Source organism: Cryptomeria japonica, chromosome 3 (genome assembly GCF_030272615.1).
Source record: "Cryptomeria japonica chromosome 3, Sugi_1.0, whole genome shotgun sequence".
NCBI classification, from domain to species: domain Eukaryota; kingdom Viridiplantae; phylum Streptophyta; class Pinopsida; order Cupressales; family Cupressaceae; genus Cryptomeria; species Cryptomeria japonica.
Window position 1 is genome coordinate 147,390,548 of NC_081407.1, and position 1,153,433 is coordinate 148,543,980.

Consider the following 1,153,433-nt stretch of genomic DNA (forward strand, 5'->3'; position numbering starts at 1 on the left):
TTCACCAAGTGGGTAGAGGCTATCCCTCTTAATTTTACCACTGGTAAGCAGATATCCAAATTCATCCTGAATTACCTAATATGCCAATATGGCATTCCAAAATTTATTATCATAGATAATGGCAAACAATTTAAAAACTAGGATGTCAAAGAACTTTGCCAAAAATTCAACATCCAACATCTCTTCTCCACCCCATATTATCCCCAAGGCAACGGCCAAGCTGAGGCTTTGAATAAAACCTTAATCAAAATTCTCAAAAAGACAGTCAATGAAGCTGGCCGTGATTGGAACCTCCAACTCCATCCCACTTTGTGGGCCTACCGCACCTCCATCCACACCCCCACAAGCGCCACCCCTTATTCTTTGGTCTTTGGCTCCGAAGCCATCCTTCCCCTTGAGGTCGAGATCCCCTCTCTAAGGGTATCACTGCAAGACATCCTACCAGAGGAAGAATACAGAATTGCCCACTTACAAGAGCTAGAATTGTTAGATGAAAGGCGCCTCAAGGCCTTGAACCATCTCCGGGTATATCAGAACCTCTTGCGTATGAGTTATCACAAAAAAGTCAGAACCCGAGAATGCCAAGTTGGTGATCTTGTCCTCATGGAGAATCAGAAAAATCTACAAGAAAGAGAAAAGAAAGACAAGTTCGAGCCTAATTGGCTTGGACCATATGTAATCACAACAAAATATGGATCAGGAGCTTATTAGTTGGCTACTCTTGATGGCGATCCTTTAGATGATCCAATGAATATAATGCACCTCAAAATATTTTATGCTTAGTCCTAAAAAAGTGTTAAATTGTCATAAAAAAATCAAGAAAAAATAAAAAATAAAAAATAAAAAATGAGAAAAAGATCGTGAAAAATTGTCACTTTGGTGAAAACCTAGCAAACAGGCACCTTATGAAACAAAAAAATTAAAAAATTAGAAAAAGAAAGAAATAAAATTCGTCCATTAGTGGAAACCACTTGGTGGTGCTACAGACAAGTACCTTGGTGAAAACCTCTATGCAGGTGCCAAGGTAAATAACCGGATCCATTGTCTATCATGTTGATACTGCAAATCATCCATCATCCAGCGCACCCATGTGCAACATTCCTTCTTTTCTACCTCCCAATAGAACATGTGTATGATGATGAGTCTTTGCCTGAGTCATGAACAAGGAATGTCCCATTAAAACTGAGCTTTTATGCCTCTGTGTAAGCTTCAAGAAGTCTTGAGAAATAATCCCAAGTCCACAGGTCACTCTCCAAAACCATTAAATCACTTGCCTAATCCAAAAGCCCACTTTGCCCTAGGGATGACACCTTCCCTCGCCTAGCAACCTAATCTTTCATCCTAGTTCCACTCTTGGAAAGAGGTATCATTTGGTCACAAGGAAGTGACTTGTTAGATTTTGTTAGATCTTTTCATATAGACTTGCATCTTTTGCCCTACGACTACCACTATTTACAATTGTCTGGGTTCTTCCATATCCAGGTACATTATGATAGGTGCATACTAGGGCATATTTCATAGTATGACATGTTTTGGATCCCTCCTTTATAAATTGATGACTTGGTACTAGTGTTTATCAACACTTACCTTCTCGTGTACAAGAGGTATCAGTGTGTTTGAGGGTTTCCTTGCACGAACCCACAACTTTGTATTAGTGTTTCTTAACACTTGCATTGTTGTGTGCAAGAAATTCCCGTTTGTCTACAAAGTCAGTCAGCGCCCTGATTTTCTCATGGCATCCTGATTTCTATAATCAGTGGTGCAAGCCACTCAAGGCAACATCAAACTAGGTTGGCTCTCCACATTTGTTGTGCACAAAATCTCACCATCATTCCATCAAATCCTAAACTCAATAATGCCATGGATTTCTGAGTTTCCCCCACTTCCCATCTATTCCATATTCTTCTATCTAAGATCATTGTGTTATTATTGGCATATTCCCTCTTTTTATTAACTCATTCACATCATGTAGAGTGCATTTCTTAGATAGTCATTTTTTTTCCACAAAACATTTACCATATAAGAATGCATCAATAAAAGATACACTCATCCATATAGCATTACATTTAGACTGCATCATAAATCTTTCACACATGTGTATTTATACTAAAGCATAAAAAACACTCATCCTGCATCCAAAAACTATGTCAGCAACACATCATAAACATACATACATAAGCATCCACTCTGCATCACAAAATAGGTCAGGATATCACATCCATGATTGCATCCATATATGACATCATAAGACAAACAAAAATAATCCATCACAATAAATGCTACACATCATCTGTCACCAATCGAATCATGTATACATATATATATAAAGAGGAAAATATGTCCGTCATGATACAATGACCCCTCATTGGGTCCATTGTGGCGTATATGGGCCCCCGTGAGGGCCCATCTTCCCCCGCGATCTCGCCTCTCCTATTCTTCTTTCCAAATTCTTCACAACTGCTTCATATTTCTTCCTCATTTATCCCTTCCACCCTGATCCTTCTTCCTCTTTTTTTGAGAATTTTTCATCCTTTTTTCGAAAAAATTCTCGAGGGGGCATACACCTCCCATGCTTTACACTGGGGCATCCTTTTCTTCTTCTATCTTCTACACATCATCAAAATGTAGACACTTAAAAATAATTATCTTAGTTATTTTTAATTCCTCACATAATTAATTTTGATTCTGATCATGTCTTATACAGGATGTATCCTTCCTGAAATCAAATGATCTGATCATGTCTTCCTAAAACCAGACATTGTGATCAATCATGTCTTATACAGGATGAATCCTTCCTAAAACCAGACATTGTGATCAATCATGTCTTATACAGGATGAATCCTTCTTGAAACCAGATGTTGTGATCTGATCATGTCTTATACAGGATGAATCCTTCCTGAAACCAGACATTGTGATCTGATCATGTCTTATATAGGATGAATCCTTCCTGAAACCTGATCATGTCTTATATAGGATGAATCCTTCCTGAAACCAGACGTTGTGATCTGAACATGTCTTATACAAGATGAATCTTTCCTGAAACTAGATGTTGTGATCAATCATGTCTTATACAGGATGTATCCTTCCTGAAACCAGACGCTCTGATCATGTCTTATACAAGATGACTCCTTCCTAAAATTGGATTGAATCTAGACCTTATCAATCGAATCAAACAAGATTATTCTTTGAATCAACGCGTCATTACACCTTGCTTCAAAGAGGGACAAAATGTAGACACCTAAAAGTAATTATTTTTAATTACTTTTAATTCCTCACATAATTAATTAATTAATTATGTTAATTCAAATTCTCCTCAATATTAATTAAATATAAATAATATTGTCATTATAGTATGTGACTGATTTATTTAATAAATCAATCCCTTTCTTTAATATTCTAAAAGATTAAATCCTCACAAATCTTCCTCTTGGCTAATTAATTTCAATTATTTAGTTAAGCCACATGGTTCCTACAAACCATCTTCTTAATTCATCATTAACCTAATAAAGTCTTCTAGAAACTCCCTAAACTCACTTAACCTTAATGTTCTAATTTTTAATTCTCTCCACTCATTCTCTCTCCTAGTCAAATCCTCCTAGAAATCCTAATCCCACCTAACATTTCCTCTAATCCCCTCCTAATGAGTTGCTAATGGCTAATCATCATGATTAGCAATGAAGTCAACTCCTTGTCCCTTCCATTCAACCACTAGCTTTAAATGCTCTTTTCCTCAGTGAATGTGAGATCTTCAAAATCTCACAATCCTCTAGGCATCTCCTCTCCCAAGAAATTTTTAATTCCTTCTTATTCCTCCAATCCCCATGATTATCCCTTTTTGGAGAATTTTAAATTCCTCCTCCCCATTCTTCAAGGAATGTCACATCCCTTGATCCTCTCAAGGCACATTGGAAAGTCTTCCCAATGCACTTTTCTCTTCTCAAGGTACCCGGAGAAGTATTCCCAATGTACCTTGAGGAGCATGGAGATAAGAAATGCCTTTAAGGCATATCTCTTGGTCTCCACACCCTCTTGTGGGCCTTGTGGGAGCTCACAAGCAATCACAACCCTTGATCTTGAATCCATCCTAGCCATCCATTTTTCCTCTCCTCTTCCTATAAATTGAGGATGCCATCCCTTCATTTTCATCTCAAAGTTTAGTAATCTTATGATGTCCTTTTGAGCCTAGGAAATCATCTTGGAAACCTTATCATGTTCAAATCATATCTCATCCACACTTGATCATCCCATCCTTATCATCTTCCAAATCCATTCCAGTTGTGCAGAACATTGGAGAGCCATCCACATCAAGTAAGCAAGAAGAGCACATCAAGTGGAGCATCACCAAGGTGCACCTTCACTTCATCAAGCTCAATCTGAGGGAGAGGTATAAGGTTTTGTGAGGTATATGCATCTTATTCATGTTTTCATGTGTTTTGGTGTTATGTCTTTGATTCCGTATGATTATATGTTTGATTTGCATGCTTATTAACTAATCCACCTCACAAGTCTTTTTCCCCTCTTCAAGAGGAGAGATATATTTATCAACATAGTTGTGTGTGAATCATATATTTTGTCATTGGTATGCTGGTGAAAAAATATTCACCCAACAATTTTTTGGCGACTCTACTGGGGAGTGACGTGCAACCGGTTCTTTCCTTTCTAGGGTTGCAGTGCACTTTTCATTGTACTATTCATACTATTGTTTTCCTCAAATATTCCAATCTGGCTGATCAAAGTTGCACTCGCGGACAACGATTAGCAGGAGTTTTTTATGCCACTTTTGAGTTTTTATAGCAGCATAATTTTCCCTTGGTGAAACCTTCACGGACGCATTCTCCTTTGCAACGGACACAAAGTTTTCCTCCTTCTGCACAACGATCTCCCATACCAAGCGAGGCATCAAGTTTGCAAGTCTCAATTGTTTCACTTGCAAATCACTTTGTAATGCCACCTTATAATTTGGTAAGGATGGTTGTTGCTGCCCCTTGGGGCACTGCTTTTGGTCCATTGAGCTTAACTGCACCTTTACATGAACTTCCCAAAGGCATGCGGAAGAATTTGCCCAAGTTTTTGGGAGATGGTTCTCAACATCTGGATGAACACATTGCTGCTTTCTTCATTGCATGTGGGTTTTTAGGTGTTGATCATGAAGATGTTTCAGTGACGTTGTTCATTGAAACTTTGCACGGAGCTGCTACTGATTGGTTCTATTATCTTTTGAACAATTGTATCACCAGTTGGGCAACTCTCAAGACAATGTTTGAAGAAAGGTTCAAGTCTGCCGAAGATGACCATGGGTTATTGGCATAATTAACCCATATGAAGAAAGAACCTCAAGAACCCATGCGTGAGTTAGTAGCTAAGTTCAACAAGTTGCATAACTGCAATCCGGTTGCTTGACAACCCACCGCTGGGAATCTGAAATGCTTCTTTATCAATGCTCAACTGCCAGAGGTGAGTTTTCTTCTACGAAGAAATAATCTAGTGGATTTGGCTACCATGCAACAGATAGCTATATCAATTGAAGATGATCTTATCCTTGCGGGTAAGATAAGGAGAGACCTAACTGAGTTAGGAGTAATCATGTTGTGGATTCGTCTTTTTCTTCAACTAATTTCGTTGATCCCATGATACAAAAGCTAGCAAATGAGCCATTGGCACTTAAGAAGAAAATTTCCAAATAATGCTTCCAATTATGCCATGCATAATCAGTACAAATTACCTCCTACTCCAGAGAGGCTTGTGTTGGAAGCACCACCCCAAAATTCAACTACAGGTTATTATGAAGCTGAACAAAATGATCTTCCCCCTTTTGGTGACGAAGATGCCAATCTTCTTCAAGGAGATGATGCAGATTTGGTTGGCGACTCGAATATCAAGTTTATGCAATATCAAGAAGATGATATGCTGAATACTTGTAAAGGAGATGTCTTTGCAGTCTTCACTTGTTCACAAACATAGGTAGCTTAGCCACTTGCCAATATGAGGAATGATGAATTTGTTCAAACCAAGGATTCTCAACATTTTCTAGTTAATATTGCTAAGTGTGGGACTCCTCTGCCAAACCCTCCAAAAGACACTTCCATCTCGAAGGACATCATGAAGGATAAAGGTGTAAGTACTCCTTCGACTACTATCAATTTTTCTGCACCTGTCAATTCTTCTGCAACTACACCAAAGACCAATGCATCTCATTTTTTAAATTATCAAAATGAGAACTCAAGTTAGTCTTTGATGAATTCTTTTCAGTCATTTGATATCTTAGATCATGCAAAGAAGACCAAAATACAAATGTCTGAGGTAGAATATCTTAGGTCTAATCTCGATCAATTTGACCATTTGGTTAAGTTTGTGAAAGAAAAGGATAATTCCCCAAGTAGTCTTCCCAAGGCTGACTCACATCAAAATAATTTGGTAATTTCCCTCCTACAGAAAGGATAGAACCATTCTATATCTCTTTGTTGATAAATGGTTTTAATCTTAGTAATTGTGTGATCGATTATGGGGCATCTGATAATGGTATGCCAACAAAAGTTGCCAATGCTCTTGGCTTAACTTTGATGAAAACATTTGGAAGATGTTTCTCTATGGATAGAAAGAAAATTCCCTTGATAGGTCAGATCAAGGACACACAATTTGCATTTGCTGCATTTCCAAAAAAGAAGATTAAGATGACCGTATTGGTAGCCGATGTGTCGGCTTCTTATGGCCTTTTATTGGGGAAAAATTTATGTAGATATTTTGGAAGAGATCTCAGCATGGATATGACTGAGGCACACATTCCTATCAAGGGGGAAGTCAAGAAGTTGTATCCAGAAAAAGAATCACAGTTTACTGTTGTAAAGTCTGATGATCCAAGGGCTCAGATTCTTTTTGATTCATTAGGTATGGGTAATTATTTCCTGCATATTGATGATGAGTTAAAAGTTGTTTCTCAGATTGAAGATGTTTTTTCACACGAAGAGGTTCCCAGTGATTGTGAGAGTACTGCCACAAAATCCGTAGGATCTTCAACCCCATAGGAGGAAACTTTTAATTTTAATACTATCAGCATTGCTAGCCCAAATGATTTTTGGACACTAGAATTTGACAAGATTTGTTCTTCCACTGGATCAGGAGCTAGTATTGATTTGGTTTCTCCTAATGGTAATTTTTTCCCTTTGTCCTTCAAATTGCAGTTTGATAACAAAAATAACACTGTTGAATATGAATCTTTTCTTTTGGGGATGAAAGTTTCTCAAAATAAGGGAATTGAAAATTTACATGCGCAAGGGGATGCTAAGTTGATAGTTTGTCAAGTCAGGAGCATATACTAGACAAGGAGTGATAGGCTACGACATTATCATAACCTTGTATGGGATATAATAGAGACATTTGATGTTTTTGATATATCTGTGATTTCCCATGAATTTAATGACAGGGTAGACTCATTGGCAGTATCAACAACCTCTTTGGTTCCTCACAGAGATTTCTTAGGATTAACATACATTGTTGAATTGATCTTTCAACCAAGTGTTCCTGACAACTTTGATCATTGGCAAGTGTTTAATGATGATCATCATGTAATAATTTTTTTCAGATGATTGACAATTTTGATGATCTATATTTTGAAGGGAGTTTCTATCCTTCAAAGGATGCAATTGAAAGCATTCATGCAAAAATGGGAGAGAAATTCCTACAATTAAAAGGAAACAAGATTCCCAAGGGTCTGGTTTCTTTAGAATTTTTTTTTGACAAGCATGACCACTATTAAAAAGAAACAAAAATCTGTAGCAGGCTCAATGGAACATGAGTAGGTAAATATTGGCATTGAAGTTAACCCAAAGATGATCAATACCGGAAAGTGTTGTTCTCAAGAGGAAAGGAAAAAATTTGTTGCATTGTTGCGGCAATATATTGACGTCTTGGCCTATTCCTAGGAAGATCTAAAGTCTTTTCATCCCAAGGAGATCCATTATGACATTCCATTAAAGCCAGGTATCACTCCTTTCTGATAGAAGCAAAGGCAATAAAACCCAAAGATTTATGATACTATCTTTGCTGATGTTCAAAAAATGTTGAAATCTAGGATAATATTTCCCATTCACCATTCTTCTTGGATAGCTAATATTGTACCTGTACATAAGAAGAATGGTGAGATTCAGATATGTGTTGATTTCCAAAATCTGAACTGGGCATCTTTTAAAGATAATTATCCTCTACCTGTCATGGACCATATTTTGCAAGCTATTGCTGGATCAGAGATGATGTCCATGTTGGATATATTCTCAAGTTACAATCAAGTAGAAGTTTTGGAACAAGATCAACACAAGACCGCGTTTACCACACCTTGGGGCACTTTTGCATATCACAGGATGTCTTAGGTTAATAAATGCGGGAGAAAATTTCCAACGTGCAATGGACTTGGCCTTCCGAAGTTTTCTTGGTAAGTTCATTGTAGTCTATTTGGATGATTTGATAGTTTATTCTAAGAAATGTCAAGATCATTTTTATCATTTGCAACAAGTGTTAGAGAAATGTCGTCAACATGGAATTTCCCTACATCCCAAGAAATTTGTCTTTGGGGTTACTAAGGGAAAATTACTTGGGCACATTGTTTCAAAGGAGGATGTAAAGATTGATGATGAAAGGGTAAAGGCTATCTGTGATCTTTCTATGCCAACAAGTAAGACCGTTGTCCATTCTTTCTTAGGTAAAGTGAACTTCTTGAGAAGGTTTATTCCAGACTTTGCTGAATAGACTCATCATATTATCAACATGATGAAAGGGAAGTCTCTTTTTAAGTGGATTAATGAAGGAACAAAAGCTTTCCATCAGATCAAGGAGGCCATGGAAAATGCCTCAGTCTTGGGATGCCCTGATTATACCAAAGAATTTATCATGTATAGCTATGCATCAGATCATACTTGTTCGGCCATACTGATGCAAAAAAATAATGAAGGCGTGGAATCACCCATTGCATTCATGAGTTATCCTCTAAAAGCTCATCAGTTGAAGTACTCAAAAATGGACAAACATTATTTTGTCATGGTTAAAGTGGTAAAACATTTCAGGTTTTATATCCTAAATTCACATGTCATTGCTTTTGTTCCTGATGTTGTTGTGAAGTCAATTTTGACACAACAATAATTTGGAACTAAAAGGGGCAACTGGGTTGCTAAGATTCAAGAGTATGACATGGAGATCAAGCCCACTAAGCTTGTTCATGGAAAAGTCCTATGTCAGTTGATAGCTAACAAAAAATCAACTAATGAAGTAGTACTAGAAAATGAAGACATGAATCAAGATCTTCCCAAGGTACTTTTTGTCAGCACCACTGATGAATGGTATTCACACTTGGCATATTTCTTAACATATGGGGAATGTCCTACGCACTTGTCACATAAAGAAAGGAAAACCCTGAAGCTTAAAGAAGTGAATTTTGTCCTATGGTGCAATGGTTTGTATAAGAAAGGTTTAGATGGTAATTTTCTGCATTGCATGGACAAACAACAACAAGTAAGGTTACTTCAAGCTTTCTATGACCTTGCTTGTGGAGGACATTTTTCCGCTCCTGTTACTGCACACAAAATTTTATGTGCAAGGTAATATTGGCCAACTTTGTTCAAGGACACATACAGTTGGGTTCGTAAGTGTGACCAATGTCAGTAGTTTGTGGGTAATCCCACATTAGCTGCACTTCCTCTTAAGACAATTGTAATTGAAGAACCTTTCCATCAGTGGGGACTAGATTTCATTGGACCGGTCAACTCGACGTCGAGTGCAGGTCACATGTACATGTTGGCATATGATGAACTGGTATGATGATAATGTATGTTGTCATTGATGTCAATAAGTGCAGGTGAACTGGTATGAAGATTAGAAGAAGTTTTTATTGATGTTCAAGTAGGAGAACCAATATGAAGGGATGAAGTTGACCGGTGTCAGGGTTTCACTAAGTGTGACTACCGGTTGGTAGTCTCAGCTCTAGGGTTTTTGGTTTGGTAATCTAGCTTGTGTGATGCAACAGGTGACACTCTATGATGAGCTAGCTAAGAGATAAGGATGAGATCGAGATACCACATCAGTTTTGTGCATATGAAGGATTTCCTTGAGGATCTTGCATGTGAAGATCGATTGCATTAAATGTCTACCTCAAGAATGAACATTCTTCTTAGCGGTATGTGAAGAGAGCATGATGGGTTACTGATTTCCATATGCAGTGAAGAATGGACGATGCAGAATGACTTGTGATTTGTTTGAGATTGTTTTATTCTATGCAAAGTGTTTGAACGGTCAGGCTTGGACCGCTTGTAATTGTAAACCTAAAATGTTTAGGGTTTAGGGTTTATGCTACCAACCTAATTGTTGTCCATAAGGCTGATGATGTTTGTTATTGTTTGTGTTGGTAAATGTTGTGTTTGTATCTGAGTGATGAGATACTTGCCAGACCAGTGAGTGGAAAACTGCTGAGTGTGATTACAGAGTAGAGGAGCTAAAGAGGATTTGCCTTAGCATGTAGTGTTGTTATCAGATTAGAGCTTTACCTGTTGTCTTCTAACTATTTCAACAGTAGGAAAATCCCTTTACCGAGTAGATTTAACAGGATTATTACAAATCCTCTAACCAGGTGATTCAAGATCATTGAGTTCTTCAAATCCTCTAGTGAGGTAACCTTTAATAGGGCATATAGCCATCCCTTAACTGGGTGATCTTTAACAGGATCAGTTCCTAACATAACCTTATTGTAAAGTCTTTAACCAGACTAGGCTCCTAATGGAGCGAGCTTCAAAAGAGTTAAAAAATAAGCTTGTGAGTATTAATCCCCATCGTGGTTTTTCCCATTTGGGTTTCCACGTGAAAAATCTGTGTGTCATGAGTTTTGAATTTTTCATGTGATGATTGAGCAGTCTTTGTTTAGGTGAATAGGAATGCAAAGCTAATGGTTATGGTATTACTGATACAACACATGCATGAGTATATTGGTGAAGTAGTTATCAAGTGTTGAATGTAATTTGAAGTATTCAGTTTTATTGGTTTAGCTGTCTGAAGTGTTACTATGTTTAACCTGTATTACCATGGTTAAGTTCAGTGATGAAGACAACCAGTTAGCATTGTTTTAACTTGATAAGTTGTTGAGAAGTTTTTGTATGTACTGATTCACCCCCCCTCTTACTATCGGTATTTGTTGTTCATCATTATTCATTAATTGGTAAGAGAGAAACTTCAGGTCCTCGGTGATAGAAGCTTAACCGCTTGAGGTAAAAGATCCCGCTTTAATGATGAAGAGGGAAGGTCCTAAGTTCATTAGAGATAACTTCAAAATATGGAAGGACAAATTGAAGATTTATATCAAGAGTTTTGGTGCTCAACACTAGAGCTATGTTGAGAATGTCTATGTTATCCCCACTGGCACTTTAATCGATGATTAAAAAAGAGAGATTCAAGAAAATGGGAAAGTCATGGAAGCCCTTATTAGTAGCCTGTCCGATATTGAGTTTATTGATGTACAAGATAAGGATAATTCTAAGGATGTATGGGACACACTTGAAACCATTTATGGTGGTGATGAGCATGTCAAGCAAGCTAAGGAAGAGAGCCTTAGAGGAAACTTTTGATACATGAGGATGGTTGAAGGAGAGACCATTCAACAATATGGCATAAGGATCAAGACTATGGTTAGAGATATCAAGAGCACTGGTAGAATAATTGATTATGCCATCATTGTCGGTAAAGTTTTGAGATCTTTGTTACCAGTCTATGCAATTAGATTTTCTGCTATTCAGGAGCTAAGGTCTATTGACAAAACCAAGGTATCCTTAGACTCTATCATTGCAAAGTTGACTGCATATGAGTTGAATAGCTATGATGCAGTGTTCAGAAGACTAATTCATCCTTTAGAGCATCTACTGCACCAACCAAAAAATGAATAGAAGTAAGTACTAGTTATGAATCCAGGCAATGCGAAGATATGGATGATGAAGAGATTCTGAAGGATTTTGAAGCTCTTCTTGCCAAGAGACTTCCAAGAGGCACCGAAAAATCCAGAGGTAAGCTTCCTTTAAAATGTTTTTCCTGCAATAAGATAGGACGTATAGTTGTTAACTGCCCTAACAATGACAATAAGGATAAACTAGAGAGGTTTAGAAAGTATAAAGGAGGATGTAGGAGAAATTCTCTTGTTGTAGTGGATGAAGGTGTTACTGATAAAGAATCTGAGGATGAAGAGAATGAGAACATAGTGTTTGTAGTTGTAAAGGAAGAAGTGTCTAACAAGAAATCCCTTGTCTCTCGCATTGACTATTCTAATGAGTGGATTATTGATAGTGGGTGTTCTCACCACATGACTGGTGACCGAAGAAAGTTTCTATCTCTGGAAGAATATGATGAAGGTGTTGTCCGGTTTGGCAATGATGTACCATTCTTGGTGAAAGTTAAAGGATCCATCTCATTGAATGGAAAGAGAAGTGCGGATGATGTCTACTGGGTAGAAGGTCTTAAGCATAACCTTTTGAGTGTTGCTCTGCTAAATGACAAAGGACTCATTCTGGAGTTCAAAGGTGGAGTTTGCAGTATAACTGGAAAGAGTGGTGAACTTATTGCCACCAATAAGCAGACCAGAGGTAACTTGTTTCAGTTGAATTCCAAGATTAGTTAGTGTCTAATGGCGAAGTTTGATGTCAGTTGGATATGGCATAGGAGACTTTGTCATATAAGCTTTGACAATATTGTAAAATCCAGTAAGATCAAGGAAGTAAGAGGATTGCCTTTGCTGAACAAATCGGAGAATTCTTTGTGCAGAGAATGCCAACTTGGGAAGATGTCTTCCTTAACTTTCAAAGGTAAGTCTTTTTCAATAGAGAACTTACTTGATCTTGTGCACACCGATCTGTATGGTCCAATGAAAATTATAAGTATTCAGGGAGATAGGTATTTCATGATTCTTACTGATGACTGCTCAATAATGATGTGGGTCACATTATTGAAAGACAAGTCTGAGGCATTTGGAAAGTTCAAAGCCTTTAGAGCATTGGTAGAGAAGGAAAGTGGCCAAAGGATAAAATGCCTAAGAACTGATCAAGGAGGTGAATTTACTTCTGATGAATTCAACAAGTACTGTGAAGAGAATGGTATCAAGAGGTAGCTGTCAGCCCCAAGGACACCACAATAGAATGGCACAACAAAAAGAAATAATAGGACTGTAGTTGAAGCAGCCAGAACAATTATGATCCAAGGAAAGGTTGCTCACATTTTTTGGAGAGAAGCAGTGAGCACTGCAGTCTATACTATGAACCGGGTACTCATTAAGAAAGGTAAAAACAAAACCCCCTATGAGTACTGGACTAGGAAGACTCCCACTGTGAGTTGTTTTAAAGTATTTGGCAGTAAGTGTTATATCAAGAGAGGTGAGCATCTGAGCAAGCTTGATGCTAAATGTGATGAAGGAATATTTCTAGGATATTCCACTTAAAGAAAATCTCTCAAGTGCTACAACAATAGGACTCAAAAAATTGTTGAGAGTATTAATGTAAGGGTTGATGAATCCCCTGAGAAACCTAAGGAAACTAGCAACGAGCAAGTGGAAGATGAACCAGGTGTAATCTTCTAGGAACCGGTTAAGAAAGAAACAAGGAAAGACCTCAGTGTTCCTATACCAGTAGAAGCTGCAGTAGGTGAAGACGAAGATGGAGAAGAAGAAGAAGAGGAAAAGCAAGCAGAACCAACTAGAGTCATTCCTAGATATGTGAAACTACATCATGATCCAAAGCAGATCATAGGAGATAAAGATGCAAGGATACTCACAAGAAGAAAGGTGAAAGAAAACTCTTGCATGATTTTTGAATTTGAGCCTACGGCCACTAGAGAGGCACTGACAAATGAAGACTGGATTAAGGCAATGGAAGAGGAGCTGAACTAGATAGAAAAGAATGCAACATAGTCTTTGGTACCCAGACTGGAACACAAGAATGTCATAGGTACCAAATGGGTCTTCAGGAATAAGCTGAATGAAGAAGGCACAATTGTAAGGCACAAGGAAAGACTTGTATGCAAGGGATATGCTCAGGAAGAGAGAGAAGACTATGGAGAAACCTTTGCCCCAGTGGCTAGACTAGAAAGTGTTCGAATTCTACTTGCATTTGCAGCATTTAAGGGATTCAAGGTGTACTAGATGGATGTGAAGTCTGCATTCTTGAATGGAATCCTAGAAGAGGAAGTGTATATTAAACAATCAGATGGGTTTTCCTTATTAGAAGATAGTAAAATGGTATGTAGATTACACAAGGCTTTGTATGGATTGAAACAAGCACCAAGGGCATGGTATGAATGGTTACACTCTCATCTTTTGAAGATAGGATTTCAGAAAACAAGTGAGGATAACAACTTCTACTTGAAATCTGAAGGTGATCAGATTCTGATTTGTGAAGTGTTTGTAGATGACATAATCTTTGGAGGAGATCATGAAATGAGCCATGCATTTGCAGATGAAATGAAGAAAGAGTTTGAGATGTCTCTGATTGGAGAGATAAAGTTCTTCATTGGTCTACAAATTCAACATATGAAAGAGGGTATCTTTATAACCTAGTCCAAGTATGTCAAAGAGGTATTGAAAACCTTTGGCATGGAGGAGAGCAAACTAGTTGGTACACCGATGGTGACCGGCTACAAATTGACTAAGGAAGGTGATTCAGCATTGGTGAATGAGGAGTACTAGTCAATGATCGGTAAGCTGCACTATGTGGTACACAACAAACCGGATATTGCTCATGTAGTGTGCATTATGGCCCGTTTTCATAAAAGTCCAAGAGAATCCCACTTGATGGCAGTCAAGAGGATTCTTACATACCTGATAGGGACAATTGATTATGGATTGTGGTATCCATACAATGGTGATTTTAATCTCAAAGCATTTACAATGCAGATTGGGTAGGTAATGTGGACGATGGGATGAGCACAACTGGTGGAGAGTTCTTTCTTGGTGGAAGACTAGTATCATGGATGAGTAAGAAGTAGAGCTACATTTCCCAGTCTACAACTAAAGCAGAGTATGTGGCAGCATTTATGAACTGCACTCAAGCAATCTAGATGAAACATGTATTGGATGGTTTCAAAGTACCTATATCTGAACCGATGAGTATATTTTGTGACAACACAAGTGCAATAAATAGTTCCAAGAATTTGGTATTGCATGCTAGAACTAAGCACATTGAGCTCAAGTATCACTTCTTGAGAGAGAAGGTTCAAAACAAAGAGCTTGTATTAGAACATGTTTCAAGTAAGGAGCAACTAGAAGACATATTCACTAAGCCCTTACTGAAAACTACATTTACCTATTTGAGAGGTGAATTAGGGGTTATGCCCCTTCATGAAGTAAACTAAAAACGTGTGCTCCACATCAGTCAGGTACTACAGTGTCAAATCTTTCAGGATTGATGTGTTGAAGGATGCTACTCCATAGGGGGAGCATCATAGTGGAGAATGGAAGCTTGTGCCTCCACTTTGGCATTATTGTCAAAGGGGGAGAAGATATCTGAAGTGATGAAGACATATGATATGGGAGAAGATATATGTTATAGTTGCACTGGTCTATGTTGTCTATAGTTGAAATGCTACACAAAGTATTGCCATCAATGTGAAAGGGGGAGACTATTGGCATATGATGAAACAATATGATGATGTAAAGCGGAAAAATTGAACCCTAGTCGTTCTCCCCTCCCCAACTCCGAGGAGAGAGAAGGGAGGTCACTAGGGTTGATGGTTTTCACTTAGGAGGGACTTTACATTCAAAAGAGGGGTTGGAACCCACAAGATCCAATCCCACACAATGCAGGATTGGATTCTAAATGAGTTTCAAGGGTTAAGACATCAAGGATACCCTCTTTTGTAAAGAAATGTAGATAGGATGATTGAACTAGGAATGCATGTAAAGTAGGAAAGATTCGTTTATAAACAGAGATAGGGATATGGGCTGAAGCTGCGGACCTGGAATTAGCAGTAAAATGTCGAGACAATGCTGTTCTGCAAATTTGAGCGAAAGTTGATAGGACGATGGTGCTCGATGTGCACACGGTCCTCCGAAAAATCCGCGAAACGAAGGGGGATCTGTTCGTCTCTGCACAAGGATTCCAGCTCTTCAATTACAGCCGCGTACCTGCAACATGTGAAGGTGTAATGTATGTAGTATGTTGTATGTTTTATGTTGTATGTGATCTCCTCTTCAATGGTTGAATCCTTGTCTTGAATGCAACACCTAGCCTTGAATGGAGACTTAGAATGCTCAATTGCTTGAAGGAATGCTTGAATGCTTGAATGTTTGAATGTTTGAATATTGCTTCTGCGCCTTTGCACACATATGTCCTCCTTTCCCTTTTCTCCTCCCTTTCTAGGAGAGGAAAAGTAGTTTATATACTTGTCAATTAGGGTTGATAGACTGATTTTTCCGACCTTGGGCCAACTAGGAAACATTATTTTCCAATTTGCAAACTTAAAGACCCGATGCCCAAAAGGAGACCGGGCCCAAAATAGGGCCAGGGACAAGGGCGCTGGGCGCCATGGTCCCACCTCCCGGGATAGCAGGGTGCAAGGAGGGATCATGCCAAGGTACAGAAAAATGCAGTTTTTGGTGTCACAAGCAGGTTTCAGGGTCTCCATTTAGGTTCAACGTTGCGCCGCCATCATGAAGACCCAAATGCAGTCGAAATTGCAAGTGTCACAATTTTAGGACGCTACATTTAGCCCCCACTTTAGCAGGAGTATAAGCGTACGCTCATACTTCCGGTAAAGTACAAGGAAACAACATTGAGAGACTTTCACCATGTCAAGGAGGCAAGATACACCAAGCCCCCAGTGGACTAAGGATCTTACGACTTCGATTGACAAAGTAAAAGGGAAGATCACGAGGGAGAACCATGACTGTCAGTAGTAAGGTTCCCTCACTATGAGTCATGCAAGGAAGATATCAAAATTTTCAAGGCAAAGCTAAATTTGTCAAGAAATTTTCAATTATCTTGAAAAGATATGAACGGGGTGTATGCCCTCCTACGTTAAAGCGATCACACACGCCTCATCGGGGCTGATTGCTTTAAGGTAGTGATACATATAAGGAATGAGAAGGGAAGGGAGCACGTTATCACAAGGATTTAGCCCCCAAGTGTGAGATAAGCCCAAGGATAATAGACACAAAACACAAAGCACAAGGTGACTTTGCTTTCCTCAGGGTCAGTATGCTGTATGATAATTCATGTATATCATATGTATGTATGCATAATTGTTCTTCATTCCCCAATCAAGGAAGGTCACCTAGAAGAAGGGAACACATGTGTCTTTTGAGTCAACATGAGAGAGACCAAAAGATCTCAATGCTTTGCATCGTCCTCAAGTAGACAACACTAAGGACAACAAATAGAAGAATGAGAATAACACATAGAAGAAGTAACAAAAGATCAAGAGAGGAGGAGAGAATCTGCTATGCTAATGAACTAGTCTAGCACGTCATCTACCCCCCGATCTTGCTGATCAATATTTTGGGAAGGTAGGAAACACGCTAGAGGAGGAACATCCAACACAGCAGATGGAGCTATCACGAGATCCAAACAAGGGCTATGTTCATGTTCCAAGCCACGTTGTTCTTGTCTAGGAGCTAGGATAAGTGCTTTAGAAAATTCGTTAGATAAATGGTTATCAACATCAACATATTCATATTCACTATCAGAATGAACAGGAGTAACACTTTCATCATGCATAACATTTTCATCTATATCATCATCAAGATTTATAAAAATAGGATTTTTAACTCACACAGGATCAAGACCATCATGCATCTTTTGTTTAGGAGATTTCAGCTCAATCGTCGGCTGAGGAGAAAATGGAATAATACTGGCTGAAGGTGTTTTTGGGGATTGCAAAGTTTGAGAAGTAGCTGCCTGAGCTCTAAGACGACGCTTTCGTCAGTGTTCATGTGCGGAATGATTTTGTCTAGTCTTAGTAGGAAGTTGAGAAGATTGAGGAGGAGGAATGTTCTCATCCTTATCACTTGGGTGTTTAGGTTGGGTAATAGGAGAAGAGGAAGCTCTCTTTTCTCTATAAGAGGAAGGAGGAGGAACTGCTCCATATAAGGGAGGAATTTTGGTTTAGGAAGGAGACCAAGTCCATCATGATGAGGAGGTATAGGTCTACTTTTAGGATGTTTATTAGTCATAGGCATAGTCACATTCATAGGGATGGGTTGGGAATCTTCTTGAGGAAAGACCTTAGTTTTATCTTTCAAAGGAAGAACTTCCTTCTCAAGAACGATAGGAATGTCAAGTTTGGGTGTTCTAGGTTCACTTAGAGATAGGATCATATCTTTTTTCCACCTTTGATAAGATTTGAAAAGATGATCACTTCGCGGAGGAAGAGATTGGAATTGTTTAGGCCAAAAGTAATCAATAGGAACACTAGAAGTTCTCTCAGCTGGTTTAAAGAGGCTATGATTAACAGTAACAACTTCACCATTATGGGGAAATTTCAAGCACTTGTGAATAGGAGAAGCAATAGCTTTCATGGAAGATAGCCAAGGATAGCCTAGCTTCACACGAAATTGTTCAGATGATGGAATAATAGCAAAGTCCACATCAAGGGATTTGTTATGGACCTCAATAGGTAATGTAATAGAACCAATTGCAGGAGAAGAAAATGCATCAAATAGTTTCACAACCACATTTGTTTCATCATAGATCACTTGGTTCAATTGCAAAGTAAAAAGAAATTCTTCAGTAATGACATTAGCCATGCAAGACGGATCAATAAGCACTCCACGGCAAGGTGTATTCTTGACTTTTGCAACTATATATAAAGGACCATCAGGTGCCCTGTTAGTTTCACTGGAATCAAATGTGATGGAAGGTTCTTTAGGGATTTTCTGCTGTTCCACAAAGTTAATCACATTCGGAGTCATAGACACGAGATCATCAGGTGAGACAGAGGAATCAGTAGTATCAATCGCATTAGAGGTATGAGAAGGCAATGGATCAGTAAAAATCTTAAGATTTTGGTTAGGAGGAGCTACAGATGTGTTGCCTTTATCATTCACACCAGAAACAGAGATAGTATTATTATCAATCAAATCTTGAATTTTACCCTTTAAAGCAAAACATTTTTCAGTATCATGCCCAAGATGATGATGAAATTGACAAAAAGATTTGTTATCAAAATAGGGTGAGTTAATCTTTGTAGGATCTATTTGCTTTATAGGAGGAAGAGTAAGCACATTTTGTTCCAATAACTTATTCATAATACTATGCAATGATTCATTCAAAGGAGTAAACTTTCTTTCTTTCTTGAAAAACTTAGAAATAGGAGGCACACCTGATGCTGCATTCACATTGTTGTTGATGATGTTTTCATTGAATTTAATTGACTCTATGTTCGGTTTAAACTTCCCAAATGGTTGTTGACTACTATCACCCTTATCACTCGGAGCCATAGGATTTGCTTGTTCCATTTGACTCACAGTCAGTTGATAATTGTGAAGAGTTGCGCACAACTGTTGGAAAGAAGTAAACTCAAAAAACATAAGTTTTTCTCTAATATCTTTTTGTAAATTAGAAATAAAGATTCTTTGAATATCATTGTCAGGCACTGGAAAGGAAATTTGAGCATACAAATGCTTATATCTACCAATGAAATCAATCACTTTTTCTTTAACACCTTGTTTACAATGCATTAAATCAATCAAAGTAACTTTAGGACTTATATTGTTTTGAAATTGTTGAATAAAAGCATTTGCAAGTTGTTCGAAAGAAGTAATAGAATAAGAAGGCAACGAGCAATACCATTGTAAGGCTTTATCTCTTAATGTTCTAGTAAATAGTTTTGCAAGCAACCTTTGGTCATGAGCAAAATCGGTACATATTGTTTGAAAAGTCTTAACATGTGTTAGAGGATCACCTTTAGCATTGTAAAGCTCCAATTGTGGGATTTCAACATGCTTAGGGGGAATAGCTCGAACAATGTCAAGCGAAAGTGGGCTCGCAACATCAAATGTGGGCACACTAAACTTAGATTGATTCATAGAGGCAATTTGTTGCTGTAAAGAAGAGACAGTTTGTGCAAGATTGTTAATGGTCACTTCAGTCGAAGAATTCATATTAGATGTGTTAGATTGTGATGGAGGTATTATGTTATTAAAAGAAGGTAGAGAGTAAGGTGGCGGGACACTATGATAGTTAGTCATAGGGGATGATTGGAAAGGAGGAACACTACAAGGAGGAATGGAATGGTTAAATGAATTGCCCCCTTGCGTGGTGTTTATTTGTGGAGATGAAATAGGAACACTTATTGAAGGAATGAATGAAGAAGTTGGATGGAATGAAGGAAGAGGGTTGATTGAAGAAGAGGGATTTCCCCCATGATTGGTGATCATAGGTGGAATGTCTTGTATTGAAGTAGTCATTATGTTTGATGTAAAAGTAGGTATACTAGCAATAGAAGTTGTCAAAGGAATAGAATGATTAACTTGAGTAGGAGGTTGTGTATAACCTAAACTTTCGGCACAACTCTTCATAGGCATCACATTCGAATCCACAATGTGTGCAATACCACGCAAAATATCAATTCCATTCTTATCACTTTGAACCATATGTTTTAGACCCTCAATTAATGAAAGAGCTTCAATATCAGGGTATTTTGAGACATCCATTGTCAAAAATCAGCAAATTGGTTATCCAATTTTGAAAGTTGTTCTATAGAAACCTCATGGAGAGCTTCTTCATCATTAAGAGGATTAGAGGAATTACCCATGTCCTCGTTAAAAAGGCCATTCAAATTAGGTTCCATCTCCTCAGTAATTAAACCTTGGAAAGACTTAATTCTAAGGCTTCGTCTAACGGGAATAGTGTAAGTAGGGCTTATTGTTGTAAAACTCATGCACTACAGAAAGAGAGAGAAGATTTCGAATTTTATAGGTAGAAAATTTCAATAAAATCAGCCAATCTCCTAGATTTAAGCTGTTAAATGCAATCAGGACAATCTCCCGAAATTTCAGAAAAAATGTCCGGGACCGTGGCGAACGGAGTGCACACGGTCCTCGCAACTTTTTTCGAAATTTTCAGGGATGAAAGTTATGATGATTTTAAAGCTAATCTGAAAAAATTGAGTGATTTTACGATCTATAGATAGGCCAAATTAAAGTTGCAATCTCAAAATTGAACCCTACCAAGATTGCTGAAAAATGCAAAATTTGAATTTTGAAAAAGAGAGGGAAACTGGAATTTTGAATTTTATGATTTTAGAGGGAATACTGAAAGCAATGCAAGCTTTGAAATTTAAAAGTTGACTCGATTTCATGCAAAATTCAAATTTGAAAGTGGAAATCAAAGTTGTTGTAATTAAACACTTAATTTCAGAAGTCACAAATTGTAAAAATTTGAATAAAGCACTGAAATTTTGAATGAATGCCAACACACTTTTCAGATTTAGGACTGTAAGAAACACAATTCTGATATGAATTTTAATTTCAATGATTTTTGAATGATTAGAAGCCTCAATCCAAGCAATCGCTAGACCAACTTTGACTTTAATTTTGAAAGTGTTAAAATTGATAAAATCAACCAAAATTCTGGATTTTAGCAGAAAAATACAGTAAGATCTAACTCCCGAAATTTTAGAAAAAATGTCGGGGACGATGGCGCTCGGGGTGCACATGGTCCTCGCAACTTTTTTCCAAATTTTCAGGGATGAGAGATATTGTGATTTTGTTGCGGAATCCAAAGTTACAGCCAATTTGGAGGTGTTTTGATCAGTGAAATTATCAGTCAAAGGTTGAATCAAGAGGGTTTTAAAAATTAGGGTTTTGACACTTAACCACTTAATTTTCAGAATTAAAGCACAAATATGAATTGACAATTTGCAATAGAAGGGTAGATCTGAAACAAGCATTAACAATTAAACATTTCACAAGTTTAATTACTAAAAAGAAAATTTTAGGGTTTTTATGCAATTAGCCTCTAAAATTTGCAAAAGATCAAACATGGAAATGTAATTAAGGAAACAAAATTTTCAGATCTAACCATGATTAATCAGAATGAGGATGTTCACGTCGGGTTCACCAAAATGTAAAGCGAAAAAATCGAACCCTAGTCGTTCTCCCCTCCCCAACTCCGAGGAGAGAGAAGGGAGGTCACTAGGGTTGATGGTTTTCACTTAGGAGGGACTTTACATTCAAAAGAGGGGTTGAAACCCACAAGATCCAATCCCACACAATGTAGGATTGGATTCTAAATGAGTTTCAAGGGTTAAGACATCAAGGATACCCTCTTTTGTAAAGAAATGTAGATAGGATGATTGAACTAGGAATGCATGTAAAGTAGGAAAGATTCGTTTATAAACAGAGATAGGGATATGGGATGAAGCTGCGGACCTGGAATTAGTAGTAAAATGTTGAGACAATGCTGTTCTGCAAATTTGAGCGAAAGTTGATAGGACGATGGTGCCCGACATGCACACGGTCCTCCGAAAAATCCGCGAAACGAAGGGGGATCTGTTCGTCTCTGCACAAGGATTCCAGCTCTTCAATTACAGCCGCGTACCTGCAACATGCGAAGGTGTAATGTATGTAGTATGTTGTATGTGATCTCCTCTTCAATGGTTGAATCCTTGTCTTGAATGAAACACCTAGCCTTGAATGGAGACTTAGAATGCTCAATTGCTTGAAGGAATGCTTGAATGCTTGAATGTTTGAATATTGCTTCTGCGCCTTTGCACACATATGTCCTCCTTTCCCTTTTCTCCTCCCTTTCTAGGAGAGGAAAAGTAGTTTATATACTTGTCAATTAGGGTTGATAGACTGATTTTTCTGACCTTGGGCCAATCAGGAAACATTATTTTCCAATTTGCAAACTTAAAGACCCAATGCCCAAAAGGAGACCGGGCCCAAAATAGGGCCAGGGACCAGGGCACTGGGCACCATGGTCCCACCTCCCGGGACAGCAGGGTGCAAGGAGTGATCATGCCAAGGTGCAGAAAAGTGCAGTTTTTGGTGTCACAAGCAGGTTTCGGGGTCTCCATTCAGGTTCAATATTGCGCCGCCATCATGAAGACCCAAATGCAGTCAAAATTGCAAGTGTCACAATTTTAGGATGCTACAGATGATAATGTATGTTGTCATTGATGTCAATAAGTGCAGGTGAACCGGTATGAACAGATGAAGTCGACTAGTGTCAGGGTTTCACTAAGTGTGACTACCGATTGGTAGTCTTAGCTCTAGGGTTTCCGGTTTGGCAATCTAGCTTGTGCGATGCAACCGGTGACATTATGTGATGAGCTAGCTAAGAGATAAGGATGAGATCAAGATGCCATGTAAGTTTTGTGCATGTGAAGGATTTCCTTGAGGATCTTGCATGTGAAGATCGATTGCATTAAATGTCTACCTCGAGAATGAACATTCTTCTTAGCGGTACGGGAAGAGAGAATGATGGGTTACTGATTTCCATATGCGGTGAAGAATGGACGATGCAGAATGACTTGTGATCTATTTGAGATTGTTTTATTCTATGCAAAGTGTTTGAACAGCTAGGATTGGACTGCTTGTAATTGTAAACCTGAAATGTTTAGGGTTTAGGGTTTGTGCTACCGGCCTAATTATTGTCTATAAGGTCGATGATGTTTGTTATTTTTTGTGTTGGCAAATGTTGTGTTTGTATCCAAGTGATGAGATACTTGCCAGACCAGTGAGTGGAAAAATGCAGAGTGTGGTTGCAGAGTAGAGGAGTTGAAAAGGATCTACCTTAGCATGTAGTGTTGTTATCAAATCAGAGCTTTACCTATTGTCTTCTAACCATTTCAACAGTAGGAAAATCCCTTTACCTAGTAGCTTTAATAGGATTATTGCAAATCCTCTAACCAGGTGACTCAAGATCATTGAGTTCTTCAAATCCTCTAGTGAGGTAACCTTTAACAGGGTATATAGCCATCCCTTAACCGAGTGATCTTTAATAGGATCGGTTCTTAATAGAACCTTATTGTAAAGTCTTTAACCGGACTAGGTTCCTAATAGAGTGAGCTTCAAAAGAGTTCAAAAACAAGCTTGTGGGTATTCATCCCCACCATGGTTTTTCCCATTTGGGTTTCCATGTGAGAAATATGTGTGTCACGAGTTGTGCATTTTTCATGTGATGATTGAGTAGTCTTTGTTTAGGTGAATATGAATGCAAATCTAATGGTTATCGTATTACTGATACAACAAATGCATGAGTATATTGGTGAAGTAGTTATCAAGTGTTGAATGTTATTTGAAGTATTCATTTTTACTGGTTTAGCTATCTGAAGTCTTACTGTGTTTAACCGGTATTGTCATGGTTAAGTTCAGTGATGAAGATAACGGGTTAGCATTGTTTTAACTTGATAAGTTGTTGAGAAGTTTTTGTATGTATCGATCCACCCCCGTCTCAGTGTCGATTAGGGTATTTGTTGTTCATCATTATTCATCAATACATTCTCATAGTGACGAACTACTTCACTAAGTGGGTGGAGGCAATTCCAACTAAGCAAGCTACTTTAGTAGTGGTTTGTCAATTCGTGAAGGAAAACATCATCTCAAGGTTTTGTATTCCTCATAATATAGTAACTGATAATGCTTCATGTTTTTCATCTTATGAGATCCTTGAATTTTGCTTCAATTATGGTATTACCCTTTCACACTCATCTGACAATTATCCACAAGGAAATGGTCAGGCTGAGTCAAGCAACAAGAATCTGGTTACTATTATGAGGAAACTTGTTGATGAGAGACAACGGACTTCGCATAAAGCTCTTTATGATGCGCTATGGGTAGATCATATAACTCCAGAAAGAGTAATCAGTATGTCACCTTTTCAACTTTTGTATGGGTTGAATGTCGAGATTCGTTTCACTATGGGGCTTCCAGCATTAAAGCTCACCAAGGTTGTAGAAGATGAAACCTATAAAAATTCACTTGATAAGCGGATTATGTTTCTTTCTCAGTTGGAAGAAACAAGAACAGAAGTGGTTGATAAGATTATTGCACACTGAAGCCAAGTGAAGGTGTTATTTGATAAGAAAACAACTTTTTGTGAGTTCTCAGTTGGTGATCAAGTCTTGTTATGGGACAAGAGGAGGGAACCAAAGGGTTTCCATGGAAATTTTGACTCCTTATGGAGAGGTCCTTTCACTATTCATAAAATATGTGGCGAGCATAGCTACTTACTTGCATATGCGGATGGTACCCCATTCTCACTACCTCACAGTGGAGAACATTTGAAGCTCTTTACTCAATGAAGAGCAATGTAAAGGAAGTTGTACTTATTGTAAAATTTATATAGTCTTTTCTTTAGTCTTTTCGTTGCCTGACTCTATTGCCCAATGGATTCAGGCACTCGGAGTTTTGGATTCTACAAGCTTCAAGTGGTACAGCTTGTTCCCTAGTCAGAGCCAGTTGTTGTCCTTGATTTTAGTGCAACCGAAATTGTGAGGCAACCCTACAAAACTGGTCCATTTCATACCGTACTTCCTCTAAGAGAGGTTGATTGACTCTATTGGTTAGCTCATTTTTCTTTTCGCTTTCCATTTTTATCATTTGTTTTTAAGTTTTTAAGATTTGTAGTTTTATTTGCAAGTCAGACTTTAAAGTCCAACCTGCAAGGTTCCTTCTTTTCAAAGGTAATTGCACATTCGATTATAAAGTCCGATGTGCAAAGGGTTTGGTTTTCCCCTGTAGATCGGACTTTAAAGTCCGGCCTGCAGGTAGTGCTTCCCCTGAAGATCGGACTTTAAAGTCCAACCTGCAGGTTGATTTGTTAAAAGTTCCATGTCAGACTTTAAAGTCTGACTTGCAAGGGTTTTAGTCCTGCATGTCGGACTTTAAAGTCCGACATGCACTATGCAATTAGCATTAATGAGCACATTTATTGCTAATTTTTTGGGTTATTTATTAATTGATTGAGGTTATTTCTTCATTTTGTTTTGAAATTTCTCCTCTACGCATGCTCTCCAGCTCCTCTCCTCACAAATTTGACTTTGATTCATTGACATTCATTCAATTTTCTTCAGCTCTCATGGGTTCAGGTAGGGTTTTTCTTTGTTTTATATTTTTTCTTTTATTTTCCTTTCGCGTTCATTTTTTGTTTGTCAGAGGGCAATAGGACATTAAAGTTAGATTTCTCTTAAACCTTCTCTTTGGGTTGAGGCCACTTAGACTTTAAAGTCTGATTTCCCCTTTAGGCTGATAACCGAAGATTACTCTTCGAATGCGAACCCGACATGTAGGTTGATAATCGGACATTACTCTTCGCATATCAGACTTTAAAGTTTGATATGCAGAGAGTAAACCTCACATATCAAACTTTAAAATCCGATATGAGAGATGAGATTGTTCAATTGACATGTTGGGTTTTAAAACCCGACATGTCAATCAGTTTTTCCTTCCCAACACATTGGATTTTAAAGTCCAGTGTGCTGGTCTTGCAAGTGATTTTTATCCTTGCACATCGAACTTTAAAGTCCGACTTGTCGATGACTTTTCCCCAAATTTGCACATCGGACTTTAAAGTCCGATATGCAAATAAGATTTCATTAACTTTCACATCGGACTTTAAAGTTCGATGTGCAAATTTTGACTCCTAAGGTGCAGGTTGGACTTTTTTTCTCTGACTTGCCAGTTTTGACAATTTTTGCTCCCAATCCTTTTCTGAGTCCGATTTTTCAATCTAGTCAATGCAGTTCAGTTTTTGTCAAAGAAGCTAATCCTCAATTTTGAATGTAGACATTTGCAAATGTCAAGGCCTCCTCACGATAAAATTGAGCCTTCATCAAGACAATTGGAATCTTCACCGGGTAAATCATCAGCAAGGAAGATGAGGTACAAGTATGATAAATACTTGAATATGTACCTGGAGATCTCGGTGGATTCAAATATTAAGGAGATTAAAGCCACAAAAAATGGTCATGTTAGTATGCAGGAATTTATTGGTCGAGTTGAGGAAGCTCCTTCCTATTGGCATATGCACACTCTAATGAGACATTTTAGGTGATTGAAGGTTTTGTCATTGATGGCAACCTAGAAATCCTATGGCACTGGCAAGGCATTACACCGACAAGTTAGTATACCGGCATCAGTAGATCACACTCTACACCGCCATCGGCACAAAGAAAGGAAGTATACCGACACAGAGGCTGACAAGATTTTGTTATATTATATTTTGTTTATTATTATAAAAACTTTGTAAGCTGACTTGGCAAATTGTAAAATGACTCTTATATATAAAAGAGATCATTGTAGACATTTTGAGAGAGAGGAGTAAGCGATAAGAAAAAATATAAGGCAGACCTATTATGCGTAATATAGGCTAAAGGTTTATGTAAGAAGCAGAGCAACAACCGGTACTGGATCAAGCATTATAGATGCTATTGTAAAGTAGTACAAGATATTGAATTTGTATAATCCACATTGTAAGTCAGTGAGACTTCCCATTGAGCAGTGAGCTCTAGGCAGTTGGCCTTCCTGCATGTGCAGGCCCCTATTGTAAGTAATATTCTCTTATTGGCCAGTGAGTGAATATTGTGGGTCACAAATCCCACCGAGGTTTTTCCCACACCAGGTTTCCTCATTAAATCCTTGAGTTATGGTGTGCTTTTCATGTGGATGTTCTTAATTCTGTTTATTACATTATTTCTTGCATATCGGTACACTGTTATATATGTTCTGCATGTTTTAAGTTAAGAAATTCTAATTACCAGTTAGATAATGATTCACCCCCCCTCTCAGTATCTGTGGGATTCCTAACAATTGGTATCAGAGCCTGGTCCTCTATTTTCAGAAGTCTAATAGCTTGAGGAAGATCTTGACACCGGTAAAGATGGAAAATCTGATGAAGCAACTTGAAGGAGCTCTTTCAGACTATGATGCAGAGAAGTTGAAAAATATCAAACTAGAAGATGATTTAAGGGCAACTCAAGATATCATCTAGGCACTACAAGAGAATCTTACTGTTGCAAGAAATAAGAGAAGAGAACTTTGTGAAAAGCTGCAAAATGAGAATGATGAAAAGGAATCACTTAATGATCAGATAAGCAAGTTGAAACAAGAGAACATGACAACAAAGAATGAGATGTAGGATATAACTATGAGATTTTACAAAGAGATTGAGGATAGGAAGAAGAATGAAGAAGAATTGACCAGAAGACTAAGTGATGCAGCAAATGAGAACACAAGACTTAGCTATGAAAATGACATGTTAAAGATAGATCTGATGCACACTCAGAATGACTCCAATGAACTGATGAGACAGAAATAAGTCTTAGAAAGAGAACTAGAAATTGCAAATCAACATAAAGAAAAATTCAAGAAAAGCTCAGAGGAACTTGGCACCTTGTTGAAGAATAAAAAACCTAAAGGTGACACTTCTGGAATTGGCTTTGAAGTTGGTGAAAGCTCCGGTACTGCAAATACTCCGGATCACAACAAATCGGTAAGACAACCTAATGCTTATAAATTCAATCTAAAATGCTTTAACTATAATAAGTATGGTCACATAGCAAATGAATGTAGATCTAGAAATTATCAGAATATTAACACACCCATCGGTCAATGTTCAAAATGCAACAAAGTTGGTCACAACTCTGAAAACTATAGAATGAATGTACGATGTTATGTTTGTGGAAGATTTGGACATTTATCTAATCAATGCAGAACACAAACCAGCATAGGTTATGGGAAAGCTATTCAGAAGAATAATGTGACTTGTTATGCATGTAACAAAGATTGGGCATATTGCAAAATTCTGTAGAAGTAAAGGATCACCGGTAGACAACAAAAGTTCTAGCTTGAAAGGTAAAGAAAAAGTTGAAGAGGTTAAGCAAGAATTCTCAAAACAATGGATTAGAAAAGCTGATCTAAATATTGGGAATACTCCTCCACCAGTAGAACCAATCAATGCTTTACCGGTAGGATAGAGTGATGCTTCACCGATAGGATAGAGCAGTGTTCCACCGGTAGGAAGTTCTTCATCTAATTGAAGAAAGTTTCCTTGAGGGTTTGGCAATCTAATGACACATGTGCTATTATTCCCTTGGTTAGAGATAAGAAGTTGGAAATTACTTGTTACCGACAGACAATGTTAAGTGAATACTTAACCGGCATGCATTTAATGTGGTAGATGGCGAAAAGATACTATAAATTTGAGGTTTTGACTCCATTCCATTTCACTGAGATTTCAAACCTACGAAGAGCATGAAGATTCCGAGCTAAGGCATTCCGAGCAAGAGGCAAGAACACTCCAAGCAATCATCCATCCTAAAGGCAGTAAAAGGTATTTTATCATGGCATCCACCTCTGCAATTGAATATATAGCAAACCCTACTATTGTTGAAGTGATAAAAATACCTAGGCCCATATTTCAATTAGTTCCTGAGGTAGCAAAGAAAGATGATACCTTAGGTGCTTTTTTCTCAAATTCCTAAGGGAGTTGTTTATGCTGAAGACCCTAGAATTTACATTCACTGTAACATTGAGGAACTAGGAGATGAAGAGATTAAAACCATGTTTAAAAATGTGATATGTGATGAATCTGACAATGTAAAAGATGAAAACAAGATCATTGAAACCCTAGGATTTACAGAGATCCTTAGCATTCCTAAATTCCCCAAGGATGTGATTAGGATAGTCTTAAGCAGGGTACATGGTGAATTTTTCTGGCTAGATGCAATCCACAAAATCACTAATGAAGTTGTGAAAGCTGTCACAGGGTTACCAACCACCGGTAAAAGACCAGACAAAACTAAGAAGGTATCCAATGACCTAGTTACAAACCTAACTGGTGCCACATCTGATAAAAGGTCCTTAAGAGTGAATGATGTAACAGACATTAATGTGAGATTTATTAGCATGATATTAGGGTATAAAGCTACTCATGCAAATAGACTTAACTTAGTTTCAAGTTTATGCATTAAGAGTGCTTATGATATGGTCACAGATAATGCAAAGACTGATGTATGTGAGTGGTTAAAGGATGAATTAATTGACAACCTTGGAAAGATTAAGAAGGACAAGAAAGGAACTTTCAGATTTGGAAATCTACTAGTATGTATGATGCTACATATAACCAAGCAAGTTCCCAGTATAGGCTACAAAGAACTTGGATATGATATACCGGTAGGCAAACAGTTAACAGAACTATTCAATAACATGGGAGAAGACAAGGAAAACAATATCCATGATTTCTTTCAAGCACTAAAGGCCAAAATGAAGAAAAGAATCAAGCTATCACAAAAGATTGTTGACAAATATAAAGATGAAATATTCTTTGTAATCAAGAAAGATGAGATCTGGATGGAAGCAGTCATCCCTAGGACAGTTTGGGTAACAGAGATGGGTTATGAAACAGATGATCATATAATTGAAACATATGCTAAAGCACTTCTGGAAGCCCCTAAAGAACCTAAGGAAGAAGTATTTGGTAGTGTGGAAACTATTGAAAGCCAAATACAATCTAAGAAAAGAGTGAAAAAGGTTGAGGCAGTTGTAAGAAAAGGTTCCAGACAAGCAAAGGCCATCAAAGAAGATGTATTAAAGCAAACCGGTATAACAGAGGATGAGTTAGTAGCTCCACAACCTGAAACTCACCTATCACCGGTAGGTACTTCTTTGGAGAGTGACATGCCTGCAACTTTCAAGAGAGTTGTAAGGAAAAGAGATCCCTCACTGGCAACCACACCCTCACCGAGGAGGACAAGACAAAAACAACAAGCAGTGAGATCTCTGGTAAGAAAGGCTACACCAAAGAAGAAGAAACTGACACCCAAAAAGAAGAAGAGGACAAACAAGGACTTGGCCCCTCTTGATATACTGTTAAATGAAATTATGGAGGAAGGAAAATTGAAGAATATAGAGAAAATATATGACACTTTAACAGTTGATGAAAAAGAAGAAGTAGAAAATAGTGTTATATTGCATATGGATATGTATAAGAAATTTTTTATGGAAGTAGTAAATGAAATTCCAGATGAACTATTTAAGAGACTGGAAGCAAGAAGACAAGCAGTAATAGAACTGGACAAGAAAATAAAGATTGAAAATCTACTTGTTGTATATCCGGTGAATTCACCCAAAGAAATTGATGACCTAATTTCTCAAGCCAACCGATCAGTATTTTCTACTGCACACCAGCACATTGCTTTAATGGTTGGAAGAGTTAATGAGGTGACTGAGGAGACAAAAAATGGATGGGATATATTCCTAGTTGAAAAAGAAAAACAAGAAGAATACAGGAACCCCAAACCTATAAAAGTTTATCAGAAAGAAAGAGACAAGGGTAAAGGTAAAGTTGGTGGACCACCTAGTATCAAGGTTAAAGACGACTTACCTCTACCTCCTTTGATTACTCCACCGGTAAAAACAACAACTACAAAAGATCAATCGGCAGTTGAAAGTATGGATGTAGAGGATGGTAATCCTAATCCTGAAGTCTTATATACTGTGGATGTTGATACTCAAAAGATCAACATTGTGGTAGACAAAGATACAACTGATAAGACTGAAATGGCTAGTGAGCCTTCGGTAGCTGAGCAAACTGACAACACACAGGAGAAACTGGCTAATGACAAAGAGAAAAAGGTAGAAACTCAGACTCAGACTGAGACAATGCAACAAATAGAGAAACAAATAGAGCAAAAGGCTGCTGAACAGGAATAGGAACAGAAGGAAATAGTGCCACCGGCAACTGGAGAAGTAGAAAAACCATTGCTTAGGGAAATGCAAACACAAATAGACCTACTAGAGGTCAATACAAGCTTGGTTACTTCCATTGGCGGTACTCAAAATGTTGGTTCATCATCAAGCTACAAATCAGCTAATGTGATTGAGGTATTATAAGATTCAATAAAAAAGATAACAGGCTGCAGTTCACAAGCTTATAAGGCAATAGATGATACCAAACCAATTTTGAAGGTAATTGCTCCTAATTGTAATATAGATAATAAAGATTTTTTAGGACAACTTGATACCTTGTGTAAATATATCACATAAAACATTGAGAAAATAAAGGAAGAGACACTGAAGGATAAAGTAGAAATTGAAAAGCAGAAATTCTTTGATTAGCAAATAAAGAAGTGTAATAGAGATTTTGACACACTTCTACCGAAACTGTGTAATTTATTGAAAGAGTACAAAACTCTTTACAAAGACACCTGTAAGACAAACCTTTTGAATGTAGATATAGACAAGAAGATGAGTAAGGTACAATATGAAATTAATAAACTTGCAGATAATTTTGTCAACTCACCTGATACACTATCAGTTTTTGAACAGAAGATAACAAATTTTGAGGAAGATTTACTTAAATTGGAAAGAGAGAAAGAAAGAATAGTGAATAAGACAAAGCATCTAAGATTAAAACTGAGTCCAAGATTGGACTATCTAGCATCACTATGAAAGGAAGTATTTGAGGCACTAATACAGGGACAGAAAACACCAACAGAGCATTTGCAACATCTCATCGGTATAGTTAAGAGAACAGAGACAGCAATAAGAGATAGTAAAAAGTTCATGGAGAGTATAAACTTGATTTTGGCGGACCTATTTCAAATTGTAACTACCCAGTTATAGGGTTGAAACTACAAACTCTACTGACATCTTGACAACCTTTGTCATTGATGCCAAAGGGGGAGTAGTGGGATGAGAAAATTCAACATCACAGGAATCATATGCTCAGGGGGAGCACACACATTTTTTGGACTTCACATTTTTGGATACATTTTTGAAATTTCTCATGAGTGTTGCCATCAATGCCAAAGGTAGAGATTGTTGACATATGCACACTCCAATGAGACAATGTAGGTGATTGAAGGTTTTGTCATTGATGACAACCTAGCAATCCTATGGCACCGACAAGGCATTATACCGGCAAGGCATTACACCGACAAGTTAGTATACTGGCATCAACAGATCACACTCTACACCGGCACTCAGGACACCGACACTGGCACAAAGAAAGGAAGTATACTGGTGTAGACACCTAAAATTGTCATGTCTAATTAAATAAATATTTTATTTATTTAATTATCTAAGCTTAATTCTTCTATTAATTAAATAAATCTTTATTTATTTAATTAATTCATTTATCCTCTTCTAGCCTTATTTCTCATTTAAATAAATACATTTATTTATTTAAATTATCATTTTCCTAAATTAAATAAATATTCTTATTTATTTAATTATCCTACTTCTTCTATTAATTAAATAAATCATTTATTTATTTAATTCATTAGCCTTTTCTACCTATGACACATGTCATTCATCTCTTAATTCATACACTACCTACCCCTCTCATTATTTTATTATTTCTTTTACCTACCCTCTAATCATAGCCGACCTCCTTTTACACCTCTCAATCTTATCCCTCCATTTCATATAGTGTCTTCTCTATAAGGAGATGCTTCCTTCATTATCAAACCCTAATCATTCTATGCATCCTAATCAATCATCCTAATCATTCATGCTAATCATCTTTTATGCAATTGACTACACTACGATCCTACTTGCAACCACATTCCGTTCTTTGTTGAGCTCTTGTGCATATAAAATCTGAAAGCAAATATATCAAGCAAGATCAATGGAGATAGGAAGAATGGAGATCAAAACCCTATTGGACATGTGATGGTATAATCTTTGTGATTTCATTTGATTTGCATTGTCTTAGGTAATCTTCATATGTTATGGTGGATCTTTGTTGTTGTTAGGCTAGGGTTTTGTGGTTGAATTCATTTAGCCTTTCAATATTGTTATTATTGTTATCCATTTTCACCATATACATTTTGGCACACCCCGTGGGACATGGATTTTTGTTAGATCTGTGTTTTTTTCAGATTTTTTTAACCCTATATTGCTATTTTGTAAAACAATTTGGAGAATACCCTTGTGCAGCTAGGGTTTTGGACACAAAATCAAGATCTTGGAGAGATTCGATCATATCTCATAAACGGCTTGGAAATTTCACACCAAATTGTTTTTGTAGGTTGAAGAAAGTATTAGGAGCTCTCAATCCAAAATTCAGAATTTTTGGAGCACATTTTCATTTTCTATGAATTTTTTATGATTTTTCATAAAAAATTAATTTTGAGAGAAAATGAGAAATTTTTTTGGATTTTCTTATATTTTTGCAAATCTCTCATAATTATACATAGGATCTATTCTTTGTAAATTTAATTTTGATGCAAAATATTTCCCTAAAAATTGGATCTTTAAAAATTAGGGGTTTTCCTTATTGTGATCAGATCTCACAAACAACTTTGAATTTTGACATCAAATTTTTTATGTAGGTCAGGAAAAATATCAAAAAGATTCAGTAAAAATTTGAGAGTTTTTGGATCGATTTTACATTTTATATGAATTGTTTATGATTTTTCATAAAAAATTAATTTTGAGAGCAAATTAGCGAATTTTTCCGATTTTCTTACATTTTTCGAAATATCTCAGAATTATACATAGGATCTGGTCTTTTTCATTTTAAATTTGATGCAAAATCATTCATCAAAAATAAGATCCTTGAAAATTAAGGTTTTGCATTATTTTATTCATATCTCTCAAGCTGCTTGGATTTGTTAAAGAAATTTTTTTGTGCATGTTTGAAAGACCATCAAGACTCTCCAGTAAAAATTTCAGATTTTTTGGATCGATTTTGCATTGTATATGAATTTTTTATGATTTTTCATAAAAAATTAAATTTTGGAGCAAATTAGCAATTTTTTTGGATTTTCTTACATTTCTGGAAATCTCTTGAAATTTTACAGGTTGTCTTTTTTATGATGAATCAGATCTTTGAATTGGTCAAAAAATGCATTGTTGAAGGCCCCTATTTCACAAAGTCTTTTGGATCTAAAATTTACCTAACTTGTGTGCTTGCAGGAAGGGGTGATCATTTGAAACAATCCAAACTACTAATAAATCTTTGTTGTAGGTCCTTGGCAAGGGTTTTTTGGATTTTTATTGTGTGCCTTATTTTCATAGACTAGCAAACACTTCAATTGGTGCACTAAAATTGAATCATTGTCTTTTGTGTCTTGAGGAATAGGCTCTTTTTGTTTAATCTTTAGAGGGCCTGTTTTCCCGTGTGGTCATTAGGACTACTAGTGAGAAGAGAATGACCCAAGTGGTAGTGAGGAAAACCCACCTCTTCTGAACCACTATAAACAACTGTATTCATGGTGAAAACTATGGATAACGTGTGCTGATTAGTTCATACCGACACTATGTCTCCCCATAAACCCGTTTGATCAAATTTATTTGATCATTTGTAGGGCGTAACCCCTACCGACTGGGAGCCTTCTGTATTTACAGAGCTGAAAGTGCCGCATGTATGGCCACATGAGCAGATGCCCTTACTAGCACCTTTTTGTTTTAGAAGCCCAAATCCTTCTAGTTGTTGGGGCAGGAGGTCGGACCTCTGGTAGCGGCCCACACACATACAATTCTTAGTAGAGATACAATGTTTGCCACGGGGAGTTTTCATGGGGACTGATGCTTGGCTGACCCGAGAAGTGAGTGCTGAGGGTGGAGCCAGTGAGGTCAAGAATCTAAGTATCCGCTTTGAATAGCGTAGCCTTGGGGGTAAAACCCCATGTGGGATCAACAACTATTGTCTTGGCCAGCCATAAGAATTGTGCTTGACTTATTTTAAACATTAAAAACATTCAAAACCAAACAGCAAAACATTGTGTCTTTTGTGTTTTCAAGTGTATGCAAAACATTTTTACATCAAACAACACACTTTTCTTGGAGAGTCTAAACACTTGCAAACATTGAGTCCTCATCAACATTGTGTCCTCTTGTCACGAAAAATAGTCAAACGTTCAGATTTGGTCACAACTTCACAAATTGGAAAAATTTTACAGTCCAGCAAACAAGAGCAATCAGTTTCAGAATTCTTGAGCTCCCTAGGTTGTTTCTCCAGGTTTTCATCTAGCATTCAGCTTGTCTTTGGGTCTCACAAAATCCATCATTGCTTTACACCTTACATTACATTCACATTTGTCTAAACTTGAGTCAAAAGGTCACTTGCTTGTCCTCATCATACTTTGTCAACACACTACATACAACAACACTTTGCTAAGTGGTCCCTCATCAAGGTTTCTTACCTTTGGGTCTCATTTGGTTTTACTTAGAGTCAAGGTCAACTTACCTCATCAAGAGAAACTATCCTCTCTTTGGAAGTCACACCTACTCTACTACATACATACTTGGTCTTACACTTTGGACATTGCAAGTACACTTCAGACTCATTTACATTCCATTCAACTCTTGGTCTTCCATACTCTTTCCATTTTTTATCTAGTCTCTCACATCTTGGTCAATACCTAGTTCATGGTTGAAACCCATCTTCAAAAGTCTAGGAGAGAAACTAAAGAAGCTCAAGAGTACGCAAACATGAGTTCTTATGAGTATGACAATGATATCTTTTTCAATTCTGATCATACTACATTACCTGACATGGATGCCTATAGAAACATTCCAAATGTCGAGAACATGGACACTATAAACAACAATGCTACACAAAATGACAATGTGGACAACTTTTCAGTACATTCAGCAGATGTGGAAGAATCCATTATGAATCCCCATTTCAATCGATTGGTTGAGGAAATAATGAGGAGGGATAGACAATACTTCTTACAAATGATGCCACAAAGTGGAGCCAAGATACCTCATGATTTTGACATGTCTCAAATAATGGAACATAGACCTTTGCAACAACCTCACTCCAATATGGATCAAAGGAGACCTAATAGTGGAGGAAATAGAGGACCACATATGGTACCTGAATCACCATCAGCTTTGCTTCAAAAACCAAAGGTCCCACATACACATGGTCAAACATATGATACCCACCTTCGCAGACCATTATGGAAGTCTTATGCAGACAAATATGCTCAATCACATACCAATGCTAAGGATCAACCACCAAAGCAATTGGATATTCAAAGGCATGCTCAAAATTTGGACACAAGGAAACCTCGTGTCAAATTTGGGGGTAACACATTAGAACATGACATGCCTGTAGAGTATGGTATATATGGACAAAATAGATATTTTGTTCCTCAACATGAATCTATACCAAGTGCTCCATATACATAGCATCATTACAGACCTCCTCCATATGAACATGTGTATGATCAATATCATCCATATATGCAACATGCTCCTCCTCCAATTGGTGCCTCAAGCATGGGGTATGGTCCAAGAAGTCGATCTCCACCTAAGAGCAATTTGGAGCAACAAATCAAAGACTTACAAAAGAAAATGGAGGACATAAATACACCGAAGCCAACATACACAATGAGAGACATATGTCCTTATCCATTTGACAAGAGCATTCCAATGCCTCCTTTTCCTACACACTTTGTGACACCTAAATCTGACAAGTATAGAGGAAAAGGGGATCCTAAGGCACACATAAGACATTTTTTCACAGCTTGCATTGAGGTAGCAGCGGAAGAGACATATTTGATGAGATTATTCCCACAAATCTTAGGTGATCAAGCTATGGAATGGTTCTCCCAACTTCCACCTAGAATTAAGTCATGGGGTGACTTAGCAGAGGCATTTATTCAACATTTCTCCTACAACATAGAGACAGACATATCAGTCACTACTTTGTGCAATACTAAGCAAAAAGAGGGAGAATCTTTTGCATCATTTTTACAAAGATGGAGAAATCTAGCCAGCATATGCTCTTGTGAAATTCCACAAAAACAAATGGTAGAAATGTTCACCCAAAATGTTAACAAAGAGATTGGTTATGACTTAAGGAAAGCTTGTTTGTCCACCTTCAAGGACGTCATTGAAAAAGGCTTAGTGATAGAAAAGGTCCTAATTGAAAAAAGAGTCATTAAAATATTCAAGGAAAACAAAGATGACTTTAAAGGAAAAGACAAGCCAAGATTTTGGAATAAAAACAAGAACACAGTCAATGATGGTGTTGTTGATGCCAAAACAGTGCGACCCAAATTCATTTTTTCTGGATCAAGTTCTACAAACAATCAAGTGAATACTCAAACAACTTCTAGATCACGAAGGAAGTATACCCCATTGGGAGAACCACTTGAGTCAGTTTTCAAGAAGTTAGTGGCAAACAAGGTGATCACAATTCTAGATTTCCCGCCATATGAACCAAAGGTCAAACCAAATTGGTGGAATGATGATGAGTATTGTGAATTTCATAAGAGCAAGGGTCATAAGATAGGAAATTGTCATCGACTGAAGAACATCATACAAGATCTCATTGATAGAGGTGATATTGAGATTGAGGGACATTCATCCAATCAAGAACATGAGATGTTTAAGGAACCATTCCCAAAACATGACAAGGGAAAAGCTAAAGCCATAGATGACCAAACCAACTATACCAGAGCATCCTATAACTATGATTCAACTATCAATCACATATCGATGGACAATTACGTCTCTACTATTATCATCAAAGACAAAGCGTCCGAGAATTCTATTCAGAGACCCAAGATTGTCCTAAAAGGTATTGGATCTTCTTCCGAACCTACCTCTGAATGTCATGTTACAACTCACCAAAGTAAATTCACTTTGCAAGTTGCTCCAACTAAAAACACCACTTCTTCATCAACCAAACCTGAGTATGACCTTGTAGAACAACTAGGGAAGACACCCACGCTCATCTCGATCCTCGAGCTCCTACGCATATCCCTTGCTCATAAAGCCATTCTTGACAAAACCTTGAGAGATACTGTCGTCCCTACTGATCTAAACCTGGACCAGTTTCAAGCCATGGTGGGATACCTTTCCATTCCACATTCACTTACTTTCACAGAAGCTGATGACGCCTCTGTAAGTCAGCCAGATAATGTGCCACTACACATTGAAGCCTTCATACACAAACATAGAATCAAACGAGTCCTGATAGATGGAGGAGCAAGTCTAAACATTTGTACATTGAGCACTATTAAACAATTGGGATATTCTGATAAAGCTGTGAATTCTACAAACAAAATTACCATCAAGGCATATGATGATGAAGAGCGTTCATCCAAGAGCACAGTCACCTTACCTCTCAGAGTCGGGCCAGTTACAAAGGATGTGGTTTATCAAGTCCTAGACCTGGATCTCACATACAACATATTGCAACAATCCATTCATATATTGCAACAATCTACAACCTAGATCCGAAATAACAATTCCAGCTAATCGAGAAGCTATTCCTTCATCAGCATATGTGGATCCAGAATCATTGAAAGCTTCTACATCAAAACAAGCAGAGATCAAAGAAAAGTTCAAGATTAAAGACATGGGATGTGGTGAGTATATCTTTCATGTTGATCAACTCCCACTATCTCCTAAGGTATTCAGTCAACAAGAACATCCTACAAAAAAATTGCAATGCTAAGGAATTGGGTGTGAACCACCTAGTGTTGTGGCTACTAAGTTTGAATGCAAATCTCCTCTAGTGGTGCAAGCATCTCTTGATATCAATAGTCTTAAGAGTGGTTCCAACAAAGAATCTATTGAGTCTATCGCCAACCCTCTTGATAACTCACATAGCCTTACCATTTCATCCACTCATTCCATTTCCACTCCGCTCCCAGACTTGGATCAACAAGAATTACAAAAGCCCTTACTCATTGGGGATCAAAAATCAAGCTTTGAAAAGAAAAATCTAAAAGTCAATAATAAAGAAAAGTCCTTCAATCCAAATCAAAATCAAAAGCTATTGGACTCGGCAAAAATCAAGGTCAAGGATAAAAATCCTATGAAAGAAAAAGACAAAGATATGATCTCCCCTAATATCAAAATAACTGGGGGCAAAAGTTCTAAAATTTCAAGTCAAAAAGAATACTTGTTGATCCTAAGTCTCCATCATGCTATCCTACTTTCACTTCTTTTCACAATCATAAGCCTTCATAACTCATCCACTTGTTCCACACATCCATCCCCTTTTATCGATACATCATGGACCTTTAATGGAGCTTCCTTGAAGGACTTTGTTATCAGGGATGCCCAAACTTCTTTAGGTGACACGCATATGGGCCTATGTAGTCCACACACTAGTAATTCTATCTCAATTCCTTTATCAAGGAAGATAGTCACTCAAGCTACACATCATTCAGTCAAGGAACAATGCAGCTACAATCATAAAGTCAAGCCTCGCACATTTGAGGTAGGTGATTTGGTTCTCAGAGAAAACCCCAAATATCAGCAAGACAGAGAGAAGAAGGGCAAGTTCAAACCAAACTGGCTTGGTCCTTACATCATCACAGCAGCATATGGATCTAGGGCATATCAGCTCTCAACTACAGAAGGTGAACCTTTGGAGGATCCTATCAACAACATGCACCTTTGTAGGTTCTACACATAGCTCTTTGGAATATCCTATTTCAAAAATACAAAAAAATTCAAAAAATTCAAAAATACAAAAAAAAATACAAAAAAAAAATTTATAAAACAAAAAAATCGTTACTTGGTGAAAACCTAGCAAACAGGCGCCTTGTGACACAAAAAAACATTGAAAAATCGAAAAAAGTAAAGAGAAATAATTTCGTCCAACGGTGAAAACCACTTCGGTGGCACCCTGGGCAAGTATCATGGTGAAAACTGGGTCACCAGCGCCATGCGAGAGACATTGCTCCTCCCTCCTTCAGGATTCTCTTTCATCACTTCACTTTGCACACACTCACAACCTATTCGTTCATAATAAACTTACCCATTCCCATCATGGCTTGTTATTGATCTACCCAAGATTGGTTAGCCATTCATAATAAACCTCCCTTTTCACCTCCCTTTCCATCCATAATAAATCAGATCCTATCTATGGCTAAGGCAAATCCTACGTCTAGTAATGGGTGTGGAACTGAGAACATCACATGTTTCGAGGAGTACAGTTTCTTCTAGCTTCCTTCAGTTTATCCACGCACAATCCACAATAAAGCAACATTTGCATCACAGATCCGCAATAAAGTATCAGTTTCATGGATTCAGTCAGTTTCAGATGAGACACAGCAGAAACAATGGGCTTCAACAAATCAAATCTTTCAACAGACTCAGACAACATTATGGTTCAGTGCTATCTATCCTTTCTGTGAAAGTAAACATTGTGACCACAATCAAATAAGACTTATACAAGTGACAAGCGACACTAAACTTGAGGACTACAGTGGATGTTGGTGTCGAGTCTTGGTTTTCTTTTGATTTCATCTTTTTTGGTGACATGTCTTTTAGCTTTTCCGGGATGTCTCTGACTAGAGATTCTATCTCCAGGATGTCTTTGACTAGAAAGGCGAGGATGGGATATCATCACCTATTTGTATTTGCTGTCTATGGATTGTCTCTTAGTAATGCTATGACTTGTCCAAGGATATGAGGACACTGTGAGTCTAGTGTGAACTAGGGCATTCCTTGTTTGTGACTTTCTTATCTCCATGCAAACAGGTACAATGACTTTCTGGGTCAAACATATGCCTCGATTGTCATAACCTACTTGCCATAATAAAGCTCAATGATGATAACACACAAGAAGCTCTTTCACTTTCATATCTTTTGTCTTTCATCCCCCTTTCTTGATTGACTTCCATCGTCTTTCTCGAGTCCGCGTAGCCTGCTATCACATGACTGAGTATAATGACAAACCAAAAACATTTGCATTTCATGTAGTTGCACCTGCATTACCACATATAAGCATTTCATACATACATATAGATATCACAACTGCATCACATCCTGCACACAACACCCGTTAGCACAATTTACATTTGCATTGTCATATTCATCCACATTTCATACATTCACATTTGCATCATGCATACACATATAAAACATAAACGAACAAAAAAAAAAAAATATTGCATTGCATCATATACATATTTGCATCCATATCATAAGCATCACATAAGAACATCTCATCACATAGGTACACATGGATATAGCTGCCGCAAAGATGAATCATCTCATATATATATATAAAGTGTCATGATACAATGATGTCAAAATCATATGGCTACAATCACCCGCAGGTGTCTACATCATTATACAAAATGGTACAAAACTGATACAGAGGAACTCACTGATCACTCCTGCCAACACTATTGGTAGTGCTAATCCTATCCATGTCATGGTATCCCATGCCACGTGTCCCACCCTCATCTCCAGTCTTGGATCCTAGAACACTCGTCTAAGGGAATCCCTGTCTCCATCTCGATTGTACAGAATCAGCTCCCCATCAATCGGTATCCACATAATCCTATATACATCCTCCAGGGTGATTGTCATCTCCCCCATCGGCAGATGAAACATGCACGCCTCAGAGTGCCATCTCTCAGCTAGCGCAGTCAGCAACCCATGTTTGCTCGAAACTCAGACACATACAACACATGTCTCAAACCCATCTCCTCGATGGCAGCTTTGTCCTTGAGCGACAACTCAGGTTGCAACCTCTGCGTCGACGGGAATCTCTCCCATGACTCTAGCATCGGCAAATACTCCTGCAGTCAAACAACTCAATCATGTCAGTTATAGTGGCATTCACTGTTTATCACAAAATGCTACTCACTATCTAAATGCATATGGCTATCTACCCTAGTGACACTCACTGTTCATCACAAAGTGTTGCTATTTATCCTAGTGGTACTCATTGTTCATCACAAAGTACTATGTGTGTGACACTCCCTGTTCATCACAAAGTGTTACTCACATTTGCACTCCCTGTTCATCACAAAGTGCTGCTCATATTTCAGTACTCCCTGTTCATCACAAAGTACTCTATCTTGGTACTCACTATTCATCACAAAGTGCCTTGATCTATCCTAGTCTTCCTAGAGGACCTGCTTGAGTGTATCCCCTCAGCAACTTATCCAATTGACAACATATGTTCATCACAGAACTGCCGATTTGACCTAGAAGATGCAAATTCATACTTTTCAAATGCAAACGTGCTTACATGACATAAATGCGCTCAAAGATTGCATAGACGCGCCTAAAAAACACAGACGTGCCTTCTTGACACAGACGCGCCTGGCACCAACGCAGACGTGCCTGGACGTTTTTTGACACTTTTTGGACCCTAGTCTAAGTGCATTTATTACCCTATTCGACATGCATTAATGACAAAATTAAATACATCAAAAGTACAAGGAGGTTTGGTGGTACTTACCGGCTCTCCTGCCTCTACTGGCCTCTGAAATCGACGAACGCAGTCGAATCTGTGAGTGAAAGCCATCGCTGCTGACTGCTGCTGCTCTATTTTCACTCTGCAATATGCTCTTGTGAATGTGTAGATGACAATGAGGATGTATTTTCCCCCGTGGTCTATCTTATAGCCTACCCTAGCCCTCGCATTCATTTCTCGAGTCAGTCTTCGTTATCCCGTGACTTTGTCACTTTATCCGGTCAATCCATTCTATCTTGTCTTTCTTATCGAGAGATTGTCTGCAATCTTTTCAGACATTTTCATCCAATCTCTCAAGGGGGCATATCATTCTCATTCTGGGGCAACTCTGTATCAGTTCATCTTATCTTCTTTGAAACAACACGACAAGCCACATTGTCTCAAAGAGGGGCAAAATGTAGACACCTAAAATTGTCATGTCTAATTAAATAAATATTTTATTTATTTAATTATCTAAGCTTAATTCTTCTATTAATTAAATAAATCTTTATTTATTTAATTAATTCATTTATCCACTTCTAGCCTTATTTCTCATTTAAATAAATACATTTATTTATTTAAATTATCATTTTCCTAAATTAAATAAACATTCTTATTTATTTAATTATCCTACTTCTTCTATTGATTAAATAAATCTTTATTTATTTAATTAATTCATTAGCCTTTTCTACCTATGACACATGTCATTCATCTCTTAATTCATACACTACCTACCCCTCTCATTATTTTATTATTTCTTTTACCTACCCTCTAATCATAGCCGACCTCCTTTTACACCTCTCAATCTTATCCCTCCATTTCATATAGTGTCTTCTATATAAGGAGATGCTTCCTTCATTATCAAACCCTAATCATTCTATGCATCCTAATCAATCATCCTAATCATTCATGCTAATCATCTTTTATGCAATTGACTACACTACGATCCTACTTGCAACCACATTCCGTTCTTTGTTGAGCTCTTGTGCATATAAAATCTGAGAGCAAATATATCAAGCAAGATCAATGGAGATAGGAAGAATGGAGATCAAAACCCTATTGGACATGTGATGGTATAATCTTTGTGATTTCATTTGATTTGCATTGTCTTAGGTAATCTTCATATGTTATGGTGGATCTTTGTTGTTGTTAGGCTAGGGTTTTGTGGTTGAATTCATTTAGCCTTTCAATATTGTTATTATTGTTATCCATTTTCACCATATACAACTAGCATAGAGGCCGACAAGATTTTGTTATATTATATTTTGTTTATTATTGTAAAAACTTTGTAAGCGGACTTGGCAAATTGTAAAATGACTCTTATATATAAAAGAGATCATTGTAGACATTTTGAGAGAGAGGAGTAAGTGATAAGAAAAAATATAAGACAGACCTATTATGCGAAATATAGGCTAAAGGTTTATGTAAGAAGCAAAGCAGCAACCGGTACTGGATTAGGCATTATAGATGCTATTGTAAAGTAGTACAAGATATTGGATTTGTATAATCCACATTGTAAGTCAGTGAGACTTCCCATTGAGCAGTGAGCTCTGGGCAGTTGGCCTTCCTGCATGTGCAGGCCCCTATTGTAAGTAATATTCTCTTATTGGCCAGTGAGTGAATATTGTGGGTCACAAATCCCACCGAGGTTTTTCTCACACTGGGTTTCCTTGTTAAATCCTTGTGTTATGGTGTGCTTTTCATGTGGATGTTCTTAATTTTATTTATTACATTATTTCTTGCATACCGGTACACTATTATAATATGTTCTACATGTTTTAAGTTAAGAAATTCTAATTACCAGTTAGATACTGATTCACTCCCCCCCTCTCAGTATCTGTGGGATTCCTAACACTTCCCACCTGACAGGCTTAATTAAATCTGAGTTGCATAAATATGCTTCCTTCCTAGTTGCAGCTCATGATCTAGGTTTTGTGCTTGTAGTGATAGATCACTTTGATCTGATTACAAGATAGGTTAGGGACGCAGATCAAAATATGGTCATGAATTTGAATAATGTTTTCTTCAACATTATTTTCAAAGGATCTCCAGTTGAGGAAGTAGCTGACATTTCTCAAGAAAGTGCTTAGGAGTACTATGAGAAGAATAACGATAAATGTAAGAACTGATTAATACAGTGTACCTCTTGGCTGCCAGAAATTCTACCACCTCACGATGGCCTATGTATTTTCACAGAAATGACTTCAATGAGGACTACAATGATATGGTCACTATGCTAGCAAGGGTGAAGGGTTTAAAGGATTCTCATTACTTTCAAAGTTGGATGTGCTATTAAATGAATATAATTAGGAAAGGGGCAACAAGGATTGATTGGGGTGAACAAATCAATGGTGCACTCTGTGCGCAGTTGAAGGAGGTCAAGGTGACATTGAAATTTTATATGACCTCTTACCTGGTTTACGTAGTTGTTTCTATGAGGCAATATCCAAGTTTATCTACCAATGGCGATAGGAGATTAGTACCAGTCTAGGAATATTATGATCAACTTAATATCAAGAATCAAAGTAGTCATTTTAGAAGAGTTAATGATGCTTTCTTTGCTATGTGGAAATGTATGCTTGATAAAAGCCTGCAGAAAAGAAGATTATTAGAGGTTGCATATAATGGGGTGTCACATTTTGGATGCGTTTTTCTTCAGTTTCCAATATTCACTTACATCTGGATAGGATGTTTCTCAGGTGAACCTTTCATTCTACCAAGATATCCCTCTGACAAAATCATTCTCATGGAGTTGTGCTGACAATTGATCTATGTGCATGAAAAGAAATCACAAGCACATAAGACCGGGTTGAAGTTCCCTGAATCTAGTGGCAAGTACTTAGTTTTGACAAATCCTAAGGTCAAGAACATGGAGGAAGAAATGCAAAGGAATACTATGAGACGATTCAAGGCATGAAATAATTTCAATTTTCGTGGCATGAAGAACAAGCTCAAGAGGAGTTACACCAATGTCTATAGATTTGAGGATGTATGGGAAGACTTCCAAGATGAAGAGGACATAAGAAGGATGGATTTCAGTCATCTTACCCTAGAACAAATTGAAAACTTGGATTTGGAAAAGATCCCAATGACCATGGAAGACATTGATGACATAATAGACCTAGTCTATTATGAAAAGAATATTGTTGACTATCCACTACCGCCAGTGCAATGGTCAAGAAAGGAGAGTAAGCATATCATTCCAATAATTTATCCCATTTTGGCTAACACCAATGCATGGTTGTTAAAAAATAATCTTAGAATGAAACAATTTCCTGCTAGCTCTAGAGATGATGATAATAGTGATGGTCCAGTTGGTAAGACAACTACAGCTAAAGCAAGAACCAAGAGTAGAGAAGATCCACAAGTGCTATCCTCAACCCTTGTGACACAATCTAAAGGAAAAGGGCCCAAAATTAATTTCACAATTAAAGGATCCAGAAAAGGTGAATCATCTTCAGCAGCACAGGAGACAACCACAAATGAAACAGAACAACGGCCTACTATAGATGTTGAAAAGGAAAAGGAGATAGAAGAAGGTTAAATTCCTCAACAAGAGGAAGAACGAGATGAAGAAACATTACTTCCTGGAGAAGTAAATGTCCCAGCCAATTCGCAGGCACCAAACCATTTAGAGGTGATTATCCATTCTATCGATTTTGATTCTGATCAAGAGGATGAGGGATTTGATGATGAAGGGCTGGATTTGGATATGTCTCAGTCAGAAGCCGCTCAAATTTTTTTTGCATTAAATAATCTCTCTAGTTTGGATGATATTCCTTCATCCACTATTGAAACTTCAATGTTGGATTTTATCGAAGCTATGGAAGAGGCGTTCGCAAAGCAATCTATGGTGAACTTACCTATCACCACAATCATAATAGAAGTTCCACCTTTAGTAAGAACTAGGGTTGTATCCACGACACCTTCAACTCTCCCGTCGAAGACTGTAACTGAAGGGGTATCAACAACAACAACTATTACTACATCAACAAGTATTTCACTGGGTACTTCAACATTAATTACCAATAGAAACACTCACAACTACTGCTAGTTCAAGTCAGCTTGCTCCTGAGATCCCAGTTGAGACTCAATAAGAAGCTACTACTCCATCTGCCAATCCAGAATTACCAGCTTGGATGGAAGTAGTAGCACCTAAGAGGAAGAAATAGGTAATTTCGTCTGATGAATTTGATTTTGAGCAGTTGGTTCCTCCAAAGCCTAAAGGAACAAAGAATCCAAAGGCTGTCTCTCGGGTGTTAGTGGACCCAACTTCTAAAATGAAGTATGTTGAGGTCATGGTACCATCATCCAATAAGAATAAAGATAACATACAACCTGAGGATTACACAATGCAAATTGTAGAGCTTGGGGTGGAGACACATGAAAGTGTTAAGTTGGATTCTCAAACAACTTTCAACTCTTTGTTACAAAGATTTGATCAAGAGAGGGATGAGAAAAATGAATTGAAACAAAAATGTGAATAGTTGTCTAATATTCTATTGAAAGTTACACAATCCTCTCAGGAAGTTGAGCCCATAGGATCCTCAATGGACACTGAAGCTCTGAAGAAAATTGAACAAGTAGGAGCCAAGGGTTCGGTGATGGATGAGTGGATTTCACGGCTAAAGTCAGAAGGGTCTCATCTTTTAAGTTCAACAGTTGGGTTATTGGAAGATTTTGAAGTAATCCAAAGTCAGATGCGAGATGTAAAAAATTCATTATCTCAAGAGATCAAAAATATTGAGAAGAGTACTACCCTTTGGAGAAAAATGGAGGACTTCGGAGTAGATGTCCTGGTTGAAAATAAAGTGATTCACACAAGGAAAAAATATATCCAGATTTTGTTGCTGTTGTCTCATAAGAAAGAGACAATAAGGTTGATGATTGTAGAGCTGGATCGAGAGAGGAAGGAAGGTGATGTTGAGATCGACCTTATTTCTACTAGAATTGCTGATCTTCCTTGTTATCTATATGATGACAATCAAAATTTCGTTACTAGTGATGCCATCACATAGGAATTCCTTTCCCTAATGGATCACTGCACGAGACAGGATTTCTCACTTGGTGCATTTGATAATTTATTGGAGATCCAAGTTAGTTTTGAGATACTCTCATCCAATATGCTGAAAGACGGGAAAAAGAAATATGTAAAGGCTGAGGATACAATTTCTCGTGTTCATGTGATAATAGATTCTACCCCAATGCCAGACGAAGAAGAAATGAAGGCCATCCTGACTAAGTTCAAGGAATTCCATAAATCCAATGAGGAGGAGAAAGATGAATAAAGTGTCCCATTTTTTGACACTTTCTTTTCATGTAGTTGCATTGTTAGATGTTGCTAGTTTTCTCATAGTTGCACATTTTCTTTCAGTTGTAGTTGTAGTTGAGTGGGACTATGCAGGTTAATTAGTCAATTGTGCCCACATTTTTCTCCATTCTTTTCCTATTTAAGGAGGACCCTCATATGTAAATATTTATCTTTTTTATGCTTAGCAAAACTCTGCCAAAGTTTTATCTTAATCAAGACTTTGTGCTTTTGATGTAAAAGGTGGGATTCAAGGAAATAAACATAAAAAACTCTCTTGTTTCCAAACTTTGTGTTGGACTCTAGTTTGTGATTGTGATTGGAATAATTCTTATGTTTATTTCTCATATAATCATTCTTTGTGATCCTAGATCTTTGGTGAAATTGTTATAGTTTATGAAAGAGCTTTCCAATTGTGCAAATATACTTCGTGCTCCTTGCATATTTGGGAAATTTTCTAATATTAAGTGATTAGTGGTAGGCTTTGTATTGTTGTTGTTACTAGTAGTTTAAAGGATTGGGATTTTATACTTGAAGACTTTGGGCTGCAAGTTAAGTTTCTTATTATTCGTAATAATTAGTTTAAGTTAGTGTTACATTCAAGGGAGACTTTGTGCTTCTTGATTGTAAGTTTTAGCATAGATTTTGGATTCATTTGTTCATTTCTTTGAATATATAAAGGGATAGAGAATTGTAACAAAGTGAAGGGAGAATACATAAACTCTAAAAAAAGAGAGTTATATGCCCAACACTTACCATAGATTTTAATTTTATTGTTAATTAGAGAAGAAATTTCAAAGGGAACCTCCTCTTGATGAGAGGAGAGATTGATTTCTCAACATAGCTGTGTGTCAATCATATATTTTGTCATTGGTACACTGGTGACAAAATATTCACCCAACAAAAGTAACACCCAAAAACTGAACTGAAATACTGCGTAAACCAAATGAACATGTCATCCAAACATCAACAATTGAATCCACATATTCGAAAGCCACCAAGAATTCTTTGGACTAGTTCTGATAGACAAACTCACTAGTAGAAACAAAAAAGAAAGCCAACTCTACCATCTATACAATGGACAAGTTGAAACCATGATAGTACCATATATATATGACATAACCATTATATCTAGAGCCACAACACATAACCTTCACATACCTAGGGAATACAAAGCATTCTTCCACTGGGACATCAAATACTCTTTCCTACATAAATACAATTTCCTTCATATTGAAAATTTTACTACACCAATCTTTCAAAAACACTTTAACAATACCATCACATAACTCAACAACATTAGAACACACACATTTAGACCAACAACATATATTGACATTACTGACAATACCAAACTAGTTGACATCAATGACAACTCAACATAACAAAAGTTTCCAATACCCTGGACATATTTATGCATAGTATTCACATCATACACTCATCAAACCTAGGAATCATATGTTTAAAAAATATTTATAGTATGTATAGGCCAAAGTACATACATTTTATTATACCAATTATGGATAATACATATATGTTGAAGTCCATACAACTTACGTGCACTAGTTTACATAATATGAACAACTGTGAAAAATATTTACAAAATATATGTGAAGTACACAAGTCAAATTATTTAAAAACCTCTATACAATATGCACAGGCTAAAGGACATAACAATATATTCAAAGTAGTCATACTATGCATAGTTGCAGGCCTCAATTAGTTGTGCAATATATTCTTACTATGTATAGACCAAAGGCCTTAACTATGTATAAAAAGTACTTATGTATGCACAAGAAAATTCGTAAAGTATTTATACAAATTATACATAGTATGCATAAGTTAAAGACTTTCCTATTTATATAAGTACATTATATATTTTTCATAGTAAAGTATAGAGCTATTTACACAAAATCTATACAAAATTCAAATATATTTATGTAACACATAAAATAAACTATTGAACATTCATTGTTTACAAACATGCATAACATGCTAAGGGTCATTAAGGATTAATTACAAAAATGGATAGCAAACTAAGAACAATACAAATAATTTAAACATATTCATATAGAAATATACTACAAAATACTAAATGTTACCAATCAACCAAGTTTTTTATTCTATTTAAGTTCCAAAATATTTACTTCCTTACTTTCATTTCCTTGTGTGTCCTTTCTAAATCTCATTTTTTAAGCCCATTCTAGAGGAAGAGAAGAATGGTTCAAGTTATTCATGATGAAGAACATTACTTTACACAAATACACTCATAAAATTGCAATTCAAGAAAAATATAATGGTCAATAAAAGTGTCTCTTCAAACTTGAGAGATAGCTCATCAATGAGCCAATAAATGCATATATTTTGAGAGTTAAAAATCCTTTGAAAACACACTAATTGGCCCATTAACAAATGAGCCTTATCTTTGATTATGTGGCCACCTCTAAGTGGGTAAATATAGTGGTCTTTGCCATTTAAAATAAGATTTATTCAAATCCAAGGTTAGTGAATAGGATAAGGTGGATATGGATCAATCACTTCTTTTTATATTCTCACTTTTATTATTAATTTAATTGTTCAAACATAGATAATAGTTAGAATGCCAACCATGACTTGTGAAATGTTTAATTAAATATTAGAGATTCCTTCCTAAAATATCATTAAGATTTTAGAAAATAATTGTAATTAATAATATTGATGCTTATATATACACAAGTTCAAGAATAAATATTGTGCTAGAAACATAGGTTAAACCATATTTAAAACCACAATGTCATTTACGGAAAAAAGATGAACAAATTAAATCAAAGAAGATAACATTGAAGTTGAACTGATCAACTATCCCTCCTAGATGAAGATGAAGCGGGAGAAGGTAGCAATGCTGCATTTGAATTTAGGGTAGGGTGGGAAACCCTGCAATGGATAGGCAAACCAAGGGGAGAATGGAAAGGACAATTTGTGGGACTGCTCGGATTCCTCTAAGCTAAATGGAAAGGACCTGGTGGATGGGGACCCACAAGAAGGCGACAAGCCTTTTGATCCTAATGGAGAAAATGGAGAATCGCGTGTTGGAGACATTCCTAGGCAAGAAACTATTCGAAGGCACGATGCTCGGTGTTGGAATTCTCTATTAGGTGTCAAACCAAGTGGAAAGTCCTCACTCCCTCTAGTTCATAATATCTCAAACCTAGAAAAAGGTAGATTTTCTATTGAAATTCGAGACCCTGTTATTGAGCACAATATTAATCTTATGGAAATGACACTGGTTGGAAATATTTTGGGCCCGAGGCCAAATATTGATATTGTTAGGGCATTTTCTAAATATAAATGGGTGCTTAAAGGTCAAGTAGAGATCACTGCAATGTCCAAAGGGGCACTGTCATTGGCTTTCTCTTGTAAGGAAGACATGTCAAGAGTGCTTTGTGATGGCCCTTGGCTGATCAGTAAATCAATGCTAGCTTTGCAAAAATAGTCGCCTAAGATGGACCTAAATGAATCCTTTTTTGTTCAAGCTTCAGTCTGGGTTATACTATCAGGCCTTCCTCTAGAGTTCTGGGTGGAAGATGTGTTTAAAGGAATCACTAGTTCTTTCAGTGAACTCCTTTCTATGGATCCTATCATAGCAACCAAAAGAAGACTTACTTTTGCCAAGATCTGTGTGGGATTTATGCAAGGCACAAATATGCCCCCATCCATTGAGATTAACTCTAGATTGGGAAAATGGAACCAACCCTTGGAATATGAAACTGTCCCTTTCTCTTGTTTTCATTGCAAAAATTCAAGACATATAGCAAGGAAATGCCCTCTTCAGGTTGTCAAAGAGAAAGAAAAGAAAGAAAAGACAATGCAATGGAAAGAAAAAAACCCTATTAAGCAATCTAAGGGCTCTGAAAAAGAGAAAAGGATTGAAGAGCCCCAGAGTGTCATCATCCCCGATATGGTAGAACAACAAGAGAATGTTAATATGGAACAGCTGGAGCTGGAAGCTACTAAAATGCTTTAGAACTTAACCTAAATCTGGGCTCTTTCGGTTGATCCTTTTGGTTTTTTGACTATCTGTCTCTAGTTTGTTGGCATTTTTCTTGCCAGCTGTCTTTTTCTTTGGTGTTGTCTTTTGTGTTTTGCTGCGCTTTAATGTAAATCCTTTTATCTTTTGGCTGTAATGGGTTTTAGAGGTGCATCAAAACCTATTTTCCCATATTCAAAAACATTGAAGTTGAACAAGGATACAAAATTTAGAAGTACAAAAGATAATTAATTAACACTTGATTTACAAGTTAAAGAAAAAAAGAGGCTAACGAATATCTGGCACCCTATCAAAATCCCTTCCTTTGACACGTATATTCATGTGGCTGAAGTGTTCTTGCCAAATAAATAGACAATTCTTTGTTAGAACATGATCAAATTGATTACAAATGATAAACCAAATCTATAAATATTTTACTTTTTATCAAAAGATTTCTACATACCAATCCCAATTTAAATGTCAATCAATACTATTTACCAATTGCTATCAAATCATTAGATCAAAGACAACAATATGAAATAAAGTAAATGATACCTATAATAATTAGATTATTTAAATTTTATTTTCAATATTTACATTCAAATATGTCATCGCACTATGCTATTTTCCTTTTAATTAACCCCCATATTCTTGCGTCACCTCAATTCCTATGCTAGACTCGCTCCTATCCATCTCTTTATTCGCCATGTTCCATAAATGAGTTGAACCACCAAAAGCGTTGTCAAAAGGAGGGAAACTCCATTTTCCAAAGAATACGGACGAAGAATCGTACATGAGCTCAATCACAGGTAGACCATCTTGTATTGGTGAGAAGAGAAGATTTAGTGATCACCATACGCATGCGTCACACTTGCAAATGATCATCTGACAACATGAGTGTTAGTTTGAATGGGGACGGAATGGATCTTGGCCGTGGCGACTAACCATTGTTTGCAATGCTAAGTATTAGCTCTCTAATTTCTTTGCCACTAGAATATAGTTTTGAAAATAATAGTTTCAACTTATTCATTAATGTCAAACATGAGATTGACCGCTAGCAATTGTGGTTACAAATTAGAACACTTTTATTGTGGTTATTAGTTGTGTTTAACAAAGTTGAAGCATGTTTGGTTTAGTAAAATTGCCATTATTGTAGGTATCTAAATAATATTGAGTTCGAATCTTTTCAATTAAAAAAACATATGTTTTAACAAATAAGAACATGACATAAATTTTGATAGAAAGTAAAAGATAACCAAAGAGATCAAAGTCTTAGGTGAAAGTAAAAGATAACCAAAGTGATCAAAGTCTTAGATGAAAAGTAAAGGTGGGCCTTATGTGCATGACATTTAGAACTTAAGAGATAATATCTTTGTTAAGAACAATCAGGACTTTGATGCACATGACTAACAAATGTGAGAGGTGTTTATATTTTAAAATATTTAAGTCTAATAGAAAATGAAATAGTATGAAATTAAAGGAATTTCTAGATGCAACATGAAATATGTAATTATAAAAAGAATCAATCATCAGCCAAGAAGCTATGTTAGATTTTGATATAAATTTCTGAGTTTTATCTAGAAATTTTAGAGAGAATTACTTCTATATTCCTATGAGTCCAGTCATCTTCCGCGTTGGCGAGAAGGTGCCTATATAAACAAAACCGTCTTGCAATTAACATCAGAGGCGCATAGTGCAACAAAGTGAAATAATGTCCAATATTTATCCCCATCAGGCTGCTCAAGCCACAGGAAGAAGTGCTGATCTGCAACTATTTACTGTTTGGAAGAAAGCTTTCCTTTTCAGTGGCACCGGTTTTACAGTGTTCGATTCATCTGGTAACCTTGTCTTGAGGGTAGAAGACTACACTCCCACCGTCAAACGCCAATTGCTTGTGATGGATGCTTCTGGAAATCCACTTCTCCTACTACGCCGCAAGGTATGTCTCATCTCATTTCATTTCCTTTCCTTGCCACCGTTTAGTTTTCCAAACCGTTTGATATTAGCATATCTAAAACTTTTAGATTGTAATTGTGTAGTAATTTTTTATCATCTATGTTTCCTATCATATTTGATGATTTATCATGAGACTGAAATACAAACAGATAAAGAGAATCAACACTTTTGATATTAGAATAATAAAACTTCTAGATTTTAACTATGCAGTATTTTTTTATCCCGATCATAAACTATGATCTACCATCAAAATAACTTAAAAACAGAGAAGAGAATCAACCGTTTGATATGAAACCATTTGATGTGTAAGAATAATCCAGGTAATGAGTCTGCACCACAGATGGGAAGGCTTCATCTGCAAAGAAAAGGGCAAATTGTGGGTGTTCACCATCAAGAGATCCTCCATTATATCTGCTACAACATCTGTCGATGTATTTCTTACTTCTTCTAATACTAACTCCTTGGGAAGGCGGTTTGATTACCACATTGAGGGATCCTTCAGAGAGCGCTCCTGCGCAATTTATAACCGCTCACGCAGTATGGTGGCACAGGTATGTAATCTATTATCTATATTGTGGGTCTGCCTTTTAAAAGTCAGGTAGCACAGAAAGCAAACAATTGAACTTGGGGTTTTTTTTGTTTTTTTTTTTGCAGGTGAAGCGGAAAAAAAGCTGTGATATGTTGTTGGAAAAGGACGTATTTAGTGTGGAAATCTATCGTAATTTTGATCCAGCTTTGATTATGAGTTGGATTGCGGTGGTTGATCATATTAATAGTGAAGATCTTCGTGTTGTTACACAGGCGGCACTGTACTGCACATTCAGATCCTATCAATTGCTTAAGATAGTCGATATGAAGAGAAAAGGGGATTGCATTGCCAAGGGAGTTCCTGTTAAGGAAGCTTCTGCTCACAACAAAACTTTCCAACATGAAGCGATGAATGCCTGCATAATCCACAGTTAACGCTCATACCTTAAAGCTCCTTGGTGTTAACAAGTTGAACAAGGATAGTCAAAAATCTCTAAAGCATGAATGTGTGAAGGAAGGGGTTATCCATTGGGCAAGTTGTAAATCTGGTATTGTTTCGTGTGAAATCGAGAATAAATCCATTGTTGTTACATGTTATCTGTAGAGCAGATGGCGTCACTATTGTCCTTACAAAAGAAGTCTCGAAGTTGAATATGAGACGCATTACTGAAAGTTCTAGATGAAAATATGATAACTAAGACTAAGAAGTAAAGATGACTTGATTAACATTTAAAAAAAGGTAAAGAAAACGGATATTTTTTAATCTTTGGATCAATCTTTATAGTTTTTGTAATTGATTTTATAAATTAATTGTAAGGGAGAGTTTAGCTATTGGGCATGTTGTAAATTCGGTATTGTTTGATGTGAAATCGACAATAAATTTATTGTTGTTACATGTTTATTTATAGGACGACAACACTGTTGTCCTTGAAAAAGAGGTCTTCAAGTTGAATGTTCTAAATTAAAGTATATTGTTGGATTAATCTTTTGATTTTTTGTAATTAATGTCATCGAATAACCATCATTTTTTATATAGGTGAAGATGTTTATTAAGAAGTTAACTAATATATGAAAGTTTTGATGTAACAACAAATCTTCATGTGACATGAGAACCTGAACCTAAATTCAATTCCCTTGAATTTTGTAAAGGAGGGTATTAGCTTTGAATTGTTTATAATCTGAATACAATTTATAAGTATAAATAACTAACATTAAAAAGTAAAGGAAAATTGATATCATTGCGAGTTTAAATATTCTTTATTAATTGTTGGACTAACCCTTATATTTTTGGCAATTGATCTCATAGATTAATCATTAATTTAAGTGTCCGTGAAGATGTTGATTTAGAAAAAGTTCACTGGTACTTCTACATTTTGGTATAACAACAAATTTATGTAGAGGCCCTAAAATACACTAAAATAAATTGTTGAACTAATTGCCACATCTTTGAAAATTTGATCTCATAGATTAACAACAAATTGACGTTTTAGATTAAATACCACTCTAGATATACATGGATATGGTAATTTCAAATTTTACTACTAAATTCTAGATTAGTATATATAAAATGCTGACTTAAAGTTTACTACTTACTACCATTCTGAATATAGATAAGATGCTGATATGAAAGCTCACTAACACCTATGATCACTACTTATTGACCAAAACAGACCAAAAATCTAGTTCTTTATATTCTTTATTAAGAAAACCTTTAAATTCAAGTATCCTATGTTTAAAAAGCCAAAGATCCGATTACTTGCATGTGGGCATTTGAATTTCGTTCAATGAACGACAGCAGACAAACTATTTATGTTAGACCTATATTACTAAAAGTTCAAGATAAAAATATAATAACAAACATTATATAGTAAAGAAAATTGATGCGACTGTGAGTTGATATATATCTCCACTGTTAAATAATAAAACAAAGGATCCGGTAAATCCATTACTAAAGCGGAGATGCTATAAGTTGTTTGCATGCGCAGAATACAGTATTGTAGAGTTCAACTTGCTGAAAGTAATTTGTTTGTATTTGAAGAACAATATATTTCTATCAACTATAACGTTATTTAGCATTGAAGTAATTTATATAGGTTATAGATTACGTCTTCTCTGTATTTAGACGATCGAATCTCTAGGAATGTAGGCTTGCAAGTGGTGCTGAACAACATAAACCTAAAAACTAATCCTTATGTAATAATAAAACCTATGGTTTCCTATCTCTGTCTTAAAAAATATAAAAAGAAATTAACTTATGAATGAAATTCTGTGGGCGGAGTAGGTACGACCAATCTTTCAGCAAAGAGCAATCCAGAGAAGATGACGTCATGAAGTGCAAAGGGTATGAGAAAGCTTGGTGTAGAGTGAGACACCCATCCCCATCAAATAAATCTGCATTGTGAATGGCTGATTATGTAATTAAAACGAAAGAAAGATTGAGGCAGATTTCCTGCATCTACACAATTTGAGGATAAAAAACTTGGAGGACGGTAGGCGTGCGGTGACCAAAGGTCTGTAGTGGGCTCTGTGAGTATTGTCCCATACGGAATTAGAGTACACTTTTCTTCCTATTAATACTAAAAAAATGTATTAGGGTTAGTTAATGATATGTGGTTTAAGAAAGAATACTGGAGTATGATAATGTATAGATCCAATTTTAATCGAAGTTAATGATTTTGATTGGATTTGAAGATCTGATAGGCTGCAGAAAGCAGCACTAGCTAATGAAGTATGATATTTTTTTGTACAAGCCAACCAAAATCGGTAGTAAGAGAAGACCACTATGTAAAGAGATGCCTTATAGAAGTTGCAATCATGTGAGGCACTAACAGTATCGTGAAAGATAGAAGATGGGTGATTAAAAATTTATAAAAACCTTTATTCACAATAATATTAATAATAAGAATAGTATTTTTATGGATTTATTCAAAGTTATATATCAACAAATATATGATTTGATATCATGGATCATATTTAAAAATTAAAACAAAGATTGGAAGAATTAAGGTTGAGTTTTTTCTATTGGTTGTGGCATGATAGATAAATGAAGATTGATGAAATGATCAAAATAGTTGTCAATTCAAAAATTGTTATGGACATAAAATTGTTGTGGGGCAACAAGATGAAAATGAAAAGAGGAGTTTCTCTAGGGATTTTTGGTTAGAAATTTGGAAGGAAATGCTACAAAAGAACCTATGAGGCAACAAAAAGAAATAGAAGAACGATGTACGTTCAAGTGGCAATAGTAGAAAAAGAAACACAGTGAAGGAGATGCCTTAACAACATATGTTATGCTCTGTCTTGTGATGTCACAACTAGTAGACAAATTTGGGAACCTACACATGGTAGGGAGTTGAAAAAAAAGGTACAATATCAGCCTATGGATTCTATAGCACATAGTATTGTTAGAAGACCTATAAGGAATCCTTCTTGGTGCTTATTTATCATCAGAAAGCATGAGGTGGACCAAGAAAGGTAGAATCATCAAACATAGCCTTTTTCTATAAAAGGGAAAATATGCAACCCAGCATGGAAAGAATTTAAATTATGGTGATTGCTAAAAGGTTTATGTCAGTTAGATTTGAAATAGAGGTAATCAAAATCATGATTTGGTGGCTAGGCCTTAGATGATAGATATCATAGGGCTTTATCTTACAAACAATCTAATCCCAATTTTTTATCTATTAAAGAATGTCATTTCTCATACCCCAATATGAATTCCCCTTTATGACTTGCTAGCAAAAAATTGGAGATTTCTTGGCTACATTCATTAAAGTAGATACATCTAGTTTGGAAAAACATGATGGTATGTATATTTTCATCTATATTTATATATATTAGTTGATGTTGCAATCCTTGTTTTGTTTTCCATGGGGATAAATATTGAGGCTAGCACATAGCAACTAAAAAATATGGTGTTTGTTTTAATGGGTATTAATCATTATGATTGGATGTGAAATTCTAATAGCATGTTGAAAGAAACCCTAACAAATGATATATGATATTTATAGTAACCAATGAAAACTAGTAGTAAGAGAATAACACCGTGTCAAAAGATGCCTTCTAGAATTTGAAATCATGTTAGACACTAATAATATAATCAAATATAGGAAGATTAATGATTACAATTTCATATAAATGTTTAATTCATTATAATATTAATAATAAAATCAATAATTAAAAAGATAAAGTAGAAATATCAATAATAACAATAATAATTTTAAAAGATTTATTTAAAGTCATACATCAAAAAATATATGAATGGTACTTAGAGATCATGTGTAAAAATTAGAACAAAAATTAGGTGTTTAAGGTTGAGTTTCTTTGGTGAATCATGACATTGTGGACAAACGAAGATTGATAAAAATGATCAAGAAAGTTGCAAATTCAAAATTTTCTATAGATAAAAAGTTATGGTTGAGAAAAAATGCAACAATGAAATTAGGAACTTATCTATGGAGTTTGTGTTGAACAAATGGCAAGGCAATGCTACAAAATAAATACTTGTAGGGCAATCAAAGGAAAAAGAAGAAGAATCGACATTCAACTAGAAATGCCAATAGTGTTAGGATAACTGGTGAACAACTAAGAAGAGGGGGGGGGGTGAATCAGTTGTTAACCGATTATAACTTTTAATCCACTTAATAACCTTTAAATAGATCAAGTACTGGTAAAGCACATACAGATGTTGGCAGGAAAATAATACAACTAAACAATTAAACAGATAATCAATACAAAGCAACCAACCACCTAACACCATGATTTGTACATGGAAAACCTAGAAAGGGAAAAACCACGGTGGGAAGCCTACCCATAGTCAAATGATACTTCTGTAGAAAGTATGTGATACAATGAGGGGCCTGCACATGCAGGAAGGTACACTGCCTAGAGCATACTGCTCATTACAATTTAGAGTCTCACTGACTACAAAGAGGCTACAACCATCTCAAGATAAATGGACAACAATCTTGAATAAAGAACTACCAGAAATAGAATCTACCATGCCTGATTACATTCTCATTTAAGCTCAAAACCGAAGGCCTTTGACATCTTCCTTAATCCCAATTAGATCACCTATGATCGACCAAATCTCCTTCGCACATGATATTGCATTCCAAGACAATGAACACTTATTACATTTACATGCCACAATCTACAATGAGATCTTACATCATTTTATACAAACCCTAAGGCCTAAACCAATTAGGTCAGCCACCTAAAAGATACTACAATAAGATCATTATATAAATCCATATTACAATGATATGTCATGTCGGCTTAAGATCAAAACAACAATAACCAATCCATAGATCAACCCAAAACATCTCGGTAACATATAGAGTACATGTTATCATGATATTGGTCCATAACCTAGATAGGTATTGGACCTATTCTGGGTCCACCACACCAAAGCAATGTCTTCAAGTAGTTGAAGCATGATCAAAGAACATCTTCAACATCCTAAAATCCATCAAGAAGCTGCACCAACACCAATTATGCATCATGTCAAGATTCCTCAGTGAGAGCTCTGTCGATAAAGCTTTAAGCTAGTGCAAGTAAGGGTTTACCAGAGTGTATGATAGCATCCGATTACCAAGTCAATACCAATTGACTAAGATGTGCTCCAAAAGTACAGACCACATGTAACCAATCACATTCCATAGATCCAAACATGCCGGAAGTGTCCAACAAATAGTCTCTTATGTCGGTAACACTAGATCTTCTACCGATAACCAAAACCTGTCTGTCGGTAACCAACCATAACAGCTAGTGTTAACATCAATGACTGTGAGATTTTGCCAAGATCAAGGGAACAATGAAAAGCACAAAAGAGAGACAATAGAATGATAAGAACAAAATTGTATTCTCATCAATATGTAAATGATCAACTGATTAACCAATACAATGAATATAGGCCTACATATATAGGCAAGGCCATATGGATATGTGAGCACACAATCATGACATGTGGCTCAATGAGAAACAAGGGTAGGTAAGAAAAAGTAGGGGTAGGTAGGAGAAATAATATAACATTCCACAAGAGGCGGAGGACCTGCCGAATGTGGAGTGTAACAGCAAGATAAGACCACAAAAGGTGGAATTTATCCTACAAGCTATATCCCTATGTGCACACTTCCCTAAGTGTCTCATATTCAAACTACGATGAGATGCATTATCTTAAGTTAACTTAAATAAAGTGTAATAATATCCATGATGAATAATTATTTACACCAACACCCCTCCCTAAGTGCAACTTAGGGGAATGAAGACTCAAGTGAACAATGCAAGATGGGTCTCAACTACTAGGCCATTATAGGTACCCATGTACAATAAGAAAATGCAAGAAAACCTATGCAATGCAATCTCTCACAAATGGAGAAAGGGAGAAAACTCAATGGGAAAAAACTACTCCCCAAAAGAGAGATGAATGTACAAAAGACTCTCAAAGAAGAAGGACAAAACCTCAAAGAGGAAAAAGTCCCCCCCATAAGAGAGGAAGGAGAAGTCAGCTGACCACCCCTAATGAGACATCCCGCACCCCCAAAGGAGCTCGCAACTGCTGGAACTTACTATCAGTGAAAGGTTTGGTGAATATGTTTGCAACCTGCTCTACTGTAGGACAATATTGCAAATCAATGACCTACTCTTGAATTAGCTCTCGGATGTAGTGCATATGAATCTCGATGTATTTGGTCCACTGATGCTGGACCGGGTTCTTTAAGATTGCAATAGCACTTTGATTGTCACAATGTAGAATTATCGTCCGTGGAGTGGTGAACCCAAATTTTGTGAGAATTTGCTAAAGCCAAATGGTCTCAGTCATTGCATTAACAACCCCTCGATACTCAGCCTCGGTTAAAGAGAGAGAAATAGCATGTTGCTTCTTGCTCTGCCAATAAATGGGGCCTGAACCAAGGTGGAAGTTGTAACCTAAAGTAGACTTACGATCATCAAGATCGCCAACCCAATCGGAGTTTGTGTAACCAACCAAGTGAAGTCCTATGCCTATTGCATAGTGAATCCCATAATGATGTGTACCCTAGATGTAATGAAGGATGCATTTGGTGGCTTTCCAATGAAGCTCATATGGTTCCTGCATGAAGCGGGAAACCATGCCAACTGCAAATAAAATATCAAGGCATGTGTGAGTCAAGTAGATGAGACTACCCACAAGCTGACGATACAATATGGCATCAACTGGTGGAGAAGAGTACCTAGCCTCAATCTTGAATCCTAAAAGAAAGGGAGTCGGTGCAGGCTTACAATCAACCATATGAAAGCGTGTAAGTAGATCAAGAGCATACTTGGGCTACGATAGTGTAATCTTGGAAGGTGACTGTGAAATCTCTATCTCGAGAAAGTAGTGCAAAAGACCCAGGTCAGTCATAGAAAATCTGTCATGCAAAGCAGATTTGACCCTGCTAATGATGGATGCGGTGCTCCCTGTAATGATAAAATCATCAACATAGAGCATAAGTATCAAGTGTGAGTCATCTTGTAGTCAAATGTAGACATTCGGATCAGAATGAGACCTGGTGAACCTTGTTGAGAGAAGAAAGGAATCCGTCTTGGCCTACCAAGCCCTCGGGGCCTACTTAAGGCCATAGAGATATTTCCTTAGTTTGTAAACCAAGGAAGAATCCTGGATGAAACCCTGTGGCTGCTTCATATAAATCTCCTCATCAAGATCCCCATGAAGAAAATCACTCTTCACATCCATCTGATGTACAGCCCAACCATGAGTTGCGGCAATAGCAAGTGTCAAGCGAATGGAGTTGATCTTGGCTACGGGCGCAAAGGTCTCAGTATAGTCAACACCTGGAACCTGAGAGAAACCTTTCGCAACAAGTCAAGGCTTATAATTATCCACACTACCATCCACTGTAAACTTTGTCTGATAGATCCACTTACATTGAACCATGTTTCTCCCCTTAGGGAGAGGGACTAACTCCCATGTGTTGTTCCTCATCAAGGAGCTATACTCTTCCTCCATAGCTTGGTCCCACTCGGAAACCCCTAAAGCTTCCTGAAATATCTATAGATCGGAAGCGGTACCAATGTATGCATGTGGAAGGTCCTAATGTTGTGATTGATTCCTCCATGTATATGAAGGATCCCCAACAAGAGAAATCGCCGACTCAAGTGTCTGTTGAGCCCAATAAGGTCTAGGTGGAGGTGGAGAATGAGGCTCCTCAACTGCAAGTGGACCCTGCGGAGGTGTAACCCTACGAGTTGGAGTTGAAGGAGTCTCATCGTCTGAATCACTGGCATCACTATCCACAATGGAGGAAGGTGGAGGAGGTAGAGAGGCTAAGATAGGAGAGCTTTTCTCAAAATGAACACTCCTCTCAATAAACACCTCATGTATCTTAGGATCCATCAATCGATATGCATTAACACCTTCTGGATATCCAACAAAAACACAAGGCCTACTCTGAGGTTCCAATGCCTTGCATTTCTGTAGAGAAATGTGAGCCCATGTTGGACACCCAAAGACTCTAAAATGTCTCACAATCAGTTTCCTACTAGTCCAAGCCTCAAAAGGAGTAATACCTGTCAAAGCTTTGTGAGGAACCCAATTTTGGATGTGTGTGGCACAACTGATAGCCTCTGCCCAAAAGGTGGGATCAAGAGAACGTGCATGTATCATACAGCTAGCCATTTCTTTGAGAGTTCTATTCTTGCGCTCTGCAACTCTGTTCTTTTATAGAGTGTAAGCAACAGAATGCTGAAGATCAATCCCCTCAAATATACAAAAATCCTCAAGTCTTTTGTTCACATATTCCCTTCCATTATCTGGGCAAAGAATCTTGACCACTTTTCCTGATTGCTTCTCCACATGAGCCTTGAAGTCTAGAAATTTGTCAAACACTTCACTCTTATGAATAAGAAAGTAGACCCAAGTGAAGCGGGAGTAGTCATCAATGAAGGTGAGGACATAACGGGCCTTACTAAATGAAGGTGATGGAAATAGACATGCTACATCCCTGTGAACAAGTTGAAGAACTTCCAAAGCTCTCCGAGATTTCCCCTTATCAAGCTTCTCCTTAGGATGCTTGCCCATGGAAAACCCTAAACATACACCCTTTGAAAAACTGATTTGAGGTAGACCTGTGACCATGTCTTTAGTGTTGAGTTGTTGAAGATAGTGGTAGTTGAGGTGACCAAACCACTCATGCCATAGCTTACTTTCTGAATTTGAATGAGTAAACAAGGCCCTAGAAGGAGAACTTGGCACAAAGTGGGAGAATGAATAAAGTCTTAAGTTGTCATTGACTTGTCCCACTGCTACCAAGGCATCATTATCAAGTTCCTTTACCACAACTGAATCAGGTGTAAACTCAACCTTTTTCCCATTCCCATAGTGAGTGATTTGGTAGATAGAGAGAAGATTGGTAGACAAGTTAGGAACATAAAGAACATTCTCAAATTTTCCATCATCCATGTCAACTGAACCTTTCCCTTCAACCTCAACTTGTGTATCATCACCTATGTAAATGTGAGGTACCTTTGATGGCTCCAATGAAGAAAACTTCTCCTTTGTAGAACCCATGTGATAAGAGGAACCTGAGTCAAGTATCCATTGCTGTGAAGAACCTGTTGTAGCCACAAATGCTTGCCCTTTTCCCTTAGACTATGAGGAAGAGGAAGGAGTTGAATCCTTCTTGTTATAGGCAGATGGCAAGTTGATGTTATTTTTCTTAAGAAGATTTGTCAACTCATGAACTTGCTTGGCGTGGCATCAATGCTCATCATGACCATACTTCTTGCAATAAGAACAAGTTGGTTTATCCTTCTTAGGTGGAGTCCCCTTCTTGGAAGAGGATAAAAAATTGCCTTGTGATGGAGAGGATGATTGTCCTTTTTCCTGCTATGGCTTTGACTTAGATTGCTTTTTCTTCTTCTTGGAATCTTTGCCTTGACTCCCTTGATTAGCCACCAAAGCCTTGGACTTTGAAGACTTGAGAAGCCCCATGTTCAACAACTTAGATTGTTCCAATATCAACATTTATGTGAAAGCATCAAATGAAGGCATACCGTAGGAACTCCCCACTATCAAACGATGAGTTTGGAAGCTAGAAACAAATGTTGCATATTCAGGTACAAGCTTGTCCAACAAGTTGAATATCGACTGAGCATCCTTTTTGTCAATTCCACAATCCTTAAGCTTAGCTCTTAGCTCATTGGCTTTGGTGACATAATCTTGGATTATATCAAGACTCTTGGGATCCAAGTTGGTGAGCTCATTGTCAATCTTATAACCTCTGATTTCATCAACTTGACCATACAATTTCTGAAATTTTTCCCAAGCCTCTTTGATTGTAGAACACTTCTTAATGTGAAAAATGAGGTCATCTGATACATACTTACACAAAGTTCCAAGAGCCATGCAATTCTTAGTGAGCCATTCTAACTGAGCATTAGGATCAGCCTTAGGATTAGGTGGTGTTGCTATTGTTCCATCTATGTAATGCATGAGTCCTTTTTCCATTAATTTGTTCCATGTTTTAATTTTCCAAGATGCATAATTATGTGGAATTAAAGGTGGAAATTTATGAGAACTCATATCAACAAAAATGAAAGAGCATAAGGAAAGAGAGGAACAATAACACAAGACACCCCCAAATTCACTCAATCAAAGAACCTCCCCCAAAATGATGGTTTGGCACTTTATACTTAGTGCATGTACAATGGGACACTTGCAAAAAATGGCGGAGTGAACTTCAGATTTCAACTTTACAACTGCCTCAAAGAGGCCAAAGGAAACTCAAACTGATAATGCAAGAGATCTAAACTAAGATCCAAGAAAATTACAAGTACCAAGTAGGCCAAAGAAGACCAATATCTGAAAGTACAATATCCACTCAAAATATCTAAAAACAGATCATATATCATGAAAGTAGACAAAAAAATATGCACTTTCAAAAAAAATGACACCTGAAAAGGAGGTCGTATGAGCTCAAACGAAGCTTTTGAAGTTGCAAAATCAAGGATTGGACAGGTACAACTGAGAGAATCCAAAAATTCTAAAAACATTATGCACCAAAATCCAAAAATAACCACAACACTGCGGACAGTACGGAAACTTATCCCAAAACAAAAAAATTGCACCCAAAAAGGAGCAAAATTGAGCAAGTTATGAGCCTCCAAAGTTGACCCAAAAAAACAAACTGCTCAACAGAGAGGGGTCTAAAATTTTCAAAAAAAATGTTGACACAAGCTAATGTCAACAAATCAGTGTGTTAAATTTGATGGCCATCTGCCCATCAAAATGGTCATCGCACCCTTGGCTGACCATACGGACAAGGCTGACCAGGCGCTGACGTGGCAGCTAACTTGGCGTTGATTGGGCATTGACGTGTCAGAGCATTTCTATGGGCCAGTGGCCTCTTACCACATGGAGGGTGGGGATTCATCAGTTTAAGCACTAACAGGGCCCAATGGGCCGGGTATCGGTGGGCAGAGCCAGAGCTAGTGCCAGTGGGAGGGCTCGGTGGTTGACAAGAGGTAGCCGCTATTAGGGGCCGCCGGTGACCAGATCTGCAGCTACAGTGGGAGGCGGCCGGTGGGAGTAGGGAAGCAGATGGGGTCATTGGGGCTAGAGGGACAGACTGTGGTGGGAGGCAGCTGACAGGAGCAGGGGAGCAAACGGGGTCGGATGGATGGATGCAGCGGGCTTCGGGGAAGGACATCAAATGCAGTGGTGTCGGTGGCCATCAGAAAATATGGTCACTGTTGGGAAGGACATTGTTGCCTACAAGTGGTATGGCCCTGCATGCTACGCAGGCTACGATGCCTACAAAAAACCTTTGCCCCTACTTTTTTTTCAAAAAAATAAATTTTCTTGCTTGTAAAATATTTTTTTTTTGCAAAAAAAGAGCCAAAAAAATCCGTACCGTACTGCCTGAATTGGGCAAAAATTTTCTCCACACCCAAAATCTGACTTTCGCCAAAATAGATCAATTTTATACTCAATTTTCTATCGAAACGATCTCCCAGATGCAATGGTGAGGTCGAAAACACTCTAGGATGCCTCCAAAACATGCAATACCTAAGATCCAAGAACATAAGCCTTCCAAAAATATCTCCCAAAACCAATCAATGAAGCCCCAATGGCTTTGATACCATGTGATATTTTTCCAAGATCAAGGGCACAATGAAGAGCACAGAAGAGAGACAATAGAATGACAAGAACAAAACTATATTCTCATCAATATGCAAATGATCACCTAGATTAACCAATACAATGAATATAGGCCTGCATATATAGGCAAAGCCATATGGATATGTGAGCACACAATCATGACATTGGCTCAATGAGAAACAAGGGTAGGTAGGATAAATAATATAATATTCCACAAGAGGTGGAGGACCCACTAAATGTGGAGTGTAACAGCAAGATAAGACTACAAAAGGTGGAATTTCTCCTACAAGCTATATCCCTATGTTCACACTTACTTAAGTGTCTCATATCCAAACTATGATGAGTTGCATTATCCTAAGTTAGCTTAAGTAAAGTGTAATAATATCCATGATGAATAATTATTTACACCAACAATGACAAACCATCAATGCAACACATAATCAATTCATCCATAATGCCAACAATCTCCCCCTTTGGCATTGATGGCAACACTAGATGTGAAATATATCTAAGTACCAATAAATGCCAAACAAGTCTCCCCTTGTGGAAGACAACCAATAATCTCCTGAATATCAATAACTCTCTCCTTGTGAATGATATCTCCGTAAAGTTCTGAATTTTTTATTTTCACATCACTATCTCTCCCTTTTTGACATTAATGCCAAAAATCTAACAAAAATATAAAAGCAAGAATATAAACCTCCGAATCTCAAAGTTGACTACTCCCCCTGAGTAGTAGCACCACTCATCGGTGTCTAAATGAATAATATCTTTGATAATGCATGTGGGACTAAAGACAAACTGCATCAATCAAGTCTCTGTTGGAGGGGGAAAAACCCCTAACCTGTCTCTCAAATACTCAAATGATTCCTTAGACATTGATTTAGTGAATATATATGTGATCTATTCTTTAGTGTTCACATAAACCAATTTGACTTCCTTTGCTTCTACCTTGTCCTTCAGAAAGTTATACTTTATTGATATATGCTTAGTTTTAGAGTGAAATACTGGATACTTAGTTTGATAGATAAAAATGCCTTTATCAGTTTGAGTAATCTACAAACCTAAGAAAAATCCCATCTCACCAATCATGGACATTTCAAATTCATTCTTCATATTGTTAGCAAATTCCATGCACAATTTATCTTCTCCTCCAAAAATGATATCATCAACAAATACTTCAATAATATAAATTACTATCAGCACTGCCTTTAGTAAAACCAAGCTTCAAAAGATATTTATCCAACCTTGCATTCCAACCTGTAGGAGCTTGTTTCAATCCATATAAAGCTTTCTTCAATCTTCAAACCATATCTTTATCATCTGTCAGTGAAAATCCATCAGGTTTCTCAATGTAAACTTCTTCCTCAAGTTCACCATTCAAAAATGCACATTTAACATTCATTTGATAAACCTTATAGTTCTTATAAGCTTCATAGGCAAGAAATAGTCTAACAACATCAATTCTAGCTACAGGTGCAAATGTCTCACCATAATCAAGTCATTCCATTTGATAATATCATTTACAAACCAATCTAGCCTTGTTTCTTACAACCTAACCATCCTCATTCAGTTTATTCCTAAAAACCCATTTAGTTCCAATAACATTTTTGTTTTTAGGCCACAGAACTAAAGACCAAGTCTCATTTTTCTCTATCTGATCTAATTCATCTTCCATAGCCTTTAACCAATGTTTATCCTTACAAGCCTCAATAACAGTTGCTAGTTCAATTTGAGAAATAAGACATACCTCTTCATTTGCTATTTCTGTTCTTGTCATAGCTCCCTTGTTCCTATCTTCAATAATTTAATCTTCATAATGATTTAATCTTACATACCTTGGTGTCTTCTGAACTTCAGGTTCATTGCTCTAATCATTAGTCACAGTTGAATATTTTGATTGTGCCAGTGTAACTATCTCAGTTTCTTGTATCGGTTGAGGCATTGTCGGTTCAGTTATGATCATTTCCATTGTCGGTTCCCTATCATATGATATAGAATGAATTTTGTACTACTCATCCACTTTCACATTAGCACTTTCCACAATTTATTGCAATCTTTTGTTATAACATCTATATGCTTTTCTTTGAATTGAATAACCAAGAAATATCCCTTCATCACATCTAGGATCAAACTTTCCAATTGAACCATCTCTTTTGATATAGCATTTACTTCCAAAAAATTCTGAAATATTTGACAGTAGGTGTATGCCCAAACCATAATTTATAAGGGCTCTTACTGGTTTCACCTTTGATGTGAACTCTGTTGAATGTGTAGACTATTTTACTAACTACTTGTCTCCAGTATATATGAGGCAATTTGGCTTCCATCATCATAGATCTTGCTACATCCAAAATAGCTATGTTCTTTCTTTCCATTACTCCATTCTACTGAGGAGTCTGAGGTGCAGATAACTGTCTCCTGATTCCATTTGTCTCACATTAACTATTAAATTCATGAGAAGTGAACTCACCACCATGATCTGATCTTAGACATTTGATTTTCAATCCAGTTTTTGTTTCAACCTGTAAAGCGGAAAAATCGAACCCTAGTTGTTCTCCCCTCCCCAACTCCAAGGAGAGAGAAGGGAGAGTCACTAGGGTTGATGGTTTTCACTTAGGAGAGACTTTAGATTCAAAAGAGGGGTTGAAACCCACAAGATCCAATCCCATGCAATGCAAGATTGGATTCTATATGAGTTTCAAGGGTTAAGACATCAAGGATACCCTCTTTTGTAAAGAATGTAGATAGAAAGATTGAACTAGGAATGCATGTAAAGCAAGAAAGATTCGATTATAAATAGAGATAGGGATATGGGATGAAGCTGCGGACCTGGAATTAGCAGTAAAATGTCAAGGCGGTGTTGTTCTGCAAATTTGAGCGAAAGTTGACGGGACGATGGCGCCCAGTGTGCACACGGTCCTCCGAAAAATCCGCAAAATGAAGGGGGATCTGTTCGTTTCTGCACAAGGATTCCAGATCTTCAGTTACAGCCGCGTACCTGCAACCTACACATAGAAAAGAGAGGACGATTGGGGGGTTAGGGATGAGGGGTTTGCCTTTAGGTCAAACCCCAGTTTTGGAATTAACCAAGAAATGAGAATGCTGTAAATGTAAATGTTTGTAATGTAAACAAGTACTGATACCTTGTTGTAAGAATGTTTGTATTCTTACATGCGAAGGTGTAATGTATGTAGTATGATGTATGTTGTATGTGATCTCCTCTGCAATGGTTGAATCCTTGTCTTGAATGCAACACCTAGCCTTGAATGGAGACTTAGAATGCTCAATTGCTTGAAGGAATGCTTGAATGCTTGAATGTTTGAATATCGCTTCTGCGTCTTGTACACATATGTTTTCCTCTTTCTTACCTCCTCAAATGGGAGGGGAAATATAGTTTATATACTTGTCAATTAGGGCTCATAGACTATTTTTCCCGACCTTAGGCCGACTAGGAAACATTATTTTCCAATTTGCAAACTTAAAGACCTGATGCCCAAAAGAGACTGGGCCCAAAATAGGGCCAGGGACCAGGGCGCTGGGCGCCATGGTCCTGGGGGACCAGGGCGTTGGGCGCCCTAGTCCTGAAGGACCAGGGTGCTGGGCGCCATGGTCCCACCTCCCGGGACAGCAGGGTGCAAGGAGGGATCAGGCCAGGGTGCAGAAAAATGCAGTTTTTAGTGTCGTAAACAGGTTTCGGGGTCTCCATTTAGGTTCCGTGTTGCATCGCCATCGTGAAGACCCAAATGCAGTCAAAATTGCAAGTGTCTCAATTTTAGGACGTTACATTTAGCCCCCACTTTAGCGGGAGTATAAGTGTACGCTCATACTTCTGGTAAAGTACAAGGAAACAATATTGAAAAACTTTCACCACGTCAAGGAGGCAAGATACACCAAGCCCCCAGTGGACTAAGGATCTTACGACTTCGATTGACAAAGTAAAAGGGAAGATCATGAGGGAGAACCATGACTGTTAGTAGTAAGGTTCCCTCACTATGAGTCATGCAAGAAAGATATAAAAAAATTTCAAGGAAAAGCTAAATTTGTCAAGAAATTTTCAAGTATCTTGAAAAGATACGGACAGGATGTATGCCCCCCTACGTTAAAGCGATCGTACATGCCTCACCGGGGGTGATTGCTTTAAGGTAGTGATACATATAAGAAATGAGAAAGGAGCACGTTATCACAAGGATTTATCCCCCAAGTGTGAGATAAGCCCAAGGATAATAGACACAAAACACAAAGCACAAGGTGACTTCGCTTTCCTCGGGGTCAGTATGCTGTATGATAATTCATGTATATCATATGTATGTATGCATAATTGTTCTTCATTCCCCAATCAAGGAAGGTCACCTAGAAGAAGGGAACACATGTGTCTTTTGAGTCAACATGAGAGAGACCAAAAGAGATCTCAATGTTTTGCATCGTCCTCAAGTAGACAACACTAAGGACAACAAATAGAAGAATAAGAATAACACATAGAAGAAGTAACAAAAGAGATCAAGAGAGGAGGAGAGAGTCTGCTATGCTAATGAAATTAGTCCAGCACGTCATCTACCCCCCGATCTTGCTGATCAATATTTCAGGAAGGTAGGAAACACACTAGAGGAGGAACATCCAACACAGCAGATGGAGCTATCACAAGATCCAAACAAGGGCTATGTTCATGTTCCGAGCCACGTTGTTCTTGTCTAGGAGCTAGGATAAGTGCTTTAGAAAATTCGTTAGATAAATGGTTATCAACATCAACATATTCATATTCACTATCAGAATGAATAGGAGTAACATTTTCATCATGAATAACATTTTCATCTATATCATCATCAAGATTTATAAAAATAGGATCTTTAACTCGCACAGGATCAAGACCATCATGCATCTTATGTTTAGGAGATTTCGGCTCAATCATCGGCTGAGGAGAAAATGGAATAATACTAGCTGAAGGTGTTTTTGGGGATTGCAAAGTTTGAGAAGCAGCTGCCTGAGCTCTAAGACGACGCTTTCATCGGCGTTCATGTGCATAACGATTTCGTCTAGTCTTAGTAGGAAGTTGAGAAGATTGAGGAGGAGGAATGTTCTCATCCTTATCACTTGGGTGTTTAGGTTGTGGTCTCTTAGGTTGAATAATAGGAGAAGAGGAAGGTCTCTTCTCTCCATAAGAGGAAGGAGGAGGAACTGCTCCATATAAGGGAGGAATACTTGGTTTAGGAAGGAGACCAAGTCCATCATGACGAGGAGGGATAGGTCTACTTTTAGGAAGTTTATTAGATATAGACATAGTCACATTCATAGGGATGGGTTGGAAATCTTCTTGAGGAAAGACATTAGTTTTATCTTTCAAAGGAAGAACTTCCTTCTCAAGAATGATAGGAATGTCAAGTTTGGGTGTTCTAGGTTCACTTAGAGATAGGATCATATCTTTTTTCCACTTTTGATAAGATTTGAAAAGATGATCACTTCGCGAAGGAAGAGATTGGAATTGTTTAGGCCAAAAGTAATCAATAGGAACGCTAGAAGTTCTTTCAGTTGGTTTAAAGAGACTATGATTGACAGTAACAACTTCACCATTATGGGGAATTTCAAACACTTGTGAATAGGAGAAGCAATAGCTTTCATGGAAGACAGCCAAGGATAGCCTAGCTTCACACGAAATTGTTCGGATGATGGAATAATAGAAAAGTCCACATCAAGGGATTTGTTATGGACCTCAATGGGTAATGTAATAGAACCAATTGCAGGAGAAGAAAATGCATCAAATAATTTCACAACCACATTTTTTTCGTCATAGATCACTTGATTCAATTGCAAAGTAAAAAGAAATTCTTCAGTAATGATATTAACCATACAAGAAGGATCAATAAGCACTCCACGGCAAGGTGTATTCTTGACTTTTGCAACTATATATAAAGGACCATCAGGTGCCCTGATAGTTTCACTGGAATCAAATGTGATGGAAGGTTCTTTAGGGATTTTCTGCTGCTCTACAAAGTTAATCACATTCGGAGTCATGGACACAAGATCATCAGGTGAGACAAAGGAATCAGTAGTATCAATCGCATTAGAGGTATGAGAAGGCAATGGATCAGTAAAAATCTGAAGATTTTGGTTAGGAGGAGCTACAGATGTGTTGCCTTTATCATTCACACCAGAAACAAAGATAGTATTATTATCAATCAAATCTTGAATTTTACCCTTTAAAGCAAAACATTTTTCAGTATCATGCCTAGGATGATGATGAAATTGACAAAAAGATTTGTTATCAAAATAGGGTGAATTAATCTTTGCAGGATCTATTTTCCTTATAGGAGGAAGAGTAAGCACATTTTGTTCCAATAACTTATTCATAATACTATGCAATGATTCATTCAAAGGAGTAAACTTTCTTTCTTTCTTGAAAAACTTAGAAATAGGAGGCACACCTGATGCTGCATTCACATTGTTGTTGATGATGTTTTCATTGAATTTAATGGACTCTCTGTTTGGTTTAAACTTCCCAAATGGTTGTTGACTACTATCACCCTTATCACTCAGAGCCATAGGATTTGCTTGTTCCATTTGACTCACAGTCAGTTGATAATTGTGAAGAGTTGCGCACAACTGTTGGAAAGAAGTAAACTCAGAAAACAGAATTTTTTCTCTAATGTCTTTTTGTAAATTAGAAATAAAGATTCTTTGAATATCATTGTCAGGCACTGGAAAAGAAATTTGAGCATACAAATGCTTATATCTACCAATGAAATCAGTCACTTTTTCTTTAACACCTTGTTTACAATGCATTAAATCAATCAAAGTAACTTTAGGACTTATATTGTTTTGAAATTGTTGAATAAAAGAATTTGCAAGTTGTTTGAAAGATGTAATAGAATAGGAAGGTAATGAGCAATACCATTGTAGGGCTTTATCTCTTAATGTTCTAGTAAACAGTTTTGCAAGCAACCTTTGGTCATAAGCAAAATTGGTACATATTGTTTGAAAGGTCTTAACATGTGTTAGAGGATCACCCTTACCATTATAAAGCTCCAAATGTGGAATTTCAACATGTTTAGGGGGGATAGCTCGAACAATGTCAAGAGAAAGTGGGCTCGCAACATCAAATGTGGGCACCCTAAACTTAGATTGATTCATAGAGGCAATTTGTTGCTGTAAAGAAGAGACAGTTTGTGAAAGATTGTTAATGGTCGCTTCAGTCGAAGAGTTCATATTAGACGTGTTAGATTGTGATCGAGGTGTTATGTTATTGAAAGAAGGTAGAGAGTAAGGTGGTGGGACACTATGATAGTTAGTCATAGGAGATGATTGGAAAGGAGGAACACTACAAGGAGGAATGGAAGGGTTAAATGAATTGCCCCCTTGCGTCATGTTTATTTGTGGAGATATAATAGGAACACTCATTGAAGGAATGAATGAAGAAGTTGGATTGAATGAAGGAAAAGGGTTGATTGAAGAAGAGTGATTGCCCCCATGACTGGTGATCATAGGAGGAATGTCTTGTATTGAAGTAGTCATTATGTTTGATGTAAAAGTAGGTATACTAGCAATAGAAGTCGTCAAAGGGATAGAATGATTGACTTGAGTAGGAGGTTGTGTATAACCTAAGGTTTCGGCACAACTCTTCATAGGCATCACATTCGAATCCACAATGTGTGAAATACCACGCAAAATATCAATTCCATTCTTATCACTTTGAACCATACGTTTTAGACCCTCAATTAATGAAAGAGCTTCACTATCAGGGTATTCTTGAGACATCCATTGTCGAAAATCATCAAATTGGTTATCCAATTTTGAAAGTTGTTCTACAGAAACCTCATGGAGAGCTTCTTCATCATTAAGAGGATTAGAGGAATTGCCCATGTCCTCGTTAAAAAGGCCATTCAAATTAGGTTCCATCTCATCAGTAATTAAACCTTGGAAAGACTTAATTCTAAGGCTTCGTCTAACGGGAATAGTGTAAGTAGGGCTTATTGTTGTAAAACTCATGCACTAAAGAAAGAGAGTAGATTTTGAATTTTAGAGGTAGCAAATTTCAATAAAACCAGCCAATCTCCTAGATTTAAGCTGTTAAATGCAATCAGGAAAATCTCCCGAAATTTCGAAAAAAATGTCCGGGACCGTGGCGAGCAGAGTGCACACGGTCCTCGCAACTTTTTTCGAAATTTTCAGGGATGAAAGTTATGATGATTTTAAAGCTAATCTGAAAAAATTGAGTGATTTTATGATCTGTAGATAGGCCAAATTAAAGTTGCAATCTCAAAATTGAACCCTACCAAGATTGTTGAAAAATGTAAAATTTGAATTTTGAAAAAGAGGGGGAAACTGAAATTTTGAATTTTATGATTTCAGAGGGAATGCCGAAAGCAATGCAGGCTTTGAAATTTAAAAGTTGACTCGATTTCATGCAAAATTTGAATTTGAAAGTGGAAATCAAGGTTGTTGCAATTAAACACTTAATTTCAAAAGTCACAAACTGCAAAAATTTGAATAAAGTGTTGAAATTTTGAATGAATGCTAACACACTTTTCAGATTTAGGACTGTAAGAAACACAATTTTGATATGAATTTAAATTTCAATGATTTTTGAATGATTAGAAGCCTCAATCCAAGCAATCACTAGACCAACTTTGACTTTAATTTTGAAGGTGTTAAAATTGATAAAATCAGCCAAAATTCTGGATTTTAGCAGAAAAATACAGTAAGATCTAGCTCCCGAAATTTCAGAAAAAATGTCGGGGATGATGGCGCTCGGGGTGCACACGGTCCTCACAACTTTTTTCCAAATTTTCAGGGATGAGAGATATTGTGATTTTGTTGCGGAATCCAAAGTTACAGCCGATTTGGAAGTGTTTTGATTAGTGAAATTATCAGTCAAAGGTTGAATCAAGAAGGTCTTAAAAATTAGGGTTTTGACATTTAACCACTTCATTTTAAGAATTAAAGCACAAATATGAATTAACAATTTGCAATAGAAGGGTAGATCTGAAACAAGCATTAACAATTAAACATTTCACAAGTTTAATTACTAAAAAGAAAATTTTAGGGTTTTTATGCAATCAACCTCTAAAATTTGCAAAAGATCAAACATGGAAATGTAATTAAGGAAACAAAATTTTCAGATCTAACCATGAATAATCAGAATGAGGATGTTCACGTCGGGTTCACCAAAATGTAAAGTGGAAAAATCGAACCCTAGTTGTTCTCCCCTCCCCAACTCCAAGGAGAGAGAAGGGAGAGTCACTAGGGTTGATGGTTTTCACTTAGGAGAGACTTTACATTCAAAAGAGGGGTTGAAACCCACAAGATCCAATCCCACACAATGCAAGATTGGATTCTATATGAGTTTCAAGGGTTAAGACATCAAGGATACCCTCTTTTGTAAAGAATGTAGATAGAAAGATTGAACTAGGAATGCATGTAAAGCAAGAAAGATTCGCTTATAAATAGAGATAGGTATATGGGATGAAGCTGCGGACCTGGAATTAGCAGTAAAATGTCGAGACAGTGTTGTTCTGCAAATTTGAGCAAAAGTTGATGAGACGATGGCGCCCGGCATGCACACGGTCCTCCGAAAAATCCGCGAAACGAAGGGGGATCTGTTCGTTTCTGCATAAGGATTCCAGATCTTCAATTACAGCCGCGTACCTGCAACCTACACATAGAAAAGAGAGGACGATTGGGGGGTTAGGGATGAGGGGTTTGCCTTTAGGTCAAACCCCAGTTTTGGAATTAACCAAGAAATGAGAATGCTGTAAATGTAAATGTTTGTAATGTAAACAAGTACTGATACCTTGTTGTAAGAATGTTTGTATTCTTACATGCGAAGGTGTAATGTATGTAGTATGATGTATGTTGTATGTGATCTCCTCTTCAATGGTTGACTTCTTGTCTTGAATGCAACACCTAGCCTTGAATGGAGACTTAGAATGCTCAATTGCTTGAAGGAATGCTTGAATGCTTGAATGCTTGAATGCTTGAATGTTTGAATATCGCTTCCGCGTCTTGTACACATACGTTTTCCTCTTTCTTACCTCCTCAAATGGGAGGGGAAATGTAGTTTATATACTTGTCAATTAGGGCTCATAGACTATTTTTCCCGACCTTAGGCCGACCAGGAAACATTATTTTCCAATTTGCAAACTTAAAGACCCGATGCCCAAAAGAGACCGGGCCCAAAATAGGGCCAGGGACCAGGGCGCTGGGCGCCATGGTCCCACCTCCCGGGACAGCAGGGTGCAAGGAGGGATCAGGCCAGGGTGCAGAAAAATGCAGTTTTTGGTGTCGTAAACAGGTTTCGGGGTCTCCATTCAGGTTCCATGTTGCATCGCCATCGTGAAGACCCAAATGCAGTTGAAATTGCAAGTGTCACAATTTTAGGATGCTACACAACCTTTGCTTTAAAGATCTTGAATTTCTCAAAGGCTTCAGACTTCTCCCTTAGAAAAGTTAGCCACATCATTCTAGAATAGTCATCAATAATCAACATGAAATACCTATCACCTTGAAAGCTTCTAGTCCTTGTTGGACCACATAAGTCAATGTGAATCAAATCAAGTACATCATTATATTTATCATGTATGCTCTTAAAAGAACTTCTAAATTGCTTTCCCAATTGACATTCCTTACATACCGGATTATGAGGCTTCATAATCTTAGGTATATCTCTAACTACCTTAGTTGAACTGATCTTAACGATACAATCAAAATTAACATGACACAACCTCTTATGCCATAACCAACTCTCATCAATATGAGCAATCAAACATGTCTTATTACTAGTGTTCAAGTGACAGATATTACCTCCAATTTGAATACTGGTTGCAATCTCCAAACCAGTCTTGTTAATGATTTTGCATTTTCTATCTTTAAACTAAAGTTGGAAACCCTTGTCCACCAATTGACCAACACTCAAAAGATTATGCTTTAAACCTTTTACATAATAGACATTATCAGTATTATTCTTACCATCCAAAGAAATAATACCTCTAACTCTAATTATACATTCTTTGTCATCTCCAAATCTAACTTGACCACCATTGTATTCTTGCTGGGACATAAATTTCCCTTTATCTCTAGTCATATGATGTGATTATCCAATATCAATTACCCATTCATCCTTATCTTCAACTTTTCCTACCAGGGCCTTTTCTTCATTTTTGATAGCCGGTTCCGGTTCATCTTCCTTAAAGACATAGAACACCCATTCCTTTCCATTCCTAGATCCACTAGCAGAGTCTTTTGTTAGTTCATCTCCAGAGTCATCAGTTAATCCTTCCTCATCTGCTATGTAGCATTTTTTACTTTTCTTGAATCTATATCTGTTCTGGTTAGGCTTAAATGATTTCTTAACTCTTTCCTCAAATCTTGCATTTCTTTCAGGACATATAGATGCAAAATGACCAATCTTATTACATGCAAAACATTTAAAAGGTGATTTTCCTTCATACTTACTTCATGTCAAACCTTTAGGTACTCTTCTAGCAAATAAGGCTTCAAGTTGCTCAAATTCTCCATCTTCTTTCCTCATGTCTTCCAATTCTTTTGCATATAAAACTTTCCAATCACTTTTGCCAGTAGATGATGATGATGATGCATGAAAAGCAGGTTCAGACTTTACAGCTCTAGAAGATCCAAATTCTTCAAGCTCAAAAGTAGATAATTTCCCAATCAGAATGTCTTTGTTAACTGAAGAGTTAGCCATTGTTCTCAACTCATTAATTGCAGTTGCCTTCATCTTGTAAGTTGGTGGAAGGGCTCTCAAGACTTTGGAAACTATTTCATCTTCACTCAAGAATCCTCCACAACATTTAATCCTCATAACAATCTCATTTACTCTTTCCATAAACACAAAAATTCTTTCATTATCTATCATATTTAAGTTTTTATATCTTACCCGATAACCATGAAGTTTAGCAATTTTGATAGTAGGATCACCTTCATTCAGAGTTTGCAATTTATCCCACATAACCTTAGCTGATGATTTATCAGTTAACCCCATGATCTGCTGATCAATAAGTGCACACAAGAGGGCTTCTCTAGCTCTACAATTGTTCTCAGTATTCTTATCCAAGTTTGTAGGAGCAGGATTGCCAGATGTCAAATCATAAGGTGTATATCCTTTCTTAGTGATCTCCCAAATATCCTTGCTAAGACATCTAAGATGAGTCTCCATTCGAATTTTCCATATCCAATAATTTGTTCCATCAAGCTTAGGGATTTCTCTTCTAAAAATAGTTGCCGGTGGATTAGAAGTGTTAGCTTCCATACGATCTACCTCAAGCAGTTAAGCTTCTGCAAAAGAGGACCAAATCTCGAATACCAATTGTTAGGATAACCAATGAACAATTGAGAGGGGCGGGGGTGTGAATCAGTTGTTAATAGATTATAACTTTTAATCAACTTAATAACCTTTAAATAGATTAAGTACTAGTAAAACACATAGAGATGCCGATAGGAAAAAATACCGGTAAAGAATACAACTTAACAATTAAACAGATAATAAATGCAAAGAAACCATACCACATAACACCATGATTTGTATGTGGAAAACCCAAAAAGGGAAAAACCACGGTGGGAAGCCTACCCGTAGTCAGATGATACTTCTATAGAAAGTATGTGATACAATGAGGGGCCTGCACATGCAGGAAGGCACACTACCTAGAGCATACTGCTCATTGCAAAAGAGTCTCACTGACTATAGAGAGGCTACAACCATCTCAAGATAAATGGACAACAATATAGAATAAATAACTACCAGAAATAGCATCTACCATGCCTGATTACAATATTGGTTAAGCTCAATACTGGAGGCCTTTGACCTCTTCCTTAATCCCAATTCGATCACCTATGATCGACCAAATCTCCTTCGCATACGATATTGCATTCCAAGACCACAAACACTTATTCCAATTCCATGCCACAATCTACAATGAGATCTTACATCATTTTAGACAAACCCTAAGGCCTAAACCAATTAGGTCGGCTACCTAAAAGATATTACAATGATATGCCATGTCGGCTTAAGACCAAAAAACCAATAACCAATCCATAGATAAACCCAAAACATCCTAGTAACGTGTAGAGTACACATTATCATGATACCGGTCCATAACCTAGATAGGTATTGGACCTATTATGGGTCCACCACATCAAAGCAATGTCTTCAAGCAGTTGAAGCATGATCAAATAACATCTTCAACATCCTAAAATCCATCAAGAAGCTACGCCAACACCAATTATGCATCCTGTCAAGATTCCTCAGTGAGAGCTCTATCGGTAAAGCTTTAAGCTAGTGTCGGTAAGGGTTTACCAAAGTGTATGATAGTATTTGATTACCAAGTGAATACCAACTGACCAAGACATGCTCCAGAAGCATGTAACACATGTACCCAATCACATTCCATAGATCCAAACATGTCGGAAGTGTCCAATAGATATTCTCTTCTGCTGGTAACACTAAATTTTCTACCAGTAACCAAAACCTGTCTGTCGGTAACCAACCATAACAGCTAGTGTTGACATCAATGCAATACATAATAAATTCATCCATAATACCAACAAATAGAAGTAATATAATTTCCAAACAATATATCTTAACATTGTATATTATACTTTTTTTGTTTCACAACACATCCCCTTTTTATTTTGGTACAAAATCAAGGCTATATCAGTTTTCTAAGTTTAGGCTAGTCTTTGGGTATCAACTTTATGTTTTCAATTTGGGTCTAGATTCTAAGATGGCCAATTTCTAAGATTTGATCTTTCAATGGTCAAAAGAAACAAGTAAAATAACTTTAAGTTTCTTTCAAAAGGTTATCAAAAAAAGTTAAAAGAAGAAATAAATCATCTTGTAGACTTTACCCTTTCAAGTGAACAAAATCTTTTTATTTTTCATGACAAAAGACACTAGGCCTTGTTAAACATATGACAAGATTAAGAGGGGTGGTGAATCAATCCAAACCTTAAAACAACTTATAAAGATTTGAACTTCAAATCACCATTAACATATCTCTACAATTATGAAACATGAAACCACATAGCACTACACAGACAAGAACACTAAATTTATGTGGAAACCCCAAGAAGAGAAAAACCAAAGTGAGAATCATACTCACAATATGAATAATTGATTATGATGTTTTAAGCTCAAGGACAAGGAGCTCACTTGTAGAAATAAGATGCACAACCTTAGGGAAAGGTACAAGGGAATTGCATTACTCAGAAACACAATCTCAAAGTAAGATACAATAAATTAAACAAGATGAAAAATGACGTGTTGTCTTTTAGTAGGTATAGGGAAAGAATGAATTGAAATCAACAAGATCTCCTGATCATGAAACTATCCTTGAAGCATTGCTTCAAGTGAACAATATTGTGGCAAACACATCACATGTCACTTGTTGTCTCAAAACACTATCATACTAAAGAAATGATCATCAAGGCTCATCGCAGAGTGAAACTCACACTTCTACTTCTTCACTTGAACTTGCATATAATTCACATATAATTCACAACAATCCACTACATAATTCATACATTTGCACTTCCATTTATATAAGGTTATGCATTCAAACCCTCAATTAGGTTGGCCACATGCAAAACATAAATGAATTACATAAGGTTAGCTTCTTAGACCAAAAATAACTAATGCAGTCTAATCTAGGAGATAAAAGGGACCCAAATAGATCGCTACACATATTCCTAAGTTGGTTCCAATGAACTACACATGCTAAAACTTCCTCCAAATTCTGCATCAAATGTAACATGTACAAGATTAATTAGGCACATTAACCAATCAGCCTAAAAACATCATCCCATTTACATTACATAATGTTGTATCTACACACGCCATGGTGATACCCATATCAACATTCTAACTCAACCTCCAATAAATTTTTGAACTAAAAGAGCATGATCCAAATAAGATAAATCAATTGAGCTAGCTAGAGACAAATACAACTGACAACACCAAACACAAATAAATATAACTTCACTTGCAAATCAAACAAACAATAAAAATTTGAACTAGAACACTACACAACCATATGAATATGTACACTAAGCCACAACACTTGAATCAAAATATCCCAGAGAAATGCAAAGCATTCTTCAGACCACTCTTGGAAGACAAGCTCACTATCAATAAAATACACAACCAACTTCATCATATGAGAAATTGAGGACCTAGAAACATGATAGTGCAACATCGATAGGATACAAACATTATATCCAAAACCATAAGCCATCATCATCAAGGATTGGATGAATGTAAAACATTTTTTCATAAGAACATTAAATACTCTCTTTTTGCATATTGTAACTTCCACTAATGTAGAATCCTAGAAACACCTCATACTTACTCAACTATTGGATATTGTTGCTTGTAGGATATGTTGTTGTCATTAATGTCAACATATTTTTGTGTTTTAGTGTTGTAGAGAGTTGTTTGATGTTTCACTGATTGCATTGAGTTGACATGGTTGGTTTATCTATTTGGGATGCTGAAATAGTTCATTTATTATTTATTTCAGTGGTCTAGAAATTTACTTGATCGTATTATTTGATCCGGTTTGTAGTTTAATCTTTTTGTGCAGTAGTTGGCAAAGTTTGGTATTTGATCCATTGAGCTCCAGTATGATTATATCTATGGTTGAGGATTTGGGAGAATTTTTTGGATATTTATGTGTATCTTCATTTCAGATGGTTTGTGATTTGGTGCTCCACAAGCTATCTTTTAAATCCAAATTGCCATTGTTGAGTATTCTTGTGAGTTGGCGTGTTGATCGATGAAGATTTAAATAAGTTGTGTTGGTGCAGCTTTTGTGATTGGTTATAATGTTCTTATTGGTGTTTCTTGATCATTTCCTATTTATCTTTATGGTCTACATTGATCCTTGTGCATGTTCTTGGTGATTTTGTTGATCTGGTGATATTCTTTGTGTTATGCGGTATTCTTGGTGGTGTAACATGTTGTGGTTGATCTTGACAATATTTCTGGTGGTGATGCATGTTTTGATATTTGATTTAGGTCCATGCTATGTCATATATGTAATAATATTGGTCTGGTGGTTTATTTATGTATCATGAGATGTAATTTTGTAATTGAGAGTTGAGGGTTTGGCCAACCTTGTAGTCAAGGTTGATGAATTGTATAAATAGGTGGTATAACTTAATGTAATTTGGGTGTTGATGGTGTGTTTGCATTATCAGAGAGTAGTGTATATGTGCATAAGTAAATTTATCCTTCAATGTGGTGTTTTGAGAAGAGATTGTTGTAGGGCAGACAAATGTGCTTAACCGAAACTGTCATCAGGCATTTGCAGATACTATTTTGCATTTCATCCTTTCCAAATTGTAGTCTAATCATTATTGTAAGGTAGTGTGCCTTCCCTAAGGGTTGGAGCCTTCTGGGTCATCTTATTTTGAATAGTGAGATCTAGGCAGTGTGTCTGAATGCATGTGCATTCCCCATTGTAATATTTACACATACTACTGCATAGTATCATCTTATTGTGGGTAGATTCCCACCATGGTTTTTCTTGTAATCAGGTTTTCCACATCCAAATATTGGTGTTATGGGTTGTGGTATCATTATCTTTATCTTTATTCTTGCTTCAATTGTTTAGATCTAAGATTGTGCTTAAATTGTCTAATACGATGAAAACTGATTCACCCCCCCTCTTAGTTTTCCTTCTTGGTTGCTGCTAAGAGTCAACATCAGTACCATAGAATATAAGAACATATAAACACTCATTTTTGGACCATCTACAACATCTTCGCATTTGAAAAACTACAACTTACATACCCTCAGATATCAATGACAACACAAGTAACACAACTCAAGTTTCCAATAATCTTTGACTTTGTCACTGATGGAAATACTCATACCACCAACTAGTAATAGATTATTTCTAATTGTATCTCTCTCCCTCTTATTATACCTCTCTCCCCCTTTTATATCAAGGATAAAGGGCACAAACTACAAATAATAACTCTCTCTCCAATTGTAACACTCCCTTTGGCAAGGATATCTCTCTTTAGCACTACTCCTATTGAGAGAAACCACCAGATCAATCTAGGAGAAAAAAGATAAACTTCAAATCTCCCCTTGGAAATATGCACCACCTATATGCATCTAGTTTAAATGAGGGGCAATAACCCCGAACTTCTATCAGAGATGCTCAAAGGTATCTTTTGCCTATGCCTTGGTAAAAATGTATGCAATATAATCTTTTGTAGGCACATATTCCAATGCAAATTCCTTCTTTGCAACCTTCTCTCTTAAGAAATGATATCAGATAGAAAAAAATTTAGTTCTTGAATGCATTAGAAAATTCTTATAAATGTTAATTGCACTTGTATTATCACACATAATAGGAATTGTCTCATCATAGACCACCTTGATAGCTCCGAGAGTTTGCATCATTCACATGAATTGAGTGTAAAAAGATGTTGCTCCAATATATTCTACCTCTACAATAGATAATGACACTAAATCCTACTTTTTTCTCAACCAAGACATCAATATGACTCGCAAGAAAAATGCACCACCACTTGTACTTTTTCTATCGTTAGCACATCTAGCTTAACTAGCATCTATGTATGCCTTTAACATGAAATCATCATTCTTATTATACTAAAATATGGAGTCCCTGTCAAATATTTGAATATTATTTGCACTTCTTGATCATGAGATTTGTTTGGATTAGCTTGATATTTGACAACTAAATACAACATGCAGAATGTCTTGTCCTGAATTAGTCAAATACAACAATCCTCCTATCAAAAACCTATATTATTTCAGATCAACTTCTGAAAAACTATCACCCTTACTTAACTTGCGACCAGTAGTCATAGGAGTTCAAGCTAGTTTACAACACTTCATACTTTACTTCTTCAACATCTCCTTGATATACCTGGTCTGAAAAATGAAATACCATCTTCTAAGTATCTCACTTGAAGACCAAGGAAAAATGATAACTCGCCAACCATTGATATCTCAAATTATTTTTGCATTTTTTCTACAAATATCTCACAAAAACTATCATCTCCTCCAAAAATTATATCATCAACATATAGAACAATTATTAATAGTTTATCACCTTCAACTTTGAAATAAAGATTACTATCTATTGCACCTTTCTTAAAATTCTACTACAACAAGTATATGTCCAACTTACTTGTTGGCAACAACAAGGAAGGAAAACTAAGAGGGGGGGTGAGTCAGTTTTCATTGGATCAAACCAATTAAGTACAATCTCAGATCTAATCAACTGTAGCAAAAAGAAACATAACATCAATAAAAGGAACACAAATAACACCAATATATTTGACGTGGAAAAACTGGTTAAGGGAAAAACCACAGTGGGATCCTACCCACAATGAGATGATACTCTATAGTAGTATGTGTAAATATTAAACAATGGGGAATACACATGCATTTAGGTACACTGCCTAGAGCTCACTGCTCAAATTATAATGACCTAGAAGGCTCCAACCCTTAGGGAAGGTTCACTACCTTACAAAAATATTCAAACTACAATCTGGAAAGAATGAATTACAAAATTAGCATCTGCTAATGCCTAATGATAGTTTTGGTTAAGCTCAAATGTCTTCCCTTCACCAATCTCTACTCAACACAACACACCATGCCGAAAGATGAATTCACTTGACCTCACATAAACCACTCTCTAATAATATAGACTCCACCATCGACACCAAATTACATGAACATTACACCCATTTATACAAATCATCAACCTTGACTACAAGGTCGGCCAAACCCATAGCACCTAATTACAAAATTACATCACACGATATATAAATAAACCATCAGACCAATACAATGCCATAGATAATATAGCATGGACCTAAATCAGCTCCTCAAACACACATCACCACCAGAAATCTCGCTAAGATCAACCGCAACACGTTACACCACCAAAATATCACATAACATGAGAAATATCACTGGACCAAGAAGATCATCAAGAACTCTCATAATAATCAATGTTGACCACCAAAACAAATACGGCATGATTAGAAAACACCAACAAGAATGCTAGAACCATCCGCAATAGCTGCACAAACACCACTTATGCAAATCTCCATCGATTAACATGCTAACATTCAAGAACACTTAATAACAACAACCTAGATAAGAAAGATAGCTTCCAAAGCACCAAATCATGAACCATTTTAAACAAAGATACACATGAACATCCCAAACACTTTTCCAAATCTTCAACACAAGATATGATTGTACTGAAGCACAATGGATCAAACACCAACACAACAACACTGAACACACAAAACTAGTCTCCATACCAGATTCCATGTAACTCAACCAAATCATCACAAAGCATCATGAAATCAATAAGGAATGAAGTATCTCTAGTTGATTCAACATCCCAAATAGATAAACCAACCAGATCAACTCACTTCAATCACTGGATCACCAAAACAATTCTCTGCAACATCAAAACATAGGAATATGTTGACATCAATGACAACAACATATGCTAGCAGTAGTAATATCCAAAAATCTCCCCCTTTGGCATTGATGGCAACATATAAATCTGAAAAATAATGAATGAAAAGGAATAAATCAACACCAACAAACTGCAACAGGCTCTCCCTAAGATCATGCACACAAAGATCCAAAGATAAGGTATTTTTTCACATGCTTCTCTCCCCCTTTGACAGCAATGCCAAAGATATAAACTAATCAAACTTCTCTCCCAAATGACATAATCATAGCTCTAAACAACTCACTAACTACCTTAGCTAAGTAGCAACATCAACTCATCAACCTGGATAAAGAGATAAGACTATGAAGTCTATCAGATTGATGCATCTCAATGTACCTAGTTCTCATTAGGAGGGGCAAATACCCCTAACTTGTCTCTCAAATACACAAATGTATCTGCAAGAAAAGGCAGTGAAAATATCTACAATCTAATGTTTTGTATATACATATTCCAGTTTTACTTCATCATTAACTTTATCCCTCAAGAAATGATACTTAATTGATATATGCTTCATTTTAGAATGGTGTACCAAATTCTTGGAAATATTAGGAATTGTCACAATAAATAACAGTAGGCTCCTCATACGCAACTCTAATTCCTACATATATTTCATCCAAACTACCTAAGTACAATTTGTAATAGCAACAATGTATTTAGCTTTAGCAGTAGATAGAGATATAGTATCTTGTTTCTTGCTCGCCCATGAAATCAACTTCTTCCCCAAAAAGAAAGGTCCACCAGTAGTTCTCTTTTGGTCATCTACATCACCTGCCTAATCAGCATCAGTATAGGCACATAAAAGAAAATCATCATTCTTCAGATACCATAACCCATCACTAGTACATTCGGGGCTAATTTCTGACGGCCTATTGTTGGAATTCTGACCACCTTTCGTCGGACTACCGACAAATAAAGTCATCAAAAACTCATTGTCGGAATTCTCGACGATGCCATTGAAGGTCGGTGTTCCGACGATACCGTGAACTCTTTCGACAGTGGCCATGATCGCTCCTCCGGCCAAATATGTCATTGAATGGACGTCAGAATAATGACGTGCCCCCACTACTATACATCGATGATTGTCCAACAAGGAAGTGTCATTAGACATACAACATCCTCGTCGAAATTTTCTTTAGTTGGCATCGGATGTCCGACAGATACCAGAAACTTTGCACCGACAAGAATGTTTTTGGTTCGACAGTTCGACCATCGATGCAAAGTTTAGTTCCCATCAGAATTCCGATGTAAATTTATTTTGTTTGAAATAAATAAATTTGATTATTTCGTACTGTGACTAGTTCTCCTTATCTAGACATCAAGCACACCTCATTGATATGTACAACAAATGGTATTCTATCCCCATCAGCTACCAGTAGGGGGCATAGGTTTCAAGCTAATATGAAGGTCACTGGTTTCAAGCTAATATGAGGTGCACCATGGTTGAGATGGTCCAACTCATAAGAGGACTGTATGAACCATTGAGTACTAGTAAACCTATTAAAAATGGGATCAAAGGGAGTAGCTTTGGCGCTGATAGGGAATTAGCTAACCCAAATAGAAGAGCCTTTAAAGCCAATTTTCTAGAAAAGGAAGGGACAAAACCAATGGAAGAAGAGCAACCCAATTAGGGAGATGAAATGACTTTATCTACTTTATCTAAGTTATTTGTTCTTGTTCTTCTTTGTTCTTTCCATAAGTTAGTTGTATGAGTCACATTTGGTTTTCAATGACTTTATCTACTTGAAATCTACTTTGGATGTTTTTCTTAAGCTTGTAGCCTTTGACTCCCTTGCATGTTTTCAATATTGCCCCCCATCAGGTTTCCATTTTAGGTTATCAACCTAATGGGAATGGTACAACTCTATCGTAGTACAAAAATCCATTTGCCTTCAACATATTCTCCCCAAGTTTGGTATCTAGCTCGAATGACCATTTATCATATTCTATAAAAACTCTAGTACCATGAAAATTTCATAGCACCAGTCACATAGAGGTTCACATTCACTAGAATCAAGAGATTATTCATAGACCAATTGTTCATATCCAACACCTCCTAAATTCCAAATAGATGTCAACACCTTCACAAAACACTTTACAATAATTTTTTTCATATATGATATTTTCTAGAGATGTAAGAGGTTACTTCTTTAAGGTATACTTACACCATGTTCAATGAATAGAGATTAGTTCACCTTATGTTTGGTGATAGAGAGATGTGTGGGGGCCCTGTGCATCTAATCAACAAGGTTGGAGATCATGTTGTAAAGGAAGAACACAAGCACTATTGACTATCCTAGAAGGACAAATTGTGACAAATTGAAATTACTAGTGTCATTGCTGCAAAACAGAGTCTTGTTGGAGGGTTTGGGAGGTTGAAAGTACAAGAGGCTAGTCTTATTTCTTGTATAGGTTCTACAAGTCAGTTTCAAGGGGGTTTTTTTAAAGGCATAGATGTGTTGATTTTTCCTTTGGCCATCAACGTTGACAGTCCTAATTGCAAAGGGCTAGTAACCATCAAGGATAGTATGTGTTGCATTGTTGGGCTCCACTAATTTGCACTTGTTATGATGTCACAAGCCCAAGACTAGTTTACCATGATGTTTATATTGCCTTGTAATGTTGGATCAAGCCTTGAAGGGTGATCAAAGTCTAGTGGCCAATAGGTGTGTCCAAGGGTACCCATAAAGGATGGGATATGAAACCATTATCATTGTGAATTGAAACACTTGTAAATTTTTAATTTGTGAAATCTTATGGTATGAATTTGTTGATTAAATTGTTATCTAGTGAATGAGCTTTTGGACATTTCCTTATATTAAGTTCATTTCTATATCTTCTTAAGCATATTTATTTATTTTGCTTCTCCCTGAAAAAGTGAATGCAAAGAACCTATTGAAGATCTTCTACTTAGTTCTCATAATCACAAGATGATTGTGCTTGATCAAGTATTAGAGTGAGAAATATCTACACACCAACAATATAATAGGTAGACTAAAATTAAATAACAATTAAATTTATAGAGAACTACTATCATACTTACAAACTTACAATAATGTCTTGAAAGTTATTTTCTTTGTCTATCATGTCTCTCAATTATCTTCAATTTCTATTTTTTATATCTATTAGTTTATCTCAATTTATATATATCGGTGAGCATGCTAACATGAGTACAAGGATCATGTGACAAACACGATCGCTTGCCAATTCTAGGGCTTCTACATATAATCAATCTATGCAGAATGAATTGGTCCCTAAGGAACACTTGTAAGGGCTTTTCTATCAATGGGTAGACAAAAGTGACAAAGTTTGCCTGACTATTGAACCATGTCCTACACTCCATTGTCTAGATCTTTTCTCCATGATCACTATAATTAGTGGGAAGATATTGACAAGGGAATATGGATGCTTTCATTAAAGGAGTTGCTACATATCCTTCCTCAATTGTGTAAACTACTTTATGTAAAACTCCATTGGATTTATATCTTAAACTTAAATCTAAACTTAATTATTATTATAATGACATCAAGCAAACAGTGAGGTAAAGAAAAATTGAAGCCAAGAAAAACCTTAGACAAAAGACCTTTGGTGATTAGAAGTGAAAAAAATAATTGAAATATTACAAACAATCATTTAACCTATGAAATGGGATGATTATCGATGGAATCCACTACACATTTCTTAATAGAATTTAAAAGGGACATCACAAAAATAAATCTTTTGACAACTTAATCATGAATTAAAGCCATTTTTCTTTACCTTATTGTTTGCTTGATGTCATTATAATAATAATTAAGTTTAGATTTCAGTCTTAAGATATAAATCCAATGGATTTGTATATAAAGTAGTTTACACAATTGAGGAAGGATATGCAGCAACTCCTTTAATGAAAGCATCCATTAAAACTCATAGCTGTTGTCACCTCATGAAACGTTACGATTGCAAGATAAGCGTAGGTTTGACCAAAATGGTCAAAAATTGAGATTTTTTTTTTTTTTTTGGTTTTATTTCATGTAAATAAGGCCATTTGAGGCCATTATGATGTATTTGGACCTAATTGGGAAAGTTTGAGGTCCATTGGGCAAAAATTGTAAAAAGTTGTCATTATTGTCATGACAACTTTTTAAATTTTGGTTGGGAGGTTGGTTTTTGGTGGTTTGAGATTGTAACCCACTTGGATGGGCATAAATAGGCCTTTGTCACACCACCAAAGTTTGTCTTGTTTAATTTTGAAAGTTTTACTAAATGAAGTTGGAGATTTTTGTTCATACAAAAATGTTTCAGTCTGATTCTCATTATTTTTAATTATGAAATTAATCATATTTTCATTAGAATTTGATTGGATATGGTAGAGAATTGAATTATACTCATTTCATCTTTTGTAGCATTGAGATCCATTGAAATTTGAAGAAGATATCACTATTTTTCCAAAAACTATCAAAACCCTCACTAGGGTTTCTAATGAGTGGGAAAAAAATGTATTTTTGGCCTTTTCACCGTTAAAAACTCACACCACTAGTTGGAAAGGCTCTTGTAAATATGTTTTTTCATTTCTCTTTCTTTCATGTCTCCAAAAGCTTTGAGACATATGCTATATTTGATTGATTGGTCTGATATTCATCATGTATCAAACCTCTAGGATAGCAGCATAGAGAAAGTGGAATATAAGATAGGTGAGAGTGAAGTGCCTTGGATGAAATGTTGGAAGAGATGTGTAGGACCCCTACACACCCCATAGAATCATTTAGAAGCTATAAAAAAGTGCCATAGACCAAATATTAATGACTATCCTAAGGGTACCAATTGTGACAATCACAATTTTACTAGTGATACTGCCTACTCAAACAAGTTGTGTTTGGAAACCCCAAGTGTGGATATGTAATGGTAATGAAATGTCCTAAGAGTATCCCTTACACCATACTTGGTGTCACAATGGTGTTGGTGTGGCCTTGGGCCAATGGTGGTTGACTGTTACAATTAGGACAATGATCTCAAACACAATTTACGGTGTTTATAACTCTAATGTCCCAATCTACTTGTATATATTTTCACAAAATAATGAACAACCCAATCATAGCTATTAATAATATTTCCCCATAAAATGCATGCAAAACGTATCATCATTGATAGGATAACTAACTTGCATTTAGTAAGAGACCTCAATGAGTGGAGTTTCATGCTGAAAAGAGTACTTGCAATAAAGATATTGAAATCAACGAGACATTATGCATTCAAAAATCCACAAGGAAGATCTAATATTTATAAATGAAATTGCAAATCAATCAAAGTTACATGTTTGATATCTTACTTATATCATGGAAACATAAAATGTATATATGCACTCAACATACCTCTTTTCTTGTTTATTTGAGAATATTGCTAGGAATTAATAGGTTAATGATACATTGATCTACACATGAATCACTTGTACTTTCCTGATACTTTCATCCCTTGATCAAGGTCACGTACCCCCTAGCACTTGAAGATTGTTTCCACCCTCTCGATTACTTGAAGTCCATGCTCAAGTCACACTAAATCACAATAGTTAGTACAAAATAGTGACCACAACCAAGGAAGCCCAAATTTACTCATACTCAACATAATAAGAAATAACTAGATCATCTGGACCATTATTCATAACATAACCTCTTTTCACATCATGGAAGGCCAAAATTACAAGGATGGAGCTTCTTCAAAGGAGCCATTTTTCAAAGCCACAAAACTATCAACAAGAGTATCTAATTTATTTTGATATGTGATAAAGAAGGGACTTTTCTTTTCTAGAGCCTAAGTGATAAAGAAGGGACTTTGGTCCTAAAACTGTTGCTCCACATCCTAGAGTGAAATTACACTCATAAGGCCATGGTTGTCATCATGCAAGTGAAAATGGCTCATCAACAAAACATGGAGGGTTAAAGGTCAACTCTATAAGAGTGGGTTATACACAAACTTAACTGCACTCTTGATCCCAAATATTGTCCCTAGTTGAAGGAAGACTGGTTGCATAAAACCCCTATATAGCTGATATAGGTGGGTGAGCATAACACACATAAAATATATCTACTAAATCCTCACCTACTAAATCCTCACTGAAGAATAATTCCTTGGTCATATCAATAGTCATGGATGTACAAGAAGGACCGACTTATTACTAAACTATTTATTTATGTTTTGAATAATGTGAGATTGATGTATGGTCTTAGATCATTGCTTATTCATTAGGCAGTAGAGTCACAACACATTGTGAAACAAACAAATTGGAATAAAAAGGTAGAGCTATGCATTTGCAATTTTGCACACAACTAAGATCATGAAATTTTGTAGCAAAACATACCTAGTAATCCATTCAACTGCATATGTTAATATATAAAATGACAGGATCATTACAATACTTGCATTTTTCTTAGAATGTTGTTACATTCATTTGACCCAATCTTACACTCTTGCCAAAAAATGTGACATGGGAAAATGCTTGGTTATGGCCAATAAATCTTCTTGAATATACACCTAATGCCATGGAGATATTCTACAATAGAAGCTACTTACAATACTAGTATTCTTTGATTCCACAGGTTTGTAATCTTTCAACAAATTGCATGTGGAGTCTATGGCTACCCTATGATTTCTTTGGTGTTTAGAGACCATAGCTAAACAATCCTCTTCCAAAATGGATTCCAAAACATTAGTTAGTCAATGTTGGGCATGAAACCTAACCCATGGTACTATAGTAGTGCCAAATTTAAGGGAAAGGGAGAATCTCAACCAAAAATGGCATCTTAGATCAAATAACGGATTGAGCATTGAATTTTTCTATTTGGGAGACCTTCTACATGCATGGCGGTAGTTGGGAGCAAAACTAGATGTTTATTTTGGTGCCCAAACTCAATTTAAAAAATATGCTTTTGGTTCCAAGTGAGGCTCGAGGCTTGGGAAGTAACTATAGGTTGGGGAGTTGGGAGTGGAAGTGGACCTAGAACCAAAACCTATAGGTTTTGGGTTCCAAGTCCCTTCCGAGCTCTAGATAAAGGGAAGTGATAAATAAGGGAGGAAGAAAATAGGGAAGAAAGTGAGGAAATAAAGAGGGAGATCTAATTTATTTTGGTATGTAGCCTCTACTACTCTTTTTCTTGTTGAATGATTTTGCAATATTTTGAGAAGACTACAAGGCATGAAGTAATGCTCATAAGGCATGAAGGATCTATGTAAAGCACAAACCATACATATGAATACATGCAAGGCATGAATCATAAATGTAAACCATGAAGTAATGTACATAAGTACACATAAGGAACAAGCATATATGAGAAAGGTTCTCATGGAGTGGACATGTTGAAGACACATCGATCATGAAGCATACAAGAGAGAGGTATTCATGGAATAGACATCTGAAAACATCTCATTCATGAAGTAACAAAATGCTAAAGAAAATATCAAGTAATAAAAAAAATTACAAGGATGAGGCATATTCATAACTTTTACAGTCCCGCCATGGATATAAACACTAGAAGCAACTCATACTATTAGTGTACATACAAGACAATATGGGAGTTTTTTATACCCAACAACTTGTGATATTGTTGTTCCTGTTGGCTCTATTGGACCCTATAATTAAGATTCAATATACATTATTCAATAAGATTAACTGTGTAGCATAATGAAATATTGAATAGTGTGTTATCTTATTGAGATTCACTTAGTTTAGAGAATATTTTAATATTTTCTACTTAACAGGGCCAACCACATGAAGGTGGAAGCTCATTTGGCCCCTCCCCCCCCTAACTCACTCTAAATTCCTCGTTAGCATCTAACATTCATTCATTCTTTCTTTCTACAATTAATAAAATATAGCATTCATTCATTAATATCACAAGGCATTCATTAACACATAACATTGATTAACATTAATTAACATGCAACATTCATCAATATTAATTAACACATATCATTCATAACCATTCATTAGCACATAATTGCATTCATTAACACATAAAAATCAGTCATTATAAAGTAAGGTAGATTACAATCATTTCTTTTTTTGTTTTTTCTTTGAAGTTATGAAAAGAATAAGTGGAACATCATTTTCTTCATCATTTGCCCCCTCTTCAATTGTTCCACCCTCTGCTCGTGATCTCAATGTATGCCTAGTCCTACATTGAGGACAAGGACACTGAAGCGAAGGGGGGTCCTCTAAAATAACAAAGAAATGGGTTAAATTGAAAACATTTTATATTATTATTACAAGCATTTCATTAATTTAGAGAACATAACTGTTGTGCTCTTTACCTAATGGGGCCACATCATTTTGTCTAGCCTCAACCTCAACATTGTGAACACCCTCTAGATCATCTGGAGTTGAAATACTAAAGGTTACATTAATGTTGAACACCAATTGAAATTATATTTGTTTAAAGGAATAACAGTGATCCTCTTTACCTGATTGGGGAACATCACGTTCCTGATGTTGTGTATGTGGATCATGTTCCACTTGGTCACCACCAACTACATGCTCTAAAATATTAACAAAAAAGGTTACATTAATTACTACTCTAATTACAAATTAAGATGTTTAATTGTATTAATAATTAGACAAATAAATTTGAATAGAAAATGAATACCTCCACTACTGGGATGTACATCCGGACCTTCATGTGTAGGTGGTGTTTCACAATTAGAAGGTTGCATTCCAATGTCATGCACATTGTTATCATTGCTTTCTTATTTAAAATAAATATAGTCACTTTATGTTGGAACTCAACATCAATTATATTATTGGTAAAGTATTCAATTTGAAACAATTTTCATTTAGCTTATTTACCTGTGTGATGGATGCACTAGAATCTTGTGTTTGCCTACTCAATTCTCATAGCTGATTAGCCATGGCTGTATAGCCTTGCTGGTAGAAAATTCTCTTGTCATCTTTTGTGGGCACTCTATTGAATTCAGAGCTTGGTATCATGAATTTTGCTTGCATTGTTTGATAAAAAAAAATCGTTTGCAATTTATAAATATTTTGATGCGATATTTTATTTACAGATATTTACAATTTGTGTGGCAAGTTTCATATAACCACCAAAGCTGAGTTTGTGTTTCCCATGCTTTTCTTGTCTTGCCTTGGTTGCCTTTGACATGTCACTCAGTCTATGAAATTTTGAAATATGTTAGATTATATAAATATAAAGAGTAATTAATTAGTACATAATTACATTCTTAATAGTATCCTGCACCTTCTTTTGGTGTCTGGTGGTGTATTTCCTTTTTTCCTTTCAATTCTCTCCTTGGCATCCAAAATCAAGTCCTTCCACTCCCTCTCTGGAATCATGGGGGGATGCTCATACTTTACATTCTTCTCTAAATGAGTCATGTATTGGTCCCTCACATACTTTAGATATGTGCCATCTTTTTCAAGGAGCTTGGTTTTGTCAAAGGTGTCATTTCCAAACCTCTCAACCATATGGTTTGTCAATTCATCTTTTAACCTTTTTTCTTGGTCATTCCACCTTTTAACCCAAAAACAAACCTATTAGATTCAGAAATGAACTGAAGCTACATTTATTATAGTTCAAGAAATGGATCAAAGGAAAACTATTCTAGAAATGATATAAAATCAAAATAATGGATTAGGGTTAGTTCACATATGATGTTCCACCTTTTATGTATGGTGGGCCCAAATATCTGCAATGCAATGTCACTAATATTTTTATAAAAAATATCATTTCCTGCAAAAAAATCATGGGATCGTTAGTTCAAAACGAGTGATCAGAAAGTAAAGTACAATTAGACTATATATAATAATAATTTTAAAGTACCTGTAACCTTCTATATCTTTAAGGGAATCATTTCTTCGTCGCTCACCACTAATATGGTCTGCAATGTTCCCATACTAGCAATATGAGAAGATCTAGGAAATGATGGTATGTTATCACTAGTAGTCACCTCTGGTGCATCCTCATGTGCATCTCCTACTGCAAAAAATGAATCCACTATGAAATTCCCCCAAGAAAGAACACTTGAAAGGAAATAAACACATAATAGAAGATAGAGAAAAGGAGGGATCTACCAATAGTGGGCGGGCCAATATGACGTGTAGTAGAGGATGTCTGCATGCTACGTGTTGCTTATATTGCAGTCAGTAATATAGGTGGGTCTAACCTCTGATGAGGCGGCGGTGGCATTTGCACAGGAACATTGGCAGCACCTAAAGAATAATACATTAAATATATGAAAAGTGTAAGAATTGTAAACAAGGATGAACCTTTATTATGAACATTGACAGTATCAAGTATGATGTATTTTGGGTACTCAAAGTGATAATCCAAGGAAGTGATAAGCCAAGAAAATCATCATCACCTGAACTACCTATAGCACCCTGATCATGGCCATGAGTCTCATGACACAAAAATTGTTGTAAAAACAACATGTACATATTTTAGTTAATGACATAAAAGAGTATAAAATATAAACCATTATTGAACTTTTGTTATAATTAAAGCTTTAATTACTACTTACTTGCAAGTTGTCTATTGTCTGAATCAATGTTTGCACCCTCTCTTGTATCTTAGTAGTCTGAGGCTCCATGGATGCCAAAGCAATAATCTCTCTACTAATTTTTCTAATAGACTTTCTTAACAATTTCATAGGGTTTGTAGAATTTCCAGGGTCATCATCGCTCAATCCTATTGAGTCCACATCCCTAGAGAGGTGCTCAAGTACTGCAACCTCCTTTCCCTTTCCCCTAACATCCATCTGTGACAAGAATATCATTAACAATTATAAAATTAGTCTAAAACACTTAAAAAAAGAACATAATAATGTAACAGTTTTCTTCTATCTAATTTGTACAATTACAATGAGGTTTACCTACTCGGTAGAAGTGTCATGACCTACATCGCTATTTGCACTATGTGGTGAATCCATGTCGCCTTGTGACAAAGAAAAAATATAAAAAACGTTAGCAAAATTAAACCAATAGACTTAGCAAAAAAAATTCATAATAAAATGGTATATTGGAGTCATTAATTGGAGGTTGGTTAATTTAAATGGTATATAGTATGTACCACCCCCATGATAGTAACTTTGTTTGTATCTATATGATTCAAATTTTAATCAATTAGTAGCTCTTCCCCTACACTTATTGATTTGATTGCACATATGAACACATGATTTCCCTCCCACACCTCAAATATGCAATTGGGTTGTTTATTAGTTGACCCAGGTCACGTACTATTTATAAAACCTGCAATATTCCGTGTTGCTTTTGGCCTTTCATCAATGTATACAACCACTCGTTTACTTTGATAGTTATCTTTCTGTTGTATATAATTTGCTGACAGTGCATACCTACGCATAATTTCTTTATATCAAACAATCAACATCCAATTATTGTAATTGTAACAAGGTCCGACAAACTCCATCAATTCAACAACTTTGTTGTAACAAACCTTTATGTCATCCATGGAAAATAGGCCCAAACCATGTAACGATGAAGGTTCTATGTGATATATCCTATTGTTAACACAAAAATCGATGTTTATTGGAGGAAGTTCCTTGTGTACACATTGTTTCTATAGATGTTTGTACCTGAAGGGCACCTCAATGTCGCCTTTGGTTTCATCATCATAAGAACATGGCCCCCCTTGAGCAAGGAAAAATTTCATGCGTTTATTGAATTTTCTTCTAATCTTTTGACCTCTACTTGATCTCCCTATTGTAGACCTACTACATGTCTCACTTTCATTTTCTATTCCTACATTTCCCTCACTCGAGGAAGACACATCTGACAAATACCTATTTGGTGGTACCTGCACTCCATCAAATGAGAGAGTTAGTTGGTAATGAGAGAGATATTTTGTAAATGAGGGTAATGTTGATGAAGAAGTTGGCCCTAAAGTTGATGTTGAGATTAAAATTTGAATAAGTCCAATTGGGGCCTCAAGTGTTGATAGTTGTATTATATTTGTTGCGCATGTCGAGGTTTGAAAAACTAAGGAAGTTTGTTTTCCAAGTAATTTTAAAAAAATAAACTATTTCTATAGGGTGTATTGACTTATACTTATTGATCCATGAGACTATGCAGGATCCTCGTCAAAGGGGTTCAGGTTCTTGCACATGTAATTCAATTATCTTATGTTAGCTAAAAATTACATAGTACACAACATGAACAACATGAACTTTGTAGAGAAAAAGAGTATTAAATAAAAAAAGATGTTGTCATCATAATCATTTTAAATTTTTTAATTCCTTACCTTTACTTTATGTAGACTATGCAGGATCCTAAACTAAAGGGTTGACGATGTCTATAGTCAATGACCTGTTCCCACCAAGGGTGACAACATCACACATGGACTATACATGAAATCAACACCATGCATCGAGAATCACATTTGTAAGTTGATAAACAATAAATATATATGTATCATAAGGATCATAATCATCACATGATATATCATCATATATCTAATTGAGAATCATAATTAGCATCACATATGTGTCATCATAAACATGTAATCCATCACATATGTATCATAAATCACCATCCATCACATAGGTAATAAACAATCCACATTCTATAAATAAAAACAAAGTTCAAAAAATGTCACATGTATCATCATAAAAATGTAATCCATCACATAGCTAATAAACAATCCAAATTTCATAAATAAACACAAAGTTTTAAAAATGTCACCTAAATAGTCACTCTCCCTATCTCCATCTCCTCGAGGTGGCATAGTTCTACTATAAGGACCATCTAGAGGTCATGGAACATGAATTAAAAACATTAAAAGGTGCATCATGAATTATTATGTAATGGCATAAGAATCCAAAACATAATGAATTAATTATGTAACCATATAATTCATAAAAAATTCTATCAAGAAATCAATATTAAATTTCTACCATACATTTCATTCATCAACATGACCATCAACATCATCATCATCATCATCATCATCATCATCATCATCATCATCATCATCATCACCACCACTACCACCACCACCACCACCATCCTCGTCTTTGTCATCATCATCATCATCACCATCATCACCATCACCATCACCATCACCATCACCATCGCCATCACCATCACCATCACCATCACCATCACCATCACCATCAACTTCTTCTTCTTCATCATCATTGAGTAACTATCGATCGTGATCATCATCTACATCATCTTCAACTTCTTTGGTATCTTCTTCAATCAAATTATACTTTATTGGCCGACCTCCTTGATCATGTCTAACAACAAATGACCAACCCAGTTTATGTGGAACCTCTGAGTAAAATACCTTCTCACATTGTCTTGGAAGAACATAGGTCTCATCCCCAACTGGTTCAAATGACCCTATATTAACCATTGTAAAACCATTATCATGTTCAATAACAGTTCTATCAGGATCATTTTTTATAAAATCGTAGCTTGTACCATTTGACGACGAACAAAACTAATTAAAAGGAATTAAAGTCGCACTCAAGTATATCATCCAAAATTCCATAGTATCGATTTTGAGACTCTTGAGGATGCATGTCTCTTCTTGATGAAATATTTGTCACCTTAAAGACTGCAGTTATCCCAGAATCACAAGTTTTCTTCATGTCATCCAACTTTTTGATGTGAAATTTATGACCATTGCAGCACATAGCGTTGTGGTGTTTGACTTGCGATATATCAAACATGTAAAAATTATTGCATCATGAGTTGATAAACATATGGGTGATTAATAAATTTATACGTACCTTTTTATCTCTTAAACCATATGCTAAGTCAATTTCCCTTTGTGTAACATTGGAATCTCCATTACGATGAGCTTCTTTAACCAATGAAGTCACACCTTCCCATGTTAATGTGTGAGTAGAATGTTGACAATGTTCAATCCATAGCGTCATCCAATCAAGATTGTTTGCAATATACAAATGTAGTGCATCCCAATCTTGACCAACTATACAAAAAATAAATAGACGTCTTAAAACTAATTTATTTTGAAGATTAAGAATTAATTAACTACAATAACATCTTATAATTACCTCTCACTTTCCTCAATCTACCTTTCCCCATCAAGTACTCCCCTTTGAATTTGTTAATGGGGTTGGGATCCCACATGTGATCCACGTTGATCTTTGCTGCAAACTTAGGAAGATATTTAGAAATGTACACCATAGTCTAGTATACCATATATCCCTCCACTATAGAACCCTCAAGATGTGCTCTTTGTCGAACCAAAGCCTTCAAAAATTTCAAGTTTCTCTCAACCATCCACATTGACCTAGTGTGTATAGGTCCACACAATTCAATCTCCTCAACATGGTGTATGAGGTAGTGTTCTTATGCATTGAAAAAAATTGAAGGTAGACACTTTTGCATTTCAGACATTAGATGAGGAATTTTTCTCTTCCAATATTTTATATCTTCTTTATGTATTTCTTTACATGACAACCACCTACAAGATATTCAAGATGTAAAAAAAATTATTACATAACAAGTAAAACAAATTGCAAATATAATATTTATACAACGAACTGACCAAATATCACTACTTACCTCATGTATTTTCCAAGATCATATATGACTTGCTTGACATTATTGTCGAAGTCATCTAGGAGAGATACAGGTAGAACGTACTGCAACAATTATAAAATTATCTTTTCATTTTTTTCTAACATAATACAATGAAAAGTACATGCACAGTATACAAATATATAGTAAAAACACAAGAACATGAATTACCTTAAAGAAGGTATGCCAATCATGTGTTTTCATGCTTGGCCCAAATTCACTTTTCTTTGATATGAGATTGTTTATGTCCGCAGCAAATCCTATGGGAAATCAATTTTTTTTGTATGACTTCTTTTATAGCATTGCTTTGCTGGTCCATTAATAACCAAGTAAGGTCACTTATATTAATCTGGTCTCCATGACTATTTGATTGAATGACATTTTTCATTGCATGATGGGAATCTTCAATGTCACTACAAATTTTGACAATTTTTTCTTTGTCACACCTTCGATCCAATATTTTCCATAATGTATTTGTTATAATCTTTCCAATATGCATAGTATCAAACAAATGCACAATTTGTAACTACTCGTAGTAGGGCAACCTACTAAATTGTCAGGGATAACATTTTAGTCCCTTAGGAAGGTGGTCATTTATGCCTTGACGACCTTCATGATCATCAATCACATCATTAGTAAACAAAACACAATAGAAAAGATATTTTATGACATAAACCATTAAATGGAATGGCATTATCTTGATGATTAATTCTATTATATTCCAACTTCCACATGTGAGGTGTCATTCTTCGTGGCTTTGATGTATTCTCTTCTTTCCCATTCAAAAGGTGTTTTCCAATATTTCGATACTTATGCTTTTTGTGGAGAAAGTGCCTATACTCATCAAACACCTACTTTCCTAAACTTTTTAAATGATGAGATTTCTTCTTTGGACCACAAATTGGACATGCAAATTTTCCCTTTGTTTGAAGACCTACAAGATAATGTATAATTAGATTAAATATATTAATTTTTTTAATTATAATTATCATGCGCAACTTGAACACTATAACATACCACAAAAATGTGTTAGCCCTGGGGTATTGTGTATTGTCCATACAAGCATCACATGGAATTAAAATTGTCTTTGTCATATTGGTCTAGAGACGTCATACATAGTGACACCATTCTATAACTCCAGCAACTCATCAATAAGAGGCTCAATATATACATTCATATCTTTAACTTGGTACTTACCTAATTGAATGAACAAAAACTACATAATTATTATGACTATTTTACTGTAATATTTATAATTAAATGTAAATGATTATTAAATGATAAAATATCTAGAACAATCATTGCCAACATTATGTGCTCCCTCTTTATTGACATCCATGGAGGAATGTTATTGCTGATAACAAAAATAGGCCACACCGAGTAAACAGATCTCAACTCTCCAAATGGATTGACACAGTTTGCTGCCAATGAAAGCCTGAGATTGCGAGGTTCTTCTCTAAAGTGTGGCCACTTTTCCTCTATGTTCATAAATGTTGAACCATCTGCAGGCATTTGAATAATGTCATCTCGACTTCTATTGCATGCATGGTAATCCATAAATTATGCCAAGCTAGTGCGCTTGAATAATTGTTGCATACGTGGAATTATGGGAATATAGAAAAGAACCTTGAGAGGAACCCTTTTTGTTATTTGATCTATTCGATATCTACTAATATGACATTCAAGGCATTCAGTTCAAAATTCATGTTGTTTGTGATATAATATGGTCATTGGGACAAGCATCTATTGCTTGATACTCCATTCCAATATCTATCATAATGACAGATAATTCTCGGTATGAGCGAGGTAGAATATTTGATGGTGGTAAAAAAAACTCACCTATCAATCTACAACAAAAAAATATAATTTGTTAATATAAAGAATATTAATGGTACAACATGATTCACCATTTATTATGACATATATGACATACCTTAACATACGTGAGATTGTTATGTTGGATAAACCATTCATAACCTTCAAGCTCACCAACAACAATACAACGGAGAGAAGAGTTGTTTGGGAGCATTTGTAAAGGGCCTCAGATGCCTTCTCAAGTAGAGGGAAATCATGAACAACATCAAGGTCATCTTCATCATCATGATCAGTTGTGCCAGTACTAAATGTTTCATGGATTAATGTATTTGTACCATCATCTTGAATTGTGTTTTGTGGCTCCTGATCATCATCTTCCATGGGATCATTATCTTCAGCTTTGATATTCACACCTCCATGTTCCTCCACTTCGAAAACCATATTCTTTGAGTTGTGTTGATCTATATCATGTGCTCTGGGGTGCTCAACTTATATAAAATTGATAAACATAAATAAATCATTATCATGATCTCATCATCAAGTGGTTTCTTATGTATATAAATTGTTAAAATGATATAATGAAAAACTTACCAATGGATGATAAAATTGTACACCTTCAATGTGACCATGTAGCCTACAATGTTTCTTAGTTGTTTTGATTAGAAGTCTTCTAGAATTTAACCCCTTGCAAATTTTGTAGGAACAATAACATTTTCCATCACCTTTTCTTTCATGTTAGACCACAATCTAGAAATTGTCTCCTTATTTTGTTGTTAGTTGATATTGTCTGACATGGTCTTTCTTCACAGGCAAAAAAGTTAGGCTATAGAACTAGTTATTAAGGAAGTTGAAATCATGTTTCAATAGAATATACCAAATTAAATTACTTGAACATAGAAATTATGCAAATTGAACCAAAACCATTTAATACTCATTGATGGCCACAAGGCCAAATCAATGTATCTATGCTTCAAACTCCTTACTCTAGGCTTGGACGACCCTACAACAAGTCTATTAATTTTACCATTATAATTATTTTTTAATGGATGAGGATCTATATTATCATTTGCAAAATAGTGTTATGCATATTCACAAAAAGAAAGGTAAGTGGAAAGAGTGACATCCTGTTGTGATGTATTCACACATTGCCCCATTGCAAATGGGGACCCCCACTTTTCGCTTTCTAGTTTAGCTGTCTTAGCTTAGTTGGTTGTTGTCGAGTCTTTGTTGTTAAACTTTTTTTCGTAGTTTCTCAAGAGTGTTGGTCTCGATTTATGATTACTTTGTTTTCTCTTCAAAAATTATGCCTTTGTTTACAAAAGAAGAGAACTGCAAGAATAGGAAACAAGACAACATTAATGAGGTTTACAAGGAAAGAACCTCCTACACTTCAAGCTTTACAAAGCTTGGGCATGTGAACCTAATTGTGACTACTTTCTCACAACCTAGTAGATGGTTTATAGAAAACCAATCTGAGTTTCTACAAACTTCTTCAATTTAGTGAAACCAAACATGAATGAAAAATTTGTTTTGATTGTATGGGACCACAAAGATGTCACAAATACTAGAAATTTAGACTAGTGCCTTATTCGGGCATTAGAGTCATAAAAAACAAGATTGAAATCTGACAACAAAATGCATATAAATATCACTATTTTTTATCTCTTAAATCTATATATGCCTGACATATACAGACTTCTAATTTGTACTAGACCCAGTCATCAAATTCATGTGAATATACTGATATCAATGAAGATGAATTAAGTATATTTAGTTTTCCTCCTTGAGAAAAAAAGACTTAAAACATTCCCATTAATTTCCTTGCAAATCATCTAATCCTTGATTATTTAATTAAAAATGAAAACCAGCATGCAAACATAAAGACAACACAGATCTGAGCTCGAAATATTTTGACTGTATATTATTATTCCCTCATCAAAGATTACAGAGATACAAGAATGATTCAAAATGCCTAAAAAAAAGTCTGCATATATTTCGCCAGAGCTTCGATACCAAATTTTGTGATCCTTTCTAGGTAGTCCTGGTATCCTTTTATAGAATTTTGGATGCAACAATCTTCAGACTTCCCTAGAAGAATATTCCTATCTTGGCAAGCATTCCCTCCAAAAGTTACACTGATTACAAGACTACAATTTAGGGAAAAGAATATGATGCAAAATTTGTAGAGGTATGGTGGTATAATACAATGCCCAAACAGGTATAGATGACTTTGTAAGATATAAGGGAAATGCAAGGTAGGAAAATGATAGATCCCCTTAAGCCTACAAACACTCCAAATGGTTCAAATGGGCCAATTATGAAACAAGACCTTCCCAAATGAAAATAATGGTTTAGAAGGTGTAATTAGGTCTATTATGAAAGGTTCAAAATAGTTTTGGCCTTCTGTTCAATACCCAAATGCTCAAACCCCAATTTCCTCCTACTAGCCCTAGAGCCCCTATTAGCCCTATAGCGAGAGACATTTAATGATAACTCTACAAAATTACAATACACTAGACAAATAAAATGTATTTTTGGATACCCTTTTGTCTTTTCTATAACATACTCAAAGAATTTAGCAAGTTGTTTTGGAAAGTATTTGCTGTTTTTAGACTGTCCTTCGTTTTCAAGCAACTAGAATGATGGATTAACAAAGCAACTACAAGAAATATTACTTCTGGGTACTTCTAACCTAAAATTAGTCTTATCACATGATAAATTATGAAATTTTCAATCAATTTCAAGGTATGAGGTCCCTAACCCCAAAATCCCTAAATTCTTCACTCAAACCCTTAAAAACAAGGGTTTCTCCAATCTTACACTTCCACGCACTTATGGAATCAATTTTTTGTTGTCTCACCTTTAGATATCCAACATAAAAATATACAAATCATAAAATATACCCCTCCAATGGGTAGATCTCTCCAACCTTCACCCTACCTAGCCTCTTCACTAGGCTTTCCAAGCAAACAATGGTGATCACCTCTCTTAAACCTTGTTATCTACACATTTAGTTGTTAGAGAATATGGTACATGTCAATTTATAGTCATCCCATGAGAATCCAAGTCATATCATTCATGGAATGACCCCATGAGTAACAAAACCTCAAAACTGTTAAGGAAAATGATGCAAAGACTTGTAACAGCCAGCCCAAATGTTAGATTTTTGACAAAACAGTAAAATCAAATCATGTACAGGAGTGTTTGAAGATAACACAAATTCCTTAAATAGCTATGACATCAATTATATTCAAAGGATTCTTCACTCAAGCATAAAAATCAGAAAAAATGCTTCCAAACTGAGTTTTTATTGGTTTTCCAAAACAGTCCGTACACTCCAGGCATTCCTCTTCCGTACAAAGCATATTTATGGATTTAAATAGCCTCTCCAAGTTTTTTCAACCACCATATGGTTGGTTACAAAGTTTATTTAGCAATATAACAATTAAAACTTGCTTTTCCCTCCTAATTCTTCCTAACCGTTGGAACTTGAAAATTTGAATTTTACATCTTTTGCAAATGCTCGACAACTTTTGAATAAACCCTACAATTATTGAATTTTCATCCTTATTAGAACATTTGATGAATCTAAACCCTCCTAAATCCATTTTTGGGTGTTTTGACCCAATATCCAACATTTGACAACATTTTACAACTTTCAGGATAGATTGACAACTTTTTACATTTTTGTGCCTCAAAGGCCATTATTGGCTTTATAATCTCATAATTGATTTTATTGAATTTGTTTGATGTTGGACACTCCTCCTTGGCCTCAAAGGTCTTCAAATGTGAATTTTTTTGCCTTGGTGCTCCTGCACCATACTCCCCATGAATGAAAGTCTTCTTGTTCAAAGAAGTCATCCATGCCTTGCCTTCATGTTTGCTTGCTTGCATCTAATTCTTAGGAACTAGATAGTCCCCAAATGTGATTTGTTTCCTCCTATGAGCACCTGCATTCATACACCAATCATTAGAAACAAAAATTTTATGATTTGGCTGCCCCAAACCAACGGTACTTATGGCTGATATTTGCTTCATGTCTGCCCCTTTTCCTCTATTGTGAGGCATGTGCATTTCCTCCAACTTGATGTCCTTCCTTTGTCTAATGATAGGACACTTGACTATACCAACTTGTACATGATCAAGATTCCAAATTCCTTTATGAAATGGACTGTCATAGTGTTGCAAATCTGAACTTTTCTTACCCTGCTCTTTGACTGAAAACTCATTGCCAAAACACATTGTAGTGTTGTCTCTTGACTTCCCCATCAATGGGCTCAATTTGTAATTCCTTCCACCCTTATGAACCACATAGGTGTTTTGATACCCATCATGTATAATCCTTCTAGATTATTTCCAAGCTCTACCCAAAATCAAATGACCACAACTCATATCCATTACATCACACAAAATACTATCAACATATTGACCAATGGAGAAATTAATGACTAGCTGATCCTTTACCAACATATTATGACCTTCACTGACCCATGTAGAAAAATATGGATTAGGATGTGAAAGGTTTTGTAAATTTAACTTTTTGATTACTTCATAAGCAACCAAATTGTGACAAGCCCCTGAATCAACAATCAAATTGCATACCTTGCCATGGATCTTACAATTTGTCCTGAAGATCCTTTCTTGTTGTGGTGGTTGTACTTTCCCCAAGAGTAACAACTCTCCTTCCTCTGGTGGTATCATAATCTCTTCTTCTTGTTCTTCCTTTTTGTCTTCTTGTGTCAAATTAACCCTCCTTTCCTTCTTGTCCTCATTCCATTTAGGACATTTTAATGATGGGTGCCCTGGTTCATTACAATTATAACACCTAAATGTGCCTCTTCCTTGACCAAATCCTCTTCCTCCTCTCTGATTGTATCCACCCCTTGATTCTAAAAATTATTCCTTGCCCTTGTCCTCATTGCTTAGTCCTTGACCTCTTCCACCTCTTCCTCTATTTGAGTTACCTCCTCTTCCTGACCTTTCTTGTCTCTTCTTCACCTTTTCTTTTGCTCTAATAGCCAATTGAAAACATTCACCAATGGTCCTTGGCACTTGTAGACCAATCTCATCTTGAAAATGATACTTCAAGCCATCGACATATCTAGCTACCTTCTCATCTTCTTCCTCATATCCTCCTCTAATACTCAATTTATGAAATTGTTCAATATAGGACATTACATCCATGTCTTTTTGTTTCAAGTTTTGTCTCATCCTCTTCACATGTATGCTATAATCTGAAGGCAAGAATTGTTCTTTGATCAAATTCTTCATCCTTGCCCACTATGTGATTCTTGTCAAACCCCTAGACATTCTATCATTTTGTAAACTTGTCCACCAAGTCAAAGCATTACTTCTGAGTTTTGTTTTGCAAACCTTATCCTCTTATCATCCTCCATCTCTTCATACTCAAAGTAGTTTTCCAAGGCATCAAGCCAACCCAACACTTCCTCACTATCCATCTTTCCCTGATAGATAGGTACATCCACATGTCCTTTCCCTGCATTGTTTTGTACTACCTTCAAAAGTCTAACCAACCTCCTCTCCTCAGGGTCCACTTCATCTTCAACCCTCCTACACTATGGTCTTTTTGGTTTCTCTTCTCCATCATCTCCATTTTGTTCTTCCCTCCTATTGTCCATTCTTTCTTTCTCATATTGTTCTATCCTTGATTGCATACTCTCTTTCTCTCTTTTCCATGCTCTTTCCTCCCTTGCCTTGCTTTTTTCTCTTTCTCTTCTTTCCCTCTCTAAGGTTTCTTTCAACTCTTCAATTTCCTTAACCAACTAGTTCTCAGGTGCCATCACTCCTTCCAACTTCCTACCCTAACCTTTTCTTGCTCTAATACCACTTTGATGCAAAATTGGTAGAGGTATGGTGGTATAAGACAATGCCCAAATAGGTATAGATGACTTTGTAAGATATAAGGGGAATACAAGGTAGGAAAATGATAGATCCCCTTAAGCCTACAAACACCCCAAATGGTTCAAATGGGCCAATTATGAAACAAGACCTTCCCAAATGAAAATGATGGTTTAGAAGGTGTAATTAGGTCTATTATGAAAGGTTCAAACTAGTTTTGGCCTTCTGTTCAATACCCAAATGCTCAAACCCCAATTTCCTCCTACTAGCCCTAGAGCCCCTATTAGCCCTATAGCGAGAGAAATTTAATAATAACTCTACAAACTTCCAAGACATCAGAAAAATAAAATGGATTTTTGGATACCCTTTTGGATTTTCTATAACATACTCAGAGTATTTAGCAAGTTGTTTTGGAAAGTATCTGTTGTTTTTAGGTTGTCCTTCATTTTCAAGCAACTAGAATGGTGGATTAACAAAGCAACTACAAGAAATATTACTTTTGGGTACTTCTAACCTCAAAACAGTCTTAGCACATGATAAATGATTAAGAAATTTGCAATCAATTTCAAGGTATGAGGTCCCTAACCCCAAAAGCCCTAAATTGTTCACTCAAACCCCTTAAAACAAGGGTTTCTCCAATCTCTCACTTCCATCCACTTATGGAATCAATTGGTTATTGTCTCACCTTTAGATAGAAAACATACAACTATACAAATCATAAAATATACCCCTCCAATGGGTAGATCTCTCCAACCTTCACCCTACCTAGCCTCTTCACTAGGCTTTCCAAGCAAACAATGGTGATCACCTCTCTTAAACCCTATTATTTGCACATTTAGTTGTTAGAGAATATGGTACATGCCATTTTATAGTCATCCCATGAGAATCAGAGTCATATCATTCATGGAATGACCCCATGAGTAACAAAACCTCAAAACTGTTAAGGAAAATGATGCAAAAACATGTAACAGTTAGCCCAAACGTTAGATTTCTGACAAAACAGTAAAATCAAATCATGTACAGGAGTGTTTGAAGATAACACAAATTCCTTAAATAGCTATGACATCAGTTAGATTCAAAGGATTCTTTACTCAAGCATAAAAATAAAAATAAATGCTTCCAAACTGAGTTTTTATTGGTTTTCCAAAACAGTCCATACACTCCAAGCATTCCTCTTCTGTACAAAGCATATTTAGGCTTTAAATAGCCTCTCCAAGTCTGTTCAACCACCATATGGTTGGTTAAAAAATTTATTTAGCACTAAAAAAATTAAAACTTGCTTTTCCCTCCTAATTCTTCCTAATCGTTGGAACTTGAAAATTTGAATTTTACATCTTTTGCAAATGCCTGACAACTTTTGAATAAACCCTACAATTATTGGAATTTCATCCTTATTGGAAAATTTGATGAAAATAAACCCTCCTAAATCTATTTTTGGGTGTTTTGACCCAATATCCAACATTTCACAACATTTTACAACTTTCAGGATAGATTGACAACTTTTTACATTTTTGTGCCTCAAAGGCCATTATTGGCTTTAGGATCTCATAATTAATTTTATTGAATTTGTTTGATGTTGCACACTCCTCCTTGGCCTCAAAGGTCTTAAAATCTAAATTTTTTTTCCTTGGTGCTCCTACACCAGCATAGCTTCTTTTGGAATGCATTCTTTTATAACTGATTGGTCATCCAGCTGGAAAATGACCAAAAGGGCAATTTCTTGACATGTGGTGCCTTTGTCTTAAGATATTTTGATTAGCGATCTATTAATTGTGGTGGAGATACCAGCATTCTTTTCAAAGAAAATGTGCAGCTTCTTTTAGATAGCTAACCTCCCTATATTCATGGATTAGGCGCTAGGTGTCCTCAACTCTTCAAGGTTCCAATTACCCAAAATCTGTTACAAAAAACCAATTGCTTCAGGATGCTGGTGAACTGTCACATGCTAGAGCTTTAATGGGACCTTCTTGTTCTCCTGTCTCTTTCAAAATTTACTTGCTTTCCCATACATTGAACATTTCATCATTGGGCAAAGGAAAGTTGATAATTTCAAGCTTTTGTTAATTCAAACTTTTCCATTTCATCCTAAAGCCAAAATATGATTTTGCCTTTTCAATTTCCTCAATAGTTTGAATAAACAAAAAGGTATTATCCATGTTTCTAATATTATTTATCCTTTGAGACAGCCTTTGATCTAGCTCCTCAATCCACACTCCCTTGCCTTTCATTTTGTTTGCACTTAAGAAACCTCCTGGAAAAAAATTGAACTTTTCTTTGGCATATTCCTTTTGGAATAAATTTGCCCCTCTTTCAATGTTTATTCTTTCAGCTACAAACCCGGACAAGTCTTTAAATAATTCATAAGTAGACTTAATTGTATCATTAACATCTACTTCTTCCTAAGATAATGAATATATTGACTCTAAGTCCACTTCTCTTAAAATCCACTTGTCTAAGACTGACTCCAAAGTATCCTTTTCTTCCTTCAAAGAATCCAAGAGATTCATTATTCTTTTCATGTTCAAATATACAATTGGTACCTCAACAATATTGGAAAATTTTAAAATAGTGTCTCTAACTTTTTCTTCATACTTATTTTCCAATATTGACTGAGCCTACTTTAACTTTTCAATTTCATCTTGAACACTCTCTGTTAACTGAAAGCTAGAAGTCATGGGGGAAGGAGGAAATTCAATGATAGGACTGGAAGAAGGGGGCTTGGTAGGAGAAGAGGCAACCATCAATTGAGAGGACCCAACCTTTTGATGTTGTCCTTCCAATCTACCTTTTAATTCTGCAATTGTATTGTACTTATAAGTGATTTCAAGATTTGCATCATTGTAAGCCTTGAAAATTACTTCTACTTTTACCTGAAGATCCGCCTTCTCCTTTGCCTCCTTCTCAGAAACTTCCATTCCAAACTTAGCAGACTAGCTATAGGTTATCCCCTCCAGGGGCTTAGTTTATTTTCTTACTGCATCAAAAACCACAGCATCTGCTATATCCCACTCTGGGAGAATTAGTACTCCAACACTTTCAATTAATTTTCTCCCCTTCTCTGGGGTAATCATCTCAAATTATTTAGCATTTCTTGTTTAATTTATACATCAATAGCAGATGGATCTTTATTTGGTTGTTCAACTTGTCTTTTTTTACATCTCTCCTTAAACTGATCCATATGCTATCTCCAAACAAATTGCAAAAAGACTCCTGACCTCACAAAATTGTCATCAGCCAAAAACTCATCACAGGTATGTTTTATAATAGGATCCAATTCTCTTCTAGCAAATTCCTCAATAGTAAAATCCATTTTAGCACCTGCTAGCTCCTCTGGCACTCCCTCTTGCAATTCTCCATAAGTAAAAGAAATTTGTGCCAAGCTTCCTAATTGTAGTAGTTGCTCAGCTATGACCTGCTCATCACCTATACGTAATGGTAATTGGGAAGGTGAATACATAACTTCACTTGGTTGTGCCTCTTCCTCCAATCTCTACCTCTTTGGAGAATTCTAGAACTTAGGAGCATCCTCCATTGGCCTTTTTCCCTTTGATGTAGAAGGCTCATCTCTCCTAGGCATCACCACATTATAGCCTGATTTCTAATACATTACATATTCACTAGGAGGAATGATCTTAGCAAAGATAGGTTTAGTCAAGATGAGTTTGTCCTTTTCAAGATCTACCTTTATTACTACATCTTTTTCCTCATTTAGGGTTTGCATGGTGTCCTCAAAATATTCTATTAGAAACTTTACCTTTTCCCCAAATGGATGAAAGCTCTTCAGTGGATCATAGCTTTTATCAAAATACTGGACAAAGTCAGGAGTTTTCTTATATACCAACCATTTTTCTTTCTTCACCTCTTGCTCCACCAAATTAAACTTATTTCTTATTAAATCCTCGGGGAAGTGGAATTGATGAACTTTAGCACCACACCTGACCTTCTTTCTGAACATGCTGTTGAAAAAATATTCTGGGTCAGCAAATCTTGCAACTGTTGTTGCCAATTTGTAGGGCTTGAAGAACTTGTCAAAATGCAACCAATCCCCTTTAGTAATCCCAAATTGGTGTGCAATGGTAACAGTTGGAAAAAATGTTCCTCTCCCCTTACCTATCAAATCTACTTCCTGCAGACCCCCAATTTGCCTTATGATCTCAACAATACCTATTTTCAAGGAGACCTGATAAGGGAGCAAATATGGGGTTCCCTTAAAGCCATACACTCTAAAAACAATAGAACCAGGACAATATTATATCACCCCAATTATGCACAATTTTTATATCTTCTGCAAATTCCTTTGGGTCTGATAAATTCAAAAAGAACTTTTGGGATCCTGGGGTTCTCTTGACACAAGAGAATTCTTAACCTTGATGCAAAACATCTATCAAACTTTTAATAGCTGGCATCTTCTCTATCTCAAGATAGATCTGCACTCCATAATTGCACTAGCATGTTTTCACCATCTTTTACTCTCAGTAAGTCCATACCCTTCGCAAAATAGTCTACACCCTTGAACAAGAACATGTGCATTAACAAAGATCACCAACCAAAAGGTCTATCCACCTTCGCAATATTAATCCTAATGAAACCCTCATGGATCACATTTTCTAGATAAGGTGCAAATTCATAAGCTACTGCTATAGATGGATTGAGAATTGGTGCCATTATGAGCATATAATGAGCTAGCATAGCATTTTCTGCATCCTCTCCAAAAATCTGACACAGAGACCAATATACTCCTTTAGCCCTGAAAGTGGAAAAATTCATAGGGAAAGCTTCAACTATACTGGGCCCTACCAATGTTAGGCCTCCTATTTTTGCAAATAATTCCCTCATTGGTCCACCTTCTTTAACATTTCAAAATCAATCGGCTCTAGATAATTTGAAAATTCATTTAGCCAGAAAACCCTTCTAATCTCATCAGTTGTAACTTCAATCAAATGGCTTCTGCTTCCATTCCTTACAATTTTGGTAACAGAGTCATAATTCTTTGCAATTTGGGTCAACAAGTCAACATCCATAAAAACTCCAGGGACCACCAATTTCCCAACATCTAATTGCTATAGGTTGTTTGCAGGGGCAGATGCATTTTGCTAACTAAACTCCACCCTGAATAGATTTAAACCAGACATGCCTATCTGGGGATCTCTTAACCAATGTCCTTTGTCAAACAAACCATCACCAATTCGCAAGCAAAAATATTTGGGTACAAGTTCTTTTTGTTTGGCAGAACTATTCGTAGACTGAAGCAATTGTTCTAAAAAGTCATCATAGATGGCCCTTTCATGATAATCTATTTTCCCTTTGAATTCCCATCATGGTGCCATTTTGATAATTTAGGGTTTAACTTATTTTAACTTTTTGATTCAAACAACCCTTCCAATTTTCCAGAACCAGACAATGCCAACACACAAGAGCAGAAATTACAAATATAGCAATCGCAGAAACTCACAAAAGCTGCAAACTTTGTCTTTGCTAACCCTTCGTGAAAGCCTTTTACAATCAAAATCTCAAAAGACAAGATTTTATGAAGCAACCTTGGTGGCAAATCAGCATTAATTCTCATCAACCAAGCCACATGCTCTACAATTAATTTGTTTGAATTTCAAAATTTCCGCTCCAACCAACCAAAAGGATTTCTTTAGTGCGCTTTTTCCTTCAATCGCTGATCCGCGATTAGTAAAGAACTTGCAACTCTCATTCATGGCTCAGCAACAACCGTTAGATCACTCAGATCTAACATGCCCTTTAATCACTTAGGTCTCGCAAAGAGGGCCCACCATACTATATCTGTCTACCTTTAGTCGCTGAGTCATGATGGGTAAAAGACTTGCATCTTCCCATCATGGTCTCATGACTATCATTGGATCTCTTAGATCTGACAGCACTTTAAATCACTTTAGCAGCTCGCACTTGTCGAGCCCACCCTTTAGTCATTGATCCATGAAGGGTAAAGTTTCCGCTACTTTCCATCGGGGTCTTATGACCATCGTAGGATCAAATCTTTATCACTTGAACTTTAAGAAACCTTCCCCGCTTGACCACCACCACTCCACTGCTAGATCTCCGCCTAGCCCTGCCACTGGCAGCTTGTCACTAAGTCACGAAGACTATTCAACGCATAACTTCCCTTCACAATCTCACGAACACCATTGGATTATTCAAATCTGCTTGACTTTTATGAACCTAATACATGCGTTAAAGATCTTATTTAGGACTTAGGGAGTATTAAAGTGTTCCAACTTTAACAAAAATGAAACCCGCCTAAGCTTAAGACTTAAATGGCCCCTTTCAACGACATAATGACCCTTCTGGTTAAGTGGTGAAAAGGGTAATGACTAAATAGATTTTCCCTAAGGACAACAAGACATGAAGGTTTTTTCCATCAAAGGTCTCAAAATTATTAAACCCAAAACCCTTAGAAGCCATTGACTTGTAGACTAGGAACATTCTGAAAAATTGCAGAAAATTTAGAGATATCAGGAATATTATTTCAACACCACCCAAATTACTGATAACAACGGCTTTGACTGAGGATGGTTGAACGTGAGATCAACACAAGAACCTAAAAAAACTCTGGGATGCAGACCAAAACAAAATTCTAACCCAAGCAAACCTAATATATACAATTGTTACCACTACTATGCATGGATAAAATGAGTTATGAGAAGTAGTGCTTTAGGAATTGTCTATGCACTAGCAATTCATGTAGCTCACTATTCATTTTTTGCAGGAAATATGATTCTTTTCCATTGACATCAAAGATAATCAAAGGGCCTATCCACAATTATTCAAACTTCTTGTGTTTACCCTTATCTTGTTCTCTAGCATTCCACCGAGGAACCATGTCACCAATCTGAAACTTTCTGGTTGTGGCTCTTTTGTGAAAAAGATATTTTGATTGCAACTGAGTTTTCAGATTCTTCTTATGAGCCATAATTCTCATCTCTTCCAGCTCTACCAATTGAATCATTATGTCCTCCATAGGTTCAGACACTTCTAATTCTTCAACTTGCAAGAATTTGTATACAAAAAGGAGATTATTTACAGGTAACCTAGCCTGTACTCCATACACCAATTCAAATGGGGATGTACCAATGGCCTTCTTCATAGGAACCATGTCTTCCCATAAAGCTAGCTTGAGCTTTTCATGCCAAGATCTTTTATTATGCTCAAGAATCTTCTTAATGATGTTCAAGATGCTTTTGTTGCTTGATTCTGCTTGGCCATTTCCCTAAGGGTGGTACGATGAGGAATATGACATGATAATTCCATAACTTGCACAAAATTTTGTAAATTCCTTAGACCTGAAGCACATGGCATTATCCATAATTAACTTCACAGGCACACAAAACCTTGTCAATATTGTTGGTATTTTGGATATGTTGATATGGTTTTGTCATTGATGTCAACACCTATTAACACTTATCAACTCTGGCACTTTGGAGGATTGACAATGTTCACCAGCAAGCAAAGTGACTTTATGCACAGTCACCGGTATTTGGTACACCAACATGATATATTGCTCACTGACACTTGGAATGACATGGAAAACACTTGGTTAAGTCAAAGACATCATTTGGACACTTTGTCTTGGAGATTTATTCATTGGTATATTCGTAATTGCATATTTGTTGTTACTGGCAAATAGGTCCAGAATAAGCACTGACAGGCTTATCTATTCCAAATCAGCACGACATGCTTTGGAGATGATTTTGTTGTTATTGTAAATGTATTAAGATGACATGTTGAATCGGATATTGCATCGGTTATTGATTTACTTGTAATTGTTTTATTGTAATATCTTTTAGAGCCGACCTACTAAAATTTGTCTTAGGTTATGGTATATATGTAAGATCTTGTAAGATCGATAAGCAATTGGGAAAAGAAATTGTAAGAAGGTATATGTGAGAATAAGTAGAGCTATACACACAGACATCATTTGAAGGTGAAGCAAGGTTTTTGTGAAGACATATCAGAACTACACCCGTACTGAATCCAACATATGAAGATGTTATTTTGAGCAGTACATCATTATTGGATTTAACCATCCAATTGTAGTCAGTGTGACTCCTATTTGTGATTGAGCAGTGAGCTCTAGGTGCTTGGCCTTTCTGCATGTGCAGACCCCATTTGTATACACATACTATCTGCAGTAGTATCATCTAATTGTGGGTAAGGTTTCCCACAGTGTTTTTTCCCCTTACAGGGTTTCTACGTATAAACATTGGTGTTATGTGTTGTGGATGTTATTGTCTTTATGTTTTCATGCATTAATCTTTACCGGTACTACAATTAACTGATAAACTATCTACCGACATAAAGTTTGGTTTACCGGTATTAAGCATTAAGTTTAGTTAAGTTGTTTTTGGTTTGAATTTTTTAGACAACTAATTCACCCCCCCCTCTCAGTTGTCTCCAGGACCTAACAATTGGTATTAGAGATTAGTCCCCTTTTTGCAAAAATTTAATAGCTTGAGGAGATCCAATGTCTACTAACTATTTCAGGAAGGACAGTCTTAAACTTGATGGAACCAACTATGTCATATGGAAGATTAGAATGGAGACACATCTAAATTGCATTGGAAAGGACATCTATGATGTTGCAAAGAATGGCTCTATTACTCCTACTCAAAGTCACCCTAATCCACCTACCTTAGGAAAAGATGAGGAAAATGATTGTGAAGCAAGGGAAGCACTTTTGAGTGCATTATCAGATCAGCAAATCATGGGATTATCAGATAGGTCTATTGCTAAAACTATTTGGGATCATTTGGAAACATTGAATGAAGGATATTCCACAGTCAAAATTGCAAAACTTGAAAGCTTCTAGGTCAGGTATGAAAATCTAAAAAAATGGAAGAAGATAAAAGGATTTCTGCTTTTATGGAAAGAGTTAATGAAATTGTTTTGGGTATTAAATGTTGTGGAGGAACCTTAAGTGAAGATGAAATAGTTTCAAAAGTGTTAAGAGGATTGCCACTGGCATATAAAATGAAAGTTACTACTATAAATGAGTTAAGAACTATGCCTAATACATCAGTAACTAGGGACACATTGATTGGAAAACTTTTAGCTTTTGAAATTGATGAATTTGGTCTTGTTGCTACTATAATGACAGATTTAGCTTTTAAGGCATCAACATCATCTGTACCATCATTTGACAAATCTGATTGGAAAGCCTTTTATGCAAGAGAACTTGAGGAAAGCAAGAGAGAAAATGAAGAACTTGAAGAACTATTTGCAAGGAAAATGCCTAAAGGTCTAGTTGGAAGCAAGTATGAAGGTAAAGCACCCTTTAAATGTTTTAACCGCAATAAGATTGGTCATATGGCTTCAAGATGCCCTGATAGACATGCTAGATTAAGAGAAGAAGCTAGAAGAATATACAAGCCTAACCCTGAATATCAAAGATACATATTTAAGAAGAATAAAGATAAATCTTGTTATCTTGCTAACGAAGGAGTCACTGATGATTCTGATGAGAATCCGACAAACAATGGATGGGTCTTTGTTGCTATAACAAAAGATCAACTGGCACCTACTATTCAACCAGTAGAGTAGGCCCTAGCAGCTAAAGTTGAAGTTAAGGATGAATGGATCATTGATTCAGGATGTTCACATCATATGACTAGTGACAAAAGTAAATTCTTGACCTTTCAAGAATATAATGGAGGTCTAGTAAGATTTGGAGATGATAAAGCTTGTTTGATCAAAGGAAAAGGTATTATATCTCTTGATGGTAAGCATAATATTGACAATGTTTACTATGTAGAAGGTTTAACACATAATCTTTTGAGTGTTGGTCAATTAGTTGAAAAAGGATTTCAGTTAAAATTCAAGAATGGAAAATGCAAAATTATGAATAGAATTGGTTTGGAAATTGCAACCGGTAATCAAACTAGAGGTAACATCTTTCATTTGAATAACAGCAAAAAGACATGCTTGATTTCACATATTGATGAAAGTTGGTTATGGCATAAGAGACTCTGTCATGTAAATTTTGATTACATGGTGAAAATCAGTACTACTAAGGTAGTTAGATATTTGCTTAAGATTGTCAAACCTCACAATCTAGTATGTAAGGAATGTCAATTTGGAAAACAAGTTAGAGAATATTTTAAAAGTATTCTAGAAAAATCCAATAATGCTCTTGACTTAATTCACACTAATTTATGTGGTCCAGCTAGAACTAAAAGCTTACAAGGTGATAGATATTTCATGCTAATCATTGATGACTATTCTAGAATGTGTTGGGTTACTTTTCTCAGAGAAAAATCAGAAGCACTTGGGAAGTTCAAACTATTCAAGGTGATGGTAGAAAATCAAATCGGTAAGAAAATCAAATGTCTGAGATTAGATCAAGGAGGTGAATTCACATCTAAGGAATTTAATGCATTCTATGAAGTGAATGGAATCAAAAGACAGTTATCAGCACCCTGGACATCACAATAGAATGGAGTTGTAGAAAGGAAAAATAGAACTATCTTGGATGCAGCTAGAAGTATGTTATTAGTAGAAAATCTACCACATGTATATTGGAGAGAAGCAGTGAGTACAATGGTCTATACATTCAACAAAGTTCACATCAAAGGTGAAACCGGTAAGACACCTCATGAACTATGGTTTGGTATTGCTCCTACTCTTAAATATTTCAGAATATTTGGAAGTAAATGCTATATTAGAAGAGATGAGTATATTGGAAAATTTGATCCTAGAAGTGATGAAGGAATATTTCTTGGTTATTCATCTAAGAGAAAGGCATATAGATGTTTTAACAAGAGACTATAGAGAATTGTTGAGAGTACAAATGTGAAGATTGATGAACAGTTTAGAGGAACTTCAAGGTATATAGGCTCTGAATCGGAAATAGAGATATTGACAAATGAATCTACATTGAACCCACCGGTTCAAGATGAAGATCCAGTTACACCGGTATCATCTAAAAATTACACTATAACTAAGGAACAACAGCAAACAAAGACAACTGAATCACTCAGAAAATCAGATAATTGGGAACAAGTATCAAGGAGTTATGACAAGAGGAAGATTGCCAAATGAAGAGGTATGTATTATTTCTCAAATTGAACCATCATCAATTAATGAGGCATGTGAAGATAAGCACTGTATTAAAGCTATGGAAGAGGAACTAGAACAAATTGAGAAGAACAACACATGGACATTAGCTCCCCAACCTAAAGACAAAAATGTGATTGGAACAAAATGGGTATTCAAAAAAAAACTTAATGAAGATGGTAAGGTAATTAGAAATAAAACAAGACTAGTGTGTAAGGGATGTTCTCAGAAAGAAGGAATTGATTATAATGAAACCTTTGCACTGGTAGCTAGAATTGAGGCAGTTAGATTATTCTTGGCTTTTGCAACACACAAGAACTATAAAGTATATCAAATGGATATTAAATGTGCATTTCTGAATGAAGATCTTGAAGAAAAAGTTTACATTGAGAAACCTGATGGATTTTCTTTGATAGATAACAAAGATATGGTTTGTAGGTTAAGGAAAGCTTTGTATGGGTTGAAGCAAGCTCCAAGAGCTTGGTATGCTAGATTGGATAAATATATTTTGAAGATTGGATTTTCTAAAGGTGATGCTGACAGCAACTTATACTATAAAGTGACTAATGATGACATCTTGGTTATAGAAGTTTTTGTTGATGATATAATCTTTGGAGGAGAAGATGGGTTATGTAAAGACTTTTCTATTGAAATGCAGCAAGAATTTGAAATGTCTCTAAAATTCTTTTCAGGATTGCAGATTTCACAGATTGATAAAGGTATATTCTTGAGTCAATCCAAGTACTTGAAGGAGTTACTAAAGAAATTTGGGATGGAGAACTCTAAACTGGTAAGCACACCTATGACTACAAATGACAAATTATCACTAAGGGATGAATCTACACCTGTTAATCCGAATAGGTACAAATCTATGATAGGAGGTTTACTGTATTTGACATAAAAAAGACCTGATATTATGAATGCATTATGTATTGTTTCAAGATTTCAGAGTAATCCTAGAGAAAATAATGAATCAACAGTAAACAAGATTTTTCGGTACTTACAAGGCACTACAAATCTTGGTTTATGGTATCCTAGAGATGAAAACTTCAAATTATGTGCATACACAGATGCAAATTGGGTAGGAGATGTGGATGACACAAAAAGCACCACCGGCAGAGCATTTTTTCTTGGAAGCAGATTAATTTCTTGGTTGAGTAAGAAACAAAGTTGCACATCTTTATCAACAGTAGAATCAAAATATGTTGCAGCAACAACTAACTGTACACAAGTATTATGGCTTAAGCAAATGTTGAAGGACATAAAGATCAAATGCAAGGAACCTATAACTATCTATTGTGATAACACTACAACAATTGATATATCTAAGAATCTGGTACTACATTCCAAAACTAAACATGTTTCTATCAAATTGAATTTTCTGAAAGAGAATGTTGAAGCAAAAGAAGTAAAACTGGTTTATGTGAATACTAAAGAGAAGATTGCAGATATTTTCACTAAGCCTTTGCCTAAGGCAACTTTTGAATATCTCAGAGATTAGCTTGGGGTCATACCCCCACCAATAGAGACTTAGATAGCTGATGTTTGTCATCAACCGACATAATTAATACAGAAATCTTTTATTCCAACTTTGATGATGAGGGCTACTTCTCATGGGGAGTAGTTGGTATACTGAATTGGTTGGTATTTTGTATTTGAACTTGGTTTTGTAGTAACTTTGGCATTTGATGTCAAAGGGGGAGAGATTGATATGGAAAAACACAAGGAAAACACATGTTACTCTCAGGGGGAGAGATTGTTTCTTTGGGAGAGATTGATTACTCTATGTATCTGAATTTTGATTTCTAGTTATGATCTCTTTTTGGGAGATTGTTGGTCTTTAGTATTTGGCATTTCTATTTTGGCACTTTGATGGTTTTTCCATCTTGTGTTGCCATCAATGCCAAAGGGGGAGATTGTTGGTATTTTGGATATGTTGATATGGTTTTGTCATTGATGTCAACACCTATTAACACTTATCAACTCTGGCACTTTGGAGGATTGGCAATGTTCACCGGCAAGCAAAGTGACTTTATGCACAATCACCAGTATCTGGTACACTGGCAAGATATATTATTCACCGGCACTTGGAATGACATGGAAAACACTTGGTTAAGTTGAAGACATCGTTTGGACACTTTGTCTTGGAGATTTGTTCATTGGTATATTCATATTTGCATATTTGCTATTACCGGCAAATAGGTCCAGAATAAGCACCGACAGGCTTATCTATTTCAGATCAGCACAACACGCTTTGGAGATGATTTTGTTGTTATTGTAAATGCATTAAGATGACATGTTGAATCAGATATTACATCGGTTATTGATTTACTTGTAATTATTTTATTGTAATATCTTTTAGAGCCGACCTACTAAAATTTGTCTTAGGTTATGGTATATATGTAAGATCTTATTTGTAAGATCAATAAGGGATTAGGAAAAGGAATTGTAAGAAGGTATATGCGAGAATAAGGAGAGCTATACACACAGACATCATTTGAAGGTGAAGCAAGGTTTTTGTGAAGACATATCAAAACTACACCGGTACTGAATCCAACATAAGAAGATGTTATTTTGAGCAATACATCATTATTGGATTTAACCATCCAATTGTAGTCAGTGTGACTCCTATTTGTGATTGAGCAGTGAGCTCTAGGTACTTGGCCTTTCTGCATGTGCGGACCCCATTTGTATACACATACTATCTGCAGTAGTATCATCTGATTGTGGGTAGGGTTTCCCATCGTGGTTTTTCCCCTTATAGGGTTTCCACATACAAACATTGGTGTTATGTGTTGTGGATGTTACTGTATTTCTGTTATCATGCATTAATCTTTACCGGTACTACAATTAACTGATAAACTATCTACCAGCATAAAGTTTGGTTTACCGATATTAAGCATTAAGTTTAGTTAAGTTTTTTTTGGTTTGAATTTATTAGACAATTGATTCACTTGCCCCTCTTAGTTGTCTTTGGGACCTAACAAATATGTTATCCATTAAAAAATCAACAACAACTTTACTAGTTGCCTGCCTTGTGGGTATGGCCTCAATCCATTTTGTAAAGTAATATGTGGCTGCCAAGATCCACCTATGACCTCGGCTTGACTTTTTTGTTATCTCTCCAATGAAGTAAATGCCCCATTGAGAAAAAGGGGCCTCAGCTGTAACAGGGTTGAGTGGTAGAGTACCTACATACTTCAATTTGGTAGAAAATTTCTGACAAGGGTCACATTTCTAGACATATTTGTGAGTATCCTTGAACAAGGTAGGCCAGTAATATCTTGCCCTGATTATTTTGCTGGCATTTGTCTTTGTTGAGTAGTGACCTCCACATACTCTATTATGCATCTCTGTCAAAACCCTTTGAGCTTGGGAATCATCTAGAGAAATCAAGAACACCCCATCTCTATTTCTCTAGTACAAGTCTCCCTGAACAATAACATATTTATGTGATTTCAGCTTTAGCGTTCTCTTCTGGTTGTGGGTCATTCTATCTAGACATGTTGAATTTTTTAAGAAATACACAACCTCTGAATACCATGGTTGCATTGCAATGCTAGTGACAATAACCTCTTCAGTTTCAACATTGTTGATGTCAATGTTCACAAGATTTGACTCTATCATCAGTTTGGCTAAGCCCAGTCCTTTTACCAACTTTGAGATCTTGATCTCAAGATCAAACTCCTATATCCTATTTATCCACCTACACCTTTTACCAGTAACTTCAGACTAGAATAAAATGTCTCTGATAGCTGCATGTGGGACATAGGCAACAACTCTTGCATTCACAAGATAAGGCCTGAATGCTTTAACAACCTTGACCAAAGCATATGCCTATTTTTCCATAATCTCATATTTTAACTCACTAGCCTGCAAAGATTTACTATAAAAAGAAATTGGATGCTCATAACCTTCATCATCCTTCTGAAGCAAGACTGTTGCTATTGTATGGTAAGAAGTAAAGGAAAATAGTGAAAAAGGCTTACTGTAATCAAGAGATTTTAACACTGGGGCTTCCTGAATAGCCTTTTTAATCTTTTCAAAGGTCTGTGCTGCTTCCTCATCCCAAGAAAAATTAGCATCCCTTTTCAACAGCTTAACAATGGGCTTGACAATCTTGACAAAGTTGGTTATAAACCTTCTGACAAAATTTACTTTACCCAGGAAGAACTGAATTCCTTTAACATTCTTAAGTTGAGGCACCTTGTTAATATCCTCAATTCTTTCAGTGTCAATCTTGACTCCTTCCTTGGAAACAATGTGTCCTAATAGCTTTCATTCAACTATAGAAAATTGGCATTTTGGGGGATTTAGAAACACATCAAATTCCAAGGCTTTGCAAAATATTTTTTCTAGATGACCACAGTGGTCATCTGCCTTCTTTCAAAAGCATGTAAGGTCATCTTGGTAGACAACCATTATAATGTTAATAAATTCTTTGAAGGCTACATCCATAGCCCTCTAAAAAGTTGCCCCAACATTCTTTAAACCAAATGGCATCCTCACATAAACATAGGTTCCCCAAGGGGTAGTAAAAGTAGTCTTGAACTACTCAGACTCTTTTACCAATACTTGATTGTACCCAGAGAAACTGTCCATCATTGATAGTAGGTCACAACCAGTTACCCTCTATAGCATGGCTTCCATATTTGGCGATGATTAGTTGTCCTTAAGAGAAGTGACATTCAAATTCATGAAATCTACGCAGAGCCTTATGTCCCCATTCTTCTTCCTGACAGGAACCAGATTGGATACCCATGATGAATGCCTTGTGGGCTTTATAATTCCCCTTTCTCTCAGCTTGGTCAGTTCTTACTACATTTTGGGTTCTAGGAGGGGGTTGATAGGTCTTTTCTTTCGTCTGGAAGGCTTAGCATTAGGATGCAGAGGTATTTAATGCTGAAATAAATCTTGTCTATATGCCTTCAGGTCATCATAAGACCAATCAAAAATATGTTTATACATTTTTAGTAGATTAATGAGGTTGGCCTTGATATGGGAAGACAAATGTTTCCCAATATACACCAACTTAGGGGATGACTTTGTCCCTAAGTTTACCTCTTCCAGTTCTTCCAACTTAGTAGATGACTTCTGGTGTAAATGGCCATCACTATAGCTGAGCATACCCTCTAGCTCCACTAGTCCTCTGGGTATCTCATTAGTTTTTAGTTGAACTATGTCATTTCCAAAAAAAAAATCTTTCCCATCTACTATTTCTACCAATGCATTACAATCGATTTTCTGACCTTCATAGTCATCAATACATTGTACAAACCTGAGTATATCATCATCATTTTTGAACACCTGCCAGTTATACACATTGTCTGAAATAGCAGGTCTGGCCTTGATCTCAACTATTGATACTCCAGTTAATTTTACATCATCATTTTTCAGTGCAACATTAGCTAAGAAGTTGGACATAATATTTTTTGACCTTTCAATCTAGGTAATTGAAAATGCATCAAAGTATTCAATCACATCCCAAACAACATATTTATACTTTTTTAACCTGTCATTCTTAGATGCGCATTTTGATCTTATTTGAGACACCAAAAGTTTTGAATTTCCAAAAACTCTTAACAACTGAATCCCATGTTTCTTAGCAATTTCCAACCCCAATAATAATACCTCATACTCAGTTGTATTATTTGTGCACTAAAAAGCCAATAGAAAGGAGTATTTAAAAGTAGTACCTGATGGGGAAACCAAAAGTACTCCTGCTCTAGATCCTTCTTTGGAACAAGATCCATCAAAGTACATCTGCCACATGCCTTCCTATTGAGATTCTAGTTCATTAACAATAGGGTCTGTATTTTTTAGCTGGGGCTGAATTGGTTCAATTCTAAAGTTGTCAAGGTCCACATCAATCATGCAATTAAGCATGTTAGGATCTATTTTCTCAATGACCACTAGGGCATGTGGTTCTCTATATAATTTCACCTGATTCCCATTCACTGGGATGGTTGCATATGAGAGATCTAGTTGGACATTTCCTCCAACTACTGCAACCCACTGTCTAGATAAAAGCATTCCATAATGGGGCTTGGTGTCAGTTACTATGATGTCCATCTTATAGGTTGCCTCAGGGAATGCTTCTATTTTCACCTCTACATCTTTCATTGTACCCAGAACAAGTAATTCTCTATTATCGATAGTGTAGCACTTCCCACATAAGGTACTTATTGACAATCCTATCTCCTTCATTACCCCATATGGCATCACATTTGCAGCAGCCCCAGAATCTATCATACATTTTTTTATTAGTCTATTGTTGACTAATACTCTCACATAAAAAGGATTAACTTGGGAAGGTTCCTCAGTAATTGTGGTTCCCACATAAATTTATGGGATTTTCTGTTCTTGATCCTTTCTTTCCTTTTCAGTACCTTTTGGTGAAGATGCATCTGTATCTGATATACTAGAAATCAAAGAAAATGCAGCTTCTCTGTGTTCTTTTATGTAATTCCCCACCAGGAAACCCCGAAGGGTTAAAGCTAAAAACACTCAAATGGAGTGAATTTTTTTTTTTTTTATAATAATAATTAAGAGTGTTAATAATAAGTCACAACATTAAGATAATCAGGAGTTATCTAATGCTTAGATAACACAACGGAAGATTATACGAACCTAAGGAGTCTCCCAACATGATTATGTAACCTTACATCTAACTCAACTCGTGACAATTGATCCAATTAAGCCAGATATCTTACTTACAAGCTAATGCTTATGACATGGATATGTTATGTTCGATGAATTGACATCTTAGAATTTTAGGAAGCATTTCACCTATTATGATTGGGGATGAGGCTAACAAGAGGATATTCACTCAATGAAGTTAAAACATAATTAGCTTAAGAATTCACCCATTAAGGTTTAAGTAGGGTTAACTTGACGAGTCCATCCATTTTTGATACAATGCGACTAGTATAACAAAGTTCATTCATTTAGGTTTAAAAGTAACCAACCACAAATGAGATCATTCTTTATAGTTAAAAGTATGGCTAAAAAGATGAAATTCATTCATTAAGAATTAAGTTGTAAATAATAAAATGAGGTTCCTTCATTTGGTTTTAAACATAACCAACTAATAAGTCATAGTTCATTTATAGATGATAAAATGTAAATAGCCAAGGAGTTCTTTCATTGAAGTTAAAATAATACTAAGAGATGGAGCTCAATTCATTAAGGTGAAAATGTATTAGAGCCACATGAGTTCATCCCTCTAATTAAAATATAGTTAGCAAGATGATATTCATTCCATCAAGATTAAAATTATCAGTACATAGTGACGTTCATTCATTAGGATTAAAATATAACTACTTAATGAGTTCACTCCTTTTAGTTTAAATTAAAGTTAATATGAAGGAATACATTTTCTATGGGTAAGCTTTAAACAACTAAATGTGTTCTCCCCTTTTAGCTCCATTATAGCTATTATAACAAAAATCTTTTAGAGAGGGTAAAATGTGGGTAACCAATTGAGTTCATCCAATTATTCAACTAATTTGGTGAGGATTATTTTTTTAGAATAAAACGTAAATGCTAAATGAATTCATCCAATTTAGTGAAATATAGCTAACATGACTATGTTCATTTACTAAGATAAAAAGGTAAATACCCAAATGAGGTGCTTCCATTAGATTTCAATCTAGATAATATGATAGCTAATCCAATATTTGTTATCCACTCATTACAATCTAAATTACAAGCTTTAAGACAAGTTAATCCAATAATTGTACCTAGAGAGTTTATTTCCATGCTTACTTCTTTTTATTAATATTAACAAAATACTTTTCCCATAATTATATTTACAATCTTTTATGACCCTAATTACTACATTTAACAAGATGACTAAATTCATGCACTTGAGATTTAGCTTAATTAATATTCCCATTATACACTTACCAAATGCAACCATTCATGATAACTTAAACTATGAAATAAGAGTGACAAAAGTATCGCATAACATAGATATGATCTCGGAGTTCACCCCTAGAGGGCTACATCTTCGGGTTTGCTCAACTGCAAGACCCCTCTGGCATTTAATATAGTTAGGATTACATAAGTTTCATGACTTTTACATCCTTGCCATGTAGGCGAACACAACCATAATACAACAACCACCTCGGTCGATAATTACATAATGATCCCTTTTGAAGCGGATTCTACTGAATACATCAATAGAAAATACGAGGGTTACTTAACTGTCGGTACCCTAAATGGAGACTTGATCGACTATGACCAGTCACAAGCAACCAGATGACAAGGACCCAACAAACCTAACAAGGACGTGCTATTATTATAGACATAGTGATTACAAAAAATATTACACCATGCACAAGCGTTAACAAGTAAATACAGTCTTTTCTCATGTTATTTTAAGCATCTAAACAAGTTACTAAATCCTTAGATATGCATCAATGGCAAGTTGGTTTTACAACAATACTCTAGCCCCTTTTCTACCAATTCAAAAATTTACCCAATACTATAAGGAACAAACTACATTAAAAATAAATAAGGGAATTGGGAAAATCATCTCCCAACTAATTTAAGATTCCCTAGCATACATTTTAAAACTAATTTCACCATTCGATTTACTCATTAGCATCTAAATTTGAGTCCCAATAATTACCAACTTAAATAATTAAAAATAATACAACATTCAACAATTGTTAAATCCATGGATATCATTACTTTATTGAGTCTGATGATTAATGTATAATTTATTAACATATATATATTATTCCCCTCTTTATTATTATTATTTTTTTTTCATAATTGTTATTTGCTAAAAATATAAATCTCAGCCAAACTTTAATAATAACAAATATATTACTTGTAATATATATTTATTATTATATATCCCTTTTTTTTTATATTATTTTTTTTTTTTTACATACAAAATAACATCAAATTTAAATTTTAAATATATGTAAAATTATAAATAATATAAAATACAATCATGTGGAGGGCAGCCCAAAACCCTAGGCAACGAAACCCTAGGGTGGGTCGTGCCCTACCGAAGAGTCTGCAGCCTCCATGGAGGACGCAAGCCCCTCGGCCTCCACCTATAGTGGAGTCAGGGTACTGCGATCGCCGTGGGGTCACAGGCCCTTCGGCTCCCACACAGTGGAGCCGGGAGGAGCTGAGGCCTCCACAGGAGTCGCAGTCCCCTCCGGCCCCCCACTGTGTGGAAACCGGGAGGAGCTACAGCAGCGCCGTGGGGAGGGGGCAAGTTGAGCTTCGGCTCCCCCCCGAAACACTAATAAAATTTTCTTCTCCCGTTTTTTATTTTTTTAATTTTTTTTGTAGTTATTTTTTTTTATTTACAGTATAAACAGAAAAGAATATTTTTATTTTTTTTAAATGAAGGTATAGAAACAAGCCAAGAAAATGAAATCTCCCATTTCATTATTTTGTTATCACAGTCACATATTTTTCTAGAATGACCAAAATATCAAAATGGGGAAAAATTTCCCAGCAAGTTCATGATTTTCCCCAAAAAACCTAATAACTTTCAGATGGGTAAGATTTGTTAAATCATAAAACAATAACAACATTCTTGATCCAATGTCCACTATTATTTTCAAAACTAGAACTCGGATTTTAAGAAAGAACCAAACACATTTTCTTTTGATTTAAAATAAAATAAAAGATAAACAAGAAACCTACCTCCTTTAGCATTCCTGGCAAGAATTTTTTTGAAGAAGAGCCCAACCTGTAGCTATAGAAAATTCCATCCTTCCCCAAAATCCCCAAATCTCCATCCCCATATTTTTTTTTTTCCAAAAAAGAATTTCACCCCCAAAATATTTTTCAACTTAGGTTAAATGGAAAACCCCTTTTGACCTAATTTCTAATTTCGAAAATTATGCCCTTTTTAAAATAAAAAGAAATGATAATTTCTTTCAATTGTTAAATTGATTTAACTTGATTTTCCAATTAATATATTTCTCTCTTATTTTGATCTTAATTTTAAATTTTTTCAATATTAATTAGGCCAACATTATATTTCAAACTATTGACAAGGGTAAAGCATTTAAATTAAATAAATTTCCAAAATCAACCTTTTACACTATATCAACTTTACAAATTAAAAATAATTTTCTTTAAATAATAAAATTTACCCTTTCTTTTCCAAAATGCAAAAGTGGTCAAATTAATTATATTTCAAATAACTTTAAATGTTTCCTTTTTTCAAAATGCATAAACTAATTAAATTCATTATTTAAAATTAACAATTAAATTAAACTCGCTACACATAATAAAGCGATCTTTTTAATAAATGACTAATCTCATGAAGGAAACCTATTTATTTTAATTCCTCAACTACTAATGCGTAAATGAACACATTATTTCAATTTTAATTACTTAAGCTTGCTACAAATATAAATAAAGCGATCTCTTAAATTAATGATTAATCATATAAAAGAAAACTATCTATTTTAAATTTCTCAATTACTAATGCGTACTTCCACACATAAATAGAATTAAATACTTAGGATAAAATACTCCATTCCCCACATGCAAGGCATGCAAACCAAGAAATCCACCAATCATACGACATGCAACCCAAACGACAAAGGAACCCTACGGACCACACATGACGCTCATCTGATCATGGCTAAGGCAAGACGAGAGTTTTATGACCACCTAATCCGAATTCTAAGGATGAAGGAGGTATACTCAACCCTACGAATCCTGAAGGAGATGAACCTTGCACCAAGGCGATATAGTACCTGCAATCTCCTACAACCATGAGTCAGGCAAGCATACATATTGTAGTCACACAAATCTGTCCAGCTTAATTAAATAAATATTCATAATTTATTTGATTAAAAATTCACTAGCCATCAGTTAATTAAATTAATATTTAATTAATTTATCCCCAAACATTCTTCTATTAAATAAATAAATTATTCAATTTATTTTAATTAATTCATAAAATCAAATTCCAATCAATTAAATGAATAAAATCTATTTATTTAATTAAATCCCCCTTTTTCCTCTTTTAAATAAATTAAATTAAACATTTATTTAAATCATTATCCCCCCACTTGCATTTTCCTACAAATGCATCTTGCACACATTTATTGAAATAAATGAATTTTTATTTTTAATAAAATCCTATTTTCCCTCACCCACCAAATCCAATTGCATTCCTAAATCCCCTTCTAGATTTTTCTAACCCCTTCCTAATTAGCCTAATCCATCTCCTAATTATTGTCACATTCCTAAGCAAAATGAAGTCACTTCTCAAAGACTTCAAAAGTCTTTGAAAAGCATTTAATGCTTTGTGTGTTTAACAAATTACCCCCAAAGTCTTCCAAAACCATTAATGGCTCTTACATGACCATTTATGGCTCTTACATAACCATTTATGGTTATTTCAAACTTGTCTCCCCAAACAATTATTGCTTTGACCATGTTTATCCCTCTTGCCCTTTGCACAAGAGTTTATCCATTGGATAAAAGCTTTATTTTTTGAATAAAGAGTTTATTCATTCAACTAACCTTGACCTTAACTCCCAAGGTCATATCAAGCATTTAATGCTTATTCCCTCTCCTCTCAACCTATCTCACTTTGACACTTGTCATCCTGGGATTGGGTTGAAAGCCCTCACATGGATTTGAAATCATTCAATCCTGACCCTTGTTGAGATTACTCAATCTCAACCATCCATTGCTCCATTTTCCCTATAAATAGAGCTCATTTCTTCATAATCCACATCCTGAAAACTTGTATGCATTTAACCTATAGGCATTTTAGAGAGAATTTAGCATAGCAAACTAATATCTTGTTATTTTGGTTAAAATCAATCATTTTAATATTATCTAGTATTTTAGCTTTTCATTTTACATTTAGAGAAAAATACTCAAATCTTAATCCTCCATAAGCATCCATAGTGCAAAAAGCTGCTGAGAGCTACACTATTTTGGAACTTGGAGAGGAGAGGAACAAGGGAGAAGGAGCTAAGAGCATGCTAAGAGGCATTTGGAGATGCCTTATTATCTTTGTTTCATTTGTTAGATGCATTAGCATGATTTTAGTATCTCTTTTGATATGCTTGTTTAGATTAGTTTTTGATTGACTAACACTAATGATTTCTTGTGTCTTGTGTTGTTTGTCATTTGCTAACCTTGTCCATTTAGCAGAGCATCATTTGGTGAACTCGACGTGAATCCAAACACCAAAAAGATCATTTTTTTTTAACCAATAACATGTTTGAATGTTGAAATTGTCACACAGGTTATGCTTTAGCGCTATTGATTGTGTTCTAGTGCTATTGATACTTGTTGTTATAGCGCTATTATTCTTACAATAACGCTAGTGTATCAAGTTTAGCACTTTTGACACTGTTTTGGCACTTTCGACACTGTTTTGGCACTATTGACCAGGTTTCGACGCGTCTGCCTTCTCTGTCTTTCTTCTTTTTTTAGCATGTTTGTGTTAAATAGCGCTTTTGTTCAAACACAGACTAGCGCTATTGTAACAGAACGTTGTAAAAAGGACCTTGTAACTGAAAAAGTGAAAGTTTTTAGGCTTGTGGAAGCCCCCCCAAAACATGGATTTTACTAACCAGTTGGTGTTTGTGCAAGTTTAAAACTCACCCTTAAAAAAAAAAAATCACAAACTTTATTTTGGTGCTTTAAAACTTGAACAAACAAACTTTCCTTGCAAACAAACTTTCCTTGCTTTCTAGTTAGGGTCACTTGTTTCTTTAGTGCATTAAAACTGAACAAATCAAACATTTGTTTTCTTGCAAGTTAGGAAACACACTTCATTTGGGGCTTAAAATCAACACTTCTATTTTTCTTGCATCAAAAGAATTTACAATCCACACTTCTATTTTTGGTGCACATAAAATACACAATCAACTTGTTTAAAAACTTTTTGGCAAAGCGATTTTTCTTTATACGTGCTTCAAATTCAGTTGACCAGGATTTCCAATTTCTAGATTACAACACATTTTGCCATTGAAGTTAAAAAGAACACCATGACTATTGGAGCAACATCTCCAAATAGTTAGATCACATTACAATGGCAGATTAAAAAGAACAAGTATTCTTCGTGCTTGGCACACTTGTGCAAAAAGTCGGTCAAGTGGTCCCACTTCTAACACACACTATCCTCTCCCTTGGCTTTTGTGGTCCTAGGTGCAAGAGAAAGTCTTAGTAACACTCAAAAATTTTATCTTTTTAAGAGAGGCTTGCCAAGAGACACATCACTCTTGGGAACGACCTTGTGCTGTAAATCCTTCGAGCCGCTATAGAAATCAGGTGAGAGCAAAAGCTGTAGCCTTGGGTATAGCTGTTCCTACAGTGTAACTAGTCGAAAGGACATATGGGCCCCACCACTAGGATATTTGCGATATAATTTAGTGCAAGAGCATAGATGGTTTTGCTCCCAAGATACTCACCATACATATTTCCTTGAGTAGAAACATAGCTTTTTGAAAAGTCACTTGTGGCTTGATAAAAGTGATGACTCCCCCATCATAGGGATCATCTATTTGTTATGCTCGTGCAAGACTTAGTATATCACATCCTTACCTGCCAAGGCAAGATTCATAAGGTATACAGTACCAACGTCGAAGAAATATCAAGATGTGGGCTAAATTTATCACAACTAGCCATTTGACCTTAGGGATAAAAAGTGTTTGAAGTGTGTTCGTTTGAAAGACCAAGTGCAAATTGAGCTGACTTCAGGCTTTGGAAATACACCTTAAAATATATCTAAAGGAAGGGTCATATACAAATCCAAGGATTGGGTTGATCTAGACCCATACTCATTTGTGCCTTTTAGGCAACATTCTTGTGTTTGTGTGCTTGCTTTGTTTTCTTGTCAAAGAAACATCAAAAGAAAATCACTTCCAAAAACAAAGTATCCATCCAACCAAACATTTCTCAAAACAACCAAACACATCAAAAACAAAGTGCAAACAACAAAGAGTCAAATTGTATGACCATTCTTCACATCTTGCGAAAGAAGAAGCGTCATCAGAATATCAACTTGAAAAGAAGACCATTGAGCTCAAAGGCTTTGATCAAAAGGAGGAAATTCTTCTATATAAATAGACAAATCTTTGTCTCCCATAGAGTTTTTCTATGTCACATGCGTCTCTACCTTCAAGGCAAAACAAACGAATTTGATTCAGAGACATTGAACCGCAGAGCTTTTATGCAATATAGAGCTCTAGGTTATCACAAAAACCAAGGAGGTAAGATTAATCCCAACTTTTTCCCAAACATCTGTATCACATACAACATAGCTCGAGAAATACCACCAACACCCGAAAGGGAAGAGGTAGAGTTTGCTCCATTTGTGACACAAAGCTTTTATTGAAGTTAAAAACATTTTCATCCATTATCTCACTCATACATCATCACTTCATCATCAATCTGTTCCAACTCTCAAAACATTAAGAGGTTCTTGTCCCAAGTTTTCTTTTTAGATATTGCTTGAATCAAACACATCACATCACTTTTTAGATTGTTTCTACATCTAGGATAAGCTCATCCTAAGAGACACATGTACGCAGGTTAAAACTAGTTCATGAGTGAATCCTCTCATCACTAGGTAGTTAAATCTGTAACACATCTCAGATTTCTCTACACCTTATCACATCAAATCTTATCAAAACACACAAGCAATTCAAAGAAGGAATTTCAGTTACATCTACCTTAAAAGTGCTAGAGATCTACATGCAACACAATTCACCAACCATCAATCTCTCATTTCATCAAAAACTCATCATCATTTTCACTCAACTTCAACAAAGACTCATAAGCAAAATGGCCCAAACCCAATCACAGTCAAGGCAACGAGAAATAGAAATGGAAGAAGAAGAAGAGGAAAATCTCAATGAATTTCAAGAAGCACTTGGAGGAAATGCGAATGACAAAAACCCAAGTACTCCTACTCCTACAACAATAGAAAGGGCCCAGCATAACCCTCTCTTTAATAGACTTTTTGACGAAATACTCAAGAGCAATGTGGATGCTCACTTCTTAAAACTCGCTCAAGAAGGAGCAAAGCTCCCCTCTAACTTTGATCTTGCCCAATTAAGACAAGCATTAGAAAGACAAAGTCGCCATGAAGAGGAAAGAGGTAGAGATCCCATCAGATATAACATTCCTCGAGGTAACCCACCACCTCCTCCTCCAAATGAAATGGAGATGTTGCGGCAACAAGTTGAGAATCTTGCCCAACAACTTCATAGTGGTGTCAAAACTAACCAATTCTCACTCAATGACATCTGTCCCTGTCCTTTTGATAGGAATCTTTCTATGCCACCCTTTCCATGAGGATTCGAAACACCCAAATTCAAAAAATATAGAGGAAAAGGAGATCCTCATGATCATGTCAGAGAATTTCATTCCGCTTGTCTCAAAGTAGCATATGAAGACACATACCTAATGCGCCTTTTTCCCCAAAGCTTGGGAGGAACAACCACATCATGGTTTTCCCAACTATTAGGTGGCATTAGAACATTTGAGGAACTTATCCAGAAATTCCTCGCTCATTACTCTCATAACATTGAACACAACATCACCATGGCTGATCTATGCAACACTAAACAAAAACCAGGTGAACTATTCTCAGTATTCCTACAACAATGGCACCAAATGTCTAGCAGACGTTCTCTTCAGTTACTTGAATGAGAACTAGTGGAAATATTAATTTCCAACTTAAATGAAGAAATGAAATTTCACCTGGATGTCAAAGACACTGACTCTTTTAATGATATGATCACCAAGGGTTTGAAATGTGAATGGGCACTTATCAAGAAAGGACTCAGGGTGAACTCACAATAATGGTTCCCACTTTTTTGCCACTTTTGACACTGAGATGTACATTTTTAAAATAATCTTCAACTTCCGAGAACTATAACTTTTAAACTATTAAAAATTTGAAGATGATGTAAATTAGTGATTTCTAGCATTTTGTTTGTAGATTCTATATACATTTTTTTCAAATTTTTTTGAAAGATTTTTTAAAAAAATTTCCATCTCCCTCGAAAAGTAGTTTTTTACAACAAACTACATTTTTTAAGAGTGATGTGCCTCCCGAAACGCATAACTTTTTTTCTATAAATGATAAAAACTCAATTCTTTCGAATTTTGGTTTGTAACATCAATATCCAGGGCTTGCATTTGGTTTTATAGCGATATGTTCAATATTTTTCATTTTATAAAGTTTTGAAGTCCGACTAGTCATAATTCAAACATAGGTTTACGTTTGAACACATAACTTGTTCTATATAAATCGAAATTCAATTTTTTTTTTTTTGTTAGAAAGAAGACATCAATACCAAGGGCATAGGTATTTTTCAGAATTTTTTTGAATTAGTTTCTTATTTTTCCCAATGCATTGAACAGAGAAGTTCATGTTCGGTGAAAAACCAATTTTTAATAAAATTAAAAAATCAAGAACATAATAAATTCAAAATATAAAAAAATTATATTCATTGGAAAGCTTGCTTCGAGTACTACCATCTAATATTTTTGGGTTATCAAGATTATTTCATTCGTGCATTGAACCAGAGCTCCGAAGTCATTAATTCTTCAGAACTCTGAAATTTTTTGGGAGAAACTTCTAATTTTTGGGGTTCGAACGAACACGAGTTCGATCGGATTGGGTTCGCTCGAACCAAAAGGGGTTCGAGCGAACCCCCATTCGCTCGAACTAGTGAGCTCAATTTTGGCATGCTCGATGTTCAAGCGAACCCACTCGATGTTCGAGTGAACCCAACTAAATAGTTTGGTTCGCTCGAACTCCCAGGGGTAGTCCGAGCGAACATTTGTATTTCGCTCGAACACTGGCAAATCCGAAATTCCCACTTTCACCAAATTCCTTCATTGGCAAAAGTGGGAACCAGCTTTGTGAATTCACCCCTCATAAAAATCTATAATGAACCAAAGGATGGTCCTTGCCCACGCTTCAATAGTGATAAACCAAGCTTCTGGAACAAACACAAGAATATCGTCAACGATGGGGTTGTGGATGCCCAGACTATACAAACTGCACAACTTGTGGTTTGGTTTGCAGGACAGAATCCTCCACCTCAGAATAACACAAATGTTCTTTCCAATCAAGGTCGCATCACATCTCATGATGAACCTGTAAAGCGGAAAAATCGAACCCTAGTTGTCCCCCCCACTCCACTACAAGGAGAGAGAAAGGAGGGTCACTAGGGTTGGTGGTTTTCACTTAGGAGGGACTTTACATTCAAAAGAGGGGTTGAAACTCACAAGATCCAATCCCACACAATGCAAGACTGGAATCTAAATGTGTTTCAAGGGTTGTGACATCAAGGATACTCTCTTTTGTAAAGAATGTAGATAGAAGGATTGAACTAGGAATGCATGTAAGGTAGGAAAGATTCACTTATAAACTAAGATAGGGATACAAGATGAAGCTACGGACCTGGAATTAGTAGTAAAATGTCGAGACGATGCTGTTCTACAAATTTGAGTGAAAGTTGATGGGACGATGGCGCCCGGAGTGCACACGGTCCTCCAAAAAATCCGCGAAACGAAGGGGGATCTGTTCGTCTCTGCACAAGGATTCCAGATCTTCAATTACAGCCATGTACCTGCAACCTACACACAGAAAAGAGAGGACGATTAAGGGGTTAGGGATTAGGGGTTTGCCTTTAGGTCAAACCCCGGTTTTGGAATTAACCAAGAAATGAGAATGTTGTAAATGTAAATGTTTGTAATGTGAACAAGTACTGATACCTTGTTGTAAGAATGTTTGTATTCTTACATGCGAAGGTGTAATGTATGTTGTATGTTGTATGTTGTATGTTGTATGTGATCTCCTCTTCAATGGTTGAATCCTTGTCTTGAATGCAACACTTAGCCTTGAATGGAGACTTAGAATGCTCAATTGCTTGAAGGAATGCTTGAATGCTTGAATGTTTGAATGTTTGAATATCGCTTCCGCCTTTTGCACACATGTTTTCCTCCCTTTTTTGGAAGAGGAAATGTAGTTTATATACTTGTCAATTAGGGTTGAGAGACTAATTTTTCCGACCTTGGGCCGACATGGGAACATTATTTTCTGAATTGCAAACTTAAAGACCCGATGCCCAACAAGAGACCGGCCCCAAAATAGGGCCAGGGACCAGGGCACTGGGCGCCATGGTCCCACCTCCCGGGACAGCAGGGTGCAAGGAAGGATCAGGCCAAGGTGCAGAAATATGCAGTTTTTGATGTCGCAAATAGGTTTCGGGGTCTTCATTGAGGTTCAACATTGCGCCGCCATCGTGAAGACCCAAATGCAGTCGAAATTGCAAGTGTCACAATTTTAGGACGCTACATTTAGCCCCCACTTTAGCGGGAGTATAAGCGTACGCCCATACTTCCTGTAAAGTACAAGGAAACAATGTTGAAAGACTTTCACCACGTCAAGGAGGCAAGATACACCAAGCCCCCAGTGGACTAAGGATCTTACGACTTCGATTGACAAAGTAAAAGGGAAGATCACGAGGGAGAACCATGACTGTCAGTAGTAAGGTTCCCTCACTATGAGTCATGCAAGAAAAATACCAAAAATTTTCAAGGCAAAGCTAAATTCGCCAAGAAATTTTCAAGTATCTTGAAGAGATATGAATGGGGTGTATGCCCCCCTATGTTAAAGCGATCGCACATGCCTCATCGGGGGTGATTGCTTTAAGGTAGTGATACATATAAGAAATGAGAAGGGAAAGGAGTACGTTATCGCAAAGATTTAGCCCCCAAGTGTGAGATAAACCCAAGGATAATAGACACAAAACACAAAGCACGAGGTGACTTCACTTTCCTCGGGGTCAGTATGCTGTATGATAATTCATGTATATCATATGTATGTATGCATAATTATTCTTCATTCCCCAATTAAGGAAGGTCACCTAGAAGAAGGGAACACATGTGTCTTTTGAGTCAACATGAGAGAGACCAAAAGAGATCTCAATGTTTTACATCATCCTCAAGTAGACAACATTAAGGACAACAAATAGAAGAATGAGAATAACACATAGAAGAAGTAACAAAAGAGATCAAGAGAGGAGGAGAGAGTTTTCTATGCTAATGAACTAGTCTAGCACGTCATCTACCCCCCGATCTTGTTGATCAATATTTCGGGAAGGCAGGAAACACGCTAGAGGAGGAACATCCAACACAACAAATGGAGCTATCACAAGATCCAAACAAGGGCTATGTTCATGTTCCAAGCCACGTTGTTCTTGTCTAGGAGCTAGGATAAGTGCTTTAGAAAATTCGTTAGATAAATGGTTATCAACATCAACATATTCATATTCAATATCAGAAGAAAGAGGAGTAACATTTTCATCATGAATAACATTTTCATCTATATCATCATCAAGATTTATAAAAATAGGATCTTTAACTCGCACAAGATCAAGACCATCATGTATCTTATGTTTAGGAGATTTTGGCTCAATTTTCGGCTAAGGAGAAAATGGAATAATACTAACTGAAGCTATTTTTGGGGATTGCAAAGTTTCAGAAGCAGCTGCCTGAGCTCTAAGACGACGCTTTCATCGGTGTTCACGTGTAGAACGATTTCATCTAGTCTTAGTAGGAAGTTGAGAAGAGTGAGGAGGAGGAATGTTCTCATCCTTATCACTCAGGTGTTTAGGTTGTGGTCTCTTAGGTTGAATAATAGGAGAAGAGGAAGGTCTCTTCTCTCCATAAGAGGAACGAGGAGGAACTGCTCCATATAAAGGAGGAATATTTGGTTTAGGAAGGAGACCAAGTCCATCATGACGAGGAGGTATAGGTCTACTTTTAGGAAGTTTATTAGATATAGGCATAGTCACATCCATGGGGATGGGTTGGGAATCTTCTTGAGGAAAGACAGTAGTTTTATCTGTCAAAGGAAGAACTTCCTTCTCAAGAATGATAGGAATGTCAAGTTTGGGTGTTCTAGGTTCACTTAGAGATAGGATCATATCTTTTTTCCACTTTTGATAAGATTTGAAAAGATGATCACTCCGCGGTGGAAGGGATTGGAATTGTTTAGGCCAAAAATAATCAATAGGAACACTAGAAGTTCTTTCAGCTGGTTTAAAGAGGCTATGATTGATAGTAACAATTTCACCATTATGGGGAAATTTCAAACACTTGTGAATAGGAGAAGCAATAGCTTTCATGGAAGATAGCCAAGGATAGCCTAGCTTCACACGAAATTGTTCGGATGATGGAATAATAGCAAAGTCTACATCAAGGTACTTGTTATGGACCTCAATAGGTAATGTAATAGAACCAATTGCAGGAGAAGAAAATGCATCAAATAGTTTCACAACCACATTTGTTTCGTCATAGATCACTTGATTCAATTGCAAAGTAAAAAGAAATTCTTTAGTAATGACATTAACCATACAAGAAGGATCAATAAGCACTCCACCACAAGGTGTATTTTTTACTTTTGCAACTATATATAAAGGACCATCAGGTGCCCTCATAGTTTCACTGGAATCAAATGTGATGGAAGGTTCTTTAGGTATTTTCTGCTGCTCTACAAAGTTAATCACATTTGGAGTCATAGACACAAGATCATCAGGTGAGACAGAGGAATCATTAGTATCAATCACATTAGAGGTGTGAGAAGGTAATGGATCAGTAAAAATCTTAAGATTTTGGTTAGGAGGAGCTACAGATGTGTTGCCTTTATCATTCACACCAGAAACAGAGATAGTATTATTATCAATCAAATCTTGAATTTTACCCTTTAAAGCAAAACATTTTTCAGTATCATGCCCAGGTTGACGATGAAATTGACAAAAAGATTTGTTATCAAAATAGGGTGAAGTAATCTTTGCAGGATCTATTTGCCTTATAGGAGGAAGAGTAAGCACATTTTGTTCCAATAACTTATTCATAATACTATGCAATGATTCATTCAAAGGAGTAAACTTCCTTTCTTTCTTGAAAAACTTAGAAATAGGAGGCACACCTGATGTTGCATTCACATTGTTGTTGATGATGTTTTCATTGAACTTAATGGACTCTCTGTTCAGTTTAAACTTCCCAAATGGTTGTTGACTACTATCACCCTTATCACTCAGAGCCATAGGATTTGCTTGTTCCATTTGACTCACAGTCAGTTGATAATTATGAAGAGTTGCGCACAACTGTTGGAAAGAAGTAAACTCAGAAAATAGAAGTTTTTCTCTAATATCTTTTGTAAATTAGAAATAAAGATTCTTTGAATATCATTGTCAAGTACTGGAAAAGAAATCTAAGTGTACAAATGCTTATATCTACCAATGAAATGTTTACAATGCATTAAATCAATCAAAGTAACTTTAGGACTTATATTGTTTTGAAATTGTTGAATAAAAGCATTTGCAAGTTGTTCGAAAGAAGCAATAGAATAAGAAGGCAACGAGCAATACCATTGTAGGGCTTTGTCTCTTAATGTTCTAGTAAATAGTTTTGCAAGCAACCTTTGGTCATAAGCAAAATCGGTACATATTGTTTGAAAGGTCTTAACATGTGTTAGAGGATCACCCTTACCATTATAAAGCCCCAATTGCGGGATTTCAACATGTTTAGGGGGGATAGCTCGAACAATGTCAAGAGAAAGTGGGCTCGCAACATCAAATGTGGGCACACTAAACTTAGATTGATTCATAGAGGCAATTTGTTGCTGTAAAGAAGAGACAGTTTGTGCAAGATTGTTAATGGTCACTTCAATCGAAGAGTTCATATTAGACGTGTTAGATTGTGATGGAGGTATTATGTTGTTGAAAGAAGGTATTGATTGAGAGTAAGGTGGTGAGACACTATGATAGTTAGTCATAGGAGATTATTGGAAAGGAGGAACACTACAAGGAGGAATGGAATGGTTAAATGAATTGCCCCCTTGCGTCGTGTTTATTTGTGGAGATGAAATAGGAACACTCATTGAAGAAATGAACAAAGAAGTTGGATTGAATGAAGGAAGAGGGTTGATTGAAGAGGAAGGATTGCCCCCATGACTAGTGATCATAGGTGGAATGTCTTGTATTGAAGTAGTCATTATGTTTGATGTAAAGGTAGGTATACTAGCAATAGGAGTTGTTAAAGGAATAGAATGATTAACTTGAGTAGGAGGTTGTGTATAACCTAAGGTTTCAGCACAACTTTTCATCGGCATCACATTCAAATCCACAATGTGTGCAATACCACACAAAATATCAATTCCATTCTTATCACTTTGAACCATACGTTTTAGACCCTCAATTAATGAAAGAGCTTCACTGTCGGGGTATTCTTGAGACATCCATTGTCAAAAATCATCAAATTGGTTATCCAATTTCGAAAGTTGTTCTACAGAAACCTCATGGAGAGCTTCTTCATCATTAAGAGGATTAGAGGAATTACCCATGTCCTCGTTAAAAAGGCCATTCAAATTAGGTTCCATCTCCTCAGTAATTAAACCTTGGAAAGACTTAATTCTAAGGCTTCGTCTAATGGGAATAGTGTAAGTGGGGCTTATTGTTGTAAAACTCATGCACTAAAGAGAGAGAGAAGATTTTGAATTTTAGAGGTAGCAAATTTCAATAAAATCAGCCAATCTCCTAGATTTAAGCTGTTAAATACAATCAGGACAATCTCCCGAAATTTCGGAAAAAATGTTAGGGACCGTGGCAAACGGAGTGCACACGGTCCTCACAACTTTTTTCAAAATTTTCAGGGATGAAAGTTATGATGATTTTAAAGCTAATCTGAAAAAATTGAGTGATTTTGCAATCTGTAGATAGGCCAAAATAAAGTTGCAATCTCAAAATTGAACCCTGCCAAGATTGTTGAAAAATGTAAAATTTGAATTTTGAAAAAGAGAGGGAAACTGAAATTTTGGATTTTATGATTTTAGAGGGAATACTGAAAGCAATGCAAGCTTTGAAATTTAGAAGTTGACTCAATTTCATGCAAAATTCAATTCTGAAAGTGGAAATCAAAGTTGTTGCAATTAACACTTAATTTCAAAAGTCACAGATTGCAAAAATTTGAACAAAGCACTGAAATTTTGAATGAATGCCCACACACTTTTCAGATTTAGGACAGTAAGGAACACAATTTTGATATGAATTTTAATTTCAACAATTTTTGAATGATTATAAGCCTTTATCCAAGCAATCACTAGACCAACTTTGACTTTAATTTTGAAAGTGTTAGAATTGATAAAATCAGCCAAAATTCTAGATTTTAGTAGAAAAATACAGTAAGATCTAGCTCCCGAAATTTCAGAAAAAATGTTGGGGACGATGGCGCTCAGGGTGCACACGGTCCTCGCAACTTTTTTCCAAATTTTTAGGAATGAGAGATATTATGATTTTGTTGCGGAATCCAAAGTTACAGCTGATTTGGAGGTGTTTTGATTAGTGAAATTATTAGTCAAAGGTTGAATCAAGAGGATTTTAAAAATTAGGGTTTTGACACTTAACCACTTAATTTTTAGGATTAAAGCACAAATATGAATTGACAATTTGCAATAGAAGGGTAGATCTGAAACAAGCATTAACAATTAAACATTTCACAAGCTTAATTACTAAAAAGAAAATTTTAGGGTTTTTATGCAATTAACCTCTAAAATTTGCAAAAGATCAAACATGGAAATGTAATTAAGGAAGCAAATTTTTCAGATCTAACCATGAATAATCAGAATTAGGATGTTCACGTTGGGTTCACCAAAATGTAAAGCAAAAAAATCGAACCCTAGTTGTCCCCCCCACTCCACTACAAGGAGAGAGAAAGGAGGGTCACTAGGGTTGGCGGTTTTCACTTAGGAGGGACTTTACATTCAAAAGAGGGGTTGAAAATCACAAGATCCAATCTCACACAATGCAAGACTAGACTCTAAATGTGTTTCAAGGGTCGTGACATCAAGGATACCCTCTTTTGTAAAGAATGTAGATAGAAGGATTGAACTAGGAATGCATGTAAGGTAGGAAAGATTCGCTTATAAACTGAGATAGGGATACAGGACGAAGCTACGGACCTGGAATTAGCATTAAAATGTCGAGACGATGCTGTTCTGTAAATTTGAGCAAAAGTTGATGGGACGATGGTGCCCGGAGTGCACACGGTCCTCCGAAAAATCTGCGAAATGAAGGGGGATCTGTTCATCTCTGCACAAGGATTCCAGATCTTCAATTACAGCGGCGTACCTGCAACCTACACACAGAAAAGAGAGGACGATTGGGGGGTTAGGGATTAGGGGTTTGCCTTTAGGTCAAACCCCAGTTTTGGAATTAACCAAGAAATGAGAATGCTGTAAATGTAAATGTTTGTAATGTGAACAAGTACTGATACCTTGTTGTAAGAATGTTTGTATTCTTACATGCGAAGGTGTAATGTATGTTGTATGTTGTATGTTGTATGTGATCTCCTCTTCAATGGTTGAATCCTTGTCTTGAATGCAACACTTAGCCTTGAATGGAGACTTAGAATTCTCAATTGCTTGAAGGAATGCTTGAATGCTTGAATGTTTGAATGTTTGAATATCGCTTCTGCCTTTTGCACACATATGTTTTCCTCCCTTTTTTGGAAGAGGAAATGTAGTTTATATACTTGTCAATTAGGGTTGAGAGACTGATTTTTCCGACCTTGGGCCGACATGGGAACATTATTTTCCGAATTGCAAACTTAAAGACCCGATGCCCAACAAGAGACCGGGCCCAAAATAGGGCCAGGGACCAGGGCACTGGGTGCCATGGTCCCACCTCCCGGGACAACAAGGTGCAAGGAAGGATCAGGCCAAGGTGCAGAAATATGCAGTTTTTGATGTCGCAAATAGGTTTCGGGGTCTCCATTCAGGTTCAACATTGCGTCGCCATCGTGAAGACCCAAATGCAGTCAAAATTGCAAGTGTCGCAATTTTAGGATGCTATAGAACCAAGACCTCATCAGCAAAAACAAAAATGAACATACACTCCCTTAGGGGAACCCATTGAAAGAGTATTGCGACAACTCATTTCTCAAAATTTGGTCACTCTACTAAAAACATCAAACTATGAACCTCGGGTCAAACCTGCATGGTGGAGAGATACTGAACACTATGATTTCCACCAAGGAAGAGGACACAAGACAAGTAATTGTCACCGATTAAAAGATCTTATTCAAGATCTTATTGACCAAGGAGAAATTGAAATTGAAGGACGATCAAGCACCATCACAACTGCCCCACCAAGGCTCAGAATCCCAACAGAACCATCACCAATGCCACTCATCCCACCAAACGAACCAATAATCTCATCAGTAGCACCATTAGCAATAGCAACTATATCAAAACCCGCAGCAGCATCTATGGCACCAGTAGTACCAGTAGAAGGCACTAAGTCAACACTACCGATACCCCCCATACCAGATTCTTTAATCTCCATCGACCTTCCTGCAACACCGATCACTACAAAGGTACATCAACCAATCACACCTGCAGTATTTAACTCAAAGGACATCCTAGTATGGTATAGTAATCGGATGCTGGAAAGTGACTGAGAGACCGACTCACATGAGTGGGAATTTGATTCTGTACAGCTTAACACTTTAGATGAGGAAGATGCACCACTACCTCCGCCACGCAAAGATATCCCTATTTATGGAGAAGCACAGATAAAGACCACTTGGGTTCCTGAACTGGAAACATCTTCCACAGACCCTATGTCTCATCCTACACCTGATTCTCATAGGGAGAGTACCATTAACGACCTTCACCACAACATCTTAACCCTCTCTGATACGTCTAACACACTTAACCTAATTGATAAAGTAATGCGCATTATTCACCTTGAACTCATTGAATGGAACCAACCAAATCCCCCATGCCTTGACTTCTTCCAAAATGATGAGGCCATTGTTGACTTTTTGGAATTAAGGGATAACCTACCAAGTGGGGATCACAAAGCTGGATTCGCCATTGAACTTAATAGCGCAGCATACTTCAGGGCAGATGCAAAACATTTCAGTTGCAAAAATATAACAATAAAACATGGATCTTCCATTGAAAACCACACTGTGGCACTGTTTGATCCAACAAAAGTAAAAAGAAAGAGCGTATCCAATGGTGAAAACCTCTCTGAGATGCCTAAGGATGAAGGGTTTGATGTTCTCCCTGCTAGTATACAACAGGAATGATCAATGATTCTCATCAAGGAAACCAAAGAATATAATGTGGGGACTCCTAAAAATCCTCATCTCATACATCTGGCATCTCTTCTCACTCTAGAGGAATAGCCTAAATTTATAGAGTTCTTCTAGAAGCGTCAGATCAACTTTGCATGGTCATATGCAAACATGCCTGGGCTTGATCCTAATTTAGTCATGCATCACCTCACCATAGGAGAAGGAGCCAAACCTGTCAAGTAGAAGCTTTGTAAGATGCATCCTCAAATTGTAGTACTAGTCAAAACAAAACTCAATAAACTCCTAGATGTTGGTTTCATTAGGCCAATTGATTATGCAAAATGGATCTCCAACATTGTGCCTGTCGGCAAACCAAAAGGGGGCATCCGCATTTGTACTGACTTCAGAGATCTGAATAAAGCCTGTCCTAAGGATGACTTCCCCTTACCAAATATCGACATCATAGTGGATCTGACAGCAGGACATGCCATGCTTTCACTCATGGATGGCTTTTCAGGATACAATCAGATAAAGATCGCACCAGAAGATTAACATAAGACAACCTTCACATGTCCATGGGGCACATATTGCTGGAATGTAATGCCTTTTGGTCTCAAGAATGCAAGAGTGACCTATCAAAGAGCAATGACCACCATCTTCCATGACATGATGCATACTATGATGGAAGATTATGTGGATGACTTACTAGCAAAATCACTCATCAGAGAAGGGAATCTCCACATCTTAGATAAAATCTTTGATAGACTGGAACAATACCATGTTCGACTCAACCCAAAGAAATGTGTCTTTGGAGTGACCTCCAGGAAGCTTCTAGGATACATTGTCTCAAGCAAATGTATTGAGGTTGACCTAGCAAAGGTAAAAGCAATCATGGACATGCCACCACCAAAGAATATCAGTCAGCTAAGGACATTACAGGGGTGGCTTCAATCCATCCAAAGATTCATTGCACAATTGGCTGATAAGTGTCACCCATTCACACACCTGCTACACAAGAACATCCGCTTTCAGTGGGATGCCCGATGCTAGCAAGCATTTCAGACACTTAAAGATTATCTCATGAATCCACCATTGCTGATCCCACCAGATCCAAGTAGACCGTTGTTACTATATATCTCAGCAACAAGTACAACATTGGGTGTACTACTGGCACAACATAATACAGAAGGAAAAGAGTGTGTTGTTTACTACATCTCTCGCACACTAGTAGGCTATGAACTCAATCACACACCTATTGAGCGAGCTTGCCTAGCAGTAATCTTAGCAGCCACTAAACTGAGGCACTATCTATTAACACACAAGGTACAACTCATTGCAAAGATTGGTCCACTCAAGTATTTACTTAGCAAAGCAGCACTGACAGGCCACTTGGCCAAATGGCTGATGATTCTGAGTGAATTTGACATCGAGTACGTAGACCGTAAAGCTATCAAAGGTCAAGTTATTGCAGATCAGTTGGTCGATGCACCCCTCATAGGCGATCACCCTCTCATTTCCAATTTTCCAAATGAAGAGATATTCATGATCACAACAACACAACCATGGAAACTATACTTTGATGGTTCATACACTAGGCATGGCTCGAGGGCAGGCATTCTGTTTATCACACCTCAAGGTGACAGCATCCCAAAGTCTTACAGGCTCACATTTCCATGTACCAACAACATAGCGGAGTATGAGGCCTTGATCACGGGACTTAGGTTAGCTGTACAATGGAAATTACAAGAATTACAAGTATATGGTGACTCCCAACTGGTCATTCGACAAGCAATAGATGAATATCAGACCAAGGATGATAAACTCATGCCATATAAGCAAATGGTGGATAATCTAAAGACATCATTTACTACTATCACTTTTGAACAGATACCAAGAGATCAGAATCGAGCTGTTGATGCTATGACTACCATCGCATCTCTCCTTGATCTTCCACAGAGTTCCACATGCTACGAGTTCTTGGTAGAACAGCTTTGGATTCCCGCTTATGATATCCCCGAATCCAAAATAATATGTTGCCTTGTTGATTTTGCATCCCCATGGTATGGTGAGTTCTACACCTATCTCCATGATCACACCCTTCCTCCAAACCAATCGAATAACCAACATAAAACCTTCATTCGCCAAACTGCTCGATATACCATTATTGCTGAAACCCTATACCAACGCAGTCTTGATGGTACTCTCCTTCGATGTCTAGAACAAGGTGAGATAAAAAAGGCTTTGGAAGAAGTTCATGAAGGAATTTGCGGGACTCACTCAAGGGTCCATCACTAACTAAGAAACTCCTGCACAATGGATACTATTGGCCATCTATGGAAAAAGATTCCTACTACTTTGTTAGAAAATGTAAAAAATGTCAAGTTCATGGTGACCTGATACATGTACTAGCCTAGGAACTGCAACCAATCACAACACCATGGCCTTTTTGTCAATGGGGCCTTGACCTTGTGGGTAAGATTCATCCATGTTCATCCAATGGCCATAAATTCATTATTACCGCCATCGAATATTTCACAGAGTGGATCGAAGCTGTTCCACTTACCCAAGTCACCGGCAAGTAGATCGCCTCATTCATCCTCAACTACATCATCTGCCAGTATGGTGTGCCCATGTCCATCATCACAGATAACGGTCTTCCTTTCAAAAATCAGGATGTCCATGAACTTTGTGAGAAATTTCATATCCAACACCGCTTTCCCACCCCCTATTACCCACAAGGCAATGGTCAAGCCAAAGCATCAAATAAAAATATATTAAGAATCCTCAAGAAGACAGTCAATGATGCCGATCGTAATTGGCATGTTCAACTAAATCCAGTGCTATGGGCATATCAAACTAGCATTCGAACCCCTACAGGTGCAACTCCTTATTCATTGGTCTATGGTGCAGAAGCTATCTTGCCTATTGAGGTTGAGATACCATCATTACGGGTTTCCTTGCACAATCTCATCGATGATGAAGCATATAAAGTATTTTGTCTTCAGGACTTAGAGTTACTTGATGAGAAGTGACAAGCTACATACAATCACCTCAAAGCCTATCAACAGTGCATGAGTAGAAGCTACAATCACCAAGTTAGATCTCGTACATTTGAGGTAGGTGACCTTGTTCTCCGAGAGAATCCTTGCAACCAACCAAACAGAGAACATCAGGGCAAGTTTGAATCAAATTGGCTAGGCCCATATGTTGTCACTATTGTGTTCGGGTCCGAGGCATATCAGTTGGCTACATCAAAAGGAGAACCACTCGCAGATCCAATCAACAACATGCACCTCAAACGGTTTTATACCTAAAGCTGTATAGAGCATCAAGCTCCCTTGCATACCAGAAAATAACAAAAACATTTAGAAAAATGTCTTGAAGAAATACAAAAACATTCAAAAAGTAAAGAAAAATTATGCATCCAAACGGTGAACAACCACTCCGGTGGCACCTTGGGTAAGTGGGATGGTGAGAACCTGGCAAACAGGTGCCACTCATAAAGACAATGGCTCCAATATCTTTTAGATTCATTGCAATCACATTCATACATACACACATCCATCCATCCAAAACATGGCTTGTTATTTGATCTGCAATAAAGAGATAGTACTTCATGCGTCTTGCATCCCACTCTATCATAGTCATGTCTACACTTGGGGGCAATACCCTTAAAATCTAGATGATGGAAGTGGATTCTATATTACTTATGATTCATTGGGTTAAAACATTCAAAAATGTCTCACAAAATCCAAAAACATTCAAAAATGTCTCACAAAAGTCCAAAAACAATGAAAAAACCATCAAAAATCAAACAAAAACATGGCAACACCTTGTACATACTCATCTGCACAGATACAAAATAAACATTGACAAAATACTCACACGATGACCACTTATCAATCAACCCACACAATCAACATCAACAAATCGGAAATTGTCTTTAACAAGGATGCATCCTTCCTTACCAAAACAAAGACAAAAGTGACATTTTCTTTGACAAGAAAATTATGTTAAGATATCAAATACTTGGTTGATTTGTGAGTACAATCATTCATTTATCTATATCGGGATCTTTCAGCATTATTTTGTATCGTTTGCACCTTATTTTTGATGAAGTTCTGGGGCATGTACTAATGGTGTCTATGTGGGCAGTTCACCAAGCTACGTGATCTTATGCCAAATGCAGTCATAGATCATTACGGCTTGCTGACTATAGCGTATACCTCGACCATATGAGCATGAACCATTACCAAGGATCCTTATTCTTTATTCTTTATGTATATACTGTCTGTTTGCAAATACATTTCTCTTCCTTTGGTTCCTTCCCCCTCATCCAATCTGGATAAAGGTTTTTATCTCTTAGTACGGTATGCACTTGTTTGAGGATATGGTCAGCCTAAGATCAAGGAGGACAATCCAAGTCATGCATGAACGGAGATAATCCTTGTCTATTCCACAAGCAATACTCTGGTCGACTTGATCCTTATATCAAGTCATTTGTATTAACTTGCTATATAAAATCCATGTAAGGAATACTCAGGTCATCTTGAATCATTATGTCAAGATGCTTGTATTCTCTTCCAACATTTTAAAAGCTCAATGATGAAAAAAGAGCACTATGGATCGTCATTTCCATCTCATCTATTTATATCTTGCATTCCGTTTCATATCACCCATCCATTCACTCATTCATATGTATGATTTATATGCCCAAAAGTAAACAAGGTTTGTATGAACAACTATGTAAGAATTGAGCTGGTCTTGGATACAATCACAACCGAGTACTTTGCTACATCATCAATGCATCATGCAAAGTCTCAAAAACCTTGCATTCCTCATGGTCATATCATCATCACATTTAGTTGCATCTTGCATTAAGTACATTCATGTCATTTTAAAACTTAACATTGCATATAGTTCATTTTTTGACAATCATTTGCATCATTGCATAAATCATAAATAATTAGATTCATTCATGGGATAAATTGTCCTTGATTATATTAAACCATTTACTATGCATTCATTTAGTGTCAATTATCCATCATCATTTCATTATCCTTTATCATTTATCATTCCATACATTCATTTATAGTTAAACGGTGCATTCATTCATCCATTATTAAGTATCTTATTATGCTCATTTTTAGGATTCATTCACATTGCATTCATTATCCTCTTTTTTAAATTGCATTAAGGTGCACTTATTAAAACCAAGAGTTGTATTATCGTCATATTATAATTTTTACTTAAACATATTTACGCATTTAGAATCATAAAACCATTTGTTTCCAAAAACACATTGGTTCATACCATTTTATATATATCCATTTTACATATGCATTCATTTAGGCATTATCATATAAACATTTGTACTTTACATTTTGTTTATCCATATTACATTCATCTAAAAACATCTAGATGCATATCCATACATCAACATCATTCATTCAACCATTACATTGACATCATCGCATAAATTATCTCATCATTATATCACAATAGGAAACACCAAAATCCTATTCCTAACTCATCATAAACATACATCATCATCATGGCATTACATACATAAAGCATTACATCAAAAAAATCCAATAAATCATACATATATAAACCTGCATTCATATGTCAGTATCCAACATCATAAATCATCATAAAAACATGCATATAAGAAACATCTCATCAAAAGCATACATATACACATATCTATCTAAAGCAAATAACTCATCATCTTGCATAAACATCCATACATAATCAACTGCATATCATCAAAATATGGGATCTCCCCATATATATCATCTCATATATCAGAGTACAATGAAGTCTACAAAATCGGCTACCAAGAGCCATCCAAGATATAGTCCAAAAAATAAACAAATGATACAATACATATATGCAAAAATGCTCTCTCAAATGCCACTCTGGCCAGATGCTGTACCACCATCACCACCTACTCCTCCACTGGTACCCGCACCACCTGATCCATCTCTCCGTGGAGGCCTCATCAAACCCCCACTCACTCCTGTATCCCCTGATCTCTCCCTCTATAGAGGACCCATCACACCCCCACTGCTCTGCACCCTCTGCAATCACTCTGATCTAGCCTGCTGCATCTGAGAATAGCTAAGATCTCACTGACTAGCTGGCACCACTTGCTCATATAAACCCCGCCAGTAGTTTATCTCCACCTGTGCTCACCGCATCTCCCTCATCACCTCCCCCGTAGGCCCCTGTGCTCCTACTCCAATCTGGACTCTCTCCTGTAGTTCTGCCAATCTCTCCGCTGCACTATCCCTCTCCTGCAGCACCACAGCCAGCTCTGACTCCCATGCAAATAGCTGCACATCCCTAGCCGCCACCTCTGCCTCCAAATCCTCTATCCGAGTCTACAAATGTGCTATCATGTGATCTCAAAGATCTCCAGTGGCTCCCTCCCCGGTATCCATAGCTGCCTCACCTATACCACCCTCTCTAGTAGCTCCCTCCCCTCTATCCATCAGGATCTCCCTCTCCATCCCCCTCCCACCCAACCAAACTCCTCCCTATATCAATGGTCCCTGTGCTATCTGTAGAGGCAATCCACCTCTCCCTCTCCACTGAATCATCTGATACTCCTGCATCCATGACCCTTGGTTGTATCTCCCACAGTCTCACCTGTAGCGTCCGAAACTCTGCCAGTGCCTGATCATATGGCAGCACTAGCCCCCATGCATACCTCTCCTGAATCACTCGAGCATACTCCCTTGATCCACTAGGCAGTCCTTGCTGCCATCCAAACTATCTCAGAACTCTCTCGAGCACCTATCTCTCCACATGGTACGAGGTCCTCCCAATGAGGAATCGGGTCATAAAAACATAGGGCAGTGCCTCTGCATCATCATCCCATGGCTCGCACTCTAGGTATGGTCACCATATGACTGCATCAAGATCGTCCAGTGCCTACTGCCACCACTCTAACTTCCCTAGGTGGGGCTGACTCATCATGCCGCTATACATAAACATATATGGCTGATCTACTACGCGGAACCTCAAACTCACTAGTCGAGTCACTGGTAGGTGCTCCTAGGCCCAAATATGCAGCAGCGTCATGCCCACTGCTAAGGAACCCCTCCCTCGGTAAACCACCTCATGAAGCTCCTGGTAAAGGTGCCCCAGCACGCACGGCCCCCACGCAAATTGGGTGCCCTCGGTAATCATCATCTTGATCACCTGTCCCCACCCCACGGCCAAACCATGTGATTGCCTGTCTAGACATAGAAGTCCTCCCATGATACGTGATAAGACTGCTGGTAGAGGCTCATATAACGCCGCTATCTCCTCCCAGGCAATAGAGCCATCATCAATAAAAATGTCCTCATCAAAAAACCTCTGCACTGCAAGGGTCCCCCAGGATTTGTCATATGTGACCAGCTCCCCCCGAATCGGAATCCGCAGGATGCACCACACATCCTCTAGGGTCACTATCATCTCCCCCTATGCTAGATGGAAGGTGCATGTCTCACTATACCACCGCTCCGCTAACGCTGTGATCAATCTGTGATTCATCCAAATCATGGGCATATGTATCACTTCATACAATCCAGTTGCGACAATACAATCTCTCTCCGCCTCTATCAATCGATCCCACAACCCCTGTGTCGCATGATATCTCTCATGTAACTGCAACATGCCTAGATCCTCCTGCACATGGACATTCATCAATCATCATCAATTGTTTTGTTTTCAAACTTTCTTAAAGTTTAAACCTAGACTATCAATAGATGCTTTGATCAAGTATCTTCGGGTCTCAACAAGTAAGCAATCATGGCAACCTAGACTTCAAACGGGCATTTATCCTAAAAATGACCTATGTCTCATCAGGCTGCTATGGTTCAAAACAACTCCCACTTCACATCGCCATCCATCCATCATTGGCATCGAGAGATTTTCTTCATCCAAACTAGGGCATCTCTTTATCCTAAAACAAAAGTGCTATTTTACCAACAAAAGTGCTAGTTTCTCAACAATAGCACTACAATCCTAACAAAAGCGCTCAATAAGCTATCCAATAGCGCTCAAACTATAAATGCGCTAAAACAACTATACAGTTGTGCTAATTAAGAGCAATAACGCTCAATTAAGCACTCAATAGCGCTTATTAATCAATAGCGCCAGACATGCATACAATAGCACTAAAACATTTCAAAAGTGCTCAAACAATATGCCAATAGCGCCATTGCGGCACCATAGCGCTAGTTAATTGAGCAAAAGCACCAAAACCATAGTTTCAATGCTATTGCTCCGATTCAACTAGGACTCAGCAAACAGCCTATCAAAAATGCATAAAAATTCAAAATTCTAATTTGCATACCGCTGGTCCGTAATCGTCTAGCTGCTAGAACTGTCGGACTCGCTCCAATCTGTGCTCTATAATCGATACTGTCATCCTAACTGCTGCTCGCTCCTCCAAAAATGTCACTATCAAAGCTCTGGTTTCACACTGGTCGCAGTCACAAATGATTCTATTTCTATCTCTTTCACCCCATTTATACCCTTCGCCATCACCATAACTTCCCCCCGCTCACCACCGTGGTCCCCGTGAACTTCCCGAGCCCCTCATTTCTCCATTTTTCACCCGATTTCTTCTATTTTTCACCCATATTGTTCACTTCTTCTCTTCTAACACCCTGCCAATTTTCATTTTTTTTCGAGAGATTGCCCGATTTTTCAAAAAAAATTGGCCCATCTCTCGAGGGGGCATACCACCCATTAAGTTTACATTTTATGGGGAATTTCTTCACATTAGTTTTTCTTTCTTTGAAACGATGCGATAAACCGCACCGTCCCAAAGACGAGCAAATGTAGTCACACAAATCTGTCCAGCTTAATTAAATAAATATTCGCTATTTATTTGATTAAAAATCCACTAGCCATCAGTTAATTAAATTAATATTTAATTAATTTATCCCCAAATATTTTTTTATTAAATAAATAAATTATTCAATTTATTTTAATTAATTCATTAAATCAAATTCCAATCAATTAAATGAATAAAATCTATTTATTTAATTAAATCCCCCCTTTTCCTCTATTAAATAAATTAAATTAAACATTTATTTAAATCATTATCCCCCCCACTTGCATTTTCCTACAAATGTAGCTTGCACACATTTATTAAAATAAATGAATTTTTATTTTTAATAAAATCCTATTTTCCCTCACCCACCAAATCCAATTGCATTCCTAAATCTCCTTCTAGATTCTTCTAACCCTTTCCTAATTAGCCTAATCCATCCCCTAATTATTGTCACATTCCTAAGCAAAATGAAGTCACTTCTCAAAGACTTCAAAAGTCTTTGAAAAACATTTAATGCTTTGTGTGTTCAACAAATTACCCCAAAGTCTTCCAAAACCACTAAGACCATTTATGGCTCTTACATAACCATTTATGGTTATTTCAAACTTGTCTCCCCAAACATTTATTGCTTTGACCATGTTTATCCCTCTTGCCCTTTGCACAAGAGTTTATACATTGGATAAAAGTTTTATTCTTTGAATAAAGAGTTTATTCATTCAACTAACCTTGACCTTAACTCCCAAGGTCATATCAAGCATTTAATGCTTATTCTCTCTCCTCTCAACCTATCTCACATTGACACTTGTCATCCTAGGATTGGGTTGAAAGTCCTCACATGGATTTGAAATCATTCAATCTTGACCCTTGTTGAGATTACTCAATCTCAACCATCCATTGTTCCATTTTCCCTATAAATAGAGCTCATTTCTTCATAATCTACATCCTGAAAACTTGTATGCATTTAACCTATAGGCATTTTAGAGAGAATTTAGCATAGCAAACTAATATCTTGTTATTTTGGTTAAAATCAATCATTTTAATATCATCTAGTATTCTAGCTTTTCATTTTACATTTAGAGAAAAATACTCAAATCTCAATCCTCCATAAGCATCCATAGTGCAAATAGCTGCTAAGAACTACACTATTTTGGAACTTGGAGAGGAGAGGAATAAGAGAGAAGGAGCTAAGAGCATGCTAAGAGGCATTTGGAGATGCCTTATTATCTTTGCTTCATTTGTTAGATACATTAGCATGATTTTAGTATCTCTTTTGATATGTCTGTTTAGATTAGTTTTTGATTGACCAACACTAATGATTTCTTGTGTCTTGTGTTGTTTGTCATTTGCTAACCTTGTCCATTTAGCAGAGCATCACATATATATACATATTAATGAAGGCGTTAGCTCGAGATTTATAACAAGATTTAGGAAACAATTACATTTACACAAGAATCGGTGCAAAAGCACACTAATAGGTATGCACAATTATTTATATTATCTAATCTACAACATTGCATCATGGTTAATCAACAATTCAAGAATGCCACGTAGGAAGTCAACCAAGGTCAAACAGATTTTACAAGGCCGACTAGGGTAGGGGCATTACATTTTATTTTTAACAACTCTATCAGTGGTACTTTAACTTTCATCTGGGTTAAAGCTCGAGTCATATCAAATGCAGAATTAATATTAGACTCAGAATAGGCTTTAACCTTATCTTCTTTTTGGTGACTTGTCTTCTTATCAATAGTGGTCTCTAATAAATTACCAGTTGCACTAACTTTCTTAGGTTTCCTTGAAGTGTTAGACTGACCCTTCTTAGCATGACCATGTCTGGTAGGAGTTTTACCATCAACCACCTTTTCCTGAGAAATTTCTTTGATAAACATGGAAATAGGCTTACCCTAATTCGCATCATTCTTGCTACTTCTCAAGTTATAGTTGTGTTTGGCCTTAGCTATTGCATCTTTGGTGAGGTTCTTCACTTCTTCCTTAGTAGGCCTTCTAAGATGAACTTATTCATCTTCAATTGTCACCACATTTAGAGTAGGATGTCAATCAATCGTTAATTGCCCATGGCAATTTGCATTGTTTCTTGGTGCATTAACTCATCTACTTCATCCTATGAAGACTCATAGTCACTGTCAATATTAGTTTCAAACATATTTACTGTAGGCTTATCTTCATTCTGATACCTCAATTCACCCTCACTCCTCATTGAATCATTCAAAGCCTGAGACACAACACACTGGTAAGGGGAATGTGGTCAATCACATGCTGTACACCAAGGAGTATTATCCACATTATGCACATTTCTACTTTTTAAAGGGTCAGGAGTATCTTGATTCTGTGTACTTCTTGGCTTGTCCTGCATAGGTTTGCCATCTTTCCAGGTAGTATTATATGGAATATCATGTAACCTGGTAGGCCTATCTTGCCAATTGTATTGAGGTTTATCATTCTTACTCACCTTTGTAGTAAAGTCTTTCATAGCATTCATTAGTTTCTCAATCTTATCCTCTTCTCTAGAGGCCTTATTTGGTTGTGGTTTTTGCTCTTGCCACAGCCTGCGATCAGTTCTTCTTCCCACTTTGCCTGATGATTTCCTATAACTTTCCACATTTATTACAATTCTAAAAGCATCCCTTAGACTATGTGGGTTTGTATCCCTAAGGATATAGGCCATCTTTGGGTCAAAGGCATTATAATAGGTGGTTAGACATACATTTTCATCTAGCCTCATCACTTGAAATAATCTATGCATTGCCTTCTGGAACCTTGCATTAAAGTTTGTGATGGCCTCATTATCAAATTTTATGATATTATTAAACTCATTAAGCATGAAGCTCACATTTGTCTTGTCCCCATACTACTCTTGAAAATAATTCTTGAACTCTTCCCAAGAACTAATTCTATCCATAGGCAACCCTCTGTACCAATCCCTGGCATCTTCAACTAGAGATTGCATGAACAATTTCATGATCACATCCTCATTTACAATCTCATAATCATTAATCATATCACCAAAAGACTTCAGATTCTCCTTTGCATTTATGGCATTATTTCTAGCGAATTTTTTAAGTTTATCACTCATTTCAATAGGGACATGTTTTGGATAACCTGGGATCCCATCAATGAAAAGTTGTCTATACAACTCAACACTGCTGGGTCTTCTCTGGAACTGGTTACTAGAAAAATGATTCCTAGTGTTCATTCTTGAACTTGGACCACCAACTCAAGGAACTTGGTTACTTTGGTTGTGGGGTAGTCCAAGAGGTATTTGATTTACTATAGCAACATTAAAAGAAAAGGCAGGGTATTTTGGTTAACAGGGGTATATTGGTTCACAGGTGGAATAGTATTCATGGGCATAGTTGGTTGAGTTTTCATTACAGTGGGTGAGGTATGTTGAGTTATAGGTTTATTCTAATCTATTGAAGGGAAATTTATAGGAGGGGCTTTTAGGTACTCGATTTTTCTTCTAAATTCAGCTTTGGTTGCTTCTCTTTCAGCTTTCTCCAACTCCCTCTACGGATTTTCCTTCTCTTTTCTCATTCTCTCTACTTCAAATTCATGCAAGGACATTCCATGAGGTACCCTTCCACTTCCTGATACTACGTCCATAGTTTTGGAACCAGGTCCAGTCTCTACAACCTTATGTTTTCCTTTGTCAGTACTAATTTTGGTAGGTTGTGGATCACTTTGAACCTCCCTATTAGTTTGCACAACAATTTTGGGTGCAGAACTAATTTTGGTAGTCAAATTCTCTCTAATAATAGGGCCCTCTTCCTTACTTTTAGGCTCTTCTTGAGTGAATAACTCAAGATCTGCAATCTGTCTCAACAACCTATCACTCTCAATAAGTTGTGTTAGTTTCATTTTCCTTCTCCTTTTCCTTTTGTTTTCTTAAGGAAATTAACTGATAGACTCTTTTATTGAGAGCCTCAATTTCTTGGGAAATCTCATCCGAGTCTCAAAATATTTCCTTTGAATCTGATATATTGACATGGTAAATATCAATCAAGCTCACATTTCTGTCTACAATTCAGGGAAAAGGATCTACCTTGGCATTGGAGCTATTCCTATCTCTCCCAGAAGTGCTAGTATGAGACAATATTTGATGGAAATTTTGAATATTAGTACCAAATAGGCCCGTATGAAAACCCATAATGTCTTATTCAGATTCATGAGATGATGCATTACAATTTGCTTAAACTGGTCATCTAGAGGACTTACCCGTATGGTTGCCTTTCTATCCCCATGAAGAATTAACTAGTTCATGTATAACTGCTCCTCTCTAGCCTTTTCGGACTGGTTCAGGAAATGTCCTCTCATCATAGTTCAAATGAAATATATTATCTTTTGTTTGTGTACAATTTCCATCTCCAAACCAAATCTACTAAAGATTTTGCATTTTCCATCCTTGAACTATAATTGAAATCCCTTATCTACCACTTGTCCTACACTCAAAAGATTAAGCCTTAAACCTTCAACATAATAAACATTGTCATTATTGTTCTTACCATCCAATGATATAGTTCCTTTTCTTTTGACCATACATGTTTTGTCATCTCCAAATCTAACTAGACCTCCATCAAATTCTTGCAAAGATAGAAACTTCCCTTTATCTCCAGTCATATGATGTGAACAACACTGTCAATTACCCATTCATCCTTGCTTCAATTTTAGTAGCAAGTGTCTTCTCTTTAGGTACATTCACTTCTAGTACAGGATCATCTTCTTTTATACCCAAGAACACCCATTCCTTCCCATTGCTGAAACCACTAGCAGAATCTTGTGTCGGTTCATCATCAGAATCAGTAATGTCTTTCTCATCTGCTATGTAGCATGATTTGTCTCTATTTTTCTTGTACTTATACTTGTTCTGATATCCAGGGTTAGGCTTAAAAGAGCTTCTAACTCTTTCTTCAAATATTGAATTCCTTTCAAGACATCTAGATGCAAAATGACCAATCTTATTACATGCAAAACATTTAAAAGGTACTTTTCCTTCATACTTACTTCCTACCGGTCCTTTAGGTACTCTTCTAGCAAATAGCACTTCAAGTTGCTCAAACTGATCATCTTCTCTCTTCATATCTTCTAATTCCTTTGCATATAAAGCTTTCCAGTCTTGCTTATCGGTTGTAGATGTAGATGCATGAAAAGTAGGTTCAAACTTCATAGCTCAAGAAGGTCCAAATATTCTTCAAGCTTAAAAGTAGATAGTTTCCCAGCCAAAGTATCTATGTTGACAGATGTATTAGCCATTGTTCTCAAATCATTAATAGCAGTAGCCTTCATTTTGTAATCTGATGCTAGGGCTCTCAGGACTTTAGAAACAATTTCATCTTCACTCAGAGTTCCACCACAACATTGAATTCCCATAACAATCTCATTTACCCTTTCCATGAATGTAGTAATCCTTTCATCTTCAGGTTTTCATATCTCACCTAGTAACCATCAAGTTTAGAAATCTTCACTACAGGGTCACCTTCATTAAGAGTCTCCAACTTATCCCATATAGCCTTTCTAGATGATTTGTCAGTTAATCCTATTATTTGTTGATCAGAAAGTGCACACAAAAGAGCTTCTCTTGCTCTACAATCATTCTCAAGCCCCTTGTCTAGGTTTACTGAAGGAGGATTGCCAGATCCTGAATTATAAGGTGTGACACCATTCTATGTGATCTCTCAAATCTCCTTGCCAAGACATCTCAGATGAGTATCCATCCAAATCTTCCATACTATGTAATTTGTTCCATCAAGCCTTGGCATATCCCTCCGAAAGATAACTCGAGAAGAACTGGATGAACTTGAACGGTTAGTCACCGCAGGATCTTCCCTCAAGCGGTTAAGCTTTCTGCATAGAGGACTAATGCTTTGATACCAATTGTTAGATAGTTCAAATAACTAGCAGACAACTGAGAGGGGGGGTGAATCAGTTGTCATAGATTACCAGAACTATTAGCAATTTAAATTTTAAGATTGGAACCCAAAACATTAATACCAAAATATAAATCAAACCAATTAAGCATAAAAAACCATCCACATGACACCAATATTTATATGTGAAAAACCCGGTAAAGGGGAAAACCATGGTGGGAAGCCTACCCACAGTTAGATAATACTTTTGTAGTAAGTATGTGAATTATAATTGAGGAGCTTGCACTTGCAAGAAGGTCAACAACCTAGAACACACTACTCATCACAAAAGGAGCCTCACTAACTACATAAAAAGACAGACTACAATATGGAGAAATGTTGAACTGCAAAAGATAGCATCTCCTATGCCTGAGTACACTTCTGGTTAAGCTCAATACTCAAGGACTAAATCCTCTTACATAAACCCAATTTGATCTCCAATGATCAACCAAATCCTCTGCTTGAATGATATTACATTATTCGCACATTACATTCCTTGACCATGACATCTTACATAACCATGATGATCTACAATGAGATCTTACATCTATATATACAAACCCTTGACCAGAAACAATTAGGTTGACCACCAGAGAATAAACCAATTATATATTTACAAACCATGTTGGCCTTAGACCAAAAAAATAATATCTAAAACATAAGACATCCCAGAAATACATCGAGAGATCCAATCCACATGTTATATTAAAGTTGATCTATAACCTAGATCAACCGGGACCCAATATAGGTCCACATGCTACAACAATGATCTCCATCTGCCAAGTCTTGAACATGATCACCAACAACATCTTGAAGCTCCACCAGAATTTGCACCAACACCACTAATGGAATTCATCAAAAATCTTCATAAAAAGCTCTCCTGGTGAAACCCTCACCAGAACTAGAAACCAAGCTTCTAAGCAAGTAGGATAGCATCTGATCACCAGACCAAAACCAACTGACCAAATATGAGCATGAGTATCATGAACAAGCCAATTCCATCACCAAACTATATCGGAGCCTACTGGATCATGTCAGATCCAAATCAACCAAAAACCATTCAACCTATCGGGACTAGAAGAGTGTTGGTAAAGCATCCAAATAGCTAGTGTTGGCATCAATGACAAAACATAAATGCAACACATAATCAATTCCACAAAATGGCCAACATAATGTACTCAACTTCAGCAGTAGATAAGGATATTGAATCTTGTTTCTTACTAGCCCATGAAACCAATTTATTACCCAAAAAGAATGTTGCACTGGTAGTACTCTTCCAGTCATCAACATCACCAACCCAATCCGCATCAGTGTAAGCATATAGCATGAAATCATCATTCCTCAGATACCAAAAACTAGAGTTCACACTTCCCTTCAAGTATCTGAATATCCTCTTAATAGAATTCACATGACTCTCTTTTGGATTAGCTCGATATCTAGTAGCCATGCACACATCATGTATAATTTATAGCCTAGTTTGAGTAAGATATATCATTCCACCAACCATAGATTTGTACAAACTCTGATTAGCTTTCAGAGGTTCATCATTTTTAGACAATTTGCAACTAGTCACCATAGGAGTCCCAATAGGTATGGAGTCATCTAACCCAAAATTCTTTATCAATTCCTTCACATATTTAATTTGAGATATAAATATACCTTTTCTAGTTTGTGAAATCTTCAAACCTAAGAAGAATTTCTTCTCACCAATCATAGACATCTCGAATTCTTTCTGCATATCAGTGGAAAACTTCATGCTCAAATTATCATCTCCTCCAAAGATAATATCATCAACAAAGACTTCAACAATCAAGATGTTATCATTCTCAATCTTAAAGTATAAGTTACTTTTAGTAGCACCTTTGTTAAATCCCAATTTCAACAAATATTTATCTAATCTAGCATACCAGGTTCTAGGGGCTTGTTTCAATCCATAAAGTGCTTTCTTCAGTTTATATACCATGTCTCCATCATTTAATAATGAAAATCCATCAGGTTGTTCAATGTAGAATTATTCCTCAAGATCACCATTCAAAAAGGAAGAGTTAACATCCATCTGATATATATTGAAATCTTTATAGGCAACATATGCAAGCATCAGTCTAACAACTTTAATTCTAGCCACCAAAGAAAAAGTCTCCTCATAATCAATTCCTTCTTTCGGAGAACATCCTTTGCATACCAGTATAGCTTTATTTCTGACAACTTCACTGGCCACATTCAATTTGTTTCTAAATACCCATTTAGTACCTACAACATTCTTATCTTTAGGTCTAGGTACAAGCTCCCAAGTTTTGTTCTTTTCAATCTAATTTAATTCTTCTTCCATAGCTCTCATCCAATTTTCATCTTTACAAACTAGTTTTTTCTTGTTCCATGTGAAATTTTCCATCTCCATTCATCTTATTCTAGAACACCCACTTTCTTCCTATCACATTCTTGTCCACCAATCTAGGTACTAGCTCCCATGTCTAGTTGTTTTCCATCTAATTCAACTTTGATAACTCAATGATGAAAGAATAGTACCAAATCGGTATTGAGAGGGGGGGTGAATCAGTACCGACAAAAACACAATCTTAAACCGGTTTGTCAGCAAACAATATGCACTGACAGACAAACAGTAACACTGGTCCTTAAACAGAGTACAACTAACAAAAACCAAAATAACTTAAACAAGCATAAACCGGTTGACACTTATCTTCTCATATAATCTAATGCTTCATTTCCATTTCACCCTAATACATGAATAGGAAATCTACCATCAAAGATATACATATAAGCAACTAGATCAACATGATTTCACCACTTGACAGAAAACAACATTGCATCACATGAAGAAGACATCACACATGACACACATATTTTTCACATGGAAACCCAAGTGGGAAAAACCATGGTGGGGATGAATACCCACAAGCTTATTTTTGAACTCCTTAGAAGTCTGCTCCATTAGGAGCCTTGTCCGGTTAAAGACTGATACAATAGGTTTTGCTAGGAACCGATCCTATTAGGGATCACCTAGTTAAGGGATGGCTAGAATACCCAGTTAAGGGTTAAACCCTGTTAAAGGTTACCTTGTTAGAGGATTTCAAGAAATCAATGGTCTCGAGTCACCCTGTTAAAGGATTTACAACAAGCTAGTTAAGGCTACCCTGTTAAGGGATTTTCCAACTGTTGAGGTGGTTAGAGATCAATAGGTATTACAATGATCTGGTAACAGCACTTAATGCCAATGCAGATCCACTTAAGCTCCTCTTCACCTTCTGCACTTACATTCTGCAGGTATCACTTCTCTCCTCTAGTCTGGCAAGAATCATGTATCTCTTCTCTTGGATACACACACACAAATTTTGCCAGCAACCTCAGAAAGAGATACAACATTGACCTTATAGGAAAATAGATAGGTCGGTAGCATAAACCCTAAACCCTAAACCTATTAGGTTAAAGAATTCAAATGGTTCAATCCTGACCATTGAGCACACTACATTAAATGCAACAGTCTCGATCCAATCTCAAGACATTCTCCATCATCCATTTTCCACCGATTTCATGGTGGCTAATAACCCATCACACATTATCACCATTTACAAAATTCGCACATTCCTGAGGTAGATAGGAACAATCTCCTTCATGCAAGATCCTTCACGCACACAAGGCTTACATGGCAACATGATCTGTTCATTGTTATCATGCTAACTCATCACACACAGTTACCAATTGAGCCACATAGGCTTGAAGCATTTAAATCAAAAACCCTGAAGTTGAGACTACCAATCGGTAGTCATACAACGCTTCCATGTGCCAGTTCCCATAACCATATGCTGATTCACCTTGAACAAACACACCGCTTCACTTTGGCACAAATTTTGGTTCATAGTGTTAAACTGGTTTTCTTCTCTTCATCATATTGACATCAATGACAACACATAATGTCATTATGTCCTCATATTGGTTCACATAATGCCAACAATCTTTCCCTTTGGCATTGATGGTAATATACAAAGATATCTCTCCACTTCACATCTTCTCCCCCAATTTCTATAGATATATTCTCTGCTTCACATCTTCTCCCCCTTTGACAACAACGCCAAAGTGGAGGCACAAGCTTCCCTATTCCATTATGCTACTCCCCCTGAGGAGTAGCATCCTTCAACACATCAATCCAAAACAAATTGACTATGCAATACCTGACTAATGTGGAGTATATGCCTTTAGTTTACCTCTTGAAGGGGCAACACCCCTAGTTCACCTCTTAAGTACATAAATGTAGCCTTTGGGAGAGGCTTGGTGAATATGTCTACTAACTACTCCTTACTGGAAACATGTTCTAGTGCAATCTCTTTGTTCTAAACATTTTCCCTCAAGAAATGATACTTAAGCTCAAAGTGCTTGGTTCTAAAATGTAAAACTAGATTCTTGGAGATATTAATTGCACTAGTATTGTCACAAAATATACTTACCGGTTCAAATACAAAAACTTTGAAGCCATTTAATACATGCTTCATCCAAATTGTCTGAGTACAGTTCATGAAAGTTGCAACATACTTTGCTTCCACTACAGATTGAGAGATACAACTTTGCTTCTTACTCATCCATGAGACCAATCTACCACCGAGAAAGAATGCACCACCAGTTGTGCTTTTCTGGTCATCTACATTACCTGCCCAATCAGCATCTGTGTAAACTTTTAAGTTGAAATCCTTGCTATATGGATACCACAATCCATAATCAATAGTTCCCTTTAGATACCTAAGAATCCTCTTGACTGCAACCAAGTGGGATTCTCTTGGGCTTTTTTGGAACCTTGCAGTAATGCCAACTGCACGTGCAAAATCTGGTCTGCTATGCACTACATAATGCACCTTACCAATCATTGATCGGTATTCCTTCTTATCAACCAATGCTAAGTCATCTTCTTTGGATAGTTTACTACCGATCACCATCGGAGTACCAACCAGTTTGCTATCTTCATGCCAAAGGTCTTCAACACCTCTTTGACATACTTGGACTGAGTGATAAAGATTTCATCTTTCATCTGTTGGATCTGCAGTCCAATGAAGAACTTAATCTCCCCTATGAGTGACATTTCAAACTCTTTCTTCATCTCATCTACAAACTCATGACTCATCTTGTCATCTCCACCAAAGATAATGTCATCAACTAATACCTCATAGATCAGGATCTGATCTCCTTCAGACTTCAAGTAGATATTGCTATCTTCACTTGTTCTCTCAAATCCAATCTTCACAAGATGGGAATGCAGACGTTCATACCAAGCTCTAGGTGCCTGCTTTAGACCATATAAGGCTTTATGTAGCCTACATACGATGTCATTGTCTTCAAATAGGGCAAGCCCATCTTGTTGCTCTATATACACCTCTTCTTCAAGTACACCATTTATGAATGTAGATTTTGCATCCATTTGATATACTTTGAAACCTTTAAAAGCTGCATATGCAAGAAGCATACAAACTCCTTCCAATCTGGCTACATGAGCAAAGGTTTCTTCATAGTCTTTTCCTTCTTCTTGAGCATATCCTTTGCACACCAATCTGGCTTTGTTCCTAATCACTATGCCATCCTCATTCAGCTTATTTCTGAAAACCCATTTGGTACCAATGACATTTTTATGCTCTGGTCTGGGTACCAAAGACCATGTACCATTTTTCTCTATCTAGTCAAGTTCCTCTTCCATTTCCTTGATCCAGTCTTCATCTTTATGTGCCTCTTTGAATGTTTTAGGCTCGAATTCAGAGATCATACATGAGTTTTCTCTAACTTTTCTTCTTGTAAGGATTCCTGCATCCTTATCTCCTTTGATCTTCTTAGGATCATGATTCAGCTTGACATACAGAGGAATGGTCTTGATGGATTCCTCTTACTTTTTTTCTTCATCCTCATCTCCATCAGTATCAGCATCTACATCTATCGGTGTAGGAACACTGTTACTGGTACTTGGTTGACTAACAATCGATTCCCAGAAGGTTACAACTGGTTCATTTGCCGCTTGCTTACTGCCAGTTTCCTTAGTTTTCTCAAAGGTTTCATCAACTCTTACATTGATGCTTTCCATGATTCTCTGAGTCCTATTATTGAAACACTTGAGAGCTTTTCTCTTGGTAGAATACCCTAAGAATATTCCCTCATCACATTTTGCATCAAATTTTCTCTGGTGTTCACTCCTCTTGATGTAACATTTGCTACCAAACACTCTAAAATAGCTAACCATAGGTGTCTTACCATTCCAATACTCGTAAGGAGTTTTATCCTTACCTTTCTTGATGAGTACCCAATTCATTGTGTAGACTGCAATGCTCACCGCTTCTCTCCAAAAGGTGTGGGCTACCTTTCCTTGAATCAACATAGTTCTGGCTGCTTCAACCACAGTTTGGTTATTCCTCTCTGCTAGGCCATTCTGCTATGGAGTCCAGGGGGTAGACAGTTGCCTATTGATGCCATGTTCTTCATAGTACATGTTGAATTCACCAGAAGTGAATTCCCCTCCTTGATCAGTTCTTAGGCACTTGATCCTTTTACTGCTTTCCTTCTCCACTAATGCTCTGAAAGCTTTGAATTTTACAAAAGATTCTAACTTATCTTTCAAGAATGTGACCCACATCATTCTTGAGCAATCAAGAGTGAGAATCATGAAGTACCTATCACCCTACACACTCCTAGTTCTCATAGGACCACACAAATCAGTATGCACAAGATCAAGCAAATTGTCAGCAGTGAAAGATTTACCTTTAAAGGTTGAGGAAGACTTTTTCCCCAATTGACACTCTTTGTACAAGGTGTTATCTGGTTTTCTTAGCACTGGCAACCCTCTAACTACCTTGATCTTACTAGGCTTCACAATGTTATCAAATTTTACATGGCAGAGTCTCCTATACCATATCCAGCTATCATCAAATTTAGCCATAAGACATGTACTTATATTTACATTCAGCTGAAATAGGTTACCTTTGGTCTTCATGCTAGTGGCCACCAATTCACCATTCTTTCCTTTGATTCTGCACACTCCATTCTTGAATTCCAGAGTGAGACCACTGTCATTTAGTTGGGCAACACTCAGAAGGTTGTGTATGAGACCATCAACCCAATACACATTGTCAGCACTACTCTTTCCATTCAGAGAGATGGACCCTTTGCCTTTGACCATGCATGGTGCATCATTGCCAAAGCAAACCACACCACCATCATACTCTTCCAAGGATAGAAACTTGCTCCGGTCACCAGTCATATGGTGAGAACAACCATTGTCAATGATCCACTCATTGGAATTATCAAACTGGGAGACAAGAGCCTTCTTGTCTGACACATCTTCCTTGATAGCAACAAATAGAATGTCTTCATTTTCTTCATCTTCTGATTCTTCATCTGTGACACCTTCATCAACTACCACAAAATAGTTTCTTTGGTTTCCTCCTTTGAATTTCTTGAACCTTTCCGATTTGTCTTTGTTGTCGCCATTAGGATAGTTTACAGCAATATGTCCTATCAGGTTACAAGAAAAGGATTTCAAAGGAAGCTTACCTCTATATTTGCCGGTTCCTTTAGGAAGTTTCCTATCAAGGAGAGCTTCAAATGCCATCAGAATCTCCTCATCATCCATTTCTCTGCTCTATCTTGGTTCACCACTGGTGCTAGCTTCTTTTCCTTTTCTAGATGGTACAACAAAAGCTTTAAAAGCTAATTCAGTCTTTTGAACACTGCCATCAAAACTATTTAGCTCATAGGCTGTCAACTTTGCAATGATGGAGTCTAGGGATACCTTAGTCTTGTCTATTGATCTCATCTCCTGAATAGCAGTAACCCTTATTGCATAGACCAGCAATAGGGATCTCAGGACTTTGCTTACCACAGTGGAATCTTCCATTTTACCACCTGCACTCTTGATATCTCCAACAACGGTTTTGATTCTTATTCCACACTATTGAATGGTCTCACCTTCATGTTGGCAATATAGCATTATAACAGACAATGAAAGATTGTTGCCATTTCAATAAGGATATTGAGAAGGTTGTTGATGATTATGATTAAGTATGTTTATTGCCTTGATATTATTATTTTCTCATTGATGTCAAGAAATTGATTTTCTAATTCAGTATGATGTTGCCATATCTTGAGAAGTGTGATTTAAAGATTATCAAGATGTCGGTAAAAGACATAGGAAAGAATATGATGAATAAGGGGACGAATAAGGTATTCAATGGGCAACTATTACCGAGTTAGACAATGATGAGATCATGATGTTTTAGATTGTTTTAACATCGTACATATGTTGTAAATTGTAAAGGTTAATACTATACTATGTTATCAAGCAAAGAACCTAGTCAGTAAACCCTAAGGTTATCGCTATCAGTTAATGAAGATAGAATGTCTACTGAGTGAATTTTAGTATTTATCGAGTGGTAACCGAGCTATAACAGAATGCATTAAATGTTTGCATGTGTTATTTAATGAAGGAAGCTGATGAGCTGGAACTGATTGAATGATTGGTATGTCGTTAATATATTTTCCTAATGAATCTAAGGCAATAGAAAGTCGGCATGAAGATCTACAATGCAGATTGAACCGCAATACCTTGGCACAAGTTCCAAGAAATATATGCAAGTTCCTAGGTGAGGTAAAATGATTTCAGATCGAAAGATGCATTGAACCTAGACAAGATCGAAGATCTAATGGCTATGATTGATCATGGGAAATGTGATCAAGGAGATTAAGCAGTTACCTAATTGTTTATAAATAGGAAACTATTGATAAATAATGGATGCGGGCAAGTGTATGCACAAGGATGCTAGGTGAACTCACAAAGCTGGTTCCCACTTTTTGGTACATCCTGATTTTTGCTGAAATCATACAATTTTTGGAAAATATAATTATTTAAGCTTTAAGAGGTCCCATTTGAAGTAATTAATTGAAGAGAGTTAGATCAAAGGCTCTTAGATCAAAATTTCTTGGATAGAACCTCTCTACTTCTAAATCATACTTGCAATGGAGTCTCATTTGCATCTATCAAATGTTGATAAAAAACCAATTTTACATTAGCTTTTCAAGGGTCAAACGAATTCATTTAGAAGTTTTGTTTTCTTGAGGATTTAGTCCTTATTATAAGCTTTCCAAATAGTATAATTTTTAATATATTTAAGTTTATTAATATATTTTTATTTTATTTTTTATGATGTAGGTTTTTCACCGAACATGAACTTCTTTGTTCAATGCATTGGGAAAAATAGCAAACTAATTCAAAAAAATTCTGAAAAATATCTATGCCCTAGGTATTGATGTCTTCTTTCTAACAAAAAAAAATAAAACTTAATTTTGATATATATAGAGCAAGTTATATGTTCAAACGTACACCTATATCTAAATTATAATTAGTTGGACTTCAAAACTTAATAAAATAAAAAATATTCAACATATCACGATCAAACCAACTGCATGCCCTAGGTATTGATGTTACAAACCAAAATTTAAAAGAGATAAGTTTTTATCATTTATAAAAAAAAAATTATACATTTCGGGATGCACATCACTCTTAAAAAATGTTGTTTCCTATAAAAAACTACTTTTGAGGGAGATGGAAAAATCAATAAAATTTTATTAAAAAAAATTTGAAAAAAATATATTTAGAATCTACAAAAAGGATGTTACAAATCACTAGTTTACATCATCTTCAAATTCTTAACGATTTAAAAGTTATAGGTGTCAGAAAGTGAAGGCTTTTTGCAAAATGTTCATCTAAGTGTCAAAGTTGGTCAAAAAGTGGGAACCAATATTGTGAGTTCACCCTGCTACATATTGATTACCGAGCACAGAAGCTTGAAGACTTGTTTGAATAATAGAGTATAGAAGCCCAGTAGATAGACAAGATTAGTTCTATGTCTAGATTGTATTGAACAAATAAGAGTCTACTTTAGCATTTTAGATGTGAAGTCACAGATAGATTTTATTACTGTTATTTTGTGAAAGTGATAGAAAATCTCTTAACTGAGTGGACTTAATAGTCTTATTTGTAAAACCCTCTAGCAAGGTGACATTTTGATTGAGTGTTTGAAATCCTTTAACAAGGTCACTTCTAATAAGGTGAAGATCCTAACAGATCTGAGGGAAATCCCTTAACCAGGTCACATCTAGCAATTTGTTTGTAATCTTTAACAGGATTTGCTTTTAACTGAGCATACTCTAGAAGAGTATATTTCTTAGTGGGTCCGAAATCCCACAATGGTTTTTCCCTATTTGGGTTTCCACGTTAAATATGGTGTTATGAGTTTTATGATGTTTATATGCTTTTGAGTTTGCATGTTTAACAGTTTTGGTTATATTACTGAAATATATGTTATCGAGGTTGAATCTGATGTTTTTATGGAAGATTAAGTTTGTATGATTCACCCTCCCCCGTCTCATCTTGTTGGCTATTGAATCTGTACTTACATTTAGTATTAGAACTATCACTTCAACCATCCACATGTCTTCAAACTTTCCTCTAAGGCTTTCTTCCTTAACTTGTTTACATGCTCATCACTGCCATAGATATTTTCAAGAGTATCCCATACCTCTTTGGGATTTACTTTATCTTGGACATCAATAAACTCAATGTTAGATAAACTACTAATTAGGGCTTCCATGACTTGCCCATTCTCCTGCATCTCTCTCTTTTGGTCATCGGTGAGAGTATCGGTAGGGGCAACATAGGCATTCTCAACATAGCTCCAATGTTGAGCACCCATGCTTCTGATGTATATCTTCATTCTATCTTTCTATATACTGAAATTTTCTCTTTTAAACTTTGGACCTTCCCTCTTCATCATTAGATTGGGATCTTTACCTCAAGTGGTTAAGCTTATAACACAGAGGACCTGGAGGATGCTCTGATACCAATTGATAACTTAATGATGAAAGAATAGTACCAAACTGGTACTAAGAGGGGGGGTGAATCAATACCGACAAAAACACAATCTTAAACTGGTTTGTCAGTAGACATTGTGCACTGACAGACAAACAGTAACACCAGTCCTTAAACAGAGTACAATCGACAAAACCCAGAATAACTGAGACAAGCATAAACCGGTTGACACTTATCTTCTCATATAACCTAACACTTCATTTCCATTTCACCCTAATACATGAACAGGTAATCTACCATCAAAAATATACATATAAGCAACTAGATCAACATGATTCACCACTTGACAGAAAACAACATAACATCACATGAAGAAGACATCACACATGACACACATATTTTTCACGTGGAAACCCAACTGGGAAAAACCACGGTGGGGATGAATACCCACAAGCTTATTTTTGAACTCTTTGGAAGTCCGCTCTATTAGGAGCCTTGTTTGATTAAATACTAATACAATAGGTTTTGTTAGGAACTGATCCTATTAGGGATCACCCGGTTACGGGATGGCTAGAATACCTAGTAAAGGGTTAAACCCTGTTAAAGGTTACCTTGTTAGAGGATTTCAAGAACTCAATGGTTTTGAGTCACCCTATTAAAGAATTTACAACAAGCCAGTTAAGGCTACCCTGTTAAGGGATTTTCCAATTGTTGAGGTGGTTAGAGATCAACAGGTATTACAATGATTTGGTAATAACACTCAATACCAATGCAGATCCTCTTAAGCTCCTCTTCACCTTCTGCACTTACACTCTGTAGGTATCACTTCTCTCCTCTAGTCTGGCAAGAATCATGTATCTCTTCTCTTGGACACACACACACAAATTTTGCCAACAACCTCAGAAAGAGATACAACATTGACCTTATAGGAAAATAGATAGGTCAATAGCATAAACCCTAAACCCTAAACCTGTTAGATTAATGAATTCAAACAGTTCAATCCTAACCATTGAGCACACTACATTAAATGCAATAGTCTTGATCCAATCTCAAGACATTCTCCATCGTCCATTTTCCACCAATTTCATGGCAGCTGATAACCCATCACACATTATGACCATTTAGAGACTTCACACATTCCCAAGGTAGATAGGAACAATCTCCTTCATGCAAGATCCTTCACGCACACAAGGCTTATGTAGCAACATGATATGTTCATCGTTATCATGCTAACTCATCACACACAATCACCAATTGAGCCACATAGGCTTGAAGCACTTAAACTGGAAACCCTGAAGTTGAGACTACCAACCGGTAGTCATACAACGCTTCCATGTGCTAGTTCCCATAACCATATGTTGGCTCACCTTGAACAAACACACCACTTCACTTTGGCACAAATGTCGGTTCATAGTGTTAAACCAGTTTTCTTCTCTTCATAATATTGACATCAATGACAACATTTAATGTCATTATGTCCTTATATCGGTTCACATAATGCCAATAGACTTCTCTTCCATTACTTTCATCCAACATTCATCCTTTCTAGATTTTGCAAAAAAAATTGGCTCCACTTGAGATAGATTTCTTTTTCTTTTTCACTATTCTTAGCATGTCTTCTTCTTGTTTGAACTCCTTTTCCTTTGTGTCTAATGATTTGATCTTTTGAATGGTTCTTCCACACATATTTTGTAGGTGTCCTAGGTTATTATTCAATATCTTTCTCTTTTGCATTTTTATTCTTCTTTTTCTTCCAAGACTTTCTTCTCTTCCGCAACAATAGGAGCATCATCTATCTCAACCTCAGGTTCAGGTGTAGCATGATTCTATTCTTAACTCACTTTGTCATTCATATTTTTCACAGTCATCTTTAGTCTCTTGTTGTAACACTGATAATCCATGCTCTTTGTAGAGTATCCCAAGAATATTCCTTCATCTTATCTTGAATCAAACTTTTCCAAGTCTTCCTCATCTTTTCTTACGTAGAACGTACTTCTAAATATTTGGAAGTACTTGAAAATAGGTGATCTTCCATGCCATAGCTCATAAGGAATCTTTGTGTGACTCACTCTTACTTGTACCCTGTTAAGAATATATATAGCAATATGCACAACTACTTTCTATTACACACTAGGTAGGTTATCATCTTTCAACATAGTTCGAGACATCTCAACAACAGTCCTATTCTTTCTTTCAGTAACTCTATTCTACTAGAGAGTCCTATGTGCAGATAATTACCTTCTAATACCATGTTCTTCGTAAAATCTATCAAATTAATTTGAAATAAACTATCCCCCTCTATCATGCCTCAAACACTTGATTTTATCATCGATTTCATTCCCAACCATAGATTTGAATATCATAATTCTATTGAATGCTTCATAATTTTCTTTTAAGAAAGTAACCCATGCCATTCTAGAATAATCATCAATAAGAAACATAAAGTACCTTTCACCATTCAATCCTCTTGTCCTTGTAGGTCTACATAGGTCTGTATGAATCAACCCCCAAAATCTTGTGGTAGAATATTTCTTGTTCTTGAATTTGTTCCTTGTCTTCTTTCCCATTTGACATCCCTTGCACAATATATCAACATGTTTGATAATATTTGGTAAATCTCTCAGAGCATGAGTTTAATTAATATTCACCATGTTGTCAAAGTTGACATGTCCTAACATTTTGTTCCATAACCAAAATCACTACTTTGCACTAGCAAGCGGGTACTTCCTCCATTTTCCTTCACATAGTAGACATTATCATTTGCTCTTATGCCTTATGCAACCAATTGTTTGAAAGATCCTTTTCTAATTTAACATGTGGACCCATGAAATATGATCATGTAGCTTTTACTTTGCATCTGACTTACACTCAAAATATTATGTCTCAAACCTTTACATGATAAACATCATCTATCTTATTCTTACCATCAGTAGTTATGGTTCCTTTACCACAGATAGGTGTTGTCTCCTCACCATCCAATTCCACTAATACACCATCATAATTTTCTCAATCTATGAATTTATTTTTGTCACCTATCAGATGATTTAAGTACATCTAAAATCAATTATCCAAGTTTTAGGTTCCAATTTTGCATGTAGTGTAGTCTTCATAGTCATTGAACTTTCATTGTTGTTCTCATCATGCGGAGTACCAGACCATTCACTATCATTTTCTTCTATCGCTAAAAATAATGATTCTTCATTTGAGTCAAAACCATCTTCATATTCATAGAAATAGGTCTCCATTGAACAAAAACTCTATATATACTTATCTCTATCATCCATACTTTTGTTTTTTTCATTAGCTATATTTTCTCTTGTTATCATCATCTAATCTCTTATTATTATTCTCCCTAAAAGTACATTTAGAAACATAGTGACCAATTTTGCCACAACTAAAAAAATTAAAAGGTAACATACCTTCATATTTCTTAGATACTTTCTGTAGTCTTCTCACAAATGTTTCTTCCAACTTATCCATGTCATTGGCATTGCTATATTTAGGTTCATCTTTAATCTTTTTGGTAACTTCAAATGCTACTTCCTTCTTCTCACTATGTTGCTCACTATTTTTTGAAATTTCAATAGGAGAGAGTGAGTCATAGAGCTGATCCAAAGTATATTTATTCATTTCATTACTTTCTTCAATATGATACTTCTTAGGTTTATAGTAGTTAGGTAGTGTTCTCACCACTTTTAGCCAAATTCACTTTCTTCCATTTTTCCACTAATACCTTTGATTTCATTGACTATTTCACTCACTCAATTAGAATTCAATGTTATCATCTTTAGACATACTCAATGCCTCAAATTTATACTTTAGATTCCACATTTTGATGTGTGTGGTCTTCTCATCTCCTTCATAGATGCTGCTCAATTTTTACTAAATTTTCTTTGCACTTGCGCATCCATTCATCTTAAGAAACTTTATGTCACTCAAACTACTAACAAGTAAATTTCTTTCGTTAGCATTATTTTGATGATTCCTGATCTAGTCTGGAGTAGTAGGAACACCATTCAAAGTAGTATACCAAGTTTTGATAATGTCCCATATCCCAAGTGACATATAGTTCAAATGATATTCCATCAATAACTTCCAAGAAGAAAAAATTGTGTCATCAAACCTTTGTACCTTGAAATAGATATCTTACACCATCCTAAACATTCCTCAAATGGTTAAGATTATCTTAGATAAACATCACTCTGATACAAATTTTTTAAACACACTATAGGATTGAGAGGGGGGTGTGTTAGTCTCAAATTCTGATTCCCTTCTATCCTTCCTATAAGAAATTAAATAACTTTGTTTGTATGTGAAGAGGACATCAAGAAAATAGAACTCCAGAATAACATATAACAAGGTTTCAAAACCTTCTAAAATTTGAACTTATCCAAAGTTTAGGTGGGTATACCTTCTATGAATATTTTCTTACTTTAAGATTGAGATCCATAGTAAACCAATGCTAAAAACCCATGGATTTCATCACCTCAATGAAACTGAAACATCAAAAGAAAAACTTTTGTTCATTTTCAGTATTGATCCCCAAGAGATATAGAAAGAAATCCACAACTGATACCAGTGCCTTATCCAGGCTATAGAGTCACCTAAGTCAAGCAAGGATCCCAAAATTAAAAATTCCCATACATTTCATCACTTCGTCTTTTATTAACCCTATACATGCCTTGCACATATAAGAGTTTTGTCTTGTTAAACTTGATACTATTTATCAAATTCAAAGCATACAAACAAATAATCTACTAATAGAGGTGTTTCAGGCATATTTAATTTCTCTCCTGAAGAGAAAAGCTAAAAACATATCCATAAGATTGCATTACAATCCATTTTCAACTCAATATCCCTAGACTATTCAAATGGAACCAGTAAAACACTGAACACACACCAGAAGACAACACATATTTTAGGCTCAAAAAGTTTTGATTTGTATATTCATATTCATTTATGAGAAAATTTTACACAACTCAAAGTATTCTCTGTAATATCTAGAAAAACCTTAGATATTTTAGAAAAGTTTCTTTACAAATTCTTGTGACCCCTTTTCTATTAGTCCTGGTATCCATTTATAACATTATGGATGCATACAAGCTTCAAACTTTTCTAAGAAAAGTTTGTTAGAAATGGCAATGTCTTCCAAGTACGACCTCTTCGGTTTGTTGCTCCACTGCAGCATCTTCCAACTATTCTGGGTTTTCCTCTTCTTGCACCACATACTTTTGGGTCCATTCTTGGAACACATCATCAGCAAGCCATGAGTAGCCAACAATATTTTTCTCCAACTTAACCAAACTTTTCCAAGAGTTCCTTACCTTTTTAACCTCTAATTCCAAGAAGCCATAATGTGACTTTATCTTTTCTATTTCTTTAATTGTTTTAACAAACAAAGATGTGTCATCTTTATTGATGATTTAATTCACCCTTAAAGACAAATTAGCTCCCAACTCATCAAGCCATACATGTTTTTCCTTCAACTAATTTTAGCTAACAAAACCCCCAGGAAACAATTCAAATTTATGCTCAGTATATTCCTTCCTGTAGAAATTAGCCTTCCTCTCTACATTGGCTCTTCCTTCTGCTAGCTTGGTCAGGCCTTTTTCTAACTCACATGTGGATTTAATAATGGCATCAGACCCTGCTTCATCATAGGATGCACACATAAGTTCTAAATCCACTTCTCTTAGCATCCATTTATTCAAAATTGGCTCTAAAATATCCTTGTCCTCATTCAGCTCACACAAAGTATCCAAAATTCTTTTCATATTAGTGTGCATAGTGGGGGCCTCTACTGTATCAGAAAAACTCAAAATTGTGGCCTTTACCTTCTCCTCATATTTATTCACAAATACGGCTTGAGCCTATTTCAACTTTTCCAACTCATGTTGAATGGTCTCAACTAGTTGAAAACTAGAAGGCATAGGAGAAGGGGGAAATTCTATGATAGGACTGGTAGGTGGAGGTCTTGCAAGAGAAGATGCAATCATCAGGGTAGAGGACTTACCTCCTTGGTGTTGTCCTGCCAATTGACTCTGTAGTCTAGCAATAATACTATCCCTGTTAGCTACCTCTTTTTTGGCTTCATTATAAGCCTTTAGAATTGTTTCTATTTTCACTTGGAGATCAGCTCTCTCTTTTGCTTCCTTCTCAGCCACTGCCACACTGAACTTTGCAGTTTCTAGGACTATGCTGGCAGCTTCCACCACTCCTGTATCTTGGACCCTCTTTACTATCATACCTCCTAGGAAACTGGATTCTGAGGTATCTTTCCTCTTTCTACTTTCATCCCTCTTCAAGGACCACATGACTAAAGCAACATTTTCTTTGTTTAATGTCACTCCCTCCATAGGCTTGGTCTCTTTCCTGACTACTTCAAGTACCAAGGCATCTACTATATCCCATTCAGGGAGAAGTAGAACACCAGCCCTTGACACCATTTCCCTTCCTGCTTCAGGAGTGATGGCTTGAAATTCTGCCATCATTTCTTGTTTCACTTCCTCCTCTATTGAAGTGGCATCTTTATGAGGTTGCTCACTCTTCCTCTTTTCACACCTCACCTTGAACTACTCTATGTTTTTCTTCCAAACAAATTGCATTGAAGGCCCCTATTGTGACAAAATTACAGTCAGCCATGAACTCCTCACTGGCTTGCTTGACAACAGATTCTAGCTCTTTACCTGTGAACTCATCAGCAATTAAGTTCATTTCAGCAGTAGGTGGCTCTTCTGGCATCCCCTCTTGTGTTTCCTCATACGTGTAAGAAATCTCCCCAAGACTCCCTAACTGCAATAATTGTTTTGCTACTGCCTTTTCATCTCCTATATGGATAGGGGATTGAGATGGAGAGTATAGAGACGCACTTGTTTGCACTTCCTTCCCCACTCTTTGCCTTTTAGGGGAGTCTTGGATGTCAATGGTATCTTCAATTTCTATCTTCCCTCTTGAAGTAGAGGGCTCACCTATTATTGGAATCAACACACTATATTTGGACTTCTTATGCATTACATAATTGCCCAGAGAGATGGCCTTAGCAAAGGCAGGCTTGGCTAGAACCAATTTAGCCTTATCAGGATTATCTCTTATTATAGCTTCCCTCTTTTCCTTCAAAGTTTGCATTAAATCTTCAAAATAAAGAATTAAGAATTTGATCTTTTCCTCAAAGGGATTAAAGCTAGATAGAGGGTCATAACTGCTATCAAATTGATAAATGAAATTCAAACCCTTCTTGTAGGCTACCCACTTTTCTTTCCTCAACTCCTGCTCATCCAGACTGAACTCATTTCTAATTAAATCCTTGGGGAAATGAAATTGATGTGGCTTACCTTTGCATACGGCTCTCCTCCTGAACATATCGTTGAAAAAATCCTCAAGGTCAACAAACCTTATTACTACAGTAGGCAACCTATATTATTGAAAGAAGTCTTCAAAGTACTTCCAACCACCCTTGGTGATCACAAATTGATGGGCCATGATAACAGTTGGGAAAATGGTCCCTTTTCCCCTATTTGTTAGCTCTGCCTCTCGTACACCTCCAATTTGCCTTAGGACCTCTACAATTCCTATCTTCAATGGGACTTAATAGGGCAATAAATATGGAGTGCCTCTAAAACCGTAAACTCTAAAAACTGTAGAAATAGGGTACAAGTATATGTCACCCCAGTTGTGCACAATCTTGATGTGTTCAACAAATTCCTTAGGCCTAAGGAATTCTAAAAGAGCTTTGGGGATTCTAGGGTTGTCTGAACATAAAAGAATCCTAATCTTGGATGCAAAGCATCTGTCAAACTTTAAGTAGATGGCATCCTCTCTATCCTAGGATAAAATGGTACTCCACAACTGTACAGGCATCTCTTCATTATCTTTCACCTTAACTAAATCCATCTCATTTGCAAAAATAATCAGCCCCTTTGAACAAAAACATGTGCATGAGAAGAGAGTACCATCCAAATGGTTTGTCTACCTTACCACTTTTTATCCCCATCAGTCTTGCATGGATTGCATCTGTGAGATAAGGTGCATAGTCAAATGTAACTACCAAAGAGGGGTTCAGACTCTGAGCTATCATCAGCATATAATGAGTTGGCATGATGGTTTCAGCATCTTCCCCAAAGATTTGACATAGTGACCAATACATCCCTTTAGCTCTTAGAGTAAATAAATTCAGAGAGAAAGGTTCCATAGTACTAAGGCCTACAACAGTTAGCCCTCCTATTTTGACAAAAAACTCTTTCAAAGGGCCACTCCTGAGGTGATCCCTTTGCACGTTGTAAACCTGGGCCAGGGTATCAAAATTTATGGGCTCTAAATAATTAGACACCTCACTGAGCTTAAACACCTTTCTAAACTCATCATCATTGATCTCAATTAGGGCTCCTCCCTTCACATTCCTGATACATTTGGCAACTTGGTCATAATTGTGTGCAATCTGGGTTAACAAATTAACATCCATGAAAACCCCTAGGACTATGAGTTTTCCTACATCCAATTCCCATATACTATTCATTGGGGCAAGGGCATGTCTCTAACCAAATCCTACTTTGAAAAGACCCAAACCTGATATCCCTATCTATGGATCTCTCAACTAGTTGCCCTTGTCATACAAATCGGCTCCAATTCTTAGACGAGGGGCTTTAGGTACCAACTCTTTAATTATAGCCACAACATTTGTGGACATAGTCAGTTGTTCTAAGAAATCATCACATATGTTTCTATCGTAATAATTCACCTTACCTATGACATCCCTCCTTGGTGCCATCTTGATAATGCAATTATATCAATTAAGACTTAAACAAAACTCTGACAAGGCAAGCACACAGTAATACTGATTTTCAAACTGTAACTAGCAAGCAAGACGCAAAAACCTGTTATTTGCTTGAAGAAATTTGCTCTACACTAGCTCCTCTGCAACAAACTCGTCGAAAAGGTGTCGATATTTCAAATGATGTGAATCTTAATATGGTGATAGAACAATGAATTGAATCATTTAAAACCACATGCTTCGACAATCAACTCAGAATTGAATTTGCAGCTGAATTCAAAAATTGGCTCCAACGGATCATAACAGTCTCTGAGTATTTCACCTTTTGCTGCTTCGCAAAGGTTAAAATCTATGCACCTTTTCATTGCGAAGTGGTGTTGGCCTTTGGATCTGGAAAAAATTGCATGTCCTTTACTTCACCGGCCATTCTAAATTGGTAATGGGCCCTACCCTCCTTTCACTACTTTGTGAAAGGTAATTCTTGTGTACTTTAATTGCATGAAACAACGTTGGTCGTCTGATCAACTACCACCTGCTCAATCTTTACTGCTCGCAGTGACTGTCAGTCTATTTCACTAACCGTGCACAATCATCACTGCTAGCAATTTTTGCTGCTTCATGAAGGCTAACCATACTGCATCTTTGGGCTGCAAAAAAATGCCCATTGTTGGATCAATCTCGAGATGTACAACCTTTAACGCACTTGATCCTTTAAAGTGGGCCCTTGGCATGGAAACTACTTGCTTCGTTCTATCACCGATAAATGAATCTTACGTGTCAATCAACTATTCGCTCAAGAACTCCATTAGGATCCATTCTAGGATTGCCACGTGTTCTATTTTACCATGGGTTTCAACACCATCACCAATTAAATCAAAGTGGGCCCTCAACAATCCTTTGGAGCCACATGCATCTAACAGGCCATCTTTTACCTCAGCCAAGCGATCCACTTGTCCTGCCATGTCATCTGCCATGTGACTGCCATGTCATTTCACTATTTCATGGATGGTAAACTCCGTTTGATTTGAGGCTGCGAATCAACATGGGTCATCCAATCAACTACAAGTTGATTGGTCTTTAAACCCATGACCTTCTTACCTGTTGGATTCACCTATCCTTTCGCTGCTTTGCTGACCTTAAACCTCCGACAACTTTTCTTTGCGAATCAACGCGAACCATTGGATCTTTTGGGAGATGCACTTTCTTTACCTGTCATGTCACCCTTTTCACCAGGCCCACTACCTTTTTTCTACTTCATGAAAGGTAAGCCTCGAACATCTTTCCTTCGCGAGCTCGTGTGGACCGCTCGATCAATCTTAAGTTGATCGGTCTTTAACTGCAGGGCTTGCTTACTTTCGGGGGCCCGCCACCTTTTTGCTACTTTGCGGAGGATAAAATACACACTCTTTTGCCTAGTGAAACAACGTGGGCCATCAAATCTCCTTGAAGATGAACGGTCCTTAATTGGAAGATTCACTTGACTTTCAGGGCCCGCCAAGCTTTCGCTACTTCGTGGAGTTTAAAGCTCGTGCATATTTCCTTCGTGAGACCGTGCGCACCATTAGATCCATTGGAACTTACACGACCTTTAAAGAGCCCGACAAAGAGAAGAAAACTTAGGAAAAGGGTGCTAAATAAAAGACTTAAAAAATACCCGCCTAAGGCAATTTGTAAAGGGGGGAACCCTTTCACGACAGACCAACCCTTCCGGTTAAGTGAAGAAGGTAACATAGAAATAGAATGCAAGGGCTTTCTAAACAAAGGAAGGGTCAAAATTCAAAAACCCTAAACCCCTTTTGGCACAAAACTTAGAGGCAACATGAAATGTTAAACCCAACCTTGCGGATTTAGCCAATTATGGAACAAGATACCCAATTTTCAAAACAGTGACAATAGGGTGAATCAATCTAGACTTTAAAATAAACATACTTATAATTATTTGAACTTCAAATCAAAATTAACATATCTCTACAATAATGAAACATGAAACCACAAAAGCACAACATACACAAGAGTGCTAGATTTATGTGGAAACCCCAAGAAGGGGAAAACAACAGTGAGAATTAGACTCGATGTGAATAATACATTACAATGTTTTAGGCATCCTCATAATTATAACTTGCATTTCATTCTTAATAACCATGTTCTCTTGACTCAATTTCTGACATTGTTCCTTAAGTGCATCTTTCTCTTCATCATCCTGACTTTGCAAAAGTTCCTTCCTCCTAGCTTGAACAGATGATAGCCTCTCTTGTAGGACAATAATGAATTCCTTAGCAGAATTCAATTAATCTTGTAGCTTTAATTTCTTCAACCTTTCAACATCATAATATTCAAGTGCCATCTCAAGTTGCTTCTCCAAAGCCATATCCATGGATTTTGGTTTCAAGATCTTCCTCAAGCTGTTAAACTTCCTCTGAGGCACAAGGTTCTGATACCAATTGTTGGAAACCAATAACACTGAGAGGGGGGGTGAATCAGTGTTATACCAAAATGATAAGTTTTAGCCTTATTAAAACATGCATACACCAACCAGTATACGAGTACATACAGAATTGAAAGAAGTTAAGCAACCAATAAGACAATCACATAAATGAGAACCATAACATAGATTTATACATGGAAAACCTCAAAGAGGAAAAACCACAGTGGGATTTGTGACCCACAATATCAATCCACTAGCCATATGAAGAGAGATTACAAAATATGAGGGTCTTGCACTTGCAGGAAGGCTTATAGCCTAGAGTACACTACTCAATCACAAAAGGAGCCTCACTAACTACATAAAATTCTAGACTACAATCCAGAGAAATGTGAACTGCTAAGATAGCATCTTCTATGCCAGAATACAATTCCAGTGTAAAACCCTAAACTCTTTATCGGAATAACCCTTACATACGTTTCCTCACATACATGATCTCTTTGATATATTTTGCATCATATTACATTCACATATCCATAATCTCCTATCATATGTCTCTTGTATATGTATATCAAAATGATCTATCAAACTGTCCTATATACCCTATACAAATTTACATGCCTTATGTCGGCTTACAAAGATATATATAATATCAAATTACATATCGACCAGATAACATAAATGCATAAATATTAAAATCAATTGATGATGCTGGATCCAAGATATGTCAACCTCCAATACTGATAACCTTTACTAAACCATGTCAGCCTGCATTGTCGGTAACCAAAGAAATCCTTCTATCCTACAGGTGCTGATGTAGTATTTGTGAAGTGCCTGTCGATACACCATAGAACCAAAACATGAAGCCAGAACACAATACCATGTTGCCATCAATGACAACATAGTGAAACCAACCAATTGAGTGTCAATTGCCAACATCACCTTCATTAAGAGTCACCAACTTATCCCATATAATCATTCCAAATAATTTTTTGGTTAATCCCATTATTGTTCATCAGAAAGTGCACACAAGAGGGCTTATCTTGCTCTACAATCATTCTCAAGCTCCTTGTCTAGGTTTTTTGGAGGAGGATTTCCTAATCCCGGATTATAAGGTGTGACACCATTCTGTGTGACCTCCCAAATCTCCTTGCCAAGACATCGCAGATGAGTCTCCATCAGAATCTTCCATACTATGTAATTTGTTCCATCAAGCCTCAGAATATCCCTCCAAAAGATAGCTCTAAAAGAACTAGATGAACTTGAATTGTTAGTCGCCATAGGATCTTACTCAAGTGGTTAAGCTTTCTGTAGAGAGGACAAAAGCTTTGATACCAATTGTTAGACAATTCAAATAGCTGGAAGACAACTGAGAGGGGGGTGAATCAGTTGTCATAAATTACTGGAACTATTAGCAATTTAAACTTTAAGACCGGAACCCAAAACATTAATACCGGAATAGAAGTTAAACCAATTAATCATTGTCATGCCCAAACTTTTGGGCACGGATGGAATATTTTTTTTTTAAATAACAACCTAATAACATTAAATTTGCTAATTTGAAAAGCAATAACAAGTTTTGTCTTAACTATGTTTGATTTAATCTAACATCCAAATCAAGTAAGTGAACATAATTTAAATTAAATGCGGAATACTAAAAGAATTATTTATTATCTCATCAATTTCAATCAATAAGTTAATTTAACCAAAAATATCTAAATTAATTGACGAAGGTAATATTAATCTCTAATCACCATTGATTGCTTTTAAGAACTAAATAAATTGGTCCTAGCACTTAGAATATTAACACCTATATCTTATTTTAACATTTAATTAAAATATGGTTAAACTAATTTGACTAATGGGTCAATTAAATCCATAATGAAAATTTCCCTATAAAATTTAGCCTAGAATAGCCTAAATTTAGATGGACTAAATAATCCCTTATAGTCAAAATAACTTATAAAGTTATTATAAGTTCCTAAGTAATTAATCTCCAAAAATAATTACAATTTAAAAACATCATATTTAATGTTTATATAATCGGTCAAAAAATATGAATGTATAAATAAAATAATTAACCTAAGGTTAGAATTCATGCATTCATACAATAAACTATATATGTGTGTGTGTGTGTGTGTGTGTGTGTGTGTGTGTATGTGTTGGCATTACAGTAAGAAAGATTGTTGGCACTTCAATATCAAGAGATTGTTGATATTCAATAAAGATATTGAGAAGGTTGTTGAAGATTATTGAAATAATTGAAGAAGGATGATAACTATCTTTATAACATTATTTTGTCATTGATGTCAAGAAATTGATTATCTAATTCAGTATGATGTTGCCATATCTTGAGAAGATTGATTTGAAGAGAATTAAGATGTCAGTAAAAGACATAGATGATGAGATCTTAGACAATGATGAGATCATGATGTTTAGATTGTTTGGATATCCTACATATGTTGTTGATTGTAAGGTTAATACTATACTATGTCACTGAGCAAAGAACCTAGTCGAAAACCCTAAGGAACCTAGTCGATAAACCCTAAGGTTATCGATATTGGTTAATGAAGGCGAAATGTCTACCGAGTAAAGTTTAGTATTTACCAAGTTGCAACCGAGTTATGACAGTGCGCATTGGATGGATAAAAGCATTATTTAACAAAGGACAATGATTAGCTGGAGATATATAAATGATTGGTATGTCGTGCATGAAGTTTGTTAAGGATCTATGGCAAAGGAAAATCAACAGGAAGATCTACAGTGCAAATTGAACCGCAATAACCTTGTGCAAGTTCCAAGATAGGAATGCAAGTCCTGAGGCAAGGTAAAATGTTTTCAGATTGGAAGGATACATTGAACCTAGTCAAGTTTGAAGATCTGATGGCTAAGTTTGATCATTGGAAATGTGATCAAGGAGATTTAGTGGTTAGCAATTGTTTATAAATAAGGAATTGTTAATAAACAATGCATGCAGGAAAGTGTAAGCATAGGAATGCTACATAGTGATTACCGAGCATAGAAGCTTGAAGACCTGTTTGAATAATAGAGTAGAGAGCCCAGCAGAGGGACAAGATAAGTCCTATGACTAGATTGTTTTGAGCAAATAAGAATCTTCTTTAGCATTTTAGATGTGAAGTTGCAGATAGATGTTTATTACTGTTATTTTGTAAGTGACAGAAAATCTCTTAACCGAGTGGACTTAACAGTCTTATTTGTAAACTCTCTAGCAAGGTAACATTCTAAATGAGTGTTTGAAATCCTTTGACAAGGTCACTTCTAACAAAGTGAAGATCCTAACAGATCTGAGGGAAATCCCTTAACCGGGTCACATCTAGCAATGTGTTTGTAATCTTTAATAGGATTTGCTTTTAACCGAGCAGACTCTAGAAGAGTATATTTCTTAGTGGGTCTAAAATCCCATAGTGGTTTTTCCCTGTTTGGGTTTCCACGTTAAATATGGTGTTATGAGTGTTATGATGATTATGTGTTTGTATGTTTAATAGTTTTTGGTTAAGTTGCTGAAGTATAAGTTACCGAGGTTGAATCTGTTGATTTTATGGAAGTTTAAGTGTGTATGATTCACCCCCTCTCTCATCTTGTTAGCTATTGTCATCTATACTCTACATTAAGTATCAAAACTAATCATATATATATATATATATATGTTTATTTATTTATTAAACATAGATATTTAAACATGGGGATACTTATTTTCTAAATAACATTAATATAACAATACCCATTTAACCTAATGAATTTATTATAAAAATACCCCTCTCAACTCTATTTCTTCTTCCATCTAAATGCCTTGCCCTAACCCTATTTTTGGGTTAGGGCTTAACCATGATATTTTTCTTAAGAGAAGTGTGTGTGTGTGCTTTTTTTTGCTGCAGGGCAGGGGAGGCGAAGGGTTTTGAAGAGGGAGGGAGGTAGTGCGGTGGCCGAGCTCGAAGAAGGGGAGGGAGCGGTGGCGCGGGGTTTCCACGGCTGCCACTGTGTGTACACACAGCAACAGTGATGTCGGGTGCCACCCAGTGTGTGTCTGCACAGTGGCGGCCATGGGCGTCACTGTGTGTCCACACAATGGTTCGGCCCTTCGGCTCCCCCCAAATAGTTTATTTCATTTAATAATAAATTTAGTTTTTTTTTTTTTATTATTATTAATTTTTTTTGGTTGTATATATATATCTGAAATATATATATATATATATATATATATATATATATATATATATATATATATAATCTATCCATGGTTAAATCCAGGGTAGATTTAATATGGATTTTCATAGATGAATAATTTTATTTTTTAAATTTTTTTTAAAAACTTGTAGGAAATTAATAAATGAAATGGCAGCTTAGCATTAGTCTAATATTTTTATTTCTTCCTTTAGATCTAGACATAAATCTATAATGCAATTATTAAAGTTTAATTCTACAATACATAAAGGAGAGAATGACATAATTAATTAAACTATATTCAACAACTACAATAGTCTAGAATCTTTTAAATTAACCTTAGGGATAGACATGTTAAATCTATTAAACCATGATTTGGATTTGAGAATAAATAATAGGACTAATTCTTAATTTTATTTTACTAACATGCAAGCTTTCTACTTTACTCATTCCATTATTTCAATATGCCTAAAGAGATAAATGAATTTCTTTATTTTTCAGGACTACATATACACAACAAATATTATTTTCAGAACCATAGGAATATAATCCAGAAATACAAATTTCATTTTTTGCAATAATAACCTAACAAAATAATGCATTTCTTTAAACATATTTAGCATACAATATAGTCAACATTACAAATGGGTGAGTTACCCAACTAGTCTCTCATTTCTATTAAATGAGGACATAAATAAAATAGATACATTTTCTTTTTCAAAGTAAATACAACATGCAACTTCCATTTACATTTCTGCAACTAACATATAGCATCTTTTTTTTCTGATTCTTTTTCTGCAAATCAAGTACAAAACCAGCAACTTCTAACTTGTCTATTTTTCTTTTCTTGCAAGCAACCTACAATTAAATCAAAGGCTATGACCATGGAGTGCTCATCTCCCAGCCTAGGCTTACTAGAAGCCACCCCCGAGCTTGGAGAACCAAGCCCTAGACAGGTTACACACATGCAAACACAAGCAAAGGAAAAACACACAACAACAATTTCCCAACAAAGGCTACACTTCACCACAAAACGTGATGATTTTACATGGTGGTAGTGGACCAAATACCTTGAGGAGACTGCAAGAATGGTAGATCACAAAGCCACCTCATGGAAAACAAAGATATATCATAAATTCATTAACCCCACATCCTTATGCCCCCCCAAGCCATTCATGCCATACATTCCCTCCTTATGACCCCCAAATGCATAAACCAGGCCATGCAACAAGGGTCACATATACACCCCTTGAGATCACTCTCACAATGAGAGCCTCTCACTCAAGGGTTGTCAAACTTCTACCACCTACAAGACCATCCTACTCTCCCAGGAGTAGAAGGCCTTGGTTACTCCCAAAAACACAAAAAATGCATACAAGAAAATAAAAGACAGATCGCATGATAATAATTTTCACAAGAGAAAATACAAGAGAATCACTTTCATATACAACCAAACTTTCCAACATAGACATGCAACATAAAAGGCAAAGAGATGAACCAACCTTCAATCTACCCAAAGGTATGCTAGAACTAGCTTGAGGATGAGCAACCCAAATCCACAATCCTCCCTTCTACACTTAGCCAAATTTTGAATCCAAAAACTAACTTTTCAAAATGCAAGATCTCCAAAAATGGAGAGTGGGTGATTACCCGCAAAATCTCTCATCCTTGCCTAAGAAGACCTCAATGAGAGTTCTCACAGGTTTCTAAAACTGAAAAAGGAAAAAGTAAGAATAGGTGGAAAAGGATCTCTCATCAAAAAGGAAGGTTATCTAACCTAGATGACACCTTCTAATTTCAATTTTCGCTCACCTTAGGAAACCCACTTTTTTAGGTGACTAAACAGTCACATAGGAGTAGATACATGCCTAAAAATACTCCTAACCCATAGGTATACCTTATGGACTTTAGGAAACACCTTTAAACTACCCCTAGGAGTCCATTTGACCCCTTATAAACCCATCTAAAGTTAAATTTCGGGTCAAACCTGTGTTGACCACTCCAAAGACTCTCTACCCAAGGAAAATTTAGAACCACATTCAAATGTTTGAAAAAGATATGGTTGAAACAACTCCCTTCAAGAGACAAGTCAGACTTCAAGACATAAATCAACACATGTGTCAAGTGACACAATAAAATACATTAGAAAATTACACATGAAATTTGTCTCTTGTTCGATTTACAAAAATTAATAAATTCAATTTAACACACATGCATCATTTACTATTACAAATAAAATATGATACATACGAGCTGCTGTCTCTCCAAATAGACAACCCTTGGCTTTACAAATGTACATAGGTCTAGGTTTGGTTCTTCATAATATTTCCATGGTCACATGGATAATTTTCCTACTCATCTCAATTACACATTAGTACTTCCAATTAACCTCATAAAATATTAAACACATGAATAAGAATACACATTAGACACTCTGCATACAATTGAAATTAAACAGAATCAATATATCTTGTATCACAATAAATCCACATTAGTAATTATCATAATCCTCATAATTTTGATCCATACATAAGACATGCATCCTATTTCTATCATCATAGTAAAGTCCTGCAAATCCAATAATGACATACATCATCACAAAGTTATCTTATTCTAGAATCATATAGAGTTCTATATCTATAACGCATAGAAATGAAGCATCCATATATATCAATGTTATCCAAATCATGAAATCATATAAGTTCTAAATCCATAATGCATAAAAATAAATCATCCATAATAGTCTCAACATGAAAATCACTGAAATGCTAGGATGAGTCGAGGTAGGGCCTCGCACCCTCCCCCTCTAGGCATGAACTTCCTCCTAGAGTTCATCAAAAAGATGGGGGTACTATGATCTCATGCATGCTACATCCTCCCATGAAGTCGTAACCTCATCATAGCAATCCCACTGGACCCTAACTTGGTCCAGGTCTCGACCTCGAAGGGCCAGCATCCAGCATGCCAAAATGAGAATGGGCTCCAAAGCTAGCTGTCCATCCGACTCCACCTGCAAGGCATCCCAATCTAAAATATGAGACTCATCATAGATATACTTCCTCAAAACTGATACATGAAACACATCATGGATGCATGATAGGCTAGGTGGCAATGCTAAATGATAGGCAACTAGTCCTATCCTCTCAAGGATCTCAAATGGTCCTACAAAGTGAGGTGTGAGCTTAGAACCCTTTCCGTAATGGATTGGACTCTTATGCGGCTGCACTCTCAAGAAGACTCTGTCTCCAACCAAGTAGGTACGATCTATCCTCTTTGCATCTGCATACTTCTTCTGTCTATCATGTGCCTCTCTAAGATGTTGCCTAATCAAATCCACCTACTGCTCCATATCTTGAACTAGTCTGGTTTGATGATCCATGATGTACATGCGAAGCATATCCTCTAACACCTGGTTAACCCTCTCTGTCTAACCATCCATTTCTGGATGATAGGTTGTACTGAAATTGAGCTTGGTGCCCATAGCTGCCTGTAATGCCTTCCAAAAGGAAGAAGTGAAGAGGGAATCCCTATCAGAAATAAACTTGCGTGGAACACCATGAAGTCTGATAATGTCTCGCAAGAACACCTGTGCTACTGCTAGTGCTGTGAAGGTAGTCCGAACTGGTGAAAAGTGGGCCACTTTGGTCAACTTGTCAATTGTCACCAAGATGGCATCATGGCGACGAGATGACATAGGGAGACCAATGATGAAATCCATGGATATAGTATCCCACTTCCACTCTGGTATAGCATGAGACTGGAGCAACCCACTTGGATGGCAGTGCTCCGCCTTGACTCTCTAATACTTGAGGCATCAGTCTACTAACTCAGCAATGAGCTGCCGCATTCCTAGCCAATGATATAACTGTCTCACGTCAGCATGCATCTTCTTAACTCCGCGATAAGCTGCATAAGGAGCTCTATGAGCCTCCGTGACAATGAACTCTTGCAATCCCTTGGAAGAAGATACATAGATGCACCCTCTATGGTGTAATAGTCCATCGGACTCTAGGGAATAATCCACATATTTCCCTTCTAGAGTATCCTGAGATTGTATCACCTGACAAACCTCTAAATACCATCCATCCTCTGGCAACCGCTGCAATATACGATCTCTCAGATCCATGCCCATAGATATGGTGTATACCTCATAAAGTCTCCTACTCAAAGCATCTGCAACTACATTTTCTTTCCCTTTGATGTAGTGAACATCAAAATCATACTCACACAAGAACTCCATCCATCTCCTCTGACATGCATTAAGGTTCGGTTGAGTGAATATGTACTGAAGACTCTGATGGTCTGAATGAAGCTCAAAATGATGACCCAAAAGGAAGTGTCTCCACCTCACAAGTGCATGCACTACTACTGCAAGCTCAAGGTCATGAGTAGGGTAGTTAAGCTCGTGAGTCTTAAGTCTCCTAGACTCAAAAGCTATAGCCCTACCATCCTGCATAAGGACTACTCCTAAACCCTCTAGGGAAGCATCTGTGCAAACCATGAAGTCAGTTGAGGGATCTGGTACTATAAGGATAGGTGCGCTAGTAAGTGCCTTTTTTAGTTCCTGAAAGGCCCTCTCACACTTCTCTGTCCACTCAAATTTCTTCCCTTTACGTTGAAGAGAAGTAATAGGATGTGCGACTCTAGAGAATCCCTCAACAAAGCATCGGTAATAACCTACTAAGCCTATGAAGCTCCTGACCTTTATCATGTTGGTTGGCACTGGCCAATCCATAATAACTCTGATCTTGGATGGGTCTACTGAGATTCCATCACCAAAAATAACGTGCCCAAGGTACTTGACCTCTGAATGAAAGAAAGCACACTTTGACAAACTTCCATACAACTGATTGTCCCTCAAACACTACAAAACCTATCTTAGGTGCTCCTCATGCTCCTTCTCATTCCAAGAATATATCAATATGTCATCGAGGAACACCATCACAAAATAGTCAATAAATGTGTGGAATACCCCATTCATGAGGCTCATGAAAACAACTGGAGCATTCGTAAGACCGAATAGAACCACAGTGAACTCATAGTGGCCATATCTAGTGTGAAATGCGGTCTTGTGGATATCACTTTCCACTATTCTCAACTGATGGTATCCTGACTTCAGATTAATTTTGGAAAATACTTTGGCACCCTGAAGTTGGTCGAATAAATCATCGATCCTAGGCAAGGGATATCAGTTCTTGATGGTTACTTTGTTCAACTGACGATAATCTATGCATAACCGAAGAGATCCATCCTTCTTCTTCACGAAGATGATTGGTGCACCCCAAGGGGATACGCTAGGATGAATGTGACCCTTCTCTAGGAGTTCCTCAAGCTGCATCTTGAGCTCATTAAGCTCATTTGTGGTCATCCTATAAGGTGCTCTTGAAACTGGCTTAGCTTCTGGTACAAGGTCTATATGAAATTAAATCTCTCTATGGGGTGGCATTCCAGGTAGCTCTGAAGGAAACACGTCTGAATATCCCTTAAGGATAGGATGGTCATCAATCAATGTTTCCTTATTGTCCTCTTCCTCTCTATCACTGATGGTGATGGCAAATAGCTGACATCCCTTTTGCATGCTCCGCTTAAGTTGCATTGCAAAAATCATACGAAGAGACACGGGTCTCTGAATCCTAGTGATTACTATGGGCGAACCATGATCATCCTCACACTCGATCACTTTTAGGCGGAAATCTGTCTTGGCTCTATGGGAATAAAGCCAATCCGTGCCAAGTACGATACCATAAGATCTGAGTGGTGTAACTCTAAGGTCTACTAAGGTGGTGATATCACCAATCTGGAGCTGACATGCCCTAACCTCTGATTCCACTGACACTCTAGCCCCTGAAGCTAACTCCACTTCCCAACTGACACCTTGTCTAGTTGCCACTAGCCCACAATGCTCCACAACCAATGAAGATATAAAGGAGTTAGTAGCTCCTTAATCAAATAATATAGATACACTACTACCTCTGATCATACTTGCAGCCTCAATGACTATGGCTTGGTGCTCTACCTGGCAATTGTCTACTGCTGCAAAGACTCTATGGGACTTGCTTGTATTTTCAACTGTAGGCTCTGATGCTGCCATCCTCTAATTCCCTGCCATCTGACCCTAAGGGTACTCTCTCTCCATGTGCCCCATGGCTCCACACATGAAACAAGCACCACATGCCTGAAACTGAGTGCCCTAAGGCCTAGAGAAAGACTGTCCCCCTGTCTTGCTAGAACCACTATACCCACCCCTGGAGGACTACTGAGTCCTCGCCGGAGGTGTGTAAGGAACCTGAGATCACTGATCTTGCCTCTGACCCTAAGACTAACACTTCTTGGGGTTTGCACCCTACTGAATCTATGGAGGCCTCTACCTCTGGTTCTGCTATGATTGTTGCGGAGGAGGGGGTTTGGAGAACCCCGGTGTGTGTTTGTTATTACCTTTTTCAATGGGGTTTCTAAAACTCATATGTCTGGGGTATAGGGTTTCAGTTCTGGAACTGATCCCTTGTATCCTATGGCCTAACCTGAATCTCCTCTGCTATCAAAGCCTTCTCCACGGCAACCCAAAGGCTCCCTGGAGCAAACATCCTCACTGGTCCTGTTATGCCAGCATTCAACCCTCTGGTAAAATGGTTGATGAGGAGCTTCTTGTCTTTCAGGTAGTCCACGTATGGCAAGAGCTCGAAGAACTTGCTCTCGTACTGGGTCACTAAGAGACCCTTCTGCTGGAGGTCATGAAACTCATCTATCCTACGCTGTCTGCAATACTTTGACAAGTACCTCTCCCTGAACCTCTCTATAAGAATCTCCCACGTGAGGGTATCAACAACTAAACCACATGTGTATTCCTCCTATCTCCACCATGTGGAGGTTGTTTCTCTTAATAGGTGGACTACTACACGTACCTTTAGATTTCTCTCATTAGAGCGCAATGCAAAGCACGTATCTAGGCTCAAAAGCCAAGCCTCAGCTTCTACCCTGTCAGTAGATCCCCAAAACAATGGTGGTTGGAGGTGCATAACCTCTCTGATTAGATCCCCTGGATCCCGACGTGCTCTCTCATAATACACTGGCTCTGCTACTAGAGGTGGTCCTGGTAGGTGAACAGAGTTGGGCTCATGCCCAACCTGACTCTCTACGGGATTAGGAGGTGGACTCCTACTCCGTTCCCTATCTACCGATCTATGGCTCCTTGAGTTCTAGTTTTCAACATGATGATCCTCTGCTAGAAGCCTTTCCTAGACTATCCCTATTAGGTTTTGGAGTGCTTCTAAGATGTCTCGGTTTGGGTCAACTGACCGTTCGAGAGGGGCCTCTGGGTTCCTTTCCGGAACCGATTCCTCCCTATCGACCTCTTCATGTGCCATACTTTCACGCCTAGGACCTAAACCACGTCTACAAGCTTGTTGCGTAGTCAGAGGCATCCTTATGAGAAAATAAAAATTAAATTAAATAAATAAATAATTTTTAGGAGAAATATTTAATTAATTAAAAATAAATATAATAAAATAAAATTAATTAATTAACTAATTAAAGAGAAATGTAATGGAGAAAGGTTCCTAGTGTTGGAAACCTGGCTCTAATACCAAAATGTCATGCCCAAAATTTTGGGCATAGACGGAATAATTTTTTTTTTAAATAACAACCTAATACCATTAAATTCGCTAATTTGAAAAGCAATAGCAAGTTTTGTCTTAACTATGTTTGATTTAATGTAATATCCAAATCAAGTAAGCGAACATAATTTAAATTAAATGCAGAATACTACAAGAATTATTTATTATCTCATCAATTTCAATCAATAAGTTAATTTAACCAAAAATCTTTAAATTAATTGACAAAGGTAATATTAATCTCCAATCACCATTAATTGCTTTTAAGAACTAAATGAATTAGTTCTAGCACTTAGATTATTAATGCCTATATCTTATATTAACATTTAATTAAAATGTGGTTAAACTAATTCGACTAATGGGTCAATTAAATCCATAATGAAAATTTCCCTATAAAATTTAGCCTGGAATAGCCTAAATTTAGATGGACTAAATAATCCCTTATAGTCAAAATAACTTATAAAGTTATTATAAGTTCCTAAGTAATTAATCTCCAAAAATAATTACAATTTAAAAACATCATATTTAATGTTTATATAATAAGTCATAAAATATGAATGTATAAATAAAATAATTAACCTAAGGTTAGAATTCATACATTCATACAATTAACTCTCTCTCTCTCTCTCTCTCTCTCTCTCTCTCTCTCTCTCTCTCTCTATATATATATATATATATATATATATATATGTTTATTTATTTATTAAACATAGATATTTAAACATGGGGATACTTATTTTCTAAATAACATTAATATAACAATACCCATTTAACCTAATGAATTTATTATTAAAAAACCCCTCCCAACCCTATTTCTTCTTCCATCTAAATGCCTTGCCCTAACCTTATTTTTGGGTTAGGGCTTAACCATGATATTTTTCTTGAGAGAAGTGTGTGTGTGTGTGTGTGTGTGTTTTGTTGCAGGGCAGGGGAGGCTGAGGGTTTTGAAGAGGGAGGGAGGCAGTGCGGTAGCCAAGCTCGAAGAAGGGGAGGGAGCGGTGGCGTGGGGTTTCCCCGGCCGCCACTGTGTGTACACACAACGGCGGTGGAGCCAGGTGCTGCCCACTATGTGTCCACATAGTGGCGGCCACGGGCCATCCATTGTGTGTCCAAACAGTGGAGGCCATGGGCCGTCCACTGTGTGTCCACACAGTGGTTTGGCCCTTCGGCTCCCCCCAAATAGTTTATTTTATTTAATAATAAATATAGTTTTTTTTTTAATTAATATTTTTTTTTTGTTGTATATATATATATATATATATATAAAATCTATCCATGGTTAAATCCAGGGTAGATTTAATATGGATTTTCATAGATGAATAATGTTATTTTTTAATTTTTTTTTAAACTTGCAGGAAATTAATAAATGAAATGGCAGCTTAGCATTAGTCTAATATTTTTATTTCTTCCTTTAGATCTAGACATAAATCTATATTGCAATTATTAAAGTTTAATTCTGCAATACATAAAGGAGAGAATGACAAAATTAATTAAACTATATTCAACAACTACAATAGTCTAGAATATTTTAAATTAACCTTAGGGATAGACATGTTAAATCTATTAAACCATGATTTGGATTTGAGAATAAATAATAGGACTAATTCTTAATTTTATTTTACTAACATGCAAGCTTTCTACTTTACTCATTCCATTATTTCAATATGCCTAAAGAGATAAATGAATTTCTTTATTTTTCAGGACTACATATACACAACAAATATTATTTTCAGAACCATAGGAATATAATCCAGAAATACAAATTTCATTTTTTGCAATAATAACCTAACAGAATAATGCATTTCTTTAAACATATTTAGCATACAATATAGTCAACATTACAAATGGGTGAGTTACCCAACTAGTCTCTCATTTCAATTAAATGAGGACTTAAATAAAATAGATACATTTTTGTTTTCAAAGTAAATACAACATGCAACTTCCATTTACATTTCTGCAACTGACATATAGCATCCTTTTTTTCTGATTCTTTTTCTGCAAATCAAGTACAAAACCAGCAACTTCTAACTTGTCTGTTTTTCTTTTCTTGCAAGTAACTTGCAATTAAATCAATGGCTATGACCACGAAGTGCTCACCTCCCAGCCTAGGCTTACTAGAAGCCACCCCCGAGCTTGGAGAACCAAGCCCTAGATAGGTTACACACATGCAAACACAAGCAAAGGAAAAACACACAACAACACTTTCCCAACCAAGGCTACATTTCACCACAAAACGTGATGATTTTACATGGGTGCACTAGTACATTCGGGTCAAAATTTTGACGGCAAATCTTCAGAATTCTGACATAATTTTGTCGCACTACCGACAAAAAAAGTCATCAAAAACTTTGTGTCGGAAGTTTCGACTATCCTTGTGGTCGTTGCAATTCCGACATCACCTCCAACCTTTCTGATGGCCGTCATGGATGCTCATACCCTGAAAGAATACCGTCGGAATCTCGACCTATCGTCGAAATTCTAACTCCAAAGGGTAAAATTCTAAAAGAGGAGTGTCGTCGGATTCATAGCATCCTCGTCAGAACTCTCTTGGAGGGCGTCATAATTACTCTCCTGGAGGCCGTCGTAATTACAATGGCATCCAGAAGAGTTCTAATGAGGATGCTTTGCATCCAACGGCACTCCTCTTTCGGAATTTTACACTTCGGAGTCAAAATTCCGACGATAGGCTGATTTTTTGGAAATTTTTTTTTTATAGGAGAATATTGACATTGGTATCTCTCTTCTATCTCTCTTCTCTATCCCTCTCTACTATCTCTCTTCTCTCTCCCTTCTCTAGGTCTCTTTCTCCATCCCTCTCTTCTTCTCTCCCTCTCTACTTCTCTTTCTCTACCCTCTCCAGGTCATTATCTCTTCCTCTCACCCTCTCTCTCTCTCACCTCTATAGGTCTCACCTTCCATTCCTCCATCATTACCCATGTTGTTAAGTTGCAAGATATTTCCCAAAGTACTTGGTTTCTAGGGTTGATTTGCTTAAGTGTTGGAGTCAGAGTTAGATGAGACCTGCATGATTAAGCTGTATTAAGTGATCAAGTCACCAAGATCTCAATTGTAAACATGACTAGTTTCTAAGGTTTTAGGGTAGCATAGGTCAAGATTGAGGTATGGTGGTCAAGAATTACCTTCCAATGACAAAAGACATCCAAATGATGAAGAATGAAGGCGATGAACTCATAGAAGTTTGGAGGAGATAATTTGACTAAGTTAAAATTTGTTTAAGTCATGGTCATGATACTAGCTTGCTCATCAAGAGCAATTTGTGCAAATGAACCCTAGAAATGTGCCCATGCTAGAGAAGCAAGAATTCCAATAAAACCTAAGGCAATGCTAGTAAGGGGTCAAAATTAAAGAATTAGGGTACAAAAAACAAAATTTGGCTAAGTCAAGATGTTGCTCAAGGATGACCTAAATCATGGAGTGTAAATCAATCATGAAACATGAGAATGGATAGGTCTTGACCCAAGCAACGTAAGTCCCCCTTGTGATTCCAGCAGATATCACATCACAATCATTGAGTCTATCTACAATATAAAGTCAAGACCTGTCTATTGGAATCTTGGAGTCATCCCATTTGATCGCGTAGTTTAGCACTTGGGAGGATTTTGCTCAAGAGAGGATAGAATACTTAGTATTTTATTTTGTGTTGCATAGTGAATAAAAAACACATCAACAGAAACCATTGAAAGGTTTGGTTAAAGCCTTCGAATCACAATCTCTATGACAAGCTATCAAGAGTGCCCAAAATTTGGAAACTTTAGTATCCAAGAACATAATTCATAAGGCACCACTTTTAGAGCAACCAAAGAAGCCTATCAATGAAATATTTTATTTACCTTGGATATGTTTTATCCTAAGTGTGATATTCCACTATTAAAAAGCTTAATTAGGTAATATTTTTACTTAGGTAGAATAAGATAATGAGTTGCACATTCTCCTTCTTTGATTGAGATTCTACTTTTTCCTTGTCACAAATTTGGAAACTTGGATAAGCAATTTCTTTTTTTGGTTTTCTACCTCTTCATGATCCTCATGGATTTGGAATCTTGGAAGCTATATATTGTAGGTTTTTCCTCGATTAACATAACAAATGAAACTATTGTGAGCTTTTATATCTTAACATACCAAGGGCTTAAGTTTGGGGATGATAGGGGGATGATGAAGGGGGCGGGGTGGGATGCAAATATATATACAACTTAAAAAATTAATTATAAAAGGATGTGTATAGAATAAGTATAACAACTGTAAATAAAACTTTGCCACACTATGTAAATTTTACAATAAACATTAAAAATATGTCAATGATTGCATTGAAATTTGAACATTAACAATGGTGGTAGAGTTTTGGAACTTTGGGAACAAACTAAGAATAAGTATAAGAATTGCAGATGAAACTTTGGCATACTAAGTGTTTAAACTAGTCAACATAAAAAAAATGGAAATGATTGCATTAACAATAAGAATGGTGGGTAGAGGTTTGGGGTCAATGGGTAGTGCCCCTTGTGGGGGGTTTGGGGAAAATCCCCCATCAAGGTTAGGGGGCATTGCCAAACCTTTAATACGGATGACATTTTCACAATAATTTCACCATTTTTGTTTAGAATTGGGTTTCTAATTGGGGTCCATGGGAGACTCATAGGCATCCTCAAGATGGTCAAGAGACTCCTTGGAGTCCCTAGGATGTCCCTAAGTGGTGTGGCAAGGGGATGTTTCCCCTAAGTATTGCATCTTGAAAAAATAGGGATTTTGGAGGGGGGGAAGGGGTCCCCATGTTTCAATGGTTTCAAAAGATTCTAAGTTTTTTTTTTATCTTGTCATAACAAAATATACTCCTCTTGCATCCTTGGATGATTTGAAAATTGAAAACAATTTGACAAGAAAAAACTAACTTCTAAAGTTTAGACTTAGTTTTCTTTTTTTATCCAAGTCACTACAACATTTCAATGATCAAAGTAGCTTTTTTGGGGGGTTTCGAAGCATCCAAAAGGCTTGAGAAATTCAGTATTATCTTTCATTCCACCAAAATTGGAGATCAAGAAGCATGCTCACAAACAAGGATTTGTTTGTAACTTAAGGCAATCAACTAGTTTTGGGGGCATTTTCAGGTCTAAAGAACCTACCATTGTGTCAAAAAGGCCCATAAGACCCCATTTTCATCTAAAACTTGTCTCTTTTGGTCGTAGAAGCATTTAAGGAAAAAAAAAATCACACAACCAATGATATGCCTATACCATACATATTTGAGTTAAAATAAAAATAAAAAATTGACAAGGTTTGGAGACCATTGAACAATTTGGGAGATTGCTAATACATACACTCAATTTATAAAGTCTCAATTTGATGTACTTACTCTTCGAGAGGCCTATACAAAATCATTTTGTAATTGTGAACTAAGATAAATTTCCATTTTTGGCAGTTTTCATCATGGATTATGGTATTAAATTCTAACATTCTATTGTCAAGATAAATTCAGAGAACCATTTGTACTCAAAACAAGGGATAGTGAAAAATTACATTATGTAGGATCTCCTACCCTATCTCATTGAATTCATTCCTACACCAAGTGACTATGAACAAAAGTGTAGGTATTTAACAACAATGACATGGTCCATGGACTAGTGATCCTCCTCTTGATACTCCATCTACAAATGAGAACATCTCTTATACATGTTGCTACTTCAAAATTAAAAGTTGCTTCTTCTAGAACTTTCCATGATTCTTTGCAATAGGATTATATGTCTTCTAGATTCACCCGGCCACTAGGACACATTCCTATCAAGCATCTTTACTTTTTGAAAAGTAGACCACATTTCAGATCTAGATGACACCATAATGACTTTGATTTCCTCTTGCAAGATATTCCTCCATCATGTAATGCTTCATCAAAGTTCAAATTTTCTTCTTCAAGGGCTCTCAATGATTCTCTATATAGGATTCTTCATGTCTATGAGATCCACTTCATTGGGAGGCCTACTTAAACATTTCACATCTGTTTGTGGACTCTCACCTTTCAAATATTGATGAAACAATTGAGAATATTTGTCTTCTCATTGATGACAATGCCCATCGAGTTACATCATCTCCCATTGTAAATTCACTTGTTCTATCCCCACCATATCATGCAACATGACACATTCTATTTCACATTAATTAAGGTCTCACACTTCAGTGATTGTAGTCCCTGAATCTTCTATGGAACAATCACGGCTTAACATCAACATCAAGACACATGAGTCACTTCAAAAACCATACATCTAAAATCCTTTCTACATTCCACTTGAATGGGAATTCAACAATTTGACAACTCAAGATTTCCATATTGTGAAAGGAAGGTGCATCATTTGTTGCAAATGAACCTACTACAACATTCACCATTCAACATTTTGCATTTCTTTTCTCTCTTCTTTGTGGAGGCACAAACTTTAGGGGATGGGGTGGGTCTATATTATCCTTCACATATGTCACTTGGGATGGAGTTTTGTCCTATGGATTTTCTAGTCTCTACTTCGAGAGGGTACACTCTCTCTATAATTTGGGGTTATTTCATATTTTACATGGATACCTAACCTTGTGACCCATTTCTTCTTACCTCAATTGCACTTAAGGGGTGTGCCAATGTACCATTTTATTCACCAAGTGATATGTTTTATTGTAAGTATGATATTGCATTTGTTTGTTTAGTTTACTTAAGTAATTTCTTTTAACTTGAGATAATGACTTGCACATTCTCCTTCTTTCATAGGATTATGTTTTTTCCTTATCCTCAAAAATTTGGAAACTTGGATAAACAATTCCTTGTCTTTTGGTTTTCTATCTCATCCTCATCTTCATCCTCATGGATTAAAAATCTTGGATATCAAGTGAAGATATTGTGAACTTTTTCATTTTCTCTCTTATGAAATCAACTATGTTATGCTATTTTGATTTTATTATCATTTATATTTAACAATTTTAAAAATGTTATCACTTACATTAATTTCTTGGTTAATATTTATTTTGTAGATTCTAATAGAATTGAATACCATACCCAAACAATATCTAGTATGAACTAGTTAGTTACAGGCTAGGTTCCAAGCGTACTTGGTAACACAATTTTTGAGCTTGTGTTTGTTTATGATTTAACGATTGACGCATCTAGCTTTGCTACGCATCTACTTTGAATACAATGAGAGGGTGATTTTGTCTAAGCCAAGAGACCCTGCTATCTAATATCACCCAAGAAAGATACTGATATTTTTCCTTGGAAATATAAGCCTTTTGTAAGTATAATTCAATGAATTGTGATAATAACTTAAAACGAAGTGAATTAAAATTTGATTGAGTTCCCCATTGTATTTTAACAAATCACCTAGGAAGATGTTCGTTCCTAACAATTTCCAATTCTCTTTCCAAAAGGATGAAAAAGAAGAGAAAGGAACTAATTAATGTTGGGACAAAATTTAGAAGACCTATGTTTTGTGTCTGAAAACTACTAGCCTAGAGAGCATTGAAACAATCTAAAGTCATGGGAGAGTGTTTCAGTTCTATCTCCAGAAATTATGTCCAGTACTCTTGTATTGAATTTTTAAATCCTTCTAAGTTTAAATGTTCATGAGGAAACTCTAAAATTTTAATAAAATACATAAATGAAAACCAATTTTGTTTTCATCGGAATACTTTTGAAAATCACATCACCTCAGTAATTGAACTGTAACAATAAGATTGCATACAAAGTGCAGGTTTGCTATGAAACATGTTAAAAGGGTTAAACTGTTTCAATTAATACAAACACTAGAACTATTAAACAACAATAGCTTGTTGGTAATCAAGATTTTGGACTATACCCACATTTTACACCTTTTCATACAGTTACAAAGAACATAGAAAGCATGTATGTGGAACTATAGATTCCAACATATGTAAAAATACAACAATCTAAATAAGAATGGGAAGCATGTGGAGAATGGTTAAGACATGCATAAATAAAAGGAAAACAAAAATCTCTCAATGTGTATCACAAACAAATCAAGGAAAAAAGCTTTTAGGCAGGGGACCGATATGATCATAAAAATTTCAAAACATCCAAAGTATAGAGCATTTGAGATTTTACAGAGAATGTGCTAATTCAGCTTTATTCATGATGAGGCATATTCATAAAATTTTGCAGTCGCACCATGGTGTTGTTCGTGTTGGCTTTGTTGGACCCTGCAATTAAGATTCAATATACGTACATTATTCAATAAGATTAACTGTGCAACATAATGAAATATTGAAAAGTGTGTTATCTTATTGAGCTTCGCTTTGTTTTGAGAATAGTTTAATATTCTCTACTTAACAGGGCCAACCATGTGAAGGTGGGATCTCATTTGGCCCCTCCCCCCCCCTCTAACATCACTCTAAATTCCCTGTTAACATCTAACATTCATTCATTCTTTCATCCATTATTAAAATATAACATTCATTCATTATCACATAATGTTCATTAACACATAAAATTCATTAACTTTCATTAACACGCAACATTCATCAATAATCATCAACACATATCATTCATGAACATTCATTAGCACATAATTACATTCATTAACACATAAAAATCAGTCATTATCAAATAAGGTAGATTACAATCATTTCTTTCTTTGTTTTTTTTTTGAAGCTATGTAAAGTCTAAGCGGAGCATCATCTTCTTCATCATTTCCCCCATCTTTGGATGTTCTTCCCTCTTCTTGTGCTCTTGATGTATGCCTAGTCATATACAAAGGACGAGGATGCTGAACCAAAGGGGGGTCCTCTGCAATAACAAAGAATTGGGTTAAATTCAAAACATTTTTTTATTTTTGTTACAAGCATTTCATTAATTTAAAGAACACAACCATTACACTCTTTACTTGATGGGGCCACATCTTCTTCCACATCATTTTGTCTAGCCTCAACCTTGACATGCTAAACACCCTCTAGATCCTCTGGAGTTGAAATATGAAATGTTACATTAATCAATACACCAATTGCAATTAAATTTGTTTAAAGGAATAACAGTGGTCCTCTTTACCTGATTGGGGAACATCACATTCCTGATGTTGTCTACCCGGATCATGCTCCACTTGGTCACCACCTACTACATGCTCTAAAATATTAACAATAAAGGTTACATTAATTACTATACTAATTTTCAATTTAAGATGTTTAATTGTATTAATAATTACATAAAAAAATTTGAATAGAAAATGAATACCTCCACTACTAGGATGCACATCCGGACCTTCATGTACAGGTTCTGTTCCATGATTATCATGCTGCATTCCAATGTCACGCACAATGTTATCATTGCTTGCTTATTTAAAAAAAATATAGTCACTTTATGTTGAAACTTAACATCAAATAGATTATTGGTTAAGTATTCAATTTGAAATAATTTTCATTTAGCTTATTTACCATTGTGATAGATGCATTAGAATCTCATGTTTTCCCACTCAATTCTCATAGCCATTCAGCTACAGCTATATAGCCTTTCTGGTAGCCAATTCTCTTGTCATCTTCTGTGGGTGCTCTATTGAATTCAGAGCCCTGCATTTTTGCTTAGTATTGTGAATTTTGCTTGTATCGTTTGATCAAAAAAAATTGTTTACAATTTGTAAATATTTTGATGTGATACTTAATTTACTGATTCTTACAATTCATGCGGCAAGTTTCACATAACCACTAGAGCCGAGTTTGTGTTGCCCATGCTTTTCTTGTCTTGCCTTGGTTGCCTTTGACGTGTCACTCAATCTATGAAAAGTTTGAAATATGTTAGATTATATAAATATAATGAATAATTAGTACATATTCACATTCTTAATAGTATCACATACCTTCTTCTAGCGTCTGGTGGTGTATTTCCTTTTTTCCTTTCAATTCTCTCCTTTGCATCCAAAATCAGGTCCTTCCACTCCCTCTCTGCAATCATGGGGGGACACTCACACTTTACGTTCTTCTCTAAATGTTTCCTGTATTGGTCCCTCACATACTTTAGATATGTGCCAGCTTTTTCCAGGAGCTCAGTCTTGTCGAATGTGTCATTTCCAAAAAACCCTACCATATAGTTTGTGAGTTCATCTTTTAACTTTTTTTCTTGGTCATTCCACCTTTAAAGCAAAAACAAACCTGTTAGATTTAGAAAGAAACTGAAGCTACCTTTGATATAGTTCAAGAAATGGATAAAAGGAAAACTATTCTAGCAATGATATGGAATCAAAATAGTGGATAAGGGTAAGTTCATGTATGATGTTCCACCTTTTACATATGGTGGGCTCAAATATTTGCAATGTAATGTCATTAAGATTTTTATAAAAAATATCATTTCTTGCAAAAAAAAAACATGGGATCATTAGTCCAAAATGAGTGATCAGTAAGTAAATTACAATTAGACTATATATAATAATAATTTTAAAGTACCTGGAACCTTCTGTATCTTCAAGGGAATCAATTCTTCATCGCTCACCACCAATGTGGCCTGCAATGTTCCTGTACTAGCAATACGGGAAGATCCAAGAAATGATGGTATGTTATCACTAGTAGTCGCCTCTGGCGCATCCTCATGTGCATCTCCTACCATAGTAAATGAATCCACTATGAAATGCCTCCAAGAAAGAACACTTCAAGGGTAATAAACACATAATGAAAGAGAGAGAAAAAGAGGGATCTATCACCAGTGGGCAGGTCAGCACGAGCCGGTGCAACAGACAATGTTTGCATGCTACCTGTTGCTGACATTATAGTCAGCAATATAGTTGGGGTCGACCTCAGACCCATGTCAGCACCTGAAGAGTAATACATTAAATATATAAAACATTAAAAAAGCAAGTTCACAAGTCCAAAGGAGTGGTTTTAATATATAGAACACGGTCATCACCTGAACTACCCGCAATACCCTGATCATCACCACTAGGATGATGAGCCCTTATAAATTTCTGTAAAAACAACACATACACATTTTAGTTAATGACATAAAAGAGAAAAAAATATAAACCATTATTGAACTTTTGTTATGATTAAAGCTTTCATTACTGCTTACTTGCAAGTTTTCCACTGTTCGCAACAATAGTTGCACCCTCTTTGTTATCTCATCAGTCTGAGGGCTTATGGTTGCCAAATCAACAATCTCTTGGCTAATTTTTCTAATATTCATTTGTACCAATTGTATAGGGTTTGCGCTAAGTGCGATGTCATCAGCGCATAACATTGTCGAGCACCCCACATCCCTATGGAGGTGCTGAGGTACTGCAGGTTCCTTTCCCTTATCCTGAACATCTGTCTGTGACAAGAATATAATTAACACTATCAAAATTACTTCAAAACACTCAAGAAAAGATCATAATGTAACAATTTGCTTCTATCTAATTTGTACATTACAATGAGGTTTACCTACTCCGTAGAAGTGTCGGGACCTACACCCCTATCTGTGCTATGTGGTGGATCCATGTGGCCCTATGAGAAAGAAAAAATATAAAAACGGTAGCGAAATGAAACCAATAGACTTAAAAAAAAAACTTAATAATACAATGGTTTATTGGATTCATTAATTGGAAGTTGTCTTAAATGGTATATATATAGTACGTACCACCCTCGTGATAGTAACTTTGTTTGTATCTATACGATTCAAATTGTAATCAATTAGCAACTCTTCCCTTGCACTTATTGATTTTATCGCACATACAAACACACAATTTCCCTCACGTGCCTCAAATATACAATTGGGTTGCTTATTAGTTGACCCAGGTCGTGTACTATTTATAAAACTTGCAATATTCCCTATTGCTTTTGGCCTTCCATCAATGTATACAGCCACTCATTTACTTTGATCATTATCTTTTTGTTGTATATAATTGGCTGACAGTGCATACCTACACATACATTTTTTATATCAAACAATCTGCATCTAATCATTATAATTGTAACAAGGTCCAACAAACTCCATCAATTCAGCAATTTTGTTGTAACAGACCTTTATGTTGTCCATGGAAAATAGGCCCAAACCATGTAATGATGAAGGTGCTATGCGATATATCCTCTCGTTAACACAAAAATTAGTGTTTATTGGAGGAATTTCCTTGGGTACACATTGTTTCAGTAGATGTTTGTACCTCAAAGGCACCTCAATGTCGTCTTTGGTCTCATCATCATAAGAACATGACCCCCCTTGAGCAAGAAAAATTCCATGCGTTTATTGAATTTTCTTCTAATCTTTTGACCTCTAGTTGATCTCCCTATTTGAGATCTACTACACATCTCACTTTCCTCTTCTATTCCTGCATTTCCCTCATTCGAGGAAGACACATCTGACAAATACCTATTTGGTGATACCTGTACACCATCAAATGAGAGAGTTAGTTGGTAATGAGAGAGATATTTTGCAAATGAGGGTAATATTGATGAAGAAGTTGGCCATAAAGTTGATGTTGAGATTAAAATTTGAGTAAGTCCAACTGGGGCCTCAAGTGTTGATAACTGTATTAGATTTGTTGCTAATGTTGAGGTTTGAAAAACTGAGGAAGTTTGTTTTTCTTGTAATTTTTTTAAAATATATTATTTCTATAAGGTGTGTTGACTTATACCTGTCGATCCATGAGACTGTGCAGGATCCTCGTCAAAGGGGTTTAGGTTCCTACACCAACAATTGAGCATCATAAGCATTACATTTGTAATTTGATAAACAATAAATACTGTAGTATCATAAGCATCATAAGAATCACATATGTATCATCATATATGTAATTGAGCATCATAAGAATCACATATGTATCATCATAAACATGTAATCCATCACATACGTATCATAAATCACCATCCATCACATAGCTAATAAGTAGTCCGCATTCCATAAATAAACACAAAGTTCAAAAAATGTCACATGTATCATCATAAGCATGTAATCCATCACATATGTATTTTAAATCACCATCTATCACATAGCTAGAGGTGCATCATGAATTAATTAAGTAATGGCATTAGAATTCAAAACATCTGAATTATTTATGTAACCATATAAGTCAAATCAATTTCTATCAAGATATCAATATTAAATAGATAATATAATAATCGCATCTCATACATTTCATTCATGTCATTGATCTTCTTCTTCATCCAACTCATCATCATGACCACCATCATCATCATCATCATCATCATCATCATCATCATCATCATCATCATCATCATCATCATCATCGTCGTCGTCATCGTCGTCGTCGTCGTTGTCATCATCGTCATCATCATTGTGTTCATCATCGTCATCGTCATCACCATCACCGTCACCATCACCATCACCATCACCACCATCATCATCAACAGTAGCATCATCATCATCAGCTTCTTCTTCATGTACATTTCTGTCAGGAACATCATCGACTAACTATCGATCATGATCATCATCTATATCATCTTCTACTTCTTCGGTATCTTCTTCTTCCATCACATTATACATTATCGGCCTTCCTCTTGGATCATGTCTAACAACAAATGACCAACCTGGTTTATGTGGAACCTCCGAGTAAAATACCTACTCACATTGCCTTGGAAGAACATAGGGCTCATCCCCAACTCGTTCAAATGACCTTGTATTAACCATTGTAAATCCATTATTATGTTCGATAATAGTTCTATTAGGATCATTTTTATTCAGTTGTAGCCTATACCATTTGACGACGAACAAAACTAATTCGAAGGAATTAAAGTCACACTCAAGTATATCATCCAAAATGCCATAGTATCGATTTTGAGACTCTTGAGGATGTATGTCATTTCTAGATGAAATATTGGTCACCTCAAAGACTGTAGTTATCCTAGAATCACAATTTTTCTTCATGTCATCCAACTATTTGATGCGAAATTTATGACCATTGCAGCACATAGCCTTGTGGTGTTTGACCTACAATATGTCTAACATATTAAAATTATTGCATCATGAGTTGATAAACATACAAGTGATTAATAAAATTATATGTACCTGTTGATCTCTTAAACCATATGTTAAATCAATTTCCCTTTGTGTAACATTGGAATCTCCATTATGATGAGCTTCTTTAACCAATGAAGCAACACCATCCCATGTTAATGTGTGACCAGAATGTTGACATCGTTCAATCCACACCGTCATCCAATCAAGATTGTTTGCAATATACAAATGTAGCACATCCCACTCCCGACCAACTATACAAATAATTAATAGACCACTTACAACTGATTTATTTAGAAGATGAAGAATTAATTTACTACATGTAAAGCGGAAAAATCGAACCCTAGTCGTTCTCCCCTCCCCAACTCCAAGGAGAGAGAAGGGAGAGTCACTAGGGTTGATGGTTTTCACTTAGGAGGGACTTTACATTCAAAAGAGGGGATGAAACCCACAAGATCCAATCCCACGCAATGCAAGATTGGATTCTATATGAGTTTCAAGGGTTGTGATAGCAAGGATACCCTCTTTTGTAAAGAATGTAGATAGAAAGATTGAACTAGGAATGCATGTAGAAGCAAGAAAGATTTACTTATAAATAGAGATAGGGATATGATATGAAGCTGCGGACCTGGAATTAGCAGTAAAATGTTGAGACAGTGCTGTCTTGCAAATTTGAGCAAAATTTGAGAGGACGATGGCGCCCGACGTGCACACGGTCCTCCGAAAAATCCGCAAAATGAAGGGGGATCTGTTCGTCTCTGCACAAGGATTCCAGATCTTCAATTTCAGCCGTGTACCTGCAACCTACACATAGAAAAGTGAAGATGATTGGGGGGTTAGGGATTAGGGGTTTGCCCTTAGGTCAAACCCCAGTTTTGGAATTAACCAAGAAGTGAGAAATGCTGTAAATGTAAATGACTGTAATGTAAAACAAGTACTAGTACCTTGTTGTAAGGATGTTTGTATCCTTATATGCGAAGGTATAGATGTTGTTGTATGTTGTATGTTGTATGTTGTAGTATGTGATCTCCTCTTCAATGGTTGAATCCTTGTCTTGAATGTAACACCTAGCCTTGAATGGAGACTTAGAATGATCAATTGCATGAAGGAATGTTTGAATGCTTGAATGCTTGAATGTTTGAATATCGTTTCCGCATCTTGTACACATCTGTCCTTCCTCCCTAAAATGGGAGAGGAAATGTAGTTTATATACTTGCCAATTAGGGTTAATAGACTGATTTTCCCAACCTTAGGCCGACCAGGAAATGTTATTTTCCAATTTGCAAACAAAAAGGCCCGAAGTCCCATAGGAGACCAGGCCCAAAATAGGGCCAAGGACCAGGGCACTGGGCACCATGGTCCTGGGGGACCAGGGCGCTGGGCACCCTAGTCCTGAAGGACCAAGGCGCTGGGCGCTCTGGTCCCACCTCCCGGGACAAGAGGGTGCAAGGAGGGATCAAGCAGGGTGCTGGAAAAATGCAGTTTTTGATGTCATGAACAAGTTTCGGGGTCTCCATTCAGGTTCCGTGTTGCATCGCCATTGTGAAGACCCAAATGCAGTCGAAATTGCAAGTGTCGCAATTTTAGGACGCTTCATTTAGCCCCCACTTTAGTGGGAGTATAAGCGTACGCCAATACTTCCGGTAAAGTATAAGGAAACAACATTGAAAAACTTTCACCACGTCAAGGAGGCAAGATACACCAAGCCCCCAGTGGACTAAGGATCTTACGACTTCGATTGACAAAGTAAAAGGGAAGATCATGAGGGAGAACCATGACTGTCAGTAGTAAGGTTCCCTCACTATGAGTCATGCAAGAAAGATATCAAAAATTTTCAAGGCAAAGCTAAATTTGTCAAGAAATTTTCAAGTATCTTGAAAGATATGAACGGGATGTATGCCCCCCTACGTTAAAGCGATCGCACACGCCTCACTGGGGGTGATTGCTTTAAGGTAGTGATACATATAAGAAATGAGAAAGGAGCACGTTATCACAAGGATTTAGCCCCCAAGTGTGAGATAAGCCCAAGGATAATAGGCACAAAACACAAAGCACAAGGTGACCTTGCTTTCGTCGGGGTCAGTATGCTGTATGATAATTCATGTATCTCATATGTATGTATGCATAATTGTTCTTCATTCCCCAATCAAGGAAGGTCACCTAGAAGAAGGGAACACATGTGTCTTTTGAGTCAACATGAGAGAGACCAAAAGAGATCTCAATGCTTTGCATCATCCTCAAGTAGACAACACTAAGGACAACAAATAGAAGAATGAGAATAACACATAGAAGAAGTAACAAAAGAGAGGAGGGGAGAATCTGCTATGCTAATGAAACTAGTCTAGCACGTCATCTACCCCCCGATCTTGCTGATCAACATTTCGGGAAGGTAGGAAACACGCTAGAGGAGGAACATCCAACACAGCAGATGGAGCTATCACAAGATCCAAATAAGGGCTATGTTCATATCCCAAGCCGCGGTGTTCTTGTCTAGGAGCTAGGATAAGTGCTTTAGAAAATTTGTTAGATAGATAATTATCAACATCAACATGTTCATATTCACTATCAGAATGAACAGGAGTAACATTTTCATCATGAATAACATTTTCATCTATATCATCATCAAGATTTATAAAAATAGGATCTTTAACTCGCACAGGATCAAGACCATCATGCATCTTATGTTTAGGAGATTTTGACTCAATTTCTGGTTGAGGAGAAAATGGAATAATGTTAGTTGAAGGTGTTTTTGGGGATTGCATAGTTTGAGAAGCAGTTGCCTGAGCTCTAAGACGACGCTTTTGTCGGCGTTCACGTGTAGAACAATTTCGTCTAGTCTTAGTAGGAAGTTGCAAAGATTGAGGAGGAGGAATGTTCTCATCCTTATCACTTGGGTGTTTAGGTTGTGGTCTCTTAGGTTGAATAATAGGAGAAGAGAAAGGTCTCTTCTCTCCATAAGAGGAAGGAGGAGGAACTACTCCATATAAGGGAGGAATATTTGGTTTAGGAAGGAGACCAAGTCCATCATGACGAGGAGGTATAGGTCTACTCTTAGGAGGTTTATTAGATATAGGCATAGTCACATCCATAGGAATAGGTTGGGAATCTTCTTGAGGAAAGACATTAGTTTTATCTTTCAAAGGAAGAACTTCCTTCTCAAGAATGATAGGAATGTCAAGTTTGGGTGTTCTAGGTTCACTTAGAGAAAGGATCATATCTTTTTTCCACTTTTGATAAGATTTGAAAAGATGATCACTTCGCAGAGGAAGAGATTGGAATTGTTTAGGCCAAAAGTAATCAATAGGAACACTAGAAGTTCTTTCAGCTGGTTTAAAGAGACTATGATTGATAGTAACAACTTCACCATTATGGGGAAATTTCAAACACTTGTGAATAGGAGAAGCAATAGCTTTCATGGAAGATAGCCAAGGATAGCCTAGCTTCACACGAAATTGTTCGGATGATGGAATAATAGCAAAGTCCACATCAAGGGATTTGTTATGGACCTCAATAGGTAATGTAATAGAACCAATTGCAGGAGAAGAAAATGCATCAAATAGTTTCACAACCACATTTGTTTCGTCATAGATCACTTGATTCAATTGCAAAGTAAAAAGAAATTCTTCAGTAATGACATTAACCATACAAGAAGGATCAATAAGCACTCCACGGCAAGGTGTATTCTTGACTTTTGCAACTATATATAAAGGACCATCAGGTGCCCTGATAATTTCACTAGAATCAAATGTGATGGAAGGTTCTTTAGGGATTTTCTGTTGCTCCACAAAGTTAATCACATTCGAAGTCATAGACACAAGATCATCAGGTGAGACAGAGGAATCAGTAGTATCAATCGCATTAGAGGTATGAGAAGGCAATGGATCAGTGAAAATCTGAAGATTTTGGTTGGGAGGAGCTACAGATGTATTGCCTTTATCATTCACTCTAGAAAGAGAGATAGTATTATTATCAATCAAATCTTGAATTTTACCCTTTAAAGCAAAACATTTTTCAGTATCATGCCCAGGTTGACGATGAAATTGACAAAAAGATTTGTTATCAAAATAGGGTGAATTAATCTTTGCAAGATCTATTTGCCTTATAGGAGGAAGAGTAAGCACATTTTGTTCCAATAACTTATTCATAATACTATGCAATGATTCATTCAAAGGAGTAAACTTTCTTTCTTTCCTGAAAAACTTAGAAATAGGAGACACACCTGATGCTGCATTCACATTGTTGTTGATGATGTTTTCATTGAATTTAATGGACTCTCTGTTCGGTTTAAACTTCCCAAATGGTTTTTGACTACTATCACCCTTATCACTCGGAGCCATAGGATGTGATTGTTCCATTTGACTCACAGTCAGTTGATAATTGTGAAGAGTTGCGCACAACTACTGGAAAGAAGTAAACTCAAAAAATAGGAGTTTTTCTCTAATGTCTTTTTGTAAATTAGAAATAAAAATTCTTTGAATATCATTGTCAAGCACTGGAAAGGAAATTTGAGCATATAAATGCTTATATCTACCAATGAAATCAGTCACTTTTTCTTTAACACCTTGTTTACAATGCATTAAATCAATCAAAGTAACTTTAGGACTTATATTGTTTTGAAATTGTTGAATGAAAGCATTTGCAAGTTGTTCGAAAGAAGTAATAGAATAGGAAGGCAATGAGCAATACCATTGTAGGGCTTTGTCTCTTAATGTTCTAGTAAACAGTTTTGCAAGCAACCTTTGGTCATAAGCAAAATCTATACATATTGTTTGAAAGGTCTTAACATGTGTTAGAGGATCACCCTTACCATTATAAAGCTCCAAATGCGGAATTTCAACATGTTTAAGGGGAATAGCTCGAACAATGTCAAAAGAGAGTGGACTTGCAACATCAAATGTGGGCACACTAAACTTAGATTGATTCATAGAGGCAATTTGTTGCTGTAAAGAAGAGACAGTTTGTGCAAGATTGTTAATGGTCGCTTCAGTCGAAGAGTTCATATTAGACGTGTTAGATTGTGATGGAGGTGTTATGTTATTGAAAGAAGGTAGAGAGTAAGGTGGTGGGACACTATGATAGTTAGTCATAGGAGATGATTGGACAAGAGGAACACTACAAGGAGGAATGGAATGGTTAAATGAATTGCCCCCTTGCGTCATGTTCATTTGTGGTGATATAATAGGAACACTCATTGAAGGAATGAATGAAGAAGTTGGATTGAATGAAGGAAGAGGGTTAATTGAAGAAGAGGGATTGCCCCCATGACTGGTGATCATAGGGGGAATGTCTTGTGTTGAAGTAGTCATTATGTTTGATGTAAAAGTAGGTATACTAGCAATAGGAGTTGTCAAAGGAATAGAATGATTGTCTTGAGTAGGAGGTTGTGTATAACCTAAGGTTTCAGCACAACTCTTCATAGGCATCACATTTGAATCCACAATGTGTGCAATACCATGCAAAATATCAATTCCATTCTTATCACTTTGAAGCATACGTTTTAGACCCTCAATTAAAGGAAGAGCTTGACTATCAGGGTATTCTTGAGACATCCATTGTCGAAAATCATCAAATTGGTTATCCAATTTTGAAAGTTGTTCTACAGAAACCTCATGGAGAGCTTCTTCATCATTAAGAGGATTAGAGGAATTACCCATGTCCTCGTTAAAAAGACCATTCAAATTAGGTTCCATCTCCTCAGTAATTAAACCTTGGAAGGGCTTAATTCTAAGGCTTTGTCTAATGGGAATAGTGTAAGTAGGGCTTATTGTTGTAAAACTCATGCACTAAAGAGAGAGAGAAGATTTTGAATTTTAGAGGTAGCAAATTTCAGTAAAACCAGCCAATCTTCTAGATTTAAGCTGTTAAATACAATCAGGACAATCTCTCGAAATTTCAGAAAAAATGTCCGAGACCGTGGTGCTCGGGGTGCACACGGTCCTCACAACTTTTTTCGAAATTTGCAGGGATGAAAGTTATGATGATTTTACAGCTAACCTGAAAAAATTGAGTGATTTTGCGATCTGTAGATAGGCCAAATTAAAGTTGCAATCTCAAAATTGAACCCTACCAAGATTGTCGAAAAATGCAAAATTTGAATTTTGAAAAAGAGAGGGAACCTGAAATTTTGAATTTTATGATTTTAGAGGGAATAACAAAAGCAATGCAAGTTTTGAAATTTGAAAGTTGACTCAATTTCATGCAAAATTCAATTTTGAAAGCAGAAATCAAAGTTGTTGTAATTAAGCACTTAATTTCAAAAGTCACAAATTGCAAAAATTTGGATAAATCACTGAAATTTCGAATGAATGATAACACACTTTTCAGATTTAGGACTGTAAGAAACACAATTTTGACACAAATTTCAATTTCAACAATTTTTGAATGATTAGAAGCCTCAATCCAAGCAATCGCTAGACCAACTTTGACTGTAATTTTGAAGGTGTTAAAATTGATAAAATCAGCCAAAATTCTGGATTTTAGCAGAAAAATACAGTAAGATCTAGCTCCCGAAATTTCAGAAAAAATGTCGGGGACAATGGCGCTCAGGGTGCACACGGTCCTCGCAACTTTTTTCCAAATTTTCAGGGATGAAAGATAATGTGATTTTATTGCGGAATCCAAAGTTACAGCCGATTTGGAGATGTTTTGATCAGTGAAATTGTCGGACAAAGGTTGAATCAAGAGGGTTTCAAAAATTAGGGTTTTGACACTTAACCACTTAATTTTCAAAATTAACGCACAAATATGAATTGATAATTTGTAATAGAAGGGCAGATCTGAAACAAGCATTAACAATTAAACATTTCACAAGTTTAATTACTTAAAAAGAAAATTTAGGGTTTTTATGCAATTAACCTCTAAAATTTTGCAAAAGATCAAACATGGAAATGTAATCAAGGAATCCAATTTTCAGATCTAACTATGAATAATCAGAAAGGATGTTCACGTCGGGTTCACCAAAATGTAAAGTAGAAAAATCGAACCCTAGTCGTTCTCCCCTCCCCAACTCCAAGGAGAGAGAAGGGAGAGTCACTAGGGTTGATGGTTTTCACTTAGGAGGGACTTTACATTCAAAAGAGGGGTTGAAACCCACAAGATCCAATCCCACGCAATGCAAGATTGGATTCTATATGAGTTTCAAGGGTTGTGATAGCAAGGATACCCTCTTTTGTAAAGAATGTAGATAGAAAGATTGAACTAGGAATGCATGTAGAAGTAAGAAAGATTTACTTATAAATAGAGATAGGGCTATGATATGAAGCTGTGGACCTAGAATTAGCAGTAAAATGTCGAGACGGCGCTGTCCTACAAATTTGAGCAAAAGTTGACGGGACGATGGCGCCCGGCGTGCACATGGTCCTCTGAAAAATTCGCGAAATGAAGGGGGATCTGTTCGTCTCTGCACAAGGATTCCAGATCTTCAATTTCAGCCGCGTACCTGCAACCTACACACAGAAAAGCAAAGAAGATTGGGGGGTTAGGGATTAGGGGTTTGCCCTTAGGTCAAACCCCGGTTTTGGAATTAACCAAGAAGTGAGAAATGCTGTAAATGTAAATGACTATAATGTAAAACAAGTACTAGTACCTTGTTGTAAGGATGTTTGTATCCTTATATGCGAAGGTATAGATGTTGTTGTATGTTGTATGTTGTATGTTGTAGTATGTGATCTCCTCTTCAATGGTTGAATCCTTGTCTTGAATGTAACACCTAGCCTTGAATGGAGACTTAGAATGATCAATTGCTTGAAGGAATGTTTGAATGCTTGAATGCTTGAATGTTTGAATATCGTTTCCGCATCTTGTACACATCTGTCCTTCCTCCCTAAAATGGGAGAGGAAATGTAGTTTATATACTTGCCAATTAGGGTTGATAGACTGATTTTCCTGACCTTAGGCCGACCAGGAAATGTTATTTTCCAATTTGCAAACAAAAAGGCCCGAAGTCCCATAGGAGACCGGGCCCAAAATAGGGCCAGGGACCAGGGCGCTAGGCGCCATGGTCCTGGGGGACCAGGGTGCTGGGCGCCCTAGTCCTGAAGGACCAGGGTGCTGGGCGCTCTGGTCCCACCTCCCGGGACAGCAGGGTGCAAGGAGGGATCAAGCAGGGTGCTGGAAAAATGCAGTTTTTGATGTCATGAACAAGTTTTGGGGTCTCCATTCAGGTTCCATGTTGCATCGCCATCGTGAAGACCCAAATGCAGTCGAAATTGCAAGTGTCACAATTTTAGGACGCTACACTACAATAACATCTTATAATTACCTCTCACTTTCTTCAATCTACCTTTCCCCATCAAGTGCTCCCCTTCAAATTTATTAATGTGGTTGGGATCCCAAATGCGATCTACGTGGATTTTTGCTGCAAACTTAGGAAGATATTCAGTAATGTACACCATAGTTTGGTATATCATATATCCCTCCACCATAGAACCCTCAGGATGTGCTCTTTGTCAAACCAAAGCCTTCAAAAATTTCAAGTGCCTCTCAACCATCCACATTGACCTAGTGTGTACAAGTCCACACAATTCGATCTCCTCAACTTGGTGTATGAGGTGGTGTTCTTGTGCATTGAAAAAAGTTGAAGGTAGACACTTTTTCATTTCACACATTAGATGAGGGATTTTTCTCTTCCAATATTTTATATCTTCCTTGTGGATTTCTTTAGTTGACAACCACCTAAAAGAGATTGAAGACGCAAAAATATATAAATGAGTCTTTACAAAATAATATACAATATATTGCATAACAAGTAAAACAAACGGCAAATATAATATCTATACAACAAATTGAACAAACATCACTACTTACCTCATGTATTTTCCAAGATCATATATGACTTGCTTGATATTATTGTCAAAGTGGTCTGGGAGAGATAGAGGTAGAACGTACTGCAACAATTATAAAATGATCTTTTCATTGTTTTCTAGCATAATACAATGAAAAGTACATGCGCAGTATACAAATATATAGTAAATACACAAGAACGTGAATTACCTTAATGAAGGTATGCCAATCATGCATTTTCATCCCTAGCCCAAATTCACTCTTCTTTGATATGAGATTGTTTATGTTCGCAGCAAATCTTGTGGGAAATTGAATTTTTCATATGACTTCTTTTATAGAATTGCTTTTCTGCTCCGTTAATAACCAAGGAAGGGCACTTATATTAATCTGATCTCCATTGCTATTTGATTGAATGACATTTTTCATTGCATGATTGGATTCCACAATGTCACTACAAATTTTGACAATTTTTTCTTTGTCACGCCTTCCATCCAATATTTTCCATAATGTCTCTGTTATATTCTTTCCAATATGCATTGTATCAAACAAATGCACAATTTGTAGCTTCTCGTAGTAAGGAAACCTACTGAATTGTCTGGGATAAATTTTTAGTCCCTTTGGAAGGTGGTCATCCATGCCTTGACGACCTTCAGTATCATCAATTACATCATCAGTAAACAAAACACAATAGAAAAATTCAAATTCCAAACATAAACCATTAGATGGAATGACATTACCTTGACAATTAATTCTATTATATTCCAACTTCCATAAGTGAGGAGTCATTCTTCATGACTTTGATTTAGTCTCTTCTTTCCCATTGAAAAGATATTTTTTAGTATTCCAGTACTTATGATTTTTGTGAAGGAAGTGCCTATACTCATCAAACACCTGCTTTCCTAAACTTTTTGAATGATGGGATTTCATCTTTGGACCACAAACTAGACATGCAAATTTTCCCTTTGTTTGAAGACCTACAAGATAATGTATAATTCTATTAAATCTATTAATTTTTATAATTATAATTATCATGCACAACTTGAACACTATAATGTACCACAAAAATGTGTTAGCCCTGGGACATCATGTATTGTCCGTACAAGCATTGCATGGAATTGAAATTGTCTTTGTCCTATTGGTCTAGAGATGTCATACATGGTCACACCATTCCATAACTCCAACAACTCGTCGATAAGAGGCTCAATATATACATTCATATCTTTAACTTGGTACTTGCCTAGTGGAATGAACAAAAACATTACATAATTATTATGACCATTTTACTGCAATATTGATAATTAAATGTAGAAGACTATTAAATGATAAAATACCTAGAACAATCATTGCCAACATTATGTGCTCCCTCTTTATTGACATCCATGGAGGAATATTATTGTTGATAACAAAAATAGGCCACACTGAGTAAACAGATCTCAACTCTCCAAATAGATTGACACCATCCACTGCCAATGAAAGCCTGAGATTACGAGGTTCTTCTTTAAAGTGTGGCCACTTTTCCTCTATGTCCATAAATGTTGAACCATCTGCAGGCATTCGATTAATGTCATCTCAACTTCTATTGCATGCATGGTAATTCATAAATTGTGCCAAGCTAGTGCACCTGAATAATCGTTGCATACGTGGAATAATGGGAATATAACGAAGAACCTTGTGAGGCACCTTTTTTGTTATTTGATCTATTTGATATCTACTGATATGACATTCAGGGCATTTTGTTCCAAATTCATGTTTTTTATTATATATAATATGAACATTGGGACAAGCATCTATTGTTTGATACTCCATTCCAATATCTTTCATAATGGCAGATAAATCTCGGTATGAGCGAGGTAGAATATTTGATGGTGGTAAGAAAAACTCACCTATCAATCTACAGCAAAAAAAAAAGTTTGAGGTGTTAATATAAAGAATATTAATGGTACATGATTCACCATTTATTAACTGTAATGACATGTATGACACAACTTAACATATGTGAGATTGTTATGTTGGATAAACCATTCATAACCTTCAAGTTCACCAACAACAATACAACAAAGAGAAGAGTTGTTTGGGAGCCTTTGTAAAGGGGCTCATATGCCTTCTCAAGAAGAGGTAAATCATGAACATCAAGGTCATCCTGATCATCATGATCAGCTATGCCAGTACTAAATGTGTCATGGATCAATGTATTTATACCATCATCTTCACTTGTGTTTTCTGGTGCATGATCATCATCTTCCATGGGATCATTATCTTCAGCTTCGATATTCACACCTCCATATTCTTCGGGTTGTGTTGGTCCATATCATGTGCCCTGGGGTGCTCCACCTATCTAAAAATGATCAACATAAATAAACCATGATCATGATCTCAATATCAAGTGATTTCTTATGTATATAAATTGTTAAAAATTGATATAATGAACAACTTACCAGTGGATGATAATCATGTCCCCCTTCAATGTGACCATGCTACCTACAATGTTTCTTAGTTGTTTTGATTAGAAGTCTTCTATTCTTTAAGCCCTTACCAATTTTGTAGGGACAATAACATTTCCCATCACCTTTTCTTTTCAAGTTAGACAATAATCTAGCAATTGTCTCCTTATTTTGTTCTTCGCTGATATTATCTGACATGGTCTTTCTTCACAGGCAAAAAAATCAGGCTATGGAAACTTCAATGCAAAAGCTTCACAAAAATTGCAAATCGAACCAAAACCATTTAACTCTTCTTATTCATCTTAAAACATTGAACTTAATAGAGAACGTATTTAATGTAGCTGATTGTGTGAATTTCTGAGCATTGTATCTGCAAATTCTTACTAAAAGTTTGCCTGTTGTAGACTTTCTGAGAGACATTTTTGAGTATTCTAAGCCTTGGTTCTTGTATTTTCACTGGTGATAAGTTGGAAACTTTATGGCAGACTTGTAGCCAATCGATCTAATTTTGACAAGTTATACACCAAGCAAACATGCATCTAGAACTAGCATTGTTTGCAGGTCACCCCTACCCTATGCCATGGGTATATGACTACCCAGAACTCCAGTTTAAGCATCAATCCTGGAAATGATCGGTATATGACTACCCAAAACTCCAGTTTAAGCATTAAGTTACATCATTATTGACCTTACTTTGGGATGATATGTATGAGATTGGAACCTTTTGTAAGGTGTGATCAATGTGCTATCATAAATGCAAAGCCAAAACCATTTTGATGAGATCATGATCCCACTAATACTATTTTTCCTTGTTAATTTGGCACCCACAAAAATGATAGAACCAGATATAATATGCCATCAATGCCCATATACCGACAATGCTCAAGATGAGCCACATAGAGGTAGAGTTTAACCACTTTCCATATAGGTAGATTATCTCTAACCTCATTTTCCCTATAGGTAGCTGATTAGGTTCATTTTAGAGTCTTATTTCCAAATATGTACCTCTACGTTATCTTTTTTCTTTATTATTTGCCTATTTATGCTTAATCTTGTCAATTTTGCATAATTTTACTTAGTTCTTGCATCTTCAATGAAATTATATCTAATCATATCCAATCACATCAAAATGGAATAATTAATCATATTGTTGGTCTCTCCTAGAGGAATTAAATTGAACCAAATTGACTATTCCCCAATAAAATGTTTTGAAATGGTGAATTTATAAGTTTGTAGTTTACTTTCCTAGACTAGGACCCCATTTCGTCAACATTTCACTATGAAAGCATAAATATTTTTTCTTGAAGAGAACATCTTACAGATTATGCTTCAATGTATAACACATTTTCATAATCAATCATTCGACTTCACATGGATAAAAGAATTCACATATTCTAAATCATGATCTAATGATGTGAACTCATATGCAACTATATGGCATGCAAAACATTTATTTTAACATACACTTATTCATCCACATTGCACGGATAACAATACAAGGCTCACATATTGGTCTAAGAGGATGCCATGGTCTCACAAAGTAACCAAGAACCATATGAAATGATGGTCTTGAATCCACACACAACTAGGGAGGATCCATATGATTATGTATGACTTCCCCCTTGTTTGTTTAATGGGATTAGCCTCCAAGACATATCCATCAATAATCACTAAGAATGTACAAGTGGATCATAGCTACCCATACAACAAACACTTACCCCTATCCTCAAATTTTCCCAATGTTTGATTCCTTATATACACTCACCCAAGGTTATCTACATCGATCTTGTTGAGGAATCACATCACAACAAAGAAGGCAACATTTAAAAATAGCAAGAGTTTCACTAAACTACCAAAGATCATAAATATTGAAAGAAAGAAAAAATAGTACCAATAATAAATCAAATAAATGTGTTCAATTCCAATAGCAAATCAAACATAGCCACAATAACTAAACAATAGAGAAAACTCACAATAGTGATTAAACTAATTCAAACAAGATAAACTAAAATTGTTGGCCCATGCAACAAAGATGAGAGATCATCAATAATTGAAGGAAACTTCACAATCCTTAAAAGTGCACATTACATAACTATACGACTAGAAATTGTGGCTAAATAGAGTGAAGATTAATCATGACTCCAATAATAGTCCCTCATGTGTGCATTTGTGGCATGAACACAAAAACTCCCACATGGCATGGCCATGTACCTAATGGAGAAGACATGCCTAGGCTACATGCCCAAAAAACATGACTATAATAATAGTCCCTCATGCATGCATTTGTGGCCTGCACACTACAAATCCTAACATATCATGGCAATACACCTCATAGAGAAGACACACCTAGGGCCACATTGCACATAGCAACGTGCCTCACAAAGAAGACATGCATAGGGCACATGCCACATAGCAATGTGTCTTATGGAAAAATGTGCATGCATGTCACACACCAAAGCTATATGTATACATCATGAGACACATTCATATGTTATCAAACACAACCTATTGTATCTAACATGAGTTCCTCTCTACATGTGTGCAAATATTCCAACACTAATCGCCACTAAGAAGGAATAATATAAAATGCATCTTCAAATATTTGTGTGTGTGTGTGGAATTGTGTCTTTGAACCCAAATCGCTACCATCAACAACATGTAACCATCACCTACACTATATCAAAACATAAGTATGGTGTGACATCATATCTATTTGCATAATGTCAAAACACATGCAAACATGAAAATCGTCATAGCATGACAAAAATCAATCTCCACATGTTGGAACAAAGATATAAATAAGATAATAGGGTAAGAGGAAACCCGTACCAAGAACCACATACCAACTATCAGCAATGCCATCAAGATAAATGTAGGATAGGATACCACTATGAGCCATCCAATGGTCCATTCTATGAGGAGAACTAGGGGATACTATCTTTGAAAGGTGTGGTCAATAGAGATAATCCCTACTAATGCCACAATATATCACCATAGCTTCTTGAGTTTTCCATTCTTCTACTTAACACCACATTTATTGAGTTCCTCAACAGCGAGGTTGGTTCTCAATAGGATGCACAAACATGTAAACACACAAGCATGGTTTCATCATACTTGTACAACAATACAAATTCATTTTTCTAGTTAATTACTTAGTGTAAAAATAACTCCATTACATAACATAGGGCAATAATCACCATAAGTTTTCAAATAAACTGCCCAAACATCAATTAGAGTTACCCTTTCTAAGGTACAAACATAATTTATTTATAACTTCAAAATTAAAATAATCACAATACATCCAAATAAGTTCAATAGTGCATGGAAATAGACAACATGATCCATAATTAAACCCATAAATTACCCTAATTGGATATGCTAATAAAATGGTGTCTCAAATAATAGAGATTATGTTGGACCTATAATAGAGATCTGGACTTTGTTTCATCATACACAAGCATGGTTTCATCATTATTGTATCCAAATAAACCATCCATAGATAGGTACTCAGTACCACAATCTCATGGGTACCCTTTTAGTTGAATTTACCCTATATTTAGGTGAATCTACCCTTGTATCATTCCTTGATCTAGTATGTCATTCCACCAATCAATAATTTTTCCATATTCTTGGGAGAATACACTATCCCTTAGGTGAATATGCCATATCCTTAAATGAATCCTCCTTGTCATCATCCTAAGTCCTCTTTTTGTTAAGTCTTATCCCTTCATCTTTAGGAAAATCCACCTATCCTTATGTGAATCTACTTTCTCTTAGGTGAATCTATTTCACATAAATCATTTATCTTATCCATCTTTCTTACACAAATGGCGAATATTTCCTATCCTTAGATGACTACACTCCCATTTAGGTGAATCTATCTAGTTTTAGTCTCCTTCCATTATTTTATCCAAATTTGTATCCTCTAGTTTACATGAATCTACTTGTTCTTAGGAAAATCAACCCTATCATTCTAAGGAAAATTCACCTTGTCATCATCCTTAATCATCTACCTTTCAAGTGTATAGTCCATCCATCCTTGGGAGAATCTAACATATTATTGAGTTCAAATCCTCATGAAATACAGTCAAGTTTAACTCGATGCAACGTTTGCTAGCATCCTCCCTGCATGTGCCAAAATAGGAGCTTTGGAACAAGGTATGGACATCCATCAAAGCATAATCAAAGGGGGTTTTTTGTCCGAAATTATTTGCAAATGCTACAATAACAAAAATCACAAAATGGGGTAGCAAACACATGGCATGTGAACTGTATGATGAAATACCTCAAAGAGATGTCATTTCATGGAATTTTAAGATCGCAGGATATGCACAAAATGGATTAATTCACAAAAAAAAACTAGTTGCCCTTGATTGCAAAAAAAAATTAGTTGCCCTTCATTGAAAAACAAAGAGTTCCTTTGATTGCAAAAAAAACCTTACCTTGCTTGTGCGCAAGAGATCGCTCCGACGAGGGGGGGGCGGGTTGGCAAGACGGTCACCACTTGCTTCGATCGGTTTGCTTTCAAAATGAAAATGCATTGTGTTTTTTTTTTTAATAAAATGCCCGAGGTCGTCGGAATTTCGACGAACATGGGCATTTTAAAAAAAAAAATCAAATTTTCACACAATGCTCCTTGTCCATCGGAAACCTCCATCGGAATTTGACCCCAAATGTATTAGTGGTGGTAGTGGACCAAATACCTTGAGGAGACTGCAAGAATGGTAGATCATAAAGCCACCTCATGGCAAACAAAGATATACCATAAATTCATTAGCCCCACATCCTTATGCTCCCCCAAGGCATTCATGCCATACTTTCCCTCCTTATAACCCCCAAATGCATAAACCAGGCCATGCAACAAGGGTCACATATACACCCCTTGAGATCACTCTCACAATGAGAGCCTCTCACTCGAGGGCTGTCAAACTTCTACCACCCACAAGACCATCCTACTCTCCCAAGAGCAGAAGGCCTTGGTTACTCCCAAAAACACAAAAAATGCATACAAGAAAATAAAAGACAGATTGCATAATAATAATTTTCACAAGAGAAAATACAAGAGAATCACTTTCACATACAACCAAAATTTCCAACATAGACATGCAATGTAAAAAGAAAAGAGATGAACTAACCTTCAATCTGCCCAAAGGTATGCTAGAACTAGTTTGAGGATGAGCAGCCCAAATCCACAATCCTCCCTTCTACACTTAGCCAAATTTGGAATCCAAAAACTAACTTTTCAAAATGAAAGATCTCCAAAAATGGAGAGTGGGTGATTACCCACAAAATCTCTCATCCTTGCCTAAGAAGACCTCAGTGAGAGTTCTCACAGGTTTCTAAAACTGAAAAAGGAAAAAGTAAGAAGTGGAAAAGGATCTCTCATCAAAAAGGAAGGTTATCTAACCTAGATGGCACCTTCTAATTTCAATTTTCTCTCACCTTAGGAAACCCACTTTTTGAGGTGACTAAATAGTCACATGGGAGTAGACACATGCCTAAAAATACTCCTAACCCATAGGTATACGTTATGGACTTTAGGAAACACCTTTAAACTACCCCTAGGAGTCCATTTGACCCCTTATAAACCCATCTGAAGTTAAATTTCGGGTCAAAACTATGTTGACCACTCCAAAGACTCTCTACCCAAGGAAAATTTAGAACCACATTCAAATGTTTGAAAAAGCTATGGTTGAAACAACTCCCTTCAAGAGACAAGTTAAAGTTCAAGACATAAATCAACACGTGTGAAGTGACACAATAAAATACATTACAAAATTAAACATGAAATTTGTCTCTTGTTGGATTTACATAAATTAATAAATTCAATTTAACACACATGCATCATTTACTATTACAAATAAAATACGATAAATATGAGGTGTTGTCTCTCCAAATAGACAACCTCTGGCTTTATGAATGTACATAGGTCTAGGTTTGGTTCTCCATAATATTTCCATGGTCACATGGATAATTTTCCTGCACATCTCAATTACACATTAGTACTTCCAAATAGCCTCATAAAATATTAAACACATGAATAAGAATACACGCTAGACACTCTGCATACAATTGACATTAAACAAAATCAATATATCTTGTATCACAATAATTCCACATAAGTAATTATCATAATCCTCATAATTTTGATCCATACATAAGACATGCATCCTATTTCTATCATCATAGTAAAGTCCTACAAATCCAATAATGACATACATCATCACAAAGTTATCCTATTCTAGAATCATATAGAGTTCTATATCTATAATGCATAGAAATGAAGCATCCAGATATATCAATGTTATCCAAATCATGAAATCATATAAGTTCTAAATCCATAATGCATAAAAACAAATCATCCATAATAGTCTCAACATGAAAATCACTAAAATGCTAGGATGAGTCGGGGTAGGGCCTCACAATCATAAACAATAATCACATAATAAATACCATCCACATGACACCAAGATTTGTAGGTGGAAAACTCAGTAAAGGGAAAAACCATGGTGGGAAGCCTACCCATAGTCAGATAATACTTTTGCAATAAGTATGTGAATTACAATTGAGGGGCCTGCACTTGCAGAAAGGCCAACATCCTAGAGTGCACTGCTCATCACCAAAGGAACCTCAGTGACTACATATAAATCCAGACTACAATCCGAAGAAGTGTTGAACTGCAAAAGATATCATCTCCTATGCTTATGTATAGTTCCAGTTAAGCTCAATACCAGAGGACTAAATCCTCTTACATAAACCCAATTCAATCTCCAATGATCTACCAAATCCTTTTCTTGAAAGATATTACATTATTTTCACATTACATTCCTTGGCCATGACCTCTAACATAACCATGATGATCTATAATGAGACCTTACATCTATAAATACAAACCCTTGATCATAAACAATTAGGTCAGCCACCAGATAATAAACCAGTTACATATTTACAAACCATGTCGGCCTTAGACCAAAAAAATAATATCCAACACATAAGACATGCCGGAAATACATCAAGAGGTCCGATCCACATGTTACATTAAAGTTGGTCCATAACCTAGATCAACCGGGACTCAGTATAGGTCCACATGCTACAACAATGATCTCCATTCGCCAAGTCTCAAACATGATCACCAACAACATCTTGAAACTCCACCAAAAGCTACACCAAAGCCACTTATGCAATTCATCAAAGATCTTCATCAAAAAATCTATCAGTGAAACCCTCGCCGGAACTAGAAACCAAGCTTCTAAGTGAGCACGATAGCATCCGATCGACATACCAAAACCAACTAATCAAATATGAGCATGAGTATCATGAACAAGAAAATTCCATCACCAAACTATACTGGAGCCTACCGGATCATGATAGATCCAAATCAACTAGAAACCACTCAACCTACAGGGACCAAAAGGGTGCCAGTAAAGCATCCAAACAGCTAGTGTTGGCATCAATGACAAAACATCAATGCAACACATAATCAATTGCACCAAATGGCCAACAAGAAGAATATTTAAATATTAAATATTTAATTAATTGATTAGAACAAAAGGATATAATGAATTAATTAATAAAAAAATTTAATTAAATTATTTAATAGAAGGACATGAAAATGAATTAAATAAAATAATCTTTTCATATTAACTATTTAATAGAAGAATAATTATTAAATAAATATTAAATATTTATTTAATTCCTCATAGCCAATTTTATGTGTATACATTTTTCCCCTCTTTGAAATGATGTTGTGATGTAGGAGTCGGTCGATGGGCAATCTTGCATCAACCAAAAATATTTCCTTTTGGTTTTGTTATTGTTTAGCTCTTTGTGTAGTTTTATGTACTCTTATCGGTATGTACTGGTAGTTGCTTGTTCTTCATGGCAGGTCTTATTTTCAGTTTGCAAATGGTTTCATGTGCTTGATTCCATATTTTCAGTTCATTTGGGTTCTTTTCCGGTTAGTTATCGCTTCTGGTTGGCTGTTTCTAGATTCCCGGGGTAGTTCTTGTGCTTACAAGTTGGTTTTTCTTTATTACTGATGTGATTCTTGGCATGTGGATCCATTTTCGGTCTTGTCTAATGTTCTTTGGCATGTGGTCGACCTTCCTGCTAAATCACATCACTTAGTTGTTATTTTTTAGAAAGATTTATCTAATTCTTATGGCAGACCTAATTACATGTTTCATTTTCCTATAATTGTGAATGTAATCTTATGAGGCCGACCCAGATGTGTTCCGACAGTTATAAATATGGTGTTAGCTAATCACTTGTAGGGGCAGAGGAAGTATAACTTGGAATAAGGATTGAGATTCACATGTTGTGATCTAGTTGATTCTTAGAGACCCAGTTGGATTGTATCTGGCTTGAAGCTTGCATGTAACCGGTTAATTACCAGATGTTCTTTGATGATAATATAATGATTGTCAGATGATTGTTGGAATTTCTATGGCTTTAATATGATCTGTTTATGTGAATTTATTATATTTTCTTTCTACTTTTGTTGTGTCTCTCTTGCTGCATAAGCTAATTGACTCTTTTGATTGGTTTTACCAGTTATGGCTGCATTAAGTGGTACCGGAGTTGGTTATGGACTGGCTGGTGGAAGAATAATTTGCAAGCATTGATGCATTCCTTAGGGTGGATAGACTATCGATTGGAGGCAAGTTGCGCATGTGTTCAATAGATCGTCGAGGAGAGGCAATTGAAACCGGTAGTCAGATTGTCAAGTTGAGGCAGTTCATCGGAGTGGAAAAAGAGATGTTGTCGAGGAGGAAAAACCCATGGAGGATAGATCAGATGATGGAAGACTTCAAGAATGAAGTGAGGAATGAAATCCAAAATACTTTGGCTGGCTTGCAAAGAAACCCTGATTCTGAGGAAGAATATGAGGAAGCTGATGAAGAGCTTGAGGAATCTGAAGGAACAAAAGATGAGAGAGAGTAAAGTGCATAAAGTTGAGGTTTCTAAATTTTCTATAACATTAAACCCAAATGATATGATCGATTGGATCAGAGAGTTAGAGGACTACTTTAAGTTTGAGGATGTCAAGAACCCTCAGAGAGTTTGGTTGCAATAGACCAAGTTGAAAGGGCATTCTACCTTATGGTCGAAGGAATTGTAGAAAGACAGAGTGGAGAATGGTGAATTGAAGATCATCTAGTAGAGACAAATGGTTGCAAGATTGAAGGCCAAGTTCATACCGAGAGACTATGAATTGGAGTTGTTCAAGAAGTTGCAGAACCTAAAACAAAGAAGCATGACTATGAAGGAATATGCTAATGAATTTTATAATGTGGTAATCAAATCTAGACATAGAGAGATGGATAGAGAAAAGATGGTGAGGTACATCAATGGACATGCTTTTAACATTCAAGATAAGATGAGTATGTTGAAGGTTTCCATAGTTGAAGAAGCTTACCAGTATGCTTTAAAGGTTGAGGAGAAGGTACGAAGAAGACAACCAAATAAGGAAAAGGAGAAAAACAAGATGAGTGATAATATGAATGAATCGGTTGAATATGAGGAGTCAAAACCTAAGTGGAGTAAAGAAATGAAAGAGAAGACACCAAGGAAAGGTAGCAACAATACCAATAGAGAATTTCCTAGCAAATATTTCAAGTGTGAAGAAACCAGACATAGATCCTATGAGTGTAAGAAAGGAATGGTAAGAAGTTGTGTGGCAACTGAAGAACCGGATGGTACCGGATTTGACTGTGCACCGGAGAAAGGAGAATCCCTTATGTTTAGAAGAAAGGATACCAGATCTACTCAGAGTAAGCATCTTTTTTGGACTGTGTGTAAATCAGGTGGTAAGTGTTGCAAGGTCATTGTAGATATTGGAAGTACTGATAATTTAGTATCTGAGGATATGGTTGTGAATCTTGGGTTGAAGAGGCTTAATAATCCTTCTCCTTATGAGGTGAGTTTGTTGCAAGATGATCAGAAGATAGAGATAAAGGAGCAGTGTTTGGTGAGTTTCAATATTAGGCCTTTCAGAGATGAAGTTTTATGTGATATTGTGTCTATGAATATTTGTCATGTCTTGTTGGGAAAGCCTTGGCAGTATGATAGAGTAGTTATTTGTGACTGTAGAAGAAACCTGGTTACTATTAGAAAGGATGGGAAAAGTTTCACATTGATTTCTTTAAAGGAGAAATAGGAGGAGGTGAAGAAACTGATTCCTGAGAGAAGTTGTAGTGCTGAGAAACTGGTGGTAGGGGTTATACTAGAAGGATTGATGGAACCGATTGCAGAAGTTATACTGGAGGATTTGAAGAAAGATGTAATAGAACTAGTTGTAGAGGTTATATTGGAGGGTGACATGAGCTTATAGAAGGATCTGATAGATGAGTCTGACTAACAGATGGAACCGGTCGACAAAGATGATGGGGACAAACTGGATGAAGTCTTGTGGCAGAACCAAATTAGAGTTGTAGAAATAGAGACAATATGTTGATCAGAAGCAAAGAAAGAGAAACAAAGAGGGTTAGAGGTTAGAGAAGCCAGTTGAGGCACCAGAGGAGCTAAAATAGAGGTTAATAGATAAAGAAGATGTTTGGATCAGAAATGAGCATGGGATCTTCATTCTGAATCCTTTTAGATATTCATGAGTTGCCTCTCATGGAACATATTTTTCTACTTGGGTTGTGGTGGAGAGCACATTCCATTACACATCTATTTTCAAGCACATGGTGGTGTCTACAGGTTCATTTGTGATGTAATAATGGGTTGGATCAATGATCACCCTTGATGTAATTGAATCCCTATTTGTATGGTCAATATTCTCTTAGGTGAGCATATAAACCTAGAGGTCTATTAGGCCATGAAGGCTTGGAATTTGGATTTTCAATGTTAGTATGTCTAGGATGTTATCTTAGGTGTTTGGAGTCTAAAAATATGGCAAATAATGACCTTGGATGTGTTTCCATAAGGTCTAGCTCATTAATAGCTGATGTTGTCCTAAGTTGCAAAATGTTGCATTTGTTGTCAAGCAACTTTTCAAAGTTGCCGATAGGATGCCAATTACTTCTCCAATGGTCTTAACTATTCAATAGTTGGTTATGGATGTTGGAAAAGGTTTTTATATGCTTGGACAACCATAGGAAAAAAGGGTCGAAAGTTTTCTAAAGTTTGGTGGATAAAGTGAATAGAACAAGTTTGATTTCGCCATAACCGTGATATTTTTCCATACTATCCATATAGAGCATGAGATTTACTGATGAATTTTTGATCTAGTTAGAAACAACCCTTAAACACCCTTCCAATTCATTTGGTCTGACCTCTTGAAGTAAATTTTAATGGAAGTAAATTTTAATGGAAGTTATAAGCGTTTTATCCTCTACAAGTTTGAAACCCTCCATTTTCAAGGGTTACCATGCAAATAAGAACCTAACTCACAATCTACCCATTGGAATCCGATGGCCATTGGTAGAATACAAGTTAGGGACATGTATTATGAGATTCCAGAGGGGCGAGGTCAAAGGAGTTGGTTGGTACATTACCACCAAGCCCTAGTCTAAACTGGTTGAGGGTTTAGATTAGATTAGATGAGTTTCATTGAGCATACAATGAACAATGATGAGATGATGAGTTGAATTAATAGAATTGGAGTATTTGAACATAGAATAAAATTCCTAAAGAATTGGAACCTTCTTGTGATCCCATTCTCATATACCTCCTTTGTGAAATTGGTCTAACCTAATCAATTAGGCCTATGACCCAAGTAGGTGTTGAAGAGTGCAGGAATAGGGTGGAATTCCAATCTTTTGGAATCTGATAGTAATCCCAAAAGGGTGTCTAAAACCTAAATTTATTTAGGGTGTTGTTTGGTGTTATCTAGAGAAAATTCCAAAAATACAATGAAATAGGGCTACTAATCAGTAGACTGGTGCCAATAAATTTGTGCCGGGAGACCTGTACCAGTAGGCTTGTCTAGGCCTCAAAAGCCAATATTTGTCTTGTGCTTCAAAATAGCATTGCGGAAGATCTTGATAGGTCTTAGGAAGTGGGTAGAAGTGTTGTGCCATCCCTAGTTAGGGGTAAGAATTTGATTTCACAATTGAGGTGTGAATCATAACTGTGAGGGAGACTCAAGGTAAAGAAGACCAAGGCGTGTAGGTGGGTTTATCACCCTATTGCTACCAAACTCTACATCAGGTGGAATCAGAGCATCAAAAGAGGCTTGGAGAAGAATAAAGCAATGGAAGATGCAACAAAGAATAGTGAGGAGATTCCCACTAGACCCATGACAAACATGGAGTTAGCTAAGATAGTGAGGGAGCAGGTGACTAAGAATAAACAAATGGAGGAGGAGATAGAAAGGTTGAAGAAAGACTAGGCAGGCAAGGGAGTTGCATCAACATCTGATGGAGAAGGAGAAGAGGAAGAAGAGAAACTATTGATGTTGGCAGATCAAAGGCAATTTGTTGAAGCCCTCAATAGGGTAGGAAGAAGAGATAATAGAGAAGAACTACCTACATTCTTTGGAAAGATGAATCCAGAAGAGTGTATGGATTGGATAGAAGCAATGATCAAATATTTTGAATGTGAAGAGGTACCTGAAAACCAAAGGGTGAAGGTGGCTAAATCCAAAATGAAAGGTCTAGCTCTTAGTTGGTAGAAATTTCTACAAAATGAAAGAGTTGAAGAAGGAAAGAGACCTATAATCTCATGGAAGAAGATGGAGATAAAGATCAAAAGGTAGTTTGTGTCTGAGGACTCTGAGATAATCTTACACAAGAGTACAAAATCTAAGGCAAAGAGATTTGGATGTCACTACTTACACTGGGGAGTTCCAGAGGATGACCCTTAAAGCAAAGATGCTAAAGAGTGAAACACGAAAGCTAGAAAGGTACATGAATGGTCTTAAGTTCAGTATTCAAGATATACTGAGTTTGTTTAACCCTGAATCAGTGCACAAGTGTTTTAAGATGGCACTTAGGATTGAGGAGAAGGAAAAAAGGAGAGGAGAACACAATAATAGAGGAAAGAGTACAAGTTTTAGAGTCAAAGGTAGACAATGGAAGAGGATCATCTCCTAAACCCCAAGGAGAGTCCAACCATCATGATTAAGAGGGAGAATCAAGGAATAGAGGTAGCTTTAGAGGAAGGAGGGTAAATGGTAGAGGAAAATTTGGTGGAAGAGGACCTAGTGTCTTTGTCGGTGGGTATTTTTCATGCAACCAAGTTAGGCATCAGTCATTTAGATGTCCTGAGAAATTAAGAAATGGTAGCCAAGGAGGTGATAGGAGGCACATCTAATACAAGAAGAAGATAGTCAAAGAACAACCTCCTACCACACATCAACTTCAAATTCTATAGATCTGGAGCAAGGAGAACTCTTGATGATCAATAGGGCCCTCTTGGAAGTGCCAACCATCAAAGAACCACCTCATAGGAAATCTCTTTTCAGAACCTCCTGCAAAGTACAAGGCAAGGTATGCAAATTCATTGTGGACTCAAGGTCCATAGATAACATAGCTTCTGTTGAAATGGTTACTAAGTTTAACTTGCAAAGAATACCTCATTCCCATCCTTATAAAGTGTCTTGGTTGAACAAAGGTCAACAAGCCCTAATTAGTGAGCAAGTTTGGGTAGAATTTTCAATAGGTGAATACAAAGATAGGGTGTTGTGTGATGTAGTAGAAATGGATGCTTGTCATCTGCTACTAGGTAGGCCTTAGAAATATAATGTAGATGATAGACATGAGGGAAGGAAGAATGTTTACACCATCACCAAGAATGGGGTGAACTTCACTATGACACCTCTTCTGGATGATAGTAAGGATAAGCACATTGTGACTAGTGTCATGCTAATGGGTGAGAGGGAGTTCATGAAAGGTTTGAAGGAAAAGGATACTCCTTGTTTTTAAATAGTTATCAAGCCTAGGACTAAACCTAAGAAGCAGCCTAAGAACCAAGAGACAGAAAGGAAAGTAGGTCCTAAATAAGTTCAAAATCTACTAGACCAGTATAATGGAATAGTTGTAGACAGAACCAATTCCTTACCCCCTCAAAGGGAAATTAGTCATTGTATTGATTTCATACCAGGTGCTACACTACCCAATAAGGAAACATACAAGCTTACCTCTAAACAAAATGTAGAAGTTGCAAGACATATCCAAAATTTTCTTGAGAAAGGGTTCATTAGGAAGAGCATAAGTCCCTGTGCAGTCCCTGCAGTACTAGTGCCTAAGAAGGAAGGAACATGGAGGTTGTGTATCGAATCTAGGGCCATCAATAAGATAACAATTAGATATAGATTCCCAATGAAAAGAATGGAGGACTTGATGGATTGTCTAGGAGGGGCCAAGTATTATTCCAAAATGGATTTGAAAAGTGGTTATCATCAAATAAGGATCAGAGATGGAGACCAATGGAAGATAGCTTTTAAGACTAATGAAGGCCTATTTGAGTGGATGGTTATGCCATTTGGACTTTCCAATGCCCCTAGTACATTCATGAGACTCATGAATGAGGTTCTTAAGACCTTCATTAATCATTTTGTAGTAGTATATCTAGATGATATATTGATTTTTAGTAAAGATGGGAATGAACATCTAACACACTTGGATTCGGTGTTGCAAAGGTTACATGAGGAGCAGCTGAAGATCAATTTGGATAAATGTGTCTTCTTGCAAGAAGAACTAGTGTTCCTTGGATTTGTGATTTCTCAAGGAAATTTGAAAATGGATCCATCTAAGGTGGAGATAATCTTAAACTGGCCAACCCCTTAGTAAGCAAGTGAGGTAAAAGGTTTGCATGGATTAGCAAGTTTTTATAGAAAATTTATAATGAATTTCAGTGGGGCTAGTGCACCAATGATACAAACCATAAAAGGTGGTAGGAAATGTCAATTTGTCTGGACTAAGGAGGCTAATAGATCTTTTTATTTTTTGAAAACTAAGATTTCAGAGCAACCTATTTTGGTACTCCTTGACTTTCATAAGGTTTTCACTATTGAATGTGATGCATCAAATAAGGCCATAAGAGGAGTTTTGAGTTAGGAAGGTAGGCTAGTGGCATTTTCTAGTGAGAAACTAAATGAGGCAAAGAAAAAGTATTCTAGATATGACCTAGAGATGTATGCTATGGTGCAATCCCTTAGGAAGTGGAGACATTATCTATTATCTAAGGAGTTTATTGTATATATTGACAACCATGCTTTAAGTTTTTTGAACAGGCAGGAGAAACTAAATCACAGGCATATGAAGTGGATGGAATATCTTCAAGCTTACACTTACACTATCCTATATAAGAAAGGAGTAGCTAATAAAGTTGTCGATGCACTTAGTAGAAGGAACTTAGCAATCTAGGAGATTCAATTGGAAAGAATAGGAATCAATGCCTTGAAAGACATGTATTAAGGAGATGAAGATTTCAAGGAGGCCTATGAAGTTTGTAAGGACATGAATGACATGTATCATACTATTTTTTATTACTATATCCTCCAAGAAGGCTTACTTTTCAAAGGGAGTCAGATTTGTATTCCTAATTGCTCCATGAGGGAAAATATTGTAAAAGAAAAGCATTGTGGAGGTTTGTCAGGACACTTTGGACTTGATAAGACACTTGAATTGGTTAGGAGATTCTACTTTTGGCCTAGGATGCAGTTAGATGCGAGAAAGTATGTGAAAAAGTGTGTGGTATGCCAAAGGGCAAAAGGGACAAATTCAAATGCAAGTCTATATACTCCATTACCAATCCCTACTAAACCTTGGGATTTAGTTAGCATGGATTTTGTCTTTGGTTTTCCTAGGACTAAATCGGGATATGATAGTATATATGTTGTTGTGGACATGTTTTCCAAAATGGCACACTTTTTTCCATGCAAAGCTACACATGATGCTTCCAATATTGCAGATTTGTTCTTCAAGGTGGTTGTTAGACTTCATGGGTTACCTTTAAGCATTATCTCAAATCAGGATCCTAAGTTTGTAGGACATTTTTGGAGGACTTTGTGGTGTAGGTTAGGGACAAATTTGTCCTTCTCTTCTGCTTATCACCCTCAATCTGATGGACAAACATAGGTGATTAATAGATCCCTTGGTAATTTGTTGAGGTGTTTGACTAAGGACCATGGGGTCACTTGGGATACTATTCTTCCACAAGCGGAATTCTCATATAATGAATGTGAATAGAAGTACCGGACTGAGTCCTTTCCAAATTGTATATGGAACCCATCCTAGAGGTGTTCTTGAACTCAAAGAAGTACAAAATATTGAAAGAAGGAGTGCTCAAGCAGATGATTTTTCTGAAGTGATGAGAGACATACATCAACAAGTCTAGGATAGATTGATACAAACCACTGAAAAGTATAAGCAAGTAGCAGATGTCACAAGGAGAGATGTTCAGTTTAAAGTGGGAGACATGGTGATGATTGATCTCAAAAAAGAAATACTCCCTAAGGATAAGTACACCAAGATACTCATGAAAAAGATAGGTTCTTTTAAGGTCCTAAAATGATGTGGAACAAATGCATACAAGATAGATCTACCCCCTGATGTTGGTTTATCTCCTATATTCAATGTATCTGACATATATGCATATAAAGGTTCTGTGGATGATGTTTGTGTCACAAGTCCATCTAATTCTTCCAGTCCAGCTATGTTGGAAGGACTTCCTTCCCCTCTCAAACCTCAGATTGAGTGCATTTTGGATCAAAGGATTACCAAGAAAACAAGGAAGAAGACTTACTTCGAGTACCTAGTCAAATGGAAGAATCAACCTTTAGAGGATGCTACATGGATGACTTTTGAGGCCATTGATAAGACCGGAACTCGCTTTGCAGACATCCAATCTCAAGGGACTTGAGTTTCTTTTGGGCCCGGGAGTATGGTGTAGAGCACATTGCATTACACATCTATTTTCAAGCACATGGTGGTGTGTAAAGGTTCATTTGTGATGTAATAATGGGTTGGATCAATGATCACCCTTGATGTAATTGAATGCCTATTTGTATGGTCAATAATCTCTCAGGTGAGCATATAAACCTAGAGGTCTATTAGGCCATGAAGGCTTGGAATTTGGATTTTCAATGTTAGTATGTCTAGGATGTTGTCTTAGGTGTTTGGAGTCTAAAAGAATGGCAAATAATGACCTTTGATGTGTTTCCATAAGGTCTAGGTGGTTAATAACCGATGTTGTCCTAAGTTGCAAAATGTTGCATTTGTTGTCAAGCAACATTTCAAAGTTGTCAGTAGGATGCCAACTAATTCTCCAATGGTCCTAACTATTTAAAATTTGGTTATGGATGTTGGAAAAAGTTTTTATATGCTTGGACAATCGTAGGAAAAAAGGGTCAAAATTTTTGTAAAGTTTGGTGGATAAAGTGAATAGAACAAGTTTGATTTCGCCATAACCGTGATATTTTTCCATATTATCCATACAGAGCGTGAGATCTACTGATGAATTTTTGATCTGGTTAGAAAGAACCCTAAAAAACCCTTCCAATGCATTTGGTTTGACCTCTTGAAGTAAAGCTTAGTGGAAGTTATAAGCGTTTTATCCTCTGCAGGTTTGAAACCCTCCATTTTCAAGGGTTACCATGCAAATAAGAACCTAACTCGCAAGCTACCCATTGGGATCTGATGGCCATAGGTATAATGTAAGTTAGGGACATGTATTTTGAGATTCCAGAGGGGCAAGGTTAGAAGAGTTGGTTGGTACATTACCACCAAGCCCTAGTCTAAACCGGTTAAGGGTTTAGATTAGATTAGATGAGTTTCATTAAGCATACAATGAATAATGATGAGATGATGAGTTGAATTGATAGAATTGGAGTATTTGAACATAGAAGAAACTTCCTATGATCCCATTCACATATACCTCCTCTGTGAAATTGGTCTAACCTGATCAATTAGGCCTGTGACCCAAGTAGGTGTTGAAGAGTGCAAGAATAGGGTAGAATTCCAATCTTTTGGAATATGATAGTAATCCCAAAAGGGTTTGTGAAACCTAAATTTGTTTAGGGTGTGGTTTGGTGTTATTTGGAGAAAGCTCTAGAAAGATAGTGAAATAGGGCTACTAACTTGTAGACCGGTGCAGGTAAATCTATGCCGGTAGACCTGTATCAGTAGGCTTGTCTAGGCCTCAAAATCTAATATTTGTCTTAGGCTTCAAAATAGCATTGTGGAAGATCTTGATAGGTCTTAAGAAGTGGGTAGAAGTGTTGTGCCATCCCTGGTTAGGGGTAAGAGTTTGATTTCATAGTTGAGGTGTGAATCGTAGTTGTGAGGGAGACTTAAGGTAAAGAAGACCAAGGTGTGTAGGTGGGTTTATCACCCTACTGTTGCCAACCTCTACATCAGGTTGTCTGATGTAGGAGTAGTCTCGATCGATGAGCAATTTTGCATCGACCAAAAATATTTCCTTTCAGTTTTGTTATTGTTTATTTCTTTATGCAGTTTATGTATTCTTATTAGTATGTACCAATAGTTTCTTGTTCTTTGTGGAAGATCTTATTTTTGGTTTCCAGATGGTTTCATGTGCTTGAGTCCATATTTTTAGTTCATTTGGGTTCTTTTCTGGTCATTTATCGCTTCCGGTTGGCTGCTTTTTTGGTTCCCAGGGTAGTTCTTGTGCTTACCGGTTGGTTTTCCTTCACCCAACTGTTGCCAACCTCTACATCAGGTTGTCTGATGTAGGAGTAGTCTCAATCGATGAGCAATTTTGCATCGACCAAAAATATTTCCTTTCAGTTTTGTTATTGTTTATTTCTTTATGCAGTTTATGTATTCTTATTAGTATGTACCAATAGTTTCTTGTTCTTTGTGGAAGATCTTATTTTTGGTTTCCAGATGGTTTCATGTGCTTGAGTCCATATTTTTAGTTCATTTGGGTTCTTTTCTGGTCATTTATCGCTTCCGGTTGGCTGCTTTTTTGGTTCCCAGGGCAGTTCTTGTGCTTACCGGTTGGTTTTCCTTCATTATCGACGTGATTCTTGGTGTGTGGATCCATTTTGGGTCTTGTCCGATGTTATTTGGCATGTGGCCAACCTTCTTGCTAAACCGCATCACTTGGTTGTTAGTTTCCAGAAAGATTTATCTAATTCTTAAGATCGACCTAATTACACATTTCATTTTCCTGCATTGGTGAATTTAATCTTATGAGGCCGGCCCGGATGTGTTCTGGTGGGTATAAATATGGTGTTAGGTAATCATTTGTAGGGGTAGAGGAAGTAGAACTTGGAATAAGGATTGAGATTCGCATGTTGTGATCCAGTTGATTCTTAGAGACCCGATTGGATTGTATCTGGCTTGAAGCCTGCATGTAACCAGTTAATTACTGGATGTTCTTTGATGATAATATAATGATTGCTAGATGATTTCCAAAAGTTCTATCGCTTTAATATGATCTGTTTATGTGAATTTGTAATGTTTTCTTGCTACTTTTGTTGTTTCTTTCTCTCTCTGCATAAGCTAGTTGACTCTTTTGAGGGTTTTTACCAGTTATGGTTGTATTATGTTGAGACAACATTGTTTCAAAGATTAAATCAAGTCTTGATAATGCGCCTGATGGAGATAAAAATCCTAATTGTGTGCCCCCTCAGGAGATTGATCATGAAATTGTTTGAAAAAATTGAATGATTAATCTCTCGATAATTGATTGAATTTCTACAACTTTGGTTGATGAAAATGTCCACTCTTTGATTACTTTGTTATTCTTCTTGATTTGATGATTGATAGAGTTTGATTGAATTTGTGATTGGTGAGGGTCAAAGATATAAAATTGAAGCTTTGATGATCTGATAGGATAGAATTTGATTGACTTCATGATTGATGAACTTCAATGATGTAAACTCAAGATTGGATAGACTCGATGTGTAACCTCATGATGAATGAGCGTCACTAATATGTGGTCAAAGAGATTGATAGAAATCTCAAGTGATAGAATACGATAGTTAATTGATTGATCAAAGTGATTGATTGGATCAAGAACTGACATTTTGTTGATATCAAGTTGCAAGAGGATCTAGATGTATTGATTCATCCAGGGGGAAATAGGATGATTAACGATACCTACAACATCTGAAAAGAGTGGTGTTCTTCGTCATAGTGGACATATTGATATAAGACATTGATTTGTATAATGGGACATTATATTTTATTGATTATTTCATTGATATCATTGTATACTTGGATTGTTTATTATTTTACGATGATCTATATGTAGACATGGACTTTAGATGATGTTGATGATTAATGATTTATCATGCATGCTACTCTATATGATGATGATCTATATGCCTCATGATTCATATATGCAGTGATTAGATGGCTAATGTTATGATGATGATGATGAAATGAAAATGCATTTGATTTTGATTTTGTTGATCATGGATACAAATGAAATTAATTCTATAATGCTTTACTTAAATGATGCAAATGCAATGATCTATATGAAAATGCTTCTAATGATTATGTATGAATGTTGATTTATTTACTCTTGATGTTTATTCATATGATGAAATGATTTGAAATGAAAAATGATCTACATGAAATGTATTTGATTTTGATGTTTAAAATGCAAATGATGATTATGAAATGCAATTTATGGATGCTAATATGTAATGCTTATGATTATAATGAATCTAAGTGCAAAGATGCAACTAAGTGACCTCAATGGATAAAAATGAACTAAAATGATAATGAACCTAATGAAAATAATAATGATGATATACTAAATGAATATGAAATGCACTTAATGGAATGCAAACTAATGCAATGATTGAATACAACTAAATGAAATGAATGATAATAACTTAAATGATTCTAAAGATGAAATAACCTACAATGATCAAATGCAAATTGTTTTTGTTTGTTCAAGTATACTCAATCTTTATTTATGACCGTTGATCTCCAAATGGAATGAAATGAAACTAATAATTAATGCTTATAATGCAGATGAATAATGAGCTAATCTAAAATGATCTAACTAAAATGATACTTCCATTCTTCATATGTTGTCTTATAACAGTGCTTGATTTCATCATTGAGATTTTAAATGTTGTAATAAAATACAAGAAACTTAACATAATGATTCAAGTTGACCTGAGTATTTCTTACATGGATTTTGATATAGCAAGTTAATACAAGCAACTTGATATGATGAATCAAGCTGACCTGAGTATTTCCTGCAAAACAGATAAGGATTATCTTCTTTTAAGAATGACTCAGAATGTCCTCCTTGATCTTTTGCTCATCATATCCTTATACAAGTACATACCTTAATAAGAGATAAACCACAGATAGAAAACAAAGAAAATAATCATGCCCCATCATAGATTCTCTAGTCATGGACATCCTTGAGTCGCATAGAGTACATGATTAAAAATAAAATAAAGATATAAACATTGAATCTTGTATGGAATTCACATTTTCTCATTGCCATTAACTAATATAATCATCTAGATGAATGATCATTGATAATCCTTTAGTACTTGTTGGTTTATTCCTTGTATTCTAAGTTTCATAGTTCAGTTGTTACAAAATGCCTTCATCTTCATTGCTTTGTTGCTTGTTATCTATTTCAAAACACTAGGTGTTTTGGTTTTTTCTAAGTTTTCCGAATGTTTTGGATTTTCAAAGATTTAAAAGATCACCTTAGCAAAAGGAATTAGGATTTTTCCCCCAATAGAAACAAACTTTATTATGGATGTATAAAAAAATGATCAAAATCCAAACCATGGTAGGACACAGTGCAGATATGATTGATAAAATCCAAGACAGTGACTACACTAAGTATATCAAAGATTCATAATTGTTGGTAAGCTGCATATTTCCTACTAATGGTTCAGAGCAATGGATGTGAAAGATAAATGGAAAGGCTGGGATAGATGGAAGCAATAGATGCGATAGGATGGATAGATGCACAAAGAAATCTCATAGATGGAAGAACTCACTTTTAGATATCGCATGTTTACCAGGTTTTCACTATCTAAATTAATTGCATTTTTTCCATATTGATTTTTTTTTTTTTTTTTGTTCTGTTTTCGTTGTTTTATGCTTTTTAGGGATTTTTCGCTTTTCTGATTTTTACTAATTTCTTCAGGACTTTATATCTCAAGCATATAACTTCTTGAGATAGATAGAATTGATGGGCTCATCAAACCAATCACCTTCAGGGGTAGATAACTTGTATGCTCCCGAGCCATATGCTATTGCTATAACAAAAGGACCTAATCAGTTTGGTTCAAACTTTCCCTTCTTTTCTTGGTCTTGTTGATTTCTCGGATTCTCCCTTAGAACTAGATCTCCAATTTGAAAAATGTGTGGCTTAACTCTATGATTATAACTTCTCACCATTCTCTATTGAGATGCCTTCAAATGATCTGTAGTATTTTGGCAACGTTCTTGAATCAGATCAAGTTCTTGAAGTCTAGAGACTCGCTATTCTTCTTTTGGTATAAGACCTTTCAAGGATACTCATAGAGATGGTATCTCTACTTCTACGAGTAATATGGCTTCTGATCCATATACTAAGCAATATGGAGTTGCCCCCGCTGGTGTGAGAATTTTGGTTCAGTATGCCCAAAGAGCAGGATTTAGCTGAATGTGCTAGTCTTTACCAGCTTCATTGATTGTTTTCTTCAGGATTTTCAAGATTGTTTTATTTGATGCCTTAACTTGACCATTTCCCTATGGATAATATAGAGTAGAAAACCTATGTTGAATATGAAATCACTAACTTTGTTCCTTCACATCTTGATTTTTAAATGGTCATCCATTATAAGTGATAATGGTCATAGAGACTCCATAGCAACAGATTATATAATTCAAGATGAATGATGATATTTTTTCCTATCACTTTAATCAAAGGAACTGCTTCAATCCACTTAGTGAAATACTCAGTAGCAGTTAGAATGAACTTGTGTCCATTAGAGGATGAAGGGTTTATCTTACCTACCAAATCAAGACCCCATTAGGAGAATGGCCATGAACCTACCATAGGATGCAATTCTTGTGCTAGTGCATGGATGAGATTCCCATGGATCTAGCATTGTTTGCATTTCTTGGCATATGTAAATGAATCTCTCTCCATAGTAGGCCAATAGTAACCCGAATGAATAAGTTTCTTAGCCAGCGTTAATCCAATTGAGTGTGTGCCACAAATACCTATGTGAACTTCATTAAGAAATTTCTCAGATTCTTCTTGTTTGAGACATCTCAATAAAGTGTTATCTAGACTCTGCCTATATAAGGTATCAACAATGATAGTATAGCAGGATGACTGGTAGATAAAATTTCTTCTCTGATTACAGGATAGGTCAGGAGGAAGGATATTCTCTTTTAAGTACTGATAAGTTTGGCCGTATAACGATTGATTAGTTCCAGATATATGGAAAATCATATGGGTATGTTGGGATTCAATGGTAGGATTCAATATATCTTCCACTAGGAATTCATAACGTTGTTGATTCTCCTGATTCTGCAAAAGAGAATCTATTGTAGCCATTGCATCTACTTCTTTGTTCTCATTTCTTGGGATCTGAGTGAATGATATTTCTTCAAAATGTTCTTTAAACTCTTCAACCAACTATTTGTAAGGCATGAGCTTGTCATCCTTAGTTTGATAATCATCATTTATTTGGTTGATTATAAGATGTGAATCACCATAAACATGCAATTCCTTAATGTTCCATTCAATAGCCATTTTGAGCCCAATAGTCAATGCTTCATATTCTGCAATATTGTTTGTGCATGGAAACCACACTCTATATAATTTTGGAATTGTGTGTCCCTGAGGTGTGATGAACAAAATTCTAGCATTTGATCCATATTGTACATGGGAGCCATCAAAGTATAACTCCAAAAATTTTGTGCTTATTATCAGAATGTCTGCATCAGGAAATTCAATGTGCAATGGTGTGTCATCTTGTAAGGGTGCTTCAGTCGATTGATCAGAAATGACTTGTCCTTTGATATCTTTTTGATCAATATATTCTATATAAAAGTCACTTAGTACCATAACCCATTTTGCTAGTCTTCCTGTCAAGGTTGACTTGCTCAACAAATACTTTAGTGGATCTTTTTTTTCTATCAGTTTCACAGAATGAGTTAGCATATGATGTCACAAATTCTGAGTTGTGAATACAACTACTAGGCATGTCTTCTCAACTAATGTATAGTTCAATTCATATCCTATAAGTGTTCTACTGATGTAATGCACTTCTCTTTCTTTTCCTTCTTCATCATGATGTGCTAAAAGAGCTCCCAGTGATACATTTGTTGCTGAGATGTAAAGTAACAATGGTTTCCCTTTGATTGGTGATAAATGTACTATAGGATTCATCAAATATTCTTTGATTTGCATAAAATATTCTTCACATTTCTGATCCCATTTGAATGGAACATTCTTGTGTAAAAGATGAGTGAATGGATGACATCTATCTGGTAATTGAGAGACAAATCTTCTAATTAATTGTGATTTCCCTTGTAGAGAACGCAATTGACTTATGTTTCTAGGTGACTCCATTTCCATGATGACTTTGACCTTTTTTGGATCTACTTCAATTCCACGAGCTGATATAATGTACCCAAGAAGTTTTCCAGAGGTTACTCCAAATGCACATTTCTTTGGATTCAATCTTAACTAATATTGTTCAAGCATGTCAAAGATCTTACCCAAGATGCTCAAATGTTCTTTCCTTGTATGAGATTTTGCAAGTATGTCATCTACATAATCTTCCATAAATTTATGCATCACATCATGGAAAATTGTTGTCATGGCTCTGTAATAAGTTTCTCTTGCATTCTTAAGCCCAAATGGCATAACATTCTAGCAATAAGTACCCCCATGCACAGGTGAATGTTGTCTTTTCTTGATCTTCAAGGGCGATTCTTATTTGATTATACCCTGAGAATCCATCCATTAATGAAAACATCTCATGTCCTACTGATAAATCTACAATTATAATAATGTTGGGTAGTGGGAAATCATCTTTGGGACATTCTTTGTTCAAGTCCCTGAAGTCAGTGTAGACTCTTATGCTTTTATCTAGCTTTGACACTAGCACAATACTGGAGACCCATTCTAGATAGGCAACAAGTCTTATGAAACCCACATCTAATAGTTTCTTTAGCTCAACATTTACAATGAGAGCGATGTGTAGATGCATCTTCCTTAGCTTTTGTTTAACAGGTTTTTCTTTTCGATCCATATTGAGATGATGTAGGATAAGATCTGGATCAAGTCCTAGCATATCTACATAGGACCAAGCAAAATTTATCTGTCTTTGTTTGAATAATTCTATGTATTCTTTCTTTTCTTCATCTGATAATGACACAACAGGATGAAGGACCATGGGATCCTTTATTGTGCTAATGTTTATTAATTTTGTTGGCTCTATTAAAATAGCACATCTCTCTTATAAATATGTAGGGAGGATGTCAAAATTTCCATCTTCTATTTCCTCAAAGAGGGTTTCACTGTCATATACATCCTCTATTTTTCCTCTTGATTGATCTAGTGTTGCCATGAAATAGTTTTCAACACTAGGTCTTTTTCCTTGTTTTATTTCAATTTTATGACTAGAAAGTTTGACATTCTCTTGACTGCAAGAAGTGTTAATTGATTACGTGGTGGAAGATATCTTAGGTGTTATGGGGTCAACAACATTAAGATATATGGCTAAACCATGATAATTGGAAAAGACATCCAATTTAGGGTTTTCTAGGTTATCCTAATCAATCATTTTTGGATGAAGTAGGTGTAAGTCATAGTCATCATCATCGTTAGGTGTTTCAAGATTTATGATGTAATAATCATAGTTTGACGTAGAGTAGGAAATGTCATAAATAGAAATTTCTTGAGGATATTCTCTCCCAAGTGTTCTCCAATCAACTCTAACAAAATCAGGATTGGTATTTTGTGATTCACAATCAAGTGACTCATCATCTGACATTTGTCCCTCAAACAAATGGATTATATCGACACATACATCTTTAATACTACAAGTTCCTTCTTGATAAATTTAAATAGATTCATTTGTATCTTGAAGTTGGCATACTCATGCACATGACATAGAGGATTCTTTTGCTATTTTTTGTCTTCTCTCAAACTCAGCTTCTTCTGGACTAACAGTCAATCCTACTTGATTATCTATTAGTTATTCCATGGTTCTTCCATACCTTGGTATTTCTTGCTCAACATTTGATAGAAATCTCTTATTTTGTTGATCTTCTGATAATTGATCAATAACTGTTTGTGTTTCTTGTGGTGTTACTTCTTGTTCTTTTTCATCCTCTTTCTTTTGTTGTTTTGCATATGCCTCTTTCCTCTGAATTTTTATATCTTCTCGTCTTCTTTCTAATTCTATTCTTTGTTTTGTGAAATATGAGTCTTCATTTGTAATAGTTGCCTATTCTTCATCCTTTTCTTCACTTGATACACTAGATGATAGATCTGGACCCCATTCATATTTGTTTGAATCTGTCTCTGAACCATTGTCCAAAATTACACCACTATATCTAACATGAATATTATATGGTGAGAAAAGTTCTCTGATTTTGGCCATTTGTTCTTTCACTACTTCTAGAATATCTTGATCAGGTTCAACACTTGTTTGTATTCCTTGAACTTGTTTGCAGGATTCTTCTTCTCTTTTGATTGCAAGTTCTTTCTGTTGTTTCTCATATTCTTCCTTTTCTTGTTTGTTAGCTACTATTTATGTTGCTTGGTGTAGCCTTTCTTTCCATGGTTCTTCTTTAGGGACTACTTTCTTTCTCCACCTTGGATGTTGATAATTGTGTGATTTTTGCTTTTATTTAGGATATCCAAGTCCTGATTTACCTTCTTTAGATTGTGTGTGAGGACAAATAGGTTCTAAAATACCTTCTTGTTCCTTACCAATTGGTTCTTTTCTTTTATATCCCATTTTTTGTATTATCTTATAACCAATACCATATTGTTCTATGGGAATATTAACTTCTACAACTCTTGCTATAGTTTCATTTTCATCTTTGTACAACCAACTAAGAATGTATTTATCTTCAGTTTCTTCTGCAAGTGTTCCAGCTCTAACTATTGGCATTGTGTTGTCATTGATGTCAACCGATATAGGATGTTACCGGTATCTCTGACATTGATATCAACTAGTGAACACAAGGCTGTTGGCATTAGAGTATAATGTCAACCAGAATGGAAGATGGACCGGTAAGGGAGAAGAGTTGATGTGTTGTCATTGGTGACAACCAGGTGACCATCTTCATGCAGAAGGAAGAACCGACATGTACTAGTATGATTGATGTGCGGTAATGTGATCACTCTGAAAAAGGGTTGTTGATATGGTGTTGCATACAACCGGGATGAAAAGATTACATGATGAGCTTTGGTTATTCTAAAGTGGTAGAATACTGTTTGGTTCACATCAACACCGGAGGAAAAGTTGAAGTATGAGCAAACCACCAGTTTTCTAGTGTAAGGATAACTAGCTAGTCTCCCACCAGATGAAGAAGCATTCCTAGGCTAGGTGATAGGTTGACAAAGTATGTTCCCTCTATGTGCAAGATGACATATGTCATGTGGATGATGTATCTTCCCCTTAGTAAAGTCACACTTGTACCAACAAAATGATTCCCGAAGATAGGCAGGTGATTGAATGCAGAGACTGGTTGTACAAGTGGAGGAATGAGGAGTTGAGATGGTATATTTGTCATCTTGACAAAACAAATGAGAGGAGAGACGGTTTGATAGAGAATAATGTTGGTGAGTCTGCAGGAATATATATGGGATATTGGGATACTGAAGGAAGGTTGATGCAAAATAGTTGGAGTGTGATAACTTGGTGTCATCAATGTGTCTCATCGGCAAGAAGGAAAGTATGTTTCCCATCGGTAGACACATTTACCAGAATCTGCATTAGTGATAGTTGACATGTTATGTCAACCAGTGAAACAAAAAAGTAGAGATAAGGAAGATAAGGTTCTCACCTGATAAAGATGGAGTTCATTGAAGGTTGATGGCATGGTGTCATCAAGAGTAGTTACTAGTATGAAAGTCCACCGGTAATATGGATAAGGTGTGGGTGCAAAAGACTCCTACATGATTAGAATGTGCATGTTTTGGATTGACATGTCTGAAGACCAGTTTGAGTGTCCCAGCGGTAGTTTAGTACAAAGCAGACATGAGGAGATAACCAGTAGAGTGTGAGATAGCGACATAGCAGTGAAGTGTAGACAAAGGGTTACACCAATGGATTAGAAAAGGTCATGGTAGGAAGGCTAACCAACAAGGTGGTTAGTGCTAGTAGGGTTGGTGAACTGGTATGGGCATACCAATTATGTGTGTGGTTGGTGACCAAGCTAAACTGATAGAGTAGTGTGATGAGGAGGATACGAACTGTGATGCTATGTGAAGCTGAGATGGTGAATGTGCAGAGGAGGGCGATGTCTAGTGTCAAAGAGGTTGTTGTGATTGGTCCAACATTAATGGTGACTACAAAGCTCGAGATAGAGATGTAGAGGTGTGTGGCTTGAGATCCAGAATAGGTTGATTGTACAGATTGGAGTTGGCAAAGGAAACAATTGATCCATTTATGGAAATTGACTGAGATGTGTCGATAGACTGGAAGCAGATTGCCAAAGATAGAAGGTGTGATCCATAAGGCGCGTTAATGGTAGAGGTGTATAGTTGGATGTCTGGGAGATCAAATCAGGCAAGCTATGATTAGATTTTATTTGCCTCAAGGATGATGAGGAAACCCTAACTACCTAAAATTTGATTAGGCTTTTGGTAGGAAAACCATGCTATAAATATGTAGGCCAAAGACATCAATAAGGTGCTACTGTATAGAAGAATATTGTGCTACTACGAAGTGTATCTTTTCTGCATGGGAGAAGTAAATTAGTTGAGTGCACAAAGCATATCTGAGAAGAGACTGAGTGTGAGGGTGAACTTGGTTAAGTGTTCAATCGGTAGCCAAGCAGAACTAGTAATCTCCATACCGACAGAGAAGAAGTGAAGGAAGCTACAGAGAAGATAGACATAGAACTAGCAGTGTTGTACCGGTGAAGAGAAGAGAGTAAAGTGGAGATCCAACAGAGCAAAAGAAGAGGAGAGGTGTACCGGTAGATTTTACTCGCAAGTAAAGTAGCTGATGAGAGAAATAGAAGAGTGAGTTGGTGTAGCAGAGGAGGCATCTCACCGATAGAGTAAGGTATATGAAATGGTTGCAAGATTCACTTGTAACAAGACAACTACTGGCATATGTGTAGAGTGTGATGACACGATGATATTGTATGTTTTCATTGATGTCAATATGCTGAAGTATGAACTAGTATATTGAAGTAAGAAAACTGGCAAGAGAACCGGTATGATTATGTGAACCAGTATATGTGAAAAAGTGAAGCTGTATGTTGAAATGTGAACCGGTATCGGGGTTTCATTTGATATGACTACCAGTTGGTAGTCTCATCTTTAGGGTTTCCAGTTGATGCATTTCAAGACTGTGCGATTTGACCGATGACATCTTGTGATGGGTTAGCATTGAAATGAAGATCAGATCATGTTGCCACGTCAACCTTGCATGGGTGAAGGACATCCTTGAGGATCTTGCATGAAGAAGATTGATCCTATCTACATCGGGAATGTGTGAAGTCTCAATAAATGGTGGAGAGTGCGTGATGGGATATCAGCTTCCAGAAGTGGCAAAGAATGAATGATTGGAGAACCTCTTAAGATTTGTTCAAGGTTATTTTATATTATGCAATGTGATTGAATGGTCAGGATTGGACCTACTATATTGATAACCTAAATATTTAGGGTTTAGGGTTTACGCTACCAACCTATCTCTATAAGATCAATGATGACTTGCATTATGAAGTTGTTGGCAAATGTTTGTGTGTGTATCCAAGTGAAGAGATACTTGATTCTTGCTAGACCAGTGCAGTGAGTAGAGATCTGCAGAGTGTGATTGTAGAAGTAAAGGAACTAAAGTGGATCTGCCTTGGCATTTAGTGTTGTTATCAAATCAATGTTTTACCTATTGATTTCTAACCATTTCAGCAGTTGGAAAATCCCTTAACCAGGTACCTTTAATAGGCTTTGTGTAAATCCTTTAATAGGGTGACTCAAAATCATTGAGTTCTTCAAATCCTCTTGCGAGGTAACCTTTAACCGGCTTCTAACCTTTAACTGGGTATTTAGCCATCCCTTAACTAGGTGATCCCTACCAGGATCGGTTCCTTGCATAACCTATTATAAAGTCCTTAACCATACTAGGATCCTAACAGAGTAGACTTCAGAAGAGTTCAAGAACAACTTGTGGGTATTCATCCCTACCATGGTTTTTCCCAGTTGGGTTTCCACGTGAAAAGTCAGTGTGTTATGTGTGATGCTTTTTCATGTGATGTCTTAGTGTTTTCTATCAAGTGGTAAAGCATGTTGATCCAGTGGTCCTTATATTTCTGATGATGTATTACTTTCTTATGCATATGGGTGAAGTGGAAATGAGTTATTAGGTTTTGTAAAGATCTAAGTGTTACCGTTTTATGTGTTTCACAGTCTCATTGTGTTTTATGTGTAGTGCCCTGATTTAGATCGATGATCCTATTTACTAGTTAGTGCAATCTTTATAGTCAAAGTGGTTTAAGGAAGTTTTTGTCTATATTGATTCACCCCCCCCCCTCTCAGTATCTGTTGAGTAGTTATTGTTCATCATTATTCATCAATGTATATCAAAGTGTCCCCTAGGTCCTCTGTGTTGTAAGCTTAACCGCTTGAGGAAAAGATCCTATTCTAATGATGAAGAGGGAAGGTCCTAAGTTCAACAAAGATAACTTTAAGATATGGAAGGATAGAATGAAGATATACATTAAAAGCATGGGTTCTCAACACAAGAGCTATGTTGAGAATACTTATGTTGTCCCTACCAGTACTCTCACCGATGATCAAAAAAGAGAAATTCAGGAGAATGGGCAAGTAATGGAAGCTCTTATCAGTAGCCTATCTGATGTTGAGTTTATAGATGTTCAGGAAAAAGACAATCCCAAAGATGTATGGGATACTCTGGATTCTATCTATGGCAGTGATGAGCATGTGAAGCAAGATAAGGAAGAAAGCCTTAGAGGAAAGTTTGAAGACATGTGGATGGTGGAAGGAGAGACCATTCAACAATATGTGATAAAGATTACAACTGTTGTTGGAGACATCAAGAGTGTAGGAGGTACACTAGATGATTCCACCATTGTTGGCAAAGTTTTGAGAACCTTATTACCGATCTATGCAATAAGGGTTGCCACAATTCAGGAGTTGAGATCTATTGACAAGACAAAGGTGTCCCTTGATTATATCATTGCTAAGTTGACTACATATGAGTTAAACAGTTATGATGGCAGTGTTCAAAAGACTGATTCAGCCTTTAAGGCATCTGCTACACTATCCAGAAAGGGTAAAGAAGCTAGTACCAGCTGTGAACCTAGACAAAGTAGAGATATGGATGATGAGGAGATCCTGATGGAATTTGAAGCTTTTTTGACCAAGAGACTTCCTAAGGGAATTGGAAAATGTAGAGGTAAGCTCCCTTTGAAATGCTTTTCTTGCAATAGGATAGGACACATTGTTGTAAACTATCCTAATGGTGATAATAAGGACAAACCAAAGAGGTTCAAAAAGCTCAAAGGAGGAAATAGGAGAAACTATCTTGTTGCAGTTGATGAAGGTGTCATTGATGATGAATCAGAAGATGAAGAAAGTGAAGACATAATATTTGTAGCTATTAAGGAAGATGTGTCAGACAAGAAGGCTCTTGTTTTCCACTTTGATAATTCCATTGAGTGGATTATTGACAGTGGTTGTTCTCACAACATGACTGGTGACCGGAGAAAGTTTCTCTCTAGAAGAGTATGATGGAGGTGTAGTCTGATTTGGTAATGATGCACATTGTATGGTAAAAGGAAAAGGATCCATCTCTTTAAATGGAAAAAGCAGTGCTGATAATGTGTATTGGGCAGAAGGTCTCAGGCATAACCTTTTGAGTGTTTCTCAGCTGAATGATCAAGAGGCAACTGTCTGCCCCCTAGACTCCATAGCAAAATGGCCTAGCAGAGAGGAACAACTGAATTGTAGTTGAAGCAGCCAAAACAATGCTGATTCAAGGGAAGGTTGCTCACACTTTTTGGAGAGAAGTGGTGAGCACTACAGTCTACACTATGAATTGGGTACTCATCAAGAAAGGTAAGGATAAAAATCCTTATGAGTATTAGACTGGTAAGACTCCTGCAGTAAGCTACTTCAGAGTGTTTGGTAGCAAATGTTATATCAAGAGGAGTAAACACCAGAGCAAGTTTGATGTAAAATGTGATGAGGGAATATTCCTAGGATATTCCACCAAGAGAAAAGCTCTCAAGTGTTTTAACAATAGGACTCAGAGAATTGATGAAAGTATCAATGTTAGAGTTGATGTAACCTCTGAGAAACTTGAGGAAACCAGTAGTGAGCAAGTGGTAGATGAATTGGTTGTAACCTTCTGGGAACTGGTTGCAAAATAGCCTAGTACCAGTAACAGTGCTCCCACACCAGTAGATGCTGATGCTGATGAAGATGAGGATGAAGAGGAAAAGCAATAGGAAATAGTTAAGATCATTCGTAGGTATGTAAAGTTGAATCATGATCCAAAGCAGATCATAGGAGATAAGGATGCATGAATTCTTACAAGAAGAAAGGTTAGAGAAAATTCTTGCATGATCATTGAATTTGAGCCTAAAAAATTTAAAGAGGCACATAAAGATGAAGACTGGATCAAGGCTATGGAAGAGGAGCTTGACCAGATAGAAAAGAATGGTACATAGTCTTTGGTACCAAGACTTGAGCACAAAAATGTTATTGGCACCAAATGTGTTTTTAGAAACAAGTTGAATGAAAATGGCACAGTGGTAAGAAACAAAGCTAGACTCGTATGTAAGGGATATGCTCAAGAAGAAGGAGAAGACTATGGAGAAACTTTTGCTCTAGTAGCTAGATAGGAAGGAGTTCAAATGCTTCTTGCATATGCAGCCTTCAACAGATTCAAAGTGTATCAAATGGATTTAAAATCTACATTCCTGAATGGAATACTTGAAGAGGAAGTGTATATAGAGAAACCAGATGGGTTTGCCCTATTAGAAGACAGTGATATGGTGTGTAGGCTACATAAAGACTTGTATGGATTGAAGCAGGCACCTAGAGCATGGTATGAATGCTTACACTCACATCTTGTAAAGATTAGATTTGAAGAACAACTGAAGATAGCAGTATCTATCTAAAGCTAGAAGGAGATCAAATTCTGATCTATGAAGTGTTTGTTGCTGACATAATTTTTGGTGGAGATGACAAGATAAGTCATGCATTTGTAGATGAGATGAAGAAGGAATTTGAGATGTCACTAATCAGAGAGATTAAGTTCTTCATTGGACTACAGATTCAACAAATGAAAGATGGTATCTTTATCACTCAGTCCAAGTATGTCAAAGAGGTGTTAAAGACCTTTGGCATGGAAGACAACAAACCGGTTGGTACATCGATGGTGACTAGTAGTAAATTGTCAAAAGAAGATGACTCAACATTGGTAAATGAGAAAGATTACTGATCAATGATTGGTAAGTTGAATTATGTAGTATAGAATAGACCGACCATTGCACATGCAGTGGGCATTGATGCACATTTCTAGAAAATTCCAAGAGAATCCCACTTGGTAGTAGTCAAGCGGATTCTTAGATATTTGAAGGGAACTATAGATTATGGATTGTGGTATCCATACAATAATGATTTCAACCTCAAAGTGTTTACAGTTTCCGATTGGGCTGGTAATGTGGATGATTGGAAGAGCATAGTAAGAAGCAGAGTTGTATCTCTTAGTCTATAGAAAAAGTAGAATATGTAGCAGCATTTATGAACTGCAATCAGACAATTTGGATGAAGCATGTACTAATTGGTTTCAAAGTCCCTATATCTGAACCAGTGAGCATATTTTGTGATAACACAAGTGCAATTAATATTTCCAAGAATCCAGTATTGCATGCTAGAACCAAGCACTTTGAGCTCAGGTATCATTTCTTGAGGGAGAAAGTTCAGAACAAAGAGGTTGTATTGGAACATGTTTCTAGTAAGGAGAAGTTAGCAGACATATTCACCAAGCCTCTACCAAAGGCTACATTTACCTATTTAAGAGGTGAATTAGGGGTGCTTCCCCTTCAAGAGATGAACTAAAGGTATGTGCTCCACATCAGTCAGGTATTGCATTGTCAAATATTTTCAAGATTGGTGTGTTTAAGGATGCTACTCCTCAGGGGGAGTAGCATAGTGGAACATGGATGTATGTGCCTCCACTTTGGCATTATTGTCAAAGGGGGAGAAGATGTGAAGTGGAGAAGATATCTGCCTAGTATTGGGAAGAAGATGTGAAGCGGAGAAGATATCTGCAGTATTAAATAGAAGATGTGAAGCAGAGAGATATCTTTGTATATTGCCAACAATTCCAAAGGGGGAGATTGTTGGCATATGTGCAGAGTGTGATGACATGATGATATTGTATGTTGTAATTGATGTCAATATGCTAAAGTATGAAATGGTATATTGAAGTAAGCAAACTGGCAAGAGAACTGGTATGATGATATGACTACTGGTTGGTAGTCTCAACTTCAGGGTTTCTGGTTGATGCATTTCAAGACTGTGTGATTCAACCAACGACATCCTGTGATGGGTTAGCATTGAAATGAAGATCATATCGTGTTGCCACATCAGCCTTGCACAGGTGAAGGACATCCTTGAGGATCTTGCATGAAGAAGATTGATCCTATCTACCTCGGGAATGTGCGAAGTCTCTGTAAACGGTGGAGAGTGCGTGATGGGTTATCTGCTTCCAGAAGTGGCAAAGAATGAATGATGGAGAATGTCTTGAGATTTGTTCAAGATCATTTTACATTATGCAATGTGACTGAACGATCAGGATTGGACTAACTGTATTGATAACCTAAATGTTTAGGGTTTAGGGTTTATGCTACCGACCTATCTATTTCCTATAAGGTCGATGATGATTTGCATTGTGAAGTTGCTGGCAAATGTTTGTGTGTGTATCCAAGTGAAGAGATATTTGATTCTTGCCAAATTGGTGCAGTGAGTAGAGATCTACAGAGTGTGATTGTAGAAGTAAAGGAACTAAAGTGGATCTGCCTTGGCATTTAGTGTTGTTATCAGATCAGTGTTTTACCTATTGACTTCTAACCATTTCAGCAGTTGGAGAATCCCTTAACTGGGTAGCTTTAATAGGATTTGTGTAAATCCTTTAACAAGGTGACTCAAAATCATCGAGTTCTTCAAATCCTCTTGTGAGGTAACCTTTAACAGGGTTCTAGCCTTTAACTAAGTATTTAACCATCCCTTAACTGAGTGATCCCTAGCAGGATCGGTTCCTAGTAGAACCTATTGTAAAGTCCTTAACTAGACTAGGATCCTAATAAATCAGACTTCATAAGAGTTCAAGAACAACTTGTGGGTATTCATCCCCACCGTAGTTTTTCCCAGTTGGGTTCGTGAAAAATCAGTGTGTTATGTGTGATGCTTTTACATGTGATGTCTTAGTGTTTTCTGGCAAATGGTAAAGCATGTTGATCTAGTGGTCATTATATTTTTGATGATGTATTACTTGCTTATGCATATGGGTGAAGTGGAAATGAGTTATTAGGTTTCATGAAGATCTAACTGTTACCGATTTATGTGTTTCACAGTCTCACTATGTTTTACTGATAGTGCCTCGATTTAGATGGGTGATCATGTTTAGCAGTTAGTGCAGTCTTTATAGTCAAAGTGGTTTAAGAAAGTTTTTGTCTACTGATTCACCCCCCTCTCTCAGTATCTATTGAGTAGTTATTGTTCATCATTATTCATCAACAACTACTTTTGTAATTAAATTTATCATTATAATCACTGAGTTGCAGCTCGATGCAAGGGTTGCAGCCCATAAACAAGTTAGGGGTTGGTGCTCCTTGGGTTGGTTCCCTAAATTAGGGGCTGGTGCCCTAAATCAGGGGTTGTAGCTCCTTGGTTTTGTTCCCTAAACATTGTAACAAAGTTTTGATTATGAGGCTGGATTGGAGTAGTAGTCTCCAATAGCATTGCTCACTGAGGTTTTTCCCATCTTGGGTTTTCCTCATACATCCTAGTGTTATGTGATGTTCCTTTGTGTGAATGAATTTGTGTTTAGTCTCCTCTCTAACCGGTAATTCTACATTCACCCAGATGTGTTAATCGGTATGCTCACATAGGATAGTTAATGGTAAAAGTTTGAGAATCACTGATTCACCCCCCTCTCAGTGGTGCATTGTGTCTAACAATTTTTATTAGAGTGTAGGTTCCCAGTTAGATGAGCTTTCTCCAGCTTGGGTATATTTTGGCTTAAGGACACACTCATTTGTTTAATGTCAATCCCTTCTCTAATGTTTGGTGGATCAAACTATGTTATCTAGAATTGAGAATGAAAGTCTACCTATCCTCCCTAGGTTATGATGTCTGGATGGCAGTTGTTAATGGTCTCCCTAGGAATGTCTATCCTCCCACTAGCACTAAAGAAGAAAGAAGATGTATATGAAATGAAGAAGCCATGAATGCTATATTCAGTGGGCTCACTGGTGATGTTCTCTCACAAGTGGATAAGTGTAGATCGGAAAAGAGTCTATGGGATAGATTGAAGAAGCTTTATGGAAATGAGTCATGCACTTCTGAATCGGATTATGGAAGCATGAAGGACAACAATGTAGACACATGTGGAAGTGTTGATAGTAGATCAGTTAACTGCTGCAATTCTGATGAAGAGGAAACTCATCTCTTCATGGCACAAGAGATAGAAAGTGATGTGCACACATCAAAGTGTGACAAGGTAGACAGATCCCACTGATAAGATGTGTTTGGGAGTGATGATAAAGATGAAGCCAAAGTAGATCTTGAAATTGAAATAGCTAGTGCACTAGATGAGCTACAAAGGGTTAGAAAGGATTTTAAAAATTACAAAGATTCAGTTCATGATGAATGCAACTAGTTGAGAATATGCCTTGAAGAATCAAATAACAATATTCGCATATTAACATCTCAACTTGAAGAGGAAAAAGGACAGACTGGTGAGTTGAAATCAATCTTTGATGATAAGGAGAGAAGATGTGAGGATCTCCAGCTAGAAGTGGAAACAAAGGACAACGAGTGTCTGAAGCTGAAAAAGAAAATGGAGAGCACCAGGAAAGACCTTAAGAAATGTCAAAATGAGCTCAAGATAAGGATCCGGTATGATGGCAGTACTAAGGCCTTGGACAAAATGTTAAGTAAACAAAAACATTCCAAAGATGCTAGAGGATTAGGATGTATTATTGATGAATGCTCTACAAGCAAGGAAACCTCCCACAAAGATATTCAATTTATCTCCTCAAATGAAAATGGAAAGAGCCAAGCCTTCATAGTCAAAGATACTCCAAGAAAAAAGGTTGACCTGAATTCAACTAGTGAAAACATGAAGAGGAAAGTTGGTGATGCGTGGAGATATAATGCAAATCTAAAAGGAAAAGGAAGGATGAGGGAAGAGAGTGTTACTGGTAGCATGTATAAGAGAAGACCCCCTATCAATAGAGGACAAAGAAATATTGTTGCCACCAAGTAAAGACAAGCATGGCAGGAGAAGAGATCAGATGGAAGATCTGCAGAGAATGGACAACCCTGGATCCATTCCTGGAGAAGCAAAAATAGAGAGGCCAAACTGGTAAAATCACCTCATGTTTGGTAGAACAAATTTGTAAGTAATAAGCCACCTTTCTCTTGTTATTTCTTTGTATGTAAAAGATTTGGTCATAGGGAAGATGGATGTAAAATGAGGCCTAGGAATAGACAGGGTATTCCTCCTAGGAATAGCATGTTAGATTGCAAGAGAAGAAATGCATATGGGCATAAGATATCAGAATGTAGAAACATGCATATGCCCACTCCCGGTTATCCTAACAAAAATCCATTTGCTGCTCCTAGAAATGCAAATGTTGTATGCTATGACTGCAATGGATTTGGCCATAGAAATTATGAATGTAGGAAGAAGAATGAAATTATGAATGTAGGAAGAAGAACTCACCTTCCTATGGCAACTCGTGGAACCATCCTAATCAACTCAGAGGTAGTTATAGGACATATGAACAACAAAAACCCACATGGAACAAGATGAAAAGTGTTCCAACACATGCAAGGAATTCAAGGAAATCGGTAACCAACCAAAATGGCATGGTCAAAAAAGGAAGAGTAAACTGATATGTTAGAAGGTTCCCAAATCATGAGATTGAAATGGATGTTGTATGTCACTACAACAATATTTACAGAGAGAGGACCAATGAGGAGGAGAAGAAGATGATTGCAGATGTGGAAAGGAAAGAATTCAAGTAGTCATGGAGGAAGAAGCCTGAAGATAAGAGCATGGACCAGAATTGTGCATTCAATGCACAAGTGATATCTCCTATGGCTTAAAAAAGATGCAAGACTCAAGGGGAGTTACATATTGACTAGATCATTCACCCCTTAGTTGAATATGGATAAGGAGATGAACAAGTTGCTGCTGGTAAGAGGAAGAAAATATAATGGCAGTATGTGTAGTTATCCTGACTACTCATGGAAGATAGTTTACTGCTACAGAAGAAATGGATGGTAGCAGAGGAAATTGGAACCAAGAAATAAAGGTAAAAAGGGAAAGTGTCCCGATAGAGACAAGAGACCAGTATGTGCAACATGTTATCAGCTCAAATATTGATAAGTGTTGCAGGTTATCTAAGTCAATGAGTTGAGGGATCATTGCAGTAACTCGAATAGCTTGGATGGACAAAGTTATGTCTTAAGTGATATTGAAAAGGACCTGAATGACTTATGGTGGTCTGGTAGTTGATTTTACATGCATACATCTTAATGGGTCAATAGGGTGGATATGTGACCTGAGAGTTGGCATTGTGGTCATGATGATAGATGTCACAAGTATTGAGGTGAGTACCATTTTGGAATCTAGCAGATGAGAAATGAAGACCAAAGATCTTTGGTTCAGGGGGAGTTTAGAGCTATATCCTCAGATTGATATCAGATATATTGAACACAGAAGTAGATCAAGCAGATGCTCAAAGAAGGAGAGAGATCTATGTTAGCTATTAAGTGTTGTTTGGTACCTAAGCTTACCATCTCAAGTGTTGATGATTGAGATGATGCTTTGCATAATATTCAAAGGGGGAGATGCACCCAGTAACAAGGGGAGAAAGATTTCTGTCAGTTATCAGTAGCTACAAGGAGGAATGTTATCCTGATAGTGCCCTTTGTCATTGTTGTCAAAGGGGGAGAAAGATATTGTAGTATACCAGATACTACATGTGTTGACATCAATGACAAAGGGTGAGATTATTGGCATTGTGTTGTCATTGATGTCAACTGGTATAGGATGTTACTAGTATCTCTGGTATTGATATCAACTAGTGAACAAAAGGTTGTTGGCATTAGAGTATAATGTCAACCAGAATAGAAGATGGACCGGTAAGGGAGAAGAGTTGATGTGTTGTCATTAGTGACAACCAAGTGACCATATTCATGCAGAAGGAAGAACCAACATGTACCAGTATGATTGATGTGCAGTAATGTGACCACTCTGAAAAAGGGTTGTTGACATGGTGTTGCATACAACCAGGATGAAGAGATTACATGATGAGCTTTGGTTATACTGAAGTGGAAGAATACTATTTGGTTCACACCAACATCGGAGGAGAAGTAGAATTATGAGTAGGCCACCAGTTTGCTAGTGTAAGGATAACTAGCAAGTCTCCCACTGGATGAAGAAACATTCCCAAGCTAGGTGATAGGTTGACAAAGTATGTTCCCTCTATGTGCAAGATGGCATATGTCATGTGGATGATGTATCCTCCCCTCAGTAAAGTCACACTTGTACTAGCAGAATGATTCCTTGAGATAGGAAGGTGATTGAATACAGAGATTGGTTGTACAAGTGGAATAATGAGGAGTTGCAATGGTGTGTTTGTCATCTTGACAAACCAGATGAGAGGAGAACCAGTTTTATGGAGAAGAATGTTGGTGAGTCTACAAGAATATACATGGGATGCCGGGATATTGAAGGAAGGTTGATGCAGAATAGTTGGAGTGTGATGACATGGTGTCATTAATATGTTGATGGTACGATGAAACAATAAGTATCTGATAGAATGCTGAGAGGGGGGGTGAATCAATATATTGTAAACCTGATACAAAGTTCCCAAACTCAAATTCAATCTCACAAAGTAAACATATCTTAATCAAGATCAATATTCATAAGAATACTTGACATCAACTGGTTTGATTGTTATGACAACTTAACAGTAAACAACTTTAATCTTGTAAACATCAATAATGCTTAATCATAAATCAACATATTTATCTCTCAATGCTTCTAGTTATCATGCCTTATCAGAAGTTAACCAAATCAACAAATAAGATCATAACCAAAATAACATTCACCACTTGACACAAATGTTTATACGTGGAAAACCCAAATAAGTAAAAACCATGGTGAGATGAGACTCACAAGGATAGCTATCTAAACTCTTTTGAAGTTCACCCTGTTAGGAGCCAAGCCTATAAAAGCTTTACAATAAGTCCTATTAAGAACTAATTCTGGTTAGGAATCACCAGATTAAGGGATTTACAAAATATGCCTGGATGAAAAGCACAATCTGCCTTCACTCAAAGTGCAGATCTATTCACTAGTTAGGCAACAACACACTCAAAAGGTTTCTATCAATTTTTCCAACCACCTTTCCAAACAATTTTATCGACCTTAAATACAAATCAATTAGGTTGGTAACACAACAAAAACTTAATTCTCATCATCGAGAAAGTTCAAAACAAAGAGGTTTCTAAGATTAGATCCTTCTAAGATTCAATCTGCCTTCACTCAAAGTGTAGATCTATTCACTGGTTAGGCAACAACACACTCAAAATGTTTCTATCAATTTTGCCAACCACCTTTCCAAACAACTTTATCGACCTTAAATACAAATCAATTATGTTGGTAACACAACAAAAACTTAATTCTCATCATCGAGATTACAAACAGGTTGGTACAATCTTGACCATTAGAAATCATGACAATCTCTTCACATTCTTCAAGAAAATTCCAACCGCTCCATGATCACCACTTCATCGAACTTTGCAACTCATCACACATTGTGCATTATATGCAATCCACTTTGCTCCTTCCCTAGACAAAAACAAACGTGCCAAAACAATTTGAACTTATCCTCATACAATGATCACACGTGTCTCCATCATTACCGTTCATGAGATAATAAACCAACAAACTTGATTGGTTAGGGTTTATCGATTACATTGCATAGAAAAGTTTAACCCTTTACACCAGTTCACCGGTTCAACTTACAAACTTTTCATACCGGTTTACAACATCTTCCACAAATCTTTTCTTACCGGTTACTAGCCAATATCAAAAATAACAATGTCAGCAATAACATAAAATACCATTACTGGTTCAATTGACATCAATAACAATATATCATTAATGCAATCTTTATGCAAAAATGCCAACAATCTCCCCCTTTGGCATTCATGGCAATACAAATATCAACACCTCTGATTGCTACTGAGATTGGTGAATAGGAATCCTAGTTTATATTACCAAGTATTCACCTTACTTTGTCTATCTTCAGCCTACCACAGGTTCACCTAATCAGACACATAATTATTCTTCTTAATCACATAATTTTTCTCCCCCTTTGACAACAATGTCAAAGTGAAAGTAAAAAAAATGCAATTCTACTCTCACTATGCATTAATATCATTCTGCAACTTGATGCTTCCTTTGTGGAATACATCCACTTCTTCATCAATCCATGTAAAATTATGTAAGTGGTTCACAGACTGATGTAATCACCATCATGCTCAACTAACTTGATGGAGAGGGACAACCCCCAATTCACTTCTAAGATACTCGAGAGTGGTCTTAGGAAGAGGTTTGGTAAAGATATCTGCAAGCTTCTCCTTGGTAGAAACACGCTCTAGGACAACATCTTTACTTTGAAATTTTTCCCTCAAGAAGTGATATTTCAATTCAATGTACTTAGTGTAAGGTCCACCCCTGACTTGACTTGTTTGACTAAAGTTGACCTTTAATTCATGCGTGATAGACACTATTGGGAATAGGCTATTTCAGATGCTTTATAGGATGTTGATACTATCATTAATGATCGTGTGATTTATTAGACACTATATGCTTATTATGTGATTGACTATTGAAAGATTATATTGATCATGTGATTTGATGAGCATAATTGTTGATGGATTTTACATGCCTTACTATAATCGTGAATTATACTAATCATGCACTTGATGATGTTTTTATGTACTAACCATATTTAATAATTATCTATGATGAGTTGATCTTATTGTGTATTTGATTGTTGTATGACTGTCTTCGGGATAGAGACAATTCCACATCACTCATTGCGAGCGAGATGTGTTGTTGCAATTCTCTAACCCTTGTCTGTTATAATATATATATATATATATATATATATATATATATATATATATATATATATATATATATATATATATATATATGCATATGTCGTATCGTTGCTTTGTAGATGCAGAATTTGCAGGTACCAGACATCGACTCCACTTGGCTCCACAAGTCTGAGCGTGTCTTTAAATCCTAATGGTATGTGGTTTGGAGTTGGCACAATTTTCCCTCACATACTCTAGGTCTAAGCTGTTCACTGTGAGTTGTCAGTGTCTTGGCGCAAGTCATCATGATAGTTAGTAAGTTGGGTTTCTTTTGTATTGTGAGTATGTTAGTATTGGCTGATTATTCCTTTTATGTTGAGATTGACAATTTGATTATTAATGCAAGATTAAATAATTAATGATGTTTATTTTAATTATTTTGATTAATAGCGATTTGATTATTTGGTTATCTAATATTTAATTTAATTTATTGGATTCTTGCCTTTTTGGTTATTTGATTATTTGATATTTAAATGTTTATTTATTTTAATGATGATTTAATATTTATTTAATATTTATTGTTTAGCTTATGATGTGTTTTATATTTATTTGTAATTTGACCTTTATTGGTATTTATTTAATTGCCTATGGTTTAATATCTATTTGGCTTTTAATGTTTATTTGGTTCATTAATTCATTTATGAGCCTTTGGTTTATTTAATTTAATTTCTCCATTTAATTTATTTAATTGTGGCTCATGTTTTATTTATTAGTTTGACTTTTATATTAAATGGGTTGTATAAATAATAAAATGATAAAACATTCCCACCAAATTGTAAAAAAACATGATTTATATTTACCTTACCTACCCTCTTCTCTTATTGGTTGAATTTAAAAAGGGAGGTAAAATTATATTATATGGTGGGGTTGGTAAAATATATTATAGATTGGAATATTTTGATTGGCTAAGATTGAGGCTAGGGTTTTTGGTTAATGTTTGTCTTTTTATTTTCTTTTCTGTGAATTTTTTTGTGGGTTGATTCTTCTTGGAAAATTTTCTCCAGCAAGTTTTCTTCTTGGTTTTGGTTTTCTTCTCTCTTGGATTTTGGCTGGAGCTTGGATTTGATTTGGTTTGGCTTGTGGGATCTCTTCTTCGGCTTCTTCCATAACACGGGTTGTAGGTTGGAGATGTATTTTATTTTACAATTTTCCTGTATGCTCCGTGTCTGCAGATTGAATGTGTGAGCTTGGGGAAATGAATCTAAAATTTGTATAGTGAGAAAGGAAATATATGAAGGCATAAATTTGTTGTAAGGTTTTATTCTATAGTTTGTGGAAAATATTTGTATTTTTTGGTTTGTCTTTCTAAGTCTATGTCGTGCATGGAGTTTTGATTTAATATTGGCCTTCAAGTGTGTATTATTTATTTAATGTTGAAGTGAATTTTATTTATTGGGTAATATTATTTTACCCATTAAGTAATTTAAAAAGAGGTAATTTGTATTCTTTTATTTAAAATTTATTTTCACTCCAGGTCAATGGTTTAATTTATTTTATCTACCCTTGGATTTGATTGGCTGGAAATTTAAGGTAGGTAGAAAATATATTTTATTTTCTTGAACTTTGGGAAGGTAGGCATGGAATATAATGGTTTTGGAGGATGGTTTTGCTTGGTTTTGTTTTATTTTTTTATTTTTATTTTATTTTTATAAATAGGTCTTCCTATGAATTCATGGGGGTTGGAATCTTTGGTGAATGAATTTCTGGGATTAATTTTAAGATTGCTGGTGGTTGGATTTAAATTGGATTAAAGGCTTGGTATAGTTTTTCCTGTAGGTTAATTTGCTAGTTGCTTGATTGTGTGGTACTTTCCGAAAATTTGCTAGTTGCTTGATTGTGTGGTACTTTCCGGATTAATTTTTGTACCAGAGGCTTTATTTGAGGGCTGTTATATTTTCCAGATTTGGCTTTTATCGATTTCGATGTATTTGGATAGTCTTATGTATATTTTCTCCTCTGCACCATTGTGGACATTATAGACCCTCTTCCATGTGAATAGGCCATGGATGATTGAGGTGAATACATATGCTATTTTGGACTAGCAAGTGAGTAGGCCTTGTTGTGATGTTATCTTCTATTTGATGGTAGCATTTGATGGCTTGATATGCCTTTGTTTATTGCTAGCCAAGAGGCACATTTTGTTATATTGATGTTGTTGTAGCCTTGCATATGTTGTGAGAGTATGTGTGGAATTTATTGGCTGGATTGAGTATTCTTTTAATGTATTAATGTTGGTAGAGCCTCTTGTGATGTGTTGTTGGGCCATGTTAGGAGGAGTGGGCTTCCTTGTGATGACCGAGGCCATGAGAGATAGACTGGCATGAGGTTCCTTGTAAGCATGCATGAAGTCTAGACCACCAGGGCACATTGAAGTTTTGCATGATTCGTAAGCAAGTGATAACATTGATAATAAATTAATTGGGATGGGAAAATTATAACTCACTTAAACAAGATAATGAATAGTTTTGAGCCTCATGACTTATGTCCTAGGGAGGATGTTTTAGGATAAGTATGAGAAGGCCATGAAGACGATAAGCTAATCTCCCTTGGTCTCTCATAGGTTGAGATGGCTCCACATGTCCATCAGGCTAGTGCCTTGTGTTATTATGTTATGAGGCTGGCAAGCGATGACACTCCACTCCTACATGTGCTCCCCCTTTATGATTTATGATTATGCTTATTGGATGCATTTATGTCCTGATGAGTTTTATCCTCTGGGAGTTTATTCTTGTGGTTCTATGTGAGTTCTTGCTTGAGAGTCCTTGTTGGTTAGTCTCTTTGATTTTGAGTGTCAGCCTAGATGTAGAGTGTGTGTTGGGACCTTGTGTCATCTCCTAGCACGGGGGGTGGTTCCTTTGGTTCCACATGGTCGAATGGTTGGTGCTTTTAAACCATTGGGATGTTCCTGTCTTTGGATTCTTCTTGTTTGGATGAGGATGCTTCTTTAGATTGTTCATGGATAATAATTGTAGAAAGAATGTAAATGATGATGTGATTTATGTAATGAAATTCTTATGTAACGGTTGTAAAAGAAGCCATGGTTATGAGAAATGATTATGTTGTTCTAGTTATAGTAATAGCTTTTGGTTATGGTATGTGATTATAATGATGAACCTTGAGTTGTATTGTAACATATTTTTATTAAATGAAATGGATGCATGAGATGTGGATAAGTATTGTTGTTTAAAACTAAATGATGTATTTTGTATTCTTGATGAGCCATGTTAAAAGTAAATCGGGTAAATATTATGATAATGGTATTAGATTTGAAATGATGTCTTTAACTAATTATTTAAGTAGAAGAAATGTTATGTCTTGATAGGATGTGTGAGTTTGAGTAATGTTGGAAGATGTCTTAGGACATGTTTATGAGTTGTGATTAAATAATTTAAAATTATAGTATCATACTTCGTAGACAGTGACCTAATGATTGAATTGAAATCTTATAATGATTGGGGTGTGATTGAAGGTTCCTTATGAAATATTTTATGGATCTTCTTAGTGAATGAATTGCTAATATTAATAATGGAAATTACTAGTAAGTCTATGGGTAGATGGTAAAATGAATGCTTGTCTTTTAGAAAAGAATTATAATGTATCATGTGTTATGGTTTAAGGTTATATCTCCATTTGGTGGATGCTATTAGTGGTTACGGAATTAGGATATTGTATCATAGTTTGTGTTGAGATGAATTTGTGTAGTTACCTGATTTGTAATAAGATGATTGTTGGTTAATTGATATAGTGTAAGAGATTTTATGAGTATTAAACGAGCTATGGGTTAAATGTTTAAGGAGACTTTGTGAGTATTGCATTATGTGCTTTTAGAATCATGATGAAGTAATAAGTATGCTAGGAGCATTGAATTATAAATGACTATGTAGAAGTTAATTGTAAAAGGAAATCATGTTACTGCAATGTAAGGGATTACTCTTGGTATGTGTATGGCAATGTTCATAGTAAAAGGTTGGTTAATGGTAATAGGAACATTTGGACTTGGTTTATAAAATGAATCTAAGTGTAAAAGGAAATAGTGGCTCATTGAAAGATAGAATCTCATATTAAATGAAAGATTAAGAAGGTTGCATATCATGAGTGTTAGGTATTCCTATGTTGCACCTATGTGTGTATAATGATTAAGATTATGAGGTATTGAAGTAGAAGAAACTAAATGCTTATTTCTTATGTAGGTAGATTAAGTAATGTTGTTGAGATAACCTAGGGAGGCAGTAGTAATGATTTATTGTATTCCGCTTGCGTAATTGTTTGAATAGCTTGAGTGATTTACTCTATGTTCATAATACTTAAATGTTGTTGTGTGCTAGTTGCATTGCTTATGAGATGTTATGTGTTATATTGTTAAAAAAAAAATGAAATTAGCATGTTTTTAGCTATATTTCTCTGGGGTATTTTGGCAGGCATTACATTTGGTATTAGAGCCCAGGTTGCAACACTGGGATCTCTGGTTAAGGATATTTCTATTAGTCTTGTGAATGTGCCTTGATGTTTCTTGAATTAAGTTACTCTTTGAGATTTGTGTTAGAAGAAGTGTTATTGGAATTTTTGGAATCTTAGATATCTATGCCTTGTGTTTCTCTCTAATTCCTTTTTAGGAATTATATCTTAAAGTAAAGTGTGTATTTATTCCATATGTATGTCTCCAGAATAAGAGAAGTGTCTATATGTTCTCACTTTCTCTATAAATTTCTAGTGCTTACTTGGATGATTAGGGTTGTTTTCCTTATACATAATTAATTTTGTGGTAGATTGAGAAAAGAATATGTGTTCCTCTTAACTAATGTGATTATCATAAATTAGTCTGTTATGTTGATCTTCCTATGAATAGAAGCATGAAGTTTTTGTATTATACATTTAGGAATAATTTAGTATAGATAATGATGTGAAAATCGAAGGAATTGTATGTGGTGCCTAATAGAAGTAGTTGGAATGCTTTTTTTTCCTTATTTAATATCTTATGTGAAATGTAAGGAGGTTAGTTGGTAATATAATGATTTCCCTATAGAACTATTGGTTGTTTTGGTATATGTGTGATTTTGTATGTAATAAAAGATTGTTTGAGGAAATCATAGCTATCAAAGGATTTGGGATTGCTAGTTGCACATGTATTGGTAGGAGATTTTAAGGAATTTCAAATTGCATACCTTTAAAAGTGGTAGTTGCATTTGGCATGACTAGGAAATTCAAATTGAGTCTGCATAAATTTGTGTGTATTGATTTGTGTGGCAGTATCCCTCCCTTCCTCTTCTCTCTTTGGGGTAAAGGATTCAAATACTTGGGGGTTATTGATATTAAGTAGAAGGATTGGATAATGATTTATTAATATGACTTGTAAACGTTAAAGGGAAGATTAGATGAAGTTAATTTGCATTGGAGACTGAAATTTAGGTATTGCATTTATGATCCTTATTCTTTAAAGGAAGAATTGATTAAATAGAATATCCCATCATTTAATTAGGAAATGTATTATGAAACTAAAAGGAGATAAATATGTGTATTGAAGCAAGGATTGGTGCATTGCATATGTAGAAATCAAAATGATATCATTGTGTCTTTATTTGGTTTGACAAGATAAAAGTTTTAGCTTTGTGTAGGAATTGTGTGGCATTGAATAAATATTTCTCTTAACTAGATGGATAAATTAAGAAAGGTTACTATATCATTGCCTTATTTGAATTTTAAGAAGAGCTTCCTTAGAGAATTCTAATGAGATAAAATAATAATTAGTTATATGAAATTGTGTTGGGATTCTAAATGCCAATATTTCTTGAAATGTTGAAAATACATAGTCTATGAATGCTAGTAATCAAGTAATAATAGGAAGTGATTTTAAATAGAATGATGTGTGTGTTCTTGTAATTTAAGTGGTATTAGTTGAAAAGAAAACTAAGTTTTGGAAGTAGGACTGAGAGATTCTTAACATAGATAACCAGAAGTATGTCAGAAGATTATTACTGGTAAGAGTAGAAATTGATATTAAACTTTGGATTTTGTAATGAGACCTATTTTGCTTGTTTAAATATACGATTGAATAAATTTATTAAAGACCTTATGAAGGAATTTCTAATCTTATATAGGTTATTAGTTGTGTATTAATGGAAATAATGCATGTTGTAGTTTACTATCAAGTGAGTAATTGAATATCTAACCTTTGTTTCTGTTATAACTTGGTGAGTATAATCCTGGTAGAGATAATATATCTTGATCATTAGTCATGGTATGAGTATATTCCTTGTGCATGTGTGAGTGCATAGTTTCTTTATCTCTTCCTACCTATGTCAACTTTCATAAAGGATAATTGCCTATATTTTTGAAAATTTGAATTGCTTTAAAAAAATAATGAAAGTAATACAGACATATGGATAAAATAGAAGTCTTAAATATGGTGTGCACTCTCTAACACATTCAAGGCATTTCACCCTTGGATGTTGTGTAGCGATTACTCCCTTTAGTGTGACTAATGTTGGTCACCTCGTGATGTGAGTTGGATGAATCGTTTATTTTGCCTTGAGTTAATTTATGATTTATGTGATGTGTCATTAGGATTAATGTGTATTTTTTAGATTTCTTTACTTTTGGATGACCACTGATTTCTTCTTTCTTTTATTTTTCTCTTGTGGTGGCACTTGTCACTTAAATTTCTTGATTGATTTCGCTGGCAACTTTTCTTCTCTTTTAATTTAATAAATTGATTTGAGGATATTTCCTTTGACCTCCTCTTTTGTTTCCTATGGTGGTCATTTTAAGTGTCAATGTATTGTGGGCCCAAATCTTGAGCCAGTGTTGTCTCTATCATGTTCATTCTGGACCGCTGATAGTGTGTGTGAGGGAGGACATCGCGGAAAAGTGCACTAGACTAAGAAAACAATTAGATAATGTTGTTATTAGCCGAGTAAATGAAGTGTTAATAAGATGAATTTTATTGGTAAGTTTCTAAAAGTTTATATTAGATAGAAGTGCCTTGGAATTGTGAAGTTGAAATTTATGGAATAGTTAAATAAAAAGCAGTTGTTGATTTCTTGCCTTCAAATCTTTGTGTACACATATTGGATTAAGGATGCCCTTTGAATGATTTGATTGGATAAGGATTGCATCTAATGTTTGTATAAAGTGTAGCGCAGTGTAAGCATGGTGGAAATTAGGACATTTGAATGTCATGAAATTTGTTGTTTAAAATAAATAGGTTATATATGCTTGATTATCATGTGATGTCTAGAACATATTTAATTTGAGGAAGCTTAGTTCTAAGAAAATTTCACTCATTTAGGCTTATGACATGATTTGTTCAATAATATAATAGGTGCATATGTGTAAGATATTATGTAAATGTATATATATATATCTCTCTATTGCATGCGACTAGATCTTGAGGGAGTATTATTATGAATACTAGTGCGAAATGTAGTGATTTCTTCTTATTGATGCTTGAATCAATTATTGAAAGTATAGTTTTGTATTTGCAAGCATGGTTAAAATGAAGTTCCATTGTAAATATTTTAACAATTTAGTGTACATATCATAATTAATAGCAGTTGGTGCTTCATTTACCTCTTGTGTAAAAAGTTTATTTTGAATAATTGGAGCATAAGGAGGAAATTTAGTTGTCATTATCTTTCTTGGAGTTAGAAAATATTATAATATGTTTGTGTTAAAAAAAAGTTTTTGATTTATGTGTGCTAGTTGTCACCCTAAATCTTACGACTTCCAGGAGTAAGTCAAGTCTAAGGGGGGGAGGATGTAAGGTCCACCCCTAACTTGACTTGTTTGACTAGAGTTGACCTTTAATTCATGCGTGATAGACACTATTGGGAATAGGCTATTTCAGATGCTTTGTAGGATGTTGATACTATCATTAATGATCGTGTGATTTATTAGACACTATATGCTTATTATGTGATTGACTATCAAAAGATTATATTGATCATGTGATTTGATGAGCATAATTGTTGATGGATTTTACATGCCTTACTATAATCGTGAAGTATACTAATCATGCACTTGATGATGTTTTTATGTACTAACCATATTTAATAATTATCTATGATGAGTTGATCTTATTGTGTATTTGATTGTTGTATGTCTGTCTTCGAGATAGAGACAATTCCACATCACTCATTGCGAGCGGGATGTGTCGTTGCAATTCTCTAACCCTTGTCTGTTATAATATATATATATATATATATATATATGCATATGTCGTATCGTTGCTTTGTGGATGTAGGATTTGTAGGTACCAGACATCGACTCCACCTGGCTCCACAGGTCTGAGCGTGTCTTTAAATCCTAATGGTATGTGGTTTGGAATTGGCACAATTTTCCCTCACATACTCTAGGTCTAAGTTGTTCACTGTGAGTTGTCAGTGTCTTGGCGCAAGTCATCATGATAGTTAGTAAGTTGGGTTTCTTTTGTATTGTGAGTATGTTAGTATTGGCTGATTATTCCTTTTATGTTGAGATTGACAATTTGATTATTGATGGAAGATTAAATAATTAATGATGTTTATTTTAATTATTTTGATTAATAGCGATTTGATTATTTGGTTATCTAATGTTTAATTTAATTTATTGGATTCTTGCCTTTTTGGTTATTTGATTATTTGATATTTAAATGTTTATTTATTTTAATGATGATTTAATATTTATTTAATTTTTATTGTTTAGCTTATGATGTGTTTTATATTTATTTGTAATTTGACCTTTATTGGTATTTATTTAATTGCCTATGGTTTAATATCTATTTGGCTTTTAATGTTTATTTGGTTCATTAATTCATTTATGAGCCTTTGGTTTATTTAATTTAATTTCCCCATTTAATTTATTTAATTGTGGCTCATGTTTTATTTATTAGTTTGACTTTTATATTAAGTGGGTTGTATAAATAATAAAATGATAAAACATTCCCACCAAATTGTAAAAAAGCATGATTTATATTTACCTTACCTACCCTCTTCTCTTATTGGTTGAATTTAAAAAGGGAGGTAAAATTATATTATATGGTGGGGATGGTAAAATATATTATAGATTGGAATATTTTGATTGGCTGAGATTGAGGCTAGGGTTTTTGGTTAATGTTTGTCTTTTTATTTTCTTTTCTGTGAATTTTTTCGTGGGTTGATTCTTCTTGGAAAATTTTCTCTAGCAAGTTTTCTTCTTGGTTTTGGTTTTCTTCTCTCTTGGATTTTGGCTGGAGCTTGGATTTGATTTGGTTTGGCTTGTGGGATCTCTTCTTTGGCTTCTTCCATAACATGGGTTGCAGGTTGGAAATGTATTCTACTTTTTTATATTTTATTTTACAATTTTCCTATATGCTCCGTGTCTGCAGATTGAATGTGTGAGCTTGGGGAAATGAATCTAAAATTTGTATAGTGAGAAAGGAAATATATGAAGACATAAATTTGTTGTAAGGTTTTATTCTATAGTTTGTGAAAAATATTTGTATTTGTTGGTTTGTCTTTCTGAGTCTATGTCGTGCATGGAGTTATGATTTAATATTTGCCTTCAAGTGTGTATTATTTATTTAATGTTGAAGTGAATTTTATTTATTGGGTAATATTATTTTACCCATTAAGTAATTTAAAAAGAGGTAATTTGTATTCTTTTATTTATAAGTTATTTTCACCCCAGGTCAATGGTTTAATTTTGTTTTATCTACCCTTGGATTTGATTGGCTGGAAGTTTATGGTAGGTAGAAAATATATTTTATTTTCTTGAACTTTGGGAAGGTAGGCATGGAATATAATGGTTTTGGAGGATGGTTTTGCTTGGTTTTGTTTTATTTTTTTATTTTTATTTTATTTTTATAAATAGGCCTTCCTCTGAATTCATGGGGGTTGGAATCTTTGGTGAATGAATTTCTGGGATTAATTTTAAGATTGTTGGTGGTTGGACTTAAATTAGATTAAAGGCTTGGTATAGTTTTTCCTGTAGGTTAATTTGCTAGTTGCTTGATTGTGTGGTAGTTTTCAGATTAATTTTTGTACCAGAGGCTTTATTTGAGGGCTGTTATATTTTCTAGATTTGGCTTTTATCGGTTTCGATGTATTTGGATGGTCTTATGTATATTTTCTCCTCTGCACCATTATGGACATTATAGACCCTCTTCCATGTGAAGGCCATGGATGATTGAGGTGAATATATATGCTATTTTGGACTACCAAGTGAGTAGGCCTTGTTGTGATGTTATCTTCTATTTGATGGCAGCATTTGATGGCTTGATATGCCTTTTCTTATTGCTAGCCAAGAGGCTCATTTTGTTATATTGATGTTGTTGTAGCCTTGCATATGTTGTGAGAGTATGTGTGGAAGTTATTGGCTGCATTGAGTATTATTTTAATGTATTTATGTTGGTAGAGCCTCTTGTGATGTGTTGTTGGGCCATGTTGGGAGGAGTGGGCTCCTTGTGATGACTGGGGTCATGAGAGATAGACTAGCATGAGGTTCCTTGTAAGGATGCATGAAGTCTAGACCACCAGGGCACATTGAAGTTTTGCATGATTTGTAAGCAAGTGATAACATTGATAATAAATTAATTGGGATGGGAAAATTATAACTCACTTAAACAAGATAATGAATAGTTTTGAGCCTCATGACTTATGTCCTAGGGAGGATGTTTTAGGATAAGTATGAGAAGGTTGTCAAGACGGTAAGCTAATCTCCCTTGGTCTCTCATAGGTTGAGATGGCTCCACATGTCCATCAGGCTAGTGCCTTGTGTTATTATGTTATGAGGCTGACAAGCGATGACACTCCACTCCTACATGTGCTCCCCCTTTATGATTTATGATTATGCTTATTGGAGGCATTTATGTCCTGATGAGTTTTACGCCTCTGGTAGTTTACTCTTGTGGCTCTGTGTGAGTTCTTGCTTGAGAGTCCTTGTTGGTTAGTCTCTTTGGTTTTGAGTGTCATCCTAGATGTAGAGTGTGTGTTGGGACCTTGTGTCATCTCCTAGCACGGGGGGTGGTTCCTTTGGTTCCACATGGTCGGGTGGTTGGTGCTTTTAAACCATTGGGATGTTCCTATCTTTGGATTCTTCTTGCGTGGATGAGGATGCTTCTTTAGATTGTTCATGGATAATAATTGTAGCAAGAATGTAAATGATGATGCGATTTATGTAATGAAATTCTTATGTAACGGTTGTAAAAGAAGCCATGGTTATGAGAAATGATTATGTTGTTCTAGTTATAGTAATAGCTTTTGGTTATGGTATGTGATTATAATGATGAACCTTGAGTTGTATTGTAACATATTTATATTAAATGAAATGGGTGCATGAGATGTGGATAAGTATTGTTGTTTAAAATGAAATGATGTATTTTGTATTCTTGATGAGCCATGTTAAAAGTAAATCGGGTAAATATTATGATAATGGTATTAGATTTGAAATGATGTCTTTAACTAATTATTTAAGTAGAAGAAATGTTATGTCTTGATAGGATGTGTGAGTTTGAGTAATGTTGGAAGATGTCTTAGGACATGTTTATGAGTTGTGATTAAATAATTTAAAATTATAGTATCATACTTCATAGACAGTGACCTAATGATTGAATTGAAATCTTATAATGATTGGGGTGTGATTGAAGGTTCCTTATGAAATATTTTATCGATCTTCTTAGTGAATGAATTGCTAATATTAATAATGGAAATTACTAGTAAGTCTATGGGTAGATGGTAAAATGAATGCTTGTCTTTTAGAAAAGAATTATAATGTATCATGTGTTATGGTTTAAGGTTATATCTCCATTTGGTGGATGCTATTAGTGGTTACGGAATTGGGATATTGTATCATAGTTTGTGTTGAGATGAATTTGTGTAGTTACCTGATTTGTAATAAGATGATTGTTGGTTAATTGATATAGTGTAAGAGATTTTATGAGTATTAAACGAGCTATGGGTTAAATGTTTAAGTAGACTTTGTGAGTATTTCATTATTTGCTTTTAGAATCATGATGAAGTAATAAGTATGCTAGGAGCATAGAATTATAAATGACTATGTAGAAGTTAATTGTAAATGGAAATCGTGTTAATGCAATGTAAGGGATTACTCTTGGTATGTGTATGGCAATGTTCATAGTAAAAGGCTGGTTAATGGTAATAGGAACATTTGGACTTGGTGTATAAAATGAATCTAAGTGGAAAAGGAAATAGTGGCGCATTGAAAGATAGAATCTCATATTAAATGAAAGATTAAGAAGGTTGCATATCATGAGTGTTAGGTATTTCTATGTTGCACCTATGTGTGTATAATGATTAAGATTATGAGGTATTGAACTAGAAGAAACTAAATGCTTATTTCTTATGTTGGTAGATTAAGTAATGTTGTTGAGATACCCTAGGGAGGTAGTAGTAATGATTTATTGTATTCCACTTGCATAATTGTTTGAATAGCTTGAGTGATTTACTCTATGTTCATAATACTTAAATGTTGTTGTGTGCTAGTTTCATTGCTTATGAGATGTTATGTGTTATATTGTAAAAAATAAATTAAACTAGCATGTTTTTAGCTATATTTCTCTGGGGTATTTTGGTGGGCATTACACTTAGTCCTTGCGTGCAAAACAAGATTTTTAGAAATGTTTATTGCACTTGTATTATCACACAAAATCTTTATTGGTTATGAGATTTCCATCTTCAAACCTTCCAAAATGTGACTCATCCACATAGCTTGTGTGCAATTCATATAAGCTGCTACATACTTAGCTTCAATAGTAGATTGTGAAGTACAACTTTTCTTTTTACTACTCCATGAAATTAGCCTTCCTCCTAGAAAGAATGCTCCACTGGTAGTACTTTTTTGGTCATCAATATTTCCTACCCAATCAGCATTTGTGTATGCTTTCAAATCAAAATTTCTACCATATGGATACCATAACCCATAGTCAACAGTACCTTTCAGATATCTAAAAATTCTCTTGGTTGCCATCAGATGTGCCTCCTTTAGATTCTTCTGAAATCTAGCAACAATACCAATTGCATGGACAATATCTGGTTGACTGTGAACAGCATAGTGTAATTTGCCAATCATTGACCTATATTCCTTTTCATCTACAGACTTAGATGCATCTTCCTTGGACAATTTACAACCTGCAACCATTGGGGTTCCAACTGGTTTATAGTCACTCATACTGAAATTCTTCAAAAACTCTTTCACATACTTGGATTGAGTAATGAAAATACCATTCTTCATCTATTGTATCGGTAAGCCTATAAAAAAAATTATTTCCCCTACTAATGATATCTCAAATTCATTCTTCATTTCATCCACAAAATAATTACTCATGTCATCAGTACCTCCAAATATAATGTCATCAACAAATACTTCACTAACCCAATATTTCATCTCCTTCAGACTTGAGATAAATTTTGTTGTCATCACTGGTTATAGAAAATCCTATCTTCATGGGATGAGTATGAAGTCATTCATACCATGCTCTAGATTGCTGCTTTAATCTATACAAAGCTTTATGCAATTTTCATACCATGTCTTCCTTATCTATCAATGCATAACCATTAGGTTGCTCTATATAAACCTCTTCTTCCAGTATCCCATTCAAGAATGCAGACTTAACATCCATCTAGTATACCTTGAACTTCTTATGAGCTAAAAATACAAGTAATGTTCTGACACCTTCTTGTCTTGCTACTGGTGCAAAATTTTCTCCATAATCTTCTCCTTCTTCTTGCGCATAACCTTTGCATACTAATCTTGCCTTGTTGCAAACTAAAACACCATCTTCATTTAACTTGTTTCTAAACACCCATTTAATAACTATAACATTCTTGTTTACCAGTCAGGGTACCAGGGTCCAAGTGTTGTTCTTCTTCTCAATTTGATCCAACTCCTCCTCCATAGCTTTCACCCAATGATCATCACCAAATGTCTCCTTAGCACTTCTAGGTTCAAAGGTGGAGATCATGCAAGAGTTCTCTCTTATTCTCCTTCTAGTTAGTACACCGACATCCTTATCTCCAATTATCAGTTTAGGATTGTGATTCAATCTCACATACCTAGGAATAACATGATCATTCTCTTCAGGTTCAACTTCTTCATTATCATCTTCTTCTGAATTTATTTGTTCCGATTGAACAAGTACATCAAGATTTTCTTTACCGGTTTCTGATTTAATAGTTTCAGGTTCCAAAAGAAAAATGCAAGGATCTTCATCCTTCTTCTTAGAACTGGTCCCATCTAAAACTTCAGGACATTCATCTACACGAACATCAACACTCTCAACAATTTTCTGTGTCTGGTTTTTGAAGCATTTATATGATCTACTCTTGGTGGAATAGCCAAGAAATATGCCTTCATCACTCTTAGCTTCAAACTTTCTTATGTAATCATCTCTTTTAATAAAATGTTTGCTTCCAAATATCTTAAAATAGCTAACATCAAGTGATATCCCATACCAATATTCATATGGGGTCTTGTCCTTACCTCTTTTTATCAGAACCTGGTTCATTGTGTAGATAGTTGTACTTACAGCTTCTTTCCAAAATGTTTTTTCTACACCTCCTTGTATCAACATAGTCCTAGAAGCTTCAACCATTGGTCGGTTGTTTCTCTCTTCTATACCATTTTGTTGTGGTGTCCTTGGTGTAGAAAGCTTCCGCTTGATACCATTATCATCACAATACTTAGTGAACTCCATAGAAGTGAATTCACCACCTTGATCTATTCTTAGACATTTAATCTTTTCACCACTCTCTTTCTCAGCTAAGGTTCTGAATGCCTTGAATTTACCAAAAGCTTCATTCTTATCCTTCAAGAATGTGACCCACATCATCCTTGAACAGTCATCAGTGAAGATCATGAAATATCTGTCACCTTCAATGCTTCTTGTTCTCATTGGTCCACTTAGATCTGTATGAACCAAATCTAACAAGTGCTTTGCTGAGAAGGACTTGCTCTTGAAAGTTGAAGAAGTCATCTTTCTTAGTTGATATTCTTTACAAAGAGAATTAACCGATTTGTCTAGCTAAGGCAGACCTCTTATTGTCTTAGACTTGCTTACTTTAACAATATTGTCAAAATTTATATGACAAAATATCCTATGCCAAAGCCAGCTATCACCTAATTTTGCAATCAAATAGTTGCTAACTTTAGGATTGAGATGAAATATATTACCTTTGGTCTATTTCCCAGTTGCAATCAATTCACCTTTGTTGTCAAAGATTTTGCATATTCCATTTCTAAACTCTAGTGGGTATCCTCTATCATTCAGTTGTGCCACACTTAAAAGATTGTGTTTTAGGCCTTCAACCCAATAGACATCGTCAACACTGTTCTTTCCATTAAGAGAAATAACTCCCTTACCTTTAACCATACAGGGTGAGTCATTTCCAAATATGACAACACTGCCATCAAATTCCTCTAGTGAAAGAAATTTGCTCCGATCACCGGTCATGTGATGTGAACAACCACTATCAATGATCCAATCATTGGAGTTATCCATTCTGGATACTAGTGCCTTCTGATTTGATATTTCTTCCTTAATAGCTACAAACACAATATCTTCACTAGCATCATCATCAGATTCTTCATTAGTAATACCACTATCAATAGCTACAAGACAATCTCTCTTGCCTTTACCCTTATACTTCTTAAATTTTTCTCTCTTGTATTCATTTTCACCATTAGGGAAATTAGCTGCTATATGACCAATCTTGTTGCATGCAAAACATTTTAAAGGTAGCTTACCTCTATATTTACCAGTGCCTCTAGGCAATCGTTTTGCCAATAATGCTTCAAGTTCCACTAAGTTATCTTCACCATCAACATCTTTTTTGGATCTAGATTCATAGCTATGATCGGTATCTCTACTTCTTCTCACATATGAGTTAGAGATAAAAGCTTTGAATGCAGATTCTAATTTTTGTACACTAACATCATAGCCATTTAGTTCAAAAGTAGTAAGTTTGCCAATAGTAGAGTCAAGAGTTACCTTTGTCTTGTCAATGGATTTCAGCTCTTGAATCATTTCAACTCAGATAGCATAGACTGGTAGCAGGGTTCTCAGTACCTTAGTGATTACTGTGGCATATTCCACTTTCCCTCCTGCACTCTTTATCTCACCAACTATCTCTTTGATCCTTTGACCATACTGCTAGATATTCTCACCTTAAGACATTCTCATGTCATAAAACTTTCCTCTTAAACTCTCCTCTTTGGAAATCTTAACATGCTCATCACTGCTATAAATCTCTTCAAGTTTTTGCCATACTTCATGTGCAGTTTCAAGACTGGGAACATCTACATATTTAACATCAAATGGAGAACTGATAATAGCCTCTAATGCTTGGTGATTTTCTTGTTGTTCTTTCTTCTGATCATCAGTCAGGATTCCAATAGGTATAATATACTTAGTTCCTATATGATCCCAATACTGACTACCAAGACTCTTAATGTAAATCTTCATTTTGTCACTCCATATTCTATAGTTATCTTTGTTGAAATTCAAACCTTCTTTCTTCATCATGATCTACAAGATCTTTTCCTCAAGTTGTTAGGCTTTTAGATGAAGAGGACCTGAGATGCTCTGATACCAATTGATGGTATGATGAAAGAATAAATATTCGGTAGAATACTGAGAGGGGGGGTGAAGTAGTATATTGAAAAACTGATACAAAGTTCCCAAACTTAAATTCAAACTCACAAAGTAAACATATCTCAGTCAAGATCAATATTCATAAGAATACTTGATATCATCTGGTTTGACTGTTATGACAACTTAACAGTAAACAACTTTAATCTTGTAAACATCAACAATGCTTAATCATAACTCAACATATTCATCTCTCAATGCTTCTAGTTATCATGCCTTATCAGAAGTTAACCAAATCAACAAATAAGATTATAACCACAAAAACATTCACCACTTGACACAAATGTTTATATGTGGAAAGCCCAAATAGGTCAAAAACCATGGTGAAATGAGACTCACAAGGATAGCTATCTAAACTCTTCTGAAGTTCACCCTATTAGGAGCCAAGCCTGTTAAAGCTTTACAATAAGTCCTATTAAGAACTAATTCCAGTTAGGAATCACCCGGTTAAGGGATTTACAAAATATGCCTTGATGAAAAGCACAATACCTTGTTAGGAGTGACCTTGCTAGAGGATTTAAGAATCTAAGCTAATGGACCACCTTGTTAGAGGATTTAATGAGTAACCAAGCTTGTTAGAGCTTACCCAGTTAAAGGATTTCACTTCTGTTGTAATTGTTAGAAAACAACAAGTTTTCCTAATCTGTCTGAGTAGCACTATATTTGCTTGATTAGATCCTTCTAAGATTCAATCTGCCTTCACTCAAAGTGTAGATCCATTCACTGGTTAGGCAACAACACACTCAACAAGTTTCTATCAATCTTGCCAACCACCTTTATAAACAACTTCATCAACCTTAAATACAAATCAATTAGGTTGATAACACAAGAAAAACCTAATTCTCATCATCGAGATTACAAACAAGTCGGTTCAATTTTGACCGTTATAAATCATGACAATCTCTTCACATTCTTTAAGAAAATTCCAACCACTCCATGATCACCACTTCATCGGACTTTGTGACTCATCATGCATTGTGCATTAGATGCAATCCACTTTGCTCCTTCCCTAGATAAAAACAAACGTGCCAAAACAATTTGAAGTTATCCTCATATAATGATCACACGTGTCTCCATCATTATCATTCATCAGATAATAAACCAACAAACTTGATCAGTTAGGGTTTAACAACTAATAGGTTTTACTAGTTACATTACATAGAAAATTTTAACCCTTTACACTGGTTCACTGGTTCAACTTACAAACTTTTCATACCGGTTTACAACATCTTCCACAAAGCTTTTCTTACCAGTTACTAGCCAATATCAAAAACAACAATATCAACAATAACATAAAATACCATTACCAGTTCAATTGACATCAACGACAACATATCATTAATGCAATCTTTATGCAAAATGCCAACAAACTCAAAATTCCAACATGTTGAACACAGAGTACCACTGAGAGGGGGGGTGAATCAATGGTTCATAGGTCTTTTCTTTTTCTGATCTAACTTGAGAATATCAAGTATGTATTTAATCACATAAATAGTCAAACTAGTAATATAAGAAAGAAAGACAAAGTGACCATGCATACACAAGCAACTCACAACACCAGATTTATGAGGAAAACCCAATATGGGAAAAACCTCGATGAGAAAAGTTGTTGAAGTCTACTACTCCAATCCAACCTCACAGGTAAAATATAGATTTGCAAATATTTTAGGGTACCAACCCAAGGAGCACCAACCCCTACACCAAGCTCCGACTTGGCAATGTATCTTGAAATACTATTTGAATGCAATTAAGGCTTCTTCCTACAAATGAATTCTGCAGCTCTTGAATCAATTAACTCTTTGTTATCTTTCTCTCCTTTTCACACATAGTCTCTTAATACACTATGTCACACTAGGATGTTGCCTGCTCTACCACACCTCACAGGTAGGCTCAACTGCCTGACTATGAAACTACTACTAGAATCCTCTTACTAGTTTGCTTGCTTACTCACACCATAACTTGATCGAAACCCCTTCCCAATTTTTCTCCTTCTAACTTCTCTCCTCTCCACAATCTTCACAACAATATCAACACATTCTGTTCATTGCTTCCTTTTCTTATCAGATGATTTCTCGCCAAAAAGCAATTCAAAATCTAGGTGGTTAGGGTTTCTTTACCATCCTTGAGGCAAATCAAATCTAATTAGATCTTGCAAGATCTGATCACCTTGAAGTCCATCTATTCATCTCCGTCATTTCTGCACCTTTTAAGACAAGTTTTATAGACAAGGGAAACATGATCCTTTATATAGATCTACATCTGTCAAACTTCTATTAATACCTCTATTGTTTCCTTCTCGAGGTATTCTTTTAATCCGATCTTCTTGCTTTGATCTAGGTGCCAACTACTCCCCTGATCTTCCTCTGTCATTCCTTCTTCCTTGAGCCACATTTAGTCTAATGCAATTCCTTGATTTGCGGTTCCTTCATTAATGGTGAATAGTTGATTCATTAACTATGTGGATGAAGCTTCACCAACCACACCCTACTTGCCACCTCAGCTTCACACGGCATCACACCGATCAAGACATGGCCTTCCAATGTTCAGTTGGTTTGGCAAACACATACCAGTAAAACCCTTTGCTAGTAGAGTGTTCTTCTCCTGTTGACCGATATAAAATCCTGTACTAGTTGCACATCTTGACATTCTTCCTCTTCATGATTAACCAAGCAACCATCTACCATGCTCAATCTCCACTAGTTGACATCAATGACAACTAAGTGCCAAAATGCCAACAATCTTCCCCTTTGGCATTGATGTAAACTTCTCATAGTCCACTCCATATCGGTACATTTCTCCCCCTTTGACATAGTGACAAAGGGTACTTGTGCACTCCCCCTTTGATCCACACAATGCTCCCCCTAAGCCACACAAACCTTCCTAGGAAAATGATACAACTCCCAACTTGTATCGAAGGTACTCAAACGTGCTTACCGGTAGTGGTTTGGTGAAAATGTCTGCCACCTATTCACCAGTAGGAACATAGTCCATTCTTACCTCTTGTCCTTCAACCTTCTCTCTAAGGAAGTGATATTTGGTTGCAATGTGTTTTTTTCTGGAATGCATGACCGGATTCTTTTCTATGTTGATTGCACTTGAATTGTCACACTAGATGAGAATGGGATCAGTGATTTCCACTTGGATATCTTTGAGATTCTGCTTCATCCAAAGCACCTGAGAGCAACATGTAGCAACAAAAATGTATTCAGCTTTAGTAGTAGATAGGGAGACTGAGTCTTGCTTCCTTCTATGCCATGAGACCAACCGGTCAACCAGAAAGAATGCACCACCACTTGTGCTCTTTCTAACATCAATGCATCCTGCCCAATTGGCATCAGTGTATGCTTCCAAAATTAAATTTTCCTATTTAGGATACCACAAACCATAGCTGAGCATTCCTTGTAGATACCTAAAAATTTTGCTAACAACATTCATGTGTGACTACTTTGGTGCATCTTGAAATCTGACCACCATACATACTGCCTGAACAATATCTGGTCTTGAAGTAGTTAGATATAGTAGACTACCTATCATGGATCTATACAAAGTCTGATCCACTACCGGTGATTCATCATTCTTACTTAATTTGTTGCCAGTCACCATGGGAGTACTTACTGGTTTGCAATCTTCCAGTTGGAAGTTCTTCAGCATCTCCTTTGCATACTTGACCTATGAGATATAGATTCCTTTATCTTTCTATAGTATCTGCAATCCAAGGAAGTAAGTCAATTCACCAAGCATTGACATCTCAAATTTTGACTGCATCAGATCAACAAACTCTTTGCATAGAGTATCCTTTTTGCCACCAAATATGATGGCATCTACATACACAACCACAATAATCATGTGACTCCCATCTTTCCTTATGTACAAATTGTTGTCAGCACTTCTCTTTTTGAATCCTCGCTCCTTTAGATACAAATCCAATCTTGAGTACCATGCTCTGGGGGCTTGCTTTAAACCATACAAAGCTTTCTTTAATCGACATACAAATGTTTCATCATGTATACTTCTTCTTCTAAATTTCTATTTAGAAAAGAAAATTTTACATCCATTTGGTACACTTTGTAGCCCTTGTAGGCAAAGTAAGCTAGAAACATCCTAATTGCTTCTAATCTAGCCACCGGTGCAAATGTCTCTTCAAAGTCAAACCCTTCTACTTGAGAGTATCCTTTGCACACTAATCTAGCTTTATGTCTCACAACCTTACCTTCTTCATTCATTTTGTTCTGGTAGACCTACTTTGTGCCAATGATGTTCTTGTCTTCCGGTCTAGGGACTAATTCCCAAGTCTTGTTCTTCTCTGTCTAGTGCATTTCTTCTTCCATGGCATCCATCCATTCTTGTCTCTTGCTAGCCTCAATGAAATTTTAGGGTTTAACTTTAGTCATGAGGCATAGGTTGACTTGTTCATCATTTTGGGAAAGTCTTCTTCTAGTCTGCACACCATCACTCTTATTTCCCAGAATTTTCTCTTTCGGATGATTCAACTGTACATATCGGTTGGGAACCTTCTGAGGTACTACCTCTAGTTCAGTGTCAGACTGAACTTCAATATTTTCATCATCAGATTCATCATACCAATTAATGTGTGGTTGACATACTTTGTGCATATCCTCATCAACTCTTACATGCACACTTTCAACAATTCTTCTTATTCTTTTATTGTAGCATTTGTAGGTCTTGATGTTTGATGAGTAACCAAGGAAGATCCCTTTATCACTTCTAGAGTCAAAACTTCCCAAACTATCCATATCTTTCTTAATGAAGCATTTGCTTCCAGAAACTTTGAAATATTTGACTGATGGCTTCTAGTTATACAATAATTCATAATGTGTCATCTTGTTGTTTGTTCTTAACTGAACCTAGTTCAAGGTGTATGTAGCAGTATGAACAACTTCTTTCCAATATGTATCTGACAAACTGGCCTCATTCAACATAGTTCTGGCCATCTCCTTGACTGTCATGTTCTTCCTTTCTACCACACCATTTTGTTGTGGTGTTCTAGGAGTAGAGTATTGCCTTGTACTTCCATGTTTTTCACAATAATCTTCAAATTCATTTGATGTGAACTCTCCACCCCTATCTGATCTTAGACATTTTAATTTGTACCCACTTTCCTTTTCCACCATCTTTCTAAAGATCTTGAATCTTTCAAATGCTTGTGATTTATCTTGCAAAAAGGTGACCCATGTCATCCTTGAGTAGTCATCAATGAAAAGCATAAAGTATATTTCACCGGTAAGTGCTCTTATTCTAGTCATACCACACAAATCTGTATGCATAATTTCAAGTGGCTTTGAGGTGTTGTGCTCCTTTGTCCTGAAACTTACTCTTGTCTTCTTTCCTTTTACACATTCATCACAAAATGTATTAACTGGCTTGATGATGGGTGGAATATTCCTCACACACCCCTTTTTTCTTACTACAACTAAGTTATCAAAATTTATGTGGCCTAATATTCTGTGCCACAACCAACTCTCATCTACTTTTCCTAACATGCATTGGGACTCATAGCATTCCTTCAGACTATAAATATTTCCATCAGTTCTCTTTCCTTCTACTACAACTTTACTGGTACTATCTTTCTTTATCTAACAACCAATTGAGTCAAAGGTGAATTTGTAACCTTTGTTGCACATCTAACTCACACTTAGCAGATTATGTTTGAGGCCTTCCACATAATATACATCATGTGCCTTCAGTTTTCCATCAATGCTTAGTGTTCCTTTTCCCTTTATTTTGATGGAGGAATTATCTCCAAACCTTACCGATCCACCATTCCAATCTTCAAGATTAATGAATTTTCTTTTGTCACCAGTCATATGGTTTGAGCAACCACTATCTACCACCCATAGATTTTTCCTCTTAGCATGCAAGGCAGTCTACAATATGAGACTTGATTCTACCTTTTCCTTTTCTTTCTCAACCCAAACCGGTTTTATTTCCTTCTTGTTGTCAGCTCCTGTATTCTGCTCAGGTTCAGATACCGGTCTTTGATCGAGATTTTCCTTCACTTGCTTGATCTTCTTGTTTCTACATAATTTGGCTATGTGTCCAAATTCTTGACAGTTATAGCATTTTATGTTTTCAATAAAGGAAGCATCCTTAATGCTATCATAGGATATCAATTGGTTCTTCCTACAATCAAAACTCTTATGTCCATATCCATTTCACTGATAGAAAACAACATTCATATCTCAAAGTGAATTAAATGAATTTATACTTTCAAAATTCATAGAAGGTTTATTTTTTAACCTACAGTCAATTATTTTGTGCCCAAATTTATTACACCGGTAACAGTAACCATGAAAATTTGATACATATTGGTCATGTTGTCTTGGTCCTGAATGGAACTACCTCATTGGGGGTCTTCCATTCATGTTGTTGAATCTGGTGAATCCTTCTTGGTCAATCTTGACATTCCTCCTTGGATTTGCAAATTTGTGCATGAAATGTGACCTCCGGTTCATTTCTGTATATCGGTTTGGATGTTGATTTCTAACAGCATCAGCATATGTCTTTATGTCATTTTCCTTGCCTGTAGTGAATGTCTTCTTTTCTTCTCCTTCAATTGAAGAAGTGAACATTATCTCTTTGTCAGATTTACCTTTGTGGGTTGATCCTTGACCAACTTCAAAGCCTAAGCCACCTGTGTCTTTGGATTGCTTTTGTTTGCTTAACATCTTATCCAAAGCTTCAGTGTTTCCTTCATACTTGCTTCCTATTTTTATTTCTTCCTTGCTTTCTTCAAGCTCCTTTCTCAGCTTTATTATTTTTGCTTCTAGCTCTTGATGCTCCTTTTATTTCTTTGTCAAGTCAAGGGTTGTAGCTTCACCGATCCTCTTAGTTTTTTCCAGCTGCAACTTCAAGTCAGATATGATTTGACCGGATTCTTCCTGAGACTGCTTCAAGAGATCTTATTCATCTACTACAACAAGCTTAACTCTTTTGAGTTGTCTTCTTGTTTTACTTAGTTCTTCAAGTGCATTGATAAGTTCACTCTCCAAATCCACTTCAAGAGATCTTGTTTATCTACTGCAACAAGCTTAACTATCTTGAGTTCTCTTCTTATTTTACTTAGTTCTTCAAGTCCACTAATAAGTTCACTCTCCAAATCCACTTCAGCCTCAACATACTCTTCTTCCTCATCTTCAATAGCAGGTCTGTTAAATGCTATGAAAAGATTTACTTTTCTATGGTTCTCATGGTCATCATCTTCTGATGCATCCTCATCATCTGTTGTGTCATCCTCAATGGTATATAAGCTGTTTTGGTTTCGGTAGTCTTTTCTTCCCTGCCAGTTGTCATTCCTTTCTTTGTCTTTGCCGATAGATCTTTTGAACTCTCTTGACTCATCTCCATCAGTTTCTTTGTGAGGATAGCTTGCAGTGAAGTGTCCTACCTTCCCACAATTGAAACACTTAAGTGGTAGCTTTCCTTTGTACCGGCCTAATCCTCTTTTGAGCTTCCTAACAAAGTTTGCTACTTCAACATCAGAGTCTTCACTGAATTCTTTATGAGTAACAACTTCTTTCCCCTTTTTGGTGGTATTGAAAGCAACTTCTTTTCTTGAGGAAGTCTCACCGATTGTTCTCATCTCATAGGCTTTCAGGGAACCAAATAGTTCATCCATAGTAAAAGTCTTCAGATCCTTGGCTTCTTCTATGGCTGACACTTTAGTATCATATTTGGGAGTGAGAGATCTAAGTATCTTTTTGACAAGAATTTGATTTGCAATCTCTTCACCAAGTCCTCTAATAGCATTCAGAGTTTCATCAAATCTATGAAGATAATCCATAATTTTTTCATCATCTTTCATTTTAATGCTTTCAAGTTGGCTCCTTAGAGTTTGCAGTTTGGCCTCCTTGACCTTTGCATCTCCCTCAAACAACCTTTGCAACTTGTCCCATGTTTCCTTTGCTGAAACATAGTGCATGACTTTGACAAATTCATTATCAGATAGTCCACTCAAGATGGCACGTTTAGCCTTTACATTATTTTCATACTCCTTCTTTGCATTTGGATCAGTGGGAGGAGTATTAGGAATGGCATACCCATTCTTAACTGACATCCATACATCAAAGCCAAGAGATCAAATATATGTCTCCATTCTTCTGCTCCAGAAGGCATAGTTAGATCCATCAAACACGGGAGCTTTTGAGGAAGCAGACTCACTTCTTGCCATTATGCTCAAAGTCCAGAATCTACCCAAGGTTTAGAGATAACTAGAAACTTGGCTCTGATACCAATTGTTGAACACAGAGTACCACTAAGAGGGGGGGTGAATTAGTGGTTCCTAGGTCTTTTCTTTTTCTGATCTAACTTGAGAATATCAATTATGTATTTAATCAAATAAATAGTCTAACCGGTAATATAAGAAAGAAAGCCAAAGTGACCATGCATACACAAGCAACTCACAACACTAGATTTATGAGGAAACCCCAATATGGGAAAAACCTCGATGAGAAAAGCTACTGAAGTCTACTGCTCCAATCCAGCCTCATAGGTAAAACACATATTTACAAAGATTTTAGGGAACCAACCCCTACACTTTTAGGGCACCAACCCAAGGAGCACCAGCCCCTACACCAAGCTCTGACTTGGCAATGTATCTTGAAATACTATTTGAATGCAATTAAGGTTTCTTACTAGAACTAAATTCTATAACTCTTGAATCAATTAACTCTCTGTTATCTTTCTCTCCTTTTCACACACAATCTCTCAATACATTGTGTCACACTAGGATTCTACCTACTCTACCATGCCTCACCGGTTAGGCTCAACTGCCTGACTATGAAACTACTGGTAGAATCCTCTTACCAATTTGCCTGCTTACTCACACTGTAACTTGATCAAAACCCCTTCCCAAGTTTTCTACTTCTAACTTCTCTCCTCTCCACAATATTCACAACAACATCAACACATTTTGTTCATTGCTTCCTTTTCTTATTAGATGCTTTTCCACCAAAAAACAATTCAAAATCCAGGTAGTTAGGGTTTCTTCACCATCCTCAAGGAAAATCAAATCCAATCAGATCTTGCAAGATCTGATCACCTTGAAGTCCATCTGTTCATCTCCGTCATTTCCATGCCTTTTAAGACACCTTTTACAAACAAGGGAAACACAGTCCTTTATATAGATTTGCATCTGTCAAACTGCTATTAATACCTCTGTTGTTTCCTTCTTGAGGTATTCTTTCAATCCGATCTTCTTTCTTCGATCTAGGTACCAACTACTCCCCTGATCTTCCTCTGTCATTCCTTCTTCCTTGAGCTACATTTAGTCTGATGCAATCCCTTGATTTGCAGTTCCTTCAATAATGGCAAATAGCTGATTCATTAACCCTGTGGATGAAGCTTCACCAACCACACCCTACTTGCCACCTCAGCTTCACACGGCAGCACACCGATCAAGACACGACCTTCCAATGTTCAGTCAATCTGGAAAACACATACCGGTAAAACCCTTTGCCAGTAGAGTGTTCTTCTCCTATTGACTGGTATAGCATCTTGTACCGATTACACATCTTGGCATTCTGCCTCTTCGTCATTAACCAAGCAACCATCTACCATGATCAATCTCCACCAATTGACATTAATGACAACTAAGTGCCAAAATTCCAACACAACATGTGTCTCACTGACAAACACATTTACCAAAATCTGCATTGGTGATAGTTGACATGTTATGTCAACTAGTGAAACATCAGATAAGAGACAAGGAAGATAAGGTTCTCGCCTGATAAAGATGAAGTTCATTGAATGTTGATGACATGGTGTCATCAAGAGTGGTTACTAATATGAAAGCCCACTAGTAATATGGACAAGGTGTAGGTGCATAAGACTCCTACATGATGAGAATGTGCATGTTTTGGATTGACATGTCTGAAGACCAGTTTGAGTGTTCCACCGATAGTTCAACATAGAGCAGATATGAGGAGATAACTGGTAGAGTGTGAGACACCGAAAGAGCAGTGAAGTGCAAACAAAGGGTTACACCGACAGATTAGAAAAGGTAATGGCAAGAAGGATAACCAACAAGGTTGTTAGTGCCGGTAGGGCTGGTGAACCGATATGGACGTACTGGTTATGTGTTTGGTCGGTGACCAAGCTAAATTGATAGAGTAATGTGATAAGGAGGATACCGACTGTGATGCCACGTGGAGCTAAGATGGTGAATGTGCATAGGATGGTGATGTCTAGTGTCAAAGAGGTAGTTGTGATTGGTCCAACATTAATAGTGACTGTGAAGCTTGAGGTAGAGTTGTAGAGGTGTGTGGTTCAAGATCCAGGACAAATTGATTATACAGATTAGAGTTGGTGAAGGAAATTGATGAGCCATTTATGGCAATTGACTGAGATGTGCTGATAGACTGGAAGTAGATTACCAAAGATAGAAGGTGTGATCAAGAAGGCACATTATGTTGGGATCCAAGAACACTAAGAGGGGGGGTTGAATCAGTGTTCTACCGGTAAGATAAGATTTTATCCTTTTATACCATACAAATATAAACGGGTAAATAAATAAACATATAACTTGAAGCAAATAAACCATCCACATGAATGAACACCATAACACATACAATTTATACCTGAAAAACCTCAAAGAGGAAAAAACATGGTGGTATTTGTGACCCACAATATCAGTTCATTGGCCATATGAAAATATATTACATATAATGGGGGCCTGCACATGCAGGAAGGCACACTACCTAGAGCACGCTACTCATCAATAAAGAGTCTCACTGATTACAAGCTTCTACTGAAGTAAAACAATGAAAATGAACTCACAAAATGCATCTAATATGCCAAATAGAGTTTGGGTTCTATATTTGCTCTGTATCGGCTCATAAACCCTGAACACTGCTACCGGTATCACCTTCCCTCCAAGAATATCTTACAAAAAATTTACAGATCATTGTATGATACAATGTTCGCATATAAATGATCTTCGCATTCACAATCCACATCCACAAGTTCTATCCTTAAATAAAATCATGATATATTATAATGACCTAACACACTGACCTATATACCCATTACAAACAATATGCCTTATGTCGGCTTACGATGCATTACAAAAGATATCCAATGTCGGCCTTTACAATAATTATAAAACGATTTTCTAAATAAATCTTCCTTGATGTCGGCTTCCTTGAAGTACTTGAAGCCGGTGTCGGTGTTAGTTCCAGTGTAACCTTGGATACTCCAATGCTGGTGTCTGTCGGTAAATGCCTCCTAATGCTGGTATATGACTTCCATCTTATCTTGTTGCCATCAATGACAACAAAATGAATCTGATGAGTGTCAATTGCCAACAATTCTCCCCCTTTGGCATTTATGGAAACACTCATGTGAAAATTGGATTCCCTATTGGTTCAACTGAAATATGCTCCCCCTGAAAAATACACTCGTTTTGATATTTTGATGTCCCATATGTTCCTGTCTGATTATTTTTTGATATTTTCACATATATACACTCCCCCTTTGGCATCAATGCCAAAGACTGATGAAATAATTGAAAGAATTCAGAACAAAAGAATGAATATATATTGTTTGTTTTACCGAAGCTTGACTAACTTCAAAAGTTTTGGGTAAGCCTTATCCAGCAACTATAGGTATGTATCCCAGCCGGTTTTGAAAGTTTCAGATATGGATGCTAGTCCACTTAGTAAGTGTGCTAGTGTTTCCTTCTCTTTGACTTTTCTTGATGTGGGTTTAGCAATCATGTCCATACACTCTCTTTTATGTACACCTAGTGAATCCAATCTGGGACTCACCAATCCTCTAAGATTCCTTTCTCTCTTAATGATTTTATCTCTCTCCCTCTCAAAAGTAAAAATTTGGTTCTCCAAAGATAAAATTTGTCCATCAATAGATGTTGTCAGTGAGGTTAATCCATCAAAATAATTAGCAATGCTAGCTACCTCATCATGTAATTCCTTTAATTTTCTATCTACATTTACTATAAGAATTTCTATGTTACAACAGACCCTATAGATATTTGTACATTGTTTCAAGCAATTCTCAATAAGAACGAGTTTAGCTTCAATTTTCTTTTTATGTGTTTCAATGATTTGGTCAATGATGGCTTTCCTAGCCACAATTAATCTTTCTAATGCCTATCGGTTTGATATCCGTTGCAGTGATTGAAAATTGTTAGATATGTGATTTGTTAGTGTTTTAAGCTTGCCGGAAGGGCTTGCTTCATTCAAAATGACCTGTGTATTAAGAGGATTTAGATGAAAGTGACCAGAATGAGATAGAAGAGGCAATTTTGTTGCATATAGATATCTATAAGAAAGCCTTAGTAGAAATTTTGAAGGAAATACCTCTGTCATTGTACAATAAAAATTGTTAGATATGTGATTTGTTAGTGTTGAATTAATTGATGAAATTTTAAAATTCTATCCTTTGTAATTTCATCAATTAATTAAACATAGGTCATTTTGGTCTTACTAGACTCAGTATCATCACTCTTCTTCTTTTTGCTTGGGGTTGCTGAAGTAGATGTAACTGGTTTTCTCTTTTGTATAGGCTTCCTTGTCGGAGGTGGCGGTGCAGTAGGTTTAGTTGCCTTTCTAACAAGTCTCCTCCTAGGCTCCACCTTCTTCTTCTCTATCAGTGGTTGATCTACTTTCTTCATTTGTACCCTTCTGAAAGCTAGAGGTTCATTGTCCTCAAGGTTAGAATCAAAAGTGATGGTAGAAATGTAAGCTTCAAGCTTCTTTCCTTCTGCAGTACTAGCCATTGCCAGTTTGGATCCAAAGCCCAATTGAGTGTGTATCTTATGAACTACATCCTATATATATGTAGATATCTTATCTATTTTCTTCTCCTCTCTCTTCTTGTTGAAGCCAATTTTGACTTCAAAGGCCTTCTCTTCTATCATGCAAAAATGATCGGTTTTGTCATCCAATGGGGCATCTAGCAGAATTTTTGCATAGAGGTCCAGAATGTTATCATCCGCCTCATATACAAGTTCTGTAACCTATATGGTCCTTGGTTCAACTGCTTCCATGAGGGTTTCATTGGTCTTCATCATGAAATAGATATCAGTGGAGTACTTCCCCATAATTTTCTTTGATAACCTCTTCCTCTACCTCATGTTTTCTTGGAATGTTTTGAAATAACCCCAATGGTTCTCATCTCTACCAGTACCAAGACCAGTGATTGCTTCCTTGATCTACCTACCTTCCAGTATGTCATGATCCCAACACTTCTTTCCTAGACCAGGTAGCTTATTCAGAAAGTAAAGCATTAAACAAACAATCAAATTTCCGTACCTAAAAGTTTCTTTCTTAACTCCCTTGATCTTTCCAAGGTTTGACATCAATTTACTCCCCAACTATTCACATAAATCATATTTTGCATCATTCCTCAACATCTGATATGCAACATGAATGTAAGAACTAGCAATATAATTCAATTGGCTAGATTGAGTTACCTTATAACCTATTATCATGCTTGCAAATTTCACATTAGTGTCGGTGATTGTGCTGATCCTCATTGATCTGCTATCATGAGTTGCATCGGTGAGTTTCTCAACTTTAGTGTTGGAAATTTTCTTGTCTAATTTTGGGTAAGATAGTGACTTCTTGAATATCTTCCTTGGTGATCATGTAAGGCCGATCTAGCCAGATGAACTCATTGTGAACCCTGCTTAGAACGCATCTGATGATCTCATCTTTGAATTCCAGTATGTACTGAATACTAGTTAACCCTAGATCCTCAATTGCTTTGTATTCCGGCTTGATAGTTTCGGAGCTGCTCAGTATCACAGATTGATACATGCCTTTGATTTCCTCTATGGCTAGATCCTCCAGGGTACAGTGAATGTATGACCTCACATCTTCAACATACATCACACCATCAGGAACCCTAGAAAATGCACCCATAGAGTCTTCTTTCTTAGCAATCAGGGGAACCTCCTTGAATACGGGCCTTAGCCTATCCTTAACTTTGACAATGGTTGTATTTGCAATAAAATTAGGAGATGAAGATCTAGATGCCATTTTTGATGAATACCTAAAAGTGAACACCGGTGGAAGATTGATTGCTTCTCATATAACTGCTCGAAATCATTTCAGAATGCCTTTGCTCACTCTTAATTCACCTAAAATTCACCTTTACTTCACTCTGAATGCTTGAATGCAAGGTGAGTGAAAATGAATCCACTTTCCCTTTTTATCAGCGAATAAAACCCTAATCTTTCTCTTTCATAAATGCTTCATGATCTACCCTACCGGATGTTGGTTTCATAGTCTTACATCAGGTGAACCTTCAACAATGATGAACTCAACTTTCTAGATCTCTTTTGATCTCCTCTAGGGGAATATGTAATATTTGCAATGAATCTGCCAATCCCTAAGGCTTATTCCTCAGTTACCAGTGGAATTTCCCACTAGTGCAGGAATGCTATGTTCTACCAGTGGAGTTACCGGTGTTGTTGCATTTTCACTTGGTTCTTTAGTTTTTCTAACCCATCTCTTGGTGTGGTCTTGTTGTATTTCATCTACCTTTTGCTTTCCTTTCTCATTATCTTTATCATTGCTAATCGGTTGAGTCTTGCTTCTATAGTACTTAGCAATATGACCTATTTTGTTGCATGCATAACATGTAACATTGTTCTTTTGAATTGCTTTGACATATCCGCTGTCATTCCTTGACCTACATTGATTAGCCAAATGACCAAATTTTCCACATGCATGACATTTGACATTCATTCTGCAATATTCTTATCTATGACCATATTTCTTGCAATTTGTGCATTGACCGGGAACAGAATTGTAGTTTTGATTTACTCTATTTCTACATTGTTTAGTCATATGCCCAAATTTATTACAAACAAAGCATCTACCATTGAATTTATAAGCATTATTTTGCCTTACCAGTTTCCTCTAGTCTGATGAGTTCTTCATACCAGTTGTCTGATCTTCATTTGTAGTACCAGAGCTTTCACCTTATACAAATCCAAGTCCTCTAGAATCATCATTCTCCCTTTGTCTTTTCAATAAGTCATCCAGTTGTGCAACACTAATCTTGAATTTTTCTTTATACTCACTTGCAGTAGTCAGATCATCTCTCACAGTAGTTATTTGTCTTTCAAGATCTTATTCATTATTCTGGGAGTGTGCCAAATTAGTTCTCAATAGATTATTCTCATGAGTCAATCTGCCACATTCATCAAATTTGTTCTTTGGAGATATAACAAGATTATCTTCCTTCTTCTTTCTATCCTCAATATCATTTGATAACCTCATAGTCAGGTCTTGCATTTCATTCTTCATGAGCATGTTTACTTGACTTAGTTTATGACATTGTTCCTTAAGTATATTTTTCTCCTCATCATCTAGGTTTTGCAAAAGTTCATTTCTCTTGGCTTGGGCTGATGATAACCTTTCTTGCAGGACAAGGATGAATTCATTAGCAAAATTCAATTCATCTCCCAGTTTCAAGTTCTTCATTCTTTCAACATCATAATCCTCAAGAACCATCTCAAGTTGCTTCTACATAGCCATGTTCAAAGATTCCAGTTTCAGGATCTTCCTCAAGCTATTAAACTTCTTCTGAGGAACTAGGCTCTAATACCAAATGTTGGGATCCAAGAACACTGAGAGGGGGGTGGGGGTGAATCAATGTTCTGCCGGTAAGATAAGGTTTTATCCTTTTATACCATACACATATAAACAGGTAAATAAATAAACATATAAGTTGAAGCAAATAAACAATCCACATGAATGAACACCATAACACATACAATTTATACATGGAAAACCTCAAAGAGGAAAAACCATGGTGGGATTTGTGACCCACAATATCAGTTCATTGGCCATATGAAAAGATATTACATATAATGGGGGCCTACACATGTAGGAAGGCACACTGCCTAGAGCACACTACTCATCACTAAAGAGTCTCACTGACTACAAGTTTCTGCTGAAGTAAAACAATGAAAATGAACTTGCAAAATGCATCTATTATGCCAAAGAGAGTTCCAGTTCTAGCTTTGCTTTGTACCGGTTCATAAAACCTGAACATTTCTACTGGTATCACATTCCCTCCAAGAATGTCTTACAAAACATTTACATATCATTGCATGATGCAATGTTTGCATACAAATGATCTTCGCATTCAAAAGCCACATCCACAAGTTCTATCCTCACATAAAATCATGATATATCATAATGACCTAACACACTGACCTATATACCCATTACAAACAATATACCTTATGTCAGCTTACAATACATTACAAAAGATATCTAATGTCAGCCTTGACAATAATTACAAAATAATTTTCTAAACAAATCTTCCTTGATGTCAGCTTCCTTGAAGTACTTGATGTCAGTGCCAGTGCCAGCGCTGGTGTAACCCTGGATACTCCAATGCCGATGTCTGCCGGTAAATGCCTCCTAATGCCAGTATATGACTTCCATCTGATCTTGTTGCCATCAATGACAACAAAATGAATCTGATGAGTGTCAATTGCCAACATGTTCAAGGTGGAGGTGTACAGTTGGTTGTCTAGGAGATCAGATCGGGCAAGATCTGATTGGATTTGGTTTTCCTCGAGGATTATGAGGAAACCCTAACCACCTATAATTTGAATGGGATTTTGGCAGGAAAACCATGCTATAAATATGCAGGCCAAAGACATAATTAAGGTCCTACTGTATAGAAGAATATTGTGCTGCTGTGAAGTGTATTACTTCTGCATGTGAGAAGCAAATCAGTCAAGTGCACAAAGTATATTTGAGAAGAGACTGAGTGTGAGGGTGAACCTGGTTGAAGTGTTCAATTGGTAGTAGAGCAGAACCGGTAGTATCCATACTGGTAGAGAAGAAATGAAGAAAGCTGCAAAGAAGACAAACATAGAACTGATAGAGTGTTGTACTGGTGAAGAGCAGAGAGTAAAGTGGAGATACAATAGAGAAAAAGAAGAGGATAGGTGTACTAGTAGAGTCTATCAACAAGCAAAGTAGTAGATGAGAGAAGTAGAAGAGTGAGTTGGTGTAGCATAGAGGGCATCTCACTGGCATAGTAAGGTATATAAAATGGTTGCAAGATTCACTTGTAATGAGACAACTATTTTTGTAATTGAAGTTATCATTGTGATCACTGAGTTGCATCTCGGTGCAGGGGTTGTAGCTCCTTTGGGTTGTAGACCATAAATAAGTTAGGGGTTGGTGCCCTAAATCAAGTATCGTAGCTCCTTGGGTTGGTGTCCTAAACATTGTAAAAAAGTTTTGATTGTGAGGCTGGATTGGAGCAGTACTCTCCAACAACAATGCTCACTGAGATTTTTCCCATCTTGGATTTTCCTCATACATCCTAGTGTTATGTGTTTTTCCTTTGTGTGAATGCATTTGTGTTTAGTCTCCTCTCTAATCGGTAAGTTTACATTCATCCAGATGTGTTAATCAGTATGCTCACATAGGATAGTTAATGGGAAAAGTTTGAGAACCACTGATTCACCCCCCTCTCAGTGGTGCATTGTGTCTAACACTAATAATTTTCTCCATCAAACATTTCTACTGATTTTTCTGAGATCTGTGGTTGAACATTTGTAGGCTTTCCATATGATTTGGGTGAAAGTGGAAAGTTATGTAAAGAATACTTTTCCATTCCTTCATCATTTAGTTTGATATTTTTCTCAAAGGTTTCCCATAATGTTTTTTGAATTTCTTTGGTGGGATAGATTGATTCTCCGTTATGTGAAACTCTTGCATCTTATGTTGGTTTCAGATTATTGCAATATTGACCGAAGTCTACAACTATAGTAACTTCTTGTCCATTATGAGGAAACTTACACACTGGTGATATGTAGAAGGAATTGCTTGCATGTCATGAATCCATGGTCTTCCCAGAAGAATGTTATAAGATAGATTCAAGTCTAAAACCTGGCATAATGTATTCCTTTCCATAGGTCCTATTTTGATTGGTAACACCACAGTTCCTTTAGAAGAACACTATTCTTCATCATAAGCCTTATAGGTTATTTTCTTCTTTGGATCTACTATATTTTCCGAATATCCCAAAGCCTATTAAATTTAATGCATAAATTTTTAAGCAAGCTCCACCATCTATGAGTACGCATTTGACATGAGTTTTATGAATTGTGACTTCAACATGTAAGGGAGCATTGTGAGGGTTTTGCAAGGATGTGTCATCATTTTCATAAAAGGATAAGAAATGAGGGGCTATAAGGTGTCCCACCATGTTTCCAAACTAATCCACATCCAGGTCTTTTGAAACTGTTGTTTCCGTTAGAGCTTTCTCCAATTTTTCCTTATGCATAGGTGAAACTTTTAGGAGTTCCAAAATTGATATTTGAGCAAGTATTTTTTGTAATTGTTCCACTAAGTTTTATTGTCTTGAAGTGGATGTTGATTCACTTGTTATACCCGGAAATGTAACCTTCATTTTGCTTCTCATAATGACATTCATTGGTTCTGAAGGTGTGTTATATTTAATGATGATGACATTTACCACATCATCATACGTATAATCATAATTAGCTTTATCTTTGCCTTTGTCATATTTTGATTTATATTGCTCACCTTTTTCATAGTTTGGAAGTGGATTTTTTAATGCTAGATGTGATTCATTCGTTTAATGACTATCCACTGTGATAGTTCCATTATCAATTAAATCTTGAATAAGGTTCTTCAATCTTTGACAATCATTAGTTTGGTGTCCTTTGTTTTGATGGTAATTGAAAAAATGATTGTCATTCCACCAATTAGGTTTGAATTAAGGCTCATAATTCCTTGCTTCTCGTAAAGTAATTAATTTATTTACAAGAAGAGTTTTCAAAGCTGATTCCAAGGGTTCTCCAATGTTTGTGAATTTCTTGCGAGGATTGGAGAAGAAAGGCTTGGATTTATTGTTCTCTTGATTGTTGTTGCTTGGTACTTGACTTTATAAGTTGAAGATTTCTTGTTGTTTGGTAGCATTGTTGTTGTCATTTCCTCCATTGATAACATTCCTATTATTTGACCAAAATTTAGGTTTGTCATTGTTATTGTTGTTGCTGTTGTGATTGTTATTGTTATTGTTGTAGGAACTCTTGTAAAATTTTAACTCTCCTTTCTTTTCCATTGCATCTTCTATCTTTAGACCATTTTCAATCATCTTAACAAAAGGAGGACATTGAATTTTAAGATGGTAACTCATTTCATTGATAAGGTTGTCAATGAATATGTCCATTTTCTCTTGATCGAGTACATCTCTTGGATATCTATTAAACATTCATTTCCATTGTTGTAAAAAGACCATAAAAGATTTACCATTCTTTTGCTTGATATTACATAAATATAGCATTGATGTCTCATTTCTTACATTGTAGGAGTATTGGGAGATAAATGTGTTCATAGCTTCTTCAAAAGATTTAATTCTAGATGGTAGTCTTGAGAACCATTCCATTGATTGTCCATTTAAACTCCTAGGGAATAAACGCATCAAGTAAATTTTATCGTGTGCAAATTCCCTACTCATAGTGAAAAATTCTCTAATGTGATCTTGATGATCAGATTTCTCGTCGTATTTATCATATTTAGGGATTTCACAATGTTATGGAAATGGTATCATATTTAAACTTTTGTCAAAAGGATATGGGCAGATGTCCTCCAATGAATATTTCTTGGAAATTTTTCCATTATGCATATCCCATATTTGTTGTTGTAAGGTTTGCATTTGTTGAGCGAGAGTTATCAAAGGATTATACATATGGGCTTTCCTTGTATCCTCAGAAGTTCTTCTGTCACCATGCTCTTTTCTTGTATCATCGTGGTCTTTTCTTGTTTTATCTCCTCTTCTTTCCTCATTATTTACTCGATTTACATACTCGTTATTTGGATCATCTATGTATTGATTGTTACTCATCTCTACATCTTGTTTCAAACTTTCTAGGTTAAAGTTTTGTAGCAATTTAGCTCCTAATTTTTCCAACATTAAAATGTATTTTTCCTTTTGTTTCTCCAATAACTTTTCTATTAATTTGTCAAATTTATCATCTTGTTCAAGGTCTCTAATGGTGTTATTGACCGCTTCTTCATCAACATCTGTGTATCCAAAAGTTTGAAACATTGAATTATCTTCTTCCATTTGTTTTTGTTGTTTTCTGAATTGCTCATATTGAGCTCTAGTCCAAACTGGCATGAGATTGATTCAAAAGCTTCGCAAGTTTTGACTTTCTAAAAACAACTCAATAAGTAATTATTGGTTTAGGAAGATAAGCTTTGTTGATTTTACCACTATTATCGGTGTGTTGTGATAAAGTGTCTTGTTGTTGAAAGGCACATGCTTGCAAAAGTTCTCCATCAAATTATGTTCCGTAACCACATAAATAGTTAAAAAAATGGTGTAGGAATGTCCTATGTTTTAACAAGATCTTGTGATTGATATACAAGAATCTTATCCTCTTCAGAGTAGCCTTATAACTGAGTTTTCTTTTCTTAAGGTGATATTTAAAATTCATATAAGCATATGATAGTTTACAACTTTGCTTGATTCCAGTGTGAGTGCAATTCTGATTTTGATATAACCTAGGTTCAAAATAGGAACGATATGTCCAAGATAATGAACAAAGGTGGATATGATCAAGTTTTGTGATAGAGGATTCAATATATCTTGATGAGAAATTGATAAGGATGTTGATTTTTGCACTTAAGATGGATGAATCACTTAACTTGTTAAAAAATTGTATGCTTATGAAGCCTTTGGAAGCACCTATTTGATTGATAAAACCTGATTATCAGACTAGTTTGAAGGTCTGTGATAGTTTAAAGACAACTCTACTCGAAAAGGGTATCTGAAACTAGTTTTGAAATTTTGGTCTGATCTGCAGAAATGCCCTCTATCTCAAATGCAAGAAAATGCTTGCACTAACCTTTTTATCAAAAGCGCTAACTTATGGGACAAATGCACTATTATGTTTCTTGAAATGCTTCTCTGTGGTACTAAAAGCAGAAAACTGTGGTACAAAAGTGCAATATTATGCTTAAAAGCACTAATCTATTGATCAAATGCGTGAACCTATAACACAAAAGCATTGTACTGTTGTTTAAATGTGTTGTTTTGCATGAAAAATGCAAGGTTTTGTGTAGCAAAAGTGTTGTTTTGAATGTGTTACAAGGATTTTTAATTTTTCCAACAAGTTATTGGATTTTTTCTCATTTCTAGATGATGATTTTTCAAGTTTTTGACCATTCTGAGCATGTTATAGACATAAAAGACACAATGTTTGAAATACAAAATGCATAAGCAAGCACAAATCCTATGGTAGGCCAAGACAATAATTGTTGAATCTCACATGGGGTTTCCCCTGAGGCTACGCTATTCAGAGAGGATATTTAGATGCTTGACCCCACTAGCTCCACCCTCGGCACTCACTTCTCTAGGGTAACCAAGCACCAGTTTCCATGAAAATTCCCATTGGAAAACTTCATATCTCTACTAAGAACCATATGTGTGTGACCCGCTTCAGAGGTCTAACTTCCTGTGCCAACAATTAGAAGGATTTTGGCAACTAGTACAATTGATTTTATAGTAAAGGCTTCCACTCATGTGGCCATACATATGACACTCTACACTTTGTAAATATAGAAGGTTCCCAACCTATAGAGGTTACACTCCATAGGGTTTATGGGGAAACATAGTATCGGTATGAACTATTCAGGATCTGTTGTTTATGACTATCATCACAAACATGATTTATTTAGAGTGGATTAGGAGGACTCGGTATTAGCTTGTTTCCACTTGGGTCATTCCCCTCTCACTAGCCCCCTCAAGGCAGCTTAGAAAGTCAAGCCCTCTAAAAATTACATATAAAAGAAAGTAGGTCTGGTTTTCTGATCAGTGTATGAGGGTGAGAGCATACTTGCCTACTATTCAACAAGCATGGAAGACAAAGGTTTATTTTAAGCCTTCTAAGAATCTATGTGCAACTACTTTAAGGAAAACACTCAAATGCAAGTTGCATGTTGTTGATTTATCCTCCTAGTTAAGCTAAATGAGAAAGATATGATGTTTTACTTTCCAAAATACTCTTGATTAACTAGATGTGAAGAAATGAATGAAATTTGCCTCAAAATAACCCTATACACACAAATGTTAGTAGTTTGTAAAATTTTAAATCTTGGACATTTAGACTTGCAAAAATTGTTAGCTTTCAGTTTGTAAAAATTCAAATTTGAGCACTGTCAAGATAGAAGAGCTAAAACAGAAAAAGCATTATCCTAATAAGCAAAAGCACTATCCTAGACAACAACAATGCTAACATGTGTGACAAAAGCGCTAGCCTATTGCTTGATTGCATGAATTCATGTTTACAAGCATTGTTTTATTTTACACAAGCATTAATTTAAGGAAAAAATGTGCTAACCTATCTAACAAAAGTGCTATCAAATTTCACAAATGCGTGAAACTGATTTACAAAAGCATTAAACTAGTTCTGTGAGAATAAGACAAGATATTTCAAAGATAATTTCAAGGCCTAAGCCACATGGTGGGTGCCAAAAATGTTGAGGCTAAAGTTGAACTCCAAAGAATGTTGCCCTTCTGGAGGAATTGATTGTGTTGCATTGATGTTTTGTCATTGATGTCAACACTTGTTGTTTTGGCTACTTTACTGGTATCCTTCTAGTCCTGGTAGGTTGTTTGGTTTCTGGTTGGATTAGATCATGTTGATCTGGTATGCTCTAGTATGTTTTGTCTTATGGAATTGTCTTAGATCTCCTATTCATGCTACATAGATTCATGTTCAGTCAATTGGTTTGATTTGGTTATCAGATGCTATCCTATATGCTGGTAAGATTGGTTTGTTCATCCGGTGAGGGTTTCACCAATAGAGATTTGTTAAAGATCTTTGATGTTATGCATAAGTGGTGTTGGTGCGGCTTATAGTAGAGATTTAGATGCTGGTGATGATCATGTTTGAGACATGGTTGATTGGGATCATTGCATTTGGTATCGAACCTATTCTATTACAGGTTGTACTATCTAGGTTATGGACCAATGCAATGTAACATGTTGATTGGACTTCTAGATGTGTTTCTGGGATATCTTATGGGTTGGATATTATTTGTTTGGTCTCAAGACGACATGTTTTGTAATTATGTAATTGTTTTATTGTCTAGTGGCCGACCTTATTGTTTGTGGTCGAGGGTTTGTATATATATCATGTAAGATCTCATTGAGATCATATGTGAGGATGATATGGGAATGGTATGCGAGCGAATAATGTAATAATCATTCATGCAGAGGATTTAGTAAATCATTGGTAATTAAGTTGGGTTTATGTAAGTGGATTAAGTCATCCGGTATTGAGCTTAACCAAAACTATACTTAGGCATAAGAGATGTTTTCATTGCAGTTCATTCAATCTTTCAGATTGTAGTTTGGACATTTATGTAGTCAATGAGACTCATTTTGTAATGAGTAGTGTGCTCTAGGCTGTTGGCCTTTCTGCGAGTGTATACCCCTCATTTTTAATCACATACTTACTGCAGAAGTATTATCTGACTATGGGTAGGCTTCCCACCATGGTTTTTCCCTTTACCAAGTTTTCCATGTACAAATCTTGGTGTCATGTGGATGGTATTGATTCTCTCAATGTTTCTTGTGCTTAATTGATATATCTACTATTTTGGTAATTGGTTTATTCATTCCGGTATTTAAGTTTTAATTTATTAAGGTTTTGGTAATCTGGTGACAACTGATTCAACCCCCCTCTTAGTTGTCTTCCGGTTATTTGAACTGTCTAAGAATTGGTATCAGAGCTATGGTCCTCTTTGCACAAGCTTAACCACTTGAGGAAGATCCTATGGTGACTAATAATTTAAGTTCATCTAGTTCATCTGCTACTATCTTTCAAAGAGATATTCCTAGGCTTGATGGAACAAATTACAGAGTATGGAAGATTCGGATGGAGACTCATCTAAGATATCTTGGTAAGGAAATTTGGGAAATCATAGAGAATGGTGTAACACCTTTTAATCTGGCATCTAGCAATCCTCCTTTGGCAAACTTGGATAAGGAGCTTGAGAATGATTGTAGAGCAAGAGAAGCCCTCTTGTGTGCACTTTTTGATCAATGAATAATGGGGTTAACTGACAAATCATCAACAAAGTCTATATGGGACAAGTTGGGGACTCTTAATGAAGGTGACCCTACTATTAAGATTGCTAAACTTGATGGTTACCGGGTGAGATATGAAAACTTGAAGATGAAAGAAGATGAAAGGATTACTGCATTCATGGAAAGGATAAATAAAATATTTATGGGTATTAAATGTTGTGGTGGAACTCTAAGTGAAGATGAAATAGTTTCTAAAGTTCTCAGAGCTTTACCACTCACTTATAAGATGAAGGCTACTGCAATTAATGAATTGAGAGTAATGGCTAATACCTCTGTCAAAGGGATACCTTGGTTGGGAAATTATCTTCTTTTGAGGTTGAAGAATTTGGACCTTCTGGAGCTGCGAATTCTGAACCTACTTTTCATGTATTTACATCATCATCTGGCAAGAAAGATTGGAAAGCCTTGTATGCAAAAGAATTGGATGATATGTACAGAGAAGATGAAGAATTTTAGAAAATTGAAGCCCTATTTGCTAGAAGAGTACCTAAAGGACCAGTAGGAAGTAAGTATGAAGGAAAATAAACTTTTAAATGTTTTGCATGTAATAAGATAGGTCATTTTGCATCTAGATGTCCTGAAAGGAATTCAAGATTTGAAGAAAGAGATAGAAGATCTTTTAAGCCTAACCCTAGATATCAGAACAAGTATAAGTACAGGAAAAACATAGATAAATCATGCTACATTGTGGATGAGGAAGGTGTGACTGATTCTAATGATGAACTAACACAAGACTCTGCTAGTGGTTTTGGAAATGGAAAGGAATGGGTATTCCTAGCTATCAAGGAAGATGTTCCTGTTGTCAAATCACACTCAATTGGTTGGTTTCACTATGTTGTCATTGATGGCAACATGGTATTTTGTTTCGGCTTCATTTTCTTCAGTTGTTTACCAACAGGAACTTCCTAGACACTACATCGATACCAACACCGACAGGACAAATGATTTCTTTGGTTACTGACAATGTAGGACAACATGGTTTAGAATATGGTTATTGGTATTGGAGGCCGACATCTCTTAGATCTGGCATCATCAATTTTTTTTGATATTCATGAATTTATGTTATCTAGATGACATGTAATTTAATATTATAATTATCTTTGTAAGATAACATAAGGCATGATAAGTTGTATAGGATATATAGGTCAGTTGGATTAGATCATTTTGATATAGATATGGTGATGGATATGTGAATGTGATATAATGCAAAATATATCAGAAAGATTATGTATGTGAGGATATTTATGTAAGGGTTATTCTGGTAAAGAGTTTAGGGTTTCAGACCAAAATAGACAAAGCTTAAACTAGAATGTATTCTAGCATAGAAGATGCTATCTTGGTAGTTCAATACTTCTCCAAATTGTTGTTTGGATTTATATGTAGTCAATGAGGCTCAATTTGTGATTGATCAGTGTGCTCTAGGTTGTAAGCCTTCCTGCAACTGTAGGCCCCTTATATTTTGTAATATCTCTTCATATGGCCAGTGGATTGATATTGTGGGTTACAAATCCCACCGTGGTTTTTCCTCTTTGAGGTTTTCCACGTATAATTATGTGTTATGATTCTCGTTTATGTGATTGGCTTATTGGTTTCTTTACTTCTTTCAATTTTATATATACTGGTATACTAGTTGGTGTATGAATGTTTTAACAAGGCTTAAATTAATTCATCCAGTATAACATTGATTCACCCCCCTTCTTAGTGTTATTGGATTCCAATAGTTGTGGCACTGGAAGAGAATGTACCTGAAGAGAAGGCACTTGCTACTAAAATTGAAGATAAGGATGAATGGGTAATTGACAATGGATGTTCACATCATATGACTGGAGATAAAAGGAAGTTTCTATCTTTGCAATAATTTGATGGCGGTCTAGTTAGATTTGGAGATGACAAGGCATGTATGATCAAAGGAAAAATAACTATATCATTAGATGGTAAGCACAATACTGATGATGTTTATTATGTTGATGGTTTAAGGTATAATATTTTGAGTGTAGGAGAATTGGTGGATAAGGGATTTCAATTACAATTCAAGGATGGAAAATGCAAAATCTTTAATAGATCTGGATTGGAGATTGCAACCGGTACTCAAACAAAAGGTAATATATTTCATTTGAATTCTGGTGAGAAGACATGTTTGATTGTACAAATTGATGAGAATTGGCTATGGAATAAAAGGCTGTGTCATGTGAATTTTGATTGCATGGTAAAGATCAGTTCAACTAAGGCAGTTAGAGATATACCTAAGATTGTGAAGCTCTATAATTCGGTATGTACAGAATGCCAAACGGGAAAATAGTTGAGAACCTCTTTTAAGAGTATACAAGATATATATAATGATGTTCTTGATCTTATTCATACTAATTTGTGTGGCCTTGCAAGAATCAAAAGTTTTCAAGGTGATAGATATTTTATGCTAATCATTGATGATTATTCTAGAATGATGTGGGTTACTTTTCTAAGGGAGAAATCTAAGTTTAAAATCTTTAAAGCTAAAGTTGAAACTGAGACAGGATTGAAGATTAAGTGTTTAAGGTCAAATCATGGTGGAGAATTCACATCCGGTGAGTTTAATAAATTTTTTAAGAAGCATGGCATAAGGAGACAATTTTCTGCTCCCTGGACACCTCAGTGAAATGGAATTGTGGAAAGAAAGAACAAAACTATCTTGGATGTTGCTAGAACCATGATAATGGAGGCTAATCTACCTCATATCTATTGGAGAGAAGCAGTGAGCTCAACCGTTTATACATTCAACATAGTACATATCAAAGGAGAAATTGGTGAGACACCTTATGAATTCTGGTTTGGCAATACACCTACAGTTAAGTATTTCAGAATCTTTGCTAGTAAATGTTATATTAGGAGAGATGATTTTATTAGAAAATATGATCCTAGATGTGATGAAGGAATATTTATTGGTTATTCTAATGAAAGCAAAGCATATAGATGTTATAACAAGAGATTGCAGAGAATTGTGGAGAGCACAAATGTCAAGGTGAATGAGCATAATAAAAGTCAAATCAGAGTTTATGAGCAAGAATCGGCAGTGGAAATGGTCATAATTGAATCAGCAACACCTTTATTGGAATAGAATGTTGAACCTGTTACTCCAGCAGTATCATAAAATTAAATAGTAACTAAAGAACAGGGAAGAGGAACAAAGAGTTAGAAGACTCCTAGGTATGTAAGGTTGAATCATTCAGAAGATCAGATCATTGGGGAGAAGAACAATGGAGTGATGACAAGAAGGAGATTGGTAGCTAATGAGGTATGTTTAATTTCTCAAGTTAAACCGGTATTAGTAATTGAAGCATGTAAAGATGAATGTTGGATGAAAGCTATGGAAGAAGAATTAGATTAGATAGAGAAGAATAACACATAGATTTTAGTTCCCCAACCTAAAAATAAGAATGTTATTGGAGCTAAATGGGTTTTTAAGAATAAATTAAATGAAGATGGACAAGTTGTGAGGAATAAATCTAGATTGGTTTGTAAAGGATATTCTTAGAAGGAAGGAATTGATTATGGTGAAACTTTTGCACTTGTAGCTAGGATTGAAGTTGTAAGATTATTTCTTGCCTATGTTGCACATAAAAACTAGAAGGTTTATCAGATGGATGTTAAGTGTATCTTTCTAAATGGGGATCTTGATGCAGAAGTTTATATTGAGCAACCTGAAGGTTTTTCAATTTCACATGATAAAAACATGGTTTGCAAGCTAAATAAAGCCTTATATGGATTGAAACAAGCACCTAGAGCTTGGTATGTATGGTTGGACAAATATATTTTGAAGCTTGGTTTCACTAAACGTAATACTGATAGTAATCTATATTATAAAGTCACTGATGATGATATACTGATTATTGAGGTTTTTGTAGATGACATTATTTTTGGAGATGAAGATAAGTTGTGCATGGAATTTTATAACAATATGGAGAAATAATTTGAAATGTCTATGATTGTAGAAATTTTTCTTAGGTTTGCAGATTACTCAGACTGATAATGGTATTTACATCTTTCAAACTAAGTATGATAGGGAGTTGTTGAAGAAATTTTGTATGGAAGATTCCAAACCAGTAAGTACTCCTATGGTTACCAATGAGAAATTGACAAGGGAAGATGAATCTGCACCGGTAAATCCTGCTAGATACAAGTCTATGATTAAAGGTTTGCTATATTTGACTCATACTAGGCATGATAATGAATGTTGTTTGCATTGTATCAAGATATCAAAGTGATCCTAGAGAAAATCTTGAGAGTGTGGTGAAAAGAATTTTTAGATGCTCACAAGGTACATCTGAATATGGTTTGTGGTACCCTAAGGATGATGACTTTACTTTATGTGCATATATAGATGCAAATTGGGCAGGTGATGTTGATGACCAGAAAATTACTTCTGGTGGAGCTTTCTTTCTTGGAAATAAACTTATTTCATGGATCAGCAAGAAACAATCATGTACTTCTTTATCTACTGCTAAAGTTGAGTATGTTGTTGCTGCTACTAACTATACACAAGTTCTATGGGTGAAGCAAATGTTGAAGGATATAAAAGTGCATTGTATTGGACCGGTAGTATAACTTTTTCAAGGAGAAGGTGGAAGAAAATGAAGTTAGATTGGTTTATGTGAACACTAAAGAGAAGATTTCAGACATTTTCACTAAACCTTTGCCTAAAGAATCATTTGAGTACCTCAGAGACAGATTAGGGGTTTCTACCCCTCCAGCAGAGAACTCATTGATGCTATTTTGCATCAGTTTGGTATGCATTATTAGAGATATTATTCATTCTAGATTGATGTGGTGATGCTACTGCTCAGGGGGAGTAGTCAGCCTTGTGATTCAATGGTTTATGTTTTTGCTTTGATATTTTTGTCAGATTTATGGCATTGATGTCAAAGGGGGAGAGATATTTGATAACTCAATGATGAACAGATAGTACTAACCCGGGTACTAAGAGGGGAGGGGTGATTCAGTACAGACAAAAATACAGTCCTAAACTGATTTCATAGCAGACACTTCAAATGACTAGCAAACAGTGACATCGGTTTGAAACAGAGTGTAACTGGCAAAGCTAAGAATGACTGAGACAAGCATTAACCGGTTACTCACTTAGCTTTTCACTCAACTCAAGACTACACTACCATTTCACCCTTATGCATAAATAGGTAATCTATCATCAGATGATAATAACAACTAGTTCAACATGTTTTATTGATAGGCATAAAACACAGAACCATCATATGCTTGACAGACAATAGGAAAGCATCACAAGATAAAAGCATCACACATGACACACATATTTTTCACGTGGAAACCCAACTGGGAAAAACCACAGTGGGGATGAATACTCACAAGCTATTTTTGAACTCTTTAGAAGTCTGCTCTATTAGGAGCCTTGTCTAGTCAGAGACATTAAAATAGGTTCTGCTAGGAACCGATCCTGTTAGGGATCACCCAGTTAAGGGATAAACCCTGTTAAAGGTTACCTTGTTAGAGGATTTCAAGAACTCAATAGCTAAAGGATTTTGAACTCAATATCTTTGAATTACCCTATTAAAGGATTTACAGCAAGCCTATTAAGGCTACCCTGTTAAGGGATTTTCCAATTGTTGAGGTGGTTAGAGATCAACAGGTATTACAATGATCTAGTAACAACACTTAATGCCAATGCAAATCTGCTTAAGCTCCACTTCACCTTCTGCACTTACACTCTACAGTTATCACTTCTCTCCTTTTGGTCTGGCAGGAATCATGTATCCCTTCTCTTGGATACACACACACAACTTTTTCCAACAACCTCAAAAAGAGACACAACATTGACCTTATAGGAAAATAGATAGGTTGGTAGCATAAACCCTAAACCCTAAACCTGTTAGGTTAAGGAATTCAAACAGTTCAATCCTGACCATTGGGAACACTCCATTAATTGCAACAATCTTGATCCAATCTCAAGACATTCTCCATCATCCATTTTCACCGATTTCATGGCAGCTGATAACCCATCACATGTTATCACCATTTTATAGACTTCACACATTTCCAAGGTAGATAGGAACAATCTCCTTTGTACAAGATTCTTCACGCGCACAAGGCTGACATGGAAACATGATCTGTTCTTCATTACAATGCTAACTCATCAAACAATGTCACCGATTGAGCCACACAGGCTTGAAGCACTTCAACCGGAAACCCTGAAGTTGAGACTACCAACTGGTAGTTGTACAATGCTTCCATGTGCCAGTTTCCATAACCATATGTCGGTTCACCTTGAACAAGCACACCACTTCACTTTGGCACAAATGTCGGTTCACAATGTTATGCCAGTTCTCACCTCTTCAACATATTCACATCAATGACAACGTACAATGTCATTATGTCCTCATACTGGTTCACATAATGCCAACAATCTCCCCCTTTGGCATTGATGGCTATATACAAAGATATCTCTTTGCTTCACATCTTCTCCCCTAATTTTTGTAGATATCTTCTCCACTTCACATCTTCTCCCCCTTTGACAACAATGCCAAAGTAGAGGCACAAGCTTCCCTATTCCATTATGTTGCTCCCCCTGAGGAGTAGTATCCTTCAACACATTAATCCAAAAAAAATTTGACTATGCAATACCTGATTGATGTGGAGCATATTCTTTTAGTTTACCTTCTGAAGGGGCAACACCCCTAATTCACCTCTTAAGTACATAAATGTAGTCTTTGGGAGAGGCTTGGTAAATATGTCTACTAACTGCTCCTTACTGGAAACATGTTCCAGTGCAATCTCATTGTTCTGAACCTTTTCCCTTAAGAAATGATACTTAAGCTCAAAGTGCCTGGTTCTAGAATGTAAAACCAGATTCTTGGAGATATTAATTGCACTAGTATTGTCACAAAATATACTTACTGGTTCAGATACAAGAACTTTGAAGCCATTTAATACATGCTTCATTCAAATTGTCTAAGTGTAGTTCATGAAAGCTGTAACATACTCTACTTCTGCTGTAGACTAAGAGATACAACTCTACTTCTTACTCATCCATGAGACCAGTCTACCACCAAGAAAGAATACACCACTGGTTGTGATTTTTCGATCATCTATATTGCCTGCCCAATCAACATCTGTGTATACTTTCAAGTTGAAATCCTTGCTATAAGGATACCACAATCCAAAGTCAACAGTTCCCTTCAGATACCTAAGAATCCACTTGACTGTGACCAAGTGAGATTCTCTTGGGCTTTTCTGGAATCTTGCAGTAATGCCAACTGCATGTGCAATATCTGGTCTGCTATGCACTACATAATGCAACTTACCAATCATTGATTGGTATTCCTTCTCATCAACCAATTCTAAGTCATCTTCTTTAGATAGTTTACAACCGATCACCATCGGAGTACCAACCGGTTTGCTATCTTCCATGCCAAAGGTCTTCAACATTTTGACATACTTGGACTGAGTGATAAAGATTCCATCCTTAATCTACTAGATCTGCAGTCCAATGAATAATTTAATCTCCCCTATGAGTGACATTTCAAACTCTTTCTTCATCTCATTTGCAAATTCATGACTCATCTTGTCATCTCCACCAAAGATAATGTCATCAAAAAACACCTCATAGATCAAGATTTGATCTCCTTCAGACTTCAAGTAGATATTACTATCTTCACAAGATGGGAATGCAGACGTTCATACCATGCTCTAGGTGCCTGCTTTAGTCCATATAAGGCTTTATGTAGCCTACATACCATGTTACTGTCTTCAAATAGGGAAAGCCCATCTGGCTCCTCAATATACACCTCCTCTTCAAGTACACCATTTAGGAATGCAGATTTTACATCCATTTGATATACTTTTAAACCTTTAAAAGCTGCATATGCAAGAAGCATACAGACTCCTTCCAATCTGGCTATAGGAGCAAAAGTTTCTCCATAGTCGTCTCCTTCTTCTTGAGCATATCCTTTGCACACTAATCTGGCTTTTTTCCAAATCACTATGCCATCCTCATTCAGCTTATTTTTGAAAACCCATTTAGTACCAATGAAATTTTTGTGCTCCGATCTGGGTACCAAAGACCATGTACCATTTTTCTCTATCTGGTCAAGTTCCTCTTCCATTGCCTTGATCTAGTCTTCATCCTTATGTGTCTCTTTGAATGATTTAGGCTCAAATTCAGAGATCATACAAGAGTTTTCTCTTACCTTTCTTCTTGTAAGGATTCCCTCATCCTTATCTCCTATGATTTGTTTAGGATCATGATTCAGCTTGACATACCGAGGAATGGTCTTGATAGATTCCTCTTGCTTTCCTTCTTCATCCTCATCTCCATCAGTATCACCATCTACATTTGCTGGTGTAGGAACATTATTACTAGTACTTGATTGGCTATCAACCGGTTCCCAGAAGGTTGCAACCGGTTCATTCACCACTTGCTCACTATCGATTTCCTCAATTTTCTCAGAGGTTTCATCAACTCTTACATTGATTCTTTTCATAATTCTCTGGGTCCTATTGTTGAAACACTTGACAGCTTTTCTCTTGGTGGAATATCCTAGGAATATTCCCTCATCACATTTTGCATCAAATTTGCTCTGGTGTTCACTCCTCTTCATGTAACATTTGCTACCAAACACTCTAAAGTAGCTGACCATAGGTGTCTTACCGGTCCAATACTCATAAGGAGTTTTATCCTTACCTTTCTTGATGAGTACCTGGTTCATTGTGTAGACTGCAGTGCTCACCGCTTCTCTCCAAAAAGTGTGAACTACCTTTCCTTGAATCAACATGGTTCTAGCTGCTTCAACCACAGTCCAGTTATTCCTCTCTGCTAGGCCATTCTGCTATGGAGTTCGAGGGGTAGACAATTTCCTCTTGATGCCATGTTCTTCACAGTACTTGTTGAATTCACCAGAAGTGAATTCCCCTCCTTGATCGGTTCTCGGGCACTTGATCCTTTTACGGCTTTCCTTCTCCACTAATGCTCTGAAAGCTTTGAACTTTACAAAGGCTTCAGACTTGTCTTTCAAGAATATGACCCACATCATTCTTGAGTAGTCATCAGTGAGAATTATGAAGTACCTATCACCCTGCACACTTCTAGTTTTCATAGGACGACACAAATCAGTATGCACAAGATCAAGCAAGTTGTCAGCAGTGAAAGATTTACCTTTAAAGGTTGAGGAAGACATTTTCCCCAATTGACACTCTCTACACAAGGTATTATCCAGTTTTCTTAGTACCAGCAACCCTCTAACTGCCTTGATCTTAGTAGCCTTCATAATGTTATCCAATTTTACATGGCAGAGTCTCCTATGCCATATCCAACTATCATCAAATTTAGCCATAAGACATGTACTTATATTTGCATTCAGTTGAAATAGGTTACCTTTGGTCTGCATGTCGGTGGCCACCAATTCACCATTCTTTCCTTTGATTCTGCAAACTCCATTCTTGAATTCCAGAGTGAGGCCACTATCATTCAGCTAGGCAACACTCAGAAGGTTGTGTCTAAGACCATCAACCCAATACACATTGTTAGCACTACTCTTTCCATTCAAAGAGATGGACCCTCTTCCTTTGACCATGCATGGTGCATCATTGCCAAAGTGAACCACACCACCATCATACTCCTCCAATGATAGAAACTTACTCCGATCACTAGTCATATGGTGAGAACAACCACTATCAATGATCCACTCATTGGAATTATCAAACCGAGAGACAAGGGCCTTCTTGTCTGACACATCTTCCTTGATAGCAACAAACACAATATCTTCATTTTCTTCATCCTCTGATTCTTCATCTATGACACCTTCATCAACTGCCATAAAATAGTTTCTCCGGTTTCCTCCTTTGAATTTCTTGAACCTTTTGGGTTTGTCCTTGTTGTCGCCATTAGGATAGTTTACAGCAATATGTCCTATCTAGTTACAAGAGAAGCATTTCAATGATATCTTACCTTTGTATTTGTGGGTTCCTTTTGGAAGTTTCCTAGAAAGGAGAGCTTCAAATGCCATCAAAATCTCCTCATCATCCATTTCTCTACCTGTCTTGGTTCACCACTAGTGCTAGCTTCTTTTCCATTTCTTGATGGTACTATAGAAGCTTTAAAAGTCAATTTAGTCTTTTGAACACTGCCGTCGAAACTATTTAGCTCATAGGCTATCAACTTTGCAATGATGGAGTCTAGGGATACCTTAGTCTTGTCTATTGATCTTAGCTCTTGAATAGCAGCAACCCTTATTGCATAGACCAGCAATAGGGATCTCAGGACTTTGCTTACCATAGTGGCATCTTCTATTTTACCACCTGCACTCTTGATATCTCCAACAATGGTTTTGATTCTTATTCCATACTATTGAATGGTCTCACCTTCAACCATCTGCATATCTTCAAACTTCCCTCTAAGGCTTTCTTCCTTAGCCTGTTTTACATGCTCATCACCGCCATAGATATTTTTAAGAGTATCCCATACCTCTTTGGGATTTACCTTATCCTGAACATCAATAAACTCAATGTCAGATAAACTACTAATTAGGGCTTCCATGACTTTCCCATTCTCCTGCATCTCTCTCTTTTGGTTATCAGTAAGGGTACCGGTAGGAGCAACATAGGCAGTCTCAACATAGCTCCAATGTTGAGCACCCATGCTTCTGATGTATATCTTCATTTTGTCTTTCCATATACTAAAAGTTTCTCTGTTAAACTTTGGACCTTCCCTCTTCATCATTAGACTAGGATCTTTACCTCAAGCGGTTAAGCTTATAGCACAGAGGACCTAGAGGATGCTCTGAGACCAATTGATAACTCAATGATGAATGGATAGTACTAACCTGGTACTGAGAGGGGGGGGTGAATTAGTACAGACAAAAATACAGTCCTAAACCAGTTTGACATGAGACACTTCAAATGACTGGCAAACAGTGACACCAGTTTGAAACAGAGTGCAACCGACAAAGCTAAGAATGACTGAGACAAGCATTAATTGGTTACTCACTTAGCTTTTCACTCAACTCAAAACTACACTACCATTTCACCCTTATGCATAAATAGGTAATCTATCATCAGATCATAATAATAGCTAGTTCAACATGTTTTATTGATAGGCATAAAACATAGAACCATCATATGCTTGACAGACAATAGGAAAGCATCACACATGACACACATCTTTTTCACCTGGAAACCCAACTGGGAAAAAACACAGTGGGGATGAATACCCACAAGCTATTTTTGAACTCTTTAGAAGTCCACTTTGTTAGGAGCCTTGTCCGGTTAGAGACATTACAATTGGTTCTGCTAGGAAACGATCCTATTAGGGATCACCTGATTAAGGGATGGCTAGAATACCTAGTTAAGGGTTAAACCCTATTAAAGGTTACCTTGTTAGAGGATTTCAAGAACTCAATAGCTAAAGGATTTTGAACTCAATAGCTTTGAATTACCCTGTTAAAGGATTTACAGTAAGCCAGTTAAGGCTACCCTGTTAAGGGATTTTCCAACTATTGAGGTGTTTAGAGATCAATGGGTATTACAATGATTTGGTAACAACACTCAATGCCAATGTAGATCCGCTTAAGCTCCTCTTCACCTTCTGCACTTACACTCTGTAGTTATCACTTCTCTCCTTTTTGTTTGGCAAGAGTCATGTATCCCTTCTCTTGGATACACACACACAACTTTTGCCAACAACCTCAGAAAGAGACACAACATCGACCTTATAGGAAAACAGATAGGTTGGTAGCATAAACCCTAAACCCTAAACCTGTTAGGTTAAGGAATTCAAATGGTTCAATCTTGACCATTGAGAACACTCCATTAATTGCAATAGTCTTGATCCAATCTCAAGACATTCTCCATCATCCATTTTCACCGATTTCATGGCGGCTGATAACCCATCACACGTTATCACCATTTTACAGACTTCGCACATTTCTGAGGTAGATAGGAATAATCTCCTTCATGCAAGATCCTTCACGTGCACAAGGCTGATGTGGCAACATGATCTGTTTCATTACAATGCTAACTCATCACACAATGTCACCGGTTGAGCCACATAGGCTTGAAGCACTTCAACCGGAAACCCTGAAGTTGAGACTACCAACTGGTAGTCATACAACACTTCCATGTGCCGGTTCCCATAACCATATGCTGGTTCACCTTGAACAAGCACACCACTTCACTTTGGCACAAATGTCGGTTCATAGTGTTATGTCATTTCTCTCATATGCCGGTTCTCACCTCTTCAGTATATTGACATCAATGACAACATACAATGTCATTATGTCCTCATACTAGTTCACATAATGCCAACAATATTCATGTGAAAAACTTAAGGGATATATACATTAGGGGAATAAATTTGTAGAACTTAACTATGATATCATCTACCGAGAGAGTATGGATCATAACTTTATTGCTATATTCTTGTGTGGTATATTTGTTTGGTGGGTAAAAGTACAAACCTGTGTCACACTTTTACAAAGGAAAAGGTTAACACAACAATAACTGTTCAATTTCATCGCCATAAAACTGTCATTTGCATTTTGAGTTTGAAGATGATGTAAACTGATGAAATGTGTAAAATTTGTTGAAGTTTAAGTCTACTATTTTTTGAAAAAAAATTGTCAATAATTTATATGTTTTTTATCTTTAAAGTTCATTTTTTTATTGCTGAAAAATGCTGAAAAATAGGGGGTTTGGTTCCCACCTCAAAAGTAAATGTAAATCAACTTTTTTTTTTCTCATTTTGATATCAATTATAGATCACATATTTATATAGTTCATGAAAAAAAAAAAAAAAAAAATTGATGTTGTTGGCATATGGACACTCCAATGAGACATTGTGTGTGATTGAAGGTTTTGTCATTGATGGCAACCTTGCAATCCTATGGCACCGGCAAGGCATTACTCAGGCAACCTTGCAATCCTATGGCACCGACAAGACATTATACTGGCAAAGCATTACTTAAACAAAATAGTGCACTGGCATCAACAAAATCAATCTACACCGGCACCGGCACAAAAGATGTACACCGGCACAGAAGGAAATATGTATACAGGCACAGAGGCCGACATGATTTTTGATATGTAATATTTTGTTTATCATTGTAAGCCGACTTGGCAAATTGTAAAATGACTCTTGTATATAAAAGAGATCATTGTAGGCATTTGTAGGATATGGATAGGAAGCAAAAAATAAATTATAAGGCAAACCTAATGTGCGAATTGTAGGTCAAGGGTATATGTAAAAAAAAGAGAAAGAACTGGTACTGAATCTGGCATTGAAGATGCTATTGTAAAGTAGTACAGAATATTGGATTTGTGTAAATCCTCATTGTAAGTCAGTGTGACTTCTTATTGAGTAGTGAGCTCTAGGCAGTTGGCCTTCCTACATGTGCAGGCCCCTATTGTAAGTAATATTCTCTTATTGGCTAGTAAGTGAATATTGCGGGTCACAAATCCCACTGAGGTTTTTCCCACACCGAGTTTCCTCGTTAAACATCTTGTGTTATGGTGTTCTTTTCATGTGGATGCTTTTGATTCTGTTATTTGCATTAATTCTTGCATACCGGTATACTGTTACTTTATACTCTGCATAGTCAGTTTTAAGAAAATTTCATTACTGGTCAGATACTGATTCACCCCCCCTCTCAGTATCTGTGGGAACCCTAACAGATGTATATTTTCTTTGTAATAGCATTTGGAAGTTGAAAACACCAGAATTTGACAGTTTTTGTCTCCCACCCCAATTTGTCTATTCAATTTATGATAATCCAAAAACTAAAAATACCCCTTTGGAGAAGACTCTCTCTTCTAGTGAACCATATTTTTTTCAATTTTTTTTTAAGTGATTTGATATTTTTTTTGTTTTTCAAAGAAGACTCATATTGAACAAAAGAATACCTACTTGTAGTATTTTTAAATTTTTATATATTAAATGTAATCAAAACATTAAAAAAATTATATGAGTAGAATTGTGACTTCGATCTCTAAAATAGGGTATTTTAAATTTTTTTAATAAGTTTAATTTACTTATTGAATTTTGTTGCAGTAGTGACAAGTTTGAGAAAATCATCATTTTTGTTGATGTGGCTGCCACTTGGCATTCAACATAAGTTGTTTCGGCCGTAAACTTCCCCCCAGAAACATTTCGGTCGGAACCCTTCGGACCAAAACTATGAGGGTCAATGCGACCAGTCGTACAAGCGACTGGTCGCTTGAACTGCATATAAAAAATAATTATTTTTTCCATAAAAAAACCAAATCAATCAAGTGCGAAAATAATAAGAGTTATTTTTGCAAAAAATCCTTTTTTTAAAAAATAAAGTGGCATTTTGGAGCGAGTAGGAAGATTATAAAGGGGCAAATATTTCTAATTTTGTAAAGGGGAAAAGATTTTGAATTTTTTTCGGAAGGCGTCTACCCTTTCCAAGTATGTTATTTGAAATTATTTTTTCAATCATGCTTAATTTACAATATTAGATGTTTTTTTGGAAATTAAATATTTTTTAGATTAACCATATTCTCGAGTCACTGCGATACGATGATAACCATTACTTGGCCATATATCCAACACTATTTAGTACTGAATTATATTATATTTTATTTCCTAATACTTGACTCAAATTCTCTATTTATTAGCTAAGTGATTTCAAGCAATTAATGTTATTATTACACGTTCATATGTACATTGCATATAGTCAAATGTATCTAATTGAAGTATACTTAATTTCTTACTTTTTATCAATGCTCCTAAATTTCTTGAGCCTTATTTTTTCATTTTCTGAATTATAAAAATTGGACTTCAAGTCAAATGATCTAAATGGATGAAATTTACATATGTTAAGTTTAAGAATGCAAAATTATTTATACATTTCACTAATTACATTTTTTTTGTTAAGAACCGATAGAAAGTTATTAGATATATAACCTTTTTAGTTCAAAGCACTAAATTTTGAAGATTTGCATTTTGCATGTGTTGTTTTTAGGTTCAAAGCACAAAATTTTAAAGATCTAAATATTTTTGCAATGGGGAATAAGAGGACTAGATCAAGGTTGTATGATCGTAAAAGGATGATAAGATGAAAGGTAATACAAAATGTGGTCAACAACAATCGGTTGTTGTTCAAGATCAACCTGATGATGTTCAAGAAACATCTACTCAGGTATGAGATGAATTTTTTTTTTGGTATGAAAAATTTGATGGAAATGGATGAAGATAGTCTTTTCAATGAAATTCCATCTATAGATATGATACCTGAAAGCACATTAAAATTGCATTGTAAGAATTTGTGGGATGATTATTTTAAAAATAAGTCTATTATTGGAAGAGCACAATTATTTGCTAAGTTATTTAGGAAAAGGGAAATGAAACCTATTTTGGAGTTGTTGGGTGTTGGTAATAAGAGAAGTTTGAGTGATAAATTAGTAAAAGAAACTATAATTGAAAATTTACAAGAAGCATTGAATTGTATTGAGAACACAAGTCGAGGTGCTGACTTAAGTGTTGCATGTAGAGCATTGATGACTATGATTACTAGTAAGGAATTGACTCGTAAAAAATAAGTTAATGCAATTTCTCAATTAATGCATGTATCTAGAAGAATTATTCAAAGATAAGTTAGGAAGAGAAATATATTGGATAAAAACTGTAAAGCGGAAAATCGCTGTCGAACCCCAGTTGGTCTCCTCTCTTCCAACTCCGAGGAGAGAGAAGGGAGGTTCGCTAGGATTCGATGGGTTTTCACTTAGGGGGAAGACTTTACATTCAAAAGAGGGGTTGAAACTCATAAGATCCAATCCCACACAAGGTAAGATTGGATGCTAGATGAATTTCAAGGGTTTGGAAAGCAAAGCTACCCTCTTTTGTAAAGAATGTTGATTAAGGAAATTAAGCTAAGAATGCATAGAAAGTCATAAAGATTCTCTTATAAACTGAGTTTAGGTTATAGGATGAAGCCGCGGACCTGGAATTAGCAGTAAAATGTCGATACGGCGCTGTCCTGCAAATTTGAGCAAAAGTTGTCGGGACGATGGCGCCCGACGCCACGGTCCTCCGAAAAATCCGCGAAACGAAGGGGGATCGGTTCGTCTCTGCACAAGGATTCCAGATCTTCAATCTCGGCCGCGTACCTGCAACCTACACACAGAAAAGAGAAGACGATGGGGGGTTAGGGATTAGGGGTTTGCCTTTAGGTCAAACCCCGGTTTTGGAATTAACCAAGAAATGAGCAAGAGCTGTAAATGTAAATGACTGTAATGTAAAACAAGTACTAATACCTTGTTCTAAGGATGTTTGTATCCTTATGTACGAAGGTTTAGATGTTGTATGTTGTAGTATGTAGCATGTAATAAGTGATCTCCTCTTCAATGGTTGAATCCTTGACTTGAATGCAACACTTAGCCTTGAATGGAGACTTGAAATGATCAATTGCTTGAATGCTTGAATGCTTGAGTATAATTTCCACGCCTTTTCCATCATATCGAAATGTAGTTTATATACTTGTCAATTAGGGCTGATAGACTGATTTTCCCGACCTTAGGCCGACCAGGGAAGTATATTTCCAAATTGCAATCAAAAAGACCCGATACCACTTAGGAAACCGGGCCCAAAATAGGAACCAGGGACCAGGGCGCTGGGCGCCATGGTCCTGGAGGACCAGGGCGCTGGGTGCCTTGGTCCTGAGGGACCAAGGCGCTGGGCGCTCTGGTCCCACCTCCGGGACAGCGGGGTGCAAAGGAGGTTCAGGCCAGGGTGCATGAAAAATGCAGTTTTCAATGTCGTGAGCAAGTTTTGGGTCTCCATTCAGGTTGCGTGTTGTGTCGCCATCGTGAAGACCGAAATGCAGTCGAAATTGCAAGTGTCGCAATTTTAGGACGCTACATTTAGCCTCCACTTTAGCAGGAGTATGTATGCTCATACTTCCGGTAAAGTACAAGGAAACAACATTGAAAGACTTTCACCACGTCAAGGAGGCAAGACACACCAAGCCCCCAGTGGACTAAGGATCTTACGACTTCGATTGACAAAGTAAAAGGGAAGATCACGAGGGAGAACCATGACTGTCAGTAGTAAGGTTCCCTCACTATGAGTCATGCAAAAAGAAATACCAAAAATTTTCAAGACAAAGCTAAGTTTGCCAAGAAATTTTCAAGTATCTTTGAAAGGATAGACAGGGTGTATGCCCCCCTACGTTAAAGCGATCGCACACGCCTCAATGGGGGTGATTGTTTTAACGTAGTGATACACATAGGAAACGAGAAAGGAAAGGAGCACGTTACCACAAGGATTTAGCCCCCAAGTGTGAGATAAACCCAAGGATAATGAACACAAACACAAAGCACGAGGTGACTTCGCTTTCCTCGGGGTCAGTATGCTGTATGATAAGTCATGTATATATCATATGTATGTATGCATAATTGTTCTTCATTCCCCAATCAAGGAAGGTCACCTAGAAGAAGGGAACACATGTGTCTTTTGAGTCAACATGAGAGAGACCAAAGAGATCTCAATGCTTTGCATCGTCCTCAAGTAGACAACACTAAGGACGACAAATAGAAGAATGAGAATAACATATAGAAGAAGTAACAAAAGAGAGGGGGAGAGAATCTGCCATGCTAATGTAACTAGTCTAGCACGTCATCTACCCCCCGATCTTGCTGATCAATGTTTCGGGAAGGTAGGGAACACGCTAGAGGAGGAACATCCAACACAGCAGATGGAGCTATCACAAGATCCAAACAAGGGCTATGTTCATGTTCCAAGCCACATTGTTCTTGTCTAGGAGCTAGGATAAGTGCTTTAGAAAATTCATTAGATAAATGGTTATCAACATCAACAAGTTCATATTCACTATCAGAAGCAAGAGGAGTAACATTTTCATCATGCATAACATTTTCATCTATATCATCATCAAGATTTATAAAAATAGGATCTTTAACTCGCACAGGATCAAGACCATCATGTATCTTATGTTTAGGAGATTTAGGCTCAATATCCGGCTGAGGAGAAAATGGAATAATGCTTGTTGAAGGTGTTTTTGGAGATTGCAAAGTTTGAGAAGCAGCTGCTTGAGCCCTAAGACGACGCTTTCGTCGACGTTCGCGTGCAGAACGATTACGTCTAGTCTTAGTAGGAAGTGTAGAAGATAGAGGAGGAGGAATGTTCTCATCCTTATCACTTGGATGTTTAGGTTGTGGTCTCTTAGGCTGGATAATAGGAGAAGAAGAAGGTCTCTTCTCTCTATAAAAGGAAGGAGGAGGAACCGCTCCATATAAAGGAGGAATTTTTGGTTTAGGGAGAAGACCAAGTCCATCATGACGAGGAGGTATAGATCTACTCTTAGAAGATTTATTAGGCATAGACATAGTTACATCCATGGGGACGGGTTGGGCATCTTCTTGGGGAAAGACATTAGTTTTGTCTTTCAAAGGAAGAATTTCCTTCTCAAGAATGATAGGAATGTCAAGTTTAGGTGTTCTAGGTTCACTTAGAGATAGGATCATATCTGTTTTCCACTTTTGATAAGATTTAAAAAGATGATCACTTCGCGGAGGAAGAGATTGGAATTGTTTAGGCCAAAAGTAATCAATAGGAACACTAGAGGTTCTTTCAGCTGGTTTAAAGAGACTATGATTGACAGTAACAACTTCACCATTATGGGGAAATTTCAAACACTTATGAATAGGAGAAGCAATAGCTTTCATGGAAGATAGCCAAGGATAGCCAAGCTTCACACGAAATTGTTCGGAAGATGGAATAATAGCAAAGTTCACATCAAGAGATTTGTTATGGACCTCAATAGGCAATGTAATAGAACCAATTGTAGGAGAAGAAAATGCATCAAATAGTTTCACAATCACATCTATTTTGTCATAGATCACTTGATTCAATTGCAAAGTAAAAAGAAATTCTTCAGTAATAACATTAACCATGCATGAAGGATCAATAAGAACTCCACGGAAAGGTGTATTTTTGACTTTTGCAACTATGTATAAAGGACCATCAGATGCTCTAATGGTTTCACTAGAATCAAATGTGATGGAAGGTTCTTTAGGGATTTCTTACTGCTCTACAAAGTTAATCACATTCGGAGTCATAGACACAAGACCATCAGATGAGAAAGAGGAATCATTAGCCTCAATCGCATTAGAGGTATGAGAGGTATGAGAAGGTAATGGATCAGTAAAAATCTGAAGATTTTGGTTAGGAGGAGCTACAGATGTGTTGCCTTTATTATTCACTCCAGAAACAGAAATAGTATTGTTATCAATCAAATCTTGAATTTTACCCTTTAAAGAAAAACATTTTTCAGTATCATGACCAGGCTGACGATGAAAATGACAAAAAGCTTTGTGATCAAAATAAGGTGAAGTAATCTTTGCAGGATCAATTTGTCGCACAGGAGGAAGAGTAAGCACATTTTGTCCCAATAACTTATTCATAATATCATGCAATGATTCATTCAAAGGAGTATACTTTCTTTCTTTCCTGAAAAATTTAGAAATAGGAGGCACACCTGATGCTGCATTCACATTGTTGTTGATGATGTTTTCATTGAATTTGATGGAATCTCTGTTCGGTTTAAACTTCCCAAATGGTTGTTGACTGCTATCACCCTTATCACTCGGAGCCATAGGATGTGATTGTTCCATTTGACTCACAGTCAGTTGATAATTGTGAAGAGTGGCACACAACTGTTGGAAAGAAGTAAACTCAGAAAATAGAAGTTTGTCTCGAATGTCTTTTTGCAAATTAGAAATAAAGATTCTTTGAATATCATTATCAGGCACTGGAAAAGAAATTTGAGCATACAAATGCTTATATCTACCAATGAAATCAGTCACTTTTTCTTTAACACCTTGTTTACAATGCATTAAATCAATCAAAGTAACTTTAGGACTTATATTGTTTTGAAATTGTTGAATGAAAGCATTTACAAGTTGTTCGAAAGAAGTAATAGAATAAGAAGGCAACGAGCAATACCATTGTAGGGCTTTGTCTCTTAATGTTCTGGTGAATAGTTTTGCAAGCAACCTTGGGTTGTAAGCAAAATCAGCACAAATTGTTTGAAAAGTCTTAACATGTGTTAGAGGATCTCCTTTACCATTATAAAGCTCCAGATGCGGGATTTCAACATGTTTAGGAGGGATAGCTCGAACAATGTCAAGAGAAAGTGGGCTCGCAACATCAAATGTGGGCACACTAAACTTAGATTGGTTCATAGAGGCAATTTGTTGCTGTAAAGAAGAGACAGTTTGTGCAAGATTATTAATGGTAGCTTCGGTCGAAGAGTTCATATTAGGTGTGTTAGATTGAGATGGAGGTGTGATGTTATTGAAAGAGGGTAAAGAGTAAGGTGGTGGGACCCTATGATAGTCAAACATAGGGGGTGATTGGATAGGAGGAACACTACAAGGAGGAATGGAATGGTTAAATGAATTGCCCCCTTGCATCATGTTCATTTGTGAAGATGTAATAGGAACACTCATTGAAGGAATGTACGAAGAAGTTGGATTGTATGAAGGAAGGGGATTAATTGAAGAAGAGGGATTGCCCCCATGACTAGTAATCACAGGAGGAATGTCTTGTATAGAGGTAGCCATTATGTTTGATGTAAAGGTAGGTATACTAGCAATAGGAGTTGTCAAAGGAATAGAATGATTGACTTGTGTAGGAGGTTGTGTATAACCTAAAGATTCAACACAACTCTTCATAGGCATCACATTCGAATCCACAATATGTGCAATACCACGCAAAACATCAATTCCATTCTTATCACTTTGAAGCATGCATTTTAGACCCTCAATTAAAGGAAGAGCTTGACTATCGAGATACTCATGAGACATCCATTGGTGAAAATCGTCAAATTGGTTATCCAATTTGGAAAGTTGTTCAACGGAAACTTCATGGAGAGCTTCTTCATCATTCGGAGGATTAGAGGAATTACCCATGTCCTCGTTAAAAAGATTATTCAAATTAGGTTCCATCTCCTCGGTAGTTAAACCTCGGAAAGACTTAATTCTATGGCTTCATCTAACGGGAACAGTATAAGTAGGGCTTATTGTTGTAAAACTCATGCACTAGAGAGAGAGAAAAGATTTTGAATTTAGAGGTAGCAATTTTCAGTAAAAACAGCCAATCTTCCAGATTTAAGCTGTTAAATGCAATCACAACAGTCTCCCGAAATTTCGGAAAAAATGTTCGGGACCGTGGTGCTCGGAGTGCAACACGGTCCTTGCAACTTTTTTCAAAATTTGCAGGGATGAAAGGTATGATGATTTTAGAGCTAATCTGAAAAAATTGAGTGATTTTACGATCTGTAGATAGGCCAAATTAAAGTTGCAATCTCAAAATTGAACCCTATCAAGATTGTCGAAAAATGCAAAATTTTGAATTTTGAAAAAGAGAGGGAAACTGAAATTTTGAATTTTATGATTTTAGAAGGAATGTCAAGAGCAATGCAAATTTTGAAATTTAAAAATTGACTCAATTTCATGCAAAATTCAATTTTGAAAGCGAAAATCAAGGTTGTTGTAATTAAGCACTTAATTTCAAAAGCCACAAAATGCAAGAATTTGAATAAAGCACTGAAATTTCGAATGAATAAAAACACACTTTTCAGATTTAGGACAGTAAGAACACAATTTTGACACAAAATTTCAGTTTTGATAATTTTTGAATGATTAGGAGCCTTAAACCAAGCAATCACAAGACCAACTTTGACTGTAATTTTGAAAGTGTTATAATTGACAAAATCAGCCAAAATTCTGGATTTTAGCAGGAAAATACAGCAAGATCTCGCTCCTGAAATTTTGGAAAAAATGTCGGGGACGATGGCGCTCGGAGTGCAACACGGTCCTCGCAACTTTTTTCCAAATTTTCAGGGATGAAAGATATTGTGATTTTATTGCAGAATCCAAAGTTACAGCTGATTTGGAGATGTTTTGATTGGTCAAATTGTCGGACAAAGGTTGAATCAAGAGGGTTTCAAAAATTAGGGTTTTGACACTTAACCACTTAATTTTCAAAATTAAAGTATAGATATGAATTGATAATTTATAATAGAAAAGCAGATCTAAAGCAAGCATTAATAATTAAACATTTCGCAAGTCCAATGTTCAAAAAGAAAATTTAGGGTTTTTATGCAATTACCTCTAAAATTTTGCAAAAGATCAAACATGGAAATGTAATCAAGGAATCAAATTTCAGATCTAGGCATGAAAAATCAGAAAGGATGTTCACGTCGGGTTCACCAAAATGTAAAGCGGAAAATCGCTGTCGAACCCCAGTTGGTCTCCCCTCTTCCAACTCCGAGGAGAGAGAAGGGAGGTTCGCTAGGATTCGATGGGTTTTCACTTAGGGGGAAGACTTTACATTCAAAAGAGGGGTTGAAACTCATAAGATCCAATCCCACACAAGGTAAGATTGGATGCTAGATAAATTTCAAGGGTTTGGAAAGCAAAGCTACCCTCTTTTGTAAAGAATGTTGATTAAGGAAATTAAGCTAAGAATGCATAGAAAGTCATAAAGATTCGCTTATAAACTGAGTTTAGGTTATAGGATGAAGCCGCGGACCTGGAATTAGCAGTAAAATGTCGATACGGCGCTGTCCTGCAAATTTGAGCAAAAGTTGTCAGGACGATGGTGCCCGGCGCCACGGTCCTCCGAAAAATCCGCGAAACGAAGGGGGATCGGTTCGTCTCTGCACAAGGATTCCAGATCTTCAATCTTAGCCGCATACTTGCAACCTACACACAGAAAAGCGAAGACGATGGGGGGTTAGGGATTAGGGGTTTGCCTTTAGGTCAAACCCCGGTTTTGGAATTAACCAAGAAATGAGCAAGAGCTGTAAATGTAAATGACTGTAATGTAAAACAAGTACTAATACCTTGTTCTAAGGATGTTTGTATCCTTATGTGCGAAGGTTTAGATGTTGTATGTTGTAGTATGTAGCATGTAATAAGTGATCTCCTCTTCAATGGTTGAATCCTTGACTTGAATGCAACACTTAGCCTTGAATGGAGACTTGAAATGATCAATTGCTTGAATGCTTGAATGCTTGAGTATAATTTCCACGCCTTTTCCATCATATCGAAATGTAGTTTATATACTTGTCAATTAGGGCTGATAGACTGATTTTCCCGACCTTAGGCCGACCAGGGAAGTATATTTCCAAATTGCAATCAAAAAGACCCGATACCACTTAGGAAACCGGGCCCAAAATAGGACCCAGGGACCAGGGCGCTGGGCGCCATGGTCCTGGAGGACTAGGGCGCTAGGCGCCTTGGTCCTGAGGGACCAGGGCACTGGGCGCCCTGGTCCTGAGGGACTAGGGCGCTGGGCGCTCTGGTCCCACCTCCGAGACAGCGGGGTGCAAAGGAGGTTCAGGCCAGGGTGCATGAAAAATGCAGTTTTCAGTGTCGTGAGCAAGTTTTGGGGTCTCCATTCAGGTTGCGTGTTGCGTCGCCATCATGAAGACCGAAATGCAGTCGAAATTGCAAGTGTCACAATTTTAGGATGCTACAAAAACATCGAAAAGAATTGGGTAAATATCTTTAGGGTTCCTAGAAAAGATAGAATTTTTGAAGATATAAAAAGACAGGTCATTGATTATTGGACTAACCAATCTCATGTTTTTTCTAATAGAAGGGATACTATACAGATGATAGATGAAGATGGGAAAAAGATTACACATCCAAAACATTTCTTAGATACAACACAAAGTGAATTGTTTGAAGCATTCAAGCAAGAATTTTTCAGATGTAAAGATTTGCCAAAGGTTGTTTGAGAGATTTCATCCTTGCTTTGTACGCATAAATAAGGTATGTGAAACTTCTTGTTGTTAAAATCATGTTGAATTACATCTACACTTGCAATCATATAAGAAGTTCATGGCAACAATTAATCCAAATCTAGTCATTCCTACAAGTACAACACAATTTGTGAAGTCAAATTTATGTGATAAATTAGAAGATTTCGATGAGTTCAAAATACAATGTACAAAAGGTGAATGCAATGACTATGGATTTTTGAGTAAGTTTGTGTTGCAAACTGAGAATATTGATATTCCTACACTAGTTATATGGAAGAGATTTGGATATGAGACATACCAAAGTAAGTCAGGAACTGAATCCAAAATAATTATGTTGAAAGAGAGTGAATTGCCCTACATTCAGTTTATAGATAGATTTTGTAATATGATATATCCACATATCCAACATTGTCATGGTGCAAGATGGTAGGCTAAACAGTTTCATGATTCAAAGAATTGTTTTCCACCAGGTTGTATTCTTTCAATTGTAGATTTCTTCGAGAACTATACATTTAGTCCTCACACAAAAATTCAAAGTCAATATTATCATTCTGATCAAGTTGCAATATTTGTACAAGTTTTCTATAGACATGCATAATTTCATGTGGATTGTATAGAGAGTACTAAAAATGAACGTATTATCATCAAGGAGGTCCATTTCTATATCAGTGATGATACGTGTCATGATAGAAGCTATGTAGCACATTGTTTTGGAATGTTTTTTTGAAGATATTAAAGATCATGGGATAGAATGTACACAAAATTGAATTTGGTCAGATGGATGTGCCAGTAAGTACATTAGATTTGAAATTGATTATTTAAGTTTATATATATATATATATATATATATATGAATATATGATTTGATTGTATATATATATTTAATATATATGTTATTCATGTCAGGGCAATTTAAGTCTGCAAAAGATTTTATTTGGTTATCCCTACAACATGCTCGACGTAGAATTAAGTTTTTGTGGAACTTCTTTGAGAGTGGACATGGAAAAGGAGAGCATGATGGAGCAAGAGCATGTGTTAAGCGTGCATTTCGCCAACATGAACTTGCAGGTAAGTTATCTTTATAGATTAATTTAAATATATATATATATATACATACATGTGGGTTGTCCAATTTTCTAAAGAAAGAGCTTCTGTATAGGTAACACCATACATAATTCTAATGACATTATTGAATGGTGCAAAAATCATTTTGTTGGTCATGATACAACTTACAACAAGTGTTATTTGTGAAGTCTAGAGAACATACCTTAACAAAAGATATTTAACGAGGAAACCTGGTGTGGGAAAAACCTTGGTAGGATTTGTGACCCACAATATTCACTCACTGGCCAATGAATAAATATTACTTACAATTAGGGACTTGCACATGCAGGAAGACCAACTGCCTAGAGCTCACTACTCAATAAGAGTCACATTGACTAAAAAAGTGGATTATGAAATCCAATACAATGTACTATTTCAAATCAGCATCAACTATGCCAGGTTCAGTACCAATTTAAGCTCATTCTATAACCAAAACCTTTGTTGTCAACTATATCTCCTTATACAAAAATATTATCCATATATTCTCTCCATGCATACTACCTTACTCTCAAAATGACCTATAATATCTCATACATATATATGAATCTTTTACAATATGCCATGCCAGCTTTTACAAAAGATAATTACATTTGAATACAATAAACAAAAGTTTATTCCCTGTCGGCTAGGGTGTCGGTATGCATTGTTGCCACTGTCGGTGAAGTGCCTACCGGTGTATGTAGATGTCTATTGCTGGTGCTGATAACTGTCGGTGGCTTACCAAATGAATACCAGTTAGTTGCTAGATGGTTTCCATCAATGACAACATCAACTATTCTCATAAGAGTGTAGAATGCCAACAATCTCCCCCTTTGGCATTGATGGAAACACTCATGAGAAAAATCCAAAATATGTTCCAAAAATGAAGTCCAAAAAGTTTCCAAAAAAGATGTGCTCCCCTTGAGCAGATGATCTCCTTTGAATAATCATTTTTCTCTCCACTACTCCCCCTTTGACATCAATGACAAAGGTTGTCAAAAATTGTCAAACGAGTGCAAAAATTTCACCTCAAGGTTTGTAACCATTTGGTTACAATCTGAAATATATCTGCCAAAACCAAATTTAGAATCTACATGAATCTGTTGCTGTCATTTAGGGTTGCCTCAGTCTGTTGGATCATGTCGGTGAGATGATGCATGTTCTCTTCTAGTGATCGTTCTCCTTGAAGTAATTCCTTAGAGATTTCATTTCTCAGAGAGATTAGATTGTCCAACTTAGGACCAAGTTTGTATTTGAGTTCTTTGGCATTAGACTTAATCCTTGCCTTTTCTTTCTCAAATCTCTCCAATTTCTCCTCAAAACCTACTATTTCCTACTCAATAACTAATATAGGTTCAGATGAACCAATTATACTATGTCATCTATTTCTTTTTGTACTCTGTTGATCTCCTTTTCTATGTCTTGTGTCAAAAGATGTGGTTTGCATGTTTCTCTGTACAACTCTTTGTATTCCAAAATTGTAGTGTTCAATGCCAGTAATAGTGTATTCATGTGTTATGTGTGCTTCTTTATTGTGTCCTCAAATAATTTATCCTTCTCCTTTTCAAGTTTCTCTTTGAAGGTGTCCTCATTCACCTTATCAACCGTTATTACATTGTCATCAATGAATTTGGACAATGTGTCCAATTTACCTAAAGAATCTTTTACATGATCTATATTACATTTTTATGAAATCAATTTAAAAATTAGTATGGCATCATCAATTGCTTTGCAGGCCAATGCATTATAGTCTGTTATCTTCTTGATTGAGTCCAGGAGTACCTCTTTTACATTAGTAGGTCTGAATTCACTTGATAAAGTGTCGCATGTCTGACCAATTACCTTAATTACCTTTGTGCTTCCAACATTAGTAACCATTTTGCTTGTGTTAACCTCCGGTGGATCATTTTGAGTTTGTATTTCAACTAGTAAAGGTTTGTCTATTTGTTTAGGTATCTCAGTGATTGTCGGTTTCTCTGTCATAGTATGTACCTCTACCTCTGTAGGTTTCTTTGTGTGCTCATCTTTCAATGTCTCAGTATCAGTAGGTTTCTCTATGCTAGCATCTATACTTTTAGTATTCTTCCCAGTATCCAATGGTTTCTCTATTTGTAATGATTGCTCTGATTGTAGTGATTACTCTATTGGGATCTCAACCTCAATAGTCTCTACCGATTTCTCAGCAATGTTGCCACTATCAGCATTATCATCCTTAACCTCTGTACTGTCCTTGTTGACAATAGTATTCACTTCTTGAGTATCCACATTCATGGTTAATAGTATTTTAGATTCAAGATTAGTGTTATCATGTGTGACACCTTCAGTGCCAGTAACCAGTGGATCATCAATATGTACCGGTGCAGTATCCAAAGATGGTGGCAAATTGTCAGTTATCTTGATGTTCAGTATTCCACCAACTTTACTTTGTCTTTATCCTTCTGATACACTTTGAATGTTTTCTTTGGTTGGTTCATTTCCTCTTGTTTTTCTTTTTCCACAAAAACTATAACCCATTAATCAGCAGTCTCCTCTGCAATCTCATTTACTCTACCTGCCATCAAACTTACTTGCCAATGACCACTAGCAAAAACGGATCTGTTAGCCTCACAAATCAGAGCATCAATTTCCTCTTTTGAGTTAACCGGATGTACAACTAGAATTTTTTCAACTTTTAGTTTCTTATCCAAATCCATCACTGCAATCCTCTTTGCATCTAATCTTGTATACAGTTCATTAGGCAAGTCATCCACAACCTCAATTAAGACCTTTTTGTATATATCCAGATGTAAAATTATACTATTCTCAATGCTTTCCTTGTCTGAATCATTGAATGTGTTATACAATTTACTCACATTAGCCAAATTGCCATCATCATTTATTTCATTCAACAAATTATCCAATGAGGGTGTTACCAGTTTCTGTTTCTTCTTGGGAGTTAGTTTCTTAGCCGATTTCCTTACTTCCTATTGTTTCTTCCTTAAAGTCCTTGTTCTTTTGGGTGAAGGAGAGGGTACAAGTGAAGGTTTTCTCTTCCTCTCAACTCTTTTGAATTTAGTTGGTATCTCATTGTCAGAAGATGTGCCAACTAGTGAAATGTGTGCCTCTGGTTGCAGTCCTTCCAACTCACTAGCTGATATCCCACTAAAGTTCATTACACTTTCTTTGAATTCCTTTACCTTCTTTGATGCATTTCTAATATATTTTTCTCTTCTCTTACTTTTCTTCATTGTTTTCACATCACTTTCAATATTTTATGCACTACCAAAAACTTGTTCTATTGGTTCTCTTGGTGCATCTAACAAAGCTTTTGCATAAGTCTCAATAATGTTGAGATCTACCTCATAACCCATTTCAGTTACCTAGATAGTTCAAGGAAGTACAACTTCCATCCATGTCTCATCCTTCTTGATGAAAAATAGATGTCTTTGTCATATTTATCCACTACACTCTATGGTATTCTTTCTCTAGTTTTCATTTTAGCTTGAAAAGCTTTAAAGTATTCAGTTATATTGTTGTCCTTTGCAGTTAATGGGGTTCACCTAGTTTGCTCAACACTTCACCTAGTTGGTGTTGCTCAATTCCACCAACTCACCAGGCCTAGTTTCTCTCTAGACCTACAATTCCTTCTTAGTCTCTTCTAGGGCTTGACTCTTGACCATTCCAAGGTGTTTGCTTCAAGTGTTTTGGCTAGGAACCCTACCAATTCACAGTACTTCCCATGTGCTCAATTATGGCTTCTTGGCTTCAACTTGTCAAATTGACCTCCAACTATCATGAGTAGATGCAGAGGTGTGGAGGTTTCTTATAACATGTTTTGAATGCATTTAGGGACCATTTGAGGTTTGCAATCATTATATTTCTTACCGATTTCAAAATCATGCCTAGAAAAGGGCTACAAGGAATTAGCCCTATTAGGCCTCCAAAATCCAGTTTTCTAGGGCTTGAGTGAAAACAGTCCAAAAGACCGCCTAGCAAGTTTAGATTTTCTTCAATTTTTCACCTAACCTCAAGATATTTTTATGGTTTTGGCTTCTTGTTTCACCGTACAATATGCTAACCGAAACTGAGGGTTTTGAAGTGTTTCTAAGCCTTCTAGCCAGCAGTGACTAGTCAAGTTGGGTTTTATGCATTAAATGATCTTTTCAAGGCTTCTCCTTGCATTGGAAACTATTTACCAACTACATGGACCCCTCCAAAATATTATATGGTGGTTTGGCATTCACCCCTACACTTAGCACTTCAATTTCACCTTATTTCCTCTAGTTAGGTTCCTCCTAGACTCACCTAGAACAAGGTGACAGTCACATTGAAACTCATCTCCAAAAATTGCCCTTGAATATGTACACTATATAGGTGGTTTCCCTCCATTTCCCAAAAATCCATGATGGAAGCACGTGTGGAATTCATGGGGCAACCATTTTTACATAAACTGCTATATACAAGCCAAAACTGGGTGTTTACAAACCAAAGCAAGAAAACACCAAAGTAAACTATCTACAAAGCTTGAAATGGAACCAAAAATACTATAAAATACTATAGAAACTCAATCCATTTTTGGATCAATTGATTCAATCCATTTTCAATTACAAAATGAGTAAAATCAAGCCAAAAATGTTGCCAACTAGTCTAAAAATGAGTAGTTTCAGATTGTTGAACTTACAAAACACATTCTCCAACCTTGGTAACCATGAAAGAGAGGGTAATTATAGCTTTTCCCTCATTTGGAGTCACCCTATGGTGTTGGACAATCCCTAACTCCATCGCTAACCAATTCAAGACAAAAGTTGTCATGACAACTTTTTGCAATTTTGCACTTTTATACTTTTTGGTCTTCCCAACCTATGAGACCTATTATAAGTCATCACACATGAATTTTAAAACATTTATAAGACTAATTTAACCCTCCCTAATGCCTATACCATGTTTTTACACTTTTGACCATCAAGAAGGTCAACCACCTACTCAAACCCACTATTTACACAAAAATGCAAACCTAAGAAGAATGAACTCAACCTAGGCCTACATTGAATCAAAACACTAACTCTTGGACCCTCCTAGAGTCCTTATTAACTATTGACTTGGCTAGGGTCAGTATAAGCTAAAATTGAGAAAACTAGATAGTCTAAGTCCTAGGTGCTCCTGCACCATTCTCCCAAACAAAAGAAGATTATGTCAGCTCTTTGGGAATCAGATTCTGATCAATTCCAATCTTCTTAAACTCCATCTCAAGGACCCATGTAGCTTCAGCATCATCCATACCCTGGCATTTGATTAGGTGCTCCCAATAGGCATGATGCCTTGTCTTCTTGGCAATCCTTGAACTCAACACCTTCTTGGCCTTTGGAATTGGTTTGGATGGTAACTGAAGGTTGTTCACATCATTTGATATCTCTGAGTGACTGCAATCAGAACCTTGAATTGGTCCCTTGTAGGCAACTAAGTTTTCTATGTTGAAAAATGGTGACAATCCTATGTCACTAGGTGGATCCACCTTATATGCATTTTTTTCATACTTGGCTAGAATGGAACATGGACCTATCCTTCTCATTTGCAACTTGTTAGGCACTCCTTTCCATAGCCTTGCTTTGTTTAGGTGCACCATGACAAGATCTCCCACTTGAAATTGGGGTTTCTTCCTTCTTTCATCAACTTTTTGTTTGATTTTGCTTTTATTCTCCATCAATTCTTTCTTGACTAATTCATGGACCTCCTTCATTGATTGAGCAAAGTCCTCTGCATATCCACTTCTTGTTGTTGCACTTCCTAAGTCTCTCAACTCCAAAATACCTCTTGGGTGCACACCATAGACCACTTCAAAAGGGCTCTTTCCTATAGTCCTATTCATGGTGTCATTATATGCATATTCATCTTGTGAGAGTACATGATCCCATGTCTGACCATATTCCTTAGTAAGGAACCTTAATAAGTTTCCCAAGCTTCTATTCACCACTTCGGTCTGCCCATCTATTTGAGGATGGTAGGCTGATCCAAAAGAGAGGTTGGTGCCAAGCTTTTGCCAAAGTGTCTTCCAAAAATGACTCATGAACTTTGAGTCCCTATCTGAAACAATTCTCATGAGTAAACCATGTATCCTCACTACCTCTTTGAAGAACAAATGAGCTATTTGGCATGCATCATGAGTAGTCTTGCAAGGCACAAAATGAGCCATTTTGCTAAATCTGTCCACAATGACATAAATGCTGTCATATCCTTTCTTTTTCCTTGGTAAACCTACTACAAAGTCCATACTAATGCATTCCCAAGGTCTATTTGGTATGTGAAGAGGTTGGTATAAACCGGCATTTGTAGAAGTACCTTTGGCCTTTTAGCAAACTATGCAAGTCTCCACATACTTCCTCACATCTTTATTCATTCTTGGCCAATAGTAATACCTTTGTACCAACTCTTGAGTCTTATAGACCCCAAAATGTCCACTAAGGCTGCCATTATGCTTTTCTTGTATGAGGTTTTCTCTCATTGAGCCTCTAGGCACACAAAGCTGCCCACCTTTAAACAATAGTCCATTTTGCAAAGTAAAATCAGAATACTCACTATGAAAGTGATTTTGATACTCCTTAAACACCTTGTAGGCATTTGAGAAGTCTTCATCCTCTAGGTAAAAGTCTCTAAAACTATCCACACCTATGCTTCTCAATTGGATTTCTTGGATTGTCAAAAGTCTCCTACTTAATGCATCAACTACCTGGTTTAACTTCCCTTTCTTGTGCTTAATGGTGAATGTGTAGGCTTGAATGTACTCCACCCATTTCATGTGTTTATGACTGAGTTTGTCTTGTGAGTTTAGAAAACTCAATGCTTGGTTGTCCGTATAGACTGCAAATTCCTTAGGGAGGAGATAGTGTCTCCACTTCCTCAAAGCCTGCACTAAAACATATAACTCAAGATCATAAGAGGAGTATTTCCTCTTGGCATCACTTATCTTCTCACTATGGAAAGCTACTGGTCTTTCTTCTTGGCTTAGGATAGCACCTACTTCAACATTGCTTGCATCACATTCCACTATGAAAAGTTTCTCAAAACTAAGCAACACTAGCACTGGTTGAGTAGCTATCTTCTCCTTCAAGGTTTCAAAACCTTTGTTTGCTTATTCACCCCACTTAAACTTCTCTTTTATTCCACCTCTAATGGTGTCTAACATTGGTGCACATATAGCATTGAATTGCCTAATGAACTTCGTGTAGTACTGAGCTAGTCCATGAAAGCTTCTCACCCCTATTGCTGACTTAAGAGTAGGCCAATTTACAATGGCTTCAACCTTGCTGGGATCCATCTTGAGGTTTCCTTGAGACAACAAAAACCCAAGGTAAACCAACTCCTTCTTAACAAACTCACACTTATCCAAGTTCATGGTTAGCTTTTCATCATACAATCTTTGTAATGCATCTTGCAAATGATTAATATGATTTGCCCTATCCTTACTGAAAATGAGAATATCATCTAGATATACCACTACAAATTTACCTATTTAGTCCTTCATCACCTCATTCATGAGTGTCATGAAAGTTCTTGGAGCATTGGATAAGCCAAATGGCATTACAAGACACTCACAAAGACCCTTTGTTGTCTTAAAGGCATTTTTCCATTCATCACCCTCCTTAATCCTAATTTGGTGGTATCCACTTTTAAGGTCAATCTTGGTAAAGTACTTGGCTTCCCCTAAACAATCCATGAGGTCTTCTATTCTAGGAATAGGGAACCTATATATGATGGTGATCCTATTTATAGCTCTAGAATCAGTACACAATCTCCAAGTACCACCTTTCTTTAGGGCTAACACGGTAGGGACAACACAAGGGCTAATGCTTTTCCTAATTAGGCCTTGGTCTAAGAGCTCTTGGATTTTCTTGGCAATCTCAACATTTTGTTGAGGAGTCATTTTATAAGTTGCCTTATTAGGAAAGGATGCTCTGGGTATGAAGTCTATTTGATGGCTTATCATTATTTTAGAAGGTAAGGTGGTTGGTTGTCCATCACTTACTATGCCTTTGAATTTCTTCAACAAATCTTGCACCTCTATTGGCAAATTTGGCTGCTCTTTCTTGTCTTCCTCTTTGGGCTTCATTACTAGTGCAAACTCTATACCTTCACCTTCCTCAAATGTCTTCAAGGATTTCTTTTCACTTACCAAAAGAACATTAGGACCTGCTGCCCTCTTTTCACTTTCCTCGAGGATAGACTGAATCTTGAATGAGCATGCATTCTTTGCTCCATCATGGATAGCTTGTCTATCAAATTGCCAATGTCTTCCTAATAGAAGATGGCATGCATCCATGGGTAGGACATCACATAACACCTTGTCCTTATACCTCCCAATGGTGAAATCCACCCATGCTTGCTCATTAACTAGGACATGTTGGCTTTTGTTCAACCAAGTGACTCTATAAGGATTTTTGTGAGGTATCCTTTGCAATTTGAGCTTACTCACTACCTCTTCTGACACAATGTTGTCTGTTGACCCTGAACCAATGATCACTTTGCAACCTTTGTCCATAATCTTGCATTTGATCCTAAATAAGGACCTTCTTTGCCTGGGCTCTTCTCTGATCAGTTCTTTGATCAACATTCTCCTTATCATCAAGTTGTCACCTACCTCTGATTCTAAGGCAACCTCTGAAGTCTTACTACTTGAAGACTCTTTTTGAAGATAGTTCACTCTTCTTTCACTACCATGTGATGATGATCCCTTCTCTGGACACCTATATGCTGGATGACCAAGTTGGTTGCAATGGTAACACTTCATTGTTACAAAATATGAGGAACCTCTACCTTGGCCACTAGATCTTCCTCTGAAACCACTATTGGATCCCCTTCCTCTATTGAATCCTCCTTTATTTGTGCCACTATCTTGTTGCTCAGTGACTTTAGACTCTCCTTGTGTTCTTTGTTCAAAACTTCTTCCTCCAAAGCCTCCTCTATGGCCTCTATTGTCTTTTCCTCTACCCCTGCCCCTATTGCTGCTTGAGACATGTCTTCTTTTCAATTTTTCCTCCACCTTAAGGGCAAGTTGATAGGTTTGATGAACTATTTTTGGGCTCATTAGACTGATTTCTTCTTGGATGTTCCATCGTAGACCATTTAGGTACCTAGCAACCTTAAGACTCTCTTCTTCCATCGCATGAGATCTAAGGCTAAGTTTGTGAAACTGCTCCTTATAGCTAGTGACATCAAGGTCTTTTTGTCCTAAGTTTTTCCTCTTCCTATGAATTTGTACTTCATAGTCATCGGGGAGATAGATTTCTTTGATTTTGACTAACATCTCTTTCCAAGAAGAGATGGGTGCTCTGCCCATTTTCTTCCTTTCATCTTGCACAAATTTCCACCATGTGAGAGCAGCTCCTCTCATCCTTGACTTGGATACCTTGATGCTCTAGGCTTCATTTATTCTTTCCCATTCAAAATGGTTCTCCATGCCTTCTATCCATTCTAGGACCACTTCTGCCTCCATCTTACTAGTGAACATGGAAATCCTTCCAGTGATTTACCACTCAAGGCCTTCAATGCCTTCAGAAAAGGTTCTTTCTCTAGGATAGGATCAAGTTCAGGTATTTTGTCTATCTTTGACACTTCTTTACCCTTCCCTTCTGCTCCTTCTAGCTTTACCAACACCTCATCTGCCTTGGTTTCTACCTCACCAAGCTTACTCTCTAATTCTAGCAACTTCTCCTTCAGGAGTCTATTCTCTTCCTCCTGATCATCCACTTTCTATGCCAATTCTGCATTGGTCACCATGATTTTATCTCCTATAGATTCCACTGAGGACATCTACTCACCTAGCCCAAATCTAATAGGCTCTGATACCAATTTGATGGGGTTCACCTAGTTTGATCAACACTTCACCTAGTTGGTGTTGCTCAATTCCACCAACTCACCAGGCCTAGTTGCTCTCTAGACCTCAAATTCCTTCTCATTCTCTTCTAGGGCTTGAATCTTGACCATTCCAAGGTGTTTGCTTCAAGTGTTTTGGCTAGGAACCCTACCAATTCACACTACTTCCCATGTGCTCAATTGTGGCTTCTTGGCTTCAACTTGCCAAATTCACCTCCTAATGTCATGAGTTGATGCAAAGGTGTGGAGGTGTCTTCTAATATATTTTTCATGCATTTAGGGTCCATTTGAGTTTTGCAATCATTAGGTTTCTTACCGATTTTAAAATCTTGCCTAGAAAAGGGCTACAAGGAATTAGCCCTATTAGGCGTCCAAAATCCAGTTTTCTAGGGCTTGAGTGAAAACAGTCCAAAAGATTCCCTAGCAAGTTTGGATTTTATTCAATGTTTCACCTAACCTCAAGATATTTTTTTGGTTTTTGCTTCTTGTTTCACCGTACAATATGCTAACCCCAAAATGAGTGTTTTGAAGGGTTTTTAGGCCTTCTAGCCGGTAGTGACTGGTCAAGTTGGGGTTTGTACATTAAATGATCTTGTCAAGGCTTCTCCTTGCATTGGAAACTCTTTCCCAACTCCATGGACCCCTCCAGAAGCTTAGATGGTGGTTTGGCATTCACCCCTACATTTAGCACTTCAATTTCACCTTATTTCCTCTAGCCAGGTTGCTCCTGGACTCGCCTAGAACAAGGTGACAGTCACATTCAAACTCATCTCTAGCACTTTCCCCTACATATGTATAGTGTAAATGTGGTTTTTCTCCATTTCCCAACAATCCATGATGGAAGCATGTGTGGAATTCACAGGGCAACCATTTTTACATAAACTTCTATATACAAGCCAAAACTGGCTGTTTACAAACCAAAGCAAGAAAACACCAAAGTAAACTATCTACAAAGATTGAAATGGAACCAAAAATAGTTTAACACCCTATATAAACTCAATCCATTGCTGGATCAATGGATTCAATCCATTTTCAATTACAAAATAAGTAAAATCAAGCCAAAAATGCTGCCAACTAGCCTGAAAAATGAGTAGTTTCAGATTGTTGAACTTACAAAACACATTCTCTAACCTTGGTAAAAATGAAAGAGAGGGTACTTATAATCCCTAACTCCATCACTAACCAATTTAGGACAAAATTTGTCATGACAACTTTCAAAAGTTGTCATGACGACTTTTTGCAATTTTACACTTTTACACTTTTTGGTCTTCCTAACCTATGAGACCTATTTTAAGTCATCACACATGACTTTTAAAACATTTCTAAGACTAATTTAATCCTCCCTAATTCCTATACCAAGTTTTGACACTTTTGACCATCAAGAATGTCAACTACCTACTCAAACCCACTATTTACACAAAAATGCAAACCTAAAAAGAATGAACTCAACCTTGGCATACATTGACTCAAAACACTAACTCTTGGACCCTCCTGGAGTCCTTATTCACTACTAACTTGGCTAGGGTTATTATAAGCCAAAATTGAGAAAGCTAGATAGTCCAAGTCCTAGGTGCTCTTGCACCAGTAGTTCCCATGTCGGTAAAAGCTTCCTGTAATTGTTTTCCTACCGGTATGTCATATCCAAAGTCTTTCTGTCCTATACCAAGGATTTCCTTGGTGAAATACAACATTAAGAATACTAAAATATTACCAAAGAAAAATATCCCTTTCTTATCTCCTTTAATCTTTTTCAAATTATCAATGAGTTTATCTTTCAAACATTCACACACATCTATGATTGCATTGTTGTTGACCATTACATAAGTAGTATTAATGCAAAGAATAGAAACTGAATTAAGTCTGTTTGCATGTGTAGTCTTGTAACCTAAAACCATACTTATGAATCTCACATTGATGTCTTTGATGTCATTCACTCTTGGTGATCTACTATTTGATGTTGTTCCAGTTAGGGTCATTACTTTGTTGTTAGGAACTTTCTTTGTTTTGTCTGGTCTGCTTCCGATTTAAGGTTAACCAGTTACTACCCTAATTGCTTTCTGACTAAATTTTGAAACAAAATCTAACCATAGAAATTCTCCATGTGCCCTACTTAGGACAATTCTCACTCCTTCTTCTGGAAATTTAGGGATATTCAATATCTCAACAAAACCTAAAGTCTCCACAATCTTGTGTTCAGGTTTGACAGTGCCATTTTCATCACAAATTACCATTCTAAACATTTTCAACAATTCTTCAGAACCTAATTCTTCAATGTTGCAATGAATATATATCCTAGGGTCTTCAGTATAAGCTACACCTTTAGGAATTTTTTAAAATGCTCCTATGGAATCAGCTTGCTTGGCTACTTAAGGAATTATTTTAAACACAGCCCTAGGGCATTTTATGTTTTGCATGATAGTAGGGTTTGCAATAAACTCAAGACTAGAAGAAGAAGCCATTGAAAAATACCTTTAGCTACCTGACAATATCTGAATGCTTGAAATAAATTGCTTCACACCTTCACCTTGAATGCCTTCACTCATTTTTCGCACTCTCTGCTAATTTGAATGCTTGGTGAATAAAAAATGATGGAAATCCAATGATTTATAATGACTTTTCTCTCAACAACCACATTAAATGCTCGTCGGTTAAGTGAAAACTTAACACATCTGCTGGTAAAGAAGAAATCTATCTTCTCACCATCAATCAAGGGTAATCTACATGATATTCAATTTTCTGCAATACCCCCAAAGGGTTACTTCTCAGTTGGATGAAGAATCTTCTACCAGTGGAGTAATACTCTATTCTACTAGTGCAGTTTCATCTCTCTTCCTAATCCATTGTTTTAGAAATTCTTGCTTTACCTCATCTACCTTTTCTTTGCCTTTCAAACTGGATCCTTTATTATTTGTCGGTGAAGTCTTGCTTCTACAAAATTTTGCAATATGTCCAATTTTGTTACAAGCATAACAAGTTACATTACTCTTCTAAATAGCCTTTCCATATCCTATGTCAGTTTGTGTTCTACATTGATTAGATAAGTGCCCAAATCTTCCACAAACATAGCATCTCACATTCATTCTACAAATTTCTGAATTATGACCAACTTTGTTGCATTTGGAACATTGACCGGTGGGTGCATTAATGTTCTGATTGTTTCTAAATCTACATTGGTTTTCTCTATGACCATACTTGTTACAGTTAAAGAATTTCCCATTAAATTTATAAGCACTAGGTTGTCTTACCGGTTTACTGTGATCATGATTGTTTGCAGTACCAGAACTTTCTCCAACTTCAAATCCAAGTCCATGAGTATCTCCATTAGGTTTCTGACTTTTCAGCATATCATCAAGTTCCTCTGAACTTTTCTTGAATTTCTCTTTGTGTTGATTTGCAGTAGCCAACTCATTTTCCAGAATTCCTTTTTGTCTCATAAGCTTAGTTTTATCATGTTGCATGTGAATCAGATCTATCTTCAACATATCATTTTCATGACTAAGTCTTAGATTTTCATTTCTAGCATCATTGAGTCTCCTAGTCAAGTCATCTTCATTCTTCTTTTTGTCTTCAATGCCTTTACAAAACCTCATAGTCATATCTTGCATTTCATTCTTCATATTAATGTTTTCTTGTCTCAACTTGTTCACAAGTTCATTAAGAGTTTCCTTTTCATCATTATCAATCTGCATCTTCTCATGAAGTTATTTTCTTTTATTTCAAGCTATAGTAAGATTCTCCTGAAGTTCTTGAATGAATTCCTATGCAATCCTCAAATCATCTTCAATTTTGATATTCTTCAATTTCTTTACATCACAGTATACAAGAGCTCCTTCCAATTGTTTTTTTAAGTTCTCCATCTGTATCAGTGTCAAAATCTTCCTCAAGCTATTAGGCTTTTGAAAATAGAGGACTAGGCTCTAATACCAATTGTTACGATTAATGAAAGTCCCAAAGATATTGCGAGGGGGGTTGAATCAGTATCTAACCGGTTAGGAGAATATTTAAACTTATTAAGAACTTTGCATTCCAAAACAGTGTACCGCTAAATAAGAATTAATGCAGTATATAAGAATAATAGAGATAGCATAAAGAACACACCCTAACATAAGATATTTAATGAGGACACCCGGTGTGGGAAATGTTGGCATTTTAAATATGTTGATATGGTTTTGTCGTTGATGTCAACATGTCATCACTTTTCTTATAACTCAATGATGAACTGATAGTACTAATCTGGTACTGAGAGGGGGGGGTGAATCAGTACAGACAAAAATATAGTCCTAAACCGGTCTGACAACAGACACTTCAAATGACTAGCAAACAGTGACACCGGTTTGAAACAGAGTGCAACTGGTAAAGCTAAAACTGAGTGAGACAAGCATTAACCGGTTACTCACTTAGCTTATCATTCAACTCAAGACTACCATACCTATTCTCCCTTATGCATAAACATGTAATCTATCATCAGATCATAATAACAGCTAGTTCAACATATTTTACTGACAGGCATAAAACATAGAACCATTATATGCTTGACAGACAATAGCAAAGCATCACAAGATAAAAGAATCACACATGACAGACATATTTTTCACATGGAAAACCAACTGGGAAAAACCACGGTAGGGATGAATACCCACAAGCTATTTTTGAACTCTTTAGAAGTTCGCTCTATTAGGAGCCTTGTCCGGTTATAGACATTACAAAAGGTTCTGCTAGGAACCGATCCTGTTAGAGATCACCCGGTTAAGGGATGGCTACAATACCCAGTTAAGGGTTAAACCCTATTAAAGGTTACCTTGTTAGAGGATTTCAAGAACTCAATAGCTAGAGGATTTCAAACTCAATAGCTTTGAATTACCCTATTAAAGGATTTACAGCAAGCCGGTTAAGGCTACCTTGTTAAGGTATTTTCCAACTGTTGAGGTGGTTAGAGGTCAATAGGTATTACAATGATCTGGTAGCAATAGTCAATGCCAATGTAGATCTGCTTAAGCTCCTCTTCACCTTCTGCATTTACACTTTGTAGGTATCACTTCTCTTCTTTTGGTTTGGCAAGAATCTTGTATCCCTTCTCTTGGATACACACACACAAATTTTGCCAACAACCTTAGAAAGAGACACAACATCGACCTTATAGGAAAACAGATAGGTCGGTAGCATAAACCCTAAACCCTAAACCTGTTAGGTTAAGGAATTCAAACAGTTCAATCCTGACTGTTGAGAACACTCCATTAATTGCAATAGTCTTGATCCAATCTCAAGACATTCTCCATCGTCCATTTTCACAGATTTCATGGTGGCTGATAACCCATCACACGTTATCACCATTTAATAGACTTCGTACATTCCCGAGGTAGATAGGAACAATCTCCTTCATGCAAGATCCTTCACGCGCACAAGGCTGACGTGGCAACATGATCTTTTCTTTATTATAATGCTAACTCATCACACAATGTCACTAGTTGGGCCCCACAGGCTTGACGCACTTCAACCGGAAACCTTGAAGTTCAGACTACCAACCGATAGTCATACAATGCTTCCATGTGTCGGTTCCCATAATCATATGTTAGTTCACCTTGAACAAGCACACCGCTTCACTTTGGCAGGAATGCCGGTTTATAGTGTTATGTCGGTTCTCACCTCTTTAGCATATTGACATCAATGACAACATACAATGTCATTATGTCCACATATCGGTTCACATAATGCCAAATCTTCCCCTTTGGCATTGATGGCAATATACAAAGATATCTCTCCACTTCACATCTTCTCCCCCTTTGATAACAATGCCAAAGTGGAGGCACAGGCTTCCCTATTCCATTATGCTGCTCCCCCTGAGGAGTAGCATCCTTCAACACATCAATCCAAAATAAATTTGACTATGCACTACCTGATTGATGTGGAGCATATGCTTTTAGTTTACCTCCTGAAGGGGAAACACCCCTAATTCACCTCTTAAGTGCATAAATGTAGTCTTTGGGAGAGGCTTGGTGAATATGTCTGCTAACTGCTCCTTACTAGAAACATGTTCTAGTGCAATCTCTTTGTTCTGAACCTTTTCTCTTAAGAAATGATACTTAAGCTCAAAGTGCTTGGTTCTAGAATGTAAAACCGGATTCTTGGAGATATTAATTGCACTAGTATTGCCACAAAATATACTTACCGGTTCAGATATAGGAACTTTGAAGCCATTTATTACATGCTTCATCCAAATTGTCTAAGTGCAGTTCATGAAGGCTACAACATACTCTGCTTCCACTGTAGACTAAGAGATACAACTCTACTTCTTACTCATCCATGAGACCAATCTATCACCAAGAAAGAATGCACCACCGGTTGTGCTTTTCCAGTCATCTACATTGCCGGTGTAGGAACACTATTACTGGTACTTGGTTGACTAACAACCGGTTCCCAGAAGGTTGCAACTGGTTCGTTTACCACTTGCTCACTACCAGTTTCCCCAGTTTTCTCAGAGATTTCATCAACTCTTACATTGATGCTTTCCATAATTCTCTAAGTCCTATTGTTGAAACACTTGAGAGCTTTTCTCTTGGTGGAATATCCTAGGAATACTCCCTCATTACATTTCGCATCAAATTTGCTCTGGTGTTCACTCCTCTTCATGTAACATTTGCTACCAAACACTCTAAAGTAGCTAACCACAGGTGTCTTACCGATCCAATACTCATAAGGAGTTTTATCCTTACCTTTCTTGATGAGTACCCCGTTCATTGTGTAGACTGTAATGCTCACTGCTTCTCTCCAAAAAGTGTGAGCTACCTTTCCTTGAATCAAAATGGTTCTAGTTTCTTCAACCACAGTCCAGTTATTCCTCGCTGCTAGGCCATTCTGTTGTGGATTCTGAGGGTAGACAATTTCCTCTTGATGCCATGTTCTTCATGGTACTTGTTGAATTCACCAGAAGTGAATTCCCCTTCTTGATCAGTTCTCAGGTACTTGATCATTTTACCGCTTTCCTTCTCCACTAAAGCTCTGAAAACTTTGAACTTTACAAAGGCTTCAAACTTGTCTTTCAAGAATGTGACCCACATCACTCTTGAGCAGTCATCAGTGAGAATCATGAAGTACCTATCACCCTGCACACTTCTAGTTTTCATAGGACCACACAAATCAGTATGCACAAGATCAAGCAAGTTGTCAGCAGTGAAAGATTTACCTTTAAACATTGAGGAAGACACTTTCTCCAATTGACACTCTCTACACAAGGTATTATCCAGTTTGCTTAGCACCGACAACCCTCTAACTACCTTGATCTTACTAGCCTTCACAATGTTATCAAAGTTTACATGGCAGAGTCTCGTATGCCATATCTAGCTATCATCAAATTTAGCCATAAGACATGTACTTATATTTGCATTCAGATGAAATAGGTTACCTTTGGTCTGCATGCCAGTGGCCACCAATTCACCATCCTTTCCTTTGATTCTGCAAACTCCATTCTTGAATTCTAGAGTGAGACCACTATCATTCAACTGGGCAACACTCAGAAGGTTGTGTCTAATACCAGCAACCCAATACACATTGTCAACACTACTCTTTCCATTCAGAGAGATGGACCCTCTGCCTTTGACCATGCATGGTGCATCATTGCCAAAGCAAACCACACCACCATCATGCTCTTCCAATAATACAAACTTTCTCTGGTCACCAGTCATATGGTGAGAACATAAATTGTCAATGATCCACTCATTGGAATTATCAAACTGGGAGACAAGAACCTTCTTGTTAGACACATCTTCCTTGACAGCAACAAACACAATATCTTCATTTTCTTCATCCTCTAATTCTTCATCTGTGACACCTTCATCAACTGCCACAAAACAGTTTCTCTAGTTTCCTCCTTTGAATTTCTTGAACATTTTTGGTTTGTGCTTGTTGTTGCCATTAGGACAGTTTATAGCAATATGTCCTATCTGGTTACAAGAGAAGCATTTCAAAGGTATCTTACCTCTATGTTTGCTGGTTCCTTTTTAAAGTTTCTTGGAAAGGAGAGCTTCAAATGCCATCAAAATCTCCTCATCATCCATTTCTCTGCCCTGTCTTGGTTCACCACTAGTGCTAGCTTCTTTTCCTTTTCTAGATGGTACTGCAGAAGCTTTAAAAGTTGATTCAGTCTTTTGAACACTGCCATCGAAACTATTTAGCTCATAGGCTATCAAGTTTGCAATGATAGAATCTAGGGATACCTTAGTCTTGTCTATTGATCTTATCTCTTGAATAGCAGCAACCCTTATTGCATAGACTGGCAATAGGGATCTTAGGACTTTTCTTACCACAGTGGCATCTTCTATTTTACCACCTGCACTATTAATATCTCCAACAATAGTTTTGATTCTTATTCCATACTGTTGAATGGTCTCACCTTCAACCATCTGCATATCTTCAAACTTCCCTCTAAGGCTTTCTTCCTTAGCCTGGTTTACATGTTCATCACCGCCATAGATATTTTCAAGAGTATCCCATACCTCTTTGGGATTTACCTTATCCTGAACATCAATGAACTCAATGTCAGATAAACTACTAATTAGGGCTTCCATGACTTGCCCATTCTCCTGCATCTCTCTCTTTTGGTCATCAGTAAGGGTACCAGTAGGAGCAACATAGGCAGTCTCAACATAGCTCCAGTGTTGAGCACCCATGCTTCTGATGAATATCTTCATTCTTTCTTTCCATATAGTAAAATTTTCTCTGTTAAACTTTGAACCTTCCCTCTTCATCATTAGACTGGGATCTTTACCTCAAGTGGTTAAGCTTATAACACAAAGGACCTGGAGGATGCTCTGATACCAATTGATAACTCAATGATGAATTGATAGTACTAATCTGGTACTGAGAGGAGGGGTGAATCAGTACAGACAAAAATATAGTCCTAAACCAATTTGACTACAAACACTTCAAATGACTGGCAAACAGTGACACTGGTTTGAAACAGAGTGCAACTGGTAAAGCTAAGACTGACTAAGACAAGCATTATCCAGTTACTCACTTAGCTTTTCACTCAACTCAAGACTACCTTACCTTTTCTCCCTTATGCATAAACAGGTAATCTATCATTAGATCGTAATAACAGCTAGTTCAAAATGTTTTATTGACAGGCATAAATCACAGAACCATTATATGCCTAACAGAAAATAGCAAAGCATCACAAGATAAAAGCATCACACATGACACACATATTTTTCACATGGAAAACCAACTAGGAAAAACCACAGTGGGGATGAATACCCACAAGCTATTTTTGAACTCTTTAGAAGTTCGCTCTGTTAGGAGCCTTGTCCAGTTATAGACATTACAAAAGGTTCTACTAGGAATCGATCGTGTTAGAGATCACCCGGTTAAGGGATGGCTACAATACCCAGTTAAGGGTTAAACCCTGTTAAAGGTTACCTTGTTAGAGGATTTCAAGAAATCAATAGCTGGAGGATTTTGAACTCAATAGCATTGAATTACCTTGTTAAAGGATTTACAACAAGCCGGTTAAGGCTACCTTGTTAAGGGATTTTCCAACTATTGAGGTGGTTAGAGATCAATAGGTATTACAATGATTTGGTAACAACACTCAATGCCAATGTAGATCCGCTTAAGCTCCTCTTCACCTTCTGCACTTACACTCTGCAGGAATCACTTCTCTTCTTTTGGTCTGGCAAGAATCTCGTATCCCTTCTCTTGGATACACACACACAAATTTTGCCAACAACCTCAGAAAGAGACACAACATCGACCTTATAGGAAAACAGATAGGTTGGTAGCATAAACCCTAAACCCTAAACCTGTTAGGTTAAGGAATTCAAACGGTTCAATCTTGATCGTTGAGAACACTCCATTAATTGCAACAGTCTTGATCCAATCTCAAGACATTCTCCATCATCCATTTTCATCGATTTCATGGCAGATGATAACCCATCACGCGTTATCACCATTTAACAGACTTCACACATTCCCGATGCAGATAGGAACAATCTCTTTCATGCAAGATCCTTCACGCGCACAAGGCTGACGTGGCAACATGATCTGTTCTTCATTACAATGCTAACTCATCACACAATGTCACCGATTGGACCACACAGGCTTGAAGCACTTCGACCAGAAACCCTGAAGTTGAGACTACCAACCGATAGTCATATAACACTTCCATGTACCGGTTCCCATAACCATATGTCGGTTCACCTTGAACAAGCACACTGCTTTACTTTGGCACGAATGCTGGTTCACAGTGTTATGTCGGTTCTCACCTCTTCAGCATATTGACATCAATGACAACATACAATGTCATTATGTCCTCATACCGGTTCACATAATGCCAACATTGTCAACACTTATCAGCACTTGGAGATCCTTGGTTATGTTCACCAGCAAGTCAGGGACTTATGCATAGTCATCAGTATTTGGTTCACTGATAGACTATATTGTTCACCAATAGACTATATTGCTCACCAACACTTGGAATGACTTGGAGACTACTTGGTTATGTCGAAGACATTATTCGATCACTTGGTTTTGGTGATTTGGTTATTTTCTTATTCAAGTTTGCATATTTGCTGTTACTGACGAATAGGCCCAGGATATGCACCGATAGGTATATCTATTCCAGATTAGCACAACATGTTATGGAGATGATTTATTATTATTCTAAATACATTGAGCCAACATCATGCATTGGATATTGATTTATTTGTAATTAATTTTATTGTAATATCTTTTAGTGAGCCAACCTATTCAAATTGGTCTTAGGTTATGGTATAAATGTAAGATCTCATTTGTGCGATTAATGTGTGAATACGAAAAGGATTGCAATAAGGTATATGCGAAAATAAGCAGAGCTATACATGCAAACATCATTTGAAGGTTGAAGGAAGGATTTTGTGAAGGCAATCAGAACTAAACCGGTACTGAATCCAACATATGAAGATGCTATTTTGTGTAGTATATTATCATTGGATTTAACCATCCAATTGTAGTTAGTGTGACTCTCATTTTGTGATTGAGCAGTGAGCTCTAGGCAGCTGGCCTTTCTGCATGTACAGAATCCATATTGTACACATATACTATCTATGATATTATCATTTGATTGTGGGTAAGGCTTCCCATCATGGTTTTTCCCCTTACAGGGTTTCCACATACAAATATTTGTGTTATGTGCTATGGATGTTATTGTCCTTCTGTTTCATGCATTAATCTTTACCGATACTGCAATTATCTGTTAAAATTGTCTACCGGCATAAAGTTTGGTTTATCAGTATAAAGCATTAAGTTTTGGTTAAGTTAATTTTGGTTGAATTTATTGGACAAATGATTCACCCCCCCTCTCAGTTGTCTCTGAGACCTAACAATTGGTATCAGAGCCTAGTCCTCTTTTTACAGAAGTTTAATAGCTTGAGGAGAACTAGTGTCTTCTAATTATTTCAAGAAGGATAGTCTGAAGCTTGATGGAACTAGCTATGGCATATGGAAGATCAAGATGGAGACACATTTGAATTGTATTGGAAATGACATATGGGATGTTACAAAGAATGGATATACTGCTCCTACTCAAGGTCAACCTAATCCACCGACCTTGGCTAAAGATGAGGAAAATGATTGCAAAGCAAGAGAAGCACTTTTGAGCACATTATTAGATCAGAAAGTCATGGGATTCTCAGATAGATCTATTGCTAAAGTTATTTGGGAAAAAATGGAAATATTGAATGAAGGAGATTCCACAATCAAAATTGCAAAACTTGAATGCTTCCGGGTCAGGTATGAAAGTCTAAGAATGGAAGAAGAAGAAAGAATTTTTGCTTTTATGGAAAGAGTAAATGAAATTGTTTTGGGTATACAATGTTGTGGAGGAACCTTAAGTGAAGATGAGATTGTTTCTAAAGTTTTAAGAGCTTTGCCACTGACATATAAAATTAAAGTTACTGCTATAAATGAATTGAGAACAATGCCTAATGCATCAATAACTAGAGACACTTTGGTTGGAAAACTTTCAGCTTTTAAGCTTGAGGAATTTGGTCCTGTTACTACTATCAAGACGGATCTAGCTTTCAAGGCATCATCATCAACTGCAACATCATCATCATCATCTGATAAGTCTGATTGGAAAGCCTTCTATGCAAGAGAACTTGAAGAAAGGAGGAGAGAAAATGAAGAACTTGAAGCACTATTTGCAAGGAAAATGCCTAAAGGTCCAATTGGAAGTAAGTATGAAGGTAAATCACCCTTTAAATGTTTTAACTATAATTAGATTGGTCATATGGCTTCTAGATGCCTTGATAGACATGCAAGATTAAGAGAAGAAGCTAAACAAATATATAAGCCTAACACTGACTATCAAAAATATAAGTTCAAGAAGAATAGAGACAAATCTTGTTATTATGTCGATGAAGGAGTTACTGATGATTCTAATGAGGATCCAACAGATAATGGATGGGCTTTTATTGTGATAACAGAAGATCAACCAACACCTAATGTTCAACTGATAGAGTAGGCCCTAGCAACTAAAGTTAAAGATAAGGATGAATGGATTATTGACTTAGGATGTTCACATCATATGACTGGTGATCAGAGTAAATTCTTAACCTTTTAGGATTACAATGGAGGTCTAGTAAGATTTGGAGATGATAAAGCTTGTTTGATCAAAGGAAAAGGCCCTATATCTTTTGATGGTAAGCACAATACTGATAATGTTTACTATGTTGAAGGTTTGAAGCATAATATTTTGAGTGTTGGTCAATTAGTTGAGAAAGGATTTCAGTTACAATTTAAGAATGGTAAATGCAAAATCTTAAATAGAACTGGCTTGGAAATTGCAATTGGTAATCAGACTAGAGGCAATATCTTTCATTTAAACAACAATGAGAAATCATGTTTGATTGCACATATTGATGAAAGTTGGTTATGGCATAACAGACTTTGTCATGTAAATTTTGATTGCATTGTAAAAATCAGTACTACTAAACCTCACAATCTGGTATGTAAGGAATGTTAATTAGGAAAGCAAGTTAGAGCAAATTTCAGGAGTATTCCAAAGAAGTCTAACAATGTTCTTGATTTAATTCATATTGATTTATGTGGTCCAGCAAGAACTAGAAGTATACAAAGAGATAGGTATTTTATTCTAATCATTGATGACTATTCTAGAATGTGTTGGGTTACTTTTCTCAGAGAAAAATGTGAAGCATTTGGGAAATTCAAACTATTCAAGGTGATGGTAGAAAATGAAACCGGCAAGAAAATCAAATGTTTGAGATTAGATCAAGGAGGTGAATTCACATCTAAGAAATTTAATACATTCTATGAAGTGAATGGGATCAAAAGACAGTTATCAGCACCCCAGACACCCCAACAGAATGGAGTACATAGACTCTAAACCGACAATAGAGATAATCACAAATGAACCTACTGTGAATACACCAGTACAAAATGGCGATACAGTGACATCGACATCTTTTGGAGATTCAACAATCACTGAAGAACAAGTAAAAACACCCTGGTATGTAAGACTAAATCATTCTGAAGATCAGATAGTTGGAAACAAATTTCAAGGATTTATGACTAGAGGAAGATTGGAAAATGAAGAGGTATGTCTTATTTCTCAAATTGAACCTACATCAATTAATGAGGCATGTGAAGATAAATATTGGATTAGAGCTATGGAAGATGAATTGGAACAAATTGAAAGGAATAACACTTGGTCATTAGTTCCCCGGCCTAAAGACAAAAATGTAGTTGGAACTAAATGGGTTTTCATAAATAAACTTAATGAAGATGGTATGGTAGTCAGAAACAAAGCAAGATTAGTGTGTAAGGGATATTCACAGAAAGAAGGAATTGATTACAATGAAACCTTTGCACCGGTAGCTAGAATTGAGGCAGTCAGACTTTTATTGGCTTTTGTAGTACATAAGAACTTGAAGAAGAAGTTTATATTGAACAACCTGATGGATTTTATTTGACAGATAAAAAAGACATGGTTTGCAGGTTAAGGAAAGCTTTATATGGATTGAAACAAGCTCCTAGAGCTTGGTATGCTAAATTGGACAAATATCTTTTGAAGCTTGGATACACTAAAGGTAATGCTGACAACAATCTATACTATAAAGTGACTAATGATGACATCTTGGTTATTGAAGTTTTAGTTGATGATATAATCTTTGGAGGAGAAGATGGATTGTGTAAAGACTTTTCTAACAAAATGCAGCAAGAATTTGAAATGTCTATGATTGGAGAGATAAAATTCTTTTTAGGATTGTAGATTTCATAGATTGATAAAGGTATATTCCTATGTCAATCTAAGTACTTGAAGGAATTACTAAAGAAATTTGGCATGGAAAACTGTAAACTGGTAAGCAGTTAATCCGACTAGATACAAGTCTATGATAGCAGGTTTACTGTATTTGACACAAACAAGACCTGATATTATGAATGCAGTATATATTGTTTCAAGATTTCAGAGTAATCTTAAAGAAAATCATGAATCAATAGTGAAAAGGATTTTCAGGTACCTACAAAGCACTACAAATCTTGGTTTATGGTATCCTAGAGATGAAAATTTTGATTTATGTGCATACATAGATGCTAATTGGGCAGGAGATGTGGATGACAGAAAAAACACCACCGGCAGAGCATTTTTTCTTGACAGCAGACTAATTTCATGGTTGAGCAAGAAATAGAGTTGTACAAGTCTATCAACAACAAAATCAGAATATGTTGCAGCAACAACAAATTGTACACAGGTATTAAGGATCAAGCAAATGTTGAAGGACATAAAAGTAAAGTGCAAGGAAGCTATAACTATCTATTGTGATAATATGGCAGCAATTGATATATCAAAAAACCCAGTATTCCATTCTAAGACTAAACATGTTTCTATCAAATTCAATTTTCTAAAGGAGAATGTTGAAGCAAAGGAAGTGAAATTGGTTTATGTAAATACTAAAGAGTAGATTGCAGATATTTTTACAAAGCCTTTGCCTAAGGAAACATTTGAGTATCTCAGAGAGCAACTTGGAGTCCTACCCCCACCGGTAGAGACTTAGACAGTTGATGTTTGTCATCAACCAACATAATTAATAGAGAAATATTTTATTCAGGCTTTGATGAGGAGAACTACTTCTCAAGGGGAGTAGTTGGTATAATAAGTTGGTATTTTGTATTTGAAACTTGTTTTTTTGATGCTTTGGCATTTGATGTCAAAGGGGGAGAGATTGATATGGAAAAATACATATCTTTTTCTTTTAGGGAGAGACTATTCCTAGGGGGAGAGATATTATGTATTTTGATGTCTAGTTAATGATCTCTTTGGGAGATTGTTGGTTTTTGGTTTTTGGCATTTCTGTTTTGGCACTTGGATGGATTTTCCATCTTGTGTTGCCATCAATGCCAAAGGGGGAGATTGTTAGCATTTTGGATATGTTGATATGGTTTTGTCATTGATGTCAACACCTGTCATCACTTGTCAACACTTATCAGCACTTGGAGATCCTTGGTTATGTTCACCAGCAAGTCAGAGACTTATGCATAATCACTGGTATTTAGTTCACCGACAGATTATATTGTTCACTGACACTTGGAATGACTTGGAGACTACTTGGTTATGCCGAAGACATTATTCGATCACTTGGTTTTGGCGATTTGGTTATTTTCTTATTCAGGTTTGCATATTTGTTGTTACCGGCAAATAGGTCCAAGATATGCACTGATAGGTATATCTATTCCAGATCAACACGACATGTTATGGAGATGATTTATTATTATTGTAAATGCATTGAGCCGACATCATGCATTAAATATTAATTTATTTGTAATTTATTTTATTGTAATATATTTTAGTGAGCCGACCTATTCAAATTGGTCTTAGGTTATGGCATAAATGTAAGATCTCATTTGTGAGATTAATGTGTGAATGCAAAAAGTATTGCAATAAGGTATATGTGAAAATAAACAGAGCTATACATGCAGACATCATTTGAAGGTTGAAGGAAGGATTTTGTGAAGGCAATTAGAACTAAACTGGTACTGAATCCAACTTATGAAGATGTTATTTTGTGCAGTACATTATCATTGGATTTAACCATCCAATTATAGTTAGTGTGACTCTTATTTTGTGATTGAGCAGTGAGCTCTAGGCAGCTGGCCTTTCTACATGTGTAGAATCCATATTGTACACATATACTATCTACAATAGTATCATTTGATTGTGGGTAAGGCTTCCCATCATGGTATTTCCCCTTACAGGGTTTCCACATACAAATATTTGTGTTATGTGTTGTTGATGTTATTGTCCTTCTGTTTCATGCATTAATCTTTATCGGTACTGCAATTAACTGTTAAAACTGTCTACTGGCATAAAGTTTGGTTTACCGGTATTAAGCATTAAGTTTTGGTTGAATTTATTGGACAACTGATTCACCCCCCCCCCCCCCCCCCCCAATTCTCAGTTGTCTCCAGGACCTAACAGGAAAAACCTTGGTGGGATTTGTGACCCACAATATTCACTCACTAGCCAATAAATAAATATTACTTACAATGAGGGACCTGCACATGCAAGAAGGCCTAATGCCTAGAGCTCACTTCTCAATAAGAGTCACACTAACTACGAAAGTGGATTATGAAATCCAATACAATGTACTATTTCAAATCAGCATCAACTATGCCAGGTTCAGTACCGGTTTAAGCTCATTCTATAACCAAAACCTTCGTTGTCAACTATATCTCCTTATACAAAAATATTATCCATATATTCTCTCCATGCATACTACCTTACTCTCAAAATGACCTATAAGATCTCATACATATATATGAGTCTTTTACAATATACCATGTTGGCTTTTACAAAAGATAATTACATTTTAATACAATAAACAAAATTTTATTCCCTATCAGCTGGGGTGCTAGTATGCATTGTTGTCGTTGCTGGTGAAGTGCCTGCCGATGTATGTAGATGTCTATTGCCAGTGCCAGTAATTGTCGATGGCTTACCAGATGTATACCATTTAGTTGCCAGATGGTTGCCATCAATGACAACATCAACTATTCTCATAAGAGTGTAGAATGCCAACATAGTTACGCATGTATATATAGTTTCACTAAAATGAGCAACTAATTATGTTGTCTTAAGGTGTTTTAAGTGGTCTTAAGGTCATTTAAGGGGATATTTGCGTCATTGATTCTTTTATATTTTTACACATGCATGGATTCGTTTTACTCATCTATGTACATTCATTTCATTTATATTTACACATATATTGTTTCATTTAATTATGTTGTTTGGATTCATCTAATTATGTTGACCTAAGGTGTTTTAAGTGGTCTTAAGGGCATTTAAGGGGATATTTGTGTCATTGATTCTTTTATATTTTTACACATGCATGGATTCATTTTATTCATCTATGTACATTCATTTCATTTATATTTACACATATTCCTTTTTCATTTAATTATGTTGTTTGGATTCATCTAATTATGTTGTCCTAAGGTGTTTTAAGTGGTCTTAAGGGGATTTAAGGGGATATTTAAGGGGATTTAAGGGGATTTAAGAGGATATTAAATTTTTGAAGTTCATTCATTAAACATGTACATAAACACTTAACTAAAATGAACAACTAAATTAAATTTTAATGACTAAATTTATTTAACACTGAACAAAGTTAAAATAGACATAAATACTTAACTTTCACATACACATGTACAATTAACTAGAACACTTAACTAAATCCAAATGACTTAGAGATTCTATCATTTAAACACTTAACTTTCAAAAATGTACTCTATCTATGTATAAACGTACAAAGTAGCATGAAATGTAGATCTATCTAACAAATGCACACACACACATGAAATATGAAAAATAAATATCTAGTACACATATGCATATGAAATGTGTACAATACACATGTATGAAATGTCTAGTACACTTGTACAAATATATATGAAATGTCTATAAAATGTGTGCACATGCATATGCATATATATATATATATATATATATATATATATATATATATATATATATATATATATATATATATATATATATATATATATATATATATATATATATATATATATATAAAGAGTGTGTCACTCGGGGCCCTATCTTGAAGCATGTCCTGATCCATGCGCTTGCAATAGAGTATGCACGCATAAAATCATACATTAAACATTTAATTTGAATTTACTAAAGTAATTTTATTTAAGTAACATAGATTATGAGCATTTATATGTAGACAAACATACCTTTGAAGAGTCTCTAACATCACCACCATGTGCATGCAGGATTCTAGGATGTCTATGTGATTAGGAGCTCAAACTACGTGATAGTGGTGCATCCTACAATGTTGAAATTTTGTTAGATATACATGTGTACACATATATTTATAACTTGCAAACTAACCCTTAAAAAATAGAACTTAAATATTTAAAATTCAATTAATTTAAAGTTATAATGTATGTACATGTGTCTCATGATGAACAGGGTCGTTGGCAATGTGCAAATCCTCAAACATAGTCCCCTGCGCCTGCAATATAAATTACACATGAACTTGAACATGTACATTATTTAAACATTCATTATTATTTAAATCTAATCTACTTGAACATGTACATGTACACGTGGTTGTAGATAAACATACCTCAGGGTCTCTAACACCTCCATCGCATGCATGATGGACTCTAGAACGTTTGCAGGATGAATGGCTCATCATGCACAATGCTCGCTCATCCTAGAAAATGTACACATTTTATTGGATATATATCTATATATTTTAAATCGCTTGAAAGTATTTAATCAACACATAGATATCCATTTAAATAGAACTTAAAAACAAAATAATAATAATTTAAACTTTATATATACCTATGTCTCTTGATGAACAATTGGGTCAGTGGTAGCATCCAAATCTACATACATCAACCCTAAAGTGATACCCTATGTAGTTCAAAAAATACAATCCAATATATATATATATATATATATATATAATTAATTAATTTAATCTATGTAGTTCATGTGTACAATCAAGTAGCTCTATAAAATATGTAAATTAAAATTAGTAAATTATATATTATATAATTCATACCTCTCCTACAGCATGTAAGGCTCATCCGATCTTGCTAATGTCAGAATCATGCAAGGAGCCCACTGCAACATGATCCCCCTCACTGTCCAGCTCCATAAGCATGGCAGTGAACATCCCCAAAAATCCAGTATCGGGTACTATGGCTCGATCAAATGATGTATAAACAGGAGGAGGAGGTGTATCCTGACCAACTGTTGTATGTTGGGGTGGGGCAATAGGATGTGCAGTAGCAGTAGGATGAGAATTTGTATGCTCACAACCATGGCTAGATGCACCCAATCTACCAAGTGCACACCTAAAAAATGACGGGGCATCCTATAGTGGGATCCCATGCTCCATAGAAATGACTTGATATGAATCCAAGAGATCACTGGATAAGCATGCCCTCATCTGTCGTAAAGGATCTATGTCATGCATGCATGCAACATCCATCGATGATGGTATGTCTACTCAAACATATGGATCATCACTCGCTGATGTATCATGAATGCTAGTATGAGAGCGCAACAAATATCTACCCACCCGATCTGATGTCATCTCATCCACCTGTGTGGCTATAGTAGCAATATTGGAAAATATGGACTGCCGAGTGTCATCTGGCACACTATCTACAACATGTGCTAGGTCCACACTCTTGGGAAGAACCACAAGGTTTGGACTAATCAATGCCTATTTATTAATAGGAGGGGGTGCACCTGGTCATCTAAACTTATCTGAAAATCTACCCTTCCCTTGCCCAACATGTTTCAGAAAATTGGTGTAATGAACATCATCCAACAAATGAAACTCTACAAACAATTGTTTGCAGAATTAAAGTAGCAACTCATCCTTTTGGGGCCACCTATAATGAGTGTCTAACCATCTAGGATAGATAAATGGTGCTTCTAGTGCATTCGTGCACCTAGTAGGCATATAGCCTTTCACCCTACCAAAGGCTTGATAATGAGGAAACATGGTTTTCACATCAGCTGTGGAAACCCTATCATTCATAGTGTCCCATTTCACAGTACCACATACACTGCGTGAAAGGGATCTATAGAATTCCTCTACATTGACCTCATCATATGGATTATAATTGTCGACGAGGTCAATCATATGAACTAGCTCATGTCTAATAGTCTCACCCCTTTGTTTATTTGTCTAATCACGCATGTTTCCCAAAGTGATATTTAAATGATCTAAGGCATGTTGGAGTGCCTTAGCAGTCTGATTGTAGAGTTGTTGTAGACCTATGTGATGTCTTCTCACTCCCACAAGGATGAACACTAGGCTCAAAACTACTCATGTTATGTGATCCAGGCTCGTCAGACATGATGTTCAGTGGATAATGTAGATCTATATATATATATATATATATATATATATATATATATATATATATGCATATATATATATATATTTGCATATGTGCATGTATGTAGTACACATTAAACAATAATTAAAAACGTATACATACATTTAAATGATTTTAAACATATTTAAATATGTAAAAAAAAAAAATTAGATATAAACATTTAAAATAAATTTAAACATCATAAATGCATACTTGAGTTAAAATTTTCTAGATATAAAGATAAATTTAAGATAAATTTCTAGAGATCCATGCACAAAAGAAATTTAAACAACTATAAATTTAATTTTAAATTTCAATATATGTCTAATTTACAATTATGTATATTTGCATATACAATAATTAATTTGAAAATTAGTCAAATTAAGACCCCAAGTTAAGTCGAATTAATTTACAATTAAGTAAAATTAATTTACAATTTTGCATATACAAATTAATTAATAGGTCCTAATTTGGTCTTATGTGGTCCTAATGGGTCGTAAGGGTTGCAAGTAAATTTCATAAAAGAAACCAAGCACCTGCATTATCTTGAATGACATGGAAACAAGCTCATCAGCTGCTCAGAAGAGAGAAATTGGAGAAAAGAAGATGAAATTATTAAAGGGTGATAAATACATAGAGAGTACATGCAATACAAACAAACAATGTATGGAGTGTGTTATGTGGTCTCTAATTTATGTCTGGAGGGATTAACTAGTTTTGGAGTTGGATGGGGAAACCTATTGGGCCACGCTTGGAGGAAAACAATGTGTTCATGCAAGGGCAACCTTTTTTCTATTATGAGAATGATGCTTTTGCACTGAAGGATATTTGGAAGACAATATCCAAAAATTTCTATGGTGCTGAACCAGAGTTGGTGGACTCAAAGTACTTTTCAACTTCCAGAAGACCAGAGAATGATGCTTTCAAAATCGCCCTTCTATTGGGAGATTGTGTACATAGCCTCTTGGTCTTCTAAGACGTTGAAAAGTGTACTTCGAGTCCACCAACTCTGGTTCCACACCATAAAAATATTTGGAAATTGTCTTCCAAATATCCTTCAGTGCAAAAGCATCATTCTCATAATAGAAAAAAGGTGGCCCTTGCATGAACATAATGATTTCCTCCAAGTGTGGCCCAATAGGTTTCCCCATCCAACTCGAAAACTAGTTAGTCCCTCCGGACATAAATAAGAGACCACATCACACACTCCAGACATTGTTTGTTTGTATTGCATACTCTCCATGTATTTATCACCCTTTAACACTTTTCTCTTCTTTTCTCCAATTGCTCTCTTCTAGGCAACTGATGAGATTGTTTCCATGTGTCGCAAGGGGCCTTAAGTGGTCCTAAGGGGTCATGCATGTGTTCTAACACATGTGTGACCCCTTAGGACCACATATGACCCCTTGCGACACCATTTTGTCTTATGTGGTCCTAATAGGTCCTAAGGGGTGCAAATAAGTTGCAAGGGGCCTTAAGTGGTCCTAAGGGGTCATGCATGTGTTCTAACACATGTGTGACCCCTTAGGACCACATATGACCCCTTGCGACACCATTTGGTCTTATGTGGTCCTAATAGGTCCTAAGGGGTGCACATGTGTCGCAAGGGGCCTTAAGTGGTCCTAAGGGGTCATGCATGTGTTCTAACACAAGCGTGACCCCTTAGGACCACATAAGACCCCTTGCGACAGCATTTGGTCTTTTGTGGTCCTAAGGGGTGCACATGTGTCGCAAGGGGCCTTAAATGGTCCTAAGGGGTCACACATGTGTTCTAACACATGCGTGACTCTTTAGGACCACATACGACCCCTTGTGATGCTATTTGGTCTTATGTGGTCTTAATAGGTCCTAAGGGGTGCACATGTGTCACAAGGGGCCTTAAGTGGTCCTAAGGGGTGAGTGACCCCTTGCAACACCATTTGGTCTTATGTGGTCCTAATAGGTCCTAAAGGGTGCACATGTGTCGCAAACGGCCTTAAATATTCCTAAGGGGTCACGTATGTGTTCTAACACACGTGTGACCCCTTAGGACCACATATGACCCCTTACAACACCATTTGGTCTTATGTGGTCCTACTAGGTCCAAAGGGGTGCACATGTGTCACAAGGGGCCTTAAATGATCCTAAGGGGTCACACATGTGTTCTAATACATGCATGACCCCTTAGGACCACATAAGACCCCTTGCGACACCATTTGGTCTTATGTGGTCCTAAGGGGTGCACATGTGTCGCAAGGGGCCTTAAGTGGTCCTAAGGGGTCACGCATGTGTTCTAACACATGCGTGACCCCTTAGGACCACATATGACCCCTTGCGACACCATTTAGTCTTATGTAGTCCTAATAGGTCCAAAGGGGTCATGCATGTGTTCTAACACATGCATGACCCCTTGCGACACCATTTGGTCTTATGTGGTCCTAATAGGTCCTAAGGGGTGCACATGTGTTGCAAGGGGCCTTAAGTGGTCCTAAGGGGTCACGCATGTGTTCTAACACATGTGTGACCCCTTAGGAGCACATATGACCCCTTGAGACACCATTTGGTCTTATGTGGTCCTAATAGGTCCTATAGGGTGCACATGCATCATAAGGGGCCTTAAGTGGTCCTAAGGGATCACACGTGTGTTCTAACACATGCATGACCCTTTAGGACCACATATGACCCCTTGCGACACCATTTGGTCTTTTGTGGTCATAATAGGTCCTAAGTGGTGCACATGTGTCGCAAGGGGCCTTAAGTGGTCCTAAGGGGTCACACATGTGTGACCCCTTAGGACCACATATGACCCTTTGCGACACCATTTGGTCTTATGTGGTCCTAAGGGGTGCACATGTGTCGCAAGGGGCCTTAAGTGGTCCTAAGGGGTCACGCATGTGTTCTAACACATGCGTGACCCCTTAGGACCACATATGACCCCTTGCGACACCATTTAGTCTTATGTAGTCCTAATAGGTCCAAAGGGGTCATGCATGTGTTCTAACACATGCATGACCCCTTGCGACACCATTTGGTCTTATGTGGTCCTAATAGGTCCTAAGGGGTGCACATGTGTTGCAAGGGGCCTTAAGTAGGTTTGTAATTATGTGTATGTAGGTGTATGTATGTATGTGTACATATGTATGTAGGTTTGTATGTATGTATGTGTATGTTTGTGTATGTATTTACATATGTATGTGTGTATTTATTTTTTAATATTCTAAACTAATATGATAGAAGATATACAAAAAATATATATTTTTTTTTAAACTTTAAAAATCTAATTTTCTATTAAAAAATATTTTTAAAAAATAATATAAATTAATATGTTAAAATAAATAAATTAAAAAAGAAAAGGTACTTACCACCGAAACCCTTTCGGCCGGATCTTTGTGATTTTTTGTGCCCTCCTGCTTAACTCCAAGCCGCTCAATGCAAAATAAGTAGCTTGGGTGGATTTCAGCTCTTATATAGAGCAAGGGCTTTCTAGCCAAAACCATTTCGGTCAAAACGGTTCTGGCTGGAAAGCCCTTGCCACGAGAGCGCATTGTGGCTACCTAATGGAGCCAAATCAGTCCGGCAAGAAGCATTTCAGCCAGAACGCTTCCGGCTGGAATAGGCACTATTAGCCTTGTAAAGCGGAAAAATCGAACCCTAGTCATTCTCCCCTCCCCAACTCCGAGGAGGGAGAAGGGAGAGTCACTAGGGTTGATGGTTTTCACTTAGGAGGGACTATACATTCAAAAGAGGGGTTGAAACCCACAAGATCCAATCCCACGCAATGCAAGATTGGATTCGATATGAGTTTCAAGGGTTGTGATAGCAAGGATACCCTCTTTTGTAAAGAATGTAGATGGAAAGATTGAACTAGGAATGCATAGAAAGTGATAAAGATTCGCTTATAAACTGAGATAGGGATATAGGATGAAGCTGCGGACCTGGAATTAGCAGTAAAATGTCGATACGGCACTGTCCTACAAATTTGAGCAAAAGTTGACGGGACGATGGCACCCGGCGTGCACACGGTCCTCCGAAAAATCCGCGAAATGAAGGGGGATCTGTTTGTCTCTGCACAAGGATTCCAGATCTTCAATTTCAGCCACGTACCTGCAACCTACACACAGAAAAGTGAAGACGATTGGGGGGTTAGGGATTAGGGGTTTGCCCTTAGGTCAAACCCCAGTTTTGGAATTAACCAAGAAATGAGAAATGTTGTAAATGTAATGTAAAACAAGTACTAGTACCTTGTTGTAAGGATGTTTGTATCCTTATGTGCGAAGGTATAGATGTTGTTGTTTGTTGTATGTTGTATGTTGTAGCATGTAATGTGTTGTAAGTGATCTCCTCTTCAATGGTTGAATCCTTGTCTTGAATGCAACACTTAGCCTTGAATGGAGACTTAGAATGATCAATTGCTTGAAGGAATGCTTGAATGCTTGAATGCTTGAATGTTTGAGTATCATTTCCACGCTTTTTCCATCATATCAAATGAGAGAGGAAAATGTAGTTTATATACTTGTCAATTAGGGCTAATAGACTGATTTTCCCGACCTTAGGCCGACCAGGAAAGTTTATTTTCCAAATTGCAAACAAAAGGACCCGAAGCCCCATAGGAGACCGGGCCCAAAATAGGGCCAGGGACCAGGGCGCTGGGTGCTCTGGTCCCACCTCCCGGGACAGCAGGGTGCAAAGGAGGTTCAGGCCAGGGTGCAAGAAAATGCAGTTTTCAGTATCATAAGCAAGTTTCGGGGTCTCCATTCAAGTTTAGTGTTGCGTCGCCATCGTGAAGACCCAAATGCAGTCGAAATTGCAAGTGTCACAATTTTAGGACGCTACATTTAGCCCCCACTTTAGCGGGAGTATAAGCGTATGCTCATACTTCCGGTAAAGTACAAGGAAACAACATTGAAAAACTTTCACCACGTCAAGGAGGTAAGATACACCAAGCCCCCAGTGGACTAAGGATCTTACGACTTCGATTGACAAAGTAAAAGGGAAGATCATGAGGGAGAACCATGACAATCAGTAGCAAGGTTCCCTCACTATGAGTCATGCAAGAAAGATATCAAAAATTTTCAAGGCAAAGCTAAATTTGTCAAGAAATTTTCAAGTATCTTGAAAAGACATGAACGGGATGTATGCCCCCCTACGTTAAAGCGATCGCACATGCCTCACCGGGGGTGATTGCTTTAAGGTAGTGATACATATAAGAAATAAGAAAGGAAAGGAGCATGTTATCACAAGGATTTAGCCCCCAAGTGTGAGATAAGCCCAAGGATAATAGACACAAAACACAAAGCACAAGGTGACTTCGCTTTCCTCAGGGTCAGTATGCTGTATGATAATTCATGTATATCATATGTATGTATGCATAATTGTTCTTCATTCCCCAATCAAGGAAGGTCACCTAGAAGAAGGGAACACATGTGTCTTTTGAGTCAACATGAGAGAGATCGAGAGATCTCAATGCTTTGCATCGTCCTCAAGTAGACAACACTAAGGACAACAAATAGAAGAATGAGAATAACACATAGAAGAAGTAACGAAAGAGAGGAGGATAGAATCTGCTATGCTAATGAAACTAGTCTAGCACGTCATCTACCCCCCGATCTTGCTGATCAATGTTTCGGGAAGGCAGGGAACACGCTAGAGGAGGAACATCCAACACAGCAGATGGAGCTATCACAAGATCCAAACAAGGGCTATGTTCATATCCCAAGCCGCGGTGTTCTTGTCTAGGAGCTAGGATAAGTGCTTTAGAAAATTTGTTAGATAAATGGTTATCAATATCAACAAGTTCATATTCACTATCAGAATGAATAGGAGAAGTAGCATTTTCATCATGAATAACATTTTCATCTATATCATCATCAAGATTTATAAAAATAGGATCTTTAACTCGCACAAGATCAAGACCATCATGCATCTTATGTTTAGGAGATTTCGGCTCAATCGTCGGCTGAGGAGAAAATGGAATAATGCTTGTTGAAGGTGTTTTTGGGGATTGCAAAGTTTGAGCTCTAAGACGGCGCTTTCGCCGGCGTTCACATGCAGAACGATTTCGTCTAGTCTTAGTAGGAAGTTGAGAAGATTGAGGAGGAGGAATGTTCTCATCCTTATCACTTGGGTGTTTAGGTTGTGGTCTCTTAAGATGAACAATAGGAGAATAGGAAGGTCTCTTCTCTCCATAAGAGGAAGGAGGAGGAACTGCTCCATATAAAGGAGGATTATTTGGTTTTGGAAGGAGACCAAGTCCATCATGACGAGGAAGGATAGGTCTACTTTTAGGAAGTTTATTAATCATAGGCATAGTTACATCCATAGTGATGGGTTGGGAATCTTCTTGAGGAAAGACATTAGTTTTATCTTTCAAAGGAAGAACTTCCTTCTCAAGAATGATAGCAATGTCAAGTTTAGGTGTTCTAGGTTCACTTAGAGATAGGATCATATCTGTTTTCCACTTTTGATAAGATTTGAAAAGATGATCAGTTCGCGGAGGAAGAGATTGGAATTGTTTAGGCCAAAAGTAATCAAGAGGAATGCTAGAAGTTCTTTCAGCTGGTTTAAAGAGACTATGATTGATAGTAACAAATTCACCATTATGGGGAAATTTCAAACACTTGTGAATAGGAGAAGCGATAGCTTCCATGGAAGATAGCCAAGGATAGCCAAGCTTCACATGAAATTGTTCAGAAGATGGAATAATAGCAAAGTTCACATCAAGGGATTTGTTACGGACCTCAATAGGTAATGTAATAGAACCAATTGCAGGAGAAGAAAATGCATCAAATAGTTTCACAACCACATCTGTTTCATCATAGATTACTTGATTCAATTGCAAAGTAAAAAGAAATTCTTCAGTAATGACATTAATCATACAAGAAGGATCAATAAGCACTCCACGGCAAGGTGTGTTCTTGACTTTTGCAACTATATATAAAGGACCATCAGGTGCCCTGATAGTTTCACTGGAATCGAATGTGATGGAAGGTTCTTTAGGGATTTTCTACTGCTCTACAAAATTAATCACATTCGGAGTCATAGACACAAGATCATCAGGTGAAACAGAGGAATCAGTAGTATCAATCGCATTAGAGGTATGAGAAGGCAATGGATCAGTGAAAATCTGAAGATTTTGGTTAGGAGGAGCTACAGATGTATTGCCTTTATCATTCACTCCAGAAACAGAGATAGTATTATTATCAATCAAATCTTGAATTTTACCCTTTAAAGCAAAACATTTTTCAGTATCATGCCCAAGTTGACGATGAAATTGACAAAAAGATTTGTTATCAAAATAGGGTGAATTAATCTTTGCAGGATCAATTTGCCTTATAGGAGGAAGAGTAAGCACATTTTGTTCCAATAACTTATTCATAATACTATGCAACGATTCATTCAAAGGAGTAAACTTTCTTTCTCTCTTGAAAAACTTAGAAATAGGAGACACACCTGATGCTGCATTCACATTGTTGTTGATGATGTTTTCATTGAATTTAATGGACTCTCTGTTTGGTTTAAACTTCCCAAATGGTTGTTGACTACTATCACCCTTATCACTTGGAGTCATAGGATGTGATTGTTCCATTTGACTCACAGTCAGTTGATAATGGTGAAGAGTTGCGCACAACTGTTGGAAAGAAGTAAACTCAGAAAACATGAGTTTTTCTCTAATGTCTTTTTGTAAATTGGAAATAAAGATTCTTTGAATATCATTGTCAGGCACTGGAAAAGAAATTTGAGCATACAAATGCTTATATCTACCAATGAAATCAGTCACTTTTTCTTTAACACCTTGTTTACAATGCATTAAATCAATCAAAGTAACTTTAGGACTTATATTGTTTTGAAATTGTTGAATGAAAGCATTTCCAAGTTGTTCGAAAGAAGTAATAGAATAGGAAGGCAATGAGCAATACCATTGTAGGGCTTTGTCTCTTAATGTTCTAGTAAACAATTTTGCAAGCAACCTTTCGTCATAAGCAAAATCAGTACATATTGTTTGAAAGGTGTTAACATGTGTTAGAGGATCACCCTTACCATTATAAAGCTCCAAATGCGGAATTTCAACATGTTTAGGGGGAATAGCTCGAACAATGTCAAGAGAAAGTGGACTCGCAACATCAAATGTGGGCACACTAAACTTAGATTGATTCATAGAGGCAATTTGTTGCTGTAAAGAAGAGACAGTTTGTGCAAGATTATTAATTGTCGCTTTAGTCGAAGAGTTCATATTAGACATGTTAGATTGTGATGGGGGTGTTATGTTATTGAAAGAAGGTAGAGAGTAAGGTGGCGGGACCCTATGATAATTAGTCATAGGAGATGATTGGACAGGAGGAACACTACAAGGAGGAATGGAATGATTAAACAAGTTGCCCCCATGCGTCATGTTCATTTGTGGTGATATAATAGGAACACTCACTGAAGGAATGAATGAAGAAGTTGGATTGAATGAAGGAAGAGGGTTAATTGAAGAAGAGGGATTGCCCCCATGACTGGTGATCATAGGAGGAATGTCTTGTGTTGAAGTAGTCATTATGTTTGATGTAAAAGTAGGTATACTAGCAATGGGATTCGTCAAAGGAATAGAATGATTGTCTTGAGTAGGAGGTTGTGTATAACCTAAGGGTTCAGCACAACTTTTCATAGGCATCACATTTGAATCCACAATGTGTGCAATACCACGCAAAATATCAATTCCATTCTTATCACTTTGAAGCATACGTTTTAGACCCTCAATTAAAGGAAGAGCTTGACTATCGGGATACTCATGAGACATCCACTGTCGAAAATCGTCAAATTGGTTATCCAATTTTGAAATTTGTTCTACAGAAACCTCATGGAGAGCTTCTTCATCATTAAGAGGATTAGAGGAATTACCCATGTCCTCGTTAAAAAAACCATTCAAATTAGGTTCCATCTCCTCAGTAATTAAACCTTGGAAAGACTTAATTCTAAGGCTTCGTCTAACGGGAATAGTGTAAGTAGGACTTATTGTTGTAAAACTCATGCACTAGAGAGAGAGAAGATTTTGAATTTTAGAGGTAGCAATTTTTAGTAAAATCAGCCAATCTTCTAGATTTAAGCTGTTAAATACAATCAGGACAATCTCCCGAAATTTCGAAAAAAATGTCCGGGACCGTGGCACTCGGAGTGCACACGGTCCTCGCAACTTTTTTCGAAATTTGCAGGGATGAAAGTTATGATGATTTTGCAGCTAACCTAAAAAAATTGAGTGATTTTACGATCTGTAGATAGGCCAAATTAAAGTTGCAATCTCAAAATTGAACCCTACCAAGATTGTCGAAAAAATGCAAAATTTGAATTTTGAAAAAGAGAGGGAAACTGAAATTTTGAATTTTATGATTTTAGAGGGAATGTCAAAAGCAATGCAAGTTTTGAAATTTGAAAATTGACTCAATTTCACGCAAAATTCAATTCTGAAAGCGGAAATCAAAGTTGTTGTAATTAAGCACTTAATTTCAAAAGTCACAAATTGCAAAAATTTGAATAAATCACTGGAATTTCGAATGAATGATAACACACTTTTCAGATTTAGGATAGTAAGAAACACAATTTTGACACAAATTTCAATTTCAACAATTTTTGAATGATTAGAAGCCTTAATCCAAGCAATCACTAGATTTAGGAAAAATCGAACCCTAGTCGTTCTCCCCTCCCCAACTCCGAGGAGGGAGAAGGGAGAGTCACTAGGGTTGATGGTTTTCACTTAGGAGGGACTATACATTCAAAAGAGGGGTTGAAACCCACAAGATCCAATCCCACGCAATGCAAGATTGGATTCTATATGAGTTTCAAGGGTTGTGATAGCAAGGATACCCTCTTTTGTAAAGAATGTAGATGGAAAGATTGAACTAGGAATGCATAGAAAGTGATAAAGATTCGCTTATAAACTAAGATAGGGATATAGGATGAAGCTGTGGACCTGGAATTAGCAGTAAAATGTCGATACGGCGCTATCCTGCAAATTTGAGCAAAAGTTGATAGGACGATGGCGCCCGGCGTGCACACGGTCCTCCGAAAAATCCGCGAAACGAAGGGGGATCTGTTCGTCTCTGCACAAGGATTCCAGATCTTCAATTTCAGCCATGTACCTGCAACCTACACACAGAAAAGCGAAGATGATTGGGGGGTTAGGGATTAGGGGTTTGCCCTTAGGTCAAACCCCGGTTTTGGAATTAACCAAGAAATGAGAAATGCTGTAAATGTAATGTAAAACAAGTACTAGTACCTTGTTGTAAGGATGTTTGTATCCTTATGTGCGAAGGTATAGATGTTGTTGTTTGTTGTATGTTGTATGTTGTAGCATGTAATGTGTTGTAAGTGATCTCCTCTTCAATGGTTGAATCCTTGTCTTGAATGCAACACTTAGCCTTGAATGGAGACTTAGAATGATCAATTGCTTGAAGGAATGCTTGAATGCTTGAATGCTTGAATGTTTGAGTATCATTTCCGTGCTTTTTATGTCATATCAAATGAGAGAGGAAAATTTAGTTTATATACTTGTCAATTAGGGCTAATAAACTGATTTTCCCGACCTTAGGACAACCAGGAAAGTTTATTTTCCAAATTGCAAACAAAAGGACCCAAAGCCCCATAGGAGATCGGGCCCAAAATAGGGCCAGGGACCAGGGCGCTGGGCACCATGGTCCTGGGGGACCAGGGCACTGGGCGCCCTAGTCCTGAAGGACCAGGGCGCTGGGCGCTCTAGTCCCACCTCCCGGGATAGCAGGGTGCAAAGGAGGTTCAGGCCAGGGTGCAAGAAAATGCAGTTTTCAGTATCATAAGCAAGTTTCGGGGTCTCCATTCAGGTTTAGTGTTGCGTCGCCATCGTGAAGACCCAAATGCAGTCAAAATTGCAAGTGTCACAATTTTAGGACGCTACAAGCCTAAAGTGTGACACAGATCCGTATGATCACCCATTTACAAAAAGATATCAGGGAAAAGCTTCTTTTGTCTGATTTTACTTCCTTTCCGAAGTTGTGCACAACACTCCACAATTATCAATTGGCTATGAGTCAAATGGAGCAATCCACTACTATGGCTCCGAGTGATAAGGGGGAGAGTGTTCAACAACTGTTTGCGAAGTTCAAACCAACAAAAGGCTTCATCAAGTTCAATGATCCAATCAACAACAACCATGTGAATGCTACAACAGGTGTGCCTCCTATTTCAAAACTTTTCCAAAGAGAAAGAGAGTTTACTCCTTTGAATGAATCTTTGCATAGTATTATGTCTCAATTATTACATAGAAATGTTATCAAGCTTCCTCCTATAAAACAAGTTGATCCTTCCAAACTTGCATCTCCTCATTTCGATAACAATTCCTTTTGCCAATTTCATTGTCAACCTGGTCATGATACTGAGAAATGTTTTGCATTAAAAAATAAGATTCAAGACTTGATTGATAATAATACTATATCTGTGGTAGGTGTGAATGATAAAGGGAATAAATCAGTTGCTCCTAATCAAAATCTTAATATTTTCACTGATCCCTCACCATCTCATACCCCTAATGTTATTGAGATTGTGCCTAATTCTCTCTCTTCTGAAACATTCATCTATATGGCTCCAAATTTGGTTAATATGGTAGAAACACAAGATACACCTAAGGATCCTTGTATTACATTTGACCCCAGTGAGACCATTAGAGCACCTAATGGCCCTTTATACATAGTTGCAAAGGTTAAGGATATCCCTTGTCGTCATGCCCTGATTGATCCCTCTTGCATGGTTAATGCCATAACTGAAGAGTATCTTTTCACTTTACAATTGCATAAACCACTATATGATTCTTCTAATGTAGTTGTGAAGTTATTTGATGGCTTCTCTTGTCCTACCATTGGTTCTATCACTCTTCCTATGGAGGTTCATGATAAATCCATGGATGTTGACTTTGTTATCATACCTTCTTCTGAGAAATTCCATGTGAAGTTGGGCTATCCTTCGCTATCTTCCATGAAGGCCATTTCTTCTCCAATCCACAAGTGTCTTAAATTTCCTCACAATAGAGAAATCATAACTGTGAACCATAGCTTATTTTTTCCATTGGAAAGAAGCTTTGGTGTTCCTATTGATCTCTTTTGGCCTAAGCAATTTCAATCTCTTCCATTAAGGAGTGATGGTATTTTTCAATCTTATCAAAAATGGAAGAATGATATGATATTATCCTTAAGTCAACCTAGATCACCAATACTTGACATTCCTATTATTCTTCAAGATGAGGTTCTTCCCCTCTCGAATAGAACTAATCTTCCTCCTAAGGAAATTCGTCCACCTACTCCTATGGCTGTGACTTTACCTTCTCTTAAGGAGAACCCCAATATTCTTCCTAAGGTTAGACCTATCCCTCCTCCCCATGACAGACTTGGTCTCCTCCCTACACCTAATATTCCTCCTTTCTATGGCACAGTTCTACCTCCTTCCTCTTATCGAGAGAAGAGGCCTACCTTTCCTATTGTTCAACCAAAAATACCTCAACCTAAACCTTCCACTATTAAGGGGAACGCCATTCCTACTTCTTCAAGTGTTCCTCCTCCTTCTCAGCCTTCCACTAAGACTCGACGAAACTGTTCTATGAGAGAACATCGATGAAGATGCCGCATTGGAGCTCGTGAAGATATCCCTCAAAATAGTCAATCTCCTCAAACTCCAACAGTTGACATGATTCCCTTTTTTCCTAATCATGATATTGAACCAACATCTCCTAATCATAAATTGCATAAAACATGTGATGCTTTTACTCCTATTCATGTTCTTGCTCCTCTTACCTTAAACTTTGATGAAGAAATGAGAAAAAATGTTATTCATAATGGTAACACAACTCCTAATGCTTTTGATAGTGATTATGAGTATGTTGATGTGGACAAACATTTATCGAATGAGTTTTCACAAACTTTAATCTTAGCTCCTAGAATCAAACAAAGTGACTTACAACATGAGCATAGTCCTTGTTTGGATCTTGTGATAACTCCATCTATTGTGCTCAATGTCACTCCTCTAGCATGTTGCTTGCCTTCCCAAAATAGTGATCAGCAAGATCAGGAGGTGGATGTTGTGCTAGATTAGCAATATTAGCACTACAGATCTTTCTATCTCCTTTCTTTCTCTTTTGTGACCATTCTTCTATATGTATCCATGTTCTTCTATTGTTTCCTTAATGTCTCCTTGGGGACAATGAAAAGCATTGAGATCTTCTCTTCGTCTCTTTCATGTTGACTCAAAAGACATCTTCCCTTCCCTTTCTACTAAGGTAGTGTCCTTCTTTGGGGAACGAAGATTATTATATGCATATACATACATGATATGCATGAGTTATCATACAGCATACTAACCTCGAGGAAAGTGACAGTACCTCATGTTTTGTGTTCATTATCCTTGGGTTTATAACTCGATTGGAGGCTAAATCCTTGTGATAACATGCTCCCTCTCTTCTCTCCCTCTTGGGTGTATCCTACCTTAAAGCAATCGCTCCTAATAAGGCGCATGCGATCACTTTAACATGGGGGCATACACTCCGCTCATACTTTCCTTTTCTTTGTAATCTTTTGTATCCTTGCTTTCATGACTCATAGTGAAGGGAACTTTTCTAATTGCAGTCATGGTTCTCCCCTTCTTGATCTTCTATTTTAGTTTGTCAATAGAAGTCATAAGATCCTAAGTCCACTAGGGGCTTGGCACATCTTTCCTCCTTGATGTGGTGGAAGTCTTTCAATCTTATTTCCTTGTAATTTACTGACTGTATTGGCATATGCTTATACTCCCCCTAAAGTGGGGGCTAAATGTAGTGTCATAAAATTGTGACCCTAGTAATTTATGACTGCATTAGGGTCCTCACGCATTCAAACTCGAATCCTCTATCTTGATCGGAGACCAGAGAGTGCTCGGCTTGCAAAAACAACTTCTTCCTTGGCCTCTGCATCACTCTATCTGCACTCTGCCTTGGAGAAAGGGGTAGGATAGGGGTGTGGCACCCCTGTCCCTCCTTACACAAGGGAATGGTGCCCTTTTCCTCCCAGGACAGGAGCATGGCACCCTTTTCATCCCAGGATAGGGGCGTGGCGCCCCTGTCCCTACCCTATTTTGGGACAAGTTCTTCCTAGAGCATGCATTGTGGGTTTTGTAGTGAGCAGGAAATCTCCTTGATGTCGGCCCGTGACAAAATTCAAATCCTTCAAACATGTATTTAAGGGGGCATTATCTCTCTCATTTATATAAGTTGGATGAGTTCAATAGGTGGAATTTTGATAAAGTCATAAGAAATCAAGAGCATTCAAGCATTCTTTTCCAACATTGAGCATTTTCAAGTCTCCCTTCAAGGCTAGGTTTTTCATTTGTTGGCATTATGGATGAATTGATTGTGTTGCATTGATGTTTTATCATTGATGTCAACACTAGCTATTATGATTGGTTACTAATAGACAAGTTTTGGTTACTGGTAGAATATCTAGTGTTACTGGTAGAAGAGACTATTGTAGACGAATAAAAATGACCATATTCCTAAATGAATATTTTATGTTCATTTCTCTATTTAATTAAATCCAATTTAATTAAATTACCCGCATTCCTCTATTTAATTAAGTAAATTACTCAATTTATTTAAATTAAATTCACTAGACTTATTTTTACCATTTAATGAATAAATCATTTTATTCAATTAAATCCCCCCTATCCACTTTTAATTAAATTCAAATTTAATTAAATAGTTATCCTAAATTGAATAAATATAATTTATTTAATTTCCCCAAATTACAACCAAATTGAATTAAATTAACTTTATTTCAATTGAATCCTATTATCCCTCCATCCACTTGCATTTTCCTACATCTCCCACTTGCATTCTAAAACCTATTTCTAATCCCTTCTAGACTCTTCTAATCGCTTCTAATTAGCCTAACCCATCTTCTAAACTTTGTCACATCCCTAAGCAAAGGGAAGTCACTTCTCAAACCCTTAAAGTCTTTGATAACCATTAAAGGCTTCAAGTCTTCAACCACTTAATTTTCCAAAGTCTCCCAAACCATTAATGGTTAATTCAACCCTCTTACATGGTTAGAGACTTTTTGCCTAACTTAACCTTCATCCAACCCAAGGGTCTCATCAAGCCTTTAATGCTTTGACCATTATTATCTCTTAACCATTTGCACAAGAGTTTATCCTTGGATTAACTCTTAATCTAATGGGTAAGCCTAACTTAAGCTTAACCCTTATCTCTAGATAACCATAAGGTCTTCTTAGGCATTTAATGCTTCCAACCCCTTCTCTCAACCCAACCCTATGTTGACACTTGTCACCATTTCATTGGTGCAAATTGCAAACATAGATCCCCAACTTTCAAACTCAACCTTTGATCAACTCTTTCAATCCTGACCATCCATTGCCCTGTTTTTGCTATAAATAGAGCTCTCATTCCTCCATTTTGAGATATCATACAAGTTTGTAGTATCATACTTATGCTCAAATACATTCAAGCTTCCATACCATTTTATGCTCATCATTTTAGCCTCTCTTTTAGATAGAAATTAGTCTAAATATGCATGCTTAGAATACTTTCTTTATCATTTAGCTCAATCATAGACTAATATATCATGTTAGGATAGTATTTATACTAACCTTGTCACCTTATAGCTAGTTTATTGCATTTCTAGAATCATGCATAGCTTAGGATGCATCTCATATTAAATCAACAAAAAGCATCCCTCGTTCTTGCATTTGCCATCCCTAAACCATTTTTCTCAGTGATCTGAGAGCAAAAACATTGGTTTGAGGAACTGTGTAAGATAGAGAACCATGGGACCAACCTTGAGAAGCTAAGTGATACTTCATTACTCCATAGCTTGCACCAGGAAGTCTTGTGAGTGTGTAAGCAACGCTCCATAGAGCTCCATTTTTCACATTTGGAGTTCTATCGACCCGCTTTTCCCGCATACATTTCTGGCACCCACTATGGGGTATTACCCCATATATCTAATCAGTTTTGAAATATATCCACTTTTGCAGGTCCGCAGAAAATAAAAATCAGCACGTGGGAAACATTCTTTGGCGCATCCAGTTAACAGTCTAGCGCATCCCGCTTATTGTTTAGCGCGTGGGGTCTATACTCTAGTGCGTGAAGTCCTTTGTTTAGCGCATGACTTCCACTAATCATTTCTTGTAGGTATCAACATGGGAGAAAAATAGAGTAGCACATTGGAAAAACAACTTAGCACATTGAGGGTACATAATAGCGCGTAGGTGCTTTTTCTTAGTGCATAGACATCATTTCTTAGCGCATAGAGTTGGCAGAGCCAAAAATTTATGACAAAGTCAAAAATTAGGATTGTGAGAGGCATAATATATATGGAATATAACATTTAAGTATAAGTGACATTTACTCTTCTCTTTTCTCTTTCTTATACTTTAAGTTATATTCCATATATATTGTCAGGATGTTTGAGAGGGGTTTCGGACCTCTAGGAGTTATAATGCAAAATCTAGTTTTTGGAAGATCTTCCAAATTTCAAACTTAGTCAAATTTCAGGGCATTTCAAGATCAGGATTGTAAAATTTGTAACCAAGATCAAAATTTAGGCTTGTGTAAGCTCACACTAACATTTGATCACTGACTGTGTGCAGATTCTAATATTTTTTGTGTAGGGGAAGGAGTTAGTTTAGAGGCTTTAAGTTTCTTTTTTTACTTTCTTTCAACCAAAGCCGGTTAAAAAGAACTCACCTTTCTTTTTTTGCAAAAGCTTAAAATAAACCTCATCATTTCATTTGGATGCATAAAATGAACTTCATGCCTTCCTTTTTGGTGTTTTAAAATAAAACTTCATCTTTTCTTTATTGCAAGGTAAAAAGAACAACAAACTTCATATTTGCTTTCTTGCAAGATCATAGGAAAAACACTTCATTTTGGAAGCTGTAAAAAGAACCAACAATCTTTACTTTGGCAAAAGTTTTAAAAAGAACCTCACCATCCTTCGGTGTTTAAAAGGATTCACTTCATTTTGCAAAGTAAAAGAACCTCATCTTCATTTTGTGCAAGGCAAAGAGGGAAAGTTTTCCCCTATCGACTTTAATTTTGTTGACCAAACATCACAATTTACTTTGTTGACCAGGCTTGTTTTACAAAGGTTTTTGGAAATGCACACTTTGCTATGAAGGGTTAAAAGGAACACCATGCTTTTTGGAGCAACATCTCCAAGTAGAAGTTAGCAAATCATTGTCTTGAAGGCTAAAAAGAACAACTTGATTGCCTTATCTTGAAAGTGGAAGGTATATGCTCTCCCCATAACTGGGTGACCAAAAAGCCAAACCACTCTTAAGCTTTCTGTACTTCAAGCATTTACATCCTTTAGCAGGCCTGCCTTCCCGAAGGGTTGAAAAACTCTTAAAGCCATTCTTTGGCCGGTGTGAAGGGAACAACCTAAGTGGGAAATGACTTTGATGCCAAGTGTTCCAACCCACTATAATCAAAAGTGGAAAGAGATGAAAGTCCTTTTCAATGGTTCCGTGCAGCATTTAGCCTTCCCCCAGTATCCTTGCGATACGTAAAGTCTTTGTTCTAAAGGTTGGGAAGCCTCCTGAGGGAGTTTATCACTGATGGCTGAACAAGAAGCCTGATTACGAACCTTAGAAATAGAAACCTTGAACCGAGTCAGTTGTCAAACATTGGCAATATCATAGTGCAAGGGTGGGGAAGAATCCACCCCCAAGATCACTCACCATATATCTCCCAAGATAACTACTCAATTGTGAAGCAATTCACTTTGAGTTAATTTCTGGCAAAAGGCAAAAAAATGGGCACCCTCTAGGGGGTGACAAGGCTGTTTGTGCTGATGGAGTATCGAGACTAGTGGGCTATGATATTGTCAATGACCTTTGAATTAAGAGTCTATCTGATGTGTCTTTTATTGTAAATCAAACCAGTGATAACATCGAGGATTTGAACACATCCTCAAAAGAATATACACTCAATGTTTAGCATTAGGATGACCATTGTCTTCATGTGTGCTATGTATTCTTGTCACAAATGTTAAAATATCTTGCAAAGTATCCAACAATCAAACTCAAAAGTCAGTTCAAGCAAGGAAAAATCATAAAGTGGAGAAGATTTCCATATCCAACAAAACATCTTTTGAGATGGTTATCAACATTTCAACTATCTTTAGGAAAGACTTTCATCCAACAAGATTAGGGGAATACCAAACCAAGTAATCAATATTTTATCTATTTGACTTAGTAAGCTTAAGTATCCAAAAAGAAATCATCCATCAAAATCACAAGTGTTAAAAATTTCAAAAATCATAGAAAAACAACCATGTCAAAATATATCAGGGTAGTTTAGCGTGTGAGAGCAACTTCTTAGCGTGTGGGGACCATCTTTTAGAGCATTAGACCTTCACCTTAGCGCATTAAGTCTTAACATTAGCGCTTCATAGAAATCCAATTCTAGCAGTTTCAAGTAGTGCGTTTTGAAAACAGTTTAGCGCGTTGAAGCATCAGCTTAGCACGTGGAAGCCAAACTTTAGCATGTAGGGTTTAGCAGTTAGTGCATTGGTGGCCCATATTGGCGCATGACCTTTTTGAACCAAGGCAAAAGAAAAATAAACCAGTTAGCGCGTATTAGGGGGCAGTGTAGCGCGTGGAGTCTTTTCTCTAGTGTGTTGAGAATTTTTTTTAGCGCATCTAGTCTCTGGCTTAGTGCATGGTCAAAAATCAAAAAACCAGAGAGCAAAACAAGCCTTTCTAGATAAAGTTTTCAAACTTCTTGAGTATCCTTTCAGGTCCAATATCAAATGCGATCACAAGAAATCAAATCAAAACACCAGAGAAATCATTTCCAAATCAAACAAGTCAGTCTTAGAACAAAAGTTGTCAAATCCAAAACTAGCTAAAGATAAGACTTTATCCTATCAAAATCAGGTATTATCATCACCTTGATCAAAAGGTCCATCATCTAAAGGATTCTATCAAACAACATACCAAGTTTAAACCTTAAGTTGTCAAATCAAGTTTCTATATTAGGAGACTTTATCCATATCATTTGACACACTTTGTCGTGAGGGGGCATCTAAACCTTCATTTGATAAAAGTAGACTTAAGTTTCCAAACGAAGTATCTCAATCCAAATATCGAAGGAAACCATTGATCATTTGTGTATGACCACTCCTCATATTTTGAGATGAACAAGCCTTTATCAAAAAACTAAGTTAAAGAAGAGACAACCTAGTCCTAAGACCCTTATCAATAGGAGTATTTCTCTACATCAAACTATAAAAAAAAGTCAACTTTGATCATTTGTATGACCATTCATCATCAAACCAAAAAAAAAAAGGAAACACAGTCAAAGGAAATGAGTCCTAGCATAAATCAAGATCATGATATCATGGCTCTCCAATCTAATCCCATTTTTGTTCAAGATCCCGCCTATCAAGAATCTTATGATGATCCCCTAAAATTTTGGTATTCCATCCATGATGACCCTCTTTCATCTCAAGAGAAGAGTCCCATTCAACATCCATCTCTTAAGCAAAATCATGATATTCCTTCCATATCCTCCACTATTCTAATTCAAAATCAAGAGAAAAGCATAAACTCAAATGATTCTACTCCAAGTCAAGATCCAGATCAAGGAATCTCTTCATCCTCCAAATCTATCTTAGGTCCTTTCATTCCAAAGTCAATCTCTTCATCCTCCAAATCTATCTTAGGTCCTTTCAATCCAAAGTCAAACTCTTCTTCTTCTAAATCTATCTTAGGTCCTTTCATTCCACAATCAAACTCTCCATCCCTTTCATCCATCTTGGGTCCTTACCTCCCTCCATCCACCAATCCATCACCTCAAATGATCCATAAGAAAGATCAACGAGGAGCACATCTTTGAAATTATTTCAACCCTCTATCTAAACATCTTTCCAAAACTATTCTTCTATCATTTCCTCTATCTATTTTGGGTCCTTCTGTCCCAAAATTCAATTTTCCTCCATCTCTTCATCACTTCTCAAGTACCACCACTCATCCTGAAAACATTTCTATCTATCCTTGCACAAATCTTTAAACATTCTATCTATTATCCAACACCTCTTTTCTATCCTTCCATCCCTTTCATTCAATCCTTTGCATAAATCCTTCATCTGTGAAATAGGAATTTGTGTCATTTTGTCACATACTTGCCCATGCTCAAATCTCATGTTCAGTCCTTTTCCTAGATATCTATTCATGAAATGCTTCAAAATCCAAGGTTGTTCCTCTTTAACATTTTCCTTTTGTTGGGATACACACTCAATCTAGAAAAGAACCACTTATCGTATCTTGGTACTAACATCTTTTGATTACTATATCTCATACACTTAATCAATTTCTCTAAATCATTGTGATCTCTTAAATTGAAGACATGGCTAGTGAAAAATCTAAAATCTTGCTTCAGTGCCACTGTAATTGTCAGACCCATGTAAGTTTCATCACTTACAAGCCAATGCAAGAAAAAAAATAAAAAAAATATCAAAAGCATGAGCAAGAAAATGAATATCAAGAAAAGCAAAATGCAATGAAATGCAATATCAAAATGCTTGTCTATAGGAACATGCAAGTAACTCCATCGGGGCTATGGATGCCTGGCTGGCAATGGAGCAATATTTGTGAAATTACAGCGATAACCTTATCGAGGCTATGGATGCTCGCTGGCAACAAGGCTCTATCCAGGATGCTTTTGAAGTCAAGGTAACTCATGTAGCTAGCCATGCAGAATTTTGAAGATTACAATGATCATATGAGCCAGAATGAACCCACTTGCACACACATGGGTAATCAAAGACTAAGTACCTTGATCCAGTTTGGGATTCTTATTCCCTTTTGAGTCTGCTTCCTAGTTGCTAGAAATGTTCAGTTGAAATTTCCAGAGGTTCTAAGTGTGGGTTGGGTCTCTATCTTTGAAAAGTTTGAGAACACTTATTCAGATGATGCTAAATGTTGTGACAATCTTACATATCACCTCTTTGCAAATAAAAACCTCTATGCTTGGGGGTAAAGTTCATCCACTCTATTCTTCTTACCATATCTCCCATTATCCTTCCTCCAATATCCATTACCTTATCTAACTTCATCATTATCTATAATCTTGCTTCACCTCATCCATATCCTCTAATCCATATCCCTTATCCTATCTATTCATTTCTTCTATCATCCAATTATTTCTACAATCTTGCTTCACTCTAATTCATATCTATCTATCCTATCTATTCATTGCTTCCATCATCCAATGCTATCTATATCCTATCTCTATCCATATCCCCTTTTTCATCCTTGATCTTGATCAAAACTATGGACAAAAAATCTATTTCCACCTCAATGGTTCAGTCATCCATTCATCCATTCCTTGTCTTGATATACATTGGGGCAACCAAATACATCTTTCTTCTAATCCAAAAACTCAAAAAAATCAAAATATCCAAAAACTAAAAATCAACCAAAAAAAATAAAAAAAAATCAAAGCATGAACACATGGACCATCCATCAAATCAGATCAACAACATGAAAAATCAAAATATCCAAAAACTCAAAAAAATCAAAATATCCAAAAACTAAAAATCGACAAAAAAAAATCAAAAAAAATCAAAGCATGAACACATGGACCATCCATCAAATCAGATCAACAACATGAAAACTCTCAAAGTCTGCAATCAAACTTATCACATGTCTTGTTAATCAATTCATTACTCGAAATCAACATCAACATCAAACATGTCTTATATAGGGATAGGTACACTCGAAACCAGACAGATCAGTCTTATATGGGGTACTCACTCTTTGAAACCAGACATTTCTATCAATCATCAAGTCTTGATAATCAATCCATCTATCAACATCAACATCAACATGTCTTATACAAGGATAGGTACACTTGAAACTAGATAGATCGGTCTTATACGGGGTACTCACTCTTTGAAACTAGACATTCTTATCAATCATCGACCAAATCATAACAATGACATCAATCAGTATGACTACTAGATTTTGTTCTAGTTAGCCTTATCTTTATCAATTGATGGAAATACATGTTTCACAAATCATATTGTACATATCATATCCACCCATCTGAGGCATCACCAGAAATTCACAAATGCTTATCAATCTTGGACATACTTAGTGTAGTCACTGTCCTTGGTTTATTTGAAACAATTATCCAAATAATATCCCACCATGGCTAGGTGATCAGTGTACATATCCATATCAAATTAGTATCAACAACAAGGGGCAAAATCTTGACCTTGCTAGGGGCATCCCGCCTTCAATATTTTCAACATCAGACCAAAAACATAGTAAGACAACAAGGATCAAAACACCTAACAAATGCCAAATGACAATGCGAGAAGGCTAAACATCACAGACTTGAACTAATTTCAACTAAACAAAGATCTATTTGCAAGATGTTTTAATTGACAAGAATACATTCCAAATAGCATGCATGCTTACTTATGGTTGTTAATTTTTGCTTATCATATCTCCTAAGTGACTCAAGGATGTCTTACGACTAGAGAAGCAAGGAAGGAATGTGATGTTTTATTTGTCTTCTATCTGTGAGTGAAGTCTTTTACCATGCAAATTTGTCCTATGAAGAAATCAAGTGGCATATCGCTGAGGATATTTCAAATTTGTATGGGACAAAGGTTAACTCTTGTATGTTTACGCAATCCGCACTCTGGTCGTCCTGGTTCAATTATACCTTGACGCTTGTGCTATCTTGCAAAATCAAAAATCATGTAAATTTTTCTCAGGTCATTATGGTTCAATTATACCATTGTGCTTGTATAAATTTTCAACATATCCAAAAATCAATAAATGCTCAATGATGATATATACACAGAACGCAAACAACATGTGGTTATACAGGGATGACAAATGCAGAATGAGGATGCTCAAAAACAAATAGTTACATATCATTTTACAATTAGTTGCATATCATATCATACATTTCATTTTCAAAATATCATTCATCATTCATCATTGCATCCCTCGCATGCATATCTATCACATCATCATGGAATATTTCTTCACTTTCATATCTCTATCATTCTTCTAAACTATCTTCTATCATTCTTCCAACCTATCTTCTATCATTCTTTTAAACTATCTTCATCATTCTTCTAAACTATCTTCATCATTCTTCCAAACTATCTTCTATCATTCTTCTAAACTATCTTCATCATTCTTCCAAACTATCTTCTATCATTCTTCCAAACTATCTTCTATCATGTCTTATACAGGATGTATCTTTCTTGAAACCAGATGTTTTGATCAGCTCTTATATAGGATATATCGTTCCTGAAATCAGATGTTTTGATCAGCTCTTATACAGGATATATCATTCCTGAAACCAGATGTTTTGATTAGCTCTTATACAAGATATATTGTTCCTGAAACTAGGCATTTTGATCGGTCTTATACAGGATATATCGTTCCTGAAACCAGACACTCGATCATCCATGTCTTATATAGGTAGTATCATTCTTGAAACTAGATGCTCAATCATCCATGTCTTATACAAGCGATATCATTCCTGAAACCAGACGCTCGATCATCCATGTCTTATACAGGAGGTGTCATACCTGAAACCAGACTTGCTCTCATTCCAATCAATCTAATCAATCTTATCAAACCCATGCATGCCATCACTATCCACTCTTCTATCTTTCAAACAACATTCTTCTTCTTTCGAGAGATCATTCATGCCTTGTGTGCACGAACGATCTCCCGAGGGGGCATTATCATATCAAATATCGACATCAATTTCATATCAATTTCATATCGACATCAGTCTCATATCAACTTTTCATATCAAATCAATTTTTCATATCCACAACATCATATCGATCAAATTTTGATAGCATATCCGATAAATTTTCTTTGAATCAACATGTGCACACACATCACTTCAAAGAGGGGCAAAATGTAGACGAATAAAAATGACCATATTCCTAAATGAATATTTTATGTTCATTTCTCTATTTAATTAAATCCAATTTAATTAAATTACCTGCATTCCTCTATTTAATTAAGTAAATTACTCAATTTATTTAAATTAAATTCACTAGACTTCTTTTTACCATTTAATGAATAAATCATTTTATTCAATTAAATCCCCCCTGTCCACTTTTAATTAAATTCAAATTTAATTAAATAGTTATCCTAAATTGAATAAATCTAATTTATTTAATTTCCCCAAATCACAACCAAATTGAATTAAATTAACTTTATTTCAATTAAATCCTATTATCCCTCCATCCACTTGCATTTTCCTACATCTCCCACTTGCATTCTAAAACCTATTTCTAATCCCTTCTAGACTCTTCTAATTGCTTCTAATTAGCCTAACCCATCTTCTAAACTTTGTCACATCCCTAAGCAAAGGAAAGTCACTTCTCAAACCCTTAAAGTCTTTGATAACCATTAAAGGCTTCAAGTCTTCAACCACTTAATTTTCCAAAGTCTCCCAAACCATTAATGGTTAATTCAACCCTCTTACATGGTTAGAGACTTTTTTCCTAACTTAACCTTCATCCAACCCAAGGGTCTCATCAAGCCTTTAATGCTTTGACCATAATTATCTCTTAATCATTTGCACAAGAGTTTATCCTTGGATTAACTCTTAATCCAATGGGTAAGCCTAACTTAAGCTTAACCCTTATCTCTAGATAACCATAAGGTCTTCTTAGGCATTTAATGCTTCCAAACCCTTCTCTCAACCCAGCCCTATGTTGACACTTGTCACCATTTCATTGGTGCAAATTGCAAACATGGATCGCCAACTTTCAAACTCAACCCTTGATCAACTCTTTCAATCCTGACCATCCATTGCCCTATTTTTGCTATAAATAGAGCTCTCATTCCTCCATTTTGAGATATCATCCAAGTTTGTAGTATCATTCTTATGCTCAAATACATTCAAGCTTTCATACCATTTTATGCTCATCATTTTAGCCTCTCTTTTAGATAGAAATTAGTCTAAATATGCATGCTTAGAATACTTTCTTTATCATTTAGCTCAATCATAGACTAATATATCATGTTAGGATAGTATTTATACTAACGTTGTCATCTTACAGCTAGTTTATTGCATTTCTAGAATCATGCATAGCTTAGGATGCATCTCATATTAAATCAACAAAAAGCATCCCTTGTTCTTGCATTTGCCATCCCTAAACCATTTTGCTCAGTGATCTGAGAGCAAAAACATTGGTTTGAGGGACCGTGTAAGATAGAGAACCATGGGACCAACCCTAGGAAGCTGAGTGATACTTCATTACTCCATAGCTTGCCCCAAGAAGTCCTATGAGTGTGTGAGCAAGGCTCCATAGAGCTCCATTTTTCACATTTGGAGTTCTATCGACCCACTTTTCCCGCATACAGCTATCTATTGGACACTTTCGACATGTTTGGATCAATGGAGTATGTTTTATTTTATGTGTTACATGTTTTTGGAGCATGTTTTAGTCATTTGGTATTGACTTGGTAATCAGATGCTATCATAGACTCTTGTAAACCCTTACCGGCATGGGTTTAAGGTTTAACTGACAGAGCTTTCACTGAGAAATCTTGATAGGATGCATAAGTGGTGTTGGTGTTCTAGATGGATTTCAGGATGCTGAAGATGTTCTTTGATCATGCCTCAAATGATTGAAGACATTGCTTTGGCATGGTGGACCTAGATTAGGTCTGGCGCCTATCTAGGTTATGGACCAATATCATGTTAATGTGTTCTCTACACATTACTAGGATAATTTATGGATAGGTTATTATTGTTTTGGTCTCAAGCCAACATGGAATATCATTGTAATATGGATGGATGTAATGATATTATTATAATATCTTTTTAGGTGGCCGACCTAATTGGTTTAGGCCTTAGGGTTGGTATAAATTGATGTAAGATCTCATTGTAGATAATGCATCGTGGTGTAGAATGTAATATCATATGTGAAGGAGATTTGGTCGATCATAGGTGATCTAATTGGGATTAAGGAAGAGGTCAAAGGCCTCTGGTATTGAGCTTAACTGGGACTATAATCAGGCATGGTAGATGCTATCTCTGGTAGTTCATTATTCTATATTGTTGTCCATTTATCTTGAGGTGGTTATAACCTCTCTGTAGTCAGTGAGACTCTTTTGTAATGTGTAGTACACTCTAGGCAGTGTGGCTTCTTGCATGTGTAGGCCCCTCATTGTATCACATACTTTCTATAGAAGTATCATCTGACTGTGGGTAGGCTTCCCACCATGGTTTTTCCCTTTCTGGGTTTTCCACGTACAAATCATGGTTTTATGTGGTATGGTTGCATTGTGTTTATTATTTATTTTATTGTTAAGTAGTATTATTTATCGACATCTATTTCTACTATTCTGGTACTTTATGTTTATGTGATCCGGTTAAAGGTTATTAAGTGGATTAATTGATATAATCTATTAGCAACTGATTCACCCCCCTCTCCCCCCCTCCTCTTAGTTGTTCACCAATTATCCTGACAATTGGTATCAGAGCTTTGGTCCGCTTTTGCAGAAGCTTAACCGCTTGAGGTAGATCCTATGGCAGCTAACACTTCATATCCACCGACAAATATTTTTCAGAAGAGAAATCCCTAAGCTTGATGGAACAAATTATGGTATATGGAAAATTCGAATGGAGACTCATCTTAGATGTCTTGGCAAGGATATTTGGGAGATCACTAAGAAAGGATATACACCTTATCATCCAGCATCTGGTAATCCTCCTCCTGTAGACCTAGACAAGAATATTGAAAATGATTGTAGAGCTACAGAAGCCCTCTTGTGTGCACTTACTGATCAGCAAATCATGGGATTGACTGATAAATCATCAGAAAAGGTTATGTGGGATAAATTGCAAACTCTGAATGAAGGTGATCCTACTATCAAAATTGCTAAACTTGATAGTTACCAGGTAAGGTATGATAACTTGAAGATGGAAGATAATGAAAGAATTATTGTGTTTATAGAAAGAGTAAATGAGATTGTTATGGGAATTCAATGTTGTGGAGGATCTTTGAGTGAAGATGTAATAGTTTCCAAAGTCTTGAGAACCCTTCCATCGGCTTACAAGATGAAGGAAACTGCAATTAATGAGCTGAGAACAATGGCAAACACTTCAGTTAACAGAGACACTCTAATTGGTAAATTATCTTCTTTTGAGATTGAAGAATTTGGATCTTTTGGACCTGTAAAGTCTGAACCTTCTTTTCATGCATCATCATCTAGTGGCAAAAGTGATTGGAAAGCCTTATATGCAAAAGAATTAGAAGATATGAGGAAAGAGGATGAAGAATTTGATCAACTTGAAGCCTTATTTGCTAGAAGAGTACCTAAGGGACCAACAAGAAGTAAGTGTTAAGGAAAAGAACCTTTTAAATTTTTTTGATGTAATAATATTTGTCATTTTGTATCTAGATGTCCTAAAAGGAATGCAAGATTTGAAGAGAGAGTTAAGAAAACATTTAAGCCTAATCAGAACATATATAGATTTAACAAAAGAAAACAATGCTACATAGTGGATGAGGAAGGAGTAAGTGATGATCCTGAGGATGAACCGACAATAGACTTTGCTAGTGGATCTGACAATGGAAAGGAATGGGTGTTCTAATCTTTAAAGGAAGATGAACCAGAACCAACTATCATGAATGATGAAAAGGCCCTGGTAGAAAAAGTTGAAGATAAGGATGAATGGGTAATTGATAGGGGATGCTCGCATCATATGACTAGAGATAAAAGAAAATTTATGTCTCTGCAAGAATACAATGGTGGTCAAGTCAGATTTGGAGATGATAAAGCATGTATGATCAAACGTAGAGGTATTATTTCTCTGGATGGAAAGCATAATGCTGATAATGTCTATTATGTAGAAGGTTTAAAGTATAATCTTTTGAGTGTTGGTCAATTGGTGGACAAGGGTTTCCAACTTCAGTTTAAAGATATAAAATGCAAAATCATTAACAGAATTGGTTTGGAGATTGCAACTAATATTCAGACTGGGGGTAATATCTTTCACTTGAACACTGGTAATAAGACATGTTTGATTGCTCATATTGATGAGAGTTGGTTATGGCATTAAAGGTTGTTGCATGTTAATTTTGAATGTATTGTTAAGATCAGTTCAATTAAGGCAGTTAGAGATATACCTAAGATTATGAAGCCTCATAATCCAGTATGTAAGGAATGTCAATGGGAAAGCAAGTTAGAACTTCTTTTAAGAGAATACATGATAAATCTAATGATGTACTTGATTTGATTCACACTGACTTATGTGGTCTGCCAAGGACTATAAACTTTCAAGGTGATAGGTATTTCATGCTAATAATTGATGACTATTCTAGAATGATGTGGGTGACTTTTCTTAGGGAGAAGTATGAAGCCTTTGAGAAATTCAAGATCTTTAAAGAATAGGTTAAAACAGAAACTGGATTGAAAATCAAATGTCTAAGATCAGATCAAGGCAGTGAGTTCACTTCTCATGAATTTAATAGTTATTGTGAGACAAATGTAATTAGGAGACAGTTATCTGCACCTCAGACTCCTCAAAAGAATGGAGTGGTGAAAAGAAAGAATAGAACCATTATGAATGTAGTAAGTATTGTTTTAAGATATCAAAGTAACCTAAAGAAAATCATGAATGTGCAGTAAAGAGGATATTCTAGTATTTGCAAGGAACAACAAAATATGGCTTATGGTATTCTAGAGATGATGATTTCACTTTATGTGCATATACTGATTCAGATTGGGTAGGAGATACTAATGACAGGAAGAGCACTTTTGGTGGATCTTTCTTTCTTGGAAAGAAACTAGTTTCATGGATCAACAAAAAATAGTCATGCATTTCTTTATCTACTACAAAAGTTGAATATGTTGCAGCAGCAACTAATTACACTCAAGTCTTATGGATGAAGCAAATGTTGAAGTATATCAAGATAAATTGTAGTGAACCGGTAGTTATCTACCGTGATAACTCTGCAGCTATTGACATGTCTAAGAATTCGGTATTTCACTTTAAGACTAAACATATATCAATAAAGTATAACTTTCTGAAGGACAAGGTAGAAGAAAAGGAAGTCAAATTGGTTTATGTGAGCACTAAAGAGCATATTGGGGATATATTCACTAAACCGATGTCTAAGGAATCATTTGAGTATTTGAGAGACAGGTTAGGGGTTTCTACCCCTTTGGCAGAGACTTGATTGATGTAGTTTGTCACCAGTCTGACATGCATTATCAGAGATACTATTCATTCTGACACTGATGAGTAGTGCTACTACCCAAGGGGGGTAGTCAGCTTTGAGATTCAGAGGTTACATTCTTGCTTTGATATTTTTGTTAGATTTCTGGCATTCATGTCAAAGGGGGAGAGATAGTGATGTGAAAAATAAATTCAGAACCTTACAAAGATATCATTCACAGGGGGAGAGTTATTGATATTCAGAAGATTGTTGATTGTATTCTACAAGGGGATACTTGTTTGGCATTTTTTTGGTACTTAGATGTTTTTCACATCTAGTGTTGCCATCAATGCCAAAGGGGGAGATTGTTGCCATTATGGATGAATTGATTATGTGTTGCATAGATGTTGTTGTTCTCAAATTCTGATTGCTTTGTTTTCCCTACTCGAATCTTAGATCTCTATCACTTATGGAGAGAAACAACAGGAAACAGAACAAGAGCCAACATATAACAAGGTTTGAACTAAAATCTTCTACACTTCAAGCTTTCACCTAGCTTAGGCGGGTTTACCTTCTGTGATTACTTTTCATAACTATGATCAGAGATCTACAGAGAAGACAAATACCAACCCTTGCAAACCCTATCACCTTGAACATGAAAGAAAGGCTTGTAATCATTTTTTATTGATCTCCAAGAAGCTTATAGAACCTAGCAAAGTATACCAGTGCCTTATCTCAGGCTTCAGAGTCACCTAAGACTAAATAAGAACTCAAAATTGGAAATCCACATACATTTCATCATTCTGATTTCACTAAACTTACATATGCCTGAAATACATAAATTTTTATCTTTATGCTAAACCCAGTTATCAGATTCAAGCAGAATTACTGATTACTATCAGAGAAATTCTAAGTATATTTAATCTCCCTCCTTGAGAGAGAAACCTAAAACATCTCCATGAATTTGCCTTGCAAACCATTCAATTAAATAACCCTGGATTATCTAACCAAACCAATAAATCAATCATACATACAAGAAGGCAACAGGAATCTAGGATCAGAATGCTTTGATCTATGTATTAATGTCCATCATTGAATCTACATTAACTCAGAATGATCCTTCAGAACCAGAAAGAAGAAAACCCCAGAAATATTTTGCCAGAGCTTTGTTACAAAATTCTTGTGATGATTACAAATGAGAAGAAATTGGAAACGTGAAGAGGAGGGAAAAATTAGGTCTACAACTGAAATTGCCAAGTGTCTCCTCTCTAACTAAATTTCATTCCCATCTAATTTGCTTCCAAAATATCTAATCTTTGTCAAAATTGATTGCACAATTAGATTCTTCTCGCTGAGAGCTTTCCGGAAACATATAATACTTCAAATTTTGGCCAAAAATAGAGCCCTAAGACAATTAATCATTCACATGAGCACAATCATTTAAATTTTTTAATTTTCAATATAGTTTCAACTATATATTAAACTGATTTTAAATTTGATTTTTGCCTCCCTTTTGGCCTGACGCCTTGCCATGTGGTGGGACCTAATTGGCTAATGGGGTTGACTAGATGCCACCTGGGATGACACCTCAACACTGCCATGTCATCTGCTTTCTCACTGCCACTTGGCCGCCACATGTTAGCCACCTTAGCACCATGTCATCGCCACCTAGGCACCACCTCTGCACCACATCATTGCCACTGGGATGGGACCTACCTACTAGACCTCTGACTGTACATGCCACCTGAGCGCCACCTAGCTTTCGCCATTTTGCAGCCTCTAACGTTCGTGCATCTTCAAGCTCCAAAACCATGGAGGTCGTCGATCTGCTCCAAACTTGCTCGAACTTTACCATGCTGGATTTTCACCAAACCATTTTGCCATTTTGCACGGCTTAACTCGCGTGCATCTTTGGCCTGCGAATCAACACGCTTTGTCGGATCATCTCAGACCTGCTCACTGCTTAAGCTGACCCTTCTCTGCAAAATTTGCCTATTTGCCTCAGGAAGCGTTCCTACGTGGGGTCCACCTAGTCGTTGCTCACTCACCTCCTCCATCGCATCAGGATCCGCGCCTACGCATGGGGTCCACTTGGGCGCCCTTGAGCACCATCTGTCAAAATCCTTGAGGCTTTGACATTATACTTGGGTGTGTTCTTCCATATAAATATCAAAATGGTCCACTCCCCAACCAATGTGGGATATATGCATCTTCCTGGAACTGCAAGTTTTTGAGATTTTCATGCCCAAACTGGCAATACCTTTGCTTTGGAGTTTTTTAAACCTTAGAATAAACACCTTCTTCATTTCTCCCACGCTATACATTTGCAGAGAGGACGTTGGCAACACTGGCAATTGATTTGCATAAAGATTTTAACTATTTTTACTTACCCTTTTCCATTGCACAGGGGAGGAAATGCTATTACATTTTGCATTACTACATTTGCTAAGAAATTTGCATTGCCTGCTCTAAACATCACTGCCACTAAGGAAATGGAGAGGCACGTTAGGATGTTGACTGGCATTGAATTGCCACAAGCATCTGTTACCCTTGTCAACATACCACGCAACAGGGAATGCAACAAAATGATAGAGATTACTTTAAACACTTATGCATTCCTCCATTACATCCCACGCATAGCAGGGAGAAACCCTTTGCTTGAAATTTGAAAGCCGAATTTACCATGCCATGCAAAAGCCTGGAGTCTCCTACATCTATTTCAAACACTACGCCTAGTGAAGTCTTGTGGGGGGCACGTGAGGGAGGTTCGATTTGGAGAAATTCATATCCTTGGGAGTTTTTCGTAGTTTTTTATATGCTAAAACATTTCAATAGATATTATGTGATCAAAAGCTCTCTCCATATTAAAATTGGTAATGTCTCCTGCATATATAACAATATTGGACATCCCCAATGCACTAAATTTATCTATTATATATTCCTTTTGTATGGTAGAATTGCAAATGCCAGTGACATGACTGTTTGGATATTTTTTGGCCATATAGAGAGTAAGAGAGCCCCAACCACATCCAATGTTCAAAATAGTTTGTCCATCTTTAATCTGTGCCCTCTCACAATATAGTGACAACATTGACTCCTCAACCTCATCTAGTGTGTTTATATTATTCAAAAAATAACATGAACTGTCAATGCATCTTGTTAAAACATGTTCAGCTTTTCATATGCCACGTGAAGTGCCCATTATCATTTTGCCATAACATTTCTTGTGATCGCTAACAGAATGGAGTTTTACATTTAGCTAGCTACATAGAGGGAGTTGGGATGTTTAGTACTTACCACTGTCTTCCCCTTTTGCCAACATCCTCCCTTCACAATCATGGCTGCCTTTATGACCATCCACACAAAGGGGAGAGATGCTTGGTCAAATTGCATTTGGTCCATGTTTCAATTTCCTTCACACTGCCCTTTGCTGGGAGCTTACATGCCATTGCATCCCACAAAAGAAAAACAAGTCTCACAACTTGACATATTTCATGAACACTATTGTGACCCAAACCATCTTCTACCTCCAGCTGATTTTGCACATTTCTCAAGTCCATGGGCTTTTCATGCTCTTTGGCTGGGTCTGCACTAGCTTTAAAGTCTACCCTTCTACTTTGTCAATGGCATTAATGGGCATGAGGCTACAAGGAGCTCTTTCTATGTTTATGATGCCAAAAATGTTGCTCCTCTCTTGGTTGTTCTAGAAGTATTGACATCTTTTAACCCAATTTTCAAAACTATAAAGTTTCATAAAAGCCTCTCAATTATATGCCCACATTTGAAACAAAATCATCTCTTAATAAAACAATTTGCTAACAAAAACAATGCACGAGCATGAGCCAGGTTGGGCCCCAAAGCGGGTCCGACTAAATTTTTTTTTGTTTTCAAGCGACTAGCTTCCGAAATGCTTTAGACACCTTAAACACACCTCTGGAAATGATCGACATCATTTTCAGATCATCAGACTGAAATTTACAACCTTCAGGCGATTATGTCGCATTTTCGCATTTAATCGTGAAGACGTAATTTTCAAAGTGGTCGAAACACCTTTCTAGAGCTCGTCATCTGACAGGCGTGTACCCTGATATGCAAACATGAAATCCATTAAATGGTTTTTCAAGATGAGTCCCGAGTGAAGAGATATTAATCGACGAACATGACAAACTGGCTTTGTCGACACTGCGGACCTGATGAAGTCAATGTTCAAGCAACACATGATCCCTTTCTCAAAAATACCAAACGACCTCTGTAGGCCCTCAAATTTGAAACACAAGTACCTTTAAGTACATATTAAAACTTGGAAATCTTAGTTTGATCACAAGACTGACAGGATGCAAATGGCACGCTCACAAACATGGCTACATTAACTGATATAACAATGGAAGTACAGATAACTAAAAATGATAGCTAAATGAACCCTTTTGCAAACCGACTAAACGGATTGGTAGGAGCCTGAAACTAGAAACATAGCTCATCATTTATATCAGCATTAACCTGGAAGAAACATTTTGGCATGACACCCACTAAGGCAACTTTTACACTTGTGCGAAACAGGGCTCCAACTAGCTGTCGAAATAGGGACTAATCAAACCACACAAACTGCAAACGAATTTGGCTATGAAAACTGAACAAATGGATTCGTTAGGACTCAAAATTTTGTAGGCTGACTAACATTTATGCATATAATTTAATACATTTTGAATTTCTTCATGACAATCAATAGGGCAAAAGATGTAATCGCTCAAAGTAGGCTACTCAATAAAATCTGCATTTGTGCCTAAAATGCACTTTCAGCTCACCCCTCAAAATGGGTACCTCATAAACTTATCTAAACTTAGTTCTGAAAGTTGCACGTCACTGCATAGGCCAAATGAAAGGTGTAGGACATGAATCCCAAGCCTTACCCTCTGAAAATCAACTGGCTCCATTTACCCCCTTTCTAACTAGGCATTCAAACTGACTCATTTAGGTACTTTTTTGACATGCAGAGCAAAATTTTTGAAATGGGCCTCTAAACTTGACTCAATTTTATTGAGTCCCAATAGTGGCTCTGACTGGGGATGGTTGATCGCAAGATCAACACAAGAATCCAGATATCTTTGGTTAAGTAGACCATTCAAAAGACGGATCATTCTTCTCTTCTCATCTCATTTCAAAAACAGGGCATCCTTATTCTACCCAAACAGTAGGGCATTTTATTGAAAACCACACAACTGAAAGCAAAGTGACTATACAATAGATACAAACATGCTTAAAACTGAATATAAGCTACTCAATCAATCTTAGCATTTACCTCTGTCAAAAATTTGATTCACATCACTTGATGTTATGATCCAAACAAAGGCACCTTTCAACAACAACTGAGCATAACTTTTATAATCCACCTCTTTTGTCTCATCATTGTAACAACTAGTGTGCATACCTCTTGTCTGATTCTAAACTTCGTAGTCACACATTACTTCAACACAAGTAAAACCATGAGACAACTCACTATAGAGGCCTTCCCACAAGCTACAATACACTTCACTATCCCAATCAATTCTACCATTTGCGAATACATCATCATGCTGAACTTCAAAAGTAAAACATTCATTCTCAACATTGCAATTCTCATCAACACATACCTTATTATCATTTAAATCAATAGAATGAGGGACACGACTAACCAACTGATGCAAACAAGGAACATAAATGTTACAATCCGGATGTGATACTTCACTATGCTGATCACACCTCATACTATCCTTGCTTATCAAACTGAAAACCTCCGCATTCTCAACATCCCATTCATGGAAAAGAATACATACCTCTGGTTGAAGCAAATCCTCAGCTAAATCCTCTCCATCAAGACTTATATCCATCTGAAAAACTTCCATTTGTGGCCTGAAACAATCATCACATAACCCATGCCTCTTATCTTCATAATGAAGTAAATTTTTACAACCCATGTTACTGCTGTTTGAAACTTCATCAACATTACAAATTTGTTCCGCACAAGGGGAAGCTTCATCATTTTCATCAATGAAATCAGCACCATGGATATTTGTATCAAAAGCAAAGAACTCCATATCCGGTTCAAGCATACTATCATCATTTTCATTCTCTTCATGGTTCCTCAAATTCTAAAAGCATTCAAATGTGGGTTCATTTAAATCTGAAAATAGAACATTATCAGCACTGTCACATACATTCTTATCTTCAAAAACACTTTCATTTTCAGATTCATAACTAAGGTACATAACTTGTTCTTCTATTATATCATCTTCACAAGATGAATAATAAGAATTCTCATAACCATTATCAATTGCATGACTAGCATTCATTTGCTAATCAAAAGAAAGTGAAACACTTGTGCCAAGATCGTTCTCATTCTGAAATTGATCTTAATTGTTCATTTGCATGCCTTCAAGGTGCTGGGAATATAACTCAATTGTCCTCATAATCAGCAACACCACTCCATTCTGAAACACATCCATCACTGGGTATACTTGCACTAAACACATCATTAGCATCATTCACATTTTCATTTTCAGATTTATCAAACTTAACCAAAATCTGATTTTCATCATATTGCACATCTTCACTTACATAACCAACAACATTTGGTGATCCATCAATACTTGGAATTTCAACATCAAACACATCAACAACATGTAAATATCGATGGTCATCATTACCACAATTTTCATTATTGTTAACCTTAGGAGATGCATGATTAACTTGATAATTTGCAGTCACATTGTCAGCATAACCGACATACAAATCAAATGGTACATATCCCTTGTATATATCAATCTCCGCATCAGTATTATCACAACATTGCACACTAATCATTCCATCATTACTATGAGAGGCAACTGGCATTAAAAATAGAGGATCTTGACTCTCATTCAAATTTGAAGCACATGCATCAACAAAACCATTCGGAACTGCAAAGCTTGATGCACCTAGACAAGGAATGATTGGTTGAGCTTCACATGGTATTTCACCATTGAAGGCATTTTGATAAGAAAATTCAATAGACACAAATTTCTTGGCTATCCCAAATTTCAAATTATTTTCAATGTCTCTAGCTATGTTAAAAGCTTCATACAAAGTCTTAGGTTCTTTGTTTCTCAATAGGAAACCCATCTTCTTACCAAAAGCACTCATATAAATATCCAGACATACCGTATCATCAAACCTATACTTTCTAGAAATTTTAGTCAATGCTTGTGAAAATCTGATGTTAAATGTTGGTACCAATTTATCTTCCCTGATTTGTATATAAGTGAATTCTTTCAACAAGTCATAATCACTCACCTTCTCATCAAATTGATCCATGAAATCTGAAATCAATTCCTCCCATGAGGAAATAGAATTCATTGGCAAAAAAGAAGCATCCTCTTTTAGTGACTGAACAAACAATTTCATGCATATATCTTCTTGACAAATCTCAAATTCTCCTATCAAATCTGAAACTCTTTTCACATGTTGACATGCTAATTCTGATTTCTTCCGACTAAATATGGGCAAATACTTTCTGATTTCTGTGGGTATGGGATTTGGGTAACCCAAAATACCTTCAAAGTTTAGAGTAGCATAATACTTCATACTGAAACTCTTCCTATTACATGGTTGTTCTGGTTTACTAGGCATGGTCATATGTGGATAAGATTGGGGTTGAAAAACTTCATAACTCATTTCTTCCTACTCCCACAAATGATTATATTTTGGATAAAAACTTCAAGCAAGCATCCTTATACTGAAACTATTTCACAACATTGCTTGACACAAAGTTTTTCCAAATTTGCATACTACAACAGAATATATATGCTGGACATTTCAGCAGAATGGATATGCAAACTAATTTGAAATCCTCTCTTTCCCTCTTTATTAGTGTTGCTCACTTAATGGGAAAACTATTTTACACATTTAGAATTTCAAAACAAACATCTTTGCATTTGAAACCTTTGAAAATACCTAGAGATTTGCAACTGTAAGACTTGTAGATCTTGAGATTTACTTCACTTTTAGCATGGTCTTTTACATCAGAGTCGCCACCTCTTGCACAAAGGATATTTTGAACAGTAGAACCATTCAATCACAAATTTAATTCTCTTTTTACTTCTTCAATATTGCTACAACAAACACTCTTCCAAGATATTTAACACTGGTATGAACCACAGAGTCGCCACCCAATAAGGAATTGGGGAAAAAAATTTTGCACATAGCTGCAAGAACTTCTTACAACTTTCAACAATGTATTCATTGTTACTCCTTCATAAAATATGACATGACAAACATATCATTCTGTAGATCCAGAACAAGGAGCATTTTCTTCACCATAAAATCACTTTCACACTCTGTGCATATACAATGGACAGACTAGCTGGATATGAAATTAGGCAATTTTTATTCAGCAATTCCCCAGCGGAGTTGCCACTTTTGTTGTTCTCAAATTCTAATTGCTTTGTTTTCCCTACTCGAATCTTAGATCTCTGTCACTTATGGAGAGAAACAACAGGAAATAGAACAAGAGCCAACATATAACAAGGTTTGAACTAAAACCTTCTACACTTCAAGCTTTCACCTAGCTTAGGCGGGTTTACCTTCTATGATTACTTTTCATAACTGTGATCAGAGATCTATAGAGAAGACAAATACCAACCCCTGCAAACCCTATCACCTTGAACATGAAAGAAAGGCTTGTAATCATTTTTTATTGATCTCCAAGAAGCTTATAGAACCTAGCAGAGTATATGAGTGCCTTATCCCAGGCTTCAGAGTCACCTAAGACTAAATAAGAATTCAAAATTGGAAATCCACATACATTTCATCATTCTGATTTCACTAAACTTACATATGCCTGACATACATAAATTTTTATCTTTATGCTAAACCTAGTTATCAGATTCAAGTAGAATTACTGATTACTATCAGAGAAATTTTAAGTATATTTAATCTCCCTCCTTGAGAGAGAAACCTAAAACATCTCCATGAATTTGCCTTGCAAATCATTCAATTAAATAACCCTAGATTATCTAACCAAACTAGTAAATCAATCATACATACAAGAAGACAACAGGAATCTAGGATCAGAATGCTTTGATCTATGTATTAATGTCCATCATTGAATCTACATTAACTCAGAATGATCCTTCAAAACCAGAAAGAAGAAACCCCCAAAAATATTTTGCCAGAGCTTTGTTACAAAATTCTTGTGATGATTACAAATGAGAAGAAATTGGAAATATGAAGAGGAGGGAAAAATTAGGCCTGCAACTGAAATTGCCAAGTGTCTCCTCTCTAATTGAATTTCATTCCCATCAAAATTGCTTCCAAAATATATGATCTTTGTCAAAATTGATTGCATTATTGGATTCTTCATGCTGAGAGCTTTCCAGAAACATATAATATTTCATATTTTGGCCAAAAATAGAGCCCTGGGAAAATTAATCATTCACATGAGCACAATCATTTAAATTTTTTAATTTTCAGTATAGTTTCAACTATATATTAAACTAATTTTAAATTTGATTTTTGCCTCCCTTTTGGCCTGATGCCTTGCCATGTGGCGGGACCTGATTGGCTGATGGGGTTGACTGGATGCCACCTGGGATGACACCTCATCACCACCATGTCATCCACTTTGTCACTGCCACTTAGCTGCCATGTGTGCACCACCTCAGTGCCATGTCATCGCCACCTAGGTGCCACCTCTGTGCCACATCATCACCACCAGGACAGGACCTACCTGCTAGACCTCTGACTGTACCTACCACCTGAGTGCCACCTGGCTTTCGCCATTTTGCAGCCTCTAATGTTCGTGCATCTTCAAGCTCCAAAACCACACAGGCCGTCGATCTGCTCCAAACTTGTTCGACTTTTACCATGCTGCATTTTCTCCAAACCATTTCGCCATTTCGTAGGGTTTAACTCGCATGCATCTTCAGCCTATGAATCAATGCACTTCATCGGATCATCTCAAACCTGCTCACTGGTTAAGCTGACCCTTCTCTGCAAAATTTGCCTATTTGCCTCAGGAAGTGTGCTTGCATGGGGTCCACCTGGTTGTTGCTCAGTCACCTCCTCCATCACCTCAAGATCCACGCCTGTGCATGGGGTCCACTTGGGCGTCCTTGAGCACCATCTGTCAAAAGCCTTGAGGCTTTGACATTATACTTGGGTGTGTTCTTGCATATAAATATCAAAATGGTCCACTCCCTAGCCAATGTGGGATATATGCATCTTCTTGGAACTGCAAGTTTTTGAAGATTTTCATGCCCAAACTGGCAATACCTTTGCTTTGGAGTTTTTTAAACCTCAGACTAAACGCCTTCTTCCTTAGTCCCACGCTATACTTCTGCAGAGAGGACATTGGCAACACTGGCAATTGATTTACATAAAGATTTTAACTATTTTTACTTACCCTTTTCCATTGCGCAGGGGAGGAAATGCTATTACATTTTGCATTACTGCATTTGCTAAGAAATTTGCATTGCCTGCTCTAAACATCACCGCCACTAAGGAAATGGAGAGGCACGTTAGGATGTTGACTGGCATTGAATTGCCACAAGCATCTGTTACCCTTGTCAACATACCACGCAGTAGGGAATGCAACAAAATGATAGAGTTTTCTTTAAATACTTATGCCTTCCTCCATTACATCCCACACATAGCAGGGAGAAACCCTTTGCTTGAAATTTGAAAGCCCAATTTACCATGCCACGCAGAAGCCTGGAGTCTCCTGCATCTATTTCAAACACTACGCCTAGTGAAGTCTTGTGGGAGGCACGTGAGGGAGGTTTGGTTTAGCAGAAATTCATATCCTTGGGAGTTTTCCATAATTTTTTATATGCTCAAACATTTCAATAAATATTATGCGATCAAAAGCTCTCTCCATATTAAAATTGGTAATGTCTCCTGCATATATAACAATATTGGACATCCCCAATTCACTAAATTTATCTATTATATATTCCTTTTGTATGGTAGAATTGCAAATGCCAGTGACATGACTGTTTGGATATTTTTTGGCTATATAGAGAGTAAGAGAGCCCCAACCACATCCAATGTCCAAAATAGTTTGTCCATATTTAATCTGTGCTCTCTCACAATATAGTGATAGCATTGACTCCTCAACCTCATCTAGTGTGTTTATATTATTTGCAAAATAACATGAACTATCAATGCATCTTGTTAAAACATGTTCAGCTTTTCATATGCCACGTGAAGTGCCCATTATCATTTTGCCATAACATTTCTTGTGATCACTAACAGTGGGGAGTTTTACATTTAGCCAGCTACGTAGAGGGCGTTGGGATGTTTGGTACTTACCACTGTCTTCCCCTTTTGCCAACATCCTCCCTTCACAATCATGACTGCCTTTATGACCATCGACACAAAGGGGAGAGATTCTTGGTCAAATTGCATTTGGTCCATGTTTCAATTTCCTTCACACTGCCCTTTGCTGGGAGCTTACATGCCATTGCATCCCACAAAAGAAAAACAAGTCTCACAACTTGACATATTTCATGAACACTATTGTGTCCCAAACCATCTTCTACCTCCAGCTGATTTTGCACATTTGTCAAGTCCATGGGCTTTTCATGCTCTCTGACTGGGTCTGCACTAACTTTAAAGTCTACCCTTCTCCTTTGTCAATGGCATTAATGGGCATGAGGCTACAAGGACCTCATTCTACGTTTATGATGCCAAAAATGTTGCTCCTCTGTTGGTTGTTCTTGAAGTATTGACATCTTTTAACCCAATTTTCAAAACCATAAAGTTTCATAAAACCCTCTCAATTATATGCCCACATTTGAAACAAAATCATCTCTTAATAAAACAATTTGCCGACAAAAACAATGCACGAGTATGATCCAGGTGTGGCCCCAAAGCAGTTCCGACTAATTTTTTTTTTGTTTTCAAGCGACTGGCCTCCGAAATGCTTCAGACACCTTAAACGCACCTCTGGAAATGATCGGCATCATTTTCGGATCATCAGACTGAAATTTACAACCTTCAGGCGATTACGTCGCATTTTCGCATTTAATTGCGAAGACGTAATTTTCAAAGTGGTCAAAACACCTTTCTGGAGCTCACCATCTGACAGGCATGTACTCTGATATGAAAGCATGAAATCTACCAAACGGTTTTTCAAGATGAGTCCCGAGTGAAGAGATATTAATCGACGAACATGACAAACTGGCTTTGTCGACACTGCGGACCTGACGAAGTCAATGTTCAGGCAACACATGATCCCTTTGTCAAAAATAGCAAATGACCTCCGTAGGCCCTCAAAATTGAAACACAAGTACCTTGAAGTACATATTAAAACTTGGAAAACTTATTTCGATCACAAAACTGACAAGATTGAAATGGCGCACTCACAAAAATGGCTACATTAACTAATATAACAATGGAAGTACGGATAACTAAAAATGATAGCTAAATGAACCCTTTTGCAAACCGACTAAACGGATTGGTAGGAGCCTGAAACTGGAAACATAGCTCATCATTTATATCAGCATTAACCCGGAAGAAAATTTTTGGCATGAAACCCATTGAGGCAACTTTCACACTTGTGCGAAACAAGACTCTGACTAGTTGTCGATACAGGGACTAATCAAACCACACAAACTGCAAATGGATTTGGCTATGAAAACTGAGCAAATGGATTCGTTAGGACTTGAAATTTTGTAGGCTGACTCACATTTATGCATATAATTGAATCCATTTTGAATTTATTCATGACAATCAACAGGGCAAAATATGTAATCACTCAAAGTAGGCTACTCAATAAAATCTGCATTTGTGCCTAAAATGCACTTTCAGCTCACCCCTCAAAATGGGTACCTCATAAACTTATCTAAACTTAATTCTGAAAGTTGCACATCACTGCATAGGCCAAATGAAAGGTGTAGGACATGAATCCCGAGCCTTACCCTCTGAAAATCAACTGGCTCCATTTACCCCCTTTCTAACTAAGCATTCAAACTGACTCATTTAGGTACTTTTTTGACATGCAGAGCAAAATTTTTGAATGGGCCTCTAAACTTGACTCAATTTTAATGAGTCCCAATAGATATTTTGTCATTGATGTTAACACTAGTTGTTATGGTTGGTTACCGATAGACAGGTTTTGGTTACTAGTATAAGATCTAGTGTTAATGATAGAATAGACTATCTGTTGGACACTTTTGGCATGTTTAGATCAGTGGAGTATGTTTTATTTTATGTGTTACATGTTTTTGGAGCATGTTTTGGTCAGTTGGTATTGACTTGGTAATCAAATACTATCACACACTCTTGTAAACCCTTACCAACATTGGTTTAAGGTTTAACTGACAAAGATTTCACTGAGAAATCTTGACTAGATGCATAAGTGGTGTTGGTGTAGCTTCCAGATGGATTTTAGGATGTTGAAGATGTTCTTTGATCGTGCCTCAACTGATTGAAGATATTTGTTTGGCAGGGTGGACTTAGATTAGGTCCAGTGCCTATCTAGGTTATGGACTAGAATCATGTTAACATGTTCTCTACACGTTACTAGGATTATTTATGGATTAGTTATTGTTGTTTTGGTCTCAAGCCGACATGGAATATAATTGTAATATGGATGTATGTAATGATCTTATTGTAATATCTTTTAGGTGGCTGACCTAATTGGTTTAGGCCTTAGGGTTGGTATAAATTGATGTAAGATCTCATTGTACACAATGCATCATGGTGTGGAATGTAATATCATATGCGAAGGAGATTTGGTCGATCATAGGTGATCAAATTGGGATTAAGGAAGAGGTCAAAGGCCTCTGGTATTGAGATTAACCGGGACTGGAATCAGGCATGGTAGATGCTATCTCTGCCAGTTCATTACTTTGGATTGTTGTCCATTTATCTTGAGGTGGTTATAACCTCTCTGTAGTTAGTGAGACTCTTTTGTAATGAATAGTACGCTCTAGGCAGTGTGCCTTCCTACATGTGTAGGCCCCTCATTGTATCACATACTTTATGTAGAAGTATCATCTAACTGTGGGTAGGCTTCCCACTGTGGTTTTTCCCTTTCTGAGTTTTCCACGTACAAATCATGGTGTTATGTGGTATGGTTGCATTGTGTTGATTATTTGTTTTATTGTTAAGTAGTATTGTTTACTGGTATATGTTTCTGCTATTCCGGTACTTAATGTTTTTGTGATCCGGTTAAAGGTTATTAAGTGGATTAATTGATATAATCTATTAACAACTGATTCACCCCCCTCTCAGTTGTTCACCGATTATCCTAACAACATTCAAGTCAAGGATTCAACCATTGAAGAGGAGACTGATTTCAACATACAATTCCATACAAGCATTTCTATCAACATTGCTACTACAACCTCCCTTGATGTGATTTATCATTCAATCTTTCATTTACATCTACTTGCAAGTACTTTCTTTCATTACTTGGTTAATTCCAAAACTGGGGTTTGAGCTAAAGACAAACCCCCAATCTAGCACATTTCTCTCTCTTTTCTGTGTGTAGGTTGCAGGTGCGCAGTGTTGGTATTAATGATGTGTTGCATTGGTTTTGTCATTGATGTCAACACTTGTCAACACTTATCCTTCTAGAGATTCTTGGTTATGTTCATCGACATGTACAGTGACTTATGCACAGTCACCGGTATCTGGTTCACCGACAGGTTATATTGTTCACCGGCACTAAGGATGATCTGTTATCATCTGGAGATTACTTGGTTATGTTGAAGACATTGTTTGGACACTTGGTTTTGGTGATTTGATTATTGATACAATTGAATTTGCATATTTATTGTTACTAGAAAATAGGTCTAGGTTATGGACCAACAAGCATTATCTATTCTAGATCAGCACGACACGTTATGGAGATGTTTCATTGATTGGTTATTATTGTAAATGCATAAAGCTAACATCATGCATCACATATTGATTCATCGGTAATTGATTTAATTGTAATATTCTTAGTGAGATGACCTACACATTTGGTCTTAGGTTTTGGTATATATGTAAGATCTCATTTGCGAGATTATGTAGAGGATTGTAAAAAGGTATATGTGAATATAAGCAGAGATATACACACAGACATCATTTTAAGATTCAAGGAAGGTTTGGAGAAGACAATCAGAGCTTAACTAGTACTGAATCCAACATATGAAGATGTTATTTTGAGCAGTACATTATCATTGGATTTAACCATCCAATTGTAGTCAGTGTGACTCTCATTTTGTGATTGAGCAGTGAGATCTAGGAAGTTGGAATTTCTGCATGTGCAGACCCCATTTGTACACACATACTATCTACAGTAGTATCATGTGATTGTGGGCAAGGTTTCCCACCATGGTTTTTCCCCTTACAGGGTTTCCACATACAAATAACTGTGTTATGTGTTGTGTATGTTATTTGTCTTTCTGCTTCATGCATTAAACTTTACTAGTACTGTTATTAACTATTAAACTATCCACCGGCATTAAGTTTGGTTAAAGTATATTTGGTTTGAAATTAATAGATAACTGATTCACCCTCCTCCTCTCAATTGCCTTCGGATCCTAACAATTGGTATTAGAGCCTAGTCCTCTTTTTGCAGAAGTTTAACATCTTGAGGAGATTCTATGGCAACTAACTATTTCAGGAAGGACAGTCTAAAGCTTGATGGAACTAACTATGGTATATGGAAGATCAGAATGGAGACACATCTAAATTGCATTGGAAAAGACATATATGATGTTACAAAGAATGGCTATGTTGGTCCTACACAAAGTCAACCTAATCCACCAACCTTGGCTAAAGATCAGGAGAATGATTGCAAAGCAAGAGAAGCACTTTTGAGCACATTGTCAGATCAAGAAATCATGGGATGATCAGACCGATCTACTGCTAAAGCTATTTGGGATAAATTGGAGAAATTGACTGAAGGTAATACCACTATCAAAATTGCAAAATTGGAATGCTTTCAGGTCAGGTATGAAATCTGAAAATGGAAGAAGATGAAAGGATTTCTGCTTTTATGGAAAGAGTTAATGAAATGTTTTTGGGTATACAATGTTGTGGAGGATCCTTAAGTGAAGATGAAATTGTTTCTAAAGTCTTAAGAGAATTTCCATCAGCATACAAAATGAAAGTAACTACTATTAATGAATTGAGAACAATGCCTAATGCATCAATATCTAGAGATACTTTGGTTGGAAAACTTTCAGCTTTTGAACTTGAGGAATTTGGTCCTATTGCTACAATTAAGATAGATTTGGCTTTCAAAGCTTCATCATCTGCAACATCATCATCATCATCTGAAAAATCTAATTGGAAAGCACTCTATGCTAGAGAACTTGAAGAAATCAGAAGAGAGAATGAAGAACTTGAAGAGCTTGAAGCACTACTTGCAAGGAAAATGCCTAAAGGTATAGTTGGAAGTAAGTATGAAGGTAAAGCACCATTTAAATGTTTTAACTGCAATAAAATTGGTCATATGGCATCTAGGTGTCCTGATAGACATGCAAGATTGAAAGAAGAAGCTAAAAGAACATACAAGCCTAACCCCGAATATCAAAGATACAGATTTAAGAAGAATAAAGACAAATCATGTTACTATGCTGATGAAGGAGTTACTAATGATTCTAATGAGGAACCAATAGACAATGGATGGGCTTTTGTTGCAATAATAGAAGATCAACCAATACCTACTGTTCAACCAGTAGAGAAGGCCTTGGCAACTAAAATTGAAGAAAAGGATGAATGGATCATTGATTCCAGATGTTCACATCATATGAATGGTGATAAGAGTAAATTCTCAACCTTTTAGGAATACAATGGAGGTCTAGTAAGATTTGGAGATGACAAAGCTTGTTTGGTCAGAGGAAAAGACACTATATCTTTTGATGGTAAGCACAATACTGATAATGTTTATTATGTTGAAGGCTTGAAGCATAATCTTTTGAGTGTTGGTCAATTAGTTGAAAAGGGATTTCAATTACAATTCAAGAATGGTAAATGCAAAATCATGAATAGAACTAGTTTGGAAATTGCAACCGGTAATCAGACTAGAGGTAACATCTTTCATTTCAATAACAATGAGAAGACATGCTTGATTGCACATATTGATGAAAGTTGGTTATGGCATAAGGGACTTTGTCATGTAAATTTTAATTTCATTGTGAAAATTAGTACAACTAAGGTAGTAAGGGATTTACCTAATATTGTTAAACCTCACAATCCGGTATGTAAGGAATGTCAATTTGGAAAGCAAGTTACAACAACTTTTAAGAGTATTCCAGAAAAATCCAATAATGTTCTTGACTTAATTCATACTGATTTATGTGGTCCAGCAAGAACTAGAAGTTTACAAGGAGATAGATATTTTATACTAATCATTGATGATTATTCTAGAATGTGTTGGGTTACTTTTCTCAAGGAGAAATCACAAGCTTTTGGGAAATTCAAACTATTCAAAGTGATGGTAGAGAATGAAACCGGTAAGAAAAATAAATGTTTGAGATCAGATCAAGGAGGTGAATTCACATCTAAGGAATTTAATACATTATGTGAAGTGAATGGATTTAGAAGACAATTATCAGTACCTCAGACACCCCAACAAAATGGAGTTATGGAAAGGAAGAACAAAACTATTTTGGATGTAGCTAGAAGCATGATATCAGAAGCAAACCTACCTCATGTGTATTGGAGAGAAGCAGTCAATACAAATGTTTATACATTCAACAGAGTTCACATCAAAGGTGAAACTGGTAAGACCCCTCATGAACTATGGTTTGGTAATACTCCTACTCTTAAATATTTCAGAATATTTGGAAGCAAATGTTATATTAGGAGAGATGATTATATTGGAAAATTTGATCCTAGAAGTGATGAAGGAATAGTTCTTGGTTATTCATCTAAGAGAAAGGCATATAGATGTTTTAATAAGAGATTGCAGAAAATCATTGAAAGTGTAAATGTGAAGATTGTTGAATAGTTTAGAAGGTCTATGGACTCTAAACTGGTAGTTGAGATAATCACAAATGAACCTACAATGAGTACACCAGTAGAAAATGTTGATCCAGTCACACCGGCGTCATCTGAGAATTCCAAAGTGACTGAAGAACAATAGCAAGTGAATACACCCAGCTATGTAAGATTGAATCACTCTGAAAGTTAGATAATTGGGAATAAATATCAAGGAGTTATGACTAGAGGAAGACTGGAAAATGAAGAGGTATGCTTAATTTCTCAAATTGAACCAGCAACTATTAATGAGGCATGTGAAGATAAACATTGGATTAAAGCTATGGAAGATGAACTGGAACAAATTGAAAAGAATAACACATGGACATTGGTTCCCCGACCTAAAAACAAAAATGTAATTGGAACTAAATGGGTATTCAGAAATAAACTTAATGAAGATGGTAAGGTAATTAGAAACAAAGAAAGATTAGTGTGTAAGGGACATTCACAGAAAGAAGAAATTGATTATAATGAAACCTTTGCACTGGTAGCTAGAATTGAGGCAGTCAGATTATTCTTAGCTTTTGCAGCACACAAGAATTATAAAGTATATCAAATGGATGTTAAATATGCATTTCTGAATGGTGATATTGAAGAGGAAGTTTACATTGAACAACTTGATGGATTTTCTTTGACAGATGACAAAGATATGGTTTGCAGGTTAAAGAAAGCTTTATATGGATTGAAGCAAGCTCCTAGAGCTTGGTATGCTAGATTGGACAAATATCTTTTGAAGCTTGGTTACACTAAAGGCAATGCTGACAACAACTTATACTACAAAGTGACTAATGATGCAATCATGGTTATTGAATTTTTTGTTGATGATATCATTTTTGGAGGAGAAGATGGATTATGTAAAGACTTTTCTAATAAGATGCAGGAATTGAAATGTCTATGATTGGGGAGATAAAATTCTTTTTAGGATTGCAGATTCCACAGACTGATAAAGGTATATTCATAAATCAATCAAAGTACTTGAAGGAATTACTTAAGAAATTTGGCATGGAAAACTCTAAACCGGTAAGTACACCTATGACTACAATTGATAAACTATCATTGAAGGATGAATCAACACCTGTTTATCTGACAAGATATAAATCTATGATAGGAGGTTTACTGTATTTGACACAAACAAGACCTGATATTATGAATGCAATATGTATTGTTTCAAGATTTCAAAGTAATCCTAAGGAAATCATGAATCAACAATGAAAAGGATTTTCCGATACCTACAAGGCACAACAAATCTTGGCTTATGGTATCCTAAAGATGAAAATTTTGATTTATGTGCATACACAGATGCAAATTGGGTAGGAGATGTAGATGACAAAAAAAGCACCACCGACGGAGCATTTTTTTCTTGGCAGCAGACTAATTTCATGGTTGAGAAAGAAGCAAAGTTGTACATCACTATCAACAGTAGAATCAGAATATGTTGCAGCAGCAAGTAATTGTACATAGGTATTATGGATTAAACAAATGTTGAAGGACATAAAGGTAAAATGCAAAGAACCCATAATCATTTACTATGATAATATAGCAGCAATTGATATATCAAAGAATCTAGTATTTCACTCTAAAACTAAACATGCTTTTATCAAATTCAATTTTCTGAAAGAAAATGTTGAAGCAAAAGAAGTGAAATTGGTTTATGTGAATACTAAAGAGCAGATTGTAGATATCTTAAGTAAGCCTTTGCGTAAGGAAACTTTTGAATATCTAAGAGAGCAGCTTGGAGTTATACCCTCATCGGTAGAAACTTAGATAGTTGGAGCATGGCATCAAACCAGCAGAATTAATAGAGAAACCTTTTGCCAAATTTGATGAAGGAGAGCTACTGCTTAGGGGGAGTAGATTGAATAAATTTGGTTATAATAATTGGTATTTGTAATGAGTTCTATGAACTGATTGTATTTGGTTCTATATTACTTTGGCATTTGATGTCAAAGCGGGAGAGATATCTATGGAAAAACACATTATCTTTTACACATTATCTTTTGGGGAGAGATTATTCATTGGGGGAGAGATTGTTACTCTTTGTATCTATATTTTAATGATCTCTTTTGGTTTTGGTTTTTGACATTTCTTCTTTGGCACTTAGATGGTTTTTCCATCTTGTGTTGCCATCAATGCCAAAGGGGGAGATTGTTGGTATTATGGATGTGTTGCATTGGTTTTGTCATTGATGTCAACGCTTGTCAACACTTATCCTTCTGGAGATTCTTGGTTATGTTCACCGACATGTTCAGTGACTTATGCATAGTCACTGGTATCTGGTTCACTGGTAGGTTATACTATTCACTGACACTGAGGATGATCTGCTATCATCTGGAGATTACTTGGTTATGTCAAATACATTGTTTGGACACTTAGTTTTGGTGATTTGATTATTAGTACAATCGAGTTTGCATATTTGCTATTACCAGCAAATAGGTCTAGGTTATGGACCGACAAGCATTATCTATTCTAGATCAGTACGACACATTATGGAGATGTTTTATTCATTGGTTATTATTGTAAATGCATTGAGCTGACATCATGCATCACATATTGATTCATTGGTAATTGATTTAATTGTAATATTCTTAGTGAGTTGACCTACACATTTGGTCTTAGGTTTTGGTATATATGTAAGATCTCATTTGTGAGATTATGTAGAGGATTGTAAAAAGGTATATGTGAATATAAGAAGAGCTATACACACAGTCATCATTTGAAGATTAAAGGAAGGTTTGGAGAAGACAAACTGAGCTTAATTGGTACTGAATCTAGCATATAAAGATGCTATTTTGAGCAGTACATTATCATTGGATTTAACCATCCAATTGTAGTCAGTGTGCCTCATTTTGTGATTGAGCAGTGAGCTCTAGGCAGTTGGCCTTTCTGCATGTGCAGACCCCATTTGTACACACATACTATCTGCAGTAGTATCATCTGATTGTGGGTAAGGTTTCCCACTATGGTTTTTCCCCTCACAGGGTTTCCACGTAAAAAAAACCGTGTTATGTGTTGTGTATATTATTTGTCTTTCTTCTTCATGCATTAAACTTTATCGGTACTGTTATTAACTATTAAACTATCTACCGACATTAAGTTTGGTTTACCGGTATTATGCACTAATTTTGGTTAAAGTATTTTTTGGGTTGAAATTAATAGACAACTGATTCACCCCCCCCTCTTAGTTGCCTTCGGGTCCTAACATGCATTTGTACTTTCAGATTTGGGCTTCATTTGCAGAGGCGGAAAAACCCTTTTCATTTCGTGGATTTTTCGGAGGAACGTGTACATTCCTGCCATAGTCCAGGCAACTTTTTGTCAAATTTGTAGGGCGACTTCATCTCGACATTTTACTACCAAATCTAGGTGCACAGCTTCATCCCATACTCATATCTCAAGTTATAATTGATTCTTTGTCACTTTTGCATTACATAATTCAATCAATTCATTTCCAAATCAAACAAAGGAAGAAGGGATCATCCTAACATTCTTAATTCATTCAGAATTCAATCTATCATCTTTGTGTGGAGATTAAATCTAGTGAATTATCCCTTATCTTCCTAATGTAATGGTGAAAAGGTCTTGAAGGATAATCAATAGTGAAACTCTCATCTCTCTTTGAGGGAAAGGGTTTGTTTTCCTCTTGATCTATCACTCATCATTTTCCAACCATTACACTAACAAGTTCACCGGCTTCATTCAATTTGTTCCTATATACCCATTTAGTACCAATAACATTTTTTTCCTTAGGTCTAGGCACAAGTTCCCATGTATTATTCTTTTCAATATGATCTAGCTCTTCTTCCATATCTCTCATCTAGTTTTTATCTTTACAGTCTTCAACATCTTTAGATTCAACTTTAGAAATCAAGCATACTTCTTTAGCAGCTAACCTTCTTCTAGTCATTACACCTTTATTCTTATCACCAATAATTTGATTTTCAAAATGATTTAGTCTTACATACCTCAAAGTCTTCTAATTGTTCTGATTCTCAAGTTCCTGCACTCCTTCACCAACAACAACATCCAGATTAACTATCTCTATTCGAACATTTTGCTTAGTCTCTTTAGGCTGAATAGGGGCTAAAACAATATGTTGTCCATCATCATAACCACATCCTCTGATCTCCTTCCCAAGTTTCTCATCCACCTTCACATTTGCACTTTCTACTATCTTTCTCAGCCTCTTATTGTAGCACCGGTAGGCCTTTCTCTTTGTAGAATGTCCCAAGAAGATACCTTCATCACTTCTAGCATCAAACTTTCTTATATCCCCATCTCTCTTGATATAACATTTGCTACCAAATACTTTGAAATATCTCACAACTTAGGAACATGACCAAACCATAGCTCATAAGGGGTCTTACCGGTATCACCTTTGATGTGAACTCTGTTGAATGTGTAAACACTAGTACTAATAGCTTCTCTCCAGTAGATCTTCAAAACGTTTCCTTCAATCAAAATAGTCCTTGCAGCATCCAAGGTAGTTTTGTTCTTCGTCTCAACAACTCCATTCTACTGTGAGCTTCTAGGAGAAAATAATTGTCTTCTAATCCCATGCTTCTCACAAAATGAATTGAACTTACCGGAACAAAATTCTCCACCTCTATCAGATCTCAAACACTTCACCTTCAATCTAGACTCAGACACCACTTTTTCTTTAAATATCTTTAACTTATCAAATGCTTCTGATTTCTCCTTCAAAAAGACAACCCACATCATCCTAGAATAATCATCAATTAGTAGCATAAATTATCTATCACCTTGCACACTTCTATTCTAACATTAGTAGGTCCACATCGGTCAGCATGCACAAGATCTAGCAATCCATCAGATGTATACTATTTTCTCTTGAAAGAAATCCTTGTTTTTTTACCCAATTGACATTCCTTACATACCGAATTAGCAGGCTTAACAATCTTAGGCAAATCTATAACATGTGTAAAACAAATCTTAATCATTGAATCAAAATTTACATGACACATTCTCCTATGCCATAATCAACTCTCATCTATTTGAGCAATCAAACAACTATTCTCACCAGCATTCAAATGAAAAATGTTACCTTCAGTCTTAGTTCCAGATGCAATCTTTATACTGGAGGCATTCAAGATCTTGCATTTTCCATCCTTGAATTGTAGATCATAACCTTTATCAACCATGTGTCCAACACTCAAAAATTTATGTTTCAAACCTTCAACATACAAGATATCATCAATGTTATGCTTACCATAAAAAAAAATAGAACCTCTCCCATGGATCACATAGGCTTTGTCATCTCCAAATCTAACTATTCCACCATCATACCTTTCCATACTCACAAATTTGCTTTTATCACTGGTCATATGATGTTAACAACCACTATCAATTACCCAATCATTTTTCTCTTCAACTTTAGCTGCTAAAGCTTTCTTCTCAATAGTACAACTAGTGAAATCAATAGGTATAGGTCTATCTTCTTTAATGGCAAGGAATACTACTTCATCTCCTTCTAATTATTCATCTGTAATACCTTCATCAACAACATAATAATAGTTCTTCTAATTCCTATACTCCCGGTTAGGTTTGTAAGACTTATCATACTTCTCATGCTTCTCATATCTATCATTCCTATAATGCTTATCAAACTTATCATGTCTGTCATACTTAGCCATTCTCTCCAGGCATCTAGAAGCAAAATGTCATATCTTATTACAAGAGAAACATTTCAAAGGCAACTTTCCATCATACTTACCATCAACTTTAGGCAATCTCTGAGAAATTAATGCTTCAAGTTAATCTAACTCTCTTTCTTGCTCTTCCATCTCTTTTCTCTCTCTCATATCTAGATATTCTACACTCATCAGGATCATATTTTTACTTACTGGATATAGATGTAGATGTTCTAAATGCAGTCTTAGAACTTCCATCTGTTTCTTCAAACTCACTCAGCTCAAATGCAACAATCTTTCCAACTAGCATATCTCTTGTTACTGTAGTGACACTCCAGATCTCATCAATAGAATCAACTTAATGTTTATAAGGAGGCAAAGATCTCAGCACCTTAGCAACAATTTTATCTTCCTCAATGGTTCCACCAACACATCTAATACCTAGGACAAGATCATTCACCTTAGCCATAAAAGAGTGTATGTTCTCATCATCTCCCATCTTCAATGTCTCATAATTTCCTTTTAAAATTTGCAACTTAGCAACTTTTACCTATTTATCACCTTCATACAAAACCTCAAGCTTCTCCTAGACCTCATGAGAAGTCTGAATTCCCATCACATTTTTTATCTTAGAATCAGTGAGGGCACTAAGAAATGCTTCCTTCGCTCTAATATTGTGTTCAAATTCCTTGATCTCATCAAGAGTAGACGGTCCATTCTGAGGAACAATATAGGTATTCTTTGCAATCTTCCAATAATCTTCATCAAAACATTTCAAATGCACTTTCATCCGGTTCTTCCATATAGCATAGTTACTTCCATCAAATCTTAGACTATCCTTCTTAAAGATAACACCTTGAGCTACCATCCTGGATCTCCCCAAGCAGTTAAGCTTCTACTAGAGGATCTAGCTCTGATACCAATTATTAGCAGCAACCAAGAAGGACAACTAAGAGAGAGTGGGGGTAAGTCAATCTTCACCGAAACACAAAGCTTAATCAAAAAACATAGATCTGACAAACTACAGTAATAAAATAGATAAGCAAATTAACAACACAACACACAACACCAAGATTTTGACACGGAAAACCTGGTTAAGGGAAAAACCACAGTGGGAACCTACCAACAATAAGATGATACTCTGCAGTAGTATGTGTAAATATTACAATGGGGAATGCACATGCATTTAGGCACACTGCCTAGAGCTCAATGCTCAGATATAACGGTCTAGAAGGCTACAACCCTTAGGGAAGTCTCACTGATTCACAACAAGATTTAGACTATAATCCGGAAGAAATGAACTGAAACAATAACATCTCTAAATGCCTAATTATAGTTTCAATTAAGCACAAATGTCTTCCCTGCAACTCCAATCTCACCTCAAACTTAACACTGAAGGATAAATCACTTGTTCGCACATAAACCTCTCTCTGATAATGCAGAAATAACATTGATACCCAAATTACATGAATATATCACCTATATATACAAATCATCAACCTTGACAACAAGGTCAGCTAAACCCTCAACCCTCAATTACAAAATTATAACCCATGATACAAAGATCGACCATGGGACCAATATAATAATTTGCATAGCCTAACATGGACCTAAATCAAATTCCCAAATTCTCAACTCCACTAGAAGTCATGCCAAGATCAACCGCAACATGCGACACCACCAGGAAAACTGCATAACACAAAAATCATCACTGGTTGATAGAGACCACGAAAAAATTGCACAACAATCAATGTGGATCACCAAACCAAATAGGAAATGACTAGGAAACATCAGCAAGCATGTTAGAATCATCAAGAATAGTTGCACCACCACTTGTTAAATATTCATAGATCAACATCTGAAAGCTCAAGAACACAACCAATCGGCAATTGTCACGAAGAAAGATAACTTGTAGGGCACCAAATCATGAACATGAAATGAAGATACACAACACCATCCCAAGAAATATCCCAAAGTCTCAACACAAGATCTTATCACACCGGAATATACTGGAGGATGTACCGAACTCTGTAAAATAGTGATCAACAAAACAACACTACAAACCAGATTGAATAAGATCTTCCCAAAATGCAATCACCGGATCAAATCACAAGAATATGTTGACATCAATGACAACAACATATCCTAGCAGCAACAATGACCAACAAAATCCAACATTCCTATCATCATGGGATTACTATTTTTGGTTGATCTAGAATATGAGAATAACAAGAGTAAACCAAAATGATATGAATTTATTTAGGGTAATAGATATGTGTCATGCTTCTAATCATCATCTTAATATTGATGAATAATGATGAACAAAAAATACCCTAATTAGTACTGAGAGGGGGGGTGAATTAGTACATACAAAAACTTCTAAACAACTTATCAAGTTAAAACAATGCTAACCAGTTGTCTTCATCACTGAACTTAACCATGGCAATACCAGTTAAACATAGTAAGACATCAGACAACTAAACTAGTAAAACTGAATACTTCAAATAACATTCAACACTTGATAACTACTTCACCAATATACTCATGCATGTGTTGTATAAGTAATACCATAACCATTAGCTTTGCATGCATATTCACCTAAACAAAGACTGCTCAATCATCACATGAAAAATGCACAACTCATGACACAGATTTTTTACGTGGAAACCCAAATGGAAAAAACAACGGTAGGGATGAATACCCACAAGCATGTTTTTGAACTCTTTTAAAGCTTGCTCCATTAGGAACCTAGTCCGGTTAAAGACTTTACAATAAGGTTCTCTTAGGAACCAATCCGGTTAAAGATCACCTAGTTAAGGGATAGCTATATACCCTGTTAAAGGTTGAAACCCTGTTAAAGGTTACCTCGCTATAGGATTTGAAGAACTCAATGATCTTGAGTCACCTGGTTAGAGAATTTGCAATAGGCTTGTTAAAGCTACTCGGTAAAGGGATTTTCCTACTGTTGAAATGGTTAGAAGACAACAGGTAAAGCTCTAATCTAATAACAACACTACATGTTAAGGAGGATCCTTTTCAGCTCCTCTACTCTGCAATCACATTCTGTAGTTTTTTGCTCACTGGTATGGCAAGTATCTCATCACTCGGATACAAACACAACATTTGCCAGCACAAACAATAACAAACATCATCAACCTTATAGACAATAATTAGGTCGGTAGTATAAACCCTAAATCCTAAACATTTTAGATTTACAATTACAAGCGATCCAATCCTGACCGTTCAAACACTTTGCATAGAATAAAAAAATCTCAAACAGATCACAAGTCATTCTACATCGTCCATTCTTCACCGCATATTGAAATCAGTAACCCATCACGCTCTCTTCACATACTACTAAGAAGAATGTTCATTCTCGAGGTAGACATTTAATGCAATCGATCTTCACATGCAAGATCTTCAAGGAAATCCTTCACCTGCACAAAACTGACATGGCATCTCAATCTCATCCTTATCTCTTAGCTAACTCATCACAAAATGTCACCGGTTGCATCACACAAGCTAGATTGCCAAACCGAAAACCCTAGAGCTGAGACTACCAACCGGTAGTCACACTTAGTGAAACCCTGACACCAGTCCACTTCATCCCTTCATACCGGTTCTCCTACTTGAACATCAATAACAACTTCTTCCAATCTTCATACCGGTTCACCTGCACTTATTGAGATGAATGACAACATACATTATCATCATACTGGTTCATCATATGCCAACAGTCTCCCCCTTTAGCATTGATGGCAATACTCAGTGTAGCATTGCAACAATAAACAACATAGACCAGTGCAACTATAACATATATCTTCTCCCACATCATATATCTTCATCACTTCAGATATCTTCTCCCCCTTTGACAGCAATGCCAAAGTGGAGGCACAAGCTTCCATTTTCCACTATGGTGCTCCCCCTATGGAGTAGCATCCTTCAATACATCAATCCTGAAAGATTTGACACTATAGTACCTGGCTGATGTGGAGCACACATTTTTAATTTACTTCATGAAGGGGCAGAACCCCTAATTCACCTCTCAAATAGGTAAATGTAGTTTTTGGTAAGGGCTTAGTGAATATGTCTGCTAGTTGCTCCTTACTAGAAACATGTTCTAATACAGCCTCTTTGTTTTGAACCTTCTCTCTCAAGAAGTGACACTTGAGCTCAATGTGCTTAGTTCTAGCATGCAATACTGGATTCTTGGAAATATTTATTGCACTTGTGTTGTCACAAAATATACTCACCGGTTTAGATATAGGTGCTTTGAAACCATCCAATACACGTTTAATCTAGATTGCTTGAGTGCAGTTCATAAATGCTTCCACATACTCTACTTTAGTTGTAGACTGGGAAATACAACTCTACTTCTTACTCATCCATGAGACTATTCTTCCATCAAGAAAGAACGCTCCACCAGTTGTGCTCTTCCGGTCATCCACATTACGTGCCCAATCTACATCGGTAAACACTTTGAGATTAAATTCACCATTGTATGGATACCACAATCCATAATAAACTGTCCCTTTCAGGTATCTAAGAATCCTCTTGACTGCTACCAAGTGGGATTCTCTTGGACTTTTCTGAAAAATGGGCCACAATGCCCACTACATGAGCAATATCCGGTATGTTGTGCACCACATAGTGCAGCTTACTGATTATTGACCGATACTCCTAATCATTCACCAACACTGAATCATCTTCCTTAGTCAATTTGCAGCCGGTCACCATCGATGTACGAACTAGTTTGATCTCCTCCATGCCAAAGGTCTTCAATACCTCTTTGACATACTTGGACTGGGTAATAAAGATACCCTCTTTCATTTGTTGAATCTGTAGACCAATGATGAACTTTATCTCTCCAATCAGAGACATCTCAAACTCTTTCTTTATTTCATCATCTCCTCCAAAGATTATGTCATCTATAAACACTTCACAGATCAAAATATGATCACCTTCAGATTTCAGGTAGATGTTGTTGTCCTCACTTGTTCTCTAAAATCCTATCTTCACAAGATGAGAGTGTAACCATTCATACCATGCCCTTGGTGCTTGTTTCAATCCATATAGGGCCTTGTGTAATCTACATACCATGTTACTATCTTTTGATAAGGCAAACCCATCTAGTTGCTCAATATATACTTCCTCTTCTAAGATTCCATTTAAGAATGCAAACTTCACATCCATCCGATATACCTTGAATCCCTTAAATGTTGCAAATGCAAGTAGCATTCAAACACCTTCTAGTCTAGCCACTGGGGAAAAGGTTTCTCCATAGTCTTCTCCCTCTTCCTAAGCATATCCCTTGCATACAAGTCTTGTCTTGTTCCTTACAATTGTACCTTCTTCATTCAACTTATTCTCGAAGACACATTTGGTACCTATGACATTCTTTTGTTTCAATCTAGGTACCAAAGACCATGTTGCATTCTTTTCTATCTGGTCCAGCTCCTCTTCCATTGCCTTAATCCATTCTTCATCTATAAGTGTAGTGGTCTTAGGCTCAAATTCATAAATCATGCAAGAGTTTTCTTTCACCTTTCTTCTTGTGAGTATCCTTGCATCTTTATCTCCTATGATCTGCTTCAGATCATGATGTAGTTTCACATATGTAGGAATGACTCTAGCTGGTTTTGCTTTCTTTTCCTCTTCTTCTTCTTCACCTACTGCAACTTCTACCAGTATATGAAAACTGAGGTCTTTGCTTGTTTCTTTCTTAACCGGTTCCCAGAAGGCTACACCTGGTTCATGTTCCACTTACTTGCTGTAGGTTTCCTCAGGTTTCTCAGGGGATTCATCAACCCTGACATTGATGCTCTCAACAATTTTTTGAGTCCTATTGTTGTAGAACTTGAGAGCTTTGTTTTTAGTGGAATATCCAAAAAATATTCCTTCATCACATTTAGCATCAAACTTGCTCAGATGCTCACCTCTCTTGATATAATACTTACTGCCAAATACTTTAAAATAACTCACAGTGGGAGTCTTCTCGGTCTAGTACTCATAAGGGGTTTTATCTTTACCTTTCTTGATGAGTACCCGATTCAAAGTATAGACTGCAGTGCTCACCACTTCTCTCCAAAAAGTGTGAGCAACCTTTCCTTGGATCAACATTGTTCTGGCCACTTCAAATATAGTCGTGTTATTCCTTTCTACTATGCCATTTTTTTGTGGTGTCCTTGGGGCAGACAACTGCCTCTTGATATCGTTCTCTTCAAATTACTTGTTGAATTCATCAGAAAGTGAGTTCACCTCCTTGATCAGTTCTTAGGCATTTTATCCTTTGACCACTTTCCTTCTCTACCAATGCTCTAAAGGCTTTGAACTTTCCAAATGCCTCAGATTTGTCTTTCAAGAATGTGAGCCACATCATTCTTGAGCATTCATTAGTAAGAATCATGAAATACCTATCTCCCTGAATACTTCTAGTTTTTATTGGACCACATAGATCGGTGTGCACAAGATCAAGTAATTTCTGTAGTAAAAAAGACTTACCTTTGAAAGTTGAGGAAGACATCTTCCCAAGTTGGCATTCTCTACACAAAGAATTCTCTAGTTTGTTCAGCAAAGGCAATCCTCATACTACCTTGATCTTACTGGCTTTTATAATATTGTCAAAGTTTATATGACAAAGTCTCCTATGCCATATCTAACTGTCATCAAACTTCGCCATCAAACACTGACTAATCTTGGCATTCAATTGAAACAAGTTACCTCTAGTCTTCTTACTGGTGGCAATAAGTTCACCACTCTTTCCAATTATACTATAGACTCCACCTTTGAACTCCAAAATGAGTCCTTTGTCATTTAGCTAAGCAACACTCAAAAGGTTATTCTTAAGACCTTCTACCCAGTAGACATCATCTGCACTGCTCTTTCCATTCAGTGAGATGGATCCTTCACCTTTCACCAAGCATGGTGCATCGTTGCCAAACCGGACAACACCTCCATCATATTCTTCTAGAGACATTAAATTTCTCCAGTCACCAGTCATGTGGTGAGAACACCCACTATCAATAATCCACTCATTAGAGTTGTCAATGTGAGAGACAAGGGATTTCTTGTCAAACACTTCTTCCTTTACAACTACAAACACTATGTCCTCATTCTCTTCATCCTCAGATTCTTCATTAGTAACACCTTCATCCACTACAATAAGACAATTTCTCCTACCTCCTCCTTTATACTTTCTAAACCTCTCTGGTTTATCCTTATTGTCATTGTTAGGACAGTTAACAGCTATATGTCCCATCTTATTGCAGGAAAAACATTTTAAAGGAAGCTTACCTCTATATTTTCCAGTGCCTTTTGGATGTCTCTTGGCAAGAAGAGCTTCAAACTCCATCAGAATCTCTTCATCATCCATATCTCTGCATTGCCTGGATTCATAACTGGTACTTACTTCTTTTCCTTTTCTAGTTGATGCAGCAGATGCTCTAAAGGTTGACTCAGTCTTCTGAACACTGCCATCATAGCTATTCAACTCATATGCAGTCAACTTTGCAATGATAGAGTCTAAGGATACCTTGGTTTTGTCGATAGACATTATCTCTTGAATAGCAGCAACTCTAATTGCATAGACCGGTAACAATGACCTCAAAACTTTACTGACAATGGTGGCATCATCAATTGTTCCACCAGTGCTCTTGATATCTCCAACCACAGTCTTGATCCTTATGCCATATTGTTGAATGGTCTCTCCTTCAACCATCCTCATGTCTTCAAATTTTCCTCTAAGGCTCTCTTCCTTAGCTTGCTTGACATGCTCATCACCATCATAAATGGTTTCCAGAGTGTCCGATACATCCTTAAGATTGTCCTTATCTTGTACATCAATGAACTCAATATCGGACAGGCTGCTAATAAGGGCTTCCATGACTTGCCCATTTTCTTGAATCTCTCTTTTTTGATCATCGGTTAGAGTGTCAGTGGGGATAACATAGACATTCTCAACATAGCTCCAGTGTTGAGCACCCAAACTCTTGATATAAATCTTCACTCTATCCTTCCATATTTTGAAGTTATCTCTATTGAACTTAGGACCTTCCCTCCTCATCATTAAAGTAGGATCTTTTACCTCAAGTGGTTAAGCTTATATCATCGAGGACCTAGAGTTGCTTTGATACTGTCATGCCCAAAATTTAGGGCAAGATCGGGATTTTTTTTTTTAAACATAACTTTTTAAAATATTAAATCGACAAATATAAAATGCTACAACATGTTTTGTCTTAACTATGTTTAGATTAACTTTATCACTAGCTCAATTATTCAAAATTAAATAAAATTAAATACGGAATTCTAAGTGAATAGTTTTATTGTCTACTCAAATTTAATAAATCAACTAATTCAGATAATTAATTGGCATAGGCAAAATTAATCTCGGATAGCCATTAATTGATTTTAGAAAGCTAATTAAAATTATTCTCCTAGCATCCATTTTAATCCATAATTAAAATGTGCTTAAATTAATCCATTTTAATCCATACTTAAAATGTGCTCAAATTAAATTAACTAAGGTACAATTAAGCCCATGATGAAAACATCCCATAAGATTTCATTCCAAAACCTATATCCAAGTATGTCAATTAAATCTCTATTTAAAAAAAAAAAAAAAAATACCCTTAGGTTGATTAAAAATCAATGTTTACCTTGATTTTATATACTCTTAAGAATCTACAACACTAATAAATATTAAAATCTAAAGATATGCTTTATTCTTTAATTTCCCCAACTTTCTATTTATATTTTCATTTATGAGTATTTAAATTTTTATATTTATATATAAACATATATATTTAATTACTATAACAATTTCCCAAACTTTATAAAACCAAACCATGCAAACCCTAGCTAGGGATTTCGCATTATAAAATACCCCTATTTTATAAATTTTACTATTTTCTTATTATTAACCTAGCCCTACCCAGGCTAGGATTTTATATATATTTTTTTGTGTGAAGATTTATGCAGGGCTGAATGGAAGCCTCGGTGGCGGCCATGGCAAATGAGCGATGCTTGTTGGGGATGCTGGGCGCGGTGGTGCATGAAGCTCCACCAGTGGGGCACCCCACTGTGGGGGTTGCGGCCCACATAGTGGCCTTGGCCATTGTGTGAGTCACGGCCCGCACAGTGGCACAACCCACTGCGACGAGCACGGCCCGCACAGGGAGTTGCGACCTCCTGTGAGGGTCGCGGCCCGCACAGGGGTTGCGCCCCCTATGTGACTGAGGCCTCGCGGGGGTTCTAAACCTCGCTTCTATGCAAAAAAAAAAATTGTTTAAGTTTTTTTATTTTTATTTTTATTTTTTATATATATTTTTAAAAAAATATAATTATATATATATTTATATATGTATATATATATATATATATTTATATGTATATATATATTTATATATATATGCATTTTTATATGTATATAGGTACATATATATTTATTTTTGTGGGTATTTAAATAAATATATTTTATATAAATATATATATATATATATATATATATATATATATATATATATATATATATATATATACATGTAATTTGCATGTATATAAATTATATATTTATATAAATATATATATTTTATATGACAGAATTTATATAAGGAATAGACCATAGTATTTTTTATTTCAGGTATGTATTCGAACAGAATACTGACGTATTATATTGTTTTTTTTTATTTATTTCTTTTCATAAGTTTCCTAGATGCAAAAATAAAATAGATGGATTATGAAAAATTCTGATTCACTTACAGCAAAAGTAAAGTAATTAAACTGTTTACTGTAGATGTTATTTTTTGCATATAAATAATGCCAGTATTTAATAAATCCTAACTTACACTAAATAAATGACTAAATTTAATAAATTTACAAGCAACTAAATCAATCCAGATTTTATTTAAATAAAACTATAATAGATTATGATTTTCATTTTCTGCAATAAATAAATTGACAGACTTTGCAAATTCTACAACAACTATTTTAAATAACAAATTTTAATAATTTTAACAGCAACTAAATATAGCTATAATTTATCAATCTAGAAACCTTAGAGATGGCTATAAAATTATTTGCTCTTAATTTCTAAAATTTAAAAAGAAATATAATCACAGATAAAATAAAATCACAGAATTAAATAAAATGACTTTTACATTTTCCTGGATTGATCTAAATGCTTTTATTTTCAGCCTCCTACATGCATGCAAATCAAATTCATTTCTTTCCTAATATTTGAGTTTAAATGCATAAAAAGAATAAACAAATCTCTTCTTATCAAAATATCCTAAGACACAACAATGTTATCTTTCAGAAATTTAGAAAACTAAACCAAAGTTACTTCTTTCTTTTCTGCAGTATTGCATGAATAATTATTACATAACTTTAAACTTAATCCCAAGACTTTATAGTCACTTTACAAATAGGTCTCTCCTTTCAATCAAGTGAGGACTTTCAAAGAACATAAATTACATTTACATCATTTTTTTGCAACAACTAAATCCAGCCACATCTACTTGTCCTGCTATTTTCTTCTAAAAACCTGCAATTAAATCAAAAGCTATGGCCATGGAGAGCTCACCTCCCAGCCTAGCCTAACTGGTAGCCACCCCCGAGCTCAGAGAACCAAGCCCTAGATAGATAACACACATGCAAAAACAAAAGATAGAAAATACACAACCCAAACACAATCCCAACCTAGGCTACACTACACCACACATTTGTGATGTCTTTTCAAGGGTGGTAGTGGACCAAGTACCCTGAGGAGACTGCAACTATGGAAAAACATATAGCCACCTCATGGCAACCAAATACATCAAGTATGACAACCCCATATTCCTTATGCCCCCCAAAACAATCATGCCTTATTTCCCTCCTTATGACCCCCAATGCATAAACAAGCCATGCAGCAAGGGTCAAATAAATCCCTTGTGATCACTCTCATAACGAGAGCCTCTCACTCGAGGGCTGTCACTTCTACCACCCATAAGACCATTCTCTCTCCCAAGAGTAGGAGGTCTTGATTACTCCCAAAACACATAAATTGCATAGGCACAAAACACCAAATAAATTTCCAAGAAATATATGCACCAAAAACTAATCTTTTACACAAGCGTTTCTTTCAAAACAACTTGCAATAAGAAAACATTACAAGAAAAGTAAAACCAACCTTAAACTGCCCAAAGGTATGCTAGTTTTGTTGAGGATGAGCAGCCCAATTCCACAAGTCTTCTCTTTCTACCCTTAGCCAAAATTATCAATCCCAAATCTATCTTTTTCTTTTCAAAATTCTTTTGTCTCCAAAAATGGAGAGTAGGTGATTACCCACTAATTTTCTAATTCTTGCTTAAGAAGCCCTTTGTGAGAGTTGTCACAAGTTTCTAAAATCTAAAAAAGAAGGTAAGGTAAAATGGGAAAGGGAACTCTCATTCGAAAAGGAAGGTTTACAACTTAGTTCAAGTCTTCTAATTTCAATTTTCACACATCTTAGAAAAGTCAATTTTTAGGGTGTCTAAAAGGTCACATGGGAGTAGAAAATTGCCTAAAATTACCCCTAACCCTTAGGTATACCTTATGGGCTTTAGGAAACCTTATTAAACTACCCCTAGGTGTCCATTTAACCCTTTTTTAACCCCTCTAAAGTTTATTTTCGGGTCAAACCTATGTTGACTATCCCAAAGATTCTTTACCCAAGGCATTTATGGAATCACATTACATTAATTGAAAAAGCTATAGTTAAACAATTCCCTCCAAGAGACAAATTTAAAAACTCAAACATAAATCCACACGTGTCAAGTGACACAAGAAAATACTTTTACAAAATTATACATGAAATCGTGTCTCTTGTTGGATTTAAATAAATCAATTAAATAACATTTAACACACACGCATCATTTACTATTATGAATAAAATACGACACAAACGGGGTGTTGTCTCTCCAAATAGACAAACCCTAGTTTTACTAACATACATAGGTCTAGGTTTGGTTCTCCGTAATATTTCCATGGTCACATGGATAACCTCCTGCGCATCTCAATTACACATTATTAACTTCAAGTAACCTCATATAATATAAAACACAAGAATAATAATACACATCAAACACTTGCATACAATTTACATTTGAACAATTTAATACATCTTATATCCAAGTAATTTCTCATAAGCAATTATCCCAATTCTCATTATTTTGATCCACACATAAAACATACATCCTATTTCTATCATCATAGTAAAGTCCTGCAAATTCAATAACGACATTTATCACCGCAAATTCATCCTATTCAAAAATCATGTAGTGTTCTATATCATAAAGCATATAAATAAAGCATCAACATATACCAATGTTATCCAAATCATGGAATCATATAAGTTCTAAATCCATAATGCATAAAAATAAAGCATCCATAATAGTCTCAACATAAAAACTATTGAAATGTCAGACTGAGTCAGAGTGGGGCCTCACACCCTCCCCCTCTAGGCATGAACTTCCTCCTGGAGTTCATCAAAAAGGTGGGGGTACTCTGATCTCATACGTGCTACATCCTCCCATGAAGCCGTAACCTTATCATAGTGATCCCACTGGACCCTAACTTGGTCCAGCTCTCAACCTCGAAGGGCCAGCGTCCGGCGTGCCAAAATGCAAATGGGCTCCAAAGCTAGCTGCCCGTCCGACTCCACCTGCAAGGCATCCCAATCTAAAATATGAGACTCATCATAGATATATTTCCTCAAAACTGATACATGAAACACATCGTGGATGCATGACAGGGTAGGTGGCAATGCTAAACAGTAGGCAACTGGGCCTATCCTCTCAAGGATCTCAAAAGGTCCTACAAAGCAAGGTGCGAGCTTAGAACCCTTTCTGTAATGGATTGGACTCTTATGCGGCCGCACTCTCAAGAAGACTCTATTTCCAACTAGGTAGCTATGATCTATCCTCTTCACATCATCATATTTCTTCTGTCTATCCTGAGCCTCTCTAAGACATTGCCTAATCAAATCCACCTACTGTTCCACATCCCGAACTATCTCAGGACCAATAGCAACTCTGTCCTCTATGCGGTCCCAACTCAACGATGTCTTGCAAGGCCTGCCATATAATGCCTGATAGGGTGGCATCCTCAAAGAAGTGTGATGCCCATTGTTATAGGCAAGCTCCACTAAGGGAAGGTACTCTTCCCATCTAGTCTAATGATCCATGACATACATGCGAAGCATATCCTTTAACACTTGATTAGCCCTCTCTATCTGACCATCCGTTTCCGGGTGATAGGTTGTACTGAAATTGAGCTTAGTGCCCATAGCTGCCTGTAATGCCTTCCAAAAGGAAGAAGTGAAGATGGAATCTCTATCAAAAATAATCTTGCGTGGAATGCCATGAAGTCTGACAATGTCTCGCAAGAACACCTGTGCTACCACTGGTGCTATGAAGGTAGTTCGAACTGGTGAAAAGTGAGCCACTTTGGTCAACTTGTCAACTATCACCAAGATGGCATCACGGCGACGAGAAGACATAGGAAGACCAATGATGAAATCCATGGATATAGTATCCCACTTCCACTTTGGTATAGCATGAGACTGGAGAAACCCACCTGGATGGCGGTGCTCCGCCTTTACTCTCTGACACTCGAGGCATCAGGCTACTAACTCAGTAATGAGCTGCCGCATTCCTGGCCAATGATATAACTGCCTCAAGTCAGCATGCAACTTTTTAACTCTGGGATGCGCTACATAAGGAGCTCTATGAGCCTCTGTGACAATGAACTCTCACAATCCCATGGAGGAAGGTACATAGATGCGCCCTCTATGGCATAATAGTCCATCGGACTCCAAAGAATAATCCACATATTTCCCCTCTAGAGTAACCTATGATTGTATTACCTAACAAACCTCTGGATACCATCCATCCTCTGGCAAATGCTGTAGTATATGGTCTCTCAAATCCGTGCCCATAGATATGGTGTAAACCTCATGACGTCTCCTACTCAAAGCATCTACAACTACGTTTTCCTTTCCTTTGATGTAGTGAACGTCAAAATCATATTCGCACAAGAACTCCATCCATCTCCTTTGACATGCATTAAGGTTCGGCTGAGTGAAAATGTACTGAAGACTCTGATGATCTGAATGCATCTTGAAGTGATGACCTAAAAGGAAGTGTCTCCACCTCACAAGTGTATGCACTACTACTACGAGCTCAAGGTCATGAGTAGGATAATTAAGTTCATGAGTCTTAAGTTTCCTAGACTCGAAAGCTATAGCCCTACCATCCTACATAAGAACTGCCCCTAAACCCTCTAGTTAAGCATCTGTACAAACCATGAAGTCAGCTGAGGGATCTGGTACAACAAGGATAGGAGCGCTAGTGAGGGCCCTTTTGAGTTCCTGAAAGGCCTTCTCGCACTTCTCTATCCACTCAAATTTCTTCCCTTTATGCTAAAGAGAAGTAATAGGATGTGCGACTCTAGAGAATCGCTCAACAAAATGTCAGTAATAACCTACTAAGCCCATGAAGCTCTTGACCTCTGTCACACTGGTTGGTGCTGGCCAATCCATAATAGCCCTAATCTTTGATGGGTCAGCTGAGATCCCATCACCAAAAATAACGTGCCCAAGGTACTTGACCTCTGATCGAAAGAAAGCACACTTTGACAAACTGCCAAACAACTAATTATCCTGCAAACACTGCAATACCTGTTTTAGGTGCTCCTCATGCTCCTTCTCATTTTGAGAATATATTAGTATATCATCGAGGAACACAATTACAAAGTGGTCCAGAAATGTGCGGAATACCCCATTCATGAGGCTCATGAAAATGGCTGGAGCATTCGTAAGACCAAATGGAACCACAGTGAACTCATAGTGGCCATATCTAGTGCGAAATGCGGTCTTGTGGATATCACTTTCCACTATTCTCAGCTGATGGTATCTTGACTTTAGATCAATTTTGGAAAAGACTTTGGCACCCTGAAGTTGGTCAAATAAATCATCAATTCTGGGAAAAGGATATCGGTTCTTGATGGTTACTTTATTTAACTTCCAATAATCCATACATAATCGGAGAGATCCATCCTTCTTCTTAACAAAGATGACTGGTGCACCCCAAGGGGATACGCTAGGACGAATATGACCCTTCTCAAGGAGTTCCTCAAGCTATATTTTGAGCTCATTAAGCTCATTTGTGGTCATCCTATAAGGTGCTCTAGAAACTGGTTCGGCTCTTGGTACAAGGTCTATATGAAAGTCAATCTCTCTATGGGGCGGCATTCCAGGTAGCTCTAAAGGGAACACATCTGAATATCCCTTAAGGATAGGATGGTTGTCAAGTGATGTTTCCTTTTCTTCTTCTTCTCCTCTGTCACTGATAGTGATAGCAAAAATATGACATCCCTTTTGCATGCTCCGCTTAAGCTGCATTGTGGAGATCATACGAAGAGACACAAGTCTCTAAATCCCGATGATAACTATGGGCGAGCCATGATCATCCTCACACTCGATCTTTTTCAAGCAGCAATCCATCTTGGCTCTATGGGCATAAAACCAATCCATGCCAAGTACGATACCGTAAGATCCAAGTGGTGTCACTCTAAGGTCTACTAATGTGGTGGTCTTGCCAATCTGCAGCTGACATGCCCTAACCTCTTATTCCACTAACACTCTAGCCCCTGAAGCTAATTCCACTTCCCAATTGACACCCTATCTAGTTGCCACTAGCCCGCAACGCTCCACAACCAATGGAGATATAAAAGAGTCAGTAGCTCCTGAATCAAACAAAATAGATACATTGTTACCTTTGGTCATGCCTGCAACCTCAATGACCATGGCCTTATGCTCAGCCTGGCAGTTGTCAACCACTGCGAATACTCTATGGGACCTACCCATATCACCAACCGTTGGCTCTGAAGTGGCCATCCGCTAATTCCCTGCCATCTGACCCTGAGGGCAATCCCTCGCCATATGCCCCATGGCTCCACATGTAAAGAAAGCACCCCGTGCCTGGAACTGGGTGCCCTGAGGCCTAGAGAAATCCTGTCCTCCTAGATCCGCTGTACCCACCCCTAGAGGACTGTTGAGTCCTCGCCGGAGTTGTGTAAGGCACCTGCGCTCTCTGATCTCGCCTCTGACCCTGAGACTGCCACTACTCGAGCTTGGTGCCCTGCTGATACTGTGGAAGCTTCTGCCTCTGGTTCTGTTGTGTCTATTGCGGAGGAGGAGGTTTGGAGAACCCCTGTGAGTTTCAGTTATTTCCCTTCCAATGTGGTTTCTGGAATCCATAGGTCTAGGGTGTAGGGTTTTGGTTTTGAAACTGATCCCTAGTGTCTTGTGGTCTGACCTGAATCTCCTTTGCTATTAGTGCCTTCTCCACGGCAACCCGAAGTCTCTCTAGAGCGGACATCCTCACTAGCCCGACTATACCGGCATTTAACCCTCTGATGAAGCAGTTGACGAGAAGTTTCTCGTCCTTTAGATAATTCACATAAGGCAAGAGCTCAAAGAATTTTATCTCATATTGGGTTACTGATAAGCCCTTTTGTTGGAGGTCGTGAAACTCATCTATCCGACGCTGTCTGAAATGTTTTGATAGGTACCTCTCCCTGAACCTCTCTATAAATATCTCCCAAGCGAGAGTATCAGGAACTAATCCGCACTTGTACTCCTCCTGTCTCCACCATGTGGAGGTCGTTCCTCTCAATAGATGGACTGTGACACGTGCTTTTAGGTTGCTCTCGTAAGAGCACAATGCAAAGAACCTCTCAAGGCTCAAAAGCCATGCCTCAGCTTGTACCCCGTCAGTAGAACCTCCAAAAGACGATGGCTGGAGGCGCATAACCTCCCTGATAAGATCCCATGGATCCCGACGAGCTCTCTCAAAATAAACTGGCTCCACCACTGGAGGTGGTCCTGGTAGGTGCACAGACTCTGGCTCATTTCCACCCTGACTCTCTACAGGAATAGGAGCTGGACTCCTGCTTCATTCCCTATCAACTGATCTATGACTCCTAGAGTCCTGATTTCTAACATGAGGGTTCTCTGCTGAAATCCTTTCCTGAACTATGCCAATTAGGTTCTAGATTTCTTCTAAGAGGTTTCGGTTGGGATCATTTGGCTGTTCGGGAGGAGCTTCTAGGTTCTCTTCCGGAACCGATTCCTCCCTAGCTATCTCTTCGTGTGCTATGCGCACATGCCTAGGACCCCTTCCGCGCTTGCGAGCTTGTCATGTAGTCGGAGGCATCTTAAGAGGAAAATAAAATAAATTAAATTAAATAACTAATTTCTTTTGGAAAAATATTTAATTAATTAAATTTAAATATCCTATAAAAATCAATATAATAAAATAAATTAATCTAAACCGAAACGTAAGTGGAGAAAGGTTCCTAGTGTGGAAACCTTGCTCTGATACCAAAATGTCATGCCCAAAATTTAGGGCAAGATCGGGATAAAAAATTTTTTAAACATAACTTTTAAAAACATTAAATCGACAAATATAAAATGGTACAACGTGTTTTGTCTTAACTATGTTTAGATTAACTTTATCTACTAGCTCAAATATTCAAAATTAAATAAAATTAAATGTGGAATTCTAAGCGAATAGTTTTATTGTCTACTCGAATTTAATAAATCAACTAATTCAGATAATTAATTGGCACAGGCAAAATTAATCTCGGATAGCCATTAATTGATTTTAGAAAGCTAATTAAAATTATTCTCCTAGCATCCATTTTAATCCATAATTAAAATGTGCTCAAATTAATCCATTTTAATCCATACTTAAAATGTGCTCAAATTAAATTAACTAAGGTACAATTAAGCCCATGACGAAAATGTCCCATAACATTTAATTTCAAAACCTATATCCAAGTATGTCAATTAAATCTTTTTTTTTTTTTTTTAAAGAAATACCCTTAGGTTGATTAAAAATCAATGTTTACCCACTTGATTTTATATACTCTTAAGAATCTACAACACTAATAAATATTAAAATCTAAAGATATGCTTTATTCTTTAATTTCCCCAACTTTCTATTTATATTTTCATATATGAGTATTTAAATATTTATATTTATATATAAATACATATATAAATATATTTATTTAATTACTATAACAATTTCCCAAACTTTATAAAACCAAACCATGCAAACCCTAGCTAGGGATTTTGCATTATTAAATACCCCTATTTTATAAATTTTACTATTTTCTTATTATTACCCTAGCCCTACCCGAGCTAGGGTTTTATATTTTTTTTTTTGTGTGAAGATTTATGCAGGGCCGAATGGAAGCCTCGGCGGTGGCCATGGCAGATGGGCGGCGCTTGTTGGGGATGTCAGGCGCGGTGGTGCACGAAGCTCCACCAGTGGGGCGCCCCACTGTGGGGGTCGCGGCCCACATAGTGGCCTTGGCCGCTGTGTGAGTCGCGGCCCGCATAGTGGCACGACCCCTTGCGCAGAGCACGACCCACACAGGGAGTCGCGGTCTCCTGTGAGGGTCGTGGCCCACACAGAGGCTGTGGCCTCTGTGAGAGTCCTGACCCGCATAGGGGGTGTGCCCCCTACGCGGCTGAGGCCCCGTGGGGGTTCTAAACCTCGCTTCTATGCAAAAAAAAATTTGTTTAAATTTTTTTTTTTTAATTTTTTTTTTAATATATATTTTTTTAAAATATAATTATATATATATATATATATATGCATTTTTATATGTATATAGGTACATATATATTTATTTTTCATGGGTATTTAAATAAATATATTTTATATAAATATGTATATATAAGAATATACATGTAATTTGCATGTATATAAATTATATATTTATATAAATATATATATTTTATATGACATAATTTATATAAGGAATAGACCATAGTATTTTTTATTTCAGGTATGTATTCAAACAAAATACTGAAGTATTATATTGTTTTCTTTTGATTTATTTCTTTTCATAAGTTTCCTAGATGCAAAAATAAAATAGATGGATTATGAAAAATTCTGATTCACTTACAACAAAAGTAAAGTAATTAAACTGTTTATTGTAGATGTTTTTTTTCTGCATATAAATAATGTCAGTATTTAATAAATCCTAACTTCAACTATATAAATGATTAAATTTAATAAATTTACCAACAACTAAATCAATCTAGATTTTATTTAAATAAAACTATAATAGATTATGATTTTCATTTTTTGCAATAAATGAATTGACAGACTTTGCAAATTCTACAACAACTATTTAAATGACAAATTTTAATAATTTTAACAGCAACTAAATATAGCTATAATTTATCAATCTAGAAACCTTAGAGATGGCTATAAAATTTTTTGCTCCTATTTTCTAAAATTTAAAAAGAAATACAATCACAGATAAAATAAAATTACAGAATTAAATAAAATGACTTTTACATTTTCCTGGATTGATCTAAATGCTTTTATTTTCAGCCTCCTACATGCATGCAAATCAAATTCATTTCTTTCCTAATATTTGAGTTTAAATGCATAAAAAGAATAAACAAATCTCTTTCTTATCAAAATATCCTAAGACACAACAATGTTATCTTTCAGAAATTTAGAAAACTAAACCAAAGTTACTTCTTTCTTTTCTGCAGTATTGCATGAATAATTATTACATAACTTTAAACTTTTTCCCAAGACTTTATAGTCACTTTAAAAATAGGTCTCTCCTTTCAATCAAGTGAGGACTTTCAAAGAACATAAATTATATTTACATCATTTTTTTCAACAACTAAATCCAGCCACATCTACTTGTCCTGCTATTTTCTTCTAACAACCTGCAATTAAATCAAAAGCTATGACCATGGAGAGCTCACCTCCCAGCCTAGCCTAACTAGTAGCCACCCCCGAGCTCAGAGAACCAAGCCCTAGATAGGTAACACACATGCAAACACAAAAGATAGAAAATACACAACCCAAACACAATCCCAACCTAGGCTACACTTCACCACACATTTGTGATGTCTTTTAAAGGGTGGTAGTGGACCAAGTACCTTGAGGAGACTGCAAGTATGGAAAAATATATAGCCACCTCATGGCAACCAAATACATCAAGTATAACAACCCCATATTCCTTATGCCCCCCAAGATAGTCATGCCTTATTTCCCTCCTTATGACCCCCAATGCATAAACAAGCCATGCAGCAAGGGTCACATAAAATCCCTTGTGATCACTCTCATAACGAGAGCCTCTCACTCGAGGGCTGTCACTTCTACCACCCACAAGACCATTCTCTCTCCCAAGAGTAGGAGGTCTTGATTACTCCCAAAACACATAAATTGCATAGGCATAAAACACCAAATAAATTTTCAAGAAATACACGCACCAAAAGCTAGTCTTCTACACAAGCATTTCTTTCAAAACAACATGCAATAAGAAAACATTACAAGAAAAGTAAAACCAACCTTAAATTGCCCAAAGGTATGCTAGTTTTGTTGAGGATGAGCAGTCCAATTCCACAAGTCTTCTCTTTCTACCCTTAGCCAAAATTCTCAATCCCAAATCTATCTTTTTCTTTTCAAAATTCTTTTGTCTCCAAAAATGGAGAGTGGGTGATTACCCACTAATTTTCTAATTCTTGCTTAAGAAGCCCTTTGTGAGAGTTCTCACAAGTTTCTAAAAACTAAAAAGGAAGGTAAGGTAAAATGGGAAAGGGAACTCTTATTTGAAAAGGAAGGTTTACAACTTAGTTCAAGTCTTCTAATTTCAATTTTCGCACAACTTAGAAAAGTCAATTTTTAGGGTGTCTAAAAGGTCACATGGTAGTAGAAACTTGCCTAAAATTACCCCTAACCCTTAGGTATACCTTATGGGCTTTAGGAAACCTTATTAAACTACCCCTAGGTGTCCATTTAACCCCTTTTTAACCCCTCTGAAGTTTATTTTCGAGTCAAACCTATGTTGACTATCCCAAAGATTCTTTACCCAAGGCATTTATGGAATCACATTAAATTAATTGAAAAAGATATAGTTAAACAATTCCCTCCAAGAGACAAATTTAAAAACTCAAACATAAATCCACACATGTGTCAAGTGACACAAGAAAATACTTTTGCAAATTATACACGAAATCGTGTCTCTTGTTGGATTTAAATAAATCAATTAAATAACATTTAACACTCACACATCATTTACTATTATGAATAAAATACGACACAAACGGGGTGTTGTCTCTCCAAATAGACAAACCCTGGTTTTACTAATATACATAGGTCTAGGTTTGGTTCTCCGTAATATTTCCATGGTCACATGGATAAATTCCTGCGCATCTCAATTACACATTAGTAACTTCAAGTAACTTTATATAATATAAAACACAAGAATAATAATACACATCAAACACTTGCATACAATTTACATTTGAACAATTTAATACATCTTATATCCAAGTAATTTCTCATAAGCAATTATCCTAATTCTCATAATTTTGGTCCACACATAAAACATACATCCTATTTCTATCATCATAGTAAAGTCCTGCAAATTCAATAACGACATTTATCACTGCAAATTCATCCTATTCAAAAATCATGTAGTGTTCTATATCATAAAGCATATAAATAAAGCATCAACATATATAAATGTTATCCAAATCATGGAATCATATAAGTTCTAAATCCATAATGCATAAAAATAAAGCATCCATAATAGTCTCAACATAAAAACTACTGAAATGTCAGACTGAGTTGGGGTGGGGCCTCACAGATGCCAATTGATGAATAATGATGAACAACAAATACCCTAATTGATACTGAGAGTGGGGGGGGTGAATCAATACATACAAAAACTTCTCAACAACTTATCAAGTTAAAATAATGCTAACCGGTTGTCTTCATCACTAAACTTAACCATGGCAATATCGGTTAAACATAGTAAGACATCAGACAGCTAAACCAATAAAAATGAATACTTTAAATAACATTCAACACTTGATAACTACTTCACCAATATACTCATGCATGTGTTGTATCATTAATACCATAACCATCATCTTTGCATGCATATTCACCTAAACAAAGACTGCTCAATCATCATATGAAAAATGTACAACTCATGACACACAGTTTTTTCATGTGGAAACCCAAATGGGAAAAACCATAGTCGGGATGAATACCCACAAGCTTGTTTTTGAACTCTTTTGAAGCTCACCCTGTTAGGAGCCTAGTCCGGTTAAAGACTTTACAATAAGGTTCTATTAGGAACCGGTCTTGTCAAAGATCACTTGGTTAAGGGATAGCTATATACCCTATTAAAGGTTGAAAGCCTGTTAAAGGTTCCATCGCTAGAGGATTTGAAGAACTCAATGATCTTGAGTCACCTGGTTAGAGGATTTGCAATAAGCTTGTTAAAGCTACTCGATAAAGGAATTTTCCTACTGTTGAAATGTTTAGAAGACAATAGGTAAAGCTTTGATCTAATAACAGCACTACATGCTAAGGCAGATCCTTTTCAGCTCCTCTACTCTGCAGTAATCCACTCACTGGTCTGGCAAGTATCTCATCACTCGGATACAAACACAACATTTGCCAACACAAACAATAACAAACATCATCGACCTTATATACAATAATTAGGTCGATAGGATAAACCCTAAACCCTAAACATTTTAGGTTTACAATTACATGTGGTCTAATCCTGACCGTTCAAACACTTTGCATAGAATAAAACAATCTCAAATAGATCACAAGTCCTTCTGCATCGTCCATTCTTCACCACATATGGAAATCAGTAACCCATCACGCTCTCTTCACATACCACTAAGAAGAATGTTCATTCTTGAGGTAGACATTTAATGCAATTGATCTTCACATGCAAGATCATCAAGGAAATTCTTCATGTGCACAAAACTGACGTGGCATCTCACAAGCTAGATTGCCAAACCGGAAACCCTAGAGCTGAGACTACCAACTGGTAGTCACACTTAGTGAAACCCTGACATTGGTCCACTTCAGCCCTTCATACCGGTTCTCCTACTTGAACATCAATAACAACTTCTTCCAATCTTCATACCAGTTCACCTGGACTTATTGACATCAATGACAACATACATTATCATCATACCAGTTCATCATATGCCAACAAATTTATGTTACAATCACCCATGTTTTAATACAAAGAGATATCCATCATATGGTTGAAGCATACTAGGGTCAACCAAATTAAAGAAGAAATACCAATCTCCAAGGGCTGATTTATTCAGTTCTTGGAAACCTACATTGCTTGAGGACAAGCAATTTTGAGAAGGGTGGACTGTAATATCCCTTTGTTGAAATAGGATTTAATTATTAATTAATAAATAATAATAATAAATTAAAATATAAAAGAAAAATAAAATTTAATATAATTAAAATTTAGTTAAATAAAATTTAATATAATTAAAATTTAGTTAAATAAAATTTAATATAATTAAAATTTAGTTAAATTTATTCAATGGTCAAAAGGCAAGAAATGAAATGTTGTGACTCCCTCAAACACAAGAAATAAAAGGGAGAGAAGAGAATTTCATTGGGGAGAAAAGGATAAGAAAGAAATAAGGGAGCGAAGGAATTAAGGAAGCATTAATGGAAAGAAGATAAGGAAGTAACTCTTGCAAAGGGGTAGAAATAATGAAAGGTTGTGACCCTTTCGAAGGGTGCTAATTGTGAAATGTTGTAACCAAAATGAGGTGTGACTCTCACTCACATTCGAGGATATAAAGGGGATAAGTTTCCATTTGACAAGGAAGGACCAAAGGAATAAAACAAAATATTTGAAGCATTAAAATCAAATTTAGGAGTAGACTTAAATCAAAATTATAAGAAAATTTGGAAGAATGATATGAACATTATCAAAGAGATCATAACACACATACAAATCTGCAATCAAATCTAGGAGGAATAAAAGGAAAAGAAGAGGAAACATTAAATCAATAATCGGAGAACCAGACCCGGTGGAATAGAAAGGATTCTCATACACTGATATATCTGAGTATATGCAGTAGATCAGATTGATATAAACAATAGACCTGTGCATTTACAAGGTGCTTTGGCTATAATATAGGAATATCCTATTAGATTTCACTCCATATTGTTCTAATGATAATGAACTATAGTTTTTTTCAATAGAAAAAATATGGTACAAAATTGATTTGGATAAATTTTAGGACACAATTGAACATTCTACACAATTCAATTGGTGTTGTACAAAATAAATCAAATTATAACTTTGAATTCTAAGAAATAGTTTTCCTTGCCTTAAAGTATCGAAGATTGCAACAAGGAATCAGTGGTGTTTAGAAATACCTTTGGAAAGTATGCTAAGAAAAGGTTGCGTTCTCATAAATCAAACCCCTCAAAATATCAATGCAACATCTTCTTAAAAGAGTTTGAAGCAAACAAGCAACCATTCTAGTATACCTATTGGTTATCATGTAAGCAAATATTGATACAATGCTCTTTATTTATGTATCTTGAATTATTTGTAAATTATTTCAAGGTTCTAGATTTTCTTTGGCATGTTAAGATGTATTAGGTCTTGTCCTTCTATACAGTACCCTAGAATACAATTTAAAATATTTTGTGTTTAAGTCGGAGAGAATTGGCTAGTAGGAAGAGAAGGAAATGAGCCCAATCAAAAGAAAGAGTGAATTCTAAAGTGCAAGGATTGATTTCAAGATACACTTTCAACATAAGGTGCAAGAAAGTTTGTTGACTTTTGTTGAGGTGCATGAAGTTGAAAAACCAATCAAGACTCATTTAATTTAGCCACTTTTGTTGAGAATTATAGGACATATATTAATCATTGTATTGAAATTAATTAAAAACCACAAAACATACAATTTTCTCTATTATAATGATACAATAAATTAGATTTAAAATATAACCTTTGCCCATTTCGTTGCTTTTTTTCATAATGGAGGGTTTTATAGCAAACCCAGATTTGTTTAGCTACTCGATACCACGAGTCATAGGCTTAACCCCTTTGACTAAGAGCCAATGACTTAATGTTATTCATTCTACAAAAGTCGTTGGGGGCACAATCTTAACCTCTTCAATTATGATATGAGAACCTTGCACTTAACAAGACTTGATCTCTCGTGAGCTCATTTAAAACCAATCAACTTCAATAATAAACTAGAAATCGTTTCTTTCTTTTTAAAAATAAACTGTAAAAAACAAAGACTTATTAGCAAAGATGAATACTCAAAAAAGAAAGATAGATAGATGAGATGAATACAACAAATTACTATCAATTGCATTTTCGACATCATTGCATCTACCACCAATTACAAAACAATGGTGTGCCAAATACTTTTTGGCCGACACTAGCATGCACTGTGGGCCACGGGGGCTACTACATCTTCCACCTCCAACAGGGCTATAATCATCCAATGCATACAACTTCACCATCTCTGCAGACCCTTTAAAACAAGCTTCTGTTACCATAAAACTTATTTCAAACCTTATTATATGTTGAATTTTAACACCCAAGTAAAACCTAAAGATGTCTCAAGTTTATCCCCATCAGCTGGCTGATACTACCCAAAACCACCATTCCCCAAAAACCTTCACTGTATGGAAGAAAGCACTATTTTTCACTGGCATAGGTTTTACAGCCTTCGATTCATCAGGAAACCTAATCTTCAGGGTAGAAGATTCTACTCCCACTGTCAAACGAGAGCTGCTTATAATGGATGCTCTTGGAAATCCTCTTCTGCTGTTACGCCGCAAGGTATTTATGATCCCTCAGATTTACTTCTCCATTTGGTTTAGCATTCATATTTCCAGTTTATCATATATTTCTGCAGGTTGTGAGTCTTCATCACAGATGGAATGGCTATATCTGTAATGGGGATTCAGGCAAAGTGCGGGTTTTTAGCATCAAGAGATCGTCCATTATCTCTGCAACGACATCCATTGATGTCTTTGTTAATTGTTCCTACGCTAACTATTTTCCAAGGCAGTGTGATTATCACATTGAGGGCTCATTCAAAGAACGTTCCTGTGCAATTTATAACCGCTCAAGAAGCATTGTGGCACAGGTATGTAATCTATTCTCTATCTTGTGTGTTTACCTTTCAGAGTGATCTTCCATGGAATTTAAAAGAATCAATTTGGGTTTTTTCCTTTTTGCAGGTTAAAAGGAAACGTGCCAGCTGTGATGTTCTGCTGGACAAGGATGTGTTTAGTGTGGTGATTTATCAGGGTTTTGATCCAGCTTTGATTCTGAGCTGGATCGTTGTTGTTGACATTATTAATAGTGAGGATCTTAATCGTATCAGACAAACAGCACTTTACTCCTCGTTCAGATCATACCAGTTATCCAAGAAAGGGTATCTGGAAAAGGAAGATAAATGTTCCAACAGTGAATCTGAAGCTTTGGAGAAAAGTGGGGATGAAAGAAAAGGTCTCAGATTATTGAACCAATGAGCTGTGTTGGACATATTCAATGATCTGAGAAGGATCTGTATTTAAGTGTGCTACTGCATATAAGTTTTGATGGATGTTTGATATTTTCATATGGTAATGAAAATTTCAGTAGTTAAAATTGTTAGATCCCTTCCACAGTTAGATCCTTAATAAATTTTTGTATCACACATGCTATTTTCAGAAGAATTTTTGTAGTTATGCTTAAGAACTTGAACAGTTTGTGAGCTGTAATTGATCAAATAATTTTATGTGTGCATGTTTGTAAACAAGTCAATAAATCTCTGTTAGGTAGCGAGACAGAGGTTGAGAATTCAAATCCTGACCAAGCCTCGAGATTGAGGATCTTTGGCCGGTTTCTCCAAAGCTTGGACATGCTTTAGATCTTTAATTGAATAAAAGTTTCAGACATTTATATTTAATAAATTTTGAAAATCTTATTTTCAAGTGACATTCGTTTCATCAAATCCCAAATATTTATTGTAAGATAATTGGTTTGAATATCCTGATTGCTGGTACCTAGTTATATATTCCAAACTCTACGAATGAATTTAAAGCTATGTGCTTATCTTGTGAATGAGATGTTTTAAGCATTTGATGCTTTTAGCGATTTTTTTCACATTAAATTTAGAATAAATATGAATAAAAAATTACAATGCCTGAGAAAGAGTAACTCAGAAAATTTATTTAATATTCGCAAGAAATAGGGAATCAACTGATAATTTTTAACTCCATTTACTTCATAGATGAATAATATAGCTGAAACAATGAATAGCACATTTTGAGAGAAGTCTAAATCATTACTCAAGGCTTGTAATCGTTGAAAAGGTTTATAGAAAGAAGCGGTTCATATGAGAGCTTTTAAAAAGATTATGTAAAATTCAGGTTATCATCTGTTGAAACATTTGTTTGTCTCTCTTTTTTGTGAAAGTTATTGCAGCTTGGAAATCTGGTTTAAGAGCTCCGCTCTAACAAAAAAAAAAAAAAGTGGTCAAGTAGGAAACTATTGATTATGACAATAAAACTGGAAGTATTGTCGATCTCAAAACACATTGAAATGAGAAGATACAAAAGTTCATTATAAGAGCGAAAAATGCATCATTATTGAATACAATGTCTGGTAAAACTTATCAATAGTATGATCCAAAGGAAAATTAAATTTACATTTATAAAGATGTTATGTTTCTTATATTTATTGCTAGAAGAAAAAGATGATACACTACATTCATCCCAAAAAAATTGAGCTAAACCGAAAAGCACTATTTGAATTAGCAAAAAGCAAGCAAAGAATTGATGAGCCCAACTCAATCTCGTTATCCACCCCACAGTCTAATAATCTGATAAGTAGATAACAAAGGGAAAGGAGGATGTCTATCAAAATGTAGGACTGTGATATCAATTATGTATTGATGACAACTATATTAAGTGGTCATGTAGAAAACACTCTTGAGGAAGTAGTAAAATAAGAAAAAATGCAAACTATTACAATCTAAGGGATTGATTCAATTTATCAAAACTAAGCATGAAAGTAGTTACCTTTAGGTTTGCTAGTATAGATGCCATTGATTATAAATCGGATATGAAAATAAAATTCAAATGGCTTAATTGACTAGTACAAAGCAAGATTGGTAGTTTAAGAATAAAAACAAATTGAAGGTGCTAATTATGATGAAATATTTCCTCTATTTGCAAAGACGGTCACAATTATAATGTTGTTGTAACTTATTTCACAACAACTATAACGTTGATGTTACTTATTTCATTACAAGGGTAGAAAATTCATCAAATGATGTGAAAATTGTTGTCCTAAATAAAGATTTGACAACGGAACCTCTTGGATTTATTGAAAAAGGGAAGGATTACATGGTACATCATGTGAAAAGACATTTTATAGCTTGAAATAGGCTCCATGAGCCTAGTAATAAAAAATTACTATGTACTTTATTTAGAAGTGATTGAAGAAATCTGATGCTCATCTAAAATTGTACATAGTAATTATGATCAAAATTACTCTTAATTGTGTTGTATGCTAATTATTTTCTCATTACTACAAATAATCAATTGTTAATCAATTAAGTGAAAGAAGATATAAAAACTAATTTGTATGTTTAATCTAGGGTTGCTTCATTACTTTCCCATAGATGAACCATGACAAACACTTAGAAAAAGATTCCTTTCTCAAATAAAGTACATCAAAAAAATCTCATGTAATTTAGAATGCAAAACTATACAATTTTACTAAAACCAATAAAAACAATAACTATGTTAACAAAATACCCATATAGTAATATAGTAAATAAAAATGTTGTAAGTGAGTTTAGTAGGAGATTTGATTTTCTTGGCTACCATCCATCTAGACATGTCTCACATAGTTATAATCATGTCCCAATTCATGACTTCTCCAAAATAGGATCATTGATTAGTTGTAAAGTGAGTTCTTAGATATCTTAAAAGAATACAAAACTTCAAATTGGAATACTGAAGATTGAAGACTTCAAATTGGTTAGTTTTTAAGATTTAGATTGGGTTGCTTGCAAAGACTCTTGGAAACCAACATTTACTTACTACTTCATTCTTGGATCTACCTTTGATCCATGGACTTGAAAGAAGCAACTCAATGTTGCATTATCATCAATTGAAGTAGACTAAAAGAGAATTTTTTTGACGACGTGTGAAGCTCTATGGCTCAAACACCTTATCGAGGACATTCAGCACTGACAACATGATCCTGTAATTCTGTATCAAGACAATAAAAGTGTATTGAAACTGTCCAAGAATTTAAAGTTCTTCACTTGAACCAAACATGTTGAAATACAATACAAACTTATTTATACACACATCCTCAACACGACTTAATTTATAAATAATCAATGAATAAATTAAAAATATCTTCACCAATCCATTAAACAAAATAATATTTGTATCATTCAGAGAAAGAAATATTGATATTCAACATTCCTTATTTATACATATAGGCAACCCTCATCATCTAGATAGATCTTTTGTGTGTTAGAAATAAAAATTTATATTCATCACAATTCCTGTGTAGATACAGTCAGAGACATCTCTGAATACATTTTATCTTTAAAAGATAACACAAACATAGAAGAAGCTATCCAACTTCAACACATAATTGATATCCGTGGAAAAGGACATTATTTGTTTTTTCAAAGAGAGCTCATGGATTTGAATAAGTAAAGCTACCGTTGGCACTTGTAGTGCCCACAATGCGCCAAGCATTCAAACAACTTACTTTTAGTTTTCTCATGTGAGCCATACAAATAGTTAGTACAACATTTTAGAAAAGGAAGTGAGGGGAAAAATCTAAAGTAGAATGTGGGTCCTGCATGATCAAAATCTTTGAAATAATTCAATCTGCTATTCAATTATGTGGCATTGGATCGATATGAGGATTGGGGAATCCAATGTAGGAGAGACTTTCAAGTGGGAAATGTATACAGTTGAAATATCATGATATGTGGTGGCAGATGAGATGCTCACGCCATCAATCAAATCTCCGTTTGGAATTTATTGAAAAGAAACTTCAACGGTCGGTGGTGGTGGGACAAAGACATCTGGAAAATGTAGATTGTTTTAACAGCCATCTCCAGGCTTTTAAGCATAAATTTGTCATTTGACGTTTACAAGTTGGTGAGTAGTAAGAATTGAACCACCAAACAAGGTAGTGCGCTTGTTGCAAGGGAAGTGAAAAGAGAGTAATGATTGCAATTGGAAAGCCGTATCACCATTTAAATTCTCTTGGTTAATCATTTTGGCAAAGACTTTACTTGCCGCCGACATATTCTTGCATCCTCAGGTACTAGTTTAGCCAATTGAAGTTGGTGAACAACCCTTACCATCGAACATAATGTTTATTCTTGTCTATGACTAATCTTCTCTCTCAATGGGTCATTAGTGTTTTACCGTTTGATTTGTATTTGAGGATAATAGAGAATGTCTAAGAATTGTTTTGAGTTAAAACAAGATAAGAAATAAAGGTTGCGATTTGTTGGTTTTGATTTAATTTGATTCTACAAATTGTTTGGTTTTGTAGATTGTTTGATCTTTGTAGATATCATTAAAAGATTTCGTTTCATCCCATTTCAATTATAATTTATTTTTTGACATTCTAAATTACTCCAAAACAAATAGATCAATATGATATCCATAATGATATCTATAATGATGCTCAAAGTAGAGTAAATTCTTTCTTTTCAATCTTTAAGGTTTGTTACTAGCACGTAGCAACTTTTGACATTTTAAATTGCCCCCAAATAAATAGATCAACATGGCATCAATGATGATGTTCAAAAATTGTGAAAGTGGGGGTAACTTCTTTCCTTTCTATGCTTAAGGATTGTTACTCGCCCCTGGCATCTGCCCTACGTCATCTTGTGCTTTCTTTATTTGGCCTGGGGTAACTTATTTCTGCTTACGACTACAAAATTCTTCTGCTCTTCATTGAGTTCTCGATTTCACCACGGTGTTTGTAGCACTTACACTATTACAAACACGATTTTTCCATGGTATTTTAGGTTTCGCTTTGGAGTACTACACTTTTACCATGCTATTCCTGTGCTTGGATTCATATATGTTTTCACCATGACAATTTTATAACTATCAAAATAAATGATTTCGCACGGAAGCAGCGAATCCTTCATTCTACTTTCATCCGTGATTTTCTTCTAGAGCACGAGTTTCTTCTGAGTTCTTTTGTTGTTCTTCCCTCGTTCGCCTTCCGTAAAAATACATTTTTCCACATCACATGATTCTTATCAACCTTTTTTTGAGTCATTTTAAATGATTTAAAAATTTGTCTTTTGTAAATAATAGTTTGTCAGTTGTCTTTTCCTTTTTTGTTTGGTCGGGGGTAATAAGGTTTTTATTAATTTCTAAGCATTAATAATACAATATATATTATTTTTTAAAAAGTTGGATAACAAAAAAACATATTCTAAAAGTCTATTGGGATTCAGTCGAAAACAAAAGAGAAAACAATTTAAGTAAGGTCAAGTTCGAACATCAAGAAACTTAAAATTTGGTTAAGCAATATCATCAAAATAGAGATCACTATTATTTGATTTACCCTCAATATCAATAGAGATGGAACCATCATCAATAGTCTCCCAACCAATTACAACACCTTCCTTCTCATCATCTTCATATATAGATTTTAGCCATGAAAAGGGAATTAGTAAACTCTAAACAAGGAAATTATCAAGAGTCCTATACCCATGAAAAGAGGTGGAAGGAAATCAAGAAAGTTGAGACCAACTACAAGCTTCACTATCCTTAGACCTATGAGATTAAGAGACTTGAGAATGCAAATTTCAGTTTCTTCTAGCATGTTGACTATGGCCATACCTACATCAATGAGGTAAGGAAGAATCAAGAGCTGGAAATCAATTATGTAAGATAGCATCATATGCATTGTCTAAGAGATCTTATATATGCACAAATTCAAGTGCGGCCTTAATACCTTACACCTATATTTACATAAGAACAATAGATAAAATCATAGTTTTTGTATACAAATAAACATGTCCATTAGTTGCATAACTTGAGAATAGATCTTAATTTTTATCTTTCAAAATAGTAGAATGAATTTTCATCTTGAAGCTATGTCAAATGTAGGAATAATGAAATTGGAGAGAAGTATAGTCACCCATCAAAACCATATGCCATGTGAAAAGAACAAGTCAAAAGGGCTTAAAATCATGTTTCTAAATCCAATCTTATTTGAGCTCTACTATAGAGCCAAAAGATATTCTTGGTGTTATTGTTTTTTTCATTGGAAGGAGGAGAAGGGCTAAGAACACCTTAATGGCACAAGAAAAAACCAAGTAGAAGACTTTGATAAATAATACATGCAAAATAAGTTTATGTTAGACTGAAGAATTACTATCCTAATAGTTTATAACTATCAATGTGAAGTGCTACAAAATGATTAGAGATGTCAATAATGGTTTAACTAATCCATTATTGAGAGATGAGATATTTGCCACAAGAATCACTTGTGGAGCCTATAATTATGAAATAATGTTTCAAGATCTCATGTATAAACTGTTCACTTGGCCTTGAAGGACCTAACCGTAATTTTTTGAAGCTCAAGGAGAGGGATGGAATCAATAATAGTTTATAAGGTCTGCTAATGATGATTGGATAACTATAATCTTAACACGGGATTAGGCCAACATTGAAAATTCTTGGTAGATTCATCAAGGAGATTAGAAAGCATTTTAATTCCTCTATGAAATTATTTCAAAGCACATTAGCCCTATGTGATTCTACAAAAGGGTTGTGTTTATTAGATAGAACTTAAGGCCACCAAATAGAGTGTTGATTAATTGAAAGTCTACTAATGAATTCATTTCCACTTGAAAGAAGCTATGGTTTGATGGGATCCCAAACCATCTATATAATAATGATCATAAATGTGTCATTAATTCTCTAAGAATCATTATGATGGCACCCACTATGTAATAGATTCCCAAAATATACACAAATTGGAACCAACAAGTTCTACATGCACCTTAAACTCTTGTTGTAGGGATAAATATTTAGTTGTGGAGAGTCAAAAATAAGCTACAAGAACCACAACTAAGCTACAAATAATAGTTGCATTGGCATGTTGTGATGGTTAATTTTTTGTTTTATTTTTCTTGCCATCAACATTTAAACCCCACAAAAGTGTTATTGTTGAATGTTTAAATGGGGATGAGATCCCCTGTTTGTGACCTCACCAATTCATAGCTTTAGGCCAAAAGCATTTACCCCTCTTTTCAAAAAAAGTTGCAAGCTATAACAATAGAAACAATGTTACAAAAACTAATGTTTATATAGGAAAAAATATACGCTATATGAACAAGCTAGAAGCTATAAGAATAATAGAAATTAATATCGTAGGAATATAAATCTATTTACTAGAAGATTAACCATACAATAGAAATTCACAAAATGCCATGATGTTTATGTAGAAAGCAATCTCTTTTGAGTAACAAACTCATAAAAAAATATCATTCACAAGAACAAACATAATCCAAAAATGATCAGAAATAAGTCAAGGTGTTCAATTAAATGAAATATTTTAATCTTTAGTCAATTTTTGTCCTCATTCAAATGTAATAAATTTTCAGTATTGGATTGTCTCTTCGACTTCCAATGAAGACATAAATGTAGTGAACTTTCAACCTCTTTGACAACTTATAAGTTAGCTCAATTAGAAACCAATAGAGGGAGTTACAGGCATACAACTCTTAGGGTGAGTTTGTAAAGCTATGACATACATCTCGTCTGTCGAGTTACCCAATTTGTATCAGCTCTTATGGAGTCCATAGGCATACATCTCCTTCACAAGTTTGCCTAACTTGTATAGACTCGGGCATACATCTATACCACGAGTTTGCCCAAATTGGGTAGATTCAAGGACATACATCTCTTTCACGAGTTTGCCCAAAATTGTATGGTTTTTACATGTATTATGTGTTTACAATACCACCAATTCTTCTCTAAGTATTATCTCTTGAATTAATAAAATAATTCATATAAAAAAAAAAAAACAATTTAAAAGAAGTAATCTTTATTATATTTAACTTATATATAGTCTATTATAATCTTTGTAGATAAGTTCAATTTCATTCTATTTGAATTATAATTTACCTCAAACAAATAGGTCAATATTACAATATAATGATGCTCATAAATTGTCAAAGTGGAGTAAATTCTTTCTTTTCAATTCTTTTAAGGTTTCTTACTAGCACCTAGCAACTTATGACATTTTAAATTAGCCCCAAATAAATAGATCAACATGGCATCAATGATGATGTTCAAAAATTGTGAAAGTGGTGTAACTTCTTTCCTTTCTATCCTTTAAGGATTGTTACTCGCCCCTGGCATCTGCCCTACGTCATCTTCTGCTTTCTTTATTTCTGCTTACGACTTCAAAATTCTGCTCTTCATGAGTTGTCGCATTTACCATGGTGTTTGTAGCACTTACACTATTACAAACACGAATTTGCCATGTTGATTAGGTTTCGCTTTGAAGTACTATACTTTTCCCATGGTATTCCTGTGCTTGGATTCATATACGTTTTCACCATGGCAATTTTATAACTATTAAAACAAATCATTTCGCACGGAATCAGCGAATTCTTCATTCTACTTTTATCCGTGATATTCTTCTAAAGCACGAGTTTCTTCTGAGTTATTTTGTTATTCTTACCTCGTTCACCTTCCGTAAAAATCCATTTTTCCACCTCACATGATTCTCATCAACCTTTTGCTTTAAAAAGAACAATTTCAGTCATCTTAAATGATTTAAAAATTTGTCTTTTGTAAATAATAGTTTGTCAATATATTATTTTAAAAAAAGTTGGATGACAAAAAAGCATATTTTAAAAGTCTATTGGGATTCAGTCGAAAACAAAAGATTAAATGATTTAAGTAGTCAAGTTTGAACATCAAGAAACATAAAATGTTGTTAAGCTATATCATCAAAAGAGGGATCACCATTATTTGTTTTACCCTCGATGTCAATAGAGATGGAACCATCATCAATAGGCTCCCAACCAATTACAACAGCTTCCTTCTCAGCATCTTGATGTATAGACTTAAAGGATGGAAAGAGGATTAGTCAACTCTAAGCAAGAAAACTTATCAAGATTTAATCAATCAAGAGCACCATACCCATGAAAAGTGGTGGAAGGAAATCAAGAAAATTTAAGCCAACTACAAGCTTCACTCTCCTTAGACCCATGAGATTAAGAGACTTGAGAATGTGAAGCTTAATATTTTTTAGCATATTGACTATGGTCATACCTACATCAATGAGGTATGGAAGAATCAAGAGCTAGAACTCTAGCAATAATTTAAGCTAGAATCACCTGCATGGTCTAAGAGATCCTATATATGCACAACTTCAAGTGTAACCTTATGATCTTGCACCTATATTTATATAATCACATTAGAAAAAATCATAGCTTTAGCATACAAAGAGAAGTGTTCATTAGCTGCATAACTTGAGAATAGATCTTAATTTCTATCTTTCGGAATACTAGAATGAATTTTCATCTTCAAGGTAAGTCAAATGTAGGAAAAACTAAATTGGACAGAAGGATGGTCACTCATCAAAACCATATGCCATGTGAAAAGAACAAGTCAAATGGGCTTAAGTCATGTTTCTAAATCCACTCTTCTTTGATGTCTAGTATAGAACCAAAAACAATTCTTGATGTTATTAAATTCTCCATTGGAAGGAGTAGAAGAGTTGAAAACACCTTAATGGGACAAGAAACATCCAAACAAGAGACTTTGATAAATAATACAATATGAAAAATAAGCTATGTTAGACTTAAGAATTACTATCCTATTAGTCTAGAACTATCAATGTGAAGTGCTACAAAATGATTAGAGATGTCAAATATTGTTTAATTGATCCAATATTGAGAGATGAGGTGTTTTCCAAAAGAATAAATTGTGCAGCCTATAATTATGAAATAGTGTTTCAAGATATCATGTCTAATCTTTCCACTTGAGCTTGGAGGACCTACCCATAATTTTATGAACCACAAGGAGTGGGATGGAATCATTAATAGTTTATAAGTTTTCCTAATTGTGTGGGAGAAAAAGTGACACTAAGCAAACATGCCCTAATCTCACTTTCAACCACACACTTGTGGAATACGAAAGAGCCTAGAGGTATCACACAATTGGCTACTTCTTCTTGTGGAAGAGAGAGCCATGGGCTACCTATTAGGATTTCTATTCCTTTGTTGCCATTGAAAGATGAAATAATGCAAGTTCAATCCCTAACCCCAAAGTGCAAGTATGAACTAATGACAAGATTGCAGAATTGAACTTAAACAATGGAAAGCTGTAAACACAAGGACAAGACAAGAATGTAAATGCGTACCCAGAGTTAAAATCTGACTGAAAATGTTTGGGACAGGGGCGCAGGCGCCACTGTCCTGATTCTGCCCCTGAAACTGCTCCGAAAACTGCTGTTTTTGCACTTTGGAAAAGCTGTCAAAAATACTGAAAATGCTGTCTGTCAGGAGGACCAGGGCGCCCAGCGCCCCTGTCCCAGGGACCAGGGTGCCCAGCGCCCCTATCCTGGCAGGACCAGGGCGCCCCACGCCCCTGTCCTGGTCTTTTGCTCTGAAATTTGGTGCGGAGTGCTGTCTCGACCTGCTATTCCCGGATCTGCAACCTGCGGCATTGTCTGAGTCCCGAAACCTGCACTTATATCTGAAAAGATGTTTGGGCAGCTATATAGGGTTTTGCCTTAGTCAAACCCCCGCTTCGGTGATTTCCACCTCCACGAATAGCCAAGTTGTATTGTAAAATGTATTGTGTGTGCAGACCTAGTGTGTGTGCAAGGTCCTTAAATGCAAGAAAGCAAACTAGAGCAACCTAGAAAGTAAACCCTAATTGCTTGTAAATGATAATGTAAATGCTCTAAATCAAGATGCAAAGTGATCTAAAGCATGAATAAAGGATATATTGAAGCTTATGCAAAGACATGAAAACAACATAAAATCATACCCAACCCTCGAGGGAGAAGTACAAGCCAATCTTCAGTCGGTAATCTCCTATTGTTCTTCAATGTCTCCCAAGCCCTAAATGAATGAAATTGATGAATGCTTGATGGATGGATGTTGAATGTTGTTGAAGTCTTCAAAGATCTGCTCTTTCACTGCATAGAAGGTCCTCCCAAGCCAAAATTCCGATCCTTTCAAATGAAGAAAGAGAGCTCTTATATATGAAACCCTAGGTCTTAATTCCAACTTTTGGCCGACCTAGAGATTGAATCTCCCGCCAATTTCTTGGGGTTAGGATTTATTTTATGATTAGATCGCGCTCCTAAAATTTCGGGAAAAATGTCCGGGACCATGTTGCACTCCAGGCGCCATGGTCTCGACAACTCTTCACCAAATTTTCAGGGCCGTCGGATATGATGATTTTAGAGAGAATCCCGAAGTTACAGGTGATTTCGAGATGTTTTGACCCCCGAAATCAAGCCCCCAAGTTCAAAATAGGACCTAATTAGGGTTTTTGATTAAATGATGTATAGGAGGAATAAAATGAAAAGGGCACACTTTAATGAAAAGGGCCCAACTTTATGATATGGGAGATGATAAAATAGAACCCTAGACCTAATTAATTTAATTAATTAAGTGCTAAAGGGGAAATGCAATGCAAAATACAAAATGCGCCAAGGCGGGTGCTAAACTAGGTGTGAAATTGTACCACCCTAGCAAGTGCGTACAATTTACGACGCTACACTAATCATGATTGGAGAAAAAATAGAGTGAAATGAATACAAAACTATAATAATAAAATTGAAGAGTCCACAATTTTTATTATTATAGATGAATCCTATGAATACAAGATTTGAACTTAAATTTCTAGTTATTAGTTCAACCTTCTCTACGTGACTTATATTTTTCATATTCATCCTTATAAGATTGAAATAATTTATTTTTTCTTACTTAGTTTGACCATAGAATATGTATCTTCATAATAAATTATAATGATTATATACTTATATAAATTACATTGGACACAACTTCAATATTACTTCACATTGTCTAATGTTCTTATTCACATGCTACATGCCCTTTCTCAGAGATCTTTGTGTTCATTTACTTATACACATGCGAAAAGAATTCAATGAACTTGTGAAGTTTGCATTAAAATTGTTTTCTCTATCAACATTTGTCCACAATTTGATCTCATACTTGCAATGGGCCTATTGATTTGATATTAGTATATAATCATTCATAATCTTTTTGATCATCTCATTTCAATAAATATTATTTGAATCTAGTTGAACCTATCTCCATCTCTCTTTTCTCTTTGTCTTTTCTTTCTGACTATTATATCTAACATCCATACACCATACCTTAATTCATGCATGCCCTTGGTTCATAAGTTATTCTTATCCCCATACTCTTGTTATTCATAGTTAGAATGAGTTTCCTTGTCAATATGGAGGACACTTTGAATTTGTCCCTTCTGTTGATAACTAATGTAGCTCGAGCATGCAACTCCATGCAACTCAAGTTGGTTTTTAGACTCCACCACCATACACCAGCATGTAGCCAGATTAATTTAGTTAATAGTTTGTTTTTTCTCATGAAAATAAAGCATGTTATGCATGAAGTTAGACTATTCTTAGATTAGAGCTTTCTTTAGAACTGTTGGTTTCTTTTTTCACCAAATATTGCATGCTCTTTATTTTTAGTGTATGTTTCATTTTTAGAGACCTTGCTTTTACAAGCAAACAATAATCTATAAATATGTAAGCTTTGTATTCTTTTAATTAAGCCGCAATAAAAGAAATTGGTGTGTACAATTCCAAAAAAATAGGGCACTTTGTTTTTTATTCTGAATTGTGATTTCCTTTTGCAATTTATTCTTTTGTTGTTATTGTTTTCTCTCTCTATTATTATTTTTGTTAATCAGTTGGTTCAGAGAGGATAGGTCGGGTTCAAAATTCTACAAGTGGTATCCGAGCAGGTAAAATCGTTTTGGGTTAAAGTTTTATTGTTGGAATTTTGCCAAAGTTGATCATGTCGAATTCTAACCATATGCCCATTCCAGAATTTGATGGTAATGATTATGATTATTGGTGCATTAAGATGCTGGCCTTTTTTATTGAAAAATATTTGTGGGAGATTATTGAATTAGGTTATGAGGAGCCAACTGATTGGAATGCCCTTACAACCAATGAAAGAACAACAAGAAAGGAAGCAATGGAAAATAATGCTCAAGCTTTGTTTCACATTCAGATAGCTCTTGATAAGAGCTTATTTCCAAGAATATTAGGAGCAACAACTGCCAAAGATGCCTGGAAGACTCTACAAGAAGCTTACCAGGGTAGTGATAAAGTTAAGGTGGTCAAGCTTCAGATATTGAAGCGAGAGTTCGATAATTTGAAGATGCAAGAAGCTGAAAATATAAGTGATTATTGTGTCAGAGTCAAAGATGTGGTTAATAAAATGGCTACACTTGGGGAAATTGTAAGCAATGAAGTTTTGATAAAAAAAGGTGTTGAGATCTTTGACACCCAGATGGAATCATGTAGCAATAATCATAGAAGAAAGCAAAGATTTGACAAAACTACAGTTTGATCAACTAGTTGGATCCCTGATGTCTCATGAAGAAAGATTGAAAGATTGTTTTGAAAGTGTAGAGAAAGCATTTTTCTCTAAATTGCTAATCACAAAAAATGAAGATGTAAGCAACAGTAGTGCCAAAATCAATCAAGGCCAAGGTAAAGGGAAAAGCCAAAATTCTTCAAGAGGAAGAGGTAAAGGTGGCTCAAGAGGAAGAGGTGGTTCCAGAGACAGAGGTAGAGGCAGATTTGATAAGAGAAATGTTCAATGTTACCATTGTAACATGTATGACCACTTTAAAAGAGAATACAGATTAAAAGAAGGTAAAAGTGCTAACTATGCTCAAGAAAGTAGTGGGAATCCTCCTGATCACTTATTTTTATCTTATGCCAAGGGTGAAAATACTAGTCAAGATCATTCGGTACCTAGATTCTAGATGCGCTAACCATATGATAGGGAATGTGAAATTGTTCTCAACAAAGGATGGAAGTTTCAAATCCAAGATCTAGCTTGGTGATGATAAATCCTTGGAGGTTGCTGCCAAAGGAGCTATGGACATTCAAACAAAAGAAGGTATAAAGAGTATACATGATATTTATTATACTCCACAATTGAAACACAAATTGTTAATTGTTGGGAAGCTATGTGAGAAAAATTATAAAGTAGTCTTTGAGAATAAGACATGTACTATCTATGATAAGAATAAGGGTAATAGGGTGATCACTGTTTTTTCTATGACAAGAAATAAGATGTTTCCCTTGAGGTTTGGTGAACATAACAACAGTTTGGCAAATATGGCTTATGAGGATTCAAGTTGGTTATGGCATCTCGGGTATGGGCATTTAAATTTTATAGTTTGAAGTTTCTAACCTCGCATGTAGTAGTTTCTGGTTTGCCCAAGGTTGAAGAACACAAGGAGGTTTGTGAAGGTTGTGCGAAAGGAAAGCATGTAAGGGAAAAGTTTCCAAAGGACAATGCATGGAGGGCTCATCACCCACTTCAGCTTGTTCGTTCAGATATATGTGGTCCTATGCAGACTAATAGTTTGGGTAAGTCATCATATTTCATCACTTTTATTGATGATTACTCGTGCAAAATTGTTGGGTATATTTTTTGAAGGCCAAGGATGAAGCCCTAGATGCATTCAAGAAGTTTAAATCCCTTGTGGAAAATGAGAAAGGATGCAAGATCAAGTGTTTAAGGACTAATCGTGGAGGAGAATTTTGCTCAAAGACTTTCCAGAGTTATTGTGATCTCAATGGCATCAAGAGGCAACTCACAATTGCATACACACCTCAACAGAATGGGGTAGATGAAAGAAAGAATTGTACTATGGTTGAAATGATAAGGTGCTTGTTACAAACTAAGGGATTGAGCAATTCTTATTGGGGAGATGTTGTTGCTATAGTAGTGTATATCCTCAACCGTAGCCCCACCAGTGCACGAGAAAAGATGACTCCTTATGAAGCTTGGTATGGAAAAAGGCCTAATGTTAATCATTTCAAAGTTTTTGGTTGTTTGACTTATGTGAATGTACCTGATCAGAATAGATAGAAGTTAGATGCAAAGAGTGAGTCATGTATTTTTATTGGGTATAGTGAGAAAAGCAAGGCTTATAGATTGTATAATCCCCTCACTAACAAGCTTATTGTCTCAAGAGATGTGATTTTTGATGAAGGGGGAGTTTATGGTCATAAAAAAGGCCATGTTGAGAAGCCAAAATCTGTTTTGAATGATGATTAATTATTGATATTGATCATGAGCAGCCAACTAATGTTTCTATATCTAGTGGTTTAACTCCACCAAGCAGCCCTTCATCAAGTTCTTCAGTACCAAGTTCAAGTCCAACTTCTTCTCCAAGTTCTACAAGGAAGGTAAGAAGATTGAGTGATATCTACCAGAGGAGTTGAAATCAAGTACATGAAGAAAATGTTGGTATTTTTGTATGGTTTTGTCATTGATGTCAACACCTACTAAACACTTATCAACTCTGGCACTTTGGAGAATCAACAACATTCACCAGCAAGCAAGTGACTCATGCACAGTCATCAATATCTAGTACACCAGCAAGTTATAATGATCACCGACACTTGGAATGATATGGAAAACACTTGCTTATGTCAAAGACATTGTGTGGACACTTTGTTTTGGAGTTTTGTTTATTGGCATATTAGCATTTGCATATTTGCTGTTACCGGCAAATAGGTCCAGGTTACACCAGCAGGTTTATCTTTTCCAAATCAACACAACACGCTATGGAGATGATTAATTATTGTTGTAAATGCATTAAGCCGACATGTTGAATCAGTTATTGCATCGGATATTGTATAATTTGTAAAAAAAAATTATTGTAATGTCTTGTAGAGCCAACCTACTAAAATTGGTCTTAGGGTATGGTATAAATGTAAGATCTTATTTGTAAGATCAAATGTGGAATGCAAAAAAGGATTGTGTGAAGATATATGCAAGAATAAGAAGAGCTATACATGCAGACATTATTTGAAGATTGAAGGAGGGTTTTTGTGAAGACAATCAGAACTACATTAGTACTGAATCCAACATATGAAGATGCTATTTTGTGCAATACATTCTTATTGGATTTAACCATCCAACTGTAGTCAGTGTGACTCCCATTTTGTGATTGAGCAGTGAGCTCTAGGCGCTTGGCCTTTCTGCATGTGCAAACCCCATTTATGTATACTTACTATTTGCAGTAGTATCATCTGATTGTGGGTAAGGTTTCCCACCGTGGTTTTTCCCCTTACAAGGTTTCCACGTACAAATACTGGTGTTATGTGTTGTGGATGACTTTGTCTTTATGTTTTATGCACTAATCCTTACTGGTATAACAATTAACTATTAAAACTGTCTACCGACATATTAAACTGATTTACCGGTATTAAGCATTAAGTTGGTTAAGTTGTTTTGGTTTGAATTTATTTGACAACTGATTCACCCCCCCCCCCCCCCCCTCTCAGTTGTCTCTGGGACCTAACAGAAATCCCAATAGGTGAGATAGTGAATTTTACTTTATTAGCCAAGGTTGATTTTGAACCATCATATTTTGAAGATGCATGTACTAATGAGGTTTGGGTGAAATCCATGGAAGAAGAGATGGATTCCATTCACATGGATGACACTTGGGAGTTAACACAACTTCCACATGACAAAAAAAGGATTCGCACCAAATGGGTCTACAAGACCAAGTTTAATAGTGATGGGAGTATTGAAAGACACAAGGTAAGATTAGTTGCTAAAGGCTTCACACAAAAGTATGGAATTGATTATGAAGAGACATTTGCACCAGTAGAAAGACGAGAGACCATAAGAATGCTGATATCATTAGCAGCTCAGAAGAAGTGGAGCATACATCATATGGACCTGAAAAGTGCCTTCTTGAATGGGTACTTAGAAGAGGACGTACATGTGGAGCAAACACAAAGTTTTGAAGTGGAAAGAAAAGAGAATCATGTCTATAGGTTGAAGAAGGATTTGTATGTCCTCAAGCAAGCACCAAGAGCATGGTATGTTAGGATTGATGGATGCTTTTAGGAGAATGGCTTCCAAAGAAGTAAGAGTGATCCTACGGTCCTTTACTACAAACAAGAAGGTACTGATATTCTCATCATAAGTTTATATGTTGATGATCTTTCGTATATGGGTAGTAGTTCTAAGATGAAAGATGAATTCAAAGCTTCTATGATGAAAAAATTTGAGATGAAATATCTTGGTCTGATGAAATAGTTTTTAGGAATGGAGGTTTATCAAAGTAAGGATGATATTTTCATTTGTCAAACAAAGTATGCACATGATATGCTGAAGAAATTTAATATGACTGATTGTAACCCTACCTCCACTCCAAGTGCTCATGGAGTTTTGTTATGTAGAGATGATGGTGCTAATTTAGTTGATGAGACAACTTACATAAGTATTGTGGGGAGCTTGATGTTTCTAACCACACGAGGCTTGATATTGCTTATTCAGTTTCACTTGTTTCAAAGTATATGACAAATCCATCTAAAATACAAATGAAGGAAGCCAAGAGGATTTTGAGGTATGTAAAAGGGAATTTAATTTTTGGTATTCATTACTACTAATCTGAAAAGTTCAATCTTGTAGGCTTTAGTGATTCATATTGGAGAGGTAGTATGGATGACCGTAAATCTACATCTGGAAATTGTTTTTCTTTTGGTTCTGGTTTGATTACCTGGAGCTAAAAAAAGAAAAGTATTGTTTCCCTCTCATCTACATAAGTAGAGTATGTTGCAATTACCTCAGCAGGTACACAAGCTCTTTCGCTCATAAAAGTTTTGGAAGAAATTGGAGAAAAAAAAATTCAGCCTACAATAATTTATTGTGACAATGCGAGTGCCATCAAGTTAGCTAAGAATCCGGTTCATCACAACAGAACAAAGCATTTTGATATGAAATATCACTTCATACGAGATTTGGTGCAGAAGAAGGATGTTGAATTAAAGCACATCAACACCCAAGATCAGCTTGTTGGCATATGCACACTCCAATGAGACATTGTATGTGATTGAAGGTTTTGTCATTGATGGCAACCTTGCAATCCTATGGCACTGGCAAAGGCATTATACCGGCATCAGCAAATCACACTCTACACTAGCACTCAGGACACTGACACCGACACAAAGAAAGGAAGTATACCGGCACAGAGGCTGACAGAATTTTGTTATATTATATTTTGTTTATTATTGCAAAAACTTTGTAAGAGGACTTGGCAAATTGTAAAATGACTCTTATATATAAAAGAGATCATTGTAGACATTTAGAGAGAGAGGTGTAAGCAATAAGGAAAATATTAGGCAAACCTATTATGCGAAATATAGGCTAAAGGGTTTATGTAAGAAGCAGAGCAACAGCCGGTACTGGATCAGGCATTATAGATGCTATTGTAAAGCAGTACAAGATATTAGATTTGTATAATCCTCATTGTAAGTCAGTGAGACTTCCCATTGAGCAGTGAGCTCTAGGCAGTTGGCCTTTCTGCATGTGCAGGCCTCTATTGTAAGTAATATTCTCTTATTGGCTAGTGAGTGAATATTGTGGGTCACAAATCCCACCGAGGTTTTTCCCACACCAGGTTTCCTCATTAAAACCTTGTGTTATGGTGAGCTTTTCATGTGGATGTTCTTAATTCTGTTTATTGCATTATTTCTTGCATATCGGTACACTGTTATAATATGTTCTGCATGTTTTAAGTTAAGAAATTTTATTCACTGGTTAGATACTGATTCACGCCCCCCTCTCAGTATCTGTGGGATTCCTAACACAACTAACGAATATATTTGAACCAAAGCGGTTGCAAAAGCTCAGTTTATAGCACTACGAGATAAGATTGTGAGCCCTCTCAACATCAAGGGGGAGTATGTTGATAACTGGTGCAGCTCGAGCATGCAGTTTCATGCAACTCAAGCCGTTTTTTAGACTCCACCACCATACACCAGCATGTAGTTAGATTAATTTAGTTAATAGTTTTCTATTTTTCATCCAAATAAAGCGTGCTATGCATGCAACTAGACTATTCTTAGATTAGAGCTTTCTTTAGAACTGTTGGTTTTTTTTTTCACCAAATATTGCATGCTCTCTATTTTTAGTGTATGTTTTATTTTTAGAGACCTTGTTTTTACAAGCAGACAACAATCTATAAATATATAAGCTTTGTATTCTGTTAATTAAGCTGCAATAAAAAAAATTGGTGTGTGCAATTCCAAAAAAATAAGGCACTTTGTTTTTTATTCTGAATTGTGATTTCTTTTGGCAATTTATTCTTTTGCTACTATTGTTTGCTCTCTATTATTGTTTTTGTTAATCAGCTTGTTCAAAGAAGATAGGTCAGGTTCAAAATTCTACACCTTCATCCATACCCAAAAAAAGCTGTTGGATTACCAATTTGAAAGACTTAGATTTCTGGCTGAAAGGAAAATGTGCCTGTGGTGAAATGAGCTTGCCAAGCCATAAGCATAGCTTCTAAAGCATTAATCCGCATCATCATGAGGTCCCTTTTGCCGACCCTACGATCATAGGTTAAATTATGTGGCTTCAATTGACCACCTAACCTAAATTGCATAACGCCTACTGTCCACCTCCTATTTGTGATTCTATGACAAAACAAGATTAGGAACCTTTCCTTTGTTAGTATCACCTTAGCCTTTTGGCTGCTATCCGTTAATCGAGGCACTACCCGATTTTTCAACGAGACGGGAAGGATTTACCTACTTGGAAGCTTTAGACATAGAACGCACATGTTCCATTAGCATATGTCTAAGCTCCCATATGGTATTGAACTTCAATTAGACCAGTTATTGTTACGTACAGGCACCTTGTGTGTTACGTGTGAGCAGCTCATTTGGGAGGACCCAGATTAGCAAATAGCTCAAATGGCTAAACTTTAATCATATTCATCTTTGTTGGTGTGTTTTAGTTGTACCCACCCAATCTAGATGGTCTTTTCCAAGCCGTTGATTTTGTGATGGACCAATTTATTTTACGGTCTTATTCAATGAAAGCTGATGGTAACGACACCTCGATAGTGATTTTCAAAGGATTTTGTTCATCTGTGCTTTCTATAGCCCATCTCGAAGGTATGATTACATTGTATCGCTAATTTAGATGACTTAAGGAAAATGAAGTTCACATGACTTGTTGCAAATTACGAACTATGAAATCTCATTATGCTCGTCTTTGTCCTTAGGGTTGCCAACCCTTAAGCCACATGCTTATTAGCTATGGAATCTTAGTATGCATTCAAAGATTAGATTTGTCAGCCTTGGATAAAGAGTACTTATATGATGGATTTTGTCAACATAAGTAAATATCTAATATATTTTTGGGCATATCGGATATTGTCATTGTTGTTAAAAGATTGTAGCTAGAGACATGTAAAACTTGGTTCATCATGAAAAGTTTAAAAAGAATCTATTTGTTCATTGTAGAGTTTAGCTCGATATAATTAAAGCTATTATTGGACAAAGGGACCTTCGCATATAACAAGTTTCTTCAACACCCAATACTTCAAAATTGGATTTTAGTTGACTTACAAATTACACTATACATGAAGATTTTGAATATTGTGGCATCAAGTAACTATATAGAAAAAAACTCCAAGATTACACTATACATGAAGATTTTGGACATCTTGTGATTTATATGAATTAGTCCTATAGCATCAAGTAAATATACATAAAAAAACTCTAAAATGAATTTGGATTTCTTCTTTTTTTTTTTGGAAAGGAGATAATTGGTAGTTGATAGGTGATAGTAGAGTAGTAGAGTGATAGCAGTTGTTATTTTTCTAACTTTTCATGTAAGCTTGTAATAAGCACATGAGTGATTTTGTACTTACAATTTACATGTGACAGCATAATAATTCAACGGTAATCATTTTGTGACACTTAATCATTGATAAATTATTTGAAGCTTCAAATTTTTTATTTTTTTAAACTCTAAATTGTATGAAAATCTATTCTTAATATAAGTTTTAGTAGTTTAGCTATCACCCTCCCTTCTTTCCTCTTATACTATTCTTCTCGAATAGTCTTTTCACAAGCTACCCTCGCATTCATAAAATTAGTTTCTACTTGACTCCTAGTAATAGCCATGATAGATCTAGATCTGGCTATCCCTAATTTATCTATGATACCACCTAGCATCAGGTCTACATACACCCTATTATTTTTTATCGCTCAGTGTTGATCTACATCATAGTGGGAAGTACATTGCTCTACTAATTTGTGGGCTTTTGCAACTACAAGAAATCCAACGGCTTCGATCAATCCGCTCTCTCCTAAATTCTTTATTTCTTCTATGGCGGTAGGATCTCTTATCTAGTCAATCAAATCACCCAGATAAAAGTCCCTTAAATGAGTCTCAATCAAGAACAAGTTCCCCATGGTACTATTTGAGGTAATTTCCATTCGAATTCGCACGTAAACTCTATTTTCTGGGAGCACATACTTTCTTCCTCTACATACCCTAATAAAATGTTGCAATTACTACAGCCTACCTATATATCTCACTTCAAAAATCATAATAATCTTCCTATTACCTGAATAACACATAACTCAGACCTAAGTTTCGGTACATACCTGTCCTGCTTGTAGAATCACCTTCTGAAGTTGAGTAAGGTACAAGCTACTGTGTGTCATCCCTTTCCTTCATGTATCCCTAGCTACAAATTTATTTTTGAAGCACCCTTAACCCCCAAAATCACCATTATATGCCTTTCCTAAAATGCACAAAGGAGGTAGTTATAGTTTGACACAAAGGATGTTGGCAAGAGACATTGTTCCGGTGAAGATTGATGCATGATGAATGTTTAGGAGTTTCCATTGATGGAAACTCGGTTCAGAAATTATATCTAGTATATGTAGATTTAATTTACTAGAAGTTGTATTATCATTAAGCATGAGTTTGGAAGGTGGTATACAATATCCAGTAGAGTATGAATAAAGTGTGTAGATCCTGATTTTGGTTGCATAATTTTGGTTGCGATAATAGACGCACATGATTCAAGGTTCGAGGCACCTTATTCTGTAATCCTAATATCCAGTGTTGATTCATGAGCGAGATTAAGGTCCGGGAACTGGTAACTCAAGAGGAACACAACCATTTGGGTGTAACGTGTGGTGCAAAATCTTTGGGATGATTTTGGTGATTGGACTGACATGTGTGAATCTTTTTTATCATCTTGTCTAGGTCCGCATCTAGATTTGTGGATGAATTGAGCCGACTTGTTGGTGCACATTTCATGTTGTGTGTCATGTGGTTTTTGGAAGCCGGTATAGGAATTGAGTTGCTTTGTTGATGCAGATATATAAGATCGACTTGTATGATCATTTTGGTATGATAAATGTGTAAATTTTGACATGTGATGAGTGAATGAGTATCAGTAGATAGATTTGGTGCTTCGGTATATGACTGTGCTGAAGAATAGAGTAGATAAGAAGAAGAGAGGAAGACAGTCAAATTGTGCTTAACCAGAACTGCTATTTGGCATATGTAGATGCTACTATTTAGTTCAGACACTATTGTAATGATGTGTAATCATTTGTAGGACAGTGAGTCCTTGAGGGTGGTTGCCTTCTTTTATGTTTGAGCAGTGAGCTTTAGGCAGTGTGGCTGAATGCAAGTGCATTCCCCTTTTTGTAATATTATCATACTCCTGAACAAAGTATAATAATATTGTGGGTTCAAATCCCACCGTGGTTTTTCCCTTTCCAGGTTTCCACTTACACTAGTACAAAAACAACAATATATGACTAAATAAACTACCAAATATTATAGATAAATGACTAAGTTTGATCACGTGACCATTGGTAGTTTGTCTCAGTCATAAATCAATTTGGTCACATGACCACTGGTTGTTTTGATTGATTAATTTGGTCATCGATTTGTTCATTGATCTGGTCATTGATCTGGTCATTCATTTAGTCATATATTTAGTGACTAATTTAGTCATTGATTGTTGTTATCTGGTCATTTATTTAGTCATGATAGTGACTAATTTAGTCATGGTAGTCATTTATTTAGTCATATATTTAGTTATTAATTTGTTCATTGATTGTTGTTACAGTGATATATGAGCACACAATAATAACAACAACATAAAAATATCAATTGCATAACTAAACAATTTATAAATAGAAAGCAAGAAAAAAGGGCTCTATAATAATGAGCAGATACTCCAAATGTACATTGTATGCATTAGCAAAGACTTTGTACGAGTACATAATAATCACAAGTTATACATGAAAAAAAATTATGCTCACAGTTTTCTAAATAGTGAAGAATGAACTATAATAGATTTTCTAAGAGCTATTGCAATATGAGGGCAGTGATCATTTGTGTCTAATGTACCATATGACCACCATTTAATTGGTCTCAAGTGTCATTTCTATAGAAAAAATTGTTTATCAGTCAATCACCTAAGGTATAAATACATCAACTCTTCAATGATACTTCAAAGATTAGAAATGTAGTTTGTTGGATGATCTACAACTTCCATCAATTTTGTGGCAAAGGACCTTGCATATTCACATGAGCCTTCATAGATCTGCATAAAGAAAACAAAACCAACTATCTCTATTAATATATAGAACATATGAGAAATTCATCAAATTAATATCTTATTTGAATGATAAAACAAAAATCTGGTTTTTATAGTTTTCTCTGATATTTCCTAACTTGCACTTGAATTTATAGAAAATTGGTATAAAACTAAAGTTGTTGTTAGAGAAGTATAATCTAATGCTATAATAAACTCTCTGAAATTTTTTTGCAATGTGTTTATATATATATATATATATATACATCTTAAAATATATTACTTGAAAATTACTAAATGCTACTATTAATTATATTGGATTGGCAAACCACTAGGAAGACACGGTAGAAAAAAATATTTGCACTTTATTTATTTTACACACACACACACACACACACACACACACACACACACACACACACACACATATATATTAAATAAAAAAAAGAACTGTAAAAAAATGTGGAGTTTTTGGTCATCATCAAAAGGCCACTGTGGGCTGAAACCCATAGGGCGGCTTTGGCCGCCACTGTGGATCGCAACCCATAGGGGTAGCTTCAGTCACATTATGGGCCATGACCCACAGGAACGGCTTTGGCCGCCACTATGGGCCATGACCCATAGGGGCGGCTTCAACCACACTGTGGGCCACAACCCACAAGGGCAACTTCGACTGTCACCGTGGGCTGTGACCCATAGGGGCGACTTCGGCCGCCACTATGGGTTGCGACCCACAGGGGAGCGGCCTTCCCTCGAAGCTTCAGCCTTCCAAAATCTCCTCCTCCCTGTGCCGACCTCCAAGCAACCAACAAAGAATGAAAACCCTAACCCAATTTTTGGGTTAGGGTTAGTAAAAGGAAATAGTAAAAGAAATAGTATAGATAGTTATGTTTATAAAAAAAAAGGGGAACCCTAAATAGGGTTCACCCACATGTTTTTAAAATATAAGAATAATATTTTAAAAGAGCTTTTGTATTTTTAATATAGTTAATGGAGTTAAATGGGGGGAAACCCCATTCCAAATAAGGGGTTATTATAATGTTTGTATTTTAGGTTGTGGATTTAATTTTAATGGAGTGTTACTTTAAAGGGGTTATATTTTTATTTTGGGGTAAATGATTATTTAAATTTATAAGGGGGAATTAGTTACCAAATGTGGAAGATTTATTTTCTAGGCAACTTTATTTATGAATTAGCTAAATTAATGATGTATGGTACTTTACTTTTATTTGCTTATTATTAAATATTAAAACAATGAATTTGTATTAAATATTAATTTAATGGATTACTTAATTTAAAGATGATTTGGAAACTTTATGTTCATTTGCTTAGTTAAATAATTAATATTAATACAATTAATTTAATGGATTAGTTAATTTAAAGATGATTTGGAATTTTTATGTTTATTTGCTTCGCTAAATAATTAATATTAATACAATTAATGTTAATTTGAAGAATTTTGGAATTATTTAAATACTATAAGAAAATAATAATTTTCTCATAATCTAATTAAAATTGAAGATTGATTTGGGCGAATTAATTAATTATAAAAGTTGTGATGACTTTATAGGATTAAGTTATTCAGTTTAGATAATGATAATTATTGTAATTGTTAAGCAAATTAAAATCTATGTTGATTATTAAATCGCTTAGGAGTTTAAGATAAGACCCTAGTCTTCTAGTCAAATTTAATAAATTATCGTTTGCTTTAGAAACCCATTCTTAAGGTCACTTGAGATATCTTTTAGTGAAAGAAATTAAGTTATCACACCTTTTGAGCATAAAACATCAAGTATTATAGTGTTATTAAAAAAAAATTATTGTTGAATTTTTGCCTAAAAGTTTGGGCATGACACCACGACCCACTATGTGGGCCACGTGAGCCGCGACCCACTATCTGGGCCATGACCCCTAGGGAGTCGTGAACAAGCGGTGCCTCGGGGACCCGTGACCCGCTGTGTGGGCCACGACCCCCAAAGAGTCGTGGACAAGCAGTGCCTCAGGGAGCCGTGACCCACATACTGGGTCGTGTGAGCCACAACCCACTGTGTGGGCCACGACCCCCAGGAAGCCGCGGACCACACAGTCTCAGCCCTTTCCTTTCTGCCTCTTGCCATGACAACACACACAGCTGCCCGGGAGGGAGCTCAACCTTCCCTCCACCGCCTAGTTTTCCTCTCGCTGTCCTGCAAACAAGAATAAAAGGTAAGGAGATACAGATGCCCTAACTTAGTATTAAGTTAGGGTATTGATAAAAAGGGTCTAGCAAGTGGTTTGAAATATTTTAAGTGGAATTATATTTCTTTTAAGAATATATATAAGAATGTGCATTGTATACATATAGAAGGAAATTATTAAATTTATGATTGGTAAGCAATTACATATGAATTTTTTAAAATAATATTAATGTAGTGAAATTACACGAATTCTAAAATAGTTAAAATTGTAGAATTACAACTGAACGATTTAATTAACATTGAAGTTGTATTGGCATTGATGGATTGTTTCACTCATTTTATATTAGAAGGGGGTAAATTATTTATATACAATTATTTAAATATTTTAAGGGGATTCGTTGTCCATAATGGAAGATTTATTTTCTAGACTTTATTAATGACTTAGTTAATTTAATGTCGAGTTGGAACTTTATTTTCAAATGCTCAATTAATTATTAATAATACAATGAATTTGTATTAGTATTAATTTAACGGACTTTCAGAACTATTTAATAATACAAGGAAATAATATTAACAGTAAATGTGTTTAAAATTGTGATTACCAATGGGCAATTTAACTAATATTAAATTTGGTTTACTTAATTGTCATATTTTTACAAAGGCATGTTTAATTTTAATGTTGGTCAATAAATACTTAATATTTTGAATAGGAATCAAATTTAAACATTACAAAGTAAGTATTCTAGTTTTTAATTTGATTAATTTAGATAAAAAAATAATTGAGTAAATCTAATATAATCAATGTATGTGACAAGTAAAGTATTAATGGAATGAGAATTAGATTAGGATACTTAGTTAGTATAAGAGGTGATTGTGATTTGTTAATATAGTTATTATACTTTGTAGCTAGAATCTACTTGTAGTATTCAAATCTTATATGTGATTGATGTGTTATTGAACTTTATAAATCTATTTAACAAAATTGGGATTTTGGTTGTCTTTAAAAATCATCATCATGTCCTATTTCTACAATTTGTTTATGTCAATCTTTCACCTCAAATTTGACTCCCATGTCCTAAAATTTTATCAAGATGGTATTAATTATGATCATTGTTAATGAACATGTTGTGCCATGTTATATTACTTTTATTCTAATTATATTTTTTATAGAATTAAAAAATATAGTATAATACATCTGCTACTAAAATAATTTATTATTTATAAATAAAAATAATATTTCAATAATAAATAATTTACAAACAAAAATATTAGGATCAATTTTTAATATCATTCCACAAGTACCTAATTTCTTTAAGAGAAGAGCCAAACAACTATCTAGTCATTTATTTAGTCATTTTTATTTGTGTGATCTCACCCGATGACCAAATTAGTCATTTATTTAGTCATTCATAGCTTTTTTGTAAAAAATTGCTAAAATTTGATCTCGTGAATAAATTTTTTGGTCACGTAGTCATTTATTGGCCATATTTCTACTAGTGTTAAAAATTCTTATGTTATGGTGTTGTGGTTGATTGGTTTATGTTTATGCATTTTACTTTTATTCTTATGCATTTGATGGTTTAAGAATTAGTTTAATAAATTTGTGAATTATAGAACATTGATTTAGCCCCCCTCTCAGTGTTCATTGATTCCAACAATTTGTATCAGAGCTTAGTTCCTTGGAAGGAGCCTAATAGCTTGAGGAAGATCTGGAAGGTTGAATCAATAGAATTTGGTTTGGAGAAGCAACTTACTATGGAACTAGAAGACCTTGATGCAACGATGGAAGAAAAGAGTAGCTTGAGGAGAAGTCTAGATGCTGCTTAAAATTTTATTGAATATCGAAAAGAAGAAGTGAACACGTCCAGAGAGAAGAGAAAGGAATTGATGGATACACTCAAGGAGAAGGAAGAACAAATCATTGACAATCAAGCCCTACAAGACAAGATAGATGAATGTGAGAAGCTTGCTAGAGATAATGCAATACTGAACAATGAGATGCAATCCATTGTAATGAAGCTAACAAAGGAGATTGAAGACAAGAAGAAGAGTGAGGAAATTTTGACTCAGTTATTAAATGATAGATCTGATGAATGTTGCAGATTGAACTATGAGAATGATCAGTTGAAACTTGAATTGGTGCAATCCAAGAATGATGGGCAATAACTTGAAAGGTAGATCATAATTCTGAGAGATGAACTTTCTACTGCTAATAAGTACAAACAAAAATTCAAATCTAGCTCAACCATGTTAGATGAGATGCTAGAAAGTCATAGAAGTGGAAAAGACATGCGAGGACTTGGATATGAGAAAGGAGAATCCTCCGATTCTGGACAAAGAAATTATTAGAAGAACAAGAGACCTCTAATAAGATAACCTAATGCTTACAATTTCAATGGTAAATTTTTTGTTTTCAATAAAGTCGGTCATATGGCAAGTCAATGTAGAAATAGGATGATGAAAAATGGTCCTACCTATACCGATCAATGTTTCAAATGCAAGAACTTTGGTTATGGGTCAAACATGTGCATAGCAGTGATGAATAATTTTCAAAATAAGAGATGTTATGCTTGTGGAATGTTTGGACACATTTCTAACCAATGCAAGATGAGACCAAATTAGATGAACTTCAAGCCTATCCAAGGAAATATTGTTTGATATGCCTGCAACAAATCCGATCACATTGCAAAATATTGCAGAAATATGAATGTGAGAAAGAATGCTCTCGTAGACAAGAACAAATCAGATGAAAAGAGAAAAGTGAAGGTTGAAGAGGTAAGAGAGAATCATAAGAAGATCTAGGTTAAGAAGGAAGATTTGAATGTACAGAATGGCTCCACACCTGATTCTGATGTTGGGATTTCCCCTGATACCTAAGGCATTTTGGCCTTAGGGGAATCTTTTCATTCAAATCCTTAAAAACCCCTTTCGGAGATCTATAACTGGCTAAGGAAGGTTGCAGATGATTGAAATTAGTTGTGCAATTGATTTCCAAAAGATTACATGCCTATTTGAGAATTCGGTAATGAATTCTTGGAAAACAGAGTATTTAGAAAGCCTTTATGGCTGTGCATTTATTACAACTTAAAGTTAGGTTTCGATGAATAAAAAAGTCATTCTTTCATTCATTATTCACATTGCGAATGAAGAGAAAGAGTAGGAGAGAGAGGAAAACAAGATTAAGCAATGATAACAGAACTTGAAGCGATCCGACAATGATTCCTAGCATCCGGTTGAAATTGAAAAGGTATTTATCCGTGTTCAAGTTGTTTTTCATACCCTATTTTTGAAATGGCATCATCATTTGGTATAGAAACTGCATCGGTAGTATTAATCATTGATAGAGAAAGGCCAGTGTTCAAGAAACATACATTCAAATTGATTGAAGATGATCCGAATGGAGCATTTTCCTTTGTATCATATGGAGTGTTGCATAACAAGGACATTAGGGCATACATTCACTACCATATCAAAGAGCTTGGGAATGGAGACATGCTATCTTTATACACTAAGAATATGATGGATGCGATGGGGAACCTGAAGCCTGAATTCAAATAATTGCAAGTCAAGGGTTTTATCCAGTTTGTTCACTTTCCAATTTTTGATGAACTCGAATGGGTGAGGTATGTTTTGAGTGGAATCCATGATGAGTATATATGACTAGATAAACCTCATAAGATCACAAAGTAATAAATTCAAGTGGTAACATTTTTAAATGCAACTAGTGAGTGTTGGAATCTAAGAACCCTGAGAGGGGGGTGAATCAGTGCTCTACCAAAAAGATCAATTTTAACCTTACTAAAACATGCACATACCAACCGATATACCAATACATATAGAATTGAAAGAAGTAAAGAAACCAATAATCAAATCACATAAATGAATACCATAACACACAAAATTATACGTGGAAAACCTCAAAGAGGAAAAACCATGGTGGGATTTTTGACCCACAATATCAATCCACTAGCCATATGAAGAGATATTAAAAAATATAATGACATGCACTTGTAGGAAGGCTTACAACCTAGAGCACACTACTCAATCACAAAAGGAGCTTCACTGACTACATACAGATCCAGACTACAATCTGGAGAAATGATTGAACTACGAAGATAGCATCTTTTATGCCTAAATACAATTCTGGTTAAGCTCTATGTGTTCCAGTTTGAAACCCTAAACCCTTTACTAGAATACCCCTTTACATAAATATCCTCACATACATGATCTCTATCATATGTTTCACATTACATAACATTATCATAATCCCCTATCAACCCATTACACAAAATGATCTAACCAATTGACCTATATACCTTTTACAATTTATCATGCCTTGTGTCAACTTAAAAAGAAAATTACAATATCAATATGATGGAATTCTACACTCATATGAGAATGGTTGATGTTGTCATTGATGGCAACCAACCGGTATTAGGTCTCTACTAGTGCAGGAGCACCTATGACTTAGGCTTGTAGTCCTTCTACAATTTTGGCTTGTACTGACCTTAGCCAGGTCATGTTTCTAATAAGGACTCCAGGATGGTCCAAGGTGTGTGTGTAATGATTGGTTTGAGTCAATTGTAGGCCTAGTTGTGTTAGTTTCCTTTCTAGGTTTGCACTTTGTGAGTAGGTGTTAGGGTGAGTAGTTAAAATGGCCTTCTTGTTGGCCAAAAGAGGCATAACTTGGTGAGAGAATTAGATAGGTTTAGAATAGTCTTAGGAATGATGAAAAAGACATGAATAATGACTTGTAATAGGTTGCCTAAGTTGGCAAAGAAAAATTTGAAAAATTGTAAAAGTTGTCATGACAACTTTGCTCTTAAAAGAGATTAGCGGTGGAGTTAGGGTTAGCATATTGACCTAAGATGCCTCCACACATGGGGAAGACTATTTAAACCTCCTCTTGCATGGCTACCAATATTGGAAGTTTGACTTTTGGTGAATGACAATCTGAAACCACTCATTTTCAAACTGTTATCACTAGTTTTTTGTCTTATTTTGCATAAAAAGTGAACACAAATGGATTGAATCCATTGATCCAAATTTGGAAAATTGTTCTTTGGTGTGTTCCAATACCATTAGGTCCATTTCATGCTTTTTTGATAGTGTTTGTTAATACTTTTACGGTTTTGTTTTCAAACAACCAGTTTTGGCTTGTAAATAGCAAATTTGTGTAAAAATGGTTGCCCCATAAAATCCCTCTGTTCTACCATCACGGCCTATTGGTACATGGAAGGAAACCCTATGTACATTGTAAATATGCAGGGAGCATTTCTAGGAGTTAATTTCATCATAGTTACCACCTTGTTCTAGGCGAGTCTAAGAGCATCCTGGCTAGAGAAAACAGGGTGTAAATAGAAGGTATATTGCAGGGGTGGATCCAAAACCTTAATATAATCATTTGGGATGGTTCATGAGGTCCATACAGAGTTGCAGTGGTAAGGAGAATCCTTGAAAAGCCTTTTTGATGCCCTTTTCACAAAGTTGGACAGTCACTCTCCTAGAAACCATTGAAACCCTAGCAAACCCTCATTTTTGGGTTAGGGCACTGTACGGAAATTTGGGAGACTAAAAAAAACAAAATATCTTGGAGATGGGTGAGTGATTGAAGAAAAATAAAACTCTTTGCAAGGTATTTTGGACTGATTCCCTCAAAACCCTTAAAAACCGGATTTAGGAGACCTAATTGGGGCTCATCCTTGTAGCCCTATTTCTAGGCAATTTTATGAAATCGATAAGGGAGTTGAAGATTGCACAACCCCAAATGGACCTAGTTGAACTCATTCCATGGTAAATACCACCTCCACACCTCTGTAAGATCTTATAATACTATGGGGGTGAAAAGTGGGAAGTTGACAAGTAGTTGTCAAGGTTGCAAGATGAGTATTTGAGAAGCACATTAAAATTGGTAGAGTACCTAGTCAAAACACTCATTGCAAACACCTTAATATTGGTAAAGAGAAAGTCCTAGTAGAGATTGGGAAGGACATGGAGGTCTTGAAGCATAGCTAGACCTGGTGAGGTTGGTGGAATTGAGCAACATGAACTAGGTGAAGTGTGAGCAAGCTAGGCGAACCCTATCAAATTGGTATCAGAGCCTATAAGATTTAGGCTAGGAGAGTAGATGTCCTTAGTGGAATCTGTAGGAGACAACACCATGGTTACCAATGTAAAGTTTGCAAAGAAAGTGGATGATTAGGAGGAAGAGAATAGGCTCCTGAAGGAAAAATTGGTAGAATTGGAAGGTAAGCTTGGTGAAATTGAAACCAAGGCAGATGAAGTGTTGGTAAAGGTTGAAGGAGCAGAAGGGAAGGGTAAAGAGGTGTTAGAAGTAGATAGAGTACCTAAACCTGATCCTATTTTAGAACAAGAACCTTTCCTAAAGGCATTGAAAGCCTTAACTGGTAAATCACTAGAAGGATTGCCATTGTTCACTGGCAAAATGGAAGTAGAAGTGGTTCTAGAATGGATAGAGGGTATGGAGAACCATTTTGAATCTGAAGGCATAACTAAAGCTCAAAGAGTTAAAGTGGCCAAGTGTAGGATGAGGGGAGTTGCTCTCACATGGTGGAAATTTATGTAGGATGAGAGGAAGAAAGTAGGTAAAACTCCCATCTCTTCTTGGAAAGTGATGTTAGTCAAAATCAAAGAAGCCTATCTCCCTGATGACTATGAAGTGCAGATCCATAGGAAAAGACAAAACCTAAGACAAAAAGACCTTGATGTAAGTGGTTATACAGAGGAGATTCACAAACTTAGTCTTAGGTCTCATGCGGTGGAAGAAGAAAGCCTTAAGGCAGATAGATACCTAAATGGACTAAGATGGAACATCCAAGAGGAAATTAGTCTATTGAACCCAAAGACAATTCATCAAAGCTATCAACTTGCCCTCAAAGTGGAAGAAAAACTAAAAAGAAAACATGATTCAAGTAGTAATAGGGGTAGAGGTAGAGGAAAAGAAAATAGAGGCCATAGGGGAGGCTTTGGAGGAAGAAATACAGAGCAAAGAACACAAGGTGACTCTTAACTCACTGAGTAGCAAGAAGGTGGCATTGGTAAAGGAGGATTCAATAGAGGAAGGGGGTCAAATAGTGGTTTTAGAGGAAGGTCTTGTGAACAAGGTAGAGGTTCCTCATATTTTGCCTCAATGAAATATTACCACTGCAATCAGCTTGGTCATCTAGCATATAGGTGTCCTGAGAAGGGGTCATCATCACACAGCAGTGAGAGGAGAGTAAACTACCTTCAAGAAGAGTCCTCAAGCAACAAGACCTTAGAAGTGGCCTTAGAATTAGAGGTAGGTGACAACCTAATGATAAGGACTTTGATAAAAGAACCTATTAGAGAAGAGCCTAACCAAAGGAGATCACTATTAAGGATCAAATGCAAGATTATGGACAAAGTTTGCAAGGTGATCATTGACTCAGGGTCAACAGACAACATTGTGTCAGAAGAGGCAGTGAGTAAGCTTAAATTACAAAGGATACCTCACAACAACCCATATAGGATCAGTTGGTTGAACAAAGGCCAACGTGTCCTATTCATGGGTGGATTTCACCATTGGGAGGTATAAGGACAAAGTGTTGTGTGATGTCCTACCCATGGATGCATGCCATATTCTATTAGGAAGGCCATGGAAATTTGATAGATAAGCCATTCATGATGGAGCCAAGAATGCATATTCATTCAAGAAAGATGGAGTCACATTCAAGATACAATATATCCTTGAGGAAGGTGAAAAGAGGGCAATAGGTCCTAATGTCCTTTTGGTGAGTGAAAAACAGTTCTTGAAGACAATTGAGGAAGGTGAAGGAATAGGGTTTGTATTAGTGATGAAGCCTAAAGAGGAAGACAAGAAAGAGAAACCAGATTTGCCAATGGAGGTTTAAGACCTATTGAAACAGTTCAAAGGGATAGTGAGTGATGGACAACCAACCACCTTACCTCCTAAAAGAGCCATAAGCCATCAAATTGACTTCATACCTGGAGCATCCTTACCTAACAAGGCGGCTTACAAGATGACTCCCCAACAAAATGTAGAAATTTCTAAACAAATCCAAGAGCTTTTAGACCAAGGCCTAATTAGGAAAATCATTAGCCCTTGTGATGTACCTACTATCTTAGCCCCAAAGAAAGGTGGTACTTGGAGATTGTGCACTGACTCTAGGGCTATAAATAGGATCATTATTAGATATAGGTTTCCAATTCCTAGAATAGAAGACCTAATGGATTGCTTAGGGGAAGCCAAATACTTTACCAAGATTGACCTTAAAAGTGGATACCACCAAATTAGGATTAAGGAAGGTGATGAATGGAAAATGACATTCAAGACAATAGAGAGACTATATGAATGGCTTGTAATGCCATTTGGCTTATCAAATGCTCCAAGCACCTTCATGAGGCTCATGAATGAGGTGATGAAGGACTTCATAGGTAGATTTGTGGTGGTATATTTAGATGATATTCTCATTTTTCAGTAAGGATAAGGCAGATCATGTTAATCATTTGAAAATTGTACTACAAAGATTGTATGAAGAGAAGCTAACCATGAACTTAGACAAGTGTGAATTTGTTAAGAAGGAGTTGGTTTACCCTGGGTTTGTGTTGTCACAAGGAAATCTCAAGATGGATCCTAGAAAGGTTGAAGCCATAGTAAATTGGCCTACTCCTAAGCCAGCAACCGAGGTGAGAAGCTTCCATGGACTAGCTCAGTATTACAGGAAATTCATTAGACAATTCAGTGCTATATGTGCACCAATGTTGGACACTATTAGAGGTGGAATGAAGGAAAAGTTTTAGTGGAATGAACAAGCAAATAGAGGTTTTGAAACCTTGAAAGAAAGGATAGCCACTCAACTGGTGTTGGTGTTGCCTAGTTTTGAAAACTCTTCATAGTGGAAAGTGATGCAAGCAATGTTGTAGTAGGTGCTGCCCTAAGTCAAGAAGAAAGACTATTAGCATTCCATAGTGAGAAGATAAGTGATGCTAAGAGGAAATAATCTTCATATGACTTGGAGTTATATGCATTAGTGTAGGATTTGAGGAAGTGGAGACACTATCTCCTTCCTAAGGAATTTGTAGTCTACACTGACAATCAAGCTTTGAGCTTTCTAAACTCACAAGACAAACTTAGTCACAAACACATGAAGTGGGTAGAATATATGCAAGCCTATGCCTTTACGATCAAGCACAAAAAAGGTCAATTAAACAGGTTGCTGATGCATTGAGCAGGAGACTCTTGACAGTCCAAGAAATTTAGTTAAGAAGCATAGGTGTTGACAGTTCTAGACACCTATACTCGGATGATAAAGACTTCTCAAATGCCTACAAAGTATGCAAAGAGTATCAAAATCATTTTCATAGTGAGTATTCTGATTTTACCTTGCAAGATGGATTATTGTTTACAGGAGGGCAACTTTGTGTGCCTAGAGGGTCAATAAGAGAAAATATCATACAAGAGAAGCATAATGGCAGTCTTGGTGGTCATTTTGGAGTCAATGAGACTCAAGAGTTAGTTTAAAGGTATTACTATTGGCCTAGGATGAATCAAGATGTTAGGAAGTATGTGGAAACTTGTATTGTTTGTCAAAAAGCCAAGGGCACTTCATAAAATACCGGTTTATACCAACCTCTTCCCATACAAAATAGACCTTGGGAGTGCATTAGTATGGATTGTGTAGTGGGTTTGCCAAGGACAAATCAGGGATTTGACAACATTTATGTCATAGTGGATAGGTTTAGTAAGATGGCCCACTTTGTACCTTGCAAGACCACTCATTATGCATGTCATATAGCTCATTTGTTCTTCAAGGAAGTGATAAGGATACATGGTTTACCTATGAGTATTGTTTCAGATAGGGACTCAAAGTTCATGAGTCATTTTTTGGAAGACACTTTGGCAAAAACTTGGTACCAACCTATCCTTTGGATCAGCCCGCCATCCACAAATAGATGGGCAGACCGAAGTGGTTAATACAAGATTAGAAAACTTATTGAGGTGCCTTACCAAGGAGTATGGTCAGACATGGGATCAAGTGTTATCACAAGCTGAATATGCTTATAATGACACAATAAATAGAACCATAGGCAAGAGTCCTTTTGAGGTGGTCTATGGTCTTCCCCCAAGGGGTATACTAGAGCTAAGGGACTTAGGAAATACAACAACAAGGAGTGGATATGTTGAATACTTTGCTCAGTCAAGCAAGCATTAAAGGAGAACACAAGTAAGATCAAGTAGAAGGTTGATGAGAGAAGGAAGAACCTACAATTCCAAGTAGGTTATCTTGTCATGGTGCACCTTAACAAGGCAAGGCTACAACAAGGAGTACCTAATAAGTTGTAGATGAGAAGGTTGGGTCCATGTGCCATCCTAGCCAAGTATGGAGAAAATGCATACAAGGTGGACCTACCAAGTGAAATAGGATTGTCACCAGTTTTTTTAATATAGCAAACTTAGTTTCTTACAAAGGACCAATTCTAGATTCAGATTGCATTCACTCAGAGGTATCAGATGATGTAAATAACCTTCAAGTACTAGAAAAATCAAGTCCAAAGGCTGAAAAGGTATTGAGTTCAAGGATCACTAAGAAGACAAGACACCAAATTTATTGGGAGCACCTAATCAAGTGGTAGGGTATGGATGATGCTGAAGCTAAATGGATGCTTGAGATAGAGTTCAAGAAGTTAGGCATTGATCAGAATCTGATCCCCAAAGAGGTGAATTAATTTTCTTTTGTTTGGGAGAATGGTGCAAGAGCACCTAGGACTTAGGCTCGTAGTCCTTCTATAATTTTTGCTTGTACTAACCTTAGCCAAATCAGGTTTCTAATAAGGAATCCAAGAGGGTCCACAGTGTGTGTGTAATGATTGGTTTGAGTCAAGTGTAGACCTAGTTGTGTTAGTTTCCTTTCTAGGTTTGCACTTTGTGAGTAGGTGTTAGGGCGAGTAGTTAAAATGGCCTTCTTGTTGGTCAAAAGAGGCATAACTTGGTGAGAGAATTAGAGAGGTTTGGAATAGTCTTGGGAATGATGAAAAAGACATGAATAATGACTTGTAATAGGTTGCCTAAGTTGGCAAAGCAAAATTTGTAAAATTGTAAAAGTTGTCATGACAACTTTGGTCTTAAAAGAGCTTAGTGGTGGAGTTAGGGTTAGCACATTGACCTAAGATGTCTCCACACATGGGGAAGACTATTTAAACCTCCTCTTGCAAGGTTACCAAGGTTGGAAGTTTGATTTTTGGTGAATGACAATTTGAAACCACACATTTTTTATTGATGGTAAGAAGACACATTTTTCTTTACCGGCAGATGTGTTAAGATTTCACTTAACCGACAAGCATTAAATGTGGTTTTTTAAAGAAATTTTTGGTTATAAAGCATCGTAGAACCCTCATTTTGACTCACCAAGCATTCAAACATCAGAGAGCGTGAAATTGAGTGAAGGAAATCTAAAGGTGAAGCAGCGAAGTGGTTTTCAAGCATTCAAAGATTTCAAGTTATGAGGTATTTATCTTTTGTAATGGCATCTTCATCTTTTGCACCTGAGTTTATTGCAAACCCTACTATGGTAGATAACATCAAGCGCCCTAGACCTGTATTCAATATTATCCCTGAAATTGCTAAACAAGATGATTCTATCAAAGCTTTTTCAAAAATTCCGAAGGGTGTCTCTTTTGCTGAAGACCCAGGAATCTATATCCACTGCAACATAGAAGACCTAGGGATTGAGGACTTGAAAAAAATATTTAATGATGTTATTACTGATGAGAAAGGTTTGATTAAACCTCAACATAAGATTTTTGAAGACTTAAGTTTTGTTGAAATTCTAAGTATTCCTGAATTTCCAAAGGAAGTAGTTCATCTTGTGTTGAGCAGAGTCCATGGAAAATTTATGTCGTTAGAGTCAGTTTGCAAAATAACCAAGGAAGCAATTAAGACAGTTACTGGTTTACCCTCAACCGATAGTAGACTTGACAAAACCAAGAAAATACCTAACAAGAGTGTGATGAGCTTAGAGCTACATCCGACAATAGATCCCTTAGAGTCAATGATGTTAGAGATGCAAATGTGAGATATGTGGGTATGGTACTTGGCTATAGAGTAACACATGCAAACAGATTGAATTTGGTTTCTAGCCTTTGTATTCACAGTGCATATGATATGGCAAAGAACAAAACTAAAATTGATGTTTGTGAATGGCTTAAGGATGAATTGATTGATAACTTGAAGAAGATTAAAGGTAACAAGAAAGGAACTTTTTGCTTTGGCAACCTGCTTGTCTATCTAATGCTTTACTTCACCAAAGAGATACCTGACATTGGCTATAAGGATTTTGGATATGACATCCTGGTAGGAAAAAAAATTTTGAAAGCTTTCACCGGTATGGGCACTGACTGTGACAAGATCATCACAGATTATTTCAAAACTTTTTCAACCAAAATGAAGGCAAGAGAGAGGTTACCGCAGAGTATAGTTGACAAGTATGACAAACAAATCTACTTTGTTATTAAACGTGATGAGACATGGATGGAAGTAGTTAGCCCTAAAAATACTTGGGCTATTGAAATGGGTTATGAAGTTGATTTACCCATTCTTGAAACATATGCAAAAACACTACTTGATGCACCTAGAGAACCATCTGAAGAAATTTTTGATAATGCTGAGACAATTGAGAGTGTTGTTTCAATGTAGAAGCAGAGAAAAAGGAGAGAAAATTTTATCAGAGATGCATCCAAGATGGCTAAGGAGGTTAAAGAAAATGTAATGAACTTAAGTGGTATATCTACTAGTGATCTAGAAGGACTGAAACTAGAAGCACATGTTTCACCGATTGTCACTTCTTTTGATACCGACAGTGGAAAGGTAGCTGAATTCAAGAGAGTAGAGAGGAAGAAAAGAAAACCCTCACTGGTACCTTCTCCTTCTCCCAAGAGAACCAGAACACTAAGGAAGAAACAACAGGTAGTTAGGGAACCTAAGAAGAAGCTTACACCGAAGAAGAAACAAACACTGGATACCCCTACTCTGGAAGAACTATTGAATGAGATAACACAGGAAGGAAATATAATTAATGTAAACAAATTATATCATTCTTTTAAGAATTCTGATAGGGAAACAATAGAAGAGAGAATTATTATGCATTTAGATATCTATAAGAAGGTTTTGATTGAAGTAATAGATGATTTTCCAAATGATCTGTATATGAGATTAGAAGCAAAAAGATTATCAATAATGGAACTTGATAAGAAGTTGAAAGTTGAAGCCTTATTGGTAGTACATCTTGTGAATTCAAAAGAGGAAATTGATAAATTAATTTTTGAGGCAAATTGGTCAGTTTTTGTTAGTAGACATCGACAAGTGAGCCTAATGGCTGGGAGAGTTGAGGAGATTGCTGATGAGACTGCAGACAAATGGGATATATTCTTTGTTGAAAAGGAAAAGTAAGAAGAAAGGAGCAGACTGAAAATGGACAAAGCATTTAAGGTATATCAAAAGGATAAGGATAAGGGTAAAGGAAAAGTTGGTGGTGTTCCTGCAATAAAGATTATAGATAATCTTCCACCTCCAGCTTAGGATATCCCACTAGTACATACAGTCAGTCCACCTGATATGGGAACTAAAGATATTACTCTTGATAATACTTACCCAGATTCAGAGATTCCCTTTTCTATGAATGTTGATAAATAGGATATTAACATTGTTGTAGATAAGGAGACTGTAGAAGTTAATGCAACTGATTGTGAGAATATCAAGATCTCTGAGACACCGGAAAATACTATTGACTCTCAGAATACTGAGACACTGGCAGAAGATAAAGGAACTAATATAGAGAAACAATCTGAGGCAGAGGTTCATGTTGAGACAGAGAAACCGATAGAGAATGTGAATAAAGAGGAATCAATAGTTGGTAATAAGGAAGAAATAATTAAGGTTATTGGAGAAGTATCTGTTGAGAGGAAAGCTATTGCTGAACTGAGCACATCTACAGGTGAATTTAGACCTACTAGTGTGATATATGTTCTTTTGGATTCTATCAAAAGGATAATAGATTGAAATGCCTTGGCATTTAAGGCTATTGATGATTCACTACCTATCTTGAGGATGATTGCACCAACATGTAAGATAGATCACATTGACAATTCTTTAGGTAAATTGAACACCTTGTCCAAATTCATTTCTAAAAATGTTCTAGCTCTAGAGAAGTTGAATGAAGGAACAGTTAAGGAGAGAGTTGATAAAGAGAAGGGTGAATTATTTGAGAGCACTATTAAACATTGTACAAAGAACTTAGATTCACTATTACTAGTACTCAATTCTACAATTTTGGAGTATAAGGAGTTGTATAGAGAAGCCTGTAAGCCTCACTATTTGACAGAGGACATTGATGAGGAGATTAAAAAGACACAAAAAGAGATTGATGACATAGCAGACAATATCATAGGTTCTTCAAATCTTACATTAGTTTTTGAATAGAAAAATTGGAGAACTTGGAGAAAGAAAAGGCAAGAATAAGGCTGAAGACCTGCGAGCTGAAGAGAAAACTTGGTCCAAGATTGGACAGTCTTATTACTGAGCAAGTTGGATTAACTAAGTCAACAATCCTTGGAGAAAGATCACCGGAGCAGCAGATGCTCTATATCACCGGTATGATCCAGCAGACTGAGAAAATTCTTCTTGATAGTAACAAGTTTATGCAGAGTTTGAACCTAGTTTTGGTGGATATCTTTCATATTGTAACCAACCAATTACAGACTTTGAGGTAGAAATTTTGTATTCTTTTTAACATCCTTTGTCATTGATGCCAAAGAGGGAGTAGTGAAGAGGAATATACATGTACAGAGGAAATCACTTGCTCAGGGGGAGCACACTTCTTTTTGGATTTCAGTTTTGGGATAACAGTTTTTGAATTTTTCTTATGAGTGTTGCCATAAATGCCAAAGGGGGAGATTGTTAGAATTATACACTCATATGAGAATGGTTTATGTTTTCATTGATGGCAACCAACCAATATTAGGTCTCTACACACACACCAGCAACAGGGTCAACACCGATACCATCTACCGACATCGACAGGCATATTCTCTGGCATGCATATTACACCGGCAAAGAAGGATATCGGCACTCAGGCCAACATGAGACATGTTTTGTTAATTTGAATTGTATTGTAAATATAATTATGTTTTGTAAGCCGACTTGGTATATTGTAAAGACTCATATATGTATGAGATCTCATAGGTCATTTTGTATTGTAGGAGATTATTTTGTATGTATGAGGTGATATAGTGGACAACGAAAGGTTTTGGTTAAGGTATCTGATTAAGCTTAAACTGGTACTGAACTTGATGAATAATAAGAGGGGGGGGTGAATTAGTATGCCAAAAATCTTTGCACTTAAACACTTTGCAAGACTAATAGTAAACCGGTAAAACAGTTTAGCAGACAAACCGGTTACCACGCATGCAAATCAAATAGCTAATAATGCATTCACCCACAAAAGCACAAACACCATAACACAAGAGATTTTGACATGGAAACCCAAATGGGAAAAACCATGGTGAGATGGAAATCGCAAGTAACTATCTGTCAAATAGGAACCAGACCGGTTAAGGTCTTACAATGTTCTTTACCAGAACAGATCCTGTTAGGAATCTCAATCTCTGTTAGGAGATAAGTCCAATTAAAGACTACCTTGCTAGAGGATTTTAGATCCACAGATGTGAACCACCTTGTTAGAGGATTTACAAAAGGCTTCCTACTTAGTTAAGGGCTACAGACTTGTCGAAGATGTGAGTAATCAACAAGTGATTGATCTAGCTAATAGCACAGACTGCTTGGTTAGATCCTTGATAGCTCGTCCCTAATGCATTCCAGCATTACTTCGGTCTTCTACACATTCATACTCTCTCTAACTCCTCAACCACCTTAAACCCTAGCCGCAATATCCATTGTCGCAACAACAACATTAGCAACAACCTAAAACCCTAGACATGATGTCCTTATAAAGGAAGCGAATTTCATGTCGGTCCAATAAGATTACAATCCAATTCCATAGGTTCAATGAACTTGGACATACTTGGTAACATGACACAAAAAGCACCGTTAAAGTGTCAGCACCGTCAAACAATCGGTGGATGGTAACTCATCACAGAGTATTATGGGTTCATATAAAATACTGGTTCAAGAAAAATGCCGGTTGTCGGTTTGACAAAATTGAAGATAGGGAAATAAGTGTTCTACCACTTGAGATCCTCCTCGAACTGCTTGGGGTCTACATACCACTTCAGATCAGTAAACACTTTCTGCAAAACAACAATAGTCTAAGGACTATAATGCATCATACCGGTTGGAACAATTGTCAGTTGAGCATAACTCATACATACAAAAATGATCTCAATGCAAGTGTGTGTCCATCAATGACAATCACAATATAATCATAAAAAATGCCAACAAAACCAAGCATTAGAGATGCTATTTTGAGTAGTACATTGTATTGGATTTAATTATCCTTATTGTAGTTAGTTAGACTCTTCTATTGAGCAGTGAGCTCTAGGCTATTGGCGTTCATGCATGTACAGGCCCCTATTGTAATTAATATTTATTCATATTGGCCAGTGAGCAAATATTGTGGGTCACAAATCCCATCGAGGTTTTTCCCACACTGGGTTTCCTCATTAAAATATCTTGTTTTATGGTGTGCATTTATGTTTTCTCTATTATTTATGTTTACTACATTATTTCTTGCCTACTAGTAAATTGATTTGGGTTTCAAAGTTATAAATAAGTTCAAATATTCCATTAATCAGCTAGACACTGATTCACACCCTCCTCTCAGTGTCTTTGGGACTGTCATTACATCTAACACAATATACATGCTGGATAGATAACATAAATACATGAATATCAAAAAAAATCGTTGATGCCAAATCCAAAAGATGTCAGCCTCCAATACTGATAACCTTATTCTAAACCATGTCGGCCTGCATTGACGATAGCCAAATAATTCCTTCCAACTTGCTGGTACCGGTGAAGTGTGTGTGATGTCCCTGTCGGTACACAACTGAACTAAAATATGAAGCCGGAACAAGTTGCCATGTTGCCATCAATGACAATATATTGAAACCAAACAATTGAGTGTCAATTGCCAACAGTGAGATCCTTGGTCTGAGACATCTCAAGAACACCACATTGACAGAGGTAATTAAATCCTAGCATGACAACCAGTCAATGATGATAAGTGATATCATTGAATATGATGTGAGATTTGCCTCAATGGTGATGAGATGTAAGGTATTCTAGTCCAGTAGACAAAATTCAATACCTAGTGCTGCATTATATGCAACTTATCTGATACTCAAGGAAGACAAGATATATGATCTATGCAGAGTACTTCTCAGTGAGCTTATGAGCAACTTGAAAAAGATTAAACAAGATAAGAAACATGTTTTTTAAGTTTGGGTTTTTGATTGTTTGTTTGGTACTTTACTTTTTGAATGAAATCCCCATTGTAGGAAAAGTATAGTGGGCTTATGATAAATCGGTGGTAGTTCAAATTAAAGAAGGATTGCAAGGATTGGGTGACGTAGTAGCACAAAAATCTACTTTGTGGGGTTATTTCAAATCATTCTGAGCTGTGATGTAAATAAGAAAGAGGATTCCAAAGGAAATTGTTGAAAAATATGAGGATACCATCTGTTTTATGGTAGATAAATATCAATGCCATATGGAGGCAGTAGAACCAAGAACAATATGGATCATTCCCATGGGCTATGAAGTGGATGGAAACACTCTTGATTTATATTCTCAACTTCTTCTAAATAAAATATTAGATGAGAACGAAGAGAGGTTCACTACTTATAAGGAGAAAAATCTAGTCCTGTACAAGAAATTCACTGAGCCTGAAAGGAAAAGGAAGGTCAGAAAAGAAGTAGAAGATCTTGCAGAGAAAATGGGAATAACAAAGGAAGCTATTCAAAGGGATAGGGAACATAACATTTTGAAAGAGGAGGACATGGTAAAGCCTAAGAAAACAAAACTGGTCTCCACTCCTCCCACCTAAACCAAGCAAAGGATAACTAAGTTAGCACCTACCTCTGGTGCTCAGAAGTCTGTCCCTCCACCCAAGCCACAAGCCAAGTCAATCGGTGAAGGAAATAAGAGGAAGAAGGAGAAGCCACAAAGGGAATAGGTTGTAGCCACTACTAAAGATGCAGAGACAAAGTTTGATGAGGGAGTGAGAGAGGTGAAGAAGATAACTACCTATGCTAGGGTGGTGAATAAGCCTCACTTTGGTGAAGCCTGACCAACCAAGAAACCAAGAACTGAAGTTGAGCCATCCAAATGAGCCACATGAAACAGGATGCCTAAGTCTGAGTTGGATGAAGCTATGAAGTCCAGTAAGATAGAAGGTACTTATATTGTTTTTCCCCCATTAAGTGAAATAATTGATGAAGTGGTAAAGGAAGGTAATTTGAAGAATGTACCTATATATTATGAGAATTATGATAAAAATGACCAAAGAGGTATAGACAAAGTTGTCATACAATATATGAGTGTTTATAGAAAAGCCTTGATAGAGTTGTCATCTATGATTCCAAAGGCATTATATGATATTTTGGATGCCAAGAGGCATACGACCAACTTAGAGGGTGAGAGAATAAAAGAATATGTATTAATTAATTTGTGTTCTATCATTTCTAAGGATGAAGTTGATAGATTCTTAAAGATTACAAAAGATAGATTCTGAAGCAAAAAGAGAGTCAATAAGATCATGCTTAGTAAAATAGATGAATTTTCTAAAGAGATAGGAGCAATTTTAAAATAATTTTTGAAAGAGCACAGATGTGAAGTAAATCTGGCTAAAGATGATACCCAACCGGAAGAGTAGTCACATGAAGATACTTGCATTCTAGAAATACAAATAGAGGTTTTTGATGTATAGAAAGAACAACCAACTGAGAAAGTCATTCCCATAGAATAGATAACTGTTAGGATTAATGATATTCCCAAAGATACTAAGAGGGGGGTGGTAAATCAATATCTAACCGGTTAACAGAATATTTGACCTTATTAAGTATTTTGCATTCCAAAACAGTGTATCAGTAAACAAGAATTAATGCAGTAAACAAGAATAGTAAAGACAACATAGAAAACACACCATAACACAAGATGTTTAACGAGGAAACCCGGTATGGGAAAACCTTGGTGGGATTTGTGACCCACAATATTTACTCACTGACCAATTAGTAAATATTACTTACAATGAGGGGCCTGCACATGCAGGAAGGCCAACTACCTAGAGCTCACTGCTTCAATCTACAAAATGGAAGTTTCACTGACTTAAAAAATGGATTATGAAAATCCAATATAATGTACTACTATAATTTAGCATCTTCTATGCTAGTTTCAGTATCGGTTTAAGCTCATACTATAACCATAAACCTTATACAAGATCTGCCTTAATATTCGCTCATCACTTCTCCTCTATCCTATCTCATATGTAAATGATTTACAAGATCTCATACATATATGAGTCTATTACAATATGCCATGTTGGCTTTACAAAAAGATATTTACAATTAAATACAATAAACAAAAGTTTGTTCCTGTCGGCTGGGATGCCGGTATACATTGTTGTCACTGTCAGTGAAGAGTCTATTGGTGCCGGTGCTTGCCGATGGTTTACCAAATGAATGTCGGGTGGCTTCTTGAAGGTTGCCAGTAGGTTTCTGGTAGGTTTCCATCAATGACAACACCATCATTTCTCACTAGAGTGTAGAATGCTAACAATCTCCCCCTTTGGCATTGATGGCAACTCATGAGAAAAATCCAAAAATCTGTTCCAAAAAGTGAGGTCCAAAAATTTAACAAAAATGTGTGCTCCCCCTGAGTAGATGATCTCCTCTGAATAGCCATTTTTCTCTGTCCACTACTCCCCCTTTGACATCAATGACAAAGGTTGTCAAAAATTGTCAAATGAGTGCAGAATTTCACCTTGAAGTATGTAACCGATTGGTTACAATCTGAAATATGTCAATCAAAACAAAGTTTAAACTCTGTATGAATCAACTATTTTCCTTCATGGTTGCCTCAGTTCTTTGGATTGTATCGATGAGATGATGCATATTCTCCTCCGGTGACTTTTTCCCTTGAATTAATGCCTCAGAGATATATTTCCTTAGAGAGATAAGGTTGTCTAATTTAGGACTGAGTTTGTGCTTAATCTCTCTGGCATTTGCCTTGATTCTTTCTTTCTCTTTCTTTATTTTCTCCATCTTTTCCTCAAATACTGCTATCTCTTGCTCAATAACTGATATAGGTTCAGATGAGCCAATGATATTATCAGCTATATCATCTATCTCTTTTTGTACTGTGCTTATTTTCTTTTCAATATCTTGTGTTAACAGATGTGGCTTGCATGTGTCCCTGTATAGTTCCTTGTACTCCAAAGTTGTTTTATTTAATGGTGGTAAAAGTGTGTTAATGTGTTCCGTGCACTTATTTATTGTTTCCTCAAAGAATTTTTCTTTTTCCTTTTCCATTTTCTCTTTGAATGTTTCCTCATTTATTTGATCAACTATTAAAATATTTCTAGTAATGAATTTAGACAACGTGTCTAACTGACTTAAAGAATCCTTTACTTGATCTAAATTGCATTTTGGTGCAATCATCTTAAGAATAGGAATAGTGTCATCAATTGCCTTATAGGCCAATGCTTTACAATCCATTATCTTCTTTATTGAGTCTAGAAGTACTTTTGTCACATTTGTAGGTCTGAATTCACTCAATGGAGTACCAGATGTCTGACCAACTATCTTTACTATCTCAATTCTTGTAGTACTAGTAACCAATTTGCTTGAATCAACCTCCGGAGGATCAATCTGAGTTTGCATTTCAACTAGCAATGGTCTGGGCTTCTCATTGATTACCATTTGTACTATCTCAATGTGTACCTGTGTATCTGCCAGTTTCTGTGTTGGTTTCTCAGTGTTATCAGTTGTCAGTATCTTTGTGTTATCCACTACCAATATCCCTATCTCTGTCGGTTTCTCCGTGCCAGCATCTACACTACCAGTATTTGTTTCACTCTCCAAAGGTTGCTCTGTATGCATTGTTTGCTTTATTTGCTCTGCTTGTATTCCAAGCTCTGCTTGTATTCCAACCTCAATATTTTATGTCGGTTTCTCTTTAATGTTTTTAGTGTTAGCAATATTATTTTTCACCTCAATGCTATCCTTGTCCACTACTATGTTCACTTCCTGAGTATCAATGTTCATGGTGAATAACATTTCTAACTTAGGGTTAGTGTCCTCGTGTGTTGTGTCAACATTTTCAATAGTCGGTATGTCCTCAGTATGTATTGGTGTAGTAACCAAAGGTGGTGGTAGGTTGTCAGTTACTTTTATGTTTGGTAATCCACCAACTTTACCTTTTCCTTTGTCTTTGTCCTTTTGATAAACCTTGAAAGTTTTCTTAGGTCTGTTCAACTCTTCCTGTTTTTCCTTCTCTACAAAAAATATATCCCACTTGTTTGTTATTTCCTCTGCAATTTCATTGACTCTACCAGCCATTAGGCTCACATGTCGGTGACCGCTTGCAAAAAATGATCTATTAGCTCTACTAGTTAGTTCATCAATCTCCTCTACAAAGTTAACCAGATGTACTGCTAGAAGTTTTTCAATCTTGAGTTTCTTATCTAGCTCCATAACTACAATCCTCTTAGCATCTAACCTTCTGTACAATTCATTAGGCAAATCATCTACAACTTCTATTAACACTTTCTTGTAAATGTCAAGATGCAGAATAATGTTGCTCTCAATACTTTCCCTTTCTGCATCAGTGAACGTATTATACAATTTGATCACATTTGATAAATTGTCATCATCAGTGATTTCACTCAATAAGTTATCCAGAGGTGGTATAACCTATTGTTGTTTCTTCTTAGGTATCAACTTCCTTGCTGGTTGTCTTACTGTCTGTTGCTTGTGCCTTGTTGTTCTTGTTTTCTTGGGTGGAGGAGAGGGTATCGGTGAGGGTTTTCTCTTCCTATCAACTCTCTTAAACTCATCAGGTATCTCATTGTCAGATGATGTACCAACTAGTGAGATGTGTGCCTCTAGTTGTAATCCTTCTAGGTCACTTTCCTTTATTCCAGTTATGTTCATGATATTTTCTTTTATTTCCTTTACTTGATTTGATGCACTCCTTATGTACTTTTCTCTTTTCTTTCTTTGTTTCAATGTTTGTACACCACTTCCAATTGTTTCTGCATTACCAAAAACCTTTTCTGTGGGTTCTCTACATGCTTCTAATAGGGCTTTAGCATAAGTTTCAATAATGTTTACATCTGCCTCATACCCCATTTCAGTTATCCATACAGTTCTAGGAAGAACTGCGTCCATCCATATTTCATCCTTTTTAATCATAAAACATATTTCTTTGTTGTAATTGTCTACTACACTCTGTGGTAGTCTCACCTTGGTTTTCATTTTTTCTTGGAAGGTTTTAAAATACTCTATTATTTTGTTTTCTTTATCAATGCCCATGTCGGTGAAGATTTCTAGCAATTTTTTGCCTACCAGCATATCATATCCAAAATCTTTCTTTCCAATGCTGGGAACTTCTTTTGTAAAATATAACATAAGACATACCAAAATATTGCCAAAACGAAATGTTCCTTTCTTATGTCCTTTTATCTTTTTCAGGTTGACTATTAATTCATCCTTTAGACACTCACATACATCTATTTTTGCATCATTATTCACCATATCATTAGCACTTTTAATGCAAAGAATAGAAACTGAATTGAGTCAGTCTGCATGTGTAGTCTTGTAGCCTAAGATCATGCTTATGAATCTGACATTTACATCCTTGATGTCATTTACTCTCAGGGATCTGCTATCATATGTTCCTCTAGGTCATGACTGTGTTGTTAGGTACCTTCTTAGTCTTATCTGGCCTGCTACCAGTGGAGGGTATATCTGCCACTGCCCTAATTGCTTCCTTAGTAATTTTGCAAACTAAATCTAACCAAATAAATTATCCATGACCCTGCTAAGGACAATTCTCACTACCTCCTTAGGAAATTCAGGGATGTCCAAGATTTCCACAAAACCTAAAGTTTCAATTACCTTGTGTTTGGGTTTGACATTTCCATTTTCATCACAGATAACAGTTTTAAACATCTTCAACACTTCCTCAAAACCTAATTCCTCAATATTACCGTGAATATAAATTCTAGGGTCTTCAGCATAAGCAACACCTTTAGGAAATTTTGAAAATGCGCCTATAGAATCATCTTGCTTAGCTATTTCGGGAATGATCTTAAAAATGGGCCTAGGGCATTTCACAACTTCCACAACAGTAGGGTTTGCAATAAATTCCGAAGCAGAAGAGGAAGCCATTGAAAAATACCTTAAGCTGCCTGATAATGGTTGAGTGCTTGAGAGAAATAGCTTTACTTCTTCACCTTGGATGCCTTCACTTAGATTTCATGCTCTCTAAAAGTTTGAATGCTCAATGAATTTAAAAAGAGGGAAAACCGATGATTTATAATGTCTTTTCTTCCATCAACCACATTAAATGCTTGCCGGTTAAGTGAAACTTAACACATCTGCCAGTAGAAAAGAAATATATCTTCTCACCATCTACCAAGGGTAATTTGCATGATATTCAACTTGCTGTAATACCCCCAAAGGGTTAGTTTTTAGTTGGATGAAGAATCTCCTGTTGGTGGAGTAATACTTCGTTCTATTGGTGAAGGAATAGTCTCATCAACATTCTGATCTGTCTTTCTAATCCATTGTCTTGAAAATTCTTTCTTTACCTCATCAAACTTTTCTTTTCCTTTCAAACTGGGTCCTTTATTGTTTGTTGGTGAAGTCTTGCTTCTACAAAATTTTGCAATATGTCCAATCTTGTTACAAGCATAACAAGTCACATTATTCTTTTGAATAGCCTTTCCATATCCTATGCCGGTTTGTGTTCTGTGTTGATTAGATAAGTGCGCAAATCTTCCACAAACATAACATCTTACATTCATTCTGTAGTTTTCTGAATTGTGACCAATTTTGTTGCATTTGGAACATTGACCAGTGGGTGCATTAATGTTCTGATTGTTTCTAGATCTACACTAATTTTCTCTATGACCATACTTTTTATAGTTAAAGCGTTTCCCATTAAATTTGTAAGCATTAGGTTGTCTTACCGGTTTACTATGATCATGATTGTTTGCAATACTAGAACTTTCTCCAACTTCAAATCCAAGTCAGTATCTCCATTAGGTTTCTGACTTTTCAGCATATCATCAAGTTCTTCTAAACTTTTCTTGAATTTATCTTTATGTTGATCTGCAGTAGCCAACTCATTTTCCAGAATTCCCATTTGTCTCATAAGTTTAATTTTATCATGTTGCATGTGAATCAAATCTATCTTCAACATGTCATTTTCACGACTGAGTCTTAGATTTTCATTTCCAACATCATTGAGTCTCCTAGTCAAGTCATCTTCATTCTTATTTCTGTCTTCAATGTCTTTATAAAATCTCATAGTCATGTCTTGCATTTCATTCCTCATAGTCATGTTTTCTTGCCTCATCTTGTTTACAAGCTCATTAAGAGTTTCCTTTTCATCATCATCACTTTGCATCTTCTCATGAAGTTCTTTTCTCTTATTTCTAGCAATAGTAAGATTCTTGAAGCTTGCCTTCCAAAGTGTTTGCACCCTTAGGTACACTTACTGCAGTGCCATTAGAACCCATTGCCATAGTCTTCTTTACTGCTCGTTCAGATGGTGGGGATGAAGTGATAGTTGCTTTCTTCTTTGAAACAAAAGAAATATTACACTGAGCAATGCATGCATCAAGTTGAAACAAAGTACCTCTCCTAGTACCTTTAGTAAACACCATAAAACCTCTCATCATCTTGCATCCATCTTTCGAAAAGACAACTTGCACACCTACATCATTCAGCATACTTATAGATAATAGGTTTCGTGCCAAACCTAGAATGTGCATAGCTCCATTGATTCCCTTTACTCATCCATCAGGAAATCTGATAGTGACCCTTCCGCATCCAACTATCTTTAGGTGAGAATCATCACCCAAGTACACCTTTCCACCATCAAACTCTTCATATTTTGAGAACCAGTTTCGATGAGAGGTCATGTGAAAAGAAGCACCCGAGTCTACCAACCACACATCATCAGATGCATGGGCTGCCAAAGTTGTAATAAAAGTATCTCCATCTTCTTGAGATTTTTTGGAAGCTGAATCTGAGCCTTTCTTCTTCTTCTTCGGTTCTTTGAAGTCCCTCTGGAAGTGCCCAGATTTATCATAGTTCCAACATTTCACCTTGGACTTTCCAGGAGTCTTAGAACTCCCACGGGATTTGGATCTGCCCTTCTTTGACTTATTGTCATTCTACTTTCCTTTGTCATTAGATCTCCCGCGAACAGCAAGGGCTTCCTTAGATGAATCTAAAGTCTTTCTTCGCATCTCCTCAGATAGCAGCAAAGACACCACATCATCCATATGGAATGTGACTATAGTACTTCCGAGAGCCATCACAAGATGGTCCCACGAATCCGACAAGGAACAAAGCAGGATCATACATCGATCCTCCTCCTCGATCTTGGCATCGGATGATGCCAACTGTGCAATCAATAAATTGAATGTGTTGAGATGATCAGTTATGGATCCACCTTCCTCCATTCTTAAAGAATACAACTTCTTTCTCAGGAACAACTTATTCACCAGAGATTTGGCCTGATACACAGACCCAAGCCGTGTCCACAAAGAATTTGCAGTAGTCTCATCAAGAACATTCAGAAGAACGGCATCTGCTAGACAGAGTCTGATGAGACCCCTAGCCTTCCAATCCTTGACCTCCCAATCCACTAGAGATATCACTGCAGGTCTCACATCAAGTTTAGCAACCTCCCATAGATCATGGTCTTCAAGCATGTCTTCCATCTTGAGTTTCCACAACTTGAAATTAGTGCCATTAAATTTCTCCACCTCCATTCTACTATATGAGGAACTTGCCATCTCAATCTGCAAATAAGATTCAGAATGCTTTGCACAAAAAACTCCCACTCAACTTGAGAATAGCTCAAAAAACCCTACCCAACAACTAGGATCAAAAGTTGATCAAGCTCTGATACCACTTGTAAGGAAACTTAGGTATGGAAACAACTTCCTACACTAATCTCTGGAGGAAAGTATTGTGCAAATTCTTTTAAATCCTTACAATTTCAGATTCATTAACTACTTTAACAAAGATATTGCAGCCATATACCATGCATATAGAAAATAGAGAATGACACAATGATTTACCCTGGGGAAAACCTTTCAGTAAAAAACCCCAACACTCCAAAACCTGCACAATGTATTATCTTCAACACAACGGTTACAACACACTTGCAATCAAGTTCTTTCAGGAGACAATCGACACTTAAAGACAAATCTAGTAGCATGATATCATACCAACAATACACTCTTTTTGTATCACAGTCTGTAACCCTAAAAAATGCTTATGCGCTTTCCTTTTTAGGGCAACTTCCAAAGATAGCCGTATTAGGGTTGTACACAATTGAGGAAGAGTGTATAGTACTCAACTTTATCAGTTGCCACATGTCTTGCATGTCTTCACCCATCATTGAAATCTTCTAGAAATAGCTCTTACATGTCATAGGAATCCGTCATAACCGTTTCAGCCATGATCTCCTTACACACAATTCAAGATGCCAACACATCAAGTGGAGTGACACATCAACATGCCAACTAGACATGTACACTCACACTTAATTACATTATTTGCAAGAAATACATTTTACAAAACAAATAATAAGAATAGGAATTATCCAAGGTTGACACACCTTATTCCTAACAAAAAGGATATTTTGATATTTGCAAGGAACAACTGAATATGGTTTATGGTACCCTAAAGATGATGAATTTACTTTAAGTGCATATACAAATACAAATTGGGCAGGTGATGTTGATGACCAAAAGAGCACATCCAATGGAGCATTCTTTCTTGGGAAGAAGTTGGTTTCATGGATCAACAAGAAGCAATTGTGCATTTCTTTATCTACTACTGAAGCTAGATATGTTGCAGTTGCAACTAATTGTACTCAGGTTCTATGGATGAAGAAGATGTTGAAAGATATGCAAGTGAGTTGTAATGATCCAGTAGTTATTCATTGTGATAACTCTATAGCTATTGACATATCAAAGAATCTGGCATTTCACTCCAAGACTAAGCATATATCAATCAATTATAACTTTTTGAAGGAAAAGGTGGAAGCAAAAGAAGTCTGATTGGTTTATGTGAACACTAAAGAACAAATAACAGACATCTTCACTAAACTATTGTCCCAAGAATCATTTGAGTACTTGAGAGATAGATTGGGGGCTTCTACCCCTCGGATAGAGACTTAAATGATGCAGATGTGCACCAGTCCAATATGCATTATTAGAGCTATCTTTTTCTCCGGATTGATAAAATAATTCTACTACTCAGGGGGAGTAGTCAGCCTTGATATTTAGAGTTTTTGTATTCTTCTTTATATCTATGTCATATCTTTGGCATTGCTATCAAAAGGGGAGGAATATATGTGAAAAACCATTGCTATTTATTTTTCAGATTCATTGCACTCCTTAGGGGGAGTTTGGTGGTATTTGGTCTTTTGATTTAGATTTGGTTCAGAACTTTGTTGCTATATCATAATATGGGAGATTGTTGACTGTCTTTCATAAGGGGAGACTTGTTTGGCATTTCTTGGCACTTGGATGTTTTTCACATCTAGTGTTGCCATCAATGCCAAAGGGGGAGATTGTTGGCAATATGATGGAATTGATTTGTGTTGCATTCATATTTTTTCATTGATGTCAACACTAGCTATTATGGTTGTTTACCGGTTTCCAGTAGAAGGATTGGATTGGGAAGATTATCAGTTGATTGTCACCGATATGATCTAGATGCTGGAATAAGTTTGTATGGATGGTTCATATTCTTCTAAAGTATGTTACAATTAGTTGGTATTGACTTAATGATCAGATGCTATCTTATGTTCTAGTAAGCCTTCTTTGTAGGTTTGGTAAGGGTTTCACTAACAGAGCTTTATTGAAGATCTTTGATGTAATACATAAGTGGTGTTGGTGCATCTTCTAGAAGAGATTCAAGATGCTGATCCTGATTGTGTTTGTGCCTTGACAGATTGGTTTCATTGCTTTGGCATGTGTGGATCTAATTTAGGTCAGGTACTATCTAGGTTATGGACTGGTTCTCATGTAACGTGTTGGTGGATCCTCTGATACGATTTTGGGATGTTTTTTTTTTTGGATGATGTTTGTTTGGCCTTAGGACGACATTTTTTATGATTTTATTTCAGGATTATGTAATGGATCTATTCAATTATCATTTGGGTGGCTGACCTAACTAGCTAGGTCCCGTGTTGGTATAAATATATGTAAGATCTCATTGTAGATCACATATGTATGTACAAGGAGAGAATAATGTAATAATAATTTGTGTAGAGGATTTGGTCGATCATAGGTGATTGAGTTGGGTTTATGTAAGAGGTTTTAGACCTTTGGTATTGAGATTAATCAGAACTGTAATCTGGCATCTTTGATGCTATCATAGGCAATTCTTCTTTCTGAATTGTTGTCCAAATATCTTGAGGTGGTTTGCATCTTCTATAGTCAATGAGACTCCATTGTGATGAGTAGTGTGCCTTCCTACATGTGCAAGCCCCTATTGTAATCATATACTTTCTACAAAAGTATCATCTGACTATGGGTAAGTTTTCCCAATGTGGTTTTTCCCTTTACCGGGTTTTCCACGTACAAATAATGGTATTCTATGTTATGGTTACAAGGTATTGACTCTCTGGTTTTCAATTATCCTTTAATGATTAATTAGTTATTTTGGTATATGGTTTTAGGTGCTTTAATTCACATAATTTGTTAACAATTGATTCACCCCCCCTCTCAGTTGTTCACCGGTTATCCTAACAGGTCAAACCCATAACACCTAATTACAAAATTACATCACAAAATACATAAACCAACCATCAAACTAATATAATGACATAGATAGCATAACATGGACCTAAATCAAATCTCCAAGCACTCATCACCACCATAAATCTCGCCAAGACCAACCACAACATGTTACACCACCAAAATACTGCATAACACAAAGAGTATCACCAAATCATGAAAATCATCAAAAACTCACACAATAATCAATGCAGATGACCAAGACAAATAGGACATGATTAGGAAACACCAACACCACTTATGCAATTCTTCATTGATCAACATGCTAACATTCAAGAATACTTAATAGTAGCAACTCGGATAAGAAAGATAGCTTCCAGAGCACCAAATCACGAACCACTTGAAATGAAGATACACACAAAGATCCAAAACATTCTCCCAAATCCACAACATAATATATAATCATACTGGAGCTCACTAGATCAGAAACCAGACTCTACCAGCAACATAACAAAAATACCAAAAAACCTCAAATACAATCACCGAAACAAGTGATATGATCAAGAAGACTTCCGGATCACTGAAACCAATTCTTTGTAACACCAAAACACAAGAATATGTTGACATCAATGAAAACAACATATCCTAGCAGAAAAAATATCCAACAATCTCCCCCTTTGGCATTGATGGCAACATATGAATGTGAAAAATAGTCAATGCAAAGGAATGAATCAACACCAACAAAATCCAACAACGTCCCCATAAGACTGCACATAAAGCTTGAAAGATAATACACTTTTTCTCATGCTTCTCTCCCCCTTTGACAACAATGCCAAAGATATAAACTGATCATGCTTCTCTCCCCACTAGAAAGAGAAATATTTCTCCCTTAGAATAAATTCACACATCTGAAACTTAACTACTCTCAGCAAAGTAGCAAAATAAACTCATCAACCTGAAAAAAAGATAAGACTGTAAAATCCACTAGATTATTGCATTCAATGCACCTAGTTCTCATTAGGAGAGGCAGAGACCCCTAACTTGTCTCTCAAATGTACAAATGTATCTACAGGAAAAGACTTAGTCAAAATATATGCAATTTGATCTTTTATAGATACATACTCCAATTTTACTTCTTCATTACTAAATTTCTCCCTCAAGAAATCATACTTTATTGATATATGCTTCATTTTGGAATGCAGTACCAGATTCTTGGAAATATTTATAGCACTTGAATTGTCATAGTAAATAACAGTAGTCTCATCATACACAACTCTAATGTCTTTCAACATCTGTTTCATCTAGACTACCTGAGTATAATTTATAGAAGCAACAATGTAATTAGCTTTAGTAGTAGATAGAGATATAACATCTTGTTTCTTGCTCATCCATGAAACCAACTTCTTCCCTAAAAAGAAAGCTCCACCATTAGTGCTCTTTTGGTCATCTACATCACCTGCCCAATCAACATCAGTATAGGCACAAAGCATAAAATCATCATTCTTCGGATACCATAGCCCATAGTCAACAGTTCTCTTCAAAAATTTGAAAATGCTTTTAACAGTAGTAAAATGAGTCTCTTTAGGATCAGCTTGAAATCTGGCACAAAGACACACAACATGCATAATATCTGGTCTAGTCTAAATTAGGTACAACAATCCACTAACCATATATCTATACAAGGTCTGATTCACTTTCTTAGATTCATCATTCTTAGACAATTTGCATCCAGTCACCATGAGAGGTCCAATAAGTTTAGAATCATCTAACCCAAATTTCTTTACCAATTCCTTCAAATACTTAGATTAAGAATTGAAAATACCTTTAGCAGTCTACATAATCTATAATCCTAAGAAGAATCTCATCTCACCTACCATAGACATCTCAAATTCCTTTTGCATATCATAAAAAAAACTCATACTCAAATCATCATCTCTCCAAAAATAATGTCATCCACAAATACTTCAACAATCAAAATGTTATCGTTCTCAACCTTAAAGTATAAGTTACTGTCAACAATACCTTTACAAAATCCTAACTTCATCAAATACTTATCTAATCTTGCATACCAAGCTCTACGGGCTTGCTTCAGTCCATACAATGCTTTCTTCAATGTGCATACCATGTCTCCTTCATCTGATAAAGAAAATCCTTCCAATTTCTCAATGTAGACTTCCTCCTCAAGATCACCATTCAAAAAGGTTGACTTGACATCCATCTAATAAACCTTGAAATTTCTATAAGGATCATATGCACGCAACAATATAACAATTCAATTATAGCTATAGGAGAAAAAGTTTCTTCATAATCAATACCTTCCATCTGAGAGCATCCCTTACATACTAAACTTGCTTTGTTTCTTACCACTTCACCGACTTCATTCAGTTTATTCTGGAACACCCATTTAGTGTCAATCACCTTTTTGTCTTTAGGTCTTAGAACAAGCTCTCAAGTGTTATTCTTTTCAATCTGATTCAACTCCTCCATAGATTTTATCTAGTTCTCATCCTTATAGGCTTCAGCAACATCTTTAGGATAAATCTTAGAAATCAAACATATATCTTCAGCAACAAGTCTTCTCCTAGTCCTTACACCCTTTTTCCTATCACCAATAATTTGATTCTTGGAGTGATTCAATATTACATACCTCAGAGTCTTTGGATTGTTCTGATTCTCAGGCTCTTCAATTCTTTCACCCACAGTAAAAATATCTAGATCAACTATCTCTACCGGATTAATTTTCTTTAGGATCTTAATTTGTGTAGGCTTATAAGCAATGTCTTGTTCATCAATCTCATATCCACCACGGCTCTGGTCTGCTTACCAAAACATTCATCAAAAAACATTTTCACTTTGTACTATCTTTTTCAACCTCTTATTGTAACATCGGTAGGCCTTGCTCTTAGTAGAATATCCCAAGAAGATTCCTTCATCACATCTTGCATCAAACTTTCCTATATCCTCATCTCTAATAGTAGGAACATGACCAAACCATAGCTCATAAGGAGTCTTATCGGAATCATCTTTTATATGCACTCGGTTGACTATGTAAACAACAATGCTGACAACTTCCTTCCAAAAGGTTTGTGCAACATTTCCTTCAATCAACATCATTCTAGCAGCATCCAAGATTGTTTTGTTCTTGCTTTCAACAACTCCATTCTGCTGAGAGGTTCTAGGAGCAGATAATTGTCTTCTAATTCCATTTTTTTCACAAAATGTATCAAACTCACTGAATGTGAATTCTCCTCCTTTGTTAGATCTTAGACACTTCAACTTCAATCTTGTCTCAGTCTCCACCTTTGCTTTGAATATCTTGAATTTCTCCAATGCTTCTGATTTCTCCCTTAGAAATGTCACCCACATAATTTTAGAGTAATCATCAATCAACAACATGAAATACATGTCACCCTTCATGCTTATCACTCTAGTAGGACCACACAAGTCAGTATGCACAAGATCTAACAATCTCTTAGATGTATACAATTTTATTTTAAATGATATTCTTTTTTGCTTCCACAACTGACACTCTTTACATATTGAATTAGAGGGATTCACAATCTTAGGAAAATTTCTAACAACTTGAGTAGAACTTATCCTTATCATATAGTCAAAGTTAACATCACACATCCTCCTATGCCACAACCAACTTTCATCTATTTGCGAAATCAAACAACTTTTCTCACCGATGTTTAAGTGAAAAGTATTACCTCTAGTCTTAGTCCCTGTTGCAATCTCTACATCAAATCCATTCAAAATCTTGCATTTACCATTCTTGAATTGTAAATCATATCCCTTGTCAACCATCTATCCAACAATTAGAAGATTGTGCTTTAATCCTTCAACATATAAGACATCATCAGTGTTAGTCTTACCATCAAAAGATTTATAACCTCTACCATGAATCACACGAGCTTTATCATCTCCAAATATTACTATACCACCATCATACCTTTCCATACTTACAAATTTAATTTTATCACTTGTCATATGATGTGAAAAAACATTGACAATTACCCATTCATTTTTCTCTTCAATCTTAGCAGCCAATGCTTTTTCCTCAACAATCCAACTTGTAGAATTAACTGGTATCAAATCATCTTCTTTGATAGAAATAGACACAAATTTATCTCTTGAATTCCCATTGTCTGGTTCTTCATCTTTCACACCTTCATCAGCATCATAATAACATCTCTTCTATTTTTATACTTCTGGTAAGGCTTGTAAGGATTATCATGCTTGTCAAATCTATCATGTCTTTGATGCGTATCATACCCAAACATTCTTTCAAGACACCTAGAAGAAAAATGTCCTATCTTATTACAAGAAAAAAATTTCAAAGGTAACTTCCCATCATACTTACTGGCTCCCTTAGGCAATCTTTAAGCAATAAGTGCTTCAAGCTCATCCCAATCTCTCTCTCCTTCTTTTCCATCTCTCTCATCTCTCTTTCACATCTAGAAATCCTAGATGAATTTTCTCCTAGATCATACAGTTGCTTCTTGGATACAAAGGATTTAAATGCAGTCACAGATTTGCCATGTTATTCTTCAAATTCATTCTACTCAAATGCAGCAATGTTACCAACCAACATATCTCTTGTCACAGTAGTCACACTTTGGATCTTATCAATAGCAGTAACCATATCTTTATAAGATGAAGGCAAATATCTCAATACCTTAGCAACAATGTCGTCTTCCTCAAGAATTCCACCAACACATCTTATGTTCATAATAAGCTCATTCACCTTATCCATAAAGGTAGTTGTGTTCTCATCTTCTCCCATATTTAGTTTGTCATATTTTCCCTTCAAACTCTACAAAATAGAAACTTTAACTTGATGAATACTAAGAGGGGGGGGGTGAATTAGTATGCCTAAGAATTTAGCTAAACTCTTAAACTATTTTCTAGTAGATTGGTGTAGTAGTTTAAACAATAAACTGGTTAAAACATAAATAATCCAAATAGCAAATAAAGCATTCACCCACAGAAGCATAATCACCATAACACAAGATATTTTGATCTGGAAACCCAAATGGGAAAAACCATGGTGAGTAAAGCTCACAAGTCAATTATCTACACAAGATATTTTGATCTGGAAACCCAAATGGGAAAAACCATGGTGAGTAAAACTCACAAGTCAATTATCTACATAATAGTAACCAAACTGGTTAATGCCTTACAATGTTCTTCACTAGAACAGATCCTATTAGGAATCCAGATTTCTGTTAGGAGATAAGTCCTGTTAAAGACTACCCTATTAAAGGATTTCAGATCCACGACTATGAACCACCTTGTTAGAGGATTTACAATAGGCTTGGATGGGCCTACCCCATCAAGGGTTTCAAACTTGTCAAAGATATTAGTAATCAACAAGTGAATGATATATATAGTAGCTTGAAATGCTTGATTAGATCCTTGACAACTCCTTGTTAATGCATTCAAGCATTACTTCAATCTTCTATGCTTTGCACTCTCAATCTCACTCACAAGATACCTTTCCTCTCAAAGTCTCACACATATCAACTTTTTTTCTATATTTAAAACCCTAGACATGATGTCCTTATATAGGAGCTTGTTTTCACATCGGTCCAATAGGATTAGACTACAATTTCCTAGGTACATTGCATCTAGACACATTTGATAACATGACACATAAAGACCGCTAAAGTGTCGGTGGATGATAACTCATCATACATTACATGTATACCGATTAATTACATATACCAATCATCGGTTAACAAGTGAGACTGGAAAACTGGATCATAATCGATCTGATCAAAAGATTAACTGTCACTTGAGGTTTTCATTCCACTTGAGGTCTTCATACCACTTGAGGGATAAGCTTCTTCTTCAAAACATTGATAGTCTTCAACAAATAAAGACTATGCATACAATACCGATTAGAACAACTACCGGTTGAGAATAATTCATTCATCAAATAAGTGTGTGTCCATCAATGATAATCACAACTAAGCATCCTCAAAATACCAACAATCTCCCCCTTTGGCATTGATGGCAACACTTAGGAAATTTTTTGACATCCAAGTGCTAACAAACAACAAAAATGTCATGAGTGGAATTACTCCCCCTAAGCATATACACTACTCCCTTTGCAAAGATTACAAATATGTGCAAAAATACTTGTCAAAATTTGAAGATAGATACACTACTCCCCCTTTACCAACAATGACAAAGAGAATACAAAATTTTGCCAGTTTGCATAACGTAAAAACAGAGTATGTGTTTATGACAACAAAGAATAAAATTTTTCAAAAAGAGATTTAAAGTTTTTCAAAAAAATCTTCATGTCTGAAGACCACAACTCAAGAAGTGAGGTAGCAACTTCACTCTCAGTCTTCATTTGGAAGGCTAATTCTTCCATCACATCTATGGTGCTCAACTCCTGGGTCACAGTGATAGCTTCTAACTTTAGAAAGCATTGTTGAAGAACCTGCAATTTTGGCAATAGAAGCAATTGAAGCTCCTACAAAACTCGAGTCCAATTGCACATCTTTGAGTCAGGCTTGGCAATTTGATGCTGATACTGATGAACAAAGTGTCCATAGGCTGTGAACAGATCATAGGGCAATTTGAAGTTTCTGATGTACTTTTGCAACTCTGTTTGTAATAGTGTTTTCTATTTCAGAGCATCTTCATAGAATAGGTGAGGTTGATAGATCTTACTCAAGTGACTCGGATTGCATAGGTAGGTAGAAGGGTTCTTAACAACTTACTTGTTATATCCTTTTCTTCAATAGTTCCTCCTATTCCTTTGATTTGATTTACAATCTCCTTGAGTCTTGTACTATATTGGGTTATGTTCTCACCTTTATTCATCCTCATAGATTCAAGTTGTCCTCTTAGACTATCCACTTTTGCTCTTTGAACATGTTCATCTCCACCATATACTGATATGAGCTTAGTCCACATTGTCTTTGCATCATTGCAGCCTTCTAGATCATTAAACTCTAAGTCAGTCAATGTAGATGTTATTTCATTCATGCCTTGAATATGTTCTTGCTTTTCCTTTATCCCTTCCATTGTCAATGGATAGGTGCTCTGTGTGATGAAATCATTCTCTAGATAACAGACAACATATTCTCCAATTCCTGATAGATGCAGCTTCATCCTTTTCTACCATGTAGAGAAACTTGAGTTATTCAGCTTCGATGCATCCCTCTTATATATCTTTGAATCTTAGCTCAAGGGCCTTTAAACTTTCCTTTCGGAGTCCAAAGCTCTAATACCAATTGATAGTTCTGATACTTAATGTAAGTACAGATCCAATAGCCAACAAGATGAGAGGGGGATGGGTGAATCATACAAACTTAATCATCCATAAAAACATCAAATTCAACCTCGGTAACATATATATTAGTCATATAACAAAAACTGTCAAACATGCAAACTTAAAAGCATATGAACAATATAAACCTCATAACACCAGATTTAACGTGGAAACCCAAATAGGGAAAAACCACTGTGGGATTTCGGACCCACTAACAAATATACTCTTCTAGAGTATGCTCGATTAAAAGAAAATCCTGTTAAAGATTACAAACACATTGCTAGATGTGACCCGGTTAAGGGATTTCCCTCAGATTTGTTAGGATCTTCACCTTGTTAGAAGCAACCTTGTTAAAGGATTTCAAACACTCAAATAAGAATGTCACCTTGCTAGAGGACTTACATATAAGACTGTTAAGTCCACTCGATTAAGAGATTTTCTGCTACTTCTCAAAATAACAGTAATAAAAATATGTCTGCAACTTCACATCTAGAAATGCTAAAGCAGATTCTTATTTGCTCGATACAATCATTTCATAGGACTTATCTTGTCTGTCTGCTGGGCACTATACTCTATTATCAAAACAAGTCTTCAAGCTTCTATGCTTGGTAATCACTATGTAGCATCCCTGTGCATACACTTGCCTGCATGCATTGTTTATCAATAGTTTCCTATTTATAAACAATCTTCTAACTGCTTAATCTCCTTGATCACATTTCCCATGATCAATCATAGCCATTAGATCTTCAATCTTGTCTAGGTTCAATGTATCCTTCAATCTAAAAACATTTTACCCCACCTTGGAACTTGCATTTTCACCTTGGAACTTGTGTTAGGGTATTGCGGTTCAATCTGAGCTGTAGATCTTCCTGCCAACCTTTCTTTACCATAGATTCTTTAACAATCTTCATACATGGTTTACCAATGATTTAATTCGCTCCAGCTCATCAACTTCCTTCATTAAATATCACGTGTAAACATTTAATGCATTCTATTATAGCTCGGTTGTAACTCGACACATACTAAACTTCACTCGGTAGACATTTTGCCTTCATTAACCGATAGCGATAACCTTAGGGTTTACCGACTAGGTTCTTTTCTCAGTAACATAGTATAGTATTAACCTTTCAAACAATAGCATATGTAGGATATCAAAACAATCTAAACATCATGATCTCATCATTTTCTGACTCAGTAATAGTTGCCCATTGAATAACTTATCCCCTTATTCATCATATTCTTTCTGGGTCTTTTACCAACATCTTTATACTCATCAAATCATACTTCTTAAGATATGGCAACATCATACTGAATTAGAAAATCAATTTCTTGACATCAATGACAAAATAATAATATTAAGACCGTAATCATCCTTAATCAATTATATCCATAGTCATTAACAACCTTCTCAATATCCTTATTGAATTGCCAACAATCTCTCATTGTAATTGGAATGGCAACCTTCTTCTTGTCTATTATAATGCCAACAATCTCCTCCTTTGGCATTGATGGAAAAACCAATTGATTTGACTTTGTTGAGTCAGATTCAGATTGCTGTGAAATTCTGAAATGCTGAAATGCTCTCCCCCATACATTAGACTTCTCCTATTTTCTCAATCTTCTTTCCAATCTATAGTCTGCTCTTATTATGTATTCTCCCCCTTGCATAGGTATTCTCCCCCTTTGACAACAAGCCAAAAAGAAAAGAACTAAAACATAATTTGTTTCTGTAAGAAGTTATTTCCTGCTGTTGTGTATCAACTGAGTCTCGGTTAGAGCATTTGTCTTCAATTCCTACTCCCTATTTATTATTTCATGCACACCTTTAGAAAACCTCCTAAAGTGTGTAAATTAGCATCAACTCCTAAAAGATATTCTTTAGAGTCATCGAATTGATGCTTTCACCAAATGGAAGATAGGGGAAGGACCCCTAACTGACTTCTGAGATACTCAAAAGTGTCCTTTGGCAGTGGTTTGGTGAAGATGTCTGCAATTTGTTCCTTTGTGCTAACATATTCCAACACCACTTTCTTCTCTTGAATTTCTTCTCTAAGATAATGATATTTGATAGAGATGTGCTTTGTCTTAGAGTGCATAACAAGATTCTTTGAAATGTTTATGGCAGTAGTGTTATCACAGAATATAGTTACTGGCTTGGTAACTTGCTCATTTATCCCTTCCAACATTTGTTTGATCCATGCTATATTGGTGCAATTTAGTACTGTAGCAACATATTCAACTTTTGTTGTTGACTGAGAAACACATCCTTGTTTCTTGCTAAGCCAACTCACTAGTTTTTCTCCTAAAAAGAAAGCTCCTCCACTTGTGCTTTTCCTATCATCAATGTTGCCTACCCAATCAGCATCAGTATAAACTTTTAAATCAAACTCATTTCCTTTCTGATATACTAAACCATAATCTTCAGTGCCTTTAAGTATCTGAAAATTCTTTTGATTGCCGTCATGTGTGTTTCCTTAGGATCTACAAAAAATCTTGCAACAATACCTACTCCATGTGCTATATCTGGCCTACTGTGAACAACATATTGCAACTTTCCAATCATAGATCGGTAAAGTGTCTCATCAATAGATGCAGATTCATCATTCTTTTATAGTTTACAGTTGGCAGTCATAGGAGTACTTACTGGTTTTGAATCCTCCATTCCAAATTTCTTCAAGATTTCCTTTATGTACTTGGATTGGGTAATGAAAATCTCATCTTTCATTTGCAGTATCTGCATACCTATAAAAATATTTTATCTCACCGATTAATGACATCTCAAATTCTTTACTTATTTCATTTCCAAAGTTCTTGTATAGAGAGTCATTTCCACTAAAGATAATATCATCAACAAATATGGCTGAGATCAGTATTCCATTTTCATCATTCTTCATGTACATGTTGTTGTTCTCACTTGTCCTTCTAAACCAATCTTAATTAAATAAGAGTGCAATCTCTCATACCATGCTCTAGGTGCTTGTTTCAGACCATATAAAGCTTTGTTCAATTTACATACCTGATCATTATTTTCTCCTTCAACAAATCCTTCAGGTTGTTCAATGAAAACTTCTTCTTCTAATATACCATTCAGAAATGCAGATTTGACATCCATTTGATATACCTTGAAATTCTTGTAAGCAACATATGCCAACAATGTTCTTACTCCTTCAAGTCTTTCCATAGGTGCAAAAGTCTCACCATAATCAATTCCTTCTTCTTGGGCATAACCTTTGCAAACTAGTCTTGCTTTATTCTGAATGACCTCACCCTTTTCATTTAGCTTGTTTCTTAAGATCCACTTTGTACCGATTACATTTTGATCCTTCAGTCTTGGGACCAGTTTCCATGTGTCATTCTTCTTGATTTGATCAATCTCTTCTATCATAGCATTTATCCAATCTTCACTGTTAAATGCCTCTTTCACTATTCTCGGTTCAAATTCAGATATCAAACATGTGTTCTGTCTCAGTTTGTTCCTTGTCATCATTGGATCATCCTTATCTCCTATAATCTAACTTGGTGCATGATGTCTTCTGACATACTTGGCTAATACAGGCTCGGTAGGCTCTGTAGGCTCTGTATGATCCTCTTCATCACTCGGTAACTAGATATTTTCTTCATTTTCTTCAATAGTTATCTCGGTAGGACTTCTCAGTTGCACATAGACAAATCCTTCATAATCTTCTAGTTCTTTGGAGTTTCCTTCATCATTTCTTTCTGCAAATTCATCAATTTTCACATTTACACTTTCTACTATTTTGTTAGATGATTTGATCAGACATTTAAATGCTTTGCTTCTAGAAGAATAACCTAGAAACATTCCTTCTTCACTTTTCTGATCAAACTTGCCATTTCTATCATCTTTATGAACATAGCATCTACTCCCAAAGATTTTAAAATAACTTACATTAGGTTTCTTGTCATACCAGATTTCATAAGGTGTCTTCAAAGTACCTTTCTTCAATTGAACTCGGTTCAAGGTGTAAACACCTGTGCTTATTTCTTCTCTCCAAAATGTTTGTGGAACTTTTTATTCAATCATCAAGGTTCTGGCACAATCCACAATAGATTTGTTCCTTCTCTCACCTATCCCATTTTGTTGTGGAGTTCTCAGTGTAGAGACTTGTCTTTTTATACCATGATCATTGCAATATAAGTTGAACTCATCTGATGTAAACTCTCCTCCTCTATCTGATCTGAGACATTTCAGTTGTCTTCCTGTTTCATTTTCAACTCTAGCCTTGTAACATTAAAACATTTGAAAAGCTTCTGATTTTTCTTTTAAAAACATTACTGACATCATCCTTGAGTAATCATCCACAAATAATATTAAATATTTATCACCAAAATAACTCTAAACTTTCATAGGACCACAAAGATCAGTATGCACAAGATCTAAAATTCCCTTAGAAGTGTAGGACTTACTTGTAAAGCTTGATCTTGTCATCTTACCCATTTGGCATCCTCGGCACATAGCATTCTCAAGTTTTTCAAGACTCGGTAGACCTCTTACTCGGTGCTTCTTACTTATTTTGATCAGAATTAACATGACAAAACCTTTTATGTCATAACCAGGTATCATCTATCCTTGCATATATACATTTATTCCTTCCGAGTTGAGTCAAGATGAAATGTACTACCTCTTGTTTGTGTCCCGGTAGCAGCTAACTTTCCATGTTTGTCATGAACTTTGACAATTCCTTTTTCAAACTCTATTCAGTAACCTGTGTTGTTTAGTTGTGCTACACTCAACAAATTGTATTTCAAACCTTCAACCCAATAAACATCATTACATTTAGCATTGTCAAGAAGTGTTATGGATCCTTTACCTCTTACCCGACATGGTGCATCATTACCAAATCTTACATAGCCTCCATCATAATAATCTAATTTAATAAACTTGTGTTTATCACCTGTCATGTGATGTGAGCAACCACTATCTATGATCCAAGAATCATTAGTATTTATATGAGATATTAAAGCTTTTTCTTCATACCTTTCTTCATCTGATCCATCTTTAATAGCCACATAAACAACTTCCTCTGTATCAGTTTCATCTGATTTATCATCATTAGATTCCTCATCAGCTATTAGGCATGTCTTTTTATCTCTTCTCCTGAAGTCTCAGTGTCCTCTGTAATGATTATCTTTCTATTTGTCATCTCGGTAATCTCTCTTTTCACTAGATTCTTTGTTAGGATAGTTAGAAGCCATATGTCCTATCTTATCACAATTGAAACATTTTAAAGGTAGCTTTCCTTTATACTTACCTTTTCCTCAGGGTAGCCTTCTGGCTAATAGTGCTTCAAACTCTTCTTGCTTTTTGATTTCCTCATACAGTTTGTGCACCTCCTCCATGTTTTTGCGAAATCTTTCACTTGCTCCATTGTGATTCCCTTCAGAGTAATTATATTTTCTATCATTGTAATCATCAGTTTCGTCAATATGAAAAGAACTGAATGCAGATTCAACTTTATTTACCGATGACCCACTGTTATCAAAGTTACTTAACTCAAATGCATGTAGCTTACCAATAGTAGCATGTAAAGAAACTGGCATATTGGGTATAGACCTCAATTCATTGATTGCAGAGACTCGAATTGCATAGGCAGGTAGAAGGGTTCTTAACAACTTACTTGTTACATCCTTTTCTTCAATAGTTCCTCTTGTTTCTTTGATTTGATTTACAATCTCCTTCAGTCTTGTACTATATTGGGTTATGTTCTCACCTTCATTCATCCTCATAGATTCAATTTATCCTCTTAGACTATCCACTTTTGCTCTTTGAACATGTTCATCTCCACCATATACTGATATGAGCTTAGTCCACATTGCCTTTGCATCATTATAGCCTTCTAGATCATTAAACTCTGAGTCGGTCAATGCAGATATTATTTCAATCATTGCTTGAATATGTTCTTGCTTTGCCTTTATCTCTTCCATTGTCAATGGATAGGTGCTTGATGTGATGAAATCATTCTCCAGTTAATAGACAACATATTCTCCAATTCCTGATAGATGCAGCTTCATCCTTTTCTGCCATGTAGAGAAACTTGAGTTATTCAGCTTCGGTGCATCCCTCTTATACATCTTTGGATCTTAACTCAAGTGCCTTTAAACTTTCCTTTCAGAGTCCAAAGCTCTAATACCAATTGATAGTTCTGATACTTAATGTAAGTATAGATCCAATAGCCAACAAGATGAGAGGGGAGGGGGGTGAATCATACAAACTTAATCATCCATAAAAACATCAGATTCAACCTCGGTAACATATATATCAGTCATATAACAAAAACTGTCAAACATGCAAACTTAAAAGCATATGAACAATATAAACCTCATAACACCAGATTTAACGTGGAAACCCAAATAGGGAAAAACCATTGTGGGATTTTGGACCCACTAAGAAATATACTATTCTAGAGTATGCTCAGTTAAAAGCAAATCCTGTTAAAGATTACAAACACATTGCTAGATGTGACCCGGTTAAGGGATTTCCCTCAGATCTGTTAGGATCTTCACCTTGTTAGAAGTGACCTTGTTAAAGGATTTCAAACACTCAAATAAGAATGTCACCTTGCTAGAGGATTTACATATAAGACTATTAAGTCCACTCAATTAAGAGATTTTCTGCTACTTCTCAAAATAACAGTAATAAAAATATGTCTGCAACTTCACATCTAGAAATGCTAAAGTAGATTCTTATTTGCTCAATACAATCAATTCATAGGACTTACCTGGTCCGTCTGCTGGGCACTATACTCTATTATCAAAACAGGTCTTCAAGCTTCTGTGCTCGGTAATCGCTATGTAGCATCCATGTGCATACACTTGCCCGCATGCATTGTTTATCAATAGTTTCCTATTTATAAACAATCTTCTAACCGCTTAATCTCCTTGATCACATTTCCCATGATCAATCATAGCCATCAGATCTTCAATCTTGTTCAGGTTCAATGTATCCTTCAATCTGAAAACATTTTACCCCGCCTTGGAACTTGTGTTAGGGTATTGCAGATCAATCTGAGCTGTAGATCTTCCTGCCGACCTTTCTTTACCATATATTCTTTAACAATCTTCATACACGGCTTACCAATCATTTAATTTGCTCCAGCTCATCAGCTTCCTTCATTAAATATCACATGTAAACATTTAATGCATTCTGTTATAGCTCGGTTGTAACTCGGTAAATACTAAACTTCACTTGGTAGACATTCTACCTTCATTAACCGATAGTGATAACCTTAGGGTTTACCAACTAGGTTCTTTGCTTAGTAACATAGTATAGTATTAACCTTTCAAACAATAGCATATGTAGGATATAAAAACAATCTAAACATCATGATCTCATCATTGTCTGACTCGATAATAGTTGCCCATTTGTTGGTGTAAATAAATATTCATTTTGGATATTATTACACTTACTTAAGTTAACTTAGGATAATGCATCTCTTCGTAGTTTGGATTTGAGACACTTAGGGAAGTGTGCACATAGGGATAGAGCTTGTAGGAGAAATTCCACCTTTTGTGGTCTTATTTTGCTATTACACTCCACATTCGGTGGGTCATCCACCTCTTGTGGAATATTATATTATTTCTCCTACCTACCTCTAGTATTTCTTACCTACCCTAGTTTCTCATTGAGCCACATGTCATAATTTTGTGCTCATACATCCATATGGCCTTGCCTATATAAGCAAGCCTATATTCATTGTATTGGTTAATCCAGTTGATCATTTTTATATTGATGAGAATACAGTTTGTTCTTGTCATTCTATTGTCTTTTTTTATGTTTTTCATTGTGCCCTTGATCTTGGCAAAATCCTACATGGTATCAGAGCTATTGGGGCTTCATTGATTGGTTTTTGGAGACATCGTGGAAGGCTTCTATTTTTGGATTTGGGGATCTTCATTTTTTGGGGGCATCATACAGCGATTTGGACATCACCGTTGAATTCGGGAGGCCGTTTCCATAAATTTTGACTATAAAGTCGACCTATTTTGGTGAGAAATTTTTTTTCCCCATTTTGGCAATTATCATACGGATTTCGAAATTTTTTTTTTTTTTTAAATTAATTTATTTTTCAAAAAAAAATTCGAAAATCAAAAAAAGCGATCAAAAAATTAAAAAAAAACAAAAAGTATTTTTTGGGGGTCCGCAGACCCCCCCGACAGTACGTGTGTTGCAGGTCACGCTACAGACAGTACCGCAGTGGGTACCACGTCACTCGCGGCCGCAAGTCCATGTCACCCACCACCGCTACCACCTAAGTAGGTCCCGTCGGCCTCCTCCCGCCGGTCTCCACCTTCCATCAACCGCTTCCTTCCCACCGCCCAGCGACCATTCGCCCCGCTGTCGCCCGAGCAGGTCCCGCCGGCCCGCCAACATCACTAAAATGATGGACCCACCTCTACCACATGCAAGTGGCCACTGGCCCGTGGTCAAAACCATACACCTGCATAGTGCCATGTCAGCATCCATACGGCAACATAGTCACCTGCATAGTCATCTGCCTAGTCAGCAGTCCGTACAGTATGGACGCGCAGTCAGCAGGGAGGTGAAGTTCTCGTGATGGTCATACGACCATCAAATTTAAGATAGTGCATTGTTGACATCAGTGCCACATCAGCAGCTTTTTGAAATTTTTTTGACCCCTCTCCATTGGGCTTTTCAGTTTTGCAGTCCAACTTTAAAAGGCCATATCTTGCTCATTTTTGCTCCTTTTTTGGTGCATTTTTTTTTGAAATGGGCTAAAATTTCATGATCTTCATAGTGGTGTGGTTATTTTCTAATTTTGGTGCATAGGTTTTTCAGAATTTTTGGATTCTCTCATCTATACTTGTCTAATCCTCAATTCTGCAACTTCAAAGGCCTCGTTTGAGCTCATACGACCTCCTTTTCAAGTGCCATTTTTTTTGAAAGTGCATATTTTTTCATCTACTTTCATAATATATGATCAGATTTCAGAGATTTTGAGTGGAAATTGTACTTTCAGATATTGGTCTTATTTGGCCTATTAGGTACTTGTAAATTGTTTGGATCTTAGTTAGATCTCTTGCATTATCAGTTTGAGTCTCTTTTGGCCTTATTGAGGTTGTTGTAAAATTGTAAATTAGAAATCCACTTTGCCATTTTTTGCAAGTGGCCCATTGTATACGCACTACTTATAAAGTGCCAAATCATCACTTTTGGGGGGGGGTTCTTTGATTGAGTGAATTTGGGGGGGTGTCTTGTGTGATTATGCCTCTCTTTGTGCTCTTTCCATTTTTGCTACAATGAGTCCTAATAAATTTCCACCTTTAACTCCACATAATTATGCATCATGGAAAATTAAAGGATGGAGTAAATTAATGGAAAAGGGTCTCACACATTACATAGATGGAACAATAATAGCACCACCTGATCCTAAGGCTGATCCAAATGCTCAATTAGAATGGCTCAGAAAGAATTGGATGGCTCTTGGAACTTTACGCAAGTATGTATCAGATGACCTCATTTTTCACATTGAGAAGTGTAAAACAATCAAAGAGGCTTGGGATATGTTTAAGAAATTGTATGGTCAAGTTGATGAAATCAGAGGTTATCAGATTGACAATGAGCTCACCAACTTGGATCCCAAGAGTTTTGATACAATCCAAGATTATGTCACCAAAGCAAATGAGCTAAGAGCAAAGATTAAGGATTGTGGAATTGACAAAAAGGATGCTCAGTTGATATTCAACTTGTTGGACAAGCTTGCACTAGAATATGCAGCATTTGTGTCTAGCTTCCAAACTCATCGTTTGACAGTGGGGAGTTCTTATGTTATGCCTTCATTTGATGCTTTCACAGAAATGTTAATATTGGAACAATCTAAGTTGTTGAACATGGGGTTTCTCAAGTCTTCAAAGTCCAAGGCTTTGGTGGCTAATCAAGGGAATCAAGGAAGTCAAGGCAAAGATTCCAAGAAGAAGAAGAAGCACTCTAAGCCCAAGCCACACCAGGAAAAAGGACAATCATCCTCTCCATCACAAGGCGATTTTTCATCCTCTTCCAAGAAGGGGACACCACCTAAGAAGGATAAACCAACTTGTGCATATTGCAAGAAGTATGGTCATGATGAGCATCGATGCCACGCAAAGAAAGTTGATGAGTTAACCAATCTTCTTAAGAAAAACAACATCAACTTGCCATCCGCCTACACAAAGAAGGATTCATCTCCTTCCTCTTCCTCACAATCTAAGGGAAAAGGGCAAGCATTTGTGGCTACAACAGGTTCTTCATAGCAATGGATACTTGACTCGGGTGCCTCATATCACATGGGTTCTACAAAGGAGCAGTTTTCTTCATTGGAGCCATCTAAGGTACCTCACATTTACATAGGTGATAATACACAAGTAGAGGTTGAAGGGAAAGGTTTAGTTGACATGGATGATGGAACATTTGAGAATGTTCTCTATGTTCCTAACTTGTCTACCAACCTTCTCTCCATCTACCAAATCACTCACTATGGGAATGGGAAAAAGGTTGAGTATACACCAGATTCAGTTGTGGTAAAGGAACTTGATGATGATGCCTTGGTAGCAGTGGGACAAGTCAATGACAACTCAAGGCTTTATTCATTTTCCCACTTTGTGCCAAGTTCACCTTCTAGGGCCTTGCTTACTCATTCAAATTTAGAAAGTAAGCTGTGGCATGAGCGGTTTGGTCACCTCAACTACCGCTATCTTCAGCAGCTAAGCACTAAAGACATGGTCACAGGTCTACCTCAAATCAATTTTTCAGAGGGTGTATGTTTAGGTTGTTCCATGGGCAAGCAACCCAAAGAGAAGTTTGATAAAGGGAAAGATTGGAGACCTTTGGAAGTTCTTCAACTTGTTCACAGCGATGTAGCAGGTCCATTTCTAGCACCTTCATTTAGTAAGGCCCGCTATGTTCTTACCTTCATTGATGACTACTCTCGCTTCACTTGGGTCTACTTTCTCATTCATAATAGTGAAGTATTTGATAGATTTCAGGACTTCAAGACTCGTGTGGAGAAGCAATCAGGGAAAGTGGTCAAGATTCTTTGCACAAATAATGGAAGGGAATATGTGAACAAAAGACTTGAGGATTTTTGTACATTTGAGGGGATTGATCTTCAGCATTTTGTCACATACACTCCATAGCAGAACAGGGTTACAGAACACAAGAATAGAACTCTCAAAGAAATGGCTAGCTGTATGATACATGCACATTCTCTTGATCCTGCCTTTTGGGCAGAGGCTATCAGTTGTGCCACACACATCCAAAATCGGGTTCCTCACAAAGCTTTGCAAGGTATTACTCCTTTTGAAGCTTGGGCTGGTAGGAAACCGATTGTGAGACATTTCAGAGTCTTTGGGTGTCCAGCATGGGCTCACATACCTCCGCAGAAATGCAAGGCATTGGAACCACAGAGTCGACCTTGCATATTTGTTGGATATCCTGAGGGTGTTAAGGCATACCGATTGATGGATCCAGAGACACATGAGGTGTTCATTGAGAGGAGTGTTCACTTTGAGGAAAGCTCTCCTAGCTTAGCCTCTCTACCTCCTCCACCTTCCTCCATTATGGATAGTGATGTTAGTGATTCAGATGATGAGACTCCTTCAACTCTGACTTGCAGGGTAACACCTCCGCGGGGTCCACTTGTAGTTGAGGAGCCTCGTTCTCCACCTCCACCTAGACCTCGTTGGGCTCGACAGACACTTGTGTCCATGGGTACTCCTGTTGGGGATCCTTCAGATACACGGAGAACTCAATCACAACATCAGGATCTTCCACATGCATTCATTGCTACCACTTCCAATCCACAAACATTTAGGGAAGCATCAGAGGTTCCTGAGTGGGACCAAGCTATGGAGGAAGAGTATACTTCCTTGATGAGGAACAACACATGGGATCTAGTCCATCTCCCTAAGGGGAGAAAGATGGTTCGATGTAAGTGGATCTATCAGACCAAGTTTGCAGCGGATGGTAGTGTGGATAAGTATAAGGCTCAGCTTTTTGCAAAAGGTTTCTCGCAAGTTGCAGGTGTTGATTATACTAAGACCTTTGCACCCATAGCCAAGATGAACTCCATTCGTTTGACACTTGCTATTACTGCAGCTCATGGTTGGGTTGTACATCAGATGGATGTGAAGAGTGCTTTTCTTCATGTTGATCTTGATGAGGAGATTTATATGGAGCAGCCACAGGGTTTCATCTAGGATACTTCCTTGGTTTGCAGACTAAGGAAATCTCTCTATGGCCTTAAGCAGGCCCCCAGGGCTTGGTACACCAAGATGGATTCCATTCTTCTCTCCGTAGGGTTCACCAGGTGTCATTTTGATCTGAATGTCTACATTTTGCGACAGGATGACTCTCACTTGATACTTGTGCTCTATGTTGATGACTTGATCATTACAGGGAGTACTTCATCCATCATTAATAGGGTCAAATCTGCTTTGCATGACAGATTTTCTATGACTAACTTGAGTCTTTTGAACTACTTTCTCAGGATAGAGATTTCACAGTCACCTTCTGGGATTACACTATCGCAGCCCAAGTATGCTCTTGATCTACTTGCACGCTTTCATATGGCTGATTGTAAGCCTACCCCAACTCCCTTTCTTTCAGGAGTCAAGCTTGAGGCTCAGTGTTCTTCTCCACCAGTTGATGCCACTTTGTATCGTCAGCTTGTGGGTAGTCTCATCTACTTGACTCATACACACCCTGATATTTCATTTGCAGTTGGCATGGTTTCCCCCTTCATGGAGGAACCACATGAGCTTCATTGGAAAGCCGCCAAATGCATCCTTCATTACATCCAGGGTACACATCACTATGGGATTCACTATGCAGCAGGCATAGGACTTCGCTTGGTTGGTTCCATAGACTCCGATTGGGCTGGCAATCTTGATGATCGTAAGTCTACTTCTGGTTATAGTTTTCACCTTGGTTTGGGCCCCATTTGTTGGTAGAGCAAGAAGCAACATGCTATTGCTCTCTCTTCGACTGAGGCTGAGTATTGAGGCACTGTTAACGTAGCAACTGAGACCATTTGGCTCCAGCAGATTCTCACAGAGTTTGGATTCACCACTCCACAGCCGACAGTTCTACATTGCGACAATCAGAGTGCTATTACAATCTAGAAGAACCTGGTCTAGCACCAATGGACCAAACACATCGAGATTCATATGCACTATATCCGAGAGCTCATCCAGGAGTGGGTCATTGATTTGCAGTATTGTCCTACAGTAGAGCAGGTTGTTGACATATTCACCAAACCTTTCACCGAGAGTAAGTTCCAGCAGTTGCGAGCTCTCTTGGGGGTGCGGGATGTGTCATTAGGGGGGGTCAGCTGACTTCTCCTTCCTCTCTTATGGGGGGGACTTTTTCCTCTTTGAGGTTTTGTCCTTCTTCTTTGAGAGTCTTTTGTACATTCATCTCTCTTTTGGGGGTGAGTTTTTTCCCACTGGGTTTTCTCCCTTTCTCCATTTGTGAGAGATTGCATTGCATAGTTTTGCTTGCATTTGCATATTGTACATGGGTACCTATCATGGCCTAGTAGCTGGGACCCATCTTGCATTGTTGACTTGAGTCTTCATTCCCCTAAGTTGCACTTAAGGGGGGGGGTTGGTGTAAATAAATATTTATTTTGGACATTATTACACTTACTTAAGTTAACTTAGGATAATGAATCTCTTCATAGTTTGGATTTGAGACACTTAGGGAAGTGTGCACATAGGGATAGAGCTTGTAGGAGAAATTCCACCTTTTGTGGTCTTATTTTGCTATTACATTCCACATTTGGTGGGTCATCCACCTCTTGTGGAATAATATATTATTTCTCCTACCTACCCCTAGTATTTCTTAGCTACCCTTGTTTCTCATTGAGCCACATGTCATAATTGTGTGCTCATACATCCATATGGCCTTGCCTATATAAGCAGGCCTATATTCATTGTATTGGTTAATCCAGTTGATCATTTGCATATTGATGAGAATATAGTTTGTTCTTGTCATTCTATTGTCTCTTTTTATGCTTTTCATTGTGCCCTTTATCTTGGCAAAATCCTACACCATTGAATAACTTATCCCCTTATTCATCATATTCTTTCTGTGTCTTTTACCGACATCTTTATACTCATCAAATCATACTTCTTAAGATATGGCAACATCATACTGAATTAGAAAATCAATTTCTTGACATCAATGACAAAATAATAATATTAAGACAGTAATCATCCTTAATCAGTTATATCCATAGTCATTAACAACCTTCTCAATATCCTTATTGAAATGCCAATAATCTCTCATTGTAATTGGAATGCCAACCTTCTTCTTGTCTGTTATAATGCCAACACCTTCACCCATAGCTGAACTTATACCATATTTTTGTTTAAGCAATTTTTCCTGGTTATCATTCATGTGTTGTACTAAGGCAACTGCGAGTGCCTTTTCATGGCTTTTCTTTGTAGTGGCTTGGGAAACATCTTCCAAACATTGTACCTGGTCATCGAATACTATGCAAAGTAGTTTGAGCTTGGCCAGTGAGGAGTTGATACTGGGGAGATTAGTACCAGGAATTACATTGGAGAGGGTGTTAACGACAAACTAAATGACAATCTGCTCTTTCTTTTTCCTTAATTCTTCCAATCTCTCCTATGCTAAATGAATGCTTCGTAGTAGCTCAGTTTCATCAACCGATTGGGTCAAACGGGCAAGAGTCAAATCATTGGAATTGGTGGCATCAACCTGCTTGGCTTGATCTCTAGTTGCCTTAGGAATCTAGTCTCCTTCTTTGGCCTGGACCTCTGCTTGTCTTCTCTTCTTCTCTTCTTCTCTTTCTTGAGCTACCTTAGCAGCCTTCTCCTCTTGTTTCTTCCTCTCTTCTTCTCTCTGTTTCTCCTCTTCCTTCTTCTTCTCTTTTTCTTTCCTCTTTTCTTCTTCTTCCTTTTTCTTCTTTTCCTCTTCTTCCTTCTTCTTATTTTCCTGTTCTTCCTTCTTCTTCTTTTCCTCCTCTTCCTTCTTCTTCTTTTCCTCTTCTTCCTTCTTCTTCTTTTCCTGACACGCTTTCTCCACTTGTTCTTTCTCTTGTTTTTCTTTCTCTGCTTTCTCCTTTTCAAGTTTCTCATTTTCCGCTTTCTCTTCCTTTTCTTTCTCTAATCTTTCTTTTTCAGCTTGCTCCTTATCTGGAGTGGTATATTCTATTTCTAGAGCATCAACATCAATGGGGTCATTTTGTTCTGCTATTCTTTCACCCATACTATCAAAGACTACATCGGGTTTAGTTGTGGATAGATCAGGGTCTTGTTTAGCCAGCCGATTAGCTTCGTGTACTTTTTGCATGTTGACAATATTTTTTACCTTCAAATGGGTGTCTTTTTCCACTTCAGAAAATTTGCCTTCGAGTAGCTGAAGTCTTCTTCTTTGCATGAATAAAATGCCTTTGTTCTTATCAATGAGTTCAAACAATTTTGAATTAGAGACATCTGGAAAATATTGAGGAAAAATTTTCTCCCTAATGTCTTGCTCTTTGTCAATAGCAATGCGCCATTTGTTGTTCTAAGAATCATACAAGGATTTAGAAGCAATAGATTTAATCTCAGAAGGTGACCGATCATTTATGCATAGATATTTAATAAGTTCTTGTTCAACATTCTCCTTTTCAATATCATTGAAATCATCAAAATAGTCTTTTAAATCATCAAGGAATTTTCTTCTAATATTCTTTATGGTCCTTTGACAATGTGTCATAGGTTTGTAAGAAGAAATATCTAATTTTACCAGTGCAAAGATTGTTGGTACAATACCGATTGACTTCATTTTCTTGGTAGATTGCCTTGTCTTCTTTAATTCTACCTTTGATTCAGAGTCTTCTGGATCTGGTGAGTTGTTCCTGGTTTTCCTCATTTATTTGAACACCTTTGCCGGAATAGCCTTCGATTTCTTTTTAGCAGGTGACCTTTTGGTCACTTTGGGTTTAGCTATAGATGTAACTGGTGCCAATGCTGATGGTATTGCTTTACCTTTTATCTCCTTTGGTTTCTCAGAAGATTTGATCTTCTCTAAATAATTACCAGTCCTCTTCTTTTTGGGTTCCAGTGGTGAGGCTAGAAGGGTTGAGGCATATCCTGTCAATATATCATTTACCACCTCATAGCCCATAGGCCCAACTACATCTTTTTTGGGTTCAATTGCTTCCATTATGCATTCATTTGTTTTGATGGTGAAACAAATGTCATCTTCATATTTCTTAACTAAATCACTCGATATTCTCATTCTTTGGTTCATTTTTAGTTTGAATTCATCAAAATAATTGTTCAAAGTCTCCGGATATGTAGTTCCTACTGCTTGCAAACTCTCTTTTATTTGTTTGGAAACTGGCAAATTAGTTGACCATTGAATATCACCGACTCCAGGAAAGTAACTTTGAAAGTAGAAAAATAAACTAATAAGTAGTTGACCAAACCTGAACCTCTGAGTTTTATTTGATTTGAATGACTTCAAGTTATCTATGAGTTGTTTCTGCAAATAGGTACATAGGTCACATTCTGCATTTTCTTTCATCATTCTGTAAGCAACATGACAGCTGAAGGAACAGAATTTATTCTACTAGCATAGAATATTTTGTATCCAATTACCATACATGCATATTTTACCAAGTCATCTTTAATGGTGTTGATAGTCATTGCTCGTTGGTCACTAACAGAACCGGTGAGCTTTGTTACTTTGGTTTTTGGGGATTTTTTGAAGAAAGGGCACTTCCTCAATATTGCAGAATCCGATCATGGCATGAATTGCCTCCGATGTAATATCATGAGTTCGTTTAAGGTACATCTTATCACCGTGAACCCTACTGAGGATGATCCTGATGTGTTCCTTGGTCAATTATTTGAGAAAGTATACTGCATTGTGCAATTTATTATTTTCTATTATGCTATATTCAAGTTTAATCTTTTTATCCTCTCCATAGAACAGACTCAACTGGGAGTGAATTACTAGGGACCCTAGGTCTTCTAGTTTGCAATCAATGTATCCTAAAACATCACCTTCGACAATGACTCTAGTGGGAATTTGGGATAGGGCATTATATCTCATCTTAAGAAGCTCAGGTGTGTCCTCAGGTTCAGTAGAACTAGAGGGGACATTAGATGCAGATGCCATATCAAATGGATTCCAAATGATAAGAATGTTTCAGCAAGAAATACCTTTATTCTACAAGCTTAGGGTTTTCTAATGATGAGCAAAACACACTTCTCTGGACACTTTATTACCACTTTTACTTTCACACTGATAGTATGAAGTGGTTGCAAGTTTTTGTGCAAGATTCCTTTCTGAATTCTTTTTGAATGCGAGATGAATAGCTCTGGTTGCACTTCTCAGCTTAAACAAAGTTTCTCGACAGCTAGGTAAGTAGAAATGATGAAAAAAGTCATTTTTAAACATGCTCCCACCTACCATAGTAAATGCATCACTATTAGGGTTCAAACCCTAATTTCACTTTTCACTGCTTTGATTCTTTTGTTAGTTGACAGGTAACAACTATCGATAAAAGTGTTTTACCAATATACTCTGAGGGCTTCTAAATATTTATACCAATATGTTCCCCCAAGATTTTTGAAGCTCACTTTACTGATTCAGGGATTTCCACCCTTGGTACGGAAACTGGTTCATCATGTGGCTTCACTTTAGATTTCTTTTTCCAGGTTTTATCCATATCTGCTTGAATGGTTTCAACATCAATCTTCCCTTCAGTGTTGATCGGTATGTCTCTCGATGGATTCTTTCTCAGTCTACATGCTCTAGTGGTGTGTCCTAGTTTATTGCAGTGATAGAATACCATTCCAGGTGTTTTCCATGATCCAGTGTTCACATTTCCATTCTTCCTTCTGCATGTTGCAGTAGTGTGACTACTACCATGATAGATTAGATAGGTTGCTCTCCAACTGGTTGCCGCTTCACAAAAATTTGACCGATGGCATTGGATTCTGTACTAGTTTGGGTTCCGTTTCATAGGAGGTTTAGGGACAGCTCCATTGGATCTTGGTGGATAATTCCCTAAGTTGTTCATAACCAACCTGCACTCAAAAGCTATATGCCCAAACTTGTTGCATGTATAAGAGTGACCATTAGATCTACCAGGTATAGCCAAATTGTTTTGAAAATAAGGAAAATTATTGTAAGGTTTTCTCCTACATACATTGGCAGTATGTCCTTCCTTAAGATAGTTAAAGCAAACAGGTTTAAACTTTTTCTTACCTTTACTTCCATTGTTGTCCTTAGGTTCCAATTTCTTCTTCAATGCATCATTCTTGGTTCTAGAGGTCTCTCCTTCCTCGTATCTAGAGAAACCAATTCTAGTGGTATCCTTTGATGGCTTTACCGATTCTAGTTTTTGTTCTAACTTGACAGCACTCTGATTGAACTTAGCAAGTATTTCTTTTGTCTCGGCAAGTTCCTTCGAAAGAGCATCATTGGTCTTCATCAAGGTTTCATTTTGAGAGATAGTTGCATTCAGTTCAGCTTGCATTTCTTCTTTCTCTTCTTTACCCTCCTGTATATAAGTGGTAATGGTACCGATTTCTTGCTTTAATTTAAAGATCTCATGCTCGTTGTCTTTTACCAAATCTTCAGCTTTTCTCCTGTTTTCCAATTCCTGACTCATCCTGATAGTCAAACCTTCTAACTCCCTCCTTAAGTTAGTTTTGGATTCATTTAATTTCTCCACTTCTCCAACCAGGGCATCCATGTCTGCTTCATCAGAAGAGCTATTTTTAGTAAGTTCCATCAACCGCTCAGCAAGCTCTCCTCTCTTGGCTAAAGAGGCTTTAAACTTGATCTTGAGTTCATCATAGGCTCTTTCAGATTCAACCAAACGGTAAGTAAGTTTCCTCATGTTGTATTCCCCCATATCTCCTTCCAAGTGGTTAGACTTGTAGAAAGGTTGGCTTTGATACCAATTGATATATACTAAGAGGGGGGGTGAATTAGTATGCCTGAGAATTTTATTAAACTCTTAAACAATTTTCCAGCAAACTGGTGTAGTAGTTTAAACAAAAAACTGGTTAAAACATAAATAATCCAAATAGCAAATAAAACGTTCACCCACAGAAGAACAATCACCATAACACAAGATATTTTGACGTGGAAACCCAAATGGGAAAAACCACGATGAGTAAAACTCACAAGTCAACTATCTACAGAATAGTAACCAGACTGGTTAAGGTCAGACCGGTTAAGGCCTTACAATGTTCTTCACCAGAACAGATCCTGTTAGGAATCTAGATCTCTGTTAGGAGATAAGTCCTGTTAAAGACTACCCTATTAAAGGATTTCAAATCCACGACTGTGAACCACCTTGTTAGAGGATTTACAATAGGCTTGGATGGGCCTACCCGATTAAGGGTTTCAGACTTGTCAAAGATATTAGTAATCAATAAGTGAATGATCTAGATAGTAGCACAAAATGCTTGATTAGATCCTTGACAACTCCTTGTTAATGCATTCAAGAATTACTTTAGTCTTCTATGCTTTGCACTCTCAATCTCAGTCACGAGATACCTTTCCTCTCAAAGACTCACACATATCAACTTCCATTCTATATTTAAAACCCTAGACATGATGTCCTTATATAGGAACTTGTTTTCATGTGGGTCCAATAGGATTAGACAACAATTTCTTAGGTACAATGCATCTAGACACATTTGGTAACATGACATAGAAACACCACTAAAGTGTCGATGGATGATAACTCATCACACATTACATGTATACTGGTTAATTACATATACCAATCACCTGTTAACAAGTGAAAACTGGAAAACTAGATCATAATCGATCTTATCAAAATATTAACTGCTGCTTGGGGTCTTCATTCTGCTTGAGGTCTTCATACCACTTGACCGATAAGCTTCTTCTTCAAAACACTGATAGTCTTCAACAAATAAAGACTATACATATAGTACCAGTTAGAACAACTACCAGTTGAGAATAATTGATTCATCAAATAAGTGTGTGTCCATCAATGACAATCACAACTAAACATCATCAAAATACCAACATAATTTATGCATCTCCTTCATATAAGACCTCAAGCTTCTTCCATATCCCATGTGCAGTTTGAAGTCCCACACATTAGTCATCTTTGAATCAGTCAAAGCATATAGCAATGCTTCCTTAGCCCTTATGTTATGTTGAACTTCCTTGATCTCATTAGCACTAAGCAGCCTATTCTGATGAACATTGTAAACATTTTTTATAATCTTACAATAATCTTCACCAAGACACTTCATATGAACTTCCATCTAGTCCTTCCAGATAGTATAATTACTTCCATAAAATATAAGACTCTCCTTCTTAAATAGATAGGTTGCCATCCTAGATCTCCTCGAGTGGTTAAGCTTCTTCTAAAGGATCTAGTACCACTTGTTGGAAATAGAAAGAAGGAAAACTAAAGGGGGGGGGGGTGAATAATTTATCACCAAATCTTCTCAATCAAGCACAATCTCAAATCTGATCAACTGCAGCAAAAAGAAAGATAACAATAATAACAACATACCTAACACTAATATTTTTGACGTAAAAATCTCGGTTAAGGGAAAAACCACGACGGGAACCTACCCATAATTAAATAATACTCTACAATAGTATGTGTAAATATTACAATGGGGAATGCACATGCATTCAAGCACACTACCTAGAGCTCACTCCTCAAATTACAATGACCCAAAAGGCTCTAACCCTTAGAGAAGGTTCACTACCTTACAAAATGATTCATACTACAATCCAAAAAGAGTGAATTTCAAAAATAGCATCTGCAAATGTCTAATGACAGTTCCAGTTAAGCTCAAATGTCTTCTCTTCACCAATCTTTGGTCTACACACCACACTGAAAGATGAATTCACTTGTTCGCACATAAACCACTCTTTGATAGGGCAGACTAAACACCATAATACCTAATTACATGAATATTACACCCATATATATAGATCATCAACCTTGACTACAAAGTCAGCCGAACCCATAACACCTAATTACAAAATTACATCACATGATACATAAAACAACCATCAAATCAATATAATGATATAGATAGCATAACATGGACCTAAATCAAATATCCAAATTCTCATCACCACCAGAAATCTCAAAAACACCAACCGCAACATGTCACACCACCAAAATACCACATAACATGAAGAGTATCACCGGATCATGAAAATCATCCAAAAACTCACACAATAATCAATGTGGATCACCAAGACAAATAGGACATGATTAGGAAACACCAACAAGCACATTAGAACTATTTGCAAAAGCTGCACCAACACCACTTATGTAATTCTTCATTGATCAACATGCTAATGTTCAAGAATACTCAACAATAGCAACTCGGATAAGAATGTTAGAGTAATTGGGTCTTTACTTGATTAATTAAACATTATTTGTTTAATTCTTTAAGTTCCCAATTATCTTTTTACACTTAAGCTAACATTAGGTGCATATAATTAATTATTTTAATTAATTATTATGTACAAGCCTAGGGTTTTCCTTTTTAGGGTTTCTTGACCTATTAGAGGTTATTTTTTCTTTTCATTGTATTATCTTTCACAATACATTTTTGGTGAATTGGAGCTCTCATATTTTAGAATATTTTTCCTGTGTTTTGTATGTTCTTCAGATTTTGCTTCATTGTTTCTCCTTGTAACAGGTTATTTGGCTTGCAAAAGATCTACAGGCTACTGTGGGGTTGTATTTCTCAACTCCTATATGGTATCAGAGCTCAGATCTGTAGCTACCTGTTCCTATTTTTTGAGAATTTTGCATTTGAAGCAGATCTAGGGTTTCAGGCCTTTTTTTGTGTGCTTAGGGTTAAGGTTTTTTTCTGAGCATTTTGGGCCTAAACGAACCTCACCATCGTGCTCAGAAGGCCCAAAAACCCCTATAGTCATATAAAATTTGTCCATTTTTGACCCCTGAGCATCTGGGTGATATTTTTTTTCTCCCAGCCAGGCCATATGGCCCTGGTATGCAAATCGAGAATTTTTTTTTGAAAAAATAAAAAAATTGCCTTTTTACGGCATGCAGCCCGAAATTTGGATTTTTTAATTTTTTTACAAAAAAATAAAAATAAAAATTTGCAAAGCAAAAAAATAAAAAAATTGCAGAGGAAATGAGGGCGAAAAAAAAAAGTTTTTTTGGGCTCCAGACCTGACAGTCCAGCGCCGTACGGCCCCTGCGGATTTGTCAGGCCCGGCCCCCATAGGCAGACCCCATTGCTGGCGACCACCTCTAGCAGCCCCGCCGCAAGCCCCCACAGGCAACCCCCACCACTGGCAACCACCTCCGGCAGCCCCCACCATTGGCGCAAACTGCAGGTAGCCCCCGCTACCGGTGCAAACCGCAGGCAGCCCCCACCGCCGATGCAAACCTCCGGCGCCCACCGCTCTGGCCCAGTGCCGCTGCCACCTCTGCTCCGCCTAGTCTACTTTGGCTCTTCTCAGCTTCCCCCTCCACTTGACCAATGCTCCGCTCAACCCAGGCCGCACCACCTCCGCCCGGCCTGAGCCCCACCTTCACCCGGAACACCACCTCTCTAGTCTTTTTGAGAGGAGGTTGGTTTTTTGGGTCTAGATTGTGCATCCAGAGTCGGATTTTGGTGAACGAATAGGTGTTAGAAAGGTGATTCTGAGCCGGACCTTGTGGTGGTGGATTTATTTTCTGAATCTACTTTTTAACTATTTTTTTACTAGTCAAAGTCGAGCTTTTTTTTGCACTTTTGGGGCCGTAGAATGGGCAAACGGACTCCATTTTTCAAAAATGAATAGGCATTGGAAAGCTCTCAGTATGCTCTATTCAGATTTGTGATCTTTTTTCTCATAATTTTCACCAGGTACATCAGATATCAATTTGAATTTTTTTTTCTTATGCACTACTTCCTTCTCATTACTATGTACTAGGGTTTGGGTTTCTCTATTATGGGGTTTGTTTTTTTCTCGCTTTCTATCATTTATATCAGAAATCAAGAACACCTAAACTCGCAAAACAAACAAACCCTTCTAGATCTTCTGTCTATTTTGAAAGATCACATAATAAAAACAACCAACAAGTAGGTGCAGGTACAAAGTTTTCTTTGTTTTCATGGCAGATCCTTCCGTTGAGTTGTTGACTTCACACAACTATCACACTTGGAAGCCCCGCATCACGAGGCTTCTCAGGTCACAAGGGTTGTGGGCTTCTTTGGATGACATTCAGCCAGACCTACAACGTCCTTATGAGATTCTTATGCATCGAAACAAGCTGGATGAGGCCATGGGTTTGATCTCTTTGCATGTCTCTAACAGTCTTCTATTTCACCTTGATGAGTTGCTTACTCCTTGAGATATGTGGTTGAAGTTTGATTCTCTCTTCGGGAGGGTCAATGAGATTCGGGCATTACAGATTGAGGCAGAGTTGACTTCTTTGTTACCTGATTCCTTTCCCACCATTGAGAATTTTTTGAACAAATTCAAGACTACTAGATATGTTCTTAAGGGATGTGGAAAGAACAAGACTGATACAGAGTGCATTCATTTGATTATTTCAAATCTTCGGGGTCACTTTTAGTTTTTTGCCTCTGCTTTCTACTCCACCATGGATGGCTTGGGTACTAGTTTCACCATGCCTACCTTTGATGTCTTTTGTGAGCGATTGTCTTGTGAGTAGTCTCATCTTTCTCAGCTAGATACGCTCTTAGGATCCAAGAACAAAGCATTGGTTGCTCAATCCTCTAAGGAGAAGGAGAAACAGAAGTAGAAACCGAAGCCAAAGAAGCCTTCTATAGGTAGTGAGAATTCCTCCAAGCCTGCTCCTAAGTCTGATTCAAAACCATTTCCTCCCTAACAAGGGAAATCTTCACAGTCTGGTGAGTCTTCCTCCAAGACTAAGAAGAAATCATTCGACACTTGCAATTTTTGTGGTAAGGAAGGACATCCAGTTTCCAGGTGTTGGAAATAATTAGAGGCTTTAGAGGAAGCCATGCAGCAACATCACATTTCCTCACCTCAGACATCTTCTCCTTCCATAGGGAAAGGTCATGCTCTCACTACTAGAGCTTCAACCTATGGGTCCACATGGATTCTAGATTCTGGTGCTTCTCACCATATGACACACACTCCACAGTTGGTTACTTCTCTTGCCTCTTGTGGTATTTCACAGATTGTAGTAGGTGACTCAGTTCAGCTTTTAGTCTTGGGTTCAGGTTCTATCACTTTGGATGGAGGTACTCTACAGGATGTTCTGGTTGTCCTTGACATCTTGATGAACCTCCTATCCATTAATCAGATTTGCCACTCTGGCTCTGGTAAGATAGTTGAGTTCTCACCACATGATGTGGTTATTCGGGACCTCCATGACCTTGATTTAGTTGTGGCTTCTGGTAGTGTGGATTCTGCATCTCGTCTCTACATATTTGATGAATTTGAGCCCTCTTTGGGTATAGGTTCATCTCTCATAGCACATACAGATTCAGTGAGTAAGCTTTGGCATGAGCAAATGGGCCATGTCAATTATAGATATCTTCAGCAGATGAGTACACAGGCACTTGTTCTTGGGCTCCCACAAATTTCCTGCATTGATGGTGTTTGTCATGGTTGTGTGCTTGTCAAGCATCACAAAGATCCCTTTACGAAGGGAAGAGCCTCTCATTCTTTGGTACCCTTGGAGTTGATTCATAGTGACCTCATGTCATTTCCCACTCCTTTTTCAGGGGCTAAGTATGTACTCATGTTTATTGATGACTTCTCCAAATGCACATGGGTGTACTTTCTTAAGTACAAGTCTGATGTTTTTGATTCATATCGAATCTTCAAGACATATGTCGAGAAGGAGTCTGGCTGTTCTATTCAGTGGATACGTACAGATAATGGGGGGGAGTATGTGAATCAGGCTTTCAAATATTTTTGCACTGAGCATGGTTTGCAGCATCAGTTTACTATTCCCTACACCCCTCAACAAAATGATGTTGCTGAACGCAAGAACAAAACTTTACGGGAGATGGTGAATTGTATGATTCAGTCCAGGTCCATGGATTCATCTTTTTGGGCTGAGGCAATCAATTGTGCCAACTATATTTAGAATTAGATGCCTCACAAGGCTATTCGACATATGACTCCTGAGAAGGCTTGGTCTCATGACAAGCCTGATGTTTCTTTTTTTTGATTATTTGGTAGTGAGGCATGGGCCTTTATTCGTGATGCTCAGAAGAAAGCCATGGAGCGGAAGAGCTGACCACTCATTTTTGTTGGCTACTATGAGGATGTTAAGGTGTACAGGTTGTTTGATCCTGATTCCAGAGAGGTCCTGTTTCGATGGGATGTTCAGTTTGATGAGCATCTTCCCACAGTGGATACCCCAACTCTAGTGTCTACTCCTTTGCCTACTCCGGCCACTGCACCCCTTCAAGATATTTTTGAGGATGATTCTGATGATGGTGTTGATGATCCACCATCCCCACCCCCACCATCCCCATCTCCACTTGCTCTACCTCAGATGCCCAAGTGGGCTCACCTTACTGTTGTGACGGCAGGTCCTATGGTTGGTGATCCTTCAGATACTCACCGCACTTGTTCTCATACTATAGGTTCTAGTCTTTTGAGTCATGCTATTTCAGATGATCCTCTGAAGATTTCAAAGGCGACAGGTCACCCTGAATGGTATTGTGCTATGGAGGAGGAGTATTCTTCTTTGATGAGGAATCATACTTGGGATCTCTGTCCTCTTCCTAAGCGCAGAAAGATGGTTAGGTGTTGCTAGTTGTATCGCACTAAATATGTTGTTGATGGTTCCATTGATAAGTACAAAGCATGTCTTGTTGCGAAGGGTTTTTCACAAGTTGAGGGTATTGATTACTCTGAGACATTTTCCCTTGTTGCCAAGATGAATTCCATTCGCTTTGTACTATCTCTTGCAGCTTCTCGACATTGGCCTATTTTTCAGATGGATGTGAAGAGCATTTAGTGCCAATGATGTTCTTGTCTTTTGGTCTAGGGACTAATTCCCAAGTCTTGTTCTTCTCAATTTGTCACAGTTCTTCTTCCATGGCACCCATCCATTCTTGTCTTTTGCCGGCCTCATTGAATATTTTGGGTTCTACTTCAATCATGAGGCAAAAGTTGACTTGTTCATCATTTCAAGCAAGTCTTCTTCTATTCTACACACCATCACTCTTATTTCCTATAATTTTCTCTTCTGGGTGATTCAATTGCACATACCAGTTGGGAGCCTTCTTGGATGCTTCTTCTGGTTTATTTTTTGACTAAGCCTCCTCACCTTCATCACCAGAATCATCATACGAGTTTACCTATGGTTGACCTCCTTTATGTTGGCATATGCACACTCCAATGAGATATTATATGTGATTGAAGGTTTTGTCATTGATGGAAACCTTACAATCCTATGGCACCAACAAAGGCATTATACAGAAATCAACAGATCACACTCTACACCGACACTCAGGACACCGGCACCAGCACAAAGAAAAGAAGTATACAAGCACAGAGGCTGACAGGATTTTGTTATATTATATTTTGTTTATTATTGTAAAAACTTTGTAAGCCGACTTGGCAAATTGTAAAATGACTCTTATATATAAAAGAGATCATTGTAGACATTTGTAATATGTAAGGAAGCAATAAAAAGGAAAAATATTAGGTAAACCTATTATGCGAAATATAGGCTAAGGGTTTATGTAAGAAGTAGAGCAGCAACTGGTACTAGATCATGCATTATAGATGCTATTGTAAAGCAATACAAGATATTGGATTTGTATAATCCTCATTGTAAGTCAGTGAGACTTCCCATTGAGCAGTGAGCTCTAGGCAGTTGGCCTTCCTGCATGTGCAGGCCCCTATTGTAAGTAATATTCTCTTATTGGCCAGTGAGTGAATATTGTGGGTCACAAATCCCACCAAGCTTTTTCCCACGCCGGGTTTCCTTATTAAAACCTTGTGTTATGGTGTGCTTTTCATGTGGATGTTCTTAATTCTGTTCATTGGATTATTTATTGCATACCGGTACACTATTATAATATGTTCTGCATATTTTAATTTAAGAAATTCTACTCACCGTCAGATACTAATTCACCTCCCCCCCCCCTCTCAGTATCTGTGGGATTCCTAACAATTGGTATCAAAGCCTAGTCCTCTATTTTTAGAAGCCTAACAGCTTGAGGAAGATCTTGACATGGATAAAGATGGAGAATCTGATGAAGCAACTTGAAGGAGCTCTTTCAGACTATGATGCAGAGAAATTGAAAAATATCAAACTAGAAGATGATTTAAGGGCAGCTCAGGATATCATTCAGGCACTTCAAGAAAATCTTACTGTTGCAAGAAATAAGAGAAGAGAACTTTGTGAAAAATTTCAAAATGAGAATGATGAAAAGGAATCACTTAATGATACGATAAGCAAGTTGAAACAAGAGAACATGACAACAAAGAATGAGATGTAGGATATGACTATGAGATTTTGCAAAGAGATTAAGGATAGGAAGAAGAATGAAGAAGAATTGACCAGAAGACTAAGTGATGCAGCAAATGAGAACACAAGACTTAGCTATGAAAATGACATGTTGAAGACAGATCTGATGCATACTCAGAATGACTCAAATGAACTGATGAGACAAAAAGAAGTCTTGGAAAGAGAACTAGAAACTGCAAATCAACATAAAGAAAAATTCAAGAAAAGATCAGAGGAACTTGGCACCTTGCTAAAGAATCAAAAACCTAAAGGTGACACTTCTGGAATTGGCTTTGAAGTTGGTGAAAGCTCTGGTACTGCAAATACTCAGGATCATAGCAAACCGGTAAGACAACCTAATGCTTATAAATTCAGTGGAAAATGCTTTAACTATAATAAGTATGGTCATAGAGCAAATGAATGTAGATCTCGAAATTATCAGAATATCAACACACCCACTAGTGAATGCTCTAAATGCAACAAAGTTGGTCACAACTCTAAAAATTGTAGAATGAATGTGAGATGTTATGTTTGTGGAAGATTTGGACATTTATCTAATCAATGCAGAACACAAACCGGCATAGGTTATGGGAAAGCTATTCAGAAGAATAATGTAACTCATTATGCATGTAACAAGATTGGGCATATTGCAAAATTCTATAGAAGTAAAGGAACATCGGTAGACAACAAAAGTTCTAGCTTGAAAGGTAAAGAAAAAGTTGAAGAGGTTAAGCAAGAATTCTCAAAACAATGGATTAGAAAAGCTGATCTAAATATTGGGAATACTCCTCCATCGGTAGAACAAATCAATGCTTCATCGGTAGGACAGAGTGATGCTTCACCGGTAGGACAGAGTGATGCTTCACTGGTAGGACAGAGTAGTGCTCCACCGGGAGGAAGCTCTTCATCTAATTGAAGAAAGTTTCATTGAGGGTTTGGCAATCTAATGACACATGTGCTATTATTCCCTTGATTAGAGATAAGAAGTTGAAAATTAATTTTTACCAATAGACAATGTTAAGAGAATACTTAACCAACATGCATTTAATGTGGTAGATGGAAAAAAGACACTATAAAATTAAGGTTTTGGCTCCATTCCATTTCACCAAGATTTCAAACCTACGAAGAGCAAGAAGATTCTGAGCTAAGGCATTTCGAGCAAGAGGCAAGAACACTCCAAGCATTCATCCATCCTAAAAGCAGTAAAAGGTATTTTATCATGGCATCCACCTCTGCAATTGAATATATAGCAAACCCTACTATTGTCAAAGTAATAAAAAGACCTAGGCCCATATTTCAGTTAGTTCCCGAGGTAGCAAAGAAAGATGATACCTTAGGTGCTTTTTCTCAAATTCCCAAGGGAGTTGTTTATGCTGAAGACCCCAGAATGTATATCCACTGCAACATTGAGGAACTAGGAGATGAAGAGATTAAAACCATGTTTAAAACTGTGATATGTGATAAAGTCAGCAATGTAAAAGATGAACACAAGATCATTGAAACCCTAGGATTTACAAAGATCCTTAGCATTCCTGAATTCCCCAAGGATGTGATTAGGATAGTCTTAAGTAGGGTACATGGTGAATTTTTTTAGTTAGATGCAGTCCACAAAATCACTAATGAAGCTGTGAAAGTTGTCATAGGGTTACCGACCACCAGTAAAAGGCTAGATAAAACTAAGAAGGTATCCAATGACCTAGTTACAAACCTAACTGGTGCAACATTTGACAAAAGGTCCCTAAGATTTAATGATGTAAAAGACATTAATGTGAGATTTATCAGCATGATATTAGGGTATAAAGCTACTCATGCAAATAGACTCAATTTAGTTTCAAGTTTATGCATTAAGAGTGCTTATGATATGGTCACAGATAATGCAAAGATTGATATATGTGAGTGGTTAAAGGATGAGTTAATTGACAACCTTGGAAAGATTAAGAAGGACAAGAAAGGAACTTCGAGGTTTGGAAATCTGTTAGTATGTCTAATGCTACATATAACCAAACAAGTTCCTGGTATAGGCTACAAAGAACTTGGATATGATATACCGGTAGGTAAACAGTTAACAGAACTATTCAATAACATGGGAGAAAATAAGGAAAATAATATTCATGACTTCTTTCAAGCATTAAAAGGCAAAATGAAGAAAAGAATCAGGTTATCACAAAAGATTGTTGACAAATACAAAGATGAAATATGCTTTGTAATCAAGAAGGATGAAATTTGGATGGAAGCAGTCATCCCTAGGACAGTTTGGGTAACCGAGATGGGCTATGAAACAGATGATCATATAATTGAAACATATGCTAAAGCACTTATAGAAGCCCCTAGAGAACCTAAGGAAGAAATATTTGGTAGTGCAGAAACTATTGAAAGCCAAATACAATCAAAGAAAAGAGTGAAAAAGGTTGAGGCAGTTGTAAGAAGAGGTTCTAGACAAGCAAAGGCCATCAAAGAAGATGTGTCGAAGAAAACTGGTATAACAGAGGATGAGTTAGCAGTTCCACAACCTGAAACTCACCTATCACCGGTAGGTACTTCTTCCGGGAGTGGCATGCCTACAACTTTCAAAAGAGTTTTAAGGAAAAGAGATCCCTCACCAGCAACCACACCCTCACCCAGGAGAACAAGACAAAAACAACAAGCAGTGAGATCTCTGGTAAGAAAGGCTACACCAAAGAAGAAGAAACTGACACCCAAAAAGAAGAAGAGGACAAACAAAGACTTGGCCCCTCTTGATATACTACTGAATGAAATTACAGAGGAAGGTAAATTGAAAAATATAGAGAAAATATATGACACTTTAACAGCTGATGAAAAAGAACAAGTTGAAAATAGTGTTATATTGCATATGGATATGTATAAGAAGTTTTTGATGGAAGTAGTAAATGAAATTCCAAATGAACTATTTAAGAGACTGGAAGCAAGAAGACAAGTAGTAATAGAACTGGACAAGAAAATAAAGATTGAAAAGCTACTTGTTGTTTATCTAGTAAATTCACCCAAAGAAATTGATGACCTAATTTCTCAAGCCAGCAGGTTAGTATTTTCTACTACACACCAGCACATTGCTTTAATGGTTGGAAGAGTTAATGAGGTGACTAAGGAAATAGAAAATGGATGGGATATATTCCTAGTTGAAAAAGAAAAACAAGAAGAATACAGGAACCCCAAACCCATAAAATTTTATCAGAAAGATAGAGACAAGGGTAAAGGTAAAGTTGGTGGACCACCTAGTATCAAGGCTAGAGACAACTTACCCCCACCTACTTTGATTACTCCACCAGTAAAAACAATAGCTACAAAAGATCAACTGATAGCTAAGAGTATGGATGTAGAGGATGGTAATCCTAATCCTGAAGTCTTATATACTATGGATGTTGATACTCAAAAGATCAACATAGTGGTAGACAAAGATACAATTGATAAGACTGACATGGCTAGTGAGCCTCCGATAGCTGAGCAAACTAAAAACATACAGGAGAAACTAGCAAAAGGAAAAGAGAAAAAGGTAGAGACTCAGACTGAGACAATGCAACAAACAAAGCAAAAGGCTCTGGAACAGGAACAACAACAACAACAGGAACATAAGGAAATAGTGCCACCGACAACTGGAGAAATAGAAAACCATTGCTTAACGAAATACAGACACAAATAGACCTACCAAAGGTCTGGGTTACTTCCACTGACGGTACTCAAAATGTTGGTTCATCATCAGCCTACAAATAAACTAATGTGACTGAGGTACTATTAGATTCAATCAAAAAGATAACAGACTACAGCTCACAAGCTTACAAGGCAATTGATGATACCATACCAATTTTGAAGGTAATTGCTCCTAGCTGTAATATAGACAATAAAGATTCTTTAGGACAACTTGATACACTATGTAAATATATCATAGAAAAAATTGAGAAAATAAAGGAAGAGTCATTCAGGGATAAATTAGAAATTGAAAAACAGAAATTCTTTGATGAGCAAATAAAGAAGTGTAACAGAGATTTTGGCACACTTCTACCAGAATTGTGTAATTTATTGAAAGAATACAAAACTTTGTACAAAGAGACCTGTAAGACAAACTTTTTGATTGTAGATATAGACAAAAAGATGAGCAAGGTATAGGATGAGATCAATAAAGTTGCAGAAAATTTTGTTAACTCACTTGATACACTATCAGTTTTTGAGGAGAAGATAAACAAATTTTGAAGAAGATTTACTTAAATTGGAAAGAGAGAGAGAGAGAAATAATAGTGAATAAGGCAAAATATTTGAGATTAAAACCAAGTCCAAGATTGGACTATCTAGAATCACTACGGAAGGAAGTATCTGAAGCACTAATACAGGGACAAAAAACACTGGCAGAGCATTTGCAACATCTCACTGGTACAGTGAAGAGAACAGAGATAGAAATAAAGGATAGCAAGAAGTTTATGGACAATATAAACTTGATTTTTGGAGATCTCTTTCAAATTGTAACCACCCAATTACAAGGTTGAAACTACAAACTCTATTGACATCTTGACAACCTTTGTCATTGATGCCAAAGGGGGAGTAGTGGGATGAGAAAATTCAATATCACAGGAATCATATGCTCAGGGGGAGCACACACATTTTTGGTAACATTTTTGGACTTCACATTTTTGGATACATTTTTGAAATTTCTCATGAGTGTTTCCATCAATGCTAAAGGGGGAGATTGTTGGCATATGCACACTCCAATGAGACATTGTATGTGATTGAAGGTTTTCTCATTGATGGCAACCTTACAATCCTTTGGCGCTGACAAAGGCATTATACCGGCATCAGTAGATCACACTCTACATCGACACTTAGGACTTCAGCACCGGCACAAAGAAAAGAAGTATATCGGCACAGAGGCCGATAGGATTTTGTTATATTATATTTTGTTTATTATTGTAAAAACTTTGTAAGCCGACTTGGAAAATTGTAAAATGACTCTTATATATAAAAGAGATCATTGTAGACATTTGTAATATGTAAGGAAGCAAAGAAAAGGAAAAATATCAGGCAAACCTATTATGCGAAATATAGGCTAAGGGTTTATGTAAGAAGCAAAGCAGCAACTGGTATTAGATCATGCATTATAGATGCCATTGTAAAGAAGTACAAGACATTGGATTTGTATAATCCTCATTGTAAGTCAGTGAGACTTCCCATTGAGCAGTTAGCTCTAGGCAGTTGGCCTTCCTGCATGTATAGGCCCCTATTGTAAGTAATATTCTCTTATTGGCCAGTGAGTGAATATTGTGGGTCACAAATCCCACCAAGGTTTTTCCCACACCGGGTTTCCTCATTAAAACCTTGTGTTATGGTGTTCTTTTCATGTGGATGTTCTTAATTCTGTTCATTGCATTATTTCTTGCATACCGGTACACTATTATAATATGTTCTGCATATTTTAATTTAAGAAATTCTACTCACCGTCAAATACTGATTCACCCCCCCCTCTCAGTATCTGTGGGATTCCTAACACTTTATGCATATCCTCGTCAACTTTTACATGCACACTCTCAATGACTCTTCTTAGACTTTTGTTGTCGTATTTGTAGGCCTTGCTATTAGATGAGTAACCATGCAAGATTCTTTCATCGCTCCTGGACTCAAAACTGCCTAGACCATCCATATCTCTTTTGATAAAACACTTCCTTCCAAATACTTTGAAGTATTTGACTAATGGCTTTCAGTCATACCACAACTCATAAGGTGCCATTTTGTTGTTTGTTCTTAATTGAACCCGGTTCAAAGTATATGTAGCAGTATGAATAGATTCCTTCCAATATGTGTCTGGTAGACTAGCCTCATTTAACATGGTTCTGGCCATCTCTTTGACTATCTTGTTCTTCCTTTCTACTACACCATTTTGTTGTGGTGTCTTAGGGGCAGAGTATTGCCTTCTAATTCCATGTTTTTCACAATAATCTTCAAATTCATTTGATGTGATCTCTCCACCCCGATCTGATTTCAGACATTTTAGCTTGCACCCACTTTCCTTCTCCACCATCTTCCTAAAGATCTTGAATATGTCAAATGCTTGTGACTTATCTTGAAGGAAAGTGACCCATGTCATTCTTGAATAATCATCAATAAAGAGCATAAAATATCTTTCATCGAGAAGAGCTCTTGTCCTAGTTGGGCCACACATATCTGTATGCATGATTTCAAGTGGTCTAGAGGTGTTGTGCTCTTTTGTCCTAAAGCTTACCTTAGTTTGCTTTCCTTTCACACATTCATCGCAAAATGTTCTTGCCAGTTTGATGATGGGTGGAATATTCCTCACACGCCCCTTTCTTCTTACTGCAACTAAGTTATGAAAGTTTAAGTGGCCTAATCTTCGGTGTGACAATCAGCTTTCATCAACCTCATATCATGCATTGGGACTCATAGCATTTCTTTAATTTGTTAAAATTGTCATCCGTTCTCTTTCCTTCGACCACAACCTGACTGGTACTGTCTTTCTTTATCTGGTAATTGGTTGAGTCAAAGGTGAGTTTGTAACCTTTTTCACACATCTGACTCACACTTAGCAGATTTTGCTTTAGGCCTTCCACATAATATACATCGTGTGCCTTCAATTTTCCATCAATATTTAGAGTTCATTTTCCCTTTATTTTGATGGATGAGTTGTCTCTAAATCTTACTGAACCACCATTCTAGTCTTCAAATTTGATAAATTTATTTTTATCACCAGTCATATGGTTGGAACAACCACTATCTACAACCCATAGATTTTTCTTTTCAGCATGTAAAGCAGTTTGCACTATCAAACTTGATTTTGCCTTGTCCTTTTCTTTCTCAACCCATACCGGTTTGGTTTCCTTCTTCTTTTCAGCTACTATTTTTTTTGCTTTGGTTCAACTACTGGTTCTTGATCAGGATTTGTCTTCTTCTTCCCGATCTTCCTATTTTTACAAAACTTTGCTATACATCCAAACTCTTGACAATTATAGCATTTCACATTTTCATTTAAAGATGAATCCTTAAAATTATTGCAGGGCATCGGTTTATTCTTCCTAGATTTAAAACTCCTGTGACCATATTCATTGCATCGATAATAGACAACATTCATATCCCAGAGTGCATTAAAAGGATTTCTACTTTCATAATTCATAGGGGGATTATTAGTTAATCTACAGTTAGTTATTCTATGCCCAAATTTATTACATCAATAACAGTAACCATGAAAGTTTGAAACATAGTGGTTAGTTTGCCTTGGTCTTGCAAAGGACTGCCTCATCGAGGGTCTTCCCTTTATGTTGTTGACTCTAGTGAATCCTTCATGGTCAACTCTTGCATTTTTCCTTGGATATGTATGTTGGCACAATGAGTGTGGCCTCTGGTTCATTGTTTGTGTATACAGGTTTGTGTGGCTATTTCAAAGAGCATCTGCATATGTCTTTTTATTGGTATCCTTGCTTATAGTGAATTTCTTCTTCTCTTCACCTTTATTTGAAGAGGTGAACTATATCTCCTTACCAAATGTGTCTTTTCTATTTGAACTTTGACCTTCTTCAAAGCATAAGCCACTAGTATCTTAGGATTTCTTATGTTTGCTCAACATTTTGTCTAAGGCTTTGGTGCTGCCTTCAGATTTGATTCTTACTTTTATTTCTTCCTTACTTTTTTCAAGCTCCTTTCTGAGCTTCACTATTTATGCTTCTAGATCTTGATTCTCCTTTTCCTTCTTCATTAGATCAAAGGATGTAACTTCACATATCCTCTTGGCTTCTTCTAACTGCAATTTCAAGTTAGATATAACTTGATTGGACTCATCCAAGGATTTCTTCAAGAGGCCTTGTTCATCTACTGCAACAAGCTTTAATTTCTTCAGTTGTCTTCTTGTTTTACTTAGTTCCTCAAGAGAACTTATAAGCTCACCTTCTAGATCCACTTCAGCTTCAATATCTTCTTCTTCATCATCCTCACCAACTGGTTCATCAAGTGCCATAAAGAGATTTAACTTTTCTGGCATTCTCATGATAGTCATCTTTTGATACACTTTCTTCATCTGTGGCATCATCCTCAATAGTATAGAGGTTGTTTTTCTTCTGGTAGCCTCTTCTTCCTTGTCAGTAGACATTTCTTTCTTTATCTTTGCTAGTAGATTTGCTAAAACCTCTTGACTCATCTCCAACGGTTTCATTATAAGGACATTTTGCAGGAAAGTGTCCAATTTTACCACAATTGAAACATTTGAGTGGTATCTTTCCTTTATACTTACCGAATCCTCTTTTGAGCTTTCTTACAAATTTTTCTACCTCTGTATCAGAGTCTTCACAGGATAATTTATGAGCAGCTATTTCTTTACCCTTTTGGGTGGAGTTGAACGATGCCTCTTTTCTTAAGGATGCATCACCGATTTTTCTCATCTCATAGGTTGCTAGTGAGACAAACAGTTCATCCATTGTAAAGATATTCAGATCCTTGGCTTCTTCTATGGAAAAAACCTTTGTATCATACTTAGGTGTAAGGGACCTATTCTTGACAAGGATCTCATTTGCAATTTCCTCCCCAAGTCCTTTGATGGTATTCACAGTCTCATCAAATCTGTGAAGATAGTCTGCAATCTTTTCATCATCCTTCATCTTGATTCCTTCAATTTTTCCCCTTAGTGCTTGCAACTTGGCCTTTTTGAATTTTGCATCTCCTTCAAATAACCTCTGCATTTTATCCCAAGTCTCCTTGGCAAATGCATAGTGCATGACCTTGACAAACTCATTATCAGATAGCCTTCTCAAGATAGCATGTTTGGCCTTTGCATTATTCTCATACTCCTTCTTGGAATTAGGATCAGTAGGAGGAACACTAGGGATAGCATACCCATTCTTGAGAAACATCCACACATCAAAACCAAGGGAGGAAATATAGGTCTCCATTCTTCTACTCAAAAAAGCATAGTTGGATCCATCAAACATGGGGGCTTTTGAGGAAGAAGACTCATTTCTTGCCATTGTGTTCAAAGTCTAGAATCTACCCAAGGTTTATAAACAACTGAGAACCTAGGCTCTGATACCAATTGTTGATCACAAAGTAACACTGAGAGGGGGGTGAATCAGTGGTTCCTAAAATCTTCTAACTTTTAAAGCAACTTCAGAATACTGTTTGTTATCTTAAGCACAAAACAATCAAACCACTAAGGCAAATGAGGAAACCAAAGTAGATGGTCATACAAATGCAAATCACAACACTAGTTGTACGACAAAAACCCAATATGGAAAAAACCATGGTGATAAATGTTGTTGGAGACTAGTGCTCCAATCCAGCCTCACAAGTGAAACACTAAAGTACAAAGATTTAGGGCACCAACCCAAGGAGCATCAACCCCTGCACCAAGCTCCAACTTGGTGATGTATATTGAAATACAATTTAAATACAGTTATAGCTTCTTGTTGCAAATGAATTATGCAACTCTTGATCAAATAGGTCTCTACCGATTAACAGTCTTGTCTTTTTACTGGATCTCACACTACCTGTTAACAAATAGCTCTCTCTGATTCTTTACCTCTCTTCTCTATCTCTTAGCCTCACAACACACTATGTCACACTTGGATGCCTTGTTGATCAATCACATCTTACTGGTTAACTCAATTGTTAGACTTCCTACAATTATACCAATACTCTATCACTGTCGGTTAAACCCTCTTACTGTTTTTCTTGTTAACTCACTCTGCAACTTTCTTAGAATAAATTCCATGTGAGATGATCCTTCTCTAAACTCAAGCTCTCTTCCCTCTACATCCTTTCCTTAGGCCTTCTCCTTTTCTTTTTTGAACTCATATATTTATCATCATGGATTCCTTCCAAGAACGCATTCAAACATTGTTGTGTTAGGTTTTCCTTCTCCAACTCGATCCGAATATGATTTGTTTTGATTTGCTTTTCTAGGGACAAGATCTTCATGACATCGATCAATCACCAACAAATCTTTGCATCCCAATGTGTGTTTTCTAAATCTAAAGGTCTTCACCATGCTATTCTTCTTTTCTCTATCATTCACCATTAACGGCTTTTTTGTTTCCTTCACCAAATAGGTACAAAGATCAAATCTTCTTGAAGGATCAGTTCAGTCCCTTTGCCATCTTTCCTTCCTCGAGCCGCAATCCTCTGGCATCCTCTGTAACTTACGGGTTCCTCATTAAAGCCGACCTGCTTGTAGATTTGTTACATCAATGCACACTCCACCGACTTATGCAATACCTCCACCTGCCATCCAACTATCATGCTCATCGACGTCCACCTCTACTTTTATTCCTGTGTTGGTTTGACACTCTTTGTCAACCAAGGTGAAGGTAGACTACTAGTTTATTTTATCTTACTGGTATGACCATCAAACATCCTCTGTATCCTAGGTTTGTGCCTTACCGGTAAGGTTGCTAATCGATGGATGACACACTTCATGTGTACTGACAATATTCCTTTTGTCTGCTCACTCTCATGTGTATTGCCATCATATGCCATGCTCTTCTTATACTGGTCACCACTTCTTACTTACCGGTGACCTTGCTAAACCAGTTGACATCAATGATAACTTAATGCCAATACTTTGGTGGGTGTTCTTCACATTATTCTTGGGGTAAATGAATATTTATCTATGCCATTGCATCTTGGGAAGCATCCCAAGTGAATTTTGAGTGTTTTTGGTTATGAATATGGCATAATCCTATAAGTATCAAGATTGATGGATCGATCACCCCCCACACATCTTATGTTGTTGGGCATATTTCTTGTGAATTATCGAAATGTATCGTCTATGGGTTTAAATTATTGTAAGCCCATGATAGTGCTTCCCTCTGAATCACTATCCTCCTTGTATCTGAATGTCATAAATTGATCTAATTTATACACAATTAAGTCTTCTTCGATGAAGTTTTTTATTTGGTTTAGAGAATATTATTTTGATATCATATGCTTCAGTTTTGTTTTGGCATCTATCTTTATTTAGTTATTTAAACATGTCCATTGCAGACACAATTGAGTGAATTTGGCTGAAAACCACCCTCTCAAGCACTTTGTACATTCATGTCTCAACAAGATTTCATATAGTTTGGGAATATCTACTATATGGATCTTGATTTATTATTGTATCCTCAGATTGGATACTAACTGAGTGTGAACATTGTTTAATATGTCAACAACCTTTACCTCTAATTTATCTAATTGGATGACCACTTGGTTAGTTGGACATTGGATTAGTCGAAGCTTCTGGAATTGACAATATGGCATGGCATTGCAAGAGGATCTTGAATCTATGAGGTAGTTTTGTAGATTTTTCCCAAAAAATTACACACTTAAGAGAAGAAGAGGAACTTCAAAAACTGTTCTTGAATATGGTTGGCATGACTTCAACTACATCAACATTTGAAGTCTACTCTCATGAGGTATGTGTTGTAGTTCTTCCCTTTGAAGGTTCTAATGATATGATCAAGGCTTCTCTTTTCATTGAACAACTTTGCAACATAGAAAATATTGATATGTTTTCTTTGGTCTTTTTTGATCACTCTACTACACTATATAGACCTTCTATTTTTATTATTTGAGATTTGACCATAGGATTTGATGTAGGTTTATAAATATTAAAAATTGACCCTTTGGGTAGTGTATGAGTGTTGCTAGTGTGAGGATCTAATAGAGTTGGATTGGTTCTAGGAAGGATACCATTTTTCAATGTTTCTTACTTACTTCTCAAATTGAAGTTATATTAGTTTTGATTCTAGAAAGTATACATCTTTGATGATTTAGGTACAATTTCCTCCTAGTATGAAAATATAAGCTCTTATTATTCAACTATGGGGTTTAGGCCAACTTCTTCCAAAAAAACATAAGAATCAAGCATCATAGTGTTCATTGGTTAGAAGGAGTTCCAGTGCAAGTTGTAGGTTTTAGTGTCTCATTACAATTACTAGACTTGGTAATTTCTTATAAAAAGAACTACAAAGAAGAGAGAGGAGTGTATATTGCATAGGGAGAAGTGATAGTGGATATCTCACTAGACTCCATTGGGAAATTATTTTCTATTCCATTGGATGATCAATATGCCAAGGTCATAGTAGCTATGGAGATCAATTGTATGAAAATGAGAAGGACCCCATGAGTTATATCAATAAATAGTTGCTAGACAAACAAAGCAAGGCTCAACAATTATAAAAATTGAAGATAATTCATAGATCTTTCTTACATAATAATTCTAGGGATTATATTTCCCTCCTAAGTAGGGTAGTTGGTGTATTAGATGCCAAGCCTTGGATTATTAGAAGGTCAAATCTATTATGAAAAGAAGAGGATACACAGAATGAGGTAAGATGATTAGTGATAACTTGGATGAGTAACTAGTCCAAGTAAAGAAAGACTCCATATTCTATATGACATCTTATTAGGTTTATCTACTAGCTACACAAGCTACATACCTTGGGTTGAGAAAGAAATGGTCACTCACTGACCCAAATATTTGAGTATATAACCATTATCTTCAATCGAGTCTAAAGATGAGAAAAAAGATCAAATAATAATTAATGATTCTTTTTCATTATCTATCATAAGGAACTTGGAAGAGATTTTGTGAAGATGTCATCTTTTGATAGTTGTGTAGAAATCAAGAGATTTGGTAGCTATATCAGTCAATTTAAAACCTTCACCTATATAAGAGTGGAAAGATGCATAGTGGTCCCAAATAAACTACAAATTTTCTCTTAGGAATCTCACAGATACTGAGAGGGGGGGGTAAATCAGTATCTAACCGGTGAGTAGAATTTATTGAATTAAAACATGCAGAACATATTATAACAGTTTACCGGTATGCAAGAAATAATGCAATAAACAGAATCAAGAACATCCACATGAAAAGCACACCATAACACAAGGTTTTAACAAGGAAACCCGGTGTGGGAAAAATCTCAGTGGGATTTGTGACGCACAATATTCACTCATTCGCCAATAAGAGAATATTACTTACAATAGGGGCCTACACATGCAGGAAGGCCAACTACCTAGAGCTCACTGCTCAATGGGAAGTCTCACTGACTTACAATGAGGATTATACAAATCCAATAACTTGTACTGCTTTACAATAGCATCTATAATGCCTGATCCAGTACCGATTGCTGCTCTGCTTCTTACATAAACCCTTAGCCTATATTTTTCATAATAGGTCTGCCTAATATTTTTCCTTAATACTTCCTCACTCATACCAAATGTCTACAATGGTCTCTTTTATATATAAGAGTCATTTTACAATTTGCCAAGTCGGCTTACAAAGTTTTTACAATAATAAACAAAATATAATATAACAAAATCCTATCGGCCTTTGTGTCGGTATACTTCTTTTCTTTGTGCCAAAATCGGTGTCCTGAGTGCCAGTGTAGAGTGTGATCTGTTGATGCTGGTATAATTCCTTTTCCAGTGCCATAGGATTGCAAGGTTGCCATCAATGACAAAACCTTCAATCACATACAATGTCTCATTGGAGTGTGCATATGCCAACAGTCTCCCCCTTTGGCATTGATGGAAACACTCATGAGAAATTTAAAAAATGTATCCAAAAATGTGAAGTCCAAAAATGTTACCAAAAATGTGTGTGCTCCTATGATATTGAATTTTCTCATCCCACTACTCCCCCTTTGGCATCAATGACAAAGGTTGTGAAGATGTCAGTAGAGTTTGTAGTTTCAACCTTGTAACTGGGTGGTTACAATTTGAAAAAGATCTCCCAAAATCTAGTTTATACTATCCATAAACTTCTTGCTATCCTTTATTGTTGTCTCTATTCTCTTCATTGTACCGGTGAGATGTTGCAAATGCTCTACCGGTTTTTTTTGTCCCTGTATTAGTGCCTCAGATACTTCCTTCCGTAGTGATGCTAGATAGTCCAATCTTGGACTTAGTTTTAATCTCAAATGTTTTTCCTTATTCACTATTCTTTCTCTCTCTCTTTCCAATTTAAGTAAATCTTCTTCAAAATTTGTTATCTTCTCCTCAAAAATTGATAGTGTATTAGGTGAGTTAACAAAATTATCTACAAGTTTATTGATCTCATCCTGTACCTTGCTCATATTTTTGTCTATATCTACAGTCAAAAAGTTTGTCTTACAGGTGTCTTTGTACAGAGTTTTGTACTCTTTCAATAAATTACACAATTCCGGTAGAAGTGTGTCAAAATTTCTGTTACACTTCTTTATTTGCTCATCAAAGAATTTCTGCTTTTCAATTTCTACTTTATCCTTCAATGACTCTTCCTTTATTTTCTCAATGTTTTTTGTGATATATTTACACAGTGTATCAAGTTGTCCTAAAGAATCTTTATTGTCTATATTACAGTTAGGAGCAATTACCTTCAAATTTGGTATGGTATCATCAATTGCCTTATAAGCTTGTGAGCTGCAGTCTGTTATCTTTTTTATTGAATCTAATAGTACCTTAGTCACATTAGTTGATTTGTAGCCTGATGATGAACCAACATTCTGAGTACCGCCAGTGGAAGTAACCAATCTTGTATTGACCTCTGGTAGGTCTATTTGTGTCTGCGTTTCTTTAAGCAATGGTTTTTCTATTTCTCTAGTTATCGGTGGCACTGTTTCCTTATGTTCCTATTCCTGTTCCAGAGCCTTTTGCTATGTTTGTTGCATTGTCTCAGTCTAAGTCTCTACCTTTTGCTCTTTTTCTTCTGTTGGTTTTTCCTGTGTGTTTTTAGTTTGCTTAGCTACCAGAGGCTCATTAGCCATGTTAGTCTTATCAGTTGTATCTTTGTCTACCACTGTGCTAATCTTTTGAGTATCACCATCCATAGTATATAAGACTTCAAGATTAGGATTATTATCCTCTACATCCATAATCTAAGCTGTCGGTTGATCTTTTGTAGTTGTTGTTTTTACCGGTGGAGTAATCAAAGGAGGTGGGGGTAAGTTGTCTCTAACCTTGATACTAGGTGGTCCACCAACTTTACCTTTACCCTTGTCTCTATCTTTCTGATAAACTTTTATGGGTTTGGGGTTCCTATATTCTTCTTGTTTTTCTTTTTCAACTAGGAATATATCCCATCCATTTTTTGTTTCCTCAGTCACCTCATTAACTCTTCCAACCATTAAAGAAATGTATCGGTGTGCAGTAGAAAATACTGACTGGTTGGCTTCAGCAATTTAATCATCAATTTCTTTGGGTGAGTTTACCAGATATACAACAAGTAGCTTTTCCATCTTTATTTTCTTGTCTAGTTCTATTACTGCTTGTCTTCTTGCTTCCAGTCTCTTAAATAGTTCATCTGGAATTTCATTGACTACTTCCATCAAAAACTTCTTATACATGTCCATATGCAATATAACACTATTTTAAACTTGTTCTTTTTCATCAGCTATTAAAGTGTCATATATTTTCTCTATATTTTTCAATTTACCTTCCTTTGTAATTTCATTCAGCAGTATATCAAGAGGGGCCAAATCTTTGTTTGTCCTCTTCTTTTTGGGTGTCAGTTTCTTCTTCTTTGGTGTAGCCTTTCTTACTGGAGATCTCACTACTTGTTGTTTTTGTCTTGTCCTCCTGGGTGAGGGTGTGGTTGCCGATGAGGGATCTCTTTTCCTTACAACTCTTTTGAAAGTTGCAGGCATGTCGATCCCCGAAGAAGTACCTACCGTTGATAGGTGAGTTTCAGGTTGTGGAGCTGCTAACTCATCCTCAATTATACTGGTTTTCTTCAACACACCTTCTTTGATGGCCTTTGCTTGTCTAGAACCTTTCCTTACAACTGCGTCAACCTTTTTCACTCTTTTCTTTGATTGTATTTGGCTTTCAATAGTTTCTGCACTACCAAATATTTCTTCCTTAGGTTCTATGGGGGCTTCTAGAAGTGCTTTAGTAAATGTTTCAATTATATGATCATCTGTTTCATAGCCCATCTCAGTTACCCAAACTGTCCTAGGGATGACTGCTTCCATCCAGATTTCATCATTCTTGATTACAAAGCATATTTCATCTTTGTATTTGTCGACAATCTTTTGTGATAACCTGATTCTTTTCTTCATTTTGGCCTTTAATGCTTGAAAGAAGTCACGAATATTGTTTTCCTTGTCTTCTCCCATGTTATTGAATAGTTTTGTTAACTGCTTACCTACCAGTATATCATATCTAAGTTCTTTGTAGCCTATAGCGGGAACTTGTTTGGTTATATGTAGCATCAAACATACTAACATATTTCCAAACCCGAAAGTTCCTTTCTTGTCCTTCTTAATCTTTCCAAGGTTGTCAATTAATTCATCCTTTAACCACTCACATATATCAATCTTTGCATTATCTGTGACCATATCATAAGCACTCTTAATGCATAAACTTGAAACTGAATTGAGTCTATTTGCATGAGTAGCTTTATACCCTAATATCATGCTGATAAATCTCACATTAATGTCTATTACATCATTAACTCTTAGGGACCTTTTGTCGAATGTTGGACCAGTTAGATTTGTAACTAGGTCATTGGATACCTTTTTGGTTTTATCTGGCCTTTTACTGGTGGTCAGTAACCCTGTGACAACTTTCACAACTTCCTTAGTGATTTTGTGGATTGCATCTAACCAGAAAAATTCACCATGTACCCTACTTAAGACTATCCTAATCACATCCTTATGGAATTTAGGAATGCTAAGGATCTCTGTAAATCCTAGGTTTTCAATGATTTTGTGTTCATCTTTTACATTGCCGGTTTTATCACATATCACAGTTTTAAACATGGTTTTAATCTCTTCATCTCCTAGTTCCTCAATGTTGCAGTGGATGTACATTCTGGGGTCTTCAGCATAGACAAATCCCTTGGGAATTTGAGAAAAAACACCAAAGGTATCATCTTTCTTTGCTACCTCAGGAACTAACTGAAATACGGGCCTAGGTCTTTTTATCACTTCAATAATAGTAGGGTTTGCTATATATTCAATTGCAGAGGTTGATGCCATGATAAAATACCTTTTGCTGCCTTTATGATAGATGAATGCTTGTAGTGTTCTTGCCTCTTGCTCAAAATGCCTTAGCTTAGAATCTTCACGCTCTTCGTAGGTTTGAAATCTCGGTGAAATGGAATGGAGCCAAAACCTCAATTTTATAGTGTCTTTTTGCCATCTACCACATTAAATGCTTGTCATTAGATTGCCAAACCCTCAAGGAAACTTTCTTCAATTAGATGAAGAACTTCCTGCCGATGGAGCACTGCTCTGTCCTGCTGGTGAAGCATCACTCTGTCCTGTCAGTGAAGCATTGATTTTTTCTACCGGTGGAGGAGTATTCCCAATATTTAGATCAACTTTTCTAATCCATTATTTTGAGAATTCTTGCTTAACCTCTTCAACTTTTTCTTTACCTTTCAAGCTAGAACTTTTGTTGTCTGTTGGTGATCCTTTACTTCTATAGAATTTTGCAATATGCCCAATCTTGTTACATGCATAACAAGTTACATTATTCTTCTGAATAGCTTTCCCATAACCTATGCCGGTTTGTGTTCTGCATTGATTAGATAAATGTCTAAATCTTCCACAAACATAACATCTCACATTCATTCTGCAATTTTTAGAGTTGTGACCAACTTTGTTCCATTTAGAACATTGACCGGTGGGTGTGTTGATATTCTGATAATTTCTAGATCTACATTCATTTGCTCTATGACGATATTTATTACTGTATATGGTGAAAATGGATAACAATAATAACAATATTGAAAGGATAAATGAATCCAACCACAAAACCCTAGCCTAACAATCAACAAAGATCCACCATAACATATGAAGATTACCTAAGACAATGCAAATCACATGAAATCACAAAGATTATACCATCACATGTCCAATAGGGTTTTGATCTCCATTCTTCCTATCTCCATTGATCTTGCTTGATATATTTGCTCTCAGATTTTATGTGCACAAGAGCTCAACAAAGAACGGAATGTGGTTGCAAGTAGGATCGTAGTGTAGTCAATTGATCAAGTAGTTAGCTTCTTAGATCATTAGTTCATTAGGGTTTGATAATGAAGGAAGCATCTCCTTATATAGAAGACACTATATGAAATGGAGGGATAAGATTGAGAGGTGTAAAAGGAGGTCGGCTATGATTAGAGGGTAGGTAAAAGAAATAATAAAATAATGAAAGGGGTAGGTAGTGTATGAATTAAGAGATGAATGACATGTGTCATGGGTAGAAAAGGCTAATGAATTAATTAAATAAATAAAGATTTATTTAATTAATAGGAGAAGTAGGATAATTAAATAAATAAGATATTTATTTAATTTAGGAAAAGGATAATTTAAATAAATAAATGTATTTATTTAAATGAGAAATTAGGCTAGAAGAGGATAAATGAATTAATTAAATAAATAAATATTTATTTAATTAATAGAAGAATAAAGCTTAGATAATTAAATAAATAAAATATTTATTTAATTAGACATGACAATTTTAGGCGTCTACATTTTGCCCCTCTTTGAGACAATGCGGCTTGTTGTGTTGTTTCAAAGAAGATAAGATGAATTAATACAGAGTTGCCCAAAGATGGGAATGATATGCCCCCTCAAGAGATTGGATGAAAATGTCTAGAAAGATTGCAGACAATCTCTCGATAAGAAAGAAAGGCTAGAATGGACTGACCGGATAAAGTGACAAAGTCATGGGATAATGAAGACTGACTCGGAAAATGAAGATGAGGGCTAGGGTAGGCTATAAGATAGACCACGGGGGAAAATACATCCTCATTATCATCTACACATCCATGAGACCATATTGCTGAGCAAAAATTTAGCAGGAGCAGTCAGCAGCGATGGCTTTCACTCACAGATTCGACCGCGTTCGTCGATTCCAGAGGCCAGCAGAGGCAGGAGAGCCAGTAAGTACCACCAAACCTCCTCGTACTTTGATGCATTTAATTTTGTCATTAATGCATGTCAAATAGGGTAATAAATGCACTTAGACTAGGGTCCAAAAAGTGTCAAAAAATATTTAGGCGCATCTGCGTTGGTGCCAGGCGCGTCTGTGTTCGCTAGGCGCATCTGTGTTTGTGCTAGGCGCGTCTATGTCTGGACCCGCGTTTGTGTCAAATGCGGCCGCGTCTGTTCTATTCAGGCGCGTTTGTGCCAAGAAGGCACGTCTATGTCAACTAGGCACGTCTATGCAGAGCATAGGCATGTTTGTGTCAGGCAGGCACGTCTGTGTCAGACAGGCACGTCTGTGCAGTCTTTGAGCGCGTTTATGTCATGTAAGCGCGTTTACGTTTGAAAAGTGTGAATGTGCATCTTCTAGGTCAAATCGGCAGTTCTGTGATGAACATACGCTGTCGATTGGATAAGCTGCTGAGAGGATACACTCAAACAAGTCCTCTAGGAAGACTAGGATAAATCAAGGCACTTTGTGATGAACAGTGAGTACCAAGATAGAGTACTTTGTGATGAATAGGGAGTACTGAAATATGAGTAGCACTTTGTGATGAACAGGGAGTGCAAATGTGAGTAACACTTTGTGATGAATAGTGAGTATCACACACTTAGTACTTTGTGATGAACAGTGAGTACCACTAGGATAAATAGCAACACTTTGTGATGAACAGTGAGTGTCACTAGGGTAGATAGCCATATGCATTTAGATAGCAAGTAGCATTTTGTGATAAACAGTGAATGCCACTATAACTGACATGATTGAGTTGTTTGACTGCAGGAATATTTGTCGATGCTAGAGTCATGGGAGAGATTCCCGTCGACGCAGAGGTTGCGACCTGAGTTGTCGCTCGAGGACAGAGCTGCCATCGAGGAGATGGGTTTGAGACATGTGCTATATGTGCCTGAGTTTCGGACGAACATGGGTTTGCTAACTGCGTTAGCTGAGAGATGGTACTCTGAGACGTGCACGTTTCATCTGCCGATGGGTGAGATGACAGTCACCCTAGAGGATGTGTACAGGATTATGAGGATACTGATTGATGGGGAACTGATCCCATACGATCGAGACGGAGACAGGGAGGCATTGAGACAGGTATTTTAGGACCCTGGATTGGAGATGAGGGCAAGACACGTGGCATGGGACACCATGACAGCCACAGGGTTAGCATTGCCGGTAGTGATCGGAGGAGCTATCAGTGGGTTCCTATGTCCGGATAGGGCGACACGGGGATTGGCTGTGGGCTGGGGGGAGCACTGGAGACACTGATGACATAGCATACCAGATATGCCTGGGGACCGTGTGTACTGGCACACTTGTATTATGAGCTGCATCAATTTGTTTATCATGGATCAATGGGATTGGGCTGCAGAGTTTCATTGCTGCAGGTATGGGCTTATGAGCATCTGTCGGTTACCCGGCCGATACATTTCAGGGGCAGAGGTTATGGATGCAGCTTTATGTATTTGTACGATATGATCACATCACAGCCGCGGATTAGCAGGCTAGAGTATTGGCGGCGAGTGATTGATGACATTGATGAGGCCATATGGTGACCTTATCTGGGCTGTGAGCAGTGGGAGGATGATGCAGTTGAGCTCTCGTACACCTTTCGGAGTAGGTACCTGATTGGGCGGATGCCCTATGTGCTAGAGAGGCAGCTGGTAGACAGGATTGGCCGACAGTTTGGTCGGATTCAGAGGATGCCCCATGGATCAGGCACAGTTTGGGCCGCTACTGTTGTATGATTAGGCAGTTACTCAGCTGGTGGAGATGATGCCGCTACCTTGGGATATGTGGCCCGAGATCAAGGACGCTGGGATGGATGCTGAGTATACAACATTTTGGGCAGAGCATCCATTCCCACGGTTGACAGATCCTGGAGAGGCACTGGAGGGAGATGGTGGGGGAGATGATGATGATGGTGGAGGTGATGGGGGCCGAGGCCGATGAAGGAGGAGGGGAGTAGTTGGGGAGAAGAGGGTGGTAGCTCAGAGGGAGGGTGGTGAGGAGAGGCAGGCTCGGGTGGTGAGGGGTCGTGGTGGATTGCCGCTACAGGTACCAGTAGCACAGGGTCCTGGATAGGTACAAGCACAGGGATAGAGACAGGTACCAGTACAGGCACCAGTACAGGTACAAGTACAGGCACAGGGGCAGGCACCTGGACAGGGGGAGCCACAGGCAGAGGCAGAGGCAGAGGGGGTTGACCCAGTGGAGGCTGAGCTATTGGATCTGAGGGAGATCTGCCAGGGCCAGGCAGATGAGATCCAGGAGCTGGAGAGGGAGAGGGATCGGCTCAGGACAAGGCTTAGAGATATTGAGGGGGAGTAGGATCAGGCTATCCAGTGCTATACAGAAGCTGAGACAGCACTGAGGGTAGGGAGACAAGCAGCTGAGGATACAGGGGTAGGATACGCTTATGTTCTGCGGCCAGGAGAGGTGATAGCCTACTAGACGGACCTCTACTATGGTGCAGTGCCAACAGATCAGCGGTCGAGGAGCTTCCATAGACCGTCGTGTACAGCGATAGCTACGGGAGGGAGCTAGAGGAGACAGGCATCGAGTGGTGGGGTCATGGGTCCTCCACCACCACTAGATAGAGGAGACAGGAGGGATGATCCTGGGGCGGGTTCTTTAGGGGCTCAGATTCCACCGAGGTCAGGCGGCTCTGAGGGAGAGAGTTCATCATAGCCTTAGAGGGCTCCCTATGTATCAGTTTTATACCATTTTTGTATTGTAGACACCTGCGGGTGATTGTAGCCATATGATTTTGACATCATTGTATCATTACATTTTATATATATATATGAGATGATTCATCTTTGCGGCAGCTATATGCATGTGTACCTATGTGATGAGATGTTCTTATGTGATGCTTATGATATGGATGCAAATATGTATATGTTGTAATGCAATATTTTTGTTCTTTAATGTTTTAAAATGTTATGCCAATGCAAATGTAAATGTATGAAATGCAAATGATTATTGTGCTAACAAGTGTTGTGTGCAAGATGTGATGCAGTTGTGATATCTATATGTATGTATGAAATGCTTATATGTGGTAATGCAAGTGCAACTATATGAAATGCAAATATTTTTGGTGTGTCATTATACTCAGTCATTTGATAGCATGCTATGAGGACTCGAGAAGGATGATGAAAGTCAATCAAGAAAGGGGGATGGAAGACAGAAGATATGAAAGTGAAAGAGCTTCTTGTGCGTTATCATCATTGAGCTTTATTATGGCAAAATAGGTTATGACAATCGAGGCATATGTTCGACCCAGAAAGTCATTGTACCTATTTGCATGGAGATAAGACAGTCACAAACAAGGAATGCCCCAATTCATACTAGACTCTCAGTGTCCTCATATCCTTGGACAAGTCATAGCATTACTAAGAGACAATCCACAGACAACAAATATAAATAGGTGACGATACCCCATCCTCTCCTTTCTAGTCAAAGACATCCTGGAGATAGAATCTCTAGTCAAAGACATCCTGGAAAAGCTAAAAGACATGTCACCAAAAAAAGATAAAATCAAAAGAAAACCAAGACTCGACACCAATTATCCACTGTACTCCTCAAGTTTAGTGTCTCTTGTCACTTGTATAAGTCTTAGTTGATTGTGGTCACAATGTTTACTTTCACAGAAAGGATAGATAGCACTGAACCATATGTTGTCTGAGTCTGTTGAAAAATTTGATTTGTTGAAGCCCATTGTTACTGTTGTGTCTCATCTAAAACTAACTGAATCCATGAAACTGATACTTTATTGCGGAGAAGACGAAATTTTATTGTGGATCTGTGATGCAAATGTTGCTTTATTGCGGATTGTGCGCAGATAGACTGAAGAAAGCTGGAAGAAACTGTACTCCTCGAAACATGTGATGTTCTTAGTTCCACACCCATCACTAGACGCAGGATTTGCCTTAGCCATCGATAGGATCTGATTTATTATGAATGGAAAGGGGTGAAAAGGGAGGTTTATTATGAATGGCTAACCAATCTTGGGTAGATCAATAACAAGCCATGATGGGAATGGGTAAGTTTATTATGAACGAATAGGTTGTGAGTGTGTGCAAAGTGAAATGATGAAAGAGAATCCTGAAGGAGGGAGGAGCAATGTCTCTACGCATAGTGCTGGTGACCCAGTTTTCACCATGGTACTTGCCCAGGGCGCCATCGAAGTGGTTTTTACCGTTGGACAAAATTATTTCTCTTTACTTTTTGATTTTTTTGATTTTTTTGCGTCACAAGGCGCCTGTTTGCCAGGTTTTCACCAAGTAACGATTTTTTTTTTTTTTTTATAATTTTTTTGTATTTTTGTATTTTTTGATTTTTTTGTATTTTTGAATTAGGATACTTTGAAGAGCTATGTGTAGAACCTGCGAAGGTGCATGCTGTTGATAGGATCCTCCAAAGGTTCACCTTCTATAGTTGAAAGTTGATATGCACCAGATCCATATGCTGTTGTAATAATGTAAGGACCAAGCCAGTTTGGTTTGAACTTGCCCTTCTTCTCTCTGTCTTGTTGATTTTTAGGATTTTCTCTGAGAACTAAGTCACCTACCTCAAATGTGCGAGGCTTGACCTTGTGATTGTAGTTGCGACTCATTCGTTGTTGGTAAGCCTTGAGATGATTAAAAGTAGTTTGTCTTCATTCGTCCAGTAGTTCCAGCTCTTGTAAGCAAGAGACCCTGTAGTCTTCATCACTGATGATGTTTTGCAAAGAGACCCGTAAAGAGGGTAGCTCGACCTCAATAGGCAAGATGGCTTCAAAACCATAGACTAGTGAATAGGGTGTAGCTCCTGTAGGTGTATGGACACTTGTGCGGTAGGCCCAAAGTGCAGGATTAAGTTGGATATGCCAATTACGACCAGCATCATCGACTATCTTCTTTAGGATTTTAAGGATTGTTTTGTTAGATGCCTCAGCTTGGCCATTACCTTGGGGGTAGTATGGTGTGGAGAAATGATGGGCGATATGGAAGCGGTCACAGAGTTCACGAACATCTTGATTTTTGAAGGGACGCCCGTTATCAGTGATAATGGAAATAGGAATACCGTATCGGCAAATGATATAGTTAAGGATAAATGTAGCAATCTGTTTTCCAGTAACTTGTGTGAGAGGCACGGCTTCAATCCATTTTGTAAAATACTCTATTGCAGTGATAATGAATTTATGACCATTGGAAGAAGGAGGGTGAATCTTGCCTATGAGATTGAGTCCCCATTGACAAAAGGGCCAAGGAGATGCAAGTGGTTGAAGTTCTTGTGCTGGCGCATGTATGAGGTCTCCATGAATTTGACATTGCTTACATTTCTTGACAAATTCTGAACTTAGAGGAACATCATCTATCATGGGAGCATCTGCTAATTGATCTGTGATGGCTTGTCCTTTTATTGCTTTTATATCCACATACTCGATGTCGAATTCACTCAATATCATTACCCATTTGGCCAGTCGCCCAGTAAGTGTTGCCTTATTGAGAAGGTATTTCAATGGGTCTATCCTTGCAACTAACTTTGTCTTATGAGTAAGCATGTAATGTCATAATTTTTGTGAAGCAAAGACCACAGCGAGGCATGCGTGCTCAATTGGTGTGTAGTTTAGCTCATATCCCACCAATGTGCGACTGATATAATATACTGCTTTTTCCTTGCCTTCAGCAATTTGTTGCGCTAAGAGTGCCCCCAATGCTGTTGGAGTAGCTGAAATGTATAATAATAGTGGTTGATCTGGAACTGGTGGCATCAGAACTGGCGGATTTAGAAGATAATCTTTGAGCATCTGGAAAGCCTATTGACAGTTGTCATCCCATTTTAATTTGATGTTTTTGTGTAGCAGGTGCTGAAAAGGATTACACTTATCTGCCAGTTGTGCTATGAATCTTCGAATGGACTGGAGTCTACCTTGTAAGGATCGAAGTTGACTGATATTTCTTGGTGGTTGCATTTCCAAGATGGCCTTGACTTTTGATGGATCCACTTGAATTCCTCTTTTAGATACAATGAATCCTAGGAGCTTCCCAGAGGTTACTCCAAAGACACATTTCTTAGGGTTTAATCTTACTTTGTATTTTTCCAACCGATCAAAGGCAACTGAAAGTATGTCCAAATGTGTATTTCTGTCTATTGATTTGACCAAGAGGTCGTCAACATAATCTTCCACAGTCGCATGCATGAGATCATGAAAGATAGTAGTCATGGCTCTTTGATATGTAGCACCTGCATTCTTTAGCCCGAAAGGCATGACATTCCAACAGAAAGTTCCCCACGGACAAGTAAATGATGTTTTGTGTTGATCCTCAGGCGCGATCCTTATTTGATTATAACCAGAGAATCCATCCATCAATGATAACATTTCATGGCCTGCTGTGAGATCAACAATCAAGTCAATATTTGGTAATGGGAAGTCATCCTTTGGACAAGCTTTGTTGATGTCTCTGAAATCTATGCAAATTCTGATGCTGCGATCTGGTTTACTGACAAGTACCAAGTTGGAGATCCATTCAGGATAATCAATTGGGCGTATGAATCCGACATCGAGTAATTTCTCAAGTTCTGCTTTGACTGGTAATGCCACTTGTGGATGCATTTTTCTTAATTTCTATTTTACTAGTTTTGCCCCCGGTTTGACTATCAGATGATGCATTACCAAATCTGGATCCAATCTAGGCATATCAGTGTATGACCAGGCAAAGTTGATTTGTCGCTTTTTGAAGAAACTTATGAATTTTGACCTTTCAGACTCTGTCAGTGATTGAGCTAGGAATATGTTGTGTGGAACCTCTTCTGTACCGATGTTTGTTTTGATAGTCTCCTCTACCAACATAGATGATTTTTCCTCATATGATGCTGGGAGAATGTCGAGCCTTCCATCTTCGGGTGCCTCAGAGAGGTTTTCACCCTCAGATACGTCCTTTCTTTTTACTTTTTTGGGGTCAGAGAGCGCCACAATGTGGTTTTCACCATAAGACCCTTGATTTGTTCTTATTTTCACATTTTTGTGACTGGAAGGTCTGACACCCTCACCAAAATATGCCACGCTATTGAGTTTTATAGTGTATCCCACTTTATGGTCTCTAGGGGGAAGATCATCTCGTATGCCTAGATAGTCAATAAAAGCTTCATCATTTTGAAATGTATCCAACTGTGCAGGTCCTTCATGATCCCAGTCAATGAGTTGGTGGTGAACGAGGGGAAGGCCGTTAATGTCTTCAAAGTTAGCGGGGCTAAGAGTGAAGATGTGGTTATATTTAGGTATGTCAAGGTAATTATCGAGGTCATCGATGGCACTCTCCTCATCAATCTCGATCACGAGCGAATCCAAATTATCATCACTAGTAGCGCATTATGGGACAGATGTTCTCATCCTATATGATTTCAACCTAGAACCTTGAGACAAGGACTATGTAGACTCCTCATGGGTTGTTTCTTGACCAACTTTGAATTTGTTATAAAACTCCTCTTCTTCTATGGGTTCACTTGGCTCTCTAAATGTCTCGGTGAGCTCGTAGTCACTGGAAGACTTGTCGGAGCCCCATTCCCATTCTTTGGAATCTATGGAATAGTGATTCTCTTGTTGAATTTTGGCAACTTTGATTTGTAAGGCTTCTTCTATCCTTTGGGTGTGGACCTTGGAAGTTAAGAAACCAAGTCCCTTCGAGCGTTCCTTCTTGAAAGTCAATTCAGGTTGTAAAAGTTCAATGATGACTTCCTTTCATAACCCCAGAGGGCTTTTTCCATCATACCCGAATTTTTGTAGAATTTTGAAGCCTTTGCCATATTTCTCACATGGAAGATTGATGTGATCTTGTGTTTCCTCTTCATTATCTCTAAAAAGCATTTGGTATAAACCTTCCTCTTCTAGTTCACCCCATCTTTGAAAAATAGTAGGGTCCCATTTGAGCGTCATGATGGGGATTTGCTTGTTAGGATGTGGTCTTCCATATTCTTTTGGGGAACTCATGACTTGTCTTAAGTACATGGTCTGATTGAAAGTATATTCACCCATGCCTTTGTCCTGAAACTTGCCTCTAAGCTCACCTTGTTTGGATGTCGAAGGTTTTAATGACTCACAATCAATGTATGTCGACGAAGGAACAGCCTCCCGATTACTAGGAATGATGGTCTCAGTCTTTGATTTCAGGTTATTGCAATATATGAATGGATTAGGATCGCCGTTAACTATTACCTCCACTCCATTATGAGGAAATTTAATGTATTGGTGATATGTGGATGGAACTGCCCTCATTTCATGGATCCAAGGACGTCCCAACAATATGTTATAAGTGAGATTTAAATCCAGGACTTGACAGACCACATCCTTTGTAACTGGCCCAACTCTGAGAGGTAAGATGACTGTACCCTTGGATGAACGTTCTTCATCATCATATGCCTTAATGGTGATCTTGTTCGTAGAATTCACAGCTTTATCAGAATATCCCAATTGTGTGATAGTGCTTAATGTGCAAATGTTTAGACCTACTCCTCCATCTATCAGGACTCATTTTATTCGATGTTTGTGTATGAAGGCTTCAATGTGTAATGGCACATTATACAGCTGACTTACAGAGGCATCATCAGATTTTGTGAAAGTAAGGGAGTGTGGAATGGAAAGGTATCCCACCATGGCTTGAAACTGGTCCACGTTTAGATCAGTAGGGACAACAGTATCTCTCAAGATTTTGTCAAGAATGGCTTTATGTGCGGAAGATATGCATAATAGTTCAAGAATGGAGATGAGCGTGGGTGTCTTCCCTAATTGTCCTACAAGGTCGTACTCAGGTTTGGTTGATGAGGAAGCAGTGTTTTTAGCTGGAGCACCTTGCAATGTGATTTTACCTCAGTTGGTTGTAACATGACATTCAGAGGTAGGTTCAAAAGAAGATCCAACACCTTTTAGGACAATCTTGGGTCTCTGGGTAGAATTCTGAGCGGTTTTGTCCTTGATGATAATGGTAGAGACATAATTGTCCATCGAGATGTGATTGATAGTTGAATCATAGTTGTAGGATGCTCTGGTATAGTTGGTTTGATCCTCTGTGTTTTAGCTTTTCCCTTGTCATGTTTTGGGAATGGTTCCTTAAACATCTCATGTTCTTGATTGGATGAATGTCCCTCAATCTCAATATCACCTCTATCAATGAGATCTTGTATGATGTTCTTCAGTCGATGACAATTTCCTGTCTTATGACCCTTGCTCTTATGAAATTCACAATACTCATCATCGTTCCACCAATTTCGTTTAACATTTGGTTCATATGGAGGAAAATCTGGAACTGTGATTACCTTGTTTGCCACTAGCTTCTTGAAGACTGACTCAAGTGGTTCTCCCAATAAGGTGTACTTCCTTCGTGATCTGGAAGTTGTTTGAGTATTTACTTGATTGTTTGTAGAACTTGATCCCGAAAAGATGAATTTGGGTCGCACTGTGTTGGCATCAACAACACCATCATTGACTGTGTTCTTGTTTTTATTCCAAAATCTTGGCTTGTCTTTGCCTTTAAAGTCATCTTTGTTTTCCTTGAATATTTTAATGACTCCTTGTTCAATTAGGACCTTTTCTGTCGCTAAGCCTTTTTCTATGACGTCCTTGAAGGTAGACAAACAAGCTTTCCTTAGGTCATAGCCAATCTCTTTGTTAACATTTTGGGTGAACATCTCTACCATTTGTTTTTGTGGAATTTCACAAGAGCATCTGCTAGCTAGATTTCTCCATCTTTGTAAAAATGATGCAAAAGGCTCTCCCTCTTTTTGCTTGGTGTTGCACAAAGTAGTGACTGATATGTCTATCTCTATATTGTAGGAGAAATGTTGAATAAATGCCTCTATTAGATCACCCCATGACTTAATTCTAGGTGGAAGTTGGGAGAACCATTCCATAGCTTGATCACCTAAGCTTTGTGGGAATAATCTCATCAAATATGTCTCTTTTGCTGCTACCTCAATGCAAGCTATGAAAAAATATCTTATGTGTGCCTTAGAATCCCCTTTTCCTCTATACTTATCAAACTTAGGCATCACAAAGTGTGTAGGAAATGGAGGCATTGGAATGCTCTTGTCAAATGGATAAGGACATATGTCTCTCATTGTGTATGTTGGCTTTGGTGTATTTATGTCCTCCATTTTCTTTTGTAAGTCCCTGATTTGTTGCTCCAAATTGCTCTTAGGTGGAGATCGACTTCTTGGACCATACCCCATGCTTGAGGCACCAATTGGAGGAGGAGCATGTTGCATATATGGATGATATTGATCATACACATGTTCATATGGAGGAGGTTTGTAATGATGCTGTGTATAAGGACCACTTGGTATAGATTCATGTTGAGGAACCCCATATCTATTTTGTGCATGTATACCATATTCTACAGGCATGTCATGTTCCATTGTGTTGCCCCCAAATTTGACATGAGGTTTCCTTGTGTCCAAATTTTGAGCATGCCTTTGAACATCCAAATGCTTTGGTGGTTGATCCTTAGCATTGGTATGTGATTGAGCATATCTGTCTGCATAAGACTTCCATAGTGGTCTACGAAGGTGAGTATCATATGCTTGACCATGTGTATGTGGGACCTCTAGTTTTTGAAGCAAAGCTGATAGTGATTCAGGTCCCATATGTGGTCCTCTATTTCCTCCACTACTAGGTCTCCTTTGATCCATATTGGAGTGAGGTTGTTGCAAAGGTCTATGTTCCATTATTTGAGACATGTCAAAATCATGAGGTATCTTGGCTCCACTTTGTGCCATCATTTGTAAGAAGTATTGTCTATCCCTCCTCATTATTTCCTCAACCAATCGATTGAAATGGGGATTCATAATGGATTCTTCCACATCTGCTGAATGTACTGAAAAGTTGTCCACATTGTCATTGTGTGTAGCATTGTTGTTTATAGTGTCCATGTTCTCAACATTTGGAATGTTTCTATAGGCATCCATATCAGGTAATGTAGTATGATCAGAATTGAAAAAGATATCATTGTCATACTCATAAGAACTCATGTTTGCGGACTCTTGAGCCTCTTTAGTTTCTCTCCTAGATTTTTGAAGATGGGTTTCAACCATGAACTAGGTATTGACCAAGATGTGAGAGACTAGATGAAAAATGGAAAGAGTATGGAAGACCAAGAGTTGGATGGAATGTAAATGAGTCTGAAGTATACTTGCAATGTCTAAAGTGTAAGACCAAGTATGTATGTAGTAGAGTAGGTGTGACTTCCAAAGAGAGGATAGTTTCTCTTGATGAGGTAAGTTGACCTTGACTCTAAGTAAAACCAAATGAGACCCAAAGGTAAGAAACCTTGATGAGGGACCACTTAGCAAAGTGTTGTTGTATGTAGCGTGTTGACAAAGTATGATGAGGACAAGCAAGTGACCTTTTGACTCAAGTTTAGACAAATGTGAATGTAATGTGAGATGTAAAGCAATGATGGACTTTGTGAGACCCAAGGATAGGTTGAACGCTAAATGAAACCCTGGAGAGATGACCTAGGAAGCTCAAGAATTCTGAAACTAACTATGTTGTTTGCTGGACTGTAACAGTTTTTCAATTCTGGACACAGACGCGCCTGTATACTTCACAGACACTGCTTCCCGACACAGACGCTACTATGTTTAACACAGATGTGCCTCTGCAATTTTCTATCAAATGCAATGTTTGTTGTTGAAGCACAGATGCGATTCTGCCCTTCACAGACGCGGCTAGACAACATAGACGCTATTATGCCCGACACAAATGCGTTTCTACAAATTTTGTGCAATTTTTCCAATCTGTGAAGTTGTTTTGCTGTGACCAAATCTGACTGTTTGACTATTTTTCGTGACAAGAGGACACAGTGTTGATGAGGACTCAATGTTTGCAAGTGTTTAGACTCAAAATGACTCTAAGAAAAGTGTGTTGTTTGATGTAAAATTGTTTTGCATACACTTGAAGACACAAAAGACACAATGTTTTCTTGTTTGGTCTTGAATGTTTTTGAATGTTTAAAATAAGTCAAGCACAATTCTTATGGCTGGCCAAGACAATAGTTGTTGATCCCACATGGGGTTTTACCCCCGAGGCTATGCTATTCAGAGCGGATACTTAGATGCTTGACCTCACTGGCTCCACCCTCGGCACTCACTTCTCGAGTCAGCCAAGCATCAGTCCCCATGAAAACTCCCCATGGCAAACTTTGTATCTCTACTAAGAACCGTATGTGTGTGGGCCACTACCAGAGGTCCGACCTCCTGCCCCAACAACTAGAAGGATTTGGGCTTCTAAAACAAAAAGGTGCTAGTAAGGGCATCTGCTCGTGTGGCCATACATGCAGCACTTTCAGCTCTGTAAATACATAAGGCTCCCAGCCGGTAGGGGTTACGCCCTACAACTAATCAAATAAATTTGATCAAACGGGTTTATGGGGAGACATAGTGTTGGTATGAACTAATCAGCACACGTTATTCATAGTTTTCACCATGAATACATTTGATTATAGTGGTTCGGATGAGGTGGGTTTTCCTCGCTACCACTTGGGTCGTTCTCTTCTCACTAGTAGTCCTAATGACCACACGGGAAGACATACCCTCTAAAGATTAAACAAAAAGAGCCTATTGCTCAAAACACAAAAGACAATGATTCAATTTTAGTGCGCCAATGGAACTGTTTGCTACTCTAGGAAAACAAGGCACACAATAAAAATCCAAAACCCTTGCCAAGGGCCTGCACCAAAGATTTGTTAGTAGTTTGGGTTGTTTCAAATGATCACCCCTTCCTGCATGCACACAAGTTAGGTAAATTTAAAAAACCCAAAAGACTTTGTGACAATAGGGGCCTTCAACCAAACGATTTTGCTTCCCAAACAAGCTGCACCAATTTTATTAGCTAGATCTGAAAATGTTAGTCCAAAAATAAACCAGATCTGAAACCCTAAATGCAAAATTCGAAAACTAAATCAATGAAAAATGCAAAATTTCAAAACTGGTGAACACAGATGCGGTTACCCTCTACACAAACGCGCCTCTGTGACACAGATGCAGTTCTATGAGACACAGACGTGGATAAAAACCACAGACGCGTTTCCCAGACACAGACGCAGATAAAAATCACATAGACGCGTTTTTGTAACACAGACGCGCCTTTCGGAAACCTGCAAAATAAAATTTTGTCGAAAACACAGACGTGATTCCAGATGTCGCAGACGCGCCAGAAAACCAAAAACGTGATCCGAAAGTATGCAGACGCGAAAATGTCAAAAATGTTGTTGGAAATGCCAGATCTGCAACTTCAAACACAAAATCTGCAACCAAAGGTTAAATGCAAAAGGGACAAGAGTCCCACCGGGTGTGCCAAAATGTATATGGTGAAAATGGATAACAATAATAACAATATTGAAAGGCTAAATGAATCCAACCACAAAACCCTAGCCTAACAATCAACAAAGATCCACCATAACATATGAAGATTACCTATGACAATGCAAATCACATGAAATCACAAAGATTATACCATCACATGTCCAATAGGGTTTTGATCTCCATTCTTCCTATCTCCATTGATCTTGCTTGATATATTTGCTCTCAGATTTTATGTGCACAAGAGCTCAACAAAGAACAGAATGTGGTTGCAAGTAGGATCGTAGTGTAGTCAATTGATCAAGTAGTTAGCTTCTTAGATCATTAGTTCATTAGGGTTTGATAATGAAGGAAGCATCTCCTTATATAGAAGACACTATATGAAATGGAGGGATAAGATTGAGAGGTGTAAAAGGAGGTCGGCTATGATTAGAGGGTAGGTAAAAGAAATAATAAAATAATGAAAGGGGTAGGTAGTGTATGAATTAAGAGATGAATGACATGTGTCATGGGTAGAAAAGGCTAATGAATTAATTAAATAAATAAAGATTTATTTAATTAATAGGAGAAGTAGGATAATTAAATAAATAAGATATTTATTTAATTTAGGAAAAGGATAATTTAAATAAATAAATGTATTTATTTAAATGAGAAATTAGGCTAGAAGAGGATAAATGAATTAATTAAATAAATAAAGATTTATTTAATTAATAGAAGAATTAAGCTTAGATAATTAAATAAATAAAATATTTATTTAATTAGACATGACAATTTTAGGTGTCTACAATTACAGTTAAAGCATTTTCCATTGAATTTATAAGCATTAGGTTGTCTTACCGGTTTGCTGTGATCCTGAGTATTTGCAATACCAGAGCTTTCACCAACTTCAAAGCCAATTCTAGAAGTGTCACCTTTAGGTTTTTGATTCTTCAACAAGGTGCCAAGTTCCTCTGAGCTTTTCTTGAATTTTTCTTTATGTTGATTTGTAGTTTCTAGTTCTCTTTCTAAAACTTCTTTTTGTCTCATCAGTTCATTTGAGTCATTCTGAGTATGCATCAGATCTGTCTTCAACATGTCATTTTCATAGCTAAGTCTTGTGTTCTCATTTGCTGCAACACTTAGTCTTCTAGTCAATTCTTCTTCATTCTTCTTCCTATCCTCAATTTCTTTGCATAATATCATAGTCATATCCTGCATCTCATTCTTTGTTGTCATGTTCTCTTGTTTCAACTTGCTTATCATATCATTAAGTGATTCCTTTTCATCATTCTCATTTTGCAGTTTTTCACAAAGTTCTCTTCTCTTATTTCTTGCAACAGTAAAATTTTCTTGAAGTGCCTGAATGATATCCTGAGCTGCCCTTAAATCATCTTCTAGTTTGATATTTTTCAATTTCTCTATATCATAGTCTGAAAGAGCTCCTTCAAGTTGCTTCATCAGATTTTTCATCTTTACTGGTGTCAAGATCTTCCTCAAGTTGTTAGGCTTCTAAAAATAGAGGACCAGGCTCTGATACCAATTGTTAGGAATCCCACAGATATTGAGAGGGGGGGGTGAATCAATATCTAACCGGTGAGTAGAATTTATTGAATTAAAACATGCAGAACATATTATAACAATGTACCGGTATGCAAGAAATAATGCAATAAATAGAATCAAGAACATCCACATGAAAAGCACACCATAACACAAGGTTTTAACAAGGAAACCCGATGTGGGAAAAACCTCAGTGGGATTTGTGACCCACAATATTCACTCACTGGCTAATAAGAGAATATTATTTACAATAGTGGCCTGCACATGCAGGAGGGCCAACTGCCTACAGCTCACTGCTCAATGGGAAGTCTCACTGACTTACATAGAGGATTATACAAATCCAATATCTTGTACTGCTTTACAATAGCATCTATAATGCCTGATCCAGTTCCAGTTGCTAATCTGCTTCTTACATAAACCTGTAGCCTATATTTCGCATAATAGGTCTGCCTAATATTTTTCCTTAATACTTCCTCACTCATACCAAATGTCTACAATGATCTCTTTTATATATAAGAGTCATTTTACAATTTTCCAAGTCGGCTTACAAAGTTTTTACAATAATAAACAAAATCCTATCAACCTCTGTGCTAGTATACTTCTTTTCTTTGTGCTAGTGCCGGTGTCTTGAGTGCCGGTGTAGAGTGTGATCTGTTGATGCCGGTATAATGCCTTTGTTGGTGCCATAGGATTGCAAGGTTTCCATCAATGACAAAACCTTCAATCACATACAATGTCTCATTGGAGTGTGCATATGCCAACATATTTCCCTGTGATAGATTGAATGTTTTAGAATTATAAAAACAAGTGGCTCATGCTAATAAGTTAGGGGTATCCACATATAAGCATCATTTCTAATTTCTTATAATAGTAGGGCCACATGCTTTCTTGGAAATGAAATTAATCAATAATATAGAACTAGAGTTGTTTGAGTTTTCTCTAAAGCCATTAAACATGGATAGAGATAGGTTTGACCATATTGGTACATTTATTCATATAATTGGGTCGCATTTGAATCATCTACCTAACATTAAAGACTAGTAGGTCAATTGCATTGATGAATACAATATGAAGTCAAAGTGAGATATTTTTCTAGATTGGATTTGAAAATAGCTAACAAAGCTAGTAGGATGTGGATCTTGTTGGATGTTGTTGCTGCTAGGATATGTTGTTGTCATTGATGTCAACATATTCCTATATTTTGATATTGCAGAGAATTGTTTTGGTGATCCAATGATCGCAGTGAGTTGATCTGATTGGTTTATCTATTTTGGATGCTAAATCAACTAGAGATATTTAATTCTTTATTTATTTCATGATGTTTTGTGATGATTTTGTTGAGTTGTGGATTCTGGTATGGAAACCAATTCTATGTGTTTATTATTGTAGTGTTCTGGTGTTTGATCAATTGTGCTCCGATATGATCATATCTTATACTTCAGATTTGGGAGAGTGTTTGGGATGTTAATGTGTATCTTCATTTCAAATGGTTTATGATTTGGTGCTCTAGAAGCTATCTTTCTCATCCAACTTGTTGCTATTAAGTATTCTTGAATGTTAGCGCATTGATCGATGGAGATTTGCATAAGTGGCATTGGTGCAACTATTGTGGATGGTTCTAACATGCTTGTTGGTGTTTTCTAGTCATGTTCTATTTTTTTTTGGTGCTCCATATTGATTATTGTGAGAATTCTTGATGATATTCTTGGTTCAGTGATATTCTTCATGTTATGTGGTATTTTGGTGGTATAACATGTTGCAGTTGATCTTAGAGTGATTTTTGGTGGTGATGCATGTTTGAGGAGTTGATTTAGGTCCATTCTATATTGTCTACGGTATTATATTGGTCTAGTGGTTGATTTATGTATCATGTGATGTAATTTTGTAACTAGCTACTATGGGTTTGGTCAACCTTGTAGTCAAGGTAAATGATTTGTATAAATAGGTGTAATGTTCATGTAATTTGGTGTCGATGGTGAAGTCTGCATTATCAGAGAGTGGTGTGTGTGCGATCAGTGAATCCATATTTCAATGTGGTGTGTTGCACAAAGATTGGTAAAGGGTAGATATTTGAGATTAATCAAAACTATCATCAGGAATTAGCATATGCTAATTTTGCAGTTCATTCTTTCTGGATTGTAGTCTGAATCTTTTTGTAAGGTAGTGAACCTTCCCTGGGGGTTGGAGCCTTTTGGGTTATTGTAATTTGAGCAGTCATCTCTAGGCAGTGTACTTGTATGCATGTGCATTCACCATTGTAATAATTACACATATTACTGCAAAGTGTCATTTCATTGTGGGTAGGTTCCCACTATGGGTTTTCCCTTAACTAGGTTTTCCACGTCAAAATATTGGTATTATGTGTGTTATTGTTATTGATATTACCTTTCTTTTTGCTTTAATGGATCAGATCTGAGATTGGGCTTAATTGGTTTTATCTAATGAAAACTAATTCAACCCCCCCCCCCTCGCTCTTAGTTTTCCTTCTTTGATGCTGCCAACAAGTGGTATTAGAGGTAGATCCTCTAGAAGAAGCTTAATCGCTTAAGGAGATCCGAGATGGAAACTTATGTGTTTAAGAAGGAAAGTACTAGATTTGATAGAAATAAGTATACTATTTGAAAGGACCAGATGGAAGTTCATTTGAAGTGTCTTGGTGAAGATTATTTGAAGATTATAAAGAATGTCTATGATGTTCCTCCGAATGGACTGGTTACTGCTAATGAGATCAAGGAAGTTGAACATAACGTAAGGGCTAAGGAAGTTTTGCTGAGTGTTTTGACCAATTCAGAGATGACTAATGTGATGGGACTTTAGACTACACATGAGATATGGAAAAATCTAGAGGTCTTATATGAAGGAGATGCACAAGTTAAAGTTGCTAAATTGCAGAGTTTGAAGGGAAAATATGAGAAATTGAAAATGGGAGAAGATGAGAACATAACTTCCTTTATGGCTAAAGTGAATGATCTTTTATGAACATCAGATGTGCTGGTGGAATTCTTGAGGAAGATGATATTGTTGTTAAGGTATTGAGATCCTTTCCTTTTTCTTATAAAGCTAAATTTCTTGCTATTGATGAGATCCAAAGTGTGACTACTATGACAAGAGATATGTTTGTCGGTAAGCTAGCTACATTTGAGTTGAGAAAATTTGGAGAATCACATGGTAAACCTAAGACTACATTTAAAGCCTCTATATCTGGGAAGCAACTTTATGATCTGGGAGAGAGCTCATCTAGGATTTAAAGATATGAAAGAGAGATAAGAAGAATAGGAGAAAGAGTTGGATGAGCTTGAACACTTATTGCTCGAAGATTGACTAAGGGAGTTGGTAAGTATGATGGAAAGTTACCTTTGAAATGTTTCTCTTGTAATAAGATAGGACATTTTTCTTCTATGTGTCCTAAAAGAATGTCTAGGTATGATAAGCATGAAAGACATGATAGATTTGATAAGCATGATAGATATGAGAAGCATGATAAGACCTACAAGCCCTACCAAAAGTACAAAAAATAGAAGAGATGCTATTATGTTGCTAATGAAGTGTGGTAAATGAGGAATCAAACAATGAGAATTCAGGAGATGATTTTGTATTTATTGCTATCAAAGAAGATGATCCAGTACCAATGAATCCTGCAAGCTACATTGTTAAGGATAAAGCTCTGGCTGCTAAGATTGAAGAGAAAGATAAATGAGTAATTGACAACAGTTGTTCACATCATACAACAGGTGATAAAAGTAAATTTGCGAATATGGAAAGGTATGATGGTGGTATAGTAACATTTGGAGATGATAAAGCTTGTGTGATTTGTGGTAGAGGTTCTATATCATTTGATGGTAAGAATAACACTGATGATGTCTTATATGTTGAAGGTTTAAAGCATAATCTTCTAAGTCTTGGACAAATGGTTGACAAGAGATATTATTTGCAATTTAAGAATGGTAAATGCAATATTTTGAATGCCTTCGGTGTAGAGATTGCAATAGGGACTAAAAATAAAGATAATATCTTTGACTTGAATGTTGGTGAGAAAAGTTGTTTGATTTCTTAGATAGATGAAAGTTGGTTGTGGCATAGGAGGATGTGTTATGTTAATTTTGACTTTATGATAAGGATAAGTTTTACTCAAGATGTTAGAGATTTTCCTAAGATTGTGAAGCCCTCTAATCCGACATGTAAAATATGTTAGTTGGGAAAACAAACAAGAACATCATTTAAGAGAAAGTTGTATACATCTAATGGATTGTTAGATCTTATGCATACTGACTTGTGTGGTCCTACAAGAGTGAGAAGCATGTAGGGTAATAGGTATTTCATGTTGTTGATTGATGACTACTCTAGTATGATGTGGGTGACTTTACCAAGGGAGAAATCAGAAGAATTGGAAAAATTTGAGATATTCAAAGAAAAGGTGGAGACTGAGACAGGGTTGAAGCTGAAGTGTTTGACATATGACAGAGGAGGATAATTCACGTTTATTGAGTTTAATACATTCTATGAGAGGAATGGAATTAGAAGACAATAATCTTCTCCTATAACCCCTCAGTAGAATGGATTTGTTGAAAGGAAGAACAAAACAATCTTGGATGCTTCTAAAACGATGTTGATTGAAGGTAATGTTGCACAAACCTTTTGGAAGGAAGTTGTTGGCACTGCCATTTACACATTCAACTGGGTGCATATAAAAGGTGATTCCAAAATCTTCTTGGGATATTCTACTAAGAGAAAGGCTTAGTGATGTTCAAATAAGAGGTTGAAGAAGATAGTGGAAAGCGCAAATGTGAAGGTTGATGAATGTTTTGGAAAGCATATTAGAGCATGTAGATATGAAATTGATGAATAGGATATTGTTTCTAATCTTGTACAGACTGAGATCCTGAAGAAATTAATCTAGTAGAGACAGTTAATCCAAATATTGTTGCTTCCATGAAGAACTTCAAGGGCTTGAGAATTAAAACTATCTGAAGACTCCAAGGTATGTGAAATTGAATCATTCTGAGAATCAAATTATTGGTGATAAGAGAAAGTGTGTGATGACTAGGAGAAGAATTATTGTTGAAGCATGTAAGGATGATAATAGAATAAAATATATGGAAAAGGAGTTGAATCAGATTGAAAAGAATAACACTTGGGATCTTGTTTTGAGACCTAAAGACAAAAATGTGATTGGCACTAAATATGTGTTCTAGAATAAACTTAATAAAGTTGGTGAAGTGGGAAGAAACAAAGAATGATTGGTATGTAAGGGATGCTCTTAGATGGAAGGTATTGATTATGAAGAAACTTTTGCTCTTGTAGCTAGAATTCAATATTTTAGATTGCTTCTTACAAAAATTTCAAGGTTTATCAGATGGATGTCAAGTCAGCCTTTCTGAATGGTGATCTTGGGGAGGAAGTCTACATTGAGCAACTAGAAGGATTTTCTTTATCTGATAAAGGAGACATGGTATGCTGATTGAAGAAAGCACTGTATGGACTGAAAAAAGACCCTAGAGCCTAGAATGCAAGATTAGATAAGTATTTGATGAAGCTGGTATATTGTAAAGGTACTGTTGACAATAACTTATACTTCAAGGTTGAGAATGATAACATTTTGATTATTGAAGTATTTTTGGATGACATTATTTTTGGAGGAGATGATAATTTGAGTATGAAGTTTTATAATGATATGTAAAAGTAATTCAAGATGTCTATGATAGGTGAGATCAAAATCTTCTTAGGATTGTAGATTACACAAACCAATAAAGGTATTTTTATTTTTGAATCTAAGTATGTGAAGGAAATGTTGAAGAAATTTGGACTAGGTGAATCTAAACCAGTCGGAAATCCTATGATGACTGGATGCAAGTTGTCTAAGAATGTGATTCAGACCTTGTATAGATCTATGGTTGGTGGAATGATGTACATGACAAATACTAGACTAGATATTATGCATGTTGTGTGTCTTTGTGCTAGATTTCAAGCTGATCCTAAAGAGACTCATGTTACTTTTGTTAAAAGGATTTTCAGATACTTGAAGGGAACTGTTGACTATGGGCTATGATATTCGAAGAATAATGTCTTTATGTTATATGCCTATACTGATGTTGATTAGGCAGGTGATGTAGATGACCAAAAGAGCACTATCAGTGGAGCTTTCTTTTTGGGGAAGAACTTGGTTTCATGGGCGAGCAAGAAACAAGATGCTATATCTCTATCTACTATTGAAGTTGAATACATTGTTGCTACTACAAATTGTACTTAGGTTGTTTAAATGAAACAGATGCAAAAAGACATTAGAGTTGTGTATGATGAGCCTAATGTTATTTACTATGATAATTCAAGTGCTATTAATATTTTCAAGTATCTGGTTCTGCATTCTAAAATGAATCATATATCAATTAAGTATCATTTCTTGAGGGAGAAAGTTAGTGATGAAGAAGTAAAACTAGAGTATGTATCTACAAAAGATCAGATTGTAGATATTTTCACTAAGCCTTTTCTTGTAGATACATTTGTGTAATTGAGAGACAAGTTAGGGGTATCTACCCCTCCTAATGAGAACTAGGTGCATTGAAATGCATCAATCCAGTGGACTTCATAGTCTTATCTTTTTATCTGGGTGGATGAGTTGATGATGCTACTTAGGTGGAGTAGTTAGTGAGTTGTTCAGAGTTGTGATTATTTTGTTTGGGAGAGAAGATTGATTATTTTATATCTTTGGCATTTTTGTCAAAGGGGGAGAGAAACATGTGAAAAAATGCCTTATCTATGGAGCTTTGTGTGCATGATCTTCAGGGGAGATTGTTGGTGTTGATTTATTCTTTTACATTGGTTGTTTTCACATTTATATGTTGTCATCAATGCCAAAGGGGGAGATTGTTAGATATTGTTGCTGCTAGGATATGTTGTTGTCATTGATGTCAACATATTCCTATGTTTTGGTTTTACAGAGAACTGTTTTGGTGATCTGGTGATTGCAGTGAGTTGATCTAGTTGGTTTATCTATTTGGGACAATGAATTAACTAGAGATATTTCATTCTTTATTGATTTCATGATCTTTGTGATTATTTGGTTGAGTTGTGGATTCTTGTATGGAGACTGGTTTTGTGTGTTCAATGTTGTAGTGTTCTGGTGTTTGATTTGTTGTTCTCTGGTATGATCATATCTTGTGTTATGGATTTGGGAGAGTGTTTGGGATGTTTATGTGTACCTTCATTTCAAATGGTTCATGATTTGGTTCTCTGGAATCTATCTTTCTTATCTGAGTTGTTGTTGTTAAGTGTTCTTGAATGTTAACGTGTTGATCAATGGAGATTTGCATAGGTGGTGTTGGTGCATCTATTGTGGATGGGTATAACATTCTTGTTGGTGTTTCCTCATCATTTACTATTTATTTTGGTGGTCCACATTAATTATTGTCCAATTTCTTGATGATCTTCTTGGACCGGTGATATTCTTTGTGTTATGCAGTATTTAGATGGTATAATGTGTTGTCGTTGATCTTAGCATGATTTTCGATAGTGATGCATGTTTGAGGAGCTAATTTAGGTCCATGCTATGTTTTCTATGGCATTGTCTTGGTCTATTAGTTGATTTATGTATCATGTGATGTAATTTTGTAATTAGGTGTTATGGGTTTGGCCAACCTTGTAGTCAAGGCTGACGATTTGTATAAATTAGTTTAATGTTCATGTAATTTGGTGTCTATGGTGAACTCTACATTACCAGAGAGTGGTGTATGTGCGATTAGTGAATTCATCTTTCGGTGTGGTGTGTTGAGCAGAGATTGGTGAAGGACAGACATTTGAGCTTAACCATAATTGTCATCAGGCATTAGAATGTGCTAATTTTGTAGTTCACTATTTTTGGATTGTAGTCCAAATATTTTTGTAAGGTAGTGAACCTTCCCTAAGGGTTGGATCCTTTTGGGTCATTGTAATTTGAGTAGTGAGCTCTAGGCAGTGTTCCTGAATGCATTTGCATTCCCCATTGTAATAATTACACATACTACTGCAAAGTATCATTTCATTGTGTGTAGGTGCCCAACATGATTTTTCCCTTAACTGGGTTTTCCACATCAAAATATTGGTGTTATGTATGTTTCTATTATTGTTGTTATCTTTGTTTTTTCTGAAATTGATCAGATATGAGATTGTGCTTAATTGGTTTTATCTAGTGAAAACTTATTCACCCCCCTCCTCTTAGTTTTCCTTCTTTGGTCTTGCCAACAAATCTTAGATGAAGCTAGGGAAAATGATAATGAGAATAGATTATATTCATTATACAATCCAAGAATGGTTTTTGATATACTCATATATAATGTTGATACCAACTTCAAGGGTAAAAATGAAGATAGGAATCATAAAGTTTGATATGTCTTCAAATGAACACAAGAGTGGGCCAATAAGCATTACCAGATGCTTTCAGTTTCTCAAGTAGAAGGGAAACCCCTACAAGAACATGGAAGTACCTCGAAAGGAAAGAAGAATTCATCTTCTACTAGACCACCTCCTCCCACTCCTCCAATAGGTAATGCAAGTGTGTTTATAGACCATGTTTCTTCACAAATAACTAAGCAAATAAAATCTAGGAAAGAAGCTTGAAAGGCTCCTTCTACTATCAAGGAGAATCTTCGTAAGCCAAAACGTATTCCTCCTTCTACTGCTACTACTACCACACCTTAGAGGACCTGGCCTTCTAAGGCTAAAGAGAGAATCAAAGACATACCCAAGGATATCCCAATGGCTTATAAGAGGTTAAGACAAGGCTGAAAGAGAACAATTATTAAATCTTTAGAGGAAGAAGTTTAGAAAGAGCAATATTTTCCAAGGGAAAGAGGAAAAGGGTAGAAAGTCTCGATTCATAAAAAAAAGATGTTCCTAATCCATTGAACCAAAGAAAATCAATAACTCCTAAAATATATTCAACATACCAAGGAGGAATTCCCATCCAAAAATTCTTGAACGATGTGCTAGATAACGGGACCATAGAAAAACAACTTCTAGATACAATCAATATAGAAGATGATGTGGAAAAATAAATTGAGATGACTAAGGCTCTAGGATTCAATATAGAAGGATAACTTAAAGTAGAAGGTCTTCTTCACGAAGACATATACGAAAATAACTTTCTTGAAGTGAATACACAAGAAGAAGAGGTAGGCAAGAAAGATGAAAGTGCAACAATTAACATGGATGCACTCAACAAGGAAGTGAATAAGGTTTGCATTCAATTCTTAGATTAAGTTTTAGTGAAGGTGAGGATGATGAAGATACACCCCAACATGAGAAAGTTCCTAGGGAGTACCATGAAGAGAAGTTTGATCATGGGGAAAAGGAAGATGAGCTTCATAAAAATTAGCATAATGATTATGAACAAGAAAAGAGCAAAGAGCCTAAAAAAATAAAACTTCACAACATGCTAGGGAAAAATGTACTTAAGAACAAAATGTTGAAGAGGAGCATCAAGAAGAAGAAAAATATGATGAAAATGAACAAACCATTGATTAGGGGAATAACAAATAATTAGCTAAAGATCAACCCCAAACAAGTATTGGATTACCTCATCATTAGAGAGATGAAAATTTATTTAAAATAGAAATCATTTTTGAGGTAACCTCTGGTACAACCCCCATGTGATCGGCATAAACCAATTAAAGAGGTAGAGAAATTACAAGGATGTAGATAAGGAGTATTTGAATATACCAGAGTTAGTCTTTAGAACTCTAGAGTCTAATAAGACGGATAGGAAAATATCTATTGTTACAATAGATGCTACTTGTCATTAGCGGGCTCAAATTATAATTCTTGTAATAGATAAGCCTGAAGATGAAATTAAAGAATAAGACTATCAAGTGCAAGAAATAGACCTTATAATCTTAAATAAAGAATGAAAAAACATTCTCTTTGGCAAACTATTGATACAATATTTAGAAGTATGGATAAGGAAGAATATTCCAAAGAGGAATTAAGAGTATAGATCTACAAATTGAAGAAATAAATTAAGAACTTATTGGGACCAATATATTTTAGTGCCACTTCGACAAGTTTGTGGCCTACATTGTCTCAAGGTGCAGTTTTTCAAAGTAATGTTTCATTTATTCTAGTTGCATTGGAATGGCGATGAGAAATTGAATAGTAGAGTGAAGAAACAATTAATAAATCCATGAGCTTGTACCATTCTATAAAGGATTAGTTGATAGTTTTGCATGGAATGATAATTGGGGAAGATGAGGAAGGAATAAGTATTGATGATACTACTCTCATGTGGAATGACTATCTCTCTATCCTTAAAATCATTATGTCAACTAGAGAATATGTACTATCGAATCAACCAAGAAAATGACAATAGAGTGGATAAGAGCCATCAAGATGGAAATCAAAGAATATATGAAAGTTAAGGAGAAGATCATCGATTAGATGAATGTTGTTAATACATTGTTGCAAAGAGTATAAGAATTCATATAGTCTCTTCCATGTACTGATTTAAATGAATGTTTTTTCATAAATAGTGGTAAAGATATAGTGCAAGACCAAAAAGGTAAACTTCATGAGGACTAAGTTAGGATAACCGATTGAATAACTGAGAGGGGGGGGGGTGACTCAGTTGTTAACAGATTATATCATTTAATCTACTTAACCAAATTAAGTATCGGTAAAGCAGAAACAGATATCGGTAAGAAAAAAAACTTAACAATGAAACAGATAATCAACACAATGCAACAATACCACATAACACCATGATTTTTACGTGGAAAACACGGAAGGGGAAAAACCATGGTGGGAAGCCTACCCACAATCAAATGATACTTCTGCAAAAAGTATGTGATACAATGAGGGGCCTGCACATGCAAGAAGACACATTGCCTAGAGCCTATTACTCATTACAAAAGAGTCTCACTAACTACAGAGAGGCAACAACCATCTCAAGATAAATGGACAACAATCCAAAATAATGAACTGCCAGAGATAGCATCTACCAAGACTAATTACAGTCCTCATCAATCTCAATACTAGAGGGCTTTGACCTCTTCCTTAATCCCAATTTGATCACCTATGATCAACCAAATCTCCTTCGCATATTGTAAAGCGGAAAATCACGGTCGAACCCTAGTTGGTCTCCCCTCTTCTAACTCCGAGGAGAGAGAAGGGAGGTTCGCTAGGATTCGATGGGTTTTCACTTAGGAGGAAGACTTTACATTCAAAAGAGGGGTTGAAACTCATAAGATCCAATCCCACACAATGTAAGGTTGGATGCTAAATGAATTTCAAGGGTTAGGAAAGCAAGGCTACCCTCTTTTGTAAAGAATGTTGATTAAGGAAATTAAGCTAAGGATGCATAGAAAGTCATAAAGATTCGCTTATAAACTAAGTTTAGGTTATAGGATGAAGCTGTGGACCTGGAATTAGCAGTAGAATGTCGATACGGCGCTGTCCTGCAAATTTGAGCAAAAGTTGTCAAGACGATGGCGCCCGGCGCCACGGTCCTCCGAAAAATCCGTGAAACGAAGGGGGATCTGTTCGTCTCTGCACAAGGATTCCAGATCTTCAATTTCAGCCGTGTACCTGCAACCTACACACAGAAAAGCGAAGACGATTGGGGGGTTAGGGATTAGGGGTTTGCCTTTAGGTCAAACCCCGGTTTTGGAATTAACCAAGAAATGAGCAAGTGTTGTAAATGTAAATGACTGTAATGTAAAACAAGTACTAATACCTTGTTCTAAGGATGTTTGTATCCTTATGTGCAAAGGTTTAGATGTTGTATGTTGTAGTATGTAGCATGTAATAAGTGATCTCCTCTTCAATGGTTGAATCCTTGACTTGAATGCAACACTTAGCCTTGAATGGAGACTTGGAATGATCAATTGCTTGAATGCTTGAATGCTTGAGTATAGTTTCCACGCTTTTCACATATGTCCTTCTCATCATTCTTCTTCTTCTTACCAAATGAGAGAGAAAAATGTAGTTTATATACTTGTCAATTAGGGCTGATAGACTGATTTTCCCGACCTTAGGCCGACCAGGGAAGTATATTTCCAAATTGCAATCAAAAAGACCCGATATCACTTAGGAAACCGGGCCCAAAATAGGACCCAGGGACCAGGGCGCTGGGCGCCATGGTCCTGGAGGACTTGGGTGCTAGGCACCCTGGTCCTGAGGGACCAGGGCACTGGGCGCTCTGGTCCCACCTCCGGGACAGCGGGGTGCAAGGAGGTTCAGGCCAATGGTGCTTGAAAAATGTAGTTTTTAGTGTCGTGAGAAAGTTTTGGGGTCTCCATTCAGGTTGCGTGTTGCGTCGCCATCGTGAAGACCGAAATGCAGTCGAAATTGCAAGTGTCACAATTTTAGGATGCTACATTTAGCCCCCACTTTAGTGGGAGTATGTATGCTCATACTTCCGGTAAAGTACAAGGAAACAACGTTGAAAGACTTTCACCACGTCAAGGAGGCAAGACACACCAAGCCCCTAGTGGACTAAGGATCTTACGACTTCGATTGACAAAGTAAAAGGGAAGATCACGAGGGAGAACCATGACTGTCAGTAGTAAGGTTCCCTCACTATGAGTCATGCAAAAGAAATACCAAAAATCTTCAAGACAAAGCTAAGTTTGCCAAAAAAATTTCAAGTATCTTTGAAAGGATAGACAGGGTGTATGCCCCCCTACGTTAAAGCGATCGCACACGCCTCAACGGGGGTGATTGTTTTAACATAGTGATACACATAAGAAATGAGAAAGGAAAAGGAGCATGTTATCGTAAAGATTTAGCCCCCAAGTGTGAGATAAACCCAAGGATAATAGACACAAAACACAAAGCACGAGGTGACTTCGCTTTCCTCAGGGTCAGTATGCTGTATGATAAGTCATGTATATATCATATGTATGTATGCATAATTGTTCTTCATTCCCCAATCAAGGAAAGTCACCTAGAAGAAGGGAACACATGTGTCTTTTGAGTCAACATGAGAGAGACCAAAGAGATCTCAATGCTTTGCATCGTCCTCAAGTAGACAACACCAAGGACAACAAAATAGAAGAATGAGAATAACATATAGAAGAAGTAACACAAGAGAGGAGGAGAGAATCTGCCATGCTAATGTAACTAGTCTAGCACGTCATCTACCCCCCGATCTTGCTGATCAATGTTTCGGGAAGGCAGGGAACATGCTAGAGGAGGAACATCCAACACAGCAGATGGAGCTATCACAAGATCCAAACAAGGGCTATGTTCATGTTCCAAGCCACATTGTTCTTGTCTAGGAGCTAGGATAAGTGCTTTAGAAAATTCATTAGATAAATGGTTATCAACATCAACAAGTTCATATTCACTATCAGAAGCAAGAGGAGTAACATTTTCATCATGCATAACATTTTCATCTATATCATCATCAAGATTTATAAAAATAGGATCTTTAACTCGCACAGGATCAAGACCATCATGCAACTTATGTTTAGGAGATTTAGGCTCAATATCTGGCTGAGGAGAAAATGGAATAATGCTTGTTGAAGGTGTTTTTGGAGATTGTGAAGTTTGAGAAGCAGCTTCTTGAGCCCTAAGATGACGCTTTCGTCAGCGTTCCCGTGCAGAACGATTATGTCTAGTCTTATTAGGAAGTGTAGAAGCTAGAGGAGGAGGAATGTTCTCATCCCTATCACTTGGGTGTTTAGGTTGTGGTCTCTTAGGCTGGATAATAGGAGAAGAAGAAGGTCTCTTCTCTCTATAAAAGGCAGGAGGAGGAACTGCTCCATATAAAGGAAGAATTTTTGGTTTAGGAAGAAGACCAAGTCCATCATGACGAGGAGGTATAGGTCTACTTTTAGAAGATTTATTAGGCATAGACATAGTCACATCCATGGGGATGGGTTGGGAATCTTCTTGAGGAAAGACATTAGTTTTGTCTTTCAAAGGAAGAATTTCCTTCTCAAGAATGATAGGAATGTCAAGTTTAGGTGTTCTAGGTTCACTTAGAGATAGGATCATATCTGTTTTCCACTTTTGATAAGATTTGAAAAGATGATCACTTCGCGGAGGAAGAGATTGGAATTGTTTAGGCCAAAAGTAATCAATAGGAACACTAGAGGTTCTTTCAGCTGGTTTCAAGAGACTATGATTGACAGTAACAACTTCACCATTATGGGGAAATTTTAAGCACTTATGAATAGGAGAAGCAATAGCCTTCATGGAAGATAGCCAAGGATAGCCAAGCTTCACACAAAATTGTTCGGAAGATGGAATAATAGCAAAGTTCACATCAAGGGATTTGTTATGGACCTCAATAGGCAATGTAATAGAACCAATTGCAGGAGAAGAAAATGCATCAAATAATTTCACAATCACATCTGTTTTATCATAGATCACTTGATTCAATTGCAAAGTAAAAAGAAATTCTTCAGTAATAACATTAATCATGCACGAAGGATCAATAAGCACTCCACAGCAAGGTGTATTCTTAACTTTTGCAACTATGTATAAAGGACCATTAGGTGCCCTAATGGTTTCACTGGAATCAAATGTGATGGAAGGTTCTTCAGGGATTTCTTGCTGCTCTACAAAGTTAATCACATTTGAGGTCATAGACACAAGATCATCAGATGAAAGAGAGGAATCATTAGCCTCAATTGCATTAGAGGTATGAGAAGGCAATGGATCAGTGAAAATCTGAAGATTTTGGTTAGGAGGAGCTGCAAATGTGTTGCCTTTATCATTCACTCCAGAAACAGAAATAGTATTATTATCAATCAAATCTTGAATTTTACCCTTTAAAGAAAAACATTTTTCAGTATCATGACCAGGCTGACGATGAAAGTGACAAAAAGCTTTGTGATCAAAATAAGGTGAAGTAATCTTTGCAGGATCAATTTGTCGTATAGGAGGAAGAGTAAGCACATTTTATTCCAATAATTTATTCATAATACCATGCAATGATTCATTCAAAGGAGTATACTTTCTTTCCTTCCTGAAAAATTTAGAAATAGGAGGCACACCTGATGCTGCATTCACATTGTTGTTGATGATGTTTTCATTGAATTTGATGGAATCTCTGTTCGGTTTAAACTTCCCAAATGGTTGTTGACTGCTATCACCCTTATCACTCGGAGCCATAGGATGTGATTGTTCCATTTGACTCACAGTCAGTTGATAATTGTGAAGAGTGGCACACAACTGTTGGAAAGAAGTAAACTCAGAAAACAGAAGTTTGTCTCGAATATCTTTTTGCAAATTAGAAATAAAGATTCTTTGAATATCATTATCAGGCACTGGAAAAGAAATTTGAGCATACAAATGCTTATATCTACCAATGAAATCAGTCACTTTTTCTTTAACACCTTGTTTACAATGCATTAAATCAATCAAAGTAATTTTAGGACTTATATTGTTTTGAAATTGTTGAATGAAAGCATTTGCAAGTTGTTCGAAAGAAGTAATAGAATAAGAAGGCAACGAGCAATACCATTGTAGGGCTTTGTCTCTTAATGTTCTGGTGAATAGTTTTGCAAGTAACCTTTGGTCATAAGCAAAATCAGTACAAATTGTTTGAAAAGTCTTAACATGTGTTAGAGGATCTCCTTTACCATTATAAAGCTCCAAATGCGGGATTTCAACATGTTTAGGAGGGATAGCTCGAACAATATCAAGAGAAAGTGGGCTTGCAACATCAAATGTGGGCACACTAAACTTAGATTGATTCATAGAGGCAATTTGTTGCTGTAAAGAAGAGACAGTTTGTGCAAGATTATTAATGGTAGCTTCAGTCGAAGAGTTCATATTAGGTGTGTTAGATTGAGATGGAGGTGTTATGTTATTGAAAGAAGGTAAAGAGTAAGGTGGTGGGACCCTATGATAGTCAACCATAGGAGATGATTGGATAGGAGGAACACTACAAGGAGGAATGGAATGGTTAAATGAATTGCCCCCTTGCGTCATGTTCATTTGTGAAGATGTAATAGGAACACTTATTGAAGGAATGAATGAAGAAGTCGGATTGAATGAAGGAATAGGGTTAATTGAAGAAGGAGGATTGCCCCCATGACTAGTGATCACAGGAGGAATGTCTTGTATAGAAGTAGCCATTATGTTTGATGTAAAGGTAGGTATGTTAGCAATAGAAGTGGTCAAAGGAATAGAATGATTGACTTGTGTAGGAGGCTGTGTATAACCTAAAGATTCAGCACAACTCTTCATAGGCATCACATTCGAATTCACAATGTGTGAAATACCACGCAAAATATCAATTCCATTCTTATCACTTTGAAGCATGCGTTTTAGACCCTCAATTAAAGGAAGAGCTTGACTATCGGGATACTCATGAGACATCCATTGGTGAAAATCATCAAATTGGTTATCCAATTTGGAAAGTTGTTCAATGGAAACTTCATGGAGAGCTTCTTCATCATTCGGAGGATTAGAAGAATTACCCATGTCCTCGTTAAAAAGACTACTCAAATTAGGTTCCATCTCCTCAGTAGTTAAACCTCGAAAATACTTAATTCTACGGCTTCGTCTAATGGGAATAGTGTAAGTAGGGCTTTTTGTTGTAAAAATCATGCACTAGAGAGAGAGAGAAGATTTTGATTTTATAGGTAGCAATTTTTAGTAAAAACAGCCAATCTTCCAGATTTAAGCTGTTAAATGCAATCACAACAGTCTCCCGAAATTTCGGAAAAAATGTCCGAGACCGTGGCGCTCGGAGTGCAACACGGTCCTTGCAACTTTTTTCGAAATTTGCAGGGATGAAAGGTATGATGATTTTAGAGCTAATCTGAAAAAATTGAGGGATTTTACGATCTGTAGATAGGCCAAATTAAAGTTGCAATCTCAAAATTGAACCCTATCAAGATTGTCGAAAAATGCAAAATTTTGAATTTTGAAAAAGAAAGGGAAACGGAAATTTTGAATTTTATGATTTTAGAGGGAATGTCAAAAGCAGTGCAAGTTTTGAAATTTAAAAATTGATTCAATTTCACGCAAAATTCAATTTTGAAAGCGGAAATCAAAGTTGTTGTAATTAAGCACTTAATTTCAAAAGTCACAAATTGCAAGAATTTGAATAAAGCACTGAAATTTTGAATGAATGCAAACACAATTTTCAGATTTAGGACAGTAAGAACACAATTTTGACACAAAATTTCAATTTCAACAATTTTTGAATGATTAGGAGCCTTAAACCAAGCAATCACAAGACCAACTTTGACTGTAATTTTGAAAGTGTTATAATTGACAAAATCAGCCAAAATTCTGGATTTTAGCAGGAAAATAAAGCAAGATCTCGCTCCCGAAATTTTGGAAAAAATGTTGGGGACGATGGCGCTCGGAGTGCAACACGGTCCTCGCAACTTTTTTCCAAATTTTCAGGGATGCAAGATATTGTGATTTTATTACAGAATCCAAAGTTACAGCTGATTTGGAGATGTTTTGATCGGTCAAATTGTCAAACAAAGGTTGAATTAAGAGGGTTTCAAAAATTAGGGTTTTGAAATTTAACCACTTAATTTTCAAAATTAAAGTACAGATATGAATTGATAATTTATAATAGAAAAACAGATCTGAAGCAAGCATTAATAATTAAACATTTCACAAGTTCAATGTTCAAAAAAAGAAAATTTAGGGTTTTTATGTAATCACCTCTAAAATTTTGCAAAAGATCAAACATGGAAATGTAATCAAGGAATCAATTTTCAGATCTAATCATGAATAATCAGAAAGGATGTTCACGTCAGGTTCACCAAAATGTAAAGCGAAAAATCATGGTCGAACCCTAGTTGGTCTCCCCTCTTCTAACTCCGAGGAGAGAGAAGGGAGGTTCGCTAGGATTCGATGGGTTTTCACTTAGGAGGAAGACTTTACATTCAAAAGAGGGGTTGAAACTCATAAGATCCAATCCCACACAATGTAAGGTTGGATGCTAAATGAATTTCAAGGGTTAGGAAAGCAAGGCTACCCTCTTTTGTAAAGAATGTTGATTAAGGAAATTAAGCTAAGGATGCATAGAAAGTCATAAAGATTCGCTTATAAACTGAGTTTAGGTTATAGGATGAAGCTGCGGACCTGGAATTAGCAGTAGAATGTCGATACGGCACTGTCCTACAAATTTGAGCAAAAGTTGTCAGGACGATGGCGCCCGGCGCCACGGTCCTCTGAAAAATCCGCGAAACGAAGGGGGATCTGTTCGTCTCTACACAAGGATTCCAGATCTTCAATTTTAGCCGCGTACCTGCAACCTACACACAGAAAAGCGAAGATGATTGGGGGGTTAGGGATTAGGGGTTTGCCTTTAGGTCAAACCCCGGTTTTGGAATTAACCAAGAAATGAGCAAGTGCTGTAAATGTAAATGACTGTAATGTAAAACAAGTACTAATACCTTGTTCTAAGGATGTTTGTATCCTTATGTGCAAAGGTTTAGATGTTGTATGTTGTAGTATGTAGCATGTAATAAGTGATCTCCTCTTCAATGGTTGAATCCTTGACTTGAATGCAACACTTAGCCTTGAATGGAGACTTGGAATGATCAATTGCTTGAATGCTTGAATGCTTGAGTATAGTTTCCACGCTTTTCACATATGTCCTTCTCATCATTCTTCTTCTTCTTACCAAATGAGAGAGAAAAATGTAGTTTATATACTTGTCAATTAGGGCTGATAGACTGATTTTCCCGACCTTAGGCTGACCAGGGAAGTATATTTCCAAATTACAATAAAAAAGACCCGATATCACTTAGGAAACCAGGCCCAAAATAGGACCCAGGGACCAGGGCGCTGGGCACCATGGTCCTGGAGGACCAGGGCGCTGGGTGCCATGGTCCTGGAGGACCAGGGCACTGGGTGCCCTGGTCCTGAGGGACCAGGGCGCTGGGCGCTCTGGTCCCACCTCCGGGACAGCGGGGTGCAAGGAGGTTCAGGCCAAAGGTGCTTGAAAAATGCAGTTTTCAGTGTCGTGAGCAAGTTTTGGGGTCTCCATTCAGGTTGCGTGTTGCGTCGCCATCGTGAAGTCCGAAATGCAGTCGAAATTGCAATGTCGCAATTTTAGGATGCTACACATATGATATTGCATTTCAAGACCACAAACATTTATTCCACAATCCCATACCATACCCATGATCTACAATGAGATCTTACATCATTTTATACCAACCCTAAGGCCTAAACCAATTAGGTTAGCCACGTAAAAGATATTACAATAAGATCATTACATAAATCCATATTACAATGATATCCCATGTCTTCTTAGGACCAAAACAACAATAACCAATCTATAGAATATCCTGAAACATCTTGGTAACATGTAGAGTACATGTTAACATGATACCAATCCATAACCTAGATAGGTACCAGACCTATTCTAGGTCCACCACGCCAAAGCAATGTCTTCAAGAAGTTGAAGTACGATCATAGAACATCTTCAGCATCCTGAAAGCCACACCAACACCACTTATGCATCCTGTCAAGATTCCTTAGTGAAAGCTATGTTGATTAAACCTTAAACCAATGTCGGCAAGGGTTTACAAGAGTGTATGCTAGCATTTGAATACCATGTCAATACCAACTGACCAAAACATACTCCAGAACATGTAACACATAAAATCAAACATACTCCATTTATCCAAACATGTCGAAAGTGTCCAACAGATAGTCTCTTCTGCCAGTAACACTAGATATTCTCTCGATAACCAAAACCTGTCTACTAGTAACCAGCCATAACAACTAGTATTTACATCAATGACAAAACATAAATGCAACACATAATCAATTTATCCATAATGCCAACAATCTCCCCCTTTGGCATTGATGGCAACATTAGATGTGAAAAAAATATAAGTACCAAGAAATGCCAAACAAGTCTTCCCCTATGGAGGACAACCAACAATCTCTTGAATATCAATAACTCTCCCCCTATGAATGATATCTCTGTAAAGTTCTGAATTTATTTTTCACATCACTATCTCTCCCCCTTTGACATCAATGCCATAAATCTGATACAAATATCAAAGCAAGAATATAAACCTCTAAATCTCAAAGTTGACTACTCCCCCTGAGTAGTAGTACCACTCATCAGTGCCGAAATGAATAATATCTCTGATAATGCATGTCGAACTGATGACAAACTACATCAATCAAGTCTCTGTCAGAGGGGTAGAAACCCCTAACATGTCTCTCAGATACTCAAATGATTTCTTAAACAAGGGTTTAGTGAATATATCTGCAATCTATTCTTTAGTGTTCACATAAACCAATTTGACTTCCTTTCCTTCTACCTTGTCCTTCAGAAAGTTATACTTTAATGATATATGCTTAGTCTTAGAGTGAAATACCAGATTTTTAGACATGTAAATAGCTGCAGAGTTATCATAGTAGGTAACTATTGGTTCAATACAATTTGCCATGATATCCTTCAACATTTGTTTCATCCACAAGACTTGAGTGCAATTAGTTGTTGTTACAACATACTCAGCTTCTATAGTAGATAAAGAAATGCATGACTATTTTTTGCTGATCCATGAAACCAGTTTCTTCCCAAGAAAGAAAGCTCCACCAGAAGTGATCTTCCTATCATTAGTATCTCTTACCCAATCTGAGTCAGTATATGCGCATAAAGTGAAATCATCATTTTTAGAATGCCATAAGCCATATTTTGTTGTTCCTTGCAAATACCAAAATATCCTCTTTACTGCACATTCATGATTTTCTTTAGGATTACTTTGATATCTTGAAACAATACTTACTGCATTCATAATATTCGGTCTAGTCTGATTTAAATATAGTAGACCACCAATCATAGATTTATACCTTGTCAGATTTATTGGTGTAGAAGCATCCTTGATAGATAATTTGTCACTTTTCACCATAGGAGTACTTATCGGGTTGGAATTATCCATACCAAACTTCTTCAACAATTCCCTCATATACTTAGATTGATAGATAAAAATACCTTTGTCAATTTGAGTAATTTACAAACCTAAGAAAAATCTCATCTCACCAATCATGGACATTTCAAATTCATTCTTCATATTGTTAGCAAATTCCATGCACAATTTATCTTCTCCCCCAAAAATGATATCATCAACAAACACTTCAATAATCAGAATATCATCATCAGTGATCTTATAATATAAATTAGTATCAACAGTGCCTTTAGTAAAACCAAGCTTCAAAAGATATTTATCGAACTTTGCATACCAAGCTCTAGGTACTTGTTTCAATCCATATAAAGCTTTCTTCAATCTGCAAACCATATCTTTATCATCTTTCAGTGAAAATCCATCAGGTTGCTCAATGTATACTTCTTCCTCATGTTCACCATTCAAAAATGCACATTTAACATCCATTTGATAAGCCTTATAGTTCTTATAAGTTGCATAGGCAAGAAATAGTCTAACAACTTCAATTCTAGCTATAGGTGCAAATGTTTCACCATAATCTTCCTTCCATTTGATAATATCCTTTACAAACCAATCTAGCCTTGTTTCTTACAACTTGATCATCCTCATTCAGTTTATTACTAAAAACCCATTTAGTTCCAATAATATTCTTATTTTTAGGCCGAGGAACTAAAGTCCAAGTCTCATTCTTCTCTATCTGATCTAATTCATCTTCCATAGCTTTTAACCAATGTTTATCTTTACAAGCTTCAATAACAGATGCTGGTTCAATTTGAGAAATAAGAAATACCTCTTCATTTGACAGTCTTCTTCTTGTCATAACTCTCTTGTTCCTATCTCCAATGATTTGATCTTCAGAATGATTTAATCTTACATACCTTGGTGTCTTCTGAACTTCAGGTTCACTTCTCTGATCATTAGTCATAGTTGAACTTTCTGATTGTGTCGGTGTAACTTTCTCAATTTCTTGTACTAGTTGAGATATTTCCGGTTCAGTTATGATCATTTCCACTGTCGGTTCCCTATCATATGATATAGATTGATTTATGTACTGCTCATCCACTTTCACATTAGCACTCTCCACAATTTTCTGCATTTTTTGTTATAACATCTATATGCTTTTCTTTGAATTGAATAACCAAGAAATATCCCTTCATCACATATAGGATCAAACTTTCCAATTGAATCATCTCTTTTGATATAGCATTTACTTCCAAAAATTTTGAAATATTTAATAGTAGGTGTATGTCCGAACCATAATTCATAAGGGGTCTTATCGATTTCACCTTTTATGTGAACTCTATTGAATGTGTAGACTATTATACTCACTGCTTCTCTCTGGTAGAAGTGAGGAAATTTGGATTCCATCATCATAGATCTTGTTGCGTCCAAAATGGTTATGTTCTTTCTTTCCACTACTCCATTCTGCTGAGGAGTCTGAGGTGCAGATAACTGTCTCCTAATTCCATTTGTCTCACAATAACTATTAAATTCATGAGAAGTGAACTCACCACCTTGATTTGATCTTAGACATTTGATCTTCAAACTAGTTTATATTTCAACCTTTGCTTTAAAGATCTTGAATTTCTCAAAAGCTTCAAACTTCTCCCTAAGAAAAGTCACCCACATCATTCTAGAATAGTCAATAATAATCAACATGAAATACCTATCACCTTGAAAGCTTCTAGTCCTTGTTGGACCACATAAATCAGTGTGAATCACATCAAGTACATCATTAGATTTATCATGTATGCTCTTAAAAGAACTTCTAACTTTCTTTCGCATTTGACATTCCTTACATACCAGATTATGAGGCTTCATAATCTTAGGTATATCTCTAACTGCCTTAGTTGAACTGATCTTAACAATACAATCAAAATTAACATCACACAACCTCTTATGCCATACCCAACTCTCATCAATATGAGAAATCAAACATGTCTTATTATCAGTGTTCAAGTGAAAGATATTACCTCCAGTCTAAATACCGATTGCAATCTCGAAACTAGTCTTGTTAATGATTTTAAATTTTCTATCTTTAAATTGAAGTTGAAACCCCTTGTCCACCAATTGACCAACACTCAAAAGATTATGCTTTAAACCTTCTACATAATAGACATTATCAGTTTTATGCTTGCCATCCAAAGAAATAATACCTCTACCTTTGATCATACATGCTTTTTCATCTCCAAATCTGACTTGATCACCATTGTATTCTTGCAGGGACAAAATTTTTCCCTTATCACCAGTCATATGATGTGAGCATCCACTATCAATTACCCATTCATCCTTATCTTCAACTTTTTCTACCAAGGCCTTTTATTCATTCATGATAGCTGGTTCTGGTTCATCTTCCTTTAAAGCATAGAACACCCATTCCTTTCTGTACGTTAGGAAATAGGAAATCATCACAAGCAATATAAACATACTAATCAATAGCTTAATCATGAAAGCACAATTGCAATGATCTATCCTAAACAAATTCAATAGAGACATAAAGATAAAACATTCAAAAAGATTATGCAAACCAGAGGTAAATCCACGTGCTTTCTTCATGCGGCTCCATTGTTCTTCTTTCCTCTTCAAATAGTTTGGTTGTGGATCTCACCTACAAGTGCACATACATGATTGAAAGCAAGTAGCTAAGAAAATTGCTCAAAAGTACTCGAAGCGTGATTGATTAGAAATTCGATAATCTGATTAGGGGGTTTGATTGAAGAAATTCATCCAATTTATAGAAGAATTGGAGAGATGACAAGATTAGCATGATTCAATTCAAATGGAAATTGCAAATCAATTATGTCAATTATGACAAATTATGCACTTTCTATGCAAAATTTGTTGATTGATGATTTATGACAAATTATGACAACTTCTATGTCAAAAATTGATTGATTGTCAATTATGACAAATTATGACAAATTGACGTGTCATTTCCATGAATTTAGGAGAGAAATAGGAGGAATTTGAAATTAGGAATTAGAAAATTAAGAAATTAGAGAATTAAGAATTTAGGAATTAAGAAATTGATGAAAATTAGAAATTAGGTAAATTAATTAATAATTTGTCATTTATTAATTAATTCACAAAAAGAGGAATAATTAGCCAATTCAATAAACATTTAATTGCGACAAGAAGACTTAGGATAAATAAATAATTTATTAATCCTAAAGGAAGAAATGACACACAAGGTTAAATGATTAAATCATGAAACCCTAGAAGATGAATTAGCAATGCGAGAATGACAATGTTTGAAGATAATTGATATTGATCATGATTTTGAATTGATAAATGACCAATGTGATAAATGATTTGATTGAGAAAATAAGCCAATTGACGAGGAACAATGACAAATTGATCCAAATTGACATAATTGAAAAGAACGATAATTGATGACAAAATAGATTGCAAAACGACAATATTGAAAATTACCACGATCGATGACAAATCGATCACAAAATGACAAGATTGAACATGACAATGACCGATGACAAATCGATTGTTAAATGACAAGATTGAAAATGATAAGGATTGATGATAAAATTGATTGCCAGATGATAAGATTGATAAGAGGACAACGATCGATGACAAATCGATGGCAAGATTGACAGGAGGACAAAACCCTAATTAGGATTGATGATGTCCAAAATGATGACAAATAAGCACACACATTGATGCAATAGGATAAGATCGATCAAAATCATGACTGGATAGTGTTGTCGACAAGACCAAATTTGAGAGCGAGACGAATGAAGAATGTAGAAGAATGACTCGATGCTCACAAATGATAAAGACCAAGTGCGAAACATAGGACAAATGTTAATGCGACGCAAAAACCTAAAATGAGGCAATGCGCAAATGTTAAAGTATGATTCCGCAAGCGTTGACCATTTTTAGGTGTCTACATTTTGCCCCTCTTTGAGACAATGCGATTTTAAGCATTGTTTCAAAGAACAATAATGAAAATGCCCCAGACAATGACAATGACATATGAATGCCCCCTCGAGGAATTGGCCGGAAATGTGCACAAAAGAGGCCAATTGATCGATAAAAATGATAGGATCGAACGGGCTGATAATCGGAGATCGGATGCATGAAGGACAAGCAATCAAAGATGCAAAAGACTGCAACCAACATAAGATGGAGAGGGTGCACGTCCATATATGCACAGACAAAGATCTATAAATGAGACCAAGAGGGGGAAAATTGCTCATTTGCACTAGACAAAGAGGAGGATTTGTTGCTCTGGACAAGGACACTTGCAGAGAGATGGTGAACATTCCAATGGTGGATCACCTCAGAGAATGTGTACATACTTATAGATGATCGGATGACGTGGGAGCAGTGGTATGTATCTCAAAAACCCATGTTTTCAATTTGATGAATTTTGATTGCTTGCGGGACATTGTGGGACCCACAGGGAGTGCAGAAACTGACTTCTGGGCTTGTGTAGGGCGAATCCTGCGCTTGTGTGGGGTCTTCTGTGCTTGTGTAGGGATACACAAGTGCAGGTTACCTGACACAGGCGCAGGTTCCTTGACACAGGCCCAATTGTGCAATGCAAACCCTAATTTTTGTCAAAATGACATGCAAATGATCCGGAAAAAGGGGATAAGGGTAAGATAGGTCAGATTAGATGAAAAACACACTGATTAGACATGAAAATGAGGAAATGCAACCCATAGGAGCAAACCCTAAAACTAAGAAAATGTGCCCCAATTGGTGATACAGAGTCGACAGTATCCGTTGATCACATGGGAGAACCGACCTGACTGCTTCATGCTACGACATAGACTCAGGAGCACAGAGAGAGATACCTTAGTAGGACTTGGGATATACTATGTCACATTCATGCCTGAGATTAGGGCAAACACAGGACTGCTTACCACATTGGCAGAGCGATGGCATTCAGAGACTTCCTCATTCCATCTGGCGACTGGAGAGGCGACTGTGACACTAGACGATGTATGGCGTATCCTCCGCATTCTGATTCATGGTGAGATGATAGAGTATGACCCAGTGACAGGGAGAGATGCATTGTGCAGATTATTTGAGTGTGACGCAGATGATCTGGATATCACAGAGAGGGAGATTGGCTGGGAGACTATGGCATCAGAGTATGATCGATGATACATGGTGATAGCAGTGGTGATAGCATGCCTACTAGCAGGAGACAGACGAGGACATAGATTCCCTATTGGATGGGGAAGAGTGCTAGAGAGGATGGTGATAGAGGGGACAATGTACGCATGGGGACCATGTGTATTGGCTATTATGTATTTTTAGCTGCATCAGATAGCATATCAGGGAGTTCAGACTTTGAGCTATGGAGTCACATTGCTATAGGTATGGGCATTTGAGCACATAGCCATATGTCAACCAATTACAGATAGACAGGTAGTACCACATTGACCGTATGTGTATTGCTATGGGGGAGCACTGAGACAGGGTCCTTTTGGATACATATTATATTGGCGACATGAGTTAGATCGACCGAGAGAGTTCATATGGAGGCCATATCGTGATTGTCCGGGATGGTCAGATGATAGTGAGGAGCTACCGTATTGTAGACAGGAGAGGTACCTGATTGGGCGACCAGTGAATCGCTAGAGAGTGATTGAGTTGTACCTGCCAGAGAGAGTTAGACGATAGTTTGGAGAGAGGCAGGATGTACCTAGGAGGACTGCACACTTTGCCCGATCTCACAAAGAGACGAGTCAGTGGGGGAGTATGATTCAGCCACACATAGCATATACAAACTTTTCACAGCTGCAGCAGAGACAGTGGGATTGGGAATCAGATGTGGTGGATGTTGGGATGACAGAGGAGTATGAGAGATGGTTTGCACGATGGTGGCTAGTGCCATTGACAGATCCGGATATTCCAGTACTGAGGCGACAGGAGGAGTTCCCACTCACAGGAGAGGAGGAGGGAGAAGATGAGGAGGAGGAGGAGGAGGATGGTGATGAGGATGAGGAGGATGACAAGGACGGAGATGAGGATGGTGGGGATGATGAGGACAGAGATGAGGATGAGCTAGATTCAAGCGAGCAGGAGGCATTGCAGGATATACCCATAGAGCCGGAGACAGCTAGGACAGAAGAGATGGAGATGTGCTGGGCTACCATAGCAAGTCAGCAGGATCACATAGAGACTTTAGAGAGACAACAGGAGCAGTTCAAAGCAGAGATAGCTAGACTCACAGCAGCTCGAGATACAGCAATTGCTTAGGCACAGTGAGAGGAACAGAGAGTCACTGAGTACATTGGGTCAATTCGGGATGCCAGTGCACGCGAGATGGCACAGATGCTGGTAGACACCGGAGAGGAGATACACCATTGGAGGACATTATATGAGAGTGCAGTTCCACCAAAGCAGAGAGCAGCTTCATATCGAGCACGATCGAGGATAGAGAGCAAGGCACGCTCTCGAAGGTCATTGAGCAGCATGGGGGTGAGTGGACCTATGAGACCACCACAACTAGGACTAGGAGGGACATCATCCATGAGACATGGTAGGGATGAGGAGGACAGAGGGAGCACCCAGTGACAGAGGCATGTGCTTCTTAGGATAGACAGTGGACATCATGTAGTTTGACATTTTGTAGTCAGCCTGCAGGCCATACTTAGGACAAACAGTCCAATTTTGTACTCCGATATTATTGTGACATATGATATGATATGCATTGATATGATGGAATGCAATGTGTTATGACTTATGTTATTTTCCATGTATGAATGACTTATGCACTATTTATGTACCATTGTGGAACATGTATGGATGTATTTTTTTTTATGTGTTTTTAATGCATTGATAATATGAAATGGATAAAATGCTTGATGTGATGCTCAATGTAATGCAAAGGTACTAACCAAATGGATGCAGGATGCAACATATGTTTTCGGAGATCGGAGCACTAGACCGAACTAACTATCTGAACGGACAGAAGAAATGTTAGTAAAAAGAAAATGAGACAGAGGACAACTTGCTTTTAGTGTTGCACTTTGTAGGTGAGAACCTTTATTTAATGTAGCAAAACGGATGCGTAGCATCATGGCATTGAAGGCCAGAGCTGAAATGCAACCCTTTTTGCAAAAGATAGACACATAACAGACAAACAACAATCACAACCAAAAAGAAAAGAACCATGAACCATCCCGGTCACTCTAAATCACTCAGTGACATCATCAAGCAACATAGGAACATGATTGAAGCCAAAGATAAATCAATAAAAAGATAAGATGCACAAATGCCAACAAATCAAACAAACATCTTGATCTTCATTGTCAAAAGTTGAAAGTGTTGATAGGACAATCATGCTGTCTGGTTTCAGGACATGCGGTACCCCGTCTAAGACAGGATACAGTCTGGTTTTGAGTATACCACACCCTATATAAGACCCATGATAGTGTGCCAAGGACAAATAAATTTGCAGTTGATTGACATGACAAGTGCGATCAGTTTGAATGTCTGGTTTGAGTAAAAAGTTCATCTGTTAAAGCGTGATTTCATTAAAGCACAGTGTCGGATTGCGAGTAGTTGGAGGGATGCTCAATGATTTGTCTTATGCACAAAAGGGATCATTTATTTTAATGTTTTGAAATGTTTTTGTTCATTTTTTTAGGACTTTATTTGATTTTTTTGGATTATTTCAGGACGTTATTCAATTTTTTTTTATTTTTTCAGGACATTTTTCAATTTTTATGAGATTTTTTTCAGGACATTTTTCAATTTTTATGATCTTTTTCAGGACATTTTTCAATTTTTATGATCTTTTTTAGGACATTTTTCAATTTTTATGATCTTTTTCAGGACATTTTTCAATTTTTATGAGATTTTTTCAAGACATTTTTCAATTTTTATGATCTTTTTCAAGACATTTTTAAATGTAAAAGTTCCAGTGATCGATCATGACAAGGGAAACACACCCAATGTGCATCTGAAAGACATACATAGACCGGGACCAAAACATATGTACAAGAAACTGGGGTATGCAAGACAATGATGTTGACCAATAACAGGCCTGGAATAGAACATTGGGTTAAGACTACAATAGACATGATAGACCGACCGAGAAAAAGCATAGCTTAGAGGTCATGACAGATGACGGAGCAATGATCTCATTTTACACATGGCACCTGTTTGCCAGGTTTTCACCAAGGTACTTGACCAAAGCGCCTGTTTGCCAGGTTTTCACTAGAGGACGAATCATTTTTTTCTTTACTTTTTGCTCTTTTTCTTTTTTTTCGTATTTTCTTTTTTTCATTTTTTTTGTATTTTTTGTGTTTTTCAAATTTTTTGCATTTTTGCTTTTTTCTTTTTTTTTTTTTTGCATTTTTTCAAGACCATATTTGAAGAAGTACTGATAGAAAATTATGCCCAGTACTTGTGAAGATGCATGTTGTTTATAGGATCAGACAGAGGTTCACCTTCTGGTGTAGCAAGCTGATATGCCCCCGAGCCATATGTTGCAGTTACTATGAAAGGCCCAACCCAATTAGGTTCAAACTTGCCTTTGATGATGTCAGTAGACTGTGCATTCTTGGGATTTGCCTTTAAAACCAGATCTCCCACTTCGAAGTGTCACCCTTTGACCTTCTTATTATAAGAGCGATGGAGATGGTTTTGATATGCTTGCAAATGTGTCAGGGCTGTCTGACGTTTCTCATCTAACATCTCAAGCTAATGTAACCGAGAGACTCTGTGTGTCTCATCATCAATCAGATGTTGCAAGGAAACTCGCAAGGAAGGAATCTCCACCTCCAAAGGTAAAATGGCTTCTGCACCATACACCAAGGAATAAGGTGTTGCGCCAGTAGGTGTGCGGATAGAAGTGCGATAGGCCCATAGTGTTGGATTCAACTGTACATGCCAATCTCGACCAGCATCATTGACAACCTTCTTTAGGATCTTGATAATGGTTTTATTGGATGCTTCGGCTTGACCATTCCCCTGTGGATAGTATGGACTGGAGAAACGGTGTTGGATATGAAACTTTTCACAGAGTTCTTTAACATCTTTAATCTTGAAAGGACGACCATTATCTGTGACTATGGCAAGGGGAACCCCATACCGGCATATGATATAATTCAGCAAGAATTTTGAAATTTGGTCACCCGTGATATAGGTCATGAGGATAGCCTTGATCCATTTTATAAAATACTCTATGGCTATAATGATGAACTTGTGTCCGTTTGCAGATGTCGGGTGAATCTTGCCAATAAGATCCAATCCCCATTGTGAAAAGGGCCACGGAGATATGACATAACGAAGCTCTTGGGCTAGTGCATGAATATAGTTTCCATGAATTTGGCATTTGTAGCACTTCTTAACAAAATCATGAACATCTTTTTCAAGAGTGGGCCAATAATACCCAGCACGAATCAACTTTTTGGCTAAGCTTAGACCATTGAAATGGCCCCCACATATACCATTGTGAACCTCGTGTAAAGTCATTTGTGCTTCGTTAGAATCCAAACACCTGAGGAGGGTATGGTCAAAGGAACGACGGTAAAGGGTGTCGGCGATGATGACATATTTGGCTATCTATCGAATAAAGGCTTGGCATTGGTTAGCGGAAAGGTTGGGTGGTAAGGTTTGGGATTTCAAATATTGATATACGTCATTGTACCATGGGGAGTTGGGACCAACAAGAACGCACATCACATCCGCTGTCAGAATGTCAAAAGAAGGAACCAGCAATTGTTCGACTAAAAATTCACATTTGTCCATATTGTTTGGCATATTTAACATGGAGGCAATCGTAGCCATTGCATCTGCTGACTTATTTTGCATTCTTGGAACTTGACTGAAATGGATAGCCATGAATTTGGTCTTGAAGAAATCTACCATATGCTTATAGGGAATAAGCTTTTCATCTTTTGTTTCGTAGTCATCATTCACTTGTCGGATGACTAATTGAGAATCTCCATACAATTGCAAATGCGTGATATTCCAGTGGACCGCTACTCGGAGTCCTGTAACCAGTGCTTCATACTCTGCAATGTTATTAGTGCAGTGGAAAGTTATTCTGTAGGACTTTGGAATAGCATCACCTCGAGGGGTGACAAACAAGATGCCGGCTCCGTATCCAAACTTGGTATGGGACCCATCAAAGTATAACTTCCATTCATTAGAGGATGTGAGAGCAAAGACTGATTCATCTGGAAAATCGATCAACATGGGATGATCATCAAAAATAGGAGCCTCTGCAAGTTGATCTGCTATGACTTGTCCTTTTATCGCCTTTCGCTCCATATACTCGATGTCAAATTCACTGAGAATCATGACCCATTTTGCTAGGTGACCCGTCAAAGCTACTCAGCTAAGCAAATATTTTAAGGGATCAATTTTTGCAACCAACAATGTTTGGTGGCTTAGCATATAATGTCAGAGTTTCTGCGTTGCAAATACCACTGCTAAGCATGCCCTTTCAATAGTTGAATAATTTAGCTCATAGCCTACCAGTGTCTGGCTGATATAGTAAATGGCTCACTCTTTGCCGTTCTCATCTTGTTGGGCCAAGAGAACTCCTAATGTCATTTCAGTTGCAGAAATATACAATTAAAATGGCTTTCCTTCTATTGGAGGCATTAGAATAGGCGACAATAGAAAATATTCTTTGAGAGCTTGAAAGGTGGATTGACATTGCTCAGTCCATTTGAAAGCGACACCTTTATGCAATAGATGCTGGAATGGATGACATTTGTCGGCCAACTGAGCTATGAAGTAGCGGATTGACTGGAGCTTTCCTTGCAGACTTCTTAATTGCCGGAGGTTTGAAGGTGGAGGCATATCCATTATTGCTTTAACTTTGGTAGGGTCGACCTCAATGCCTCGGTGAGAAACAATGTATCTTAGTAATTTTCTAGCTGTGACACCAAAGACACACTTCTTTGGATTGAGCCTGAGTTTGTAGGTCTCCATTCGGTCAAAGATTGGGCCCAGGATGGCTAGATGACTATCTCTGGTGACAGATTTTCATAGCAAGTCATCAACATAGTCCTCCATCAAAGTGTGCATGAAATCATGAAAAATTGTCGTCATTGCTCTTTGATATGTTGCGCCTGCATTTTTAAGACCGAAGGCCATCACATTCCAATAGTAGGTACCCCAAGCATAGGTGAATGTTGTCTTATGCTGATCTTCAGGAGTAATGCGAATTTGGTTATAGCTGGAGAAACCATCCATCAATGAAAGCATTTCATATCCAGCCGTCATGTCCACTATGATGTCTATGTTTGGCAATGGAAAATCATCTTTAGGGCATGCTTTATTGAGGTCCCTAAAATTTGTGCAGATTGTGATGCCCCTAGTTACTTTGCTAACTGGTACTAAATTTGAAATCCAGTCTGCATAATCAATGGGTCTGATGAAGCCCACATCTAGTAATTTTTTTAGTTCCACTTTGACCAAAAGAGCCACCTAAGGATGCATCTTTCTAAGTTTCTATTTGACAGGCTTGGCATCAGCTTTTAGTGGTAAATGATGAAGAACCAATTCTGGATCGAGGCCAGGCATATCTACATAGGACCATGCAAAGCTAATCTTCTTCTCAAGAAAGAAATTGACAAAATCTATTTTTTCCTGTTGTGATAGAGAAGCAGCAAAATGAATGACCTTAGGGTTGTCAGGCGTACCCAAATTGATTTCCTCAGTCATTTCCACTAGCAATGTTGATTTGTCCTGACTTGATAGGGGTATGTCCACTCTTCCACCTTTGGGCACCTCAGAGAGGTTTTCACCCGCAGGTACGTCTTTTATTTTGACTTTTGTATGATCAGAGAGTGCCTTACGGTTTTCACTCAAAGATCTATTCTTTTGATTTTTTACTTTTTCTTTTCTTTTTTCATTTTGATGACTAGAAGAGGGAGTTGAATCCCCAAAATATGTCGTGGAATCCAGGTCAATAGCAAATCCTGCCTTATGATCACCTTGTGGTATGCCTTCCCGTAGTCCAAGGAATTCTGCAATTGCTTCGTCATTTTGAAAACAGTCCAATGTGAGCGGTTCTTGTTGGTCATGTTGGATAAGTTGGGGATAGATGAGGGGCATGTCATCATCAGTTGTAAGGAGAGAAAGGGCTGATATGGTAAAGATATGAACATCTGTGGTGTCACTATCCGAACTGCTTGTATCAGATTCAGAGCTTGGATCCCAAAATGTCTCTATCCAAGAATGAGGACATGTTTTAGGAAGAGGAGTTATTTCATGTTTGTCTTCCATAGGCAAATTATCAAGGTCAATGAAAATATTGTCGAGGGCATAGGAGCTAGAAGAAAAAGAACTCCACTCCCATTCATTGGAATCAGTTTCGGGTCGGGTATCCTCAGGTGTTATTTCATTGTCAGAATCATGCCCTTTTCTACACGTGGGCACTTTGGTAGATGTAGATCCAATTCGCAATGGTACAAAACCTAACCCTAAAGTTGGAGGTCATCTCTTGGGTATGACAGGTTCTAGCCTTCCATTGTTGTTCAGGCCTAAGCCACTGCAACCATCATATCCTTTCTTTTGCAGCATAGTAAATCCTTTGCCGTATCATTCCACTGGCAATCTGATAGGTGGGGTCTCAGTTGGATCTTTATAAAGCCAATCTATGACATCATCATCTATAGTTTCTTTGTCAAGTTCACCCCATCTTGTGAATGTAGTGGGAGGCTGATATTGAATAATGACCTTAGGTTCCTTTTGCAATAAATGCGGTTTGCCATATGATTTTGGAGATATTGGTAAATTCCCGATGAGGAATGTTTGATCCATTGAATATTCTCCACACCCTTGGTCCTGTATCTTCAATTTTCCTCTGACAGCATCTAACAATTGATTAGGATCCACATAGCTATGTGATTTGGCCTCTCTATTGACTGGGACTTGCTGCTGAGGGGTACCCTTTAGAGTAGCACAAAATTGAAATGGATTAGGATCTCCTGGAATTGTTATCTCAGTTCCATTGTAAGGATATTTTAAACATTGATGACAGGTGGATGGAACTGCTTTCATTGCATGGATCCATGGATGGCCAAGGATCATATTATAAGGGAGATCAAGGTCTAGGACCTGTAGGAAAGTGTTTTCTGTCACTGGACCAAATCTGATAGGCAATGTAATTATCCCTTTGGATGGACGCTCAGCATCATCATATGCTTTGATTGTTATTCTTTTGGAAGCATCAATGTCATTTTCTGTATATCCAAGGCCAATGACCACTCTCAAGGTGCAAATATTAAGACCCACTCCGCCATCTATCAAGACTCATCGGATTTTACAATTATGGACAAAGACTTCAAGGTGCAAAGGATCATTATGAGGGTGCTTATCAGGTGAGATATCATTATCAAAAAATGCGACATTTTGGGAAACAGCTAGATGTCCAATCCGGGCTTGAAACTGGTCAACATCAATATCTGTCGGGACAGTGGACTCAATTAAAGCTTTATCCAGGACTGCACGATGCATGGGGGACATTTTTAATAACTCAAGGATTGATATTTGTGCAGGTATCTTTCCTAGATGATCTAAAAGATTATACTGACTTGCAGGAGTTGGCTTGGGAGGAGCTGCAAGAGCTCCTTTCAGGAATATCTTGGATCGATGAGTGGTGACTGCGCAAGAAGGATCTTGTCCCTTTATTCTTAGGGTAGAAACATACTCATTTGATGCACAAAAACAATTAATTACATTGTTATAACCAGTATTTGCATAATTGGCCATTTGGGCAGAGTTGGAAGAAGACGCTTTACCCTTGTCATGATCAAGCAAAGGAGTTTTGAAAATAGTATGATCAGTGTTAGAGGTCGGATGGGGTGGATCTACCTCAATTACTCCTTGCTCTAATAAATATTGAATCATATGTTTCAATTGAAAACATGATGCAGTTTTATGTCCTTTGGATCGATGATACTCACAGTACGCATTATCATTCCACCAATATGGTTTTACCACTGGTTCTGCCTTGATATCTGGTAGCTTAATAAATTTTCCTTGTATCAATTGTCTCATTAATGATTCAATAGGCTCTCCCAATGGCATAATTTTTTGAGGAGGCCCATCCCGCGATCGGAAGGGTTTGCGCTGCTGGTTTTGTTGTTGGCCTTGTTGTTGGTTATATTGTTGAGTATGTTGTTGTTGAGCATGTTGTTGGTATTGCGGCTGTTGAGTAACATTGCTCATTGGTGCTTGATTTTGTTCCATAGTTGACATATTAGGAACACTCAATTTCTTGATCGTGAATGGGGGTTGATTTGCATTCACCACTCTTGCATCAACAACTCCATCATTAGTGACATTCTTGTTCTTATACCAAAATCTGTTTCTATCCCCCGAATAATTGGTGTTGTCATTGTCTTTATTGAGCTTGATAATTCCTTTAGCTACCAGAGCCGTTTCAATGCTCATTCCTTTCTTAATGAGTTTCTCTATAGTACTAGGACTTTTCAATTTTAGCTCATACATCATTTCTGGGACCAAATTCTGGATAAACAGATTCACTTGTTGTTCTTTGGGTATATCAAGAGAAGAACGACTATACAAGCTTCACCATCATTGCAAGAAAGTCACTAATGATTCACCTTGCTTTTGCATGGTGTTGCATAAATCTGACATGGTCACGTCACTGTCAATGTTGAACGCAAAATGAGATAAAAACTTTTGAGCCAATTCAGACCAAGTCTTTATATTTCCTGGCAGATGTGAATACCAATCTGTAGCATCGTAAATTGTACACACTTGCTAGGGTGGTACAATTTCACACCTAGTTTAGCACCCACCTTGGCGCATTTTGCATTTTGCATTGCATTTCCCCTTTAGCACTTAATTAATTAAATTAATTAGGTCTAGGGTTCTATTTTATCATCTCCCATATCATAAAGTTGGGCCCTTTTCATTAAAGCATGCCCCTTTCATTTTATTCCTCTAATACATCATTTAATCAAAAACCCTAATTAGGTCCTATTTTGAACTTGGAGGCTTGATTTTGGGGGTCAACACATCTCGAAATCAGCTGTAACTTCAGGATTCACTCTAAAATCATCATATTCGACGGCCCTGAAAATTTGGTGAAAAGTTGTCAAGACCATGGCGCCCGGAGTGCACATGGTCCCAGACATTTTTCCCAAAATTTTAGGAGCGCAATCCAATCATAAAATAAAGCTTAACCCCAAGAAATTGGTGGGATATTCAATCTCTAGGTCGGCCAAAAGTTGAAATTAAGACCTAGGGTTTCATATATAAGAGCTCTCTTTCTTCATTTGAAGGGATCCATACGAATTTTGGTTTTCAAGGGACCTTCTATGCAGCGAAAGAGCAAATCTTTGGAGACTTCAACAACATTCAACATCCATCCATCAAGCATTCATCAATTCCATTCATCCATTTAGGGCTTTGAAGACATTGAAGAGCAATAGGGGATCGTCAAATGAAGATTGGCTTGTACCCCTCCCTTGGGGTTGGGTATGATTTCATGTTGTTTTCATGTCTTTGCATAAGCCTCATTATAACATTTGTATTCATGCTTTAGATCACTTTGCATCTTGATTTGGAGCATTTACATTATCATTTACAAGCAATTAGGGTTTACTTTCTAGGTTGCTCTAGTTTGCTTACTTGCATTTTAGGATCTTGCACACACACAAGATCTGCACACACACTACTTTTACAATACAACTTGGCTATTCATGGAGGTGGAAATCACCAAAGCGGGGGTTTTACTAAGGCAAAACCCTATATAGCCGCCCACCATACCTTTTCAGATATAAGTGCAGGTTTCGGGATTCGGACGACGCTGCAAGTTGCAGATCTGACGGAAGCAGACGGAGACTGAACAACACACCAAATTTCAGAGAAAAAGATCAGGAAAGGGGCATGGGGCACCCTGGTCCTTGGGACAGGGGCGCTGGGCGCCCTGGTCCCTCTGTCAGACAGCAGTTTCAGCATTTTTCTGACAACTTTTTAGGTTGCAAAACAACAGTTTCAGGTGCAGAATCAGGACAGTGGTGCCCGTGCCCCCATCCTGAACATTTTCACTCAGATTTTAACCCCAGGTACACATCTGCATTGTCCTTTTATCCTTGTGTTTACAGCTTTTCATCACTTAATCTCAATCTTGCAATCTTGTTACTAGTTCATACTTGTACTCTAGGGCTAGTAGTTGAACTTGCATCATTCTATCTATCATTTGCAACAAAGGAATAGAAATCCTAATAGGTAGCCCGTGGCTCTCTCTTCCACAAAAAGAAGTAGCCAATTGTGTGATACCTCTAGGCTCTTTCGTATTCCACAAGTGTGTGATTGAAAGTGAGATTAGGGCATGTTTGCTTAGTGTCACTTTTTCCCCCACACATTTTGGTGAACCCGACGTGAATTCCAATCTTCTCTAATTCTGATCTATGTTTTCAAATTTGAGTGTTTATGCTATTTCAAATTCAAATTTGCATTTACAAGTTTTAATTTCTTGCAAGATTCAAAAATCTAGAGGAAATTTTTGCTAAAACCCTAATTTTTCAATTCAAAGTTGAACTTGTGGATAGCTTAATTGGGACCAATCTGATTTAGGAACTCATTTGAATCATAAATTTGATTTTCTAAATCTACATTCTAAGTGCTTGCATTGGTTAAAATTGAACATTTCCTTCTATTTTGCATGTGTTATCATTTGAAAGAGGAAAATTGTTGTCATGATGCATTCATTTGATAATGGGTTAGCTTCCCTTGTTTCAATTTTTCCTTCTCCTAAAGAACCTCCCCCCATCTATAACAACATTTTAGTGCCTAAAAGAGTTGGTACCAATCCCTTTGAGACTCTCCCATGCTCTAAGGATGAAGACTTTAAGAGTGATCTTGACAATTCTCCTAAAATGTGCCCTTCCTATTTAGCTATCCTAGAGGAAGAGAATGATATCATAAACACCTTTCTTAATGTTACTTCACCTTCCCTACACGATGCCTCTCTAAGTGAAAATGCATTGATGGACATTGACTTATTTTCTCCTAAAGTTGGTCCTTCCAATGGGGGCATGTTAGTGCAACAAGAGGTTATGAACACTTCTTTCAAAGATCTCCTTCCTAAGCATGAATCTTTGGAGAAATATGTTCATGTTCCTCCTAAAAAACACTCCCTTCATGAGGATCCTTTTGTGCAAGAAGATGACATTATCCCTACATTTCCTAGTGATGGCATTTCCTTTTCCAACAAAATTCCCACTAGAGATGATGAATTAATGATAAATGCTTACCCTTCTCCTAAAGTTTGTCTTACCCATAAGCATCCCTTAGAGAAAGAAGATGAAATAATAAGCAATTTCCTTAATTCTCTCTCCCCTAAAGATCATATTGAACATATTTTGAGGAAAGAGGATGAGTTTAATACATCTATTGATGCTCTCCCTCCTAAGGATGAGGAATTGATAAACAATGTTATCTCCTCTCCCGAAATCGACAATACTTCAAACATTCCTTTCAACCACTTCACTATTTGGGATGAACCATTAGAAGAAGGTGTAGGTTATTCTCTACCCCATGAGAGAACCCTAGACAAAGGGGATGAAATCAAGATTGAAAACTCCCTTGATAGTTTCTCACCTTCCTTGAATCTCAATTATTCTCCCTCTAAAAATAAAGCATCTCCCTCTCCTCAACTTGGTTCTACTCATAAGGAGACCCTAGTTCAAAGCAAGATGGTTAACATCTCTTTCAAAGATCTCCCTCTCAAAAGTGAGACTTTAGAGAGTAATGTTGATCCTTCTCCTAGAGACTTTATTCCCCATGTAAATCCTTTGATGATAGAGGATGATATGACCTTTCCTAGTATTACTCTGCCTAATAGAACATCAATGCCTACCCCTTGTCTCTCTCCTAAAATTGATTTAATCCATGATGAGATTTTAGTGCAAGAGAAGACTATCAACAATTCTTCCAACACTTTTGTTCATTCCTCTAAACCATCCTCAATCAATTTGATACATGTAAATGAAACACCTAACAAACCTCTCTTCACTATCCAAGGTGCTTGTCCTTCTCAAAATTCTCAACCTTTAAATAAGCCTATCTTAGTGGTTCAAGGTGGTTATGCTAATGATTCTTTTTGCACTCCTAAGAAACCTATTATTACTGTGCAAGGAGGTTATTCTACTAAGAGCCCTTATGAGTATGCTAAGCAACTGACTAGAGAGAGTTATAATGTGGTTGCTCATACCTATAACACAAGAAATAATAGGCAACCTAATCCTCCTCTAGTTATCCCAACTTCACTTCCTCCTTCCCAACCTCTTCTTCCTCAAGATCCTCGTATTTCATAAGTTCTTGGTAAGGACTATGATCTTATAGAACAACTTAAAGCTACCCCTGCTAAGATATCCCTTTGGGATTTGATTCAAACTTCTTCCGCTCATCATGGAATGTTACAAGATGCCTTGAAAGATTTGAATGTTCCTCCACCTAATACATCTATTAATATAGTGTCTTTGGTTAACTCTGTGATGAATCCTAAAGCTCAAATTGTGTTTACTCAAGATGAGTTGCCTACTAGTGAAATTCAACATCAATATGATCCCTTGATGATTGTGGTTATCATAAATGACACTGCTATAAGACGAACACTAGTAGATAATGGTTCTGGCCTTAATGTGTGTAGCATTAATCTATTGCATAAGATGAATGTGGATACATCCCTTATTGAGCCTGACTCTCATCCCATTCGAGGCTTTGATAATGTGGCTAAGTCTTCATTAGGTATTATCACCTTACCCATCACAGTGGGACCTGTTACTTTGCCTACTCCTATCCATGTTATGTCAGGAAATCTAACATACAACTTGTTATTAGGGAGACCTTGGATTCACAGTATGCAAGCTGTCCCCTCTACATTGCATAGACAAGTTAAATTTATTTATAATAATAAGACATATACCTTGATAGGTGATACTAATTTTCAAGCTTGTTTGCAAACATCTACTTCTAAAGGGAGTTCTTCTAAGCCTTCCTCTTCTAGTGATGACTCGTTAAACAAGATACCTATGGATGGATCATCACCCTCTGATAATCAAAATTCTTTGGATGAGTCTGAAGTTTCTGAAGAAGATTCTTCTCAACTTGAATCTACACATGAAAAGGCTTTTGATCCTGAGAAGGTTCTCATAGAAGACAATTGGGGATCTCTTGATTTTAATCCCACCTTTGTAGGTGAGTATAGGGTCCCTCCTAGAGAGCTTAAAGTTAAAAAGAAGGAAGAAACTAGAGATCAATCAGTCTTACTTGAACCTATGAGCAATAATTTTGTGGCCGCTTCTCAAACTTCTTCTCCTCACACCTCTAATTCTGAAGAATTTGATTCTTTGTCTTATAAAAAACCACCTTCTCTTTCTAAAATGGCTAATCGTTATGGTCGTGGTTTTCATATTTTGGCTAAGAGTGGCTATAGTGGAAATGGTTGTGGCACAAATGAACAAGGAATTAAAGTTCCTTTAGAACATAACATGCATGAATATTCATTTGGACTTGGATATAATCTTTCTAAGCCCACCAAAGCATCTAAAAGACCATCTCTCAATGTGAATTCTATATTTAGTAGTGATGATGATCTCACTTCAACTAAATCATCTTCTACTTCTATCAACTCTCATTCCTCTCATAAGGAAATCTTGGCGATGAACAAATCTCTTTATGAGTCCCCTCAAATTTCTAAATCCACTTATGAATCTTTATCTCCTATTCATCATAAAGTCCTTTCCTCCAAGGATAAGGCTCTAATAAATTACACTCATCTCTCTTCTAAGATTTCTCATAACTTTCTTTCTTCAATTATTATCATTTTATACATGTTTTTGATCTCACTTATAGTTGAGCATTTAGCATGTCATATTCAAATACCTCATTCAATCTATCATGTCTTTAAATAACATTAATGGCTATTATGTTGCTCATCATTATGTGACATTGGTAGCTCATTTACTGGGGGCTCATTGTCATTCATGATGGTACAATTTCAAGTGCAATCATATTTTTGAAGCAACATAATAGCCTAATTTTTCTATGTTATCTCTTGTTCCTATGGGGTAATAATGTGGAAATATTGATCACCTTTTCTTTAGAATCCTCTTTTCCTAGATATGGGAGAAGATGTGTATTCTCTTTCTTATCCTACCCACTTCTTGTGAGGAGCATTTTACATACACTAATGTCTTGCAATTTGCTTATGTCTAGATCTCTCCCTAGAAGATTGTGTAAGTCCTTCTCATTATCCTTATCCTTGGGAGGCAATGATCTTTTCTTATTTTTATCTAAGGATCCACTTTTTTCATGGATGGTGTGAACTTTATTACTTGATGTTATTCCTTGTATGCATTTGTTGTTGTTTGTTCAAGGATTCTCTCTTACAAGAGGTGTAAGTCCTTGACTACAACCTCTTTTGCACTTGGTAAAATACATCCATAATGAATTCACTCTCCCAATTGGGTTAAAAAGAGCGTCATCCTTCATTGAGAATCACTTTCACCTCGCAAAAGAAGGAAGTATTGCATTCTTATTCTTTGCTTTGTCTTATTCTAAAAGGTGTTATATTTGTCTAAAACAATTCCTCTCGGGGATAGGTGTCTTTTGTACAAAGATCTCTTCTCCTCTAAGGATCTCCTTTACACATACTACAAGATATCCCTTTTCAACTATCTTATCCTTGCTTAAAACTCTCTTGCTTGGATCTATGACATTGTTGCATTTTTGGGGTATCTTCTTTTGTGATGAAGGTAGGTATCCTTGTTCTACTTTGCTTATGACATAAACATTACACTTTTTGAGCAATGGGTCATTCTCGAAACCAGAGCATAGACTCTTAGAGCGAGATGTCTCCATTTTTCTTTTATGCAAGGTGATTATTCTCAGAACCAGAGCACAGACTCTTAGAGCGAGATGTCACGCTTTTGTACTATACATATACAGGTTGTAGCATACTTGGGCATAGACTCCTATGAGGTGCTTCTAACCTCCCTTACACACACATGCACGAGGTTGAGTGGAACTAGCGGCATAAGGCTAGACTTTCTCACTCTCCTCCCTTACATGGATCACCTAGACAGACTCTAGGGGCTAGTTTTCCATGTCCTTTTTCCCATGGATCACCTAGACAAGATCTAGGGGTGAGAAGTCCATGTTTTCTCTCTCACTATTCTTCTCATGGATCACCAATGTGTGTATTCATGCTTTTTTTCCTTTCTTTTCTTCTCTTTGCATTTTGTTTCCATTTACATCCTTCATCTTGTGTTAGAGAACTCTCAAATCCTTACACTCTTTGTTGTGTTGGAATTGAGATTTGGTCCTCTTTCTTACCAAATGGTTCTCCATTAGTTTTTGATCTCATATCGAATCCTCTTGTGAGCATTTGTCATCAATATTCTTTAACAATTTGAAGTGGTAAACATGATACCCCGTTTCAACTCACTAAAATTAGCAAGCCGAAACAGGGGGGGCATATAGCTACCCTCAAATTTTCATCACCTTCCTTAGTAAGCATTAGGTGATTTTTGTGATCTAACGTGTGTTTTGTAGGGTGCGGTTCCTAACTGTGTACTGCAGATACCGCTGGCGGCTTCGTTCGACAGACTTATGGATATATCCTTTTTCAAATAATGTTTACTTTTCTGTACTTTAGCTTGCATATGCACGTAGTGTTCATATGACCGCTAAAGTGGGGGCTAAATGTAGCATTGTAAATTGTACGCACTTGCTAGGGTGGTACAATTTCACACCTAGTTTAGCACCCGCCTTGGCACATTTTGCATTTTGCATTGCATTTCCCCTTTAGCACTTAATTAATTAAATTAATTAGGTCTAGGGTTCTATTTTATCATCTCCCATATCATAAAGTTGGGCCCTTTTCATTAAAGCGTGCCCCTTTCATTTTATTTCTCTAATACATCATTTAATCAAAAACCCTAATTAGGTCCTATTTTGAACTTGGAGGCTTGATTTTGGGGGTCAAAACATCTCGAAATTAGCTGTAACTTCGGGATTCGCTCTAAAATCATCATATCCGACGGCCCTGAAAATTTGGTGAAAAGTTGTCAGGACCATGGCGCCCGGAGTGCACATGGTCCCAGACATTTTTCCCAAAATTTTAGGAGCGCAATCCAATCATAAAATAAAGCTTAACCCCAAGAAATTGGTGGGATATTCAATCTCTAGGTCGGCCAAAAGTTGAAATTAAGACCTAGGGTTTCATATATAAGAGCTCTCTTTCTTCATTTGAAGGGATCCATACAAATTTTGGTTTTCAAGGGACCTTCTATGCAGTGAAAGAGTAGATCTTTGGAGATTTCAACAACATTCAACATCCATCCATCAAGCATTCATCAATTTCATTCATCCATTTAGGGCTTTGAAGACATTGAAGAGCAATAGGGGATCACCGACTGAAGATTGGCTTGTACCCCACCCTTGGGGTTGGGTATGATTTCATGTTGTTTTCATGTCTTTGCATAAGCTTCATCATATCATTTGTATTCATGCTTTAGATCACTTTGTATCTTGATTTGGAGCATTTACATTATCATTTGCAAGCAATTAGGGTTTACTTTCTAGGTTGCTCTAGTTTGCTTACTTGCATTTTAGGATCTTGCACACACACAAGATCTGCACACACACTACTTTTACAATACAACTTGGCTATTCGTGGAGGTGGAAATCACCAAAGTGGGGGTTTGACTAAGGCAAAACCCTATATAGCCACCCACCATACCTTTTCAGATATAAGTGCAGGTTTCGGGATTCGGACGATGCTGCAAGTTGCAGATCCGACGGAAGCAGACGGAGACTGAACAACACACCAAATTTCAGAGAAAAAGATCAGGAAAGGGGCATGGGGTGCCCTGGTCCTACCAGGACAGGGGCATTGGGTACCCTGGTCCTTGGGACAGGGGCGCTGGGCGCGTTGGTCCCTCTGTCAGACAACAGTTTCAGCATTTTTCTGACAGCTTTTCAGGTTGCAAAACAACAGTTTCAGGTGCAGAATCAGGACAGTGGCGCCCGCGCCCCCGTCCCAAACATTTTCACTCAGATTTTAACCCCAGGTGCACATCTGCATTCTTCTTTTATCCTTGTGTTTACAGCTTTTCATCACTTAATCTCAATCTTGCAATCTTGTTACTAGTTCATACTTGCACTCTAGGGCTAGTAGTTGAACTTGCATCATTCTATCTATCATTTGCAACAAAGGAATAGAAATCCTAATAGGTAGCCCATGGCTCTCTCTTCCACAAAAAGAAGTAGCCAATTATGTGATACCTCTAGGCTCTTTCGTATTCCACAAGTGTGTGATTGAAAGTGAGATTAGGGCATGTTTGCTTAGTGTCACTTTGTCCCCCACACACAATCCATGGCTTGTCCCGTGAGACTTCGTGCAAATAATTGCATTAAATACGTCTCTTCATAGCTTACTTCAGTACATGCCGCAAAAAATGCTTGAATGTGATCTTTTGGATTGCCATTCCCTTTATATTTCTCAAAATTAGGTGCCTCAAAATGCTTAGGGAATGGAGGCATGTATACACTCTTGTCAAAAGGATTGGGACATAAATCTTGATCTGTATACAACTTCTTTGTTCCTTTAGTTTCTAATGCGTCAACTTTTCATTGCAACTTCTCAAGTTGCTGCGCAATTGTATCAGATTGTGGAGGTCCATCATTAATCCCGGTTGGTATTCTTTGTCGATACATCGCATTTCTGATCGGTTGTTGATACTCTGAAATGGTCGTTTTTGGTGTCTCCGGCATATAAAGTTCTTGGTACATCTCTTGTTGTTGTGGTTGTGCTATGCCTTGATACCGACTTTGTTGCTGTGCTTCTTGGAGCCTAGGTTGATATTGCAATTGAGTAGGTTGTTGATATTGCATAGGCGCCAATTGCGGTTGTGAAGTAGGATAGCTTGTTTTCCTTGGCACATATTGAGGCACATGTTGTTGATGCTGACGAATCAAAATTTGTTGACTATGTGCCAATTGTTGTCGTGGTGTATATCCCATCATTTGTAAAAAACTTTGTTTAGGTGGTTTTTGTTGCTTCTCCTTAGGATGGGGTATAGCACTTGCATTAACTTGTTGTGTTGTTTGTCTAATCCATCATGATGGTTGCAAGTTTGCATTAACTTGTAATGGTGTCGAAGGCGCTGCAATTTGTTGTCGAATGCAAAATTGTTGTTGTTGCACATTACTTGTTTGCACATTCAATTGTACCTTTTGCGTATTACTCAATTGTTGCAACAATTGTTGTTGATGCAAACCACTATCCATAGCTCTTTGTGTTGCCATTATCGAAGGATTTGTTGCAATAGTGTTTGGCAAAGATATTGAACTTAACGGGACATAAGAACTTTGTTGCATCATGGAATTATTTTGGACATTGGTGATATCAAGCATTCCAGTTGTGAAGCTTTCCTGCATCTTAGATTTTGATCCAATTTTATGCATGTAAGGAACCACTTCTTGTTGAGAGATAGTTGTCAATATTGGTGTGGTCTTCATTTGATCTTGTGTTACAGGTGTTGTATTGAATAGTGGATTATTTATTGTCTCAAATGGTGACTTCTGAGGAATGGTCACTGTCAATGCCTTTGAAGCACGTTTACTCATCAATGTAGGTTGAGTTGCTTGTCGTGTATTTTCTTCATTTGGATGCAGAGAGAAACTTAACAACTCACCGCTTTGTTGTTCTTGCACATTGATTTGGTCACTTGAAGAGGTCACATTACTCATCATGTTAAGATACTTTTGTGGAAACATCTTAAAGACCTTGTTCAAGAACTTATCCATCTTTTTTGTTATCTTTGGATCTTGAAGGAACATGTCAACATCATCAGAAGCATCAGAATCGGATGAAGAATCTGGTTGGACATTTGGATTCATTTCTTTTTGAATGCCTTGATCTAAACCAAATCCTTGTGAAAGAGTTTGTTCTTCATATAATGTTTGAGTTTGAATGTCATGTTGCAAGTTTGGTTGATTCCAATTGAAAGGTGCACTTCCTCTGGGAGTTGGTGGGACACTCCCATGTCCTGGTTTCATAGGTACAAACACTAGTTCATATAATGGAGGTGGTCCAAGTTGAACCATTCCATATGGTGGTAGAGATGTGTTTGATGAACCTTCGATTTGCACTATTTGACTAGTTTGAAACTGCGAATTTGCTATGTTGTCCATGGGTTGATACATTGGTTCACCCATCTTTTTAGATTTTGATCTTGTCTCAACAGGCATGTCACTTATGTAAAATGTAATTTTTTTTGGAATTTTTCAAGGATAATGTATGATATGCAACTAAATGCAAACTAGATAGACAAGCATGCAATCTATGTTTTTGGTTGTTTTTGAAGATTTTGACAAACTTATGAATGCAAATCTAAGAGAGGACCCTTGGGAAATTGGAATGATGTCTAGACCTCAAAGGACAAAAAGGATTAAGTGACAAAGGACAAGATGACAATGTCTCCCCTATATGCTTGGATACTAAGCTAGGTTTGATGAAATGACATGGATGACAAAAGGACAAAAGATTTGATAAGGTCTACACTTCCTAACAATAACTTAGGGTTTATCAAAGATTTGGATTACTCAAGTATGACAAAACCTAGTTTTAACACTATATGCAAAGGGGCGATTGCTATGCAAATGACCTTAATATGATATGATAATAACCTAAAACTTAATGAAGAGACTTAGGGTATGCAAAGTATGATAATGGTATTACTCTAATGCAAGAGGACACATGCAAATGGATGACTCTTATTGATATGCAAAGGAGTATGACCTAGATGGAACCTAACCTTGGTAATTGACAATGACTTTGCAAAATCCAAACCTAGGATGAACCTAAATCTAAGTGACATGAATGTTGAGACAAGATTTTGAAAAATGTTTGACAACCATGTTTGAAGGTGTTTTGAACTTTGTTGGATGAAATGCTCTTATGTTTAACCTTGTTTTGAATCAATTTGTCTTGCTTTTGAAATGAGATGCAATTCAACTTTTGACAAGTAAAGAAGACAAGATATTTTAACATAGACTCAAGACAATCATGCTCATTCCCACATTTCTTATGGTAGGCAAGGACATTAGGTACTTGAGAGGTAGACTTGTTATGGGATTCAAGGAGAATACATAGATGCTTGACCCCACGGGCTCCCCTCCACGGCACTCACTTCTCAGGGCAGCCAAGCATCAGTCCCCATGGAAATCTCCCCATGGCGAACTTAGTATCTCTTCCAAGTATCCGAACTTGTCCTTCTCAAGCAACTAGAAGGGTTTTTGGCCTTTAAAAACAAGGTGTTTAGTAAGGATTTCTATTAAGCGTTACTCCTTGATGTCACGCAAGCGTGATTGAGACATTAAGCCCATCAAGATACCAAACAAATATAGTCACGCAAGCACAATTTAGACCGTGAGGCCCTACTTAGATGTTGATATGAGAAAGAGTTCAAGGGTCATCACTTCCCAAGTAACTGCAATTCCCATGTAACCCTTCCTTCAAAGCTTTCGCTCATCAGGTATTTTTTTTATAGTGAGTTAGAATGCCAAGGTATTCTAGCCGTACTCACTTTGGGTCGTTCCCTTCTCATGATTATCACTTGCTTGCAAAAGCAAATGGTTGGGAAGGCAGGCCCTCTAAAGGTGACAAACAATCAAAGACATGAGCATGGTATTGAAGATCTGGATTTCTGATCACCCTAAGAAGGATGAGAGCATGCTCTCCTACTCCAATGTCAAACTCAACAATCAAATCAAGCATAGATTCATTCCATCCTATTTAGAAATCACTAGGTGCCTAAAAAAATAATTGCAAACACAAGGTTTAGTTGTTTCTCCAAGGCAACCTGCAAAACCCAAGTTAGAAGTTTGAGGTGTTTATCCTTTGACTATCGATTCTGCATAAAACATGTTAGTAGTTTAATTTATTGTCTTTGCCATGCGTATGCCAAGATGTTGCACAAATAATTAGTACCACAAACCAAAACACAGAAAACAAAATGCAAAAACAAGACAATTTTCAATTAAAACACTGCATTTTTACCTCTGTTCTGTACTTTACATAGGCATAGAAGTCATGACATAGGCGCAGAAGTCATGACACAGGCGCAACATGTCTTTAGTACAGGTGCAAGTTGCTTGACATAGGCGTAGGTTGTCTCACACAGGCGCAGAAGTCTCCAGAAAGCCCTGCACTGCCCTGTTTTGGGGTTTTTTGGCCTGCAAATCAACTCATAAGCACTCAAAAACATAGTTAAGGGGTTAGATGGTTAGTGTTCATGTCGGGTTCACCAATTAATGTACATTAGGAAATAGGAAATCATCACAAGCAATATAAACATACTAATCAATAGCTTAATCACGAAAGCACAATTGCAATGATCTATCCTAAACACATTCAATAGAGACATAAAGATAAAACATTCAAAAAGATTATGCAAACCAGAGGTAAATCCAAGTGCTTTCTTCATTCGGCTCCATTGTTCTTCTTTCCTCTTCAAATAGTTTGGTTGTGGATCTCACCTACAAGTGCACATACATGATTGAAAGCAAGTAGGTAAGAAAATTGCTCAAAAGTACTCGAAGCGTGATTGATTAGAAATTCGATAATCTGATTAGGGGGTTTGATTGAAGAAATTCATCCAATTTATAGAAGAATTGGAGAGATGACAAGATTAGCATGATTCAATTCAAATGGAAATTGCAAATCAATTATGTCAATTATGACAAATTATGACAAATTGACATGTCATTTCCATGAATTTAGGAGAGAAATAGGAGGAATTTGAAATTAGGAATTAGAAAATTAAGAAATTAGAGAATTAAGAATTTAGGAATTAAGAAATTGATGAAAATTAGAAATTAGGTAAATTAATTAATAATTTGTCATTTATTAATTAATTCACAAAAAGAGGAATAATTAGCCAATTAAATAAACATTTAATTGTGACAAGAAGACTTAGGATAAATAAATAATTTATTAATCCTAAAGGAGAAAATGACACACAAGGTTAAATGATTAAATCATGAAACCCTAGAAGATGAATTAGCAATGCGAGAATGACAATGTTTGAAGATAATTGATATCGATCATGATTTTGAACTGATAAATGACCAATGTGATAAATGATTTGATTGAGAAAATGCGCCAATTGACGAGGAACAATGACAAATTGATCCAAATTGACATAATTGAAAAGAACGATGATTGATGACAAAATAGATTGCAAAATGACAATATTGAAAATGACCATGATCGATGACAAATCGATTGCAAAATGACAAGATCGAACATGACAACTGTAAAGCGGAAAATCGCGATCGAACCCTAGTTGCTCTCCCCTCTTCCAACTCCAAGGAGAGAGAAGGGAGATTCACTAGGGTTGATGGTTTTCACTTAGGGGAGGGACTTTACATTCAAAAGAGGGGTTGAAACCCACAAGATCCAATCCCACGCAATGCAAGATTGGATGCTAAATGAGTTTCAAGGGTTATGACAGCAAGGCTACCCTCTTTTGTAAAGAATGTGCATACAAGAATTAAGCTAGGAATGCATAGAAAGTGAGAAAGATTCGCTTATAAACTGAGATAGGAATATAGTATGAAGTTGCGGACCTGGAATTAGCAGTAAAATGTCGATACGACGCTGTCCTACAAATTTGAGTAAAAGTTGTCAGGACGATGGCACCCGAGCGCCATGGTCCTCTGAAAAATCCGCGAAACGAAGGGGGATCTGTTCGTCTCTGCACAAGGATTCTAGATCTTCGATTTCAGCCGTGAACCTGCAACCTACACATAGAAAAGCGAAGACGATTGGGGGGTTAGGGATTAGGGGTTTGCCTTTAGGTCAAACCCCGGTTTTGGAATTAACCAAGAAATGAGCAATGCTGTAAATGTAAATGTCTGTAATGTAAAACAAGTACTAATACCTTGTTGTAAGGATGTTTGTATCCTTATGTGCGAAGGTATAGATGTTGTATGTTGTATGTTGTAGTAGTATGTAGTAAGTGATCTCCTCTTCAATGGTTGAATCCTTGTCTTGAATGCAACACTTAGCCATGAATGGAGACTTAAAATGATCAATTGCTTGAAGGAATGCTTGAATGCTTGAATGCTTGAGTATAATTTCCACACTTTTTCCATCATATCGAATGAAAGAGGAAAATGTAGTTTATATACTTGTCAATTAGGGCTGATAGACTGATTTTCCCGACCTTAGGCCGACCAGGAAAGACAATTTTCCAATTTGCAAACATAAAGACCCGAAGTCCAAAAGAGACCGGGCCCAAAATAGGACCCAGGGACCAGGGCGCTGGGCGCTCTGGTCCCACCTCCCGGGATAGCAGGGTGCAAAGGAGGTTCACACCAGGGTGCAAGAAAATGCAGTTTTTGGTGTCATGAGCAAGTTTCAGGGTCTCCATTCAGGTTGCGTGTTGCGTCGCCATCGTGAAGACCGAAATGCAGTCGAAATTGCAAGTGTCACAATTTTAGGACGCTACATTTAGCCCCCACTTTAGCGGGAGTATGTATGCTCATACTTCCGGTAAAGCACAAGGAAACAATATTGAAAGACTTTCACCACGTCAAGGAGGCAAGATACACCGAGCCCCCAGTGGACTAAGGATCTTACGACTTCGATTGACAAAGTAAAAGGGAAGATCACGAGGGAGAACCATGACTGTCAGTAGTAAGGTTCCCTCACTATGAGTCATGCAAGAAAGATATCAAAAATTTTCAAGGCAAAGCTAAATTTGTCAAGAAATTTTCAAGTATCTTGAAAAGATATGAATGGGATGTATGCCCCCCTACGTTAAAGTGATCGCACACGCCTCACCGAGGGTGATTGTTTTAACGTAGTGATACACATAAGAAATGATAAAGGAAAGGAACACGTTATCGCAAGGATTTAGCCCCCAAGTGTGAGATAAACCCAAGGATAATAGACACAAAACACAAAGCACGAGGTGACTTCGCGTTCCTCGGGGTCAGTATGCTGTATGATAATTCATGTATATCATATGTATGTATGCATAATTGTTCTTCATTCCCCAATCAAGGAAGGTCACCTAGAAGAAGGGAACACATGTGTCTTTTGAGTCAACATGAGAGAGATCGAGAGATCTCAATGCTTTGCATCGTCCTCAAGTAGACAACACTAAGGACAACAAATAGAAGAATGAGAATAACATATAGAAGAAGTAACACAAGAGAGGAGGAGAGAATCTGCTATGCTAATGTAACTAGTCTAGCACGTCATCTACCCCCCGATCTTGCTGATCAATGTTTCGGGAAGGCAGGGAACACAGGGAACACGCTAGAGGAGGAACATTCAACATAGCAGATGGAGCTATCACAAGATCCAAACAAGGGCTATGTTCATGTTCCGAGCCACATTGTTCTTGTCTAGGAGCTAGGATAAGTGCTTTAGAAAATTCGTTAGATAAATGGTTATCAATATCAACAAGTTCATATTCACTATCAGAAGCAAGAGGAGTAGCATTTTCATCATGAATAACATTTTCATCTATATCATCATCAAGATTTATAAAAATAGGATCTTTAACTCGCACAGGATCAAGTCCATCATGCATCTTATGTTTAGGAGATTTAGGCTCAATGTCCGGCTGAGGAGAAAATGGAATAATGCTTGTTGAAGGTGTTTTTGGAGATTGCAAAGTTTGAGAAGCAGCTGCTTGAGCTCTAAGACGACGCTTTCGTCGGCGTTCATGTGCAGAACGATTTCGTCTAGTCTTAGCAGGAAGTGGAGAAGATTGAGGAGGAGGAATGTTCTCATCCTTATCACTTGGGTGTTTAGGTTGTGGTCTCTTAGGCTGGATAATAGGAGAAGAAGAAGGTCTCTTCTCTCTATAAAAAGAAGGAGGAGGGACTGCTCCATACAAAGGAGGAATATTTGGTTTAGGAAGAAGACCAAGTCCATCATGACGAGGAGGTATAGGTCTACTCTTAGAAGGTTTATTAGGCATAGACATAATCACATCCATGGGAACGGGTTGGGAATCTTCTTGAGGAAAGACATTAGTTTTATCTTTCAAAGGAAGAACTTCCTTCTCAAGAATGATAGGAATGTCAAGTTTAGGTGTTCTAGGTTCATTTAGAGATAGGATCATATCTGTTTTCCACTTTTGATAAGATTTGAAAAGATGATCACTTCGTGGAGGAAGAGATTGGAATTGTTTAGGCCAAAAGTAATCAATAGGAATGCTAGAAGTTCTTTCAGCTGGTTTAAACAGACTATGATTGACAGTAACAACTTCACCATTATGGGAAAATTTCAAACACTTATGAATAGGAGAAGCAATAGCTTTCATGGAAGATAGCCAAGGATAGCCAAGCTTCACACGAAATTGTTCGGAAGATGGAATAATAGCAAAGTTCACATCAAGGGATTTGTTATGGACCTCAATAGGCAATGTAATAGAACCAATTGCAGGAGAAGAAAATGCATCAAATAATTTCACAATCACATCTGTTTTGTCATAAATCACTTGATTCAATTGCAAAGTAAAAAGAAATTCTTCAGTAATAACATTAACCATGCACGAAGGATCAATAAGCACTCCACAGCAAGGTGTATTCTTGACTTTTGCAACTATGTATAAAGGACCATCAGGTGCCCTAATGGTTTCACTGGAATCAAATATGATGGAAGGTTCTTTAGGGTTTTCTCGCTACTCTACAAGGTTAATCACATTTGGAGTCATAGACACAAGACCATCAGATGAAAAAGAGGAATCATTAGTCTCAATCGCATTAGAGGTATGAGAAGGTAATGGATCAGTGAAAATCTGAAGATTTTGATTAGGAGGAGCTATAGATGTATTGCCTTTATCATTCACTCCAGGAACAGAAATAGTATTATTATCAATCAAATCTTGAATTTTACCCTTTAAAGAAAAACATTTTTCAGTATCATGCCCAGGCTGACGATGAAATTGACAAAAAGCTTTGTTATCAAAATAAGGTGAAGTAATCTTTGTAGGATCAATTTGTCTTATAAGAGGAAGAGTAAGCACATTTTGTTCCAATAACTTATTCATAATACTATGCAATGATTCATTCAAAGGAGTATACTTTCTTTCTTTCTTGAAAAATTTAGAAATAGGAGGCACACCTGATGCTGCATTCACATTGTTGTTGATGATGTTTTCATTGAATTTGATGGAATCTCTGTTCGGTTTAAACTTTCCAAATGGTTGTTGACTGCTATCACCCTTATCACTCGGAGCCATAGGATGTGATTGTTCCATTTGACTCACAGTCAGTTGATAATTGTGAAGAGTTGCACACAACTGTTGGAGAGAAGTAAACTCAGAAAACAGAAGTTTGTCTTGAATATCTTTTTGTAAATTAGAAATAAAGATTCTTTGAATATCATTGTCAGGCACTGGAAAAGAAATTTGAGCATACAAATGCTTATATCTACCAATGAAATCAGTCACTTTTTCCTTAACACCTTGTTTACAATGCATTAAATCAATCAAAGTAACTTTAGGACTTATATTGTTTTGAAATTGTTGAATGAAAGCATTTGCAAGTTGTTCGAAAGAAGTAATAGAATAAGAAGGCAACGAGCAATACCATTGTAGGGCTTTGTCTCTTAATGTTCTAGTGAATAGTTTTGCAAGCAACCTTTGGTCATAAGCAAAATCAGTACATATTGTTTGAAAAGTCTTAACATGTGTTAGAGGATCACCTTTACCATTATAAAGCTCCAAATGCGAGATTTCAACATGTTTAGGAGGGATAGCTCAAACAATGTCAAGAGAAAGTGGGCTCGCAACGTCAAATGTGGGCACACTAAAATTAGATTGATTCATAGAGGCAATTTGTTGCTGTAAAGAAGAGACAGTTTGTGCAAGATTGTTAATGGTCGCTTCAGTTGAAGAATTCATATTAGATGTGTTAGATTGAGATGGAGGTGTTATATTATTGAAAGAAGGTAAAGAGTAAGGTGGTGGGACTCTATGATAATTAGTCATAGGAGATGATTGGACAGGACGAACACTACAAGGAGGAATGGAATGGTTAAACGAATTGCCCCCTTGCGTCATGTTCATTTGTGGAGATATAATAGGGACACTCATTGAAGGAATGAATGAAGAAGTCGGATTAAATGAAGGAAGAGGGTTAATTGAAGAAGAAGGATTGCCCCCATGACTAGTAATCATGGGAGGAATGTCTTGTATTGAAGTAGTCATTATGATTGATGTAAAAGTAGGTATGCTAGCAATAGAAGTCGTCAAAGGAATAGAATGATTGACTTGAGTAGGAGGTTGTGTATAACCCAAATTTTCAGCACAACTCTTCATAGGCATCACATTCGAATCCACAATGTGTGCAATACCACGCAAAATATCAATTCCATTCTTATCACTTTGAAGCATACGCTTTAGACCCTCAATTAAAGGAAGAGCTTGACTATCGGGGTATTCTTGAGACATCCATTGTCGAAAATCATCAAATTGGTTATCCAATTTCGAAAGTTGTTCTTCAGAAACCTCATGGAGAGCTTCTTCATCATTAGGAGGATTAGAGGAATTACCCATGTCCTCGTTAAAAAGGCTATTCAAATTAGGTTCCATCTCCTCAGTAGTTAAACCTCGGAAAGACTTAATTCTATGGCTTCGTCTAACGGGAATAGTGTAAGTAGGGCTTATTGTTGTAAAACTCATGCACTAGAGAGAGAGAGAAAGTTTTGAATTTAGAGGTAGCAATTTTCAGTAAAATCAGCCAATCTTCTGGATTTAAGCTGTTAAATACAATCAGGACAATCTCCCGAAATTTCAGAAAAAATGTCAGGGACCGTGGCGCTTCGGAGTGCACACGGTCCCGACAACTTTTTTCGAAATTCGCAGGGATGAAAGTTATGATGATTTTAGAGCTAATCTGAAAAAATTGAATGATTTTATGATCTGTAGATAGGCCAAATTAAAGTTGCAATCTCGAAATTGAACCCTACCAAGATTGTCGAAAAATGCAAAATTTGAATTTTGAAAAAGAGAGGGAAACTGAAATTTTGAATTTTATGATTTTAGAGGGAATGTCAAAAGCAATGCAAGTTTTGAAATTTAAGAATTGACTCAATTTCACGCAAAATTCAATTTTGAAAGCGGAAATTAAAGTTGTTGTAATTAAGCATTTAATTTCAAAAGTCACAAATTGCAAGAATTTAAATAAAGCACTGAAATTTTTAATGAATGCAAACACACTTTTCAGATTTAGGACAGTAAGAAGACAATTTTGACACAAAATTTCAATTTCAATGATTTTTGAATGTTTAGAAGCCTTAATCCAAGCAATCACAAGACCAACTTTGACTGTAATTTTGAAGGTGTTAAAATTGATAAAATCAGCCAAAATTCTGGATTTTAACAGGAAAATACAATAAGATCTCGCTCTCGAAATTTCGGAAAAAATGTCGGGGACGATGGCGCTTGGAGTGCACACGGTCCTCGCAACTTTTTTCCAAATTTTTAGGGATGAAAGATATTGTGATTTTATTGCGGAATCCAAAGTTACAGCTGATTTGGAGATGTTTTGATTAGTGAAATTGTCGGACAAAGGTTGAATCAAGAGGGTTTCAAAAATTAGGGTTTTGACACTTAACCACTTAATTTTCAAAATTAAAGCATAGATATGAATTAATAATTTGTAATAGAAGGGTAGATCTGAAACAAGCATTAACATTTAGACATTTCACAAGCTTAATTACTAAAAAGAAAATTTAGGGTTTTTATGCAATTAACCTCTAAAATTTTGCAAAAGATCAACATGGAAATGTAATCAAGGAATCCAATTTTCAGATCTAAGCATGAATAATCAGAAAGGATGTTCACATCAGGTTCACCAAAATGTAAAGCGGAAAATCGCGATCGAACCCTAGTTGCTCTCCCCTCTTCCAACTCCAAGGAGAGAGAAGGGAGATTCACTAGGGTTGATGGTTTTCACTTAGGGGAGAGACTTTACATTCAAAAGAGGGGTTGAAACCCACAAGATCCAATCCCACGCAATGCAAGATTGGATGCTAAATGAGTTTCAAGGGTTATGACAGCAAGGCTACCCTCTTTTGTAAAGAATGTGCATACAAGAATTAAGCTAGGAATGCATAGAAAGTGAGAAAGATTCGCTTATAAACTGAGATAGGAATACAGTATGAAGCTGCGGACCTGGAATTAGCAGTAAAATGTCGATACGGCGCTGTCCTGCAAATTTGAGCAAAAGTTGTCAGGACGATGGCGCCCGAGCGCCACGGTCCTCCGAAAAATCCGCGAAACGAAGGGGGATCTGTTCGTCTCTGCACAAGGATTCCAGATCTTCAATTTCAGTCGTGTACCTACAACCTACACACAGAAAAGCGAAGACGATTGGGGGGTTAGGGATTAGGGGTTTGCCTTTAGGTCAAACCCCAGTTTTGGAATTAACCAAGAAATGAGCAATGTTGTAAATGTAAATATCTATAATGTAAAACAAGTACTAATACCTTGTTGTAAGGATATTTGTATCCTTATGTGCGAAGGTTGAGATGTTGTATGTTGTATGTTGTAGTAGTATGTAGTAAGTGATCTCCTCTTCAATGGTTGAATCCTTGTCTTGAATGCAACACTTAGCCTTGAATGGAGACTTGAAATGATCAATTGCTTGAAGGAATGCTTGAATGCTTGAATGCTTGAGTATAATTTCCACACTTTTTCCATCATATCGAATGAAAGAGGAAAATGTAGTTTATATACTTGTCAATTAGGGCTGATAGACCGGGCCCAAAATAGGACCCAAGGACCAGGGCGCTGGGCGCCATGGTCCTGGGGGACCAGGGCGCTGGGCACCTTGGTCCTGAAGGACCAGGGCACTGGGCGCTCTGGTCCCACCTCCCGGGACAGCAGGGTGCAAAGGAGGTTCAGGCCAGGGTGCAAGAAAATGCAGTTTTTGGTGTCATGAGCAAGTTTCGGGGTCTCCATTCAGGTTGCCTGTTGCGTCGCCATCGTGAAGACTGAAATGCAGTCGAAATTGCAAGTGTCACAATTTTAGGACGCTACAACAACGACCGATGACAAATCAATCGTTAAATGACAAGATTGAAAATGATAAGGATTGATGATAAAATCGATTGCCAGATGATAAGATTGATAAGAGGACAACAATCAATGACAAATCGATCACAAGATTGATAGGAGGAGAAAACCCTAATTAGGATTGATGATGTCCAAAATGATGACAAATAAGCACGCACATTGATGCAATAGGATAAGATCGATCAAAATCATGACTGGATAGTGTTGTCGACAAGACCAAATTTGAGAGCGAGACGAATGAAGAATGTAGAAGAATGACTCGATGCTCACAAATGATAAAGACCAAGTGCGAAACATAGGAGAAATGTTAATGCGACACAAAAACCTAAAATGAGGCAATGCGCAAATGTTAAAGTATGATTCCGCAAGCGTTGACCATTTTTAGGTGTCTACACTTTCCATTACCGGATCTAGTAGCAGATTCTCCCATCGATTCATCTCCAGAGTCATCACTTACTCCTTCCTCATCCGCTATGTAGCATTGTTTACTTTTCTTGAATCTATATCTATTCTTGTTAGTCTTAAAAAACTTCTTAACTCTTTCCTCAAATCTTGCATTCCTTTCAGGACATCTAGATGCAAAATGACCAATCTTATTACATGCAAAATATTTAAAAGGTTCTTTCCCTTCATACTTACTTCCTTTCGGTCCTTTAGGTACTCTTCTAGAAAATAAGGCTTCAAGTTACTCAAATTCTTCATCTTCTTTCCTCATATCTTCCAATTCTTTTGCATATAAGACTTTCCAATCACTCTTGCCAGTAGATGATGATGATGATGCATTAAAAGCACGTTCAAATGTTACACCTCCAGAAGATCCAAATTCTTCAAGCTCAAAAGAAGACAATTTCCCAATTAGAATGTCTCTATTAACTGAAGAGTTTGGCATTGTTCTCAATTCATTTATTGCAATTGCCTTCATCTTGTAAGCCGGTGGAAGGGCTCTCAAGAATTTTGAAACTATTTCATCTTCACTTAGAAATCCTCAAAAACATTGAATTCCCATAACAATCTCATTTACTATTTCCGTAAACACAACAATTCTTTCATTATCTTCCATTTTTAAATTTTCATATTTTACCTGGCAGCCGTCAAGTTAAGCAATTTTGACAATAGGATCACCTTCATTCAAACTTTGTAATTTATCCCACATAACCTTTGTTGATGATTTATCAGTCAATCCCATGATCTGTTTATCACTAAGTGCACACAAGAGGGCTTCTCTAGCTCTACAATCATTTTTAATATTCTTATCCAAGTCTGCAGGAGCGAGATTGCCAGATGTCGGATCATAAGGTGTGTATCCTTTCTCAGTGATCTCCCAAATATCCTTTCCAAAACATCTAAGATGAGTCTCCATTCAAATTTTTCATATCCCATAATTTGTTCCATCAAGTTTGGGGATTTCTCTTCTTAAAATAGTTGCGAGTGGATTTGAAGTCTTAGCTGTCATAGGATCTACCTCAAGCAGTTAAGATTTTGCAAAAGAGGACCAAAGCTCTGATACCAACTGTTAGGATAATCGTTTGAACAACTCAGCAGTGGGGTGAATCAATTGTTAATAGATTATATCATTTAATCCACTTAACTGGATTAAGTACCGATAAAGCAGAAACAAATACTGGTAAGCAATAAAACTAAACAATAAAATAGATAATCAACACAATGAAACCATACCACATAACACCATTATTTGTATGTGGAAAACCTAGAAAGGGAAAAACCATGGTGGGAAGCCTACCCACAGTCAGATGATACTTCTGCAGAAAGTATGTGATACAATGAAGGGCTTGCACATGCAGGAAGGCACACTGCCTAAAGCATACTGCTCATTACAAAAGAGTCTCACTGACTATAGAGAGGCAACAACCATCTCAATATAAATGGACAACAATCCAAAATAATGAACTACCAAAGATAGCATCTACCATGCCTAATTACAGTCCCAGTTAAGCTCAATCCCGGAGGCCTTTGACCTCTTCCTCAATCCCAATTCGATCACCTATGATCGACCAAATCTCCTTCACATATGATATTGCATTTCCAGACCACAAATATCTATTCCATAATCCCATACCATACCCATGATCTACAATGAGATCTTACATCATTTTATACCAACCCTAAGGCCTAAACCAATTAGGTTGGCCACCTAAAAGATATTACAATAATATCATTACATCAATCCATATTACAATGATATGCCATGTTGACTTAAGACCAAAACAATAATAACCAATCCATAGAACATACCGAAACATCCCGGTAACATGTCGAGTACACGTTAACATGATATCGGTCCATAACCTAGATAGGTACCAGACCTATTCTGGGTCCACGATGCCAAAGAAATGTCTTCAAGCAATTGAAGCATGATCAAAGAACATCTTCAGCATCCTGAAAGCCACACCAACACCACTTATGCATCCTGTCAAGATTCCTCAGTGAAAGCTCTGCTGGTTAAACCTTAAACCAATGTCGGTAAGGGTTTACAAGAGTGTATGATAGCATCTGATTACCAAGTCAATACCAATTGACCAAAAAATACTCCAGAACATGTAACACATAAAATCAAACATACTCCATTGATCCAAACATGTCGGAAGTGTCCAACAGATAGTCTCTTCTATCGGTAATACTAGATCTTCTCCCAGTAACCAAAACCTGTCTATCAATAACCAACCATAATAGCTAGTGTTGACATCAATGACAAAACATTAATGCAACACATAATCAATTCATCCATAATGCCAACAGACTACACTATACAAACAATGAGAGAGAAAATAGAGATGGAGATGGAGATGGGTAAGGTGAGGGATATGGAGAGGAGAGTGAGATATAAAGATAGAGGGGAGTAAGATAGGGATAGATAGTGATGGAAGAGATAAATATATAGAGGAGAGAGAGGGAAGGGTATGAGAGAAGGAGAAATAGGAATATAAAGATATAGAGAGAGGGGATATACCTGGATAGAGAGATTGAGAATGATATAAAGATAGAGAGTGATGAAAGAATAAATGTAGAGAGATAGAGATAAAGAAGCAATTAAATTTAGATATAAAGGTGTAGGAATAAGTAGAGAGGGAGAGATGGGGAGATAGATGGATAAAGAGAGAGAGAGAGAGAGAGAGAGAGAGATAAAGGTGATAGTTCTGATACTTAATATAAGTACAGATCCAATAGCCAACAAGATGAGAGGGGGGGGTGAATCATACAAACTTAATCATCCATAAAAACATCAGATTCAACCTTGGTAACATATATATCAGTAATATAACCAAAACTGTTGAACATGCAAACACAAAAGCATATGAACAATATAAACCTCATAACACCAGATTTAACGTGGAAACCCAAATAGGGAAAAACCACTATGGGATTTTGGACCCACTAAGAAATATACTCTTCTAGAGTATGCTCGGTTAAAAGCAAATCTTGTTAAAGATTACAAACACATTGCTAGATGTGACCCAGTTAAGGGATTTCCCTCAGATCTATTACGATCTTCACTTTGTTAGAAGTGACCTTGTTAAAGGATTTCAAACACTCAATCAGAATGTCACCTTGCTAGAGGGTTTACATATAAGACTATTAAGTCCACTCGGTTAAGAGATTTTCTGTCACTTTCACAAAATAATAGTAATAAAAATCTATCTGCAACTTCACATCTAAAATGCTAAAGCATATTCCTAATTGTTCAATACAATCTAGCCATAGAACTAATCTTGTCTATCTGCTAGGCTTCTATACTCTGTTATTCTAACAGGTCTTCAATCTTTTGTGCTTGGTAATCACTATGTAGCATCCCTGTGCTTACAATTGCCCGCATGCATTGTTTATCAATAGTTTCCTATTTATAAACAATTAGGTGACCGCTTAATCTCTTTGATCACATTTCCCATAATCAATCATAGCCATCAGATCTTCAATCTTGTCCAGGTTCAATGCATCTTTCAATCTGAAAACATTTTACCCCGCCTTGGAACTTGCATAATAGTCTTGGAACTTGTGTCAGGGTATTGCGGTTCAATCTGAGTTGTAGATCTTCATGCCGACTTTCCATTTCCTTAGATTCGTTAACAAACTTCTTCCACAACTCACCAATCATTTGATTTGCTCCAGCTCATCAGCTTTCTTCATTAAATACCGCATGTAAACATTTAATGCATTCTGTTATAGCTTGGTTGCACCTCAATAACAACTCGGTGAATACTAAGCTCCACTCGGTAGACATTCCGCCTTCATTAACCGATAGCAATAACCTTAGGGTTTACCGACTAGGTTCCTTAGGGTTTACCAACTAGGTTCTTTGCTTGATAACATAGTATAGTATTATCCTTTACAATTTACAACATATGTATGATGTTAAAACAATCCAAAACATCATGATCTCATCATTGTTTGACTCGGTAACTTAGTTGCCCATTGAATACCTTATTCATCCCCTTATTCATCATATTTTTTCCTGTGCCTTTTACTGACATCTTTATAATCTTTATATCATATTTCTCAAGATATGGCAACATCATACTGAATTAGAAAATAAATTTCTTGACATCAATGACAAAATAATAATATCAAGATAGTAAAACATCTTTAATCAATTATATCCATAATCATCAACAACCTTCTCAATATCCTTAAGAAATGCCAACAATCTTTCATTGTCTATTATAATGCAATATTGCCAACAATCTCCCCCTTTGGCATTGATGGAAAAACCAATTGATTTGACCTTAAAAGATTCGGATTGCTATGATTTTGAAATGCTGAAATGCTCTCCCCCATACATTATACTTCTCCTCATTTCTTTAGTCTTCCCAATCTGTAGTCTGCTCAGTTTTCTCTTAGTCTTCTCCCCTGATAGGTCTTCTCTCAGTCTTCTCTCCTTTATAGTAGTCTTCTCCCCCTTTGTAGGTCTTCTTCCCCTTTGACAACAATGCCAAAAAAAAAAAAAGAACTAAAACATAATTTCTTTATGTAAGAAGTGATTTCCTGCTATTGTGTATCAACTAAGTCTCAGTCAGAGCATTTGTCTTCAATTCTTGTTCCCTATATAATTCTTGTATTAATTCCTGTACACTTTTAGAAAACATCCTAAAGTGTATAACTCAGCATCAACTCCCAAAAGATATTCAATAGAGTCATCGAATTGATGCTTTCACCGAACTCGGTCAGTGAGTAGAAGATAGGGGTAGGACCCCTAACTTACTTCTGAGATATTCAAAAGTGTCCTTTGGTAGTGGCTTGGTGAAGATATCTGTTATTTTCTCCTTTGTGCTAACATATTCTAGCACCACTTTCTTCTCTTGAGCTTCTTCTCTAAGATAATGATATTTGATAGATATGTGCTTTGTCTTAGAGTACATAACAGGATTCTGTGAAATATTAATGGCACTAGTATTGTCACAGAATATAGTTACTGGCTCGATAACTTTCTCATTTATACCTTCCAACAGTTGTTTGATCCATGCAATGTTGGTAGAATTCAATGCTACAACAACGTATTTAGCTTCTGTTGTTGACTGTGAAACACATCCTTGTTTCTTGCTAAGCCAACTTGTGAGGCCCTACCCCGATCCATCCTATCTCTTCAGCTATTTTCATTTTGGAACTATTTTAGATGCTAGTTTTGACACACTATGGATAGAGAACTTTACATGGTCCCATGATTTTGGCAACATTGATATATATGGATGCTTCATTTCTATGCCTTGTGGATTATAGAATATTATATGATTCTAGATTAGGGTAATATTGTGATGATGCAGGTTATTACCTAAATTTCAGAATTTGTTATAATGTTAGAAAAATGTTTGCATATCTTGTAGATGGATCAAATTTTGAGGATTATAATAAATTGCTTTGATTTGTGATAAATCGTATTTTATAATGACGAATGAATGTATTGTATTCTGATTATGCCTTTGCAGAATGAATGTATTGTATTCTGATTATGTGTTATATATTATATCAGGTTATTTGGGAAGTACTAATGCTTTTATTGAGATGTGCAGGAAATTATCCATGTGACCATGGAAATATTATGGAGAATCAAGCCTAGGCCAATGTGCATTAGTAAAACCAGGGGTTGTCTATTTGGAGAGACAACACCCCGTATGTACTGTATTTTATTCGTAAATGTAAAATGTTGCATGAGTGTAATTTGTATATATTGGATTGTTTAAATTGTTTAAGGGACAATTGCCATGTGTATATTGTGATGTGGAATTATTTTGTAGTGTCACTTGACACCTATGTAGTATGTTGTGTTGGCAATTGTCATGTCACCTTTTTGAGAGTTTTATTTTTTGTTAATTGTTATTTCTCCTAATTATCCTTGAAGGAACCAAGAAATCTAGGTTAGAGAGCCACAAGGAAGGTCAACTCAGAGTTGACCCGTAGGTTAACTTCAGGTGGACTTTCTGAGGGTCAAATGAACTCCTAGAGTCAATTTTAGAGCTTTTCTATTAGGCCTCATGGGGTACCTATGGGTGAAGGCCAAAATTGGCCATGTGTCTTTCCCTTAGGACTTGTTTAACCACCCAAAAAAGTGGGTTTCCCAAGATGGACGAATTCCATCTATAGGAGTGCCATCCTTGGTAGGATAACCTTCTTGGAGATAGTAATCCCTCTTCCCCATTCCATTTCCCTTCTCTAGACACCTAGGTTAGGGAGTGTGTAAGACCTAGGGAAGACCAACCCAATGGGGGATCCCTCACTCTATCCAAGAGGTTGGAAGGAGTGAGAGAGGCCTTCTTAGGCTAAGAATGGAAGCTTAGTGAGCTAATCACCCATTCTCCATCCTTGGAGATTGTTGGAAAAACTTTGAAAAAAAAAAAAAAAACCAGTTTTAGGATAGAGGAATTTGGGGGCCAAGAGATTGCAGAAAGTTGTGTGGATTGGGCAGTTCATCTCCAACTAAATTTAGCATACCTATTGGCAGAATAAGGTTGGTTTTTATCTCCTCTTGTTTATTTTGTTTATGTTAGTTTATGCTGTTTTGTTGAAGGAAAGAAATGCTTGTAAAGAAAGTGTTATGTAAATTGTTGTTGAAGAAAAGAATGTGAAGTTTCATTTCTATGTTTTTTGTTTGTGTCCTTGTTTTTTTGGGAGTGTCCAAGATCTCCTACTCTTGGGAGAGTAGGATGATCTTGGGGTGGAAGAAGCATGACAGCCTTGGGTGAGAGGCTCTCCTTAAGGAGAGTGATCTCAAGGGTGTCCTTTGTGACCCTTGCTGCATAGCCTTGTGTATGCATTTGGGGGTCATAAGGGGAGAGAATATGGCTTTGAGCCTTTGGGGGGCATAAGGTGTGTGGGAAGAATCTGTTGTGTATTTTGTGTTGCCATGAGGTGGCTTGGGTTGTATTTTGGCTGCAGTCTCCCCAATGGTACTTGGTCCACTTCCACCCATAGATTGATCATCACAAAATGTGGTGAAAGTGTAGCTTGGGATGGGAAGGTGTATGTTTGAGTATTTGCCCTATTTTGTGTTGTATGCTTGTTTGTAACCTGCCTAGAACTTGATTCTCCTAGCTCGGGGGTGGCTTCTGGTAAGCCTAGGCTGGGAGGTGAGCATCCCATGGTCACAGTCCTAAATCTTACATGCAGGTGGCTTGGGAAAAAGACTAAGAGTTGCAGTTTGTTTGGTTGCAGTTGTTTCAGACTCAGATTTTTATTTAAATGCAGAAAAGCAAAGAAAGGAAATGTAATTTTATGATCTGTAGCAAAAAGAAAAGGAAAATGTATATGTAAAAATAGGGCTTAAGTTGATTCTTTTATTTCCGTTTTAAGAAATGTATTCTTTTTTTCAAGTCCTCATCACTAAGAATGAGTGACTAGTTGGGGTTACTTTCACCCATTGTAAATGTGTACCCTAGTATTCAAATATTCTGTATGCAAAATACCTTTTATTTAAATTCTGAGCATTTATTAGATTGTTGTAAATTGTATCAAATTCTGTCTCAAAAAGAAAAGGATTCTGTTGTCATGTTTATTTCTATAAATGTAAGTTAAGGAAAAAAGAAAAGAAAAGAGCATGCATTATGTTGAGTAGTTTCTTGCAAATCTTTATTTACTATTAAATTGTGACTTTTTACTCTGTTTAGACATAGTTGAAAAAGAACTAGTATATTTACATTGCTGTAGAAAGTATGACGTATGACTATAAAAAAAAGAAATATAGACATATATGTATGTCTGATCATAGCAATGTTATATGTATATATAAATATATATATACAAATATATATATATATATATTTACATATTCATATAAGATATAGTGCTCCATATATATTTATATATATATATATATATATATATATATATAAATACATATTCGATTTTAAAAAAAAAAAAACACATCATATAAACCACGAAACATATTAAAATGTTTTTAAAAAAAAAAGGAGATGGGATAATGGGGGCCACTGTGTGTAACACAGTGGACGGCCATGGCCGAGCCACTGTGCTACACACAGTGGGCGGCGCCGAAGGGTGCCACACTGTGTGTAACACAGTGGAGTGGTCGCGGCCCCCACTGTGCTACGCACAGTGAGCGGCGCCCGCCACAGTGTGTATACACAGTGGGCGGCGGCTATGTCGTCCGCCACTGTGTGTACACACAGTGGGCGGCGCTGCCGCCACTGTGTGTAAGCACAGCGGCGCCCGGAAACCCTCCGCCTCGTTGAAAACCCTATTCGCCGTCCTTCTGCCGTACCTGCAATCACAGTCCTAACAAAAATATATATATAAAAAAGAAATGGTTTAATAAACCCTAACCCATTTCGGGTTAGGGCATAAAATGATAAAAAAATGAAACAAAGTGGAAATATATAGAAATGCAACCCTAACCCAATTTCGGGTTAGGGTTAGCATTTTAGGAATAAAGGAATTCTTTAATTAAAAGAATTTTAAATTAGAGTTGGGAAATTTAATTTGGGAGTTTTAGAGTTTAGTTTTAATTAATAAATAGGGTTATTTTTATAATTGAATTTTTATATATTTTTATTCTTTAGAAAATTTAAATTTTAATATAGTTAATTCAAGGGGATTAACAATAAAGGATTATTATAGTTGGATACACCATACATTAAATTGATTAAATTATTTAATTAATCAATAGATTTTCCCCAATATTTTTGGACGTTAGGAAAATTTAAAAGGAGAAATTGTAGAACTAATTTTATGGACCATAAGCCCTTGGTGACCAGTTTGGGCCGAATTTAATTAAATCATCATAATTAAGGGGTTAGAAAAATTAGAATTGGCTTTAGCCTAATATCGGCTTTAGTGGGCAAATGGTGTTATAAAAATTTAAACCATAATGGTGGGAAGTAAATAATAAATTTGCATGTGCATCAATTAATTAATAACATTATCATTATATGATTGAGAATGATTTAATACGTCAAATTATCCGATTAACCCTTGTTTTAATTAGCGACAACTTAGTTAAGAAATTGAGCTAGCTAACTAATCCATGGCACTAATTAATCTCCACCCATTAAGTCGCTCGATCGAGTTGGTTAATTAACTTAACCTTAGTAAGTGAATTTATTTACATCCTAGATAAGACAAAACTCAAATAAAGTCATTATATTGTAGGATAGGTTGCGAATTCTTGATGTCAAAAAAAAAATTTTGTTGTTCCGTTTTTGTGCCCTAAAGTTTGGGCACGACATTCTGGTATCAGAGCAAGCTTTCCGACACTAGGAACCTTTCTCCATTACGTTTCGCTTTAATTATCTAAATTAATCAAATATTTTCTTAAAAAGAAAATAAAAATGTAAATATATGAAAATTAAATTATTTAATTAATTGTTATTTATTTTATCTTTGTTTCTCATTAGGATGCCTCCGACTACGCGACAAGCTCGCAAGCGCGGAAGGGGTCCTAGGCGTACACATATGGCACGCGAGGATGTTGCTAGGGAGGAACCGGTTCCAGAAGGGAACCCGGAAGCACCTCCTGAACCACCGGTTGACCCTAACCGAGACATCTTGCTAGCTCTTCAAAACTTGATTGGGATAGTGCAGGACAGGCTTCCAGCAGTGGACCGTCATGCAGACAATCAGAACTCAGGGAGTCATAGGTCAGTAGAGAGGGAACGGAGTAGGAGTCCACCTCCTAATTCCATAGAGGGCGAGGCAGAGCATAAGCCAGAGTCCGTTCACCTGCCCAAACCCCCTCCAGTAGCAGGACCTGTGTACTTTGAGAGAGCACGTCAGGAACCAGGAGACCTGATTAGAGAGGTTTTACACCTCCAGCCACCATCTGTTGGAGGAACTACTGACGGAGTAGAGGCTGAGGCATGGCTTTTGAGCCTAGATCAGTGCTTCGTATTGCGATCTTATGAAAGCAATCTGAAGGCACGAGTTGCAGTCCACCTTCTGAGATCGATAGCCTCCACATGGTGGAAGCAAGAGGAGTTCAAGTGCGGACTCACTGCAGATACCATCACATGGGAAATCTTCACACAGAGGTTCAGAGAGAGGTACTTGTCAGAGCACTTCAGGCAGCGTCGGATCAATGAGTTCCACGACCTCCAGCAGAAGGGTCTCTCAGTGACCCAGTACAAGAGTAAGTTTATTGAGCTCCTACCTTATGTAGATTACCTGAAGGACAAGAAGTTGCTCGTCAACCAATTTGTTAGGGGACTCAATGCTAGGATAGCAGGACCAGTGAGGATGGCCGCTCCAGGGAGCCTTCGGGTTGCCGTGGAGAAGGCCCTTATAGCCGAGGAGATTCAGATCAGGCCACAGGACACGAGGGATCGGTCCCAGAACCGAAAACCAGCTCCCCAACCTTTCGGGTTTCAGAAACCCCATTGGAAGGGAAACCACAGAAATGTTTCGGGGTCCTATAAACCCCCTCCTCCACAACAGTCACAGCAGAGTCAGAGACAGAGGCCACCTCAGGGACAGCAGGGCTCCAGGCCCAAGCAGTGGCAGTCACAGGGTCCTAGGCGAGACTAGAGAGCACAGGGTACATACACACCCCCGGCATGGGCTCAGCAGTCCTCCAGGGGTGGGTACAGTGGTTCTAGCTAGACAGGTGGGCATCCTTTTTCTAGGCCTCAGGGCGTACAGTTTCAGGCACGTGGTGCTTGCATCACGTGTGGAGCCATGGGGCACATGGCGAGAGAGTGTCCACAGGGTCAGATGATAGGGAATCAGAGGATGGCAACATCAGAGCCTATAGTTGGGGACATGGGCAAGTCCCATAGGGTCTTCGTAGCGGTTGACAACCGCCAGGCAGAGCACCAGGCCACAGTCATCGAGGCTGCAGGTAAGGTCAAAGGTAGTAGTATTTTTGTATTATTTGACTCAGGAGCGACTGACTCCTTTATATCTCCATTGGTTGTGGAGCGTTGCGGGCTAGTGGCAGTAAGGCAAAGTGTCAGCTGGGAAGTGGAGTTAGCTTCAGGGGCTAGAGTGTCAGTGGATTTAGAGGTTAGGGGATGTCCGCTCCAGATTGGTAATACCACCACCTTAGTAGACCTTAGAGTTACGCCACTCGGATCTTATGGCATCGTACTTGGCACGGATTGGCTTTACGCCCACAGAGCCAAGATGGATTGTCGCTTGAAAAAGGTCGAGTGTGAGGATGATCATGGTGCTCCCATAGTAATCACTGGGATTCAGAGACCCATGTCTCTTCATATGATATCTGCTATGCAGCTTAAGCGGAGCATGCGGAAGGGATGCCAGTTGTTTGCTATCACAATCAGTGACTGAGAGGAAGAAAATGAGAAGGAGCCTTCCATAGATGATCATCCCATCCTTGAGGCATTTGCAGATGTGTTTCTTGATGAGCTACCTGGTATGCCGCCCAGTAGGGAGATTGACTTCCATATAGATTTGGTACCAAGAGCCGAGCCGGTTTCGAGAGCACCTTATAGGATGACTACTCATGAGCTTAATGAGCTCAAGATGCAGCTAGAGGAACTCTTAGAGAAGGGCCAAATTCGCCCTAGTGTATCCCCTTGGGGTGCACCAGTCATCTTCGTGAAGAAGAAGGATGGATCTCTCCGATTATGCATTATGTTGAGTAGTTTCTTGCAAATCTTTATTTACTATTAAATTGTGACTTTTTACTCTGTTTAGACATAGTTGAAAAAGAACTAGTATATTTACATTGTTGTAGAAAGTATGACGTATGACTATAAAAAAAAGAAATATAGACATATATGTATGTCTGATCATAGCAATGTTATATGTATATATAAATATATATATACAAATATATATATATATATATTTACATATTCATATAAGATATAGTGCTCCATATATATTTATATATATATATAAATACATATTCGATTTAAAAAAAAAAAAAATGCATCATATAAACCACGAAACATATTAAAATGTTTTTTAAAAAAAAAGGAGATGGGATAACGGGGGCCACTGTGTGTAACACAGTGGATGGCCATGGCCGAGCCACTATGCTACACACAGTGGGCGGCGCCGAAGGGTGCCGCACTGTGTGTAACACAGTGGAGCGGTCGCGGCCCCCACTGTGCTACGCACAGTGAGCGGCGCCCGCCACTGTGTGTATACACAGTGGGCGGCGGCTATGCCATCCGCCACTGTGTGTACACACAGTGGGCGGCGCTGCCGCCATTGTGTGTAAGCACAGCAGCGCTCAGAAACCCTCCACCTCGTTGAAAACCCTATTCGTCGTCCTTTCGCCGTACCTGCAATCACAGTCCTAACAAAAAAATATATATATAAAAGAAATGGTTTAATAAACCCTAACCCATTTCGAGTTAGGGCATAAAATGATAAAAAAATGAAACAAAGTGGAAATATATAGAAATGCAACCCTAACCCAATTTCGGGTTAGGGTTAGCATTTTAGGAATAAAGGAATTCTTTAATTAAAAGAATTTTAAATTAGAGTTGGGAAATTTAATTTGGGAGTTTTAGAGTTTAGTTTTAATTAATAAATAGGGTTATTTTAATAATTGAATTTTTATATATTTTTATTCTTTAGAAAATTTAAATTTTAATATAGTTAATTCAAGGGGATTAACAATAAAGGATTATTATAGTTGGATACACCATACATTAAATTGATTAAATTATTTAATTAATCAATAGATTTTCCCCAATATTTTTGGATGTTAGGAAAATTTGAAAGGAGAAATTGTAGAACTAATTTTATGGACCATAAGCCCTTGGTGACCAGTTTGGGCCGAATTTAATTAAATCATCATAATTAAGGGGTTAGAAAAATTAGAATTGGCTTTAGCCTAATATCGGCTTTAGTGGGCAAATGGTGTTATAAAAATTTAAACCATAACGGTGGGATGTAAATAATAAATTTGCATGTGCATCAATTAATTAATAACATTATCATTATATGATTGAGAATGATTTAATACGTCAAATTATCCGATTAACCCTTGTTTTAATTAGCGACAACTTAGTTAAGGAAATTGAGCTAGCTAACTAATCCGTGGCACTAATTAATCTCCACCCATTAAGTTGCTCGATCGAGTTGGTTAATTAACTTAACCTTAGTAAGTGAATTTATTTACATCCTAGATAAGACAGAACTCAAATAAAGTCATTATATTGTAGGATAGGTTGCGAATTCTTGATGTCAAAAAGAAAATTTTGTTGTTCCATTTTTGTGCCCTAAAGTCTGGGCACGACACAACTCACTAGTATTTCTCCTAAAAAGGAAGCTCCTCCACTTGTGCTTTTTCTGTCATCAATGTTGCCTGCCCAATCAACATCAATATAAACTTTTAAATTAAAATCATTTCATTTCTGATATACTAAGCCATAATCCTCTATGCCTTTCAAGTATCTAAAAATTCTTTTGATTGCTATCATGTGTGTTTCCCTAGGATCTACAGAGAATCTTGCAACTATACCTACTGTATGTGCTATGTCTAGTATGTTGTGAACAACATATTGTAGTTTTCCAATCATGGATCGGTAGAGTGTCTCATCAACAGATGCAGATTCATCATTCTTAGATAATTTACAGTTGGTAGTCATAGGAGTACTTACTGGTTTTGAATCCTCCATTCCAAATTTCTTCAAGATTTCATTTATATACTTGGATTGAGTAATGAAAATCTCATTTTTCATTTGTAGTATCTGTAAACCTATAAAATACTTTATCTCACCGATTAATGACATCTCAAATTCTTTGCTCATTTCATTTCCAAAGTTCTAGCATAAAGAGTCATTTCCACAAAATATAATATCATCAACAAATATGGTTGAGATCAGTATTCCATTTTCATCATTCTTCATGTGCATGTTGTTGTTCTCACTTGTCCTTATAAAACCAATCTTAATCAAATAAGAGTGCAATCTTTCATACCATGCTCTTGGTGCTTGTTTCAAACCATATAAAGCTTTGTTCAATTTACATACCTGATCTTTATTATTGTCTTCAACAAATCCTTCAGGTTGTTCAATGAAAACTTCTTCTTCTAATATTCCATTCAAAAATGCAGATTTGACATCCATTTGATATACCTTGAAGTTCTTGAAATCAGCATAGGCCAACAATGTTCTTACTCCTTCAAGTCTAGCAACAGGTGCAAAAGTTTCACCATAATCAATTCCTTCTTCTTGAGCATAACCTTTGCAAACTAGTCTTGCTTTGTTTCGAATGACTTCTCCTTTTTTATTTAGCTTGTTTCTAAAAATACACTTTGTACCAATTACATTTTTGTCCTTCGGTCTTGGGATTAGTGTCCATGTGTCATTCTTCTTGATTTGATCAATCTCTTCTGTCATAGAATTTACCTAATCTTCACTGTTAAATGCCTCTTTCACTATTCTCCATTCAAATTCAGATATCAAACATGTGTTCTATCTCAGTTTGTTCCTTATCATCACTGGATCATCCTTATCTCCTATAATCTGACTTGGTGCATGATATCTTTTGACATACTTGGCTAATACAAGCTCGATAGGCTCTGTATAATCTTCTTCATCACTCGGTAACTAGATATTCTCTTCATTTTCTTCAACAGTCTCCTCGGTAGGACTTCTCGGTTGAACATAGACAAATTCATCATAGTCTTCTGGTTCCTTGGAATTTCCTTCGTCATTTATTTTTGCAAATTCATCAATTTTCACAGTTGCACTTTCTACTATTTTGTTAGATGATTTGATCAGACATTTAAATGCTTTGCTTCTGGAAGAATAACCTAGAAATGTTCCTTCTTCACTTTTCTGATCAAACTTGCCATTTCTATGATCTTTATGAACATAGCATCTACTCCCAAAGATTTTAAAATAACTAACATTAGGTTTCTTATCATACCAGATTTCATATGGTGTCTTCAAAGTACCTTTCTTCAATTGAACTCAGTTCAAGGTGTAAACAGTTGTGCTTATTGCTTCTCTCCAAAATGTTTGTGGCACCTTCTTTTCAATCATCAGTGTTCTAGCACAATCCACAATAGATCTGTTTCTTCTCTTAGCTATTCCATTCTGCTGTGGAGTTCTCAGTCCAGAGACTTGTCTTTTAATACCATGATCATTGCAGAATAAGTTGAATTCATCAGATGTGAACTCTCCTCCTCTATCTGATCTAAGACATTTTAGTTGTCTTCCTATTTCATTTTCAACTCTTGCCTTGTACCATTTAAACATTTGAAAAGCTTCTGATTTTTCCTTTAAAAACATTACCGACATCATCATTGAATAGTCATCCACAAATAATATGAAATAATTATCACCATAATAACTTTGAACTTTCATAGGACCACAAAGATCAGTGTGCACTAGATCTAAAATTCCCTTAGAAGTGTAAGACTTACTTGTAAAGCTTGATCTTGTCATCTTACCCATCTGGCATCCTCGGTACATAGCATTCTCAGGTTTTTCAAGACTCGGTAGACCTCTTACTCTGTGATTCTTACTTATTTTGATCAAATTATCAAAATTTACATGACAAAACCTTTTATGCCATAGCCAGGTATCATCAATCTTTGCCTGCAAACACTTATTCCGAGTTGAGTCAAGGTGAAATGTATTACCTTTTGTTTGTGTCCCGGTAGCAACTAACTTTCCATTCTTGTCATGAACTTTGACAATTCCTTTCTAAAATTCTATTCGGTAACCTGTGTTGTTTAGTTGAGCTACACTCAACAAATTGTATTTCAAACCTTCAACCCAATAAACATCATTGCATCTTGCATTATTAAGAAGTGTTATAGATTCTTTACCTCTTACCGGATATGGTGCATCATTACCAAATCTAACATAGCCTCCATCATAATCTTCTAACATAACAAACTTGTGTTTATCTCCTATCATATGATGTGAGCATCCACTATCTATAATCCAAGAATCATTAGTGTTTATGTGAGATATTAGGGCTTTTTCTTCATACCTTTCTTCATCTGAGCCATCCTTGATAGCCACATAAACTACTTCCTCTGTATTAGTCTCATCTGATTTATCATCATTAGATTCCTCATCAGCTATTAAGCATGTCTTTCTATCTCTTCTTCTGAAGTCTCGGTGTCCTCTGTAATGATTATCTTCCTGTCTGTCATCTCGGTAATCTCTCTTTTTAGTAAAATCTTTGTCAGGATAGTTAGAAGCCATATGTCCTATCTTATCACAATTGAAACATTTCAAAGGTAGTTTTCCTTTATACTTACCTTTGCCTCTCGGTAACCTTTTGGTTAATAGTGCTTCAAACTCTTCTTTCTTTTTGATTTCCTCATACAGTTTGTGTACTTCTTCCATGTTCTTCCGAAATATTTCACTTGCTCCACTGTGATCTCCTTCAGAGTACTTATACTTTCTTTCATTGTAATCATTAGATTCATCAAGATGAAAAGAACTAAATGTAGATTCAACTTTATTTACCGAAGATCCACTATTATCAAAATTACTTAACTCAAATGCATGTAGCTTACCAATAGTAGCATCCAAAGAAACTGGCATATTAGGTACAAACCTCAATTCATTGATTGTAGAAACTCGGATTGCATAAGCTGGTAGAAGGGTTCTCAACAACTTACTTGTTATATCCTTTTCTTCAATAGTTCCACCTGCTCCTTTGATTTGATTGACAATCTCCTTTAGTATTGTACTGTACTGAGTTATGTTCTCACCTTCATTCATCCTCATAGATTCAAGTTGTCCTCTCAGACTGTCTACATTTGCCCTTTGAACATTTTCATCTCCTCCATATACTGATATGAGCTTATCCCACATTGCCTTTGCATCATTGCAGCCTTCTAGATCATTAAACTTTGAATCGGTCAATGCATATGTTATTTCAATCATTGCTTGAATATGTTCTTGCTTCACCTTTATCTCTTCCATAGTCAATAGATAGGTGCTTGGTGTAACAAAATCATTCTCCAAATAGTATACAACATATTCTCCAACTCCTGATAGATGTAGCTTCATCCTTTTCTGCCATGTAGAGAAACTTGACTTGTTCAACTTCGGTGCATCCCTCTTATACATCTTTGGATCTTTAACTCAAGTGCCTTTAAACTTTCCTTCTAGAGTCCAAAGCTCTGATACCAATTGATAGTTCTGATACTTAATATAAGTACAGATCCAATTGCCAACAAGATGAGAGGGGGGGGGGGTGAATCATACAAACTTAATCATCCATAGAAACATTAGATTTAACCTCGGTAACATATATATCAGTAATATAACCAAAACTGTTAAACATGCAAACTCAAAAGCATATGAACAATATAAACCTCATAACACCAGATTTAATGTGGAAACCCAAATAGGGAAAAACCACTATGGGATTTCGGACCCACTAAGAAATATACTCTTCTAGAGTATGCTCGGTTAAAAGCAAATCCTGTTAAAGATTACAAACACATTGCTAGATGTGACCCGGTTAAGGGATTTCCCTCAGATCTGTTAGGATCTTCACTTTGTTAGAAGTGACCTTGCTAAAGGATTTCAAACACTCAATCAGAATGTCACCTTGCTAGAGGGTTTACATATAAGACTGTTAAGTCCACTCGATTAAGAGATTTTCTGTCACTTTCACAAAATAATAGTAATAAAAATTTATCTGCAACTTCACATCTAAAATGCTAAAGTAGATTCCTATTTGTTCAATACAATCTAGACATAGAACTAATCTTGTCTATCTGTTGGACTTCTATACTCTATTATTCTAACAGGTCTTCAAGCTTCTGTGCTCGGTAATCACTATGTAGCATCCCTGTGCATACACTTGCCCGCATGCATTGTTTATCAATAGTTTCCTATTTATAAACAATTAGGTAACCGCTTAATCTCCTTGATCACATTTCCCATGATCAATCATAGCCATTAGATCTTCAATCTTGTCCAGGTTCAATGCATCTTTCGATCTGAAAATGTTTTACCTCACCTTGGAACTTGCATAATAGTCTTGGAACTTGTGCTAGGGTATTGCAGTTCAATCTGAGCTGTAGATCTTCATGAAAACTTTACATTGCCTTAGATTCGTTAACAAACTTCTTCCATGGCTCACCAATCATTTGATCTGCTCCAGCTCATCAACTTCCTTCATTAAATACCGCATGTAAACATTTAATGCATTCTGTTATAGCTCGGTTACAAATCGGTAACAACTTGGTGAATACTAAACTCCACTTAGTAGACATTCCACCTTCATTAACCGATAGCGATAACCTTAGGGTTTATCGACTAGGTTCCTTAGGGTTTACCAACTAGGTTCTTTGCTTGATAACATAGTATAGTATTAACCTTTACAATTTACAACATATGTATGATGTTAAAACAATCTAAAACATCATGATCTCATCATTGTCTGACTCGGTAGTAGTTGCCCATTGAATACCTTATTCATCATATTCTTTCCTGTGTCTTTTACCGACATCTTTATAATCTTCATATCATACTTCTCAAGATATGGAAACATCATACTAAATTAGAAAATCAATTTCTTGACATCAATGACAAAATAATAATTTCAAGATAGTAAAACATCTTTAATCAGTTATATCCATAATCATCAACAACCTTCTCAATATCCTTAAGAAATGCCAACAATCTTTCATTGTCTGTTATAATGCAATATTGCCAACAAAAGGGGAAGAGATTAAAAGGTTGATATGAAGATAGAGGGGGAGAAGGTGAGGGAGAGAGAAATAGAGAGAGAGAAAGAGAGAGAGAGAGAGAGAGAGAGAGAGAGAGAGAGAGAGAGAGATTTCACTATAATAGAGAAAGGTTTAGAGAGAGGGAGAGAGATAGATAGAGATAGAGATAGGGAGGGAGAAACAAGAAGTATATATGTGTGTGTGTATGAGTTATCTGAAGAGAGGAGAAGGAGAGATAAAAGAGGAAGTGATGGGGAAAGAGCGAGAGATGGGGCTAAAAAGAGGGAGATAGGGGGAGAAATAGGGATAGAAAGATTTAGAGATGGGAATATAAAAGGGGAGGAAAAGTAGATATAACTTGTGAAATATAAATGGTGTGAGAGAGAGGGAGAGATGGAAGGATATAGAAAGAGGGAGACAATGAGAAAGAGGAAGGTAGAAAGATAAACATAAAGATATTGGGAGTGACATAGAAATATGGATGGAGAGAGAGGGAGACACGTATAGAGATAAAGGGGAAGAGGGTAAGAGCTTGATATGAAGATAGAGGGAGAGAGAGAGAAAGAGAGACACACACACACACACACATAGAGAGACAGAGAGATGGAAAGACAAAGTGGATAAGAAAAGAGATAGAGAAACAAAAAGAGAGATAAAAATATATGGACATATAGGTAGAGAAAGATATGCATAGAAAGAGATAAAGAGAGGAGTGAGAGGGATAGAGAGAGAAATAGAGAGATAGAGATATGTAGTAGGAGAGGTGGTGGGAGTGAAATAACGAGATAGAGATATAGAGTAGTTGAGATAGAGTGAATAAGAGAGAGGATTGATGTAGATATAGGGAGATATGGAGATATAGGAAGAGAGTAATAAATATGAGAGAAAGAGGGGATATATCTAAAGAGAGAGAAATAGAGGCGGGGAGAGTGATAGAGGAAGAAGGTGACAAAGACAATCAATAAATAAGGGTATAGAGATAGGGGGAGAGAGATAGAGAGGGTGAACGATAGAGAGATAGAGATTGTGAGGAAGAAATAGGGAGAGTGTGCATATGAGTGACAAAGATATATATGGAGAGAGATAGAGAAATAGATATAATTGTGAATAGATTAGAGTGGATGATATATATATATATATATATAGAAAGAGAGAGAGAGAGAGAGAGAGAGAGAGAGAGAGAGAGAGAGAGAGAGAGAGAGAGAGAGATGGATAAAACACATATAGAACTAAGGAGACAACGAGAGGGGATATGAAGAGAGAGAAAATATATCATAAATTATAATGCAATAGTAACATTTGATTATAATTTTCATTTAATTTTTTTTAATTTTTTTAATTAAATGATGTAATTTTGTGAGAAGTTGAACCCATTTTCATAGCCTTTATATATCTTTGCATATATATTCATACATTTTTGTACCCTAGCTTATTTCTATATATACACATTCTACTATACTTTTTATAGTTTTACATTGTATATATATGAATCATTTTCTATAAATTCAAGAAGAAAATTAATGTATGACTTAAACCTAGGACCTTTCATTTTTTACTAAAGTGTTCTATGAACTAAGTTATAGCACTTCTTTAGTTAGTTCATCATCGGTCTAGGTCTGGCTTATTTCTTAACCCCCCTTACACTATATAATAAGTGCTCAAAGCTCCTCGCCTGACTTCAATATTATATATTGAATTATAATTTGTATCTACCAATTTGAACTGAAACCTAAAACCTGCTATTTGATATAAGAATGCTCTACCAACTGAATTGATAATACCTCTTTATCAATCAAAATGTAACTTATTCCCAACATCTTTCAATTTACCTATCAATCCAACACAATTTCTTAAACCCAAAGATGGGATTCGAACCATATTAGCAACCATTCTCAATACCCAATAGATTTGCAACAAATTTTAACAATAAAACTTGCACCTTTCAAGTACAACAAACCTCCTTCCATCTTGAATATAAATTTCAGTTGTAGGACCCAGCATTAAATGCACGAAAGAATTCCTCATCTCCTTGTATTTTCTTTATCTATTCAGAAAATGAATGTATAGAGCAGAAAAGGCAAGTGGTCCCATGAAAGAAACGTTGAACAAAAGTTTATTTCCATATCAGCTAGCCTGTAAAGCAAGAAAGTTGAGGAGAAACATGTTATGAGTGTTGAATGTGCGTAATTCTCCATCCAATGATGATAACATTAAGGCTCTTAGAATTATTCGGCATCTGTGTTGAGTAGAATATGGAGGACAAGGGAGAATTTCATTTTCAATGGGATTGAATTGGTAGCAAAGAAAATTTTCTTTACCAACATATATATATATGCATGAATCTCATAAATGGAGAAAATATTTCTCATGAAGTTTGTTTACTTGATTTATTTTCTATATAAATATTGTACATTATTTGATAAATAGATAGAAATCTTATTTTTTTCTTATTTTGAAGTGGTAAATAATTATTTATTTTAATTAATTAATTATTTTAATTATTTGATTTTATTTATTTTGTTTGTAAAATAAATTTGTGTTGGTCTAGTGGTAGAAAAGTTGTGTTCTTGTAAGAAAGGTCACAAGTTCAAATCCTATAAGGGGTAAGGTATGTATGCCTCGTTTGTAGTACATATAAGTGCCTCCCATAAGAAATATGGGGTAGTCCCATATTGTTATAAGCCATTTGTATATTATGGACTATAAAAAAATCTTTCCTTCTTTCTTTCATTCTTTCTTTTTCTTCACAATGTGCTTCTTACAACCACAACCATTACCATTGTAGCTTGTTTTAGAAAGATTAAAATATAAGACAAAGTGGGCTTTCAACTCCATAAAAGGCAAAGACCACTATTAGTTGTATTATAAAAATGAGAAGTGTAATCACATGAGTCATTATGATTAATAGTAGTACTTATAATTATTTTGACTAATATAGTGTGATAAGTTGTGAATGAAATTTTTGAGAGTTTAAATTGAGCTACCTTGTCTTTATATTATTCAACATAGGAAAAGTTTAAAGATCAAGAATCATCACCAAAAACATAGATTAGAAGTAGATGTAGATGGTGAACTTTTATATGATCATTAGGAACAATTGTTAATGGTGGTGTAATAAGATTTAAAATGAAGGTGTTAAACTATGAAATTGTGGAGGACAAGTAACTAAAAATCAAGCTTTGGTAGTACTAAAAGGGATTGGGACCAATTTTTATTGTATATGCTTTAACACTAAGTATGCATTTTATAGATTGATGTAAGCTACATAGGACCACACCCACATGGTTGACCAAGAAGAAAGATGTATGATAAAGCACCAAATGTCACATATATTAGAGTAGATATTATAATAGGACCTAACTCAATAAGAAACATAACCATGTGAAGAGCTTAGAGATCAACTTTATCAAATCCATGAATCGATAAATTAGTAAAAGGAATAAAACAAGGATCAACATGTATGTGATGTAAAATAAACACCAAATCCTGAGCTCCACCCACCACAAGGGTCTAGAAGATCCATGAGGAAGGATGACCCACAAAAAGATAGACCCCCAACTCACGATGAGCCCAACTAAAAACACCCTACAATGGTAACCATCACTAACATAGCCATAACTCTAGGCAGGTGAAGCCTTTACACTTGTAGAAGGAACCACCATGTTAACCCAAGAACCTAGAATAGGGCATTTACTAGGAAACTGTTAGGCCCAATATGGAAAGCTAATGTACTGAGAGGGGAGGGGTGAATCAGTACTTCAAATATTTTCTTCAACAATAACTTTATTGTTAAGCATAAACCAAAAACTGTTGTAACATAATATAATGCTAAAACAAATAAATAACAATCATGCATGATTCACTCCATAACACATATATTTTGGTTATGCAGAAACTCTTGGTTAGAGAGAAAAACTGTGGAGGGGATGGCAACCACAACTTCACTACTGCAATAATAAAGGTGGCTCGGTTAGAGCTACATGTTTAGCTATTTCTGATAGCTTACCCTGTTAGGAGTATCAAGATCTTTAGATCTACCTTGCTAAAGGATTTTACAACACTTATTCTAAATGTTGCACCTAGTTATAAAGGCTTTACAATTTATAGACTTTGTTAGAGTCTTTTACCCTATTAAAGGTTTCTCTTACAACTCAAAATATTACAATCAAAATCTTACAAAATGTCTGCAACTTCACATCTGAAATGTTATAGCAGATTCTATGTGCTCAAAATGAAATTACCTTGCTTATAGCATACCTTGGTAAACCAAAAATTAACTCGGTAAACCTTTTTGTTTACTCTGTTCCTTGACTGTTCTCTGAAATCCTTCTCAGTGACCTCTGTGTATCTCTGTCAATCGTAACAGTCATAACACTCAGTGATTTCCCATGATTTTTCTTTTCACATATGTCTTGCTTCACACACATATTGATCCTCATTTCATGTTGTATAAATAGATCTCTTGTGACGGTGATCTGTTCATGCTTCGATCTTACAAACATGATTCATCAAATGAATAACCATACAAATTATTTCATTGGATAGATGTCCTCAAAATTATACAAAATCTTAAGGTGCAATTTCCTATGTGTTAACGGTTTCTTGTTCCTCGATCTTTGTAACATGTTTCCCATATGTGTCTAGGTTCAATGAATCTAGTAACACGTTTCACTCGGTGTGTATTAACTCGGTATAACATCTTTGTTGCTCGGTAGTCATAGAACGTTACTCGGTTGACAGCTCGGTGTTTACTAAACTTTGTGACTTGTAACTTTTTTAACCGACTGCTCTGTGCTTACCGACTAAATATTTTGGTAGTAATAACCGACTAGAGTATATAGAATGACTTTGGAGCTCTTTGTCAATTTGAGCTCTTTGTCCTTCAATTTGATCAGGTATTCAGATGCGTCTACTCCAGATGTTTCGATCTTATTGAGGAGTTCATCCAGTTGAATATGGATGGCTGCATCTTTTGTCACTGTAGCTTCAGGTAGCATTTTTGTTAATAGTGCTTTGACCTTTTGAAGTACTCTATTTTTCTTTTGAATAGCCATTTGTTTCTCTTGTTCTTCTTTGGCTTTGCATAGTTCACCGAATTCAATAAGTGCTTGCCCTTTTAATTTGGATATGTCTACATTCGGCAACACAATTGGTTTTGACAAATCTAACTTGAAACTATGCTTCTTCATTTTCTTCTCTTTAGATGATGAGGCTTTCATCGGTTGAACCAGTACAATGGCTTGGGAGGCTTGTTCACCCTTGATAGGTTGCTTAGTAGAGGCAACACTTTTGTCAATTTCTTTAGCCTCAGATGTAGCCTTTGGTGAATCCTTGCTTGGGGTCTCGGTGGCAACATTGTCAGTACTTGAAGGGGCTTGAGAAGTCTGTTCCCCGGTGGCCTGAGAAATAGCTTCTCCTTCTATAGACTGGTGATCCTCTTTTCCTTTTTCAGTATCCTGAGGTGTCTCAGTTGAAACATGTTGACTTACCAGACGATAGGACTTGACTTGTTCCAAAGCTGACTCACTTGATATCAGTTTTGCATAAGCATTCCCTTCTATCATTTCCTATTCCTGTACCTCGGTATCCATGACATCCTCATCAAGTTGTATAGTTCCAGTGGGATCTTGCTCAGTGATATCCACTATTTCAACTTCACCTTGCTCATCAGCACTCTTGATTCGAAAAATTTCTTACCATTTTTCTTTTGTCTCTTTCTCTACTTCAAGATAAAGGCCATTCATCAGTTTCAAGGCTCTTTGCTTGACTAGGAAGTTTGTCTGGTAGTTTTTCAGATGTTCACTTATCTCATCTACCAACATGTCTGGAAAGAGATGTACCATACTTCTTTCTCTCATCTTCTTTTCCGAGTCCATAGCATATTTCCACCTATTATCAATGTGTAAGTACAATGATTTTGGAAGAGAATTAGTTACTTCCAATGGGACTAATCAGAATTTAAGAAGTGTACATACAACTGACTCTTCTATTTGCCTCTTTTCTTCTTCTATCTGAGAGCCATACTTGACATACCTAAATGACCCAAATCCACCATATTGTTTCAAATTGGCACAAAAATTATCAACACTATGTACATCTTCCTTTTTGCTTTTGACAATCTGAAATTTATTTTTGTCTTCAGATTCGGTGTCACTTGACACTTTATTTAAAATGAGTCTCCGAGTAGACTTGTTATAATTTTTTGTTACCTTTGGAATTGCAACATTTTTCTGTTTCTTTCTCGGTGACACTGCAGATGATCTAGTGTTGGGGCACTTCACTGGAGGAGTAGGTGATACTTGTGATGTATCCTGTTTCTTCCTTTTCAAAATTTTGCCTTTTGGCAACTTGGTGCTCAATGTAATTGTTGCTTCTTGGGCTTCAGATTCCTCCTCAGTGATGACTTGATCGCTCTTGATAGGAGTGGAGGAAGAACCTTCTCCAAATTTCTCTGTTAATACTTTGATCATTTTGGTTGCTTTCCTTGTAGCCTTTGGTACTACAATGCTCATTTTGAATTTTTCTTTAACTTCTTCATATGTACCATATCTGATCTCGGTAGCATGCCTTGGCTGTGCAAGAAAGGCATCTATCTTCTACTGTGTAATGTCACAATCAATCTCATAACCCATAAGCGACAAAGATTGAGTTCTTGATTCTACCGCATTGACATAGCAGTAGTCGATGTCCACTTCAAAACATATATTGTCCTTATATTTTTACACTAACTAGGGTGGTATCCTGTGCCTGTTATGCATCTTTTCCTGAAACTTGCTAAAATAATCATCCATAATATCATTGAAGTTATCACCTAGCTATTTGATGAAGTCATTGATTTGATGGGTGATTGGTCGGTGTAGCTCCCAAACTACATTACCAACTGATGGAAAGAATTTCTCAAAATAGAAAAACATGCATACCAAAAGTGATCCAAACTTCAGTGTGTTTTTCGAGTTGTTCTTCTTCGGCTTCCTTATGGTGTTGATATTTTCAAATAGATTTTTCAACAACACTTCGTATAGATCAATCTTCATACCTTTCTTCACAATTTTATAGGCTAAATCAATAGCTGCACATGGTACATTGTTTTCCCTTGCCTATTGAAAGAAACAATAACCTATGACTCTAATTGCAAACTTCAGCTCTGGATCTGTGACATTGTTCAATTTCAGACCTCTGCAATCAGATTCAACTCCGGTTAAAGTGATCAATTCCTTATGTGAAATCATTTTCTGAGCTCGGGCATGGTCAAAAATAGGGTATCCGGTGATTAAGTGGATGATTTCCTTAGTGATCTTGAAAGGTTGCTCCTCTAACCACATAAAGTCATCATGAACTTTGCTCAAAACAAATTTAACCCATTGGGGTTTGAAGACTCGCAGGTAGGTCAGGGCTTCGGTCAATCCCTTGACTTTAATATGTTCAAACTTTCTATCCATTTTTCCATTGGTACACAATTCATCATACATGTCCTTGATCTCTGTGTGACCTAGTTCCTCAACACAACACTTAGTGTAGAATCTAACATCCTCAACTAATAAAACCCTATCCGGAATGAGTGAAAATGCAGTTTTATCATCCGGTTCAGATGCTACTTTGGGAGGTAGTGAGTATTTCAGTGAGGGCTTCTCAATGTTCTCAACAACAACAGGTTTTTGAATCTTAGGAGCCATTTCAAACTTTGGATAATCACTAACGAAAGAGCCTTAGGGTTTGAAAACTTTTATCCAGCAAACGCTTTCCACTTAGTAAATATAAAACAGATATTCACAACTGATATGATCGGTTAACTTGCTTGACAATGCGTTGTGATTGATATGAATACCTTGAATTTTGCTTCGGAAGAGATTTGATCGCCTTTGAATTGCTTCGCTCTGCTTTCTGAAAACTTGGTAAGTGTAAACTAATCATGCAAAAGCTTTAAGTACACATTTTACCTTATCGAGATCCATGCAGTTAGGTCAAAAAACATTAAATGCACTCGGTTCCACTAAACTGATTTACCTTCCTTTTTATGCTTTTACCGAGTAGCCAGACTTCCTACATTTACCGACTTGACAGGCTTCCTACATTTACTGACTTGACTAGTGCTCCAAAAGACTTGATAAAATTGTAAACTTGCTAATGCATCTTAGCTATGTGGATTTTGAATTAAGTACATGATAAAATAGGAACTATTAAGATTTAATCTTGAGAGAATGCAGTCCCTTCATACCTTTACCAATTAATTTGGAATAGATGCACCTAACTCGGTAGGTAAGGTGCTTTGTTCATTTGACACAATTTCCTTCTTTTTCCAAATCATCTGGAATTTGCTTTTTATTTCTTCAATATCTCCTCTAGGTTGATCTCTGCAATCTCTAGCCAAGTGTCCAGCTTTGTGACAATGAAAACATGCCATACCAGGATTTCTCCATGATCTTCAGTTGTTCACTCCAAACCTTATAAAGCAGTTGGCACTTATATGTCCATATCTTCCACAACATTCACACCATATCCTTGTATTATAATCCCATGGTGCTATAGTATACCATCAATTAAGATCTGTGTGAGTTTGGTAGCCTTTAGTATTTGCTCTGTGTGCAGACCACATATAGTTCTTCTGCTTACACCAACACTTCTCGGTACTATGTCCATATCTATTGCAGTTTTTAAAAAACCTTGAATTTTGCCTTCTGATAATTGCTAGCTGACTTAGTCCTACATTGATTATATGTGTGACCATACTTATTGCAACTGTAACAATAACCAGTAGACCTAGTGACATTTGGTTGCTTACCTTTTCTGATTTGGCACATGTTGGTAGCATGTCGTTGTTTTCCACAGTAGTTGCAAATAGGCTTCTTTCCTTTGATGTTCTTTTTGTTTCTAGCTTGCTTTGATGATTCTCCTCTCTCATTAGTGTGGATTCCCTTCTCAATAGAGTCTTTTCCTTTGTAACTGAGTCTTGCAACTTTGTTGGGTCTTTTTGTATTCAGTTGCTCATCCAACATCTTTGAAGCTTCATAACTCTTCTTCAGTGTTTCTTTGGATTTCTTCTCTATTTCAAGTTCATCGGTTAATCTTAATATTTCAAGTTTCAATACTTGATTCTCATTTTCTTTCAGATTTGCTTTATGATGTGCATAACCCAATTGATTAGATAGATTTTATTGAATTCTAGTCAACCTTGTGATTTCAACATTCTTTTCAGATACTAATGCTTCAAGCTGTTATTTTTCTCTTTCTATATCTCTTAATTTATCCTCAGTTGTCCTCAATGCATCAAGATTTTCAGTCATCTGTGTGTTGAAATGTTCATGTTCTCTTTTCATTGCTTTTAGCTGATCAGTCGGTGCTTTGTTCTTTTCTTTCAATGCTCCAATCATTTCCTTAGTCTCTTCAGATATATTGTTCTCAGATGATCTCTCAATTTGTTCCACTAGCTCTTAAGAGTTCTGCAAATCATCAGACAATATTCTTTTAACTTTCAGTGGTCTTTGCATTTGTTTCTACATGTCTACAATCACTTGATTAGCATGATCCAATTCATTTTGAAGATTCACAATTCTCCAAGATTGTTTGTAGCCTTCCATTGATAAGATCTTTCTCTTTAGGTAGTTAAACCCTTTTCCAAGATTCAAGCTCTGATACCAATTGTTAGGCCCAATATGGAAAGCTAATGTACTGAGAGGGGAGGGGTGAATCAGTACTTCAAATCTTTTCTTCAACAATAACTTTACTATTAAGCATAAATCGAAAACTGCTGTAACATAACATAATGCTAAAACAAATAAATAACAATCATACATGATTCACTCCATAACACATATATTTTGGTTATGCAGAAACTCTTGGTTAGAGAGAAAAACTACGGTGGGGATGGCAGCCACAACTTCACTACTGCAATAATAAAGGTTGCTCGGTTAGAGCTACATGTTTAGCTATTTATGATAGCTTACCCTGTTAGGAGTATCAAGATCTTTAGATCTACCTTGCTAAAATATTTTACAACACTTATTCTAAATGTTGCACCTAGTTAAATGCTTTACAATTTATAGACTTTGTTAGAGTCTTTTACCCTATTAAAGGTTTCTCTTACAACTCAAAATATTACAATCAAAATCTTACAAAATATCTGCAACTTCACATCTAAAATGTTATAGCAGATTCTATGTGCTCAAAATGAAATTACCTTGCTTATAGCATACCTTGGTAAACCATAAATTAACTCGGTAAACCTTTCTATTTACTCTGTTCCTTGACTGTTCTCTGAAATCCTTCTCGGTGACCTCTGTGTATCTTTGTCAATCGTAACAGTCATAACACTCAGTGCTTTCCCATGATTTTTCTTTTCACATATGTCTTGCTTCACACACATATTGATCCTCATTTCATGTTGTATAAATAGATCTCTTGTGATGGTGATTTGTTCATGCTTCGATCTTACAAACATGATTCATCGAATGAATAACCATACAAATTATTTCATTGGATAGATGTCCTCAAAATCATACAAAATATTAAGGTGCAATTTCCTATGTGTTAATAGTTTCTTGTTCGTCGATCTTTGTAACACGTTTCCCATATGTGTCTAGGTTCAATGAATCTGGTAACATGTTTCACTCAGTGTGTATTAACTCGGTATACCATCTTTGTTGCTTGGTAGTCATAGAATGTTACTTGGTAGACAGCTCAGTTTATACTAAATTTTGTGACTTGTAACTTTTGTAACCGACTGCTCTGTGCTTAGTGACTGAATATACATCTACAAACATATACATATATATATATACATACATACATACATATATATATATATACATACATATACATACATATATACATACATACATATATATATATATATATATATTATTGGCATTTTTGATGTTTATGTTGTGATTGTCATTGATGGACACACACTTGCATTGAGATCTCCTTTATATGTATGAGTTAGAGCACAACCAGTATTTGTTCCAACCGGTATGTTGTATTCTAGTCTTTAGACTATTGGTGTCTTGAAGAATGTGTTTCCCAATCTGAAGCAGCATGTTGACCCCAAGCAGTTCATGGATCCCAAGTGGTACGAGGGATTAAAGCAGCATAACACATTTTTACCAGTCTTCATTTTTATCAAACCAGCAACTAGCATTTTATATGAACCGATAATACTCTGTGATGAGTTACCAACCGGCATTTTGTGATGAGTTACCATCCACCGATTGTTTGACGGTGCCGACACCTAAACGATGTTTTTTGTGTCGTGGTACCAAGTATGTCCAGGTTCATTGAACCTAGGAAATTGTTATGTAATCCTATTGGACCAACATGAAATCAGATTCCTTTATAAGGACATCATGTCTAGTGTTTTAGGTTGTTGATGTGGTTGTAGCGAAAGTTTATGTTGTTGCTAGGGTTTAAAGTAGTTGAGGAGTTGGAAAGAATATGACTATGTAGAAGACTGAAGTAATGCTGGTGTGCATTAGGAATGAGCTATCAAGGATCTAACTGAGCAGTTTATGCTATTAGCTAGATCAAACACTTGTTGATTACTCACATCTTTGACAAGTTTGTAGCCCTTAACCGAGGTAGGTCCAAAAGCCTTTTGTAAATCCTCTAACAAGGTGATTCACATTTGTGGATCTAAAATCCTCTAGCAAGGTAGTCTTTAATTTGACTTATCTCCTAACAGAGATTGAGATTCCTAACAGGATCTATTCTGGTAAAGAACATTGTAAGACCTTAACTAGTCTGACCTTAACCGATCTGGTTCGTATTCTGCAGATAGTTACTTGTGAGTTCCATCTCACCATGGTTTTTCCCATTTGGGTTTCCACATCAAAAATCTCTTGTGCTATGGTGTTTTTGCTTCTGTGGGTGAATGCATTATTAGCTATTTGGTTTGTAGGTGTGTTAATCGGTTTGTCTGCTAAATTGTTTTACCAGTTTACTATTAGTCTTGCAAAGTGTTTAAGTGCATAGATTTTTGGCATACTAATTCACCCCCCCTCTTAGTATTCATCAATTGGTATCAGAGCCTACCTTTCTATCAGTTTAACCACTTGGAAAGCGATATGGGGGAATACTCTATAAGGGAACTTACTCATCGGTTCACTCAGTCTAAGAAAGCCTATGATGATCTTATGGTCAAATACAAGGCATCTCAAGCAAAAAGGAGAGAACATGCAGAAAAGCTGATGGAGCTATCTGAAAATAGTTCTTCAGATGAAGTAGACATGGAAGCCCTAATTGTAGAAGTAAATAAGTTGAATGAATCAAACTCCAACTTGAGAAAGGAGTTGGAAGGACTGACCATCCGGATGTGTCAAGAGCTTGAGAACCAGAGGAAATCTGAAGATCTGGTGAAAGAAAGAGATCATGAGATCTCCAAGCTGAAACAAGAGATCAGTGCCCTAACTGCTCAACTCCATGAAAGAAAAGTGGAAAAGGAAGACATGCAAGGAGAACTGAACATTGCCATCTCTGAGAATGAAAACCTATTGGAAACAAATGCTACTATTTCCAAAGAACTCTCTAAGTCAAAGGAAATACTTTCTAAGTTCAACAAGAGTACTATCAAGCTAGAGCAAAAGCTTGAATCTGCTAAACCGGTCAAGAATACCAATGGACTTGGTTATTCCGGTCATGAGGAAGGTGAGACCTCTGGTACAAATGCTGGAACATCAAAGAAACAACCAGCATCAAAGGATAAAGTTAAGCAAAAGTGTAAACCTGTTTGCTTCAACTGTCTTAAAGAAGGACATACTGCACATATGTGTAGGAGTAAGGCTTACAACAATTTTCCTTATTTCCTAAATGATAAGCCTAGATCCTTTAGATTCAATGGTAACTATTATGCATGCAACAAGTATGGGCATAGAGCATCTGAATGTAGGTCAGTTATGAACAACATTGATAGATATCCTTAGAGGACCCAAGGAGCTGATCCTGAACCTTTTGTGAACCGGAATCACAACTGGTTTAATGCTTTCAATCATCAGCAAAAAAGTGGTGGCTATCAAGTGGCAACCAAATGGAGAGAAAACTGTATGGTCTATCATGGTTATGGTCACACTGCTACAACATGCAGAAGGAAGAATGGAAACATGAACAATGGACCTTGGAGAGCACCTGGATTGGTCTGCTATCACTGCAACAAACTGGGTCACATTGCCAGATTCTGTAGATCAAGAAAGGACATATCTGATGATATGCCAGTCAATCCAGAAGGAAACATTGATGTTGACACTATTCAAGCGAACATGAACAAAACCTGGAAGAAGAAACCAGTGGTGGTACAAGAAGAACCAGTTTCTGCACCTAGTGTGGAAATCACGGAACTGGCAAACTAAGCTTCAGAAAAGATTAGGGGGAGCAAATGGAAAAATGTTTCAAACCCCCGATTTACATTGGTAAAAGACCTTAATCGGTATGTGATACCTGTCATTTGGCAGAAGACCAGAAACAGTAAAAAGGCAAATTAGGGTTTACACCCTAATGGAGGAGCATTAATGATGGTAGGTCAGGAACATGCTTAAAAGCATTTTTCAAATCATTTCTCACTATCAGTTTTCGAGCGAAGAAAAGTTTTTCAAAGAGCAAAGCGATGAAAAGGCGATTTGTGCTGAGATTTTGAGAAATTGAGAAACCACAAAGGAGATTCAAACTCAAACTGCAAATGGTCAAGTGGAGAACTCAAAGCGGTGATTCATCAACCAACAAAGTGTGAAGTGAAGGAGAATCTACAAGCCCTAAATTCACGTGTTTCAAAAGGTATTTCTCGAGTTCTTAAAATTTCTATCATGGCTTCTGCATCTCATACCAGTTCTAGTGCATCTGTCAAGTCTGCAAGTTTTATTCAACGAAAGTCTAAGTATAATGCCCTATCACAAGTTCCGACTAGTGTGATAGTAGAAGAGGGAATTTATGACTACATAGATTGCAAGAGTGAAGACGTAGGGTCTCTAGCCATCCACTCCCAGTTAGGTTTATTTTGTGGAAAGGATAAGAAGATCAAACCAGAGTATGATATTTTGGAGAAGAAGAAGCTCCACAATGTTGTTTACTTCCTGGAGGATTTCACAAAGGATCATATAAGGATCATTCTGAGAAAATTCCATGGTTACAAGATGTACCTGGAAAGAACACATGATATCACGCCGCAGGCAATTCATGCAGTCACCAGTTTCTACAACACAGGGGAAGTGCCAGCCCTAAGGATGGTAAGCAAAAGTGAAATGTCCAAGCTCACCAGTTCAGTGAGCGACTCACGAGGCATGACAGTCAATTCTATCAAGGATGATCTGGTTAAGTATGCCTACATCGTGATAGGCTACCAAACATTCTCTGCCAGTAGAATTAACTCTGTATCTGTTGCAGCGGTAAATGCCGCTTACCGGATGATAATGAAGGATGCATCATTTGACCTGTGCACCAGTATGCAGAGACAACTCTTATTGAATATGAAGTCGATCAAATAGGATAATGCACTAAGGTTCAAGTTTGGACAACTACTGGTTGGGTTGTTCTTCTATTTCCAAGGCTACTTTCCAGGAGTAGGAGATGTCCAGTGGTCTGCTGACCAACCGGTGACTAAGCAAATTAAGGAAAGCATTCAAGCAATTGGAACCGGTTACTCGGATGTTCAGAACAAGTATTTTGATGAGTTCAGATGGAAAATGAGCCAAAGAATGAGAATATCAGGTGACATCATCAAGAAATATGAGGACGATATCTGTTTCACCATCAAGGTGGATCAATGCATAATGGAGGTTGTTGAGCCTAGAATGGAAGAAGTGGAGCCAATGGGCTATGAGGTGATGAATGATATGCTGGAAGGGTATGCCTCTACCCTTATTGCCTCGTCACTTGATCCTAAGGAAAAGAGGACCGAAACCTATCTGGAAAGGGTTACACTGGTCGAGGAACCCACTGCAAAGAAAGGAAAAGAACTGCAGTGAAGAAGGCAAAGGCAGTGCCTGCAGCATCAGCACTGGTTACAATAGCAAGTCCAAAAGTGACCAAACGGTCACCGGCCAAGAAGAAACTGGAAGCAGCACCGGCTAAAGTCTTCGAGAGGAAAAGGAAGACAAAAAGCACTACACCGGACTCAGAGGAAAATGTGTCTGAGGAGCAGCCCAAGAAGGCGAGACAGACAAGAAAGAAGACAAAGAATGAACTGACATCATTTGCACCAGTAAATATTGATATCTCCTCCTATAAACCTTTGACACATTGTCAAAGAACAATAAAGAATATTAGGAGAAAATTGCTACATGATTTAATTGAGTATTTTGATGACTTTAATGATGATGAAAAGGAAGCAGTTGAAAAGGAAATAATTCAGTATTTATGTGTTAATGACCGGTCGCCTTCAGAAATTAGATCTGAAACACCGGATTCTTTATATAAGTCCTTAGACAATAAATGGCGCATTGCCATAGAGCAGGAACAGGAAATGAGAGAAAAAGTTTTTGCTGAACATTTTCCTGATATATCAAATTCGGAACTGTTCAATGTATTGAACAAATACAAAGGTATTTTCTTCATGAGAAGAAGAAGACTCCTGTTACTAGAAGGGAAGGGTAAGGAAGTGCTCAAGGATACACACACTCATTCTCTACAAGCTCTGAAGATGCATCGAGTGGCTAAAGCCAATCGGCAAGCTGAGAAAGAATTAGTTATAACAAAACCGGATGAAGCATTTGATGATGAAGGAAACCCGGTTGATGAACCGGTCGACACTATTGGTGTCGATGCCCTGGACGTAGAAGATGTTACTCAAGAAACACCATCTAAGACAACAGGATAGGAGCAATAGGCTGAACAAGTTGGTAAGCAAGCCGAGGACAGATAGGAAGTGGCAAAGGAAGAGGCCAAGCAGAGGAAAAAGGATGAAGAAGAGAAGCGGAAAAAGGATGAAGAAGAGAAGAAGAAAAAGGATGAAGAAGAGCAGAAGAAAAAGGATGAAGAAGAGAAGAAGAAGAAAGATGAAGAGGAGAAGAAGAAGAAGGATGAAGAAGAGAAAGAGAAGCAAGAAGATGAAAAGAAAAAGAAAGGAGGAAGACAAGGAAGAGAAAAAGAGGAAGGAAGAAGAGAAGAAGAAGAAGGAAGAGGAAGAAAAATAAGAAGAGGAGAGGAGAGAAGTAGAGAAGAAGAAAGTGGAAGAGGACAAGGTAGCAGAAGTGGAGAAGAGCACCAAGATCTAGACTCCGAAGGCAACTGGGAGTCAAGCCAAACCGGTTGATCTCACCAGTCCTATCGATCTTCAGTCTGCAAGTGAAACAGAGCTAATGCAGAGCATCAAGGTTGCTCAAGAGCGCCTCGAAATTATTCAAAGGAAGAAGGAGCAGGATGTAATTCAAGCGGCTGTGGACACTCTTATCGGTTTGATACCCGGTACAAATCTTCCCAACACTGATTCATCACTAGCTAAACTTAAGCTCCTATGCACAGTAGTGGATGTTCAGGTGCAGAGCCTAGAAGAGGCAGCAGAGGCAAATGTCAAGAAGGAGCATCAAAAAGCTCTTAATATAGCTCTAGTGAAGAAGTTGAATGAGCTCCGGTCTGAACTGAAGAAAGAACAAAAGGATATAAGGGACGCTCTAGATGAGGGGAATCTACTACTCAGCAAGATCTGCCAACCCCATCTGTTCTATGATGATGTGCTAGCTCAGAAGCAAAATCTTCAAACGGACTTGCAGTCCTACATAAGCACATTCAAGCCACCTTATGATTCCTTTACAACTTATGGGCAAACCGTTCACCGGTTTCACATCCAGTCAGCAAAAATGGAGCAAGAGATCGGCACCCGGTCTAAAGATTTGCAGGAGCTACAACTGGTTCTACTCCCATGATTGCAAATTCTTTAGAAGTGCTATCTGAACCTGGATGTCTTAACAGTTACACAGGAGATGAGCACAATTGATGCCATGGAAGAACAGGTCTCCCAGATGCAGACAGAAAAAGAAGTAGCCACCTCCCTACTTGAGTCCTGGTCTTTGTCGATGAAACAATTCTTGCAAGACTTTAAATCTATTTTTGACAAGTATTATTCCTTATTGTCATAAACTTTTATTATTTTTATATCAAATGAAAATAGGGTTGTTTAGCTGTACTTTGTCATTGTTGGCAAAGGGGGAGAAAAATTATATTTGGGAGAAGTATCTAGTAATCAAAATTTTGATATATTCTCTTAATATCTCAATGTTTATGCTTTATATGCAAAAGTGTTATACATTGTATTGTTAAAGGGATAGTGTATATGCTTAGGGGGAGCAATTTTGCTAATGGCATGATTTTGTTGTAAAACACTTAGATGTCAAAATTTTATTTTATTAAGTGTTGCCATCAATGCCAAAGGGGGAGATTGTTGGCATTTTTGATGTTTATGTTGTGATTGTCATTGATGGACACACACTTGCATTGAGATCTCCTTTATATGTATGAGTTAGAGCACAACCAGTATTTGTTCCAACCGGTATGTTGTATTATAGTCTTTAGACTATTGGTGTCTTGTAGAATGTGTTTCCCGGTCTGAAGCAGCATGTTGACCCCAAGCGGTTCATGGATCCCAAGCGGTATGAGGGATTAAAGTGGCATAACACATTTTTACCAGTCTTCATTTTTGTCAAACCGACAACCGGCATTTTATATGAACCGATAATACTCTGTGATGAGTTATCAACTAGCATTTTATGATGAGTTACCATCCACCGATTGTTTGACGGTGCCAACACCTAAACGGTGCTTTTTGTGTCGTGGTACCAAGTATGTCCAGGTTCATTGAACCTAGGAAATTGTTATGTAATCCTATTAGACCGACATGAAATCAGATTCCTTTATAAGGACATCATGTCTAGGGTTTTAGGTTGTTGATGTGGTTGTAGCGAAAGTTTATGTTGTTGCTAAGGTTTAAGGTGGTTGAGGATTTGGAAAGAATATGAATGTGTATAAGATTGAAGTAATGTTGGAGTGCATTAGGAACGAGCTATCAAGGATCTAACCAAGCAGTTTGTGCTATTAGCTAGATCAAACACTTGTTGATTACTCACATCTTTGACAAGTCTGTAGCCCTTAACTGGGTAGGTCCAAAAGCCTTTTGTAAATCCTCTAACAAGTTGATTCACATCTATGGATCTAAAATCCTCTAGCAAGGTAGTCTTTAATCGGACTTATCTCCTAACAGAGATTGAGATTCCTAACAGGATCTGTTCTGGTAAAGAACATTGTAAGACCTTAACTGGTCTAGTTCCTATTATGTAGATAGTTACTTGTGAGTTCCATCTCACCGTGGTTTTTCCCATTTGGGTTTCCACATCAAAATCTCTTGTGTTATGGTGTTTTTGCTTCTGTGGGTGGATGCATTATTAGCTATTTGGTTTGCATTTGTGTTAACAGGTTTGTCTACTAAACTGTTTTACCAGTTTACTATTAGTCTTGCAAAGTGTTTAAGTGCAAAGATTTTTGGCATACTAATTCACCCCCCCTCTTAGTATTCATCATATATACATACATACATACATACATACATACATACATACATACATACATACATACATACATATATACATACATACACACACACATATGTATGTGTGTGTGTGTACATACAGACACACATATATACATATATATATGTATCTGTATATATATATACAATATATATATATACATATATATATATGTGTATATATATATGTATATATATATATATATTGTATATATATATATATATATATATATATATATATATATATATATATATATATATATATACAGATACATATATATATATATATATGTATATATGTGTGTGTTTGTATGTACACACACACGTGTGTGTGTGTGTGTATACTAAATATTTTCTCCCACGTTATGTTATCCTTGGAGTTGTAAGATTCATGACATGGCAAGTGATTAAGGCATCCTGAAATGTTCCAAACTTTTGTGGTGCAGACGCTCCTGCACTAGTTATCAAGGCAACAAGAGAGAGCATTATGCATTCGAGACAATGTTGCCCATTCATTGAAGTCAAAGCAAATCAATAAATTCTCATCTATACATTTGATATGAATCAAATTTAAAATGATCGCCCAAATATATTTAGTACCATGTGAGTAATATAATTTATTTTTGGCTTTCTCAATATTAGGCTTAGTCAGGGTATATTTGTTGTAGTTTATTTGTTCCAATTAATAAATGAAGAATGCATCTGAACTCTCATAATATTGTAATTTGAACAAAGATTTTGAAATTTACATGAATCATTACTACTATCAAATTATTATTTTTATAGAACAATATAAGTAACTTCTCTTTACTATACAAAGTGATGCAAATAATTAAAAGAATAGTTTACTTTTGTAAATCAACAAGTAAAAATATATGAAAATAGTTAGCATATATGTTATCATTATAGATCAATTAAGCTTAAATTGGAGTTCAATTAGAAGGTTATGATTAAATTAGGTTCAAATTATTTATTGAATTTGAATTCTGATTCACTTAAGATTCAATAAAATAAAATAAAATAATTAAAACAAAAAAATAGATACATAAAAATAATATCTCTCCATATCTTTTACATATATTTCTCTAAATATAAATATACTAGTAAATAAGTACTTAAATGCTTCCCACTATGGGACACCTAAGAAGAAGTAAATCTTATCAAATTAATAGAGTATAATACTTGATATGATTCAAAATAATACTGTCCAAAATACTTGATATGATTCAAAATAATACTGTCCAAAGATCAATAAAAATCACATGTACATACAAAACATCTTAATAACGTGTCTTTTGACTGTTTATATGAAAAATCACAACGTGGATCGACCCGCGAGAAATTCTAAAACCTTTGAAATTATTTAAAAACCCAATCAATACCGTTGACTGATATTTAAAATGTGTACCTTACTTTTGCTATCGACAACTAGTGTCAAGACTTTGTAGACTAATTCGAATTGTCGACCTTCACAAATTTATTTTTAGATCATAACATTTTATAATTTTTTTTTCCTTGATTCGTATGAAAAATAAATATAAAAAATATTGAACTGAACAATAACACATTCAAGATAATTTAGAATGTTTATTAATGTGATTATTATTTTTTCTTTGTCAATTAATTTTTTTAAATCTAAATATTCATTAACTAGTGTCAATATTTGTATATGTCTTCTTGATTTCTTGATCTATAATTTAACATGAACGTATGTGAGCAACACCTATCAGTGTTGTAAATCTAATAGCCTATGTCATTGCGTCCTACAATCTAATAATCTATGGCCTCATCTTGACACTATCCAACACAATTTTGCTAGAGCTCCTCCATCAACACGTCCCTAATCATATATACCATATGTAGTAAGAGCAACAATTTTCTTTTTCTCAAGTAAAATTACCACTGTCCTGGTGATTCTTTAAAATTGTACTCTTTAGGTGCATCCTCAATTATTACTCAAAAGTCTAATCATGTACACACTAATTAATACCACTTTGCTGAGATACATTTCTAATACAAAGAATTACTATCAAAGTTATACAGTTACTTGTTGGATAATCATGAAGACTTACTTTCTCTCATCAATCAAGGCTAGGAAAACAAATAATATACCTCCACTAGACCATTTTAAAATAATGTTGGTAACTTATTCAAATTTTTATGTCAAGTTGCCTAACTCTATTTTTTTTATTTTCATTCCCACTTAAGGGCCTATTTGGCCCACCATGATCTTGCACATACCCAATACGATCTATATCAATCATATGAATAGACACCTCAGGCTTCAGGACATTCGACTAGGGACCACTGATGTCCTAATGTGTATTTTGAGAAGGATGCAGTACAGCTAAATAAGATGACACATGTGTCTACATGTTATGCATCAAAGCTCAAAGTAACTCGAGACCCTTGCAATCTAAGATGACAGATCTCTTAGATTTATACCAAGAGGTCCAACTTGTGGTATTATAAATTCATGATTAAGAAAGCCTTCAAAACCCCTAATATTCTCTTCCATTGAATATATCTACTCCACAATAACTCTAAGAGAACATTCATGGTCGATAGGAGGAGACCCAGAAGAGGGGTACTACCTTGAGAGCTGATTGAGAATTAGTGGTAGAGGAAAATTTTGAGAGCTAAAGGGATCAATATTACTAGAGAACATAAGACTAGGTCTAATAGGAGTATAGTAGTTCAAAGGTATGGTCAGTTTCAATCTTCTTCTAACTACATTTCCAAAAGTAGACTATGTCATAACTTAGGTCATAGAAAAGCATCGCAACACTTAACCTGCTTCAAAAAATAAGAGAAGAAGAGAGAAAAAAAGGTTTTAAAAGATTGAAATTTGAATATTCAAATGTTTAATACATAATATGAGTTTATGTTGGATTCACTAAAATGTATAGTGTGAACAATAAACTGCTACAAAGGATAATCAAAACCCTCAAGGATTTGAGCTTCAACTCTCCACTCCAAACAAATCTTTAGGTAATTACAACCTTAGATTCTATTCACTACATGAGAGAATGTCTATTTAATCAACCATAAAAATTAACTAAACTATTTAGACTCTAGAAATAAAAAAAATATAAACTATAGCCTAGATCTTCCATGCATCTCAATAAGCCCTCTATAATAGATGAATGTGTGAATTGAGTATGGTAGCATGGCACACAAGCATCATGTATGGATAGACTATATAGGATACCACAAAAAATGCAAGATAATCTATACTACATTTTTAAAGATAAATATTTTGAAATATAGTACACAAATGATAAGGAGATATCATTGAGAAATGTAAATGAAGCTCCAACAAGATAGACAATGTTTTCCACCAAAACTTGCAAAAAAAATACCAAAACAAAAAGGTTATGGTGGGTGTGTTAAGAGGTTTGCCTTAGTGAAACCATTACTTTGGTATTCTCATCTCCATGGAAAGCCTTTGAATAAGATGATAAAAAAATAGACACAGATTAGATATAAATAATATATTGATAAAAAGATAGTAAGTGAAATGAAAAACCCAAGGAATTACCACCCTTAAAACCAAAAGAAATGGAGCTTGTTGGATTAAAGAACAACATAACTTGAAATAATAAAGCTTCACTTGATATCAAGACAATGGTAGAGCAATAAGGTAGTAGAAGCTATTGTGATTGGAAAGGATACAAAAAATGGAGTGTTAGCATATTGAGAAATTGTTCAAGAAGTTTAGAGATTCAAGAAAGCAAATAGAGTTTAGGAGAGACAAAGAGAATTAAAAAATGAAGCCAAAAGGTAATTTTAATGCACATCCAATGATTCTTGATGTTGGTGTGAGTGCATAGATGCATTACACTACCAAATTCAGTAAGTGTAACATCCCATCAACTAACTCGGTTGTCAATATTTGTGTAGCACTAGCGTGAAGCCTAGACATCTCTATAGCACACATGGATCTAAGCACAATATGGACGTAATGGTCAATAAATTAGACATGAAAGGTGGCAAAGCATGTGTGATTAGATTTGATTAAGGTTTAGAAGATGCAAAAGCTATCTTAATTATGTATAATGGGCATACAAAGTGTGTTCAACTTGGGGTATAAATTACACCCAAGATTGTCTTTGTCAAAAAATTGTATAAGTAGTCATGATGCAAGCAAGCACAACTTTTTGTGTGAGCGGGTCCACGTATTGTTTTTACATAGGTTCTCCAAGTGTGCCATAATGAGGGCTAAAACCACTGAAATCTTCCTCTAGGGTGAGAGTAAAATTTCAAGTGTTATGATTCAAATAAGTATTTAAAAATTGCTGCAAAAAAATATCAAGAAAATTATATGCATAATTTGTATCCGATTAAATAATGTGGTTGTGTTATTTAATTTATTATGTTAATTAATTACTATAGAGCTCATATAGATTATCTAATGTATAATGTACAGTGTTATTTATAACTATTTTGATAACACAACATATCACAAATTATTTTCACTCTAGTATTAGCCATATATAAATACCCTACAAATACATGATTCAATTCATGAGAAAAGTGAAAATTACAATATTAGATTATTATATTGTAAGACCAAGAATACAAATGTCACCATCATTTTCACATGTATCTTCTATTGGTTTCCACACATCAATTCCAATTTTCTTATGATGAATTTCAAAATGTATTTCTATAAAAAGTATAAACTTAATCCATACAACTCCTATTTTATCTCTCTCCTAACTTTCTTGATCCTTTCTTGCATTAGCTATTATATTTTCAACATCATTCACTATATCATAACAATTCTCAAACGATAGAAATATTGTCAACTTAATAATCCAATCATAATAATTTTTATTATACAACTTAATTTCATAAAGAGGTGACAATTGGGCATTGGATGAAAATGACAAGAGGGTTTGGAGGCTACCAATGACATGGCCAGGAAACTAGAAAGATGTGAGACTATGGAAGAAAAGCTTAAGGATCTTAATGCAAAGATTACTTAGAGGGATGAGAGGAAAGATGTGGTTAGGATGAAGGAAAGTCACAAGGCTTTGAAAAGAAAAATAGAGAAAATGACTGCTTTGAGCCAAGAAATGGTGGTGAAGAATTTGACCTCTTTATATGCAATCCGGGAGGAGATAGAATGGAGGAAGGCGAAGAGGAAGAGACACCTGGAGTCTCCTTCTGTGGTGTTGGATCCCCTCACATCAATTATCAAGGCTACTTTGGATTCGGTCAGTCTAGCCTTTGGGAAAGATTCTAACAAAAAGTAGTCTTTTTCTAAGAAAGTTAAAGTGATGAATGGAAAGATGATAATACCCTCACTTAGTAGACCATTCATTCATATCTTTGGCAGGTGGTTGGTTGCTTAGTCTGGTTTTGTCTCTCTGCTTAGGGGTTATGTCCTACTCATCTATTGATTTTTTGTGGGTTTTGATCTCCTGTAGTTTTTTGGATTGGTGTGCACTGCTCATGCGACCCAGGTAGTTGCTCTTAAGCAGTTATGTAAAAGGTTTGGGCCTATCCCGCATTAATTAATCAAAACTTAATCTCATAAAGAAGGGCTTTGTCATTGTAATTTTGATATTAGTCATAATAATATTCTCCAAAAAATACATCAACATATATTCACTTTCTACATTTTTTTATAATTCATGATTATTGGTTTTGAAAAATGATTCAATTTATGTCAATTGATATTATTTTGAAAAATTGATATATCTATTTGTAGAATCTCATGAACAAATTATTTTACTTATTTTATTTCAATCTCAACCATTAATAGATATGTTTCCCACTGGGTGGACACCTATGAGAAGAAGTAAATCTTATCAAATTAATACAATCTAATTTAGATATTACTCAAAATGATACTGTCCAAATATCATAAAAAATCACATGTACATAAAAAGCAACACGACAACGTGTCTTTTGGCTGATTGTAAGAAAAATTACAACGTGGATCTACCCGCGAGAGATATCTTCTTTTGAAATTATTTCAAAAGCCAATCAATACTAAATAGTTGTCAAGGTATTCTAGACTGATTTGAATTGTCGACCTTCACTAAAGTCCAGCTTTTTATGGACTAAACTTGAAAGTAGCACTCACCAACTTGAGTTAATTCATTAAAAGTCTGTAAATAACGGAGGAAAAAAGTGTCATGAAAATACCATGTTTGCATACACATTCTCAGAATTCAAATTTCTCATGAAAATTGACGTATACGCCCAAAATCTATGTTCGAAAATAGCATGCAGTCAAATGTCCATACGTACCCCCTACCCGCTGAAAATGACATTGTGCTAAGGGGTGCAATCAAGAGAACTTTCCTTTCATAGAAGAATCCTACCGGACAATTACTTTTTTAAAGAACTATCTCGAAGTTACCAAGCACATTATTAATATTAACAAATTTATTTTGACGGAGGTTCATATTTGCAAGGAGCAAGGATTTTTACCGAATAGTTTTTGCCATCTGAGTCAAGGACTAAGGGGTATCCATTCCACCAAATTCATCCAGGGCACTATCCCGATCTTATCCCTTATGATGTCGGAGCCATCAACTCAACAAAACTTGATCCCTGGTGGGCTCATTTCAAGTCATTCAACTTCACCAGTAGACCAAGGGACCATTGACAACAAATTTATTTTAAGATTATAACATCTTAAAAATGTTTCCTTAAACCGATCAAGAAACTAATTATGCTTTTTAAGCTTTTCGTCTTGACGATGGCTCATGTAATATGATCAAAAAAGTTGTGAGAAAAATGTATACACATTTTAATCTGAAAATACTACTATTGATTTTCGTGGATGGTGGAAACTGGATGAATTTGATTAAACTTTTTCTTGATTTAAATGAAAAAAAAATATAGAAAATATTTAATCAAACAAAAATACACTCAAGATAATTTAAAATATTTATTAATTTGATTAAGTTTTTCATCTTTGTGATCTTAAGTTTCTTGATGCTAAATATTGATAAATTAGTGTGAATACTTATATGATCTTCTTGATATTTGATCTTTTGTTTCACATTCATATGTGAGAAACACCTACTAGTCATGTAAATCTAGTAGCTTATGTTGTCATCCCTTATAATCTAATAATCTATGACCTCTTCTTGACACTACCCAACACAATATTTCTAGAATTTTTCTATCAGTATGTCCCTAACCATTTGTACCATATGTAGTAATATCTAGATTTTTCTTTTTTCAACTAAAATTACCATTATCTTAATGCTTCTTTAAACATGTAGTCCTTAGGTGTGCATTATCAATTAATGTTCAATTACCTAATCATATACACATTATTTAATGCCACTTTGTCTCTACCTTTCTAATACAAAGAATCACTATCAAATTTATACTACTACTTGTTGAATAATCACGGAGACTTACTTTCTCCCATCAATTAGGGCTTGGAAAAAAAATAACATACCTCCATTAGACCATTATTTGATATCAACATTCAATAAGAAGAAACTAAAACAAAACATAATACATTGAACTATAAAAATGCAAAAACCAAATCAAAAGGAAATGTAATTAAAGTAACTCAAGTAATTTATCCATCATTTGAGTCAATAGATAACTCAAGAAGTGAATAATCCTCAAACCTCCTAGTAGATCATCTAGCATTCATTTTGATCATTTGATTTTGTCAATTAGATTAATCTTGAAGGACTTATAGACCACAATATATTGCACATTTCCCTTTACAAATATCAATGCTAAAAAAATCTCAAGTATTATATTTGTATCATGTTCACAAAAATAACTTATTTTCAATTTCATAATAATATTAAAATGTCAAATAAAACCAAAAACATACATTATATATATATATATATTAAATTACATATTATACCTTTATATAAAATGAATTTATAATATTTATAAAATGAAACTCAAAAATTTACACTCATTTCTCATGAACTAGGAATAATCTACAATCATTAATATCTCCTTGCCAATTAATCTATAGAATCAGCTCAATTTTTAAAATCCAAGATATGACTCGCACCACTTACACTTCTTACAGAAGAATTATACTCATGTTTGAGCTTGAGACCTGATTTTTTACCTAATATATTTAGATAATTTGTACAGCCACTTCATCTGCTCTTTCCATTCCATCATCAATTTCGAAAGAATATAAACAATCTGATTTGTTTGACATGTTTAAAATAACAAATAAAAAGATATTTATTCATGCAACTCTATCACTAACGTTGTTTTTCTTGTTGTTTATAGCATCCAAAATGAAGGAAAACAAAATTGTCGTTTTTCTTAGACACATTTTAGCAGCATCGAACAATGCACATGCCAATATCGTGTTTCGACCCCTTTTTCAATAATATCCAGTGCCCAACAAATTTACATCATTTTTAAATTTGTCTTCTATTACAAAAATTACAGCCAACAATTTCCAACGCCCAATAGATTTGCAACAAATTTCAACAATAAATAATGCCTATCCTCCTTTTTGGCACCTCTTAATAGATTTTCAAATGCAACGAACCTTCTTTCTTAGTTTCTGTCGCCATGCCGTGCAATTAAAGTTTTAATAGTAGGACCCACAATCAAATGCACAAAAAATTCGTCACCTTTCATTCTCTCTCTCTGATAATCACAGGCACGTTCCTATATCTGAAAATGAACGTATACGGCAGAAAAGGCAAGTGGTGCCATGAAAGAAATGTTGAAGGAAAGTCTATTTCCTTATCAGCCAGCCTGCAAAGTAAGAAAATTCAAGAGAAACATGTTATGAGTGTTGAATGTGCGTAGCTCTTCATCCTCTTGAATAATGACAATAATCAATTTTTTTTTTTGGAAAGGTCGTTGTTATCTTCAAGATATTTTGCATTATTTTTGTTGTCTTGTGATAGCAGCAGCTATGTGAAGATTGAAATTTAGTAATAAAAATACTAATATTTTGTAGATATTTTTTTGGTATATTTTCAAGATTTTATTATGTAAATTTGTGTTTTGTTGTTATTCATGTTATATTATTTAATTTTGTGTATTTCCATTTACACTTGCACAACAAGTGTATGAGAGAAATTATTTTTTGTAGTTACTGTGTTAAGATTTGGTGTTTATTTTAAAACATCAAATGGAGAAGGTTTCAAATACAAGATTTGAAGTGGAGAAATTCAATGGGAAGAATAATATTGAGCTATGAAAGCTCAAGATGTATGATTTATTGCTATAGCACGGATTGTATTAGGCATTGGTAAGCAAGTCAAATTATGATTGAGAGGACTAGGAGGATGTAGGTATAGTTTCTCTTAGCACAACTTGGTTGTGTTTGGAAGATGATATTCTTTTGAATATTGTAAAAGAAGAAATGTCAATAGGCTTATGGAGCATAATGAAATCTTTACATTTGCAAATGAAGGTATGCAAATTGCTGATCATTTATATATTTTCAATATTCTTATATAACAATTAGTTGGGATTGATGTAGAAATTGAAGATTAAGAGATGTTAGTTACATTAATGTGTTCATTTATTGAATCATGGAATCACTTAGTAAATTATGTTAGCTTTACCACAATTGGCACACTCGAGTTTGATTCTGATGTGGGATCTTTGTTGTCTAAAGATGTGTAAATCAAATATGGTATAGAAACCCCCACTAGAAGCAATGATAACTAGAGATGAGTCCACAAAAGAAGGGGAGGATTCAAGATGTATATCTAGATCTAAGTCAAAATGCAGAATATGTATGAAAAATGGTACTATAAAAAATGGTATCTCAAGAAAGATTGTTAGAAGAAGAAAGAAGACAATAATGACTTCAAAAAGGAAGAAAATTTGATTGAGATAAGTTCAAGTATGGTTAGTAAAGTACTATCTATTTGTATAATTTCATAGGATATAATGAGTAGTTGTTATTAGATTCTAGTTCTTCTAATAACATGTGAACACATAGGAGTTGTAATTACTAAGCTATTGATAGTGTTGTCATTCTTATGGGAAATAGTGCTTTTTGTAAGACTATTGGGACTAGGAGCATTAAGATTTAAATGTTTGATGTAGTTGTAAAGACATTAACAAATAAAAGACATGTACTAGAATAAAAAAAAATTCAATTTGTTTAAAAATTTTGGATCTTATATGTTATAGATTTACTTTTCAAGGTGGAATACTAAAATTTTCCAATGGTATTTTATTGGTCATGAAGGCTGCAAAGGTAAAAAATAATTACCAGCTAGAAGAGAGTGCTAAAATAAATGAAGCAACATTTGTATTTAAGGAAGAAAGTGAATATAGTTGTTTATGGAATCAATGACTAGGTCATATGAGTGAGAAAGAGCTCAAGGTATTAATAAAGTATCAGTTACTTATATATTAACAATCTTTGAATTGTGAACATTCCACAAGCATTGTGTCTTTGGTAATCAATGTAGATAGAATTTTAGAATAGGTAGTCATGCAAGCGTATTCTATACTATATTTATTCAAATGCTTAGGGATCATCCCCTATAGTTTCTCTTGGAGGGTCATCATATTCATTGACATTTATAGATTATTATCCTAGAATGGTATGGGGTGATATTCTTAAAACTAAAGTTGATGTCTTTAATATATTTCTAAAAGAAGTTTAGAGTTTTGATTGAAAAGAGTATTTATAGATCAATCAAATTTTGAAGAATAAATTTTGGAGGTGAGTTCGCATTTTTGAAATCTCAAAATTATTATAAGGAAGCTAGGATAAAAAAGAATAAGACCATAATTTATACTCATTTATAAAATGGTGTTACAAAATGTATGAACATGACTCTTTTAATGAGATCAAGGAGCATGCTTACTAACACCAAGTTGGACCAAGAGTTGTGGGAAGAACAAAGAATTACATCATGTTATGCAGTAAATGGATCACCATAAGTTGTAGTATATTTTAAGATCCCTAAAGTGGTATGGATTAACATTATTAATTAGATGCCAAATCCTAGAAACATATTTTTATTCGATATGGTAATGGAGTTAAGGGATACATATTGTGGTATCCTACTAACAAAAAAATCATCATCAAAATAAGGTGTAATTTTTTAAATTTTTTTCTTGAATAAAAAATGGCAACATTGAAGTTGATATATAATAGGAATAGGTACTACACAACCTCCACAAGTTTTTTGAAAATTCATCCATCTCTATAAAATAGGGAGCAAGAAAAAGTTTCTAAAGATGAAGATGTAGATGTTTAAAATATACTAGAAAATGTGGAAAATCACAACCATCTATAAGGAGATCTAAATAGGTCACAAATCCTCCTAAAAGGTATGATGATTATGTTTCATCAATTTCTTTTATATATCGTGATATCTACTTTCAACAAGTATAATATTGCAGTATAATCATGCTCTCACCCCTACTTTTAATGTATTCCCAAAAATTCTCAATCCTTCCCTCCTTGTGAAGAATGAGAGTCCCACTACTAAAACAAATTTCTCTAGCATCTCTAGTTCCTCATTCGCTATTTTTAATGGGACTGGACCCTTATCAAGCCTATCTAATAAAAAATACTATCACCTCAAAAGAAAAATCACAAAAGATGGTATAATATTTCACAAATTAAGAGTACATGAATTTTAAGAGAAATAGTAATATTCTCATTAGAGAAATGAATGGATTTGAAGTTCTTGTCTTGCTTAATATGTAAAGACTATAAATTCATTCTATCTTTCTCCATAAATTGAGTTGATATAGGTGATATTTACTATGATCACCTCTACTATAATGATCCTCGACAATATTTAGATTTCTTTGAGTAATGAGAATTTAAAGATGGAGGTTAAAGGGGTTATATTCAAGTAGTTAAATTATTGGGTTCCATTGTATAAATCTAAGTTTGAGTTTTCAAAGTGACATTTCAACATTGATATGTATAGTATAGTAGTTAACTATGGTGAACATGTTGGCCTTTGAAACATGACAACTTTAGTAGTATTAAGATTAAGACTTGTCTATATTAGGCTAGTACTCTTTTACACAATGAATTTGGTTAAGAAATATAGAATTAATGAGTTATCCTTTCTAATGATCAAGTTTGTATGTTCATACCAATTTCATTTACTTTCAATTTAGGTAATTTAGATGAGAAACAACATCTATTTTTTTATTTATTTTTAACAAGAACTCGATATTAGTGTAAAACATGTTATACATAAATTTGAAAGTGCTCAAGAAATTATCCACAAGTTAAATAGTTTACTACTATTCTATTATTGTTATGGTACCTAGCAAGATTAACATCATTTTTCAATTGTAAGTTTTGTTATTGGAAATGATCAGCTTAGTATTTGTGTTCACATGTTTCATTAAGTAGTATATAAAAAATATATCTTGTCATTAATTTCCTATGATTCTATGACAAGGTGATATATTTTGAAAGATGCTTTGAATAGATTAGGTATTAGAAGCACCCTATTAAGGTAATAAGCTATTTTATAGTACATCCTTATAGGATTTAAACTTTCCCCAAAGTTTTGATTAAGCTATTGAGTGAAATGATATCTTTTATTGGCAACTATGTATTTGTCTCCTTTCAATTGCATTTAGTAGAGGAAAAGACAACATTGTTGTAGTCCAAAATGCATGACTATCATTTGTGGATGTGTTTTGAGATAGCAATAGTTAACTTCATAGCATGTCTTGTATTATATAATTATTAATTTTTAATTGAAGAGGAAAAGAACACTTTTTTACAATAAGGATTTACATGAATGAATAAATTATAGAAGTTACAAAATGGAAAGATCTAAATCATAAACTTGCACTAATTTCTTGTGAAACCATAATTAGTTTCATGCAAAAGAACATCTATAGTTTTCATCATCACATTTTATAGGAAAGCATTTCTATTTGATCTAATTTTGTATTAAAATAATTAATAAAATATAAAATTTGTGAAATAATATATATATAAAATTAAAGTGGTAGATTTACCAATACCCTATTATTGTTTGTGAGTTATGATGCAGATACAAGTTAAGCTACAAGAGACAACAAAAAAATTAAAAGGGGAGAAATGTTATGAAACATTTTCTCCAATGTGAAAAAAAGTTATGAAAGCATTAAATAGAGATAGACAAACAAAGGATAATGTGACTTTTTATTTGGAGTAGATATTAATGAAGAATATTACAAGAACTCTTTTAAAATGGATGAATAAATATATTTATTAAATACTTATTAAAGACAATCATTATAAAAAGGTGTGTGATGGTTTGAAAACCATACATTAAGGCTTATATAAAACATTTATGTGAGACTTTGCAGAGGGCATTGATACCACTCAAGGAAGAATAAAGTGATTTGGTGGGATATGGGCATTGGAGAGGGGCACGCAAAGTGTGTCCAACTTGGGGTATAGAGTACACCCAGGATTGTCCTAGCCAAGGCATTGTTTGTGTAGGATTGATGCAAGTAGAGACACAATTTTGTGTGAGTAGGCACAAACTATTTTTACATGGGTTCTCCAAGTGTTCCATAGTGAGATCAAAGGCCACTAAAATATTCTTAGGGTGAGAGGGGCCTTTCCAAGTGCTATGATTCGGATAAGTATTGAAAACCATTAATGCTAAAAGATATTGAGAACATTATATATATGTTTTTTATAATTAAATAATGTTGTTTTATGTAATTTATTATATTAATTAATTATTATAGAGTTCATACAAATTATAAAATGTATAGTGTACATTGTTATTTATAACTATTTTTATAACACAACCTGTTGCAAATTATTTTAACTCTAACATTAACCATATTTAAACGCCCTAGAGATACTTAATAAAATTTGGGAGAAAAGTGATTTTGCAATATTATACAAGTATAAATTGTAATACTAAGAATCAAAATATCACTACCATTCTAATATATATATTTTATTAGTATCCACACATCAAATCCAATTTGTTTATGATGAACTTCTGGATATACTTCTTCAAAAAGTGTGAGCTTAATCCATGCAACTTCTATTTGTCTTTATTTTTCCAGCTTTCTTGACCTTTTCTCACATTAGCTAGTTTCTTTCCAACATTAATTATAGTATTACAATAATTCAAAAATTATAAAACTATTGTCAACTTAATAACTCAAGCATAATAAAAAAATTTCCATCCAACTTAATTTCCAAAAGAAGGATTCCACAATTATCCATTCTAAAATTCAACTTAAATATTCATCAATAAAAAGTACAACTAAAAAAAAAAATTAAAATAATTTTTTATCTTGATCTTAAAATGTTTCCATACATATGCACAACTAAAGTGTTCCAACCACCAACTCTTCTCCAATTTCCAACTTTTTCTTCAAACTAGATGTTTTCTCCAACCTCCTCTTCTAGCTTTAATACCATGGAGAAAAGAAAAAACCACACCAAGAATTAATATGGAAACAATAAAAATAACAGACGATTTCAATTAATTGTTAAAGATGATTTCCTCCTTATCTTATAAGGAAAATGCATGGACATAAGTTCACTCTACATTTTTCATATGGCTGAGACATATTTATAGTTGTTGATTCTGAACAGGGATTCAATTTGTATCAGATAAATATTATTTTAAATACTTGATCTATTGATTTCTAGAATCCTATAAAGAAATTATTATAAAATTCTAAGATTGATATATTTTAGGATTACTGATTTAATTCTCAACCATCAATAGATATAAATGTTTAAATGCTGACATAACAAGAAGTAAATCTTGTCAAATTAGTACACTGTAATTTTGATATTTATCAAAATAAAAAAACACATCTACATACAAAGCAAGACGACAACGTGTCTTTTGACTGTTTATATGGAAAATTACAACGTGGATCTATCCTCTTTTGAAATTGTTTCAAAAGCCAATCAATGCCAACATGGTTGTATTGACATATATATAGAAACTATACCTTTCTTTTTTTTAACTTTTAAGACATTCTAGACTGATTTGAATTTTCAACCTTCGCAACTATAAATGACCTTCACTAAAGTCTGGCTTTTTATGGACTAAACTTGAAAGTAGCACTCACCAACAAGAGAGTGCATTAAAAGTCTGAAAAGAAGGGAGGACGTGTGTCATGAAAAATAAATATAAAAAATATTGAATCAAACAACAACACATTCAAGATAATCTAGAATATGTATTAATGTGATTTCAGGTTTTTTTATTTTTTATTTATTTTTTGATTTCTAAATATTTATTAACTAGTGTCAATATATTGTATATTTTTTTTATGTTTGATCTTTAATTTAACATGACTTTATGTGAGGAACACCTATCAATCTTGTAAATATAATAACATATACTATTTCATCCTACAATCTAATAATCTATGTCCTTACCTTGACACTATCGAATACAATCTTGCTAAAATTTCTCTATCAACATGTCCCTAATATGTAGTAAGAGCTAGATTTGTTTTTTAACTAAAATTATCATATCTTAGTGATTCTTTAAACCTGTAGCCTTTAGGTGTATCCTCAATTAATGTTCAATTGTACCCTTTAGGTGTATCCTCAATTAATGTTCAATTGTTTAATCATACACACATTAATTAATGCCACTTTGCCTCTACCTTTCTAATACTACTACTTGAGTGGTTAGGAAGACCTACTTTCTCCCATCAATTAAGACTCGGAAAACAAATTATATACCTCCAATAGACCATTATTCATTATCAAAACACTCAATAAAAAGACACCAAAAATTAAACATATCATATTGAACTCGAAGAATTTGTAAACGACAATATGCTACATATTTTTCTTTGGTAATATCAATGATAAGAAAACTCAATATTATATTTATATTGTCTACATACATACATACATACCCAGAATGAATTTATAAAAATTTAAAAAAATCACTTACGAATTGAAAGTAACCCACAACCATTAATATCTCCTTGCCAATTAATCTATACAATCGATGCAAGTAATATATTTGGACAACTTGTACAGCCACCTCATCTACTCTTTCCATTCAAACATCAATTTCGAAAGAATATAAACAAATCTGATTTGTTTGACATTTTTAAAATAAAAATAAGAATATAATTACTCATGCAACTTTTAGCATCTAAAAGATGTATTAAGTATTTAAGACGCAAGTATTCGTCAAAATTGCCGTTTTTCTTCTACACATTTGAACAACATGAATTATATTTAAACTCCAGCTAAAAAATACATATAATTACTCAATAGTAGATCTACCGATAAATGATTTGATAGAACCTTTCAATACTTCTATGGTGCAGCCGAATGAAGAGTAAAAATTAATGGTCATCAAGTTTGAAAGCAAACTTTATGTCATTGCTCATATAAAAAACAAATCTTTGGCATCAAGTGCGTGAAAGAAATTAAAGTTGTGTACGCAACAAATTCTGCACGTTCTCTCACCCACAATGTCATTATCACGGAGGTTTAGGGACATTTCAACATTTAAGACCACAATATTTCTTTGTAATGAATTTTTTATTCTTATTTATTCTAATGAACTTTAATTTTGATTTTGACTATTGAATTGTTAAACCTATGAGAGATTTTTTTGGCTTCTAACATACATCTCATCAACACATTATTTTCCTGTTTAGGGGTAAGCTGAATAGATTTTGCAAAAGCCCTAAAACAGAACAAACAAATTAATATATTTTGTATGGTTAGAATCTATATTTCTGACACTTACGTGCGCCCTCGGATTTATCCTCCATTATTTTCAAGCGTTTTACGCATTAGTCGGTGTTTACTCAGGTCGTGCTTTGGTTAACAGTCGATGAGTTGTGTATGTAAGCTTTTTCCCATAAAAAGGCAGACATTTAGTCAAGATTGATTACTGGTTTGTAGTTGGCAAGTCTCTAACGCAATCACTCTCAGAATTCAATGTCGATAGTTCAAATCAGAGCAAAATGTTTTCGACATGTTGACGTCAGGCCGTACTTTGGTAATGGAGACTGGAAAACATGATACAGTTTTAAGGTACCTGTTTACACTTGTCATTAAACAAAATTCTATAAGCGTTAATGAACATTGAAAGCATTATTTTCATCTAAGCAATTATTGTTTGATTTAGATTGACAATTCACAAATCAATTTTTAGTATTGTTTTGGTTAATCCAACACCCTTCCGAAGTTCGATTGAAGCTCTAATACCACATGTAAAACTTCCAGTGATTGATTCTGGAAATAATTTCAGAAAAGTATATTTTTGGCGATGTAGTTATCTGGTTTGTAACACCTTATGATATGTAAATGTATATCTTTTGTCAGGGGAAGTTGAATGGCTTCAAATGAACTCACCAGGGATCAAGTCTTGTTGAGTACAAGGATCCAATATAATAAGGAATGAGACGGAAATCGTGGCCCAGGTGAATGTGGCGGAATGGATACCCCTCACTTCTTTGCTCTTAGTCAAGGAGGTTTCAGCCTAAGGCTCCTCCCCTATAAAGTGGCAAAAACTATTTTGTGAAGGGACTGCCATGCTCCAAGGTCTAGACCTCCCTCAGAAAAATTAAAAATGTGTATACCTTTTTCCTTTTTATTTTTTTATGTACAATCACTCAAGAGAATCTGTAACAATATTTATGACAGCATAATTGTAGGAGATTTTGTTAATGTTGTACCCTTATTTGGATTTGTTTTATGGGGAATGTATAAAATTGTAAAATTTGTTTATAATAAAAGAAGTCATTACATGTAGATGGGATATATCTGATTATTAATCTATTTTTTCTTTTCTAATAGTAATTTGATTTAATTATTTTGATGATGGATGGATTATCAGCATGATCTAAATTGTTAATGAAAAATTAATCATAAAATCTAATCCAGAAGCAGTTATGACCAACATCGAACTAATTTCAAACATAGTATTTACACTTCCAATGATAAAAGATCCAATTATTCTTTTTGATAATTCTGATTTCTGATAATGAAATATGAAATTTGATCCGAAACACTACAAAAACTCACACAATTCATACCACTATCATGAATTGTCTTACAGTTACAATTCCAGTGTCTCCATAAGACAAATTTTCCCTCTAGCAGAAGCTTTAGTCTACATTAGAACACTCATCTTTTCTGCTCATTTCTGATTTCCCAAGAAATCGGTATGATTTGAGGGTAGAATTAAGTCCAAGCAGTAGAAGATTAGAGAGATACTCTCGGTTAATATGATTTACAATTACAATCCAGCTCGCAACCAGAGCGGGGTCAAAACCAGGATAGACCACCAAGCTAAACACACCCCTGTCAACCATCATGCTGCAATTTTCATGTTTTCTTTTAACCTGGATACAACAATCCCCAGTGTAAGTATTTTCATTCTACACAAATCTGTCTATGCCTTGCGTATAAGTTCTGCAAAGGCAAAATTTAAATTAAAACAGCATAACATATTCCTTGTTATTAATGACATCACAATCTATTATGATTATGGTCTTTGTTTGTAGATTAAATTTTGTAAGAGTTTTTTATCAAGTGTCGGATCATATTCTGTCTCTAATTCAAAATGTAGATACAAAAACTTTTATACAATCTGATCTAAAAACAGCAGCCATAATATACATTTTAGTGATGTAAAAACTCTTACACAATCTAATCGGAAAACAACAACCATAAACATTCTTTACAATTTAAGACCTCTTACACAATCTAATCCGAAAACAACAGCAATAAATAATTTTTGACTAATTGACACAATAATCATGAACTAACCTCTGCAACCAGATTGCGGGACCTGGTGAAAATTGCACATGCCCTCTCTCTGAAGGATCCCTCAATGTGATAATCACCACGCCTCCTCATATAGTCCTTAAAAGAAGAACCCACAAAGACATCAATAGATGTGGTTGCAGGTATAATGGATGAACACTTAATGCTAAACACCCTTCTTCTTCTGGGTCCACTTCCATCTTCCCCATTGTAGATGAAACCTTCCCATCTCTGGTGAAGACTTACAACCTGCTCATTAAACTACACATTAAGAATTTGTAGCGTGCAGTAAACTAAGAAAACAAGAAATAGAATCCAACATACCTTCCTGCGTAGCAGAATAAGAGGATTTCCTGAAGCATCCATTAAAAGGAGTTGGGTTGCGACATTAGGAGTCCAATTTTCAACTCTGAAAAGAAGATTGCCTGATGAATCGAATATCATAAAACCAATGCCACTGAAAAAGAAGTCCTTTTTCCAAACTGTTAATACTTGTGGGCATGCAGCAGTAGAATGGTGGTGTTCAGTAGCATTAGGGGAATGATGAGGATGGATCTGAGCCATTTTTTTCTTTACAGTTCCACACAATGGGCTACATACATTTACCAGTTTAAATCGAACAAACAGGTGTTGAATTAAAGGCTTCGAAAAGAGTTGTGGACATTAGTTTCCAGTCTTGACACGCTCTTTCAACGCGCGAGGTCCAAAGGGGTGAAATCCGCACCGTAATGTCGGCATAAAAGACGGGAAAACAAAATATCTTGCGCTCGTGGCAAAATCTTTCACTGTTAGATTATGATGGGTTTGCTATAAATTCAATGAACTGTAATTTTCACTTTTGGCTTGTATATTTATTTGTTTTTTTCAATTCCCTAAGGTTGGCGCTTGTCTTTTTACATAATTCTATCGGGAGGTCTAGCATGTTCGTTGGTGAAGGGCTTTTGTGCTCGCAAGGCCATGTGTCTGTGCTGGGCCATTGTGCTCGCAGATTTGAACAAGTGAAGTGTGGGGATGAGGTCCCCCGTTTGTGGTCTCACTGATTCATAGCTTCGGGTCAAAAGCATTTACCCCTTAAAAAAATAAAAAAATGGATGTGCTTGTTTTCTAAAGACTTTGTTTATAAATTAGAAATAAAATTGCACTGCTTTTTCAAAAATGTGGTTTAGAGGATAGAAACTTGCATGTGTGTAATAGAAGGGTACAAATTTATAAAAAAATTAGAGTAAGATGATAAAAAGAAAAATTACATGTTGATTTGGTCAAGTATGACGTTTTGCTTGAATTCAATATCTTTTTGTCAAAATATTTATTCTTCCAGAAATTTTTTTGGGGATGTATATCATGTAATCCACATCTCATTAAATAAAAGGAATGACTACAAATTGAAAGTGATTTCAAAGAAGTTCTATCCCCCAACCATGTTATCAATTATTATTGTCACATCCATATCAATGACAAAGTTTGCTAGGAAAATTATTTCCTTATTGATCTACTTAAAAATGTGAACATTACACAAATTGTTATTTCAAAATATAAATAAACAAGATTACATGCACATGCATGCATATCCATATATATATAGATATACATATAAATATGCATTTACATATACATATGCACACGCACGCACACATGCACACACACACATATGCATACATGCATGCATGTGTGTGTGTATGTGTGTGTGCGTGTGTGTGTGTACTAGTGCTATTTTACTGATCCTTTCTTCACATACACATACTACTATAGTCACATAAATCTATTCATTTTAATTAAATGAATATTTACTATTTATTTGATTAAAAATCCACTAGCCACCAGTTAATTAAATTAACATTTAATTAATTCATCTTCAAACATTCTCCTATTAATTAAATAAATTATTCAGTTTATTTAATTAATTCATTAAACTAAATTCACAATCAATTAAATGAATAAATTCTATTTTATTTTCATTTAATCCCCTTTCCTCTTTTAAATAAATTAAATAAAACATTTATTTAAATCATTAAAACCCCTCCACTTGCATTCTCCTAAAAATGCAACTTGCACCTATTTGTTGAAATAAATGAATTTTATTTTAATAAAAATCTTATTTTCCCTCATCCACCAAACCCACTTGCAATCCTAATCCCCTTCTAGATTCTTCTAAACCCCTTTCTAATTAGCCTAATCCATCCCCTAAATATTGTCACATTCCTAAGCAACTTGGAGTCACTTCTCAAACACTTCAAAGTATTTGAAAAACACTAAATAATTTGTGTGTTCAACAATTTAACCTCTAAAGTCTTCTAAACCCCTTATGGCTCTTACATGACCATTAATGGTTAACTCAACTCACCCAAATGGTTAAGGAATTTGACCCCTAACTTAACCCTCATTTGACCCATGTGTCTTCTCAAGCATTTATTGCTTTGACCATGGTTATCCTCACTAACTCTTGCACAAGAGTTTATCCATTGGATAAAAGCATTATTCTTTGGATAATGAGTTTATTCACTCAACCCAACCTTAACCTTAACTCCCAAGTTAACTCTCAGGTCATGTCAAACATTTAATGCTTCTTCCCTCTCCTCTCAACCTATCTCATATTAACACTTGTCATCCTGGGATTGGGTTGAAAGCCCTCTCATGGATTGAATATCATTCAATCCTGACCCTTGTTGAGATTATTCAATCTCAACCATCCATTGCTCCATTTTACCTATAGGGCAAGTGCAAGGTAATGAGTCACAAATTCGCGGAAGTCCGTGCGTTGGAAAATGCGCTCTTATAAACGGGGGCACGTTTGTGCTTCGGGCTCCCGAGCCGAAAGGTAACGAGGGTTCGAAGCAAAAAAAAAGGGCCCTCGTTTTGTTCTAAAACGGAGGCCCGCTTTTAAACAAAACGGGGGCCCATTTTTTAGAAACGGGGGCTCGTTTTTAAAAACGGGGGCCCGTTTCTAAAAACGGGCCCTCGTTTTTAAAAACGGGGGCCCGTTTCTAAAAACGGGCCCCCGTTTTGTTTAAAAGCGGGCCCCCGTTTCTAAATAGCATTTTTCCTTTTTTTTCCACAAGCCGTCCTTGTTTGAAAACGGGGGCCCGTTTTGTGGAAGTTGATTCCACAACCCGCCACTTGGCTCGGGATTAGACCCGAGATAGCCCTGGGATGGCCACACCTGAGACATGGACCTGCAAATTCAAATCTCCATGAATGAAAGCACAAATATGAACTTCAGAAATAGTTTACACGCCTCTAATCCGAGAATTTTTATACAAAATTAAAACCCATTTCAGATTATACTGTCTAGATTCTAAATATGTAATTTTATTTAAAAATTGATTATTTTAACTATTTTTCATTTAATTTATACTAAATCGGGTCCATAAATTTGAAATATTAACTAATTTTGTTAATTTTATAACTTTTTTATTTTAAAGAATTTTGGAAAAAAAATTATATGTCATCAATCTACACAAAATTCTTTTGTATTTAAAAAAAAAAAAAATCAAAAAATGTTAAGTTTACATCAAATTATGTGAGTCGTACACGTCAAATTTTTAAAAAGATAATTACAGCCATTAAAAAATTAATTAAAAAAAATATTTGAAAAAAAAATACAGAAAAATATGCTCATCAATCTTTAGTGTGTTAGAAACCATTTCCCTAAACGGTTTGAGAAAATAATTTTAATTGTGTCAAAAAGTGTGGGTCGTACACATGCATGGTATGGTCCTGAAACAAACATTTTTAAAACATAGTTTTTAGAACTCCATTTAAAAAGTTATTTTTTATTATGTGGGTATTAAAATAAAGTATATATTCGGAAAGTACACTCAAAGGGCTATCTTTTATATTACTGACTTTTTCCAAGATTCAATCTCTAAGTGTTTCAAAATTTAAGCTCAAATGAGCCAAAATCTGAAAATCAGGGAAAACACTTCCACTTTTTGGCCAAAAAGTGGACTCATCTTCTTGCACTGACCCTATAAATAAAGCTCACATTGCTCATTTTCAAATCCTCAAGCATTTAGCAATCATAGTCATAATCTTGAAAACTTGCATGCATTATAATGAATTTTAGATAAGAGCATTTAGCATAAATCATATACACTGTTATTTTGGTCTAAAATAAATCATTCTCCTTTCATAGCATCTAATATTAGTTTTTGTTCACACTTGCATATCATTTTGAGAACAATCATTTGTCAATCTTGAACCTCCATAAGGCATCCATAGTGCAAAAAGCTACTGAGAGCTACACTAATTTGGAACTTGGAGAGGAGAGGAACAAGGGAGGAGGAGCTACGAGCATAGTAGAAGATATTTGGATATGTCTTCTTGCATTTATATTCATAGTTAAATGCTTTACTTTGTTTTTAGTGTCTCTCTTGGTATGCCTACTTAGACTAGTTTTTGGTTGATTAACACTAACTCTTCTTTGTTTCTTGTGTTTCCTATGTGTTATATGACCACAAGTTTTAGTCTAAACATTAACCCCATTTTGCAAAGCATCATTTGGTGAACCCGATGTGAATCGAACAACAACTTTTGAAACTACTAACTTGTTTGACTATTTTAATTGACACACAGGTCACGCTTTGGCGCTTTTGTTCGCGCTTTAGCGCTATTGTTTCCACAATAGCGCTATTGTCTCAAATTTAGCGCTATTGTCCCTAGTATAGTGCTTTTGATTATTAAGTAGCGCTTTTGTCCTTGTTTCAGCGTTGTTGACTTTCTGTATAAATAAAAAAATTTAGCGCTTTTGTAATTACTGTCGCGCTTTTGTGTTAAGTAGCATTTTTGTTCTCACACAGAGTAGCACTATTGTAACAGAGCATTGTAGAAAATTACCTTGTTACCGAAAACCCAAAATTTTTAGGCTTGTGGAAGCTCCCCCTACATGCACATTTTTTCTAACTTGTTTTCTTTTGTGCAGGTTTTGACTAACCCCTACAATAGAAATTTTAGTGATCTTTAGCTTAGGAAGTAAATTTGTTTTTATTGCTCGCTTTGTCTTTCAAGTTGGGATAAAAATAAACTCACTTTCTTTTTCGTTAAAAATAAACTACACTTTGATTTGGGTTTTAAAATTCACCACATCTTTTCATTTGGAGCTCTAAAAAGAACATCATTGGTACAAGTTAAAAAAAACCACAAAAACTCAAACAAAAACAATTTTATTTCTTGCAAGTTAGGAAACAAACTTCATTTTGGTGCTTAAAATCAACAAAACAACTTTATTTCTTGCATGTTAGGATTCATTTTCTTTTGGTGCTTAAAATCAACAACACAAATTTTGATTTCCTTGCATCAATTTAAACTAAAAATCACAATCCACACTTGGTTTTTGGGCAAATAAAAAGAACAATCAACTTGTCTCATTTTTCAAAGCGATTTACTTCAAGCAAACATGTTTTTCATTAAGTTGATCAAAATTTCATTTTTCCTAGTTTACTCAACATATTGCCTTTGAAGGATAAAAAGAACACCATAGTTGTTGGAGCAACATCTCCAAATAGTTAGATCACCATTGCAATGACAAGTTAAAAAGAACAAGTGTATTTTGTGTTTGGCACACTTGTGCAAAAGAGTTTGTCGAGTGGTCCTACTTCTAACACACACTATCCTCTCCCTTGGCTTTCGTGGTCCTAGGTGCAAGAGAAAAGTATTAGTAACACTCAAAAAAATTATCTTTTTAAGAGAGGTCTGCCAAGAGACACATCACTTTTGGGAATGACCTCATACAGTAAATCCTTCGAGTTGCTATAGAAATTAGGTGTGAGCAAAAGTTGTAGCCTTGGGTATAGCTATTCCTACAGTGTAACTTGTCGAAAAGACAAATGGGCCCCACCACAAGTTACAAGGCTCTTAAGTGAGTCACTGTAGAATGAACTTATGTCCAAAAACATCAAAAATTACTAAACACCTTTAAGTAGTAGCCCACCCGTTCTATTGATTGAGGATATTTGTGATAAATTCAGTGCAAGAGCATAGAAGGTTTTGCTCCCAAGATACTCACCATACATATTTCCTTGAGTAGAAACATAGGTTTTTGAAAGGTTACTTGTAGCTTGATAAAAGTGGTGACTCCCCCCTCATAGGGATCATCTATTTGTTATGCTCATGCAAGACTTAGTATATCACATCCTTACCTACCATGGCGGGATTCATAAGGTATGTAGTACCAAAGTTGAAGAAATATCAAGATGTGGGTTGAAATTATTGCAACTGGCCATTTGACCTTAGGGATAAAGAGCGTTTGAAGTGTCTTTGTTGTTGTGTCAGACCAGTGCAAATCGAGCTGACTTCAAGGTTTGGAAAACACCTAAAATACATTTGAAGGAAAGGGTCATAAAAGTCCAAGGATTGGGTTGATTTAGACCCACACCTATTTGTGCCTTTTGAGGAAACATTCTTGTGTTTGTGTGCTTGCTTTGTTTTCTTGTCAAAGAAAAAATCAAAAATTAGTTCCAAAAACAAGTATTCATCCAACACAAACATTTTTAAAAAAACCAAAAAATAAGTGTAAACAACAAAGTATCAAACTATATGACCATTCTTCACATCTTGAGAAAGAAGAATCTTCATCAACATATCAACTTGAAGAAAAGACCATTGAGCTCAAAGGCTTTTATCAAAAGGAGGAAATTATTCTATCTTAATAGACAAATATTTGTCTCTCATAGAACCTTCTTACGTCACTTGCGACTATATCTTCAAGGGAAATCAAATGAGTTTGATCAAGAGTCATTAAACCGCAGAGCTTTTACTCAATATAGAACTTTAAGTTATCATTAAAACAAGGGAGGCAAAATCAATCCTAACTTCTTTCCAGACATTTGCATCACATACAACATAGCTCAGGAAGAACCACCAACCCCCGAGAGGGAAGAAGAAGAATTTATCCCATATGTGACACAAAGCTTTTATTGAAGTTCACATTTCATCCATTATCACATTCATATCTCATCAAATCCATTCCAACTCTCAAAACATCAAGTGGTTTTTGTCCTAAGTTCTATTTCGATATTGCTTGAATCAAACACAATACATCACTTTTAGAGTGTCTCTACATCTAGGATAAACTCATCCTAAGAGGCATTTCTACGCAGCTTAAAACTAGTCTATGAGTGAATCCTCTCATTACTAGGTAGTTGAGTCTGTAACACATCTCAGATCTCTCTAAACCTTATCATATCAAACATTGTCAATCAAAACAAGCAATTCAAGAAAGAACTTTGGTAACATCTACCTTTAGTGCTAGAGATCCATATGCAAAACACTTCACCAAACATCAATCTTTCATTCCATCACCAACTTATCATCATTTTCATCAAAATTCAACAAAAACTTGTAAACAAAATGGCTCAAACTAGATCAAGGTCTAGACAACAAGAAATTGAGGAAGAAGAGGAGGAAAATATCAATGAATTCCAAGAAGCTCTTGGAGGAAATCCAAATGATGAAAATCCAAGTACTCCTACTCCTGCGGCAATAGAAAGGGCACAACACAACCCTCTCTTTAATAGACTTTTTGACGAAATACTCAAGTGCAATGCTAATGCTCACTTTTTATGACTTGCTCAAGAGGGAGCCAAACTACCCTCTGATTTTGATGTTGCACAACTACGACAAGCATCAGAATGTCAAAGTCATAATGAGGATGAAAGAGGTCAAGATCACATGAGATACAACCTTCATCTAGGTAATCCTCAACCTCCTCCTCCTCCAAATGGCATAGACATGTTGCGGCAACAAATCAAAAATCTCGCCCAACAACTTCATAGTAGTGTGAAAACTAATCAGTTTTCACTTAGTGACATTTGTCCCTATCCCTTTGATAGGAATCTTCATATGCCACCTTTTCCACAAGGGTTTGAAACACCCAAGTTCGAAAAGTACCGAGGAAAAGGAGATCCTCGCGATCATGTTAGAGAATTCCATTCAGCTTGCCTTGAAGTGGCATATGAGGACACATACCTAATGCGACTTTTTCCCTAAAGTTTGGGAGGAACATCCACATCATAGTTTTCCCGATTACCAAGTGGCATTAGGACCTTCGAAGAACTAGTCCAAAAGTTCCTCGCACATTACTCACACAACATTGAATGTGATATCACCATGGCTGATTTATGTAAGACTAAGCAAAAACTAGGAGAGCTATTTTTCATTTTTTCTGCAACGATGGCATCAAATGTCTAGTAGATGTTCTCTTCAGTTACCTGAACAAGAACTAGTGGAAATATTTATTTCCAACTTAAATGACAAAATGGAATTTCACCTAGATGTGAAAGACATAGACTCTTTCAATGACATGATCACCAAGGGTTTAAAATGTGAACGAGCTCTCATCAAAAAAGGGCTTATCAAGACATACAATGAGCCAAAGGATGGCCCTTGCTTGCGCTTCAATAGTGACAAGCCTAACTTCTGGAACAAAAACAAAAATATCGTCAATGAAGGGGTTGTGGATGCAAGAACTATCAAAAGTGCACAACTTGTGGTTCAATTTGTAGGACAGACCCCCCCACCCAAGAATAACATAGTTGCTCCTCCAAATCAAGGATGCAATATATCTCAAGAGGAACCTAGACAATGCCAGCAAAATTTTAAACCAAAATGAACATACACTCCCTTAGGGGAACCTATTGAAACGGTGTTATGTTAGATGGTTCTCAAAATCTGGTGACCTTACCCAAAACATCAAATTATGAACCTTAGGTCAAACCTTCATGGTGGAGGGATACTGAACATTGCAATTTCCATCAAAGGAAAGGGCATAAGACAAGCAATTGTCATAGATTGAAAGATCTTATTCAGGATCTTATTGACCGAGGTGAGATCGAAATTGAAGGACATGACCCAAAAATAACAAACAATGATCATCTCATGTTCAAAAATCCACTTCCATCACAAGATCAAAGGGGTCCTTCCACTTCAGGGCGAAACATAGATACCATTGATTATACGCGCACCGCCTATAATTACACTGTGAATCACTTATATGATGCCAATGAACAAATTTAAACTATTACCATAAAAAATCCCAGCTCCACTTGCAATGTTGTTACACGTCGCAGTAAGACCACCATAAAAGAAGCTCCACAAGGTACCACATCTATCCCAAAGCAATATAACCTTGTGGACCAATTAGATAAAACACCCACACTGATATCTATCTTAGAGCTATTGTGCCTATCCCCATCTCATAAAACAATCTTGGACCAAGCTCTCCAAGAGGCGTCAGTCCTTGTAAACCTAAATATAGATCAGTTCCAAGCTATGGTTGGAAACCTTAGGTCATCACCTTATCTTGCTTTCTCTGAAAGTGACAATACATCCTTCCAGCAACCTCATTATGCCTCACTCCACATTGAAGGGTTTATCAACCAACATAGGATCAAGCGAGTCTTGATCGACAATGGAGAAAGCCTGAATATTTGTACAGTACAATTGGTCACAGCATTGGGATATGCAATTGAATCAGTGGATCCCTACAAGAAGATAACAATCAAAGCTTATGATGATGCAGAGCATTCATCCAAAGGAGCTGTTGTGCTATTGATCCAAGTGGGCCCAGTGGTGAAGCACATCATATGCCAAGTTTTGGACCTTCCTCTGTCGTATAATTTATTGTTAGGAAGACCTTGGATACACGCCATGCAAGTCGTTCCATCCACCTACCATTAGTGTATCAAGTTCCAACATAATGGTGCAGAAATTACAATCCTGGGCGATGCAAATCCCTTTGCATATTGTCACAATATCAATCATCAACCAGAGATTACCATTCCCAACAACAGAGAAGCAATCTCATCCACATCATATGTAAGTCCAGCCTCTCTTTCCAGTTCAAACACCACTATACCGAAGCAAGAGAAGCTCAAGATGAAAATAGCAGAGGAAGGTCCTAGGGAGTACAATTTAAGCCAACTCTTTTGTGTTGGACAAATGCCTACTTCTCCTAGAACTCATGGAAAACCTCAACGGTTACTTCAAACACCACTGGTCCAGCCAGCATGCACTTTGATGCCTTTCATCCTTGGAAAGAGTCAAGAAGAAGAGACCATAGATGAGGACTTAGTAGAATGGATCTATAAAGATCCTATCACCACGAACATCCCAAAAGCTAAGCTTCCCACAGATCAGTATGGAAAAGGCCTTCTCATTATGCAAAGAATGGGTTATGATGGTCAGGGTGCCTTGGGACCTTGCAAGAAAGGAAGACATGAACCGTTGCAACCGGAATTAAAGCCCAAAGATAACCCAGGATTAGGCTTTCAAAAGGAGATCCTTCCGAAGATTAGATTCAAAGGAAAACCTAGCAAACCTCTATATAATCTTAAAACTCTAAAGAGGTCACCTTTGATTATATCAGTAGCACCAAGCAGTACACCAACTGCCTCACTAAGGCTAAACATCCCAACAATAACATCCACAACACCAATCATCCCACTTATCAAACCAACAATCCCATCAACCGCAACAACCGCATCAACAACACCACTAGCACTATCAGAATCCCCAGCAGTATCAACAACACTAGCAACTCCAACAGAAGCAGTCAATTCAACAACGCCGATACTCCCCGTATCGGACTCTTTGATCCCTATAATTCTTCCTGCAGCACCAATCATTCCATCTATCCAGGTACATCAGCCGATCACACCTCCAGTGTTTAACTCAAAGGATATCCCAGTATGGTATAGCAACCGGATACTGGAGAGTGACTCGGAGACCAACTCACATGAGTGGGAATTTGATTTTGTCCAACTTAATACTTCAGATGAGGAAAACCCATCACTACCTCCACCTCACAAAGAAATCTTTGTTTACAAAGAAGCATAGATTAAAACCTCTTGGGTTCCTGAACTGGAAACATCTTCCATAGACCCTACGTCACATCCTATGCCTGATTCTGATAGGGAGAGTACCATCAACGACCTTCACCACAACGTCTTAACCATCACTGACACATCTAATGAACTTAACCTAATCGATGAGGTAATGCCCATTATCCATCCTGAACTCATCAAATGGAACCAACCTAATCCCCCATGCCTTGACCACTTCCAAAATGATGAGGCGATCATTGACTTTTTGGAACTACGGGATAACATACCAAGCAAGGATCACAAAGCTGGATTCGCCGTTGAATTTAATAGAACAACATACTTTGGGGTAGATGCCAAACCTTTTAGCTACAAAAATATAACAATAAAACATGGATCTTCCAGTCAAAACCACACTATGGCACTGTTTGATCCCACAAAAGTAAAAAGAAAGAGTGTATCCAATGGTGAAAACCTCTCTGAGGCACCTAAGGATGAAAGGTTTGACATCCTCCCTTCTAGTGCACAGCAGGAACGATCAAAAATCCTTATTGAAGAGACAAAAGAATACAATGTGGGGACTCCTGAAACTCCTCACCACATACATCTGGCATCTCTTTTAACTCCAGAGGAACAACCTAAGTTTGTTGAATTCTTCCAGAAGTGTCATATCAACTTTGCCTGGTCTTGATCCGGATTTAGTCATGCATCACCTCACCGTAGCAGAAGAAGCCAAGTCTATCAAGAAGAAGCTTCGCAAGATGCATCCTCAGATTGCAGTACTAGTCAAAGTAGACCTTAAGAAACTCCTGGATGTTGGTTTCATTAGACCAATTGATTATGCAGATTGGATATCCAATAGTGTGCCTGTTGGTAAACCAAATGGGGGCATCTGTATCTGTACTGACTTTAGAGATCTAAACAAGGCATGTCCTAAAGATGACTTCCCCCTACCAAACATCGACATAATAGTGGACCTAATAGCAGGACATGCCATGCTTTCACTCATGGACGACTTTTCTGGGTACAACCAGATAAAGATCACACCGGAGGATCAACATAAAACTGCCTTCACATGTCCATGGGGGACATACTGCTGGAATGTAATGCCTTTTGGTCTAAAGAATGCAGGAGCAACCTATCAAAGAGCAATGACCACCATCTTCTATGACATGATGAATACTATAATGGAAAATTATCTTGATGACTTACTAGAAAAATCACTAACAAGAGAAGGTCATCTGGAAATATTAGAGAAAATCTTTGATAGACTAGAACAATATCATGTTCGACTCAACCCAAAGAAATGTGTCTTTGGAGTAACCTCGAGGAAACTTCTAGGATACATTGTCTCAAGCAAAGGCATTGAGGTCAATCCTACAAAGGTCAAAGCAATCATGGACATGCCACCTCTAAAGAATATCAGTCAGCTAAGGACACTACAAGGGCGGCTACAATCCATCCAAAGATTCATTGCACAACTGGCAGATAAGTGTCACCCCTTTACACACCTGTTACAAAAAAACATCTGCTTTCAATGGGATGCCAGATTCCAGCAAGCATTTCAGATGCTTAAAGACTATCTCATGAATACACCATTGTTGATTCCATCATATCCAAGTAAGCCTCTATTACTTTATATCTCAACAACAAATACAACATTGGGTGTACTACTGGCACAACACAATGCAGAAGGGAAAGAGTGTGTTGTTTACTATATCTCTCGCACACTAGTTGGCTATGAACTCAATTACACACCTATTGAGCAATCTTGCTTAGCAGTAATCTTGGCAACCACTAAACTGAAGCACTACCTGTTGACACATAAAGTACAGCTCATTGCGAAGATCGATCCACTAAAGTACTTACTCAGCAAAGCAGCATTGACAGGTCACTTGGCCAAATGGGTGATGATTCTAAGTGAATTTGACATCGAGTATGTAGACCGTAAGGCTATCAAGAGCCAAGTTAGTGCAGATTAGTTGGCTGATGCACCCCTCATAGGAGATCATCCTCTCATTTCCAATTTTCCAGATGAAGAGATATTCATGATCATAGCAGCACAACCATGGAAACTATACTTTGATGATTCATACACTAGGCATGACTCGAGGGCAGGCATTCTGTTTATCACACCTCAGGGTGACAGCATCTCAAAGTCTTACAGGCTCACATTTTCATCCACAAACAACATAGAAGAATATGAGGCCCTGATCACAGGACTCAGACTAGCCATACAATGGAAATTGAAAGAGCTACAAATATATGGAAACTCCCAACTGGTCATCTGACAAGTAACCGATGAATATCAGACCAAGGATGACAAACTCATGTCGTACAAACAAATGGTGGACAATTTAAAGGCCTCATTCACTACTATCACCTTTGAGCAGATACCCAGAGATCGGAATCAAGTTGTTGACACTATGGCTACCATTGCATCTCTCCTCGATCTTCCACAGAATTAAACATGCTATGAGTTCTTGGTAGAATAGCTTTGGATTCCTGCTTATGATATCCCCGAATCTCATATGATATGTCGCCTAATCGGTTCTGAATCCCTATGGTATGGTTAGTTCTACACCTATCTACGCGATCATACACTTCCTCCTAACCAATCGAATAACCAACGTAAAACCTTCATTCACCAAACCACTCGATATACCATCATCGTTGAAACCCTATACCGACGCAGTCTTGATGGTACTCTCCCTTGATGTCTGGAATAAGATGAGATAACAAAGGCCTTGGAAGAGGTACATGAAGGAATTTGTGGGACTCACACCAGCGGTCTGTCACTAGCCAAGAAGATCATATGAGTTGGATACTATTGGCCATCCATAGAAAAAGACTCCTATTATTTTATCAGAAAATGCAAGAAATGTCAAGTTCATGGAGACTTGATACATGCATCAGCACAGGAATTGCAACCAATCACAACACCATGGCATTTTTCTCAATGGGGACTTGACCTTGTGGGTAAAATCCATCCATCTTCATCCAACGGCCACAAATTCATCATTACCACTACTGAATACTTCACAAAGTGGATTGAAGTTGTTCCACTTACCCAAGTCACCGGCAAGCAGATTGCCTCATTCATCCTTAATTACATCATCTTCTGGTATGGTGTACCCATGTCCATCATCACAGATAACGAGCTTCCATTCAAAAATCAAGATATCCATCACCTCTGTGAGAAGTTTCACATCCAACACTGCTTTTCCACCCCTTATTATCCACAAGGAAATGGTCAGGCCGAAGCATCAAACAAGAACATATTAAGAATCCTCAAGAAGACAGTCAATGATGTCGGTCATGATTGGCATATTCAATTGAATCCAGCACTATGGGCATATCAAACTAGCATTTGAACCCCTACAGGCACAACTCCCTACTCATTGGTCTATGGTGCAGAAGTTATCTTACCTATTGAGGTTGAGATACCATCACTATGGGTTTCCTTGCATCATCTCATAGATGACGAAGCATACCAAGTATCACGTCTTCAGGACTTAGAGCTACTTGATGAGAAACAACAAGCTGCATACAATCACCTCAAAGCCTATAAGTAGCACATGAGCAGAAGCTATAATCATCGAGTTAGACCTCGCACATTTGAGGTAGGTGATCTTGTTCTAAGAGAGAATCCTCACAAACAACCCAACCGATAACATCAGGGAAAGTTTGAATCAAACTGGCTGGGTCCATATGTTATGACTGCTGTATTTGGGTCTGGGGCATATTAGTTGGCTATGTCAGAAGGAGAACCACTAGCAGATCCAATCAACAACATGCACCTCAAAAGGTTTTATATCTAAGCTATACAGAGCATCAGGCTCCCATACATACCAGAAAAACACCAAAAACATTCTGAAAAGTGTCCTAAAGAAAATACAAAAACATTAAAATAGTAAAGAAAAATCATCCATCCAAACGGTGAACAACCACTTCGGTGGCACCTTGGGTAAGTACAATGGTGAAAACCTGGCAATCAGGCACCACTCATAAAGGCTATGGCTTTGTTGTCTTTCAGACTTGTTGTGATCACATTCATTGCATCCACTCATCCATCAATCAAAACCATGGCTTGTTATTGATCTGCAATCCAAGATAGTACTTCATGCGTCTTGCATCCCACTTTTTCATAGTCATGTTTAAACTGGAATGCCCTTAACCTATTGATGGAAGTGGATTCTGCATTACTTGTGATTCATTAATTTCTTCATTCAAAACTATCTCACAAAATACCAAAAACATTCAAAACACTCAAAAATCCAAAAAACATCAGAAAACATAAAAAATCAGTCAAAAACATGGCAACACCCTGTACATACGCATCCAAGAAGATACCAAACAAACATTGTGAAATACTCAAATGATTATCACTTATCACATCAACCAAACAATCAACATCAAACATGCAAACTGTCTAAACAAAGATGCATCCTTCCTTACCCAAAACAAAGACAAGATGACATTTTCTTTGACAAGAAAATTTTGTTTAAAGCTATCAAATACTTGATTGATTTGTAGGTTATTTATTCATTTATATCAGGTTCCTACGCTACTCCGAGATATCCACAAGTGATTAGAGTGGCCGGAATGCATCCTAAGTATCATTTTTGTTTGTGTATCTTCTGCGATTTATTCCAATGAAGTTTTGGGGCATGTACTAATGGTGTTTATGTGGGAAGTTCACTAAGCTAAGTGATCATATGCAAAAATACAGTCATGGATCACTACAGCTTGCTGACTACAACGTATACCTCGACAATATGAGCATGAACTATTATGGAGGGTCCATATTCTTTATTCTTTATTTATGTTGTTTGTTTGCAGGTACAATGCTCCATCCTTGGTTCCTACTGCCTCATCTAGGTTCGATATTACCATTCTCAATGATGAAAATACAAGCACTAAGGATTGTCATTCCATCTCATCTGTTTATATTGCATTCTGTTGCATATCACCCATCCATTTAATCATTCATATGCATGGTTTTGACTACAAGTTTGAACAAATTTAATAGGAGAAGTTATGTGAAAAATGAGTTGGTCTTGGATACAATCGTGATAGAGTTCTCCGATACATCATTAGTGCATCATGCAAAGTCTACACAACCTTGCATTCATCTATCATAATCACATCATCATTTTATTACATTTAGTTACATTGCCTAAAACCTAGTTCATTATCATCTCAATTACATATAGGTTTTTTTCAATCTTCATTAGAGTGCATTTAAAATCATTTAGTTGCATTTTAATCCATATAGTTTATTATCATTTATTTGCATTAACATCATTATTTCATTATTGCACAAATCATGACATTTAGATTCATTTGTATGATAATTCCTCATCATTGCATTTACTACCATTATTAGCCATTACTATGCATTCATTTAGTGTCATTTATCAATCACCATTTACCATCATTTAAAACTTTCTTACCATGCATTTGTTTAGATTCCCATAGTTGCATACATCTATTTATCTATCCATTAGTTAAGTGCATTCATCTATCCATCTAGTATATTCTTATACTCACTCATTACATTTCACAAAATTCATTTAGGATTCATTAGAAAACATTCATTATCCTTTTTATTGCTTTAAGGTGCAAATATTCATTACTCATTGATAACAGAATGATGAACGGATAGTACCAAACCAGTACTGAGAGGGGGGGGGGGTGAATTAGTATAGACAAAAACACAATCTTAAATCGGTTTGTCAATAGACACTATGCATTGACAAACAAACAGTAACATTAGTCCTTAATCAGAGTACAACTGGCAAAACCCAGAATAACTGAGAAAAGTATAAACCGGTTAACCCTTATCTTCTCGTACAACCTAACACTTCATTTCCATTTCACCCTAATGCATGAACAGGTAATTTGCCATCAAAGATATACATATAAGAAACTAGATCAACATGATTCTCTGCTTGACAGAAAACAACATAGCATCACATGAAGAAGACATCACACATGACACACATATTTTTCACGTGGAAACCCAACTGGGAAAAACCACGGTGGGGATGAATACCCACAAGCTTGTTTTTGAACTCTTTAGAAGTCTACTCTATTAGGAGCCTTGTCTGGTTAAAGACTAATACAATAGGTTCTATTAGGAACCGATCCTGTTAGGGATCACCCAGTTAAGGGATGGCTAGAATACCCGTTTAAGGGTTAAACCCTGTTAAAGGTTACCTTGTTAGAGGATTTCAAGAACTCAATGGTTTTGAGTCACCCTGTTAAAGGATTTACAGCAAGTCGATTAAAGCTACCCTGTTAAGGGATTTTCCAATTGTTGAGGTGGTTAGAGATCAACACGTATTATAATGATCTGGTAACAGCACTCAATGCCAATGCAGATCCGCTTAAGCTCCTCTTCACCTTCTGCACTTACACTCTACAGGTATCACTTCTCTCCTCTGGTCTAGCAAGAATCATGTATCTCTTTTCTTGGATACACACACACAACTTTTGCCAACAACCTCAGAAAGAGTCACAACATTGACCTTATAGGAGAATAGATAGGTCGGTAGCATAAACCCTAAACCCTAAACCAGTTAGGTTAAGGAATTCAAACGGTTCAATCTTGACCATTGAGCACACTGCATTAAATGCAACAGTCTTGATCTAATCTCAAGACATTCTCCATCATTTGTTTTCCACCGATTTCATAGCGGCTGATAACCCATCACACGTTATCACCGTTTATAGACTTCACACATTCTCGAGGTGGATAGGAACAATCTCCTTCATGCAAGATCCTTCACGCACACAAGGCTTACGTGGCAACACGATCTGTTCATTGTTATCATGCTAACTCATCACACATAGTCACCAGTTGAGCCACACAGGCTTGAAGCACTTCAACTAGAAACCCTAAAGTTGAGACTACCAACCGATAGTCATACAACACTTCCATGTGCCAGTTCCCATAACCATATGTCGATTCACCTTGAACAAACACACCACTTCACTTTGGCACAAATGCCAGTTCACAATGTTATACCGATTCTCTTCTCTTCATCATATTGACATCAATGACAACACACAATGTCAGTATGTTCTCATACTGGTTAACATAATGCCAACACTCATAAGTTGCATTATCATCACATTATCATTTCGCTTAGCTATATTTTATCAACATTTAGAATCATAACAAAACCATTTATCTCAACATTGGTTTATACATTGCACATATGCATTCATTTAGAAATCATCATATAAACATTTGTACTTTACATTTGTTTATCCATATAAGCATTCATTTTTAACCATCTAGATACATTTACATAAATCATTCATTCATTACATTTTAAATATAATCAAACATCACTGCATATCATCATCTCATTATCTCATCAACATAAAATACAAAGTATTGTCTATATCATCATAAGCATCATTTCATTATGCATACATTATCATCATGGCATTACATACATAAAACATTACATCCACAAATCATGCATATCAACCTGCATCCACAAGTTAGCATCCCATTCATAAAACATGCATGTAGACATCATGTAGGAAAAAATCATCATAAAACATGCATATAGGAATAATATCATAAAACACATACATATAGAAAGAACAAGTATCCATCTAAGCATAAAATCATAGATCATCATACTGCATAAATCCGTACATATCATCAAACATGCATATCATCACAAAATATGGGATCTACTCATATATCATATCATATCAACAAAAACATACATGTATCAGAGTACAATGAAGTCCAAAATATTGGCTACCAAGAGCCATCCAAGATACAGTCCAAAATGACAATGTAAAAGAGTACAAAATGCTCTCTCAGATGCTACTCTAACCAGATGTAGCACCACCATCACCACCTACACCACCATCACCCTCTGCTCCCCTACTACCCTCCGTACCACCTGATCTATCTCTCTGTGGAGGACCCATCACACCACCACTACTCTGCATCCTCTGAGACCGCTCTGATCATGCCCTTCGCATTTGGGAATAGCTAAGTGCTCGCTAACTAGTTGGGACCACCTACTCATATAACCCCCATCAATAATCTATCTCAGCCTATGCTCGCCGCATCTCCCTCATCGCCTCCCCAGTAAGACCCTATGCTCCTACTCCAACCTGGACTCTCTCCTGCAACTCCACAAATCTCTCCACAGCCTGATCTCTCTCCCACAACACTACAGTCAACTCTGACTCTTGTGCAAACAGCTGCACATCTCTAGCTGCAACCTCTACCTCCATATCCTCTAGCTGAGTTTGCAAAAATAATATCATATGATCCCACAAATCTCCACCACTAGTAGCTGCCTCCTTTGTATCTATCGGTGCCTCTCCTGTGGCTCCCTCTCCAGTAGCTCTCTCTCCAGTAGCTCCCTCCCATGTCTCCATAGGTACCTGTCCCTCCCCCGCATCCCTTCCACCTAATCTCAGGCCTCCCTACATCAAAGGTCCCTGCAATAGCCGCAATGGCTGCCCATCTCTCCCTCTCTGCTATAATCATCCACCACCCTCACCTCCCCCTCTAAATCCAACACCTCCTCCAAAACCCCCACCCCCTCCTCCTCCTCCATCACCACCTCCTCCATCCCCACCACCACCATCTCCTCTCCCTCATCCACCTACGTGATCTCCTCTCCTCCTCCGTCCCTATCTCCTCTCCTCCTCAAAGGATGGAATAGGCTTCATTGGATCTGATATTCGAGGAATCGGATGTGCTGCAATGTACTGAATGTACTCATCTGACACCCCTGCATCTACCATCCCCGACCTCATCTGCCATGGTCTCGCCTATAACGTGCATAACTCTGTCAAATCCTGATCATAGGGTAACACTGGCCCCCATAAAAACTCTCTCGTACCACCTATGCATACTCTCCCGATCCACTAGGCAATCCCTACCTCCACCCAAACTGTCTCAGTACTCTACCAGGAAGATGTCTCTCCACATTGTAGGTTGTCCTACCAATGAGGTATCATGTCATGAATAGATATGGAAAGGCCTCTGCATCATCCTCCCAGGGCTCGCACTCAATATACGGCCTCCAGATCATTGTAACCAAATCGTCCAGTGCCCACTGCCACCACTCTAACTTCCCTAGGTGGGGCTGACTCATCATACCGCCATACATGTATGCATATGGCTGGTCCACTGCTCGGAATCTTAGACTACCCGGTCGAGTAACAGGTAAGTGTTCCCACGCCCAAATATGCAGCAGAGTGATCCCCACTCCCAATGAGCCCACCTCTCGGTATACTACCTCATGTAGCTCCCGATATAAGTGTGATAGCACGCACGGTCCCCATGCAAACCAGGTCCCCTCTATCATCATCTGCTCGATCACCTGACCCCAACCAATGGCCAGTCCATGCGATCGTCGATCTAGACATAACAGTCCGTCAACAATCCCTGATAGCACAGATGGTAATGGTTCATACAAAGCAGCTATGTGCTCCCATGCTACTAACCCATCATCAATGAAGACATCCTCATCAAAGAATCTATGCACTGCTGCTATCCCCCAAGCTCGGTCATACGTCACCAGCTCTCCTCGAATGGGAATGTGCAAGATGCACCATACATCCTCCAGTGTAACTGTCATCTCCCCTTGCGCCAAGTGAAACGTGCATGTCTCACTATGCCACCACTCTGCCAATGCTGTGATCAACCCATGATTCATCTGAATCGCGGGCATATACATAACATCGTACAGGCTAGTTGTTGCAATGCAATCCACCTCAGCCTCTGTCAAACAATCATGCAACACCTATTTGGCAGGATGTCTCTCATGCATCTGTAAGATGCGAAGCTCCTCCTACACACGTTCATCAACCATCATCATCAATTGTTTTGTTTCAAACTTTCTTAAGTTTCAACCTAGACTATCAACAAATACTTTGATCAAGTATCTTCGGGTCTCAACAGGTAAGCAATCATGGCACACCTAGACTCCAACAGGTATTTATCCTAATGACCTAAATCTTATCAAGGCTGCTATGGTTCAAAACAACTCTCAACTCACATCTCCGTCCATCCATCATTGGCATCTAGAGATTCTTTTTTCCAACACACTGGGGCATCTACCTTCCTAACAAAAGCGCTATTCTACACACAAATGCACTAAAATGCTCGCACAAGCGCTAAATCAACTACCCAATAGTGCTAAACAAATAATAGCGCTACATTAACTATACAATAGCGCCACCTCACAGCAAAAGTGCTCAATCAACTACTTAATAGCGCTAAAAACCCAATAGCGCTAAATCAACTATACAATAGCGCTACACTTGACAAACGCACTAAAACGACTATACAAAAGCGCCATAGTGACACAAAAGTGCTATTATGTTGACTCAACTTGGACCAAGCTAAAAACCTATCAAAAATGCATAAATTCAAAAATTCAAATTCACATACTGTTGGTCCGTAGTCGTCTGGCTACTGGAATCGCCTGACTCGCTCTAGTCGATGATCTGCTATAAGAACCGACATCCTGACTGTTGCTTGCTCTTCCAAAAGGTCACTATCAGAGCTCTGAAATCACCAAGGAGACGAATGCAAATGAGCTTGTTTTCACCCCTTTCCCCCCATATATACCCTTCACCGTAACCCTAAATTTACCCCGCTCACCGCCATGGTCCCCGTGAACTTCTAGAACCTCCAATTTCTTCATTTTATCTCTGATTTCTTCTATTTTTCACCAGTATTGCTAAATTCTTCTCTTCTACCACCTCGCCAATTTTCATTCTTTTTCGAAAGATCGCCCGATTTTTTGAAATTTTTCGGCCCATCTCTCGAGGGGGCATACCACCCATTAAATTAACATTTTATGATGCATATTTCTTCACACCTATTTTTCTTTCTTTGAAACGACGCAATAAACCACACTGTCTCAAAGAGGTGCACAATGTAGTCACATAAATTTGTCCATTTTAATTAAATGAATATTTGTTATTTATTTGATTAAAAATCCACTAGCCGCCAGTTAATTAAATTAACATTTAATTAATTCATCCTCAAACATTCTCCTATTAATTAAATAAATTATTCAGTTTATTTAATTAATTCATTAAACTAAATTCACAATCAATTAAATAAATAAATTCTATTTTATTTTCATTTAATCCCCTCTCCTCTTTTAAATAAATTAAATAAAACATATATTTAAATCATTAAAACCCCCCCACTTGCATTCTCCTAAAAATGCAACTTGCACCTATTTGTTGAAATAAATGAATTTTATTTTAATAAAAATCCTATTTCCCTCGCCCACCAAACCCACTTGCAATCTTAATCCCCTTCTAGATTCTTCTAAACCCCTTTCTAATTAGCCTAATCCATCCCCTAAATATTGTCACATTCCTAAGCAACTTGGAGTCACTTCTCAAACACTTCAAAGTCTTTGAAAAGCATTAAATGCTTTGTGTGTTCAACAATTTAACCTCTAAAGTCTTTCAAACCACTTATGGCTCTTACATGACCATTAATAGTTAACTCAACTCACCCACATGGTTAGGGAATTTGACCCCTAACTTAACCCTCATGTGACCCATGTGTCTTCTCAAGCATTTATTGCTTTGACCATGGTTATCCTCACTAACTCTTGCACAAGAGTTTATCCATTAGATAAAAGCATTATTCTTTGGAAAATAAATTTATTCACTCAACCCAACCTTAACCTTAACTCCCAAGTTAACTCTTGGGTCACGTCAAGCATTTAATGCTTCTTCCCTCTCCTCTCTACCTATCTCATATTGACACTTGTCATCCTAGGATTGGGTTGAAAGCCCTCTCATGGATTGAATATCATTCAATCCTGACCCTTGTTGAGATTACTCAATCTCAACCATCCATTGCTCCATTTTACCTATAAATAGAGCTCACATTCCTCATTTTCAAATCCTCAAGCATTTAGCATTCATAGTCATAATCCTAAAAACTTGCATGCATTATAGTGAATTTTAGAGAAGAGTATTTAGCATAAATCACATACATTGTTATTTTGGTCTAAAATAAATCATTCTCGTTTCACAGCATCGAATATGCATTAGCTTCTGGTTAGGAAGTAAACAAGAGTAAATCTGAAATCTTCTTCTTCAACACATCGCAAAGCATAGAGACAGATATTTGTAATATCTTAGGGTTTGATAAAGGGAAACTTCCTTGTAAATATCTAGGGATTCTGATGGATAAGGGAAACAATATTAATTCATTATGGAAAGGCATCTTAGAAAAGATGGATCTCAGGTTGAATTCTTGGAAGAACAAATGCCTCTCTTCGGCTGGGAGGATTACATTATTAAAAGCTGTAATGGCGGCTATACCGATATATCAAATGTCCTACCAGCAATTACCTAAAGGAGCTAGACTAGAAATGGTTAAAAAGATGAGGAAGTTCTTTTGGAATATGACCTCAGACAAAAAGAAATTTGCTTTAATTTCTTGGGATAAAATTAGCCAACCTATCAGTATAGGGGGAGTTGGCATCAAAGATTTGGGGGTTCAAAACATGGCTCTAGGGGCGAAGTTAGTTTGGAAAATGTACTCGGAACCTGATCTTAAATGGGTAAGGATCCTCAAAGCAAAATATCTTACTAACTCCAACCCTGATAGTATACTGAGGATAGAAACACTACCCAAGGGATCCAAAGTCTGGAATTTTATGCTTGAATGTAGAGAGGTGATCAGTAATTATCTAACATGGGATATTGCGGAAGGATCTGAGGCACTGTTCTGGGAAGATTCTTGGGGGGGCTATACAGCCTTAGACAAAATAGGTATAAGCGAAGATGTTATAGAACATTGCAAATCAATCAGGGGTAGGTTTGTTAAGGATTATATTAAGCTAATCTCCAATGATCCCGCTTTGGGTTGGGAGTGGAAACCCCTTGATGAGCTGAACTTGACAAATGCAGACAAGGTAATCCTCTGGAATAATTTGAGGCATAGGCATTTATCATTACATAGTGGGAAAGACAGGATAATATGGGCAGGTAGTTCATCGGGCATTTATAAAGCCAAAGAAGGATATTCACTTTTAAAACTCAGACGAGCTATAACCAATCCTAATATTCCGATTAGCCTATGCTGGAATAACATTGGTCTCCCCAAAGCAGGAATCTTCTCATGGGCAGCTTTCCAAAAAAGGATTCTTACCACAGATTGGTTCTCAAAATTAGGATTCTTAGGACCATCGAGATGCCCTCTATGCGAATCAGAGGAAGAAAATGCAGATCATCTACTTCTCGAATGTAGTTTCAGCCAAAGATGTTGGGACTGGCTTTGCTCAAGCCTAGGTTGGCAGACACCGAGACCTAGGGACATTTCAGAATGGCTGCTTAGTTGGCAACCTCCTCACACAAAGGATATCTATCACTTAGTGTGGACAATAGCCCCGGCAATCCTCATATGGGAAATATGGAAGGAGAGAAACAGGCGAATCTTTAAAGAATCAAAATTGAGGGTAGAATCCCTTCTAAATAAGATCGAGGTAACAATTGTGGAAAAAGTTAATAATAGACTAAGACATACACAGGTAAAGTCTATTAATTTAACCAGATGGGATGAGGTACTTCGTTCTAAATGGATGGGTTTGATAATTCCCCTGTTTATTGGGTTTGGAGGTAGACAGGCTGAGATAGATAGGAAGCTAACAAAATGGGAACCCCCCCGAAAGGGCTGGGCTAAGCTAAACTTTGATGGTGCTTCCCGTGGGAACCCTGGTGTAGTAGGTATAGGGTGTGCTATTCACCAAGATAACGGAGTATTAATAGCTAGCATTAATAAACCCATAGGTGAGGCTACAAACAACATGGTTGAGTTTACAGCGTTGAGGGAGGGATTGATTATAGCTAAATCACTCAAGATTTAAAATCTAGAAATTGAAGGTGATTTGACCTTAACTATAAATGCAGTCAGGACTAGAGAAGTGTCAAACTGGAAACTGAAAGCAGAATTAAAAAGAATCCTGGATTTGATCAAATACTTTGAGGAAACTTCAGTTAAACATATTTATAGGGAAGGTAATACTATAGCAGACAAGTTAGCCAATTTAGGGGCAGATGGCAATTCGTATGTCTATAGGAAGGGAATTCCCTCGGATTAATTAAGGGGGATGGCCGTGTCACTCCTCCATCTTATTCCTCTCCTAGCCCCTCATTTATAAGTTCTAGGAGGTGCGGTCACTATTTCCTTATATCAGCATTTTGGTATATTAAGCTTCAGATATATATATATGTATATATATACTCACATATATATATATATATATGTATATATATATATATAATCACATATGTATTTATCTTCGGGTATTTAAGGATTGATTCATGATATATAATGTATTCATATATATATAAGTATATACATATATATATTCATATATATAAATATATGTATATATATATATTCATATATATATATACTCATATATATATATGTGTGTGTGTGTGTGTGTGTGTGTGTGTGTGTGTGGGTGTAATAGGGATGTTTCAGGCGAGAAGAGTGGAGATTGGAAGTAGCCTAGTATTCCTACTCTGGCTCATGCAGGTCTCCCCTCCAAAGCGTGTAGACTGGGTCAAGACTTACCTGGACAGCGAGGGAATTGACATCATCGAGGAATCTATTATGCCTTCCAATGACAATTAGGGACTGACAGGTTATGTGTCTCCGTGCTAAGATTACTGGTTTTTTGAAATTTGGTACTGAAGACCCTTATTCTATGTATCAGATAGTGTTGGTTATCATTATAACATAGGATATAAGCCTTTTGTTAAATACAGGATAGATATCTTTGGTTACAGCAACATTGGTTATATGGTAGAAGTGGTTTTTATGGAATGCCATAGTGTTTGACATCTCCGAGGGTTTTTGAGGTGCCCTTTCTTTACAGTATGGGGTTTTTTCGGGTTCTTACAAACATCTGAGGTATGGGTTGCATGTTTTTTTAGTTGTATTGTGGAGGGAAGAAGAGGATATGTTTAGGCTTAGATATGTACACAGATGTATAGAAGGAACTATATATGATATGCATCTGGATAGGCTCTTTGCTCTTTTGTTATTTCATTCCTTTGTCCATACATATATAATTTTGTGTGCATCTGTATATATTCATGACAATTCTGTCCGACTCAATGATAGATTATCTCGCATATAGGCATATCAATATACATACATATGCATATGAAAATATTTATGTTTTGGTGAATTAGAGGTCTGCAGAGTAAGAAGTAATTAAGGAACTGACAGAAATTGATCCTTTTCATTAGTGTAGGCAGAATTGTAGCCTGGATAATCTCTTAAATTGAAACCCAAAAGGTCAAGATGGTTTCAAGCTAAGGGATATCAAGGCTATAATCCTCTTACATAAGATAGAAAAGATGTTAATATTCATTGAATGATTGTTGCAAGCTATTATGTTTACTATGCTTTAACAGTCTGGCAGAGTAAGATGCAATAAGGTTTTGTAGATTCGGGATACAGGACAAAAGATAAAGCTCGTAGTATAAGAGGATTCGCCAAAACTGAGAGGATGGATCCAACCGGGAAAAGATTTGCAAGAATCTATGTATAGAAAGAAACTAAAATGTCTAAAAAAGGCAGCCTCCATCCTCAGAAGAGGAATTGTAAAAATTACAGTTGTTTATGATATCTGATCCCATAAGGGATCTGGGCTAGACTGGAGGTTTTCTTATCTCCATTCTTTCCTACCGGTGCCCACACTGAATGGAGATGTAATATTTTTATAAAAGAAATAAATTATGGCTTCGGCCTTTTATCGATCAAAAAAAAAATATTAGTTTTTCTTCACACTTGCATATCATTTTGAGAACAATCATTTGTCAATCTTGAACCTCCGTAAGACATCCATAGTGCAAAAAGTTGTTGAGAGCTACACTAATTTGGAACTTGGAGAGGAGAAGAACAAGGGAGGAGGAGCTACGAGCATGGTAGAAGATATTTGGATATGTCTTCTTGCATTTCTATTCATAGTTAAATGCTTTACTTTGTTTTTAGTGTCTCTCTTGGTATGCCTGCTTAGACTAGTTTTTGGTTGATTAACACTAACTCTTCTTTGTTTCTTGTGTTTCTTATGTGTTATATGACCACAGGTTTTAGTCTAAAGATTAACGCCATTTTGCAGAGCATCAACTACAATACATTTTATGTGTACACAAATGTTAGTGTAGTGTATGAAATTCAATCTAATAAAGAGAGAACATTGTGACATTAAGCATATTGATGAAATTGACAAAGGTAATAGGTTTTGAATTAGAGGAATGAGTGTGTCATCAATGAAAAGAGATAAGATGATCTAGAATCTTTTAGGATTCCATTCATCTAGGTATGGGGGAGGAGAAGAAGGGATTGGGGTAGGGTAACTTTGAGTTTAAGAATGTGAAGGCTTGAAAGGAGGTTTTAAGTTGAGAGGTGCCTTAACTAGAGGAGGGTTCTTAGGATTAGAATCTATTTTAGTAAATCACTCTTTAGCTATCACATTCTAGTGATGCTTGCAATTCCACAAAATCTAGTTTCATTGTATATGAGTCAAAGAGACTACTAATCCCAAATAAAAGGGTTTTCTAACGCATGTTTCTTTTCTTTCCTAATCATAATAGTAGAATGAAGAATAGAAGAAATTTGAAAGGATTGGAAACCATGGATGGGTAGAGAGTGTTATGTTCCATAAGTTGTCTTTCTTGAGATACTAAATAAGTAGGATAAATAATTGAATGATCCAATACATGAATGGAAGAGTTGTGTAGTATGGATAACATTCCTCAATAACAAAAGAGGTAGGGTGAGAACATAAAAAACCATTAAAGATTATGAAGATAATTGGGGAGGGGGAGGGTGTCTTAAGATGAGATACTTTAATCTATTTATCAAAGAGGTAGGTAAAGAAACATGATAAATAATTGAATTGTGGCATATCAATAGTGGAACAACTAAAAATTAAGGACCATCCACATAAAACCTATCTAGATTGCCATGATTTTTTGTGATATTTTAATAAAGATTTAATTTTGATGTAGTAAAGGGGTTAACAATATCCAAAAACTCACAAAACACTAATTCCTTAATACCCAAAACACCCCAATGTGGATTTCTCTCACAATCCTTCTTTTCTTCTAGTAGCCCTCCAAAATGGGTTTTTGGAACATTATTTTTTGTATGGACAACCTCAAACAAAGATAAAGACATTTTTGAGTGCCCATTTGGCCATATCTTAACATATCAAATTTGTGGCTAGGGTTCCTTTGGAACACAAGGCTCAAATTTTGATTGCTAATTCTACTATAAGACCTAATTAGGGCAGAAAACCATGTATTTTGACCATAACTTTTGATGCGGACTGTTGGCATTTGCATGATGATTGCATTAATGATATGTTATGTTTTCATTGATGTCAATTCAACCGGTAATGATATTGTTGATATTGTTGTAATATTGTTACTGAAACCGATAGGAAAAATTTATGGAGTGAACCGATAACCAGTGTAAACCTTATCTATTGATGTAACCAGTAAACCCTACCTATTGGTTTTTTATTAACCCTAACCGATTAAGTTTGGTGAATTGGTTATATTGGTTTATGATCTGATGATGAGCGATAATGATTATGACACGTATGATTACTGTATGAAGATAATTCCAAGAGATTTTGGTGATTTGTTGTAACGGTTTTTGTCTAGGGAATGAGAAAATGTATTGCATATAATGTAAAGAGCGTGATGAGTTACTAAGTTCGATGAAGTGGTGATCAAGGAGCGATCAAGGTTTTCTTGATTGATGTGTAGAGATTGCTATGTAATCCAATGGTCATACTTGAACCGATTTGTTTGTAATCTCTACGAGAGTTAGATTTTTGTTGTGTTAGTGAACTAATTGATTTGTTTATAAGGTCGATGTTTTTTTTTAGTTTAACGAGTTGGCAAAGAGTGAGCACAGATTAGTTGACTGTGTGGTTGCCAAACCAAATGATGTATCTGTAGTTTGAGTAAAGATAGATAGGAGCATGAAATGGATCCGATCAAGCAAGTGTAGTGCTATTCAGACAGAACAACAAACTCCTTTTGTTTTCTAACAATTACAGCAGAATTGAAGTCCCCTAACCGGGTAAGCTCTAACAAGCTTGGTGTTATTCAAATCCTCTAACAAGGTGATCCATTAGATTGGATTTTCAAATCCTCTACCAAGGTTACTCCTTATAGGGTATTGCTTCTAACAAGGCATTTGTAGTCAATCCCTTAACCGAGTGATTCCTAACAGGATTAGTTCTTAACAAGACTTTTTGTAAAGCTTTAACAAGCTAGGCTCCTAACGGGGTGAACTTCAGAAGAGCTCAGATAGTTATCTTGTGAGTCTCATCTCACCGTGGTTTTTTTCCTATTTTGGTTTCCACGTCAAAAGTATTTGTGTCAAGTGGTGAATGTTTTTGTGGTTATGTTTTCATGGTTTATTTACTTAAAACTACTTAACTATTTTGATAAGTCATGATAACCGGAAGCATTGAGAAATGAAGAAGTTGTTTACTGTTAATTTGTTGTAGTTCAGTCAACTGGTTTATCCTATGAGTTTTTAGCTTGTATTATTCTAAGTTTAATTTGAGATAATGATTTTTGAGATTGGTGAAGTTTGTATCAGTTTTTTCTATCTACTGATTCACCCCCCTCCCCCCTCTCAGTAGTTGACTAGATACTTATTCTTTCATCATACCATCATAGACTCAACCTATTGGATCCAAGACCATTTTTGGATACCCATGTGGGCTTTATACAATATATGTCAAAATTAGGGTAGGTTGTTTTGTAATACAAGGGCCTAAAATTGACTGGTAATCTGCATTAGGCTCATTCATCAAGGGTTTTTTAGACACTGTCTCTGTAAAGTGCCTCTAAAATACTCAAAACTCAATGAAAATGGATGAGACTGGTCACAATGAAAAGGTTATTTAATCTTGTATCCAACCATATGACTTTCAAATCATAGAACATTTATAAAAAATCATACTATTCGCTACAACATGAGTGTTCCCCAAAAAATCTTGAAGTTACATTTATTAAGCGATCATAACTTTCATAATACTGAATGAAAAACTACCAAAAAAATTAAAAACTAGAAGGTTATTCATTCCTCTATCATATCCAATCAATTTTAGATCATTAAATGAAAGGTAAAGTCCATACAAAACCAAATAACAGTCCATTGTTTCTGAAAAAAATATTGTTTGGACATGCAAATTTTGTATTTTCTTCATTCCATTCCTTCCCAAACTCTTCCCAACTTGGGATCCATGTTTAGAAGGAATATTTATGATATTAAAACAACATTTCAACTATCCAACCAACTTCCACATGAATTTTCAAATGATGACCTTTCATATTCCCATTTTTTACATTTTTACAAGAAGTCAATTTTGCAAGAATTTAATTTTTTTTACAAAAATGAACTCACAATCACCTAATAACCTAATGAATAACTCAAACATGTTAAATATTATCTAAATGACCTTATTACATGACCCAAACACCATGTAAAATAAATGTTTACAAAATGGCCTCATGGAGGCATAAAGTCCACTAGCTGCTCCACCACCAAACTCCTAGAGAAAAGAAAATTCAAGTCCTCTTGAATGCAAGTCTGATCCTTCTTCCTAGTCTTCTAATTCTTCTACAACTTTTCATTTATTCATTAAAATCTTCCTAGGTCCTTCTTCCTCTTCTTTTTCTTATATCATCTCCTATTCAACATCCTTTCAGCTTTTAGGCTCCAAAATTCCATTTGTTGTGCATATACCTCAATAGAATCATCATTTGTGTCATCATCATATAATATAGAAGCATATTAACCATTATCACAACCTACTTAATACCCTTGAAAATATTCATATACCTCATTAACAAACAAATCTGCAATATCCTCATTAGCAACCTTATTATCAATAGCAACTTGAACATTAATATTAACATCAACATGCCTTTACACTTGATCATCTTGAACATCACACTCAAATAACTAAAAATGGCATGGAGACTCCTCCACAACTATGTTTACCTTTTCTTCTTCAATTCTTGATGTCAAAATAGTCATAGGTATACTTACCATTTCATTTCTTACCTCTTCCTCTATTGATGTTGTCCTTTCTTATCTTTTCCTTCTTTGAGTAATCTTTCTAATAGGCCACCGTACCTTTCTTCCTAGTGGTAAATTTCAACCACTCAACTACTGCATTTCTAGAGAAAATTCTTCTAAGGCTTGCCCCAATCTTTTTTCTTCCTAAGGCTTTCTAATTCTTTCGTGTCATCTTCCTTCTTTTTCACACTTGTCTCTTTCCTCTTCTCTTGTTTTTCCTTTGTTGAACCCTCACCTTGCAAGTACCTCTTCAACAAATCCATCTCTTCAAGAAATTCCCTTTAACCTTTCTTCCTCTTTGTCGTTGCCTCACCTAGGTCTTTCTCTTCTCTACCTAGTCTTTTGGCAACCAAGTTCTCTTCTCAACCTGCACAAGACAACACACAAACACCAAACTCTATTGCCCAAACCTTTTGAGCCCTGATACCAATTTATGTAGTAAAGGGATTCAAATATCCAAACACTCACAAAATACTAATTCCCTAATACCCAAAACACCCCAAGGTAGTTTTCTCTCACAATCCTTATTTTCTTGTAATACCCCTCCTAAATTGTACTCCCTTACAATTTGGGCCACGTTTAGGGCTCTCACCTTAGTGTCTGCATCTACATGCTTTATTTGAGACCTATTTATGCCCCCACCATGCAATAATGGCCATATGATATCATTTTACCTTGTTGGGTCCTTAACCTTGGCCCAAATATGGGGTAAGACCAGGGCATGGTGCCTTGGTCATCACTAGGACCATGATGCCACACCAATGATAACTTTAAGAAACCCCCTCTCAAAAAATTGTATAAATTCTTGGTGAATATTTTATTTTATTTTTTTAAATAATAATTTTTACTGGCGAATCTTTTCCCTTTTTAAAAGAAATACTAATTTTATTGGCGAATTATTTAATATCAATTTTTTTGGGAGAAAATATTGGCGAATTTTGGAATATAATAAGAGTATGCAATAATTACTATTGCAAAACCTTTCATTTAAGTAAAAATAGTTTGTTAAAGAGAAATAGAGTCCTGAAGGTGGAAATCATTAATGAGTTTAAGGGGTAGAATCTACTTTATTTAGTTTCTACCATTAATTTAAAATAATCTAATAGCCCTCTTTGTATTTTGTAAGATAAAATGTACCAACAATTTGTAATACTCATGGGGCCAAAAATTGCTTTTAGACCATTTATTTTCATTGAGGTCAACAATCATTTAACAATTTCAACTCCCACAAGCATTACAACTTGTAGGTACAATTTACCTCATAGAATATAATGAAGATCATTAGATTGTATTTTAAATCATTGGTGGCAACTAAAGTTTTTAATTTTTTTTGTGGCAACTAAACATTATTGATATAACCCTAAAGTAACTAATAATTATGATATATTATAGGCGAATTAATTTAGATTCTACAATAAATTATAAAATGTTGGCAAATTTAATCCAATCATTTTTCAATATTGTAGCGAATTTTTTAGTTAAAAAAAGATAAAATAAATTCTCTGGCGATTTAAATAACACTAAATTAAAAAATTGTAAAAATATGGTGATTTGAGTCACCTTAAAAGTTGAACTTATTAGCCAAATTTTGATTCTCAAATTTTAAAAATAGCCAATTGGCAAATATTAGCCACTAAAAAAATCACTGCGCCACATGGTCCTTATTTGGGGCCCAATTTAAACCCTCTTCCATATCTTTAAAATGACTAGGAAGCATTCCTCCGTGTTAGCCTATGTCAAAAAATTATCATAATTGAGGATAGAAAAGTATATAAGGAGGTCTTCTCCTCTCATTTTGGATATGTGGAAATTGGGAGCACTACATTCAAGTAATCAAACATTCAAGCATGTCTAGAGGTCTTCAAGGCCGCATATTCTTCATCTATCCACTGTGAAGAAACTTTTCATTATTCATTTGTAAGCATGTGTGTTTAATTAGGGTTTTGTCATGTTCATGTCATTTCATATAACATATGTGATTACATTCAAGAAGAAAAGCATCATTATCATTCATTGCAGATCTAAGGTATACCTTTCCATTATTTATCTCAAGTATTTGCAATATTTCATTCAAGGTTGATTCCAAACTAGGGTTTGACTAATGCAAACCCCTATTCCCAACCTATTTCCCTTTCTTTCTATGTGTAGGAAACAAGTATGGAGTTGTACTCTTCAGAATAAGCTTTATTCACAGAGACAAATCAACCCTTTTCGGCGTGTTGAAAGTTAGGAGGACCATGGTGCCACGTCATGGTTCTAGATTTTTGAGAGCTTTTTTTAGCGTTAGATCTGATTTAGCTTATAGTGCTTAGATCCAAGTGTACATGAAGACCCTGCATCTGTAGCTCACTGTTTTCTCATTTTACCTTTATTTTTCAACATTTTACCTAATTTCAGCAATTCAACCTACAAAAGAAGAAATCCCTATCAACCCAAATTCACTTAGTATTCAGTCCTTATTTGATTTGTGACTAGATCTAGTGAATTCCCTAACATCTTTTCAATGTAATGTCCCTCCATGAAAAACTAGTGATTTTCATTCTTTTGCGTGAAAACCCTAATTTTTTCACATTAAATTTTGGTAAGCCCAACTCCTTACACCTTTAATTCTGATTTTTGTTCTTAGATTTGAATGTATGCAATTTAAAATTCATTTTTTCATTTACAAGTTTGATTTCCTTAAAAAAATTTAAAATTTAGAGGTTAAATTAAACAAAATCTTAATTTTTAAATTCAAAATTGAGCTTGTGAATTGCTTAATTTGGATTAATTGTCTAAGTATTTTTCAATTTCAAAGATTCAAATTTTCACTTACAAGTCAAATCTCAAATTCAAATTTTAAAAATTAAGTGGTTAATTTTCAAAACCCTAATTTTTAAATTTAAAAAAATCTGAGCTTGTGGGTTGTTTAAATTTTGAATTTCCTATCTCAAAATTGTTTCAAATTCAAAATTGCAATCTTGGATCAAATTTTAAATTAAGTGGTTAATTGAAAGAGCCCTAATTTTTAAATTTAAATTAACCTTATACATTTTTGAATCTTGGATTAATTATTTCAATTTCAAATTACAACCTTGGATCTAATTTTAAATTTAAATTTTAAAATTAAGAGGTTCTTTGTACACAAGGCCCTAATGTTTTATATTTAAATTTCCTTGTATTCAATTTTAAATTTAAATTTATATTAGGTAATTTTAAATTTTTAAATTCAAATCTCCTAGTAGGTAATTTTAAATTTAAATTAAGAGGTTATTTTAGCAAAGCCCTAATTTTAGATTTAAATTTCCTAGGGGGTTGCATAAATTTTCATATTTATTCTTTATCTTTTTATATATATATATATTAAATATCAGCAGCCATACATGTTGATAAATAGTTCCAGCCAACTAGTGCAAAGTTCACAGCAACAAAAGACAGACGAGGGGATACAACCCCAATAAGTATTAGTTTAATAGGTTACATATCAAAAGTTGTCATAATAGGTTTCATAAACAACATGATCTCATCTGCAACTATAACCATCTACCCAAGAAGGACTCATAATCATCCTCAATTCATGTTGTCCAACCTAGTTGTCCCTCCATCCAGATATGCTCCTATCTACAAATTGTTGGGATACCTATATGGCCTCAGGTATGGCTCCTTCTGCTATTGGGATTTCCACTGTGATAGGGGTTGTTGTTGTAGATGTCTTCCTTTTGGCTTCCAGTTCTGCCATGAAGTTTGTGAGCCTAGTTTTGAAGACCTACCTTTCTTCAGACGTCCTCTGCCAGGTATAGCAATGTGCGAAATCTCTTTGGTCTACATTATTGCTTGCCCATCTCCAATCATTTTCTCAAACTTCCTCTTGGAGACCTTCATTACCTCTGTGACCTGCCAAGAAATATTAGACAAAATGAGTCTTCTGAGAGACTCAGTGAGGGTTCTTGCAATACCATTAAAGAACTTGTTATTTCTAAACTTCCAAATTGACCACAATATAACTGAAGAAAGAACAGACCAAAAGACATTGCTACTTTTTTGACAGCCCTACCACATAGCCAATGACACATTTCCAACTCATAATATCACCATTGATATAAATACCAACCATGTTGGGGGTAAAAGAACAATGATGTGTCACACTTTTATAAGGGAACCGACCAACACAACTAAAATTATTTAACTTCGACCGCATAAAAGTGACATTTCTAAATTGAATTTTGAAATGATATAAACTAATCAAATGTAGAAATATGAATGAAATTTATTCTTGTTATTTAAAAAAAAAAAATAGGAAAAAAATTGAATTTATTTTTATAAATTCAAAGATAGATTTTTCATTGCTGAAAATTCGAGGTTCTAGTCGACATCACCAAAAAACATGAAAACAAACTTATTTTTTCTGATTTTTTTTTCCACATAGAGAACATATATATGTAGTGTTAAAAAAAAAAAAATTTGATTTATATTTTTCTCATTATAATATTTTGAAGTCCAATATAGCTAAATTTGACAGTTTTCCTTCAGTGTCATGTTTTGACTACTAAATTTATCATTAACCAAAAACAAAAATAATCTTTTTGAGAAGATTCTCTCATCTAGTGAAAAATAATTTTTTAAATTTTTTTTAATATCATTTGATTTTCTTTTAATTTCTAATCAGCCCCTTTTTTAACTTTAAAAAGCTAATTGCAATGTTTAATTAATAAAAATATTAAAATTAATCAAAATACTAAAAAAAATATGTGTCTAGATTCGTGACTTCGTGCTCTAGAGAAGGGTATTTTTTTATTTTTGTAAAAAAATATTTTACTTGAAGAAAAATTGAGCAAAAGTGAAAAGTTTCAAAAATATAGTTTCACATGACACATAGGCTAGTCTGGGCGGACTCAATCTGAGCAAACTCAGTCCGGTTAGACTAGCCTTATGTCAAACTATAAAAAAGAAATTTGATTTTTTTTTTGAATGGATTCATTTGAACTACGGGAGTCTAGTTGAACTGATTCTGGCTTGACATAGTCCAGTCGGACTCCCAACGCCATTTTCGATGCCATGCAGCCCGGGGATAGTCCAATCAGACTACGCTCAGTTGGCCCAAAGTATGAAGCGGATCCACACTTATAATTCCTTAGAAAATAAACAACCAAAAAAGATATGATTCACAGTTTGAGGGACTCTGTAGCATGAGCACATAGGGGGTCACTGATAGGCAAGTATACGAGCAATCTGTGAAGCAACAAGCACCAAGCAAAGTAATTTTTTTTGGGTTCCACCAGTTTGGCCCATAGGTATACAAGCATTTCGGGCCATTTTGAATGGTCCATATTTAGGTTTCATTTGTTGTTAATGTGGTTTAAGATATCTTCCTTATCAACCAGCTAGGTATAGATGTCTTTAGCTTTCATATTATGAAGGGGTGTCATTGCACCACTATCATAGATTTTAGGTAGGGAAAGAGAAAAACATGCGTCTCTCAAAATAGAATAAGTTCTCCATTGGGAAGAGGGGATTCCAAATTTATAGCTTAGGTTAGGCCAAGGTACAAGGTGTCCATTGGTGAGGATATCTTTGAAAAACCTAATACCCTTACTTGCCCAGCTCTTGGTCGGGCAATCTTGATTGAGTGCAAGGGGTTTGCCTTTGTTATACAAGTTCCACCATATATATCTACTTCCATAGATCTTCTGGTTTCCATTGATGATACCATTATTTATAATGAACTGTCTTACTCATTCCCATTCTTTCCATATAGCTTTGAACACCATAGAGCTCATAGGTTGGATAGCAAAGTACCCTGCTACTAGGTCATCTAGTGGCAAAGATTTCCAAGCCTTGCCCTATTTTGGAACTGAATGAGCAATATTGTTTCTAATTAGTACCTTCCAAGGTTCATTCCCATTGAATGCTCTAAATATCCATTTGGAGGCTAGTTCCATCCCTTGTAACCTCAAATCTTTCATGCCCAATCCCCCTTTGTCTTTGCTAATGATACACCACTCCCGCCTAACCGTGTGCACCTTTCTATTGCCTCTGCCATCTAACCACAAAAATTGCCTGATTTGTTTCTTAATATGGTACCATTGATAGTTACTAAATAGTCGGGAAGAAGCATAGTATATATTATAGGTTGAGAGGATTTTCTGAGATACTTGCACTCTTCTAGCTAGGGAGAGAAAATGTTTATTCCACTTACACAATTTGCCATCAATTTTCTCTCTAATCCATAGCCACATTTCTCTTATATTAGGACTAATTGAGAAGGGTATGCCCAAGTACTTCACCTGGTGGTTGGGGGCCCCCCAAGCAATAGAAAATTTGTCAAACCAGGGAGGAGCCTAAGTGTCCCACCCAAGCATTATTGATTTGGATAGAGAGATATTTCTCCCTGATGCTTCACAGAATAAATTCAGCTTTTCTATTAAGTTGACAAAATTGATTTTAGCACAATCTACAATAATAGAAGTGTCATCTATGAATTACACGTTGGATAACTCCTCACTATCTAGGAAGGATAGGCCCTTAACCATAGGAGACAACATGTCATCTCTCAACAAGTAGTGCATTGCATCAGTTGCAATGACAAAAAGGGTGGGAGCTAAGGGATATCCCTACTAGATAGATCTAGATAATCCAAATTTCTTATACCTAAGGCCATTGAATTCAACACATGCACTATCATATATAAGCAAAGTTCTGACCATATTACAAAAACCTTGAGGGAATCCCAACCCTTTTAGCATCATGAAAAAAAAATTCATTCAATTTTGTCATAGGATTTTTCAAAATCTAGAAGTAGCATAGTTGAAGATTGTCCTGACATTTTGGCCCAATTCATGGCCTCCCAACATGTAATTGGGTTCTCTAGTATATATCTTCCTTTAACAAAACCATTTTGGGTGTGGTTGATGACCTTAGGGAGAATGTCCTCAAGCCTTCTAGCAAGGATTTTGGCTAGAATCTTGTAAGATACATTAAGAAGAGTTACGGGTCTCTAGTTCTTGAGAAAGGTTTTGTCTCCATCTTTAGGGAATATTTTGATGAGGTCGGTATTGATTTCCACCCCCAGGGAGCCAACATAGATAGCCTATTTGTAAACATCCAACAAGAGTTTGCCTATCCATTCTGATTTGGTCTTGTAGAATTCCACAGTGATCCCATCTAGACTAGGGGCTTTATCATTATTGAGAGATGAAATGGTATTCAATACCTCCTCAATAGAGATATCTCTTTTTAATCTGATGCAATCTTCCTTGCTGACCTTGTTAAGAATGATTGACTCAATCTTCTTCCTACATTCTTCCTTTTGAAAGTCATTATCCTCTAAAAAAAATAGGGTAGAGTAGAATTGTTTAAAAGCATTGAGGATTTGAAAGGGGGTTGATATTGTATTGTGATCAACCCATATGTCCCCAATCCTTTCTTTATATTCCTTGTTTTTAAGCATCTGAAAGAAAAATCTTGACCTTTTGTCTCCTTGTTCAAACCAATTGATTATGGCTCTAGTCTTGATTCCTTGAATCTTATTATGTCACAGTTTCCTCAAAGCATCCCTAGCATGCCAGGCTTTCTCAACAATATTTGTATTATCAGGTTCATTCTGGCACTAGCCTTCTGCCACTAGTAGCATATTATGAAGTTCAAATTCTAGTTTTCTGGAATCCTTGGCTTTTTTCCTCCCAACAGTTTGGAGGAGTTTTCTCTAGCTTCTAACATTTTGATTCCACCTATCAATATCAGATTGGAGCCTTGTGTTATGCTCATTGAACAGTTTAATGATCAAGACTACCTGATTCACATCATCATCCAATAGAAGGCTAGGGTTAAGAATGAATCCATCTTTATCTCTGACCCTCTCTCTATCAACATTTCCTATGGAGATTAGTGCATGAATAGGGTGGTGGTATGATACGGAATATGGCACAAACCTCACACCAACCCTTAAGTTATTATTAATTAATTGAAAGGTATCCTTATGAGAATATAATCTATCAAGTCTTGAATAGATTCTCTTGTTCCCTTTTTGATAATTGCACCAAGAGAACCATATATCTTTGCACTCTTTATTCTTATTAGTCATGGGGTCTACCAAATTTAACCTATTGATCATCATGTTCCAATAAAATCTTTCATCACTCTTTCATTCAAATTTATTTCCTCCTCTCTTATCTAAGGGTCTTTCAACCATATTAAAGTCTCTCCCCAGAATCCAAGGGATTTCCTCCAGTTGTAATAACCACTTACATAACCCAATTGTATCCTTTACATCATTGGGAGCATAGACTAGACCAAATCCATATTAAGACCCCTTGATCTTTAGCACCACCCATACAAATCTATTGCAAGGGGAACACCCCCATTTTTCTATAGCACCCTTCCATCTGTGACTAAGTAGGATGGTTGCTCCCCCCTTACCTCTTTGGTGCCTGGTAGAAAAGTGCTTAGCATCCTTCCATATGCATTTAATATTGATATCAAGTGTGAATTAGATAGCCTTGATCTCTTGATGCATTAGCACATCAGTGTTGTTGAAAAGTTTGGGAAAGCTCCTCGTTACATATTTCTTGTCTGAGGACTCCAAGCCTCTGACATTCCAAGATACATAGTTCAAACTCATTATAGGAGGTTAAAAAGAGGTGTTCATGGGGGTCTTGAAGGTTTTGTAGCACTTAGGAAAGGGCCTAGGGTCACTCAATTTGACAGGTTGAGAATCAATTGAAGTATTTGGTCTTCCTCTCCTTCTTTTGAACTCAAATATTTTCTCGGCTCCAAGATCGTGGGATACAATTTTCTTTTTCGATTCCCTCTTCTTTTTTATTTTCTTAGCACTAGCCTTCTGAAATCCATATGCAATCATAGCCTCTACAAAAATATCCTGATTGAGAGCCTTGGTGTAAGGGACAATAGCCCAAGAGGTTCTATTATCAACCTTAGGTTCACACCCTATTTGTTCATCCTCCAGTGGGGGCTTACATTTGGCATCATCCTCGCATCCTTCCAAACCTGCCCTAGGATAGAGAGTAACATACCCATTAGGACACTATTGTGGATGTCCAGTGGGGGTACCACTTAGGGGGGAATTATTTGCACCTCCTAATGAGGAGAAGCTAGGAGGATCAATAGTGCTCTAAGAGTCATAAAACTAGGCAGAGTTATCCACCCCCTCCTTGGAATCCTTGCAATGGATAGTCATTGAATTGGGGGAATGGTTACCAAAGGACTTGGCCTCAGGATTCAACAAGAATGACCATGAGGTTGAAATTATTAATTTTGTCCTCAATCATTTTTCTAGTATCGATCATCTTTTTGAATTTTTCCATCACAATCTATTGTGCATTCAACTTGTTGGAGGAAGGTTTAGAACAATTGAGGTCCTTGTTGAAAGCAGACACACTGGTTTCATCTGGAGAGGGGGAGAAGGGGGCTTAATAGAAGCTCTGACAATTGTAACAAGAGAATCCAGTTTTGCAGGGGAGACGTCACAGTCAACATCAAAGGAGGGTTTCTCCTTAGGTAGAACAGGCTCCTCTCCCTTAGATGAGGGGTTGGGAAAAGCAGTGGGGCTGGAGGGGGAAATAAGTCAGGGGTTTCCAGGGGGTCTCTAGAATTAGAAACAAGCTTATCATCCTTAGAAAGGTTGGTTGACTGAGAGGAAAAGTGGGGGTTCTTACCCTTGGAGGAAGGGTTTTTTAGAGTTTTTCTGCAGAGGGAAATTCCTCCAGATATGTCCTTCTTTCTTGCATAATAAAAATGCATTTATTCCTCCCAGGAGTTCAATGTAGCATGTGAATTTATCATCCTCAAGTTCAAAATGAATTTTAAATGGGATCTCCACCTGGGCTTGATGGATATTAAGATTCTAGCATTCATGTGGGGGAGGAGAGTGGATGGATTGTCCATCCTTAGAACATTACCAATGGAAGTTAGAGCATGAGGAAGCCAATTCCATAGTATGGGTGGGATATTCTTTATCATGACCCATCTAGGCATGATAATGCAAGTATTTCATCATGGTTGGTCTTAAGTGACCATCCTATGGCTCTAAAACAACCATTGCCTACATTCCAGTATTCTTTTTTAATAACTTCCTTTTGAGTTTTAGAATCTTTGAAAAAAATAATGTACAAACCCTTCTGAATCATTTGACATAAACTAAAATAAAACCCTAATCTATTAACCCAAACGTTTTGGAACCAATCATTCGTAAAAATCCTAGAAGGGGTCTTACTATGATCTAGGACCTCAAAAAAGATAGTTCTGTCTCTTAACCTAGTGCTCTCATTCAGTAATATTATATTTATTTCAAAGTTTTGCATAACGGTAAGAATAGTATCAGAACAATACTTACCTCCTCCTCTGCTCCCTTTATGTGGTCCATTCGGAGATGATTGAACTACCAGGAAGAGTGCACCACTAGGGAGAGAAGTTGAACCAATGAGCGCCTATTTGAAACTCTTGTCTTCTCCTTCAGCAACATTTGAAGAAGGGCACAACTCACGAGATGAATTAACACCATCTCCCATCCACTTCTCTCCCATCCTCGAAGGGAGGGGGAGTAAATGAGAGAGAATAGGGTAGAAATGGTTGGCTTCGCACGAGCTTCGATTCATGTGAGGTCGGCCCTAGTTGTCGATCCATCGGCTATGGGATTATTTATCTTTTCAATCAATTTGCTTAATTAATTGAATAATCATTTTTCTAAAATTTTACATTAGTCAATTATTTTGCAAGTTTCAAAGCTCAAAATTTCAAATTCCAAATGTCAAATTTCCAATTTCCCTCCTTTAGTGCATGAGTTTTCCAATTTCAAATTCAAATTTTCTTTCACAAATTCAATTTTTCAAGTGTGCTTTTATATTTAGAATCATTTATTTCATAGTTTTATTTATTTTTTAAATACCAAAAAAAAGATAAAATACAAAAAAAAATTGTTTTATGCATTTTGTGTGTTTGCTTGTTTTAGTTCATTTCATTGCAATATTTAGCATTTATTTTCAAAATATCAAAACTACTCTTTCCAAGACTATCGTGCCTTTGACAATCCATTTGCTTATAATGACTATCTTTTCAAAGAAGTATATAGCAGAGAAGAACTTGAGGAGGCTCTTGATGGTTTCCTTTATGTTAAGCCTTCTAAACCATCATTTTGCCAAAGGCTAATCAACATAATGTGTAAGACATTTAGTAGTGATGACCTTGAGATGATGGATGAAACCATTGATGGCTTCATTCTTCCCTCTACATCATCCATTAAATATCCAAACATTCACAAGGATATTATCATGCATGACAATCCGCTTTATGAACCTTTTCTTGGCAACAACAATGCGGGAAAACTGAGAGGGGGGCGGGTGAATCAGTTTTCATCAGATCTACAAACTTAATCACAAAAATAGATCTAATAAACTACAAGAATAACAAAGATAAGAAAATTTCTAACACAACACACAACACCAAGATTCTAATGTGGAAACCCGGTTAAGGGAAAAACTATGGTGGGAACCTACCCACAATAAGATAATACTCTACAGTAGTATGTGAAATTATTACAATGGGGAATGCAGATGCATTTAGGCACACTGCCTAGATCTCACTGCTCAAAAGATAATGACCTAGAAGGCTACAACCCTCAGGGAAGTCTCACTGAATTACAATAAGATTTGGACTACAATCTAGAAGGAATGAACTGCAATAATAACATCTCCAAATGCCTGATGACGGTTCTGGTTAAACACAATTGTCTTCTCTACAACACTAATTTTTGCTCAATCACAATGTCAAAGGATTAATCACTTGATCGCACATAAACCACCCTTTGATAATGTAGGCACAACCTTGACACCTAATTTACATGACTATATCACCTATTTATACAATTCATCAACCTTGACAACAAGGTCGGCTAAACCCTCAACTCACAATTACAAAATTACATCATATGATACAAATATTGACCACTAGACCAATATAATGATTTACATAACATAACATGGACCTAAATCAAATCTCCAAACATGAAATACCACTGAAAATCATGCCAAGATCAACCACAACATGCTACACCACCAGGAAAACCGCATAACACGAAGAATATCACTGGTTCAGCAAGATCATAACAAAAATCACACAAAAATCAATGTGGATCATCAGGATAAATAGGACACTATTAGGAAACAACAACAAGCACGTTAGAATCATCAGCAATAGCTTCATCAACACCGCTTATCAAATCTTCATCGATCAACATATGAAACTAAAGAACACTCAAACAACATCAACTATCACAAAGAAAGATAAATTGCGGACCACCAAATTATGAACCACCTGAAATGAAGATACACAAGACCATCCCAAACAATATCCCAAAAAATCAGCTCAAGATCTGATCACACTGGAATATACTGGAGGAAATATTGAACTCTACAAAGCACTAATAAAAAAAACTAACTACAAAACTGAATCATCTGATATAATCAATTAAGCTTACTAGATCACCAGACCAATACATAAGAGTATAATGATACTAGAAATATTCCATACACCAAACCATAATCCCAAAGAACCAATTTGTAGTCACTGGAGCAGGAATATGTTGACATCAATGACAACAACATATCCTAGCAGCAACAATGTCCAACACCTTTACCTCTGTCAATCCTATTTATGAAGAATCTTTTGTGATAAAAGAAGGTGATGTGGTGGACAATCCTCTTTATCAAGCTTTACCTTTTAGAGATGACACCATAATGAACCATGATAATTCCTCTCCTAAATATTCTCTTGTTCATGAGGATACTTTGGTGAAAGAAAAGACTATTAACACTCCTTTTACAACTCTTCCTCTTAAGGATGAAGTTTTGAAAAGTTATGTTGATATTTCTCCTAAAATGTGTCTCTCCTATAAGAATACGTTAGAGAAAGAGGATGATATCATAAACACCTTTCTTGATGTCACTTTAATTTCCATGCATGGTATCTCTCCTAGAGAAGAAGTTTTGATGGACATTGATTTACCCTCTCCCAAATTTGGTTCTACCAATAAGGGCACATTGTTACAAGAAAAGGTTATGAGAACTTCTTTAAAAGATCTCCCTCCTAAAGATGAATCCTTGAAGAAAGATTTTTATCCTAAAATGCACCTCCTCCATGAGGATACTTTGGTGCAAGAGGATGAAATCATTAGGAATTTCCTTAGTGCTCTCCCTTCTAGAGATGCATCCTTGGAGAACAAAGAGCCTAATAAAATCAATGCCATTCATGTTTCTAGTTATGAGAAACCTAAACCAAAGGAACCTCCCTATATTCTGAAATTTTAAAAATATATATGTGAAAGAGATGCTATAGAAAGACAATTAGAACAAAAATACGGTTTTGAAATGCATCAAACATTTAATGCTTGTGTCAAAAAGAAAGAACCCAATGTTATTCTCACTTCTCTTTATTCCCCCTCTCACCCTAAGAAGGACATTGATAAGAATCTTGTTGAGAAACTCCATGGTGTCTTAGCCAAGATCTCCCTTTTGGGACTCGATTCAAACTTCCCCTTCATAACATAGGTTGATCCAAGAAGCCTTTCATTTTAAAATGGTTCCTCATCCTTCTTCTAAGCCAAATGATATCACATTCTCACGAGATGAATTGTCTTCTATAGAGGTTAGAAATAGAAATGATCCCCTCATGGTTACTCCTTGTATTTATTAACACAACATAAGAGGTACCTCAATTGATAATGAGTTAGCATTTAACATTTGTTGTGTTGCCTTATTAGATACGATAAGTTGCAATCATTCTTCTATTCAACCTGACTCTCTTTGTATTTGTGGATTTGATAATGTTCCTAGAGAGGCACTTGGTATAGTCATATTACCTGTCAAAGTATGACCCATGACTTTACCTACTCCTATTCATGTCATTCCCAACCATCTTAATTATAACCTTATTCTAGGTACATTGTGGATTCATGCTATGAAAGAAGTCCCTTCTACTCTTCACCACGCAATCAAATTCATATATGGTAATGAACTTCACACAACCAAGGTTGATTCTAATCCTATGATTTTTTTCACGATTAAGTAGGATGCATCTCTCCCTTTAATACTATGATTCCTTCAATAACGCAATCTTCTATCAATGATGCCTCTTTAGCAAAGAATTGAAGTACCTTAGTTTTTAAATCCTACTTAAATGGGTATAAGATCACTCAATATATGCATGAAGCCTTGAAGGATCCTTGTGTGTCAGTTATCTAAACTTCTTCTAAATTAATTCCCACTTCTCCTTATAACAAATGTATTGATGATGACAAGGGATCTTTAGATTTTGATACTAAGAATGAACGCTCTCCTCTAGACATTTCAACATCTATGCATGGGCAAAATGGATATAGTTTAGGATGGACCATGCAAAAAAGTTTTGATGATCATGAGAAATATACACCACACTTTTCCCAAGAAGATCTAGGTTTCCAAAGTCCTCTTTTATTCGCATCCCCTTCTCCATTGTCTAATACATCTATGTCTTCGTACAGCTTCTCATCATAACAAGAGAGTATCTTTTATAAGATTCTTAAAGCCAGCTTGATTACTGTCCCTTTAAAGAATCAAAGAAAGAATCATAAGAAAAATCAACACAATCCTTCTTTTTGCAAGTATCATCAAATCTATGGCCATGCCACTAATGAATGTAATGATTTAGAAGATAAAATTCAACAACTTATTGTAACTAGTACCATTCAAATATTAGACATGTGATGATTTGGACTCTCATATTTTCCTTTCACATAACATTTAAGCTCCTATTATGTTGCTCCTCATTATGTGACATTGGTAGCTTGCTTATTGGGGGACCAAATAAACTAGCATTCATAGTGGTATTACAATTTGAAGTACAATCATACTTTGGTAGCAACATAATAGTATTTTTATTCTTGTCTCCATGCTTTAGGGTAAAGAATAGCCTTTCAATCATCCTTTCTCACTTTCCCTTTGAGAATTAGGCCCTTTTCTAAGGAGCACTTATTGATTATGGAGGTGTATATCCATGTTGACGATCTCCTTCCTCTTATTGGAACAAGTATCCTTGATGAAGATCTTATCCTCACCTTATAAGTGCATATACTTAATTTTATCTCTTCCTTATTGTTCTTAGTCTATAATAATTCATCAAATTCTTCTCTTTATTGAGCTGTGATAAATACTAAGAGGGGGGGGTGAATTAGTATGCCAAAAATCTCTGCACTAAAACACATACATAGTCTAAAGATAAACCGGTAAAGAAGTCTAACAGTCAAACCAGTTACCACACATGCAAACCAAAATGCGAATAAAGAATTCGCCCACAAAAGAAATACAACCATAACACAAGATATTTGACAAGGAAACCCAACTGGGAAAAACCATGGTGAGATGGAACTCACAAGTCACTATCTGCAGAATAGAAACCAGAGCGGTTAGGGTTAGACTGGTTAAGGTCTTACAATGTTCTTCACCAGAACAGATCCTGTTAGGAATCTCAATCTCTGTTAGGAGATAAGTCTGATTAAAGACTACCTTGTTAGAGGATTTTAGATTCACATGTGTGAACCACCTTGTTAGAGGATTTTACAAAGGCTTTGAGGCCTACCCGGTTAAGGGCTACAGACTTGTCAAAGATGTGAGTAATCAACAAGTGTTTGATCTATCTGATAGCACAAACTACTTGGTTAGATCCAGTATTGCTCACAGCTAATGCATTCCAGCATTACTTCAGTCTTCTCTATCTCTCTCATAGTTACAACTTGATCTTCTCAGATAAGATCGTTCTCAGCCTCCACCTTAAAACCCTAGCACCACATTAACCCTTTCAGCAACACCTTAAAACCCTAGACATGATGTCCTTTTAAAGGAATCTGATTTCATGTCGGTCCAATAGGATTACATTACAATTTCCTAGGTTCAATGCATCTAGACATACTCAGTAACATGACACAAAAAGCACCGTCAATGTGTCAGCACCGTCAAACAATCGGTGGATTGGTAACTCATCACAAAATGCCAATTGGTAACTCATCACAGAGTATTATCGGTTCATACAAAATACCGGTTGTCAGTTTGACAAAAATGAAGACTAGTAAGAATGTGTTGTGCCCCTTTGCTCCCTCATACCGCTTGGGGTCAACATGTCGCTTCAGACCAGGAAACACATTCTGCAAAATCACCACTAGTCTAAAGACTAGTAAACAACATAACAGTTGGAACAAATACCGGTTGAGCACAAGCTCATACATATAAAGGGGATCTCAATACAAGTGTGTGTCCATCAATGACAATCACAACATAAACAACAAAAATGCCAACAATCTCCCCCTTTGGCATTGATGGCAACACTTAGGAAAATAAAAATTTTGACATCTAAGTGTTTTACAACAAAAACTTGCCATTAAAAAAATTGCTCCCCCTAAGCATATACACTATCCCGTAATCAACACAATGTATAGAAATTTTCCATACAGAGCATAATCATCAGAGCATATAGCATATATCATAGCATATATCAAAATTTCAAAACCAGATACTTCTCCCCCTGTGTCAGAAGATCAAAATTTTAAAACCAAAAACCAAATATACTTCTCCCCCTTTGCCAACAATGACAAAATACCACTGAAAAACCCTGTTTCCATATATATATATAAAGTTTATGACAATAATGAATAATACTTGTCAAAAACCGATTTATAGTCCTACAAAAATTGTTTCATGGATAGAGACCAGGACTCAAGTAGGGAGGTTGCCACTTCCTTCTCTGTCTGCATCTGGGATACCTATTCTTCCATGGCATCTACTATGCTCAGTTCCTGTGTGACTGTCAGGGCATCCAGGTTCAAATAGCACTTCTGAAGAATTTGCAGTCGTGGAAGTAATACCAGTTGAAGCTCCTACAAATCCCTAGACCGTGTACTAATCTCTTGCTCCATCTTGGCTGACTGGATCTAGAACCGATGAACGGTTTGCCCATATGTTGCAAAGGAATCATAAGGTGTCTTAAATGTGCCCAAGTAGGACCGTAAGTCCATTTGAAGCTTTTGCTTCTTGGCTAGCACATCGTCACAGAACATATGAGGTTGACAAATTTTGCTGAGTAGCAAGTTTCCCTCATCCAAGGCATTCCTTATGTCCTTTTGATCTTTCAGCAGTTCAGTCCTAAGCTCATTCATCTTTTTCACTAGAGCAACATTAAGAGCCTTTTGGTGCTCTTTCTTTACATTGGCCTCTACTGCTTCTTCCAGAGTCTGCACCTGATCATCTACTATAGTACATAGAAGTTTGAGTTGTGCTAATGATGATTCAGTGTCAGGAAGATTAGTACTAGGGATTAAACTAGTAAGTGTGTCTACAGCCGCCTGAATAATATCTTGTTCCCTTTTCCTGTGAATGACTTCAAGGTACTCTTGGGAAACCTTGATGCTCTGCATAAGCTCAGACTCAATTGCAGATTGGAGATCAATAGGACTCAAGACAGCAGCCATTTTGGCTTGGCTTCCAGTTGCCTTTGGAGTCTCCATCTGTGTGCTCTTCATTGCTTCAGCTGTCTTGTCTGCTTCTTCCTTCTTTTTTCTCTCCTTCTCTTCTTTCTCTTTCTCTTCTCTCTTTTTATTCTCTTCCTCTTCCATCTTCTTCTTGTCTTCCTCTTCTTTCTACTTTTTCTCTGCGTTTGCTTTCTTCTTTGCTTCCTCTTCCTTTTTCTTCTGTGCTTCCTCTTCCTTCTTCTTTTGTTCTTCCTCTTCCTTCTTCTTCTTCTCTTCTGCTTCCTTCTTCTTCTTCTCTTCTTCTTCCTTCTTTTTCTTCTCTTCTTCTTCCTTCTTTTTCTTCTCTTCTTCTTCCTTCTTTCTCTTTTCTTCTTTACCCTCTTCTTCTTTCTTTTTCTTATCATCTTCTTGCTTCTTCTTTTCTTCATCTTTTCGTTTCTCCTCTTCCTCTTTTCTCTTTTTCTTCATTCCTCTTCTTTTTCTCTTCATGTTCCTTTGCCGCTTGTTGTGTGTCCTCAGCTTGTTCACCACCCTGATCAGCTTGTTGCCCCTATTCAGTTCCCTCAGAAGGTATGTCCTGAGTGACATCTTCTACATCCAGGGCATCGACATCGATAGTGTCGATTGGTTCTTCCACTAGGTTTCCTTCCTCATCAAAGACCTCATCTAGTTTGGAAATAACTGGTTCCTTTTCCTCTTGGAGGTTGGTCATTCATGCAATGTGAGAGCTGATAGCATGAGAAATATGCTAATGAGTATTTTTTTCAACATCATCAATTCTTCCCTCCAATAACCAGATTCTTCTTCTCCTTGTGAAGAAGAGACCTTTATTTTGATCTAGGGCATCAAATAATTCTGAATTTGAGAGTTTGGGGAAGTAATATGTAAATAATTTCTCCCTAATCTCCTGTTCCTTTTCAATGGCAATGCACCATTTATTATCTAATGCATTAAATAATGAAGTCGGTGTCTAATATTTAATCTCTGATGGTGACTGGTCATTTTTACACAAATAAAAAATGATTTCCTGTAGTACTTCATCTTTCTCCTCACTATTAAAATCATCATAATAATCTACTAAATCATGGAGTAATTTTCTCCTAATATTTTTTACTGTTCTTTGACAATGTGTCAAAGGTTTGTATGAGGAGATATCAATATTTACCGGTGCAGACATTGCCGGTTCATTCTTCTTCATCTTCTTTGTCTATCTGGCCTTCTTTGGCTTTTCATCCGACTCGGTCTCTTCAGAGTCAGGCTCATTTGTCTTCGTCTTCCTTTTTCTTTCGAAGACTTTTGCCAGTGTTACCTCCAGTTTCTTCTTTGCTGGTGACCACTTGGTCACTCTTGGAATTGCAATGGTAGCTGCTGCCAATGCTGTAGGCATTGCCTTGGCTTTGTTAGCTGTCGGTTCTTTTCCTTTCTTCACCGATGGTTCTTCAACTGGTGCAATCCTCTCCAAGTAGGTTCTAGTCCTCTTAGCCTTTGGATCAAGAGGTGAGGCAATAAGGGTTGAGGCATACCCTTCCAGCATGTCAAACATAACTTCATAGCCCATTGGCTCTACTTCCTCCATTCTAGGCCCAACAGCCTCCATTAAACATTTGTCCACCTGAATAGTGAAACAGATGTCATCTTCGTATTTCTTCACTATGTCACCTGAGATTCTTACCCTTTGACTCATCTTTCTTCTAAATTCATCAAAATATTTGTTCAGTACTTCAAGGTAGCCAGTTCCAATGGCTTGTACGCTTTCCTTTATCTACTTGGTTACTGGTTGGTCAGGGGACCACTGGACATCTCCTACACCAGGAAAGTAGCCTTGGAAGTAAAAGAACAACCCTACCAGTAGTTGTCCAAACTTAAACCTCAGTGAATTATCTTGTTTGATTGCCTTAAGACTCAACAGGAGTTGCCTCTGCATGCCGGTGCATAAGTCAAAAGATGCATCCTCTTTTATCATCCGGTAAGCGGCATTTACCACTACAGCAGATACAGAATTAATCTTGCTGGCTGAAAATGTTTTGTATCCTATCACCATGCAAGTGTATTTCACCAGATCATCCTTGATAGGATTGACTGTCATACCCCGTGAATCACTGGTTGAACCGGTGAGCTTGGCTATTTCGGTTTTGCTCACTTTTCTCAGGGCTGGCACTTCCCCTGTGTTATAAAAGCTGGTGACTGCATGAATTGCCGGACGCGTAATGTCATGCGTCCTCTCTAGGTACATCTTGTCACCATGGACTCTGCTCAAAATAATTCTGATGTGATCCTCCGTGAAATCTTCTAGAAAATATACTGCGTTGTGGAATTTCTTCTTCTCTAAGACACTAAACTCTGGTTTTATATTTTTGTCCTTGCCGCCAAATAGACCTAACTGAGTGTGAATGGCTAAAGACCCTAGGTCTTCTATTTTGCAATCAATATAATTAGAAATCCCTTCTTCAACTATGACTCCAGCCGGAACTTGTGACAAAGCATTATATTTAGACTTCCTTTGAATAAAACTTTCCGACTCAATTGATGTACTTGAACTGGTATGAGATGTGGAAGCCATTGTAGAGTATTTCAAGAACACAAAAAATACCTTTTAAACGTGAATTTAGGGCTTCCTGATTCTACTTTACTCCACTCTCCATTGGATGCCAAATCACCACTTTGTGTTCTCCACTACCGCTTGCAAATTGGATTTGAATCTCTTTCAAGGTTATTCAATTTCTTTGAAATCTTAGCTCAAATCACCTTTTCTTCACTCTGCACTTGAAAACTTCTCTTCGCTCGAAATCAGATAGTGAGAAATGATTTGAAAAATGCTTTTATACATGTCTCTCACCTACTGCCATTAATGCTCCTCTATTAGGGCATAAACCCTAATTTGCCTTTTTACTGTTTCTGATCTTCTGCCCAGCGATAGGTATCACATATCGGTTAAGGTCTTTTACCAGTGTAAACTGGGGGTTCAAAAGCATTTCGTCATTTGCTCCCCCTAAGCCTTTAAGGCTTAGTTTTCCGGTTCCGATATTTCCACACTAGGTGCAGAAATCCGTTCCTCTTCCGACATTGTTGGTTTCTTCCTCCATGTTTTCTTCATGTCCCCTTGAACTTTTTCAACATCAATTTCTCCTTCCTGAGTGACCGGTATATCATCAGATATACTTTTTCTGCTTCTGCAGAATCTTGCAATGTGACCCGGTTTATTGTAGCGATAGCAAACAAGTCCAGGTGCTCTCCAATGTCCATTGTACATGTTTCCATTCTTCCTTCTGCATGTTGCAGTAGTGTGACCATAACCATAATAGATCATACAACTTTCTCTCCATCTAGTTGCTACTTGATGGCCACCACTTCTTGACTAATGATTGAAGACATTAAACCGATTGTGATTCTGGTTCACAAAAGGTTCAGGACCAGTTCCTTGGGTCCTCTGAGGATATCTTCTAGTGTTATCCATCACAAACCTGCATTCAAATGCTCTATGCCCATCACAGACCTACATTCAAATGCTCTATGCCCAAACTTGTTGCATGCATAACAATGACCATTGAACTTATTGGATCTAGGTACATTGTTGATAAAATAAGGAAAATTATTGTAGGCTTTGCTCCTACATACATTGACAGTGTGTCCTTCTTTAAGATAGTTAAAGCAAATAGGTTTGAATTTTTGCTTACCTTTTCCTTTGAGTGTCGGTTGCTTCTTTGATGCTTCAACATTTGTTCCTGAGGATTCTCCTTCCTCATGTCCAGAGAAACCAAGACCATTGGTATTCTTTGCCAGTCTAGATGACTCAAGCTTTTTCTCTAGCTTGATAGTACTTTTGCCAAACTTAGCAAGTATTTCCTTTGACTCAAAGAGTTCTTTGGAAATAATAGTGTTTGTCTCCATTAGACTTGCATTTTCTGAGATGGCTATGCTCAGTTCTCCTTGCATGTCTTCTTTTTCCATTCTGCTCTCATGAAGGTAAGCAGTCAGTGCACTAATCTCTTGTTTCAACTTGGAGATCTCATGATCTCTATCCTTTATCCGATCTTTAGCTTTTCTCCAGTTCTCAAGCTCTTGACTAAATCTAATAGTCAGTCCTTCCAACTCCTTTCTCAGATTGGAGTTTGAATCATTCAGTTTATTTACTTCAGCAATCATGGCTTCTATGTTAGCTTCATCTTCAGAACTACTTTCAGATAGTTCCATCAGTTTTTCTGCATGTTCTCTCCTTTTTGCTTGAGATGCCTTGTATTTGACCATAAGATCATCAGAGGCTTGCTCAGACTTAGTGAGTCATTGAGTAAGTTCCCTCATGGTGTATTTCCCCATATCTCTTTCCAAGTGGTTAAACTTATAGAAAGGTAGGCTCTGATACCAATTGATGAATACTTAGACGGGGGGTGAATTAGTATGCCAAAAATCTCTACACTAAAACACTTACACAGTCTAAAGATAAACTAGTAAAGCAGTCTAACAGTCAAACTGGTTACCACACATGCAAACCAAAATGTGAATAAAGCATGCACCCACAAAAGAAATACAACCATAACAAAAGATATTTGACATGGAAACCCAACTTGGAAAAACCATGGTGAGGTGGAACTCACAAGTCACTATCTGCAGAATAGAAACCAGACCGGTTAAGGTCTTACAATGTTCTTCACCAGAATAGATCCTGTTAGGAATCGCAATCTTTTTTAGGAGATAAGTCCAATTAAAGAATACCTTGTTAGAGGATTTTAGATTCACATGTGTGAACCACCTTGTTAGAGGATTTTACAAAGGCTTTGAGGCCTACCCGGTTAAGGGCTACAGACTTGTCAAAGATGTGAGTAATCAACAAGTGTTTGATCTATCTGATAGCACAAATTGCTTGCTTAGATCCAGTATTGCTCACAGCTAATGCATTCCAGCATTACTTCAGTCTTCTCTATCTCTCTCACAGTTACAACTTGATCTTCTCAGATAAGATCATTCTCAACTTCCGCCTTAAAACCCTAGCATCACATTAACCCTTTTAGCAACACCTTAAAACCCTAGACATGATGTCCTTTTAAAGGAATCTGATTTCATGTCGGTCTAATAGGATTTCATTACAATTTCCTAGGTTCAATGCATCTAGATGTAATCGGTAACATGACACAAAAAACACCATCAATGTGTCGGCACCGCCAAACAATCGGTGGATTGGTAACTCATCACAAAATATCGGTTGGTAACTCATCACAGAGTATTACCGGTTCATACAAAATACCGGTTGCTGGTTTGACAAAAATGAAGACTGGTAAGAATGTGTTGTGCCACTTTTCTCCCTCGTACCGCTTGGATCTACGAACTACTTGGGGTCGACATGCCGCTTCAGACTGGGAAACACATTCTAGAAAATCACCACTAGTCTAAAGACTAGTAAACAACATACCGGTTGGAACAAATACCGGTTGAGCACAAGGTCATACATATAAAGGGGATCTCAATACAAGTGTGTGTTCATCAATGACAATCACAACATAAACAAGAAGAATGACAACAAGTTGTATTTTTTATAATGAACCCTTCTACATTATAATATGAATCCTTGCTGGGGGTCTTTTTCTTATTTTAGAAGAGTGTGTCTTTTATAAATGATCTCTCTTTAGTGTATTTGTCTCCATGCTTGGGGGGAAAGAATAATGTTTCAACTCTCTCTCTCTCTCTCTCTCTCTCTCTCTCTCTCTCTCTTCCTTTGTTGAGTTGCATCTTTCATATTTTGTTGTCATTTCTTATGAGTTTGTGTGTATTCCTTGTTTGAAATGGTACATATTTTATGAACAATCTCTCCTTAGTGAAAGGGTGTAATCCTAAGAATCCACTTTGGAGAAGGTGTGTATTCTACATCCTCTTACCCTTCCAAGATGTCATATTTATTAAGGATCCCCTCTACTCTTGGAGGTAGATATATTTATGCAAAGATCTCTTCATCCTTTGTTAATCATGCATCCTTCAAAAGGCTCCCTTTGTATTTGTTGCAAGATATATGTTTTAAAATTATCTCTTCCTTGCTTAAATAAATGAAGCCTACTCATGAGTCTTTCTTTCTAGCATGGAGTGCATGCATTATTCATTAATGGATATCTCCTTGGTGTTAAAGGTGGGTGTCCTTGTTTTTATCTACCTTAAGACATCAACGTAGGACTATGTTGACATCTTAAATGGGGGGCATATATGCGGCCTCCTAGTTGCATTTTGACTATTGATTAACAATATGGGATTATGGCATCCTCATGCTTAATCCTCATTTTATTCATCATTCATGGGATGATTGCATCCTCATGCTTAATCTTCATTTAATTTATCAATATGGGATTATTTCATCGTCACGCTTAATCCTCATTTCATTTATATCAATATGGGATTATTGCATCCTCATGTTTAGTCCTTATTTCATTTATCAACATGGGATTATTGCATCCTCATGCATAATCCTCATTTCATATATCAATATGGGACTCTTGCATCCTCATGCTTCATCCTCATTTTATGCATCATTTTTCTTATACGGGGCATTCATTCTTGTAACCAGACAAAACAAAGTCTTACATGAGATGCTTCATGCCCTAAACCAAACATCACTTGGGCACACACACAAGGATGAGTAAAACTAGCCGAATAGGGATAGACTATTCCTACTTTCCTTCCCAACATGGATCCCCTAGATGCAAACATCTAGGGGCAAGGTATCTATGTTCTCTCTCTCATTATTCTTCTCATGGATCACTTGGAAAAACACATCTAGTGTGTATTCATGCTCTCTCTTTTCTTCTCATGAACTCATAGCTTTGTTATTGATGGTTCATGGATGATGCTTTCTTTTCTCTTTTATGTGATCACTTGCATTCATGAGATGGCATTTTTCAAGAATGATATTAGTTGTGGAGATATTTTGATATCGAGGTCTCCTTAGCTAGCTGACTTGAGATCTCATTTTTAGTCTTTAGCTTTGGTTATGTGTCTTTTTCCTTTGTTTGCCTTTTTTTTTTTTTTTTTGTCTTTTTGTTTTTGTCTTATTTTTGTGTGCCCTTGCATATGTTTGAGTGAGTTAAGATCCTAATATTGGGTTCTTGGTTCCTCTAAATTAGCAATGTATTATACTCCTTGAGATTTTGCTCCTCATTCCTTCTCTCCTTCATCTCTCTTTCATCTACTTTACTGTGAGTATTTGTGTAAGCTTATACTCCCACTAAAGTGGGGACTAAATGTAGCATTCTGAATTGTACTCCCTTGCAATTTGGGCCATGTTTAGGGCTCTCACCCTAGCGCCTACATCTCCATGCTTGATTTGAGACCTATTTATGCCCCCACCTTGCAACAATGACCATATCATATTATTTTACCTTGTTGGACCCTTAAACCTAGCCCAAATATGGGGTAGGACTAGGGTGTGGCACCTTAATCCACACTGGAACCATGGCGCCATGCCATGGTCCTCCATTTTGATTCTTAATACCTTATCATAATTATTTTTTTAGACTCTTTGTTCCACATACCTTAATTCTATGGTTTATTCATCGCCCATGATCCCTAATTCCTCAATCAAAAGGTGTGAAGTATGAGTTATTGTTGACCTCCAAAGATTGATTTTTTTTGTGAATTTTATTGTTTGACCTCACCTACCTCTTTATATATGCAAGATACCATGCTGATTATTGCAACTCATGTCATAACTTTCTAGATTAGCTTTTATCCTGCTTGGAAATCAGTATTCATCAAAAGGGCATGGATTTACATGTGAATTGTCATGGTGAAAGAAAAAACATCTTGAAAATGCCAAATATATCTATTAGAGCTCTGTAGCTACTAGATCAAATAAAATAAAACCAATTATTTATTTAAAGTAAAAAAGGCATTTGAGGGGGAAAAGGGGTAAATTTGGGTTATATTGTACATTTAATGTGGTGATTATGCTTTTTTAGGCCTAATACTTCCACACTATATGCTAGTTGTCTTTGTAGTGGATTTCATGAGCTCTTCCATGCCTTGATGCACAAGATCTAGAGATGTCATAAATTATCTGAAAATGTGGGTAAAATTCTTCCACACCTCCAACAAATACTTTAGATGTATTTTTTGATAGGTTTTTATGTGATTTAAGATGTAAATCATTAGAGAACAATTTAACTGTGTATAGAAAAACCATAGGATTTTCATATCATTCATGATTTTATCATCTCAATGCTCATGCATGTAGTCTCTATTCCTAAAATCATGGATCAAATTTATTGTTCTTTTAAATAATTGGTCACCAAGCCAATTTTTTTAGATTTTTTGCACCCCAAATATAATCTGGAATATCAATAGTTCTATATCTAGGTTGCAATGAAATGAAAGTATTTTTATAGTATAGAAAGGGTTTTTTAGTATACATGTTTTGTAATGGATGTCACCATGGTGACTCATAAAAACTTAGGGAATTATATAGTCATGTCTATATTTTTCATTTCACCACATTTGTTTATGTCATTGTTATAGATTTTTTATATGTATGTAATAGCATCTAGTGCAATACAAATGCTTTATAATAATCATTGATGGATTAGATTAAGTATATCCATTGTATTTAATGTAACAAATGGATTAGTATCCCTAAACATAACAAATACATGATATCAAGACAAGACTAAATTATCACTAGCGGATCATGTTGTTGCTCACTTTGCTACACTAAATATATGAAACTATGAATTTTTCCTTGAAGATCTTTTTACTTCAGAGTTTGGAATATGCCATTTTACTAACTCAAATTAGCTCTAATGTTATGAATTTTGAAAATATAACATTGCAACACTTTTAATATAAGAATTTAAAATGTATATCTTTTAATTGAAAAATAAATGTTTCAATTTTATGTGATCAAAAGTTTTAAAACTTGCAGTTTGAGACCTATAAAATGCACATACGTGCCAAACTCTCGACTGTGCAAATCAAAATTGCACAGTTGCTCCAGGCCTGTCAAAAAATACTAAATCAAACTTCAATAATTCAGACTTCAATTGCCTAGCTTCATTCCAATAAACTTCAGTTTCTAACTGAGTAGAAACGTCAACATTGTTTAATTGTGGTACCAAGATAGGCCTTAAAAATCTCCCTCATTTTGATTAGTACCAAGAAGACTATTTTCTCTGCTGCAAACTGTTTCTCATAATCTTTGTATATGACAATAATCATAGGCTTATCACTTGGCCCCGTAAGTACCTTGAATAGCTTGATATCACTCTGAACCAATGCATTATACTCTGGCTCTCAATTTTCAAAGCCACCAAATCTGCTGTCCTTTAAACCCGTCAAAACCTCTATAGTAACGACAGCTCATCAAGAGCAGTACCTTCCCCAGCACAAACGACAAGTAAAGGAACAAATACGCTATGAAATAGGCGATGCTGAATTCCATCGCAACCTTTCCTAGCATTGTATTAATGGCAGCCAGAGTGGTACAAATTCGCACAGTTGTAGCAAGAGTGTGATTATCCAAAACCAAACCTTGGCGTAGCATTTTGCAAAATGAATCCACAACCTTCCTACCAAAGTCTTCATCTTCAAGATTCAATAAACCAACCACTTCCCCCAACAGATTTACTACCTCAGCAGGTAGTAAGTATTTACTAAGTATTTACTACCTCAGCAGGTAATAAGTTCATTGTAATGTTCAGGTCACTGACTGACAGCACAACAGGTACGTTCTCCTCATCTTGAACTACATATTTTGTTAATCCTATGAGGATCCGGTTAGTACTGAGAGGGGGTGAATCAGTACTAAGACCAATTCAAACTTTAACTCAAAATCAAATTTATCTCAGATCTGAAATCATTTAACAAATATCTCAACTTCTGTAATCAGATCTAATACCTTCTTTATCAAATTTGCTTAACATGGTAATCAAATCATTTACCAATACTTTCACCACCAAAGCAATCATATAAACTTGATCATTTACCAACTCATTAACCTTATCAATCAAATCAAAAACTTTGTCAAACAACTTTCTATCAGTACCGGTAACCTCTGATAAACTTCTGATAAAACATCATAACCGGTGTCTTAGAAACAATGCATGAAATGAAATATAAACAAGAACATCACATGAAAAACATTCCACACATGAACACCATAAGTTTTTGACGTGGAAACCAAAATAGGGAAAAACCACGGTGGGAGTTGGTACCCACAAGTATTTGTACTCTTTCAAAGTACGCCCTATTAGGAGCTTACAATATGCCAGTTGGGAGCAAACCCTGTTAGGAGTCACCCATTTATGGGATTTGCCTTGCAGCCCGGTTAGGAGCTTGATGATTTGTTAGGATCAACCTTGTGAGAGGATTTAACACTCTTTTGAGAGCTGCCCTATTAGGGGACTTAAATGTTTAAGACCTGTTAGGACCTACCTGGTTAAGGGATTTAACCTGTTGCAACAGTTAGGGAACAACAGTGAAAGAATGATATGTTACTTGCACTTCTCTGCTTGCTTGATCAGATCCAGTTATACATAACACTCTGCAACTCTCAAGCAGATCTCACACTTCACTTGGACAGCAGAACACATTCTCTAAGACCACCAAGACACTAAACTCAACTGTGTCATCCTAAATAGCCATCTTAACTAGGTCAGCCACAAAACCCTAATTACATCATGAATTTACAATTTAAATCATAAGGGATCATCATAGATCGTTATACAGATTATTACAACAAATTAAAATGCAATATCAATCGTTGGTTTATCATAACCCATCATGGAAATCCGATCTGTATCCTCAAAACACTCTACTAAGCGTTTTGTTCATTCCCAAGAAAATCTTCCTTGAATCATGCCAAAACAACAATTAAATCTTCCTTGAATCATGCCAAAAAAACAATTAAATCTTTCACGTGGGTTGTGTTGTGTTACCAACTTCTTGTAGTCAAGCTGTCGATCACCATCATAATAGAAATCATTACCACTTTGATAATTTCTTCACCGATCCTTAAACCCTACTAAAACCTTAGAAAAACTTCATCAAAAATTTGAAACACGCCTTCTGATAATCTCCACAAGTTCCGATTTCGGTCAAATACACCTTACCATGATACAAGTTCACCATCCAAACCACAAATTACCAGTCATCGTCGATCAACCAATCCAATCAAAACAACTCTGCTTTACTAGTTAAAGTCCTATTTCACAGACTTTAGTTCACTGTCGGTAAACCCTGTCTTCCGGTAAACCAAATCACTTAGATGACAAAACAAGACATCAAGAACATTAGGAACATCAGTTGACATCAGTTGCCATCAATGATAACACAAATAATTGATCATTGATGAATACTAAGAGGGGGGGATGAATTAGTATGCCAAAAATCTTTGTCTTTAAACACTTTCCAAGACTAACAGTAAACCGGTAAAACAGTTTAGCAGACAAACCGGTTAACACACATGCAAACCAAATAGCTAATAATGCATTCACCCATAGAAGCACAAACACCATAACACAAGAGATTTTGATGTGGAAACCCAAATGGGAAAAACCATGGTGAGATGGAACTCACAAGTAACTATCTGCAGAATAGGAACCAGACCGGTTAAGGTCTTACAATGTTCTTTACCAGAACAGATCCTATTAGGAATCTCAATCTCTGTTAGGAGATAAGTCCGATTAAAGACTACTTTGCTAGAGGATTTTAGATCCACAGATGTGAACCACCTTGTGAGAGGATTTACAAAAGGCTTTTGGGCCTACCCGGTTAAGGGCTACAGACTTGTCAAAAATGTGAGTAATCAACAAGTGATTGATCTAGCTAATAGCACAGACTACTTGGTTAGATCCTTAATAGCTCGTTCCTAATGTATTCCAGCATTACTTTAGTCTTCTACACATTCATACTCTCTCTTACTCCTCAACCACCTTAAACCCTAGCCACAATATCAACTATCGCAACAATAGCATTAACAACAACCTAAAACCCTAGACATGATGTCCTTATAAAGGAATCTGATTCATGTCGGTCGAATAGGATTACATTACAATTTCCTAGGTTCAATGCATCTAGATATATCTGGTAACACGACACAAAAATCACCACTAAAGTATCGGCACCATCAAACAATCGGTGGATGGTAACTCATCACAAAATGCTGGTTGGTAACTCATCACAGAGTATTACCGGTTCATACAAAATACCGGTTCAAGCAAAATGCCGGTTGCTGGTTTGACAAAATGAAGACTGGCAAATATGTGTTCTGCTGCTTTGAGCCTTCGAACCACTGGACATCTTTGAACCACTTGGGGTCTACATACCGCTTCAGATCAGTAATCACTTTCTACAAAACACCAATAGTCTAAGGACTATAATGCATCATACCAGTTGGAACAATTGCCAGTTGAGCATAACTCATACATACAAAAATGATCTCAATGCAAGTGTGTGTCCATAAATTACAATCACAACATAATCATCAAAAATGCCAACAATCTCCCCCTTTGGCATTGATGGCAACAGTTAGGAAATTTTGATATCTAAGTGTTTTAACAAAAATATGCCAGAATCAAAATTACTCCCCCTAGGCATATACACTATCCCTTTTGCAGAAAATACAATGCATACTACTTCTTAACAAAAATAACATGAAAGTATACATCACAACATTCAAAATTTATACTTCTCCCCCTTTGCCAACAATGACAAAAATAATATTATAGAATAACCCATGTGTCATTAAAATAATAAGTGTTTATGACAGTAAAGAATAAAACTTGTCAAAAACAGATTTAAAGTCCTACAAGAATTATTTCATAGATAAAGACCAGGACTCTAGTAGGGAGGTTGCCACTTCTTTCTCTGTCTGCATCTAGGAGACCTATTCTTCCATGGCATCTAGTGTGTTCATCTCCTGTGTTGCCGTTAAGGCATCCAGATTAAGATAGCACTTCTGAAGAGTTTGCAGATGTGGGAGTAAAACCAGTTGTAGCTCCTACAAATCTCATGACCGGGTGCTGATCTCATACTCTAGTTTAGCAAAATGTTTATGAAACCGGTGAACGGTTTGCCCATAAGTTATAAAAGAGTCATACGACAGCTTGAAGGTGCTCATATATACTTGCAAATCAGATTGAAGCTTTTGCTTATGTGCAAGCACATCGTCACAGAACAAATGGGGTTGACAAATCTTGCTGAGTAGAAGATTCTCCTCATCCAGAGAATTCCTTATATCCTTCTGTACTTTTTGCAATTCAGACCGGAGCTCATTAAGCTTTTTCATCAGAGCAATGTTGAGAGCCTTTTGATGCTCTTTCTTTGCATTTGCCTTTGCTACCTCCCCTAAACTTTGCACTTGATCATCCACTACTGTGCATAGGAGCTTCAGTTGTGCTAATGATGAGTCGGTACTGAGGAGGTTTGTACTGGGTAACAAATCGGTAAGAGTGTCCACTGCAGCTTGGATCACATCTTCCTCCTTCTTCCTCCTTAACACCTCAAGGCGTTCTTGAGAAACCTTGATGCTCTGTAGCAGCTCCATCTTGCTTGCGGACTAGAGATCAATAGGACTAGTAAGGTCAACCAGTTTGGCTTGACTGTCGGCTGCCTTAGGTGTCTCCATCTGCGTGCTCTTTGCCGCTTTAGCTTCCTTGTTCTCCTCTACCTTCTTCTTCTCTGCTTCTTTTCTCTTTTCCTGTTTCTTTCCTCCTCTGCTTTCTTCTTTTCTGCTTCCTTCCTTTTCTCCTCTGCCTTATCTTTCTCTTCCTTCTTCTCCTCTTCATTCTTCTTCTTCTTCTCCTCTTCATTCTTCTTCTTCTTCTCCTCCACTTGCTTCTTTCCTTCCTCCTTTTTTTCCTCTGTTTCCTTTTGCTTTATTTCCTGTTCAACCTATCCTGTTGCTTCCGATGGTGTACCCTGAGCAATGTCTTCTCCATCCAGAGCATCGACACCAGTAGTGTCGATCGGTTCAATAACCCGATTTCCTTCATCATCAAGCACTTCATCTGGTTTAGTGATTGTCAGTTCTTGCTCAACCTTTCTATTGGCTTCAGCCACTTGGTGCATCTTCAGAGCATCTAGAGAAAGGGTGTGTGTGTTCTTGAGCACTTCTTTACCCTTCCCTTCCAGTAACAGGAGTCTTCTTCTTCTCATGAAGAAGAGGCCTTTGTATTTGTTCATTACTTCAAACAATTCTAAGTTTGATACGTCAGGAAAATGTTTAGCAAAAACTTTCTTTTATTTCCTGTTTCTGCTCTATGGCAATGCACCATTTATTATCTAAGGACTTATACAAAGAATCCGGTGTTTCAACTCTAATTTCTGAAGGTGACTGGTCATTAATACATAAATACTGAATAATTTATTTTTCTTCCGCTTCCTTTTCATCATCATTAAAGTCATCAAAACAATCAATCAAATCATTCAACACTTTTCTCCTAATATTTTTGATAGTTCTATGACAATGTGTCAAAGGTTTATAGGAGGAGATGTCAATATTTACCGGTGCTGATGATGCCGATTCATTCTTTGTCTTTTTCTTTGCTTGATGTGTCTTCTTGGGTTTTTCCTCAGACACAATTTCTTCTAAGTCTGGAGAGGCATTCCTTGTCTTCCTCTTTCTCTCGAAGACTTTAGTAGGTGCCGCTTCCAGTTTCTTTTTAGCCGGTGACCGCTTGGTCACTTTAGGACTGGCTACAGTAGCCGGTGCCGATGGTGAGGGCACTACTTTTGCCTTCTTTACTAAAGGTTCTTTTCCTTTCTTTGCTGAGGGTTCCTCAACCAGTGTTACCCTTTCTAGGTATTTGTCGGTTCTCCTTGCCTTTGGATCAAGTGGTGAGGCAATAAGGGTAGAGGCATACCCTTCCAGCATATCATTCATTACCTCATAGCCCATAGGCTCCACTTCCTCCTGTCTGGGCTCAATAACCTCCATTATGCATTGATCCACTTTAATGGTGAAACAAATATCATCTTCATATTTCTTGACAATATCACCTAATATTCTTATCCTTTGACTCATTTTGCGTCTAAACTCATCAAAGTACTTGTTCAGAACTTCAGGGTAACCGGTTCCAATTGCTTGAATGCTTTCCTTGATTTGTTTGGTTACCGGTTGGTCAGCAGACCACTGGACATCACCTACTTCTGGAAAGTAGCCTTGGAAGTAAAAGAACAACCCAACCAGTAGTTGTCCAAACTTGAACCTTCATGCATTATCTTGTTTGATTGATTTAAGATTCAAAAGGAGTTACCTTTGCATACCGGTGCACAGGTCAAATGATGCATCCTCCTTGATCATCCAGTAAGCGGCATTTACTACTGCAGCAGATATAGAGTTAAGCCTGTTGGCTAAGAACGTCCGGTATCCAATCACCATACATGCATATTTCACAAGGTCATCCTTGATGGAATTAATAGTCATCCCTTGTGAGTCGCTCATTGAACCAGTGAGCTTTGACATTTTCATCTTACTTACCGTCCTTAGGGCTGGCACTTCCCCTGTATTGCAGAAACCGATGACAGCATGTATTGCTTGCCAAGTAATATCATGCGTTCTTTCTAGGTACATCTTGTGACCATGAACTCTGCTCAGAATGATCCTAATGTGATCATCTGTAAAATCCTCCAGGAAATAAACAACATTGTGGAGCTTCTTCTTTTCCAAAATACTATATTCCGGTTTGATTTGCTTATCTTTTCCACAAAATAAACCTAGCTGCAAGTGAATTGCTAGAGACCCTAGGTCTTCTATTTTATAGTCTATGTAATCTGAGATTCCCTCTTCTACTATCACACCAGCTGGAACTTGTGATAGGGCATTATATCTAGACTTGCGTTGAATAAAGCTTGCAGAATCTACAGATGTACTAGAGCTAGTATGGGATGCAGAAGCCATGATAGAAACTGAAGACTCGAAAAATACCTTTCAAAAATCGTGAATTTAGGGCTTTCAAATTCTTCTCCACCTCACACTCTGTCGGTTGCAGAATCACCGCTTTGCGTTCTTCACTTGACCGTTTGCAATTTGAATTTGAATCTCCTTCAAGATATCCAACTTTCTCTGAATCGCAACACAAATCACTTTATCGTCGCTCTGCACTTGAAAACCTACTTCGCTTCGAATATGATAGTGAGAAATGATTTGAAAATTCCTTTTAAACATATTCCTCACCTACCGCAATTAATGTTCCACCATTAGGACATAAACCCTAATTTGCCTTTTACCGTTTCTGGTCTTCCGCCAAAATGACAGGTAACGCATACCAGTTAAGGTCTTTTACCGGTGTAAACTAGCGGTTCGAAACATTTTGTCATTTGCTCCCCCTAAGCTTTTCTGAAGCTTAGTTTATCGGTTCCGTGATTTCCACACTAGGTGCAGAAACCAGTTCGTCTTGTAGCATTGTTGGTTTCTTCTTCTAGGTCTTGTTCATATCTGCTTGAACAGTGTCAACATCAATGTTTCCTTCCAGAGTGACTGGTATATCATCATATATGTTCTTTCTTGATCTACAAAATCTGGCAATGTGACCCGGTTTGTTGCAGTGATAGCAGACCAATCCAGGTGCTCTCCAAGGTCCATTATTCATGTTGTCGTTCTTCCTCCTGCATGTTGCAGCAGTGTGACCATGACCATGACAGACCATATAGTTTTCTCTCCATCTGGTTGCCGCTTGATGGCCATCGCTTCTTGGCTGATGATTGAAGACATTAAACTGGTTGTGATTCTGGTTCACAAAAGGTTCAAGACCAACTCCTTGGGTCCTCTGAGGATATCTTTCAGTGTTATTCATAACAGACCTGCATTCAGATGCTCTATGCCCAAACTTGTTGCATGCATAACAGTTACCATTGAATCTATAGGATCTTGGCTTATCATTTAGTAAATAAGGAAAATTATTGTAAGCCTTATTCCTACACATATTGGCAATATGTCCTTCTTTAAGACAGTTAAAGCAAACAGGTTTAAACTTTTGCTTACCTTTATCCTTTAATGTCGATTGCTTCTTTGATGCTCCAGCACTTGTACCAGAGGTCTCACCTTCCTCATCACCGGAATAACCAAGTCCATCAGTATTCTTGACACATTTGGCAGATTCAAGCTTTTGTTCTAGCTTGACAATACTCTTGTTGAACTTATCAAGTATTTCCTTTGACTCAGAGAGTTCTTTGGAAATAGCAGCATTTGTTTCCATCAGGTTTTCATTCTCAGAGATGGCAATGTTCAGTTCTCCTTGCATGTCTTCCTTTTCCACTTTACTCGCATGGAGTTGAGCAGTTAGGGCACTAATCTCTTGCTTCAACTTGGAGTTTTCATGATCTTTGTCTTTGACTAGATCTTCAGCTTTCCTCCGGTTCTCAAGCTCTTGACACATTCGAATAGTCAGTCCATCCTATTCTTTTCTCAGGTTGGAATTGGATTCATTCAGCTTTTCAACTTCTTGAATCAGGGCTTCCATGTGGTTAAACTTATAGAAAGGTATGCTCTGATACCAATTGATGAATACTAAGAGGGGGGGTGAATTAGTATGCCAAAAATCTTTGTCTTTAAACACTTTGCAAGACTAACAGTAAACTGGTAAAACAGTTTAGCAGACAAATCGGTTAACACACATGCAAACCAAATAGCTAATAATTCATTCACCCACAGAAACACAAACACCATAACATAAGAGATTTTGATGTGGAAACCCGAATGGGAAAAACCACAGTGAGATGGAACTCACAAGTAACTATCTGCAGAATAGGAACCAGACCAGTTAAGGTCAGACCGGTTAAGGTCTTACAATGTTCTTTACCAGAACAGATCCTGTTAGGAATCTCAATCTCTGTTAGGAGATAAGTCCGATTAAAGACTACCTTGCTAGAGGATTTTAGATCCACAGATGTGAACCACCTTGTTAAAGGATTTACAAAAGGCTTTTGGGCCTACCCGGTTAAGGGCTACAGACTTGTCGAAGATGTGAGTAATCAACAAGTGATTGATCTAGCTAATAGCATAGACTACTTGGTTAGATCCTTGATAGCTCGTTCCTAATGTATTCCAGCATTACTTTAGTCTTCTACACATTCATACTCTCTCTTACTCCTCAACCACCTTAAACCCTAGCCACAATATCAACTATCACAACAACAACATTATCAACAACCTAAAACCCTAGACATGATGTCCTTATAAAGGAATCTGATTCATGTCTGTCCAATAGGATTACATTACAATTTCCTAGGTTCAATGCATCTAGACATATCTAGTAACACAACACAAAAAGCACCGCTAAAGTGTCAGCACCGTCAAACAATCGGTGGATGGTAACTCATCACAAAATGCTGGTTGGTAACTTATCACAAAGTATTACCGGTTCATACAAAATACCGGTTCAAGCAAAATGTCGGTTGTCGGTTTGACAAAATGAAGACTGGCAAATATGTGTTCTACCGCTTTGAGCCTTCAAACCGCTTGATATTTTCAAACCACTTGGGGTCTACATACCACTTCAAATAGGTAATCACTTTCTGCAAAACACCAATAGTCTAAGGACTATAATGCATCATACCAGTTGGAATAATTGTCGGTTGAGCATAACTCATACATACAAAAATAATCTCAATGCAAGTGTGTGTCCATCAATGACAATCACAACATAATCATCAAAAATGCCAACAATGTCATCTATTCATAGAATCTCAATCTCTTCATCACGAATAGACTTCAATCCTTTACCGGTGCAGTCATCCAACTTCAACTGCATCACCTCATCTGTATCAGTTATGCCAAAATACCAACAATCTCCCCCTTTGGCATTGATGACAACACTAATAAGATATACAATCAAAGTAGCATCATCATCTGCAACTTGCTCTCTAGTATCACATCATCTATCGGTTCTCCTCCTTTTGTCATCTCCCCCTTAACCAATGCTTCTCTCAATCTGATCTTCTGATCTTAAATTTCTCCCATATCTGCCATATCTGATTTCTATTCTTTTCTTCTCCCCCTTTGACAAAAATGTCAAAGATGTAAATGCATCACTCGACTTCAATTATGTTGTTGTCTCTTCCATCATCTCTGCTACTCAAATCAGAAAAATTATAATGGAGCATTAAATCAAAACTTTACATTAGACTTGCTCCCCCAAAGGAGTAGTTTGTACCTGCATCAATCCTTAGTGAAATATAAAAGTGAAATCCAGAAGATTGATGGATCTCCATCATAAAATTTCTTCCGATGTAGGGGTCTAACCCTTAGTTTACCTCTAAGAAACTCAAAGGTAGCCTTTGGTAAGGGCTTAGTAAAGATATCAGCTAACTGGTCTTTACTCTTCACATATTCCATCTTCACCTTCTTTTCTTGAACTCTTTCCCTTAGGAAGTGATACTTCAATTCAATGTGTTTGGTTCTAGCATGAAGTATGGGATTCTTAGAAATGTTTATTGCACTTGTATTATCACCAAAGATAGTCACCGGTTCTGAAATATCTATCTTAAATCCTTCCAACACATGTCTCATCCATATTGCTTGTGTGCAATTCATGGACACAATTACATACTCAGTTTCAGCTATAGATTCAGAAACACAAGTTTGTTTCTTGCTTGTCCAGGCCACTAATCTTCCTCCAAGTAGAAAACCTCCACTGGTTGTGCTTTTCCGATCATCCACATTACCTACCCAATCAGCTTCAGTAAAGACATCTAAAGTAAAATATCCTTTATAGGGATACCATAAACCATAATCTATGGTGCCTTTGAGATAACAAAAAAATCTCTTAACAACCACCATGTGACTCCCTTTAGGCTCTTTTTGAAATCTAGTAACTAATCCAACAACATGAGCAATGTTTGTTTTGCTATGGACAACATAGTGTAGCTTGCCAATCATAGATTTGTACCATTTTTCACTAACAGCAAGGGAATCATCTTCCTTTGACAAATTGCAACCAATCACCATTGGTGTTCCTACCGGTTTGCAATCTTCCATGCCGAAAGTCTTCAACTCCTCTTTGATATACTTGATCTGACAAATAAAGATGCCACCATCTAGTTGTTGAACCTGTAAGCCAATAAAGAACTTAATTTCACCGATTAGAGACATTTCAAATTCCTTTTTCATTATATCAGCAAAGTCCATACACATATCATCATTTCCTCCAAAAATTATGCCATCAACAAACAATTCTGCTATCAACATCTTGTCTCCATCAGTCTTCAAATAAATGTTGATGTCCTCACTAGTACGTTGGAATCCAATTTTGATCAAATGTGCATGTAATCTCTCATACCATGCTCTCGGTGCCTGCTTAAGACCATATAGTGTTTTGTGCAATTTACACACCATGTCTTTATCATCGGTCAAGGAAAATCCATCCAACTATTCAATGTATACTTCTTCTAGAATTCCATTCAGAAAGGTTGACTTGACATCCATTTGGTAGACTTTGAATCCTTTATATGCAGCAAATGCTAACAACATCCTTACACCTTCTAATCTAGAAATAGGTGCAAATGTTTCACCATAATCCTCACCTTCCTCTTGAGAATACCCTTTGCAAACTAACCTTGCCTTGTTTCTTACAATCCTTCCTTCTTCATCCAATTTATTCCTAAAGACCCATTTTGTTCCAATTACATTCTTATCCTCCAATCTAGGAACAAGCGACAATGTCTGATTCTTCTCAATTTGATCTGATTCTTCATTCATTGCTTTCACCCAATCATCATCCTTTAGTGCTTCCTTAACTGTCTTGGGTTCAATTGTAGATATCAAACATAAATTCTCTCTGATCTTTCTCCTGGTTTGCACACCTGCATTCTTATCACCAATTATCTTCTTTTGTGAATGATTCAATCTAACATATCTAGGTATTTCCTATGTCGGTTCTACATCTTCTTCCTCACTGTCATTGCTTACCGGTTGAGCACCTTTGATTCTTCATTATTCTTTGCTTTCGGTTCAATGATCATAAATTTTTCCTCATTATCCTCCTTTTCAGGTTTTGATCTGCTTGTACCTTCAGACTTATCAGATAGATCATTAACTTTTACATTAGAACTTTCAACAATTTTCTTAGTTCTCTTATTGTAACATTTATATGCCTTACTCTTAGAAGAGCAACCAAGAAAAATTCCTTCATCAGATTTTGCATCAAACTTCTCAGTGTAGTTATCTCTCTTAATAAAACATTGGCTTCCAAAGATTTTAAAATAACTAAGACAAGGAGTTTTTCCATATCATAGCTCATAGGGTGTCATATGGGTAAGTGCACCAAGATGGTGAACAGAAAAGTGGCCACACGCAAAAAAAAACCAAATTTTTCATAACCTATGCGGGTTATGAAAATTCAAAAACGTGCCAAGCCTAGCCAAAAACAATTTAAAAAACAAAAAAGTTCCTCAAAACATGTACAAGTTTTGAGAAACATTATTTTTTTGTGTAGGCCACGGGTTTTGACCATTTTCAACGCTAAAACCCATGGAACAATAGCAAGAGAAAGCCAAAAATCCATAGAACCTGCACGGGTTTGCAATTATTTTGGATTTTCCCAACATTAAGAGCAATTTTCAACAATGGCACCCCATTGAATAGGTAAGATTCGATTGGTTTGATTATTTTTGTTTGGATTTTAATTGAAGTAGGATTTTTTAATTGATTTAAGTTTTGTTTTTATTAATTTGATGTCAGATTCTTCAAGCAATCCCCAAAAATGAAATAGACAACAAAGACCTCCTCATGCACAAGCAACACAAGCAAACCTTGTAAACATTGCACATGAGCAACAAGAAAACCCTCAAGATGTTGCTCCACAACCACAAAATCCTCAAAATGATGCTCCTCAACAACCACTGCCACCCTGAAACCCTTCACATCCTCTATTAGATCATGTAGATGCCACACAAGAGGATCTCATCAATCGCCTTACACAAAATAGTACCCAAATTTCTATATTGGTGAATAGGTTGAGCACCTCTAGGCTTGAGCACCACTCAACCCTCACCAGAACACTAGAAACAATGGCTAATAGTGAAAATGAGGTATCTAGGGAGGTTACAAAATGGGGTTCATGGAAGGATAGATGTCGAACATTTTATGTGGATGGGTTGTTATACGATCAAGTGAAAAAAAAGGGCATAGGTAAACCTGACATATGTGCTCTTTTCACCGATCTTGTTACTAGTAACAACCTAGAACTAAATACAGCTCAGTTTCCTATACATTGGTGTGTTCATGCTAGGCTGAAACAAGCTTTTTGGGATAGGTGGTATATGGTCTTTGCCCAACCACCTTGTAATAATTGGGAGGTGCCTCTATATTTTTTGAGAAAGTTGTATTATGAGTTTATCCTCGACGAGAAGCCAAATTACTTTGACATTCAACAATTTCAAGGTAGAGGGAGAGGCTCTACGTGGGATAGACCTGTGGCCCATAGGGTGGTAGAGCCACAACATAGGAGATGTACAACTCCTAAACCCATGGTTCATGTCACTGTCCATATATCCTTGAAGGAGTCTATGGATTTACAAACTCTTCAAGCAGCTGCATCATTGACTAATGTCATTGTTCAGCATGACACACAGTTGGTCAGAGCACAGGACGTACCAACACCTGTGGCACATCCTTCATCAACGACACCTCCTTCATCAACAACACCTTCTTCATCAGCGGTACCTCCTTCATCAACAACACCTCCTTCATTAGTGGCACATCTTTCATCAGTGACACATCCTTCATCAACGTCACCTCATGCATCATTTGGCACGAGCCAGCCCATTCAACATATGTGCCCCACCTGCCAGGGTGTATGTTCTGGTGTAGACACTAACGCGAACGAGGATGGTTCAACATCTCATTCGTGTACATGTTGCTAGAGTAGATGGCATGCTTCCACTGCAAAGGCTGTGGCCCTCACTGATGAACTGATCAATATGTTGTACCCTCTTTATCAGAAATAGGTGCGTTTAATTTTGTTTATGACATATTATCAATTAAGTGACTAAATCTTATAAAAAGAAATGAATTTTAATTTTTAGAACAATTTAAAGTGACATATAAATAAAATGCATTGCAGGGTGCAGTAGCTAGTGGGAGTACACCACATACTTTTCAGTCGACTCCACCGTCACAAGTAGTTTCGCCACCAGAGGTAAAGATTTGTAAATTTGTTAAAAATATAATAATACATTGGTTTCAAAATATCTTTTGTTAATTATATGTATCATTACTTGGTGTTTTATAGGGCTTATCAGGGGCTGGGATGTCCCAACTTGATGATTACTTGGTGTTTTACTGGGCTATTGGCTTTGGCCAAGATAGCTATGCGGTACCATTTAGATTTATATATTTTTGACTTAAGTGATATATTAAATACATGCTATTTTCCCTTGTTAGTTTACCCCACCTACCTCGAGGACATCTCGTGTGAGAAAGCCATCCTCTAGCACTTCGAGGCAGAAAAAGATATCCTCTCGGACACCCAAACGACTGAAGGTAATTCAATACAATTTAAATTCATTTGTTGAAATGTATTATGATTAAACACATATATGTAGATATTGATAAATGCACTTAATTTATTTGTTCTAAATACAAAAACATATGGGGTTTACGGAATTAATGAATGCACCTGATGTCGATGAGGTTCAGCAGAGGGAAGAGGTGATATCTTCATATTCACTTTGGATTGCATTCTTGCATGTTCAAAATAACTAAATCCTTTTATGTCTAATATCATATATTATCATTTTTCATACAGGAAATAGTAATAGTTGCATCAAATTTGACTAGGCCTCCTAAGGTTACAAGAGAACTATATGAGGCTTCAGTGTGCATTTTTTCTATCTAGTTTGTCAACAACTTTGGGTTTTTAACTTGTATAATAGTCTTTAACCTATTACAGGCCCCTTCCAAACTTCCTACTGTTATTCTACCATTCCATTTTAGTAGAAGTTCTACACGTATATTATGGGATCCAACACGACCAAGGGAAAAGGTATGTCTGTCTTAGATCAACTCCTTTTCACTAAGTGCACAATGGAGTTTAAACCCTCTAGTTAACTTCTTTTGGATCACTTACCATGGATATAGGAAATGGTCATAACTAATTCATTTGTGACTTTGCCTCCTACGACCACAACACATCCATCTGAGGCTCTAGTATGCTTTAGTTTTTTAGTCTATTCATTTTTAGTTATTATGTGTTATTTGACATATATGTTATTAACAAGTATTAATGTTGTTTTACCAATTACAACCCCCTTCAGGACATCCCACGGATTCTCAGCCTCACCCAATTGCAGAAGCAAAGATGAGGTAATCAACATTTCAACTTCAAACAATTTAGAGTTCATTATTTAGTTATTTTGATGTTATATTGAGAAAATATATCTTATTCGACATTTGAATTTTCCTTGTGCAACCACCTGCAGAGCCACGTACTGCTTCGAAGAGGCTCGATTTTGATGATGCACCATGTTCATAGATATGGATAGAGACATGTAGTTATAGTTGTGGTCATTGAAGGACCAACTTTTTTATATATTTGATATTTGTATATGTACATATTGACTTTGATTGATATGGCACATGCCACATTTTTGTAACTATTATTGATTTGGCATCTATGCCATTTTTTGATATGTACACGATTATTGTTTATTTTGATTGAGTGAATTTTCTTTGAATCCTTCCTGCATGAAGAGATTGGAGTGAAGTTACTATTTCATAAACTCATTCTTATGGAGCGAAGTTCATCATTTCAAGAACCAATTAAGACAAGATTTGAGCGCACAAAGAAAATTTGAAATTTATCTAAGGATGAGTTGGCTTAGGTAAGGTTTTCATTTAAATTTTATTCCATAACAAGTCGGCCTTAGGGTAAGAGACACACCTATTCATCCAAATCATCTACAAAAGAAGAGTTGAAGCAATCATTTTAACATCAAATCAAACCAATTATCTTTTCTTTCATAAAAAATCGTCAGTGAGAGGTGGCAAAATAGTGCATCTTTCATTCTACTTTTCATGGGAATGAACTATCAGTGCAAGCGCTTCCAAGTGGTCAGGTTTATGCTAGGTGTGCCCTTCTCTCACTCCCCAATACATTTGATCATTTCGAGCCACCTCATAGCGACATTTTTCCTTCAGTGCTCAAAGTGGAAAAAACAATCAAACTTTGACGTCACATAACTCAGATATCGTGGCCCTTATGGATGATCCATTTGAACCTATAGGGTCATGTTGTCACTGTGTAAAAACAATTCTCTTGATTTCGGACAACTCGATTCCATTTTGTTGTGGTGAGATTTTTTCTGTCGCATCAAAAACTGTAAAAAAACTGTCAGTGAGAGTTGGCAAAATAGTGCATCTTTCATTCTTCTCATCATGGGAACAAACCATCAGTGCGAGTGCATTCAAGTGGTCAATTTTATGCTAGGTGTGCCCTTGTATCACTCCCCAAGATGTCTGATTGTTTCAAGCCATCTCATAGCAACGTTTTCCCTTGATCGCTCAAAGTAGAAAAAATAGTCAAACTTTGACATCGCGTAACTCAGAAACCGTAGCACTTATGGATGATCTATTTGAACCTATGGGGTCATGTTTTCTCTTTCTAAAAAATCCTCTCTCAATTTCAGACAACTCAATTTTGTTTTCTTGTGGTGAGATTTTTTCTATCCAATCAAAAACTATCAAAACCGCTAGTGAGAGGTGGCAAAATAGTGCATCTTTTGTTCTGCTTGTCATGGGATTGAACCATTAGTGTGAGAACATCTAGGTGGTTGGTTTTACACTAGGTGTTCCCTTGTCTTTCTCCCCAAGATGTCTAATCATTCCGAGCCACCTCATAGCGAAGTTTTCCCTTAAGCGCTCAAAGTGGAAAAAATGGTCAAACTTTGACGTCGCATAACTTAGAGACTGTGAAAATTATAGAAAATCACTCTGAACCTATGGGGTCATGTTGTCTCTTCCTAAAATAGCCTCTCTCAGTTTTGGACAAATCGATTCCGTTTTCTTGTGGTAATATTTTTTCTGTCACATCAAAAATTGTCAAAAACAGTCAGTGAGAGGTGGCAAAACAGTGCATCTTTCATTTTTCTCCTCGTGGGTGTAGCGTCCTAAAATTGCGACACTTGCAATTTCGACTGCATTTCGGTCTTCACGATGGCGACGCAACACGCAACCTGAATGGAGACCCCAAAACTTGCTCACGACACCAAAAACTGCATTTTTCAAGCACCATTGGCCTGAACCTCCTTGCACCCCGCTGTCCCGGAGGTGGGACCAGAGCGCCCAGCGCCCTGGTCCCTCAGGACCAGGGCGCCCAGCGCCCTGGTCCCTGGGTCCTATTTTGGGCCCGGTCTCCTAAGTGATATCGGGTCTTTTTGATTGCAATTTGGAAATATACTTCCCTGGTCGGCCTAAGGTCGGGAAAATCAGTCTATCAGCCCTAATTGACAAGTATATAAACTACATTTTTCTCTCTCATTTGGATGAAGAGGATATGTGTACAAAGCGTGGAAACTATACTCAAGCATTCAAGCATTCCTTCTAAGTCTCCATTCAAGGCTAAGTGTTGCATTCAAGACAAGGATTCAACCATTGAAGAGGAGATCACTTACTACATGCTACATACAACATACTACATACTACAACATACAACATCTAAACCTTCGCACATAAGGATACCAACATCCTTAGAACAAGGTATTAGTACTTGTTTACATTACAGTCATTTACATTTACAACTCTTGCTCATTTCTTGGTTAATTCCAAAACCGGGGTTTGACCTAAAGGCAAACCCCTAATCCCTAACCCCCCAATCGTCTTCACTTTTCTGTGTGTAGGTTGCAAGTACGCAGCTGAGATTGAAGATCTGGAATCCTTGTGCAGAGACGAACCGATCCCCCTTCGTTTGACGGATTTTTCGGAGGACCGTGGCGCCGGGCGCCATCGTCCCGACAACTTTTGCTCAAATTTGCAGGACAGCGCCGTATCGACATTTTACTGCTAATTCCAGGTCCGCAGCTTCATCCTATAACCCGAACTCAGTTTATAAGCGAATCTTTGTCACTTTCTATGCATGCTTAGCTTAATTCTTCTATGCACATTTTTTACAAAAGAGGGTAGCCTTGCTTTCCTAACCCTTGAAATCCATTTAGCATCCAATCTTACATTGTGTGGGATTGAATCTTATGAGTTTCAACCCCTCTTTTGAATGTAAATTCTTCCCCCTAAGTGAAAACCCATCGAATCCTAGCGAACCTCCCTTCTCTCTCCTCGGAGTCGGAAGAGGGGAGAACAACTAGGGTTCGACCGCGATTTTCCGCTTTACAGTGGGAACAAACCATAAGTGTGAGTGCATCTAGGTGGTCATTTTTATGCTATGTTTTCCCTTCTCTCACTCCCCAAGATGTTCGATTGTTCTGAGCCACCTGGTAGCGACGTTTTCCCTTGAGTGCTTAAAGTGGAAAAAATGGTCAAACTTTGACATTTCACAACTCGGAGACCGTGGCACTTATGGATGATCCATTTGAACCTATGGGGTCATTTTGTCACTACCTAAAAAATCCTATCTTGGTTTTGGACAACTTGATTCCTTTTTCTTGTGGTGAGATTTTTTCTGTTGCATAAAAAACTGTAAAAAATCGTCAATGAGAGGTGGCAAAATACTGCATCTTTCATTCCTCTCATCATGGGAATGAACCGTCAGCATGAGAAAATCTAGGTGGTTTGGTTTACACTAGGTGTACCCTTGTCTCGCTCCCCAAGATGTCTGATCATTCTGAGCCACCTCGTAGTGACATTTTCACTTCAACGCTCAAAGTGGAAAAAATGGTCAAACTTTGACATCATGTAACTTGATGACCGTGGCACTTATGGATGATCCATTTGAACCTATGGGTTCATTTTATCATTGCCTAAAAAATCCTCTCTTGGTTTTAGACAACTTGATTATGTTTTCTTATGGTGAGAGTTTTTTTGTCGCATCAAAAACTATCAATGAGAGGTGACAAAATAGTGCATCTTTCGTTATGCTCATCGTGGGAACAAACCGTCAACGCGAGCACATCTGAGTGGTTGGGTTTACACTAGGTGTTCCCTTGTCTTTCTCCCCAAGACATCCAATCGTTCTGAGCCACCTCGTAGCGACGGTTTCCCTTGAGTGCTCAAAGTGGAAAAAATGGTCAAACTTTGACGTCACATAACTCAGAGACTGTGTAACTTATGGATGATTCGTTTGAGCCTATGGGGTCATGTTATCACCACCTAAAAAATCCTCTCTCGGTTTTGGACAACTCAATTTCATTTTCTTGTGGTGAGATTTTTTCTATCGCATAAAAAATCATCAATGAGAGGTGGCAAAATAGTGCATCTTTCATTTTGCTCGTCGTGGGAACAAACCATCAGTGCGAGGGTGTCCTAGTGGTCAGGTTTACACTAGGTGTTCCCTTGTCTTGCTCCCCAAGATGTCTGATCATTCTGAGCCACCTCTTAGCGATGTTTTCCCTTGAGCGCTCAATGTAGAAAAAAGATCAAACTTTGACATCACGTAACTCGGAGACCGTGGCACTTATGGACAATTTTTTTGAATCACTACCTAAAAAATCGTCTCTCGGTTTTGAACAACTCGATTCCATTTTCTTGTGGTGAGATTTTTTCTGTCGCATCAAAAACCATCAATGAGAGGTCGCAAAATAGTGCATGTTTCATTTTGCTCATTGTGGGAACAAACTGTCAGTGTGAGTGTGTTTGGGTGGTTTGTTTTACACTAGGTGTGCCCTTGGCTTGCTCCCCAAGATGTCTGATCATTCTGAGCCACCTCGTAGCGACATTTTCCCTTTAGCGCTCAAAGTGGAAAAATGGTCAAACTTTGACATCGTGTAACTCATAGATTGTGACACTTATGAATGATTTGTTTGAACCTATGGTGTCGTGTTGTCGCCTTCTAAAAAATCCTCTCTCGGTTTTGGACAAATCGATTCCGTTTTCTTGTGGTGATATTTTTTTTGTCGCATCAAAAAATGTCAATGAGATGTGGCAAAATAGTGCATCTTTCATTCTTCTCATTGTGGGAATGAACTGTCAGTGCGAGCACATCTGTGTGATCAGGTTTATGCTAGGTGTGCCCTTTTCTCGCTCCCCAAGATGTCTGATCGTTCTGAGCCACCTCGTAGCAACGTTTTCCCTTGAGTGCTCAAAGTGGAAAAAATGGTCCAACTTTGACGTCGCGTAACTCAGAGACCGTGACACTTATGGATGATCCATTTAAACCTATGGGGTCATGTTGTTGCTTCCTAAAAGGGCATCTCCCAGTTTCGGACAACTCGATTCCATTTTTTGTGGTGAGATTTTTTCTATCACATAAAAAACCGTCAAAAACTATCAGTGAAATGTGGCAAAATAGTGCATCTTTTGTTCTTCTTGTCATGGGAATGAACCATCTACACAAGTGCATCTAGATGGTTGGCTTTCTCACCAATCAAAATCCAATCATCCAATACTAGTATTCTCACCCTTTCACACCTTATCTCAGTGCACTCTCAAGACTATAAATCATCCTTGCACAAACTCTGAAGAATGAGTATGATCATCACTAATATAGAAGTGATATTCTCTTCTAACCTTTCTACCCTTCTTGGTGCTATCATGTGCATGCATGAATTCTATGTGTACAAAAATTGTAACCTGTGTAGAGTGGTAATACATAGATGGTACTTCATTTTGTGGCTTTAGTGTATAATTCTTAGCAAAATCAATGACAAAGACAATAGTGTTGAGGGGGAAAGTGTCCTTACACAACTTGAATTGCTCATCTAACCAGCTAGCTCTATGTGTGTGACTTATGTACACATACACTAGTTTCTCTTGAAACATATTCATAAAATCAGCTACGCATATATCCCTTTTCACTAATTCACACCTCTTTAATTCTTTTCCATCTTTAACACCATATGTGACTAACTTGTATTTTCCAATAGAAACTAGTTCCTTACCAATTTCATGTGTGTTATCCAGATGTAGGCATCTATGCAATTGTTGCAAACCGCCACATGTAGGACAAAAACCTCTCAAACACTTCATCTTATAGTAAATGCACCCATCATCTTGCCTACATAGTACACTTGAAATAAATTCTCTGGGTGACTTAGGAGGTGCTTGTAGACCATGTTAGATATTTGGTTAATCCCAAAGACACTAAGAGGGGGGGTGAATCAGTGTCTGACTGGTAGATGAAAGATTTAAACTTATTTACATCTTTATAACTGAAATTAAAATATCAGTAAGCAAATAATAATGCAGTAAATAAAAACAAAAGAATCATCATCAATGCACACCATAACACAGATATTTTTTTTGGCAAGGAAACTCGGTAAGGGAAAAACCTCAGTGGGATTTGTGACCCACGATATTTACTCACTCGCCAATATGAATAAATATTACTCAATACAATAGGGGCCTGCACATGCAAGAAGGCCAACTGCCTAAAGCGCACTGCTCATCACAAAATGGAGTCCCACTGACTACACAATTGGATGGTTAAATCCAATAACAATGCACTGCTTCAAAATAGCATCTCCAATGTTGGATTCAGTACCGGTTTAAGCTCTATCTGATACCTTTGCCAAAAACTTGTCAGTAAATGATTCTTCTCTCATAGAATAGTCTTCTCTCTACTCTGCTTCTTATTCACTCTCAAAATAAAAACATCAAAGTGCATATACAATTATTTGGTATCATACATACATTTCATTACCTACTTCGCATATATACTACTACTCACAATATGACCTACAAGATCTCATACATATATGAGTCCTTACAATACATCATGTCACATATACAATTACAATTTACATTACATAAATAATACTATTGCCAAGTCAGCTTGGATGTCGGTATCATCTGTTGCCGATGCAAACTGGATGTTGGTGTGAATAAACTTTTAGTATCTTCCAATGTCGGTAGGTGAAGTCTTTTGCCAGTATAACCTGTGAACCATGTTGCCACTTAGTTGCCATCAATGACAACATCTATCATTCTCATATAAGTGTATAATGCCAACAATCTCCCCCTTTGGCATTGATGGCAACACTCATGAGAAAAATAAAAACTGTGAAATCCAAACCTAAAAGTGCTCCCCCTGAGCAAATGATCTCCTTCTGTTTACTTTTCACCATGCCTTACACTATATATTTTTCTCATTATACCACTCTCCCTTTGACATCAATGACAAAGGATGTCAAAAGTATCAAAAATTCAAAAATTACTTAGATACCTGTAGTTGGTTATGTACAATCTGATAAATATCCACCAAAACCAAGTTAAGACTCTGCAAAAACTTTGTATTGTTAGAAATTATTGTTTCTGTCTGCCTGATCATTGCAGTGAGATAATGCATTTGTTGCTCTGGTGATCTGTCTCCTTGAATTGTTGCATTGGATAGTTCATTCTGGTGTGTTAGTAGATTATCCAATCTAGGACCAAGTTTATTCTTTAACTCCTGGGTTTTCATCTTCAACCTTTCTTTCTGTCTTTCCAGTTTTTAAATCTTTTCTTCACAAATAGCCATTTCGTGATCCTAAACCAATGTTAGTTCCAAAGAACCAATCATGTTATCTGCAATATCATCAATCTCTTTATGAGTTTTCTTGATCTGCTCATCAATGTCTTCATTGAAATGATGAGATTTGCAGGTTTTCCTGTATAATTCCTTGTATTCCAAAATGGTGGAATTAAATGTCGGTAGCAATGAATCAATATGTCCTTTACAATCCTTTATTGTTTTGTCAAAGAATTCTTCTTTTTCCTTATTAACTCTTTTCTGAATATTTTCCTCATTTATTTTATCTACAAACTGAATGTTAGAAGAAATGAATTTGGACAATGTGTCCAATTTACTTATTGAGGCAACAATGTGATCTACCTTTCATGCTGATGCAATCATTTGCAAAAATAGTCCTACTAGCTTTAGATATCAATTCATCAATTTCTTGCTTAGAATTAATAGGATGAACCACCAATAGTGCCTCAACCTTCAATTTCTTATCTAGTTCCATAATAGACATTCTCTTGGCTTAAAGTATCAAATATAAATCATTTAGAAGAACATCTACAACTTCAATAAGAACCTTCTTATATATATCTAGATACAAAATTATACTCTCCTCAATAGTATCCTTATTAGAATCTTGAAATAATGATAGAACTTACTAACATTACCAAGATTGCCATCCTGAGTTATTTCATTGATAAGTTTTGAGGGTGAAAGAGTATCGGATACCTTTTGTTCCGGTTTCTTTTGTGTAATTTTCTTCTTCTTCGGACTACTGGGCTCTCTCATAGCCTGTTATTTCTTTCTAAGTGTCCTTGTTTTTTGTGGTGATGGAGCAGGTGTTGGCGAGGGTTTTCTTTTCTTCCTTTCCACCCTTTTGAATTTTGCAGCCTTGTCATTGTCAGAATTGGATGAGGTAGCCACAAGAGAAATATGTGCTACCAGTTGTTGTTCGAATTTTCTTTCTTGTTCAACAACACCTTTCATTGGATCAAGTTTCAACAATCCCTTTTTAACAACTTCAACAAAATTTGAAGCATCTTTTATTACTTTGTCTCTTTTCTTCCTCTGCTTCTACATAGTAACATCACTCTCTATAGTTTCTGCAGTGCCAAAGATCTTTTCTATCAGTTTCGGTGGAGCATCTAGCAGTATCTTGGCATAAGATTCCAAAATATTTGAATCAACTTCATTACCCATCTCAGTTATCCAGATAGTTCTACATCTAACTACCTCCATCCATACTTCATCTCTTTTGATTACAAAGCATATATGTTTGTCATATTTATTAACAATGCTTTGAGGGATTCTTTCCCTTTGTCTCATTTTTTCTTGAAAGTCCTTGAAATACTCTTATATCTGCTTATCACCATTAGAGCCCATGCTGGTGATTGCATCCTTTATCTGTTTTCCAACAGAAATATTATAGGCAAAGTCTTTGTGGCCTATACCGGGAATCACCTTTGAGAAGTATAGCATTAAACATACAAATAAATTGCCAAATTTGAAAGTTCCCTTCTTGTCACCTTTGATCTTATCCATATTTTCTATCAGTTCATCTTTCAACCATCCACACTAATCAATTTTAGCATTGTTCATTATCATCTCATAGGCACTATGAATGCATAGACGTGAAACATAATTCAGCCTGTTAGTATGTGCCACCTTATATCCAATAACCATACTAGCATATTTGACATTGTTATCAGTTATATCGCTAACCCTAAGTAATGTGTTATCTGATGTTGCATCGGTTAAGTTCATAACCTCTTTGTTTGTAATTTTATTTTTTTCTCAGGCCTAGTGCTGGTAGAAGGTAAACCAGTAATAGCATTAATTGTTTCCTTAGTGATTTTGAAAATTGATTCTAGCCATAAAAATTCACCGTGAACCCTGCGAAAAAGATAACGGACAGTCCCATCTAAAAATTTAGGTATGTGAAGGATGCCATGAACCCTAAATCTTCCACAATCTTGTGTTCCGGTTTGACTATACCTTGGTTGTCAGTGATAACATTCATGAACATGTTCTTTATATCCTCGAACCCTAAATCTTTGATGTTACAATGAATGTATGCCCTAGGGTCTTCAGCAAATGCAAATCCCTTAAGGATTTTTAAAAAATGCACCAATGGAGTCATCCAACTTAGCTATCTTAAGGATTATCTTAAAGACTAGTCTAGGATGCTTGATGTTTTTTACAATAGTAGGGTTTGCAATGAATTCAGGAATGGAAGATGAAGAATCCATGTCGTAAGATAAATACCTTTTAACTGAAAACCTTGGATGCCCTGAAAAACTTATTGCTTTTCTTCTTGAATGCTGGTTTTCAACTTTTGTGCTCTTCGAATACTTGAATGCTTTGGTGAATTGAAATGATGAATTCTAGTGCTTTATAACCAAAAAGTTAACTTACAACCGCAATAAATGCTTCGTCGATTAAGTGAAATTTCCATGTAACTCAACATATGTGTCGGTAAAGAAGAATTGTGACTTCTTACCACCATCTGAGGGTAAAATGCATGATCTTCAATTGGTTGTCTTACCCCTAAGGATTATTCCTTAATTAGATGAAGAATCTCCTGTCAGTGAAGGAATGCTCTGTTCTGTCGGTGCAGAGACAGGATCATCATTTCTTTGATCTCTCTGCTTGACCCATTGTTTAGTGAATTATTGCTTGATTTCATTCACCTTTTCTTTGCCTTTGTCATTAGATCCTTTGTTTTTTGTTGGTACATTATTGCTTCTATAAAATCTTGCAATATGCCCAATCTTGTTGCATGCATAAAAGGTTACATTGTTTCTTTGAATAGCTTTTTTATAACCTTGACCGGTTTGAGTTCTGCATTGATTAGATAGATGTCCAAATCTACAACAAACATATCATTTTACATTCATTCTACAATTATCTGAGTTATGACCATGTTTATTGCATTTGGAACATTGACCGATGGATGAGTTTGTATTCTGATTATTCCTAAATCTGCACTAATTTTCTCTATGACCAAATTTGTTGCAATTAAAACATTTCCCATTGAATTTATAAGTATTAGGTTTCCTTACCAGTTTGATGTGATCATGATTGTTTGTAGTTCCATAAATTTCTCCATGTTCAAATCCAAGTCCAACTGTTTCTCCATCAGGTTTTTGACTTTTCAACATATCATCAAGCTTGTCTGAACTCTTTTTGAATTTGTCTTTGTATTCATTTGCATTTATTTGATCTTTTATTAAGTCTTCTGGCCAAATCTTTCTCATTCTTCTTTCTATCTTCAATATCCTTACATAATCTCATGGTTAAATCTTGCATCTCATTCTTCATGTTACTATTCTCTTGTCTTAGTTTCTCTACAATATCTCTGAGAGTTTCTTTTTCTTCATCACTATGTTTTTATAGTTGCTCATGTAATTATTTTCTCTTGTTTTGTGCCTTGGCCAAGTTTTCTTGAAGTGATTTGATGAATTCCTGAGCAGTTCTGAGTTCACCTTCCAGTTTGATATTCTTTAATTTTTTTGCATCAAAATCTTCAAGAGCTCCTTCCAATTGTTGTCTCAATCTTTCCATCGGTACCAGTTTCAGAATCTTCCTCAAGTTGTTAGGCTTCTACAAATAGAGGACCAGGCTCTGATACCAATTGTTAGATATTTGGTTAATCCCAAAGACACTGAGAGTGGGGGGTGAATCAGTGTCTCACTGGTAGATGAAAGATTTAAACTTATTTGTAACTTTATAACTGAAATTAATATACCGATAAGCAACTAATAATGCAGTAAAGAGAAACAAAAGAATCAGCATCAATGCACACCATAACACAGATATTTTTTTGGTGAGGAAACCTGGTAAGGGAAAAACCTCGGTGGGATTTGTGACCCACAATATTTACTCATTGGCCAATATAAATAAATATTACTTAGTACAATAGGGGCATGCACATGCAGGAAGGCCAACTACCTAGAGCTCACTGCTCATCACAAAATGGAGTCCCACTAACTACACAATTGGATGGTTAAATCCAATAACAATGTACTACTTCAAAATAGCATTTGCAATGATGGATTCAGAACCAGTTTAAGGTATGTCTTATACCTCTGCCAAAACCTTGTCAGTAAATAATTTTCCTCTCATAGAATAGTCTTCGCTCTGCTCTGCTTCTTATTCGCTCTCATAATAAAAACATCAAAGTGCATATACAATTATTTGGTATCATACATAAATTTCATTACCTACTTTGCATACATACTACTACTCACAAAATGACCTACAAGATCTCATACATATATGAGTCTTTACAATACATCATGTCAGCTATACAATTACAATTTACATTACATTAACAATATTATTGCCAAGTCGGCTTGGATGTCAGTATGATCTGTTGTTGATCTAAACTGGATGTCGGTGTGAATAAACTTATAGTATCTGTCGGTGCCGGTAGGTGAAGTCTTTTGCCAGTATAACCTGTGAACCATGTTGCCACTTAGTTTCCATCAACAATTAGTTGCCATTAATGACAACATCTACCATTCTCATCTAAGTGTATAATGCCAACAGACCACATTCCTGCAAAACATCGTTAATGTGCAAATTACAACATATATAGCGATAAATATTATAACGCGTGGAAAATTCAACATGGGCCCTACAACAACATGTAGTGCGTGCATAATTAATCTTAACATAAAATGGTTTTGTCATCTCAAAAAAAATTTTGACTAATTTTAATCTGAGGAATGATTTGAAGAAACCTTTCATAAAATTATGTTTGAGTTGTATCTAAATAGTGTTTTGGATGTGGCTCATGATTACTAATTCCAATTCGCCTTCTAACAACATCTTTTTGGTTGGGTGAAACCCTTGTGTTGTCATGCCAATATTTCTCAATTAATGTTCTTAGTGCATCAACAACAACCTTGTCCTTGCGTGGGAGTCTACCCGAGAATGCCCAAAGAGAATTATTGTTAGGATCCTTGATTTTCTCTCGCCTCTCTAAGGCATAGAGTAATGTGGTTCTACTTATCCTTAACGACTTGGTTGTTTTTCTTATTAAATGAGATTTTTTCATTTCCTTTCCCATTATGGTTGATGTGAGCACACGATGAGTAACATTAGCATCTTTAGTGCGTGATTTTGAACCAATGGCTTGGTATGCATCAAAAAGATTTCTCACAATGGTTCTTTCACTACTATTTTCAGATGTTCTTAACCCGAAAATTTTCATTGTCTCTCTAAATTTTATATTTTTAATCATTTCAACAACTAATTGGCTTCTTCCACTTTGATTTAAGTTTTCATAATAGTTATTCCAAATTCTTCTAACCGTTCTTCTACAAGTTCTTTCAAAAAATTTATGATGCATTGGCTTCACAATATTTTCATCAATATCTATTAGGAACTTTGGTTTTCTACGAATTATTCTAAGAGGTGTTAAGATCGGTGCATGCTCTTCATTTTAATTAGGTTCATTATGTGCATTGATCACATCAAATTCAAATGGTATATCTTCTTCAATTTCATTAACGTGTGCATTCACCAAATCATTTTCAAATGGTGTATGTTCATTGCATTCATTAGGTGCATTAATCATATGTATTTGAATCGGTGTATGTTGATCATTTTGATTTGGTGCATTCATCATAACAATTTCAATTGTTGAATGTTCATCACTTTTATTAGGTGCATTAGATGGCGTACCTTCACGTAATCTCCACATACGCTCCCTTTGTCTTTCCTTTGCTACCTCTCTTTGTTCATTTGTTCCTCTCTTGTTCTTTCCCATTGTCCTACACATAAAATCATGATTACAATCCACAATCAAATAGCAAAAAAACAAAAAAAGATCATCATTTTGTTATAATCTAAAGTAACAATAATAAAATAACTTCAAAAAAACCAAAATACAAGACAAATAAATCATGATCAAAGCAAAAAACAACAAATGATCCTCATTTTTTTATAATGTAAAGTAACAATGATAAAATAACTTCAAAAACAATCCAATATACGAGACAAATCAATCATTTCAAAGAAAAAGTGACAAAAAAATATGAAAACCTGACTATTACTGTCCTAGAAAATCATGTGCAAAAGAAGTGGGGCCTTCAAACAACTTGCAATACTATTTTCTAGGTCGTTGGGACTAAAATCTATTAAGATTTTTCCATAACCCGTACAGTTTATGGAAACCTTTAATGTGAACCTTCACAATTTCTCATAAGTCATATAGGTTATGTAGAACTACAAGTTTTGGCAAAATGTAGAACTACAAGTTTTATGGAGATTAGGAAAATGGAGAGGGGGAGAGGGAGAGGGGGAGAAGGAGAGAGAGAGAGAGAGAGAGAGAGAGAGAGAGAGAGAGAGAGAGAGAGAGAGAGAGAGAGAGAGAGAGAGAGAGAGAGAGAGAGAGAGAGAGAGTTGGGGGAGATGGGGTAAGAGAGAGAATAGGAGATAGGAAGAGAGGAATAAAATAGGATAAGGAGAGAGAGAGAGAGAGAGAGACAAAGAGAGAGAGAGAGAGAGAGGTATTTGGCACTCATGGTCAGAGCTTAAACCGGTACTGAATCCAACATTGCAGATGCTATATTGAAGTAGTACATTGTTATTACATTTAACCATCCAATTGTAGTTAGTGTGACTCCTATTTTGTGATTGAGCAGAGAGCTCTAGGCGGTTGGCCTTTCTGCATGTGCAGACCCCATTATTGTATTCACTTACTAACTGTAGTAGTATCATCTAATTGTGGGTAAGTTTTCCCACCATGCTAAGTTTACAAGCATACATTATTATGTCTTCATAACCTATACCGGTTTTGTGAAACACAAAATAATGGTTTTAGTTTTACATAACCCGTACAGGTTTTGTGAAACACAAAATAATGGTTTTAGTTCTACATAACCCGTACGGGTTATTTAGAACTAAGAATAGTACTTTTTGTTTTTCAAAACCCGTGTGGGTTTTGGCTTGGTAAGAGGATTGGAAAATGACCCTAAGGCTTGTAAGCCCATTTCCTCCCCCCATTTTTGTCCCTTTACACATTTTTTAATCGTCCAACATGATTTCTCAACTTTGTTGTCATCAGGTTTACAAATGAGAAAGTGGGTATCTCTAAAATTACCAGCATAATCTCACACATCTTCTCAGTTTTCTGACCATATAAATTTTTCTATTTTTGGACAACATTAGCATACTAAACTTTAATTTTCTTTATCAGTGCCTTGACAGTCCTCATAGACATATGTCTACCATTTTTTTAATAACTTTTGATATATTTGCCCAAATTAAAAATAAATTACATATTATTGTTCTACACTAGATTCTATACACTTTTTTTTTTTTAAGTTTTCTTTTTGTTTTTTTGATGCAAGTTATGCCCAGCACACGAACAGATACCAAATTTTTAGGATACGGTCACTTCAAATAATCATAAAAAAAATACTCAACGGAAAATTATAAAAAAATACACAACTTCTAGATCTCACTCTTACCTATCATCCTACCAAAGGGTTTTTCAAAATACTAAATCTAACTATATATTTTGTGCATCGCTCAAAAATAGCTATGTTATGTTTTTCTAAAAAAATCAGGAACGGTTTTTCATGCGTGAAAGGTTTGACCCTTTTCATCTTATCCAATTTAAAAAAAATAGTAGTTTAGAAACTAGATTCAGAGTACTACAATTCTCATTCTTTTCTCAACTCCTAGTTTTGAGTGCATGACCTTCAAATATCTCTTTGAAGTTCAAGTTTACCTGTTTTAAGAAAAAAAAAAAAAAAAAGTGTCCACTTATACCCCCCTTTTTTGTTCACCATTTTGGTGTACTTATGCTTATTGTTACCTCTTTTTACTAGTACCCGGTTTAGAGTGTATACAGTAGTACTGACCGCTTCTCTCCAAAAAATTTCGGATACATCACCCTGCAATAATATGGTTCTTGCAGCTTCAACTATTCTTTTGTTCATCCTTTCTGCTATGCCATTCTATTGTGCTGTCCTCAAAGTTGACATCTATCTCTTTATACATTGTTCATCACAATACTTAACAAATTCATCAAATGTAAATTCACCTCCTCAATCTGATCTTAAAGACTTCAAGTTCTTACCAGTTTCCTTCTCAACCAAAGCTTTAAATGATTTAAATTTATTAAATGCTTCTGATTTGTCTCTCAAAAATGTTACCCACATAATTTTATATTAGTCATCGGTGAATATCATGAAATACCTATCACCTTAATAACTCTTTGTTCTCATAGGGCCATAGAGATCATTATGTACCAAATCTGAAACATTCTCTAAAATACCATTCTTGCTCTTGAAAGAAATAGAGGTCATCCTACCGATTTGACAATCTTTGCATATCACACTATCTGGTTTGACAAGTTGGGGTAATCCTCTTACAACACTTGACTTGCTTATCTTAACCAAATTATCATAATTGACATGAAAACATCTTTTATGCCATAACCAGTTGTCTTCCATTCTTGCAACCAGACAATTATTAATATTACTATTCAAATGGAATAAGTTACCTCTAGTTTGCTTCCCGATAGCAATCAGTTCACCATTACCTCCAAGAATTCTACAGACTCCACTCTTAAACTCAAGCAAATAACCTTTATCATTGAGCTGACCAGCACTTAAAATATTATGCTTAAGACCATCAACCCAAAATACATCATCAACATTACTCTTTCCATTTAGAGAGATTGAACCTTTACCTTTCACCATGCAAGAAGAGTTGTTTCAAAATCTAACAACACCTCCATCAAATTCATTAAGGGTTATGAACTTACTTTTATCTCTGATCATGTGGTGTGATAAGACGCTGTCTATAATTCACTCATCACTATTCTCCATATGAGATATTGTTGGTATTATGGATGTGTTGCATTGGTTTTGTCATTGATGTCAACACTTATCCTTCTGGAGATCTTTGGTTATGTTGAACTAGCACATTATGTTCACCGGCAAGTTTAGTGACTTACGCACAGTCACCGGTATATCACTCACCGGTAGGTTATATTGTACATCGGCACTGAGGATGACTTGTTATCATCTGGACATCACTTGGTTATGTCGAAGACATGGTTTGGACACTTGGTTTTGGTATTTTGGTTATTGGTCTAATCGGGTTGACATATTTGTTGTTACCGGCAAATCGATCTAGGTTATGGACTGGAATGCATTATCTATTATAGATCAGCATGATGCGTTATGGAGATGATTTAATTAATTGGACACTATTGTAAATGTATTGAGCTGACATGATGCATCGCATCTTGACTTATTTGTAATTGGTTTATTGTAATATTCTTGGTAAAGCTGACCTACACATTTGGTCTTAGGTTTTGGTATATATGTAAGATCTCATTTGTGAGATGATGAAATGGGTAGAAGGATGATAACAGTATATGGTATATGGTTTTGTAACATGGTATGTGTGAATATTGAAGATCATATGAGAACACCATAGAGAAGGTTTAAGAAAGGTTTGAAGGTGATTATCAGAGCTTAACCGGTACTGAATCCAACATTGGAGATGCTACTTTGAGCAGTACATTATCATTCGATTTAACCATCCAATTGTAGTCAGTGTGATTCCTATTTTTGTGATTGAGTAGTGAGCTCTAGGCGGTTGGCCTTTCTGCATGTGCAGACCCCATTTGTATACACATACTATCTATAGTAGTATCATCTGATTATGGGTAAGGTTTCCCACTGTGGTTTTTTCCCTTAAAGGGTTTCCACGTACAAATCTCTGTGTTATGTGTTGTGGATGTTGTTTCTCTTTCTGTTTTATGCATTGAGTTTCACCGGTATTAATATTGACTGCTAATCTGTCAACCGACATTAAGTTTAGTTTACCAGTATTAAGTATTAAGTTTGATTAAGTTAAATTTGGGTTGAAATTAATAGACAACTAATTCACCTCTCCCCTCTCGATTGCCTCTGGGTCCTAACAATTGGTATCAGAGCTAAGTCCTCTTTTGCAAAATTTTAACAGCTTGAGGAGATTCTATGGCAACAAACTTTTTCAGGAAGGACAGTCCAAAACTTGATGGAAATAACTATGGTATATGGAAGATTAGAATGGAGACACACATAAATTGCATTGGAAGAGACATATGGGATGTTACAATGAATGGCTATGTTGGTCCTACACAAAATCAACCTAATCCACCAACATTGGGTAAGGATCAAGAGAATGATTACAAAGCAAGAGAAATACTCTTGAGCTCCTTGTTAGATCAGCGAATCATGGGATTATCAGACCGATCTACTACTAAAACTATTTGGAATAAATTGGAAACATTGAATGAAGGAGATACCACTATCAAAATTGCAAAACTGGAATGCTTCCGCGTCAGGTATGAAAATCTAAAAATGGAAGAAGATGAAAGATTTTTTGCTTTTATGGAAAGCGTTAATGAAATTGTTTTGGGAATACAATGTTGTGGAGGATCCTTGAGTGAAGATGAAATTGTTTCTAAAGTTTTAAGAGCATTTCCACCGATATACAAAATGAAAGTAACTGCTATTAATGAGTTGAGAACTATGCCTAATACATCAGAATCTAGAGATACCTTGGTTGGAAAACTTTCAGCATTTGAGCTTGAGGAATTTGGTCTTGTTGCTACAATTAAGATAGATTTAGCCTTCAAAGCATCATCATCTACAACATCATCATCAACATCTGACAAATTTAATTGGAAAGAACTTTATGCAAGAGAACTTGAAGATATCAGAAAGGAAAATGAAGAACTTGAAGAACTTGAAGCACTATTTGCAAGGAAAATGCCTAAAGGTCCCATTGGAAGTAAGTATGAAGGTAAAGCACCATTTAAATGTTTTAACTACAATAAAGTTGTTCATATGGCATCTAGATGTCCTGATAGACATGCGAGATTGAGAGAAGAAGCTAAAAGGACATATAAGCCTAACCCTGAATATCAGAGATATAGATTTAAGAAGAATAGAGACAAATCATGTTACTATGCTGATGAAGGAGTTACTGATGATTCTGATGAAGAACCGATAGATAATGGATAGGATTTTGTTGCAATAAAAGAAGATCAATTGACACGTACTATTCCACCATTAGAGCAGGCCCTGGCAGCTAAAATTGAAGAAAAGGATGAATGGATCATAGATTCCGGATGTTCACATCATATGACTGGCGATAAAAGTAAATTCTTATCTTTTTCAAGAATACAATGGAGGTCTAGTAAGATTTGGGGATGATAAAGCTTGTTTAATCAAAGGAAAAGGCACTATATCTTTAGATGGTAAGTACAATACTGACAACGTTTATTATGTTGAAGGTTTGAAGCATAATCTTTTGAGTGTTGGTCAATTAGTTGAAAAGGGATTTTAGTTACAGTTCAAGAATGGTAAATGCAAAATCATGAATAGAACTGGTTTGGAGATTGCAACCGGTTAATCAGACCAGAGGTAATATCTTTCATTTGAATAACAATGAAAAGACATGCTTGATTGCACATATTGATGAAAGTTGGTTATGGCATAAAAGAATTTGTCATGTGAATTTTGATTGCATTATAAAGATCAGTTCATCTAAGGAAGTAAGGGATTTACCTAAGATTGTGAAACCTCATAATCCGGTATGTAAGGAATGTCAAATGGGAAAACAAGTTAGAATAACTTTTAAGAGTATTTCTGAGAAATCTTATAATGTTCTTGATTTAATCCATATTGACTTGTGTGGACCGGCTAGAACAAGAAGTCTATAGGGAGATAGATACTTTATGCTAATCATTGATGATTATTCTAGAATGTGTTGGGTTACTTTTCTCAGGGAGAAATCAGAAGCTTTTGGGAAATTCAAACTATTGAAGGAAATGGTAGAGAATGAAACCAGTAAGAAAATCAAATGTTTAAGATCAGATCAAGGAGGAGAATTCACATCTAAGGAGTTTAATACGTTTTGTGAAGTGAATGGAATTAGAAGACAACTATCAGTACCCCAGACACCTCAGCAAAATGGAGTTGTGGAAAGGAAGAACAAAACTATTCTAGATGCAGCTAAAAGTATGATATTAGAAGAAAATCTACCTCATGTGTACTGGAGATTAGTGAATACAATGGTTTACACTTTTAACATAGTTCACATCAAAGGTGAAACCAATAAGACCCCTTATGAACTATGGTTTGGTAATACTCCTACTCTTAAATATTTTAGAATATTTGGAAGTAAATGCTATATTAGGATAGATGAGTATATTGGTAAATTTGATCCTAGAAGTGATGAAGGAATATTTCTTGGTTATTCATCTAATACCAAGGCATATAGATGTTTTAATAAAAGATTTTAGAAAATCATTGAGAGTGCAAATGTGAAGATAGATGAACAATTTAGAGGAAATTCAAGGTCTATGGATTCTGAACCGACAGTTGAGATGATCATAAATGAACCTATACAGAGTGCACCGATACAGAATGTGGATCCAGTCACACCGGCATCATCAGAGAATTCCACAGTGATTGAAGAACAATAGCAAGTGAACACACACGGGTATGTAAGACTAAATCACTCTGAAAGTCAGATAATTGGGAATAAGTATCAAGGTGTTATGACAAGAGGAAGACTGACAAATGAAGAGGTATGTTTAATTTCTCAAATTGAACCAACATCTGTTATTGAGGCATGTGAAGATAAACATTGGATTAAAGCTATAGAAGATGAATTAGAACAAATTGAAAAGAAGAATATATGGACATTACTTCCCCGGCCTAAAGACAAAAATGTAATTGGAACTAAATGGGTATTTAGAAATAAACTTAATGAAGATGGTAAGGTAATCAGAAACAAAGCAAGATTAGTGTGTAAAGGATATTCACAAAAAGAGGGAATTGATTACAATGAAACCTTTGCACCGGTAGCTAGAGTTGAGGCAGTCAGATTATTTCTTGCATTTGCAGCTGACAAGAATTATAAAGTATATCAAATGGATGTAAAATGTGCATTTCTGAATGGTGATCTTGAAGAGGAAGTTTACATTGAACAATCTGATGGATTTTAATTGACAAATGATAAAGATATGGTTTGTAGATTAAGGAAAGCTTTGTATGGATTGAAGTAAGCTCCTAGAGCTTGGTATGCTAGATTGGACAAATATCTTTTGAATCTTGGTTACATTAAAGGTAATGCTGACAGCAACTTATATTTCAAGGTGACTAATGAAGACATCCTGGTTATTGAAGTTTTTTTTGATGATATCATTTTTGGAGGAGAAGATGTATTATGTAAAGACTTTGTTAATAAGATGCAGGAAGAATTTGAAATGTCTATGATTGGGAAGATACAATTATTTTTAGGATTGTAGATTTCACAGGCTGATAAAGGTATATTTATATGTCAAACAAAGTACTTGAAAGAACTATTGAAGAAATTTGGTATGGAAAATTCTAAACTGGTAAGTACTCCTATGACTACAACTGATAAATTGACATTGAAGGATGATTCAACTCCTGTTAATCCGACAAGATATAAATCTATGATTGGAGGTTTACTATATTTGACACAAACAAGACGTAATATAATGAATGTAGTATGTATTGTTTAGAGTAATCCTAAAGAAAATCATGAATCGGCAGTGAAAAGGATTTTCTGGTATCTACAAGGCACAACAAATCTTGGTTTATGGTATCCTAAAGCTAAAAAATTTGATTTATGTGCATACACCGATGCAAATTGGGTAGGAGATGTAGATGATAGAAAGAGCACCACAGGCGAGGCATTCTTTCTTGGTAGCAGATTGATTTCATGGTTGAGCAAGAAACAGAGTTGTACATCATTATCAACAGCAAAATCAGAATATGTTGCAGCAACAACTAATTGTACTCAGGTATTATGGATTAAATAAATGTTCAAGGACGTAAAGGTAAAATGAAAAGAACCTATAATCATTTACTGTGATAATTCAGTAGCAATTGATATATCTAATAATCCAGTATTTCACTCTAAGACTAAACATGTTTCTATCAAATATAATTTTCTGAAAGAGAATGTTGAAGCAAAATAAGTGAGATTGGTTTATGTGAATACTAAAGAGCAGATTGCAGATAGCTTTACTAAGCCTTTGCCTAAGGAAACTTTTGAATATCTCAGAGAGTTGCTTGGGGTAATACCCTCATCGGTAGAGACTTAGACAGTTGATGATTGGCATCAAACTGGTAGAACTAACAGGTAAACCTTTTTCTGGCTTTGATGGAGGAGAGCTACTTCTCAAGGGGAGTAGTTGGTTAAAACAATTGGTTATTGTAATTGGTTTTATGAGTTGGTTGTATGTTCTAGTATTTGTATTGCTTTGGCATTTGATGTCAAAGGGGGAGAGATATCTATGAAAAACATTATCTTATGGGGAGAGAGAGATTATTCTTTGGGGGAGAGATATATACTCTGCATTTATTTTTGATCTATTCTGGAGATTGTTGGTTTTTGGTTTTTGGCATTCTGTTTTGGCACTTAGATGTTTTTCCATCTTTTGTTGCCATCAATACCAAAGGGGGAGATTGTTGGTATTATGGATGTGTTGCATTGGTTTTTTCATTGATGTCAACACTTATCCTTCTGGAGATCTTTGGTTATGTTGAACCGGCACATTATGTTCACCGGCAAGTTCAGTGACTTATGCACAGTCACTGGTACATCACTCACCGATAGGTTATTGTACACTGGCACTGATAATGACTTGTTATCATCTGGAGATCACTTGGTAATGTCAAAGACATGGTTTGGACACTTGGTTTTTTTATTTTGGTTATTGGTCTAATCGGGTTGACATATTTGTTGTTACTAGCAAATTGGTCTAAGTTATGGATCGACATGCATTATCTATTCCAAATCAGCATGGCACATTATGGAGATGATTTAATTAATTAGACATTTTTGTAAATGTATTGAGCTGACATGATGCATCACGTCTTGACTTATTTGTAATTGGTTTATTGTAATATTCTTGGTAAAGCCGACCTACACATTTGGTCTTAGGTTTTGGTATATATGTAAGATCTCATTTATGAGATGATGAAATAGGTAGAAGAAAGATAATGGTATATGGTATATGGTTTTTTAACATGGTATGTGCGAATATTGAAGATCATATGAGCAAACCATATACAAGGTTCAAGGAAGGTTTGAAGCTGATTATCAAAGCTTAACTGGTACTGAATCTAGCATTGGAGATGCTACTTTGAGCAGTACATTATCATTGGATTTAAGCATCCAATTTTAGTTAGTGTGACTCCTATTTTTGTGATTGAGCAGTGAGCTCTAGGCAATTGGCCTTTCTACATGTGCAGACCCCATTTGTATATACATACTATCTACAGTAGTATCATCTGATTGTGGGTAAGGTTTCCCACCATTGTTTTTCCCCTTAAAGGGTTTCAATGTACAAATATTTGTGTTATGTGTTGTGGATGTTGTTTCTCTTTCCATTTTATGCATTGAGTTTCACCGGTATTAATATTGGCTGCTAATATGTCAATCGGCATTAATTTTAGTTTACTGGTATTAAGTATTAAGTTTGATTAAGTTATATTTCGGTTGAAATTAGTAGACAACTGATTCACCCCCCCCCCCCCCTCTCAGTTGCCTCTGGGTCCTAATAGATACTAGTACCTTTTCATCTGATAGTTCCTCCTTCACAGCTACAAACACAATCTCTTCATTGTCATCTTCTTCTTCTAACTCATCATCGGTCACTCCTTCATCTACTACAACATAACAATGTTTCTTGCCCTTTCCTTTGAATCTTCTAAACTTTTCTTTCTTATCAGTGTTAGGGCAGTTAGCAGTAATATGACCAATTTTATTACAAGAGAAACACTTCAAAGGTAGCTTTCCTTTATACTTACTAGTGTCTCTTGGAAATCGCTTTGCTAACAATGCTTCAAGTTCCATCACTTGATCTTCATTGTCTTCATTTCCTTGGTTACTTCCATGACTTGTCTTGCTCTCATGATTTTGACATGTATCTTTTCCTTTTCTAACAGATGAACCGGTAACAGAAGCTTTAAAGGCAAATTCGGTAGATTTTGTCACACTAATGTCAAAACTATTTAATTCAAAAGTTGTAAGCTTACCAACCAATGAATTAACAATTACCTTATCCTTTGAAAAAGATCTAAGTTATTGGATTGCCGATACTCTTATAGAATACTAAGGTTGAAGAGTTCTGAGTATCTTACTTACTATTGTATCATCTTCTATTTTGCTTCCAGCACTCTTTATGCTGCCAACAACTTCTTTTATTCCCTAACCATACTGTCCAATATTCTCTCCTTCAAGAATTTTCATGTCATCGAACTTTCCTCTCAAGCTTTCCTATTTGGCTCTTTGAACATGCTCATCTCCTCCATAGATTGTTTCTAACTTTTCCCAAACCTCACCTATAGTTTCCAATCTTTGAACATCAATATATTCTGAATCAGATAAAGTACTTACAATAGCTTCCAGGGCTTACATGTTATCTTGTTGTTCTCTAAGTTTATCTAGTGTCAAGGGAGTAGTGGTAGGAGCAACATATGTTGTTTCAACTTGCTTCCAATATTGTGCACCAAGACCTTTGATGTAGATCTTCATTCTATCTTTCCAAATCTTGTAGTTATCCTTGTTGAACTTGGAACCCTCTTTTGTCATCATCTTGAATTTCTCAAAATATTTTCCTCAAGCAGTTAGGCTTTTTGCACATAGAGGACCAAAGCTCTGATACCAATTGTTAATCCTATGAGGATCCGGTTAGTACTGAGGGGGGGGTGAATCAGTATAAAAAATAATTCAAACTTTAACTCAAAATCAAACTTATCTCAAATCTGAAACCATTTAACAAATATCTCAACTTCTGTAATTAGATCTAATACCCTCTTTATCAGATTTGCTTAACACACTAATCAAATAATTTACCAATACTTTCACCACCAAAGAAATAATATAAACTTGATCATTTACCAACTCATTAACCTTATCAATCAAATCAAAATCTTTCTCAAACAACTTTGTATCAATACCGGTAACCTCTAATAAACTTCTGATAAAACATCATAACTGGTGTCTCAGAAACAATGCATGAAATAAAATTTTAACAAGAACATCACATGAAAAACATTCCACACATGAACACCATAGTTTCTTAATGTGGAAACTCAAATAGGGAAAAACCATGGTGGGAGTTGGTACCCACAAGTATTTGTACTCTTTCTAAGTATGACATGTTAGGAGCTTACAATACGCCTGGTTAGGAGAAAACCCTGTTAGGACTCACCTGGTTAGGGGATTTGCCTTGTAGCCTAGTTAGGAGCTTGATGATCTATTAGGATCAACCTCATGAGAGGATTTAACACTCTTTTGAGATTTTCTCTATTAGGGGACTTAAATGTTTAAGGTTTGTTAGGACCTACCCGGTTAAGGGATTTAACCTGCTGCAACTGTTAGGGAACAATAGTGAAAGAATGATCTGTTACTTGCACTTCTCTACTTGCTTGATCAGATCCAGTTATACATGACACTGTGCAACTCTCAGGCAGATCTCATACTTCACTTGGATGGCTTAACACATTCTCTAAGACCACTGACACACTAAACATCAACTGTGTCATCCTAAATAGCTATCTCAACTAGGTCGGCCACAAAACCCTAATTACACCATGAATTTACAATTCAAATTATAAGAGATCATCATATATTGTTATACAAATCATTACAACAAATTATAATGCAATATCAACTATTGGTTGATCATAACCCATCACAAAAATCAACTGTTGGTTGATCATAACCCATCACAGAAATCTGATCTATATCCTCAAAACTCTCTACTAAGCATTTCACTTATTCCCAAGAAAATCTTCTTTGAATCGCACCAAAACAACATTTAAATCTTTCACGCAGGTTGTGTCATGTTACCAACTTCATGTAGACTCGCCATCGATCACCGTCATAATAGAAATCATTACCAGTTTGATAATTTCTTCACCGGTCCTTAAACCCTACTAAAACCTTAGCAAAAATTCATCTAAAATTTGAAACACACTTTCCGGTAATCTCCACTATTGGCAGTGGGCCAGTGTCCCTCGCGAGGATTCACGACATGGTTTAACAACCTCCGGTGCATTCTATAAGTCTCGTGGTTGTATCAGACATTGAAAGGTCGATCTTTTGGTGCAACGACAACCCTAGCTTGTAACAAGTGGAATCAGAGCTTGGTCATAGGTTTGAATCACGTAGGCCATGGTGAGTGACATTGGGAGGGGGATTGTTGGTAGTGGGCCAGCATCCCTTGTGGGGATTCGCGACATGGTTTAACAACCTTCTGTGGATTCTATAAGTCTAGTGGTTGTATCGGGCATTGAAAGGTTGATCTTTTGGTGAAACAACAACCCTAGCTTGTAACAGCCACAAGTTTTGGTTTTGGTCATATACACCTTACCATGATACAAGTTCATCATCCAAACCGCAAATGACCAATCATCTTCAATCAATCAATCCAATCAAAACAACTCTTCTTTACCGATTAAAGTCCTATTTCATAGACTTTAGTTCATTGCCAGTAAACCCTATCTTTCGGTAAACCAAATCACTTAGATGATAAAACAAGACATCAGGAACATCAGGAACATTAGTTGACATCAGATTCTAGCAGTGACAACACAAATAATTGATCATGTCATCTATTCATAGAATCTCAATCTCTTCATCACAAATAGACTTTAATCCTTTACCATTGTAGTCATCCAACTGATGAATAATGATGAACAACAGATACCCTTATTGGTACTGAGAGGGGGGGTGAATCAGTACAGACAAAAAATTTCTCAACAACTTGTCAAGTTAAAGCAATACCAACCGGTTGTCTTCATTACTGAACTTAACCATGGCAGTACCGGTTAAACACAGTAAGACTTCAGTCAACATAAACTGATAAGTCTGAACACTTCAAATACATTCAATAATTGATAACAACTTCACCAATAAACATATGCATGTGGTGTAACAGTAATACCATAACCTAATAACTCTACATGCATAATCACTCAAACAAAGAATCCTTAATCATCACATGAAAAATGCACAACACATGACACATAGATTTTTCACGTGGAAACCCAAATGGAAAAAACCATTGTGGGGATGAATACCCATAAGCTTGTTTTTGAACTCTTTTGAAGCTCGCTTTGTTAGAAGCCTAGTCCAATTAAAGACTTTACAATAAGGCTCTACTAGGAACCGATCCTATTAAAAATCACCCGGTTAAGGGATGACTATATACCCTGTTAAAGGTTACCTTGCTAGAGGATTTAAAGAACTCAATAAAATTGACTCACCTAGTTAGAGGATTTACAGTAAGCCTGTTAAAGCTACCCGGTAAAGGGATTTTCCAACTGTTGAAATGGTTAGAATACAACAGGTAAAAACTCTAATATGATAACAACACTAAATGCCAAGGCAGATCCTTTTCAGTTCATCTACTTCTGCAATCACACTTTGCAGTTTTCTCTTACTGGTTTGGCAAGTATCTCATCACTTGGATACACACACAACATTTTCCAACAACTTACAATAACAAACATCATCGACCTTATAGACAACAATTAGGTCGGTAGCATAAACCCTAAACCCTAAGCATATTAGGTTAACAATACAGGCAGTCCAATTCTGACTATCCAAACACTTTTGCATAGAGCAATACAATCTCAAGTAGATCACAAGACAATCTGCATCGTTCATTCTTCACCACACATGGGAATCGATAACTCATCATGCTTTCTTCTCATACCGCCAAGAAGAATGTTCATTCCCGAGGTAGACTTTTAATGAAGTCGATCTTCTCATGCAAGATTCTCAAGGAAATCCTTCACGTGCACAAAGCTGACGTGGCACATCGATCTCATCCTCATCTCTTAGCTAACTCATCAAATAATGTCATCAGTTGCATCGCACAAGATGGATTGCCAAACCAGAAACCATAGAGTTGAGACTACCAACTAGTAGTCATACTTAGTGAAACCCCGACACCGGTTCACTACATTTCTTCATACCAGTTCACCAACTTCTTTCAATCTGCATACCGGTTCACTTACACTTATTGGCATCAATGACAACATACATTATCATCATATCAACATGTCAGTTCATCATATGCCAACACCAACTTCAACTGCATCACCTCATCTCTATCAGTTATGACAAAATGCCAACATATTTTGCCTCACTATTCTTGTTAGAAGCAATCTTTCTTTGATTAGTAAGAGGAGGAAGTTTGAATCTCTCTTCAAAATCCCTTTCAAACTGCTCTACATCAAAATCACCGCTGCCAACAACACTCTCCCCTATCAATGAGGCCGCCACATCAACTCTTCCTTTCTCAACTAGTGACCCTTCTACACACTTTTCTCCCACCACAACTAACTCCATAACTTTGGTGCTGAAATAATCAACACAGACTTCATCTATTTCCATCGGCAAAATTTCACATTCTTCTTCACAGAAGACTACTTGACCTTTTACTTTTTTATATGTGGGATCATAATTTATAATGTCTACTTCTTCAATCCTCAACTTATTTTTCTCCCTTTTCACTTTACTATAACATTTCTACATACAAGGTACCTATTTTGCTATCCCGAGCAATCACTAAGGCCCATTTTTTAACTTTCCACCTTTTGGATTCAAAACTGATTTCACATCCATGAGAACCCAAACAACCAACTATTTCCATTTTTCAATTTTAATGAAATATCCCCTTTTCCAATAACATCATAAGATCTATTGTTAGCAATAAAAACCTTACCGAAGTCACCCTTTTGTATATTTCTGAAATACTCCTTGCACAGAGTGACATGAAATGATGCTCCTGAATCAAGCACCCACATATCAGTTGCATTTCTTCTTCAATTAAGATAAGAACACCTGCATCTTCTTGACATGCTACATTGGCTTCCTCTTCTTTTGTCTAATCTATTGTTTTCTTATAGTTCCAACAACTATTTTTGATGTGGCCTTGCTTGCCACAATACAAACAACCACCATCTCTTCCTCTAGATTTCAATCTTCCTCATGATTTTTCACAATCCCTTGGACTCTTTTCTCCTTCTTTTGATCTACCCCTATCATCTACAATCAAAGCATTACCTGAACTTGGAGTCTCACTTGCACTCTTCCTTTGCATTTCCTCACTTAAAATTATACCAATAACATCATCAAATTTTAAAGTATTTGAACCAAAAGAGTTACTAACTGTCATAACAAAGCTATCCCAACTTTCTGGCAAAGAGGACAAAATTGATAGAGCCCGAACTTCTTCATCAAAATTTATTTTAACAAAATCTAATTGACTGGTAACCATATTAAACTTATTCAAATGTTTTGCAACAGAACCTCCTTCAACCATTTTCATATTAAATAACCGCTTAATTAAAAATACCTTATTTGATGCTAAAGGTTTTTCATACAACTTATCCAAAAGACTCACCAAATTAGTGGTTGTTGTTTCTTTAGATATGTTAAATGACATAAACGGAGATAAGGACAACTGAATTGCTCCTAATGCTTTCCTGTCCAGAATATCCAAATCATCATCTAACATAGATGTTGGTTTCTTGGCTTTACCTTGTAATGGTCACCACAAATCTTTCTGGTACAAGAAATCCCCCATCTGCATTTTCCAAAATGCATAATTCTGACCATTAAACTTTTTGACCTTTCCTTCTTCAGACTCCATTGCTCCCACTCAAACTCGAATCTCTCCTACTGAAAACAACCAACTCTGATACCAATTGTTAAAATTAATAACAAAAACAAAGATTCAAAAATCATAAACAAGACATAAAACAATAGATTTACAGTGGTTCACCAAATGGCTACATCCACTCTTCAAGAAGGGCAATATATTCTTCATCAATGATTTCTTAGATACATCACAAGCAACAATAGTATGCTTATATAAATAATTACAATATCTGGAATGTGAAGGGCCAAAATTTTATGCGACTATCAGGTTTCACATTCAACAGAAATGGAAAATTTGTCTGGTCACTTTATGATTGAGCATGTAATATAAATGATTATATTATGAAAGATTACAAGAATACATGCTTTCAATATAATTTAGAGAAAGGAAAACTTCAGAGTATTTGAAAAGCATTTTTATTGCATCAATCATTTTTTCAAATAGTGCAAAGTGGAAAATCTCTTATCACAAGTAAAGTTCCTACCAAAGAATTAGGATGGTTTTGTTTGTGTTTTTATTTTTTTTCTATGTCTATTTGTGTGTCATATATGTTAGACAGTTCAAATAACTGGAAGACAACTAGGATGGGGGGGGTGGGGGGGTGAATCAGTTGTCACAAATTATCAGAACATTAAGCAATTAAAAATTTAATACCAGAACCTAAAACATTATACCAGAATGCTTAAACCAAATAGCAGAATAGCAGTTAAACCAATTAAGCATGAACAATAATCATAGAATAAATACCATCCACATGACACCAATATTTATACGTGGAAAACCCGATAAGGGGAAAAACCACGGTGGGAAGCCTACCCACAATCAGATAATACTTCTATAGTAAGTATGTGAATTACAATTGAGGGGCATGCACTTGCAGGAAGGCCAACAACCTAGAGCGCACTACTCATCACAAAAGGAGTCTCACTGACTACATAGAAATTTGCTCATCACAAAAGGAGTCTCACTAACTATATAGAAATCTAGACTATAATCTGGAAGAAGTGGTGAACTGCAAAGATAACATCTCCTATGCCTAAGTACAGTTTTGGTTAAGCTCAATACCGAAGGACTAAATCCTCTTACCTAAACCCAATTCGATCTCCAATGATCGACCAAATCCTCTGCTTGAATGATATTACATTATTTGCACATTACATATCCATATCCCATACCATGATGATCTACAATGAGATCTTACATCTGTTAGGATAACTGGTGAACAACTGAGAGCGGGGGATGAATCGGTTGTTAACAAATTATATCATTTAATCCACTTAATAAACTTTAACCAGATTAAGTACTGGTAAAGCAAAAATAGATACCGGTAAACAATGCAACTTAACAATTAAACAGATAATCAATGCAAAGCAACCATACCACATAACACCATGATTTGTATGTGGAAAACCTAGAAAGGGAAAAACCATGGTGGGAAGCCTACCCATAGTCAGATGATAATTTTGTAGAAAGTATGTGTTACAATGAGGGGCCTACACATGTAGGAAGGCACACTACCTAGAGCATACTGCTCATTACAAAAGTGTCTCACTGACTACAGAGAGGCTACAACCATCTCAAGGTAAATGGACAACAATCTAATAGAGCGAACTGTTAGAGATAGCATCTACCATGCCTAATTACACTCCCAGTTAAGCTCAATACCGAAGGTCTTTGACCTCTTCCTTAATCCCAATTCAATCACCTATGATCGGCCAAATCTCCTTCGCATATGATATTACATTCCATGACCACGAACACTTATTACAATGAGATCTTACATCATTTTATATCAACCCTAAGGCCTAAACCAATTAGGTCGGCCACCTAAAAGATATTACAATAAGATCATTACATAAATCCATATTACAATGATATGCCATGTTGGCTTAAGACCAAAACAAAAATAAAAAATCTATAAATCATCCCGAAACATCCTAGTAATGTGTAGAGAACATGTTAACATGATACCAGTCCATAACCTAGATAGGCACTGGACCTATTCTGGGTCCACCATGCCAAAAAAATGTCTTCAAGCAGTTGAAGCACTATTAAAGAACATCTCAGCATCCTAAAATCCATCTAGAAGCTGCACCAACACCAATTATGCATCCTGTCAAGATTCCTCAGTGAAAGCTCTGTTGGTAGAGCCTTAAACCAATGTCGGTAAGGGTTTACCAAAGTGTATGATAGCATCTGATTACCAAGTCAATACCAATTGACCAAAGCATTCTCAAGGAACATGTGACACATGAAATCAAACATACGTCACTGATCTAAACATGCCGGAAGTATCCAATAGATAGTCTCTTCTGTCGGTAACACTAGATCTTCTACCGATACTAAAACCAGTCTGTCGGTAACCAACCATAATAGTTAATATTGACATCAATGACAAAACATCAATGAAACACATAATCGATTCATCCATAATGCCAACAATCTCCCCCTTTGGTATTGATGGCAATACTAGATGTGAAAGACATCTAAGTACCAAGAAATGCCAAACAAGTCTCCCCTTGTGAAGACAACCAACAATCTCCTATATATCAATAACTCTCCCCCTGTGAATGATATCTCTAAATTTATTTTTCACATCACTATCACTCCCCTTTTGACATCAATGCCAGAAATCTGACAAAAATATCAAAGCAAGAATATAAACCTCTGTATCTGAAAGCTAACTACTCCCTCTGAGTAGTAGCACCACTCATCAATACTTGAATGAATAATATCTTTGATAATGCATGCCAGACTGATGACAAACTGCATCAATCAAGTCTCTATCGGAGGGGCAAAAACCCCTAACCTATCTCTCAAATACTCAAATGATTCCTAAGACAGCAGTTTAGTGAATATGTCTGCAATCTGTTCTTTAGTGATCACATAAACCAATCCAACTTCCTTTCCTTCTACCCTATCCTTCAGAAAGTTATACTTTATTGATATATGCTTAGTCTTAGAGTGAAATACTGGATTCTTAGACATTTCAATAGTTGCAAAGTTATCACAATAGATATCGGTTCACTACAAGTTACCCTGATATCCTCCAACATTTTCTTCATCGACAAGACTTGAGTGCAATTAGTTGCTAATACAACATACTTAGCTTCTGCAGTAGATAAAAAAATGCATGACTATTTTTTGTTGATCCATGAAACCATATTTAGAATACCATAAACCATAAACCATATTTTGTTGTTCCTTGCAAATACCGGAATATCCTTTTTATTTCACATTCATCATTTTCTTTAGGATTACTTTGATATCTTGAAACAATACTTACTGCATTCATAATATCCAGTCTAGTCTGAGTCAAATATAACAAACCACCAATCATAGACTTATACCTTGTTAGATTTACCGGTGTAGAAGTATCCTTGAGAAATAACTTTTCACTTGTCACCATAGGAGTACTTATCGATTTGGAATTATCCATACCAAACTTCTTCAACAATTCCTTCAAATACTTATTTTGATAGATAAAAATGCCTTTGTTAGTTTGAGCAATCTGCAAACCTAAGAAAAATCTCATCTCACCAATCATGGACATTTCAAATTCATTCTTCATATTGTTAGAAAATTCCATGCACAATTTATCTTCTCCTCCAAAAATGATATCATTGACAAATACTTCAATAATCAGAATATCATTATCAGTGTTCTTATAATATAAATTACTATCAGCATTGCCTTTAGTAAAACTAAGCTTCAAAAGATATTTATCCAACCTTGCATACCAAGCTCTAGGAGCTTGTTTCAATCCATATAAAGATTTCTTCAACCTGCAAACCATATCTTTATCATCTGTCAGTGAAAATCCATCAGGTTGCTCAATGTATACTTCTTCCTCAAGTTCACCATTCAAAAATGCACATTTAACATCCATTTGATAAACCTTATAGTTCTTATAAGCTGAATAGGCAAGAAATAGTCTAACGGCTTCAATTCTAGCTACAGGTTCAAATGTTTCACCATAATCAATTCCTTCCATTTGAGAATATCCTTTACAAACCAATCTTGCCTTGTTTCTTACAACTTGACCATCCCCATTCAGTTTATTCCTAAAAACCCATTTAGTTCCAATAACATTCTTATTTTTAGGCCAGGGAACTAAAGTCCAAGTTTCATTCTTCTCTATTTGATCTAATTCATCTTCCATAGCTTTTAACCAATGTTTATCCTTACAAGCTTCAATAACAGTTGTCAGATCAACTTGAGAAATAAGACATACCTCTTCATTTGCCAATCTTGTTCTTGTCATAACTCCCTTGTTCCTATCTCCAATGCTTTGATCTTTAGAATGATTTAATCTTGCATATCTTGGTGTCTTCTGAACTTTAGGTTCACTGCTCTGATCATCAGTCACAGTTGAATTTTTTTATTGTGTCAGTGTAGCTGTCTTAGTTTCTTGTACCAGTTGAGGCATTGTCGGTTCAGTTATGATCATTTCCACTGTTGGTTCCCTATCATATGATATAGATTGATTTTTGTACTACTCATCCACTTTCACATTAGCACTCTCCACAATTTTTTGCAATCTTTTGTTATAACATATATATGCTTTTCTTTGAATTGAATAACCAAGAAATATCCCTTCATCACATCTAGGATCAAACTTTCCAATTGAATCATCTCTTTTGATATAGCATTTACTTCCAAAAATTCTAAAATATTTAACAATAGGTGTATGTCCAAACCATAATTCATAAGGGGTCTTATCGGTTTCACCTTTGATGTAAAATTTGTTGAATGTGTAGATTGTTGTACTCATTGCTTCTCTCCAATAGATATGAGGCAATTTGGCTTCCATCATCATAGATCTTGCTGCATTCAAAATGGTTCTATTCTTTCTTTCCACTACTCTGTTCTGTTGAGGAGTTTGAGGTGCAGATAACTGTCTCCTAATTCCATTTGTCTCACAGTAATTGTTAAATTCATGAGAAGTGAACTCACTGCCATGATCTGATCTTAGACATTTGATTTTCAATCTAGTTTCTGTTTCAACCTTTAATTTAAATATGTTTAATTTCTCGAAGGCTTCAGACTTCTACTTAAGAAAATTCACCCACATCATCCTAGAATAGTCATGAATAATCAGCATGAAATACCTATCACCTTGAAAGCTTCTAGTCCTTGCTGGACCACATAAGTCTGTGTGAATCAAATCAAGGACATCATTAGATTTATCATGTATTCTCTTAAAAGAACTTCTAACTTGCTTTCCCAATTGACATTCCTTACATACTGGATTATGAGGCTTCATAATCTTAGGTATATCTCTAACTTCCTTATTTGAACTGATCTTAACAATACAATCAAAATTAACATGACACAACCTCTTATGCCATAACCAACTCTCATCAATATGAGCAATCAAACATGTCTTATTACCAGTGTTCAAGTGAAAGATATTACCTCCAGTCTGAATACCAGTTGCAATCTCCAAACCAGTCTTGTTAATGATTTCGCATTTTCTATCTTTAAACTAAAGTTGGAAACCCTTGTCCACCAATTGACCAACACTCAAAAGATTATACTTTAAACCTTCTACATAATAGACATTATCAGTGTTATGCTTTCCATCCAAAGAAATAATACCTTACCTCTGATCATACATGCTTTGTCATCTCCAAATCTGAATTGACAGCCATTGTATTCTTGCAGGGACAAAAAATTCCCTTTATCTCTAGTCATATGATGTGAGCATCCACTATCAATTACCCATTCATCCTTATCTTCAACTTTTTTTGCCAAGGCCTTTTCTTCACTTTTGATAGCCGATTCTGATTCATCTTCCTTTAAAGCATAGAACACCCATTCCTTACCATTGTCGGATCCACTAGTAGAGTCTTTTGTCGGTTCATCTCCAGAGTCATTAGTTACTCCTTCCTCATCAGCTATGTATCATTGTTTACTTTTCTTGAATCTATATCTTTTTTGTTTAGGCTTAAATAATTTCTTAACCCTTTCCTCAAATCTTGCATTCCTTTCAATACATCTAGATGCAAAATGACCAATCTTATTACATAAAAAACATTTAAAAGGTTCTTTTCCTTCATACTTACTTCCTATTGGACCTTTAGGTACTCTTCTAGAAAACAAGGCTTCAAGTTGCTCAAATTCTTCATCTTCTTTCCTCATGTCTTCGAGTTCTTTTGCATATAAGACTTTCCAATCACTTTTTCTGGTAGATGATGACGACGATGCATGAAAAGATGGTTTAGACTTTACAGCTCCAAAAGATCCAAATTCTTCAAGCTCAAAAGAAGATAATTTCTTTATCAGAATGTCTCTGTTGATTGAAGAGTTTGACATTGTTCTCAACTCATTAATTGCAATTTCCTTCATCTTGTAAGACGGTCAAAGGGCTCTCAAGACTTTGGAAACTATTTCATCTTCACTCAAAAAACCTCCACAACATTGAATTCCCATAACAATCTAATTTACTCTTTCCATAAACACAACAATTTTTTCATTATCTTCCATCTTCAAGTTTTAATATCTTACCCAGTAACCATCAAGTTTAGAAATTTTGACAGGAGGATCACCTTCATTCAGAGTTTGCAATTTATCCCACATAATCTTTGCCGATGATTTATCATTCAATCCCACGACCTGTTGATCAGTAATTGCACACAAGAGGGCTTCTCTAGCTCTGCAATCATTTTTAATATTCTTATCCATGTCTATAGGAGCAGGATTTCTAGATGTCGGATCATAAGGTGTATATCCCTTCTCAGCGATCTCCCAAATATCCTTTCCAAGACATCTAAGATGAGTCTCCATTCAAATTTTCCATATCCCATAACTTGTTCCATTAAGCTTAGGGATTTATCTTCTAAAAATAGTTGTCGGTGGATTAGAAGTGTTAACTACCATAGGATCTACCTCAAGTGGTTAAGATTCTGCAAAAGAGGACCAAAGCTCTGATACTAATTGTTAGGATAACTGGTGAACAACTAAGAGAGGGGGGGGGTGAATCAGTTGTTAACAAATTATATCATTTAATCCACTTAATAACCTTTAACCAAATTAAGTATCGGTAAAATAGAAACAGATATCGGTAAACAATGCAACTTAACAATTAAACAGATAATCAATGCAAAGCAACCATACCACATAATACCATGATTTGTACGTGGAAAACCTGAAAAGGGAAAAAACACGGTGGGAAGCCTACCCACAGTCAGATGATACTTTTGCAGAAAGTATGTGTTACAATGAGGGGCCTGTACATGTAGGAAGGCACACTTCCTAGAGTGTACTGCTCATTGTAAAAGAGTCTCATTGACTACAGAGAGGCTACAACTATCTCAAGATAAATGGACAACAATCCAATAGAGTGAACTGTCAGAGATAGCATCTACCATGCCTAATTACACTCCCAGTTAAGCTCAATACTGGAGGCCTTTGACCTCTGATCAACCAAATCTCCTGTGATCGACCAAATCTCCTTCGCATATGATATTACATTTCATGACCATGAACACTTATTACAATGAGATCTTACATCATTTTATATCAACCCTAAGGCCTAAACCAATTAGGTCAGCCACCTAAAAGATATTACAATAAGATCATTACATAAATCCATATTACAATGATATGCCATGTCGTCTTAAGACCAAAACAACAATTAAAAATCCATAAATCATCCTAAAACATCTTAGTAATGTGTAGAGAACAAGTTAACATGATACCGGTCCATAACCTAGATAGGCACTGGACCTATTCTGGGTCCACCATGCCAAAGCAACGTCTTCAAGAAGTTGAAAAATGATCAAAGAACATCTTCAGCATCCAGAAATCCATCTAGAAGCTGCACCAACACCAATTATGCATCCTATCAAGATTCCTCAGTGAAAGCTCTGCCAATAGAGCCTTAAACCAATGCCGATAAGGGTTTACCAAAGTGTATGATAGAATCCAATTACCAAGTCAATATCAACTGACCAAAGCATGCTCAAGGAACATGTGACACATGAAATCAAACCTACTTCACTGATCCAAACATGTCGAAAGTGTCCAACAGATAGTCTCTTATGTCGGTAACACTAGATCTTCTACCAGTAACCAAAATCTGTCTACTAGTAACCAACCATAACAACTAGTGTTGACATCAATGCAACACATAATCAATTCATCCATAATGCCAACAACATCATATATATACAAACCCTCGACCATAAATAATCAGGTCGGCCACCAGACAATAAACCAAATACATAATTATAAAACATGTCAGCCTTAGACCAAATAAATAATATCCAACACATAAGACATCCCAGAAACACATCGATAGGTCCAATCCACTTGTTACATTAAATCGATCCATAACCTAGATCAACCGGGAGCTAATATAGGTCCATATGCTAAATCAATGATCTCCATTTGCCAAGTCTCGAACATGATCACCATCATCATCCTAAAACTCCACTAGAAGTTGCACCAACACCACTTATGGATATCATCAAAGATCTTCATCAAAAGCTCTTCTAGTGAAACCCTTGCCAGAACCACAAGCCAAGCTTCCAAGCAAACAGGATAGCATCTGATCACCAGACTAAAACCAACTGACTGAATATGAACATGAGTATCATCAATAAGACAATTCCATAACCAAATCATATCAGAGCCTACCAAATCATGTCAGATCCAAACCAACTAGAAACTACTCAACCTACCGGGACCAGAAGGGTGTCAGTAAAGAATCCAAACAACTAGTATTGGCATCAATGAAAAAACATCAATGCAACACATAATCAATTCAACCAAATTGCCAACAATCTCCCCCTTTGGTATTGATGGCAACACTAGATGTGAAAAACATCTAAGTACCAAGAAATGCCAAACAAATCTCCCCCAATGGAAGACAACCAACAATCTCCCGCTCAAAGATATAGCAATGAAGTTCTAAAACAAAGACCAAACTCCCCCTATGAATAATATCTTTGTAAAGCTCTAAATTATGCATATATCTCTCCCCTTGATGTATACAACTCCTTAAGTTTTTCTTTTTTACATCAATATCTCTCCCCCTTTGACATAAATGCCAGAAATTTGACAAAAATATCAAAGAAAAAACATAAACCATTGAATCACAAAGCTGACTACTCCCCCTGAGCAGTAGCTGTTAGGATAACCGGTGAACAATTGAGGGGGGGGGGGGTGAATTATTTGTTAACAGATTATAACTTTTAATCTGAAAAATACAACCTTAAACAAATCAAGTACTGGTAAAAACAGATGTCGGTAGGAACAGATACCAATAGACAATATAGCTAACAATTGACCAGATAATCAATGCAAAGAAATCACACCACATAACACCATGATTTGTATGTGGAAAACCTAGAAAGGGAAAAACCACGATAGGAAGCCTACCCAAAGTCGAATGATACTTCTACAGAAAGTATGTGTTACAATGAGGGGCCTACACTTGTAGGAAGGCACATTGCCTAGAGTGTACTTCTCATTATAAAAGAGTCTCACTGACTACATAGAGGCTACAACCTTCTCAAGATAAATGGACAACAATCCAATAGAGTGAACTATTGGAAATAGCATCTACTATGCCTGATTACAGTCTCGGTTAAGCTCAATGTCAGAGGACTAAATCCTCTTTTGAAACCAATCCGGTCACCAATGATCGATGAACTCGTCTACCTAAATGATATTACAATATTCACACATTATATTCCTTGACCATGACCTTTCCAATAACCATGATACTTTACAAAGAGTTTCTACCTATTATTTATACAAACCCTAAGGCCTAAACCAATTAGGTCAGCCACCTAAAGATATTACAATAATATCATTACATAATTCCTTATTACAATGATATGCCATGTTGACTTAAGATCAATACAATATTAACAAATCCTTAAAACATCTCAAATCATCTAGGTAACGTGTAGAGTAGATGCTAGCATGATACTGGTCCATAACCAAGATAGGTACCAGACCTATTCTGGGTCCACCATGCCAAAGCAATGTCTTCAAGCAATTGAAACACAATAAATGAACATCTTCAGCATCCTGGAATTCTTGAAGAAGATGCACCAACACCAATTGTGCATCTTGTCATGATTCCTTAATGAAAGCTCTATCGGCAAAACCTTAAACCAGTGTTGGTAAGGGTTTACCAGTGTGTATGATAACATCCAATTATCAAGCCAATACCAACTGACCAAAACATGCTTATGAATCATATAACACATGAAATCCAATATACTTTACTGATCCAAACATGCTAGAAGTGCCAACTAGATAATCTCTTCTGTCGGTAACACTAGATCTTATACCGGTAACCTGTCTACCAGTAACCATCCATATTAGCCAATGTAAATCTGTTTGCCGGTAACATCTAGTGTTGACATCAATGCCACACATGTCCATAGTACCAATGGTAGCATCCCCACATTAGTGTCGGAATAAAAAATATCTTTGATAATGCATACCAGACTAATGCCAAAACGCATCAATCAAATCTCTACCAAAGGGGTAGAAACCCCCAATCTATCTCTCAGGTACTCAAACAATTCTTTAGGCAAAGGTTTAGTGAAGATATTTGCAATCTACTCTTTAGTGTTCACATAAACCAATCTAACTTCATTTGCTTCCACCTTTTCTTTCAAAAAGTTATACTTGATAGATATGTGCTTTGTCTTAGAATGAAATACCAGATTCTTTGATATATCAATAGTAGTAGAGTTATCACAGTGAATAACTATCGATCATTACAATCCACCTTTATATCCTTCAACGTTTGCTTCATCCATAGAACTTGTGTACAGTTAGTAGCAACAACAACATACTTAGCTTCAGCAGTAGATAAAGAAGTACATGATTGCTTCTTGTTGATCCATGAAACCAACTTCTTTCCAAGAAAGAAAGCTCCACTTAAAGTACTTTTCTGGTCATCAACATCTCCAACCCAATCAACATTGGTTTAGAATCTCCCATACCAAATTCTTCAACAATTCCCTAGCATACTTAGTTTGACAGATGAAAATACCTTTGTCAATCTGAGTAATCTGCAAACCTAAGAAAAAGTTGCATTTCCCCAATTATAGACATTTCAAATTCTTTCTCCATATTCTTAGAAAATTCCATGCATAACATGTCTTCGCCTCCAAAAATAATGTCATCGACAAATACTTCAATAATCAGTATATCATCATCAGTAATCTTATAATATAAATTACTATCAGCATTACCCTTAGTAAAACCAAGCTTCAAAAGATATTTATCCAACCTTGCATACCAAGCTCTAGGTGCTTGTTTCAATCCATATAAATCTTTCCTTAACCTACAAACCATGTTTGTATCATCTGATAGTAAAAAACCATCAGGTTGCTCAATATAAACTTCCTCATCAAGATCCCCATTCAAAAATGCACACTTAACATCCATCTGATAAACCTTGTAGTTTTTATGAGCAGCATAGGCAATAAATAATCTTATAGCTTCAATCCTAGCTACAGGTAAAAAAGTCTCTCCATAATTAATTTACTCCTTCTAATTATATCCTTTACAAACCAATCTAGCCTTATTCCTTACAACTTGACCATCCTCATTCAATTTATTCCTAAAAACCCATTTAGTTCCAATAACATTCTTATTTTTAAGTCGGGGAACCAAAGTCTATGTGTTATTTTTCTCAATCTGATCTAATTCTTCTTCCATAACTTTCAACCAATATTCATCTTTGCATGCCTCAATTACTGATACCGGTTCAACTTGTGAAATTAAATATACCTCATTAGTTTCTAGTCTTCTTCTTGTCATTACTCCATTGTTCTTATCCCCAATGATCTGATCTTGTGAATGATTCAATCTCACATACCTAGGAGTCCTTTGACTCTCTGTTCCTCTTCCCAGATCTTCAGTTACTGTAGAATTCTCTAATACTATCAGAGTAACTAGTTCAACACTCTCTTCTGGTAAAGGTGCTACTAGTTCAGATATTATCATTTCCATTGTCGGTTCCTTCTCATAAACTCTAATTTGACTTATGTTATGCTCATCTACCTTGACATTAGTGCTCTTCACAATTCTCTGCAATCTTTTGTTATAACATCTATATGTCTTTCTTTCATTAGAATAACCAATAAATATGCCTTCATCACATCTAGCATCAAATTTTCCAATGATATCATCTCTCTTGATATAACATTTACTACCAAAGATTCTAAAATACATAACTGTAGGTGTACTGCCAAACCATAATTCATAAGGTGTCTTACTGATTTCTCCTTTGATATGTACTTTGTTGAATGTATAAACCACTATGCTCATTGCTTCTCTCCAATAGATATGAGGTAGACTAGCTTCCATCATCATTGTTCTAGCAGCATCCAAGATAGTTTTGTTCTTTCTTTCCACAACTCCATTCTACCGAGGTGTCCAGGGAGCACAAAATTGTCTTCTTATACCATGCTTCTCACCAAAGTTATTAAACTTACCGGATGTGAATTATCTACCATGGTTTGACCTCAAAAATTTAATCTTCAATCATGTCTCAGTTTCCACTTTAGCCTCAAAGATTTTAAACTTTTCAAATGCTTCATATTTTTCCTTTAGAAAAGTAACCCACATCATTCTAGAATAATCATCAATGATTAGCATGAAATATCTATCACCTTCAAAAATGTTAACTCTAGCAGGACCACACAAAGTAGTATGAATAAGATCAATAACATCATTAGATTTATCTTGTATACTCCTAAAAGAGGTTCTGACTTGTTTCCCCATTTGGCATTCTTTACATACTGGATTATAGGGCCTCGCAATCTTAGGTATATCTCTAACTACCTTAGTTGAACTGATCTTTACAATGTAATCAAAATTCACATGACACAACCTTTTATTCCATAGCCAACTCTCATCAATTTGTGTAATCAAACATGTCTTCTCACCGGAATTCAAATGAAATATATTACCTTTTGTCTATGTACCGGTTGCAATCTCCAAACCAAATCTGTTAATGATTTTGCATTTTCCATCCTTGAACTATAATTAAAATCCCTTGTCCACCAATTGTCCTACACTCAAAAGATTATGCCTTAAACCTTCAACATAATAAACATTGTTAGTATTGTTCTTACCATCCAATGATATAGTTCCTTTTCCTTTGATCATGCATGCATTGTCATCTCCAAATCTAACCAGACCGCCATCAAATTCTTGCAAAGATAGGAACTTCCCTTTATCTCTGGTCATATGATGTGAACAACCATTGTCAATTACCCATTCATCCTTGTCTTCAATTTTACTATCAAGTTACTTCTGTTTAGGTACATTCTCTTCCAATGTTGGAGCATCTTCCGTAATAGCCAGGAACACCCATTCCCTCCCATTGTCAGAACAACTAGTAGAGTCTTGTGTTGGTTCATCATCATAATCAATAATACCTTCCTCATCCGCTATGTAGCATGATTTGTCTCTATTTTTCCTGTACTTATACTTGTTTTGATATCAAGGGTTAGCCTTAAAAGATCTTCTAACTCTTTCTTCAATTCTTGAATTCCTTTCAGGACATCTAAATGCAAAATGATCAATCTTATTACATGCAAAACATTTACAAGGTTATTTTCCTTCATACTTACTTCCTATCGGTCCTTTAGGTACTCTTCTAGCAAATAGTGCTTCAAGTTGCTCAAACTCGTCATCTTCTCTCTTCATATAATCCAATTCCTTTTCATGCAAATCTTTCCAATCTTTCTTATTGGTTGCTGATGCAGATGCATGAAAAGAAGGTTCAATCTTCACAGCTCCAGAAGGTCCAAATTCTTCAAGCTCAAATGCATATAATTTCCCAACTAAGGTATCTCTGTTGACAGATGTATTAGTTGTTGTTCTCAACTCATAAATAGCAATAGCCTTCATCTTGTAAGCTAGTGGTAGGGCTCTCAGGACTTTAGAAACAATTTCATCTTCACTCAGAGCTCCACCATAACATTGAATTCCCATAACAATCTCATTTACCCTTTCCATGAATGCAGTAATCCTTTCACCTTCTTCCATCTTCAGGTTTTCATATCTCACCTGGTAATGATCAAGTTTAGCAATCTTCACTATAGGTTCACCTTCATTAAGTGTCTCCAACTTATCACATATAGCCTTTCTAGATGATTTGTCAGTTAATCCCATTATTTTCTGATTAAAAAGTGCACACAAGAGGCCTTCTCTTGCTCTATAATCATTCTCAAGCTCCTTATCCAAGTTTGTTGGAGGAGTATTTCCAGATGCCAGATTATAAGTTGTAACACCATTCTGTGTGATCTCCCGAATCTCCTTATCAAAACATCTTAGATGAATCTCCATTCGAATCTTCCATACTGTGTAATTTGTTCCATCAAGCCTAGGAATATCCCTCCGAAAGATAGCTCCAAATGAACTGGATGAACTTGAACCAGTGTTAGTCGCCATAAGATCTTCCTCAAGCGGTTAAGCTATCTACAGAGAGGACCAAAGCTCTGATACTAATTATTAGACAGTTCAAACAATCGGAAGACAATTGAGAGGGGGGGGGATGAATCAGTTGTGATAGATTACCGGAACCTTAAGCAATTAAAACTTTAATACCAGAACCCAAAACATTAATACTGGAATGCTTAAACAAAATACTGGAATAGTAGTTAAACCAATTAAGCATGAAAAACAAACCAATTAAGCATGAAAAACAATCACAGAATAAATACCATCCACATGATACCAAGATTTACACATGGAAAACCCAATAAAGGGAAAAACCATGGTGGGAAGCCTACCCACAGTCAGATAATACTTCTGTAGTAATTATGTGAATTACAATTGAGGGGCCTGCACTTGCAAGAAGGGAAATAGCCTAGAGCGCACTTCTCATCATAAAAGGAGTCTCACTAACTACATAGAAATCTAGAATACAATCCGAAAGAAGTGTTGAACTGCAAAGATAGCATCTCCTATGTCTAAGTACAGTTTCGGTTAAGCTCAATACTAGAGGAGTAACTCCTCTTACCTAAACCTAATTCGATCTCCAATGATCAACAAAATCCTATGCCTGAATGATATTACATTATTTGCACATTACATATCCATATTCCATGCCATGATGATCTACAATGATATCTTACATCATATATATACAAACCCTCGACCATAAACAATTAGGTCAGTCACCATACAATAAACAAGATACATAATTACAAAACATGTTGGCCTTAGACCAAACAAATAATAGCCCACACATAAGACATCATGGAAATACATCGAGAGGTCCAACCCACACATTACATTAAATCGGTCCATAACCTAGATCAACCAGGACCCAATATAGGTCCATACACTAAAGCAATGATCTCCATCCACCATATCTCGAACATGATCACCATCACCATCCTGAAACTCTACCAAAAGCTGCACCAACACCACTTATGTATATCATCAAAGATCTTCATCAAAAGCTTTGTCGGTGTAACCCTTGTTGGAACCACAAGCCAAGCTTCCAAGCAAATAGGATAGAATTTGATCACCAGACCAAAACCAACTGACTGAATATGAACATGAGTATCATCAATAGGCCAATTCCATAACCAAATCATATTGAAGCCTACCAGAACATGCCAGATCCAAACCAACTAGAAACTACTCAACCTACCAGGACTAGAAGGGTGTCGGTAAAGCATCCAAACAGCTAGTGTTGGCATCAATGACAAAACATCAATGAAACACATAAACAATTCAACCAAATGGACAACAATATAGTTGTTATGAATTTGTTATGCTTCTTTCAAGTTGTATAATGTAATTATATTTTGTTTGATAAAAAATAAAAAAATTACAATTAGGAGCATATCTAATTATTTTTAGTGTTTTATTCAGTTGCTCTCACTGATTTTCTTTGTAATGGTATGATGTGCTCTTATTTGATAGGAATGAACAAAACACAAAATCTAGAGCAGAACCTCACCACATTAAAAAAACATTTGTAAAATAGCTAATAATAAAAAAAATAATTTGACCGAGCATACAATATGCCTGATTGATTTTACTAATATCTATTTTATTCTTCTTCCTAAGAAACTAGTAATATATCACACAACCTAAATAGAATAAACTAGCTAATAGTAAAGCTAATAAGGGAGTCCTATTAAACCTAAACAAGAGACTATTTAGTCAAAGTATTCAATAATGGAACAAAGGAAGGCTACGTGGTTGAACAAATCAACAAACATCCCCATAAAACATTCAAGATGATCTTGAACTTGTTTATAAGTAAAGTGGTGTTAAGTAGCCAAAATAGCACTATCAATGTCAAAGATTAAACATTATTGCTTAGACAAGCTTGCTGACATCCCCTTAAATTGGGTAACGGTAATAGGATAGAGGAGGCAATTTAAATAACTACAAAATCTAAAATAATTATATAAAATTAGAAAGAAAAGTTTGTGTCTCCTAATTACAAACCGAACCAAAGAGTTAAAAATCGTTGTTGAGGAAATCTTGAAATCAAAATCTGGCAAAATGGAGATAACAAAAAACTTATAAGTGTTTGAGGAAGATAATAAAATAGATAGATCATAAGGAAAATCAAGAAAATACATGAGGTTACAACTATAAAGGAAACATACTTCTTGTAATGAAGATGTAGATCAATGGAGAAAAAGAGTAAAGTTCTTATGACTATTTGCAACAATAATGAACATCAAGGGTATAGTAATGTTGGCCATTTGGTGGAATTGATTATGTGTTGCATTAATGTTTTGTCATTGATGTCAACACTAGTTGTTTGGATGCTTTACCGACACCCTTCTGGTCCTGGTAGGTTAAGTGGCTTCTACTTAACTTGGATCCGGTATGATCTGGCAAGCTCTGGTATAGTCTGGTGATGAAATTGGCTTGTTCATGATACTTATACTCACATTTGGTCAATTGGTTTTGGTCTGGTGATTGGATGCTATCCTACTTGCTTAGAAGATTGGTTTCTAGTTCCGCCAAGGGTTTCTTCGGCAGAGCTTTTGATGGAGATCTTTGATGAATTGCTTAAGTGGCGTTGGTGTAGCTTCTAGTGGAGTTTCAAGATGTTGTTGGTGATCATGTTCGAGACTTGGCAGATGGAGATCATTTCTATAGCATGTGGACCTATACTTGGTCCCGGTTGATCTAGGTTATGGACTGATTTTAATGTAACATGTGGAAATGACCTATTGATTATTTTCGGGATGTCTTATGTGTTGGATATTATTTGTTTGGTCTAAGGCCGACATGGTTTTTAATTATGTAATCAGTTTATTATCTGGTGGCCGACCTAATTGTTTATGGTCTAGGGTTTTGTATAAATAAATTTAAGATCTCATTGTATATTATCATGGTTAATGTAAGAGATCATGGTCAAGGAATGTAATGTGGGAATAAATGTAATATAATTCAGGTAGAGGATTTGGTCGATCATTGGAGATCGAATTGGGTTTATGGAAGAGGATTTAGTCCTCTGGTATTGAGCTTAACCGGAACTGTACTCTAGCATAGGAGATTCTATCTTTCGCAGTTCAACACTTCTCTAGATTGTAATCTAGATTTCTATGTAGTCAGTGAGGCTCCTTTTGTGATGAGCAGTGTTCTCTAGGCTATTGGCCTTCCTAAAAGTGTAGGCCCCTTCATTGTAATTCACATACTTACTGCAGAAGTATTATCTGACTGTGGGTAGGCTTCCCACATGGTTTTTCCCTTTACTGGGTTTTCCACGTACAAATCTTGGTATTGTGTGGATGGCTTTTATTTTGTGATTATTGTTTATTCTTAATTGATTAACTTCTATTCCGGTATTATTGTTTTGGTTTCCGATATTAAAGTTTTAATTGCTAAATGTTCATGTAATCTGAGACAACTAATTCACCCACCCCCCCCCTCTCAGTTGTCTTTTGGTTATTTGAATTGTCTAACAATCGGTATCAGAGCTTTGGTCCTCTCTGCAGAAAGCTTAACCGCTTGAGGAAGATCCTATGGCGACTATCAGCTCAAGTTAGTCCAGTTCTTTTGGGGCTATCTTTCAAAGGAATATTTTGAGGCTTGATGGAACAAATTACATGGTATGGAAGATTCGGATGGAGACTCGTCTGAGATGTCTTGGCAAGGAGATTTGGGAGATCACACAAAATGGTGTCACACTCTATAATCCGAGATCTAGCAATCCTCCTCTGGCTAACTTGGACAAGGAGCTTGAGAATGATTGTAGAGAAAGAGAAGCCCTCTTGTGTGCACTTTCTGATCAGTAAATAATGGGATTAACCAACAAATTATCTGGAAAGGCTATATGGGATAAGTTGGAGACTCTTAATGAAGGTGACCCTATAGTGAATATTGCTAAACTTGATGGTTACCAGGTGAGATATGAAAACCTGAAGATGGAAGAAGATGAAAGGGTTACTGCATTCATGGAAAGGGTAAATGTGATTGTTATGGGAATTCAATGTTGTGGTGGAACTCTGAGAGAAGATGAAATTGTTTCTAAAGTCCTAAGAGCCCTACCACTGGCTTACAAAATGAAGGCTATTACTATTAATGAATTGGGAACAATGGCTAATACATTTGTTAACAAAAATACCTTGGTTGGGAAACTATCTGCTTTTGAGCTTAAAGAATTTGGACCTTTTGGAGTTGTGAAGACTGAACCTTCTTTTCATGCATCTACATCTACAACCAGTAAGTAAGAATGGAAAGATTTATATGAAAAGGAGTTAGAAGATATGAAGAGAGAAGATGATCAGTTTGAGAAACTTGGAGCACCATTTGCTAGAAGAGTATCAAAAGGACTGGTGGGAAGTATGTATGAAGGAAAAGTACCTTTTAAATGTTTTCCATGTAATAAGATTGATCATATTGCATCTAGATGCCCTAAAAGGAATTCAACATTTGAAGAAAGAGTTAAAATATCATTTAAGCATAACCCTGGATATTAGAACAAATATAAGTACAAGAAAAACATAGAAAAATCAGGCTACATAGCAGATGACGAAGGCATTACTAATTCAGATGATGAACCAGCAGAAGACTCTACTAGTGGATCTGGCAATGGGAAGGAATGCGTGTTCCTAGGTATCAAACAAGATGATTCAGCACTGGAAGAGAATGTACCTAAAGAGAAGGCACTTGTTGCTAAAATTGAAGACAAGGATGAATGGGTAATTGACAGTGGTTGTTCACATCATATGACTGGAGATAAAGGGAATTTTTTATTCCTATTACGGATATGTTACATTGGTTTTGTCATTGATGTCAACACTTATCCTTCTAGAGATATTTGGTTATGTCGAAGACATGGTTTCGACACTTGGTTTTGGTATTTTGGTTATTGGTCTAATTGGCCTAACATATTTGTTGTTATTGGTAAATTGGTCTAGGTTATGGAACGACATGCATTATCTATTCCAGATCAACACACCACATTATGGAGATGATTTAATCAATTGGTATTGTTGTTGAGCCGACATGATGCATCGTATCTTGACTTATTTGTAATTGATTTTATTGTAATATTCTTAGTGAGCCGACCTACACATTTGGTCTTAGGTTTTGGTATATATGTAAGATCTCATTTATGAGATTATAATATGGTATGGTAAGGTTGTGATATTCGGTATATATGAATATAAGAAGAGCTACTCACACAGACATCATTTGAAGATTCAAGGAAGGTTTGAAGGAGATTATCAGAGCTTAACCGGTACTGAATCCAACATAGAAGATTCTACTTTGACCAATACATTATCATTGGATTTAATCATCCAATTGTAGTCAATGTGACTCCCATCTTGTGATTGATCAGTGAGCTCTAGGTAGTTGGCCTTTATGCATGCACAGACTCCATTTGTACACACATACTATCTGTAGTAGTATCATCTGATTGTGGGCAAGGTTTCCCACTGTGGTTTTTCCCCTTACAGGGTTTCCACATACAAATCCCTGTGTTATGTGTTGTGGATGTTGCTTCTCTTTCTGTTTCATGCATTAAGTTTCACCGGTATTGATATTAATTGTTAATCTGTTAGCCGACATTAAGTTTGGTTTACCGGTATTAAGTATCAAGTTTGATTAAGTTATATTTGGGTTGAAATTATTTGACAACTAAATCACCTACCCCTCTCAGTTGCCTCCGGGTCCTAACAATTGGTATTAGAGATAAGTCCTCTTTTTGCATAAGTTTAACAACATGAGGAGATTCTATGGCAACTACCTATTTCAGCAAGGACAGTCTGAAACTTGATGGAACTAACTATGGTATATGGAAGATCAGAATGGAGACACATTTGAATTGCATTGGAAATGACATATGGGATTTTGCATAAGCACTTTTGGGCGCCTTGTTAGAGATCAACAAATCATGGGACTACTTAAGCTATTTGGGATAAATTGGAAACGTTGAATGAAGGAGATACCACTATCAAAATTGCAAAACTGGAATGCTTCCAAGTTAGGTATGAAAATTTAAAAATGGAAGAAGATGAAATAATTTTTGCTTTTATGGAAAGGGTTAATGAAATTGTTTTGGGTATACAATGTTGTGGAGGTTCCTTTAGTGAAGATGAAATTGTTTCTAACGTTTTAAGAGCATTGCCACTGGCATACAAAATGAAAGTAACTACTATTAATGAGTTGAGAACTATGCCTAATACATCAGTATCTAGAGATACCTTGGTTGGAAAACTTTCAGCATTTGAGCTTGAGGAATTTGGTCTTGTTGCTACAATTAAAATAGATTTAGACTTCAAAGCATCATCATCTGCAACATCTTCATCATCGGCTGATAAATCTGATTGGAAAACACTTTATGCAAGAGAACTTGAAGACATCAGGAGGGAAAATGAAGAAGTGGAAGAACTTGAAGCATTATTTGCAAGGAAAATGCCTAAAGGTCATATTGGAAGTAAGTATGAAGGTAAAGAACCATTTAAATGTTTTAACTGCAATAAAGTTGGTCATATGGCATCTAGATGTCCTGAAAGACATGAAATATTGAGAGAAGAAGCTAAAATAACATATAAGCCTAACCTTGAATACCAAAGATACAGATTTAAGAAGAATAGAGATAAATCATGTTACAATGTTGTGGAGGTTCCTTTAGTGAAGATGAAATTGTTTTTAACGTTTTAAGAGCATTGCCACTGGCATACAAAATGAAAGTAACTACTATTAATGAGTTGAGAACTATGCCTAATACATCAGTATCTAGAGATACCTTGGTTGGAAAACTTTCAGCATTTGAGCTTGAGGAATTTGGTCTTGTTGCTACAATTAAAATAGATTTAGCCTTCAAAGCATCATCATCTGCAACATCTTCATCATCGGCTGATAAATCTGATTGGAAAACACTTTATGCAAGAGAACTTGAAGACATCAGGAGGGAAAATGAAGAAGTGGAAGAACTTGAAGCATTATTTGCAAGGAAAATGCCTAAAGGTCATATTGGAAGTAAGTATGAAGGTAAAGAACCATTTAAATGTTTTAACTGCAATAAAGTTGGTCATATGGCATCTAGATGTTCTGAAAGACATGAAATATTGAGAGAAGAAGCTAAAATAACATATAAGCCTAACCTTGAATACCAGAGATACAGATTTAAGAAGAATAGAGATAAATCATGTTACAATGTTGTGGAGGTTCCTTTAGTGAAGATGAAATTGTTTCTAACGTTTTAAGAGCATTGCCACTGGCATACAAAATGAAAGTAACTACTATTAATGAGTTGAGAACTATGCCTAATACATCAGTATCTAGAGATACCTTGGTTGGAAAACTTTCAGCATTTGAGCTTGAGGAATTTGGTCTTGTTGCTACAATTAAAATAGATTTAGCCTTCAAAGCATCATCATCTGCAACATCTTCATCATCGGCTGATAAATCTGATTGGAAAACACTTTATGCAAGAGAACTTGAAGACATCAGGAGGGAAAATGAAGAAGTGGAAGAACTTGAAGCATTATTTGCAAGGAAAATGCCTAAAGGTCATATTGGAAGTAAGTATGAAGGTAAAGAACCATTTAAATGTTTTAACTGCAATAAAGTTGGTCATATGGCATCTAGATGTCCTGAAAGACATGAAATATTGAGAGAAGAAGCTAAAATAACATATAAGCCTAACCTTGAATACCAGAGATACAGATTTAAGAAGAATAGAGATAAATCATGTTACAATGTTGTGGAGGTTCCTTTAGTGAAGATGAAATTGTTTCTAACGTTTTAAGAGCATTGCCACTGGCATACAAAATGAAAGTAACTACTATTAATGAGTTGAGAACTATGCCTAATACATCAGTATCTAGAGATACCTTGGTTGGAAAACTTTCAGCATTTGAGCTTGAGGAATTTGGTCTTGTTGCTACAATTAAAATAGATTTAGCCTTCAAAGCATCATCATCTGCAACATCTTCATCATCGGCTGATAAATCTGATTGGAAAACACTTTATGCAAGAGAACTTGAAGACATCAGGAGGGAAAATGAAGAAGTGGAAGAACTTGAAGCATTATTTGCAAGGAAAATGCCTAAAGGTCATATTGGAAGTAAGTATGAAGGTAAAGAACCATTTAAATGTTTTAACTGCAATAAAGTTGGTCATATGGCATCTAGATGTCCTGAAAGACATAAAATATTGAGAGAAGAAGCTAAAATAACATATAAGCCTAACCTTGAATACCAGAGATACAGATTTAAGAAGAATACAGATAAATCATGTTACTATGTTCATGAAGGAGTTACTGATCATTCTGATGAAGAAATGACACACAATGGATGGGCTTTTTTTGCAATAACATAAGATCAACTGAGACCTACTGATCCACCGATAGAACAAGCCCTGGCAGTTAAAATTGAAGAAAAGGATGAATGGATTATAGATTCTGGATGTTCACATCATATTACTGGTGATAAAAGTAAATTCTTATCTTTTAAGGAATACAATGGAGGTCTAGTAAGATTTGGAGATGACAAAGCTTGTTTGATCAGAGGAAAAGGCACTATATCTTTTGATGGTAAGCACAATACTGACAATGTTTATTATCTTGAAGGTTTGAAGCATAATCTTTTGAGTGTTGGTCAATTAGTTGAAAAAGGATTTCAGCAACAATTCAAGAATGGTAAATACAAAATCATGAATAGAACTGGTTTGGAGATTGCAACCGGTAATCAGACTAGAGGTAATATCTTTCATTTGAATAACAATGAAAAGACATGCTTGATTGCACATATTGATGAAAGTTGGTTATGGCATAAAAGACTCTGTCATGTGAATTTTGATTGTATTGTAAAGATTAGTTCATCTAAGGCAGTAAGGGATTTACGTAAGATTGTAAAACCTCATAATCCGGTATCTAAGGAATTTCAAATGGGAAAGCAAGTTAGAACAATTTTCAAAATTATTTATGAGAAAACCAATGATGTTCTTGATTTAATTCATACTGACTTATGTGGTCTAGCAAGAATAAGAAGTCTATAAGGAGATAGATACGTTATGCTAAACATTGATGATTATTCTAGAATGTGTTGGGTTACTTTTCTCAGGGAGAAATCAGAAGCTTTTGGGAAATTCAAATTATTCAAGGCACTTGTAGATAATGAAACTAGTAAGAAAATCAAATGATTAAGATTAGATCAAGGAGGTGAATTTACATCTAAGGAGTTCAATACATTTTGTGAAGTGAATGGGATTAGAAGACAACTATCAGCACCCCGGACACCTCAGCAAAATGGAGTTGTGGAAAGGAAGAACAAAATTATTCTCGATGCAGCTAGAAGCATGATATCAGAAGAAAATATACCTCATGTTTATTGGAGAGAAGCAGTGAATACATCGGTTTACACTTTCAACAAAGTTCACATCAAATGTGAAACTGGTAAGACACCCTATGAATTATGGTTTGGTAATATTCCTACTCTTAAGTACATCAGAATATTTGGAAGAAAATGTTACATTAGGAGAGATGAGTATATTGGTAAATTTGATCCTAGAAGTGATGAAGGAATATTTCTTGGGTATTCATCTAAGAGAAAAGCATATAGATATTTTAATAAAAGATTGCAGAAAATCATTGAGAGTGCAAATGTGAAAATAGATGAACACTTTAGAATAAATTCAAGGTCTATGGATTCTGAACCGGAAATTGAGATAATCACAAATGAAGCTATATAGAGTGCACCGGTACAAAATGTTGATCCAGTCACATCGGCATCATTAGAGAATTCCATAGTGACTGATGAGCAGCAGCAAGTGAACACACCTAGGTATGTAAGACTGAATCACTCTGAAAGTCAGATAATTGGGAATAAGTATCAAGGAGTTATGAGAAGAGGAAGACTAGAAAATGAAGAGGTATGTTTAAATTCTCAAATTGAACCAGCATCTGTTATTGAGGAATGTGAAGATAAACATTGGATTAAAGCTATGGAAGATGAATTAGAACAAATTGAAAAGAACAATAAATGGACATTAGTTTCCTGGCCTAAAAATAAAAAATGTATTTGGAACTAAATGGGTATTTGGAAACAAACTTAATGAAGATGGTAAGGTAATTAAAAAAAAGCAAGATTAGTGTGTAAAGGCTACTCACGGAAAGAGGGAATTGATTACAATGAAACCTTTGCACCGGTAGCTAGAATTGAGGCAGTCAAATTATTTCTTGCATTTGCAACACACAAAAACTATAAAGTATATCAAATGGATGTTAAATGTGCATTTCTCAATGGTGATCTTGAAGAAGAAGTTTACATTGAACAAACTGATGGATTTTCATTGACAAAAGATAAAGATATGGTTTGCAGATTAAGGAAAACTTTATATGGATTAAAGCAAGCTCCTAGAGCTTGGTATGCTAGATTAGACAAATATCTTATGAAGCTTGGTTATAGTAAAGGTAATGCTGACAACAACTTATATTTCAAAGTAATTAATGAAGACATCTTGGTTATTGAATTTTTTGTTGATGACATCATTTTTGGAAGAGAAGATGGTTTGTGTAAATACTTTTTTAATAAGATGCAGGAAGAATTTGAAATGTCTATGATTGGGGAGATAAAATTTGCTTTAGGATTGCAGATTTCACAGACTGGTAAAGGTATACTCTTATGTCAATCAAAATAATTGAAGGAATTACTGAAGAAATTTGGTATGGAAAACTCTAAACCGGTAAGTACTCCTATGACTACAACTAAAAACTATCACTGAAGGATGATTAAACTCCTATTAATCCAACAAAATACAAATCTATGATTGGAGGTTTACTACATTTGACACAAACAAGACCTGATATAATGAATGTAGTGTGTATTGTTTCAAGATTTCAGAGTAATCCTAAAGAAAATCATGAATCAGCAGTGAAAAGGATTTTCCAGTATTTATAAGGCACAACAAATCTTGGTTTATGGTATCCTAAAGATGAAAATTTTGATCTATCTACATACACCGATACTAATTGGGTAGGAGATGTAGATGATAGAAAGAGAACCAACGACGAGGCATTCTTTCTTGGTAGCAGATTGATTTCATGGTTGAGCAAGAAATAGAGTTGTACATCATTATCAACAGCAAAATCAGAATATATTGCAGCAACAACTAATTGTACTCATGTATTATGGATTAAGCAAATGTTGAAGGATATAGAGGTAAAATGCAAAGAACCTATAATTATTTATTGTGATAATTCAACAGCAATTGATATATCTAAGAATCTGGTATTTCACTCCAAAACTAAACATGTTTCTATCAAATATAATTTTCCGAAAGAAAATGTTGAAGCAAAAGAAGTGAGATTGGTTTATGTGAATACTAAAGAGTAGATTGCAGATATCTTTACTAAGCCTTTGCCTAAGGAAACTGTAGACACCTAAAAATGATCAACGCTTGCGGAATCATACTTTAACATTTGTGCATTGCCTTATTTTAGGGTTTTTGCATCGCATTAACATTTCTCCTATGTCACACACTTGGTCTTTATCATTTGCAAGCATCGAGTCATTCTTCTGCATTCTTCATCTGTCTCGCTTTTGAATTTGGTCTTGTCAATAATCTTCAGTCATGATTTTGGTCAATCTTATCTTGTCGCATCTATGTGTGTATTCATTTGTCATCATTTTGGACATTGTCAATCCTAATTAGGGTTTTGTCCTCTTTTCAATCTTGTCATCATGCGATCGATTTGTCATTGATTCTTGTCTTTTGATCAATTTGTGATCTATTTTGTCATCGATCCTTATCAACTTGTCAATTTTGTCATTTTGCGATTGATTTGTCATCAATCGTCGTCCTTCTTAATCGTGTCAATTTGGATCAATTTGTCATTGTTCCTCGTCAATTGGTGCATTTATCAGTCAAATCATTTATCACATTGGTCCTTTGTTAATCAGAGTCATGATCGAGTCAATTATCCTTTGTCAAGACCTAATTGTCATCTTTGCATTGCTAATTCATCTTCTAGGGTTTCGTGATTTAATCATTTAACCTTGTTTGTCATTTCTCCCTTTAGGATTAATAAATTATTTATTTATCCTAAGTTTTCTCATCGCAATTAAATGTTCATTTCATTGGCTAATTATTCCTCTTTTTGTGAATTAATTAATAAATGACAAATTATTAATTAATTCACCTAATTTATCTTAATTCCTAATTTTCCTCTTTTTCTAATTTTCTAATTTTCTAATTCCTAATTTCAATTCTCTCCTATTTTCCTCCTAATTTCATGGGAATGACATTTCAATTTGTCATAATTTGTCATAATTGACAATCAATCAATTTTTGACATAGAAATTTGTCATAATTTTGTCATGAATTATCAATCAATCAATTTTGCATAGAAAGTGCATAATTTGTCATAATTTGTCATAATTGACATTTTTGATTTACAATTTCCATTTGAATTGAATCATGCTAATTTGATCATTTCTCCAATTTGTCTATAAATTGGATGAATTTCTTCAATCTCGGCTAATAATCACTTGTTTGAATTACTTTGTCGAATCAATCACACTTTGAGTATTCTTGTGCCAATGTCAATCTTGCTTTCACATTAGGTTCATGCACTTGAAGGTGAGATCCACAAACAAAAGGCTATTTGGAGAAGAAAGAAGGACAATGGAGCCGCATGAAGGAGACATTCGAATCTGCATCTGGTTTGCTTAGTTTTTAGTTTTGAATGTTTTATTTTCATGTCTTTATTGAGTGTGTTAGGATTGATCATTGCAATCTGCTTTTGTGATTGAGCTATTATTAATACTACTTGCTTTGATGATTTCCGATTTCCTAGCTATAGAAACTTTTGAATATCTCAGAGAGAAGCTTGGGGTAATACCCTCACCAGTAGAGAGTTAGATAGTTGATGCTTGGCATCAAACTGACATAATTTATAGAGAAACCTTTTTCCAGCTTTGATGAAGGAGAGCTACTTCTCAGGGGGAGTAGTTGGTTATTGTATCTGGTATTTGTATTTCTTTGCCATTTGATGTCAAAGAGGGAGAGATATCTATGTAAAAACACATTATCCTTTGGGGAGATTATTCATTGAGGGAGAGATCTTTACTCTCTACATGTGTATTTTTTATTCCTGGTATTGATCTATTCTTGAGATTGTTGGTTTTTGGTTTTTGGCTTTTCTGCTTTGGCACTTAGATGGTTTTTCCATCTTGTGTTGCCATCAATGCCAAAGGGGAAGATTGTTGTTATTATGGATATGTTGCATTGGTTTTTTCATTGATGTCAACACTTGTCAACACTTATCCTTTTGGAGATCTTTGGTTATGTTCACCGGCAAGTTCAGTGACTTATGCACAATCACCGGTATTTGGTTCACCGACAGGTTATATTGTTCACCGGCACTGAGGATGACTTGTTATCATCTGGAGTTCACTTGGTTATGTCAAAGACATGGTTTGGGCACCTCGTTTTGGTATTTTGGTTATTGGTCTAATTGACCTGACATATTTGTTGTTACCGGCAAATTGGTCTAGGTTATGGAACGGCATGCTTTATCTATTCCAGATCAGCATGCCACATTATGGAGATGATTTAATCAATTGGTATTGTTGTTGAGCCGACATGATGCATTGCATCTTGACTTAGTTGTAATTGATTTTATTGTAATATTCTTAATGTGTCGACCTACACATTTGGTTTTAGGTATTGGTATATATGTAAGATCTTATTTGTGAGAATATGATATGGTATGTAATATGGTATGGTAAGGTTGTGATATTCGGTATATACGAATATAAGCAAAGATACTCACACAGACATCATTTGAAGATTCAAGGAAGGTTTGAAGGAGATCATCAAAGCTTAACTGGTACTGTATCGAGCATAGAAGATGCTACTTTGAGCAGTACATTATCATTGGATTTATTCATCCAATTGTAGTCAGTGTGACTCCCATCTTGTGATTGAGCAGTGAGCTCTAGGCAGTTGGCCTCTCTGCATGTGCAGACTCCATTTGTATACACATACTATCTACAGTAGTATCATCTGATTGTGGGTAAGGTTTCCCACTGTGGTTTTTCCCCTTACAAGGTTTCCATGTACAAATCCCTGTGTTATGTGTTGTGGATGTTGTTTCTCTTTCTGTTTCATGCATTAAGTTTCACCGGTATTGATATTAACTATTAATCTGTTAACCGGCATTAAGTTTGGTTTACTGGTATTAAGTATCAAGTTTGATTAAGTTATATTTGGGTTGAAATTATTTAACAACTGATTCACCCCCCCCCCCTCTCAGTTGCCTCCGAGTCCTAACAGTTTTTGTCCTTGCAAGAATTTGATGGTGGACTAGTTAGATTTGGAGATGATAAGGCATGTATGATCAAAGGAAAAGGAACTATTTCATTGGGTGGTAAGAACAATACTAACAATGTTTATTATGTTGAAGGTTTGAAGCATAATCTTTTGAGTGTAGGATAAATAGTAGACAAGGGATTTCAATTACAGTTCAAGGATGGAAAATGCAAAATCATTAACAAATGTGGCTTGGAAATTGCAACTGGTACACGAACAAAAGGTAATATATTTCATTTGAACTCCAATGAGAAGACATGTTTGATTACATAGATTGATGAGAGTTGGCTATGGCATAAAAAGTTGTGTCATGTGAATTTTGATTGCATTGTGAAGATCAGTTCAACTAAGGCAATGAGGGATATACCTAAGATTATGAATCCCTATAATCCAGTATGTAAAGAATGTCAAATGGGTAAATAGGTCAAAACCTCTTTTACAAGTATACATGATAAATAAAATGATGTTCTTGATCTTATTCATACTGATTTATGTGGCCCTGATAGAGTTAAAAAATTTCTTGGTGATAGATATTTCATGCTTATCATTGATGATTATTCTAGGATGATGTGGGTTACTTTTTTGAGAGAAAAATCTAAAGCATTTGAAAGTTTTAAAATATTTAAGGCTAAAGTGGAAACTGAGACAGAATTGAAGATTAAATGTTTGAGATCAGCTCATGGAGGAGAATTCACATCCGGTGAGTTTAATTACTTTTGTGACAAGCATGGTATAAGAAGACAATTTTCTGCTCCTCAGACACCTTAGCAGAACGGAGTTGTGGAAAGGAAGAACAAAACTATCTTAAATGCTTCTAGAACAATGATGATGGAAGCTAATCTACCTCATATCTATTGGAGAGAAGCAATGAATACGTCGGTTTATGCATTCAATAGAGTACATATCAAAGGGGAAACCGATAAGACATCTTATGAATTATGGTTTGGCAATACACCTACAGTTAAGTATTTCAAAATTTTTGGTAGCAAATATTATATCAGAAGAAATGATACTATTGGGAAATTTGATCCTAGATGTGATGAAGGCATATTTCTTGGTTATTCTAATGAAACAAAAGCATATAGATGTTATAACAAGAGATTGTAGACAATAGTGGAGAGTGCTAATGTCAAAGTAGATGAGCTAAACAGATGTCAAATGAGAGTTTAGGAGAAGGAACCGATAGTGAAAATGATTATATGTAAACCGATAGCACCTTTACCAGAATAGAGAGTTGAACTAGTTACTTCAGAAACATCAAAGAATTTTACAGTAACTGAAGAATAGGGAAGAGGAACAAAATGTCAGAAGATTCCTAGGTATGTGAGATTGAATCATTCTGAAGATCAAATCATTGGGGATAAGAACAATGAAGTGATGACAAGAAGAAGATTGACAACTAATGAGGTATGTTTAATTTCACAAGTTGAACCAGTATCAGTTATTGAAGCATGTAAAGATGAACATTGGTTAAAAGCTATGGAAGAAGAATTTAGATCAAACTGAGAAAAATAACAAATGGACTTTGGTTCCCCAGCCTAAAAATAAAAATGTTATTGGAACTAAATGGGTTTTTAGGAATAAATTGAATGAGGATGGTCAAGTTACAAGGAATAAGCCTAGATTGGTTTGTAAGGATATTCTCGGAATGAAGAAATTGATTATGGAGAGACTTTTGCACCTGTAGCTAGGATTGAAGTTGTAAGATTATTTCTCGCCTATGCTGCTTATAAAAACTATAAGGTTTATCAGATGGATGTTAAATGTGCATTTTTGAATGGGGATCTTGATTAGGAAGTTTATATTGAGAAACCTGATGGTTTTTTACTATTAGATGATACATATATGGTTTCCAGGTTAAGGAAAGCTTTATATGGATTGAAACAAGCACCTAGAGCTTGGTATGCAAGGTTGGATAAATATCTTTTGAAGCTTGGTTTTACTAAAGGCAGTGCTAACAGTAATTTATATTATAAGATTACTGATGATGATATACTGATTGTTGAAGTATTTGTTGATGACATTATTTTTGGAGGTGAAGATAAATTATGCATAGAATTTTCTAAGAATATGGAGAAAGAATTTGAGATGTCTATAATTGGTGAGATGAAATTTTTTTCGTAGGTTTGCAAATTACTCAAATTGACAAAGGCATTTTCATCTATCAAACTAAATATGATAAGGAATTATTGAAGAAATTTGGTACAGGAGATTCTAAACTGGTAAGTACTCCTATGGTTACAAGTGAGAAATTGACAAGAAAAGATGTTTCTACACTGGTAAATCCTACAAGATACAAGTCTATGATTGGAGGTCTACTTTATTTGACTCAAACTAGGCCTGACATTATGAATGTTGTTTGTAATTGTAAAGCGGAAAAATCGAACCCTAGTTGTTCTCCCCTCCCCAACTCCAAGGAGAGAGAAGGGAGAGTCACTAGGGTTGATGGTTTTCACTTAGGAGAGACTTTACATTCAAAAGAGGGGTTGAAACCCATAAGATCCAATCCCACGCAATGTAAGATTGGATTCTAAATGAGTTTCAAGGGTTAAGACATCAAGGATACCCTCTTTTGTAAAGAATGTTGATAGAAAGATTGAACTAGGAATGCATGTAAAGTAGGAAAGATTCACTTATAAATAGAGATAGGGATATGGGATGAAGCTGCGGACCTGGAATTAGCAGTAAAATGTTGAGACAGTGTTGTTCTGCAAATTTGAGCGAAAGTTGACGGGACGATGGCGCCCGGTGTGCACACGGTCCTCCGAAAAATCCGTGAAACGAAGGGGGATCTGTTCGTCTCTGCACAAGGATTCCAGATCTTCAATTACAGCCGCGTACCTGCAACCTACACATAGAAAAGAGAGGACAATTGGGGGGTTAGGGATGAGGGGTTTGCCTTTAGGTCAAACCCCGGTTTTGGAATTAACCAAGAAATGAGAATGCTGCAAATGTAAATGTTTGTAATGTAAACAAGTACTGATACCTTGTTGTAAGAATGTTTGTATTCTTACATGTGAAGGTGTAATGTATGTAGTATATTGTATGTGATCTCCTCTTCAATGGTTGAATCCTTGTCTTGAATGCAACACTTAGCCTTGAATGGAGACTTAGAATGCTCAATTGCTTGAAGGAATGCTTGAATGCTTGAATGTTTGAATGTCGCTTTTGCCTTTTTGCTTTTGCTTATTTCCTTTTTTTTTCACCTCCTCAAATGGGAGAGGAAATGTAGTTTATATACTTGTCAATTAGGGCTGATAGACTGATTTTCCCGACCTTAGGCCGACCAGGAAACATTATTTCCTGAATTGCAAACTTAAAGACCCGATGCCCAAAAGAGACCGGGCCCAAAATAGGGCCAGGGACCAGGGCACTAGGCGCCATGGTCCTGGGGGACCAGGGCGCTAGGCGCCCTAGTCCTGAAGGACCAGGGCTCTGGGCGCCCTGGTCCCACCTCTCGGAACAGCAGGGTGCAAGGAGGGATCAGGCCAAGGTGCAGAGAAATGTAGTTTTTGATGTCATGAACAAGTTTTGGGGTCTCCATTCAGGTTCCGTGTTGCATCACCATCGTGAAGACCCAAATGCAGTCGAAATTGCAAGTGTCACAATTTTAGGACGCTACAATAATGTTTCAACATCTTAGAATGATCCTAGAGAAAATCATGAGATGGTGGCAAAAAAATATTTTTAGATACTTGCAAGGTACATCAGAATATGGCTTGTGGTACCCTAGGGATGGTAACTTTACTTTATGTGCTATGCAGATGTTGATTGGGTTGGAGATGTTGATGACTGAAAATTACTTCCGATGGAGATTTCTTTCTTGGAAAGAAGTTGGTTTCATGGATCAGCAAGAAACAATCATGTACTTCTCTATCTATTACTGAAGTTGAGTATGTTGCTACTACTACTAATTGTACACAAGTTTTATGGATGAAGCAAATGTTGAAGGATATAAAGGTGGATTGTGATGCACTAGTAGTTATTCACTGTGATAACTCTGCTGCTATTGATATATCAAAGAATATGGTATTTCATTCTAAGTCAAAGCACATATCTATCAAGTCTAACTTTTTGAAGGAGAAGGTGGAAGCAAATGAAGTTAGAATGGTTTATGTGAATGCTAAAGAGAAGATTATAGATATTTTCACTAAACCTTTATCCAAGGAATCATTTGAGGACCTGAGAGACAGATTGGGAGTTTTTGCCCCTCTGGTAGAGATGATTGATGCGGTTTGACATCAGTTCAGTATGCACTAGCTGAGATGATATTCATTTTGGCACTGATGTGGGATGCTACTACTCAGGAGGAGTAGTCAGATTTGGAATTCAGAGGCTTATATTTTTTTCTTTGAGATTTCTGTCAGATTTCTGGCATTGATGTCAAAGGGGGAGAGATATTGATGTGAAAAAGTTAAAGAAAGAAAAAGAAAATGTCAAAGGGGGAGAGATATGAAAAGTAAAAGGTAGAGATATTCAGAGCTATATGTGGGTGATTGTTGGTTGTCTTTCGCAAGGGGAGACTTGTTTGGCATTTCTTGGTACTTAGATGTTTTTCACATCTAGTGTTACCATCAATGCCAAAGGGGGAGATTGTTGGCCATTTGGTGGAACTGATTACGTATTGCATTGATGTTTCGTCATTGATTTCAACACTAGCTATTTGGATGCTTTACCGGCACCCTTCTGGTCCTGGTAAGTTAAGTAGTTTCTAGTTATCTTGGATTCGGTATGATCCGACAGGCTCTGGTTTACTCTGGTAATGGAATTGGCTTGTTCATGATACTTATACTCATATTTGGTCAATTGGTTTTGGTCTAGTGATTGGATGCTATCCTGCTTTCTTAGAAGATTGGTTTCTAGTTTCGGCGAGGGTTTCACCGATAGAGCTTTTAATGGAGATCTTTGATGAATTGCATCAGTGGTGCTAGTGCAGCTTCTGGTGGAGTTTCAGGATGTTGTTGGTGATCATGTTCGAGACTTAGCAGATGGAGATCATTTCTATAGCATGTGGACCTATACTTGGTCCCAGTTGATCTAGGTTATGGACCGGCTTTAATGTAACATATGGAAAGGACCTATTGATGTATTTTTGGGATTTCTTATGTGTTGGATATTATTTGTTTGGTCTAAAGCTAACATGGTTTGTAATTATGTAATCGGTTTATTGTTTGGTGGTCGAATTGATTGTTTATGGTCTAGGGTTTTGTATAAATAAATATAAGATCTCATTGTAGATTATCATGGTTAATGTAAGAGGTCGTGGTCAAGGAATGTAATGTGGGAATAAATGTAATATCATTTAGGCAGAGGAGTTGGGTGATTAGTGGAGATCGATTTGGGTTTATGGAAGAGGATTTAGTCCTTTGGTATTGAGCTTAACCGAAACTGTACTTTGGCATTGGAGATGCTATCTTTTTCAGTTCAACACTTCTCCGAGTTGTAGTTTGGATTTCTATGTAGTTAGTGAGGCTCCTTCTGTGATGAGTAGTGTGCTCTAGGATGTTGGCCTTCCTGCAAGTGTAGACCCCTTCATTGTAATTCACATACTTACTACAGAAGTATTATTTGACTTTGGGTAGGCTTCCCACCATGGTTTTTCCCTTCACCGGGTTTTCCATGTACAAATCTTGGTGTTTTGTGGATGGCCTTTATTCTATGATTATTGTTTATGCTTAATTGATTAACTACTATTTCAGTATTATTGTTTTGGGTTCTGGTATTAAAGTTTTAATTGTTGAATGTTCTTGTAATCTAAGACAATTGATTCACCCCCCCTCTCAATTGTCTTCTAGTTATCTTAACTGTCTAACAAGTAAGAGACTTGAAGCTCATACCTTGTAATCTATTGATATGAGGGAGAACTTACACCAGTCAAACCAATGCTAGTTCATAAACTCAAAACTATGAGTTCTTTATAGGCACGATTTGGGTATTTATATGAAGTTCTAGCTCATACATAGAACATAAAAATAAAAACTTAAAAGCCAATGGAAAACAACTAGAAATGATGGGTAGGATCCAAAAAAAGCTAAAGAATAGGCATAGATAATTTCACTGCAAAAATAAAAAATAAAAAATAAATAGCAAAGGCAATATGAATTATCAGGAAAACAACTCAAACTCATGTTTGGTATAAGGAAACAAGAAATGAAAAACTATCCATAATAAAAATAGACATTAAATAGGATAGAAAAATCTTTATAAATTCTTGCTTGATTTGAATCTAGTTCCTTCAAAGTCCAAAGATTTCTATTTTTAAAAAAAATTGGTGGCTTTTACTACAAAGATGGATTTAATTTGCTAGTTGATAAACTCTTAATAACAAGTTCAATCATATATTTATGAATATGTTGGAGGACTAAATACTATGAAAGGGGTCTAGTCAAATCTAAAATAGGGTTTACTAGAGGTGGCTCACTTTCTAAAATTTTAATATTATGTTTATTTCAGGTCCCTCTTTTCTTGCAATGATACTAAAACAAGATAACAAAATAAAATAATCAAATTAAGAAATTGTCCCTCTTTGTTATTTGCTTTTCCACTAGCCATGTAAAATAGTTCCTCATCAATTCTAACAGCACAAAAAGGTAGTTCCTAAATAATCAATGTTTAGAAAAATTCTGTGTTACAAAACTTCATAACATAAATCATTTTGCATCATCTCTCAACATGTTTTGATTGAATGTTTCAAATATACACACAAAGGAAGTAAGTGTTTTATCCAAGTACAATAAAACGCTTGTAAATCACAATGAAGAGAGAGCAAAGAACATAAGGAATTATGTTATCAATATATTGAATTCATGTTCCCTCTTCTTATCATAAAATAAAATCAATGAAAAAATCAAGTTAAGGCCTTATATTTGTTGATTCTCAAATCAATAGATTCTAAGTCCTAGAAAAAATCCACTAACTCATCAACAAACTCAAAATAGGATTTCACCAATGAACAAGACTTGGTCACAAGATTGAGATCTCCTGAACTTTTGGCTCTATGAGACCAAGGCGAGTTAACCTATGTAATATCCAAACAACTTACAGCTTCTAACACTCATGATTCTACAAAATACAACATATCATTTCAATGAAAATGTACTAAGGAATATGGATAAACTCTTGGTTTTGGCTATAAACTTAGTCTATAAGTATCTAAGAAATCATTGAGGTTGGTTTTCTACACTAATCTTACTCCTAATGCAAAAAATAAAAGAGGCTTTGATAAATAAATGATTATGAAAAACTGGGTGCAAACCCTATGACCAATGCTTTATCGGGGCAATAGAGTCATCCCACAACAAATAAACATTGAACTCAAATAGAATGAAACATAACTATCTAGTTCTAAGCATCAATGCATGGCATTAACACCCTTCATCAAATCTTCCCTACAACCATACTTGAAAACCTTGCATATACATAACACCATTCCTCATTCTATCATAGGCATTAATCTCTTACTTGAAGAAAAGATGAAGGTAAAACAACATAAAACTTGTTGAGACAAAATAAAGGATCCTTGATCTTTTATTTCATAGAATAATAGTCATACACAGAGGAGACAACTCCAAAAAACTCATAAAAACTTGCTAGTACACTGGTTATAAACTATTTGAAAGCAAAACATTTACAAGCTGAAAAAGAATAACTCAAATCTACTCTAAGTCCAGACTGTGCATGGAAACCCTTATTCTAGCACTTACAAAAGTTACATTCAGAATGAACTAATGAGAAGAAAAGAAAACTAAATACATCAAGAAGTATCCCTAGAAAAAACCCTAAAGGAATCTTGAAAAGTCCCATAACTTCTTCTTGAAAATCTACAATTTTTCAATCTACTCTCTTCCCTCAAAATTTTCCTTAATTAGCACCCTTGAATCTGCTAGAGATTTCTCAGAAATATCAAAAAAAATATGACTACAGGCACTTGTCAAACTCAACTTTGCAATTTGACCAAAAATTTCCATGTTTGCACCTCTGTCCACTTTGTGCCAAGAGCCCACTTTTCTATTCAATCTGAAAATAGAAAAATTCCCTCTTCAATTGCCTTGACTTTCAACATGGACTCTCTCTTTGACCCGAAATAGAAAACCCCCCTTTTGGCTGGAAAAGGTGCCCTATCATTTACATTTTTTGCATATTTACCTTTTTATGCTCTGATTGGGTAAAATAAATTTAGCCCCTTGGTGAAACATCTCCCTACTTGAAAGTATCCCTATCTCAGTGTAAACTCAGAATAATTATATCTTAAGTGAAAATAAAAAATTCACTTATAGCCTCCCCTTTTAATACATCTTTATTGCAGCATAATGATTTTCCTATTCAAACAAATTGCAGTGTACCTATTCCACCTCTTTTTCACTCTTACCTTTTAAAATAGATTTTACCCCTTCCCTATGCCTAATCACTTTTTGTTAATAAATTCTCACTTTATGAGAGTAAAATGGAAGAACCATTTCCATCACTCCATTATGAAAATAATGACGCATTCATATATTTTACCACAGTACTTCACCAGTTTTCTGATTTCAAAATAGGAGCAAGTAATCTCTTATCTAAGTGAATACCATTATCCTACTAGAAGATAGACCTTAGTGTGCAAAATATTTATCCAACTGTTCATCATTGCTTTGTTGGCTTGATTTATCTTCCGTCATGAAATAAAATTCCCTTTAGAGGAAACAAACCATGTTGAAAGTGAAAATAAAATTCATATCCTCATATCACTTTAACCCTAAAAGATTTTGCATCATACAACATTCACTTTTCACCTTCTCATGTGGTGCACTGTACGATACAAACCTAATGCCTTGTTCCTTGAATCCCCTCCTGTCACTATGAAACAAGGATACAATGTCAAGATTCATCTTGAGACTTTTCTCAAACAAATCCAGTAAGGCCTTGCATTCATGCTTTGAAAGCTTTTGAAACCTTACTAATAATTTCACTTCATGATTATACCATGCTCATTTTCCCACAACAACATTAGTGGCATAAACAGTTCACGGGCTCTACTCGGCCTAATCTCCACTGCCCTATATTGGCATTGATCTAGGGGCATCTCTCTGCCATTAATAAGACACATTATCAGTCATTGCATCTTTCACACATCATAGATGTTTATAATCTCAAGGCCGAGTGCTTGATCGACACCCGTAACATAGACATTTCGCTTACCAAGCTCGGCTAAGGACATGAATCGTTCAATTCTAATCTTACAACAACGTCTTTACCACTATCATGTGCCCTTAATAGGTAGTGATCAAGAAACCCCATTCACCCATACCGTAGCAGAATGGACATGCATTCATTATACGGGATAGACCTATTCACATCATCACAATCTTCAAATCCAAAGTGCATAAACACCCTTTTATCACCAGCCCCGCTCAATACAACCCTTGTGAGATGATATCAATTTACAGTCTCCCAATTGTTCACATGTCGTGTCTGCACTTTCACAACACAATCCTATGTATCACATGTGCAACCCATGAACAACATGATAAAATTCCCTCATGGGTGAGGATGACGTGAATCTTATATTATTGAGCCTAAATTTACAGGCCTTTATCATTTCTAGTGTACCATTACTTTCTCTCCCATTCACCGCGATAGTTCACCTGTGCTTCCTGCTCTGCAACCAAGTCATCATAATTCTTGCACACCAACCATGAGGCTGATGCTCTAGGTTTCTTACATCCATGAAATCATTACCCCTTGCATCAATCTCAAAATGCATCAATCATTTAAATAGTAAAACCCATATCTTGGGTGCGATTTTCACAGGTTTAGGGTTTCAGGTATTAATGGAAATATCCCTCATTCTCAGGCATTAATTTATCATTGACCTAATTTCATCCCCCTCACCTTATCTTCTATTTCTGTGGGTTTTCTTAGTGTTTTCTCTTATCCCATGACATATTTCACCTCCCTCCTACTTTCGTGCGGGACAACAATCTTTCCTCCAAGCTGCGCACTTTCTACCCTATGCAGTCTCCTCTTGGTGTTGCTCTTCTTCATAGGGTAATGGGTGTGCTTCGTTCGCCCTACATATTTTCTATCACATGCTTTGTTTGTGTACACCATGGATAGCACACAGGGTAGCTTGGAATACACTTTCCCAGTGCTAATACTTTTGGTTACCTCGCATTGCTTCCCAGTAAAGACTCCTTCCTCGTCCTATTCCAATCTATTATCTAATAAGCGGTAATGATGGAGACATGTGTGATCATTGTATGAGGATATGTTCAAATTGTTTTGGTGCATTTTTTTTGTCTAGGGAAGGAGCAAAGTGGATTGCATCTAATGCACAATGTGTGATGAGTTACAAAGTCCGATGAAGCGGTGATCATGGAGCGGTTGAAATTTTCTTGAAGAATGTGAAGAGATTGTCATGATTTCTAACGGTCAAGATTATACCGACTTGTTTGTAATCTTGATGATGAGAATTAGGTTTTTGTTATGTTACCAACCTAATTGATTTGTATTTAAGGTCGATGAAGTTGTTTGTAAAGGTTGTTGGCAAGATTGATTGAAATCAGTTGAGTGTGTAGTTGCCTAATCGGTGAATGGATCTACACTTCGAGTGAAGGTAGATTGAAGCTTAGAAGGATCTAATCAAGCAAATATATTGCTACTTAGACAAATCAAGAAAACCTGTTGTTTTCTAACAATTACAGCAGAAGTAAAATCCCTTAACTGGGTAAGCTCTAACAAGCTTGGTTACTCATTAAATCCTCTAACAAGGTGGTCCATTAGCTTGGATTCTTAAATCCTCCAGCGAGGTTACTCCTAATAGGGTATTGTGCTTTTCATTAAGGCATATTTGTAAATCCCTTAACCGGGTGATTCCTAACCGGAATTAGTTCTTAAAAGGACTTATTGTAAAACTTTAATAGGCTTGGCTCCTAATAGGGCAAACTTTAGAAGAGTTCAGATAGCTATCCTTGTGAGTCTCATCTCACCGTAGTTTTTACCTATTTGGGTTTTCCACGTATAAACATTTGTGTCAAGTGGTGAATGCTTTTGTGGTTATGATCTTATTTGTTGATTTGGTTAACTTCTGACAAGGCATGTTAAGTAGAAGCATTGAGAGATGAATATGTTTAGTTATGATTAAGCATTATTGATGTTTACAAGATTGAAGTTGTTTACTATTAAAGTTGTCATAATAGTTAAACTGGTTGATGTCAAGTATTCTTATGAATATTGATCTTGACTGAGATATGTTTAGTTTGTGTGACTTAGTTTGAGTTTGGGAACTTTGTATCATTTTTTCAATATACTAATTCTCCCCCCTCCCCCTCTTAGTATTTTACTGGATACTTATTCTTTCATCATACCATCAATTTGTATCAGAGCATCTCAGGTCCTCTTAATCTAAAAGCCTAACAACTTGAGGAAAAGATCTTGTAGATCATGACGAAGAAAGAAACTTTGAAGCTCAACAAAGATAACTATAGAATATGGAGTGACAAAATGAAGATTTACATTAAGAGTCTTGGTAGTCAGTATTGGGATCATATAGAAAATAAGTATACTACATCTACTGGACCCCTGACTGATGATTAGAAGAAAGAACAACAAGAAAATCACCAAGCATTAGATGCTATTATCAGTTCCTTGTTTGATGTTGAATATGTAGATGTTCATGGTCTTGAAACTGCATATGAAGTATGGAAGAAATTAGAAGAGATTTATAGCGGTGATGAACATGTTAAGATTCCAAAGAGGAGAGTTTAAGAGGAAAATTTGATGATATGAGAATTTCTAAAAGTGAGAATATCCAGCAATATGGTCAAAGGATTAAAGAGATAATTGGTGAGATAAAGAGTGGAGGAGGGAAAGTGGAAGATGTCATAGTAAGCAGTAAGGTACTGAGAACCCTGCTACTAGTCTATGCTATCCAAGTTGCAGCTATTCAGAGCTGAAATCCATTGACAAGACAAAGGTAACTCTTGACTCTATTATTGGCAAACTTACTACTTTTGAACTAAATGGCTATGATGGTAGTGTACAGAAATCAGAATCTGCATTCAGAGCTTCTATCTCTAACCCATCTATGAGATTAAGTAGAGATACCAGCCATAGCTATGAATCTAGATCCAGCAGAGATGTTGAAGATGAAGACAACTTAGTGGAACTTGAAGCATTATTGGCAAAATGACTGCCTAGAGGCACTAGTAAATATAGAGGTAAGCTACCTTTAAAATGTTTTGCATGCAACAAGATTGGTCATATAGCAGCAAATTTCCATAATGGTGAAAATGAATACAAGAGAGAAAAATTTAAGAAGTATAAGGGTAAAGGCAAGAGAGATTATCTTGTAGCTATTGACAGTGGTATTACTGATGAAGAATCTGATGATGATGCTAGTGAAGATATTATGTTTGTAGCTACTAAGGAAGAAATATCATATCAAAAGGCACTAGTATCTAGAATGGATAACTCTGATGATTGGATCATTGATAGTGGTTGTTCACATTATATGATCGGTGATCGGAGCAAATTTCTTTCCCTGAAGGAATTTGATGGCGGTGTTGTCAGATTTGGCAATGACTCACCCTGTATGGTTAAAGGTAAGGGAGTTATTTCTCTTAATGGGAAGAGCAGTAGTGATGATGTCTATTGGGTTGAAGGCCTAAAGCATAATCTTTTAAGTGTGGCACAACTAAATGACAAAGGATACCCACTCAAGTTTAGAAATGGAATGTGCAAAATCTTTGACAACAAAGGTGAATTGATTGCAACTGGGAAACAGACAACAAATCTATGTGGACCAATAAGAACAAGAAGCATTCATGGTGATAGATACTTCATGATCTTCACTGATGATTGTTCAAGGATGATGTGGGTCACATTCTTGAAGGATAATAATGAAGTTTTTGGTAAATTCAAGGCATTTAGAGCCTTAGCTGAGAAAGAGAGTGGCAAAAAGATAAAATGTCTAAGAACAGATCAAGGCGGTGAATTCACTTCTGTGGAATTCACTAAGTATTGTGATGATAATGGTATCAAGCGGCAACTTTATGCACCAAGGACACCACAACAGAATGGTAGAGCAGAGAGAAACAACTGGTCAGTGGTTGAAGTTGCTAGGACTATGTTGATACAAGGAGGTATAGCAAAAACATTTTGGAAAGAAGTTGTAAGTATAGCTATCTACACAATAAACCGAGTTCTGGTGAAAAGAGGTAAGGACAAGACCCCATATGAGTACTGGTATGGGAGATCACCTGATGTTAGCTATTTTAAGATATTTGGAAGCAAATGTTTTATTAAAAGAGGTGATTACATAAAAAAGTTTGAAGCTAAGAGTGATGAAGGCATATTTCTTGGCTATTCCACAAAGAGTAAGGCCTATAAATGCTTCAACAACCTAACACAGAAAATTGTTGAAAGTGTTGATGTTCATGTAGATGAATGTCTTGAAGTTTCAGAAGGAACCAGTTCTGAGAAGAAGGATGAAGATCCTTGCATTTTTCTTTTAGAACCTGAAACTGTTAAATCAGAAACCGGTAAAGCAAATCCTAATGTACTTGTTCAACCAGAACAAATAAATTCAGAGGAAGATGATAATGAAGAAGTTGAACCTGAAGAGAATGATCATGTTATTCCTAGGTATGTGAGACTGAATCACAGTCCTGAATAGATAATTGGGGATAAGGATGTCAGTATACTAACTAGAAGGAGAATAAGAGAGAACTCTTGCATGATCTCCATCTTTGAACCTATAAGTACTAAGGAGGCATTTGGTGATGATCATTGGGTGAAAGCTATGGAGGAGGAGTTGGATCAAATTGAGAAGAACAACACTTGGACCTTGGTACCCCAATAGGTAAACAAGAATGTTATAGGTACTAAATGGGTGTTCAGAAACAAGTTAAATGAAGATGGTGTTGTAGTTCACAATAAGGCAAGATTAGTACGAAAAGGTTATGTGCAAGAAGAAGGAGAAGACTATGGAGAAATTTTTGCACTAGTAGCAAGACTGGAAGGTGTAAGAACATTACTTGCATTTTCATCTCATAAGAAGTTCAAGGTATACCAGATGGATGTTAAGTCTGCATTCTTGAATGGGATACTGGAAGAACAAGTTTATATAGAGCAACCTGATGGTTATGCATTGATAGATAAGGAAGACATGGTATGCAAATTGCATAAAGCTTTGTATGGATTAAAGCAGGCACCCAAAGCATGGTATGAATGACTTCATACTCATATGATGAAGATAGGCTTAGCTAGAACCAGTGATGACAACAACATTTATCTCAAGTCTAAAGGAGATGAAATACTGGTCAGTGAAAAATTTGTAGATGATATTATATTTGGAAGTAATGATGACATGAGTAATTGTTTTGCAAATGAAATGAAGAATGAATTTGAGATGTCATTAGTAGAGGAAATAAAAAAATTCATAGGCTTACAGATACAACAGATGAAGAATGGTATTTTCATTACTCAATCCAAGTATGTGAAAGAGGTTTTGAAGACTTTCGGTATGAGTGACTATAAAATAGTTGGAACCCCAATGGTTACAGGTTGTAAATTGTCCAAGGAAGATGCTTCTAAATCTGTAGATGAAAAGGAATACAAGTCAATGATTGGAAAATTACATTATGTTGTTCATAGTCAACCGGATATTGCCCATGCAATTGGTATTTTTGCTAGATTTCAAAGGAATCTAAAGGAGGCACATCTGATGGCAACCAAGAGAATTTTTAGATATCTGAAAGACACTGTTGACTATGGGTTCTGGTATCCATATGGTGGAAATTTTGATTTGAGAGCATACACAGATGCTGATTGGGCAGGAAATATTGATGACCGAAAGAGTACTACCGATGGAGCATTCTTTCTAGGAGGAAGGCTAGTTTCATGGAGTAGTAAAAAGCAAAGTTGCACTTCACAATCTACTATTGAAGATGAGTATGTTGCATCTTATATGAATTGCACACAAGCTATGTGGATGAGGCACATTTTGGAAGGTTTGAAGATAGAAATCTCAGAACCAATAAAGATTATGTGTGATAATACGAGTGCAATAAACATTTCTAAAACTCTTGTTTTGCACGTAAGGACTAAGCACATTGAATTGAAATATAACTTCTTGAGGGAAAAGGTTCAAAGTAAAGATGTTATCTTGGAGCATGTTTCTACCAAGGAGCAGCTTGCAGATATCTTTACCAAACCTCTGCCTAAGACCACTTTCGAGTATCTTAGAAGTCAATTGGGGGTTGTCCATCTTCATGAAGTTAGTTGAGAATGATGTTGATTGCATCAGTCCCTAAACCACTTGCAGAATTTTACATGGATTGATGAAGAAGTGGATGTATTCCACATGGGGAACATCAAGTTACAAAATGATGTTGATGCATAATGAGAGAAGAATTACATGTTTTACTTTCACTTTGGCATTGTTGTCAAAGGGGGAGAAGAATTATGTGATTGAGGAGAAGAATTATGTGTATGATTAGGTGAACTAGCAGCAGGATAAAGATAGAGCAGCAAGGTGAATACTTGGTAATGTAAACCAGGATTCCTATTCACCAATCTCAGCAACAATCAGAGGCATTGATATTTGTATTGTCATCAAAGCCAAAGGGGGAGATTTTTGGAATTTTAAGATTGTTGTCATTTTTCATAAAGATTACATTAATGATATGTTGTCATTGATGTCAATTGAACCGGTAATGTTATTCATGTTATTGTTGATATTGTTGTTTTTGATATTGGCTAGTAACCAGTAAGATGAGCTTTGTGGAAGATGTTGTAAACTGGTATGTAAAGTTTGTGAGTTGAACTGGTGTAAAGGGTTAAACCTTTTTATGTAATGTAACCGGTAAACCCTATCAGCTGTTAAACCCTAACCGAACAATTTTGTTGGTTTATTATTTGATAAGCAGTAATCATGGAGACACGTGTGATCATTGTATGAGGATATGTTTAAATTGTTTTGGTGCATTTGATTTTGTCTAGGGAAGGAGCAAAGTGGATTGCATCTAATGCACAACGCATCATGAGTTACAAAGTCCTATGAAGCGGTGATCATGGAGCGGTTGAAATTTTCTTGAAGAATGTGAAGAGATTGTCATGATTTATAACAGTCAAGATTGTACCGACTTGTTTGTAATCTCGATGATGAGAATTCGATTTTTGTTGTGTTACCGACCTAATTGATTTGTATTTAAGGTCAATGAAGTTGTTTGTAAAGGTTGTTGGCAAGATTGATTGAAATCAGTTGAGTGTGTAGTTGCCTAACTGGTGAATGGATTTGCACTTTGAGTGAAGGCAGATTGAAGCTTAGAAGGATCTGATCAAGCAAATATAGTGCTACTCAGACAGATCAAGAAAACCTATTATTTTCTAAGAATTACAGCAGAAGTGAAATCCCGTAACCGGTTAAGCTCTAACAAGCTTGGTTACTTATTAAATCCTCTAACAAGGTGGTCCATTAGCTTGGATTCTTAAATCCTCCAGCGAGGTTACTCCTAATAGGGTATTGTGTTTTTCATTAAGGCATATTTATAAATCCCTTAACCGAGTGATTCCTAACTGGAATTAGTTCTTAACAGGACTTATTGTAAATTTTTAACAGGCTTGGCTCCTAACATGGAGAACTTCAGAAGAGTTCAGATAGTTATCCTTGTGAGTCTCATCTCACCGTGGTTTTTACCTATTTGGGTTTTCCACGTATAAACATTTGTGTCAAGTGGTGAATGCTTTTGTGGTTATGATCTTATTTGTTGATTTGGTTAACTTTTGATAAGGCATGTTAAGTAGAAGCATTGAGAGAAGAATATGTTGAGTTATGATTAAGCATTGTTGATGTTTACAAGATTGAAGTTGTTTACTGTTAAAGTTGTCATAACAGTTAAACCGGTTGATGTCAAGTATTCTTATGAATATTCATCTTGACTGAGATATGTTTACTTTGTGTGACTGAGTTTGAGTTTGGGAACTTTGTATCAGTTTTTCAATATAATGATTCACCCCCCCCCCCCTCTCAGTTTTCTATCGGATACTTATTCTTTCATCATACTATCATTATCATCATCTGAAAAGTACACAATGTCATGAAGTTGATGCTACTCTATGTGAGAAAGAGTTGTCTTTCATTGATGAATACCATGATCTTTGATATTTGTCACATTATTGTCACAAACAAGGTGCCTATACAATACCCTTGCTCTATTGTTCCCATGGCTTGAGCAAGAATATCAACAACAATCCAATGAATGGGTGGTGCAACAAGCCTTAAAATGTGAGCAAGTCTATTCAAATAAAATGCATGAAATGCATGGTTGTAGGTTGGAGTCACAACAATAAGTAATTTTTGGGGAGCAAAATTTAAGATCCAAACAAAATGCTTTTGAAATTTTTACACTTACACCACGGGGGCTTCACTAGCTAGGCAATATGATATTACATGCATTCATATTGGGGGGTTTAATATCCCAAAAATGAGGGTACAATATATTACCTATCGGTAAAAATAGGGAGTTTTTTATTTCGAGCTATGAAAAATACAATATCTGGTGAAAATAGGTGGGTTCTTAATTCAGGTTGTGTATTAGTTGGGGGTGACAAAAAATGAGTTTAGGGCAATATGTTTTTAAAAAAGGGGGATTCTTTAGTATGTTATGAATGTGCGTGCTATAACCCAGGTTTACTAAGTGAAGCCCCCGTGACTTACACTTGCCTCTGCCATGTTGACTTACTAGCTTCACCTTTACAAAAGTTGGATTTTAAAGGAGTGTAACTATTTTTGTTGTTTTTACCAATAGGTATCCATATCACTTATGATTCTTAAGTCCAGATTACTTAACATTTGACCACTTAAAGGAAATTTCACATTGCTTCAAAATAAGAAATGACAATGTCTATTTTCTTCTCACTTACCCAAGAGAATGCTATTCAATCTATGTTGAAAGCATATCAATTTGATGACTTTCAATCATCAACTAAACTTTTATCAAGTTAAATTCCTTTTAGGATGAAAGGAATTTGTGGGTCTTAATGGAAATAGTGTTGTAGGGTCATCCATTGAGACCATTGCTCTTGCCCTATTTTATGGAACAAATGGATAAAGTTGGTTTTGGGAGGTATTGAGGACTAATATAATTGATTTTGACTAAATTCAAAATAATTTAAGGCCCAAATGTCTAACAAGTAGTAGTCAAAACCTCCTAGGGTAGCCTTTATATTATGAATGATGAGCCTTCAACATTTTGTGCACAACTAAGTCAAAAAATTTGACTTGTAATTTCCTACTATAAATTTCTTTGATAGAGTAAAAATTCCTAAGAAATTAAAAAACCTAAACCTTCTATGAGATTTTGCCAAGATCAAGAGCTCAATGAAAAGTACAATAGAGAAACAAAATAGATGATAGGGATAAACTGTATTCTATCAAGATGAAAATACTAATCAATTGGATCATCAATCAATCAATCAATTACATACAATGAATATGAGCCTGCTTATATAGGCAAGGCTATATGGATATGTGAGCACACAAACATGACATGTGGCTCAATAAGAAACAAGGATAGGTAGGGATAAGTAGGGTAGGTAGGAGAAATAGTATAATATTCCACATGAGGTGGATCACCCACCAAAGGTGGAATGTAACAACAAGATCACACCATAAAAGGTGAAAATTCTCCTACACACACTATCCCAATGTGGCACAAACACCCAAGTGTCTCATACCCAAACTACTATGATATGCATATACCTAAGTAAACTTAAGTAATGTGTAATAATATCCAACATGAACAATTAATTACACCAACACCCCCCCTTAAGTGCAACTTAGGGGAATGCACTTAATTCTATAATGCAACTAAGAAATGCAAGATGGGTCCTACCTACTAGGCCATGTTAGGTACCCATGTAAAAATGCACGCAAACCAATGTAATGAAATCTCTCATAAAGATGGGAAAGAGAGAAAAACCCAATGGAAAAAAAACCTCTCCCAAAAGAGAGATGAAAACTATACAAGAGAGCTCTCATAGAAGCATGTGAAGGACAAAACTCCATGTGAGGAAAAAGTTCCCCCCCATATGAGAGAAGAAGAAGAGAGACTAGGTAGCCCCCCCTCAATGTAGAATCGGCACCAATGGTAGAAGCTCGAAGATGATTGACGAAACTTCTCCACGAACATAAAACAACATTCCTCCCCTTGGGAAGAAACAAAACCAAAGGTGTATCCATGAAGTATCCCAAATCATGAAGGGAAGATGTAGGAAAAAAACTCATGATGAATGGAATCTCTGAAAACTGCTCAAGTGTCCCCATGTCGATGATGAAAGATACCCCCTCCAAAGGTGGTGAACTGCTCCACACTATTGAAAAAGGCACTCCAAGATCTAGTTGTAAATAATGTAGAACAATATCCAAAGACTCACATATATCCTCAAACAATAAAGAGACCTCCTCCAACTGCTAGACAAAAGTATCCATAATCAGGTCAACCTCGAAAGAATGATCATGTAGAGAATGCACAAGAGGGTCAGAGTGTTCCCTCACAACAATCAAAGAAGGATCATCTTCATCAAAGAGAGTATGAATGTCATTAATGATGTCTCCGAAATCTGCAATGTAGGACTCCACAAACAAACCTCCAATGTATGTCAAGTAGTCATCCCAATGAACTGAAGCTGGAAGACAAGAAATATCCTGTTGCACTGAATCACAAGAAGGCAAAATTGTCGCACTAGCTACATCATCAGGTGTAATAGGTGATATGGTATCAATAGGAGGAGATGTAATGCAAGGCTCAAGAACGAGGTCACATGTGAGAACACCCAAGTTCAAGTACCCAAATTTCTCTTCAAAATCAGAATCATCATGTGAAGAATCAACCTCATCAATAGGACCAAAATGTGAAAAGGAGTACAAATAAGATTCATGATCAACCACCCCAGTTGCAATGATAGCTCTACTCTCCAAGTCTCTAATGATAACTAATTCAGGTGTGAACTCCACAATTTTCCTAGTTGCCCCATGTGTGATTTGATAGATGGAAAGAAGATTGTTTGTCAAGTGGGGTAGACACAACACATCAGTGAAGGATTTATCCCCAATGGCAATAGATCCTTTCCCAATCACATCCATGTATGTATGATTACCCATTAAAATTTGTGGCATGTGACAAGGCTCAAATGAAGAAAACATAGATTGTGAAGATGCCATATGATGAGAAGCCCTTGAATCTAGAAGCCATCTCCTTGAATCATAACTTGTAGTAGCACAAAGAGCTTGTCCCTTTCCTTTATCTATCCCAAAAGAGTGATCCTTTCCTTTTTCCTTAGAAGAAGAATTAATTGTAGACATTCTATAAGGTAGGTTGATTTTTTTCTTCTCAAGAAGATGCTTCAACTCATCAATATCGTTCTTGTAACAATGTTGTTCATCATTTCCTGACTTCTTGCAATATCCACAAAAAAGATTGTCCTTATATGATTTCCTCATAGGTGAGAATGTAGAATCACCTTGTTGTGGTTTTGACTTGGGTTTCTTTTGGTTCTTGTCTTTTCCTTGATTGCTTTGATTCCCTTTATTAGCCACCAAAGCTTGTGACTTTGAAGATTTGAGAATCCCCATCTTGGTCAACTTAGATTGCTCAAGTATCAACATCTCTGTGAATGAATCAAATGAGGGAGAAGTGTATGATGAACCTTGAGCTAACTTATGGGTGTGAAAGCTAGATACAAAGGTTGCAAACTCTGAAGGAAGCTTGTCCAACAAGTTATAAACCAATTGAGCATCATTTTTGTCAATGCCACAATCCTTTAGCTTTGCTCTTAGCTCATTTTCTTTTGTGACATAATCTTGGATTGTATCAAAATCCTTGGGATCCAAAGTTGTGAGTTCACTATCAAGCTTGTAGCTCTTAATCTCATCAACTTGACCATACAATTTCTCATAAATATCCCAAGCCTCTTTAATTGTTGTACACTTATCAATGTGAAAAATGAGGTCATCTGATACATACTTTCTAAGAGTTCCAAGTGCTATAGCATTCTTAGTAAGCCACTCAATTTGAGCATTAGGATAAGTCATAGGATCAGGTGGTGTTGTAATTGTATACACCTAAAAATGGTCTGAAGATAATTAATTGAATAAGCAATTATTTAACTAATCTCCCTCCCCAATTTAATTAAATTCATCAACAATTTGATTGAATCCCCCTTTTTCATCTACTTATTAATAAATCTAAGGATTTATTTAATAGGTTCATTTCAATAATCCCCTTTAATTAATTAATTAAAATTAATTAATTCTTCTCCATCAAAATCATTTCTTCTAATCCTCTAATTAATTAAAACAAATCAAAATAATGAGTAGTTGGGATTAATTATCCTTTTCCTATTATTTGAATTTTTAAATTCAAATTCTCCTAACCTAACCGATTCTACCTACCCACATGTTCCCTTTCATTCAACCTCTTCTAGAAGCTTTGTAACACTTGTCACTAAGTGTTCCCTTTCATCCCACCTCTTCTAGAAGCCTTTTGACACTTGTCACCATAGAGATGACAAATGTTCCCTTTAATCCAACCCCTTTGCCAACCTCCTCCAATTTAACCATTGATATCTTCAAATCAATCTTGACCATTGATTCCTGCCACCTCACCCTAGCCTTGGGAAATCTTATAAATAGACCTCATTTTGGAGCACAAAGGGTCCCAATTCATATCATTTTTGCATCTTGATTGATTCATCTCATTTGCATTCAAGCATTGTTACTGTAGGCATCTAGCTTCTAGTTTATCATTTCAAACATTGTTATCATGTTCAATTTTAGCTTAATTGTATCTTCATTTTAGCTTATTTTCTAGAATAATCATGAAATCATATAGCTTAATCATGCTATCATTGCTAGATCATGCATCTTCATCATTCAAATCCTCCATCTAAGTGTAGTCAAGTCACAGGAATTTGCATAACAAGATCTGAGAGCAAAATTCATACTCGCATTTACTAGGAGGTAATAGATCAATTAGTTATGGTTTTATCTTTCGTTGATTAATTTTCTAACCATTGCTTGTAATGATTTATTGAGTATTTTGTGTTGCAAATACAGGTATAACAGGTATATACTTCACATACACGACAATAATAGTTCCATTTACATAATGAATGAGTCATTTTTTCCATTAGTTACTCCATGCCTTTATCTTCCTTGAAGCATAATTATGAGGAGTTAAAAGTGGAAATTTAGGAGAACCCATAGCACCAAAATGAAAAAACACAAGATAGAGAGAGGCACAATCACACAAGACACCCCCCCAAATTCACTCAATCAAGAAACCCCCCCCCACAAAATGATGATTTGACACTTTATACTTAGTGCGTATACAATGGGCCACTTGCAAAACAAGGCAATGTGGAATTTTGATTTCAATATTACAACTACCTCAAATAGGCTATAAGAGACTCCAACAAATACTGCAAGTGAAATAAACTGAGATCCAAGCAAAATACAAGTACCAAATAGGCCAAAAAATGACCAATACTGAAAGTACAATTTCTACTCAAAATCACTACAAACTAATGGCAGATTATGAAAGTAGATGAAAAATTATGCACTTTCAAAAAAAACATCACTTGAAAAGGAGGTTTTATGACCCCAAACAAAGCCTTTGAATTTGCAAAATCTGGGATTAGACATGTACAGTCATGAGAATCTGCAAATTCTGAAAACTTAGTCCATAAAAATTAGAAAATTCCTCGACCATTGTGAAGAGAACAAAATTATAGCTCATTTCAAAAAAAATTGCACCAAAAAAGGAGCAAAAATGAGCAAGATACGACCATTTGAAGTTGGACTGTAAAACTGAAAATCTCAATGAGAGGGGGTCTTCAAATTTTCAAAAAATGTTGATGCAGGCTAATGTCAACAACATGCAATCTTAAAATTGATGGTCGTATGACCGTCAAAATGACCATTTCTCCCCTTGTGATGACCGTACGGACAGTCTAATGACGAGGCACACAGGTGGCACTGTATGACAGGGTGTTTACCGCGGGCGGTGGCCGCCTACCACGTGGCAAACGCATGTCCCGCTAGGTTAAAATCCTATGGGAGAGGAGCACGAGACAACACTAGGAAGTCCATTGCTAGAGAAGTCGGTGGGTGGAGAACTGGAAGCCGGAGGGGCCGGTGACCGGAGCGGAGCGGAGAGAGCATGGTAGAGAGCAGGAACAGACGGTGGTGTGGGGCTGCAGGGAAACAAACAACGACGGTGGGAAGTGAAGGAGCCCGAAGATTTTCGGGGAGATCAGATTGGCCAACGGGGTTTTAGACGGTGTTGGAAGTGCATAGTGGGGTCCCGGAGGAAGACCTGTCATCGAGAGGAAGACCCACACTGAGAAGAGAGGGCCGAGGGAGAATGGACGGTGATCGAAGTATGACGTCTGGTGGCGGGGTGTATCCAAAATAAATAAAGCCTGCAAGTCTGTGAATGTCAAACGTATGGTATGGGGGCGGGGGTTAAACCCCCCTGAAATAATATTTCGATATTTTTTTTTTTTTAAATAAACAAAATTTTACAATGCCCAAAGAGTTTTTTTTTTTTTTTTTTGCGAATTATATTAAAATAAATATAAAATGAATTCATAGAAAATTGAAAAAATAATAATTTTTTTTTTCAATTCGTACCATACTACCCAAAGTGGGTAAATTTTTCCTCCAAAAATGAGTTTCTCCCAAATAGGTCGAATTTATACTCAATTTTCATGGAAATGGCCCCCTGGACTCAACCGTGATGCCCAAACAGTTGTAGGATGTCCCCAAAAAAATCACCTCCCCAAATCCAAAAATTGAAGCCTCCAAAAAATGACTAATCAAAGAAGCCCTTTAGGCTCTGATACCATGTGAGATTTTGCCAAGATCAAGAGCTCAATGAAAAGTACAATAGAGAGAGAAAATAGATGATAGGAATAAACTGTATTCTATCAAGATGAAAATATTGATCAATTGGATCATCAATCAATCAATCAATTACATACAATGAATATGAGCCTGCTTATATAGGCAAGGCTATATGGATATATGAGCACAAAAACATGACATGGGGCTCAATAAGAAACAAGGGTAGGTAGGGATGAGTAGGGTAGGTAGGAGAAACAATATAATATTCCACATGAGGTTAATCACCCACCAAAGGTGGAATGTAACAACAAGATCACACCATAAAAGGCGAAAATTCTCCTACACACAATATCGCAATGTGGCACAAACACCCAAGTGTCTCATACCCAAACTACTATGATATGCATGTACTTAATTAAACTTAAGTAAGGTGTAATAATATCCAACATGAATAATTAATTACACCAACACCTTCTAATAGGGGCCCTACAAAAATTAGGGTTGCAAGGGGAGTCTAGCTCAATCACCCTCATTTTAGTTATTGAAATATGAATCCACGTGATTAATATGTTGTAAAATAAATTGAGATACTAGTCTATAAAAATAAATATAGTGTTAAATATAGCCAAGAAATTAAACATTTATGATCAAGCTCTAGGGTTCTTAGACAAGCTACAATGCAAGAAGGGGTGAGAGAAAAGTTGAGGAAGCACACTTATGTTTTACATAAAATGTGATTTTTGGAGTTGAAAGGTAATTGGTATAGGGGTGGAAAGATTAGTCTAAAGTATCTATAATGAAGATTTGACTATAATTAGGACCTTTCAAGGGTGACAAAAAAAGATGCACACTAACAAAAGTTGAGTGAGTAGCATCTCTAAATGGTAAAGTGGGGATTGGGCATGTTTGCATGAGTTTCATACATTCATATCATAGAAATTAAGCCTTGAGATAATATTTGGCATACATATTTTAGACCTACAATGGTAGGTTGGTTGCAAACTTAGCTTGTGAATTACTTCGATTTAACGATTGATATTAGAAGTTTGGTTATGTTGAATTTTTTGGTAATTTGATATCTACTCTAGTTTTAGATCCCACATCAATCAAGTGAGATTTGAGCATTGGATCAAAGATTTGGTAGTTGAGAGAACCTATTAATGAAATAGTTGAAAATGTAAGATATCCCAATTTTGGTAATTGGACAAGTTTTGATAATGTATAAGTAGCTTTTATTTTTTTTAATTGAAGTCTAATAGAAAAAAATTAAGCCCATAGAAATTTTTTGATGAACAATCAAGAATCATTACTTTTTACAAAAAAAACTCAAGTTTAAATCTTTATTTTCTAGATTCTAGTGAATATACAATGAGAAGCATCATGTAACACACCATCCTACCATGTTTTATTATTAGTGAGTAAAATAAAGTGGCTACAACATTGCAGCACCAAATCCACATCTAATCATTTAAATAGCCAACATGATTTTTAAATAGAAAAATATTTTTATATTATTTTTAAAATATATGAACTCCACATAAAGTATGAACATTAATATCTCAAATTAAAAAATATTTTAAAACAACATAAATATAAGATCTAAAAAATGTTAGATAATTTTAAAAAATGACAAACCTCATCACACATCAGCAATAGGTTATTTGCTTTTTACCTCATTCACTAATGACAAAAGGAGTTGCAATGCAGTTTATTTTATTATAAACATCCTTTCATTCTTTTCCCAAAGGATGTGAACCCATAATTTTTATAGCTCCATATAAAGTTTTCAAGAACTTCAACAGTAATAAAATTACACAAAGAAATAGATTGGAGACCCCACATAGAATAATAATAATATTACTAATTCCTTTCAAAAATTAATATATAAACATTGTGTTATGAAGAGAAATGTCATAAATGTCTTCTTCTTACATACTTACCTTTAGGAAAGCAAATGTCATCCAATAAAAAAATTGAAAGCTGCCACGTGGAAATAAATGATTGTATTGTTGATCTTTAAAGCATTGGTAAAGTAATTATTATTTGCTTTCTCAAACTTCGCAATGGCTATAAACTGGTCGGTGGACTTTAGAGGGCATTTTAATGTCTTTATTTATTATTTTAATATTTCCTAAAGAGGCGCCTATATTGTAGAGTAATGCAACAACAAATAAAATATTAAAGTGGAATGAGACACCTATGACAATTATTATAGCTTTGTAATCGTTGAAACTTGTGGATTTTTTAGAGGGAGGTAGAAAAGGGGATGCCATGATATTGTGCTTGATTTTCATTAAAACTTCGGTGCAAAAGAAAGATATATTATTTCTTTCTTAAAATGTTTAAATTAGATGTATGTTTTAATGCAGATTAAGAAATACAATTAGCTGATCTAATATATGACAATGATTGGAAGAAACACAAAATGAATACTTGTGCTGAAATACTTTATATTGTATTTGTTTTGGAGATGATTAACCTAATGTTGAATTCGCTTAAGTTGAGTCATGACCATTTCATTTTTTTAAGTCATGAAAACAACCTAAAAAACTATGTTAGAGTAAAGCATTAAAATAGTTGCTTGAAAACAAAGCAATACAATTGACCTTCCAAATAATGGTCTAAACATGAAAGTTACCTTATACATGAAAGCATGCATTTTCATGAAATGTTTAGTCCACAAATCACTTCACTTAATTCTCAAAACTAAAAATGTCATAAGAATCAATCACATAATAGATTCTTTCCTTATAATGGTTCTATCGGTGTCAATTATCAAATTTGGGTCAAATATAATTTTTTTCAAGAGGTATAAAGATCATATATGTGTGTGTGTGTATGTGTGTGTGTGTGTGTATATATATATATATATATACATATATATATATATATATACATATATATATATATATACATATATATATATATATATACATATATATATATGTATATGTATATATATATGTATATATGTATATATATATATATGTATATATGTATATGTATATATGTATATATATATATATATGTATATATATATATATATATATATATGTATGTATATGTATATGTACATATATGTATATATATATATATATATATATATATATGTATGTATGTATATGTATATGTACATATATGTATATATGTATATATATGTGTGTATATGTATATATGTATATGTATAATGTATATGTATATATGTACATATACATATATACATATATACATATATGTACATATACATATATACATATATACATATACATATATATACATATGTATGTACATATATATACATATATACATATATACATATACATATACATATATACATATTGTATATATGTATATGTGTATATGTGTATATGTATATATACATATACATATACATATATACATATATATGTGTATACATATATACATATATATGTATACATATACATATACACATATACATACATATACATGCATATACATATACATATATATATATGTATATGTATGTATATGTATATATATATATGTATGTATATGTACATATATGTATATATATACATACATATACATACATACATATACATACATACATACATATGTGTGTGTGTGTGTGTGTGTGTGTGTGTGTGTGTGTGTGTGTGTGTGTGTGTGTGTGTGTGTGTATTTATATACATATATACACGAGTTTACTAGTCATCTACATATTTAAGGTCTTTGGCTATAGAGTTATTTGACACCAATATAATATGGGCTACGACTTGGTTTTGTTTTTGTAATATTTTATCTCAAAGATCCATATCTTTATCTAATTCCTAGACAAGGTATAATCTTATTGTATTAGTCCTTCCTATCCTCAATTTTATATAATTTAGTTATTTTTTAAGATCAAATTGATCCCCATATATATGCATTTTATTATCTATCATAATCAAGGGTTGTTCATAATGAAAAACTTGCACAATAGAAGAATATAATAGTAAATATGTTGTAAGTAGTTAATAATAAAGAATAACTACCCACTTTAAGGGGGGGAACTCCAAAATATATCCAATGAGAACACAATTCGTAATCTAATGATCAAATAATGCCCACTACCTTCTATATATACCCTACTTATGCCTTAGATATTAGCTACACCAACTTAGATACCAAAATATAACAAATTGACTAATCTAATTAAATAAATAAAAATACAAGAATGATAATATGACTTAATTAAGAGTTAAGGTAGCCATAATCCAACTACTCAAAAACCCTTACACATTATAAGATTATAGACATAGATTGTCTCTCATATTTAGAGAAGTATTGTTTTTAACATTCATGAATTGTGAATGTTTCTTCATAAAATATGTATCTTCCCATATGGCATGAACTAGAAAATTATTTCACTAAATGAGAGTCTTAGTGATTAATTAAGGTAGAAACTTTGGATCCAAAATGACTATGCCTTATCTCTTATAGCATTGTCTGGGGTGAAACTTTATATTCATTGCCTTCAACAAGCTAGACACATGGAAGACTAGATGTCGCTTTATTGACTTAGGTATCTCCAATGTGTATATTGTATTTATATTCCTTTGTGAACCTTTATAGAGAACATACAAATAGGGTTCCCATTTGGAATCCAATATCTAGTGTTTCAAGGAAGACGTGGCTTTTACTAGTATAGAATATAGCTATTAGCTACTCTCACCTTATTGTGTATATAAAAAAGAGGAGTGATGGATGGTGGTGGGTATCAGGAAATTGAAGGGTATGACCTTTCTATCTCTTAAGAGGGCATTGGTTTGGCATATTCCCCAAAATTATAACTACTTGGAAAATAGATAAAATAATTTGGTTGCTTCTCCACTGATAACATCAAGCAACACCTATATCCACTTGTTTAGATACTATAACATTTGCATTGGTATGAGCATACCATATATAGACTCTTTACCTGTAATCCTCTTAATTATAAACTACTATACTCTAAGTAGAAAAACACAAATAGTTCCTTGAACTTCATTTTCAGTGTGCTCAAAGTAGTGAGCCATCCGACATTTGAAATTATGCCTACTCCAACCATGTGGGTATGGTTCAAAAATAGTTTAATATATCATATGCTCTCCCATAGTGGTCTAAATACTATGTAATTTTATTGAACAATTGACTATACCCCTATTTGCAATCATAAGTTCCTAGAATTGTAGGGTTGGGTAGATAAATAAATGTAATTATTTTGATGAAGTTATGCACACTCCTTGGGTCAATTTAAAAAATTACGTATTTTCAATTCAATAACCCCCATACCTTGAGATTTTGTGGGTTGGTACTACCTAACAATGCATGAAAAAGATAGTTGGGTTGACATCTTCTAAGTATTCTACTAGAACTAAATCCCCTTCTTCATCCATTTCTTCTTGATAGGTATCCTTAATGTGGAATAGTTTCTTCTTGGCATATTTATGTCCTTTATTGTATGTTTTATCACAATTGAAACTTGAACCTTTTCATATTTTCTCTTCAATATATTGAGGTTTCTGTCTCATAAGTTGAGGAGTCACTCAAGGACTCAGGCTCCTAGGTTTACCTACAAATAAAACTTCCTTCTACAAGAGATAAAGAGTAAAGAACATATATTTTTAATAATGGATGAAAAATAACTTTATTGATACAATTTATATATAATGTACATGTGGGGCCTTTCTCATATAGGTAAGGTTCAGATGTAGGATTGTAAAATATTCTAATAAGTCTCTTGATCCTATGATATGTGACTAATAGGGATAAGATCACATGGAAACTAGTACCTTCTAGAAATATTTATAGTCTCCTAAACAAAATTAACATCTAAACATGTTTGAATAGTATCTAACAAATAACTAATTATACAATGTGCATTGCTCATATTACAAGGGAACATTGAATAGGTAATACCCCTTATTCTCACTAACACCAACCCGTATGTGTAACTTGGGGAGAAGGAAACAAATGGAAATAATGCAAAGATGGGTCTCAACTACTAAGCCATGTTAGCTACCCATTTGTAGCATCATAAAATAACTAGTCCAATTTACACCTTAGGTTTGTGCTTCCACTTTAGTGTGTCCTATCCCATCCCCTTTCTAGGTCCAATTTAACCCTATTCTCCAACATTGATGTCACGAACACCCTTCAATGGGTCTAATAATTTGATCCCCTCCCCCTGTCTATTTATTTTGGTCTTGTTTGTAGAAGGACCAAGGCATTGGATGCCTTGGTCTAGACCAAGGCACCCCAAAATGCCCTAGTCCCTCTCAAATGTGCCCCAACTTGAAATAGGCAGGTTCTATGTCTCCCTAATAGAATTTGATTCCAAAGGATACACATGACCATTGGAGATTGTCCTCATTGGTAATTAACCTAGGGAACCCTATACAAAGACATCTTATCAATTCATTTTAGACCTAGAAGCAATCAATCATATACCCTACTATTTGTGCATTCATGAAGCATTCATAATTCAAACATTGTGGAGAAAAGTGACATTAATCTTCATGAAAGCATGTGTGTGTGTGTGATTAGGGATTTTAATGTTCATGTGTTTGTCATGCCATTACATTCAATATTTATGATTACATTCAAAGATCATTGCATCATCAAAAACAATTGCAAAAATGAGGTATATCTCCTTAATAGTTATTTTAGTATTTGTATTATTTCATTCAAGGTTAATTCCTAAATTTGGGTTTGACTTAGGAAAACCCCTAACCCCAACATCTTTCCCTTTCTTTATGTGTGTAGGAAATAGTTGTACAATTTGTGCTTGATAATTATGACAATATTGATAGTGACAAACAAGTTTAGTTTTTGACAACAAAAAATTTGGAGGATCGGGGTGGATCTATGCTACTTGGTCTCAAAAAATCAGGCTAAACTTATGGGAACAAGTTTTAAATATCTTATTTTTCCCAAACCTTAGTGGGTGGCTCTGTGGGACATCTATAGCTTATTGTTTCTGTCAATTTACCTTAGATATCCCTAACTTTACCCTAATTTCACAATAACATTACAAATTCAACTTAGAAAGAGGATAATTAATACAAACTAGTTGAATCTAATTACAAACTTAGACCTTTCCCCATTAAAATTGAGCCTAGATCTATCGAGTTCAACCCTCTTTCAATGTAATGGTGTTAATTGGGTTATTTAGTGGATTTACTTCGCAATTACCAATTTCCCTCCATTACACCTTTTATAAAATATTTCTCACAAATAGAGTAAAGAAGAAAAAACCTCTCTTCAAAAGACATAATACAAGAAAATAATAATGTAAAAGTGATGTAATAAATGATGAACAAAGGACTTAACATGACCTCAAAGGACTTCATCCAACACAAAATTACAATTAGTATATGCTCATGGGGGATGAATAGTCATACTATATATCCCCCATAATGGAGTATATCATATGTCAAATATGAATGCTTCAACATGAAAGAGAATTCAATTCCTACAAGATTCCATTGGTAAAAAACAAGTCCAATGGTTGATGTAGAAGAAAATCAAGTTCAAGAAGAAATATGGGGGAAGACGTCTCATGATGGGTGTCTCTAAAACTTGATTAAGTGTATCCATGCTAGAGTATGCCACAAAAAAAATTAAGTTCTACCCTAATCAAAGAAGATGAAACATCAATACTATGTGGAAAATCATGAACATCAATCTCCAAAGATAATGATGGTGTGAAAAAATTATGTTGTAATTATCATCAAAGAGGAGAGATAACCTCTCAAGTGTGTCCTCCAAATCTATAATATGAGACTTGTTGGTCTCAATTTCTGATTGCTTTGTTTTCTCTCTAAAATCCTTTGCCTCTATTCACAAAAGAAGAGAACAACAAGAATAGGAAACAAGAAAACAATTCATAAGGTTTACAAGGAAACCTCCTACACTTCAAGCTTGACAAAGCTTAGGCAGGTATACCTACTTGTGACTACTTCCTCACAGTTTAGTAGATGATTTACAGAAAACCAATGCAAATTTCTGCAAACCTTTTCACTTTAGCGCAACCAAACATAAATGAAAGATTTATTTTCATTATAAAGGATCACAAAGAATGTCACGAACACTAGCAACTTAAACCAGTGCCTTATCTGAGCCTCAGAGTCATCAAAATCAAGTTAAAATTTGACAATAGAGTTCACATACATATCACCACTTTGATATATTGAATCTATATATGCCTAACACACATAAACTCTCAACCCATGCTAGACCCAGTCATCAAATTCATGTGAATTTACTGATTATCAATGAAGATGAATTAAGTATATTTAATTCTCCCCCTGGAGGAAAAGACCTAAAACATTCCCATCATTTGCCTTGCAAATCATTTAACTAAACAATCCTTGATCATCTAATCAAAATTATAATCAACACACAAACACAAAGACAACACAGATCTGGGCTCAAAATATTTTGATTGTATATTACTATTTTTTCATCAAAATTTTACATAGACATAAGGATGATTCAAGATGCCAAAACAAAATCCTTCATGTATTTTTCCAGAGCTTCGATACAAAAATTATGCGATCCCTTTTTAGGTAGTCTTGGTATCCATTTATAAAAATTGGATGCAACGAGCTTTAGACTTCCCTAGAAGAATATTCTTATCCTAACCATAATTCCCCCCAAAAGTTACATTGATTACAATTTAACTAGGAGCATAACTGATTAGTTGTCCAGCTGGAAAATGGCCAACTGACTTCTCAATATTTGCAGATCAGGTGCCAGGTGTCTTTAATTCTTCAAAATTCCAGTTACCTAAAAAATATCTGTTACAAAAACTAATTATTTCAGGTCGCCTGTGAACTGCCACATCCTGGAGCGTTAGTAGGATATTCCCATGCTTTTGTCTCTTTAACAACATATTATCTTTCCCATACCTTGAATGTATCATCATCAGGCCAAGAGAAACTAATAATTGTTTTCTTCAACTTGTTCAAACTTTTCCATGTTTCCCTTAACTGTTTAACTTCCTTCTCCAAAAAGCCAAAATGTGATTTTATTTTCTCAATCTCTTCAATAGTTTGAATAAATAAGGAAGTATCATCTATATTTATAATGTTATTTATTCTCTAAGACAACCTATGACCTAGCTCCCCAATCCACACTTATTTATCATTCAATTTACTGATACTTAAAAAACCTCCAGGAAACAATTCAAATTTCTAATTTGTGTACTCTTTTTGGTACAAGTTTGCCCTCCTTTCTATGTTGACTCTTTCCACAGCAAACCTGGACAAACCTTATACTAATTCATAAGTAGGTTTGATAGTGACATCAATAGCTACTTCTTCTTGGGATAAAGAATATATGGTCTCTAGATCCACCTCCCTAGCAGTCCACTTATCCAAAATTGGCTCCAAAATAGCCTTATCTTCTTTCAAAGAACCCAAAAGAGTCAATATTCTTTTCATGTTTATATAAACATTTGCTGCTCCAACAGTATCAGCAAATTTAAAAATCGTACCCCTGATATTTTTCTCATATTTGTGTGCAAAAATTGCTTGAGCCTGCTTCAATTTCTCCATCTCATCTTGAATGCTCTCAGCTGATTGGAAACCATAAGTCATAGGGGAAGGAGGGAATTCAACAATAGGACTGGAAGGAGGGGGCCTAGCAGGAGAAGAAGCAATCATTAATTGGGAATACTCACCCTTTTGATACTGTCCTTCCATTTTACCTTTTAGCTTTGCAATGATATTATCTTTAGAAGCTATCTCAAGCTTTGTTGCATTGTAGGCTTTGAGGACTACCTCTAGTCTTGTTTGGAGGTCAGCTTTCTCTTTTGCTTCCTTTTCAGCCACTGCCACTCCAAATTTACCAAACTCTAAGTTTGTGCTAGCAGCTTCAACTACCCCTGTATCTTTGACTCTCTTTACAATCATACCCCTTGAGTAGTCAGATCCTGAGGATTCTCCCCTTCTTCTATTCTCTTCTCTTTTAAGTGACCACATTACTAGGGTTGTATGGTCATCACTATAAGTTATTCCCTCTAAGGGTTTGGTTTCTTTCCTTACTGCATCAAAAATTATTGCATCGGCTATGTCCCATTCTGGGAGAATTAACACTCCAGCACTTGCAATCAATTTTCTCCCTTCCTCAGGGGTAATTGCTTCAAACTCCTTTAGAATCTCCTTCTTTATTTCTGCTTCAATAGAATATGTATCTTTATGGGATTGTTAAACTTTCCTCTTGTCACATCTCTCCTTAAATTGCCCCATATGCTTCCTCCAAACAAATTGCAAAAAGGCTCTTGACTTAAAAAAATTGTCATCGGCCAAAAATTCATTACTAACCTGCTTAATGATAGGATCCAACTCTCTACCTGCAAATTCTTCAATAGTCAGGTCCATTTTAGCACCTGCTGGCTCTTCTGGCATTCCTTCTTGCAATTCTCCATAAGTACATGAAATCTCCTTGGGCTTCCTAGTTGCATTAATTGCTCAACAACTGCCTACTCATCACCTATATGTAATGGGGATTGAGAAGGTGAATACAGACATTTACTTGGTTTGGCCTCTTTTTCCAACCTCTGCCTTTTTGGGGAGGCTTGTGACTCAGGAGCATCCTCCATTGGTTTTTTTCCCTTTGATGTGGAAGGTTCATCCCCCTTAGGCATCACTACATTGTATCCTAATTTCTTGTACATAACATACTTCCAGGGGGAACAATTTTAGCAAACATAGGCTTGGTCAAGACGAGCTTGGGCTTCTCAAGGTCTGCATTCATGACTGTATCCTTTATCTCATTTAAAGTTTGTATGGAATCCTCAAAATAATCTATCAAAAATTTAATCTTTTCCTCAAATGGGTGAAAACTCTTCAATGGATCGTAATTCTTATCAAAATGTTGGACAAAATCAGGAGTTTTCTTGAATACTAACCACTTTTCCTTTCTCACCTCTTGCTCTGCCAAGTTAATTGATTCCTTATTAGATCTTTGGGGAAGTGGAATTGATGCACTTTGGCCCCACACCTAACCTTCTTCCTGAACACACCATTAAAGAAGTCTCCAGGATCAGCAAACCTGGCCACTGCTGTTGGTAATATGTATGGCTGGAGGAACTTCTCAAAATGTAACCAACCCCCTTTGGTAATAACAAATTGATGTGTCATGGTGACAGTTGGAAAAATTGTCCCTCTTCCTTTATTTATCAGTTCTCCTTCTTGTAGACTCCCAATCTGTCTTATAATTTCAGCAATACCAATCTTCAATGGGACCTGATAGGGGAGCAAGTATGGGATTCCCCTGAAACCATATACTCTAAAGATAGTAGAAGCAGGATATAATATTATGTCACCCCAATTGTGTACAATCGTAATGTCTTATGCAAACTCCTTGGGTCTAATGAATTCAAGGACAACCTTTGGGATCCTAGGGTTCTCTTGACATAGACCAATTCTAAGCCTAGATGCAAAACATCTATCAAACTTTAGATAACTGGCATCTTCCCTATCCCAAGACAGATCTGCACTCCACAACTAGACTGGCATGTCTTCCCCATCCTTTTCTCTTAACATGTCCATATCTTTTGCAAAATACTCTGCACCTTTAAACAAAAACATATGCATTAACATGGAATACCACCCAAAAGGTCTATCCACTTTGGCATTATTGATCCCAATTAAACCCTCATGGATGACATTTGTAAGATAGGGTGTAAAGTCATATGCTACTGCTATGGATGGGTTCAGAAATTGTGTCATCATAAGCATATAATGAGTGGGCATGACATTCTCTGCATCTTCTCAAAAAAATTGACACAAAGACCAATATATACCCTTATCCCTCAAGGTGAAGAAATTCATAGGGAAAGGTTATGTTGTACCAGGGCCTACCAGTGTTAGTCCTCCTATCTTTGCAAAAAATTCCCTCAATGGCCCATTCCTAAGATGATCCTTCTGTGCATCATAAACATTTCTCAGCATTTCAAAATCAATGGGCTCTAAATAACTTGAGGATTCATTTAAGCGGAATACCTTCTTAAGTTCATCAACTGTAATTTCAATTAGGGTGCCTCCACTTATATTCCTCACAATCCTGGTGATGTGGTCATAGCTCTTTGCAATCTGAGTCAATAAATCAACATCCATGAAAACCTTAGGGACCACCAATTTCCCAACATCTAGTTCCCATATGTTATTTGTAGGAGCAGGTGCATTCAATTGACCAAACCCTACCCTGAATAGACCTAGACCAACCATGCCTATCTAGGGATCTCTTAGCCAACATCCCTTATCATATAAACCATCACCAATCCGCAGGCGGGGAGACTTAGGCACAAGTTCCTTTATCTTGGCAGCACTATTCATGGATTGAACCAATTGTTCCAGAAAATCATCACAAATAGCTCTCTCCTGATAGTCTATCTTTCCCTTAAATTATCTTCGCGGTGCCTTTTTAGCAATCTAAGGTTAACCTTAATTCAAATTTTCTATTCAAACAATCCTTTAGAACTCTTAGCACCAGACAATATCAACAGAAGCAGAAATTGCAAACCACAGTCACAAAGAAACTTACTTGTCGCCTGAGAATTCATAGAAACTGTGCACCTTGTCTTTGCTAATCTTCTTGAATGCCTTTTGCAATTAAAGTCTCAAAACAATGTTTTATGAAGGCACCCTAGCAAAAAAAGAGCATTAATTACCATCAATGGAGCTACACGTTTTGCAATTAATCCATTTAAATTTCAAATTTTCCGCTCCAACGAAACAAATAGATGTTTTAAGCATGCATTTCCTTTCAGTCGCTGATCTGCAAAGAATAAAACTTGAGTGAATTTCCATCACGGTCGAGCGACAACCACTAGATCATACAGAATTAGCGCACCTTTAAATCACTTAAGACTTTGAAGAGGGCCCACCATTTAATCACCCACTTGCCCTTTGTCACTGATCCACGAAGGGTAAAGGACTAGCATCTCCCCATCATGGTATAGCGACAACCATTGATTTCCCTTGGACCTATCAACCGTTTAAAACATCTAGGCTGCTCACAATTAGCTTGGCCCACCATTCAGTTGCTAGTCCGTGAAGAGTAAAATTTGCACAACTCTTCATCACAGTCTAGCAACAACTATTAGATCATATCATTATCGTTCGATCTTTAAGGTCCCTTTTCACATACCCACCACCGCGGACTGTTAACACTTAACTGCCACTGCTGACGCTTTGATCGGCCCCGCCACTAGCGGCTTGTCGCTGAGTCGCGATGAGTATTCAACGTACAACTTCTTATTGCGGTATCACGACAACCGTAGGATCAACAAGACTTACCTGACCATTAAGAACCTGATGCATACATTAAGAAACATACTTAGGACTATAGAAAAATATAAGCGTTTCAATTTAATAAAGCCTGCCTAAACCTAAAACTCAAATGGCCCCTTTAAATGACATGGTGACCCTTCTAGTTAAGTGAAAAAGGTAATGGACAAACAAATGAGTCCTTAATACAATTTGACATAAAGGCCTTTTTACCAAATAATTTTGGAATTATTAAACCCTAAACCCTCTGAAACCATTGATTTGTAAACTTAGGACATCAGAAAGACTAGAAAATTAAGGATATTAGGAAAAGGCCAACACCATCAAAAATATTGATAACAATGGCTCTGACTGGGGATGGTTGAACACGAGATCAACGCAAGAACTTAGAAAAACTTTGGAATGCAGACCAAAACAAAACCCTAAAGAAAACCTAATATACACAAATTTAAAACTATTGTGCATGGACAAAATGATTCATGAGAAGTAATATTCCAGGAATTGTCCATGCACTGGGAATTCTTGTAAATCACCATTCATTTTTTGTAGAAAGTATGAATCTTTTCCATTAACATCAAAGATAATCAAAGGGCCTATCCATAATGATTCAAATTTCTTGTGTTTTCCTTTATCTTGTTCTCTAGCATTCCACTAAAGAACCATATCACCAATCTGGAACTTTCTAGTTGTAGGTCTTTTATCAAAAAGATATTTTGATTGCAACTGAATTCTCGGATTCCTTTTATGATCCATAGTTCTGATTTCTTCCAATTCTACCAATTGGATCATTCTATCATCCATGGGTTTAGACACTTCCAATTCCTCTGCTTGCAAGAATTTGTATACAGGGAGGAGATTGTTTCCAGGTACCCTAGTCTATACTCCATATACTAGTTCAAATGGAGATGTAGCAATGGCCTTCTTCACAGTAATTCTACCTGCCCATACAGCTAACTTGAGCTTTTGGTCCTAAGATCTCTTATTCTTCTCAAGAATCTTCTTAATGATGTTCATGAGGCTTTTGTTGCTTGATTATGCCTAGCCATTGCCCTATGGGTGATACGGTGAGGGATATGACATGATAACTCCATACCTTGCACAAAATTCTATGAATTCCTCTAACCTGAAGCACATAGAATTGTCCATTATCAACTTCACAGTCACACCAAACCGGGTTAATACATTATCCATTAAAAATTCAATAATAACTTTACTAGTTTCCCATTTCGTAGGTATGGCCTCAATCCATTTTGTAAAATAATCAGTGGCCACCAAGATCCACCTGTGACCTTTGTTGGTATTATGGATGTGTTGCATTGGTTTTCTCATTGATGTCAACACTTATCAGCACTGGAGATATTTGGCTATGTTCACCGACATGTTCAGTGACTGATGCATAGTCACCGGTATTTGGTTCACCGACACTAAGGATGATCTATTATCATCTGGAGATTACTTAGTTATGTCGAAGACATGGTTTGGACACTTGGTTTTGGTGATTTGGCTATTGGTCTAATTGAGTTTTCATATTTGGTGTTACCGGCAAATTGGTCTAGGTTATGGACCGGCAAGCGTTATCTATTCCAGATCAACATGACACGTTATGGAGATGATTTATTGATTGGTTATTATTGTAAATGCATTGAGCCAACATGATGCATCACATATTAATTCATTTTTAATTGATTTAATTGTAATATTCTTAGTGAGCTGACCTACACATTTGGTCTTAGGTTTTGGTATATATGTAAGATCTCATTTGCGAGATTAAGAAGTAGTAGTGTGAAAGAGGAATATAATAAGGTATATACGAATATAATCAGAGCTACTCACATAGACATCATTTGAAGATTCAAGGAAGGTATGAAGAAGACAATTAGAGCTTAACCAGTACTAAATCCAGCATATGAAGATGCTATTTTGAGCAATACATTATCATTGGATTTAACCATCCAATTGTAGTCAGTGTGACTCCCACCTTGTGATTGAGTAGTGAGCTCTAGGTAGTTGGCCTTTTTGCATGTGCAGACCCCATTTGTACACACATACTATCTGCAGTAGTATCATTTGATTGTGGGTAAGGTTTCCCACCGTGGTTTTTCCCCTTACAAGGTTTCCATGTACAAATATTTGTGTTATGTGTTGTGGATGTTATTTGTCTTTCTGTTTCATGCATTAAACTTTACCGGTACTATTATTAATTGTTAAACTATCAACCAACATTAATTTTGGTTTACCGGTATTATGCATCAAGTTTGATTAAGTTATATTTGGGTTGAAATTAATAGACAACTGATTCACCCTCCCCCCCCCCCCCCACCCCCGCTCCCCTCTCAGTTGCCTCTGAGTCCTAACAATTGGTATCAGAGCTAAGTCCTCTTTTTGCAGAAGTTTATCCACTTGAGGAGATTCTATGGCAACTAACTATTTCAGGAAGGACAGTCTGAAACTTGATGGGACTAACTATGGTATATGGAAGATCAGAATGGAGACAAATTGCAGACATTGAATGAAGGTGATAGCACTGTCAAAATTGCAAAACTGGAATGCTTCCAAGTCAGGTATGAAAATCTAAAAATGGAAGAAGATGAAAGGATTTTTCCTTTTATGGAAAGTGTTAATGAAATTGTTTTGGGTATACAATGTTGTGGAAGATCCTTAAGTGAATATGATAATGTTTCTAAATTTTTAAGAGCATTTCCATCGGCACACAAAATGAAAGTAATTGCTATTAATGAATTGAGACTAATGCCTAATACATCAGTATCTTGAGATACTTTGGTTGGAAAACTTTCAACTTTTTAACTTGAGGAATTTGGTCCTGCTGCTACAATTAAGACAGATTTGGATTTCAAAGCAGCATCATCATCATCTGAAAAATATGATTGGAAATCACTCTATGCAAGAGAACTTGAAGACATCAGAAGGGAAAATGAAGAACTTGAAGAGGTTGAAGCACTATTTGCAAGGAAAATGCCTGAAGGTCCAGTTGGAAGTAAGTATGAAGGTAAAGCACCATTTAAATGTTTTAACTGCAATAAAATAGGTCATATGGCATCTAGGTGTCCTGATAGACATGCAAGATTGAAAGAAGAAACTAAAAGAACATATAAGCCTAACCCTGAATATCAAAGATAAAGATTTAAGAAGAATAGAGACAAATCATGTTACTATGCTAATGAAGGAGTTATTGATGATTCTGATGAGGAATCGACAGACAATGGATTGGCTTTTGTTTCAATAACAGAAGATCAACCGAAACCTATTGTACAACCGGTAGAGCAGGCCCTAGTAGCTAAAATTGAAGAAAAGGATAAATGGATCATTGATTCTGGATGTTCACATCATATGACTGGTGATAAAAGTAAATTCTTAACTTTTCAAGAATAAAATGGAGGTCTAGTAAGATTTGGGGATGATAAATCTTGTTTGATCAGAGGCAAAGGCACTATATCTTTTGATGGTAAGCACAATACTGACAATGTTTATCATGTTGAAGGTTTGAAGCATAATCTTTTGAGTGTTGGTCAATTAGTTGAAAAGGGATTTCAGTTACAATTCAAGAATGGTAAATGCAAAATCATGAATAGAACTGGTTTGGAAATTGCAACCGGTAATCAGACTAGAGGTAATATTTTCATTTGAATATCAATGAGAAGACATGCTTGATTTCACATATTGATGAAAGTTGGTTACGACATAAGAGACTTTGTCATGTAAATTTGATTGCATTGTGAAAATCAGTACAACTAAGGTAGTAAGAGATTTACCTAAGATTGTAAAACCTAACAATCCTGTATGTAAGGAATGTCAATTTGGAAAGCAAGTTAGAGCAACTTTTAAGAGTATTCCAGAAAAATCCTATAATGTTCTTGATTTAATTCATACTGATTTATGTGGTCCAGCGAGAACTAGAAGTTTACAAGGAGATAGATATTTTATCATTGATGATTATTCTAGAATGCATTGGGTTACTTTTCTCAGAGAGAAATCAAAAGATTTTGGGAAATTCAAATTATTCAAGGTAATGATAGAGAATGAAACTGGTAAGAAAATCAAATATTTAAGATTGGATCAAGGAGGTGAATTCACATCTAAGGAATTTAATACATTCTGTGAAGTGAATGGAATTAGAAGATAGTTATCAGCACCTCGGACACCCCAACAGAATGGAGTTGTGGAAAGGAAGAACATAACTATTTTGGATGCAGTTAGAAGCATGATATCAAAAGAAAACCTACCTCAACGGTTTACACATTCAACAAAGTTCACATCAAAGGTGAAACCGGTAAGACCCCTCATGAACTATGGTTTGGTAATACTCCTACTCTTAAATATTTCAGAATATTTGGAAGCAAATGTTATATTAGGAGAGATCATTATATTGGTAAATTTGATCATAGAAGTGATGAAGGAATATTTCTTGGTTATTCATCTAAGAGCAAGGCATATAGATGTTTTAATAAAAGATTGCAGAAAATCATTGAGAGTGCAAATGTGAAGATTGATGAACAGTTTAGAGGTAATTCAAGGTCCATGGACTCTAAACCAGAAATTTAGATAATCACAAATGAACCTACATTGAGTACACTGGTACAGAATGTTGACCCAGTCACACTGGCATTAGCTAAGAATTCCATGGTGACTGAAGAACAACAACAAGTGAATACACTCAGGTATGTAAGATTGAATCACTCTGAAAGTCAGATAATTGGGAATAAGTATCATGGTGTAATGACAAGAGGAAGACTGGAAAATGAAGAGGTATGTCTAATTTCTCAAATTGAACTAGCAACTATTTTTGAGGCATGTGAAGATAAACATTGGATTAAGGCTATGGAAGATGAATTGGAACAAATTGAAAAGAATAACACCTGGACATTGGTTCCCTGACCTAAAAACAAAAATGTAATTGGAACTAAATGGGTATTCGGAAATAAATTTAATGAAGATGGTAAGGTAATCAGAAACAAAACAAGATTAGTGTGTAAGTGATATTCACAGAAAGAAGGAATTGATTACAATGAAACATTTGCACCGGTAGCTAGAATTGAGGCAGTCAGACTATTTTTAGCTTTTGCAACACACAAGAACTACAAAGTATATCAAATGGATGTTAAATGTACATTTCTGAATGGTGATCTTGAAGATGAAGTTTACATTGAACAACCTGATGGATTTTCTTTGACAGATGACAAAGATATGGTTTGCAAGTTAAGGAAAGCTTTATATGGATTAAAGCAAGCTCCTAGAGCATGGTATGCTAGATTGGACAAATATCTTTTGAAGCTTGGTTACACTAAAGGTAATGTTGACAACAACTTATATTGCAAAGTGACTAATGATGACATCTTGGTTATTGAAATTTTTGTTGATGATATCATTTTTGGAGGAGAAGATGGATTGTGTAAAGACTTTTCCAATAAGATGCAAGAAGAGTTTGAAATGTCTATGATTGGGGAGATAAAATTCTTTTTAGGATTGCAGATTTCACAAATTGATAAAGGTATATTCATAAATCAATCAAAGTACTTAAAATAACTACTAAAGAAATTTGGTATGAAAAACTCTAAACTGGTAAGTACTCCTATGACTACAACTGATAAACTATCATTGAAGGATGAATCGGCACCTATTAATCTGACAAGACATAAGTCTATGATTGGAGGTTTACTGTATTTGACACAAACAAGACCTAATATTATGAATGCAGTATGTATTGTTTCAAGATTTCAGAGTAATCCTAAGGAAAATCATGAATCAGCAGTGAAAAGGATTTTCTGATATCTACAAGGCACAACAAATCTTGGTTTATGGTATCCTAAAGATGAAAATTTTGATTTATATGCATACACAGATGCAAATTAGGCAGGAGATGTAGATGATAGAAAGAGCACCACCAGCGGAGCATTCTTTCTTGGTAGTAGATTGATTTCATGGTTGAGCAAGAAATAGAGTTGTACATCATTATTAATAGCAAAATTAGAAATATGTTGTAGCAGCAACTAATTGTACCCAGGTATTATGGATTAAGAAAATTTTGAAGGACATAAAGGTAAAATGCAAAGAACCTATAATCATTTACTGTGATAATATGGCAGCAATTGATATATCTAAGAATCCGGTATTTCACTCTAAAACTAAACATGTTTCTATCAAATTCAATTTTCTGAAAGAGAATGTTGAAGCAAAAGAAGTGAAATTGGTTTATGTGAATACTAAAGAGTAGATTGCAGATATCTTTACTAAGCCCTTCCCTAAGGAAACTTTTGAATATCTTAGAGAGCAGCTTGGGGTTATACCCTCACCGGTGGAGACTTAGACAGTTGGAGCATGGCATCAGACTGGTAGGAATTGATAGAGAAACCTTTTTCCGGCTTTGATGTAGGAGAGATACTTCTCAGGGGGAGTAGTTGGATAAAATTGGATAAGTTGGTATTTGTAATAAGTTTTGTGAACTGATTGTATTTGGTTTTTGTATTGCTTTGGCATTTGATGTCAAAGAGGAAGAGATATATATGGAAAAACACATTATCTTTTGGGAGAGATTATTCCTAGGGGGAGAAATATTATGTATTTTGATTTCTGGTAATTGATCTCTTTGGTAGACTATTGGTTTTTTTGGTTTTAGCGTTTCTGCTTTGGCACTTAGATGATTTTTCCATCTTGTGTTGCCATCAATGCCAAAGGGGGAGATTGTTGGTATTATGGATGTGTTGCATTGGTTTTTTCATTGATGTCAACACTTATCAACACTGGAGATCTTTGGTTATGTTCACTGGCATGTTCAATGACTTATGCACAGTCATCGGTATCTAGTTCACCGACAGGTTATATTGTTCACAGGCACTGAGGATGATCTGTTATCATCTGGAGATTACTTGTTTATGTCAAAGATGTGGTTTGGACACTTGGTTTTGGTGATTTGGTTATTGGTCTAATCGAGTTTGCATATTTGTTGTTATCGGCAAATTGATCTAGGTTATGAACCGACAAGCGTTATCTATTCCAGACCAGCACAACACGTTATGGAGATTATTTATTGATTGGTTATTATTGTAAATGCATTAAGCCAACATAGTGCATCACATATTGATTCATTTGTAATTGATTTAATTGTAATATTCTTAGTGAGACGACCTACACATTTGGTCTTAGGTTTTGGTATATATGTAAGATCTCATTTGTGAGATTATGTTGTAGAGAGAAGAAGGTGTGGTAGAGGATTGTAATAAGGTATATTCCAATATGAGTAGAGCTATACATGCAAACATCATTTGAAGATTCAAGGAAGGTATGAAGAAGACAATCAGAGTTTAACCGGTACTGACTCCAACATATAAATATGCTATTTTGAGCAGTACATTATCATTGGATCTAACCATCCAATTGTAGTCAGTGTGACTCTCATTTTGTGTTTGAGCAGTGAGCTCTAGGTAGTTGGTCTTTCTGCATGTGTAGACTCCATTTGTACACACATACTATCTACAGTAGTATCATCTGATTGTGGGTAAGGTTTTTGATAACTCAATGATGAATGAATAGTACCAAACCGGTACTGAGAGTGGGGGATGAATCAATACAGACAAAAACACATTCCTAAAACCTGTTTGTTAGCAGACACTATGCTTTGGCAGACAAATAGTAACATGGGTCTTAAACAGAATACAACCGGCAAAAACCCAAAATAACTGAGAGCATAAACCGGTTAACACTTATATTTTCATACAATCTAATAGTTCATTTCCATTTCACTCAAGTGCATGAACATGTAATCTATCATCATAGGTATATAAATAGCTAGATCAACATGATTTACCTTCAGACACATATCACTTAAACTTATCACATGAATAACACCACATGACACACAGATTTTCCACGTGGAAATCCAACTAAGAAAAAACACGGTGGGGATGAATACCCACAAGCTATTTTTGAACTCTTTAGAAGTCCACTCTCTTAGGAGCCATGTCCGGTTAAAGACTGATACAATAGGTTCTATTAGGGATCACCCGGTTAAGGGATGGCTAGAATACCTGGTTAAGGGTTAAACCCTGTTAAAGGTTACCTTGTTAGAGGATTTCAAGAACTCAATGGTTTTGAGTCACCCTGTCAAATGATTTATAGTAAGCCGGTTAAAGCTACCTTGTTAAGGGATTTCCCAACTGTTGAAGTGGTTAGAGATCAACAGGTATTACAATAATCCGGTAACAGCACTCAATGCCAATGCAGATCCGCTTTAGCTCCTCTTCACCTTCTGCACTTACACTCTGCAGGTATCACTTCTCTCCTTTGGTCTGGCAAGAATCATGTATCTCTTCACTTGGATACACTCACACAACTTTTGCCAACAACCTTAGAAAGAAACACAACATCGACCTTGTAGGAAATAGATAGGTCAGTAGCATAAACCCTAAACCCTAAACTTGTTAGGTTAAGAAATTCAAAAGGTTCAATCTTGACCCTTGAGCACATTGGATTAAATGCAATAGTCTTGAACCAATCTCAAGACGTTCTCCATCATTTGTTTTCCACCGCTTTCATGGCGGTTGATAACCCATCATGCATTTTCACCATTTACAAATTTCGCACATTCCCGAGGTAGTTAGGAACAATCTCCTTCATGCAAGATCCTTCATGTGCACAAGGCTGACATGACAACACGATCTATTCTTTGTTACAATGCCAACTCATCACACAAAGTCACTAGTTGAGTCACACAGGCTTGAAGCACTTCAACCGGAAACCTTGAAGTTGAGACTACCAACCGGTAGTCATAAAAAGCTTCCATGTACCGGTTCCCATAACCACATGTCGGTTCACCTTGAACAAACACACTGCTTCACTTTGGCACATATACCAATTCACAATGTTATACCGGTTCTCACATATATCGGTTCTCTCTTCTTCAACATATTGACATAAATGACTATCATACAATGTCATCATGTCCTCATACTGGTTCACATAATGCCAACAATCTCCCCCTTTGGTATTGATGGCAATATAAAAAGATATCTCTCTGCTTCACATCTTCTCCCTCAAATTCTATAGATATCTTCTCTGCTTCACTTCTTCTCCCCCTTTGAAAACAATGCTAAAGTGGAGGCACAAGCTTCCCTGTTCCATTATGCTTCTCCCCCTAAGGAGTAGCATCCTTCAACACATCAATCCTGAAAAAAAATTTGACTATGCAATACCTAATTGATGTGGAGCATATACCTTTAGTTCACCTCCTGCAGAGGCAGCAACCCTAATTCACCTCTTAAGTACATAAATGTAGCCTTTGGGAGAGGCTTGGTGAATATGTCTGCTAACTACTCCTTACTAGAAACATGTTCTAGAATGTAAAACCAGATTCTTGGAGATGTTAATTGCACTAGTATTGTCATAAAATATACTTACTGGTTCAAATACAAGAACTTTGAAGCCATTTAATACATGCTTCATCCAAATTCTCTGAGTGTAGTTCATGAAAGTTGCAACATACTCTGCTTCCACTATAGACTGAGAGATACAACTCTGCTTCTTACTCATCCATGAGACCGGTCTACCACCAAGAAAGAATGCACCACCCATTGTGCTCTTCTGGTTGTCCACATTACCTGCCCAATTAGCATCTGTGAATAATTTCAAGTTCAAATCCTTGCTATATGGATATCACAATCCATAATCAATAGTTCCTTTCAAATACCTAAGAATCTGCTTGACTGCAACCAAGTGGGATTCTCTTGGACTTTTCTAGAACCTTGCAGTAATGCCAACTGCATGTGCAATATCTGGTTTGCTATGCACTACATAATGCAACTTACCAATTATTGATTGGTATTCCTTCTTATTAACCAATGCTAAGTCATCCTCTTTGGATAGTTTACAACCGATCACCATCGGTGTACCAACCAGTTTGCTATCTTCCATGCCAAAGGTCTTCAACACATTTTTGACATACTTGGACTAAGTGATAAAGATTCCATCTTTCATCTGCTAAATTTGTAGTCCAATGAAGAACTTAATCTCCCCTATGAGTGACATCTCAAACTCTTTCTTCATCTCATCTACAAACTCATGACTCATCTTGTCATCTCCACCAAAGATAATGTCATCAACAAATACCTCATAGATCAGGATCTGATCTCCTTTAGATTTCAAGTAGATATTGCCATCTTCGCTTGTTCTCTCAAATCCAATCTTAACAAGATGGGAGTGCAGGTGTTCATACCATGCTCTAGGTGCCTGCTTTAGACCATATACGGCTTTATGTAGCCTACACACCATGTCATTGTCTTCAAATAGGGAAACCCATCTGGTTGCTCTATATACACCTCCTCTTCAAGTACACCATTTAGGAATGCAGATTTTACATCCATTTGATATACTTTGAATCCTTTAAAAGTTGCATATGCAAGAAGCATACAAACTCCTTCCAATTTGGCTACAGGAGCAAAGGTTTCTCCATAGTCTTCTCCTTCTTCTTGGGCATATCCTTTACACACCAGCCTAGCTTTGTTTTCTAATCACTGTGCCGTCCTCATTCAGCTTATTTTTGAAAACCCATTTGGTACCTATCACATTTTTATGCTCTGGTTTGGGTACCAAAGACCATGTACCATTTCTCTCTATCTGGTCAAGTTCCTCTTCCATTGCCTTGATCTAGTCTTCATCTTTATGTGCCTCTTTGAATGATTTAGGCTCAAATTTAGAGATCATACATGAGTTTTCTCTGACCTTTCTTCTTGTAAGGATTCCTGCATCCTTATCTCCTATCATCTGCTTAGGATCGTGATTCAACTTGACATACCGAGGAATGGTCTTAACATATTCCTCTTGCTTTTCTTCTTCATCCTCATCTCCATTAGTATCAGCATCTACATCTACCGGTGTAGGAACACTGTTACTGGTACTTGGTTGACTAGCAACCAGTTCGCAAAAGGTTACTACCGGTTCATCTCTTGCTTACTGTCAGTTTCGTCAAGTTTTCCATAGTTTTCATCAACTCTAACATTGATGCTTTCCATAAACACTTGAGAGCTTTGCTCTTGGTGGAATACCCTAGGAATATTCCCTCACCACATTTCGCATCAAATTTGCTCTGGTGTTCACTCCTCTTCATGTAACATTTGCTACCAAACTCTCTAAAATAGCTAACCACAGGTGTCTTACCGGTCCAATACTCATAAGGAGTTTTATCCTTACTGTTCTTGATGAGTACCTGGTTCATTGTGTAGACTGCAGTACTCAACACTTCTCTCCAAAAGGTGTGAGCAACCTTTCCTTGAATTAGCATTGTTCTTGCTGCTTCAACCATAGTCTGGTTATTCCTCTCTGCTAGACCATTCTGTTGTGCAGTCCAGGGGCCAAACAGTTGCCTCTTGATGCCATGTTCTTCACAGTACTTGTTGAATTCACCGGAAATGAATTCTCCTCCTTGATCAATTCTAAGGCACTTGATCCTTTTACCACTTTCCTTCTCCACTAATGCTCTGAAAGCTTTGAACTTTCCAAAAGCTTTAGACTTATCTTTCAAGAATGTGACCCACATCATTCTTGAGTAGTCATCAATGAGAATCATGAAGTACCTATCACCCTGCACACTCCTAGTTTTCATAGGACCACACAAATCAGTATGCACAAGATCAAGCAAATTGTCAGTAGTGAAAGGTTTACCTTTAAAGGTTGAGGAAGACATTTTCCCCAGTTCACACTCTCTATGTTAGGGTTCCCATAGATACTGAGAGGGGGGGTGAATCAGTATCTGATCAGTAATGAAATTTTCTTGATACTAAATATGCAGAATATAAAGTAATAGTATATCGGTATGCAAGAATTAATGCAAATAACAGAATAAAAAAAATCCACAAGAAAAGAACACCATAACACAAGATGTTTAACGAGGAAACCCGGTGTGGGAAAAACCTCGGTGGGATTTGTGACCCACAATATTCACTTACTGGCCAATAAGAGAATATTACTTACAATAGGGGCCTGCACATGCAGGAAGGCCAATTGCCTAGAGCTCACTGCTCAATAAGAAGTCACACTGACTTACAATGAGGATTATGCAAATCCAATAATCTGTACTGCTTTACAATAGCATCTTCAATGCCAGATTCAGTACTGGTTCTTGCTTTGTTCTTTACATATACCCTTGACCTACAATTCGCACATTAGGTCTGCCTTATAATTTATTTATTTTTACTTCCTCACCATATCCTACAAATGCCTACAATGATCTCTTTTATATACAAGAGTCATTTTACAATTTTCCAAGTTGTCTTACAATGATAAACAAAATATTACATATCAAAAATCCTATCAGCCTCTATGCCGGTATACATATTTCCTTCTGTGCCGGTGTACATCTTCTATGTCGGTGCCGGTGTAGATTGATTTTGTTGATGCCGGTGCACTGTTTTGTTTGAGTAATGCTTTGCCGGTATAATGTCTTGCTGGTGCCATAGGATTGCAAGGTTGCCTGAGTAATGCTTTGTTGGTGCCATAGGATTGCAAGGTTGCCATCAATGACAAAACCTTCAATCACACACAATGTCTCATTGGAGTGTCCATATGCCAACAATCTCCCCCTTTGGCATTGATGGCAACACTCATGAGAAATTTCAAAAAGATATCCAAAAATGTGTAGACCACAAATGTTACCAAAAATGTGAGAGCTCCCTCTGAGAATGTGATCCCTGTGTTTTGAATTTTCTCATCTACTACTCCCCCTTTGGCATCAATGACAAAGGTTAGTAGATTTTGTAGTTGTACCAATTCATAACCTCAACCTTGTAGTTGGGTAGTTATTAGCTGAAGAATATCTCCCAAAATTAAGTTTATGCCATCCATAAACTTCTTGCTCTCCTTTATTGATATCTCAGTTCTATATACTGTACCGGTGAGATGTTGCAAGTGCTCTGCCGGTGTTTTGCTACCCTGTGTTAGTGCCTCTGAGATTTCCTTCTGTAGAGATGCTAAATAGTCCAATCTTGGACTTAGTTTAGATCTCAAGAATTTTGCCTTGTTTATTATTTTCTCTTTCTCTCTTTCTAATTTGAGCAATTCTTCCTCAAAATTTGTTATCTTTTCCTCAAAAACTGATAATGTATCGGGTGAGTTAACAAAATTATCAGCAAGTTTATTGATCTCTTCCTATACCTTGCTCATATTTTTTTCTACATCCATGGTCAAAAAGTTTATTTTACAGGTGTCTTTGTACAGAGTTTTGTATTCTTTCAATAAATTGCATAGTTCCGGTAGAAGTGTGTCAAATTCCCTATTACACTTCTTTATTCCTTCCTCAAAGAATTTGTGTTTCTCTTTTTCTACACTTTCCTTTATAGTTTCTACCTTTGTTTTCTAAAAATTTCCAAAAATATATTTACAAAGTGTATCCAAATGGCCTAAAGAATCTTTATTGGCTATATTACAATTGGGAGCTATTGATTTCAAAATTGGAATTGAATCATCTATCGCTTTATAAGCTTGTGAGCTATAATCAATTATTTTCTTAATAGATTCAAGCAATACCTCTGTTACATTTGATGGTGACCCAATAAACTGAGTGCCAGTGGAAGTGACCATGCTAGTATTGACCTCTGGTAGGTCTGTTTGTGTCTCCATCTCTTTAAGCATTGGTTTTCCTGCATCATTTCTTACCGATGGCATTTGTTCTAGAGCCTTTAGCTCTGTTGATTTCTCTAATTGTGTTCCAGATTCCATCTTTTTCTCTGAATCTACTACCGGTTGCTCTTTGTTATCAGATTTATCTGTGGTATCCTTATCTACCACTATGTTGATTTTTTGAGTATCAACATTCACAATATATAGGACTTCAGGATTAGGATTATTATCCTCTGTGTCCATGCTCTTAGTTGTCGGTTGATCTTCTGTAGTTGTTGTTTTTACTGGTGGAGTATTTAAAGGAGGTGGGGGTAAGTTGTCTCTAATCTTGATACTTGGTGGTCCACCAACTTTACCTTTCCCTTTGTCCTTTTGATATACCAGAATGGGCTTGGGATTCCTATATTCTTCTTGTTTTTCTTTTTCAACCAAGAATGTATCCCAACCATCTTCTGTTTCCTTTGAAACTTCAGTAATTCTACCTGCCATTAGTGATATTTGCCGGTGTGCAGTGGAAAAAACTATCCAGTTGACCTGAGCTATCAAATCATCAATTTCCTTAGGTGAGTTGACCGGGTATACTACAAGTAATTTCTCTATTTTTATTTTCTTATCCAACTCAATTATTCCTTGCCTTCTGGCCTCAAGTCTTTTATATAGTTCATCAGGAATTTCATTTAGGACTTGCATCAAAAACTTTTTATACATGTCCATGTGTAATATAACACTTTCCTCGACTTGTCCTTTCTCATCATCTGATAGGGTGTCATAGATTTTCCCTATGTTTTTCAATTTACCTTCCTCTGTGATCTCATTCAGTAGTATGTCAAGAGGGGCATAGTCAGTGTTTGGCTTCTTCTTCTTTTTGGGGGTCAACTTTTTCTTAGGTGTGGCTTTCTTGACTAGAGACCTCACAGCTTGTTGCTTCTGTCTTATCCTTCTAGGTGAAGGAGTGGTTACCGGTGAGGGGTCTCTTTTCCTAACAACTCTTTTGAAAGTTGTTGGCATATCTACTTCTGAGGAGGTATCTACCGGTGATAGATGAGTTTCAGGCTATTGGGCTGCCAACTCTTCTTCTGTTATGTCGGTTTTCTTTAATACATCTTCTTTTATGGCTTTTGCTTGCCTGGTTCCTTTCCTCACAAATGCCTCAACTTTCTTTACTCTCTTTTTAGATTGAATTTGACTTTCGATGGTCTCAGCACTACCAAATAATTCTTCCTTTGGTTCATTGGGGGCTTCCAGAAGTGCTTTGGCATAAGTTTCCACTATGTGGTCATCTGTTTCATACCCCATCTCTGTAACTGAGATTGTTATTGGGATGACTGCTTCCATCTAGATCTCATCCTTTTTTATCACAAAGCATATATCATCCTTGTATTTGTTGACAATTTCTTGTGATAGTCTGATTCTTTTATTCATTCTGACCTTTAGTGCTTGAAAATACTCATTGATATTCTTTTCTTTGTTTTCACCCATGTTGTTGAATAAGTCAGACAATTGTTTTCCTACCGGTATGTCGAATCCAAAATCCTTGTAGCCTATACCGGGATCCTGTTTGGTTATATGTAGCATTAAGCATACAAGTAAATTTCCAAATCTAAAGGTTCCTTTCTTATCCTTCTTGATTTTTGCCAAATTGTCAATTAACTCATCTTTTAACCATTCACAGATATCAATATTTACTTTGTCCTTCACCATGTCATAAGCACTTTTTATGCATAAACTAGAAATAGAGTTAAGCCTATTAGCATGAGTTGCTTTGTAACCTAGAATCATGCTAATGAATCTCACATTTGTATCGGTCACATCATTGCCCCTCAATGATCTTTTGTCGGATGTTGCACAAGTTAATTTCATTACTAGGTCATTGGAGACCTTCTTGGTTTTGTCGGGTCTGGTACCGGTGGAAGGTAACCCTGTTACTACTTTCACAGCTATCTTTGTAATTTTATGCACTGAGTCAAGCCAAAAGAATGAACCACGTACCCTACTCAAAACTATCCTAACCACTTCCTTGGGAAATTCAGGAATGCAGAGGATTTCAGTGAATCCTAGGGTTTCAACAATTTTATGTTCAGGTTTCACATTTTTGGCATTGTCACATATAATAGATTTATACATGTTTTTAATTTCTTCATCACCTAATTCCTCTATGTTGCAATGAATATACATTCTAGGGTCTTCTGCATAAACAACACCCTTTGGAATTTTTGAAAAAGCACCTGTGTTGTCATCTTTCTTAGCTACCTCGGGAACTAGCTGAAACACGGGCCTAGGTCATTTTATAACTTTGACTACTGTAGGGTTTGCTATGAATTCAGGTATAGAGGAGGATGCCATGATGATAAATACCTTTTTCTGCCTTTGGATGGATTGATTGTTGAAGTGCTTTGCCTCTTTGCTCGGGATGCCTTAGCTTGGAAATCTTCGCGCTCTCTGAAAGTTTGAATTCACGGTGAAATGAAATGGAGCCAAAAACCTTATTTTATAAAGTCTTTTCTGCTACCTACCACATTAATTGCTTGCCGGCAATGTATTAGCTTAACTTTATTTGCCGGTAATGAAGGATTTTCAACTTCTTTTCTCTAACCGAGGGAATAATAGCACATGTGTCATTTGATTGCCAAACCCTCATGATAATTTTCTTCAATTTGATGAAGAACATCCTGTCAGTGGAGCATTGCTCTGTCCTACTGGTGGAGTATCATATTGTCCTGCCGGTGAAGCATTTGTTGGTTTTACCGGTGGAGGAGTAACCCCAATATTTAGATCACCTTTTCTAATCCATTGCTTTGAAAATTCTTGCTTAACCTCTTCAACCTTTTCTTTACCTTTCAAGCTAGTACTTTTGTTATCTACCAGTGTACCTTTACTTCTACAGAATTTAGCAATATGACCAATCTTGTTACATGCATAACAAGTTACATTATTTTTCTGAATAGCTTTCCCATAACCTATGCCGGTTTGTGTTCTGCATTTATTTGATAAATGACCAAATCTTCCACAAACATAACATCTTACATTCATTCTGCAATTTTCAGAGTTATGACCAATTTTGTTGCATTTGGTGCATTGACCGGTGGGAGGATTGATGTTCTGATAATTCCTAGATCTACATTCATTTTCCCCATGACCATATTTATTATAGTTAAAGCATTTTCCATTGAATTTGTAAGTATTAGAGGGTCTTACCGATTTGCTTTGATCCTGGGTATTTGCAGTACCGGAGCTTTCTCCAACTTCAAATCCAACTCCAGAAGTGTCACCTTTGGGTTTTTGATTCTTCAATAAGGTACCAAGTTCTTCTGAGCTTTTCTTGAACTTTTCTTTGTGTTGATTTGCAGTTTCCAATTCCCTTTCCAAGATTTCTTTTTGTCTCATTAGTTCATTTTAGTCATTCTGAGTATACATCAGATCTGTCTTCAACATGTCATTTTCATAGCTAAGTCTTGTGTTCTCATTTGCTACATCACTTAATCTTCTGGTCAATTCTTCTTCATTCTTCTTTCTATCCTCAATCTCTTTGCAGAATCTCATAGTCATATCCTGCATTTCATTTTTTGTTGTCATGATCTCTTGTTTCAAATTGCTTATCATATCATTTAGTGATTCCTTTTCATCATTCTCATTTTGCAATTTTTCACAAAGTTCTCTTCTCTTGTTTCTTGTAACAGTAAGATTTTCTTGAAGTGCCTGAATAATGTCCTGAGCTGCTTTTAAATCATCTTCTAATTTGATATTTTTCAACTTCTCTGCATCATAGTCAGTAAGAGCTCCTTCAAGTTGCTTCATCAGATTTTCCATCTTTACCGATGTCAAGATCTTCCTCAAGCTATTAGGCTTCTGAAAATAGAGGACTAGGCTCTGATACCAATTGTTAGGGTTCCCACAGATACTGAGAGGGGGGGCGAATCAGTATCTGACCGGTAATGAAATTTTCTTGATATTGAATATGGAGACTATAAAGTAATAGTATACCGGTATGCAAGAATTAATGCAAATAACAGAATCAAAAACATCCACATGAAAAGAACACCATAACACAAGATGTTTAACGAGGAAACCTGGTGTGGGAAAAACCTTGGTGGGATTTGTGACCCACAATATTCACTTACTGGCCAATAAGAGAATATTACTTACAATAGGGGCCTGCACATGCAGGAAGGCCAACTGCCTAGAGCTCACTGCTCAATAAGAAGTCGCACTGACTTACAATGGGGATTATGCAAATCCAATAATCTGTACTACTTTACAATAGCATCGTCAATGCCAGATTCAGTACCAGTTCTTGCTCTGTTATTTACATATACCCTTGACCTACAATTCACACATTAGGTCTGCCTTATAATTTATTTATTTTTACTTCCTCACCATATCCTACAAATGCCTACAATGATCTCTTTTATATACAAGAGTCATTTTACAATTTGCCAAGTCAGCTTACAATGATAAACAAAATATTACATATCAAAAATCCTATCGGCCTCTGTGCCGGTATATACATATTTCCTTCTGTGTCGGTGTACATCTTCTGTGTTGGTGCCGGTGTAGGTTGATTTTGTTGATGTCGGTGCACTGTTTTGTTTGAGTAATGCTTTGTCGGTATAATGTCTTGCCGGTGCCATAGGATTGCAAGGTTGCCTGAGTAATGCTTTGTTGGTGCCATAGGATTGCAAGGTTGCCATCAATGACAAAACCTTCAATCACACACAATGTCTCATTGGAGTGTCCATATGCCAACACTCTGCACAAGGTATTTTCCGGTTTTCTCAACACCGACAACCCTCTAAATGTCTTGATCTTGATAACTCAATGATGAACGGATAGTACCAAACTAGTACTGAGAGGTGGGGGTGAATCAGTATAGACAAAAACACAATCCTAAACCAGTTTGTCAGCAGACATTGTGCTTTGACAGACAAATAGTAACACCGGTCTTAAACAGAGTACAACCGGCAAAACCTAGAATAACTCAGACAAGCATAAACCGGTTGACACTTATCTTTTCACACAATCTAATACTTCATTTCCATTTCACCCTAGTGCATGAACAGGTAATCTATCATCAAAGATATGTAAACAACTAGATTAACATGATTTACCTTCAGACACAAATCACTCGGTTAAGGGATGGCTAGAATACTCAGTTAAGGCTTAAACCCTGTTAAAGGTTACCTTGTTAGAGGATTTCAAGAACTCAATGGTTTTGAGTCACCCTGTTAAAGGATTTACAGTAAGCTGGTTAAAGCTACCCTGTTAAGGGATTTCCCAACTATTGAAGTGGTTAGAGATCAACAGGTATTACAATGATTTGGAAACAACACTTAATGCCAATGCAGATCCGCTTTACCTTCTCTACACCTTCTGCACTTACCCTCTACAGGTATCACTTCTCTCTTTTGGTCTAGCAAGAAACATGTATCTCTTTACTTGGATACTCACACACAACTTTTGCCAACAACCTCAATAAGAGAAATAACATCGACATTATAGGAAACAGACAGGTCGGTAGCATAAACCCTAAACCCTAAACCTGTTAGGTTAAGCAATTCAAATGGTTCAATCCTAACCGTTGAGCACATTGCATTAAATGCAACAGTCTTGAACCAATCTCAAGACATTCTCCATTGTTCATTTTCCACTGATTTCATGGCAGCTGATAACCCGTCATGTGTTATCACCGTTTACAGACTCTGCACATTCCTGAGGTAGATAGGAATAATCTCCTTCATGCAAGATCCTTCACGTGCACAAGGCTGACGTGGCAACATGATCTGTTATGTGTTACAATGCTAACTCATCACACAAAGTCACCAGTTGAGTCATACAGGCTTGAAGCACTTCAACCGGAAACCCTGAAGTTGAGACTACCAACTGGTATTCATACAAAGCTTCCATGTACCGGTTCCCGTAACCACATGCCAGTTCATCTTGAAACAACACACCACTTCACTTTGGCACATATATCGGTTCACAATGTTATATCGGTTCTCACATATACTAGTTCTTGGTAACATACCAGTTCTCTCTTCTTCTGCATATTGACATCAATGACAAAATACAATGTCATTATGTCCTCATACCGGTTCACATAATGCCAACAATCTCCCCCTTTGGCATTGATGGCAATATACAAAGATATCTCTCCGCTTCACATCTTCTCCCCCAATTTCTTCAGATATCTTCTCTGCTTCACTTCTTTTCCCCCTTTGACAACAATGCCAAAGTGGAGGCACAAGCTTCCCATTTCCATTATGCTACTCCCCTTGAGGAGTAGCATCCTTCAACACATCAATCCTGATGAAAAAATTGACTATGCAATACTTGACTGATGTGGAGCATATACCTTTAGTTTATCTCCTGAACGGGCAGCACCCCTAATTCACCTCTTAAGTACATAAATGTAGCCTTTGGGACAAGCTTGATGAATGTGTCTGCTAACTGCTCCTTAGTGGAAATATTTTCCAGTGCAATCTCTTTGTTCTGAACCTTTTCCCTCAAGAAATGATACTTAAGCTCAAAGTGCTTGGTTCTAGAATGTAAAACCGGATTCTTGGAGATGTTAATGCACTAGTATTGTCACAAAATATACTTACCAGTTCAGATACAGGAACTTTGAAGCCATTTAATACATGCTTCATCCAAATTGTCTGAGTGCAGTTCATGAAAGCTGCAACATACTCTGCTTCCCCTGTAGACTAAGAGATACAACTCTGCTTCTTACTCATCCATGAGACCAATCTACTGCTGAGAAATAATTCACCACCAGTTGTGCTCTTTCGGTCACCCACATTACCTGCCCAATCAGCATCTGTGAATACTTTCAAGTTCAAATCCTTGCTATATGGATACCACAATCCATAATCAATAGTTCCCTTCAGATACCTAAGAATCCACTTGACAGAAACCAAGTGGGATTCTCTTATACTTTTCTGGAACCTTGCAGTAATGCCAACTACATGTGCAATACCTAGTCTACTATGCACTACATAATGCAACTTACCAATCATTGATCGGTATTCCTTCTCATCAACCAATACTGAGTCATCCTCTTTGGATAGTTTACAACTGGTCACCATCGGTGTACCAATTGGTTTGCTATCTTCCATGCCAAAGGTCTTTAACACCTCTTTGACATACTTGGACTGAGTGATAAAGATTCCATCTTTCATCTGTTGAATTTGCAATGCAATGAAGAACTTAATCTCCCCTACCAGTGACATCTCAAACTCTTTCTTCATCTCATTTGTAAACTCATGACTCATCTTGTCATCTCCACCAAAGATAAAGTCATCAACAAATACCTCACAGATCAGGATCTGATCTCCTTTAGACTTCAAGTAAATATTGCTATCTTTTCTTGTTCTCTCAAATCTAATCTTCACAAGATGGGAGTGTAGGCGTTCATACCATGCTCTAGGTGCCTGCTTTAGACCATATAAGGCTTTATGTAGCCTACACACCATGTCACTATCTTTAGATAGGGCAAACCCATCTGGTTGCTCTATATACACCTCCTCTTCAAGTACACCATTTAGGAATGCAAATTTTACATCCATTTGATATACTTTGAATCCTTTAAAAGCTACATAAGCAAGAAGCATACAAACTCCTTCCAATCTGGCTATAGGAGCGAAAGTTTCTCCATAGTCTTCTCCTTCTTCTTGAGCATATCCTTTACATACCAGTCTGGCTTTGTTTCTAATCACTATGCCATCCTCATTCAGCTTATTTCTGAAAACCCATTTGGTACCAATGACATTTTTATGCTCCGGTCTAGGTACCAAAGACCATGTACCATTTCTCTCTATCTAGTCAAGTTCCTCTTCCATTGCCTTGAACCAGTCTTCATCTTTATGTGCCTCTTTGAATGATTTAGGCTCCAATTCCAAGATCATACATGAGTTTTCTCTAACCTTTCTTCTTGTAAGGATTCCTGCATCCTTATCTCCTATGATCTATTTAGGATCATGATTCAGCTTGACATACCGAGGAATGGTCTTGATAGATTCCTCTTGCTTTTCTTCTTCATCCTCATATCCATCAATATCAGCATCTACATCTACCGGTGTAGGAACACTGTTACTAGTACTTGGTTGACTGGCAACCGGTTCCCAAAAAGTTACAACCAGTTCATTTACCACTTGTTTACTACCGGTTTCCTCAGTTTTCTCAGAGGTTTCATCAACTCTTACATTGATGCTTTTCATAATTCTTTGAGTCCTATTATTGAAACACTTGAGAGCTTTGCTCTTGGTGGAATATCCTAGGAATATTCCCTCATCACATTTCACTTCAAATTTGCTCTGGTGTTCGCTCCTCTTGATGTAATATTTGCTACCAAACACTATAAAGTAGCTAACCACAGGTGTCTTACTGGTCCAATACTCATAAGGAGTTTTATCCTTACCTTTCTTAATGAGTACTCGATTCATTGTGTAGACTGCAGTGCTCACCGCTTCTCTCCAAAAGGTGTGAGCTACCTTTCCTTGAATCAACATAGTTCTAGCTTTTTCAACCACAATCTAGTTATTCCTCTCTGCTAGGCCATTCTATTGTGGAGTCTGGGGGGTAGACAATTGCCTCTTGATGCCATGTTCTGCATAGTACATGTTGAATTGATCCTTTTACCGCTTTCCTTCTCCACTAATGCTTTGAAAGATTTGAACTTTACAAAGGCTTCAGACTTATATTTCAAGAATATGACCCACATCATTCTTGAGTAGTCATCAGTGAGAATCATGAAGTACCTATCATCCTGCACACTCCTAGTTTTCATAGGACCACACAAATCAGTATGCACAAGATCAAGCAAATTGTCAGCAGTGAAAGGTTTACCTTTAAAGGTTGAGGAAGACATTTTCCCCAATTGACACTCTCTGCACAAGGTATTTTCCAATTTTCTCAGCACCAACAACCCTCTAACTACCTTGATCTTACTGGCCTTCACAATGCTATCAAAGTTTACATGCAGAGTCTCCTATGCCATATCCAGCTATCATCAAATTTAGCCATAAGATACGTACTTATATTTGCATTCAGCTGAAATAGGTTACCTTTGGTCTGCATGCTGGTAGCCACCAATTCACCATTCTTTCCTTTGATTCTGCACACTCCATTCTTGAATTCCAGAGTGAGACCACTATCATTTAGCTAGGCAACACTCAGAAGGTTGTGTCTTAGACCATCAACCTAATATACATTATCAGCACTACTCTTTCCATTCAGAGAGATGGACCCTCTGCCTTTGACCATACATGGTGCATCATTACCAAAGTGAACCACACCACAATCATACTCTTCCAAGGATAGAAACTTGCTCCGATCACCAGTCATATGGTGAGAACAGCCACTGTCAATAATCCACTCATTGTAATTATCAAAGCTAGAGACAAGAGCCTTCTTGTCTGACACATCTTCCTTGACAGCAACAAACACAATATCTTTATTTTCTTCATCTTTTGACTCCTCATCTATGACACCTTCATCAACTACCACAAAACAATTTCTCTGGTTTCCTCCTTTGAATTTATTGACCCTTTTCGGTTTGTCCTTGTTGTCATCATTAGGATAGTTTATAGCAATATGTCCTATCCGGTTAAAAGAAAAGCATTTCAAATGGAGCTTACCTCTATATTTACCGATTCCTTTAGGAAGTTTCCTGGCAAGAAGAGCTTCAAATGCCATCAGAATCTCCTCATCATCCATTTCTCTGCTCTGTCTTGGTTCACCACTAGTGCTAGCTCCTTTTCCTTTTCTGGATGGTACAACAAAAGCTTTAAAAGCTAATTTAGTCTTTTGAACACTGCCATCAAAACTATTTAGCTCATAGGCTATCAACTTTGTAATGATGGAGTCTAGGGATACCTTAGTCTTGTCTATTGATCTCAACTCCTGAATAGAAGCAACCCTTATTGCATAGACCTGTAATAAGGATCTCAGGATTTTGCTTACCAGAGTGTAATCTTCCAGTTTACCACCTGCACTCTTGATATCTCTGACAACAGTTTTGATTCGTATTCCATATTGTTGAATGGTCTCACCTTCAACCATCCACATGTCTTCAAACTTCCCTCTAAGGCTTTCTTCCTTAGCTTGTTTTACATGCTCATCACCGCCATAGATATTTTCAAGAGTATCCCATACCTCTTTGGGATTTACCTTATCTTGGACATCAATAAACTCAATGTTAGATAAACTACTAATTAGGGCTTCCATGACTTGCCCATTCTCCTGCATCTCTCTATTTTGGTCATCGATGAGAGTACCGGTAGGGGAAACATAGGCATTCTCAACATAGCTCCAGTGTTGAGCACCCATGCTTCTGATGTATATCTTCATTCTGTCTTTCCATATACTAAAATTTTCTGAACTTTGGACCTTCCCTCTTCATCATTAGACTGGGATCTTTACCGCAAGTGGTTAAGCTTATAACACAAAGGACCTGGAGGATGCTCTGATACCATTTGATAACTCAATGATGAATGAATAGTACCAAACCGATACTGAGAAGGGGGGGGTGAATTAGTACAGACAAAAACATAATCCTAAAATGGTTTGTCAGCAGACATTGTGCTTTGACAGACAAACAGTAACACCGGTCTTAAACAGAGTACAACCAGCAAAACCTAGAATAACTGAGACAAGCATAAACCTTATCTTTTCACACAATCTAATACTTCATTTCCATTTCACCCTACTGCATGAATAGGTAATCTATCATCAAAGATATGTAAACAGCTAGATTGACATGATTTATCTTCAGACACAAATCACTTAAACCATCACATGAATAACACCACACATGACACGCAGATTTTTCATGTGGAAACCCAACTGGGAAAAACCACGGTGGGGATGAATACCCACAAGCTATTTTTGAACTCTTTAGAAGTTCGCTCTGTTAGGATCCTTGTCCGATTAAAGATTCATACAATAGGTTCTATTAGGAACCCATCCTATTAGGGATCACCTGGTTAAGGGATGGCTAGAATACCCGGTTAAGGGTTAAACCCTGTTAAAGGTTACCTTGTTAGAGGATTTCAAGAACTCAATGGTTTTGAGTCACCCTGTTAAAGGATTTACAGTAAGCCGGTTAAAGCTACCCTGTTAAGGGATTTCCCAATTGTTGAAGTGGTTAGAGATCAACAGGTATTACAATGCTCTGGAAACAACACTCAATGCCAATGCAGATCCACTTTAGCTCCTCTACACCTTCTTCACTTACGCTCTGTAGGTATCACTTCTCTCTTTTGGTCTGGCAAGAATCAAGTATCTCTTTACTTAGATACTCACACACAACTTTTGCCAACAACCTCAGTAAGAGAAACAACATCGACCTTATAGGAAACAAACAGGTTGCTAGCATAAACCCTAAACCCTAAACCTGTTAGGTTAAGCAATTCAAACGGTTCAATCCTAACCGTTGAGCACATTGCATTAAATGCAATAGTCTTGAACCAATCTCAAGACGTTCTCCATTGTTCATTTTCCACCGATTTCATGGTAGCTCATAACCCGTCACGTGTTATCACCGTTTACAGACTTTGCACATTCCTGAGGTAGATAGGAATAATCTCCTTCATGCAAGATCCTTCACGTGCACAAGGCTGACGTGGCAACACGATCTATTCTGTGTTACAATGCTAACTCATCACACAAATTCACCAGTTGAGTCATACAAGCTTGAAGCACTTCAACCGGAAACCCTAAAGTTGAGACTACCAACTAGTAGTCATACAAAGCTTCCATGTACCAGTTCCCGTAACAACATGCCGGTTCATCTTGAACCAACACACTGCTTCACTTTGGCACATATACCGGTTCACAATGTTATACCGGTTCTCACATATACCGGTTCTTGGTAACATACCAATTCTCTCTTCTTCAGCATATTGACATCAATGACAACATACAATGTCATTATGTCCTCATACCGGTTCACATAATGCCAACAGATCTTACTGGCCTTCACAATGTTATCAAAGTTTACATGGCAGAGTCTCCTGTGCCATATCCAGCTGTCATCGAACTTGGCTATAAGATATATACTGATATTTCATTCAGCTGAAATCGGTTACCTTTGGTCTGCATGCTGGTAGCCACCAATTCACCATTCTTTCCTTCCATTTTGTACACTCCACTCTTGAATTCCAGAGTGAGACCACTATCATTCAGCTGGGAAACACTCAGAAGGTTGTGTCTTAGACCATCAACCCAATACACATTGTCAGCACTACTCTTTCCATTCAGAGAGATGGACCCTCTACCTTTGACCATACATGGTGCATCATTACCAAAGTGAATCACACCACCATCATACTCTTCCAAGGATAGAAACTTGCTCCGGTCACCAATCATATGGTGAGAACATCTAGTGTCAATAATCCACTCATTGTAATTATCAAAGCGGGAGACAAGAGCCTTCTTGTCTGACACATCTTCCTTGACAACAACAAACACAATATCTTTATTTTCTTCATCTTTTGATTCCTCATCTGTGACACCTTCATCAACTGCCACAAAATAGTTTCTCCGGTTTCCTCCTTTGAATTTCTTGAACCTTTCCAATTTGTCCTTGTTGTCAACATTAGGACAGTTTACAACAATATGTCCTATCCGGTTACAAGAAAAGCATTTCAAAGGGAGCTTACCTCTGTATTTACCGGTTCCTTTAGGAAGTTTCCTGGCAAGAAGAGCTTCAAATTCAATCAGAATCTCCTCAACATCCATTTCTCTGCTCTGTCTTGGTTCACCACTGGTGCTTTCTTCTTTTCCTTTTCTGGATGGTACGACAGAAGCTTTAAAAGCTGATTCAGTCTTTTGAACACTACCATCAAAACTATTTAGCTCATAGGCTGTCAACTTTGCAATAATGGAGTCTAGGGATACCTTAGTCTTGTCTATTGATCTCAACTCCTGAATATTAGCAACCCTTATTGCATAGACCGGTAATAAGGATCTCAAAACTTTGCTTACCATAGTGGAATCTTCTATTTTACCACCTGCACTCTTGATATCTCTGACAATAGTTTTGATTCTTATTCCATACTGTTGAATGGTCTCACCTTCAACCATCCGCATGTCTTCAAATTTCCCTCTAAGGCTTTCTTCCTTAGCTTGTTTTACATGCTCATCACCACCATGGATATTTTCAAGAGTATCCCATACTTCTTTGGGATTTACTTTATCTTGGACATCAATAAACTCAATGTCAGATAAACTACTAATTAGGGCTTCCATGACTTGCCCATTCTCCTGCATCTATCTCTTTTGGTCATCGGTGAGAGTACCGGTAGGGGAAACATAAGCATTCTCAACATAGCTCCAGTGTTGAGCACCCATTCTTCTAATGTATATCTTCATTCTATCTTTCCATATATTGAACTTTGGACCTTCCCTCTTCATCATTAGACTGGGATCTTTTCCTCAAGCAGTTAAGCTTATAACATAGAGGACCTGGAGGATGCTCTGATACCAATTGATAACTCAATGATGAATGGATACTACCAAACCAGTACTAAGAGGGGGGGTGAATCAGTACAGACAAAAACACATTCCTAAAACCGGTTTGTCAGCAGACACTGTGCTTTGGCAGACAAACAGTAACACCGGTCTTAAACATAATACAACTGGCAAAAACTCAAAATAACTAAGACAAGCATAAACCGGTTAACACTTATATTTTCATACAATCTAATACTTCATTTCCATTTCACCCTAGTGCATGAACAAGTAATCTATCATCATAGGTATATAAATAGCTAGATCAACATGTTATACCTTCAGACACACATCACTTAAACTTATCACATGAATAACACCACACATGACACATAGATTTTTCATGTGGAAACCCAACTGGGAAAAACCACGGTGGGGATGAATACCCACAAGCTATTTTTGAACTCTTTAGAAGTCTGCTCTGTTAAGAGATTTGTCCAGTTAAAGACTGATGCAATAGGTTATGTTAGGAACCGGTCCTGTTAGGGATCACTTGGTTAAGGAAAAGCTAGAATACCCGGTTAAGGGTTAAACCCTGTTAAAGGTTACCTTGTTAGAGGATTTCAAGAACTCAATGGTTTTGAGTCACCATATCAAAGGATTTACAGTAAGCCAGTTAAAGCTACCCTGTTAAGGGATTTCCCAACTGTTGAAGTGGTTAGAAATCAATAGGTATTACAATGATCTAGTAACAACACTCAATGCGAATGCAAATCCGCTTTAGCTCCTCTTCACCTTCTGCACTTACACTCTGTAGGTATCACTTCTCTCCTCTGGTCTGGCAAGAATCACGTATCTCTTCACTTGGATACACTCACACAACTTTTGCCAACAACCTCAGAAAGAAACACAACATCGACCTTATAGGAAACAGATAGGTCGGTAGCATAAACCCTAAACCCTAAACTTGTTAGGTTAAGCAATTCAAACAGTTCAATCTTGACCATTGAGCACATTGCATTAAATGTAACAGTCTTGAACCGATCTCAAGATGTTCTCCATCGTTTGTTTTCCACCGCTTTCATGGCGGTTGTTAACCCATCATGTGTTTTCACCATTTACAGACTTCTCACATTCCCAAGGTAGATAGGAACAATCTCCTTCATGCAAGATCCTTCACGTGCATAAGGCTGACGTGACAACACAATTTTTTCTTCGTTACAATGCTAACTCATCACACAAAGTCACCGGTTGAGTCATACAGGCTTGAAGCACTTCAACTGGAAACCTTGAAGTTGAGACTACCAACTGGTATTCATACAAAGCTTCCATGTACCGGTTCCCATAACCACATGCCAGTTCACCTTGAACAAACACACCGCTTCACTTTGGCACATATATCGATTCACAATGTTATACCAGTTCTTTGTAACATACCGGTTCTCTCTTCTTCAGCATATTGACATCAATGACAATCATACAATGTCATCATGTCCTCATACCGGTTCACATAATGCCAATAGTTTCCCACTGTGGTTTCTCCCCTTATAGGGTTTCCACATACAAATATATGTGTTATGTGTTGTGGATGTTATTTGTCTTTCTATTTCATGCATTAAACTTTACCGGTTCTGCTATTAACTTTGAAATTGTCAACCGACATTAAGTTTGGTTTACTGATATTATGCATCAAGTTTGATTAAGTTATATTTGGGTTGAAATCAAGAGACAACTGATTCAACCCCCCCCCCCTCTCAGTTGCCTCTGGGTCTTAACATTTCCTTGCATGAAATTAAAATAGATAGGATGAGAAAAGAGAAGGAAAATTTGCAGAGGGAATTAGAGAAAGATGAATTAGAAGTAGCTAATGCTGAGGTCAGAAGAAAAATTGACTACCTAAAAGCCCCTCCAATAACTTTCCCTTCAATGGATAAGAGTAAACCTATACCTCAATATACTTCACACTCTATAATGAAAACTCAACCAACCATGCCCATGAATACTATTCCACCTCCGAACCAATATGCCCCTATTAACCAAAATAACCCTGCCTTTTCTTTTAATGTTGCTCTAGTAAGTCAAATACCTCTTGTACAACCCCCCAACTAGAATAACCAAGTTTCTCGAGTTGGTGGTCCAAGTTCAAGAATGAATGCAGGGAATAATTGTGTCAGTAACTAGTTCCAGAGAAGACCCATCAATGTGGAATTGTATAGATAGATTTTCTTTGATGGGATCCCAAGTTATCCGAACCATGTCCCTATTGAAATGAGGGACAAACTTCAAAAATTTGCTGGAAATAATGCCATAAGTGCATAGGAGCATCTAAAGTCTTTTGGTGATATGATTAATGATTATGAGATTGCAAACGATGATGTGATCATGAAATTGTTTGTGCAATCTTTAGTTGAAGATGCTCAGGATTGGTATAGAGGGTTGCCCATAGATAGCATAAGTTCTTGGGAAGAATTCAAGAATTGCTTTCAAGAGTAGTATGGGGACAAGACAAATGTGAGCTTCATGCTAAATGAATTTAATAATATCAAAAAATCTGATAACGAGGCTGTCACAGACTTTAATGCAAGGTTCCAAAAGGCAATGCATATATTATTTCAAGTGATGAGGTTAGATGAAAATGTATGTCTTACCACTTATTATAATGCCTTTGACCCAAACATGGCCTACGTCCTCAAAGATAAAAACCCACACGGTTTAAGGGATGCTTTCAGAATTGCAATAAATGTGGAAATTAATAGGAAAGCATCAGGTAAAGTGGGAAGAAGAACTGATGGCAAACTGTGGCAAGAGCAAAAACCACAACCAAATAAAGCCTCTAAAGAAGAGGATAAGATTGAGAAACTGATGACTATTGTGAAATACCTCACTGCAAAGGTGAGGAAGAGTGATAAACCTCACTACAATTGGAAAGATAGGCCTACTAGGTTACATGATATGCCATATAACACTACCTAGAAAGATGGCAAACCTATGCAAGGCAAGCCAAGAAGTGCATAGAATCATGATACTCCTAACCCTTTAAAAGGTGGAAACATGCATAATGTGGAGAATACTCCTTGGTGTGCAGCATGTGATGGACCACATTCCCCTTATCAGTGTGTTGTGGATTAGGCTTTAAATGAATCTATGAGGAGTGAGGGTGAATTAAGATATTAGAATGAGGGTAAGCCTGTAGTAAATATGTTTGAAACCATTGTTGAAATTGATTATGAGTCTTCACAAGATGAAGCAAGTGAGTATGATGCATTAAGCAGTAATGCAAATTTCCATGGGAAATTAACAATTGATTGACATCCTACCTTAAACGTGGTGACAATTGAGGATGAAGAAGTTCATCTTAGAAGGCCTAGTGAGGAAGAAGTCAAGAACCCCACTAAAGCTGCAATAGCTAAGGCCAAACATAATTATAGAGAAGTAGCAAGAAAGATGAGAATCAAGGTGAGCCTGGTTCCATGTTTATTAGAAAAATTTTCCAGAAAAAGGTGGTTAATAGTAAATACTTCTGCCAAAGATGGCCATGCTAAAAAGGATCAGTCCAACGCTTCAGGGAAATCTGAAGAAGTTAGTGCGACTAGTAATTCATTTGAGACCACTGCTGATAAGAAAGCAAGTCACCAAAAGGCAGAGAAGGTTAAAGCCCATACTGAGTCAAACATTAATTCTGCATTTGATATGACTCAGGCTTTAACCCAGATGAAAGTTACAGTACCACTGATAGAGCTATTAAAAATAAAACAACACAGAGAAGCCGCATTTTCTCTACTTTCTAGTATATCGGATATAGGTGAATCTTCACCTAGAGGTACTGAAAAGGATAAAAGGGATCAAGAGCAAAAAATTCAAGAAATTTATGTGGGAACAAAAATTACTTAGGAACCTTCTCAAGTTGATCCTTTTTATGTGATTATTAGTTAGCAATAGACTAATAAAAAATTGTATGATAGATTCTGGTGCTGCTGCAAATGTGATGCCATATGGGGTCATGAAAGAGTTGGGGTTGTCAGTAAATACCTTGTATGGAAAGTGTTATGCTATGGATAACGGAGAAGTACCTGTTGTGGGTACAATGAAATATGTAGAAGTAAAAATAGCAGCATTCCCAGAGGCCACCTATAAGATGGATGTCATAGTAGCTAACACCAACCCTCATTATGGGATGCTTTTATCTAGACAATGGGCTACAGTAGTTGGAGGAAATGTCCAATTAGACCTCTCATATGAAACCATCCCAGTGAATGGACATTAGGTGAAATTATATAGAAAACCATGTGCCCCAAGGGTCATTGAGAAAATAGACCCTAACATGCTTAATTGCATGATTGATGTGGACCTTGACAACTTTAGAATTGAACTAATTCAGCCTCAACTAAAAAATATAGACCCTATTGTTAATGAATTGGAATTTCAATAGGAAGGCTTATGGTAGATGTACTTTGATGGAGCTTGTTCCAAAGAATGATCTGGAATAGGATTACTTTTTGTTTCCCCATCAGGTATTACTTTTAAATACTCTTTTCTATTGGCTTTTCAGTGCACAAATAATATAGCTGAATACGAGGCCTTATTATTGGGGTTGGAAATTGCCAAGAAACATGGGATTTGGTTGTTAAGAGTCTTTGGAGATTTAGAACTTATGGTTTATCATATTAGATCGAAATATGCATCTAAGAATGACAGGTTAAAAAAGTATAAACATGTTGTTTGGGATGTGATTGAGTACTTTGATGCATTTTCAATTGATTGGATTGAAAGGTCAAAAAACATTGTGGCAGATTTCTTAGCTAATGTTGCATTGAAAAATGATGATGCAACACTAACTGGAGTATCAATAGTTGAAATCAAGGCCAAACCTGCTATTCTAGACAATGTGTATAACTGGAAGGTATTCGAAAGTGATGATGATATACTGAGGTTTGTACAATGCATTGATGAATATGAAGGTCAGAAAATTGATTGTAATGCATTAGTAGAAGTGGTAGATAAGAAAGAAATAGTTTTTGTAAATGACATAGTTCAACTAGAAACTAATGAGATACCCAGAGGACTAGTGGAACTAGAGGGTATGTTCAGCTATAGTGATAGTCATTTACACCAGAAGTCATCTACTAAGTTAGAAGAATTGGAAGAGGTAAACTTAGGGATAGAGTCATCCCCTAAGTTGGTATATATTGGGAAAAGTTTGCATTCCCATATCAAGGCTAACCTCATTAATCTGTTAAAAAAGTACAAAGATGTTTTTGCTTGGTCTTATGATGACCTGAAGGCGTACAGACAAGATTTATTTCAGCATGAAGTACCTCTGCATCTTGATGCTAAGCCTTTCAGACAAAAGCAAAGACCTATTAACCCACTCTTGGAACCCAAAATGCAGCAAGAACTAACTAAGCTGAGGGAAGGGGAATTATAAAGCCTATAAGGCATTCATCTTGGGTATCCAATCTGGTTCCTATCAGGAAGAAGAATGGGGACATAAGACTATATGTAAATTTTAGGAATTTGAATGTCACTTCTCTTAAGGACAACTACTCATCGCCAAACATGGAAGCTATGCTACAAAGGGTGACTGGTTGTGATTTATTATCAATGATGGATGGATTCTCTAGTTATAATCAAGTATTAGTAAAAGAGTCTAAGCAGTTCAAGACTGCTTTTACTACCCCATGGGGAACCTAAGTTTATGTAACGATGCCATTTGGTTTAAAGAATCCTAGGGCAACTTTTCAGAGGGCTATGGATGTAGCCTTCAAATAATTTATTAACATCATAATGGTTGTTTACCAGGACGATCTTACATTTTTTTCAAAGAAGGCAGATGATCACTGTGGTCATTTGGAAAAAATATTTTGTAAGGCTTTGGAATTCGGTGTCTCTAAATCCCAAAAAATGTCACTTTGCTATAGCTGAAGGAAAGTTATTAGGATATATTATTTCTAAGGAAGGGGTTAGGATTGACCCTGAGAGAATTGAGGTTATTAACAATGTGCCTCAACCAAAGAATGTTAAAGGAATTCAGTCCTTCTTGGGTAAGGTGAATTTCGTCAGACGGTTTATAGCCAACTTTGCCGAGATCGTTAAGCCTATTGTTAAGCTACTAAAAAAGGATATCAAGTTTGCATGGGATGAGGAAGAAACACAGGCCTTTGATAAGATTAAAAAGGCTATTTAGGAAGCCCCAGTGCTAAAATCTCCTGATTATAGTAAACCTTTTTCATTATTTTCCTTTGCTTCTTACCATACAATAGCAGTAGTTTTGCTTTAGAAGGATGATGAAGGGTATGAACATCCAATTTATTTTTATAGTAGATCTTTGTAGGTTGCTGAGTTAAAATATTAAATTATGGAAAAAAAGGCATATGCTTTGGTCAAGGTTGTTAAAGCATTCAGGCTGTATCTTGTAAATGCAAGAGTAGTTGCTTATGTCCCACATGCAGTTGTTAAGGATATTTTATCCCAGTCTGAAGTTATTGGTAAAAGGTGCAGGTGGATAAATAGGATGCAGGAGTTTGATCTTGAGATTAAGATCACCAAACAGCATTGAAACTAAAGAGGTATGGTCACTAGTATTGAAATGCAAAGGTTGTGCACTTCTTAAAAAATGCAGCATGTCTAGAAGGAATGACCCACAATTAGAAGAGAACATTAAAGCTAAAGTCACATAAATATGTTCTCGTTCAGGGAGACATATATTGGAGAAACAAAGATGGGGCATTATTGATGTGTTTAGATGACTCCTAAGCTCAAAAGGTGCTGATAGAGATGCATAATGAAGTATGTGGAGGTTACTATTCAGCAAAGACAAGTGCTGGCAAAATAATTAGGGCAGAATACTACTGGCCTACCTTGTTTAAAGATACCCACAAGTATGTCCAGATATGTGACCCTTGTCAGAAGTTTGCTTCCAAATTGAAGTATGTTGGTGCCTTGCCACTTAACCCTGTTGAAGTTGAGGAGCCTTTTGTTCAATGGGGTATGGACTTCATTGGAGAGAACAAAAAAATCAAGTCGAGGTTGTTAGGACCCAGAGGCAACTAAGAGGGAGGGGGTGAATCAGTTGTCTATTAATTTCAACCCAAATATAACTTAATCAAACTTGATGCATAATATCCGTAAACCAAACTTAATGTCGGTTGACATTTTAACAATTAATAACAGTACTGGTAAAGTTTAATGCATGAAATAGAAAGACAAATAACATCCACAACACATAACACAGATATTTGTACATGGAAACCCTGTAAGGGGAAAAACCACGGTGGGAAACCTTACCCACAATCAGATGATACTACTGCAGATAGTATGCATGTACAAATGGGGTCTGCACATGCAGAAAGGCCAACTGCCTAGAGCTCACTACTTAATCACAAGATGGGAGTCACACTAACTACATTTGGATGGTTAAATCCAATGATAATGTACTGCTCAAAATAACATCTTCATATGCTGGATTCAGTACTAATTAAGCTCTAATTGTCTTCTTCATACCTTCCTTCAATCTTCAAATGATGTCTGTGAGAGCAGCTCTGATTATATTTGCATATACCTTATTACATTCCTCTTTCACACTACTACTTCTTAATCTCACAAATGAGATCTTACATATATACCAAAACCTAAGAACAAATGTGTAGGTCGACTCACTAAGAATATTACAATTAAATCAATTACAAATGAATCAATATGCGATGCATCATGTCAGCTCAATGCATTTACAATAATAACCAATCAATAAATCATCTCCATAACATGTCGTGTTGATCTGGAATAGATAATGCTTGACGGTCCATAACCTAGACCAATTTGCTAGTAACAGAAAATATGCAAACTCGATTAGACCAATAACCAAATCACCAAAACCATGTCTTTGACATAACTAAGTAATCTCTAGATGATAAGAGATCATCCTCAGTGCTGGTGAACAACATAACCTGTCGGTGAACCAAATACTGGTGACTGTGCATAAGTCATTGAACATGCCAGTGAACATAACCAAAGATCTCCAGTGCTAATAAGTGTTGACATCAATGATAAAACCAATGCAACACATCCAAAATACCAACAATCTCCCCCTTTTGCATTGATGGCAACACAAGATGGAAAAACCATCTAAGTGCCAAAGCAAAAATGCCAAAAACCAAAAACCAAAAACCAACAATCTCCCAAAGAGATCAATTACTAGAAATCAAAATACAGAATATTACTCCCCCAAAGAATAATTTCTCCCTGAAAGATAATGTGTTAAGATAATGTGTTTTTCCATAGATATCTCTCCCCCTTTGACATCAAATGCCAAAGCAATACAAAAACCAGATACAACCAGTTCATAGAACTAATTACAAATACCAATTGTTATAACCAACTACTCCCCCTAAGAAGTAGCTCTCCTCCATCAAAGTCGGAAAAAGGTTTCTCTGTTAATTCATGTCGGTTTGATGTCAATCTCCAACTATTTAAGTCTCTACCGGTGAGGGTATAACCCCAAGCTTCTCTATGAGATATTCAAAAGTTTCCTTAGGGAAGGGCTTAGTAAAGATATCTGCAATCTACTCTTTAGTATTCACATAAACCAATTTCACTTCTTTTTCTTCAACATTCTCTTTCAAAAAACTGAATTTGATAGAAACTTGTTTAGTTTTAGAGTGAAATACTGGATTCTTGGATATATCAATTGTTGCCATATTATCACAGTAAATGATTATAGGTTGTTTGCATTTTACCTTTATGTCCTTCAACATTTTCTTAATCCATAATACCTGAGTATAATTAGTTGTTGCTGCAACATATTCTGATTCTGTTGTTGATAATGATGTACAACTCCGTTTCTTACTCAACCATGAAATCAATCTGCTACCAAGAAAGAATGCTCCGTCAGTGGTGCTCTTTCTGTCATCTACATCTCCTGCCCAATTTGTATCTGTGTATGCACATAAATCAAAATTTTCATCTTTAGGATACCATAAACCAAGATTTGTTGTGCCTTGTAAATACCGAAAAAATCTTTTTCACTGTCGATTCATGATTTTCCTTAGGATTACTCTGAAATCTTGAAACAATACATACTGCATTCCTAATATCAGGTCTTGTTTCTGTCAAATACAGTAAACCTCCAATCATAGATTATATCTTGTTGGATTAACAAGTGTTGATTCATCCTTCAATGATAGTTTATCAGTTATAGTCATGGGAGTACTTACCGGTTTAGAGTTTTCCATACCAAATTTATTTAGTAGTTCTTTCAAGTACTTTGATTGACATTTGAATATACCTTTATCAGTCTATGAAATCTGCAATCCTAAAAAGAATTTTATCTCCCCAATCATAGACATTTCAAATTCTTCTTGCATCTTATTAGAAAAGTCTTTACACAATCCATCTTCTCCTCCAAAAATGATATCATCAACAAAAACTTCAATAACCAAGATGTCATCATTAGTCACTTTGAAAGTTAAGTTGTTATTAGCATTACCTTTAGTGTAACCAAGCTTCAAAAGATATTTGTCCAATCTAGCATACCAAGCTCTAGGAGCTTGCTTTAATCCATATAAAGCTTTCCTTAACCTGCAAACCATATCTTTGTCATTTGTCAAATAAAATCCATCAAGTTGTTCAATATAAACTTCCTCTTCAATATCACCATTTAGAAATGCACATTTAACATCCATTTGATATACTTTATAGTTCTTGTGTGCTGGAAATGCTAGAAATAGTCTGACTGCCTCAATTCTAGCTACCGGTGCAAAGGTTTCATTGTAATCAATTTCCTCTTTCTGTGAATATACCTTACACACTTATCTTGCTTTGTTTCTAATTACCTTACCATCTTCATTAAGTTTATTTCTGAATACCAATTTAGTTCCAATTACATTTTTGTTTTCAGGTCGGGGAACCAATGTCCATGTGTTATTCTTTTCAATTTTTTCCAATTCATCTTCCATAGCTTTAATCTAATGTTTATCTTCACATGACTCAAAAATAGTTGTTGGTTCAATTTGAGAAATTAAGCATACCTCTTCATTTTCTAGTATTCCTCTTGTCATAGCACTTTGATACTTATTCCCAATTATCTGACTTTCAGAGTGATTCAATCTTACATGCCTGGGTGTATTTACTTGTTGTTGTTCTTCAGTCATTGTGGAATTCTCAGATGATGCCGATGTGACTGGATCAACATTCTGTATCGGTGCACTCAGTGTAGGTTCATTTGTGATTATTTCAATTGCCAGTTCAGAGTCCATAGACCTTGAATTACCTCTAAATTGTTCATCAATCTTCACATTTGCACTCTCAATGATTTTCTGCAATCTTTTATTAAAACATCTATATGCCTTGCTCTTAGATGAATAACCAAGAAATATTCCTTCATCACTTCTAGGATAAAATTTACCAATATAATCATCTCTCCTAATATAACTTGTTTCCAAATATTCTGAAATATTTAAGAGTAGGAGTATTACCAAACCATAGTTCATGAGGGGTCTTACCGGTTTCACCTTTGATGTGAGCTTTGTTGAATGTGTAAACCATTGTATTCACTTCTCTCCAATATACATGAGGTAGGTTTGCTTCTAATATCATGCTTCTAGCTGCATCCAGAATAGTTTTGTTCTTCCTTTCCACAACTCCATTCTGTTGGGGTGTTCGAGGTGTTGATAACTGTCTTCTGATTCCATTCACTTCACAGAATGTATTAAATTCCTTAGATGTGAATTCACCTCCTTGATCTGATGTTAAACATTTGATTTTTTTACCAGTTTCATTCTCTTCCATTACCTTGAATAGTTTGAATTTCCCAAAAGCTTTTGATTTCTCCCTGAGAAAAGTAGCCCAACACATTCTAGAATAATCATCAATGATTAGCATAAAATATCTATCTCCTTGTAAACTTCTAGTTCTTGTCAGACCACATAAATCAGTATGAATTAAATCAAGAACATTATTGGATTTCTCTAGGATACTCTTAAAAGTTTCTCTAACTTGTTTTCCAAATTGACATTCCTTACATACCGGATTGTGAGGTTTTACAATTTTAGGTAAATCCCTTACTGCCTTAGTTGTACTAATCTTCACAATGCAATCAAAATTTACATGACAAATTCTCTTATGCCATAACCAACTTTCATCAATATGTGCAACTAAGCATGTCTTCTCATTGTTATTCAAATGAAAGATATTACCTCTAGTCTAATTACCAGTTGCAATTTCCAAACCAGTTCTATTCATGATTTTGCATTTACCATTCTTGAATTGTAACTGAAATCCTTTCTCAACTAATTGACCAACACTCAAAAGATTATGCTTCAAACCTTCAACATAATAAACGTTGTCAGTATTGTATGTGTGTACAAATGCTAATTAGGCAGGAGATGTAGATGACAGAAAGAGCACCACCGGCGAGGCATTCTTTCTTGGTAGCAGATTGATTTCATTGTTGAGCAAGAAACAAAGTTGTACATCATTATCAACAGTAGAATCAAAATATGTTGCAATAGAAACTAATTGTACTCAGGTATTATGGATTAAGAAAATGTTGAAGGACATAAAGGTAAAATGCAAAGAACCTATAATCATCTATTGTGATAATTCAGCAGCAATTGATATATCTAAGAACCCAGTATTTCACTCTAAAACTAAACATGTTTCTATCAAATACAATTTTCTGAAAGAGAATGTTGAAGCAAAAGAAGTGAGATTGGTTTATGTGAATACTAAAGAGCAGATTGTAGATATCTTTACTAAGCCTTTGCCTAAGGAAACTTTTGAATATCTCAAAGAGAAGCTTGGAGTTATACCCTCACCGGTAGAGACTTAGATAGTTGATGCTTGGCATCAAATCGACAGAATTTACAGAGAAACCTTTTTCCATCTTTGATGGAGGAGAGCTACTTCTCAGGGGGAGTAGTTGGTATTTGTAATTGGTTCTATGAACTGGTTGTATCTGTTATTTGTATTTCTTTGGCATTCGATGTCAAAGGGGCAGAGATATCTAAGGAAAAAAAAACATTATCCTTTGGGGACATTATCATTTGGGGAGAGATTATTCATTAGGGGAGAGATACATACTCTCTGCATTTGTATTTTGATTTTTGGTATTGATCTATTCTGGAGATTGTTGGTTTTTGGTTTTTGGCATTTCTGCTTTGGCACTTAGATGGTTTTTCCATCTTGTGTTGCCATCAATGCCAAAGGGGGAGATTGTTGGTATTATGGATAGGTTGCATTGGTTTTGTCATTGATGTCAACACTTATCAACACTTATCCTTCTGGAGATCTTTGGTTATGTTCACCGGCAAGTTCAGTGACTTATGCATAGTCACTAGTATTTGGTTCACCGGCAAGTTATATTGTTCATCGACACTGAGGATGACTTGTTATCATCTGGAGATCACTTGGTTATGTCGAAGACATGGTTTGGACACTTGGTTTTGGTGATCTGGTTATTGGTCTAATCAGGTTGAAATATTTGTTGTTACCGGTAAATTGGTCTAGGTTATGGATCGGCACACGTTATCTATTCCAGATCAGCATGACACGTTATGGAGATGATTTAATCAATTGGTATTGTTGTAATTACATTGAGCCGACATCATGCATCACATCTTACTTGTTATAATTGATTCTATTGTAATATTCTTAATTAGACGACCTACACATTTGGTCTTAGGTTTTTGTATATATGTAAGATCTCAATTGTGAGATGAAAAGAGATATGTAAGGTTAAGGTATTGTAACATGGTATGTGCGAATATTGAAGATCATATGAGTAGACCATAGAGAACATTCAAGGAAGGTTTGAAGGAGATAATCATAGCTTAACCGGTACTGAATCCAGCATTGGAGACGCTACTTTGAGCAGTACATTATTATTGGATTTAATCATCCAATTGTAGTCAGTGTGACTCCCATCTTGTGATTGAGCAGTGAGCTCTAGGCAACTGGCCTTTCTACATGTCCAGACCCCATTTGTATACACATACTATTTGCAATAGTATCATTTGATTGTGGGTAAGGTTTCCCATCATGGTTTTTCCCCTTACAAGGTTTCCACATATAAATCTATGTGTTATGTGTTGTAGATGTTGTTTCTCTTTCTATTTCATGCATTAAGTTTCACCGGTATTGATATTAACTATTAATCTATTAACCGGCATTAAGTTTGGTTTACCGGTATTATGTATCAAGTTTGATTAAGTTATAATTGGGTTGAAATTAATAGACAACTGATTCACCCCCCCTCTCAGTTGCCTTCGGGTCCTAACAACAAGAGCTAGAAACAAAATTAGACGATTTGATTGAGTTACCTTGTATCCAATAACCATGCTTCTGAATCTGATATCTCTGTCGGTGATAGTGCTAACCCTCATCGATCGTCAGTCTGAAGTTGCGCCAATGAGTTTGTTAACCTGATCATTGAAAATCTTCTCCTCCGGATGTTGTCCAATCTATGACAAACCAATGATGGCCCTGATGGCCTCCTTTGAGATCTTGTAAGGTCTATCCAACCAGATGAATTCACCATGCACTCTGCTCAAAACATATATCATAATCTCATCTTCAAATTCTGAGATATCCAAAATGCTAGTAAACCCTAGATCCTCAATGTGTTGATACTCCTAGGCTTGATCTTTCTGGAGTCTCTCATCAACTCGCTCATATACAAGCTCTTGATATCAGTGGTTCCTAGATCCTCAATGTGGAAATGAATGTAAGCTCTGACATCTTTCACATATACAACTCCTTCCGAAACATGGGGAAATGTGCCAACCGAATAATCCAAAGTGGTAATATGTGGGTATTTCTTGAAAATCAGCCTAGGATGGTCCTTAACCTCGACAACAGTAAGATTTGCAATAAAAATAGGTGCAGAGAATGATCCTTCTTCCATGGTGATAGATAATATCGATAAGTGGCTCAGAAATATTTGTCGGTGAAACCCTAAAGAACTCTTTCGATTGCTAGTGGAATTGCTCAAGAAGATATCGAATCGCACTGAATCACCTTAGAATCACTTTGAATTGCTCTTAAACGCTCTGAATGCAAGGTGATTAGAAATTATAGACACCTAAAAATGGTCAACGCTTGCGGAGTCATACTTTAACATTTGTGCATTGCCTCATTTTAGGTTTTTGCGTCGCATTAACATTTCTCCTATGATTCGTACTTGGTTTTTATCATTTGCGAACATCGAGTCATTCTTCTACATTCGTCATTTATCTCGCTCTCGAATTTGGTCTTGTTGACAACACTATCCAATCATGATTTTGATCGATTTTATCCTATCGCATCAATGTGCGTGCTAATTTGTTATCATTCTGGACATCGTCAATCCTAATTAGGGTTTTGTCCTCTTATCGATTTGTCATCAATCTTTATCATTTTCAATCTTGTCATTTTGCGATCGATTTGTCATCGGTCGTTGTTATGTTCGATCTTGTCATTTTGCGATCGATTTGTCATCGATCGTGGCCATTTTCAATCTTGTCATCTTGCAATCTATTTTGTCATCAATCCTTGTCCTCTTGTCAATTTTGTCATTTTGCGATCATTTCGCTATCGATCATTGTCTGTCTCAACTATGTCAATTTGGATCAATTTGTCATTGTTCCTCGTCAATTGGCGCATCTCAATCAAATCATTTATCAACACTGGTCATTTATCAATTCAAAATCATGATCGATATCAATTATCTTCAATCAAGACCTAATTGTCATTCCCACATTGCTAATTCGTCTTCTAGGGTTTCATGATTTAATCATTTAACCTTGTGTGTCATTTCTTCCTTTAGGATTAATAAATTATTTATTTATCCTAAGTCTTCTCATTGCAATTAAATGTTCATTTAATTGGCTAATTATTCCTCTTTGTGAATTAATTAATAAATGACAAATTATTAATTAATTTACCTAATTTCTAATTTCCATCAAATTTTCCTAATTTCAAATTCCTAATTTTCATCAATTTCAATTTTCTTAATTTTCTAATTTCCTAATTTCAAATTCCTCCTATTTCTCTCCTAAATTCATGGAAATGACATAGAAATTTGTCATAATTGACAATCAATCAATTCTTGACATAGAAATTTGTCATAAATTGTCATAAATCTTTGCATAGCAATTTGTCATAGACATGTCATAATTTTGCTATTCTTGATTTGAATTTCCATTCGAATCACTATCATGCTAATTTGTTCATCTCTCCAATTCTTCTATAAATTGGATGATCTTCATCAGTCAAGGCTAATTGGTAATTGGTAATTGGTAATTGATAATCAGGCTATCGAATTTATGCTTCTAGTACTCTTGATCAATAATCAATGTCAATCTTGCTTTCAATGATGTGTGTGCACTTGTAGGTGAGATCCACAACAAAGCTATTTGAAGAGGAAAGAAGAACAATGGAGCCGCATGAAGGAGCATTCAAATCGTACCTATGGTTTGCTTAATTTCTAGTCTTGAATGCTTTTATTTCATGTCTCTATTGAGTGTTGTTTAGGATAGATCATTGCAATGAATGCATTTGTGATTGAGCTATTATGTTTATCCTGTCTTGTGATGATTTCCAAATTCCTAATGTACATTAATTGGTGAACCCAATGTGAACACTAACCTTCTAACCTCTTTATGGTGTTTTGAGTTCTCTCAAGTTGATTTGCAGGCCAAAAAACCCAAAAACAGGGTCGTGCAGGGTATTCTGGAGACTTCTGCGCCTGTGTAAGACAACTTGCGCCTGTGTTGAACATTCTGCACTTGTGTAGAGGACATTCTGCGCTTGTGTCATGGGTTCTGCACCTGTTTCATGAGTTTTGCGCCTGTGTAAAGTCCAGAACAGAGGTAAAAAAATGCAGTGTTTACTTGAAATTTGTTGTGTTTTTGCATTCTATTTTCTGTGCTTTGGATTTTGGTACTAATTATCTGTGCAGAATCTTGGCATACACATGGCAAAGACAATAAATCAAACTACTAACACGCTTTGTGCAGATTCGAAAGTCAAATAATAAGCGTATCAAACTCCTAACTTGGGTTTTTGCAGGTTGCCTTGGAGAAACAATCAAACTTTGTGTTTGCATTTAATTTTTAGGCACCTAGTGATTTCTAAATAGGTTGGAATGAACATTTGTTTGCTTTGATTGTTGAGTATGACATTGGAGTAGGAGAGTATGCTCTCATCCTTCTTAGGGTGATCAGAAATCCAGATCTTCAATACCATGCTTGTGTTGTTGATTGTGTGTCACATTTAGAGGGCCTGCCTTCCCGACCACTTTGCTTTTGCAAGCAAGTGATAATCGTGAGAAGGGAACGACCCAAAGTGAGTACGGATAGAATTCCTTGGCATTCTAACTCACTATAAAAAAATACCCGATGAGCGAAAGCTTTGAAGGAAGTATTACGTGGGAATTGCAGTTACTTGGGAAGTGATGACCCTTGGACTCTTTCTCATATCAACATCTAAGTAGGGCCTCTTGGTCTAAATCGTGCTTGCGCGACTACATTTGTTTGGTATCTTGATGGGCTTAATGTCCCAATCACGCTTGCGTGACATCAAGGAGTAATGCTTAACAGAAATCCTTACTAAACACCTTATATTTAGAGGCCAAAAACCCTTCTAGTTGCTTGAGAAGGACAAGTTCGGATACTTGGAAGAGATACTAAGTTCGCCATGGGGAGATTTCCATGGGGACTGATGCTTGGCTGCCCTGAGAAGTGAGTGTCGTGGAGGGGAGCCCGTGGGGTCAAGAATCTATGTATTCTCCTTGAATCCCATAATGAGTCTACCTCTCAAGTATCTAATGTCCTTGCCTACCATAAGAAATGTGGGAATGAGCATGATTGTCTTGAGTCTAAGTTGCAATATCTTGTATTCTTTGCTTGTCAAAAGTTGAATTGCATCCCATTTCAAAGAAGCAAAACAAATTGATCCAACATAAGATTAAACACAAGAGACATTCATCCAACAAAAAGTTTAACAAGGTTCAAAACACATCTTCCAATATGATGATCAAACATTGTTCCAAATCTTGTCTTAACATTCATGTTACTTACATTTAGGTTCATCCTAGGTTGCATTTTGCAAAAGTCATTGTCAAGTACCAAGGTTAGGTTTCACCTAGGTCATACTCCTTTGCATATCAATAAGAGTCATCCACTTGCATATGTCCTCTTGCATTAAAGTCATACTATTGTCATACATTCATATTTGCATACCCTAAGTCTCTTCATTAAGCTTAAGACATTATCATATCATAGTAATTGTCCTTTTGCATATAGTCTCAAAAACTAGGTTTTGTCATACTTGAGTAATCCAAATCTTTGATAAAACCCTAAGTCATTGTTAAGAAGTCTAGACCTTATCAAATCTTTTTGTCCTTTTGTCATCAATATCATTTGGTCAAACCTAGCTTAGTATCCAAGCATATAGGGGAGACTTTGTCATTTGTCCTTTTGTCACTTACGTCCTTTTGTCCTTTAAGGTCTAGATATCATTCCAATTTCCTAAGGGTCCCTCTCTTAGATTTGCATTTCAAAAGTTTGTCAAAATCTTGAAAAACAACCAAAAACATAGATTGCATTCTTGCCATAGATTGCATTCTCATCTATTTTAGTTTGTATTTAGTTGCATATCATACATTATCCTTGAAAAATTCCAAAAATATTGCATTTGCATAGTGACATGTCTATTGAAACAAGGTTCCAAGCACCAATGATGCAACAAAGTTTGACATATCAACCGACAATGCAATCACAATTCTATCCAACCCAACAACAAAGCAACATTGATCAAACTTCTTATGATGCAACAAGTCTCCAAATACAAAAACTAGAGGAGAAACTAGCTCAAGAAGAGGAGATATTGGAACAAAGAGTGAAAAACATTGAGAAGAATAGATCACAAATGTCCAAAATGTTTCGAAAATTTCAAGGTCGAAATCCAAAGATTGAGCCAATTGATGTAAGATCTCTTCTTGAATGATCAGACGTACCAGCTCTCCTCTCACAAATAGAGATGATGAAACAATTTCAAGAAAAGAGACAACATCAATTTCAACATTATGTGCCTCCGCAACAAGAACAAGAAGGTGTTTACTATCAATCTGATTTTCAACCAATAAAACCAATGGTTCAACCAATTGTCCAACATATTCAACCAATGCAACCAATGGTCCAATTTCAACAATATGTCCAACCAACTATACAATGTCCACAAATGGTTCAACCAATGGTGGAATATCAATGTCAACCAAACATTCAAAAACAAAGGTTGCAGCAGACACCAACCCAAGTTTCAAACATGTCAGAACAATTGAACCAAGTCCAATATCAAAACATGACATCCAACCAAAAACATGTTCAAATTCCAGATACAACCATGTCAAAACCTCGAAAGAAAGGTGGCTTTATTGCAATGCTCTTCAGGAAATTACCAAGTGAGTTCTTTGAGGAAGATCAAGATAATACACTGATGTCTAGCAATGCCTCATCCCTCCGCAAACAAATTGACTCTCCAGTGGCATCTATCCCTACACCTCTAGAAGTTTCACAAGAACCTTCCATATTGTCCTCATCAAATAATACATCCAAGGATGCAATTATCCAAGGGTTATCCATAATTGATTGCCAATATAATCCAATTCATGATGCACATCATTGTCATGTTTCAGAAATACAAGACCCAATGCCACCATGCACTTTATTGCCATTACCTATTTTAGAGGACCCCATTCGAAGTCCCTCTTCCTCATGTTTAAGCATTGATTCCTTGCCAGAATCCATCATAAATGGTCAAAGTGCATCCCCTTCATGCCAAAACATTGATCCCTTGTCAGAATCCTCCATGCATATCCAAAGTCCAACCCCATGTCAAGAGGTTAATTTAGAGCATGAAGAAATGAGCCCTAAAGAAAATCAAGATCAAGATCCCAAAACCTTATCATCCCATCCAATTGTTGACCAGGATCCCATTTCCCCAGACACTCATTATGATTCCCCTATTCTTGTCCATCCTATCCAAAATCCTATTGACACTCCATTCCCCAGGCAAGATCAAGATATCCCAGTTCATCCAATCCCAAACGATCCCCTTCCATTTCATGAACACAATGTCCTTTCAAATCCCATTGACATTCCACTTCCTAAGAAAGATCAAGATATCCCTTCCATCCTTTCCGATGATCCCATTAAAAGTCAAGAGCAAAGCACCTTTAAAGAGGATTCCAATGATCTTCCTCCTTGTCAAGATCAAATCATTCCTTCAAATCCTCCACAAGATCCTTTTGTTCCTCCATCTCCTTGTCTTAATGCTCCATATACACTCCAAGATCTCATTCCTTTTGATGATCCCATTATTCCTCCCATTCCATCTCTTGAAGAGCCTGTCATTGAACCATGTCCACAACACAATCCTAGTCCCCCTCACGATCCTAATCCCACTCATGATTCTAATGTGTCAGTGCAAGATGTTCATGAACCCTCAACATACATAATGGGTTCTTCCACTTTGGTGCAATCCGATCCACTTCAAGATCTCATTATTTCTCTCATATCATATCCACCTCATAATGGGCTCGCGTCTTCTTCCCAAAGAAAAGAGTCTCCTACAAGTCAAGATATTCATAAAGGCAAAGGAGTAGACCTTCATGAGAAAGAACCCCTCCATATCAAAGAAGATCTTAAGGGTCATGTCTACACAACTCACTCTCAAGACGTTGGTATCCCTCCTTCAAAATCCAAACATATCCCTTCCCCATCATACCTTCCATCCATCTTAGGTCCTTATATCCCTTCGTCCTCTATGCAACATCAGCAAAGGCACACATCCTTGAGTAAATTCCATCCATCCAAAAGAACTCCATTTCATTCATATCCATCCATGCATTCCTTTCCTCCTCCAAGCAATTTGGATGCCAAGTATAAAAGTCATAAGTCTAGCAATCCACATGTATTCAAGGATCAACATGTCCAATATAATCGACATGTCAAAACAAAGAACAATATGATCTATAAAGAAAAATAAATATCCAAAAGGCCACAAAGGCCCACTGAGAAAAATAAAGCAAAGTCAAAATCTATATGGGTTCCTAAATCCCTTGTGCAAGCAATGCACTCCAAGGAACCACAAAAGAATGAAAAATCAAAAACCATGTGGATCCCTAAGCAGCTCCTTGAAGCACAAAAGCCTAAAGAAAAATCAAAATTGGCATCTACAATTGCTATTCCTCCATCCAAACCTCTCAAATCTATTCCTTCATCACCTTCATCATCCATTTTGGGCTCTTATGTCCCAAAATCCATAGCCTTTCCTCCGTCAAAATCTCAATATCCAAAATATGTCTTTCCTCCATCAGTCCATCACCCCTCAAGGTGTGTGCCAATGTCGATCTTGCCAACATTTCCATCTACTCAAGCACAATTCTTCCAATGCCCTATCCATTATCCAATGCATATTTTCCATCCTTCAATCCCTTTGATCCCATCCTTTGCATAAATCCTTGCCTTAGTTTCATCTCATTTTCCATGTCCTTATCCTACCAACGTCTTTGAGCATACTTTTAAAAGGTCATGGTCCATTTTTTTATTTCAAGGCTACTATCCAAACAAAAATATGCTTGAGTCCTTCTTCCATCCCCTATCATGTGTCCATCTTCTATTGAAAAGTCAAAATCCAAAAAAAAAAAGTAAAAAAAAAAAGTGAAAAGACAAAAGGGAAAAAAAAAAAGTAAAAAAAAAAGTGAAAAGACAAAAGCAAAAAAAAAAAAAAAAGTAAAGCAAAAATAATCCGTCCACTGGTGAAAACCTGGCAAACAGGCGCCTTGGGCAAGTACCGTGATGAAAACCTGGCAAACAAGCGTCATGCGTAATTTATGAACTTCTTGCACACCGTACTTGGGGGCAGGTTTCCTCCTTCATATCCTATTGCCCTTCATTATCCTATCATACCATGTCATTACCCTTCATATCCTATCATCCCTCATGTCCAATTTCCTTTTTCCACCTTTGATCTTGACAAGGCTGAGAATCATCATGAGCATCACGCATCTTGTTTGCAGCTTTTAGTCCATCATAGCTTTTGGTCATTTATCCATTTGCTTATTACAACCTTTCATCCATATTCCCTGGCTTATTGCAACTTTCTGCCACTATCCCGTATCCTATCCCAACCTTTAGTCCATGTCCCTTATCCATTCTTGGTCTTGCTTATCCTATCCATATCTTATCACTATCCATACACTCTTTTTCATTCCTTGATCTTGATCTGACATAAGGACACGAAATGCAAAAACATGGTTTCAAAAACCTCTTGACATGTCCCTCATGCCATGTTCCTTCTTTACATTGTCATATCCAGTCTCTTGTCCCATCACGCAATAGCCCTTGAAAATTGCATCCGTATTGTCTCCATAATAAAAGGCCTTTGTCTTCCCTCTATCCACCATCATTTCAGCAAGCCTATTTATTCACCTATCATATTCCCTACCTTGCTAGACACTGGGGGCAAAATCTTAAAAATCAAATAATGTTTGAAAAAATCTCATAAAAATTGAAAAATGTCCTGAAAAAAGATCATAAAAATTCAAAAATGTCCTGAAATAAAATCATAAAAAATTGAAAAATGTCCTGAAAAAATCTCATAAAAATTGAAAAATGTCCTGAAAAAATCATAAAAAATTGAAAAATGTCCTGAAAAAATATCATAAAAATTCAAAAACTGTCCTGAGAAAATCCCTAAAAAGTCATATAAAGTCCTGAAAAAATGAACACAAAAACATTTCAAAACATTAAAATCCAAAAAAACACGCATTTTGTCAATCAAGGATCTCTTTTTGTGAATAAGACAGATTCCTGAGCATCCATCCAACAACTCGCAATTCAATGTTTTTCTTTAATGAAATCACGCTTAAACAGATGAACTTTTTATTCAAACTAGACATTCAACCTGATCAAAATTGTCATAACAATCGAACGTTACCATCAATATCCTTCATCCTTGGCTAATATCATGGGTCTTATACAGGGTGTGGTATACTCGAAACCAGACTGTGTCCTGTCTTAGACGGGGTACCGCATGTCCTGAAACCAAACAGCATGATCGTCCTATCAACGCTTTCAACTTTTGACAATGAAGATCAAGATGTTTGTTTGATTTGTTGGAATTTGTGCATCTTATCTCTTTACTGATTTATCTTTATCTTCAATCATGTTCCTATGTTGCTTGATGATGTCACTAAGTGATTTAGAGTGACTGGGATGGATCATGGTCCTTTTTCTTTTTGATTGTGATTGTTTGTCTGTGATGTGTCTGTCTTTTGCAAAAAGGGTTGCATTTCAGCTCTGGCCTTCCATGCCATGATGCTATGCATCCATTTTGCTACATTAAAATAAAGGTTCTCACCTACAAAGTGCATTACTGAAAGAAAGTTTTTCTTCGTCTCTAACTCTCCCCTGTCTCATTTCTTCTTACTAACATTTCTTCCGTCAGTCCGGATAGTCAGTTCGGTCTAGTGCTCCGATATCCAAACACATATGCTGCATCCTGCATCCATTTGGTTAGTACATTTGCATTACATTTGCACCACATCAAGCATTTTATCCATTTCATTTCATAAATACATCAAAAATACATAAAAATACATCCATACATGTTCATAAACAATACATAAGTCATCCATACATAGCAAAATAACTACAAATCATAACACACTGCATTGCATCATATCGATGCATTTCATATCACATATTATAATAATATCAGAGTACAAAATCGGACTGTCTGTCCTAAGTATGGCCCACAGGCTGACTACAACATGTCAAACTACATAATGTCCACTGTCTATCGTAAGGAGCACGCGCCTCTGTCACTGGGTGCTCCCTCTGTCCTCCTCATCCCTGCCATGTCTCACGGATGATGTCCCTCCTGGTCCTGGCTGTGGTGATCTCATAGGTCCACTCACCCCCATGCTACTCAATGACCTTCGAGAGCGTGCCCTGCTCTCTGTCCTCGATCTTGCCCGATATGAAGGTGCTCTCTGCTCTGGTGGAACTGCACTCTCGTATAGTGTCCTCCAATGGCGTATCACCTCTCCGGTCTCTACCAACATTTGTCCTAGCTCCCGTACACTGGCATCCCGAATCGACCCAATATACTCAGTGACTCTCTGTTCCTCTCGCTGTGCCTGAGCAATCGCTGCATCTCGAGCCACTGTGAGTCTAGCTATCTCCGCTCTGAACTAGTCCTGCTGTCTCTCTAAAGTCTCAATGTGATCCTGCTGACTTGCTATGGTAGCCCTGCACATCTCCATCTCCTCTGTCCTAGCTGTCTCCGGCTCTATGGGTATATCCTGCCATGCCTCCTGCTCGTCATCCCCATCCCCATCTCCGTCATCCTCATCCTCATCCTCATCTCTGTCCTTGTCATCCCAGCCCTCATCCTCGTCTTCGTCCTCGTCATCCCCATCCTCATCACCGTCCTCCTCCTCGTCCTCCTCATCTCCCTCCTCCTCTCCTATGAGTGGGAAGTCTTCCTGTCGCCTCGGCACTGGAATATCCGGATTTGTCAATGGCACTGGTTGCCGTCGTGCAAACCATCTATCATACTCATCTGTCGTCCCAGCGTCCACCACATCTGACCTCCAATCCCACTATCTCAGCTGTAGCTGTGCAAAGTCGGCATAGGCTATGTGTGGCTGAATCATACTCCCCCACTGACTCATCTCTCTGTGAGATCGGGCAAAGTGTGCAGTTCTCCTAGGTACATCCTGTCTCTCTCCAAATTGTCGTCTGACTCTCTCTGGCAGGTACAACTCAATCACTCTCTGGCGGTTCACTGGTCGCCCAATCAAGTACCTCTCCTGTCTGCAATAAGGTAGCTCCTCACTATCATCTGACCATCCAGGGCAATCACAATATGGCCTCCATATGAACTCTCTCAATCTGTCTAGCTCATGTCGCCAATATAGTATGTATCCAAATGGACCCTGTCTCAGTGCTCCACCATAGCAATACACATATGGTCAGTGTGGTACAACCTGTCTATCTATAATCGGTCGACATATGGCTATGTGCTCAACTGCCCATACCTGTAGCAGTGTAACTCCACAGCTCAAAGTCTGCACTCCCTGATATGCTATCTGATGCAGCTGAAAATACAGCATAGCCAGTACACATGGTCCCCATGCATACACTGTCCCCTCTGTCGCCATCCGCTCCAGCACTCTTCCCCATCCAATAGGGAATCCATGTCCTCGTCTGTCTCCTGCCAGTAGACATGCTATCACCACGGCTATCACCACATATCGTCGATCATACTCTGATGCCATAGTCTCCCAGCCAATCTCCCTCTCGACGATATCCAACTCATCTGCGTCGTACTCAAATAATCTGCACAATGCCTCTCTCCCTATCACTGGGTCATACTCTATCATCTCTCCATGAATCGAAATGCGGAGGATACGCCATACATCCTCCAGTGTCACCGTCGCCTCTCCGGTCGCCAGATGGAATGAGGAGGTCTCTGAATGCCATCGCTCTGCCAATGCGGTAAGTAGTCCTGTGTTTGCCCTAATCTCGGGCATGAATATGACATAGTATATCCCCAGTCTTGCTAAAGTATCTCTCTCTGTGCTCCTGAGTCTATGTCGTAGCATAAAGCAATCCGGTCGGTTCTCCCGTGTGATCAACGGATACTGTCGACTCTGCATCACAATTGGGGCAAATTTTGTCAGTTTTAGGGTTTGCTCCTACGGGTTGCATTTCCTCATTTTCATGTCTAATCAGGGTTTTTTTCATCTCATTTGACCTATCCTATCCTTGTCCCCCCTTTCCGGAGCATTTGCATGCCGTTTTGACCAAAATTAGAGTTTCCAATGCACACTTGCGCCTGTGTCAGAGAACCTGCGCCTGTGTCAAGTAACTTGCGCTTGTGTCTTCCTACACAAGCATAGAAGACATGACACAAGCGCAGAATTAGACTACACAAGCGCAAAAGTCCTCTTTTGCATCCCCTGTGGGCCTCGCAATGTCCCGCAAACGAGTCAAATTCATCAAATTGAAACCATGGGTTTTCGAGATACATACCGCTGCTCCTACGTCCTCCGGTCATCTGAATGTGCGTACATGTTCCCCTAGGTGATCCGCCATTAGAATGTTCACCATCTATCTGCAAGTGTCCTTGTCCAGAGCAACCAATTCTCCTCCTTGTCTAGTGCAAATGAGCAAATTTTCACTCTCTTGGTCTCATTTATAGCTCTTTGTCATTGCATAGATGGACGTGCGTCTTCTCCATCTTATGTTGGTCGTGGTCTTTTGCATCTTCAAGTGCTTGTCCTTCATGTATCCGATCTCCGATTGTCAGTCCGTTCGATCCTATCATTTTTATCGATCAATTGGCCTCTTTTTTGCATGTTTCCGACCAATTCCTCGAGGGGGCATGCATATGTCATTGTCATTGTCTGGGGCATTTTCATTATTGTTCTTTGAAACAACGCTTAAAATCGCATTGTCTCAAAGAGGGGCAAAATGTAGACACCTAAAAATGGTCAACGCTTGCAGAGTCATACTTTAACATTTGCGCATTGCCTCATTTTAGGTTTTTGCGTCGCATTAACATTTCTCCTATGATTCGTACTTGGTTTTTATCATTTGCGAACATCGATTCATTCTTCTACATTCGTCATTTATCTCGCTCTCGAATTTGGTCTTGTTGACAACACTATCCAATCATGATTTTGATCGATTTTATCCTATCGCATCAATGTGCGTGCTAATTTGTTATCATTCTGGACATCGTCAATCCTAATTAGGGTTTTGTCCTCTTATCGATTTGTCATCAATCTTTATCATTTTCAATCTTGTCATTTTGCGATCGATTTGTCATCGGTCGTTGTTATGTTCGATCTTGTCATTTTGCGATCGATTTGTCATCGATCGTGGTCATTTTCAATCTTGTCATCTTGCAATCTATTTTGTCATCAATCCTTGTCCTCTTGTCAATTTTGTCATTTTGCGATCATTTCGCTATCGATCATTGTCTGTCTCAATTATGTCAATTTGGATCAATTTGTCATTGTTCCTCGTCAATTGGCGCATCTCAATCAAATCATTTATCAACACTGGTCATTTATCAATTCAAAATCATGATCGATATCAATTATCTTCAATCAAGACCTAATTGTCATTCCCACATTGCTAATTCGTCTTCTAGGGTTTCATGATTTAATCATTTAACCTTGTGTGTCATTTCTTCCTTTAGGATTAATAAATTATTTATTTATCCTAAGTCTTCTCATTGCAATTAAATGTTCATTTAATTGGCTAATTATTCCTCTTTGTGAATTAATTAATAAATGACAAATTATTAATTAATTTACCTAATTTCTAATTTCCATCAAATTTTCCTAATTTCAAATTCCTAATTTTCATCAATTTCAATTTTCTTAATTTTCTAATTTCCTAATTTCAAATTCCTCCTATTTCTCTCCTAAATTCATGGAAATGACATAGAAATTTGTCATAATTGACAATCAATCAATTCTTGACATAGAAATTTGTCATAAATTGTCATAAATCTTTGCATAGCAATTTGTCATAGACATGTCATAATTTTGCTATTCTTGATTTGAATTTCCATTCGAATCACTATCATGCTAATTTGTTCATCTCTCCAATTCTTCTATAAATTGGATGATCTTCATCAGTCAAGGCTAATTGGTAATTGGTAATTGGTAATTGATAATCAGGCTATCGAATTTACGCTTCTAGTACTCTTGATCAATAATCAATGTCAATCTTGCTTTCAATGATGTGTGTGCACTTGTAGGTGAGATCCACAACAAAGCTATTTGAAGAGGAAAGAAGAACAATGGAGCCGCATGAAGGAGCATTCAAATCGTACCTATGGTTTGCTTAATTTCTAGTCTTGAATGCTTTTATTTCATGTCTCTATTGAGTGTTGTTTAGGATAGATCATTGCAATGAATGCATTTGTGATTGAGCTATTATGTTTATCCTGTCTTGTGATGATTTCCAAACTCCTAACGTACAGAAATGAAGTGGATTTAACCTTTTAACCTCTAAGAAACCCTAATTTGTCATTGATATGAATGACTGTCGGTAGATACTGGATCTCAGTCAAACATCTCCATGCCAAATAAGAATCTCCAATGTCTGGAACATCTTTCAGAACCTCTTCCCGGGGCTTAAGCAGTATTATCATGAATTTTGTCTACCCCTAAGGCATCTGCCTTAGTTACTGGATGAGCTTCCTACTAGTGTAGGAGCAACCTCCTTTGTCGGTTGAGTAACCAGATCATTTCCATCTGTTGATTGATCTTTTGACTTCCTGGCCCAGTTCTTGATATGATCTTGTCGGATTTTATTGACCTTCTCTTTCCCTTTATCATTTGATCCATCATTGTCAACCGATGGATTTTTGCCTCTATCGAACTTATTATGTGTCCAATCTTGTTGCATGCATAGCATGTAACATTGTTCTTTTGAATTGCTTTGCTAAAACCGGTATAATTGCTTGACCTGCACTAATTAGCCATATATCCAAATTTTCCACATGCATAACATTTAACATTCATTTTGCAATCTTTTGTCTTATGACCATACTTATTGCATTTAGAATATTGACCGAGAGTAGAATCATAGTTTTGATTTGCTCTATTTCTACATTGCCTAGCCATGTGACCAAATTTATTACAAACAAAGCATCTACCATTAAATTTGTAAGCATTAAGTTGCCTTACTGGTGTCTTTTGGTTTTGATCTTCATTTGCAGTACCAGAGCTCTGACCTTGTGTTGGCATTCTACACTCATATGATAATAGTTGATGTTGTCATTGATGGCAACCAACTGGCACCAATCGGCAATAGGTTTCTTCATGCACTGGCAGACATCGGCACCAGCAGGCACTTACATCAGCAACAAAGCATACCGACACTCAAGCCGACATGGGATGATTTTTTTTTTTTGTAAATATAATTAACTATTTGTAAGCCGACATGGGATGAACTTTTGTTTTGTAAATATAATTAAATATTTGTAAGCCAACATGGTATATTGTATAGACTCATATATGTATGAGATCTCATAGGTCATTTTTTATTTAATGTAGAATGGAAGAATGTAATTATTGTATGAAGTGATATAGTGGATAGTGAAGGTTCTTGGTTAAGGTATCTAACTAAACTCAAACTGGTACTGAACCTGGCATTAGAGATGTTGTTTTGAGAAGTACATTGTATTGGATTTAATTATCCATTTTGTAGTCAGTGAGACTCTTAATTGAGCAGTGAGCTCTAGGTTGTTGGCCTCCCTGATGTGCAAGCCCCTATTGTAAGTAGTATTTATTCATTGGCCAGTGAGTAAATATTGTGGGTCACAAAGCCCACCGAGATTTTTCCCACACCGAGTTTCCTCGTTAAATATCTTGTGTTATGGTCTGTTTTTATGTTGTCTCTATTATTTCTATTTATTGCATTAATTCTTGTTTACTGGTACACTATTTTGAGTGGCAAAGTTATAAATAAGTTTAAATATACAACTAACCAGTTAGACACTGATCCCCCCCCCCAGTGTCTATGGGACTGTCATTGAATCTAACACTGTGTTCAAATCCAAGTCCATTGGAATCTCCATTCTATCTTTGACTTTTAAATAATTCATCAAGCTGTGCTGAACTAACCTTAAATTTTCCTTGTACTCACTTGCAATAGTCAAATCATCTCTCAGATTTATTATTTGTCTTTCAAGTTCTTGTTCGTTGCTTTGGGATTGCACTAAATCAGTTCTCAACATATCATTTTTATGAACCAACCAGATGCATTATTTAGATCTATCTTTTAGGGATTTCCCAAGGTTTTCTTCATTCATCTTACAGTCCTCAATCTCCTTTGACATCCTCATAGTTATGGCTTGCATTTCATTCCTCATGACCATGTTCTCTTGACTCAGCTTCTGACATCTTTCATTAAGGGCATCTTTCTCATCATTATCCTGATTTTGCATAAGTTCCTTTCTCCTAGCTTGAATAGATGACAACCTCTCCTGTAGGATAAGAATGAATTCCTTGGTAGACTTCAATTCATCTTGTAACTTGAAGTTCTTCATCCTTTCAGCATCATAATCTTCAAGTGCTACCTCAAGTTGTCTTTCCAAACTCATATCCATGGATTCCAGATTCAAGATCTCCCTCACGCTGTTAAACTTCCTCCGAGGCACAAGGCTCTGATACCAATTGTTGGAATCCAAGAGCACTAAGAGGGGGGGTGAATCAGTGTTCTACCAGAATAATCAATTTTAACCTTATTATAACATGCATTCACTAATCGGTATACCGATACATATAGGATTGAAAGAAGTAAAGCAATCAATAAGCCAATCACACAAATGAATACCATAACACAGAGAATTATACGTGGAAAACCTCAAAGAGGAAAAACCACAGTGGAATTTGTGACCCACAATATCAATCCACTGGCCATATGAAAAGATATTACAAAATATGGGGGCCTGCACTTGCAGGAAGGCTTACAACCTATAGCACACTGCTCATCACAAAAGGAGTCTCACTGACTACATATAAATCCAAACAACAATCCGAAAGAATGAGTGAACTCCAATGATAGCATCTCCTATGCCTAAATACAGTTTCGGTTAAGCTCTGACTGTTCTGGTTCTGAAACCCTAAACCCTTACTGGAATAACCTCTTACATAATCAATATTCCTCACATTATAATTGTCTCTCTCTCACTCACATTACATTCCATTCCATATAGAAAAATGATCTAATCAACTGATCTATATGCTCTTACAATCCTTCATGCCTTATATCGTCTTACATAGATAATTACAAAATGAATATAAAAGTCAGCTCAATTACATAAATACGTAAATATCAAAATCAATTGTCGATGTCGGATCTCCCAAATGATGGCGGCCTCCTATACCGGTATCCAAAATGTGAATCATGTCAGCCTACAATGCCAGTAACCAAAGAATTCCTCCAACCGATGAAGATACCTGTCGGTGTCGGTGAAGTGTCTATCTGTGATCAACCAAACCAAAATATGAAAGCCAAAACATGTTGCCATCAATGACAACATATTGAAACCAATTAAATGAATGTCAATTGCCAACAGTGTCCTAGCAAGCACAACAAATAGGCTACCATGCGTTAGCAAAGTGAAATGCCCAAGGTTTTTACAACCAAAGTCTATTTGAGAGTGCGATCAAGTGCCAAGTGTTTTCTTAGGGAAGTGTGAGGGAAAGTGCAAGGAATCAATCTATTTAAGTGGTTGGTACAAAAATGATGACTTGACATTATGGAGAAGTGTGATCAAAAGACAAAAAGGTTGTAACGTCCTCATATGGTGATGGCCACATGGTGAATCTTCATGATTCTTTTTGTTTCCTCGAGCAGTTGAATTCCCAAGTGAAGCCTTTTTAAGGAAAAAGGATTACCAATTGAGGGGGTTCACTCATAGAGAAAGGATCTTTAACAGTTTACTTTAGGCCATAGCACTATTATTCTAATTTTTTACGCAAATTAGACATTCAAACTGTGCCAAATTTTAGCAATTGTGTTTGTTCTATTTCATTTGATTGGGAAATTGTGTTCTATGTCAAATTAGAAGTAAATGTTAAGACTATGTAATCTAGATTATGCTTTTTGTGGTCTTTAATATAATTTGCGCAAGTTGAATCATGTCTAGTACTCTTTCAATTTTTGTGGTAGTTATGTATGAAAATTTCATTATGTTGAATGAGTGAAACTATGAAAGATGGTTTTCTTTGCAATAGATCTAGTGTTAATGAGCCTTTGGCTATGCTTTTAAGTACAACGCTATGTGCTCTAGATGATTCTCAAATATAAAAGTTCTGTCGTTTTTCCATGTAGATTAGTTTATTTGTTAAGTTTTTCTCTCCCCTTTTTCCTTTTACATGAAGAGTTGGCTTCTAAAATTTCAAAGGTTGCCCAAGGAAATGCAATTTGTTCCCCAATCACTAAACTTCCCATAAGGTTGTTTTCCTTAAATGCAATTTTAAGGATCAACAGTAACAATTTCCAATACCAATGACCTAACTAGACACCTTTAATGTTCAATTGTCCATTTAACCATTTTTATCTCCACCACATAACCTCTTATTGAACTTGTATTCTTTGCCTTTTTTTATAGCTATGTGATGTCATGTATTAAATAAGATTATTGTGTGGTTCCTTATTTATTAAATAAAACCTTTAAATGTAATTCTTCTTTTTAGTGAATAGCTACAAAAGGATGAAATGCTTCACCATACTATACACATTTCAGAACTAATCCATTATATTGAAGTAAAGCTACCTTATTTCATGGTATTGATGCAAGACAAAATTGAACTAACAATATGAGGGACTACAAAATGATAAAGAGACTATAAAAATCCTTACAGATAAATTATTACAAGTCCCACAATGATTAGATTGAATTTTGCATTAATTTTAACATTATTATGTTATGTACTCAAAGTTGGTATTATATATGCAAATACTTGATAAAATTGTGATGACCAATATCACACATAATTAGACAAGATAACCAACTTTCACATCCCCAAATAAAAATAAACAATAGAATTTGTGTCCATGTGTTGGCACATACATGAAACATAAAAGAGTAACCTACAAATAAACAAACTCTTGTGTTCTAGAATGCATCCAATTGTAACAAGTTTCCAATATAACATTGCAAGAATCTCACCAAACTCATAATCACTATTGCAATCAAATATATGTAAAGATTAAAGACATCAAATTTTCAAATACACGCAAAGATACCCAAAAGTGACAAGATTGCGATATGAAGTGATGGAACTACCAATCAATAAAAAGACATATGTGGTCCCTAACTATACCACAAATAGTTGTAAAATTCAAAGTCCAAGACCTCAAGAAAAGTGGTTCACTGTTTTTATCAAGGAAAATAAAATGTGTTATGTAAGCAACAATACACAACATGATCAATTTCCAAATTCGGAGGCATTCATCTAGACATACCCTAACTTTCTAGTATCTTGAAAATCATTTTCAAACATCTTCCACAACACATTACTCGGACGTCCAAATTTCAACTAAATACAATCATATTATTCATTTAATTTTCATAATCAATTCTACATGTATTATTACCCATCCCAATTTATTATTCTAAACCTGATTTATTCATCATTACAATATAAATAATAACAACCATCATATATATGTAAGGAAATATTCCATTTGAAGATTTGAAGATGACATTGTGGTATTCATTGAATGATTAAACGAAATATTCCATTTGAGGATGACATTGTGGAATTAATTGAATGATTAAACGAGTTTGAGGTCTCATACTCTGAATAAGTCATCCTCACGACACATTTGTCAATGCTAGACAAGATTAAGCAAACAAATGGACACAAGTAGAACCAGGAAAAACTCCAAGTACAACCAAAACACCAAAAACTCATTGGGTTTTTAAACAGTATCTCAAAGTAACATGATAAACTATGTTTTACACCAGTTCATAATGCTTCCACAAACTGGAATGTACCATTAAGTGTCGGTCTAATAATTGTTAGGTAGTGAGACCAAATTTACATATAATCTCTGCGAAACACAGATATTGCAGGTACACTCAGATGATTGGCGTTTGATGCAAACTTTTTGACGTTATTCATTTGTCTGAGGTCTGGTACGTCGATGCCATAGCATGGGCCACAGTGCCCACATTGTCAATGATTTAAACCCTAATTTGTCTTGAGTGTTGTGGAACCCACAAAAACTGCACTGCTTCCTCTGCTCGAGGGAGGATAATGGCTGGCATGCCATGACAAATTCAGTATAAGCCAAATTTCTACATGGAGATTCTCAGCAGTACTGCCCGGCGGACGTAGCGGAATGTTTGGAGGCGTAAACTTAGATCAGAATACATCTTTGTCATCACATGAATAGATTACAAGTAGAATGTTTTGTTTAAGTGGTTTAAGTTATTGTTTAAGCATATTTGAGTTTGAGTAGTATTGAGATGGTTGATTTTGGAAAAAGTTCTTGTATTTCATCATCGTGGGTATCATTTAGATTCAAGGTGTTTTAAGTGAACTATTCATAGACATGAAAGGTGGGTTCTTATGGTCTTGTACTCATGATATATGGTTCTTATGATTTCATGTGGTTGGTCCTAAAAAAAGTTCTCGCACTTCATTTTTGTGGGCATCATCAAGATTCAAGAAATTTTAAGTAAATCATTCATAGGCATGGAAGATGGGTTCTTATGACCTTGTTGTCATGATATATGATTCTTGTGACTTTATAATATATGTAAAATTGTAAACATTCAAGGGATAAACGAAATACAAAACACAATTCATGATCTTTTTACAATGCATTTCACTAAACAAGTTTCTTTTTGGCACATCCTTTGCTCATGGACAAGACCCATAACTAAATAACACATCAATATATGTAAAGGGATCATTGTCAAATTATTTTGTCATAATTTCTAATATCAATGACCCAAGTTGACATCTTTAATGCTCAATTGTCCATTTACCCATCTTTATCTCCACCATAAAACCTCTTATTGAGCTAGCATTCTTTGTCTTGTTGATAGCTATGTGATGTAACGTATTAAATATGGTCATTGTGTGGTTCCTATTTTGAACTTATAGCACCTTTAAATATAATTCTTCTCTTCATTGAATGGTTATGAAATGATGAAATGCTTCTCTCCACTATCCTCCTTTTAGAACATAAGCATTAGATTGGTTGCATCATTGAACTTTGATAAAATATCATAATTGAACCTCATTCCTAATAACTTTGAAAAAGTTATTGTGTAAGCCTCAAAGACACATATGTCTTATTTTTTTATTCTTTTTTATTTTGATACAATATTTGGCAATGATGTTTTGTATGACCATCAAGATGTTCAACTATGCATTTTGGATGCATATATTGTGGTTTTATATGTTTGAACCCCTGTATGACTTTAGCTTCAGTATTTTCACTCTACATGTGATCATGATAATTATTTGGTTCACTATTATAAATTAGTAATTTTGCATCTTGAAAAATGGATCATACTAACTTTGTTGATGATTTTCAATTAGTTGTGATCATTGAGATTGTCATATAATTTATATCATTTCATTTGTTTAAACGTGTTGCTTCTAGTACTATCCTTGTATTGTGTAAATGTGCCTAATATTTTAACTAAGCACATTCAAACATAGGGTTTTCCCAATGGTAATTAGTCCAGAGATAGTTAGCATAGACAAATATACAATACATTTGAACCCCTATCTCACTTGAATCAATTTGTGAGATGTGTCATGTCTTACCTTTGTGAATATTGATCTAATTCAATGTTGATTCTAGATTAATGAGTCTTGTGATAACTCATATAAAATTTATGAGTTCTTTGCATTGACTCTTTAGCTCTTCTTGTGTTTAGATTTTACTATTCTCGTGATGATTGTAATTTCTTGTGAAATGACTATTATATTAGAATACTTTAAATATTTCTTGAATTTTTTCTTAGAGAATAATACACTAAGCAACTAGAAAATATTACACTGAGCAATTAGATTTAAAATTGTATTATTTTAAATGAAATTTAAGGTTAAATGAGTTAGTTAGAAATATATGCATTTAAAATTACTAGTAGCAAAAATAAATTTAAAAGGGTTATATATATATATAGTCGTTCCAAAAGGCATAGCTATTGGAAAAGAAAAGAATATTTGAAATGAAAATATAATCATTTTCAATCTATTTATGTCGTGTGTGTAAAATATATGCTTTATAAAATAACTTGTTTCCATTTGAAATGGGTTAACAACTCTCTTGAAAAAGGGTTTTGACCAAAAAGGGAAGCGAGTGATTTTGTAAAAACACTTGTTTATGTTAGAGTTATTTGTTCAACCCCACAAGCCCATGAACCACCTGCAAGCAAAACACCTTTCACATCTTAACAGAAAAAGGCATAATTAATGCTATACAAACTTGAGAAAGATTGATCTAAAGAGGAATATGATATTGATATTAACCTGTAATGAAATTGGATAGTTTACATGAATACAATGAATTCTTATAAAATTATAAAGATAAAACCCTAGATGAAACCTTAAAGGAAGATTAAATTAGCTAGCACCAAGTGTCACAATCATAACGAATGAGACAACTTAAGCTATTAGTAGCCTAATTAAATAAAGAAAAAAACACCTAAGTTTAGTTTAAGTGAATAAAATAATTAAAGGACCTAATTAACTAAATAATTAGATAATGTCCTAATTACTTCCAACACCCCCCTTTAAGATTAATTTAGGGAGAAGCTAAAAAGAAAATCAATGCAAAATGCAAGCATGAATGGGTCCCAACAACAAAGGCCTAATTAGATACCAATGTACAAAACAATGCAATCTCTCACAACCAAAGAAAAGTAGAAAAACTCAGCAGGAAAAAATTCTTCTCCAAAAGAGAGAAAAAAAATTTTATACAAAAGAATGCAAGTGACAAGAATGAAGGACTCAAGATGTCCCCCCAAGTACTAAATTGATCACATAATTACAATCAATGTCTCCCCATCAAATAGAAAGGAAGAGATGATGTATTCACCCCATAAGAGAGAAGCTCTGATGTTAAAGATGAAGGCTCAAGGACAAATGCTAATGAAGATCCAAGAGTAGCAAGGTTATCACCAGTCTATCAAAGTAATCCATGGTTCATAGTCTCATGGCTCTTAGTCCTTAACAAATAGATAAAACATTACTTATAGTTAGTCCTAACTCTCACAATCACCTTCTACCTCCTCTCATGAGACTAGTTCATTTGGTTGACAAACTTTGGGAAGGTCCCTTGGCTATAGTTGGTCACTTCTCTGATGCTTACACAACAAATCTAGAGGATACTACTAAGGAAGCAGGTACACTAAGCTGGTAATCAGTTGATGACAATCTTACATCAAATGATGTTTGGGGAAAACATGTTCACAAAGACCCCCTCCTCTTGAAATTACTTTAACTGCAATTTTTTTAATGTTATACTCAAACTTGACTTGTTATCTCACATTCAAACTTAATTATGTCAACATCTTAAGAGTTCATCTTTCTAGGGGAGAGGACCTAGTAGTTGAGCACCCTAAGTTTGCACTTCTCAAAATCCTACGTGGAAATTTCAAATCACTTCCAATTTTTTACAACAACTTACTTGGAAAGTCCCTTCCTTATAACTAAGGTTTTAGGACCACAACATCAAATATGATACCACATCAACATGCTTTTTGCCAAGGTGTTCAAAATAGCCCAAAAAAGAGTAAGATCGATACTTATGCACTAAGTCATGTTTTATTGGTGTGTTGATATGGCATCTGAATATTTGTTGCTTTTTAGATCTAAGGGATACATTTCATTCAATTATGGATAGTCATCATCAGCAATAACTTCTTTAAGGTCACAACTATCAATTTAATATTGTCAAAAAGATTGAGAATTAAATCAACAAGTGTGAGCATTAAATCAACAAGTGTTGTCACAACTATTATATTAAAAATTGAAACTTTTAAATCAACAAATACAGACAGTAAATCAACAAGTGCTCTGACAACTATTGAATCCTCTCCTCTACCAACAACTTGAAAAGAACACCCAAACTATTAAATCCCCACAAACAAAGACTTCCATACGTGGTCCAACCTTTGGTCCCCAACCAACGTACCTGAGGTAGTGAAGGGTTACCAATATAGCCGGTAAGCAACCTCAAGCTAACCTTTTGACTGTTACCCGGTCACGGGCAGCCCTCCGTGGGTCTGGGATACGTTTTCCCATGCTTGTGGTCACATGAACGCCCATTTCTAGCATGCCCATGAACAGTACCCTGCTATCTACGGACTTTCTGTAAGCTACGATTTTGATCGTTCATTCTAAGCGCTTCCCTGTAGGTGTCACGGGTCCTGTATGTTGCATGTCGCGTACCCACGGAGATTTGTATGCATGTAACGATTCTTCGTCTGCTATCATTAAGATTCCTCTTCTCCCAAGAGAATGAATCAGGGCTTTTTTTGTGCCTTTTCTTCTTTTCCATGCAATTACGGTCTTAACAAGAGCGGAGCAGTTCGTGTGACGTGCGTTTCGACGTTAGCTGAAACACTTTGGGCCAGGAAAGTCGTTTCAATCAAAAGTTGGAGGTCACGGGTTCGATTCCTTTCGCCAACTCAGCATGACAGCATAGTAACGTAAATTGATGAAATGTCATGTTTGGGAACGCTTTACAGATAAAATATTGAATCTTTAAAAATCTTAGAGAGTAATTTGAAAGGGTTGTATTTATAGGAGAATTTGTGCTCAAAATTTTCACTTTTATGTATTTCTATGTATTCGATAAAATTGAAAAAAAAAAAAAAAAATTAAATATGTTATTTTTATATATTAGTAAGTATGCATTTTTAAAAGAAATGATAAAAATTAAATTTTAAATATGTTATTTTTTATATATTAGTAAATATGAAAAGTCAATATGAATATGATTTATATTTATTTGTCTATTTTCAAAATAAATATGTTATGAAATTAAATTATGAATTGATCATTTGGCATATTTATTATAAAGGAAAGGTCATCTATATTGGTATGTTAGGTGAATTTATCAAGTATATTATGAATTGACAAAAAAAAAAAAAATTTAAGTAGTATATTTTTATTTATTAGTTAGTAAATATGAAAGGTCAATATGAATATGATTTGTATTTATTTGTCTATTTTCAAACCTTAATTAGTATGTTATGAAATTAAATTATGAATTGATTATTTGACATATTTATTAAAAAGAAAAGGTCATCTATATTGGTATGTTAGGTGAATATATCAAGTATATTATGAATTTAAATCATGAGTTGACTATCTAGCACATTTATTATTAAGGAATGCTCATCTACATTGACATGTTAGGTGATGTAATGGAAATACAAAATTTTAGCATAGATTTTAACATGATTATGTTGTGGAATAGGTTTTGGTTGTGTTTTGTTGAAGGAATGTTTGCTATCAAATTAACATTATCATTGTAGTTAAACTATAGTGGCATAGTAGTTAAACTATAGTGGCATATCTTGTGGTGTATCTCATAATTAAATTATTAAATCTTTAATAATCTAAAAGAGTAGTTGAAAAGGATTGTATTATAGGAGAATTTGGTGCTTGGATAAAGAGATTGTATTTAAGTTTTCACTTTTATTACTATATTTCTATTCATTAATGGTAAAAATTAAATTTTAAATATGTTTCTTTTTTTGTTGCTACAAGGTATCACTTCGACCCAGCCAAACACCAATTTGAAGTGAGTTGAGGCGAGACTAGTTTTTAGGGATGTACTAAGCCACCTGCTAAATTTTAAATATGTTATTTATATTTATTAGTTGGTAAATATGAAAGGTCAATACAAATATGATTCATATTTATTTGTCTATTTTCAAACCTTAGTATGTTATGAAACTAAATTATGAATTAATCATTTGACATATTTATTATAAAGGGAAAGGTCATCTAGTTAGGTAAATGTATCAAATATATTATGACTTTAAATTATGAGTTTGACCATCTAATACATGTATTATAAAGGAAAGCTCACCTACATTGACATGTTAGGTGATGTAATAGAAATAAGAACTTTAGCATGGATTTTTATAGGATTATGTTGTGGAAATATTCTTTGATAGGTTTTTGTTGTGTTATGTTGAAAGAATGTTTGCTATCAAGTTAACATTATCATTGTAGTTAAATTATAGTGGTATATATCGTGGTGTATCTCATAGTTAAATTATTAAATCTTTAATAGTCTAAAACAATAGTTTGAAAGAATTGTATTTGTATTAGGATTTGATGCTTGGATGGATAAATGAACTGTATTTAAGTTTTCACTTTTCTTACTATATATCTTTGTATTCCAAAAAATAACAAAAATTAATTTTTAAATATGTTGTTTGTATTTATTAGTTAGTTAATATGAAAGGTCAATATGAATATAATTTATATTGATTTATCTATTTTCAAATCCTAGTAAGTATATTATGAAATTAAATTATGAATTGATCATTTGACATATTTATTATAAAGGAAAGGTCATCTATATTGGTATCTTAGGTGAATTTATCAAGTATATATCATGAATTTAAAATATGAGTTGACCACTTAGCACATTTATTATAAAGGAATGTGCATCTACATTGACAAGTTAGGTGATGTAATGGAAATACAAAATTTAAGCATGGATTTTTATAGGATTATGTTGTGGAAATATTCTTTGGTAGGTTTTGATTGTGTTTAGTTGAAGGAATGTTTGCTATCAAGTTAACATTATCATTGTAGTTAAATTATAGTATTATATCTCATGGTATATCTCATAGTTAAATTATTAAATCTTTAATAATCTAAAAGAGTAGCTGGAAAGGATTGTATTTATAGGAGAATTTGATGCTTGGAAGGATAAAGGGATAGTAAGTTTAATGTTAGACAGTTCAGATAACTGGAAGACAACTGAGAGGGAGGGGGGGTGAATCAGTTGTCACGGATTACAAGAACATTCAGCAATTAAAACTTTAATATCGGAACCCAAAATAATAATACCGGAATAGCAGTTAATCAATTAAGCATAAGAAATAATCACAAAATAAAAGCTATCCACACAACACCAAGATTTATACATGGAAAACCTGGTAAAGGGAAAAACCACGGTGGGAAGCCTACCCACAATCAGCTAATACTTCTGCAGTAAGTATGTGAATTACAATGAAGGGGCCTGCACTTGCAGGAAGGCCAAGAGCCTAGAGCACACTGCTCATCACAAAAGGAGCCTCACTGACTATGTAGAAATCCAGACAACATTTTGGAGAAGTGTTGAACTGCAAAAGATAGCATCTCCTATGCCAGAGTACAGTTCCAGTTAAGCTCAATACCTAAGGACTAAATCCTCTTACATAAACCCAATTCGATCTCCAATGATCGACCAACTCTTTTGCCTGAATGATATTACATTATTCGTACATTACATTCCTTGACCATGACCTCTTACATTAACCATGATGATCTACAATGAGATCTTACATCTTATTTATACAAACCCTCGACCATAAATAATCAGGTCGGCCACTAGACAATAAACCAATTGCATAATTACAAACCATGTCGGTCTTAGACCAAACAAATAATACCAACACATAAGACATCTCAGAAATACATCAATAGGTCCTATCCACACATTACATTAAAGTCCGTCCATAACCTAGATCAACCGAGACCAAGTATAGGTCCACACACTTCAGCAATGATCTTCAACTGCCAAGTCTGGAACATGATCACTAACAGCATCCTGAAACTCCATCAAAAGCTGCACCAACACCACTTATGCAATTCATCAAAGATCTCCACCAAAAGCTCTACTAGTGAAACCCTCGTTGGAACCAAAAACCAATCTTCTAAGCAAGAAGGATAGCATCTAATCACCAGACCAAAACCAACTGACCAAATATGAGTATAAGTATCATGAATAAGCCAATTCCATCACTAGACTATACCGAAGCTTGTCGGATCATACCGGATCCAAGTTAACCAGAAACCACTTAACCTACCAGGGCTAGAAGGGTGTCGGTAAAGCATCCAAACAACTAGTGTTGACATCAATGACAAAACATCAATGCAACACATAATCAATTCCACCAAATGGCAAACACTTAAGTCTTCACTTTTATTACAATATTTCTATGCAAAATTAATGTTTAAGTATTACATTTAGGTCAATATGAATATGATTTATATTTATTTTTCTATTTTCAAACCTTAGTAAGTGTACTATGAAATTAAATTATGAGTTGGCCCTTTTTAACACATTAATTAGAAAGGAAAGGTTGTCTATATTGGTATGTTAAGGCGATCTTATCAAGTATATTATGAAATTTGGTTCAATATAAAAAAAAAAGGATATAATGAAATTAAATTATGAGTTGAATATCTAGCACATTTATTATAAAGAAAATCTTACCTAAATTGACATGTTAGGTGATGCAACGGAAATACAAAAATTTAGTATGGATTTTTATAAGATTATGTTGTGGAAATATTCTTTAGTAGGTTTTGGTTGTGTTTTGTTTATGGAATGTTTGATATCAAGTTAACATTATAATTGTAGTTAAATTATAGTAGTATATCTTATGGTGGTGTTGATATTATGTCTTTAAGGATGATGAATCTTGATCAAGAACTTTTAATAGTTTTTGTAATATTGAGACCAATGACAAGAAGTCAACTCATATATGAACTTATGAAAAGGAGATCAGAAGTTAGAACTAGAATCCAATTTCTTATTTGTTAATATTGCTCTCCTATTAGCAACCATTTCAACATTCAAACATGTCATGTCCACAACCTTCAAGAAATGATTGTGGTAGGCCTACATTTTTTCACGTGTAATAGTTTTGAGAACACCTTTGCACCTACTTTTTCAATGGGAGTAAAGATTCACTAATGCTTTTGTAATAATTTATTTATCATAAGATGTTTATTATTGTATTTTTCTTGTATTTCTTACTAGTAACACTCGTTTACCAAATAATAGTAATACAATTAGCTTAAAGTAGGGCTATATACAAATTTACTATTTTTAACTCTTAAATAACATACCATTTTCATGTAGAATATCATTACCATAGTTGTCTCTAGTCTTATCTTTTTTTGATGTAGTTCCATTTTTTATGGGTATTCACAATCTAAAATGATTAGCCCTTTTTCATATGTTCAATTTGAGATTTAACTAACTCTAATCAATGAGGCCATAAAAAAGGGGCCTCATTCTCTATACATTGAAATTTATCATCTTTCAAGAATTCACTTGAAACATATTGTCCACCAAATAAAAAATTTAAGTAATGCAACACCTCTTGTAGGACTCAAATTTTATCTCTATTGTTAAATAATTGATATTAAAACATGCAACATCTTATAATTAGCAATATCTTAACCCCAAAAACAAACTATTTTAGTAGCTTGTGTTTGACTCGAATGGGATTCTTATTAAAATTTGTCAACCAAGTTTATAGTTAACCAACCTTTCAAATACTAGATCTACTATAACTTATACTTCTTTTTATGATAACCTATATTTAAAAAATGCTACTATCTCTTAAGTTCCACTAAAATATCTTTGAGATAAAAATCTATATTGGATGGTGATGTTAGGGCCATGGCTAGATCTTCCCCATATAAGTGTTCATATACTATAGAGTATGACCATTGGTGCACACCTAGTGGATATTTAGCTTAATTATTTTCTACCTACTTCCTCACTCCTACATTTACACATCATCCAAACTAGCCTTTATTGCATCTATCAACTATTTCTACTATTCACCATTACATGCGTGTTGCTCCCTTTTGGATCCATCTAATTGCAAGATCACAAAAGTATAATCTCTTCATTAACTCCAACCTCTTTTCTCCATCTATTCTACACTTGAACTACCACCTTTCATAATTGTATTCTACTACTTCGAGGCCATAAAACAATCACCCCTCCACCACTATACATCCAATTGTGTAAGAGATTAATACCCTATATTTATATTTTATCACACTTTTAAATTTAGCAACATCTTAACCCAAAAACCTAACTATTTTAGTACCTTGTGCTTGACTAGAATGAGATTCTTATGAAAAAAAAATTCAACCAAATTTATATAGATATTAAATCCCTTCACAAAAATATCTACTATTTATATTTGCATTTTTATCTAATCACTATAATTGCAAAATATTCTCACCATCTACCTAATCATACATTGGTACTCAATCTACCTCCATTTAATCCACATTACAAGATAGTTGAATAATTTTGTAGCAATTCCACCTAAAATTCTTCTTATATCTAGGATAAAATAACTCTTTATCATGATATTGTCCACCCTTCACACCTTCAAGAAGCTTCTCTATCATAAATTCCTTGGTCTTATTTGTCCACTAAAAGTGGATATGTAGGACCACAACATGACAAACTATGCTTAAAAAGTATCATACCTAGTCCAAAATAGTCTTCACAATGAAACTAAAATTGTATGCATTCCTTCCTTCTTATCCGTGCATGATATAAGCTTAAAATTTTAATATTTCATACATATTAAAATCTCTCAATCTCACCTAAAGCACAATGGGTCCTTTGCCCTATATTATGATTTTTGTACTACGATCTATAAGAAAACATTATAACTAGGTCATATAAAACTAACAATTAAAAACACACAAATATTTCTATATCGATTACTATTTAAATTGTATATAAAATTGTTATAGTCATGAGTATATATAGGCTCATGTCCCTAAGTGTTGTCTTAATTATTCATCCATGCATACACATATTTAATGCATGCTAGAATTTAAATATGATTAAAAATATGTGTATACCCATGCATTTCTAAATACATTGTAGTCTCATGCCTTATATAGAGGCATGCATATCTCTCTCTATATATGCCAATGATGCTAATCTTGGGTTACTTTTCTATAAATAAATAATATTATTTACACACCTTACAAATATACTACAACATGGAAGTAACATTTATAATTGTTGATCACTGTTTTTTTTAAAACATTTTCATAGTAAAAAATCATATTATATCATTTTAGCATTTTATCCCATAGATCACACAAGAAATTTGTTAGCACGATTTCAACAAAGGGAAATATGTTCATGAAGAAGTGAAAGTGATAATGAAGTACCACTAAATCTATAGATAAGAAATTTTTTCAAGTAGGTTACAATTCTTTTAATGATATCAGATTTCCACAATACATAGATTTATTGTTAATGCTATTCTTTTTGGATTAGACTGTGATTTTTTTTTGTATCAATGTTTTGGATCACACATCATTAAAATAGTAGAGAGCTAAGAGAAAAATAAGATGTTACATTTCAAATTAGTTTACAATTCTCTCAATGTTCAAATTGATTTAAAGGTTTCAAATGTTACATTTAGATTTTAAAACATAATTCGGTCTTGGAAACCAAAATACCTAAATAATTAATTTACGTAAAAATAATAAAATTTCAAAAAATTAATAGATAGTATGTCCTATAATAAATCACTTAACATGATTCAAAAAAATTATATTAAAAACCATAGCATAATTAAAAAAAATACAAAATAATATAAACTAATGCTAACTTAAATGTGTAACCATCACTTATTTAAAATACCCAAAATTAGAAGAATCCAAATCTAAGTAGGATGATTCAATAACATGTTCATAGACACATATTTTTAATGTTGTATTTGCTTTATAGTTATTATTAAAATAAGAAATGTATTCAATTTTGAAAACGAGGTCATTAAAACTTTATTCCAAAAATGTTTATAAGGTGAATTTTTTTTTTGATTAAGAGGTCAGACATCTTGAATTATGTCTAAGCAAATTTTTTATATAGATAGTTTGAATTATAGATACGTGAATAACAAAGTTCTTTTGGTTTAGTATTAAAAATTGATAACTGTTCATTTTGACAAAATTATAAGATCCATAATTTTAATCTCATGCTCTTTAATATTAAGAAACCTACTAAACAAGACTTAATTCCTATGAACTCATTCAAAACTATTTAACTTCACTAATTAGTGAAATATCTATTATCTAATCTAAAATTCAAAAGTTAAAAAATATTGAAAATAAAACTAACTATTAAAAAAATCTAAACAAACATTTATAAATAGGAGAGGCTATCACCCACAATGCATTCTTATTTCTACCTACTGCTATTAATGATATTAGTACTTCTGATTTGAGTTTAAATCATCTTTTTAATTAGTGCTTTGTTTGTCAATATGTATTTCAATACTGATGAATTTCATTTTATTCATTCTATTCTCGACAACTTACTGATTGCCTCGTTATATAAAAATCTTCTTGCTTTGATTTAATATTAAAAAAATGAAATATTTAAATGCTTTTCCTCAACTTCGATTTATTTTGACTAAATTTGTGAAAGGAAACATCAATATTATTATAATATTATACTTTTGATATTTTGATGGAAATTTGAATCTAAGAAGAGTCCTATTTTAATACTGAATAGAAAGGGTTTTTTTTTAATTTATTGAATAGGAGGAGCACTAACCCATTTTTTCAAGTGCCCTTTATCTTCTTCTCAACATCATGGAGGCCATGTTAAAACCATGATTGATAATGATAATGATAATAAAATTTGAAAAAGAATGATCAATCTCAAGTGGGCATCATTGAAGTTTGGGATGGAGAGAGTACTCATTAGCCCTAAGAAAAAATAAATAGCTTCTTTATATTCTTTTTGCAAAGTTGTGGTTTGTCCCATTGCTTTACACCATCTTTCTCATTCTTAACTAATAATGCCTTTTGCTTTTCACAAAAAGTTGTTCCCTTGTCGTGAGCACAAGAGAAAATAAAAATAAAAACAAAATCACCAAATATTGCATCTAAAATAGTGAATAATTGAAAATAAGTCGATATCTTTATTCAAGACACTATTGTCTTTTACTCAACCGTATTAAATTGTGGATTCTTTTCTCGATATCAAATCCGACATATAAAAGTTAAAAGCCAAAGTTGTTTTGCACGGTTGTATATTATTATTTATTTGTTTGGAAGACTGTTTGCTTTATTTTTTAACTCTCCTCTCTCCTTTAAATAAGATGGTTGCGCAGGACACGTGTACACACGGATGATTTTGAATTGAAGTTCTCTTGGAAGAAGAAATACCCTTTTACCTCTATTATAGCCATAGGCGAAGTATATCACTAAATTTTCAAAGTCTCTCAAACAAATACATTTAGAATGATAAATTTATTGTGGGGTAATTTAGTTCATTTTTATGATAATCGAATTGATTTTGATGATTATAAATATATATATTAAAATTACCAAGTCTATAAGGTGAAATTTTTTCAAGTAGGAGTCAAGGATTGAGGGTATCCATTCCGTCAACTTTATCAATATATCAATGGCTCATTGACTATTATATGTATATTTAAATTTGGTTTGTAGTTTGATATTTATTGTTTATTAAAGTGATTTTATATAGAATGGAAATGATCATGAGATAGTAAGTGGAATCATATTCATTGAAGTAATCTTGCTGGCATTATATGTCTCCTTTCGAGTGATTCCATACATAAAATGTAAAAAAATGATCAAGATGGGTGAATGTACAATAATATGAAATCACACATGTAAGAATGTAAGAATATCATTATGTGAGGAACATAAAAAGATGTGACCGTGAAAGAATATATGAAAAAAGAAGCAATTTGTCCTAAAATGTTGCCTTCCATGAGGGTCGATAAGAAGTACTTAAAGCTATAAATGTTAGTTAAGAAACATGTAAAAATAAAAACGTAAGACACCATCATGAAAATCATAGACCAAGTAAAATCTTTATAAATGTGATCATATGATGTAAACATGCATAATCAAAAGAATTATAAGATCCATGCATGGAAATCATAAGGAAAAGCGTTAAACTTTGATAATCATGTAATATGAACAAGATTGTATAGAAAGTAATCATATTAATCATTATAAATTGAAAAAAAAAGATTGAGCACGATAAAGTAAAAATGATAATATAGAATATAATTAAAGATTAGATATACATTGTGTGACCAATATGGATGTGAAAATGGAAGGTTAATCATGCCCCTATTCAACAATAATGGATACATGTATTTTGGAAAAAAAAACAAGCAAAAACCTTGTTATAAAGCAACAAGTTCAAGTGAAAGAATGAAAATAGTCACATCATAAATATATAACATGTAGTATGCAATAAAAGAGATAAAATCAACCTCATTTGATAGGCCAATATTAATGTGCTATAAAAAAATTATCACTTTAATCCATGCCCCAAGGGACTACCCATGTCATTATGAAGTGTGATCCCATGAACAAAAGTATATTGTAGAGATCTCAAGTATGAAACATGCTAAGAAGGAATTAGTTTAGATGTTATATCATGTATGGTTTTTTCTTTTTGTCATGCATAACCTCAAAATGTGGTGTTTTAGGACCAATATGATTGTGATTGTCTATTAGAACATAATATTATTAGGGGTCAAATTATATAATTTTCTTATTAGAATACTTTAAAAGCATTCTACATTTTTTGGGATTGTCCTTTCAAGTTTCAAGAATTAAAGTTAGATGATAGGCTTACCAACCTTTTTCTGTATATTTCACAATTTTGGTATGTGAAAATATTATTGAATTTGGAATAACTTGTATGAGAGGCTTGTGGAAGTGTGAAGAGAAGTATCCTTATGTTCTATCTATTTTTTAGTAGACTACTTTGTAAGTGTTTTTTTTAGTAGATTACTTTGTAAGTGTACTTATAATATAGATGCTATTTTTGTGGTTATTTTTACTAATAATGATTTTTTCCACATAAATTCATGTGTATTGTGCAAATTCATTAGTGTTTTTGTACACTTAAAAAGGATTGACATGTTCTTAATATGTGTCGTATTAATTATTCGTTCATAATTAATCAAATGATTTTATTATTTAATTAAGATAATATCACTTTCCTCTTTCCATCTTTTCAAATTCATATTTTTCTCCCAAATCTACATTTAATTAAATATTTTTAAATTTTAAATTATTTAATTATTTCATTATCATTTGCTCATATTATTCTAATAATTTCTAAAAACTATTTAATTATCCTTCCTCATTTGTCTATTTTATTGACTAATATTTATATTATTTAATTTAAATATAAGTTAATTTTCCTTTCAAAACTTTTTATTTTCCATCTTTTCTTAACTATTCTTCCATTTTGGAAACTCAATTTCTCTTTTGAGTTAACTATTCCTCTATTTTGAAATCTTTTTATCCTCTCTTTAATTAACTATTAATCTTTTCAACATCTTCTTCTTTCTTCACTTAACTTCATCTCCAAGAAGAAATTGAGTCAGTGCATCCATTAATTACTTGAAATTAATAATTCTCTATTATCTTTTCAATTGATAATTTCTATTTTTCATTTAGTTAATTCAACTCTTTGTCCACATCTCCATTTCAAAAATCTATCAATTGAACTATCATCCAATCTTATTTCCTAATCAAAATCTTCAAATCTTCATATGATCATAATCTTACTTTGTGATTGTAGAATACTCTAAGACATTTACATCATGAAGACCCATTTATTCAAGGTGTGATCGTTACAAGCTAGGGTTGTCGTTGCACCAAAAGATCAACCTGTCAATGCCTGATACAAGCACTAGAATTATAGAATCCAAATGAGGTTGTTAAACCATGTCGTGAATCCCCGTGAGGGATGCTAGCCCACTACCAACAACCCCCCTCCCAGCGTCAAACGTCACGGCCTGCGTGATTCGAACCTATAAACAAGCTTTGATACCACTTGTTACAAGCTAGGGTTGTCGTTGCACCAAAAGATCGACCTGTCAATGCCCAATGCAACCACTAGACTTATAGAATCCACAGGAGGTTGTTAAACCAGGTCGTGAATCCCCGCGAGGGACGCTGGTCCACTGCCAACAATGATTGCTTTGTCTTTGGTCTATAACTGTAATTGTCTTGCCTTTATGTTAATAAAATTATCTGTTTTGCCTTATCTCTATTGTCGAAGATGTTGTGTGTGTTTCACCTTCTATCTGCAGTCCTTCTTTCTCTGTTTCCATATTGCAAATTATGTTAAATGTGCTTATGAGTGTTGTATGTGGATATATTTCAATCCCTCCTAACATTATATTAAGTTCTAACTTCTATGTTTTCCTAAGAGACAGATAATAGATTGAGATTTGTGTATGTCCTTGGGTAGTTTTATTGATGTCTTGTGCACTCACAGGTAGGGAAAGATCATTTCAATCTTGGTATAAAACGTTTTATTTCCCTTTTAGCATTCCTTCTTCCCTTTTCCTCTGCAAGTGGTAGAATAGGCTTGGGAGTAGGTTTTACAAGTGTTGAGTTGGTTCAATGTTGCACCCTGATTGAGAAGGAAGTTGGTCTTCTCCAGAGATTCAACCTCACATGCGCAAGGTCCCACACTTGGAAGTTGTTGGACACTAGTGTTCGACAAGGGTGCAAAATTTTGTGACAATAGTTTTTGGCATGTCTGGTGGGACCAGTCTTTAAAAGCATTCAAGGAAAATCCATTCACCAAATAGTTCCAATCCAAGCCATGGGTCATACCACATTTTTTGGTGCGCCTGATGGGACCAGTTGAACCATCTCTAGTTCAAGTATTCTTACCTATTGTTGATATTTGGTGTGTGTATCAACTATTTCTACCATTGGAGGCAATATTTTCACATACTTGGTGACTCTAAGAAGAATCTACTAGTCAAGAAATCCTAAGCTCAAGTCAGACTGAAGATTTAGTGTGTTCTTTAGTCCATCAAGCCTATGAGAGATAACATCTTTTAAGAACTTGGCGAATCTACAATCATTTTGGCATCAAATGGTATCTTCTAGATCTCTAGAAAAGCAAACCTATCCATCTATTCTTCATTTTTTATTAGTGTAGACACCTAAAATTCTCTTATCCCAATTAAATAAATATTTTATTTATTTAATTATTAAATATCCTAAATCTTCTATTATAGATTTTAATTTATTTAATTAATTCCCTTATTATTTTCTATCATTTCCTTATTTAAATAAATATTTCTATTTATTTAAATTATCCTTTCCCTAAATTAAATAAATATTTATTTATTTAAATGGTCTCACTTCTTCTATTAATTAAATAGATCTTTATTTATTAAAAAAATTATTCTTTTTCCCTCCATGACACTTGTCATTTATCTCTTCATTTTTATCCTAACTACCCTCTTTAATATTTTATTATTTCTCCACCTACCCTTTAATCATAGCCGACCATTTATCCTTTCACCTCTTAATCCTATCTCTCTATTTTCTAAGGTGTCTTCTATATAAGGGGATTCTTTCATCCTTTCATGATCCTTACTAATCCAACAATCTACCCTAATCAACAATCAATCAATCTTCATACATAGTCAAATATCTTCACAACCACAATCCATTCTTCGTTGAGCTCTTGTGCACACATAAAAAATGAGAGCAATCATATCAAACAAGATCAATGGAGATAGGAAACAATGGAGATCAAACCCTACCAAGCATGTGAATCGTATAATCTTTCTACTTTGTTGTGATTTGCATGTTTTAGGTTCTTTGTTGGTGTATGGTGGATTCTTGATTATAGAACTAGGTTTTTCTGTGGTTGGTTCTATTACAAGTGCGGTTGTTGTTGCACCAAAAGATCCACCTATTAATTCCCGATACAACCACTAGACTTATAGAATCCACAACAGGCGGTTAAGCCATGTCATAAACCCAAGTGTTGCATTGCACAACACAAGGAGACCAAAGGCACACACCTTGCAACAATTCCCCCCAGTGCAAGCGAAGGGTTTGAACCTATGACCAAGCTTGGATACCACTTGTTACAAGTGTGGTTGTTGTTGCACCAAAATATTGACCTATTAATGCCCGATAAAACCACTAGACTTATAGAATCCACAAGAGTCAGTTAAGCCATGTCACAAACCTGAGCACTGCATTGCACAACACAAGGAGACCAAGGGTGCACACTTTGCAATAGGATCTTTGTTGGTTTTACAATAGTTTTATCATTCCATTTTCTTCACACACATTTTGGCACGCCCAATGGGACTCTTGTCCCTTATTTTTAACATCATCTTTGCATTTTTAGTCCTTTTGGTCAAGTTCCAGGTCAGATCAATGACGATTACAAGCGAAACCACATCTACAAATCTTTTTATTGCATTTGTGTTTTTGTCAAATTTTTTGTTTTGCAGGATTATCAGAATCACGTTTGTGCATCTTATTTTCACGTCTCTACGTGGTTTTACCGTATTTGCCTATCCCTTTATCATGTTTGTGTCTTAGATCTAACATTTTTTTGCAATTCAGTTTTCACATCTGCGTATAGGTTTTCCACATTTGTGTTTACTCAACTCACGTATTGGTTCTATTATATATTTTTAGATCTCATCTTTCCACATCTACAAGTCATATTAGCACGTTTGTGCTTCATCTTTTCATGTCTATGACTGATAGAGTCATGTTTGTGCATTGTCTCTCTGTGCCTGGGTTAGGTATAATTGTGTTTGTGTTTCTGCCTTTTTTTTGTTTTTTCATTTAGGTTTAAGTTTGCATTTGATTTGGCTTTTTTGTTCTAACCCCTTTTGTGGCCTAACAAAGTGATGCAGTTGTCTAAATCATTTTGTCGAAGGCTCCTTTTCACATTTCGTTTTGGATATTTTAAAATTAACTTAACAAGTTTGCTTGCATGTTGGGGTAATTATTGAAAATTACTAATCACTTGCTTGAAAGGGTAATTTAGGAGTGTATCTTCTTTTTTCTAGCTTAATTAGGGTCACATCATTTTCATTAGGGGTAAATTAACTTGTTTGACTATCTTGTGCTTTAGGCATATTTTTTGTTTAATCCCTAAGGTGATAACAAAAGTATCATCTCCCCTCGCCTTCCATTGGAACTTGGGTGTAAGAGAAATTGTCATTATCCTATTTGTTTAGGTAAAAGGGCCTGCCTCTCAAGTAGCCCATAAGGCCAACTGAGAGGGAATGACCCAGGCGGTACTTCTTTAGCCCACTATATAAATTAAAGAGAGGCAAAATTCATGCCTTCTTAGTGAAGTTGGGCTATCTGACAGGGTCACTCAATATTCACACTTGTGTGAGATGCGTAAAAATCCTTTTATGAGGACTGGGATAGGCTCTTAATTGAGTCACTGTTGTATGATAGACACTAGCTCCCATTGAAGTTCCCCCACTAAATACTTTTGTTGCAATGGCCAAAAATATCTTTTTCTTATTGGTGTAGGAGGTCGGACCTCTAAAGCCATCCCATGTTCTCGCAGTTCATGGTAGAGATAACAAATTTCTTGAGATCTGTTACCTTGTCATTTGTCCCTCATAACAAGAGTGAGTCGCCTTGGAAAAATTTTAGTTGAGTCTTTGACTTTTTAAAAATTCGTTGGTTCAATCGCTTATCCACTTGTAAATCATTTTTTTTAGATCCTTAACATTAAGGTTCAATGGTCTGTTGAACCTCTTGAACCCCTTGAACAATCTTGAACAGAGTTCGTAGTGTTCATTTAGGTACCGCAGGTTCTAAGTTGTGTCTAAGACATTTTCGGGCTAACGTTCACTTAAGTGTTGTGCAAGTGATATGTCATATACTATTCGAACAGTTCAGTGAAGTTCAAACAGTTCATTCAGTTCGAGCAAGTTCATACAGTTCAAATAGTTCATTTAGTTCGAGCAGGTTCATACAGTTCAAACAGTTCAAGGATGCTCAAACAGTTCAAGGATGTTCAAATAGTTCGATGAAGTTCAAGGTTCAAGCTCTACAAGTCTGATTTTATGACAGTCATATAGACCCGCACACAGTAGCTCATATCGTTTTACTCAGACATTATTTTTGAAATCTCTCTGGTCAGAATGGAGGAAACTAGGTTTTGGCCAACATATCCAAAATTGAGGAAGATCCAACGGTGGAAACAAAAGTTATGGCCCCCATACCAAGACATACTTTGACTGTCACAAATATTTTCAGCCCGCCCAGCATATTGAATATTTTCATTTTGGTTTAAAATATTCAAGTGCCACTTATCCAAATATTATTATAAACTTTAGAGAATTATATTTTTAAATGTTTATAAGTATTTTATGTTATTAAAAAAAGAGTAATGGGGAAAGTGAAAAGCGTAAGTGAAAAGGTTTTTCAAGATTCGGTTATAAAACCGAATAATAATCTCATGTAACTATTTATGGCGAAATGATTGAAAGAGCAAGGGTTCTTCTTCTTCTTTTTTCTTCTTCCAGCAGCTTGTGAGGGAGGGAGGGGAGATTTTCTGCAGGATTGAATGGTCTTCGAGCCATGTTTTGGGTATTTGTAAAAGGAAGAGAATGTATGTTAAATCTTGGAGTTTAATGATGTTTTCTTTGATTGGAGATGATCTTTGAGTTGTCCCAATCATTTCAGATGATGTCCTCTTCATTTGAAATGCGCATGCGTTTGTTAAAATCTTTGAATTTTAATTACTCATATGTCTGCAATGAAATGTCAATCTTTCTTTTGTTTCCTTGAAGTTGGAAGATTGGACAAATGGCCTTTGTGCCTTTCATTTAGTTTTTTTTAAACTCATTAAATCTGTAATCACATTCATCTCATGTTAGTTTACCTTCTTTGTCTTCGGGTTAAAGGCATAGCAAGTTATTTGATTCGTTGCAAATCATACAAAGGTAGCTGCGCCTTGGAAAATAAGCAGAGAGCACTTGTATATAATTGTGGCAAGTGACTCAACTGTTGTGTTGCAAGTCTGTCTTTCAGCCTTGGGTGTTTAGGAGTCATTTTGTGCAGGTGTTTTGAGAAGACAAATCTGTTCACTAATAGATTTTTGGTGACTCTGCTAGGGAAAGGAATCGTAGTCTCAGTGTTTTCTTTTCTCAAAAATTTGAAGGTACCTGCCCGAGGATGGAGGTTGGCGGCTCTATTGAAAATGAATACCATGAGGTATATCAAAGATATCTAGAAATTTTAAAATATTGGGTTCCAGCAAGAAGTGAAGATATCTCTGATATTTTTATCTTTATTCCACCATTTAAAGAAAATCCAATCAAAAAAGTTACAAAAGACTTTGCAAGGGAAGTAGGATTTCTAAAATCCTTCTATGGTGCTGTCCTTATCAAGAGAAAATCTGTTGTGCAAAAACCATCAACAAGCAAGAAGGAGTAAATTGGTGTTGAAGATGACCGTGACTATGAGATGCCATAGCAACAAGAAGGATCAACTATCAAAGAAGATTTCATGCTTAATAAAACAACTTGCTTTGCTGAAATATGTCATGATACTAGAGATTTTGTAAAAAATGATGATCTTGGTATCATTTATTTTGAAGATTATGTAGTTTCCCTTGAGGAGGTTTCTAGACATCATTTCTTTCAGCCCAAAATTGAAAATCATTTGGGAAATGATATGCAAAAGGCCCAAGGAAAATTAGAAATTTATGATGAAGAATGGCTTTTTGGGGGTGGATGGTTATTCAAGAAAGTTTTGCATGTTACTAATATGATTTATAACATTAATGGAGTCGACAGATGGCAGTTTTTAAGGACTCCACCGAAGAGGCATCGTCAATTGCTCCATAAAGGCTCCTATTTCTCTCAGCCAGTCAATGGCTTCGTGTAAGTTCTTGCTTCCGGTTATTGTGGTAGGAGTTTTTCCCACTTATATACATATTGTATATATCTTTGGTGTGTGTAATGTTAGTTCGAATAATGCCCAAGTTTTGGGCCTGCCACTTGTTTGGGTGGTTTGTTGTTTTGGCTTTCCTCGTTTTCAGTTTTAGTTTGTTAGTTTAGCCCTGCTCCCCTCCACCCACATTGCAAGAAGTATCCCTTCCACTTTTTGTGACTCTATTGCCCAATGGTGCTAGGCACTTGTCTTTTCAACTAGAGATTCTGAGTTCTTTGCATTCTTCTTCGCAAAATGCAATCCCCAGTCAGAGCCAATGTTACCTTGTCATTCATCCCTCATAACAAGAGTGAGTCGCCTTGGAAAAATTTTAGTTGAGTCTTTGACTTGTTAAAAAATTCGTTGGTTCAATCCCTTATCTGCTTGTAAATCATTTTTTTTAGATCCTTAACATTAAGGTTCAATGGTCTGTTGAACCTCTTGAACCCCTTGAACAATCTTGAACAAAGTTCGTAGTGTTCATTTAGGTACCGCAGGTTCTAAGTTGTGTCTAAGAAATTTTTGGGCTAACGTTCACTTAAGTGTTGTGCAAGTGATATGTCATATACTGTTCGAATAGTTCAATGAAGTTCAAACAATTCATTCAGTTCGAGCAAGTTCATACAGTTCAAACAGTTCATTCAGTTCGAGCAGGTTCATACAGTTCAAACAGTTCGATCAGGTTCATACAATTCAAACAGTTCATTTAGTTTGATCAGGTTCATACAATTCAAACAATTCATTCAGTTCGAGAAGGTTCATATAGTTCAAACAGTTCAAGGATGCTCAAACAGTTCAAGGATGTTCAAACAATTCGATGAAGTTCAAGGTTCAAGCTCTGCAAGTCTGATTTTATGACAGTCATATAGACCCGCACACAGTAGCTCATATAGTTTTACTCAGAAATTATTTTTGAAATCTCTCTGGTCAAAATGGAGGAAACTAGGTTTTAGCCAACATATCCAAAATTGAAGAAGATCCAACGGTGTAAATAAAAGTTATGGCCCCTGTACCGAGACAGACTTTGACTGTCACAAATATTTTCAGCCTGCCCAACATATTGAATATTTTCATTTTGGTTTAAAATATTCAAGTGCCACTTATCCAAATATTATTATAAACTTTAGAGAATTATATTTCTAAATGTTTATAAGTATTTTATGTTATTAAAAAAAGAGTAATGGGGAAAGTGAAAAGCATAAGTGAAAAGGTTTTTCAAGATTCGGTTATAAAACCAAATAATGATCTCATGTAACTATTTATGGCGAAATGATTGAAAGAGAAAGGGTTCTTCTTCTTCTTTTTTCTTCTTCCAATATCTTGTGAGGGAGGGAGGGGAGATTTTCTGCAAGATTGAATGGTCTTTGAGCCATGTTTTTGGTATTTGTAAAAGGAAGAGAACGTATGTTAAATCTTGGAGTTTAATGATGTTTTCTTTGATTGGAGATGATCTTTGAGTTGTCCCAATCATTTCAGATGCTGTCCTATTCATTTGAAATGCGTATGCGTTTGTTAAAATCTTTGAATTTTAATTACTCATATGTCTGCAATGAAATGTCAATCTTTCTTTTGTTTCCTTGAAGTTGGAAGATTGGACAAATGGCCTTTGTGCCTTTCATTTAGTTTTCTTTAAACTCATTAAATCTGTAATCACATTCATCTCATGTTAATGGATGAATGTTATTTTACCTTCTTTGTCTTCAGGTTAAAGGCATAGCGAGTTATTTGATTCGTTGCAAATCATACGAAGGTAGCTGCGCCTTGGAAAATAAGCAGAGAGCACTTGTATATAATTGTGGCAAGTGACTCAACTATTGTGTTGCAAGTTTGTCTTTCAACCTTGGGTGTTTAGGAGCCATTTTGTGCAGGTGTTTTGAGAAGACAAATCTGTTCACTAACAAGATCCTTGGATCTTTGGTAATTCAAAGCTTGGTATTCTTGAGAAGTGAGTGTCATGGAGGGGAGCCAGTGTTATCAAGCTTCTAGGTTATCCGCTTTGAATAAGTGAGTCGGATTAAATTCTGCAGTGGGAACTCAACATGTAGTATCCTCTTTCCAGCCTAGGTTGTGCATGCTTTCAAGTGTCTTCGATTTGTATTATACCAGTGGAAATATTTTGAACCTACACAATTGCGCTCAAATTTGGACAATACATCTTCAAGCATTGTGTCCTCTTGTTTTCTATGTCTTCTTGTCACAAAAAAAATCAACATTAAGATCTGGTCACTTACAACAACTTGCAAAAAACTTGAACAAAATTTTAGAAACTTGCCAGAAATATGTATGTGTCTAATATCAATGCATATATGATCTTTTTGGATATGTTTGTGCATATTGTTATCGTGCATTTGATTGATCTTTTTGCATCTATGCACTATTCTGGCATGTATTTGAGCAAAAATTGACAAAACTATCAACAGAGATTAAACAACATCTGTGTCTAAAAACTGCGTCTATGCACATCCTGGCGTGTATTTGTATCAGAACTAAGAAATTACATTTCAATAGTGCAAATGCATCTATAGACTCTAAAACTATTGGATATTGCTACTGCTAGGATATGTTATTGTCATTGATGCCAAAATATTCCTATGTTTTGGTGTTGTTGAGAGTTGTTTGGTAATCTAGTGTTTGCATTGAGTTAATATGGTTGGTTTATCTATTTGGGATACTTGAATACTTCATTCCTTTATGGTTCCAGTGACTTGGAAGCTTACTCGATCATATCATTTGATCTCGTTTGTGATTTAGTCATTATGTTCAGTGGTTGGCCGAGTTTGGTATTTGATCCATTGTGCTCTAGTATGATCATATATTTGGTTGCAGATTTGGGAGAGTGTTTTGGATGTTCATGTGTATCTTTATTTTAGATGGTTTGTGATTTGGTGCTCTGCAAGTTATCTTTCTAATCTGAATTGTTGTCGATAAGTGTTCTTGAATATTAGCGTGTTGATCGATGAAGATTTGAATAAGTGGTGTTGCTACAACTATTGCGGATGGTTCTAACGTACTTGTTGGTGTTTCCTGATCATGTTCTATTTGATTTGGTGATCTGCATTGATCCTTGTGCGAGTTATTGAAGATCTTATGTGTCCGGTGATATTCTTGGTGTTATGCAGTATTTTTGGTGGTGTAATTTGTTGCGGTTGTTCTTGGTGAGATTTCTGGTGATGATGTGTGTTAGAGAATTTGGTTTAGGTCCATGGTATGTCATCTATGGTATTGTATTAGTCCACTGATTTATTTATGTATCATGTGATGTAATTTTGTAATTGAGGGTTGAGGGTTTGGCCAACCTTGTAGTCTAGGTTGATGAACAGTATAAATAGGTGATATATTCATGTAATTTGGGTGTTGTTGTGTCTACATTACCAATGAGTGGTGTAAGTGTGCATAAGCGAATTTATCTTTTAGTGCGGTGTATTGAGCAGAGATTGTTGTAGGGCAAACAAATGTGCTTAACCAGAACTCTCATCAAGCATTAGCAGATGTTATCTCTGCAGTTCATGTATTCTGAATTGTAGTCCTATCATTATTGTAAGGTAGTGGACTTTCCCTAAGGGTTGGAGCCTTTCGGGTTATCATAATTTGAGCAGTGATCTCTAGGAAGTGTGCTTGAATGCATGTGCATTCCCCATTGTAATATTTATACATACTACCGTAGAGTATCATCTTATTGTGGGTAGGTTTCCACTGTGGTTTTTCCCTTAACTGGGTTTTCCATATCAAAATCTTGGTGTTATGTGTGTTGGTTTTATTGTGTTTATCTCTACTCTTGTTGTAATTGATGAGATCTGAGAGTGTACTTAATTTTCTTAATCTGGTGAAAACTAACACCCCCTCTCTCAATTTTCCTTCATTGTTGTTGCCAACAATCGGTGTCAGAGAGATCCTCAAAAAGAAGTTTAACTGCTTGAATGACAACCTATGCATTCAAGAAGGAGAGTCCTAGATTTGATGGAACCAATTATGCTGTTTGGAAGGACCAGATAGAAGTTCACTAGAAGTGTCTTAGAGATGAGTATTGGAAGATTATAAAGAATGTTTACAATGTTCCTCAGAATGGACTAGTTACTACTGCTAAGATCAAGGATGTTGAACCTAACATAAGAGATAAGGAAGAATTGTTGAGTGCCTTGACCAATTCAGAGATGAAAAATGTGATGGGTTTGAATACTGTACATGAGATTTGGAATACGTTAGAGACCTTCTATGAAGGAGATGCACAAGTTAAAGTTGCTAAGTTACAGAGTTTGAAAGGGAAGTATGAAGCATTGAAGATGGGAGAAGATGAAAACATAACATCCTTTATGGCTAAGGTGAATGAGTTTGTCATGAACATCATATGTGTTAATGGAACCCTTGAAGAAGATGAGATTGTCCCTAAGGTGCTAAGATTATTCCCTCCTTATAAACATAAAGTAGTCGTTATTGATGAAATATGGAGTGTGACTGAAGTGACTAGAGACATGTTGGTTGGAAAGCTTGTTGCATTTGAGTTGAGTGAATTTAGAGAATCTCATGGAAAATTTGAGACTACATTTAAAGCCTCTATATCCAGGAAGCAGAAGTATGATCCGAGAGAAAGTTCATGTTGGGTTTCCAAATATGAAAGAGAAAAGAGATATATGGAAGAACAAGAAAGAGAATTTGATGATCTTGAAGCCCTTATTTCTCAAAGATTGCCTAAAGGAGCCAATAAGTATGATGGTAAGTTACCTTTGAAATGTTTCTCTTGTAATAAGTTAGGACATTTTTCTTCTAGGTGTCTTGAAAGAATGTCTAGATATGATAAGCATTAAAGGCATGATAGATCTAATAAGAATGATAGATATGAGAAGCATGAAAAATATGATAAGTCCTATAGGCCCTACCAAAAGTACATAAATTAGAAGAGATGCTACTATGTTGTTGATGAAGGTGTGACTGATGAAGAATTAGAGAATGAGATATTAGAAGATAAATTTGTATTTATTGCTATCAAGGAAGATGATCCGGTACTAGTGAACCCTACAAGTTGCACTGTTGAGGAGAAAACTTTGGCGGCTAAGATTAAACAAAAAGATGGATGGGTAATTGATAGCGGTTGTTCACATCATTTGACAGGGGATAAAAGTAAATTGTGAGTATGGAAAGGTATGATGGCGGTAAGATTATTTCTTGCCTATGCTACTTATAAAAACTACAAGGTTTATCATATGGATGTTAAATGTGCATTCTTGAATGGGGATCTTGATGAGGAAGTTTATATTGAGCAACCTGATGGTTTTTCACTATTAGATGATACTGATATGGTTTGCAGATTAAGGAAAGCTTTATATGGATTGAAACAAACACCTAGAGCTTGATATGCAAGGTTGGATAAATATATTTTGAAGCTTGGTTTTACTAAAGGTAGTGTTGACAGTAATTTATATTATAAAATCACTGATGATGATATACTGATTGTTGAAGTATTTGTTAATGATTTTATTTTTGGAGGTGAAGATAAATTATGCATAGAATTTTCTAATAACATGGAGAAATAATTTGAGATGTGTATGATTGGTAAGATGAAATTTTTCTTAGGTTTGCAGATTACTCATACCGACAAAGGTATTTTTATCTGTCAAACTAAATATGCTAAGGAATTGTTAAAGAAATTTGGTATGGGAGATTCTAAACCGGTAAGTACACCCATGGTTACAAGTGAGAAATTGAAAAGGAATTCTGCACCGATAAATCCTACAAGATACAAATCTATTATTGGAGGTCTACTTTATTTGACTCAGACTAGGCCTGACATTATGAATGTTGTTTGTGTTGTTTCAAGATTTCAGAGTCATCCTAGAGAAAATCATGAGATGGCGGTGAAAAAGGTTTTTAGATACTTGCAAGGTACATCAGATTATGGTTTGTGGTATCCTAAGAATGATAACTTTACTTTTATGTGCATATACAGATGTTGATTGGGCTGAAGATGTTGATGATCAGAAAAATACTTCTGGTGGAACTTTCTTTTTTTGACAGAAGTTGGTTTCATGGATCAACAAGAAACAATCATGTACTTCTTTATCTATTGTTGAAGCTGAGTGTGGTGCTGCTGCTACTAATTGTACACAAGTTTTATGGATGAAGCAAATGTTGAAGGATATAAAGGTGGATTGTGATGCACAGATAGTTATTCATTGTGATAACTTTGTTGCTATTGATATATCAAAGAATCTGATATTTCACTTTAAGACAAAGCACATATCTATCAAGTATAACTTTTTGAAGGAGAAGGTGGAAGCAAATGAAGTTAAACTAGTTTATGTGAACACTAAAGAACAAATTGTAGACATTTTTACTAAACCTTTATCCAAGGAATCATTTGAGTGATGAATAATGATGAACAGTGTTGGCATTATAATAGACAAGGGAGATTGTTGGCATTTCAATAAGGATATTGAGAAGGTTGTTGATGATTATGGATATAACTACTAAAAGATGTTTACTGTCTTAATATTATTATTTTGTCATTGATGTCAAGAAATGATTTTCTAATTTAGTATGATGTTGCCATATCTTAAGAAGTATGAATTGATGAGTATAAAGATGTCGGTAAAAGACACAGAAAGAATATGATGAATAAGGCGAGGAATAAGTTATTCAATGGGCAACTATTACCGAGTTAGACAATGATGAGATCATGATGTTTAGATTGTTTTGATATCCTACATATGTTATTGATTGTAAGGTTAATACTATATTATGTTACCGAGCAAAGAACCTAGTCGGTAAACCCTAAAGAACCTAGTTAGTAAACCCTAAGGTTATCGCTATCGGTTAATGAAGGCGGTATGTCTACCGAGTGAAGTTCAGTATTTACCGAGTTGCAACCGAGTAATAACAGAATGCATTGAATGAATAAAAGCATTATTTAATGAAGGAAGCTGATGAGCTGGTTATGATTAAATGATTGGTATGCCATGAATGAAGTTTGTTAAAGAATATATGGCAAAGGAAAATCGGCAGGAAGATCTACAATGCAGATTGAACCGCAATACCCTAGCACAAGTTCCAAGAAATGTATGCAAGTTCCAAGGTGGGGTAAAATGTTTTCAAATCAAAGGATACATTGAACCTGGTCAAGTTTGAAGATCTGATGGCTATGATTGATCATGGGAAATGTGATCAAGGAGATTAAGTGGTTGGCAAATTGTTTATAAATAAGGAACTGTTGATAAACAATGCATGCGGGCAAGATAAGTCCTATGACTAAATTGTATTGAGCAAATAAGAATCTTCTTTAGCATTTTAGATGTGAAGTTGCAGATAGATTTGTATTACTGTTATTTTGTAAAGTGATAGAAAATCTCTTAACCGAGTGGACTTAACTAGTCTTATTTGTAAAACCCTCTAGCAAGGTGATATTCTGATTGAGTGTTTGAAATCCTTTAACAAGGTCACTTTTAACAAGGTGAAGATCCTAACAAATCTAAGGGAAATCCCTTAACCGGGTCAAATCTAGCAATGTGTTTGTAATCTTTAACAGGATTTCCTTTTAACCGAGCATACTCTAGAAGAGTATATTTCTTAGTGGGTCCGAAATCCCATAGTGGTTTTTCCCTATTTGGGTTTCCACGTTAAATCTGGTGTTATAAGTGTTATGATGTTTATGTGCCTATGAGTTTGCATGTTTAGCAGTTTTGGTTATATTGCTGAAGTATATGTTACTGAGGTTGAATTTGTTGTTTTTATGGAAGATTAAGTTTGTATGATTCACCCCCCCTCATCTTATTAGTTTGGCATCTGTACTTAACATTAAGTATCAGAACTATCAGAACAGAGTTAGTACTAAACCAGTACTGAGAGGGGGGGGGCGAATCAGTACAGGCAAAAAACTTTCCCTAAACCAGTTTGACTGCAAAGACTGCACTTAATTGGTAAACAATATCATCGGTCTAAATCAGGGCACTACTGGTAAAACACAACAATAATGTGAAAGACATAAATTGGTAATCCTTAGATCTCAACACAATCTAATATCTCATTTCCACTTCATCCGTATGCATAAACAAGTAATATATCATTAGAAATATAATGACTACTGGTTCAACATGCTTTACCACTTGACAAAAAATATTAAAGAATCACATGAAAAGCATCACACATGAAACACTGATTTTTCACGTGGAAACCCAACTGGGAAAAACCACGGTGGGGATGAATACCCATAAGCTATTCTTTGAACTCTTCTGAAGTCCGCTCTATTAGGAGCCTAGTCCGGTTAAAGAATTTTACAATAGGTTCTTCTAGGAACCGATCCTGCTAGGGATCACCTGGTTAAGGGATGGCTAAATACCCAGTTAAAGGTTAGAACCCTATTAAAGGTTACCTTGCAAGAGGATTTGAAGAACTCAGTGAAGATAGCAATATATATTTGAAGTCAGAAGGAGATCAGATTTTGATCTGTGAAGTATTTGTTGATGACATAATTTTTGGTGGAGATGACAAGATGAGTCATGATTTTGTAGATGAGATGAAGAAGGAATTTGAGATGTCACTTATAGGGGAGATTAAGTTCTTCATTGGACTACAGATTCAACAAATGAAAGATGGTATCTTTATCACTCAGTCCAAATATGTCAAAGAGGTGTTGAAGACCTTTGGCAAGGAAGACAACAAACTGATTGGTACACCAATAGTGACTAGTTGTAAATTGTCAAAAGAGGATGACTCAGTGTTGGTGAATGAAAAGGAATACCGATCAATGATTGGTAAGTTGAATTATGTAGTACATAGCATGTATTAAGTGGTCTCAAAGTTCCTGTATCTGAACTGGTGAGTATATTCTGAAACAACACAAGTGCAATTAATATTTCCAAGAATCTGGTTTTGCATGCTAGAACCAAGCACTTCGAGCTCAAGTTGGCCTTAGACCAAAACAAATAATATCCAACACATAAGACATCCCAAAAATACAACAATAATTCCTATCCACACGTTACATTAATGTCAATCCATAACCTAGATCAACAGGGACCAAGTATAGGTCCAAATGCTTCAGCAATGATCTCCAAATGCCAAGTCTCGAACATGATCACCAATAGTGTCCTGAAACTCCATCAGAAGCTGCACCAACACCAATTATGCAATGCATCAAAGATCTCCACCAAAAACTCTGTCGGTGAAACCCTTGTCAGAATTAGAAACCAATCTTCATAGCAAGAAGGATAGCATCCAATCACCAGACCAAAACCAACTGACCAAATATGAGTATCAGTATTATGAATAAGTTAATTCCATCACCAGATTATACCGGAGTCAATTGGATCATGTTGGATCCAAGAAAACCAAAAACCACTCAACCTACCAGTACCAAAAGGGTGCCGGTAAAGAATCAAAATAGTTAGTGTTGACATCAGTGACAAAACATCAATGCAACACATAATCAATTCCACCAAATGGCCAACAAAAGGTTTGAAGCTGTAAAGTGGAAAATTGGATCCTAGTGACTCCCCACCTAGGAGAGAGAAAGGAAGCCACTATGATGATTTTCACTTGGAAAGGAATTTTACATTCAAAAGAGGGGCTTGAATCCACTAGATCCAATTCCAAGGGAAACAAGGATGTGAATTCCAAATGGATTGCAAGGGTTGAAGTGTGATTTACCCTTTTTTGTAAATGAGAAATTTGACTTGTTGACTATGTGGAAAAGAGAGAGGAAATGAGTGAAATGGGGGGCTACCAGTTTAGGATCATGCTGTAATCTCATATTTGAGCTAATTTGACTGATACAGATCTGCCCTACAAATTTGGAGAAAATTTGTTGGGACCGTGGTGGGAATTTACATGGTCCTCCACAAAATTTGTGAAACGAAAAGGGTTCTTCTATCTCTGCAAATGAAACCAAAACCTATAATTATAGTTGCACTCCGGCAACCTACACACAAAAAAGAGAGGGATAATGGTTGTGGATAGGGGTTTGCCTTAGTCAAACCCAGGTTGAGGATTCAACCTTGAAAGTGTTATCCCTATATTTTTGCTCCTACCTAAAGCCTCATAATTAGCTAAAAACCAGCTATTGCTAATGTTTTGATGTTGAAAGTGTTGGTCACCTTTGTTCAAACTTTCAAGGACCTTCATGGACATCCCCTACTTGCTAGATACAAAGAAATCATTATTTTTTAAATTATGTGAAAGATGACACAAAATCCTTTCATAGAGATAATTTTAACATCCTTTTCTCCAAAATGACTAGTTTTTATGGTGAAACTCCATGTCGGCTAGGAGATTTTAATTCTTTTATTTTTGCGTTACCCATATGCCCAAACAATTAAATCCCAAGTCTTATGTGTCCTATGCAAAATTATTTATGGGTTATTCTCTACTTGGCCTATTTATTCTATAGTAAAAATTTCACAAGAAACAGAGCCTTCAGTAAAAAAGCTATGCAGATTTTTCTATGGCAGCCCAAAGGAACAATTGTGATTGAACTTGAACTATTGAACCTTTTCAAAAATTTCAAAGTTCGGGTTCAAGTTCAAAGTTCATTTTCAAGTTCAAATTTCGGGTTCAAGTTCAAAGTTTGAGTTTAACTAGAGCGGGTTGTATCGCAGCTTTAGTTTTAATGAGTGTAAAGTCTTTGTAATTTTTTATCATTGAACTTGAACTTTGAACCTTGTTTGGTTCAAGGTTCAAGGTTTAAAAGTTCAAATCGTAGCCAAATATGAAGACAAGGTGATAAATGAAGCATATTGTGGGTAAAGTCTGTCATTTTGAACCTCCCGATTGAACCTCGCAGGTTCAAGGTTCGTAAGTTCAACACGTAGGAAAATGGAAGGACAAAGCAATCAATGAAGCTACCTGTGGGTGTAGTCTGTGTTTTTGAACCTTCTGATTGAACCTGGCAAGTTCAAGGTTCAAGGTTCAAAGTCCAGGCTCAAGTTTCAAAGTTCAAGTTCAATTTCAGAGGTTCAAATTTAGAGTTTAGAGATTCATCAGATGAAAGTTCAAAATGTGTGGGTTCAAAATTCAGCAAGTTCAATAATCCAATAACATTGGCATGTTTATTGTTTATAGTTTTCAATGCAACTTGTAACCACAAATTTTCCAAGTCTTTATTCTGAGACAGAACAATCAGTCTCAATGTGGGGGGCATAACTATTAATTGAACTGTTGGATCACGCTGAATTGTTTATATGTTTTAGAAAACCTAGTTTTCTAAATCCTCGCTAAAGCAATTGGAAAAATATTATCGCGTTCAAAATTTATTAATCTCTGAATACGGGTCTATAAAAATTCTGAGATAAAAGATTTGAAGCTAAAAAAAAAGTTGTCGGGAAGAAGATAAAAGATAAAAGAAAAGATTAATTAATAATTTTTTCAAGAATCAGTTACTGATAACTGAAAGTCTCTTTAGAAAAAAGAGGTTATATATATGTAATGAAGGAAAAGAGCGGGGTTCTTTCTTTTTTATCTTTCTTCTGTAAAAAAGAAGGCACATCATTGTTTTTTGGACTACGCAGTTTTATTCTTTAGAAAAAATGAGTTTGTGAGCTCACATTTTGGCATTGATGGAATGAAGAAGATTTTGTTGATATGTGGTTTTGTCAATTTTTTTTTTTTTATTACAATGGACTTTGTTTCTCTTGTGATTACCTTTCATTGCCTTTTTTTGTTACATTAAACTATGTATGCATTTAATTCTGAAACTTTGATTTCAGAAATAATTTGTATGTTGGAAAGAAATGTGTTGTTAGCTCTTTGTCTGGGTATTCTGATCCCCCTTGTCCTTTGAGACATGAGAGAGACTCGATCAGAGTCCAGAGCATTTTGATCTATTAGAAAAGGCATTTTCTTGGGTGTGGGTAATTAAACTGTGTTTTACTTATCTTCAATCACTTCATTATAAATCTGCTATTTGCATCTGTGTCATGGCTATGAGCATATGTTAGTTGCCTTTATTGCTTTTCGGTTAAAAGCATATTCAGAAAATATACATTTTTATCCAACGAAGGGAGCTGTACCTTCATATCAAAATTCATAGAGCACTTGCACTCACCATTGCAAGTGACTCAACTGTTGGTTCTTGTGTTTGTCTTTCAATTTGGGCATTTGGGAGTCATTTTGAAAGGTATTTAAGAAGGACAAATCTATTAACCAACAGAAATAAAGTAATTGCAAATGCTTGAATGTAAACAATGGAAATGTATACCTTGTAGATCTGCAACTTGTTGATGATGATTTCTTTTCTTCTTGAATGTAACCACAAATGATCTATGAAATAACATGTAACATGAAAAATCCTAACACACACACATGCTTGCAAATGAATGTTGTAATGTTTCTCCAATGGATGAATGAAGAAGACTTGAATGCTTGATGATGACCTTGAAATCCTATATCTTCTCCTTATGCCTCTCATCCTCCTAAATGAGGGAATTAAATCCCCTTTTATACATGCCTCAAGGATTAATTTTCAACCACCGAAGGCCGACAAAGAGGAATTACAAACCCTGAAGGCTAATTATGCATAGGAGACCGGGTAGACCTAACTTGGGGCCACCCTAAGGGGTGGGGATAGGGGCGCCACACCCCTGTCTTGCCCTATTTTGGGGCTCGGACAAGGTCTAGAGTAGTCACAGGTCTTGAAGGAAGAAGGGTGAAGGGGTGAGAATGCAGAAATAGAACTCGGTTAGGGAAGGAGATGTCGTCGCTGAGGTGATGTCATGTCCCCTTTTCAAAACAATTCAAATTAATAACTTTTCCTATGGCGGTGAGGTGTTTTAAATAAATTTTTGGGAAAAGTGTCTAATTTTTGGCAACCAATGGGATGAGAGGAATTAAATATCATAGAAAATATAATTATTCTACCCTCTTGGTCGCGAGTTAGGGTTATGCACTCTTTTTAGAGGTTTTGGAAACATTTTGGGCTCATTCTTGGACTTGATTTTTGCTCATTGCTTTGTTGTTCTTCAGAGGCTGCTAAACCTGTGGAGAAGGAGACCCAAAGACAGGAGTTTGTAGGTTTCCAGGAAGGCTAAGGAAAGGATTTTGAGGCTCTTCCATGTGCAAGCTCATGCAGAGTTTGCCTTTGTGCCAAACAGTGCAGATTTGTGTGTGTTTTGGGTGTGTTTGCAAGTGTGTTTCAGCAAGGGTTTGTGTTTTCAGTTAAGTTTTATGTATCAGTTTGGTTTGCTGTTGTATTGCAGCCATTTTTCTGTTGAAATAGAGTGGAATAAGTGTGTTGGGTTGTGATTCTTTTGCTGTGTGAGTTTGATAGTGATTTTGGTGTTTCCGGGCTATTTTTGTGTTGTTTTGGAGCCCATTGAGCTTTGTATTGAACTCCATTTTTGGAGATATTTTGTAAAACTCTTTTGCAGATCTGGAAGTGTCATTTTATAGGCCGTTATGCTGCCGAAATTTTGCTGGAAATGTTTATTCTCATATTTATAAAGAATTTCTAAAGTTGTGTTACTTTTGGCATTGTTTCAGGCATACCCGATTTGGCAGTTTTCGAAGAAATCTTTATTTGGTGGAAATTTTATTGTATTGCATTCAAAATAAAAAGGAATATCAAATCTGATGTAAAAACCCGTAAGAGGACATTACAGGTGAGGACCTAAAGTATGGTTAAAATTACAGGGGTCACAATTTTTTAACAGTACAGAAGCATAATATTTTGAGTGTTGGACAAATAGTTGACAAGGGATATTATTTACAATTCAAGAATGGTAAATGCAAAATCCTAAATGCCTCTGGTATAGAGATTGCATCAAGGACTAAGACTAAAGGTAATATCTTTCACTTGAATGTTGGTGAGAAAATTTGTTTGATTGCTTAGACAGATGAGAGTTGGTTGTGGCATAGGAGAATGTGTCATGTTAATTTTGATTGCATGATAAGGATAATTTATACTCAAGCTATTATAGATTTGCCTAAGATTGTGAAGCTTGCCAATCTGGTATGTAAGGAATGTTAGATGGGAAAGCAAACAAGAACTTCATTTAAGAGTAAGTTGTATCATCTAATGGATTGTTAGATCTTATGCATACTAATTTGTGTGGTCCTACTAGATTAAGAAGCATGCAAGAAGATGAATATTTCATGTTGCTAATTGACGATTACTCTAGAATGTTGTGGGTTACTTTTCTAAGGGAGAAATCAAAAGTGTTGGAGAAATTCAAGATATTCAAAGCTAGAGTGGAGATTGGAATAGGGATGAAACTGAAGTGCCTGAGATCTGACAGAGGAGGACTATTTACATCTGGAGAGTTTGATACATTTTGTGAAAGGAATAGAATTAGAACATAGTTATCTACTCCTAGAACCCCTCAACAAAATGGAATTGTTGAAAGGAAGAACATAACTATTTTGGATGTTGCACAGACCTTTTAGAGAGAAGTTGTTAGCACTGTTGTTTACACATTTAACTGGGTGCATGTTAAAGGTGATTTCGGTAAGACTCCTTATGAGCTATGGTTTGGCCATGTTCCTATAGTTAGATATTTCAGAGTTTTTGGAAGCAAATGTTATATCAAGAGAGATGAGGATATAGGAAAGTTGATGCAAGATGTGATGAAGGAATTTTTTGGGATATTCTACTAAGAGAAAGGCCTACCGGTGATACAACAAGAGACTGAGAAAGATAGTGGAGAGTGAAAATGTGAAGGTAGATGAAAATCTTAGAAAGAAGATCAGAGCAAGTCAATATGATTTTGATGATGAAGATGTTATTTAAAAGCTTGTGCAGATTGAGATCTTGAAGTAGATTGATCCGGTAGAGATAGGTAATCTAGATATTGTTGTTGTTGATGAAGAAGTTCATGAGCCTGACAATTAGTTGAATTAGAAGACTCTAGGGTATGTAAGATTGAATCATTCAGAAAATCAGATTATTGGTGATAAGAATAAAGGTGTGATGACTAGGAGAAGACTTGTTGCTGAAGAGATATGTTTGATTTCAAATATTGAGCCTAAAGATGTTGCAGAAGCATGTAAAGATGAGATTGGATAAAAGAAATGGAAGAAGAACTTAAACAAATTGATAAAAATAACACTTGGGAGCTTGTTTTGAGACCTAAAGACAAGAATGTGATTGGTATTAAATGGGTGTTCCAAAATAAACTGAATGAAGTCGGTGAAGTTATCAGAAACAAAGAAAGATCGATATGTAAGGGATATTCTCAGATGGAAGGAATTGACTATGAGGAGACTTTTTCTCTCCGATACCTAGAATTGAAGTTGTTAGATTGCCACTTGCATATGCTGCTTATAAGAATTTCAAGGTATATCAAATGGATGTCAAGTCAACCTTTTTGAATGGTCATCTTGAGGAGGAAGTTTACATTGAGCAATTGGATGGATTTTCATTATCATATGAAGGAGATATGGTATGCAAATTAAAGAAAGCATTGTATGGACTTAAGCAATCCCCTAGACCTTGGTATGCTAGATTGGATAAGTACTTGTTAAAGTTGGGATTCTATAAAGGTATTGTTGATAGTAACTTATACTTTAATATTGAGAATGATAACATTTTGATTGTTGAAGTCTTTGTTGAAGATATCATTTTTGGAGGAGATGATGATTTGAGTATGAAGTTTGTTAATGATATGCAAAAGGAATTTGAGATGTCTATGATATGTGAGATGAAATTCTTCCTAGGAGTGCAGATTATTCAGACCGATAAAGGTATTTTCATTTCTCAATCTAAGTATGTGAAGGAATTGTTGAAGAAGTTTCCAAGTTGGATGATTCTAAGCCTATTGGGACTCCTATGGTGACTAGATGCAAGCTGTCTAAGAATGATGAATCTCAGAAAGTTAATTATACTTTGTATAGATCTATGGTTGGTGGATTGTTGTACTTAACTCAAACTAGAATAGATATTATGCATGCTATTTGTCTTTGTGCTAGATTTCAAGCTGATCCTAAAGAGACTCATGTTACTGCTGTGAAGAGGATTTTTCAGATATTTGAAGGGGATAGTTGATTATGGTTTATGGTATCTGAAGAATGGTGATTTCCTGTTATGTGCCTATATTGATGTTGATTGGGTAGGTGATGTTGACGATCAAAAGAGCACTACCAGTGGATCTTTCCTTTTGGTAAAGAAGTTGATTTCATGGTACAGTAAGAAGCAAGATGTTGTATCTCTATCTACTGTTGAAGCTGAATACATTGTTGCTACTACCAACTATACTCAGGTAGTTTGGATGAAGCAGATGTTGAAGGATATTAGAGTTGTATATGACGAGCCTACTGTTATATATTGTGATAATTCAAGTGCTATTAATATTTTCAAGAATCTGGTACTTCATTCTAAAACAAAACATGTATCAATTAGGTATCATTTCTTGAGGGAGAAAGTCGGTGATGAGGAAGTCAGATTGGAATATGTATCTACAAAGGATCAGATTATAGAAATTTTCACTAAAAATTTACCTACAAATACATTTGTCTATTTGAGAGACAACTTAGGGGTCTCTACCCCTCCTTATGAGAACTAGATGCATGGAGTTGCATCAATCTGGTGGATTTTAGAGCCTTACCTTTTTATCTAGGATGATGAGTTGGTGTTGCTACTCAGCTAGAGTAGTCAGTATGTGGTTCAGAGTTGTGAGTTTATCCAAAAGGGGAGTGATTTTCCTTCTTAGAGGGTGAGTTTCAAGGAGAAAAGGGTGATTTGTATTCTATCTTTGACATTGTTGTCAAAGGGGGAGAGAAGCATCTAAAAAACTGCTTTATTTTTGGATCTTTGTTGCAGATTGTTGGTGTTGATTCATTCCTTTGCACTGATTATTTTTTACATTCATATGTTGCCCTCAATACCAAAGGGGGAGATTGTTGGATATTGTTGCTGCTAGGATATGTTGTTGTCATTGATGTCAACATATTCCTATGTTTTGGTGTTGTTAAGATTTGTTTGGTGATCCAGTGTTTGCATTGAGTTGATATGGTTGGTTTATCTGTTTGGGATGCTCGAATACTTCATTTCTTATTGGTTTCAATGATCTAGAAGCTTACTTGATCATATCCTTTAATCTCATTTGTGGTTTACTCTTTTTATTCAGTGGTTGGCCGAGTCTGGTATTTGATCCATTGTGCTCCGGTATGATCATATCTTTGGTTGCGGATTTGGGAGAGCGTTTTGGATGTTCATGTGTATCTTTATTTCAGATGGTTCATGATTTGGTGCTCCGCAAGATATCTTTCTAGTCCGAATCGCTACTGATAAGTGTTCTTGAGTATTAGCATGTTGATCGATGCGGATTTGAATAAGTGGTGTTGGTGTAGCTATTGCAGATGGTTCTAACGTGATTTTTGGTGTTTCTTGATCGTTTTCTATTTGTTTTTGTGATCCGCATTGATCCTTCTATGAGTCATTGAATATCTTATGGGTTCGGTGATATTCTTCGTGGTATGCGATATTTTTGTGGTGTAACATGTTGCAGTTGTTCTTGGCGAGATTTCTAGTGATGTTGCATGTTAGAGGATTTGGTTTAGGTCCATGATATGTCATCTATGGCATTGTATTGGTTTGGTGATTGATTTATATATCGTGTGATGTAATTTTATAATTGAGGGTTAAGGGTTTGGTCGACCTTGTAGTCTAGGTTGATGAATTATATAAATAGGTGATATGTAATTTGGGTGTTTTTGTTGTGTTTGCATTATTAGAGAGTGTTGTATGTGTGCATAAGCAAATTTATCTTTCGGTGTGGTGTATTGAGCAGAGATTGTTGCAGGACAAACAAATGTGCTTAACTGGAACTATCATCAGGCATAAGTATATACTATCTTTGTAGTTCATGTATTCTAGATTGCAGTTCAATCATTATTGTAAGGTAGTGAACCTTCACTGAGGGTTGGAGCCTTCCGAGTTATCGTAATTTGAGCAGTGAGCTCTAGGTAGTGTGCCCAAATGCATGTGCATTCCCCATTGTAATATTTACACATACTACTATAGAGTATCATCTTATTGTGGGTAGGTTAACACCATGGTTTTTTCCTTAACCGGATTTTCCACGTCAAAATATTGGTGTTATGTGTGCTAGTGTTATTGTGTTTATCTCTATTCTTGTTGTAGTTGATCAGATATGAGATTGTGCTTAATTTTCTTAATCTGGTGAAAACTGAATCACCCCCCCCCCCTCTCTCATTTTTCCTTCATTGTTGTTGCCATCAAAAACTGCATATAAGTGGATTATTGGCACGTCTGTGAACTCATAGGGTATTTGTATTCTGAGATCAAAAGAGTTTCTAAGGATGCTTCCCTAGGGCTTCACTTTTGGTCAACCAGTCTTTATCATGACTTTGTCATACATTTTCTAGTCATTTTCAATCATTACTTGCAATTTCGCCACACACACTTTTCTAACTAGAGTCAAAAGGTTGTTTAGTATGTAGGATATTAGAGTTGTTGGGATATGTTGTTGTCATTAATGTCAACATGTTCTTGTGTTGCAGTGAATTGGTACATTGCAAAGAGTTGGTTTTTGTGATCTATTGTAGGTGTGTTGATGTGGTTTATTTGGATTTGAGATTATCATCTCTAGTTGATTTAGTATGAGTTTCATGATGCTATGTGGAGATTTGGTCGAGTTATATGATCCGGAATAGTGACTGGTTTTTCAGTATTCTATGTTGTAGAGTTGTGGTATTTGATTCATATTTCTCTGGAATGATTATATCTTAAGTTGTGGATTTTGGAGAGTGTTTGGGATGTTCATGTGTGTCCTCAGATCGGATGGTTCATAATTTGGAACTTTGCGAGTATATCTTTTAGTTTTTCAATTGGTGTTCGTGAGCTCTGATGATGGTGTTAATGATGATTCTTATTATCCGAGTTGTTGCGGTGATTGCGGTGGAATTCACATTGCTTGTTGATCTTCTCTAATCATGTCCTATACGTTTTGCTAGTCTGCATTGATCATGGTGCATGCTATTGAAGATTTTATTGGTCTGGTGTTATTCTTCATGTTATGCGACATATTCAATGGTGTAGCGTGTTGTAGATGATCTTGGTAAATTATTTGTTGGTTTTGTGTGTTCGAGGATTTGATTTGGGTCCATGCTATATCCTTGTTGACATTTTATTGGTCAGGTTATGGATTTATGTATCATGTGATGTAATTTTGTAATTAAATCTTATGTGTTGAGCCGACCTTGAGATTAAGGTTGATGAGTTGTAGAAATAGGTGATGTAATCATGTTAGTTGTGTATCTGCGGTTGTGTTTATGATATGAGATTATATTGTATGTGTGAACAAGCGAATCTATCATTCAGAAGTGTGGAAGAGTAGAGAAGAGTTGTTGTGTAGACAATGTGCTTAATCGAAACAATAATCAAGCATTTGGAGATACTACTCTTTCAGTTCATGTAATCTGGATTGTTGTCTGATCTTTGTAAGACAATGAGCCTTCCCAGGGTTGTAGCCCTTTGTTGTTTTGAGTAGTGAGCTCTAGGCAGTGTGCATGAATGCATGTGCATTCCCCATTGTAATATTTTCACATACTACTACAGAGTATCAAATTATTATTGGTAGGTTACCACCATGGTTTTTCCCTTAACTGGGTTTTCCATGTCAAAAATCTATGTGTTATGTGTGTTGTTGATGTGGTGATTACTTCTGTTATTATTGTTTCTAATTGGATCTGAAGTTTCATATATCTGTCAAGTTTTATTTCTTGAGAGAGAAGGTGAATGAGAAAGAAGTTAGATTGGAGTATGTATCTACAAAGGAATAGATTGCAGATACATTTACAAAGCCTTTTCCTATTGATACATTTGTATAATTGAGAGAGAAGCTAGGGGTGATTTCCCCTCCCATTATGAACTAGATGCATTAGGTTGCATCAATCCGATGGGATTCGTTGTCTTATCATGTTATCCAGATTGATGAGTTGGTGCTGCTACTCTGGAGGAGTAGTCAGTGTGTCATTCAGTTGATCATATTTGTGAGTTTCTCCTAAGGACGAGAGATTGTTAGTTGTAGGGGCAGAGATGTGTGAGAAAATAATGATTTGTATGTGTCTTTGGCATTGTAGTCAAAGGGGGAGAGATGTATGTGAAAAATTGTCTTATCTTTCTATTGCAAATGAGCTATGTATGCATGATCTTAGGGGGAGATTGTTGGAGTTGTTCTTTCTTTGCATTGATCTTTTTTCACATTCATATGTTGCCATCAATGCCAAAGAGGAAGATTTTTGGATATTAGAGTTGTTGGGATATGTTGTTGTCATTGATGTGAACATATTCCTGTGTTGTAGAGAATTGTTGTATTGTAGAGAGTTGGTTTTGGTGATCTATTGTAGGTGTGATAATGCGGTTTATTGAGTTTTGAGATTAATATCTCCAGTAAATTCAGTATGAGTTTCATGATACTATGTGGAGATTTGGCTGAGTTATGTGATCCGGTATAGTGATTGGTTTTTCAGTATTTTGTGTTGCAAAGTTGTGATATTTGATTCATATTTCTCTAGAATGATTACATCTTGAGTTATGGATTTTGGACAATGTTAGGGACATTCTTGTGTGTCCTCAGATTGAATGGCTCATAATTTGGAACTTCACAAGCATATCTTTCAGTTTGTCAGTTGTTGTTCTTGAGCTTCGGTGATGGTGTTAATGATGATTATTATTATCCCAGTTGTTGAAATGATTTCAGTGGAATTCACATTTCTTTTTGATGTTCTCTGATATTTTTCTATATGTTTTGGTGGTTCACATTGATCGTGGTATGGATTATTGAAAATTTTATTGGTCTGGTGTTATTCTTTGTGTTATGCGACATATTTGGTGGTGTAGCGTGTTTCAAATGATCTTGGTGAATTATTAGTTGGTTTTGTGTGTTCGAGGATTTGATTTGGGTCCATTCTATGTCCTTGCCTCCATTTTATTGGTCTGGTTATGGATTTATGTATCGTTTGATGTAATTTTATAATTAGGTCTTATGTGTTGAGCTGACCTTGAGGTTAAGGTTGATGAATTGTATAAATAGGTGATGTAATCATGTTAGTTGTGTGTCTACGGTTGTGTTTATGATCTGAGAGTATATTGTACATATGAAAATGTGAATCTATCCTTCGAAAGTGTGGAAGAGCAGAGAAGAGTTGTTGTGTAGACAATGTGCTTAACTAGAACTCTAATCAAGCATTTGGAGATGTTATTCTTTCAACTCATGTAATCTAGATTATTGTCTGATATTTATAAGGTAGTGAGCCTTCCTAGGGTTGTAGCCCTTTGTTATTTTGAGTAGTGAGCTCTAGGCAGCATTCTTGAATGCATGTGCATTCCCCATTGTAATATTTTCACATACTACTACAAAGTATCATCTTATTGTGGGTAGGTTCCTACCATGGTTTTTCCCTTAACCAGGTTTTGCATGTCAAAAATCTTCGTGTTATGTGTGTTGTTGATGTGGTGATTATTTTTTTTATTGTTGTTTCTAATCGAATCTAAAGTTAAGTTTAATTTGGTTGAGTTTGGTGAAAATTGGTCCCCCCCCTCTCAGTTTTCCTGCTACTTTGCTGCCAACATAGTAGTCCTCATCCTATCTTGAAAAAGAATTACATTACATCACTAGGTGGTTCCCATATAATATCTATCATCTTGGGTATCACTTGGTTATCTTTAGTTAAGGTCAACTTACCTCGTCAAGAGTCTATCATCTCTTTAGAAGCCACACCTTTCTTTAGATCATCACCTATATCTTGGACTTACACTTTTGGACATTGCAAGACAACCTTAGATTCATTCCATCTCATAATTCTTTTTGGTCTTCCATAGTCTTCACATTTTCTTCCATCTTTCAATTTAGCCAAGGTTTAGTTCATGGTTTAAACTTGCTCATAAAGGTCCAAAAGAGAAGTTGAAGAAGCTTTAAGATCTCTCAACATGAATACATATGAGTTTGATAGAGATGAATTTTACAACCCACAAAATTTTGAGAATCACAGTAATCCACCGAAGAATGACAATGACAATGATAATAAAAATGAATCCATCATTTCATAGATATTCAAGAGACTATAATAGATCCAAGGTTCAATAGAATGATTGAGGAAATTATGAGAGGAGACTGTCAATACTTTCTACAAGTGTTTGCACAAAGTGGAGCAAGATTACCCCATGATTTTGATGTCTCACAAATATTGGAAGAGGATCCTAGTCAAGTTTATCAAGCTAATGCAAATCCTAGAGGAAATGATGGTGGTAATAGAAGAGAACATCTTGTGCCTGATTCACCCTCATCCTTCTTTCAAAAAGAAAAAGTGACAAACACATGCTTATGCCAATTTTTCTATAAACTCTAATGAACAACCTCGTGGTCCTCCTTTCTCATGGTGAAGGAATACCAATACATACACCCATCCCCAAGGGAACACACAACGTCATGATTTGAGGAGACCCCATGTTAGATTTGTGGGCAATACTCAAGATCATACTTATAATATCTTTCATCCTCATGGTCATGAAACATACAATCATCCTAGGCCTAGTGCTCTTCATTATAATATCATACCAAGTGGCCCATATACTAGCTACAATTATGTTCCTCCTCTATATAAGCATATCAACCAATATCATCCCTACATGCATCATATCCTTCCTCCTCCACCCGATGGCTCGAGCATGGGAATATAGACAAGAGATAAGACACCACCTAGTAATGACTTACAACAATAGATTAAGGATTTGCAAAAAAAAATGGCAGATATGCATGCACCAACAAAGTACTATATAGTGGAAGACATATGTCCTTATCCATTTGACAGAAGCCTATCGATGCCTCCTTTTCCTCCATATTTTGTGACACCAAAATTTGACAAGTATAGAGGAAAGGGAGATCCCAAGGTACACATTAGAGATTTTTTCATGGCTTGCATATAAGTGGCCAGGGAGGAATCCTATTTGATGATAGTATTTCCACAAAGCTTAGGTGGACAAGCAATGTAATGGTTTTCACAACTTTTTCCTGGGATAAAGTCATGGGGTGAACTACCAAAATCTTTTATACAACATTGAAACGAATGTGTTGATGACTACTTTATGTAATACCAAGCAAAAAATGGAGAGTCCTTTGCATCATTCTTATAATCATGGAGAAGTTTGGCTAGTCGTTTCTCTTGTGATATCCCACACAAACAAATGGTTGAAATGTTCACTCAAAATGTGAATAAGGACATTGGATATCAACTAAGAAAAGCTTGTTTGTCTACTTTTAAGGTATCATTGAAAAGGGATTGGCAGTTGTGAAAGTCTTTATTGAGCAACGCACCACTAAACTATTCAAGGACAACAAAGCTAATTCCAATACAAAAGATAAACCCCACTTTTGGAACAAAAACAAGAGTACGATCAAGGATGGGGTAGTAGATGCAAATGTGATAAAATGAAAGTTAACTTTCCCTGGTGCAATTTCATCTAATTCAAATAATCAAGTGAATACTCAAAGGCCATCAAAGCCTCCAAGAAAATACACTCCATTGGGAGAGCCAATTGAGATAAGATTTAAGAAACTTGTTACAAATAAGCTCATAAAAATACTAGATAATCCACCATTTGAACCTAAGGTGAAACCCAAATGGTGGAATTTTGATGAGTTTTGCAACTATCACAAGAGCAAGGGGCATAAGACTAGCAATTATCATAGATTGAAAAATCTTATACAAGATCTTATTAACAATGGCACAATATAAGTTGATGGTCACACTTCCAATAAAGAGAATGCAATGTTTAAGGAACCATTTCCAAAGAATGATAAGGGAAAAGTCCCTAAAATAGATAACAATGCCAATTATATTACCACGTGCTATGTTACCCATTCAATCCTATTTCAATGGACAACCATGTGTCTATCATAATTATCAAAGATAAAAATCTCGAAGGTTTTACTCAAAGGGGTAATTTGCAAGGCATTAGACCATCGTCTTCATCAACTAATGACAAAAACACCAAATGCAATGTCACAACTTGATGAGGAAAGGTTACCATACAAGGTGTTTCATCCAAGATAACAACTATATCGTATGCCAAGTACCAGTATGACCTTGTACACTAGTTAGGGAAGACACCTACCCTTAGCTCCATCCTTGAGCTTTTGCACATTTCACCCTCACATAAGGCTATTCTAGAAAAAATCTTAAGAGAGACATTCATTCCCACTAATCTAAATGTGGACCAATTTCAAGCCATGGTGGGATACCTTTCTAATCCGTATTGCCTTACATTCACAGAAGATGATGATACATATCCATATCAACCACACAATGCACCACTCCATATTGAAGCATTTCTCCATAAAAATCACATTAAATGAGTCCTGATAGATGGAGGAGCAGGTCTTAATATTTGAACATTGAAAACTATCCTATAATTGGGATGCTATGAACAAGCTATGGATTCAAGAGATAAGATCACTATAAAATCATACGATGACAAAGAATTCGCATCTAAAGGAACAATCACTCTACCTTTAATATTGGGCTAGTAATGAAGGATGTGGTTTGCCAAGTCCTTGATATTGATCTCACATACAACATACTTTTGGGACATCCATGGATACATGAAATGAGAGCAGTACCATCAACACATCACCAATATATTAAGTTCCCACATAATGGAGTCGAAGTAACAATCAAAGGTGATCCAAACCCATTTATATATTGCAACAACCTATGACCAAGACTAGAAACAATAGTTCCAATCAATGGAGAGATGACTCCATCTTTGTCATATGTTGATCCAGAATCATTGAAAGCTTCCACATCATAGCAGGGAGAACTCAAAGGAAATTTTAAAGACAAAGGCATTGGAGAATATAGCTTGAATCAAACCATGTACCTAATACAATTAATGTATTCTCTTAAGGAGTATGGACGGCCACATCCTTCAAAAAAACTATCCACAATCATTATAAAATAGGATCCCACTACATTCAAGAAATGGGGTGAGATGGAAAATGAGGATATCTACAAAATGCTTTATAAGGAACTTGAAGAAGAATATAATCAAGACCACATCACAATACCATGTGAGAACTATGGAAAAGTCTTTAAATTCTTGCAAAAGATGGGATATGATTGAAAAATCCCTCTTGGGTTGCAAAATAAAGGTATTGTTGAACTTTTGCAACCAAAATTAGTACCAAAGAAGCAGTGCACCAAAGTACTCAAGTTTTGAACCATTGATATTACACGGTCTTAATTCCCAAACAACATTACATATCACGTATTATACCTCAAATCATGACAATCAACAATAAAAATGATATTCCATAGACTCAAGTGAATGGGAATGGGATTCAGACAAGTCATACAGTGACTATGAGATTAAATAAACTTTTATAGAACCAGGTGAACCCACTAAAGAAGAGAAGTTTATAAATCTATTTAGAGATGGTCAAGGAACATCATTTAGTTCTACATCTCAAGAAAAGAAGGATAGTGGGTAACCATGGATAAAAAAATTGTGGGATCCTGAAGCCTCTATGTCTCAAAGCTCTAGGTCAAAACTGAGAAAAGTGAGTAATCACGTTGCTAAGTGTCCTTCTAGTGATGTCAATTTAGAATTTTTTATGATCGAGACTGATGAGGAGAGTACTAGTGACGACCTCGATGATTTCATGGAAATACTTGAAGACTCTTGTGTCTTTACCCTCACACCTCCCGATTTTAAACACACCAATATCCTTCCCCTTGTTCATCCGCAACTCATTGACTGGGACCAATAATGGCCTCCACAACTTGACGCATTCCAAAACAATGAGGCCTTCATTAACTATCTTGGTATAAGAGATGATATTTCTCTTGGGGACCACAAAGAAGGATACATCATAGAACTCAACAATGTGGTGTATTTTGGAAAGGGTGCCAAACCTTCCAGTTGTAAAATATAAAAGTAAAATTGAATAATGGGTCTTTTGCTGAAAACCACATTGTGGAACTTTCTGACCCCAAAAAAGTAAAAATAAAGGATGCTTCTGATGGTCAAAACCTCTTTGAGGCACCTAAGGATGGAAGGTTTAACACTCTCCCCATAAATCATATGAAGAAAAATCATCTATGTTTATTGAAGAAAGTATCAAGACAAATATTGGGATAGAAGAGGTACCACACAAGATCTTAGTAGCACAGTCTTTGACAGAAATTGAGAGACCAAAGTTCATAAATTTTTCATAGAGTGACAAATCAATTTTGCATACATTAGATCTTGATTTAGTTATGCATCACTTGATAGTTACTCCAAACATCAAGTCGATTAAACACAAACTCTGTAAGATGCAACCACAAGTGGCACCACTAGTAAAAGTGGAACTTGAGAAATTGTTGGACATTGGTTTTATTAGACAAATTGACTACCCTTAGAGGATTTCTAATCTTGTACCTATTGGCAAACTAGACAATAATATCAAAATAGGTATAGACTTCAGAGATATCAACAAGGCTTGTCCCAAAGATGATTTTCCATTGCCAAATATTGATTTAATTGTCGATCTCACAACCGACCATGCAATGTTATCACTTATGGAAGGATTCTCTAGGTATACTCTGATCAAAATAGTGCATGAAGATCAACACAAAATAACATTTAAATGTCCTTGGGGCGCCTTTTGTTGGAACTTCATGTCTTTCGGATTAAAGAATGTAGGTGCAGCATATCAGAGATCCATGACAACCATCTTTCACAATATCATGCATGTTACTATGGAAGAGTATGTAGATGATCCTGATAACTCAATGATACTAACTCAGTACTGAGAGGGGGTGGTGAATCACTACAGACAAAAATTCAGTCCTAAACCAGTCTGTCAGGAGACACTTCAAATGATTGGCAAACAGTGACACCGGTTTGAAACAGAGTGCAACCGGTAAAGCTAAGAATGACTTAGACAAGCATTAACCAGTTACTCACTTAGCTTTTCACTCAACTCAAGACTACCCTACCATTTCACCCTTATGCATAAATAGGTAATCTATCATCAGATCATACTAACAGCTAGTTCAACATGTTTTATTGATAGGCATAAAACACAGAACCATCATATGCTTGACAGACAATAGCAAAGCATCACAAGATAAAAGCATCACACATGACACACATATTTTTCACGTGGAAACCCAACTGGGAAAAACCACGGTGGGGATGAATACCCACAAGCTATTTTTGAACTCTTTAGAAATCTGCTCTGTTAGGAGCCTTGTTCGGTTAGAGACATTACAATAGGTTCTGCTAGGAACCGATCCTATTAGAGATCACCCGGTTAAGGGATGGCTACAATACCCGGTCAAGGGTTAAACCCTATTAAAGGTTACCTTGTTAGAGGATTTCAAGAACTCAATAGCTAAAGGATTTCGAACTCAATAGCTTTGAATTACCCTATTAAAGGATTTACAGCAAGCCGGTTAAGGCTACCTTGTTAAGGGATTTTCCAACTGTTGAGGTGGTTAGAGATCAATAGGTATTACAAAGATCTGGTAACAGCACTCAATGCCAATGCAGATCCGCTTAAGCTCCTCTTCACCTTCTGCACTTACACTCTGCAGGTATCACTTCTCTCCTTTTGGTCTAGCAAGAATCACGTATCCCTTCTCTTGGATACACACACACAACTTTTGCCAACAACCTCAGAAAGAGACACAACATCAACCTTATAGGAAAATAGATAGGTTGGTAGCATAAACCCTAAACCCTAAACCTGTTAGGTTAAGGAATTCAAATGGTTCAATCCTGACCATTGAGCACACTTCATTAAATGCAGCAGTTCTTGATCCAATCTCAAGACATTCTCCATCGTCCATTTCCACCGATTTTATGGTGGCTGATAACCCATCACACGTTATCACCATTTTACAAACTTCTCACATTCCTGAAGTAGATAGGAACAATCTCCTTCATGCAAGATCCTTCCTGCACACAAGGCTTACGTGGCAACACGATCTGTTCTTTGTTATCATGCTAACTCATTGTGAGGCCTCACCTCGACTTAGTTTGACATTCAGTGGATTTTATATTTTAGACTACTATGGATACTTTGTTTTGATGCATTTTGAGACTTAGAACTTATATGATTTCAGGATATTGGATAACATTGCTATGAATTGATGTTTTACTTACATGCTTATGAGATAGAACACTACATGATTATTAGATAGAATGATATTGCAATGATAGATGTCGTTAATGAAATTGCAGAACTTTACTTTGAATATAGAACTATGATGTATGTTTAGTTTATGTGAATTGGGATGAAAATTGTTTATGTGAATTTGCTTGACAAAAGATGTATTCAATCTATGCAGATGAAAATTGTATGCAAGTAATGATGTGCATTGTTGTATTATTGAATTATATTTTATATGAATATTTGGGAGTACTAATGTGTAAATTGAGATGCGCAGGAAATTTACCATGTGACCATGGAAAATTACGGAGAATCAAACCTAGACTTATGTATGTTCGTAAAGCCAGGGTTTGTCTATTTGGAGAGACAACACCCCGTTTGTGTTGTATTTTATTCGTATCAGTATATGCTGCATGTGTGTTATGTGTTATTTAAATTTATTGTGTAAAAACCTCAAGAGACAATTTCATGTTTATTTTTGTAAAAGTATTTTATTAGTGTCACTTGACACATGTGTGGATTTAAATTTAAATATTTTATCTTGTCTCTTGATGGGAAAGTGTTAATTATTATTAATTTTAAATAAAATAATGTGTTGTCAAAAGATATTTTGAGAATATAATATTTGGAGTGGTCAACTTATGTTTGACCCGAAAATAAACTTCAGAGGGGTTTAAAATGGGTTAAATGAACACCTAGGGGTAGTTTATTAGGGTTTCCTGAAGCCCATAAGGTATACCTAGGGGTTAGGGGTAATTTTAGGCAAGTTTCTACTTTATAATGATCTTTTTAACGCTTTAAAAATTGGTTTTTTTGGGTTGAGCGAAAATGGAAAATTGAAGTGAAATCAAATCAAGATTTTTCCCTCTTGGAAGGAAAGTCTTTTTGCATTTTTGCTTTCTTCCTTCTTTTTGTTGATTTTTTTTTAGAATCCTGTGAGAACTCAGAGAGTGAGATTCTTAAGGAGGATTTTTGGGGAATAGCTAGTTAATCACCCACTCTCCATTTTTGGAGACAGAAGAAAATTTGGAAGAAAAAATAACGTTATGGGATAGAGAAATTGAATAAGGAAAATAAAGAATTGTGGATTGGGCAGCTCTTCTTCAGATATCATTATAACCTTTGGGCAGTTTAAGGTTGGTTTTAATTTTTACTTTTAATGTCTTTTTCTTGTATATTTCTGAAAGTTGTTGAATAAGAAAATCTGTATTCTAGAAAATGGATGTTTGAAAATCTTTTGGTGTTTTGTTTTATGAATGATTGTGTTTTGGGAGTTTTCTCAAGATCTCTTTCTCTTGGGAGAGAAGAGGATCTTGAGGGTGGTAGCAGTGACAGCCCTCGAGTGAGAGACTCTCTTTTGAGAGCGATCACAAGGGATCTTTGTGTGACCCTTGCTGCATGGCCTGTTTGTGCAATGGGGGTCATAAGGAGGGTTATAAGGCTAGAATGCCTTTGGGGGGGCATAAGGATTATGGGGTTGAGATTCTTGATATTTTATTTGTGCCATGAGGTGGCTTCTTGTTATTACATACTTGCAGAATTCTCCTCAGGGTATTTGGTCCACTACCACCCTTTGAAAATATTCACCACCAGAGTGTGGTGCTGTGAAAGCCAGCTTGGGAATGTGTCTAGAATATTTGTATGTTTTGTGTTTCTTTGTGTTTGCCTGTTTGTCACCCGTCTAGGAATTGGTTCTCCGAGCTCGGGGGTGGCTACCAGTTAGCCTAGGCTGGGAGGTGAGCACTCCGTGGTCAGTTTTGTGTTTTCTATTATGCAGGAAATCCAGAGGAAAGAGGATAGAAATTCATGGAAGATATTCAGAAGATTGAAATTGAAGATATTTGAATTCAGTTGCAGTTATTGTTTTAAAGTTGTTGTGAATAAATGCCTCATTCAAAAGAAAGGAGAAGCAAGTTGTAAATTTTGTAATAATAGATTTGAAGTCTTATTATTGTGACTGTTCAGAGAAAACATTCTGTAAATTTGATAGTATGTATTAGAGATGTTTTAAAGAAAGAGAAAAGGCTTGATTTTACTTCTAGTATATTTGAAAAAAGAAAAGTAAATTAGTGAAGCATGCAAAGCTTCTTGTTTTATGAAAGAAATAAAAAGTCTGTTTTCATTTGGATTTTTACCTGTATTTTTAATTGAGTCAATTTAGAAGTTTATTTAAGCTGAAAGCTTTAAGTATTTTAGATAGAAAGAAAAGTTGTTTTATGTGAATATTTTATTTAAAGAAATATTAAAGGATTTCTTATTACAAAAAAAAAGAAACGAATAATGTATCTTTGTGAAATACTTTAAATTGTATTTTTGTTAACATTGATTTAGAAGCTTGTTTTATAGATGCATTTAAATTAATATATATATATATATATATATATATATTTTACATTTTTTATTTAACTTAAGGTTATCTTTCCCTTTATTATATTAGCTTAAGATTTCGCATGTAAAAATTCTCTTTTAAAAATATATATAAATTTATTTGGAATTTAAATTTATCTTTTTATCTATGTATGTTAATTTTTGTAAATACCACATATATATATATATATATACATATATATATATATATATATATATATACATATATATAAATATATATATTTATATATTTATATATATATATATATATTTTTAAATGTTATTGTTTTAAAAAAAAAATAATTTAAAAAAAAATATAGGTTGGGGACCTCGCGGGCTCCACTGTGTGTTCGCACAGTGGACGACCGCGCGGCGCCCACTGTGTGGCCACGCAGTGGTGCCGCCAGCGGCGCCCACTGTGTGGGCACACAGTGGTGCCGCGGCGCCACTGTGCGCACACACAATGGTGCGCGCGGCCAACCCGCCACCCGAAAACCCGCCTTCTTCCTCCCGTGACCTGCAATTTGATTTCATGGCCGCCTTAGGGGTTTCGGCCCAGCATGAAAACCGTTACATGTTAAATAAGATTGATGGGTAAAAACCCTAGCCCGGATGGGCTAGGGCAAATTCGGTTTTCAATTAAAAGTAAAATATTAGTTAGTTAGATAATATAAATATGGTAAAATTAGAACCCTAATTAGGGTTGGGCAGCAATATGGCTTTTAATTAGGAAATTATAATGGAATTCAAATTTAGAATTAAAATGTTTTCCATTTAAGTAAAATATGAATATATATATATATATATATATATGTTTCCATAGAAACATATGGGAATATATGTATGTATATAAATGTATGAATTTGAGCACTTGTATAGTAATTAAATTTTAATATATAAATATATGCATAGTCAAATATGAATATATGTATATATTTAAATAATCTTGATTTTAATTTGGGGTAAAATATAAAGAGAAAACTTTTAAAGATTTGAAAGGGCTATATAGTCATGTTAGAGGACAGATTAAAATAACTCTCTTAATACTTTTAGTATGAATAAGTTAATAAAACTATTAACTAAATATCTTTTGGAGATAGAATTTAAACCAGTAGGTTTTTCCGCAATTAAAATATAACGGATTGTCGATGCTTCGTTCGTTTCAGAATGAGCTCGAATTTATTAATGAAATTATCTTTAACGCTTGTCGCAAGAGTGTACTTGCTAATTAAATTAGTATATAAAAAAAAAAAAAAAATTTGTTTTGTTTTTGCCCTAAATTTTGGGCATGACATTTTGGTATCAGAGCAAGGTTTCCACACTAGGAGCCTTACTCACTTACGTTTCGCCTTAGAATATTTTAAATTATTTTGTTAATGGAATTCTGAATTTAAATAAATTTAATTCTAAAAGAAATAAATTAATTGTTTCGTCTTATTTCCTCTTAGGATGCCTCCGTTGACGCGACAAGCTCGCAAGCACGGACGGGGTCCTAGACGTGAGCGCCTAGCTCGCGATGAGGAAGAGAGGGAGGCATCGGTTCCAGAGGAGAACCCAGGAGCACCTCCCGAACAGCCAAATGAACCTAACCGTGACCTTCTAGCAGCCATTCAGAATCTTATTGGCATTGTTCAGGAAAGGATTCCTGCAGAGAACCCTCCGGTTAGGAGTCATGACTCTGGGAGTCATAGATCTGTTGATAGAGAACGGAGCAGGAGCCCGGCTCCGATTCCTGTAGAGAGCCAGGGTGGTAATGAGCCAGAGTCAGTGCATATGCCAGGACCACCTCCTGCGGTGGAACCAGTCTATTTTGAGAGAGGTCGTCGAGATCCAGGGGATCTCATCAGGGAGGTCATGCGCCTCCAACCACCATCCTTCAAAGGTTCTACAGATGGAGTAGAGGCCGAGGCATGGCTTCTGAGTCTTGAGAGGTGCTTTGCGTTGCGTTCTTATGAGAGCAACCTGAAAGCACGTGTTGCTGTTGATCTTCTGAGAGGAACAGCCTCCACCTGGTGGAGACAGGAAGAGTACAAATGTGGACTTGTACCTGATACACTCACTTGGGAGATATTCACCGAGAGGTTCCGTGAGAGGTACCTATCAGAGCACTTCAGGCAGCGTCGTATAGACGAATTTCATGATCTCCAACAAAAAGGCTTGTCAGTAACCCAGTATGAGAGTAAATTCTTTGAGTTGTTGCCATATGTAGATTATCTTAAGGATGAGAAACTTCTTGTAAACCGCTTCATCAGGGGATTGAACGCCGGGATAGCCGGGCCTGTTAGGATGTCCGCTCCAAAGAGCCTTCGGGTTGCTGTAGAGAAGGCACTGATTGCCGAGGAAATTCAGGTTAGACCACAGGACAATAGGGATCGGTATCAGAATCGAAATCCCGCACCGCAGACTTATGGATTCCAGAAACCACATTGGAAGGGGAACAACCGAAATTCTCAGGGGTTCTCCAAACCCCCTCCTCCACAACAGACACCACAGAACCAGAAACAGAAGCCTCCACAGTATCAGCAGGGCTCCAAGCCCAAGCAGTGGCAGACTCAGGGACAGAAACGTGATCAGAGAGCACAGGGGCAGTACACACAGCCGGCGGGGACTCAGCAGTCCTCCAGGGGTGGGTACAGCGGATCCAGTAGGACAGGAGGTCAGGGATTTTATAGGCCTCAGGGTGCCCAGTTCCAGGCACGGGGTGCTTGCTTTACTTGTGGAGCCATGGGGCACTTGGCGAGGGATTGCCCTCAGGGACAGGTAGCAGGGAGTCAGCGGATGGCCGCTTCAGAGCCGACAGTTGGTGATATGGGCAGGTCCCATAGAGTTTTCGCAGCGGTTGACAACCGCCAGGCCGATCATCAGGCCACGGTTATCGAATCTTCAGGTATAATCAGAGGTAACAATGTATCTATTTTGTTTGATTCAGGAGCTACTAACTCCTTTATATCTCCGTTGGTTGTGGAGCGTTGCGGGCTAGTGGCAACTAGGCAGGGTGTCAGTTGGGAAGTGGAATTAGCTTCAGGGGCTAGAGTGTTAGTGGAATCAGAGGTTAAGGCATGTCAGCTGCAGATTGGCAAGACCACCACTTTAGTTGACCTTAGAGTGACTCCACTTGGATCTTATGGAATCGTACTTGGCATGGATTGGCTTTATGCCCACAGAGCCAAGATGGATTGCCGTCTGAAAAAGATTGAGTGTGAGGATGATCATGGTTCGCCCATAGTTATCACTGGGATTCAGAGGCCCGTGTCTCTTCGTATGATCTCCGCAATGCAGCTCAAGCGGAGCATGCGGAAGGGATGTCAGCTTTTTGCTATCACTATCAGTGACACAGGAGAAGAGGAGGAAAAAGAAACATCGCTCGATGACCATCCTATCCTTCAAGGATATTCAGATGTATTTCCTTCAGAGTTACCGGGAATGCCTCCCCGCAGAGAGATTGATTTTCATATAGACCTAGTACCAGGAGTCGAGCCAGTTTCCAGAGAACCTTATAGAATGACCACAAATGAGCTTAATGAACTTAAAATTCAGCTTGAGGAACTTCTTGAGAAGGGTCATATCTGTCCTAGCGTATCCCCGTGGGGTGCACCAGTTATCTTCGTTAAGAAGAAGGATGGATCTCTCCGTTTGTGTATGGATTATCGGCAGCTAAATAAAGTAACCATCAAGAACCGATATCCTTTGCCTAGAATTGATGATTTATTTGACCAGCTTCAGGGTGCCAAAGTCTTTTCCAAAATAGATCTGAAGTCAGGATACCATCAGTTGAGAATAGTGGAAAGTGATATCCACAAGACCGCATTTCGCACTAGATATGGTCACTATGAGTTTACCGTAGTCCCCTTTGGACTTACGAATGCCCCAGCAGTTTTTATGAGTCTCATGAATGGGGTGTTCCGTACCTTTCTGGACCGTTTTGTTATTGTGTTCCTCGATGATATATTGATATATTCTCGGAATGAGAAGGAGCATGAGGAGCACCTGAAACAGGTATTGCAGTGTTTGCAAGATAACCAGTTGTTTGGCAGCCTATCGAAGTGTGCTTTCTTTCGATCTAAGGTCAAGTACCTTGGACACGTTATTTCCGGTGATGGGATCTCAGTTGACCCATCAAAGATTAGGGCTATTATGGATTGGCCAGCGCCTACCAGTGTGACAGAGGTCAGGAGTTTTATGGGTTTAGCAGGATATTACCGACGTTTTGTCGAAGGTTTCTCCAGAGTCGCACACCCTATTACCTCTCTTCAGCGTAAAGGGAAGAAATTTGAGTGGACAGAGAAGTGCGAAAAGGCCTTTCAGGAACTCAAGAAGGCACTTACTAGCGCTCCTATCCTTGTTGTACCAGATCCTTCAGCTGATTTCATGGTTTGTACCGATGCTTCCTTAGAGGGTTTAGGGGCAGTTCTTATGCAAGGTGGTAGGGCCATAGCTTTCGAGTCTAGGAAACTTAAGACTCATGAACTTAATTATCCCACTCACGACCTTGAGCTCGCAGCAGTAGTGCATGCACTTGTGAGATGGAGACACTTTCTTCTAGGACATCACTTTGAGTTGCATTCAGATCATCAGAGTCTTCAGTACATCTTCACTCAGCCGAACCTTAATGCACGTCAGAGGAGATGGATGGAGTTTTTGTGCGAATATGACTTTGACGTTCACTACATCAAGGGAAAGGAAAATGTAGTTGCAGATGCCTTGAGTAGGAGACGTCATGAGGTTTACACCATATCCATGGGCACAGACTTGAGGGACCGTATACTTCGGCACTTGTCAGAGGATGGATGGCATGCAGAGGTTTGTCAGGTGTTACGTTCTCAGGTTACTCTAGAAGGGAAATATGTGGATTATTCTTTGGAGTCCGATGGACTATTACGCCACAGAGGGCGCATTTATGTACCTTCCTCCGGAGGGTTGCGAGAGTTCATTGTCTCGGAAGCTCATAGAGATCCTTATGCTGCGCATCCCAGGGTTAAGAAGTTGCATGCAGACTTGAGGCAGTTGTATCATTGGCCGGGAATGCGGCAGCTCATTGCTGAGATAGTAGCTCGGTGTCTCGAGTGTCAGAGGGTAAAGGCAAAGCACCGCCATCCAGGTGGGTTGCTTCAGTCTCATGCTATACCAGAGTGGAAGTGGGATACTATATCCATGGATTTCATCGTTGGTCTCCCTATGTCTTCTCGTCGCCATGATGCTATCTTGGTGACAGTTGACAAGCTGACCAAAGTAGCTCACTTTTCACCAGTCCGTACTACATTCACAGCTCCTACAGTAGCACAGGTGTTCTTGCGAGACATTGTTAGACTTCATGGCGTACCCCGCAAGATTATCTCTGATAGGGATTCTCTTTTTACTTCTACCTTTTGGAAGTCATTACAGGCAGCTATGGGCACTAAGCTCAATTTCAGTACAGCCTATCACCCGGAGACAGATGGTCAGACAGAGAGAGTCAATCAGGTGTTAGAGGATATGCTTCGTATGTACGTCATGGATCATCAGACTCGGTGGGAGGAGTATCTTCCCTTAGTGGAGTTTGCCTATAACAATGGGCATCACACTTCTTTGGGGATGCCACCCTACCAGGCATTATACGGCAGGCCTTGCAGGACGCCCTTGAGCTGGGATCGCATAGAGGATAGAGTTGCTATTGGTCCTGAGTTAGTTCGAGATATGGAACAGCAGGTGGATTTGATTAGGCAGCGTCTCAGAGAGGCTCAGGATAGACAGAAGAAGTATGCCGATGCAAAGAGGATTGATCATAGTTACTTGGTTGGAGACAGAGTTTTCTTGAGAGTGCGACCGCATAAGAGTCCGATCCGTTACGGAAAGGGTTCTAAGCTCGCACCTCGCTTTGTAGGACCTTTTGAGATTCTGGAGAGGATAGGCCCAGTTGCCTACCGTTTAGCTTTGCCACCTAGCCTATCACGCATCCACGATGTGTTTCATGTTTCAGTTTTGAGAAAGTATGTCTATGATGAGTCTCACATTTTAGATTGGGATGCCTTGCAGGTGGAGTCGGACGGGCAGCTAGCTTTGGAGCCCATTCGCATTTTGGCACGCCGGACATTGGCCTTTCGAGGTCGAGAGCTGGACTAGGTTAGGGTCCAGTGGGATTGTTATGATGAGGTTACGGCTTCATGGGAGGACGCAGCACGTATGAGATCAGAGTACCCTCACCTCTTTGATGAACTCCAGGAGGAAGTTCATGCCTAGAGGGGGAGGATGTGAGGCCTCACCTCGACTTAGTTTGACATTCAGTGGATTTTATATTTTAGACTACTATGGATACTTTGTTTTGATGCATTTTGAGACTTAGAACTTATATGATTTCAGGATATTGGATAACATTGCTATGAATTGATGTTTTACTTACATGCTTATGAGATAGAACACTACATGATTATTAGATAGAATGATATTGCAATGATAGATGTCGTTAATGAAATTGCAGGACTTTACTTTGAATATAGAACTATGATGTATGTTTAGTTTATGTGAATTGGGATGAAAATTGTTTATGTGAATTTGCTTGACAAAAGATGTATTCAATCTATGCAGATGAAAATTGTATGCAAGTAATGATGTGCATTGTTGTATTATTGAATTATATTTTATATGAATATTTGGGAGTACTAATGTGTAAATTGAGATGTGCAGGAAATTTACCATGTGACCATGGAAAATTACGGAGAATCAAACCTAGACTTATGTATGTTCGTAAAGCCAGGGTTTGTCTATTTGGAGAGACAACACCCCGTTTGTGTTGTATTTTATTCGTATCAGTATATGCTGCATGTGTGTTATGTGTTATTTAAATTTATTGTGTAAAAACCTCAAGAGACAATTTCATGTTTATTTTTGTAAAAGTATTTTATTAGTGTCACTTGACACATGTGTGGATTTAAATTTAAATATTTTATCTTGTCTCTTGATGGGAAAGTGTTAATTATTATTAATTTTAAATAAAATAATGTGTTGTCAAAAGATATTTTGAGAATATAATATTTGGAGTGGTCAACTTATGTTTGACCCGAAAATAAACTTCAGAGGGGTTTAAAATGGGTTAAATGAACACCTAGGGGTAGTTTATTAGGGTTTCCTGAAGCCCATAAGGTATACCTAGGGGTTAGGGGTAATTTTAGGCAAGTTTCTACTTTATAATGATCTTTTTAACGCTTTAAAAATTGGTTTTTTTGGGTTGAGCGAAAATGGAAAATTGAAGTGAAATCAAATCAAGATTTTTCCCTCTTGGAAGGAAAGTCTTTTTGCATTTTTGCTTTCTTCCTTCTTTTGTTGATTTTTTTTTAGAATCCTGTGAGAACTCAGAGAGTGAGATTCTTAAGGAGGATTTTTGGGGAATAGCTAGTTAATCACCCACTCTCCATTTTTGGAGACAGAAGAAAATTTGGAAGAAAAAATAACGTTATGGGATAGAGAAATTGAATAAGGAAAATAAAGAATTGTGGATTGGGCAGCTCTTCTTCAGATATCATTATAACCTTTGGGCAGTTTAAGGTTGGTTTTAATTTTTACTTTTAATGTCTTTTTCTTGTATATTTCTGAAAGTTGTTGAATAAGAAAATCTGTATTCTAGAAAATGGATGTTTGAAAATCTTTTGGTGTTTTGTTTTATGAATGATTGTGTTTTGGGAGTTTTCTCAAGATCTCTTTCTCTTGGGAGAGAAGAGGATCTTGAGGGTGGTAGCAGTGACAGCCCTCGAGTGAGAGACTCTCTTTTGAGAGCGATCACAAGGGATCTTTGTGTGACCCTTGCTGCATGGCCTGTTTGTGCAATGGGGGTCATAAGGAGGGTTATAAGGCTAGAATGCCTTTGGGGGGGCATAAGGATTATGGGGTTGAGATTCTTGATATTTTATTTGTGCCATGAGGTGGCTTCTTGTTATTACATACTTGCAGAATTCTCCTCAGGGTATTTGGTCCACTACCACCCTTTGAAAATATTCACCACCGGAGTGTGGTGCTGTGAAAGCCAGCTTGGGAATGTGTCTGGAATATTTGTATGTTTTGTGTTTCTTTGTGTTTGCCTGTTTGTCACCCGTCTAGGAATTGGTTCTCCGAGCTCGGGGGTGGCTACCAGTTAGCCTAGGCTGGGAGGTGAGCACTCCGTGGTCAGTTTTGTGTTTTCTATTATGCAGGAAATCCAGAGGAAAGAGGATAGAAATTCATTGAAGATATTCAGAAGATTGAAATTGAAGATATTTGAATTCAGTTGCAGTTATTGTTTTAAAGTTGTTGTGAATAAATGCCTCATTCAAAAGAAAGGAGAAGCAAGTTGTAAATTTTGTAATAATAGATTTGAAGTCTTATTATTGTGACTGTTCAGAGAAAACATTCTGTAAATTTGATAGTATGTATTAGAGATGTTTTAAAGAAAGAGAAAAGGCTTGATTTTACTTCTAGTATATTTGAAAAAAGAAAAGTAAATTAGTGAAGCATGCAAAGCTTCTTGTTTTATGAAAGAAATAAAAAGTCTGTTTTCATTTGGATTTTTACCTGTATTTTTAATTGAGTCAATTTAGAAGTTTATTTAAGCTGAAAGCTTTAAGTATTTTAGATAGAAAGAAAAGTTGTTTTATGTGAATATTTTATTTAAAGAAATATTAAAGGATTTCTTATTACAAAAAAAAAAGAAACGAATAATGTATCTTTGTGAAATACTTTAAATTGTATTTTTGTTAACATTGATTTAGAAGCTTGTTTTATAGATGCATTTAAATATATATATATATATATATATATATATATATATATATATATATATATATATTTTACATTTTTGATTTAACTTAAGGTTATCTTTCCCTTTATTATATTAGCTTAAGATTTCGCATGTAAAAATTCTCTTTTAAAAATATATATAAATTTATTTGGAATTTAAATTTATCTTTTTATCTATGCATGTTAATTTTTGTAAATACCACATATATATATATATATATATATATACATATATATAAATATATATATTTATATATTTATATATATATATATATATATATATTTTTAAATGTTATTGTTTTAAAAAAAAAATAATTAAAAAAAAAATATAGGTTGGGGACCCCGCGGGCTCCACTGTGTGTTCGCACAGTGGACGACCGCGCGGTGCCCACTGTGTGGCCACACGGTGGTGCCGCCAGCGGCGCCCACTGTGTGGGCACACAGTGGTGCCGCGGCGCCACTGTGCGCACACACAGTGGTGCGCGCAGCCAACCCGCCACCCGAAAACCTGCCTTCTTCCTCCCGTGACCTGCAATTTGATTTCATGGCCGCCTTAGGGGTTTCGGCCCAGCATGAAAACCGTGACATGTTAAATAAGATTTATGGGTAAAAACCCTAGCCCGGATGGGCTAGGGCAAATTCGATTTTCAATTAAAAGTAAAATATTAGTTAGTTAGATAATATAAATATGGTAAAATTAGAACCCTAATTAGGGTTGGGCAGCAATATGGCTTTTAATTAGGAAATTATAATGGAATTCAAATTTAGAATTAAAATGTTTTCCATTTAAGTAAAATATGAATATATATATATATATATATGTTTCCATAGAAACATATGGGAATATATGTATGTATATAAATGTATGAATTTGAGCACTTGTATAGTAATTAAATTTTAATATATAAATATATGCATAGTCAAATATGAATATATGTATATATTTAAATAATCTTGATTTTAATTTGGGGTAAAATATAAAGAGAAAACTTTTAAAGATTTGAAAGGGCTATATAGTCATGTTAGAGGACAGATTAAAATAACTCTCTTAATACTTTTAGTATGAATAAGTTAATAAAACTATTAACTAAATATCTTTTGGAGATAGAATTTAAACCAGTAGGTTTTTCCGCAATTAAAATATAACGGATTGTCGATGCTTCGTTCGTTTCAGAATGAGCTCGAATTTATTAATGAAATTATCTTTAACGCTTGTCGCAAGAGTGTACTTGCTAATTAAATTAGTATATTAAAAAAAAAAAAAAATTGTTCTGTTTTTGCCCTAAATTTTGGGCATGACACTCATCACACAAAGTCATCGGTTGAGCCACACAGGCTTGAAGCCATTCAACTAGAAACCCTAAAGTTGAGACTACCAACCGGTAGTCATACAACACTTCTATGTACCGGTTCCCATACCCATATGCCAATTCACCTTGAATAAACACACCGCTTCACTTTGGCACAAATGTCGGTTCATAGTGTTATACCGGTTCTCTCATATGCCAGTTCTCACCTCTTTAGCATATTGACATCAATGAGAACATACAATGTCATTAGGTCCTCATACCAATTTCTGCAGATATCTTCTCCACTTCACATCTTCTTCCCCTTTGACAACAATGCCAAAGTGGAGGCACAAGCTTCCCTATTCCATTATGCTGCTCCCCTAGAGGAGTAGCATCCTTCAACACATCAATCCAAAATAAATTTGACTATGCAATACCTGACTGATATGGAGCATATGCTTTTAGTTTACCTCTTGAAGGGGCAACACCCCTAATTCACCTCTTAAGTACATAAATTTAGTCTTTGGGAGAGGCTTGGTGAATATGTCTACTAACTGCTCCTTACTAGAAACATGTTCCAGTGCAATCTCTTTGTTCTGAACCTTTTCCCTTAAGAAATGATACTTAAGCTCAAAGTGCTTGGTTCTAGAATGTAAAACCAGATTCTTGCAAATATTAATTGCACTAGTATTGTCACAAAATATACTTATGGGTTCAAATACATGAACTTTGAAGCCATTTAATACATGATTCATCCAAATTGTCTGAGTGCAGTTCATGAAAGCTGCAACATACTCTGCTTCTGCTATAGACTAAGAGATACAAATCTGCTTCTTACTCATCCATGAGACTAGTCTACCACCAAGAAAGAATGCACCACCTGTTGTGCTTTTCCGGTCATCTATATTGCCTGCCCAATCAACATCTATGTATACTTTCAAGTTGAAATCCTTGCTATAAGGATACCATAATCCATAGTCAATAGTTCCCTTTAGATACCTAAGAATCCACTTGACTGCAACCAAGTGAGATTCTCTTGGGCTTTTTTGGAATCTTTCAGTAATGCCAACTGCATGTGCAATATCCGATCTTCTATGCACTACATAATGCAACTTACCAATCATTGATCGGTATTCCTTCTCATCAACCAATTCCGAGTCATCTTCTTTAGATAGTTTACAACCGGTCACCATCGGAGTACCAACCAGTTTGCTATCTTCCATGCCAAAGGTCTTGAACACCTCTTTGACATACTTGGACTAAGTGATAAAGATTCCATCCTTCATCTGCTGGATCTACAGTCCAATGAAGATTTAATCTCCCCTATGAGTGACATTTCAAACTCTTTCTTCATCTCATCTGCAAACTCATGACTCATCTTGTCATCTCCACCAAAGATAATGTCATCAACAAATACCTCACATATCAGGATCTGATCTCCTTCAGACTTCAAGTAGATATTACTATCTTCACTTGTTCTCTCAAATCCAATCTTCACAAGATGGGAATGTAGACATTCATACCATGCTCTAGGTGCCTGCTTTAGTCCATATAAGGCTTTATGTAGCCTACATACCATGTTACTATCTTCAGATAGGGAAAACCCATCTGGTTGCTCAATATACACCTCCTTTTCAAGTACACCATTTAGGAATGCAGATTTTACATCCATTTGATATACTTTGAAACCTTTAAAAGCTGCATATGCAAGAAGTATACGAACTCCTTCCAATCTGGCTACAGGAGCAAAGGTTTCTCCATAGTCTTCTCCTTCTTCTTGAGTGTATCCTTTGCACACTAATATGGCTTTGTTCCTAATCACTATGCCATCCTCATTCAGCTTATTTTTGAAAACCCATTTAGTACCAATGACATTTTTGTGCTTCGGTCTGGGTACCAAAGACCATGTACCATTTTTCTCTATCTGGTCAAGTTCCTCTTCCATTGCCTTGATCGAGTCTTCATCCTTATGTGCCTCTTTGAATGATTTAGGCTTAAATTCAGAGATCTTCTTAGGATCATGATTCAGCTTGACATACCGAGGAATGGTCTTGATAGATTCCTCTTGCTTTTCTTCTTCATCCTCATCTCCATTAGCATCAGCATCTACATTTGCCAGTGTAGGAACATTGTTATTGGTACTTGGTTGGTTGTCAACTGGTTCCCAAAAGGTTGCAACCGGTTTGATTACCGCTTGCTCGCTACCGGTTTCCTTAGTTTTCTCAAAGGTTTCATCAACTCTTACATTGATGCTTTCCATTATTCTCTAAGTCCTATTGTTGAAACACTTGAGAGCTTTGCTCTTGGTGGAATATCCTAGGAATATTCCCTCATCACATTTCGCATCAAATTTGCTCTGGTGTTCACTCCTCTTAATAAAACATTTGCTACCAAACACTCTAAAGTAGCTGACCACAGGTGTCTTACCGGTCCAATACTCATAAGGAGTTTTATCCTTACCTTTCTTGATGAGTACCCGGTTCATTGTGTAGACTGCAGTGCTCATCGCTTCTCTCCAAAAGGTGTGAGCTACCTTTCCTTAAATCAACATGGTTCTAGCTGCTTCAACCACAGTCCGGTTATTCCTCTCTGCTAGGCCATTCTACTGTGGAGTCTAGGGGGCAGACAATTGCCTCTTGATGCCATGTTCTTCATAGTACTTGTTGAATTCACTGGAAGTGAATTCCTCTCCTTGATCAGTTCTCAGGCACTTGATCCTTTTACCACTTTCCTTCTCCACTAATGCTCTGAAAGCTTTGAACTTTACAAAGGCTTTAGACTTGTCTTTCAAGAATGTGACCCACATCATTCTTGAGCAGTCATCAGTGAGAATCATGAAGTACCTAACACCCTGCACACTTATAGTTTTCATAGGACCACACAAATCAGTATGCACAAGATCAAGCAAGTTGTCCACGGTGAAAGATTTACTTTTAAAGGTTGAGGAAGACATGCTCCCCAATTGAAACTCTCTGCACAAGGTATTATCCTGTTTGCTTAGCACTAGCAACCCTCTAACTACCTTGATCTTACTAGCCTTCACAATGTTATAAAAGTTTACATGGCAGAGTCTCCTATGCCATATCTAGCTATCATCAAATTTAGCCATAAGACATGTACTTATATTTGCATTCAGATGAAATAGGTTACCTTTGGTCTGCATACCAGTGGCCACCAATTCACCATTCTTTCCTTTGATTCTGTAGACTCCATTCTTGAATTCCAGAGTGAGGCCACTGTCATTCAACTGGGAAACACTCAGAAGGTTGTGTCTGAGACCATCAACCCAATACACATTGTCAGCACTAATCTTTCCATTCAGAGAGATGGACCCTTTGCCTTTGACCATGCATGGTGCATCATTGCCAAAGCGAACCACACCACCATCATACTTCTCCAAGGATAGAAACTTGCTCCGATCACAAGTCATATGGTGAGAACAACCACTGTCAATGATCCACTCATTGGAATTATCAAACTGGGAGATAAGAGCCTTCTTGTCTGACCCATGTTCCGTGACAACAACAAACACAATATCTTCATTTTCTTCATCCTCTGATTCTTCATCTGTGACACCTTCATCAACTAACACAAAACAATTTCTCCAGTTTCATCCTTTGAATTTCTTGAACCTTTCCGGTTTGTCCTTGTTGTTTCCATTAGGATAGTTTACAACAATATGTCCTATCCGGTTACAAGAAAAGTATTTCAAAGGTAGCTTACCTCTGTATTTGCCAGTTCTTTTAGGAAGTTTCCTAGAAAGGAGAGCTTCAAATTCCATCAGAATCTCCTCATCATCCATTTCTCTACCCTGTCTTGGTTCACCACTAGTGCTAGCTTCTTTTCCTTTTCTGGATGGTACTGCAGAAGCTTTAAAAGCTGATTCAGTCTTTTGAACACTACCATCGAAACTATTTAGCTCATAGGCTGTCAACTTTGCAATGATGGAGTCTAGGGATACCTTAGTCTTGTCTATTGATCTTAGCTCCTGAATAGTAGCAACCCTTATTGCATAGACTGACAATAGGGATCTCAAGACTTTGCTTACCACAGTAGAATCTTCTATTTTACCACCTACACTCTTGATATCTCCAACAATTGTTTTGATTCTTATTCCATACTGTTGAATGGTCTCACCTTCAACCGTCTGCATATCTTCAAACTTCCCTCTAAGGCTTTCTTCCTTAGCCTGTTTTACATGCTCATCACCACCATAGATATTTTCAAGAGTATCCCATACCTCTTTAGGATTTACCTTATCCTGAACATCAATAAACTCAATGTCAAATAAACTACTAATTAGGGCTTCCATGACTTGCCCATTCTCCTGCATCTCTCTCTTTTGGTCATCGGTAAGGGTACCGGTAGGAGCAACATAGGCAGTCTCAACATAGCTCCAGTGTTGAGCACCCATACTTCTGATGTATATCTTCATTCTATCTTTCCATATATTGAAATTTTCTCTGTTAAAATTTGGACCTTCCCTCTACATCATTAGTCTGGGATCTTTACCTCAAGCGATTAAGCTTATAGCACAGAGGACTTGGAGGATTCTCTGATACAAATTGATAGCTCAATGATACTAACCCGGTACTGAGAGGGGGGGGTGAATCAGTATAGACAAAAATTCAGTCCTAAACTAGTCTGACAACAAACACTTCAAATGACTTGCAAACAGTGACACCAGTTTGAAACAGAGTGCAACCGGTAAAGCTAAGAATGACTTAGACAAGCATTAACTGGTTACTCACTTATCTTTTCACTCAACTCAAGACTACCCTACCATTTCACCCTTATGCATAAACAAGTAATCTATCATCAGATCATACTAATAGCTAGTTCAACATGTTTTATTGACAGGCATAAAACACAGAACCATCATATTCTTGACAGATAATAGCAAAGCATCACAAGATAAAAGCATCACACATGACACATATTTTTCACGTGGAAACCCAACTGGGAAAAACCACAGTGGGGATGAATACCCACAAGCTATTTTTGAACTCTTTAGAAGTCTGCTCTGTTAGGAGCCTTGTCTGGTTAGAGACATTACAATAGGTTTTGCTAAGAACCGATCCTATTAGAGATCACCCGATTAAGGGATGGCTACAATACCCGGTTAAGGGTTAAACCCTGTTAAAGGTTACCTTGTTAGAGGATTTCAAGAACTCAATAGCTAAAGGATTTCGAACTCAATAGCTTTGAATTACCCTGTTAAAGGATTTATAGCAAGCTGGTTAAGGCTACCCTGTTAAGGGATTTTCCAACTATTGAGGTGGTTAGAGATCAACAGGTATTACAAAGATCTGGTAACAAAACTCAATGCCAATGCAGATCCGCTTAAGCTCCTCTTCACCTTCTGCACTTACACTCTGCAGGTATCACTTCTCTCCTTTTGGTCTAGCAAGAATCACGTATCCCTTCTCTTGGATACACACACACAACTTTTGCCAACAACCTCAGAAAGAGACTCAACATCGACCTTATAGGAAAACAGATAGGTCAGTAGCATAAACCCTAAACCCTAAACCTGTTAGGTTAAGGAATTCAAACGGTTCAATCCTGACCATTGAGCACAGTGCATTAAATGCAGCAGTTCTTGATCCAATCTCAAGACATTCTCCATCGTCCATTTCCACCGATTTTATGGCGGCTGATAACCCATCACACGTTATCACCATTTTATAGGCTTCTCAAATTCCTGAGGTAGATAGGAACAATCTCCTTCATGCAAGATCCTTCACGTGCACAAGGCTTACGTGACAACACGAGCTGTTCTTTGCTATCATGCTAACTCATCACACAAAGTCACTGGTTGAGCCACACAGGCTTGAAGCACTTCAACTGGAAACCCTAAAGTTGAGACTACCAACCAGTAGTCATACAACACTTCCATGTGTTGGTTCCCATAACCATATGCCGATTCACCTTGAACAAGCACACCGGTTCACTTTTGTACAAATGTCGGTTCATAGTGTTATACCGGTTCTCTCATATGTCGGTTCTCACCTCTTCAACATATTGACATCAATGACAACATACAATGTCATTATGTGCTCATACCGGTTCACATAATGCCAACAGATCCCTTGGGCAAATTAGTCACAAGGGAAGAACATTTGGACATTTTAGCAATAGTTAATGAACACTTGGAAAAGGACAAAATCAAATGGAATCCTAAGAAGTGTGTCTTTATGGTGACCTCTGGGAAACTCCTAGGATACATTGTATCACAATGAGGTATTGAAGTAGATCTAGAAAAACTAAGAGCCATATTAGAAATGCTACCACCAAAGAACATCAGCCAACTCTGATCTCTACAAGGAAGACTTTAATCAATATGCAAATTCATAGCTCAAATTGCAGACAAATGTCATCATTTTCAACATTTACTTCACAAGAATATCAAGTTCAAATGGGATGATAAGTGTCAACAAGCCTTTTAAATTCTCAAAGACTATCTCCTTAATACACTAGTATTGATGCCACCTATTCAAGGAAAACCCCTTTTACTTTACATATCAGCTACACCAACAACATTGGGGCCACTCTTGGTACAACAAGATCATGATGGCAAAGAACGAGCTATTTATTACATCAATCACACATTGGTTGGTTATGAGCTTAACTGCACACCAACTAAGCACACATGTCTTGCCATGGTTTTTGATTTGCAGAAATTGCGTCATTACATGCTAAATCATAAAACAAAGGTTCTTGCAAGAATTGACCCACTGAAATACATTCTCAACAAGGAAACTCTCATAGGAATATTGGCTAAATGGGTCATGATGTTGAGTGAGTTTGACATTTAATATGTGGATAGAAAATTCATTAAAGGACAAGCCATTTCAGACATACTAGTAGATGCACATATGATCGATGACACTCTTATTGTGTTAGAGTTCCCAGATGAATCTATCTTTACAATGATAAACTCAAGACTTTGGCAGCTATATTTTGATGGTTTATATACATAGCATGGAGTAGGAACAAGTATCCTTTTTATCACACCTCAAGGGGATTCCATTCCTAAATTATATCGATTATCATTCCCTTGCATAGATAACATAGCAGAGTATGAGACATTAACAATAGGACCATGGATCATAGTTCAATGGAAGATCCAAGAACTTCACATTTTTGGGACTTTCAACTTGTGATTCATCAAGCAAATGATGATTACCAAACTAAAGATGAGAAGCTCATACCATATAATAAAATGGTGGATGATTTCAAGAAATACTTCGCATAGATGGTTTTTGAACAAATCCCAAGGGATAATAATTGAGCTATTGATGCTATGGCCACTATTGCTTCTTTTATTAACATGCCACATAATGAGACCCGCTGTGAGTTCTTGTTGGATAATATTTTGGTCCCCTCATATGAAATATCTCTTGTAGAAATGATATGTGTCATTGGCCTGACTCTCCTTGGTACGGTAACATTTTATTTTACTTTCATGACAATACCCTTCCACCTAACCTATCCAACAATCAACATCGTACCTTCATTCACCAATCCTCCCGTTGTGTCATCTTAGCTGATACCCTTTACCAATGGGGTCTAGATGGTACTCTCCTTAGATGTTCAGAAAGTGATGAAGCTCAAATTGCATTGCGTGAGGTTCACAAAGGTATATGTGGTGCTCACACTAGTGGTCAAACCTTAGCCAAGAAACTTATCAGGATTATATATTACTGGCCTACTATGGAAAATGACTCATACCAATTTGTTAGAAAATGTAAGCAGTGTCAGATTCATGGAGACCTCATTCATGCACCAACTCAATAACTTCAGTCGATCGCCACTCCATGGCCCTTTTGTTAATGGGGACTCGATCTCGTGGGCAAGATTCATCTCCATTTTCCAATGGCCATAAATTCATTGGGGTTGTTCTTGTCACCCGTCACCTAAAAATAGATCGCAACATTTATCCTCAACTATATTATTTTTTGAAGTGGTATTACCAAGAGATCTGATTGATTTGATAATTTCTTCAGAATTCAAATGGAGAGTTTAGGTGGGATAGCTTTGGGCAGGGAGATTGATCGGGGAAGTCTATGACTTAGGTCACTGGTAGTCTGCAAGGCATGTGACATGCCAGACAGGAAGGCAAATGGACAACAATTTGCCAGCGAGGAGATGCAGCCATCTGTCGTGAAAGGGGTTCGAAGACTTTGTCGTTCGTTGATGCTAGGGTTTATTTGAATGTTGCCACTAGTTCTGGTGCGGTTGCATCTGTTGGGCAGAGGTGGACTGGTGAGGCGTTGAGGTCACAGCATGGGAGACGGTCATTTCATGGTGGGTTCATTCCTGTTGCAAATGTTATTTCCATTAAGTTGAAAGAGGAGACGAAAGAGGAAATAGATTATAATGTTTCTATTTTTTTCACACAAGGTGTGATATGTCAGTTTAGGGGGTTTTGGCCTAGCCTCCCTTTGCTGCATACCTAAATCTTAGAACATTGGGAGCCTCTCATGACTGGTAAACTTCATATTTACCCATGGCTAAGGGGTTTTTTATTGCAAAGTTTGAGAATGATCAAGATAGAAATAAAATCTTATGTGATCATTATTTTAGCTGGGAGGACAAATTTATATTGATGATTAAACCTTGGCACTCTGATTTCAACCCTTCTTCTGAAATGTTTAACATGATCCCAACTTTGGTTCGGCTTCCTAATCTCCCCCTTCATTTATGGGTTGATCCTCTTTTAGAGGAAGTGGGTGAAGCCCTTGGAGATTTTTTGATGGTGGATGATGAATCATCTGATATTTTTCACTCCACCATTGCCCTCATTATAGTTGAAATAGATGTTTCAAAAGGGCTACCTGCTAAGATATTACTCAAATCTTCTAAAGGTTGTTGGGTTCAATCTTTGGACTATGAAGGGATACCCTTCTAGTGTAGAAGATGTTTTAAAACAAGTCATGCGGTTGCACTATGTGGATTTGAGAAAAAAGGAAATGACAACTACGTGGTGGAAAGGTTCTTCTGAAAAACATTATACGATTGAGAAGAAATCTGAGCAACAAAGGAGTTTTTCTCAAGTGGTTGCAATGGATTCACAGGTTTTTGTGGTATCCTCTCTAGATGTCACAAATGGTAGGGTTACTGAAGTTGTGCAAGATTATCATGTTTAAACCCGTAAAGAGAGATGTAATGGGCCTCAAACTACAATTTCTTGTGATAGCATTCTGACTATCAAATCTGGTGGCTTTTATGACAATTTCATGCATGTAGGGAGGAAAACTAATTATATCTCTGAGATAGTGGAGACTCTTTCTGAAGGCATTCATTCTCAAGATAATGGTGGTCTTTTGTTGGCTTGGAATGGTAAGGTAGCGTAAGTGGAAGAGGGTTGGATTTCTATTAAGGGTAAGAAAGCTAAGTTCTCTAAGCCCTCTTTTGGCATGACTCTCCACTCCCACAAGAGTAGCTCTATATGTAAATCTTGATGGTTCTTGGTAGGGGGTTGGTTTTAGGCTGGTTGTTGGTTGTTCTTTTTGCATCTTTTTATTTTAGGTTGTGGGAGACTATTTTTAAAACCCATGTATATGGTTATGGGAGCCAAAATAACCCATGGTTGTCTGGTGCTTTCATGTTCCTTTTGTTATGACAACATTTTGGTTGAGGGTTCTAGATCCATTCAAAATCTGATTGTAAAGGGTTTTAGGTCCCTTCAAAACCCATTTTTTCCTTAATTAAAAACTATATTATTTGTCGATATGGTGTTCCCCTTTCCATCATTACAGACAATGGGCGTCCCTTTAGGAATCAGGACATTCATGAACTTTGTGACCAATTCCATATTCATCATCACTTTTTCACTCTATATTACCCCCAAGGTAATGGTCAGGATGAGGCATCCAATAAACCTATCCTCAGAATCCTCAGAAAGACAATCGATGATGCTAACCGTAACTGGCATATCCAACTCAATCACGCACTATGGGCCTATTGCACAAGTGTGTGCACACCAACTAGAGCCACTCCCTACTCACTTGTCTATGGTGCAAAAGCTATCTTGCCTATTGAGGTCAAGTTACCATCTTTATGGGTCTCCTTGCGCGATCTTATTAGTGATGAAGACTATAGGATCTACTACTTACAAGATTTGGAATTGTTAGTCGACAAACTACATTTAATCATCTGAAAGCATATCAACAACATATGAGTCGTAGCTACAATCACAAGGTAAATCCTCTCACATTTGAGGTGTGTGACTTGGCCCTAAGAGAAAACCCTAAAGATTACCAAGACAAAGAAAAACAGGGCAAGTTTGAACCAAATTGTCTTGGGCCTTAAGTCATCACAAGAGCCTATGGATTGGGTGCATATCAGTTATCAACACCAGAAGGAGAACCTTTGGGTGATCATATCAACAATATGCTCCTTCAACAATTTTACACAACTTTTCAGAGTATCCTAATAAAAAATACAAATATATATATATATATATATATATATATATATATATATATATATCAAAAATACAAAAAAATTGCCACTTTGGTGAAAACCTCGCAAATAGGCGCCTTATGACACAAAAAATAAATTTAAAAAATCCAAAAAAAAAGAAAAAAAGTAAGGAGAAATAAATTCGTCCAATGGTGAAAACCACTTTGATGGCGCCTTGGGCAAGTACCATGGTGAAAACTGGGTTATTGATGCCATGTGTAGAGACTTTTGCTCCTCCCTCCTTCAGGATTCAGTTTCACCTTTTCACTTTGCACACACTCATAACCTTTCATTCCATTAAAAAATTCACCCATTCCCATCATGGCTTGTTATTGATCTACTTAAGATTGGTTCTCCATCCATTATAAACCTTTTCCACCCTTTCCTTTCACCCATAATAAATGAAGTCCAATCTATAACTGGGGGCAGATCTTAAACCTAGTGATGGAAGTGGAACTTTGACATCACATGTTTTGAGGAACATCATCTTTCCATTCCTCCTTTCTATGCACAATCCGCAATAAAAGATCACTTACATTGTTGATCTACAATAAATTTTTCTCTCTTCTCCCCAATAAAGTAGCAGTTCATGGAATAAGCTAGTTTTAGATAAGATGCAAGCAGTAGTGAGATTTCAACAAATCAATCTTTCGACAGACTTTGACTACAATAGGTTTTTCGACATTATCTATCATTTATTAGGATGACAACATTGTGACCAAATCAAACATGTTAACATATGTGGCAAGATACACCAAAAACTTGAGAATTTCATTGTATGTTGGTGTCAAGTCTTTGATTTTATCTTTTATGGTTACATGTCTTTTATCTTTTCCAAGATGTCTCTAACTAGAGACTGTATCTCCAAGATGTCTTTGACTAGAAAGGTGAGGATGGGGTATGTTCACCTATTTGTTGTTTATGATTTCTCTATTATTAATACTATGGATTGTCCAAGGATATAAGGACATTGTGAGTCTAGTGTGAAATGGGGCATTCCTTGTTTGTGACTATCTAATCTCCATGAAAATGATATGACGACTATCTAGGTCAAACATATATCTAGATGGTCACAATACATTTGCCATAATAAAGCTCAATGATTGATAATAGCATAAGAATCTCATTCACCTCCATATCTTCTACCTTCCATCCCCTTTTCCATTTTGTCCTCCATCGTCTTTCCCCATGTCCCTATAGCTCGGAATCACATGACTGGTTATAATGACACGCCAAAAATGTTTGTATCTCATGTAGCATCCATCCGCATCGTCACATGTTCATATGCATCATCCATATTATACATGACAAATTGCATCCATACTACATCATGAACATGTATATAAGAACATCACATTTCCATCATAGATTATATAAAAATTATAAATAAATTGCATCATCATAATAGAACATCTCAAAAACCATATAGCATCGTAACATCATAAGCACATCATCATAAGTAAATGCATCACATAAGAACATAAGCATATAACTACCACTAGGATAGGTCATCTCTCGTATATATTAAAAAATAATGTGTCATGATACAATGATGTCAAAAATCATGTGACTACAAAATCACCCGAAGTTGCCCACATCATCATACAAAACTAATACAAAATGGACTAGAGAGCTATGATGAACTCTCTCCCTTAGAGCCAGTAGGCATCGAAGGAATCTAATCTCCCAAATGCCCAGCCCTTGGATCCTATCTCCACCCCCCTAAAAGAGTAGGGATCAGAGTACCATCTCTTTGCGAGAGCAGTCAACAATCTTGTGTTCACCAAAATGTTAGGCATGAACATGATGTGTCTCAAGCCCATGGCCTCTATTGCCACGTAATTGTCATCAATCAGGTTTGGCCATAGCCGTTGTGTCATAGGGGATCTCTCTCATGATGCTATCTAAGATAGATACTCCTGCAATCAACCGAACCAATCACATCAGTAGATTAGTAGTACTCATGTCTATCACATAGTGCTTCTTATCCTATCCTAGCCTAGTGGTGCTTATGTTTATCACATGGTGCTACTCATCCTAGGCTTTATCCTAGTGCTTATGTCTATCACATGGCACTCATTTTTCTTAGTGCTTATGTCTATTGCATGGTGGTGTATCCTAGTATATATGTTTATCACATTGCACTTGATCCTATTTTGCTAGAGAACTCGCCTGATTGTATCAATTCGATGACTTATCTGCTATTAGCTTAGCATCTTACCTACTTCGGGGAACATGTTTGAGTGTATCCTCTTAATAGTTTATCCAATTAGAGATGCATGACTATAACATGGTTGTTGATTCCAGCCCTAATCCTATCTTTTCCTAGTTGGGGCACCTATCTAAGTGTATCCTCTCAACAATTTATCCAATTAGAAGTGTATGTCTATCACAGAACTATCAATTTCAGCCATCCTGGACACATACGCACTAAGGTGAAACCTATACACACTATAAATGAAAAAACACAATTTTATTTTTCACACACGTGCCTTTGCACATATACACGATGATGTCTACACATAAACAAAAATATACCCTAAACACCGTTGCATTTGACACATACATGTTTTTAATGACACATGCGTAAAAATTACCTAGACGTGACTTGAAGACACAAACATGCATTCACAAGTCCTAAATGTGATTACAAACATCTATGTGGTTTCCATAGACCTAGATGCATTCATGCATCATAGATGTGCCCTAAACCTTCACAGACACATTCAAAACCCTATCCACCACTTCTACATTTTTGCTAAACCTACCTATCTAGCCTAATAAATGTGCATGGAATGCTAAATGATTGAGAAAGTTTGAGGTACATATTGGATCACCCAAGTCTGTAGATCACTTAAACCATTGGACTTGATCGAACCGATGTAATTTTATAGCCATGATTTCCTGGCTGTTGACTACTCTCTAAGCTCTTTGGGTGTTGTGCGTTGTGATCTCTCAAATGTTGTGGATGCAAATGAGGATGTTTTCCCTCATGGCCTCTATATATAGGTTGTGGAACCCTAATTGGTCATTCTCGCCTCCCATCGTTGTTTTCCTTCTCGCTGATCTCTTTTGAGTCCATTTTTCACCTTCCTAACCCTGTCATCCTATCCTTATCCCTTATAGCCTTTCTTTCTTTTCAAGAGATTGTCTACATTTTTTTTTCAAAAATTTCATCCAATCTCTCAAGGGGGCATATCACTTTCATCTTGGGGCAAACTTTGTATCAGTTAATCTTATCTTCTTTGAGCCAACACGACAAGATGCATTGTCTCAAAGAGGGGCAAAATGTAGACACTTAAAATTGTCATGTCTTAATTAAATAAATATTTTATTTATTTAATTATTTTATCCTAAACCTTCTATTAATTAAATAGATTTTTATTTATTTAATTAGTTTACTTATTCTTTTCTAGCCTTCCCTTATTTAAATAAATATTTTTTATTTATTTAAATTATCCTTTCTTTAAATTAAATAAATATTTTATTTATTTAATTGGTCCCACTTCTTTTATTGGTTAAATAGATCTTTATTTATTTAATTAATTCATTATTTTTTTCCTTCCATGACACTTGTCATTTATCTCTTTATTTTTATCCTAACTACCCTCTCTGATATTTTATTATTTTCTCCACCTACCCTTTAATCCTAGCCGACCATTTATCCTTTCACCTCTTAATCATATCCCTCCATTTTCTAAGTTATCTTCTTTATAAGGGGATTATTTCATCCTTTCATGATCCTAACTTATCCAGTAATCTACCCTAATCAGTGATAAATCAATCTTCATGTGATCAAGCATCTTCACAACCACAATCTGTTCTTTATTGAGCTTGTGTGCACACATAAAATTTAAGAGAAATCATATCAAACAAGATCAATGGAGATAGTAAACAATGGATATCAAACCCTACCAAGCATGTGAATGGTATAATATTTCTATATTGTTGTGATTTGCATGTTTTAGGTTCTTCATTGGTGTATGGTGGATTCTTGATTGTAGAACTAGGGTTTATGTGGTTGGATCTTTGTTGGTTTTACAATAATTTAATCTTCCAAATTTCACCGTATACAATTAGAATTAGTCTTGCCTTCTTGAATGTTTTATCATGAATACATATCATGGGTGTACCTTCTATTCCCCTCGATTTCATGAGAACAAAAGTTGTTTTCCCCTCCTTACCAACAAGATCAAAATATGACTGCTCCTAGTTTCAACCCAAATAGCTCCACTTCAGCAGCAAGTGGGTACTATCCTAATGTATGCCACCCACCCACTACTGCTCAACATTCCTAGTAGCCTAATCAGCACCAAAATGATGAAAGAGAAGAACTTACAAAAATAAAACCATGATTCTTGATTACACCAAGCAACTAGATGAGATCAAGAGGCAACAATAGTTTGACTTGGAACAAGAGGAGTCAGCCTATCAAGCCTATCTTTGTGAGTAAGAGTTGGAGGCTAAAGGGAGTCAATATGATGAGCAAGAGTATGGTCTACAACAAGGTTATCTTATTTATCAGGCTCATCTTCAATGACAACCAGTAGAATCCTAGGGTCAACAACATGAGGAGTTCCTTGCAAGGCAGTTTGCCTTTGCTAGGAAAGAAGAAATTAAGCAACTAGTGGCTATAGAGATGCAACTCATTCATGAGGAGGAGGGTTTTTCCCCTAGGGTTTCCAAATTGAAAATCACAATCTTTAGGCAAGGGAGACCTTTCAATCCTTTTGAGGAGCCTATTCAATAGAGCCTCAAATTCAAGCTCCCAAATTTTAGGGGAACTCAAGTTGTTGTTATACAAGAACCCACTATTTAGACCCCTCAACATCCTTTGCAAAATTTCTCACCACCTAGGCCTTTTTCTGATGCTATCTCCCTTTTCAAGGGAGAACCTTTTATATGGAGGATGGATGGTTCCCATCCTCCTCATGAGGAAGGGTTTGAATGCACCATTGGTGAGCCTTCACATGCTCCAAAGGAAGAAGAGGCAAATATGTTGTAGCAGGATTTTGGGAATGATCAGTCAAAAAAAAAAAAAAAAAACTATCAAACCAGAAAAATGTAACAATGAAGAAGAGGACTTGGTCCTCTCATTTTATGAAAAAAACACTGTTACTACTTATTAAGTTGCCATTAGTTTTATATCCAAAGTTATTCTATATACTCTATTCAGTTACTACTACCGAAATATTCAGTCGGTAAGTACAGAGTAGTCGGTTATAGAAGGAAGTAGTCACAGAGCCTAGTATACACCGAGTTGTCTACCGAGTAACATTCTATGTCTACCAAGCAACAATAATGATACACCAAGTTGATATACACTGAGTGAAACATTTTACCAGATTCATTGAACCTCGACACATGTGTGGAAACGTGTTACAAGATCGAGGAACAAAGAACCGTTATCACATTGGAAATTGCACTTCTAGATTGTGTATGATTTTGAGGTCATCTATCCAATGAAATATTTTGTATGGTTATTCATTCGATAAATCATGTTTGTAAGATCAAAGCAATGAACCAGATCACTGACATAAGAGATCTATTTATACAGCATGGGTTGGGATTAGATAAAAGAGAGAGAGGTGCATGAAGCAAGACATGTGTGATACATAAGGAAGCACTGAGTATCGAGACTGTCAGAGACACAGAGGTCACCAAGAAGGATTTTAGAGAACAGTCAAAGAACAGAGTAAATAGAAGGGTTTACCGAGTTATTTTATGGGTTACCGAGGTATGCTATAAGTAAGGTAATCTCATTTTGAGTACATAGAATCTGCTATAACATTCTAGATGTAAAGTTGCAGATATTTGTAAAGATTTTATTGTAATATTTTGAGTTGTAAGAGAAACCTTTAACAGGGTGAAAGACTCTAACAAAGTCTATAAAGCGTAAAGCCTGTAACCAGGTGCAACATTTAGAATAAGCGTTGTAAAATCCTTTAGCAAGGTAGATCTAACGATCTTGATACTCCTAACAGGGTAAGCTATCAGAAATAGCTAAACAAGTAGCTCTAACCGAGCAACCTTTATTATTGCAATAGTGAACTTGTGGGTGCCATCCCCACCGTAGTTTTTCTCTCTAACCAAGAGTTTCTTCGTAACTAAAATATATGTGTTATGGAGTGAATCATGTATGATTGTTATTTATTTGTTTTAGCTTTATGTTATGTTACAACAGTTTTTGGTTTATGCATAACAGTAAAGATATTGTTGAAGAAAAGTTTTGAAGTACTGATTCACCCCTCCCCTCTCAGTACATTAGCTTTCCATATTGGGCCTAACAATTGGTATCAGAGCTTGAATCTTGGAAAAGGGTTTAACAGCCTAAAGAGAAAGATCTTATCAATGGAAGGCTATAAACAATCTCAAAGAATTGTGTATCTGCAAGAAGAGTTGGATCATGCTAATCAAGTGATTGCAGAATGCAAAGACAAATGCAAAAATTATTGAAAGTTAGAAGAAGATTATTTGATGATTTACAAGACTCTCAAGAATTAGTGGAACAAATTGAAACATCATCTGAGAACAGTATATCTGAAGAGATTGAAGAGATGATTGGAGAATTGAAAGAAAAGAACAAAGCACTGACTAATCAACTAAAAGCAATGTAAAGAGGACATGAACATTTCAGCACTCAGATGACTGAGAATCTTGATGCATTGAGGACACCCAAGGATAAAGTAAGAGATCTAGAAAGAGAAAAACAACAGCTTGAAGCATTAGTATCTGAAAAAGAATGATGAAATCACAAGGTTGACTAGAATTCAAAGTAATCTATCAGATCAATTGTGTTATGCACATCATGAAGCAAATCTGAAAGATGATGAGAATCAAGCATTGAAACTTGAAGTATCAAGGTTGATCGATGAACTTGAAACAAAGAAGAAATCCAAAGAAACACTGAAGAAGAGCTATGAAGCATCAAAGATGTTGGATGAGCAACTGAATACAAGAAGACCCAACAAAGATGTAGGACTTGGTTACAAAGGAAAAGACTCTATTGAGAAAGGAATCCACACTGCCGAGAGAGGAGAATCATCAAAGCAAGCTAGAAACAATAAGAACATCAAAGGAAAGAAGCCTATTTGCAACTACTGTGGAAAACAAGGACATACTGCTAATATGTGCCAAATCTTAACAGTTCCTATTTTATCATGTACTTAATTCAAAAATCTACATAGCTAAAGATGCATTAGGAAATTTGAAATTTTATTAAGTCTTTTTGAGCACTAGTCTAGTCGGTAAATACAGGAAGTCTGGCTACTCAGTAAAAGCACAAAAAGAAAGGTAAATTGGTTTAAGGGAAATGAATGCATTTAATGCTTTCTAACCTAAATGTACGAAGCCCGATAAGGTATATTGTGTACTTAAAGCTTTTGCACGGTCATTTTACACTTACCAAGTTTTCAGAGAGCAGAGCAAAGCAATTCAAAGGTGATCAAACCTCCTTTGAAGCAAAATTCAAGGTATTTACACATCGATCTCAAGCATTTCTAAGAGCTAGCTACCGAGAAATATCGTTGTGATAATCTGTTTTATATTTGCTAAGTGGAAAGCGTCTGCCATTTTAAAGTTTTCAAACCCTAAGGATCTTTTGTTAGTGATTATCCGAAATCTGCTATGGCACCTAAGATCCAGAAGCCCGTTGTTGTTGAGAACATTGAAAAGCCCTCACTGAAATACTCTCTAACTCCCAAATTAGCATCTGAACCGGGTGATAAAACTACATTTTCACTCATTCCGGATAGGGTTTTACTAGTTGAGGATGTCAGATTCTTCACTAAGTGTCGTGTTGAGGAACTAGGTCATGTTGAAATCAAGGACACATATGATGAATTGTGTACCGATGGGAAATTGGCTAGCAAGTATGACCACATTAAAATCAAGGGATTGACCGAAGCCCTAACCTATCCCAATGTCTTCAAACCCCAGTGGGTCAAGTTTTTTTTTAGCAGATTTCATGTTGATTTCACGTGGTTAGCAGAGCAACCATTCAAAATCACCAAGGAAATCATTCATTTGATCACCGGTTACCCTATTTTTTATCATGCCCGAGCCCAAAAAATGATATCACAGAAGGAATTGATCACTCTAACCAGAGTTGAATCTGATTGCAGAGGACTGAAACTAAACAATGTGACAGATGCAGAGCTGAAGTTTTCCATTAGAGTAATAGGTTATTGTTTCTTTCAATCGGTAAGGGAAAATAGTGTACCCTGTGTAGCAGTCAATTTAGCATATAAAATTGTGAAGAAATGAATGAAAATTGATCTTTGTGAAGTATTGTTGAAAAACCTGTTTGAGAATCTAAACACCATAAGGAAGCTGAAGAAGAACAACTCGGCTAATACACTGAAGTTTGGATCACTTTTGGTATGCATGTTTTTCTATTTTGAGAAATTCTTTCCATAAATCGGTAATGTAGTTTGGGAGCTACACCGACCAATCACCCGTCAAATCAATGACTTCATCAAATGACTAGGTGATAACTTTAATGATATTTAAGTTTCAAGAAAAAGATACATAACAGGTATAGAATTCCACCCCAGTTAGTAGAGAAATACAAGGATGTCATATGTATTGAAGTGGACACCGACTACTGCTATGTTAATGTTGTGGAACCGAGAACTCAATCTTTGCCACCTATGGGTTATGAGATTGATTTTGACATCACACAATAGCAGCTAGATGCTTTTCTTACATTACCAAGGCATGCTACCAAGCTGAGGTATGGAACCTATGAAGAAGTTAAAGAGAAAGTAAAGATGAGTATTGAGTACCCAAGGCTACAAGCAAAGCAACAAAAATGATCAAGGCATTAACGGAGAAATTTGGAGAAGGTTCTTCCTCCACACCTGTCAAAGGCACTCCAGTAATCACCAAGGAGGAATCTGAAGCCCAAGAGGCATCTATAACACTGAGCACTGAGTTGCTTAAAGGAAAAGTTTTGAAAAGAAAGAAATATGATACACCATGGGTATCACCGAATCCTTCAGTAAAGTGCCCAAACACAAGATCATCTATAGTATCACCGAGTAAGAAACCAAAGAATGTTGCCACACCCAAGGTAACAAAAACTTACAAGAAATCTACTCGAAGACTCATTTTGACTAAAGAGTCTAGTGACACTAAATTTGAAGATGCAAACAAATTTCAAATTGTCGAGAGTAAAAAGGTAGATGTACATAGTGTTGACAATTTTTGTACTAATTTGAAGCAATATGGTGGATTTGGAGCATTCAGATATGTTAAGTATGAATCAAGATCTGTTGATGAAAAGAGACAAATAAAAGAAGTTGTCATCTGCACACTTCTGAAATTCTGATTGGTCCCATTGGAAGTATCTAAATCTCTTCCAAATGAATTATATTTGCATATTGATAACAGGTGGAAGTATGCTATGGACTTAGAGAAACAGATGAGAGAAAGAAGTCTGGTTCATCTCTTTCTAGACATGTCGGTAGATGAGATCACTGAACATCTAAAACATTACCACACAAACTTCCTAGTCAAGCAAAGAGCCTTGAAATTAATGAATGGCCTTTACTTGGATGTAGAGAATGAGACCAAAGAAAAGTGGCAGGAAATCTTTCAAATCAAGAATGCTGGTGAGCAAGTTGAAGTTGAAATAGTTGATGTCACCGAGCAAGACCTTGCTGACACTATACAAGTTGATGAGGATATCATGGACACCAAGGCACAAGAACAGGAAATGATAGAAGGGAATGCATATGCCAAACTGGTATCCAGTGAGTCAATTTTAGAGCAAGTTCAGCCCTATCCTCCGGTCACTCAACTTGTTTCAACTGAGGCCCCTCAAGATACTGAACAAGGAACAGAGGGTCAGAAGTCTACAGAAGGAGAAACTGCTTCTTAGGCCATTGGGGAACAGACCTCTCAAGCTCCTTCTAGTGCTGAAAATGTTACAACCAAGACCCCAAGCACATAAGCACCGAAGGACACAACAAAGGCTACATCAAAGGTTCAAGAAATTGATAAAAGTGTTGCCTCTATCGAGAAACCTACCGAGGGTCAACAAGCCTCACAAGCCATTGTATTAGTTCAACCGGTGAAAGGTAAAGACAAGAAGATGAAAAAGCATAGTTTCAAATTAGATTTGTCAAAACCTATAGTGTTGCCGAATGTAGACATATCCAAATTAAAAGGGCAAGCACTCATTGAATTCGGTGAACTATGCAAAGCCAAAGTCGAACAGGAGAAGAAAATGGCTATTCAAAATAAAAACAGAGTACTTCAGAAGGTGAAAGCACTATTAATAGATACGCTACCTGAAGCTACAGTGACAAAAGATGCAACCATCCACATTGAACTGGATGAACTCCTAACTAAAATAGAGACATATGGAGTAGACGCATCCGAATATTTGAGCAAATTGAAGGACAAAGAGATCACTGCTAAAATGATTGAAGTGTTGGAATTTTTTATGTTTATGTTGTGATTGTCATTGATGGACACACACTTGCATTGAGATCCCCTTTATATGTATGAGTTAGAGCACAACTGGTATTTGTTCCAACCGGTATGTTGTATTATAGTCTTTAGACTATTGGTGTTTTGCAGAATGTGTTTCTAGGTCTGAAGCGGCATGTTGACCCCAAGCGGTTCGTGGATCCCAAGCGGTACGAGGAATAAAAGCGACATAACACATTTTTGCCAATCTTCATTTTTTTCAAACCGGTAACCAACATTTAGCTTGAACCAGCATTTTGTATGAACCAATAATACTCTGTGATGAGTTACCAACAAACATTTTGTGATGAGTTACCATCCACCGATTGTTTGATGGTGCCGACACTTTAATGATGCTTTTTGTGTCGTATTACCAAGTATGTCCAGGTTCATTGAACCTACAGAATTGGATTGTAATCCCATTGGACCGACATAAAATCAGATTCCTTTATAAGGACATCATGTCTAGGGTTTTAGGTTGTTGATGTGGTTGTAGTGAAAGTTTATGTTGTTACTAGGGTTTAAGGTGGTTGAGGAGTTGGAGAGAATATGAATGTGTAGAAGACTGGAGTAATGCTGGAATGCATTAGGAATGAGCTATCAAGGATCTAAAAACCTCTAGCAAGGTAGTCTGTAACCGGACTTATCTCCTAACAGAGATTGAGATTCCTAACAGGATCTATTCTGGTAAAGAACATTGTAAGACCTTAACTGGTCTGACCTCAACTGATCTAGTTCCTATTATGTAGATAGTTACTTGTGAGTTTCATCTCACCGTGGTTTTTCCCATTTGGGTTTCCACGTCAAATATCTTGTGTTATGGTGCTATTGCTTTTGTGGGTGAATGCCTTATTTACATTTTGGTTTGCATGTGTGTTAACCGGTTTGTATGCTAAACTATTTTACCAGTTTATCTCAAGACTGTTTAAGTGTTTGAGTACAGTGTTTTTTGGTACACTAATTCACCCCCCCCTCTTAGTGTTTATCAATTGGTATCAGAGCCTACCTTTCTATAAGTTTAACCACTTGGAAAGAGATATGGGGGGATACTCTATAAGGGAACTTACTCACCGGCTCACTCAGTCTGAGCAAGCCTATGATGAACTTATGGCAAAATATAAGGTCTCTCAGGCAAAAAGGAGAGAACATGTTGAAAAGCTGATGGACCTATCTAAAAATAGTTCTTCAGATGAAGCAGACATGGAAGCCCTAATTTCAGAAGTAAATAAGTTGAATGAATCAAAATCCAACCTGAGAAAGGAGTTGGAAGGACTGACTATCCGGATGTGTCAAGAGCTTGAGAACTAGAGGAAAGCTGAAGATCTGGTGAAGGACAGGGATCATGAGATCTCCAAGCTGAAACAAGAGATCAATGCCCTAACTACTCAACTCCATGCAAGCAAAGTGGAAAAGGAAGACATGTAAGGAGAACTGAACATTGCCATCTCTTAGAATGAAAACCTAATGGAAACAAATGATGCTATTTCCAAAGAACTCTCTGAGTCAAAGGAAATACTCTCTAAGTTCAACAAGAGTACTGTCAAGCTAGAGAAAAAGCTTGAATCTGCCAAACCGGTTAAGAATACCAATGGACTTGGTTATTCCAGTCATGAGGAAGGTGAGACCTCTGGTGCAAATGTTGGAACATCAAAGAAACAACCGACATCAAAGGATAAAGGTAAGAAAAAGTTTAAACCTGTCTGCTTTAACTGTCTTAAAGAAGGACATACTGCAAATGTGTGTAGGAGTAAGGCTTACAACAATTTTCCTTATTTCCTAAATGATAAGCCTTGATCCTATAGATTTAATGGTAACTGTTATTCATGCAACAAGTTTGGGCATAGAGAATCTTAATGCAAGTATGTTATGAATAACATTGGAAGATATCCTCAGAGGACCCAAGGAGTTGGTCCTGAACCTTTTGTGAACTGGAATCACAACTGGTTTAATGCCTTCAATCGTCAGCCAAGAAGCGGTGGCTATCAAGCGGCAACCGGATGGAGAGAAAACTGCATGGTCTATCATGGTCATGGTCACACTGCTACAACATGCAGAAGGAAGAATGGGAACATGAACAATGGACCTTGGAGAGCACCTGGATTGGTCTGCTATCATTGCAACAAATTGGGTCACATTGCCAAATTTTGTAGATCAAGAAAGAACATATCTAGTGATATACTGGTCACTCTGGAAGGAAACATTGTTGTTGACATTGTTCAAGTAGACATGAACAAAACTTGGAAGAAGAAACCAACGGTGTTACAAGAGGAACCGGTTTCTGTACCTAGTGTGGAAATCAGAAACCGACAAACTAAGCTTCAGAAAAGCTTAGGGGAAGCAAATGGCGAAATGTTTTGAACCCCCAATTTACACCGGTAAAAGACCTTAACCGGTATGCGTTACTTGTCAATAGGCGGAAGACTGGAAACAATAAAAAGAAAATTAGGGTTTATGCCCTAATGATGGAGCATTAATTGCAGTAGGTGAGGAATATGTTTAAAAGGATTTTTCAAATCATTTCTCACTATCAGTTTTCGAAGTGAAGGAGGTTTTCGAGTGCAGAGTGATGAAAAAGCAATTTGTGGTGAGATTTTGAGAAATTGAGAAATCGCGAAGGAGATTCAAATTCAAATTGTAAACGGCCAAGTGAAGAACGTAAAGTGGTGATTCTGCAACCGACTGAGTGTGAAGTGAAGGAGAATCTGAAAGCCCTAAATTCACGTGTTTCAAAAGGTATTTCTCAAGTTTTTTAAGTTTCTATCATGGCTTCCACATCTCATACCAGTTCTAGTGCATCTGTCAAGTCTGCAAGTATTATTCAACGCAAGTCTAAGTATAACACCCTATCACAAGTTCTGGCTGGTGTTATAGTAGAAGAAGGGATTTCTGATTACATAGATTGCAAGATTGAAGACCTAGGGTCTCTAGCTATCCACTCCCAGCTAGGTTTGTTCTATGGACAAGATAAAAAGATCAAACTGGATTATAGTATCTTGGAGAAGAAGAAGCTCTACAATGTTGTTTATTTCCTGGACGATTTCACAGATGATCACATTAGGATCATTCTAAGCAGAGTTCATGGTGACAAGATGTACCTAGAAAGAACGCATGATATAACACCACAAGCAATTGATGCCATCACCGGTTTCTGCAATACAGGGGAAGTGCCAGCCCTAAGGATGGTAAGCAAAACTAAAATGTCCAAGCTCACCGGTTCAGTGAGCGACTCACGAGGTATGACCGTCAATTCTATCAAGGACGATCTGGTGAAGTATGCATGTATGGTGATTGGATACCAGACATTCTCAGCCAATAGAATTAACTATGTATCTACTGCAGTGGTAAATGCCACTTACCGGATGATCAAGGAGGATGCATCATTTGACCTATGCACCGGCATGCAAAGGCAACTCCTATTGAATCTGAAATCTATCAAACAGGATAATGTATTAAGGTTCAAGTTTGGACAACTACTGGTTGGGCTATTCTTTTACTTCCAAGGCTACTTTATAGGAGTATGTGATGTCCAATGGTCTATTGACCAACCGGTAACCAAGCAAATCAAGGAAAGCATTCAAGTAGTTGGATCCAGTTACCCTAAAGTTCTGAACAAGTACTTTGATGAGTTCAGACGCAAAATGAGTCATAGGGTAAGAATATTAGGGGATATTGTCAAGAAATATGAAGATGATATCTATTTCACCATTAAAGTGGATCAATGCATAATGGAGGTTGTTGAGCCCAGACAGGAGAAAGTGGAGCCTATGGGCTATGAGGTAATGAATGATATGCTGGAAGGATATGCCTCTACCCTTATTGTCTCACTGCTTGATCCAAAGGCAAAAAGAATTGGCACCTACCTAGAAAGGATAACACCAGTTGAGGAACCCTCAACAAAGAAAGGAAAAGAACCTTTAGTGAAGAAGGAAAAAATAGTGCCTTCAGCATCGACACCGACTACTACAACTAGTCTTGCAGTGACCAAGCGGTCACCGGCTAAGAAGAAACCTAAAGTGGCACCTGCTAAAGTGTTTGAGAGAAAGAGGAAGACAAGGAATACCTCTCCAGACTCAGAAGAAACTGTGTTGAGGAAAAACCAAAGAAAAACGTCAAGCAAAGAAAAAGACAAAAAAATGAACCGGCATCATCAGCACCGGTAAATATTGACATCTCCTCCTACAAACCTTTGACACATTGTCAAAGAACTATCAAAAACATTAGGAGAAAAGTATTGAATGATTTAATTGATTGTTTTGATGACTTTAATGATGATGAAAAGGAAGTGGTGGAAAAAGAAATAATTCAATATTTATGTATTAATGACCGGTTGCCTTCAGAAATTAGATCTGAGACACCAGATTCTTTGTATAAATCCTTAGACAACAAATGGCACATTGCCATAGAGCAAGAACAGGAAATGAGAAAAAAAGTTTTTGCTGAACATTTTCCCGATGTATCAAATTCAGAACTATTCGAAGTGATGAACAAATACAAAGGCCTCTTCTTCATGAGAAGAAGAAGACTCCTGTTACTTGAAGGGAAGGGTAAAGAAGTGCTCAAGAATACACACACCCTTGCTCTAGAAGCTCTGAAAATGCATCGAGTGGCTGAAGCCAACCGGAAGGCTAAGCAAGAACCGGTAATAACAAAACTGGATGAAGCATTTGATGATGAAGGAAACCCGAGTGTTGAACCTATCGACACTATTGATATCGATGCTCTTGATGGAGAAGAAGTTGCTCAGGTTACACCATCTAAGGCAACAGGACAAGAGCAACAAGCTAAACAGGTTGATAAGAAAGCTAAGGACAGACAGGAAGTAGCAAAGGAATAGGCAGAGCAGAGGAAAAAGGATGAAGATGAGGAGAAGCGGAAAGAGGAGGAAAAGAGAAAAGAGGAAGAGGAGAAAAGAAAAGAAGATGAAGAGAAAAAGAAGAAAGAAGATGAAAGGAAAAAGAAAGAAGAGGAAGACAAGGAATAGGAGAAGAAGAAGGAAGCAGAGAGGAGGAAGAAGGAAGAGGAAGATAAGGAACATGAGAAGAAGAAGGAAATAGAGAGGAAGAAGAAGGAAGAGGAAGATAAGGAAGAAGAGAAGAGGAGAGAAGCAGAGAAAAATAAGAAGGAAGAGGAAGAGAAAGAAGAGGAGAAGTGGAAGGAATTAGAAAGGAAGAAGGCAGAGGAACACAAAGCAGAGAAGAAGAGGATAGAAGCTAAGAAGAAAAAGGATGAGGAAGACAAAGCAGAGGAGAAGAGGAGAGAAGCAAAGAAGAAAAAAGTAGAAGAGGATAAGGAAAGAGAAGCGGCAAAGAGAACCCAGATGGAGACTCTGAAGACAACCGGTAGTCAAGACAAACCGGCTAACCTCACTAGTCCTAACAACCTCAAGTTTGCAAGTGAAATGGAGCTGATGTAGAGCATCAAAGTTGCCCAAGAACATCTTGAAAACATACGGAGGAAGAAGGAGCGGGATGTAATTCAAGCGGTTGTGGACACTCTTACTGGTTTGATACCCAGTACTAACCTTCCCAACACTAAATCATAACTGGCTAAACTTAAGCTCCTATGCACAGTAGTGGATGATTAGGTGCAGAGTCTAGAAGAGGCAACAGAGGCAAATGTCAAGAAAGAGCATCAAAAAGCTCTTAATATGGCTCTAGTAAAGAAGTTGAATGAGCTTCGGTCTGAACTGCAAAAAGAACAAAAGGATATAAGGGATGCTTTGAATGAGGGGAATCTTCTACTCAGCAAGATCTGCCAACCTCATTTGTTCTATGATGATGTGCTAGCTTAGAAGCAAAAGCTTCAAATAGACTTGCAGTCCTACATGAGCACATTCAAGCTGCCTTATGATTCCTTTACAACTTAGGGGAAAATCGTTCACCGGTTTCACATCCAGTCAGCAAAAATGGAGCAAGAGATTAGCACCCGGTCTAGAGATTTGCAGGAGCTACAACTAGTTCTACTCCCATGATTGTGAATTCTTCAGAAGTTTTATCTAAACCTGGATGCCTTAACAGTGACAGAGGAGATGAGCACAATTGATGCCATGGAAGAACAGGTCTCCCAGATGCAGACAGAGAAAGAAGTAGCCACCTCCCTACTTGAGTCCTGGTCTTTATTGATGAAACAATTCTTGCAAGACTTTAAATCTGTTTTTGACAAGTATTATTCCTTATTGTGATAAACTTTTATTATTTTAATATCAAATAAAAATAGGGTTGTTCAGCTATACTTTGTCATTGTTGGCAAAGGGGGAGAAGAATTCTATTTGGGAGAAGTATAGGGGAGAAGTATCTGGTAATCAAAATTTTGATATATGCTCTCAATATCTCAATGTTTATGCTCTATATGCAAAATTGTTATACATTGTATTGTCAAAGGGATAGTGTATATGCTTAGGGGGAGAAATTTTGCTAATGGCATGATTTTGTTGTAAAACACTTAGATGTCAAAATTTTATTTTCCTGAGTGTTGCCATCAATGCCAAAGGGGGAGATTGTTGGCATTTTTTATGTTTATGCTATGATTGTCATTGATGGACACACACTTGCATTGAGATCCCCTTTATATGTATGAGTTAGAGCACAACTGGTATTTGTTCCAACCGGTATGTTGTATTATAGTCTTTAGACTATTGGTGTTTGCAGAATGTGTTTCCCGGTCTGAAGCGGCATGTTGACCCCAAGCAGTTTGTGGATCCCAAGCGGTATGAGGAATTAAAGTGGCATAACACATTTTTACCAGTCTTCATTTTTGTCAAACCAGCAACCGACATTTAGCTTGAACTGGCATTTTGTGATGAGTTACCATCCATCGATTGTTTGAGAGTGCCGACACTTTAACGGTGCTTTTTGTGTCGTATTACCAAGTATGTCCAAGTTCATTGAACCTAGGGAATTGGATTATAATCCTATTGGACCGACATGAAATCAGATTCCTTTATAAGGACATCATGTCTAGGGTTTTAGGTTGTTGATGTGGTTGTAGCGAAAGTTTATGTTGTTACTAGGGTTTAAGGTGGTTGAGGAGTTGGAGAGAATATGAATGTGTAGAAGACTGAAGTAATGTTGGAATGCATTAGGAATGAGCTATCAAGGATCTAATCAAGCAATCTGTGCTATTAGCTAGATCAATTACTTGTTGATTACTCACATCTTTGACAAGTCTGTAGCCCTTAACCGGGTAGGCCCAAAAGCCTTTTGTAAATCCTCTAACAAGGTGGTTCGCATCTGTGGATCTAAAATCCTCTAGCAAGGTAGTCTGTAATCAGACTTATCTCCTAACAGAGATTGAGATTCCTAACAGGATCTGTTCTGGTAAAGAACATTGTAAGACCTTAACCGGTCTAGTTCCTATTCTGCAGATAGTTACTTGTGAGTTTCATCTCACCGTGGTTTTTCCCATTTGGGTTTCCATGTCAAATATCTTGTGTTATGGTGGTATTGCTTTTGTGGGTGAATGTCTTATTTGCATTTTGGTTTGCATGCATGTTAACCAGTTTGTATGTTAAACTGTTTAAGTGTTTGAGTACAGTTTTTTTTGGTACACTAATTCACCGCCGCCCCACCTCTTAGTGTTCATCAAGAAGAGGTACAGAAAGCTATTGCTATTGGCAAAGTAAAACTTATCAAATTTATTGCTGAGTTGTCCCCTCAACTCAAGCACATTCTTTATTTATTTCAGAAACTCTGTACATTTTCTTTATTCATTAAGGATATCAAAAATCAAATAGAAGTGATTGAGAAAGAGATCACCGATCTCTCAAATAAGTTGACCACTAAGCCAAACACTATTCAACATTTTTATACAAAGTTACAAAAGCTCATGGCTCAACAATTGGAACTCAGGAATGAAGAGCACAAGATAAGGATGGACATAATGACTCTTCAGACATTATTCATTCCTCATCTTTCATCTGTCCAAGAACATATCAACAAGGCTACCTCCCTATCCACTCAACAAGAGGGAAGCACCTTAGATGGACTAATTTCACTGTTAGCTAACATTATAGCTCAGAATTCACTCATGGACAGTGTCAAGGATGCCCTCTCCGTCGCTCTCATAGATGCAAAGACAAAGTATAAATCCATTTTTGACCAATTGCCTCCACTAACTGGTAACTAAGTTTTGATGTTTGTCAAAAAGGGGGAGTATAGCATCAAAGTATCAAAGGGGGAGTGTAGTATACAGGGGGAGTATGCCGAGCCTAGATGCACAGCACCGACGAGTGATCACCGATCAGTGAACCAAGCAGTTAATATAGGATATTGATCACCGAGCATGCAAAATCAGAGTTATGTACAGTATATTGATAAGGGGAGTATATCTGAATATACTATTTTATTGACAAATGTATATATTGTCAGTTTAGTCAAATTTTGTAAGTATATAGATTTTTGAGTCATGACTTTAAAAGTAGTTTTGTCAAATATCTCAACTAATGTCAAAAGGGGAGATTGTTACTACTTATTAAGTTGCCATTAGTTTTAGATCCAAAGTCATTCGGTAAGTACAGAGTAGTCGGTTATAAAAGGAAGTAGTCACAGAGCCTAGTATACACCGAGTTGTCTATCGAGTAACATTCTATGTCTACCGAGCAGCAATAATGATACACCAAGTTGATATACACCAAGTGAAACGTTTTACCCGATTCATTGAACCTCGACACATGTGTGGAAACATGTTACAAGATCGAGGAACAAAGAACCGTTATCACATTGGAAATTGCACTTCTAGATTGTGTATGATTTTGAGGTCATCTATCCAATGAAATATTTTGTATGGTTATTCATTCAATAAATCATGTTTGTAAGATCGAAGCAATGAACCAGATCACGGACATAAGAGATTTATTTATACAGCATGGATTGGGATCAAATAAAAAAGAGAGAGGTGTATGAAGCAAGACATGTGTGATACATAAAGAAGCACTGAGTATTGAGATTGTTAGAGACACAGAGGTCACCGAGAAGGATTTCAGAGAACAGTCAAAGAATAGAGTAAACAGAAGGGTTTATCGAGTTATTTTATGGGTTACCGAGGTATGCTATAAGTAAGGTAATCTCATTTTGAGCACATAGAATCTGCTATAACATTCTAGATGTAAAGTTGAAGATAATTGTAAAGATTTTATTGTAATATTTTGAGTTGTAAGAGAAACCTTTAACAGGGTGAAAGACTCTAACAAAGTCTATAAAGTGTAAAGCCTATAACCAGGTGCAACATTTAGAATAAGTGTTGTAAAATCATTTAGCAAGGTAGATCTAACGATCTTGATACTCCTAACAGGGTAACTATCAGAAATAGCTAAACATGTAGCTCTAACCGAGCAACCTTTATTATTGCAGTGGTGAACTTGTGGGTGCCATCCCCACCTCAGTTTTTCTCTCTAACCAAGAGTTTCTGCATAACCAAAATATATGTGTTATGGAGTGAATCATGTATGATTGTTATTTATTTGTTTTAGCTTTATGTTATGTTACAGCAGTTTTTGGTTTATGCATAACAGTAAAGATATTATTGAAGAAAAGTTTTGAAGTACTGATTCACCCCTCCCCTCTCAGTACATTAGCTTTCCATATTGGGCCTAACAAACACTTCTACACCCACAACAATGGTGGTCTTGTAGTAGTGGGGTGATGTTGATAATCATAGGGAATAGGTGCATGAGCCAGAGTTGGAGGTGGAAGAGGATAACTATGTCATGGTGGACCTCAAGTTTTCTCCTATTTAAAATTTAAGAGATCTTCAAGGGAGCTGCAACAACGCCAATATCAGCCCTATTATGCAGAAGAGTGAAGAGGAGTTGGAGGAAGACTCTTTTTGGGATGTCTTGGAGGGTTTTTGTTCTAGTTTGGATCCTAAGCCGACATCCTCCAATGATTAGCAAAGGTATATCTCAGAGGTGCCTGTTTTGTCACCAAATCAACAACAAAGGGTGGACATTCCTAATTTGCAAAACATTAAGGAAGTGGTCCATAAAAGGGAGGCCAATAATGATGGCCTAAATTTGATTCCTTCAAGGGGATGCCCTATTAAGAATCTAATCCAGAGCTACAAGTCGCCCCTAGTCATGCTTACCTATTAGCATGAAGTTGAGCATCAAGGAGAACAAATTTTGTTCACCCATCCATCTTAGAAGGACAATGTTTAAAAATAGGTGGGATTCTTTGTTCTCAATCTTTGGGAGGCATTTTAAAAGCCTATTGGATGTTTTCCATTTTTGTTTTCCTATCTCATCGACCACAAGCATGAGAGGCATCAAAAGCTAGTCAAGAAATGCAACTATTTTGATAAGCCAGTTAATGGCTTTGTTTAATTCATTCCATGAAAAGAAATGTACATAATTACGTAATGTTTCTTTTCCTCCCAAGAAGTACACAAGCATGGGCTATTCCTCTCTGGAGTGGAAAAAATTGATCATTTGTAGGTTGCAGACCCTTTTGACTCTATACCCAATGGATGCTCAAGGTCACTTATCTATATGCCAAGAAGGCTTTCCAACCCTCCCAAGTTCCCAAAAATGTTGAAATTTTTCATGTCACCCTAAGCCATGTAGATAGCCAATCTAAGATATTCACAAATGGCTTAATCCTCCCTATGGATTTACTCCCTAGGCTTAAAACCCTAAACCCCCTGAAGACATTTTTGTTTTAGTCTTTTGCCCCTATTCTAAATTGCAGTTGACCTATTTTACCAGTCAGATCACTTAATGCCATCAACTAGAGTGTCCCTTATTCATCCTAGAATTGGCCCCACCCTATCTTACCCGCTACCGTGTCTGGTGGGACTAGTGAATAAGTCAATTGTTACATAGACTATTAGATCACAAGTTCGTAGTGGTCAGGGTTAACTATTGCGTGACATTGCAATGCTACGATGGACCATTAGATGTTACCCTCTAATGTTGGTCGCATCATCGAAGTGGTCAGGAACAATGCTATTTCAAGCTACGATCCTGCAATTAGTGGCTAAAGTTAAGTTGATGTTGGTCACATTTTCGTGAGGTTTGTGTAACCATTTTAAGCTAGCCTGGGATCCCACAAGATCCTACCACATGTCCAGTCCGGTTAGTGGGATCGACGACTATGTTCTCTTTTATCATTTAGGGATCCTTCTAAGGGTTTCTAGGTGCATCTTAGCCATTCATCCATATGCAAAAGGAATATCCAGAAACCAAGGTTCAAATTTTGCGGATGAACATTAGTTTTCAAATGAGTGTCATGGTGGTTGCCAACCTATCAAGTCAAATTGAATGTAGGTCTCATCGATGCTCAAAATTTGATTTAATTATGTTCTAACCACCCCTAGTCAATGCAGAGTAATTTCTACTCTTTCCAACCTTTGCAGATGTTTCCAAGGACCATCGATGCCCATTTATGGTGCGCAAATGACTTTTTCGACCTGCTGGAAGACTTCAGATGCCATCTCCTGTCAAGGTTGCCTAATTTTTTTGTGGATTTTTGTCTCAATTGACTGTAGTAACACTCTAGGGATCTATTTAAGCATACAACATCGGATCTTCCATCCGATTTGCGATCTCAGCCTCTCCATAACTAACCCTATTCGATTGGGGCTTCAAAACCCAATGTTTTATTTGAGTTATGTCTGAGCTATAAAGGCAAAATTGTAACATATTCTAAGGGTCTTCTCCCTTTTTCTCTTACGGAATTTTTTGGTCTATAACTATAATTGTCTTGCATTTATGTTAATAAAATTATCTATTTTGTCTTATCTCTGCTATATATATGTTGTGTGTATTTCACCTTCTATCTGCAGTCCTTCTTTCTTTGTTTCCAGATTGCAGATTATGTTAAATTTTCTTATGAGTTTTCTATGGACATCGTTCATTCCCTCGCAGCATTATATTAAGTTTTAACTTCTTTGTTTTCCTCAGAGATAGATAATAGATTGAGATTTTTGTATATCCTTGGGTAGTTTTATTGATATCTTGTGCACTCACAGATAGGAAAGATCATTTCAATCTTAGTGTATCACCTTTTATTTCCCTTGCAACATTCTTTCTTCCCTTTTCCTCTACAAGTGGTAGAATAGGATTAGGAGTAAGTTTTACAAGTGTTGATTTGGTTCAACATTGCACCCTGATTGAAAAGGAAGTCACCCTTCTCCGAAGATTCAACCTCACATACGCAAGGTTCCATAGTTGGAGGTTGTTTCCATGTTTCGCAAGGTTGTTGGACACTAGTGTTCAACAAGGGTGCAAAACTTTGTGACAATGGTTCTCTCTTGGTTCTCTCAAGAAATGTCTCTTGTTCTCTTTGCTCTCAAAACTTTCTCTTTCTCTCTCCCACTTGCTACAATAGTTTCTTATTTTCTACACTAATGCCAAGCTCTCACACTACTCTTTGCATCTCTACTAGTTTTTTCAAGACTTGCTAGTAATATCTTTCTGCCCCTCTCGTGTCTTTGATAATATTGGGGATTCATCACATCCCTTATCTATTAATTCATTTATCTTTTCTATTTAATCATTATATCTCTATAGATAGGGGGTTGTCTCTATTAAGTTGGGTTTATTTCTATCAAGTTATCTATTTACTGAAATTTATCCAAATCTATCCATTTGGCTGTGTGTGGAGGTGAAAACAACAAAGCAGAGACTTGATTTAGGGAAACCCCTATACAACCCCAACATTTTTCCTCTTCTTCTTGTGTGTAGGTTTATTAGAAGCATTTGAGCACATGAGGGTTTTTTTATTCTTTATTTATTTCATTTATATTCATTCATGCTTATATTATTATTTGGTATTCAAATTGCCACATTTCTAACTTCTGGATTTTGTAGGTTAATGACAACATAGAGTTGATTTTTCATGATTTTGAGTCTTTTCTATTTGCGGCCCATACAAGACTACGAGGCTTCATGTAGACATTTACACATCATGCTAGCATTCTTAGCTGAGACACTCACATTTGAATTGAATACTCTCCATCATCTACTCTTTCCATTTTTTTATATTAGATATCTCCACTATTTTCACTACTTGGAGATATCTGAATGTATGTTGTGAAATTGGCTCTCAAGGGAACGTAGTTCTTCCCTTTGCAAGGTGACTTTAGCACTATTATAGATCTTGAACTCAAATTCGAGACAATCCTAATGTCCCTCATTAGTTGCAACTTAACCTTCAGATGAAAAAGAAAAGAGTTCTTAAGAGGGTAAGTTTGTTAGGTCCCGGAGACAACTTAACCAACTAAATGCTTAACACCGGTAAACTAGTTCAATATGTCGGTAGACAGTTTTAATAGTTAATTGCTATATCGGTAAGGATTAGTGCATGAAATATAAACACAAAGTCATCCACAACACATAACACCAATATTTGTATGTGGAAACCCTATAAGGGGAAAACCATGGTGGGAAACCTTACCCACAATCAGATGATACTACTGCAGATAGTAAGTGTACATAAATGGGGTCTGCACATGCAGAAAGGCCAAGCGCCTAGAGCTCACTGCTCAATCACAAAATGGGAGTCACACTGACTACAGTTGGATGGTTAAATCCAATAAGAATGTACTGCACAAAATAACATCTTCATATTTTGAATTCAGTACCAGTGTAGTTCTGATTGTCTTCACAAAAAACCTCCTTCAATCTTCAAATGATGTCTATGTGTATAGCTCTGCTTATTTTCGAATAGACCTTCACACAATCCTTTTTCGCATTCCACATTTGATCTTACATAAGATCTTACATTTATACCATAACCTAAGACCAATTTTAGTAGGTTGGCTCTACAAGATATTACAATAAAAACATGTTACAAACAATACAATATTTGATGCAATAACTGATTGAACATGTCAGCTTAATGCATTTACAACAATAATTAATCATCTCCATAGCGTGCCATGCTGATCTGGAAAAGATAAACCTGTCGATGTAACCCTGGACCTCTTTGTCGGTAACAACAAATATGCAAATATGAATATACCAATAAACAAAACTCTAGGACAAGATGTCCAAATGATGTCTTTGACATTACCAAGTGTTTTCCATATCATTCCAAGTGCCGCTGATCATTATATCTTGCCAGTGTACCAGATACCAATGACTATGCATGAGTCGCTTGCCGGTGAATGTTGTTGATTCTCCAAAGTGTCAGAGTTGATAAGTGTTTAGTAGGTGTTGACATAAATGACAAAACCATACCAAAATATCAACAATCTCCCCCTTTGGCACTGATGGCAACACAAGATGGAAAAACCATCAAAGTGCCAAATACCAAAAACAAACAATCTCCAAAAAGATCATAACCAGAAATCAAAATACAGATACAGAGAGTAATAATCTCTCCCCTTGGGAGCAACATGTGTTTTCCTTGTGTTTTTCCATACCAATCTCTCCCCCTTTGACATCAAATGCCAAATTTACAACAAAACCAAGTTCATATACAAAAATACCAATCAATTCAATATACCAACTACTCCCCCTGAAAAGTAGCTTCCCATCAAAGACCGAAATAAAAGATTTTTCTGTTAATTCTGCCGGTTGATGACAATCATCAATTGTCTAAGTCTCTACCAATGGGGGTATGACTCCAAGCTGATCTCTGATATTTTCAAAAGTCTCCTTAGGCAAAGGTTTAGTGAAAATGTCTGCAATCTACTCTTTAGTATTCACATAAACCAGTTTTATCTCCTTTGCTTCAACATTTTCCCTTAGAAAATTTAGTTTGATAGAAACATGTTTGGTTTTAGAATGTAATACCAGATTCTTGGATATATCAATTGCTGAAGTGTTATCACAATAGATAGTAATAGGTTCCTTGCATTTTACCTTTATGTCTTTCAACATTTGTTTAAGCCATAGTACCTATGTACAGTTAGTTGTTGTTGCAACATATTCTGATTCTGCTGTTGATAAAGATGTACAACTTTGTTTCTTACTTAACCAAGAAACTAATCTATGTCTAAGAAAGAATGCTCCACAGATGGTGCTTTTTCTATCATCCACATCTCCTGCCCAATTTGCATCTGTGTATGCACATAATTCAATGTTTTCATCTCTAGGATACCATAATCCAAGATTTATAGTGCCTTGTAAGTACTGGAAAATCCTTTTTACTGTTGATTCTTGATTTTCTCTAGGATTACTTTGAAATCTTGAAACAATACATACTGAATTCATAATATCAGGTCTAGTTTGTGTCAAATACAGTAAACCTCCTATCATAGATTTGGATCTAGTTATATTAACAGGTGTAGATTCATCCCTTAGTGATAATTTGTCATTTGTTGTCATAGGTGTGCTTATTGATTTAGAGTTCTCCATCCCAAATTTCTTTAGTAACTCTTTTAAGTATTTGGATTGACTCAAGAATATACCTTTATCAGTCTGTGAAATCTGCAATCCTAAAAAGAATTTTATTTCTCCAATCATAGACATTTCAAATTCTTGCTGCATTTTAATAGAAAATTATTTACATAATCCATCTTCTCCTCCAAAGATTATATCATCAACAAATACTTCTATAATCAAGATGTCATCATTAGTTATTTTGTAATATAAATTGTTGTCTGCATTTCCTTTAGTAAAACCAATCTTTAAAAGATACTTATCCAGTCTTGCATACCAAGCTCTTGGAGCTTGTTTCAATCCATACAAAGCTTTTCTTAACCTGCAAACCATATCATTGTCATCTGTCAAAGAAAATCCATCAGGTTGTTCAATGTATACTTCCTCTTCAAGATCTCCATTTAAAAATGCACATTTAATATCCATTTGATAAACTTTGTAGTTCTTGTGTGCTGCAAAAGCCAAAAATAATCTGACTGCCTCAATTCTAGCTATCGGTGCAAAGGTTTCATTGTAATCAAATCCTTCCTTCTGAGAATATCCCTTACACACTAGTCTTGCTTTATTTCTGACAACCTTACCATCTTCATTAAGTTTATTTCTGAAAACCCATTTGGTTCCAATTACATTTTTATCTTTAGGCTGGGGAACTAATGTCCAAGTGTTGTTTTTCTCAATTTGTTCTAATTCTTCTTCCATTGGTTTAATCCAAAATTTATCTTCAAATGCCTCATTACAAATGATGGTTCAATTTGAGAAATAAGACATAGCTCTTCATTTGCCAATCTTCCTCTTGTCATAACTCCTTTAAACTTGTTTCCAATTATCTGATCTTCAGAATGATTCAGTCTTACAGACCGGGGTGTCTTTGTTTGTTGATGTTCCTCGGTTACTATGAAATCCTCAAATGATACATGGGTAACTGGATCTTCATTCTGTACCGGTGGATTCAGTGTAGGTTCATTTGTCAAAATTTTTGTTACCGGTTCAGAGTCTATATACCTTGAAGTTCCTCTAAATTGTTCATCAATCTTTACATTTGTACTTTCAACAATTTTCTGCAATCTTTTGTTAAAACATCTATTTGCCTTGCTCTTAGATGAATAACCAAGAAATATTCCTTCATCACTTCTAGGATCAAATTTGCCAATTTATTCATCTCTTCTGATATAACATTTACTTCCAAAAATTCTGAAATACTTAAGAGTAGGAGTATTACCAAACCATAGTTCATGAGGGGTCTTACTGATTTCACCTTTGATGTGAACTTTGTTGAATGTATAGACTGCTATACTGACTGCCTCTCTCCAATATACATGTGGTAGGTTTGCTTCTGATAACATACTTCTTGCTGCATCTAAGATAGTTATGTTTTTCCTTTCAACAACTCCATTCTGTTGTGGTGTCCGAGGTGCTGATAGTTGTCTTCTGATTCCATTTACTTCACAGAATATATTAAACTCCTTAGATGTAAATTCTCCTCCTTGATCTGATCTTAGACATTTGATTTTCTTACCAGTTTCATTTTCTACCATTGCTTTGAATAGTTTGAACTTTCCAAGTGCTTCTGATTTTTCTCTGAGAAAAGTAACCGAACACATTCTAGAATAGTCATCAATGATTAGCATAAAATATCTATCACCTTGTAAGCTTTTAGTTCTAGCTGGACCACATAAATCAATGTGAATCAAATCAAGAGCATTATTGGATTTTTCTAGAATACTTTTGAAACTAGCTCTAACTTGTTTTCCAAATTGACATTCCTTACATACTGTATTCTGAGGTTTGACAATTTTAGGTAATTCTCTAACCGCCTTAGTAGTATTGATCTTCACCATGCAATCAAAGTTTACATGACAGAGTCTCTTATGCCATAACCAACTTTCATCTATATGTGCAATTAAGCATGTCTTTTCATTGTTATTCAAATGAAAGATATTACCTCTAGTCTGATTACTAGTTCCAATTTCCAAACCAGTTCTATTCATGATTTTGTATTTTCCATTTTTGAATTGTAACTGAAATCCTTTCTCAACTAATTGACCAACATTCAAAAGATTGTACTTTAATCCTTCAACATAGTAAACATTGTCAGTGTTATGCTTACCATCAAGAGATATTATACCCTTACCTTTGATCAAACTGTTTATGGTGAAAATGGATAACAATAATAACAATATTGAAAGGCTAAATGAATTCAACCACTAAACCCTAGCCTAACAATCAACAAAGATCCACCATAACATATGAAGATTACCTAAGACAATGCAAAATAAAACAAAATCACAAAGATTATACCATCACATGTCCACTAGGGTTTTGATCTCCATTCTTCCTATCTCCATTGATCTTGCTTGATATATTTGCTCTTAGATTTTTATATGCACAAGAGCTCAACAAAGAACGGAATGTGGTTGCAAGTAGGATCGTAGTGTAGCCAAGTCCTCCAAAATCAGTCATTAACATGTGTCATTAGGCATTGGGGTTTGACAATGAAGAAAGCATCTTCTTAAATAGAAGACACAATAAGAAATGGAGGGATAAGATTGAGAGGTGTAAAAAGAGAGGTCGGCTAGGATTAGAGGGTAGGTAAAAGAAATACCAAAATAATGAAAGAGGTAGGTAGTGTAGGAATTAAGAGATGAATGACATGTGTCTTTATAGTAGCAATAGGACCAAATTCTTCAATTTCAAAAGCTGAAAGTTTCACAATTAATGTATCCCTAGTAACTGATGTATTAGGCATTGTTCTTAACTCATTTATAGCAATGACTTTCATTTTATATGCCAGTGGCAATCCTCTTAAAACTTTTGAAACAATTTCATCCTCACTTAAGGTTCCTCCATAACATTTAATATCCAAAACAATTTCATTTACTCTTTCCATAAAAGCAGAAATCCTTTCATCTTCTTCCATTTTCAGATGTTCATACCTGACCCAGAAGCTTTCAAGTTTTGCAAATTTGACTGTGGAATCTCCTTCATTTAGTGTTTCCAAATGATCCCAAATAGCTTTAGCAGTAGACCTATTTGATAGTCCCATGATTTGTTGATCTGATAATGCGCTCAAAAGTGTTTCTCTTGCTTTGCAATCATTTTCCTCATCTTTAGTCAAGTTGGGTGGAGTGGGCTGACTCTAAGTAGGAGCAATATAACCATTCTTTGTAACATCCCAGATGTCTTTTCCAATGCAATTTAGATGTGTCTCCATTATGATCTTCCATATGCCATAGTTGATCCCATCAAGTTTAGGATTGTCCTTCCTAAAATAATTAGTAGACATTGGATCTCCTCAAGTTGTTAAACTTCTGCAAAAGAGGACTAAGATCTGATACCAATTGTTAGGTCCCGGAGACAATTGAGAGAGGGGGGGGGGTGAATAAGTTGTCAAATAAATTCAAACCAAAAACAACTTAACAACTTAATGCTTAATACTGGCAAACCAATTCAATATGCCGGTAGACAGTTTTAACAGTTAATTGCTATACCGGTAAGGATTGGTGCATGAAAAAGAAACACAAAGTCATCAACAACACATAACACCAATATTTGTATGTGGAAACCCAATAAGGGGAAAAACTACGATGGGAAACCTTACCCACAATCAGATGATACTACTACAGATAGTAAGTGTACATAAATGGGGTCTGCACATGCAGAAAGGCCAAGCGCCTAGAGCTCACTGCTCAATCACAAAATGGGAGTCACACTCACTACAGTTGGATGGTTAAATCTAATAAGAATGTACTGCACAAAATAGCATCTTCATATGCTAAATTGAGTACTAGTGTAGTTCTGATTGTCTTCACAGAAACCCTCCTTCAATCTTCAAATGATGTCTGTGTGTATAGCTCTGCTTATTCTGGCATATACCTTCACACAATCCTTTTTCGCATTCCACATCTGATCTTACAAATAAGATCTTACATTTATACCATAAACTAAGACCAATTTTAGTAGGTCGGCTCTACAAGATATTACAATAAAAACATTTTACAAACAATACAATATCCAATGCAATAACCAATTGAACATGTCAGCTTAATGCATTTACAACAATAATTAATCATCTCCATAGCGTGTCATGCTGATCTGGAAAAGATAAACCTGCCGGTGTAACCCTGGACCTATTTGTCGGTAACGACAAATATGCAAATATGAATATACCAATAAACAAAACTCAAGGACAAGATGTCCAAATGATGTCTTCGACATTACCAAGTGTTTTCCATATCATTCCAACTGCCAATGATCATTATATCTTGCCGGTGTACCGGATACCGGTGACTATGCACGAGTCACTTGCTTGTCGGTGAATGTCGTTGATTCTCCAGAGTGCCAGAGTTGATAAGTGTTTAGTAGGTGTTGACATCAATGACAAAACCATAACAAAATACCAACAGAGTCTACAGGATATGATCATAGAAGTTGAGGCTCCAAAGAAGCCCAAAATGGAAAGACCTTGTAGCATACCTCTAAGGATGCTTAAGGAGAGGTGTTTGTAGATATTGTTGCTCCAATAATAGATAAAGACCCCCAAGAAACGAATCCCTTAGATTACCAAGTCTCAAGACTAAAATTAGGAAAGCAAACCAAATGGGGAGAAGTGAGAACTCTTGATGTAGCCATAGAAAAACTCAAAGAAAGAATGCACAAAAAGTATTAATCAAAACAAGAATTTAAAACCAAGGTGGCACAATTTGAGCAATTCTTCAAGGATTTTTCTACTCCATTATCCTCTCAGCCCTCAAGAGTATGGCTACCTCCTTTGATCCTTTAGACCAAGATTAACTCACTATACACCATGAAGGGAAAAGCCACAATAATGAATATATGTGTTATAGAAAAGATTAATAAGATCGAATCATTCATAGCCAAGTCTTATGATTTCTATGATAAACCCGTGAATTAGAATTGATTATGTTAGCCCTTGCTAATGAATGGGACCTAGAAATTCTCAAAGACTTAGGGAGCAATTGACTTAATGAGTGAAATCAAAGAAATGAATAAGAATGAAATCAAGGAGGTAGATATCTTAGGTGATAAGGAATATTGATTTATATAGAGTAGCCTAGATAAGTTGGATTTCAAGTTGGAAATCATGGAGAAGCATAGAACTAAAATGGTAAAGTGTGACTACCCCATGCTTAATGAACATCAACAATATGAGGACTACATAAAGATCAACGTCGGGGCTCATCTTCGTAGGTCAAATGTGATCACTTGGATACCCTAGAAGTCATTCTATTTGAATGGGATAAGAAGGCGGAGGAGAAATCCGACTCAAATAGAAAGTTTGATGAGAAGATCCTCAAGGAGTGCATGGAAGTGATTATTGCTACATACCATGTTTCAAAGGTTATAGGAACCTTGAAGGATACACTTGGTAAGTTGAACAAGGCAACTAGAGTTACTAAATTCTAGATAGATTGGATAGATGGTCTTGATGAGACGTCCTTAGGCTAATGTTTGGAAAATTATGAGGAGTATAAGGAAAGGATTGAGAAGGATCCATCCTCGTAGGATTTGAAATTTGAAATTTTGGATCAAGCAGGAAGTGGAGAGCCAAGTCATAGTGAACTCCCAATACAGTGACATGACAGACCTATATACATGGCAGGAAGACATCCAAACACAGTTAGTAAATTGCAACTAAAATGACAAGTTTCCCTCTTCATACCGTAGTCATGTTTCCTCTTCCTTTGCATGAATGGACTCCAAAAAAGTATATGTAGAGCATGGAGGCAAGTGTGAATTATCAACATTAGTTCCAACAAAGTGTCCATTTTACTTCTTTCAATTGGTAACTTCTTCTTGCTATTTTGGGGGTGATAATCCTAGAATGAATTGAAGTCAACAACTTGCACATTGGCTGAACTTCCTAAAAAGTAGGACTTTTGGGCAAGGTAGTTCCTAGGAACGAGGTCTCCTATAAATTGAGAATTTCAAGTCATTGAAAAGGTCTACAAATTGATGGTTTGAGGCGTTTATCATTGTTTATTTCAGTTTTTAAATCTCTTTTTCTTTGTTCAAAGACACCTTCTATGAAGATATTGGATGTAAGTGCTAGTGATTCACTAGCACATATTGCAGTACTTCGATCTTTTGTGGATTCATTGTCCCATGAGATGCTTCTTTTGGATTCCTAGTATTTCTATCTTAGTAATTGCATCTTCTATGGTTCAAGAATGATCCAAAAGTTATTTCAAGCTCATTTATTTTATAAATCACTCTACACATGTTAATGGTGTATGAGGTTTAAATAAATTTGTGAAAAAGAAAGTTATGTTGTTGCATCATTTGCATGTTTAATTTGATAAATTTGGCATGCTAAATGTTTTGGTGAACTTAATGCTTGTAGAATCATGTTGATATTGTATGCTTAGATAGTTTGTTGGTAATTTGTTTCTCTTGTTCCTTGTTTTATCTTTTTTCTCTTTGTTTTTAGAAGTTTAGCTTAGGATTCAAGTAGGAAAATATGTTTCAGCTAGCATGTTCCTTGTAAAGGTTAGTCACATCAACACTCAACCATCCTTGCACAGTTGTGAACCAAAATAGGAGACCTTGGGAGGTTGATATATCTCATCCTCCCCTCTTTTATGAGAAGTCTAGTAGCAATAATAGGCTTGTGTTGTTTGTCCCATTAGGACCATCAATGGTTCTTGTTGGTTCAACTATCTCCCCTTTAGTGTGGAGTTTTGGTGTCTTTATTTTATTTTTTATAGAATAGTTCACTAATGTTTCATTTTTAGCATTATATTTTACTTTATTTCTTCACTATCCATTGTCTTTTATTCATCTTGGTTGTTTGCGGAGGTAGGAATACCAAATAAAGGGTTTTGATTGATGTAGATCTCTTAACATAGCCACCCAAACCTTTCACTTTGTTTTCTCTTTTGGAGTCTTTTGTAGATTTAACACATCGGTGACCTCTGACCTTTACTTGGTTATTTATTTTAGTTGCTTTAATAAGTTATTATTCTATTCATACTCCACTTTGTTGCTTTCTATACTATGTTATTTCAAAACTCATGTAGGTATATGTTTGACATCATTCTATGGATTGTTATTGTTTGTTCATATAGGATGATAGTGCATCATACATGGGTTAGCATCCAAGGTAGAGGTCTTGTGTAGTTTGCAGAATACTGACAAAAGAAAATTATTGTACACCTTCCTTTTTGTAATTGGAATTTGTATCAAAGGGACATTATATACATTATATAAATTATATAATTTCAATTACAATAATGTATTTAAAGGATAAATATAGGATTTTGTTACACTTTTGATTTACCCAAATGTAATAGGAAATTAAACTCTCAAAGGAAACCCTCTCCTTCCATAGAGTTTATTTTCCCCTAATACAAGTAAAATATATAATAAATCTCAAATTAGTATAAAATCTATAAAAGGTAATGGAAGTGATAGGAAATTTGGTAACTAACAAATATTATAGATAGCATTTGAAAGTGGATGACAACTTGATAGAGTAGAAATATTAAAGATTCTTATTATGGAATAAATATTAATGAGGAGAGGAGAGAGCCAAGCTAAAACAACAAAGGGAAGATGGTGATGAACTTTTAACATGGTGAGGTAGGCCAAGAAGAATCATGTCAAAGAGGAACAAAATATGAGATGGGCATGACATGCCCAAGGAAAGGAATGCTTATGTTAGCCAAGGTTAGACGAGAGAGGAATAATTAGATGCCAATTACATGCGTGAATAATTTCCTCATGCTAATTTCTTAGGTGATCAAAAATCATATAGCTAAAGTTATTATTGTGAGTAGTGCTTCAAGGATGACAGTACATAGCATAAATCAAGACTATTCACTTATATCATCATCGCCTTTTCAATTTGTGTGGATTTATCATTTCTAGAGTATAAAGGATGTGAAGATGTGGAAACTCTTATAGATTATTTTCCTAAAGACTAGACTCCTTGAGCCATCCTTTAGAGGAAGTACAATCTTATTCATTTATTTTTCCTTTTATTTTTTGTACTTAGAAACATGTGCCTAATAGATCATGTTACATAAGTGGGTCTTCAACTATTTTTTGTATGGTGGGAGGACTTGCATGGAAATAATATACGCTTTTTTAAAACTTCATCATTGGACTGTTATATAAAATTATTAACCCATTCTCCTCATCTCTAAAGAAGATAAACCACTACTAGGGGGGTATATTCTTCACCTGAAACTTGGTTCTTTAGGCTTAAGCAAATTTGGCATGTAAGGTTCTAGCCTAAATTTATACATTTTCTTTGCAGTCTAGTTCACTAAGAGTTGGTTTTAAGTGAACGACTTTTTTATAAGGAGATTCCTCATCTAAGTTGCCCCACAATTTTTTCATGTTTTTCAAATTGGACCTTTTTCTTAGAAACTTGCTCTATTTGGATACACTATCAAGTGCTAGTGGCCATTTTGCATTGCTAGTGCTTGGAATTTCTTCATAGCCACTATTCTTTTTCAACTTTGGAATTCTATAGACTCTTTTATGTTTAACAATGCAAATATTTTAAAAATATTCTCTACTAAGAAGAAGAAAGTTCATGTATTCACCTTTGTATTCTTTTAAAACAAGGCGCAAAAGGTAATTGTGAAACTCTAATGCTCCCATAATCTTGATCATTTAAAAAATACTCCATACACCATAATCAAACTTTTGCATAACCCACTTAAAAGTCATTACCCTTATTATCACAATGAAGTTCACACAATGCCAAGCGCTTTCTCTCCCCTATTCAATAGAGAAACTAAAATAGCCTATTGAACTTTTAAAATTGAACATATATTAGACAAGATAACATTGAAGAAAAAACTAGAATAACCTAGAATAGACTACTGTTAGAACTTTTGAAGGTGAACCTCCATTATCCAAGATAACATTGAATTGCAGATCCATCAATGACTGATTGATGATACTAAAATAGCAATCTCTCTTTCCATGCTTAGTCTAACAAGAAACTCTAACGTTCACCTTGTAACTCCTATCTTCATTTACCAATGGAAACAAAGCCAACCCCTAGTTCTTAGTAATATACCTCGTAATGGTCAATTTTTTCCGGCGTTACTTGTGCCTAGGACTAGTCTCCCAATTTCAAATTGACCTTTTCATCGCCGTGAAATTCTTACCGGAACTGGCATACAAAAATCCACGATTTGCTCGGTTAATTCGTAACTCAAAATTTCTAAATAAGCCAAATACAACTGTACAATAACTTCTGTATGCATGTTTATCGCTTCCTTCAATCGAACGAATATGCTGAACTTATTTTTGGTACAATTTTTCTTCACAGACCTCCTCAAAAGAAGAAAATTTGTGGGCAATCAAAAGCGTGAACAAAATAGCTCCATTACCGCAAGAACTGTATGAACTATCACTTTCTTTTTCTACTATTCATAGACTTTCATTCGTGTTAAGACACAGCATGTGATTCCAATCGCTACTTTACAAAAGAATCACAGTAACCACATTGAAAAAAGAACAAAAAGAAAGCTTTGGATTTGTGTAAAGCCGTCACCATTCTCAATTTTAAAACCATGAGCTTGTTTTAATGAACAGCAAAACCAGGCGTAGGTGGGCATCATTACAATGAGACGAGAAACTTAAAACCATGAAATGAAGCGAAGTGGAATAGGCATGGCCGAGCCATGTGGATTAAAAGCTGCACATTCAATTCTTGCAGCTTTATCTTTGAATCTAGATAAGGTATCAAGTGCACAGTGCTTCTATAAAGTGATCTGATTATGGCCAAGGAAAGGAATTCGCCCAGATTCACCTCTTTCAATGCGAGTCATGGCAGTGAAAAGGGAAAGGTACTTCAAGTACAGTGCGAAAAGGCCCTCACAAGACTTATTCAGAATCGTCTGTAAACCCAAGAGGCTAAAAGGGCTGCCATTGAGACCATCTTGTTCTACTACATGCAAAGCACTGAGCAATACCAGTATTAAATTTTGTACTGGTTCCTTTCTGAGAATTTTCTAAATGATTCATGAAATGGCCTGTACTTAACATGACCATGGATTTATCATGAAAATGTTTAATACAGTTTTCTGGCTTCTTGCTGTACAAGGAATTATGTGTATAAGGACAGGACCTCAGATTTGTAACATTCATTTATTAATTTCTTGACTATGGGTCTTCAATACTGGCTTCAAAACTTTCATGCCCAATTTCCGTACTTTCATAATATGTTTCACAAAACAAGTTACTACTTTGACAGAATCTCTTGGAATGGCTGGCCAGAAGGAAGTATAATTGGTGAATTTTCTTTTCAGAACAGTTCCTTAAATTGTAAAACATAAAACAATAAGTCACGGGGAAATCATGAAATCTGTGTTTTTTATTGCCTGAACAGTAGAGAGTAGAGACATTTGTAACCAATGGGGTGGGGTATTCCAAAATCACTCATAAAACACAATGCTAAGGTTGCATGAACATAAGGGCAATCTGTAGCCTTATGGAAACCCTTATGGTTTCATTTAATCAATCTTAGGAAACCAGATCTAAAGAAAACAGAAGATGAGCCAGCGTACATACCCATTGAGGTTTGTGAGCATAAGCTCTATGGTGGCCATCCTTTTTCATCACAGAGATGAAGGCACAATGATATTATTTGAGCTGGTGAGACTTGGTCTTCAATACACGCTGCAAGGTTATTGATTAGTTTCAGCTCAGAAAAAGGTCACCAGTATGTTGACGATTGCCATTAATGGAAAAGTTGTCTGTTTAGGTTCCCCACCTTCGACCAAAATTTGTGCTACTTTTGCAATCTTCAGCAGGAGGTTGAGAGATACACAATCAATGCTCACTAATGATTACACCACATGACAGGAGGAATCAATAAACAGCAAAAACCCAAAAAAGAATCTTTACAACACAAGAGGGTTTGACATGCAAACTTGCAGTAACCTCTTCAATACATTTATGAATCTGCAGAAAAATGAAATCAAGGCTTTCTGCATCGAATTGAATTGAAAAACAAAATCATGACTGCCCATTTGTCTAACATTCCACTACAGCACAAGCAGCACCATTCTTAACATAAGGTAAATCTGGTCCCCTACACCATTCCTGAAGCTTTGTATCATAAATTAAAACCAGTCCTTCCTTCAAGCCTCTAGCACACCTCCCACTCCTCCTCAGCAAGTCATCAATCGACCCTCCAACTTGCACAATATAAACAAAACTCCCCATTGTAACACAGCAAAATTTCAACACATTATCCATCCTTAAAGGAGATGGAATAGGAGGAGACTTAATCCTACTATACGTATCCTTCCTCGCATCATACCTCCACAGAGACAATTCGACTGCATGGCTACACAGCATATAGATATAAGACCCCATGACTGCACAGGCAATGACACAACCACCCATTGGCAGAGGCTTAGTCTTGAGCCAGGTATCTGTCTTGGGATCATATGAATCCATAGAACTCACATACGCATAAGGCTGCACAGAGAATCTGTTTTTTCTCCCAAACTTGAGCCCCCCAATTACATAAAATATCCCATCTACAGAAGCCCCCAAGCACCCATACCGTTTTCTGGGCATGTTCGAAATGGGTCTCCACAAATCAAGCCCAGGAACATATTCCTCTGCATTAACAATCGCTTCCCTTGTAGAATCTCGTCTCAGAGACCCACCAGCGACATAAATCCGGCCTGAAATAACACAACATGCAAATTTCTTCCTGGTACAGATCATGGGCGCCCTACGAATGAGAGATTTAGTCCATGTATCATAAACCAGGGTATAATTAAGGCTACCACAACCAGGCCCAGGGATTGCACCCAGAATAAAGATCTTGTTACCCACAACCGCAGGCTGGGCATACAGCAGCGAATTGTGACAAGTATGGTAATCCAGCAGCCACCCATTACTGGAAACATTGATTGCTCGAGCAGAAAACAGCAATCCAGCCTTCCATGATTTACTGTTCTTGCTATAAACAGCAGAAGCCAGACCACTTCCTGCGCCACCAAACACATAAAGCATGTTTTCCAATCTACCAATTTTTCTCCTAAGGTTGTAATAATCCTGGGATATAAGAAGCTGGTGCCATCTGTGACAAACTGCCATGGAAGACTGCAATGAAGAACGAGGCAGACGAGCCAAGCACTCTGCAAACAAGTCATCTGGCAACAAATCCATAAAAGATGTTTCTTCTTCCTCTTCTTCTTCTCGGTCTCTTTGGTGCTGTTGCCTGCTCAGCTCTGTGCAAGACTGAGGGGGCATCCAGCATGATTTCATCAGCCTGCGCAGAGTCCTACTGTGACAGTTATTACTGTTAGAGTTCGCCATAGCCATTCTTCCTGTATTAGGAATCCTTTTCACAAACACCACAGTGATATCTGCATTGAATGTTTCGGATTCCAAAAGCTTATCCTGTTTCTGTTTGAGGTGAAATGCTGGAGTCGACCTCGGGCTGTTTCCAATCTTATGAGAAATGTGAGCCAAGCTTTCGTAAATGATACCCGTGCTTTTAGCGCTCAGCGGCGCGCATATGACCGTGACCCCATTGCTGCCCGAAATCGGAGGACCGGTCAAAAGGATAAGTCCAGGTTGCTGCTCGCGGATCTCGGGCAGGCATCCGCTCTACTTTTGCTACCGGCGTTGCCGTTTTCTACGGTTGGAGGTTAGTTACTATATCGTTGAGGGTCCCGGTTTTGCCGGTTGCTTCGGAAAACATCACCCTTGTCTTTTTTAATTATATAAAGGGACCCCCATGAGATGTGCTAGGAGGTGGTCCTTTTACCTTGTTTAGGAATTATTAGATTATGGTAGGAGGTGGTCCTTTCACCTTGCCAAGGAATTATTAGATTATTTTATTTTTATTTTTATGGGAATTTGTAGGTTAGTAATCTTGAGTTTTAATTTTTTGATAGGGCAAGCTTAAGGGAAAATAACTTTTAATTTTATGGGTATTTGTAGGTCAATAATTTGGAGCTTAATTTTTTGACCACAAGAGCTTTCATTATTAGATCTACTTTTTTTACATAACATATTGAGGGAAAACAACATTTTTTGGATGTTAATGTAAGGTAATTACATAAAGTTGTATAGATACATGATTACAGATTAATCAAACTATTTGTTGGGATTAGATATATAAATATTAATAAATGTTAGAAGATTGAATATAAAGGGTTAAAATATTTGGTTTTAGAATTGATGTTGAAGAGTCAATATCAATTCTGGAGGAATTGATAGGTTGATAGGTTAGTAATCTGGAGCTTAACCTTTTACCTTTCTGTGGATTTTAATCTAAGGTAATTACATAAAATGTATGGATAATTGATTATGGATTGGATATTTAAATATAAATAAATGTTAGGAGATTGAATATGAAAGGGGTTGAGATATTTGGTTTTAGAATTGATGTTGAAGAGTCAATTTGATTTGATATGGATTCTAATGATTTGATGTAGAAAGTTTGGTATTGTTGTGTGCATTGTATGTAAACCTTTAAAGAATTGTGATAGCTTTCTCGATCAACTAATTTTAGGTATATTTTTAATAATTAGATAGTTGTTCAAGGTGAGAAAAATTAATATTTTAAAAGATTAATAGTATTTTGATAATGGAGATTTCAAAATCCATAACTATTATGATAATTTTAGTGTGCAAATTGATATCCTATTTGATTCATGATAATGATCTTAATAATGAACTAAGTATCATATCTACTAATGTGGGGTGAATGCAAGAAAGTATTTTCCCCCTTTGACGTACTAAGAGGGATTATCATGTGAAAGAAAATTGTAGATAGCAATGATATGGCAATCAAATTGAGTTATTCAAGAACCTCACACACAAACCTATATGAGTTAGTAATTTAGTTTTATGTTTATGCATGATTTGTCACAATTTTTTGCAAGTCATATCTTATAATGCATTTCACGTACCTATCAAAGTGTCTCATTGTAAATATTTGGTCTATGTTTACTTGCACTTGAATGTTCACTTGGCATATGATAACAAGTAGTTGTTGTATTCATCTAGTTGATTTAAGTATTGTCTTAAATCGATACAAAGTTTGTGTGTGTATTGTTTCACTTGTCAAATTAAAATAAAATTCAGTCTTTTAGTCAAAGGAATCATTTATCTTTTCCTACTTGTTCAAGTTTTTCAATTCTTCTTCAAAAAAGAATTTTAAATGTTAAAAAGAGGGGAATTGGATTAGGGAAAGGAAGAAATCCTAACTTATAGGAATGCATTTCAACACATTGAAGGAGTGTTTGGAAGGAATCTGGTCATTTTTCCTGAGTGATAGAAAATGGGTGAATTTTTATGGAGATAAGATAACAACCATGATGGTATTCTTGGGCATGGTAGTCACCTAATTTATGGAGATTTTCATGAGTTTTGTTAAAAAGAAGAAGGCCATTTTGCAAGGAAGTTACGAAATTCTTCTCAACAATTGATTTTTTTATGCATATCTAGTAATCATGGCATTTTGGAGATAAAAACTGAGTTGAATCTTTATTTATTTTAGTTTGTATATCTTGTTTGTGTTTCCTTATTTCAAAATCATGTTTATCGAACCAAATTTCCAAATATAAGATCTAATAAAAATCAATCTTCTTGGGGGTTTCTTTGGTGTTTCAAAATCGCATTTGGGCTTGGGTAGGGAGAATGCTTATAAAACAACATTGTGTTCCATAAGAGTGCATGTATTCAAGAATTTTACCAAAAAATTCACATACCTTATATGAGCTCCCATATCTATCTAGATCTATCTAGATAGTCAAGCTACATTTGTTGGACTTCCTCTATCTGTTATAAATTTCTGGATGACTAAACACTATATCAATTTTTCATATTGGCATGAACAATGAGATTTTGGTTGAGGAAGGATATTGACAAGGGGTAGAATTGGACCTTGCAACTATGGAATTGTATTTTCCTGCTTCATTCTAATATGGGCAAGGAGGATGCTAGCCGAGGTTCTGGAATCATGTTTTATGCCCATCAATGCATTTGCTTGTAAGTTTCTAAAAATGTTTCAATGAATTCATTTTGTTCATATATTGCAATCATCACATTCCATAAGATAAGATTTATTTGAGGTATTTTTAAAATAATCCTTAATTTATGTTTGCATCCACATTTTGCATGCAGAGCTTGTTAACTATGGTGTTAGCATGAACAACAATAGGATATCTGAGGGTGGATATCATCTCTTGAAAAGTGAAGAAAACTCCACTCCACTATTTCAAAAGGCTAGGTCTTAGCTGTGTGGGGCAAATTAGTATGAATATAGTGCCTCGCCAGGGAACCCAAAAGTATTAACAACTAATAACTCAAATACATAGAAAAAAAAATTTCTTTATGAAGGAAACATAACACATCAACTAGCTTAACTCAATACAACACTAAGTAAACACATTACATAACACAGAAGATTCATAGTTACACTATATAGCGGAAGACAATCGCAACACATAATAGAACTCTAAAGGTTCTCTAATGTTTCTACTAAGCAACACTCACTATCCTATGTTAACTATATAACTCATCACATAAAAAGCTATACTATATTCATTTTAAAGCACCAAATGAAAGATTCCTATGACTACCTTCATTAAGAATTAGAGCATATATGTAATTCCCATAATGGACATTCACTTGCAAAATTACCATTGATACAAATGCATCCATTAATAAGGTCCTATTACAAACTTTCCACTTAGAACAACCTCAAATATCTTTTACAATTACCAATACAAATAAATTGTTAGATCATCTTTACATCACTTTTGGATGATACAGTACAAATAGCAATATAATGGTAAATTAGCTCAAAACTGAAATATGAAGATATTGAAAAGCAAATGGTAAAGGTCCATCCAGTCACATACAAACAAGTCCACCAAATATTTTCCCAATGGGTGAAAAAGCAATGCCACCCAACCATGTGGAACCCATAGGCCCTCCCCCCATGCTAGGAGATAGACACAAGGCCCCAATCAACAATCAAGAAGGCTAGGGATATTAGAAATAATCAAACTCACAACCAAGACACATACAGAACACATCATTGATAAGAAGATCAAGGTAACAACCAAAATACCATCCAATGAAGCATCCAAGAACTCCCAAAGATAAATAACAAATAAAACCTTCAAAAAAACTCACAAAAGATTTCCCAAATAAAAATATCAACCAAAATCTCAAAAGGACTCCCAGAGGCTATCACATAAGACTAACACCATAGGCTACTAGGACACACAAAGGGAAGAGAGTCATCGCATAGCCTTGACGTGGGTTACCCTAGTATCCTTTCTAGGCTCTGGCCCCCATTCAATAACTCATGCAAAACCATGCATTCCTTTCGTGAAGACAAGGCAATGCATGATCTAGCCAGCTCAACATCTCAACAAACGCCCAGGCCTTACCATTCTCACCCTTTTCCTATACGATCACATCAGGCCATGAGTGGGGAACATAATTATCTTGTTAGTGTGTAAACCCAACCCAAAGTTTATTAAGATTATCACTTATTACTCCCCCTTAATGCACCTAGCTAACCTAACACATAAAGTTCAAGTAAAATTCAATCCAAAAATAGTATGAACCAACATGGATACAAAATCAGGCTCAGTTTACAAAACTAAATTAGGACTTTCCATGCAAGACCCTATCAACAAGGGTTAAGTCCTAAACTGAAACTGAAGCATAAAATTCTGATTTCTTTCACAATCAAACATAGGAAAGGGCATGAAGAGACCAATTCAACAAAAATGAGACCATTCAGATCCAAATGAACATGAATAATAAGAAACAAGTCCTAAACAATCATTTGGAAGAAAACAAGAGTCAAAATAAAATAAAATTGCAAATTTATGACCCAAAACAGTTATGCACATAGGAGGATTAAAAGACTCCAAAAAAAATTTGATTCAAACCCATTTGAGAAGGGTCTGATAACCTTCTAAAAACACTAATAGATCAAGTACATGGATTCATACAAAAAATTCAAACAAGAATTAAGCAAAATTGAGCAAATAAAATACTAATTCCCTATACCCCGATTTTGACAAAACCCAATATTTGAAATTTAATTTAAATTAAATAATTGTTTCAAAACAACAAATACATTCAATAACACATCCCCAAATCCCCCTAATAATCCATTTAATCAATATTTCAAATTAAATTGAAAGCAAACAGAGAAAATCAAATATCTACTTGAAAACCTATGAAAGTAAGAAAGAGAATTTCGATGACGAATTCTGAAACACAAAATCTTCTCAAATCAACAACCACGTCTCCAAAACATTCAAGCTTGATAAATCCAAATCATGCTTCAAATCAAGTCCGAAGACAATCTAAAAACTACAAATCCCTTTCCTCAATTCACACCCTAAATTTCCTCACAAAGTTGAAATAAAATTTCTTCTCTCAAAACTTCAAAAAAGAAAAATAATAATGGTAATAATAATCAACTCTCTTAAAATTATAATAAATAAAACACAATTACCTAAATAAGGTGCACAAAGAAAAGAAAAAAACCCTAATCTTAAAAATATTAAATAAATAATATTAAATTAATTCCCAAAATAAAATCTCCATAAAACAATAATTCATAAAATAATAAATGATGAATCATTTAAAAATAATAAATCACTCAAAAAGAATAAATAAATAATAAATAATTAATTCCCACTCAAAAATAATAATAAAATAATAGATTGTTTAAAATAACAAATCATTATAAATAATTCTCACGAAAACAGTTGTAGACACCTAAATTTGATTAATTTAATTAATTAAATTTAGTTATCCTGAATGCCTTCAATTAAATAATTACGCATTATTTAATTAATTGATAATCTTTCCTTCTAGCTAATTAATTTTATTAGTTATGCTATAGTCCGCTTTTGATTAATAAATTGGTAATCAAAATCAATTAATTAATTGAATTTGACCCTTCTTCTAGTAATTATGTCAAATTTCGTAGTTTGATAATTTAAATTTTCATGTTAACTTTTTCCTCTTAAATTCCTCATTGAATTAATTAATTACTTAATTCAATTCTCCTACATGTCCCCTAACTTCAACCCCCATCTAACCCTTCCTCTAGCCTAACCCACCTAGATAACCATAGGTTTTAGTTAACATTATCCCTTGGCCTTCACCATATGTGTGCACATTCCCAAAATATCTCAAATTTCCTAAAATTTGGGAAATACCTTTGAATTTGGGGGAAATTTCCTAAAATATGGAAAATAATCCTAAATATCCTATAGCATGGGAATATCATTGTTTTATAATCTCTTTTGGAATAGAACCTTCCAATTTGGGTGTCTTACTCCCAAGGACACATGTCATTCCTTCCAATGACACATGTCCTTCTTAAGGACACATGTCATTCTCATCCATGACACTTGCCATTCTCAAGGACACATGTCTCATTCTCATGCTCCTCCATCTCTCATTCAAGCCTATTTAAACCCCCCATTTTCCTTCCCAAAATCATCCACTTTCATTTTTGTACCCTCATAATGTAGAAATTCTCACTCATATTTGGCATATTCACGTTCATTTAGCAACCATCTTGCATTCACTATCATGGAACATAATCAAGTGTCTACCATATAGCCAGCACACATGAAATTAAAGGAGGAAGATAGAGCTTGCACTTTAATCAGCTTTATTTTGTTTATCTAGTTTTATTTCTTCTTAACGTCCTAATCTTGAGTGTGGTTGAAATTGAAGGAACACAATTAGGTCATTGAGAGGGGGGTGAATTAGTGAATCTTTTCAAATTTAAATCCAGTTGTGCAAACACAAATTATGCAAAGAGATTGAAAGCACATGCACACAAAGACAAATCACACAACACAAAGTATACGAGGAAAACCAGCTGTGGGGGAAAACCTCAGTGAGAAAAGTTGTTGGAGTCTGCTGCTCCAATCCAACTTCACAATGAAATGATTAATTACAATAGCTTATGGGAACCCACCCAAACGAGCACTAATTCCTAAATTTTGAGCACCTACTCCTACTCTGAGCACCCACTCAGAGAATTACAATGACACAAAGAGAAATTTGATTACAATAAGACTCCTTGTTACAAATGAGTTTTGTAACCCTTACCAACAAATTGGAAAGCACTCACTGCTACTCTGAAATGATGTCCCCTTTGTTGTATGTTTTTTGCCTTCTAGTCTCTACAAATCAGCATGATCTTAATCTCAATATCTTTCATATGTACATCTCAGATGACTTCTCTCCTTCTCTTCACAATCACCTTACTCTTCCACTTAGGGTTGCCTTCAACTCTTTCAATTCCCCTCTGCCTCTTTCTCAAGATGGACTGCTTCACTTTTCTACAACACACAATGTCTCTGTATCTTCACTTATTGTTCTTTCACATACCGATATTAATGCCTTCTACCTTTCTTTACTACACTTCACCTTCTCTTTCTCTCATCAACTCAACAATCTATGTCACATCTCATCAATAACTTTCACCACTTGGTCATCTCTATACTCTATTTTGTTTTCCCTCCAAGACTAAATTTAAAAATTGATCTTCTCGACCTCTGAGAAAAATCATGCCTTTAGATTGCTTGGATCATCTGTACATAGACATCTGCCAACAATAAATGTTTTCCACGTGTATCCTTCTGCATTCAGATAATCTTTGATATTGGATTACTATACTTAGTAATCCTTGACCTGATATCTTTGTCATGGATTTTTCTTGAGCCTCTCAACAAATTCCAATTAGTCCTCCATTAAATGTAGCTTGCTTCATTTTCAACCTACCTTGATTTGATTGAAATCAACATGCGATCCATTATGATATCTTGTCGACAGAAGCCTTCCAGATCTCCTCGAGCTACTCAGCTAGTCCTCTACTTGTTCAACATTAACTGCGGTCACCTCTCTCATTCAATTCTACAACCTGATTGGATTGGCCAACTAACTATCACTCTGCGTGCATCCACATAGTCATTCTCTATCGACAATGGTTTCATCTCTTGATTCGTCCTACACTTGCCACATCAATAGCTTTTCCAACTTCACCATCAGATCTCCTTTGGTCAACATTCACATGAGAAACTTCAAGTCAACATTATCATATTCGTGACTAACTCTGCATGTTACTCGCTTTCCTTACGTTTTCAGCAGTTTGAATAACATAGGGTGTGATATGCATTGTCTATGTGTGTTATATGCACGACATACCATCCATCTGCAGGTCTGCGAGTGACATGCCACACCTTTGGCCGATGACTATGGATTTTTGGAGTTCATATATCTTTTCCAATGACTGCAGAGTTTTGGAGCTCATACATCCTTTCCGCAGTTCTGTAGGTGACATGGTTGCCATCATGTGTGGTCTTGCAGAGTCACAAAGGTCACTTTACCGCACAACTATAGGTGAAGTGGCCGAAGTGGGCTCCACTCACTTGATCAATGGTTTTCGTAGTGTCACGACCTCCTTTCCTCTAACAAACAATCTCCTTATGGAAGAATGCCTACCATTGGATCTGCAGTGCCTTAACACACACCTGTCGCCAACTTGGCCAAAAAGGGGTCCACATGTTCTTTTCAACCATAGCTAGTTTGGACGAAGTGGGGTCCACCCACTTAATCAATGACTATTGTTGCACCATGGCCTCCTCCCCTCTGATGCATAAACTCCCCATAAATGCATGCCCATCGTAGATCTAATGTCAATGGAGACGAAGTGGGATCCACCCTCATGGATATTCAAAGACCGATGATCAACATATATCGATACACCATGGCCTCCTCCTTTCTGACACAAAATCTTTCCATGTAAAAACACTGACCTTTGGATCTGACCTTGGTGGACACAATGCGTTATGCTACACAGTAACGTATACGACTAATACAACATGAACGATAACATAGTGTGTTGGCCAATACTGCAAATAGACTTTTTTTGAGTCTTCACTATTTACCCAATACCTTTACCACACTATGGCCTGTGCCTTCTTTGTCCAATTGTCATCAGCCTTCTCACATTCATCTTGCACACATGCACTTAAATCTGCAACTCATCTCTTCTGCAACCTACAACTTGACCTTGTTGACATCAATGACAACTAAGGGCACACACCTTACAACAACAACCCCAGTGCAAGTGAGGGGTTTGAACCTATGACCAAGCTCTGATACCACTTGTTACAAGTATGGTTGTCGTTGAACCAAAAGATCGACCTGTTAATGCCTGATATAGCCACTAGACTTATATAATCCACAGGAGGTGATTAAGACATGTCACAAACCTGAGCGTTGTGCTGCATAGCACAAGGAGACCAAGGGCACACACCTTGCAACAATATGTGTATGTTGATTGCTTTGTTTATATTTTCAGTCTCTTAGTTTATATTCACAATTTTTTGCATACATTTCTGCCATGCCTAATGGGACTCACTTCATGAGTCCAATCTCATGTTTTTTGTTGTTTCATTGTGTTTGTTGACAAACTTTTAGTACTTGTAGGCAAAAACATGATAATTTAAGTGGATTTCTGCCTGCGGTGGTCTGATTTTTTGAATATCCAATTCACAAAAACAACGGGATTGATTTCCAAAATGGCGAGATTGCTTGGTGAAACAATAACAATGCATTCCCGTCGTCCTTGGTAGGTATAATTTTTTATGGTTTTAAATTTTGTGTTTCTATTCTGTGTTCGATTGAATTTTGTTTATCAAAAATAGCGGGATTGATCTTATAAGTGGTGGGATTGCATCTCTGTATTTTTTATGTTTTTAATGTTTTCTACTGAATGTTTATTTACCAGTAAAGTAGCGGGATTGCTCTGTGTTTTTCTTTCTATCATTTTCTCGAATCAAGATTTTCTCAGTTTGTTCCTAACTCGCTAATATGTTGTTTTCTGGTTTTTGGCTAACATTTGATACAAGTTTGATAGCAGAAGACCCAAACACTTGAAACACTAACTTGTGTGTTGCAGAACCGCCAAAGCGGGGTGCAGTTGCCAAAATATTTTTGTTAAAATGAATCATGTCTTCTTTTAGTAAGAAAACACTTCAATTTGATAAGGAAAATAAATAGTTGTCTTTCATGTCTGGCACACTTATGCATGTAGAGTGGTCCTACTGTTAACACACACTATCCTCTCCCTTAGCTCTTGTGGTCCTGGGTGAAAGAGAAAAGTGTAAACAATGTTCATTTTTTACTTTTTAGGTAGAAGGGTTTGCCTCATGAGTAGCCAATAAGGCTGGGTGAGAGGGAATGACCCAAGTGGTACTCTTTCAGTCCGCAATATAAATATTCATGATTTTGGTGAAATCCATAATCAACTGGTGCCACTCTGTTATGATGATTGTTTCCCTCAGTATTTCCATGCAAATAGCTTTGTGATCTTGATTAAAGTCAAAATCCCTAGCGCTTGTTTGGCAAATGCATAAAAGCATGTGTTCTACAGGCTGGGATATCTCTTAAATGAGCTAGCCACCACATGTATAACCACCAGATTTACCCCAAAATTACCTCCACTACGAACCAAATTTGTTTCTAGTTGCCAAAAAACCTTCTACTTGTTGACTCAGGTGTTGTCATACATGCATACTAAAGAAACCCCTCATGTACCCTTCAACTTGAGATAGTAAATTTCTCAGGATCTTCAGGTCCTTAGAAATTCAAAGATTGGCATTCTCGAGAAGTGTGTGTCATGGAGTGGAGCCAGTGCTACCAAGATTTTATCTATCCAACTGAATGTGGTATTCAAGCCAAGGGGATTCAATAAGTACTGCCATTTGACTAGCCTAGGAAGTACATGATTGTTAATGCATTTATCATAATCATGTGCTTGTTGTGATTGGTGTCATTGATATCTTTTGTCAAAAACAAGATGAAGAAAATGTGATGGTATGATGAATCAATAAGGATTCAGACAACTAGTGAGAGGGGGGGGGTGAATTAGTAGATAGAAGACTGACTAAACTTTCACCAAACTTAAAAACAACCTCTCAAGTCAAACTCAGAATTGACTGGTTCAAACACTAAACTACAAATTGTAATATCATTGTCAAGTATATCGATTGCCTGTCATAACAGAATAACAATATAACAACTCTGAAACTTTCAAAACCTTTTAACAAAAACATTCAAATACTTTACTGAACAAAGTAAAAGCACATTTCAGATTGCTGCCAGTCATCTTATCATATCTAAGTGGATTTAGCAGTTAAGCAAATTAACCATAGCAAACATAACCACAAAAACATTCATCACTTGACACAATGATTTTGACATGGAAACCCAAATGGGAAAAACCACTGTGGGGATGAATACTCACAAGTATTCTGAACTCTTCTGAAGTTCGCCCTGTTAGGAGCCAAGCCTATTAAAGCTTTTACAAAAACTCTTGTTAATAACATATCCTATTAGGGACCACTCAGTTAAGGGATTGACTATAATGCCCTATTAGAAGCAATACCCTGTTACGAGAAATCTCGGTAGAGGATTTGGAATCCAAAGCTAATGGATCACCTGGTTAGAGGATTTAGATAGCACTAAGCCTATTAAAGCTTACCCTGTTAAGGGATTTGACTGTTGTAATTGTTAGAGAACAACATGGGTTTGTTGATTTGGTGAATAACACTACTCTACTTGATCAGATCCTTTTTATGTTCCTATCTGCCTTCACACATACTGCAGATAAACCTTCTGGTTCGGCAACAAATTACACTTAACCAATTTTGCCAACACTACAACAAAACAACTCATTGACCTTATAAGCAAAAAAATAGGTCGGTAACACATCACAAACCTAAGATGTCATAGAGATTACAAACAAATCAGTTCAAGTATGAGCATTAGATTACATAGCAATCATTGCACATGATCCAAGACAACCTCGATTGCTCCTTGATCACTGCTTCATCGATCCCTGTAACTCATCACGCGGTTTCCACCTCATGCAATGTACTCGCTCATTCCCAAGATAAAACCGTTATCTCTACACGCCAAAAACCATTTGAAACTCTTCACATATAATATGCATACATGGCATAATCATTACCGCTCACCATTTGATCATAAACCAATACATCTAATTCACCAAGCTCCATCGGTTAGGGTTTGGCACATCAACAGGTAGGGTTACCGGTTGATCTCACTTCTTCTCAAGTAATATCGGGTTCCTTCATTAGCTCACCTACCGGTTGCAAAACATGATCATTACCGGTTATAATTGACATCAATGACAACATGATAGTTCATCATTGCAATCTTCATGCAAATGCCAACAATCTCCCCCTTTGTCATTGATGGCAATACAAGTATCAATACCCTTGACTATGATGATTATGTATAGGAATCTTGGTTTACATTTTACCATGTACTCTCCTTCAACTGAGTCTTCATGTCTTCATTTGGTAACTGGCTATAGACCTTTTCTCTATCAATCATACAATTCTTCTCCCCATAATCATATAGTTCTCCCCCTTTCACAACAATGCCAAAGTGAAAGTAAAACATGCAGTGTCATACATCATTATTCTGCATCAACAATTTGCAACTTGATGCTCCCCCTATGGAATAAATCCACTCTACACCAATCCTGCTACAAGATTCTTCAATTAGCTTTGGGACTGATGTATTCCATATTAGCTCAATTGACTTCATGTAGGGGCACAACCCCTAGCTGACCTCTAAGATACTCAAAAGTACTCTTAGGTAGAGGTTTAGTAAAGATATCTGCTAGCTGCTCCTTGGTAGATACATGCTCCAATAATACATATTTACTCTGTACTTTCTCTCTTAAGAAATGATATTTCAACTCAATATGCTTGGTTCTAGCATGCAACACCGGGTTCTTGGAAATATTTATTGCACTAGTGTTGTCAAATAAAATATTTACCTGGTTCTGTAATCTTCAGGCTGAATCCTTCCAAAATGTGTTTCATCTAGATTGCCTAGGTACAATTCATATATGCTGCAACATATTTAGCTTAAGCAATGGACTGTGATATACAACTCTGCTTCTTGCTGCTCCAAGATATATCCTTTTGGTTGCTATCAAGTGTGTCTCCTTTGGATTCTTCTAAAATCTGGCAACTAAACTAACTACATAAGTAATATCCGGTCTACTGTGAACAACATAATGCAATTCCTCTATTATTGATCTATATTCCTTTTCATCAACAAATGCGACATCATCCTCCTTAGACAATTTACAACTTGTAACCATTGGTGTCCCAACTAGTTTACAGTCACTCATTCCAAATGTTTTCAATACCTCTTTCACATACTTAGACTGTGTGATAAAAATACCACTCTTCATCTGCTGAATTTGCAAACCTATGAAGAATTTAATCTCTCCTACTAGAGACATTTCAAGTTCACTTTTCATCTCATTTGCAAAGTCATCACTCATGTCATCACTACCTCCAAATATGATCATCTACAAACACTTCACTCACCAGTATCTTATCTCCTTCCGATTTGAGATATATATTGTTGTCTTCACTGGTTCTCTGAAAACCTATCTTCATCAGGTGTGAATGTAGCCTTTCATACCATGCTCTCGGTGCTTGCTTCAAACCTTATAGTGCCTTGTGCAGTTTACACACCATATCCTTTACATCAGTTAAAGCATAACCATATGGCTACTCAATGTATACTTCTTCTAGTATTCCATTTAAAAATGCTGACTTCACATCCATCTGATATACTTTGAATCCCTTATATGCTGCAAATGCAAGTAGAGTCCTAACACCTTCCAATCTAGCAACTGGTGCAAATGTCTCACCATAGTCTTCTCCTTCTTCCTGTGCATAACCTTTGCATACCAATCTAGTTTTGTTTCTGACTACTACTCCATCTTCATTCAGTTTATTCCTGAATACCCATTTAGTACCTATCACATTTTTATTCACCGGTCTGGGTACTAGGGTCCATGTATTGTTCTTCTCAATCTGGTCAAGCTCCTCTTCCATAGCTTTGATCCAGTGATCATCTCCAAATGCTTCCTTAGCAGTTCTAAGCTCAATAATGGAGATCATACAATAATTCTCTCTAATTCTTCTTCTGGTTAACACTCCAACATCTTTATCTCCAATAATCTGGTCAGGATTATGATTGAGTCTCACATACCTTGGAATGACACGATCAGTATGTTCGAGTTCTTCATCCTCATTATCATTAGCTTATTCTGAATCTATCTGTTCTGGTTGAACTGGTACTACAACATTCACTTCACCAGCTTCTAGCTTCACCAGTTTTGGTTCCAAAATCATAATATAAGGTTCATCTTCCTTCTTTTCCACACTGGTTTCTCCTGAAACTTTAGGACACTCATCCACTCGGACATCAACACTTTCAATGATTCTATGTGTCGTGTTGTTGTAACATTTGTAGGCCTTACTCTTGATGGAGTAACCAAGAAATATGCCTCTCTTTACCAATATCCAGTTCATATTGTAGGCAGTTGTGCTGACAACTTCTCTCCAAATTTTTTTTGCTACACCTCCTTGTATTACCATCGTTATAGCAGCTTCAATAATTGACCGGTTGTTCCTCTCTGCAATACCATTCTATTGTGGTGTCCTCGGTGCAGAAAGCTTCCTCTTAATTCTATTGTCTTCACAATAACTAGTGAATTCCTCTGAACTAAATTCACCTCCTTGTTCAGTCCTTAGACACTTTATCTTCTTACCACTTTCCTTTTCAACGAAGGCCCTGAATGCCTTGAACTTACTAAAGGCTTTTGTTTTGTCCTTCAAGAATTTGACCCATATCATTCTTGAGAAATCATGAATGAAGATCATTAAATATTTGTCACCTTGAATACTTTTAGTCCTTGTTGGTCCGTAGAGGTCTGTATGAACCAAATCTAACAAATGTTCTGCTGAGAAGGATTTGCTCTTAAAAGTTGAGGATGTCATATTTCCTATTTGACATTCCTTACAACGAGAATTCACCGATTTGTCCAACTGAAGCAAACCTCTTGCCAAATCTCCAATGCCAAAGCCAACTATCATCTATTTTGGCAATTAAACAGTTGTTGACTTTAGGATTCAGGTGAAACAGGTTACATTTTGCCTGCTTGCTTGTTGCAATTAGTTCACCTTTGCTCCCATAGATTTTTCACATTCCATTCTTAAATTCCAATGGATAACCTTTGTCATTGAGTTGAACTACACTCAATAGATTGTGCTTTAATCCTTCAACCCAGTAGACATCATCTGCACTGCTCTTTCCATTAACAGAAATTGTTCCCTTTCCTTTTACCATGCAGGGTGAGTCATTTCCAAATCTCACAACTCCTCCATCAAATTCCTTCAAAGTAAGAAATTTACTCTGGTCACCAGTCATGTGGTGTGAACAACCACTATCTATGATCCAGTCATCAGAACTATCCATGTGAGAAACTAATGCCTCTTGATTAGATATCTCCTCTTTAATGGAAACAAAGACAATGTCTTCATTAGCATCTCCCTCAGATTCCTCATCAATGATACCACCATCAACTACAATGAGACAATCTCTTTTGCCTTTTCCTTTGTACTTCTTGTACTTCTCACGATTATGCTCGTTGTCACCATTAGGACAGTTAGCTACAATGTGTCCAATCTTGTTACATGCAAAACACTTCAAAGGTAATTTACCTCTATACTTACCGGTACCTCTAGGCAACCACTTGGCCAACAATTCTTCAAGCTCAATCAGACCGTCTTCATCATCAACTTCTCTATTGGATCTAGACTCATAATTGTGACTAACATCTTTGCTTTTCCTCATAGGTGGGTTAGAAACTAAAGCTCTAAATATAGATTCGAATTTCTGAGCACTACCATCACAGCCATTTAATTCAAATGTAGTAAGCTTACCAATGATGGAGTCAAGAGTTACCTTAGTTTTATCAATAGACTTTAGCTCTTGAATGGATGCAACTCGGATAGCATAGACCAGTAGAAGGGTTCTCAACACCTTACTCACCAGTGTGGCATCCTCCACTTTACCACCATCACTCTTGATCTCACCAACTATCTTCTTGATCCTCTGACCATACTATTGAATATTCTCACCTTCAGCCATATGCATGCCATCAAATTTACCTCTCAAACTTTCTTGTCTGGCAATCTTTACATGCTCATCACCGCTATAGATTTCGTCAAGTTTCTTCCACACATCATAAGAAGTCTCCAGACCATCGACATCAACATACTTTGAATGAGACAAAGAACTAATAATGGCCTCCAATGCTTGATTATTTTCTTGTTTCTCTTTCTTTTGAAAATCAGAGATAGTCCCACTAGGTGCAACATATTGAGTAACAACATGTTCTTAGTATTGACTTCCTCGACTTCTGATAAAGATTTTCATCCTATCACTCCATATTCTGTAGTTTTCCCTATTAAACTTTGGAACTTCTTTCTTCATCATGTTCTTCACGATCTTTACCTCAATTTGTTGGGCTTAGATACTAGAGGACTTGAAATGCTTTGATACCAATTGATGGTATGCTGAATCAATAGGGATCTGAACAACTAATGAGAGGGGGGGAGTGAATCAGTAGATAGAAAACTGACTAAACTTTCACCAACCTTAAAAACAACCTCTCAAGTCAAACTCAGAACTGACTGGTTCAAACACTGAACTACAAATTGCAGTATCACTGTCAAGTATATCAATTGACTATCATAATAGTATAACAGCTCTGGAACTCTCAAAACCTTTTAACGAAAAAACATTCAAACACTTTACTGACAAAAGTAAAAGCACATTTCAGATGGGTGTCGGTAATCTTATCATATCTAAGTGGATTTAGTAGTTAAGAAAATTAACCATAGCAAACATAACCACAAAAACATTCATCACTTGACACAATGATTTTGACGTGGAAACCCAAATGCGAAAAACCACGGTGGGGATGAATACCCACAAGTATTATGAAATCTTCTGAAGTTCACCCTGTTAGGATCCAAGCTTGTTAAAGCTTTTACAAAAAGTCCCATTAAGAACAGATCTTGTTAGGGACCACCCAGTTAAGGGATTGACTATAATGCCCTCTTAGAAGCAATACCCTGTTAGGAGTAACCTCGGTAGAGGATTTGAAATCCAAGCTAATGGATCACCTAGTTAGAGGATTTAGATAGCACTAAGCCTGTTAAAGATTACCCTGTTAAGGGATTTTACTGTTGTAATTATTAGAGAATAATAGGGGTTTGTTGATTTGGTGAATAGCACTACTCTACTTTATTAGATCCTTTTTATCCTCCTATCTGCCTTCACACATACTGTAGATACACATTCTGGTTCGACAACAAATCACACTTAAGCAATTTTGCCAACACTACAACAAAACAACTCATCAAACTTATTAGAAAAATAATATGTCAGTAACACATCACAAACCTAAGATCTCATAGAAATTAGAAACAAATTGGTTCAAGTATGACGGTTAGATTACATAATGCAATCATGCACATGATTCAAGACAACCTTTATCGCTCCTTGATCACCACTTCATCGATCCCTGTAACTCATCACAATGTTTCCACTTCATGCAATGTACTCACTCATTCCCAAGATAAAAATATTATCTCTATGCACCAAAAACCATTTGAAACTCTTCACATACAATATGCATACGTGGTATAATCATTACCGCTCGCCATTTGATCGTAAACCAATACAATCGATTCACCAAGCTCCATTAGTTAGGGTTTGGTACATCAACAAGTAGGGTTACAGGTTGATCTCACTGCTTCTCAAGTAATATCAGTTTCCTTCACTAGCTCACCTACCAGTTGCAAAACAACATCATAACAACATCATTACCTATTATAATTGACATCAATGACAACATGATAGTTCATCATTGCAATCTTCTTGCAAATGCCAATAGAATTACCCACAAATATAAAATTTGCAGTCTAGAATTTCACATTCTCATCAAATTTATTTAGTCTAGAAATAGCAAGATTGCCTGTAAAAAGTGGTGAGATCACTCTATCTGTGTCAGTTTTACTAGTCTTCTGTAATAGTGAGTCTTACATGTTTACTCAGTTTACTAGTATTAGTCCACCCGTAAGTTTTTCTTTTATAAAATATTCCAATTTGTGGGTTATCTTTTTGTGTCTTTTGTTTCCATCGAGTCATTTGTTCTCTTTGTACTTGAACCTTTAAAAAAAGGTTTCAAAGGTTCAAGGTTCAAAGTAAATTCTGAAAGAGAAGGAAAAAAAAAAAAAGGAAATCAGTTGTTCCGGTCTCCAATTTTCAAACGCGTTCACTTGGTCTTCGGTCATTGAAGGTTTGAACCCATTGACCTCATGTTCAAGCGGTTCAAGGGTTCAAGGTTCAAACATGCCTTTTTAGTGGGTCACAACAATGTATTGTTTTATGACGAGCGCGACTCTTTCTTTTACGTTAAGTTGGTATGCAGTCTTGAACCTTGAACCAAAATTTCAAGCGGTTCAAAAGGTTCAAGGTTCATTTGTTTTTTTTAATTATTCCTTTTTCTTTGTCGCTCATTTCCAGTGTTCTTTATGTGCTGACCGTTATAGTTTTACTACCTAAATGAACTTGAACAATTGAACCTCATGTCCAAGTGGTTCAAGGTTCATAAGTTCTTTTAAAACTAATTCGAAAAATATTTGTGGTGGAAATAAAAGTGGCACGACAAGATGAAATATTCCCTTATTCGGCTTTTTGAAATTCTAAATGTGGAAAGTAATCATGAAAATGTCAAATTTCTTGTGCGAAAGTGATGGATAATTAAGAAGGTGTCAGGTTTGTCATTTCACCATTACTTTGCACATTTGAGTAAATCATGACGAAGTGTGTGCAGCCCTATTGATATTTGCCCATTTGGCTAAAGGAAAATGTATGAGTTTATTTCCATATTTGGGAAGATCATAGCTACCTGACTTCAATTAATCAGAGGCACCGAAGGTAAATCCAATTCTGTTCTGCAGAAGAATTCCCAGTTTTCATGGTATCATCGGTCAAGTTCAGTTGTCATCTCCTATGATTATGTTTCTTTGTGCACTGAAGTTTTACCAGTATAGGAAAGGGGAAGATCTGAAATCGTTGGGGTAGCATATTGTATTGTTGTTAGAATTTCTTGGTTAAGGGATTAAATAGTTAAAAATGAGGCCCGTGCTGCCAAAGCTTGACCGAACCTCATGTTTAGTGAGTATCTTACCAGAAATTGAAGCCACTTCCTTAGTTCATACGGATTTGACGAATTTCCTTGAAAGGGATAAGAATCCTCAAGCTGGGTCGCTAATGGAGAAGATAGTTAAGAGTGGTCTTGTGGAAGCTGTTGCATTTCTGTTAGTCGTGTCGTGTCCAGATTTAGTGTTGGCTTGTATGAACAGATATGATTCTGAGAACAGATGTATCAGAACTAGTGATGGTGGAATGTTAGTCCATATTAATAGGGAAACGGTGATGGCAACAATGGCAATTTCGCATAAGGAGGAGTATGAGGATTGGACCATTGGAAATTCATATGCCTATTTCTCAGAGAAGAAGAGCAAGTACAGAAAGGTGATTGCCAGAAATTGTCTCTTGAGGGCTCAGAAAGGAAGATCACGACTACCCAAACCCTTAACTAGAGAACACCTCACCACTGAGGTGTAGGACATTGTTGTGCTTTTAAACAGAGTAAACAAAAATTCACATTCCTTCTATTGGGAAGATTGGATGTAATTTTTTGTCCAAGTAGTTCTATCTGGTGACAGATTTCTGGATTGGTCTTAGGTAATTGCGGAGAGGCTTCACGAAGGACTAAGCAACTTTGTGGGTATGAGTGGGTTTTACATGTCTTCATACTTGTTTTATATTTTAGCCCGCACAAGGGATTGGCATGGATTACCCAATGAACCTTGGCTTGATGGAATGAGGGTTTATGATTTTTACCCTTTGTTACGACAACAGAGATATGTTGAACAAATTGACAAATGGAATGGAGTCTTTGCGAGAAGACTAGTCTTTGAACTCCAGGGGGATGCCAACAAAAGGATGTTCATAGAGGCTATGCAACTAGTGAATATTTATGGAAGCTTCTTTATCCAGTTTCAACGGTTTACTTACATACTGGTAGGTGGTTTTGAAGGCCAACCATTCAAATTGCTCAGATACGCCTTTGATAGATTCATAATTATAGAGGTGAGCAGGCAGCTAGCCCATATAGATAAAAGAATAGGGGCAAAGGGAGAATCCGGGGTGGTTTTTCCTGTTGAGCTTGGGTATTACAGCTACAAATCAGTGTCAGATGCTTTGAATCTGGAACTGGAGTTCAAAAGAATGAATCTGCAGCCATATGTAGCTAAGCAAAGATTTGATAGCAAAGGTTATGCAAGGGAGAACCTTAACATAGACAGTGATTTCCGCCATGAACCCCAGATGGAGGATTATTGGAAAAATTGCAAGGATGAGCATGAAGTGAGAAAGAGGTTGTGGTCAAGATTCACTTTGCGGCAGATATCTGTCTTGAGGCTCCCAATTAATAAATCAGGTGTATTGGAAGATACTGAGGAAGATGTCCTGGACCCTGAGTTCGGTAATGAGATTGAATGGAAACTAATTCCATAAATTGACTAGAACATGAAAGGAGATGATAGCATTCAAACAAGGACCTTCAATGTTGTCAGGAGAACAGAGAGATGGTTGAGGAAACTGAAATTCAAGGAGTGTCCTTTCATGTCCCCACACGAATTAGGAAGTGATTCACACATCTTGGTTTAATCTCCTATTTTTGCCACTAATAAAATTACTGATATTGCAGGTATCTCAAAGCCCATCATAGAGAAAATACCGCCAAGAAGGTAAGGAAGGTCATCATCCAATCCTATAGCCATTTGAGTAACCCGATCAAGAAGCAAGAAGAAGAGTAGCAAGCCCGTTTTGCAACAGGTCATGGTAGATTTAGACCCTAGTGAAGAGCCTGAACAAATAATGGACCCATAGGATCAAAGTGAACCTGAGATACAAGAAGAGGATACAAATGAAGGGATAGGAACTCAACAAGATCCAATGAATGCTCTGGTAATCGTTACCTCTCCAAATACATAGGTCACTCCACCACCTAAAGGATTTACCAATGCTCCAAGATGGCTAGAAGCCACCATTGGCAAGAAAAGGAGTGTGGTGCCGGTCACCATTCCATTAGAGGACATGGTTAGTAAATGCCTAGGAAAAGCATCAAAGCCAAAAAAGCTTAAAACACAAGCAATTCTTGATGTGGATGACACAACAGGACACTGGACAGTAGAAGTGGCCAAGCCTATTCCTAGGAGAGATGCAGATAAGGCCATGGAAGAAGATTTTACTATGGAGAAAATAGATTTGGGTGTCGCATCAAGGGTCACGGATGTAAAACATTTGGAGTCTTCTACAAAGAGGATAATCTCCAAGACTTGGAAAGATGAGAAAGACAAGAGAGAGATGAAACAAATGGTCACACAGATGGCAAAGTCCATCAATGATATTCATAATCCAAATCCTCAACCATTGTCATAGATACCAATGTCATTTGATCCTAAGTCTTGAGCAAACCAGAAGATGCTTGATCAATTTCAAAGGAACAGGGTAGTGATAGAGATGTTCAACAAATGGCTGGATCTAATAAATCAACAAGGATCGGAATATATTAGTAATCTGGTCAAGGTTTACAAAGATGAAGAAACTGTGAGTAAAGAGCTTGAGTTGGAAACAGTCGCCTGGGAAAAGGAAAGGGTTAAGTGGGTAGCGGTTCTCGCACAAATGAATGATGCTCAGAAGTATGGATTGATGAAGTTCTTAGCTGAGAAACCAGTAGAGAACCTAGATGATAATGTGCTATATGTGTCAAAGAAAAATGTGGAATGGCACAACTCAATCATTGGGCAAGGCCATGAAGAATCCACTAAGCTACTTAAGGGACTGACCGATTTGATTGACACTATATAGAAGGATCTTAAATGTATTGACATCCAAATCATGAAGGAGGGAGCTACGGTGATTGAGGAAGTTGCAAACATGATTAAAGTCTTTCAAGATAGAGTTCATTCCATTCAGACCACAAAATCTTTGACTACCGATGACTTTTCTAAGGTAGCAAGGACTGAATTAATGCTCATTGTTTGTTCAGATCACTTGGAGGTTCATAAAGCGAAGGACACACAAGTGAATATGGATAAGGAAGTGTGGAAGCAAAGGATCATACACATTGGCCTGCCCTATTTCCAAGTTATCCTAAATTTTTTGAATGCACACCTAGAATGGCGAGGATCTCCGACAAAACAGGACAAACCCGTAACTTCCTCAGTTGCGGTGGATACTTAGTTATGTAGTAATGAAATGTTGGCCTTTCAGCAGATATTAGTTTATCTTTCTTTTGCATTATCGGAACGGTTTCTTTCACTGGGGTGAAAGTAAATGTTATTTGTTAATTATGTAAAAACTATGGCCTGGTGGCTATTTAAGCTAAAAAGCTTGCTTTTGGAAGGGTTCTAAAAACTGTGATTTTTGGTAACAAATAGAAGAGTTTTTGATACATATTGTGTGAAATGGAATAATGACTGATTATTAATGGAATGTTGATACATCTTTGAATCTGTGCATTCTGAGATTGATAATTCTTCTTAGGTTGTTATGTGGGTATAATTTAATCAGATAATTAGTTATCTCTGCATTTCCTTTTGGTTCATATTTATTATAGAATGTTGGATGACTCGCACGATGTTAGTCAGCTTGATTCCCCTTGCCCTGTGAGGCATGAGAGAGTATCAATCAAGCCATTAGTCTTTGTTGAGTCCTTATTTTTCTTTGAATTTATACAGCAAGAATGTTATGAATCAGAGTCTGTGAACTCTCCTTTGAATATTCTTTTCAAACATTTCCTATGTTTTTCCAATTTTCTTTTGAAGGCATTTATTTGTGTTGATGGATAAATGTTGAAGCCTTTCAATGCTTTCTGCTTAAAAGTGTTAGCCTGTCAATTATATAATAAATTCATTGTAAATCATACAAGGAGCTGCCCTCTAATGGAGAGGTTGAATTTTCATTAATTCTTCCAACTGTTGGTATATTTGTTTCTTTCTAACAGGTAAAACAGAGTCATATTTTGTTTAAAGAAGATAATTGTAAGCATTTCAAGAAACAGACAAATCTGTTTACCAACAGATTTTTGGCGACTCTGCTAGGGATATCTAATTATCAAATCGGTTGCCTAGTTGCAAGTCTAGAGTCAAGGAGATATACTAGGTCCCGGAGAAGGGAAGGGGTTTTTGATTCTGTCTTTCAGGAGTTACAAAACCTAGATTCTCAACCTACCTTTTCACCTCAGAGAAGGGCAAGAAGTAGGCCTCCTTCCTCATCATCATCACCACCTATGTCCTTAGTTTGTCAAGCTCTCACCTTGCACGGTGTAATTCTACCTAATATAATAAACCCTACTTCCCTCAATATCATATTTCCAATGGCAACGAATAATCCTTGGGGGGCAGTTGGAGGCCCATTGAACCAGGGTCTGAATCTTAACCCCTTACCAAAGGGCTCTAGGGATCATTTGCCAAAATTTAGTGGCAATGGAAAGATTAGTGTTGATGAACACCTGAATGCCTTTAATGTAGCCTATGGAGTAATAGCAGTTCAACATGAGGATGTTGCAGTGAGATTGTTCATCCAGACGCTAACTGGGGCAATAGCAGACTGGTTTTATCACTTACCAAATAGTGTGATAACGACCTGGTAGGATCTAAAAACGCGATTTGAAGCAAGGTTTAAGGTAGTAGAGGATGAACATTCCCTCTTAGCCCAATTAGCCCAGCTAAAGAAGGAAATTCCTGAATCAATGAGGGATTTCGTGGCAAAGTTTGACAAGATCTTGCACAGGATTCTAGTTAACCAAAAACCCTCAGATGATAATCTCAAGTGTTTTTTTATTAATTCTATGCCTTCTGAAATAGGTTTCTTGATCCGTAGGCAAAGAGTTGCAGATCTAAATGCTGCCAAAACCCTTGCAGTTGAATTGGAAGATGATCTAATCATGGCAGGTAAATGGAAAAGGGAAGTACAAACACCCAATGCTCAACCTTCGACTTCTTCTTCTTCCTCTTCTGACCCTATTATCCAGAGGTTAATGAATGACGTGATCACCCTTAAAAGACAAATGCCCAAAGCTAGTATCTCGTACTCATCTCCTTACCAAGATATACCTAGAAGGAATGTGAACCAGTTTCCAGGCTATGGGAATAAGACAATACAATTACCTCCCGCTCAACAAATACTAGTAATTGAAGCACCTCCTACTAAAGGAAATATGTGTGTATTTCACCTAACTAATGAACATGATGGTAGTTCCTACCCTGAGATGGTACGGTATGCACAATTGATGACTTTTAAAGATACTTCAAATGAATGGGGTGAAGAGGGATCTCCAAAGCAACCTGGCGACTCTGAAATCCATTTTCTTGAGTATGAGTCTGATTCAGAAAGAGGCGGTGACATTTTGGTTACTTTGGAGGATCCTTCATGTGCGGTGCTCACAAGAAATCAGCAAAATGTGAAACCCCATATGTCTTCTTCTTCATCTGCGATGGCCTTCAAAGGTAAAAGAATGGATTCAAAGTTGCATCAAAATGATCAAGAATTACAAGAACCTTTATTTTTAAATATTGTTAAAAAAGAAAGTTCCTTTGATATAGTAGAATTTTGCAAGTCCTCACAAATTCAAATCACACCTGCTGAGTATCTAAAAGTAAATCCTAAAGAATTAGATAGACTGGTACAATTCGTGAAAGGAAATAATACACAACAGATTAATGATATGCAACAGTCAATAAATGCCTTTTTGCCCTCACATAGAAATGAGTCAGTTCATTCCCCGGTTTGTAAAAAAATGCCTAAAATTACTGCTCTTCAAACAAATGATTATGTTCCCCTTCTCGAGGCGAAACCAGAGCCCTTTTATATATCATTATTCATTAATGGTCATAGGTTGAGTAATTGTATAATAGACTCAGGTGCTTCGGATAACATAATGCCCTTTGTTGTAGCCAAAGCATTGGGGCTATCCCTAACCAAAACCTTTGGTAGATTCTATTCCATGGACTGAAAACAAATTACTTTGCTAGGCCAAATTAAAGATGCTCAAGTAGTTCTTGCTTCTCACCCGGATAAAACGATCAAGTTGACAATTCTAATAGTTGATATCCCAGCCAGCTACAACATGCTTTTAAGTCATACTTTCTGTAGATACTTAGGTGGAGAAATCAAAATGGATTGGTCCCAAGCCACAATCCCTGTTGGAAAATAGCAAGTCTTCCTCCAACCTAAACCAAAGTCCAAATTCACTGTTTTCCCATCCGATGACCCTAAGGCCTAGATTTGGTACCATGATTATCAATTTGGGAACTACATGATTCTATATGACAGTGAAGTGGATGCATACTCATCCCAAAATGGAGAAAAAGAAGGCCTGTGGCTAATGGAGTTTGATGGCAATTGTGCTGCGTCAAGATCTAGTGCAGGAGTTGTGTTGATACCACCTTCTAGCGATCCTATTCCTTTTTATTTTAAACTAGAGTTCAAAAAAACCAACAATACAATGGAGTATGAGGCCTTATTGTTAGGCTTAGTTGAAGCTAAAAGGTTGGGGGTTAAGATCATGCGGGTTAAAGGAGATGTTGAACTCATTGTTAAGCAGGTTAGGGGATTGTTTAGCGTTAAGAATGAAAGGTTGAAGCACTATCGAAACAGAGTTTGGGACGAAATTGAAGGTTTCGATGCATTTTCCATTGAGGCAATACCCAGGGAATTGAACTCAAAAGAAGATTCATTGGCAGTCTTAGCTTCATTGCTTGTCACACACCCTGAATTTGCTGAAGAAACTTACAAAATAAAGTTGATATATCGGCCCAGTGTTCCAGATAATTCTGACTCGTGGCAGGTATTTGAGAATGATAAACAAATAAATAATTTTATGCAAGGTTTGGATATGTTTTCTGCCATGTATTTTGAAGGCTCTGATTCAGAATGCAAAGAATTTTCACCTGAACGAGCCAAGGAATTACCTGATGGGATCATGCAATTGAAAGGAAATAAGATTCCTAGAGGACTGGCTTCCTTGGAACATTTATTTGACCATAATGATGCCTACACAAATAATAAGGGTGACAAGTCTTGAGAGGCTCAGGATAGTGGAGGCTATGAGAATGTCAACATTGGTATTGAGAATGAACCTAAATGTATCAATCTGGGAAAGTGTTGCACACCGGCAGAAAAGGAGAGGTTCATTAATCTCCTAGTAGAGTTTAAGGACGTGTCTACTTGGTGTTATGATGACCTTAAGAACTTCAGAGAGGGAAAATTTCAGCATCAGATTCCTTTGAAGCCCGGAGAAAGCCCATTCAGGCAAAAGCTTCGAAGCTTTAATCCAAAAGTGGCATAGGCTATATTCCAAGAAGTACATAAGATGCTAAAAGACAGAATTATATATCCCGTCCATCATTCAACGTGGATAGCAAATATTGTACCAGTCAGAAAGAAAAATAGGGAAATAAGGATTTGCATCGACTTTAGAAATCTAAACCAAGCCAGCCTAAAAGACAATTATCCCTTGCCGTCCATGGATCACATTTTGCAAACCGTCTCAGGGTCAGAGATGATGTCCATGTTAGATGGGTTTTTCGGATATAATCAGATCAGTGTTCAGGAAAATGATCAACACAAAACTGCCTTTATTACTCCTTGGGGTACATTTGCATATAACCAAATGCCTTTTGGATTAATCAACGCAAGAGCAATGTTTCAGCGAGCTATGGATTTATCATTTGGTCATTTAAAGGATAAGATCATTGTTGTATATTTGAATGATTTGACAGTGTTCTCGAAAAGAAGGAAACGTCACATTCAAGACTTGACATGAGTGTTACAGAGATGTCGCGAGCATGGGTTATCCTTGAATCCCAAGAAATCAGTGTTTGGAGTCACAGAGGGTAAGTTGCTCAATCATATTGTCTCTAAAGAAGGGGTGAAAATAGATCTTGAAAGGGTAAGAGCAATTCAACAATTAACTTTGCCATCAAACAGGAATGCTGTCAGATCCTTTTCGGGCAAGTGAATTTTCTTCGGACGTTTATTCCAGACTTTGCTGAGATTACCAGATATATTGTGAACTTGATGAGTGAGAAACAATCTTTCAAATAGAGCAAGGAGGGGAAAAAGGCATTTGCCTCAATAAAAGATGCAATTGGTCAGGCATCTGTCTTGGTTAATCCTGATTTTAGAAAATATTTTATCATCTACTGCTACGCATCATAGCACACTATGTCAGGGGTTTTGCTACAAAAGAATGATAATAATGATGAGATCCCTATAGCATTCATGACCGTACCTTTGAAAAAGTATGAACTTAAATACTCAATAATTGAAAAACAAGCATATGTGATCGTAAAGGCAATGAAAAAGTTCAAGTATTATATTCTTCATTCTCACGCCGTGATTTTTGTACCTCATTCAGTTGTCAAGAGCATTCTAACGCAGCAAGACATAGGAATGAATGAAAGAGCTTCTTGGGTATCAAAAATTCAGGAGTTTGATTTAGACATTCGACCCACAAAGTTGGTGAGGGAGAAAGGTTTTTGCAGGATGATCGCTGAAAGTAAGCAGGAGGTGATAGAGGAATTCCCTATAGTTTTATTTGTTGCTCTACAAGATTCCTGGTTTGCGGATGTAGCGTATTTCTTGACATATGGAGATTGTCCGAAACACCTTTCTGTGAAGGAAAAAAGGAACCTGAGACTGAAAGCTGCTAAGTACATCATATTTAACAATGTACTATATAAAAGGGGACTAGATGGGACCTTTCTAAGATGTGTTGATAAATCACTCCAGGAGTCTCTTTTGAGAATATTCCATGATGAAGCCTGTGGAGGTCTCTTTTCTTCAATAGTAACTGCTTATAAGATCCTGAGGAACTGTTACTATTGGCCAGGAATGCTCAGGGATGTGTATACATGGGTAGCTAGGTGTGAAAAATGTAAGTTGTTCGCTGGTAAGCCTCAACTTGCAACATTACCACTCAGACCCGTGATTATGGATGAACCTTTCAAGCAGTGGGGTCTGGATTTTATTGGTCCCTTGACACCAACCTCAAGTGTCGATCATACCCATATTTTGACAGCCACAGATTATTTTACTAAATGGGTCAAGGCCATTCTGGTACGAAAGACAACCTCGGAAATTGTTTGTAACTTTTTGAAGCAGAACATTCTAGTTCGTTTTGGAGTTCCCATAAAAATTATGACAGATAATGCTACCAATTTCTCCTCCACTGAAATCTCTTTGTTTTGCTATGATCATGGAATCTCTCTTGCTCACTCATCTGATTATTATCCTCAAAGAAATGGCCAAGCGGAATCTAGTAACAAAAACCTCATTAATATCATGAAAAAACTAGTGAGTGAGAATTTAAAGGATTAGCATAAGAAACTATATGAAGCTCTCTGGGCCGACCGTACATCACCAAAGAGGGCAATTGGGATGTCTCCTTTTTAACTGGTCTATGGTGTTGGTGCTCAGGTAGCACTTTCTCTAGAGCTGGCAACCACCAAGCTATAGATAGTGATTGAAGATGCTTACTTCCAAAGCTCTTTGGAAAAGTGAATCATGCACCTAACAAAGATTGATGAAGAGAGGGATAGACTAGTGGACCAGATAAAAAAACATCAAATGAGAGTAAAAAGAAATTTTGATAAGTGGCCAAGGCCTCGAAAGTTAATGCAAGGTGATCAGGTACTACTTTGGGACAGAACAAGAGAACCTAAGCGAGCACATGCTAAGTTCGAGTCTCTTTAGAAAGGACCATTCTTGATTTGTGAGGTAAAAGGACCGAATTCTTTTAAACTTGCATATTTGGATGGTATTGTTCTTCCTTTGACCTACAATGGTCAAGATCTGAAATTGTATCAACTGTAAACGAGAGTCCCTCACAGTTTTTGTACATAGAATCTGGTTATTTTTGTGTTTGTGTTTCTTTAGGTTTAGTTAGTTTGTATCTTTGAATAAAGTTTAGCGTGCGAAACCAGAGATTCTGAAGTTCATTTCTAGTTCCTTCACAGTTCTAGTCCCCAATCAGAGCCGATGTTAGTCCACCCGTAATTTTTCTTTTATTAAATATTCCAATTTGTGGATTATCTTTTTTGTGTCTTTTGTTTCCATCGGGTCATTTGTTCTCTTTGTACTCGAACCTTAAAAAAAAGGTTTCAAAGGTTCAAGGTTCAAAGTACATTTTAAAAGAGAAGGAAAAAAAAAAAATGAAATCAGTCATTCCGGTCTCCAATTTTCAAACGCGTTCACTTGGTCTTCGGTCATTGAAGGTTTTAACCCATTGAACCTCGTGTTCAAGCAGTTCAAGGGTTCAAGGTTCAACAATTCCCTTTTAGTGGTTCGCGTCAATGTATTGTTTTATGACGAGCACGAGTCTTTCTTTTATGTTAAGTTGGTATGAAGTCTTGAACCTTGAACCAAAATTTCAAGCGGTTCAAAAGGTTCAAGGTTCATTTTTTTTTTTTAATTATTCCTTTTTCTTTGTCGCTCATTCCCGGTGTTGTTTATGTGCCGACCATTACTGTTTTAGTACCTAAATGAACTTGAACCATTGAACCTCGTGTTCGAGTGGTTCAAGGTTCATAAGTTCTTTTAAAACTAATCCGGAAAAACTTCGTGGTGGAAATAAAAGCGACGCGACAAGAAGGAATATTCCCTTATTCAGCTTTTTGAAATTCTAAATGTGGAAAATAATCATGAAAATATCAAATTTCCTATGTGGAAGTGATGGATAATTCAGAAGGTGTCAGGTTTGTCATTTCACCATTACCTTGCACATTTGAGTAAATCATGACGAAGCGTGTGCAGCCCTATTGATATTTGCCCATCTGGTTAAAGGAAGATGTATGAGTTTATTTCCATATTTAGGAAGATCATAGCTGTCTGACTTCAATTAATCGGACGCGTTGAAGGTAAATCCAATTCTGTTCTCCGAAAGAATTCCAAGTTTTCATGGTATTATCGGGTAAGTTCAATTGTCTTCTCCTATGATTGTGTTTCTTTGTGCACTGAAGTTTTACCAGTATAGGAAAGGGGAAGATCTGAAATCGTTGGGGTAGCATATTGTACTGTTGTTAGAATTTCTCGGTTAAGGGAATAAATAGTTAAAAATGAGGCTTGTGCTACCAAACCTTGACCAAACCTCATGTTTAGTGAGTATCCCACCGGAAATGGAAGACACCTCCGTAGTTCATACGGATTTGAGGAATTTCCTTGAAAGGGCTAAGAATTCTCAGGCTGGGTCGCTAATGGAGAAGATAGTTAAGAGTGGTCTTGTGGAAGCTGCTGCATTTTTGTTAGCCATGCCGTGTCCAGATTTCGTGTTGGCTTGTATGAACAGATACGATTCTGAGAATAGATGTATCAGAACTAGTGATGGTGGAATGTTAGTCCATATTAATAGGGAAACGATGATGGCGACAATGGAATTTCGCATAAGGAGGAGTATGAGGATTGGACCATTGGAAATTCATATGCCTATTTCTCATAGAAGAAGAGCAAGTACAGAAAGGTGATTGCCAGAAATTGTCTCTTGAGGGCTTAGAAAGGAAGATCACGACTACCCAAACCCTTAACTAGAGAACACCTCACCACTGAGGTGTAGGACATTGTTGTGCTTTTAAACAGAGTAAACAAAAATTCACATTCCTTCTATTGGGAAGATTGGATGTACTTTTTCGTCCAAGTAGTTCTATCTGGTGACAGATTTCTGGATTGGTCTCAGGTAATTGCGGAGAGGCTTCACGAAGGACTAAGCAACTTTGTGGGTATGAGTGGGTTTTACATGTCTTCATACTTGTTTTATATTTTAGCCTGCACAAGGGATAGGCATGGATTACCCAATGAACCTTGGCTTGATGGAATGAAGGTTTATGATTTTTACCCTTTGTTGCGACAACAGAGATATGTTGAACAAATTGACAAATGGAATGGAGTCTTTGCGAGAAGACTAGTCTTTGAACTCCAGGGGGATGCCAACAAAAGGATGTTCATAGAGGCTATGCAGCTAGTGAATATTTATGGAAGCTTCTTTATCCAGTTTCCACGGTTTACTTACATACTGGTAGGTGGTTTTGAAGGCCAACCATTCAAATTGCTCAGATACGCCTTTGATAGCTTCATAATTATAGAGGTGAGCAGGCAGCTAGCCCATATAGATAAAAGAATAGGGGCAAAGGCATAATCTGGGGTGGTTTTTCCTGTTGAGCTTGGGTATTACAGCTGCAAATCGGTGTCAGATGCTTTGAATCTGGAACTGGAGTTCAAAAGAATGAATCTGCAGCCATATGTAGCTAAGCAAAGATTTGATAGCAAAGGTTATGCAAGGGAGAACCTTAACATAGATAGTGATTTCCGCCATGAACCCCAGATGGAGGATTATTGGAAAAATTGCAAGGATGAGCATGAAGTGAGAAAGAGTTTGTGGTCAAGATTCACTTTGCGGCAGATATCAGTCTTGAGGCTCCCAATTAATACATCAGGTGTATTGGAAGATACTGAGGAAGATGTCCTGGACCCTGAGTTCGGTAATGAGATTGAAGGGAAACTTATTCAGGAAATTGACTGGAACATGAAAGGAGATGATAGCATTCAAACAAGGACCTTCAATGTTTTTAGGAGAACAGAGAGATGGTTGAGGAAACTAAAATTCAAGGAGTGTCCTTTCATGTCCCCACATGAATCAGGAAGTGATTCATACATCTTGGTTCAATCTCCTATTTTTGCCACTAATAAATTTACTAATATTGCAAGTGTCTCAAAGCCCGTCGTAGAGAAAGTACCGCCAAGAAGGTTAGGAAGGTCATCATCCAGTCCTACAGCCACCCAAGTAACTCGGTCAAGAAGTAAGAAGAAGAGTAGCAAGCCCAATCTGCAAAAGGTCATGGTGGATTTAGACCCCACTGAAGAGCCTAAACAAATTTTGGACCCACAGGATCAAAGTGAACCTGAGATACAAGAAGAGGATACAAATGAAGGGGTAGGAACTCAACAGGATCCAAAGAATGCTTTGGTAATCGTTACCTCTCCAGATACACAGGTCACTCTGCCACCTAAAGGATTTACCAATGCTCCAAGATGGCTGGAAGCCACCATTGGCAAGAAAAGGAGTGTGGTGCTGGTCACCATTCCATTAGAGGACATGGTTAGTAAATGCCTAGGAAAAGCATCAAAGCCAAAAAATCTCAAAACACAAGTAATGCTTGATGTGGATGACACAATAGGACACTGGACAATAGAAATGGCCAAGCCTATTCCTAGGAGAGATGCAAATAAGGCCATGGAAGAAGATTTTACTGTGGAGAAAATAGATTTGGGCGTCACATCAATGGTCATGGATATAAAACATTTGGAGTCTTCTACAAAGAGGATAATCTCCAGGACTTCAAAAGATGAGAAAGATGAGAGAGATGAAACAAATGATTGCACAGATGGCAGAGTGCATCAATGCTATTCATAATCCAAATCCTCAATCATTGTCACAGATACCAGTGTCATTTGATCCTAAGTCTCCAACAAACCAGAAGATGCTTGATTAAGTTGAAAGGAAAAGGGTAGTGACGGAGATGTTCAACAAATGGCTGGATCTAATATTTCAACAAGGATCCGAATATATTAGTAATCTGGTCAAGGTTTACAAAGATGCAGAAACTGTGAGTAAAGAGCTTGAGTTGGAAATGGTCGCCTAGGAAAAGGAAAGGGTTAAGTGGGTAGCGGTTCTCGTGCAAATGAATGATGTTCAAAAGTATGGATTGATGAAGTTCTTAGCTAAGAAACTAGTAGAGAACCTAGATGATAATGTGCTATATGTGTCAAAGAAAAATGTGGAATGGCGCAACTCAATCATTGGGCAAGACCATGAAGAATCCACTAAGCTACTTAAGGGACTGACTGATTTGATTGACACTATATAGAAGGATCTTAAATTTATTGACATCCATCTCATGAAGGAGGGAGCTAAGGTGATTGAGGAAGTTCAGATCACTTGGAGGTTCATAAAGCAAAGGTCACGCAGGTGAATATGGATAGGGAAGTGTGGAAGTAGAGGATCATACACATTGGCCTGCCCTATTTCCAAGTTATCCTGAATTTTTCGACCACACACCTAGAATGGCAAGGATCTCCGATGAAATAGGACAAACCCGTAACTTCCTTAGTTGCGGTGGATACTTAGTTATATAGCAATGAAATGTCGGCCTTTCAACGGCTATTAGTTTAGCTTTCTTTTTGCATTATCGGAACGGTTTCTTTCACTAAGGTGAAAGTAAATGTTATTTGTTAATTATGTAAAAACTATGGCCTGGTGACTATTTAAGCTAAAAAGATTTCTTTTGGAAGGGTTCTAAAAAAGGTGATTTTTGGAAACAAATGGAAGAGTTTTTGATACGTATTGTGTGAAATGGAGTAATGACTAATTATTAATGGAATGCTGATACATCTTTGAATCTGTGCATTCTGAGATTGGTAATTCTTCTTAGGTTGTTATGTGGGCATAATTTAATCAGATAATTAGTTATCTCTGCATTTCCTTTTGGTTCATATTTATTATAAAATGTTGGATGACTCGCACAATGTTAGTCAACTTGATTCCCCTTGCCCTGTGAGGCATGAGATAGTATCAATCGAGCCATTAGTCTTTGCTGAGTCCTTATTTTTCTTTGAGTTTATACAACAAGAATGTTATGAATCAGAGTCTGTGAACTCTCCTTTGAATATTCTTTTTAGACATTTCCTATGTTTTTCCAATTTTCTTTTGAAGGCGTTTATTTGTGTTGATGGATAAATGTTGAAGCCTTTCAATGCTTTCTGGTTAAAAGTGTTAGCCTATCAATTATATAATAAATTCATTGTAAATCATACAAGGAGCTACCCTCTAATGTAGAGGTTGAATTTTCATTAATTCTTCCAACTGTTGGTATATTTTTTTCTTTCTAATGGGTAAAACAGAGTCATGTTTTGTTTAAAGAATATAATTGTAAGCATTTCAAGAAAGAGACAAATATGTTTACCAATAACTAGTTTATAGTAACCCTAGGTATCAGCAACAACAATGCAGGAAAACTGAGAGGGGGGGTGAATCAGTTTTCACCAAACTTGATCAAATTTACCTCAACTTCAGATCTGATCAAGAACAGTAATAACAAAGATGAACACCACATCAACAACACACATAACACACAAAGTTTGATGTAGAAAACCCGGTTAAGGGAAAAACCATGGTAGGAACCTACCTACAAATTGATGATACTCTGCAGTAGTATGTGTAAATATTACAATGGGGAATGCACATGCATTCAGGCACACTACCTAGAGCTCACTACTCAAAATAACAAAGGGCTACAACCCTAGGAAGTCTCACTGCCTTACAAAGATTGAAAAACAATCCGTATTATATGAATTGAAAGAATAGCATCGCCAAATGCCTAATTACAATTCCGATTAAGCACATATACTCAAACTCTTCTCTTCACACTTCTGCACACTCTTTCACACTTCTTCTCTTTTCTCCTCTACTACTGAAAGATGAAAACAATATTCGCACACATAGATGCATCTCTCAAATGAATATTACATGTGTTTATACAATTCATCAATCTATGTTTCAAGGTCGGCTCAACTCATAAGACCTAATTACAAAATTACATCACGCTAGACGTAAATCAATATGTAGACCAATACAATGTCGGCAAGGACATAACATGGACCCAAATCAAATCCTCAAACATGCAACAGTACCAAATATCTCACCAAGATCATCCCCAACATGCAACAACCATCGAGTCGGCCAGAAAGTCATATAACACGAAGAATACCACCAGACCAATAAAATATTCAATAATGTGTACAACGATCAATGCGAACCACCAAAACACATAGAACATGATCGTAGAACATCAACAAGAAATGTGAATTCCTTTGCAACAACTCGGATAATTATAATCATCATTAGTTCATCATCGAAGCTCAAGAACACCAATAACAAACTAAAATATATGCTTGTGAAGTTCCAAATCATGAACCACCCGAACTAAGGACATGCATGAATGTCCTAAATACTCTCTGAAATCTGCACAACATAATGAATTAATTCTGAAGCAGTATAAACTAGAAATCACAACTCTACAATATTAAACCAATAGAAAAACCAATCACCACACTAGATCACGTAACTCGATCAAATCACCTTCGGGAACACAAAAAATCATACTAAATCAACTAGAGATAAGTATCTCAAAACCCATTAATCTGCATCATCATATCTGCAACCAAACCAACTCTTTGCAACACCAAAGCACAAGAACACATGAATATGTTGACATCAATGAATACAACAAATTTCAACAACTCTAATATCCAACAATCTCCCCCTTTGGAATTTATGGAAACATATGAATGTGAAAAACAATCAATGCAAAGAAAGAAATCAACTCCAACAATCTCCCCCTGCGATCATGCATACATAGCTCTCTACCTCAGATAGATAAGACAATTTTTCACATGCATCTCTCCCTCTTTGAAATCAATGTTAAAGGTGCATAAGAAAAACATTATTCTCTCCCTCTTACGAGATAATATCTCCCCCTTAGACATACACTCTAACAATTCTGAACAATTGAAACACCCCACTGACTACTCCACCCGAGTAGCGGCACCCACTCATCAATCTATATATCAGGATAAGACTATAAAGTCCACCAGATTGATGCATCTCAATGCATCTAGTTCACACTAGGAGGGGCAATCACCACTAAATTCTCTCTCAGGTATGCAAATGTATCTATAGGCAAAGGCTTCATGAAAATATCTGCAATCTATTCCTTTGTAGCTACATACTCGAATTTGACTTCTTTCTCATTCACCTTCTCTCTCAAGAAATGAAATTTGATTGATCTATGTTTTGCCTTAGAATGCAACACCAGATTCTTAGAAATATTGATAACACTTAAATTATCACAATATATAACAATAGGCTCATTATAAACAACTCTAATATCCTTCAACATATGCTTCATCCAAATTACCTGAGTATTGTTGCTAGTAGCAAAAATGTATTCAACTTCTGCAGTGGATAAAGAAATAGCATCTTGCTTCTTACTTGCCCAAGAAATCAACTTCTTTCCCAAAAAGAATGCTCCACTGGTAGTGCTCTTCTGGTCATCAACATCAGTTGCCCAATCAACATCAGTATAAGCATTTAAAATAAAATCATCATTCTTTGGATACCACAAACCATAATTCATAATGCCAGATCTAGTCCGAGTCAAATATAGCAGTCAACCAATCATAGATCTATACAAGGTCTAACTAGCCTTCCAAGATTCATCATCTTTTGTCATCTTGCATCCAGTCACCATAGGAGTTCCAATAGGTTTGGATTCATCTAACCTAAACTTTTTCAACAATTCCTTCACATACTTTGATTGAGATATGAAAATGCCTCTATTAGTTTGTGAAATTTACAATCCCAGAAAGAATTTCATCTCTCCTATCATAGACATCTCAAACTCTTTTTGCATATCATCATTAAACTTGTTACTCAAATCATCATCTCCTCTAGAAATAAAGTCATCAAAAAAGACTTCAACAACCAAAATATTATCATTATTAATCTTGAAGTACAAGTTACTATCAGCAACACCTTTACAAAATCCCAACTTCATCAGATACTTGTCCAATCTGTCGTACCAAGCTCTAGGAGACTATTTAAGTCCATACAATGCTTTTTTCAATCTACATACCATGTCTTCTTCATCTGTCAATGAAAATCCATCTGATTGCTCAATGCAGACTTCCTCTTCCAATTCACCATTCAAAAAGGTTGACTTCACATCCATCTAATATACCTTGAATTTCTTATGAGCAGCATATGCAAGAAATAATCTAATAGCTTCAATTCTAGATACCGGAGCAAAAGTCTCCTAAAAATAAATACCTTCCATTTGTGAATATCCCTTACATACCAGTCTTTCTTTGTTTCTTACAACTTCTCCACCTTCATTCATTTTATTCCAAAACACCCATTTAGTACCAATTACATTCTTGTCTTTAGGTCTCGGAACAAGTCCTCATGTATTTTTTTTCTCAATATGATTTAACTCTTCTTCCATGACTTTTACCCAATTTTCATCTTTACAAGCTTCAACAACATCTTTAGGCTCAATCTTGGAAATCAAACATGTCTCTTTAGCAACAATTCTTCTCCTAGTCATCACACCTTTATTTTTATCACCAATAATTTGATTCTCTGAATGATTTAGTCTTACATACCTAGGGGTCCTCTGATTGTTTTGATTTTCAGTCTCTTGAACTTCTTCACTCCCAACAACATCTGGATTCATTGTCTCTTCCGAATCACTCTTCTTTATGCTCTCAGTAGATTCATACCTGCATGCTTTGATTTTCTTCTCATGAGTCTCATCAACCTTCACATTCACACTTTCGACTATTTTATCAGTCTTTTGTTGTAACACCGGTAGGCCTTTCTCCTAGTAGAATATCCCAAAAAGATTCCTTTCTCACATCTTGCATAAAATTTTCCTATATCGTCATCTCTTTTCATATAATATTTTCTTCCAAAGATTTTGAAATATCTAACTATAAGAACATGACCAAACCATAACTCATAAGGAGTCTTACCAGAATCACCTTTTATATTTACCCAGTTGAATGCGTACACAACAGTGCTAACAAATTCTCTCCAATAGATATGCGGGACATTTCCTTCAATCATAATAGTTCTAGCAACATCCAAAATAGTTCCGTTCTTCCTTTCAACAACTCCATTCTGTTGAGGGTTTCCGGAGCAGATAATTGTCTCTAGATTCCATGCTCTTCACAAAAGGAATAAAACTCACCCGAAGTGAATTCTCCTCCTCTATCAGATCTTAGACACTTCAACTTCAATCTTGTCGATGTCTCCACTCTAGCTTTGAATATTTTGAATTTATCGAATGCTGCAGATTTCTCCCTTAGAAAAGTGACCCACACCATTCTAGAATAGTCATCAATCAACAACTTAAAGTATCTGTCACCCTGCAAACTTCTCACCCTAGAAGGACAACATAAATCAGTATGCACAAGATATAATAACCCATTAGATGTATACAATTTTCTCTTGAATGAAATTCTCGTTTGCTTTCCTAATTGACATTGTTTACACACCGGATTAGTAGGCTTTACTATCTTAAGTAAATCTCTAATAGCTTGGGTAGAACTTATATTAATCATGTCATCAAAGTTAAAATGACACATCCTTCTATGCCACAACCAACTTTCATCAATCTGATAAATCAAGCAACTTTTCTCACCAAAATTCATATGAAAGGTGTTACCTTTAGTTTTAGTTCCTGATGCAATTTCTATACCGGATCTATTCAAGATCTTACACTTCCCATTCTTGAATTGTAAATCATATCCCTTATCAACCATTTGTCCAACACTCAAAAGATTGTGCTTCAAACCTTCAACATATAAAACATCATCAATACTATGCTTACCATCAAGAGAAATAGAACCTCTACCATGGATTACACAAGCTTTGTTGTCTCCAAATATTACTACACTACCATCATACTTCTCCATATTCACAAATTTACCTTTGTCACCTGTCATGTGATGTGAACAACCACTGTCAATCACCCATTCATCTTTCTCTTCAATCTTAGCAGCCAAGGCTTTCTCTTCAACACACTTTCTCCTCTTTCAAGACACCTAGAAGCAAAATGTCCCATCTTATTGCATGAAAAACATTTCAAAAGTAACTTCCCTTCATACTTACTGGCTCCCTTAAATAATCTTCTGGCAATAAGTGCTTCAAGCTGTTCCAATTCTCTTTCCTCTTCTTCCATCTCTCTCATTTCCCTTTCATATTTGGAAACCCTAGTTGAACTCTCTCCCGAATCATAATTTTTCTTCCCAAATATAGTAGCTTTAAATGCAGTCTCAGCTTTGCCATGTGATTCACCAAGTTCACTCAATTCAAAAGCAGCAAGCTTACCAACCAACATATCCATTGTCACAGTTGCCACAGTTTGTATCTCATCAATAGAAGAAACTTTGTGTTTGTAAGCAGGAGGCAATGATCTCAACACTTTAGCTACAATCTCATCTTCTTCAAGGACTCAACCAACACATCTGATCTTTAGTACAAGATCATTCACTTTAGCCATAAAAGATGAAATATTCTCATCTTCTCCCATTCTCAGCAACTCATACATTTCTTTCAAGCTCTACAATTTAGCAACTTTCACATGTTTATCTTCTTCATACAAGGTTTCTAGCTGCTCTAAAATCTCATGAGCAGTCTGCAATGCCATCACATCAATCATGACACTCAACGATACGTCTTTAGCTCTTATATAATGTTCAACATCCTTTATCTTAATTGTAGTAACATGACCTATTACTTATTTTCGCTAGCAAGCTCAGTCAGGTAGAGATTTAGTATTTTTAACCAACAAAAGGTACATATTTATTATGTTGTTATTACATTCATGTGCACTGAAAAATAAAAGAAGATTACATTTCCATGATTTCAAATTCAGAATAGTATGAGAGTACACATTTTTATGAAAAAGAGTAATCTTTATTGATATGAATGTACATTGTCTCGCACAAGACGTGAGACTAACTAATATGTATGCATATAAAGAAAATACTATGTATTTATAAATGCATAAAATGTAAATGTACATAAGAGAGCGTGACCTTTCATTACCTGAATGACGAGTCCTAGTTGGGTTCCCTTGTGTTATCATTGGTTCTCTGCCCAACTTGTATCCATCTGCAGCTTCCCTACTCTAGAGTACCTGAATTTGAGGAGAAATTGTGTTAGAGAAATGAGAGTCATCATCTATTATATACACATGCATATACAAACACATAATACATCCCTCATATGCATACTAGTAGTCAACATGGCATATAAATCTAGGAAAAACAAGTGCCAGATCATATCATCATCAAATGCATGTTTTGTCTAACTTGTTTAATTCATGTGCAGATACAGGAAAGTAATGTTACATCATGTGGGTTAAAATGTGGCTCCCAAAAGGGTTGAGCCCAACATGCTTTGTTACATAGGAGCAATTGCAGGTTACATCCATTTAAATCACAAAGGTCTCTGTCATATACCATAAAGGGATTATAGCATCAATATCAGTGAATGATAAAGTCCAAAAAAGTAGTCTTCTAGGATGTAAAAGATAGTCACAATCCAATGACAGTCTTATGAAATGACGAAGAATAGTCCTTAAATATTTACACCATGGAATAATAGTATTTTGACAATTGAATATAATAGTCATAGGGCAGATTGCAACAAAATATAGTATTTCAAGGACACAAATACAGTCATAAGGAAAACCTTAATCTCTATCAAAAGAACCAATGACAATATAGATTAGAGATGAGCAATCATGATTCAAAATTTGTGCATAGTCATCGGTCATAAGTGTGGAGCATCCATTCAAAGGTACTCATAAACAATCATTGAGAAGATGGGATTCAAGACAGTGAGAGTCCTTGCCATAGAAAGACACCAAACAAAGTACAGTGGGGGCATAATGTTACACTGATCTCAAGCACCATGAATGATATTCACTAACAAGATGGTAGACCCTCCACATGATTAGTAGAAGCCTCATTACAAGAATCATAGTCACTCATTATCATATGATTATGCTACAAAATGCAAAGATCAGTTTGGGACATTAGATATCAAATATAGTGATAACTACCTCAAAACACATAAAAAGTCAAGTACTGACCATAAAAGATATTTTCAAAGTCAGAGCAATACTCAATCTTCAATGAGAAAGACATTGAAAGAAATGGAGCTCAAATCATGAGAATAGGACAGTGGGTAGTGATAACAAAGCCTCTCTCCAATTCAAGGTGCAATCTAAGAATCTTAGAGGATAAAGAGCTTGCATTACATCTATTGGTGTAAATAATTATTCATCTTGGATATTATTACATCTTACTTAAGTTTGCTTAGGAAATTAATTTCATAGTAGTTTGGGTATGAGACACTTGGGTGTTTGTGCCACATTGGGATAGTGTGTGTAGGAGAATTTCCACCTTTTATGGTGTTGATCTTGTTACTACTATATCATATCCACTTATTGTGGAGTGATAATTCCACCTTCGGTGGGTGATCCACCTCATGTGGAATATTTTATTGTTTCTCCTACCTACCACACCTATTTCCTACCTACCCTTGTTTCTTATTGAGCCACATGTCATGTTTGTGTGCTCACATATCCATATACCTTTGCCTATATAAGCAAGCTCATCTACATTGTATGAACAACAATTGATTAATGTTTGATGATCCAGTTGTTCAGTATTTTCATATTGATGAGAATATAGTTTATTCTTGTCCTATATTTTGTCTCTCCTATTTGTGCTTTCCATTGCCTCTAGATCTTGGCAAAATCTCACATGGTATCAGAGCCATTAGAGTGCCATTGGTTTGTCAATTGAGAGAAATTTGGGGTTTTATATTTTGGAGCTTTCTATTATAGGTTATTATTGGAGCTTGTTGGGTCAAATATGAGGTTATCATTGGATTAAGGAGGTTCAAGAAAGTCAGAATCACCTTTTGTTTCATCCAAATCCGACTTCCGAGGCCAAATCTAGAGCCGTTAAAATGTGGTGATATGTCCCGACAGCGATCTGCAATTTTGGATAATTTTTGGCCAAATCCGTCATTGCCATTGTGCTCAGAAAGCCCAAAAACCCTAAGATCGATTGTCAATTCGTCGAAATCGGCCTCCGTTATGTTGAGCTAAAAAAAATTTCCCTCCTAACCCGTCGTACAGGGCTGAATTTTTTTTTTTTAATTTATTTTATTTAAAAAAATAAAAATAAAAATAAAAAATTTTCATATTAAAAAGGGGGCGTTTTTTTTGTTTCATTTTTAAAAGGCAAAAAAATTTTGGGCTTCGGTCCTGCAGGCACTATGGGTAACCACAGTGTACCTGTGGCCCCACAGTGTACCAATGGGTAATCGCAGTACTCTGTGGGCCCCTACCCATGGGGGGGGTTAAAAGTTTTGTTTTTTTTTTTTAATAAAAAAAATAAACATTTTTAATTAGTTTTTTAATAATAAAAAAAATAAACTTTTTTAATATAAACAAAAATATCATGGAATAAGTTAAATTGGGAATACAATTTTTTCTTGTGACTTCATACCTGTCTTGCAGTGCTTGCAACCGACAGTTAAGGGGGGGGGGGGTCGATTTGCTCCTTTATATCTCTTGGCCACATCCTAATCGGAGGCATCTTTTTCTACAATATTCTACAGGGCTTCTTGGTGGCATCATTTTCATGTTTCCAGATTTACACTATCATGTTGTACTCGCACTATCATAAAGTGCCACACCTCTTTGTATCTTTTCATTGTTGACATATTTGATGTAATCCTCTTGTACACATAGATTAAGAATATCTTATGAGACTTGGTACATGGCTCCAGTTGAGACTTAGATTGTACACATTTGTGCATGGCTCCTGTGAGACTTTGATTGTACCAATATTTTTGCTATTTATGAGTATCCAGATGATGCTCAAAGCAGGTTGTCTCCATGCCTGATCTTCATTTTGTTGCAATGAGTGATTCAACATCATTGACTTGGTACCTGGTTTGTCCACACTTTGACATTATTGGTGCAGCATTGACTCTCTTTCTTCCTTATGGGGAGGTATTTTGGTCAACATCCTTGGACCATCCTTGCAGGAGATTAGACATTGAGGGGGGGCTTCATGGTCTCCTCTTCCTCTATTTCCCTGCTTTATGGGAGATTGCATTTGCATTTGTACATGGTTGCCTAACATGGCCTTGTAGCCGAGACCCACCTTGCATTGCTTAGTTGCATTGTAGACTTAAATGCATTCCCCTAAGTTGCACTTAAGGGGGTGTGGTTGTGTAAATAATTATTCATCTTGGATATTATTACACCTTACTTAGGCTTACTTAGGAAATGCATTTCATAGTAGTTTGGTTATGAGACACTTGGGTGTTTGTGCCACATTAGGATAGTGTGTGTAAAATAATTTCCACCTTTTATGGTGTTGATCTTGTTACTACTATATCATATCCACTTATTGTGGAGTGATAATTCCACCTTCGGTGGGTGATCCACCTCATGTGGAATATTTTATTGTTTCTCCTACCTACCACACCTATTTCCTACCTACCCTTGTTTCTTATTGAGCCACATGTCATGTTTGTGTGCTCACATATCCATATAGCCTTGGCTATATAAGCAGGCTCATCTACATTGTATGAACAACAATTGATTAATGCTTGATGATCCAGTTGATCAGTATTTTCATCTTGATGAGAATACAACTTATTCTTGTCCTATATTTTGTCTCCCTTATTTGCTTTCCATTGCCTCGAGATCTTGGAAAAATATAACAACATCATACAGACTGAAGGGCAGCCACATTGAAGTATGAACACCAATTATCAAGAGTAAGCAATTATAAAACATGGAGCAATAGGGTAGATCATCAGTTTCAACATTCTGAGATGAATGCATTCTCAAAGAGCCTTAACCAACAAATACTTTCCACAATGCAATCACATTGTAAATATGTCTCAAGAAATGTAGCAGTATGATCACACAGAAGCTCAGTAGCACAAAACATGAATCCTGAACATGTATACAGTTAATGCAAAATAGTATACAATGGTGACACAATCAACATTCACCATACTGAGATGATACTAGCATCACCATAGAAACAATCCATAGCAGGGAGGTATTTGTTAGACAATTTAGATAACCAAAAGACAACTGAGAGGGGGGGGGGGTGAATCAGTTGTCATAGATTACCAGAAGCTTTAGCAATTTAAAACAACAATACCGGAACCCAAAACAATAATACCGAAATAGTAGTTAATCCAATTAAGTATAGACAATAAACACAGAATAAATACCATCCACACAACACTAAGATTTCTACGTGGAAAACCCTGTAAAGGGAAAAACCACGGTGGGAAGCCTCCCCATAGTCAGATAATACTTCTGCAGTAAAAATGTGAATTTGCAATGAAGGGATCTGCACTTGCAAGAAGGCCAACAACATAGAGCACACTGCTCATCACAAAAGGAGTCTCACTAACTACATACAAATCTAGACTACAATCCAAAGAAGTGTTGAACTGCAAAAGATAGCATCTCCTATGCCTGAGTATAGTTCTGGTTAGGCTTAATACCAGAGGACTAAATCCTCTTACACTAACCCAATTCGATCTCCAATGATCAACCAACTCCTCTACCTGAATGATATTACATTATTCGCACATTACATTCCTTGACCATGATGATCAACAATGAGATCTTACATCTTATTTATACAAACCCTCGACCATAAACAATCAGGTCGGCTATCAGACAATAAACCAATTACATAATTACAAACCATGTTAGCCTTAGACCAAAATAAATAATATCCAACACATAAGACATCCCAGAAATACAACAATAGGTCCTATCCACACATTACATCAATGCCGGTCCATAACCTAGATCAACCGGGACCAAGTATAGATCCACATGCTTCAACAATGATCTCCAAATGCCAAGTCTCGAACATGATCACCAACAACATCTTGAAACTCTATCAGAAGCTGCACCAACACCAATTATGCAATGCATCAAATATCTCCACCAAAAGCTCTATCGATGAAACCCTCATCGGAACCAAAAACCAATCTTCTAAGTAAGCAGGATAGCATCCAATCACCGGAACAAAACCAACTCACGAAATATGAGTATAAGCATCATGAACAAAACCATTTCCATCACCAGATTATACCAAATTCATCTGGATCATGTCGGATCCAAGTTAACCAAAAAAAATACTCAACCAACCGAGACTAGAAGGGTGTCGGTAAAGCATCCAATCAGCTAGTGTTGACATCAATGACAAAACATCAATGCAAGACATAATCAATTCTTCCAAATGGCCAACAATATCCCCCTTTCGCATTGATGGCAATCACTAGATGTGAAAAATATCTAAGTACCAAGAAATACCAAACAAGTCTCCCTCTGTGGAAGACAACCAACAATCTCCTCCATATAGCTATGAATATCAATGTCTCTCTCCCTTTTAATAATGTCTCTGTAAAGTTCTAAATTTCTTTTTCACATCACTATCTCTCCCCTTTGACATCAATGCTAGAAATCTGACAGAAATATCAAAGCAAAAACATAAGCCTTTGAATCTCAAAGCTAACTACTTCCCCTGAGCAGTAGCATCCCACATCAATATGAAAATGAATAGTATCTCTGATAATGCATGTCAGACTGATCTATCGGAGGGGCAGAAACCCTCAATCTATCTCTTAGGTACTCAAATGATTCCTTGGATAAAGGTTTAGTGAAAATATCTGCAATCTATTCTTTAGTGTTCACATAAACCAATTTGACTTCATTTGCTTCCACCTTCTCCTTCAAAAAGTTATATTTGATAGATATGTATTTTGTCTTAGAGTGAAATACCAGATTCTTTGATATATCAATAGTAGCAGAGTTATCACAATGAATAACTACCGATGCATCACAATCCACCTTTATATCCTTCAACATTTGCTTCCTCCATTAAAACTTGTGTACAATTAGTAGAAGCAACAACATACTCACCTTCAACAGTAGATAAAGAAGTACAAGATTGTTTCTTGTTGATCCATGAAACCAACTTCTTTCCAAGAAAGAAAGCTCCGTCGGAAGTACTGTTCTGGTCATCAACATCTCCAGCCTAATCAACATCTATATATGCACATAAAGTAAAGTCATCATCCTTAGGATACCACAAACCATAGTCTTATGTACCTTGCAAGTATCTAAAAATACTTTTCACCACCATCTCATGATTTTCTCTAGGATCACTCTAAAATCTTCAAACAATACAAACAACATTCATAATGTCAGGCCTAGTCTGAGTCAAATAAAGTAGACCTCCAATCATAGATTTGTATCTTGTAGGATTTATCGGTGCAAAAATAACTTTCCTTGTCAATTTCTCACTTATAACCATAGGTGTACTTACCGGTTTAGAATCTTTCATACCAAATTTCTTCAGCAATTCCTTAGCATACTTAGTTTGACAGATAAAAATACCTTTGTCAGTCTGAGTAATCTACAAACCTAAGAAAAATTTCATCTCACCAATCATAGACATCTCAAATTCTTTCTTCATATTCTTAGAAAATTATATACACAATTTATCTTCACCTCCAAAAATAATGTCATCAACAAATACTTCAACAATTAGTATATCATCATCAATGATTTTATAATATAAATTACTATCAGCACTACCCTTACTAAAACCAAACTTCAAAAGATATTTATCCAACCTTGCATACCAAGCTCTAGGTGCTTGTTTCAATCCATATAAAGCTTTCCTTAACCTGCAAACCATATCAGTATCATTTGATAGTGAAAAATGATCAGGTTTCTCAATATAAACTTCCTCATCAAGATCCCCATTCAAGAATGCACATTTAACATCCATCTGATAAACCTTGTAGTTTTTATAAGCAGCATAGGCAAGAAATAATCTTACAGCTTCAATCCTAGCTACCAGTGCAAAATTTTCTCCATAATCAATTCCTTCCTTCTAAGAATATCCTTTACAAACCAATCTAGCTTTATTCCTTATAACTTTACCATCCCCATTAATTTTATTCCTAAAAAACTATTTATTTCCAATGACATTTTTATTTTTTAGGCTAGGGAACCAAAGTCCATGTGTTATTTTTCTCAATCTGATCTAATTCTTCTTCCATAGCTTTTAACAAAAATTCATCTTTACATGCTTCAATTACTGATACCGGTTCAACTTGTGAAATTAAATATACCTCATTAGTTGCCAGTCTTCTTCTTGTCATCACTCCATTGCTCTTATCCCCAATGATTTGATCTTCATAATGATTCAATCTCACATACCTAGGCGTCTTCTGACACTCTGTTCCTCTTCCCTATTCTTCACTTACTGTAGAATTCTCTGATGTTGCTGGAGTAACTGGTTCAACTCTTTGTTCCAGTAAAGGTGCTACCAGTTCAGATATAAAGATTTCCACTGCTGGTTCCTTCTCATAAATTCTGATTTGACTTTTTCTCAGCTCATCTACTTTGACATTAGCACTATCCACAATTCTCTACAATCTCTTGTTATAACATATATATGCTTTTATTTCATTAGAATAACCAAGAAATATGCCTTCATCACTTCTAGGATCAAATTTCCCAATAGTATCATCTCTCCTGATATAATATTTACTACCAAAAATTCTGAAATACTTAACTGTAGGTGTATTCCCAAACCATAATTCATAAAGTGTCTTACTAACTGCTTCTCTCCAATAGATATGAGGTAGACTTTCTTCCATCATCCTTGTTCTAGAAATATCCAAGATATATTTGTTTTTCCTTTCCACAACTCCATTATGCTGAGGTGTTCGGGGAGCAAAAAATTGTCTTCTTATACCATGCTTATCACAAAAGTTATTAAAGTCACCTGATGCAAATTCTCCACCATGATCTGATCTCAAACATTTAACCTTCAATCCTGTCTCAGTTTCCACTTTATCCTTAAATATTTTAAACTTTTCAAATGCTTCAAATTTTTCTCTCAAAAAAGTAACCCACATCATCCTAGAATAATCATCAATGATTAGCATGAAATATCTATCACCATGAAAACTTTTAACTCTAGCAGGGCCACACAAATTAGTATGAATAAGATCAAGAACATCATTTGATTTATCTTGTATACTCCTAAAAGAGGTTTCGACCTATTTACCCATTTGACATTCTTTACATACCGGATTATAGGGCTTCATAATCTTAGCTATATCTCTAACAACCTTAGTTGAACTGATCTTCACAATGCAATCAAAATTTACATGACACAACCTTTTATGCCATAACCAACTCTCATCAATCTATATAATCAAAAATGTCTTCTCACAAGAGTTCAAATGAAATATGTTACCTTTTGTCTGTGTACCGGTTGCAATCTCCAAGCCAGACCTGTTAATGATTTTGCATTTTCCATCCTTGAACTGTTATTGGAATCCCTTATCTACCAGTTTTCCTACACTCAAAAGATTATGCTTCAAACCTTCAACATAATAAACATTTTCAATATTGTTCTTACCATCTAATGATATAGTTCCTTTTCCTTTAATCATACATACCTTGTCATCTCCAAATCTAACTAGTTCGCCATCAATTTCTTGCAAAGATAGAAACTTCCCTTTTATCTCCAGTCATATGATGTGAACAACCACTGTCAATTACCCATTCATCTTTGTCGTCAATTTTAGTAGCAAGTTCCTTCTCTTCAGGTACATTCTCTTTCAGTGCCGGATCATCTTCCTTGATAGCCAAGAATACTCATTCCTTCCCACTTCTGGATCCACTAGCAGAGTCTTTTGTCGGTTCATCATCTGAATCAGTAATACCTTCCTCATCCACTATGTAGCATTATTTGTCTCTGATTTCTTGTATTTATATTTGTTCTGATATCCAAGGTTAGGCTTAAAAGATCTTCTAACTATTTCTTCAAATCTTGAATTCCTTTCAAGACATCTAGATGCAAAATGACCAATCTTATTACATGCAAAACATTTTAAAGGTGATTTTCCTTCATACTTACTTCCTACCAGTGCTTTTTGTACACTTCTAGAAAATAGTGCTTCAAGTTGCTCAAACTCATCATCTTCTCTCTTCATATCTTCTAATTATTTTTCATATAAATCTCTCCAATCTTGCTTACCAGTTGTAGATGTAGATGCATGAAAAGAAGGTTCAGTCTTCACAACTCCAGAAGATCCAAATTCCTCAAGCTCAAAAATAGATAGTTTCCCAACCAAAGTATCTTTGTTGACATATGTATTAGCCATTTTTCTCAACTCATTAATAGTAGTAGCCTTCATTTTGTAAGATGGCGGTAGGGCTCTCAAGACTTTAGAAATAATTTCATCTTTGCCTAGAGTTCCATTACAACATTGAATTCTCATAACAATCTCATTTACCCTTTCCATGAATGCAATAATCCTTTCATCTTCTTCCATCTTCAGGTTTTCATATCTCACCGGTAACCATCAAGTTTAGCAATCTTCACTATAGGGTCACCTTCTTTAAGAGTCTGTAACTTATCCCACATAGCCTTTCTAGATGATTTGTCTGTTAATCCCATTATTTGCTGATCAGAAAGTGCACACAAAAGGGATTCTCTTGCTCTTTAATCATTCTCAAGCTCCTTGTCCAGGTTTATCGGAGGAGGATTACAAGATCCTGAATTATAGGGTGTGACACCCTTCTGTGTGATCTCCCAAATCTCCTTGCCAAGACATCTCAGATGAGTCTCCATCTGAATCTTCCATATTGTATAATTTATTCCTTCAAGCCTTAGTATATCCCTTCGAAAGATAGCTCCAGAAGAACTGGATGAACTTGAACTGTTAGTTGTCATAGGATCTTCCTCAAGTGGTTAAGCTTTTTGCAGAGAGCACCAAAGCTCTAATACCAATTGTTAGATAGAGAAAGATAACCGAAAGACAACTGAGAGGGGGGGGGGGGGGGTGAATCAGTTGTCACAAATTATCGGAAGCTTTAGCAATTTAAAACAACAATACCAGAATAGTAGTTAATCCAATTAAGTATAGACAATAAACACAAAATAAATACCATCCACACAACACCAAGATTTGTATTTGGAAAACCCGGTAAAGGTGAAAACCACAGTGGGAAGCCTACCCATAGTCAGATAATACTTTTGCAGTAAGTATGTGAATTTACAATGAAGGGGCCTGCACTTGTAGGAAGACCAACAACCTAGAGCAAACTGCTCATCACAAAAAGAGTCTCACTAACTACATACAAATCCAGACTACAATCTGGAGAAGTGTTGAACTGTTAAAGATAGCATCTCCTATGCTTGAGTATTGTTCCAGTTAGGCTCAATACCAGAGGACTAAATCCTCTTACACAAACCAAATTTGATCTCCAATGATCGACCAACTCCTCTATCTGAATTATATTACATTATTCACACATTACATTCCTTGACCGTGACCTCTTACAATAACCATGATGATCTACAATGAGATCTTACATCGTATTTATACAAACCCTCGACCATAAACAATCAGGTTGGCCACCAGACAATAAACCAATTACATAATTACAAACCATGTCGACCTTAGACCAAAACAAATAATATCCAACACATGAAACATCCTGGAAATACAACAATAGGTCCTATCCACACGTTACATCAATGTTGGTCCATAACCTAGATCAACCGGGACCAAGTATAGGTCCACACACTTCATCAATGATCTCCAAATTCCAATTCTCAAACATGATCACCAACAACATCCTAAAACTCTATCAAAAGCTGCACTAACACCAATTATGCAATGCATCAAAGATCTCCACCAAATGCTCTGCTGGTGAAACCCTCGTCGGAACCAGAAAGCAATCTACTAAGTAAGAAGGATAACATCCAATCACCAGACCAAAACAAACTGACTAAATATGAGTATAAGCATCATAAAGAAACCAATTCCATCACCAGATTATACCAAAGTCAACTGGATCATGCCGGATCCAAGTTAACCAAAAAAGACACTCAACCAACCGGGACCAGAAGGGTGTCAGTAAAGCATCCAATCAGGTAGTTTTGACATCAATGACAAAATATCAATGCAACACATAATCAATTCTTCCAAATGGCCAACAATATTATGTAAGAAATGACAGTGTTATCCTTCAAAAAGAACCAAAAGCCTAAAGACAGTGATTGTAGGTACACAAAAGATGTAGCATAAAGTTCTTCATCAAAATAAAAGAGATTCAATAATAGCCTATGATATCAAGGAAACCTTGTGAATACAATGACAACGTGTTTAGCTGTTTGTGTAAGAAACCCTCATATCATAGAGGCAAATAGAACAATTGTATGTAGCAACACACAGAACAAATCCATGAGACACAATGAACAGTGCAATCAGAGCACAAAAATAGTCTTCAGAACAAAATTATAGTCCCAAGGTCAGTGAACCAAATTTATGCCTTATAAGACAATATGAAGGTAACAATGTGTTAGTAGCAAATAAAATCTTCACTCTCATGAACTTAAAGACCCTTAAGAGATTAAAGATAGTGATAGTCTTTGACCACAGTAATCATGCCATTTGAAATACAATAGTACAAATTGTGAAGAAAGATAGAGATCATTTGTTGCAGTGATTGAGATTTTATTAGCACCTTCTATTATCAAGAAAAAGAGCATGAAGATAGTCCATGAGCATCTACAGTGAAAACCTAATCTTGGAAAATTTATAGTATGGTCTAGAGGATAAACAGACAATCATGATGAAAGATTCAGTAATCAGAAAATCGCCATGATAATCTCAGTGATATAGTCAATACAAAAGGGCCAAATCATGTGAAATACAAAGGGGCCTATCTATGCATAAGTCTTAGACAGCCACAAATTGAGTAATCAAAGTGCTTATTGTAGCAGTGAAAAAAAACAATATTCTTGCATCCAAAGGAAGCCCGTGAGCAAGATATAGTGCACACTGATAGTAACCCACCATAGCAGTCGTTGTTACTCCATAGAAATCATGAAGAAACCCTATATTCTCAGTCAAAGGTCATTATTGCAGTATCAAAAGTCCCAAATCACAATGAAATATTTCGTCATAGCAAAGCCATCACAGAAACAAAAGGAAGATCAAAGTCATTTGTGACTACCATAGAGGGTTGATAGTGCTATGAAATATCCCTGAGAAATATAAAAATGGTAGAGATCAACTTACCATGCACCTCTCTATGGTTATCTTCTTCAAAACATAAAAAATCAGTGGCTATGGAATTCCTTTCTCAACTCAAACCCTAGATCTCATGGGGGCCTCTCCACACCACAAGAATCTTCATGCAAAATCACAAAAATAGAAGCTACAGAAGCCTACATCGAGATCAAACCCTAACAACATAACAACAACCCTTTTCAAAGAAATGAAGAGCAAATAAAATAAGAAAAAATGAAATTCTTTCATTGCTTTGTGTTAGGGCATGAAACCCTAAATATGCCCGATAGAAGTATAAGGCTTTTTTCCTTTTTGTATATAAGATTTTATTTCTAAGTCGTGGCTATTTCTTTTATAATTCTTTTAAGTGTTAGTTCAACACTTTTCTTAGGAATAGTTAACTTAGGCTTTTCAGGGTTATTGGGTTAAAAGCTTTTGTGTATGCTTTTCTTTGAAGATTGTAAAGCTTTGTTAAAGTGATATTATAAATCACTTTAACAAATTTTATTTAATAAAACATAATAGATGATACGTTCAGATGCAAAGCTTATGTCAGAGTGTAGGCTTAATTGCTTTTGGAGTTGTAATGCATAAATCATGGAGTTTATTGGAGTTGTGTCAACGCATGAGGGAGTAAAATTAGGAGTTTTGGCCACCTAATAGGCACTTTATCTTCAGTTAGAGAGTCACAGGGGGATGACTTTCAGTCAAGGAGGGTTTTTAGGGGTTCAACTACTTGATTCTTTCAGTTTCATCCCTAATTTTGGGGGAGTTTCAATTGCATTCACCCAAAGAAGTTGTTTTCATTTTTCCAACTGCTTGTGCAGTTTGAGGGGAGTTATCTTTCAGTTAGGTCCTTGATTTGAGGAAGAAATTGGAGATTTTCAAAGCTCATCATTTTGGAGCCAAAATTCAAATTCAAATTTTGGGAAGCATTTTTGTATGTCTTTCTTTTCTCCTCAATTTTTTCTAGTTAGGAGTTTTGAGTTTTGTACCTGTGTACCAACAAAGATTTCATACTTTGTAACTCATTTTCTTATGAGTTTTCCAGATTTTTAATACAAAAAGTTCCTTGTTGTCAATATAGAAGTTGAGCTCCTCCTTGAATAATTTGGTCTAAGTGTTATGATTGTAAGAATTTTGATTAAAATTATGTGATTCTTTTGTAGAATTCTTCATTTTGTATTAGTTTCTTCAGATGCTTAGTGCTAAAGTACATGTTATAGTGCATGTCTCTGATTGTGTATATGATTTTGTTGCATCAAAAATTGTGTGAACATTATTGTTCTCCTTTTTGTGAACATAAGTAAGCTAGCCTTGTTGGCATATGATGAACCAACATGTTGATATGATGATAATGTATGTTGTCATTGATGTCAATAAGTTGGTGAACCGGTATGCATATTGGAAGAAGTTGGTGAACCGGTATGAAGAGATGCAGTGAACGGGTGTCGGGGTTTCACTGAGTGTGACTACTGGTTGGTAGTCTCAACCCTAAGGTTTCTGGTTTGGAAATATCGCTTGTGTGATGCAACCGATGACATCATGTGATGAGTTAGCTAAGAGATGAGGATGAGATCGAGATGCCACGTTAGTTTTGTACGCGTGAAGGATTTCTTTGAGGATCTTGCATGTGAAGATCGATTGCATTAAATGTCTACCTCAGGAATGATCATTATTCTTAGCGGTATGAGAAGAGAGCGTGATGGGTTACTGATTCCCATGTGTGGTGAAGAATGGAATATGCAGATTGTCTTGTGATCTATTTGAAATTGTATTTCTCTATGCAAAGTGTTTGGATGGTTAGGTTTGGACTGCTTGTATTGTAAACCTAAAATGCTTAGGGTTTAGGGTTTATGCTACCAACCTAATTGTTGTCTATAAGGTCGATGATGTTTGTTATTGTTTGAGTTGGAAAATGTTGTGTGTGTATCCGAGTGATGAGATACTTGCCAGACCAGTAAGAGGAAAATTGCAGAGTGTGATTGTAGAGTAGAGGAAATGAAAAGGATCTGCCTTGGCATGTAATGTTGTTATCAGATCAGAGTTTTACCTATTGTCTTCTAAGGATTTCAACATTTGGAAAATCCCTTTACTGGGTAGCTTTAAAAGGCTTATTGTAAATCCTCTAACCAGGTGACTCAAGACCATTGAGTTCTTCAAATCCTCTAGTGGAGTAACCTTTAACAAGGTATATAGCCATCCCTTAACCGAGTCATCTTTAACAAGATCGGTTCCTAGCAAAACCTTATTGTAAAGTCTTTAACCAAACTAGGCTCCTAACAGAGCGAGCTTCAAAACAGTTCAAAATAGGCTTGTGGGTATTCATCCCCATCGTGGTTTTTCTCATTTGGGTTTCCACATGAAAAATTTGTGTGTCATGAGTTGTGCATTTTTCATGTCATGATTAAGTATTCTTTGTTTGAGTGATTATGCATGCAGAGCTAATGGTTATGGCATTGTTGATATAACACATGCATATGCTTATGGGTGAAGTAGTTATCAAGTATTAAATATATTTGAAGTGTTCAGACTTACCGGTCTATACTGTCTGAAATCTAACTGCGTTTAAGCGGTATTGCCATGGTTAAGTTTAGTGATGAAGACAACCAATCAGTGTTGTTTTAGCTTGATAAGTTGTTGGAAATTTTTTGTCTATACTGATTCACCCCCCTCCCCCCTCTTAGTACTGATTAGGGTATTTGTTTTTCATCATTATTCATCAATTGTAATCAGAGCACCTCCAGGTCCTCAGTGATATAAGCTTAACCGCTTGAGGTAAAAGATCCAATTGTAATGATTGAGAGGGAAGGTCTTAAGTTCAATAGAGATAACTTCAAGATATGGAAGGATAGAATGAAGATTTACATCAAGAGCATGGGTGCTCAACACTGGAGCTATATTGATAATTCCTATGTGATTCCCATTGGCACTCTAACCGATGATCAGAAAAAAGAGATTCAGGAAAATGGGCAAGTCATGGAAGCCATTATCAATAGTTTGTCCAATATTGAGTTCATTGATGTACAAGATAAGGACACTAAAGATGTATGGGACACATTGGAAACTATTTATGGGGTGATGAGCATGTAAAGCAAGCTAAGGAAGAGAGCTTTAGAGGAAAATTTGAAGACATGCGAATGGTCGAAGGAGAGACCATTCAACAATATGGCATAAGGATTAAGACTGTGGTTGGAGATATCAAAAGCACTGGTGGAACGATTGAGGATGCCACCGTTGTTAGTAAAGTCTTGAGATCATTGTTACCAATCTATGCAATCAGAGTTGCTTCTATCCAGGAGCTAAGGTCTATCAACAAAACCAAGGTATTCTTAGACTCTATCATTGCAAAGTTGACTGCATATGAGTTGAATAGATATGATGGAAGTGTTTAGAAGACTCAATCAGCCTTTAGAGCATTTGCTGCACCATCCAGAAAAGGAAAAGAAGTTGGTACCATATATGAATCCAGCCAATGGATGATGAAGAGATTTTGATGGAGTTTGAAGCTCTTCTTGCTAAAAGACTTCCGAAAGGAACTGGTAAATATAGAGGTAAGCTTCCTCTAAAATGTTTTTCCTGCAATAAGATAGGACATATAGCTATTAATTGTCCTAACAATGATAATAAGGATAAACTAGAGAGGTTTAGAAAGTATAAAGGAGGTAGTAGAATAAATTATCTTGTTGTAGTGGATGAAGGTGTTACTAGTGAAGAATCTGAGGATGAAGAAAATGAAGACATAGTATTTGTAGTTGTAAAGGAAGAAGTGTCTGACAAGAAAGCCCTTGTCTCTCGCATTGACAACTCCAATGAGTGGATTATTGATAGTTAGTGTTCTCACTACATGACTGGTGACCAGAGAAAGTTTATGTCTCAAGAAGAACATGATGGAGGTGTTGTCCTGTTTTGCAACGATGCAACATGTTTGGTGAAAGGTAAAGGATCCATCTCACTAAATGGAAAGAGCAGGGTAGATGATGTCTATTGGGTAGAAGGTCTTAAGCATAACCTATTGAGTGTTACACAAATAAATGACAAAGGACTCAAAGGTGGAGTCTGCAGTATAATTGGAAAGAGTGGTGAACTTATTGCCACCAATAAGCAGACCAGAGGTAACTTATTTCAGTTGAATGCCAAAATTAGTCAGTGTTTGATGGCTAAGTTTGATGACAGTTGGATATGGCATAGGATACTCTATCATATAAACTTTGACAATATTGTTAAAGCCAGTACGATCAAGGCAGTAAGAGGATTGCCTTTGCTCAACAAACCGGAAAATTTTTTGTGCAGAGAATGTCAACTTGGGAAGATGTCTTCCTCAACTTTTAAAGGTAAGTCTTTTTCAGCAGAAAACTTACTTGATCTTGTGCATACTGATTTGTGTGGTCCTATGAAAACTAGAAGTATTCAAGGAGATAGGTATTTAATGATTCTTACTGATGACTACTCAAGAATGATGTGGGCTACATTCTTGAAAGACAAGTCTAAAGCATTTGGAAAGTTCAAAGCCTTCAGAGCATTAGTAGAGAAGGAAAGCGGCCAAAGGATAAAGTGCCTAAGAACTGATCAAGGAGGTGAATTCACTTCTGATGAATTCAACAAATACTGTGAAGAGAATGACATCAAGAGGAAATTGTCTGCCCCTAGGACACCACAACAGAATGACATAGCAGAAATGAATAAGAGGATTGTAGTTGAAGTGGCTAGAACAATGCTAATCCAAGGAAAGGTTGCTCATACTTTTTGGAGAGAAGCGGTGAGTACTGCAGTCTATACTATGAATCGGGTACTCATCAAGAAAGGCAAAGAGAAAACCCTTTATGAGTACTGGACCGAGAAGACTCCCACTATGAGTTATTTTAAAGTATTTGGAAGTAAGTGCTATATCAAGAGAGGTGAGCATCTGAGCAAGTTTGATGATAAAAGTGATGAAGGAATATTTCTAGGATATTCCACTAAGAGCAAAGCTCTCAAGTGCTACAACAAAAGAAATCAGAAAATTGTTGAGAGCATCAATGTCAAGGTTGATGAATCCCCTGAGAAACCTGAGGAAACCAGTAGTGACCAAGTGGAAGGTGAACCGGGTGTAGCTTTCTGGGAACCAGTTACAAAAGAATCAAGCAATGATCTCAGTATTCATGTACTAGTAGAAGCTACGGTAGGTGAAGAAGAAGATGGAGAATAAGAAGAAGAGGAAAAGCAAGAAGAACCAACTAGGGTCATTCCTAGATATGTGAAATTATATCATGATCTGAAGCAGATCATAGGAGATAAAGATGCACGGATACTCACAAGAAGAAAGGTAAAAGACAACGCTTGCATGATCTCTGAATTGGAGCCTAAGACTATTAGAGAGGCACTTATAGATGAATACTAGACTAAGAAAATGGAAGATGAGCTAGATTAGATTGAGAAGAATGCAACATGGTCTTTGGTACCCAGACCTGAACACAAGAATGTCATAGGTACCAAATGGGTCTTTAGAAATAAGTTGAATGAAGAAGGCACAGTTATAAGGAAATAGGCAAGACTTGTATGCAAGGGATACACTCAGGAAGAAGGAGAAGACTATGGAGAAACCTTTTCCCTAGTGGCTAGACTAGAAGGTGTTTGAATGCTACTTGAATTTGCAGCATTCAAGGGATTCAAGGTATATCAGATGGATGTGAAGTCTGCATTCTTGAATGGAATCCTTGAAGAAGACATGCATATAGAGCAACCAGATGGGTTTGTCCATTCAGAAGATAGTAACATGGTGTGTAGATTACACAAGGCCTTGTATGGATTAAAACAAGCACCAAGGGCATGGTATGAATGATTACACTCTCACCTTGTGAAGATTGGATTTGAGAGAACAAGTGAAGACAATAACATCTGTCAAAAATCTGAAGGTGATCAAATTCTGATCTATGAAGTGTTTGTAGATCACATAATCTTTGGAGGAGATGATGAAATGAAGAAAGAGTTTGAGATGTCTCTGATTGGAGAGATAAAATTCTTCATTGGTCTACAGATTCAGCAAATGAAAGAGGGTATCTTTGTTACCCAGTCCAAGTATGTCAAAGAGGTATTAAAGACTTTTGGCATGGAGGAGAGCAAACCGGTTGGTATACCGATGGTGACCAGCTGCAACTTGACTAAGGAAGATGATTCAGCGTTGGTGAATGAGAAAGAGTGTCAGTCAATGATTGATATGTTGCACTATGTGGTACACAACAGATGAGATAGTGCTCATGCAGTGGGCATAGTAGCTGAAGCAGAGCTGTATTTCCTAGTTTGTAGCTGAAGCAGAATATGTGGCAGTATTTATGAACTACACTCAAGCAATATGGATGAAACATGTATTGGAAGGTTTCAAAGTACCTGTATCTGAACCGGTGAATATATTTTGTGACAACACAAGTGCAATAAATATTTCCAAGAATCCGGTATTGCATGCTAGAACTAAGCACATTGAGATTAAGTATCACTTCTTGAGAGAAAAGGTTCTGAATAAGGAGGTTTCACTAGAAAATGTTTCTAGTAAGGAGCAACTAGGAGATATATTCACTAAGCCCTTACCGAAGACTATATTTACCTATTTGAGAGGTGAATTAGGGGTTCTGCCCCTTCACGAATTTAACTAAAGTTGTATGCTCCACATCAGTCAGGTACTACAATGTCAAATCTTTTAGGATTGATGTGTTGAAGGATGCTACTCCATATGGGGAACAACATAGTGGAGAATAGAAGCTTGTGCCTCCACTTTGGCATTCTTGTCAAAGGGGGAGAAGATATCTAATGTATGGGGAGAAGATATATGATGATGCAGATACACTGGTCTATGATGTTTACAGTTACAATGCTACACTGAGTATTGTCATCAATGCCAAAGGGGGAGATTGTCAGAATATGATGAATCGACATGTTAATATGATGATAATGTATGTTGTCATTGATTTCAATAAGTGCAAGTGAATGGGTATGCATATTGGAAGAAGTTGGTGAACCGATATGAAGAGATGCAGTGAACGGGTGTTGGGGTTTCACTGAGTGTGACTACTGATTGGTAGTCTCAACCTAGGGTTTTTGGTTTAGAAATATCGCTTGTGTGATGCAACCGATGTCATCCTGTGATGAGTTAGCTAGGAGATGAGGATGAGATTGAGATGCCACGTCATTTTTGTACGCGTGAAGGATTTCTTTGACGATCTTGCATGTAAAGATTGATTTCATTAAATGTCTACCTCGGGAATGATCATTCTTCTTAGCGGTATGAGAAGAGAGAATGATGGGTTACTGATTCCCATGTGCGGTGAAGAATGGAATATGTAGATTGTCTTGTGATCTATTTGAAATTTTATTTCTCTATGTAAAGTGTTTGGACGGTTAGGTTTGGACTTCTTGTATTGTAAACCTAAAATGCTTAGGGTTTAGGGTTTATGCTACCAACCTAATTGTTGTCTATAAGGTCGATGATGTTTGTTATTGTTTGAGTTGGCAAATGTTTTGTGTGTATCTAAGTGATGAGATACTTGCCAGACTAGTAAGAGGAAAACTGCACAGTAGAGGAAATGAAAAGGATTTGCCTTGGCATGTAATTTTGTTATCAGATCAAAGTTTTACCTATTGTCTTCTAACCATTTCAACATTTGGAAAGTCCCTTTACTGGGTAGCTTTAACATGCTTATTGTAAATCCTCTAACCAAGTGACTCAAGATTATTGAGTTCTTCAAATCCTCTAGCGGGGTAACCTTTAATAGGGTTTCAACCTTTAACAAGGTATATAGCCATCCCTTAACCGGGTGATTTTTAATAGGATCGATTCCTAGCAGAACCTTATTGTAAAGTCTTTAACCAAACTAGGCTCCTAACAGAGCGAGCTTCAAAAGAGTTCAAAACAGGCTTGTGGGTATTCATCACCACCATGGTTTTTCCCATTTGGGTTTCCACATGAAAAATCTGTGAGTCATGGGTTAAGTTCAGTGATGAAGACAACTAGTTAGCTTGATAAGTTGTTGGAAAGTGTTTGTCTATACTGATTCATCCCTCCCATCTCAGTACCGATTAGGGTATTGTTGTTCATCATTATTCATCAAGCCTTTCATGATAATCATTTTTACAGAACTGTATATTTGAGTTGAGTTTAAACAGTTTCATTAGTTGGTTATCTTATGGATTTTGTAAGCAGTTTGTAGGTCTTTTATCCATTGGTGGATCACCTTTTTAGCAGTAGTTTCATTTTTATGCATATCCTCCTATCCCTTTTCCGGTCTTTTTTCAGTTAGTTTTAGGTGATCTAATAGGAAGTCGGTCTATAATTCGAAGGTCTACTCTCCTAATAGGATACCCATAGGCTAAGAGTAGTCCCATGTTTCATGGGATTGTAGGTGTTTCACACTTGCATTGAGTACAAATCCCTGTGACAACAGGACCATTCTAAGGAACATTGTAGACATTCTTTGTGATCTTCCAATAATATTCTCCAAGACAATTCAAGTGAACCTCCATCAAGTTCTTCCATATAATGTAATTAGTTTCATCAAATCTTAGACTCTCCTTAAAAACAACTATTTCCATCTCAGATGTCCTCAAGTGGTCAAGCTTCTTCTAGAAGATCTAGCTCTAATACCAATTATTGGAAATAACAATGCAAGAAAACTAAGAGAGGGGGGGGCGGGTGAATCAGTTTTCACCAAACTTAATCAAATTAATCTCAACTTTAGATCTAGTCAAGAACAACAATAACAAAGATGAACACCACATCATCAACACACATAACACACAAATTTTGACATGGAAAACCTGGTTAAGGGAAAAACCACAGTGGGAACCTACCCATAATATGATGATACTTTGCAGTAGTATGTGTAAATACTAAAAGCAATGGAAGAAGAGCTGAGCTAGATAGAAAAGAATCAAAAATTGGAACTAGTTCCTAGACTAGTGGACAAAAATGTGATAGGAACTAAGTGGGTGTTCCAGATAAGTTGAATGAAGATGGAAAAGTCACTAGAAACAAGGCAACATTGGTCTGTAAAGGTTATTCACAAGTTGAAGGCATATATTTTGAGGAGACATTTTCTTTGGTAGCAAGGATGGAAGTGATAAGGATGTTTTTGGCATTTGCAACTCACAAGAACTTTAAGGTATATCTGATGGATGCCAAATCATCTGTCTTGAATGGAGAACTTGAGGAAGAAGTATACTTTGAAAAACCAGATGGTTTCAAGTTGTTATAAGATCCAGATAAAGTTTATAGATTAAAGAAGGCATTGTATGGACTCAAGCAAGCTCTTAGAGCTTGGTATGTCAGGTTGGAGGTATTTGTTGCAACAAAACCTTTGAAAAAGTACTATAGATAGTAATGTTTACATTAAAATTGAAGGTGATATATTGTTGATTATTGTAAATTTTAATGATATCATATTTGGAGAATATGATAGTGTATGTAGGAAGTTTGTAGAATGTATGCAAAAGAAATTTGAGATGTCTATGATAGGTGAGTTGTCATTTTTCCTTGATCTACAAGTTATTCAATCAGAAAAAGGCATTTTTATTTCTCATACCAAGTATAGCAAGTAGATGTTGAAGATGTTTGGGATGAAAAATTCTAAAACGGTTGCCACCTCATGGCTACTAGTTTTAAGTTAAGCAAGGATGATGTATCTCCAAATTTTTGTCAGAAAAATATATATATCTATGATTGGAGGATTGTTGTATTTGACTACTTCAACACCAGATATTATGTCGGTTGTTTTTTTGGTGGCTAGATATTAGACTAATCCTAATAAATCACATGATCAAACACTAAAGAGGATATTTAGGTATTTGAAAGGGACTCAAGACTGTGGGTTATGGTATAAGAAGGATGATGATTTCACACTAAAAGCATATAGAAATATCGATTGGGTCAGATGTGTAGATGATAGAAGTAGTACAAGTGATGGCATATTTTTCTTAGGAGATAGATTGGTCACTTGGTTTAGTAAGAAACAAGATTCAATATCATTATCTACTATAGATGCAAAATACATTACAACAACATCTTGCTACACTCAAGTCCTATTGATGAAACAAAATTTGAAAGATATGAAAGTACTATCTGATGAAGAAATTCCTATTTTGTGTGATAATACAAGTGTTATTGACATTTCAAAGAATTTAGTAATAAATTCAATGACTAAACATATTGAAATTTGTTATCATTTCTTAAGAGAGAATGTTGCAAAGAAGTATGTTAAATTTGAGTATGTACCTACTAAAGAACAAATTAAAGATATATTTATGAAGGAATTGGTGAAGGATACCTTTGTGTATCTCCAATATAAGTTGGGGGTCATAGCCCCTCCTTGTTTAATCTAGATGCATTTAAGTGGTGCATCCATCCAGGCGAAGTTGTAGTGTTCATATTTTTCTCCTAGATTGATGTGGTGGCTACTCTCAAGGGGAGCACTAAGTATTGTAGTTATCAAATCTTATTAGTAAGGGAGAGAAAGAAAGTTTAGCAGAGTGCCCTTTGTCTTTTATGTTAAAGGGGGAAAGAGATACAGATTGGGAGAGAGATCAATTGTATGTGTCTTTGTTGTTGGTGGTCTTGCCATCAATGACAAGGGGAGATTGTTACAAAATTGAGTTTTTGTGTTGTGTTGTCATTAATTTCAACCTATTTTGTTTTGTCATTGATGTCACTATGTTTTATAGATGGTCAAGAAGTGAGTGTTCTTGTATTATTGAGTGGTCTAATGAAGATGTCGAGATGTTTCTAAAATTTTGGTGTAGTGAAAGTTTCAATATATAGGAAAGACTATTTAATGTCCCAATAGAAGAATATTTTGCATTCCTCTTATATGTGAAGATTATGTGTTGTGGGTATGGATATAATGTTTATGTTTTGTTTATATTGCACTATCAGGTTTACTGGTCCTCTATTGCTTAGATGGTAGAGTTGGTTCTTGTTGTTTTTTTTACAATAAGCTTGTCTGTCAAAACTGGTCCAAAGAATGCTTGGTAGCTTCCGAATTTGTGGATCTAAGTGTTCTATTTTGGAAGACATGTTTATGTGGTTTGTGCAGTGTTCCATTTTAGTTTTTAGGTGATAATTCGATTGTCAAGAGGAGCTATAATATTATAATTTTTGTGGTGTTAACTAGCTAGTTTCCATTTGACTATGGTGATGTATCCTACTTGGATCATATTCTTTTGGTCTATGTTTTCCTTGGAGAATAAATTTGGTTTGTGTTTTGAGTCTCACCATGACATGTGTAGATTTGTGTTGTTTAATTTCCATTGGAAGTTAGTTTTAGGCCAACTAGTTAATATTTCTCTAAAGTTTATCTACACATTTCATTTGATGCCAACCTTGGAGGATGTGTTTGTTGGATATGGTTGTTCATTGCTGCTGCTAGGATATGTTGTTGTCATTGATGTCAACATATTCATGTGATTTATTTTGATGAGTTTGGGAAGATCTTCTGATCCGGTTTTGTAGTTTGGTTTTGTTGATCACTATTTTGCAGAATCCGGTATTTCCTCCGGTATATTTCGGTGTGACCAGATCTTGTGTTGAGGCTTTGGGATATTGTTTGGGATGCTCATGTGTATCTTCATTTCAGATGGTTCATGATTTGGTGCACTACAAATTCTTTCTTTGCAGAAGTTTTTGATTGGTTGTGTTCTTGAGCTTTCTGATGTTGATCAATGAAAATTTGATAAGTGGTGTTGGTGAAGCTATTGGTGATGATTCTAACATGTTTGCTAGTGTTTCCTAGTCATGTCCTATTTGTTTTGGCAATCTGCATTGATCATTGTGTGATTTTTTTATGGTTTTCATCAACCGGTGATGATTTTCATGTTATGCGGTATTTATGATGGTGTAGCGTGTTGCGGTTGATCTTGCCATGATTTCCGATGGATGTCGCTTGGAAATTTGAATTAGGTCCATGATATGTAATTAAATCATTATATTGGTGTGGTGATTTATCTTTGTATCGTGTAATGTAATTTTGTGAGTTGATGGTTAGGGTTTTTCCGACCATGTTATCAAGGTTGGTGATTTGTATATATAGATGAGATATTCATGTAATTTAGTTATTAATATAGTGTCTGCAATATCAGAGAGAGGTGAATGTACAAACAAGAAATTTATCATTCAGTGAAGTGTTGAGGTGAGATTGGTGTCGCAGGGCAGACAATTGTGCTTAACTAAAACTGTCATTAGGCATTTGTAGATGCTATCATTGCAGAACATTTCTTCCGAATTGTAGTTCTAATCATAGTATATGTCAGTGAGACTTCCCTAAGGGTTGTAGCCTTCCAGGAAAAAATATTTTGAATAGTGAGCTCTAGGCAGTGTGTCTGAATGCATGTGCATTCCCCATTGTAATATTTTTTACATACTACTGCAGAGTATCATCTTACTGTGGGTAGGTTCCCACTGTGGTTTTTCCCTTAACCGGGTTTTCCATATCAAAAATCTTGGTGTTGTGTGTTGTGTTGTTAATTTTCTTATATGTTTACTGTTGCAGTTCATCAATTTATGTTTTGGAGTTTAATTTTGTGTACCCGATGAAGAATTATTCACACCCCACCCTCAGTCTTCCTTCTTGATTGCTGCTAAGAATTGGTATTAGATCCAGATCCTCCGGTAGAAGCTTAATCGCTTGAGGAAATCCAAGATGGGAGCTCAAGGTATTTTTTTCAAGAAGAATAGTCTGAGGTTTGATGGAAGTAACTATACTGTATGGAAGAACCAAATGGAGGTTCACTTGAAATGTCTTGCAGAGGATTATTGGAAGATTACTAAAAATGTCTATGTTGCTCCTTAGAATGGACCATCTACTCCTGATGAGGTTAAGGAAGAAGAATATAACATCAGAGTGAAGGAAACATTGATTAGTGCCTTGACTAATTCTGAAATGAAAAATGTTGTGGGACTTCAGACCACACATGAGATCTGGGAGATGCTTGAGATCCTCTATGAAGGTGATATTCAATTAAAAGTTGCTAAGTTGCAGCGTTTGAAAGGAAAGTATGAGACATTGAAGATGGGAGATGATGAGAACATAAATTCATACATGGCTAAGGTGAATGAACTTGTCCTTGGTATCCGATGTGACGGTGGAAAGATTGAGGAAGTTGAGATTGTTGCTAAGGAGTTGAAATCTTTGTCTCCTTATAAACATAAGGTTGCTGCTATTGATGAGATACAGAGTGTGACTACAATAACAAGAGATGTGTTGGTTGGAAAACTTGCTGCATTTGAGCTGAGAGAATTTGGAGAATCACATGGAAAGTGTGAGACTACATTTAGAGCATCACCATCTATATGTGGTAAGTAGAAATATGATCCTGATGAGTGAAGGATATCCAAATATGAAAGAGAACGAAGAGAAATAGAAAAGCAAGAAAGAGAGCTTGATGAGCTTGAAGCATTGATTGCCCGGAGATTGCCTAAAGGTGCCGGTAAGTATGATGGAAAGTTTCCCTTGAAATTTTTTTCTTATAATAAGATAGGACATGTTGCTTCTAGATGCTCAGAGAGAATGGGTAAGTATGATAGACATGATAAGTTTGATAATCATTTTAGGAATGATAGATATGAGAAGCATGAAAAATATGATAAGCCTTATAAGTCTAACAAGAAGTGTAGGAACCAAAAGAACTGTTATTATGTTGTAGATGAAGGTGTTACAGATGATGAATTAGAAGGAGATGAAGTTGAGTTTATTGCCATTAAAGAAGATAGACCTATACCTATTGATTCCACTAGTTGTTCTATTGAGGAGAAAGTTTTGGTTGCTAAGGTAGAAGAAAAGGGTGAATGGGTGATTGACAACAGTTTTTCAAATCATATGGCTGGTGATAAAAGCAAATTTGTAAGCATGGAAAGGTATGATAGTGAAATAGTTGGATTTGGAGATGACAAAGCCTGTGTGATCTGTGGGAGAGGTTATATTTGTTTTAATGGTAAGCATAACATTGATGATGTCTTGTATGTTGAACGCTTGAAGCATAATCTTTTGAGTGTTGGACAGATGGCTAATAAGGGTTATGATCTACAATTTCAGGCTGGTAAATGAAAGATCTTAAATGCATTTAGTATAGAGATTGCATCTAGGACTAAGACTGAAGGTAACATTTTTCATTTGAATGCTGGTGAGAAAAGATGTTTGATTACTAAGATACATGAGAGCTAGTTGTGGCATAGAATAATATGTCATGTAAACTTTGATTCATTGATTAAGATCAGTTCTACACAAGTTGTTAGAGATCTACCTAAGATTGTTAAACCTGTTAATTCAATATGTAAGGAATGTCAGTTGGGTAAGCAAACAAGGATTTATTTCAAGAGTAAACAGTATACATCTAATGGACTGTTATATCTTTGTCCATACTAAACTATGTGGACCTACAAATGTTAGAAGTGTGCAGGGTGATAAATACTTTATGATACTAATTGATGATTATTCCAAGATGATGTGTGTTGTCTTGTTGAAGGAAAAATTAGAAGCATTTGACAAATTTAAGATATTCGAAGCTAAAGTTGAAACTGAATCCGGATTGAAGTTGAAGTGTTTGAGATCTGATAGAGGTGGAGAATTATGTTCTAGTGAGTTCAATTCATTATGTGAGATGCATGGAATCAGAAGATAGCTATCTGCTCCTAGAACTCCACAAAAAAATGGAGTTGTTGAGAGAAACAACCGTACCATTTTTGATGCTGCAAGAACTATGTTAATTTAAGGAAATGTTCTAAAGGTCTACTAGAGAGAATCTATTAGCACCAATGTTTACACATTCAACAGAGTTCATATTAAAGGTGATACCGATAAGACCCCTTATGTGCTTTGGTTTGGTCATGTCCTACTGTGAAATATTTCAAAGTTTTTGGTAGCAAATGTTATATCAAGAGAGATGAGGATATTGGAAAGTTTGATGCTAGAAGTGATGAAGGTATCTTTTTGGGATATTTTACAAAGAGAAAAGCCTACCAGTGCTATAATTAGAGACTGAGAAAGATAGTTGAGAGTAGAAAAATGAAGGTGGATGAGATCCTTGGGAAGGAAATCAGGGCATACAGTTATGATGATGGTCAACATATTGTTTTAGCTCCTATTCATCCTAAAGAGCCTAAGAAAAATTATCCAATAGAGACTATTAATACAGATGTTGTTGCTGGTGAAGATGTTCATGAACCTAAGGATCAAAAAAACCAAAACTCTAAGGTATGTTAAATTAGGGGTCAGACCCGTACACAAGAAGAACTAGGATGCAGGAGATGCATCAATCTAGTGGTCTTAATGATTATTTTTCACTATGGATTCATGAGATGCAGGCTACTCTGTAGTGGGAGAAACTTAGATGACTTTGTTGACATGTTGAAGACAACAACAATATATTTGATGAATGGTGATGCTTATGCACCTTTGGCATTGTTGTCAAAGGGGGAGAAGAAATATGACCAGTCATGCGAGAAGGAATGAAGATCAAGTGTATCCGGGAGATGAGGTGCAACAGAGAAGAGAAGAGTTGCAGAGAAGGTCCAGAACAAAGCAGAGAAGAGCAACATAAGTTGAGTACGTTGATGTTTATTGTTTCCATCAATACCAAAGGTGTTAGGCCCAATATGGAAAACTAATGTACTGAGAGGGGAGGGGTGAATCAGTACTCCAAAACTTTTCTTTGATAATAATCTTACTGTTATGCATAAACAGAATAGTGCAGTAACATAAAATAAAGCTAAAATAAACAGATAACAATCATACATGATTCACTACATAACACATATATTTTGGTCATGCAAAAACTCTTGGTTAGAGAGAAAAACTGCAGTGGGGATGGCACCCACAACTTCACTACTACAATAATAAAGAATGCTCAGTTAGAGCTACATTTAGCTATTTCTAATAGCTTACCATGTTAGGAGTATCAAGATCAGTTAGATCTACCTTACTAAAGGATTTTACAACACTATATAAATGTTACACCTGGTTCAAGGATTTACAATTTATAGACTTGGTTAGAGTCTTTTACCCTGTTAAAGGTTTCTCTTACAACTTCAAATATTACAATAGAATCATTACAAACATCTACAACTTTACATCTGAAATGCTATAGCAGATTCTATGTGCTCAGAATAAGATTACCTAGCTTGTATCATACCTCGATAACCCATAATGAAACTCGGTAAACCCTTATGTTTCCTCTATTCTTTGACTGTTCACTGATAACCTTCTCGATGACCTCTCTGTGTCTCTGTAACAGTCTTCCTTCATGCATACACACACATATCTCACATCTCTTCTTGTATATCTTTTCTAACCCTAAAATAATGTTGTATAAATAGATCTCTTACAACAGTGATTTAATTCATTGCTTTGATCTTACAAAAAGATTCTTTGAATGAATAACTAAACAAAATATCTCATTGGTTAGATTGACCTTGTAATCATACACAATCTCCTAGTGTAATTTCCAATGCAAATATAGTTAGATGTGCCTCGATCTTGTAACACGTTTTCATGTGCATGTCCAGGTTCAATGTATCTGGTAAAATGTTTCACTCAGTGAATATCAACTCGGTGAGTTAACTTTACTGCTCGGTAGCCATGAAACATTACTCGGTAAACAGCTCAGTGAATACTGCGTTCTGTGACTGCTTTCTTCTGTAACTAACTAGACTGTTCATACCGACTTCTCTGTGTGTACCGACTGCATGATTTGGTAATACTAACTGACTAGAATATATAGTATGACTTTGGATATGAAACTAATGGCAATTTGATAAGTAGTAACAATCTCCCCTTTTGACATTAGTTGAGATGTTTGACAAAAACTACTTTCAAAGTCATAACTCAAAAACTATATACTTGCAAAATGACTATACTTGACAATATATACAATAGTCAATAAAATAGTATATGCAGATATACTCCCCTTAACATTATTCTATACATAACTCTGACTTTTGCATGTTCGGTTATGTTCTATACTTGTGTGCTCTGAATGCTCTGTATATTCTTCTCGGTATACTCCCCTTGTATACAATACTCAAAATTGTGTTATCAAAATTGTATTACTCTCCAAATGTAGAATTACTCCACCTTTGCTAGGTATTACTTTCCTCTATGTGGTATCATAATATTACTCCCCCTTTTTGACAAACATTAAAAACTTAATTTCCATCTGGAGGCAGTAACTGATCAAAAATAGTCTTATACTTGGTCCGGGCATTGGTGAGGGCGACTGAGAGTGAGTCCTTGACACTTTCCATTAATGAATTTTGTGCTTGAATATCAGATAAGAGTGATATTAAGCCATCAAGAGTGCTTCCCTCTAGTGTAGTTGATAAACGTGTAGCTCGGTTGATCTGTTCCTGTACTGATGAGAGATAAGGAAGGAATAATGTGTGAAGGGTCATTATATCCATCCTGATTTTATGGTCTTTATTCCTCAGTTCTAACTGTTGAGCCATGAGCTGTTGTAGCTTTGTATAAAAATTTTGAACTGAATTTGGCTCAGTGGTCAACTTAGATGAGAGATCAGTGATCTCTTTCTCAATTGCATCAGTTTTATTTTTGACATCTTTAATAAATAAGGAAAATGTACACAGTTTTTGGAATAAATAAAGAATATGCTTGAGTTGAGGGGACAACTTAGCAATGAATTTGACAAGTTTTACCTTGCCAACAACAATTGATTTTTGTACTTCCTCTATCATTTTTGTTGTAAGCTCTTTATCCTTGAGCTTGCTTAAGTACTCAGATGCATCAACTCCAGATGTTTCAATCTGATTGAGGAGTTCATCCAATTGAATATGGATGGCTGCATCGGTTGACACTGTTGCTGATGGTAGCATTTCTTTTAGTAGTGTCCTAACCTTCTGAAGCACTTCATTCTTTTTATGTATGGCCAATTGCTTCTCCTGTTTGGCCTTTGCTTTGCATAGTTCACCGAGTTCAGTGAGTGCTTGCCCTTTCAATTTGGAAATGTCTACATTGGGCAACACGACCAGTTTAGATAAGTCAAATTAGAAACCATGCTTTCTCACCTTCTTCTCTTTTCCTTTGGTCGGTGGCACTAAGACAAGTGCTTGTGAGGCTTGCTGACCCTCGGTAGGTTGCTCGGTAGATGCAACACTTTGGTCGGTTCCTATAGTCGTTGCAGTGTCTTTGGGTGGCTCGGTGCTAGGGGTCTCAATTGTAACATTTGCAGTGCTTTTCTGTGCTTGAGATGTCTGATCTTTGGTTGTATCTCCTGCAGCTTCAGATTTGTTACCTTCGGTTCCTTGCTCAGTGTCCTTGGGAGCTTCGGTTGAGACAGGTGGCTTCACTGGCGGATAAAGCTAAACTTGTTCTAAGATAGATTCACTAGAGACAAGTTTTGCATAGGTAGTGCCTTCAATCATTTCCTGCTTCGATGTTGCTTCATCCATTACATCTTCATCGATTTGTATAGTGTCAACCGGGTCTGGACCTTGCTCGGTGACATCTAGATCTTGCTCGGTGACATCAACAATTTCAATTTGAGATTGTTCACCGACATCCTTTTGTTTGAAGATCTCCTGCCACTTGGCTTTTGTCTCATTCTCCACATCAATGTATAGCCCATTCATCAATTTTAAGGCTCTCTGTTTCACAAGAAATTTAGAATTGTATGTGGTCAAATGCTCCTTGATTTCAGCTACGGACATGTCAGGAAATAGATGGACTAGACTTCTTTCTCTTATTTGTCTCTCTGAGTCCATTGCATATTTCCATCTGTTATCAATGTGTAAGTAGAGTTCACTCAGAAGTGACTTTGCTAGTTCTAATGGTGCTAACTGAAACTTCAAAAGTGTACAGATGACAGCTTCTTCAATCTGTCGTTTCTCATCGTTATTCCTAGTCTCATACTTAACATATCTGAATCCTACAAATCCACCGTATTCTTGAAGATTGGCACAAAAATTTTCAACACTGTGAATGTTTACCTTTTTGCTTTTCACAATCTGGAATTTGTTTGCATCATCAGACTCTGTATCACTCGACTGTTTTGCCAAAATGAGTCTCCGAGTAGATTTCTTGTAAGTCTTGGTTACCTTTGGTGCAGTAACACTCTTTTGCTTCTTACTCGGTGATGCAGCTGATGCTCTGGTGTTGGGTCTCTTTGTTGGTGGAGTTTGTAGAGCCTTTGTGATGTCCTGTTTCTTTCTTTCCAGAATATTACCCTTTGGCAACTCTATGCTCAATGTTATTGCAGCCTCTTGAGCTTCTGATTCCTCTTTAGTAATGGCAAGATTGCCTTTGACAAGTGTAGAGGAGGATTCTTCTCTGAATTTCTCAGATAAAACCTTTATTATCTTTGTAGCTTTTCTTGTAGCCTTAGGTACTACAATGCTCATTTTTACTTTCTCCTTCACCTCTTCATAGGTTCCATACCTTAGTTTGGTTGCATGCCTTGGCAGTGATAAATAGGCATCAATTTGTTGCTGTGTAATATCATAATCAATCTCATAACCCATTGGTTGCAATGATTGAGTCCTCGGTTCAACAACATTTACATAGCAATAATCAGTGTCGACTTCAAAACATATATTGTCCTTGTATTTTTTGACTAGTTGTGGTGGAATCCTGTATCTATTATGCATTTTCTCTTGGAATTTGCTGAAGTAATCATCCATGATATCATTAAAGTTATCTCCTAACTTCTTGATGTAGTCATTGATCTGATGGGTGATAGGTCAGTGTAGCTCCCATACTGCTTTAGCTACCGAGGGAAAGAACTTCTCAAAATAGAAAAACATACATACAAGTAGTGAACCAAACTTTAGTGTATTTTCCGAGTTGTTCTTCTTTGGCTTCCTTATTGTGTTCAAGTTCTCAAACAAGTTATTCAACAGCACTTCACATAAGTCTACTTTCATTCAGTTCTTCACTATTTTGTAGGCCAAGTCAACTGCAGCACATGGTACACTGTTTTCCCTTGCAGATTGGAAGAAACAGTAACCAATAACTCTAATTGCAAACTTTAGTTCTGCATCGCTGACATTATTCAGTTTCAGTCCTCGATAATCAAATTCTACTCTGACTAGACTGATTATCTCCTTTTGTGATATCATTTTCTATGAACGAGCATGATCATAGATGGGATACCAGGTGATAAGGTGAATGACTTCCTTCGTGATCTTGAATGGTTTCTCTTGTAGCCACATGAAATCATCATGTACTATGCTCAAGACAAACTTAACCCACTGGGGTTTGAACACACGGGGATAGACTAGGGCTTAACTTAATCCCTTGATTTTGATATGCTCAAATTTGCTATCCAATTTGCCATCAGTGCAAAGTTCATCATATGTGTCACTAATCTCTACATGACCGAGTTCCTCAACACGGCATTTGGTAAAGAATCTGACATCTTCCACTAACAAGACTCGATCCGAGATGAGTGAAAATGCAGTTTTATCATCCGGTTCTGAGGCAACTTTGGGAGTTAGAGAATATTTCAGCGAGGGCTTCTCCACATTTTGGACAACTACAAGGTCTTAGATCTTGGGTACCATGGTAGGTTTCGGGTAAGATTTGACAAGTTATCCTTAGGGTTTACAAGTGACTGACGCTTCACACTCGGTAGACAATAGCAATTTGACTAGATCGGAAACCAGCTAAACAGTGAATAGATTGATGTAAATACCTCAAAACTCGCTCTGAATGAAGTTTGATCGCTTTGATTCGCTCTACTCTGCTTCTCAAAAACTTGGGTGAATGAAAATGACTGCGAAAACACTTTTAAGTACTCAAAAATACCTCATCAGGCTCCGTGCAAGTTAGGTCAAGACATTAAATGCACTCGGTTCACCTTTTACCGATTTACTCCTTTTTTTGTTTTAACTGAGTACCCAACTTTGCTTTATTAACTGACTTGACAGGTTTCCTGTATAGTATATAAACTGACTAATTGCATCTTAACTATGCAGATTTTGAATTTTGTACATAATAGAATAGGAACTATTATGATTTAACTTTTAGAGAATGCAGTCCCTTCATACCTTTTCTTGACTAATTTGAAATAGGTGCACCTAACTCGATAGGTAAGGTGCTTTCTTCATCAAACATAATTTCTTTCTTTTTCCATGTCATCTTGAATTTTTCTTTTATCTCTTCCATGTCTCTTTTCGGTTGATCTCTGCAATCTGCAGCTAAATGTCTAGCTTTGTCACAATGAAAACATGTTATACCAGGATTTCTCCATGATCTTCGGTTGTTCATTCCAAATCTTATAAAACAGTTGGCACTTATATGTCCATATCTTCCACAACATTCGCACCATATCCTTGTATTGTAATCCCATGGTACTACTGCATATTGTCAGTAAGGAACTGTGTGAGTTCGGTAACCTCTAGTGTTTGCTTGGTGTGGATACTTCATGTAGTTCTTTTGCTTAAACCAGCACTTCTCGGTACTATGTCCATATCTATTGCAGTTTTTACAAAACCCTTTGAATTTTGCCTTCTGATAGTTGTTAACAGACTTTGTCCTACATTAATTAGGTGTGTGACCATATTTATTGCAATTGTAACAAAATCCATTGGACTTAGAGATATTCGATTGCTTACCTTTTTTGATCTAGCATGTGTTGGCAGTATGACCTTGATTTCCATAGTAGTAGCAAATAGGCTTCTTCCTTTTGATGTTATTCCTGTTTCTAGCTTGCTTTGATGATTCTCCTCTCTCGGTAGTATGAATTCCTTTCTCGGTTGATTCTTTTCCTTTGTAACCGAGTCCTCCATCTTTGTAGAGTCTTCTTGTATTTAGTTGCTCATCCAACATCTTTGATGCTTCATAACTTTTCTCCAATGATTCTTTGGATTTCTTCTTTGTTTCAAGTTCACCAGTCAACCTTGATACTTCAAGTTTCAATGATCGATTTTCATCATTCTTCAGAATTGCTTCATGATGTGCATAACCCTATTGATCTGTCATATTTTGTTGAATACCAGTTAACCTTATGATTTCATTATCCTTATCAGATACTAGAGCTTCAAGTTGTTGTTTCTCTCTTTGTAGATCTCTTGCTTTATCCTCAACTATCCTTAATGCATCTAGATTTTCAGTCATCTGTGTACTGAAGTTTTCATGTTCTCTTTTCATTGCTTTTAGTTGATCAGCCAATGCTTTGTTCTTTTCTTTCAACATTCCAATCATTTCTTCAGTCTCTTCAAATATACTATTCTCAGATGATGTCTCGATTTGTTCCACTAGCTCTTGAGAATCCTACAAGTCATCAGATAATCTTCTCCTTACTTTCAGAGATTTTTGCATTTACCTTTACATGTTTGCAATCACTTGATTTGCATTATCCATCTCTTCTTGAAGATACACAATCCTCCGAGATTGTTTGTAGCCTTCCATTGCTAATATCTTTCTCTTTAGGTAGTTAAACACTTTTCCAAGATTCAAGCTCTAATACCAATTGTTAGGCCCAATATGGAAAACTAATGTACTGAGAGGGGAGGGGTGAATCAGTACTCCAAAACTTTTCTTTGATAATAACCTTACTATTATGCATAAACAGAATAGTGCAGTAACATAAAATAAAGCTAAAATAAACAGATAACAATCATACATGATTCACTCCATAACACATATATTTTGGTCATGCAGAAACTCTTGGTTAGAGAGAAAAACTGCGGTGGGGATGGCACCCAAAAATTCACTACTGCAATAATTACAATAGAATCATTACAAATATCTACCTTACTAAAGGATTTTACAACACTATATAAATGTTGCACCTGGTTAAAGGATTTACAATTTATAGACTTGGTTAGAGTCTTTTACCCTGTTAAAGGTTTCTCTTACAACTTCAAATATTACAATAGAATCATTACAAATATCTACAACTTTACATCTAAAATACTATAGGAGATTCTATGTGCTCAGAATAAGATTACCTAGCTTGTAGCATACCTCGGTAACCCATAATGAAACTCGGTAAACCCTTATGTTTACTCTGTTCTTCGACTGTTCACTGATAACCCTCTCAGTGACCTCTATGTGTCTTTGTACCAGTCTTCCTTCATGCATACACACACATATCTCACATCTCTTGTTGTATATCATTTCTAACCCTAAAATCATGTTGTATAAATAGATCTCTTACAGTGGTGATTTAATTTATTGCTTCGATCTTACAAAAAATTCTTTGAATGAATAACTAAACAAAATATCTCATTGGTTAGATTGACCTTATAATCATACACAATCTCCTAGTGCAATTTCCAATGCAAAAACGGTTAGATGTGCCACGATCTTGTAACACGTTTTCATGTGCATGTCTAGGTTCAATGTATCTAGTAAAACGTTTCACTCGGTGAATATCAACTCGGTGAGTTAACTTTACTGCTCGGTAGCCATGAAACATTACTCGGTAATACTGCGTTCTGTGACTGCTTTCTTCTGTAACCGACTAGACTGTTCATACCGACTTCTCTGTGTGTACCGACTGCATGATTCGATAATACTAATCAACTAGAATATATAGTATGACTTTGGATATGAAACTAATGGCAATTTGATAAGTAGTAACAATCTTCCCTTTTGGCATTAGTTGATATGTTTGACAATAACTACTTTCAAAGTCATAACTCAAAAACTATATACTTGCAAAATGACTATACTTGACAATATATACAATAGTCAATAAAATAGTATATGTAGATATACTCCCCTTATCATTATTCTATACATAACTCTGACTTTTGCATGTTCAGTTATGTTCTGTACTTGTGTGCTTTAAATGCTCTGTATATTCTGCTCGGTATACTCCCCTTGTATACAATACTCAAAATTGTGTTATCAAATCTATATTACTCTCCAAATGTAGAATTACTCCCCCTTTGCTGGGTATTACTTTCCTCTATGTGGTATCATAATATTACTCCCCCTTTTTGACAAACATGAAAAACTTAATTTCCATCCGGAGGCGGTAACTGATCAAAAATAGTCTTATACTTGGTCCGGGCATCGGTGAGGGCGACTGAGAGTGAGTCCTTGACACTTTCCATTAATGAATTTTGTGCTTGAATACAATATAAGAGTGATATTAAGCCATCAAGAGTCCTTCCCTCTTATGTAGTTGATAAGCATGTAGCTCGGTTGATCTGTTCCTGTACTGATGAGAGATGAGGAAGGAATAATGTCTGAAGGGTCATTATATCCATCCTGATTTTATGCTCTTCATTCCTCAGTTCTAACAGTTGAGCCATGAGCTGTTGTAGCTTTGTATAAAAATTATGAACTGAATTTGGCTCGGTGGTCAACTTAGATGAGAGATCAGTGATCTCTTTCTCAATTGCATTAGTTTTATTTTTGACATCTTTAATAAATAAGGAAAATGTACACAGTTTCTGGAATAAATAAAGAATATGCTTGAGTTGAGGGGACAACTTAGCAATGAATTTGACAAGTTTTACCTTGCCAACAGCAATTGATTTTTGTACTTCCTCTATCATTTTTGTTGTAAGCTCTTTATCCTTGAGCTTGCTTAAGTACTCAGATGCATCAACTCCAGATGTTTCAATCTGATTGAGGAGTTCATCCAATTGAATATGGATGGCTACATTGGTTGACACTGTTGCTGATGGTAGCATTTCTTTTAGTAATGTCCTAACCTTCTAAAGTACTTTATTCTTTTTCTGTATGGCTAGTTGCTTCTCCTGTTCGGCCTTTGCTTTGCATAGTTCACCGAATTCAGTGAGTACTTGCCCTTTCAATTTGGAAATGTCTATATTGGGCAACATGATCGGTTTAGATAAGTCAAATTTGAAACCATGCTTTCTCACCTTCTTCTCTTTTCCTTTGGTCAGTGGCACTAAGACAAGTGCTTGTGAGGCTTGCTGACCCTCGATAGGTTGCTCATGAGATGCAACACTTTGGTCGGTTCCTGTAGCCGTTGCAGTGTCTTTCGGTGGCTCGGTGCTATGGGTCTCAGTTGTAACATTTGCAGTGCTTGTATGTGCTTGAGACATCTGATCTTTGGTTGTATCTCCTGTAGCTTCAGATTTGTTACCTTCGATGCCTTGCTCGGTGTCCTTGGGAGCTTCGGTTGAGAGAGGTGGCTTCACCAGTGGATAAGGTTGAACTTGTTCTAAGACAGATTCACTAGAGACAAGTTTTTCATAGGTAGTGCCTTCAATCTATGATGATCTATGTTGTAAGTCCTAGGGTTTTGTTTCCAACCTAGTTGTAAAAGTTATTTTATGTCGATACAGTTGATTTTTTTTTGTGTTGGTGATTTTGAGGAGTGTGTGAAGCCGAACCAAAGTGTGAGAAGATCTGCCAGAGTGTTGTAGACTTAGAGCTTAATTGGATCTGATCAAGAAAGTAGTTGAGTGCTATACACAGATCATTCATTGTTCTTCCCTAATAGTTGCAGCAGATAAAATCCCTTAACTAGGTAGGTCCTTACAGGCCTCATGTTGTAAATCCCCTAATAGGGTGACTCAACATCTGAGTTCTAAATCCACCTCTAAGGTTGATCCTAATAGATCAAAGATCCTAAGAGGGTTGAGGTAAATCCCTTAACCGGGTGACTCCTAACATGGTCTACTCCTAACACGGCATCTTTTTAAGCTTTTAACCGGGCTAGGCTCCTAACAGGGCACATTCTGAAAGAGTACAAAATCCTTGTGGTATAAATTCCCACCGTGGTTTTTCCCTATTTGGGTTTCCACATGAAAATCATGGTGTTCATGTGGTGAATTTTTTTGATGTGACGTTATGCTTTACTTTCAGTTTATGCATGGTTAATGAACACTTAATGTGTAGCATTGATATATTAGTTTAGCATATGTTTATCAACAGATACCGATACTGGTAAATGACTCTAGTGTTGGTCTATGTTTGACTGGGTGAAAGTTTTATGAGTCTAAGGTTATGATTTCAAATTATTGTTAATACTGATTCACTCCCCCTCTTAGTATTAACCGGATCCTCTAAGATTAACATAAGGTATTGATTTTGAGGACACTTTTGCTCCAGTAGCTAGAATTGAAGTTGTTAGACTATTTCTTGCATATGATGTTCATAAGAAATTTAAGGTATATAAGATGGATGTGAAGTCAGCCTTTTTGAATGGTGAATTGGAAGAGGAAGTGTACATTGAGAAACCAGATGGATTTCCATTGACAGATTAAGAGGACATGGTATGCAAATTAAAGAAAGCATTGTATGGACTTAAATAATCCCCTAGAGCTTGGTACACCAGATTGGATAGGTATTTGATGAAGTTGGGATTCTGTAAAGGTACTACTGACAATAATTTGTACTTCAAGATTGAGAATGATAATATTTTGATTGTTGAAGTCTTTGTTGATGGCATTATTTTTGGTGGAGATGATGATTTGAGTAAGAAATTTGCTGATGATATGCAAAAAGAATTTGAGATGTCTATGATAGGTGAGATAAAATTCTTTTTGGGATTGTAAATCACATAGATTAAAAAAGGCATTTTCATGCCTCAATCTAATTATGTGAAGGAATTGTTGAAGAAGTTTGGGTTAGATGATTCCAAACTTGTTGGAACTCCTATGGTGACTGGATGAAAGATGACAAAAGATAATGAATCTCTGAAGGCTAACCAAACCCTATATAGATCTATGATTGGTGGACTACTATATTTGACTCAGACTAGACCTGACATTATGAATGTCGTATGTATTGCAATATTTCAGGATGATCCTAAAGAAAGTCATGTTACTATTGTAAAGAGGATATTCAAATATTTGAAGGGAAAAATTGATTATGGTCTGTGGTATCCAAAGAATGATGATTTCACTGTAAATGCTTATACTAATGCTGATTGAACAAGTGATGTTGATGACTAGAAGAGAACTACTGGTGGAGCATTCTTTTTGGGAAAGAAGTTGGTTGCTTGGTCAAGCAATAAGCAAGATGTTATTTCCTTATCTACTGCAGAAGTTGAATACATTGTTGTTGCTAGCAACTATACTCTGGTACTTTGGATGAAGCAAATGTTGAAGGATATTAGAGTTGTTTACAATGAGCCTACTATTATATATTGTGACAATTCTAGTACTTTCAATATTTTTAAGAATCCGGTGTTTCATTCTAAGACAAAGCATATATCAATAAAGTTTCATTTTCTGATAGAGAAAGTCAGTGATAAGGAAGTCAAATTGGAGTATGTACCTACCAAGGAACAGATTGTAGATATCTTCACTAAGCCTTTGCTTGCAAAAATATTTATATATTTGAGAGATAAGTTAGGGTGATTTCCCCTCCTGTTGTGAACTAGATGCATTGAGTTGCATCGATTTGGTGGAATTCATAGTCTTATCTTGTTATTTGGATTGATGAGTGGGTGTTATTGCTCTGAGGGAGTAGACAATGTGATTCAGTTATTCAGATTTTATTCTGAAGGGAAGAGAATATATGATAAGGGGGAGAGCATAATGATTTGTATATGTCTTTGGAATTGTTGTCAAAGGGGGAGAGAAGCATGTGAAAAACCCTAAAGTATTTTGAGTTGTTTGTCAAAGGGGGAGTTGATCCTTGTGATTTTGAGGGAGATTGTTGGAGTTGATTTCTTTCTTTGCATTAATTGTTTTTCACATTCATATGTTACCGTCAATGCCAAAGGGGGAGATTGTTGGATATTAGAGTTCTTGGTATGTGTTGTTGTCATTGATATCAACATATTCCTGTATTGCAGAAAATTGGTTTTTTTGCAGAGAGTTGGTTTGACTGATATGTTGCAGATGTGTTGATGTGGATTAATGGGTTTCGAGATACTTATCTCTAGTTGATTCAATATGAGTTTCAATGTTTCAGAAGGTGATTTGATTAAGTTATGTGATCTAGTGTGGTGGTTAGTTTTTCAATCTTCAATATAGCAGAATTGAAGTATTTGATCCATATTGCTCCGGAATTGATTCCTTAGGTTGTGCAGATTTTGGAGAGTGTTTGAGACATTCATGTGCATCCTTTGTTTGGGTGGTTCATGATTTAGAACTTCACAAGTGTATCTTTCAGTTTGTTAATTGGAGTTCTTGAGCTCCGGTGATGGAATAATGATAATTCTTGTTATCCGAGTTATTGTAGTTATTGCGGTGGAATTCATGTTGCTTTTTTATTTTATTTGATTGTGTTCTTTGTATTTTGGTGGTTTACGTTGATCACGGTGCACGTTATTGAAGATTTTATTGGTCCGGTGGTATTCTTCATGTCATGTGACATATTCTATAGTTTAGCATCTTGTGGATGATCTTGGCGAATTATTTGGTGGTGTAGCATGTTTGAGGATTTGATTTAGGTCCATGCTATGTCCTTGTCGACATTGTATTGGTCTGGTTATGGATTATGTGTTGAGTCAACCTTAAGGTTAAGGTTGATGATTTGTATAAATAAGTGTTGTGGTCATGTAAGATGTGTGTTTGCGATTGTATCTACAATATGTAAGTGTATTGTATGTGCAAACAAGCAAGTTTATCCTTCGGTAGTGGATAAGAGAAGAGAAGTGTTGTTGTGTAAACAGTGTACTTAACTGGAACTGTGATCAGGCATTTGGAGATGTTATTCTTTTAGTTCATGTAAGCTATATTATTGTCTGATCTTTGTAAGGCAATGAGCATTCCCAGGTTTATTGTCCTTTGTTGTATTTGAGCAGTGAGCTCTAGGCTGTGTGCCTAAATGCATGTGCATTCCCCATTGTAATATTTACACATAGTACTTCAGAGTATCATCATATTGTGGGTATGTTCCCACCGTGTTTTTCCCTTGACTAGGTTTTCCACATCAAAAATCCATGTGTTTTGTGTGTTGTTGATGTGGTGTTTATCTTTGCTATTTTTGTTCTTGATCAGATCTAAAGTAGAGGTTAGCTTATTTGAGTTTGGTGAAAACTGATTCACCCCCCCCCCCCTCCATGTTTTCCTGCCCTGATGCCAACATGAAATACATCCTTTTGTATATAAAGAAGCATTATATATGTATAGTTTATAGCAATAAAATTGAGACAAATACCTACATGGGAAGACTCTTGGCTTAAGGATCAACCTCTAATGTGCCACCAATGTTTTAGAGGTTTGGATGATCTTGCTAATATCTTATTTGGAGCGATGGATTCTAATTATCTTCTATTTACTAATGGGAGAAAATATTGGAAGAATATTGATGCTTTTGTTGTAAGCAAGAACTTATCTGGAAATCTAAAACTCTACAACATGAAATTCATATGCTAAGGATTCGCATGTTTCTGAAGAATGATGAAATTATCTAGGCTAGGGAGAAGAATGGGAGGTTTTCTATTAAGGAAACTTACAAATGTATTTTAGACAATGCTAATATGAACAAATTATGCAGAAAGATTAGTAACCACCATCTCATTCCCAAATAAATTTCTTCTGGTGGGAAATTTCCCACAATAATATATTCATCCAAGATAACTTAAAAAGGAGAGGCTTAAAAATCCCAAATAGATGTTTTTGTATGCCTAAGTAATGGGGAAGTTGTACCTCATTCACTTTTTGTAGCTTCTCTAAGAAAGTTTTGGGTTTGTCTATATGAAAATTGGTATTAGTTGGGTCATGAATGATTTCCTAACCTATTTGGTTGATATTTAGAATTATCCTCTCTCCCCCTACTAATCAAAGATCTTTTGAATCTAAAACCCCCTCATATTAGCTGGAGCATTTAGAAATAAATGAACAAGTGCAAGGAGTTGTTCTTAATTGGTTAAAACATTAGGTTTTCATTGTAGAAACCCAAGTTCAATTCCCCATAGGGTCATCTAGAGTGGAATTCTAAGTATCAACTCTTGGTCTTCCATAGTTGGCTTCTAATATGGAGGTGGTTTCTAAATAAGAGTATATTTCTAAGTAGTGACTCTTGGTATTCAAGGGGATCTCTAGTTTATTTTCTCCTAAAGAGCTTGTAATTGTTAAATTTTGATGTTTGTATGAGCAAGATATTTGTAATTGATATGTAATATAAAAAGAAAGGAACAACATATTTGTAGGAACTATACTAGAAAGCGTAAGGAGGTTTATGTTGCCTTCTTTAAAATATTACTAGAGAATGCCTCTATTTGTTAGTTGAAGACACCTGACACCCTCCTTAACTTTTTGGATTCAATTTTTAAAAAAAAATTGAGGTATGTTTATTGATATTAAAAGGGAAGACAACTCTAAAAAGCTTTCCTGTAAAAGAAAAAAATGGAGACCCCCTAGAATCAATGGAGAAGATTGAATTTTGATGGGACAAAAAAAGAGAACCCTAGACATATTGGTATAAGGAACCAGGGTATAAGGAACCAAGGTGTAAATGATACCTCATTGTAAAAACAAACACGTAGCAAACAAGGAGTGAACCCTCCATTCTAGGTATAATGCCAAGGATCGAGGTATGTGGGGTAGTTAGAAGCATAGTTATCCTTCATGGGATACTTTTCGAATGAGCATACCAAAACAGACACCCAAGCTACCATTTCCCCAGAACTTCATTGGTCCACACCACAAACAATAAACAAATAAAAATAGCATGCCCATCACAGCTCCTCTAGTCACTTGTGGATATCCTTGAGTAGCATAGGAACATGACCTATCAACAAATGATAAAACATAAAGACTATTTAGGACAAAATTCAGCAGTCATATTGATTTGTGCCTTTGCTTTGATTGTTTGATGTGATGGTTGATAATGTCCGATCTTAGAAAATGCAGACCCCGTTTAAGACTGATTTGTCTAATTTTGAGTGTATCCTTCTTTGTTTAAGACAAGATAATGATCACTTGATATGGATAGTTGATGCGATTGATAAGATAGATTGATCAATTTGATTGCAGATGTTGATTAGATAGTTTTATCATGTGTTAACTTCATGTGAAGTGTTTACTGGATATCTTCTAGGGTGTTCGATTCTTGCGAGACATTTTATTGCAAGTTGTTTTTAATTGAATTTGATTGTTTTTTTATTTTTATTTCTTTTTCAAGTGCTTTTTCGATGTTTTTGTGCTTTTTTCAGGATCATATTTGAATTTTTTTGGTTGATTTTTTCAGGTTTGTATTTGAATGTTTTTGGTTAATTTTTTCAGATCATAGTTGAATGTTTTTAATTTATTTTTTAGGATCATATATGAGAGATGAAACATGACTTGCCATTAATTGATAAAGATAAGACTAACAAGGACAAATATCGGTAGCCATACTAACCAATGCCATTGTTTTAATTGTTTGATGATTGATAGGAATGTCTAGTTTGAAAGAATGAATACCCCATGTAAGATTGATATGTCTAGTTCCGAGTGTACCCTTCCCTGTATAAGACATGTTGATGTATGATAGAGTTTGGTCGATTGATTAATTAACAAGATATGTGATAGTTTGATTGAAGACTTTGAGAGTTTCTCTTTTGTTGAATTGATTTGATGGATGGTCTATACTTTCTTGCTTTGATTTTCAATTTTTTAGGGATTTTTTCAAGACATTTTTATGTTTTTTTTTTGGATTTTGAATTTTTATTTATTTATTTTTTGGAATTTTGGATTACAAGAAAGATGTATTTGTTTTCCCCAATGTCTAGCAAGAGAAGGAATATTATGAATGGATGGATGAACTAGTGAGGTGGAGATGAATAGTTGAAAGATAGAGGTATCTCATTATAGAAAATTAAGGGACATATCAAGAGCTTTTTGAAACCATGTTTTTGCAGTTTTCTTTTTTGTCCTTAGTTTTGATCAAGATCGAGGATGAAAAATGGGATATGGATGGAGATAGGATATGAATAGGAGAAGGGATCATAGGTAGAAATGGATGATGGAAGGAAGAAATGGACTTGATAAGGTGAAGTAAAGAGGATGTTGGATGCCTATGAAGATCCTTAGCTTTGTCAAGATCAAAGATGGAAAAATAAGATGGATGAAGATAGGGTGATGAATAGTGGATGAGAGATAATGGGAGATGTGGTGGGAAGGATAGAGTGGATGAAACTTGCCCCCAAGTATAAAGGTATACATTTGAAAAAAGGTGATGTGTGAAATCTTTAGAACATGTAGCACCACCCGAACAAGTGTTCTTGAACATTTCAAAGATAGAGACCCAACCCACACTTAGAACCTTCAAAAAATTCAACCAAACATATCTAGTGAATATGAAGCATTCTAAAAAGGGAAGAAGAATCCCAAACTAGATCAAGGAACTTATTATTTGATTACCCATGTGTGTGCAAGTGGGTTTATTCTAGTCCATATGATTATTGTAATCCTTAGAATCTGACGTGACTAGCTACGTGAGTTACCATGACTTCAAAAGCATCCTGGATAGAGCCTCACTGCTAGTGAGCGTCCATAGCTCTGATGAGGTTATCGCTATAATCTCATGAATATTTCTCCATTGCCAGCCAAGCATCCATAGCCCTGATGGAGTTACTCGCATGTTCCCAAAGCCAAGCATTTTGATATTGCATTTTATTGCATTTTTGCTTTTCTCTTCTCGGTATTTCTTTTCTTGCTCATGCTTTTGTTTTGATATTTTGATATTGATTTTTCTCTTGTCACTTATTCTTTTGTGCATTGGCTTATAATTGATGAAACTCACGTGGGTCTGAGAATTACAGTGGAATTGTAGTAGGATTTTGGATTTTTCACTAGCCACGTCTTCACCTAAGAAACCACAATGACTTAGGGAAATTGATTAAGTGTGTCAGATATAGTAATCAGAAGATGTTGGTATCAAGATACAATAAGTGATTCTCTTTCTACATCGAGTACGTATCCCAACCAAAAGATAGTGTTAAAGAGGAACAACATCAGATTATGAAGCTTTTCATGAATAGATATCTAGAAAATTGACTAAATATAAGATTGAACATGGCCGAGTGTGTGACAAAATGACACAAACATCTATTTCAGAGATGAAGGATTTATGCAAAGGATTGAACTGAAGGGATGGAAAGATGAAAAATAGGTGTTACTGTTGGATAATAGATAGGATGTTCGAAGATTTGTGCAAGGATGGATGGAAATGTCTTCAAGATTAATGTTGGCACACACCTTAAGAGGTGGTGGAGTGATGGGGGGCAAGTGAATTTTAGATTCTGAGATTTTGATGGAGGAGTGGATGTGGAATTCGAGACATAAGGACCCAAAATGGATGAAGGAAATGATAGAAGAATAGATTTGGAAGGTGGGAAAAGGGTAGATGGATGATTGAAGGAAGATTTTGGAATAGCAAGTCTAGATGTCAATTTTGATTTTTCTTTGGATTAAAATGCTTTTATGGGAAACCACATCAATTTTTATTTTTCTTTTCCTTTTGGTTCTTTGGAATGCATTGCTTCTATGAGTGACTTAGGAACCCATATAGTTTTGGATTTTTCTTTTCTCATTATGGGCCTTTGTATCCTTTTGGATATTGCTTTCTTCTTTTGGATCAGATTTTTCTTTTATTTGATATGTATTTTAGATTGGACATGCTGATCTTTTGATGGATATGGATTTTTGCACTTATGGATTTTATTCTTGACATCCAAATTTCTTCCAAAGGGAATGAGATTCATGGATGAACAGGAATGATATGGAGCTCTTTTGGATGGTTTGATGTAGGTATATGGTTCGAAAGTGCTCAGAGATGTATGCCTTTGTCAATCTTGATTTATGATAGGGTAATCGGATTGTGAGCTAGGGATCATATGAATAGTGGATGGAGGAATGTAGGGTCCTAATATGGATGGAAGGGAGGAAGACTTTGATTTGGAAATAAAAGGACCCAAAATAGATTAAGAGGATTATGGCATGGAGGTGAAGAGAATATTTGATCTTGACTTGTAATAGGCTCATTGGAGTTTATGCTTTTCTCTTGATATTGAATTGGATCATTAGAGTTTGTGCTTTTCTCTTGATTTTGAATTGGATCATTGGAGATGTAAGGGAGATCGTGATCTTGCTTAGGAGGTGGGTGTTAAAAGGGACTTGGAAGGACACTTTGCTCTTGACATGGAAGAGGATCATCATGAATGGAATACAAAAGGATGAGGGGATCTTCATAAGATTCTTCATAGGTGGGATCTTGATCAAAAATTGGATTAGATGAAAAGGTTTGTTCTAGATATTAATTTATTTCAGGACTCATTTCTTTTGACTTTTGATTATCCCCTTGACGCGGGGTAGGAATTTGGATGTGCATGGGGAATTCTTTAAAAGTTTCAACACGTTGGCATGATAAGAATGGATTTTGAATGGGATTCTTTGGAGTTGGTTTTGACAAAAAAAATTATTTTTGAGATTTTGGATGATAATGCAACTAGAATGCACCTATGTTTTTTTTTGAAATTTAAGATGAACTAAATGCACCTATAGACTCTACGAGCTTGATTGATCACAAGGTTTGAAATTATTTGGACACCAGTTGACAAATTCTGATTGATCCTAAAATTGGACTCAATCGTAAGTGTAACAGAGAAAATTTGCTACCTCAAGGATGATGAATCCTAGAGAACAAATCCACTCTCTGATACCTCACTCGAACTGGTGCTAAGGTGAGACAAGGGATGAAAACGGACAAACTAAATAGACAGAATGCAGAGAAGGATCTTGGATAGCTATGTTGAACCTCTATACATAGGATGAACACACAGGCCTAGGACACTAGCACGACGTGTTGTCGTCCTATACGGATGAGGTACAGAAGTCATATAGAAAACTCCAAATGCTATTATAATATGATAAATCCATAGAAAGAGATAAAACTAAACTAATAGGCACAAGATATGAAATAACTAAAGTAAAGTAGAACAAATGAGATGAGAGGGACTCACAACCGGTCCACAATTGGAGCCTCCTGCAAAGTATCTACTCTTCCATGAACATCTTCCTGCACACAAGCGAAAGAGAAAATGTTGGGGGTTGTGTTTTGGATCTTGCCTAATTCAAAGCCCCATTTTGGTGTTTCCACCTCCACGGACAATTGTGTTGTGAGCTATTTGGAAAGCTACAACAATGAATATTGTCTAAGGAAATATCACCAAGAGCTTCAACCTGTGAAATATGATCTCAAAAATGTCAAAAGATCCCAAAAATGCCTTCAAATGGGAGAGATATAGGCCCTAGAAGTCAAACCAACATCGGTGGACACATACAAGGGCATTACAATTCCTTCTAGGCATAGGCATAATGCTCAAACGACCACCTGCAAACTATCAGATTTGTGGGACGATAGCGTTTTGTGCGGACATCTCCACATCGCACCCTAGTCCTCAAAGGTGATAAATTGGCAGAGTTGGTAGAGACCCGTTCAGAATTGACAAGGTGATCCTGGGTGGACAAAATGACAAAGGTGGTGATGCCCAACCTCCAATGATGTGGAGGAAGGCATCATTTGTCGCATTGAATCACAAAGGGAGATATTTTGGACACTACAGTAAGACAATGCAAGTTTAAAATTAGAACCATGCAAAAACTTTTGAGACTTGATTCTAATATGAGGACTTTGTAAGGACTATGTAATATGAGGGCTAAATAAGGACTATGTAAGGACTAATATGAGGATGTAATTGAGGACGTAAATGAGGACCATGCAAGGAATGATTATAAGGATGAAAAGGACTATGAAAGGACACTATAAGGACTATGCAAGGACTCTATGAAGATTGATTATGAGGATGATAAGGACATAAATGAGGACCATGCAAGGACTGATTATAAGGATGAGAAGGACTATGCAAGGATTCTATAAGGACTATGCAAGGACTATATGTTAGATCCCGGAGACAACTGAGAGGGGGGGGGGGTGAATCAGTTGTCCAATAAATTCAACCAAAATTAACTTAACCAAAACTTAATTCTTAATACTGGTAAACTAAACTTTATGCCTATAGACAATTTTACCAGTTAATTGTAGTACCAGTAAAGATTAATGCATGAAACAGAAAGACAACAACATCCACAACACATAACACAAATATTTGTACGTGGAAACCCTGTAAGGGGAAAAACCATGGTGGGAAGCCTTACCCACAATCAAATGATACTACTGCAGATAGTATGTGTGTACAATATGGATTCTGCACATGGAGAAAGGCCAGCTACCTAGAGCTCACTGCTCAATCACAAAATGAGAGTCACACTGACTACAATTGGATGGTTAAATCCAATGATAATGTACTACATAAAATAGCATCTTCATATGCTCGATTCAGTACCGGTTTAGTTCTGAATGCCTTCACAAAAACCTTCATTCAACCTTCAAATGATGTTTGCATGTATAGCTCTGCTTATTTTTGCATATACCTTATTACAATTCCTTTTCCTAGTCACATATCAATTTCACAAATGAGATCTTACATTTATACCATAACCTAAGACCAATTGAATAGGTCGGCTCACTAAAAGATATTACAATAAAATCAATTGCAAATAAATCAATATCCGATGCTTGATGTCAGCTCAATACATTTACAATAATAATAAATCATCTCCGTAATGTGTCGTGCTGATCTGGAATAGATATACCTGTCGGTGCATATCCTGGACCTATTTGCCGATAATAGCAAATATGCAAACCAGAATAAACAAATAACCAAATCGCCAAAACCAAATGATCAAATAATGTCTTCGACATAACCAAGTAGTCTCCAAGTCATTCCGAGTGCCGATGAACAATATAATCTGTCGGTGAACCTAATACCGGTGACTGTGCATAAGTCTCTGACTTGTTGGTGAACATAACCAAAGATCTCCAAGTGCTGATAGTGTTGACAAGTGATGACAGGTGTTGACATCAATGACAAAACCATATCAACATATCCAAAATACCAACAATCTCCCCCTTTGGCATTGATGGCAACACAAGATGGAAAAACCATCAAAGGCCAAAACAGAAATGCCAAAAACCGAAAACCAACAATCTCCAGAAATGAAAATACAGACACAGAGAGTAATCAATCTCTCCAATAATCTTTCCCCAAAGTAAAAATCTCTCCCCCAAGGGATAATGTGTTTTTCTATATCAATCTCTCCCCCTTTGACATCAAATGCCAAAGCATTACAAAAACTAGTTTCATATACAAAATACCAACTTATTATACCAACTACTCCCCCTCAGAAGTAGCTCTCCTCATCAAAGTCAGACTAAAAGATTTCTCTATTAATTATGTTAGTTGATGACAAACATCAACTATCTAAGTCTCTACCAGTGGGGATAGGACTCCAAGTTTCTCTCTGAGATATTCAAAAATTTCCTTAGGCAAAGGCTTTGTAAAAATATCTGCAATCTACTTTTTAGTATTCACATAAACCAATTTCACTTCTTTTGCTTCAACATTCTCTTTTAGAAAATTGAATTTGATAGAAACATGTTTAGTCTTAGAGTGAAATACCAGGTTATTTGATATATCAATTGTTTCCATATTATCACAGTAAATAGTTATAGGTTCCTTGCATTTTACCTTTATGTCCTTCAACATTTGTTTGATCCATTATACCTGTGTATAGTTAGTTGTTGCTGCAACATATTCTGATTCTGCTGTTGATAGACTTGTACAACTTTGTTTCTTGCTCAACCATGAAATTAGTCTTCTACCAAGAAAAAATGCTCCACTGATGGTGCTTTTTCTGTCATCCACATCTCATGCCCAATTAGCATTTGTGTATGCACATAAATCAAAATTTTCATCTCCAGGATACCATAAACCAAGATATGTAGTGTCTTGTAGGTACCGGAAAATCCTTTTCATTGTTGATTCATGATTTTCTTTAGGATTACTCTGAAACCTTGAAACAATACATACTACATTCATAATATCAAGTCTTGTTTGTGTCAAATACAGTAAAACTCCTATCATAGACTTGTATCTAGTCGAATTAATAGGTGTTGATCCATCCTTAAAAGATAATTTATCAGTTGTAGTCATAGGTGTGCTTACCGGTTTACAATTTTCCATGCCAAATTTCTTTATTAATTCCTTCAAGTACTTAGATTGACATAAGAATATACCTTTATCAATCTGTGAAATCTGCAATCCTAAAAAGAATTTTATCTCTCCAATCAAAGACATTTCAAATTCTTGTTGCATTTTGTTAGAAAAGTCTTTACACAATCCATCTTCTCCTCCAAAGATTATATCATCAACAAAAACTTCAATAACCAAGATGTCATCATTAGTCACTTTGTAGTATAGATTGCTTTCAGCATTGTCTTTAGTGTATCCAAGCTTCGAAATATATTTGTCCAATCTAGCATACTAAGCTCTAGGAGCTTGTTTCAATCCATATAAAGCTTTCCTTAACTTGCAAACCATGTTTTTGTTAGCTGTCAAAGAAAATCCATCAGGTTGTTCAATATAAACTTCTTCTTCAAGATCTCCATTTAGAAATGCACATTTAACATCCATTTGATATACTTTGTAGTTCTTGTGTGTTGCAAAAGCCAATAAAAGTTTCACTGCCTCAATTCTAGCTATCAGTGCAAAGGTTTCATTGTAATCAATTCCTTCTTTCTATGAATATCCCTTACACACTAATCTTTCTTTATTTCTGATTATCTTACCATCTTCACTAAGTTTATTTCTGAAAACCCATATAGTTCCAATTGCATTTTTGTCTTTAGGTCGGGGAACTAATGACCAAGTGTTATTCCTTTCAATTTGTTCCAATTCATCTTCGATAGCTTTAATCCAATATTTATCTTCACATGCCTCATTAATTGATGTATGTTCAATTTGAGAAATAAGACATACCTCTTCATTTTCCAATCTTCCTCTAGTCATAACTCCTTGAAATTTGTGTCCAATTATTTGATCTTTAGAATGATGTAGTCTTACATACCGGGGTGTTTTTACTTGCTGCTATTCTTCAGTAACTATTGAATCTCTAGATGATGCCGGTGTAACTGGATCACCATTATGTACTGGTGTATTCACAGTAGGTTCATTTGTGATTACCTCTATTGCCGGTTCAGAGTCTGTGTACCTTGAATGTCCTCTAAACTATTCATCAATCTTCACATTTGCACTCTCAATAATTTTTTGCAATCTCTTGTTAAAACATCTATATGCCTTTCTCTTAGATGAATAACCAAGAAATATTCCTTCATCATTTCTAGGATCGAATTTGCCAATATACGCATCTCTTCTAATATAGCATTTACTTCCAAATATTCTGAAATATTTAAGAGTAGGAGTATTACCAAACCATAGTTCATGTGGGGTCTTACTGGTTTCACCTCTGATGTGAACTCTGTTGAATGTATAAACTGTTGAATTGACCACTTCTCTCCAGTATATATGAGGTAGATTTGCTTCTGATATCATACTTCTAGCTGTATCCAAGATAGTTTTTTTTTCCTTTCCATAACTTCATTCTGCTGGGGTGTCTGGGGTGCTGATAACTGTCTTCTGAACCCATTCACTTCACAGAATGTATTAAATTCCTTAGATGTGAATTCACCTCCTTGATCTGATCTCAAACATTTTATTTTCTTGCTGGTTTCATTTTCTACCATCACCTTGAATTGTTTGAATTTCCCAAATGCTTCAGATTTTTCCCTGAGAAAAGTAACCCAACACATTCTAGAATAGTCATCAATGATTAGCATAAAATACCTATCTCCTTGTATACTTCTAGTTCTTGCTGGACCACATAAATCAGTATGAATTAAATCAAGAACATTGTTAGATTTTTCTGGAATACTCTTGAAAGTTACTCTAACTTGCTTTCCAAATTGAAATTCCTTACATACCGGATTGTGAGGTTTAACAATCTTAGGTAAATCTCTTACCGCCTTAGTTGTACTAATTTTCACAATGCAATCAAAATTTACATGACAAAGTCTCTTATGCCATAACCAAATTTCATCAATATGTGCAATCAAACATGCTTTCTCATTGTTGTTCAAATGAAAGATATTACCTCTAGTCTGATTACTGGTTGTAATTTCCAAACTAGTTCTATTTAAGATTTTGCATTTACTATTCTTGAATTGTAACTGAAAACCTTTCTCAACTAATTTGCCAACACTCAAAAGATTATGCTTCAAACCTTCAACATAGTAAACATTATCAGTATTGTGCTTACCATCAAAAGATATAGTGCCTTTTCCTTTGATCAAACAAGCTTTATCATCTCCAAATCTTACTAGACCTCCATTGTATTCCTGAAAGGTTAAGAATTTACTCTTATCACTACTCATGTGATGTGAACATCCTGAATCAATAATCCATTCATCCTTATCTTCAACTTTAGCTTCCAGGGCCTGCTCTACCAGTTGAACAATAGGTGTCGGTTGATCTTCTGTTATAGAAAAAAAATCCCATCCATTGTCTGTCGGATCCTCATCAGAATCATCAGTAACTCCTTCATCAGCATAATAACAAGATTTGTCTCTATTCTTCTTAAATTTGTATTTCTGATAGTCAGGGTTAGGCATATATGTTCTCTTAGCTTCTTCTCTTAATCTTGCATGTCTATCAAAACATCTAGAAGCCATATGACCAATCTTATTACAATTAAAACATTTAAAGGGTGTTTTACCTTCATACTTACTTCCAATTGGACCTTTAGGCATTTTCCTTGCAAATAGTGCTTCAAGTTCTTCATTTTCTCTCCTGCTTTCTTCAAGTTCTCTTGCATAGAAGGCTTTCCAATCAGATTTATCAGATGATGATGATGATGATGATGATGTAGTTGATGATGATGCCTTGAAAGCTAGATCTATCTTAATAGTAGTAACAGGACCAAATTTCTCAAGTGCAAAAGCTGAAAGTTTTCCAACCAAAGTGTCTCTCTCAATTCATTTATAGTAGTAACTTTCATTTTATATGCCAGTGGCAAAGCTATTAAAACTTTAGAAACAATCTCATCTTCACTTAAGGTTCCTCCACAACATTGTATACCCAAAATAATTTCATTTACTCTTTCCATAAAAGCAAAAAAAATTTCTTCTTCTTCCATTTTCAAACTTGAATGCTTCTTTCAAACTTTCATACCTGACCCAGAAGCATTCAAGTTTTGCAATTTTGACTATGGAATCTCCTTCATTCAATGTTTCCAATTTGTCCCAAATAGATTTAGCAGTAGATATGTCTGATAATCCCATGACTTGTTGATCTGATAATGTGCTCAAAAGTGCTTCTCTTGCTTTGCAATCATTTTCCTCATCTTTAGCCAAGTTAGGTGGATTAGGTTGACCTTGAGTAGGAGCAGTATATCCATTGTTTGTAACATCCCATATGTCATTTTCAATGCAATTCAGATGTGTCTCCATCCTGATCTTCCATATGTCATAGCTAGTTCCATCAAGTTTCAGACTGTCCTTCCTGAAATAGTTAGAAGACATTGGATCTCCTCAAGCTGTTAAACTTCTGCAAAAAGAGGACTAGGCTCTGATACCAATTGTTAGGTCCTGAAGACAACTGAGAGGGGGGGGTGAATCAGTTGTCCAATAAATTCAACCAAAATTAACTTAACCAAAGCTTAATGCTTAATACCGATAAACCAAACTTTATGTCGGTAGACAGTTTTATTAGTTAATTGCAGTACCAGTAAAGATTAATGCATGAAACAGAAATACGACAACATCCACAACACATAACACAAATATTTGTATGTAGAAACCCTGTAAGGGGAAAAACCATGGTGGGAAGCCTTATCCATAATCAAATGATACTACTACAGATAGTATGTGTGTACAATATGGATTCTACACATGCAGAAAGGCCAGTTGCCTAGAGCTCACTGCTCAATCACAAAATGAGAGTCACATTAACTATAATTGGATGGTTAAATCCAATGATAATGTACTGCATAAAATAGCATCTTCATATTGACAACTCAATGATGAACAATAAGTACCAAACCGGTACTAAGAGGGGGGGGTGAATCAGTACAGGCACAAAAACATTTCCCGAACTGGTTTGACTGCAAACACTACAAATGTATGACAGATAGTAACACAGGTTTGAAATAGAGTGCAACCGGTAAAGCTAAGAATGAGTGTGACAAGCATTAACCGGTTAATTACTTATCTTTCCACTCAACTTAATACTACACTTCCATTTCACCCTTATGCATAAATAGGTAATCGATCATCAGAAATATAATAACAGCTAGCTCAACATGATTTACCTTCAGACACAAATCACTTAAATCATCACATGAAAAATACTACACATGACACACAAATTTTTCACGTGGAAACCCAACTGGGAAAAACCACAGTGGGGATGAATACCCACAAGCTGCTTTTGAACTCCTTAGAACTCTACTCTGTTAGGAGCCCAATCCGATTGAAGACTGTTACAACAAGTTCTGCTAGGAACTAATCCTGTTAGAGATCACCCAGTTAAGGGTTAAACCCTGTTAGAGGTTACCTTGTTAGAGGATTTCAAGAACTCAATGAGTTTGAGTCACCCTGTTAAAGGATTTATAGCAAGCTGGTTAAAACTACCTGGTTAAGGGATTTTCCAACTGTTGAAGTGGTTAAAGATCAATAGGTATTACAATGATCTAATAATAGCAATCAATGCCTAATGCAGATCCACTTAAGTTCCTTCCTTCTGTACACACACTATGCAGGAATCAATCCTCTTATCTCATCTGGTCTGGCAAGAATCATGTATCTCTGCACTTAGATACACACACACCATTTGCCAACAACCTCAGTATGAAACACAATATCGACCTTATAGGAAACAGATAGGTCGGTAGCATAAACCCTAAACCCTAAATATTTAGGTTAAGAAATTTAGGCGGTTCAATCCTGGCCATTGAACACTTTGCATTTGAATACAATGGTCTTGAATAGATCTCAAGATATTCTCCATCATTCGTTCTTCACCGTTTCATGGAGGCGATAACCCATCACGCGTTCTCCACCGTTTATAGGGACTTCGCACATTCCCGAGGTAGATAGGATCAATATCCTTCATGCAAGATCCTTCACGCGCACAAGGCTGACATGGCAACACAATCTGATCTTGATTACAATGCTATCTCATCACACAATGTCATCGGTTGAATCACACAGGCTCGGAACACTTCAACCGAAAACCCTTAAGCTAAGACTACCAACTGGTAGTCATACCATATTAAGCCTTACTAGAAAACATTCCATATGCCGGTTCACATTCCATCATACCGGTTCACTTGGACAAACATACCACTTCACCTATTGCTCATATGCTGCTTTATACAGCTATACCGGTTCTCTTTGCCAGCTGCTTAACTTCAATATACATGTTCACTTCTTTGCACATATACCGGTTCACCATATTATACCAGCTCACTTTTCAACATATTGTTGGTTCACTCTCCTATATATTGACATCAATGACAACATAATATCATCATGTCAACATACTCTGCACAAATGCCAACACATATGCTGGATTCAGTACCGGTTTAGTGCTTATTGCCTTCACAAAAACCTTCCTTCAACCTTCAAATGATGTTTGCATGTATAGCTCTTCTTATTTTCGCATATACCTTATTACAATTGCTTTTCCCAATCGCATATCAATCTTACAAATGAGATCTTACATTTATACCATAGCCTAAGACCAATTGAATAGGTCGGCTCACTAAAAGATATTACAATAAAATCAATTACAAATAAATCAATATCCGATGCATGATGTTGGCTCAATATATTTACAATAATAATAAATCATCTCCATAATGTGTCATGCTGATCTGGAATAGATATGCCTATCGGTGCATATCCTAGACCTATTTGCCAATAATAGCAAATATGCAAATCCAAATAAACAAATAACCAAATCACCAAAACCAAGTGATCAAATACCAGTGACTGTGTATAAGTCTCTGACTTGCTGGTGAACATAACCAAAGATCTCCAAGTGCTGATAAGTGTTGACAAGTGATGACAGGTGTTGACATCAATGACAAAACCATATCAACATATCCAAAATACCAACACTATATGAAGATTGATTATGAGGATGATAAGGACTATGTAAGGATGTGTGAGACATGGACCAGCTCTGATACCATGTAAAAATTTTCCAAGATCAAGAGGCAATGGAAAGCACAAATAAGAGAGATAAAATAAATGATAGGAATAAATTGTATTCTATCAAGATGAAAATAATGATCAATTGGATCATCAATCGATCATTTACATACAATGAATATGAGCCTGCTTATATAGGCAAGGCTATATGGATATGTGAGCACATAAACATGACATGTGGCTCAATAAGAAACAAGGGTAGGTAGGAGAAATAATATAATAGTCCACATGAGGTGGATCACCCACTGAATGTGGAGTGTAACAACAAGATCAACACCATAAAATGTGGAAATTCTCCTACACACACTATCCCAATGTGGCACAAACACCCAAGTGTCTCATACCCAAACTGAAATGCATTTCCTAAGTAAACTTAAGTAAGGTGTAATAATATCCATGATGAATAATTATTTACACCAACACCCCCCTTAAGTGCAACTCAGGGGAATGCACTAAAGTCTACAATGCAACTAAGAAATGCAAGATGGGTCCTAGCTACTAGGCCATGTTAGGCACCCATGTACAAATGCAAATGCATGAAAACCCATGCAAGGAAATCTCTCACAAAATGGGGAAAGGGAGAAAAACCCAATGGGAAAAAACCCTCCCCCAAAAGAGAGATGAAAACTAGATACAAAGAACTCTCATAGAAGTATGTGAAGGACAAAACCGCATGTGAGGAAAAAGTCCCCCCATATGAGAGAAGAAGAAGAGAGACTAGGAAGCCCCCACTCAATCTGGAATTTGCACCAATGATAGAAGCTTGAAGATGAATGAAGAAACTGCTCCACGAACGTCGAACCACATTCCTCCCCTTAGGAAGAAACAAAACCAAAGGTGTATCCATGAAGTCTCCCCAACCATGAAAGGAAGATGGAAAAAAAATACTCATGATGAAAGGAATCTCTGAAAACTGCTCAAGTGTCCCCATGTCGATGCTGAAAGGTACCCCCTCTAAAGGTGGTAAACTATGCCACATTGCTGAAAAAGGCACTCCAAGATCTACTGGAGATGAATGTAGAACAATATCCAAAGACTCATATGTCTCCTCAAAAGATAAAGAGACCTCCTCCAAGTGTTGTACAAAAGTATCCACAATCATGTCAACCTCTAAAGATTGATCATGTAGAGAATGCACAAGAGGGTCATAGTGATCCCTCGCAACAATCAAAGAAGGATCATCTTCATCAAAGAGAAGATGAATGTCATGAATAGTGTCTCCCAAATCTGCAATGTAGGAGTCCACAAAAAAACCTGCAATATCTATCAAGTAGGCATCCCAATCAACTAAAGCTCGAAGACATGAAATATCCTGCTGCACTGAATCATAAGAAGGCAAAACTATCGCACTAGCTGCATCATCAGGTGCAATAGGTGGTGTGATATCAATAGAAGGAGATGGAATGCAAGGCTCAAGAACGGGGTCACATGTGAGAATCCCCAAGTTCAAATGCCCAAAGTTCTCCTCAAAATCTGAATCATCAACATAGGAAGAATCAACCTTATCAATAGGACCAAAATCTGAAAAAGAGTACAACTGAGATGAATGATCAACCACCCCAGTCGCAATGATAGCTCCACTCTCCAAGTCTCTAATGATAACTGAATCAAGTGTGAACTCCACAGTTTTCCTAGTTGCCCCATGTGTGATTTGATAGATGGAAAAAAGATTATTTGTCAAGTGGGGTACACACAACACATCATTGAAGGAGTTATCCCCTATAGCAATAGATCCTTTCCCAATCACATCCATGTATGTATGATTGCCCATCAAAATCTGTGGCATGTGGCAAGGCTCAAATGTAGAAAACATAGACTGCGAACATGACATATGATGAGAATCCCCTGAATCTAGAAGCCATCTCCCTGAATCATGACTCTTAGTAGCACAAAGAGCTTGTCCCTTTCCTTTATCTGTCCAAAAAGAGTGATCCTTTCCTTTATCCTTGGAAGAAGAAGCTGATGTAGACATTCTAGAAGGTAGGTTGATTCTATTCTTCTCAAGAAGATTCTTCAACTCATCAATATCCTTCTTATAACAATAATGTTCATCATGTCCCGACTTCTTGCAATATCCACAAAAAAGATTATCCTTATATGATTTCCCCTTAGGTGAGAATGGTGAATTACCTTGTTGTGGAGAGGAAGATTGGAGACTTAGGTTGCTTTTGATTCTTGCCTTTTCCTTGATTACTTTGATTCCCTTCGTTAGCTACCAAAGCTTGTGACTTTGAAGATTTGAGAATCCCCATTGTGGTCAACTTAGATTGCTCAAGTATCAACATCTCCATGAATGAATCAAATGAGGGAGAAGTGTATGAGGAACCTTGAGCTAACCTATGGGTGTGAAAGCTAGATACAAAGGCTGCATACTCTGAAGGAAGCTTGTCCAACAAGTTATAAACCAATTCAGCATCCTTTTTGTCAATTCCACAATCCTTTAGCTTTGCTCTTAGTTCAGTTGCTTTTGTGATATAATCTTGGATTGTATCAAAATCCTTGGGATCCAAAGTTGTGAGTTCACTATCAAGCTTGTAGCCCTAAATCTCATCAACTTGACCATACAATTTCTTAAAAATATCCCAAGCCTCTTTAATTGTTGTACACTTATCAATGTGAAAAATGAGGTCATCTGATACATACTTTCTAAGAGTTCCAAGTGCCATAGCATTCTTAGTAAGCCAATCAATTTGAGCATTAGGATCAGCCTTAGGATCAGGTGGTGTTGTAGTAGTTTCATTTACATAATGAATGAGTCCTTTTTCCATTAGTTTACTCCATGCCTTAATTTTTCATGATGCATAATTATGAGGAGTTAAAAGTGGAAATTTAGGAGAACCCATAGCACCAAAATGAAAAAATACAAAATAGAGAGAGGCACAATCACACAAGACACCCCCCCAAAATACTCAATCAAGAAACCCCCCAAAAAATGGTGATTTTGGCACTTTATACTTAGTGCGTATACAATGGGCCACTTGCAAAACAAGGCAAAGTGGACTTCTGATTTCAATTTACAACTTCTCAAAATGAGATCTAAGAGACTTCAACAAATACTGCTAGTGATCTAAACTGAGATCCAAGCAAAATGCAAGTATCAAATATGCCAAAAATGGCCAAATACTGAAAGTATAATTTTTACTTAAAATCACTGCAAACAGATGGCAGATTATGAAAGTAGATGAAAAAATATACACTTTAAAAAAAAACGGCACCTGAAAAGGAGTCCATATGAGCCCAAACGAAGCCTCCAAAGTTGTAAAAATCGGGATTTCATGATTCCTAAAAAAGTTGTATCCGAAAATCAAAAACCTCCTACACCACTATACAGATCACGAAATTATACCCCAAAAAAAAAAAAAATTCTCGAAAAAACGAGTCTGGATGAGTGAGATATCGCTATTTGAAAATTGCCTGCAAAATTATAATTTCTGGAAAATTTCTACCGCAGCATCAAACTTTAAATGCCTCTAGATTTGGCCTCTGAAGTCCGATTTGGATGAAACAAAAAGCAAAACTGACTTTCTTGGTCCTCCTCAATCCAATGGTAACCATAGATTTGACCCATCAAGCTTCAATAAAAACTTGCAATAGAATGTTCCAAAATACACAATACCAAATAGCATCAATTTCTCTCAATTAGCAAACCAATGACACTCTAATGGCTCTGATACCATGTGAGACATGGACCAACTCTGATACCATGTGAGATTTTTCCAAGATCAAGAGGCAATGGAAAGCACAAATAAGACAGACAAAATAAATGATAGGAATAAACTATATTCTATCAAGATGAAAATACTGATCAACTGGATCATCAATCGATCATTTACATACAATGAATATGAGCCTGCTTATATAGGCAAGGCTATATGGATATGTGAGCACACAAACATGACATGTGGCTCAATAAGAAACAAGGGTAGGTAGGAAATAGGTGTGGGTAGGTAGGAGAAATAATATAATAGTCCACATGAGGTGGATCACCCACTGAATGTGGAGTGTAACAACAAGATCAACACCATAAAAGGTGGAAATTCTCCTACACACACTATCCCAATGTGGCACAAACACCCAAGTGTCTCATACCCAAACTACTATGAAATGCATTTCCTAAGTAAACTTAAGTAAGGTGTAATAATATCCATGATGAATAATTATTTACACCAATAGGATGCTATAAGGACTATGCAAGAACTATATAAGGACTATGGACCTATTATTGCTAAGGATAAGATGTTTCAGTTTTGAGGATATTTTGCTTGCAATGTTTGTTATTTTCAATGGACTTTTTGTTGAGGTGAATTTGTTTCGACTGACCAGTTTTGCTGATTTCATGAACATTGTGTACAAATGAGTATGGCCAATTGAATTTTGTTCTAACAAACTCTGTGAATCTGAGTAATGCAAGGTGAAAAGCCTAAATTATTCCAAGAACTGACTCAATGTTGGTTCAACATGAGCGATACACAGAAAAAAAAAAAATAGTAAACAATGCCTAGGCTAAAAAGTTGAAACCATCCAATGAGGCCCTTACGAAATACCATAACAAGACAGACAAATAGAGAATTTGGCAGTGCTCCACTCCATGACACACACTTCTCGGCCATGCCAGTTTCTCTTACCCTGAAGATCTTATCACCAAGGAATTTATGTCTCATAATGCAAGGTACATGAAGGGTTTCTATGGGGTGCGATCTGCACTCCTTGAATCATCAAATGTGGGATTTAGGCTACTAATTTGGTTCTTAGTGTAATTTTGAGGGGTCCCGATCCAACAATGGATTCTCAGTGCAAGCCACTTAAGGCTTTAGTTGAGCTTATTGGTGCAAACAAAGGCCTCCACATACGTCGAATTCACTCAACACTCCAGCCACCTGACCAATATATTTATATAGTGGCTTGAAAAACCTGCTTGAGAGTATGCTGGGAGAGATGATATCCCCAACGCATCCCAATTTGAAATACCTTTGTGGGTGATCAAATCCCCAGTCAAAGATATCCCTCAACTATTGAAAATAAAAAATTGAGTGTCGTTAACACTTTTCTCTTGCACCAAGGTCCGGGAAAGCCAGAGGAGAGAATTTTGTGTGTTAACAGTAGGACAACTCCAGACACAAAAAAAAATGTTCTTTTCCTTAAGATATTGCAGTATGTGAGCTAAACTAAATTTAAGCCAGATTCACGTCTATTTTAAAACCCAAAATTAAGGTGTGAGATACACATGTTCATGTCAATTTTAAGCACCAAATCCAAAAGTTAGTTCATGCATGTCAATTTTAAGCACCAAATCCAAAAGTGAATCCATGCATGTCAATTTTAAGCACCAAATCGAAAAGCAAATTCATGCATGTCAATTTTAAATACCAAAACCAAATGTGAATTAAAAACTAATGGATCTTGCAATCACACTTGTTAGTAGGTTCATAAAAATCTTGGACCAATCTAATCTTCCCTGTTTTCCACACCACAGACAATAGGAAAAATATTAGAATCACTAAAATTCAAAACAAAAATGAAAAACATTGAGACAAGAAAGTATTGATATTATTAATCGAATCCGACAGGAGAGTTGAACAAATGCGACAAGAGATCTAGATGAATGTGATAGGAGATATGGAGGAATGTGATAGAATATCTAGATGAATGTGATAGGATATTTGGATGAATGCAACAACACATATGGATGTATGTGATAGGAGTTATATATCAAGCGGCATGAGATTCTTGAAGAATGCGACATGAGATATGGACGAATGGGACACAAGATCTATACAAATGCGACAGGAGTGTTGGAATTCTACACTCTTATGAGAATAGTTGATGTTGTCATTGATGGCAACCAACTGAAAACCAACTGGTAAACATTTGTCAACCCACCGGCAGTTATCGGCACCAGCAATAGACTTCTACATACACCGGCAGGCACTTCACCGGCAGCGGCAATAATGCATACCGACACTCAGGCCGACATGGAATAAACTTTGTTTATTGTTTTATATTGTAATTAGCTTTTGTAAAAGCCGACATGGCATATTGTAAAAGACTCATATATATGCATGAGATCATATAGGTCATTTTGTAAGAAGGTAAGAAAAAGAGTAAGGATGATATTTGTGACATAGTTGATAGTGAAGGTTTTTGGTAATAGACTAAGCTTAAACCGGCACTGAACCTGGCATAGTTGATGTTGATCTAAAGCAGTACATTGTATTGGATTTTGATAATCCATTTTGTAAGTCAGTGTGACTTCTGTTTTGTGATTGAGCAGTGAGCTCTAGGCTACTAGCCTTCCTGCATGTGCAAGCCCCTCATTGTAAGTAATATTTATTCATTGGCTAGTGAGTGAATATTGTGGGTCACAAATCCCACCGAGTTTTTTCCCACACCGCTTTTCCTCGTTAAATATCTTGTGTTATGGTGTGTTTTCTATGTTGTCTCTATTATTCTTATGTACTGCATTAATTTTTATTTACCGGTACATTGTTTTGGGATACAAAGTTCTTAATAAGTTTAAATATTTTGCTAATCAGTTAGACACTGATTCACCCCCCCCCCCCCCCTCTCAGTGTCTTTGGGACTGTCATTGATTCTAACAAGGAGATCTAGACGAATGCGATAGGATATCTGGATGAATATGATAGGACGTTTATATGAATGCGATGGGAGATCTAGACAAATGCAAAAATATGAATGCTTGAATGCCAAATCATTTACGCGCCTGCGAAGATCCATACAAAACCTACAAACCTACCAAAAAACCAGCAAAAAATAACATGAAAAATAAATATAGAAGATAATCAGTTGTAGATTCACGTCGGATTCACCAAATGTTTATCAGTAAAATTCGCCATATCTAACTAGAATCAAATAGGAAATCATGAATCCTATTCTAGCTAACCAATTCTAAATAAATATCAATGAAAGTATGCAAACATGACAACAAGGATGTACAATAATCAAGTAAAACCCTTTTTTGCACAGATGCAAGTTGCTTCCATTATCCTTCTCTTCCTTGAGTAATGGTGTTGTCTCGCAGATATTGCCCTGCTAACCTGCAAAATGGCACAAAGATTCGAAGTTCATGATTGTTGAAAATGGAGAATTGATGCTGAATTTATAATTTTTTGGAAGAGATTGCTTAAGAGGTGGAACTCAAGTGAGCTCACATGTTGATTGAGAGTTAAAATGTTTATTTGGAGTTGAACTGAAGATTGAGAGTTGGAATTCAATTGATTGAATTGATAAATGAATAGATTGAATAGATAAAAGAGATAACTAATTGAGAAATAGCTAATTAGGGGATAGAAAAAGAATGATTGGAGGAAATATTAAAGAAATGATTTAATTAATCAATCAATTAAATATTAATTTAGCATGTGCTATAGGATATTTAATTTGAAATTCAATTTCGTTTGCATGTGATTTGAACTTGATTTAGGAATTCAATTTAATCTTTGTATGAGAATTGAATTATTTAAATTCAATTTGATTTTTGAATATTTAGACCTTGATTTAGACATTAAATTTGATTTTTGCATGCCTTTGAATTTGATTTTCGAAATTGGTTGCAAGGTTCAAGTTTTTCTCTTTCTTCTATTTGGTTTCGTGCTGGGTGGATCTTCTTTTTGGTAGATCTTCATGCATGCTTGTGGTGGAAAGATTATGACAGATTCAAATGGTAGTAGGGATAAGGCTTCATCAGAGGTTAGGGTTTCTTCTGACCCTTCTCCTTCAGGGAATGCATTGATGTTAGAGCTTGCGTCCAAACCCTTGATGGGAAGTGTGAACAAGGGGAATTTCCATCCTAGGGGAGTGAATGGTTTTCTAAAATAGAGTACGAATCATTCAGTTTTGATGATCCAACCAAAGACTATTTCAGATGAGGTAAGGAGCAATCATGCTCTCATCTGCAGGTTTTTGGGGTTGTGTCTTCCCCTACAGGTCTTGCAGACCTGGGATAGAAAGGTTTGGAATCCAGAAGGGGGTATGGAGATTTTGGTTGCTATGAATAATTATTTCATAATGGTCTTCTCATGCATGGCAGATCAAATCAGGGAATTTGAAGGAGGCCAGTATTTCTTCAATAAGGTGGGATTGTGTATGAATCCCTAGCATGTGGGTTTCAATTTTTTTGAAGAATTACCCTCGATAGTTCCTGTCTGGGTCCACCTCCCTATACTACTACTTAAGTTATGGCAAAATGATGTTATTCACTAGATTGTGCTTCTTATTGGTAAGCCTGTGGAATCTACTTCTCAAACATAGGACTGCAAGGTAATTTCTTTTGCACGCATTTGTGTTGAAATTAATTTAAATAACCCTCTCCCCAATTCTATGGAAATATGTTTAGGGTCTTCTTCTTGGGTCCAACAATTGGACTATGAGACACTACCATTTAGATACTAGCTATGTCATGAGTATGGACATTTGCAAAAGATGTGTCCTCAGTTTAATCAATCAGAGGAAACACCTAGGGCTCCAAAACTTGTTGCTAAGATGGATAAGGGTAAATAAGCACTAGTTGGGGATAATGTGGATAGCAATGGATTTGTCCCGATTAAGAATCGTAATCAAGGACAAGGCCAAAACAAAACCTTAAGGAATAGGCAAACTAAGGAGAATTTTAAACGGTTTGATGTTTTGGATGATATGGTTCAGGAGGAAGGTATCCCTATGGAATTAACTTTGAATGTGAAACCGATGCTTCTTGGTGATGTTGTGGGCCAAGAGTGGGTTTATTTTGATGCAATCCCAACAAAAAAATAGGATGATCAAATAGATACGGATTTACCTTTGCAATCTATAGGGGGACAAGATTCAGCAAGCAAGGTCTCATTAAAGGAGGATGAGACAGAAAGACCTCAGACACAGGCTCCTATGACGGAGGCCCTAGACTTTGAAAGAATAGTAGAGTGTCCCAAAATTTGGGACTACAACAAAAACCCTTTAAAAAGGACTCTCTTTAGAGGCCTTTGAGAATAGAGCGTAAAACGGATCAAGAAAAGGTTAAATTAATGGGGGATACATTGGTGGAATTAGGGTCAGTTAAGACCATTGACTCACATTTTCCCCAATCTCATAAATGATAGTTCTATCTTGGAATGTGAGGGGTTTGAACAGCATCCCTAGACAAAAGGTTGTTCGGGATTTGATTGTTTCTCATTCCTCAAATGTTATCTTTATTCAGGAGACTAAGTTGAATATGAATAATATGTTGGCTAGAGGCCCTATGGTTTGGCCTCGTGGGATATGTCAATGCATTGGAGCTAGTGGTAACTCTGGTGGGGTGGCTTTTTTTTGGGACCCCAAGAAGGTGGTTCCTCTTGGTTGGGTTTCGAGTCGATATTCTATCTCCATGATCGCCTCTTGTATGGAGTCTGGCGAATCATGCCTTTTCATTAATATCTATTCTCTGACTGATTGGTCAAGTAAATCTATGCTTTGGAGTCATATTAGATATGTCCATTCTTTGGTGCCTTTTCTCCCATGGATTCTTGCAAGTGACTTCAATGCGGTTAGTAATTTGAAAGAGAAGCGGGGTCGTATAGCAAGTCTTGACCCTTCCTCCCTTCTATTGAATGAAAACATGGAAAATTTGAATGTCATTTATGTGAGACCAATCAATGGGATTTTTACTTGGAATAATAGGAGATGTGAGCCAGAGGCAATTTCTGAAAGGTTGAACCGTTTCCTAGTTTCTTGCTTCTGGTTGGGAGCTAACTAGTCTACCAACTCTGAGATTCTAGACTAGAGGGGATCATACCATTGGCCAATTAAATTTGTTTCTATCCCTTTCAAATTAATGAAAAACCCGTTATTCAAATTTCAGTTGATGTGGTTGAGGTATTTCTCTCTTCAAGATCTAGTTGTTGATTGGTGGCTTGAGGGGAGGCCTTCTCATGGAAGGGTCGTGTATTCTTTTGTTAAAAGCTTGCAATATATCAAGTATAAGCTCAAGAGGTGGAATAAGAAATGTTTTGATAACCTTCATGTGAACAACCTAAAGGCTAGAGAGAGGCTGGATAGTATTAGTTGGGTCATTTATGATTAGGGACTTACTTTAGATAAGAAGAGAGAAGAGAGAAGAGACTTTGGTTGTAAAGGACTTAGAGGAGTGGGAGCTTCATGAAGAGATCTTTTAGAAACAAAAATCCAGGATTTATTGGCTTTAGGAGGGAGATTGAAATACGACCTTCTTCCATAACTCTGGCAGGGCTAGGAGGACCGGGAGTCTCATTACTGGATTGATTTCTTCAAATGGCAACAAGATCAGATAGAAGTCATATACTGGCATTAGGAGGCATTTACCAGAAGGCACCAGCATTGGAGTATCCAGGGTTACACCGGCACTGGCACTAACACTGATATCAAGTACTTCAAGGAAGTCGACATCAAGGAAGATCTATTTAGAAAATTATTTTGTAATTATTGTCAAGGCAGACATTGAATATCTTTTGTAATGTATTGTAAGCCAACATAAGGCAAATTGTTTGTAATGGGTATATAGGTTAGTCTGCTAGGTCATTTTGATAAGAGTGATATAGGAGAATAATAGCAGAACTGTTGATGCAAAGAATATGTATGTAGATCATTTGTATGTGAATGCTATATCATGCAATGATCTGTAGATAGTTTGGAAAGCATTCTTGGAGGAGAGTTGATACCGGTAGTAGTGTTCAAGGTTTATGAACCGATACAGAGCAGAGTTAGAACCATATGCCCAAATTTATTACAAACAAAGCATCTACCATTGAATTTATAAGCATTAGATTGCCTTACCGGTATCACCTTCCCTCCAAGAATATCTTATAAAACATTTACAGATCATTACATGATATAACATTCACATACAAATGATCTACATACATATACTTCGCATCAACAGTACTACTATTATTCTCCTATATCACTCTTATCAAAATGACCTAACAGACTAACCTATATACCCATTACAAACAATATGCCTTATGTTGGCTTACAATACATTACAAAAGATATTCAATGTTGGCCTTGACAATAATTACAAAATGATTTTCTAAATAAATCTTCTTTGATGTCGGCTTCCTTGAAGTACATGATGTCAGTGTCGGTGTAACCCTAGATACTCCAATGTCGGTGTGTCGGTGAATACCTCCTAATGCCGGTATATGAATTCCATCTGATCTTGTTGCCATCAATGAAAATAAAATGAATCTAATGAGTGTCAATTGCCAACATTTGTCAGGGCTAGGAGGATCGGGAGTCTCATTACAGGATTGATTTCTTCAAATGGCAATGTTCTCTCCGCGAAGGAGGGCATCTCGCAAGAGGTTTTTCAATATTTTCAGGCCTTGTTTACAAATAACTCCCCCCGAATGAAGAATATGAAGGATTGATTATGGCTTGCATCCCTTCGATGATTTCTAGATAAATGAATGAGTTCCTTATTAGAAACATCACGCTACATGAGCTGGAGGAAATTATTTTTCATATGAAAAAAGATAAAGCTCCTGGCCCTGATGGTTTCTCCATTGAATTTTTTTAGGAGTTTTGGGATATTATTAAAATGAATTTGTTAGAAGTGGTTCAAGAGTCACATAAGAATAAACATATGTTAAAATCCATGAATTCTACTTTCTTAACCTTAATCCCGAAGAAAGAGGTTGTGAATAGTCTGGACCAGTTTAGACCCATACACCTCTACAACATGGTCTACAAGATTATCACCTAATTAATAGATGACAAATTAAAGACATGTCTTAAGGATGTGATCTTTGGTGAACAAGGGGGATTTGTCTCTAGTAGATAGATCTTTGATGGTATTGTGATTGCAATTGAGGTTGTTCAATCTATGGAAACCTCAAAGGAGAGGGCCATGTTTATCAAACTTGATATGGCAAAAACTTATGATAGAGTCAAATGGGCTTTCTTGAGAAAAATCTTGTTGGCTTTTGGGTTTAGTGAAGAATGGGTGGCCTAGACTATGAGTTGTGTTTCGTATTCTTCCTTCTTTGTCTTAGTTAACGGGGAGCCTATAGAGTTATTTAGTGTGTCATGAGGCCTCAGGCAGGGAGATCCTCTATCTCTGTATTTGTTCATTATTATGGATAAGGGACTTGGGAGATTTATAAGATCTCAGACTTAGAAAGAGCTACTACAGGGCTGGAAATGGTTGGGTGGTCTTCCTTAGTGCTCCCATCTTCAATTTTTTGATGATACTATTTTGATGGGTGTGGCAAGGATTGAGGAGGCTATTAAGTTTAGGAAGGCTTTGGATACATATATGGCTGCTTCGGGGCAAAAAATTAATGAAGAGAAGTCTTCTATTTTCTTCTTTATCACTCCTCGGCTTATCCAAAATAGGATTTCTCATGTTTTAAGATTTTAGATTGGCTTTCTCCCTCTGGTATACTTAGGGGTCCCTATTGGATTGGGAGCTCATCACAGAGAGTTTTGGCAAGGGATTTTGGACAAATTTTGCAAGAGGGTTACACATTGGACCTATATATGGATCTCCACCGTAGATAGGGTAATTTTGTTGAAATCCGTTATTCAAGCTCTTAATGTTTATAGATTCATGGTTCAAGTTTCTCCAGCTAGTTTTTTCAAAGACTTTGATGCTCTTTCCCGTCAGTTCCTTTGGTTGAGGAACCTACACTCTTCTAAATGGCACCTAGTTAAATCAGAGATTGTTTGTAGGCCCAAGCAGGAAGGTGGCTTGGGACTTCGTTCAGCTACTTTAATGAGTCAATTTCTATCAACTAAGCTATATGGGAGATGGTGCAACTCCCAGGATCAAGATTGGGCTAAAATCCTTACACACAAGTATCTTCATGGTGTTAGTAGCTATGAAGTACCCAGATGTAGTGTTGAGGAGAAGGGTTCTAGATTAGGGAAACTCTTAAGCGTGGTGCTAATCTCATCAAGGATGTTCTATTCTGGATATGTAACAAGGGTTACTCTACTCTCTTCTAACATGATTCTTGGGATGGCCATCCCCCAATTTTGTATGAGTTCCCACATCTTCAACTTCATTGTTACTCTTTATTGGAGGTAGTCTAGTGTACAATTAAGGATTTTAAAAAAACTAAGATAATGGGGTAGGTGGAAATCATGTGTTGGAAGGACCCTCAGGAGTGGTCTCTTGGGGCTCACATGGAGCTTCGATTAGAGCTAGCTAGGATTTTGCCTAGTAGATTATGTAGTTCTCTTGCTGACAAGGATTTTAGCTTGAAGTCCTGATCAAAAAGAAAAGTTGTCAGTTTCTTTTGGTTATAGTGCTTTGGATAGGCAAATGTATGGTGAGGAGGGAGTCCCGTGGTGGAAGCAAGTTTGGAATAAGTTCTCTTGGCCCAAATCAAATTTATTTTTGTGGCTAGTTGTCCAAAATAAGTGCCCCACCTGGGAGAATTTGTGGAAACACGGTTTTCAGGGCCCTTATATTTATGTTATGTGTTATAATGAGGAAGAGTGTATTTCTTATCTCTTTTTTTAATGCCAATATTCAAGAGAGATCCGGAATTCCTAGTGGGTAGTGTGGAGGCATGCATGTGTCCATGTTACTTCACTTATTGAGTTTTGGGAAAGTCTTGGGAGGCCTCTTTCCAGGACTCATTTTCTATAGATTGCATGGGATATTGGTCCTGCTCTTATCATTTGGAACATTTGGCTAGAAATAAATCAACGTATTTTTCAGGATTCCAGAATGGGGAGTGGGCCAATGTCGGTGTGGATAGGAATGATATGGAGGCATGTGGGATGGATGAAATTTACTCAAGGATGTGTGCCTTTGCTGACCTTGCATAGAGGACGAAGGGATATAGGGACCTAGAATGGATGGAAGCGATGATGGGGAAGGTGGACATTTGGATTTTGACTTTGAAGGGATACCAACGCCTTGAGTGTGAGCTCTATAGCCATGACCATTAGTATATTCTTCGATATGGAGGGGTTCTTGCTTGTGAAGGTCTACCCCTTTGCCTTTATGAATATCTTGACTTGTAGGAGACTCTTTCATTTGGGAAGAAGACGCGAGTCCATTATGAGGTGGATATGATATGAGAGAAATAATGAGATCTTGAAGTGGATCAGATTGCACCAAAGTGGAAGAACCCATTATGCATGTCGAGGGTTCATGAACATCTTGCACTGACATGTTAGAATCATGAGGGGTATCAGGATCATGAGGGGGATTAGGATTGTGTAGTGGACGTGGTTCAATGACAGGCTCTTCAAGAGATGGAATGGGAGAAATAATGGGATCACCAAAAGAAATGCGATCTTGGAGTGTATATGGAGCATTAGGACATGGAGATGGAGGAACAAGTGGATCTTGTGGAGGATCTGAAGGAATGATAGGGTCTTGTGTTGGAAATGAATTTGGAAGGATACTTTGATCTTGACAAGGAGGAAGATCATTGGATTCCTCTTTAAAATTGCTTTGCTCTTGACTTTTAATGGGATCATCAGAAAGGATGGAAGGGATATCTCGATCTTTCTCAGGAAGTGGAATGTCAATGGGATTTGAAAGGACATCGTGTTCATGAAATGGAAGGGGATCGTTTGGGATTGGATGGACTGGGATATCTTGATCTTGCTTGGGGAGTGGAGTGTCAATAGGACTTTGGATAGGATGGACAAGAATAGGGGAATCATCATGAGTGTCTAGGAAGATGGGGTCCTGGTCAACAATTGGATGGGATGATAAGGTTTTGGGATCTTGATCTTGATCTGTTTCAAGACACATTTCTTCATGCTCTAAACTATCCTCTTGACATGGAGTTGGACTTTGAATATGCATGGGGGATTTTGGCAAGGGATTAATGCTTTGGCAGGAAGGAAAGGCAATTTGAACACTTGTAAGATCAGACATTCCAATCGTAAAGCTTTCTTGCATCTTAGATTTGAGTCCACTTTTTGGTATTCGAGGAATCACTTCTTGTTGAGGGACACCTGTCATCAACATTTGTGTGGCCTTCATTTGATCTGGTGTTAAAGGTGTTGCATTAAACAATGGATTGTTTATTATTTTGAATGTGGACTTTTGAGGAATAGTCACTGTCAATGCCTTTGAAGCACGTTTACTCATCAAGGTGGGTTGGGTTTCTTGTTGCACATGTTCATCATTTGGATGTGGAGAGAAACTTAACAACTCACCGCCTTGTTGTTTTTGCACATTAATTTGCTTACTTGAGGAGGTCACATTACTCATCATGTCAAGATATTTTTGTGGGAACCTCTTAAAGACCTTATTCAAGAATTTATCCATCTTTTTTGTCAACTTTGGATCCTTAAGGAACATAACAACATCATTAGAGACATCGAAATCTGATGAAGAATCTGGTAAAATATTTGGATTTGTTTCTTGTTGAATGCCTTGATCTGAACCAAATCTTTGTGAGAGAGTTTGTTCTTCATACAATATTTGTATTTCATGTTGCAAGTTTGGTTGATTCCAATCGAAAGGTGCATTTCCTCTTGGAGTTGGTGGAACACTCCCATGTCCTGGTTTCATAGGTACAAACACTGGTTCATATAATGGAGGTGGTCCAAGTTGAACCATTCCATATGGTGGTAGTGATGTGTCTGATGAACTTTCAATTTGTGTTGTTTGACTGGTTTGAAATTGTGAATTTGATATGTTGTCAATGGGTTGATACGTTGGTTCGCCCATCTTTCTAGATTTTGATCTTGTCTCAACAGACATGTCACTTATGCAAATGCAATATTTTTTGGAATTTTTTTGATTTTAAAAGGATGGTGTATGATATGCAACTAAATGCAAACTAAATAGATAAAAATGCAACCTATGTTTTTGGTTGTTTTTGAAGATTTTGACAAACTTTTGAAATGCAAATCTAAGAGATGGACCCTTAGGAAATTGAAATGATGTCTAGACCTCAAAGGACAAAAGGACTTAATTGACAAAGGACAAGATGACAATGTCTCCCCTATATGCTTGGATACTAAGCTAGGTTTGACGAAATGATATTGATGACAAAAAGGACAAAAGACTTGATAAGGTCTAGACCTCCTAACAATGACTTAGGGTTTATCAAAGAGTTGGATTGCTCAAGTATGACAAGACCTAGGTTTGACACTATATGCAAAAGGACAATTAATATGCAAATGATCTTAATATGATATGACAATGACTTAGGCTTAATGAAGAGACTTGGGATATGCAAATGCAAATGTATGACAATGTCAACCTAAGATGAAATCTAAGGTTTAATTATGAAATGATATTACTCTTATGCAAGAGGACATATGCAAATGGATGACTTCTATTGATATGCAAAAGAAGTATGACTTAGGTGAAACCTAACCTTGATACTTGACAATGACTTTGAAAAATGCAACCTAGGATGAACCTAAATGTAAGTGACATAAGAGTTGAGACAAGTTTTGGAACAATGTTGGATAACCATGCTTGAAGGTGTGTTTCAAACCTTGTTGAATGTTTGTTGGATGAATGTCTCTTGTGTTTGATCTTATTTTGATTAAGGTGTTTTGCTTTTGAAGTGGGATAACATTCAACTTTTGACAATCAAAGAATACAAGATGTTACAACTTAGACTCAAGACAATCATGCTCATTTCCACATTCCTTAGGGTAGGCAAAGACATTAGGTACTTGAGAGGTAGACTCATTATGGGATTCAAGGAGAATACATAGATGCTTGACCCCACGGGCTCCCCTCCACGGCACTCACTTCTCAGGGTAGCCAAGCATCAGTCCCCATGGAATCTCCCCATGGCGAACTTAGTATCTCTTCCAAGTATCCGAATTTGTCCTTCTCAAGCAACTAGAAGGGTTTTTGGCCTCTAAAAACAAGGTATGTAGTAAGGATTTCTGTTAAGCATTACTCCTCGATGTCATGCAAGCATGATTGAGACATTAAGCCCATCAAGATACCAAACAAATGTAGTCGCGCAAGCACGATTTAGACCAAGAGGCCCTACTTAGATGTTGATATGAGAAAGAGTTCAAGGGTCATCACTTCCCAAGTAACTGCAATTCCCACGTAACACTTCCTTCAAATCTTTCCCCCATCAGGTATTTGTTTATAGTGAGTTAGAATGCCAAGGAATTCTAGCCGTACTCACTTTGGGTCGTCCCCTTCTCACGATTATCACTTGCTTGCTAAAGCAAAGTGGTCGGGAAGGCAGGCCCTCTAAGGGTGACAAACAATCAACAACACAAGTATGGTACCGAAGATCTGGATTTCTGATCACCCTTTGAAGGATGAGAGCATACTCTCCTACTCCAATGTCATACTTAACAAACAAAGCAAACAAGGGTTCATTTCCACCTATTTATAAATCACTAAGTGCCTAATTAAAAATCTCAAACACACAATTTGGTTGTTTCTCCAAGGCAACCTGCAAAACCCAAGTTAGAGGTTTGATTTGTTGTCTTTGACCATCGAATCTGCACAAATAATTAGTACCAAAATCCAAAGCACAGATGATCTAATTTATGAAAACCATATTACAATTTCAGTCCACTTTGAGAAGGTATAACTTTCTCATCCTAGCTCCGAATTACAAACCGTTTGATGCGTTGGAAAGGTATTCAAATAATCTAGAACCAAATTTCGGAAACATCAATGATGTCTCGTCATGTTTACGAGCACCATATTTGTCCAGAAATGCACCGAAGACCCTCAAAATTGCAATTTACTAAAACATATAAAATTTTGGAAAGCAAAACTGCATTTTTCACCTCTGATCTAGACTTTACACAGGCACAGAAGTCATGACACAAGCGCAGAATGTTTAACACAAGCGCAGAATGTCTCAACACAGGCGCAAGATGTTTCAACACAAGCGCAGAATGCTTCACACAAGCGCAAAAGTCTCCAGAATACCCTGCACGGCCCTGTTTTTCGGTTTTTGACCTGCAAATCAACTTAGAAGCACTCCAAATCACAGTAGAGGGGTTAGAAGGTTAGTAATTCACGTCGGGTTCACCAGTTAATGTAGCATAGAAATTAGGAATCATCACAAGATAAGTAGATCAATCAAAACACAAGACACGAATAACTCAATCAAAAGAACACTCATTGAAATGAACCTAATTCTAAGCACACTCAATAGAGGTATGGAAACAAAGCATTCAAAGATGAAATGTTATGCAAACCAGATGTAGAATTGAACACTCCTTCCATGCGGCTCCATTGTTGTTCTTTCCTCTTCAATGGGTTTGTGGATCTCACCTACAAGTGCACACTCAATTGAAAGCAAGATTTGATGAAAAGTTCAAGAGTACTAGAAGCGTAAGTTCGGTAGTTTGATAGAAAATTCGGATTAGGTTTGATTGAAAATCATCCAATTTATAGAAGAATTGGATAAATGAGCAAATTAGCATGAAAGAGATTTGAATAGAAATTCAAATCAATAATAGCAAAATTATGACATATCTATGACAAATTGCTATGCAAGGCTTATGACAATTCATGACAAATTTCTATGTCAAGAATTTATGACATTTTATGACAAATTCTATGACACATTTCTATGTCAAGACAAAACTCTATGACAAATTGCTATGTCAAGACAAAACTCTATGACAAATTGCTATGTCAAGAGTATGACGCATGAAGCACACAAATAGGGAGAACTAGAGACAAGATAATTAGGTGGAATTTGAATTAGAAAATTAGAAAATAGGAATTAGGAAAATTAGGAATTAGGAAATTAATGAAATTAATGAAAATTCAAAAAATTAGAAATGAGGAAAATAGGAACTTAGTGAATTAATTAATAATTTCTCATTTATCAATTAATTCACAAAGAGGGAATGAAAAATTAGGAAAATTAGATAAATTAATTAATAATTTTTCATTTATTAATTAATTTATGATAAGAGGAATAATTAATGAAAGATTAGGAAATTAATTAATAATTTTTTTCATTTATTAATTAATTCATAAAGAGAGGAATAATTAATTAGCCAAGACCTAGGATAAATAAATAAATTATTCAATCCTAGAGGAAGAAATGACGCACAAGGTTAAACGATTAAATCACAAAACCCTGAAAGATGAATTAGGTCTTGAAAGACAATTGACTCGATTTAATTTGATTTTGGATTGATAAATGACCAATGTGATAAATGATTTGATAAATGCGCCAATTGACGAGGAACAATGACAAATTGATCCAAATTGACATAATTGAGACAGATAACGATTGATGACAATATGATCGCAAAATGACAAAATCGACAAGAAGACAAGAATCGATGACAAGATGGATTGCAAGACGACAAGATTGATAATGACCACGATCGATGACAAATCGATCGCATGATGACAAGATTGAAAAGAGGACAAAACCCTAATTAGGATTGACGATGTCCAAAATGATGACAAATTAGCACAGACATTGATGCAACAAGATAAAATCGATCAAAATCATGACTGGATAATGCTGTCGACAAGACCAAATTCGAGGATGAGATGATTGAAGAATATAGAAGAATGACTCGATGTTCGAAAATGATAAAAATCAATTGCGTGACATAGGAGAAATGTTAATGCGACGCAAAAACCTAAAATAAGGCAATGCGCAAATGTTAAAGTATGACTTCGCAAGCGTTGACCATTTTTGGGTGTCTACAATATCAATTGTTGCAGTGTTATCGCAATAGATAGTAATAGGTTCCTTGCATTTTACCTTTATGTCTTTCAACATTTGCTTAAGCCATAGTACCTGTGTACAGTTAGTTGCTACTGCAACATATTCTAATTCTATTGTTGATAAAGATGTACAACTTTGTTTCTTACTCATTCAAGAAACTAATCTGTTTCCAAGAAAGAATGCTCCATCGGTGGTGCTTTTTCTATCATCCACATCTCCTTCCCAATTTGCATCTATGTATGCACATAATTCAAAGTTTTCATCTCTACGATACCATAATCCAAGATTTATAGTGCCTTGTGAGTACCGAAAAATCATTTTTACTGTTGATTCATGATTTTCTCTATGATCCAAAATTTATCTTCACATGCCTCATTAACAGATGATGGTTCAATTTGAGAAATAAGACATACCTCTTCATTTTCCAATCTTCCTCTTGTCATAACTCCTTTAAACTTGTTTCCAATTATCTGATCTTCAGAATGATTCAGTCTTACAAACTGGGGTGTCTTTGTTTGTTGTTGCTCTTCAATTACTGTGGAATCCTCAGATGATACCGGGGTAACTAGATCTTCATTCTGTATCAATGGATTTAGAGTAGGTTCATTTGTCAAAATTTCTGTTGCTGGTTCAGAGTCTATATACCTTGAAGTTCCTCTGAATTGTTCATCAATTTTTACATTTGTACTCTCAACAATTTTCTGCAATCTCTTGTTAAAACATCTATATGCCTTGCTCTTAGATGAATAACCAAGAAATATTCCTTCATCACTTTTAGGATCAAATTTGCCACTCTTCTGGTATAACATTTACTTCCAAAAATTCTGAAATACTTAAGAGTTGGAGTATTACCAAACCATAGTTCATGAGGGGTCTTATCAGTTTCACCTTTAATGTGAACTTTGTTAAATGTATAGACCATTGTACTGACTACTTCTCTCCAATATACATGTGGTAGGTTTGCTTCTGATAACATACTTCTTGCTGCATCCAAGATAGTTATGTTTTTCCTTTCAACAACTCCATTCTGCTATGGTGTCCGAGGTGTTGATAGATGTCTTATGATTCCATTCACTTCACAGAATGTATTAAATTCCTTAGATGTAAATTCTCCTCCTTGATCTGACCTTAAACATTTGATTTTCTTACCAGTTTCATTTTCTACCATTGCTTTGAATAGTTTGAACTTTTCAAGTGCTTCTGATTTTTCTCTGAGAAAAGTAACCCAACACATTCTAGAATAGTCATCAATAATTAGCATGAAATATCTATCACCTTGTAAGCTTTTAGTTCTAGCTAGACCACATAAATCAGTGTGAATCAAATCAAGAGCATTATTTGATTTTTCTGGAATACTTTTGAAACTAGCTCTAACTTGTTCTCCAAATTGACATTCCTTACATACTATATTCTGAGGTTTGACAATTTTAGGTAAATCTCTAACTACCTTAGTACTATTAATCTTTACCATGCAATCAAAGTTTACATGACAGAGTCTCTTATGCCATAACCAACTTTCATCTATATGTGCAATTAAGCATGTCTTTTCCTTGTTATTCAAATGAAAGATATTACCTCTAGTATGATTACCGGTTGCAATTTCTAAACCAGTTCTATTCATGATCTTGCATTTTCCATTTTTGAAATGTAACTGAAATCCTTTCTCAACTAATTGGCCAACACTCAAAAGATTATGCTTTAATCCTTCAACATAGTAGACATTGTCAGTGTTATGCTTACCATAAAGAGATATTGAACCCTTACCTTTGATTGAACAAGCTTTGTCATCTCCAAATCTCACTAAGCCTCCATCATATTCTTGAAAGTTCAAGAATTTACCTTTGTCTCCTGTCATATGATGTGAGCATCTTGAATCAATGATCCATTCATCCTTTACTTCGACTTTAGCTGCCAGGGCCTGTACTATCAGTTGAGCAGTAGGTGTCAGTTGATCTTCTATTATAGCAACAAAAACTCATCCATTGTCTATTGGATCCTCATCAGAATCATCAGTCACACTTTCATCAACAATGTAACAAGATTTGTCTTTATTCTTCTTAAACCTGTATCTTTGATATTTAGGGTTAGGCTTGTATGTTCTTCTAGCTTCTTCTCTTAGTCTAGCATGTCTATCAGGGCATATTGAAGCCATATGACCAATCTTATTGCAGTTAAAACATTTAAAGGGTGCTTTACCTTCATACTTACTTCCAACTGGACCTTTAGGCATTTTCCTTGCAAATAGTGCTTCAAGTTCTTCAAGTTCTTCATTTTCTTTCCTACTTTCTTCAAGTTCTCTTACATAAAAGGCTTTCCAATTAGATTTGTCAAATGATGGAGCGAATGATGTTGATGCTTTAAAGGCCAAATCTGTCTTTATAGTAGCAATAGGACCAAATTCTTCAATTTCAAAAGCTGAAAGTTTCCCAATCAATGTATCCCTAGTAACTGATGTATTAGGCATTGTTCTTAACTCATTTATAGCAGTAACCTTCATTTTATATGCCGGTGGCAATCCTCTTAAAACTTTTGAAACAATTTCATCTTCATTTAAGGTTCCTCCACAACATTTAATACCCAAAACAATTTCATTTACTCTTTCCATAAAAGCAGAAATCCTTTCATCTTCTTCCATTTCCAGATGTTCATACCTGACTCAGAAGCTTTCAAGTTTTGCAATTTTCACTATGGAATCTCCTTCATTCAGTGTTTCCAAATGATCCCAAATAGCTTTAGCAGTAGACCTATATGATAGTCCCATGATTTGTTGATCTGATAATGGGCTCAAAATTACTTCTCTTGCTTTGCAATCATTTTCTTCATCTTTAGTCAAGTTAGCTGGACTAGGTTGACCTTGTACAGTAGCAGTATAGCCATGCTTTGTAACTTCCCAAATGTCTTTTCCAATGCAATTTAGATGTGTCTCCATTCTGATCTTCCATATGCCATAGTTGGTTCCATCAAGTTTAGGACTATTCTTCCTGAAATAATTAGTAGACATTAGATCTCCTCAAGTTGTTAAACTTATGCAAAAGAGGACTAAGCTCTAATACCAATTGTTAGGTCCCGAAGACAACTGAGAGGAGGGGGGGTGAATCATTTGTCAAATAAATATAAATCAAAAACAATTTAACCAACTTAATGCTTAATATCGGTAAACCAGTTCAATATGTCGGTAGACAATTTTAACAGTTAATTGCTATACCAGTAAGGATTAGTGCATGAAACATAAACACAAAGTCATCCACAGCACATAACACCAATATTTGTATGTGGAAACCCTGTAAGGGGAAAAACCACAGTGGGAAACCTTACCCACAATCAGATGATACTACTGCTAATAGTAAGTGTACATAAATGGGGTCTGCACATGCAGAAAGGCCAACAGCCTAGAGCTCACTACTCAAATACAAAATGGGAGTCACACTGACTACAATTGGATGGTTAAATCCAATAAGAATGTACTGCTCAAAATAGCATCTTCATATGCTGGATTCAATATCGGTGTATGCTGATATGCTTTCACAAAAACCTAGCTTCACCTTCAAATGATGTCTGCGTGTATAGCTCTACTTAATCTCACATATATCTTCACAAAAACCTTCTTCGCATTCCACATTTGATCTTCAAATAAGATCTTACATTTATACCATAACCTAAGACCAATTTTAGTAGGTCAGCTCTACAAGATATTACAATAAAAATATTTTACAAACAATATAATATCTGATGCAATAACCGATTGAACATGTCAGCTTAATTCATTTACAACAATAATTAATCATCTCCATAGCGTGCCATGTTGATCTGGAAAAGATAAACCTGTCGGTGTAACCCTAGACCTATTTGTCGGTAACAGCAAATATGCAACTATGAATATACCAATGAAAAAAACTCCAGGACAAGATGTCCAAACAATGTCTTCGACATAACCGTGTGTCTTCCATGCCATTCCAAGTACCGGTGATCATTATATCTTGTCGGTGTACCATATACCAGTAACTATGCAATAGTTACTTGCTTGCCGGTGAATGTTGTTGGATCTCCAAAGTGCTAGTGTTTTAGTAGGTGTTGACATCAATGACAAAACCATACCAAAATACCAACAGATAATCAGGGATTTCTTTACTTGGAGAAATTAGAGATCCTAGATAGACTTATTAGTGAGGATGGATATTATGAGTGATTGTATTTTTTGTTTTATTGGCTCATGCTTATGTTTTGGCGGGTGCTCTTTGATTGGCCGTAGGCCTTGTTGATGGATTTCTTGTTGTTCTCTGAATAAATTTTTACCCCTCTTTTTCAAAAAAAAAAATTGATTTTTGAAATCATGAAATTGGAATGCACATGTATTTGAAATTAGATGAAATCGGAATTTGGAGAAATTCAATTTAGAATTTGAATTTGAATTAGAGGAATATTAAAATTACAAAATTATAATTTGGGGGATTGAAATTTGAATTAGAAGAATAAATTAGTTGATTAAATAATTTTAAAAAATTATTTAACTATTAGAAATGAAATTTAATTAAATAAAAAATATTATTTAATTAATATTTAGAAATAGGGTTAAATGATTAATTGATGAGGAATAGAAATTGAAATAGGATAATTAGTAAGATGGTGAAGAAATGAGAACTTAGAAGAATAAGATTAATTAAATTAATTAAAGAATTAAAGAATTATTTAATCAATTAGATGAATAATTAGTACATGATCAATGAGACATTTTTTAGGTGTCTATGTAATATTAAAACCCTCTTTGGTTTTGAAAGGTTTGTATTGATGCATATCATTAGAGAGAGAAACAGTATTTACGATGCTATGTTAATTTAGGTAAAAACTTCAATTATTGGAGAAGGTGGAGGAATGTTGTGAACCTTCCTAGTAATATCAAATTGCTTCTCCAAAAGGAGCTACAATCTTCCTATATTTTTAATGATGTTATATTATGACGAGAATCTTATGTTAGACTATATTGTTATATATACTTATGATAAATGGTACAATTTAAAATCATATTCCCTAATTCAGCTTGTGTGGCGTTGAGACTATAATCAAAGAGGTTGACAACTCATGTTAATGCTATGTGGAAGACTAATTTAATTAGTTTGGCTAGTTTCCAAGAATATTGGGTGATGTTTCCTCTCAATTATTACCATCTTAACACTTCTATTCAAATTATTGGGAATTTTGATTTGATCAAGACTAATGGAGTGAATATATTTATGATATCACATGCTAAAGATTTGTGAAGGACTATTTTTTTATGGAGGGAATCATATATCTATTTAAAAAAACCTCTTAGTAATGGTTATTATCTAGGCACATACCATTATTTATTTGTATGAGCTCGAACTTAATGTAATCATGACCCAATCTACAAAGTGGACAACACTAAAACTTCTAGCAGCTTCTGCAAAGGTTTGAGAGAGGTAAAAAAAAATTATCTTTGATAGCTAAAAGTTTGTAAAGACTCAGAAACATCCACATCACCAATGGTGTTTACAATTATGTCGCCCCATGTTTTGTTATAGGTGTATTGGGGTCTTACTATATGTGGCAAGAGGTTACAAACTGAGTCAATTTCATGTGAAGGGGTTATAGGGGATGAAACCCTCTAGTAATTTTTTTGCAAAGGAGGGATAATGTCTTTCCATAAAATCCTTAATGGCCATGATGGAAACCTCTCAATTAAATTTTATAGTGTGTTGAACAACATAAGGGTCCAAATGGGAGGGATCAACCTTGCAGTGAGAAAAGAAATTATATCTCGAGCAACGAGATTGTCTTCTAAGGTGAATAAACTAAAAAAATAGAGAAAAGTTCCTGACAAGCAGAACATGACTCTATTCTTCAAGGAGGGTGAGGCATTGGTGAAACCACATGATGGGTTTGAGAGAGTCTTCCTCGTCCCTAGGATAAGGTATATTTCGTAATCATGAAGTAGATTTCTTTGAAAGGTCAATTCAAGAGATACTATAATTATCATTTCTCTCTTGAACCATTTTAATCATAAAATCCTACTTAGCTTTATTCTTTACTCACTTTCTTCTATTGAATCCTAAATTAAAGATGTTATAAACCCTAACAAAGGCCATGTCTTGCTCTACCAAGATATGATATTTTATTTTTACTATTTCCATTTGGATTTATTCTCATAAAAACTAATTAAATCGTATAGCATTGATGATTATCCTCCTCCAAGCCCAATGAGAATGACGATTGAGTCCCCCATGATGTTTTTTTGAGAGGCGAGAAAAAATCCTTGCTACAATTGTGCCCTCCCCTTCCCACTCTAAAATTAAAATGTAAAATCATGAGCCCCTTTTAGTGGTCACCCTAGACCCTCCCCCTATTGTTGCCATAAATTCAAGTTCCTCTCTGATTTTAGCTATAGCCAAACCTTGTTCAAATATCTGTCGTTATTCACCTTAAAAGGAAGCAAATGTGGGTCTATGTATGCTTAAAAATAGCCCTTTGTCAACTCAAGGTACTAAGAAAGTGCTTAGATTAAAAGAAGCTCTTTTAGAAAGCCCAAAAACTCCAAAGATAAGAAGGCAAAAAAAGCTTTATTGAAATTGTTAAGGAGGAAGACACATCATCTCGAGAAGATGAGTTTCTCCCTAAAGATAAAATGGAATCTAGGGAGGGGGTGATAAGGTGAATATTGTTCCTATGGTTATTGGTATGGACACTAGAGTGGAGTGACTTTTTCAAGCATAAGGAGATCAAATAGGATTGTTGATTTCCCAACCTTGACACTGGAGTGGAGTGACTTTTTCAAGCATAAGGAGATCAAATAGGATTGTTGATTTCCCAACCCCCAATAACCATAGGAACAATATTCACCTTATCATGAAGTGGATTGTTGATTGTTATTGGTATGGACACTGGAGTGGAGTGACTTTTTCAAGCATAAGGAGATCAAATAGGATTGTTGATTTCCCAACCCACAATCCCAAGGATGGCGAGGCTTTCACTAATTCTATGAAGATGAGGAAAAAGATAATGAGGAAGAGGAAAATAATGAGGCCCCATAAAGTATGGATGGTAGTCTATTTGAAGAGGTGAATGGCCCATTTCTTGACTCAAAAGACATTGACCTAGCTCCCACTTTTGAACTTACCCAAAAATGTTGTCCCAAGTTTGACCAAATATTTTCTAAGGTTGTTGAACTCAAGACCAAACTAAATTTATTGGAGTGAAAGATGAAAGTGTTATCTAAATTTAGTTCTAAAGTTATGCATAAGTCATCAACTACATTGAGTATCTTTTGGGACATGGAGCTCAAGATTCATGAGATCAATTTGAATTCTACTACAAGAAACCTATATGGTGACCTCTACAAGTTCCTTAGTAAAGATATGGGAAACTTTTCTCATGTTTCTATGGTTTTGTCTTTGTTATGTTTGTATTAACATTTTGAACTATTATACATTGTTTTTTATTAAGTTTCTAAACTTTTAAGATTTGTTGTTATGTTGTTAGTGGCCTATTGGTGGCCTTATTTTCTCAACCCTTGGGACTTTATGTTACATTTACAATACCATGTTTTCTACTTCTTTAATAAAATACATATTGAAACAAATTTATCAAATTATTTCTTTGGAAATATCCACCTCATGTAGGTGTATCAAGGAGACATAGCATATAATTGCATTTTTTATTCATGTTTTCTACTATTGAGCCTTATCATTAGTGTTGTATTTGACGGTGAATTGGGTAGTTCAAGTTAGTTTAGGTTACTCTTTTACGCTCACTTTTTTATGTACACACTTCCTTTGGAACAATAATAATATAAAAATAGATAACAATCTTAATCTCTAAATATGTTTGATTATGGTTTGCAATAAATTTTTTAAATTTAATATTCATAGAAATATTAACTTCAATGAGGATTACATTCTATGATAGAATACATGACATAAAGGAAAATGAGGTAGAGATAAAAGAGGAGATTAAGTGTTAGGTGTGCTTAGTGAAAGGGAAAAACCTAGGCATCTTTTAGAGTTTCTTTATTTTTATAGAATAAGTAGTGGATGGATTGACATTTCAAAAAATGGAGGTAGTTAGAAATGGGGATTCTATCTAATGGAGAAGCGTCTAGTTAGATGAGCTTGGTAGTCAACTTTAGATTTATAAAGACAAGAGTGAATTTGACATATTTTGAGTTGGTGAAGAGCAGTTTCATTTGGTATTTAGTCCTAGGTCACATTTGAGATTTGGAGGCAACGAAGAGGGGGAAGCAAGCATATGTAAAAATATTTAAGTGGAAGTGAAAATATTTTACAACCATTGAGCCACCTTATTCCTTAAGATAATGACATAATAGATGGTCGACATTTTGACAAGAAGTTAGGTGTGACCAAAGTGAAAATTTAGGAGATGATAGGGCTTATTATTATGGGAGATGAATCTCTACTTGGAGACCTTATATTAACAATTTCCATCAAAGATTAATTAGGTCCCATATATCTCTTTAAATTTGGATTCTTTTCTTAAGTAGAAACCTTTAATTTTTTTTTAAGAGAGGCAAATAATCCTCTTGGATAAGGTAGTTCTACTCCAATGAATTATTGAACAAAGTAAATTGAGGTGAGGCATATTGCCAAGCCCTCAAAATATTATTGAATTAAGTTAGGGCATGTTTCCTAAAGTAATATGCTAGGAGAGTCTTGTCTTTCCAATCAATACAATTTTATAAGCTTAATGTAGTGGTTGTAAAAATGAGGTATCTTATCAGTGATTTCTAAAGGGCATCGACATGAAGATCCTTGAGGAACTATTTAACAATAAGGCAAGTGGCTTGAGTGCCAAGACTAATGAGACCTAAACCTCAACAATCCTCAGGGTAAATATAGTGTATCCATGATAATAGAAGCATTTTTGGATCATAAAAACTTTTAATAAGTTCAAGTGTTGGTCATAGCATGCCTCAAAGAGGAGCTAGCATGAAGAAACATAAACAAAATTGGCAAGGAGAATTTTGTTAGTCATTTGAATGTGGTGCACCATGGATAGAAATTTATTTGCCTAAGAGAGCAATGTGATATTTAGTTGTTGATAAAAAAACCATTTCCAATGTTGGATATTGTTGATAAGTTTACTGGAATGATGTGTTGTCAATGATATCAACATATTCTCTTATGTGTTCTAGTGTTGCGGTTAGATTAAATGAGTTGGCTTGGCCAATGTGTTGCAGATAAGTTGTTGCAGATTAAAGGGTTTTGAGATAAGTATCTCTAGTTGATTCGGCAAAAGTTTTAGTGGTCCACATGGTGATTTGATTGAGTTATGAGATCTGGTATTGAGGTTAGTTTTTCTATTGTTCAATGTTGATCAGTGTTCTGGATTTTGCCCCACATTGCAATATCTTGGTTTGTGGATTTGGTAGAGTGTTTCTTGATGTGGTATTGATTTATGTTTTCATTGTTAATTATCAAATCTAAAATTGAGTTTGAGTTGATTAAAGTTTGTGAGAAAAATGATTCACCCCCCACCTCTTAGTTTGTTGCATTTTTTCCAACATCCACATGTCAGAAATCAAGTGAGCCTAGCCAAAAAGGAACTCCTGGGTACTTGGAGAATTCACTATTGACATTGTGTTGTCATTGATGTCAACTGGTATAGGAAGGCTATCGGTATAAAAGATGTATGTGCAGCATTGTCATGAATGTATACAGGATGTGATATCCTTGATGTCACCTAGTATTGCAAGGGAGAATGTCATTCAATGCAATGACCATTGGAGTCACATTGCAGCCACCGATACACAAGTTAGTGCTTGACTTGTGTGGGAGATATGGACAGGACTGGTATGATATAACAACCAAAAAATAATGACATCCCAGATGTTCGGTTGTTGATTGTGATGAAGAGGCAGAATGCTATCAAGAATCACATTGACATTGGAGGAGAAGGATGTACAGGTCATCGGTACACTGTGTGGATGCAAAATAGCAGGACTCCCACTAGATAAAGATGCAGTCGCAGATTGAAGAGAAGACTGACAATGAGTGTGCCCAACCAAATCACATGTGCCTATTTGAAGATATATTGCTCAAACAGGGAAGCCACATTGGTGCATTGCAGGATGCAGATGACAAGGATCCACTCCCACCGGTAAGTGAATCTTATCTCCGATTATGCATGAAATGTGTCATAGTTCTTGGAGATAAGACAAGAGAGTTAAAGGCAGGTATTTGAAGGCTCACACCTGATCTACCAATGAATCACAAAGATGCCTCAGGTGCATGAAATCAGAGATGTGCACTGGATCAGAAAGTGTTGGCATGTTATGCCACCGGGACAGAAAAGGTAGAATGAGGTACCGGGATAGATGAAGAGTGATGGGTTTGTAACCTTGACAAACTAGTTGAGATATGGTCTGGGTTGATGATGTAGAAGGAAAGGCTGAGAAGCTACAGATAGAGAGTGCAACCGGTATGTAGATGTCTCAAATGGAAACAGTTGATGATTGATGACATGGTGTCATCAAGGGGTTTACCGGTATGTAAGTTCACCGATAATGCAACAAAGTGCAGATGCAGAAGACTCCCATTTGATAAAGATGTGCATAAGGTAGGTTAGAAAATGTGCTGACCGATTGAGTGTTCCACCAGAAGAGAAGCAGAGCGCAAGGTTGATTGCAGACCGGTTAGGGTATAACCGACAGGGCTTATGAATTGGTATTGTGTGTTGGTCAGTGACCAACACAGATGACCTAGCAAAGGTGGATGTCGACAAAGGGGCCATGTGGAGGTGAAGTGGTAAGCATGCATAGGTCAATGTGATGTGTTGATGAGGTAGTTGGCGACAGGTTGACATTTATGTCGACTGCATGATTCACGGGACGTGTATCAGGAGTTTGTGGCTCGAGGTCAAGAGGACAATAGAGATCCAACACAGACTAGTTGAGAAGATCGAGGCAAGTGAAGGGAACTGCGAAACCATTCTTGGTGATCGACCAAGAAATCCGCTAATAGTTTAAATGCAGGTTGCTAAAAATATAAGGTGTGATCAGAAAGGCACGACAATGGCGGGATTGATTGATAAGTTACAGTTCATCAATCTAGGTGATTAGATCTGATTGGATTTGGTTTGCCTCGAGGTCGATGAGGAAACCCTAACCACCCAAAGTTTGAATTGGTTTTTGGCAGGAAAACCAATTTATAAATATGGAAGCCAAAGTCGATGAAGGTTGTCGCTGAATGGGAGAGTGTTGTTGCATGTGAGAAGAAATTAGTCAAGTGATCAATGAGTATCAAAGGAGAGACTATGTGTGAGAGAGAATCAGGTTGAAGAGTTTAACTGGCATCAGTGAGGCTACCGGCAGTTAGCTATTGAGTCTGACAAAGGAGAGAATTGGTGGTGACTATACCGACAGAGAAGAGTTGCAGAAGACTATAGAGAAGGCAAGCATAGAACTGGAAAAGTGTAGTACCGATGGAGAGAAGCGGTATAGCAGAGAGAAGAGAGAACTAGAAGAGTGCAGAACCGGTAGAGTGTGGAACCGGTGGAGAAGCAGAAAAGGCTAAACCGGTAAGGGTGCATCAGAGAGCAAGGTGCAGCAGAGAGTAAGTTGCATCTGGAGATAGGGTTGTAGCAATGACACTAGTACATTTGGGCCTAATTTTCAACGCACAATTGTCGATAGTTCAATGACACCACGTTGTACTTCTGACCAATTTAACCGTCAAAAAACTCATCATCGGTCTTCTAGACGATGCCATTTGCATCGGAATTCTGACAACGTTATGAACTCTTCTGACAGCGGCTATATCTGCTCCCCCAGGCCAAAAATTTTGACGGATGCTATGTTTGTTCCTTGACAACTGTCCGACAAGGAAGTGACATTGGATATACAACATCCTTGTCAAATGTTTCTTTAGTTGTCATCGAAATTCCGATGGTATTAGATATTGTGGGTCAGATGGCTTTGTCATCGGTGCATGAAAGCATTGAACGAGTTCTACTTTTTAAAATTGCATAAAACATTTTTTATTTATTTGATTCAGTGTTATTTGCAAAAAAAGGTTATCAATGATGTTTCCTTTCTCCAAGAATTATCTAGGATCTTTCCGTTAGATAATATGTAACATCCAATGACTAAATCTTTTCTTTACAAATGCTTATTTTATTTAATTATCATCTAAGCGTGAATTATAATTTATACTCTGCGGAAGTAGAAGATACAAGCTGAAGACTCATGTACAAGTAAATTTCATAAAAGAAAGCAAGCAGGCATTATCTTGAATGACATGGAAACAAGCTCATTGGCTGCCTAGAAGAGAGCAATTGGAGAAAAGAAGAGGAAATTGTTTAAGGGTGATAAATACATAGAGAGTATGCAATACAAACAAACAATGTCTGGAGTGTGTGATGTGACGTCTCTAATTTATGTCTGGAGGGACTAACTAGTTTTGGAATTCCTGGGAAACCTATTGGGCCATGCTTGGAGGAAATCAATGTGTTCATGCAAGGGCCACCTTTTTTCTATTATGAGAATGATGCTTTTGCACCAAAGGATATTTGGAAGACAATATCCAAAAATTTCTATACTGTGGAACCAGAGTTGGTGGATTCGAAGTACTTTTTGGCTTCCAGAAGACCAAGAGGTTATGTATACAATCTCGCAATAGAAGGGTAATTTCAAGCATTACCTCTCCCTCCCATGACTATTCAGGAAACACTTCCTCAGAAAAAGGACTATTGGCCTCCATAGGATCAAAGAAAAAAATTGAAGCATAGACTCTAGATGATGTGGTGGTGTCCTTTGTGAAGAACTCTACACTATAATTGTAAATTCACAAGGGAAACTGCAAGATAGTGAACAGGAATACATTCTTGAAAAGTGGGAAGAATGGATCTTGGTTTGGGTGGGGCCAGGTTAGGTGGCTCCTCTAGAGATTGATGAGATAGAAATAATATTAGTATTTGAAAAAGATCACACTCGTGGAACTTCGTGTGCGACTGATCGATTGCGTTGTTTGGGTAATATTGCATTCCAAATAGATACAGTTGCATACCATTTATCACCCTTTAACATTTTCCTCTTCTTTTCTCCAATTGCTCTCTTCTGGGCAGCCAATGAGCTTGTTTCCATGTCATTCAAGATAATGCCTGCTTGCTTTCTGTTATGAAATTTACTTGCACATGAGTCCTTAGCTTGTATCTTCTACTTCTGCACAAATATAAATTTTAATTCACGCTTAGATGATAATTAAATAAAATAAGCATTTGTAAAGAAAATATTTAGTCATTGGATGTTACATATTATCTGATGGAAAGATCCTAGATCCAATTCTTGGAGAAAGGAAACATCATTGATAAACTTTTTTTCAAATAACACTGAATCAAATAAATTAAAAAAGTTTCATGTAATTTTTAAAAGTAGAACTCATGCAATGCTTTCATGCACCGACGGCAAAGTCGTCTGACCCACAACATTATCCATAATAGAACAAATCACTATAATAGGCTATTATTAAGAATCTATACAAAAATATGAAAGAATATTAAATTACCATTACAAACCCATAAACCATTAAATAGTGAAAATAGATATAAATTTGTAAATGTCTCCCTACAAACACCACAACCATAACCAAAACAAAAAAAAATCTTACCCGCAAAAACTAAGTAGCTGGTGAGTTGCAAGTCTACAATATCTCTCAGATGATCGAATCATTTCTTAATTTTGTTCTTCTAATTAGTCAATGGATTTAGTTGCATGTACAAGTTTTCTATTTGAAGCATTTTGTTTCCTTCTGCATCATTCTTCATGTCTATAGTATTGGATAGTTGTACAATTTGTGATGCTATAATGTTTATGTGACCCTTAATATCCTTAGTATATTTAGGCCATTGCCTTTAAAACATGTATGCCGCCACTACATCCTTTACACTTTTCTAAAAAAAAATTATGCTTTCTTGTAGTTGGATATGTGTTGTTGCACATCTAATCACAAAAACTTCTAGTCTTTTCTCTTCCACCTTCTTCTCTACATCCTTCAAAACTTTGGCTTCCAATTTGAAAGCATGTTCCTTAAATCCATTAAGAATCAATTGTATTTTCTTTGTACTTGACAAAGACTCGTCCAAAAATACTTCTAGAAGTCCTTCATGAAGGACTTTCACTGCATCATTAATAAGTTATGATCCCTATATTTGAGACTTAATAAAATTCTTGTGAGTATAATGGTGAAGTTTATCACCCAAACAAATCATATGCAAGGGAGACAATCACTTAAGGTCCATCTGATCTTGAGACATTTATGCCCACTTTAGCATGTCACATCCTAAATTGACAAGACTAGGATGCCTTAGGTGCCCTAGTACTCATGATTGGGACCCAAAATGTGACCCCTCATTTCTTGCCTCATGTGTGAGAAAAAATTCAAACACTTTATGTATGATAAGGTATAAAAGGAAGCCTACCCTGTTATTTGAAGGGGTATACCTACAATTAAATTGATCTCTTAATTATAAAATCAATTCAATTCCAAGTGAACAAGCAATCAAGCATTCATCAAGCATTGAAGGAGAATTCAAGTTAAAGCACAATATTCATGATCAACAGTTTGCACGACATCCTAAAACCCTGTGTGAGGATTCAAGAAAGATTCATCAAGGTATCATGTTCAATTTTAAGCATTTTTAGATTAGATCTATCCTTTCCCTCAAAAGGAAAACCTTATACTTCAAATTTAATTCACAACCCGAGGATTAAACTAGGAAAGCCTCCATCAACAAACCTATTTTCATCATTTTGTGTGTAGGAAATTGATTCAGGAGTTACGTGTGAAGAATTTGGCAAAGTAAATGATGACAATCAAACTCAAATTTTGATGGCATGAAAAGCAGAAGAGTAGGCCAGTTCACACCTCCTAGTCCCAAGAATTTTTGACAACCTTTTGATAGTAGATTTTGTGTACCATCCTAATCCAAAAAGCATTCATTTTGTCTACATCCGACAGGTGGAGGATCTGGTCGATCCGCACCTCCTAGTCCCAACAATTCTACTTGAACACTCTGTCACAAGAGAAGAGATATGACTTCTAGGTCTACTAAGGAGATGCTTACTATTAGTCATATGATAAGAGAAAAGAGAAGAAACGTGAATACTACTAACTAACAAGTTGTGTAATGTTGGGTGATTCATGCTACATCATGGATTTCATTGGCTAGCAAGTTTTGTTATGCTAGGTGATCCATGATAGAGAAGATTAACAAACAAAACAATTTGGATGCAAGGCAATCCAAAGCAGAAGAGTAGGCCAATTCACACCTCCTAGTCCCAAGAATTTTTGACAACCTTTTGACAGTACATTTTGTGTACCATCCTAATCCAAAAAGCATTCATTTTGTCTACATCTGATAGTCATTGCTAAAATCAGTTTAAAGTGTATTCATTTAGGGACCTTTCATAAAATATTCTCAACTTACACATCATAAAAGGATCTTAAAATGTTCATTGTTTATAATGATAAGAATTTGGTTGTTCCATACACCCTCCTTTACTATTTTAAAAATATCATCGACCAAAATATTGCGCAGCAGTAGTATGGAGTGCATTTCATCTATTTTATGCCCAAAGATTTCATCATATCACTTTATTTTCAAAGGCACCCAAAATTTGATGTGTAGTTACTTCCAAAATCTCTAAAATAACCCTACTTCTATATTTTAAATGTTTGTATTAAAATATCCATAACACCCCCAACATTCAATTGTTGTGCTGGTATATAAGAAATATATGCATATCAAACCTTGTTCCTAAAATCTTTATTTTTTGAAATCATGGAAACATTACATAATTTAAATGAAGGCAACCAAAAGAATGCAGAGAGATTAAAAAAACTCTATAGAGCAACTATTGTACATACCTCAAATGCAAAATTGTAGGGTGGAACAATAAAAAATTAAAGGTAGTCATTATGATGATTTATTTGAAGGTTCATAAGTTAAAGGTAGTCACTAACATATAAAGAGTGAATAAAGGTCATTATGATGATTTATTTGAAGGTCATTATGATGATTTATTTGAAGGTTCATAAGTTAAAGGTAGTCACTAACATATAAAGAGTGAATAAATTGAAGAGCCCGATGAATTGCCAGCGTAGCATGAGGATGTATGATGTTAACAATAGCAAAATGATTTTATGATGGTGGCGAAACTACAAAAAGGTTTGATCATATTTTTATTGAGCATGAAAGCAACCACCTTGAGCTCTTGAATTATAGGCATCGTGTTGTAGAGTATCAAACCTTGTTGAACAAGGGTGTCACATTTTTTAGGCTCGATCAGTGCAAGGAGATATTTTGTGTATATGAAGTGGTTTCAATTAGCCATTTTGTGTATAAATACAGAGGAGAGGTCGATGTCTTTGTTTATTTGCCTACAAAACAATGAAAGAGGTCCTAATCAAGGAACACACACGTCCAAGCAAGGAGAGAATTTGGATTGAGGACAATTATATGCAAGAAAGGATATCAAGTTATAAAAGATAAAAATCAACAAAGGTAAAGTGGATCCTTAAGAAAGAGGAACAATTGACAACTATTACTCTTGATCCACAATGTAGAGACAAGAAGAACTAGGCTATTTTGTTGCCTACCAAGTATGATTGCACATGAAATCGTAGTACCATGAATGACAATGAGCCCCTAATAGGTAATTAAGCTACCAATGTCATATAGCAAGATAAAAACATAATAGGTTATAAATGTCATTTAGAAGGGATATGATGAGTGTATAACTCATTGTCACCTATTATTTAAATGTTACTAGAACTACAATAAGTTGTTGAATTTTAATCTCCAAATCATGACATTCATTAGTGGAATAGTTGATGATGCTTGAAAAAAGGATTGTCCTAATTTTGTTTATGGTTTTTTCTTCAATTTTTCAAAGGGAGAGTAATAAAGTTGGCTTTAAGAAACTCATAGAAAATTATCTCTTGTTGTGATTAAAAGTTGTTGGAAAATTCATAGATATATTAGACAATGGGGGAGGGGATGTCAACAAAGGAGGAGGATAGAAACCTAAATCTTCTTCAAAAAAATGTAATGTATATTTCTCATGAACCTTGACACTTCATTGCACACATCCTAAATCATGTCCATTGCATCCATGTGCATAATTAAATGTGGTATGTAAATCATGTCTAGAGGAGTGTGTTCATTCATATTTTCGAAGTTTAAAGATCCTCAACCATCATCAAGACATGTGTTGGAAGAAGAGGTTGGAATAGATTTAGAAGAAGCTTGAATAATTGACACATACAACTCCCTTGAGACTTCATATTTGGATAGAGGGACCTTATATCAAATTAAGGAAGGCATGAGAGTGATATATGTATTAGTGTAATTATTATACTTTTTGAATATTTATCCTTAGTATAATATTGGAAATAGTATCTTATACTAATTAGGGAGTCATAATTAGGATATTATTTTCCCATTTTTAGTTGTTGATCTCATTATTTAAGACACAAATGATTTTCGTCATTTATTTTCTTTATGTGGAATATATATCTAATGTAATTATTTATATTTTTTATAAGAAAATAAATTTATTGTAGTAATCATGTGGTTTTTTAAATTTATCTCTTGTCTAAGAGAAAGTATTGAAAATCATAACACTAACATGGCTTTATTTTGGATGAGTAATGTTGGTGTTTACATCGCCAGACCTGGGCATAGCTTAATCAGGTTCTTCGGACCTCTTCTTTCATTGTAATTTTGAGATATATGCTTCAGTTAGTGACTGTCTAATGTCTTCAAAAAATTAGTATCATATCTCTTGGTAGTCAGACTATGTAAAGATCCTATGATTGCATTGGAACGGGTTTATAATAAGATTTGAATGGGCTTGTAGCCGTAATATGTTTTCAGAGGTTGCATGACATGTTTGACGAAATGTCAATAATCTAGTAAAGTCTGATTTTGATACATTATTGTGACAGTCTATGTAATTTTACATTAGCTGCCTATAACATGTATTTATGACTGTCAATGAGGCATTTGTTTGATTTAGATATGAAATAAGAGGAATTTGAGGTTGACGCCCATTTTTTGAGGACTCTTGCAGATTTGACAGCGAATATTTTGTTGGCAAATGCACACTCTAATGAAATATTGTAGGTGATTGAAGGTTTTGTCATTGATGGAAACCTTACAATCATATGACACCGGCAAGACAATTTACCGGCACTAGCAAAGACAGACTCTACACCGGCACATAGACCACCACCAGTGAAAGGAAGTATACCGACACAGAAGCCGACAGGAATTTTGTTTATAATATATTTTGTAAATTATTGTAAAATAATTGTAAGCCGACTTGGCAAGTTGTAAAATGACTCATATATATAAGAGATCATTGTAGAACATTTTAATGAAGAAAAAAGGAAGAAGATAGGCGAAAGAAGGCAGACCTATTATGCGAATTATAGGTTAAGGGTTTATGTATAAAGAAGAGCTTAAACTGGTTCTGGATCTAGCATAGTAGATGTTATTTTGAAGCAATACAAGACATTGGATTTATATAATCCATTTTGTAAGTCGGTGAGACTTCCCATTTTGTAATTGAGCAGTGAGCTCTAGGCACTTGGCCTTCCTACATGTGCAGGCCCCTCTTGTAGTAGTAATATTCTCTTATTGGCTGGTAAGTGAATATTGTGGGTCACAAATCCCACCGAGGTTTTTCCCACAGTGGGTTTCCTCGTTAAACTATTGTGCTATGGTGTGCTTTTCATGTGGTTGTTGTTATCTCTGTTTATTGCATTATTTCTTATTTACCGGTATATAGTATTGATATGCTTTACATGTTTTAAGTTAAGAAAATCTTATAACCGGTTAGATACTGATTCACCCCCCACCCCCCCTCTCAGTATCTTTGGGAATCCTAACAATTGGTATCAGAGCTTGGTCCTCTATTTTCAGAAGCCTAACAGCTTGAGGAAGATCTTGACACCGGTAGAGATGGAAAACTTGATGAAGCAATTAGAAGCAGCTCTCTTAGACTATGATACAGAAAAGTTGAAAAATATCAAACTTAAAGATGATCTAAAAGCTGCACGGGATATTATTCAAGAACTTCAAGAAAATCTCACCATTGCAAGGAACAAGAGAAGAGAACTTTGTGAAAAGATGCAAAATGAGAATGATGAAAAGGAAACTCTTAGCGATCTGATGAATAAGCTGAAACAAGAAAACATGACAACAAAGAATGAGATGCAGGATATGACTATGAGATTTCGTAAAGAAATTGAAGATAGAAAGAAGAATGAAGAAGACTTGACTAGAAGAATGAATGATGCTGCAAATGAAAACACAAGACTTAGTTATGAAAATGATATGGTGAAGACAGATCTGATGCATGCACAAAATAACTCAAATGAACTCATGACACAGAAAGGTATCTTGGAAAGAGAACTGGATATTGCAAATCAGCACAAAGAAAAATTCAAGAAAAGCTCAGAAGAACTTGGTGACTTGTTGAAGAATTAGAAACCTAATGGTGACACTTGTGGCCTTGGCTTTGAAGCTGGTGAAAGCTTTGGTACTGCAAACACACATGATCATAGAAAACCGGTAAGACAACCTACTGCTTATAAATTTAATGGCAAATGCTTTAACTATAACAAGTATGGTCATAGAGCAAATCAATGTAGATCTAGAAATTATCAGAGCACTAATACACCCACTGGTCAATGTTCCAAATGCAACAAAATTGATCATAATTCAGAGAATTGCAGAATGAATGTAAGATGTTATGTTTGTGGAAGATTTGGACACTTATCTAATCAATGCAGAACACAAACTGGCATAGGATATGGAAAAGCTATTCAGAAAAATAATGTGACTTGTTATGCCTATAACAAGATTGGACATATTGCTAAATTTTGTAGAAGCAAGTCCTAACCGGTAAATAACAAAGGTCCTAGTTTGAAAGGTAAAGAAAAAGTTGAAGAGGTAAAGCAGGAATTCTCAAAATAATGGATTAGGAAATCAGATTTTAAATGTTGATAAGAATTCTCCTCCACCGGCAGAACAGAGTAACACTCCACCGATAGGAGACTCTTCATCCAACTAAAGACAATTCCTTTGAGGGTTTGGCAATCAAATGTGAAACATGATATTATTCCCTCGGTTGATGGTGAGAAGTTGAAATTACTTCTATACCGGCAAATAAGTTAAGTCATTACTTAACCGACAAGCATTAAATGTGGTGGTTGGCAAAATTAACATTATAAAATAGTGTTTTGGCTCCATTTTCATTTCACCAAGCATTCAAACCTTCGAGAGCGCAAAAATTCCAGAGCAAAGGCATTCTGAGCAAAGAAGTGAAGCAATTCATCAAGCAATCATTCCTAAGGCAGATAAAGGTATTTATAATCATGGATTCTTCATCTGTTCCTAAATTCATTACAAATCCCACTGTTGTCGAAGTAATCAAATGCCCTAGACCCATATTCCAGTTAGTTCCTGAGATTGCCAAGAAAGATGATAATAATGGTGCATTCTTCTAGTTGGACTCAGTTCACAAAATCACTAAAGAAGCAGTAAAAGCTGTGACAAGGTTACCTTCCACCGGTAACAGACCTGATAAAACAAAGAAAGTCTCAAATGACCTAGTGATTAACCTAACCGGCGCAACATCTGACAAGTGATCTTTAAGGGTAAATGATGTAACAGATATCAATGTCAGATTCATCAGTATGATCTTAGGTTACAAAACCACACATGCAAATAGGTTAAACTCAGTCTCTAGCCTATGCATAAAGAATGCCTATGACATGGTTAATAATAATGCAAAAATAGATGTGTGTGAATGGCTTAAAGATGAACTAATTGACAATTTGGGAAAGATAAAGAAAGACAAAAAGGGGACATTCAGATTTGGAAACCTACTTGTCTGTCTAATGCTACACATAACCAAACAAATACCCAGTATCGATAACAGAAATCTTGGTTTTGACATATCGGTAGGCAAACAGTTGTCAGATTTACTAAACAGCATGGGAGAGAACAGAGAAAAGAACATAGATGAGTATTTTCAGGCATTGAAGGCCCGGATGCAGACCAGAGTCAGATTGTCACAAGAAATTGTAAACAAGTATAAGGATGTAATTTGTTTTGTTATAAAGAAGGATGAAATTTGGATGGAGGCAGTTATCCCAAGAACCATTTGGGTTACTGAAATGAGGTATGAAACTGATGACCATATAATAGAAACATATGCAAAAGCCCTCCTGGAAGCACCTAAGGAACCTAAAGAAAAGGTATTTGGCAGTGCTGAGACTATTGAAAACCAAATTCAATCAAAGAAAAGGGTTAAGAAGGTTGAAGCAACAGTTAGAAGAGGATCCAAACAAGTAAAATCTATTAAGGATGATGTACTCAAACAAACTGGTATTACTGAAGATAAGTTAGAAGCACTTCAACCAGAAACTCGCCTTTCACCGGTTGGAAATTCTTCGGAAAGTGATATACCAGCTGCATTCAAAAGAGTTGTGAGAAAAAGGAAACCTTCACCAATATCTACACATTCTCCTAGAAGAACCAAACAGAAACAACAGGCAGTAAGGCCCACAGCTAGGAAATTAACTCCAAAGAAGAAGTTAACCCCCAAGAAAAAGACTCAACAAACCATTGCTCCAATTGACAAACTTCTCAATGAAATAACAGAGGATGGAAAGTTGAAAAACATCAACAAATTATATGACTCATTATCAATTGATGACAAGGAAAAAGTTGAAAACAGTGTAATCCTACACTTGGATATTTACAAGAAATTTTTGATGCAAGTTGTGGATGAATTACCGGCAGAACTGTTCAAAAGACTTGAAGCTAGAAGGCAAGTTGTTGTAGAGCTTGATAAGAAAATAAAAATTGAAAAACTACTTGTTGTACATCATGTCAACTCACCAAAAGAGATAGATGATCTAATCTCTGAGGCTAACCGGTCAGTATTTTCAACTGCACACCGGCATGTAGCACTTATGGTTGGTAGAGTTAATGAGGTTGCAGAGGAAACAACTAATGCATGGGACATATTCCTTGTAGAGAAGGAAAAGCAGGAAGAATATCGAAATCCTAAACCCATCAAAGTATACCAAAAAGATAAGGATAAGGGAAAAGGTAAGGTTGGTGATCCACCCAGCATAAAAATAACAGATAACTTATCCCCACCGCCTCTAGATACTCCACCAGTAGTTACCACTGGCAATCAACCGGCTAGTGAGAGTATGGACATACCACATGAGGACACAAATCCTGATTCTGAGGTGTTATATAAAATGAACATTGACACTCAAAAGTCAATATTGTGGTAGACAAGGATTCATTAGGGAAAATAGATGTGGCAAATGAGGCACCGGCAACAGATAGCATAGAAGGTAAATCGGTAGGTGACAACACTAAGAAAAAGGCAAAGCAATAGGCTCCCTCACAGCAACAGGTTCATACAGAGACAATGCCACCAGCAACGACTGAGTAATCCAAACCTTTGTTTAAAGAAATGCAAACACAAACTGACCTACCAGAGGTCACCACAAGCAAAGAAATTGCTCCCACCAGTGGGATATAGATTTTTGGCCCTTCAAATGCAGAATTTAAACCAACAAATGTGACAGAAGTTCTTTTGGATTCTATCAAGAAGATAACAGAGTATAGTTCACAAGCATACAAATCAATTGATGACACAATTCCAATCTTGAAAATGATAGCACCTAAGTGCAATGTAGATAATAAAGATTCTTTGAATCAACTTGACACATTGTCTAAGTATATTACTGACAACACTATGATAGTTGAACAAATAAAAGAGGAAGCATTCAAGGAGAGACTAGAGAAGGAAAAACACAAATTCTTTGAAGAAGAAATAAAGAAGTGTACAAGACAATTTGACACTCTTTTACCGGAACTATGTAGTACATTGAAGGAATTTAAAACCTTGTACAGAGATACATGTAAAACTAACTTTTTGACAGTAGATATAGACCGTAAGATCAGCAAGATACAAGAAGAAATAAATCAACTAGCTGATAATTTCATTAATTCATCTGAACCATTATCAGTTTTTGAGCAAAAAATAACAGGTTTCGAGGAGGAACTTCTAAAGTTGGAAAGAGAAAAGGAGAGAATAAAAGGAAAGGCTAAAGATCTAAAATGGAGACTAAATCCAAAATTGGACTACCTCGCCTCCTTAAGAAAAGAAATATTTGATGCTTTAATTCAAGGACAGAAAACACCAGCATAGCAAATGCAACACCTCACCAGTACAACTCAGAGGACAGAGGCCACATTAAAAGATAACGAGCCTGAATCTGGTACTAGCAAATCTTTTTTAGATTGTAACCAACCGGTTACAAGGATAAAGTTGGAAACCACACTCTATTGACACTTTGATAACCTTTGTCATTGATGTCAAAGGGGGAGTAGTGGTAATGAGAAAAATAATCAGCAAATGGATCATTAGCTCAGGGGGAGCACATATTCTTTTGGTACACAATTTTTGGCAAGACAATTCTAGCAGATTCTTTTTGGATGACAATTTTTGGATTTTTCTCATGAGTGTTGTCATCAATGCCAAAGGGGGAGATTGTTGGCAAATACACACTCCAATGAGATATTGTAGGTGATTAAAGGTTTTGTCATTGATGGCAACCTTACAATCCTATGACACCGGCAAGACAATTTACTGGCACCAACAAAGACAAACTCTACACCGACACACAGACCACCGGCAGTGAAAGGAAGTATACCGGCACAGAAGCCGATAGGAATTTTGTTTATAATATATTTTGTAAATTATTGTAAAATCATTGTAAGCCGACTTGGCAAGTTGTAAAATGACTCATATATATAAGAGATCATTGTAGAACATTTTAATGAAGAAAAAAAGAAGAAGATAGGCGAAAGAAGGCAGACCTATTATGCGAATTATAGGTTAAGGGTTTATGTATAAAGTAGAGCTTAAACCGGTACTGGATCTGGCATAGTAGATGTTATTTTGAAGTAGTACAAGACATTGGATTTATATAATCCATTTTGTAAGTCAGTGAGACTTCCCATTTTGTAATTGAGCAGTGAGCTCTAAGCACTTGGCCTTCCTGCATGTGCAAGCCCCTCTTGTAGCAGTAATATTCTCTTATTGGCCAGTAAGTGAATATTGTGGGTCACAAATCCCACCGAGGTTTTTCCCACACCAGGTTTCCTCGTTAAACTACTATGTTATGGTGTGTTTTTCATGTGGTTGTTGTTATCTCTGTTTATTGCATTATTTCTTGTTTATCAGTACACAGTATTGATAAGTTTTACATGTTTTAAGTTAAGAAAATCTTATAACCGGTTAGATACTGATTCACCACCCCCCCCCCCCTCTCAGTATCTTTGGGAATCCTAACATATTCCTTGTTTTTCAGTCATCATTGGACAAGGGAAATTACACAATCATACTAAATAGGTTTCAAACCCCATAATTCGTACAGAGAACAACAAATTTGGACTCAAGAGCTTCTAGAGTAATTTTTGAGGTTAAATGAATCTATGAACAATTGTTTAAACATGAATAGTGTTTATTTACATTATGAATATTATTTGATGTTGTGATTAATGTCTTAGGCATGGACAATGTTTTAGGTGTGAATAATGTTTTCTAGTATGAATAGGTATTTTTGGTAACGAAGAGATTTTCTAGGGGCTATGAATAATGGTTTAAGCCTTGTGTAGGTTTTTCAGGCTTTTTTTGCTTGCCTAAAGGAATAGTTTTATGAAAATAGACATCAATTGGGAATACAATATCCAAATTTTAAAAAATAAATAGCCATTGGAATGTTGATTCTATGATATAAAACATCTTTAAAACATGTACCCTGACAATTGCAGCTACAACATGGAACAAAATTCCTCTATTATTTATCCTATGATAGATGTTCATACCTTGTTCAAAAACTTCCAATTTTTGTGAGGCGGCTTGTCAAATAGTCGGCATGCCATTTCAAAGCTCCCATTTTCGCACAGGCTAAGGGATGTTGACAGAGCTTTACACCTGCGCCCAGGCCAATGGAGAATTAGAAACATCACTATCTGCAAGTGCAAAATAGATGGGTGACTGATACTAATGAATGAATTAAAGAAGGGGAATGAAGCCAATTGGTCTTTAGTCAAACACAATGATCGCTAGGATTGCACAAAATAGACCTTTCAAAATGCTATAGAAACTTTCAAAACTATAAAGACATGAACAAGGAATTCAAATTGCTAAAATTCCTCACAAAAATGGCGTCTCATGGAATGCCACAATATGCAAAAAGTAGATTTGTTGAAAACATTTTTGAACCTTAAGGCAAATGCACATGGTAGGTGTACAACCGAAATCCACAACCACTTCCAGCACCCTCTTCGTACACATCCGAGATTGGAACCTTGGAATAGGGTTTGGGCATCAATCGAAACATTAAGGGATATTTTCAGATGTTGTAGTTGTGAATGCCCTGGTAGATATGTCTACAAAATGTGGGAGCATAAAACAAAACATATGAACTGTTTTTTGAAAGAAAAAAAAATTCCCCAAAAAGGATGTCGATTCATACAATATATGATTCATACCCGGGAGCATGCCCTATTCCATGAGCCGACATTGCTCCCATTTTCGCACAAGCTGGAGGATTTTGACAGAGCTTTACACTTGCCCTATTCCTGCATGAGCCGACATTGCTCCCATTTTCGCAAACCCTATTCCATGAGTCGAGAATGCTTGGAGTTGGCATTAATCGGTCAAAACGGTTCACGGTTCACACTTACTCTGGGCGGGAGTACGCTGCTGGGGTGGCAACGTGAGAATGGGAAGAGGTCACGAAAATGATTTGAAATGTCTTGGTCTTTTGTTTTGTTTTTTAAGTAATGCCCGTTGTCGTTGGAATTTTGACGAACGAGAGCACTTTTTCTAAAAAAGCACAAATGTCATTGCCAATTCCTTCTCTGTCGAAAACATATATTGAATTATCGTCGGAATTCCGATGAATGCGGGCAATTTTTTTTTTAAAAAAACAAATTTGTTCACAATATACCTTCTCCGTCGGAATTTTAGGCCAAATGTATTAGTGTGAGGTGAGCAGAAAACCGGCTATGAATTGGTAAGCAGAGAACCGATAAAGGGATTTGCAGAAGAGTTACAAAATCTATTTGTAACAAAGACTATTACTTTTGTATTTGAATATACTCATAGTAGACCACTGAGTTGGAGCTCGATGCCAAGGTTGTAGCTCCTTGGGTTGGTGCCCTAAATTAGGGGTTGGTGCTCCTTGGGCTGGTACCCTAAATCAGGGTTTGGTGCTCCTTGGGTTGGTGCCCTAAAC

General features: G+C 36.3%; 4 protein-coding genes across 4 annotated transcripts; 2 read left to right on the forward strand and 2 right to left on the reverse strand.

Annotated features, from left to right (window-relative positions):
- The first annotated feature begins 54,149 nt into the window (after nucleotides 1-54,149).
- LOC131060311 (protein LURP-one-related 12-like) lies at nucleotides 54,150-55,357 on the forward strand. The gene is made up of 3 exons (XM_057993489.2): nucleotides 54,150-54,377; nucleotides 54,715-54,945; nucleotides 55,049-55,357. Exons 1-3 carry the CDS (start codon nucleotides 54,150-54,152, stop codon nucleotides 55,355-55,357), a joined length of 768 nt encoding a protein of 255 aa, XP_057849472.2.
- A 381,054-nt stretch (nucleotides 55,358-436,411) lies between these two features.
- Nucleotides 436,412-437,641, forward strand: LOC131060302 (protein LURP-one-related 12). The gene is made up of 3 exons (XM_057993475.2): nucleotides 436,412-436,757; nucleotides 436,834-437,067; nucleotides 437,162-437,641. Exons 1-3 carry the CDS (start codon nucleotides 436,530-436,532, stop codon nucleotides 437,453-437,455), a joined length of 756 nt encoding a protein of 251 aa, XP_057849458.1. The 5' UTR covers nucleotides 436,412-436,529; the 3' UTR covers nucleotides 437,456-437,641.
- Nucleotides 437,642-672,786: 235,145 nt separating this feature from the next.
- LOC131060303 (protein LURP-one-related 12) lies at nucleotides 672,787-674,328 on the reverse strand. Its single transcript, XM_057993476.2, has 3 exons — nucleotides 673,942-674,328; nucleotides 673,621-673,866; nucleotides 672,787-673,193 (listed from the first exon to the last, which is right to left on the reverse strand). Exons 1-3 carry the CDS (start codon nucleotides 674,179-674,181, stop codon nucleotides 672,957-672,959), a joined length of 723 nt encoding a protein of 240 aa, XP_057849459.2. The 5' UTR covers nucleotides 674,182-674,328; the 3' UTR covers nucleotides 672,787-672,956.
- A 335,514-nt stretch (nucleotides 674,329-1,009,842) lies between these two features.
- LOC131060304 (F-box/kelch-repeat protein At5g26960) lies at nucleotides 1,009,843-1,012,119 on the reverse strand. Its single transcript, XM_057993477.2, has one exon. The coding sequence runs from the start codon at nucleotides 1,011,830-1,011,832 to the stop codon at nucleotides 1,010,525-1,010,527; it is 1,308 nt and encodes a 435-aa protein (XP_057849460.1). The 5' UTR covers nucleotides 1,011,833-1,012,119; the 3' UTR covers nucleotides 1,009,843-1,010,524.
- Nucleotides 1,012,120-1,153,433: the final 141,314 nt, after the last annotated feature.

Bases quoted from the DNA above. Each gene is read 5' to 3' on its own strand.
- LOC131060311 (XM_057993489.2), top strand. From the start codon at position 54,150: ATGTCCAATATTTATCCCCATCAGGCTGCTCAAGCCACAGGAAGAAGT. The intron at 54,378-54,714 runs GTATGTCTCATC...AGAATAATCCAG, and splicing joins TTCTCCTACTACGCCGCAAG to GTAATGAGTCTGCACCACAG. The intron at 54,946-55,048 runs GTATGTAATCTA...TTTTTTTTGCAG, and splicing joins CACGCAGTATGGTGGCACAG to GTGAAGCGGAAAAAAAGCTG.
- LOC131060302 (XM_057993475.2), top strand. From the start codon at position 436,530: ATGTCTCAAGTTTATCCCCATCAGCTGGCTGATACTACCCAAAACCAC. The intron at 436,758-436,833 runs GTATTTATGATC...ATATTTCTGCAG, and splicing joins TTCTGCTGTTACGCCGCAAG to GTTGTGAGTCTTCATCACAG. The intron at 437,068-437,161 runs GTATGTAATCTA...TCCTTTTTGCAG, and splicing joins CAAGAAGCATTGTGGCACAG to GTTAAAAGGAAACGTGCCAG.
- LOC131060303 (XM_057993476.2), bottom strand. From the start codon at position 674,181: ATGGCTCAGATCCATCCTCATCATTCCCCTAATGCTACTGAACACCAC. The intron at 673,867-673,941 runs GTATGTTGGATT...TTTAATGAGCAG, and splicing joins TTATTCTGCTACGCAGGAAG to GTTGTAAGTCTTCACCAGAG. The intron at 673,194-673,620 runs GTTAGTTCATGA...TGTTGTATCCAG, and splicing joins CCCGCAATCTGGTTGCAGAG to GTTAAAAGAAAACATGAAAA.
- LOC131060304 (XM_057993477.2), bottom strand. From the start codon at position 1,011,832: ATGGCTATGGCGAACTCTAACAGTAATAACTGTCACAGTAGGACTCTG.